Source organism: Rhodnius prolixus, unplaced genomic scaffold (genome assembly GCF_049639745.1).
Source record: "Rhodnius prolixus isolate KJV_2025 unplaced genomic scaffold, Rpr scaffold_5, whole genome shotgun sequence".
NCBI lineage: Eukaryota > Metazoa > Arthropoda > Insecta > Hemiptera > Reduviidae > Rhodnius > Rhodnius prolixus.
In genome coordinates this window covers 33,491,569-34,599,807 of record NW_027411624.1, presented here as the reverse complement: position 1 = coordinate 34,599,807, position 1,108,239 = coordinate 33,491,569, and the positions used below count along the sequence as shown (strand labels likewise).

General features: G+C 33.7%; 17 protein-coding genes, 8 long non-coding RNA genes, 1 other non-coding gene and 2 pseudogenes across 65 annotated transcripts; 15 read left to right on the top strand and 13 right to left on the bottom strand.

Moving 5' to 3' along the window:
* Window positions 1-14,176: 14,176 nt before the first annotated feature.
* Window positions 14,177-33,876, bottom strand: LOC141458456 (ankyrin repeat and IBR domain-containing protein 1-like). Of its 3 annotated transcripts, none has more exons than XM_074136439.1 (20): window positions 33,738-33,876; window positions 30,056-30,177; window positions 28,451-28,661; window positions 28,065-28,244; window positions 26,342-26,534; window positions 25,815-25,972; window positions 24,646-25,013; window positions 24,033-24,246; window positions 23,778-23,912; window positions 23,467-23,626; window positions 22,672-22,814; window positions 22,381-22,566; window positions 21,636-21,698; window positions 21,451-21,553; window positions 21,249-21,363; window positions 20,484-20,515; window positions 19,202-19,370; window positions 18,918-19,077; window positions 18,620-18,839; window positions 14,177-14,222 (listed from the first exon to the last, which is right to left on the bottom strand). In XM_074136439.1, exons 1-18 carry the CDS (start codon window positions 33,801-33,803, stop codon window positions 18,942-18,944), a joined length of 2,754 nt encoding a protein of 917 aa, XP_073992540.1. In that variant the 5' UTR covers window positions 33,804-33,876; the 3' UTR covers window positions 14,177-14,222; window positions 18,620-18,839; window positions 18,918-18,941. The 3 variants fall into 3 exon arrangements, with proteins under 3 accessions (XP_073992540.1, XP_073992542.1, XP_073992541.1); XM_074136441.1 differs by having other exon boundaries at window positions 21,249-21,360; XM_074136440.1 differs by having other exon boundaries at window positions 22,672-22,811.
* Window positions 28,168-37,810, top strand: LOC141458459 (uncharacterized). 2 transcript variants are annotated; one of them, XR_012460981.1, is made up of 5 exons: window positions 28,168-28,307; window positions 28,964-29,250; window positions 29,346-29,532; window positions 32,861-35,897; window positions 36,188-37,810. It is a non-coding gene; the product is annotated as an uncharacterized lncRNA (long non-coding RNA). The 2 variants fall into 2 exon arrangements; XR_012460980.1 differs by having other exon boundaries at window positions 32,861-36,318; window positions 36,413-37,810.
* A 352-nt stretch (window positions 37,811-38,162) lies between these two features.
* LOC141458460 (uncharacterized) lies at window positions 38,163-46,906 on the top strand. 2 transcript variants are annotated; one of them, XR_012460983.1, is made up of 6 exons: window positions 38,163-38,397; window positions 38,527-38,654; window positions 39,358-39,463; window positions 43,374-45,520; window positions 45,619-46,104; window positions 46,266-46,906. It is a non-coding gene; the product is annotated as an uncharacterized lncRNA (long non-coding RNA). The 2 variants fall into 2 exon arrangements; XR_012460982.1 differs by having other exon boundaries at window positions 45,619-46,906.
* Window positions 46,907-50,435: 3,529 nt separating this feature from the next.
* On the bottom strand, window positions 50,436-62,630 carry LOC141458139 (cytochrome P450 4C1-like; annotated as a pseudogene).
* An 875-nt stretch (window positions 62,631-63,505) lies between these two features.
* Window positions 63,506-65,941, top strand: LOC141458458 (myotrophin). Its single transcript, XM_074136451.1, has 4 exons — window positions 63,506-63,729; window positions 63,977-64,087; window positions 64,165-64,248; window positions 65,093-65,941. The coding sequence occupies exons 1-4, from the start codon at window positions 63,661-63,663 to the stop codon at window positions 65,177-65,179; spliced, it is 351 nt and encodes a 116-aa protein (XP_073992552.1). The 5' UTR covers window positions 63,506-63,660; the 3' UTR covers window positions 65,180-65,941.
* Window positions 65,592-102,155, bottom strand: LOC141458457 (putative fatty acyl-CoA reductase CG5065). 7 transcript variants are annotated; one of them, XM_074136449.1, is made up of 12 exons: window positions 95,886-96,051; window positions 82,857-83,163; window positions 80,779-80,910; window positions 77,270-77,483; window positions 76,816-77,064; window positions 75,507-75,652; window positions 75,309-75,418; window positions 73,848-74,040; window positions 71,530-71,626; window positions 70,704-70,846; window positions 70,049-70,306; window positions 65,592-68,307 (listed from the first exon to the last, which is right to left on the bottom strand). In XM_074136449.1, the coding sequence occupies exons 4-12, from the start codon at window positions 77,471-77,473 to the stop codon at window positions 68,142-68,144; spliced, it is 1,566 nt and encodes a 521-aa protein (XP_073992550.1). In that variant the 5' UTR covers window positions 77,474-77,483; window positions 80,779-80,910; window positions 82,857-83,163; window positions 95,886-96,051; the 3' UTR covers window positions 65,592-68,141. The 7 variants fall into 7 exon arrangements, with proteins under 7 accessions (XP_073992550.1, XP_073992549.1, XP_073992551.1 ...); XM_074136448.1 differs by lacking the exons at window positions 82,857-83,163; window positions 95,886-96,051 and adding an exon at window positions 78,433-78,823 and having other exon boundaries at window positions 80,779-81,041; XM_074136450.1 differs by lacking the exons at window positions 80,779-80,910; window positions 82,857-83,163; window positions 95,886-96,051 and adding exons at window positions 78,433-78,823; window positions 79,128-79,259.
* LOC141458461 (uncharacterized) lies at window positions 90,054-107,672 on the top strand. Of its 8 annotated transcripts, none has more exons than XR_012460987.1 (9): window positions 90,054-90,381; window positions 90,530-90,672; window positions 90,746-90,985; window positions 91,148-92,488; window positions 92,757-93,133; window positions 93,207-93,327; window positions 93,871-94,037; window positions 101,019-101,167; window positions 102,386-103,419. It is a non-coding gene; the product is annotated as an uncharacterized lncRNA (long non-coding RNA). The 8 variants fall into 8 exon arrangements; XR_012460984.1 differs by lacking the exon at window positions 90,054-90,381 and adding an exon at window positions 104,133-104,722 and having other exon boundaries at window positions 90,404-90,672; window positions 102,386-104,059; XR_012460988.1 differs by lacking the exon at window positions 90,054-90,381 and adding an exon at window positions 97,699-97,834 and having other exon boundaries at window positions 90,404-90,672.
* LOC141458462 (uncharacterized) lies at window positions 103,476-104,784 on the bottom strand. The gene is made up of 3 exons (XR_012460992.1): window positions 104,670-104,784; window positions 104,114-104,246; window positions 103,476-103,600 (listed from the first exon to the last, which is right to left on the bottom strand). It is a non-coding gene; the product is annotated as an uncharacterized lncRNA (long non-coding RNA).
* A 68,118-nt stretch (window positions 107,673-175,790) lies between the features above and the next one.
* Window positions 175,791-235,228, top strand: LOC141458556 (receptor-type tyrosine-protein phosphatase S-like). 2 transcript variants are annotated; one of them, XM_074136690.1, is made up of 15 exons: window positions 175,791-175,976; window positions 225,090-225,247; window positions 225,754-225,896; window positions 226,023-226,236; window positions 226,314-226,533; window positions 226,614-226,772; window positions 227,627-227,729; window positions 228,073-228,333; window positions 229,624-229,739; window positions 229,838-230,038; window positions 232,034-232,220; window positions 232,467-232,585; window positions 232,677-232,862; window positions 232,995-233,174; window positions 234,996-235,228. In XM_074136690.1, exons 2-15 carry the CDS (start codon window positions 225,172-225,174, stop codon window positions 235,087-235,089), a joined length of 2,259 nt encoding a protein of 752 aa, XP_073992791.1. In that variant the 5' UTR covers window positions 175,791-175,976; window positions 225,090-225,171; the 3' UTR covers window positions 235,090-235,228. The 2 variants fall into 2 exon arrangements, with proteins under 2 accessions (XP_073992791.1, XP_073992792.1); XM_074136691.1 differs by lacking the exon at window positions 175,791-175,976 and adding an exon at window positions 224,792-224,889.
* A 9,093-nt stretch (window positions 235,229-244,321) lies between these two features.
* Window positions 244,322-256,129, top strand: LOC141458555 (sorting and assembly machinery component 50 homolog B). Its single transcript, XM_074136689.1, has 14 exons — window positions 244,322-244,487; window positions 244,664-244,732; window positions 244,813-244,863; window positions 244,954-245,055; window positions 247,344-247,460; window positions 247,538-247,755; window positions 247,909-248,014; window positions 249,908-250,054; window positions 250,865-250,990; window positions 251,076-251,231; window positions 253,157-253,283; window positions 254,706-254,803; window positions 255,790-255,909; window positions 256,013-256,129. Exons 1-13 carry the CDS (start codon window positions 244,467-244,469, stop codon window positions 255,874-255,876), a joined length of 1,425 nt encoding a protein of 474 aa, XP_073992790.1. The 5' UTR covers window positions 244,322-244,466; the 3' UTR covers window positions 255,877-255,909; window positions 256,013-256,129.
* Window positions 256,130-290,143: 34,014 nt separating this feature from the next.
* Window positions 290,144-293,890, top strand: LOC141459004 (uncharacterized). Of its 5 annotated transcripts, XR_012461353.1 has the most exons (6): window positions 290,145-290,810; window positions 290,904-290,930; window positions 291,016-291,149; window positions 291,831-292,043; window positions 292,171-292,555; window positions 293,633-293,890. It is a non-coding gene; the product is annotated as an uncharacterized lncRNA (long non-coding RNA). The 5 variants fall into 5 exon arrangements; XR_012461352.1 differs by having other exon boundaries at window positions 290,144-290,810; window positions 290,904-291,149; XR_012461350.1 differs by lacking the exon at window positions 290,904-290,930.
* Window positions 293,891-294,502: 612 nt separating this feature from the next.
* On the bottom strand, window positions 294,503-300,654 carry LOC141459005 (uncharacterized). Of its 2 annotated transcripts, XR_012461356.1 has the most exons (5): window positions 300,282-300,654; window positions 298,772-298,903; window positions 297,672-297,917; window positions 295,346-296,484; window positions 294,503-295,245 (listed from the first exon to the last, which is right to left on the bottom strand). It is a non-coding gene; the product is annotated as an uncharacterized lncRNA (long non-coding RNA). The 2 variants fall into 2 exon arrangements; XR_012461355.1 differs by having other exon boundaries at window positions 294,503-296,484; window positions 300,282-300,651.
* Window positions 300,655-319,356: 18,702 nt separating this feature from the next.
* LOC141458545 (uncharacterized) lies at window positions 319,357-333,657 on the bottom strand. 8 transcript variants are annotated; one of them, XM_074136670.1, is made up of 8 exons: window positions 331,276-331,413; window positions 331,101-331,200; window positions 329,783-329,916; window positions 328,874-329,024; window positions 325,611-328,346; window positions 324,978-325,083; window positions 323,203-323,710; window positions 319,357-322,502 (listed from the first exon to the last, which is right to left on the bottom strand). In XM_074136670.1, the coding sequence occupies exon 8, from the start codon at window positions 321,464-321,466 to the stop codon at window positions 319,862-319,864; it is 1,605 nt and encodes a 534-aa protein (XP_073992771.1). In that variant the 5' UTR covers window positions 321,467-322,502; window positions 323,203-323,710; window positions 324,978-325,083; window positions 325,611-328,346; window positions 328,874-329,024; window positions 329,783-329,916; window positions 331,101-331,200; window positions 331,276-331,413; the 3' UTR covers window positions 319,357-319,861. The 8 variants fall into 8 exon arrangements, with proteins under 8 accessions (XP_073992771.1, XP_073992774.1, XP_073992772.1 ...); XM_074136673.1 differs by having other exon boundaries at window positions 323,203-325,083; window positions 325,611-325,761; window positions 326,466-328,346; XM_074136671.1 differs by having other exon boundaries at window positions 323,203-325,083; window positions 325,611-326,973; window positions 328,241-328,346.
* Window positions 333,658-333,752: 95 nt separating this feature from the next.
* LOC141458554 (uncharacterized) lies at window positions 333,753-350,484 on the top strand. Of its 5 annotated transcripts, none has more exons than XR_012461048.1 (6): window positions 333,753-333,904; window positions 339,285-339,432; window positions 341,305-341,502; window positions 345,798-345,991; window positions 347,068-348,614; window positions 349,022-350,484. It is a non-coding gene; the product is annotated as an uncharacterized lncRNA (long non-coding RNA). The 5 variants fall into 5 exon arrangements; XR_012461047.1 differs by having other exon boundaries at window positions 348,878-350,484; XR_012461051.1 differs by having other exon boundaries at window positions 347,068-349,165; window positions 349,257-350,484.
* Window positions 333,938-336,313, bottom strand: LOC141458546 (uncharacterized). Of its 2 annotated transcripts, none has more exons than XM_074136677.1 (3): window positions 336,141-336,313; window positions 334,520-334,804; window positions 333,938-334,311 (listed from the first exon to the last, which is right to left on the bottom strand). In XM_074136677.1, the coding sequence occupies exons 1-3, from the start codon at window positions 336,196-336,198 to the stop codon at window positions 334,262-334,264; spliced, it is 393 nt and encodes a 130-aa protein (XP_073992778.1). In that variant the 5' UTR covers window positions 336,199-336,313; the 3' UTR covers window positions 333,938-334,261. The 2 variants fall into 2 exon arrangements, with proteins under 2 accessions (XP_073992778.1, XP_073992779.1); XM_074136678.1 differs by having other exon boundaries at window positions 334,520-334,801; window positions 336,141-336,305.
* LOC141458547 (U-Kazal-Dg21.2-like) lies at window positions 339,620-342,172 on the bottom strand. Of its 2 annotated transcripts, none has more exons than XM_074136679.1 (3): window positions 341,951-342,172; window positions 340,876-341,034; window positions 339,620-339,753 (listed from the first exon to the last, which is right to left on the bottom strand). In XM_074136679.1, the coding sequence occupies exons 1-3, from the start codon at window positions 342,039-342,041 to the stop codon at window positions 339,719-339,721; spliced, it is 285 nt and encodes a 94-aa protein (XP_073992780.1). In that variant the 5' UTR covers window positions 342,042-342,172; the 3' UTR covers window positions 339,620-339,718. The 2 variants fall into 2 exon arrangements, with proteins under 2 accessions (XP_073992780.1, XP_073992781.1); XM_074136680.1 differs by lacking the exon at window positions 341,951-342,172 and adding an exon at window positions 341,358-341,497.
* Window positions 344,740-345,935, bottom strand: LOC141458550 (turripeptide OL11-like). Its single transcript, XM_074136685.1, has 3 exons — window positions 345,796-345,935; window positions 345,165-345,323; window positions 344,740-344,932 (listed from the first exon to the last, which is right to left on the bottom strand). The coding sequence occupies exons 1-3, from the start codon at window positions 345,842-345,844 to the stop codon at window positions 344,901-344,903; spliced, it is 240 nt and encodes a 79-aa protein (XP_073992786.1). The 5' UTR covers window positions 345,845-345,935; the 3' UTR covers window positions 344,740-344,900.
* LOC141458552 (vasotab-like) lies at window positions 347,646-348,544 on the bottom strand. The gene is made up of 3 exons (XM_074136686.1): window positions 348,425-348,544; window positions 348,114-348,272; window positions 347,646-347,788 (listed from the first exon to the last, which is right to left on the bottom strand). Exons 1-3 carry the CDS (start codon window positions 348,471-348,473, stop codon window positions 347,757-347,759), a joined length of 240 nt encoding a protein of 79 aa, XP_073992787.1. The 5' UTR covers window positions 348,474-348,544; the 3' UTR covers window positions 347,646-347,756.
* On the bottom strand, window positions 349,475-351,271 carry LOC141458549 (vasotab-like). Of its 2 annotated transcripts, none has more exons than XM_074136684.1 (3): window positions 351,111-351,271; window positions 350,662-350,814; window positions 349,475-349,612 (listed from the first exon to the last, which is right to left on the bottom strand). In XM_074136684.1, the coding sequence occupies exons 1-3, from the start codon at window positions 351,157-351,159 to the stop codon at window positions 349,569-349,571; spliced, it is 246 nt and encodes an 81-aa protein (XP_073992785.1). In that variant the 5' UTR covers window positions 351,160-351,271; the 3' UTR covers window positions 349,475-349,568. The 2 variants fall into 2 exon arrangements, with proteins under 2 accessions (XP_073992785.1, XP_073992784.1); XM_074136683.1 differs by having other exon boundaries at window positions 350,662-350,817; window positions 351,111-351,270.
* Window positions 351,272-354,138: 2,867 nt separating this feature from the next.
* LOC141458548 (Kazal peptide Pr13a-like) lies at window positions 354,139-360,791 on the bottom strand. Of its 2 annotated transcripts, none has more exons than XM_074136682.1 (3): window positions 360,636-360,791; window positions 359,388-359,540; window positions 354,139-358,515 (listed from the first exon to the last, which is right to left on the bottom strand). In XM_074136682.1, exons 1-3 carry the CDS (start codon window positions 360,682-360,684, stop codon window positions 358,472-358,474), a joined length of 246 nt encoding a protein of 81 aa, XP_073992783.1. In that variant the 5' UTR covers window positions 360,685-360,791; the 3' UTR covers window positions 354,139-358,471. The 2 variants fall into 2 exon arrangements, with proteins under 2 accessions (XP_073992783.1, XP_073992782.1); XM_074136681.1 differs by having other exon boundaries at window positions 359,388-359,543; window positions 360,636-360,785.
* Window positions 360,792-361,812: 1,021 nt separating this feature from the next.
* On the bottom strand, window positions 361,813-364,150 carry LOC141458553 (vasotab-like). The gene is made up of 3 exons (XM_074136687.1): window positions 363,997-364,150; window positions 363,077-363,232; window positions 361,813-362,888 (listed from the first exon to the last, which is right to left on the bottom strand). The coding sequence occupies exons 1-3, from the start codon at window positions 364,043-364,045 to the stop codon at window positions 362,854-362,856; spliced, it is 240 nt and encodes a 79-aa protein (XP_073992788.1). The 5' UTR covers window positions 364,046-364,150; the 3' UTR covers window positions 361,813-362,853.
* Window positions 364,151-378,724: 14,574 nt separating this feature from the next.
* Window positions 378,725-381,939, top strand: LOC141457989 (uncharacterized). 2 transcript variants are annotated; one of them, XR_012460698.1, is made up of 3 exons: window positions 378,725-378,880; window positions 379,216-379,383; window positions 381,587-381,939. XR_012460698.1 is itself a non-coding variant. In XM_074135423.1 (2 exons), exons 1-2 carry the CDS (start codon window positions 379,232-379,234, stop codon window positions 381,913-381,915), a joined length of 447 nt encoding a protein of 148 aa, XP_073991524.1. In that variant the 5' UTR covers window positions 379,052-379,231; the 3' UTR covers window positions 381,916-381,939. The 2 variants fall into 2 exon arrangements, 1 of the variants encoding a protein (XP_073991524.1); XM_074135423.1 differs by lacking the exon at window positions 378,725-378,880 and having other exon boundaries at window positions 379,052-379,383; window positions 381,621-381,939.
* Window positions 381,940-386,298: 4,359 nt separating this feature from the next.
* LOC141458138 (CCR4-NOT transcription complex subunit 6-like) lies at window positions 386,299-892,845 on the top strand. Its single transcript, XM_074135730.1, has 6 exons — window positions 386,299-386,304; window positions 387,090-387,252; window positions 389,341-389,469; window positions 390,466-390,652; window positions 392,072-392,247; window positions 892,729-892,845. Exons 1-6 carry the CDS (start codon window positions 386,299-386,301, stop codon window positions 892,752-892,754), a joined length of 687 nt encoding a protein of 228 aa, XP_073991831.1. The 3' UTR covers window positions 892,755-892,845.
* On the top strand, window positions 421,708-432,016 carry LOC141458082 (uncharacterized). Its single transcript, XM_074135639.1, has 2 exons — window positions 421,708-423,067; window positions 430,647-432,016. Exons 1-2 carry the CDS (start codon window positions 421,859-421,861, stop codon window positions 431,901-431,903), a joined length of 2,466 nt encoding a protein of 821 aa, XP_073991740.1. The 5' UTR covers window positions 421,708-421,858; the 3' UTR covers window positions 431,904-432,016.
* LOC141457684 (uncharacterized) lies at window positions 432,402-433,930 on the top strand. The gene has a single exon (XM_074134892.1). It carries the CDS (start codon window positions 432,587-432,589, stop codon window positions 433,811-433,813), a length of 1,227 nt encoding a protein of 408 aa, XP_073990993.1. The 5' UTR covers window positions 432,402-432,586; the 3' UTR covers window positions 433,814-433,930.
* Window positions 599,374-599,478, top strand: LOC141459043 (U6 spliceosomal RNA). Its single transcript, XR_012461372.1, has one exon. It is a non-coding gene; the product is annotated as a U6 spliceosomal RNA (small nuclear RNA).
* On the top strand, window positions 707,091-829,553 carry LOC141458027 (uncharacterized). Its single transcript, XR_012460709.1, has 4 exons — window positions 707,091-708,254; window positions 727,336-727,374; window positions 782,114-782,156; window positions 827,862-829,553. It is a non-coding gene; the product is annotated as an uncharacterized lncRNA (long non-coding RNA).
* Window positions 892,846-905,311: 12,466 nt separating the features above from the next.
* On the top strand, window positions 905,312-905,434 carry LOC141459032 (U4 spliceosomal RNA; annotated as a pseudogene).
* Window positions 905,435-1,108,239: the final 202,805 nt, after the last annotated feature.

The following is a 1,108,239-nucleotide window of genomic DNA, read 5'->3' as shown; positions in this document are numbered from 1 at the left end:
GGAGTTCAATTTGAATGCCAGGGGTTAATTATACTCTTGAGGTTGGATTGTTTTGAAAAAAGATCTTCACAAAAAAGGGCAAAAATGGAAAATCTGGGCTAGTTTTACAAGAAATTCTTCACTTTTAGATTGCGGAGTTCAATTTGAATGCAAGGGTTGTATTTATTTTTTAGGTCGGGTTGTTTTGGAAACAGAACTTCACAAAAGATAGCAAAAGTGGAAAATCTGGGCTAGTTTTACCAGAAATTCCTTACTTTTAGCTTCGGAGTTCAATTTGAATGCCAAGGCTGTATTATACGTTTTAGGTCGGTTTGTTTTGGAAACAGAACTTCACAAAAGATAGCAAAAGTGGAAAATCTGGGCTAGTTTTACAAGAAATTCTTCACTTTTAGATTGCGGAGTTCAATTTGAATGCAAGGGTTGTATTTATTTTTTAGGTCGGGTTGTTTTGGAAACAGAACTTCACAAAAGATAGCAAAAATGGAAAATCTGGGCTAGTTTTACAAGAAATTCTTCACTTTTAGATTGCGGAGTTCAATTTGAATGCAAGGGTTGTATTTATTTTTTAGGTCGGGTTGTTTTGGAAACAGAACTTCACAAAAGATAGCAAAAGTGGAAAATCTGGGCTAGTTTTACCAGAAATTCCTTACTTTTAGCTTCGGAGTTCAATTTGAATGCCAAGGCTGTATTATACGTTTTAGGTCGGTTTGTTTTGGAAACAGAACTTCACAAAAGATAGCAAAAGTGGAAAATCTGGGCTAGTTTTACCAGAAATTCCTTACTTTTAGCTTCGGAGTTCAATTTGAATGCCAGGGGTTAATTATACTCTTGAGGTTGGATTGTTTTGAAAAAAGATCTTCACAAAAAAGGGCAAAAATGGAAAATCTGGGCTAGTTTTACAAGAAATTCTTCACTTTTAGATTGCGGAGTTCAATTTGAATGCAAGGGTTGTATTTATTTTTTAGGTCGGGTTGTTTTGGAAACAGAACTTCACAAAAGATAGCAAAAGTGGAAAATCTGGGCTAGTTTTACCAGAAATTCCTTACTTTTAGCTTCGGAGTTCAATTTGAATGCCAAGGCTGTATTATACGTTTTAGGTCGGTTTGTTTTGGAAACAGAACTTCACAAAAGATAGCAAAAGTGGAAAATCTGGGCTAGTTTTACAAGAAATTCCTTACTTTTAGGTTTCGGAGTTCAATTTGAATGCCAGGGGTTAATTATACTCTTGAGGTTGGATTGTTTTGAAAAAAGATCTTCACAAAAAAGGGCAAAAATGGAAAATCTGGGCTAGTTTTACAAGAAATTCTTCACTTTTAGATTGCGGAGTTCAATTTGAATGCAAGGGTTGTATTTATTTTTTAGGTCGGGTTGTTTTGGAAACAGAACTTCACAAAAGATAGCAAAAGTGGAAAATCTGGGCTAGTTTTACCAGAAATTCCTTACTTTTAGCTTCGGAGTTCAATTTGAATGCCAAGGCTGTATTATACGTTTTAGGTCGGTTTGTTTTGGAAACAGAACTTCACAAAAGATAGCAAAAGTGGAAAATCTGGGCTAGTTTTACCAGAAATTCCTTACTTTTAGCTTCGGAGTTCAATTTGAATGCCAGGGGTTAATTATACTCTTGAGGTTGGATTGTTTTGAAAAAAGATCTTCACAAAAAAGGGCAAAAATGGAAAATCTGGGCTAGTTTTACAAGAAATTCTTCACTTTTAGATTGCGGAGTTCAATTTGAATGCAAGGGTTGTATTTATTTTTTAGGTCGGGTTGTTTTGGAAACAGAACTTCACAAAAGAGGGCAAAAATGGAAAATCTGGGCTAGTTTTACAAGAAATTCTTCACTTTTAGATTGCGGAGTTCAATTTGAATGCCAAGGCTGTATTATACGTTTTAGGTCGGTTTGTTTTGGAAACAGAACTTCACAAAAGATAGCAAAAGTGGAAAATCTGGGCTAGTTTTACCAGAAATTCCTTACTTTTAGCTTCGGAGTTCAATTTGAATGCCAGGGGTTAATTATACTCTTGAGGTTGGATTGTTTTGAAAAAAGATCTTCACAAAAGAGGGCAAAAATGGAAAATCTGGGCTAGTTTTACAAGAAATTCTTCACTTTTAGCTTCGGAGTTCAATTTGAATGCCAGGGGTTAATTATACTCTTGAGGTTGGATTGTTTTGAAAAAAGATCTTCACAAAAAAGGGCAAAAATGGAAAATCTGGGCTAGTTTTACAAGAAATTCTTCACTTTTAGATTGCGGAGTTCAATTTGAATGCAAGGGTTGTATTTATTTTTTAGGTCGGGTTGTTTTGGAAACAGAACTTCACAAAAGATAGCAAAAGTGGAAAATCTGGGCTAGTTTTACCAGAAATTCCTTACTTTTAGCTTCGGAGTTCAATTTGAATGCCAAGGCTGTATTATACGTTTTAGGTCGGTTTGTTTTGGAAACAGAACTTCACAAAAGATAGCAAAAGTGGAAAATCTGGGCTAGTTTTACAAGAAATTCTTCACTTTTAGATTGCGGAGTTCAATTTGAATGCAAGGGTTGTATTTATTTTTTAGGTCGGGTTGTTTTGGAAACAGAACTTCACAAAAGATAGCAAAAATGGAAAATCTGGGCTAGTTTTACAAGAAATTCTTCACTTTTAGATTGCGGAGTTCAATTTGAATGCAAGGGTTGTATTTATTTTTTAGGTCGGGTTGTTTTGGAAACAGAACTTCACAAAAGATAGCAAAAGTGGAAAATCTGGGCTAGTTTTACCAGAAATTCCTTACTTTTAGCTTCGGAGTTCAATTTGAATGCCAAGGCTGTATTATACGTTTTAGGTCGGTTTGTTTTGGAAACAGAACTTCACAAAAGATAGCAAAAGTGGAAAATCTGGGCTAGTTTTACCAGAAATTCCTTACTTTTAGCTTCGGAGTTCAATTTGAATGCCAGGGGTTAATTATATTCTTGAGGTTGGATTGTTTTGAAAAAAGATCTTCACAAAAAAGGGCAAAAATGGAAAATCTGGGCTAGTTTTACAAGAAATTCTTCACTTTTAGATTGCGGAGTTCAATTTGAATGCAAGGGTTGTATTTATTTTTTAGGTCGGGTTGTTTTGGAAACAGAACTTCACAAAAGATAGCAAAAGTGGAAAATCTGGGCTAGTTTTACCAGAAATTCCTTACTTTTAGCTTCGGAGTTCAATTTGAATGCCAAGGCTGTATTATACGTTTTAGGTCGGTTTGTTTTGGAAACAGAACTTCACAAAAGATAGCAAAAGTGGAAAATCTGGGCTAGTTTTACAAGAAATTCTTCACTTTTAGATTGCGGAGTTCAATTTGAATGCAAGGGTTGTATTTATTTTTTAGGTCGGGTTGTTTTGGAAACAGAACTTCACAAAAGATAGCAAAAATGGAAAATCTGGGCTAGTTTTACAAGAAATTCTTCACTTTTAGATTGCGGAGTTCAATTTGAATGCAAGGGTTGTATTTATTTTTTAGGTCGGGTTGTTTTGGAAACAGAACTTCACAAAAGATAGCAAAAGTGGAAAATCTGGGCTAGTTTTACCAGAAATTCCTTACTTTTAGCTTCGGAGTTCAATTTGAATGCCAAGGCTGTATTATACGTTTTAGGTCGGTTTGTTTTGGAAACAGAACTTCACAAAAGATAGCAAAAGTGGAAAATCTGGGCTAGTTTTACCAGAAATTCCTTACTTTTAGCTTCGGAGTTCAATTTGAATGCCAGGGGTTAATTATACTCTTGAGGTTGGATTGTTTTGAAAAAAGATCTTCACAAAAAAGGGCAAAAATGGAAAATCTGGGCTAGTTTTACAAGAAATTCTTCACTTTTAGATTGCGGAGTTCAATTTGAATGCAAGGGTTGTATTTATTTTTTAGGTCGGGTTGTTTTGGAAACAGAACTTCACAAAAGATAGCAAAAGTGGAAAATCTGGGCTAGTTTTACCAGAAATTCCTTACTTTTAGCTTCGGAGTTCAATTTGAATGCCAAGGCTGTATTATACGTTTTAGGTCGGTTTGTTTTGGAAACAGAACTTCACAAAAGATAGCAAAAGTGGAAAATCTGGGCTAGTTTTACCAGAAATTCCTTACTTTTAGCTTCGGAGTTCAATTTGAATGCCAGGGGTTAATTATACTCTTGAGGTTGGATTGTTTTGAAAAAAGATCTTCACAAAAAAGGGCAAAAATGGAAAATCTGGGCTAGTTTTACAAGAAATTCTTCACTTTTAGATTGCGGAGTTCAATTTGAATGCAAGGGTTGTATTTATTTTTTAGGTCGGGTTGTTTTGGAAACAGAACTTCACAAAAGAGGGCAAAAATGGAAAATCTGGGCTAGTTTTACAAGAAATTCTTCACTTTTAGATTGCGGAGTTCAATTTGAATGCCAAGGCTGTATTATACGTTTTAGGTCGGTTTGTTTTGGAAACAGAACTTCACAAAAGATAGCAAAAGTGGAAAATCTGGGCTAGTTTTACCAGAAATTCCTTACTTTTAGCTTCGGAGTTCAATTTGAATGCCAGGGGTTAATTATACTCTTGAGGTTGGATTGTTTTGAAAAAAGATCTTCACAAAAGAGGGCAAAAATGGAAAATCTGGGCTAGTTTTACAAGAAATTCTTCACTTTTAGATTGCGGAGTTCAATTTGAATGCAAGGGTTGTATTTATTTTTTAGGTCGGGTTGTTTTGGAAACAGAACTTCACAAAAGATAGCAAAAGTGGAAAATCTGGGCTAGTTTTACCAGAAATTCCTTACTTTTAGCTTCGGAGTTCAATTTGAATGCCAAGGCTGTATTATACGTTTTAGGTCGGTTTGTTTTGGAAACAGAACTTCACAAAAGATAGCAAAAGTGGAAAATCTGGGCTAGTTTTACCAGAAATTCCTTACTTTTAGCTTCGGAGTTCAATTTGAATGCCAAGGCTGTATTATACTCTATAGGTCGGGTTGTTTTGGAAGTAATACATAGATCACCAAATGGTGAAAAGTGGAATATCGTGGATAGTTTTGCTAAACAATCCTTATTTTTAGCTTACAGAGTACCATTTTCATTTTTTGGTGGTGTCATACACGTTAGGTTGGTTTGTTTGGGAAGTAGAAATCAGAAAAAAAGGAAATTAATAGAAAATCTTGGCTAGTTTCGCGAGAATTTCTTTATTTTTAGCTTTAACTACACAAAATAGGGCAAAAATGTAAAATCTGGGCTAGTTTTACTAGAAATTCCTTATGTTTAGCTTGCGAAGTTTGCTTTGAATGCCAGGGTTGTATTATACTCTATAGATCGGGTTGTTTTGGATACGGAACTTCACAAAAGAGGGCAAAAATGGAAAATCTTAGCTAGTTATACAAGAATTTCCTTATTTGTAACTTCCGGAGTTCAATTTTCGTGATAGGTGTTGATCATACACATTAGGTTGGCTTGTATTCGAAGTTGCAGTTTATAAAAATTGGAAGAATGGTAAATATAGGTTAGTTCTGCTAATAATTCCTTATTGTTAATTTCCAGAGTTCGGTTTTTATGCGAGGGTTGGATTATACAAATTACTTTGGTTAGTTTTGGTAGAGAAGTTCATAAAAAAGGTAAAAAATGGATAATCTTCTCTAGCTTTACTAGAAGTTCCTTATTTTTACTTGGAGAGTTCAATTTTCACGCCAGGGATTGATTATACACTTAGAAGGGGAATTTTATAAAAAAAATAGAAGAAATGGGAAATCTTGGCTAGTTTTATTAGAAATTGCACAGTTTCTCCATTTATCTTTCTATTTCTATTCCCACGTTGGATAATTCATCTTAGTTTTTTTTAGTTCGGATGTAGAAGACCCTAAAAAACTGATCAATTTGAAGAAAATCATTACATTATTAGGAATTTCTTATTTTCTCGTTCTATCCTTCTTTTTTTATATCATGGGTTGTTCATACACATTAGGTATTGGTTGTAGAAATTCAGAAAAAAAGGATGAAATGGAAAATCTTGGTTTGTTTTGCTAGAAATGTCTAATTGTTAATATTCAGAGTTAATTTTCTTTAAGAGTTGGATCATCACTTTTGGTGTGCTAGTTTTGAAAGAGAAGTTCATAAAACTGGGACAAAATGTAAAATCTGGGGTAGTTTTACAAAAAAAAAAATCCTTATTTTTTGCAGAGTTTGATTTTATTAGGATCAAATTTAATTAGTGTTGGCAACACTGCCTTAGGTTATGGTTATCTTTATGTAATGCCTTTTTTTGTATACCAACCACGTACGTTGTTTAATGAACGGATATTATTGTTCTTCCTTAATATTCACTAAAGTGTTACCGTTAAATCGTTCGCTTTTTATCAATCACATCTATGGGTCCAGAACGTTTATGTAAGAGGTTAATTCATCATCATAGGTATATTTAGAGGTTGAAGTTTGTGTTTTCGTTTTGCACTTTCGATCTTTGGGGTTTTTTTTATGCATTAGCAATGGCTTCACGCGGAATTGTTGGGCCAATCAAACTGGAAATACGGAGTTCCAGGTAAGGTTCCAATTACTGTGTAATGATGCAATGAAAGCTATAGATGGCACACTTATGTAGCCACTTATGTTGCCACTTAAGCAACATCTAAAGATATTTAAGAGTATAATACAAATTTTGCCGCTTATAACAGAACAGAGTATTATACCCAAGATTTGATTGCTTAGAGTGTGATACCTGCGGTGAGGAAACTTATTAATATGTGTTCTACGACAAAACAAATGGGGTATAAGCTGCACAGTATTTATGAGCAGCGTCAGGTTCGTTTGTTTGATGAATTTTTTGGCATTAGATAAATGGATATATAACCTGGTAATGTTGTGGGGCATGTGGCCAGACTTTTAAAGTTGTGGGAGAGTTAAAAGATGAAACGTGGAAATGAGATCAGGTAAAACATCCAGATTCCCTGTTTTTAAATAGATTAAAACCTTGCCTAGTCAATATTTTGTGTTTGTTAATGCTGAAGAGTCCGCCTCAAGAAACATTGTACTTTGGTTTATTGAGGGAGCGATTATGCACTGTTGAGTTGCGTTTCAGTGACAGGTCCAGTGTGTGCTCGGGTGACGAACATGAAATCTCTGGCATCGGTAGCGTCAAAGGAAAAGAATGTCTCTAAAGACAATAGAACATTCAGGGCGTCACTGTTATACGTGCTACGAATTCGGACATATGATCAAATATTGTACAATTAAATATGGAAAGAACGCTAAACCAATTTCACCAGCTAACATTCTTCTCTAATGCTTGTATTGGATAATACAGTCTACTGGTTTTGGATGTGTAGGTTCAGAAAAAAAAAGGAAAAATGGAAAATCTTCATTAGTTTTTCTATAAATTCCTTATCATTTTAATTCCTTGTTTTCCACTTCTAAAATTCTATTTTTATAGTGGGGCTTGATCATAATCAATAGATCGGATAGTTTTAGAAGTTCAGAAAATATATAAAAATTAGTAATCATATAGTTTTACTATATATTCCTTAGTTTTCCTTCTAACTTTCCATTACTATGACAGGATTGATTATTAAAACATTCGGTTGCTAGTTTTGAATTACAGCTTCTAAAAAAAAGGGAAAAATTAGAAAATAATTACTAGATTTACAAGGAATTCTTAATTTCCTCATCCAGGTTTTGAATAATGCACATTATGCCGGCTAGTTCTTGTAGTGGTTGAGAAAAATAGTAAAAAAAGTTGATTTTCACTGTTTTTTTTTTTTATTTTCTACTTTTAAAAATTATACTGTTGTCAATACTTGGCCATACACAGTCGGTCGGCTGGTTTTGGATGTAATAATAAAATTATCCTCTTTATTTTTCATTGTATCTAGATCATTGAATGTTTTCGAGATATCGTACATTGTCCTTTTTTTTTTCTTTTTTTTTTTTTGAAGTGACAAGACCAATAAGTGGTTTTAACTTCTAGACAGATGGAGCTTATATAAAAATATTAGTCATTGTTAGGTCAGGAAATAAAAAAAATTGATTTTATAGTATTGCAGATCAAACTGTGTACCGTATTTTGCAAAATATATAAACTATAAATATAGAAGTTGATTGATAACCTTAACACCTAAGCTCAGTTCCAAAACTGTTATCAACAATAAAAAATAAATTATTGAACAAATCCAGAAAGAATTGGTTCAAAGTTAACTTTAGGTATAAATTATTGGAATGTCAACCGCATCATAAAGGTGCATTTACGTTTAGGAAGGCTGTTTTAAATGTTATTGTGCCTTTAATACCACTGCGGCATAAAGCGTGCGTTAAGGCTGTCTTAGTCAGTGTTTTACTCAAATTGTATACACTGGCGTCTGTAAGTTTACAATGTATTGAGTAGATAAATGCGATGATTGGCTAAAATTTGCCAGTGATAAGCTAAATCCTAGTTAGGTGCATACACCAACTTGCTTATCATACCTGTGTGAGTGGTGAATGTTATCAGTGTAAGTTTAGTTAGGCTAGAATAACTTGTTTAAGTCTAATTTGCTACGTCATGCCCTTCTACCGCTACATGCTCAATAAGAACAAGAAAACATGCGTAGCAATAGTAAAACGAAGTATTAAATTAAACTATATAAAAGAAGTATTAGTAGGATAGCTTTACTAAGACCATTTTATTGAAGTAATTTTATTAAAAACCTTTTTTTTTTTACAACGAATATAAAAATATTTCTTAATTAATTTTAAAACATCTTAAATTACTTTTGATTTATCCCTAATTAATTATGTACAAAAGAAAGACGTGTTGAGATATGATTTTTGTTTATTTTCTGGGTATTTTGATTTTTATACATGTTCTGTGATGGCCCGAGTATTTACTTTCAACTAATATACATTAAACAAAAGTAAAATACTTTCATGAACAAAATTTAAAAACAAAACTACTTTTCTAATGAAAAAACTTCTAATTACAATTAGGGGAAGGGGAAATTGGCTAGGCTTAATTCAATTATTATTGCTCCCCAAGTAAATACTTTTATCTCTAATTAATTACGTATATTGTCGAAATACCTTATTATCTTCTTTAAAACTGAATATAATACTGTTTAACTTATCTATTCTTAAATACTTGCCCTTTATTTTAAAATAATAATTTTGAAATAAGACCATTGAATTTAATAAACAATCAAATATGTACATAGTGCATTATAAACCCCTAAAAAATAAACAGTTCTCATATAATATCTTTCAATAATTTACAAGTGAGAAACAAAAAGAAAAACATATACATAAATTTATCTAAAATGTCTTTGTTGCTACATTATCACACATTTAACCAAACCTCTTTCATTTTGTACTGGCTAGACATTTAGGAGACTGCTGGATTAGTTTTCTCTGCAATCTCCATCATGCACAAATCGATATTCTGAAAAAAAAAAAAAAAGCATAAGACATCCATTGAAGAATAGTGAGAACAATTCTGTGATTATTCAATAACTAATTCGTTAAATATCAGAATTCTCTTCTACCTAACTTTAAAGTGTTCAATTGTAATAAATAAAACATTCAGACAATTTTCTTGTATTCTAATTGTTATTATTATTATTTAAGTTCATTTCAAAAATATATGAAAGATATATCTTACGATCTTGTAATAATTACACTGAAAAATTTAAGTTTTAAGATATTCCTAGGAGAACAAAATCTGAGGCTAGCAAGCTTGACAGTCAAATGTGAGGTATCCGCTCCTTAGACTAGTATATTATCTAGTTAATTCCTTTCTAACCGCCCTAATAAACTAATCCAAAAGCTTGAGACTAATCCAGTGAATTGAAGTGTTTGAAAGAACATCCAAAATTATTTAAATGATTTTTTAACTTCTAGAAGTGCAAATATTAATTCTGGAATTATTACATAATCGTAAGATAGTCGGTTCGGAGAACAGTCGGAAAAAAAAACTTAGTTACAATAATTACAATATGGAATGCCATTTCCAAACTTTTTTTTTCCACCTTGATTCAAAAAATTATATGACAAACCTCCGCCGTGGCAATTATTTTCGGCTCGGAGCATGCACTTGTTTCCAAATGTGCGGAATCGACGTCCTTGTCTAGCGCAAACAGGCATCAATTCACGCGTACATGCACATCCCTTTGTCAAAGCCACAACACCTGAAAATAAAGTAAGGTAAATTATTCAATATTTCTTTTATTCCGCTTTAGTAAATTAAGCTAAATTAAAGATTAAATCCGCCCATCGCCTATAGTGAAACAATCATTAATAGATGTAAATTAATTTAATCTGCAGTGAATCAATAAATAATTCATGAAAAGAACAGTATTTGCTTATTTTGGTTAAATAACGTGATTTTAAACATTTTATTCACAGAGATGTTTTGAATATGAAATAAAGCACTTTATCTCCCTAGTCTAAAGAAATGAAAAGGTAGATAGATAGCTTATCCGAGGAGGGATTTTTTGTTTACAAAATTGTTCAAACCTGCATTAGGACTATAATTCCATACATTATTAAACATTTCTGTCCAATTCTTAAGTTTCCATGAATGAGAATAGTTCAAAGAAACTGCAAAAAATATATAATTTTATTTCGTCAATGGAATGTTAAATTTGTATGAAACGAAAACAAAACCAGCAGTGAAGTCCGCTCTTTCCAAAAATGCGGTGCTCAAAACACGAAACAAAATGTGTAAAAAATAGAGGCTGAATTGTGAATTTGAGAGATAAATTTTGCTAAAGGAAGTTCTTGGCCTTAGTGAGGACAAGATCTGGAAGTCATTATTTTTGGTAAGTTTTGATGGAGATCCAACATCCATTCTCCAACCGTCCCTTACAGACTTATATTTTGTAACATAATTTGATGATTTTATTTATACAAGGGCTTAAAAGTACAACTGAATATTTTATTTATAAAATAAAATCAAGACAAAAATTTAATTGAATTTTAATAAAGAGCCTTAATTGGAGGTAGACATATTCAATTTTTAAAAGACTGATGGATAATTTTCGATTAAATTTGCAGAATTGATAAATTCATTTAGTTCAAAGTGGAATTTTGGTTGACTAAAACCTTAGATGCAGATAAATGGCGTAATGTCATTAAGAATTAATTTAAACTTTCCAGTACTTTTCGCTCGGGAACTATGCTGTAAGCACACTCACAATGGTACTAAATCACCAATCGGTTGAACCTAGTATTTAACTAACTGACATTTAGAATCAATCTGTTTGTGTAATCCAATTATAAGTAACATTCATAAAAACAGATAGGTAAATTCGTAAGATTATAATTAATGTTACACGAAACAAGTAAGTGTGGAGAATGTGAAGTAAGCTTTTCATAAAAGATTTTTTTTCTCTTATTTTACACCCATTTCTCTTTATTTTGAAAAAGAATGATTGAAATCCGCATGTACAAACAATAAAACCAAGGTTTGAGGTGAACTAAATTTGAGAAATCGTTCATTTCTAATAACACTTGGTTGGAAGTATTATTTTGGCCTTTAGTTTCCTTTAAATAAGAATCCTTTAAATATTCAACCAACAAGAACTTGTTAGTGTTATATTTTTTTAACAAGTTTATGTTTGTTAGTTGAAACAGATAAACATTTTCCACTTAAATAAACATGATAAGCCCAATTCAGAAAAGGAAAATAATGTAACAGAAATTGTTAAAATTAAAGTAACAACTAACTTTACGGAATAGTTAGAGAGGTTCAAGAATTTTTTTAAAAAAAGGGTAATTTCTTTAAAATATTAAGATGATAACATTTACTACAGCTACTACTTACATAGGAAATATTAATTAAGCCAGAAATAATTATTTATTTTAGATTTTACCCGTCATAGGTCCCATGTTTTTTTTTTTTTTTTAATTCCAACCGATTTTTTGATTTCATTCTGTTTTACATTCATTTCAGCTCGGTGGGAATTACTTGAAAAGTTGATGAAAAATGTATTAGAAACAGTAAAAAAGTAGAGAGAACCACTTTTGTAGTGTTATAACCCAATTTTACCTTTTAATCAAGTACTAAATGTCACACGAGTTTTTCATTGGTAAAAAATTTAAGTTTTAAGATTCAAAGAGTGTGAAAACTGGTTTTTTGTGAAAACGATTGGGCTTTTGAATAAAAAAAACAACCCTGATCGGAAATTTATTTGAGATAACTGATTAGTAATTAACTTTGACGGTGTCGTTCAAAACATTGAACCGTTGAAATTGCAAGTTAAGAAGCAGTCAAATAAACAAGATGTTTTTTACCCAGATAATCATTGAACGTAGATAACATCTAACGAAGAATTAGAAGGTCGTCTGGAATATTTATTGGCAAAGCAAACACAACAGCTAACAATAACAATAATAATATTGCGTTTAAATAAACAATGTTACAATGAAATACATAAAAATATTCACGCTGTATGTATGTTTAGTAAAAAGCTCGTCATTCAACCTTAACCAGTTATAGTAGATTAATCGACTATTATTAAGTATAATTATTTAATACTTACCACATAGTAAAAATAAAACCAAAAGAATAAATTTCATATTTTAAATCTTTAAAGTAGCTAATGACGTATTTTAACTGTGTTACCGACCGGCTTTTTAATCCAAAGTATCGCTTACTACTTAACTTCAGCTCTTTTCTTTTTATACTTCCCACCACATGGACAGTTACGAAGTCGCAAGACCGGTCTTCAATAGTCTGCACCGCGGGGGAAGTACAGGCTTAAACGCTTCTAATTACAAACGGGTAAACCCGAACGTTACCGTCTCCTTACGATTGATCTTAATAGTAAATCAATTCTTTTTTTTTATCTTTATCCTTTTTTCGCTCTACAAAAAAATCACTTAAATTAACGTAAAATATACTTTAAACCCACTAAGTTACATCTAATTATAACTCCTGACTGGTCTAATATTCACATAATGAAGTGAAACTTTAAATGATGTGGAATTGTAGAAATGTCCGTCAATTCCCACCACAAATATATTAAGACATATAAATACAAACATATTAAGACAGCAGCAAATGCACTATACACATTATTTGGTAACTTAAAAACTTCCTTAAAACCAACCAATTCAGGATTTATAGCTTTTAATCAAAGCACAGTTTGTAAGTCAAGAAATTTTACTTTAAAAAAACTCATTGTGGTTAGAATAAAAAAGAAAAAGGAAGGAAACTATTAATAAACATGAGATTCCAACAATCGAGACTTTGTACTGGTCCCATTTAATGCATAGAAATATGTATGTGAAGTATTTTCTGGTTAATACGGAGATTAAGTTTCGGGAACTTGGGTTGCAACAGTTAAACAAAAAAAAAATCAGGATTGCTTGTGTAATAATTCAAATACATTGTTTGGAAATTGATCGAGACTGTCGGCTAGAAAGTCCTCGAAAGAATATAAGTTGAAGAAGAAAGCGGCCAGTTTCGTAAATCTAGACCTTAGTAAAAACTAATTCGTGTCTTAGGATGGAAGATTTGCAAGTTAGTGTTTCTGTAACTCAACCAACCCGCATACCCACTTCCTGAAGAGGACAATATATTTGTCGAAACGTTGGCAAAAAGACGAGTTGTTTTATTTGACCGATTCCTCGCAAATCTTCCATTCTAAGTTTAACAATTTGCGGTCACGAAAACTATATATTCTAATTCGTGTCCTTCCAAATTCTTCAATAATGGGACCAATATGGAATGGATATCATCACAGTTTTATAAATGGTATTTTGAATTATAGTTTGTTGGTTGTAGCTCTTGATAACTCGTGTTTCACTATTTGCCAAATTTACGGCAAGGTAAAGTGGTTGCTATGGCACTGTGGCATGATCCACGGTGTGAAATCTTTGTTCAAATAACGGATATTTTAGGAAAGTATAATCGTGTGTTAGGCGTGGAATAATAAGGCTTAATTTTCCTTTCTGAATTTTTCATTCCACATCAAAACATCAACCATACATTCCACACTAATAATCCTATAATTACTGTCGACCCTCCCTCCCAATAAAGGAAACTTGAAGACTTGAGGGTATGAAGGGAACATAATCAAAGATCCTCCCTCAAAAAAAGGACATACAAAATAACTCAAACCTATATATTATATAAAATTATATATATCTTGAAATAAACATATGTATATATAACCTCTTTGTGAATCCATCATGATATTCCTCGTACCTCAACTCCATATTGCGGACCAAATCATCTGAGAGCATACATCTGGCCGAAACATTTGATCAATTGGGAAAGATGAATTATCAAACTTGCGTCCAACAAACTAGATATCATAACATAAAGAAGAAAAGATCAACAAGCAGGTAAAACACATTTATAAATACAAAAACGTAAACATCGTTATTTAATTTAATTATAGGATATTTATTAATAATAAATAATGAGATTATTCATTTGTAATAAAATGCCGACGTCGGAAAAAAATACATTTTGAAACAGAATGAAGTTTAAAACTAAACATAAATTCTGCTGAAAAGTCTTTTCACCAAAACATAATTACAGAGAGTAAAATCTAAGTTCTTATTTTTAAATACATAACTTAATAAATGCTACTAGTTGCCTCAGATAATGTAATTCCGTATTAAAGTGTAAAAAAAATCAAGGACGATAATTCGTACTGGTTGTCTGTAACAAATCAATTGTAATTTAATTTTTTTCTTCGTACAGTCACAAACGGAAAAGTGTAGTAGATTATTTTTAGTTGGCAAAAAAATCAGTACAATACCAGAAATGCTTCGAATTATTAAAACTTCCTCTTTTTGTTCTTGCACAAAATGCTTTAAATATCTACTTTATTGATGCTATTGTAAGAAGGGATAAACAAAATTACGATATTAAGTTTTCAAAGATATTATGTTAGAAGACTTCTTCAGACAAAAATGTCGGTTTTAGGATAATGGATTTGGAAGTATTTGAATAAAGTGTCTCAAAATCAACAGAAAGTCTAAACTTTAAATTACGTTAACTAATTCTCACGTATCCCGCCATTAATTTAGCGAACAAACTGCTTCAAACTTCTTTCAGGATGGACTTCTCCCTTTCATAACGATTTCCGAAAAATGGTTCACACAATTTTCTTCAAACTTTGTACCCTCGTTACATTTTTAAAAATGTATAACTATTATTTAACTATTTTTCCAGTGTATTTATGGAAAAATGGGACATTTAGGTGAAGGTTAGTGATTAGACTTCTCCTTAAAATACCGTTAGAGTAATATATGGTCCTATCACATATCTAATATTAATGAGATTAATTGAATCAATAAAATTAAGTGTTTGATGAAAATAGTATTACTCAAATGTGAATTCATCAAAAGGTTGGTTTTTAGTTTGGGAGGGAATGTAGACCCTGCTGATTCCAATCTAGCATTGAATCAGAATTAAATAAACGGATTACATAATTACAGTTTGTAAATAATTTTTTTTTTATTAAGGGAGAAAAAGTCCGTAATCTGCTCTTGTTACTCTATTTATAAAAATAACATGTGATTAGGGGCTGACACCTTTGCAACAATTTGACCTGTTATTTAAATTGTGTTACTACTTCATTACGGTTCAATAAACCACTAAACAAGTTTCTTTTATGGATTGGAAATTGCCGTTTTTAGACATTCAATTAATTAAAATACGTAGAAACATTCACCTATAACAAAAAAATCTTTAATGAAAAGGTAACACAACTTTCTCGTAACTATAGATAATCCAACATTAGCAACGATAATTGGTCTCTAGATATTAGGACGTTCCCGATTAGTACAGCACAACCTCTGCTAGGGGTTAATACAATTACTTTAGCCAACCAAATAACTCTTTTTTTCTCTCAAGCCAGTTTAAAGTATAAATTTTAACTTTTTAATGTGGAAGTGCAAATACATTTTTGTTCCTCAATTGCAGATCCTTGCATTCTATTGATGAATGAATCATTGCAATGCAATTATCTACAGGGTGTTATTAGAAAAAATAATGAATAATAATTACTATATAATATAGTGTATCAATAACTTCACCATTTTTTAAAATAATTTTCCTTTACCTCCAACTCTGCCTTTCCCCACAATTATCTGCAATTCATCTTCAATTTGTAGTGTTTTCTAAACGGTTATTTTTAAATCGATTTTTAATATCTCAACAAATTTGTTACTCAAAAGAGGTATTTCCTGTGTTATGGGAAGCTTTTGTTAAATATAAATTCATAATGTTCCTTGTGACTTTTATCTTTGAAAATCCTAATTCTTCTTTGTCACCATTTTTACTTAGAGGAAGGGAATAGCCACTTCTTAGGGATGTCTGTTAGGGATCCCTCTGTTGTATAATTCTGGTTTACAATCGCTTCCCCTTATTTCTGAATCAAATTATTGGTGTAAATCCTTCTGCCCTCTACTTCGACGAATATTTAGGCCTATCTACGAAAGTGGGCGCTGGAGGATTAGAAAAAATGAAGAGTTTCGGGAAGCCAGATTTGGTATCTTTTGTAAGAAAGAACCAGCTAAGGTGGCTTGGACATGTCGAAAGAATGCCTAAAATATAGGATTCCAAGGAAACTTATGGAGGGAAAGCCAGGAGGAAGCCGTAGCAAAGGGAGGCCTCTTGTGGAGGAAGTTTTGAGAGGGATGGGTGTTAGAAGATGGCGGAGGTACGCCTATAATAAAGCCGAATGGCAAAAAATAGTGGAGGAGGCCCAGGTCCTTGTAGGGCCGTAGCGCCATGGGGTAGGTAGGTAGGTATCCTTCTGCCCTCTCATATGACGAAGGGAGAATCCTCTTAATTTTAAAGTATTCATTACTTTTTTTAATGGTGACAATAGAAATTATTATTTAGTGTGGTCATTTAGCGCGCAGCAAATCTAACAAGAGGAAGAGTCCCAAATAATAGGAACGTAAAAGAAGATAGACGATATTCGTATAAGAGGTATGAGGAAATATTTATTGTTATCTGCCTAAATTTATAGTTTAAATCTCGAATATCCAATACTAATAAATCAGTGAATTTTTCACGTTTAAAGATGCATTCGCAATAAGAATCATATTATAATTGTAGAAGTGAAAGTCTTATGAGTCATGCTACAATTATGTATCAATTTGAAATGCAGTAATTGTCTGCAGTAGACTGTTGGCCTGTTGTTGACGGCAATTGCTCTCCTATCTTCTATGGAGTGTCGCATAATAGTTCATAGTACATCCTTTCTATAGGCTAGTTATGATAATGTGTTGAGGAAGAATGTGGTAATAGTTCTGAGGGCAACCAGTAAGTATTAAATGCCATTGTTTCAATAGTTCGCTAAAAACATGTTATTCTTTTTGCCATAAAGACCTTCGGCAAAAGTGAAAAGTCAATTTTAATTTATTACTGAGTTGCTTGAGAATCAAAATATATTATAAAACTGGTTTTTAAACAAATAAAAGTCGACGTCCTGCAACTTTACTTATAAGGTTATTGCCATTGTGATAAGAAGGCTAAAAGTGCATTGTACCTTCAGTCAATGTACACAACTTTTTATCTATAGTGAGTTTAAACTAATTCAGATGCTGCTTCGGAGAAATATAAACATTTTAATGTTTTTTTAAATAATACTTCAGTAACATTCACAATACCAATATCAATACCAGCACGAACTGTTACTGTTGTCAGCCATAGCTTTAATCTATAAATCGATTAAAGTTACTTTTCTAATTAAAAATGTGGTTAGTTCCGCATGGCTGGATAATATAGTTGAATTTAACCGTAGTTGCACGCTTTTTTTATTGTATCACTGTCCTGTTTCTTACTTTAATCCATCACCAAAAATACTCGTATATTAATAGTTTGGTGTAGAGATTTCGAATTCACTTATGGTTCTGTCTCGGACTACTCTTGCTGTAGTTATGATGCCTCTTTCCTTGATTTTACTTTTTATTTTCTAAGAGGATTTCGATCATTTAGAAATGTCAAGGAACACCTTAAGAACGACTCCAGTCACAGAACTTCAATTTATTGTAAGCAATTGATTAATATTACCAATTTATTAAGATTCTAATTTGAAGTTGCGTGAGCACTTCCATCTGAAATAATCTGTTTATGAAGATAGTTAAGTTCGCTCACTCATACAGAAATTGAAGGCCTTTGAAATTAGGGCACAGAATCTGTTGGGTTTTCCAGCCAACATATAGTAAAGAGAAATAAAGTAAAGTAATGCCTGCCTATTTTATAAGGCAGGCTTTACGTACAACTTCCAATTAGGTGTCGTGGACAGAGGCGATTAGCAAACGTACTTTAAAGTTCCAATAGTAGTAGGGATACTTTCCTTGGCAAGAGTTATGGAAAGTGCCAACCAAAACCGATTGATAAAATCAACGCGTAAAAGGTATAGATTTATCAAAATAGTTAATAAAAGAAAAATTGAAAAAGATTCCAACGATAATAATCCAATGATTTTTCTCCTAAACTTCACGCCCATCTTTGAATCATTTCTCCAGGAAAGTTTTATTTTTAGCGAAACTCAAGAGAGAGAATTGTGTCTTTTAGAGCAAACTGTTTCAAAATCGAGATGGAAGAAGTGGAATTTTAAAGGATAGATTTCTAAATTTATATGAAATAGGAGTTATTTGCTGCAACCCTATTCAGCTAAAATAGGTTAAAAAAAAGAAGGAATGTACCATAATATATAATGGGAAAGGTACTCACTGTCCTTAGATGACATCTTCATTATAGGATATGCTGATTTCACAGCCACTTAGAAACTAAATTAATACATTTATGAAAGCCCTAATAGTGTTGCACCTCATTGGTGACAGAATACGTTATGAACATGTTCGATCACATAGCTGATGATTTATTTACACTAATTGTGGCAGTGATAGGAATTGAGATTCACATAGATAACAAGTTCTTGTAAAGGGAGAACCTGCGAAGGAAAGAAAGACACAAAATTAGAAATCTAATGACAAGTGCATAAACGAAGTAAAGTGTTATTTTATTTTACCTGAATGTTGGAAGCGTAAATCATCTAAATAAATATATATCGCAGATCACCAGTTGAATGAGAACGGTTCAATCTAAGACTGTTTTCAGGATCAATATCTGGATATACACAATTTTGATGTACCTCGCTGATCCTGAAACGACCATCATCGGCACGTCGTCTGAAATATATTATTTTGATTTGTATGTTTTTAAGTTCGAAATGTATGGAATAGATTTGCAATAAGGATTTATCTTAAATGCTTAGAAAATTACAATTAAAAAACAGATGTTTAAAAAAATTACCCAGAAAAATCTCTCATTGTTCTGCCCCAGGTCAAATGTTGTACATCACTCTTGATTTCTAAAGATTTTCCTTCTAAACTTCTTAAAAAATTTTCTACAGTTGTATCCTTGTCAGAATCTTTTAAAGACATTTCTATGGCCAATCCTAGTTCAGCTGTGTCTGAATCATCTACGAGGAAATTAAAAAATAAATAAATATAATTACAAAAGTATGGAATTTTGTGAAAGGGGATTCCCAACATATTCATTTATATTCTCATTGAGGCCTACAAAGTAATAGTGTTAATAACCTCTATATGTAACTACGGAACCTACACATTTGTGTGTATGTGTACTATTAATAAGAACCGTTAATAAGCATATTTTCTACATTTCTAAGAATATAAATTTTGGTTTACTAATAAGTTATGAAGTAAATTCCTAATGTTACACTAATCATTAAGTAAACAGATTAAAATCTTGGCGATTTATTAATTGCTCGGAAATAAAAATCTAATGAGAACATTACAAGAAGAAATTAACTTAGCCAATAAGCGCACAAGTAAGCAGGAGATCCCACGTGTAGCTACTTTTCTTTTTGTAAAAAATGTTAATAATAAAGAATGAGTTTACTCATCTACAACACCTAATATGGCAGTTGGACGTTAAAGACAGACACAAAAAATTGGCGAAAAAATATCATTATTTTACTAATTGAAAAATAATTTTATACTAGTACTTAACTTTACTGGAAGAGTTTACTTATTTAAATGGTTAATTACAACCCGCTAAAAAATAAACAGCGAAATAAATATTTATCTTTGTACGTTACATATACAAAACTTTTTCTACGTCTTCGACACAATTCAGAAATTTGTTTCCTAATATGTTGTAGATCTACTTGTTGTGCAATAACTTCCGAAGTTTGAAGAAAATCCAAAAAAATGAAGAAGCGTCCGCAAAAACTCGTAAAATTATTATATCGGTAATAATGTTTTTTTTTTTAAAAAAAAAAAAAGTGCTGATTTATACTACTAGTAGATAGTATTCCACTTTTAATGAAAAATGTTGAAATAGTTGGCAGGAAAATTAAGAAAAATATTCCACTTTTTCACATTTTTGTTTAAGTGACTTCAAATTTGGATTCTAGTAATGTTTTTAACGCTTCTAAATATTTTACTTGGTGACCAACATTCCTAATTTTGTTATCTAATTTAACTTCTACTAATTCACCTTACCCATATCATAATAATTCAGGGATAACTACATTTAGAAATACCGCTAAAGCAGCAAATATTCTCACCTTTATCGTTATCTTCTGTTGATTCGAATTTTCTAAAAGTAAATAAACAATTCATTGAAAAAAGTTTATTAAATTTACAAAAAATTAAATGCAATTCAATAAAATTAGGATTAAAATCTATACATAAAAAAAACAACCTTGTAATAATATCTGGTCAATATTTTAGAGGTAAGGGAACTAGAAGCAGAAGTATTGCCATCTTCTCTGCCAGGCACCCAAAAGATTAAAATACATACTGTGCCGATGACTGTTAACATATATAAACCGCAAGTAAGTGGGAATACGAGTAAGCTGTCTGTTGGGACTTAAGGTAACTTGGTGACAGATAAGCTGGTTAAGAAGAGAGACTCTATGGGGATAACCTTTGCCCTGAGCTTTTTTTGCGGCATCTCGTTTAAAACTGTGGGAGGAATTATTAAAAAAAATGGCTCTCATGATTAAAAAACTTTTTTTTTGGAGGTACAAGGGAGAGGCATTTTTGAGGGCGTAAGAAGAATCTTACTTCTCTATCTCGAAAAGATTCTCAATACTGGAAATGAAGCCTTCACTCGCCTCTGCCCGAGCGTTCTCCATGGTACAGACTAACGTGATTTTTTGGAATGTAGAAATAGGATCAAATGACGAGCAAAACCTCAGTTTCTGTTTAGCTTTACCAGTTCCCCGCCACTAAGTGATTATAAGTCAAGTTTATAGCAACCAGAATAAATTAAAAATATACATTGGACTTCAAACTTAATCTTAACAAATAAAAACAACCATTCTTACGGAAAATCTCTCTCTTTTAGTTTCATTTTCATCGTATCTTCAATCATCTGAAGTCTAGACATTTCCAGCGCTATAACCAATTCCACATTTTCATCAACATTGACGCTATATCCTACTGTCGACCATATAAACAAATAAATACACATTTTCATCAATGAAATAAGCTATTTTTCTTGGCTTTTATTAAAATACAAATAAATACCTGGTAATTTATCAATTTTGCTACATTCAGAACTACAGTATCCTTGTTTTGGTACTGGCATCCTTAGATTTCCACATCCTTCTCTCGAACATTCTCCGATCGACTGTAGAAAAATGATTTTAAATTAATTTTTCTAATTGTTAATCTAAGACTTTATGTAATAGGAAGGCTTATAAAACACTTACATCTTCTGCAACATTATTGAAATCGTAGATTGATGGTACTTTAACTTTATCTCGGTCGGTTGCCTGAAAGATATTATTTATTATTATTGACACCAGTGTAAAGAGCAGATTTTTTTTCCAATCAACTTTAATCAAGAGTTACGTAAAGAATTTGTTATTGTTTTATTACTTTTCTTTATTTACTAAATTCATAGAAACTTTTAACTTCCTCCTTCCTTTTTGCCATCCATAACAACTCTGAGAAAGCTCTTTTATTTATAAGTTTTTTTTAAGTCCATAATAATCCAGATATTTGGAAATTTAGTTACTCAAGTAATTCCATTCGAGCTTGGGAGGGAAAACATGCTTTAGTTGGATTTGAGTGCTAGCATTTATAATAGCACACGAAAGTGTTATCAACCACCAGAATCAGAACTCGAAGAACTTTCGATTATTGATCCAAATATTCCTCTTAGTCTTGGTACACTTATATTTAATAGAATGCTGTTAAAATAGTTAATCTTGTGAAGAACGGTCTTAAAATACTGTAGCAATATGAAATTGTTGAATAATAGAAAAAAGTGAATTCTCGCCATTATTATCTCAGTAACTAAAGGCAGTTCGTATAGAGAAATTCAGTTCTTAAAATACTTAATTTTTCCTATGGATTTGTTAAAAGATAATAACTAATAACTCACCATATAATCGTCATAAATATTGGCCTACTTCGCATCATAATAAATTTTTGAAGTTAACAGATTATTACCTTTATAAGAGGAACTGGCGGTGGAGGAGACTCAGGAGGTACAAATCCTCTTGAAACTGCTCTACAAAATTCATGTCTCTTTCTTCTTGCAAGTTTTGCTGCCTCAACTATAGCTGGTTTTGGTGTTCGTAAATATTGCCGAGCTAAGATTTCTGACAGTTTTTCTGTGGCTTCTTCTAATTCATTCTTTAATAATAATAATAATAAAAAGTAATTGATTCATGATACAAATGATATTTGGAAAAATTTCTAGTCCTACAATCATAACCTAGCTGAAAATTTAGCACTTACTTGCATAAATTCAAATATAGTCTTACAATATCCATCATCTTCTAGATAATAACCATATACATAGGAGCCGCATAAAATTCTTCTTGCTTTGAGCAATTCTTTAACACTCTCTTCTAGAAACTTTGTGCATTTAGGATCTTCTGCTTGTAACAGAAATAGTAAATGGTAATATAAGTTTTTTGAAATTCTTATGTTTTCATGGTTATAAATTTTTCATTTCTATTCACCTACTTTATTTTCATATATCAGTCTATTTAAAACAGTTAAATAGTCTAATTGATGAAATAATACACTAAACGTTCAATTCTAGGAAAATTGCAAATCTGTTTCAAACCAAAACAAAAAGAAGAACATAATTCTTCTTTGAAAATCATTTTTGTCTAAAGAGCCCTTAGTGTGATCAGGACATCCAATATAAAATAAATATTGAGATCCGACAGACTTGGTAACACCATGGAAAGCGGCCAATAGGCTTTTGGAGAAAATCAGCCAAGCAAAAGTGCCAATTTATTGAAACACTTCTTCAGTTTTTTGAATTTTCTTCAAACTTCGGAAGTTATTGCACAACAAGTAGATCTACAACCTTTATTTGAAATATTTTCTCAAGAAAAATCCTTCTTAAGGCTTACAAGGAAAAATGTGAGTAAAAGTATGCTCTACTCTAAAGAATAATTTAAAAATAATGTGCATGACACTAGCAGAATTAAATATGAAAAGATTCCAATAATCACATTTTGAAAACAGAAAAATTGAAACCGACATGATATTGCTGGTTAAGAAGCATTATATACTTACTCTCTTTTGAAGTAAGCGATGAGGCTAAGAGTTCCATCTTTTGTTTGATATTGATTAGTAACGGTTCTTCCAGTTTTCTGCTGATATCATGATTCCTAAATCTTGTATAATAATGCATAAACCTGCTTAATTCGCTACTTTGTTGTTTTCGGATTTTAGCCTGAGCAAACATTTTTATAAATTACGTTTTAAAAAAAGAAGTATTCATTTAATTGAACAGGCTTTTGATAGAAATCATTTCTTTATTTTTTAATTTTAAGAATTCATTTTATTGATTAGTCTAGGTAACAAATCCTGATAAAACTACCCACCTCTGTAATAAGAGCGGATTGCATTTGATCTGCTTTATTTACAGCTTCGAACCTATTACATCTGAAATAACCGCCAGTGGCTGAAGAATGTTTCTTCCAGGATTCCAAACAAACCCAGCAGAAATCGAATTTACACTAAAATAATTAAAAAAAAAAAAAAAGAAATGAAAATTTATTCAATTTTAATAGATAACAATCTCATTAATTAATCATAAAAGTAATAATTTTAAATTGCACATTATTTTAATTGCTAACCTTGAGGCACTTTATGTGATTACAACCATCTGATTTTTGAATAGGTGAGGAACAGTTTGGACATAATTTACAGTAAGTTACCAGCCATAATGAATTGGCAGCACTTTCCTGCCCTGTGGATTCTAATTCTTCTGGTCTTATTGTGGAAATTTCGTATAACCAGCGTCTCCAATCAGAACAGGAACATGGAGCGTGTGCTTGTCCTAAACATTCCCTAACAGAGCCAAAAAGAAATCAAGAATTCTACTAATTTGAGAAATATTTTCAACTTTAATTGAAGTAATAGATGTAGACATTATAAAAATAAAATACACTACAGGATAAGCTAAGTGTAGTACAAGTGCATGCCGTATTGTTTCTCTTTCTGGAAGCTGTAGAAAAGCTCCTAAACCAGAGACAGAGCAGAGTTATGGGAGAAGCCATCCTGAACTTGTGAGTAAGTTAATTAGATTGCCCAAAATACATGAACCGAATTGACTAATTAGATTTTCTCATTTTGCTTAATGATAGATAAGACATAATTTTTTTAAAAAATACGCATTTTACTTCAGGATTAAAGATAAATTTTCTATTTCTAATCACTAACAAAAAAATATGGAGGTAAAATGCTTACCAACAAAAATAATGACCTTCTCCACAATCCACTGCGTGAGAAATATTTGCATGAAATTTTTCGTTGTCTGTGGGCAAACGTACTGCCCGACCACATCCGACATGTGGACACCATTTTATACTTGGATTCTGTTCAACGAACGCTTTAATATCGAAAATTCTGTAACTAGTTGAATACTGGGGTGAAACTAAGGCGTGTACAAAATCTGGAGATACAAGCAACGGGCAGTCTTGACCAGGGCACACTATTCTTGACACTTGTCCTTCAGTGATCTTCGTAGTTAGATATGTTTGCCAACAGTCAATACAGAATTCATGAGCACAATCTAATGACCTTCCATCTGTTCTTTCACACATGCAAATTTCACACTGAAAGCAATGAATATTAAATCAAATTTTACATTATACAATTTTATTACATAGAATTTGAGATCCAAAGATTATGTTTACTGTTTACACTGGTAACTGTTTATATACAGAATATAGTATACTCCTCACAAAACTTTTTCTTATCCTCTTTTATTTAAAGACTTTTTTCTGTGCTAAAAAGAGCTGTACAAAAAGAGAGAATTCTAAGGACGCCAGACACAAAAGTAGTTTTTCTGAAGAAAAACTGTTGCCTAGAAGCTGAAGGATATCGTTTCATCTTGCTTACGTCAGAATAAAAAACAGCAAACCAACTCTTTAATCTACACTACTAGCCAGGAATCTTGGACTTAGAACCTCTCTCTCTGCCAATAATCAATGTTCTCGCAAATATTGACGATACACTATAAGTCATACAAGAGCAGATGAAGCAAAAAACAGTAAATAGGGACTTGAGTTAGAAAAAATAAAATGATGGTCATTACAAAGATGAGATTTTAGGATGAAGAGCATTTGAAAAGAAGCGACTTATCAGTATAAATTATTTTGCCACAAGATAATAATGTAATGAAGCTATGCTCTGGAATTGAACAAGCTCATTGATTTTACAAAATGATGATGAGAAAGTCAGGGAGATGTGGCGGATGGATCTGTTTAAATCGACAAGAGCGAGCAAAGATATGGGTTATGGCCGAAGGTCGCGAAATCCTCGAAAAGAAGTGAACCGTGATTAAGAATATTATGAAACCTAAGGAATATTATTTCTATTAAAATGGGTCTCCTTAGAGACGAATGTGTACTAACAAAAAATTCCTTGTTATCTTGGACAATTATTTCCGGCGATGATGTCCTTGATATAATTTCGCTATGCATTGCATTTATAGGAATAGGTACTCCGGCACTCAAACAGCATTGGACAGGATCCGCTATCCATCTTTCTAATACTGATTCACGACACCAATCTGTAAGGACCAGAAGTAATATGTAAATAAAATAGCAATTAAAATGAACCAGAATGGTATTTGAGTTTAAAGTGTTTGATGTTTATATTATAATTCCAGTTAATGCACGTAAAGAAGTAGAAAGTCTTTTGAGTATTTATAAAGAATGAAGTCAACGTTATTGATGTATTTCTTGTTCTGAGTTATTTTTAGATGCAAATAATCAATAATTCTTTATTCAGATGAAAACGACTGAATAGCTTTTGATTCTTCTCTAGGTACTGTACTCGATTTCTTTAGATATAAACAAACAAGTTTATTTATTTTATGTTTGTTCTATAAAATCTGACATTTAAATGAGTAATGAATAATAATAATAATAATATCTACTATTATCTCTAAGAAGAGCTTGAGCACTTAATAAGCAAACATCGAGCATATCGGCTGTTTCAACTAATAGTCGATCTTTTGTCTCCTGAATGTCCTCTGGTCTGAGTCCACTATAGGCCAAGTCACTGCCTATAACAGAACCACCGCTGCTATCAGCTAAATCGGCTTCATTTACTGTGTCTGAACCATCGGCCTGAAACAACGATAAAATCTCATTGAATTCTGGATATTGCATTTAAACGTAAAATGTTATGAATTCCAAAATAAAACAAAGGTTCTATATTTTTACTATCAAGAAAACTTGATCCTAATTTTGTCCCATTCGATTGCGTGTATCAATTTAATCTCCATGGATCGTTTTCAGGTGTTTGGCATTTTTCTGAGGAAAGTACAAGTGCACTACCTAAGCTACAGTGCACATACTTGACAATTTTTCTCTGAAATAAATCTATCTCACTGGCGCTCCTAAAGAATAGTGACGATCTAAGAAATGTCTTTACAGACAAAACTTGAAGCAAATGTTGAGGGGTAGAATCGCATTAAACTTGAGGAAAATTGAGTTCTGACAGTTCAGGTACTCTAAAGAAATATGAAATCATTGATTTTATCCAGCTCTAACATTTTTCAAAAACTCATACCCTACGAACTTCCTAAGAGTCCGATTCTTCTCAACTAAACTTACGTAAATTAAATAAACCCTATTACTACAAAATAGTCTAACATTACTCAGCTTTCGTTATTTGTAAACAAGATTCTACAAGATAACGCTCATAACTTAGGGCATAGTCCGTTAGACTTCTGTAAAAATAGAAGAACTTTTGCACCTACCTTATTCTAGGCTTAGCTCTTACCATTTGTTCCAACCCATGGTAAACTTATTGACAGAAGAAAATTTAAAAGTTGTGAAAAGTAGTAACTGTGAAGTGTTAAAAATGAAAAACAGTTGTATCAGTATCCTTACTTATTACACGCACCAAGTAGTTAATTGTTACGTAATAATTAAAAAGATGCAACTTTTTCGCTCCCTTTTATTGACGTAGCAGTTGAATGTAAGAGAAGACGTGTAAAGTCCATTTCAAATGCCTACGCCTAAGGCAGGGGTTCCCAACCTAGGGTTCCTGGAAGTCCAGGAAAATAATAGGATATTATTATTATTCAAATATTTTTAATATTTTTATTTTTCATGATTAAGATATTCATTGAGCTTGTTAGAAAAGATCTCGTTTGTTTTCGTTTTATGAGTATATTTTGTTATATACTCCCATGGGTTTGATTTTTTTTTTTCTCTCTTATATTTAACCTTGAGCAAAATACACATAAGTTTCATGGGGTGTGAGGTTCGAGTGAAATTTCTTTAGGGGCACGGGGGGAAAAAAAGGTTGGGAACCACTGGCCTAAGGCTTCACTAAACCTTCCTAGTCGAGAAAGGTCATGCTAGGTAAATGTTTTACATATGTATCTGCTATTCTACATTCAACCTCAATCGTTTTAGCAGAATGTGCTGGAGTTTTTTGGGCTCATAATTATCAGTGTGGCATATACATCAGCTGGGATGTTGGATATGTATCAGTTGTTCAGTTGACAGAAATAGAAACAATTGCAATAGGCTATGTTTGAACATTTTAAAAAATCATGAGATAAAGAAGCTGATTTTTTATTAAAAACTGTTATTTTGTTTATGTTTTGCTTATTTTGGTTATTCAGGAAAGCTTAATATACTAACAAAAACCATTGTGGATTCCAATAATCTGGCCACATTATGATGTCCAAATGCTGTAGCCACATCGCACGCTGTCTGTTGATTTCTATTTTCTTGGTATACTGATGCACCAATTGCTAATAAAAGTTGCACACACCTCAGAAGTCCATGTTCAGCCGCTCTATGTAAACAAGTATTTCCAGTCTGAAAATTTCCTTACTATATTAGGTTTAATCCGTCAGCTGGATATTCACAAATTGGAAATAGGTAACAAATTGTAAATTTACATGTTTTAAAAGATTTGTTTAAGTTATAGTTAAATTAGTACACATCTAATAAAAAAAATAGTTAAAAATCTAAGAGGTTTACTAATGAAACTAATATATTCGTAAATTTACTGAAATACTGACACTATCTTGAGCATTAAATTCGACAGTTTCATTTAAACCTGTCTGTAGTAATGGTCCTTTCCATTGTAATATGAAAGATACACAACTGCTTTTCCTATCGTGCTGAGAAGCGTATCTCCTTTGTGGTCCTAATGTGCAAGCGCAATGTAACGACGTTTCATCAAGGGCGTTACGTTTATTTGGATTTCCACCTAACTCCGTAAGGAACATCCTAGAAAATATAATGAATCATAAGAGAACAACCTGATCATCAATAAATTCAACTTTTTGACCGGTAAGGGTTAAGAAAATAGTATGTATTTAAATCAATACTTAGATTTTGCGGCATTCTTGAAAAAGTTCTAGAAGAGGATCTAATTGTGTTTTCTCAGATCGGAAAGATGAGCTTAATTTGTTAATATTAAGGTATTATTTAAGAGAACGCTTATTCCAAACCATGTATGCAATAAACGAATTTCTTTCTGTCGGTGGTTGCTGAATGATTGATAAATATGATTTATTAATTTTTTACAGGGCTGATAATATAAATAAATTATTCATGTACAAACGTCAAAGCAAGTATTACAGGGAAATAAGATTAAAAAGTTAATTTGGGTTGTAAGCTAACGACATTTTGGTTGGATGGCGAGATACGAAGTCTCACCAAGAGCTGCAGAACGGAACTTGCTTTTAAGGATATGTAATACCTGTGGCAATGAAGTTGATGGTAAATGGATTGCTGAAGAACTTTAAACGCCGTTAAAATACAAGGCCAAGAGCAATTTTGTTTTTTATTTCTACTTTTTTTATTTTATGTTCACGTAGGTAATATTTCTGACATTATCGTAAGCAATAAATATTTTTTATTAAAGAAAAATTACTATTAAAGGAGATTTAACTATGCTTATGTCGCCAGGTTCAACAAAATATTCTCTAATATGAAGGGCGTTTATGGAAGTGATCTATCTCTTATGGTACTCATCTCATCTTTGCTGAAGGAGACAGCACACTCCTTTTATTTCCAGGCTTGATGAACGCTTTAAACGCCGAACCATCATTTGTCATTTACGTCCTGTTGGACATGAGTCGAGAGGATGAGCTAGGTAAAATTTCTATTGTTTTTCTTTGTCGAAAGGTGTGACAAATCTTTCTAAGTTTTTGAGCATTGTCTTCAAGGAAGCTGGCACCGTCGTGATCTTAACAAAGATTATGAGAAAAGTGGGCTTGAGATCTCGAAGTTCTCATGAGACTTGAAAACGATGGGAAAAAAACAGAGTAGACTATAATTTTACTTCTTCTGGGTAGGTGATGCCACTTTTGTGGCATGTAATTAATATTATTCAACTTGGAATCTTGATTTTCCTTTAAACGCATCAAAACAACTGAGGAACAAATAGAAAAGTGAAGAAAAGTCTTCACACGAAACATAGAACAATAGTTAATAGTACACTAACAGTATGGTGCAGGCCATTGCCGAAAAACAACTTACAATTTAAGTCCTGACGAATTAGAAATCACTTCGGAAAAGAACTTTAGTTTATTACCATTAAAAAATAAAACCATTTAAACAACAAATCAGTATTCATGATAACTTTGATCAGTATGAAATCAATACAGATAACTCACCGTAAAAGATGTTTCATTCCATGTTTGGCAGCGTAATGTAAAGCTGTATTGTGACCATGACTTTCGCCATAACTCAAATTTGGATCAAAGTTTCGACGTAAATCTGGCGAACTTTGATATATCTGAAAAGTATTTATTAACCTCACTTTTATTCCATTCAAAAATAACTTAATTGCAAACTTTTTAAATATGATTAAAGAATTCAGGTTCAACATATTTTAATTGTAGTTTTGTCGATTGGCAAGGAAAGGACTTCATAAAGGCAAATCGTCTGCCTTTATAAAGATGCTTTTGTAGCGTTTGGCAAGGAAAGTAAACGTCTGCAAAATGGTTTGTAAATGTGATGAGTTTAAGTATGGAATGTGTCTGATGGTTCGTCAAACCCAGTAGGTAGCACAAAACCAACTTTACACGCTCTAAATGTAATATTTATCCTTTGGTCTAGCCATCACATCATAGTTTCTAGCCTGCTCCCTAGATTGTGATTTAGGGTCTACTTAGCGTCGTTGGTCATTCCAGTAACTATGATCTAGTGGCGAAGACCAAGCAACTGTTACGACAACCTCTCTACCAATGGCTCCTTTGAAGGAGCTGCAGAGTTGGTAGTTAGGACTAGCCATTGCTGGTCAAGTCACAATTCACTGGTATTTGATCCGTCTCTTGCCACGGGCCAGGACGAGTACCGAATTAATTCTGTGGTTTTTGTAAGATAATTAACGACGCAGTAATCTGCTCGACAAGTGTCCCAAAAGCTTTACATTCAGACCGTGTGCATACTATGACAGAAATAAAATAAAACGGCCTTTTATATCTGTTTGGGTTCGTTGAAACCGCTACTTTGCTAAGTGGCCTCTGTTAAGTAAAGATCCTTACGAGATAAAATGCAAATGTACACCAGGAAACCGAGTATTAGTTAAGAAGAGAAGTTTCTCTTGTCAGCCCTGTACTGGCGCAAAATAAACTTTTTTTGGCTGCAGTGCCTGGCGAAAGGATCCGTCCCATGTTCCAATTTAATGTAATCTTCTTAATTTTAACTAAATTTACTGCTAAATTTTTTTTATAAATTTTGTGTAAAATGTTTCTAGCAATTTTGAAGACAACTTTTCATCTTACTAAGTTAATATAACTTAGGTATGTAAGGATAGTATGAATCCGTTAAGTAAAGCGATAAATATTAAATTTAAAGTTATTTGAATTATCATTGTTAATTATCAAAACTGCGGTGCACCTACGTGTAGACGAAAATTTCTAATTCTGTTAATCTTTAAAGGATAATGCTGAAAGGCCGCTCAGAGCAGGCACTAGTGTTAAATAAGTAAACAGATACAAAGCTAAAACTTTACACTTGTTTACTTTGGTTTACGTATCTAAAACTTTATTGGTAATATAATTAATTTAAAATTTATTGAAAATAATATATTGATTTAACAAAAATAAAGGTCCCCAGATTGTTAATTTATGTTTACTGTGCATTCAAGGTGATAAGTTCTTCTTGGTTATGTTCGTAAAATTTAATAATCTCTTTCTACTTAATTTTATGTAGTACCCGTTCCTTTTCTTCACCATCTTATTTTCTAATTTGGAAGAAGTATATAAATGAATGAATGAAGCCATGAAACTGATTATAGTGAATTTCTAGGATTTCATCACTTTATTTCCTTATTTTTGTTTCATATATTATTTGATATGTACAAAACATTTGTTTTTTTGTTTTTTAATTTATTTAATCTAAAGAATAATAAATGTTATTCATTGTAGCTACTACTTTTAGACTTTATAACTAACAATAACCTGTTTTACTGCAATTATTCTCAAATTTTGACTCATTTCCTTAAAATGTTATTAATGTTTCTGAATGTTCTCAGCCTCAGATTACTGAAGTATCACTTAAGGGTTAAGGCTAATATCACAATACTTTATACTCGTCTCCCAACCTGATGGTTGGCATCTTTTTATGCGGATTCATTCCCGTTTACTCCAAGAACCTTTTAGAATCCTGTTTTCAGGCATCAGTTACAAACGTCCTGGCTATCAAAACTGGGTTTTCTTTAATACAAATTCCAGATACGGTTCATCGTACATTTGTCAGAGTTTAGCATTCCATTTTGTTCTCCATGATCCACTCTACACAATGGGAAGCTTTTGTGCCCTTTCTTTTCGCATATATTTACCATTCTTTTTGTTTTTTTTTTATAGATAACTAGATCTCACAGCCATGATTATTTCCAAAATAAAGAGTTTCACTCTTCGCTCTGTTTATCAAGCCTTTTCAAACTTCAGCACTTAATCCATGAAGCTACTACCATCTTAGTTTTTCACAGATTTCGATTCATTCTGTTTAATGAAGGAGAATTCTCAAATATTTGAACTACTTTAGTACTACTTTTTATGGTAACAAATATTTGCCTATTGTTTCAAAATAGATTTAAAAATATTAAAGTGATTATAAAAATGTTAGAATTTTTCCGAATCACAGGGCTCCTGAAGCATGCATGTCCTAAATTAATTGTCAGGACCGGTGTAGCCAAGGATTCGAAAGAATTTCAGAATATTATTGACAAGTATAAAGAAACAATCCTTTTTGCCTCATATATTGCAGTTTAAAACTTATACGATCCATTCGTTGAGCAATCTTTTATAATCTGTGTAGAGCGGTTAAGTGGAAAGACAACTTTACCGGGCAGATTCTAGCCGTTTTTTGACTTTTTCTCGAAAGTTGAATTAATTTGTTTTTCCTTTTCCTTCTTGTCCATCTTATTTTCAATCCCTTAATTTGATTTTTATTCATATACTTTTTTTTTCCAGAAAAATTATTTTTCGTGGATACCAGAAATCTAAGCAATATCTGACGTTGAGAATCTGTAATATCAAGAATCCAGAGGACGCTGTTAAATTAGTGTTCAATCCACTTTTTACACCCTTGAACCTTCACCGTATTTATTTGAGAGAGACAATAAGTTTAATGCAAATTTGTCATTTTTAATTGAAGTAAATAATTGGAATAATTGGAAAATAGGGAGAGTATCATAACAGTTTTTTGTCTTATATATATTTAATATGGAATTTAAAAAACAAAAAAATGTTATTGCTTGGAGTTTATTATTTAACTTTTGATCTGTTTCGTATTTTGTAAGAGCAATATCATTCTATTTAATCATTTTTTAAGAAAAGGTTGTATTTAAATAGATAGAGATAGGCAAACTGCTTGCCCTATAACTTCTTTTTTTTCAACTATGCCATGAAACAAGTCTTTGAAGCAATGTTTGCTTTTGTAATAAAAATACTTACATACATAATAATTAGTTTAATACATTTATTAAATTCATTTAAAAGCAGGTGAAACCAAATTAAGCTTCACTTTTACCCCTCCTCTCAAATTTAGCGCAAAAGAGTTTGTTACTTCGAATATAACTTTTAATTTTGGGGATATTTAGAGATTTTAAATGTTCTAAAAAGGAGGGAATTATCGTACGAAGTTGTGCCTTGCAGCTGGAAGCTGCTGGACCAAGTGGGTGTTACCTGACGAACTGAGGACCTGCCCGGGCCTGATTCACTCTGCACGATATCCTAGAATTCATTTTGCTATACCTGTTGATAACTTCTTACTAACATTTCTAACATTATTACAATTTTAAAAACAATTTTTAAATTAAAAGTAATCAATTACTAAACAATTTTTTACCTCCATAGCTCCATATTCATCACCTTGTTGAAGGTATTTTTTCAGTTTTGACGATGGACTGCCCATACCTCTAATTTATTTTTCTAAAATAATATAAAGGAAAAGAAACAGATTTTATGGAGTACTACGTTTCTTACACTCTTAGGTCCTAATATGCCCTTCTACGTTACACTCAGCCTGACACCGTCCCGTATCCTACACTGGATCACTCCCCTCTTAGTACACCCTGTTGCGCCCCTGGCATAATCAATTGGCACGCGCTTGCGCGTTAAATAGAATTGTTTCAATAGTAGAGCGGGAAATCTTGTCATTTGGCTACTAAATTCTACGGATTATTTCTGTTAGGTTTTTTGAAGAGAATAAAACTTATTCAAACCCAAAATCAAACGTTATTCGAATAATCTCCTATATTTGGCATAGGCCATTACATTTGGGGCTCACATATACAACAGAACCGCCTATAATAATATAATTGTGAAATTTAAGGATATTAAAAATTATTACCCAACTTCACAACTAATATTCCACAAAAGTAATATTGCACGACAGAAGAAACAGATTTTAATGTGATTTATGGTCCTCACTCAGTTTTCCATATCCCACTACTTTTACCCCCAGTATGACGGACTATTCGTGTGAAATGTAGTTATAAATATCTTCTAAATTCTCCTGTTAAATAGACAAAAAATAAAAAAAAAATAGCAAAAAACGTTTTCGGGAATGTAACATAAAAATCATATCTGAAAACAAATTAAGAAAACTCCTAAGATCCAATTTGATTTAATTCCACAAATATTGACATTCGATGTCAATTGTATAATTAACTAATTGTGTCTACGTTCGTGGCAAATAAGTATAAGACTTTTATATGATTGTTTTCTAGATTTGAATTTTTTTTTTTTGAATTATGAAATGTTCTTTATAGCTTATTTATTAAAGACCTTTTGTTTTTCATCAACCCTTATACTTAACTTTTTAATCTGTAAGTTTTTATTAAGGAGTTTAAATACGTATTCAATAGAAATTGAAAAAATTAATTATATTTATTTCTGTATCATTCTTTGATTTACTCCTTTTATATTTATGCTTATTTTTACGCAACACTTCGATAATGTGCAATTTTATTGTATTAAATTGATTGTTCTCACATATATATTTATATTTAACCAAACATAAAATGCAACAACAAAAAATTTGTAAATAGCGAAATTTTATTCAATTTTAACTTGATGATGAAATCAGTATTTTTTAATATGTTTTCCTTATTTATTTAACGAACAATTTATAAATAAACATTTGTTCAATAAAAGGTATGAAATATGTACATAAACAGAAAGAGAAATCTAAATGATAATGATATTAAAAATAAATCAATCAAATATTGCTTGTAAAACCATTGCTAAAATTGAAACAACTGAAATTAAATCGTGCATTGAATGAAAAAGTAATTAATTAAAAATCCGCTTAACTTTAAATAATGAATAGTTATTATTTTAGTTAAGAGCAAATGGAAGAAGTTCCTGTTGCATCTGAAACATAAATTTTACAAATTGTTTTAAAATTCGATTTTGAAAAAATATTTATTAAAAGTCCAACCTAGAAACCTGGATAGCAGCCTAATATTATAAAGAAAATCTATGAGGTGCCTTCATATCAATGGTAGCATAGTAAACATTTGGCCAAAACTTAGTATGTTTATACACCAAAAATGAACATCTAAAGTGCAGTATTTTAATTAACTTCGTCCTTTTTACCGTGTCTTGTAAAGATGTTTTATAACCAAATAATTAGTAAAGTGTATAATAATTGCTTACCCTAAAAATATGCATATCTTTATCTATTTTTTAGAATAGAATATATTATATTTTGCCTGTACATATGTTTCACATACACTAGGCTCGCCATAATAATTATAATAAACTTTGGACTGATTCGTCAAACAATGTCAGTTCACTCAACTTTGAAGTGAGTAACATTCCATCTACTGTTCAAGAAGTCCTCTATTTTTATAAAATGTATTATTCAATAAAAAGTCTTTAATAATTTTCTGAAATGCCTTCTTTTCTGTATTTCTCATTAATTGTGGAATTTTGTTGAACATCCTGGCTGCCACCATGCCCGGCGCCTTGTCGGACCTACACAATCTCCTACTAGGCAAATGTAAGTCATTTTTGCTTCTTAAATTGTAGGAATGTTCATTCACTTCTTAAAACATTTTTCTCGATGTTTTTTGTATGCATTATATTAGCATAAATAAATAACGACGATAAAGTTAATATTCTATTCTCCCTAAATAATGGTTTACAGCTGTCCATTTTTCTACTATGAAACATGATCCTTAAGGCCTTTTTCTACATTTTAAATATGATTTTTGCATTTGAGGCTGCTCCCCATATTAGCAGAGCATAACTCAGCTTGGACTGTTACAATCCGAAATACGCTGTTTTCAGAACCTTCAGAGATACCACATCTCTTGGCTTTTTAAATAGGTAAATCAATCGTGCCAGCTTACCACTCAGCACCTGCATGTTACCTTTCCAGGAGCGATTTGAATCTATAGTAATGCCTAAAAACTTGACAGGTGGGTCATTTTGTTCTTGAATTAGATTAAAAACCTTTGTTGTGGTTTTCCCTTTATTCAAAGATAACTTATTTAGTATTAACCATTTTTCCAGAAACATCATATATTGCATACATATAACATTCAGAGTAATCGACCTAGGGATAAATTAATTTAAAAATATTTTTAATTAGTTTGTAGTTAGTGCATATATATATATCTAATCAAATAAAGAATGTTTATGAAAAATTTATTATGAACGTTGGTGTACGCATTTTTAAAAATGTTTAATGTTTTGATTATTGCTATAAAATTTCAATCAAACACATGCTCTTACCACTATTTCTATTTGGCTGAAATTACGAGCTGAAGTATAAATGAATGTTGGGTACTTGCTGATTTGTGTAACTTTTTTTCGTTTATAAACCCTTATACTTTTTAAACAGTTAGTATTTGTTAAGGAGATTTTGATATGTAGTAATTATATAACAGGTTTGAGGTGGTTCATTCAAAACAGAATTTCAGTAAAAGTGACTAGAGATCTAATACTCTAAAAGATAGTGCACGCTTTGCGGATTCAAATATAATATCAATATTAAATTTCAGAAATCATTTGAGGGGGTTATAGCTGATATTATATTTGTCTGTATGCTGAAATTACTCTTTGATAAAAATTTCAATCGGCTTAGATATATCCTGTCGTTACATATTCAACATAACACAACTCAACAAAAGAGACGTAATTTATTTGAACATACTAAGTGTCCTTGAATTGGTTAGTTCGTTAAAATTTCACTTGTCAACTTAAATATTTTCTTGATCTGGATTATAGTTGATGATTTTGAATGTATCGAACAGTAAAGGGAAATTTAACTCTAATAAACTTTAAATTCTTATAATAAGTTGTCATTTGACTCTCTAGATAAAAAATTGTTTAATAAGTAAATGGAGTAATTTTTATATCTTATGTTTGAAAATCTAATTTTGTGTTGTAATAATGTTATACTTAGTTTCTAGTGTGGGTGATGTAAATACATATACTTTAAGTCAATTAGATTAATTAGGGAATTTATTTATATTTATATACAACAAAATAAAATATGTTAAACTTTACAAATACAGATCATAATAAAATAATTTATGAGTTATTCACCTTTTTTCGCTCTTATTTACTGAAGAAATCAGCAAAACAATTCAAACTTTAGACTTAAACAAATTTCAAAGGATATATGTAAATAAAAATGAAAACAAAAATTTAAATAATTTTTTTCTTAACAAAACTTAATTACTATTATTTGTAAACACAAAGAAGAAAAACAATACTGATGAAGAAAAAGGAATTAACTTTAATAATTTAAAAATTCTGATGTGCACCAGTAAAGTGCGATGCGGGGTTGTCCATCTACAATTTCAGTTATATGCTTTATTAGATGTGTATTTTATTTATTATTTATTTTATTTTTTAAATCTTGGAACTTATTTTACATTTCTGTTAGCTGGATTTATTGTTTACGATCTATTTATGATTTTTTTAACAAATATTTTAATTAAAGTTATATGAGAAAAATGGTTTATTGTTATAACCTTTGGCAAAACACACAGAATTATACACTTATTTTTTGAAGTTTTCAGCCAAGAAAATTTGACAATACAGTTAGTTGTAGGAATTGTCAGTAAAGCAGAGACATCTAGTGGTTCATCTTGTAACATAGCAAATTTACTTTTCCCAGTAAGTGCTGTTATCTAAAGGCGACTTTTGTAACTAAAAATGCAAGATTTTAATTTCTCGGTAAGTGTTGGCATCTGATGGCCATATTTGTAACTACAGTATGAAATAAAATTGTTGATAACATGTGACACACATGTAACACAATGTAACCTTCCTCACTAAGTCACAAGCGTAATGCGAGTAAGAAACATTCGTGAATCAATTGTACTGCTCATTAGGTATCATTTTTGAACTAAATTGAACCTTTTTTCTAGAAAATTAAATACAGGATAGTTTAATTTGTTTGCTGCGTATTTGTATACTTGATAAAAGACTTTTATTTAATAGTGCTCTAACAGAAAAATGCTCCGATTTCTGTTGTCTTATACAAGGTGTGAATTTAGTTAAAATTATTAACGAAGTATTCTTTACAAATTTTATATGTTTTCATCCATGGGCTTTTATAACCCTTTGCTGGCTTGCAACCCAGTAATATACAACTTTCTTGTGAATTGATCTAGCTCTGCGATCTCTTCTTTACATCCAGAGGTGTGTAGGCATATATTAAATGTTCTCATGCATTCTAATCTGGAGAATGAAAAAGTCAAGGAAATGTAACTACCTCTTGGCCTGTAGAAATGTTCTTCAGGTAATCTTATCCATTATTCAAAGTGATGCATCTTAAAGAAAACCTTTTTTATGATTAATATTTCCCTTTGTATCGAAATAAGTAATGTTTACACTCTTTCGTAGAAGAAAGATTGAAGTTTAATTTAAAAATGAAACATTAAATACATGATAATGCAACAACTTTTTTAGTCAAAGGAAAATATTTTTCAGCCAGTATTTAGTAATATATTTTTTGTTTATTAATTTAAATCTAAACTTTATTTTTCATATATTTTATGAAAAAAGTTTCAATTATTCCAAACTTGTATGTTTAAAGAAATTTAATATTTTATTTTTTAGACAAAAAAAAACATAATTGAGTGTAAAATGAAGTATTTTTGAAGATTAATTCGATTTTATTGTTAAAAAAAGTAGTTCAATTTGTTGAAAATGTATATTATAGTACGTGCCTATTCAGTAGGATTATATCAACCACGTTCATTTAATTAATAACAGAATTACGTGTGATTAGTCTAACGTTTTGAATAATTTAAACTGTAATAATTTATTTATTTTTACTCTATTTTTTTTAGTTAGTGGAAAACATAATGGTTTAATTTTAATGAGAAAAAGGTTAGTTCTGTAGAAAAATCCTACGTTTATAATAGTATTAGAATAGTGTGCATTAAATTCGAATATTTACTGTTGTTTTAATTAGTATTTTTTTATTTTTTCCCTTTTAGACCTTGGACTTTTTCGATCTTTTGTCAACTTACAGCTCCGATAAGTTCAGCATTCACCTTTAAGGATTATTTTTAAGGGTCCAACTATATTTCCAGCAACACGACCGTAAGTACGAGATTATATGCATCCATTCTAGTTCTAATAATAAACTAAACAATCTGAGTCATCAGAGGAATTGTATGTAAACTTTGTGGAAGCTGTGTATCATGCTGCCCATCTTAACAATACTTTTTATTTCAATAAGTATATAAAATTTAACAATACTGTTAAAAACAAATGGTTTAATGCTGACTGTAAAATTCTGAAACAAAAATGCGGACTGTATATAGAAAATGTAAGAAGTCTAATTTCTTTGAACCACACCTTAGGAATTATTTATTGTTACGTGCAGAATGTCGCTCATGTATTAAAAATGCACGATAATGTTATTTACTCTAAACTGTTAAATTTAAGAAACTCTAAATGTTTTTGGCTATTATATCATTGACAAGTTGTATCCCCAAAAGTGAATATAATAGACAGTAATTCATAGTGATTATTTTATACTAATTTTTATCCACCAAAAATAGTAAAGGATATGGCTTCTCTCACCAGCGTTACTCATCCAGAGCTTGATTAAGATATTTATTTCGAGGAATTACAATATGCTTAAAGTAAAAAGTCTTCGGGAGCAGATTTAATAATACAGTAATAATAACAATAAGCCTTTATTTACGTATTTTACAGAAAAAGATAGAAAAACACAAATAAACATCTACTGCACAGTCTAAACAAGACAAAAGTTAAAAATAAATAAAACTTGACTAATTAATTTCACTAAATCATACACTTATTTAAAAATCATTGTTTATTGATCCATTTTGCTGTAAAATATGTAGGCCTTCCCAGTTTTGGTCCTTTGACAGTAACCAGCCAGGCGTGCTTAATATTAAGAGTTCTCTGATTCCTCCATCTGTTCGCACTTCTTATTCCAGTAGGTTCTGTCTTCCTCATCCTACTGACTCCCTCTTCTTTTTTTATATCGTCCGACCGTCTTTATAGTTGTCTATCTTTTTTTCTTTCTCCTTTTAAAGGTAACTATTCCGTAACCATCCATGTCCATCTATGGGTATCTGTTCCGGCCAAATGTCCAGCTCACTCCCATTTTATCTGCTTACAGCACCGCGTGCCGTCTCTCACTAAAGTTCTTTCTCTTTTAATTTAGCTTTTGATCCTGTCTCTTCTCTTTATGCTTAGCATGCTTTTCTCAACGATTCTTGGCCAAATTTCTATTTTCTTTTCATTGCTTTTGTGGTCGAACAAGTTTGGCATCCATACGTTAACACAGGCCGTATATTGAATATAAAGCTCTTCCATTTAATGTCTATGTTCGCCTTCATTGCTCAGATAGTCCTAAGATCTAGCTTCTAAACCTAATCATCTGCAAACTGTGAGTTATTGAGATATTTTCCATTTATATTTATCCCAATATCATCCCATTATAAGCTTTTAAAGATGTTCTCCAGCACAGTTATAAAAAGATTTGAGAGGTAATGGATCTCCGTGGCCTCGCTTTATCGGGAAAGGATCACTCCTGACATCACTTTCAATAATAAAAGCTATATTTTCTTTGCATAATTTTTTTATTACGCTGATGTATTTATTTTCCAAACTAATTGAAGCTAACGGGAAAATTTAAAATTTTCTTATACTTTTTTCATTATCCTATTGTTTAGTATTGTAGTGAATAATTTTAAGACGGCTGAAGAGTGAGATAAAGGCCTATAATTTTCCATTTTAATTCTATCTCCTGTCTTATAAAGCAGTACGATCTTAGACTGTTTCCATTGTGTGGGTATTTTCTCCTGGACCAAAACGCTATTAAAAAAGCCACATAAAATTTGTATCATAGATTCTCCACTTGCTTTTATTAATTCGTTTCTGATTCCATTTTTGCATGGCGTTTTTCCCTTCTTCAAATTCTTTATTACATTTTTGACTTCCGATCTTAAGAAAAGCAATACCTCCTCTTCATTCTGCCTAAATATAGTATATCTCACTGGGTACTTCTTCTTGTCTTTAATCATATAAATTTTTAAAGTATTTCTAGCTATATTTGACATTTCTTTCCTTTGAGTAATATTTCGTTTCTGCTTATTTTCTAAAGATAAAATCAAATGTTTTCCTGCATCAAACTCCTCTTTTAGCTGTTTTGTTGATCTATTAGTTTCTAGAATTTCCATTACTTTATTCTCTTCAAATGTTTTTAGGCCTTCCTTTATTGCTTTCCTAATAACATTATTAAGCCTTGTTACTTCTATCGAACTCTCCTCTCTTTTTTCACTTCTTTTCTTGTTGGTCACAGTGACAGGGTGCTTTCTGACAATTTCGAACTAAACCCCTTCTTCTCTCCTGCATCTTTTATTGGGTCAGTGTTACACTTTTTAATAATCATTATCATTTTATTGTAATATTCCTGAACTTGCCCCAAGCAATCGTCTAGTCGTTCGTTTTCCCTCATTAATTTAAGTTGTTCCTGGAAGATTTTTTTCTGCTTTCAATTCGTAACATTTTTCCGTTTGTATTGGAAACATTTTTCTCTTCATGCCTCTTATATTCAAAGAGATTCGTGTCATTCTATGTTCAGCGTTAAAGCTAAATCTTGTTAACAGTTTTACATTTCTAACGGAATGGAGACTATCTTGTAAAATATAGTCTATTTCGTTTTTTTTTTCTAAAAGGTACATTCCAGGCCCATTTATTTTTTGTTTAGCTTTAAAGAAAGGTATTCCCAAATTTTAGTTCCTGACTATAACAAAAATTCATTATCATTTCGCCTCCTTCATTCCTAGTACCATAATTTCACTTTCCAATTAGAGACACTTCTCTATGCAGTTTTTACCCCAATCCCCCATTACAATAAATACACTATTACTATTCTTATTTATTTGCACTAAATCCCGTAACTCTAGATCTCGCTCATCTGATCTCTATATTCCCTCTCACCGAACCTCATCCTTTGACAAGTCCTTCCTAATACGTGCTACCTCTCTCTGGAACTCCTTGCCTTCATCTGTCCGCCATGCTCCTACCCTATCCATCTTTAAATCCCGTCTATTCAGTTATCTACTTTCTATTCAGCTTCCTCCGAAATTCTAATTGTTTTAATTTATTTCCTTAATTTCTGCTGTTTTATTATTTTATTTTTACTTTCATTTTCACTTATTATATTTTCACTTTTGTAAATACTTATTTATTTATTTTATTTCTGTATAATCACAGGCCAAACTGTTAAGGCCTCTATTTGTTCCTGTATTTATTCTTAGGGGACAATTGTCCCAGAATAATAAATTTCTTTTCTATTTCTAAATTTTCTAACATCATGTAGAAATTTACTTTATCCAAATATTCAGAAGATAAAGTAGGAGCTTACACCTGGATTACAACCAGCTCTTTTTTGTCAATTAATTTAATTCTTAGAATTGCTAGTCTTGTGCTAATTTCCTTAAATTTTGTATTGACATTTTCCATTTAATATAAACGATAAATCTAACTTCGTTTTTCCAGAATTATATTTAGTTCAACCGACAAATTCTGCTTTTTGAATATTTAAAATTTGTGCTCTTATTTTTATCATTTATTTATATTTTTGTTGAATCAAGGTTTTTAAACGTATTAATTCTATGTTGTTTTCTAAACACGCAAAACTATTTTCAGTCGAACTAATAATTTTCCAATTTAGTTTCATAAAAATAATTCAAAGAGAATATTAGTAAATTATAAGTGTTAATGTCTAATTGATAAGTAATAGGTGTGTTTATTGGAAGTATATTTCATTTGTATTGATGAGAAGATTTAAGTTCTTAATTAATTGTTTTAATTTACATATCAGTAATTTGGTTTAATTGCACTCACATTGATTACATTTTTATGAATACTTTATCAATTAATAAAACTATTTTTTGTGTTTTTCTTAATTCAAGATAAAACTCAGTAAACACTTTATTTTTATTACATTAAAACTGTTGATTTTCAGGTTAAATAAAACAGATACTAGAATGCAGCATGCAAAACTGTTTATCAATGCAAGCCCAAGTGAAAAATACGTTAAAACATTCATCATTGAAAATAAAAAATCCTTTTTCTCAGGAATCAATCAATAAAACAGGTATGTTTTTTTGCATATAATATACTTGTTTATAACGCACTTACAGTTTATAAGGCAAAAATGGGCGCAAGAGTCATGAGAATTTGCATGTGAAAGATTAAGCATAAGTAAAAATGGTCATGAGAGTGTGCATGAGAAAATTAAACGTAAGTAAAAATGGTCGCGAGAGTCATGAGAGTGTGCATGTGAAAAATTAAACAAGTAAAAAGGTCGCGAGAGTCATGAGAGTGTGCATGAAAAAGAATAAACATAAGTAAAAATGTTCGCGAAAGTCATGAGAGTGTGCATGTGAAAAATTAAACGTAAGTTAAAATGTTCCCGAATATCATGAGAGTGGGCATGTGAAAGGTTAAATGTACGTAATAAAGGTTGCAAGAGTCATGAGAGTGTGCAAGTAAAAGATTAAATGTAAGTAAAAATGTTCGCGAAAGTCTTGAGAGTGTGCAAGAGGAAGATTAAACATTTGTGAAAAAGGTCATGAGAGTGTGCATGAGGAAGATTTATCATAAGTAAAAATGTTACCGAAAGTCAAGAGAGTATGCATGTGAAAGAATCAATGTAAGTATAAAAGGAGTCATGAGAGTAAGTGGAAGAATGAACATAAGTAAAAATTACCGGCAGAGTCATGAGAGTGTTCGTGTGGAAGATTGAAAATAAGTAAAAAATGATCGGCAGAGTCATGAGAGTGTGCATGTGAAAGAAATAAATAAAAATGGTCGGCCGAGTCATGAGAGTGTGCGTGTGAAAGATTAAAAATAAGTAAAAATGGTCGGCAGAGTCGTGAGAGTGTGCAAGAAGAGCAACGCTTGCCATCTAGTGGGAGTGGCATTGTAGTGTGGCCGTTGTCATGGAGATATGGGCGGCGCTTACCATCTAGAGGGAGTGGCATTGTACTGTGGCCGTTGCCATGGAGATATGACGCGCCGCCATCTTGCCTCCAGAGGGTATATAAGAAAGTTCGCGGCGCGGGCCGGGCCGGGTGGGGCGAACATTTGCCTTCCGACCGTCGAAGCGACAACATCTCCATAACCATTACACTACAATATGACTTGGTGAGAAAAGTGGCAGATAGTCAAACTAGACGAGATATGTTTGAGAGCGACGAGCGATATACCCCCCTGCATCACTCAAGTCGTACTGAAGAGAATTTGTTTATGTTTACGTATATATAGAGGGCTAACAGTGCTACCTGGTGGCGAATTTTGGAACTAATTTGTTTGTTTACAAATGTCTAGCAGTGCTACCTAGTGGCAAATCTTGGAACTAATTTTTTATTTTTACGTTTTTTTCCCTAATTTCTTTAATTTTTGTTGTTTTCCTTTATTGTAAACATTTTTTTTAGCACTTTTTGTGCATTTTATTAAATAATATATGTATTTATGTCGTATAATAGAATGTTAATGTATGTATAAAATAGGTATGCCAATAAATAGACTTTTTTAAACAAATTAAAGGTTTTTCTTTATTCTGCTCCTAAACAATACATTTTTTTTTTGTTACAATAGTACAAATTAATTAAATTGTGATATAAATATGCATGATACATATTACAATTAAATAATACATTAAAAAAAAAAAATTATAACAATAGTTGTTTGTATATTCACATTGGATGTTTTCTCAACGTCTTTTTCATTTTAACCTCATTTGACGAACAATTTTGCAGGTAGGTTTCCCAGGATTGGTTGTTTTTAACCTGAAAATCATCATTATTCAATAAAATAAAGTGTTAATAAGAGTTAATCTAGAATAAAAAAGCGTTCTATTCGATGATACAACAATTTAAACTCATCTTTTTTAAGGATACAATTTTCTCCTACAGGAATTAAAAAATTAGAAGTTTTCTTGAAAAAAATAAATAGAATTTTTGTTAAAGATGATTAGCTTTTATCAAGATAATAAAATAAATGGCTAATTTGCGTTAGTACAAAAAGCTAATAAGAAGAAAAAGAAAAACTATTATTGGAAATTCCATCACTAATCACGTGTAATCTTCTGATCGATATAGTAAAATGGTAATAGCTCTTTTGTCCAACCGGAATTTACAAAACTACCAAATTAAGTTAAAATAAAAATAAACAGCATTCATCAATATTTCAATCAAATTTTACAGAAATTGAAACATTACTGACTTAGATTAAAAAGGAATGTAAATTAAATAGGCAAAGGGAAAGTAATTACAGAAAAAAGGTTTTAGTTTATGTTGTAATATTTACAACGTATAAAATGATAGATAAGATTACCTGAAGAACAGTCCAACTCAGAAAGAGTGGTAAGTAGATTTCCTTAACTTCTTTATTCTCCAACATATGCTTGATAAGTATCATATAAATATTATCGGTGTGCTGCTGCATAAAGGTCATCATTTCCAGATGAATGCTGAGCATTACTAGGCTGCAAACAGGCCAAGTGTTAAAAAGCGCTATGTAAAGGCAGTACGCTCCTGACTGCAGTTTTTAGAACTGTTTTCATTACAGCAGGCTTTTAAGCAACAATATACAATCAAACTTGTAGTACTTAGTGAGAAACCATAAAACAAAGCAGACAACTTTGGTATTCATCAACCAAAAGAGATCAGATAGGTATTTAATGGTGCATCGTTAAAACGTAAGTTAGAAGACAAATTTACGCAATTAATACAAAACATTTCTAAATCTTTAACCATTAGTTCTATGAGGCTGATAAGAGTGAAGGTCCTGGAGTTGAATATCCACTCCAAAAACCTTTTTAAAATCATATCTCAGAAAATAGTTTTAATAGAATATGATCTGCTCAGTAGTAATTGTACTGTACAGTTTCAAAAAAATTGGTGACATTTTCGAGAGACCACAAAAAAAACAGGGCAACTTTCGTATCCAAAAAACCAAACCAAAAAAAATCAGGGTTGAAATATTAGTAGGTATTAAATAGATGGGAAATTTACGCAATTAAATTAGAAATTTTTTTAAAAATTCATAGAAATCAAACAGTACAATAAAGCCAATGTCTGGTAGGTTAATTGAATACAACTAATTTCTTTTGCTGTATCAACAGATTCTGTTCATCAAAATCAAACTTTTAGTTTTAGTCTTTTAGATGAAACGAATATTATATCATTTTCAAGATAGTTTTTGTTTGAAACAGATTATCAGTTCTTCCAGAAACATATCGCAAATCATTTACTGTAAGTTCCTTCAATCAATTTCCTTTTAGGTTTCATAATAACTTTAAAAACGCATTTGAGTATCTGTTTTATCATATAATAAAGGCTAAAACCTACAAAACTATTGCTAAAAAGTGGTTTAGTCTAAAACGAACGTAGGACAAGTTTACTTCGGTTTTCACGATCAGAAAGTGTTGAACTGTAGCAATGAATATCATTTAAATAATTTATTATGTATTTTTATATTGTAATAAAGTAGGTAAGCAAATAAATAATCAGTTTTTTCAAACTTTGTTTTTCTTTATGCTCCTACTAAATTATACATTTTATCTGATGAAAGCAAAAAATTGATATCATTAAAATTAGATTGTGACATAAACCATATGCATATTATAAAGTTGTTTGTATATATTATTGGATATTTCTCAATGTATTTTTCATTTTAAATTTATTTGTTGAACAGTTTTGCTATTTTCAATCTGAAAATCATCATTGTTCAATGAAATAAATGTTAAATGTTATCTTATTGAATGTGATACAGCATTCGTCAACATTCCATCAAATTTTACGAAAATTAAAACATTACTGATTCACATTAAAAGAGAAAGTAAATTAATTAGGTAATGGGAAAGTAATTTTTTATCAGAAAAAAGGTTTGTATTGTAATGTTTACAACCTATAAAACGATAGATAACTACCTGAAGAACTATCCTACTCAGGGAGAGTAGTAAATATATTTCCTTGACTTGATAAGAATCAACTAATATTACCAGTATGCTGCTGGATATAAAGGACCCGTAGAAAGAGGTAATCATTACCAGATGAAAGCTGAGCATTTTTAGGCTGCAACCTGAAAGCGTTGAGAAGCACTGGGAATATATAGATTGCGTTCATTTCAGCAGACATAAAATACAATCAAAATATAATCAAACTTATAGTTCTTACGACATACTAAATATTCATTAACGAAGTTTGATGCTTTGTGCAATAAGACAAGATATTTTGGTATTCATGGTTTATAAATAATTTAAGCTATCTTTATGACCAAAATAATGGAAACCATATAAAAGGTGAACATCCAGTAATAATAATACAGTTTAAAAAATAATAATAATAATAATTAACTTCACTAAAACCCCTCTTTCATTTTGAAGTTTGTAATAAAATAAAGTATTATTTTTTAAATACTATTTTGAAACAGGCTTCATATGAATATCTCTAAGCGTATTAACATTTGAAGACTACACGGAAAAAAGGAGTTAGAGTTAGACTCATTTAGACGAAAATGAGTTTTTGGCATCATTATGTAGTTCACACAAACTTTCAGATGGGTAAACTTAGTTGAATTTAATGGTTTTAGTCTCAGAGTTATAGCCAGATGAATATATGGTATACACTGAGAAAACGGACAGAAAGAGTGAAGACCTACAGGTGTTTCTAAGCTGTATTAATTTTTATGCCTGGTTTTATGAAAGTTTCATTGTTGACATTTTGTTAATGCAATGTCATTGTTGATTTTACTTAATTTTATTTATTTAATTTTGTTAAAGTTCATTATTTTATGCTAACACAGAGCAGACATGATATTAGGTTCTTTGCTTTGTGGTGTGGTGGAATTAAATTTCGTGTAATATCCAGTTGTGGTCTGTTTTAATTGATAATGGAATGTCCTATACAAGCAGCAGTGGTAAGCCTAGAAAACGACAGAGTTATCTAGACAATCTGATGTATCTAAAAAACTGAGAACAATGTCATACGAAATAGGAGAGAGTTGCAACTGCAAGAAGAGCTAAAGTGATATGCTAACTAATTCAGAAAAATCAAAACTCATATCTAATTTCAATCTACTGAAGGACTCTGAATGAGCAAAGTTGCCACCTGACAGGACTGATTTCTACTGATAATATTCATCGCCGAAGTCTCGTACAGTTGAGACATTAGCAACTTCGCGTAATTATACATTTCATTATAAAGTAAGAATTTTGAGAGATAATACTATGACAAAATTGCCCGTTTGTCAAAAGGCCTTTATATTGATGCATGGGATTTCAAATAAAAGATTAGAAATTGCTAGGAATTCCTTAAAAAATGAAGGCATGTTTCCAAATGACAAACGAGGGAAACACAGAAACCAAGCTCATAAACTTTCAGCTGAAACAGAGTAAAACATTTGCACTCACAACTTGTCATTTAAAGGGAGGCCCGTCATTACAGCATAAATAACACACAGAAATTGTAACTATCAAGAAGATGTTTCAAGAGAGACATCCTACCTGTTCAGCATCATATGAAACCTATCGTAAAATATTTAATACAAAATTAAACACCTCGTTCGGTTTCCCTCGTGATTCATGCAGTACTTGTTATAATTTTTCTCTAACTTGCCAAGCTCTAGACCTAGATGCACAACTCACACATGCGACAGATGAAAAGGAAAGAGTAGACGTTCAAAATAATAAAGAAAGAGAAGATTGAAAATGAACTATACCGTCTAAAAGCTGATTTATTTTATCAGCGTAAAAGATAATCTCAACAGAGAAGCAGAAAGTTTAGAAAACTGAATCCACATGTATGGATTTCCAACGGAATCTTCCGTGCCCAAAGATAGTCTACTATAAGCGCCAGCTTTCTCTATATCTATTCAACTTACATCAACTCACAGACATTAATGCAGTATTTTATGTTTATCCTGAAACAATATCCCTATTGTTCTTCCCAGAAAGGTTCAAATGAAGTAGTTTCTCTCCTGCATCATTATGCCACTATGATTCTGGATCCTGAGGTAAAAAATTTGGAAATCCTTTGTGACTCATCTGGAGGTCAAAACAAAAACTACTCCCTCTTCAGGTTCATCCACTATCTTATCCACAATGCAAAGCGATTTGAATCAATTCGTTTGACATTTCCATTTAGAGGACACTCATATCTGGAAAGTGACAAAAACGTGGGAGTTGCATAGAGTTTATATAGCGAAATATGATCTCTACATTACATTACATTCTTATTTTCACAATCTGATTCGAGGGTTATCCTAAGAAACTAGAAAGTAGACATACAAACAAACACAGAGGCCCCAATTTCTAAAATTATTTGTTTGATACTTTTAAGAAATACTGAAGAATGGTCATTCAATGCACTGTATAAATTACAAAAGCTTATTACAATAAACACTGAAACTGTGTCGTTTCAAACTTTGTTTCAAAAATGTTGCTCTTCTAAAAAATCTGTAAAATTGACTTAACCCTTTCTTCCCGTATAGTCTTCATTTATTATTACCTAAATGTACAATGTGTAGCTGATTTTGTCCATCGTAGTACGCTGCTTGTTGAATCCCTTACAAGTTTCGGATTTACATTTAATACGGACGATGTTAAGCCACTTTGAATGCGTGTTGGTTGAGTAATTCTAGATTAACCACGTTCACGACTCACAATGCACTTACTGAGTGCAGGAGGTTACATAGCTGTTACTAGATATCACATGGTATGTGTGATAATTAAAAAGTTTATGGGCTGTAAAACATTTTTTGAAAAAAGTGTAATAAAATAAATGAAACCTATGTAGTATGATTAAGTTTTGTTATAGATAATGTTTTGAAATTGTATTTTACATGAGGAGGCACGCCTATTGTAAGCTGAAAACACTGAATGATACCAAACTCATTTTTACTGAGGATGATTGTAAAAATCATTATAAAAGATTGATAAAGATGTAATTTGAATCACTTAACAATTAATGAATAAAAAGTAAAATTTGGAAGAAACTTTTAATATTAAAGTACAAACAACTTATTTAATCATGCATTTTATTTAAGAAAAAAAAGTATAAATGATTACTTGAGGAATGAATATACAAAAAAAATATTTATAGTGCATTAAGGCTTCAGCAGGTTTTGTCTTATAAACCATCACGGACAAAGGCTCAATCAACAAGGGGCGACTAATTTTGTTAAAACTATGCAAATACTGAAGATCATTCGCCTTAAAACGTTACTAAAGCAGAGGACATTTTTATTTAAACCAATTATTATGAAACTGGCATAATTTGGGGCATATTAAACGATAAATATTGTCAACATTCATTTACTTTCGTATTTAACTAACAATTTTTTTAATTCAAACACCATTGAATTTGCATTTGGGTTTTTACCAACTGGATAATGTTGTAACTAAGTCTAATTTTTATAGCTAATGATAAAAGAACCTTTTTACTTCGTACAAATAATTTTTTAGAAATGCAACTAATTATAAAATTGCCTTTTTATCCTCTAGGAATCTTAAGGTTTTAATGCTCCATATTTCTATCGCCATTAAGCGTACAGTTTACAGTATTATGTAAAAACACTTCGGTAGGCTCAGTGATCAGAGTGTATATATTTAGTTACTTTGGCTTAGTGGCAAATACAAAAAATGGGAAAAAGACGGCTTAGTTTCAAACTTTTATTCATTATTAAGAAACATTGTAGTAGAGCAGCGGAGATTGAAGACCAAATGTTCTACTGGTTCATAGTATACTTTTCTTAGAAATTCCTCGATTTAAGCTGAAAATTACAGAACTAAATTGTTTTAAAATAATGCTAGCTTTTTTTTATACATTTTCTCAACAATTTTAAGCCCAAAATTCTGCTATGTTTACTTTGTCCTATGAAAGATGAATTTTATCTTGGTTTAATCCCAATCAAAATTGGGATTGTTGCTCTTAAAATAATTAAAGGAGCTAGTTTCAAGTCTTCAGGTTTTGTTAGCGTCTCTAATGTAACTGATCTTAAAATTGTGGATAGGATCGTCTTTAATTCAAACATTGAAAATTTCTGACCTAAGAACATAAGTGAAGTCACTTGATCAATTAATTGATTAAAATAAAATCATCCAATAAAATCTGAATACTTAATAAATAATTTACCAATACAATTCCGAGGTCCAACACTGAACGGTATGAAGGCAAAAGGATGTCGATCTTTAGATCTGTTAGGATGAAATCTTTCTGGATAAAATTTTTCAGGTTCTGGATAAATTTGAGCATTTCTGTGCAGTAGATATGGTGTGAGGAGTACATTAGTTGAAGCTGGAATTATCAGGTCATCCTCTGGGGGAAAAAGTTACATTAATCAAAGAAAAGACTGTAACTACCTTTTTACCTCTCGGACATATTTAATTAATGCGCTCTCATTATTTTTATTATTTATTATTATTATTTTTAAGAAAATCTATTAAATGTACCTAGATATACGTCTTGGGTTATTTGACGAGACATAATTGGTACAGCAGGATACATTCTTAAAGTTTCCTTGATGACACATTCCAAGTCATTTGCTGAAGATCTTTTAAGTTAGGTGGACGGTTACTAGTACGAAAAATGGTTTGCAACTCTCGAACAGCCTCTTCCTAAACAGTCACAACATCTGCAATGACGTTTTTAGACATATCATAAGGCCTGCACTTCCTTAATTATGGAAATACGGTACGGACTTGTTATTACCCCTTCTGTTATGGTTCAGCACACTAATAAGAGTTCCACACCAATTTCTGGCTCAGAACTCCCGTTCTTTTCCATTTAGAAAGACACAAAAAACTCAGTAATTGGAAAAATTCTAAACTAATTTTCAGTTATTAAAAAATAAAATTAACAAACCTGAATGTCTTTGTGCAGTGCAAGGCAATATAAACCAAATAATGTTGCAGCTGATGTTGTGTCATGACCCTGAAAAAAAAAAGAAAAAAAAATACGTAAAAATTTAACTTTATAACTGATTTGCGATTATAAGTTAATGAACATTATTACATATTTACTTCAAATAAAGGTATCCACTTCTTCCCTGATGTCTAAGTCATCGAGGCTATCAGGCTGATCGTACTGAACTTGTAATAAGCAATCTAAAAATGGTGTACGCTTCTTCTCTAAATGTATATTTGATGTACCTAAATAAAATGAGAAATTAAAACGCGCTAAGAAATAGACAAAAATTCCCTATGAATATTTTAGAGAACTGATTCAAGTATTTCTGCTTATTATAATTACCTTTATCGAGGTTAATTTTATCCAAAAATATTTGTTTCCGTTCTTTTATTACCTATTAAAGGAAACACATTTGTTACATTATTTCTATGCAAGTAAACTAAATACAATTTTCACTTAAATATATATGTACATACACATATATATGAGTTATAGACGAATTTGTATTAGCTTAGTTACCATATAATGTTTACATTTAGTGCAAACTAATTTGTCAGTTTGGCCGAAACTCAACAAACCCGCATAACAACGCCATGAAGAAGACAATAAATTTGTCGAAACGTTGGCAAAAAAGATGGAGTTGTTGTTTTTTTATTCTGAGCCGATTCCTCGCTATTTGAATCCTAAATTTAAGTTATAGACGGTATATTGCTGACTGTAGGATTCCCATGCAGCAGCCATGGTGTGTCACCATAAACTATTGTTAGGAAGCTGCCTACTTAACTGTTTGTAAGTCCCTGTCTGCCTCTATATCACTAACACACGAGCTATATTACTGTACTCCACGTACTATGTGTTACATACTCGTCGTACATCCTATATTCAATTGTATAATTGTATAAAAAAATTGTAATAATTTTTTAAGGGAGTCCAACAACCAAATTAGGTGTCCTAGGCGGAGGCGACTAGCAATCATACTTTACTAATAAATTCTCCTTTTATTAACTAAAATCCATGGCCTAAACCGGGAATCTAACCCACTACCACCATTATATATCATCTTAGTTTTGCGGACCTCGCCTTTAACCGATTGGCTACCTTATTACACACTGATAAAAAGAAATACTTCGATTACGTCAGATTTCCTAAATCAATTTTTTCTGGAAATTCATAGCTTGTATTCCGGATGCTTAGTTACGTTTGAAATAAATAAATTTATTGTTTTCTAAACAACACAACTACCGAAAAGGATAATTTGGAGAATTTATTACCCGAACATGTTAATAGTAAATACTCTTTAAATAGTTAAATTTGTATAAAATGTTGAATTTTAAATTGTTTATTGTAGTTATTAAAAATATATATTGATCAAAACCTATAATTTAAAACTTTAATTTTTTATGTGATTTTTTTTTTTGTAATTCTACTATTATAATTTTATATTACTTTTATTCTCCGCCGCAACACTCTTCCTCAGATCTACTATTCCTCCTGCCAATGTTGTCCGTTATCTTGGGCTGTATTTGGACAAAATTATACATATTCTTCTTCTTTACAACGATTTTGTTTTTGATTATAACATTTCTTCAGATACTTTAATTTTAATATAGTGTTAGGGTGCCACGAGGTGCAAATTAATTGAATTTTACGGCGTCATCACTAATGTGTTTTTATATTTTACTAGTTTGCAAACTGTTATTTGAAGCAAAAGACAGTTTGTTCCAATCGTTATAGTAAACATGCCATGTAGTGAGAGATAATAAAAAATATTTTCTGAAGATCCCGAATTAAGAAAATCTGTACACCTGAAAGGCGAAACTTTTTAATGATTTCTTTTTAGCATTCGTAAAAGTCCTCTTAGATGAAGAGCTAACGTTTAGTTCACTTTCTATAAGAATAATAAGAGTCGTTTTACTGCAATTATAAACTATATTCTAAACATTCAAAGTTAGAAGAAAATCTATAGAATGGAAATGAAAGTTGTCTTTCTACAAACAGTTCAACAATTATTCTTCTTTAACCAGAAATATTTTCAGTAAACACATTATTTAAACGAATTCAATATTAATAAACTCAGGTCGTTGACACTGTTATTATTTTATCTTCTTTTGATCTAAATTAAGCTGAATAGATAACCCCTGTATATTGATATATTTTTAATTAATCACAGAAATGAATTCATTACATTATCAATCTTTACAAGGAAGTCTAGCCAACCTCAAATTTTCAAACTGAGTTTTTCTAACAGATATATAAACATTTTTTGAGATTAAAAAAATAAAACAGCTGAAACCTCTTAAAAATAAAAAGAATAAATAAAACAAAATTTTGTTGGTTTACATGAGAAATGATTGCCGTTTAATAAAAATACTTGGATTCTCTAAAAAAAATAAAATAAATAATCGTCAATTCTACTGTTATATCACCTGGATTGCAATTGCAAATGAAATAAGTGGGAAAATTCGTAGTATGAAGTCAGAAAATATGCCACAATTATAAACAATTATAACTATAAATATAAAACAGATATTTAAAGATAGTAATATTCTGAAACTACAATATTTACAAAAAAAAGAAGCCTTTTGTGAGGAAGTGGAAACAACTACACAAAATTTGAATTTAGTAAACATAACATTCCAAGAATTCTATAACAAAATCGAAGGAACAATCAAGAATGTTGCAATTAGACCATCAAAAATGGAGATGCTACACACTAACGGTAAAATAAGAGAAGGTACATAACTATTAATAGAACAGAGAGAAAGGTTAAAAAATAAAAAGAAAAAAATCAAGTACAGAAAGGATCGAATATAATCTGCTCTGTAAACAAGTTAAGTACAATATTCGCGAAGACATTGCTATTTATGATGATTCAACAGTTGAAAGCCTTATAAAGAATGAAGTAGCAATTAGAAAAGCCAGATCCTGTTTATCCACACGTAAAACTTTAATATATATATATATACACACACACACACAGGGTGAACCAGTAAGTATTGTCCATAGGCCTATTGTGTGTAGTACATCTAAAGTGGAGTTCAATGACGTATTGGCCAACTTCATATTTTCCACTGTTCTTGAGCGATGTCACTTTAATTTTGTTTTTTCTAAAGTAATTACTTTTTTCCAATAAAAATGTTATTACTCAGAAAGTTTTAGTCCGAATTCGATTCTGATGACACGGTTAGAAATACAGATAAATTTTCTAAAAATTGAAACCATTTCGAAGCATAAATTATTCTCCAAACAGCCTCAATCTTCCTCCGAATGCTGGAAAAATAAAAGTAATCGAAATTTTTAAGAAAACTCATTAGGCCCTTACGTCATCATTATCAGACCTAGGTGCTGGCACTTTTTATAAAAGTTTCCTTGTTTAATGGGCTTTCAAACGGTAGATCATTTTCCAGGATTACTTTTATCTTCGAGAAATTACGTTTGTTTTACAAGAAATAGTGCCCACGAGCACTCAACAGTGTTAGTTTATCAAGTTGTATAATTCATTAAAAACTTTTAGACGGACCAGTAGACAATTTTTAAAGTAGATTGTCTTAAAACAAGGAATTCAAAGGTTACAAATTGCTTATATTATGTTTGAGAAAATGTTAGGTAATATTTTAAACAAGTACTATTTTTATAAACAAAAATTCATATGTACTAACTCCAAATTACAATTTCACAAGACTACAACTACACTGTTGAAAAAGAAAAGAATGTGAATAAACTTAATTTTTTTTTTTTTAAGTGCAATTTGTAACCTTTGACTACACACAGTAGGCCTATGGACAATACTTACTGGTTCACCCTGTATATGCATTTGTAAACACTTGAAATGTAAAGTAAAATGAAATACTTGCGTACTCTTTATATTTGGTAATAAAGGCTGTTGTTATTATTATTATTATTCTTTATTTCTCCAATCACCTTATCTGTGAAATTATGCAGCCTACTTCGAGTATTAAAGAAATTTCTTCCTGTTGGACTAATGTTGAATATAAAACTGTTTCTTAGCCATACACAAAGTTCTCTTCGAACTATCAGCTCGCATACTCTGAAAAATAAAACATGTATTTACATGATGGAAAGTAATTATGATTGCCAATATGTGATAATATAGCATTGAGTATGGCCATTTAGTATTAGGACTTGGCCAAGCTTAGATAACTCATTTTAAGCTATATTATTTCAATGCTATTGAAATTACTTACAAACCAAGCTTAAAAATAAAAAGAAATGAAATAATGTACATTATTTGTCCAAGACGTGAAACGGTGAACTTAAATTTTTGGCAATTCATTTTGGCACTCAAGTAATCGAACGTTAGAATTAAACTACGGAATTACTCCATTTGTAACGCGAAAGCAGCAACACCGAATTAGTATAAAAAGGCTAGTGGCATGATTCGCTATGTTTTTTGTTCAACAAAAAACTATGTACCCTGTTGTCTAACTTAAAATCAATGAAGAAAACATTACGCACCAATTTCAACTTCATTTTTTTTTAAAAAAAAGTTATTTGTTAACGATAAAATGAAATTAAATACTCGAATTAAGTTGAAATATTTTGGAACGCTAGCGTTCAGTGGAAACAAAAATTTCTTTTATAAGCTTCTCGTTCATTAATTTGTAATTCATTTTTTAAAAATACAATAAAAACAAGAAAAAATGATGCAGAAAAGAATGTATTCATGAGAAAGAAATAACATCCGATCATCGCTGTTATAAGAGACAGATGGTGAAAATCACAAGATTCTTATTTAATTTTAATGGCTCTTAATATTTTAATCTTATTTATTTCATTGATCTATTAAACAGGTGTAAAGAAAAGTAAAGTAAACCTTTTTATATCATTCACATATTGTTTTGCATCTTCAGCATCTTCGTTCAATGAAATGCCCATTGCTGTTTCTAAAAAAAACACAAATGCAATGAAATAGTAATCTAATATAAATAAAATAAAATATTCACTGATTTGTGTCATAACAGGAACTTTTTTTTTTATCAATCATTGAATTTAAATTGGAGTGAAAGTAGCACATTCTCATAGTGCAACATAAGTTAAATAATAAAAAAAAATAGAGCCCGCTAAGAAAAGTATTTCGCCAAAAATCATGCATCTTATCAAACAAACAGTAAATATGATGTGTACAAAGAAACTGTTATATATTTTAAAAACGCTTCTGTTATCACTGAACACGTTACAGCACTAATGTTTTTTTTGTATTCCTGATCGGTTTCGGACTTTCCTCCAACATGAACAGAAGCTGTTTAATCATTTTTATATGTTGAACATCTAGCCTTATCTACTAGACCAGTGGTGGGCAAACTTTTTTAATGGGGGGCCACAAAGTTTAAGAAATTCTAGAGGAGGGCCAGAATTATAGAAAAAACGCATTTTGTGTTAAAGCTTCTAATCATAATATTATAAAAACATTACAGCATTACACACTTGTGTAACTACGCGGCTAATTTAGCTTCACCTATAGGTTATGCATCTATTATTCTACTAAGTAGAATCTACTTTATACTTCTCGACCGTCAAAACGTAATTATAGCGGGCCATATACTATCCATGTCGATGGACCCTCGGCGGGCCGGATTAAATACTTTCGCGGGCCGGAGTTGGCCCGCGGGCCGTACTTTTCCCATCACTGTACTAGACTAACACTGCACTCGCGAACACTGCAATGGTGCAATGCTGACTGGGTGAGGGAGGTTAAATGGTGTTTATACTGTACATGTGTCATTTAAAATGTTAATTATCAAAAAAATATTTTGTAAAGACAGTGAAATAAAATTAATCAAATTTAGTATGTTAAGTTTGTTTTCTTGCTATAGATAATATTTTGGAATTTAAAATTGAAGTTATATTTTTTATGAGGGGGCGAGTATAATCAGTAAACAATTACCTAGTAATTTGTACCAGAAAATAATTATAAGTAAATTAAATATTGATTAATACGCCTGATTTCATTATATATCTAGAGACAGAAATTCTTCCTATATTTTTGTACACCATTGAAATTCATTTAAAATATTTCATAGATGTTTTCAGCTAGCACCAACCAGGTACCCATGTATGCTTGTGAATGAAATAATTAAAAGGAAAGTATTTTGGTATAATGACTGGCAACAATTATGCAAAATGTATGATATATGTAGATTTAATTTAATATAAGTGATATAATTAATAAAATGCAAGGCAAAATAGTAAATTCTTTTAAGTTAAAATCAGTAAATAGCCAAAATCATACATTATATAAATATTTGGAGAAAACCAATTATATTTATAGTGGTATTGGACAGCCAGGCGGCAGGTCATTAAAATCAGGGGAGAATTGTTATATCTGAATAGATACCGTATGGGTGACGCTATAAAATTCTGTTCTTTGTGCAATAGGAGGGATAATGAAGATTTGTACCATTTCGTCTGTATTTGCCCTATACTAAGAGAGTTTCGCCTACGGTACTTTAGTAAAGAAAAATTATTTTATGCTGAATTTCTGGGGTATCTTAACGCCAAAGACTGTCGCGCATTGATTAATTACTGTAAATCAGCGTGGTAATTCAGATAAGAGCTCATAGAAGAATTTAATTACACTTGATTTGTTAGAGCATTGAACTTGATGTAAATTGCATTGCATTGATAAATCTTGTTTGTTTGTATTCGATTTTTTTTTCTTAGTTTTTAATATTGCTCTTATTATAGTTTATAATTGTCTTTAGTTTTATCTGCAAGAATTCTTGTTTGTTTATTTCTTCTTTTTTGTTTTGTTTTGTTTTTTAATTAATGTATACATCTATTTAATTTGAATTATGGCAACTCCTTGGACGGTCCATGAGACCACGAGTAAGCCGGTTGAAAATTTTTATTTATAATTTATGTAAATTGAAAATTTTTTTTCTTCAATAAACCAATTATTATTATTATAGATTAGATTTGATTATCGGGGTGGGACCTATGCACCATGGCGCCGCAGCCAAAAGAGGCTTATTTTTGCATCCCCTTAGGATCTAGTAGACGAAACCTCCCCTACTAAAAAGGTTGAGGACTTTCCCTACTAGTTCTTTTTGCGCAACTAACTCCTTTGGTCTCATAGATCTAAATGTTTCATAGCGCAATCACCCGATCGCAACGAAATCGAACTGCCATTGAGAGGCCGTTTCCTCCTCTAACTGACACAATCTGCACAACGGTTCCGAGTTAATAAGCCCCTCCTTGTACAAATGACTGTGCTCTGTGTGTACTGCGTAAATGTATTGGGGTGTAACAGTATAGGTTTCTCATGTTCATGTTGTTCGGCAGGGATACCCTACCCACAGGGACGCCAAGTACCCTGAAGAAGTGGCTAATCCACTTCTCCCTTCGGGGATGAATATAGATAATTATGCGTTTGTTTTTTTATATTCAATTCGAGCAATTACTTTTGAAAACAAAGATTTGTTAAGAGGTCCTGGGGCTTTTATAATCCCACAGAAATGAAGTAAACAGAAAGCCTTAGACTGGATAAAGTTTTGCTCATTAATTAAGAGAGAAGACAAAACGTTTTAAGTTTTACAGAAATCAATGGAAATAATTAATTTTCAACTAGAGCGAAAGGATAATAAAAATTATAATGAAATAAAGAAAAAGGAGAGAAATGCAGGATATTCTTGCAACCATACATTAATTGAATTAGAATTGGGCCGTACATAAAGATAAATGAAGAGAACGGGTGTGCTATGGTAGTATCTATCTGTGGCCATGTTCGGAAAACTGGGTATTGAAAAAACGAAATCATAAGCTAATCATAGTAATTGATTTTGGGTCGCTCAAAGTCAGAAACTTACAGAATAAATAAGAAGAAGTCTTTCTCATTCGTGGGCATGGTATAAAAAAAAAATTAAGTCTAGATCGCTGGAAACAGGAGCCTTCCTCACAACATCGTCCATTATCGATTAGCAAGCTTTAGGAAGCTTGTAGGAGGAAAATGAATTTCTTTGTTTGCATTCTAAAGATTGAAAGTTATTAATTATGAAATTATCTATTTAAATATTTGAAATAGATATTTGAATTAGACGGCGGACCATTTAATTACCACGAAGTGGTACATTAAAGGGAAGCTTTGAGATATCCAGTTCGCTCATAAGCAATCATGTGACACAAACTTTTTATTCGTTATCAGGAGACCTTAAAACGTGTATTTCTGTTAAAACTCACTTTAGAAAATCTATCCGACTATATAGCATTCGAAAAATTACTATTACTTATGTATTATACATTACGTTATTTACCTAATATACTTAACAAGTGACACAGTAATGGGACTATTTTACTTACTTCTTCTTACTCCTGGTAAGAGTAGGATGTGCCAGATTTTCGAAATTTAATTTTTACATAAAATAAATTTTTAAAGCTCTCTTCTTATTGATTTAATATCCAAAATTCTACATTAGGTAATTTGCTGAGTACTTTACATTTTTTAAACTCACCACATAAAATACGCAGAGTGCACTTGGTAATATGTGATTGTACACAGATTGGTTTAGGTCCAGCTAATAACAATTTCTTGGTCAGATCTTCAGCATGTTTGTACATGACTGGTAGGCAGTCTTCTAAGATTCGAAAGTGAAAAGCTGGTGAAAGAAGTTTCCTCCGAATCCGCCATTTTTCACCTAAAGTAGAAATAAACTGAATTTTATTCTCACGTTGGTAGCAAATAAATAATAAAAATTTACTCTGCTATGCTCTCATCACATTCGGTAAAAAGAATTTCTTCTGGTAAGGGAGGCATTGATAAAGTTTACTCTAGCTTAGTTGCTCAAAATGAAGTTCCAATTAAAGCTAAGTTACACTTTTTCAATGCAGTTTCCTCAGTATGATTTCCTGTGGTAGTCAAGTTTGGGGGATACGAAGAATTCAATGTGCTGCAAAAGTTACACCGCTATTTTATCAAAAGATTTTTTTACTTTTTTCCTTCTTCTCTAAATTGTATCCTCCAAATAAAATCTGCGGTTGTCTGTGATTTTATTTATTTTTCACCTTCAATTTAAATATGTCCTAATCTCAATTTGTGACAGTGGCTTACAGCTTAAAGCTTACATCCTTTTTTTTTTATTTATGTTTTCCCTATTTATTTTATTGTTTTGGGAAAAGTTAAAATGTTTGGTTTGCTATAACATAGTTAAAATTTAAAAGTAAAGTGTAATATTGTTAAAGTATCAATTTAGTTTAATTAATTTGTTTATATATTCTCAATGTGATACAACTTTATTTTTTATTTTTGTCGTCTTATTTTTCCTTCCTTTTTAATATTAGCCAACTCTTCAGACGGCAATAATAAAAAGAATTATAATTATAATTCCTTAAATATATTTATAACTAGCCGACAAAAAAACAAGTGTATATCTTGTGCAAATGTTACATTTAAAAAACCTATACATGTTTTTTAAATTTGCATTTTTTAAAATCGTATCACACTTCCTAGCTTTCTTTTCTTGTATGCTCTTCGATCTTCTAAACGAATTTAGTCTTTTGCAGAATATTCTTTTATACTTAGACCTATTTCCATTTCTTTATCTTTCCATTCTTCATTGGCACACGGAACCGATTTCGGCTACATACTGTGTTCTTTCGTCACAAACAAAACTCACTCAATGCGCTAATGAATTTATAGGTAAATGTAAGAATTCAAAGCAAAAAGGCAGGATTGAGAATAAAGCTAATTTGTATTATAAAACTCACCTTTGCTTGTTAAAAGTCCTTCATTAAGCCACATTTTCAAAGAATTATAATTCAATCCTTTTGCAATGTGTACACTATTGTTCATAATTACCTAAAATAATAATAATAATAATTAACTCTCCTTATCTCAATTACTACTTTTAAGATAAGTATCTTACCTCATAATCCCTAGGTTGAGAAAGTAAAACTGTTGGTTCGCCAGCAAGAAGATCAGCAATTATCCTTTTGGAACCAATCAAGTATTTGAAGAAATCCAAAATTTCTGTTAAAAAAAAGAAAAATTGTTAAATTGAGTCTCAGAATTTAGAGAACTTTATCGGGATATTTACGTATTGATATTACACAAGGACTTTAGAACACTTGAAAAATAATTTACATTTATTATAGATATTTGCTGAATTACCATTTTCTTTGATTACTGCAAGCTTTAACGCTACTCCAATAACTGGTAATTTAGAAGCTTGCGGAAGTTTAAATAGTAAATTAATTACTCTAAAATATTCTTTTTTATTACATAAATATTGTAATAAAATAAAAATTAAAAATGATAATAATAGTACAATTTCAACCATCATAACTAATTTAATAATTACTCTGTTTTAACTCTGATAAGTGTGATCGATTTACATTTAAAAACTGAACATTTACAAAAAAAAAAAGAAAAAAAAAACTATTCTAGTGGGGATATTTATAACCACATCATTGATAAGTGCATTTTTATATGTATGACCGTTTTAATTGTACTGGTGCAATACTAGGTATCAATTTATGATAGGGCTAGCGTTCAAAAATTCTTTCTACAAGAAACGATATCAGGGCAATTACATTATTGTACTAGAATTGGTTGTTACAAAAAAAAATCTAGTATTTATTTTAGTGTTTAAACAGATAATTAACATTTTTTTATGAAGACCATCACATTAGTTTGGGTCTTCCTTTATTTGTTTCATATATCTGGACGAGGATTTCAATGATCAAATTTCGTGGAATTTCAAAAACAAAACAAAAAAGTTTAATAGTAACCGATTCGTATTGATATCTCCTGAAGGAGCAGCTTCCTTTACAGCCTCAGACAGAAATGAAGCAGGAAGAATTTCTCTGTAATAAAATTTAACTATTGCAATTGCATTCATAAAACTTCCTGAATCTGAATTAATCAAGACTAGAAACATTAAAAAGAAGAATGACGTTTCGAGAAGAATAAAATGTAATGTAAGTAATGAATTGGTTACTGCCATTTTAATTTTTTAGTGAGTCCTCTCTCTAAAAAGGCTGTATTTGCATAAGTTCAAAGATTTTGTTTTTTGTTTCTAAAATAGTAATAATATTATTTGAAAAAGTAAAATATACTTATTTTAAAACTAATCTAAGGTGATTTAAATTAAAAACTTACCTTAATTGCCATATTCTTTACATTAGGTTTTTTATCTCAGTAATTGTTTTGTTGGCAGCAATTATTTGTATTTCCAACCGGTTGGTAGTTTAGTAGTAAGGTTTTTTTTTGCCGTTCAACGTTTGTCTAGTATTTTACTATTTATTATTTAGTAAATATTTAATTTTTTTAATAAAACTTATACGTATTTTACTACTGAATAGATAATAAGTTAATCATTCCAAATGAGTGAATTAGTGTGGGGTATTAAAAATGGTGACCTCGAAATTGTTAAAGCATTTGTTGAGAACAAGGTTAGTTCATTTATCGCTGTTTTTATGATAAGAATAAATTTTTTTATTATATTTGATTAATACTTTCATATGTATAAGTAAGTCTATAAGTCATAAAAGTTGTTATTAATGTGGTTACTGTTAAGTGTTACAAAGCTTTCTAGCCATATTTGGAAAATGGAAACGTCCTTGCTAGAATTATTTCTTTAGTGAAAGCACAAAGTAAGCTTGACATTAATTTAAATATTATTACTTTAATTTGTTCAAGGAAATAGATATTAACAAGGACATTGATGGTAGGCCACCACTACATTATGCAGCAGATTATGGCCAAAAAGATGTTATTGAATACTTAGTATCGAAAGGAGCCGATATAAATGTACGTCTTTTCTTAATAATGTGATGAACAGGTTTTTTATGTACCTTTTTCACATATTGCATTTTTTGTATGTTAAGGCCAAAGATAAACATGGAATAAGTGCACTTCTAGCAGCGATATGGGAAGGCCATACTGTTTGCGTTAGAACTTTACTCGACAAAGTAAGCAGAGTTTTGCATTATTATATGTTAATTTCCCTTGTTGATGATAACTAAACGTGTGTTTGCATAATTGCACAATACAAAAATGCCTTTATAACCGACAAAGAATTGTATTGTTATCTGGCTGATAAGAGCATTTCTCAAGAACAATTATTTTTCTTCAAAATAAACGTCTTCTAAATGGTAATAATTAAATGTGATTTTTCTATTGTTTCTGTGCTATTATATATCGCCCTGATAGTTTAGCGTTCGTTCTTCAGTAAAATAGTACCTTTCTTTAAGTTGTAACGAACAGCTGTACTTGATAACTAGATATTTGCATGTACAAGGATTAAAAAAAAAAAATTATTTCTTGATAGATCTATTGCCTAATTTCTAAATTGTATTTTTTTTTTTTTTATTTAAGGCGCGTCAACATCTGGTTATTGGCGCCCGGAGCTTTTTCCAGTGCACTGCCGGCCTCCGGACAGTGTTCTCTCGTTACAGACAACACTGTCCATCACCGGACAGTGAGCTGTAAGAAGCTCCTAGGAAGAGAAAATCTAAGGGTCAGCAGCTGGATTCGAACCCGAGACCTCCGCGTGGGAGTCCAGTATGCTAACCTCATAGCTAATCCCTTCCCTAAATTGAATTATTATTACATATTTTAGTTAAAGAAATCAGTGACAAAGAACTAAAGAGGCTTCTGGAATGAAAAAATTAAAGATTAGCTAGCTTGGATTTTTGAGCTCGAGATCTCCGTTTTACTAATCCATTGCGCTACTAACTGAATTAAACCCTTTCCTCTGAATTGTTTTGAATATTTCTGTTTTAACTTAAGAAAATGATGATTTTTTTTTTTTAGGGTGCGGATAAGGAAGGAACTGCACCAGACGGAACAAGCTACGTGGATTCGGCAGACAAAGCGGAAATTAAAGCACTTTTGCAATAATTTATCTTGTTAAATATTTCTGTTTTTAATTTAATTTTCTCAAATTCGTCAGCACACGCTTTCCTCTCTTAATTTATCTCCTCCCTTTAAATATAAAGAAATAATTTATGTATATTTGTAACTATATACACTTTTTATTACACAACTCCTGTATTTATTTATTATATTTTATATATTTTTTTAGTTGAAGCACATTAAAATTTATATCACCTTCAAATCTTTTTTGTTTTCTCTTAAATTTGTAAACAGTTTTTGGGTAAGTGAATTTTTTATTTTTATTTTTTTTAGACTTTATAAAAATTTGTAATATATTATACATATATATTTAAAAAAAATAACATTTGTATTAATGTTTTTTTTATATTTAAAAATAATATACAAACTTTTGTACTTGACGAATAACTACCCGGTGTCGGCTTCCTGCTTCATGTAAATTTTTTTTATACCTAATAATGATAAAACGAGAATTCTATTTGTATATAATTAGTAACGATCAAATTCAAATGTATTCAGTATTATATAAAGGATTTAACAACAAAAAACATTTTTAGATAGGTAGGTGGAAAGTAAATACAAATATTGTAATAAATATTGTAAGAAACACAAGAAAGAGATAAAAGAAGTTTTCTTGGAAGCACTATTTGGTACTTTTCTAGTATAAAAAAAGGAATTAAAAAATTGAGCTTTTTTTGCGTGGAAATTTTTCTAAGATTTTGTATGTTGTTTAATAAACGAAAATATAGTATAGATTTATTAAGTTAATACTGTTTATGATTTACTGATTCATCGACTACTAATTAATAAAGAGCTTAAATTTGTACACATTTAGAATAGAAGATCTAATTTTAAAGCTTAAAATTGACAAAAAAGGTTGATTTTATTTTGATTTGGATAAAAGCATGTTGGTAATGTGGTATGATAAGAACGAAATTATGGAACTATCTGACTTGCTTATAAAGAATTGAAGACAAACATTAATATCCTCGTAAGTTAATTTAAAATAATGTTTCTACAACCAGACCACAATACAACGTTCTCTCAAAGAAAATCTAGACGTTCCAACATACTTAAGAACGCTAGAATGCTGAAAAGGAAGTGGCCTAGGGGTAATCTTGGTAATTGCATCATTGTCTGTCTGGCCTATCTCATCGAATTATTTGACAGTCTTAATAATGTGCAATGGAAATTGCATTTTTTTTTTTTCAAATACGATAAATCAATAAACAGATTAAAAATATATAAATAGAAATTTTGGGCTTGAAGATAATAATCTGAGCTAAAGAAATTTCCTTTAGAGTCGGCTAAATCTTAGAGGGGTAAGTTGGAACTTCAGTCTGTAATGAAAGCGCACTTTTGGGAGGAACTATTCGGAGTATCTATTTCTAAGTCTCTACAGCTCTCTATTCAGTAATTGACACTGTAGTCTGCGAGAATAGAACCCTGCCTGGAGACAGGCAGGGCATTGCTAAGGCTTAAGACGCTAATGACTTTAGATGTCAAATAATAGTAATAATAAAATAATGTAATTATTAAATAGTGTAAGCGAAAAATCAAAGATATTGGAACTAGTCTTCTCATAATTTTAGGTCTGCTTAGATGAGCAACCTTTATCCCTCTTTCACGGACAAGACAAAATAGTAGCTCAGTCTAGATATCTCGTTTACCTCAAAGAGACAGGGTGAACATTTCTGTTCAAATTATAACAATCTTCAAGATAATGATTTTTAAGAGAGAAGCAATATTGTTCTCTGCGTAAATATGACGATGTCCTTTGACATTCAAGTTCTTTGGGCAAGAATAGATGATCTTGCCAAAACTACTGCTAGAAGATAGGATAGTTTTATTTCTGATGAATAGCTGCATCATCAATTAGTTGCTCCGATTACTCACGCTAAGCCTACGGTTTATATTAAAAGCTAGGTAGTAATAAGTTTTATTTACAATCATTTTGGTCGAGCCCTTTCTGCAATCAACGAATAATCATTATTACAGTTGGTAAAGCCGCCCGCCTACTACAAAACTGAAATTCTAACAATATTTTTATGTTTAGATATTATATAGTACAACCCTTATACATGTCCTACCTGACAGTTTTAATACTTACTGCTAATGGCGTAGGAAATTTAGGAAATATTAAGACTTCAGTTCCTTGGAAAACCTCAAAAAAATCCATTTTTCTGGGAAGAAGTCACAAAAAAACAAGACCTAATATACGTTTTACCATAGTATATCTCGTCAAAGCGAGTATAATGTTGAAAACCCATCTCGAAAATTTGAAATCGAATCCTGTACTAAGGTGAATATTGCACTAATTTTTAACAGTGTTCCAAATATTTTAATACAAAAATACTGCTTTTGGGCAACATTAAATCAGATGATAATAAAAGTATATAAGAGCATATTTTAAATAAAACACTTATTACGGAAAGGATCTTTATCCTTACAAGCTAAGCATGTATATATGTATATATTAATAAACTGATTAAAAACATTAATCTTGCTAAATTCTTAGATTTTCACTAAACTTATATAATTTAGCTTTTATTTAATTAGTTATAAAGTTAGCATGCAAAATGACTAGACACTGTTGTGGCTGTCATATTTATGTACAGATTAAAAGAATTGAGTTAACAAAAATTCCACAGCCATTTATTCCATCTTTTTTCTTAAGGACAATTTCAGGGCTTGTTAATGAATAATTTTTCAATTATCGCTCACGTATATAAATATATCTCTATCAGAATGTCATCATTGATTTCTTATTTAAGTAATAAAAGCCACAAACTCAATTGCTGTAAAATAATAGAAATAATTGTTTTTGCTTTATACTTCCCTTAGTAACTTTCTTCCACAAATCTCAACTTCTGTTAAGTTCGATACACATTTTCTTAATTACTAGTAAAGAAAAACAACAACAAAATTAATTTAAAAGAAATATAGAACAACAAATTTATAACTAAATTTAATCTTCAAAAGCAATTGTTTTTCGAAGAAGTGAACTTGTCGATTGGAAGAGAAATGACAGTGTTTGATGCGTGGCCTTTCTTATGAATTTTATCCTGAATAGCAGTAACCAGCATGTGAGGAATATGAACAATAGTTGGGTACAACGATGTAATATATACATTCTGCAACAAAATTTAATATTATAACTAGACTAAGAAAAAAAAAAAAATACTGAAGAAGAAATTAATTTTATTAATAAAAGATAAAACATTATAGAAAAGTGGGTGGATCTTTACTACCCGCATACCATTGAAGGTACGCTAAAGCCTAACTCAGCTGCTATTTTTTGTATTTAACCATTCACTTTTGAATGATATTCACGCTGGAGTTTGCTGCTCAATTGAACAGGACAAACATGAAGATTTCCCTGTTCTCATTTGTAAACCGTTCGTTCTAAGTTTCAAAAGGCGGCAGGCTACATACTCTTTTGCATCTGATTCAAGACTGGCTTGAAATCGAAACACATCTAAGAGTAGGACGTTTTTCAAATACGCTATGTTCAAGTTAAAAATTTCAAAGTATTAGAGGTTGATAATGCAATTCTAAACCACTGAAAGCTCGTCAAGAGCTGAAAATATGACTAATTAAAAGAGCGGTCTCCAAGCGCCACTGAAAAACTTTTGAAACAACCTTGTTTATTATTTTCCCTGCGCTACAAATTCCGGGCTTATGCATTACTTCCTGTCTTCCCCTAGAGATGCATAATCACCAGTACCATTACATGGATTGCACATTAACAATCGTATTATTAGTGATAAGTTAGGCCCTTCTTCCAAGTAACAAATATTTGCTCTACGGACGTTCCTTGAAAAGTTAAGAGAGCATACGATTTAAACTTACAATCTCCTATTTGTCTACTTCTAGACAGTGCTTGCATCAACTGGGAGGAGCTTTACGGAGCAATGAAAACCCTAATCTTCTAAGAAAATTAATTCATTGCTAATTAATTCGTAAAGGCTAAGATGAAGGTCTTCTGAGTTCAGACTGTCTGAAGACTTCGTATCAAAGAAATGAGAGAGGCAGGATGATACTTTAACCAGCATTTCGTTCAACTTGATGCTGAAAAAGTCTGGGAAGTCGTCTTATACCAAAACACAGAAATTATAGGATTTGCAAGACCTTAATTCGCCCACTGATTTCCTAAACCCTCCGATGCCAAACCTTCGATTTCGAAGAAAAATAAGGGAAAGAGAGAGACAGAGAGACCTTTAATTTTCGAAAGAAAGAACTTTCGATTAATTTATGACCCAGTACATCGTAGAAAGGAACGAAGACTCCAAAGAACCCAGACTTATTTGAGCTATTTCGGAACATAAAATATATTATGGAACTGAAAAGTCTTTGGTGGGCTAAGCAAGTTTCAGGAATGAGATCTAAAAAGGGAGGCAGAGGTGCGTCTGCACGAAACAAAAAGAGTGGGTTGACCCAAAATTGCGATGGCTTGGCGTTGCAAACCACGCCGTTTGAATAAATTTAGCCTTCAACTAAATATGCTATTTGGTACTTAATATATTTTTATGTTATTTGTGTACACGGGCTTGGAATCTGCAACTGGGGATCAGTCTTATCAGTGAAACATGAATGGCGCAGAGTAATTGAGGATACCGTCACTCAGAACTGAGTTATACAACTGATTTATGTTTCAGGGCTGGAATTCCCTCTTTTAGGAAAGTAATAATTAGGGATGAACATCCAATAATGCTAAGGAGGATAATAAAATTTCTTCATGCTGTTTTTGTTTGATTTATTATCTTGTATTTATATTATCAGTATATTTTTCTTTTATTGGTACCACGGGCTTTTACCCTTTTACAGGTATATCAAATTGCTAATAATACAAGTTTAATTAAAAGAAAAAAATACCTTTTTAAATTAGCTCTAGCTTCAGGTAATGTACTAGGATCCTCCTTTAAAATATAATTTCTCATTCCTACAACGTAAGACTTGATATAAGTATGCCAGTTAATTTTTCTCACATCGAAGTCAAATTCAATTTGATCCACTGGTTTTAGATGATTTATTAACTCCATTGTGTTTTCGTTTGTGAAGATAAAGTCCCTCGTAGTAAAGAATTCGATAATGTTCATCGCCCTTATTATTTTACTTTGTATTCTGACCATCCTAAAATTCAACAATAATAAAATAACAATTCAACAATAATAAAACTTAAGTATTTAACTAATAAAATTGACTTTAATATTAAAAGAAGCTAAATGTTCTAAATTTATTAATTCATAAAAATTTTAATGTAGGGTTTCATCTTAATGAGAATCTCATGAATAAAATTAACTTCCTACATAAAAAGTAGTTTAAAAAAAAAATTGTTAAGCTGTTTCTTAGTTAACCACACTTTTGAATCTCTAAATTTTATTTTGGTAAAGCATTTCGTTAATCCTCTGCCTAAGAGGTTCATTTTTTCTCACTCTCTTTTTTAAGTTGCTACATTAAGAAACGAAATACGTTAATTTAAAATAATTTAATTAAATAGCTGAAGCTGGCTTTAAACTGTGGCACTTGCATTGGTTTGCGTCCCGTAATCCACGCCCCAAAATCAATGATATATGCTGGTAATTTCTGGAACAGAAGGATATCTAAATTGTGTAAAAATCGACTGTTCTTAAATGAGCCACCTGGATACCAGTATACTTCTTTTGGAGGGTACTGAAATCAGAATTATAAAAAAAAGTATTATAATTTGTTTGTCAATCTTGGAAACAGAACAGTTTGACTATATGGTAAGTCAACTTAATTATGATCGGAGCTGGGCAATTAGAGAATATTTTACACCAAAACTCTTAAGATGTAAGGCTATTTGAAATTAGATTACAGAAACAGAATGCTTAAGGTAGGTAAAATAATCGAAATATTTTCTTTGGAACTTATGGTTTTTGAAAACACAGAAAATTTAATGTCTTATTAACCATAATAAAACTGATTTGTATTATGATTTTTCCTAATCTAAAAAATCAATAATGAATAATACATAGATTGTATCAAAAGAATTTATTAGAGTTTTAATCATAAATCCTTAACAAGGAAGCGAATATAATGAAGCAATAAGTTTAAAAATCTGCTAAGAAGAATCATAAAAAATTTCTTTCTTTTTAATTGTGTCTCCGGAATTTCTGAAACATAATGAACTTCTGAAAGCAATAATTCTTTTTCTCACTAAGAGTAATTTAACAGATGCCTTATTCATAATAATAAATGAAAACAGATTATTTAACCAATTAACAGATTATTTAAAGTAAAATTAATGAGGTGTTTGAACTTCAATTTTCTTGATACATTACTTTTTATTTTCTTGCTTTATCTCGTGAAAGTTGGTTTTAAGTATACATTACCTTTAACATTTGACGATATGCAATAAATTCAAAATCTTCCCATTTAATTGGATTTTGTGTCCCTGACGTGCAGTTGTACACAGTAATGTTATGAGGCCTGAAATGTCCAAAATAATGAATATTTATTAATATTTCATTTACCGATTTATTTAATAATGTGTGAAACAATAGTAAGAAACTTTTAATAAATTAAACAGAATTATGATCTCTCTTAAGGAACGTTAAAAATCAGGAAAATATATAAATCACAAGTAACAACTAACTAGGGAAGGGGGGGTTAGCTAATTAGTGGGATTGATTCTCACGCGGAGATCCCGAGATTGAGTGCAGCCACCTTACATTTTCTCTTCCTAGGAGCTTCTTTCAGCTCACTGTCCGGTGAAGGACAGTGTTAGCTGTAACAATAGATCAGTGTTAGAAGACCGGCAGTGCTACGGACGCCAATGACTTTAGATGTTGACGCGCCATAAATTAAAAAAATAAAATAAATAAATACAAAAAACTTAAAAACTTCATTCGAAGAACTTTGTAGCCATATGCTCTCTTCCACGACAAATGAAGATTATCATATTTGCCCCAAGTCCGCTCTTTACTTATCCAGTTGATTCCTTGTTTCAAAGGTTACCGACAAGTCAATCACATCCGCAATTCTTCCTAGGAAGGAGACGTCTCACAGCCTCTATTTCCGCTTCCCTAACTCGTGATAGTTCTCTCCTTTTTTAGAGGGGCGCGTTGTCTAAATCTCCCTGGCCATTTATTGGGGAGCATTTAACACACATTCCCATTCCAACTTTTTTTTTTAAATATAATTCTTTCTGCCACTGATCCCTCCATCCATTTTGTTCTTTATCTCCTCTTCCTCATTCAGTCAGTGAGTCTCTTGAGTAAGTATTTTTCAAAAAGTTCGAAGACCATGCATGCGGTTGAAGAAACCTCTAGTGAAACATTCTAGCATTCCTTCTCGTTGCTTGAAGCTCTTTCGAACTCTAATATATGTAGTCTCTCATATCCAACATTAAGCCGAGCTGTTTAAAACTATTCACGTTTTAGAAAAGTTCCCTTTCATCACTGCTTCAAACGTCATGTAGTTACGTATAGAGTTATATTTTTTATTATAATTCAGTCTGATACCATATTTTTTTAAATCCTCATTCAACCTGGTCAATATGTAGTACATATTCTCTTCTATCCTTAGCTAAATCCACATCGTTTGCGAAGAAGATAATTGGATCCAATCACAATGCCCAAAGTAATTTGCAACAAAAGAAACTAATAATGTCCCACCTGATTTTAGCACGTTCACGTAATGCTCTTGCATTCTTTAATAGCTCAGAAAAGGCTTACCTTATGCCAGCATTCCTCCAATGAAGGCCATATTTTGCTTCTTGAGACTTTATCATAAGCCTTTTTCCAAATTAAAAAAGTCATTAGAAATTATGAATTTCTGGTTGTACAATTTTCTATGTCTGCCTAAGAATAAAAATGTTCTCTATACAGAACTGCCTCACTGTGAGTCGACGTTGCTCTCCTATATTCAAATAACTGTAGGCTAGTTTATTTTTTTATAAATCATTCATAACTCTTGAAATAGAGGCGCCACGGTAGCCGAACGGTTAGAGGCGAGACCTGTAAAGCTGATATGTATTGTGGTACTGGGTTTGATTCCCGGTCTTAGGCCTTGGATTTTATTTAATGGTTTATAAAAGAAATTTACAGTAAAGTATGTTTGCTAATCGCCTCCGTCCACGACACTTAATTGGCAGTTGTACGTAAAGCCCGCCTGAAAAAATAGGCAATTACTTTACTTTACTTTTTACTCTTGAAACAACACTTTGGTCCCAAGAATCTAAACTATTCCAATACATTTCTGTTTCTTTTCCTGTTAACCGTTCGTAACACTCGTTCCTAAGTCTCCATCAGACTTTGAAAGGCAAACAGAAAGTAATAAAGAACGCGTTTTAATGGGTGTAACAACAAAAGATTCTCTAGGTCGCGGTAGTGTAGGCTTTCCGGCCGATCCTGAGGGAATCTAATTTAAGGCAGCTTAATTATTCAGAGGCTCTTCAATCTTCCAATTGGCTCCTGGTTACGGGGTATGTTCTCGCTTATCCCCGCTATTAAGTTCTTATTATGTACTGCTTCATCATACATAAGAACTTTGTTGAAATCTTGAGAGTGGCAAGGGAACAGCATTACCTTTTTGAAAAACACTGCGACTCACAGAACTGTAGGACAAAATCGTCTTTGTTTCCAGATTATAATTAGATATTTTAAATAGTGATAAGCATTATTCTTTATTGCAGTTATTATTACCTTACCTGTGGGTAGCCGTGTACCATGAGACAGCGATCATGCAATTGATGGCCAAGTCTACTGGTATTAAATCAGCTGTACATTTCCCATAACATAACATGGTTCTTACGACACCTTTACTTGCAGCGGCCAGCATACCAGTTGGCCCGTTTAGGTTGTCTATCCAACCAGGAATGGGTTCTCTTAAAGCTGCAGTCACTTTAATAAATATAAAAAAACATAACTTATGAAATCCTTATCTTTGACTTTTTTAAAAAACTGATTAAGATTTGGGACTAGTGAATTGTTAATTAGAAATCTGTAAGACAGCTAGAGAGGTTGAAGTAAAAACCACAGAATGTTCAAACAGGAAAGATTGGCCAAAAATGAACAATGTATACATGCGGTAAATATTATCTGAATAAACAATTAAACATTTGTCCGTTTGGCGCCTCGGTAGCCAAGCGGTTCGAGGAGAGACCTGTGAAGCTAATATGTATTGTGGTATTGGGTTCGATTTCCGGTCTTAGACATTGGATTTTATTTAATGATTAATAAAAGAAATTTACAGTAAGGTACGTCGGCTCCGTCCACGACACCTAATTGGTAGTTGCACAAAAAGCCCCCCTGAAAAAATAGGCAATTACTTTTTAATTTATTCGTTTGGCAATATTTTAGGAATGTTTATACACGCTCGTAGTATTCAAAATTTTTTTCATCTTTGGGAAATCTATTTCTTCAACTTGTAAATTACTCCATCAAACAGTTTTTTAAGGTTCTCTTTAACGAAGTTTTCTGGTGTATAATACACATATATCCTTTTGAAGTAGTCTATTCAATTGTTCAGTTTATTAGAAAATTATGACTCCGTCTATAAGAGTATTTTTACGATGTAATTTTCCAGCTGGATGCAGATTACATTAGAAAAGGGACAGGACCTATGTCCCACGGCACTGCAGTCACAAGAGAATTATTGCACCTTGCTACTGGTAGTAACTGTGCACAGTGATGAATCTGTACGATTTTGTGACCAGTAACCACCATCTCCAGACAATGTGAGATATAGGATGGTACCACGTGAACATAAATGTCAACATGCTGCTAAGAGAATGGAGACTTGCCCACTTCACTTTTAGAGGCCCACCTAACACTAGTACTGCTCAAGAAAGGAGAGGATTTACTGGTGAACTCTGAGACAAGTGATCAATGGATGGATCTCGATTAAATTGTTGATATTTCAGTAGAGTGTGTTTTCAAAAACGAATATTTTCCTGGAGGAATCTCCATGAATCTTAGATAGACCATACCCAAAAATTGATCCAGCACTATGAAGTTCTGATCAATCGCTATTAAGCTAAAGAACGGTGTATAGCACCTCCAAGTCAGTACTCTTTGGGCCAGTAGAAAGGTAAGATCACAACAAAGGTTTAGCGCAGATGAAGATTTTTAAAAACATGTAACCTTCACTTCATTATATATTGACTTACCAATGGACGGTCTGAAAATGGCCATTGGTAATTTCCCACTCTGTTCGTAGACAATTTGTTCGGCCAATGTTTTCGTAAAGGTGTAAGTATTTGGTCTTGTTGCTAGTATTCTGAAATTTCAATATAAATAAAATGCCATAACACTATTAATTGTTTTATATATAATTTCCTAAATTTTTTAAATATTTAAATACTTACTGAGGGGTAATTACGTCTAACATTTCTTCATCTAAAACTTTAACAACATTCATGACCTTATGAGCATCAACTGGTGATGGATAGACAGATTCGTTGATTTCCCGTTTATCACAGTTACAATATGCTGTAGATACATGCACCATGGCCTAAATTAAAGGAATAGAAAATTAGTTTGTACATTTTTTATTTTAATTTGTCCATTAATTTTTAAACATTAATCCCCATATAACAAAGAAAAATTATTGTAAACATACAGGTCGAGGTTGGATTAATTTTAGTGGCGTAACATAACGTTCTAATATAATGTCCGTGGCATTCAGATATTAACCGAATTAATTGAGTTTCTTCTGATGAAATGCTCTCTTTTTAAACAATTTTTTTTTATAATAAAAAATAATCAAAGTGCATTAAATTCTGAAATAATAGCAATCAGAGTCTTTTCACAGAACTCCCAGCCTCTTCAATTGAACAATACCTCTACATTACTTCTCGTCAGTTGAAAGGAAGATAGTTGCTTTCAAGAAGTAAATTCTATTGGAGCATCAGGCTATTCAACGTTCTGAAAGTGGTTAACTCCAGTTAGGCCACTTTTTCGAATGCTATCCATTTTCGATATCATTCCTAATTCCAAAGATTTTTAAAAGTGAAAGAAATGCTGTCTCTCCCTCTTCATATAACTCAGTCACACAACACACACATATACACCGAGACTTGTTCTACAGGATAATGCCTGTCCAATGATGTCTCTGAGCAAAATGGCGAGCATATGTAGCCTTCTAGAATCACTGAAGCTGACCAAGAACAACCTCGTCTGGCTGGCCAGCTGTCATCACCTCATCTATATGGATATTTCTTTAAATTCCTGCAGAATATTTATTTTAATGTGTAGTATATTTACTTGCAGTAGATATATATATATTCGTGTTTGCATATGTAAGGAATGTATCATTAAAATACTTTGATTGAATTGTTTTCTGAGTACATAAGTATATTTATGTACAATGCTTTATCGAATTGAATATACATATGTATTCTAACTTTTTAACTTTCTCTTAAAAAGAAAAAACTGATGTCAGACAAATTGACAAATTTTGATCAAATCGAATACTAAAACCTTATAAAGTATAAACAAAGTGAGAGCTATGGTCTAAATTTCGATCTTTACCTCCATACTTCATTTTTACTAAATTCAATAAATCCTTTAGAAATGATAATATTGTCAATTGTAAGACAGTATTGGGTTGAATGTTTCACACTTAAATTTTTGTTCTGTTTTTACATATATTTATTACAAGAAAAAAAGAGTTACCTCAAGCTTCGGCATAGCCTCACATAGTTCTATCAATTTCACTGTACCACAAACGTTCATATTCACTGAAACATTGAGTGGTTCGTCAAATTTAACAGTAGCTGCAGAATGAAAAACTACTGAAACATTTGCAATTAAAGTGTCTCGATTAGCTGGAGAAAGTCCTAGCTGTGGTTCAGTTATATCGCCAGGAATTGCTACCACTTTTGTAAGAGAATGTTTAGAATTCTTTTTCAACCAATCAAAAATCTGTGAAAAAATAAAAAAAATAACTGATTTATTATAAATAAAGGATTTTTGAACACTCTAAACCGATTTTAAGTTTTCCGTCAAAAATATTTTAGATTCATATTTATAAGTTTTTTTTTTTTGTAAAAGAATTCAAATTTTAGGGAATAGCAAACAAAATTGATGATTATAAATAAAGTAGGCTATAAAATTGATTACTTATTACTTTTGTATTGAGTAGATCAGTTAGTCTTGCAGATACTTGCTGTCCCCGTTTGGGCCTCATCAACAAATATATTGTTCCAATGTCTGGACATGATCTTAACAGTTTCTCGACGAGCACTTTCCCAATAAAACCTGTAGCGCCAGTTATCAATACACATTTGTTTCGGTAGAATTCTTCTATTGTAGGAAAATCTTGTCCGTCCATCACAGTTATCCTAGAAAAATGAAGAAAATAAAATTGTGAACACGTAGAGCATTATTAAGGTAAATGGATTTTGAATAGTGTTTTATTTAAAAAAAAAAGTGTTCAGCGACTATAGATATATACATAGTTCATCAAAAATTTAGACGTATTAATGTAAAGAAAGTGAATTTTGTAGCTAAATCAACCTTAGATCTTCGGTGCCTTCTTCGGTTTCAGAGCTTGTAATAAATTGGAAAACATCACACATGTGAATGATATTAATTTTGTGGTAAGAGAGAACACTTGACTCAAATTGGTGCTTCATAAACTAATTTCGAACTGAGAAGAATTCGCATCATAACGTCTGGAAACAGACAGTGGAAACTTTGAGTTCAGGGGGTACCTTGTACTCAAAGCCGCTTCTTTCACATTCACATGAGACCACAAAAATGGGTGGGGAATTTCGATAGTAGTTTGAAGCGCCTCAAAGCTTCGCAGTACATAAAAACGATCCCGAACCTTGATCTTTATTCTTGTATTCAACATAGCTTGAGAATCATTTAGTATTTCAGAAAGATTATAGAAATGTGAAGTTTCTCAAAAGGAAAACTCCTGCATTAGTTCGAGCGAGGGGTCAGAGGTAGCCCGATTTGGGTTAATTCATTCCAAGAGGTACAGTCTAGACTTTAGTCTCACACATTTGATGAAGTGTGGAACGCTTTTATTTCATAATGACGTGTCACTTAAGAAGGGAGAATATCCTTTCAGTGTACCATTGAAGACAAGGGTACTTACGGATGAAGTGACTCTTAACGAGTTCCGCACCTGTGAGATATCCACTGAACGGGAAAAATGAAATAAATTATTATACTGAACAGCAAAAGTTTAAATGAAATTTACTATAGTATATTGATATTATGATGTTCTTTTTCTTTATTCCTGCGTTTTATCTTTGCTCAGAGGTCACCTCTTTCACGTACCTTAGCTGTGTGCTCCTACAATCCCATTCTACTCCCCTTCCTCAACTTTCCCCCGATACTTTTTTCAGTCGCATCCTTTATCAACCTTTTCTACATGACGAGAAGTGGTTTCACACGTGCACTAGTCCATTCTCTATACGTCCTAATCTATTTTGACTTGATCAAGACAACTTGGTCGTTCAAACCACTTTAAAAGCTTAATTTCATTTTCTTTGTGTAATTTCTTCAATTGCTTTGGTTTTCTCAAGTTTCTTCTTTGCTTAAAGGCTGTTGAAAGCAAGTCTTGTACTTTTTGGTAGTACTGCCACATTGTTCTTGGAGTGATGAGCGTGTTGCGTTGTGTATTTACTTCACATGACGAAAAGGCATATGGCCACATTACTTTTTTGGCCTGTGAAAAATTGCAAATATATGGGCAAAAATCTTAGTTTTCAAAATTTGTAAAAGTTAACAATTCTTATTTTTAAAGCACGTGAAAATAAAAGGAAAGACAAGATTTCTAAATGTAAGTAAATTAATAAAGAATGATTTGTTTTTATTAAATAATAATAATTAAATCAAGACTTTTGAACAATTAATTATCAGTTTATAAACACATCTCTGTCATTAATTTGGTTTTGTAAATGGTCACAATGAATTTGATACAAAGAGATGGTTAAGGAATGAATCTATGGGGCTGGCAGGTTGTAACTTACCCATTCAGTATTTCATTGCAGCATTCACAAACATTGCACGCGTCTTGTCCATTAAAGCTACGCCTACACCTACTGTCATCAACCGCACTCCGTTGTTACTGATTGAATGAGGTCCACCTTGCTCACTGCATTAGTGTTGAAACCTACCTGCAGCTGACAAGCTCCACTCATGCCAGTAACAAAGACCATGTGTTCTGGACACTTTGGACAGTATTGCTGTTTATGTCCAGTTTTTTCTCTGAATTGTTCTCCCAAGTGTACTCGATTAATACATTAAACGCATAAACATTGGACCAACGTTCCTTTTTGTTTCATTTATAACTTTTCATACTATTTCGTCGAGGAAGTTTTGCGATCGTAAAAAAAAAAATCGATATCGGTTTTCTCAGAAAATTCAAGTTGATCCTGATTTTTACAATATATAGACATTATACGTATTGCAGAGAACTCAGACATTTATTCCGTTAAGATAATAATAACGCTTCAGGCACCAAGGTTTCGGCCACAATAAGTCAACCATAAGTGCGACTTTTCTGGCGTTTCAATTAATCATTATTCACTCAATAATGGCTCTAATAATTTTCCCAAAACTTGATATACTAAGAGCCTCTCTATCTCATTTCAAACTTTTTCCCAGGAAAATTGATATTTTGGAGGAGGTCCTTTTATTTAAGAAATAATTTTTTTTTGAGGTAAAAAAATGTTCAAATCAGTTAATAGGCCTTTTGGTGCCTCGGCAATAATGGAAATCTAAGCAGATTTATCCAAACGCTGCACTATTAAAATGAAAACTTTTTTTCTGTATGTAATTATATAATGTAAACTAGGAGGTGAAGATGTATGTAAATGGTGCATGAAGAGCAGGAGGACAGACTCTATCGAAGGACATCGATTGTTACACTTAAGAACAGGGAATCGCTTTAGTAAATTCTCGTTTTCTATTGAACGATTAAAATATTTATTTTATCTCCCTCTCTATTGTCTGCCCTCTCTCTTGCGCGCGCGCAAACTCATATAGATAATTATAAACTAGGAATTATTAGTGTAAAGCTCGTACTGTTCTGGATATTTCTCCCCAACCTGAGTACTCTTTCCTTTTTGGTCCATAAACTTTCAATTAAAACTTGCCTTACTACGTAATGTAGTGCAAGTCTATTATCTATCACCTTACTTCTAAAGTGCCGCAACAATACTCTCTACGGGATATCGATGAGGATCTTCAGAGTTCAAGGAAGTCTCGTGGCCAATGGCAATTTACTAGGCGCGGCGAATTGTCAGGATTGACAGTGGAGGCGAGAGACTAGGAAGAGATGAGAGCGAATAAAAAAAAAGAATGGAACTTGTGATATTTTGCCTTGGCAAGTTTTTGTACTGCATGATGAGGTCGTTGTGGAGTAACGTTTGTCAAGGTAAGCATCTGTTGAAACGGTTTTTATTAAAATGTCTGTAGGAACCGTATGTTTTGTGGATTCGGGAACAAATTAAATAAATAAAATTATGTAATTGGATTCTGCCTTTATACTAAAAATTTAGAAGTAATTTCGAGTTTAAAGCTTATCTTTAGAATGTAGAAAAAAGAACACTCTCTTTTTACGAATTGAATCCTTTGCATAAGAGATAAACATTATTTATTTCATCAAAATGTCCTTACGTTTAACGCTGCTAAACTCCTCCGTTCCTTCAATAATACAACATATTTGCTCCCATATAAGTTTAATTATTCCATTAACAGAAATTTGCACACAAAAATGGATAAGTCCTCTTCTTTTTTTCCAAAGCGTTTCTATTCAAAATACAGTTACGTCATATTATGATTCTAAAATATGATCAAAAAAAATTTTCGATTCTTATCTTAGAATAAAAAAAAGATGAAATTTATCAATGTTTGAAAATATTTAAAAATTTGCCTTTGTACATGTCAAAAAGAATCACTAAGCAACAAGTTATTTCTCGCTAGGCTTAAGGAAGCCTAATATAATCGCGGCAATTTCTGAATCAACCGATTTAATGGAAAAGTAATTTCAAGATTAATCACAGAATATTGATTTTTCTGAGACGGTCTAGTAATTTTACTGTAAGTAACCTTGATATACACATTCTTTTCAGTAATTATATTCCTTCAAAATCAATATAATTAAGTGCATATAATTATTATTATAAGAATAAATAAATACCCAATAAGTTTTATAAGTATGCTGAAGATTTATTTAAAATTACACGACTTTTTGTACTTTCTGAGACTAGAAGATTAATGATTTAAGATTATTATTTGAGGATTTAAGTTTTTTATAATTATCTTTATCTATTTTAACTGTTTGTTATTTAAATATTTTTGTTTAACTCTACTACTTGAAATATTGTATTGAATATAAATAAATATTTTCAAAATATTAACTACAAATTTGGGCTGATTCCTCGCTGAAAACCATTTGGTTTGTTTTTATTTAGTATTATATACATATGTGTTATATATTATATTTACACATGTGTATGTGTGGATATGCAAATATAAATTTCATTTAATGATTTAAACATAAAGATAGAGAGAGAACAATATTTTACGTTTATGTATTGTGATTTTCGTTCGACTCTTTGGAGAAGAAAAAGTCTTGCCTTCAAGCTTCTAGAGTCCTTCTCTAAACTCTATAGTCTAATCAAACAGACAGGATTGCTGCCACAAAATATTCTAGGTACTGGTGATGTCGGTGGTTTGACCAAGGCGAGAGTAGGGGAGCAGATGAATTCATTTTCTATACAAGTGTAGGAGAGTAATTTAATAATATTTAGTCACCGGGTCCACAGACTTGGAAAAATATTTTGTAGAAATGATAATCTAGATCGATGCTTTTCGAATTGATTAAAGACTGAACTCAGAATATCTGGTTAAAAACTGGTTAGTAAATAAATATAACAAAATGCCAAATTAGTTTTCATAGTTACCAGGTCCTATACAAGCAAAAAAATGCAATCATCAGAACCAATTTAGTTTAGAATTATTCATAAGACCAAGTATTTATATGAAAAGAATATTAGCATAAGTTTTAACTCTTCACTTGATTATACATTAACTTTCAAAATGGTCTTCAAAAAAGCGTTGATATCTCTCTGTCGTGTAAGATTTTTGAATAACGCATGACTGTATTTGGATACGTGACCTATCAATTTAAGTGACAAGTCCTATGAGGATCGTGGGAAGATTTAATGAATGAAAAACATTTGCAACAATGGATATAACAGTTTAAAAGTTCTAGCTATGGCCATAGTTTTTTATCCAACATTATTACTTTCCTTTTTTTAGAAAAACGCTTGCGATCTATGAGAATGACAGTTTTTTTTTTTGTCAAAGGATGTGAATTGGTTTGTATTTACATATTATTTTATTGAGTTTAATATAATTTATCAGATAGCTTTTGATGTTTTCTTTCAAATCGCAATAGCATTTCATCGATTTCTTGACTATACTTCTTTTCACCTGTTTTTAAAAGTGTATAGTTGTGGAAACTATTAGCCATTCTGTATGCTGCAATCATTGTCATTTTATGGGCACGGTATTTGGGAAGTATTGAGGGACACATATGGATAGTTTTTGTGGCGGATGAGGAAGAAAGCTCCAAACGTAGTAATTTTTTTTCATCGTACAAATCATGAGACAACCATTTTTTTGAGTTGAGGTGAGGCAGCACTTCGACATGTACGATAATTCATTCAATTTTTGAACAGGGATATTACCTTTCACTCCATAAGATTCACGTAGAGTAATGCCCTGAGATTCTACGATCTTCCATATCGTTTGAGATGGGTCAACTTTTACGATGGTCTTTAAGGCATCATTTTCGATAACCGTAGACCGATGGATAAGTGAGCTATCTTCGACATCAAAATCTCTAGACTTAAATTTCTGAGACTAACGTTGCACTTTGCTTTGGTGCCCCCAACAGCCTTAATTGCTCCAGCCGACTCATAAACGCTTGGTCTCAGTTTGAACTCATTTAAGAACAATTGTCCAGAATGGCTTCAACGACATGTTGCAATAGTTCTGAAGGAAAAAAAACCTCAGTGTTAAAATGATTATAAGAAAATTTATTATAAGACAGTTCATCAACATTAAAATATTTAAAAAAAAAAGCTTGGAGAAGTTCACTAGATAAATTCTACAAAAATATCTTTCAAACCTATTAATATGTTGTATAAATGCTACAAACACGCACTAGAAAGTCATTTTTTCACAAAAAGTAAAATAACTTTTTCTGTAAACTCATTTTAAAGACTTAAAATATGTATTTATTATCTGCGGAAACTCAGTTTTGAAAATTGACACTATTGTATATCTTCTTTTTTTGCTTCTAAAACAGCGATACTATCCATTATTTATAAAAGACAAAAAAATGGAACTTCGTTTCCGTTTAAGCTATGTGAAAAACCATTCCTTTTAATCTGTTATTTAGAATTAAATGTAAAATAGCCTGCCCTGAGAAATAAGGACTATCGAAAATTGACAATTCCGCTTCCTTATCCTTTGAATTAGAGACATGTTTATTCATACGATATACAAACATATTAGTGGAGGACAACGTTGATATACCTAGAATAAATTAAATGTAACGGATTGAACGAAAGAGAATAGTTCTCAAATAAATGCGGAAACTGATAAAGTGATGACCCTCAAATGAAAATTCAGAACTTAACGATATTATTGATAATCATGATGACATCTGAAACTTTTTGATTAAAAGTAAGAAGAAAAAAATACCCATTCAGTTCTGATAATGTTTGCATTTTTAGTTTACGTTGCCTAATGAAGTATGACATATAAAACTTCGTAATGACATGATTCAATTGTAACTATGTAATGCTCATGAATTTTTCATAGGCTGTTTATATGAATGAAATGTGTGCACTTTCATCTAATGTACTTCATATCAATTCTTATAATTATTTATATTTTACATGTCGATTTATTTTAACAATTTATATTGTGAACTGATCAATTTTGATACAGTTACCAAATTCTAACTTAAAAATACGCCCTCTCTCGAAGATTTAGGTTTTGTAAGCATTGTCTAAGTAACAAAATTACCATTCATTTATAGTTATAATGTTTTAATTAAAACCTAAGTTTAATAAAGGAAGTTTATTACAAATGCACACATACATTTTAATTTAATATGTCTGCGTTTTTTATAAATGCACGTAATGACGTGAGATCACTGCTTCTAGACTTTTTTTCATTTCACTGCAGATCTCTGTTTTTCGTTTTCTGGTCACAGAAATTAAACATCGGACCTTGTATTGTAAAAGGCTCTTTGGGAAAGAAAATAGTAATTTAGGGTAGACCCATTAACGCAAAATATATTCTTACAAAATCCTTTGTTAAGCGGCCTCAACAGCGTCCAGATGTCTCAAAGATTATGTACCTGCACCATAAAGAAGAGCGGTCCCAAATCGGGACTAGAAGCAGCCTCCTTTGGTGTTCCACTAGAGATTCTTGGCTCTCAAGATCATCGCAACCAGCGAAATTTATTCTGGAGAGCGCTTGTTTCGTGGCCTTCTGGAAAATCCATGAACGGAAAAACAAATGCCAATTTAGTCCACATCGGACACCAACTCAAGCTTCTTATCATAAAGACGACCATATGTATATCTCTTTGGCCTGGCCTCTGGAGAATTTAATGACTTTGGTTTTCTGGGTGTTATGTTTCTGGGTTGCCGCTTGATATGGCATAAATCCGAGTTAAAAGGTAGCTTTTCCCTTGTGTCAAAGTTTCCTAGGTCTCTTTGTAACCCTACAATGTATTTATGGAGTGAATCAAAAATTCTGCTGACTACAGTTTAAACATTACTGTAGTAATTTAATGAGCACCTAACTAGTAAACACTATAACCAATTTGTCTATAGTAATCTTGAATTGAAATTTTTTTAGTATTTATGGTGATTGAACAACCTTGGTTACCAAGGTTCTGTCAATAGGTTCACAAAACTTGACAAAGAAAAGTTTATACAAAGATAAAATCAAAACAAAAAAACACACGTGCTTACCATTAAGGGAAATGAAGAAAAAGAGGAATCAAAAAATGATACAATGGTCCGTAACATGGAAAGATCACGTTACCGTTAGTGAAATTCCCATTGCAAAGATTAGTTACACTTTTACAAACTAAACTTTATCAACTATGATGATTATATGTCATTTCTTTCTTTCTTCTGTTAATACTTTTTCTTTTTCCTTTATGATTTTTTTGTGTGTTGACAGAGTTGAGTGTGAAAGTGTTGCCTTCTGCTGCTGATATACCTCTCCTCTGTGGCGCCTCGTCTTATCAAGCTAGATAGTCTGTCTGTCTCAAAGAGCCTCCAAACTAACCTTTGTAGAAAATAAGAAAAATGCTTCATCCTTACAACTTTGGTATCTTGCTTCAATTATTTTATGAATGTTTTATTCTTGTGATCATAATTTTTGATTACCACGTAAATAGATTTGCTATATATCAGCCAGTTGTTGAGAGGATGCACACCTAGGAACACTTAAATATATTCTTCAGATTTTTGTATTACTTGATTCAGCTCATTGAACAAATGATCGCCGCTGCGCGAATGTAAACCTTTTTCAGAAGTTAATGCACTTTCAATAAGAGATTTGGCTATGAAGATTAAAATTATTTAAGAGAGAGAGAGAAAGAATACATTTAGAGAATTGCAAATAAGGCCTTCGAAGGGCAGCAAGATTGAGCAATGAAGGATAGAGTATTTTGCCTTTAGGCTTATATTACAACTAATAGATTCATGGTGAGGAACCAAGATTTAACTCTATCCAAAATTCCTCCATGCCTATTCAGCTGTCCCAAAGAAAAGTAACAGCAACAACTCAAGACATAAAAGATAGCAAAAACCTATTATCAACCTAGTATGATATCGTTTCTGACTCGGACCACGCACTAAGCTCTTCATTCACGTAGAAGAATTAATGGTGTAAAGCAGTCCATTCTTAGAAGCTAGTTAGTCATCTCTATTTATGAGAAATGTTAATAATTGTTTGGGACCAATAGGGGGAAGAAGGGCGCCTCATTTAGTCACTTCCTAATCCCAAAATATTGTATATCCTGACAACCAGGACTAGAAGAACTTCCTTGATGGAATATTCTTTCTCTAGTTTGTTATTTATGAGTGAGGTTATTTATTAAAACTGTCCGGTAGGACAGTTGTATAAGGTTTTATATTACGAAATGTATGGTATACTAAAGTTTAAAGAAACTGGCTTAAATAAGTGCTAATTAACTTAATGTTTTTCCTCAGTATTATGCATTTTTCTTAAAAACAAAAAATCCAGCTGATTTCTTAAAATTGATGTAGGGAACTGCTCATGTTAAAAGCTATTCTGTCCGAAACAGTTTTTCTCAGTGAAAATTATTTTAGGGCAATTCTTAGGGAGGGGTAGAGTAGGCTTTACCTAAAAAGTGTCATTTCACTGAATTGTACTATATTACCATCCTGTGTAAAGAGAATTACCATTCTGTGTATTAGAGATTCAAATAAGTAGCTAAAATTTTAGAAGAAAATCGCTTCGAGATAAAAGACTATCACTCCTCTTTAGAATGCTCTTCATAAAATTTCTTTTCAAGAAGAGATGCTGCGTTTCGTGCTCACTTTATTACTAGGAACCATACTGAAGACAAGAACATTTCACAAACTTTCTGCTGTTTCAGAGAAAGTCATGAAATGTTCTCACAGATTTTTAAATATTTATTTTTTGGACAGGTTTTTCTACATTAGTTATTTCAATCTATTAAAAAATATATATTATTTACTAATTTTTACTATTTTTCAACTGTTAAAGAAGAAAATTTGCTGATGTGTTTATAATAAGAATTGACAAATGATATTTGTTGCTGTCAGCGTACTCTGTTATGTAACTAGGCCAAAACGAGAGTGAACTTTTTTTTATTAACAATTAATGAGAAAAACATTATTTAGCTTGAAATATTTTTCAGTTGAATTCTTATACCTTTTAAGCTTTGTTTATTACTAATTGATGATATTTAGGAATAGCAATGGAGTGTTTTGTTATTTAAAGTCTTATTCAAATGTATTCTGCTCATTTTTTATTTCTTTAAAGACTATAATTGCTTAAGATTTAACAAAATCTGTTAGTTTATTACTTTATTTTGTATTCAGATTTGAAAATTCATTTAACATTCTTAATTACTAACAATGATTGCCAAGATTTGTTTGTTGTTTTTTTTCAGGTGAATTCCAAAATTCTTTGTTGCAAATTTTTAAATTCTTTATGATTACGTTTAACTTAAATCTTTTAGTAAATTTATAGAAGATACTGTTAAAAATAATTTTTGATCTTTAAAAATGAGTTTTGGGTATTTTTACTGGTATTTTACATTCCATTTATTTGTCACGCATTAAAAGGAAGTGGCCTAAGTCCGCTTTTGGGCTCTTAGTTGTACTGCAAATCAATATCATATTGCATTGAGATTACATATAATAATTTGATGCTGAACCAGCATACTTATAATGGTTTCAAATTTAGGTTTTAAAAAAACTATTATTCAGAGTGAGCTACTTTTTCTTTGAAATTGTAAATTCTTTGAGTAAAAAAAAAAAAAAATCATGAGGCAATTTTCTGAGAATATTTATTTTTAGTGTTCAAATATTTAGCAATAAAATTGCAGAAATAGGAAATACAAAAAAAAAATCAAAAGTTAATGAAGATAAAGATTCAAAAAAAGAGGAAACTGTACGATACAAGCAACTGATTGTTTGTTTAGCAATACAAATTTGATGTCAGACAGTGTGAACTACACGAGACTGGAATAAACAATTGATTTGACGACTGAATGCAGTATATATGTGTTTATTTACTAAATTAGTATGTATGTGCTACAAATGGGCAGATAAATGTAAACATTACATAGAAAATAGAAGAAATAAGAATGACGAGATTGGCAATCCCAGCTTCTTCACCAGTCATCTTGTTTACCCAGACCGAGTAATCGTTAGAATTGAATATTTATCAAATTGAGGGTCTTGGACATATATTGAATTATTATTATATATATATCTTTATAAATTTTAGGCGCGTTTGCATCTGAGTTCATAGGCGTCCGGAGCTTTTTTAGTTCACTGCCGGCCTTCGCATAGTGTTTTATCATTACGACAATACTCAGACTATGTGATGAAAGAGACACTTAGAAAGAGAAAATCTAATGGCTGGAAGATGGATTCGAACAGCAGATCTCCATTGAGAGTCCAGTTCACTATACAATATGCTATCTGTACCTTTTTATTATATTTGCTAGGCCTATTAGTGTTAAGGCTAATAGAATTCTTTTCCTCTCCTCTCTGTCTGAGCAATCTTTTTCTATTTTCTTAATTAGAACACAATCTTTCTGACCCTAAGTTCACTTGTTGGCCAGAACCGGCCCCCAAAATAGATCTCAAAAGATTAAATTCCGTCTCAGCTTCCATTAGCATGAAAATGAACATCAATTGTACGCAAAACTTTCTTTCCTAATTAACTTTGGTCATAAAATTTAATTTGAAATTCCAAGTATAACCTGACCTGTCAGTACAAGAACTAAGTTCGATGTAAAGGCTGTTACTGTTATAGCAGTTACTAATCTTCTTAACGCTATAATAGTCCTAAGATTAAAAACATAAGTTCTAGTTTAAACAGAACAGTTTAGGCTAAAAGGTAAAATTGTCTTATAAGAAGTTCTGAAAATTTACATTCTGCAACAACTTATGTATAGGAAATTATATGTTAACACTGCAGACAAAGCACAATTTCAGTACAGCCAAATTTGTACTCAAAATTATAAAACATGTTGCCAGTATGACAAATAACGCACCAAAAAATATTGAGTTAAAATGTTATATTCCTGTTTTGGAGGCAGGGTGGGATATTATATTATTCTATAGCGAGGAGGGACCTATTCAAAGCTCCATTGGGCTTTTACAGCTGAGTAGCCTCCCATATCAAAAAAAGGAAAACAATTGCAAGGCTAGATCGAAAATTCAGCATGGGCCTGAACCTATATAGAAGTCCGAAAAAATCGAGCTCAACTTTTAGGTAAAACAAACCTATGTTCCTCTACCAGCAATGTTCCCTGCTAAAGATTCCAAACTCACTCCACAACCGTCATAAGATTGGATGGGTGGGTACTCCGCAAAAACTCCACAGAAAAGATAGGATATCATGAGCTTTCTACTTAAATCCTTTGAAGAAATCAATCTGGTGCCTGAATGGTCAGTGACAAACCCACAAACAAGCGTGCACTACCTGGACGGGCCCCGAATCAACATTTGGCTGACGATAGTCCACAGAACATATCCATAAGATTGAATGCTGCTAGAACAGTCTGAAAGAGAAGACTAATAGAAACCTACTTTGGATCTAACTACTCTGATTTAGCAAAAAATTCAAAATTTAATGAATGTCTAGAGAATTTATTTAGTTTTTCAAACAATCTTGTTATCAAACTAATTTTGTTTTCATATTAGTGAGTTGCAACAAAAAACTTTTGTTTACAAATGTGCGAGGTACATATTAATCAACAATGAAATTCTTTACACATTTTATCATCTTCAACAGATTACTAGGTAAATACTAAATACATAGTTGACGCAGTATTATTCTTAGAATTTGATAGAGTAACAGACAGTTGAAGCAATACACTCAACCCTCTTTTGGTACTATAACAACATAATTTAATATGTGAATACAATATAATAGTTTTATTGTCTGTATTAAACTTAATTTTTTGTTAAAGTATAGAACTTACGGAGTTAGATATTGATAAGGAGGGTATAAAACAGAAAAAAAAGGTTTTTGCTGTTTTATTTCATCCTAAGTAGGGGTAAGCACCCTTTACTTTCTTCAAGGAATATCTCTGATGGTATTTCCCCCTTCTTCAGGTGGCATACAAAATTATAAAGAGTAAACTAATTAATAAGTTAGCGGAACAGTCGATAGAGGCAGAAGTGGAATGCCATGAATACTCAGAGGTTCTCTTCAGAGCAGTTACCGAACATAACTTTCTCCAGAAGCATAAAATAGAAATAGTTTGTCCTCGGTAAACCCACTGTGCAACCTAGCATTGTAGCGCCCTAATTAAGAAGCCAAGTTAACATTTAGTAGAATTAGGAGTTTCAAGAACATTACTAAATTAAAAATTGAAAATCGTGTGTTGAAAAAGATGTGGTTGTTAACAGCTGATCTTTTCTATTATTACTATCTACTATTTAACAGGTTACTATTATTTTTTTTTTATTTGTAGAGAGTTTTGAAATAAATTGTAAAAAACTAATTTCAAGAATCAATTTAACAAGTTTTAGCCATACATGAAGTAGTATACCTAATTAACAACTGATGATTTAATTGTATAACTGAATGATAGATTTCAATCAAGAAACGATCAAAAAATACATATCTCGAGTTAAAGAAAAAAATTGGTTATCTTTTTAAGAGAAAAGTTATCCTTCAATAACGATATCTATCATTGCAAGGGTAAGGACGTTATGTATTAACAGTGTACACGGAGTAAGTAGACCTTTGTTTTGTGTTTCTTTAGTTGTGAATATGTTCTTTGTAAATAAATAATACTTGTGTTTAGAAAAAAAAAACCCGGTCATCTATGATTTGCAGTCATAACAAGGTGTACTGGATATTTAAGTATTCTAATTGTGCTATAACGATTGGGTATTACATTCACAATTAAGCGGCCTGTAACATTGTGAAGAATGACGCAAGATTGGATGGACACATAAGTATACATCTATTTATTTTTTTTTGCTCGAGAAATTTATTTTAGCAGTAAAGGAGAGGGCAGCCTTACCCAACACCAGGAAGCTATGTAATTTCAATATCGTCTAATTATTATTTCAGTATTTATAAAACAAATAACAGCCTAATTTATATTGAGATTTCTAAATTGAATGATCGTTAAATCAATTGAATGTATTTGACTCTTTCATTCCTCGCAAGAGAATTATTCATTTTCTAACATTCATTTTAGGATAGTTTTAGAAGAGAATTGGAGTTAGACGTCTTTATAATTCACCACTATGGGAACTGTAACACCGTTTACTGCCAGATTAAGTTCCAGAATTTTTTTTTAATTCCAAAAATTTAATGTGAGGACATCAAGTGTCCGAAAATAGATTAATAACTTGCAAAAATTTAAAAAATCGAAATAATCAGCACAGGAATAAAATTAATGCAATAAATAAATCAATAATAAATCGAACTGTTGCTACAAAACAAAAACAAAAAAAACAGAACTTTATGAATTCAAATAGACGAAAAGATTTGTGTCAAGACCGCAAGCCAACGTTGAGGTGATATCCACACTTAAATTTATGCAATGGGCAGCATATTAAATAGCTTGATGCAGGCTAAATAGATTGCCAATGGCACATTAACAGAAATGTCTGTCCATTTCATTTTTATTGTAAGTTAATCGTTTATAACAGTCTATTGTACTTCTTTAATTACTTCGATATAAACAGGTTTATCCTTTGTCTGGTAATTGGGTTCATTAAAGTTTTATGGATTTAATTGTTAAAATGTTAATGAAGTGTTTTTAAGTACTTTTTACAATTAAAACCACTTTTACTTTGAAACTTTTTGTCTTGAGAAATTTGATGAATTCAAAATGTACTGAAATTTCGAAAATTTATTCCCTGACTAAGGCTTACAAATATCTATCAAGTCATCTTGTTTCAACAACTTCTACGTTTTTAGAATTTATGTTAATTTCGTGCAATTAGTAAAAACCAAGAAAAATTAAAATGCTTTATTCACAGTGTGTTGAAAGTCTAGAATTCTAACAAATTGGACTGGAGTGCTAAAATTGCTTTATGATGGAGTATCCTTCGTTCGGAACCTAAAACCCCACCGTCTTTTGATCAAATCTAGCGTTGGAGTCCTTTCTAGACAAGCGAGAATTTATTCACAAACTTCAGGAGTAGTTGCGTCCCAACTTAAAAGGGGAATTGATCCAGAAAAATAATCGTTGACTTGCTCTTCTACGTACGGGAAAATATTTTTCTTTGCCCACCTATTGGCCTGTCACAGTCTGACTATTATTTCTAAAGAGAAGCAAGGAATGAGAGCATTATCTGGATCTTATCTTTCATCTCAACCATTAACTCCCGAAACTTGAGGTATCTTAAGGTTTGCATCATTCTCTTTGGATTATTGTGTGGAATAGAGAAAGAGAGATGAGTCTGTGTATGAGCGAGTCCAGATGCTTACACGTGGAATAATAAAACAAAACAAAAACATCCCAGTCCTTATTCCAGATATTCAGCAGTTGTTTACTGCTAATGAATAATGGATTTAATGACGAAATATGGTAATTAACGTTTTAAATATTTTTTATTGTTACTAGGCGCCAAATTAGGCTGCTGTTGTTATTCTTATCTATATTTTTTTTTTTTTTTTTTTTTTTTTTTGCGCATCAACAGCTGAGGTTATTAGCGCCCGGAGTTATTATCTAACATTTAGGTGATTAAATGTATTAAATTATTGAAAAATTATGTTAAATAGATTAAGTTTATTATTATTGTATTATTTCGTTTTGAAAATTTCCTATGAAAAATAGATTTTTGTTTTGTTTTTAGCTTTTTGATTTAATATAGGTACAATCAGACCAGCAATCTACAGCGCTGTACGTGGTTCGGGTGTAAATAAGTATTTAACAAAAATTAACCGAAATTTAACATAAATTTTTTTAAAAAAATTTATTTTAAAAGTTACTCCAGCGCTAGCTGCACTATTAGTTACGTCAATAATTTTGTCAGCACTACATGCTCACTACCTGAGGGGAGAAGTTACCGCAGCGGTAACACTGCCTAAGTGGCATCTCTAGGATTAACTAATCTCTTCAGAAGAGAGCAAATCGTTAGACCACTGGCGATTTAATAGCCTAGGAGGATAATCTGGAAGGTGATAAGATGATAAATGGCAGACAAGAGGATTGCAAAGGATAAATGAGAGTGTAAGTTTTGAAGAAAGCTTGTATGGTGAATTCGAGCAACCTGATTTAAACTTAGATTTTTTTTTTTTATCAGGACGTTTAGATTTGGAACATAAATGAAGCGTTAACTGTAGTGCGCAGGATTTTCTACTTATTAAATTCTTAGAAGATTGGAGCATTTCGTTGAACCCCACAGTTCATTACCGTACCTCCAGGTGGGTTTTAGTATAGAAGTGTATATTAGTAATTATATAAAAGAATTGATTTTGGTAATTATATAAAAGAATTGATCGTGGTTCACAAAAATAATATTTAAATATTGATATAACATAGTGATTAGCATAACGTCCTATGTTGGTTTATGACTTCTATCGTTGAGTTTCTAAACAATTCTTGAAGTGATATCGTTGTAGGAGTTTTGGATACTTCTAATAGAATTGGCAGATGTTATCTTTACAAAGTCTGTCACAAATAGAATTGTAAAAAACGGGTCTGGGTCTAATGAAGCGTGGAATTGTAAGTGGGAGACCTTAGTTGGAATGTAGCATGTAACTACTTATTATTTGATAACCAACTTGTTAATTGTAAAGTATGTGCTTCCTCCCCTAGTCCACGACACCAAATTGGTAGTTGGACGTTAAGTACCGTCTGAAAAAAATAGGCAATTACTTTACTGAAAAATGTGAAATTATGAAAAATATATTCTCAAAGATAAGTCTATTAGTGTCCAAGAATTTATTAACTTGTACACTTTTTAGTTGTAGGATACAGATCTCTCAAGTCGAATGAAGTTTACAAGAAAGTTTTTTTGTCGATAAAATGTCCAAGGTGGCCAAATTATCAAATTGTAAAAATTTACAAATTATAAGAAGTCAAGGCCATGACAGTAACATTTATTAACTCAACCAAAACAACAAAACTAGAGGTAAGTAATCTCCATTTAATCATCTGGTTTGCATCTCAACGAGGTATCAACAAAAGAGATTCTGATGTAAATTTGTAAGTTACCAAATTTCGAAGACAATATTTAACAAAAAAACTGATCACAAATATTTACGTTACTGTGTTTTCATTTAATCGCTATTTTTAAACTACATGTTGCTTTCGGTACACGAAGATGATCAGTAAATTAAATAAAGTAAACAGCATTTTTTGTTTTAATAGAAAGAGATAGAAAGTGAGTTGTTTCAATATTTGCACTCGTTGTTTCTCTCATTCTGCGTTATTAAATTACTCACCGAAGTGACAACGCTAAGATCATTAGTAATCAAATACAAGTTTTTATATTTTTATTGTTTAACTAAAAAGAAACCCATAATAATGAGTACCAATCAAACAAAACTGTACTAACAACTTGTTTATTTATGCTAAATATTTTTTTTTTTTTGCGCATCAACAGCTGAGGTCATTAGCGCCCGGAGCTTTTTCCAGTGCACTGCCGGCCTCCGGACAGTGTTCTCTCGTTACAGACAACACTGTCCATCACCGGACAGTGAGCTGTAAGAAGCTCCTAGGAAGAGAAAATCTAAGGGTCAGCAGCTGGATTCGAACCCGGGACCTCCGCGTGGGAGTCCAGTATGCTAACCTCATAGCTAATCCCTTCCCTAAATATTTAGTGCAAATAATGCACTCCAGTTACGACTCATTTTTTATTGAGGTTTTTATATTAACTTATACAATTATGTAGTTACTAAATGAAATTACAATATTTTGGGATTTTGGTACTACAGACAAGAAAAGTATTGAGATAATGTCCAATTTTCGAGATCAAGTTTTTAACAGAAATAACCCTGGATCCGAAAAAGTGTTGTTTGGTAAATGTTGTTGTGTGCGTTGGTGTAGATATTTATCTAGAAAACAAAAAGTAGGAAGGTATCCATATTTGATACTTTCCTTATTCAGGGAAAGTGATAATCTAACGTAAACTCTCGCTCCATTTCTTCTTAACCATAATTTTCTGGTTCAGACTTATATTGCATTAACCCAGGATTACAAAACTTAATTGCTGTTAACGTTGTACAGCTTTTGGAACCGTTCATTGCACACAAATGACAGTTAAATCCTCCTCTGATTTACCCTGAACATGAAGACATCCTTTATAAAGAATCATTGTAGCATAATTGTAAGTCTTGCGCCTTTTATGTACAAAGGAGAGTTAAATGGGATGATAATATACCAAGTTTGAGAAATCTCCATTTCTGGAAAAAAACATAGAGTCTGGTCAACTTCTGTGAAGCAAATTTAAATTAGCACTCCTTCGACTTGTTATCTACCCATTTTTTTGAGGGCCACATTGATAAGACATTTGGCTATGACGCAAAAGGGTTCAGTTCTCGTGAAAACTGCACAAGACCTATACCAATCGAAGGGTATAGATCCTGTAACCCGAATGCTCGGGTAGCCAATTTAGAAAAACTATGGTTACTAATTTCTGTCAGAATTTCTAAACTATTCTAGCTCTATAGGACTTAAAAGCTGTCGCCAAAAAATGAGAACTTAGAATAAATTATTCCCCCCTCTCTTATGATCTCGGCAGCGCAAAGATATATAACACATTAGCTCTCCGCTAGAAAGAATGTACTAGCCTGTCTAAGCTAACCAAAAAATCGAACCACGGTTTAGCTCTTTTTTCCTCTATCTTGGAGCTTTCAGAGTATCGTACAGAGTCGCCTAACATTGGCGTTCCGCGCTCAAATGCCTGTCTGTTCTTAAGAATTTTAAAGAATATTAAGCACTCTGTTTCTATCTGCAAAAAGTACTTAAAAAAGGTTACCGTAAGCTGTATCTGGAAGCTAGCTTGTCAGAAGAAAGATCCAATACCGGATCCACTTTCATTATTTTGCATAGCTTTTGATTTACTCTGGCATGCAGTAGTTGCGGTCTTTACTTTTAAGATAGTTGGGTAGCAAACAAAATAAAAAGTTTAGTATGATTTAAATTTTTAAAATATTACAAATTTAATGTAAATTGCTTTATTAACACATGTGCATTTATTATCCAGTAACCATCTAAATTATTAAAGTGAGAAATATAAAAGGCCGTTCTGTCCGTAAATTTATTCAAGAAAAGTACAGAAAAAAAGGACTTCCATAATTTTCAACAATAAGCTAAACTTTATAAGCTAAAGTTTGCTGGATTTGACTGGAAGAGGAAGTTGTTTAGTTTTTAGTTATTAACTTTACTGGGCGTACAAAGTTACGGTCTAATCTGAATGATTTTCTTAGCCAATCGTAAACTAATAATGCAATAAATAACAGCAATAATAATAATAATAATAATACAATATATTTGAAGCAATTGAAATTTAGCTCTCATGGTCAAATTATTCATGTTTGAAACAATTAAAATTTATGATTTACTATCAGAATCTAAACGTTGCACTAGAATATGGGAATTGTACATCCATGTCTGATTAATTACTAATTCAAGTCTGCATTCGTTTTTGTTTCTCATATAATTTTAAAATTAAGTTAATAATTGAAAATATTTATTTAAAAGGAAATATTTGTACGCATTCGTACCTTACAAACAATTCCTCTTAACTTTTACTAATTAAAATTTTCTTTTATTTCACCGAATCAGAAGTAACTCCGAAATTCCACAATTTGTATTGTACTATACTCGATAGTCATCACTGGAATATTTTAGTTATTAAATTCAATACCCATTTCACCTCTTACAGTTGTGAGCATTTACTTCCGCGTAATTCCGATAGATGGCAGAGATTGCTCCGCGAAAGTATTATCCCGTTTACTAAAACATATTTAAACAGATTCCTTAGCCTTTTGTTTTTGCTAAAAAACGGTAAAACGGTTTACTGGTACGGGGTTAGCCCTGCGCCCAATTCTCGACTAAGAGGTGGCATTAGTTTAATAAGCCCAACTCCGGACGAGTTATCGCCGCAAGTCAGCCTGTCCTTAATTCAATTTCAGAGTATCCTTCTCTTATCCCTTTACATCCTTCGGAGAATAAGGGCACTACAGAAAGGAGAATTTTCGCTGTCAGTTAGGCCTCCTCATTACACTGGAAGCTTACTGCGTCATATTAATGATTGCCAGCGAATGCCGCAAGGAAATTGAGGCTCTGGTGTATCACAAAAGCGTAAGCTGGCTAAGTTGACTGCGAGAGCTTAAGGCATGGAAGGAAACGAATAGCCAAAGAGAAGACCTTTGCAGTTCTTCAGCTTCGAACGCTTTTCCAGGACAAACTGTTTAAAAAAAATGGCTCTCTAAGTTTTATACATAGATTACTCATATAATTTTTAATTCTTCACTTACAAGCTAATTTGTAAGTTATAACTTACATAAGTGTATTGTTATCATGGTTGGATAAAATTTAAAATTAATTAATAAAATATTCACACACTTAACAATATGACTGAGTTATAAATATGATGAGTAAATTTCCGGTCTTCTTTTACCAACAATGGTAACGTTTGAATACTTAATCGTAATTAATATCAAGTTATGTTAATCTGTAATTGAGTATTTCTATAGCTGTTAGGGTTTTTGTTTGAAATTTATTTTGAAATTTTTAATTAGTAATTAAGAAATAATCAAGTAGTAAAGAAGAGAATTGTGGAACAGTGGAGAAGTGAGAAGTGTTAGAAGAAAAAGTTCCCAATGGAAGCACTTTCGACGGATTTCTCTTTTTCCTATTCAGTCCCCGAGGAGATCTCAGGGCCACTGGCACTTCAGTCTTCTTGGAGAATTATCAGGAACGGTAAGAGAGACTACTAATGTGGTATTTTAGCCGTTTTTGTAGAAAAGAAATATTTGACTTTATACCAGAATGCTGCCTTGGAATTAATGCTAGTACTTGGGATTTTTTTCTTATAGGAAGAAGATAGGTTTACTGCATACAAGGATTGAAACTGATGGCACTTAGATATCAGATTATTCTCTTAGCATGAAAGGAAGTCTTAGTCATGTCGATCTACTCCCCAGGGCCTTTTTCCTTTTAATCTTGTATTTACCCAAATATTAAGAATTCCTTTATCGTTTATTCTCATATCCCACGCAAAAGGTGGAGATTGCAAACCAATTGTCGAGGGTCCAAGAAATGGTGACTTATCGTTAACAATATATTAATTTATTTTGGAACGCCCCTCATTAATGTGACTTCCCCTTAGTAGAGATGGGCCTTATCCAGAGATGCTTAATCTTAAATTACGCCTAAATATGTGGCACTGTTTTAAATTTCTACCTTATTTTATTTTGTCGTTATTGATGTTTTTAAAGAAACAATGTTTTTTGAACTCTAGGAATTCCTGTATGTTCAGATTAAGGCATTGCCTGCGGTTGAGTCAGACATATATATATATATATATATTTCTTTTGCTTCCAGTGTTGGACTAGACATTTCTTTAAAGAAATTAACGTTCCTGCGAGTTCCCCAGTCTGATGTCCACAAACAACTCTTAGTAGTGACATCTCCAACTCTTACACAGGGCACTTAGTGCTTGGAGAGGTGGTTGATGGTTTAAAGATCTCATTATTATACATTCTCACTAAACTTGTATAAACCATAACTCAGGATAGCCTTTGACATTGTTCATCTTTAGGAAGTAAAAAAGTTTAGATTTAATAAATTTAAAAAAATCTAAAAGAGCATAAAGTACTTCTTTGTTTTATTTAAAGTGAAACTCAATAATAATTTTAAGAAATACTGGAACTTCATTTAAATATTACTAACTTTTTAATTGATACATTTTTGTTTTCATTAAAAGCTGTTACACGATTAATTTTTTGAGGACAAAACAAAATAACTTAAAGAAGACCTCTTACATAATTTGTACCTGAAAATAAGGACTTTTTTTACGTAGGCTCTTTTAGAAACTACAAAAAATAAGAATAAGAAACAAACTACTTTTTACTTTCTCTAGCAGTTCAATTACATCATAGCGACATTCCTCTGCTACTAAATAAGAGATATTGTCGGCCCTTAGAAGGGCAGAAAGAGATAGTAGATGTTATGGAGTATAAGAAGATGATAGGTGGAGAGATAAAGTTCTGTACTTAATGATCATTCACATTAGAGGTTAGGTAGTAAACTATACAGCAATAAATTTATAAATAATAATAAAAAAAAACAAAATGATTGTGTGAACACTGGGCACAACTCTCTCTTACAACTATTCACAAGGTTTTAACTCATAAATATTCTTCAAACACTTGAATATTTGAGCCATATTAAATTCTTACCATTATAAAGTATGTAAAACCTTTTATGAAATTTAAAATTAACTTACTATCTCCAAAATTGGCCCTAAATTAAATTTTTTATAAAATTTAAAGGCCATAGACTTATATTTAAATAACTTATAACTCTGTAAAGTGGTAATTCCGGTAAACTGGCTTTGACCAAAAACTTTTTAGTGGAAATCACTATTGGCGCTTAAACGGACTATCAAATTTGAACTTTCTGCGATTATTTATTTTTGAGTCTTGGTGGATACAGACAGAAATATACAAACAATTCACAAAAACTATTTTGTAAAAACCTCTTTTTTTTTCTGTCTCCATGACGGATATTTTCGGCAAAAGCACACAATCTCAAATTTGCAGGATTACAATACCGTCTCGAACTATAGTTTGGTAAGAGAGAGTAAAAACAAAATGGATTGTTAGTTCACTGAAACAGACAACAAAAATACTCGCAGCAGTGGTTACAGTAAAAATATATTTAGTTCTAAAAATCTATTAGTTCAGATTGAAAGAAGTTACCTTACTGAGTGAGTTTACAAACTCATCCTAGACATAATAATAATAATAAAACGAAAAAACGAGCATTCTGAGAATGAATTATTTAACTAATCATTTATTTCCTTTTTATTTTTGGTAAACATTTTTTTAAAATTCAAAGTTTTAATAAAAAAAAGAGATATTTTAATGGCTCTAATAATAATGATATTAAAGGTTAGGTAATTGCTCTAAATGACCAACTAGGTCCTGGCCTACCTGATTACGATCCATTGTAGGAGGAGGATAGATTGTAGTGGAGGATGGGTTGCACGTTTGAGATTGAAGGCACTGCATATGCATTTAATAGGGTAGACTGTTATCATCTGTCTAGTGCACCAGATTTACAAAAAAAAAAAATGTGTCTGGATTTGGATAGTGAGTGATGCCATCCATGACAGGTACTAAATTGGGTGTAGATGCACAAAGAATTCTTTCTGGATGGAATGACATATCTGCGGAGTAAAGAGGATATATCTAAGAGAGATAAATGAAACTGGGAATCCTTTCAAGAATCTCCTTCAGGAACACCAACACTGATTGGGAATGCAAAAGAAAACAAGAACCTGGATTGGTCCCAGCAGGAGAGTTTTTTCAAAAGAAATTTTAGTATTAGGTAATAATAGTGAAGGGAAGGGATTCTCTTGAACTTCCTGAGCAAGCCAGAAGGTCAGATTCTAAAATCTAAGTTGAGAAAACTCTCGATAAGCTGAAGACCATTCTTCAGCCTCAAAACAGTCCATATACGATATTGCTACAGCGTTGATAACAAATTATATTTATTTATTTTTTTATTAGTTTTTATAAATGTTGATTTTGCGATATTAGTTTTTTCAAGTCAAATAAACTGCATTAAAGCTTACAAACTAATATAAATTCCCACTACCTTCTTTTCTTTTTAAAAAAGAAGACCAAATAAAACTTCAATGTTTACCGATGACAAACAAATTTTTTTTTTTTTTTTACAACCAGAACTTTTTCCTTGTAAAGACAATTATTACCACTTTACATATGCGCTGAACTCCTTGCAGTCGATAGAAAACAAATAAACAAAATCATTATATGTAAATTGATTAATGCAATTTGATCATTACCCATATTTTCCCCTGCACTTACATCTTTTGTAAAGAGGAGGTATTGCAATTGTGTAAATTTTCTCTTTTCAGTTTTCACTCAATTTCATCTCTTGAGGAGGAAAGTATGGTTGGTAAAGATTGGAGGACGTATGGTTGGAAAAAGATTGGAGGATGTATTGCTGGTAAAGATTTTGGTAAAAATTGGTCATCAAGTTTTGATTTCTGCTGAAAAAATTTACGTAATTAGCTTTCATAATTTTCTTTAAATTTTTTTTACTCTTATCAGTCGTAATAATTTTTAACTTTTATTTGAAAAAATGATTTTATGAAAATTCATTTTAAAACAATTCTAGATTAGATGTAGGAAGGATTTAAGCATTATTCTAAAATGTCATTTTAGTATAAAGTACAGTTTTATCACTAGAACAATATTATCGTAAGATTGAATTCTATATGCACCAAATTCCGAATATGAAGAAATTGGCGCGCCAGTCTGAAAGTGTGAATCTCTTTAAATTATTTACCGTCTTTTTATTTTAATTTTATTTTTTTTCAAAAACTATGCCAGATGATTTGTTAAAATTTATTGTACAATACTAATCTCTCGTACTTTTTGTTTGAATTTTTTCTTTTATTTTAAACTTTGCTGTAGATACTTTTCGTGAGTGAGATACTTCACATTTCTTTTTCAAAAGTTATTTTAGTAAATTGTATCGTACTGTTTTACTATGTTTACATAATTAGTCAGAATTAAATATATTACCGAAATTTGAAATTTAAAGATTCTTGAAAATATTAGAGTTTAGTTAAATCATTCCTGCAACTTCTCAAAATAACATCTCTTTATTTTAAGGGGTATTTTAGAAACCTGGCAAGTTACGTTTCCCTCTAAGTACCTATTTATGGAACCTGCATTGTAACCAAGTAGTACTCAGTAAAAATTTCTACATTTTCAATATTGAAAACTTAAAAATAGTGTTTCACATCAAATTGTTTAGAATATTACCTCAATATTGTAAATAGAAGGCTTTACTTACTGGTGAGTTTAACTCCGGGTATATTTTATTTCCAAAATAATCTCAAACTAAAAGAAAACTATGGAATAATCTGATAAGGCTGTCTGAAGAGAGGTGGTGGCGCGAACAGGTAACTGATCACCACTGATTACTCTCGGTCTTGTAATATACCCATCCCCTCTTTAAACATTTTATGGACAATCCGCAGCACAGTGAGGGCAGTTTGTTCCATCCCCTCTATGAACACTTTTCATTCTGAAATTCAAACAATAAACCATTTATTTTGGATTTTTTGATTTCGTTTCTTTTTTTTAAATAATTACTCTTTGAACGTTTCTTGGAATAAAGAAAAGTTATAAATTAATTAGTTCACATGATTTTAAGATAAAATCTAAACGTAATTGATTTTTTTTTTTTTACACCTGAAATATTCGTTTTTAGATCTGTTGTGTTGAAAATAGTCTTTAAAAAATAATACGACTGTTTATATAAACAAGAAGAAAAAGAAATCAACTCCTTCATTTGCTCCAGTGAAGAAATTGGTGGTCTTACCTTACTTGAAGATGAAAGCAAGTGAAAAAAAGCCCAAATCTACAGCCGCATACAGAAACGTCTAGAAGGTGCACTATACGGTAATGGACGTTCGGCGATTAAAGGAGGAGATAATCTGTCACTAGCTGAAATAAAGCGACGGAGTGTTTACTGGAATTCAAAAGGGACTATTTTTATTGATTAACAATTATAGAATTAAACAATAAACTGGTGATTACTGAGCCTGTCTAAATGAACCAATTGGATGTAGATATTCGTGAAAAGAGGTATCCCGGCCTCTAAACCAAGGAAGAGTAATCTGTTTTCAGCTCTAAGCATCTTTAGCATAAGAAGGTGCTTTGAAGTGGGAAAAATTTATAACACCATATTCGGCCACCTTTTACTTCCACCAATATAAATAAATTTGAAAAAATGTTTTGAATTAAATGAAAAATTGATCGCAGAAATTAACTCGCCGATGGGAATTCGTGAAGAATGTAGTACAGACCCTCTTCAGTTTTTTTTCCCCCTGAACCGAACATTAAGATAGATTCTTTAAGAATAGTTGAAAGTTATGGACCTATAATTAATTAGTAATTAGTCCCAATGAAGAGGAATGTTAAGAATTTTGGGAAATAGCCTGAAAGCAAGAAGTAACAGAAAACAAAACAAAAAATTGGAAAATTCAAGAATCTGCGATAGCCTGCAAGAAAACGGAAACTATGATAGAGAAATAGTAAAGAAAATTTATTGCTCGTAATAGCCGCGGTACTGAATGTTTTCGCAAGTTTCAGCAAGATTCTTTAAAAACCAATTTAAACTGAACTCTGAACTTCTAATAAAGAACTAGGAATGATAAAGAATTGGTAGGATTTTGAAAAATTTATTATTTCTCAAACAGAAACTAATAGATTACTTCCAGAAAGCCGTTCAGATCAATCATGGTATGTGGGTACGAAGTATTTGAATTGCTAATTTATTACCAACGATTTTTTCAGGCTGATTATCAAATATTTTTGCTTGTTCTATTTTCCTGAATGCGTAGATTAGACTCAATTGGCTAAAAAGTATAATTTTTTCTTTATTTCATTAAATTCAACTTCCCCAAAAACGTTTTTCGGTCACCTGAACAGAAATTCAAAAATATAAATCCTGGTACCAAAAAAAATGATGCAGTGTCAACAATTAGTGTATAATGTTTTCTTTTAACAAGGTCCCAACAGTGGCACCAGTCCAAGTTTCTGACACTAGCTAAAGTACGCTTTGCATGCTTGCTTCAGCAAGATTTCTCTCTCTGGAGATGTGTTTAAGACAGAGTTTTAGCCTATATCCCATCCTAGAAGTACGCTAGTACTAGGATGTGCTAGTTAATTCTGGAATAAGATAATTCCTAAACTTAGACGAAAAGGCTACCTACTGTTAGTGCACAACATATGTTTTTACTTGAATGTATTGGAATATCTTTAACCGGCTGTAACGGTGACTATCAAGTGGTTTGTGTTTTAAGAACATTATTAGTATTCAGAATTGTGTTTAATTCGGTATCTGGTTTTGTGTTTTGGATTTGGAGAGAGACAAAATGTGGTAAGCACCATATTAGTTGTTAATTTTGTAAGCATTTATCTTACACATATGTACCAATATTTATTGTTTGTAGAAATGAGTTATGAGAGAATAAACTCCGTTGCACATTATCCTGGTTTTTGATCTGGATCCAATACACCCAATCCTCCCATCCAATACACCCATCCAATACTGATGATTAAGGGGTCTGAAATTTGAAACATTTGTTTAACTTTAGTTATATATAATATATTTTTTTTATATACGAGTATATTTTTTTTAAAACATAGATGTTTTATGCACTAGCAATTGTTTTTATTACTGGAAGTGGGAAGTAATCTATCTGTTGATTGGTTGTTACTATTATATCAGCAAATTTTCTGCAATTTTATCTAATTTTAGGGGGAGTATTTTCAGCAAAATGTTCATCAATTTCGAGTAAAATTAGTTACTTTGTGGATGATGTTAAACCAGAATAAAAGAAGATTTCTTTTAGATTACAAATCAGGGGAGTCTAAAATTTCGTACATAGTAAAGTAAAGAAAGTAAACAAATACTAAAAAAACAAGAAAACCTTATTAATTAAGCACTTAGAAGTAGGGCATAAATTATTGACCAAATTTTTGATTACCACTTTTAGTCACAAGTGATTCAAATTTAAACTTTCTAACTGAACTTAGTTCAATAAATGGCCCATTATAAATAAATATATTTCAACAAAAAAAGCTAATTTTTTTTAATTTTATTGTATTTTTTATTTAATAATTTCATTTACATATGTTTACAATAAAGAATCGACTGTGAGAGAGTTTTATTTGATAGTTCACTTGTTTTAACATTATAAATATTTCATGATCAAAGATAGTGTCAATTAAATGCGTTAAACAAAATAAATTAACTAAAAATACGCTGCTCTTATTCTCAGATTCAAACTACTTTTTTTTAAATTAAATGTTATTATTTTCAGATAATCTGATTTGTTTCTTAAACTATAACCGAAAACAAAATTCTGATTGCGCTCCTGAGGTAGAGCAATAAGTCATTCAATTGAATTATCAATGACAAAAATTTGTTAATTTTTTTATTTTATTTGTTACGAATAATTAAATATTACATGGCTCATGACAACACAATGGTTTAAAAAAAAAAAAAAATGTTTAATAATTAGTTACAGAAAGTATAATTTATCATGTAATTATTATGCATTAGTTCTTTGGCCGAAAGGTCTCGCTGTACTTGTATACTGTCGCTACCTATCAACGGGCCAGCAAACTAAAGGGATCTTTTCATTTATTTTTTAAACAGCATTAATGGCTTATTTTATTCTTCTCATTTAATTATGAATTCAATAAAAATTTAGCCATTATTTCTTTTAAAAAATATAAATTTTAAGAATGATAAATTATCTTATTTATGAGTGTAAAGAAAGATTGAACGATTTTCTAACTGTAGCAAACCATAATTTATTTTACTGTACTTCAAACAATTATATTAATAAAGACGGGTGAAAACTTGCCTTTCTGTTAACTCTCTAGCCATTATTAGAAAAACTTCAAAATTGATCGAGATCTGCGACGTCTGGGGTGATCTTTTCAAAACTTAATTCAGAACCTGAATTTTTTGCTTTCAGCTTGTGTGTTGTGAGGCAACCAATCTTCTTTGACCTAATTTCTGCACTTCTTGCAAGTTTTTTTTTTTCGCTTTTACTCTTTCTCGATTTGGGTGAGACTGAGTTCGCTAAACTGTTATGCCAGAAAACCATCTATATGGTCCGCAAAATGTCCATTAATATTATTTGTCTGCTACACATTCTTAATAGACCATACTTTAAGGAACCTCCTCCAGGTAATATTTCAGCTTCTTTTTTGTTTCCATTTTATTTATTTCCTGGCGGAAGAGTTTAGAACCACATTTTTGCTATCTCCGCGACGTCAACATTCTGATCACTTCTACTTCTTAGATAAGCTGCGGAAATTATAGATTTAGATAGGTAGCTCTTATCCGATTTACAAGCGACTTACAACTGTTTTATGTGTATGGAAATACCAATAACAAAATTAGAAATTCTCTTTCTATAAATATGTGGTGGGATACTAATCCGAAAGAAAAGATATGTTAAACGTTTTGAATTTTAAGAATGTTTCAAATTCTTGACCAATGTTTTGAATATAAAGAAAATCTAATGACAAGAAGAGCTACTTGGTTCTTGGCTACTTGCGTTCACATCAAATTTTAATTATTTTTTTTTACTAGTGATTGAAATAATATTTTGAATTAAAGAAGTTCAAAACAGAACTGGGTTTATGAGATTTATTAGAATTTAAAACGAGTAAAATACATTCAGTTTTTAGTTATTGAATGTTACATTGAGTTGGGAATTGTTGAATGGTTGGAGAAGACAGAGCCGTGAGTTTCATTGAGCGGCGGGCGCTGCAGGTCCACCGCCCACGCATCGATCCCGACCCAACACAGTTGTTCCCCGTGTGCTGGCCACTCTCCCCATAACCGTGCCAACTAACCTACCCAGTCAACCCGCTCATTCATTAAGATTCTTTCTGATCCAATTCGTTCACTTTTCATCCATTTTCATCTTATTCATAAAGTTTGCACTTTCTTCAATATTATTTTTATTTTTTTCAATTATTCCATTTATTATTATTATCATTTTAAACAAAAAAAACATTTTTCTAAAAATATTAAAATTAAAAATCGCAATTTTCCCTTCAAATTCTCATTAAAAATATAACATAAAAAAGAATTTAATGGAGATTTTACACAAAGGATACACCTTTACCACCTGTTCAAATCCAAACACTTATTTGATTTTCATAAGTTTTTCCAAATTATTTACGTTAATGCGACCAACTTTATTATCTCCTCTAGTTCTTGTATATTTACTATTTGGTTTGAAATTGCTCAGCTTAAAATATGCATATCTTCTTAATAAGAAAGCCATAAAAATAAATGGTTGTTGTTAAAACCAATTTAAAGAACTGAATTACACAATTTCAGTTTCAAGCATTTGGAAAATTAGTTTTTAATTAAATAAGATCATTAACATATTGTTTAAATTTAGCAATAACGAGTTGTAAGTATATGAGTGTAAATTTTGAAAGGAGTTCAGTTTTGCTGTTTAAAACTAGTTGACACTTAAAAATGTTATTCCCTTATTTTTATTTAAAAGAAGTGGTTATTATAGAATAACAGTTTTCTTGTTATAGATACCAGAAGTTCCTGTCTGTTTATAACCACTGAAATGAAGTATGAAAACTGGGAAAGTATCAAATTTAAGTTGTGCCCGATTAACCAAACAAAATTTAAGTTTATTTAAAATGAAAAACCACATAACTCACCAGCTTCATTTTGTACGCTTAAAAATTAACACTTTATTTAAGATTTGAAATTATTAATATTATTTTTAATATTCGATATTACTATTTAAACAAAATTTTATTAGTCATGCGCTTGACATGAATGTACCGACCTCTCCCAGTCCATATGTATTGATCGGGCCAGCCAACAACCTCATCCTGATGCCCGCCCTTTTAGCTGTATGAAACTTCGTAAAAAAAAAAATGTTCATGAATTAAAACTTTGATATTTATTTATTAACATAACAATAAAGTTATTTAAAGAACAGTTTTCATATTTAAGTAGAAAATAAAGAAGTCCTCTCCTCTTTGCGTAGATTGCAATGAGGAGGAGGATTTCAAACATATTGAGTTAATAATGATATGTCCACGTTATGTGGTAGAAAGGAAACGAATGTTTGAAGACATATACAGGTATTTAGATGCACCATTTCGCTACGAAGACATAATATTCTCCACCAACATCTATGTGCTTAAATCTACAGCAGAGCTAGCAATGAAATGTGAATGTATTTCAATGTTATAGCCGACTAGGATGAATGCAAGAAAATGATTAGAGAAGGATTATGTGATTTGAATTTCGGTTAAGCTATAAGGATGGCAGGAATATATGAGGGTCGTTTGAAAAGTCCGTGCAAAAATAAAAACTACTTAATTTTTTGGGGTAAACCTTTTTTATTTTTCAACATAGTCTCCTTTTAGGCTTATACACTTCGTCCAACGCTGCTCTAGTTTGTTGATCCCTTCCGAATAATAGGATTTGTCCAAGTCTGAAAAATAGCCATTCGTTTCTGCAATCACCTCCTCGTTTGAATAAAATCTTTTTCCCGCCAGCCATTTCTTCATATTGGGGAACAAATAGTAGTCCAAGGGAGCCAAGTCTGGAGAATAGGGGGGATGTGAAACGAGTTGGAACCCTATTTCCATTAATTTTGCGACCACAACTGCTGAGGTGTGAGCTGGTGCATTGTCGTGATGGAAAAGGACTTTTTTGTGGGCCAATCGTGGGCGTTTTTCTTGCAGCTCGGTTTTCAAACGGTCCAATAACGATGAATAATATGCACCTGTAATAGTTTTACCCTTTTCCAGATAGTCGATGAGGATTATTCCTTGCGAATCCCAAAAGACAGTCGCCATAATCTTTCCGGCCGAAGGAACGGTCTTCGCCTTTTTTGGCGCAGATTCCCCCTTGGTAACCCATTGTTTAGATTGTTCTTTGGTCTCAGGAGTGTAGTGATGTATCCATGTTTCATCCACAGTGACGAAACGACGCTTAAAGTCCTGCGGATTCTTCTGGAACAGCTGCAAACCGTCCTTGCAACACTTCACACGATTTCGTTTTTGGTCAAGCGTGAGCAATCGCGGCACCCATCTTGCGGATAGCTTTGTCATGTCCAAATGTTGATGCAAAATATTATGTACTCGTTCATTCGAGATGCCCACAGCACTAGCAATCTCACGCACCTTCACTCTTCTGTCATCCATCGCCATATCATGGATTTTATCAATGATTTCTGGAGTAGTAACCTCAACAGGGCGCCCAGAACGTTCAGCGTCATTTGTGCCCATATGGCCACTCCGAAAATTTTAAAACCTCTTATAAACTGTTCTAATCGAAGGTGCAGAGTCACCATAATGTTTATCAAGCTTCTCTTTAGTCTCCTGAGGCGTTTTGCCTTTCATAAAGTAGTTTTTAATCAACACACGAAATTCTATTTCGTCCATTTTTTGAAAATCACTCGACTTCCTCGATTCAAACGAATGCCAAACACAAAGAAATAGACCGATCTGACTGAAACTTGGTGTGCGTTCTTCCAAGAGATGCTACTAACTAAACATAACCTCGATACGCGCCTGTGATGCTATCTCTCTGACTTTGCACGGACTTTTCAAACGACCCTCGTAGAGTACTGATCCATCCATTAGTTGTAGTTTATGTAAATAGTTGTATATAGTAGAGGGATGAATGTGTGAAGCGAATGTATTTATAAGTAAGAATGGAGAGTGATATTCTAGTGATAAGCACCTAGACGATGCTGGATGTATGGCGAAAGCCGACGCCAAAAAAAAGGCAAACTAAAAAAATAAAAAAGTATTTACTAAAGAATTTTTAGAAATCGAAACTATTTCCCAAACTTCGTTTATCAACAGCATACTTAATACTTAAAACTTGCTTCTGAATACTTAATAAATATGAATGATTTTTTTTTTTTTTTAATTCAGAGCAATATAAACATTATAATTTAATTGATTCCCCCAACAAAGAGCCAGTTAAATAAGTAAATGTATACAAGAAATTACGTAAACAGTATGAGGATCTGAAGACATCGGTACGTCACCTTAGATTTTCCAGAAGTTGTTACAAACGGAAGAATACCAAGAAGATACGCTGTTTGCTATTATTTTTTAGGAAAAAATACATCGGAAGAGAACACTGGAAATAGTTTATACTTTAAGTATCTCGAATGGGTGAGAAGCATTCAAATTTAATGAGACGCTCAATGACTAAGCACGAATAGCTCTAAAAATACTGCAATTCTCCTCATCAAATTGATGTTAGAACGTCGTAGAAGAGTAAGAAGATTATCTTCCTAGTATTTTTCTTTCTCAATTTATACGTCAATGATCAATTATAATTTTGAAATTTGGTTATCTGCAATAGGAATCAGTTTTTATCAGGCTACAGGATAATTCATAGTTTCAATTATTTCCAAACATTTTACTAAAATTTAGGCATATAAAATTTAATAACGTTACAAATTTTGAAATATAAGCAAAAAATTCTTCCTTTGGAATATACTTATATCGTACTTGCAAAACTGGCTGTTCACAAATGTACAAACCTCTAGCGGGCTAGTAGGTAGCAGAAAGAAAATCCATTCTTCGTGCTTAAATTAAAGAAAATTTCGTAAGTTAGAAAGCTTCTAACTGAACTTGTACTTCTAAAACTGTTCAACCACACTGGTACGAACCACCAGTTCGGTCTGGAAACACAATACAAAATAGGGAAAATTCACCTTTCTTGCACGTATTGAAGGAATTTTCCTTTAAAGAAAGCTTTCTTAACTTGTGTACGTCCAAAACTGTCCAACCACACTTGGAAAAACAACCAGCAGCCTGGTGGAAATAGAATGTAGAAGGAATAAAATCCATTCTTTGTGCTTAATGTAAAAAGAATTCCCCATATAGAATGCTTTTATCTGAACTTGTTCACACAAAACGGGCCAACGAAACTTGTTTGAACAACCAGCGGCCTTAAAATAGAATGCAGAAGTAATAAAATTCACTTTTCGGGCTCAAATTAAAGGAATTTACTACAAGAAGTAAAATACAAAATGAAGAAAAGGAATGAATCAAGGATAGAAGGAAGGAATGAAGAAATGACGAGAATCAGGGTGACTTCCGGTACCTACTTAAATACATAGCCTTTTTTTTGTATTCATTGCGAAAAGCGACGGAAAAATAAGAAGCTGTGAGCTAGCTTTGCAAGAAAAAGAGAGTTTTCCAGTACGTACCTAGATATATAGAACTGTAGTAAATGACAGAAATGTGGGTGTCCTTTTTCTTATGTTCCAAATATAAAACGCCGAAATAGAATGTAGAAGAAAGAAAAATTTGTAGTACTGAAGTGTAATTCTTTAGTATAGGATATACTCGTACGAAATTATCTTTACTTTAAGCACGAGGAGCACATTTCATCATGCATTCTCGGCATGAAAAATAACATAAAGTTCAACACCATTACATAACATTTACTACAGTTAGATCCAGGAAAACACAGAATGTAAATATGAGAAAATACCCTATTCGTGCTCAATGTAAATAAAATTACCTAAAGATGTTATTAATTTCTGAACTTATTATGCAGTGCTGCACTGTATAATGCTGCTCGTTACAGAAAAATTTCTATTTCCTGACCTAACAAGGTCACATTACCTTAAGTTTTCTTTGTTTTTAGACGTGTGAGAATAGAAAACGATCCACCCTAGTTGTTACATCTCGAGCATACCTGTATACTTGTGGTCATAAGCGGAATACTCAATTAAACTGGCATAAATAGCTCACATTTCCTTATGTATCATTCGCATAGCAGTGTAAGAATAGAAAAAGGTCGACCATGATAGTAACATCTCGTGCTGGCGTGCATCTCCTACTCAAAACCGAAAAACTCCTTTCAACTGGCCACAGTACTACTAAATTCCATATATTTCCTTTGCTTTTAGCAGTATATGATTAGAAAAAGGTCGACCATAGTTGTAACATCTCGTGCTGGCCTGCATTCTTCCTCACAAAAGCGGAAAACTCCTTTCAACTGTCCTAACTATTTAGTATTTCCATAAACTTACTTTGTTTTTAGCAGTATATGATTAGAAAAAGGTCGACCATAGCTGTAACATCTCGTGCTGGCCTGCATTCTTCTTCTCATAAGCGGAAAACTCCTTACAACTGGCCTAACTATCTAGTATTTCCATATATTTCCTTAGTTTTTAGCAGTATATGATTAGAAAAAGGTCGACCATAGTTGTAACATCTCGTGCTGGCCTGCATTCTTCCTCACAAAAGCGGAAAACTCCTTTCAACTGTCCTAACTATTTAGTATTTCCATAAACTTACTTTGTTTTTAGCAGTATATGATTAGAAAAAGGTCGACCATAGCTGTAACATCTCGTGCTGGCCTGCATTCTTCTTCTCATAAGCGGAAAACTCCTTTCAACTACCCTAACTATCTAGTATTTCCATATATTTCCTTTGTTTTTAGCAGTATATGATTAGAAAAAGGTCGACCATAGCTGTAACATCTCGTGCTGGCCTGCATTCTTCTTCTCATAAGCGGAAAACTCCTTTCAACTACCCTAACTATCTAGTATTTCTATATATTTCCTTTGTTTCTAGCAGTATATGATTAGAAAAAGGTCGACCATAGCTATAACATCTCGTGCTGGCCTGCATTCTTCTTCTCATAAGCGGAAAACTCCTTTCAACTACCCTAACTATCTAGTATTTCCATATATTTCCTTTGTTTTTAGCAGTATATGATTAGAAAAAGGTCGACCATAGCTGTAACATCTCGTGCTGGCCTGCATTCTTCTTCTCATAAGCGGAAAACTCCTTTCAACTACCCTAACTATCTAGTATTTCCATATATTTCCTTTGTTTTTAGCAGTATATGATTAGAAAAAGGTCGACCATAGTTGTAACATCTCGTGCTGGCCTGCATTCTTCCTCACAAAAGCGGAAAACTCCTTACAACTGGCCTAACTATCTAGTATTTCCATATATTTCCTTAGTTTTTAGCAGTATATGATTAGAAAAAGGTCGACCATAGTTGTAACATCTCGTGCTGGCCTGCATTCTTCCTCACAAAAGCGGAAAACTCCTTTCAACTGTCCTAACTATTTAGTATTTCCATAAACTTACTTTGTTTTTAGCAGTATATGATTAGAAAAAGGTCGACCATAGCTGTAACATCTCGTGCTGGCCTGCATTCTTCTTCTCGTAAGCGGAAAACTCCTTTCAACTGGCCGAACTATCTAGTATTTCCATATATTTCCTTTGTTTTTAGCAGTATATGATTAGAAAAAGGTCGACCATAGCTGTAACATCTCGTGCTGGCCTGCATTCTTCCTCACAAAAGCGGAAAACTCCTTACAACTGGCCTAACTATCTAGTATTTCCATATATTTCCTTAGTTTTTAGCAGTATATGATTAGAAAAAGGTCGACCATAGCTGTAACATCTCGTGCTGGCCTGCATTCTTCTTCTCATAAGCGGAAAACTCCTTTCAACTACCCTAACTATCTAGTATTTCCATATATTTCCTTTGTTTTTAGCAGTATATGATTAGAAAAAGGTCGACCATAGCTGTAACATCTCGTGCTGGCCTGCATTCTTCCTCACAAAAGCGGAAAACTCCTTACAACTGGCCTAACTATCTAGTATTTCCATATATTTCCTTAGTTTTTAGCAGTATATGATTAGAAAAAGGTCGACCATAGTTGTAACATCTCGTGCTGGCCTGCATTCTTCCTCACAAAAGCGGAAAACTCCTTTCAACTGTCCTAACTATTTAGTATTTCCATAAACTTACTTTGTTTTTAGCAGTATATGATTAGAAAAAGGTCGACCATAGCTGTAACATCTCGTGCTGGCCTGCATTCTTCTTCTCGTAAGCGGAAAACTCCTTTCAACTGGCCGAACTATCTAGTATTTCCATATATTTCCTTTGTTTTTAGCAGTATATGATTAGAAAAAGGTCGACCATAGCTGTAACATCTCGTGCTGGCCTGCATTCTTCCTCACAAAAGCGGAAAACTCCTTACAACTGGCCTAACTATCTAGTATTTCCATATATTTCCTTAGTTTTTAGCAGTATATGATTAGAAAAAGGTCGACCATAGCTGTAACATCTCGTGCTGGCCTGCATTCTTCTTCTCATAAGCGGAAAACTCCTTTCAACTACCCTAACTATCTAGTATTTCCATATATTTCCTTTGTTTTTAGCAGTATATGATTAGAAAAAGGTCGACCATAGCTGTAACATCTCGTGCTGGCCTGCATTCTTCCTCACAAAAGCGGAAAACTCCTTACAACTGGCCTAACTATCTAGTATTTCCATATATTTCCTTAGTTTTTAGCAGTATATGATTAGAAAAAGGTCGACCATAGTTGTAACATCTCGTGCTGGCCTGCATTCTTCCTCACAAAAGCGGAAAACTCCTTTCAACTGTCCTAACTATTTAGTATTTCCATATACTTCCTTAGTTTTTAGCAGTATATGATTAGAAAAAGGTCGACCATAGCTGTAACATCTCGTGCTGGCCTGCATTCTTCTTCTCATAAGCGGAAAACTCCTTTCAACTACCCTAACTATCTAGTATTTCCATATATTTCCTTAGATTTTAGCAGTATATGATTAGAAAAAGGTCGACCATAGCTGTAACATCTCGTGCTTGCCTGCATTCTTCTTCTCAAAAGCGGAAACTCCTTTCAACTGGCCTAACTATCTAGTATTTCCATATATTTCCTTAGTTTTTAGCAGTATATGATTAGAAAAAGGTCGACCATAGTTGTAACATCTCGTGCTAGCCTGCATTCTTCCTCACAAAAGCGGAAAACTCCTTTCAACTGTCCTAACTATTTAGTATTTCCATATACTTCCTTTGTTTTTAGCAGTATATGATTAGAAAAAGGTCGACCATAGCTGTAACATCTCGTGCTGGCCTGCATTCTTCTTCTCATAAGCGGAAAACTCCTTTCAACTACCCTAACTATCTAGTATTTCCATATATTTCCTTTGTTTTTAGCAGTATATGATTAGAAAAAGGTCGACCATAGCTGTAACATCTCGTGCTGGCCTGCATTCTTCTTCTCGTAAGCGGAAAACTCCTTTCAACTGGCCGAACTATCTAGTATTTCCATATATTTCCTTTGTTTTTAGCAGTATATGATTAGAAAAAGGTCGACCATAGCTGTAACATCTCGTGCTGGCCTGCATTCTTCTTCTCATAAGCGGAAAACTCCTTTCAACTACCCTAACTATCTAGTATTTCCATATATTTCCTTTGTTTTTAGCAGTATATGATTAGAAAAAGGTCGACCATAGTTGTAACATCTCGTGCTGGCCTGCATTCTTCCTCACAAAAGCGGAAAACTCCTTACAACTGGCCTAACTATCTAGTATTTCCATATATTTCCTTAGTTTTTAGCAGTATATGATTAGAAAAAGGTCGACCATAGTTGTAACATCTCGTGCTGGCCTGCATTCTTCCTCACAAAAGCGGAAAACTCCTTTCAACTGTCCTAACTATTTAGTATTTCCATATACTTCCTTTGTTTTTAGCAGTATATGATTAGAAAAAGGTCGACCATAGCTGTAACATCTCGTGCTTGCCTGCATTCTCTTCTCAAAAGCGGAAACTCCTTTCAACTGGCCTAACTATCTAGTATTTCCATATATTTCCTTAGTTTTTAGCAGTATATGATTAGAAAAAGGTCGACCATAGTTGTAACATCTCGTGCTGGCCTGCATTCTTCCTCACAAAAGCGGAAAACTCCTTTCAACTACCCTAACTATCTAGTATTTCCATATATTTCCTTTGTTTTTAGCAGTATATGATTAGAAAAAGGTCGACCATAGCTGTAACATCTCGTGCTGGCCTGCATTCTTCCTCACAAAAGCGGAAAACTCCTTACAACTGGCCTAACTATCTAGTATTTCCATATATTTCCTTAGTTTTTAGCAGTATATGATTAGAAAAAGGTCGACCATAGTTGTAACATCTCGTGCTGGCCTGCATTCTTCCTCACAAAAGCGGAAAACTCCTTTCAACTGTCCTAACTATTTAGTATTTCCATATACTTCCTTTGTTTTTAGCAGTATATGATTAGAAAAAGGTCGACCATAGCTGTAACATCTCGTGCTTGCCTGCATTCTTCTTCTCAAAAGCGGAAACTCCTTTCAACTGGCCTAACTATCTAGTATTTCCATATATTTCCTATGTTTATAACAGTGTACGAATAGAAAAAGGTCGACCATAGTTGTAACATCTCGTGCTGGCCTGCATTATTCTTCTCAAAAGCGGAAAACTCCTTTCAACTATCCTAACTATTTAGTATTTCCATAAACTTACTTTGTTTTTAGCGGTATATGATTAGAAAAAGGTCGACCATAGCTGTAACATCTCGTGCTGGCCTGCCTTTGTTTCCTTTGTTTCTCTGTCACTAATATCACTAAACACTGCAACAAATTGTATAAATACCAGTTATAGACCATAAAGAAATCATTGTATTCTGATGAATAGGAAGAAAGTTATTGAGGTTTGAAATTTTACGTATTTGCAAACCTCCAAAATTCAACCTTCTATATCTCTGTCACTACTAGCACTAAAACACAGCAATTTACACCAGTTATAGAGCTAACTGTTCTCTACAAATCGCTAAAGAAAATATTGTATTCTGATGAATAGGAAGAGAGTTATTGAGGTTTGAAATTTTACGTATTTGCAAACCTCAAAAATTGAACCTTCTATATCTCTGTCACTATTACCACTACTACACAGCAATTTATACCAGTTATAGAGCTAACTATTCTCTACAAAACCTTCAAAATTCAACTTTCTGCATATCTGTCACTATTATCACTAAAACACAGCAATTTATACCAGTAACTATTCTCTAATATGATTAGAAAAAGGTCGACCCAGGTTGTAACATCTCTAGCTGGCATGAATTCATTTCCTCAGTAGCGGAATACACCTTTCTTAACTTTGCCTAAGTGGATCACATTTCCAGATACATATTTCCACAGTTTTTAAGAGTTTTTGAATAGAAGGAAATCCACCTTGGTTGTTTTTCTAATCATATACTGCTAGTAACAAAGGTAATATATGAAAATACTTTATAGTTAGGCCAGTTGAAAGGAGTTTTCCGCTTACGAGAAGAAGAATGCAGGCCAGCACGAGATGTTACAACTATGGTTGACCTTTTTCTAATCATATACTGCTAGTAACAAAGGAAATATATCGAAATACTAGATAGTTCGGCCAGTTGAAAGGAGTTTTCCGCTTACGAGAAGAAGAATGCAGGCCAGCACGAGATGTTACAACTATGGTTGACCTTTTTCTAATCATATACTGCTAGTAACAAAGGAAATATATCGAAATACTAGATAGTTCGGCCAGTTGAAAGGAGTTTTCCGCTTACGAGAAGAAGAATGCAGGCCAGCACGAGATGTTACAACTATGGTTGACCTTTTTCTAATCATATACTGCTAGTAACAAAGGAAATATATCGAAATACTAGATAGTTCGGCCAGTTGAAAGGAGTTTTCCGCTTACGAGAAGAAGAATGCAGGCCAGCACGAGATGTTACAACTATGGTTTACCTTTTTCTAATCATATACTGCTAGTAACAAAGGAAATATATCGAAATACTAGATAGTTCGGCCAGTTGAAAGGAGTTTTCCGCTTACGAGAAGAAGAATGCAGGCCAGCACGAGATGTTACAACTATGGTTGACCTTTTTGTAATCATATACTGCTAGTAACAAAGGAAATATATCGAAATACTAGATAGTTCGGCCAGTTGAAAGGAGTTTTCCGCTTACGAGAAGAAGAATGCAGGCCAGCACGAGATGTTACAACTATGGTTGACCTTTTTCTAATCATATACTGCTAGTAACAAAGGAAATATATCGAAATACTAGATAGTTCGGCCAGTTGAAAGGAGTTTTCCGCTTACGAGAAGAAGAATGCAGGCCAGCACGAGATGTTACAACTATGGTTGACCTTTTTCTAATCATATACTGCTTGTAACAAAGGAAATATATCGAAATACTAGATAGTTCGGCCAGTTGAAAGGAGTTTTCCGCTTACGAGAAGAAGAATGCAGGCCAGCACGAGATGTTACAACTATGGTTGACCTTTTTCTAATCATATACTGCTAGTAACAAAGGAAATATATCGAAATACTAGATAGTTCGGTCAGTTGAAAGGAGTTTTCCGCTTACGAGAAGAAGAATGCAGGCCAGCACGAGATGTTACAACTATGGTTGACCTTTTTCTAATCATATACTGCTAGTAACAAAGGAAATATATCGAAATACTAGATAGTTCGGCCAGTTGAAAGGAGTTTTCCGCTTACGAGAAGAAGAATGCAGGCCAGCACGAGATGTTACAACTATGGTTGACCTTTTTCTAATCATATACTGCTAGTAACAAAGGAAATATATCGAAATACTAGATAGTTCGGCCAGTTGAAAGGAGTTTTCCGCTTACGAGAAGAAGAATGCAGGCCAGCACGAGATGTTACAACTATGGTTGACCTTTTTCTAATCATATACTGCTTGTAACAAAGGAAATATATCGAAATACTAGATAGTTCGGCCAGTTGAAAGGAGTTTTCCGCTTACGAGAAGAAGAATGCAGGCCAGCACGAGATGTTACAACTATTGTCTACCTTTTTCCAATCATATACTGCTAGTAACAAAGGAAATATATCGAAATACTAGATAGTTCGGCCAGTTGAAAGGAGTTTTCCGCTTACGAGAAGAAGAATGCAGGCCAGCACGAGATGTTACAACTATGGTTGACCTTTTTCCAATCATATACTGCTAGTAACAAAGGAAATATATCGAAATACTAGATAGTTCGGCCAGTTGAAAGGAGTTTTCCGCTTACGAGAAGAAGAATGCAGGCCAGCACGAGATGTTACAACTATGGTTGACCTTTTTCTAATCATATACTGCTAGTAACAAAGGAAATATATTGAAATACTAGATAGTTCGGCCAGTTGAAAGGAGTTTTCCGCTTACGACAAGAAGAATGCAGGCCAGCACGAGATGTTACAACTATTGTCTACCTTTTTCCAATCATATACTGCTAGTAACAAAGGATATATATCGAAATACTAGATAGTTCGGCCAGTTGAAAGGAGTTTTCCGCTTACGAGAAGAAGAATGCAGGCCAGCACGAGATGTTACAACTATGGTTGACCTTTTTCTAATCATATACTGCTAGTAACAAAGGAAATATATCGAAATACTAGATAGTTCGGCCAGTTGAAAGGAGTTTTCCGCTTACGAGAAGAAGAATGCAGGCCAGCACGAGATGTTACAACTATGGTTGACCTTTTTCTAATCATATACTGCTAGTAACAAAGGAAATATATTGAAATACTAGATAGTTCGGCCAGTTGAAAGGAGTTTTCCGCTTACGACAAGAAGAATGCAGGCCAGCACGAGATGTTACAACTATTGTCTACCTTTTTCCAATCATATACTGCTAAAAACAAAGGAAATATATGGAAATACTATATAGTTAGGCCAGTTGAAAAGAGTTTTCCGCTTTTGAGAATAAGAATGCAGGCCAGCACGTGGGTTGGCCTATTAATTATCTAATTCATTGAATAATAAAAAAAAAAAAACACAAACAAAACAAAGAACGAACAGAAATGCTAATTTAATTTCTAGTTTGATTCTAGGGAGATAATAACTAATTTTGAAGTATACAAAAGAGAACAAAGAATATATAAATAGGTAAATATATGTACGAGATAACTAACTAAAAATTCTTTCTCTACTGAAAAATGTTAATAAATGAGAACTTCTAAATAGTAATAAGAAGAATAAGAATATACTTACAAATAATGGCTAATTTCCGAGAAAATAAATAGAAAATTTGGAAAATTTAAATTAAAATAAACAATTTCTTTACTTTAAGTAGATTTACAAAAAAATAGGAGAATACCATTCAGCTTATCTATATGTCCTGGCTCCAAGAAGGTGAATTGAAATATATTTGTATAAATATTTTTCTCTCAATGCTGTAAAAGTTGGACTAATTAAAATGCTATGAGCCTTACGATTTAAGGTTTATTTAAAGTACACAGCTTACAGGAGTGGTTAGAATCAAACTGAAATTTATTTCTATCCCGGTAAATTACTGGAACTTGTACTATTAGCTACAGGGTTTCCTGATTTAACTAGCTCACATTTCCTTATCTTCTTTCGTTTTTTAAAATGAATCAATGCAGTGATAAGCCTAGTTGTAATATATATTGCTGGCGGATGAGTGGATTTTCTTTCTGCTATATTCTTTTTCCTCACCGCTAGTGGTTTGTAAAAGTTTGGTTGGCCAGTTTTGAAAATACAAGCCCAGAAAAGCGAAGGTAAACTAAGCAACTTTTAGGTAGTTTGGCGTGTACTTTTTTTTGTTTTGGTTTGCTGCTGACATGTGTATACTACGATGTCTGCAGTAAATGCAAGAAATGAAGTAAAAATTTTTCTTTTCTTTTATTGTGAAGAGTAAAGGAAAGTAAATAACTGTCAGATATTCTAACGACAAAAATGGTGTTCTCTGGTACGTAGTTAAATTAGGGCAGACTTTTTTCTTTTCTTCAATTGTGAAAACCAAAGAAAAACTAAGAAGCTGTTAACTAGTTTGGCGAGAAAAAGGTGGCTTTGCGGTACATTTTATGGAATTATAGTACTGTAGTGAATATTAGAATTGGGGATAGATTTGTTTCTTCTTTTTCAAATATAGAATGCGAAAATGTAGAAGAAAGGAAAATCACTTATCGAGCTTAAAATTAAGGGAATTTTTTATATAGAATGTTTTTTCTGATCTACTACTTTCAAAAGTGGCCAAACCATACTTTTACGAACCCTCAGTGGCTTGGAAGTAGAATGTAGGAGATAGAATACCACTCTTCATTCTTAAAGTAAAAGGTTTTTCCTTTATTTATATTTTTTTCTGAATCTGTACTCGCAAAACTGGCCAACCAAACTTGTACGATTCGGTAGCGGCCTTGAAGTAGAACGTAGAAGAAATAAAGTTCACTTTTCATGTAATCAAAGTATAGTGAATCTTCTATTTAAAAGGTCTTTTTTCCTCACTATTGCTTCCTAAACTACTTCAACATCAATTTACTTTATTTTAGTTATGTTTATTTGATTTGATTTTAAAATTTGATTGGTAATGAACAATAAAGTACAGCAGTTTACTGTGTTTAAGGAAGTAGATTTAAATAAATAATTTAGGTTAGGTAAAGTTTCTACTTTGAATTTGGAATATAGAACTATTTTTAATTTGCTTCCCTTAATTTATAGTAAATTGGAGCAAACATGCTATGCAAAGTTGATTGGGTTTGGAGGAGCCTTCTCCGTGAATATCCTCAATGGGCGCCATTCAGCCCCCTTGATTTTACCCTTGTATTCAATGATTTTAGGCCTGCTAAGTTTCCACGTGTACATCTAGGTCATCCACGTGTCCTTTGGTGGCTAGTATAAGGGCTGTATCTGGGCACGTGTATGCCCTGGAAGTGTTGTTACCCTACTCCATTCTCTGGTTCCAACAGATTCTCTTCAGCACCTTTTCCAAAACATTTAGCCCTCCTCTCTCCCATCACTGAGAGGATGACTGCCTCACTCTCTGCTGCTTGTTATTGAACGAAACTTCCTTTTCTCTCATACTGTGTCATGTACAGTACTCAATGGTTGCCCTCCATTAACCTAAATCTGTAACCCATACATAACTTTTTCTACAGCTTCCAAAAATACCCTGTTCTTTTGTGATAAACAAACGTTTTATATTTAGCTACAAACCTTAATGGAAGGTCTTTTCTAAGAATGACTATCCTGAAGACCAGAATTGAATCAGTTAAAAAATGTTACAATCATTCTAAAATAATAGAATGTTTTGGATGATTTTATGTATTCTCGCGCAACGTTGTATTCTTTGGAATTTTATTAGTATCTATGATTAGTAAGGCTTTTTTGCGAAACTTTTAAGTATAATACCGCCCTCCTAGGTTCATTTTCAATTTAACTTTTTCTTTAACTAAAGTTTTCCTACTATCCATTAGTTGCCAGGGCCACGTTCTTACCAGTCATCTTGCTAAGACCGTGGATTTCCATCATTAGAGCTCTCATCTGTATCCAGATAGCTCTTGTACGGCCTTACTTCCTTCTTCATTGTGATGACCACTCTAGGTTAGTTTAGGCCATCCAACTGAATCCATTTTGGGAGGGCGGCCACACCACTGTAGAATTCTCATCAGAAAGCTTTCAGTTGTCCGACTTTTCCATAAAACTGGGACAAGACTCCTCATTGTGGGCGTTGAAACGGCGTTGGTCTATACGAAAATGCCTTTCAGGCGGGTTTGGGGCCTGCTGGAGATCGTTGGGTAATCGAGAGCTACTAAAAATAGGCCAACTGCATTGCGGAGACATAGTCTTTTTGGCCACCCCTGTTTGAAGCCGATTTAAAAAGCCGCATACGAAAACTGTTCGATAGATCAAGTTGTCTATTGACAATAACACGACAAAAACATCAGTAACCTAAATAAATGTCAATTGTAACAAATCGCAAAGACCGAAAACTTGACCGCACGCACGGAGACTAATCACATTTTGCCCAGAGAACTTACAGCATCTGATTACAACTAAAATTGAATTTCGATAAAATCGATATGATAGCATAATTTCCATTGACTAGCATTAAAGATAAAGTAATGTAATTAAGTAAATAGTGTGCGAATGGCTGCACAGCTACACGGCAGGTTTACCTGGTCAAACCACTATGCAGTGTAGTTGAAATGTAGGTCAGACCTAGATTTAAGTCAGCCAACCTTTTATTGTCTTTATCTTTTATATTGTCTTCCTGTTACGTCACACTGAAATTTTAAAATTTGCATTATTTTCCGTTTTTTTTAGTTATCTGAATACTCGCCCAGTTAGTAACAATCCTCATTTATTTTTTTAATACTGTTAGTAAATTATTGGAATTATGCTAAATTTTTGAAATATCCATTCTGAGTTCCTCTTTGGCTTTTAGAAAATGATCAATATGTGTATATGTGAACACTAGTTCTAAAAGAAAATCTCGTAGGAAGTGGACTTCAGTTTCAAAACTTGCACATTAAAATAGGGAAAATGCAATTAATAGTACTTCAAAGAGGAACAGGTGCATTTCAAGATTCAAGACATTCCTAAAAAGTGCCATTTCAATAAAATGTAAGAATATATCATAAACATACCAATATCAAGAATGTAAATGATCATATTTTGTCCTGTGAGAAGGGTTGAACTCAATAATTCTTATTTAAACTCAGAATAATGATGTGCATATCCTACTTTCGGCAAACGGATTTCAATCCATTTCTTAAAATACTTATTTATATATTCATTTTTTATTTTTCTAAGTATTCTATACTATAGACGAAAAGAGAAAAATATGAATGGAACATTTTTCGCATATCATAAAAAAGATTATTTATCTTTCTCTTTTAAATACGTGTCAAATTTTTGAAATAATAATTTGCATTGTGTCCTGCAGGAAATACAAGGATAACACAATGGAAAAAGGATATGTCCATCTACTCTTTTACTATTATTAAAAAAGGGCTAAAGGCCTAGAGCCTTTTCATTCAGTTTTGTCTTGTAAATGAGATACGTTGCTTGAGACTAAGGCACAATATTCAAAGGAAGTAAGACTTCCTTTCTTCAGTGAACGTCCTGTGTATGTGTGTTTGTTATCCCACAGTATTAATACCTGACCGTTTGTTTGTTTACCGTAGGACGGAAATACTAGTGTAATACCGGATCTATTGGGGTCCGGCCCTCTACTTCCGGCTTCTGAATATTTACTCACTTTACAAAGAATGGAGCAAAATTCAATAGCTATATTTTATTTTATTTTTATTATTTGTTTTGTGAACAGGAACATTTATGTGAATACTTTCTTTGGGTTGATTGTGTTTTGTCCTTTTAATGAAGAGGATATCCTACTTTGGGTGATGGACTGAGAAAGTACTTTTTGGTACGTCTATGTGATTGGGATATTTCTTTGTGTATTTTTTATTTAAAAAAAAAAATTAGCGTCCTCTTACCCATTTCATTTATTTATTTACCTTTATGTTCTAAGTCCAATATAACCTTCTGATGCCTTAAGTCGAAAAGTGGATCTGAAATATTTATTTTATTTTATATACAGGATGATCCATTTAAAACGCACCAATCGCTAATAACTTTTTAGGAAAGCGGAATTTCGAAAAAATCTACGAAGTAAACTATATATTTATTTTGGTCTAGTTTTCAAATTTTCCACCCCCCGATGTTGTATCTTTATTTTTGGCGGAGTTACGGCAAAAAACCTGATTAGGGTTTCATAAGGACCACTGGTTTTGACAATGACTGTGAAAATCTCATAAGAAATTGAGAAAAATGGCGTTGACCCCGTTTTGATACCCCTAATATTTGTTGAGATATTTAAGATCAAAGTTACTATTTTATCAATTCGTGAACGGTTTTCAGTATTAATTTTCCACCAGAAATACACGTTTTGGGAGGTCCTCTGACTGCAAAAAATGTTATTTGCGACACAAAGAACAAAAATACTAATAATTAAAGGTTTTAAAAAATGTAGTGCAATGTAATGGTTATTGGTGAGTCAGAATAAATTTGTTTTATCATCAAATAATAGCAATCATCACATCATTTTAATGTACCCCGTATGCAAGACTTCTTGACCTATGATTACGGTGAGAATATCTTACCAGCGAGGGGCGGATGTTGGTGTAGTGGTCAAGAGCGGGGTTTTGTAAATGGGAGATCCAAGTTCGAATTCCGCGCGTGACTACACTTTATTTAAAAAAGTATTATGATTTTTTAAGTAATAAAAATGACTGCATACGCGGGATTCGAACTGGGGATCTCCCATTTACAAAGCCAGGAAAAAGGAAGTGGTTGAAGATTTTAGTTGGCCGATTTTGTAATAAAGTTTCTTACCGGATATTATAGTAGTCCTGATTCAAGATATAAAATTGGGACTTTGTTTTACTTCTCTTCGTAAAAACCACTTCCTTTTTCTAACCTAGGTTACATAAAATAGGATATGTTCCGATAAAACTTAGAATCCAAAAAAAATAGCACGAAATGCCTTCACTTACCTACGTACTTTCAATTTATTATTATTTTTGTAGCATAAAAAGTCAATTTTTTGTTTTAGATCCCTATTTACTTTGCTTCTATTTCTGCTCCCAACCAACTGAGCCCTTGTCTCAGACCGCCCCTGAAATGTCATTATTTTAGATTCATCCGCAATAAATCGGAAATACTTTTTAAGCACTAGTAAACATCGTGAGAAGTTCCCAGGGATCTATTGATGGAACGGTGGCCAAGCCAAAAGTGAAACAAGCGCAACATACCCATGCCATCTTTGTGCGTACATAATTAAATCATTACCTTAAATTACACCGACCTACAACAAGTGCCATCCGTTATGCTCGAGTTCCAATTACAAGCTGTTTATCATACAATGTTTATTTTCAATGCTTTATTTTAGTAGTTGTAAGTTTAGCAATCAAGTATTCACAGGATCCTTTATAAGAACTTCTGTGTACGTAAAATTGTGGTTTTTTATCCACACGCGGAAAGATCGCAAAAAGGTTTAAATTTGGTATTCACCTTAGATACCACAATAGGATGCGACAATAAGGATTTAATCAAAATCAGTCAACCTCCGATCTCTTTCTATTAATACGGTTTTTCAGTATTTTATGATTTTCAATATACATAAATTATCTTTATTTTATTTATTTATTTATTTTAAATTATTTGTTATTTACAATCTTTATACATTATATACAATCAGTAAATGAGAAGAGTATGATGTATATGGTGCGGGAGGAGAGCAGGAGGAGAGAAGCTACCCAGCGGTAGCACTCTCTATAGGAGAGAGGAGAATGTGAGGAGAGAGGAGAGATAGGAGAATAATGGCGTTTAGGCCTTCAGACTACAAGGAAGTCGCGGGGCCACTGGCGATTCAGTCGTTGAGGAGTATTAGGGTACGTTCACAACGGAGCTGTGAGCATAGATGATAGCGGAGATGATAGCAGTGATGCATCAGCGCTTATAGAATAACCTAGTACATTCTTATGTGAGCGTGCACAACGAAGCTTCGACTAGTGACTCATACTCGCTGCTATAAACGAGCATAGATGATAGAATTGAATTTTTCATTTTTCTGCTAGCTGAACTTCAGTATCGGAGCTTCAAAATGGACGTCGAAAAATTATTTAGTGCTGTCTTTACTCATTATTTTTGGTTATTATTTTATTATTTACTTTTAAACAATATTTTGTTTTTTAAATCGTGCTTACATTTATTTTCATGTGTATTTATTTGTTGTTTTTTTTTCAATAAAATCATTACTAACCTAAGAGTAATCACTAGTTTTTCTTCTATGGTTATAGGATTTCCATGACAATTTTTCCAATGTTTTCTTAATTTTGACCTTATTTTTTCTAAAATATAGTCGAATGTGGCTGGACCCATCCTCACATATTAAAAAAAAACGATCCGGATAATTTCTAAGTTCCTTATATAAATAGTGAAATTCACCCAAAGTACTTCGTTTTTTATTTATGGGATGTACATGATATTTTCTAAAGCGTTTTTTCTTTAAAATATACCTTTTTGTTGCTGCTGAACATAAAAACTCTTCTTCACTTCTCGGACATGTTGCATGTATCACAGCTCTGTTGTGCACACTAATCAGCGATTATATTTTACTCTATCAGTTATCATCTCTGCTATCATCTATACTCACAGCTCCGTTGTAAACGTACCCTTAGGGATGTCAGAGGAAGCGAGAGATAGTACAAGAGGACTAGAGCTAGTCGAAAGAGTAGTATGGAACTTTTGGTATTTTCCATACTAAAAATTCCATACTTAGTATTATCTCTATTTATTTATTTTAGATCAATTTAATTGAGATGGCATTTCCTCTATTTAATTGAAATTTACGTTACCATTTTCCCTTTTAACAAAAACCCCAGGCACTTTTCTGAAGAAAGAAAACTGCTCATAGAACAGTTTACTATAATAATTAACATTTTATTATGTAACATATCTACTCTGTACTTATCATTGTTAATATTACAACCTCGTATGTAAATTTCATTATGATTGTATAGTTTCATTTAAATATTTTCTTATTGCGCAAACTAATTTTTTTTTTTTTAGCAAAAAAAGTATTAATTTATATCATCCATCACATTTCATGCATAATTTCATTCAAATTATGCGCTCCTGCATTTATATTTAGACAAAGCAACCATGCAAAAAACGCTTATGTATTGTCTTGTTTCTATAAAATTAATTATTGAACATAAATAATGCAATTGAAATTAATAAGCACATTATTATTATTGTTATTATATTTTATTGTACATTGCTTTTGACCTTCTTCTAGTTATTTAGATATTAAAGATGAATTTCAATTTTCTCCATTCTATTTCTGATCTATTCTTACGAAATTGTGTAGTTAAATAATGTTGGAAATTACATAATGTTATTATAATTTCGAAGTAAATCGTTGGATTTATTATTGAGAAAATCTTGTTGATAAAGCTTCCGGTTAAAAAAACTATTTGACCTCTAAATTTCCGTCGGGATCCGTGGGAAACCTAATGAAATGAACAATTTTTTACTCCCAATGATTTTCTTTTTTCTTTTACGAAGCAAGTATTTAGAGAAAGAAGAAATTGATATCAAAAAACTAGATTTATATAATGAAAAATCTATAAATACGAGGATACTTTTTGGGGAATAAAAAGTAGTAAACCTGCAATTCATTTATAAATAACGTTTTGAACGTGGGCGAGCTCCGAATGAATGGTCCGTATTGTTTGTATGAGTCATACGTTTAATATTGGGACAAGTGCACTTCTGTCTGGCCTGAAACTGGATCGATGCGATTCAGCAGTATTGTTCTACAGCCAACGCCAACCTTAATACAACGAGTACGTTAAATTCATAGTCTAATTTCATACAAATTCTGTATTTATTAATGAACTATATTTGCAAATTGGCTGGACCATGTTTTGAAAAAGATGACCTCCAAAGATTTACTTAAAATGTGACAAAAAATTTTGATTGAAAAATTGGTTAACTTATTTATTTACTGGGCCTCCAATACCGAGGAAATCACGTAGTCATCATTGCCTCATCAACGGAATGGGGTTTGCCAGGAAGGGGTAAAGCAGTGACGCGATGAATTAAAGCACTGGGAAGACCAAAGAGGTAAGGATACAATTTCTTAAAAGAAGCTGAGATGATGTCTTTGATTAAAAGTAAGTTGAATGCTTTTATTTGATATATAATGGTATTGAGCATCTGTTATTCTACAAAGAATTGTAAACAGTAAAGATTGAAATGTGTTATAATAGGTTTTACTGGCCACCACAGTTCCAAATCGGTATTTCCAGAATATAAGAGAATATTGTCTCTGAATGTTATTTACCTTAATTTTGGTTGGCCGCTACATGCATCTAAGATTCTAAATGAAGAAATAGTGGGATGATCCCTAAAAATTTTTACTGCTTTTGAAAGGAATCATCTCAGAACAGTTCAATTTTGGAAAATTAATATATTTATAGCACTTTTCCATAGTTCTCGGTTACAGTATATTTACTGCGTTTTGGGACAGTTGATCTCTAACCCCGACTTCACTTAGCAATATCTCCAAATAATTGAACTGTTTTTATTTCTTCTTGATAAGTGTTACATTGCTTTTCTTAATTGTAAAATAAATGTACACAGAAGGAGACATTTAAACATTTCTCGCTTGCAATTGAAAGGAACAGTAAGGCCTGACAGGTACCGTAGGGGAAAGTGGATTAGCCACTTCTTCAGGGTACTTGGCGTCCCTGCGGGGTATCCCAGCTTAAAAACATGAACATGAGCAACGAACCCTAGTAACACCCCAATACATTTACACAGTACACATGGCGCATAGTGGTGGTATATCCCCACTGATAATCCTTGCATCTATCCCTCCTTTGATCCTATCCTATCCCATTCCTGATCCCCCCTGGATCCCTACCCAAGCTGAGATGGGGACTTGTATCGGTTAGTAAAATAGATGTGCGGTTACGATCACCTTCTGGCACCTGTCGAAACCTCATTGTAATGTAGACTTCCTGTGGTAGTGGGGGGGGTCCTCCACAGGTGACCGTTGATCCGCCACTTCATGTGGGACTTAAAGGAATAAAAAATTCAAAATCACCAGATAGTGGTGTTCCTAAGGTTTCTGAGGAAGGTACGCCGGCTGGTTTTGAACTTATGGGAGGTATTGTGCTAGATTTTAAGATGGATGCGGTAGGACCACAGGAGAAGGTTCCTGGAGGGGCGGAATCGCTGACCCACCCCCCAGAAACGGAGGCTCTTGGCTAGGATCTCCCAGAAACGATTTTCTCGAGTGCGTTGCAATCGAGTGATTGCGCTTTGAAACCTTGGGCTCTTTAAGACCAAAGAAGTAGTAGGGAAAGTTCTCAACCTCTTTAGTAGGAGAGGTTTCGTCTACTAGATCCAAAGGGGAAGGCACAATAAGCCTCTTTTGCCTGCGGTGCCTTGGGGCATAGGTACCGCCCCGCTAAGTTAATCTTAATCTTGTGGCCTGACAGGACATGGTACTTTACCCAAATGGGGCACTTCTCTTCTATATTCTAAACCCCAAGCCCCAAAAAAATTAGCCTCCCAAAGAATAATTTTTTCCGGTCTGCCAGGAGTCCGTCATTATTCTCCAAATTCTCTGTGTCACTCGACACTCTATTGAAGCTCTAGCTTTTGTACATATTAATTGTCAACTTGTTGTTGAGCCAGACAGAAAAAAATGCTTTCCCATTGCAATAAAATAAAACTGCATTGGCCATAAATTACAACCCGAAGTTTAGCAGAAGTGGATTGTGCGATGTTTATAGAGAGTCTGCGACTGGAAGAAGGAGGTATAAGTAGGTCAAGTCCGGTCCATTCATGCGCCATCCCAGCGCGCGGCATGACTGTCCCTATTGATCAGTACACTCCCCACCATATTTCAGTTAAGTTAGACGACCAGACCAGCTCAAACAACACCCGAGTGCTGATACTCTGACACCCAGCAAGCGAGATCCAGCCATAGTCATTCATATACATTTGCCATTCAACATGCTTAACCCATCGCTAGCATTCATTATTCGTATTACTTTATTTCTTTGAAAACAAATTCAATGTCAAAAACTTCCTCTCAGTAATATGAGCTCAAAATTTTGGATAAACAAAGAACCAAAATTACTTTCAATTAAAAATAATTGAAAAACAGGTAAGGTTGAGACGATACCTATTAAATTCATTCTTGAATTAATTCTATTTTGTAGCAATCATTTGACTTTTCCTTTTCCAAATTATAGTATTTACGACCGACATATCTCTGCCTGTAATTCCCAATTCAATTAATTCTGTAACAAAACTTTCTTTTACCTTTACACTACCTAGTGACAATCCACAATCTACTATTTTTTTTTAATTATAATCTAGAATTTGGTAGCTTATTCAATTTAAAACGTCCATAACTATTGCATTCTTCTTTTGTTAATCTTCTCTTTTTTTCAAAGAGGAAATGAATCAGCACAGCTGATAGTAAAGGCAGATAATTCAGTCAGCATCTTTCTTATTAAGTGATATTAAAATACACGATTACATTCAGTGAACTGAAAGTGTAAACATTTCATTGATGTTGGAATAATTCTCTGGAAGTTTCTAATCTAACAACTTTCAAATTCTCAAGTCTAACTACTGTCAGTTTCATTCATCTAGTTTTTTTCATTTAAGGTTTGCTTATCGGTTTTGTTTATTCTTTAAATTTGTCTTTTTACGTTTTAACTTTAGTTAGAAATACTAAACACATATTTTAATTAAAGAAAAAATACTTAATCACTTCTCTTTCTTATTAATCAATATTTCATTTATTCTATACTAAATTATTCATCTACGTTTCCGATCCTGTTTGTGAAATGTAGTGGGAAATATGATTGTCATCATGGTAAAGCCCAATCCGTCATCTAATCGGATTATCTCTGAGGGGAGTTCTAGATCACTCTTAGGATTTTGTTTGTTTGTTTTTTTCACTATGATTCGTAGATTACTAGATTTAAAGCTCAGGAGTAATTGTTAGAAATGGGAAGACCATTTTCTTCTCTTTGATTGTAAAAAACGAAGGAAAAGTAAGAAATTGTGAGCTAGTTTGGCGAAAAAAAGGGTGTTCTCCGGTATGTACCTAGATTTATAAGGGCAGTAGTAAATGTTACAAATGGGGTTGCCCTTTTTCTTTTCTGTCATGGCAAAAACGAAGGAAAAGTAAGAAATTATGAGCTAGTGTGGCGAGAAAAAGGGTGTTCTCCGGTATGTACCTAGATTTATAAGGGCAGTAGTAAATGTTACAAATGGGGTTGCCCTTTTTCTTTTCTGTCATGGCGAAAACGAAGGAAAAGTAAGAAATTGTGAGCTAGTTTGGCGAAAAAAAGGGTGTTCTCCGGTATGTACCTAGATTTATAAGGGCAGTAGTAAATGTTACAAATGGGGTTGCCCTTTAAGGCATGTTGACAGTTTCTTCTGTCTACTTTTACAGCTTGTTTCTTGCCATTTGTGTCATTTATCAATGATTCTTTATTATCTTTTTGAAACTCTATGATATCTAGGAATCTTGGTGGTCCCACGTCACAGATCGTAAATTGCGTTGTCAATAAAAATAATGTAATATTTCCAGTTTTTGTTTAATAATGTAGATTTAAAATTAAGCACATTAAAAACAGAACCTTTTATATGAATTTTCTTAATAATCAGATGGAATGGAATGTTATTTTAATGTAGCATCCCTCTAAATGAATATTATACCTCTTAATATAAATAACAAATTTATGTAATTTACAAAAGTTAATAGCTTATTAGACTAACCTAGCCGTTTATTCTGTCACATAAATTCTGTTTTTCCCATTTATTTTAACAAAACCCATTAAAATAACATATTAGCCATTAAGCTAATATTCTGTGTTAACTATTATTAATCTTCCATAGATAAGGGGAGACATTTGTTCTCTAAAACGCCGATAACATATAAAATAATGAAAAATCTTGTTTACTTTATTTTAGATAAAGAAAAACTAATCACGTACATAGATAAGATTTTGTGCGAGCCCTTTAAAATATCATGAAAATATTAATATTGAAATGTCTCTAAAATCTATAAAAAAAAGAGAAGCCATTCTAGATGTAAACTTTAGCTTGAAAACGAATACCCATAGCGGTATATTGAATTAGCACTTCACATTAAAATCTGAGAACTTTCCGATCTTCATAAAATCAATTTCCATAGAAAATGTCTGAAATAAAACTGCAGCGGGTTTTTGTGTAATATTTAAGGAATTACAAGAAATTATCATGACTAAAAAAAATTATTAGCAACGAAATCGCAAACATTTTATTGGGAATCTTATTAATCGTAAACAAGAAAAACACACAACTTGAAATTAGCACTAGAAAGATTACTTAAACATTATCTATGTTTGCTATAATAAAATAATACTGTTGTAGGAAGATGATGTCACAGCTCCCAGAGATCCGCACGTAATTTAATTTGGAGAAAAATAACAAACTAAAGTGTTAAGAGACATGCACATCAAATGTTCAAAATTAATCTTTGACTAACTCCACTTGCTGGACCATTTTAAGAAGTTGTTTCATTTCGGGAGATGTAAAAAAAAAGTCAACGTCCGCAAAAAAATAGTGAAGTGTTTTTTAACCTCCAAAAAAAATTGAAGAAAAAGCCACAGATAGAGATCTACGGTAGTCTCTAAATCAATCAATAAATAGTTAAAATGTTTTGTTTAATTGCTCCATTCAAATCAGACATTGCATCTCTCTGCGTTCAAAGTTCACTAAGTAACGCTTTCTATTGCTTCTATGCGGCAATACTAACCCATCACTTATAGTTTAAGCACAGTATTTATCAGAAGAAGAAGGGCAGAGATGCGCGAATAACCCCTGAACTCGAGAATAAGCAAAAATACGAAGGGCAATGGTCCAGCAAGTGGAGTTAGTCAAAGATTAATTTTGAACATTTGATGTGCATGTCTCTTAACACTTTAGTTTGTTATTTTTCTCCAAATTAAATTGTAAATAAATTGTTACAGAGCTGACGTTGAACAGTGTTATTTCCTGACTACATTGTTCATAAAAATTATTCAAAATCATCCTGGATTTGACTTTGACAGAGATTTCATTGCATTAAATAATTTTTAGTTGACTGTTCCCTTTGCTTGCATAGCTGTCTTGCCATTGTAATTCTCTTATCGTAATTTATCTTAAATTTTCTTCTCATACTTGTTTAATAACATTTTTTAATTTATATTTTAAAATAATTGAAAAAAAAATATTCTCGTTATCTGCTTATTTACTAGATCATTAAGTTAAATTTACATTCATTTCTTTTTTTTTTTGAATTAATATACTAATGTCTCACTATTTTTAGCGAACCAGTCATTTCCTTTCTTTACTGCAAACGGAACAAACAACAAATTACACACTCTTAAGGAAAATACAAATCATATTAAGGCAATACTTGAAAATAGTTGCAGTTAACTATTTATAGAAAACTTATAAACATCAATGTCAGGTGATGTGTTTGTCCGGACGTTTTATTAACTTTGGACTGATGCCATTTCACACTGTTTTGTGATTGATTAAATACAATCAAACAAAAGTTAGAAATAGCTGTTTAATGTGTGTTCAGAAAATTATTGCTAAATTAGTTCTTTTTTTTTTTTTATTTATTTCTTTCCTGTTTCTGGAGCTGGAAGGGAGAAGTTAGAGAAACGGATTCTATTTTTCTGCTTCCTGGTGTTCCATGACTGATTCTTAATCATGATATGAACAATGTAGTGCACATTTCCAATTTCCCTTAAATTTTAAAAATTTCCCTCAAAGCCATAGTATTCCTTGAAGCTTTAATGCCAGTTTTTAACTAAAACTATCCAAATATCTAACTGAATCTTATCATTCAGATTCCCATTTAACAAATTTTTGAAACAATCTTGTCAACTAGATTTAGTTACCATTTAGAAGGCTATTGCCTTAAATACTAAAAAAGAAGAACAGTTTGAGGCCGGATAGAGCTGTCTACACCTCAGTTTGTCGTAATAATGACGATTTATATATGTCACAAACACACTGGACTGGCAATCAGAAGGTTTTCTATCAGCCTGGAATTTCCTCTTTGTCCATAGATTTCTATAATACAGCTTCCTCTCTTTACTTTTATTATTAGTGTCACTATTAATCTATTATTATTTCTATTTTTAAAAATATTCCTCTCACATCTCCATAACATTAACTCTTCACTTTTCGGTTCTCTTACAAATAGTGACAAGGTTTTCTCAGGAATTTATTGTAGGTTCTTATTTATATCCAAGTATAAACCACTCCAAGAACGTTTAGTTGGTCTTGTATGTAGTAGAGGTGGCTATATCTACCTATCTAACTACGAAACAGTCGTGATAGTATTTTTTATTAAGTATCTTTTGGCTTTTCGTGAATTCAAGTTATCAGCTTCGGTTCAAGCCTTGTTTTGGTACCGAGAAATATTAGGATCACAGCTGATCCATACTCCCGATGAGTACAAAAGAACACATACATGCACTGTAACCTCTCTTCTACTGGGGGCACAAGAGTATAAGAAAAGTTTAAGCTCTACAGTACAGTATACATGTTTACAGTACGCCATTCATGTTCACCTTTAAAGTCTGACATGCAAAACCAGCATTACCAATGTTGGGTAATCCAAAATACTTCCGCTACTTTCGATGGAGGGATTTTAACTACACAAAAATTATAGTATGGTATCCATTGGACAATTCAATTTCAAAAATGGGTCATAACCACAATACTTTTTCTTACTTCTAAAAGTTTTTGAAAATGCATGTCTCGACGCTTGACGGAAAGAAGTAATCAGATTGAAGGTGAATTTTTGTTCACTATTTTATTTAATGTTCTATGGATTTTTGGGTTTCAAGAAAAATATGGCCCCAATGATTTCCTATACATACGACAGAAGCAAATCACATAGAACAGAACATAACTTTTATTTAAAAGATTATTCTGAAAAGGTATTTTTAGAGTGCTACTTTGGATTGATGATTAGGCAACTAAGTTGCAATTTTAGTTTAGTGCATAAAGACTAACAAATTGCTATTTTTAATCTGATTTCAATAAGCTGCTTAAACTCTGTATACTCTTAACTACAATTTTTCTAAACAGTTCTTTCGCATTTGCTGAGAGTTACCAACTATTTTCTCCAAAATAGTAAACACAAAGAAGAGAACAATGTGAAATTATTTTACATCTAACAATAATGTTCTTTTAAAGTACTATCAACTCTTCATGAAGTACAATAGATACATATATGTGCAGATAAAGCGAAATTTCATTCATCCAATCAATTTTATAATATTCTAATTAATACGAATATTATTGGTTTGATTTTATTTCTTTAAATAGGTAATATTAAAAGTATAATTTCATTTACTTTTTGTTTTATGTAGCATCTATTTCTTTACATTCTATTTGGTATGCTCTTTATTATTTAATTTAATTATAAACGGTTTATTGAATGTATATTTTAGTTAATAATTATTGTAGATGGATAGATTATTATTGTATTATGGATTAAAGGTGAGCCTTCATTAATAACAAGTATGATTCCTTAAATAATGCTTGTTTGAAAATAAAAAAAAGAATATTTTCCTACCTGATATACCAGTCAGCTTTCATTTAAAACCAACAGATATCACTACTATGTACACTTATCCCATTTTGCTTGAAACTGTGAAAGATTTCTCCGTTGTTTGAATTTAAATCTTATTTATTTTAATTTGATCAATCACTATGATTTTTTAGTTAAAATTACTAGACATTTTGCGATTTTTAGCGTTCATTTTTACGCTTAACGTACACATAAATCTGTATCCATTACATTAACCAAAATTCCTGATGAAGTGGCTAGACTACTTTATTTGATAGTGGATTTGCCATAATTGTTTTAACTAAGACCTTTTGACAGGGCATTAAAAGAAAGTCTGTTTAGGTCAATTAAAAAAAAAACAAACCTGTGCATCCCTAAGTTCGACTTCATTAAACTTAACCCATATATCTCTTAGCTGAAAGGAAATTAATGAAGACATAAAATAAATCAACTTCTATTAGAGAAATGTAAGTGTGTGCTGTTTGTCCTGTGGTCCAGCCCTGAGAGCGCGATTAGTTGCCAACGTTTCTTTGAACTTGATGTTCGCGTCTTGTTTAAGGAATTAGTGTAGGTCTTGGACAATGTGCGAATGGTCTACACCAACTCACCGATACATGAAGAATAATAACGCAAAGAATCGCTGCCAGATTAAGTCAAAAAACTTGAAATAGGAATGGTGTGTTTTGCCAATCCTTTAATAATTCCCTATTATTTTCCTTTTGCTGAGTCTCCATCCCGAGAATATGTTGCTGCAGCATGCTAGCTGATTGGTATTAGCCAGAAAGGGGAAAGACCACCGCTAGGCGATCTGCATGTGTGAAGGTATCTATATAGATAGAAAATGTAGGTCAGTGTGCACGAGCTAGAGGTACACTGGCCTTCTCAAGGTAATAGCAGGCGAACATTGAACCTGAAGTAATGTAAAATATTGTTCAGCGCGAATGGAGACATTATTAAAGGCTCAGTAGCAATTACCCATCAATATAAAACAAAACTCTGAACAATATGCAATGTTAATTTGAAATTAATTCGTACACTAAATACGGTGCATCATTTTGGCAAAATAAATTTTGTATTTATGAACATCTTTATCAAAAAGTAATATTTACAATAACGTACACGCTTTTACAACTACTCTGAACACCGCAACAAACTGGAAGCTACACAAACGGGTTTCTGAAATGAGAAAAAGTAGTATGCTCAGAAGTCATTTTTGGACACAAATTATATACGAGGTAGGTATAATTACATTGTGTAGCGAGAGCTTCAAAAAATTAGAAGTGCCATATTACTTTGAAGACATGGACCCATTCTGCTCCGCTAGGATTTCCGGCGGAATTCTTGTACGCAGCCTTTTTCTCATTTACGAGTATTTACAACTCAAACTTAGTTGCGACATTTTCATGTTTCCCAAACTCGAATTTCCTCATTTCAGAGTAAAAGTTAGATTATTAAGCTAGACGTTATTCATACACATTAGGTCGTCTAGTATTGCTGAAGAGTTACAGAAAAAAGAGAAAAATAAGCCATCAACAGACTCACACCAATTTCCTTATTTTCTATTTCCAACATTAAATTATTAAGCATACTTTATACACATCAGGTCGTCCAGTTTTGGTAGTAGTCTTTCAGAAAAAGAGAAAAATTAAAGAACCATCAACAGATTCCCTCGAATTTCCTTATTTAATGTTCCCAAATTTCAACAATTAGCTCAGACTTACTTCTTACACATCAAGTCGTCTGCTTCTGGAAGTAGAGGTTCACAAAGAAAGGAAAAATAGGAAAATTATCAACAGATTAACTCCTATTTCCTTATTATCTGTTCCCAAAGTTAATAATTAAGTCAGACTTCCTTCTTACACACCAGGCCGTTTGCTTTTGGACGTAGACGTTAACAAATTAAGAAAAAATAAGAAAACCATCAAAAGATTCACTCCAATTTCCTTATTTTCTGTTCCCAAAGTTAAACTATTAGGTCAGACTTACTTCTTACACAACAAGTCGTCTGCTTTTGGAAGTAGAGGTTCTCAAAGAAGGGAAAAATAGGAAAATTATTAACAGATTCACTCCAATTTCCTTATTATCTCTTCCCAAAGTTAATAATTAAGTCAGACGTACTTCTCACACAGAAGGTCGTTTGCTTTTAGACTTAGAGGTTCACAAATTAGGAAAAAATAAGAAAACCATCAACAGATTCACTCCAATTTTCATATATTCTGTTCCCGAATTTAATTATTAGGTCAGACTTACTTCTTACACATCAAGTCGTCAGCTTTTGGAACTAGAGGTTCACAAAGAAGGGAAAAATAAGAAAAACATCAACAGATACACTCCAATTTCCTTATTTTATGTTCCTAAAGTTCAATTATTAAGTCAGACTTACTTCTTACACAACTGGTCGTCTGCTTTTGGAAGTAGTGGTTCACAAAAAAGAGAAAAATAAAAAAACTATCAACAGATTCACTCTAATATCCTTATTTTCTGTTCCAAAATTAAATTATTAGGCTAGACTTACTGCCTACCCATCAAGACGTCTGCTTTTGGAAGTAGAGGTTCACAAAAAAGGGAAAAATAAGAAAACTATCATCAGATTCACTCCAATTTCCTTATTTTCTATTTCTAAAGTTCAATTATTAGGCTAGACTTAGTTTATACACTTCAGGTCGTCTGCTTTTGGAAGTAGAGGTTCACAAAAAGGGGAAAAATTGGAAAACTATTAACAGATTCACTCCAATTTCCCTAATATCTGTTCCCAAAGTTAATTATTAAGTCAGACTTACTTCTTACACACCAGGTCGTTTGCTTTTGGATGTTGAGGTTCACGAAGGAGGAAAAAGTAGAAAAAACATAAACAAATTCCCTCGAATTTCCTTATTTTATGTTCCCAAATTTCAACAATTAGGTCAGACTTACTGCCTACCCATCAGATCGTCCGCTTTTGGAAGTAGAGGTTCACAAAAAAGGGAAAAATAAGAAAACTATCATCAGATTCACTCCAATTTCCTTATTTTCTGTTTCTAAAGTTCAATTATTAGGCTAGACTTACTTTACACACTTCAGGTCGTCTGCTTATGGAAGTAGAGGTTCACAAAGAAGAGAAAAATAGGAAAATTATCAACAGATTCACCCCAAATTCCTTATTTTCTGTTCCCAAAGTTAATTATTAAGTCAGGCTTATTTCTTACACACCAGATCGTTTGCTTTTGGAAGTAGAGGTTCACAAAAAAGGGAAAAAAAGAAAAACCATAAAAAAATTCACTCCAATTTCCTTATTATCTGTTCCCAAAGTTAATTATTAAGTCAGACTTACTTCTTACACACCTGATCGTCTGTTTTTGGATTTTGAGGTTCACGAAGGAGGAAAAAGTAGAAAAACCATCAACAAATTCCCTCGAATTTCCTTATTTTATGTTCCCAAATTTTAACAATTAGGTCAGACTTACTTCTTACACATTAAGTCGTCTGCTTTTGGAAGTAGTGGTTCACAAAGAAGGGAAAAAATAGGAAAATTATCAACAGTTTCACTCCTATTTCCTTATTATCTGTTCCCGAAGTTAATAATTAAGTCAGACTTACTTCCTACACACCAGGTCGTTTAGTTTTGGAAGTAGAGGTTCACAAAAAAGGGAAAAAAAGAAAAACCATAAACAAATTCACTCCAATTTCCTTATTATCTGTTCCAAAAGTTAATTATTAAGTCAGACTTACTCCTTACACACCAGGTCGTTTGCTTTTGGATGTTGAGGTTCACGAAGGAGGAAAAAGTAGAAAAACCATCAACAAATTCCCTCGAATTTCCTTATTTTATGTCCCCAAATTTTAACAATTAGGTCAGACTTACTTCTTATACATCAAGTCGTCTGCTTTTGGAAGTAGTGGTTCACAAAGAAGGGAAAAATAGGAAAACTATCAACAGATTCTCTCTAATTTCCTTATTTTCTCTTATCAAAGTTCAATTATTAGGTCAGACTTATCCTTACACACCTGGTCGTCTGCTAGTGGAAGTAGAAGTTCACAAAAAAAAGAAAATTAGGAAAACTATCAACAGATTCGCTCTAATTTCCATATTTTCTGTTCCAAAATTAAATTATTAGGCTAGACTTACTGCCTACCCATCAGGTCGTCTGGTTTTGGAAGTAGAGGTTTACAAAGAAGGGAAAAATAGGAAAATTATTAACAGATTCACTCCAATTTCCTTATTATCTGTTCCCAAAGTTAATAATTAAGTCAGACGTACATCTTACACACAAGGTCGTTTGCTTTTGGACTTAGAGGTTCACAAATTAGGAAAAAATAAGAAAACCATCAACAGATTCACTCCAATTTTCATATATTCTGTTCCCGAATTTAATTATTAGGTCAGACTTACTTCTCACACATCAAGTCGTCAGCTTTTGGAACTAGAGGTTCACAAAGAAGGGAAAAATAAGAAAACCATCAACAGATACACTCCAATTTCCTTATTTTCTGTTCCTGAAGTTCAATTATCAAGTCAGACTTACTTCTTACACAACTGGTCGTTTGCTTATGGAAGTAGAAGTTCACAAAAAAGGGAAAAATAGGAAAACTATCAACAGATTCACTCTAATATCCTTATTTTCTGTTTCTAAATTTACATTATTAGGTCAGACTTACTTCATACACATCAGGTCGTCTGCTAGAGGAAGTAGAAGTTCACACAAAAAAGAAAATTAGGAAAACTATCAACAGATTCGCTCTAATTTCCATATTGTCTGTTCCAAAATTAAATTATTAGGCTAGACTTACTGCCTACCCATCAGGTCGACTGGTTTTGGAAGTAGAGGTTTACAAAGAATGGAAAAATAGGAAAATTATCAACAGATTCACCCCAAATTCCTTATTTACTGTTTCTAAAGTTCAATTATTAGGCCAGACTTACTTCTAAACCACCTGGTCCTCTGTTTTTGGATGTAGAGGTTCACAAAAAGGGGGAAAATTGGAAAACTATTAACAGATTCACTCCAATTTCCCTATTATCTGTTCCCAAAGTTAATTATTAAGTCAGACTTACTTCATACACAACAGCTCTTCTGCTTTTGGAAGTAGAGGTTCACTAAGAAGGGAAAAATAAGAAAACCATCAACAGATACAATCCAATTTCCCTATTTTCTGTTCCTATAGTTCAATTATTAAGTCACACTTACTACTTACACATCTGGTCATATGCTTTTGGAAGTAGAGGTTCACAAAGAAGGGAAAAATAGGAAAATTATTAACAGATTCGCTCTAATTTCCTTATTATCTGTTCCCAAAGTTAATATATTTGGCTAGACTTAGTTTATACACTTCAGGTCGTCTGCTTTTGGAAATAGAGGTTCACAAAAAGGGGAAAAATTGGAAAACTATTAACAGATTCTGTCCAATTTCCTTTTTATCTGTTCCCAAAGTTAATTATTAAGTCAGACTTACTTCTTACACACCAAATCGTTGGCTTTTGGAAGTAGAGGTTCACGAAGGAGAGAAAAATAAGAAAACTATAAACTAATTCACTCCAATTTCCTTATTATCTGTTCCCAAAGTTAAATCCTAATTCACACTTACTTCTTACACTCCTGGTCGTCAGTTTTTGGATCTAGAGGTTCACAAAAAGGTGAAAAATTGGAAAACTATTAACAGATTCACTCCAATTTCCTTCTTCTCTATTCCCAAAGTTAATTATTAAGTGAGACTTACTTCTTACACACCAGGTCGTTTGCTTTTGGATGTTGAGGTTCACGAAGGAGGAAAAAGTAGAAAAAACATAAACAAATTCCCTCGAATTTCCTTATTTTATGTTCCCAAATTTCAACAATTAGGTCAGACTTACTGCCTACCCATCAGATCGTCCGCTTTTGGAAGTAGAGGTTCACAAAAAAGGGAAAAATAAGAAAACTATCATCAGATTCACTCCAATTTCCTTATTTTCTGTTTCTAAAGTTCAATTATTAGGCTAGACTTACTTTACACACTTCAGGTCGTCTGCTTATGGAAGTAGAGGTTCACAAAAAAGAGAAAAATAGGAAAATTATCAACAGATTCACCCCAAATTCCTTATTTTCTGTTTCCAAAGTTAATTATTAAGTCAGGCTTATTTCTTACACACCAGATCGTTTGCTTTTGGAAGTAGAGGTTCACAAAAAAGGGATAAAAAGAAAAACCATAAAAAAATTCACTCCAATTTCCTTATTATCTGTTCCCAAAGTTAATTATTAAGTCAGACTTACTTCTTACACACCTGATCGTCTGTTTTTGGATTTTGAGGTTCACGAAGGAGGAAAAAGTAGAAAAACCATCAACAAATTCCCTCGAATTTCCTTATTTTATGTTCCCAAATTTTAACAATTAGGTCAGACTTACTTCTTACACATTAAGTCGTCTGCTTTTGGAAGTAGTGGTTCACAAAGAAGGGAAAAAATAGGAAAATTATCAACAGTTTCACTCCTATTTCCTTATTATCTGTTCCCGAAGTTAATAATTAAGTCAGACTTACTTCCTACACACCAGGTCGTTTAGTTTTGGAAGTAGAGGTTCACAAAAAAGGGAAAAAAAGAAAAACCATAAACAAATTCACTCCAATTTCCTTATTATCTGTTCCAAAAGTTAATTATTAAGTCAGACTTACTCCTTACACACCAGGTCGTTTGCTTTTGGATGTTGAGGTTCACGAAGGAGGAAAAAGTAGAAAAACCATCAACAAATTCCCTCGAATTTCCTTATTTTATGTCCCCAAATTTTAACAATTAGGTCAGACTTACTTCTTATACATCAAGTCGTCTGCTTTTGGAAGTAGTGGTTCACAAAGAAGGGAAAAATAGGAAAACTATCAACAGATTCTCTCTAATTTCCTTATTTTCTCTTATCAAAGTTCAATTATTAGGTCAGACTTATCCTTACACACCTGGTCGTCTGCTAGTGGAAGTAGAAGTTCACAAAAAAAAGAAAATTAGGAAAACTATCAACAGATTCGCTCTAATTTCCATATTTTCTGTTCCAAAATTAAATTATTAGGCTAGACTTACTGCCTACCCATCAGGTCGTCTGGTTTTGGAAGTAGAGGTTTACAAAGAAGGGAAAAATAGGAAAATTATTAACAGATTCACTCCAATTTCCTTATTATCTGTTCCCAAAGTTAATAATTAAGTCAGACGTACATCTTACACACAAGGTCGTTTGCTTTTGGACTTAGAGGTTCACAAATTAGGAAAAAATAAGAAAACCATCAACAGATTCACTCCAATTTTCATATATTCTGTTCCCGAATTTAATTATTAGGTCAGACTTACTTCTCACACATCAAGTCGTCAGCTTTTGGAACTAGAGGTTCACAAAGAAGGGAAAAATAAGAAAACCATCAACAGATACACTCCAATTTCCTTATTTTCTGTTCCTGAAGTTCAATTATCAAGTCAGACTTACTTCTTACACAACTGGTCGTTTGCTTATGGAAGTAGAGGTTCACAAAAAAGGGAAAAATAGGAAAACTATCAACAGATTCACTCTAATATCCTTATTTTCTGTTTCTAAATTTACATTATTAGGTCAGACTTACTTCATACACATCAGGTCGTCTGCTAGAGGAAGTAGAAGTTCACACAAAAAAGAAAATTAGGAAAACTATCAACAGATTCGCTCTAATTTCCATATTGTCTGTTCCAAAATTAAATTATTAGGCTAGACTTACTGCCTACCCATCAGGTCGTCTGGTTTTGGAAGTAGAGGTTTACAAAGAATGGAAAAATAGGAAAATTATCAACAGATTCACCCCAAATTCCTTATTTACTGTTTCTAAAGTTCAATTATTAGGCCAGACTTACTTCTAACCCACCTGGTCCTCTGTTTTTGGATGTAGAGGTTCACAAAAAGGGGGAAAATTGGAAAACTATTAACAGATTCACTCCAATTTCCCTATTATCTGTTCCCAAAGTTAATTATTAAGTCAGACTTACTTCATACACAACAGCTCTTCTGCTTTTGGAAGTAGAGGTTCACTAAGAAGGGAAAAATAAGAAAACCATCAACAGATACAATGCAATTTCCCTATTTTCTGTTCCTATAGTTCAATTATTAAGTCACACTTACTACTTACACATCTGGTCATATGCTTTTGGAAGTAGAGGTTCACAAAGAAGGGAAAAATAGGAAAATTATTAACAGATTCGCTCTAATTTCCTTATTATCTGTTCCCAAAGTTAATATATTTGGCTAGACTTAGTTTATACACTTCAGGTCGTCTGCTTTTGGAAATAGAGGTTCACATAAAGGGGAAAAATTGGAAAACTATTAACAGATTCTGTCCAATTTCCTTTTTATCTGTTCCCAAAGTTAATTATTAAGTCAGACTTACTTCTTACACACCAAATCGTTGGCTTTTGGAAGTAGAGGTTCACGAAGGAGAGAAAAATAAGAAAACTATAAACTAATTCACTCCAATTTCCTTATTATCTGTTCCCAAAGTTAAATCCTAATTCACACTTACTTCTTACACTCCTGGTCGTCAGTTTTTGGATCTAGAGGTTCACAAAAAGGTGAAAAATTGGAAAACTATTAACAGATTCACTCCAATTTCCTTCTTCTCTATTCCCAAAGTTAATTATTAAGTGAGACTTACTTCTTACACACCAGGTCGTTTGCTTTTGGATGTTGAGGTTCACGAAGGAGGAAAAAGTAGAAAAAACATAAACAAATTCCCTCGAATTTCCTTATTTTATGTTCCAAAATTTCAACAATTAGGTCAGACTTACTGCCTACCCATCAGATCGTCCGCTTTTGGAAGTAGAGGTTCACAAAAAAGGGAAAAATAAGAAAACTATCATCAGATTCACTCCAATTTCCTTATTTTCTGTTTCTAAAGTTCAATTATTAGGCTAGACTTACTTTACACACTTCAGGTCGTCTGCTTATGGAAGTAGAGGTTCACAAAAAAGAGAAAAATAGGAAAATTATCAACAGATTCACCCCAAATTCCTTATTTTCTGTTTCCAAAGTTAATTATTAAGTCAGGCTTATTTCTTACACACCAGATCGTTTGCTTTTGGAAGTAGAGGTTCACAAAAAAGGGATAAAAAGAAAAACCATAAAAAAATTCACTCCAATTTCCTTATTATCTGTTCCCAAAGTTAATTATTAAGTCAGACTTACTTCTTACACACCTGATCGTCTGTTTTTGGATTTTGAGGTTCACGAAGGAGGAAAAAGTAGAAAAACCATCAACAAATTCCCTCGAATTTCCTTATTTTATGTTCCCAAATTTTAACAATTAGGTCAGACTTACTTCTTACACATTAAGTCGTCTGCTTTTGGAAGTAGTGGTTCACAAAGAAGGGAAAAAATAGGTAAATTATCAACAGTTTCACTCCTATTTCCTTATTATCTGTTCCCGAAGTTAATAATTAAGTCAGACTTACTTCCTACACACCAGGTCGTTTGCTTTTGGAAGTAGAGGTTCACAAAAAAGGGAAAAAAGAAAAACCATAAACAAATTCACTCCAATTTCCTTATTATCTGTTCCAAAAGTTAATTATTAAGTCAGACTTACTCCTTACACACCAGGTCGTTTGCTTTTGGATGTTGAGGTTCACGAAGGAGGAAAAAGTAGAAAAACCATCAACAAATTCCCTCGAATTTCCTTATTTTATGTCCCCAAATTTTAACAATTAGGTCAGACTTACTTCTTATACATCAAGTCGTCTGCTTTTGGAAGTAGTGGTTCACAAAGAAGGGAAAAATAGGAAAACTATCAACAGATTCTCTCTAATTTCCTTATTTTCTCTTATCAAAGTTCAATTATGAGGTCAGACTTATCCTTACACACCTGGTCGTCTGCTAGTGGAAGTAGAAGTTCACAAAAAAAAGAAAATTAGGAAAACTATCAACAGATTCGCTCTAATTTCCATATTTTCTGTTCCAAAATTAAATTATTAGGCTAGACTTACTGCCTACCCATCAGGTCGTCTGGTTTTGGAAGTAGAGGTTTACAAAGAAGGGAAAAATAGGAAAATTATTAACAGATTCACTCCAATTTCCTTATTATCTGTTCCCAAAGTTAATAATTAAGTCAGACGTACATCTTACACACAAGGTCGTTTGCTTTTGGACTTAGAGGTTCACAAATTAGGAAAAAATAAGAAAACCATCAACAGATTCACTCCAATTTTCATATATTCTGTTCCCGAATTTAATTATTAGGTCAGACTTACTTCTCACACATCAAGTCGTCAGCTTTTGGAACTAGAGGTTCACAAAGAAGGGAAAAATAAGAAAACCATCAACAGATACACTCCAATTTCCTTATTTTCTGTTCCTGAAGTTCAATTATCAAGTCAGACTTACTTCTTACACAACTGGTCGTTTGCTTATGGAAGTAGAGGTTCACAAAAAAGGGAAAAATAGGAAAACTATCAACAGATTCACTCTAATATCCTTATTTTCTGTTTCTAAATTTACATTATTAGGTCAGACTTACTTCATACACATCAGGTCGTCTGCTAGAGGAAGTAGAAGTTCACACAAAAAAGAAAATTAGGAAAACTATCAACAGATTCGCTCTAATTTCCATATTGTCTGTTCCAAAATTAAATTATTAGGCTAGACTTACTGCCTACCCATCAGGTCGTCTGGTTTTGGAAGTAGAGGTTTACAAAGAATGGAAAAATAGGAAAATTATCAACAGATTCACCCCAAATTCCTTATTTACTGTTTCTAAAGTTCAATTATTAGGCCAGACTTACTTCTAACCCACCTGGTCCTCTGTTTTTGGATGTAGAGGTTCACAAAAAGGGGGAAAATTGGAAAACTATTAACAGATTCACTCCAATTTCCCTATTATCTGTTCCCAAAGTTAATTATTAAGTCAGACTTACTTCATACACAACAGCTCTTCTGCTTTTGGAAGTAGAGGTTCACTAAGAAGGGAAAAATAAGAAAACCATCAACAGATACAATGCAATTTCCCTATTTTCTGTTCCTATAGTTCAATTATTAAGTCACACTTACTACTTACACATCTGGTCATATGCTTTTGGAAGTAGAGGTTCACAAAGAAGGGAAAAATAGGAAAATTATTAACAGATTCGCTCTAATTTCCTTATTATCTGTTCCCAAAGTTAATATATTTGGCTAGACTTAGTTTATACACTTCAGGTCGTCTGCTTTTGGAAATAGAGGTTCACAAAAAGGGGAAAAATTGGAAAACTATTAACAGATTCTGTCCAATTTCCTTTTTATCTGTTCCCAAAGTTAATTATTAAGTCAGACTTACTTCTTACACACCAAATCGTTGGCTTTTGGAAGTAGAGGTTCACGAAGGAGAGAAAAATAAGAAAACTATAAACTAATTCACTCCAATTTCCTTATTATCTGTTCCCAAAGTTAAATCCTAATTCACACTTACTTCTTACACTCCTGGTCGTCAGTTTTTGGATCTAGAGGTTCACAAAAAGGTGAAAAATTGGAAAACTATTAACAGATTCACTCCAATTTCCTTCTTCTCTATTCCCAAAGTTAATTATTAAGTGAGACTTACTTCTTACACACCAGGTCGTTTGCTTTTGGATGTTGAGGTTCACGAAGGAGGAAAAAGTAGAAAAAACATAAACAAATTCCCTCGAATTTCCTTATTTTATGTTCCCAAATTTCAACAATTAGGTCAGACTTACTGCCTACCCATCAGATCGTCCGCTTTTGGAAGTAGAGGTTCACAAAAAAGGGAAAAATAAGAAAACTATCATCAGATTCACTCCAATTTCCTTATTTTCTGTTTCTAAAGTTCAATTATTAGGCTAGACTTACTTTACACACTTCAGGTCGTCTGCTTATGGAAGTAGAGGTTCACAAAGAAGAGAAAAATAGGAAAATTATCAACAGATTCACCCCAAATTCCTTATTTTCTGTTTCCAAAGTTAATTATTAAGTCAGGCTTATTTCTTACACACCAGATCGTTTGCTTTTGGAAGTAGAGGTTCACAAAAAAGGGATAAAAAGAAAAACCATAAAAAAATTCACTCCAATTTCCTTATTATCTGTTCCCAAAGTTAATTATTAAGTCAGACTTACTTCTTACACACCTGATCGTCTGTTTTTGGATTTTGAGGTTCACGAAGGAGGAAAAAGTAGAAAAACCATCAACAAATTCCCTCGAATTTCCTTATTTTATGTTCCCAAATTTTAACAATTAGGTCAGACTTACTTCTTACACATTAAGTCGTCTGCTTTTGGAAGTAGTGGTTCACAAAGAAGGGAAAAAATAGGAAAATTATCAACAGTTTCACTCCTATTTCCTTATTATCTGTTCCCGAAGTTAATAATTAAGTCAGACTTACATCCTACACACCAGGTCGTTTGCTTTTGGAAGTAGAGGTTCACAAAAAAGGGAAAAAAAGAAAAACCATAAACAAATTCACTCCAATTTCCTTATTATCTGTTCCAAAAGTTAATTATTAAGTCAGACTTACTCCTTACACACCAGGTCGTTTGCTTTTGGATGTTGAGGTTCACGAAGGAGGAAAAAGTAGAAAAACCATCAACAAATTCCCTCGAATTTCCTTATTTTATGTCCCCAAATTTTAACAGTTAGGTCAGACTTACTTCTTATACATCAAGTCGTCTGCTTTTGGAAGTAGTGGTTCACAAAGAAGGGAAAAATAGGAAAACTATCAACAGATTCTCTCTAATTTCCTTATTTTCTCTTATCAAAGTTCAATTATTAGGTCAGACTTATCCTTACACACCTGGTCGTCTGCTAGTGGAAGTAGAAGTTCACAAAAAAAAGAAAATTAGGAAAACTATCAACAGATTCGCTCTAATTTCCATATTTTCTGTTCCAAAATTAAATTATTAGGCTAGACTTACTGCCTACCCATCAGGTCGTCTGGTTTTGGAAGTAGAGGTTTACAAAGAAGGGAAAAATAGGAAAATTATTAACAGATTCACTCCAATTTCCTTATTATCTGTTCCCAAAGTTAATAATTAAGTCAGACGTACATCTTACACACAAGGTCGTTTGCTTTTGGACTTAGAGGTTCACAAATTAGGAAAAAATAAGAAAACCATCAACAGATTCACTCCAATTTTCATATATTCTGTTCCCGAATTTAATTATTAGGTCAGACTTACTTCTCACACATCAAGTCGTCAGCTTTTGGAACTAGAGGTTCACAAAGAAGGGAAAAATAAGAAAACCATCAACAGATACACTCCAATTTCCTTATTTTCTGTTCCTGAAGTTCAATTATCAAGTCAGACTTACTTCTTACACAACTGGTCGTTTGCTTATGGAAGTAGAGGTTCACAAAAAAGGGAAAAATAGGAAAACTATCAACAGATTCACTCTAATATCCTTATTTTCTGTTTCTAAATTTACATTATTAGGTCAGACTTACTTCATACACATCAGGTCGTCTGCTAGAGGAAGTAGAAGTTCACACAAAAAAGAAAATTAGGAAAACTATCAACAGATTCGCTCTAATTTCCATATTGTCTGTTCCAAAATTAAATTATTAGGCTAGACTTACTGCCTACCCATCAGGTCGTCTGTTTTTGGATGTAGAGGTTCACAAAAAGGGGGAATATTGGAAAACTATTAACAGATTCACTCCAATTTCCCTATTATCTGTTCCCAAAGTTAATTATTAAGTCAGACTTACTTCATACACAACAGCTCTTCTGCTTTTGGAAGTAGAGGTTCACTAAGAAGGGAAAAATAAGAAAACCATCAACAGATACAATCCAATTTCCCTATTTTCTGTTCCTATAGTTCAATTATTAAGTCACACTTACTTCTTACACATCTGTTCATATGCTTTTGGAAGTAGAGGTTCACAAAGAAGGGAAAAATAGGAAAATTATTAACAGATTCGCTCTAATTTCCTTATTATCTGTTCCCAAAGTTAATATATTTGGCTAGACTTAGTTTATACACTTCAGGTCGTCTGCTTTTGGAAGTAGAGGTTCACAAAAAGGGGAAAAATTGGAAAACTATTAACAGATTCTGTCCAATTTCCTTTTTATCTGTTCCCAAAGTTAATTATTAAGTCAGACTTACTTCTTACACACCAAATCGTTGGCTTTTGGAAGTAGAGGTTCACGAAGGAGAGAAAAATAAGAAAACTATAAACTAATTCACTCCAATTTCCCTATTATCTGTTCCCAAAGTTAAATCCTAATTCACACTTACTTCTTACACTCCTGGTCGTCAGTTTTTGGATCTAGAGGTTCACAAAAAGGTGAAAAATTGGAAAACTATTAACAGATTCACTCCAATTTCCTTCTTCTCTATTCCCAAAGTTAATTATTAAGTGAGACTTACTTCTTACACACCAGGTCGTTTGCTTTTGGATGTTGAGGTTCACGAAGGAGGAAAAAGTAGAAAAAACATAAACAAATTCCCTCGAATTTCCTTATTTTATGTTCCCAAATTTCAACAATTAGGTCAGACTTACTGCCTACCCATCAGATCGTCCGCTTTTGGAAGTAGAGGTTCACAAAGAAGGGAAAAATAGGAAAACTATCATCAGATTCACTCTAATATCCTTATTTTCTGTTTCTAAATTTACATTATTAGGTCAGACTTACTTCATACACATCAGGTCGTCTGCTTTTGGAAGTAGAGGTTCACAAAAAAGGGAAAATTAAGAATACTATCAACAGATTCTCTCTAATTTCCTTATTTTCTCTTATCAAAGTTCAATTATTAGGTCAGGCTTATTTCTTACACACCAGATCGTTTGCTTTTGGAAGTAGAGGTTCACAAAAAAAAGAAAATTAGGAAAACTATCAACAGATTCGCTCTAATTTCCTTATTATCTGTTCCCAATGTTAATAATTAAGTCAGACTTACTTCTTATACACAAGGTCGTTTGCTTTTGGACATAGAGGTTCACAAATTAGGAAAAAATAAGAAAACCATCAACAGATTCACTCCAATTTTCATATATTCTGTTCCCGAATTTAATTATTAGGTCAGACTTACTTCTTACACATCAAGTCGTCGGCTTTTGGAACTAGAGGTTCACAAAGAAGGGAAAAATAAGAAAACCATCAACAGATACAATCCAATTTCCCTATTTTCTGTTCCTATAGTTCAATTATTAAGTCACACTTAATACTTACACACCTGGTCGTCTGTTTTTGGATGTAGAGGTTCACAAAAAGGGGAAAAAAAGAAAAACCATAAACAAATTCACTCCAATTTCCTTATTATCTGTTCCAAAAGTTAATTATTAAGTCAGACTTACTCCTTACACACCAGGTCGTCTGCTTTTGGAAGTAGGGGTTCTTTAAGAAGGGAAAAATAAGAAAACCATCAACAGATTCACTCCAATTTTCTTATTTTCTGTTTCTAATGTTCAATTATTAGGCCAGACTTACTTCTTACACAACAGGTCGTCTGCTTTTGGAAGTAGAGGTTCTTTAAGAAGGGAAAAATAAGAAAACCATCAACAGATTCACTCTAATTTTCTTATTTTCTGTTTCTAATATTCAATTATTAGGCCAGACTTACTTCTAACACAACAAGTCGTCTGCTTTTGGAAGTAGAGGTTCACTAAGAAGGGAGAAATAAGAAAACAATCAACAGATTCGCTCTAATTTCCTTATTTTCTGTTCCAAAATTAAATTATGAAGCCAGACTTACCTCTTACAGATTAGGTCGTCTGCTTTTGGAAGTAGGGGTACATTAAGAAAAGAAAAATAAGAAAACCATCAACAGATTCGCTCCAATTTCCTTATTTTCTCTTTCTAATGTTCAATTATTATGCCACACTTACTTCTTACACAACAGGTCGTCTGCTTTTGGAAGTAGAGGTTCACTAAGAAGGGAAAAATAAGAAAACCATCAACAGATTCACTCCAATTCCTTATTTTCTCTTTCTAATGTTCAATTATTAGGCCAGACTTGACTTACTTCTTACACACCTGGTGGTCTGCTAGTGGAAATAGAGTTTCACAAAAAAAAGAAAAGTAGGAAAACTATCAACAGATTCACTCTAATTTCCTTATATTCTGTTCCAAAATTAAATTATTAGTCCAGACTTACTTCTTACACAACAGATCGTCTGCTTTTGGAAGTAGGAGTTCACTAAGAAGGGAAAAATAAGAAAACCATCAACAGATTCACTCCAATTTCCTTATTTTCTCTTTCTAATGTTCAATTATTAGGCCGGACTTACTTCATACACATCAGGACGTCTGCTTTTGGAAGTAGAGGTTCACGAATAAGGGAAAAATAAGAAAACCATCAACAGATTCGCTCCAATTTCCTTATTTTCTCTTTCTAATGTTCAATTATTAGGCCAGACTTACTTCTTACACAACAGGTCGTCTGCTTTTGGAAGTAGAAGTTCACTAAGATGGGAGAACTAAGAAAACCATCAACAGATTCGCTCTAATTTCTTTATTTTCTATTTCTAATGTTCAATTATTAGGCCAGACTTACCTATTACAGAATAGGTCGTCTGCTTTTGGAAGTAGGGGTACACTAAGAAGGGAAAAATAAGAAAACCATCAACAGATTCGCTCCTATTTCCTTATTTTCTCTTTCTAATGTTCAATTGTTAGGCCAGACTTACTTCTTACACAACAGGTCGTCTGCTTTTGGAAGTAGGGGTTCACTAAGAAGGGAAAAATAAGAAAACCATCAACAGATTCACTCTAAATTTCTTATTTTCTGTTTCTAATGTTCAATTATTAGGCCAGACTTACTTCTTACACAACAGGTCGTCTGCTTTTGGAAGTAGAGGTTCACTAAGAAGGGAAAAATAAGAAAACCATCAACAGATTCACTCTAAATTTCTTATTTTCTGTTTCTAATGTTCAATTATTAGTCCAGACTTACTTCTAACACAACAGGTCGTCTGCTTTTGGAAGTAGAGGTTCTTTAAGAAGGGAAAAATAAGAAAACCATCAACAGATTCACTGCAATTTCCTTATTTTCTCTTTCTAATGTTCATTTATTAGGCCAGACTTACTTCTTACACAACAGGTCGTCTGCTTTTGGAAGTAGAGGTTCACTAAGAAGGGAAAAATAAGAAAACCATCAACAGATTCACTCTAAATTTCTTATTTTCTGTTTCTAATGTTCAATTATTAGGCCAGACTTACTTCTAACACAACAGGTCGTCTGCTTTTGGAAGTAGAGGTTCACTAAGAAGGGAGAAATAAGAAAACTATCAACAGATTCACTCTAAATTTCTTATTTTCTGTTTCTAATGTTCAATTATTAGGCCAGACTTACTTCTTACACAACAGGTCGTCTGCTTTTGGAAGTAGAGGTTCACTAAGAAGGGAAAAATAAGAAAACTATCAACAGATTCGCTCCAATTTCCTTATTTTCTCTTTCTAATGTTCAATTATTAGGCCAGACTTACTTCTTACACAACAGATCGTCTGCTTTTGGAAGTAGAAGTTCACTAAGAAGGGAAAATTAAGAAAACAATCAACAGATTCACTCCAATTTTCTTATTTTCTCTTTCTAATATTTAATTATTAGGTCAGACTTACTTCTTGCAGAATAGGTCGTCTGCTTTTGGAAGTAGGGGTACACTAAGAATGGAAAAATAAGAAAACCAACAACAGATTCACTGCAATTTCCTTATTTTCTCTTTCTAATGTTCATTTATTAGGCCAGACTTACTTCTTACACAACAGGTCGTCTGCTTTTGGAAGTAGAGGTTCACTAAGAAGGGAAAAATAAGAAAACCATCAACAGATTCACTCTAAATTTCTTATTTTCTGTTTCTAATGTTCAATTATTAGGCCAGACTTACTTCTAACACAACAGGTCGTCTGCTTTTGGAAGTAGAGGTTCACTAAGAAGGGAGAAATAAGAAAACTATCAACAGATTCACTCTAAATTTCTTATTTTCTGTTTCTAATGTTCAATTATTAGGCCAGACTTACTTCTTACACAACAGGTCGTCTGCTTTTGGAAGTAGAGGTTCACTAAGAAGGGAGAAATAAGAAAACTATCAACAGATTCACTCTAAATTTCTTATTTTCTTTTTCTAATGTTCAATTATTAGGCCAGACTTACTTCTTACACAACAGGTCGTCTGCTTTTGGAAGTAGAGGTTCACTAAGAAGGGAGAAATAAGAAAACTATCAACAGATTCGCTCCAATTTCCTTATTTTCTCTTTCTAATGTTCAATTATTAGGCCAGACTTACTTCTTACACAACAGATCGTCTGCTTTTGGAAGTAGAAGTTCACTAAGAAGGGAAAATTAAGAAAACCATCAACAGATTCACTCCAATTTTCTTATTTTCTCTTTCTAATGTTTAATTATTAGGTCAGACTTACTTCATACACATCAGGTCGGCTGCTTTTGGAAGTAGATATTCACAAAAAAGGGAAAATTAAGATAACTATCAACCGATTCACTCTAATTTCCTTATTTTCTGTTTTCAAAGTTCAATTATTAGGTCAGACTTACTCCTTACACACCTGGTCGTCTGCTTTTGGAAGTAGAGGTTCACTAAGAAGGGAGAAATAAGAAAACTATCAACAGATTCGCTCTAATTTCCTTATTTTCTGTTCCAAAATTAAATTATTAGGCCAGACTTACCTCTTGCAGAATAGGTCGTCTGCTTTTGGAAGTAGGGGTACACTAAGAATGGAAAAATAAGAAAACCATCAACAGATTCGCTCCAATTTCCTTATTTTCTCTTTCTAATGTTCAATTATTAGGCCAGACTTACTTCTTACACAACAGGTCGTCTGCTTTTGGAAGTAGAAGTTCACTAAGATGGGAGAAATAAGAAATCCATCAACAGATTCGCTCTAATTTCTTTATTTTCTATTTCTAATGTTCAATTATTAGGCCAGACTTACCTATTACAGAATAGGTCGTCTGCTTTTGGAAGTAGGGGTACACTAAGAAGGGAAAAATAAGAAAACCATCAACAGATTCACTCTAAATTTCTTATTTTCTGTTTCTAATGTTCAATTATTAGGCCAGACTTACTTCTTACACAACAGGTCGTCTGCTTTTGGAAGTAGAGGTTCACTAAGAAGGGAGAAATAAGAAAACTATCAACAGATTCACTCTAAATTTCTTATTTTCTGTTTCTAATGTTCAATTATTAGGCCAGACTTACTTCTTACACAACAGGTCGTCTGCTTTTGGAAGTAGAGGTTCACTAAGAAGGGAAAAATAAGAAAACCATCAACAGATTCACTCTAAATTTCTTATTTTCTGTTTCTAATGTTCAATTATTAGTCCAGACTTACTTCTTACACAACAGGTCGTCTGCTTTTGGAAGTAGAGGTTCACTAAGAAGGGAAAAATAAGAAAACCATCAACAGATTCACTCTAAATTTCTTATTTTCTGTTTCTAATGTTCAATTATTAGGCCAGACTTACTTCTAACACAACAGGTCGTCTGCTTTTGGAAGTAGAGGTTCACTAAGAAGGGAGAAATAAGAAAACTATCAACAGATTCACTCTAAATTTCTTATTTTCTGTTTCTAATGTTCAATTATTAGGCCAGACTTACTTCTTACACAACAGGTCGTCTGCTTTTGGAAGTAGAGGTTCACTAAGAAGGGAAAAATATGAAAACCATCAACAGATTCACTCTAAATTTCTTATTTTCTGTTTCTAATGTTCATTTATTAGGCCAGACTTACTTCTTACACAACAGGTCGTCTGCTTTTGGAAGTAGAGGTTCACTAAGAAGGGAGAAATAAAAAAACTATCAACAGATTCGCTCTAATTTCCTTATTTTCTGTTCCAAAATTAAATTATTAGGCCAGACTTACCTCTTGCAGAATAGGTCGTCTGCTTTTGGAAGTAGGGGTACACTAAGAATGGAAAAATAAGAAAACCATCAACAGATTCGCTCCAATTTCCTTATTTTCTCTTTCTAATGTTCAATTATTAGGCCAGACTTACTTCTTACACACCAGGTCGTCTGCTTTTGGAAGTAGAGGTTCACTAAGAAGGGAGAAATAAGAAAACTATCAACAGATTCGCTCCAATTTCCTTATTTTCTCTTTCTAATGTTCAATTATTAGGCCAGACTTACTTCTTACACAACAGATCGTCTGCTTTTGGAAGTAGAAGTTCACTAAGAAGGGAAAATTAAGAAAACCATCAACAGATTCACTCCAATTTTCTTATTTTCTCTTTCTAATGTTTAATTATTAGGTCAGACTTACTTCATACACATCAGGTCGGCTGCTTTTGGAAGTAGATATTCACAAAAAAGGGAAAATTAAGATAACTATCAACCGATTCACTCTAATTTCCTTATTTTCTGTTATCAAATTTCAATTATTAGGTCAGACTTACTCCTTACACACCTGGTCGTCTGCTTTTGGAAGTAGAGGTTCACTAAGAAGGGAGAAATAAGAAAACTATCAACAGATTCGCTCTAATTTCCTTATTTTCTGTTCCAAAATTAAATTATTAGGCCAGACTTACCTCTTGCAGAATAGGTCGTCTGCTTTTGGAAGTAGGGGTACACTAAGAATGGAAAAATAAGAAAACCATCAACAGATTCGCTCCAATTTCCTTATTTTCTCTTTCTAATGTTCAATTATTAGGCCAGACTTACTTCTTACACAACAGATCGTCTGCTTTTGGAAGTAGAAGTTCACTAAGAAGGGAAAATTAAGAAAACCATCAACAGATTCACTCCAATTTTCTTATTTTCTCTTTCTAATGTTTAATTATTAGGTCAGACTTACTTCATACACATCAGGTCGGCTGCTTTTGGAAGTAGATATTCACAAAAAAGGGAAAATTAAGATAACTATCAACCGATTCACTCTAATTTCCTTATTTTCTGTTATCAAAGTTCAATTATTAGGTCAGACTTACTCCTTACACACCTGGTCGTCTGCTTTTGGAAGTAGAGGTTCACTAAGAAGGGAGAAATAAGAAAACTATCAACAGATTCGCTCTAATTTCCTTATTTTCTGTTCCAAAATTAAATTATTAGGCCAGACTTACCTCTTGCAGAATAGGTCGTCTGCTTTTGGAAGTAGGGGTACACTAAGAATGGAAAAATAAGAAAACCATCAACAAATTCGCTCCAATTTCCTTATTTTCTCTTTCTAATGTTCAATTATTAGGCCAGACTTACTTCTTACACAACAGATCGTCTGCTTTTGGAAGTAGAAGTTCACTAAGAAGGGAAAATTAAGAAAACCATCAACAAGTTCACTCCAATTTTCTTATTTTCTCTTTCTAATGTTTAATTATTAGGCCAGACTTACTTCTTACACAACAGTTCGTCTGCTTTTGGAAGTAGAGGTTCAGTAAGAATGGAAAAATAAGAAAACCATCAACAGATTCGCTCCAATTTCCTTATTTTCTCTTTCTAATGTTCAATTATTAGGCCAGACTTACTTCTTACACAACAGTTCGTCTGCTTTTGGAAATAAACGTTCACAAAGAAGAGAAAAAGAAGAAAACTATCAAATGATTCCCTCCAATTTCCTTATTTTCTGTTTGTAATGTTACATTATTAGGCCAGACTTACTTGTTACACAACAGTTCGTCTGCTTTTGGAAGTAGAGGTTCAGTAAGAATGGAAAAATAAGAAAACCATCAACAGATTCGCTCCAATTTTCTTATTTTCTCTTTCTAATGTTCAATTATTAGGCCAGACTTACTTCTTACACAACAGTTCGTCTGCTTTTGGAAGTAGAGGTTCAGTAAGAATGGAAAAATAAGAAAACCATCAACAGATTCGCTCCAATTTCCTTATTTTCTCTTTCTAATGTTCAATTATTAGGCCAGACTTACTTCTTACACATCTGGTCGTCTGCTTTTGGAAATAAACGTTCACAAAGAAGAGTAAAAGAAGAAAACTATCAAATGATTCCCTCCAATTTCCTTATTTTCTGTTTGTAATGTTACATTATTAGGCCAGACTTACTTCTTACACAACAGTTCGTCTGCTTTTGGAAGTAGAGGTTCAGTAAGAATGGAAAAATAAGAAAACCATCAACAGATTCGCTCCAATTTCCTTATTTTCTCTTTCTAATGTTCAATTATTAGGCCAGACTTACTTCTTACACAACAGTTCGTCTGCTTTTGGAAGTAGAGGTTCACTAAGAAGGGAAAATTAAGAAAACCATCAACAGATTCACTCCAATTTTCTTATTTTCTCTTTCTAATGTTTAATTATTAGGTCAGACTTACTTCATACACATCAGGTCGGCTGCTTTTGGAAGTAGATGTTCACAAAAAAGGGAAAATTAAGATAACTATCAACCGATTCACTCTAATTTCCTTATTTTCTGTTATCAAAGTTCAATTATTAGGTCAGACTTACTCCTTACACACCTGGTCGTCTGCTAGTGGAAGTAGAGTTTCACAGAAAAGGAAAAATTAGGAAAATTATCAACAGATTCACTCTAATTTCCATATTTTTTGTTCCAAAATTAAATTATTAGGCTAGACTTACTGGCAACCCATCAGGTCGTCTGCTTTTAGAAGTAGAGGTTCACTAAGATGGGAGAAATAAGAAAACCATCAACAGATTCGCTCTAATTTCTTTATTTTCTATTTCTAATGTTCAATTATTAGGCCAGACTTACCTATTACAGAATAGGTCGTCTGCTTTTGGAAGTAGGGGTACACTAAGAAGGGAAAAATAAGAAAACCATCAACAGATTCACTCTAAATTTCTTATTTTCTGTTTCTAATGTTCAATTATTAGGCCAGACCTACTTCTTACACAACAGGTCGTCTGCTTTTGGAAGTAGAGGTTCACTAAGAAGGGAGAAATAAGAAAACTATCAACAGATTCACTCTAAATTTCTTATTTTCTGTTTCTAATGTTCAATTATTAGGCCAGACTTACTTCTTACACAACAGGTCGTCTGCTTTTGGAAGTAGAGGTTCTTTAAGAAGGGAAAAATAAGAAAACCATCAACAGATTCACTGCAATTTCCTTATTTTCTGTTTCTAATGTTCATTTATTAGGCCAGACTTACTTCATACACAACAGGTCGTCTGCTTTTGGAAGTAGAGGTTCACTAAGAAGGGAAAAATAAGAAAACCATCAACAGATTCACTCTAAATTTCTTATTTTCTGTTTCTAATGTTCAATTATTAGGCCAGACTTACTTCTTACACAACAGGTCGTCTGCTTTTGGAAGTAGAGGTTCACTAAGAAGGGAAAAATAAGAAAACCATCAACAGATTCACTCTAAATTTCTTATTTTCTGTTTCTAATGTTCAATTATTAGTCCAGACTTACTTCTAACACAACAGGTCGTCTGCTTTTGGAAGTAGAGGTTCTTTAAGAAGGGAAAAATAAGAAAACCATCAACAGATTCACTGCAATTTCCTTATTTTCTCTTTCTAATGTTCATTTATTAGGCCAGACTTACTTCTTACACAACAGGTCGTCTGCTTTTGGAAGTAGAGGTTCACTAAGAAGGGAAAAATAAGAAAACCATCAACAGATTCACTCTAAATTTCTTATTTTCTGTTTCTAATGTTCAATTATTAGGCCAGACTTACTTCTAACACAACAGGTCGTCTGCTTTTGGAAGTAGAGGTTCACTAAGAAGGGAGAAATAAGAAAACTATCAACAGATTCACTCTAAATTTCTTATTTTCTGTTTCTAATGTTCAATTATTAGGCCAGACTTACTTCTTACACAACAGGTCGTCTGCTTTTGGAAGTAGAGGTTCACTAAGAAGGGAAAAATAAGAAAACCATCAACAGATTCACTCTAAATTTCTTATTTTCTGTTTCTAATGTTCATTTATTAGGCCAGACTTACTTCTTACACAACAGGTCGTCTGCTTTTGGAAGTAGAGGTTCACTAAGAAGGGAGAAATAAGAAAACTATCAACAGATTCGCTCTAATTTCCTTATTTTCTGTTCCAAAATTAAATTATTAGGCCAGACTTACCTCTTGCAGAATAGGTCGTCTGCTTTTGGAAGTAGGGGTACACTAAGAATGGAAAAATAAGAAAACCATCAACAGATTCGCTCCAATTTCCTTATTTTCTCTTTCTAATGTTCAATTATTAGGCCAGACTTACTTCTTACACAACAGGTCGTCTGCTTTTGGAAGTAGAGGTTCACTAAGAAGGGAAAATTAAGAAAACCATCAACAGATTCACTCCAATTTTCTTATTTTCTCTTTCTAATGTTTAATTATTAGGTCAGACTTACTTCATACACATCAGGTCGGCTGCTTTTGGAAGTAGATATTCACAAAAAAGGGAAAATTAAGATAACTATCAACCGATTCACTCTAATTTCCTTATTTTCTGTTATCAAAGTTCAATTATTAGGTCAGACTTACTCCTTACACACCTGGTCGTCTGCTTTTGGAAGTAGAGGTTCACTAAGAAGGGAGAAATAAGAAAACTATCAACAGATTCGCTCTAATTTCCTTATTTTCTGTTCCAAAATTAAATTATTAGGCCAGACTTACCTCTTGCAGAATAGGTCGTCTGCTTTTGGAAGTAGGGGTACACTAAGAATGGAAAAATAAGAAAACCATCAACAGATTCGCTCCAATTTCCTTATTTTCTCTTTCTAATGTTCAATTATTAGGCCAGACTTACTTCTTACACAACAGGTCGTCTGCTTTTGGAAGTAGAAGTTCACTAAGATGGGAGAAATAAGAAAACCATCAACAGATTCGCTCTAATTTCTTTATTTTCTATTTCTAATGTTCAATTATTAGGCCAGACTTACCTATTACAGAATAGGTCGTCTGCTTTTGGAAGTAGGGGTACACTAAGAAGGGAAAAATAAGAAAACCATCAACAGATTCACTCTAAATTTCTTATTTTCTGTTTCTAATGTTCAATTATTAGGCCAGACTTACTTCTTACACAACAGGTCGTCTGCTTTTGGAAGTAGAGGTTCACTAAGAAGGGAGAAATAAGAAAACTATCAACAGATTCGCTCTAATTTCCTTATTTTCTGTTCCAAAATTAAATTATTAGGCCAGACTTACCTCTTGCAGAATAGGTCGTCTGCTTTTGGAAGTAGGGGTACACTAAGAATGGAAAAATAAGAAAACCATCAACAGATTCGCTCCAATTTCCTTATTTTCTCTTTCTAATGTTCAATTATTAGGCCAGACTTACTTCTTACACAACAGGTCGTCTGCTTTTGGAAGTAGAGGTTCACTAAGAAGGGAGAAATAAGAAAACTATTAACAGATTCGCTCCAATTTCTTTATTTTCTCTTTCTAATGTTCAATTATTAGGCCAGACTTACTTCTTACACAACAGATCGTCTGCTTTTGGAAGTAGAAGTTCACTAAGAAGGGAAAATTAAGAAAACCATCAACAGATTCACTCCAATTTTCTTATTTTCTCTTTCTAATGTTTAATTATTAGGTCAGACTTACTTCATAAACATCAGGTCGGCTGCTTTTGGAAGTAGATATTCACAAAAAAGGGAAAATTAAGATAACTATCAACCGATTCACTCTAATTTCCTTATTTTCTGTTATCAAAGTTCAATTATTAGGTCAGACTTACTCCTTACACACCTGGTCGTCTGCTTTTGGAAGTAGAGGTTCACTAAGAAGGGAGAAATAAGAAAACTATCAACAGATTCGCTCTAATTTCCTTATTTTCTGTTCCAAAATTAAATTATTAGGCCAGACTTACCTCTTGCAGAATAGGTCGTCTGCTTTTGGAAGTAGGGGTACACTAAGAATGGAAAAATAAGAAAACCATCAACAGATTCGCTCCAATTTCCTTATTTTCTCTTTCTAATGTTCAATTATTAGGCCAGACTTACTTCTTACACAACAGGTCGTCTGCTTTTGGAAGTAGAAGTTCACTAAGATGGGAGAAATAAGAAAACCATCAACAGATTCGCTCTAATTTCTTTATTTTCTATTTCTAATGTTCAATTATTAGGCCAGACTTACCTATTACAGAATAGGTCGTCTGCTTTTGGAAGTAGGGGTACACTAAGAAGGGAAAAATAAGAAAACCATCAACAGATTCACTCTAAATTTCTTATTTTCTGTTTCTAATGTTCAATTATTAGGCCAGACTTACTTCTTACACAACAGGTCGTCTGCTTTTGGAAGTAGAGGTTCACTAAGAAGGGAGAAATAAGAAAACTATCAACAGATTCACTCTAAAATTCTTATTTTCTGTTTCTAATGTTCAATTATTAGGCCAGACTTACTTCTTACACAACAGGTCGTCTGCTTTTGGAAGTAGAGGTTCTTTAAGAAGGGAAAAATAAGAAAACCATCAACAGATTCACTGCAATTTCCTTATTTTCTGTTTCTAATGTTCATTTATTAGGCCAGACTTACTTCATACACAACAGGTCGTCTGCTTTTGGAAGTAGAGGTTCACTAAGAAGGGAAAAATAAGAAAACCATCAACAGATTCACTCTAAATTTCTTATTTTCTGTTTCTAATGTTCAATTATTAGGCCAGACTTACTTCTTACACAACAGGTCGTCTGCTTTTGGAAGTAGAGGTTCACTAAGAAGGGAAAAATAAGAAAACCATCAACAGATTCACTCTAAATTTCTTATTTTCTGTTTCTAATGTTCAATTATTAGTCCAGACTTACTTCTAACACAACAGGTCGTCTGCTTTTGGAAGTAGAGGTTCTTTAAGAAGGGAAAAATAAGAAAACCATCAACAGATTCACTGCAATTTCCTTATTTTCTGTTTCTAATGTTCAATTATTAGGCCAGACTTACTTCTTACACAACAGGTCGTCTGCTTTTGGAAGTAGAGGTTCACTAAGAAGGGAAAAATATGAAAACCATCAACAGATTCACTCTAAATTTCTTATTTTCTGTTTCTAATGTTCATTTATTAGGCCTGACTTACTTCTTACACAACAGGTCGTCTGCTTTTGGAAGTAGAGGTTCACTAAGAAGGGAAAAATATGAAAACCATCAACAGATTCACTCTAAATTTCTTATTTTCTGTTTCTAATGTTCATTTATTAGGCCAGACTTACTTCTTACACAACAGGTCGTCTGCTTTTGGAAGTAGAGGTTCACTAAGAAAGGAGAAATAAAAAAACTATCAACAGATTCGCTCTAATTTCCTTATTTTCTGTTCCAAAATTAAATTATTAGGCCAGACTTACCTCTTGCAGAATAGGTCGTCTGCTTTTGGAAGTAGGGGTACACTAAGAATGGAAAAATAAGAAAACCATCAACAGATTCGCTCCAATTTCCTTATTTTCTCTTTCTAATGTTCAATTATTAGGCCAGACTTACTTCTTACACAATAGGTCGTCTGCTTTTGGAAGTAGAAGTTCACTAAGATGGGAGAAATAAGAAATCCATCAACAGATTCGCTCTAATTTCTTTATTTTCTATTTCTAATGTTCAATTATTAGGCCAGACTTACCTATTACAGAATAGGTCGTCTGCTTTTGGAAGTAGGGGTACACTAAGAAGGGAAAAATAAGAAAACCATCAACAGATTCACTCTAAATTTCTTATTTTCTGTTTCTAATGTTCAATTATTAGGCCAGACTTACTTCTTACACAACAGGTCGTCTGCTTTTGGAAGTAGAGGTTCACTAAGAAGGGAGAAATAAGAAAACTATCAACAGATTCACTCTAAATTTCTTATTTTCTGTTTCTAATGTTCAATTATTAGGCCAGACTTACTTCTTACACAACAGGTCGTCTGCTTTTGGAAGTAGAGGTTCACTAAGAAGGGAAAAATAAGAAAACCATCAACAGATTCACTCTAAATTTCTTATTTTCTGTTTCTAATGTTCAATTATTAGTCCAGACTTACTTCTTACACAACAGGTCGTCTGCTTTTGGAAGTAGAGGTTCACTAAGAAGGGAAAAATAAGAAAACCATCAACAGATTCACTCTAAATTTCTTATTTTCTGTTTCTAATGTTCAATTATTAGGCCAGACTTACTTCTAACACAACAGGTCGTCTGCTTTTGGAAGTAGAGGTTCACTAAGAAGGGAGAAATAAGAAAACTATCAACAGATTCACTCTAAATTTCTTATTTTCTGTTTCTAATGTTCAATTATTAGGCCAGACTTACTTCTTACACAACAGGTCGTCTGCTTTTGGAAGTAGAGGTTCACTAAGAAGGGAAAAATATGAAAACCATCAACAGATTCACTCTAAATTTCTTATTTTCTGTTTCTAATGTTCATTTATTAGGCCAGACTTACTTCTTACACAACAGGTCGTCTGCTTTTGGAAGTAGAGGTTCACTAAGAAGGGAGAAATAAAAAAACTATCAACAGATTCGCTCTAATTTCCTTATTTTCTGTTCCAAAATTAAATTATTAGGCCAGACTTACCTCTTGCAGAATAGGTCGTCTGCTTTTGGAAGTAGGGGTACACTAAGAATGGAAAAATAAGAAAACCATCAACAGATTCGCTCCAATTTCCTTATTTTCTCTTTCTAATGTTCAATTATTAGGCCAGACTTACTTCTTACACACCAGGTCGTCTGCTTTTGGAAGTAGAGGTTCACTAAGAAGGGAGAAATAAGAAAACTATCAACAGATTCGCTCCAATTTCCTTATTTTCTCTTTCTAATGTTCAATTATTAGGCCAGACTTACTTCTTACACAACAGATCGTCTGCTTTTGGAAGTAGAAGTTCACTAAGAAGGGAAAATTAAGAAAACCATCAACAGATTCACTCCAATTTTCTTATTTTCTCTTTCTAATGTTTAATTATTAGGTCAGACTTACTTCATACACATCAGGTCGGCTGCTTTTGGAAGTAGATATTCACAAAAAAGGGAAAATTAAGATAACTATCAACCGATTCACTCTAATTTCCTTATTTTCTGTTATCAAATTTCAATTATTAGGTCAGACTTACTCCTTACACACCTGGTCGTCTGCTTTTGGAAGTAGAGGTTCACTAAGAAGGGAGAAATAAGAAAACTATCAACAGATTCGCTCTAATTTCCTTATTTTCTGTTCCAAAATTAAATTATTAGGCCAGACTTACCTCTTGCAGAATAGGTCGTCTGCTTTTGGAAGTAGGGGTACACTAAGAATGGAAAAATAAGAAAACCATCAACAGATTCGCTCCAATTTCCTTATTTTCTCTTTCTAATGTTCAATTATTAGGCCAGACTTACTTCTTACACAACAGATCGTCTGCTTTTGGAAGTAGAAGTTCACTAAGAAGGGAAAATTAAGAAAACCATCAACAGATTCACTCCAATTTTCTTATTTTCTCTTTCTAATGTTTAATTATTAGGTCAGACTTACTTCATACACATCAGGTCGGCTGCTTTTGGAAGTAGATATTCACAAAAAAGGGAAAATTAAGATAACTATCAACCGATTCACTCTAATTTCCTTATTTTCTGTTATCAAAGTTCAATTATTAGGTCAGACTTACTCCTTACACACCTGGTCGTCTGCTTTTGGAAGTAGAGGTTCACTAAGAAGGGAGAAATAAGAAAACTATCAACAGATTCGCTCTAATTTCCTTATTTTCTGTTCCAAAATTAAATTATTAGGCCAGACTTACCTCTTGCAGAATAGGTCGTCTGCTTTTGGAAGTAGGGGTACACTAAGAATGGAAAAATAAGAAAACCATCAACAAATTCGCTCCAATTTCCTTATTTTCTCTTTCTAATGTTCAATTATTAGGCCAGACTTACTTCTTACACAACAGATCGTCTGCTTTTGGAAGTAGAAGTTCACTAAGAAGGGAAAATTAAGAAAACCATCAACAAGTTCACTCCAATTTTCTTATTTTCTCTTTCTAATGTTTAATTATTAGGCCAGACTTACTTCTTACACAACAGTTCGTCTGCTTTTGGAAGTAGAGGTTCAGTAAGAATGGAAAAATAAGAAAACCATCAACAGATTCGCTCCAATTTCCTTATTTTCTCTTTCTAATGTTCAATTATTAGGCCAGACTTACTTCTTACACAACAGTTCGTCTGCTTTTGGAAATAAACGTTCACAAAGAAGAGAAAAAGAAGAAAACTATCAAATGATTCCCTCCAATTTCCTTATTTTCTGTTTGTAATGTTACATTATTAGGCCAGACTTACTTGTTACACAACAGTTCGTCTGCTTTTGGAAGTAGAGGTTCAGTAAGAATGGAAAAATAAGAAAACCATCAACAGATTCGCTCCAATTTCCTTATTTTCTCTTTCTAATGTTCAATTATTAGGCCAGACTTACTTCTTACACAACAGTTCGTCTGCTTTTGGAAGTAGAGGTTCAGTAAGAATGGAAAAATAAGAAAACCATCAACAGATTCGCTCCAATTTCCTTATTTTCTCTTTCTAATGTTCAATTATTAGGCCAGACTTACTTCTTACACATCTGGTCGTCTGCTTTTGGAAATAAACGTTCACAAAGAAGAGTAAAAGAAGAAAACTATCAAATGATTCCCTCCAATTTCCTTATTTTCTGTTTGTAATGTTACATTATTAGGCCAGACTTACTTCTTACACAACAGTTCGTCTGCTTTTGGAAGTAGAGGTTCAGTAAGAATGGAAAAATAAGAAAACCATCAACAGATTCGCTCCAATTTCCTTATTTTCTCTTTCTAATGTTCAATTATTAGGCCAGACTTACTTCTTACACAACAGTTCGTCTGCTTTTGGAAGTAGAGGTTCACTAAGAAGGGAAAATTAAGAAAACCATCAACAGATTCACTCCAATTTTCTTATTTTCTCTTTCTAATGTTTAATTATTAGGTCAGACTTACTTCATACACATCAGGTCGGCTGCTTTTGGAAGTAGATGTTCACAAAAAAGGGAAAATTAAGATAACTATCAACCGATTCACTCTAATTTCCTTATTTTCTGTTATCAAAGTTCAATTATTAGGTCAGACTTACTCCTTACACACCTGGTCGTCTGCTAGTGGAAGTAGAGTTTCACAGAAAAGGAAAAATTAGGAAAATTATCAACAGATTCACTCTAATTTCCATATTTTTTGTTCCAAAATTAAATTATTAGGCTAGACTTACTGGCAACCCATCAGGTCGTCTGCTTTTAGAAGTAGAGGTTCACTAAGAAGGGAGAAATAAGAAAACTATCAACAGATTCGCTCTAATTTCCTTATTTTCTGTTCCAAAATTAAATTATTAGGCCAGACTTACCTCTTGCAGAATAGGTCGTCTGCATTTGGAAGTAGAGGTTCACTAAGAATGGAAAAACAAGAATACCATCGACTGATTCACTCCAATTTCCTTATTTTCTGTTTCTAAAGTTAAATTATTAGGCAAGACTTACTTCATACATATCAGTTCGTCCGCTGTTGAAAGCAGAGGTTCACAAAAAAGGGAAAAATAAGAAACCCATCAACAGATTCATTTTATTTCCTGATTTTCGGTTCCCAAATTTCAATTATTAGGCCAGACTTTCTTCATACACAACAGGTCGTCTGCTTTTGGAAGTAGAAGTTCACTAAGATGGGAGAAATAAGAAAACCATCAACAGATTCGCTCTAATTTCTTTATTTTCTATTTCTAATGTTCAATTATTAGGCCAGACTTACCTATTACAGAATAGGTCGTCTGCTTTTGGAAGTAGGGGTACACTAAGAAGGGAAAAATAAGAAAACCATCAACAGATTCACTCTAAATTTCTTATTTTCTGTTTCTAATGTTCAATTATTAGGCCAGACCTACTTCTTACACAACAGGTCGTCTGCTTTTGGAAGTAGAGGTTCACTAAGAAGGGAGAAATAAGAAAACTATCAACAGATTCACTCTAAATTTCTTATTTTCTGTTTCTAATGTTCAATTATTAGGCCAGACTTACTTCTTACACAACAGGTCGTCTGCTTTTGGAAGTAGAGGTTCTTTAAGAAGGGAAAAATAAGAAAACCATCAACAGATTCACTGCAATTTCCTTATTTTCTGTTTCTAATGTTCATTTATTAGGCCAGACTTACTTCATACACAACAGGTCGTCTGCTTTTGGAAGTAGAGGTTCACTAAGAAGGGAAAAATAAGAAAACCATCAACAGATTCACTCTAAATTTCTTATTTTCTGTTTCTAATGTTCAATTATTAGGCCAGACTTACTTCTTACACAACAGGTCGTCTGCTTTTGGAAGTAGAGGTTCACTAAGAAGGGAAAAATAAGAAAACCATCAACAGATTCACTCTAAATTTCTTATTTTCTGTTTCTAATGTTCAATTATTAGTCCAGACTTACTTCTAACACAACAGGTCGTCTGCTTTTGGAAGTAGAGGTTCTTTAAGAAGGGAAAAATAAGAAAACCATCAACAGATTCACTGCAATTTCCTTATTTTCTCTTTCTAATGTTCATTTATTAGGCCAGACTTACTTCTTACACAACAGGTCGTCTGCTTTTGGAAGTAGAGGTTCACTAAGAAGGGAAAAATAAGAAAACCATCAACAGATTCACTCTAAATTTCTTATTTTCTGTTTCTAATGTTCAATTATTAGGCCAGACTTACTTCTAACACAACAGGTCGTCTGCTTTTGGAAGTAGAGGTTCACTAAGAAGGGAGAAATAAGAAAACTATCAACAGATTCACTCTAAATTTCTTATTTTCTGTTTCTAATGTTCAATTATTAGGCCAGACTTACTTCTTACACAACAGGTCGTCTGCTTTTGGAAGTAGAGGTTCACTAAGAAGGGAAAAATAAGAAAACCATCAACAGATTCACTCTAAATTTCTTATTTTCTGTTTCTAATGTTCATTTATTAGGCCAGACTTACTTCTTACACAACAGGTCGTCTGCTTTTGGAAGTAGAGGTTCACTAAGAAGGGAGAAATAAGAAAAGTATCAACAGATTCGCTCTAATTTCCTTATTTTCTGTTCCAAAATTAAATTATTAGGCCAGACTTACCTCTTGCAGAATAGGTCGTCTGCTTTTGGAAGTAGGGGTACACTAAGAATGGAAAAATAAGAAAACCATCAACAGATTCGCTCCAATTTCCTTATTTTCTCTTTCTAATGTTCAATTATTAGGCCAGACTTACTTCTTACACAACAGGTCGTCTGCTTTTGGAAGTAGAGGTTCACTAAGAAGGGAGAAATAAGAAAACTATTAACAGATTCGCTCCAATTTCTTTATTTTCTCTTTCTAATGTTCAATTATTAGGCCAGACTTACTTCTTACACAACAGATCGTCTGCTTTTGGAAGTAGAAGTTCACTAAGAAGGGAAAATTAAGAAAACCATCAACAGATTCACTCCAATTTTCTTATTTTCTCTTTCTAATGTTTAATTATTAGGTCAGACTTACTTCATACACATCAGGTCGGCTGCTTTTGGAAGTAGATATTCACAAAAAAGGGAAAATTAAGATAACTATCAACCGATTCACTCTAATTTCCTTATTTTCTGTTATCAAAGTTCAATTATTAGGTCAGACTTACTCCTTACACACCTGGTCGTCTGCTTTTGGAAGTAGAGGTTCACTAAGAAGGGAGAAATAAGAAAACTATCAACAGATTCGCTCTAATTTCCTTATTTTCTGTTCCAAAATTAAATTATTAGGCCAGACTTACCTCTTGCAGAATAGGTCGTCTGCTTTTGGAAGTAGGGGTACACTAAGAATGGAAAAATAAGAAAACCATCAACAGATTCGCTCCAATTTCCTTATTTTCTCTTTCTAATGTTCAATTATTAGGCCAGACTTACTTCTTACACAACAGGTCGTCTGCTTTTGGAAGTAGAAGTTCACTAAGATGGGAGAAATAAGAAAACCATCAACAGATTCGCTCTAATTTCTTTATTTTCTATTTCTAATGTTCAATTATTAGGCCAGACTTACCTATTACAGAATAGGTCGTCTGCTTTTGGAAGTAGGGGTACACTAAGAAGGGAAAAATAAGAAAACCATCAACAGATTCACTCTAAATTTCTTATTTTCTGTTTCTAATGTTCAATTATTAGGCCAGACTTACTTCTTACACAACAGGTCGTCTGCTTTTGGAAGTAGAGGTTCACTAAGAAGGGAGAAATAAGAAAACTATCAACAGATTCGCTCTAATTTCCTTATTTTCTGTTCCAAAATTAAATTATTAGGCCAGACTTACCTCTTGCAGAATAGGTCGTCTGCTTTTGGAAGTAGGGGTACACTAAGAATGGAAAAATAAGAAAACCATCAACAGATTCGCTCCAATTTCCTTATTTTCTCTTTCTAATGTTCAATTATTAGGCCAGACTTACTTCTTACACAACAGGTCGTCTGCTTTTGGAAGTAGAGGTTCACTAAGAAGGGAGAAATAAGAAAACTATTAACAGATTCGCTCCAATTTCTTTATTTTCTCTTTCTAATGTTCAATTATTAGGCCAGACTTACTTCTTACACAACAGATCGTCTGCTTTTGGAAGTAGAAGTTCACTAAGAAGGGAAAATTAAGAAAACCATCAACAGATTCACTCCAATTTTCTTATTTTCTCTTTCTAATGTTTAATTATTAGGTCAGACTTACTTCATAAACATCAGGTCGGCTGCTTTTGGAAGTAGATATTCACAAAAAAGGGAAAATTAAGATAACTATCAACCGATTCACTCTAATTTCCTTATTTTCTGTTATCAAAGTTCAATTATTAGGTCAGACTTACTCCTTACACACCTGGTCGTCTGCTTTTGGAAGTAGAGGTTCACTAAGAAGGGAGAAATAAGAAAACTATCAACAGATTCGCTCTAATTTCCTTATTTTCTGTTCCAAAATTAAATTATTAGGCCAGACTTACCTCTTGCAGAATAGGTCGTCTGCTTTTGGAAGTAGGGGTACACTAAGAATGGAAAAATAAGAAAACCATCAACAGATTCGCTCCAATTTCCTTATTTTCTCTTTCTAATGTTCAATTATTAGGCCAGACTTACTTCTTACACAACAGGTCGTCTGCTTTTGGAAGTAGAAGTTCACTAAGATGGGAGAAATAAGAAAACCATCAACAGATTCGCTCTAATTTCTTTATTTTCTATTTCTAATGTTCAATTATTAGGCCAGACTTACCTATTACAGAATAGGTCGTCTGCTTTTGGAAGTAGGGGTACACTAAGAAGGGAAAAATAAGAAAACCATCAACAGATTCACTCTAAATTTCTTATTTTCTGTTTCTAATGTTCAATTATTAGGCCAGACTTACTTCTTACACAACAGGTCGTCTGCTTTTGGAAGTAGAGGTTCACTAAGAAGGGAGAAATAAGAAAACTATCAACAGATTCACTCTAAAATTCTTATTTTCTGTTTCTAATGTTCAATTATTAGGCCAGACTTACTTCTTACACAACAGGTCGTCTGCTTTTGGAAGTAGAGGTTCTTTAAGAAGGGAAAAATAAGAAAACCATCAACAGATTCACTGCAATTTCCTTATTTTCTGTTTCTAATGTTCATTTATTAGGCCAGACTTACTTCATACACAACAGGTCGTCTGCTTTTGGAAGTAGAGGTTCACTAAGAAGGGAAAAATAAGAAAACCATCAACAGATTCACTCTAAATTTCTTATTTTCTGTTTCTAATGTTCAATTATTAGGCCAGACTTACTTCTTACACAACAGGTCGTCTGCTTTTGGAAGTAGAGGTTCACTAAGAAGGGAAAAATAAGAAAACCATCAACAGATTCACTCTAAATTTCTTATTTTCTGTTTCTAATGTTCAATTATTAGTCCAGACTTACTTCTAACACAACAGGTCGTCTGCTTTTGGAAGTAGAGGTTCTTTAAGAAGGGAAAAATAAGAAAACCATCAACAGATTCACTGCAATTTCCTTATTTTCTGTTTCTAATGTTCAATTATTAGGCCAGACTTACTTCTTACACAACAGGTCGTCTGCTTTTGGAAGTAGAGGTTCACTAAGAAGGGAAAAATATGAAAACCATCAACAGATTCACTCTAAATTTCTTATTTTCTGTTTCTAATGTTCATTTATTAGGCCTGACTTACTTCTTACACAACAGGTCGTCTGCTTTTGGAAGTAGAGGTTCACTAAGAAGGGAAAAATATGAAAACCATCAACAGATTCACTCTAAATTTCTTATTTTCTGTTTCTAATGTTCATTTATTAGGCCAGACTTACTTCTTACACAACAGGTCGTCTGCTTTTGGAAGTAGAGGTTCACTAAGAAAGGAGAAATAAAAAAACTATCAACAGATTCGCTCTAATTTCCTTATTTTCTGTTCCAAAATTAAATTATTAGGCCAGACTTACCTCTTGCAGAATAGGTCGTCTGCTTTTGGAAGTAGGGGTACACTAAGAATGGAAAAATAAGAAAACCATCAACAGATTCGCTCCAATTTCCTTATTTTCTCTTTCTAATGTTCAATTATTAGGCCAGACTTACTTCTTACACAATAGGTCGTCTGCTTTTGGAAGTAGAGGTTCACTAAGAAGGGAGAAATAAGAAAACTATCAACAGATTCGCTCCAATTTCCTTATTTTCTCTTTCTAATGTTCAATTATTAGGCCAGACTTACTTCTTACACAACAGATCGTCTGCTTTTGGAAGTAGAAGTTCACTAAGAAGGGAAAATTAAGAAAACCATCAACAGATTCACTCCAATTTTCTTATTTTCTCTTTCTAATGTTCAATTATTAGGCCAGACTTACTTCTTACACAACAGATCGTCTGCTTTTGGAAGTAGAAGTTCACTAAGAAGGGAAAAATAAGAAAACCATCAACAGATTCGCTCCAATTTCCTTATTTTCTCTTTCTAATGTTCAATTATTAGGCCAGACTTACTTCTTACACAACAGATCGTCTGCTTTTGGAAGTAGAAGTTCACTAAGAAGGGAAAATTAAGAAAACCATCAACAGATTCACTCCAATTTTCTTATTTTCTCTTTCTAATGTTTAATTATTAGGTCAGACTTACTTAATACACATCAGGTCGGCTGCTTTTGGAAGTAGATATTCACAAAAAAGGGAAAATTAAGATAACTATCAACCGATTCACTCTAATTTCCTTATTTTCTGTTATCAAAGTTCAATTATTAGGTCAGACTTACTCCTTACACACCTGGTCGTCTGCTTTTGGAAGTAGAGGTTCACTAAGAAGGGAGAAATAAGAAAACTATCAACAGATTCGCTCTAATTTCCTTATTTTCTGTTCCAAAATTAAATTATTAGGCCAGACTTACCTCTTGCAGAATAGGTCGTCTGCTTTTGGAAGTAGGGGTACACTAAGAATGGAAAAATAAGAAAACCATCAACAGATTCGCTCCAATTTCCTTATTTTCTCTTTCTAATGTTCAATTATTAGGCCAGACTTACTTCTTACACAACAGATCGTCTGCTTTTGGAAGTAGAAGTTCACTAAGAAGGGAAAATTAAGAAAACCATCAACAGATTCACTCCAATTTTCTTATTTTCTCTTTCTAATGTTTAATTATTAGGTCAGACTTACTTCATACACATCAGGTCGGCTGCTTTTGGAAGTAGATATTCACAAAAAAGGGAAAATTAAGATAACTATCAACCGATTCACTCTAATTTCCTTATTTTCTGTTATCAAAGTTCAATTATTAGGTCAGACTTACTCCTTACACACCTGGTCGTCTGCTTTTGGAAGTAGAGGTTCACTAAGAAGGGAGAAATAAGAAAACTATCAACAGATTCGCTCTAATTTCCTTATTTTCTGTTCCAAAATTAAATTATTAGGCCAGACTTACCTCTTGCAGAATAGGTCGTCTGCTTTTGGAAGTAGGGGTACACTAAGAATGGAAAAATAAGAAAACCATCAACAGATTCGCTCCAATTTCCTTATTTTCTCTTTCTAATGTTCAATTATTAGGCCAGACTTACTTCTTACACAACAGATCGTCTGCTTTTGGAAGTAGAAGTTCACTAAGAAGGGAAAATTAAGAAAACCATCAACAGATTCACTCCAATTTTCTTATTTTCTCTTTCTAATGTTTAATTATTAGGTCAGACTTACTTCATACACATCAGGTCGGCTGCTTTTGGAAGTAGATATTCACAAAAAAGGGAAAATTAAGATAACTATCAACCGATTCACTCTAATTTCCTTATTTTCTGTTATCAAAGTTCAATTATTAGGTCAGACTTACTCCTTACAGGCCTGGTCGTCTGCTAGTGGAAGTAGAGTTTCACAGAAAAGGGAAAATTAGGAAAACTATCAACAGATTCACTCTAATTTCCATATTTTCTGTTCCAAAATTAAATTATTAGGCTAGACTTACTGGCAACCCATCAGGTCGTCTGCTTTTAGAAGTAGAAGTTCACGAAGGAGGGAAAAATAGGAAAACTATAAAAAAATTCACTCCAATTTCCTTATTATCTGTTCCCAAAGTTAATTATTAAGTCAGACTTACTTCTTACACACCAGGTCGTTTGCTTTAGTAAGCAGAGGTTTACAAAGAATGGAAAAATAGGAAAGCCATAAACAAATTCACTCCAGTTTCCATATTATCTGTTCCCAAATTTAATTATTAAGTCAGAATTACTTCTTACATACCTGGTCGTCTGCTTTTGGAAGTAAACGTTCACAAAGAAGAGAAAAAGAAGAAAACTATCAACTGATACCCTCCAATTTCCTTATTTTCTGTTTGTAATGTTACATTATTAGGCCAGACTTACTTCATACACATCAGGTCGTCTGTTTTTGGAACTAGAGGTTCACTAAGAAGGGAAAAACAAGAATACCATCGACTGATTCACTCCAATTTCCTTATTTTCTGTTTCTAAAGTTAAATTATTAGGCCAGACTTACTTCATACATATCAGTTCGTCCGCTGTTGAAAGCAGAGGTTCACAAAAAAGGGAAAAATAAGAAACCCATCAACAGATTCATTTTATTTCCTGATTTTCGGTTCCCAAATTTCAATTATTAGGCCAGACTTTCTTCATACACATCAGGTCGTCAGCTTTTGGACGTTGAGGTTTACTAAGAATGGAAAAATAAGAAAACTATCAACAGATTCACTCCAATTTCCTTATTTTCTGTTCCCAAAGTTCAATTTATAGGCCAGACTTTCTTCATATACATCAGGTCGTCTGCTTTTGGAAGTAGAGGTTCACTAAGAAGAAAAAAATAAGAAAACCATGAACTGATTCACTCGAATTTCCTTATTTTCTGTTCCCAAAGTTCAATTTTTTGGCCAGACTTTCTTCATATACATCAGGTCGTCTGCTTTTGGAAGTAGAGGTTCACTAAGAAGAAAAAAATAAGAAAACCATGAACTGATTCACTCGAATTTCCTTATTTTCTGTTCCTAATGTTCAATAATTAGGTGAGACTTGCTTCTAACCCATCAAGTCGTCAGGTTTTGGAATTAGAGGTTTACAAAGAAGGGAAAAATAGGAAAACCATCAACAGATTCACTCCAGTTTCCTTATTTTCTTTTTCCAAGTTTAAATTATTAGGTTAGACTTACTTCATACACATCAGCTCGTCTGCTTTTGAAAGTAGAGGTTCTGAAATCTGGGAAAAATAAGAAAACCTACAACAGATTGTTTGGAATTTCCTTATTTTCTGTGTCTATTAGTGAATTGTGAGGCCTGGCCTAGTTTATTTAAGGATATTATTTGCCTTGGCATACTATGGTGTAATTCACACCATTGGGGAGTGGTGCTAATTACCCTTATTACTTATTTGAGCTGTAGGTCCGATAAGATTTGGGGGATATTGGTTTACTTAGTTTGCGACTGTCAGTGTTGTTTAAAACTCAATTCTCCTTTCTTTTTAGCCAAACCAAATACATCACCAGGGTAAGTTAAATATGAACTTCATTAATTCTTCTTTTTATCGATCGTTTTAGGCGAATGAAAATATGGTGAACATTTGTTCATCGCTTGTTGACGTGCTTGGTCTAATGCCACACTGACGCTAATCTAGAATGAGTTCAGATCAGTGTTGAACGTTCTTTAAAAAGGAAAATCGTAGGAAGATTTCTCTTTTTTGCTGCCCGTCAAGGAAATGGCTCTACACCTTCCCCTGTTCAGTTTATGCATTGTTTTGTATATCGGACATGCAAGAAAGCATTCACTCTTGGGGCATCTTTATCCTAACAGGAAGTAAAAATTTTTTAACGTCTTTTTCTCCAAATTTCAGCATTTCTTAAAGTAATGTTGATTACAATAGGGTAAGGATTTTAAATTTCAAAATAAATCAATAAAAAATAAAACTTTAAACATTTTTTTATCTATATTATTTTTTATATAATAAATTAATATTATTTTTATCACTTTCTCTTGTTTTTAATTTAAATATTTTTTTAAATTTATTTTTTCTTTTTTCAGTTGTTAATTTAAATAAATAAAGTGGAATTCGTTATCAGCCGTACGGTGATAGACGAACCTTCTATCCCCACCACCACAAACTCTTGCAATTCTCCCTCTCAACCATTGAGGTCCCCTTTAATTCCCATTCAGTTGTGGCCGGTACTTCGTTGTGTCATGTCGGTAGTCTATCTATTGCTTCAAAATTTTCAAATTAAAGAAACAAGTTGTTTAAAGAATTCATTAGGCTTTTATTTAATATTTTTCTTAGATTTTTTTGTTTGTTTTTTTTCACAATTCTGGAGCAGTTGAGTTAATTTCATTACAAATTTTTTACGTAAGTGTTTTATTATATTTAAAAGTAATAATTTTAACCTTTTTGGTCTCTTTATCATAAAATAGATTTTTATTTCTTAGAACATCAATAAATTAATAATTTATAACTAATTTTATAAATGAAATTTGATGAGTACTGTTTCTAACCTTTCAAAAAATTTGGAGGGAAAACAAGTTTGTTGTGACAGATGATTAATAAGAAGTTAAGAAAAGTCCCTTAAGGAAAATTTGTAAAGTTGTGCAATTTCATTGTATAACCTTATTTTAAATTATTAATTTTTTTGATTAGTTTTAGTAATTAGAAATTCGCTAAATTAAATTTGGACATTTATCTTTAAAAGAACCGAAAATTATTTCTAATTCACTCATATTTTTTTAAATATGATTTTTATTAATCAAAAACAGATAGAAACAAGATTTTGTGATTAGAAATCGGTTCAATATGCATTTGCAATAAAGTATACACTTGGCGGGTTTGTTTAGGTTCCCATTGATTGGCTGATATTGATAAAATGAAAACCTTTCAAAATTAACCTAGAACCTATTTCTCATCAACGTAATTCAATTTACGTATTTATTAGCAACTAACAATCTTTTAAACTATTTTCCGTTTTACGTTAATTGGGCACTAACATTATTTAAATTCTATCCAATTATCCTCGGCTGTTTATCTAGGAAATTAACAATGTTTTTATTCCTAATCATTATCATGAATATATATATTTTTTTACAAGACTATTTAAAATTATGGCATTCGTTTCATCATGTAAAAACAAAAGAAATCGAGTTTATTGTAAAAAAATATATATTTTTTTTATTTCTCCCTTAGTTTAGGTTACTTACTTATGAATTTACAATTTTCAGAAGATTTATTTCTTTATATTACTGTTTTATACTCAAAATTAGTCGCTTAGTTTTTGTCAGAAACTATATTGAACCTGCAATCTCATTTTAGACAATGAGAAATAAGTATATTTGTTTGAAGAATATAAGATTATTTAATTAGGGTAAAAGTAGTTGATTCCAAATTTTTTCAGAATCTTATAGCATTTGGAATATTTATGGGGAATAACAACATTTTCTGCTGTAAACTTTTACAAATTATTTGAAAAAATATTTAAATAGATATTTGAATGGCCTCTTTCTTAATTTATAAGTATTCAAAAGGGTACCTAGAGGAGACTGTAATTCACAAGCTGAAAAATGTAGTTTCAATTTTTACCCAATAATCAGTCAGAAATAAATATATTGTTAAAAACCAAGTTCAATTAAATTTGAACTTGAGAGTTCGACGAGAAAATAATAAGAACTACGATGTAAATAAATAACTAACTTCACGGACGTTGTTAGAGAGAGGATTTTAATTCTGCCCAATAGAAGAACCTTTATAATGGTGAAGACAGGCATCATCTCTGAATGAATTCGCTGTTTACTTTTGCAAGGATGTTGAGGATGCCATTTAAAGGTTGATTATGATGTTAGGCTGGGATAACCACTATTAAACGCCATGAGAGCCTTTTATGAATCGTTTTAATTTCATAAATCTAAATGAAGAAAATAAGTTGCCTTGTTACAGTAAATTACAAAGGCAGGAAGGTTTCAATTTCTTATTTTCCTGTACATGATAAAGTCAAAAAATTAAATGCAACATTTATCATAAAGGAAATCAAACAGAAATTATGCGAAAGTGGACAAGATGACGGGTTACATCCTTTGTTACAGGAAATCTACTAAGAAAAAAAAAAAAAAAACTTGAAAAGGATGAGATGATATCTGTAGAATAATTGCATAATTGTAATTAATGTTTGTATGCATAATATTTTTAAATCAAATTCTACTTATGACTACATCTGCTTCTTAAGCTGCTGAAATAGAAATGCGCCTAATCGACTTAGGAAGAAGAACAGAGTTCTGGCAGTCTCCGTCTAGATATGTACTGTTCTCTTTAAATTCTGATACATATTCGTTCTTGAGAAGGATAAGCTGTGCGTTATCCAAAACTCTTCTAGGTCCATAAAGCTACCAACATTAAGGACTAAAAAGGGGAAGGGATTAGCTGAGTGGTTAGCGAGCTGGACTCCCACGCGGAGGTCCCGGGTTCGAATCCAGCTGCTGACCCCTTAGATTTTCTCTTCCTAGGAGCTTCTTACAGCTCACTGTCCGGTGATGGACAGTGTTGTCTGTAACGAGAGAACACTGTCCGGAGGCCGGCAGTGCACTGAAAAAAGCTCCGGGCGCCAATAACCATTGATGTTGACGCGCCTTAAATCATTAAAAAAAAAAAAAAAAAAAAAATTAAGGACTAAAAATTTCCCCATTCCTCTTTTTTCTATTGTAAGTTAGATAAGTTTATGGTGTGAATTTTTGCTTTAAAAATAATCTTTCCTCTACCGCAGCTCATTCTAACCCTCTCATAGAACACCATTCTTCTTCCAGCAATACCATATGATCCTCCAAGGAGATTGGAAGAGAAGATGGCCTCGCGATCCACTGCCATCATAAGGGCAAACTAATATACGAGGTGTGTTCAAAAAGTAACGGGAATTTTTAAATTTCACGGGTTTGGAGAATCTGATTGTAAATTTTTTTTTTTTATTATGTTGGTACACATGCCCCTGAAGTACGATAAAATTTTCAGTAATATTCATTGTTTACTTCTTAAGTGGCAGCCGTTAAGGTTAGACGTGTTTTTCGAGCTTGGCGATTTTTGTTTGTTAAAAAAAATGGATCAAAGAATTTGTATTAAATTTTGCGTAAAAAATGAAATAAAGTGTGTGAAATGTTAATAAAGGCATATGGTGAGTCTGCTATGAGTAAAACAAGGATTTACGAGTGGTATAAGCGTTTCCAAGATGGCCGCGAAAACGTTGAAGATGACGAACGACCTGGACGTCCAAGCACATCAACAACCGATGAAAACGTGAAAAAAGTGAAAGAAATGGTTATGAACGATCGCCGAATCACAATCAGAGAAGTCGCTGATGATGTTGCCATATCAATTGGCTCATGCCATGAAATTTTTTCGGATGTTTTGGGTATGAAACGTGTGGCAGCAAAATTTGTTCCAAAATTGTTGAATTTCGAACAAAAACAGCGGAGAATGGAAGTTGCTCAAGAGTCACTCTATGAAGTCGACAACGATGCGGATCTACTGAAACGTGTTATAACAGGTGACGAAACATGGGTTTACGGATATGATGTCGAAACTAAGGCTCAATCGTCCCAGTGGAGGCATTCTGGATCGCCAAGACCGAAAAAGGCTCGACAAGTGCGGTCGAATGTGAAGGTTATGCTCACTGTGTTCTTCGATTTTAATGGCATAGTGCATCATGAATTCTTGCCACAAGGTCAAACAATCAATAAGGAGTACTACCTACAAGTTCAACGCCGTTTGCGTGAAGCAATCCGAAAAAAACGCCCGGATTTGTGGCAAAACAATTCATGGATTTTGCACCACGATAATGCACCTGCTCACACTTCATTGCTTGTTCGTGAATTTTTGGCCAAAAACAAAACTTTAACGATGCCCCAGCCTCCATATTCGCCAGACATGGCTCCATGTGACTTTTTTCTATTTCCAAACATAAAGAGAACATTAAAAGGCCGTCGTTTTACAAGCATAGATGACATTAAAAGCGAATCGCTGAAAGAGCTGAAAGCTATCACAAAGATCGAGTTTCAGAAGTGTTTCGAGGATTGGAAAAAGCGCTGGCACAAGTGTATTGTATGCGAAGGGGACTACTTTGAAGGTGACAATATTAATGTAGATGAATAAATAAATATTTTTTTCAAAAAACGAAAATTCCCGTTACTTTTTGAACACACCTCGTAATGTCCACGATAATGGAGTGACACCACTGGGTGCCTTCTCCTATCCATATTCCTGATATTATTTTATCTTATATCACATTTGCTTGTTGCAAAAGTTGTTGCAGTTGTACATTTTCATTTAAGATTTTTTAAAAAAAACATTATAATGTTATTTAGTTCAATTATCACAAGTTATTGCATTTATCATAAAAAAACTGTCACTTCGATCGGGACTAGCCTAATTATGTAACCGTTTATTTGTATAGAAAGGTATCTATCTATCCAATTATGTTATTAATGTAAAAAGATATTAATAATTTTTGCAGATTTCTTTAGAAATGTTTTAAAGAAAACATACATTGAATGGAGAATAACTATTTATACATCTATGGTGACCAAAAATGGCTCATTTTGTACCTACTATCCTATCGTGAAAATGACTGTAAAAGTTTACTTAAATTCATGGACTGCTGTGCTTTTTTTCTTTTTTTTGGCATTGGCTTCCGCCATACAGCCAGCATCGTCTAGGTGCTTATAACTAGAATATCACTCACTCTTCATTCTTACCTACAAATACATTCGCTTCACACATTCATCCCTCTACTATATACAACTATTTACATAAACTACTGCTAATGGATGGAGCAGCACTCTGTGCTCCTATTTTATTCTTGGTACTAAAAACTTTTCAGATCCTTGATAGGCTGCGATTATATTTAAACAATTACAATTTCAATGGCTCCTAAGAAATTAACTTCTAACCTTAATTACCCTTTTAACTATCCTGTATGTTGGATACTGCCAGTCTGGTTTCTTCTGTTAGACTAGGATTCATTGGGAGATACTTGGTTTAGGATACTTGTGAAAGTGTTTTAGTCTTGGTTTTCTAGGAAGGCTCCAACATTTAGGAAATAAGCTCATCTTCAATTCTTCTTTGGAATCGTTCAATATATTGGGTTGGCAACTAAGTGATTGCGGATTTTAAATAAGAAGGAAAATTCAAAATTTTCGCTTAAAAATATAACTTTATTCAATTAAGCATTTTTCGTTTTTGTCGATGACCTTTTGCCATATTTCAGGCAGTGTCATAATTCCATGTTCAGAAAACTTCTGATTTTTGCCAGCAAAAAACGAATTAATTGTGATTTTATATCATCAGCATCATTAAAAATTTTACGATTTAAGGAGATCTGTATGGAACGAAATGAATGGTAATCTGAAGGCGCAAGGTCTGGGCTATATGGTGGATGTGACAACACATCCCAACTTAGTTCCAATAATCTTTGGTGGGTGACCAAAGATGTGTGGGGTTTTGCGTTATCATGCTGGAAAACAACACCCTTACGGTTTGCCAATTCTGGCCGCTTTTCTTGAACTTCATCGCTCAGTTTGGCGAGTTGTTCAACGTAGACGCTTGAATTAATCGTTTGGTTTCTTGGTAAAAGTTCAAAGTGAAGAATTCTTTTATAATCTCAACAAACTGACAGCATAATCTTTTTTGTGTTGAATCTCAGCTTTTGGTGACGTCTGGGCTGGTTCATTTTGCATCATGCACGACCTTTTCGGATTAAACTTGTTGTAAACTAATCTCTTTTCGTCGCTAGTAATCAGTCTTTTCGGAAATGGATCAATTTCGTTGTGTTTCAGAAGCGAATCGCAGACGCTAATGCGTTGCGTCAAATGAATTTCCTTAAGCTGATTAGGGATCCATAAATCGTGTTTCTTGACGTAGCCAAGTGGTTTCAATTTTTTTTTTTTTTTTGAATGCATGTACGCGATACATTGAGCTTCTCTGCAATCTCACGAGTTGTGCTATGACGATCTGAATCAAAAATAGTCTTGATATGGATCTCATCAACTTCAACTGGACAGCCAGATCGTTGCGCATTTTTCAGTGAAAAATCACCAGAAAGAAATTAGGCAAACCAATTTTGACACTGCCTTTCTTTCAAGGCTTCATGCCCATATACGGCACATAACGTCTTATGTGCTTGCGATGCGTTCTGGCCTTTTCGGAAATAATATAATAAAATTTGTCTGAAATGCGCGTCTTGTTCTTCCATTTTTAAATTGGATAAAAAGGAAACTAAATGACTTATCGATAAATTTTTTTTTACTAAATTAAAGGCGAAAGTCCTAACCACAAGAAAACAATCTAGCTTAGATGCTTTGATCACGTAAACAAAGCAAAAGAATGTGCTAAAACCATCTGTTGGCAAAATCCGCAATGACTTAGTTGCCAACCCATTAATAAATAAGTTCAGCAAAGAAATAAATCCTGCGATTTACAAAAGGCAAATGGAAGTCTTGATTTTGGCTCGAAGTGTGATGAATTTTTTTTTTTTTAATTCTTGATGAAGTCACCCTCAAGATTATTTTCTCTTCCCTCACAAAAATTGTATGCAATTTTTAGGAACCAATTTTCCTCACTCAGGGATGAACTTGAAACGTGTACTTCCTTCCTGTGAGAACTCGAAATCGGAAAACAATACAATCTATCTAAAGATAAGAGAAATAAAAATGAAAAAGAACGGGAAAAAAACACGGAAATGCGGTTTTTAATAACTTTTCTAAAAACAAAAACCAATCTAAACAACTCAGCATGGTTAATAAACTGAAATAGAAATACCTGCACTTAGTCCACCTACTTCAATTCAAAATCTATTTACAGACGAAACTGAATCAATATTTACTTAACTTTAAACCCACGTATCATTAAATATGTGCAAGGTGAAGGGTTGCTTTATTTTATTTTATTTTCATTTTACTTTTAATTTACCCAAAAATATGTATTTTGCTATTTATAACATTTATTCAGCTTGAGAAGACTTTTTTTATTTTCATCTCAGGTTAAATTTTTTTCGATTATTATTAAATGGTTCTTCCACTCTGGTTATTTTTACTCTGTTCTTCATCGTCCATCCTATGTGCCTAATTGGTTCAGCGTACGCCTTGTCCGCCCGCTTCTTTGACTAGAATTACGCCTTCAAAGTGTCCCAGATATTTTTTACACAATGACATAACATTTTGCGTAGGTGTAAAAAAAAAAGTTAAAAATAACTAATATTTATTTCAATAAATTATTAGGTAATATTAAACATGCATGATCATGTAAATTAGTTAATAGAGAAGTTACAGAAATAATGGGAGAAGTAGGTAATTCATAGTTTTTGAAAGTTTTCCTCAATATTTTCTTCACCAAAATTCTGTATTTCTTTTCCTCTAGCGCGCCAAAAAGTTGGCAATTTATTTAAAAAAAACGCGCATTTTCATGGAAAATATGTTTACGCATCGATGCAGTTATTTATTTTGGAATTCAATTTTGTTTCATCAGAGCTGAGCTGTTGGTCTCGTGCTTGGAATTCTTTCTTCTATAAAGAGTTTTTGACTTTGTTAACGAGTTGTACTACGACCAGAGCAGTCCTATTGTGTACTCATTGTACTCATGAGATTTAGCTTCCCTCAGATTATGAAACCTATCTTCCATATTCTCTAGGATGAGCGGTGGCCATCTATGGTCTAGCTAAGCCCCAGTGCCCTCCAAGATATTTTTAGGAAAGACTTCCCGAAACTATAAGGTACTGGGAAGATAACTAGATAAGCTGTGTACTCCTTAAATTCTTGGCAATTACTGAGGCTTACCAGGAAGTCTTAGAAAGAAGCGAACCTTCGATGTTTTGAGGATGACCCCACCAGTTGAGAGGAACCAGCCTCATTAGGGATGTTTCAGAAGAAGAGAGTCTATATTCTGGGATCACCACTCGCTGTGCCAGCAAATTCTTTTCCCCCAGTGCCTTTCAAAATATTATGAAAATAGAGGCTACTAAATTTTAAAAAAGAAAAAGAATAATGCCTGGTGACAAGCCATATTTCGGCCTCTGAAAGTTGTCCAAATTTACTGTTTTATCAAAACCAGCCAAAATGAAGCTGTACAAGATCCTGGTCAGAACCGTAGTTTACTGCGATGCAGAAACCTTGTTAGAGAAACTTCAGGGGGAGAATATTGAGACCTATATTTGAACCAATATGCACACAAGATACTTGGCGTATTAGGTCTAACCAAGAATTAGACGACCTGATAGGTCATCAAGATATAGTACGTTTCATTAAATCAAAAAGAATAAACTGGCTTGGACATGTACAAAGGCGACCAGATGAGAGGATTGTCAAGAGAATAACACGTGGAAGAGACTCCCAAGGAAATGCTGGAGTAAATACTTAAGAGAGGAATTACCAAGGGAAGCTAAAGTCCTCTTTGGAATGTAGAGCCATGTTAAGTAAGTAAATAAGTATGGAGGCTACTTCAAATCCAGTTTCCTCTCCATGGAAGTCCTAGGAAGGAACCTTTCATCCAAGGGTGCCGAAGATCGAAAGAAAAGTTTTGCCTCACTCCTAGGAAAAACATTGGAAAAACTCTATAGCAGTTCCTGTGGTGTCGCTATTCTGTTTCTGAATTTTTGGTTATTCATGTCACAAATAGTTAAGATGTGCACCAAGTACTATACTTTGAAAAAAGATTACCGGCCGTATCTGTTTAGTTGAAGTCCCAAGTAGAGAAATTTTCTAATAATGATTATATTAAAATTACCGGAAATAGTAAGTGCCATTTTAGAGTAAGTTCAAAATATTGGAAAATGGATTCAGTAAAATGGACTAGTGAGATGATTTGGTCTAAAAGTTTATTTTCGGGCCACGATTTGGTTCCAGACCCAAAAGTAGAATTTGAAGGAAGTTAGACATAACTGCTTAGTTCAATTCAAAAAACAAAAAACTTCCCACTAGAAATAGGCCATCATAGCATGCACTAACAATTAAAGGGAACTTAGAAACTAAGGTAACATTTTTAGGCTTTGGGAATATCGTTTAATGGCAAAACGTTTTATTAATACGATTATTATTAGGTAAAGTGGGAGGTGATTATATGTGTAGGGGAACTATGAATCATTGAAAAGTTCTAGCAATACAGCGCTTTGGTGATCCCCCTGCAGTTATGGTATTTCCGGGATTGTTTGTGTATTGGTTAGGGCTAAAGATACATATGTGTTCGCCCACTCAGACTTCCCGGATTTCCTTTTAGCAGAGAATGTCATTTAATGCAGCTGTAAAAAAATATGTACATATATCTATATTGAAACATATGGGGTTGTTTAGTTTGCTTTGAAATCATTAATAAACATTTGTTTATATGATTATCGTAATACTAATTACGATAATTTAAGGTTTGGTTAACCTTGAGCTCTCATTTTGATTTAGGATTAATCCTTAAAAAGTTCTTCTCTTCGGTATTTTTGATGGCTTTTGACCGAAAAACTGTAAAACATGACTAAAGTAAATATGAGTTAAGGATTTATGTACCTTCTGATATTTCCTCCTCAAAGAAGCTGGTTATATATATATATATATCCATACTGTACTGTTTGGATTAATACTCAGGTCAAGCAAATTTGTTGAATAACAGTTTAGAAGGGTAGAAGATGCTATGAAGAAAAGTGGTATTATGAAAGTAATAAAGACTATTTACGTAAAATGCAGGCTAACATGCATTAATGGTGCAGTTCGATGATCTGGTATTAATACGGATTCAATGGAACAAATATAACAGTGTATTTATTATTGTTTCTCTAGTCTGACTGAAGCAGAACATTTTGTTAAACAAGAATTCAGTTCAAAGTCAGCTACGAAAAAAGTATCATGGATTGCAATGATGAGATAACAGATAAAGCTTGGATCTACTGATATGAACAATATGGTGCAGTTTTTTTTGGAAAAGCGCTGCGTAATGCTTGAAAGAAGTTTTGATTAGAGGAGCAACAGCATCAGAGTACCATTATCTCTTATATTGGCGACGATTGGTGGACAGTTTCATGTTTTACTTCTATGTTATTAAAACTGTCCGGTAGGACAGTTGTATAAGGATTGATCGTCAAAAAGTGCACGAAAAAGCGTAACGTTAAAAAACACCCAACTTTGACAATTTTTTTCTCTTTTTCTATAAAAGATAAAATTCCCAAATTTTCTTTAAAATATAGGGCAAACCCTCCTTTATAACTGTAATTTTTTTGCAACCCCCCAGACCTAATTGATTTCGAGAAAAAAGTTGCCGAAAATGAGCAAAAACGGCATTTTCAGAAATTGTTGTTGTTCTTCTTGTTGTTGTTGTTGTTGTTGTTGTTGTTGTTGTTGTTGTTGTTGTTGTTACCTTTTTTGTAAACTACGTAGCGCCTAAACGCGAGAACCGATTTTCATGAATGAGGTGACATTCGATTCGGAATTTTATGTAGATGTGCCTTTTGGGGGTCTCGACGCCGTACACCGAATTAGAGAGGAGTTAGCCCCCTTTATGTAAGGCCCCCTTCAAAATTATTATTACTAATTACTCTGTAAATCTTAGCCCGATTTTGATAAAATTTGGTAGGATGATAGAGTTAGGGCTCCCCTACGTAACATTAAAGCGGCGATCTGCTCTTACACTAGTTAAGGGGAAGTATAGCAATCGTTTCAAATTATCGACAAGTGAACTGATTTTCATGAATGAAGTGTCATTCGAATCGAAATTTTGTACAGATTTGCACTTTAAAAGTCTCGTCGCTACGCCTCATATGGAGGGGAGAGTGTCCCCACCCAAGTAAGGCCGTTTCTAAAACTATTATTACCAATATTTCTATAACGCTTTGTCCGATTTTGATAAAATTTAGCACGAAGAAGTGATTAAAGCTCCTCTACATGGTTGGGAAGTGCCATCATGCTCTTACACCTACTAAGAGGAAGTACTGAAATCGTTAAAATTATCAATGGGTGAACCTATTTACATTAATGAATTGTCGTTCGATTCAAAATCTTTGCCTCTTTGCCTTTTAGGGAGAAGTACTGTAATCGCCCGTTTATTTTTCTTACTCCTCTTAAAAGGAAGGTCTGAAATCGCAGTTTAAATTTGCTTTTTACGTACAAATACCTTCCTATTTTATATAAAAAGGCTTTCTCAAAAAAATTGTTATTGAGGATGGTTTGGGGACCGCAACTGTAATCATTCTTTAAAAAGATCTCTCCAGTGGTAGTTACGGTTCCTACTTAACACCTTATCAGGTTATAATGTTAGAATTGCTTATTCCAAATTTAAAAAAAACAGTAAAGCAGATATGTAACTTAGCAAAATAGACAAAAATGAAAATCTATCCAAAAGGTACAAAAATCTCCTTAACAAAAACTTACAGTTTAAAAAGTTAAGTATAAGGGTTGATTAAACGCCAAAAGGTACACAAATCAGCAAGTACCCAACATTTCATTCAAGCTTAGTTGATATAATTTAAGTAATTTTGCTGCATTAACTTTTCCTTCACATTTTTTAGAATTTATTAGATGTCACAGAACCTTATGCTGGCCATTTTCATCTACAAAAAATTTGTTCACGTAGCACTGTAGATTGACTGTAATATCTATTAATCTATAATAATCAAACTATTAATTACAGGTTAAAAAGAAAACGTTATAAAAAATAAAAAAAATTACGAGGCTACAAAATTTAAAAACTTTTTTAAAAAAATGCTTACACCAACATACATCAATGATTTCGATTATTTTATTTTTAATAAAAATCGTCTGTTTAAGTTCATTCTTCGATTAAAGTAATTGTTACTTTATGTAGTAGTCAAACGTTTATAATAATAGGTAATAATTATCTGGCTTTATAGAAAATAATATAGTTTTCTTCAATCACACTCTCAATGTAGCTGTTCTTCTCACAATGTTATATATATGTTATGTAATATAAAATAAATAAGTATTGCATACTTTTAGGACAGATAATTATTCCAGTATTTTACTGTAAGTAAAATTAAATTACAATTGAGAAATGAATAATTGTTGAATAATCTACTTGTTATTAACTGTGTGTTATTTGTGCTCACGAATATTTCGGTTAGACGAATTCAAGTCTGAAATATTGTTTTAAATCCTCCGTGATTCAAATTTAAACAGTAGCCGACTCTAACTTTGTCTTTTTCTACTTTAACATGCATGTATAAGATGTGACAACTTCAGAATAAAGGGCATATTAAAGATAAATCAGAAGAATAATAATTATTTGGAATAGAGTTAAAATAAAGTACCTATTTAAAAACGAAGATATAATATACATTTTATCATAAGTATAACCAAATAATATTATGAACGAACTGGCCAGCATAAGGGTCTGTGACATCTAATAAATTCTAAAAAATGTGAAGGAAAAGTTAATGCAGCAAAATTACTTAAATTATATCAACTAAGCTTGAATGAAATGTTGGGTACTTGCTGATTTGTGTACCTTTTGGCGTTTAATCAACCCTTATACTTAACTTTTTAAACTGTAAGTTTTTGTTAAGGATTAATACAAGAAATTAATATATTTATTGTTGTTCATTCTTTTTGGTGACTGATTCATAGTTACAATAGGATGAAAAAATAATTGCCATTTCAATCGTGATACATTTATTCTGCCGAGCTTTCGACCTAGGGGGACTAGGTCATCTTCAGGGCTGTGGAACATATTTACAGATTGTTAACAATGATTCTGGTGCTAGAAAAGATATACATATCTAAGACAGAAAACAGTTTAAATTTCAAAACAGACACGAACAATTTAAACAATATATACGCAAACTTACTACAAAATACTTGGCAATTGGCAACACTGACTTCCACACAACCTAACACATATTGCACATAGACCGATCACACTCAGTCCATGAACAGACAAGTCAGAAGACACACCAATCCTGTAATGTAAAAATATTACTTTCTAAACTAATAATTTTTGTAAATTTCGTTACATTATACATATTCATTTTAATAGAATCATTGTTAATCCACAGCCCAGAAGATGACCTAGTCCTAGGTCGAAAGCTCGGCAGAATAAATGTATCACGACTGAAATGGCAATTATTTTTTCATCCTATTAATATACTTACTTGTTTGATGATGCTAGTTATTCGTGTATTATTTTAATTACAATGCATGAAACTGCACGTGTGTTTTATTTCGTGCATATCATTTAAGATGTCAAAACTGAAGGAGATTCAGCATTTTTCATTGGCAAATTTAATTACTTTGTATAAATTATCCATTTTCTCTGATAGGGTAACTGTGATAACCTTGTGACTATGTAGACACTGCGTATAGCAAAATGAACACTAAGGCAATATTAAGGAACAATCAAACAGCACTATAGAATCACAATTGTGGACATAAAGTTCCATCTTGCTTCTGGACTAGAGAGTTATTCACTTGTTTCAAATTTGTTGATAAAGTCAGAGAGGATTCTGTTCCCCACAAGGCACTGCACCTACGTAGCCTATTGGGGACCGACCATCTTCCTGAATGTCCTAAAGACTTTACCCTCTGGTAATTTTTTGCGGAATGAGATTCTGTGTACTCGGAGAAGATCTACCCCTCATGACCATGCTTTTACAAGGAAAGACCATAGGACATGCTGTATCTTCTTATTTCTGACACATTCTGCTCTGGAGCTCTAGTCTTAACACCACCTTTTGCTGCGCCGATTGTACTAACCACTTCTAGTTCTGGTAGAAGAAAACAACTCGCCTTTTTTTCTCTCAATTTCCTCGGTATGTCTTCAGCCGTTTTTGTGAGTTACCTTCTCTCATTTTTCAATTGCCAGAGATGATCGCAATCTGACAGGTTACGTTTTCTCTCTTCACTGGTGTCACTGGTTCCTCTGGAGTTGGACCCCATTAACAGCAATTATCTTCCACAAATCTTGGTAAACCCTGCCAAACATCTTAAAAGATTGTAACTAGTTCTACGGACCTTCAAAAGAAAAGAATGTCTTGATTATTTCATTTCAGAGAAGCCAGATGAGATGGATAACAGATAATCAACATCAGTCATCTATTTTTAAGGAAGGGAGGCGTTTAGATATGTGCAGTTTTTCCCACATTTAATTGAATTCAGCTGTTCTTGTTATGACTGGTTGTTTCTTGCCGCTCCAAAGAATAAGGACATGGAAAAAGTAACTTAAATAATAATAATAAAGTAAAACATTTTATTATTTCTATATTTTTTTTGGGGGGGCGCCAAGTTTGGTAGTCCATTTTCAGCCGTAGCTTATTTTAAGCTCAAGTTTACGCCCCTTAAAAAATTGTAAGCGATTTTATATTATCTTTAATTTAAACTTAAGTATTTTTGCCTCATTATTGTAAAAATAATGATAATTAAAAAAATTGTAGTTTTTCTAAAACATAATTAGCGATTATTACGTTCCAAAATTTTGTCCAGATTATTATTTATTTAACTAATCATTAAAAAATCTTGAAAGCAGTTTTAAATAACTCAAAATACTGTCAATTAACAATTCTAACTGTAATATTTCTTTACCTATCACTAATTATAGTAGTCAATAATTTACTTTTTATTTATTTTTGTATTTTAACAAACAAGCAATAATATTAACGGAAACCAACAGATATTTAATACCATAATCTAATGTCACCAATTTATAGTTATTTTTAAAAATGTTTGTTAATTTTCAAGGTTATTGTAAAATATTTTTAATCATTTAGAGTCCACAAATTATGTATTGCATAACTTATTGCAATATTATTTTTCCAGTGAGTTTTCACTGTTTATTTTAGATTTATCGTAATGATGAAAATCCGTATTGTTACTTGGTTGGTTTTCTAGCTTTTTTTTTTTTTTTTTTTTTTAATTAACGGCACGTCAACATCTGAGGTCATTAGTGCCCGGAGCTTTTCTTGTCGGTTTCCGGACAATGTACTCTCCTATCATCGCTGTACAGTGGAGCTGTAAGAAGCTCCTAGGATCTAATTATTATTATTATCTGATATTATTATAAATAAATTTATATTGAGAAGAACTCAAATGGGCGGCTCTTTTGACTTACGTAGTCCGTTTAATGATTTTTTATTTTCTCCAAAACTTAGATAAATAATGTAATCATAGTAGAGGATATATTGCTACATCTTCTGAATCTTGTTCTGATGGAGCAGGAGAATACCTAAATTATTTGGAAATCTCTAATACGATACCCATTACTAAAAAAATGATTGCAGAATGTATAAAAATCGTAGAGATATCTTGTTCTTAAGCTTCTCAACAAGATCTACTCCAGATTGTTGGAAATGAAGCTGAAAAAGCAAGAAGAAGAATAAGAAGTCAGGTAGAAGAAGAACAAGGCAGACTCCGCGAAAACAGCAGCACATAAAACTTATGTTTCAATTTAAAATGTAAATAAGAGAAAAAGATAATTCTTGTGTTTATTATACCTGGTAAAAAAGCATTCGACAGATTCAAAACAGCGGATATCAGTGAGGCTGTTTCTGTACTGAATGTTAACACAAGAGTGCAGCCTCAGTACTCTTCTTTTAGATATTGAAACTGAATGGGATACTTGAAGAATGCATAAAGGAAAATGAAGATAACGCCTAGGTGTGTTTTTTTGGGGGGGAACATGACACCCTGGTATTTTCATCTGTCATCGACCTAATGATAAAAAACAAGTGGTAATTGATCTGAAAATTGGAAATAACCAAACAAAACCTTAAGTTTGATAAGATAAACATGAAAATAATGTGAAGAAAGCGAAGGTTTTGGAAATTGGCAGGTAGAGTCTTAAAAGGTGGAAGCTGAAGAGAATGAAAGGCAACAGGTAGAGTGTACTTCAAGGTACCGGTGGTGGTGGTGAGCACGGATGACTCAAGAAGGAAAAATCTTTTCTCAAGTTTTCTTTTTTGCAAGAAAAATGTTTCCTTCTCGGCGTTAAAGAAGAGTATTCCTGAGGTGGTTGCCGTTATGGTACTCGATTAACTAGTTTAAGGGGAATAAAAGTGAAAAGAAGAACTGGAAGATCTCGTAGGACATAGGAAGAAGATATTTGGACTGATGGAGAAGAAGACAGTAGACAAAAAAAATCTGGATACATCTCTAGGAGGGTCTCCATTTCTAGGGCGTCCAAAAAAGATAAAACTAATAATTTCCAGCAATTAAAATAGTCCTTCAATTAAATTAATATCAGTTAACGGGTTATCAGTTCCCCATTTCTTAAATTTCATTGAAAGTTCTTATTTTTCAACTTTTAATTTCGTTTAATTAAACCAATTTAAAAAGAAATCTTCGAAACATGTTCATATAAATTACATCCTGCGGGTTTTTGATGTAAGAAACGTACAAAGATTTCTGAATATTTACTTAATTTCTGCATTTGGTAAACTTTCTAAGGTGATTTGCGCCCTAAGCTTCTTCATGTGCACTGCCAGCGCCTAGATAGTGTTCTCTTTTGTTGTAGACAACGCCAACCATCACCGGATAAGCTGTAAGAAGCTTCTAAGAAGAGAATAATCTAAAGATAAGCAGCTGGACTTGAACCTGGAATCTCCATGTAAAGATCCAGTACGTCATTAGCTATCTAGAAAGGAGTTTCGAATGATTTTCTGTTCTGGGCGTAAATTATGATCAAAACCGATTGAGAAGGCTTGAAAAATAAATGCTACTTGGTACAAAAATATTTTTATTTATGTATAATTGTAGGTATGGAAATTACCATTACTCCCTAACTATATTATTGTAGGTTTAAAAAATAAATACCAAAATAATGTGTTGATTTCAACAGAACACTTAAGAAAACTAGTTACTATGAAGAAGGAGTAACTTCAGTAAAAAGTAGTTTATTTAGATAATTTTGGACTACTCCTAAATTCTCCAAAAATAATAATAGTCATAATCATAATACTCGTAATTCATCTCTAGTAGAACCAGCTCTATGTTAGAGAAAGCAACGTTGAATTCCAAAAATTTCGATCCAGAAATAGTGTGTATGTTATAGTGAAAATAGAAAATTCAAATTCAATCTGATTAAGAGTTGAATGATGTTAGAATTTTAAAAGCTGCGCCATGAAAATAAATTATTTCCCCATGTTCTGATCTTCATTTAACTTCAAATGAATACCACCATGGTCGTCAGTTTCTTGAGTTAAAAATATCTGATGTTATTTACTGTTGTAAACATGGTGTTGTATATAAAACGGATCCACTTTGATTTCCATCCAAAATGTGGCAAATAAATCTAGTCTTCTTCATCTACTTACTAAGGATAGACTTATTATTAAATTATTAAACATTTATTAATGTTGTAGATCTACCAGGAGGTCTTGATTGGTCTTGTTCACTGTCTGATCTCGTGTCTCTATGATGTATTGCTTTAAGAGTACGAATGATTCTTTCAGCAAGGGATGGACACATGTGAAAACTATGCCTAAGTCGTCATACGGCTTAGCCGAAGGCGAAATCTCAAGTGTTCCTAAAAACAAACTCAACGCGCAATACAAAACTCAAATATTTCGTGTCTAATTAAATGTCATTTTCTCCTAAATTTCAAAAGATGCATTTTTGCTGGAAATATTCGTAAGATTTTGCTGAGTCAAAAAAAAAGGGTTTTTAATTGATGTATTTTGTGAGGTCAACAAAACTACTAGATCTTGGTCTTGTTGTGGAGTAACTATTATTGTTTATCTAGGGGGCACATCAGTTGCAAATATCTAAAATTGATTCTGTATTCTCTACTATTTTCATCTTGTTGGTTGGGTGCTTGAAATTCCTTGCTGGAGCAACAAAGGTTTTTTGCTTCGATTAAGACCATCAAATAGATATTAAGAGTTTATTGTTGGTGTCTAATTTGGAACTCCGATTTAGCTGTGGGAAAATAGAAATAATCAGTCACTTGCATTCACTGATCGTGATGTTCACATGTTAGGCATCAGTGTCAGTCGCAAATACTTCATTTGTGACGACTACTCTGCGTTTTGAATATTAATTCGCTCATTATGTTGAATTATTGGTCTCTCTTTTTTGTAAAAAAAAAGAGAGACCTATGACTATTGTGGAAATATTTGAAAATTTGGTTCAATTCTTTATCTAATGCAATAAAATACTTGGAGATAAGGCCTGGTTGAACAATTACAAAGGGAAGTGACTGGCTCAGTTGTTGGCGTACTGGATTCTCACATGGAGATCAGGGTTCGAATCCAGCTGTTGACCCTTAGATTATTTGTCCTAGGTGCTTCCACTATCTCACCCACCTGTAATATAACGAAATAACACAGTCTTGAGGGCCGGCAGTGTAGGAAAAAGAAGCTGCGGGCAGCAGTTACCTGAAGCGCCTTAAATATTTTTTAAAAAAGTTACAAGCTGAACTTGTAACCCTCCTTTCTAAAAAAAAACTGAATGTTTATTTTTTAAAAATCTATATTTCTTTTGACTGATTCAGTTCATCCGTCAAGAAGTCAAAGGGGTCTCAAAAAAACAAAGAAAGTTTGCCCAAAGTATACTACCATTTCATTTATCTGAACTGTAAAAGAATTTGACGATAAGTTTTTCAAAATCAGTTCAAAGATAGTATTATCTGCAAGCTGAGCTTTTCAAAACATACACCAGAAATTGGATTAATTTCGTAATTCACTGTGACAATAATCTTAGAAATTGGGACATTTTGTGGTATTCTGGGACTTTGGGCAGCCTTAGACAAGGTACATAACAAAGGTTAACTCTAGTGCAGGTTTTCGCATTTTGCTAGAAAACTGCCTTTATGATTTCCTTTAAACAAGTACCTAGTACTTAAAATTAGAATACCTTCACTTTTATTGCTAACAAAGTTCAGTAAAAAAATATTAGAGTATCAGATAACTTTTTAAAGTTAAATTGTTTAAGTTCCATTTCATAATGTGTGTTCAAAACATGTAACTTATATTCCAAATTTGAATATAATTTAAATTTCGCTAATTACTTAACTTAAAATCAAGTCCGTGAATGATTATTGTTACAGATCTTCTAATAACTTGTCTCGCCACTCCATTTCAATTTTTATCTTTTAGCAAAGATATGAGCTGAAGATAAATTAACTTGTGCTTTATAGAGAGGAAGTATTTTGTGGCTTCCTGTGTTCAATGATAATAATATTTTAGTATAACCTACAGTTATCTGCAGAAATGATGAGGTAAATATTGATAAAAAAAAAAAGCTTTGGGAAATTTTCAACTAAATAGTTCGCAGTTTATTTTATTTACTTTTTTGTAACAACTGGCAGGATATTCAATCTTATTAATATTGTTTGTAAAATATGGAGAATTAGGGAATTATAAAGGTTTAGAAAATGTTATTGTCAGTTTATGCAATCATTAACTTGCATTGGCAAATTGGTAATCGGTAATACTTCTACGAGGGTAGTTTGAAAAGTCCGTAATTTAAAACTACTTAATTTTTTGGGGTAAACATTTTTTATTTTTCAACATAGTCTCCTTTTAGGCTTATACACTTCGTCCGACGCTGCTCTAGTTTGTTGATCCCTTCCGAATAATAGGATTTGTCCAAGTCTGAAAAATAGCCATTCGTTTCTGCAATCACCTCCTCGTTTGAATAAAATCTTTTTCCCGCCAGCCATTTCTTCATATTGGGGAACAAATAGTAGTCCGAGGGAGCCAAGTCTGGAGAATAGGGGGGATGTGAAACGAGTTGGAACCCTATTTCCATTAATTTTGCGACCACAACTGCTGAGGTGTGAGCTGGTGCGTTGTCGTGATGGAAAAGGACTTTTTTGTGGGCCAATCGTGGGCGTTTTTCTTGCAGCTCGGTTTTCAAACGGTCCAATAACGATGAATAATATGCACCTGTAATAGTTTTACCCTTTTCCAGATAGTCGATGAGGATTATTCCTTGCGAATCCCAAAAGACAGTCGCCATAATCTTTCCGGCCGAAGGAACGGTCTTCGCCTTTTTTGGCGCAGATTCCCCCTTGGTAACACATTGTTTAGATTGTTCTTTGGTCTCAGGAGTGTAGTGATGTATCCATGTTTCATCCACAGTGACGAAACGACGCTTAAAGTCCTGCGGATTCTTCTGGAACAGCTGCAAACCGTCCTTGCAACACTTCACACGATTTCGTTTTTGGTCTAGCGTGAGCAATCGCGGCACCCATCTTGCGGATAGCTTTGTCATGTCCAAATGTTGATGCAAAATATTATGTACCCGTTCATTCGAGATGCCCACAGCACTAGCAATCTCACGCACCTTCACTCTTCTGTCATCCATCACCATATCATGGATTTTATCAATGAATTCTGGAGTAGTAACCTCAACAGGGCGTCCAGAACGTTCAGCGTCACTTGTGCCCATATGGCCACTCCGAAAATTTTGAAACCACTTATAAACTGTTCTAATCGAAGGTGCAGAGTCACCATAATGTTTATCAAGCTTCTCTTTAGTCTCCTGAGGCGTTTTGCCTTTCATAAAGTAGTGTTTAATCAACACACGGAATTCTTTTTCGTCCATTTTTTCAAAATCACTCGACTTCCTCGATTCAAACGAATGCCAAACACAAAGAAATAGACCGATCTGGCTGAAACTTGGTGTGTGTTCTTCCAAGAGATGCTACTAACTAAACATAACCTCGATACGCGCCAGTAGTGCTATCTCTCTGACTTTGCACGGACTTTTCAAACGACCCTCGTAAATCACTTGTGATAACTGTGTAGAATTTGGTACAATGAATTTTGACATTTTTTTTATAGGTAAAATTAGTAAATTTTACTAAATTTCCATCTCTTTTCTCGATCCTGATGTTTGTTTTTATGCTTTAAACATTGAGTACACATCCCACTAATTAGGCCGGCCATGTTTATATGTTTTAAGAATTGGTAAAAATTCTATATTTCGGATAAAATTTAAAGCAGAGCTTCTCTTATAGTGTATTTCATTTCCTCACCTATGTTAATTTTAAATTGGCCCCCCCGGAATTCTAGAAAAGAAATTGTGAGTTCAAAAAACATGTTTTTTGAAAAGAAAATTGAGAATATTTTTCGTATTTATTTTTCTCAATTTCTCAATGAAAATAAATTCATAGTTAAATTCAATATTTCACCAAATAGTTAAGCAATTAATCTTCAATATTCTCGCTAAGATCTTAGCAAAATTTAATTAATTTTAGCTTTAAATTTTATTACAGAAATCATTAAATTGTAATAAAATAGTATCGTCACTTGTCACGTGATTATAGTAGCTTGCTTTTTATTGTTTAGTTATGACACATGGAATGCTAAACGCGTGGACTGTCCGGGTTACTTATTCCTAAATTCAATTACGAAAATGATAATACAATTATAATGATTTCGACAAAATTCGACGCATACACTTATTTTAAATCAAAGTAAAAATATTGTAAGTGAAGTAGTACAAAAAAATCGTCCGTTACGATAGAAGCGGTGAAGCAAATATGAGGTTTTTGGGTTCGAGACGTAATTTATGGTTACCTATTTTGATTTTCAAAATTCATGTTTATAAAAAAAAACCTGAAGACATACGAACAATGAAGGAACAGGTACGAGGACTTCTCACTTCTGATTCACTTATGCCACTTTCAGTCTTAACACAGTTGTATAATCGCCTGGCTCAGTTTCACTGTCACAAAGTGCAAGCAAGCCGCCACAAAATCTTCTAGATGGCGGCACAATATACGAGTGGCACTATTTATATTTTGAGCCTGATAATAAAAAAAAACAGTAATTTGTCATTGAATATTGTTTTTCAAAATATTCTCCTTTATGATCTGTACACTTCTGCATGCGTTCGAACCACTTGTCAAAGCATTTTTTCCATTCCGCTTGAGACACCTCCAAAACATGATTTTTGAATGCATCAACGGCTTCTTCTGCCGACGAAAATCGTTGTCCACGTAATTTATTCTTGACGTTCGGAAACAAAAAGAAGTCATTTGGTGCCAAATCAGGACTGTACGGCGGATGACCCATTAATTCGATTTTTTGAGTGCTCAAATAGTCAGTTGTTAGACGAGATGTGTGACAGCTGGCATTGTCTTGATGAAGACAATGATCCGACGGCGCTTGTTTGTTTTCCTTATTTAATCTAAGACTTCCGGCAAACAAATGGTTGTGTACCATTCAGAATTGACTGTTCTACGTTCCTCTAAAGGCAATGTTGCCACATGACCAGTTTTTCCGAAAAAAACAGGCGACCATTTGTTTCAAAGTGCTTCGAGCGCTCAAATAACAAGACGTTCTGAAGAAGGTTATAGTCAAAAATGTCAAACTTTCAAGTGGAAACGTCAGATAGCGCCTGACAACACTCAGTGTTGCCAAGGCTCAAAATATAAGTAGAGCCCCTCGTATTATAATTCGTTAATGAGTTATGGAACCACAATGTTGCGAGAATCTGGCCATAGCAATAAAGCTATGTTGAAGCTGTGTATTTTTCTTTGCTATTTCTTTTCTACTTATTTAGTAACTAAAGCTTTTATCCTGGGGTCCTTCCTCTTCGAACTGCTTTTATCCGTCTTCTAGGTTTTTGGAGCACCACCAACTTCCATTTTCTTACATTTTGCATTTAGTTTTGCGTTCTCATTAACCAATGAACAGTTTAGAGTGCGTTCTCAACTCTTTGATGGTAAATCGTTTGCAAAACCAATGGCTTAGTTCACCATTTTGGACACTGGATCAATTAAAAACTTCCCTTAGAGATATTTACTCACCAAAATCGTTGAATCTTATCCAGAGATTTTCAAAGCAAGGAACTTTCTGCATTTTGTTAAAAAAAAAAAGAAGAAAAAATAACTCAAATTAAATGAATCAGATTCCTTCCCACTGTTTCATGTTTATTCTTGCATAAGTTTGTTTTTTACGCCTACAGACTTATGTATGTTATGAATCTTGTTATTTAGTTTAACTTTAGTCCCTTTTTAATTGAACCATTCACAAGTATCAGAACCTCAATTAAGAAAAAAAAACAAACTGTTAAAACTGAAAGGACATTAGCCCCGTAAAGTGGAACAGTTATGGTGACGAGACTTAGATTAATCATTGAAAGAAAATGAAATACCAGGGATATACTATTATGTAATTAACTTCTCCTAGTCCAGTATTCCTGGCATTCGTACACGCACATTCCTGTCGTCACGAATATCGCAAATGCAACAAGAGTCATAAACCCAACTTTTATTGAGGACAGAAATTAATTTCTTAATTACTAAAACAAAACGTTAATTTTTTATTAAGCTGAACTTACTAAATAACAGCCAATCATATTATTTACAGTTTTAAATTTCTGTTACGCCAAGAAGAAGTATGGGCGATCGTGCCATGTTTGTGATTGAGATTGGACCGGAAACAATGCCTCAATTAAGTCCTGAATAAATAAATAAAAACTCGTTTAATCGAATTATTGATATATGCGCGTACAAAATATCTCGTGATACTTCAAAATATCTAAAAATCGGTATTTGAAACTTTGGCCTCTTCTATTAGTCGGACGAATTCCATCAACGGTAAGCGCGACTATACTGAGTCGATTTATTAAGTGCCCCATCAACAACAATTTAGCACCGCCATCTAAATACTATCAGAGCACTTTAAAAAGCATGGCTGGTATCTTACAGTTAGGGAAATTTGGTTAAACTGTCCTAACGTAATTAAATTTGGTTTTTAGTTTTTTGTTTTCTTTTCCAAGAAAGTTTTACTTTCCAAAGTAACTGCATCGATTTGATTTAAACTTGAAAAAAGAATCTTGAAAAAAAACACAATTTGGCGGCAGTTAATAGGAACTTAGAAGTATGAATAGCCACTGCTCTTCTAAGATATCTTAAACCCGTTTTGATGTCATTAATTTTATTTTGTTTTTTGTTTTCGAAAGGTTTCGGCCTTATGCCATCGATCGATTTTGATCGATTAATAGTTATTTATTTAACAAGTGTGGAAAGTAGTACTTTTCCTCACGCGAGGCAGGGTTTGCACGCACGAGCGAGCGAAGCGATGCGAGTGCAAGTGCAAATTGCCGAGTGTGAGGAAAATACTTTACACTAGAGTAAAATATTATATTTTTCTGCAACCATTTATTAACTAATAAAAGTAATTTTTCTGCAACCATGTAGGGAAGTTCTCATTACTCAATTAAAATCAGCTGTGTAATGCCCAACTTCCCACACTAGTGGGGGGAAATTCCCATTAGTGTCACTTTCCGCACTAGTGTGTGGAAAAACTTTATCGTGCTTCCTTGATATAAGAAGTTTTGTTATTAACATAAATATTTTCTGTAAAACTTTAATAAGCTTATTTAACGTAAACTAAATAATTAAAAAACGAATATTAAAAAATAAAATAAAAATTGAAAGGAATATAGAAATAAAAATAATACTTTAATAAATAATTAGATATTTTTAATTATAACAGTTAAAAAGGTTATAGTGTTACCTTATAGAAATTTAAAATGGATTCTAGTGATTCCTGTTTAGAAAACACTCCATCAATAAAAGAAACAGCAGAAAATGTAATAAGTAATGTAAATACGTAAGTAATGTAAATAATTGTAATATAACAATAAATGTTTATAATAAATAAATTACTTTTTGTAGACCGTAAAAATGAAATTTTTAATTTTATTAGTTAATAAATGGTTGCAGAAAAAGTATAATAATTAACTCGAGTGATAAGTATTTTCCTCACACTCGGCAATTTGCACTTGCACTCGCATCGCTTCGCTCGCTCGTGCGTGCAAACCCTGCCTCGCGTGAGGAAAAGTACTACTTTCCACACTTGTTAAATAAATAACTATTTTCTATTTCGGTAATAAATTTTGTTTAAAAATAAATTGATTATTAATCAAATTTCAACACATGTTCATTTAAACAACTCAAACATTTTTAATAAAAATGTAAAAAAGGTTTGTTGGGAAATGGGAAAATGTCTACCTTTCAAAAGAAAAAAACTAAATACTTGGAATACAGGAAAAAAAAAATCTGGTTTAAAGGGCGTCAATTCAAAGAAGCGAGTTAACTGTGATATTTGGAACGTTTAAAAAATCATTGTAGGCTAAATCTCAGTGGTGTTAGATTAAAATCGATTGTGAGTTATGCATGTTCATTAAATCAAGTCTCAGTATCCATCATTATCAATGCTGAATTCGATAATATGGTTTTAAAATTTGAATAGACCAATTAGAAACACAGAAAGTGCGATATTATGGCGTAAGGTTGAGATTTTTTCGAAGGGTAAAAAAAGAAATTATAACTACAAAACGGATTGAAATGAACTATCCATTTTGGCGACGTTTTACTTCATTTTTCATTTACTGTGTTCAGCATTTTTTTTTTTAATTACTTCACTGGAAAAACTGATTTAACCCTCAAACCACAAGATGAATTTTCGTGACACGAACACTAAGGTAGGGTCGGATCCGACCCGATACTATATTTTCTTACTTACAGTGAAAAACTCAAATATAACTCAAAATAACACATTTATTTCTATATAAAATGTATAAATTTTTTAATAAATTGTATAATTTTATGGCACAATTAACTTAGAATAGACTAATACATGAAGAAATGAACTTGAAAAAGGAACCTTGTCTCAATAAAAACAAAACAGTTTACAAAAAGGTTGAATGAAAATTAAAGTAAAATAGTTGTGTGGTAACAAAATTATCGCATCGTTATGGAAAATAAATCATATTATTGTTCGCCATTATCAGTGGGAACAAGTAGGACATATTTTCCAATCGTAAGGAGTAATTCCTTTGGAAAACGCTCGTTTTTCAGTCTTTTTCCTACAAGAGGTTGCGTCAAGGAAAACGCAAGGTTCTTGAGAAACGTCGAACGTGCATCTCCAGAGTAACTTTCTTCATTTTTGTTCCATTTGTACAGGACGAAACGTATAACGTTAATACCAAAGTCGGGTCGGATCAGACCTAGAATCTGACTTACTGACAAAAATAAGAACCTAGAGAGCGGAGTAACACTTACCGAATCGGCGGAAACAGTGTGGGCTCTTCCTAAGGACTCACAGAAAGGGTATACCGAATATAATCGCTAAGAGTTAATTGTGGGGGGAACAATGGAAATATATTTTCGCCTCGGGTCGGATCCGACCCGCATCTTGTGGTTTGAGGGTTAAGTATCTATGTATGTATGAAGAATCCACGGTGTTGATTTAATGGATTAAGGGGGCCTAGTTTGGATTGTTATGCTCTATTTTGCAGTGATCCTAATGTATCTTGGATAGATCCATTTGTGCCCTTTACCTTTTTTGGATTTATTTCAAGATAAAATTGTTTGAAAACAAGTTTTCCAATCAAAAATTGTGACTTATACATGAAGAGACTGGCTTGCAAATGTATCAGTCACTGATACTAATTGATCTCTCTCTTTAGGTTGTTTTAAATAAATAGTTATTCTTCAAATTGTTTACAATTTTTATTATTCTTCATACCTGATGAAGTCAAGAAGTTGCCAGAAATGTATTGTTAATCTTTTTTTGACTCCTCCAATAAGAAATTATATTTTGATTTGAAATTTTGATGATTTACCAGAAATATCTGCCATGTGCAGTCCACAAAATTTGGTTTTTACAAATTAGTGTGTTTTGTATATCTTTTTGAATTTTCTTGCAAACGATTCAAAAGTTTTTGTCCAAATTCGGTATGCCCACATATTATGTAGATCTTACAACAAAAACAAAAATGAAACCCATTCTTTACGTAATTATCGTGAAAAGAAAATCATGAGCATATTAACTGCAGATTTTGAAATTCTAATTGTTAGTATCGTCATATAAGACAAATGTGTATTTGGAAACCAAGTGCGGTAGATTAAAATCTTAAATCTTAAGACAATATTTTTGCCATGCATGTTTAAGATCTGCACACGTTATTTATTCAAATGTATTATATATTCTAATAGTAAACTGCACATGTAAAAAGGACTAGATTGACCTTTTCAAAGAGCATCAAACCAGGCTAGTGGATATGCAAACACGCAATTTCATGCAAGTAGTATCTTTTGCATTTTACCTAATGTTTTGCTTATTGCAATTGTCATCGTTAAATTAATTGTCAGCTATATATAGTATAAATGTTATATAAGTCGTTCTTAATTGTTATGTATACCACGCTATGGCCGAGATAATTAAAAATGGAACTAGCAGTATTTAAGGAAGTATGAAGGTCAATAACTATCGATACATGTTTTATCGACCAGTGGCTTAAATCAAATAAATTGAATTTTTTTTTTGTTTTTCTAACTGCTATTGCTAAATAGTGGGCCCATCATTATACCAAATTTAGTAAAGGAATATAAAATTTTAATCACAAAGCGTTGATTCTAGAAAAAAACCTGCATGAAATTGATTAAAAGTAGTGATTGTAATGGTCTTCTTGAATTTAAATATGACTTTTGCTTCTCCTCATGCTGGGGACCAAAGTGTTAATCCTGCCTTATGGAATCTCACCCAAAAAAAGATGTGGATTAGAGTTGTCTCTCCTAAGTGATCTAGGGATATTCCCAATCTAATCTAACCTTACGGTGGCATCTATTAATATTCACAAATACAATTACAGCCTGCAGTGGTTATGTGCAATCATTATGATTTAGCAAACCAACAAACACTTCACTAACTCTGCTAACCAAAGATTTCAATACTAACGTTACGTTATACCAATTCGTTTTATTTTATTTTTTAATGATTTAAGGCGCGTCAACATCTAAGGTTGTTGGTCAGTGCACTGCCGGCCTCCGGACAGAATGTTCTCTCGTTACAGACAACACTGTCCATCACCGGACAGTGAGCTGTAAGAAGCTCCTAGGAAGAGAAAATCTAATTGTCAGCTGCTGGATTCGAACCCGGGACCTCCGCGTGGTAGTCCAGTATGCTAACCTCATAGCTAATCCCTTCCCTCAATTCGTTTTATTATCTTGGTTTTCAGTTCTAACTTTTAAAAAAACCTCTATGTTGAATCCTTAATATAAAGCAGGTTCAAGGGTTTACCTGTTAATGGTATATACAAGTGCAATCATTTGCAAATCTCAAGAATTTGTTCTGTATTCTCTACAGTTCCAGCATATCGGTTTGAACGCTTGATCTAGGTAATCCTGGACATTTTGGATTGTGATAGCGGTAAGGTTTCGCTAGTATGAAAGGTTTTGGCTCTGTTATATTAACCTTTAACAGGTGATTGAGAACCTAGATGGACTGTTGGTTAATCATAAGTTATGGTGGTGGAAAACCATAAATTAACATGAAACGAATTAACTACGCACTGCCATTGTTTTACACATTCAGCACTTCTAGTGGACTGTAATGTTGTGAATATCCTGCCTTCAGACCACTCCTCCAAAATACTTTCTTCGGTTTTTTTACGCAATCAGTGGAGTCCTTTCCAAAAAAAAAGATTTCCTTCTCAAAGCAATTTAGAAAAATTTAGACCTACTTAGCATTTCCTGTTATGAACTGTAGGTTTGTGTGAATATATTTGACAAGTGAATGATAACAATGGTGAATAAGGAAACGTTGGCAACGTGCAAGTGATTATACAGCTATTTCCAGCAGCTATTGGGAAGAATGAACAAAGATGGTTGTCATAAGAATGGACTTATGTAAACGGTATTATCTAACTCTTCGGCAAAGTAATTCTGTCATTTCCATTCATTCTATACAAGGTTTATATTTTGAAAGAAAAGGGTGTGGCTTTCATATTTTAGATTTTCTTCTTAATTATTCATCTAATAGCTATTGACTTGGAAGTTAAATCAAAATTTCCCTTGCTTTATTAGTTCTTACTAAAATTTGATTTTAATTCGATCTTCTTTTATTTATTTCCCCCGGAATATCAGTTTTAAAAATAAATGTTTCGAATTAGAAAAGCAAATGCATTTTTATTGGTTATAGAAGTATTAAGATGATGTTGCTTTTGGAGCTTTCGTAAAAGTTATTTCCATCATTGGATTTGATATCTCGAGAAGTAGGTTATGAGCTTAAGCCACAAGTGGGCCCATTTTGTGTACCGTACAAAACAGTTCACAGTTTTCTTGTGTCATTTAAGGACGTCTGGGTAGAGGCAAACGGGAAGTCGGAACCTAAGATCGGGTCCAAGGGACAGGCACCAAGCATAATTACGTGCATTCTCCAAGTAATTCAAGTGGAGTTTCATCCTCGCTGGTCACATATCAAAGTGCAGTTAATATTATTCGTATAATTGGAGCCATATCTATTAATTGAAGTGTCTTTCAGTACAATAGTTTCAAGGTTTCACCTATCGTATAGCAGCGTTTCCCAAACTTTTTTGACCGCGGCCCGGTACGAGATTTTAAATTTTTTCGCGACCCACCTTATAAAAAAAAACATTTATTTACAATACAAATTTTATTTTTTAATAAAAATCAAAATTCAAGTTATTTGTTATAGAAAATTCTTTGACTCTCTTCCATTGTGTACCAATCCTCTTGTTCAAAATCTCGCCTCCACAACGATTCCAGATCGTCCTCCACGACGATTGAAACGCTGTTGGCCTCGTGACCAGCTTCAGTAGTGTAAGAAACTCCAGCGAGAGTGTTGCCGGCGGGCAGCTTCTCTCCTCAAGCTGATCCTGTCATGAATTGTCCGTTTATCGTATTCACTTATTACATTTTATTCTTTGTAGATTGTGAATAGCAAATAAATTAAAAAAAAAAAAGAAGAAAATTCAAGTTATTTGTTTATTTCATACACAAAAATTGCAAAATAATTATATAACAAAAACATAAGTAATTAAAGAGAATCCATTATCTTCATTTAAAACTTAAAGTAAATTTTGTTTTACATATTTTGACCTTAGTGCGAAGGATGATGTTGTTTTTCATCACATAGTAATTTCAAATTAGGACTTAATGATGTTAATTTTATTCTCAAATTAGGTTCGACATCCAATCTGTTTCGATACTTATTTTTAAGTACACCAAGGCTGAGAACGCAGTTTCACACGTATAAGTGGTGACAAAAGGCATTAAAAATTGTATCGCTTTTTCGCTTACGCTTGGATATTCTTTTTGACAGCGCAACCAAAAATTAATTAGTGGTACAGTTTCAAACACTTTCTTTAAGATCGGTGTCGCATGAAATTTCAATTAAATTATCAACTTCTTGTTCACTAAGATTAAGCATTTCTTCCTTTTCAATATCGACAGAAGGCACTGGAATGACGAATCGAAATCAGCCAATCAGAGCATCTGAATTTAAGCGGTCCGGTAGGAAACGGTGGTAAAGGGTTGCCCACCTGCAGTACTTGAAAAAGTTTCGAAAAATATTAAATTTAGAGCATAATGTTTTAGATTTTTTTTATGTTTTTATAATTTTTGCCACAACCCAGCTGAATTTTTCTGCGACCCGGTGCCGGGTCGCGACCCACACTTTGGGAAACGCTGACCTATACTGACATTCATTTTTCTTAAGAAATGATAGGAATATTTTTTCATGAAAATCGCAAACCAATTGCAAAACAATATCGTGTAACCATACAATTTATTCACATAACTTGGAGTTCATCAAAAGCTTTGTCGGCCACTTAATGGAAAAATATTTATCCGTTAATGCTTGAATGTAATCTTTTATTGAAGTTTTTCAAATTTCGAAAAAACTTTTCTCACAAACATCACAGAGAAACAGAAGAGTTAATTTTTCATTAAATTTTTGTTTTTTAGAAGCAGTAGTATGAATTTACCAATGATCTTCAACTGTGTAAAATTTGACATACTAAATTTCCCTTATGAACGCAAAAAAAAGGGAAAATAATTTTCATTATTTCTCCCTCTCTTAGGTAACTTTATCGTTTTAAGATAAAAAACAGTTTTATTAATTTCTATTTCCTGTTTTGTTAATGCAATGCTAGATGTATATCTCCGTGTGAACTATTGTCGATACCTATTGTAGATATATTGGGTTACATAAAAATTATATTATATATCAAATTGCGATGGAATTCCAGTTGTCTCTGTAAAACAAAAAAGAAAAAGTGCATTCACCTCAAAATTGATCGCCCAGATATCTTCATCAAGCATTCCAAAAAAAATGTGCAGTTAAAATTTAATTGTTCCAGTATTTTCATCATAGTGGAACCATATTGGTTATCGAGGTGAACTTTCCACCATTTTTATTAATTTAATAATTTATTTTTCTAAAACCGACTAAAATCCAATTTTTCCGTCTATTGAGTGTGAATAGAATCTAGATATTCTCTTATTGCAATTTCCATGGACCTACTGAACAATTAACACAAAAATGCATCAAATTTGAAACTTTGCAAAATATTTACTTCTTTTTTTTCGTCCTAAGTTATGGCTGATGTCGCCTTCGAATAAGTTAGCTCTTGAATAAAATCCTGCCATTATAATAGAATTTAACCGTTAACAGTTATTAAGGTATGTCTTCTCATCTTTTCTTACTCATGTAGACCCCCCGTTCGTTGGATATTAGCGAATGATCGTGGCCTATTGAAGTCGAAACTCTGAGGATCACCCGGTTTCCTCCTAAACACTGTTAGGCTTTAATCTAACTTGTATTTAGCTCATTTAATGTACTTCACACATTGTTTTAACATATACGAGGGTCGTTTGAAAAGTCCGTGCAAAGTCAGAGAGATAGCACAACTGGCGCGTATCGAGGTTATGTTTAGTTAGTAGCATCTCTTGGAAGAACACACACCAAGTTTCAGCCAGATCGGTCAATTTCTTTGTGTTTGGCATTCGTTTGAATCGAGGAAGTCGAGTGATTTTCAAAAAATGGACGAAAAAGAATGTCGTGTGTTGATTAAACACTACTTTATGAAAGGCAAAACGCCTCAGGAGACTAAAGAGAAGCTTGATAAACATTATGGTGACTCTGCACCTTCGATTAGAACAGTTTATAAGTGGTTTAAAAATTTTCGGAGTGGCCATATGGGCACAAGTGACGCTGAACATTCTGGACGCCCTGTTGAGGTTACTACTCCAGAAATCATTGATAAAATCCATGATATGGTGATGGATGACAGAAGAGTGAAGGTGCGTGAGATTGCTAGTGCTGTGGGCATCTCGAATGAACGGGTACATAATATTTTGCAACAACATTTGGACATGACAAAGCTATCCGCAAGATGGGTGCCGCGATTGCTCACGCTTGACCAAAAACGAAATCGTGTGAAGTGTTGCAAGGACGGTTTGCAGCTGTTCCAGAAGAATCCGCAGGACTTTAAGCGTCGTTTCGTCACTGTGGATGAAACATGGATACATCACTACACTCCTGAGACCAAAGAACAATCTAAACAATGTGTTACCAAGGGGGAATCTGCGCCAAAAAAGGCGAAGACCGTTCCTTCGGCCGGGAAGATTATGGCGACTGTCTTTTGGGATTCGCGAGGAATAATCCTCATCGACTATCTGGAAAAGGGTAAAACTATTACAGGTGCATATTATTCATCGTTTTTGGACCGTTTGAAAACCGAGCTGCAAGAAAAACGCCCACGATTGGCCCACAAAAAAGTCCTTTTCCATCACGATAACGCACCAGCTCACACCTCAGCAGTTGAGGTCGCAAAATTAATGGAAATAGGGTTCCAACTCGTTTCACATTCCCCCTATTCTCCAGACTTGGCTCCCTCGGACTAGTATTTGTTCCCCAATATGAAGAAATGGCTGGCGGGAAAAAGATTTTATTCAAACGAGGAGGTGATTGCAGAAACGAATGACTATTTTTCAGACTTGGACAAATCCTATTATTCGGAAGGGATCAACAAACTAGAGCAGCGTTGGACGAAGTGTATAAGCCTAAAAGGAGACTATGTTGAAAAATAAAAAAGGTTTACCCCAAAAAATTAAGTAGTTTTTATTTTTGCACTGACTTTTCAAACGACCCTCGTATCTACTTGCAGCAAAACTTATTCTCTAATTTTTTCTTAGCTAAATCTCATTGCGAATCATCATGGTATTCAAGAACAAGCACTTCTAAATCAACGTATAAGACGAATAAGGGTATATTTATTCTTTTCCAATGGAAGTAAGACGTTAGAAATCCGTCAATTTCCAGAATTCCGACTCCTTCGCGTTAGGAGAGTAAAAGTGGAAAATCTTATGGATAAAGCTAACGAGATTTTAATAAACTTTACGTTAAAATAAATCAAGCAATAATAAGTAACTCTGCTTGCCATGTAACAGATTAAAAAAAGTGCAGAACAATTCTTTTGAATCAAATTATTTTCTGTGATGTTAGATATTCTTTTAAATTCCAGTTACTTACCATCCCCAAAATTACAAGTAATTAATTTCAACTAATTGTTTTAAATTGAAAGAAAATTTCTCGTCTTTAATCCAGAGAAATTTAAATATTTCAATTGATACCAATTTTTCCCAATTTTTGATGAGGAAAATATAAATAACCTGTTTTATTTTATCACTAATTTCCTCTTATTACCGTGTTCACTGATTCTTACTTCCGCCTTAAATGCATTCATAAAAATGCATGAACTTAGTACTGGCTACAATGCCTAGATATAATAAAACTAGTTAAATACTTCCGGCTTTAATTTCTAAGAGGATCAAATTACGCTCACTGATTCTTCAAACTACTCCTTGCAAAAATTTTGCTTATAAACCAAATTTGAGATTGTTTATGAACGGAATTTGTTTGTTGATGGTTTATTTGATGAATCCAGCGATGTGAATTCAAATAAAATTTATCGAGTTTGTTTAATTACATTTTCGTAAAAGTCTACAAATTATAATTGATGTAAGCCCAGAACGTATTAAATGAATATTTGCACCAGATGTCTCACAGAAGGAGTATTTAGTTTTAAGTTTCTTTGCTGTTCTTATTTGGCTTACGTCTGGAGTAACAGCCTAATTTGGGAAGAGAAATCATTTGGTCAACAGTCTTCTCTGTTCTAATCTCTGGACAACAGTCTTCCAATCTTGAGTTCTGTCCATTCTTTGTTTTGTCACTCAGCGTTTGGATCAGATCATACACTGAAGGTGCTAACTACTTATTCTTCACCTAGAATTTAGTTGCTGGAGTGTTTAGGAGACGAAGATTCGTGTGTATAATATTTAAATCTAAACTGGGTACCAGAACATATGGATATATCAGGAAATGAGATATTAGGTAGGCTAAATCAGACTCTTATCTTCTTTTTCATTGTCTTAATACATACTCTAGTTTCCAGGAATGGACGGCTTTACAGCATTCACCTTTATGGATATACACGGTAGATTGTTGGCAGACTAAAATGTTCCTTTTTTAGTCCAGTTAGGTGCTGCTGATAGTAAAATTATTCTGTGTTTTTTACGTGACGATTCTCCGATTCCTGATCAAATCACAATGGGTTTAACTAGGACATCTCATACCAGTGAGTGTCACACCAGATCTCTTTTATAGAGTATTGAAGTAAAACAGGAAATTAATACCAATCTGGTATCAGATTGTTTGAAGTTGATAAGATTAGGTCGACTGGTTAATGGTAGAAGAACTTAAAATGTTTCCCCTTTAGATTATGGTATTATGGATATTTTTTCGGACAACTGTTAATCTTAGATATCTCAAGTCTGGATCTTGGCTTGAGGTGCCTTTGTTGTTTATTTTTAAGATAGGTACCTTGCATTCCGTAGATTGTAGAAGGATTTTATACTTCATCACCGACAAGTAATTAAATTCACTTAATATAAAAGATTATTAAGAATATCCGGTTTTAGTTCACAAACTTTAGAATCAAAGAAATTATGAATAAAATATTAGCAAATATCCACAGCTATAAACAATTTTGCTACATAATTTTTAAATTAATGGAATATTTTACCCATTTTATAATGAATAATTCTTTCATTAAACTATGAACACTCAAAATTCTGTGTTTTTGTTTTAATCCATTAACAATTTTAGTGAATCAGGACGCTCTAATTATTTTGGAATCCATAAACAAAAAAATATTTGTATTTCCTTTACATTAAATGATTATACTAAACCAAGTACTGATGATTTACTTTTAATTCTCGTAATTCGTTGAATGTATCGATAAGTTTTCCTTTCTAAGATATTCTTTGAGTGAATTGTTAGAAATATGAGCGAAATTGACGATTTTTAAATATTTTCTATTTGTTACCAAATTATTATGAAAGGAAAGAGATTATTAATTACCCTATATCAAAAATATGAAGGAAACAATGTCATTGACAACCTTATCTCTCATTATTGTTAGTTTTTACATTAATAAAAGTAAACAAATAATTGTCAGTGTTAATATTTTCAATTTAGTCAAAATTACATTTTTGTCACCATAAAATTCACTTAATGGGATCTGATTTTTGATGAACAAAGATATAACTTATGGTATACTTGACCAGCAATGCATCTGAGTTATGCAGGTCTGATTTTTTTCAATTTGAACGTTTTCTACCTTATTACTTCTAAATTTTGAGGTATTTTTACATATTTTATCAACTTATTTTGAGGTTTTTTGAATAAGAGGAATTAATATTTAATTAAACTAATTTGAAGTCCTATAGTTTTAAGAAATTTCTTGAAATAATTTTCTGGTTCTTTTAATCAGAAACTAACTTTTTAATTTAATTATTTTATTTTTTACACATTTTTACGAGATTTGTGCCAAAAATAACTAAAAAATTTTAAGCTTAGCTTCTACATCTATAACTTAGTTAATTTTGCATTTTTCTGTATCAATTATATTAAATTTAATTAAGAACATATTTTTTAGGCTGAAATAGGTATTTTTAAAAATTTATTAAGCATTAATCAAGGTGTTTAAGATTTTCTACTATTGGTCGGGAGAATATATTCTACTAACTAATCGAAAATAAGGCCACACCCAGATGGCCAACTGAAACGCCCACCTTCGACCCCTTTTTGGAGCCTATAGAGAAAATATTTTCTCCTTGTATTAGTATTTTCTTGATAGATAAATATACAAACTTTATGGGAATTTATGAAATTGTTATGCAAATTGTTTAAATTTGGGATTAAATCCTTTGTTTTCAATGTCTAATGAACAGATTCAGAATATTTCTTTTTTTTTAACGTATGTTTTTCTTATTCATAAGTCGTAAATTAAAAAATGGATGTAATATATAACTAAAAACTTGAAATCTTCCAGAATTAGTAACAGACTTTTAGTTACGTCACTCCCTAGAATAACCGAAAACAAATTTAAGGACTTCCCATAAGATCATAAAATGTCCCATAAAAATGAAATCTTTTTTGAGTTTTTTTCAAAATTTCTGCATAACCATAAGTTTGAAAAGATGTTTAGCAACACTTCCGGCATGATTCATTTTTCTTGTGAGTTTCTTTAGAGTTAAACCATGAGATTTTCGAGAAAGACCTCCCCCCCCCATTCATGAAAAGCGTACAGTTTTTATGTTTCCTTTGAAAGAAAATTAGTAATATTAATTTCTTAAAAAGCAAAAACAAAAATTAAAAGGAACATTTCTTAAAAAATAACCGAAATCAGAATAAAATTTAACCTGGAAAAGCTACTTCGAATAAATAGATTTTTTCTGTAACCATGTCGGGAAGTTCTCATTACTCAATTAAAATCAGCTGTGTAATGCCCAACTTCCCACACTAGTGGGGAAAAATTCCCATTAGTGTCACTTTCCGCACTAGTGTGTGGAAAAACTTTATTGTGCTTCCTTGATATAAGAAGTTTTGTTATTAACATAAATATTTTCTGTAAAACTTTAATAAGCTTATTTAACGTAACTAAATAATTAAAAACGAATATTAAAAAATAAAATAAAAATTGAAAGGAATATAGAAATAAAAATAATACTTTAATAAATAATTAGATATTTTTAATTATAACAGTTAAAAAGGTTATAGTGTTACCTTATAGAAATTTAAAATGGATTCTAGTGATTCCTGTTTAGAAAACACTCCTTCATCAATAAAAGAAACAGCAGAAAATGTAATAAGTAATGTGAATACGTAAGTAATGTAAATAATTGTAATATAACAATAAATGTTTATAATAAATAAATTACTTTTTGTAGACTGTAAAGATGAAATTTTTAGTTTTTTTAGTTAATAAATCTAATGGTTGCAGAAAAAATATAATATTTAACTCGAATGTAAAGTATTTTCCTCACACTCGGCAATTTGCACTTGCACTCGCCTCGCTTCGCTGGCTCGTGCGTGCAAACCCTGCCTCGCGTGAGGAAAAGTACTACTTTCCACACTTGTTAAATAAATAACTATTTCCTGTTTTTCTTAATGAGGTAAATCACACTAAAAGATGTAACAACTAAAACTCATTAGCAATCAATAATGAAAATGATTCAATTTCAGTCAGTGATAAAGTTTTGGCAAAATTTTGGGTTGAATAATGTCCGCGTTACTTCCTTCTTTCTCAGAAGATTTCTCTATAATTCTAATTAATTATCTTTAAATTTTCTTTAAAATATAATTCTTTATCAATTTTATTAAAGAAATTTAATGTTTTAATTAATTTTTAGTGACTTTGTCTAGAATTAAGATATATTTCGTAAGCATCAACTATTGATTACAATCATAAGTCTTTCATTTGATGAATATTGAAATTTATTTTCCTTGATGTAAAACTTCCCGTACTTCTGTTAAAATATTTCAGCCAAAGCTATGCGCATCTTTACAATCTAAATTAAATCAAATCCACGTCATATCATCGTTTACTTTTTTAAAAAAAAAAATACAGACAAGTCATTTCCGTTGACTCAAAACAATTCGCAGAAAATTCTCCTTACATCTGGTTTTTCATTTCCTGTTCTTGTAATTTAGTTCTGTATTGATAAAGACCGTTTTTATCTCATTTACCTAATCCAAATATTGACCTGCCAAAGATGAGTATTCGCGCTCAGTATTGCATTCAGTGAAATGAATGAAAAAGATTATTCTGGAGACAATGCCTACAATAATGTCTATAAGTTAGTATGAAAAATTTTGAACCTAAACCCTTATTAAGATTATAATAAAATCTAAGTTTTAGCTCTTCTACGGTTTTTTAGCACTTCAAACTGCATTTTAATTGAACATGCATTATTGTCAGGATCTCCTCTTGCATTCTAATCTAGATACTTTTCTAACAGAAGTCCAAGTGTGAATGAATTTAATAATGCATTTAAAAATAACGCGATCCAACATTCTTTTTATTGAATCAAAAATTACATTTAATATTTTTAATAGATTAACAAACATTATGTATAAATTTATTGAGAATTACAAAATTGACGATCTCGTAACTTCTTCAGCTAACAGAATTTCTGCATTAGTATCCTTACGAAAACCTACGGTAGCACAGCCTATGGGGCCTGCCAGGATCGTGTACTTCTTTAAGACATGCCGTGTCTTCCTGAAGTAAGATTATATGTGTAAAATACACTGAATGCACGATCTGTATTCATGTAAGATATAGGGTAAGTTTATTGTACCCAATTCTGTGCTTGATTTAGCCACTTACTTCCTGGGACTTCGTCGAAACGCCTGTCTCTTCCTCGATCTTCACAGATACACATAGAGGCTGTTCTGGACTTTTGCTTTTCCAAAAAAAGAAAAAAACATTCAGTTTCCTGAAACTGGCGATGCCATCTTTGTAAGGATTTATTTATTTATTTTATGGCGTATTTATATTGAAAGGATACGGAACTCATGCTTTCATCATCGGAGCTTATAAAAGCGTCCTCCTTCTAAAGCTTTCCCATCATCACGAGAAACAAACTACTGATAGATTAGAAACATGCATCCGGTGCAGGCTCTACTAGTATTAACAATAAAATACGAGGGTCGTTTGAAAAGTCCGTGCAAAGTCAGAGAGATAGCACCACTGGCGCGTATCGAGGTTATGTTTAGTTAGTAGCATCTCTTGGAAGAACACACACCAAGTTTCAGCCAGATCGGTCTATTTCTTTGTGTTTGGCATTCGTTTGAATCGAGGAAGTCGAGTGATTTTCAAAAAATAGACGAAAAAGAATTTCGTGTGTTGATTAAACACTACTTTATGAAAGGCAAAACGCCTCAGGAGACTAAAGAGAAGCTTGATAAACATTATGGTGACTCTGCACCTTCGATTAGAACAGTTTATAAGTGGTTTAAAAATTTTCGGAGTGGCCATATGGGCACAAGTGACGCTGAACGTTCTGGACGCCCTGTTGAGGTTACTACTCCAGAAATCATTGATAAAATCCATGATATGGTGATAGATGACAGAAAAGTGAAGGTGCGTGAGATTGCTAGTGCTGTGGGCATCTCGAATGAACGGGTACATAATATTTTGCATCAACATTTGGACATGACAAAGCTATCCGCAAGATGGGTGCCGCGATTGCTCACGCTTGACCAAAAACGAAATCGTGTGAAGTGTTGCAAGGACGGTTTGCAGATGTTCCAGAAGAATCCGCAGGACTTTAAGCGTCGTTTCGTCACTGTGGATGAAACATGGATACATCACTACACTCCTGAGACCAAAGAACAATCTAAACAATGGGTTACCAAGGGGGAATCTGCGCCAAAAAAGGCGAAGACCGTTCCTTCGGCCGGAAAGATTATGGCGACTGTCTTTTGGGATTCGCAAGGAATAATCCTCATCGACTATCTGGAAAAGGGTAAAACTATTACAGGTGCATATTATTCATCGTTATTGGACCGTTTGAAAACCGAGCTGCAAGAAAAACGCCCACGATTGGCCCACAAAAAAGTCCTTTTCCATGACGACAACGCACCAGCTCACACCTCAGCAGTTGAGGTCGCAAAATTAATGGAAATAGGGTTCCAACTCGTTTCACATCCCCCCTATTCTCCAGACTTGGCTCCCTCGGACTACTATTTGTTCCCCAATATGAAGAAATGGCTGGCGGGAAAAAGATTTTATTCAAACGAGGAGGTGATTGCAGAAACGAATGGCTATTTTTCAGACTTGGACAAATCCTATTATTCGGAAGGGATCAACAAACTAGAGCAGCGTTGGACGAAGTGTATAAGCCTAAAAGGAGACTATGTTGAAAAATAAAAAAGGTTTACCCCAAAAAATTAAGTAGTTTTTATTTTTGCACGCACTTTTCAAACGACCCTCGTATAATGTAGGTATAATTTTTTATGATTTTTTTGTTTTTAAATCGCACCAATTCTATTTACAAATATGGTATTGACATAAATATAAATAGCTTTCAGACTTGAGAGTGTTTACAAAATAAACTACCTTTGTTTTGACTACTCATATTGATAAGTATTATTGATAACAAATCTTATCAATATCATATTTGTATTTAAATACAAATGATGTCACAACGAAACTATTCATCTGTACTACCTTATCTTCAAATCAGGCTTTACAATATGTACGTGCGTTTGAAACCAAACTAAAACCGTTTTAGTTATGCGATGATTTCATCATCATGTTTTCTCGGTGCCAAATCAGCTGCTGACCCACTAATCACCTTCATTATATCAGATTACTGATATTGTTTTTTTCTGTTTTATAAATGATCCTATTATTTTTATTTTTAGAATTGTACCTTTGTTTATTATTCAGTTTACAGTGGGACCTAAATAGTAGAGTGACTCATTTGCCCAGAAATCGTTATTCCCAAATTAGGACTTCTAAGAAAGTTGAGTCAATCGTTGTTAAACATTTTTACAGCCTACAAAAAGAGAGAAAACAAATTTTATGTGGTCTTTAATTAACAACTGGCGAATAAACCTTTGTTCTTAAATGGCTCAATTTGGGAATGAAAACCTCGTAACGTTTTCCTTCAAAATTTTCAAAAGGTATCTTATTTTTTTTCGACATAAATTAGCTAGGGCCAGGAATTATTTGTTCACTGACGTTGGTTTATATTATCCTCCATGAGTGAAGCCTGCCTAAAATATTTTGCAAATTAGGATAATCTTTTCTTATATATTTTTAATAACTATTTTTCTGATACAATCGATTTTTTTTATTATATATAAATCATTTTGAAAAAGTGTTTTACAATTAAACGTAAACAAAAAAAATTAAATTACCTACGAATCGTTTCCGGTTTGGTCCATCTTTCTCCCTTAAGGGGTTATAGGCAGTCAGAGGCGCCAAAAAAGTCATTTTTTCAAATTTTTTTGGGGGGAAAAACGTGTTTACTTTTTTATTCGGGAACTTTTGCATCATATCAGTCTATGTTTAAAGAACTTATTGTAATTTTTTCGTTACAAATTAATAATAATTGTACTAATGGCGAATATTTTAATGCAACCCTCTCGTGGACATGATATCTGGAGACTGGATCAACTGAAATCAAAATTTCGAAAAGATTTCGTTAGTAGATGACTTTATCTCGTACTTGACCGAAGTATTTAGAAAAAAATTGAATTTTTAATTTTTGGGACAACTTTAAAGTTTGATTCACGATTTTCACTAAAAAAATTGACCATTTTATGTTTGTAAAACAAGTTCTATTCATTGGAAAAAAAAATCCTTCGTCCAAGTACGATTTTAATATGTGTAAAAGAAATACGTAAAATTTCAAAATGATCGGTGCAATAGATTTTGAGATATCGTGTCCACTGACTTTGAAAACGTAGTTTTGAGAAAAAACGCGTTTAAAGTTTTCAGCGATTAAAGGTTTGCGAATAAAACCTGGATAATTTTTTTTTCAACTTACACAGTGTCATCGATTCCAGGCCCATAAAATAAGTCCTCCATGTCTTCCAAAATGTCCAAGTTTTCCGATTTCTGCTGTCTGCGTAGGATTCTTGCCTCCCGCGTAGCAAGTTGAGCTCTGTGCTCAGCTTGTAAACTCGGTCGGGGCTTGTAAACACTTTCACTCTTACAATTTTGCTCGGATCGACTTGAAATTTTAGGACAACATTCCTGAGATACTATACTTTAATATAAATTTTTTTTTAAAAAAATCGATTTTTTCAAATTTCTGACTGCCCTTAAAGGTGCCCTCTTAATCTAATTACTTGGGAAAATTTTACGAAGTGTAGTTCTACTTGTGTGCCATGAGATTGCGAAATTGAATGAATATTTTAAGATTTTTCTCAAGAAAAGTTAAAAAATAAAAGTGTAAAAACGATTCTATAAAGTGTTAAATACCGATTTTGATCGCTAATCAATGATCACTACATCATTTTCTCAAAACCCACTTTTTCAGACTCAAAACTAAAGAATTTATTTATGGTAAAAAACTCCTAACTAGAAAACTTGTCCGATCGCCTTGTTTCCTAGTGGTAAGAGAGAGAGAGAGATCACAAAATGGCTCCATTATCTAACAGTAAAAATAGTATTTGTCCTACTAATAAATTGAATAATTACGTAGCTATTTTAGGCAATCATAAATAGAGCAATAAGTCGCATTGCCGCTCAGTTATTTTTTAATAAACCCGTTTGTCTGAGGAGCTTAATTAAGTTTAAGAGTGCGATATGTTGAAGTACTTATGTCGTACTATGGCCTAGCTAACTCTTAAAAGTAAAGAACAAATTCTAGCCCAAACATTTTAAAGTTAAACAAATAAAGTGATTTCAAAAAATAATTTACTGTCGTAATGATATTTATTACCAAATTATGTGAAAGATTTCTCAATTTTTTAATCCAAATGATTACCTAAAAGTTAACACATAATTCTGTTATTCAATTTCATCTATTTCTTTCCTATTGAAATAAGAGGGGGGGAAAAAAACTATAAAAGAAAATTATTTCCTGTCAAGCCTGTAATCTTATCCTATTTTATAATGTGAATGAGAGCAAATTACTAACAAAAACAATGCAGAAGGTACAAACAACGGAAACTGATAGAAATGGTGTCAGTAAGTACTGTTGTTATCGATGTTAACAGGATGTAAAATTAACTTTCCAACGATTCCTTAATGAATTCCTCTTATTTTCTATTAGATAATTTTTGTGGTTCAACAACAATTAACCTCTTCGGCAGGTTTTCTGTTCAATTATGATGTGTGAGAATCATTCAGTGAAGTAGTCTGAAGGTAAATTCAAGTATGTTTGAAATTGGGTGCAAAAGTTTTGGGGGTCCTCAGAATTTGAAAAAATCTTGGGCAGCACAATGACAAGACCTTCTTTTACTTTATAATTACATTTCTTGTTGATTAATTTTCTACTAATGAAAAATTTTACCTTCCATAAGTTTGCCTTCAGGTAACTAGATATGTAAATACAGTAAGACCCCGCTTAACGCTATTTCGTTTAGTGCTGTTTCGGTTTAGCGCTCTTTTATTTCAACCCGGGGATTCCCAGAAATTGCTCGCAGCACTACGGGGATTCCCCGAAATAGTGGATGAAATAGTGGAATTAGAGGAAACAAACCGGTTTAGATGAGGTAAATGTGGAAGACGTTGATTAAATAGTTCAAGAAACAGCAGCTAGTCTTCCTAATGATCAGCTCAAGGAATTAACTGAGCAAGAAGAAAACAAAAATTATTGAGAGTAGTGATTTCGAAGATGAGCAAAAAGAACTTTCGATGGCGTTTGTAAAAAGGAGTTTGACCACTATAACTGAAATTATGGACCAATTTGTTGAAAATGATCCAAATTTTGACAGGAGTTCAAAAGCAAGACGGGGTGTTATAGATGCTTTATCCACTTATCAACAACTTCTAACAGAACGCAAAAGGAAAACCCAAACTCCATTAGATGCCTTCTTGACAAAAAGGCAGAAAATTGGAAACACAGAATAGACTGAATGATCTCACTGACTTAGAATTTTATTTGTTTTTATATTGTTTTCATTTTTGTAATAAATAAATATTTGGTTTTATTTTTATTAAAAAAAGAAACATAATTATTAAATTTTATACCTAACCAATTTTCTATCCATTTTCCCCTAACCCCATATTTACATGTTAAGATAGCCTCGTTTAGCGCTGTTTCGCATTACGCTCTACTTTGATGGAACGTATCCTACGCGTTAAGCGGGGTCTTACTGTAAAGTATCAGCGTCAAATTTAGAAGCCTGCTTGTCTAGTTACGTATATCTCTCACAAAAAAATCTAAATATAAGCGACCGGTTAGCAGTTAGTACGCAAAGTGTTTTGAAAATTGGTGCTGTTACCAGAAATTCGAAAACCTATTCTATAAAATACTTCCTGTTTTATCCTCTCTATATTCTAGAAATGCTTTTAATTATTCTCAATATTATACAGGATGAAATCGAGCATCATTCTTTGGAAATACACCTTAAAGATGTATTTCCTTGATAATCCTCTCCAATTTAAGAAATTTTCTCCGTGAGAATGCATCTAAGTAAAGATAATAGGTATTTGGAGAGGTGAAATGGTGTAGAAGGGGGGTTTGTTGGTGACATTTAAGGCAAAGAAGTATTTAATTCAATGTAATACTTTATTTAGCGATAAAAATTGACTAAAATAGAAAATGACATAGAAATTTAAGGGTCCGTATCCAGAGAAATCAAGATGATCGCTGAAGTGTAATGCAGTTCAAAATCATGATCTAGTTTAATTACATTTCTAAATTATTTTAATGTAATCCATTTCCCTTGTAATCGCAAATCAATAGATTACAAGAATCAATTAAAAGTAGGTATCTCCTTAACAAAAACTTACAGTTTAAAATGTTAAGTATAAGGGTTGATTAAACGCCAAAAGGTACACAAATCAGCGAGTACCCAACATTTCATTAATACTTCATTAATAGTCAAGTAATTCTACTGCATTAATTTTCATTAATAAGTTATTTTTTAGAATTTATTAGATGTCACAGACCCTTATGCTGGCCATTTTCGTCTACAAAATATATGTTCAAGTAGCACTGTAGATTGACTATAATATCTATTTATCTATAATAATCAAACTATTAATTACAGGTTAAAAAGAAAAAAAAAATATGAGGCTAAAAAATTCAAAACTTTTTTTTATAAAAAACTTACATTAATGATTTTATTTTATTTATTTATTTTTATTTTTAAATAAAAATCGTCGGTTTAAGTTCATTCTTCGATTAAAGTAATTGTTATTTTATGTAGTAGTCAAACGTTTATAATAATAGGTAATAATTAATCTGGCTTTATCGCAAATAATATAGTTTTCTTCAATTACATTCTCCATCTAGGTGTTCTTCCCACAATGTTGTATATGTGTAATATAAAGTAAATAAGATATGCATATATTTAGGACAGCTAATTATTCCAGTATTTTACTATAAGTAAAATTAGGGGAACTAAATTAAATTACAATTGAGAAATGAATAATTGTTGTTGAATAATCTACTTGTTATTATCTGTGTATTATTTGTGCTCACGAATATTTCGGTAAGACGAATTCAAGACAGTAGCCTACTCTAACTTTGTCTTTTTCTACTTTAACATGCATGTACGTATATATGTGATTTATCATAATTATAACAAAAAAATATTATAAATGAAGTGGCCAGCATAAGGGTCTGTGACATCTAATAAATTCTAAAAAATAACTTATTAATGAAAATTAATGCAGTAGAATTACTTAACTATTAATGAAGTATTAATGAAATGTTGGGTACTCGCTGATTTGTGTACCTTTTGGCGTTTAATCAACCCTTATACTTAACATTTTAAACTGTAAGTTTTTGTTAAGGAGATTTTTGTACCTTTTGGATAGATTTTCCTTTTTGTCTATTTTACAAAGTTACATATCTTCTTTACAGATTTTTTTAAAATTTGGAATAAGCAATTCTATCATTATAATCTGATAAGGTGTTAAGTCGGAACCGTAACTACCACTGGAGAGATCTTTTTATAGAATGATTATAGTTGCGTTCCCCCAAACCATCCTCAATAACAATTTTTTTGAAAAAGCGTTTTGAATAACATAGGAAGGTATTTGTACGTAAATAGCAAAATTAAACTGCGATTTCAGTACTTCCTTTTAGGAGGAGTAAGAAAAATAAACTACGATTGCAGTACTTCTCCCTAAAAGGCAAATAGGAAAGATTTTTTAATCGAACGACAATTCATTGATTTAAATCGTTTCACTCATTGATAATTTAAACGATTGCAGTACTTCCTCTTAGTAGGTGTAAGAGCAAGATGGCACTTCACAGCCACGTAGAGGAGCTTTAACCACTTATTCGAGCTGAATTTTATCAAAATCGGACTAAGCGTTATAGAAATATTGGTAATAATAGTTTTAGAAAGGGCCTTATTTGGGTGGGGCAAACTCCCCTCCTTATGAGGCACGGCGTCGAGACTTTTAAAGTGCAAATCTGTACAAAATTTCGATTCGAATGACCCTTCATTCATGAAAATCGGTTCACGTGTCGATAATTTGCAACGATTGCTATACTTCCCCTTAACAAGTGTAAGAGCTGATCGCCGCTTTAATGTTACGTAGGGGAGCCCTAACCCTATCATCCTACCAAATTTTATCAAAATCGGGCCAAGATTTACAGAGTAATTAGTAATAATAATTTTGGAGGGGGCCTTACATAAAGGGGGCTAACTCCTTTCCCATTCGATGTACAGCGTCGAGACCCCCAAAAGGCACATCTACATAAAATTCCGAATCGAATGACACCTCATTCATGAATATCGGTTCACGCGTTTAGGCGCTACGTTGTTTACAAAAAAGGTAACAACAACAACAAGAAGAAGAAGAAGAAGAAGAAGAACATTTTTTGAAAAAGCGGTTTTTGCTCATTTTCAGCAACTTTTTTCTCGAAACCTATTAGATCTGGATTGTTGCAAAACAATTACAGTTATAAAGGAGGGTTTGCCCTATAATTTAAAGAAAATTTGGGAATTTTATCTTTTATAGAAAAAGAGAAAAAAATTGTCAAAGTTGGGTGTTTTTCAACGTTACGCTTTTTCGTGCAGTTTTTGATGGTCAACCCTTATACAACTGTCCTACCGGACAGTTTTAATATGTCCTTATCTTAAAATAAATTTCTGTCGTAAACAGCATTATCTGTACTTCGATAAAGGTTAGTTTCTTGGGTCAAATATATGCTTAAAAGAAATCAGTCATTTTGTATTATTGATTACACTGTGAGAACAAATGATTTTGTCATTATGTTTTACATAAATATTTTTTCAAGTTAGAAAAATTTGCTAAGTTTATTTTTTTTTTTCCTAATAAAAAGTAAAAAACAAAATAGCCTCAACCTTAATTTTGTTCAACGAGAAAATTGAGACCAATCAAGTTGGCAACTTTTAACAGCTGCTTTTATTTAATAATATCATCGGGTTGATACTACAACAGAGTGTAACCTCCGCACTGATCCATTCACTTCTCACATAGTAACATGTCCATGAGAATCATTTCACCCACTGATGGAGGGCACTATTCTTTACCAAAATGATTGGCAAACGAGAAAAACCAATCAAGTCCTAATGATTCAACATACCTGAGTCTTTTACAATGTTTGTACAAAATATTATGAAGTTCCAAGTCCTTATGTACCCGGACTATTTCATATTTAGCGAGCTGCATGCATTCCCAGACAATTCTGATAGGTTTGTTTTGGTATAACTGTATTTTACGTCTGATAAGGTAGAGAAATTATTGCCAATTTCATTCTTCTTTTTTATTCATTTTTGCTAAGCTTTCAACCTGCGGACTTTTTCACGATACTGAAACATATTTGACAGAATAAGTGACATATAATATTGTTTATAAATTATTTTTTATAAATTTGCAAGATTTTTGAGGCAAACAACCACAATTAAAAAGATAATCAACAAATTTTAAAGTTAACATGTAGTTTTACATTAGCTACCAGTAAACATGAAGTAAAATATAGTTCAAATGAAGTCATAAAATTTGTAATTGCTAATTAATCAGTAAAAGGTGAAAAACAGTCGTAAACTACATTGTATATCATCAAATGCAATCTTTTCTGACAAATAAGTTTAATATCTCTGAAGATGATCTAGTCTCTAGATCTGAATATTTAACAAAAATAAATAGAAATGTTTGAAATTGGTAAATATTTCTCATCCCTATTGATAGATATTATACCTTCCTCAAAAAATTAAAAATAGTACTTTACCGTGATTAAATTATTGAAAATTAACCATTATTTAATTTGCTATATGCTAATAAAAGAATTTAATTTAAATTATTTTCGGTCGCTCATGCAATTTAAAAATATCAAATATTGTCTCACGAGACCAAACAATGGATTTTACACTAATTAAAACGAAATGATGTGGATAAAGAGTGTAGGTAGGCTCTCACGCAATGAAGGATTCAGTTTATGCGACACCATTATTCTAAGTCAAAAACAAAAAAAAAAAAACAAAAATATTTAATTATTATTATAATCAAAACGTCACTGAAGATAATTTAATGATTATAATGTTTACTACATGATCTGTTCAATCTTTATGGATGAATCATCTTGAATAGTTTTTATATTTTTCCGGCAAACAGTTTAAAAGATATTGTTTTCGCGTTTTATAAATTTGTATTATGTCATTTATGGCGTAAACTTGATATTTAATTTAAAAAATCTCATACTATGTTTTTCTGATTTGGGTCTTACAGCTTTCAATTGATTGGACGGAAGTTTGATACCTGTAAATAGAAATAAAATTAATCTGCTTCAACGTGAAATAAAAATGCTAAAGTTCGAAAGAAAACAAAATAATATTAGTCCACAAATTTATTATTGCCATCCCTACAGATTATAGATATTCTTGTTGTGGGATAACAACATAAATGTTGGAATGATAGAAGTACTATTCGCCAGTGTTTGAGACGATTCTAGTTTAACAATTGACGAATATGTAGTAATTCAGACCAGTCTGACAACGTAATGTGGAATTATCAGCAGTATCTACTTTCGTATGATCGTTATAATTTCTTTTTGATGACTACTTTTCGCTTGGTTTCGAGAAAATTGGTAAATTACAACTGTACAATTAAAAAGTTACGTGAATTTTTTTTTTCTTCCAAGTTTGTGCAGTGGAATTCTTAAGCACCTATGAAAAGCCTCTCCCTCCATCGTTAATAAGAAGTTTATGCTCGAGTAAGGTTATAATTGAAATTACTACTTTTAAAGAATAAAGGAGCTACATAAACTGCTTTTGTATAGGAGAAACGAAAGATATAATCAGATGGGGAAGTTCCCATGAATAGAATCTCAAACATGAATGAAAATGACGAGGGGTGGATATTTGAACGAAAACATTAACATTCGGGGGCTATTGTTTTGGCGTTGTCATGTAGACAGCGCTAACGTCGCTACATCATGGCTTACTCCCACCTGCAGCGTTTACATTTTCTACAGTTGGCCATTAAGCCTTATGAACAGTTGATATCGCCCTATGTGACCCTGATATTTGTCCTCGAAGGTAGTGACAAATTGTCATAATTATCTACTTTTATAAGATTTTTATTCTCCTAAATTCATACATATTCAACCATCGCGATCAATAAGTACTAACGTAGACATCGGATATGAGCCTGGAAGGTATCGTGTGCGCCCTGCCTCTTTGGCCTGGCAGGGGACCTGCCCCAACATTGTAATTAACTGTATTTTGGGTTTCCTCAGGCATACAGGGTCTTTCCGCAATGAAGAAGAAGGAAAAGAAGACAATAGGGCCATGAATCTGCCCTGAAATAAGGTGTAGCCCATGGACACACAGCCTGGAGAAATACTTCCAAGGCAAGTTTTACTGTCATCGCCGAATTACGACAAGAGATATACAGGTATTGGATTCTGTTTATTATACAAAAGTATTATTTCTCAGTTATTTAACTGTTAAAAATGCTTTCTTTGTAGGTTACTTTCCAGACCTTCCATTCTTGTAATAGAATTATCCTTTTTCTCTTAAAACACTTCTAAAATTAGATTTTAGCTTGTATTTACAGTTAAGTCTTTAGTTTCATTGAGGTGCTACACGTAATTAAAAACCTTTATGAATCTTTCTTTGGTTTTTGCTCTAAAAATAGTTTGGTCAACACTATTGCTTTGACAGGTTTTAGCTCTACTATTAATAAGTTGTTACAATAACATTTCAAATGCTTTATTGATGAGCATTCTCACAAAAATATTGATCTGTAGTCGTTTATGAATAATAACTTAAATTTTATTAAGTAAACTTTGAAATTGACTTCTCCAACTAACTTGTCAGCAGACTTGCAGAAATAAACAGTAACCTTTTATATTGTTGTCACTGTAATTTTCAAATAATTGATCTAAGTTTTTGTTTTAGACAATGTGCCTAAGATGTGGGACATTTTGGACAGTGGAGAGGAACACTGGTCCACTAATATTGGCACCAAAGACTGGCGCCAGCTTCCATTTGTATTGTTGATAGCTATTGCTATCTCCACAGCTCTCGCACTTCTCTTTATTGTAAGTAACTTTGTTAATGGAAGTATTTAAAATAACAAAATAATTGAAACATCTAAAGCAATTGTAATATAAAGGAAATAATTTGAAAAAATGATTGCTCATATTAATAGTTTTCATTTTTCGTAGGTAGTAGTGTGGCTGAAAACAGGCATGAGTAGAGAAGATAAAAAAACAGCTGACAGTGGTGATGGAGAAAGTGGATCTAAAAATGAAACAGGTGCCAGTTCTTGCCCCAGTAGTACTGGTGTGGCCATAGTTGGGTCTGATTTACCAGAACATGAATGGATATGTCATCCGGTTATCAGGCCAGAATTAGTACCCTCAGAAGTTACAACACATGGTAAGATAAATCTAAGTTTTTCAAAAAAATCTATTAATATTTTGAATTGTTTAGAACAAAAATTTTTATTTTTGTAGCAACGGTTATTAGTGAAAAACAATTGCCGGGTTTTCAAGAAGCAGTTGGAGGTGTTCCTTCTGCTATTCCAAAACATCGACTTAAGGCAGGTCTCTTAGAACGTAGAGGATCTACCGCTTCTCTTACCATAGACCTTAGTTGCACTGCTTCAACTTACAGAACTGCTCAAGAATTACCTGCGCATGTAGCTGAACCTCCTCCTGCAACACCATCTGAAGCGTAATAATGCTTACTTAATGCAACTGTTTACTAATTTTCATTTACAAGTAATGTGCCTTAAAGTATTTTGATATTTATAGGTCTAATGAAGAGTTTTTGAGGTCAGTAAGTGGCCCGCTGAGCAGGCAACAATTGAGAGCCTGTTTGCGAGAGGTTCGTGCTCTGCATAGGCAGTTTTGGGATCTACCTCCTAATCATCCTGAAGGAATCCAAGTAGCCGGTAGCTGGGTTAAGAATAGGTAGGTTTCACATTAGGCAATTTCAATGCGTTATTCCTTATTTTTAAAACATCATTTTTAAACGTATTGTAAACTATGGATCTCTCTATTGTCTTTCTTACTCTTCTCCCTCGTTCTAGGAAGGTGATTTTTCAAATTTAGAGACTGTAGTTGTTATTATTTTTTGTAATTTATTAGGATTTAGAGAGAGAAAAACCAAACAATACAAAATATCTTCTACTTCAGTGGCTATAAAATTTGTACACTTTCATATGTTTTTCTTTAAATCTTTAGATTAATTTACTTCCTTAAATGGGTGCGATGGTTGTGATTGCTCTTTCAGTCATCATGTAGGTTCCTACTTCAACGAAAGTAATATCATTCGATAATTCTTTCTTCTGATAGGAACACCAAATGTACAAATAATGCAGCTGCTATTTAGCAAGTGAGAGTACTATCCACGAATTGCAATATTTCAATATAATAGTAATTTATAGTTAGAAGGGTCAGTCACTGATGGTAGAATACATACAATCTCTTCATCTTACAGCGCACTCATTGATTCTAGTACAGAAACTGAATTTTACAACCAGATAATGCACCAATCTATTCTTTTATCAGGTCATGTCAAGAAAATGCAGTCATTAAAATAAAAAAATATCGGCAATTTTAGAAACACATATGTCATTGAGCAATTAGGTCTACAAACGGCAATAAACATCCATCTAAATTGTATTTTTATCTTGAAAAAGAAAACATAAATAATTTTTCATTTTCTATTACAATTATATTTAACTTGGTTTCAAAATAATAAGTTGTTCAAGCAATGTAGTCTTACAATGAATCTGTCAGCTTACAAAATTTATTTTCTTCAGATATCGGACAGTAATTCCTAATGAAAATACAAGGGTACATCTACCAGTGGAACCACCAAATGTTGAAGGTTCTGCTGATTATATAAACGCTAACTATATTTCAGTAAGTGAGTTATAATATTAGTTTGCAGTATTTCTCTATTATTGTCTTTTTTTTATTTTCTATTATTATATTTTTTATTTTTTTCAACTCCGAGCAATCCTCTCGTTTTTGGATATTGTCGTCCATTGACATTTTTGTGCACTGAAGCTCCGGACATTGTTCTCATGTTGCAGAACAATACTGTCCTGAACTACAGAGGCTCGTAGTATCAGAAAACCTAACTGGTCTCGAACTCTCAGCGCTTCCAGCATCCATCCATTAAAGTCCATCTCCCTACCATTAAACAATATTCTTCCCCTTTCGCTTAGTTATTATTTGAAATTTCCATTAATGTTCTTTACAGGGTTATAATGGAGAACCTAAAGCTTTCATCGCCACTCAGGGGCCATTGTCAAATACTGTGGCAGATTTTTGGTTAATGACCTGGCAAGAAAAAGCACCAGTTATAGTGATGATAACTAAATTATGGGAAAAGTCCAGATCAAAATGTGAACAATATTTACCAGAGAACGTTGGCGTAGGTGTGCAATATGGCAAGATTCTAGTCACTATTACTAATAAGGAAAATAAGGATGGTTTCAGTATTTCTAACATTACCATGGAAGTAAGTATTAACAATAATTTTTGTATTGTATTTATTGCTTATAAAGACTTGATCTAATAGCAAGAGTTTGACAAAAAATTTATATACATAGCTTAGTCTGTGCTAAAAACAAGTACACAATTTTTTAACACAAGAGTAACTAAATAAATAAAACATACAAAATCGGAAGTTATAACAAAAATAAGAATTCTTTTTAACAAAACTGAGAAAGCTACTGAGATTATGTTTTGAGTAAGATATGTAGCGATATATGTACATATTTGAGTCTGAATAAGGTAAAAACAGGGCCAGTAATCAGGAAGTGCTGTAAATTATCAACTTCGCCCGATTTAGAGAGTCCTGAGAAGATTTAAGTCCTAAGAATTCATACTTTATTCCAGTTAGAAGTAGGCGAGGAGGTTTTTTTTTTTGCTCGCTAAGCGAATTTGCGATATTAGCTTAATTTCTGTATTTGAGAAGAAAACTCAAAATGTGACTGAGGAAAACCGAGAGCGCGAATATTTCTGTAATAATTATTAAATGAAGATTTTAGAGTCCTTTAAAAATATGTATGTTAATCTCCAAAGATGTAAAACGAATTATTAACAATAATTTTTATTTCATAATCAAATTGTTATGAGAGAGTTGGTTTTGATTTTACATAAATAATATACATAAGAAAATGATTATTTACGTAATTGTAAAGGTAGGTACTGCTAACGAAAATAATACATATAACAAAAGTGTCATATTTATTTTGAAAATTGACAGAACATGTTCTTATTCTTCCTCCACAATATACCTGTAGAGAAGTACTTATCAGTGCAATTCTTTCTGTATAGACTGACAAAGGGTAAGAGGACAAGAAGTGCTTCAAAAATTGTAACTTTTTTTCTGTGGGAAAGGGTGTGAATTGTAGGTCTTTGCAACGCGTAATGGTTATCAGTGCTCTAAGCTGACCGAGCCAATTGAAATAATTGTTAGCACCTGGGTAGCAAACAGATGTAGCGTATATAAGCACTTCTCGGGTGTATCAAAATCCATTTCTGTTTCTGTTCTTTTAGAAGCAAATATTCTACGAAAAATGTTAACTTTACAGGCTTCATAGGATTAGTAATTAATAATAAAATTGAAAAAGAGCCCTTCATTCTAAAGAATCTAATTTTAACTAATTAAGTTAATTGAATCTATTTCTTACTTTTGCCATTGTACTAGCTTCAAATCTAGAACCTTGACGGATTCCCTCGAGCTGAAACCAATGTCTAATGTGCTGAAATAAAGTTATCTCTATTGACACAATTTTATTTACAGAAAGATGGTGAAACAAGAAAAGTAGTTCATTTTTGGTATGATTCTTGGCCAGATCATAAGACTCCTGCTAATGCTCACTCTCTACTTAGTCTTGCCAAACAAGTCGATACCGCCAGGTACCCTTTTCTGTATATTAGGAGTATACATAACTATTGATATAGTTGTAAATATTCTTTCAAGTGTTTAAACAAAAACCTTATTATGTTTCTTAAAGATTCGAGGGCACTACAGGTCGTCGACCATCCTACGTTTGGTTAAGTAGTCCGCCATCATTGAAAGATACAACAAGTCCAGTGTTAACTTTTGGTAGTCTTGAATTAAGGCATGATGCACTTGAATCCCCGGTGACTGCTAAATCTAGTCACGAGTCAAGTCCATCAAAAAAGAAAACTAGACAATCTGAAGATTATGATAAGTGAGTTAAAAAATATATATATATAAAACTTGCAAGTTTCTAAAGTTATTAGTAGAATTAAACTCTTTGTAGTACAATTATTTTTCCAACATTAATATATACAACATTGCTTACCTGTTTAGGATGATTATCTAAATTGAAATTTAGTTATTAGCTAGACTAGACTGCCGCTTAAGTTGCTCTTGACTAGCTTATGTTATGATAATATAAGATTCTAGTAAGGTGGCCCAAGGCCTACGCCAGTGCGACGCCTTTGGATCTATTATGGCTCGCCCTCTAGACCCGTCCGTTTAATCAGGCTCTTAATTCTGGAGAGCGACTCTTGGGTAAAGCTCACAGGCCTTGGTTTTTCCTCTCCGAGAAGTAACATCCTTAGCCAGACCAGCCCCTCACACTGACACAACACGTGCGGTGCCTCCTCCTCTTCTGACAGAGCCTACAAAGGCTATCATCTGCCAGGCCCATGCAAGTGTTTTCTGAGCCTGCAGTGGCCGGTTAATAGGCCTACAATTATCCTTATAATCCCACGGCCTTGACAGATTATTTCTACAATTGGCGAATAGCCCGTGATGGACTCCTTCGCCTGTCTCTGCTCAACGGTGGCAAGCCACCACTCTCGGGACCTACTCTGCACCCATAGTTTAATGGCCGCAGTCTTAAGACACTTGAAGACCCCAAAATAGGGCTCCGGCCAATTAAGTGTCCTGCAGAGTCTTTCCGGGCCAATAAATCTGCCGCTTCGTTTCCCTTATGCCCTGAATGACCGGGTACCCTAGATTTTACGATAGTGCAGTATTTTTTCTGGACTTGAAGGGCCAAACTAATGATTACATCACAAACACACGATATCAATTTTTTTTTATTTTGTTCCCTCTTTCCATCATTCTTTTTCTTTCTCTTTTCGGTCCGACTGGGCACAAAGATTTTGAATTTGCTTGACTGTTTCTTGGCTTTAACTAATGTCATGAAACTGCTAAAACGGAATTTCATTTAGAGAGGTAAATTTAATTCCACATTTATAGTAACAAAAATGTTTGAATTTACTTCTTTTCTCAAGATTGGGATTATCCTGGCAAAGCGAAATTCTCATTTGGCTAAATAGGAGAAAGGACAGAGACCAACTTTTAAAGGAACCTTTTTTTTTTTTTTTTTTTTTTTTTTTTTTTTTTTTTTTTTTTTTTTTTTTTTTTTTTTTTTTTTTTTGGCATTGGCTTCCGCCATACAGCCAGCATCGGCTTATCACTAGAATATCACTCACTCTCCATTCTTACCTACAAATACATTCGCTTCACACATTCATCATTCTACTATATACTGCTATTTACATAAATTACTGCTAATGGATGGAGCAGCACTCTGTGCTCCTGCCATCCTTATAGCTTAACCAAAATTAAAATCACGTAATCCTTCTCTAAGCATTTTCTTCCATTCATTCTAATTCGGCTATAGCTTTTAAATACATTCATATTTCATTGCTAGCTCTGCTATCGACTTAAGCACATAAATGTTGGTGGAGAATATAATGTCTTCGTAGCGAAATGGTGCATCTAAATACCTGTATATATCGTCAAACATTCGTTTCCTTTCTACCACATAACGTGGACATATCATTATTATATGTTTGAAATCATCCTCCTCATTGCAATCTACGCAAAGAGGAGAGGACCTTTTGTTGATCCTGTGAAGATACGATCCACACACCGCGTGGTTCGCTCTCAGCCTGCTTATTGTCGTAACAACCCATTTATTAGTGACAGTTCCCTTAAACCATGGTTGTCTAGGTAACTGATCTGCCATAGTTTTATAGAATCTACCTTTATCACCATTATTGTAATCTGTCTGCCATTTTTGTAGTGCTGCTTTTGCAATTATACCCTTGCAAGGAATCTTTTCTTGTCGTAAAATGTTTGAAATTTGAAAAAGGAGGTGATCGCTGGAGATCATGTTTCATCCAGTGTGAAATAATTATGAAATTTGTATTTTTTGTTTAAATAGAAGTCCTTCCGTTGACGATCAACTATTTCGATCCCCAATGTGCAGTAGTGCTGGCTTTGAGGCAGGCACAGTATTTAAATTTGGTTCACCCAGACTTCTGCCAGACAGATCAAGATCTGAAGATTCAGCATTTGATTTCGACATATCTCCAGCACCTCCAGGATCAGCAGATATTATTGACAGACAGGTTATTAAAATATTAAAGTTTCTTTTTGGTTTAGAAAAGAAATATTATGCTAAATATACAGTAAGTTCATAAGTTGAAGTTAGACTAGCCAATTAATTCAGTGCTTTTTCTTGTTACTTCCTTTTGTTAGCTGCACTTTAATAGGAATATAAAATAATTTGCAGTTTAATTTTAAAAATATTTGTTTATTATATTCAGTCATTATTTCTAACTCTAGATTATTAATAGGTTTTCTATTTATTGTAGATCTATTGTAAATTTGAACGATTGAGTACAAATTCCACTTCGAGTTATGATACTGCTACTGCATTGAGTCCGGCAACCTGGAGCTTAGGGAAGTCTTCTAAATTTTCATTAGACAGTTTGTAAGTGTATTTTTTTTTGGTTATTAATGGCATCGTTTCGTTTCTCTATAAAAATTAAAATTCGGAAAATTTTATTGATTTTTTTTTTCAGGCCCAACTATACTGCGGAATCGTCGCCTAATTTAGTTGCAGTAGGTGAAAGTAGGGACCAACATCATTTGAGTCGTGGCCCCAGTTTGAGTCCAGAAGAAATGCCTCTTTCTTCTGCCGGACATACTCTTACTGTACCTCCACTTGATCTTTCAGTTGCTGGACATCATCAAATGGATAGTCCAAGGTAGGAAAACATTTTTTCCTTTTTTTGCATACACTTAATGAATATGATGATTTCTACAGTTATTTGACAAAACAAAAACAACAAAAAAAATCATTCGCTTGCTATTTCTTTAATAAATTTTATTTTGATAAGATGGACCGACATTTCATGTACTTCTCCAAGAGCCACTCCTACTGGACCTGTAATAGTACATTGTTCAGCTGGAATTGGAAGAACTGGTTGTTTCATAGCTATTAGTATTGGTATCACTCAGCTATTAACAGAAAACATTGTAGATGTTCTTCGCATTGTAGCGAAAATGAGATGTGAAAGGTGAGTAAAGTTTCATATTAAATAATTACAGTCAATTAATGGTTAATGTTTCATTAATGGTTGAATTAATGAAATGAATGAACGTTGCAACCCTTGCTGGAAGTTCAGTGTCAGATTTACTTCGTAAACCTTAAAAAGAAATTACAAATCGTTTTAAAAATGATAATCTTCATCCTAAAAACAGTAGAATTAAAAGATGCGCGTGTTCTTCTAGTTTTTATCAATTTGTAACAACATTACAAATTTGCTCACAACTCTTATCAATTTGTAACAACATTACACAGCTCTTTGCTGTGGGTTACCAGTATTTAATTTTTAATTCTCAGAAATGTATAGCCAATTTCCTATTTGTCGACTGCATCTGTCTAAAAAGAGAGATTATAAGACTATTATCTATTTATTTATTTTTTTTATCGGTTTGCCATATGTAAAATACTTGGCATCAAATGTTCAACAATAATCATCTTGTTAATTAAGACAGAAATGATTTTTTTTAAGCACATAATTCTTATTTATACGATCAACGATTAATAGTTCCTTGTTAATTTTCAAAAAGCTGATAAATAACATCTGCTAGGGAAGATCCTCGGGTAGCGCTCTAGATTTTCACACATATCTCGGGTTTGAATCCAGTTGCTGCCAGTCAATAGAATTTCTCTTTCTAAAAGCTTCTTCTTACAGCTCTCTGTCCGATGTTGTCTGTAGAACACTCAGAAGTCTGCCAGTGCACTGGTAAAGGCTCCTTGTCAATTACCACAAATGTTGATGCGAATTAAAATTAAAGAGTAGTATCTGCTAATTGGTAGTTCGAGCTTGAAAAGTTATATGGTATTATTAAGGTTGGCTTTTATTTAGGCTTTTAGGTGATTTAAATTACTAAGAACATTACAGGTTAATTTTTGTTTATATAGTTTCATTAATTGCTTCAAAACTGTATTGTGTACTGACTAACAATAGCAAAACTAAAGTAATAAAATCAAACCTATTGCTGTTAAACAGTTATCCATTGAAAATTGGTCTTGCAAAAATTATTAGGAACTATTTATATGCTCTGTTAAAATCGTTAATTTTATCCACCAGCTACCTTTTCTAAAAATTCCTTAAAAAGTATGCAGCATTCTTATATCATTACCATTCCAATTTATTTATCGATTCATTATTACTTTCTCTTGTTTTATTAAAACTAGCTCATTGCCAAATTTTTAATTGGTAGTGTATAAATGCATATTCCATTTTAAATAAGCAGTCAGGGGTAACTCTTAAGCAGTCAAAGGAAATAGACCAGTAACATTATTTGACATTTTTCATAGATAATTGTGTTTAATAGCCACCTCTAACTTTCGCTAAAGTAAAGGAATGCAGTTTCTTTAGAGATTTAAATGATTGAACTTTTAAATTCCAACACTCGCACTTGCTTATCCTAAAATTATTAGCAGTTTTGATAATATTAGATATTCATAGGAGCTTCGCTCGCTTTTCGAAACTCATCAGTGCTAGAGTAGATTTCTTTTTAAACTTTTTTAGTCAACTTTCTGATTTTCGTAAAACGGATTTTTAAGATTACTAATTCTGGATTACTAATTACTTATGGAAAAGGAATAGTTTCTCTGTACTGGATAAAAAAATAAATAATAATACCTGGAATTAATAGACTTAAGAATTTTATGTATCGAATATTTAAACTACCTAAAGCTAACCAGTAGATATTTTACATTTTTTTTAAAAAAATAAATCCTTGTATAAGGAGGAAAAAAATATGATTAGAAATTACTGCTATTTATTTCTAAAATTTTATTTAGATTTTTTTTTTAAATTTTCTAGAGGAGGTATGGTACAGACTGCTGAACAATTCGAATTTATTCATCGAGCTTTAGCACTGTTTGAAAGATCATTACCAGACCAATCAGGTGAGTGAACTATTTTAAGGAAAATTCGTGGGGGAACACAAAAAATTAACTCAATATCAAGAGCTTTCCTGATAGTTGTTAATAAAATAGTTAGTACCAAACAATTTGGTTTTTTTTTTTTTTTTTTGATACGATTAAAATTTATTTAAACATCTCCATGTTCGAATTGAGGAGTTATTGTTTGTGGAAAGTAAAGGTCACTCTTAAAAATTAATAAATGAAAAATAAAAGTAAATGTCTTCTTCAATTTTTGTTCTATAAAATTGTAAATATGAAAATTAGTAAATACAAATTAAATGTTTGAAGACAGAATTCTAAGTTAATGTACAATATTTGATAAATGTGTTAAATTGTAGATTTTTAACAAGAAGAAGCAAAATTATTAAATGAATGAATAAAGAAAGAACATTTTATTAATTTCTTTACAGTCGTGTTAGCTATATTATGATTGGTTTTTAGGTGAGTACAGCATCCCTAATTTAGATATCATTTGTATTTTTCTGTTGTTTGTTTTTTCTCTCATTAACGGTAATATTCGGAAGTTTCGTATTTTGCCACTTGTGTAGAGTATTTCCTAGACAGTTAATTGGATTTCATCGCGTTAGTAAACCATTACATTACGGTTCTTGCCGATTCAGTTTTGCAACCGCGTTGGAGGTAATTGGCCACTTATGCACTTCGCGGTCAAACTGTTTTTTTTTTGTTTTTTTTTAACGAACCGGATTATGTTTAAATTGGATTCAGACCCAAGCAAAGATTGTAAATGGAAAATTAGTACATCTTATGTTTCCTTTTATAACACTTATGGAACATTCAAAATAAATTAGTCCCTTCCGTTGGGAATGACCTACAATTTAAGGAATAAAATCTATCCTTCATCTTAACTTCTCTTGCTTAAAACTGACTACTCCATTAGTTCCATACATTTTGGGGCCGCTGCTTTGGACAAATTTGATTAAACCTACCTCTAAAAGTAGTTATTGTGTTTCTTCCCTTGCATGGTTTTTATCAAAAGTTGAAGCTGCAGCGTTCAACAAAATAACTTCAATTGGACTTGTAATTCAATCGTGAGTAATTCATAAACAATCATTGTTCGATCTTGTAATACCCCTGGATGCATCCTGTTTGCATCCTAGTTTTGTGCTAAGCTTTGATGGTAGTTACAGAATTCTTACCAACATTACATTTTATTGCCAGTTTTTATTACCTTTATTGGAAACAATCACATATTAATTTTTTTTTTTAATTTTTGGAAAAACAAATTTAATAGATTAAAAATTGATAATGCTGCAAATATCAATCATTTGCATCATTAATGTAGCTGTACTCAGATATTATTAATTTGATTTTAAAACAATTTAGTAAAAATAGCATAAATTTAGCACAGATTTGGAAATTCTCTACATAATACTTTTGCATTTAAAGTTTTCTTTTCCTCTTGATTTTTTAAATTACATTTTTTATCTTTTGAGACCTATTTTCTAAAAAAAAAAAAAAAAAAATTAAAGAATAAATAAATATTTTGGTAATTTGTACATTATAAATATGTAATTGTATGTATGTAAGGAACTTTTAAATGATGTAAACATTTCGGGGATGAAAATTTATCAAAAATAAGTAAAAATGGTTTTTGCTCATCTGAGGCTCCAATCAGGCTGTGCACGACGACTATTGCGTAAAAGAATTTAAAATATAAATATATTTAAATAAAAAGAAGAGTGTAAGTGGTTCTCCATGTTTTTAAATTACACCAAAAATGACCACTGTTGTGTGTTACTAAAAAAAGTAATCTGAATAGTTTGCCTAACATCCAATTCATTTTTATCTAAATATGGCTATAATGTATAGTTAATGAAAATTCATTAAAATACAATAATAATTTTAATATTATTTTTATTATATTGCTTCATTTTAATGATTTTCTGTGTATTTACACATTTTGTTTGAAGAGTTTAAAATAACTCTTCATCTAGATCTGAATTTTACAGTGGTCGTCACTAAATAAGATCATTATTTATTAATAAATTTTAGTTCAGTTTATGTAGTACAAAGAATCATCCAAATTATTTTTATTAAAACAAAAAAATATATATATATAGAATTACGGTGGAGTTTCCTGGGCATTAACTTTGACACAAAAATTGATCACAAAACGCTTAACACTTTCTAATAAAATTATATTGTATGAAATTAATAAATTTTTAGTATTTCTGATTAAAAAAATTTTCACTTTCCAATTTTGGAGGAAAAGTAAAAAATATTTTTAATATCATCGTTATTTTTTTACTGAACCTTTGAGAAGTATCGGATATTTCCATTCTACTCTATTGGCTGTTTTTGATTGGCATAGGAGGCGTTCTGAGAATTGCAAAACGGATTATTCGCACTTAATATTGTAGTCATATCCTTTGTTACTGTCAATAATAGAAGTGAAGACTGTGTTGATGATTTCACGATTTTGCATAACTGGTCTAATATTTTTCTATGTAGCATCAGCAAACAAAAATTTTGTTGAATCTATTAACCCAACACTGTGCCGTCCCTTGTAAGTCGAGAAGCGTATAAAAATTACATTTTTAAAAAACCCTATTCCTTCAATTAATCAGTTACTTCTGACCGTAAATTCTTTTCTTAATTGCGGCAGATTTCTTAATTTGTTACTTTTTAATAATTCCCTTGTATGGGTTTCTTGACTTTCGTTTTTGTCAGTAATTAACCTAAACTTCTTCCTGCCATTATCTTTTGATAGCGTTGCATCTTTCCTTGTTTGAATAGCTTATTATCTTCTTTTTTTTTTTTTTTTTACTTTTGTAGTCAATCGTCTGTCAATCATTTCTGCTCTTACTAGTTACTTTGTTTGTTATGGAGACATCTGTTTATAGGATTAATATCGGACCTCTTTTGCTGGAGGTCTATCTATGAAGCAAAAGAACAAACAGCACTCCTTACGATAGATTGTTTGGGTAGAGAGGAAATTAATTAAAGGATAATTTGGCATGTAAGAGCTCTGGTTGTTTCCTTTGAAGTATTTTGATTCGTTCTAACTGCAATGACTCTCAGCTGCATTAAATCTGTGTTGTGAGTCACGTTGTTGTCTGTGGGGGAAGGGGAGAAAGTTGGTTCATTATAAATTTGCTTCATACATTGATAGGATCTCTCTAAAGAGAATAACAACCTGGTCGAAAGTAGGCAGGCGCTCATTGCTTTCCTTATTCCTTCATCCACAAGAGCAGTCCATCTACCGTCATTTATTTATTTATATTACTTTACTTTCTTCAAAAAAAAACTATTACTTTTACAAGTTCTCATAATTCCAATTGAATTCTTTTAAAAACTAAAATTTTAAACATGTTATATTTTAATTCTGGGCCGTTAATCTTCAAACTTTCAACTTCGTACAAAAATAAAATTTAAGTAAGTTAAGTTTTATAAATGCTTGAAAAAGTGGATGAACTAAACAATGCAGAATGTTTTAATATTGATGTATTTTGATCACAAATGCATAACACTATTTGTTACTTTTCGCTGAAGCTCATAGTTATTTCTCAGAGGTTCTTTCACTATAAACGGCTTATTTGAAAAGTACTTGCAATAATTTAGGGTACTACATGCTTTAAGGCATTTTATTGGTATTTTAAAATGACAATATATATATATATTTTTTTTAGTATGGTATAATTAAGCTTATAATTATATTTGGAAATATTAAAATTGTAAACTAACTACAGTACTTTGTATTAATTTATTAAAATGTAGCTTAATTTTTTTTTATTTACTATTTTCATCTGAAATATATATTAATGAATAGTTTTATTGTAATTATGTTATGCATAAAATATATAATACACTTTATAATAGAGGTTTTTTGAAATTATTTATGTCAAATGAAGAGCTTTCTTTTGTGTATTTTATGTATTTTTAAATTAAACACAAAATAGTTTTTGATTGCTTGAACGTTACGTTGAAGCTGTAATATAAATTTAGCTTACAATTTTTTTTTTTTTTTGTGAATTTTGCCTGAAGAATCATGTGGGAAGTAATTTAAAAAACAAACAAACTATCGTATCATTTATTAATTGGATGTACCTGACTAAATATACATATAACATGTATTATACATTTTTAGTAAATATCTTGTTTCTTTCTTGTAAATATTGATTTTCTTTTTTTTTATTATTTTGTTTTCTGTTTTATTTGCAGAAGTACATATCAATTTTAACAAATTAAAAAATAATAATAATTTAAATTTCAAATTTATGCTGATTAGAAATATTGTACTCATGTAAAAACTGGTACGGTTATGTAAGGATGGCAGAAGTCTTATCCTGCTTTTATCTCCATATATGTTAGTGCAGTATTACTGAGATAATGATCTTAAACAACTAAGAAACCAACGTAGATTTGGTGGGATTAGGAAAAGCTTAATATCAGTATTAGGGACCTTTATTTGAGAGTCATGAGTAGAATCCTCGTGATGTTCTGCGCATGTCCAAAGACTGGGAAATGTAAAGTATTCTAGGATCATGACTTTCCCAAAAAAGAAGTTCTTCGGGCACAAATGTGCCCACTGTGTCCCAGAGAAACAACTAAATCATCCTCTTTATAATAAAAGAATGCCAGAGCGCGATTGCAATTGGGCTCTAGGTTGCGAGCGCCAAACTACATTAATCCTTTGCCAATTTACTACACGAAATCCCAAAATGGTTCACATTTGCTACAAATCGGTTCAAAGGTTCTACAGGTATTCTCCACTTATGTAGATAATGGATTTAAAGGCAATTGTCCAGTCACTAGGACAGTTATATATTTTGTTGTTCTTTCATTCTGACCAGTTGTGATAGGTTGTGCAAGTCTTCTTAGAGCCTTCCAGAAAATTCTTGGAGATTCTCATCTCTCACAAACTTCTTTAGCAAAGAGTATGTTTGTGTCATTCCAATGGTACCCTCAGTATTGTAAAGACGCTGATAACATGTAAGAGTTCTGTGGGAATTTTTCTTGTTTGTCAATCAGCCACAAGCCGTTTCAAATGCCTCTGTGCGTTGACACACAATTTAACCGCATCCTGTTTGTCATACAATAGGGTCCCCTGTTCTTTAGGTATTCTTAGCAATCTTCGATCCTACGTCTTTTTTCTCTAAAGAAAACCTTAAGGACAACTTGTCAGTAGGAGAAGACATCCATGCTTTTGTCTGGAGGCCTTTTCCTAAGATGGCCGCAATCTTAGATTAATTCTAAGATAATGTTTTAAATTCCTATAGCACTCGATATCTATTATTAATAGTGATACTTTTCGTTTTTTGTATTTTTTTTTTAACGAAAAAGAAAATGTAAAAAAAAATCTTGACTACAGTGGTTGACATTGAAATAACTGTACCTGTTTCATTTCTGAAGAACATAAAAAAAAAATAATTTTTCTAGTTTGCCTAATAAATTTATGTAGTTGGTATTTAAAGGGACCTCATTAACATAGATTTTTTGTTTTGACTGTTACAATATTTGGTAGAAACTACTTTTGCCCTACATAAATTATTCTGAATCATTTTTAAAACAAAAATAAATAAGAGGGTTTGAATGAAGGTAAAAAAAAAAGTGTAGTTAAATAATATGACTAAATGTACATAATGAAGGAACTATTTTGTGGTGAATGTGTAATAGTTAGATTTAAGGAAAATGAACACCATATAGAATTAGATGTTTGTTATTAAATAAATCCTATCTTTTTAAAAAGAATATACATATTTAAGCAAAATAATAATAATAATAAATTGAATCTAGGAATTTCTATTCTGCCAAAAAAATCAAATCAAATATGTATATACATGTGCAAGAGATTTTACAACTTATTATCTATATAAAAATAGATTGTGTTGTGTGGGATTATTTAAGGAAGATTAATGAATGAAGCTGCTTTGATGTTCTTCAAGTCAGAAATCTCTCTACAGATTTTCTTATTGAAATGTTCTACTTTTATAGTTTACTCAGTTCCTTGAATGATTTATTTCTTCTACGTTCTTTTTGGTCGTCGTTTTGCTGATGTTTTGAAAACGCCTTTTCCAGATATCCCAAATTCTGAAATCTTTCTGACAAAACTCAGCGAAAGCCCGCAATTTCCAGTCTCTCTTCAGTTTCTATTCTTTCTTCCCATTAACTCGCTATTTCTTTTTTTTCTCTTCAAAATTGATGTCAATTATTTTAGACTAGCTCTTAAGGCTGATCCCTTTCTCCTGCCAATAAAGTAGTTGAATTTTTTAAATCACGACTTAATTTTATGACATTATTATCAGGTATAAATTAATTATGGCATCTTTATTCTGGGAAAACCTGTAACGTCATCTACAATTCCTTTTGTAAGAACGAATTGAGCTTCAATTGCATACTGAGCGTTTCCCTCAGTGGTAACTAATGGAAACAGTTAATCGAGCTTTACATTGATGATGATATCTTAGTATCCCGAATGTCTTTGTAGTCTTTGCTTTGAGTACAGCTGCATTTAGTCAATAATTTTCCAAGGAAGGAAGAGCATAGTCCAAAGGACTACTCACGTATTCCAATATATATTCTTTTTATTTTTGGAAATTTTTGAAATTAGAATAATAATTTAAAGTTTTGTAAAGCTTCTTTAATTGTACTAAAAGAATGGGCCTGTACTAAAAACAATGTTGTGGACAATTTTATATCTTTTTGGAATCAATCCCAAATAGAGAATGTGGTAATTTCCCAAAGATGTTTTTGGAAAATCTTTATTTCAGAAGGAGTTACTTGTGAGCTCACAATCTGCTCCATAGCTTCCTCAAAACATTTCCTTAATCTCATAGATCTAGTTCAACACTCGTACATCCTGCAGCCTCAGAGTCTCTGGCTCCGCTAATCTTCTTTTTAAAGATTAACTTCTTGAACATAGATAATTAATTTGTCATCCTTAAATTGATAATACAAAGCATGTAAAACATGTGGATAGACCAGAAAGATTACCCCTCAATGCTAGGACAACAACCAACGTTACAAAATATAGTCTTAGCTTGAGTACAAAAATGTGAATTACTTATTCAAAAAATTTTGTTGTAATATTATATTTATTGAAAAAGTTGTAGTATTCTTCTTGCTTGCAATGATGGCTAACCAACTAGGTACTATATTTTGTTTTCTTTAATGTAAATTTATTGACTGGATAGAATTATCTTATAAACAAAATAGGAGCTTTGTAAGGCAATGTTCCTGAACTGATTTTAGGCTAACTAACTATTGTACATAAATTTTTCCATATCTAGGGATCTGAATAATTATTGATTAATCTAAAAATTGTTTTATTTTTTATATGCAATTTATGTTTGTTACATGATTTTTGTTTTTGCAATTCTACGTCCTTAAATTCTGTTCCTATTGTTTGTTTTTAAAATTACTTTTACTTAATTTTTAAGTCCAGAAAGTTTGTATATCTGCTTTTAGACGTTTCTGTAACATGTTAAATGAAGTTTAAACAAAAATTAAAATAACTCTTGTTTTAAACTCATTAACCTCAGATTTAATTATACTGCTACATTTATTTGTATAATTATATTTAATTAAATATGATCCATTTTTACTCTTTTTCAAATCCCCCAAAATGTTTGAGATACAAAACTGTATTTAAAAAAATTAAAAAAAAGCCTGTTCCTGTGGCTCTCCCTCCCAAAATGTAAAAAGTAATTTATAAAAATGTATATTTGGATGTTATGTTTGTAATAACCTTATGTCAATTTCGACAATTTTATTTTAAATTCAATTTCTAGAAATTGTGAAAGCACGTATAATAAAAATGCATTTATTACTTATTTAAAAGAAATCACTTGTATGTATGAATATGTATAATATATAAAAAGTTCTATTAAATTTAATATTTATTTAATTGAATTCTACCTAAAATCACAATTCAAAATTAAGTTTTAGTATGAGCTGTTTAAAAGTAATAAGAAGTAATGGAGTTCGAAATTTTTACAGACAGGCTTTAAGTCTAAGCGCCGAAGAAAAAGTTTGAATTTTTTCATTCTTTTACTTTTCTTCTTTCGTTGGTTGGTAAAGGCTGCAGGACCACCTACGATTTAAAATGAAGTATCCGAGAAAAGTAGGTGTTTGACCTTCTAATATATCGGCATTAGGACCTTAAAGTCGCCGCTAACGTCAATATGAAGTTTTTTCCCCCCCAATCTTCAAAAATAAAAGATTTGTGAGAACATAAAGCAATAAATAAGAAAGTTATTTAAAAAAAAATAGTTAAAATTTTTTTTTAGTTTCTTTTTTCATTCGCTATTAAGTCCTAATTCTTGTAACGAGTAATTTTCATTTATTCTGTTCTATTATATATCGTATCTTTCGGACTATGGCATAATCTACGGTGACGTTACTTATTATGCTTGCGGCTAAATCTGCCAGAAATAAAGGATAAAAAAAACATTTCCGTTTTAATTTTTAATTTTTTTTTTCAGCTTTCAGGAAAACAGAGTAAGAAAATGGTGTATGGTTTGTAAAGAATAACTTAAGGACTAGTACTTGTAGGTCTCTGGTACAATTTTAGAAGAACAGTTCTGCACTATTCTCAAGTCTATTTCATCTACCTGTGTGGATTGATAACTGTACTAACTAACATATTTAGGTCCTTAATTTCAGTTTTATTTAAACAAATTTTAAGAATTTTTTTTTTTCTAGTTAACAAATTTAGTAGAAAGAGGTCCCTGTTTCTTTCCCAGAAAAATTGCAGATTTTTTTGGCCAAGGTTCGTATTTAGAAGTCAGAATTTCACAAAGAACTTATCTAATTTAAATAATTTAAAAATAAGGTGGAAGAAAAATTGCATTTTATTTTTCAAAAAGTTATAAGTACATATATGTACATTTATCGCCATAATTAACTCTGATTTTCTGACTTGGTTTCTATTTATTTTGATAGTTTTTTTTTGGTACCCCCCCTTCTAAATGCTTTATAGCTGCTTGCGTGGAAATAAAATACCTTAATTTTAAATAATTTTTCTTCTTTTAATATTTTAACATCTAAATTCACATTTGAAATATTAATACTTAATTAATTGTGTTATTAACAGTATTATTTCATTTATTCAAAGGGTAACTAATTAAACAAAAAAAATCATCTGGAAATTTAGAGAAGCAATAATATATACGGAAAAAAATAATAGTAAGAAAATAAAAATCCAGCTTTAAACAAAACAAAATTTAATTTAATTTTTATACAACATTAAAATTTCCATACAAATAACAACTAGTGATTATAACCTTGCTATCTTTTAAAATAAACATGACACACATGAGAAGGTCCCATTAGGTTATAAGTACAGAACGATGTAATGAAGATATAAATTTCTTATTTTTCTCAGAACTAATTGGACAGCATAACGATGGGTACTGTGTACGCTACAGTAAGTGTAATAATATTATTTTTATTTACTTATTTCTATTTTCGAAATTGTATAGGGTGAAGTGCCCTTACTCATCTTTATTTTGCCTGACTTATTTTCTTTATTAATTAATATATTTTGAACTTAATTTTATAATATCGACGTCTTTGTTTAATTTTTTTTTCATCATATTACAGTCAAATCCCCCTAAACAAGATAATCTCAAAAAGGGTGAAAAAAATGTGAATGATATGGGCATTAATCCGGTGAGTGTTTTGAAAAGAATGGTCAGTTACCTATTATTATTATCTATATACATAAAATTATGTGGATATTTTCTTTTAAGGGTGTTGGATCAACTGCGGAAAGAAAAAGTATCTGCCTGCAAGGAATTATGGTAAGTTTTACTTACTAAAGTTACAGATTGTTAGGCATCGTTTATAGCTTTTTGCAACTAATTTCAAACAACTAATTTTTGTTTAACTAGGCTAGGGTTGATAGAGTGAATTTTGATGGAGTCGTCAGAACTAAGCAAGATGTTTTGAAGCATTCAGTGAAAGAGCTTTTTAATGCCCAAAATTTTGAAGACGTTAGTATTTCTTTTCTCTACCTAGTATATTTCTAAACACTTGAGGAAATATAGCAACAGTACATTTTCGGTATTAGATGTACAATGTAAATCCACGTCTTGAGGTCCTCTGAGCCTGTCGAACTGGCCTTTAAGGTCTGCGTGAGTGAACTAAATATATCTAAATAATAAGACACTGAAGAACAAATGTAATTTTCCGGTATTGATGTTGTAAAACATTAATTACATAATTATCTGAACTAAATTACGTTCAATACAACTATATGATTAATGTATTAACATATTTATTAGTATCGAATTCAGTAGTCCAGATTTAAAAAAGTTTTTAGGATTAAAAAATGACGCCAAATTTCTCGGGTTCGTTTAACGTCTAAATCAGGGGTGGCTAACCAACAGGCTGCAGTGACACCTTGCCTAATTTTATGGCTGGCTCGCGAGATTCATCCTAATTCTAAAAAAATTGTTTAATAAATCTAAATGAAATTGAATGGATTAACTAACAGTGTACTAATTAGCAAAAACACATTTTCGAAAAATCTAAATCATCAATAGATATGTATATCACTTAGATCACAAAAGTAAAAGTTACTAATTTGAGAAATCTTGAACAAAATGTTGTGAGCGCATTTGGATCAACTTACACTTGCAAATCTTTTTTATTTAAAATGAAATTTACCAAAGTACTCATTAACCTTTACAATAAGGCCCAATTCTAGCTTCCTAGCTGTATTCATGAAGAAGGTATAACGTGATGAAAGTTTAGGGGTTTTGCACTTCCTTCAATTTTCGAATCACTGTATCTCTTGTTCTATTGATGTAAGGACGGCGAAAATAGGTACAATTATGTACTCATTTACCTCTTCAATTGTGCACAATTGCAGCCTTCTTGCTGCATTTATTGAGTGGAGGTGAGGTGATAAAGTTTAGGTGTTTTGCACTTCCTCCAAATTTTCGAATCGCTGTATCTCCTGTTCTACTAATGTAATCACGGCGAAATTTTGGGCAGTACTTTTTTACCTCTTCAATTGTGCAGCAATCTCGTTTTCTAGCTGTGTTTTTGAAGGTAATATTTGAAGATTATTAATTTTTTAGAGTTTTTCATTTTCTTCATAATTTGAAATTCTGTATCTCCTTATCTCCTATTCTATTTTTGTAATCTCTTCAAAAATTTGGGGAACATTAGTACTCATTTATCTCTTCAATTGTGCACAATCGCAACCTTCTAGCTGTATTTATGGAGTGGCGGTGAGGTGTTCAAGTTTGGGAGGTTTACATTTCCTTCATATTTTGTACTGCTCTATCTCCTGCCCTATTGGTACAGTCTCTGCGTAGATATAGATAGTTACATTACTGAAATACCTATTTAACTGTGTCCAAGTGCAGCTTTCTAGCTGAATTTATGATGGAAATATTAGGTGATAAAGTTTGGGAGCTTTACATTTCCTTCATATTTGGAATTGCTTTATCTCCCTGTCCTGTTGGAGACTAAATAGTCTGACGGTAATAAAAAATAAATAATTTGGCATAATATTTTAAATATTTGGGCATTTTATAGCACTTAAATTAGTGATTAAAACAACGAATGATTAAAGGAAAATTTAGTTCAGTTTAATTTCTCTCTTGCCTAGATACTTCGTAAAAAGAAATCTTATACTTCTTTCAACAAAATATTGTTTTTATCCAGCTAAAATAACAGTACTATCTTCTCTCAAGTTTGCGGATTAACTAGTTGTAGCAGCTAGTAAAGATTTATGATTAATGATTTAAAATTATTTCGTTGGCTTTTTAACATCCTTCAATTTCCGTGCGTGTTTTTTTTTTTTTTATGTTTAATTACAATTTGTTGTGTTTTGATAAAATTAATAATTATAAAATTCTTCGGCAACTAAGATTGGCCGAAATCAGTGAACCGCAAGTATCTCTTTAGTGAGCTGAATTTTATTTATTTATTTAATTTTATATTTTGTGAATCTTAGGTTTTCTTTAGACTTGTTATAATTTTTGCATGAGGGGTGTAATTTGAAAAAATTGTGAACAGCAAAATTAATTTTAGTACAGTTGCTATACAGTTCATTTTAGTTGCTAATATTTCATGTTGGAAGAATATCTTTTGCTATCTTCACTAGAAGCGCAAATATCTTTAATCTTTTTAGTTTTAAGTGATCCCGAAAACCATGGAGTTGAAATCTTTAAACTGTTATTAGATTTAAAATATTAGATTTTTTTTTTTATTTAGTCTCCTCTTGTTTTTCATCGCCTAATTTTACTTCATATTTCATTACGTACAGATGGTACAGAAAGCACATGTTGTTAGAGGAAAACTTCAAAGTTTGGGAATTTTTAGAAACGTTGCTATACACATTGATACTAGTTCTGGTCCCAAAGCGACACCTAATGGATATGAAGTAAGTTTTTCTAATTAATATTGATATACTAATTTAAGTGAAATAGATGAATGGATGTAGATTGTTTTATTTTCAAGGTGACTTACGAAGTTGTAGAAATGAAACGAATTTTCGGCGGAATAACGAGCCAAGTTTCTAACCATGGTGAAACTCTGCTTGTAATAAATGGAGTAATGCCTAATCTCTCGGGAAGAGCTGAAGCCCTCAAAGCCGAATATACTTATGGACACAATAGAACTAATACATTGAGTTGCTCCTTAGTTAAACCAATTTTGATCAACAGAGGAAGTCCTGTGTGAGTTCACTGGTATCTATTATTTGTATCAATTATATCAACTTATAATGCATACATTTTTTTTACTAAATTATATTTAAATTAAATTTATAAAGCTGTTTCGTTCATTCTTATTCTTTAAAATTTGTCAATTTAAAATGTTAATTTTTACAGTTTAACAGCCAAAATTGCAAACAACGATTCGGAATGGCCAATGTCGGGCTACAAATTAGTGGAACGTATTCTGCATCTAGACCTTGATTTTCATACGCTGAAATTCGTAAGTAAGAATTTATACTTGTATTTTATTAATTACTTTTATATCTTTAATGTTTTATATATTTTATTTTTAGTTTTTAGCGATCAACACAGCATACTGGGTACCAATTTTCAATGTTCCTTATTAAAAGTAAATGCAGTGTTAAAAGTTTTTATTTGTAAATCTGAATAAGAGAAAAAGCGTCTAAAACCCATTTCTATTTGCAAATACAAGTCATTAATATTTCTAAAAAAAAATTCTAATGGGGCGGCGGCAAGGATGCATGCTGAAATGTGCCTTAAATTATGCAAAATATGGGACTTATGTAGTAACATTTAGAAAAGCGAATTGCATACACTCGCATCTGATGTCTATTAATGCGTGTTCAGTAAAGTACTTCATCTTACACTTGTTTAAAAATTATTTGAAAGCTGTGTTAAAGAATTCTTTCTCAAAGTTGGATGTAAATATTAAATCCCAGGGCCATTAAATGTCAGTGGCTGTAAGTACTTTAGTGCTGCTTGGATCCAGTCTCAACATCTCACAGCCCCTAATTTCCTCACTTATGTTTCTCTTTTCAAAATTTGAAGGTTTTTGGCGTTAAAGAATAAAATTTTATCCATCATTGTTACCGATCCTTGCTTAGTAGCTGAAGTAGTTCGTTTGAAGAAGTTTTGCCGATTGAAGTACTACTCCTGTCACTATCAGGCACAGGTTGAGGTCCAATACTGGTGATAGGATAACTAACCTTCATTACTGGTTTTTGATAGACAATCTTGGCTATCTGATGGTGTCGAGGGTGATAGTGTATATGTTCCTGTATTCATACTCCAGTTTGTTGAATCCCAGAAGTATGTATAAGTATTGCCCTTTTACAGACTGCATATAGCGTAGACTTGACCTTCCTTTTAATGCCACAGTCTTTCGTCTCTTTATTTTGTTTAATAAAGTAATAATTTTTATTAATGAAATTATTGTTATTGTCCGGTAGGACAGTTGTATGAGGGCTGACCATCGAAAAGTCTATACTATTGGCAGTTGCTGTCCGCCAAGATTTTTTTCCCAAAATTTTAAAACTTTTTTCTAAGCTTTAAACATTTTTAAAATATTTTTTCTTGAATATTCCAAATTTCTCAAAGAAATCGTCTACTTAACCTAAGAATGCTTGTTATTAATTGTTGATTTTTATTAATAAAAGTGAATGTAAAAAATAAATAAATAAATAAAATTATCGTTTATTTGGTTATAATGAACGCAGGTATTGCGTTACAAGCAACAAGGATAATAGACAATGTCCACAATACATACAGAGTTAAAAAGTTACTCAGTAGTAATACTCCAGCCACGGTAGCCGAGCGGGTTAAGAGGCGAGACCTGCAAAGCTAATATGCATTGTGGTACTGGGTTCGATTCCCGGTCTTGGCCTTGGATTTTATTTAATGGTTAAATGAGAAATAGTAAAGTACGTTTGCTATTCGCCTCCGTCCACGACACCTAGTAAATGGTAGTTGGACGTTAAGCCCTGCCTGAAATAATAGGCGATTACTTTACTTTACTTTACTTTCACTCCAGCAAAAATTATTTGTAAAGTAAGTAGTATTAATGTAATAGCATATTTTTTCAGGCGGGCTTCACACCAACTATCTATTCGTGGAGTCGTGGGCGGAAAGTGGAAACTTATCCTGTATTGTTAATAGTTTAGGACTTAGTGAGAAGTACTACTCGTTGGACTCAAATCTGGGGGTCTCTTACTAGTCCGAACTTACAATCATTATACTAACCCATCTTCTTATCTTAAAATTATGGAGCCAAAAATCTGTATCTTCTTCTATAATTCTTTCCATCAAAACGATCTCCCATGGTGAAATATGCCTTAGCTATTTTGTTTTTAATTTTTATTGATTTATTTTGCAGTTAAAACACAATCTCCAATATGAGGCTGATTGGCGGTACGGATACGTAGGCAATAAATATGCAGATTTTGACGTTCGAGAAAAAGCTGGCCATGCCCTGAAATCAGCTGTGAAACATATTGTCGCGATTGATAATAGAGATTCAAAGGTAGCATTTGTAGTTTAAAAAAGTAATTTTGTATTCTATTAATTAAGATTTAATAATTTTTTCTTGTAATTCTATCAAGTTTTGGTTGTCGAGGACCCTTTGTAAAGAAATAAAACTTTTTTCCCATTGTTCCAAAAAAGTTTGCGATCGTCTTACCGTATATTTTTTAATTTAATATAAACGTAAAAAGAGAGAAAAAACAATTATTTAATAATGATGAGATTGTGCAAAGAAAAATTATAAGGAGAAAAATATAACTAAAAAGAAAGTTCTTTTAGGAGGAACATTTGTAGTTTGATCTTTACGATTGACGCTTCATAAACTAAGATCAAAAATGTTTGCTTAATAACTAAATGACATTATATAATTGAGCGAAAGAAAATGTTCAAAGCTTTAACAAGTAACTAGATGCACCTTTCAGTTCAAAGGGCAAGACGCGTGTTTTCCGAATTATATTGGATCTAATCAGTAGATGTGTATGTATGATCACTAAATTCTGTGGTCAACAAGTTTAATCCTTAGGCGAATCTCATTCGTCCAGTCTAGCAATATTTCTTTTACTACGAGTTTGAATCATGGACGTTAGGTTTATTCGTTCTCAAAATGAATTTCTGCTTTACAATTTGTTTTTATAATTACTGTTGTCTCAGATTTTGAGGATTTCGCATAAATATGAAAGTTTTAAGATTTAGTAGTGTTAAGCTGTTCGAATTTTAGTAAATATAATAATATCCATATTAAAACTTATTAATTTAGCAATCTTTCACCTACAAATTTAAGTATTTATAATCCAGACTGTTTTTCTTCTAGGTTTTCCCATCTTGTGGTTCCCTTTTTAATCTTATCTCAGAATTCGCTGGTCTTGGAGGTAATTTGTACTACTTAAAAAATGAATGTATATTGCAGTACAACCTTCCTCTTTTTAAAAATGATTTGGTATGTTTATGTTAAATCGATTATTATATATTGTATATATATTTTTTTTTAATAGTTAGACAGGTTATTGTTATCTTTATTTAAGGTGGTACAAGGCAGTTTCAATATTGGCCACTTAGTGGATATCAAAGAATATGGTTCCACGGTTTGCGACAATTTTTTTCTTGGTGGTCCTTTGACATTAAGAGGTTTTGATTTCAGAAGTGTTGGTCCTCCTGGTGAATCCTTTACAGGATCAAAGGTAAGATTTGTGTTGATCTTTAATTTTCTTGAGTGTTGTGAATCTGAACGAAAGATATTTGTGATAACAAATACGTATAAAATCATAACAAGCTGAAACATTGTAAAAAATGATCCCTCAATGGGATCCGATTGATAATTAGCAAATATTATTCTTTGAAAATCGGTAAGTAATACTTTACAGAAAGTATTGTTTAGTTTTTAATATTTTTTTCGAAAATGACTCCATGGATTTCCTACAACACCAACTGATCTATACTAGCAGATCTATAACTTTTATAAGAATACTTTCTCTAGGAAAGTTTGTTAAAGACTGTTATGAGCTAGATTGGGAATAAGTTTTCTTCAAAAGCAATTCGGTTAAATCTTTTTATCCCATAAAAATATTCTCGGATCGCTTGTGAAGTTTTTGAAGTAGTAGGGGTGGCACAAATACTTCGCAACACCTCTCCCTTACAAACAAAATATAAAAGTACTTTAAAAGTATCTATAAAATCCGTTTTCAGAAAGAGTAGAAGTTATTTTTGCTGGAAATAGTTCCCAGATAAATTAAGATACCCATCAGATTTTTGGTTTTTTATTTATATTCTCTCAACCACAAAAAAAAGTAGAGCACAGTATTTTATTTATTTATTGGTTATTTTTTATTTTTAATAAAATTGATACACCTAGGCTTTTAAAAAAGTTCACTTGCAACAAGAACGTTTAGTATTATTTATTTTTACGTTAATGACTGACCACCTTCTGGTGTGGGTACTGCCTTCTGAAAGAGCCCTGAAAGACGGGGCATCAATCTATGAGGCTTTGTATAATTTGATAATAATTGGCAATCTTCATTGCATTCTTCTTTTAGCATATTGTGGAGCTGTCGCAAATTAGTTGAGGCTGATTACGAGCTCTACTTTGTTTCTTGAGTCCAAAATATAGGCAAATGAAATAAAAATTAAACTATACAGTTAAGATAACTAAAAATAATAATAATCTTTTAGGTAGAAAAGAAGAATGCCAATTTCAGTCATGATTTTTTATTTTGCCGAGCTTTCGACCTTGGGACTTGTTCATCTTCAGGGTTGTGGAACATATGTTTACAATGTAGTTACTACATTACTAGTTACTGCATTGTAGCTACTAATGTTACTACATTGTTAAATGTTCCACAGTGCTGAACATGTCCTAGTCCCTTGGTCGAAAACTCGGCAAAATAAAAAATCATGGCTGAGATTGGCATTATTCTTTTCTTCCTAGTAGATTAATGAATCAGTCACCAAAAACAATTAACAATAATCGTTTTTTAGTAAAGCGATCAGGAAAATATGATTCTCTCTCTAATAATCGTGCGAGTTCGTTATTTTAATATTTATATAATATTTACCCACTTGTTAGCCAGTTTTTTTTTAATGATTTAAGGCGCGTCTACATCTGAGATTATTGGCGCCCGAAGCTTTCCTCAGTGCACCGCCGGCCTACGGACAGTGTTCTCTCGATACAGACCACCCTGTCCATCACCGAATAGTGAGCTGCAAGAAGCTTCTAGGAAGAGAAAATCTAAGGGTCAGCAGCTGGACTCGAACCTGGGACCTCCGCGTGGGAGTCCAGCACGCTAACCGCATAGCTAATCCCTTCCCTCAGACTTCTTATTCTTTTTACAACTGAACTCCGACTGACTATTGACTTGACTTTTTTCTTTCCGCAATCTACGTTACTTTTGCTTCACTCCTTCAGTTTATTTCCGTTGATTTAAAATTTAAATAATTTTTTCAAATCGACATTTCGTCACCATTGCCAGGCAAAATTCGCAGTTATTGTGCATTAAACAGAAAAATAAGAGTCAATTAATTTTTTATTTATTTATTTTCTTGTTAGTACTTCTAACGAGGTCAACTGTTTATAGTATAATGGATGAATAACTTTTTGCTCTTCATTTAGATGTATTGGGCAACTGGATTACATCTTTTTACTCCATTACCTTTTAAACCTGGATCCGGAGGTTTTGGAGATCTTTGGAGGTCACATTTGTGGATAAACTGTGGAAACTGTGGAGACTGGGAGTTTAGTGAGTTTTTATTTAGATTTAAAATGTAATACGAGGGTCGTTTGAAAAGTCCGTGCAGTCAGAGAGATAGCACTACTGGCGCGTATCGAGGTTATGTTTAGTTAGTAGCATCTCTTGGAAGAACACACACCAAGTTTCAGCCAGATCGGTCTATTTCTTTGTGTTTGGCATTCGTTTGAATCGAGGAAGTCGAGTGATTTTCCAAAAATGGACGAAAAAGAATTTCGTGTGTTGATTAAACACTACTTTATGAAAGGCAAAACGCCTCAGGAGACTAAAGAGAAGCTTGATAAACATTATGGTGACTCTGCACCTTCGATTAGAACAGTTTATAAGTGGTTTCAAAATTTTCGGAGTGGCCATATGGGCACAAGTGACGCTGAACGTTCTGGACGCCCTGTTGAGGTTACTACTCCAGAAATCATTGATAAAATCCATGATATGGTGATGGATGACAGAAGAGTGAAGGTGCGTGAGATTGCTAGTGCTGTGGGCATCTCGAATGAACGGGTACATAATATTTTGCATCAACATTTGGACATGACAAAGCTATCCGCAAGATGGGTGCCGCGATTGCTCACGCTTGACCAAAAACGAAATCGTGTGAAGTGTTGCAAGGATGGTTTGCAGCTGTTCCAGAAGAATCCGCAGGACTTTAAGCGTCGTTTCGTCACTGTGGATGAAACATGGATACATCACTACACTCCTGAGACCAAAGAACAATCTAAACAATGGGTTACCAAGGGGGAATCTGCGCCAAAAAAGGCGAAGACCGTTCCTTCGGCCGGAAAGATTACGGCGACTGTCTTTTGGGATTCGCAAGGAATAATCCTCATCGACTATCTGGAAAAGGGTAAAACTATTACAGGTGCATATTATTCATCGTTATTGGACCGTTTGAAAACCGAGCTGCAAGAAAAACGCCCACGATTGGCCCACAAAAAAGTCCTTTTCCATCTCGACAACGCACCAGCTCACAAATCAGCAGTTGTGGTCGCAAAATTAATGGAAATAGGGTTCCAACTCGTTTCACATCCCCCCTATTCTCCAGACTTGGCTCCCTCGGACTACTATTTGTTCCCCAATATGAAGAAATGGCTGGCGGGAAAAAGATTTTATTCAAACGAGGAGGTGATTGCAGAAACGAATGGCTATTTTTCAGACTTGAACAAATCCTATTATTCGGAAGGGATCAACAAACTAGAGCAGCGTTGGACGAAGTGTATAAGCCTAAAAGGAGACTATGTTGAAAAATAAAAAAGGTTTACCCCAAAAAATTAAGTAGTTTTTATTTTTGCACGGACTTTTTAAACGACCCTCGTAACTGATGGTTTTAATTTTAATATTGATTTTGTTTTAGGCCGTAAAATATTGATTGTTATATATACATAGTATATCTATACATGTTATATTATCTTACAGGTGATGTGAAAGAGTTTATGAAAGAACAGAGAGAAACGACAAGAATTGCTGCAGGCGTAGGATTGTGTTTTAGATTAGGGCAGCTGGCTAAAGTTGAGGTAAAAATAAATTCATTCTTGCGTTTCTTAAAGATAGAAAGAAATTCATTCGTAAGTGAAATTATTGACGCATGTTTAGAATTTTATATGTTGAGACCGTAGCGTTTCTCCAGATTGAAAACGTTAGTGATTCCTCGTTTCACTGCCATAAATTCACTCAATTCGCATTTTTCTCTCCTATTATTTCCAAAAAAAACTATAATTTTCTTTAATTATTTTGTGTTTATGTTTTGTTATTAGAGTGCCCTGCTTCCTTCTTCCCTTATACGATACTCTACTGGTATTGTCCAAAAAAACTGGTGTGAACAATCCTCTTGAATTTTTTTTTGTTTTTGTTTTTTCTACTATAAGAATTTTTACGCAACATTTTCCTAAACTACACTAAAATCACTACTTCCTGAATAAAAGTTTAAAAACCAAAATGAAAGGCCTAATTGTTTACGTTATGTGCTAGTTCAAATCAAACTCTGTGGTGTTTTGGTGATCCTCTATTATTAGACAGTGACGAGAAATGGCCGTTGCACACTCGAAATGAGATTTAGCCCGATGAAGCTTTTTATCTTCTCCATAACGTATACTCCCAGCTGAATAAAAAGCTACTTTAAGAGCCTCCTCTAAAGGAAATTTCTGATTTTTCATTAAAAAGAGGAAATCTTAGAGCTCCAAAACCCAAAAATCATTCCCGACTTTTTCATTATTTTTTCAACATTCGTATTTCTAGCGTTAGGATTAAAACTGTTCATTGCAGTACACGATTGTCGAGTTTGGTTTTGCCGATGATCTTAATTTAATCGTTAGGTAATGAAACATGAAACAAATATTATTCAAAAAGGTAACGTGTTCTCACACATCAAATAATTGTTCATTTGTGTATATAACGCTTTGTAATATAATTTCCTTAAAGTTGGTACAAAACCTTTCTTTAGCTTATTAATATGTGAGGGATGTTTTATAAAAATAATTTAAAATTTATAATTTGTTAACAGATTAACTATTGCTTTCCGTTGTGGAGTCTAGATTCTGATAAGAAAGTGGAAGGTTTGCAATTTGGAATTGGTGTACACTTTGTTTGAAAAGACATCATCATGCCGATTATAGTTAATGCTGTAAATATTTTATTATAGTGTAATAAATTATTGAAATTTAACAAATGATTTTTTTTTTCCTATTATCATTTTATTAAAAAATAATAAATAATTCTTCTTTCAGTGTTCGGTACAAAGAGAGCCTTTCTGTTAATGTGAATAACCATTTATTCCGTTGTTTTTGTGGAAATTGACGCAAGATATTACATTTTTTTAAAATTAAAAACTATTACATGGATTACATGGTATTTATTTATTGAGTTTTGGAATTTATCACATATTGAGGGCAAGTTGGACAAGAGTGGCCCATTTCTTTTTTCACCTCAAACTCTTCTATTACTCAATGGTTTTTGCTTAATGTTCTTAGTTCAAACAAAGTTATTTGGGTAAAATTACAAAGTATTGTTTTCATTCTTATCTCTGTTGTTAGGGTGATTATTTCAAGTAAATTGACATTGACCAACTAGTTGGAACACTTCAACGAGTAATAATAGACGCAGCTAACAAATCCATCCCTACATGTACTGTAACAAACAAATCGCAGCAGTTGCCACTGTCCATCTTGTTCCTAATAAAAGTAAAGAACCTTGTCAAGAAGGCCTTCTCTAAACATCGTCTTCCCTGGATGAGGAACTTACTAAACAAGCTCATAAAGTATAATTCCCAGATTTTATTTATTCATAGAAATTCTTCATGGAACAAAATGCTCTCTAAACTCTCTCCTCACGACCCTAAGCTGTACAAACTTATCAAAGCCATGCGCACCAAATCTACTGTCATCCCTCCACTTTCATTAAATAACAATCTACACAATATTAACCAGACTCTTATTCCTAATAATTATGCATACAGTTCTCAACACAAGGCCGACACACTAGCAGATTTCTTTGAGAAAGTGCACATTATGAATTCTAGCTTAGGTGTTCCTACCTTTACCCGTAAAGTAATCTCTGTCGCTAAAAATTATTTCACTCCACATCTAAAACCTGATGAATGTATCTTAACAACACCAAAAGAATTAGGAAGAGAAATAAGAAGATTAAAAAATAACAAAGCCCCCGGCATAGACGGAATAAATTCCAAAATTATGAAAAACATTTCCAAAAAGTGTCTAATCCACCTTACTAAAATAATTAATCACATTATTATGTTGCCAGCGTGTCCACATTTATCTACAACGCTACGGAAAACTTTGTAACTTCCTGTACACATAGTCCCTACCCGCATATAAAAAGTATTATGGACTATAACTTAAGTTCTCTTAATTATAGAAAATACAAACACAAAAGGCTAAAGCATATCTTGCTTTAATTAATCTTATGTAGTAAGGTTTTTTTTTAAATTTTTTGCCTTAGCATTAAGTTGGACTTGTACCCAATGTAAATGTTGATATGTTGTGGAGAGGATATAGGCATGCAGCCTGAAACCTCCTTTTATATATATTTGTATAAAAAAATTTAAATTGTAAATAAACATTTTCAAATCAAATCAAGTAAATTAAACAAAATTTTGTGTGCTTTTGTATCACTCACACAAATTTCCCATACTTACAGTTTTCTTCTAACTAAATGTTTCTTTGGTTTCACTTTAAGGACATCTGAATCCCTCTTTAACTCGTCAATGAACTTATGATAGAATTCACACAATTGGAAACATTAAATAAGATTGCAATAGAATCTTGCGTACGAATACTCCCAAAATTGGGATTCCCTTTTTTTAACAATTTAAAAGCAAAATCAGCATATTGAGCGAGTGTCAATGTGTCAAAGTCTGTTCGTTGCTCCAAATTTTTCAAGAATTCCAAGATTCGTGAAGAATTAGCTATTTTTCCCCAAGAGAGTTATAATACCAATAATCTGCTAACGTCATCCCTAAAACCAGTTACTATTGAAGTCGACTTGAGAAATTAAAAAAAACTTGCAGCTAAATGTTTAATTAACCAAAATTTATTCAGTAACTTTTTAAATTTTATAAAAGCTTATTTCAACATGTTCTTATACAACTAGAACTAGGATGTAGCACTTTATTGAAGGTATTTTAGATGTTCTCGATTCTAGTTCCAACGATGTTCTGTACTGATAGCACACATGTTGGTCTACGATTTGAAAGATTTTTTGGGAAATTCGATTAAGGACATCTTTGGTCAAACGCCTCTCTCTCTGAGCGTCAAGTATACTCCTATCAGTCAAATACTGTTAAGGAATAAAAATTCGGGACATTGGTTTTCTCGTTAATTCTGAGGAGGGTCTTAAGTGTTATTTTAGTGATATGTACACTTTTACTATCTATGTAACGTTAGGAACAATGAAATACGTTTGGTAATCTGGAGTTGGAGAAAACGTTCATTTCTTGAGAACTTAGTAGGAGAAAACCGTACTGTGATGTGTGTGTGTGTTCACACCAGTGATGACGTCAGGATGCTCGGTACGTCACTTGTGTGGTATTAGTAAAGCAATTGAAAATAAAAAGCGCGCCGCACTTCGCTATGATAAATTACTTATTGAAGGTAGATTATTTACCCTCGAAGTACTGAAGAAACTCATAAGGATCTAATGTCAAGCAGTGATAGTGTGGGTACCAGCACAGAGACAGTGGTAGAGAAGAAAAAACAAGTTGGCGTGGATAAAAAACAGGATACTGGCCTTCTCAACTGGCTGCTTGGACAAGAACTAAAAAAACGAATCAAGCAGAAGACAGATGAACCTTGGGCTTCTGCAAGTATCCAAAAGGAAGAAAAAGCATAGAGCCCCGAATAGCAATTAATGACTTCGGAGGGAAACCTGGTGACTTATGAAGACAACGGTGATCAAATTGACGTTTCAAATAAGGCGAATTTAGTTAATTTTAAATATGGGAATGAATTAATAAATTTTTTTTTGGTACTTCTTTTATGAATTCGAATATACTTTTATAAATATAGGATATTGGAATGTTGGAGGTATGGGTACTCTTCACAACATGGACGCTACCGAAATAATAAGTTACACGAATTAGATATAATTTGTATGTGTGAAACGTGGTTGAGTATGGATAACTTCAATATCCCATTTTATTTGACTGAATACGATATATATTATAGCAAAGCGGAAAAAAGGTTTACGAAAGGCAGAGCCAGCGGAGGAATTTTAATATTAATTTAAAAGAGTTTGAATATAATGGTTAAAGTAATAAGTAATAACATATGGATTTTCTTATTTTTAGAAATTGGAAATAATTCTTTAGTTTTAGATATTTATTTAAAACCGGATATAGATTTTGATCAAGTTATATTAAATTTAGATGAAGAATTAATTAAAATAAGACCACTGTATGGAGAAGTTGGTATTGTATTAGGAGGCGACTTTAATGCAAGGATCGGGGAAATGAACACATTGGAAGATTATATATTCTTGGGTTCAAGCTTTAATGGAAAGAAGGAATCATTGGATAAAGGGATGAAGAGGAGTCAAATTGTGTGAAGCACTGGAAGGTAAACGGTATGTATGTTTGTAATGGCAGAACATGTAATGACTGTCCGGGAAATTATACATTTATTGGGCCGCAAGGAGAAAGTGTAATAGTGGTATGGATAGATTGCCTTACATTGCCGTCATTTTGATGTTGTGCCAATGAATTCTTTTTCTGATCACCAGCTTTGCAAATTACATATACAAGTACAAAGGATTGAATCGGGTAATAGCAGTGGGGTACGCGCTGGTAATGTTACAAGTAGCTAATTGGGAAATAATTAAATTACATCATAATAGGTTGTTACATTTCTCTCACAAGCTGACTGTTCTGTGGTTATCCATTTTAATAGCTATTCAGTTGAGCATTTGAGTGATCATTTTTGTACCACATTGCAAAATATAGGTCGTGACACCGGTATAATTGTAAAATAAAAAGAATGGAAAAACCAGATTCAAAATAAAAAATTGTTTACTTGAGATTGCAATGTTCTACAATACAAGCATAAAAGACCGCTTTATGTAAATGTGTATTTGTATGTGTAAAATGGGCCGATTTAGCAACTAGATGAGCCTGGTAGTTGATAAGTCATTAATACTTATTTATTCTAGCTATATTAACTTATTATCAAAGAATAATATATGGTTAATTGGGCTTCTTATTTACTCGAAAATAAAGGAAATAAAACGAAAAACTCAAAAATCGACGTTTAAAAGTGTACGAAAAGTGGGTAAAATTGACTATTTCTATCCGGGTAACATAATACGGTAGGAGCTTCGCTTACAATCCTGGTCTGCTGGCCAGCACCGTATTGGAGAATATGACAATCAATCAGAACGCAGTATTTTAGAAATGGGAGTGTTGCATTACGGTTGGCTTTAAAACGTACATTTTTCTAAAACTCAGCAACCAATACGATGAATAGGAGTCTTTCATATTGAGTTTTGATATACTAAGCGTATACTCCTGTTTATTTGTTTTATTATTGCACTGAAACAACGGTTTTAGGCTATTTCATTCATCACAATGGTTATTAAATGATAGAAATAAGCTATTTGATCAATTTAAGAATTGTATAAATGTTTTCATATTGCCATACTGTTATCTACATACAATATAACTTTCTATTATTATTTTACGTTGTAATTCTGTTCTAGACAATTAAACAACAATTTTAATTTTCTTTTCTAACCGAATATGTAAGGAAATGTGCCAACTTAGTAACTAGAAGAGCCTACTAGTTGACATGTCATTAATACTTATTTATTCTAGCTGTAATAACTTATTATCAAAGAACAATGTAATAAATACATGAATTAAACACAAGAATAGTGGCTAAAATGTAGTTTATTCAATAATGTTGTGCAATACAAACATAAAAGACCGTTTATTTTTATACCTTTCCCATTTAAGCATTTTTGTTTTAATTACAAATTATATACTTCTTATAATTAAGTATTTTGTGGTAATATATGGTTGATTGGGCTTCTATTTACCTGTTAATAAAAGAACTAAAAGGAAAACTCGAAATTCGACGTTTAAAAGTTCACCTGATGTAAAAACGATTAGAATAAGCGAACATTACTTATAATTTCACTAGAATACTCATGTTTCTTTATAAGGCAGTTATTACTGAGGGCAATGCTAGATTGAATAGTTTATGTCAAACTGTTTTGAGTAGCAAAAAAAAAAAAATCCATTTGAAAAATTGGATCTTTTGTTTTATCTTTACGGAATGATTCTTCTTCTGGATGTAATAGTTAACACTAAAGCTAATGCTTAATTGTACTAATTAGGTCGATCTATTTTGAAAAACCAGAAGAAAAAATAGTTGGAAAACGTGGAATATTTCTCCTGATTTTATTAAAATACTCATGTTTCCGTATTTGACAATTAATTTTAAGACCAATGGTAGATTATATAAGCTAGAACAATCAATTTTGAGTAACAAGAAAGAAGAATCATTGGAAAAAGTGGATCAGCAGTCTTCCTAGGGACTATTTCTCCCATATCCGATAGTATTTATTCCTAGTGTTTCAAATTGATCGATCCTATATGCATAATCTAGCATTAGCCTTACTAATGACTACTAAGTACAGGAGCAGCATCATTCCTGTAGCATTGCCTTATTAATAACTATCGTATTCAGAAACCACAGCATCTCAGTGAAATTGGGATAAAAGTTAAATTTTTCCAATTGGTCTTAATACTAACTATCAAATAAGCAAAATTAGAGAACAATTTTGACTTTTCCACAGCTTTTTACCTCTTACTTTTAAAAAAAGATTGTACCTACATGTACATTTTATCATTGGCCTTAATAGTGACTATCAAATACAAAACAGGAGTGTTCGAGTGAAAGTAGAAGTCGATTTCTACTTTTTTCAATGGTTTTTTACTTCTTGATTTTCAAAACAGATCAAGCCAAAATTTACCAACTTGAATTTTCCTTATTCAGGAACAATCAAATACAGAAACAGCAGTATTCAGGCGAAAGTAGGCAAGAACCAAATTTTCCAATCGTTTTTACTTCTTACTGTCAAAAAAAGATCGTACCTACATGTATATTGTAACATCAGCCTTAATAGTAAATATCAAATACGAAACAAGAGTGTTCGAGTGAAATTAGACGACGATTTCCACTTTTTCCAATGGTTTTTATTTGTATTTCAAAGTAGATCGACCCAACATGTACCTACAATCTAGCATTTTTAATTTTAATTATCTAATGCAGAAACAACAGCATTCCAGTGAAATCAGAAGACGATTTCTACTTTTTCCAATGGTATTTACTTCTTGTTTTTCAAACTAGAACGAGCTAATTTGCATAATCTTGCAATGGCTGATCAAACACGGAATAAGTTGGATTCATGTGATATAAAGAAATAAATTCAACTTCTTCTAATGGATTATACTTTATATTTTTCAAGATACATCGACCTTTCATTTGTAATTTAGCATTTATTATTAACTATCAAATACGAAATCTCTGCATTTCAGTGAAATTACGGCACCTTTCCCACTTTTTCCAATAGTTTTTACTTTTTGATTAACAAAAGAAATCGTTCCATTACGTGAAATGTATCATTAGCCTTTATAGTAACTATAAAATGCAGTAACAGCAACATTTCAGTGAAATTAGGAGAAAATTTCCACTTTTTCCAATGGTTATTTCTTCATACTTAAAAAAAAGTACCTACATCTACATTCTTACACCAGTAAGTGCTGCAACCTTGTGGCCATTTTTAAAACTAATGTTTCTTTTTTACTATTCACAATGGTTTTTACTTCTTGACTTTCAACTATCAAATTTACATCGAAATTAAGAAGGTTTTCTAATGTTTTTTATTCTCCTTTTTTTAAAGGTTTTCTTTTTTATTCCCTCCATTGTCGCAGCGATTTCTAATCTCTTTTCATGTTTTATTAAAGCTTTGGTTGCCCTTAAAATATCTGTAAATAAACAAGGTGGTAAAATATTGTAAACTAGATATGTTTCAGAACATTTGGATCTACAAGAATTCTTTTATCAAATCTAATAAAACATTTAGGGAGATGACTCTATACTGTGTAACTCCAGATTTTATTAAATATAAGTATTCTATCAAATAGAACATTCATTTTTATTGAAAACGTTCAGAGAATTGATTTTTGAAGCACACCTCACACATAGAATTAAATAAATCGATATTTGTTTAACGATTTTTATTAAATATGTTTAGAACATATTTAACCCTTTAGAACTTACAATAAGAAGATTTTGGTAAAGCTTACAATTTGTCGTTAAATACGAATAAAATAAATGATTCAATCTTAGAACAAAAATAGCTTTTTTTTACTATTTTTACAAATATAATTCTCAAATTTATCTTTGCTTTTAAGCTTAGTTTGATTTTGTTTGATGATGAACCATCTAATTGTAGCTATTTTGGGTAAAAAGATGAACCAGAATTGAGCGGTAGAACACTATCTACCTCTTTTCCACCAAACTTTACAAGTATAAATAATAAATAACAAATTTACATAGAATTCGTAACTATTATGAAATTTTATTAAATATTAGACTGCTTACTATTCTTGTAAATGATGGTAAATCACATAATTGGAAGGTATTTGGAACGAAATGAGAACCCAGATTCTCAATTCTTTGCAGGTATATTAATATTCAGGATTCTAGGTGGTATATTATTGTTAAACATATCTTAATTTGCTCTAAAATTGCTACATTGATCAATCAGAAAAGTAAATGTTGAACTTAGGTATTGAGTATTGGTTTTTGAGCTATCTTAGTGAACTGAACATCACATTTAGGGTCTTAATTGTTCTCAATCTTAATATAACATGTATAAACCATGTACATCACAGAAGTAAAACCTAAATTTAGTTTTTTTAATTAATATTAACCAATAGAAAAGAAACTGATTGAGTGCACTCGCAGGTTAAAGGAAGAATGGGTAAAAGCCTGATCTGAGTTATTTAAAAAATGGCTCACAGGTAAAAGTTTCCGCCTACACTTAACTATTATTCTTAAATATGATGTAAAATTCCATTATAAAGCGTAAATGATCAATAAATGCTTGCTAAAATATCAATATGAAAGAATATTGACTTAACTAGGGTTTCTACTCTAAGGCTTACATATGAAGCAATTTCAATGCAAGATTAAGATCTTACCACTAATCTAGAATTACAGGCAATGAAGATTTTACAAAAATATTAACTTAAAAGAGAAAATTATCGCGTAGGTTTGTGGAAATTCGCCACTTGTAAGAGTAGGTAATAGGTTAAGTAGTTTTTACGGATTTTCTTAAAAACAGCTTCAATGATTTTGTTCAAACTTTGTGTACTTTTTATTTAATTATATTACATTAATTTTACTGAAAACCATTTTCTGAAATCTTATTTTGAGACTATTTTTTGAGTAGAACTTCAGCCCTAGGTCAAAATCGTAAGCTAGCATTTAAATAAAATTTTAAGTTTTACTACTAATTTATTATTAAACATTATCTATTATTTAATAAAAATTCCAAATTTGAAGAAAATCTATCGAGCAGATTTTCAAGAATTAGCCAAAGAAGGTCAGAAGTATAGGTGCTCATTTTTGCCTTAAAAAACTATTTCTAGTGGAAAATCAATTTTTAGCTACCTAATTTAACTTGATAATTTAATATTCTTTCATTTTTTAAAAGAAAAAATTAGTATTATTAATTTTTAATTGGAACTACTTTTTGTAATCTTCCGCAAAACCATGTGCTTAGGTGTGACGTCATAAAGTAGTCCCAAATTAATTAATAAAAAAAAGACTTTAAACCTATTAATAGTGTTGGAAAATCATTTTTTTATCTAAATTAACTTGTTATTAATCCATTTTAAACGAAATTATGCTTAAATTTGATTTTATAAAAAATCCAAGTTCAAATATGGCGACTAACGGATTTTTGCAGTCAGTTGCCATTGGGCTCCCGACCAGTGAACATCTATGTAGTTCATGTAAGTAACATTTTATTATTTTTTAAATTAAATTCAATCAAATTTTTATTAAAATCAATAGAAAATTAAATTAGTGATACAACTATATTAAATTTACTGAGTTTTAGATATTTTATTTATTAAAAAATTAAAAAAATTGAATTAGCACGTGGTCGACCAATGAATCTTGCATGCCTGAACAAGCAATGATTCGTATTTCTTTAATTATTTTTCTATTTCACTTTATTAATTTTTACATTTTAACTTGAAATTAATTTTTATTATTATTTTAAATATTTTTTTTACTAAAAAATTGAATTAGCAGGTGGTCGACCAATGAATCTTGCATGCCTGGACAAGCAATGATTCGTATTTCTTTAATTATTTTTCTATTTCACTTTATTAATTTTTACATTTTAACTTGAAATTAATTTAATTATTTAATTTTTTTTTATAATCTGTGGCAATTTCTAAAATTCATTTCAGATACTTAAGAACATTAAAATTAATATTTTTGAATTAATTTATTTTTATTTTTTGTAACTGCACTCTCAAAATAGATTTTTCCTTGGGACATTTCTTAACCACTTCACTAAAATTGTGAAGCAAGTCACCCCGAACAGGCGATTGTCTTTACCTACCTGAACTAATACGCAGGGGTTAAGTACATTTTAGAAAAAAAAAAAAAACAAGTAAGTAACATTAATTACTTTATTCAATAAGAACTGCAAATTAAAAAATTTTTAATAGAAATTCAAATAGTGTAAAATAAAATGAATTAATGAAATCAATTAAGGATTCAAATGAAACATCCTACAATCTACAATTGATTGGATTTTGAAATAATTTTAATGCGTACAATATAAAAGACAACCTTCACTTTGGAGTTAAGCAATGAATAAAAAGAAAGATCTTTGATTTAAAATACACTAAGTAAATATAAAAGATTTTTATGAAAAATGGGTAATCATTATTAAAAAACAATATCGAGATTTTCAGTTAGTACATTGCATTAATAAGGAAATTTATTCCTATAACTTATTGTTATTACGAAATTCGATAGATAGAGGTTTTTTGGGGAGCGAAATCTGATCTCTACCTCCTCGAGGTGCTCCCTGGGCAACTACTCCCGGGAGTAGGCTAACAGAGACAGTACAATTTTCAAACTTATTAAATTAAAATTTTTTCCAAATTTAATTAAAAGTTGTAAAATATAAAAGTGTTATCTGGTGCAGTATCACGAACGTTTGAGATATCTATATCAAAACTATACAAAATAAATACTAGGATATTCTTTTATTAACAAATTCTCATCCATATAAAAAAAATAGTTTTAAGAATTGACGCTATCATAAGTGGCTATAAAAACTGATACATGGCACTAATTTAGTTACAGTATTGGTTGTAGTTTAGTTTAAGCAATACATTAGTTTTAGAGTAGATAAAGAATTAAGTATTAGTAGTAGAAATAGGTATAGTTTTAAGAGTTAGACATAGAAGTAGGTATAGTTTTAAGAATTACGTATAAAAGGAGGTAGTTTTAAGAATTAGTTATAAAAATAGGTATAGTTTTAAGAATTAAATATAAAAGTAGGTAGTTTTAAGAATTAGATATAAAAATAGGTAGTTTTAAGAATTAGTTATAAAAGTAGGTAGTTTTAAGAATTAGTTGTAGAAATAGGTATAGTTTTAAGAATTAGTTGTAGAAATAGGTATAGTATTAAGAATTAGTTATAAAAGTAGGTAGTTTTAAGAATTAAACATAAAAGTAGGTAGTTTTAAGAATTAGTTATGAAAATAGATATAGTTTTAAGAATTGAAAATAAAAGTAGGTAGTTTTAAGAATTAGATATAAAAATAGGTAGTTTTAAGAATTAGTTATAAAAATAGGTAGTTTTAAGAATTAGTTATGAAAATAGGTATAGTTTTAAAAATTAGTTATAAATGTAGGTAGTTTTAAGAATTACATATAAAAATAGGTAGTTTTAAAAATTAGTTATAAAAATAGGTATAGTTTTAAGAATTAGTTATAAAAATAGGTAATTTTAAGAATTAGTTATGAAAATAGGTATAATTTTAAGAATTAGTTATAAAAATAGGTATAGTTTTAAGAATTAGTTACAAAAATAGGTAGTTTTAAGAATAAGTATGAAAATAGGTATAATTTTAAGAATTAGTTATAAAAATAGGTATAGTTTTAAGAATTAGTTATGAAAATAGGTATAGTTTTAAGAATTAAATATAAAAGTAGGTAGTTTTAAGAATTAGATATAAAAATAGGTAGTTTTAAGAATTAGTTATAAAAGTAGGTAGTTTTAAGAATTAGTTGTAGAAATAGGTATAGTATTAAGAATTAGTTATAAAAGCAGGTAGTTTTAAGAATTAGATAAAAAAAATAGGTAGTTTTAAGAATTAGTTATAAAAGTAGGTAGTTTTAAGAATTAGTTGTAGAAATAGGTATAAGTTTAAGAATTAGTTGTAGAAATAGGTATAGTATTAAGAATTAGTTATAAAAGTAGGTAGTTTTAAGAATTAGTTGTAGAAATAGGTATAAGTTTAAGAATTAGTTGTAGAAATAGGTATAGTATTAAGAATTAGTTATAAAAGTAGGTAGTTTTAAGAATTAAACATAAAAGTAGGTAGTTTTAAGAATTAGTTATGAAAATAGATATAGTTTTAAGAATTAGTTATAAAAATAGGTAGTTTTAAGAATTAGTTATGAAAATAGGTATAATTTTAAGAATTAGTTATAAAAATAGGTATAGTTTTAAGAATTAGTTATAAAAATAGGTAGTTTTAAGAATTAGTTATGAAAATAGGTATAATTTTAAGAATTAGTTATAAAAATAGGTATGGTTTTAAGAATTAGTTATAAAAGTAGGTAGTTTTAAGAATTAGTTGTAGAAATAGGTATAGTTTTAAGAATTAGTTATGAAAATAGGTATAGTTTTAAGAATTAAATATAAAAGTAGGTAGTTTTAAGAATTAGTTATAAAAATAAGTAGTTTTAAGAATTAGTTATGAAAATAGGTATAGTTTTAAGAATTATTTATAAAAGTAGGTAGGTTTAAGAATTAGTTATAAAAGTAAGTAGTATTATGAATTTGATATAGAAATAGATATAGTTTTAAGCACATTTAAGGCCATCATATCAGTTTACATTCAATGAAAAAGCGCAGGTGTTGAGAGATTAAGTTTTAATAAATATATGCAATAAAAGTAGCAGGCTTAAGCCAGCTTCACTCAAAAAATGATGCAACTTTCTTCATGATAGTGCCTCGATTTGATTTTTATTTGTTGCTCCAAAAAATGCAAATAATATAGGGGTGTTTTAAATTTTTTTTCTGTCATGAGATTGTCATTAACATAGTCTTATAACAAATTAATATCTCAGATAACTGAATTTGATGCTAACTTCCAGACATGCAATTTTACTCTTTTATTCCTCTAATACTTTCTGCGCCTTACATATCTTTGCACGTTAATAAAAAAATAATTGCTAGCTTAAATGTGAGACTTAATTCTTCTAGGGTTCACTAATACGTTATATTTTAACAGTATGGTACCATACTACTAATATCCGGGCAACTAAATAATTTAAGAAATATCTGTGGCGAATAAAACGGAGCGCGTACTGGTGATATTAGTATTAGTATTGGCGGGACTTATAGGCAACGATGAAATCGAATATCCGGGTATTTCGATAATCCGAGAACGTCAAAATAATTCGGTATTAAATACCCTCCGTCCGAGCTACAATTTTATTTTAAACAGCTTAAAAGATTATTCGGCGTGGAACGTGTTCGGGAAGTAATACGGTGTGGCAAACGGAACTAAATCGGTTACCGGTGTTTTTCGATAATATGTGATCTCTAGAACAATAAGATACGACATATGACCGAACAATTTAGTTAGCTCTTATTAATGTGCTGAGCAGAACTAGGCGCAGAGCAAGTAGAGAGTTCTAATTTAGTGAAATTGCTTGTCTTGCTTCGAATTCGTTCCTATATTTTACAATTTATGTTAACAATAAGAAATAGCATGGCAATTTTTTAATTCCATGAAATTCCTTATTCTTGATAGGTCAGATGGGATTTATTGTATTAAGTTCCAATGCAATATAGAAACGGTATATGATCTTATATTCTTTATGAGAAATGAATTTACATTTCACATAATTTCAAAAAATGTGCTTTAATTTATTACGTTCAACGTTTTGAATTTAATGTTTTAGGATAATTTTTCTTTTTGTTGAGAGTTTAATGTTCATGGAATTGTTTTCGCTGCAGTCGATTAACAATCCATAGGGGTTAATCTCTCAATAGATAAAATCCTTTTTTTAGATTCGAAACGTTTGAACTTAAATAAAAGTATTTTTTATATTGTTTTTCTAACAATATTGTAAATTTTAAATGAATTACTAATCAAAAATTTAGAAGCACATGTACTCCTACAAACAGATAGTCGACAACAACGCATAAAGAAATGTAATATTTTCTTTCTGTGTATATATTCACCTTGCGTGTAAATAGTACACTAATAATAATTAGTAAGAAGAACCACATCTTTGGAATCTCAATGGATGTTTTAAGTAATTAGTTGGGACATATACACCTATCATATCAAAAGAAACTAAGTCTTAGGAATCGCAATACATAGATTAAGTGATTAGTTTTGAAGAATGCATCCGCCATATATGAAGGAACCATGTCTTAGGAATCACAATGGATCGCTTACGTATTTAGTGCTTACGTATTTAGTATTAAGTATGTATGTATTTAGTTTATAAGCTAGCATAGTTATAACTTGGGTAGTTTGCCCCTGCCATATCAGAAGAAACCATATCTTAGGAATCTCAATGGATCGCTAAAGTCTATAAGTTAGGTTAACCTTAGTTGTAAGTTGGGCAGTACGCCCCTACAATATGAGAAGAAACCATATCTTAGGAATCTTGTTGGATCGCTTCAATATTTAGTATTTAAATATTTCGTATATAAGTATTTAGTATTTAGGTATTTAGTATTTAGGTATTTAGTATTTACTATGTAAGTACTTAGTATATAAGTTTGCTTAGTTGTAAGTTGGGCAGTATGCCCCTGCTACATCAGAAGAAATTTATCTTAGGGATCTCAATGGACCGCTTCAATATTTAGCATTTAAGTTTTAAGGATCAAGTATATAAGTATTTAGTTTATAAGTTAGCTTAGCTGTAAGTTGGGCAGTATGCCCCTGATATATCTGAAGAAACTTATCTTAGGAATCTCAATGGATCGCTTCAGTACTTAGTATTTAAATAGTTAGTATTTAGTATGTAAGTATTTAGTTTATAAGGTAGCTTAGTTTTATGTTGGGCAGAATGCCCCTGCTATATACGAAAAAACCATATCTTAGGAATCTCAATGGATCGCTTCAGTACTTAGTATTTAAATACTTATAATTTAGTATGTAAGTATCTAGTTTATAAGGTAGCTTAGTTTTAAGTTGGGCAGTATGCCCCTGCAATATGAGAAGAAACCACATCTTGCAAATCTCAATGGATGGCTAAAGTATTTAGTTTATAAGTTGGGTTAAGCTTAGTTGTAAGTTGGGCAGTATGCCCCTGCTACATCAGAAGAAATTTATCTTAGGGATCTCAATGGACCGCTTCAATATTTAGCATTTATGTTTTAAGGATCAAGTGTATAAGTATTTAGTTTATAAGTTAGCTTAGTTGTAAGTTGGGCTGTTTGCCCCCGCTACATCAGAAGAAACATATCGTAGGAATCTCAATGGATCGCTTCAGTACTTGGTATTTAAATAGTTATAATTTAGTATGTAAGTATTTAGTTTATAAGGTAGCTTAGTTTTAAGTTGGGCAGTATGCCCCTGCTATATTCGAAAAAACCATATCTTAGGAATCTCAATGGATCGCTAAAGTATTAAGTTTATAAGTTAGGTTAACCTTAGTTGTAAGTTGGGCAGTACGCCCCTACAATATGAGAAGAAACCATATCTTAGGAATCTTGTTGGATCGCTTCAATATTTAGTATTTAAATATTTCGTATATAAGTATTTAGTATTTAGGTATTTAGTATATAAATATTTAGTATTTACTATGTAAGTACTTAGTATATAAGTTTGCTTAGTTGTAAGTTGGGCAGTATGCCCCTGCTACATCAGAAGAAATTTATCTTAGGGATCTCAATGGACCGCTTCAATATTTAGCATTTAAGTTTTAAGGATCAAGTATATAAGTATTTAGTTTATAAGTTAGCTTAGCTGTAAGTTGGGCAGTATGCCCCTGATATATCTGAAGAAACTTATCTTAGGAATCTCAATGGATCGCTTCAGTACTTAGTATTTAAATAGTTAGTATTTAGTATGTAAGTATTTAGTTTATAAGGTAGCTTAGTTTTATGTTGGGCAGAATGCCCCTGCTATATACGAAAAAACCATATCTTAGGAATCTCAATGGATCGCTTCAGTACTTAGTATTTAAATACTTATAATTTAGTATGTAAGTATCTAGTTTATAAGGTAGCTTAGTTTTAAGTTGGGCAGTATGCCCCTGCAATATGAGAAGAAACCACATCTTGCAAATCTCAATGGATGGCTAAAGTATTTAGTTTATAAGTTGGGTTAAGCTTAGTTGTAAGTTGGGCAGTATGCCCCTGCTACATCAGAAGAAATTTATCTTAGGGATCTCAATGGACCGCTTCAATATTTAGCATTTATGTTTTAAGGATCAAGTGTATAAGTATTTAGTTTATAAGTTAGCTTAGTTGTAAGTTGGGCTGTTTGCCCCCGCTACATCAGAAGAAACATATCGTAGGAATCTCAATGGATCGCTTCAGTACTTAGTATTTAAATAGTTATAATTTAGTATGTAAGTATTTAGTTTATAAGGTAGCTTAGTTTTAAGTTGGGCAGTATGCCCCTGCTATATTCGAAAAAACCATATCTTAGGAATCTCAATGGATCGCTAAAGTATTAGGTTTATAAGTTAGGTTAACCTTAGTTTTAAGTTGGGCAGTATGCCCCTGCAATATGAGTAGAAACCACATCTTGTAAATCTCAATGGATAGCTAAAGTATTTAATTTATAAGTTAGGTTAAAATAGTTGTAAGTTGGCCAATATGCCCCAGCAATATGAGAAGAAACCATATCTTAGGAATCTCAATGGATCGCTTCAATATTTTGTATTTAAATATTTCGTATATAAGTATTTAGTACTTAGGTATTTAGTATATAAGTATTTTGTATTTACTATGTAAGTACTTAGTTTATAAGTTAGCTTAGTTGTAAGTTGGGCAGTTTGCCCCTGCTACATCAGAAGAATCTTAGGAATATCTTAGGAATCTCAATGGATCGCTTCAGTATTTAAGGATTTACTATTAAGCATATAAGTGTTTAGTTTATAAGTTAGCTTAGTTGTAAGTTGGGCAGTATGCCCCTGCTACATCAGAAGAAATTTATCTTAGGGATCTCAATGGACCGCTTCAATATTTAGCATTTAAGTTTTAAGGATCAAGTATATAAGTATTTAGTTTATAAGTTAGCTTAGCTGTAAGTTGGGCAGTATGCCCCAGCTATATTCGAAAAAACCATATCTTAGGTATCTCAATGGATGGCTTAAGTATTTAGTTTATAAGTTAGGTTAAGCTTAGTTTTAAGTTGGCCAATATGCCCCTGCAATATGAGAAGAAACCATATCTTATGAATCTCAATGGATCGCTAAAGTATTAAGTTTATAAGTTAGGTTAAGCTTAGTTGTAAGTTGGGCAGTACGCCCCTACAATATGAGAAGAAACCATATCTTATGAATCTCAATGGATCGCTAAAGTATTAAGTTTATAAGTTAGGTTAAGCTTAGTTTTAAGTTGGCCAATATGCCCCTGCAATATGAGAAGAAACCATATCTTATGAATCTCAATGGATCGCTAAAGTATTAAGTTTATAAGTTAGGTTAAGCTTAGTTTTAAGTTGGCCAATATGCCCCTGCAATATGAGAAGAAACCATATCTTATGAATCTCAATGGATCGCTAAAGTATTAAGTTTATAAGTTAGGTTAACCTTAGTTGTAAGTTGGGCAGTATGCCCCTGCAATATGAGAAGAAACCACATCTTGTAAATCTCAATGGATGGCTAAAGTATTTAGTTTATAAGTTAGGTTAAGCTTAGTTGTAAGTTGGGCAATATGCCTCTGGAAAATGAGTAGAAACCATATCTTAGGAATCTTGTTGGATCGCTTCAATATTTTGTATTTAAATATTTGGTATATAAGTATTTAGTATTTAGGTATTTAGTACATAAGTATTTTGTATTTACTATGTAAGTACTTAGTTTATAAGTTAGCTTAGTTGTAAGTTGGGCAGTTTGCCCCTGCTACATCAGAAGAAACATATATTAGGAATCTCAATGGATCGCTTCAGTATTTAAGGATTTACTATTAAGCATATAAGTATTTAGTTTATAAGTTAGCTTAGTTGTAAGTTGGGCTGTTTGCCCCTGCTACATCAGAAGAAACATATCTTAGGAATCTCAATGGATCGCTTCAGTACATAGTATTTAAATAGTTATAATTTAGTATGTAAGTATTTAGTTTATAAGTAGCTTAGTTTTAAGTTGGGCAGTATGCCCCTTCTATATTCGAAAAAACCATATCTTAGGAATCTCAATGGATCGCTAAAGTATTAGGTTTATAAGTTAGGTTAACCTTAGTTTTAAGTTGGGCAGTATGCCCCTGCAATATGAGTAGAAACCACATCTTGTAAATCTCAATGGATGGCTAAAGTATTTAGTTTATAAGTTAGGTTAACATAGTTGTAAGTTGGCCAATATGCCCCAGCAATATGAGAAGAAACCATATCTTAGGAATCTCAATGGATCGCTTCAATATTTTGTATTTAAATATTTCGTATATAAGTATTTAGTATTTAGGTATTTAGTATATAAGTATTTTGTATTTACTATTTAAGTACTTAGTTTATAAGTTAACTTAGTTGTAAGTTGGGCAGTTTGCCCCTGCTACATCAGAAGAATCTTAGGAATATCTTAGGAATCTCAATGGATCGCTTCAGTATTTAAGGATTTACTATTAAGCATATAAGTGTTTAGTTTATAAGTTAGCTTAGTTGTATGTTGGGCAGTATGCCCCTGCTACATCAGAAGAAATTTATCTTAGGGATCTCAATGGACCGCTTCAATATTTAGCATTTAAGTTTTAAGGATCAAGTATATAAGTATTTAGTTTATAAGTTAGCTTAGCTGTAAGTTGGGCAGTATGCCCCTGCTATATCTCAAGAAACTTATCTTAGGAATGTCAATGGATCGCTTCAGTACTTAGTATTTAAATAGTTAGTATTTAGTATGTAAGTATTTAGTTTATAAGGTAGCTTAGTTTTAAGTTGGGCAGTATGCCCCAGCTATATTCGAAAAAACCATATCTTAGGTATCTCAATGGATGGCTTAAGTATTTAGTTTATAAGTTAGGTTAAGCTTCGTTTTAAGTTGGCCAATATGCCCCTGCAATATGAGAAGAAACCATATCTTGTAAATCTCAATGGATGGCTAAAGTATTTAGTTTATAAGTTAGGTTAAGCTTAGTTGTAAGTTAGGCAATATGCCCCTGCAAAATGAGAAGAAACAATATCTTAGGAATCTCAATGGATGGCTAATGTATTTAGTTTATAAGTTAGGTTAAGCTTAGTTGTAAGTTGGGCAATATGCCTCTGGAAAATGAGTAGAAACCATATCTTAGGAATCTTGTTGGATCGCTTCAATATTTTGTATTTAAATATTTTGTATATAAGTATTTAGTATTTAGGTATTTAGTACATAAGTATTTTGTATTTACTATGTAAGTACTTAGTTTATAAGTTAGCTTAGTTGTAAGTTGGGCAGTTTGCCCCTGCTACATCAGAAGAAACATATATTAGGAATCTCAATGGATCGCTTCAGTATTTAAGGATTTACTATTAAGCATATAAGTATTTAGTTTATAAGTTAGCTTAGTTGTAAGTTGGGCAGTATGCCCCTGCTACATCAGAAGAAATTTATCTTAGTGATCTCAATGGACCGCTTCAATATTTAGCATTTAAGTTTTAAGGATCAAGTATATAAGTATTTAGTTTATAAGGTAGCTTAGTTTTAAGTTGGGCAGTATGCCCCTGCTATATTCGAAAAAAACATATCTTAGGAATCTCAATGGATAGCTTAAGTATTTAGTTTATAAGTTAGGTTAAGTTTAGTTGTAAGTTTGCCAATATGCCCCTGCAATATGAGAAGAAACCATATCTAATGAATCTTAATGGATCGCTAAAGTATTAAGTTTATAAGTTAGGTTAACCTTAGTTGTAAGTTGGGCAGTATGCCCCTGCTACATCAGAAGAAATTTATCTTAGGGATCTCAATGGACCGCTTCAATATTTAGCATTTATGTTTTAAGGATCAAGTATTTAAGTATTTAGTTTATAAGTTAGCTTAGTTGTAAGTTGGGCTGTTTGCCCCTGCTACATCAGAAGAAACATATCTTAGGAATCTCAATGGATCGCTTCAGTACTTAGTATTTAAATAGTTATAATTTAGTATGTAAGTATTTAGTTTATAAGTAGCTTAGTTTTAAGTTGGGCAGTATGCCCCTGCTATATTCGAAAAAACCATATCTTAGGAATCTCAATGGATCGCTAAAGTATTAGGTTTATAAGTTATGTTAACCTTAGTTTTAAGTTGGGCAGTATGCCCCTGCAATATGAGTAGAAACCACATCTTGTAAATCTCAATGGATGGCTAAAGTATTTAGTTTATAAGTTAGGTTAACATAGTTGTAAGTTGGCCAATATGCCCCAGCAATATGAGAAGAAACCATATCTTAGGAATCTCAATGGATCGCTTCAATATTTTGTATTTAAATATTTCGTATATAAGTATTTAGTATTTAGGTATTTAGTATATAAGTATTTTGTATTTACTATGTAAGTACTTAGTTTATAAGTTAGCTTAGTTGTAAGTTGGGCAGTTTGCCCCTGCTACATCAGAAGAATCTTAGGAATATCTTAGGAATCTCAATGGATCGCTTCAGTATTTAAGGATTTACTATTAAGCATATAAGTGTTTAGTTTATAAGTTAGCTTAGTTGTATGTTGGGCAGTATGCCCCTGCTACATCAGAAGAAATTTATCTTAGGGATCTCAATGGACCGCTTCAATATTTAGCATTTAAGTTTTAAGGATCAAGTATATAAGTATTTAGTTTATAAGTTAGCTTAGCTGTAAGTTGGGCAGTATGCCCCAGCTATATTCGAAAAAACCATATCTTAGGTATCTCAATGGATGGCTTAAGTATTTAGTTTATAAGTTAGGTTAAGCTTAGTTTTAAGTTGGCCAATATGCCCCTGCAATATGAGAAGAAACCATATCTTATGAATCTCAATGGATCGCTAAAGTATTAAGTTTATAAGTTAGGTTAAGCTTAGTTGTAAGTTGGGCAGTACGCCCCTACAATATGAGAAGAAACCATATCTTATGAATCTCAATGGATCGCTAAAGTATTAAGTTTATAAGTTAGGTTAAGCTTAGTTTTAAGTTGGCCAATATGCCCCTGCAATATGAGAAGAAACCATATCTTATGAATCTCAATGGATCGCTAAAGTATTAAGTTTATAAGTTAGGTTAAGCTTAGTTTTAAGTTGGCCAATATGCCCCTGCAATATGAGAAGAAACCATATCTTATGAATCTCAATGGATCGCTAAAGTATTAAGTTTATAAGTTAGGTTAACCTTAGTTGTAAGTTGGGCAGTATGCCCCTGCAATATGAGAAGAAACCACATCTTGTAAATCTCAATGGATGGCTAAAGTATTTAGTTTATAAGTTAGGTTAAGCTTAGTTGTAAGTTGGGCAATATGCCTCTGGAAAATGAGTAGAAACCATATCTTAGGAATCTTGTTGGATCGCTTCAATATTTTGTATTTAAATATTTGGTATATAAGTATTTAGTATTTAGGTATTTAGTACATAAGTATTTTGTATTTACTATGTAAGTACTTAGTTTATAAGTTAGCTTAGTTGTAAGTTGGGCAGTTTGCCCCTGCTACATCAGAAGAAACATATATTAGGAATCTCAATGGATCGCTTCAGTATTTAAGGATTTACTATTAAGCATATAAGTATTTAGTTTATAAGTTAGCTTAGCTGTAAGTTGGGCAGTATGCCCCTGCTATATCTCAAGAAACTTATCTTAGGAATGTCAATGGATCGCTTCAGTACTTAGTATTTAAATAGTTAGTATTTAGTATGTAAGTATTTAGTTTATAAGGTAGCTTAGTTTTAAGTTGGGCAGTATGCCCCAGCTATATTCGAAAAAACCATATCTTAGGTATCTCAATGGATGGCTTAAGTATTTAGTTTATAAGTTAGGTTAAGCTTAGTTTTAAGTTGGCCAATATGCCCCTGCAATATGAGAAGAAACCATATCTTGTAAATCTCAATAGATGGCTAAAGTATTTAGTTTATAAGTTAGGTTAAGCTTAGTTGTAAGTTAGGCAATATGCCCCTGCAAAATGAGAAGAAACAATATCTTAGGAATCTCAATGGATCGCTAGTGTATTTAGTTTATAAGTTAGATTAAGCTTAGTTGTAAGTTGCCCAATGTGCCCCTGCAATATGAGATGAAACCATATCTTAGGAATCTCAATGGATCACTGAAGTATTAAGTTTATAAGTTAGGTTAAGCTTAGTTGTAAGTTGGGCAATATGCCCCTGCAATATGAGAAGAAACCATGTTGAACTGGTTACTGGGAAACTTGTCGAGATGGTTTTATTTCAAATTCGTCCAAGCGTAGGTGATCTTTTCTAGTTATTATTGATAGCGTTCTCATAGGGATCTGATTGTTTCTACATTAATAGGTTTGCAAACAGTTGAAAATCTTTAAGCGTTCTATGATTAATTATTGATTCAATTCTTTTTTAAAATTTCTATCATAATCTTACGTTTTAATAATAATTATAATTCCACTTATTTTACATTTTCATATGGTGTAACTAATAGCATGATAATAATGCATGAAAAAATTATATCATTTCACTAATTGCATGTACTTTAATCACTGAAATGAATACTTGGAATTATAATTATTTAAAACATTTTAGTGGTAATTATTAATGTTTTTCTTCGCCTTTTTTTTAAACTAACTGTGAATCAATTATACAGACTAATAAATTATTGTGTTGTAAATTATTATGTTAGGATACACATTCTGCACAACACTTCGTGACAAAAAACACTGTCTCCGATTTTATCCATTACACGTTTCAGTTTTTTTAATTTGTTCTTTCTTGGTTGATTTGTTTGATTTCAGGCTGGGGTTTTAGTTGTTAATGGTTTTCTTGTGGTTTCTTGAATTTCGTTTTCTTTGTTGGTTTTGCAGACTTGGTTTTTTTCAAGTCTGTATCTTTTTGTAAGCCCAATTACCCACCCAGTCCAAAACCCTTTTTTTCCGAACGCCTTTCTGATTATCCCCCTATTTCCCAAATTGCCCCATCCTATACATAACCTAGAAATCTAGGTTTAAGTCATTCTAGTCACTGGTCTATGCAGACAGATCTCCTTGTATATCCCTTAATCGCTAAACGATTTATTTACCCTATTCCCTTTTCCTCCAATTTTTTCCCAATCCATTTTTACAAGCTCCATTGTATGGAGTTCTGTATGACCCTCTGCCTGCTTAAAAGACCAACTAGAATGCGGATGTGGGTAGAAAGGCGTTCTTTGGGGAGCGAAAACTGATCTCTACCTCCTCGAGGTGCTCCCCGGGCAACTACTCCCGGGAGTAGGCTAACAGAGACAGTACACTTTTCAAAGCTCAAATGTAGATTCAATTAAAATTTTTTCCAAATTTAATTAAACTTTATAAATAGAAAGATATTCGTTAACAGCAAGAGAAATGACTACAAGCTATAAATTAGAACATTTTTAAAAGGGTTTTAGAATATAAAAGTGTAATCTGGTGTAGTATCGCGAACGTTTGAGATATAGTATATCAAAATTTTTCTAACAAAAAATAAATCTCAACTGCTCCAGTTCGAGCTTGAAATAAAACTTATAAGATCTCATCAAGTTATTTCTTCCTCTACAGCAAGCGTGTTCAATTTTTTTCATCTTTTTACTGAATTGATGTCTTCTTTTCACTTAAATTTGCTTTTTACCTTTTATGATCACAACTTAAATTAACCACCGAAAAAATTATTGCCAGCTAAATGTATAATTTCTATACTAATCTAGCAATCAGGGTTCTTTTTAAATCAATAATGGTTTATTTACAAAAACAAATAAAAGTGATAAACAGAAAAATATATACAGAGCGATACTTCATGGCAGAATAAACATTCTGACCAGACAGATTTAAAGAAGGCCTTTCGTTAGTTTAAGTGTAGTTTATTTAGTGACGTTTCACGGAAATCACATTATAGTTTACCTAACAAATTAAACTATTCATGTTCCAAACAATTAGTTTTAAGTATAGTTAAGATAATAATTAAGATCAAGAATAATGAAGAACGTCGATGATAATGAAGATGTGGACTCAAGCTTTGATGTGGAAACCAAAAAATTTAAATGCTACTTAGTTAAGTTAGTTTTAAGAGATTTTAAGTTTGTATATTGTATTAAAAGAAAAAAAAAAAGATATCTCTTACTCTTTTTCTCCCTGATCCTATTGATATTAAGCACCAGTATGACATTAAATTGTATGACCAAGGACAAAGTAATATGATATGGAAGCCAAAAATCGTTATTACGAATGAGTAAGTAAGAATAAATGAGCCAAATGCTGACACTCAGTGATGTGGAAGTCAAACATAGTTTTAAATTAACTAATTTAGTAAATTTGTAGCTATAAGTGTCATGCAGTGATGTGAAAACAAAAAAATGTTGTTAACATAAGTTAGTTTTTGAAAAAAGCTTAAATTATTATTCTGGGGACCTATTATTCTTTAGTTGTTAATTAGTTATAAGAAACTTTAAAGAAACCCCAATTCCAAGCTACGATGAGGAAACAAAATACCATTTAAATACTAATTAGTTATAAGTTAGTTTTAAAAACCGCTAGACCTAAGCTGGGATGTGGAAAAACCTCATAATTTAATCGTTAGTTAGTTATAAGCTAGTTTTAAGAAAACGCAAACGCTAATGCTGTGATGAGGAAACCAAGCATCGTTCAAGTAATTAAGTCCGTTAGTTTCAAATAATAGTTATAATTCTGATGCAGTGATGCGGAAACCAATATTTTTCAAACATAATTTAGTTAGTAAGTTAGTTTTATAAGAAAGTTATAATCTTTATGAGATGATGTGAAAACCAAAAAATCTTTTAAACCTAATTAAGTTAGTTAGTTTACTAGGATGTCACACATGAGATGGATAAATAGACAAAGATAACTACTTTTAATCTACAATATTTTACATATGGGAAAATAAACAAGGATCTTTTTTAATGAACAAATTCTCATCCAGGTAAAAAGAAACAGTTTTAGAATTAGTTTTAATGAGGCTGGGATTTCCTTTAAATGATCACATTATGGATTGGCTACAGCGGATACGGATTAAGGAGTGGAATTTTATTAGTCCTATAAATATTTTGGATTGCTTAGCGGACAATAGAGAAAAGAATTTATTCTAGACAATGTGGTGTTTGTTGAAATTGATCCTTCCGTTGTCGCAATATCTTATGGTTGATGTTTTTTCCTATTCTTTTCTCTCTCTCTCTCTCTCTCTCAATCTCGATTATTAGTCTTAATAATCGCTGCTGGTTATCATTAGAGCAGAATATTTTGGGAAGCAGATTTGTAAACTCGGTTCTTATGTTTATTGACCTTCTATATTTATCATTAGTATTTTATTATTAGTCTCCTGGCATTATTTAGGCATTTATTGTTCCTGAAACTCATCAGTATTGGACCTAGGTTGGAATTTCGTTAAGTTCAGCTTTGATACATGATTAAACTTTTCTTAGTGAATCTTTCCCTTATGTGTTAAGAAGTAAGAATTGAAATTGACTGTATCAAAAGTGACGATAAAAACTGATAGATGGCACTAGTTTTAGTTACATTATTAGTGGTAGTTTAGTTTAAGTATAGCATTAGTTTTAGAGTAGCGATAGATAGAATTAAGTATTAGTAATAAAAGTAGGTATAGTTTTAAGAATTAGTTATAGAAGTAGGTATAGTTTTAGGAATTAGTTATAGAAGTAGGGATAGTTTTAAGAATTAGTTATAGAAGTAGGTATAGTTTTAAGCACATTTAAATGCCATCACATCAGTTTACAATCATTGTAAAAGCTCAGGTGTTGTGAGATTCAGTTTTAATAGATAACTAACCTAATTTATTTAAAATTCTTACTCCTCAATAGATTTAAAATGAATCATTTATTAACTAGAGAATTAGTAACACATAACCTACAGATAGACTTTTCTTAAATTTGGTTGCAGTTATAAGATTGACATTCTTATAACAAATTAATATCTCAGATAAGTGAATTTGATGCTAATTTCCAGACATGCAATTTTACTCTTTTATTCCTCTAAAACTATCTGTACCTTACGCTTCTTTGCACGTTATTAAAAAAATAATAGCTAGCTTAAATGTGACACTTAATTCTTCTAGAGTTCACTACTAATACGATATATTTTCAGAGTATGGTACCATACTACTATTATCCGGGCTAATATAAAATAAAACGGAGCGCATTCTGGTTATATTAATATTAGCGGGTCTTCTAGGGAACGATAAAATCGGATAACCGGGTATTTAGATAATCCGTGAACGTCAAAACATTCGGTATTAAATATCCATCGTCCGAGTTACTATTTTATTTTAAAGATTATTCAGCGTGAAGCGGGTTCGGGAAGTACAATAATACGGTGTGGCAAACGGAACTAAATCGGTTTTCCGGCGTATTTCGATAATATGTGAAATCTAGAACAACTATATACGACATATGTCGCCGAACAATTAATTTACTGTTATTAATGTGCCAAGCAGAACTGGGCGCAGAGCATGTATAAGAGTTCTAATTTAGTGAAATTGCTTGTCTTGCTTCGAATTCGGTTACCTACACATTCTGACACAGATTGTTGCTAAAGAAATTGATTTGATGTGACAATACTTATGTTAAAAATCATGACTGTAACTAATTTTTGAGTGCCTCAGTCTCAAATAGTCTATTTGTACGGTTTTATAAGTTTATTAGGATTATGGTTAAACATTTATGTAGTATTATTTATTTATGTGATTGGACAGATGGGCTTTATTGTATCGTAAGTTCCAATGCAATATAGAAACGGTATATGATCTTATATTCTTTATGAGAAATGAATTTACATTTCACATAATTTCAAAAAATGTGCTTTAATTTATTACGTTCAACGTTTTGAATTTAATGTTTTAGGATAGTTTTTCTTTTTGTTGAGAGTTTAATGTTCATGGAATTGTTTTCGCTGCAGTCGATTAACAATCCATAGGGGTTAATCTCTCAATAGATGAAATCCTTTTTTTAGATTCGAAACGTTTGAAGTTAAATAAAAGTATTTTTGTTTTTATAGTTAATGTTAATTTTAAATGTGTTAGTAATCAAATATTTAGAAGCTCATGTACTCCTATTTGTATTTACGTTGACCATCATCTGCGAAATCTGATGATATTGTTAGGCGAACACAGCGCTTCGTTTTGTTTGGTTTGTGTTCTTTGTGAATTCTCGATAGCTCTTCTTCAGACAAAAGTGGTCCATTGGTAGTTAATTGTATATTTAGAGGCAGTTTTTTTTTCAATGTAGATAGTAAATGGAAGTAAACCTGATTCCTGTTTTATGTTTCTTTGATGTTTTTGGTTCATAGATTCTTTGTAGACTGTTATTTCTGCTATGCAGCTAGAACATGAAACTAATCCAAACCACCACATTACGTAAATCTACGTCTTATGGAACCCAAGGCTAGCAAAAATTAGAATAGAAAAATAATTAGTTTTTAAGTTTACACAGTTATAAGTTGAAAAATTTTTACACATCATGGTACAAGAAAGCCATATGATTGGAATCCCATTGGATGCCAGCTGAAATCAGTTCTAAGTAAACTAGGCTACAAGACAGAAGAAATTAACCCTTTATGTCAGATGAATGTAATACTTATGAATCGCAAAGGTTGCCTAATCAAATACACATTTTACGAATATCATTGGGTGCGAGCGACAGGTGTTTAGTACATAAAGTAATGGATTAGATTAAGCTTTCAAACTTCGCGTTTATATTTTAAGACTTAACTTATTGGTGTTCACATCACTTGCAAGTAATTAAGTATTTTAGGAGTAAAATCCACAAAATTAGACGAAACCCAAATCTTAGAAATCTCAATCGATGGCTTAAGTATTTAGTTTATAAGTTTGCTTAGTTGTAAGTTGGGCAGTATGCCCCTGCAATATCAGAAGAAACCATATCTTAGGAATCTCAATCGATGGCTTAAGTATTTAGTTTATAAGTTAGCTTAAGTTTAGTTTTAAGTTGAGCAATATGCCCTTGCCATTGCCATATTAAAAGAAACCTTAACTTAGGATCTCTTATTTAATTAGTTTATAAGTTAGCTTAGTTGTAAGTTGGGCAGTATGCCCCTGCAATATCAGAAGAAACCATATATTAGGAATCTCAATCGATAGCTTAAGTATTTAGTTTATAAGTTTGCTTAGTTGTAAGTTGGTCAGTATGCCCCTGCAATATCAAAAGAAACCATATCTTAGGAATCTCAATCAATGGCTCAAGTATTTAGTTTATAAGTCAGCTTAGTTGTACGTTGGGCAGTATGCCCCTGCAATATCAGAAGAAACCATATCTTAGGAATATCATCATGTGCCAAACCTAATTAGTAAGTTGGGCAAAACTTACTAATTGCCTTAAGTATTTAGTTTATAAGTTAGCTTAAGTTTAGTTTTAAGTTGAGCAATATGCCGTTGCCATTGCCATATTAGAAGAAACCTTAACTTAGAATCTCTTATTTAATTAGTTTATAAGTTAGCTTAGTTGTAAGTTGGGTAGTATGCCCCTGCTACGTCAGAAGAAAATTATCTTAGGGATCTCAATGAACCTCTTTAATATTTAGCATTTAAGTATTAAGGATTAAGTATACAAGTATTTAGTTTATAAGTTAGCTTAGCTGTAAGTTGGACAGTATGCCCCTGCTATATCTGAAGAAACTTATCTTAGGAATCTTAATGGATCGCCTCAGTACTTAGTATTTAAATAGTTAGTATTTAGTATGTAAGTATTTAGTTTATAAGGTAGCTTAGTTTTAAGTTGGGCAGTATGCCCCTGCAATATGAGAAGAAACCACATCTTATAAATCTCAATGGATGGCTAAAGTATTTAGTTTATAAGTTAGGTTAAGCTTAGTTGTAAGTTAGGCAATATGCCCCAGCAATGTGAGAAAAAACCATATCATAGGAATCTCAATGGATTGCTAAAGTATTTAGTTTTTTAGTTAGGTTAAGCTTAGTTGTAAGTTGCACAATATGCCTTTGTAATATGAGAAGAAACCATATCCTAGGAATCTCAATAGATCGCTAAAGTATTTAGTTTTGAAGTTAGGTTAAGCTTAGTTGTAAGTTGCACATTATGCCCTGCAATATGAGAAGAAACCATATCTTAGGAATCTCAATGGATTGCTGAAGTATTAAGTTTATGAGTTAGGTTAAGCTTAGTTGTAAGTTGGCCAATATGCCTCTGGAATATGAGAAGAAACCATATCTTAGGAATCTCAATGGATCGCTTCAATATTTAGTATTTAAATATTTCGTATATAAGTATTTAGTATGTAAGTATTTAGTATTTAAGTATTTAGTATATAAATATTTAGTATTTACTATGTAAGTACTTAGTTAATAAGTTAGCTTAGTTGTAAGTTGGGCAGTATGCCCCTGCTTTATCTCAAGAAACTTATCTTAAGAATCTTAATGGATCGCCTCAGTACTTAGTATTTAAATAGTTAGTATTTAGTATGTAAGTATTTAGTTTATATGGTAGCTTAGTTTAAAGTTGGGCAGTGTGCCCCTGCAATATGAGAAGAAACCACATCTTATAAATCACAATGGATGGATAATGTATTTAGTTTATAAGTTAGGTTAAGCTTAGTTGTAAGTTGGCCAATATGCCCCAGCAATATGAGAAGAAACCATATTTTAGAAACCTCAATGGATTGCTAAACTATTTAGTTTATAAGTTAGGTTAAGCTTAGTTGTAAGTTGCACCATATGACCCTGCAATGTGAGAAGAAACCATATCATAGGAATCTCAATGGATTGCTAAAGTATTTAGTTTTTTAGTTAGGTTAAGCTTAGTTGTAAGTTGCACAATTTGCCCCTGTAATATGAGAAGAAACCATATCTTAGGAATCTCAATTGATTGCTGAAGTATTAAGTTTATGAGTTAGGTTAAGCTTAGTTGTAACTTGGGCAATATGCCTCTGGAATATGAGAAGAAACCATATCTTAGGAATCTCAATGGATCGCTTAAGTATTCAGTTTGTAAGTTAGGTTAAGCTTAGGTGAAGCCTCCTTTACGACGCCATACGTTCCTAGTAGGCAAACCTCGCCAGGAAAGCTGAAAATCCAAGAGGATTCTATCGACAGGATATCTTTTTTTATGTTTCAGGATATAAAAATGACCGGATTCTCTGGAGTGCATGGCTTCCTCCAGCATCAGGTAGTTCTCAAGAGTTTGATTGTTTCTGCATTTATAGCTTCGCAGTCAGTCGGAAATCTTTAAGGGTCTTATTATTAATAATTGAATCACTTACTTTTACAAATTTCTATTATAATCTTGGGTTTCAATAATAATTATAATTCCATTTATTTTACATTTTCATATTCTATTAATATGGTGTAACTAACAGCATGATAATAATGCATGAAAAAAGTAAATCATTTCACTTGTTGCATGTGCACTAATCACTTAAATGAATATTTGGAATTATAATTATTTAAAACATTTTAGTGGTAACTATTAATGTTTTTCTTCGGCTTTTTAAGGCCGTTCGTTAGATTCATTTGGGATACACATTCTGCACTACACTTCGTGACAAAATACACTGGCTCCGATTTTACACATTACACGTTTCAGTTTTTTTTTATTTGTGGTTTCTAGGTTGATTTGTTTAATTTTAGGCTGAGGTTTCTGTTGTTAATCGTCTTCTTGTTGTTTCTTGAATTTCGTTTTCTTTGTTTGTTTTGCAGACTTGGTTTTCTTCAAGTCTGTATCTTTTTGTATGTCCAATTACACCCACAAATCCAAAAATCTTTTTTTTTTCCAAACGCCTTTCTGATTATCCCTCCCTATTTACCAAATTGCCCTATCCTATATATAACCTAGAAATCTAGGTTTACGTCATTCTAGTCACTGGTCTATGCAGACAGATGTCCCTCAGTCACTAAACCATTTATTTACCCCATTCCCTTATCCTCTAATTTTCCCTAAACCCATTTTTACAAACTCCATTATCTGGAGTTCTATGTTACCCAATGTCTGCTAAAAAGACCAACTAGAATGTGGATGTGGGTAGAAAGGCGTTCTTTGGGGAGCAAAAACTGATCTCTACCTCCACGAGGTGCTCCCTGGGCAACTACTCCCGGGAGTAGGCTAACAGAGACAGTACACTTTTCGTACCTATTAAATTAAAAATTTTTCCAAATTTAATTAACTTTTATAAATACAAAGATGTTCATTAATGATAACACCTCCCATAAGGGGTGAAGTGGATTAGCCACTTCTTTAGGGAACTTGGTGTCCCTGCGGGTACCCTAGTCCTAACAACACAAACAATACACGTTCACCAAAATTTACGCGATGTATTTGCTTGTTTTAAGGAAAGCGAAAAGTTTATTCTCTTGAAATTACTACAAACTATAAATTATGACAGTTTTAAAAGGGTTGTAGAATATGAAAGTGTTATCTGGTTTAGTATCGCGAACGTTAGGGATATCTGTTTTGAGAGAATGCATCTATGACATGAGAAGCCAAAAATCATTATTACGAATTAAGTAGATAAGAAGCTATAGAAGTCAGCCAAATCCTGACACTCAGTGCTGTGGAAGTCAAGCATCGTTTTAAATCAATTAATTTAGTAAATTTATAGCTATAACTGTAATGCAGTGATGTGAAAACAAAACAATTTTGTTAACATAAGTTAGTTTCAGAAAAAAGCTTAAATTAGTCTGGGAAACTGTTATTGTTCAGTTGTCAGTTATAAGATAGTTCAATGAAACGCTAATTCGAAGCTCTGATGGGGCCACCAAATACCATTTAAATGCTAATTAGTTTTAAGTTAGTTTTTAGAAGCAGGGATATGGACACAACTCATAATTTAATCGTTAGTTGGTTATGTTATTTTTAAGAAAACGCAAACAGTAATGCTGTGATGAGGAAACCAAACATCGTTCAGTAATTAAGTTCGCTAGTTTCAAATAATAGTTATATTTCTGATGCAGTGATGTGGAAACTAATATTTTTTTAAACGTAATTTAGTTAGTTTTATAAGAGAGTTATAATCTTCATGAGATGATGTGAATACCAAAAAATCTTTTAAACGTAGGTAGTTAAGATAGTTAGTTTACTAACTCTTATGTAAGTATAAAACAGAAGCTGTGACGTGAAAACTGTGTTATATAATAAGTTATATTATTCACACAAGTGCCAACTTTGATGTCACACATGAGTTGGATAAATAGAAAAAGGAATCTACTTTTATTCTACAATAGTTTTACATATGGGAGAATAAATACAAGGATTTTTTTAAATTAACATTCTCATCCAGGTAAAAAAACTTAGTTTTAATGAGGTTGGGTTTTTTTTTTAAATGATGACGTTACGGATTGGCAATGTGGACATGGATGAAGGAGTGGAATTTAAATAGACATACAAATATTTTGGATGTAACAGCAGATGGCTTAGCGGATAATGGAGAAATGAATTAGTATACACAATTTGGTGTTTGTGGAAATTGGTTGTTTCGTTGTCGCAAAATCTTATGATTGATGTTTTTCTCTAATCTTTTTTTTATTAGAATGTTGATTAGATTTAATGCTGTTTGTATAGTATATTCTCGCGTTTGCCTCGAGTGATAGTTATTGAATTGATACTCCAAAAGATGATTCACATGGACTTTAAGAAAATAATTCTTTCCTTCAGTCTCTGACCCAGTCGCAATAAATATCGATTGCTTAATAATCACTGCTAATCTTCATTGGTGGGGAATATTTTGGGAAGCAGATTTGTGAATTCTTATCTTTACTGATCCTCTATATTTATCCTTAGCATTTATATATTTTGTTAGTCTCCTAGTACAGACTTCGTTAATTATTTATGCATTATTCATCCAGGAACTCATCAGTATTCTACCTTTGTTTTATTTTTCTACTAATAATATCGCGTTGAAGTTTCGTAATATTGATTAAACTGTTCATGTCAAAATTCTTAGTGAATCTTATAAGAGGTACACTCTTGTGCTAGGTACACTTGGACTTATCGCACCCATAAAATATTATTTATAAAATGGAAAGTTAGATTATTGCCAGTTTCAGTCATTTGTTTTCAATTTCTTTTTATAATCATGCAAAAGAATTGCATTAATATTCAGGTGCTTCTTATCTCCAATACCATGAAGGCGTTGACTCTCATAATCCAATATTACTTATATTCCGAGTTATTGGAACTGTACATTCAGCTAATCTCTCACTGATTGAAGGATTTACAAACCTAATGGTATCCGAAAATACAGAAGTTAATGTTTGCGATGAAGCGGGATTTAGAGTATGATGAAAGTACCTTGGGAATAGTAATTCTGCCAGGAAAACATTTCATTAGTTTTCTTAAAAATTATTTCCAAGCTAAATCTCATCAAATTGAAAGCTTAGGAGACGTTAAGTGTTCAGTTTGTGCCAGTAGCCGATTCTTTCATTCATGGTAGGTAAATCTAATCGTTCTTCAGATCTCAGAGTAAGACATTATACGCCTTTCTTCTTTAACTGGATCAATATAAAAAAGAAAGCACAAGTTAAATGGTTTTTCATTCCTAATGTAAGGTGAAAGTGAAAATAGAGAGGGAGCAAAAAAGAAAACTGTTCAACTCTTCTTCAAAATTGGAATATATAGTATATTACATTATTATTATTATATATATATATATATAAAATATACATAACAAATAAATACAATAATGGTTGTTTTCAAGTAAAATATGGCAATTAAGCCTATCAAATGTGGTTTTGTCCCTAAATTTTTACATTATTTTCTAAAGATTAGAAGTTAGTATCTACAGTATGTAAAATATTTGAAACCACATTAGCTGCAGGTAATAAGTAAATGGGTCATGTCTCTACTTATTTTTAAGTCTTTTAACTGTTTAGTTTACAGAGCGATAAGGAGGGACTTACAAATTTGTACCCATTTAAATTGGACATTTCTGACGAATTGTTTTTTTCTTGAAAAAAACATACTTGCTGTTAGATACGTACTTGAAATCTCCCTTCTACAAACCACAAGAACCCATCACTTTTGATCATAATGTGATAATTAAAGTATTCTTTGAGGAATGTTCAGAGTAGGACCCTAAATCATTCCAAAGTTTGATTTTTAATTTTTTTCAAAGAACTGGGAAGAATTTTAATAATTGATTTCCTTATTCTAAAAAGATTTTAAAATCTGAATCAATAAATTAGGGTTGAGAGATATTAATTTTGCAGTTTCTCAAAGTGAGCTACGTTCTCTTGAAAAACTGAACCAAAAGCCACATCTCTTCACCTGAAAAAGTCGGGATTACAAAATATTTTTATTGTACATTACAATCCGTTTTTACTGCGTACATTTTTATTTTCAAAATTATAAGGAAAACAAATAAAAAGAATTCTTTGTGTCTGACAGCTTGTGAATTAGTGCTTTCTCATACTCTTTTAAATACTTTCAATTAATAATATCAAGTAGTTTTAAGGAAATTAAGGCGAGTAATAGATACATTTTATTCTTATTAAATAAAAAAAATCATAAAAATTGGGCAGCTCTTTTTAACTTTTAGACTCTAAATTAATTAAAATTCACAATACTGTTACTAAATAGAATTTTAAAAAACCTATTTTTAAGGAATACAAATAATTTGTATTATATATTTGTCAAATATTTAAATAAAATTGTAAAAAAAAAAGATTGTGAGCAGAAAAGAGCTTCCGTGCAATTCTACATTCTGAATCAAAAGTTGATATTTTGAATGTTAAATCTTTTTCCAGTTTGCAGAGCACTCCAGTGGTGACTTTTGGAAACATAGATGTTTGCAATAACCTTCCACTTTTATCAATATTTAGTTGGGGCGTTATGCAGGAGCAATCCGTTCAGTCTGCGTTATTATTTTTTGTCTTTTTATTCCAGTGTGGTTCATCAAGTGCATGTATTTCTTTGAAAGCCGCAGGAGTGAATAATTTTGTTGATGGCAAAACTTTCCTAGAAAAGTTTTATTATTAAAATATTTCTATTATTATTGGATGGATAGAGGGATACAATATATATGTATAAACCACTGCTTTTAAAAGATCTGTGTCACAAACTTCTCTTCAGTGTTGAATTTTTATTTTTGGCTGTTGCCAGAAAAATCTTTAAAAAAATCAATGATTTTCTTGTTAGTCTCTGGTTCTATTGTATCATTCATCATGAAATTTCGAGAGGTTTTAGTGGTCAGTGGTTAACAATAAAAGGCAACAGAATCACTTTTAGAAACTCCTGATGAAGGCATAGGAAGGAAGAATAATTAAAAAAAAAAACATTTATTTTTTGAGAATCTTTACTTCTTAATTATTTAGGTTTCAGAGAAGATCTTACTTTTGGTGTTAAACTATTGATCTGTGGATGGGAAGATTGCAAACCAGTGTGATCCATATGTATGTTGCTAGCTTTCCTTGGAAAGCTATAGCAATAAGGAAGAATTATGTTAATGGGAAAACTTTTCTTGAAATAAGGTTTGTTTTATAATAATAATATTATTTAAGAACGTTTTTGCTTTTAAAAATAAGTATAATATAAATTTTTACGTAAAACTTACTATTTGTAAGGTAACAACAGATCACAGATTTTTTGCGGTAAGAAATTAATTTTTAATTAAAAATGATTCTGCAAGACTATTAATTTAAGAATTGTAATTAAAATCTATCGATAATTTTGAAGGTGTGGGTGTTGAGATATTGGTTAAAACGAGCGAGAAAAATGGCATTGTAATATAAATTACTTTACGGAAAGATTCGCAAGATTCAACTAATGCTAAAGGTGGCAAGGGTTATGCAAGAGTGTATTTAAACAGGGTATGTAGTTAAAAAATATTCAAATAATTAAAATTCCTATAATCAATAAAGTTTAATTGTTTAGATTCGTAAATCACAAATTTAATTGATCAGTTTATTGAAGTGCTTCGTCGCCTTCAAGATTTCATTATTATAAGGGTTGCACTTGTTCCTTACAAACAAAAGTAACATTCATTGATACAAAATTGTACGGTACGAAATTAAAGCGGATTGTGGGGTGAAACTGATCACTGATTTGGTAGCTCACTAATCTGAATAGAATGTTCAGATATTTGCATGTATCCGTTTTATGAGACAGAAAGAAGAAATATATTACATAAAGACACTTAACATGGTAGGCTTTCTTTACAAAATGATAAACTGTCTCAAATACTTAATTACGCAACAAAAAAATAAGTATTGATTTGTTAAGTAACTGTTAAAATAAATTTAAATTATCCGTATAAATAAAATTAACTCAACTTATTAATAGCATTAAATAATTTATACAATTCAGTTTTAAATGTTGCTATCGTAGTACTGTGGGAAAATGTTGGAGGTAAAGATTTCCATCATAAAGAGGATTGAATTAGAAATGAATTTTTGCAACTAACGGTTCTGAATAGAGATATAAAGTATTAAGTATCAACTTCTATGGTGTTTCTAAGAACTAATCTAATGAATATCAAATAAATATTTCAGGTGTTTATTACTGAAGAGCATTACATGAAGTTGTTACCTAGGAAATACTTGCTTCAGTACTTCACACATAGCCAACGAAGAAAGATGAAGTGAAGGGTAATATGTTCATGCCTTTTTTAATTCAAAATATAAAGGACGTAAAAATTATGAGACCTTGGCAATTTTAAATCAGCTCTGCAGGTTATCATTATACATCAGCGAACAGAAATCAAGGTAAGGAAATATTGTTGCGACGAGCCGTTCATGTAGTGCAATATACTGAATGTTTTAAATATATTTTATGTGGTACAGCGTTTTTGCAATATTTTAGAAAGGATATTAACATGATTATTGTACCTAGGTCATCATATGGCTTAGCCATCAGCGAAAAATCCTCAAGTTATGCCTAAAGATAAACTCGAAGCCCAATGTTGGTTTAATTAGTTATATATATGAGTGTCGACAAAGAAATGAAACTGATGAAACAAAGCCGTGCGATAGATGAGTTGGGATGGCCGAGCAGAGTCTATAATCTGTAGTCAGAAGCGTTCTATTTTTATCCAGTGTTTTCCAAAACGTTTGCCAGTAATGCTTAGCTTTCTTGTGGAAATGATTACCTCTGTGGACCCTTCTTTACATCCAGCAGCACGCCGTTATTAGGTGATTCTCATCAATTCTATTCTGGGGTATAAAGAAGTCAAGGTTAACAATCCACTTGCCACTCAGCCTATGTGGGACTTCTTCAGGTAGTCATATCTATTATTTCATACATTATCAGTAAAGCAACATAAACTAAAAGCTCCTTTCTCATAAATAATCTTTCCCTTTTAATCGAAATAAGTAATGTTTTAATTTGATTTGAAAAATTGGCGAATTCTGTTGCATTTTCATTATAACTGCATTCTTTAGCCAGGTTAACCTTTTTGAAATTAATCTCGCTGTATCTTATCCATTATTTAAAAATATATTTTCTTCGAAAAATTACAATCTTGTTAGAAAAAGGTAATGTTTAAACCATATAAAAATGACGGTATTTTTATTCTGAAAGAATTCATTTATATTAATCAAAAAGTGGTGGAGTTCTTAAAGATTTATTTAAATGTAATATCAGTCCTGTATCTTTAATCATTCAGCAAAATTATTCACCCAAATTAAACTTTTTTCAAAAATATTATTTTTTTTAATTGAACCATACTTTTTTACTTAAATTTCATGGAAAAGGTTCAATTTTAGTCAAGATAGGTAGCATTAGAGTGTTTCAAAATTAAAATTTGTGTTATAAACGAGTTAACCCATTGACATTTAACCTTGGTAGTTCTAATTTTGGTTAAAAAAATATAAATTTGATTGAAATATTCAACTTAAATTTAAAATTTAAACTTAAATTCGTAGGCTGTGGCATTTTCTAAAATTGGCTAAGAAAACTTATTATTTTGAATTGAAGCCTATTTTTCTTTGAATATTAATTTTGTTGTAAGTATTTAATTTGTTAGAAAAGTGGTAATTATATAATACAAGTTTAGTAAAAAACTAAAATTACATCGTAGGAGTAGGTCAAGTTCAAATAATATACTTTTTTTACTAAATTTACCATTTTTGCAATGCGACGTGTTCATTCTAAAAAACTGATCATATCTGTTTACAAGATTTAAACTTAAACTTTTATTTTTTATCATTTAATTCATATTTTTAATTCCTGTAAGATAAACGTTTCTCTTCAATAATGGTAGAGTTTTAATTGTAGTATCTTTAGGTAGAACGCTTTATAATTCAAGATTAACTGTTATAAACACTTTATTTCATTCAATAATGATGCTTTTCAGATTGAAACAGCCAATACTGGGAGTACTTCCTGCAAAACTGTTCATCAAATGAAGTTAAAATGAAAAAGAAGTGGAGATGACATCTTCCGAACGGAAATATAAAAAAACTTATGAATCAGCTACTAAAAAATGTATTATTTAGTTGTATAATATGTAAGTTTATGTCACAATATAATTAATTATATGAAACTTGTACTTTTGTAAAGATAATGTACATCTTGGTTGAGAATAAAGAAAACACTTTAATTTTTAAAAAAATCTATTTATTTGAATACCTATTTTTTACATAGACTTAATATTATTTTACATAGTCTTAATTTTATATTTTAATATTGTACAAAGAAAAATTATTAAAAAAGCAAAAAGAAGTGCTAAAAAAAGTTAAAAACTAAAAACAAGGAAAAAAATGGAACAAAAAACATCAAAAATAAAAAATTAGTTCAAGAAAAATCCGGCAGAGGACGCTAAATATCGAAAAAGATAAAAAATTAAAAATTAGTACTGAAAAAATGCGTAAGAGTACGCAAAACATCAAAAAAGTTAATAAAAAATTAGTTCTAAAAAAATCCGCTAGGACAGGCGCCACTAAACAGGTAAGTTTGGTAGTTTGTTTACATATGTAAACAACTTTGACAGTTAGTAGTTCTAAAAATGACCACCAGGTAGCACAGCTGTTACCTGTAGTATATATACGTAAACATAAACAAATTTTCTTCAGTACGACTTGAGTGATGCAGGGGGGTATATCGCTCTCGCTCGTCACTCCAAAAACATCGATATTCTTGTCGACACCTCTCCCAAAGAATCATGATGGTTAGTGTAATGGTTATGATAGATGTTGTCGCTTCGACGGTCAGAAGGCAACTATTCTCCCCACCCTACCCCACCCCCGCGACGAACTTTCTTATATACCCTCTGGAGATCATGTTACCATAGCAACGCGTCCCATCACCATGACAACCATCCAAACATTCAACAAACTGCCGCTAGATCGCTCCCATGCCCTGTTTTCCCATGCTTAAGACTCTCATGACTTCCACACATTTAACCACGCCTCTCATGACTTCCAAACTTTAAACCATGCTAACGACTCTCATGACTTCCAAACATTTAACCATGCTAACCACTCTCATGACTTCTTCATATTTAACCATGCCAACCACTCTCATGACATATACACGACCTTGCATTCATATCTAACCATGCTAACGACTCACATGACTTCCAAACATTTAACCATGCTAACCACTCTCATGACTTCCACACATTTTACCATGCTAACGACTCTCATGAATTCCACACATTTAACCGTGCCAACGACTCTCATGACATATATACCGCCTTGCACTCATATATATAACCATGCAAACAACTCTCGTGACTACCAAACATTTAACCATGCAAGCGACTCTCGTGACATATATACCACCTTGCACTCATTTGTAACCTAGCTAACAACTCTCATGACCCGCACATTTAACCATGCTGGCGCCTCTCATGACATATATACCACCTTGCATTCATATATAACCATGCTAACGACTCTCATGACTTATATATTCCTAACTCGCACACATATTTAACCATGCTGGCGACTCACATGACATATGTACCTTGCACTCATATATAACCATGCTAACGACTCTCATGACTTATATATTCCTAACTCGCACACATATTTAACCATGCTGGCGACTCACATGACATATGTACCTTGCACTCATATCTAATGCTAACGGCTCTCATGACTTCCACACATTTAAATATGCTTGAAACTCTCATGACTATACGAACTTGCACTCATATCTAAACATGCTAGCGACTCTCATAACTTCCTCACATTAAACCATACTGGTGACTCTCATGACTTATATATTCCTAACTCGCACACATATTTTACCATGCTGGTGACTCTCATGACATATATTCCTAATTCGCACACACATTTTACCATGCTGGTAACTCATGTCTTACTTATTATTACCTTGCACTCCCATTTAACCATGCTGGTGATTCTCGAGACCTTTATAGGGCTGCCTTGCACACACTTAACCGTGGTAGACACTGGGAACTGAACTACAAAATATCTAAATATATATTCATCTGAATATATATTGTTTGTTTTTTGCATTGTGTTAATAATATATTTAATTCGCAAAGGTAACAATAAGTTATTAATTGATACTTAAAGTGGTGTATAGTAGATCAATTAATAAAAATGTGGACTATAACATAAATAGGTTACATTTGACACGATGAAAAATAATTTAAATGGTAAGTATAACGTAGATTTATATATCTTACCAGAATGATTAAATGTAAGTCAAACGTAATTCTATTTAGGTCTAGAGAGTCAATATCATGGTTAATTGTGATTGTACAGCAATCCTATATAAGTCTTGTGAGTCGTCATCATGGTAAAAGATAAGTGTAAGTTAGTCCCTATATAGGTCTAGAGAGTCACCAGTATGGTTAAGTATGTGAGTGTAAGGTAGTTTTATGTAGCTCTAGAGAGTCACCACATGGTTAAATGTAAGTGCAAGGCGGTCCTATATAAGTCATGAGAGTCACCAGCATGGTTAATTGCTAGTGCAATGTAGTCCTATTTAGATGTCTAGAGAGTCGCCAGCATCGTTAAATGTGAGTGAAAGGTAGTCGTATGCAAGTGTCGAGTGTAGCCAAAATTAAATGTTAGATAAATTTACCTGAAGAACAGGTCCATAAGATAACGTAATAATAGTTTCCTTAATTGAATATAACGCAGTAAGGGGTGCGAATTACTTCAACTCATGTGAGACGTCCTGTGATAAATGGTCACCATGGTATCTTCGAATCAGCGAAGAGAACTGGATCTAGAAAAAATTGAGCTCTATTATAAAAACCACACGGATAAATAAACAGGTTTTTAATTGATTATTGTAAACCTTTTTTATGCAATTTAGACTCTGAAATGTTGCCTGCTCGTTTTACATCAGTCTAATATAATGTATAGCAGACAAATTAGTCATTATACGAGTACATTTAACAACTTCTCTCGAAGCTGGTAAGCCTCTACAATAATTTATCAACGCGATCTAGTCAGCTCCATTGACAAGATTTATCATTTCTTCAACCAATACATTTTTTTTTTTAATAAACTATTTACTTTTAATATCACCATAGCGCGTACATGCAACCATCCTACGTCATTTAATAGATATTTGTACCTAATTTAAAAGGTACCTAGTTTAACCTTAGAATGCCACTTCTAATCTTTGAACTAATGAACCTTGTACTTTCTAAGAGGAGGCTTCTATTTAAATAGTTCTTAGTAACCAACTCAAAATGCTACTTTGTGGAACTTACGATTGTAAGCCTTACTATCTTGAACTTACGATTTATTTTGAATCATTAAGATCCAAAATAAATTATTTTTTGAACAGATTATCAGAACAGAAGCAGGGTTGGCCTGCTTTGGAACTACCAGTGAAGAAAATTAAATTTAAAATAGGAAACTACATTTACTTTGGCCAAGAATAGTGAATGTTCTTACTTATTTCTCAGCCACTAGTATATCGTACAGGTAGGGTTGGTTTAAAGTAAAAAATCTATAACAATTTATGTATATTATAAAGATTAAATAAAGAATACTGTAATTGAACTCAAGAATGATTTTTTTTTTTAATCCTAAACATTTTCATTCAATGATAATGAAAAATATTTCTAAAATACACATTTATTTCTTAGGAAAAAAAGTAATTTGATTGGAAAAATATAACTCACACAATCTACTAGCATTATTATTATGAAATTATTTGTATGAAAATGAGTTAAAAAATTGTAAGCTCGAATAAAAATAGTTTTATATGATTGGAAATTGATGCAGAATGCACATGCATTCTTGATGTTGAATTTTTCAATTAAATTACTGCTACCTCCAATCAACAAAAATTAAAACTTCTTTCAAATAGAAAAGAAAAAAAAGAATAATTTGTATGAAAAAAAGTTTTGGTTCTTGTTGTATCACCCTCAATATAATAAATAATAAGATAAGACTCACCAGGATGCGAATAACTTCATATTAATAATGGTCGTGCTGCTGGAAGTACAGAAGGACTCTGGAAAGTGCTGCTGGAAGTTTATCATGACTGAAACTGCCATTAATTTTTCATCCTGTTGAAACTATGATTCAGTCACCAAAAATAATGAAAGGTAAGTACAGGACCCTTAAAAGTTCATCTCAGGTAAAAGCTGAGCTTAACGGGGCTGCAAGTTGACAAGCCCATTGATGGTAGCACTGCACGAACTGGAAAAAATATTACATTAAACATAAGTAGGAGTAATACGAATTTGAATCACAATACATTAGTACTTCATTTAAAACGCAGAATTTATCAGTTAAACTAAACCTTTTTTCAAAAAAATATTTGGAAAATATTCTCTTCACTTTCTTAAAATAAAATTTTATAATATTCACAATGCGTTTATTCCAGAAAAAGGTACGACTTAGTAACGAAGTATCACATACTTCTGTTACAAAATAAATGAACTGGGACGAAATAAACCTAGAGTTGACATGTTTTAATTAACAGAATTTTAAGAATTTACTTTTTTTATACCAATAAAATCAATTTAAATCTTCATAATTACTTTATTTTATTGTCAATTAGGTAGGTTTATTTGTCTTAAGAAAAATACCATTTTTTAAATTCTTAAATAAATATCATTTATTAATACCATTTTTTAAATAAAATAACTTTTTCCACGAAATTTAAGTTAACAAAAAAGTTAGAATTCAATAAAGAAATTATTATTATTGAAAAAAAGTTTAATCTGGCTGTATAAGAGTTTCATTTGATTAAAAATCATGCATTCACATGTAGGTTTAATGTTATATATGTATTTAAATTAAACATTAACATTGTCATTTTGAAATATTAATAAAGTATTTTCATTTTTTCGTTTTATTTTTACTTTTTCATAATAATTAACAGATTAAATTGAAAACTAAATAAAATAATTTTTTAAGACTTTTTTTAATCAGAAACAAACTTATATTTTTTTAAACATGCAATAAACAAAATTTTAGCTTTTGCTAGCCCAAAGGCAAACCAGCTAATAGTGATAAAATCATGCATATTACGTATAATAACTACATACCTTTTTTAAATAGATTCCTATCCAAATTTGGTGGAATATTCACGCTGGATTGATGTTTTACGTCTTTTTCACTTGGGCTTCCATTGATGGACAGTTTTATAGGTAGTACTCTGAAAACCCCAGTATTTAATCCTGAAAATCAACATTATTTATTGTAATTAAAATAATTAAAATGTGTAGTGAGTTTTACCTAGGATTAAGAATCACGAGAAAAACATCTCGTGATTATTTAACAATTAATGTATATTATGAAAATTAAATAAAGGCTACGATTAAACTAAAGAATTGATCTTTTTTAAAAAACCTAAATCTTTTCATTGGACGTTTATCTGTTTGTGACTAAATTAGTCGTGAATCGCGATTACGTTTTACCAAACTCTGAACTTGACCACAATACTCACAAAAAATTATTATAGAAATAAAATTTGCAAATAACAGCTCAAAAATATTAAAAAACATTGCTGTCTGAAAATAGATAGGTAGAATTGAAATGGTGAAAATAGGTAGAAATTTGACACTAAGGGTTCGCTACACCGAATAAGTTGCCCAATTATTTAATGATATGTAAAAAACATACGTAAAAAATGTTTAATCAACTTTAAGCGGAAATAAAACTATAAAAAAAAAAAATACTCGATGTAACCTACAAGATCGATTAAAGGCCTACACAATCTAAACACTTAATCAAACTTCGAAAATAACATTCATTACGAAGTTTACTCGATGCATTAATGAGCTACACTAACAAATTCTGTTGAGAGCATTCACGAATTCTCGTCACAACATACGTATTGTAATTTTCTTTAAATATAAAACTTTTCCTTAAACATAATAATGAAGTAATTCTTCAATATTATACATGTTAAATATTATAAGTATTTTAAGAGAAGTGTAAGAGCTTCCTCAAAACAATAATAAAAAATCGGGGATAAGGATTTTGCTAGATGGAGGATAAAAGATTTCGAGGTCAATATGAATGGCAAGATCAATGCAAACCGAAGAGCATTTACTATTGTCCTAAAGATATTTGATTAGGGAGACTGAATTCGATGACAATTGTAAAGGTAGTAAATACCCATGATTTCTGTAAAAGTACAGATTGCTCCATACCAGCTGCTATAGCAGTCTTTTATTCATTACAGAGAGTTTTTAGTTTTTATCAATTTTTTGAGAGAAATGTTTTAATACATAATAATCATCGTAAATGCTGTTCAAGAGAAAATGTGATTCAGTAAATTTGTAGTTAGATGGCCAAAAAGAGCCATTTAACTAAATATAAATATTTTAATTTTCCGTAATTGCTTTTCATTACACACGAAACTTGACGATTCGTCAAAACATTTATCGAAAACAAATGTATCCGATTAAAACTGAATCACATTCTACTTGATCGTAACACCATGTAATTATTATAGGCAAGAAAAAGTAATTGAATTGTAACGAGTGCTTGGTGGATATTAATAAAAATTTGAAAAATAAAAGGGCCAAGTGATAAAGATAAGCAAAATACCTTATGAAGCCGATACAGAAGGAAAGGTCTTGTTCACACACTTGCTCCAGCAAGTACTTCTCAGTTCGCATTCTACTCCTGCTTTAGGCACTACTACCCTCTTCATTCTTGTTACGAAATAGTACATTACCAGCAAAACACAGAGCTAGTAACTTCTTATCAGTCCTATCTATGAAGCCATTTAATTTTCATCTGAATTGCCGAAATCACCATCATGTATAAATACAAAAGTTTCGTTATACTCAGTTATACTGTTAATGTAATAATAGTAGTCAATTTCATGTACACGAAGAATAACCAGATGATGGCTTGGATTTCAACTTCACAGCTCTCCTAGGGCCGAACACACTGAATAAGGGAGGTTACGTGGTGTTATCCAAAATATTAACAAATTGTCAAACATAGTATGTATGTAAAAATTATGAATAAAAATAATTGAAATCTAGTACAAGTTAAAAAGAAAAATATTTTTCTTTTAATTCTTGCGCGTAATATTTTAGAACTGAAAAGTTGGTATGGATTTTATATGAGAGAGGCGCGAGAATTTAAGTTTAAAACACGGACATTGTAGCATTTTCACTGCAACTTAATTATTGTTAAGTGAAATATTAATGAATATGTGATTCAAATAATTTAAAAAATGGTAAATTAGTAAAACCTTTAAAGGAAAACTTTTAATCAGCGTAGAACATGCAATATGCTGGAATATTCAAGCTTTGTGAATGGCTTTCTGTTTGCATATTACTAATACTTACATTTCTATCCGTAGCAGAAACACTTCAGTTTTTATAAAACAGAAACTTTACGAAATTCGTTCATAAAGTATATACAGTGGCGCCCAAAAGTATTTGCACAAGTGAATTATTTCCTATTTCTAAATGAGTACACGAAATAGGATCCCAAAACTTTTATCATTACAATCTTTAGTTCAACTTATGTACATTTAATAACAAAACGAGATAAAACATTAACATGTAAATGAATAATTCAGAAAATAAAAAAAATTGACGGTTCAAAAGTATTTGCACAACAAATTTATTTTGCAAATAAGATGTCAGAATTTTAATTTTAGTACTTAGTATGAAGTTCCTAGGCTTCAATTAAGGCCTGAAGTCTTCTAGGGATTGAACAAACCAAGTTTTTTAAGATTGGAATCAAGTTTTTCCCATTCTTCGAGTAAAACCTCAACCAGACGGTCCCTTGTTCGTAATGGCGTGTTTGCGCACCTTTTGCTCCAGAATACTCCACACATTTCAATTAGGTTTCAGTCAGGGGACTGTGGGGAGTGTATGCAGTCTTCTGGGAGCGTTCTGCAGTAGCCACGCTTTTGTTTTCTTAGCTGAATGTTTTGGATCATTAGCCTTTTGAAAGATTAAGGAGTTTTGTGTGCCCAAATTCTCAGCTCTGCTCTTTAAGTTGTCGCGCAATATACTCACATAGCCATCTGCTGTCATTTTGCCATGAATCTGTACCACTTTGCCGACTTCGCTGCACGCCACACATCCCCATACCGTAACATGCACTCTACCATGTTTGACAGTTGGTCCAACGTGGAATATTTCTCCTGATTTTACTAAAATACTCATGTTTCCGTATTTGACAATTAATTTTAAGACCAATGGTAGATTATGTAAGCTAGGTCAATCAATTTTCAGAAACAAGAAAGAAAACCTTTGGAAAAAGTGGATCAGCAGTCTTGCTGGGGAAAGTTTCTCCTATATCCAATGGTATTTACTTTTTGTGTTTCGAAATTTATTGACCCAATATGCACAATCTAGCATTAGCCTTAATATTGACTATTAAATACAAGAGCAGCATCATTCCTGTAGCATTGCCTTATTAATAACTATCGTATACAGAAATCACAGCATCTCAGTGAAATAGCAATAAAAGTTCAATTTTTCTAATTGCTTTTTACTTTCTTTTTTTCTAAAACGATGGACTTTACAATTACAACCTAGCATTGGTCTTAATATTAACTATCAAATCAAATAAGACAGCAATTTTGACTTTTTCTATAGCTTTTTACGTCTTACTTTTAAAAAAAAGCTCGTTCCTACATGCACATTTTATCATTGGGCTAATAGTGACTAACAAATATAAAACATAAGTGTTCCAGTGAAAGTAGCAAACGTTTCTACTTTTTCCAATGGTTTTTACTTCTTGTTTTTCAAAACACATCAAACCAAAATTTACCAACTTAAATTGTCCTTATTATTAACAATCAAGTGCAGAAACAGCAAGTATTCAAGCAAAATTAGTCTAGAACTTCAACTATTTCCAATCTGTTTTACTTCTTACTGTTGAATAAAGATCGTACATTCATGTATATTTTAACATCAGCCCTAATAGTAAATATCTAATACGAAACAAGAGTGTTCGGAGGAAATTAGGAGACGATTTCTACTTTTTCCAACGGTTTTACTTAATAATTTTAAAAAAAGGTCGAACCTACATGAAAATTCTTACGTCGGCCTTAATATTAACTATCAAATGCAGAAACTGCAGCATTACATTGAAATCAAGAGACTGTTTCCATTTTTCCCAATGGTATTTACTTCTTGTTTTTCAAAATAGATCAAGCTAATTTGCATAATCTTGCAATGGCTTATCAACATGAATTCATGTGATATTAAGTATTAAGTAGGAAATCGCTGCATTTCAGTGAAATTAGGGGACCATTTCCACTTTTTCCAATAGTTTTTGCTTCTTGTTTAATAAAAGAGATCATCCCATTATATACATCATGAACCAGTAACTAATGTCCATAGGCCTACTGTGTGTAGTACATCTAAAGTGGAGTTCAATGATGTATTGGCCAAGTTCATATTTTCCACTGTTCTTGAGTGACGTCACTTTTTTTTCTAAAATCAATACGTTTTTGCAATAAAAATGTTATTCTCAGAAAGTTTTATTCCGAATTCGATTCTGATGACACGATTAGAAAGCCAGATAATTTTTTCTAAAAATTGACACCATTTCGAAGCATAAGTCATTCTCCAAACAGCCTCAATCTTCCTCCGAATACTGGAAAAATAATAAGTAATCGAAATTTTTAAGAAAACTTATTAGGCCATTATGTGATCATTATCAGACCTAGGTGCTGGCACATTTTATAAAGTTTCCTTGCCTAATGGGCTTTCAAACGGTATATCATTTTCCAGGATTCCTTTTAACTTCGTATGAGAAATAACGTTTGTTCTGCAAGAAAACGTGTTCACGAGCACTCAACAATGTTGGTTTTTCAAGTTGTTTAATTCATTGAAAACTTTTTTAGATGGACCAGTAGTCAATTTTTAAGTAGATTGTCTTAAAATAAGGAAGGAATAAGGAAGTCAAAGGTTACAAATAGCCTTTTAAACATTTACTTCTGATCTCACTAAAATATTTGCGAAAATGTTAGGATATCAAAACATCTATAACAGTTTATTTTTATTTTTGGAAATTATATCTTTCGTCCTGTTGTCTGTTCGCTATTGAAGTTTTTTGAACTTTTCCATTTTTTTTTTTTTTTTTTTTTTTTTTTTGGAGATGAAAAGGAGAATAAATAAGATTCTTTCGGATATTTATTTATTTATTTTTTTATATTGCAAACAAATTAAACATGTTATTAAAAACAAAGAACATGCAATTTCAAGTAAAAATTCTAACATTATATTGTGCAATTAATGTGCATATTACGTACAGTAACTACATAATACTTGTTTTATTAATTGATACTTCACAAAAATTTCCTAGGATAGATGATTTACGTCTATTTCACTTGGGCTTCTATTGATGAACAGTTTTGCAGGCAGCACTCCAGTAACAGAGGTATTTAATCAGAAAATAAACATTATGTACAATCAACAATATTTATGTACTTTAAATAATTAGTTTTTACTGAGTTTAGCTTGAATTAAGAACCTAGAAAATAAAATAAAAAGAATAATTGATTATGTATTCATAAAAATTAAATAAATGTGACCGCAATAAAACTAAAGCATTGATATGAAAGTTTAAATCATTTTTTAAAGAACCTAACCCTTTCTTTCAAAGAAATGAAATATATTTTCAAAATACATACTTATATTTATAAAAAAGATTACTCTGAATCAACAACACAACAAGAAACATGCTAGTCATATTTTAATTTTTCTTTTTATACAGAATAGAAAAGTTCTGTGTTTGGAAAATATAACAGAATTTCAATCAAATTAAAACTTTTTTACAAAGATGAACATTTATATGAAAAAAAGTATTAGTTTAAAAAATCTCGTTAAGTTTATTATCAAAATAGAATGGATGCGAATTACCTCATAAATAAGGACGTACGTGCTGGAAGTATAGAAGGATCCTTCAAAATAAAGAAATGGGTTATAATAGCGGATTTAACCATATTAAAAAAGTCTAAATATGGATACTTTTCTGTCACTTATTAATGTCTCTGCACATCTACATAAAATACCGAATCTAATTGCACCTCATTCATGAAAATCGGTTCGCGCGTTTAGGTGGTACGTTGTTTAAAAAAAGGTAACAAGAAGAAGAAGAACAAGAACATTTTCTGAAAATGCCGTTTTTGAACATTTACAGCAACGCATTTCTCGAAATCCATTTAATTTATGTTGCAAAAAATTTAATTTATAAAGAAGGATTTGCCCTGTATTTTAAAGAAAATTTGGAAATTATATCTTTTATTGAAAAATATAGAACAATTGTCAAATTAGGGTGTTTTCAACGTTAAGCTTTTTCGTGGAGTTTTTGACGATCATTCCTTGTACTACTGTGCTACCGGACAGTTTGATTTCTACATTCCTTTTAAATCTGTCGTAATTAATCAGCGGTAAGCGAAAACCCTTTTAACCTCGCTCGCCATAAAGGTGGAAAATTCCACTGCCTGTTTATTATGTCGATTGGGATGAGAAATATCATCCTCCAGTCCCATTTCCTAGAAGGCCTCCTTTCTTCAGGACATCAATGAAATGTACACGTGTCACAAGTTGAACAAATAAAACGCAAAAAAATACCGTACGTTCTTAGAATGTGTGTGTACCTATATAGTGGCAAGATTTTGGTGAACGTGTATTGTTCGTGTAGTTAGGCTAGGGTACCCGCAGGGACGCCAAGGTCCCAAAAGAAGTGGCTAGTCAACTTCCCCCTTACGGAATGTGTTATCATTAATGAACGAACAACTTGGAAATGTGTACTGTCTCTGTTAGCCTACTCCCGGGAGTAGTTGCCCGGGGAGCACCTCGTGGAGGTAGAGATCAGTTTTCGCTCCCCAAAGAACGCCTTTCTACCCACATCCGCATTCTAGTTGGTCTATTAAGCAGGCAGAGGGTCATACAGAACTCCATACAATGGAGCTTGTAAAAATGGGTTTGGGGAAAATTGAAGGATAAGGGAATGGGGTAAATAAATGGTTTAGTGACAGAGGGAAATATAGGGAGATCTGTCTGCATAGACCAGAGACTAGAATGACGTAAACCTAGATTTCTAGGTTCGTTAAGGATAGGGCAATTAGGGAAAAGGGGGATAATGAGAAAGGCGTTCGGAAAAAAAGGGTTTTTGGACTAGTGGGAAATGGGCCTTACAAAAAGATACCAACTTGAAGAAAAACCAGTCTGCAAAACAAACGATGAAAACGAAATTCAAGAAACTACGAGAAGACAATTAACAACTAAAACCTCAGCCAGAAATTAAACAAATAAACGTAGAAACGAAAAATTAAAAAAACTCAATCGTGTAATGTGTAAAACCGGAGAGTGTTTTTTTGTCACGAGGTGTTGTGCAGAATGTGTGTACGAAATAAATCTAATACAATATTTTATTAGTCTGTATAATTGATTCACAGTTGGCCTTAAAAAGCCGAAGAAAAACATTAATAGTTACCACTAAAATGTTTTAAATAATTATAATTCCAAATATTCATTTAAGTGATTAGAGTACATGCAATTAGTGAAATGATGAAATTTTACATGCATTAATATCATGCTGTTAATTACACCATACTAAAAGAATATGAAAATGTAAAATAAGTGAAACTATAATTATAGAAACGTAAGATTTTGATAGAAGTTTGTAAAAGTAAGTGAATCAATTATTAATAATAAAACCCCAAAAGATTTCCGACTGACTGCGGAGCGATTAATGAGAAACACTCAAACTCCTGAGAACTACCTGTTGCAGGGAAAGCTATGCTCTCTAAAGAACCAGGTCATATCCTGAAACATAAAAAGATAATATCCCGTCAAAGAATGGCAGCAGCTTACTGTCCTACTAATAACTTAGAGCATCCATTGAGATTCCTAAGACAGGTTTCTTCTGATGTAGCAGGGGCAAACTGCCCAACTTACAACTAATCAAACTTATAAACTAAATACTTATATACTAAATACTGAAGCGATCCAATAAGATACCTAAGATAAGTTTCTTCTGATGAAGCAGGGGCATACTGCCCAACTTATAACTAAGCTAACTTATAAACTAAATACTTATATCCTAAATACTGAAGCGATCCATTGAGATTCCTAAGGTAGGTTTCTTCTGATTTAGCAGGGACATACTGCCCAACTTACAACAAAGCTAACTTATAAACTAAATACAAACATACTAAATACTTATATACTTAAATACTAAATACTGAAGCGATCCATTGAGATTGTAAAGATAGTTTTCTTCTGATGTAGCAAGGGCGAACTGCCCAACTTACAACTAAGCCAATTTATAAACTAAATACTTATATACGAAACACTGAAGCGATCTATTCAGATTCCTAGGATAGTTTTCTTCTGATTTAGCAGGGACAAACTGCCCAACTTACGACTAAGCTAACTTATAAACTAATTACATACATACTAAATACTAAATACTGAAGCAATCCATTGAGATTCCTAAGATAAATTTCTTCTGATGAAGCAGGGGAAAACTGCCCTACTTACAACTAAGCCAATTTATAAACTAAATACTTATATTCTTAAAAACTAAATACTGAAGCGATCCATTGAGATTCCTAAGATAAGTTTCTTCTGATGAAGCAGGGGCATACTGCCCAACTTATAATTAAGCTAACTTATAAACTAAATACTTATATACTAAATACTGAAGCGATCGATCGAGATTCCTAGGATAGTTTTCTTCTGATGTACCAGGGGCAAACTGCCCAACTTACGACTCAGCTAACTTATAAACTAAATACATACATACTAAATACTAAAATCATAAATACTAAATACTGAAGCTTCCATGGAGATTCCTAAGATAAGTTTCTTCTGATATAGCAAAGACATACTGCCCAACTTACATCTAAGCTAACTTATAAACTAAATACTTATATACTTAATACAAAATTCTTAAGTACTAAATACTGAAGCGATCCATCGAGATTCCTAGAATAGTTTTCTTCTGATGTAGCAGGAGTAAACTCCCCAACTTACAACTAAGCCAATTTATAAACTAAATACTTATATTCTTAAATACTAAAAACTTAAATACTAAATACTGAAGCGATCCATTGAGATTCCTAAGATAGGTTTCTTCTGATGTAGCAGGGGCAAACTGCCCAACTTACAACTAATCAAACTTATAAACTAAATACTTACATACTAAATAATAAAAACTTAAATACTAAATACTGAACCGATCCATCGAGATTCCTAAGATAGTTTTCTTCTGATGTAGCAGGGGCAAACTGCCCAACTTACGACTAAGTTAACTTATAAACTAAATACTTATATACCTAAAACGAAATAATTAAATACTAAATACTGAAGCGATCCTTTGGGATTCCTAAGATAAGTTTCTTCTGATATAGCAGGGGCATACTGCCCAACTTACATCTAAGCTAACTTATAAACTAAATACTTATATACTTAATACAAAATTCTTAAGTACTAAATACTGAAGCGATCCATCGAGATTCCTAGGATAGTTTTCTTCTGATGTAGCAGGGGTAAACTGCCCAACTTACGACTAAGTTAACTTATAAACTAAATACTTATATACATAAAACTAAATAATTAAATACTAAATACTGAAGCGATCCATTGAGATTCCTAAGATAGGTTTCTTCTGATGTAGCAGGGCAAACTGCCCAACTTACGACTAAGTTAACTTATAAACTAAATACTTATATACATAAAACTAAATAATTAAATACTAAATACTGAAGCGATCCTTTGAGATTCCTAAGATAAGTTTCTTCTGTATAGCAGGGGCATACCGCCCAACTTACAAGAAAGCTAACTTATAAACTAAATACTTATATACCTGATAATAAATAATTAAATACTAAATACTGAAGCGATCCATTGAGATTCCTAAGATAGGTTTCTTCTGATGTAGCAGGGGTAAACTGCCCAACTTACGACTAAGCTAACTTATATACTTAAACTAAACTTAAGCTATATACTTAAGCTAACTAAACTAAATACTTATATACTTAAATACTAAATAGTGAGGCGGTCTATTGAGATTCCTATGATAGGGTTCCTCTGATATAGCAGGGGCATAATGCCCAACTTACAACTAAGCTAACTTATAAACTAAATACTTACATACTAAATAATAAAAACTTAAATACTAAATACTGAACCGATCCATCGAGATTCCTAAGATAGTTTTCTTCTGATGTAGCAGGGGCAAACTGCCCAACTTACGACTAAGTTAACTTATAAACTAAATACTTATATACCTAAAACGAAATAATTAAATACTAAATACTGAAGCGATCCTTTGGGATTCCTAAGATAAGTTTCTTCTGATATAGCAGGGGCATACTGCCCAACTTACATCTAAGCTAACTTATAAACTAAATACTTATATACTTAATACAAAATTCTTAAGTACTAAATACTGAAGCGATCCATCGAGATTCCTAGGATAGTTTTCTTCTGATGTAGCAGGGGTAAACTGCCCAACTTACGACTAAGTTAACTTATAAACTAAATACTTATATACATAAAACTAAATAATTAAATACTAAATACTGAAGCGATCCATTGAGATTCCTAAGATAGGTTTCTTCTGATGTAGCAGGGCAAACTGCCCAACTTACGACTAAGTTAACTTATAAACTAAATACTTATATACATAAAACTAAATAATTAAATACTAAATACTGAAGCGATCCTTTGAGATTCCTAAGATAAGTTTCTTCTGTATAGCAGGGGCATACCGCCCAACTTACAAGAAAGCTAACTTATAAACTAAATACTTATATACCTGATAATAAATAATTAAATACTAAATACTGAAGCGATCCATTGAGATTCCTAAGATAGGTTTCTTCTGATGTAGCAGGGGTAAACTGCCCAACTTACGACTAAGCTAACTTATATACTTAAACTAAACTTAAGCTATATACTTAAGCTAACTAAACTAAATACTTATATACTTAAATACTAAATAGTGAGGCGGTCTATTGAGATTCCTATGATAGGGTTCCTCTGATATAGCAGGGGCATAATGCCCAACTTACAACTAAGCTAACTTATAAACTAAATACTTACTAAATACTAAAAACTTAAATACTAAATACTGAAGCGATCCATTAAGATACCTAAGATAAGTTTCTTCTGATGAAGCAGGGGCATACTGCCCAACTTATAATTAAGCTAACTTATAAACTAAATACTTATATACTTAATACAAAATTCTTAAGTACTAAATACTGAAGCGATCCTTTGAGATTCTTAAGATTAGTTTCTTCTGTATAGCAGGGGCATACCGCCCAACTTACAACTAAGCCAATTTATAAACTAAATACTTATATTCTTAAATACTATATACTGAAACGATCCATTGATATTCCTAAGATAAGTTTCTTCTGTATAGCAGGGGCATACCGCCCAACTTACAACTAATCAAACTTATAAACTAAATACTTACATACTAAATACTAAAAACTTAAATACTAAATACTGAACCGATCCATCGAGATTCCTAGGATAGTTTTCTTCTGATGTAGCAGGGGTAAACTGCCCAACTTACGACTAAGTTAACTTATAAACTAAATACTTATTTACCTAAAACTAAATAATTAAATACTAAATACTGAAGCAATCCTTTGAGATTCCTAAGATAAGTTTCTTCTGATATAGCAGGGGCATACTGCCCAACTTACATCTAAGCTAACTTATAAACTAAATACTTATTTACCTAAAACTAAATAATTAAATACTAAATACTGAAGCGATCCATTGAGATTCCTAAGATAGGTTTCTTCTGATGTAGCAGGGGCAAACTGCCTAACTTACAACTAATCAAACTTACAAACTAAATACTTACATACTAAATACTAAAAACTTAAATACTAAATACTGAAGCAATCCATTGAGATTCCTAAGATAAATTTCTTCTGATGAAGCAGGGGCAAACTGCCCAACTTACAACTAAGCAAACTTATAAACTAAATACTTATTTCTTAAATACTAAATAGTTATGCGATCCATTGTCATTCCTAAGACATGGTTTCTTCTTATATGGCGGATGCATTCTGCCAAACTGATTACTTAGGGCATGAATTGTGACTCCTAAGATTTAGTTTCTTTTGATATGTTAGGTGAATATTTCCCAACTAATTACATAAAGCACCTATTGGGATTCCAAATATGTGGTTCTTCTTAGTAATTAGTACTAGTGTTCTATTTACACGCAAGGTCAATGTATACACAAAAAAAAAATATTACATTCATTTATGCGCTGTTTGTAGGAGTACATGTGCTTCTAAATATTTGAGTAGAAATTCATTTAAAATTTACGTAAACCATTAGAAAAATAATTAAAAATAAAATACTTTTATCTTACATCACACGTTTTGAATCTTAAAAAAAGGACTTTATCTATTGAGAGATTAACCCCTCTGGATTGTTAATCTACTGCAGCGAAAACAAGTCCATGATCATTAAACTCTCAACAGAAAGAGTATATCCCAAAACATTAAATTCAATAACGTTTAACATAATAAATAAAAGTGGAAATTAAGTAAAATGTAAATTTATTTCCCATAAAGAATATAAGAGAAATATACCGTTTCTATATTCCATTGGAACTTACGACATAATAAAGCCCATCTGACCAATCATGAATAAGGAATCGTTCTTACACAGTGCAAAGTGTACTGCTTAAAAATTTCCACGCTATTTCTTATTTTTTTTTTTTTTTTTTTGGCGCATCAACAGCTGAGGTCATTAGCGCCCGGAGCTTTTTCCAGTGCACTGCCGGCCTCCGGACAGTGTTCTCTCGTTACAGACAACACTGTCCATCACCGGACAGTGAGCTGTAAGAAGCTCCTAGGAAGAAAAAATCTAAGGGTCAGCTGCTGGATTCGAACCCGGGACCTCCGCGTGGGAGTCCAGTATGCTAACCTCATAGCTAATCCCTTCCCTATGCTATTTCTTATTGTTAACATAAACTGTAAAATATAGGAACGAATTCGAAGCAAGACAAGCAATTTCACTAAATTAGAACTCTACTTGATCTGCGCCCAGTTCTGCTTAGCACATTTATAACAGCTAACTAATTGTTCGGTCATATGTCATATCTAATTGTTCTAGAGATCACATATTATCGAAAAACACCGGTAACCGATTTAGTTTGCCACACCGTATTACTTCCCGAACACGCTCCGCGCCGAATAATCTTTTATGCTCTTTAAAATAAAATAAAATAGCAATTCTTACGGTGGATATTTCATACCGAATTATTTTGACGTTCTCGGATTATCGAAATACCCGGATATCCGATTTTATCGTTGCCTAGAAGTCCCGCCAATACTAATATCACCAGTACGTACGCGCTCCGTTTTATTCTCCACAGACATCTCTTAAATTATTTAGTTGCCCGGATATTAGTAGTATGGTACCATACTGTTAAAATATAACGTATTAGTGAACTCTAGAAGAATTAAGTCTCACATTTATGCTAGCAATTATTTTTTTTATTAACGTGCAAAGATGTGTAAAGCGCAGAAAGCATTAGAGAAATAAAAGAGTAAAATTGCATGTCTGGAAGGGAAGTTTGCATCAAATTCAGTTATCTGAAATATTAATTTGTTATAAGGCTATGTTAATGTCAATCTCATAACAGAAACCAAACTTAAAACACCCCTTTATTATTTGCGTTATTTGGAACAACCAAAAAAAATAAAATCGAGGCACTATCTTGAAGAAAGTTGCATCATTCATTGAGTAAAGCTGGCTTAACCCTACTCCTTTTAATGCAATTATCTATTAAAACTTAATCTCACAACACCTGAGCTTTTACATTGAATGTAAACTCATATGTTGGCCTTTTAATGTGCTTAAAACTACACCTACTTCTACGTCTAATTCTTAAATCTATACCTACTTCTATATCTAATTCTTAAAACTATACCTATTTTTATAACTATTTCTTGAAACTACCAACCTTTACAACTAATTCTTAAAACTACCTACTTTTATAACTAATTCTTAAAACTATACCTACTTCTATATCTAATACTTAAATTTATACCTACTTTTACAACTAATACTTAAAACTACCTATTATTGCAACTAATTCTTAATGCTACCTACTGTTATAACTAATTTATAAAACTATACCTATATTTATAACTAATTCTTAAATCTATACCTACTTCTATATCTAATTCTTAAAACTATAGCTATTTTTATAACTATTTCTTGAAACTACCAACCTTTACAACTAATTCTTAAAACTACCTACTTTTATAACTAATTCTTAAAACTATACCTACTTCTATATCTAATTCTTAAATCTATACCTACTTCTATATCTAATTCTTAAATCTATACCTACTTCTATATCTAATTCTTAAAACTATACCTATTTTTATAACTAATTCGTGAAACTACCAACCTTTACAACTAATTCTTAAAACTACCTACTTTTATAACTAATTCTTAAAACTATACCTACTTCTATATCTAATACTTAAATTTATACCTACTTTTACAACTAATACTTAAAACTACCTATTATTGCAACTAATTCTTAAAGCTACCTACTGTTATAACTAATTTATAAAACTATACCTATATTTATAACTAATTCTTAAATCTATACCTACTTCTATATCTAATTCTTAAAACTATACCTACTTCTATATCTAATTCTTAAATCTATACCTACTTCTATATCTAATTCTTAAAACTATACCTATTTTTATAACTAATTCTTAAAGCTATACCTACTTCTATATCTAATTCTTAAATCTATACCTACTTCTATATCTAATTCTTAAAACTATACCTATTTTTATAACTAATTCTTGAAACTACCAAACTTTTACAACTAATTCTTAGAACTACCTACTTTTATAACCAATTCTTAAAGCTATACCTACTTCTATATCTAACTCTTAAAACTATACCTACTTCTACAACTAATTCTTAAAACTATACCTACTTCTATATCTAATTCTTAAGTCTATACCTATTTCTATATCTAATTCTTAAAACTATACCTATATTTATAACTAATTCTTGAAACTACCAAACTTTTACAACTAATTCTTAAAACTACCTACTTTTATAACTAATTCTTAAAGCTATACCTACTTCTATATCTAACTCTTAAAACTATACCTACTTCTATAACTAATTCTTAAAGCTATACCTACTTCTATACCTAATTCTTAAAACTACACCAACTTCTATATCTAATACTTAAATCTATGTCTACTTTTATAACTAATACTTAAAACTACCTATAATTGTAACTAATTCTTAAAACTACTTACTTTTATAACTAATTCTTAAAACTATACCTACTTGTATATCTAACTCTTAAAACTATACCTACTTCTATAACTAATTCTTAAAACTATCTACTTTTATAACTAACTCTTAAAACTATACCTACTTATATATGTAATTCTTATAAATATATCTATTTCTACAACTAATTCTTAAAACTATACCTCTTTTTAGAACTAATACTTAAAACTATTTATTATTGTAACTAATTCTTAAAACTATACCTATTTTGACAACTGATACCTAATTTTTTATCTACTCTAAAACTAATGTTCATATTACTTAAACTAAGCTACAACTAATACTGTAACTAAAACTAGTGCCATCTATCACTTTTTATCGCCACTTATGATAGAATCAATTCTTAAAACTAATTTTTCTTCATGGATTAGAATTAGTTAATAAAATAATATTCTAGTATTTATTTTTTATAGTTTTTATATAGATATCTCAAACGTTCGCGATCCTGCACCAGATAACACTTTTATATTGTACAACCTTTAATTAAATTTAGAAAAAAAAAAATTAATTTAATAGGTTGGAAAAGTGTACTGTCTCTGTTAGCCTACTCCCGGGAGTAGTTGCCCAGGGAGCACCTCGAGGAGGTAGAGATCAGTTTTCGCTCCCCAAAAACCTCTATCTACCGAATTTCGTAATAACAATAAGTTATAGGAATAACTTTCCTTATTAATGCAATGTACTCACTGAAAATCTCGATTTTGTTTTTGAACAATGGATTTTAAGATGATTGTTTTAGATCAACTTTTGGAAATAATTAACTTACTATTTCTCATATATCTTATAAATTCTTTTAGTGTATTTTAAATCAAAGATATTTATATCTTACTTTTTATTCAAAGCTTAAACCGAAAGTGAGGTTTATTTTTCATATTTAGCGCTTTAAAATTGTTTCAAAATTTTTTTGTTATATAGGTAAGTTTTAAATACTTATCAGATAACATCTAACTTCATATTATGGCTTCATAATTCCGTAAAATTTCGTGTAAAATCTAAATTTAAACTTCCTATACTAAAAAATTGTAGATTGTAGGATGTATTACTTGAATTCTTAAATCATTTCATTAATTATTTTTAGTTTAAACTAATTGAATTTCTATTAAAACTTTTAACTTGGCAGTTCTTATTCAATAATATAATGAATATTATTACTTACTTGTTTTTGTCTAAAATTTAAGTTCTTATTAAAAGTCCTTAAGTTAAAATTGATTATTGTTTTAGTAAAGTTGTAAAGAAATGTCCCATGGTACGAAGCTATTTCAATTTTGAAGTTGCAAAAAAAAAAAACTAAGCACAAATTAATTCAAAAATATTAATTTAAATGCACTTACATATGCATCTAAAATTAATTTTAGAAATTACCACTGATTAAAAAAAAAAATTAAATAAAATAATAAATAAAAGTTATTTCAAGTTAAAATGTAAAAATTAATAAAGTGAATTAGGAAAATAATAAAAGGAATAAGAATCATTGCTTGTCCAGGCATGCAAGATTCTTTGGTCGACAACGTGCTAATTCAAATTTTTTTAAATTTTTAGTAAAAAAATATCTAAAACTCCATAAATTCAATATAGTTGTATCACTAATTTATATTTCTATTAAGTTTAATAAAAATTTCATTGAATTTAATTTAAAAAAGAATAAAATCTTACTTACATGAACAGCATAGATGTTCACTGGTCGGGAGCCCAATGGCAACTGACTGCAAAAATCCGTTAGTCGCCATATTTGAACTTGGATTTTTTATAAAATCAAATTTAAGCATAATTCTGTTTAAAATGGATTAATAACAAGTTAATTTAGATAAAAAAATGATTTTCCAACACTATTCATAGGTTTAAAGTCTTTTTTTTATTAATTAATTTGGGACTACTTTATGACGTCACACCTAAGCACATGGTTTTACGGAAGATTACAAAAAGAGGTTTCAATTAAAAATTAATAATACTAATTTTTTTCTTTTAAAAAATGAAAGAATATTAAATTATCAAGATGAATTAAGTAGCTAAAAATTGATTTTCCACTAGAAATAGTTTTTTAAGGCGAAAATGAGCACCTATACTTCGGACCTTCTTTGGCTAATTCTTGAAAATCTGCTCGATAGATTTTCTTCAAATTTGGAATTTTTATTAAATAATAGATAATGTTTAATAATAAATTAGTAGTAAAACTTAAAATTTTATTTAAATGCTAGCTTACGATTTTGACCTAGGGCTGAAGTTCTACTCCAAAAATAGTCTCAAAATAAGATTTCAGATAACGGTTTTTAATATAATTTATGTAATATTGCCTTAATAAGAAGCACACAAAGTTTGAACAAAATCTTTGAAGGAGTTTTTAAGAAAATCCGTAATAAATTCTTAACCTATTACCTACTCTTACAAGTGGCGAATTTCCACAAACCTAGGTGATAATTTTATGTTTTAAGTTAATATTTGTACAAAATCTTAATTGCCTTTAATTCTACATTGGTGGTAAGATCTTAATCTTGCATTGAAATTGTTTCATATGTAAGCCTTGGAGTGGAAAACCTAGTTATGTCAATATTCTTTCGTAAGGAAATTTTAGCTCGCAATTACTGATCATTAACGCTTTATAATTGAATATTAAATCATATTTCAGAATAATAGTTAAGTGTAGGCGGAAACTTTTACCTATGAGCCATTTTTTAAATAACTCAAATCCTCCTTTACCTTAATCTTCCTATTTCCTTTCTCAATCTCAATCAATTTCCTTTCTATTGATTAATATTAATAAATAAAAACCTAAATTTTGGTTCTATTTTTGACATTTACATGGTTTAAACATGTTATATTAAGCATAAGAACAGTTAAGACCCTACATGTGATGTTTAGTTCACTAAGATAGCTCAAAAACCAATACTCAATACATACGTTCAATATTTACTTTTTTGATTGATCAATATAGCAATTTTTAAGCAAATTAATGTATGTTTAACAATAATACACCACCTAGAATCCTGAATATTAATATACCTACAAAGAATTGAGAATCTGGGATCCATTTCGTTCAAAATACCTTCCAATTATGTGATCTACAATTTGTCGAAGATTTGCATCACTTTTTGATTGAATTGAAAGCGTGTGGTGATCTAAGATATTAATGCTTTAAAAGAACTTATCTCTCCACCGTAGAGATAGATGGTCGGTTTGCTAAATGGAAAACATTGGATGGCACTAGTTAATTAAATGTAAATCTGCATATTTACTCAGAAGTATGAGTATTATATAGATGTCACATTTAGTTTTGAGATACCAGTTAAACCTATTCAATAAAACTAAGGAGAGGAAACTTTGATTTTATCTTGCTGGTGTTTATTAAAGTGTGTATAAATTTAGTTTATCGCCATAACTTGGTTTATTTTTGTTTTTATTTTTTATTAGTACAATTTACTTTAATTTTTGTCAAATTTATGTAATTATAAATAAAGATCTATTATTATAATAGCGGAAGACACCACGCCCCATCTGCCTATTTGAGATACTTCGACTTAATTCTTGCGAAAAAGTTCAGTTTTGAAGAAGTAAAAAAGACCAACAAATTATATAATTAAATCTTCTGAATGTGCAATCTAAACGTAAATCTAAGTTCTTGTACCTTCTGGATAGTTTGGATTTAGGCAAATCATTGCACTTACTAGGCATTTAATCTACTTCTGTACACTTTATTATTTATTTTTAGATAATACGACATAATATCTTAACTGAGAAACAACATGCTGTAAGCTGAAAATATGTACTTACTGTTGGTGTAGGTGTTAAAATGTGTTTAAACTATTATTTATACAATTGTTGTTATAAAAATTTAATAAATGTGGATAAATGTAAGATTAAATCTTTTTTTAAAGAACCTAACTCTTTCTTTCAAAGAAAATGAAATATATTTTCTGAAGATATAAAATGTTTATCAACACGGGTGAAGAACATTTAATAAATAAAGCAAATTATTACTCTTGCTACATATAGAGAATATTTGGACAAAACCAAATAACCTTTGTTTTTAACCCACTGCCTTACGGAACAGTTGTTTAGTTAGGTTATTTAATGTTTATTTTAATACTGTCAAAGTACATGTTCATGCTACCTAGCGGTAATCACTGGAACTTGTTCCTATGTAATTTCATCTTCCTAGTTCAAGCTATAGCCGCTAGATAGCATTGGCATGGCCTTAATACCTCTATTTCTTTTCATTCCTAATTTTAAAGTTAGAACAGAATGTATAGAATTTCTAATAAGGTTTCCCAATTTCTTTAATTTACTTCAATTTCTGATTTATTCTATGATTTAAATAGAGCAAATACAAAGAAGCTACGGAATTCAGAAACGATTGAACATAGTATTTTTCAATTAAATTAAAACCTATCAAGAGGAAGATTTAATTCATCTGATAAAAAGTTTTATCTATTCAAGGTAATGTACTAATAAAAGTAAAGCTTACCTGAAAAACAGCCCAATAAAATAGTTTGGTTTGATTTCCCTGGAATGATGGGATGGATTGCGAAACACCTCAACTTTTGTGGATGCTGGATTTAAAGGATGGTCCTAAAGAAAGACGAATGAAAATATTATTATTAACAATAATAAAAATTACATTAAAATTCAATAAATTATTTATACCTATTCAATCCTAAGTTACTAACAATATTCAATATTGTAAAATTATTATTAATACAATTTGCATTGTAGGAACAATGCCTCAACGAATAAACGAATTAAACTTGACCAAGAATTGAAATAATTTCTCCTTGAAAAGTATGTCTTTTTAAAACAATTATACCATTTCTCATTCAATAACTCATTAAATGGGTTATAATAGCAGAAGACAACACGCCCCATCTGACTATTTGAGATACTTGACTTAATTGATGCAAAAAGTTCAGTTTTGAAGAAGTAAAAAGACCAATCACATTATTAATACTGTCCGGTAGGGCAGTTGTATAATTAAAATTCTGAATGTGCAATCTGTGCAGCACATCCACTTTTTTTTTTTTTAAAAAAAAAAAACGTAAATCTAAGTTCTTGTACCTTCTGCATAGTTTAAATTTAGGCAAATCATTTCACTTACTAGGTATCTAAACGATTACTGTATACTTTATTATTTATCTTTAGATAATACGAAATAGTATCTTAACTGAGAAACAACATGCTGTAAGCTGAAAACATGTACTTACTGTTGCTGTAGGAGTTGAAAGTGTGTTACACTGGATAAAATGTCATCAACCCAGCCATTTGTTTGAACTAGTTCAGAATTACCATTAGAATGTCGAAAGAACGCTGAGAACATAAATAAAAATTATGTAAATGATTATTTTGTAGAATAAATAATAAATAAAATAAAAATGGGAGAAAACTCAAAACTAGAACACATAAAACATAATAATAATTTACTTAATTCTTAAGGGTTTGAATAAACACAAATTAACCTAAATTTAGTTTATTCACATAATTCATAAGACATAACATTCATAAAGCATAACTTCCATAAAGAGTGACCAAAACTAAACTCAACACAACTAAGGAATGTCTCCAACTCCCTGCAACCCTCTAGCTACCCCTAACGGTCAGCCCTTCTCTTACACCCTCTACAGGGTTGCCAAATATCTAACATTCCAAATTTACTACAACTCGGCCAATCCTGACCCGTGATCGCCCTCGATCACAAGAGTACTAAATTACAATTTAATAAAAAGTACTAACTATTCATACTAATAAACATAACTGAACATAATACAAGCTAATACAAAATACAGTTAAACGATTAATAAATAATATACAATAAGAAGTTAATAACATGTTACATTAAGATAAATAAAACAACCTAAAACTATCGTAATCATAATTAACAAAACAATATAAACCAATATCATAAAATAGAAAATATAACTCCCCTTCTTTCTTTCCTAAGATTGGATTGTATGCAATACAATTACTACAGTTAGGAATGTAATCTTTAACTTTGTCCTGTAATTTCGGTAACCAATAGGATCTTAAAATTAACTCGGCACCTTTATTAACACCTAAATGGCCAACATAATCATGGCACTTACTAACAATTTGGCTCTCTATTTTTTCGGGAACTACAAATAAAATTTTCCCCTTTTTCTTTCTATACACCAACCCATTACATAATTCAAATCTTTTACGCACTTTATCCTCTAAATATTCATAACCTTCACTAATTCCCTTATCACTTTCCTGTAGAATTGACAGATTTTGCTCAGGAATCACTTTAATCTCTACAGCGGGTTTACTAGGTTTCTCGTTAGGTATAAATTCATTAACAATCTTAGGGACAGATTTTACCTCATTTACAGAAAGCTCAAGGTTTACAATTTCTAATTCACCGTAATCAATTAGCATTAACTCACAACTATCATTAAGTGCTACCTCACGTAATATATCGTCTTCACTTACACGATCTTCCATAATCAAAGATATTGCAGAACCGGGCAAGGCTTCTACTTCCCCACTAGTAGTAGCGCCTTCTATGAGGATGTCTGCTGTGCATGGAGGTAGAGCGGATTTCTCAACTACCAGCGAAACTAAAGATGGTGTGCTCTGCTTCTGACGTTCGCATTCCCTTTGAAGGTGTCCCATTTTGCCGCACTCAAAACAGCTTCCCTTCTCACGTCTGGGTTTCGGACATTCAGCCACTAAATGCCCCTCTTCATAACAATTGAAACATTTCCTGGATGCTACTTTGGAATCAATTTTATTTAATCGTAAGCAATTTTCCTTAACACTGTCTTCGTTAGAAAATTCCTCAACAAGTGCTTCCTTCAATGCACTATAACTGGTTAAACCACGTTCAACACTAACAAAAAGTTTTGCCAGTCCCTTCAGTGATTTTTTAGCGAACACCAATTTTTCTAACTCTTGCCACCTCATAACTTGTGCCAATTCTTCAAAATCAGTTAGCCACAAGTTAACGGTGTAGTTATCTTCGCCAGTAAATGGCCTCAGACTTTCTTCTATGTCCCTAGAGGAAAACTGAAATGGTCGATATTGCTGAACGTATTTTAAACATAAAGAATTTTCACTCACTTCCTCAAAGTGTTCATCTTCTTCTTCGTATAGTTGATGTTCACTTATTGCTTCAAGTAATAAGCTAATATCATTTAGAAATTTGCATAATTCTGACGCCACATCCTGTCTAGGGCTTAACTGAATACCCAAAAGCTTTACAACACTTTTCAATTCCCACAATGAAAATGTGTCTTTTAATTCCTCCACTTTATTCACTAAGTCCACATCATTTAACTTGAAACCTTCAAATTCCTTTATTTTCTTTCTACTCAGACGCCCTTCATCTAGTCCAAAAATAACTTCATAAAATCTTTTAGCTTCCTTTACCGGTGCTAACATAATTGCGGACTCAATCCTCTTAATGTTGCCAAGATGCATTTTGGTTTCTCACAAATTGACTATTTTTTACCAGTTCTTTCACTATTTATTTACCGCACTTAACTGTTCTTGACCCCACACCTGAAGTTGTAGAATAAATAAAAAATAAAATAAAATATGGGAGAAAACTCAAAACTAGAACACATAAAACATAATAATAATTTACTTAATTCTCAAGGGTTTGAATAAACACAAATTAACCTAAATATAGTTATTCACATAATTCATAAGACATAACATTCATAAAGCATAACTTCCATAAAGAGTGACCAAAACTAAACACAACTCAACTAAGGAATGTCTCCAACTCCCTGCAACCCTCTAGCTACCCCTAACGGTCAGCCCTTCTCTTACACCCTCTACAGGGTTGCCAAATATCTAACATTCCAAATTTATACAATTGTTTTCATTGTAATTGTCAAATATTTAGAAAAAAAATCAATTTTCAAGAAGTTAGAATTTAAAACTACTGACGCGAACCTTGAAAAATCCAAGATCTATAATTCTAAGACGTTATTAAACTTTACATTATTAATTTAACTTTCATGGAGATTACTCTCCCCTTTAAATGTGAGAAATGTGAATATTTACGTGGAAGTTCATAATTTCCCAGGTACATAATCGTAATTAGTTATTTACTTTTACAGTAATAAAGACGACCAAAAGTTATTAACATTTTACGAACTAAATCTACCTACTTATGACCGTTGAAACATTATTATGAAAAAAATAATGAAGACTAAAATCAATTTTTTAAAATTACATGCGTACACTTAAAATGCATCTACTATCAACTGTCTTGGAAACATCTCAATTTCATAAACACTTTTAATCACATAAACTTGTAATTAAAAGTAAATGTATACACTAAAAATGTTGCTTACCTGCAAGAAGTCCTTAACGTAGTAATGATGCAAAAACAAGTTTTTTTTTTATTTCTTAGGAAGTTATCGCTCAATGCAAATAGATAATAAAATCAGTTTTCTAAGGTATGTAAAGTTCTCACTGACTTAATTATAGTAGCATCAACTTAAAACTATCAATCATAATTTAAAAAACATCAAATTATGAGGTAAACAGTGAATTTTAAACATGAACATTTATTAGAGGAAAATTTCTTTTTAAAATACTGACTATATAAAATGTTAATCAATGTGGGTGAAGAACATTTAATAAGTAAAGCAAATTATTACTGTTGCTACATGATAATGAGAGTAGTTGGACAGAACGGAATAACCTTTTTACCCCACTGTTTTACCGGACGGTTGTTTTGTTAGGGTTAATTTTAATACTGTCAAAGTACATGTTCATGCTACCTAGCGTCAATCACTGGAACTAGTTTCTATGTAATTACATCTTTCTAATTTAAGCTATTGCCGCTAGATAGCATTGGCATGACAATACGTCTATTTTTTCCATTCTTAATTTTAAAATAAGAACAGAATGTATAGAATTACTAATAAAGTTACCTAATTTCTTTAATTTAAATAAGGACTTCAAATTCTGATAAATATTTCTTTGATTAAAATAGAGCAAATAACACAATAATATATTTTAAATTCCACCCTCTTCACAAGCTATGTATAATAATGAAACTATTTTAATAATTATGGGACAATAATATTGGTCAAACAGGTGAGGAAAATTCTTAATAAATCTCCATAAGACGTACTAATAGTTCACTATTTACAAGTAACCTAACTAAAATTTCCATAAGTAAATGAATAAAAACTAACCATTTTTATAAGAAGTTGAAGATGTGGAGTAAAAGGTTGTCAACAAATCCTCAGCCATGCTAATCCATTGTATCCATCAATCAACAGTAAGACTTTAATCTTCTGCAATTAATTTATGCTAATATGAAAATACATTGTAGGTGATAATAGAAATGCTCAAAGGTGTCTTCGTACTTGAATGCACTGCTGTCATACTTTTATGGGATGAGAATACTTACTAAAAACTTCACTCAGCTTGATACCGAAAATTTAAGTTTTACTATTAATTTTGTCTTAACGTTACCACAGGAAGACTTAGCAATCCTTCCTAGAACAAAGCGTCTCAACCTATCTTTTAAATTATTCAATGTAGCGTTTTACATTTATTTATTTTTTATGTGTGTCCAATATTCAATCAAAACCAGCTGAAATTAAAGTAAGCAAAGAAGAATTGCCAAACTAAATTTTGTTTTTTTCAGCTCTTGAAGCATTGCTCTTATTAAAGACTAGAATAACTGCAAACGGATTACTGAAACAAAACAGCATTTACAACGAAATAATAAAGATGCTTCAGATTCCCATACAAAAAAAAATATATATATAATAATTGATTATGTATTCATAAAAATTAAGTAAATGTGACTGCAATAAAACTAAACCATTGATATGAAAGTTTAAATCATTTTTTAAAAACCTAACCCTTTCTTTTAAAGAAAAAAAAGCTGGAAGTATAGAAGGACCCTTCAAAATAAAGAAATGGGTTATAATAGCGGATTTAACCATAATAAGAAAGTAATGAGCAATCTAATTATGGATACTGTTCTATCACTTAGAAATGTCTCTGAGTGGGATGGTATATTCCAGAATATTAGAATATGTTCAGAGACACGGTTCAAAAACAAGTTCGTTGACGATGTAATTAATAATGAATATTATAGTCATTATAGAGTGCTTGAATTCAATTTTGATGATGATCATTACCTGACCAGTAATATGTCCTTAGACCATCTACAATAAAATGGATTGTTAAAGTACATTAAAATTAAGCAACTGTCCATTTAAAGATGAATTCGATGTGTGTCCAATGTGTAATATGGAGGTTGTCGAAGATGTGCATCACTTTTTGAATGAATGTCCAGCGTATGGTGTTCTAAGATATAAATGCTTTAAAAGATCTCCGCCGTAGAGATGGTCGGTTTGCTGAATGGAAAACATTGGATGGCACTAGTTAATTAAATGTAAATCTGCATATTTACTCAGAAATATGAGTATTATGTAGATGTCACATTTAGTTTTGAGATACCAGTTTAAACCTATTGAATAAAACTAAGGAGAGGAAATTTTGATTTTATCTTTCTGTTGTTTATTGAAGTGTGTGTAAATTTAGTTTATCGCCATAACTTGGTTTATTTTTGTTTTTATTTTTTATTAGTACAATTTACTTATATTATCTTTTGGTTTTTATTTTTATTATTTAGTAAAAAGTTCAGTTTTGAAGAAGTAAAATGGCAAATTATGTATAAATTAAATATTTTGAATGTGCAATCTATACAACACTAATGTTAATGACAATAATTCACTTCAGTAAACCAATTTGATCACTAAAAAGCCCTAAGATGATAGAGAATCATTAAAAGTGCAAGCACATGCACATGGATAGTTTGAATTTAGACAAATCATTTCACTTACTAAGTATCTAATCTATTACTGTATACTTTTTTTATTTACCTTTAGATAATACGACATAGTATCTTAACTGAGAAACAACATGCTGTAAGCTGAAAATATGTACTTACTGTTGCTGTAGGAGTTGAAAGTGTTACACTGGATAAAATGTCATCAACCCAGCCATTTGTTTGAATTGAACTAGTTCAGAATTACCATTAGAATGTCGAAAGAACGCTGAGAACATAAATAAAACTTATGTAAATTATTATTTATACAATTGTTTTCATTGTAATTGTCAAATATTTAGAAAAAAAATCAATTTTCAATAAGTTAGAATTTAAAACTACTGGTGTGAACCTTGCAAAATCCAAGGTCCATAATGCTAGGACGTTATTAAACTTTACATTATTAATTTAAATTTCATGGAGATTACTCTCCCTTTTAAATGAGGGAAATGTGAATATTTACGTAGAGGTTCATAATTTCCCAAGTACAAAATCGTAATTAGTTATTTACTTTTACAGTAATAAAGACGACCAAAAGTTATTAACATGTTACGAACTAAATGTACCTACTTATGACCGTGGAAACATTTTTATGAAAAAAAATAATGAAGACTAAAATCAATTTTTTAAAATTACATGCGTACACTTAAAATGCATCTACTATCAACTGTCTTGGAAACATCTCAATTTCATAAACACTTTTAATCACATAAACTTGTAATTAAAAATAAATTATACACTAAAAATGTTGCTTACCTGCAAGAAGTCCTTAACGTAGTAATGATGCAAAAACAAGTTTTTTTTTATTTCTTAGGAAGTTATCGCTCAATGCAAATAGATAATAAAATCAGTTTTCTAAGGTATGTAAAGTTCTCACTGACTTAATTATAGTAGCATCAACTTAAAACTATCAATCATAATTAAAAAAACATCAAATTATGAGGTAAACAGTGAATTTTAAACATGAACATTTATTAGAGGAAAATTTCTTTTTAAAATATTGACGATATAAAATGTTTATCAACGTGGGTGAAGAAAATGAAGCAAACTATTTCTGTTGCTACATGATAATGAGAGTAGTTGGACAGAACGGAATAACCTATTTACCCCACTGACTTTACCGGATAGTTTTTTTGTTAGGAGGTTATTTAATGTTTATTTTAATACTGTCAAAGTACATGTTCATGCTACCTAGCGTCAATCACTGGAACTAGTTTCTATGTAATTACATCTTTCTAATTTAAGCTATTGCCGCTAGATAGCATTGGCATGACAATACGTCTATTTTTTCCATTCTTAATTTTAAAATAAGAACAGAATGTATAGAATTACTAATAAAGTTACCTAATTTCTTTAATTTAAATAAGGACTTCAAATTCTGATAAATATTTCTTTGATTAAAATAGAGCAAATAACACAATAATATATTTTAAATTCCACCCTCTTCACAAGCTATGTATAATAATGAAACTATTTTAATAATTATGGGACAATAATATTGGTCAAACAGGTGAGGAAAATTCTTAATAAATCTCCATAAGACGTACTAATAGTTCACTATTTACAAGTAACCTAACTAAAATTTCCATAAGTAAATGAATAAAAACTAACCATTTTTATAAGAAGTTGAAGATGTGGAGTAAAAGGTTGTCAACAAATCCTCAGCCATGCTAATCCATTGTATCCATCAATCAACAGTAAGACTTTAATCTTCTGCAATTAATTTATGCTAATATGAAAATACATTGTAGGTGATAATAGAAATGCTCAAAGGTGTCTTCGTACTTGAATGCACTGCTGTCATACTTTTATGGGATGAGAATACTTACTAAAAACTTCACTCAGCTTGATACCGAAAATTTAAGTTTTACTATTAATTTTGTCTTAACGTTACCACAGGAAGACTTAGCAATCCTTCCTAGAACAAAGCGTCTCAACCTATCTTTTAAATTATTCAATGTAGCGTTTTACATTTATTTATTTTTTATGTGTGTCCAATATTCAATCAAAACCAGCTGAAATTAAAGTAAGCAAAGAAGAATTGCCAAACTAAATTTTGTTTTTTTCAGCTCTTGAAGCATTGCTCTTATTAAAGACTAGAATAACTGCAAACGGATTACTGAAACAAAACAGCATTTACAACGAAATAATAAAGATGCTTCAGATTCCCATACAAAAAAAAATATATATATAATAATTGATTATGTATTCATAAAAATTAAGTAAATGTGACTGCAATAAAACTAAACCATTGATATGAAAGTTTAAATCATTTTTTAAAAACCTAACCCTTTCTTTTAAAGAAAAAAAAGCTGGAAGTATAGAAGGACCCTTCAAAATAAAGAAATGGGTTATAATAGCGGATTTAACCATAATAAGAAAGTAATGAGCAATCTAATTATGGATACTGTTCTATCACTTAGAAATGTCTCTGAGTGGGATGGTATATTCCAGAATATTAGAATATGTTCAGAGACACGGTTCAAAAACAAGTTCGTTGACGATGTAATTAATAATGAATATTATAGTCATTATAGAGTGCTTGAATTCAATTTTGATGATGATCATTACCTGACCAGTAATATGTCCTTAGACCATCTACAATAAAATGGATTGTTAAAGTACATTAAAATTAAGCAACTGTCCATTTAAAGATGAATTCGATGTGTGTCCAATGTGTAATATGGAGGTTGTCGAAGATGTGCATCACTTTTTGAATGAATGTCCAGCGTATGGTGTTCTAAGATATAAATGCTTTAAAAGATCTCCGCCGTAGAGATGGTCGGTTTGCTGAATGGAAAACATTGGATGGCACTAGTTAATTAAATGTAAATCTGCATATTTACTCAGAAATATGAGTATTATGTAGATGTCACATTTAGTTTTGAGATACCAGTTTAAACCTATTGAATAAAACTAAGGAGAGGAAATTTTGATTTTATCTTTCTGTTGTTTATTGAAGTGTGTGTAAATTTAGTTTATCGCCATAACTTGGTTTATTTTTGTTTTTATTTTTTATTAGTACAATTTACTTATATTATCTTTTGGTTTTTATTTTTATTATTTAGTAAAAAGTTCAGTTTTGAAGAAGTAAAATGGCAAATTATGTATAAATTAAATATTTTGAATGTGCAATCTATACAACACTAATGTTAATGACAATAATTCACTTCAGTAAACCAATTTGATCACTAAAAAGCCCTAAGATGATAGAGAATCATTAAAAGTGCAAGCACATGCACATGGATAGTTTGAATTTAGACAAATCATTTCACTTACTAAGTATCTAATCTATTACTGTATACTTTTTTTATTTACCTTTAGATAATACGACATAGTATCTTAACTGAGAAACAACATGCTGTAAGCTGAAAATATGTACTTACTGTTGCTGTAGGAGTTGAAAGTGTTACACTGGATAAAATGTCATCAACCCAGCCATTTGTTTGAATTGAACTAGTTCAGAATTACCATTAGAATGTCGAAAGAACGCTGAGAACATAAATAAAACTTATGTAAATTATTATTTATACAATTGTTTTCATTGTAATTGTCAAATATTTAGAAAAAAAATCAATTTTCAATAAGTTAGAATTTAAAACTACTGGTGTGAACCTTGCAAAATCCAAGGTCCATAATGCTAGGACGTTATTAAACTTTACATTATTAATTTAAATTTCATGGAGATTACTCTCCCTTTTAAATGAGGGAAATGTGAATATTTACGTAGAGGTTCATAATTTCCCAAGTACAAAATCGTAATTAGTTATTTACTTTTACAGTAATAAAGACGACCAAAAGTTATTAACATGTTACGAACTAAATGTACCTACTTATGACCGTGGAAACATTTTTATGAAAAAAAATAATGAAGACTAAAATCAATTTTTTAAAATTACATGCGTACACTTAAAATGCATCTACTATCAACTGTCTTGGAAACATCTCAATTTCATAAACACTTTTAATCACATAAACTTGTAATTAAAAATAAATTATACACTAAAAATGTTGCTTACCTGCAAGAAGTCCTTAACGTAGTAATGATGCAAAAACAAGTTTTTTTTTATTTCTTAGGAAGTTATCGCTCAATGCAAATAGATAATAAAATCAGTTTTCTAAGGTATGTAAAGTTCTCACTGACTTAATTATAGTAGCATCAACTTAAAACTATCAATCATAATTAAAAAAACATCAAATTATGAGGTAAACAGTGAATTTTAAACATGAACATTTATTAGAGGAAAATTTCTTTTTAAAATATTGACGATATAAAATGTTTATCAACGTGGGTGAAGAAAATGAAGCAAACTATTTCTGTTGCTACATGATAATGAGAGTAGTTGGACAGAACGGAATAACCTATTTACCCCACTGACTTTACCGGATAGTTTTTTTGTTAGGAGGTTATTTAATGTTTATTTTATTACTGTCAAAGTACATGTTCATGCTACCTAGCGTCAATCACTGGAACTAGTTTCTATGTAATTACATCTTTCTAATTTAAGCTATTGCCGCTAGATAGCATTGGCATGACAATACGTCTATTTTTTCCATTCTTAATTTTAAAATAAGAACAGAATGTATAGAATTACTAATAAAGTTACCTAATTTCTTTAATTTAAATAAGGACTTCAAATTCTGATAAATATTTCTTTGATTAAAATAGAGCAAATAACACAATAATATATTTTAAATTCCACCCTCTTCACAAGCTATGTATAATAATGAAACTATTTTAATAATTATGGGACAATAATATTGGTCAAACAGGTGAGGAAAATTCTTAATAAATCTCCATAAGACGTACTAATAGTTCACTATTTACCAGTAATGTAACTAAAATTTCCATAAGTAAATGAATAAAAACTAACAATTTTTATAAGAAGTTGAAAATGTGGAGTAAAAGGTTGTCAACAAATCCTCACCATGCTAATCCATTGTATCCATCAATCAACAGTAAGACTTTAATCTTCTGCAATTAATTTATGCTAATATGAAAATACATTGAAGGTGCATTGCTCTTATTGTATTGAAGACTAGAATAACTGCAAACGGATTACTGTAACAAAACAGTATTTACAACAAAATAATAAAGATGCTTCAGATTATACCATACAATAACCAGAAATAAATTTAGTTTAGTGGATGCACTAATAAGTATACACTTACGAATTCTGGTGGGAGCATTTACAAATTTCTCTCGTCACAACTTACGTATTTTTTAAATTTTCTTTAAATATACTATTTTTACTAAAATAATATGAAGTAATTCTTCAATATTATTATACGTGATAAGTATCATAAAATTATATGAAACCATAAAATCGGGAAAACAGGATTTTGCTAGCTAATGGATAAAAGTGATATGGAAGTCATTATGAATGGTAAGATCAATACGAACCGAAGAGCATTTACTATTATCCTAAAGATTTTTGATCAGGGAGACTGGATTCACTGACGATTGGAAAAGTAGTACCCCAGAATTTTTGCCATAAGTACGGATTGCTCCACAAGTAGCAGCTATAGCAGTCTCTTATTGATTACAGAGTTTTTAGCGTCTACCGAAAAGGCTTAAAAGAAGTTAAATGCCAAGTTTGGTTCCTTTCTATTCGGTCTAATGTGAGAGATCGCAGTGAATCTTTAGTCGAGAATCAGTTAAGTGAAAGAGTGGGTGAATTTCGCGGACCCATATTTTTATGTTTTTGCATTTCCAGAATTGCGGAATAATAATAAATAGAAGGGACCGAGAACTGGGCCTTGAGGAACGCCAGCTCGTACGGGGACTGATAGAATTAGGCAAATCCATGATTCATAAAGTTGTCCTTGATCCTTACTTCGCAAACTCTGAATTCTTACTCCTTCCACATCCGGACACCTTTGTAATATCCAGGGCAATCACAAAGGTTCAGCTTGAGGAAGCGAATAGAAAGCGACAGAAAAACATTTCAATACAAGCTCTAGATCGTAATGATTTAATGAAAATACGTTATTAAATAAACAAATTTGAACTTTCTATGAATTTTCATTATTGATTTTCATCGCACCCCACACTTACCAATTCTTAAAAACATTTATCGAAAACAAATATATCCCTTGAAAACTGAATAACTAAATTTACTTTATCTTAACACTTTTGTATTAATATGGGTAAGAAAAATTAATTTAATTGTAACGAGCGCTTGGTGGATATTAAAGTAAATATGAGAAAAGGGACAAGTGATAAAGATAAGCAAAATATCTTACGAAGCCGATGAAAAGGGAAAGATCTTGTTCACATAACACTTGCTCCAGCAAGTGATTCTCATTCTACTCCTGCTCGTTGGCACTTCTACCCTATTCATTCCTGTTATAATATAGACAAAAACTATTAGCAGCGAAATACAGAATTAGTAACTTCATATCAGACCTATCTACGAACCTATCCAATACTTCAACTGAAGTGGCGAAATCACCATCACGTATAAATGCTTAAGTTTCGATATATTCTCACAGATAGGATTACCTGATTAATGTAGGGACTTCGACTTCTCCGATGTTCTTATACCGCACTACACTTATTGACTGAGCAGACTGAGTAAGGGAGGTTACGTGGTGTTATCCAAAATATTAACGAATTGTCAACATTTGTAAAAATTATTAATTAAAATCTAGTACATGTTTAAAGGATTTTTTTTTTATTCTGTGCGAGTAATATTTTAGAACTGAAAAGTTGTGAATGTATTTTATAAGAAGGAGGCGCGAAATTTAAGTTTAAAACGCGGACATTGTTGCATTTTCACTGCGAAATAATTATTGATAAGTAAAATATGAATGAAAATGCAATTCTAATCATTTAAAAAATGCGTAAATTAGTAAAATCTTTAAAGGAAAACTTTTAATCAGCATAGAACATGCAATATGCTGGTATATTCAAGCTTTGTGAATAGCTTTCTGTTTGCATCTTACTAATACTTACATTTGTATTCGTAGTAGAAACGCTTCTAGTGTTATGACAGAAACTAAACGATTTTAATGCACAACAGTACATTGACCAAGTAATAGCTCTAAGTGAAACTAACTAACTGTCAAACAAAACTACTTCAGATTTAACAATAATTTTTACCTAGCTAATGACGAATTAGTACCCACGATTGGTGTGATTCAAATTGCCTACCGTTATAAGCATCTAAATCAGTCTCTGTTCTTCCACTAAAGGAGAAAATTGAGTCTACGATGGAATTGGCATTAGCTAACTTTAAATTTCCATGCAAAAATTTCGCCCAAGTTATCAAGTGTCATTTGGATAGAGTATTAATTTGGAAAGGCCACTTGGATACGTTGAATTAAAAATATAAAAATACTTTAGTTCCTTGAAAATGTTCTCACACAGAAAGTGGGGCGTGGAGCCCGAGGTGTCTGATGTTTTACAGAGCCACCATTAGGGCGATCTTTATCTTCGCCTTTCGGGAGTCTTCTATTTAAATAGGCTTTAAGTTCTCTCGCCGCTAGAAGTAATATATGCACAGGCTTGTGAGTTACCAGTCTTTTATAGGATGTATGTATTGCCCCATCGGTATGTTTTAAACAAATCTAAAATTGCATTTTGATTAAAACAAAATTCTGCAAATATTGTAAAATAAAATTTGCTAGTATAGCACTAAACTTCTTTCGCCCAGGTACTGGATAAAATGAAAGAGGTACACTGTAGCAATGGGAGAGCAATGTTCAGGATGATATATAAAATATTTATTAATTAAAATAAACGTTACAGCTTCTTTTGACTTAAAGATAGTACCACAAAGACATTACCCATACACACAACACTTATTTAAGGACGGTTCAAAATTGAATAATTATGTGACTAGTGCTGTGAATGATCCGCGGCGTAATTTCAGCACATTAATAAAACAAAACAAAACGTATCAGTATAAATATAAGCTGAATCGATCGCCATTCAGATATAAACGAACACTTCCCGAGAAAAAGTATATCACGATTAGTGAAAGTTAGGGTGGTCTACATAGATTATCAAATTTATGCATTTACCGTACAGGCATTAATCACAGGGCTTACAGACACTCTCAAAGAACCCAAATTAATTTGTTACGGTAAGGAGACACTTTGTTAGAGGCCACAAAATGGTATACAAGCTAGCAAATGCAGGCCCACATTGGCGAAATGATAGATTGCTTCAATGATAATTACCAGATAAATGATGTAAGATCTAAGATTATAAAGTAAACCTTGCAGGAATGGGCACTTACTGGAGATCAACCCTTATACAATTGTCTTACTAAGTTTTAATATAAAGCACATCAATCCAGAATAAATTAAAAAATGTACTTACTTTAATTTCTATAAGACAGTTCCTTCAAAAGTTCAGAATGAATTATATCTTTTTTCTTCTAATCTAAAAGAAAAAATAAATACAATAGAAAATTAATTTTTAAGTGTACGGTACGCGACTTAATTTTTGGACTTGTTTCTTAATTAAAAAAATATAATTTTAAATTTCTTGTTTTGTTTTAGCATTCCTATTTTATCATTTAGCCAAAACACCACTTTAAATTGGATGCATAGTTTAACATTTTGTATGCCATCGTATTGTAAAATTAATCTATTTAAACGTGTACTTACTGAACAAATTAACTTTCAGTTTGAAGCAATATAATTTTTCTCCCATTTTCCTTTGTTCGCAGTTTTCATTAAGTTTCCTTGTTTGTAATGGTTGCAAATTTGTACAATTGGATGCAAATCTTTTGTAATATTTACTGCTGCAAACCGTAAAATGTTTGCAGGAACAAAAGTGAAAATAATTCAAGTAACTTTGGCGGGAACTAATAAAATGAATGTTTTAAAAACGTATTACTCTACCGCGCATGCACTTATAATAAATAGGCCACACCTCCATGGGCTATTGTAGAGATTAACCATAATATTAATTTCTGAAAAAATAAACAACAAAGAGAAGTGTTCCTCTTGCAACCTCACATGTCGGTATGAACATTGTTTTGTATGAATGCATTTCTGCGGCCTAACTCTTGAGGATTTGTAAACAAAATTATTAGGTAAAAATGATTTTCTTTTCTAAAAAAACGAAATATGTAAATCTTGTTATTTATTTACAACTAAAAATTAAATTTACTAGAATTCAAATATGAAATAAAAATTTTAACAAGAAAAAAATAGTTAGATTTACAATCTTATTTCGCAAGAATCTACGAAAATTAATATCTTTTGCAACCTCTAGTCACAGCCAAGTATTAGTGTTAATTTGTTTTAATAGAGGCGCGTACTTTTCAATTATTTGCTTCACTAGAGAAGTCCATGAAACGCTCTGAAGTTATTTAGCAATGTCTTCTCTAAGAGTGTGAATTATATATTATAAATCTTAATTTATTACAATTCTGGTAATTTCACTTCACTTATGTCTGCAAGATAGGAGCACAGATTCCAAGTCTTACGAAATTCCATTCTGCAACAAAATGTAAATAAATATTATACAGGTGAAAATTCTTTCGATATATCTATACAAATATAATTTGGGTAATTTTTCATTAACTGAAATCCTTTTGAATCATTTATCTACACATGTTAACAATCAGAAAAAATTACATAAATTTACTTGATCTTCGAGAATAAAAGTAGAATTTAATGAGATCAACTTATGATTGGAGTAATACCTGGTGGGCTACCGCATTGGTTTTCTCTTCTCAGCAAGCATCTGTTGTTAAAAGATCGTGTCTCTTCATTTCGGTTTGCACAAACGGGATTGTATTCGCTTGTACAAAAAACTTGGCATTGCTGTGGTTGTGGTGGTTGCTGTTGCTGCTGTGGTTGTTGTTGCTGTGGTTGCTGCTGTTGGGGTTGTTGTTGCTGTGGTTGCTGCTGTTGGGGAAATTGCTGCGGTCCCTGGTTTTGGCTTGGGCGTTGTTGACATTCAACCAATCCAACAATGGTAAATACTGCTTAAAAAAAAAAAAATTGTTGGTAACATTCTATTGGCTATGCCAAAATGCAAAAGCTGCTTTAAATCTATATCGAATGTTTGCAACGTTAGCCATTCTCACTAAATAATTTATTGGTAAGAACAAGTATTCTTTGTCCATATCACTGATTTTTATTTGTCGCAGCACGCATGTTTTTTCTCTTTTTATAACCGGTTTTGGATTTTCAACTATGATAAAATGATTCATCAGTTTGGTGCAGAATTTTACTTCAACTATTATTAAATTAAATTTAATAATAATTTTCAGGGAAGTGATAAGCTGAGTGGTTAGCAAATACTGGATACTAACGCGGAGATCACGGGTTCGATTCCAGCTACTGGCCCTTAGGTTTTCTCTTACTAGGAGCTTCTCACAGCTCTCTGTCGACAGTGTTGACTATAACAGGAGAACACTGTCTGGAGGGCGGCAGTAGACTGGTATAAGCTCCGGGCACAAACAACCTCATATGTTGATGCTCCTTAATATACATATATGTGTGTATTTTCAAAAGTTCTTTGCCCTTGTTTAGGATGTGCTTGTCTTGTTTCTCAATTTAACTATACATCTAGTTTTTTATTTACAAGAACTTCTTCGAAAATCAAATATAAAATAATGTACTAAAAAATAGTTTTCTAGGCAATATGTATCAAAAGCCTTAAAGCTGATCTCTAAAATGTAGCGTTTATTACTTTTTTATTTATTACATTTTTACTAATGAACTTTTTCACTTTATTAATTAAACTATAAGGGGAAGCATTTATCTATTCAGCTGAATTCATCGCTATTCTGAAGACGATGGCTGTCCGAGAACAAGTTTTAATTATTAAAGATAGTAAGTGGGCTCCACATAAATTGGAAGATTGTAAGTTAACTGTCTAAGAATCTAAGATTTCAAAGCTTTGCTTGCAGAAATGGCAGACTACAATAATGGCATTTTATCACTTCCATGATGCCCGAATTATCCAAATGGCAATCACTTTTGTAACTTAAGTTTTGTATTATGTTCTATTAATTCTATTATATTTTCGGATATCTAGTGGTAAGAGATGACTCTTATCTAAACGATTTTTTTTCTCTAGTGCACTGCCGGCTTCTAGGAAGTATACTCTCGTTATAGACAACATTGTCCATCACCGGACAGTGAGCTGTAAAAAGCTCCTAGGAAGAGAAAATGGAATCCAGTTTAAGCTCCACAGCCCTTTTAAACGATATTCACTCTTTTTTTGTTGAGTTATATTTTAAATCTTGGCGACATTAATATGTGCAGATTTATTACAAACACCTAAATAATATTATATTAAACATATACGCTTACCTATTACGCTTACAAGGACTAATTCTAATCCGGTAAATGTGTGAAAATTCTGTGTCATTTTATCTTGTATTAAACGAATAATTGTTGACCACTAAAGAGCTAAACTGATGTGTGAATTTTAGTGGCTGTATTTAAGCAACGATTGAATAAGTGGGGATACGAATACTAAATGCTTGCCGTAAATCTCTGGACAGATAAGTAGTAGGGATGGACAAAAATCTTTTTTGCTTACTAAATCCTATCATAAAATGAATAATTAATTTAATTCTTTCCTCCGATTATGGCATCTGACCTTGTTAATCTTTTTTTTTTATTCTTAACTATTTGTGGAGAGGGAGAGATCAGAATACTCGTATATGCACTAGATCTTATTTCAATTTGTAATTTTATAATTTTTACTTTTCTTTTACGTCTTTCATAGCAAAAAGCTCACAATTCCGATTGAACCTTTTTGTTGTTTCTAGAGACAGCCTTTTGTTTTTATTTGGATGTATCTCATTCTGAATGTAGGCTGCAATCATTATATGAATTCCATTTGATACTAAGCTATGTTCGGAACGAATCAGCCACTAATAGCTTTTTCCCGTGAGATCAAAAAATTGTTGCGTTTCGCAGCAGTTGTATTGTGATCGGAGTGGCACTTAATCCTGTTTTTGATGCACATCAATCTACTTTGATGTCCCTTATCCTTGACGAGCAATGCACACTTATTCAAATATTTTTTCTTAAAAGTAGTGATTGATAAGATGACTCAAATCAGATAATTTAAACAGTTGCAACAAGCGTAACATTAATATTTGAATTGCTTTTGATTGTGAGGCTAAAATCCACTTTGAAATAGAAGTGACTAAGAATTATTAATAAATAGAAAAAGCTTGGAAAGAGGAATTATAGATGTAGTAAACATCTTTTATCTATTATTAATAGCCATGTATTAAAAAGAAAGTAAATAATATTTGTATTAGCATACTCTAGGGCCTAGGCCGCGGCAGTGATCAAAAGTCAAGGATTGAGGATGTACTATAATCTCTTTATGTAGTTTGTTATGCTTTTGTTTTTGCTAGAATTGTAAAAGAAAATTATTGCTTTAGCCTAAAATAAATAGAATCTACAAATTTGCTTCCTGCTTAGGTTTAAGAAACACATTTCTATCAAATTTGGTATTGCTGCTTACAAAAAGAAATAAATATTATGACTGGGTTAAATTTTTCCAAATTGAGTATATCAAATAATAATATGAATTTGTGTTCACTTTTACTGACCGTAAAAAATGGTATATATTTAAGGATTCAATCGGTCCAGAACAAAAAAAGAAATACAACTTCGTCTTTTGCCAACGTTTCGACAAATGTATTGTTTTCTTCAGGCAATAGTTTTTCTTAATATCAAATAATAATGTTTTAATTTTTCCTGGAAAAAGGCTGATTATTTAATTTAATTAATTAATATAACAATAATAAAAAGGCACCCAAAAATCAAAGTTAGTGTTCTGTGGTGATGCTTTTATTGTTGCTTTTGATTCTAGAGTGTAGTAAGGTCGAAATCCAATAATCGAAAATGCGACTGTGCCTTATGGCGATTTTGGATTGTTCGTATGCAATTTTATATATATATATATATATATATATATATATATATATATATATATATATATATATATATAGAAAGTTGTGAGAGTGTTAATAGCAACATTATTTATTTTTTAGTTTGTATATTGAGTATAACGTTTAGAAGAATTAATTAGTATTGTGAGAATGCTTTAGGTATATCGGATATGGTGAAAACAAAATTGAAAAAATTGTATACAATAGTAATAGGAGATCCGGCTTCCACAAGTGAAAGTAAAAACTAAATTTCACACTAAACAAAGTTAATCGACAGTTCAAATTTAACTGATTACGATCGCGTTGCTTGGACTCAATTTTTTAAATACTTGTGTGATGTATTCTCAAAGATGGCTCTATTTTATTTTATTTTTTTCAATTCATTGTACATAACGAAGTCATTGATGTTTACTTATTTTTATTCCACGTTAAAAACATCTATTCTCATTCACTGGCGCCCGAAATTTCTAAAAATTGTATGATTACAATGAAAATATTTATTTAAAAAAAAAAAAAAAAATCTTCAGTTTATTTTCTTTAAAAACTTCTTTTCGCATTCTAATCGTTGCAACTGACCATTTAAGGTCATTGCTACATTATCTTTAGGAATTCCCTTGTTCTAATGAGAAAAAAAATTCCCCTTAAATGGTGAATTACTGCAAACCATTGTTATTTAATATATCCTGCACTTTTCTTGCAATTTATTTTGAAATGTTTCGAGTTCTAGTTAAAAGAAATTTTCTTAGATTGGCTTATTTAATATTTATTACATTATTGAATCTTTTTGTCTTCATTTTTTCTTTGATATAAAATTAAATTACTTATACAAAAATAAAGAGAAAATGCTCCGTTAGCTGAAAAAACCATTTTTTAAACACAGCTTGTTTATCCGTAAAGAGGACGTCTACAAGCACCAAGTTAACTTCTTACGCTAGGAATAAGAAAGTGCTAAAATTATGTCAATTTTTTGGTGGGCGTTAGATATTGTTAAGCGATTATTTACTAACTTGATACTTACTTTCCAAAATATTATTTAGACTAATTCAGTCTAAGATTACATCGAGAGTACGTAGTTCCCATATTATTATTATTTTAGTGATTCGATGAATCAGGGTATATCCCATGACATTGATCACTCAGGAAAACCAGTTATGTTATATTCTATATTAGTATATTATGTTTTATTTGTCATTGATGAAAAGGGTAAAGAACTTAATTTGTCTTCAAGGACGAAACATTATTTCCGTATGTATTTCTAGGATTTTTGTTTTTATTTTTATCCTATATGAGTTCGTTTCTTCAAGGTGCAATGTGAGTATTGCATACGGCCTTAGCTAGTGCATTCTGCTAAGATTGAACATTAATAATTATATTTCTGTAAACGGAACGTTTTTGTTTAGATTTTTCAAACTTAGTATATTACTAAGTTTTACAATTCAAACAGTCAGGAAAATCGAATTTAGAAGTAGGTTTTTATTTTAAATGTGATTCATTGTTAGAATATTGCAAAAATTACTAATTTCTTATCTAATGTTCTTAGAAAAAGAAGTGGATTAGCCGCAACCTTTAAGAATATTGGCGACTCTACAGGTATTCCTGCCCAGAAATATCGAGAGTATGTCATTCACTTCATTAGCTTCAGGATAAGAAGTAGTCGTATGCCAGCATTGGTTAGCGGATACTCCCAGGTAAACTATAGCTCAAACTCAAAAAGACACGTAACTAACTCTCACATTTGTTATCCTATCATACTACGGTTTTATAAATGAGAATCGATGTGCTAACAAAACTTTGAAAATTTCTAGGTGAAAGATTTGATAAAGTAAATGATATGATACAAAGAGTGAGTTTACAGAATTAATGGGTAATAAACAATTATTTATGAATAGAAAATGGTTTATTCTTTTAATTTTAAATAATTAATATATAAAAATAGAAAAGTAACTCCTGATCTGAAAATTTCGGCATATCCGTTTAAGGGCACTGGCCAACTCTCACGAAATTCCAACCTGTAAAAAAAAACAAGAAAATTAATCGTTATTACTTGTTTAAGTGCTAAGGTAACTTGTTACAGATGCTTATAATCAAAAAATTATGGCAAATTTTTAAGTGAACTTTGGATGTAGTAAAATATGCACAAAAATAAGAATTCTTAATAATTTGAGTAAGCAACAATTTTTGTTTGTTTGTGGGTTCTTGTATAAAATAAAATAAAAATATAAAAATGAACCTTGAATGAAGACGATATTAGTCCAATTATGATGATAAAGTAATGTTAAATCTCAATTTGTATTTCAACAGTGCGTTAAACCAAGCGTTATAAAAGTAATTCATCCATTTCAAAAAATAAAAAATAAAATAATATACTCGTACATATATCCATTCTTTTCGACATCTTTCGATAATAATTTAATTTTATTTATTTATTTTAAAGTCACTTTTTAATATCAGGATTTTTTCAGTTATTTATAAACTGTCGCTAATTATAAACTGTCTTTTCTACAATTTGTCTGTGCTCTTGTTAAAATACGTATTCCATGTGATCCCACAATTCTAATTATGAATTAATTATAAATTTGTCATTATGAATTAACTACAAATGCTTCTTTTTTTAAAACAGAAATTTAATTTAACATCTGAGGTCATTGGTACCTTCATTTTTTTCAGTGTACATTGGACAGTATAACTCACTTACAGGCATTGTTTATCTCCAGAAGTGAACTGTAATAAGCTCCTAGAAGGGGAATAAAAATTCTAAGGGCTAGATATCATGTACAAAAATCTTTTAACTTCCACGAAGTTCCTGTTGTAGGATATCAATTAATTTGTAAAAAAAGGCTTTCTCTGGCAATTTTTGATCTAACATTATTCTCTGCATTTAATTAGGAACCATATAAATCAAATTTGAGAATATTGGATTAAGTAGAATGGTTGAATTTCTCAAAGTTGCCTATTTTCACGATTAATATTTCTATCAATTTGTGTTTAATTAATAAGATGTAATTAAAACTATGGTTAGGTTTTACTTAGGTTCCCAATTATTAATTGGAATCAGTCACGAAGTTACTCTAAAATTCTAGTTTCCCAGCAATATAGATCATTAGCTTACAATTCATATAGCTTATACTTACGTGGATTTGCTCCACAAAAGTTCTCTCTTTCAAGTCTACATCTGTTAGAAAAGATTCTGAAAAAATCATTTTGTTGCCCACAAACTGGATTATATTCACCAGTACAGGGAATATTGCATTGCTGTTGTCCTTCAGCTAGTTTGACTAGACATAGTGCATCTGAAAATTCAAAAATTGGTAGCATAATTTTTTTTGTTTGTTGCAATCTATGTGTGCTTGAGACCTTAGCTTATTTTTAAAAAAGATTTCTTTCTAGAAGATTTAGGGAAGATCTAGTGAATAAATGAATGGTATGCATTCCTCAAGTTTCACTTAAAAAAATATGATTTAAATGATACATAATTTAAATTCAAACAACAGCTAATAATTAAATTTATAATACAATTTTGAGTTTCAATTAATTTATAACTAATTGAATTTTTTTTTCAGTAAGAGGGAGAAGCGTACAATTCAAATCTACTATTACAAGGATTTTAACTTACTTGCGCGGCCTTGCGTGTTGGTGCAAAGCGATATTTTACTACTAAAACAGACTGTGCGCATTTTAGCTAAGTACAATAAAGTCAGACGTGATCGTTTGATCACAACCAGCTAAAAAAGCCACCTTATGGTTCCATCTAAATAGAGGTTGGTAAGTTCTAAAACACTGTTTACCTAATTTTTTGTTCGGATAGTCGAAATAAATTCAATTTTCTTTGCAATTAATAATTCTTTCAAAAATCGTTTCTCTAGAAACGAAAGATTTTGTCTGGAAAATATCTTTCACTTGAAAATGTTCCTTGAATTGGTCATACGCCTAGGGGTCATTTCATCAAAAATCTGGAACCATGCTTGTAATAAAGTGTACTTATAATTGGTAGATTTAAACCAGAACCTTAAATAAAACTGCTGTTTTGGGGGGAATCGACTGCCGAGGTCATTAGCGCCGAAAACTACTGTGTTATTGTTGTTTAATATGATTTGTAAGTTTTACAATATGCACTTTTATACATATGTAGAGTTTTTAGAATGCAATGAAATTCTTAGATAACAATAAATTAGTTAATTTTTAAAAGACAAAACAATGAATACTTACAAAACATAGTAATAATACACAATGTAAATACTGGACTGTTAAATTTCATTTTAGTCAATCTCTTTAGATGAAATAAAATATGAAACTGCATCTAAAAACTAATGTTTCCCAGCAATATATACAAAAAAAAACTGTGTTCAACTCAAGTGGGGAGTAATTCATGGTAAATGTTTTAAAAGTCAACTGTGTTTCCCTCCAAAGTGTCTGAGAATTGATAGCGACCTCAATTCTTAATTTGAACTGACTCAGAAATATGTATATTTATTTATAAATACTGGAACTTTCTATGATTTGGTCTTTCCAGACATTTGACCTCGAAATTTGTTGCTTTAAAATACTCTGAAATCGTCTGACACTAAATAAAACAAATTTAGATAGGTTGTATCTATATTGCATTTAGAAGATATTATTTGAATCGTCTAGTCGGATTCCATTCTGGTTTGGCCTTGATTTTTAATGTTTGCATTAAATTGTCTTAAATATTAAAGTCTGCCTCAACTCATTTTAACAGTTCGATCATTATAAAACTCTTTTAAAAACATAAGCTCCAGTTGGCTATATTCAATTTATGTTATATTTATTGAAGTACTTGACATTATTGTTATTATTATTATTTTCTCTTTAGAGTTTAAAAATAAAATTAAAATATTATAGAAAGAAAGTATTACGATCATCCTAAAATTGTTTCAAAATCGAGTCTTCCTCGGAAATATCCATTTTGAAAACCCAAAAAGTGATTTTTAGGACATGGTCTAAGCACGAAAAAATAAAAGAAAACGCTGTGCCTATTATTTCGATCATAAGATTTTCTTTTAACTTTTAGCAATAATTTAAGCAAATCATTTTATGACTGTGATTATCACTGGCAAAAACTTTGTTTATTTGTCATTCGATTAGGAACAATGTCGGACTTAACCATATCTTTTTCGGCCTATAAAAACGCGACGATTATTACTACATTTAGTGTTGGTAGCTTTTTAGTACTCGGGTCTCACCTTCTTTAATGTGTACTCGTATTATGCTTATATAAATAGTATGAAGTATTAAACCTTAATTTCATTGAAAAAGGTTTTCCAGCTATCTCTACGGTATTTTGCTTCCGAATATCGTATGTAACGCTTTTTCGCAATTTGTAAATATTGTTAGAGTTAGAGGACCTCCTGATCGGTATCCAGCTTATCTAGGTTGTTATAACCGGTAAGAGTAGGTAGAATGTCATTTTCCAAATCTCCCAGCAAACTAATTTTTATCTTCTACTAACAATCTTCTCTTTGCTTTTGAGATTCAGCTGACCAATCGTGCTATCATCGATTTCCTCCTAGTTCCTACATGAGAGGTTTCAAACAATAAACATGCGTGCTACGACCAGAGAACATCCAATAATTAGATCTGTAAGTAAAATTCCTAAATTTGCAGTAAATAGGTTGACGAAAGTGAAATTTTATTGAATAGAATAGTAGTTTTTGCTACTTTTTTAGAAAATGGTTTGCGGTGAGTGACATTTGTTTTTAAATTCTGCATGCAGAATCTCAAACCGGTAATTCTCTGGGCGACTCAAAATGGACGTTGTGCCCTCTTGAAAGTAATAGGCGATTAATTACCATTACTATTATTATTATTAATTATTACTATCTCATTACAATATCGAGCGGTCAGACCTTGGATAAATTAAACTTGGTACTGTCGTGATTGATTGCGAAAATTCTGAAAAATTTTTCACTGATATTTGTGGCCTTCAGTTGACAGTGAGATTTACCTTGAGCTGATTCAGAGAATTGTTGATCAACAAGATGAAGCACAGTAATAGATCAACACAGGTAATAAGAGAATTATGGGTATAAAATTACAACTATTATAAATAGGATACAATCTACACCATCTTAATGTCACTTTTATTTAAAACAATGGTTACATCTATGTTTATTAATTGGTACCAGTACAATTTCACTTTTATTCATAAATTTAGAAACAGTGTTATTATTATGATATGCTTGGGCGTACATTTGCTTCTACTATAATTTGTTTAAATTATTGTATGTTTCCGATTTTTTTTTAAATCGATAACACTCCAAACAATTATTTTTGGGGGGGTTCTCGAGAGTACTATGACAGACAAACCTCTAAAGTGCTGATTCAGTTTAATTTACTAACTCAGTAACTAAATAATTTTAAAGCATTGCAAAAATTTCAAAATTGAATATAATTTTAGAGAGTTGAGATTTTTACAGAACCTGCTATTTTGTTTGTATTCTTTTTTATAAAAAGGATCCAGCTGTGTTCACTGAACCAAGCGATCCACATTTTTTCTTGAATACTTTTCTCGGAAAGATTATTTAAGGGGATTTCTGGGAGTCCCAGGTCTAACGAAAAATTTAAATTATACTTTCCTGGTTTGAAAGCGGACGCTATATGTGATATGGCCTGCAGTCATGGCTCCAGGTCCTTTTACTGCTTAGCATTTTCAGCAAAACTCAGTTGTAGAAGAAAATCTGTTATTTTTGTTTATATACATACATAATTTATAAAGATGCACCATAATCTGAGGGTGGTTGAAGCATTTTTCAGTGCACTGCTAGCTTCCCATCTGTCTATCGTTACACGCGAACTTACCTCTGTGTGAACTGTAAAAATTTCCTACAAAACAAAATATGAACTTCGAGGTCTCCGCATGAGTAAGCAATTAGTAGTAAACAACTCAACTGAACAGATCAGCAGATTAAAAATAGACTAGAAATATACGTATGTTCAAGTGGTACACTTAAAAATTGGAACGTAAATAAGTAGACAGATTAATTAATTGCTTTTAATTGAAAAAAGAGCTTGTCTTAGGTAAATTATAAAGTTTTATCCATACTTATTCGAATACATGGATTTAATTACTTGGAATAAAAATTTTTTTCATGTTCATATTATGTTTTTTTCATTGTCAGTGATTATTGAAGTTAATTATTTAACATTTGCCTTGACGTAACAGAACCCACTCTGCAAAAAAAAAAGGTTGTAAAATTTAGAAAAACATCAACTACAATCAATCTTATAGATTACAATTGTGTATAGAAAAAAGAAACTTTAGGCAAAAATACACATTTAAGTGTGATTGTAATATGTATTTATTAGTAAAGAAAAAGATGAAACATTTATCAACAATTATTTTCACGGTAACATTTGACATGTTTTAGTCGAAATAGGTACATACATAAACTTAACTACTTACTTTCCCCTGAACTGCATTGATTCTCTCTGGTCAGTGCACAACTATTACCAAAAGTTCTTAACTCTCCTGAACTTCGTCTTTTTCCACACACAGGAGTGTAATCAGCTGTGCACACACCATCGCATTGTGCGTTTCCAAAATCAAACATGTAAACAGTCACTGAAAAGTAGATTTAAGTAATTCTTTAATTATTATTATCATCTATTTATTTATTTTTTGTTAAAGCGCGTCAGCTTCAGAGTAAGTTAAATTTATGTAAATTCCTCTATTAAGAAATAATGATTTTTTTTATTTATTTTCTTATTTATAGTAAAGTAATGCGTATTTTATCAGGCTGGCTTTACGTCAAATTCAAGTTAGGTGTCGTGGACGGAGGCGTTCTAGCAAACACTTTACTCTTTATATTAATCATTAATTAAAATCCGGGAATTGAACCACAATACATCTTAGCTTAATGGCCCTCGCCTTTTAACACTCAGCTGTCTTGGCGCCCATACGTATGTTGATATTTAATAATTTACATTTTGTGTTTCAAACAAAATGTGACAATCTATATACTTAAAAAAATCCTCTATAGACTTTTCTGTTTGTTTAATTATTAACTGTGTTGAAATAATTTGTTTTTACTTACAGAATGCTGCAACGAGAGTGATGCTGAAGAGCGAAGTACTAAGTTTCATTGTCACTGTTATTTGGTCTCAGACAAAATGATGCAGTATCAAACGTTACGAAGGTCATTTATACGTTTATGTTCACTGTACGTCAAAGTAGGGATAATTTAGTCTGAGGAGAAATGAAGTTCCAAGAAAATGAGGAAAATGTGTCAGGTACAGGATTTTATCATTGCCAGGTAGCATTTTATTTAATTTATACCATTTTAATTGGACAAATCGCGTGAAAAACTGTCAGTACTTTCTCAGAGAATAGTAAATAAAATTTGCTGTTTGCGTACAAGGAAGAGCTCTTGAAGAGCAGGACAATGCTCCAGTCATTAAAACAGCAATCATATAGGCGAAAGCGCATTAGTTGGGAACGTAAAGCATAATTAGCCACTTTATTCGCCTTAGTTAACACTAAGTGATTCCTTCCTGTTACCAAAATGGGAAATTTGGGTCGCGCAAAAAGAAATTTACATCAAACGAGCAAGTGATCGATTCCATATGAAGTATTTTTCATACTTTGTTAATATATAATCTAGTAATGCCTTTTTTACTGCCAGGCTTTACTTTCGACTATCGATTGCGTACGTGCGAAGGAGGAGCTAATTTACTTCACAAAAATTTCTCATATTTAGACCTTAAATAAAATCCAGGTCAAAACTTGGATCGACTCAAACAATACTCTGTGTGGCGCCTCTATTCGTTCGTCTAATTAGATCTAAAACAGGTTTCTAAAACATACTCGACCGCCTATTTGCTTAGCGGCGGCAGATCGTCTAAAAAATAATAATTAACATTTTCTAAAAAAAAAAAAGTAGTTTTATTTATTTATTTCTTGCTTATAAATATAATTTGTAGCAAGGAGTTTGACCGATACATATATTTATAGTATCACTTAGAATTATCTTTTCTGTTCATTTTAAAATAAAGTTGCTATTCTATAATAGTGAACCCAAAATGAAAACAGTAGAAACAAGTTAATGAAACACACAAAAAGATTTTTTCTTGCCTAGTTTCTTTTTAATAGAAAACAGAATTGCATAAAAGGGATAAGTATAAGCAAGCATGATTTAATAATACTGAAATTAAATAAAATAGAAAAGTTACAAAAATACAATATTCTTAATTACTTAAAAGAAAACTTCTTATTTTTAACGCAATAATAGCATAAAAGTAAAACTACTTCGACTGTTGCTGGCTTTTGATTCCTGATAGATTTTTTTTTTTCTTTATGACTGTTTAAGATAGGGGAACGTTAATTTATTCTACTAGGAACTTGTACCTTAAAACAAGAAACGGCATTGAATTAAGAAGTGCATAATATCGTCTTTGACCTACTGGCATAAGAGGCAGGGCGCTACTGAGTTAAACTTAAATAATAATTAAAAGTGGTGTTACACTCGCAACTCGTACTGGGATCACCCACTAGCTAGCGTTACACACTCATGACCACTATACAATACATTTTATTCGGATGGGATGAAAACATTGGAAATCTACTTAGCCAATCTACTGAGTCGTCGAAGGAGATACGTTGAAAAGTATATTAAGATTTCTTGGGAAAAACGAATGATACACTTGCATCGGGCTCAAAAGGATTCAAAACAGATCTTTCCGTTGAAAGCTTACTATAGTGTGTAAGAAGGAATGGAGGTCGAGTACCGTACAAGAAAGTAAAAGGAATCATGTTAAATGACAACTAAAAATATATTGTTGGAAAAAGGCTTACAAAATAAAAAGATTTAGTCGAGTTATAGATTATATTTTGTAATTAAGTTAGCGTAATTGTTACAAAAGTAGTTGCTAAGAGTTGAAATTATATAAAAATTTTCTACATATCTCCTTAAAAAATTTAATTAGCTAGATTGTTAGATTTATGCTATATTATCATACATAGATATCATATTGCAGTATTAAATCAGCTGACAATCATCTAACAGGTACCATTGCCTATATATATCCACCCTGCAATTAGCAAACAAAAATCGGATTACAAAACGTAAACAACTTCTAATAGATCGAAGAGAATAAATAATTATTAAAAAAGGTATCTAATCAACATTTCTTGTTTTGCGTGGTAATTAATTATCTTTGGAAAACTGTTATATTATGAATTTATTTTATTTTATCAATATTTACATAACTTCTTACCAAAAATTCATCTTGTTTGGAACTCTGATTCAAAATCTGCCAGTATCTTATCATTACCTGATACTTCATGGAGATACCTTACGCTTTATTGTAATAAATGGTTGTATCGTTTAAAAGTGTTCAAAAAAGGACAACTTACTTTCCCAAGTGCCGCATTTATTCTCTCTATTCAGTTCACAAATATTCCCAAAAGTTCTTAACACGCCTGAAAATTGCCCCCAACCACACACAGGCTTGTAAATAGCTGTGCATACAATATTGCATTGCGCTTCACCAAAATCAAACATGTAAACTGTCACTGAAAAGTAGATAAAATTATTCTTTTAATATTATTATTGATCTATTTATTTATTTTGTTAAGGTGCATCAAAATCTGAGGCCATTGGCACTAGAAGCTTTTTTCAGTGCTTCGTGCTTCAGTGTTCAGTTTAATAGAATAATTGTACTTACTGATTAAAGCGACGATAGTAACGCTCAAGGCAGAAAAACGGAGTTTCATCTTGCCAGTTACTTGATCGCAGATAATAGTAGTAGTATGACAAAGATCGAACTATGGAAAGGACATTTATATATATGTTCAAGTATGCTGTTAATCGAGGTGGGGATAACTTAAATGAACTGAAATTCCATGGATAAGAAGGTATTTAAAGATCAAGATTTTTTTCATTTCCCGATAGAATTTAAATTTTTACCTTTTGTTCTACTTATTTGGTTTAGTTTGGGTAATCTTGAATATATTTAATCTTCTCAGTTTATCTCAAAAGATTAACTTCCCTTGAGTGAACTGTGAGGGCAAAAAACAATAACAAATGCCGCCGTTAGCTTTAGCAAGCCCCGTAGCGTTTCTTATAATGAAATCTAATAATAATTTGTACTTTCTTTATTCTTACTTTTACTTATTAGGTAAGAAAAAAGTGCGATGGAGAAAACATTGCAAAGTGTTTGTTTTTTTTCAAGTCATTTAACTATATACTTGAAACATATCGAATTGGTCATAGCTACAACTAATATGTGAGAAAGCTTTTTACAGAGATGTATTTGTTACAGTATAAAAAAAGACAATAAAAGATTAATAAAAATTGTGAATATATTTTAATTAAAATAGGAGTGTTTATATCACGGTTTACATCTTGCACTTTATGTCTATAAGGAATGGTTGCCAATAAAATTTCAATGAAGCCACAACATTAAGTAGGTATTTATGAAAAGTTCAATAATTAAATTGTCAAAGAAAAAATACATATGAGCTTTAAGCATTAACGGTGAATTATTTTTATTTAAGGCTCGTCAACATCTGAAGTTTTGGGGTCAGAGCTTTTTTCAGTGCACTGCTATTCCCCAGACAGTATAATCCCGTTACAGGAACCACTATTTGTATAATTATTATTATAGGATATTACATACATTGTTATATTATTATATAATGTATTATATGTAAAATACATTAATATTACAAATAAAATTTTTATTTATTGAAAGGTACTACAATAAATTGCTAATACAAAAATGGGGTGACAAGAAATAATACACATATACTTTTGCTAATTTACTTATATATTAGTGTAATCAGTTCTGTGAAACTGCCCAGAAAACTTTATAATTTCTTCGTACACAGACCTCTGGAAGCTATCTCATACACTACAACAAAAATAAATAGTTATTCACCTAATAACTATTAGGTTATTAGAAAATTAATTTTTTTTTTATTAAATTCAAGTAAGCTGTATACGAGAAAATATTAAATAGTCAGAATGGCATAAAATAAAAACAATAAAGTTTCAGATTTACTAATAGAGCCCAGCTCTACTGCTTTTGAGCGGCAGATGTATTTTACCCGCTAAAAAGTATAGAAAAATACTGGCGTTGTAACAGAATAACACAATCTGGATCCAATAGAAGACTAAGTTAATTTCTTAAGCGGTTAAAATAGTATTAATTACGAATTTTGGGAAGTATGTGTTCGTTTCAGTGTAACATGCTAATAAATAAATCATTTAAAACTACCGAAGTAAGTTTTAGTCATTTATTAAATATTGTAATATTACGATTAAAATAAATGATTATGCATTATTACTAGTAAAAAAAAATATGTGTGAATACAACGATTAAAACACGTAAAAGTCAAGAAATGATGTAACTGGTAAAAATACCCTGCTAAAAAGAGTGGTTTTATAAGAGAAGGACATAATCGTAAGTATTTATGAAATGTTAAGTACTGGCTGATTTGTGTATCTTTTTAATCAACCCTTACACCTAACTTTTTAATCTGTAAGTTTTTGTTAAGGAGGTTTAAGAAAAGAAATTTGTGTACGAAATTTATACATTAAATTAATAGTTTTTACAGTTTCTTGTGCGTAATTGAATTAATCAAACATTTAGGTAAACGTTTGCAACTACTATCTGGTGCTAACAATTTATCAAATTTTGATGTTTTAATTTTGATTTATGTATTTATAAGAGTGTGTATCCTTTTTGTAGATATAATATAAAATATTACATTTCTTTGATTATATTTGTTTATCGGATTTTAACTGTTGGTTACGTATCACTGTTTTTATTTTAAATGACTAAAAAAATTTGACTGAAAAGTTTTTAATTTTCATGACTGCAGTAATAATTAGTGAATGCACTTTCTTTTTTCAAGTAATATATTCTATATTTAACATTTACTTCAACTTCACACTTACCTGGTTTTTTTGATTCACAATTGGCTCTATCAAATTCACACTCATTTCCAAATGGTCTGTTTTTTTTACTGACGATGTCTCTGGCACAAACAGGGTCGTAGTCTAACACAGAGCAAATGTGAATTGGGCATTTCCCTGCGCCACCCACTCGTGCTGCTAAGAAAGAATTATATTTTCATTTTATTTTTATCAAACTATCGTATTTTCGTAAAAATAACTTCTTTTTTTTCGTTTCAAACTAAACATGTACCAGTCTCTTCTTTGGCGTATTTAAACTATGTAAGGATACCAATCTGGATTGGATAATCCGGAATCACTACGTGGGAATACATTGCACTAACCAGTGAGAGAATAAGTTCTTATGATACGCGGACAATCGCAATTCGCCGTAAGTTAGAGATAGTAAAAATAAAAACTATTATTTCTAAATAAAATATAATTATACAAACCCAAAAATGTTGTTAGAAGAAATGCTAATATCAATAAAAATTGCTTCATTTTCACGCAAACAGAACTAGAACCCTGGGAGATTTATTCTCTGGACTCAGTAACCCTTCAAATTCATGGAATAAGGTATATAAGTAACGTAAGGCTTCATGGGTAATTAAATTATCTGTTGAACTAATTTCTCCTCTTTTTTATGGCTCTCATAAAATATTATTGGCACTTCAAAAAAGTAATAACTCAATATTATTCTCAATTAAATGATTTGATCAATTTCTTGTGAATGTCTGCTGTCTGCTGAGAAGCAAATGATTTGCTGTGGTGAAGTTGATTCTATTAATATGTGAAAAATTTTCTTCAATCTGATATTTATAAAATTTAGTGTGAACTTAATGCTCACAAAAGAATCTAAGACGTCATATGGCTTAGCCATCAGTTAACTGAAGTTTGCCTAAAGACAAATACATTTAACTATCTATTTAATGGGTCAAAAAGGGGAGGGTCCGATCTTCCATAAAATGTTGGTCCGTGAGTTTCGGTAAAATATTAAGTCTTTAAAATAAATATTATGCTGTATGTAAAAGAAAAAAATATATAAATACAGACACTAAGTCTGTACAGGCTAGTATAAATAATTACATCTTTAAACACAGAAATAACACAATTCTGTACTTTCAGACAAGTATACGATTTAGAATGATTTATTTGGGATCGGTGAAAATAATGCTGATATTCAGCTGCAGTGTGCATCATCACAATTGGTTTTTTGTTTTTATATTTACTGTGCAGATTTTTCCCTCTAAATTTTCTTTTGTTATTTGTTGTAGAAGATAATAAATTTCCATGATAAGCTGAGTATTTTAGGGTTTTTCGAGATACAATCTTTATATCTTAAAATTTTAAATTTCAAATTTTAAAATGTTACAATTTTTACTTTATCTATAACTAGTTCTGAATTTACTTTTTCCCTCTACTGAAACTCTTTCAGAAATAGGCTTTTTAGTGATAAAGTGAGAAATGTCCACGATTTATCTAGTACTGTAGATCTAAGGTTATTAGTGCGAATATTTCTTTTATCTGGAAATACACTTCTATTTCTGTATCCGACTTGTAGAATTGTTTGTATCACAACTAACTTTGATGAATTTACACTCCTTTTAAAACTACATCAAACAGTATTCGTACATTTTTTTTGTTTTGGCATACAGCAGAATTTGCCGCTGCTTTCAAAATAGAAAAAATATTTTTATTTAAAAGAATTTCCATGCAGTTTGTTTACCTGGAATTTAAGTTGCCGTTTTCCTTATGTTGCTTCATCATTGACCATAGATAGGAAACTGGTTTAATTGATAATGGATAAGGAAATATCGCAAGGCATACTATCAATAAAAATAGGGGGGAAAAAAGCGGATGTTATGTCAATGTCAAATAACTACATATTTATCTTGAACACTTCTATTGCTTAAGCTGCACATGTTACTCTCTGTTTCAGTTCTATCAGAATTGTCCTGATAAAGCCTATTGATTTCTCTTATTCGGAAGGGAGCTCTAAATCATAGTAGTGGGTATTCCTCCAGGAAAGAGAGGGATTTCCTAAATTAATAAATGCTTTTATTTTCCTTGTTGAAACGAGGTTACCTCTGAAAAGAATGTAGTGCTATTGTCAAATATTTGAAAATAAAATATATTCATTTCAAGTATTGGATAAATTAGATATGCTTAACATTAAATCCTGTATAATCAAGTAAGACAATCTTCCTTTTATTAAACAAAACACATCTTTAAACAGAACAAGTACTAAGTAAACTTAACTGCCGAATAAAGAGTGGAGGAAAAACATTCATCGATATAAGAAACTAATTGGGTTGTTACAACTATTTATAGTTATTTATTTATTTATTTTTTGACTCACCTAAACATAACAGAAGCTATCAACAAGAAAGCTGGACACACAAAAGTTGCAAATAAGTAAATGAATGCACCATTATTACAATGCTTATAATAATAGGTCATGTTAAATCTAATTTACCTATTGCTAGCTCTACAACAAATTTGATCAATCCAGTTATTTATAATCGATGGTTTCGTGGATGAAAGAAAAATTCGAGAGATACAAATAGGGTCCTGCAAAAGCAGTGGTTATAGTGTGGCAATGTTTGTAAGCATCCCTTAGGCCAAAAAAATCAATTCGGCTTCAAGTGAGTTGCAAGATCTATTATTCTCTATCTTAGTTCAAAAAATGTAATTTCAGCTGAATTTTTATAAACCTATGTAAAAATGATATGTTTTAATGGGGTAAAAAGTTATGAAAAATCTGACTTTACATCGTTTTTTAAGTATCCCCATCGAATATTGGTGAGAAAGTGAAGATAATAATTACTCTTAGTGCTTCATCCTTGTAGAAGCATGTTGGTTCATGTGGATTCTCAATAAAACAATAAACATTTAGCCAATGTCGGCTTGTGTAAATCACTTCGTAATTATCGTAAGTGCATACCCTAAAATAAATTGTAGGTAAATTCAATTTCGTCGGTCCAGATCACATTCTTCCAGTCTTTCTAGACTGGATCTTCTGACAACTAAACATCCATCATTGCAAACTATTCAAGATGACATTCATGACCTTGTATACGTGAACAAGGGCGCAATCCTTGGACTTCATGAGCGTTCATATAAGGTAGTACGTTTTATGTCTTCAAGATACTCCGGTCAGTACTTTTAGAAACTCGATTGATACCAAAGAATAGATGAAGCAGATTTTTCACGTTTCCAGCTACATAAGAATATCTAGTTCATCATTAAATGAACGGATGTGTTTGAAAGATTTCATTGTCTGTAATTTAGTACACTAGATCCAGATTCTCGAAATGCACTTAACACTACTGTCATTATCCCTTCCACATTGTACATTAACAATTAAACATTAATTAAACAATTAAACAGTAAAACCATTAAAAAGATGAAAACACTATTCTTGCCAGTTTATGAATAATTATTTACCACAATATACATTAAGTAATTAAGTTGTACGCATTACCAGGTGAACTTTTTATTTATTACAAGCTTGAAGAGCAAATATAGCTAGAAAGCGTTTCCCTAAATTGTAATTTTGTTAAATCAAAACATAACTACATAAATATTCTAGTAATTTTTACATTAAAAAAAAACTATTTGCACTGCGAACACTTCCTTCAGCCAAAACTTCAACCTAAAATTCTCAATTTTATTACAAAGTAAGCAAATATTACAACGTTTCAACATTATTAGTGTCATCCAATAAATTATAAGTGCAAAAGTGCATGCCCATGCTATCTAGTAGACCTTTTAAGAACAAGTATGGTTTTAAGAACTGTTGCTAGATAGCATTGGCACCACTTGTACAATTTTTAAATAAACAATTGTTAGTTCGCAAATTATAATTTTAAAATTCTCAGTGGATCATGTTCATTTAAATGAATGGAATTCATTTTTGTAAAGAACCGAAAAATAATTGGACTGACGAAAATGAAGCTTTGATCTAGACTGTAACCTGATTTAAGTTAAATAAGAAATTAAACTAAATAAAGAAAACAGCACTTAATTTCCTAAATCTTATGAAGTCTTTAGGGTTACTACTTCTCTTTTTTCTTTTTTTTGTTGCACTAGAAAATACGATTCTATGGCAAAGGAGTGGAAAGCCAATACAAATTTATAAAAAAAGAAGAACATGAAAAAAGTACAAAAATGAAAAAAATAACACTTCTACAGAACTCAAAAAAATGAACATAACTCAGTCGTAGACATTACACTTGATAATAACATAAAAGTCCGATAGTATAGTATAGTAAACAAGAAAAGAAAAATCATAATAATATCTAGAGTGCAAAATATTGACAAACAATAAACCATCTGACATAGTGACTTAATTAAACAGACAAACTGAAATTACTTATTTATTATAAAACTTTTTATTTAATTATCTTAGATGAATTTAATCTTGGTCCGTAGCATTTCTTAGTTTTAATGTATTAATAAGAAATTTATATAAAGCATTTAAATCTATACTTTGAAAAAAAATTATCATTAGCTCTTCAGGTGACGCGCCATGTTTTAAGAAATTAACTAAGTATTTATTTCTTTGTGAAGAAAATGCATGACATTTAAACAAAAAATGAGGAAAGTCATCTAAATGATTTTCTCTGCAATGCGAACAAAATTCGAGGGGGTAAAAATAATATTTTTTGCGCCTAAAATGAATTCTGCAAAATTTAGTTCCTGACAAATGAATTTGAGCTATAGCTCTAAGCTTTTCTATGTTGCAATTAAGAGTTAGATATGTTTCAAAGGCACCCACCTGACTTATATGCCTATAAAAGGTATTATAAGAGCTGTTAGTAACGGAGTCGATATCAAGAGAAAGTAAGTGATTATGAAAACTTTGTAGCATATCATTTTTATATGATTTAACGGAATGTAAGTTTTGGTTATTTAGGAGGTACTCAAAGCTCATGGTTATCAAGTTTTAATTGTGTATACCAGTTGAAAGGCAAATTATTAGCTTCAAAATCTATCAGTCTGGAGTAATAAAGTTTAGGGAGCCTCTCCTCTTCCATGGCTAATAGTTGAATCCACCACCCTACCATACGTTTGAAAATTTTAAGTTTACAATGGATTCTTCCAGTCTCCAGTCGAATATATGCATTGGTGGTTGAGGGGGGGCAATCTCAATAGTTTTGAAAAAAATTAATTGCCCACGCTCCACTTCATTAGCATATTGACAGCCCCATACTTCAGACAGGTATAACAATACACTTTCAGCGAGAGACTCAAACAGTGAAACTTTAGAACCCCAGGAATCTGATTGCGTTTTTGCTAAAATATTCATAACGGTTGAGTTAGCACACATAAATTTACTCAGAAAATGCTTTGTTGCAATTCTAAACACCGCTGAAGAAGAGAATGGATCTCCTAAATAAGTGATTTTATTAGAAATATTAATATGAGAATTTTTGTAAATAAGGTTTCGATATTTAGGCAAACGACCACCTTTATGAAATGGAACTATGAAATTTTAATTAGGGTTGACTCTATTACAGTCACAATATTTTTCCAACAATTTTAAATTAAACTGAGCATCAGTCCAGGAGGTACTCAGAAGGACGGTGTCATCGGCATGCATAATCATATTTACATCTCTTATGGAATTTAGGCTGAAACCTTTAGCTCCATTCAAGGCAAAGTATTCGACCATATCCGAGGTAAAAAGTGCAAAGAGTAAAGGGCTCAAGACTTTGCCCTGAAGTACACCTTCATTAACCGGTATCTCTGAGGAAAGCTGATTCCCCTGGGACAACAACATAACAGACTGGTCATACATGGCCATTAAAATTCGCAAGGCCCCACCGCAGATTCCGAAACTGTTCAACTTGTGCCATAATTTATTGTGTTGTACAGTATCGAAGGCTCTTCTGAAATCTATAAATATTCCAAAACGTTTGCTTCTTTTTATCCTCAATTGAATAGAAATCATTGCCGACAAAGTAAACACTGCATCTCGACATCCTCTTCCCTTCCTGAAGCCCATCTGTTCTTCCGGAATTAATTTATTGAATTCAGCCCATGCATAGAGTCTATTATAAATTATGTAAGTAAATATTTTGGAAATGGTATTAAAAATAGCAATAGCTCTGTAGTTTAAAGGGTCATTAACATCACCTTTCTTATGAAAAAGTCGCATTTTTATTTTACTCCAACTTTTGGGAATATCTTCGTTTTGCCAAAAGCTTATTAAATAAATTAAGCAGGTAATGAAGCCAGGCAGAGGAGAGATGTTTAAAGCATTGGTTTGGTACTAAGTCCAAGCCTACGGCCTTATTGTTTTTGCAGTAGGTTATACTGTTTAATAGCTCTTCGAGAGATATTTCCTGATCAAAATAGGGGTGAACAAAGCCAAAAAAATTGATATCTAACTGGGGTTTAGTGGGCATAACGTTCTGATAAAACTGCTCCCAATATAACAATGATATAGGACACTTTCTGAGCGACTTCTTCTGGCGAAATTTATTTATGACCAAAATTCTGAGGGATTATTTAAGTTTCTAAGGGAGCCTTTCACCTGTTGAGCGAATGAAAATTTATTATTTTTTATTAATGCTCTATACTGTTTCTTTAACTCTAAATATCTATTTAAATCAGAATTGAGTTTAAATTTGCGATACACTTTAAACATCTTATTCAATTTTTGTTTAAGTAATTGGCAATCTTTAGTATACCATTGTTTATTATTGTGTATCCTAATAGGGTTATAGTGTTTTTTTACAATTACATTAGATTAGATTTTTTACAATTGCATAGCACAATGGTCAAATAAAAATTGTCATACAGATCATTAACATTATTGCTATTAAAATAAATATTTGAACTATTTTCCATACAATAACTAAATTGCGATAGATTTGGAATACTTCTGTCAATAATATGCGTGTAAGTTAGTTCTGTACTTTTTTGAAGGCTAATTTTTTTAGAAATTGAAACACCGGGAGTATTTATTTCTAAGATACAAAAGCAGTGGTCGGAGTAATTAGAGATATTTTCAATAAAAAAATCATTAACTAAATCAACTGTACCCATTGAAACCCAGACCAGATCTATCACACTACAACCCAATTTACACAGATAAGTATAATTTGCGGGTGAATCGCTAACAGAGCGCCCATTGCACAGAACTAAACCGAAATCTTCAAAGATATTCACTAAACTTAAACCCCTATCATTTAATTCAAAATCATTAGAATCTCTAAAATTCTCATTATTTTTGTTCTTTGAGTCTCAAATAATATTTTTTGCAGTCAGAAGACCTCCCAAAACGTGTACTTCTGGTGGAAAATTAATATTGAAAACCGTTCACGAATAGATAAAATTGTAAATTTGATCTTAAATATCTCGACTAATATTAGGGATATCGAAACGTGGTCAACGTCATTTTTCACAATTTTTTATATAGTTTTCAAAATCATTGTCAAAACCAGTGGTTCTTATGAAACCCCAATCAGATTTTTGACCGTAACTCCGCCAAAATGAAGGTACAGCATCGGCGATGGTAAATTTAAAAAGGAGACTATAAAAAACATGTAGTTTTCTTCATGGGTTTTATCGAAATTTCGCTTCCCTAAAATGTTATTAGCGATTGGTGCGTTTTAAATGAATCACCCTGTACATGTATTTTATAAAAATACCATTAATATTACAAATACAATTTTTATTTATTGAAAGGTACTAAAATAAATTGCTAATACAAAAATGGGGTGACAAGAAATAATACACATATACTTTTGCTAATTTAGTTATATGTTAGTGTAATCAGTTCTGTAAAACTGCCCAGAAAACTTTATAATTTCTTAGTACACAGACCTCTGGAAATTAACTCATACCCTACAACAAAAATAAATAGTTTTATATATGGTTATCAACCTAATGATGGTTAATTATGGTTACTAACCTATGGTTATTAGAAAATTAATTTTCTTTTATTAAATTCAAGTAAGCTGTATTCAAGGGAATATTAAATAGTCAGGTTGGCATAAAATAAAAACAATGAAGTTTCAGATTCAATAATAGAGACCAGCTCTACTGCTTTTGAGTGGCAGATGTATTTTACCAGCTAAAAAGTATAGTAAAATACTGGCGTTGTAACAGAATAACACAATCTGGATCCAATAGAAGACTAAGTTAATTTCTTAAGCGGTTAAAATAGTATTAATTACGAATTTTGGGAAGTATGTGTTCGTTTCAGTGTAACATGCTAATAAATAAATAATTTAAAACTACCGAAGTAAGTTTTAGTCATTTATTAAATATTGTAATATTACGATTAAAATAAATGATTATGCATTATTACTAGTAAAAAAAAATATGTGTGAATACAACGATTAAAACACGTAAAAGTCAAGAAATGATGTAACTGGTAAAAATACCCTGCTAAAAAGAGTGGTTTTGTAAGAGAAGGACATAATCGTAAGTATTTATGAAATGTTAAGTACTGGCTGATTTGTGTATCTTTTTAATCAACCCTTACACCTAACTTTTTAATCTGTAAGTTTTTGTTAAGGAGGTTTAAGAAAAGAAATTGGTGTACGAAATTTATACATTAAATTAATAGTTTTTACAGTTTCTTGTGCGTAATTGAATTAATCAAACATTTAGGTAAACGTTTGCCACTACTATCTAGTAATAATTAGTGAATGCACTTTTTTTTTTCAAGTAATATATTCTATATTTAACATTTACTTCAACTTCACACTTACCTGGTTTTTTTGATTTACAATTGTATCTAGCCATTTCGCACTCATTTCCAAATGATCTTTTATTTTTCTTGACGATGTCTCTGGCACAAACAGGGTCGTAGTCTAACACAGAGCAAATGTGAATTGGGCATTTCCCTGCGCCACCCACTCTTGCTGCTAAGAAAGAATTATATTTTCACTTTATTTTTATCAAACTATCGTATTTTCGTAAAAATAACTTCTTCTTTTTCGTTTCAAACTAAACATGTAACCAGTCTCTACTTTTGCATATTTAAACTGTCCGGTAGGACAATTGTATAAGGGTTGTTTAAACTATGTAAGGATAACCCGGAATCACTAAGTGGGAATACATTGCGCTAACCAGTGAGCTAATCTTTTGCTTTTAATGTTGTTTCATAAAAAACTAAAATTAGAAAGTCTTATGAATAAAACTCGAAGAAATACAATGAAAACTACAAAGAAACTATTGCATTATTTACAGCGACAGTTTAGTGCGAAATTAGCGCTCTGGTAGGAAGACTCTTCCTTAAAGAAAATGTCTGCCAAAACTTTTTCTTCGGCTTGCGCATGAGTATATTTTATGTCATCTCTTCATCCGGCAATCAATAGAACTGATCTGCCAAGTCAGGATCATGAACTAGATTTTCCTTTCCCTAAGGCGTCTCTACTTTAGCGAACTTTAAATGTTAAAAATTGGAAATTGTTCAAAAATAACTGCAATTGGGTAGTTTGGTAAAATAATAATTAAGAAGTTAACACTTGATTTTGTTGTATTAGAAAATCATTTTACAAAACTGGGTGTCCTTTTATTTTGTATTCAATAGGGCGTCTAGGTTCAGATATGAACAGGCAGCAAATACTTAACTAATTAATTTTTGAACGATTTCCAATTTTTATTGCTCAAAGTATAGATAGCCGGATGAAGAGGTGAAAAAAAAAAAATGATACGCACAAGCGGAAGAAGAAAGGCAGACAACAGCAAATCGGTCGAGCTAACACGGCTTTCTCATACCGTAACTCACGCAAGGAAATTGACTCTAATAAAAAATTAGTTTGTATAAGTAAAATGATATGTAGCTTTTTGAGAAATTTCAGACCTTGTGTTAAAACATTTTTTCGTACAGAGGGAACTCAAAATGATTCGAAGAGAATAAGTTCTTATGATACGCGGACAATCGCAATTCGCCGTAAGTTAGAGATAGTAAAAATAAAAACTATTATTTCTAAATAAAATATGATTATACAAACCCAAAAATGTTGTTAGAAGAAATGCTAATATCAATAAAAATTGCTTCATTTTCACGCAAACAGAACTAGAACCCTGGGAGATTTATTCTCTGGACTCAGTAACCCTTCAAATTCATGGAATAAGGTATATAAGGAACGTAAGGTTTATTACAAGGCTTATAGTATGTAAGGCTTATAATGGGTAATTAAATTATCTGTTGAACTAATTTCTCCTCCTTTTTATGGCTCTCATAAAATATTATTGGCACTTCAAAAAAGTAATAACTCAATTAAATGATTTTATCAATTTCTTGTGAACGTCTGCTGAGAACCAATGATTTGCTGTGGTGAAGTTGATTCTATTAATATGTGAAAAATTTTCTTCAATCTGATATTTATAAAATTTAGTGTGAACTTAATGCTCACAAAAGAATCTAAGACGTCATATGGCTTAGCCATCAGTTAACTGAAGTTTGCCTAAAGACAAATACATTTAACTATCGATTTAATGGGTCAAAAAGGGGAGGGGCCGATCTTCCATAAAATGTTGGTCCTTGAGTTTCGGTAAAATACTAAAGTCTTTTAAATTAATATTTTGCTGTGTGTACAAGAAAAAAAAAATATATAAATACAGACACTAAGTCTGTACAGGCTAGTATAAATAATTACATCTTTAAACACAGAAATAACACAATTCTGTACTTTCAGACAAGTATACGATTTAGAATGATTTATTTGGGATCGGTGAAAATAATGCTGATATTCAGCTGCAGTGTGCTAATCCCTTCCCTTATATTATTATTATTTCTATTATTGTTATATTATGTATAAACATTATATAAGGTCTTTTATTTCCTTACCTTTTCATAGCATATCTAAATAATTTGTTTTGAGCTCTTTATGTATATATTTAATGTCAGATTAAAAATAAATTATTTATTAATTAAATTCAAAAATGCAAGGAAAGTTCGTCATTAACTGAATTATTTCATTAGGATTTTGTTTGTTTTAATGTAATCTTAAGGTACAAGTTTGTAGGCATTAACAGAATAAAGTAATGAATTATAGCCTTTTTTTTCTCAAAAAGGGATGATTTTATGTAGTATATAATTTATACAAAATGTAGTAATATTTGTAATATTAAAAATATAGTAAACAAATCTATGTAGAAAGGGTATAAAAACATAAAAATTAGTGAAAATGAGAATAGAAATCAAAATATAATGTAAGGTTACAAATCTAAGTATACAGTTTTACACAGTTTTAGTACTTTCCTTAAAACTGGTTAGAATAAAAGTAGCTAAAATTTATTTTTTACATTTCACTCATTAACAAAAAAAGGCTTAAGGCACCAAAATGCTTAAGGGTTTGAAGTTCTTTGAGAACTGAGACACAACATTTTAAAAAATTAGAAGTAGAGCTAATTGTTTCTGCTGAAGAACAAACTATAATGAGTCAAGATGCGCTAGAAGCATTTATAAATTCTCTGGGCAGAATAAAATCAAAATATAGACTTCCCAGATTCTCGCTCCTGCACTCTGTCACTGATCACAGTACACTTAATACTGGTTCAATTCATTTGCCATAGCGTTATTTATAGGAAGGAATAAACCCGTATGCGGCGCTCTAGATATCTTATCTCATGAAAGCAGCGTAAAAAAAAGTAGTGGAAGAAAGCCACTGTAACCTCGTGGAAGTTCAGAGTAGAAATAATAACTAATAATAATGTTTAGAAATAATAAATGTTTTCTCTGACATTAATCCTCTTAGATAAGTGACAGTATTTTGCGGAATTAAGCAATATATTTTAATCACAGTAACAAAACATCGTAATAGAATCTAAGAATTCTCAAAAATTGCAATTAAGAGAAGCACAAATACCTTCCTTCGAGGAAACTTTCTTTTAAAATTAATCAATGAATGTAATTTCAAGACATAGTTTTCAAAAGTTGAAAGTTAATTTTATGTTTGTTTTTTTTTAAAAAAAAGTTTGTCTTCATCTAACATCTTTTCAGAGTTCTGTTGCACTTCCTTTAAGATAACTCCCAGGCAGTGAGTTTTATAGACCACTATAAAGTTCAAATTACTCGCTGCCCCGACTACTTAAATGTACGAAATGAAATCATACAAATTGTGCTATTTAATAGTATAGATTTTAGTAATGCAAATTTACCATTTAGTTACATGTGTAATGAAGTATTTCAGAATATATTAATTCAAACAGATGGTGCTGTCGACTTTAATGGCACGCTTTGTTGGATACCAATACCCAATCTAAAATAAATATAAATACAGAAATTAGATTATACTCCTGTGAATTCAGCTTAAGTGAAATTTGATAAAAGACAGTTTGGGAATAAATAAGTAATTCTCAAAATAACTAAATATAAGCATTTCATAGATGCAAAATGAATGTCAGAAATATGGAACAATATTAATATATATAGAACAATATTAATTACCTCTGCCTGAATTATTGCATTTATTTTCTCTGTTCAGTTCACAGCGATTTGAGAAAGTTCGTTTTGATGAGCCTCGTTTTCCACAAACAGGTCTAAAATCATATGTGCATGCAATACCGCAACGTGCTTCACCATATTCAAATAAGCATATTGTCACTATAAAAGTAGAGTTTTAAAAGAATGAGACAAACAAAAAACAGATTCAAGAAGTAGCAAAAATAAATAATTAATCGTCACAAAATCAAATTAAACTTATTTAGTCGGTAAAAAAGAAAAGTTTGTAAATATCATTGATAATTGAACAGAAGCTTTTTGAAAGAAGAGGTAAACTGCATTGAATGATCTAGTCTTTAGTAAGCTGGACACTTCTACATTCGGTTGATCTCAGACAAATATAGCAGTTCCCAACAGTATACTCCGGCTCTGATGTAAATCAGATTAGCGAAACAGCTGGGCGCCGTTGACAGATCGAATTAAAATTATTAAAATGAATATTATGTTTTGGATAAGATGAACTGTGAGGGTGTTGTTATGCTGAATTATAATTAATTCAGAGTCAAAGTCTATTTGTGTCTTTGTTTAGTTTGTAAAACTTAAATCAGCAAAGAATTTTTCTCCGGCAACGAAAGAGAGTAAAAGTTGTACAGTACGAGCATGGTTCACTAAAAATAAGCCTTATTCCTCCTATTGCACCACGAAATGTTTTTCCTAAATTGTCTAGATGAGGAGAAAAAATTGTATTAAAACCCAAAAGGCGGTTAGCTCAACTTTAATTATATTTTTGGGATCTGCTCATGTTTGTTAGAAGCCGCTTGAACCTGAACGTCCTCCTCTAAGAATTATTTTAAATCACTTGAAAAGTCTTCAACGACTGTTATATAAAAATAAAAGAAAATTACTAAACAGTTTTGGTTACTTACAGAATACAGCGATGACAGCTACACTTAGAATTGAAAAACTTAATTTCATTGTCACTGTTGATTAGTTGGTGGTTATATGAAACGCTTCATGTAGAAGCCATATATAACTGGTTTAGAGCATGCCCAGGAGGGGATGATTTAAATCCAGCTGCATAGCTCTAGATATGATGAGAACCATATATTTAGTTTAAGGAAAACTGCAAGAAATGTGGAGAGGAATATTTTGTTTAAACTCTAGTTTTGCTAGAGTACTAAAATAAGTTTATTAATAAATTAAATAATTAATTGTATAAAATATTAATAAATATAAAAAATAAACTTAGAACTTAACCAACTGTGGTTAGATATTGCAAACTAATTTAATGAGATACATTTCGGTAGCAAGTTTTGGCTTATCCAAGACATTATTATTTAAAATAGCTGTTTTTAAATTACTTATTCAAAGAGAGCAATACATTTAATTCAGTAAAGTTCATTAAGGAGAATAAACTATTCATAATGTATACAATGTTTCCAAAGTTTTAGTTTTACTTTTAACTTCGACAAACTTTTTCATCAAAAAGATCAAATCTTCAGGGAATTAGAGGTGGATAAACGAAGTTTGTTTTATAAAGAAAACAAACCCTGATACTTGTGGAAGTGTCGTTAACTGATTTTAGAAAAGTGGGTTCCACCCTGTATTCTAGAGGAAAAACCTTAAAAAAAAGAAGAAGATATTTTTGGCCGAATGTTAAGGTGCTTTTTGCTGCCTGTAGGCGAGACAGGAAAAGCAACAAGAAGTGGAGTTCTGAGAATTTCCAATGGTTCAAATTAGGCGGATTTTCCTTTAATAAACTATCGCACGAACTGCCCAAGCCCCAAGCTGACCTTACTTCATGTGCCAACACGCAGACTGCTTTTCCTTAAAGTATTTCAGAGTCCAGTTCTATCGAACAACAATCACTTGATGAGCATTCAAGAACATTTTCTAAGTGGAACAATCTATTTCCAAGGAAGTTGATTTATGAACTAGATCTAATATGGTTAAGAGGCAATATTTTATCAATTCGTTTTACCACTGTACGTTTTTATAGCATTATTATGTAATTTACTCGATAACGGTTCCATAAAATTACAAATAGGCTTACCATAAGTCACAATTTGATCGGAACTGTCCAGTTTTGAATGTACGGTTCCGACGCTCAGGCCAAGGCATCATTTCATCCCCGTTAATCGATAAACAAAAGAAAGTGTAAGTCAGATATATACACTGAAAGCTGTACTCTAAATGTGATAACATAAATTATGGAATATATCTTAAGCCAGCTAGGTACGTTGAAATCATATTCTCAATAATAAATAGCATATGGTCTGAAAAATAAGGTAGAATAGGCTAAATCAACAGAAAAAGCTTAAACATTTGTGACCTTAACTGCAAACTACGTTGTACTGTTTTTATTGACGCAATTAAATATAAAGAAAATCTTAAGATAAAGTTCAAGCCGGTGATAAATATCAACAACTTTTTAACATAACAACAAGATAATATCAATTAAAAAGGTATTAGTCGTTGACTATCTGTTTTCTCTCCGATTCGGTTGTGATGACTATTCTCTATTAGGAAGATCGGTTCTCTAGAAATATGTATGTTACCTATTTTTTGTTAAAGTGTACTTTAAATTGCCTGTAGATCCTTTCACTTCGTATGAACCACGGCGCTCCCTGGGCGATACGCAGCACTTCTTTATTCAGCTTATTTGTGGCAATCATTAGGGGGCAAGCAAAATAGTTTCGAGTATACAAAAGACTGGAACAATGAGGTTTCAGAGGAGGTGACCTTTTGTAAAAATATAAATAACTTTGATTATAGAATAAGAAATATTTCTGGAAGCTGTACCAAATTAATGTTCAAATGAAGTCAGTAACAAATATCAAGGCACCTCTGTCTGCTTGATCAAAAGTTGTGTTATTTTGGGAAAGAAGATACAAGAGAGCGTGTTTATTGACAAGTCATTTGCCCACAAAACCACGAATTATTTACAAAAATAATAATAATAATAATAAATAAAGAGCAATTTTTATAAAATAAGCTACGTATTGCAGAATTCAAAAGTGCTATTTAAAATTGATTTATAAAATTTCTTAGTGATATTATTTAAAAGTTATAAATAGATAAAATGAATTCCTGCATGTTAGTTGTTCCATGAATTTAATAGCAGTTTTTCCTTATGTTTTTTTGAATGTAGCTTTATTAAAAACCGGTTTAATAAATAAGAGAGAGTAGGAACACAAAAAAGAAAACATTAAATAATAGATGAAATAAATAAACAGAGATGGAAAATAATGTCTGACTCAAAAGAGAAGATGGAGTGTTTCATTTGAAATGTTATTTAAAGTTGTACGGAGATAACTGTCTACTCGTCCATTTTTATGGATACAAGAATTCGAGACTGTTTACTTTTATTTATTTTATATATATTTTATATATTCTCTAAAGGAATATATATATAGTATTATATGTATAGTTGGGTTTCCCATAAGGAAAAAGATTCAACCCATGTTAGAAGTAGGTTAGACATTTATTCTCGATGCCAAGGACTAGGTATCTTTAAGGAAAGTGACTTTTAAAATGTAGAAGAGAAGCCCTACGTCTACTAGAACTCAACAATCAGGAAATTTCCTGGAGACAAAAGGATAAAGGAGTGCGCTACCTTGGCATAATCCTTGATACAACAACTTACCTGGAGACTGCACATTAACACAAAACTTCAACTAGTATATACTCGTTGTAGCAGTTATATCACCCATTAATTAACGGAAACACAACGCTTAAACACTTCTGTACTGTAAATATTACCCGAAATTCGGCAAACTATTGAACTAATTCTTCTGAAAAACATTAATTATCATACTGCTTCATCAAAGCTCCAAAATCTTTTTCTATTTTTTTGTATTTTTAGATCAGTGTCTTTCAACAATCATCTTAAAAACAATAGATAGTTGTTCCAGGAAATTCAATAAAATGAAAGTTTTCATTCGTCATAGTAAACGTGTTTCTTTTTCATTCTGTCCAGCTTCGGATGGTTACTGTGTGCAAAATCTTAACACTCATGTTTTATAGTATACTTGAAATTTAATTTAAAGTCTGTAATGTCCTTTCTAGAAGAATGAAGGAAGAGTAGAGGGAATTATAATATCTGGCGTGAATTGGTACTTACAAAACTCTCTCATATTTAAACAAATTTAGGTTGCAAAAATTATTGTATTATTAGTATCTTGTGATACAGGCACTTGCAGGCAACAATTTGACAAAATTAATAAACAAATTATTATAATGAATCAATTTGCGGACAATATCCATGAAAGAATTATTATATTAATTAAAAATTTGCAATAAAATAAGTTAGATCATTTTAAATTAATTTTTATTCAAATTGGACTTCCAATGTTTCAAAATTGCACGAACAATTTGCAACAATTACATAAGCTGAAACAAAATAAATATTGCGTTAAAATATAAAATTATTGTTAAGAAAAAAGTTAATTCAAAGCAATGTTATACTTTTCATGCAAAAATCTTAAAACTAATGTTGAATAGAGAAGGAGACCTAACACATGAATACTCATCAATATTGGTAACAATAACATAATAATAGACCGTGAATAGACCCAAGTTCATCTCTGCTAAAGCTCTCGCCCTTCATCTCCTATAAATCAATTGTCTGGCTATGTACATAACTTCTGATAACCCTACATGCTACCATTTATAAACCGTACAACTCCTGAATGGAAAAATACTAGAAGTTTTCTAATAAATTAATAATAAATAATCAAATTAGTACTTACGTGGGAATTCTACACATGCATTAATTACATCAACACCACAACGATTTGAAAAAGTTTTATACGCATTCAAACGGACTGCACACACTGGCTCATATGGACCATAACAGTAATCATTACACTTCTTCTTAGTGGCTTCAACAAACCGGTCTTGAGCCAATACTACAAGAAATTAGTACAATTAGAAATTAGTTGAAATGTTGTGTTTTTATCTATTAGACTAAATAAATGGGACATGTCAGTTCCTTACAATTACAGTTTACAAAGAAGCTAATCATAGTAGAATGTGGTATAAGCTAATATAGTAATTATATAGCTTACAGATAATTCAAACAAGTGTATTGGAAGTGGCTAAAAAGGAGAACTATCCACGTTCCAGTGGCATAATTGAAACCAATAGGAGAGCCAAATAAATGTTAGCATCTGATGGGTTATTTCAAAACTACATACATATTTGAAACACCATTGTAAAAAAGATGGGCTCAAAAATTAAATTTAGTCATTTTTTTGAAGTTGGAAGCTAACTCTTTTATTAGAATATGTAGAATACTTACAGAAAAAAGCAAAAATAATCACATATTTCCCGTACATTGCACAATAAGTTCTGTTTAAATCATAAGAAACATAAACTGCTAATTAAATAACAACTTTGTTTCTTTTATACTGCACCCACAGTACGAAGCACATTGATAATGTTCGTCCAATAGTAAGGTAAAACAGATAACATTGTTTTAAACTAGCAAGGTACTTGTTCTTTTATTTTATAATAAAACAAGTTAATTTACCAATATCTATTTTAACTAGAAAAGCTTAAATTTTCTTTTCCAAGGAGCTTCTAAAAGCTCACTGTTCGGTGCTGGCCAATATTATCTGTAACGAAAGAACACTGTATGGATGTTGTCAGAGCCAATGATTTCGGATTTTGATGCACCTTAAAAAAGAGAGACAGAGCGTGAAAACTAATGTTCGAAAACCTACACAAAAATTAATCAGAAAGTTACTTTAATCGGCAGTTTGATCTATTGTTGGTATTTTCTCTTGCTCCAAAATAGGAGGTAGTAGATGCTGACCAATTTTTAAAATTGAGTTTTCGACTTGGAAAAATGTACTTGAATAACCTGTTTTGGTTGTAAAGACTGTTATTAAAATTAGGTATTATTGTTGCCATGAGTGGAGCTCAGGGATATTTTTCATTAAACTGGCAGCTCTAATAAAAACTAGCTAAAAAAAAAAAACTATGTAAGGCTACAAACTATATCTCTCAACAAGTAGGGTACATAACTTCACTTCCTTCTGATTAAGGCGACGAAAACATCATCTATGTATACTCACTCAACGTGTCTTTGGACTCAACTTTCGAATAGGGAATTAGGGACCAATTTAATATTTGAAGCCATGTTTGAGGAGAGTCTAACATCACTTCCCTCAGAACTCCTCTGAAAATTATGTTTCCAGATAAAATTTTTTAAAAATAAATACAAAACCTATATGGATTCATGAAATCTTAAGAAAATCGTTAAAAACCTTTTGGCAATTTCAAGCATGATGCAAGTTTTTTTTACAAGATACGCTCTCCATTCACAGCCAAAGTAATTTATAAAAACCACTTTTTCGTGCTTACAAGAAATCAAATTGTATTTTATTCTCTTTATGAAAACTTATAACCTAATACTTGCATTATTGAAAATCTACAAATGAATAAAACATAATTTGTGTTTGGTAACAATTTATTAGGGTTTACAAATTAGTATGACATTAGCATTTTCACAGCGAAAGAATTTGTCCCTTTTTTTCATTGGATTAATTGTCTTCTACAATTGGGCATCCACCTTTTTTATAATATGTGTATGCTAAAAAAAAATATATATTATTATTGATTATTATACCTGTCAAATAACTGCAATAGAATAGAACATAGTAATGTTTTACTGACGTGGATTTGCGCCGCATTTATTTGCTTTGTTCAGTTCACATTTATTATCAAAAGTTATGTATTCGCATCTTCTACCACAGACTGGCTCATGTTCGTATGTGCAGGCAACTGGACATACACGTTCCTCACTGCCTAATATCAGGCCAACATCTGAAATAAAGGAATCCAAATGTAATAGATTACATGGAGTGGTAGCCATAATTTTGGAATGTCTTCATTGAAAAAGTAGAATTGGAATAAAGAGAAGGTTCTCGTAATGTCGAGTGAAAGCCTTTTCTAAAAAATTTTAGGGTTGCCCTTCGTTGCGGGTGTCTTTTAGGTAGTGCAATTTATCCGGAGAACCTAAAGTATGGTAGCCAAATCTTGAATAAATAATATCGGGTTCACATCAATTCTAACAGATATGTTTCAGTTATTTACCCTTAACCTCAGGGTGAACATTTTAATATAATATCTTCAATATATTCTTAAAAAATTATAGTTTAATAATTTATCTTTGAAATAATAATATTTGTTCAAGCATCTCCCTCACACTCTAAAAAGTAAAAGAAAATTCTTACTGTGCTGACGCTAAAATCATTCTTAACATCCATTATGCAGTCAGAGAGAATACTGTATTTCTTCATTTTTAAAACTGTAGACATACTCAAGCACCGAATGTTTTTCAGCTAGCGATGAAGTTGACCCAATCATAAAGAGATTTAAAGGTACCATGTTACTTCACTGTGGTCAAATAGGACCAAAGGCCTTTTACGAGTAGTTATGGTCTTTCTCTAATCACGAGTTCAGCTTTCCTTATCCATTATTTAACGTCCAAGAATTGGTCTTTTCTCAAGTCTAAGACTTGCATATTTCAGTAACTCTTAGACCAGCATTTTGAAGGGGGTTCCAAGTTGAAATACCAAGAATCCTCTTCTTTACTCAGAAGAAGTTATAAAGCAGTTGTGGCAGATCTTTTTCTACAGCCCGGATGGATAATTTGTCTTAAGAAGCTAATAAAATAAACATTTAAAAGCGCCTAGCAACAATATAGTTAAGTTAAAGTTAATGAGTAAGTTGTTAGAATGGAACTTAAAATCAAATGCATTCACTACCGCCCCATGTGAGAATTGAGTTTTTGAAAAGTTCGGTGATAAGACTCTACTGTAGTATTTTCGGAAGGTTTTTAGAATCAAAGAGGTGGTATAGTCGAAGCAGAGTGTGAACATATTCACTATTTAAAAAAAAAACTATTGCCATAAAAAAGGCATTTTTCCATAACTCAAGATCTAGATTTTGTAATCAGTAATATAGGAATACTTACAGCAAAAGAATAGACCCAAAGAAATAATCGTGGAATGCTTCATTTCTAGATGTTTATTCTACTTAGTCTTGCAACGGTACTGTTCTCAGTATTCATGAAATTTGACTCGTTATGTACACGAATCCATTATTTATATTGTCTAGGCCATTTTTTAAGCTTGGAAACGTCAAGTTATCACAGATAATTTTCACAAATAAATGTAGGGGGGACTTGGGGAATAAATTGTTTGCATATTGTTCTACTTACATATATAGTTAGTTATTCCAGCAAAGAATGAACATTTACCATATAAAATTGAACAATTTTTACATTTTAAGCATTTTTGCTCACAATAAGACGTATTAAATTTTTAGAAAAACAGCCAGCCAGTTTTTGATGAGTTAAACAATATAATATAATAACCAATATTAGTGCCTTCGCAATAAATTCGAAAAAGAACACTTTCATCGCAATCGACTGGAAAACCACCACTTAAATTAAGTTTCAATCAATGAATTTATTTTATACGTTGAACATTTGATTGTATTCTCATTACTAGGCACAGGCTCGGATGAAGTAAGACTGACGACGGAGCAAATCAACGATTTAGAACTTTTATTTTCAAGTTTGCCACGATTTACTCAAATCCCCATCGAGTTGAATAGTTGTATTAAAAAAGAAGTTTAAACTACATAAGAGTTATGTTTTTCATTTTTTCAAGTTTAAGTTTTTTAGAGGTTTCTGGAGTAAAGGTTTTTTTAATTAATTAGAAGCTACTGTTTCTCACAAATCGTAAGTTCCAATTAGTTAATAATGCTGGAATTGAGAAACAGAAGTAATCTTTCATTATGTTCTTAGAATTAGAATTCCTACTGAACAGTTTGCAATTGAATTGGATATTTCTTTTAATGATTATTGATTAGTTTTCGGTACTATAAAGAAGCCAATGTAGGCTAAAAGAATGTTAGCCCCGAAATGGTAATTTTTCTTAAAAAATCGCCATGTTTGCTGAGAACATTGTGCTGTAGGCAGTGTGATACGCTGATTTTTTTTCTCAGCCTTAAAAATTTTTGTTCAGTCCATTGGGAATATATTATATATTGATAACTTCAAGAGGCTGCAATTATCCTGCTCACAATTCTATAATTCTGTTCCTTTTCCAGTACCATCCACAACTCCAGCACCTTTACTGCTAAGTGACAAGCCCAAATGTGATAAATAAATGTTAATGTGAATACAGTGGTGAGCATAAAGCTATTGGCATAAAAAATAATTCTTTAATTTTTCCTTAGATACCTAAATCTGCATATTACTAAAACTCTGTACTCTCGGTAGAAAGATGATTACTAAGCAATATGTTAGAGCGATGGACTTAGAACTACCTAAATACATTACATCTTTGTTACTCGTAGAAGGGCCAAGTTAGTATGCAAGATATAGCTAAGTCTTCTCTGAGTTCTGTATTATAAGCTTGCAAGCTGCATGTAATTTCTTTCTACAAGTCGCTTCTTTCTTGTAGCCCTGCATGCAGTTAAAGATTCACATCGCTGGAATGAAAACTATTAATCAGCTGCTCTTATCTGTCAGGTGATTTAAAACATGGTGCACCAAGCAATATTTAAAAATGCTGCATGAATAAAATAAAAGTAAAAATACCATAAATCATTAAATATGTCGTCATATTGTAAATAAAATATATATTAAAAATTCAAGTCTAACTGAATTTATTTATTTTGTTTTGTTTTTTGACATTAATCAAATATTTCTTTTTAACGCCTAAAAGCTCCTTTTAACATCTTTCAAGTTCTTCAAGCATTCAGTTTTCTTTTCGTTTTTAACTAAAATAACAGAATTTGAAAGCAATTAGGTCATCTTTCTCTTCGAGATCTAACTTACTCGTATCTTCCTTAGACAGAAAATGTAAAAGAAATTTCAATGTTAATCTGTTCTGGACCATGGATCCTGACCAAAAAGCATAATTAAATTATTTAGAACAGAAATAAAACACTTCAGGTCAAACCTTAATTAAAAACCACCATTGATGCAGTAGATCTGGAAACAAAATGCGCCGCTGGGTAGGAAACTGAACGTATGGAATCTCAATAAAAGGACATCAGTTTGCTTAAATCCATGGTTGTGGAGCGCAAGCAAGAACTTGATTTGGATGAATGGAGGTCGGTTTTCAAAAAGATCTATAGATAAAACAAGATAGACAAATAGACAAAAGATAGACAAATCTATTGGAGGTGGTAGACTGATGAACTGCAGGCGAGCCTACTTGAACTTTTAAGGAAAAGGACTGTTTATAATTATAAAACAAAGAATAAAATAGTTTATTTACAAATTTAATAACTGATGATTAATTACTTATAAAATTAAGAATTTCCTTCAGATTCGCTACTGTCAATTCGAAGTTTCTTTTTAATTGGTGAAGTAGGATTTGATTCTGGTGATAATGTCAAGTCTACATTCACCACATCATCACTCTTTTTTCTTTGATTAAGATCTAACAGATATTGCAGTCCACATGAACTCAATGCCTGATTAATGGCTGAATCTATTCTGTCGAAATTTTTTAACTCTTCTTCATAATTATAAGGTACTCTGCTACACATTCTTCGCCACAGCAACCACTCCTGGAGCTACAAAATCAGATACTACAAATACAGTCCCAACTTAGATGTTTTTTTAATAATGAGCATAAAAAAAGGAATTAAAAAAAGGAGGATTTGGGTCAAAAGTGGTATAATCAGTTATTTTTCTTAAACCTGCCGGAGAACTGGCAGTTTTTAAGTTCAGTATAGCCGGCCTCTGTATTACAAGGTAAAAACAAGATATAGATAATGCCTCATGATCTTATAGTTCATCATTCGTCCGAAAAAAGTGTATTTTACTCTCGAATAACCATTTACCAGAGCAAGAAAGGATATTACAGACTGTGTTTTTCTTATTTTATAATACAAGTTCAAAAAATAGCGGATTAAAATGGTAATGCCAGCATAGTTCACCTAAAAAAATGATTTTTAATCCCAAATTACCACCTACTCGAACAAGGTCTGGATGTTACAGACTATTTCTTCTTTATTTCATACTATAAGTTCATAAAACGCTGGTCATAATGGGGATTCCGGCCTAGATCGTCAGAAAAAACGTAATCGAGCAGTGCTGAATGTTACAGGCAGGATCGTCCTTATTTTAAAGTGTTAAGTTTGTAAAATAGTGGAAGATGTTAAAAATCTGGCCTAGCTCGTCCGAAAAAATTGAATTATATTCTCAAATAACCATTTATCAGATCAAGACAGGATGTTACAGACTGTGCTTTCCTTATTTTATAATATAAGTTCCAAAAAATAGTGGAATAAGTCGGAATTCCGGCATTGATTCACCGAAAAAGTGACTTCTAATCTCAAATCACCAATTACAAACAGGGCTGGATGTTACAAACTTCAACTTTTTTTATTTCATCATATAAGTTTAAGTAAAAGTCGGAATTCAGGTTTAGATCGTCAGAAAAGTGATTTTTATTCCCAAATAACCATTTACTTGAGCTGTATTGCTTGTAAGGGTACCAGATTATGCTCTTAATTAAATTTTTTTGTGAGGTTCTAGAAATGCTGCTAGGGGAAAATAAACGCAAAACAAAAAACGTGGCTGTAATTTTATCAAATTATGTTGATTGGCATGTTTAATTCGTTTATGTTTAGGGGCATAATTACTTTGTAACTAACTAGATTATTAATTAGCGAATGTATGCTAAGTGAGTCTCTTTGGAAGAAACTGGGTGATAAATCACCTTCAATAATTCTTTAACTCATTGTAAACTTGCAAATTAGCAAAAGATACATCTTGGAGCATCAATGGGAAACTTTAAGTACTTGTTTTCCACCTTTTGCAATTTCTTTAAATTAGTATTAATCGTATGTTCAAATTCCAATATGTAGTTGCATAGGTCAGTACAGGTTTTACCAGGATCTTTTATTTTATTGGCAACACTCAGTGAGGAGTGTCTGCTAAGGAGAGGAAATAGTTGGAACTATATTAGATCTTTACACTTTTGTACTACTGCGTTAATATGGGAAATGAATGTAGGAGATCTGTCTAGAGGGACCGTGGAAACCCATTCTTCAGAGAGTCTTTTTGATAATTATAAGCTTAAGAACTTTTTACATTTTTAATTTTTAAAAAATGTCTTAAAAAAGTATATATAAGAAACATGAGACACCAAGAGATGTCTCTTAGAAATCTAAATAAAAATAAACTACTATATATAATAAAAATTAATTACCTTAATAACTAGAGCTGTAAAAAAAAGTAATGGTATTAGTCACGACAATGCAATGATGATCAAGCACCTGTCTGAAAATTAAGATTGTAATATAATAAATGTTACAATCTAAACAATAAGCTTACTAAGCTGAAAGTAAACAATTTGCAACTGTAAGCATTTACACTTGGAATCATTTTCTGCTAGCGTATTTAGAATTATAAAACTATTTTTCATTTAATGAATATTAATCAGTGACTCTAAATCATTAAAATAAAGTCAATTTTATTTCTAGCCAGCTTCATAATCAAAAATGTATTTATGAATGTATTCTAATTTTGCTCATGCAGTTGGATCCGCAGTGCTGCATAATATCGTTAAATTTATCTATTGTAGCAAGCAACCGGTTTGCAGATATTCTTCCATGATCATAGGTTGATTCATCAGATGTGCATAGAGGATTTGATTTCCACTTATATTCTTTCTGCCCACTTAATGCCCCCCAAAAAACCCCGCAGAATAATAATAATAGCTGTGGCAAGTAAAATCAACGATAATAAAATCACTTAATTACCACGTTTGAAAGTAGTAAAAAACTTATTCTCGCCCCACAATATTCTCGGCAATTTAAAATTGATTATTTAATATTTTTAAAAAAGCAATTCAATTGATGTGGTAGACTTTTTTTTAAATGAAAATCTTCAACTGATTCCAGAATGAACTACGAAAATAGTTGGAATTACAACATTCTATCAACTGAAAAACATAGTTTTCTTATCGATGTTAGATAAGATAGTTTATTGCTGTCTGTGTTTGGTCAGAAATGGAAGTTCTTCTTTTTAAAATAAGGCAGCACCATTAAATTCTGTCCAAAATTTGTATCTTGAATCAATATCTTTAGCGTGGATTTTATAAATATAACATAATAATGGAAGTTCTTATCTATGGTTCTTTCTTCATTCTTTTTTGTAGTCTTCAACAGATTTGTGACTTCACCAAGCTTCAGGCGTCCTTAAAACAGAACGATTGATGTCAGAGATTTTCATATCGCAAATAAAGTTATAATTCTTTTTTACTCCACGCAAGTCTGTATCACTCTCTGTTTAAATAAAGCCAAGAATTCATAAACCGAAACCCTGTGATGTCCTGAACATTAAGATTATTGTGGAAGTCTGATATTTCTAAGCATTCGAACACAATTAGGTTGTAAAAATGGGATTACATAGATTTTGTTGAATTCAAGGGAAGAAGAAGTAATGGGAATAACTTATTTTTAAAAATGTTCGCATTTGAAAATGTTAAGTATCTGAACTGAAACTGCACAGATTGCTTTCGGATACAAAAAGAAACTTCAAAAATTTAAAATTCATGGTAATACAGAATTGTAAAATATTTTAGGATTTCTATTTGATATATGGTGTGAAATCATTCGCATTAAAACAGCAGTATCAATAAGTTAAAGCCATTTGAAATGAGGTCGTACTGTATTGCACACCTTCGGAATGATAAATATGATGGGAAACAGAAGTGCAGTCTCAAAAGCAACTATGTACATAAATTAAAGAACTTTTGCAAATTTCCCACAATGTAAGTGTTCACGCCTGAAGCAAATCAGAGAAAAATAAAGATTTTAATTTGCACAAGACAGCCAGAAATAAAATGGAAATTTTTGAATGCCTAAATTCTGTTCTAAATTATCCAACAGTAATAAAATGTCAATTGATTAAGAGATAATACAGTTTTAACATAAATACTCTATTGTTTCTACAAATGACATTGTAAAGGAAAAATGAAAATAATTCGTTGATTAGGTGAGGGACAACAATAGAAAAATAAACAGTAATTTTGCAAGGCAGATATGCTACTCTAGAGAATAGATTATTATTGAATAATTTGCAAACCACATTTTAATAAGATTGCTTTGTTGTAGTGAGTATCTATATTATTATATTCATTAACACCATTTTTCGAGAGTACAATTAGATGAGAAAAACCTTATTCATTAAAATTAGAAATCTGTTAATCGTTTTAATGTAAAAACTTGTCACCTTTTGAAATTTCATTAGAAACTTGTTTAACACAATTATTAGCGATGTAGAAACGAACAAAAATCCTAAATAATAACGATAGATCAAACAGTAGTCAAATTCAAACCTGGAAAAGAGCAAAGATATTTATTAGCTTTGTAAGCCATTTTAAGATATATCTGATATTTCACTACACTAATAACATCAAATATAAATACAAAGTTTTTTGGGTGGAAAAGTTTCAAATTTAAATAACTAATATAATGGAAACAATTTCCTGGGAGGTAGTGTCATCTGATGACCATTTTTGTAACTAATAAAATGAATAGATTGGTAAGTGTTGGCATCTAGTGTCGTTTTTTGTAACTACATGATTGCCCTATACAAAAATTCATAACGTTATTATTAGCTTATTATATGTGACTTGCAGAAACTATTCATTCATTTATTTATTTATTTTATTTTTTTAATTAGTTCCGCATTCAAGAAAGGCAATTTTTAAATTTATTTAAACCCAGTTTAATACACAAGCAATAGATTGCAAAAGTATTTAGAAATAATAATAAATTCATTCAAAACCAATGACCGAAACATGATTTTATGGAATAATTTAAATTTGTTAATTTAAAAGTAAATTGCAAAGCAAAAAATACAATAAAATAAATAAGTTTAAATGAATTGTAATGAGACGGACAATTGTACAACTACAACGGATCCAATCTTGTATCAATATTAGATACTGACTGTACTGCTTACCACAATATTCAATTACAACTTTTAATTTTCTGGAGTTGTGCACCACTAATGATAATAAACAGCATAAGAAATAAAACCAGATTTATGAAAAGTTTTTACTTTTCTAATCTCTTTATTTATCCACTAGTCTCTTTGACCTTTACTTGATCAGAAATTTTGATGTAATTTTCAACAAATTATATTTTTGAATTAGATTGCTATTTTACTACATATAAACGTTCTTTCATTTTTATTTAAAAGAAAAGGAATGTAGTGGAAACATTTTTTGTTTTTAATGTTTCTATTTCTATCTTCTATTTTAACACACATCTCAACTTACCAACTCTTTTAATAAAAACAATTAGCATAATTTCTAGTGAATATGATAAGTTAGGTGAGGGATCACCTTAGGTGCTAGCGTATACTGGATTCCAGCTCGGAGATCCTTGGTTCGAATCCAGCTTTTTTCTTTCTAAGAACTTTTTAACATCACCGGTACAATGATTTCTGTAACAAGAGTGCACTGTTCGGAGACCTGGAGTGCATCAAAAAATCTCCAGGGCGCCAATGATCTCACATGTTGACGAGCTTTTAAAAATAATAATAATAAAATATATAATGACTAATTAAAATTAAAGACTAACAGTCTTTAACACAGATGTTTTTTCAGTGTTATGGAAATGCGTTATTATGTAGCGCTACTGGAAATTTTACAGAACTGTTGCGTAAAAAGAAAAAAAAAAGATTAATATTATTCTCTGAAACTTTTCACTCTAAAGTAGAATGTGGATGGAGTTGCGCAGCAATTCTTTAACAAACAGGTATGGGAACATGTTGGTAATATACTTACTGAAGCCAAATGTTTTAATATTTAAATCGCTTTTCCTTTCCAATTTTCTATAAACTGATATAACATGACTATTAAAACTATTAGAAAAACATGTGTTTAAATACTGAATGCTATGGATTCTAATTTTTACTAACAGCATGAATATAGAGTGATGGTTTATTCCCACTAAAACATTAAATAAAACTTTTTAATTTCACCTTATTGAAAAAAATATCTATTTAGCATTAAAAAATGTATAAATTGAATGAAAGACTTCTTTTAAGATTTTTTTATCTACATCATCATGCAGTGAATTCAATTTACCAGGTGAAGTGTACAAAGCATGAATGCGCCATGTTCGACCGAATTAGTGAACAACTTTGATGCAGAATGCGAAAAAACATGTATTAGAAAAATTAAATGCACATTTGTAAAATTAGTGAAAAATCAAATTGATAGACTAAGATGTGTCCAAATAGAACCGGCATCATGTCCGTAAGTTATTCAATAATTTTTAATTAAGTAAAAAGTGTAAAGCATATAAATAGTAATTCCTATATATACTGATGGACAAAATTAGCACACCACTCAGTTTTTGTTTGGTTAAAATTAAATAAATTATTTACCGCTTCTCTTTTGGACGTACATCACTTGTATAAAGCGATTTAGGGAGACAAGAGGTCATTCAAGAAGAGATGTACAGCAGAGAGAGAGACGATAGGTACATCCGGCACCTGGCTTTGCGAAACAGGAGTATAACGGGAAATGAGATAAAAAGTCTCATAAGGCAAGTCCGAAATGTTTCCATCTCCAGCAGGATTGTTTGAAGAAGACTTAATGAAAGTAACCTTAGAGCCCGACATCCTGCTCGAGGCCGTCTCCTTACCACAGATCACAATATGACCAGACTTCAGTTTGCAAGTGAACATGTGAATTGGACTTAAGACAACTGGAAGAGAGTTCTCTTTACAGAGGTGAGAATAGGCCTAAATTCTTCAAATAGCCATAGTTACAAATGGCTTATTTTTTCAGCCAACAATATTTTGAAAGTCCAAAATTTGCACAAATTGGAAATAATATTTTTTTTTAAGGGTGGTGCGTTAATTTTGTCCATCAGTGTAGTTTACTCTAGTAACTTATTTAATCCAAAGATTAGGTAAGTTACTATCCTTTAAGAAAAACTGAAATATAAAACTGCAGGAACCTCGTAACTTTTATTTTGAACCAAGTTTCGTTAAATAGATAATGTTTTGCTAAAATTAATATCATGCTCATGCTGTAACTGATTAAAATAATACTAAATTATGAAAACGATGCTTATCGGAAGATTTTGTTTTTTCTTTAAAAAAAAAATGAACCCAATTTCAGTTTAGAGAGTGTAAAAATATTGATTGATTAATATATTATTTTGATCACTAACGGTCTACATCGACATTTCTGTATTACAGATATTCTGAAACATTTCTGTATTATTATCTTACTTTCAGTTATGTAAGATCAAATCGGAATCGAAATCTATTCCGATAATTTCAAAGACCTAACATCTCTTATTCTCATGTTCGACAACGGAGGAGAAAAGGCATCCAGATTCTCATTACATACAATATTTTAACGACAAATAACCCATTTTCTCAATATATTTTTTTAACGGTTGACGATCATTAAGATGCACAACTCTTCTCTTATTAAGTTAATAGAAGTTCTGTAATGTAGTTCGTGCATACATCTGTATAGGACTGATTAATCTGAAAGTAATACACTTCATGAACTTCTTTAATGGGGTTAGGACTTCTCTCTCGGCAGTCTTGTTATGATTCTGACCCATCTTTAAAAGGCTGTATTGAAGGCCACACCTTCCTCAAAGGCTTCTGTCTGGACCATTTGGACAATAAATTTAGTTTATTTTATCCCTCTCATATTTTCATTTAAGAAAACAGTTAAAAATGAATGTCCTTAAAAAAATGAATCATATAGGCGACGACATTTGTCAGCGTGGTTTCATCTTCATTGAATGATATCGTAGAGCCAACTGAAGTGAAAACTAAACACTAATAATTCTAGATTCTCAACAGGGTTTATAATCTACCTGTAATGTTGGCTACTTCTCTTCCTCATGGACTAGCCAGACTAGTCGTCTTACAGTCTGGCTGTAATAGATGAAAAGTAAAACACCATCTCACGGAAATAATGCAGAGTTACCCACCGAGTACGTGTTTCCAGTTCAGTGATTCTTATTGTCTCGCTCAGATCAAACTGAAACTTGAAAATGAGCAATTTTATTATGCAAATCGGAATCTGGAACTCATTCAACATTAGGCATGATTTTGAAAACGAAGTACGAATCTTTTTTATTCAACTGTGTTCTCATTTTTTTTTTCGTTTTCTTAATTACATTCAAAGCATTACTCTTTGATACTGAAACTGTCTTGTCGCGTTCATCCAGTAGGTTTGGAATGTACCAGTCTCTGATGATAAAATGTAAACAACCAAAATCCAAAATAAAGGAGTTTTATTTCAACGGGAAACAAATGACTTTTTTTATTTTCCCTCGTAATCATAGCCACCAAAAACCAACACATGATATTGAAATAGATATCGTTTTAAAAAGTCGCTAAGTGATTTTATTTTGTATTTGTATATAAATTAGTAATGGTACTTGTATAGAACAATATGTTAAATTCAAACGATTGATGTATAGTAATGCCGCCACTGCCATTGTACACGATTGCCAGGAAAGAAGCAGCACGATTGGTAGACGCCCGCCGCAAACGCTACCGCCGTCACAAGAAGGGTATGGCCGGCAAAACACGCAAAGAATTACAACAGCAGAACATGGCTCCAACAAACTCCAATGGTTTCTTTGCGCAATTGCGATCTTGGTTCTTTGCTGGTTTCTCTTCGTCGTCGGAACCTACATTGGAACTTCCATGTATTCATCATGCTCATCAAGCAGTTGTGGTGGCTGCAAGGGCAAAGCAAAAATCATTCCGTACTGATTTGTCCCTGCCAACCAGATATATATTTTGATAATAAAGATATTTTATTAAAATATTTGTGATTTTTTTTTTAAATAATAAAAGTTAACTTGTTTTTCAAAATAAACAAAAGGTGTCTTCTTTTTTACACTGATCATTGCCGAACACATTAGTTTTAATATAATTTCTATTCTTATTCTACCTTTTTATTATCTGCAGATTAAGCATCAGGATCATCTACTTTAAGTTTGGGTCGTTACTAACAAGCAATTTTGAACATGAATGAGTGAGAGCAAAGGCCATAGATTTGTCTCCTTATATTGATTGAACACTGTAACTCCATCTGTAATCAGTTGGATGCATGCAGCGAATGCCACAGGCTGGAAAATATCATTAATTTAATGTCGAAGCAAGCTTGTTTTTGTTCATTCTAACGGGTTTCGAGGCTTTAGAATTTTCGTGATGGAATCAAGGAAAAGAGACTTCCAGTTAAATATCTGGTAAGGTGGCAGTGTCTCTGATGCTTTAAAAGAGGATGTCATTTTTATAGTCATGATGATTCAACTTGAACCAATGGCTAATAACCTGTCAGAATGAAAAAATACGAGCACGCTCTGAAGGAATGAATCATTGTCGATTTAATTAGTAAAATATAATATTTAATCATAGCTTAGATGAATTAAATAAAACCATTATTTTTATGAAACTGAACATAAAAGAGCAGACAGATATTTCTGTAACTTATGCCAAAATCAGATTATTAAAGTAAATTAAATTTGCAGGGACAAATACAATAAGCAACGGTCTCCTCCAAGACAACAATATTTGAAAGTAAAAGATAGTACAGTTCAAACTGTGCGGTGTGTGTCCCTCATAGGATAATTAAAGAAGAAAAAATAGAAAATATCTGCTACATTTACCAATAATTTCTTATTTTCTTATTCTAAAGTTTGGAGTTTTTGTTTTAGTTCAGATCAAAGGAAAAAGTAAAAAATGTTTGCAAGTTACACAAGAATTTCTTTATTTGTAACTTCCAGAGTTCCATTTTCATGCTAGTGCTTGATGATACACATTAGGGCGCCTAGTTTTCAAAATAGAAGTTCAGAGTAAAGGAAAAATTTGAAAATCTTGGCTAGTTATATTAGAATTTCCTTATTTGTAACTTTCAGAGTTCCATTTACATGCCTGGCTTCTATCATACACATTAGGTCGCCTAGTTTTCAAAATAGAAGTTCAGAGTAAAGGAAAAATTTGAATATCTTGGCTAGTTATATTAGAATTTCCTTATTTGTAACTTTCAGAGTTCCATTTACACGCCTGGCTTCTATCATACACATTAGGTCGCCTAGTTTTAGAAATAGAAATTCAGAGTAAAGGAAAAATAAGAAAATCTTGGTTAGTTATACAAGAATTTCCTTATTTGTAACTTCCAAAGTGCCATTTTCATGCCAGTGCTTGATGATACACATTAGGTCGCCTAGTTTTCAAAATAGAAGTTCAGAGTAAAGGAAAAATTTGAAAATCTTGGCTAGTTATATTAGAATTTCCTTATTTATAACTTTCAGAGTTCCATTTACATGCCTGGCTTCTATCATACACATTAGGTCGCCTAGTTTTCAAAATAGAAGTTCAGAGTAAAGGAAAAATTTGAATATCTTGGCTAGTTATATTAGAATTTCCTTATTTGTAACTTTCAGAGTTCCATTTACACGCCTGGCTTCTATCATACACATTAGGTCGCCTAGTTTTAGAAATAGAAATTCAGAGTAAAGGAAAAATAAGAAAATCTTGGCTAGTTATACAAAAATTTCCTTATTTGTAACTTCCAAAGTGCCATTTTCATGCCAGTGCTTGATGATACACATTAGGTCGCCTAGTTTTCAAAATAGAAGTTCAGAGTAAAGGAAAAATTTGAAAATCTTGGCTAGTTATATTAGAATTTCCTTATTTATAACTTTCAGAGTTCCATTTACATGCCTGGCTTCTATCATACACATTAGGTCGCCTAGTTTTCAAAATAGAAGTTCAGAGTAAAGGAAAAATTTGAATATCTTGGCTAGTTATATTAGAATTTCCTTATTTGTAACTTTCAGAGTTCCATTTACACGCCTGGCTTCTATCATACACATTAGGTCGCCTAGTTTTAGAAATAGAAATTCAGAGTAAAGGAAAAATAAGAAAATCTTGGCTAGTTATACAAAAATTTCCTTATTTGTAACTTCCAGAGTTCCATTTTCATGCCAGTGCTTGATGATACACATTAGGTCGCCTAGTTTTCAAAATAGAAGTTCAGAGTAAAGGAAAAATTTGAATATCTTGGCTAGTTATATTAGAATTTCCTTATTTGTAACTTTCAGAGTTCCATTTACACGCCTGGCTTCTATCATACACATTAGGTCGCCTAGTTTTAGAAATAGAAATTCAGAGTAAAGGAAAAATAAGAAAATCTTGGTTAGTTATACAAGAATTTCCTTATTTGTAACTTCCAGAGTGCCATTTTCATGCCAGTGCTTGATGATACACATTAGGTCGCCTAGTTTTCAAAATAGAAGTTCAGAGTAAAGGAAAAATTTGAAAATCTTGGCTAGTTATATTAGAATTTCCTTATTTGTAACTTTCAGAGTTCCATTTACACGCCTGGCTTCTATCATACACATTAGGTCGCCTAGTTTTAGAAATAGAAATTCAGAGTAAAGGAAAAATAAGAAAATCTTGGTTAGTTATACAAGAATTTCCTTATTTGTAACTTCCAGAGTTCCATTTTCATGCCAGTGCTTGATGATACACATTAGGTCGCCTAGTTTTCAAAATAGAAGTTCAGAGTAAAGGAAAAATTTGAAAATCTTGGCTAGTTATATTAGAATTTCCTTATTTGTAACTTTCAGAGTTCCATTTATACGCCTGGCTTCTATCATACACATTAGGTCGCCTAGTTTTAGAAATAGAAATTCAGAGTAAAGGAAAAATAAGAAAATCTTGGCTAGTTATACAAGAATTTCCTTATTTGTAACTTCCAGAGTGCCATTTTCATGCCAGTGCTTGATGATACACATTAGGTCGCCTAGTTTTCAAAATAGAAGTTCAGAGTAAAGGAAAAATTTGAAAATCTTGGCTAGTTATATTAGAATTTCCTTATTTATAACTTTCAGAGTTCCATTTACATGCCTGGCTTCTATCATACACATTAGGTCGCCTAGTTTTAGAAATAGAAATTCAGATTAAAGGAAAAAATAGAGAATCTTAGCTAGTTATACAAGAATTTCCTTATTTGTAACTTCCACAGTTCCATTTACACGCCTGGCTTCTATCATACACATTAGGTCGCCTAGTTTTTGAAATAGAAATTCAGAGTAAAGGAAGAATAAGAAAATCTTGGTTAGTTATACAAGAATTTCCTTATTTGTAACTTCCAGAGTTCCATTTTCATGCCAGTGCTTGATGATACACATTAGGTCGCCTAGTTTTCAAAATAGAAGTTCAGAGTAAAGGAAAAATTTGAATATCTTGGCTAGTTATATTAGAATTTCCTTATTTGTAACTTTCAGAGTTCCACTTACACGCCTGGCTTCTATCATACACATTCGGTCGCCTAGTTTTGGAAATGGAAGTTCAGAGTAATGGAAAAAATAGAAAATCTTTGCTAGTTATACAAGAATTTTTTTATTTGTAACTTCCAGAGTTCCATTTTCATGCCAGTGCTTGATGATACTCATTAGGTCGCCTAGTTTTGTAAATAGAAGTTCAGAGTAAAGGAAAAAATTGATAATCTCGGGTAGTGTTACTAGGAATTCTTTGGTTTCATTTTTCACCTTTGTAATATTTCTAACTTTTTTAATGCACATTAGGTGGTCTAGTTTTTCTTTATAAAATGTGGAATAAGGGAAACTTTGCTACTTTTAAAAGTAATTCCTTATTATCTTTGTCTCTAATTCGTTTCTTATGCTCTTGCTTGATTATAAACATGTCTTCGGTTTAATTTAGTAGTAGAAGTTCTTAAAATGGGGTGAAAATTTAAATTGTTTGTTAATTAAACCAGAATCTTTGTATTTCTTTGCGTGGATTGGATAGTACACAGTAGGTGGGCTTATTTAGATTTTAGTGCTTTATTAAATTTAAAATAAAGGTAAATTATTATAGCTTTTTTTTAGAATTTCTTTTTTTTCTATATCTGAAATTCGATTGTTAAGCCAGGCCTAAATGATATTTAGTAGGAGGACTTCTTTTAGGAGTATGAATCCGAAAAAATGAAAACTTTTCGCAAGATTTACTTGAAATTATTTATTTTCTCCTTTTAACTTTTTATTTCCATCCTTGGTTTGATTATGTCTCTTTCGTTCAATAGTTTTTGATGTAAAGGTTCTGATAAAAAAAGAATTATAAAGATTAATCGCTACTTTTACTAGGGATTCCTTAATTTCTCGTTTTGGTCGAGGACATGGATGTACAGATTAGATCAGCTTGTTTTAAAAGTTAGAAAAAAAGGACATACTGGAAATCTTAGCTAGTTTTACAATAAATGCCTTAGTTTTTCCTTCTAATTTCCATTTATAATTTTTTGATTTAAGACATTATATGACATTTCTAATGATTATTTATGAAGTCTATGCTTTAAAAATGCTCATATTACTTTCATTTGTTAAGGAGGTTTAAGTAATTTCATAAATAAAAATTTCTTGTAATGCATCTTAGCAGATTCTTTTGTGTTTTCATGAATTAAGCAATATTTGCTGATTCAAACTGAAGGAATAAATGAAAGAAAAATAGTTTTCATTCTCCTAATAAAATTACCATAAGTATTTATGTAGAAACCATAAGTTTCTTTTAATAGTGCATCTTGCATTTGCAAGTGATTAACTTATTAATTATATCGAAATAAATGTTCGTTCAGTAATTACATTGCATTATTCTTTATGGAATAGTAAATTAATCTAAAAAACCCTTTTTTTGGCGCTAAGAGATATTTGATGGAGAATCTGTTAAAGAATTATTTCGCTTGTGACGTGTAGGCTTATATGTCCAATACAACTACAGTCATTTAATTTTTGAATTAAATCTACTTTAAATTAAAAATAAATGCAGTTAAAAAAATAACTACAAAATATTTCCATAAATCAGATGCTGAGCAATTAAAAAAATTAATAAATAGTCCCAGAGTTTAACAAAAATGTTAGCGGTGCTTAGTTGTAGAATTGCCTGGAAGATGGTGCTCGCGTATTGGACTTGTAGGTTAGTGTTTTCCAACGGGAGATTTCTTTGGTGAGTGCTAGTTGGCCGTGGGTTTTGTGTTCCTTCTTTGCTGTGGTTTGTTTACTTGCGTGTAAACTCGGTATTCGTGTTAATATCTGCAACATTTTTAAACCATCTTTTGAATCCCTGGAGGTAGATGAAGGTAATGCATAACAATAACATTAACTATTAGTAGGAGCGAATTCTTTATTTGGGCAAGTGTTTGCACCTTCTTGCTGCTGCTTTGTACTCATATTGCTATTATTTAAGTAGAAAATTGTATGTATGGGGATCCAATATGAGTATCTAATATGAGTGCATATCATACAATAATTTTAATTAGTTTGTTTGCATCTTGTGTATACTACGAAGTTCATAGGATGTCGGTACTCAACAGTTGGGTTAAGAAAATGCAAACCAAGCTACGCACTGCTTTTGTGAAATTACTTCTTCTTTGACATATACTTTTTTGGGTCAAAAAAAATGGTTGAATTAATGATATCAACGAGAACAAAATATGGAAAGGTACCTCCTCCCCCAAACTAACCTTCTCTATCAGGTTTTATTGCATCAATGATTTTGATGTAAATATTGAATTTTGGTGATTAATAATTGAATAAATTTATGTGTCTGAATTCATTGCAAGATTCAAAAATAAATATTGATCGGTTATTTTGCTAATATTATGAGAAGACAAAAATATAATGATTGTTTACACTTTGAATTCATTTCTATGTTAGGTGGATAATTGTTTTTAGTGATTAAAGTATATAAAATCAGGTTTATAAGTTCATTGAATACTTCTCCAGTCAGTGTTTTAACTTAGTTTTAAATCAAAAAGTTCTCTCTAAAGAAAGAGAGTAAAGTATAGCACATGGGTACCCTTACATAGAAATAAGTCATCCAAATATCATTCATAATGAATATTTATAAGCGTTAAGATGAATAAAGTAAAATCCTGATCTAAAAAAATTCTGCTCTTCATTTTTTTTCTTGTTTTTTGGATCTGGACATTTGTCTAAAACGTTTAAAATAAAAGAGCCTAATCTTTTTTAAAAAAAACTGTTAAAAATAGTATATATAGACATTAAAATAGTTACTAAACGGTTAAGAAACAAATTATAGTGAAAAATAGAAGGGGATTGTGTAGTTTTGTTTTAATGTCTTGAAAAATGAAACAAAAACGTTGGACTTCATGTAGGATTAAACCCTGCTCTGCAAAATGTTTGTATCAGTGTAGTTAGTAATTTTTGTTAAAGCAGAAATATTCATTAGGTTGATCTAGAAACTAACAATAACGTATATACGATAGCAGACTGAAACTTCAAAATTGCTAGAGTTTTGAAATCTAAATGGCTCTATTTTTTAATAATTTAAGTTTCTCGTATTCTTAAAGATTTAATTAATCATTCGTAGCACTAGTAGGTCTTTTATCATACTATTCTGTTATCTCCAAAACAGATCTGTAACATAATGAAGTTATTTAATAAAGTGGGGTGTATTTTCAAAATTATTCATTAGGTACCAGAACAATACACTTGTGGTTGATAAAGTAAACATTGAAATTAAACTTGTTGACATATAAAATTTCAATAAACAATCAGCTCTTTATGATTTTAAGGAATTAATTTGAAATTGAGAAATGTTCCAGAAAGAAATTTTTATATTTGAACGGCTAGAAGTAATGATTATGATAAATGAGCTATTGGGATGTCTTTTTTATTAGCACATTGAATCTAACTTGCATCTTTGAGTGAAGGTAAAGAATTACACGACAATTCCATGATTTGTCTGCTGATCTTGATTTATATTATTATAGAGTTGATATATATTATTTTTAATTTTTGTATTCTTTCAATAAATGAAATATTGGAATAAATGTGGAGATCTTGATTGAATCATGATAGCAGAGTATGAATTATTTATTTCCTTAGTACTTAATACATATTTGGGATGTTCTGCAGCAATTTCTTTTTAATGAAGAATCCCATGATATTTTTTATCAGTCTTACAGTATTTTGAATGAAGATCTTTCACACTACCTCAGGTTTATTGTTAGATATATCGCTCCTGTTAAAAAAAACCACCAAAATAGATCTCCTACTCGTTAAGCATAATAAAAATATTGATAAATTGTATCTAAGCTTTGCTATCATGAATTTATTTCTTGATCTGCTGTCTTCATAAGTGAAACAAAAACGTTGGACTTCATGTTTACATTTTTATAATTTTTTTGTTGTTTAAATTTCAGTTTATACAATGTCGCGGATGCAGAAAAAGGAAGTGGAAAATGTTAATTCAAGGCGAAAGCATACAATCATGTCCCCAGAGGATGCAGCATCAGGCAAGAAAAGTACTTGGGCAGAAATGGAGATAACAGGTATAACTAATTTTGTCTCGATATTTTGAATAATATTTTAACACTGCTTTTAAACAGTCTAGCCTATACATCTTTTTGAAATTCAATTTCACATATTTATTGTGAGGTTATCTGAGGAGCCTACTCCATTTAATAGGAAACCCATGTCAAAATAAATTCAAGAATGGTAGCATATGTAGTTTATTTGCTGGTGGTTTTATTGCAAAGATTTTAGAACCAGTTCAACGCTCATATATTCCATTAAACGTCGAGGAAAACTTCTGGGAGCTCTTCTATTCCTATTCTTCGTGGGAGGGAATAGTAGAGCATTCGCCTTAACCTGCATTAGCTCTTGTCAGTTTGCTCAAGATATATTTTTCTTCTGGAAAAACAAACTGTCATTCATTTCCACATTGGTCTACTTCTTTCGCCCTCCTTACCTGAGTAAATTGATATCCAGATATTGTTATTTAAGTGTGAAATTTCTCTTTTTTTAATTAAGATGCAACAGAAGAAAAAATATTTTTTTTTTTAGCTTTGGGCCACTCATGGTAAATAAATGTTTTAAAAATGTAATTGACTGAAATTTATTTATTGAAATCCTTGAAAAGTTGTTCATAGAGGATGTGCAATAGCCTTTGTGGAGTCTGTGGGATATTCTAGGCTAAAAACAATAATGGTGGTTTCGAATTTTCCTCCATCATTTAAGTTTTATTTTTCACTTTAATGTATAGAATTGGACATTCATGCAATTTATACATTATTCTTATAGACGTCATAAAATTTCACATTATGCGTTAAAAAAAAGAAGCAAGAAACCTCTCTCTCAAAAAAAGCATGAAGTGTGTAGGTATTTCTTACCATTCACCGGATTTCTGATTTGAAAAAAGTACTTCATTGTTGATCTATATTTATGGATTCAATATTAATTCAATTTATTTATTTTTAGTGTATTTAATTCTTAATTGTATATTTTATTTTTAATTATAAACAAAAGATGTATTTTTTTTTTTGTAGGGGCTGTACGGAACCTGGGTTCTGCGATGTGGTCATGGACACACTTGACTAGCCTCTATATGAACGATAATTGCCTTAGCAGGCTGCCATCTGATATCGGTAGGCTAGTAAATCTGCGACAATTAGATGTCTCTTGCAATAAATTACGTAGTCTACCCGCGGAACTTGGGGAACTCATCTACCTCAGGTAATTATAATTGAATAAAGAGGATTGTGAGAATTGTGTTCCATGATATAAACTCTCTAGTAATCATAATTGAGTGCTAAGGGCTAATAATGAAATACAAATTCACTTATTAAAGAAATTCTGTGTAACTATAGTATGACAGAAGAAATTTTGATAGTTGTCCATTTATTCATGGTTATATTCCATAGAATGGGGCCATAAAATGCTTTACCTTAGTCCGTTGTGGTGCCACCACCTTCAATCCTGTTTGGTTATCTATACCTAGAAGGTTACACTAGAAAAGTTCGAAGGCAAGGGTTTGAACGTACTTGACACTGTTAATTGCAGGAAAGAAGAAGTCGTTTGGATTTAAGGATACGAGAAGTATACAAACAAAAGATTACGAACAATAAAATATGCTTCAACTTGGAAACAATCTTTAAAAGCTTTCGAACTTAAGACCACACTGACATTGCAGAATAAACCACACACTAATGAAGATAAATAAATTGAATGAAACTTCTCACATTAAATTTACGAACATGTGGCTTGCTTGTACTCTACTGTTTAGAGTTATTTACTTTTTTAAGATTTTATTTATTTACGAATTAAGTAATTAGAATTCTATGTTTGTAAATATTTAATTGTAACAGTTATTATTTTCCAGTACAAATGTACTAGGTAATAAAGTGTTCTGCCGTTTAAAATTCGCGAGTCTTCCTCGCTGAATGTGCAGTCTAAATTTACTATCCCAAAACATTACTTATACGCAAAATTTCATTAAACTCTTAAATATTTCACCAACTTTGTTTAACTATTTTCACAAAAAGTACTTTTCAAATAACATACATTCTAAGTAACCCACTTACACTGTGTAACCTCCCTCCCACAGTCTGTTATTGTAGTGTGTGAAAGAAACATATGTGGAAGTCAGGTTTTCTGAATAAAATTGATTAATCAATCTGTAATAATTGATGATAATATGAACCCGGTCTGAAATTTAAAAAGTATGCGTGCTACACGAATAAAATCAACGATATCATTAAGCACAGCCGATCCAACTGCATTTACAAAGTTGCAAGTCAGTTCTATCTTGATGAATATAAAAATTGATTTGAAAACAAAAAGCTAATTGTCTTACTTGGTAATGGTTAAAAAAATTAGGGAGTTATATTTATAGATTGATTACCTACTTTCGAGTTATTTTGGAGTTGAGGCAATTTTGTTATGAATTTAAATAGCCAAAATTAAAAAGATTTTTAATGCTACTACTTTACTGCTAAGTAAATGTTTTTCATCTTACAAGTGATTATCTGTTTTGGAGAACTAAATTAATTGGTGGCAATTAGTTTTCCGTTTATAATTTTTAATGTTTAAAAATGCATTTTTAATTGACTTTTTTTAAAAATAAGTCTGTAAGTAATATACATTTAATTGCAGGGAGTTGTTGCTGAACCATAATCAGCTTCGAGTTTTACCATACGAACTTGGTAAACTATTTCAACTGCAGGTTCTCGGACTTAATGGTAACCCACTCAGCAAGGAGTGTCTCAAACTCTATCACGAACCGAATGGGACCAGCAAGCTCATCACCTACCTCCTAGACAGTTTACAAGGTAAGTGATAGTATATTATTTAAATTTGCCAAAAAGCGTTTTTTTGTTTATGTGCGTTTCTCATCATTATATACGAAAGAACTTAAGTTACATGAATAAGTGTCGTAAGAATCATGAAAACACTAAACGGAACCAAAAGCAATAGCAAAACAAAGTTGTTGTTGAATGTGTTTACTTATGTGCTTGCGAGATCTGATTATTCCGCCCAGACTTTTTCATTTTCTTCCAATCTTTTTTGTTTCTTCTAAAATTTCTAGCTTTCCATCAGCTTCAGGATTATTAATTGCTTGTAGCGTTGTTGACAGTTCAGTCAATAATAAAGCAGATCTAAGTGAACATTGAATGTGTTTTTTGGGGATACTTATCTCCTCCACACATACTCATTTAAACTTGAAACTAATCCGTAAAACTTCATTTTTAAAACAAGCATCATTTTGTTCCTGAATTTTCTCTTTTGGAGATTGAAAATTTTCAATTTATCTGTGAAGAAAAAAGTATTTAATCTCTTGAGGTTAAAAGTAATCACTGGTTAAAATTAATTACGGATAAAGTTGCTTTGTACTTATAACTAGCAAAATGTTAGTTAGTGAAATAGTTTAATTTTTTCTGAGATTGTAATGCTATTTACTGTCAGCATAATTGTCATTAATAAAAAAATTATAAAGTAATCAGATCTTTTTTAATTTTGAACATCTTTTTATTAAAATATTATGATTATTTTATGGGTAAAATAATATTTATTGCAAAGAAATTGTTAATGCAAGCCTGTACTCGAATTAGTAATAATATAGTTTAACTTTCTTGTTCAATTCTGTTCAAAACTATTTCTGTAGAAGTTTTCATAAGAATTGGAATTGGAAAAGTGTTTCAATGTTTATGTTGTCGTTTGAGTAAACTGCGTCCACTAGAATGTTCTACTAGAATTATAATTTGATACCTACCTTAAATTGTGCAATTATTGTTAGACGTATTATTGCTTTCACAATCATCTTTTAAGTTTCAATATTGCAGTAGCATACTTGTTTACCCAATGATGTATATGCAAAACTTTTCGTATATTGTAGATCATGGACGTTTTAGTTATTATTTCTTATCTAATAACATTGTTTCGTTTGCCTAGTTGAGAGTACAAGGCACATAGAGCAGGCATTCTCCAAAATAGTTTGCTATAGACTCTGCGCACTTAACATTCCATGTGTAGCCTTGAGGCTGTTGAATTTACTTCTTTATGGTGAGCAAATGGCGAGCCACTCACTGGTGCAACAAGATCAGCGCTACAAGATTCCTTAAATCTTTTCTGCTCCATTTGATGTTCTCCAAAAAAAGAATTCTTTGGCTACAAAAATCTCTTCGTTTGAGCAAAGAGTTTGCGCCATCTTGTAATTCCCATTCACTAATTTTGGCAGCCCACTTGCTCTGGTTGTACTAGGCTTTCGAAAGGTTTAGAAGAGCACACCTTCGCCAATTCATCTGCTTTTTCATCTCTAGATATCCTAGAATCTAGGAAAGGCTTACTACTTTCGACCTAGTTCATTAAATCTTCTACATTCCTTTACCAGCTCTGATGAATGCTCTCATTTGTCCAGTGCTTTTAAAACTGACGGTTTGAGATAATTCTTATTCCATTAACCTGTTTCCTAGTTACCTCTGCCGAATAAACAACATCCCCATTCCTTACCGTTTATGAAACAGATTAAGATTCTTGATTTACCATCTGTTACTTGCTTAAGTCTTACCTTATAATTTCAATTGACGTTCTTACTTTTATTAACCAAGTATGTTCTAGATAAAAGAATAGGGTCTAAAACATTTGATCAAGTGGGAAAATCTGGATTTATCTTCGCACTTAACATTTGATTGATGTAAGACAGCTGATACTGAACAATTTTGAGAGATGGATTGACTCTACTGTTTGTTGGTTGCAAAAAAAATTGTTGCATCTTTAAAGTATGCAATAGTTCAAACTGGAAAGTCCGCTATTCTCATTTTAGCTGTGGCAATTTTACTCAAAATAGATTAGTGCTGAAAATATTAATTATTAAAGTTGATTTGGATGATCAAGGAACTGTTCTTTGGTTCAGTTTAATAGGAATTAGCAAGAAGGAACTCTAAAGATTTCAATTCCTTAATTGCCATGAAAACTAAATTTTAATTTAATCCAATCTTGGCTAATCTTTATTTTAAAGAAAATCGAATGAATTATACCAGCATATTATTGTAAATATTAAACAAAAATGCTAGTGTGTGTTTAAAGTGCTTACCTTTCTTCTATATTTTAACTTTGTTCTGGGAATCAAACCATTTATTGAATTTGAGTCATATTCAAACAAATTAGATTGTTTATTCTTTTGGAAGATTTAAAAACATAAGAGAATGCATTAAATTTTTGACCTATTTAAATAAAACAACAATGATATTAACTATTTACAATTATGATGAATTGTTTTATGATGAATTATATTTTGCTCGGTATAAAATAATTAAGAAGAAACTTAAAAATAGTGTTTTGTTTTCAATGTTTGGTCTTGCAATTCTTGACTCAATGATATTGCTAGTTCAATGAATTAATATTTGATCTTTGACTAAGTTGAATAATTAAAACTTTTGATATTGCTCTGCATAAATTTGGAGTTCTCTCCGGCTATTTAAAAATCATACTATTGTACTGTTTAGTTTAGAATGGTAATCAGGTTTTGCTTATGAGCAAAGAAGTGAACGGTTATTCTGGGAATAGTTTTATTTATTTTTTATTTATTACTGTTCTTTTTTTACTTATTTTTTATTTTTTATTACAATTAATATATCAAGCAGGATTATTTATTTTCTTAGTGCCTTGGTTGTTCGCCTATTTGCTTTGGAGGCGATGTCTCAAATCCATGTTGGTGTTCCCTGGATGCACTTGCTTGAACTTAAATATGGGAATAATCCCGTCAGATCTAGGGGGAAATTAAAATAAATAAATTAAAATAATTTGAATGTTGTACTGGGTAGACAGACAGTCTTATAATTGTTAAATGTTCTTACTATTGTAATTTTTTGAAGAATTAATTTTTGTAGCATTTGGTTTCTCAGAGAAAAAAAAACTTTTATGGTCTTTTAGTCATCTCAATGTATGCTGAATTTTGAGTTTAAATGTTGCATCTAAAATAATCGGTCCACTTTGTTTATTTAAATCTAAAATTTATTTTTTGTATTTACTTATTCTTCGTCAGTTCATTTAATGAATAGAGATAGTTGTTATTTCAATATTATTGTTTGTTTAGATGTTATTGTTTTTGCATAATTTATGTGCTTACGAATTTATTGTAATCTGTGCTATTCGTTTTGTATTGAATTCTTTTCTTCCCCCTCTTAATGAATAAAATTGATCGATTATTCTTTTGGGCCTTAAAAAGTGGGTCTCCTATTGGTAGGAAATTGCCGGACGAGTTATTTTTTAGTTTTACTAATTTAACTCTGCATCCAATGTCCTTACTGTTTTACCCGCACTTCAGCTTATCGACTGGGCCTTTGCCTCCAGATATATCACTTCGCTTGGTTAACAGTCTCCACGATTTGATCTTATATAGTTGTCAAGTTTCATCTAGTAGTACAATTCTGTTTTGCCCAGTTCTGTTGATTGATGTTCGACTCCTTGGACTAAATCCGTTACCTCCGCATTTTTTTTTTCCTCAGATCATCTCCTCCATAACTGTGCTGAAATATCTTTCTTTCGTAAGTTTGCAAAGCCTTTTATTTATAATTTAGGGTTTGGGAAAGCTCGTGTGTGATAAGTGTTAGCATCAAACTAGCCATTTAGGTTTAAATCAATTGTAAAAGAACAATATTATGTACTATGAAAAATGCTAGCTCTTAATTCGCTTGCTAATTTCAGTTTGCAATGCCAGCAGCGTACTGTTGTACAGTTTTGTGGATATATCGTTATCTATAATGGTGCCCACCTTGTGCCGCGCATTACATGCTTTCATCGTTTATCCCTGAGCCCAGTTTTACGGTGTTTTACCATAAGTTTAAGGTAGATATTTTTTCCACATCTTTTAATGATCTCTCTCTCTCTTTGTATTTTTAACCACAAAATCAGTACCGACTTCCAGAATTTTATCACAATATCCAGAAGGTAAACGTTAAACGTTTTTACCTTGTAGGTTATTGAGAGAACATTGTACTTGGAACACTAGTTAATTTGTAGAAAATTAAATAAAACTGCATTATCATCATAACTGTTGATGATATACTCGTAGCTCACATTATACATATGATATACATTAAACTTCACAAACTTTTTTTATAATACCCTGAAGAAGGTAATAAGAATTACCGAAACGTTGGTATAAAGCAAAAAAGTTGTTTTTATTTAAGACCGCACCTCGATATTCACCAAAAATCATTTATCAACAACGGTCGAAAAAACAATAACCATTATTTCCTAAGTGTGAGGAGCAATTAGTTAATTAAAGAATTAGTTTTGATCTTCATTATTTATTATCTGGAACAAAAAAAAAGATATCAATGAATTTTGGATTATATATTTTCTTAATTTAATTTCAGGCACGGTTAATATTCAACAACTAAATCAAGTTTAATTATCTCTTGCCATATTTTAATTATGTATATAAACATTTATTGAAAGCTTTAAGTTTAGTAGTTTGTAATAAACATTTAATAAGAGCGACTTTGAATGGCAGTTCAAAGTTACTTTGTATAAACTGTCATATCTTAGATATAACTATTCTGTGTTTACTGTTAGTGGAAAATTTGATGCATTTGCAAGGTACCTGTCTACAGTATCAACCTAGATAACGTCAAGTATCAACCGAATAAGTTGGTTAGAACTTAGTTAGGTGAACTTATATCTTTTAACGTAAAATAGAAAGGTTTATAACTGAATGTAGTCTATACAATATTCAGTTTGATATAAAATCTTTTAACCTGTACTTACTTAAACTTATCTTAATTACTTTAATATAATCTTACCTATTTTAGTTTTGCTTTAATCTGCCAAAATTTAATGAATTTTCATCGAATTGATCGGCGGTAAAACCTCAATCGTTGGGTACTTCCGTAATAGTTTCTTATGTACACAATAAAAGGTTTAATGATTGGTTTAAGTTACAGAATCGCGTGGCCAAAGCTACCCTTTTTTTTGGAAAGAGGACCCTAGCCCAGGGGTCAGCAACCAGCGGCTCGCGAGCCGCATGCGGCTCCTTTATCCAAATTTTGTGACTCTTCTGCCTGTCCAAAATAAATTTTATATTTCAATTTTATTAAAAAAAATGAAAATTTCATTTATTAAAGTAAAGATATTCTTTCAAAAAGAATTTTAAATTGAGATTTGGTTTGAAATTGAATAGAATTATATTAAAATACAGTTCGTAATTATAAAAGACATTTTCATTCGAATAAAGGTTTAGTTATTATTTATTTGTTTACAAATTTACTTTGCAATAGATGTGAAAATAAATATATAAAATAGTCAAAGTTGGGTGTTTTTCAATGTTACGCTTTTTCGTGCAGTTTTTGACGATCAACCCTTTTACCACTGTCCTACCGGACAGTGTTAAAACATTTAAATGTTATTAAATATTATAAAATAATAATTTGTGAATACAAATGATCTACAGAGTTTATTTACTCTATCATCATTGCGGCTCTTGGTAAGATTTATTAAAATTATTTAAGGAGAAATGGCTCTCTACTTAAAAGAGGTTGCGGACCCCTGCCTAGCCTATTTGTCTTCTACTCTGTGGCCACTTCTAGGCATTAGCAAGTCTTTCTAACTTTTACTCTTGAAAGTTGTGAGTCCATTATTTGGCTTTGTTTCAGATTACATACTTGTTTTTACTAAAGTTCCGATCTGCAAGTGGTTTTCTATTCAGGTGTGTTAGATAAATGTAGTGAAATTAAATGTAACTTACAAAATTAAATTTTTAAAATTCAATTCTGCTCTCCATACTGCTCTCTCGACTAGCTCTGATCCTCTTGTACTTGTACTGTCACTCGCCTCCTCTGACATCCCTAATACTTCTCGCCGACTGAACCACCAGTGGCCCCACGACTTCCTTGCAGTCTGAAGACCTAAGTTATTACTCTCCTCTCTCCTCCTCGTATTCTCCTCCCCACATTCTCCTCTCTCCTATAGAGAGAGCAACCGCTGGGTAGCTTCTCTCCTCCTGCTCTTCCCGCTCCAATTCATCTCATTCACCTCCATCTACATATTGTATATATTTATACAGATTGTAAATTACAAAATAAATTTAAAAATAAAAAATTCAATTTAAAACACTTTTTAAATTTTAAGTCATCAGAAATAGAATTCTTAGATTCGTATCTAAGGTTTTATGGTAGCTAAGGTCCCTACATATTTATAACATAAACAGGTCAGTTCCTCCTGTTTAAGATTTTAATTTTAACAAAAACTCCCTTGTTTAAACTTACGGTAAGGCTCCTAAATGCATCATTTATCTAGGAGCAAACCCATCTTAAATACCTTTAAGAATAGGGTATTTAGGCAAGACATAGGATGTTAATCATTTTCCAACTCTCTCTGAAGTTACACAGTACGCATTATAATATAGGCCTTTTCTCAGTCGCATGAAATTAAGGGTTGGAAAGCTTCCTCCTCCCCTTGCCTTAATTACATTTCTAATAAGATTTAAATTTTCAACCCTTATTCTAGCCGTCTAATTGAGCACAAAGTGTGACATCATTATGGTGACTTCACGCCTGTGCTTTTATTAAAATATAATAAGTTGGATCCCATTTTACATAGTTAATTCTGTCTTACGTAATAATCAATCAGGAAATACAGAGACTTTTGTTAATCTTTTAACGGAAATGGTAGAAATCTGTATGTGAACACTCACCCGGTTTTTTTCTTGCCCTAAGGTTCTAATTCACAAATTCTCCTTCCAACTCCTAATTTTTTTGGGTTATATTTAATACTTATGACGTTGGAAGGAATCTATTCACCCTCCTCCTCTATCTTAGAAGTACCCTTAATCGACTAATAGTTGTTTGTGGGTTTCAAATGACTATACTAAGTCTAAATAAGATCTTAGGGAACGTTATTTTGATATACGAGGGTCGTTTGAAAAGTCCGTGCAAAAATAAAAACTACTTAATTTTTGGGGGTAAACCTTTTTTATTTTTCAACATAGTCTCCTTTTAGGCTTATACACTTCGTCCAACGCTGCTCTAGTTTGTTGATCCCTTCCGAATAATAGGATTTGTCCAAGTCTGAAAAATAGCCATTCGTTTCTGCAATCACCTCCTCGTTTGAATAAAATCTTTTTCCCGCCAGCCATTTCTTCATGTTGGGGAACAAATAATTGTCCGAGGGTGATCCACAGTGACGAAACGACGCTTAAAGTCCTGCGGATTCTTCTGGAACAGCTGCAAACCGTCCTTGCAACACTTCACACGATTTCATTTTTGGTCAAGCGTGAGCAATCGCGGCACCCATCTTGCGGATAGCTTTGTCATGGTCCAAATGTTGATGCAAAATATTATGTACCCGTTCATTCGAGATGCCCACAGCACTAGCAATCTCACGCACCTTCACTCTTCTGTCATCCATCACCATATCATGGATTTTATCAATGATTTCTGGAGTAGTAACCTCAACAGGGCGTCCAGAACGTTCAGCGTCACTTGTGCGCATATGGCCACTCCGAAAATTTTGAAACCACTTATAAACTGTTCTAATCGAAGGTGCAGAGTCACCATAATGTTTATCAAGCTTTTCTTTAGTCTCCTGAGGCGTTTTGCCTTTCATAAAGTAGTGTTTAATCAACACATGAAATTCTTTTTCGTCCATTTTTTGAAAAGCACTCGACTTCCTCGATTCAAACGAATGCCAAACACAAAGAAATAGACCGATCTGGCTGAAACTTGGTGTGTGTTCTTCCAAGAGATGCTACTAACTAAACATAACCTCGATACGCGCCAGTAGTGCCATCTCTCTCATATTGCACGGACTTTTCAAACGACCCTCGTAATATTGGAAAATTAATTCAGTCAAATGTACGAGGTGTGGCTATTAAATAACGAGACTGATGCTGTAAATCATTTAATTTTAAATGTATTTAATTATTATCACCTTCAATATTCACCCCTCCCCTGTCTCTACAACGCTCCTTGCGAATTTACCATTGTACGAAACGGTGCTTTTAAAGCAGATTTGACTTTGGAGAACAGATAAAAGTCACATGGGGCCAGATCAGGCGAATAAAGGCGGATGGCCTAAAACTGGGATGTTGTACTTGGCTAGAAACGTCTTGGACAGACAATGCAGTGTGAGCCGGCGCGTTGTCTTGATGGAGAACCCATGCATGACTTGTTCTTCTACAAATCGGATCATTTTTTCCTTACTCTTTCATGGAGTTGAGCAAGCACCTCACGGTAGTAATGTTGATTAATTGTAATCGATATTTTCATCCGTTTTGGACGTGGAAAGGCGATCCGGGCGGTTATCATCTCCGACGTCTTCTCCGCCATCTTGGAAACGCTTGAACCACTCAAAAACTTGCGCATGTGATAAACATTCATCGCCATCAGTACCATTAAATTTCTTCTTCGCCATAAACTTCTTTTAATAAAAGATAAGTTTCAGTAACGGTTTTACCCAGTTTCATGTGAAATTTCACGACAATTCGTTGCTCTACTACATGTGTAGTCAATGTTTTCGACAAAACGAAACTAACACCTCTTACAACACAAACGACGGTTCCGGTCAGACAGATTTCTCTACAAACACGTGAGACGTTGCAATCGAAAGAGAAGGCTTTACGCTGCACAGCTGTCGGTCGTTAGGATTTAGCAGCATCAGTCTCGTTTGCTGCAAACTGTGGTAGTAACTATGGAAAATAATAGATTTTAACCTTCAGATTTTTTTTTTTAATTTTTATTTTTAAATTACGTTGGATACATTTTAATTTTTAAAAAGCACTTTTCCGCACTCTGGAAATCTTCAAAACAGATATTACCAGTGAGAATCCATAATAAAAAGAAAAATCTGAACCATTTCCAATATCTTCTCTTACGTTTTCCAAAAAAGAAAATTGGGCAATATTTGCTCCTACATCATTTTAAAAATAAATTCCTGTAAAATCTGTTTAATAAAACCTCCTGGTTTTATTCTCCAAGCTTTTAGAATTTTTAATTTGACCATCGTTTCAGTTCAAGTTTGCCCAATCTTACGAGCGCAGAAATAATTCGACTGCATCAAGAATGTTTTCCACTCGCTCCCAATTTCCTGGTTGGTTAGTTAAATTGCATCCATTCATTTTACCACTCCAATTACCAGTAATGAGGTTATAAATTAATTACTGCTGTCTTTACACTGAATTAACATCTCTAGAAGTTTTAATTAGGAAATATTGGTGGTAAATTGAGAGTTACGCTCTAATTTTAGGAGACTATACTTTGTACAGGGCTTAGAGGATCAGGCCAAGTAAAGTATGGCGAATAATTTGGTGCCCCGACTTAATTCTGTTAATTTGGATTTTTTTTTTTTTTAAATTATTCATGTAGTCTGTCTGCAGGTTCTTTCCTTTTTCCACTTTCCCAAATTGGGTGCATGACTGTGTACACTCCAGCTCCAAACTCCATATTAATGTGAATCTCCAGATTATTCAAATATAGTGTTGCGCTTTTAATGACGAGATCACAATTACCCATCTCATAATATAACCCAGAACTATTGATTAAAAGTTCAGTTATACACCCTTCCTCTTTGTAACATGAAATTTAGTGTGCAGCCATTTTAGATAGGTGACTTTTTTTTTCTCTTTTTTTTTTGGTTCTGTCTCGAGTCATCTAGAACAGGATGCAGCAGATGTGTGAATCCAGTTCTGCAGTTGTGTGTGACCCTCGCCAGCTGTCAGGAACTGGGTCATCGTCCCCTCCTCCTATTTATTTACACTGCAAATTAACATTCTTTGTAACTTATAATGCAGATTAAAAATTGAATTTACAATTCTCTCAGTGCTCCAATTGTTTGAAGTCATTTTCCTATTGTTATTACTGGAAATTACGTTCCATCTCCTGACATTAAATATTTTTCTGAGCCAGTATATTGGATAATTTTAACTGTGTTTAGCTATCCTCTAAAGTGCTACTTCTGGAACAATTTACATTTGCATTGTCTCTATAAGCATTACAGATGTTTTTTTTTATATTTTGGTCGCTGGAAAAATGACTGGTTTACTTCGTATTCTCTCACCCAGCTGATGGGCGTCATTTTTTATTGACTCTTTTTTCTTGAGTGTTGGTAGTCAGATGTTTACTAGCAAGGATCTAATTTTTGAGGTTTTTTGTCTTTGTTTGGGCCAATGTCTTTAATGAATAGCAAATTACGTCTCAATTTTTATTTATCTATTACTATTTTTTTTTTTTTCTGGCGCATCAACAGCTGAGGTTATTAGCGCCCAGAGCTTTTTCCAGTGCACTGCCGGCTTCCGGACAGTGTTCTCTCGTTACAGACAACACTGTCCATCACCGGACAGTGAGCTGTAAGAAGCTCCTAGGAAGAGAAAATCTAAGGGTCAGCTGCTGGATTCGAACCCGGGACCTCCGCGTGGGAGTCCAGTATGCTAACCTCATAGCTAATCTCTTCCCTATCTATTACTATTATTATTATTTTTATTTAATAAAACTTAAGTACTAATTTAAGGCACCAGTACCGCATAATTAATCATTTTACTTGTCTCCAACAAGGAGATCACTGATAAATTCAAATTCTTGAAGCGTAAAAACATTTTCCAAGGCATTTTACTTAGATTGTCCTTAATTGAACTATAGTAATAGTTATTTTTTATTAATACCACGACCTTTGTCTTAATATATTTGTTTTTCAATAGTATATTCCAATTTTATAAATACACTTTGTAAGACGTTTTTACAGAAATACGAGGGTCGTTTGAAAAGTCCGTGCAAAAATAAAAACTACTTAATTTTTTGGGGTAAACCTTTTTTATTTTTCAACATAGTCTCCTTTTAGGCTTATACACTTCGTCCAACGCTGCTCTAGTTTGTTGATCCCTTCCGAATAATAGGATTTGTCCAAGTCTGAAAAATAGCCATTCGTTTCTGCAATCACCTCCTCGTTTGAATAAAATCTTTTTCCCTCCAGCCATTTCTTCATATTGGGGAAGAAATAGTAGTCCGAGGGATCCAAGTCTGGAGAATAGGGGGGGGATGTGAAACGAGTTGGAACCCTATTTCCATTAATTTTGCGACCACAACTGCTGAGGTGTGAGCTGGTGCGTTGTCGTGATGGAAAAGGACTTTTTTGTGGGCCAATCGTGGGCGTTTTTCTTGCAGCTCGGTTTTTAAACGGTCCAATAACGATGAATAATATGCACCTGTAATAGTTTTACCCTTTTCCAGATAGTCGATGAGGATTATTCCTTGCGAATCCCAAAAGACAGTCGCCATAATCTTTCCGACCGAAGGAACGGTCTTCGCCTTTTTTGGCGCAGATTCCCCCTTGGTAACCCATTGTTTAGATTTTTCTTTGGTCTCAGGAGTGAAGTGATATATCCATGTTTCATCCACAGTGACGAAACGACGCTTAAAGTCCTGCGGATTCTTCTGGAACAGCTGCAAACCGTCCTTGCAACACTTCACACGATTTGAAAATCACTCGACTTCCTCGATTTAAACGAATGCCATATACAAAGAAATAGACCGATCTGGCTGAAACTTGGTGTGTGTTCTTCCAAGAGATGCTACTAACTAAACATAACCTCGATACGCGCCAGTAGTGCTATCTCTCTGACTTTGCACGGACTTTTCAAACGACCCTCGTACTTCGCAATTATATTGAACAAAACCATACAAAGTATTTAGTAGTTCCACTTCCTCGGCCATTTAAACATCACCATGAGAAGTATGAGGGACACTTCCTTAATTATACCTTGTTCACTTTCGTTTAGTTTTCATGTGTTGTTTTTAAAAGGATGTTTGGAGGTTGGCTGCTTTATTTCTGGCCTGACTTTTATTTTATATTTTCCTTTTTTTCTTAAGAGTATGCAAATATGAAGGTTAAATGTTTTATTATTTTTATTTGGGCATTATAATTTCTAAATATTACGGTTTAATTGTCTTGTGTGATGTAGACATCTTATATTTTTAAATTAAATTTGTTTAATGTTCCTATGAAGTTTATGAAGTGTAAGGATCTAAACACTCTATCCTTTTTATAGATTATAGATTTATTAAATTGCATGAAAATGTAGCCCGTTTGAATTTACTCTCCAATGAATATCAGGAATTTATAGGCGTTACAAATAAGTATAATCTGTTTCTCCACACAAGACTTGAAAAAAATAAAACTAAACAGACGCTATCGACAACCTGAAAAGACAACAAAAGACTATTTTAGAACCAATCTCAGCGTATGGGATAAAGCTGTGTGGTTCAACCAAACGCACCAATCTACAAGGAATTGAATATCTACTATCTAAAATACTTTGATCCATAGTAAAAGCCCAATTTCATGTCTTTAATCAGACTATACATACAGGATCTTAGCATACCTTTTATCTACGAAATCGCCAAAACACGATACAGGAAACTCCACTTCCACCTACCCAAATCACACGCAAATCCTCTAGCTCAAAATCTTTCTTCTAGAACTCTTCCTGACAACCCAACAAGACCATCTTAACTGTGGCCTCGGGATCTCCTCTCTTGTGAAGAGATTGACTTAATAATAGTAAATGTAGTTTATTGTCAAAAGCAATTGGTTCTGATTATCCTAGTATTAAAACTGTCCAGGTAGGTCAGTTATAAATATAAGGGGTGATCGTCTGGAAAAAGCGAAAAAGTTGAACAACACCCAACATTTCTCTTTTTCTATAAAAGATAAAATTCCCAAATTTTCTTTAAAATATTAGAGCAAATCCTCCTTTATAACCATACATATATACAAAAGTTTTTCATTGAATTTACAAAATCCTTATATTTTCGATGATAATAACATTATTTTGATGAAAATTGTATTCAAGGTTAGGAGGACAGCTTTTAGGATTGAATTTTAGAGTATGGGAGAAATGTGAGCGAGTGCAGTTTGTGCAATCTGGGTCAAGTAGAGGATGTTTATCACTATGTATTGCCGTTTGTCCAGTTTTAGGAGAGTTTAGAATTAGATCTTTTGGGACGAAGCAGTTAAATAGACCCCAATTTTTTGAGTATCTGATTGGTAGGGATTGGATTCAGCTTAATATGTTTTATTTATGCGTAGGTAGACATCGGAAGTTTATAGTTGGACGATGCCCATGCATTTGTATTCTGTATGGTATTATTTGGATTATTTTTTAGATATTTTTTTTTTACAGACGCATCGACAGCTTGGTCATTTGCGCCGTATTATTATTATTATTATTATTATTAATATTATTATTAAAAGAAGTGAGATAAAGTAAATATTAATTAAATTTCTCGGCCCATTATTATAAAAGTTTGAACAATGTAGTGTACAGGTGAGCTCAAAGAGAATGAGGAATGAGAAAGCATGATGTGCAGCTTTCGCTAGTATGAATAGAGTGTAAAGATTAATGTACGGATGTAGAGCTGGCTTGACACTGAACGCTGAAGCGATAAAGGTCGTTGGGATGAAGCTAGGAGATTGTATACGAAGTAGGTTACTTACTTTCTTGATAACCTATATGTGCAAAGATCCTCTCTACGCAGTTTCCCTTGGAAAATGTGCACAATGTGGTAACAGAAGCAGGAGGTTATAGTGTTCTTCTTCTCCTTTAATACCAACTGTCAGCAAAGTTTGTGGTGACTGTATCGTCTATTGCGTGAGGCTGTGCGACTCATTATCTCTCTTTCCGTCTCCCTCCTCCTTTCTTCTCCACATTGTGTCCCAGCATGATCCCAGGTCATCATTAACCTTGCATAATGCACAAGAACAAACTTTCCTTGTCTACTTACAGTTCTTCTATCAAGATTTGCTCTTTATGATCAACTCTGGTCCTAACTATTTACTAAAAGTAAGATCATTCCACTTCCTTCTGTCTTTCCGGTCGACTGGGAGTTCCTTTCCGTTTATTTTTCCGTGGAAATATATTTTAATATGGTTCCGTGTTCATCCGGTCTATTATTCCAATGCAATATTAAGGATTTTTAAGTAACTTACGAAGGTCATTGCATAAATGAATAGATAAATGTAAAGGTGACACTTAATGCAGGGAATTGGAACATTTATAAGTGTTAGTTGGCAACCTTGCAAACTTGTTTAATTAATATTTACATAAAAATAACCTTTAAGGTCTCCTAGTTACGATGGGGTGTCCCCTCAAAGAAAAGTACTTTTGAAGAGCAGCATTCTGTGATCGGATTTAGTTTTACTACCGGACAGAAATATGCTCTCTAATGTGCAAACAGTACGGCTCAGTAGTTGTATGAACCGTTGGTGGAAAAAGTTAAAAAATTGGCCTCAAAAGTGTGAGCGACGTGCATACGCTCCGGAAGTGGCCATGTTCCCATTTTCTGTAATATCACTTCAACATGGTCGTGAACAAAGTCAAGCCCGCGCTAATGAGGAATTGTCCGAACGGGGTGGCAGAGGGGAAAGGCGCGCTTTTGTTTCTTCCTCTTCAAGACAACTTTCTATCTCAAATACGCTTCAATTGCTGCTGGAAACTATTGTAAAGAGGGTTTTAGGAGCTCCTAACTCATCCTCCTGACAGCCTTGATCTTGCCTCTGCGGATTTTTATCTGTGTTTTGGTCCAATGAATGAAGCTTGGTGTGATATTAAGTTTAACGGCAACCAAGAGGTAAATCTATTTATTAAATGAACAAAACTGGCTTTAAGATCGAGATAAAGAATTGTTCACTGAGGAGGATAAGGAGACTCGTAAGAAGATGGGACAATTGGATCAGAAGTTGGTAGGGATTACGAGGAAAAATTCGCAGCTGATTTCAGCATTTCTGGTGCCCAACTATTTGTCTGTTTAATTGTTGGATGTTTTTCGTAATTTGATGGATAAATGCGAAGTTAAGGACAACCTTTTTTTTACTTCTCTTCTTCTATTTTATGGAAAAATTTCTATTTAATTCTATAAAAGAAATGGAATAATAAATTCCAAGTTTTACACTTAAATATTTAGTTAAACAAACTGTCTGCAGTTAGTAATTAAGTAAAATTATATTTGTAATTCCTATTGTGTTGAAATTAACCATAGACACATTATTGAGAAGAAGGTGTTCTTACCTCCAGCGTTGTTTTTGTGTTTTATTTCTTTCACATCTCCTGCAGACTCCAGTTAGAGAGACACATTTGTTTACAGATGTGGTGAAAGAGGTCAGAATTCAATTTTCTTAAAGCCTCTTTAATACTTACCTCTTTGAGAAACATTATATTCTTCTGTGTTCGCTCTTTAAACCTTATGTAGTGTATTTGAAATTAGATCCGTTATCTTTATAACTTAGGTGATCGCCTATTTACATTGATTTATATGTAGAATAATTTTGAAAAATGTTTATTCTTTAACAAGTTTTAAATTGTTAAATTTTGTTTAAAAAATTTAAATTGAACTCTTTATTGAGTTTGATAAAATGTTCTGTTTGTTGAATCGTAAACTTTTTTCTGTACGATATTAGATATGTTTAGAAAGTCAATTCTAACCATTAAATATGTATTCCCATAGATTCTTAGACTAAATCTGAAAATCAGCCCTTTCTGGGGCGATTAACTCTGAATAAGCGCCATACCGTAAATGTTAGACGAATCCTTACAGTTTTTTGAAAGAAAGCCATAGTTGTCTAGTTGTACAGTCATTGGAGAAAAATCAATTTCCATTCTCTTAGTATTGGTATTTGGTAACTGATTCATTGATCCAGTAGGTAGGTAAGAATAACGCTAATATCAATAATTATTTATTCATTTTTGCCGAGCTTTCCAACTTAGGACTAGGTCATCTTCAGGGCTGTGGAGCATATTTTACAATATTTAGTAAATACACAATTATTAAATTCTGTATCAATTCTGTAAATTACGTACTGTATGTTCCACAGTCCTGAAGATGACCTAGGTCCCTAGGTCGAAAGCTCGGCTTAATAACAAATATATCAAGATTGAAATTGGCTTTATTCTTTTCTTCCTATTAAATTCTCTTAAGACTCTTCATGGTTTTGCCTATACCATTGATGGGGAACCTATGGCCCGAGGGTCAGACACTGACCAGCGCAAGCTTTTTTACTGACCATTTGTTTGTTTAAGCGGGTTGATTTAGATTTTCTAATTGTGTGGATAATTTATATTCTATCTGTATTTTTTTTTTTTCAATCACGCATTGACACAAAAGCAATTTAAATTGCTATGTATAACCTTTAGTTTGATCATTAGAGTTCTAAAACGCAAATGACGACGAATGCTTTTGTATTGTTTGTTAAAAAAATCGACAACCCAAAGCAAATAACCATATTTAGATTTTTCTTCAGATAAAACACACTTTTGTAAGGTTTTGTTCAGTTATGTTTGTAAAAAGAGACTTCCATAGCACTTGTTTCGTCCCGTTTTACCCCGTTAAGCCAACTGAATTTTAAAGATGTTTAGTTTTGAAAATATTCAGTTTAAAATTTTTAAACTTAACTCTTGTGCAAATGGGCATTAGTGATCCAAGAGCTAGAACTAAAAAAAAAAAAAAATGAACAAAATTTGACACACTTCTCAAAAAGGTTCGCCATCCCTGGTCTAGAACATTGCGTACACATAGGGGGGGTATGATATTGTGGCATGTTGCTATTTTAGTGGTTTCATTGATGAAAAGATGAATACGTTGAGGAATATTACGCAGTATTGCATTATAAAGCTAGTTTCTAAAGTTAACTTTAAGAAGCTTTAAACCCAAATAGCTTTAAAGTTACGAGTAGGTACATAGCGTTAACACCATGTTCTCTGGTGAGTGTGGTTAGGATGGTCTGGTTGAAATCTGGAAAAGTTCTCTCTTGTAAAAGCCTTTCTGTTCATAGTATTACGTTCAGACTCGATTCTCCATCTTTATGTTAGAATCTTATTTATGATTGATGCTGTTCTTCCATTAATATTTTAACAACGTGCATACTCTTCATGTTCCACAAGTTTTGTTGTTCACATTATTGTACTTACTTAAATATTTCTGTTATTCCATTTTTTACATAATTTATTCAATAGCAAAACATTACATATTTAATATTTGTTGACTACATCAGTACTTTAACAAAATATGTATAAAAAGGCGGATTTTAAATTATTTTCAGTCTCAGTGCCGTTAAGTCTTCGTAAATATTAAAATGAGATTTTATTTGACATCTCGTACATATTTTTGTGATGCTGGAATGTTATCTGTTATCATCATGTATGATATAAACAATGGAAAACTGAATTAGTCAGAACAAAATATTCCATTAAGTTAATGTAAGCAAAATGTTTGGGTGTATCTATATTATTTATTAATACCAGTTAGATCAATTTAAATAAATTGTATTCAATCAGGTCCCATGAAATTCTAAAAATTTTAGATCTATTTAGAACTAAAAAATTAGAAAAAGCTAAAATCTAAAGCATTATTTATTACAATATTAAGAAGCTGAGAAAATGATTAATTAATTGATATTACTATTTTTAGTTATTAATTTTTTTAATCTTTTAATGAAATTTACCACTGCAACAACTTTTGCAGCAAGCAAATGTGATATAAGATAAAATAATATCAGGAATATGGACAGTAGAAGGCTACCCCAGTGGTGTCACTCCATTATCGGGAATATATTATATCGTACTATACTGCTCTTATGAGGAGAGCAGATAGCAAAGCCATCTTCTCTTCAATCTCCTTGGAGGATTACCTGTTAATGTGGAAGAAGATAGGTGTTCTATGAGAGGGTTAGGATGAGCTGCTGTAGAGTGGAATAAAATTTGAGAAAACGAGTTTTAGCGAGATCTTTAACGAAAGGAATTTTGAGATGATTATGGATGGTGAGGTTAGAAATATAGAACGGAGTATTTTTGACTAGTAAAGTTTGGATGCGTAGATAGTTGGAACAGTTTAGTCGGTCTCCATACTTCGTTGCCGTATGACCAAATAGGTATAAGAGTCTTTCGCTATGAGTTTAGATCGTTTGTCAAGTAGTCTGGCGAGAAGTTTTGTAGCATTGGGTTAGTTTCTTGTCTTTTCAGTCTAGTCTGGGAATTCCATGTCAACCGTTTGGTCTAGGTACAGTCGAAGGTAGTGTACTTTGTCCACAGTACGAGGGGGTACCCAAAAAAAACCGGAATTATTTTTTAAAAGCTATTTATTTACAAATTTTTTACAGAACAACCTTATCCCCTTCAAAATACTCTCCATTACAACTAATACATTTGTCCCACCGGTGCTTCCACTGTTCGAAACATTTTTTGAAGTCATCTTTAGAAATGGCTGACAGCTCCTTCTTCGTTTTTTTCTTGACCTCTTCAATGTTGTCAAATCGATGACCTTTCATGCCCTTTTTCATGCGTGGAAATAAGAAAAAGTCGCACGGAGCCAGGTCAGGCGAGTAAGGTGCGTGAGGCAGCGGAACCATGCCATTTTTAGCCAAAAACTGTGTAACAGAGATGGCTGTGTGTGCAGGTGCATTGTCGTGGTGGAAGAACCAGTCTGCTGTTTGCCACAAATCGGGTCTTTTTTGGCGAACACTATTGCGCAATCTTTTCAAAACTTCCAAATACAAGGTTTGATTGACGGTCTGACCTGGGGGGACAAACTCTGAATGGACTACGCCTTTGGCATCAAAAAAGCAAATCAGCATTGTTTTGATGTTTGACTTGACTTGACGACATTTTTTTGGTCGGGGTGAAGATGACGTCTTCCATTGGCTCGACTGTTGCTTTGTTTCTGGGTCATAACCATAGCACCATGACTCATCACCAGTAATGACCTTTGGCAGAAAGTCTGGATCAGTTTCAAGCTGTTGTTTCAAAGCACGACATGTTTCAACTCGATGTTCTTTTTGATTGTCAGTCAGAACAAACTTGGCAGCAACCCTTTTCATCCCCAAATCTTCCGTTAAAATTCGCTGAACCGAGCTCCAAGATAATCCACTACTCTCTGACAGTTGATCAATTGTCTGTCGACGGTCTGTGAACACCAGCTCTCGAATTTTTTTAACATTTTCGTCGATTCGGGCAGTTGATGGACGTCCAGAACGAGGTTTGTCATCAATCGACATGTCGCCATTTTTAAACCGAGTAAACCACTCGTATACTTGAGTTTTTCCCATAGCGTCATCTTTGTAAGCTGTTTTCAACATTAAAACACTTTCAGCAGCATTTTTGCCGAGTAGAAAACAAAATTTCAGAGCTGCACGTTGTTCACTTAAACTTGCCATCATAAAAAACGAAAAAAGAACAAAACAGCGCTGGTAAAAACAATCACTGCAGATGAACAGAACAAGCCAGGCAGACAACACAGGCAGGACTGAACTGGCAAGGAATTGCGCTATACACGTCTAGCGGCAGAAATGCGTACTACATAAACTCCATGCGCGGCAACGCAATTCCGGTTATTTTTGGGTACCCCCTCGTATGGTTGATGTAGATGAGGATTTTGAGATCATTATGGATGATGAGGTTAGAAACAGGAGCATTAAGAAGTTTTCGAAGTATTTTTTTTTTATTATAATGGCTGGATGCCTAGAGAGTTGGAACGGTTTAGTCGATCCCCATACTTCGATGCAGTATGACCAAATAGGTCGCAGTAACAGTAGTTGTAAGAGCCTTTTGTTTTGTAGGTTATGTTTTGATCGTTTGTCAAGTAGTCTGGTGAGAAGTTTTGTAGCATTGGGTTAGTTTCTTGTCTTTTCAGTCTAGGCTGGGGATTCCATGTCAATCGTTTGTCTAGGTACAGTCCAAGGTAGCGTTTTCGTAAAACTTTTATTAACATAAATTTACTAGTAAAAATGATTGATGAAAAACTATTATCATGTACATTTGCTTTATTTTGGTGGTTCCATTAGCAAATCAATGGTAAAAACAATAGTGGCTATTTTTTCAGACGGGTTTTTACTTCCAATAACCAAATTAGGTGTCGTGGACGGAGGCGACTAACAAACATACTTTACTGTAAATTTCTTGTATTAACCATTAAATGAAATCCATGGGCTAGGCCGAAGTAATCGAATATAGTAACCAACAATACTCGTACATATTAGCTTTGTGAGCCTCGGGCTAATCGCTCGGATACTGTGGCGCCGTAACAGGTTTAAAGCATTTTAACTACAATTAAAACCATAATTTTATTTTTATTGTAACATTACTTACTTTATTCTGATTCGAAGAGGCGGGAGGAAATTGCTTTGTTTAATAGGGCTTAACGAATGGTCTCTTGTCTTTACTCCAGTCGTCCATCGAACCAGATCCAGAAGGCCTGTTGCATTTCTTTTTCTTTTCTTTTTTTTAAAAAAAAAACCTGCCAGGATAAATAGTGAGATAAGAAATTTACTCCTTTGCAGGAACAACTTTGAAGGAAGTTGCAGCTCTCCTGTCAGTTGCAAAATAGTCGTCATAACCAACCCCTCCCCTCCTCGTTTTTTATAAACGGAAAGGGCCCAAGCGAGTTGTAAAAGGTTAACGCTTACGATAAACTGTAATAAGCCGTCGTTCGCATGCGTCATAGAATGACGTCATTTATTTACATCATTTGCAGAGTAATTCTTTTCTATTATAGTCGGTAAAAATGTTACTGACAGCTTTATGTCAATATTGTAATTAATTACGTAATTTTTTCTTACCGTGTGCCCAGGTAAATGACAGAGAAGGGTCTCTGTTTTTCTGGTTGACTGGTTCAGTAAGAGATGCAACAATAAGCGTTCTTTATAAAATACTCTTGGTAAAGTTGAACAATATTGAAACACTTAATAAAAACAGGCTTTGGTTGATAAGCCACGTGTAATACACGTGTAGCGTAAAATTTCTATTATGGAATTCCTTGCAACATTTTTGAAACTCATTCTCGCTTCCATTGCTCAAGCTTCTTGACGCTAGGATCTACTCTTAGCATCTCCTTCTAGTTTTGTTTCTGGTAGCTGACGCTATCTCCTCGTGGCAGACTTTTCGCCTATAGATTGGCTAATCAAGGTGTTTCATTTTCTTCATCCGAGAGTTTTGTCAGCTGAAAATGAATAAATGTTTTGTAAATAAATAGCTAGGCGGAATTTAAACTCACTCAAAATTAAGTATGTAAACTCACACGATTTCTTAAAATACTTAAAAAAAAGTACTTAATATTTTCAAAAATGATTTTCAATTATAGAGAGGGAATTAAAAAAAAAATTTAAATTAGATTTAAAACAGAAAATTAAGAAACAGAAAAGTTAGGGAAGAGATTAGCTCAGCGGTTTGCGTGTTAGTTTCCCATGCGGAGATCCCGGGTTTGAATCCAGTTTTGTCCGTAGGCCGACAGCAAAGTGCGATAAATGGGCAGGTTAAATTGACACACAATTTTAGTCCGGATGGAGCTTTATCGTAGTATGTGATCCGTGGTTCTATCAGGATTTTATCAGGAACCTATTCGCCCGATTTCAAGATTTTCAGCCGTTTGTTTGGAGAAATCGTTCAAATTACCAAATTAGAAAAACGAAATTTTACTTTTTACATTTCATTCGTATTAATACAATTTTTTTTGTTAAAAACGTAAATATATTGGAGTGGAGCTCATCAATTTATAAAACATACTTTTTTTGCATCCAAGATTCTTTAATTTTTTAATCCATAGCAGAGCTAATTGACTACCTGGGCTTTGCTACCAACGCTGTTCATCATTGTCTAGTAATCTATGAGAAGCTCCTACTTATTATAATTAATTTCTGACATTTTTCATGGAATTTAGAAAGAAAAGCTGCAGGAAACTCGTTTTTAGCGGCCAGTCCTTAAAGTATAAGTTATAAGACAAGTGGTGATTATAAGTTGTAGTGCAATTAAGACTAGCAGCACACACATTTAGTGCAGCTCTGTGAACTGAGGTCACGGTCACGATGTAAAGAGGAGCGTTAAGTAGAGTTCTGTTTTATGGCCAAACATAGAAATTGTCGAAAGTGTTCTGGTGCTGTAATGGGGCGTCTATTTATATGAGTGAATACTCATAAAAGGCTAAGTGACATTATTAGAAAATATTAGCGTTAACAGTTAAACTCGTCTCTATTCTGTTTGTATGTATGATAGATAGATACTGTAACTAGACAATGCTTAATTAGCAATAGATCTTTTAATTAAAGGATGCATTTGAAAAGTTCACTTTTCCAAATTTGATACGATTTTAGTGGCCTAAATATTTTGTAACACTTTTGTGGGGCAGCCATACTTTGTATTATACATATCTTTTCTTCTATTAATAGCATTTTAATTTTATATAGTGTACAAGAACTATGAGAAATTTATTATCTATTTACTGTATAATTTAACTAATTAGATCTTTGTTTGGCCAAAAGAAGGAGTAATTGATGAAGCTGGACGCCCTTTGTTCTGGGGGGATGGTAGTACGTGCCTGAGGCTCCGCTAGCTGTTGTTTAAACTGAACTTTTAGATCATCTTGCACCCGCACTGCTGGATTCTATTGGTTTCATTTTAAATTGTGGTTTTATGGTAGATTTATAGTGTGCTAGGTTAAATCTGGATTACTGTTATTTACCCTTCCGTATTTTATTCTAGATCGATTGTAGTTTTAGGAATACCAAGCACTTTTCTAACTTTATGAATTTGTCGTTCAAGTATATACATTTTTTATTTAAACCGCGTCAGCGTCTGTGGAAGTAACAATGATAGAAGTGAATGGTAGATACAAACGAGTGGAGAAGTTACCGCAGTGGTAACACTCCGAAATACGAGATTAGACTATTAGTCACTCTCTTCACTTGAGAGGAGATCACTATCTCTTAAGGCGTCTTGTCGGGTTTATCAGGAAGAGTTCTAGAAGAAAGACTTGGGTGACAAAAGAAATGTTACGAGTATAGTCAGGTTGGAGACATAAAATAGAACGTTTACAATAGTTCGAAGTATTTTAGATTGAAGAGATTGAATCCTTTGGAGATTGGAACGTTTGGTTGAACCCCACAGCTCTATTCCATACGCCTAGATGGGTTTTAAAGTATTAGTATAAATAAGTCTTTTGATGTCCATAGAGACAGTTTAGATCTATCGTCTAAGAGTCTTTTAAGTAGTCAATAGCGTCTGTTTAGTTCTGTTCTTTTAAGTCTAGTGTGGGGGTAAAATCGGATATTAAAACTTTTTCCTTTCCCTAATGACTTAAGGCGCGTCAACATCTCAGGTTATTGGCGCCCAGAGCTTTTTTCAGTGCACATCTGGCCTCCGGACAGTGTCCTGTCGTTACAGACAAAACTGTCGCATCACCAGACTGTAAGAAGCTCCTAGGAAGAGAAAATCTAAGGCTCAGCAGTTGGATTCGAACCCATGATCTCCCTTAAAACTTTATTAATTCTATTCCTCTCAACAGAATCCTTTAGATTATTAAAATAGAAGTTGTAGATCAATCTGTGAATAGTGAATATGAAGTTTTTTGAAATCTGTAGGAAACGTTTTCAGCGAATCAATAAATTTTTATTAATGATGTACCAAACACAGTATCTAAAATGGCTTTTTTTTGAGCCAAACCCATTCTCTCTCCCAGAACTGCTTATCGTATTTTCCATTAAAATTTTTAATTTAAAATAATACTTTTCCTGATTTAGAGGACCCTTAAAAGCGGAAATATCATTTTCGAAAATTTAGCATGATTGCCAGTTATCTACTAAGAAAAAATGAAATTTTCATGTACAGGCTCCTAAATGAGGGGAGATGTTTGCAATAACAATTTAGAAATAACAGTAATTACTATCTATTATTCCAGCAGAGCTAATTTTTCTTTTTGTTTTCTTTCTTTCTCTTTCAAATTTGTTTGTTTTCCACAAACTTTTCCTAAGCCTCACCACCCTCTACTCAAGCGATGGACAATGTTTGTTCGATGGTTGAAATTACAAAAGAGCATGTACCGCTTGGCCAATGGAAATCCTTCCAGTTGCAGCTTGGACACGCTTACGTGTTTACCTTCTATTTTGTTTACTTCGATAAAAATAACAAACACGTTTACAACTGGATTTAAATAATAGAGTTCACTAGCCGGAGAATGAATATTCCATTTTGTTGATCATATTTGAAGAAGCTGGTTGTTTATACTCGTAACATTCGGATATGAAATCTCGAAGCTGGTTATTGTTTAATTTTATATTCTCTCTTTTAGAGGCTGAACGGTCCTTAAAAGGTCCAAAGCCTCCACCACTGTCCTCTGGCATTCCACTCTCTCTAGGGCTTGAGACATTGAACAATTTATTTAGTAATGTGATACTCTGGTTAGCCGCCTTTAACCAAAAGCTACAAAGGTGATTGAGGACTTTCTCTACTAGTTCTTTTTGCGCTACTATCTCCTTTGGTCTCAACGTTCCCAAGGTTTCACAGCACAACCACTCGATTGCTACGCTGTCGAACAAAAAGTGAGAGGCCGTTTCATCCTCTTCCTTACACAATCTGCACCACAGTTCCAAGCTAATAAGCCCTCACCTTGCACAGATGCTTCTTGAACCAACCTGCCTTGCAATCACGAGTAATCTGATATCTACCTGAGCACAGTATCACTTTGGTTCTTTGTTTACACAGCCAAGGCATCATAAATTTCCTGTGTTTTGCCCCAGAACACATCACCCAGTTCTTGCTTTCTCTCTCCAGATCCAGGGGGATCTGAGAGCCACACGAACTGTACCCTTGGTGATCTTCAGGACAGGTTCCGGGCCAGTGAATGGAGGTTTCGTCTACTAGATTCAAAGGGGAGGAGACCCAATATGCCTCTTGTAGCTGCGGTGCATTGGGGCTAAGGTCTCGTCCCGCTTTTTTGAGTAATCTTTGAAGTAGAATCTCTCCTCATCGTGAGGAACAGGTTTTTACAGGGGGCTTCAAAACGGATATCCGCTAAAAAATAACAAATGTTCTGTTATGGGTCAAAGTTAAGAAGGAATTAAGAACTAAATTGTTTATTTAATACAAAATTATTATTTTTTTAGACAAAATTTATAAATTTTTGTATCTTCAAAATAATAGTTCAAATATTTAAGCAGTAGGTATATAATAAAAACAAATAATGGCAGAGATGATATACCTAAAGTACAGAAATAAACAAGAGTATGTCTGATTTGTTGCTGTCATTATGATTATAATGGTCATAATAAAAAATACTTTACGAAATTAATAGATCTAATTTATTTAAATCTCAGGCGAAAAAAGGGTACTATCCCCATTGGCTGTCCTAATTTGTTTGCCTGGATATTGTGCCCTGCACTCAAATCTCCCTCAGTAAAATGAAACATATTTTTCGTTATTAATAAATCAAATAAGTACCGTAATTCATATTTTCACTATATCTTAATGTTACTTCGTTTTTTACCTAAATTTTTGTCTCTTACCTACCTGTCTAGAAGTTTACTTCAAACTCGATTTCTGCATTACATTTAGCCCTACTTTACAAGAGAAGGACCGTAGATTTCAGGAAAATGGAACTGTAAAGGGAAATCTACCGATTTTTCCCCTCATTAGATGGGCTCTTGATATAATTTCCTCTCGAAAATGTTTAAAGAAAATATATAGATCTAAATTTATGCAATTAGTACTAGATTAAAGAATATCTATATAGCCTTTTTCACAATAGATAATAGACAATAAATCAGTTGGTAAATTTTTAGAAGCAACTGATACATCCACGCTGAAAAACTCTCAGGAAGGTTATAGTTGTGGTAGTACGGATTGTAGTGATGTGGAAGAAGGTATGGGGAAGATTTCTCTGTGAAGCCAGAATATTTGGAGTATGTTAGAATTTTGGATACATAAAGAAGAATATATATCTGTATGATAAATGTTACAGTAATGGTGCCAGATATATGGAACAGCCTCACATAGCGCCGAAAAATGCTGGGCATCGTGCCAAACTGTACAATTTCCTGTAATTGTGCTTTCAGCCAATTCTCAATCTTTGTTTCTCGCATCTCGCTCTCTTTTTCTGTGGTTTCATTTAGTTTTTTCTAATTTCTTTGGTTTTAGATAAGGCTTAATAATATCAATTCCTAGGGCTCAGAGTAAGGAATTAGGCTTAAAATCACAATATATTTGTATATTTTTTAATTACTGCTTTCGTATATTTGGCATAAGGATATTTTGGAAATTAGAGCCGATGTTATTTAGTAATTTAAATAATTGTGTAGTTCTTTGCTTCAATGGTTAATACATTAACCCCTCCGCCATTAGTCGGGACTAGATTATATTCTTCAACGGTTGGCTAGGAAGCCTACGCCACTGCCATCTAAAGGGTCAATGGTGGCTCCCGCAAATTATAACTCCATCTCCAGTTCTGTCTGTTCAACTAGTCTACAGTGGCTGTTGAGAAGCTCCTGGTATGGTAGGCAAGGAGTTTTCTTCTCTGTAGAGTCGAAATTCTAATGGTCAAACTAGCCTCTTCAACGAACCATGCTTGTCATATGTGTATTTAATCTACAATGACCAGTTAAAGAGCCAACGACCATCCTAATGGCTTCCTTGCTATAGTAATGCCGCTGTTAGTTTAGGCTAATAAACATCATTTCCCACCAAACCTGTGACCTATTTTGCTCCTATTCTTTAATGGCATCTTACAATAGAACCGCAAAAGAGTTCAGGTCGTGTGAAAACTGCCCAAAACCATTCCTAGACCAAGCGATCTGCCTACACCTCCTATGTCTCGAATGTCCAGGTACGCAGAGAAGAAAGACCCTTATTTTGGCCACCAATTCTCGATATAATTTCTAAACAGTCTCACACCAGCTTGGAATAGACTACTTAGGACTTAGGATAGCTTGCAATGCTGTTTGGCTGTCCTAGGAAATGACCAACCTGGAATTGATTAACATATTTTCCATCCTATGATCTCGCCATTCCAAAGATATATGAAGGCTCTAGCTAGCCTACCTATGCTAACCTAAGTATGAAACTTCGATTCAGTCCCATACATCCCAAGCAATGCCTGGGCACCCTAAATTTGATCGGATACCCTCTACAGATACCCACACAATTAGAGCTCGTATTTGATACTTTATTCATTCTCAATTTAATGTCACCAGCGATTATAGAAGAACAATAGACCCTATCGTCCAGATTCCATTTACATCAGCCTACATCAGGCCACATATAACGGGATAAGAGAGAATTAAGTGGTACAAACATCTGGGGGTTCATTATACAACAAGCAACCGTTTGTAGTTATTTATTAAAATACATTTATTCTCTTGTTTTGAAAACATGAAGTGATTTATCGCTTCCAGTTGGTCGGGGAAGAAACAATGGATGTCCTCATTTCTTGTATAAACTTTTTTTTTTTTTTTATTGTTCCTCGAGTTGGTCTTTATTATAATTTGGGCTTTGTTGTCGCTCCCTGTTTAGAATGCATTACATCTCATTTTGGGGGATTCCAACTTCTTTTCACCGACTGCCTGCTTTTTTTTAACAGTTATACTCTAGGAGTTCATCGCAAACGAGATTTGATTTCTTTTGATTATTACTATTCAATAATTCGATTTATTGATTTGAAGGTATTCTTATCCTCACTTCTAATTCTAAATGTTCTAATAATTTTGATAAATCAAATGGTACCTTCTTGTTTGTATAAAATCACTATCATTGTTTACTGTCTCCAATGGACCTTTCTATTAAGTTGGCAGCAAGTAGTGCAGCTGTAAGAAGCTGTCCTTCTCTCTTTCATGTGTCAGAGAACCGCATGGTCCCCTCCGTCAAGCTGACACCGGAAAAACATGAAATAAATTTTTAAAAAATAATGTACAATACATTCGTCACATTACTTCATTTTTTGTTTTATGGAGTAAATCAAGTTGTGCAATGAACGGCTCAATTAATTGTATAAGCATTAAACAAAAAAAAAAAATAATAATAATTAATTTTTAAAGATCTTACGCTGCTGAGATTTCCAGAAAATGTTTCACTAAAAGTTGAGTTAGCCACCTTTGGAGGCGGTAGACATTACGTGGTTAGCACTTCCGCATTAATTGCTATTTGTTGCATGTGAACTGACTGGGAGATTACCATTTCCTCCGGATATCTGGTCTAGTGATTCACTAACATATTGAAAAAACATTTAAGTGCCTTCCCTTGGACGACAGGTGTTGTGGTGCTAGTTTATAGACACACAGGTATAAAGGTGCAGAGCTTGTAGAACCAACTCGCTGATAACTAATTGAATGCCCCCAGGTTAATTAACACCCACGAGGAAGTACCACCATCGCTTATCCGATAAATCAGTTGGCAACAATGGTTTCCTATCACAGACTTCCTCTTGTCGTATAATCTGTATACAAAAAAGTGTTTCTACTCTTAGTTCCCGAGTTCAAATCCAGCTACCATTGCATAGATTTTTCTCTTCCTAGGAGCTTCTCACAGGTGATGAGAACAGTATTCTCCCGTTTTCAGACAGCAATGCATTGAATAAAGCTCTGGGCCCAATAAACTAAAATATTATAAATTAAATATACAGAGTGTTCATTTTAAGACGGCTCAAATGCATTTCATGCTTAAACGGTTGATCTGAGCGAAAAATGGTAGAGGAAAAATTTGTTATTCGTCACCTCTAGTTTCAGAATATGTGACTTGATTTTAGATTCCTGCCCGCATACGCGGCTGACGCGCGACCAAAAGTGAGGGTTCGCAGCTGACCCCAATTTTCATATACAGTTTTAAAGAGTATAAAAAGTTTTAAAAGAAATAGGAAACCGCAATTCGATATCTTCAAAATTAAAGGTGCTTCAAAATTTGGTAATTTTGGGATTTTGTTTAATGGTTAATATGAGAAATTTGCAGTAAAGTATGTTTGCTATCCGCCTCCGTCCACGACACCTAATTTGGTTAAAACCCGCCTGAAAAAATAGGGTATACTTTACTTTTAATGAACAGATACCTCTTGTGCCAAGGCATTTCTCAGGCATCTAGGTGACTAGGCGACCAGGATTTAAATAGAAGATATGGAAAATTGGTTTTTTCCTCCTTTTAAAATTTTCTTTTTGAGGAAATTATTTTTACAAAAATATTTTGACCATTTTCATGATCCCAACTTCTGAAGAATCGTTTTTAAATGATTTTCTATTTGGATCATTTTGAAATTATAATTAAAAAATAACGGGTAATTAAACATGGGTCTGTTGAGAACAAGTTTGAGAATTAAAATATGTGTTCAAGTTGTTGGTGGACGCTTTATTCGGTTTAGACAAAATTTAAATAAAAATTAATTAATAATTAATTAAAAGAAATGACTGTATCAATTAAGTTTATTGAGCTGCACGCATTTTTATTACGTAACCAATTATTGAGTGCGAGCATAAAGACCCCTACTACTTCAATTTGTTCAAGGAGACCCGCTAAGTTCATATATATTGCGAAATTCATTTGCAACAGTGAATTTTATGCAGTATTAGTATTTGCTTGTGGATCTTTGATCTGTGAGAATTAAATCTTGACGGTCTGTGCATCGTTACTGTGCGATATCTTAGTGGAAAAAATAAAAAATAAAAATGTGCATCGTCACTAGAGAACAATGTGAAATAATTTTGCAAACTTATTTTGAACATAGAAATTACAAACTTTTGAATTATTCAACAAAATCTGCAAACGATGCTTCAGTTGGTTTAATGTCATCAGTTTCATCATTAAAAATACACGTCTCAATTGATGGAAAAATAAAAGAGGTGAGCTTTTTTGTCAAATCTCCACCGCAAAATGCTTTTCAACTTGATGTTGTCACAAAATCGTGTTGTTTTAAAAAAGAGGCAGCATTTTTTGGCACAATGTTTAGTGGTCTGAGATCGTTTTTATTCTACAAATCCATACCAAAATGTTATCTACAAGATTGTGAATCTATGATTGTTCTAGAAGATTTGTCTGCCAAAGGTTATAGAAATTCAACGAATTCTATGGGCATTGATTTAAAACATACGTACGTATCTTTGAAAGCATTGGCTGATATACATGCAGCTTCATTACTGTACGAGCATAAGATTGGCAGAACTTGGGATGAGATTTGCCCAGAGGAAATCCTACGTCCATGGTTTAATGATATCAAAAGCAATCCGGGCTATTTTGATAATAGAGCCTCGGCAAAACTTATCAGTTCAATTATTGATTTATACTTTTCTGACTATCCACAGAATACCATTAAAATGACTAAAGATTTCCTATTTGATTTTTCTCAACATATGCAAAAATCTAAAAAATATCGCAACGTAATAACACACCAAGATTTATGGTGCAACAATATTATGTTTAAATACGATGAAAAAGGTGATGTAGATGAAGCTGCGATTATCGATTTCCAAATGTACGGCTACAATCCGCCGTCACTAGATTTGTTGATACTAATCTATTGTAATACTGACAAAAAGACTCGTGATCTACATATCGATAATCTGATTGATTACTATTATAAATGTTTATGCCAGAATATTTCCAACCATAATGTTAATCCAGCTGAAATTTTAACCAAGGAAGAATTCTATGCGTCAATGGAAGAAACCATGCCGACTGCACTCTGTGCAGCCACAATATTCTTACAAATTGTACTAGTACCAGAAAATGAAATGTACAATCTACTTTCAAATTTAGGGAAATTTCAATTTTTTTTTATGAATAATAGAAATATTGTTTTGGATTTAATGGTAAATTATAAAGATTTTAGAAATCGTATTTTGTTAGCTGTTGAGGATTTGTTAAATTATATGAATAATTAAAATAGAATTTAAAAGATTTGGTAAATGTTATTTATTAAGGACTTTAAATGATTTTATTATTAAGGCGCGTCAATATCTGCTGTTATTGGACCACGAAGCTTTTTTGCAGTACACTGCCGACCTCCGGACTGGTTCCTTTCTTACACTGTCCATCACTGGACAGCTCCTATGAAGAGAAAATCGAAGTGCTAGCAGCTAGATTCGAACCCTAGATTTCCGCTTGGGAATAGATATTCAGATTTGATAGTTTATGCTATTAGAAGTACTTATAGTATAATATAATTCGATGCAAAATTAGCACTTTTATTTCTTCTTTACATCGCTTTAGATTTTATAAAGGCCCAGATAGGGCATTCCTGAAGCTATCCCACACAAACTTAGTAGATAGGATTCATTAAATAAAAATTATTAAATATATTAATAAATTAATATATTAAATAAGATATTAATAAATATAAACAAAGAATTTTAAAGATTAACGTGCAAACGTTTATATAAGTTGAGAAAAAATGGAAATTGCCTCTTTCGGAGAGCGGTACATCCTTTTTGGCAGAAGGATTTCGTTTGAAACCTTTATCGGTTCCCAGTTCGCCCAACTAGCGGAATAAGATGGCATATTTCTTGGTTTATCTTGTAAGATAAATTTTTGCGATTTAAATTCTTATTAATTCTAACAGTTAAGATATTTAAAGCATTCTGAAATTCATTAAACAATTTTAATTTAGGGTGTAATTTAGTATTTCTCCCTCCCCAATTCATTCCTTTTATCTAGAACCATTGTGATGAGGTCAATGGTGCAGGATGTACTTTTTAAAAGAAGGCGCGTGTATAAGACTGGTTAGTTAGGGTTGAATATTTTATTAGCCTTCAATTCCAAACCGGTCTGGTGAGTGCACTAATCCTGAGTACTTACAATCAAGGTCAGAAAAGTTGCTGTCAGCTGATCCATAGACAGACTGAATGACTAACAGTTCTTTTTTGCATCAATCAAATTCTATGATCTTGTCTGTCATCAATAAAACATTTTTTTAAGAATTGTACCAAGATTGTAGTGATCCAGGATATTAGTAATATCGTTTATGTTACAGAATGTATTAGTACTAAATTTATCATTAGTAATGAAGCAATACGTCTGTTCAAAGCATTCTCCACGTCTACCAGTGTACAAATTATCTCATAATTTTATGTAGAAATATTGTTAAAATAGCACATAAACATTTATTAATTGATGAATATAAATTTTGTAATATTTTTTATTTATTTACTTATTTAAAACCTTAAAAAGGAGTTAAGCGCATTGAGCTCAACTGGCCAGACTATCCAAAATAAGCTCTAAACTAATATTGCGGCAGGGAACGTCGGTTGTATCCTAATATCCCATCTTCTGGCGCGTGAACATTTAATATGAATAGCGCCGGAACAATTTCCAATTCATTGCCAACTTCCTCTCTCTCTTCGTAGCAGACATCGAAGGAATCATTTTATTATTTCCGGTTGTAAGCGTTGAAGACAATACGAGAATATAGAAAATACGTAACAGGAAAGGATTCGGTTTTTTTTTTCTACTTAAATTGCTTTTTTAGTTAAAAAAATAAAATAAAATGCAATTTCACTTCTACCCCAATAATTTTGATCTAAAAAAAAGTTATTTAATAAGAAAAAGAAATTTTTTGAGCTCACTATCATCTTCTTTTTTTGCGTTTAATTTCCCTTAGTTTTCCACTAGTAAGAGATAGTATTGGTGTGGGGGCAGTTATTCGATCTAGAGCTTTGATGAAAATCTGATGAGCGGAGAACCATTTTAGTGAATATAAATTTTCCCTAGTTTCCCTAGCGATTTTTCCGCCCAAGTTGTTTCATGAAAATTTTATTAAAAGACTGAATGTTTGTCCTATAGTTTTCAAAATATTTTTTAGTAACCTTAAAGTTTGGGTGTAATTCTTTGCATATTCTCTCAAAAAGTATAAACTCTCTGAATTGAATCAAAATCAAATTAATAACTTTTTTTTTAGATGGTTCAAAAAATTGATATACTTTTTGCTTCTGTAGTCCTTCAATTATATTTATCATAAAAATATTAACTGGTCTTCACATATTATAATTAAAAAATTTACAAGATGTTCACTTCTTTTAATTAATTTATTTATATATTTATTTTTTTGCGCAAGCTAGGTTGTGCTAAATTTTCTTAATCGTGAAGGTTATTCTATTTAGTCAATTGTGCCTTATTGCAGTATGTATGACGTACTCTGCATATTTATCAATTCGATCAGCTCACCATTCGATTATTACAGCTCTTATGTTCTTGAAGCATTGCCAGAAATTTTAGGAATTTATTAAACATATTCTCTTTTTTTAAGCATATTTATTTCCCTCTCCCCAAATATTTTACAGTTGTGAAAACTGTATTAAAGTTTAAGCTAATGAATATTAATAAGAATTTTAAAATTAAACTCAAATTGTAAATTTGAAGGAAAACGGCTAATCGTCAATTGCACTTTACTGAAGAGAGATTAACTTTTATAGTTTATAAGAGCACTTTCTCGGATTAGAGAGGGTATTTCGTATTTCTATATTCAATATAAAATCTTTTCTGATGAATGTGTTGGATTTTGTCTGTTGTTAAGATACAAATGTTAATGGTTTATTGGGGCTAATAGAATAATATTTAGTTTTAATTAATGGAATTTAAAGGTTTTTTTTCTTTTATTGAAATTTGCGACTGCAACGATTGTTGCAACAAGCAAATATGATGTAATATAGCGTCTTGATTAAAGATTGGAGAAGGCACCCAGTGGTGACACTCCATTAACGTGAACAGATCGTTATACTGTTATGAGGAGAGTAGGTCGCGGGGGCCATCTTCTCTTCAATCTCCTTGGAGGATTACCTGGTAATGTGGAAGAAGATAAGTGTTCAATTAAAGGATTAGGATGATTCAGTAGATGAATGAATTTTTTTAGAAACGAGATTTAGTAAGGTCGTTGATGAAAGGGATTTTGAGGTCATTATGAATGGTGAGGTTAGAAATGTAGAATGGAGCGTTAAGTAGTTTTCGTAGTATTTTTGATTGTAAAGTCTGGATGCGTAAAGAATTGGAACGTTTAGTCGATCCCCATACTTCAATGCCGTATGACCAAATAGGTCGCAACAAGCAAATATGGTAAAAAATAAAAATAAAAGGAAATCATGAGTGGAGAAGGCACCCAGTGGTGTAACTCCAGTAACGTGCTTTGCTCTCACGATAAGAGAAGATCACGAGGCTATCTATCTTCTCTTCAATCTCCTTAGAGGATTACCTGGTAATGTGGAGGAAGATAGTGGTTCTATGACAGGGTTAGGATGAGCTGCTGTAGAGTGGAATGAAATTTGAGAAAACGAGTGTTAGCAAGATCTTGAATGAAAGGGATTTTGAGGTCATTATAGATAGTGGAGGTTAGATACATAGAACGGAGCGTTAAGAAGTTTTCGTAGTATTTTTGACTGTAATGCCTGGAGGCGTAGTGAGTTGGAACGGTTCAGTCGATCCCCCATACTTAGGATGCCGTAGGACCAAATAGGTTGCAGTAACAGTAGATATAAGTGTCTTTTGTTTTGTAAGTTGAGTTTAGATCGTTTGTCAAGTAGTCTGGCGAGAAGTTTTGTAGCATTGGGTTAGTTTTTTTGTCTTTTCAGTCTAGTATGGGGATTCCATGTCAACCGTTTGTCTAGGTACAGTCCAAGGTAGCGTACTTTGTCCACAATTGGTATAGGAATTTGGTTCAAGATGAAGGGAGGTAGGATTTTTCGTCTTATATATTTTGATTTCGTAACGTTAGTTTTGATTCGCCATTTGTTAAGCCAGTCCTATAAATAGTTGATGTGCGTTTGAAGAGTTTGTTGTTCGTTGAAGAGTTGAAGAATTTAAAGTTAAATATTATTTTTTGGCCCCAGCCAACCATTGACGTTTGTATAGAAAAAAATTTTTGCTTTATTTTTGTTCTTTCTTCATCGTGTCAAAAAATGTCGCTGCAAAATCTGTTCACAGGAATAAAAAATGAAAGTGTTTTGCAAGCACAAATCCAAGCGAATAAGGGGATCTTCCTCCTCGGGGGATCAGAGTTTTGGTTAGTTTACTCACTGGACACCATTGGATGGCCGTCTTTAACTAACAGGGTTGGCAGGGAGTTTGATCCTGAATGCACGAATAGTTTTAGCTAGGAAGAGACCCTCGAAGATCCGTAAGATCTTGAATAACCCTAGTGGCTCGCTCAGCCTTACTTCTTGGTAGATCTAAAGTCTTAAGATAGATAATTGTCCTGGACACATATATTTCTTCTTGTGAGAACATCTTACCTGTTACTATGAGACTTACCAACTGGTTGGTACCATTATGAGGCCAAGGAAATGAAAAGGTCGTCTCCATTCTAGCAGTTTCCCCACACCACAAACCTTGTTTACTTCAACTTGCTGGGTTGTTTTCTTTTGAGAAGGGGCACAATTAGCCCACTTTTTGTCTAAAGTTAAGTTAAATCAGATTAGAAAACCTCTGGATTCTAAAATTTCTTTTTAATTTATTTAATTTAGATTAAGGCCAGCGTTTCGTGTGGCTGGTCCCGCTAGGACGAAAAATAAATACTTCGACTCATCTACAGCCAAATAATCTCAAAATTATACTTCTTATTATTAAAAACATAAAACTATTTAGGAGTATCATTAGTGCTGCACGAGAAACGAGACAAATCTCGGTCTCGGTCTCGGTACCTGACTTGAGCAACCGGGATCGAGACATGATATATATCTCGTCGAGAAATCTCGGTCTCGTCTCGTTTTTCAAATATTAATTTTTAGCTACAAAATTATAAAATTGTATTCTTTATTAATAAATAATCATTACGAGTATTGAATTAATTATTAAAAGATACGATTTTATTATATATGTTCAATATTACTACATCTATTTGACTTCGAATTACATAAGTAAAGTAAGCAAAGTAAAGTAATCGCCAATTTTTTCAGGCGGAGCTTTACCTCCAACTACCAATTAGGTGTCGCGGACGGGGGCGACTAGCAAACATACTTTACTGTAAATTTCTCATATTAACCATTAAATAAAATCCAAGGCCTAAGACCGGGAATCGAACCCAGTACCACAATACACATTAGCTTCGCAGGTCTCGCACGGCTCGGCTACCGTGGCGGCTCCCTTCGAATTACATAAATTCACTAAATTTCACTATTCATATCATTCATTCATTCAAATTCATAAATTTCACTATTAATAATCTAATACTTTGAACTTTGATATTATTTGAATTATATTTTAGAATTTTGGAATTAGTGAATTTGAAAAAAAAGACTATCTATGCATCTAAAAAATATTGCCACAAACTTTCGTTTTTAAGATACACTTTGCCCAAGCATTGATACATAAAAGAGCTTTTACTGAGTCAGATGTTAGAGAAGATCTTCTATTGGTCATTATCATCGCAGCTTGCGAAAATAATCTTTCCGATGGCACTGAAGTTGCACAGATACTAAAAATATCTTTCGCCATTCTAGACAAATTTTTGAAGGAATTCTTAAGTGTTTTCCACCATTCTAAAATGTCAACGTCTACTGGTGCTTGGTCTAATTTGGTGTAATTAATTATTTCTGTCTTCCATGCTTCGGTGATATTTGCTGATTTTTAAGCAAATGGTACAAAAATATTGATGCAGTCGTCGTCGTCGTCAAAAGGTGAATCATCAGATTCTTTATCTTCACCAACAGCCATAACTAATGGAGCGGGAAGTTTGTTGGGAGGTGTATTTTTTATTTCACGAATCGACTTGTTATAGTAGGCAGATATGTTATTTGGGTCTTTCATTTGGCGCGTTTTTAACATCTTTTTGAAATTATATAAAGATATATAACAGTAATACTAATATATGATGCATTGAAGTGTAAGTAGTTGTCTTCTTTTACACACATTTTCATTACCAATATACTATATATTAAAATAATTATTAGAAAATAATAACATTTTTTGAAAAGATTATTGATAGCAAACCGCTTTTAATACTTAAACAAAAATTCAAAAAACCGAGACCGAGATATCTCGACGAGACCGAGACTTGAGCGACCGAGACCGAGACCGAGATCGAGACTGCATAAAGTCTCGCCTCGTCTCGGTCTCGTGCAGCACTAAGTATCATCTCTCCATTTTCCCTATTTTTACATATGCTTGACTTTCCCTAGTGAAACCTAATAAATAGACCGCTAGTTTAACACTATGCTGGACTATATTCACACTCTAAATACGTCATCAAAACAATCTTAGTGCTTGAGTTTTGGCATGGAAAAGAAACACAGAATTCTTTTAGTCAAACCATTTCAACAAAGGCTTACTTTGTAGTCAATGACTAAATCATACTACTATTGAATGAAGTGTTCGATTTAACAATCGATTCTATTCGCTAACCTATTTTCCTTGTTTTGTGACTAAATATTTGACCAATTTAAAATTTCTGTATCAAAATTTTCAATAAAGAAAATATTTAAATAAAATGGTGCTATTTTCTGGTAGTCTAACTTTGATCGCCATTTATTTTTTGGGGGAAAAAAGCAAAACTGAAGATCTTGTGTTACCACTCACTTGACATCATTCTATTACTACTTCCTGCCCTCATGGTTCTAATTCTCAAATTTCTTCAAATTCCAAAACCTTTGTGATATATTTAATTCTTATTTCTACAGGAGCAAACTACCCAATTTCTCTCCTTCACAGGAGTAAATTAATCGAATTTTCACGAGATATTTTCAGTTATTACTATGAAAAGTTTAAGTAAAATCATAGGAACTGTTTGGGAAAAACCTCAAAATACGGAGAAAACGGTTCCAAGTAAAATAAATTCAGTTCCACATATGAATGTGGCCATACAAAATTGCAAAATGGAATCAAAAATTTTATTAAGGAAATTAGTAGGCAAATATATTTCTTTCAGCTTGATAAGGGGATCATCATATTGGATGATTGATGATTCCCTATGAGAGAGAGAGAGAGCACTGTTTTATGTGAATTTTTGACCGAAGCGCCACTTTAATTAAGTAAAAAACAATGATTTTTTAACATTAAAAAAAAAACAAAGAAAAGTTGTATATTTACTCCCGAGATAAATGTGACTTTACGACGTAATTTGATCAAGAATAGATCGATCATTCGATAAGACCAAAAAATCAGTCGCTACTAGCCATGGTGTTTTAGTTTGGCTCTGATGGTCAAACTAAAGCAGGAAAGTGTGTAGTACAACTTCTCCCACTATCGACTCAGGCCAATGTTACCTCACGTTATTCCACTCAGTGACGTCAAGTGGGAGGGTTATAGATTTTTTAAGCATTTTACGGACTTTGAAGTTGTGATATTGTATTTAATTAATACATTTACAGAAATATATTGTTTTAAGTTGTTATATAATGTTTAAGTGTAGTTATACAATGAATTCTGTTTGGTTATTTGGTAGATAACTGGGGAAAAAAATACTGATATGCTATCTAATTGAATGTACTTATTTAGATATGTAACAGTTATTCCACGTTTACGGCTGTGACATTATAATCTAGTGCTAGAAGTTTTAGTCATTGTTTAAAAATGGGCAGTGTAACCAAGGAAATGTGTGAAAATATTTTAAGTTACTATATTGGTCATAATAATTACGAACTATTGGATTTTACAACTAGAAATAGTAGTGACGCTTCTGTAGGATTGATGTCCGAGGTGTATCTATTGAAATTACAAATTCGTATCGATGGACAAACCAAAGAGGTGAGCTTCTTTAACAAAGCTTTGCCAACCAATAATAGGCAACTAGAATGTGTAACAAAGGCTAATTGTTTTAAGAAAGAGGCAGCATTTTTTGGCACAATGTTTAGTGGTCTGAGAGCGTTTTTATTGCATAAATCGATACCAAATTGTTTTCTACCAGATTGTGAATCTTTGATAGTATTAGAAGATCTTACAGTAAGCGGTTATAGAAGTACTGTAAGCGTTGGAGGCATTGATTTAAAACATGCTTATCTATCTTTGAAAGCATTGGCTGATATCCATGCAGCTTCATTGCTGTACGAGCATAAGATTGGTAAAAAATTGGATGAGATTTGCCCAGTAGAAATTTTACGTCCATGGTTTACTGAAATTGATGATAATCCTGGATATAAAGACAATCTAGCCGCTGCTAAAATTATCAGTAGAGTTATTGATAAATATTTTAAAAATTATCCAGAAATTGTTACAGAAAAAGCTAAAGAATTATTATTTAAATATTCACAAAATATGCAAAAATCTAAAAATTATCGTAACGTAATAACACATCAAGATTTATGGTGTAACAATATCATGTACAAATATGATGATAATGATGAGGTACAATCAGCTGTAATCATTGATTTCCAAATGTACGGCTATGGACCACCTTCTCTAGACGTTTTACAGCTAATTTATTGTAATACAGACAAACAGACCAGAGAGTTGCATATGGATCAGATGTTGGAATATTACTATAACTGTTTATGCAATAACATTACTGTGCACAAAGTAAGACCTGATGATTTACTAACTTTTGATGAATTCAAAGCGTCCATGGTAGAAACCATGCCGACATCTTTATGTTCAGCGCCATTGTATTTGCACACGGTTATGATACCTGAAGATGAAATTTATCCAATCCTATCTGATGAAGAAAAATTCCATATTTATATGACTGATGATAGAAGTATAGTTCTAGATTTAATGGCCAAATGTGATGATTACAAATCACGTGTAATGATTGCTGTAGAAGATTTGTTAAGTTATTTGGTAAAACATGATGTGAATTAATTGTACTGATTTTATATTTAATTATATTTTTATTAAATTAACTTTAAATATATTTTTGCTTTACTAATTTTATAAAAAGCCATTTAAGATATTAAAATAATTTTTTACATGTTTTATTTTGTATCATTTTCCTTGGCTGTCCTCTAACAGAGTAGATCTGTAGCGTCTGATCTCCGTCTTTCAACGTTATTGAAGAAGAGTAACTTGGACTAACTGTGGTGAATTAACAGGCTCCTTCCCACTCAGGGCCAATCTAAACACAATAGCACAAGCCCCATTCTTACAAAATTGTTTCGTGTTTAAATATCATATAACTAAAACTGTCCAGCAATTTGTGTATTTACAGAAATAAACAGCGTAATTCAAAGGTAGTTTATGATTATTATGTCCATATTTGGTGAAGCAAAAAATGGATAAGCACCTTAATTAATTTTGTAAGAAAAAACTTTTATTTCTTATATGGTTACAGCTGTGTCATATGATAATGCAGTTCTTATTGTTGCTAAGCAAATATTTTAATTACTAAAGTTACGGATTTCAGTTTGTTTTTGTGTATACAATAAATACTAAATGAAGAAGTTAGGGTACGGCGTGTAGATAATTGGGTACTGTGTTCTGATCGAATTTCAAGCATCATAATTCCGTATTTTTATCAGTTCAAAAGTGCATATATTACTTTCAAAATGTGCAGTATAACTAAAGAAATATGCGAGACTATTTTATTATTCTATTCTGGTTGTAATAATTATACATGTCTTGATTTTTCTATTCAAAGTGCTGGTAGCGCGTTAATAAGTTTATTGTCCGAGGTTAACCTACTGCAAATACAAGCACGTATTAGTGGACGTTATAAAGATTTAAAATTTTTTATTAAAACTCTACCAACAAATGAGTTCCATCTTGAACTTGTGAAAAAAGCTAACTGTTTTAAGAAAGAGGCAGCATTTTTTGGCACAATGTTTAGTGGTCTGAGAGCGTTTTTATTGCATAAATCGATACCAAATTGTTATCTACCAGATTATGAATGTTTGATAGTTTTAGAAAATTTAACTGCCAATGGATATCGAAATTCAAGAAACACTATTGTAGGCATTGATTTAAAACATGCTTATGTATCATTGAAAGCATTGGCTGATATCCATGCAGCTTCATTGCTGTACGAGCATAAGATTGGTAAAAAATTGGATGAGATTTGCCCAGTAGAAATTTTACGCCCATTTTTCACAGAAACTGAAGATTATCCGGGTTTAAAGATCAACATTGCTGCTGCTAAAATTATCAGTCGAGTTATTGATAAATATTGTACAAATTATCCAGAAATTGTTAGAGAAAGAGGTAAACATTTACTATTTAATTATTGTCAGCAAATGCAAAAATCAAAAAACTATCGCAACGTTTTATCACATCATGATTTATGGTGCGCTAATATTATGTTTAAATATGACGAAGCTGATGAGGTACAATCAGCAGTTATTATTGATTTTCAAATTTATGGTTACAGTCCACCATCGCTGGATGTATTGCAGTTAATTTACTGTAATATTGATAAAGAGACTAGAGAACTCCATATGGACGATATGTTCCAGTATTATTATAATTGTTTATCTAATAATATTTCCTTGCACAAAGTCAAGCCAAATGATTTACTCACTTTTGACGATTTCAAGGCGTCCATGATAGAAACCATGCCGACTGCTTTATGTTCAGCATCATTATATATGCATACAGTTTTGATACCTGAAGATGAAATTTATCCAGTTTTAACGGATGATGAAAAATTTCAGACTTATTTGATCGATGATAGAGGAATCGTTTTAGAAATGATGGCTAAATATGATGGTTATAAAGGACGTATAATGATTGCTATTGAAGATTTGTTAAGCCATGTTGCTAATAGTGATGCCAAATAAACATTTTATTGCTTTTATTATTAACGATATTAATTGTACTTTTCTATTATATAGTAAAGTTTGTAGTTTGAAATATTTAATATAGTGTGTGAATCCATCAATTTAGGTTCGTTTAATTTGTTGTCAAATTACTTAGACGTACACATTTAAGGTCTACTGTCTTCGTGAAACTAAAATTTTTTACTTCCGAAAGGCAAACAGAATTTATGGAAGTTTCGTGATACTATTGAATTCAAAAAAGGAGTTTTGAATAATCGGAAATGTCATATTATTTATATATAACGGGCGCATCGACCTTTATGGTCATTAGCGCCCCTAATCATTTTCTTCTCTTAACTATTTTTGTTCCTATTATGGGAAAAATATTAGAAAAACTACTTAAACGCATCTACCCTATTCTGGCTTCTGCGACTATAATTCCAACACATCAGTTTGGCTTACGACACAGCACAGCACTATTCACCAGTGTCACAGAGTAGTAGAAGCCATTGCTTCCTCTCTGGAGCGGAAACAATATTGCTGAGGGGCCTTTCTCGACGTGGCTCAGGCTTTTGATCGAGTCTGGCACCCAGGACTATTGTGCAAGTTAAAGAGAGCTCTTCCATCAACTTATTACTTGATTATACTATCATTTCTTACCGACCGCTTCTTTAAGATAAGTTGTGGATCTGGCTCTTCCGACTACTCTCTGGCACGGGCTGGTGTACCTCAAGGTAGTATTCTACGGACCGCTTCTCTATACTGTGTACACATCTGACCAACCAACTGACTCTGCACACACTGCTCTGCACTTACGCTGACGATACTGCTATTCTCTCTTCTAACTCAGACGCCATTACAGCTTCCTCTCATCTACAGTCTCATCTACACAAACTAGAACCCTGGGCCAAAAAGTGGAGAGTCAAATTCAATACTCAAAAGTGCGAACAGATAACTTTTACTCTGCGTCGTAATTCTTGTCCTCCTATAAGTTTTAACTCAATTCCTCTTCCTTCTGCTAATTTAGTTCGCTGCCTTGGGATGTATATCGACAAAAGACTAACATGGAATCCGCACACTAAACTAGAAAGACTTGAACTCAACCGACGAAACAAATTACTACTGCGACTAATTAATTGGCAGGCAATCTAGGCTGCCTCTGGAACATAAAAGACTAATATACAACTGCGTACTAGACTTACGGACTCGAACTGTGAAGTTCAGCCAAACTTTCTAATTCACAAAAGATCCAGTCCTTCCAATCCAAAATACTCCGTCAGATTACGAATTCTCCATTTTATGTCTCTAACTCTACCCTCCATAACGACCTCAAGATCTCATACGTACCTGACGAATCTAAATCTAAATATAGAAAATTCTTTGACTCTCTTCCATTCTGTACCAATCCTCTTGTTCAAAATCTCGCCTCCAAAACCATTCCAGATCGTCCTCCACGACGATTGAAACGCTGTTGGCCTCGTGACCAGCTTCAGTAGTGTAAGAAACTCCAGCGAGAGTGTTGCCGGTGGGCAGCTTCTCTCCTCAAGCTGATCCTGTCATGAAGTGTTCTTTTATCGTATTCACTTATTACATTTTATTCTTCGTAGCTTGTGAATAGCAAATAAATTAAAAAAAAAAATAATTTTTTGTTACCGTTCGTGCTGGGACGTACAACGTTCTGAAAGGTATTGGGGTTTCTAGTAGAGTTTGCTGTTCGTATTGATAGGCTAGACAACCCTAAAAGGTCGCCGTGTTTTTCCCAGATTTTGAGCTCATTTTCTTAGTAAATATTTAATGGTATTAATGTAGCAAACCTTGATGAAGAAATTTCTAATTCGATTGCCCTTAAACAGATGTTCCTTTATCGCATCCTTAACTAGCAGATCTCCCAGATCTGTACTCTCTGTTCTCACTTCAGCAGTCGCAGAACACAATGCAGTTGGTGTATAGCTTTTGTATTATAAGTATTATTGGAGACGTCCTCGCTGCAGCAGTTGCCTTAGCAACAACTGTTCTACGGTTTTCCTAGAACCGTCATTAGCCGCTTATATAGTGGATATTTGATCGATAATAATCGATAAAACCTCCCATCATATTACAACTTACATATCAATAGCTAATTATATTTTCATTATATTAACTCTATTACAAAAATTGGAGATAATGGACGGTGGAAGTAATTATCTCCTGATGATAATAATAAACCATTTTGTGCTGAAAGCTCCATTTCTCTCTTGACATCCTTTATTTATTAGGAAGAACATAATTGAAACCCTAATTTAGGACATTTTTCCAAGTACCGCCCTCATGCAACACGCATTCAAGTGCAGCTCCACTTATTCTTCTACCCTCCTCCTTGACTAAAAGTTTCCCCAAGTTCATGGATGCGTTAATAATGCTAGGGTGCTTTTAAAAATATGCGTGCCAGTACACGGAACAGGGAAACTTTGTGGAATGCTAGAGTCTATTTGTAACAATGTTAGAAGACACCTGGCTACAAATTCCTTAATTCAAAGGTGGAGACTGGTTTATTTTTAACTAAAATCTTTATCCACGAATGACGCGTGTTATCCTACATTATTGATAGCTCGTATCACTCACTATTTGGCTGTCTGTCCTCCGGCTTAGTGAGATAAGATTGAAATGGCTTGGCCGACTGTGCCTTTCTGGACATGATATAATAGATTATCTGAATGGAAGGCTTCTTTGGCAAACTTTTGCAAGGCGATTTATAGGTTATAAGGTCGAAAATTCGTAGTCCTGTTTCTTCAACATACTAGCATGTGTCATTTTGATATGTTTCTGATACTGCATGTATTATATATTGTCATATTATTATTGTAATTCTTTATTGGGAGTACTACTATCATTGCACTCTTACTATCATCCTTATTATTTATTATTTTTTGTTCTATTGTAAATTCGACTCCACCAACGGTCAGTGACCCCGTGGCTACCGTTAGCCGTCTTAATAAAGTATTTTTTTTTTTCATTTTTCTTTCTTATTATGGATTTAATGCTAGTTATTTTATTTATAATTTTTTATTTAAAAAAACAATAATTACGGTTGTATACACAAGGTGCTTAAATTTCATGCTTAAACGGTTGTTCTGAGCAAAAAATGGTAGAGGAAAAATTTGTCGCCCGTCACCTCTAGTTTCAGAATGTGTGACTTGATTTTAAATTTCTGCCCGCATACGCGGCTGACGCGCGTCCAAAAGTAAGGGTTCGCAGTTGACCCCCATTTTCATATGCACAGTTTTAAAAAGTATAAAAAGTTATAAAAGATACCGAAAACCGCAATTCGGTATCTTCAAAATTAAAGGTGCTAGGCCATTTCAAAATCTGATATTTATTAATCATATTTCAATTTTTTAACTTGTTATCAAAGAGAAAGAAGAGCACGCGATAGGTCATTTTTATGTATTTTTTCATCCCTTTTCTACTAAAAATACTGCCAAGGCAGTAAAGCTAGTATTTTTCTCAATATCGGGAAATTAGTAGTTTTCCGAGTGATTTTCTAAGAAAAATCAAATGTTAAGAGCTTTAGATGTTCTCAAGCATACACAAAATGGCTAAAAAATAATTTTACATCCGTTATAAACAAGAAGGTTTTTATAATTATTATATCTTACCTTTACTAAATAGAATAATGTTGAAAGAATTAGCGAGTCAGTGAGAATTTCATTCTCCATTCCCTGTAGAAACTGTTTGAATGAAGTGGTGTGTTTTGTGGTGGGAACCGGATTCTGGAGTGTAAGGAGTCTTGTTGTTGTTGTTGCTGAACCGCGCTGGCATGGACGCGGCCATCAGGTTGAGCACACATTGCGACCACGTCCCAGCTGTGGACCAAGGTGGCTATTGTAGCCGTGTAAGGAGAGCTCTCCCTTATTCTCAACACAATAAGCACACACTTCCAACTGTGAATTGTGCCTGTTGCCTCCTTGGGCAGTTTTTACCATTAGTTTGGATAATAGTCGCCATTATCTGTGCGTTTCTTCCTCCCCGCTGGTCACCTTTCACTCTGCCTGCTATGAAAGAGTGTTTCATCTCTTCACTTCACATTGGCCATTTTATTGTCCAGTAAAATCTTAATTTAATTCCTCCTAGTTCGCTTATTGTTCCTCCACTTCCTTCTTACAAAATGATCTACTGTTGCTGTAAGTGGAGTTACATTTCAGTTGCTGTAAGTAGAGTACGGAAGAAGTGTTGCGGTTGTAGAGGTCAGTAGCAGAAGAACTGAATTCAACAGAACTTGAAAGGTGTAGGAAAGGGTGCGGAATAGGCTGAGCAAGGCTAGAACAAGAACCACTAAATAGGCTTCTATCTTTGGTCAACTTATAAGGGAATCCGGATATCCGCTTTAAGGCCATTCTATGTAGAACCATTCTGTGCTGACACTCTACTTCTCTGCAAGTTACTCGCTCAACACTTTTAGTCTACCGTCTAACCAATTATTTAGTTACTGTACAGTTAGTTCATTGTAATGGCCTAATTATTTTAGTAAAGTTGCCATATTTACCTTATTTAATCCCAGGCTTCTGAGATAGTGTTCGTCCTACCCCTAGCAACTTCTAGCTTCTCTAGGGAAGTCCCAGAAAAACAGAGGGCCGAGCAGTAAAGAATAGAACTCCCTAATGCCCTTTAGTTTGGTGTCTAGCCCAGTTTAGCGTCTAGTATCTTGTCTCGGCTTTCTAGGGATGTACTAGGAAGAACTGGAAGGTGACAGTCAGATATAACATAGATCCGCAATACCCTATTCTTTACTATTTGTCTTAGAGAAAGTGTATGCAGTGTACAGCTAGCTAATTGTATCCATCATAGCTAGCATCTTTTTTTTTGTGGCTGTGACTAGTTTCTGCCTTTTAACCAGAAGTTGAAAGTCCGAAACCGGTTAGAAACACAACGGATAAAATTAGCTTAATTTTATAATCAATTAGCCAGCATAGAGTATTGGATTCCCACACGGAGGTCCCGGGATCGAATCCAGCTGATCCTTAGATTTTCTCTTCCTAGAAGCTTCTTACAGATAACACTTTCCGGTGATGGACAGTGTTGTCTGTAACAAGAGAACACTCTCCGGAGGTCGGCAGTGCACTGGTAAAAGCTCCGGGCGCCTATAACCTCAGATGTTAACGCGCCTTAAATCATTGGGAGAAAAAAAATTAGCAAGCAAGACGTGCATAACTACTTTTACAATATGTAGGAGCACTTTTTTTTAAAAAGAAATTAAAATTTTGAATAAAGTAGTTTGAAAAAAAAAAATGGTTATTATATTAATAACCACAAAAAATTTATGGTTGAACTGGCAGAACCTTTTTAATTTAAACAACATCTGCAAGTAGAATAATTTTTTTATTTTTAAGGCATCCATTTTATTGCCTTGTAATTAAACTATAGCGGCTTCCTAACAATGCAATGGTCTTATCTTTCTTTTTTTATGAGACAAAAGAGAAAATAATAAACAAATTTTAAATGAATAGCTTTTTTGCCGAATATTATTCTTAAAAGAACTATTTAGAAAAGTAGTAGAGGTCTCAGCAATAAAATTTGATACCTCTTGAAGGATATCTATATAATGGTAGAAGGATATACCGCAAGGATGTGCTTTATGATCCATAAAAATATCCAGGGACTAATATATATTGCCGCTCGCCAACTGTATATATACGCCCTAGTGGTACATCTTTCATCCCGTTATGTTCTGACATTTGTTTGATTTTAATGAGAACTTGTATTTAATTTAATTCTAGACTTAGGAAACTTACAAATACATTGCTCAGCTATAAATTATACTACTTCAACAGTTAATGAATTGCTACTGGATCTGCTGACTTAAACATAAAAGGAGTGGAGTCATTTATTTATTATTTATGACGACTTTACGTCCGAATAACCGATCAGATGTCACAGACGGAGGCGGTTAGCTTACGTAGTTATTGATTCTCGAGTTCTGTTCGGATTCCCATTCTTAAAAGGCTCCGGATCATTCCCTCTGGTCCATGCAACTACCCGAATATTTCCTAACCTCCAAGATAAACTTAATCAAACACAGGTTGTGGAGAAGCGTTTTCTATTCTTTCTAATAAAGCTGAAGTCGTACTTTAAATGACTCTCTCTCCCCATTCCTACAGGACCTTCCGTGTCCTGTAAGAAGGCCACCAGATTAAACATGGTTCCTTCCTTAAGGGTCTCCTCTTAATATTCCTCAGAACAAACTTAAGCTTATTACTATGTTTGATTAATAGAATAGCCTTTCAAGATTTATCGTTACTGCTTTGAAGCTGGTTTTTGCTATTATAGTTATTAAAAATCAGACTCGAGCTTGATGAATATTGTTATTAAAGTTGAAACGTACACATCCTGATGAAGGACACCCACCAAACTTTGAGAGAAATAATAAAGAAATTGGTCTACCGAAGTCATTGCCGATAAAATCGTATTAATATCAGAAAAGATTTAAAACAGTTTTTTTTTTATTAGAATTCTAATCCAAAATTGGAAATCCATTATTAGTAGCTCAATTATTTAATCCTGAATTTGTCAGGAAAAAAATATTTTTCTTATATGTGACGTGTTTCTGGAAAATTTACTCATTTATCTGTTTTCAAAGTGTTTTCTACGAGTATGGCACATTTTGATTCTGTTACATATTTAGAAATTTTGGATGTACGCTTTCAATTTCTTATTTTTTAAATTAATTTAATTTTTTTTTTAATTAAATGGAGTGAAAGATAAATTTTTCAAAACAAATGAATGTATAACAGAGAAAAGGTTTAAGGAAATTGAAATTAATTATGGTAGAAAAATTATTTAAAACATTCAAAATAATGGTTGTAAAATTTAATAATAAATAACAGTTTAATAAAATCCTACCCATTGTCTAAGTTGTTTTCCACTAAGAGAATTACAGAGTTGTGCCTAAACCAGTGCTAAATCAATATTGATCTATTTTATCTATATAGCTCTAACTGAGTGGTGTACTGATATATTGTATAGTGTTACATAGATTTGGTTTATTCAATTATTCTTAAGTTGGCAGCATCTTTCTTAAATAACCCTAGAAAACCTTTTTACGGTCAAACTGAAGGTCAGTTGAACGGAAGCCATCTTTTATTTGTGATTTTTTTTTTTCACTTCCAGTTTCATTGGTTTTTGGTGAAAATTGTGATTGTTAATTGTTTGTAAACTATTTTTAGTGTGTGAAGTTCAATTTTATTGTACATATACTAACTGTGAGATTAGTGGTTTGACTTGATACTGTTAAGTGTTTGAGTGAACTACAGTGGCTGCTGATTATTAGTGGGATAGGGACTACTGACCAATTTGAAAAGATAATAACTTCTATAATCAAGGTAGAACTTTACATAGTTAAATATTTCTTTTAATTGTTAATTTCTACACGTTGTGACTATTCATATGCATTTTTAATTCTATTATTATAAATGATTGCAATGCTAGTTCCAATTGAGTATTTCAATGGCAATTGGTTCACATATAAGTGGTGTATTCATAGTAACTTAATCTAATCTATTGTATTAATAATTTACGAGGTTTATTGTAAGGGTTCTAATTTAGTTCCTTTCGCTTTCAGTGATTTTTATTAGAAAAGGTTGAATAAGTATAAAAAATTTGCCTTATTTCTTCAATAAAAGATCAGACTCAGGAACTTGTTTCTCATAGTAACCGCCAAGAGCGCTAGTAACTAACTCTTCTATAGCATTTATAATTTTCTATTTTTTTTCCTCCATGTTCCAAAACTTTAGACCTTTTTCTTGCAGTTCCAGATAATATTGTAATTCTTTCCAAATTTTGAAATGGTGCAGTTGATGGGGGAATGCATTTGTAGAACTCTTCAGCAATAAATCTTCAGAAGCTCTGATAGGTCACCATCATCTCTGGCTAGCTTTTTTGCTGTCTCACAATGTCCTAAAAACTGTTTTTGAATGCATATTATAACTTTAAATGAATGCAAAATTTTTCTCTTGATTTTTTTAATTAAAAAATTTAAACTTTATTTTAAAAATGACAACTCCAGCTGGAAAATGTTTTTCTATTTGTGTTCTGCATCTATTGTCCCTTCTGATAGAATATTTAGTATTTTTATGGTTTTGTCCATTTAATATTCTGTTTGATAAACATTTTTACTACTACCACTTATGGTTAAAATGGATTTTAGAAAATGGGCTAGTCTTTTTTGTAAAACCCATCCGAGTGGTGTGAAGTTTTCTCCACTTGATTAACTGAAAATTTCAAGTTATCAGGCTTTTCTAATTTAACAAAAAGCCTATTCTTTAGAATTTTTTAAGTTTATTCTAAGGGTTCCAAGTTCCTTCCACTTACAAATATTTTTATGAAAATATAGCCTAATGCTTGCTAGTAGTAGGCATCACTCTAAAGTTTCGTTTCAGTTTTATGTAAGATTCTACAAACTGTATAAATGTTACATTAAGAGGCTTACTATGTTTCCATAACTCTTCAGTTTGCACTTGTGTGGATTTGTAAGTACCTCAATGAAAAATAATGATGAGATCACACCAGATTCTATCTGCTACTAAGAGAAGGTTATTTTAATCGTGCAGAGTTTTCACTAAAATAGTCCCATTTTGATTTTTTTGTCTTTTATTATATCTCCTACAGTGATAGTTCCGCTTTAGGCCGCAGTCTTCACCAGCTCCACTAGTCTGCTGTTTTTATCCATTAATATTGAATAATTATTTACCATCTAACAATATTTCATAATAAACTTTTACTTTTCTTAGTGGATTTGTAGTTTTGATGAGTTTTTGTAGAAGCTGGGGACGTCTCGCTATCTCAATTAGACTGTCTTATCAGTACAGTTTCAGCCTTCATCGAAGACTGCTTAAACATTTAATAAAAATTCGGAATTACTTAGCTTGTTACTAATAATTTTAAATATTTTAATAGCTTTTAAAAAGTTTTGGCGTTAGTTTTTGGATGTAAGGAACCGTTGTTACATTAATAAAGCTACTTAATTGTTTAGGTTTGTTAAGTAATACTTATTAAACTTACTGTTTAAAGTATTATTGTTATAAATGCTTTCAGCTCCAATTACTACTCTAGTTAATTGAATGAAACTAATTATGCAAGTTTTTTTGGGTAAAAACAATGGCAAGGCAATGTTTTCCACTCTATTCATCTTCTAAATCGGTGGTGCTGAAGATTGCCTACTAGTAGGTGATTATTAATTTGATCTCTAATTGGGAGCATCCAGCTCCCAATATATTGATAAAACTTTCCTGTCTTTGGGCATCATTACTCTTCTTATAATAAAGCTTTATTTACTTCCCCTTAAAAATCTAGCCCTTATTATATTCTATTGACTTGTGTAACTCTTTCTAATGGGAGCTTGGGCATTTGATCACCATCTGACGGTTTGGTTTAATTATTATGCCCATTTTCAAAAAGTGTTCTTCTGACATTATTATTATTTATTTAGTTAGTTATTTACAATCTTTATGTAAATATATACAATAAGTAAATACAAGAGGAAGAGGTAATGATGCTAGATGTGCAGGAGGTGGCTAGCACTCTCTGTGTATTGACATTAATCGAAAATATTTTCATTTGACACAATTTAAAAAAAAATCATTTATTGACTATAGCAATACATCAAACATTTACGATCTTTATGAGTATTTAACTTGATAATCTTGAATGGTATTTGCACCATGAATTGTTAAATAACATTAGGCAGTTATAAGTTTGCATGACCATTGACGCCTTAATCGTCGATGTGTCTTGAAATGATAAAAGAACGTCAAAGGATTAGAATGAGCTTGGAGTCTGGTGTGAAATCAGTTGAAGGATTTTTGGTAGTTGTGGAAACGAAGGGAATGTTATTAGTGTATAATTTAAGAATATGAATATATTGGTTTCGTGACCGTAAATTGTTAAACTTAGAATGGATGATTTGCGAGGAATTGGTCAAATAAAACAATTCGTCTCTTTGCCAACGTTTCGACAAATATATTGTCCTCTTCAGGGCCTGGATATTACAAATACAAAACAATTTACAGAGTCAGTAACATAGAAAAAACAGTAAAAATCAGTAATACAAAAATAAACAGTAAAATACAATAAATTCTTTATAATTATTGAAACTTACGTGGCTATGCGGGTTGGTTGAGTTACAGAAACTAAGAGCCAGAAATGGAGAAGCAGGTCTCGTATAAACAGATATAGCGGGACTTACACGGGAATATTGGTAATGACAATGGGACAGATACAATAGACTAATTACAACAAAAGAGTAAATACAATAAATATTGGGAAATTTCTTTAAACAACAAAAACCGTTAAACACAAAACACAGGAGAAACCAAATAACCCTTATGAACTAAATAACAAATAACCAAAAGATTTGAAGTAAATTTAAAAAACCCAGCAATAATTATGTACAAAATTTGGATATCTATTTATTTTTTAATGATAAAATTGTACAAATTGGACAATATATTTGTCGAAACGTTGGCAGAGAGACGAGTTGGTTTATTTGACCGATTCCTCGCAAATCATGACGGAGGATTTTAGTTTGGAGGGTTGGATTCGGTTCAGTTGGGAACGTTTTGCTGTTTCAGAACTAATCTGTGTTTGCTTTGTGCTCTTATTTAATGATATGATTTATAAAATGAAATAATTATTCTAAATAAATTATTAGACCCAACTTTGTAACGTATGTTATCTCCATTTTTGCTCCAGATCGGTAATTAGGACTTGCAAAACCCAAGTCTTATTACTATAGGAAGAAAAAAAATGGAGGAAATACATTGCTGATACCATTAATTTCACAATACTTGTTTGGCATGTGTCAGATTGATTTATAGCCATAGTGACGCCGTGGTACATTGCATGTTCCAACTGGCGTATGTGGCTGTTAATGTGGAGTCTCAGCTGTCAGATTAGATTTCCTCGGGACGGAGAGGTCCAATTTCCCCAGCTTCAATGCTTTAGCATGGACCTAAAGGCCCTTGGAGTTTACATTCCCGCTTGCTGCATACCTGCTGCCAGCGATGGCAATGGTGTTCACTAAACTGTTGTGCAGCCTGGTGGTGGCTCTAGGTTCTGCCATGAGGGAGCTACGAGAAAGCCAGTAAAATTTATATGTGGCCGTTCTCCTCCTGCTCTAGGTGTGGTATAATGCTATCATACTATTCCCGCCTGCTGCTCTGTATGAGGCAGGCTGTGGCCGCCTCTAACAGTTAGGTAAAGCGGTGAAAAATTATATTGTGTTGGGGTAGCAATGAGAAGAACCATGCTGGTGGATTTACTCTATCGCAAGAACTCCGCCGTTTCCCCTCTGGTCTGCTACAGCTGCTTAGTTGGGGGGTTGTTATATTAGGTTTTATGCTTTCCTTTGCTACTCTTCTCTACCAGGAAGAAGTTGAGCATTACCAGAACCTCCTGCCAACTTCTTTTTTCCTTGTTTTTACTTCCCCATTTCCGTTCTCACTTCCGTGTTTGTATAAATCTTAGGGTATTTGTTTCTCACCGACTCCCATGGCAAAAGACAATTGATTATCTCTTTTAGATACCTTTCATTTGTTTTGGGTTGTCAGTTTTACAAGTAAACAAAACTTTGGTCCATGAGTAAAGCCCATAAAGAAGTATTGTGTTCATGCCTAATTTTCACCGGAAAGGCACATTTTGTGATTGAAATTTCCCAAAGCCCAAAAAAAGGGGAAAAAATGGTTTCCCATAACAAAAAAAGAGAAGATAATCGCAGGATCATCAATCTTGGGCTTTTCTTTTTTACGTAATGTACACCCAAGAATTCTGTAAGGAATGATTCGGTAAAATTGCACAGCATTTATTGAATAAATGTTCATTAAAAAAAAAAAAAAATTGTCAAACAATTTAAATTTAGGCAATGTTTAACTTTTATTTGAAAATTTCATTTTAAGATTTCGATTTCCAAAATCCTAACACTACACTTCTCACATACGCAGATGATACCGCCTTACTGTCCACTAATCATGATCCTGTACTTGCTCACAGAAATCTGCAGTCACATCTCTCCTCATTAGAGCAATGGTTCAAGAGATGGGCTATTAAACTTAATGAAAGCAAGTCTCAAAATATCACCTTCACTCTTCGTCGCATTACTCTTCCTCCAGTCATCTATAACCTAACACCTCTACCAGTAGTGAACGTCGTTGCCCGGCTACCTTGGGCTTTCATTCGGTCCTAAGAAGACTTTCTTGGAACCTCCACACTAGACTTAAAAGAACAGAACTAAACAGACGCTATCGACTTCTTAAAAGACTATTAGACGACAGATCACAACTCTCTCTAGACAACAAAAGACTGATTTATACTTCTATTTTGAAACCCATCTGGGCGTACGGAATAGGGCTGTGGGGTTCAACCAAACGCTCCAATCTCCAAAGGATTCAATCTCTTCAAGCTAAAATACTTCGAACTATTTTACACGCTCCATTTTATGTCTCCAACCTGACTGTACACATTGACCTTAACATTCCTTTTGTCACACAAGTTGCTAAAACACGATACAGGAACCTTTATTTCAACCTGCAATCACAAGCGAATCCTCTAGCTTAAAATATTTCTTTTAGAACTCTTCCTGACAACCCGACAAGACGCCTTAAAAGACAGTGGGTGGCCTCGTGATCTCCTCCCAAGTGAAGAGAGTGACTAACAGTCTAATATTTTGGAGTGTTACCACTGCGGTAACTTCTCCATCGTTTGCTTCGTTTGTTTCTTTGTTATCACTGTTACTTATAGCGCCAACGCGCTGATTGTAGTACAAATAAACGCAAAAAAATCGATTTAAAACATCGATTTTACTTTATCTTGAAAAGAAGAAGCTTATAATTTGCTTCTTAACATATTTATTTGAAATATTTTATTTTTAAAAAAACACAAAGTTCATCCCTGCGTGGGTAAAGTAACCCTTTCCCCAAATAAATTATTCGGGAAGCAAAACTGAACTTTTTTTCAATTAAAAAAAAAAAAAAATAGAAAAAGAAGTAGGTTAAAAGCTAATATTTTTGTTTGTAATGAAAATTAGAATCGTAGTAATTAGAATGAAACCCTGTGCTTCGCACTAATTACTTTAATAAACTTTTTAATTACTTATTATTATTACTTTTTGATGCTTTAATAGTCTAGTTTAAAATTATTCATTACTTTTTGTTTCAGGTAAGGCACTGTTTTGGTACATCAAAATTTTAATTATAAGGTAAGATTATTCAATATTTGTCCATTTATAAAGTTAATATTTTTTTGTACTAAATTTATAAAATTTACTCTTACCCCTAGTGTGATCTCAGTCTCGCGCATGTGCGTGTGTAAATGTGTGCATGCGCTCAATACAACCTAACCGGAAAACATCTCCTGTTTAATATTAGGTTATAAAAAAATGAATAACAGTAAGAGACCGGAAGTGCGACTTTGCTTTAAGTGTTATTTTATTTTTTATTAATAATTTTCTAGTCTATTGATGAAGGGATTTGAACGTGGACAAAACTAAGTTAGGCATATCAGTTTGGTTTGAAAAGTTGTCTTTAAGTATTTTTTACACCAATTTTAATTTTCAATTAAATAAGTTTGAAAAAAGAAAATTATTAGGGAAAATTAGTTGATTATTAGAAGTTTTTTATTTATTTATTTATTGATTGATTGATTTATTATTACATTAAAGGGTGAATGATGGTAAAATGTATTTCAATTTATTTTTATGTATTTTCTTTATTATTGAACCTAAAGTTCCTATGTTTTCATTGGATTTTAATAAAAGTGACGTAAAAGCATTTTCTATCAATAGCAATTCTCTCTGTATTTACTAAAACGCAATTTTTTTTGCGAATTTAATTGGTCCGGCTGCTCATATACGAGCATTTATCGTACATTTATTTTACCACTTCACTTATACGATTGGTATTTTTTTTTATTTTTGTCTGTATTAAAGTACTTCCTTTTTTACAAATTTTAAGAGAGGAAAATTTAATAAAAATATATAAGTATGGGAGATTTATTTTAGTTGTTTATTTAACAATAGGAAACCCCAACAATAGCTTTTATATATTCTGGCATTAGAACTAAAATTTATTTTACCAGTGTGCCATCCATTTGTATAGCAATTCTCGTTCTTTGTATTCAAGGCTTGCATTTAATTCTACCATCCCTCTCTGCAGTTGTTTTAGTGTGAATAATGTAAGAAATCTACGGAGAATTGTGACCACCAGTTGGAAAATGATTTCTGACTCCACAGTATTGCGCTCATATCAGTTTTTCGATATTAATGTTGAGTACGAGGGTCGTTTGAAAAGTCCGTGCAAAGTCAGAGAGATAGCACTACTGGCGCGTATCGAGGTTATGTTTAGTTAGTAGCATCTCTTGGAAGAACACACACCAAGTTTCAGCCAGATCGGTCTATTTCTTTGTGTTTGGCATTCGTTTGAATCGAGGAAGTCGAGTGATTTTCAAAAAATGGGCGAAAAAGAATTTCGTGTGTTGATTAAACACTACTTTATGAAAGGCGAAACGCCTCAGGAGACTAAAGAGAAGCTTGATAAACATTATGGTGACTCTGCACCTTCGATTAGAACAGTTTATAAGTGGTTTCAAAATTTTCGGAGTTGCCATATGGGCACAAGTGACGCTGAACGTTCTGGACGCCCTGTTGAGGTTACTACTCCAGAAATCATTGATAAAATCCATGATATGGTGATGGATGACAGAAGAGTGAAGGTGCGTGAGATTACTAGTGCTGTGGGCATCTCGAATCAACGGGTACATAATATTTTGCATCAACATTTGGACCATGACAAAGCTATCCGCAAGATGGGTGCCGCGATTGCTCACGCTTGACCAAAAACGAAATCGTGTGAAGTGTTGCAAGGACGGTTTGCAGCTGTTCCAGAAGAATCCGCAGGACTTTAAGCGTCGTTTCGTCACTATGCATGAAACATGGATACATCACTACACTCCTGAGACCAAAGAACAATCTAAACAATGGGTTACCAAGGGGGAATCTGCGCCAAAAAAGGCGAAGACCGTTCCTTCGGCCGGAAAGATTATGGCGACTGTCTTTTGGGATTCGCAAGGAATAATCCTCATCGACTATCTGGAAAAGGGTAAAACTATTACAGGTGCATATTATTCATCGTTATTGGACCGTTTGAAAACCGAGCTGCAAGAAAAACGCCCACGATTGGCCCACAAAAAAGTCCTTTTCCATCACGACAACGCACCAGCTCACACCTCAGCAGTTGTGGTCGCAAAATTAATGGAAATAGGGTTCCACTACTATTTGTTCCCCAATATGAAGAAATGGCTGGCGGGAAAAAGATTTTATTCAAACGAGGAGGTGATTGCAGAAACGAATGGCTATTTTTCAGACTTGGACAAATCCTATTATTCGGAAGGGATCAACAAACTAGAGCAGCGTTGGACGAAGTGTATAAGCCTAAAAGGAGACTATGTTGAAAAATAAAAAAGGTTTACCCCAAAAAATTAAGTAGTTTTTATTTTTGCACGGACTTACCAAACGACCCTCGTATATCCATCTCTGGACAGTGAGCTGATGGACGATAATGGTCCATGATGAATTAGAGTCTCAGTTTTTACAATTCTCTGATAGGTGGCCAAATCTTCGGTGCGTCCTTTCCAATCTTATTCTTGTTCTTTCAAGAGCTATTCTTCCCTTACCCCTAGAATATCCCGTACAGTGCTAACTTGGGACCGGAGACGTCTCCATTCGGTTCACAGGTCTCCCGGTCTCCAATGAACACTTACCATATCTTATTAGAAAGACGTTAAGCCCCGCCTGAAACAAAAAGAAGTAGACGATTAATATGCATATAGACAAAAATTTAAGATGATAGAGTGTCGATAGGGTGCTTTATCTTTACCATAAGTAACTGGAATGAAGAGCGAAGAGGGTGTAATGGCCTTGATAATCCGATTTATTTCTGCTTCCTGGGTGCACCATTCAGCGTCTTCTTCCTCCAAAACATTTGGATAATAGGAAAGTACTTGCAGTTCCCTTTCACTCCTGTTTCATTCCTGCGTAACACTTCTCTTCTCCTCCTCTTATTCTCTCCTTCTTGTAAAACTGCTGCTACTGAAAACAAATGGAATTGCTTACTTTGCTGGAAGCTGTAAAAGAGAAGAGAATATACGCAAAATTGTGCCTTCCCCGCCTTCCAAGTAGCTTCGTGTAAAGCTTTTGTTAAGTGGATGCCCAAGACTATGGAGGTCTTTCCTTTATTTCAAGTTTTCTCCAACTATTTCCCTCTTCATAACTTTCTTTGATTATCTCGCATTCTTTTCAGGAGTTCATAAAAAGCAAAGTGATGAAATGAAGAATAGAAAAATATTTTGTACGCCTCAGTTTTTCTAAGCATTTCTATATTATGTTTCTACGTAAGTCTTTCTGCTTCGTTAATCCTATATTTTTATTTTATTCAATTTAACGAATTTACTTGATTATTTTCCCATGTGTAAATGTAAATTTTCCCATGTACATCTCAGTATTACTTATTTAGAGTAACTCTTAATTACTTTTTTTCGGAAAATTCTCAAAATTATCGACAAAAGTTCTGAGTTTTTTCCTCAAAAATGGAATTGTAGTTAGACTTGAAATCCGCCGCACTTCCGGAAGGGGCATCTCTTTCATTGGCGGTCAGTGAGAGGAGCCACTATATGTGGCGGTACCGCAAAGCGCTGCGTCGCTCATGTACAGTACTAGTTCCGATGAGGCGGGATGCACGCGTCACGGCTCCGAAAAACAGTGTAAAATAACAGCCAGAAGTAGGAAGAAACTAAACCGGACATAGGACCATCTCATTAGCCAAAAGCAGGCCCATAGTTCCCACAGAAATACTGAGCAAGTTTGGTGATTTAAATTTACTTGTTCTTTATTTGAAACAGTCTATTTGTTCCCGTTTTGTTTTGTTTTTTACTTTAAAATAGTTTGTTTTATAGTGCGGCCCTCCAACGGTCTGAGGGATATTGAACTGGCCCCCTGGGTAAAACGTTTGGGGACCTCTGCCTTATGGTGACCAATTAAAGGGATCCTTTAGAGTAAAGCTTACCTATCCCACCCTTATGCTAATTTTGATGGTAAAATGTATCCAATAAGGTTATGGGACCACCTTTAGTGCAGCGGTTGCACTAAAAGAACATAAAAAGCGGCTAAGATCGCAGCCTTGAGGCTAGTTACAAAAGTGAAATCCTCTTGTAAGCTTTATTTTGGTCGTTTGCTTGGCTTCCTTGCTTTCTTTTTACTGTCTGCTTTGCTCCTAGTTGAAGTTCCTTTTTTAGTTCTATTTAAAGTGGTGATAAGTCGTTTTAGTGTTCAGGTTTTTAACAAGCCCGTCCTCATTAGCTTACTCTTCAAGTCACCTTATTGTGAAATAATAGTGGAGCAAAGGGAATAAATGCTCTTCCTATATATGATCTTATGTGCAGAAAGAGAGTATTTAAAGGGCCAGAACAGAGTAAAGAAAATGATGTTTATATGTGAAAAAGAGAAAACTATTTCCCTAGCTGTTTTATTGTGTTTCTCCCTAAACTGTAGGACAGGCGAAGGTCCTAGAGCGTCGTAGGGCCGCCTAGAGGGTTGCACATCTTATCTACGTTCTTATTTTCACCTTTTCTGGCCATTTTTATTTTTTTTTCAGCCCTTACTGTGCTTGTTCTGTTTGGTTTTCTTTCACCTTGACAGTTCCAATACTATCTTTTAAACTTGCAAAATAAGTTTACGCAATTCTTGTGAAACTGCTTTCAAATTAATTAAATTAATAAATAATAATTAATTAACGATTAAAGCATACCTTAAAAAAAAGAAAAATGAATGTAGTCATTAAAGTATAACAATAAAAATTGGCCAAGAAAGATGACCTTAATCAACCTACTGAAATCCTCTAAATACAATAACCTAACCACAAAGAATCCTAGTTAGTGAAGAATCTTAATATTTAACAGGATAATTAGTAACCTGAATTTATTCTTAAACTAATAAGGGTCCGAAGGAAGCGATTAGCAGTTGAGGTTAGCGTGTTGGATTCCCACGCTGAGGTCCCAGATTCCAGCTGCTGGCCCTTAGATTTTCTCTTCCTAGGAGCTTCTTACAGCTCACTGTCCGGTGATAGACAGTTTTGTCTGTAACAGGAGAACACTGTCCGGAGGCCGACAGTGCACTGGAAAAAGCTCCGGGCGCTAATAACTTCAGATGTTGACGCGCTTTAAATCATAAAAAAATATAAATAATAATAAAAAATATAAAAATAAATAAAAAAATTGAAGTTTTTCTGTAATAACCATAGGAAAAATATTATTTAAATTTAATGTGATTCAATGACATAAACTAATTTAAAAACAGAGCTCCCCTTGATTGTTGAAATATTACGTAATTCAAGAAAACTATTTTATAATTACAGTGGTCTTTTTAATATATAATTTTTCATTTTTTATTATAGTCAGCAAAGCCTAGCTTATGTCTATTTTTAGTATTTATTCCTGAAGGAACATATTTCTGAGGAAATAGGAAATAATCCTTGAGAATGGAAGGACGTTTTCCCTGTATAGAGTTATAACCGATACAGTATTTGCTCTAACAGCGATTGGTGGGCGCGAAGCAATGTGCTCTAGCCCAGTAGAGTGCTTGCCGAAGAGAGATTTCCATATCGACCCCTCTCTGTTTTCGTCCACTTCACGCAAACTCTTCTCATATTTCTTCTCCTGTTCCTTGTCAGTCTCATCCTCCTTTACTATCCACAGAACAGCCGAGGGTATAGAGAAAGGTCCTCCTTAAGACTCACTTCAACCTTCCTTCGGCCCCACATAGTATCACATGACCACGAAGACAAACATTTTATAACGTGGTATGTTTTTATATTGTCACCCGAAGGGAGAAAAACCAACCAAATATTGAAAAGGAAATAGTTCCATTGCTAGAACTCTTGACAGAATAAATATATGAAATATAAGAAAAATACAAACTTCCTTCCTTTTAATATACATTTCTCTTTTTTATTATAAACATTTTTATTTATTATTTTAAGGATTCAAACGTCAATCCAAAATAATTATAGACTTGCATTTTCACTGTACTAGCCTTTGTTTGGTCGAAATGTTTTAGGCGTTTAAAAGTAGCTTTAACTGAACTGAACTTAGCGATATTTTTGTGCGTATTTAATTCATCTTTATTTTATTTTTGAACTCTATTCTCAGCTGATTTTATTTTTCTATTAATTTTCCTTTCTGATATACAAGTCCGTAAAATCTAACTGGACTTAGAGAATACTTTAGGGCTATACCAAGAGCTCTAATTCCAAAAGTATCCAGTTCCTCAAGTTTAAAATACTCTAGAGAAATGGCCTTAGCATCCTGGTATGCTTATCAAATATAATCCTCCACACTGTCCTGAATGTGCTTCACCTAAAATGCCTAGTTCGTTCCAATTACAAACTTTTCCAAAAATCTCTAATTAGATATGTTAAAATTTTTATTTATATTACTTATGTTAAATATTATGATGCGGATGATAGTGAAGTGGTTACGAACGTGGATTTGTAAGTGGGAGATCCTCAGTAGCTACTTTTCATTTGTTAGTACAAAATTTAGTAGTTATGTGCTTCCGCCCTGTCCATGATTCCTAATCGGTAGTTAGACGTAAAGTAAAGCTGCTCTTGAAATAATAGGAGATTATTTTACTGAAGAGCGTCTCATAAAGTGAATATATAAAGAATAAATTAGTTAAACACATTTATAAACAAATTTTATTTATATTTAGTTCCAAATAATAAAAAATAAATAAATAAATACGAGGGTCGTTTGAAAAGTCCGTGCAAAGTCAGAGAGATAGCACTACTGGCGCGTATCGAGGTTATGTTTAGTTAGTAGCATCTCTTGGAAGAACACACACCAAGTTTCAGCCAGATCGGTCTATTTCTTTGTGTTTGGCATTCGTTTGAATGGAGGAAGTCGAGTAATTTTCAAAAAATAGACGAAAAAGAATTTCGTGTGTTGATTAAACACTACTTTATGAAAGGCAAAACGCCTCAGAGACTAAAGAGAAGCTTGATAAACATTATGGTGACTCTGCACCTTCGATTAGAACAGTTTATAAGTGGTTTCAAAATTTTCGAAGTGGCCATATGGGCACAAGTGACGCTGAACGTTCTGGACGCCCTGTTGAGGTTACTACTCCAGAAATCATTGATAAAATCCATGATATGGTGATGGATGACAGAAGAGTGAAGGTGCGTGAGATTGCTAGTGCTGTGGGCATCTCGAATGAACGGGTACATAATATTTTGCATCAACATTTGGACATGACAAAGCTATCCGCAAGATGGGTGCCGCGATTGCTCACACTTGACCAAAAACGAAATCGTGTAAGGACGGTTTGCAGCTGTTCCAGAAGAATCCGCAGGACTTTAAGCGTCGTTTCGTCACTGTGGATGAAACATGGATAAATCACTACACTCCTGAGACCAAAGTGCAATCTAAACAATGGGTTACCAAGGGGGAATCTGCGCCAAAAAAGGCGAAGACCGTTCCTTCGGTCGGAAAGATTATGGCGACTGTCTTTTGGGATTCGCAAGGAATAATCCTCATCGACTATCTGGAAAAGGGTAAAACTATTACAGGTGCTTATTATTCATCGTTATTGGACCGTTTGAAAACCGAGCTGCAAGAAAAACGCCCACGATTGGCCCACAAAAAAGTCCTTTTCCATCACGACAACTCACCAGCTCACACCTCAGCAGTTGTGGTCGCAAAATTAATGGAAATAGGGTTCCAACTCGTTTCACATCCCCCCTATTCTCCAGACTTGGCTCCCTCGGACTACTATTTGTTCCCCAATATTAAGGAATGGCTGGCGGGAAAAAGATTTTATTCAAACGAGGAGGTGATTGCAGAAACGAATGGCTATTTTTCAGACTTGGACAAATCCTATTATTCGGAAGGGATCAACAAACTAGAGCAGCGTTGGACGAAGTGTATAAGCCTAAAAGGAGACTATGTTGAAAAATAAAAAAGGTTTACCCCAAAAAATTAAGTAGTTTCTATTTTTGCACGGACTTTTCAAACGACCCTCGTAAATAAAATAAATATACAGTGTAAGTTTGTCAGTTAGGTTTGATAAAGAGCACGATGCATTTATTTGTAAGAGAGCGACAAAAAAACTATGATGCAAATTGAGGGATTATCTCCTTTGGGAAAACAAAATGGGAAATCCTTTTCACTGTTAGCAGGAGAATAGCCCAAAAGGAGCTGCTTTGTTTTCGTTAAGCGTTAAAAATCCAGAAAGAATTTTCTAAAGATTTTTCTCTCCTGCTATCCGTATATTTGGTTAAGCACACTTCTGCTTTTATTACCTTTATAAAAAAGCGTTATTTTCCTACTTATTTTTATTGCATTTCATCTAATTTTTTGATCTTTTATTCACCACTGTTTACTAATTCAACTTTAATTTATCCTAAGAAATCTTTTTCCTTTAATTTATAATTTATCTTTTTTTCTGTTTGGTGTAGCTAGCAAAAGCTGATATTGAAATTTTGTCCTCGTTTCAATTTTAAATACTTAATGAGTTCGAATATTTGTTATTTGTAAATGGCTGAAGGTTTCTAAATTGCAAACTACCCGCTTTTGTTGGTTATATTAAGTTTTATAAGTTGACATTTAAGTTTACGTGCTTTTCATTCAACCAAGTGCTACTGGCTTGATAAATAGCGTATTAAAATTAATCCAACAAATCAAAGAACATAGTTCACAAGCTTGGCTCAAAAAATTCAACCTTTTATCTTCAACTGTCCATCTAGATCTACTTATACAATGGTGGGTATACCAAAATAGTGAATAGAAAATAGAGAAAACCTAGCTGGGAAAGAAGTGTGGGATACAAAAGGGATATGAGATTGAGGTCTGTGCGTGTGTTGATGTGCAGGATGTTGATGCCAATAAAATTGATTTGAATTTACTTTAAAAATTCTTAAGTTTCTGTGGATGTCCTTTCAATTTTCATCATCCTGTGTTTGGGCATGCGAGGAACTTTAGATTAGATTAGTATTTTCCCTTTTAATTTGCTGTTCACAATTAGTACACTAAGATTAACACTGAGTGCCGCTTTTCCAAGCACATTTTCACAAACTGGGGTAAACAGAAAAACGGTTCAGGTATTTCAGATGTCCGATTTAGGCAAGAAAACTTTTAATATGCCATTTTCTGTTGGTTGATTTAGCGATATATCAAATTTGAAGATTTTACGACGTTTGAAAACGCGTTGGAAAAAAATTACTTTTCTCACTGGTCACATAAATATAACTATTTCATTCTGTTTCCTTTAATTTCCATCTTGATCTTACTCGTGGGCGATGAAAAAGGCCAGTGGTCTTGCTATTGCTCTCCTCATTTTGTGTTCTAATGAGAGGATTGTCTGTTTTTCTTATAATACGTTCAAAATTATTTAATTAATTTTTTTGTCTATTTATTTCGCGACTGTAATTAATTAAAACAATATTAATTTAAAAAAATATTAAATTTCCATTTTTAATATAAGTAAGTGCCACTTTCCATTTTTTACAGACCAATTCATTTTCATTTATGTATATCCATATCCGTATTCAAAGTAGTTCTAAATTTTATCGAGAGATGGCATAGGTTGTTTGAGTCATATTCGCCTATTTTCCTTTGATTTACTTCTTAAGAATTGTGGCTCTATATTTTTATGAGATAATAAAGTATAGTGTGAGGAATCTAGTAAAAAATTTCTCTATTATTACGATAATTAAATAATTTATATTAATTAACGTAATTATAACAATTTAAAGTTAATTACTAATTAGTTGATAAGTTTACCTGTGTTAGTTTATTGTTGGAACCACCTCACTCTCATTGATGTTGTTAAACTTGTTGCTGAGTCATCACAAGTTATACTGTAAAGCCTAGACTACTGTTGGCTACGTCCAATCAATATTGGTTTGTGTGTATTTGGTCGTCGTTGCTTCCCATCACTTTGTTGCTACTCTTGCACGCTACACTTCGTCCTTTCCACGAGTTTAGGCTACAGAAGAAAGAGGGCTATATCCTTCGCTTGTCTCATAACGAAGCCAATAAAAGATTTTTACTGTTTCTATTGGCTGATGACTAAGCGCCTGAACCCTTACAACAAAAATGAAGTACAAAGGGGGAGATATGAAATTAATATAGACAAATTATCGAGAATTTCTTTTTTCTTCTAATTTAAGGCACGCTAACGTCTAGGTTCATAAGCGCGCGGAGTGCATTATCGATCTCTTGTAACGGAGAACACTATCCATTACTGGAGCAGTGAGCTGTTAGTAGTTCAAAAAAAAAAAAAAGTAAATTTGAGGGTCAGCAGCTGGATGGATTCGAACCCAGGATCTCCGCATCGGAATGTAGTACACACTGAAGATTAAAGATAGCAGGATGGAACCTATGCCGCATGACACCGCAGCCAAAAGAGGCTTATTGTGCCTTCTCTCTTTGGATCTAGTAGACGAGAACTCCCCTGCTAAGAAAGTTGAGAACTTTCCCTACTAGTTCTTTTTGCGCTACTATCTCCTTTGGTTTCAAAGTTCCAAAGATATCATAGCGCAACCGCTCGATTACAACACTCTTCCTGACCCAATCTGCACAAAGGTTCCAAGCTAATAAGCCCCCACTTTGTACAGATGCTTGCTGAACCTAGCATGCCCCGTGAATAGGCCTGTAATCAGAGTGATCTGATTTCTACCCAAGCCCAGAGTCTCTTTGGTTCTTTGTTTACACAGCCAAGGCATCATAGTCAACTGTGTTTGACCCCAGGACACATCATCCAGTTCTTTTCATGTTCTCTTCAAATCCAGTGTCTGAGAGCCAGACGAACTGCACCTTTGGTGATGTCCAGGTAGTAAGGGGACTGCTAAAGGCCCTCGTAAACAACAGGTAGGCCATTCTCTGCACCCTCTGTACAGTCTTCCTCCTCCACACAACTTAACTCTATCTAGATTTGCTTTCCTCGTGAGTCTGAGTTTTGTCAAAAATTTGAAGATTTATGACCCTAATCCTAGTAAAGGGGACTAGAGTAGTCTTAGAAGGGTACACCCTAAGATCTACCCTTCTCTACACCAACTTTCTATGATCTTGAGTACTTCCTGCATGACGTTATTGTCGTTGCCTACCCCTGTCCACCAACAGAAATATCATCTGCTTAGCCCAGGTCCGAGAACCCTCGAAGGTCTAGCATCTCCAGTAAGTGGTCTGTAACCGTGCTCCACTGCAGCGGAGATAAGATCTTCCCTGAGGACAGACGATAATTCCAGCGTGAGGTGGGGAGGATTAACGGTCACCCATGGCTGACCCCCGCTATCGCAGGAAGGCTAATTACTAAATGGGGGGTTTCATCTGGTGCCCCAAGGTGATAGTTACCGTACATATATTTTACTACCCTGTGCGAATTCAGCCTCGACACTAGTCCCCCATCTCAGCTTGGGGCATTAAATGCTGAACTAATCCCCTCCCTGTGTAGATCCATGATTCCTTTCCCCAGAAAACATGAATTATGTGGAATCTAATTGAGGAGTTAGTTAATCTCTTCTAAAGAGCGATTTATTTCGTGTTTATATTCATTGACATATTCATTGATTGTCCTATCAGTTAGATTTTTAAACCTTTTGCGGATAACATTGAATTTAATGAGGTTATAAAGAGGAAGATAGCTGTAACTTTACTTATTTCCTTGTAACATTTATTTTAATTAGATAAATTGCCCTCATGTGGATTTACCAACCGGATTTTTTTTAAATGACTCAAAAATAAACAGTAAAATTAAAAATATAAAACCGTACCATCATTGTTTTGTTAGAAAAGGAGATACATATTTGCGGCAAAGATAGATGGTTAGTAGAGAAGTCATTGTAACGCGTAGAATGTTGGTGATAGTCGGTCCCCGGGGTGCAGTTATATCATCCGGCGGCGGTGCAGGGTAACTTCCCTTATTGCTACGTATATATAATAGTTAGTTCTTGTTATTTTGTACGTCTGTCACAATGTCGCTATCTTCACCAAATACTAACCATTAATACTTACTTGGTTTTTTACAATGGGGATCTGTCGGTTTGTAGTAACTATTAACAAGATAACAGCAATATTTCTAGTATCTCTCTAGAGACTTGCCTTGTAATAAACTTGCTTACTGTTTTATCGCGTTCTTTTATAAATTGTGTAATTGCAAATATATTGGGGCAGCAAATTTTGGTAATTTGTGGACAGTTAAGAGCAAGGGTCCCCAAACTTTTTACACAGGGGGCCAGGCTCACTGTCCTTCAGACCGGTGGAGAGCCGGACTATAAAACAAACTATTTTAAAGTAATAATAGTAATAAAAAAACGGGAACAAATAGAATATTTCAAATAAAGAACAAGTAAATTTAAATCAACAAACTGCCCAGTATTTCTGTGGGAACTACGGGCCTGCTTTTGGCTTATGAGATGGTCCTATGTCCGGTTTAGATTATAGTGCTTTGCCTTTCTTCCTACTTCTGCTGTTATTTTTTCGGAGCCGTGACGCGTGCATCCCGCGTCACCAGAAGTAGTACTGTACAAAAGCGACGCAGCGCTTTGCGGCACCGCCACATACAGTGCTCCTCTCACTGACCACCAATGAAAGAGATGCCCCTTCCGGAAGTGCGACGGGGGCCGGATAAATGTCCTCATGGGTTTAGGGACCCCTGGTTTAGAGTAAACTTGAGAATTAGCTCTGCATTGCCAGTGCTCAAACTTAGTCAGCTATTGCCAATGTGCAGTCTTATTGACTCCATAATTTATTTTTACCTTTTTTTAAATTGATTTCAATTTTACAAATAAAATTTGTATTAAAGGATGAGAAAGAATAGGAATTAAAAACGAAAACACAAATTTTGTCCACAAATCGGCTTTAAAATTTCACGCAGAAGGAATTGACTTCAACTTAGGATGCCTTGATGCTTGAAAATTATGTAAATTTATCACATAAGCATTTAGGAAATATTCTGGAATCAAGTTAATTACAGAATCTACTTATGTTACCAATCAGGAGACGAAATGACTCCGATATATTTTCGTGTGATGCTAATTTGGAGTCAAAATGACTCCTATGATTCAAGTAAACTAATCTGCAAAAAGAAACTAAGAATTCCATGGTCTTCAGCTCGTGACTATCAAATGGTGAGAGAGTGGCGATAGCATATCTAAGAGCATTTTGGGATAGCTATGAGATGTGGGGAAACAAAGACTATTTATTTTTTGATATTGACTTCTGGTTGGCAATGCTAAGGGGGGACAGAATTCAATATTTTGTTACACCCTAATTTGTGTATCCATTTCCGAGATATTAAAGACCAAAGTCTTAATAAAAAATAAATAAATAATGTAAGGAGGATAAAATTAAATTGGTGGCTTATATTAAAACCCAGTCAAAAATCTGAGGTAAGTTTTTAGAGTTAGTAGTTCTTGGAGAGGATTTCTTTTCCTTTTTTTCACTTTCTCCTTCCCGCATAAAGAGGACCTAAAACTTTCGAAGCTGTACTAAAGGGTCTCTCCAAGCAGTAGTTGCTGGCGAAGAAGGACTGCGGTAAAGAAAGAGTAAAAGAAGTAAAGTAACTTAAAAACATAACAAAAAAAAAAAAAAGGATAAAGGAGAGTAAAAAAAAGCAGGATAATATCCTTTCAAAGAAGAGTCCAGACTAAGAACTGAAGACTATTTAGACCAGGAGTAAAGTGCCCCATTACTGGCTCCAATGTAACCCTTTTACACTACCTCAGACATTCCTTCTTCTTTCTTACAGCTTCCTTCAATACAAGATCTCTTGAATGCGCCAACATTCAACCACAGCCCCTCAACATTATAAATAAATATTATGTGGATATGAATTCTAAAACTTTCTTAAAAGGATATCTTATCCAAAATCAAAAATGATTTATTTTGAGCATAAAATAGAAACTAACCAAAAAATATATTATACGAGGTGTGGCTATTAAATAACGAGACTATTGCTATAAAACATTTTATTTTTTATTTATACATATTTAGTTATTATCACCTTCAATATACACCCGTCACCTATTCCTACAACGCTCCATGCGAATTTACCATTGTTCGAAACAGTGCTGGAAATCTCACCCAATCTTACGAGCGCAGAAATAATTCGACTGCATCAAGAGTGTTTTCCACTCGCTCCCAATTTCCTGGTTGGTTAGTTAAATTGCAAAAAAAATGGTCGATACCCTATTTTTGGGTCTTATTATGTGATACTTTATTTACACAAATAAATTAATCAAAAATTTAATTTGTTACAGGTAAGTTCCGAGTAATTCTACAATTTTTTGGGATTTGGTGAGTAATTTTACGTTTAAAACAGTAATATTAAAGGCGTTATAGTCTGTTACTTACGAGGGTCGTTTGAAAAGTCCGCGCAAAAATAAAAACTACTTAATTTTTTGGGGTAAACCTTTTTTATTTTTCAACATAGTCTCCTTTTAGGCTTATACACTTCGTCCAACGCTGCTCTAGTTTGTTGATCCCTTCCGAATAATAGGATTTGTCCAAGTCTGAAAAATAGCCATTCGTTTCTGCAATCACCACCTCGTTTGAATAAAATCTTTTTCCCGCCATATTGGGAAATTTCCCATTTCTTCATATTGGGGAACAAATAGTAGTCCGAGGGAGTCAAGTCTGGAGAATAGGGGGGGATGTGAAACGAGTTGGAACCCTATTTCCATTAATTTTGCGACCACAACTACTGAGGTGTGAGCTGGTGCGTTGTCGTGATGGAAAAGGGCTTTTTTGTGGGCCAATCGTGGGCGTTTTTCTTGCAGCTCGGTTTTCAAACGGTCCAATAACGATGAATAATATGCACCTGTAATAGTTTTACCCTTTTCCAGATAGTCGATGAGGATTATTCCTTGCGGATCCCAAAAGACAGTCGCCATAATCTTTCCGGCCGAAGGAACGGTCTTCGCCTTTTTTGGCGCAGATTCCCCCTTGGTAACCCATTGTTTAGATTGTTCTTTGGTCTCAGGAGTGTAGTGATGTATCCATGTTTCATCCACAGTGACGAAACGACGCTTAAAGTCCTGCGGATTCTTCTGGAACAGCTGCAAACCGTCCTTGCAACACTTCACACGATTTCGTTTTTGGTCAAGCGTGAGCAATCGCGGCACCCATCTTGCGGATAGCTTTGTCATGTCCAAATGTTGATGCAAAATATTTTGTACCCGTTCATTCGAGATGCCCACAGCACTAGCAATCTCACGCACCTTCACTCTTCTGTCATCCATCACCATATCATGGATTTTATCAATGATTTCTGGAGTAGTAACCTCAACAGGGCGTCCAGAACGTTCAGCGTCACTTGTGCCCATATGGCCACTCCGAAAATTTTGAAACCACTTATAAACTGTTCTAATCGAAGGTGCAGAGTCACCATAATGTTTATCAAGCTTCTCTTTAGTCTCCTGAGGCGTTTTGCCTTTCATAAAGTAGTGTTTAATCAACACACGAAATTCTTTTTCGTCCATTTTTTTGAAAATCACTCGACTTCCTCGATTCAAACGAATGCCAAACACAAAGAAATAGACCGATCTGGCTGAAGCTTGGTGTGTGTTCTTCCAAGAGATGCTACTAACTAAACATAACCTCGATACGCGCCAGTAGTGCTATCTCTCTGACTTTGCACGGACTTTTCAAAAGACCCTCGTACAGAAAAAATAAACTGAACTATTCCAACAAAGATATTGTACGTTGTTCAATAAAATTAGTTTACTTTTCTACCGACACAAAACATGCAAGCCTACCCGTGAAACGGTTCGAAAAAGGCTGATGTATAATCAGGATTTTAAGTGCAATAATTATTATTGAGTGGGCTATCTCTTGAATTGTTGCATCTAAACAAGAATTTATGCCTGATAAAGTGGTTGTCAAAATTAAATTAATTCCAAAATCATGTACCGCAATGTTTATCATCTAGCCTTCGCTTACTGCTCCAGACAATCTAGTCTTAAATAGATTCAATCTTTTCTAGATTTTTTTTTTTTTATGTAGAAACCTTATTGTAAATCGCACATCATCGGTTTATTAACCATTAATTTTTAATTAAACGCATGCTTTCGAGAGTTTGATTACTATTAATAAATACGCTTGAACTAACTACAATATTAATTAACATTTTCAAATTAGTTGTCTTAAAAAACAATTACATATATCCACACATGTATGCAATTAACTGTTGGCAATGTTCAACTAATAATTTATATTATTGATCTTTAGCAAATTAATATTACGGTAACTAATTGGAAGTAATTACTTATTAGTCGTCTAGTAAATAACAATTATTAGTTTATGATCTATGGATAGTAATTAGTGTTTACAAGATGTTCCATTTAAGACGTCATAATTTCATTCTGCCCACGTTCTTGGTGGAAATTTGTTTATTTGAAATTAAGGAGGTCATTGTCCGGTCGCAATGAATAAGGTTCTACGTTAATTATTATTTTTCGGATTACTGTTAGAGACCTGGTTGCATAATTTTTTAATTTTAAGAAGTCACGACGGTGGGAATTGTATCAGACTTGACGCTGGTCAGAGGCGCAACTATATAGTTATTGTCAAAATTAGTCAACCCAGGATTGGGTACTTTGAATCCTTTCCATTGTACTTTGATTGAAGAGCACTGTCTATCTGTCTTTTTGGTGACTGATTCAGAAAAACCTAGGGGTAGAAAGAGTATTGCCAGTTTCAGTCCTAATTTGGTTTTACTTGTATTAATGCCCAAGCTTTCGAATTGGGAAACAGATCATCTTAATGGCCGTGGAACATATTTACAGAAACAGATAATAATTTAAATTAATTTGGTGTGCTATAAAAAGTAATTTACAACAAATATTTACCTTATACTTGTTATTAATAGTAATTTTCACTTTGAGGATAAGTCTTTAAGGTTATTTTACAATATACGAGGGGGTACCCAAAAATAACCGGAATTGCGTTGCCGCGCATGGAGCTTATTTAGTACGCATTTCTGCCGCTAGACGTGTGTAGCGCAATTCCTTGCCAGTTCAGTCCTGCCTGTGTTGTCTGCCTGGCTTGTTCTGTTCATCTGCAGTGATTGTTTTTACCAGCGCTGTTTTGTTCTTTTTTCGTTTTTTATGATGGCAAGTTTAAGTGAACAACGTGCAGCTCTGAAATTTTGTTTTCTACTCGGCAAAAATGCTGCTGAAAGTGTTTTAATGTTGAAAACAGCTTACAAAGATGACGCTATGGGAAAAACTCAAGTATACGAGTGGTTTATTCGGTTTAAAAATGGCGACATGTCGATTGATGACAAACCTCGTTCTGGACGTCCATCAACTGCCCGAATCGACGAAAATGTTGAAAAAATTCGAGAGCTGGTGTTCACAGACCGTCGACAGACAATTGATCAACTGTCAGAGAGTAGTGGGTTATCTTGGAGCTCGGTTCAGCGAATTTTAACGGAAGATTTGGGGATGAAAAGGGTTGCTGCCAAGTTTGTTCCTCGAGTTCTGACTGACAATCAAAAAGAACATCGAGTTGAAACATGTCGTGCTTTGAAACAACAGCTTGAAACTGATCCAGACTTTCTGTCAAAGGTCATTACTGGTGATGAGTCATGGTGCTATGGTTATGACCCAGAAACAAAGCAACAGTCGAGCCAATGGAAGACGTCATCTTCACCCCGACCAAAAAAATGTCGTCAAGTCAAGTCAAACATCATTACAATGCTGATTTGCTTTTTTGATGCCAAAGGCGTAGTCCATTCAGAGTTTGTCCTCCCAGGTCAGACCGTCAATCAAACCTTGTATTTGGAAGTTTTGAAAAGATTGCGCAATAGTGTTCGCCAAAAAAGACCCGATTTGTGGCAAACAGGAGACTGGTTCTTCCACCACGACAATGCACCTGCACACACAGCCATCTCTGTTACACAGTTTTTGGCTAAAAATGGCATGGTTCCGCTGCCCCACGCACCTTACTCGCCTGACCTGGCTCCGTGCGACTTTTTCTTATTTCCACGCATGAAAAAGGGCATGAAAGGTCACCGATTTGACAACATTGAAGAGGTCAAGAAAAAAACGAAGAAGGAGCTGTCAGCCATTTCTAAAGATGACTACAAAAAATGTTTCGAACAGTGGAAGCACCGGTGGGACAAATGTATTAGTTGTAATGGAGAGTATTTTGAAGGGGATAAGGTTGTTCTGTATAGCTTTTAAAAAATAATTCCGGTTTTTTTGGGTACCCCCTCGTATATGTTTAAAATGTTAATAAGTATAAGATAAATAATTATTGTAAACTGTAGTATTTTTTGACATCGTCAAATTTATGAATATGATAATCTGTTACTGTAAAATATATAATAAAACCCTGAATATGATCTAGACCCACGGGTTGAAAGCTTGCCAATGATAAAAATGTTAAAAAATCAAAAAATATGGCTGAAATTGGCGATAATTGTTATTCCTATTGATTTTTTTGGGTAGAATTCAAGGGTAGGCTTCAATACTAAGGTGCATTTCAGTTGTCCACCAGAAATCAATTTCACATTCGGAATTATAAGAGTCAAAAATTTGGGTTAGAAGAAAGTAAGCAGGTAGCATTTACAAGCTTGCAGTTTGGGTTTTCAAAACAAGTATTTATTGTTAGGGTTCTTTGAATTGAAACTTGGGTTTGGGAGGGGTGGTGCAGCTTTACAAGAAACAGAGAAAAGTTCAAAATCTGATTTAGGTATTTTTAAAGCTTTCAATCGGATCCGACAATAAGCTTTGGATAAAAAAAGCAGCCAACTAGAACCTCGTCTACACAATGCAAGATCTTTGATTTCTATTTCAAAACATTTTCCCACGATTCTATATTTAAGCGGGATTTATTTGGAGGGGTAATGTTAAGCTCTCCTTTGATGTGGCATTTGAGTAGACATTGTACGAGTATATATGGATTTAATAAGGTTCAGGTGGGCTGTTACGTCATGTTTATTCAACCTACCATTTTATTACAGTAAAAGTCCCAATTTTCAAGAAACTGGAATATAATTTCGAATTTCAGTGTGAGTAAATTATGAGAGTGTTCCGCTTTCTTTTCCAAGACGCTACGCACTTGCGGAGCCTTAGGCTCCTTTAGCATTTAGGTTCCAATCATCTCTGTTCGTGGCTCTTTTTTTCCTCCACTTTCTGTCATTAACTGCGCCTCAACATCCTGCAGCCTACGCAATCTTGGCCAATCTTTAGATCTTCTACCATCTGGATGTCCTGTATAGACTTTTCAAGAGGCTCTTTCCTCATTCATTTAATAGATACGATCTAACCAGCACAACCATTTCACTTTTATGGCAGCCACAAGCTACTCTTCATTGTAGAGCGTCTCTACGATAACGGTACAGACCGTTCTCAACTACTTGGGCCATAAATCTCTCCTTGTAGTTCACCCTCAGCTCTTCTGCTACAACAGCCTTTATACCTATGCCCCTATAACAATACAAGTCGGAGTGCTGTCTTATATTTGGTGACATTCGCCTGTCTGGAAACGTGCTTATTTCGTGTTCTAAAGTCGTTGTATTCAGAACTCGACGAGATATTATTTAGGCAAGATTAATAAGGAAGGCCACGATCTAGGACTACGAGGTCTGTAAATTAAGTAATGAGACTGATTTTTTGAAATTTTTTTATCCAAAAGAATTACAATTCTATATTGTCACCTTCAAAATAACTTCCTCCTGAAGCCACACACCTAAAATTTGCCTGCTCTTGAAACATCAAGAACAAGTGAGTGTTGCATCATGATTATGCTCCTTGTCACACACAGCAATTTCAATAAACGAGTTTTTGGCCAGTAATATCATTCCTGTGGCTCCTCAGCCTCCTTATTCGCCTGACTTGAGTCCTTATGATTTTCTTCTCTTCCCGAAGTTGAAAAATCACCTCAAGGGAACTCATTTTGGGACAGTCGAAAACATTCAAACGGCTGTAACCGACCAGCTGAAGGCTATTCCAGTATCGGAGTTCGAGCACTGCTATGAGGAGTGGAAGAAACGTCTCCAGCGCTGTGTGACTTCAGAAGGAAGTTATTTTGAAGGTGACAATATAGAATTGTAATTCTTTTTTAATAAAAAAAAAATTTAAAAAATCAGTCTCATTACTTAATTTACAGACCTCGTATGTAGTACAAAAAAGTGGTTCATAAAAAATGTCACTGTTGGTATAGATTTTATGGAAAGCTTTATTTCGGGTCTAGCGGAAGCTTACTAAACTGAATATTGAATTTATTTAGAGAGAGTAAATAGTGGGCAAGAACTACTTGCATAAATTAGTTAATTTGGCATTAAGAAAGACAAGACAAAAAAAAAAAAAAAAAGCCTTCGCTAATTACGTATTGTTTATTGTTGCTAAACAATCAGCCATCTTACTCATGCTATTTACTTTCCATAAACAGTAAAACTAGACAAACAGATTTTAAACAGAACAAGAAAATGGTGGATTCCAAATGGAGAAAAGAATAGAGAAGTGAAAACTACATCAAAGTACTTCCATAAATAATGCAAATAGTTTGGCTGCATGTTAGGCTATTCACTAATTAAACTCGGTAGTTTGCAAAACAGCGTTCCATGGGGTATATTAATCTCAGTGGCAGTTCACCTTGAACTCATGATGGTGTTAATGATTTTCGGTTAACATTGAACAGTCTGTAACCTCTCCAATGTGACTATCTTTAGCTCCCGGATGATGAAGTTTTAAAATTTTATTATATTTAACTTATGATAAAGAACTGATTCCTTTCGGGAATCGTCAGAAAAGTGATAACAACTGCAGAACCATATTCCACTTTGGATTCAATAATTTTATTATCTTTATTCATGAATTTGCAACCTGTTTAATGCATTTGAGTAACAAACAAATATGACGTATGTACAAGAACAGAATAAAAATCAATTAGGAAAAAAAACAAAGAATTGATCATAATAGTCACTTTGGCTTGAATGAACGTCATCCAACGATGACCATCTTAATACCGAATGGTCGTGGTAGTCTCGAGGCCATCGTCGCCTCAGTCTTCGTAGAGGATTTGGTTGCAGATTAAGAAGCGAATATGATAAAGAGAAATTCGGAAGTTTAAAGTAACTAAATTTTAGACTACTGTCTAATATTATAGACGTGCTAAAGTGGCGTTAAAAGCTCCAAAAAATTTACTTTACTGAAGTAGAAGAATTAATGAAGAAGGAGTGTCCTGCCTCCTGAAGAACTATGCGAACTCTGTGCCAAAAGAGCACGAAACATACGAGGAGCCAGTCTTTATATACAGGGTGAACCAGTAAGTATTGTCCATAGGCCCACTGTATGAAGTACATCTAAAGTGGAGTTCAATGACGTATTGGCCAACTTCATATTTTCTTCTGTTCTTGAGTGACGTCACTTTTAAGTTTTTTTCTAAAATCATTACTTTTTTCCAATAAAAATGTTATTACTCAGAAAGTTTTAGTCCGAATTCAATTCTGATAACAGGTTTAGAAAGGCAGATAAATTTCCTAAAAATTGACACCATTTGGAAGCATAAATTATTCTCCAAACAGCCTCAATCTTCCTCCGGAAACTGGGAAAATAAAATTAATCGAAATTTTTAAGAAAACTCATTAAGCCCTTACGTGAACATTATCAGACTAGGTGCTGGCACTTTTTATAAAAGTTTCCTTGTTTAATGGGCTTTCAAACGGTATATCATTTTCTAGGATTCCTTTTATCTTCGTATGAGAAATTACGTTTGTTTTGTAAAAAGTGCCAGCACCTAGTCTGATAATGTTCACGTAAGGGCTTAATGAGTTTTCTTAAAAATTTCGATTACTTATATTTTTCCAGCATTCGGAGGAAGATTGAGGCTGTTTGGAGAATAACTTATGCTTCGAAATGGGTATCAATTTTTAGAAAATGTATCTGTCTTTCTAACCGTGTCATCATAATCGAATTTGGACTAAAACTTTCTGAGTAATAACATTTTTATTGGAAAAAAGTAATGATTTTAGAAAAAAAAAACTTTAAAGTGACGTCACTCAAGAACAGAGGAAAATATGAAGTTGGCCAATACGTCATTGAACTCCACTTTAGACGTACTACACGCAGTAGGCCTATTGACAATACTTACTGGTTCACCGTATACTCGTAAGAGATTCCCTGCAATTCAGGCCAATAGCCTAGTGATTTTGAAGGAAAGATCAGGGGCCAAGGAAGAAAAGGCAAAAGAATTGCTGTACATCATAACCTTGCAGTCAGCATCTATCACCTTTACCAGATGAACAGAAGATATCAGCATTGAATTACAGAGCAGGACTTCTCTTCATTAACAACTATGAGATTATTTTGAAATGGATTCCTGAACGTAGAAGTGAAGAAGAGGATTTGCTTTCTTGAAAAGGTTTTCAGAAATTTCAGAGACAACTCTTGTTGCCGTTAAATGAGCCGGAAATGAGCGAATTCATGAATTAATTCACCTTAATGTCCTATTCTAAGAGATACGGGTTAGTCAAACTGATTTTTAAACCACATCCTGAGTATTTATAACATTTGAAATTAGAAAATATTGGAATAAAGCTAGATTCCAGTTTTAATTTGACCAGATTAAACTACATTATAGGCGAACATTATTAACATTTTATGTAAGTCAATAGCTGGTGAATTTAATTTCGTACATTCTACGAATTAATTTAAATTCATTTCCTGATCATATCGTTAAAGATAATTATATTTTATCCACTGTAAAATAGAAATATGGTTAATTTAAAATCTCATGATAACGTAATGTGGTCGATTTAGTTTCTAAAATATCAGATGGTCCCTAAATGTTTGAAGTATAGGAGGGAGGCGAAAGTTCCTGTTTAGATAATTCTCTTCTTTCTAAACCACTTTTGCTATATTTATCCAGATTAAAATTGGTTGCATAAAAATTATTTGATGTAGGCTTCTTTTTATTTTTTAAAAAAAATGTTACTTATATTTATAATAAATTCTTGAAAATACTAGTAGTTATATTTGACCTTTTGAATTAAGATATAGAAATTGGCCATCTTATTTTATCCGTGAAAAGTTGGTTAATTCAGAACTTCGTTCACTTAATATCGAAATTATTTAATTCTGGACTAGGCGCCACGGTAGCCGAACGGTTAGAGACCGAGACCTGTTAAGCTAATACGTATTGTGGTACTGGGTTCGATTCTTAAAAGAAATTTACAGTAAAGTATGTTTGCTAGTCGCCTCTGTCCACGACACTTAATTGGACGTAAAGCCCGCCTGAAAAATTAGGTTATTACTTTACTAATTAATTCTGGGCTGAATTGTCTGAGAACTTTTAACAGTTAAGGAACCTATAACGAGGTGAATACAAACTAAGGTGATGCGACAGGGAAAATTTTCTTTTTTTAGTTTCGCCAGGAACGGTTTGAGGTGCCCTGATTGCGGGATTTTCTTTAGTTTTTCTCGTAAATTGATCTTTAGATGTGGGTGTTGTAATTTATACTATTTATTGGATAGAAAATGATGGAAAACATTTATGATACAACTTGTTTAGTATAAAATAGTGGATTAGATTAGAAGATAGAACGGAACCTACGCCCCACGGCATCGCAGCCACTAGGGGCTTATTCTGCCTTCCCCTTTTGAGTCTAGTAGTTGAAAACTCTCCTTCTAAATAGGTTGAGGACTTTCCCTACTAGTTCTTTTTTGCGCTACTATCTCCTTTGGTCTCAAAGTTCCAAAGATATCATAGCGCAATCACTCGATTGCAACGCAATCGACAACAGTGGAGAAACCGTTTCCTCCTCTTCCTGACACAATCTGCACAACGGTTCCAAGCTAATAAGCCCCACCTTGTACAGGTGCTTTCTTTCTGAATAGGCCTGTAATCGGAGTAGTATGATTTCTATCCAAGCCCAGAGTCTCTTTGGTTCTTTGTTTTGCACAGTAAGGGTATAATGCCGTGTTTAACACCAGGAAGCATCACCCAGTTCTTTTCATGCTCTCTCCAGATCCGGCCTCTGAGAACTGCACCCTTGGTGACCCCCAGGACTGGTTCCAGGCCAATCAAAGGAGTGTTAGCTCCGTTCCTGGCCAGTTAATCAGCTGTTTCATTCCCCTTGATCCTGCACCCATTCCAGCCGAACTTTATTGTACCGAGCCAGTTGTTCTAGGGCCTTTTTACAATCCCAAACCAGGTAAGAGGTAGTTCTGAAGGAAGTAAAGGGCCTTCAGTGCAGCTTGGCTGTCCCAAAAATATGCAAATCTCCCTAGTTCTAAGATCCATTCGCAGATTTTTCTCAGCACAAGTTTTAACGGCAAAGCCCTCAGCCTGAAAGATGGTGGTATTTCTCACAAGAGCTCTCTCAATGAGTATCTTAGGCTTAATCCCATACACTCCAGCGCCAGTCCCACAGGCCATCCTGGAGCCAACCGTGAACCAACCACACGACTCCCTTCCGGCACTGTTATAGTAACAATCATTGATTTAATAACAAAAATATGTGCTCTTGTAAATTTACCATCTATTTTTTAAATATTATCATCATTTGTGTGCTGGCTAAAATTAGCTTCTCTGTCCCCATATTTAGTATGGCTGAAATCCACTTGTTTAGTAGTTAATCTACCAATTGATTAACAATAAATATAAAAAACATTGAAATTATTCTGGTGAATAGTTTTTTAGTGGAGTTCCATTCTATACAGATTGTTTTCTGATCAGAACAGCTACACATGGATTTATACACAAACTGTATCAGACTAAATCAATATCCTACCCACAATATGTCTGTTGCATGTATATCTGTTGCATTCCAGAAAACTGACGTGATTAATTGTTTTTTATACGCTTTTATGCGGAAACGGTCTGTGAATAGGCGTGTATTGTACGGTGAATGTGCACTTCTATATCGTACATTCTATCGTAATTATTTTATTCTTTGAGCTCGTTTTTTTTAAAAAAAACCTTAACCTCGTATTTATTAATAATTCTATTTGTAATTCTTTATTATTAAACTTGATTCTAGAACTATATTTATTCATTTCTAAATATAGTCTATTACATATTTCGTTCAGATCATACATTTAGTTCATCGCTATAAAATTAATTATGATGTTACATAGTTCTCATTTTTTTGGGCTAACCAACTTGAAAGTACCAATATTTTCAATTTTGAGAAGGCTAATGGTAAGCTTGGGATCGTTTAAATTGATCAGCTGCTAGATATTTTTTGAGGTTCCACGGCAATGTTTAAAAATAAAAAGATCTATTTTGATAAGTGATCAATGTTCAGCCGTATTGTAAGCCGTATTGACTCACGAGTTAAGTGTGCAAAAAATAACAGTAGAAAAAGGGCGAGTAATTTATTTCTTACCGGAATGAACACATGATTTACTCTTTTTAAAAAATTCTCGAGCTGTTGACATTATAGGACATTTTAGGCCAACTCAAAATGGCCAAAAAGAAATTTAGAAGATATTTTTAGAAAAATAAATTCACAAAAAATTTGTAAAATCTGTGGAGCAAGGTGGATACGTCCGTTGGAATTTTCCTCCAAACACTTGTATGCCTTCCTAATAATATGTGGGACACAAAACTGTATTTTGCAATTCAGATTGTCTTTTAGAGGAAAGACTATTCTCTCTCCTTTTCTCTCAAAAGCTGCCATTAATCGGATTTTCCAATGTTTAGATCACCATGACTACAATGTAAAGAAAATCGTTGGAGCCATTTTTTTAGGGTAGGGGAAAGCTCAAAAAAAGTAGTCTAAAATTTGCTCAGAAATGTGTGGTACATCCGGTTGAAGAAGTTTGCTCAATTAGGTAGCAGATTTCCAATTTAAAAATAGATTTTCAGTTTCCTGCGTTTTTTTTCTTCTTCAGTTTTTGGATATATTATGGATATAATTTTCTGAAAACAACTTTTATGGAACTTGGGAGACCTCAAAATGGAACGGGCATTTTTGGTGACATACTTGTCGGAAGTCGGACTTAGACTCAACCCAAAACCTTGTCTAGTAAGAGAGGATGTAAAATGATTTACAATTAGTAATTAACTACTTTAAATACTAAATTTATATTAGAAAAAGTGTATTCAGTTTAAAATAAATAATAATTCTTATTAACCAATTTTTTAGTCAACGTTTTTTCTGCGCAAATTGAGAACAGATTTTGTATTTCCAGTACAAATCAACCGTAATTTCAATATTTCTTGTCCTGTAAGTATTCCATCTACTTTATATTGGTGGCTTACCCTACGGACTTCTTAAGCTGCTGTTAACAGTTTCGAACCCTGTCTGAATTACCTTTATTGGGCAAATAGATGTATTTTATTGTATTGCAGCAAATGCTTGCTATACCTCGCATTCAATTTATTTCGCTTGCGATTTAAAGTAATTCTAACTGAGGCAATTACGAGGGTCGTTTGAAAAGTCCGTGCAAAGTCAGAGAGATAGCACCATTGGCGCGTATCGAGGTCATGTTTAGTTAGTAGCATCTCTTGAAAGAACACACACCAAGTTTCAGCCAGATCGGTCTATTTCTTTGTGTTTGGCATTCGTTTGAATCGACGAAGTCGAGTGATTTTCAAAAAATGGATGAAAAAGAATTTCGTGTGTTGATTAAACACTACTTTATGAAAGGCAAAACGCCTCAGGAGACTAAAGAGAAGCTTGATAAACATTATGGTGACTCTGCACCTTCGATTAGAACAGTTTATAAGTGGTTTCAAAATTTTCGGAGTGGCCATACGGGCACAAGTGACGCTGAACGTTCTGGACGCCCTGTTGAGGTTACTACTCCAGAAATCATTGATAAAATACATGATATGGTGATGGATGACAGAAGAGTGAAGGTGCATGAGATTGCTAGTGCTGTGGGCATCTCGAATGAACGGGTACATAATATTTTGCATCAACATTTGGACATGACAAAGCTATCCGCAAGATGGGTGCCGCGATTGCTCACGCTTGACCAAAAACGAAATCGTGTGAAGTGTTGCAAGGACGGTTTGCAGCTGTTCCAGAAGAATCCGCAGGACTTTAAGCGTCGTTTCGTCACTGTGGATGAACCATGGATACATCACTACACTCCTGAGACCAAAGAACAATCTAAACAATGGGTTACCAAGGGGGTATTCTGCGCCAAAAAAGGCGAAGACCGTTCCTTCGGCCGGAAAGATTATGGCGACTGTCTTTTGGGATTCGCAAGAAATAATCCTCATCGACTATCTGGAAAAGGGTAAAACTATTACAGGTGCACATTATTCATCGTTATTGGACCGTTTGAAAACCGAGCTGCAAGAAAAACGCCCACGATTGGCCCACAAAAAAAGTCCTTTTCCATCACGACAATGCACCAGCTCACACCTCAGCAGTTGTGGTCGCAAAGTGAATGGAAATAGGGTTCCAACTCGTTTCACATTCCCCCTATTCTCCAGACTTGGCTCCCTCGGACTACTATTTGTTCCCCAATATGAAGAAATGGCTGGCGGGAAAAAGATTTTATTCAAACGAGGAGGTGATTGCAGAAACGAATGGCTATTTTTCAGACTTGGACAAATCCTATTATTCGGAAGGGATCAACAAACTAGAGCAGCGTTGAAGTGTATAAGCCTAAAAGGAGACTATGTTGAAAAATAAAAAAGGTTTACCCCAAAAAATTAAGTAGTTTTTATTTTTGCACGGACTTTTCAAACGACCCTCGTATTCTCTAAAAAATAAATAAATTAATGCCAAGACCTTAAAACGATAATTATCACAAAAGAAAAAAATAAAGTTACCAAAGGTGTGTGTATGTTACTGTATATTTTACGAACTGTTTGTTGTGTTTTCCTTGCATGTCTATCTGTTATTTGCTGTTTGTAAAAAACAATAAATAAATAAATATTAATAATAATCACAAAATAAATAAATAAATAATAAATTATGTAGCCTGAAGGTAATTTAGTAAACATTGAGACAAACGGTGTGATAGCATTTTGTTTCACTTTCATTTCTAATGATTTATTCAAGGTATTTCAGTGAAATAACAAAACAAAAGCTAAATTGGGAAATACAATTTTCATAAACCTAAAGTTGAATTCAGTAACAAAGGATTTATTTAAATAAATACGCTGTTTTTTGTTTTTTCTAAATTATTTTAATGCTAATACAAAAAAATTCCCAAATAATTGAGATAGAATTAGGTACTTATATATTTTATAAACTCAAAAATATTTTGGTAAAAGCGTAAATATCTTACGCAGTTTCTTACTGAATCAATTTTATGGCACTCATTCTTAACCTTGATTAGTTATTTATTTTTATTTTTTGTTTTTATTCAAGGTTGATCCAAAAATTTTGACTCGTTGATTTCGTATATACCACAAACGCTTCATTTATGTTTGATCTAGTGGCAGAAACAGATCGATTTTTCTTTGTATTATTTTAAAGTTCTTGACTGCTTGACTTGAAATCTTTACCTTCAATACCAAGTTTTCTAACTTTCCTAAAACGCATATGAATTACGTGGTTTTATTACAATTTTTACTTTTCCAGTTGAATTATTGCAATTGAATTTATATTTTCACGGAATTAAACATTTTTAGAGAACTGCACGTTCGAAAAAAAAAAGTGTTTTTAAAAATAATTCTGTGTTTGTGTGAGTTATGTGAGCGGAAGTTCTTCTACTTCTTCATGGCGCTACAACCCAGTGATGTGGGTCTTGGCCTCCTCGATACGTTTCCGCCAGTCGTCCTTCTTTTTAGCCATCCACTTACACATTCGGAGGATACTCTTAGCATCATGAGCCATTCCTTCCTGCCAACGCAACCTGAGTCTTCCAATTCTACAGTTTCCTGTATGGTGTCTAGATTAAAAGTTTGAGGGTTCTTGAGCATCCATCCTCACTATAAGGCCAGACCATCACAATCTGCTTAACTTGAACGAATTTAATATTGGGAGTTCTTCTGATAATGCATACAGTTCCCTGTTGTTTCTACGTCGCCAGGTCGTGCCTTCACCAATTTTACGGAGCAGCTTTCTTTCGAACATCAGCAGACAAGTCCGCCTTTAAGATGGTCCATGTTTCCGTGGCGTACACCTAAACGGGACGAATAAGAGTCGCGTACAGCCTCAATTTAATGCCACTCATCAATAATTAGCTTGAGTTGTAAGTTAAAAGCGGAACACTGCAAGAAGTTTAAATTTGATTTTGTGTCTATGAGCCTCTTTTACTGCAGAAACATGATGATTTTCAACATTTTCAGAGTGCCTCCTAAATCAAAATCTATCCAGTCTTTGTTTGTAGTGCAACAATTAATATTATGTGCATTAATTCTAACAAAATATGTACATTTGGATACTAATAAAAAAATCTAAGCCCTGAAGATGCACTAAATATAGTTTGAAACGTTGGCGTTAAGTTTTTTTTATCATTTAGAAACAGGCCGAAGCACAAGATTCATCAAAGATAATATCTTTATCAAGGTTTCGGTCAAGAACTGTAACTATCTTAATAGGTACGATATAAATATTTGATATTTGGTTTAGTAATTATCCATTAATAGCTCAAACATCAATTGTATTTTGTTGGGAACAATTGAATCCTCCTTTAGAATCGCCAAGAGGGCCAGGTGCTGGTAACAAGTCTGTTTCAAAGTTTCTTTGAAGTAAGTACTAAACTCTTGAGAGGGACCCAAGACATCGCTTCCACTGTACCTCACCTATTTTTTCTAACTCTTGTTGACGATCTTAAATTCCAACTCTGCACACCATGAGCTCCTTCACTTCCAGTTTAGGATCTATTGACTTAGTAATTCTATTTCCTCAAGATTGTCCCTTGAATAGTACTTTTAAAAGCTTGCTCTTCTCTATCCGTGCAATTGTCCAATTCAGTTTACCTGCTTTACTCAAACATCCAACCATATTGCTTCTGCAGCACTCCTTCTTGGTGGTTGGCACCTTCCCTTCATGCAACACAAACTGCCTACAACTTCCGTACTAGATGACACTCCGTAGGTTACCAATGGCCAGTAATGTTGCTATTCTGCTATTTCATTGTGAAGAATGGTCACGCAGCTTCTAACTTTGGACAGAAGTTGCTATTGTTAGTGCTTTGCTAGTGTAAAATAAAATTATTAGAGTTAATATTTTGTTTCCGGTCGCAATTAAATGATAGGCTCTGTTTCCCAGCAGACCTAGAATTCTATTAAACTCTTTTATTCTCCTTCCTCTTGTTAGTCTTATACTTTTTTTATAACCTTTTGCTCTTGTTTTTAGATAATTAGACTACTTTATTTTTTGTTTGTAGTTGGCAATGAATTCTTTATTAGTGTTTTTTATTTGTTGCAGCTGTACGCAATTTCGTTATGATAGTGATTATATATTAATTACGCAGCTGAGATGAAAGTAAAACAACAAAAAATGTACCTAAAAAAAAACAGGCTTGGCTGTTACACCCACTTTTGTCAGTTGGTCCCTCGGATGTCATGATTGCCACTTCTTCTTGCATTGACTTGATTTTATTCCTGTTTTTTAACATTTCATTTGTTAAGAACAATTCTAAGATTTTATCTGTTAAATTAAGCTTATCCGTTGTGTTTCTTTGTTCCATTAGGTTAATGTTAATGAATGTACAATGTACATTGTACATTGTAGAACGTTCATTCTCTCGTTGCATAGAATTTATAGACATGGAGGTATCTTCAGATGGGGCAGGTTGGGGGCTGCGGCCACCCTAAAGCCCTAGAAAAATTAAACATTACAAAAAGAAAATAGAAAAAATAAAGGGAAATCCGTGCGTTTAATCAAGGAAAAGCCCACTGATGAACTAAGAATTCCTTGAATTCTTTGTACAATCATTTCTAGAATTCCAGATTTAATTAAAATCAGTTCTACAAAAGTATTTAGAATATATGGATGGACCTGGCCATTTTTCTCGTGATGAATTCGTATGAATTAGAGAATAATACCAAGAATATTTGGGTTAGCAGCGAAATAAAATTAGAAAATGGTGATTTTATATCGAACAACATGATCGATTTAAAGGTTCACTCTTTTTTCGATAAATTATCAATATTCCTAGCTTTTCTGCTTTTGGTTTACATTACAAGTATAGATACAATATTATAATGGAAAGAAATATTTTTATCATTTTATTTTTTGAAATGAAATAATTTTTTTTGTTTTATTGTATAATTCAACAGTTCACGCATGGGGGTGCAATTTAATGTGAAAAATTTAAGCAGTTTTAAGGATATAGCAGTTTAATCAACACTTACGATATATTGGGGAAGTAAACAGTATATTTTGAACCGAAGACATTCAGGAAATAAGTCCAATAAAGGGAAGATCAGTTTAGTTTTGAAGCTGATTGTCTTGGTGGTAGAAGGGTGGTGAATCCTTTTGATAAGCTGTGTTACAAAAAAAGGTAACCAAAAGACAAAATTGTAGAACTCCTGTTGGCTGGCTTAGCCCAAACTTTATATTTGCTGGTCCAATAGTGGGCATCTAAACCTAATTTCATTCTTCTCCTATTTCTTTTTTGTTGCGTTATGCTTGAGGGATAACACTATTTATAACTCCAGAATACCATAAAACAGATATATCTGATGAAAAACTGGTTCGTGAAATTTGTCACAGCACCTAGGTGCAGTAAGGAGCGGGAAAAATAGCCATTACACAAAGCGTTTTCTCTTGGATTTCTTTAAAAAATTATGGTACTACAAGTCCTTGGTAGAATGGAAACGATATGTTGTCTCGTCTGGAAAAAAACAAGATTCCATAGCAGTTAAGAAATAGATTACCCTATTACATCCATTTCGGTCAATCTATTGGCTGTATCTCTGTGATCTATAATAAGAGATTGAATTGGAATTAGCTTTGGTTCTGATTAATGATACCTCTCGGGTAAAATAACTTGGGAACTGGCCGAGTGTAAGAACAAGAACAAAAAAAGAAGTAAAAGAAGGGTAGCCTGGATTGGTGTGCTTAGTTGGCAAGACCTGCCCTCCAGAGTTTATTGACTATGACAGTGCTTCCCTGATAGATAACACTGGATAGGTAATCTTGGTTAGAAAAAGGGACAGGTAGGTTGGTTGTCTGTCTAGACTAGAATCATCCTTTAAGTCTCACGTACAAAGAAGACTTACACACAAGACTAGTCTTTCAAATGGGTACAATGCCTTTAGTCGTATGGATGAAAGGAAAAAGTGGTTGATGATGAGATGATGTAGTGAAGCAAGATGGAGAGGAGGAGACAAAAAAAAAAAATGCATTTAACATCCTCCAGGGTCTGTAGACAGGAGAACAGGTGTCCGACTGCGGAGCTATGGTTCTGTATTGGAATGTATACTTGGACAATACCACTCTCGTACTTGGAATGTAATGTTGTACTGTGCTCACCAGCCAACTGTTGACTCTTTACTTTTTTTCAAAAAAAAACAACAAAAAAAACGATGTTTTTATTTCTTTAGCTTAGTTTGAAAAGTCTTTAGAATATTCTTGCTTTTTAAGTCCTCTTCTCTTTCCCAGTAATAATAATAAGTTGTTAGCTTTGCTTTTCTCCTCAAGAAAAATAATAGCTTTTTTCTTTTTTTTTAACAGTCAGGTCCGGACTCTAATCTCAAAGAATATGGAACACCTGTCCGAAAAAGTTTAGAAAAACTTTTAAGCAAAGTTAATTCAACATTTAGCAGTTGTCTTTCTTATCTTCTAATATCCCTTTTATTTTAAGAGAAAATAATTTTACCTAAGAACTTTTGGTTGCTTAAGAATTTATAGTTGGGTAGTTTTACAATCGAGACTTCTGATGTATATTCTGAATGTTCAGTTAGTTATCCAATTTTATTACCACAAAAATTAATTTCATCTTTCAATCCCATGAATTAATTGTCTTGTAGCTCTGAGAGCTAATAATGGTAAGGCAGCGCCTGACGAAGGGAATTGAAAGCTTAAATGAGTGGGTCACATTTGGGCAGCTAAACGGAATGGCGGGTGATGTTTCTATGTTGTACGTTAGCGCGAATTCCAGAAGGGGCCCATGTTTAATGGGGCTGCAAATCCAAATTCAAGGAGAAGTGCTCATATTTTTGTGCGAAGGAGACTTGGTTGCAGATCCAAATGCCAGGAGAAGGCTCATATTGTTGTGTGAAGATTGGTTTGCTTGGCTGCAAATCCAAATTCAAGGAGAAGTGCTCATATTTTTGTATTTAGGATGGTTGCAGTTCCTAATGCCAGGAGAAGGCTCATATTGTTGTGTGAAGGTTGGTTTGCTTGGCTGCAAATCCAAATTCAAGGAGAACTGCTCCTATTTTTGTGTGTAGGAGACTTGGTTGCAGATCCAAATGCCAGGGGAAGGCTCATATTGTTGTTTGAAGGTTGGTTTGCTTGGCCGCAAATCCAAATTCAAGGAGAACTGCTCCTATTTTTGTGTGTAGGAGACTTGGTTGCAGATCCAAATGCCAGGGGAAGGCTCATATTGTTGTTTGAAGGTTGGTTTGCTTGGCCGCAAATCCAAATTCAAGGAGAACTGCTCCTATTTTTGTGTGTAGGAGACTTGGTTGCGCATCCAAATGCCAGGAGAAGGCTCATATTGTTGTGTGAAGGTTGGTTTGCTTGGCTGCAAATCCAAATTCAAGGAGAACTGCTCCTATTTTTGTGTGTAGGAGACTTGGTTGCAGATCCAAATGCCAGGGGAAGGCTCATATTGTTGTTTGAAGGTTGGTTTACTTGGCTGCAAATCCAAATTCAAGGAGAAGTGCTCATATTTTGGTGAGAAAGAGACTTGGTTGCGCATCCATATGCCAGGGGAAGGCTCATATTATTGTGTGAAGGAGGTTTGCTTGGCTGCAAATCCAAATTCAAGGAGAACTGCTCCTATTTTTGTGTGTAGGAGACTTGGTTGCAGATCCAAATGCCAGGGGAAGGCTCATATTGTTGTTTGAAGGTTGGTTTGCTTGGCTGCAAATCCAAATTCAAGGAGAAGTGCTCATATTTTGGTGAGAAAGAGACTTGGTTGCGCATCCAAATGCCAGGGGAAGGCTCATATTATTGTGTGAAGGAGGTTTGCTTGGCTGCAAATCCAAATTCAAGGAGAACTGCTCCTATTTTTGTGTGTAGGAGACTTGGTTGCAGATCCAAATGCCAGGGGAAGGCTCATATTGTTGTTTGAAGGTTGGTTTGCTTGGCTGCAAATCCAAATTCAAGGAGAACTGCTCCTATTTTTGGGTGTAAGAGACTTGTTTGCTGATCCTAATGCCAGGAGAAGACTCATATTGTTGTGTGTAGTAGACTTGTTTAGCTGTCATCTTTACGATCTAAGATATTTCCAAGTGTACCTAATCAAAAATTACGCCAATCCAGTAATATCTTATAAATATATCTAGTTCTTGCTAGATTACTCCTCAGAAACATTGTACATCAGAGCAAAATTTTATTGTATTTAGTTATTTAAATTATATAGATTTTATTCATTAATTATCTTTAGTTAAGATTGTTGATATTAAAACAAGAATGTCGTATGAGATGGACAATTTTAAATGTGGTTGAGATGTAATTTTTTGTTTAACTAAGCTAGAAAGTGAGGAAGATTAAAATTAATTATTTATAGGCTAACTGTGCAATAGAAGAGAGATCTTAGTAGGCATTGTTGGCACAAGGGGGCTGCAGTCTTCTGCATATATAAAGGGATCTATTGAAAAAGATAAAAAGTTAGCTCTACTCTTAGTTGTTATTCAAAATTGAAATGCGAATATTTGCATAGAAGATATATAAAAATAAAAAATATAAAAAAACTTGGTGGTGGTTTTGTGATCTGTTGGGTAACATGAAAAGGGTTACAGTGAAAAGGTGAAGTGCCTGTTTAAAAATACTACAAAAATATTAAAACGATAACAACCTTCTATTACCATCTTCATTTGAAATACAAAATATCTCTCCATTCTAGAACATTCTGTCTCTTACTTGGGAAATAAAACGAGCTGATAAAGATGGCAATTTCTCCAGTCTTCTAACTACCCACACCTTCCTACATCTTCAAAGGCAACCAAATTCAAAAAATTAGAATTCAACAGTCGTTCGCATTTCTTTAGTTTAACAATTCAAATTATTGAAACTATGGACGGATAAAATGAAAGATATTTTCCAGTACTGCGGACCTAATTCGCCATTTTTTGTTTTTTTAATTTTATTTGAGAGTCGCGTGTTAGCATTCACATCAGGTTTTTCATTGAAGAAAAACTAAGAATGAAATATTTATCAACATCACATTGTAGGATACTTTGTTACCTGTCTGCAAGTATATATGCCTTAAAATAAGAAAATGGTAAAGATTATGAGCTAGGAAAGAAGCTGTAAGGGAATCTGCTAAGACCACCTCTCTCTCCACTCACCAACAGGATTGTGCCCAAGCTGTGTACCTTTACTTCACCCTCATCCGCGGGCTCTAGGACCCTCTCTGTATTATCCGTTCTCGCGCACAGTTTACTTTACTCAATCAATTATTTACACTTCTTCCTTACTTGGTATATTTTTCCTCTATTTTATACCTAAAGATTTACTGCTAGATTTAACTTTAAAAAAAATATTCATTACCTTTGTATGGAGGTTACATGAATATATAATCTGCACTTGGGCCGTGAAATATGTCTTTAGTAAACTTATTTTAATAATGATTCATTTGACATTGGTTTAAAATATCCGGAATTAAATTAATATATTTATATTTAATCATCTTTCACTTCGACATTCTTTGTGATTCACTCTAGCTAGCGGCTTAAGACATTCACTTACTAGATATTGGCAACATTGGATTTACACAGAAATATCCGTTTCGAAATCCCCCTATATCTGAAAAAGTTTTTTGTTTTAAATTATCTCTTTGGGACTGTACAGTCGAAGACATTTCAATAGATGACGCTACTTACTGTTTTATACTTTCTCAAATACGTTTTTAGAGAAATTTTGGTTATGGTTTGGATTTTCTATTTTCATTTTTCACTGGGAAAATTTGTGGTTCTTTCGAAAACTTTATTTTTACATGATTATTTTTTTTTTTTTGGAAATCAAATCATTCTTTTATGTAGATAAGAGTTGTGTTTCCATTGCTCATTTGATGGAATTCCTTGATGATGTAAGAGTGTGAAAGATTTTGAATGAGGCAACCCGCATCACATTACGTTCTGATTTTATCAGTATACTTAACTTCTTAACGAGTAGCTTATCGAAAGAAGAAGGGATTAACTATGGAGAATACAGTGGAGCCTCGGTTATCCGTCATGACCGGGACCGGAAACGTGCCGGATAGTGGAATAGACGGATAATGGAAAAAAACAGGAAAATTTCCAGATTCTTTTTGTTTAACGTGTATAAAACTTTGTATTAATTGGTATACATATTTTATACGTTTATACGCTTAAGCCTTACAGGTCAGGGTATCTTTCATTATTCAATTCGTTCTATTGTGTATTAAAATTAATGAATACAATGTCTGCGACATCTAATCGGTTTTGTGGGCGGTTTTGTTAGTGGTTGATCTTTTTAGGAAAAAACCCACAAACTGTCGAATGATGGACACGAGTATGTACCTAAAAGACAATGGGAAAAATCTCAAAAGAAAATATTCACACTCTGCGTTGAACAGGTTTTTTTTGTTAATTTTTAAATACGGAGGCCAGTGACGGTTAATTGGAATAGACGGATAAAAGGGTGACGGATAACCGAGACTCCACTGTACTTGAATCCAACGCGGAGATCCTGGGTTCGAATTCAGCTGTTGGCTCTTAGATTTTTGTTTTTATCTTTCCCAGGAATTTCTTACATCTCAATATCCGGTGATAGAAAGTGTTGGTCTGTAACGGAGACCAGCAGAGCACTGAAAAAAGTGCTCCAAGCCGCTAATGGCTTCAGATGATGACGCGCTCAAAATTTAAAAAATAAAATTAGCATACGTACTAACAGAAGTGTACAAGGAACGTTCCTCAGTTAGCTCTAGCTGAACACTGCGGACAAGAAGACGTGACAACATGAAATCACTAGTTATAGCAAGGAAATGGGAAACGATGTGATTGCATTTCGCAATGGCATTCTCTCTCTCTCTCTCACACCCCCATCCAAAACATCAAAGATCTTTGCCGTGATTTGATGCCTTAATTTTGTAGTCATCGATCAGTTTTTGACAATGTTCCTGTTCTTGGGATGTCGTCTATATAAAATCAGTACACACATACACACCTACCGCCATATCATATTTATGTAATGGGCCGTTAAATAAAGTGTTATGCACGATTTTTCACGGAATTTTTCGTTATTTTCCTTCCCCAATTTCTAGAACAGGCTAATTTTCTTTTATTTTCCTTTTTTTTTCTTCTAGCACCTTTTCACACTCTGTTATATGTAGTCCATACATAACATGATTGAACATATTAAATTCCCTTTACTGGTGCTGCTAAAATATTAATGTATACTGGCTTTCTAAAAAAATCTATCCAATACGTGATCCAGGCTAACTCAATTATTATTACTATATTTTTTAAAAAATATTTTGTTCATAGAAGTTCCAAAAGTTTGTTAAATAATAATAACAGCCACAAGTAGCGGAAGTATAGAGATCATGTTAAATTTTTGGTATAGAATTCTAACAGGAAATAATCTATTTAACATCTCCTGTGTCAGAAATAGTAGTTCAAAACTTGAACGATTACAAAAAATAATTTACTGAACGTCTTACCTTGTTACAAGAATATCCAAGTCCGTCAGCATCCCAATAGATCACCAGTCCTCAAGCACATGATAGTTGTCACAATTTAAATTAATTCGCAACACTACTCGCACTAAAATTATTTAACGCACTAATTATAACTTAAACACAATTTATAAAACCGAACTTCATTTAAACACTCTCTAATATTCACTTAAAGAAACACAAGTAACGAATTCAAAATGACCGCCAGTAATCGGCCCAGCTGATCAGCTGGTAAAGGTAATGTAAGGTTATCTAAGCAGACAAATTTTTCTTTTTCATTTATTTTCATCCATAATCTACAAAAATAAGATGTTATTTGTGAATTTGGTATTTTATTTCACCGATTTATTTTAAAGCTGTTTCTAAAAAATCAAAAAGATATAATAAATTATTACATATTAAATTTTCTTTCAGCTTAAAATTTTGTAATAAAAAGATTCCAAGTACATTTTATTTTTATAGATTATGAATTTAAATAAATAAATAAAATATGGTCACTCTGCTTAGATAACCTTACATTACCTTTCCCAGCTGATCTGCCTCATCAGTTACCGGCGGCCATCTTTAACTCGTTAGTCGTGTCTCGCGATTTTTTAAGCGAATATTAGTTCGTTTAAAGTGAAGTTCGGTTTTATAACTTGTGTTTAAGTTATACTTAGTGCGTGATATACTGTTTTAGTGCGAATAGTGTTGTGAATTATTTTAATTTGTGTCAAGTGTCAAGTGCTATTGGACTGGTGATCTACTGAGATGCTGATGAACTTGGATATTCTTTAAACAAGGTTAGCCTTTATTATCAATTATTTAGTTTAATATCAATTATATTTTTATTATTCTTGCATGATAAAAGCATGTTATCATTTAATTATTACTTACAAATTAATATTAATGCTACATCTTTACTACGTCCAGTATAGGTTAATTCTTTAATTGTAAATACTAAGTATTTAAATTGATTTTAACCCTTATTGATGTATTCTTTAATCTTTTCTTTTTAATCGATTATAAGTTCAAAATAAGCATTCTTGGTTTCGCCAAATTGTTTTTTGAAATTAATTTCTAAACCTTTTTGTTATAATAATGTCATAAGTAACAAAAAAGAGAAACCTTATGAAGTGCGTAACCTTAAACTTCACAAAAATAAGTAACTACTAGCAGATAACAATCAAGACAATTACTGCTAACCAGTTACCAAATTATATCAGTTTCTCTGAAGTGTAATGGTTGTAAAAATACTAGTATATTATTTAAAGTATGTTATCTCTTTAATATCTGCGTGTTCCTGGTTAACGATGGCATTTTCAGTGAATTCGTTTTTGAAATTTCTTAAGTGGTTCTGTCAGTTGTTTATTAGCTTTATCCAAATTTGTCAGAATAGATTTTAGTACGTTATTGTTAGTGTTTTTATGTTAATAAGTGGCTGTAACTGTCTCAGTTAGGTTATTATGATAGTTGCAGTTTGGTGCTGATGTGTAGATGTCCAGAGTTACGGCAAGGTAGCTCCTTGATCTTTCTGATTCTAAGAGATTCATTTCGTAACCTTCTTAGAGGGAAGTGTTTTGCTTATGTGTTCAATCGGTTTTACATTTTCGTTTTAGTTTTTAAACTAGTTTGTAATAAGATTAGTTTATGTCTGTAAGTTGATGGTTTTATCTAGTGTCTGTTTTGTCGTCTTTTTTAATGACATTGTTGTAAGTAGGCTATAGAGTAGAAATTGAAGAGTATAGGACTTATATCTCCCTAAGACAGACTCGCGAAAATAGTCGTCGAGTACTGTAAATTTTATTGAATCTTACCCAGAAAGTTAGATTTTGTAAAAATGATCGCATGATTTGAATAATGGATTTAAGAGCGTAAGTCTACCTAATTTTGTAAATCAGTCCAGCGTGTCAAAATTGTCAAATACTTTAGCTAAATCAAGAAATATAACTGCTGTACACTTTCTGTTTTCTACTTGATTCGCGATATGTTCAATTACCCGCTTAACTTGATGGTATTGATGAATGACCTGAACCCCCAAATTGGTGAGATATGGTATTTTGTGTGGGTCAGTCAAGTTACATAGTAGTTGTTAGCAGATCAATTTGTCCAACCGTAATTATTTAAATTAATACATAAATATTCAGTGCTTGGAGTTACAAGTGATTGTCATCAGAAGCACTTTATGTCGGTTACATTACTCTAACGTTTTCAAGTTTTATTTTTTCTCGCCCTTTCTATGTGGAAGTATTACCATCGTGCCGATTATCAATCTCTAAAGTAATTATTATGATAAAAAAAATTATTAATGAAAATTTTAAATGCAGTAAAATGATATTATGATATTGATATAAAGTAAAACACAAGCTTTTTCGTACGTTTCTGTTTGGCTGAAGTTCGTTGGGTACTTGCTGATTTGTGTTCCTTTTGTCGTTTAATCAACCGTTACACTTAACTTTTTAAACTGTAAGTTCTTGTTGCGAGGATATACTGAAGTAATTATCAAATAAAATGAAATAAAATAATTAGAATGTGAAACTGATGAAAAATGGGTACTGTAATCATCATCTTTTATTGCTGAAGTTGTTAAAAAAGATATTCGGGTAATTAGGACAATAATTGACGGTTACTAAAACAAATAGGGAACAATTAAAGTGCTAAATATTATTACAGAATTATCTTAATGACAAAACAGAAATGATTACAGTGTTCTGTTGAATACATAAATGTATTATAGCAATAGTAGAAAGAAAAATGTAAGATGGATCGATGTGATTATTTGAAGTGATGAAATATTTCATTTAGTTAAATGTTTCTTGCTCTGCCAGTGCTCCAGCTTGTTCGCTAACGAGCGTTCCAGCAAGAAATCATGCAAATTAATATTACAAAGTCATTTAGCCACCATTTAGAATTTGAACACAAACTGAAGAAAATTGATGCGTATCTCGTAAATTATTTGTTTTCATAATCGCTGTAATTATTACAAAATATTTCTTAAAAATTAATCGTTTATCACTAAGTGGACAATTAATTTGAAATCGTTTAAAACACGTTTTTTTCTCCATTTTTGACGTGAATACGTTGTTACATTTGAATCATATGGAGGCAATCCAAAAAAAATCTAATGATAACAAAATCGGGGGATACAGTTTGGCATTATAGTTTCGAATCTATCGTCTACATCCAAAATTAAATTAGACCACTGGATAGCTAAAGGATCAAAGAATTCATTACGATAAGCGAGGACTGTGACAGATCGCGCGCGGTGGAGGCGGAAGCGCCGCCATTTTGAGATCATTTTGCTGCGTATCGAGATTTGCAATTAGTATAACTTTTGACACGGAGAAGCTACGATGTTCGTTTAAGTTTTAATCGTCAGCTGTCGTCACAATCTATCGATTGTATATAAAACATTAGTGTAAAATAGTGACAGTGAATAAAATAAAGGTGTTAGAATAAAAAAATATTATCAAAAATATATAATGTCGGCCTATACGCGTCGAAAAGCCAAAACCAAATACAGAGATCGTACACGGATGGAAAGGGCTTCTCAAGAACAACCGAATGGTAAAAGTCGCAAAGCCGGTGGAGTCGCCATATATCGCAACATCAATAGCTTCACTTATTTTAGAGTTAACATTGACATTTCGGAAATTTATTTGGAAATGAAAGACGCAAAAGCTGGTGATGTCTGTCTAGTAAACGAAAAAGGTCAATGGCATTTTCAAATTCGTACTCGGGCGTGAGTGTATATCCGGGCACAGCGTTAGCAGAAATTAAACTCTTTATGTTACGATCGTTGTTAAAATATTCCAAAATCATCTCTAAAATTATACCCGATTACGAGCCTGATCTTACTACACCAATTATGATGGAGACTTTAATGTTGATGTCTCACAAAACCGCTCATTTCCTGACTTCATGCTCAGCGAGTTCAATTTGTCTAATATTGAAACTTCTCCAACAACGTTAGGTAATACCTATATTGATTTAACTTTTACCAGAAATCTCGATGTATCTTGTATGCCATTTGTGTCGTACTTTTCGTATCATAGACCTATAATTAATAAGGTTATATTGTAACACAGTAATTATTTGTTTCCTTGATTTCATCCTAAATACATAAATAAAAATATTTTATATAAAAAAATATAACCCGTTACATAAACGTATTCACGTACAACACACGGCCGTGTCCATGACACAGCCACAGTAGAGCTTTTTGTGTAACATTTTTTGTTAGAAAAATAATGAAACAAAAAAGAACTCAACACTTATTCAGTTGCCTGGCACTTGCTCTCAGCCGATTGTCTTCAGATTTGGAATTTTTGTTTTGGTATTTAAATTTCTAATAATATTAAACGGAAGTTCAATAAAATGGGGTCCATTTGCTCATTTGATAGCATTTAACGATATAAGGATTTGTATTTATTAACATGATGCAACCCGCAACACATTGGTGTATTGCGTTCTGATTTTATTAGTATACTTAACTTCTTAATAAGTAGCTTACCGAAGGATAACTCAGGGAATACTTGAATCCAGGACTTCCTGGGTTCTGGTTCTTTCACCCATGGATTTTTGTAAGGTGTTTTTTTTTTTGTTCTGTTCGTTAGAATAATGTAACCGACATAAAATGCTCCTGTCGACGATCAATTGTAATTAAAGCATTGGATATTTGCTTATTAATTTAAATAATTACGGTTTAAAAACATGTATCTGCTAACAACCATTACATAATTTGACTGACTCACACAAAATACCATCTCACCAATTTGGGTTCAGGGCAAAGCATTTTCCAATAACATCAAGTTCCAAAAATTCGACTTATAACCATTTATATTTTCACTTGAAAACAGTGCCGGATATAGAAGAATATTTTTATTTTCTAGTTCCAATTAAGGTAACACGCCTCATCAGCAGAATCCGGCTGATGAACTTTAAATATATAACTTTTTCTATTGACGATATTAATTGTAAATGGAACGCTGAGGATATTTTTTGTACTTGCTGTAACCTGAATTTACCGGACGACCTTTTTCATTTTTTCTTGACCTGCCCTTTATTTGAATCTTTAAGATTATTATATTTAATTCAGTACTTGATGAGATGGTAATGGCCTGATTGGCCTCCTCAAAATAGATTCTACTAATAAACTTTACAATATTTATTACTTTACAATTAAAGCTTTAAAAAGAAAATTGTTAATAGCAGATACCCTTAGGTATGTTTTATAAATCTAAGTCAGAGCCATACTGCAAATTGTACACTTTATCAAACTTATATCTTCATTTATTTACTTACTTATTTACATTTATTTATTTACTATTTTCTCTCTCTTTCTCAATCTGTCAGCTTTCTGTACATTTTTATTTGGTATACGAGGGTCGTTTGAAAAGTCCGTGCAAAAATAGAAACTACTTAATTTTTTGGGGTAAACCTTTTTTATTTTTCAACATAGTCTCCTTTTAGGCTTATACACTTCGTCCAACGCTGCTCTAGTTTGTTGATCCCTTCCCAATAATAGGATTTGTCCAAGTCTGAAAAATAGCCATTCGTTTCTGCAATCACCTCCTCGTTTGAATAAAATCTTTTTCCCGCCATATTGGGAAATTTCCCATTTCTTCATATTGGGGAACAAATAGTAGTCCGAGGGAGCCAAGTCTGGAGAATAGGGGGGATGTGAAACGAGTTGGAACCCTATTTCCATTAATTTTGCGACCACAACTGCTGAGGTGTGAGCTGGTGCGTTGTCGTGATGGAAAAGGACTTTTTTGTGGGCCAATCGTGGGCGTTTTTCTTGCAGCTCGGTTTTCAAACGGTCCAATAACGATGAATAATATGCACCTGTAATAGTTTTACCCTTTTCCAGATAGTCGATGAGGATTATTCCTTGCGAATCCCAAAAGACGGTCGCCATAATCTTTCCGGCCGAAGGAACGGTCTTCGCCTTTTTTGGCGCAGATTCCCCCTTGGTAACCCATTGTTTAGATTGTTCTTTGGTCTCAGGAGTGTAGTGATGTATCCATGTTTCATCCACAGTGACGAAACGACGCTTAAAGACCTGCGGATTCTTCTGGAACAGCTGCAAACCGTCCTTGCAACACTTCACACGATTTCGTTTTTGGTCAAGCGTGAGCAATCGCGGCACCCATCTTGCGGATAGCTTTGTCATGTCCAAATGTTGATGCAAAATATTATGTACCCGTTCATTCGAGATGTCCACAGCACTAGCAATCTCACGCACCTTCACTCTTCTGTCATCCATCACCATATCATGGATTTTATCAATGATTTCTGGAGTAGTAACCTCAACAGGGCGTCCAGAACGTTCAGCGTCACTTGTGACCATATGGCCACTCCGAAAATTTTGAAACCACTTATAAACTGTTCTAATCAAAGGTGCAGAGTCACCATAATCTTTATCAAGCTTCTCTTTAGTCTCCTGAGGCGTTTTGCCTTTCATAAAGTAGTGTTTAATCAACACACGAAATTCTTTTTCGTCCATTTTTTGAAAATCACTCGACTTCCTCGATTCAAACGAATGCCAAACACAAAGAAATAGACCGATCTGGCTGAAACTTTGTGTGTGTTTTTCCAAGAGATGCTACTAACTAAACATAACCTCGACACGCGCCAGTGGTGCTCTCTCTCTGACTTTGCACGGACTTTTCAAACGACCCTCGTATATTGAACTCCTCTATAATGATTGTAACTTACGAGTACATACAGAATAAAATAAAATAATTAGGCATTGGACGGCTACACCGGTAAAGTAATTAAAAACATAAACTAATTCTTTTAATAGAGTGATAAGATATTTATTTTTTTGAATTTCGATTTTTCTTTCATCTAAATTCGAGTACAGAAAGTAAATTTAATAACATTATTCATTAGGATCTTAAATTAAATAAGTTACGAGTTTCTTTTTTAAAATCCAATTGACAGTACTCTAGCTCTCTATTTACCCTACTTCTAATATTGTTTTCTATTTCATTTCTTTTTCTAGAATGCCTCAAGTAGAGTTTGCTTTTTTAGTTTCATTGTTTACTTGTAAGTCTTTACTCTGTATTTTTAGTATAAATTTTTGTTATTTCCTTTCCTTTACTATATTTTAAGAAATGTATTTTTGATTTAAAGTTTAAACATGTATTCTGTGAACTCCTCTGTAACGGCTTGTATAAACTTAAATACAGATAATAATAATAATAATAATAATAATAATAAATAACATCAAGTTAAGCGAGTGACTGAACATATCGTGAATAAAGTAGAAAACAGAAAGTACTCGGCAGCTATATTTCTTGATTTAGCTGATTGACAATTTTGAGAAGCTAGACTGCTTTATGAAATTGGGTAGACTTTCGTTCTTAATTACATCATTCAAATCATACAAGACCTAACTTTCTGGGTAATATTTAATAATATGTACAGTACTCCACAACAATTCTCGGGAGCCTGCCTCAAGGACGAGTAAGTCCTAAAATGTTCAATTTTGTGTTTAGTAATAATTGTTCCCATTCACTGTTCACCTACTAATCCTAGAAAAATGATCTTTTATCTTAGCAACATTTTTTTTTTTCCGCTATTAAGATTTAGTCTAAACGATATTTTTATATATTTCCTTTTGTTAGTAAAGCCCCTGTTACTGTTGATTAATAAGCAAAGAGATAACAGTGGTCATTATTAACTGTTTAAATAAATGCTCTACCATGTTTTGTTGAAGATGATAAGCGAAATGTATGAATAATTTAGCGAGAAAGAGGTCTGAGTGTACAACTAGCGATAATACTAGTGAAGGTGGGCTAGTATAATAATAGAGGCCAAGTTGAAAATGGCCGCGTTCATATATACGTTCGTATGTGTATGTGTCCAATGTTTGCAGCCGTCTCTTTGTTATTACAATTGGAACCATATATTAATATATATGTACTAGTTTAGGTTATATGTGTATATACACGTTTTTTGGTGTGCTAGTGTTTGTGCTGGTATGTTTTATTGTTTCAGTTTTGAAAACCTTTAATTCTTCTCTAGTTTGTATTCTCCAGCTATTGTTGCTTTATCTGAAACTGTTTCACCCATATTTTGACAAATTATATTTTAAAGAATGGATGATCATTTTCGAATTCAATTATTACCCTTATTCTTTATTTGCCTTTTTTTCCTCTATAGAATTTTGTAAGACTATAATAAATTATTGTTCTACTTCCAGAGATTTTGAAATGAGTGAAAATTAAAATGGTAAATCTATAATTTAGAAAAGAATTTCACGTTTACTCTCCAGCGGGGCTCCTGTCCACCTCTCCTCTTCAACAGCAATCCTCTCCCTTGTACAGATCTGGTACACAGACCCTGGGCTCTATATAGACAAACGACTCACGTGGAACCCACACACTAGACTTAAAAGACAAGCAATGACAAAACGTGCGAAACTTCTTTACAGACTACTTGGACGACGCTCTAAATTGCCCATTGAACTCAAACGTTTAACATTAACATACAACACTATCCTAAAACCTATGTGGACTTACGGGCTAGAGCTGTGAGGTTCAGCCAAACCTACAGAACATATGGACGGTGCAAACATTTCAATCAAAACTCCTCCGACAGATAGCTGACACTCCTTTCTACGGTGACTAACCTCACTCTACACAACGACCTCAACATTCCCTTCATAGACCATGTCGCCAAGACTAAATATCAAAAATTCCATACTGCTCTCTCGACTAGCTCTAATCCTCTTGTACTGTCTCTCGCCTCCTCTGACATCACTAACAATACTCCTGGCCCACTGAATCGCCAGTGGCCCCGCGACTTCCTTATTGTCTGAAGGCCTAAACGCAATTACTCTCCTATCTCTCCTCTCTCCTCCTCATATTCTCCTCTTCACATTCCCCTCTCTCAGATAGAGAGTGCTACCGCTGGGTAGCTTCTCTCCTCCTGCTCTTCCCGCACCAGTTCATCTCATTCACCTCCTATTTACTTATTGTATATATTTATACAGACTGGAAATTACAAAATAAAAAAAAAAGAAGAATTTCCATCTTCAATTTTGCTTTTCTTAAATTTTACCTTCAATTTATACGGGGGTGTCATTCAATGAACAGACATACAAACGCCTTCATGTTCAGTTTATTTTTTAAATACCTACCATTTATGTACTTGAAAATAACAAAAAAAAGTAAATCCATCAGTTTGTTGTACTAGATTGAAAGAAATTGTACTCTAGTTCGCTCTTTAATTGCTATCGACTTGGATAGTTTGCGTCAGTCATCAGTTTGTTGTATAGCAGGTTTTGTCCAAGCTATAAAACGTTTCTGTAAAATGCTTTGCTCACAGCTGGGTGGCCCGTATGGCTGAAGTGTTTTTGATTTTTTGTTGTTTTATTAGTTTGTGTCAAGTGCCATATTTGCTACTTGTGTTTATGTTGTTTAGAATTTACAAAAATTGTGAGATGGTATCTCTGTGTTGATGGTACGTACGTCAGTTTTTATCGCTGTTTCTGGTTTATTCTTTTTGACTGGTAGTTAAAAGGGGTTTATTTTATTTTTTGTCAGCCTTTTACGCAAACATTTTTTATGTTATGATGGAGAGTTTTTTTTTTTTTAAAAAAAAAAACAGTTTAATAGATTTGTTTGCTTGTGCTTTCGAATTTTGCCTAAAACGCTCTCCTTTTCGTTTTATTGCTTTTTAGATTTCTTGAAGGTTCTAGCTGAATATTTAGACTGTTAGGTTTGTGGTTGATGGTCGTTTAAATTTCAAGGGTCGGCAGGCTAAAGCACATAAGTCGAAAATAACAAATTTTCACATAAGTCATTTTATGTACTTTAGGTACATCCTTAAGTGTTTAATTAAATCCTTTTTTTTGACTTATTTTATTGCTTTAGTTTGCCGACCCTAGATTTAACTTTTTTGGCTAAAAAAATTTGACTAATTTTACTATATTGTTAAAGGGACGAATTATACCTGCTGAATTTCCTGTACGAGGTGTGGCTATTAAATATCGAGACTATTGCTGTAAAACATTTTATTTTAAATTTATACATATTTAGTTATGAACACCTTCAATATACATCCCACCCCCTATCCCTACAAAGCTCCATGCGAATTTACCGTTGTTCAAAACAGTGCTGGAAGTCTTTTTCTGTGAGCTCCTGCATGACGCGTGCCGCTTTTTCTTTCACAGCTTCAACGGACTGAAATCGTGTTCCGTTTAATGCAGATTTGACTTTGGGGAACAGATCTAAAGTCACATGGGGCCAGGTCAGGTGAATAAGGCGAATGAGGCCTAAAACTGGGATGTTGTATTTGGCTAGAAACGTCTTGACAGTTTTTTTTCCTTACTCTTTCACGGAGTTAAGCAAGCACCTCGCGGTAATAATGTTGATCAATTATAATCGATATTTTCATCCGTTTTGAACGTGGAAGGGCGACCCGGGCGGTCATCATCTCCGACGTTTTCTCGGCCATCTTCGAAACGCTTGAACCACTCAAAAACTCGCGCAAGTGATTAACATTCATCGCCATAAACTTCTTTTAATAAAAGATAAGTTTCAGTAGCGGTTTTAACAAGTTTTGATGTGAAATTTCACAACAATTCGTTGCTCTACTACATGTGTAGTATCAATGTTTTCGGCAAAACGAAACTAAAACACCTCTTACACAAACGACGGTTCCGGTCAGGACAGATTTCTCTACAAACACGTGAGACGCTGCAATCGAAAGAGAAGGCTTTACGCTGCACAGCTGTCTGTCGTTAGGATTTGGAGCATGCATAGTTCTTCTGTAGCAGCATCAGTCTCGTTATTTAATAGCCACACCTCGTAGGCCTGCATGAAAAAGTAAGCATACGAATGTATTATAGCCTAGTGAATGTAATAGTAAATTACATTAATTTCGGGAGACTTCCTCTTTGCCAACACAAGTTGTATCTCTCAGTTCATCTCCAGTTAAAAAAAATATATTTACAGTTCATATTAGTTTATTATCTAAATTTTGTCTTGCATTAATCATTTCTCTGATTTATCATTTCTATATTGATCATAGAGACATATTTAGCCCACTTTTAGTCTGCTGCCCAATTTTCCATTTCCAATAAAACCCATTCAGAGAGATTCAGGCACTCGTTATTGTTAATTCTATTTCTGTATAAAACTGTTTTTACGTGGGCGATCTCTCTTAGTTACGTTTAATTGGCAGATTTCAAGCTGACGACTGTTGTGTTAGTTTAGAGATCATGTTCAAGAGAAAATATGTGCCTTTTCCTCCATTGCGTGAAAGGCTTTGAATTGTTGTGTGTATCTTGAACGTTGTCAAGTTTCTTATTTCTTTTATTTCTTCAACATTTATTCCGTGACTGTTTCTTATATATTTGTTCATAGTGGTGGTATACATACAGGATTTTTAACCTTAGAGTTTTGTTAAAAGACAAGTTCTCTCTAAACGTGTTTGAGTTGTCAATTTAGCATTTCTTTCTTTTGGTGCGTGCATTTCTTTCTCTAACCCGGAGAGTTTCTACTGTACCTTCCGGAGACGGTTGTTGGGATGAACGTGCTACCTGTGTTTAGGCTTTAAGCGAATATAGTTGCGTATTTGGGTGTGATGTGATACAGGCATTGTTTACGTGAAATATGCGTTAGTTTTTTTTCTTCTTTTATACCATCCTAGTTCCCAGGTTGTGGCTACCAAAACGTTTATCTTTTACTACTGGTTGTTGTATTCTGTGAGTTAACACATGTAGTGAACATAAAATTCCAAAGTACGAGTAAATACCGAACTAGTTATAATAATATATAATTGAGGCGCTCAGCGCAATACTGGCTGAAGTACTTATTGGGTAAAGTAGATTTGAAAGTTTGATGAAAATCTGTATTTATTTATGGCGGTGATTTTTCAAGAAAATTCCAAAACTTTATCATATATTGCCGTGTAGTACCTAGTTTTCACTTTATGCATTAAATTGGTACATTAAAACAAACAATTCTTGCTAGTAGATGTGGGTGGGGCCACTATTGCAATATCCGATTTCAGTTGATTTGGGAAAATATGTGGGTTAGGCTTAAATCTGGTAACATGTGTCTTAAGAAGACAATACGTTATATTCTTTATGAATACTTCTCACATCTTATCCACTTCCTTCTCCATCAGAACTTTCCAGTAATAAACAAGGGTCTTCTGTTGCTGCACTTCTTTTCCTTTTGTTATTAATGTTTCTGTGCTGACCTCCACATTGATCACTGTACATCATAAGTTTGTTTGTCTTTACAAATGCCTTTATATAGTGCAAGATGCAAGACCCTATTTCTTGAAGACCCCTTGAAGCCCTCATCCCAGACATTCATACAAGCATCCTGGTTATTGAGATTGTGAATCCCAAGACAATATGTCCAGAGCTGTCTTCTATAATAGCAGATACCCACAGAGAGAACTGGTGTAGGCAAAGTTTTCATTAGATCAAACGCTATAACTGTGACAGCATTTTCTGGTTTGCCATCTTTAGCATCGGCCTTCATTCCAGCTCTGACGGACTCAGCTTTTTTTAAATGAAGTTCTTTTCGAAATCCTCTAGTTGCCTTCCAGATACTGTGATTTTCTTCTGTGCAATAACACATTTCCAAGTCATCTGTTGAGTAGACTGAGAAGGATGGTTGGGCCAATATTATTACAACCATAGATTAGCATATGGTGAGTGCAAACATGCTGATATCTCAGTTTTCACATTTTTGTGGGTTGGGCCACTATTGCGCTGAGCTCCTCATTTATGAACCATTTTTAATAGTCTTATTAAAGAATAAACTGATTCTTTCTTGTCACTGTTTTGTTGGTTTGGATTTTAATAAATTGATTTGGGTTGCTGAAATAATGAAATTTCTCATGTTGTCGTTAAGTTTTCTTTTAAGAGAGGTTTCGGTCAGGATAGCTCGATCGTTTTCAGCGGATCTACAAGTGTTTATACTATTTTATTATTTTGATTATGAGGCGCCAAGGTAGCCGAACGGTTAGAGACCGAGACCTGCAAAGCTAATATGCATTGTGGTACTGGGTTCGATTCCCGGTCTAGGCCTCGGATTTTACTTAATGGTTTATAAAAGAAATTTACAGTAAAGTATGTTTGCTAGTCGCCTCCGTACACGACACCTAATTGGTAGTTGGACGTAAAGCCCCGCCTGAAAAAATAGGCGATTACTTTACTATTTATTTAGATTATAATTAACCAGGTATGGGAATATTTGAATAATAAACTAAGAGAGTTTATTTTAAATATACAAAATTGAATTATTGAATTCAAAATTGAATAATTGAACACAAAATTGAATTATTTAATGCAAGATTGTGTACTTACATAACTTTTTGTTTTTTTAAAGCGGATGTCAACTTTTCATCAAAGTTATCATTTTTATTGATAACTTTAATGACTTTAATATTACAAAAAAATAATTTCCTGTGAAAATGAATGTTTCTTGAAATAATAATTATACCTAAAATGGAAGGAATTATCTCTAGATTTAGCTAGTTGGACCTGACGGAGATCCTAGGTTAGAATCTAGCTTCCTGGCCCTTAGATTATCTCATTATCCATACAGTTCTAAAAAATGTGTGTGAGAATCACCTATTTGAGTCAAATATTTCGAGAATTTTACGAATATTTATGCGTTAGAATACAATAATTTCAATTTTTACAGAAGATCTAAAATACCATTTCAAAAAAATAATAATTATTATATAATTCTCTCATTTTTATTTTTTATTATTTATATTACTCGGCCCCAATTAGCATTTTAATCTTTGTAAATAAGCCACGATTAGCGAGTTGTTTTCTGATAATTTTATTTTTACCGAAAGGAAATATTTCTTTATATTTTTATCAAAACAAAAGTCCATGGGACTTGTATAATTATCATGGGGGACTTATTTATTTGGAAATGTTCCTAATTTTACAATTTTTTATTATTATTTTTTAATAAAGGAAAAAGTAAAAAAAAAAAAAAGAACTTTTACTTAAAGAAATTTTTAATGACTCAACCTCCAACGTAAATAGCAAGAAACAGAGAGCTAGAAGATTCCATCGGGATTAAAAAACTCCTTTAGGAGTGTATAGGTACATTAGTAGGAGCTAGCAGCTAGCTGAAGAGCTGGTATTTTCATTAAGCGAACATTAGCGATGTGCCCGGCTAGTCTTCCCGCGCAAAAAGCTTTTCTAAATTATTAAACCTTCTAGGAAAGAAGTGATAAATGCGAGTGAAAAATTAAAAATGAATAATAGAACAAAAAAAGTGTCAGTTACGCGTTTTGGAATAAATATATTTTCATGGGTAATAGATAATTATTAAGATGACTAAGATAAGTACACCAATCCTAATTGCAGCCATAGAAGTTCTAACTACACATATACGAGGGTCGTTTGAAAAGTCTGTGTAAAAATAAAAACTACTTAATTTTTTAGGGGAAAACCTTTTTTATTTTTCAACATAGTCTCCTTTTAGGCTTATACACTTCGTCCAACGCTGCTCTAGTTTGTCGATCCCTTCCGAATAATAGGATTTGTCCAAGTCTGAAAAATAGCCATTCGTTTCTGCAATCACCTCCTCGTTTGAATAAAATCTTTTTCCCGCCAGCCATTTCTTCATATTGGGGAACAAATAGTAGTCCGAGGGAGCCAAGTCTGGAGAATAGGGGGGATGTGAAACGAGTTGGAACCCTATTTCCATTATGCGACCACAACTGCTGAGGTGTGAGCTGGTGCGTTGTCGTGATGGAAAAGGACTTTTTTGTGGGCCAATCGTGGGCGTTTTTCTTGCAACTCGGTTTTCAAACGGTCCAATAACGATGAATAATATGCACCTGTAATAGTTTTACCCTTTTATGGGATAGTCGATGAGGATTATTCCTTGCGAATCCTAAAAGATAGTCGCCATAATCTTTCCGGCCGAAGGAACGGTCTTCGCCTTTTTTTGGCGCAGATTCCCCCTTGGTAACCCATTGTTTAGATTGTTCTTTGGTCTCAGGAGTGTAGTGATGTATCCATGTTTCATCCACAGTGACGAAACGACGCTTAAAGTCCTGCGGATTCTTCTGGAACAGCTGCAAACCGTCCTTGCAACACTTCACACGATTTCGTTTTTGGTCAAGCGTGAGCAATCGCGGCACCCATCTTGCGGATAGCTTTGTCATGTCCAAATGTTGATGCAAAATATTATGTACCCGTTCATTCGAGATGCCCACAGCACTAGCAATCTCACGCACCTTCACTCTTCTGTCATCCATCACCATATCATGGATTTTATCAATGATTTCTGGAGTAGTAACCTCAACAGGGCGTCCAGAACGTTCAGCGTCACTTGTGCCTGTATGGCCACTCCGAAAATTTTGAAACCACTTATAAACTGTTCTAATCGAAGGTGCAGTGTCACCATAATGTTTATCAAGCTTCTCTTTAGTCTCCTGAGGCGTTTTGCCTTTCATAAAGTAGTGTTTAATCAACACACGAAATTCTTTTTCGTCCATTTTTTGAAAATCACTCGACTTCCTCGATTCAAACGAATGCCAAACACAAAGAAATAGACCGATCTGGCTGAAACTTGGTGTGTGTTCTTCCAAGAGATGCTACTAACTAAACATAACCTCGATACGCGCCAGTAGTGCTATCTCTCTGACTTTGCACGGACTTTTCAAACGACCCTCGTATATGTATAATTTTTTTAATTCAGAATTTTGAAACTGCAAATTTAACCAAAATGACACTATATGGGTATCTAACCTTTTTATAATGCACTAAAAAGTGATAATTTAAAAATATGTACGTTATTTATGAACAAACTTAACAGAAAATGGTAGAAACTGGAATCTCCGTTTGTCTGTCTGTTCTTATACTTTATTTGAAAATCGATAAATGGCAGGAAGTCCAACTTTAAGACTTCCTTTAGATGCCACAGGCTTGAGGAATAACCACTTCACTAAATCGAAATTTTTTCAAAACCAACGTTACGAAGTCAAAGTTTATAGTATTTACTCTCAGGCAGAAAATCCTACCTCCCATCATCTTGAACCAAACTCCTATACCAACTGTAGACAAAGTACGCTACCTTAGACTGCACCTAGACATGGAATCCCCATACTAGACTGAAAAGACAAGAAACTAACCCAACGCTACAAAACTTCTCGCCAGACTACTTGACAAACGTTCGAAACTTAACCTACATAATAAAAGACTACTTATATCTACGGTTACTGCGACCTATTTACGGTCATACGGCGCCCGAAGTATGGGGGATCGACTGAACCGTTTTAACTCACTACGCCTCCAGGCATTACAGTTAAAAATACTTCGAAAATTTCTTAGCGCTCCGTTCTATGTATCCCTAACCTCACTATCCATAATGACATCAAAATCTTGCTAACACTCGTTTTCTCAAATTTCATTCCACTCTACAGCAGCTCATCCTAACCCCTCTCATAGAATACCTATCTTCCTCCACATTACCAGGTAATCAGTCTAAGGAGATTGAAGAGAAGATGGCCTCGTGATCTACTCTTATCGAGAGTGCAGTATAGCAAGAGCACGTTACTGGAGTGGCACCACTGGGTGCCTTCTCCACTCATGATTTTCTACTATTTCTTTTTTCTTTTACCATATTTGCTTGATGCAACAACCGTTGCGGTGGTAAATTACAATAAACGATTTAAAAAAAAAGAATTTTTAAAAAATAATACCACTAATTTCATTTAAATTTGGCAAACTAACTGTAAATAAGTTTTGTTAGTCATATTTTTCTAGGGCAATTCGATTAAGGGCCTTTTTGAGAGAAGGGGTGTTTAGGTTTTCCTCTAAAGTATCTTTTTATCTCGGAAAAAGGCTCCGATGATTTCATTAATTCTTTCTGAATAACAACATATACATCTGCTATTTATATTTGAACATTTTTTCCGAAGATGTTCGATTTAGGGCACTTCTAAGGAAAGAGGATTGTATAAATTCCCTTTTAAAGGGCCATTTTCTTTTGTAAGGGACAATCGTATCTCTTGTGTAGTATTAAGGAGAGCTTAGTTTATTGTACAGTAAAAGTTGAATAACTACAGAATTTTCTACCGAGAATTCTGTAGTTATTTCTACGTCGTGTAAACTTCTCGTATTGGTTGTTGATGAAAAACTGAACTCCATTTGGAATGTATGAAAAAACTCTTCAGTGAGTTGGCCTATATTTAATTGTAAATGTAAATATAAATCGTAATGATTGGAATTAGGCTTCTATAACTCTTTGCGGCTAGGTGGGTTAAAAACTGTCCCACCTTTTGCTTAGCTTTTCCTGCATGGTGGGATATATTTTAGCCCACCTCGAAAAGTTGGAAGTTATTCATACATACAGCTTAATATGTTATTTAAAGTTTTTCATTCAGTTGGCAGTGCTATGCACCAATGGTAAATGCGTAAATAAATGAAATAATTTTTATATTTATTATAAACTTGACCGATAGTAAAAAATGGTGGCACCGCATACTGTTCTATTATTTGGATGCAGCTGTTGTTAATTCATATATTGTTTATAAAAAAATTGGGTCAAAACATGGAACTTAAACATTTCAAGGAACAGTGCGCTGAAGGACAGTGCTGTCTGTAAAGTTCCGCTTTGTTTTGGTAAAAAGCTGTGTTTGAATGAAGATCATATAAAGCATTAGTTGCACAGTGGTATTATACAATACCAGTGTCCCTCACTAAAAAAGGACTATTGAAATGGTATTAATTTTTTCTATTCTTTTTTTCTTATTTCGAGAGTGATGATTATTTGAGAGGGATGATTACATGTGTAAGATAACGGAAATGAAGGTTTATTACCATTTTTTTTATAATAAAAGAAATTCTGTGCAACTAGGGCTTTTATTTTCTTTAAAATCGTGTGCCTCAAAGAGATAAAACGTTATAATGTTTGTGGTGATTATTATGGGTCAAATATTGCGAATTTGTGGAATATGAATGAGTTCGAACCTTGAGATCAGTAACAATATCAAGTCGTGTGAGTGTTCACATCAAATTTGTACTTTTTTAGTTATTATAATGCCCATTTTTTTTTTTTTTTAATTAAACCTAACTAACTTCCTTGTAAGTACAAATTCCAAGTTATAGGAAAAAATGGTTTTATTTATTTTTCATCATCAACCAATAGTGGTTACGTGATGATTTAGTTGGGCTAAAAATCTTCGATTAATTTTAATTTGTATTCAAATTTGATTATATTTAAAGAGGCTGTGTATATAGACTGCGCAGAACGTTGTGTACCTAATCGATTGCTCTGGTTATGCTGTAAATGCTCTCTCTGAATTCCTGATCAGGCGCTGGGATTTTTTAAATAACATGTAAGGGCTTTTTTTTTTAAATAAATAAAAAAAGAGAGTAAATTTACAGAAGTAAAATTGAATTGTTTGTATTTTTTTTTTGTAATTTAAATTTCAAAGCAGTTTGTTGTTAGTATAAATACCAAATTTATCCTCTTACTTTATTTGTGGTTATTGCGTTGCCATTAAACAGCTGGGGAAGTATTAACGTTTCACTTTAATGAAATTACCATAAAATTCCATTTAGTAGCAAGAAGAAATACATGCAACTTGTGCAACAACAGCTATGCGTGCAGCTTGCGCTTTAAACTAATTTAAATCCAAAAGTTTATACATTTAAGGTAAATTTAGAAGTTGGAAGTGTTGGAGAATCCCGACCCTCAGTTTAATGTTGTGCGAGAGATTCTATTACATTAAAGTGGTACGAGTATATCGTAAATGCCAGTGCAGTTAAAGCAGCTAGCCATGGAGAGCCATGCTGCTAGAGAGCCCAGGAGGAGCTTTTATGAAGCCCCAATCTGGCTTTCAGCCAATTTACTTACTCTAAATTCCATCAGTTTTACATTATCTTTCCCTTCTTTTATTCTTAATTATTTGTTTTTTTATTTTATTTTTTAAATAATTTTTGCTTTCCCCATGCAGAGTTTTAGTATTGCAATCGTGCAGAGTTCCGATCTTGGGGAACTACATTAGAAGTATGTTTTGGTATCTATCCCAATCTCTTTATCTCTGGCCTGCCCTAAAAAATCTGCCCAAAAGTTAAACGCGATGAAATAATGTAAATTGTTTCTAATAGTTCTGTTTATAATATAAATTCAAATAAATTTACCGTTATCATTCAGAGCCTGCTGCATGAGTTTGAGTTGAATTATTGCAACGATTTACATTAAAGGACGGAGTTAATAAAAATGGCTTCTGAAATAAATTATTTATTATTCATTGGCCAAACAAATTTTTTTGCTAGTTAATGGTGTTAATCTTTATTATTTGGGAAATTTATTATAAATATATAAAGTATTGGCTAAACCAAATGTTTTGATCCTTAAATTTAAGATATTTAAGAAAGTGGAGATAACCGAATTGTGCTGCGAACGGCTCAATTTTAGATTTTTGAATCATGCCTTTAAAAAGAAAAAACCAAAAAGCTTCCCTCCTATTTTTGACATGTTCAACTTCCTGCTCAAATTTCAAATGATTGGCCGCGCTCTAAATTCTGCGGTTCATTAAAATTGCTACATTAAAATAGTTTTCAAAATTTAATAATAAAAGAGAAGGGAAGAGATTAGCTATGCGGTTAGCGTATTGGATTCCCACGCGGAGGTCCCGGGTTCGAATCCAGCTGCTGGCCCCCTTAGATTTTCTCTTTCTAGGAGCTTCTTACAAAGGAAAGACCAAATATATGCGCACAGGATATAGCCCTACCAACTAGGAACAGCAGCTGACGATTGCGCATTATAAATTCGAGACGGTTAATGAGTTTGGCTATCCAGGGTCTTCCCTAGTTAGTAGTGAAAATCAAGAGAGCCTGGAAGTTAACAGAAGAATTATGGCCGCAAATAGGTGCTATTTTGGCCTAGTAAAGTACATTAAAAGCAAGCTTATCTCCCGCAGCACGAAAATTCAAATGTATAAGACGTTGATCCGGCCAGTGCTTATGTACGGCTCCGAAGCATGGACCATGTCAAAAGTAGATGAAAAGTCCTTGGCGGTATTCGAGTGGAAGGTTCTCCGTAGAATTTATGGCCCTGTACAAGTGATGGTCAGAACTGGAGGATCAGGAAAAACCGGGAGATATATGCTTTGTTCGAGGAGCCGGATATCGTCAAAATTGTAATACTCGGAAGTCTGCGATGGGCAGGGCACGTGGCAAGGATCGGAGGATGAAGAAATACCCCCAAAAAAATTATGGATGGTAGCGTGCAAGGTCCCAGTAGGGTAGGCAGACCAAGAACGCGATGGCAGGATTGTGTGGGCAAGAGATGTTTTGGCATTGCTTGGATTCCGTAACTGGAGGGCGGCTGCGCAGGACAGAGACGCCTGGCGGGCACCAAGACTCTTCATGAGTTGTAGCGCCATTTAAGAAGAAGGAGCTTCTTACAGCTCACTGTCCGGTGATAGCACCGTGTTGTCTGTAACGAGAGAACACTGTCCGGAGGTCGGCAGTGCTCTGAAAAAAGCTCCGAGCGCCAATAACCTCAGATGTTGACGCGCCTTAAATCATTACAAATAATAATAATTGTAAAAGAGAAAACGTGAATTGAAACAGTACTGATCTTTTTTTGCATTCTGATAGTAAATTCTATTTGATGGTTTGTTTAAATAGTTTTCTATCAATATTTACCTTGTCTAATCCTTTATTCAATTATCTGTCCCATCTCTTTACTCTGCCGCCTTTAAACAAGTAAATAGAATAAAACATCACTGAAGACTAGTGAGTGACTCGGTCTTTCCACTAGAATCCTTTAAAATCAATTTTCTTTGTGAAAACTTTTATTCTAGCAAAAAGTAATCTAAAAATAATGAAAAACCGACAGGAACAGGGGAAAATGTTGAAAAAAATTAATGAATCTGCTGTGAACAGTGATAATAATTGCTTTTACCGCAGTTTATAATGAAATTTTATTTCAATTTATAATAAAAATTTATTTGAGTACAATAGTTCTAAACTTGACTCAAAAATAAAAATTGTTAACTTATTCTTGAAGATAACCTAGTTTCTTCGTCGATAGTTTGGCTAAAATTAAATAACAAAAAAATACGAGGAATTAGCAATAATCTTTCTCTTTTTGGAGTCACCTAAAAAAAATTTACAATACTCTACAATAATTTATAATTATCAAATAATTAAAAGTTTATATTTATCATTTGTCGTACTATATCTGTGAGTAAAATGTATCTTTCAAGCTAATGGCAAATAAAGCTTGGACTGTAACATGTCGTAGTAACACATGTACTAATCGCATACTGCACACAAGTGGTTCAGTTATCACTTCATTCAACCGTGAATTTATGGTAAATCCCGGTGCTTGGCACAGTGCCACATAGATATAGAGCTGCTTAATTCGTATATTTCTACTGTGGAGGGGATTTCCACTATCTTTTTGTACGTTTTGCTAATACTATTATTAATGGCAATGTGGTGTTAGTAATGGTAGTAATCTCGTGATTATTGAGACTGCTGATGTATTCTTTTTTTTTTTTCAAATTGGGTTTTTTTTTTGGACGTTTCAGCACTTGCTCGTAACCAATATCTACGGTTTTTTGGGGCTCTCGCACTGCCAGTCTCCTGATAATATTTTTCTCTACAGAACCCACTAACTTGTAATATCTCAACTTATCTAGAACTTAACTATCTAGCCGAAGTCCTAATTATCAGACTTTATTTCTAGCATTATTTAGCACTTTAGTGATTGAGACAATAGGAAATATCTCACAATAAAATCGGCATCGTAAATATTATAATACAATAATCGGCATCGTATCGTATCACAGCAGCAGTAGAATTAAACAAGCTTCTCTCACTTCTAGGTTATATAATCACCACAAACACAATAAGTGAAGATTGTGCTGCTGGTGGGGTTATTGAATAGTGCTGTTGTTACGTTCTTGAAAATCAATTAGAATTGCTTGTTTGCTTGGGCACCCCGATAACACTTCCTGCTTTTTTTTACCTTAAGTGCTAAAGAAAACAACTAAATGGACATTTTTAATTATTTTTTATCTTCTAAGATAACCTTTTGATATTTATTATATTGTTTTTATTATTTATTCCTTTTCCTTCAAAGATTAATTAGAAAATGAATATTTGTGATAAAGTTAATTATTTGCAACATTATTGCAGTGGTATGTATAAATAATCAATACATTAGTTTGCTGATATGTAAATATATATTGCGCAATGAGTTCAATAAATTAATATAATAATAATATGCCTTCTATATTAATTAATTTGTATTAATTTTTTACTAATGTTTACTTACGCCTAATAATGGTCCTCCAGTTGTGGGGGACTCAATGTGGTACCCGGACGGCTCCAGAACAGAGGAAGGTGTGGGAGCGGGAATGTACGGGGCGAAGCCGAAAAGTAGCTTTTCGGTTAGCCTAGGAAAACTAGCTACAGTTTTTTCAGGCTGACCTAGCTGCAATTAGGTTTTGTGCTGCCGAGATTGTTGGACGAGAAACTATTAATTCTAAGGTCGTAATTTTCTCGGACAGTCAGGCTGCTCTACGAGCTATTAGTTCCTACCACGTCAACTCAAGACTGGTTTGGGACTGTCTGGGTGCCCTGAAGGAAATTAGTGACCAAAATAAGGTCTTTCTGGTTTGGGTACCTGGTCATTCAAGACATAAAGGAAACGAAGTGGCAGATTTATTGGCCCGGGAAGGCTCTGCGGGACACTTCGTTGGCCCGGAGCCCTATTTTTTTTGGAGTCTCTAAGTGGCTTAAGACTGCGGCCATTAAACTATGGGTGCAGACTAGGTCTCAGAAGTGGTGGCTTGCCTCCACAGAGCCTGAGACAAGCGAAGGAGTTCATTAAGGGCTAATCGCCAAAGCTGGCTGCAGATTTAATCCGTCAAGGCCGTGGGGGGCTATAAGGATGATTGTAGGCCTATTAACCTGGTCACTGCAGGCTCACAAAATACATGCATCGCTTGGGCCTGGCAGATGATAGCCTCTGTAGGGCTAAGGATGTTACTTCTCGGGGAGTGAAAAACCAAGGCCAGTGAGCTTTACCCAAGAGTCGCTCTCCAGAATTTAGAGTCTGATTTAAACGGACAGGTCTGGAGGGCGAGCTCTAGAGAAGGGGAGCCACAATAGTACCAAAGGGGTCGCAGTGTCGTAGGCCTTAAAGGCCGCCCTATTAGAGTCTTATCTTACGCCTAATAATAGGAAATTTCACGATCGTGAAAAGCTATTACCAGAAATACGTAGATATATTGTAAAATTGTTTCTGAAGAAAATATAAACTGTAAAATTTGAATTATTCGCGGTTCCCACTATTTCATTGTAATCGAGAAAGTTGAATTTATACTTTCTGAAAAAGGACTCTAGTGGAAAGACCACCCTCTTTGTTTATCATAATTATAGCCTTCCTTTTAGATAAGAGCAATGTATAAGGGGGATAATAATGGAAAATGTCATTTCTGTGTAATAACCAGGTACGTTGTTATTCGTGGTGAGGGGTGACTAGGATGGTTGAACATACAAACAAGGTCATTGCTAACGTATCCGTACTTCCGATTATCATGTCAACTTCCTGCTTTGTAACGGAAGTCTTTTCTCTTTTGTCTCGTTTACCCTTTATCGTTTTTTTCACTTCTAACTTTATATTTTTTATTTAGTACTTTTTAAATGATTTAGTTTGTAAAATTAGCAGAATGTGAACACATTCTTTCTGTATTTTTAAAAAAAATTTTGATTAATTTCATTTAAAGTTGGTATTTGCTCTAAATTTAGTTGTCTATAAAAGTGTAGAGTTAAACTAGCAATTTAGTAAAAAGTTTAGCCTACTTAGACATTATCTTCTCGGATCTTCTGGAGTTTTGATAATAGAAATTAGTTACACATACTCATATGTGCTCCACTCGTCTCACGTTCACTGCACAAACTGATTCAAAGCACTTCGTTCAGTCACAGCTTTTTTTATATTTAAAGTAAATTTCCCAAATAATAAAGATTATACACCATTAAACGACAAACATTTTTTAGAGCCATTGAATAATAAATACTTTATTTCAAAAGCTATTTTGATTCACTCAGTGCTCTAATTTACTTTTCTGTTTTTTTTTTGTTTGTGCAGGTTCTAACATGTTCATTTTCTTCAGGTTCAGAATTTCACTCACGCATTTAAATTATAAACGATTTTGCTCTTGGCATTGCCGAAAATTACCTTTTTTCTTCATTAAGAGAATAATTTAGTAAGGTTTAAAGCAAGGGAGCTTAGCTTAGGTACTTTGTTACTTTGCTCTTAAGTGCTTTCAATTATTCTAAAACTCTTAATTGATCCTATTAATAATAATATTTTTGGAAAAATCTAATTTTTAATAATGTTTTTATAGCTAATATTTTAATAAACTTATACAGAGAAAAAGTAAAAGATAATTTTTCTCGTTTGCTTTAAATGTTGTCTCTTTTATTAAAGTTTTATAAAAGCAATTTTCAAATTCTCGCCTTTAATAGTCATTCAAAACAACAATTTTGTGACTTTATCTAATCCGCAGAATATAATTTGAAGTTTTCCACTTGTTATAGAAGTGGTTATACTTGGATTTGTTTAAATCAGCGTTTCCCAACCTTTTTTGGCTCGCCTACCACTTGGTAGTACATCATGCTAAATTGTATCACTTCGTAAAAATGATTGTATTTCGTGAAATTTGTTACTCCGAGTGTGTTATTTTATTATTATTATCTTTATTTGTATAGAAATACAATGTATCTGCTACAAAGGAGTTCCAAGTTCATGTTCACTTTATAAACTTTGTAAAGTGTAAGATCTTAGTTTTAAAACTTTTTTTAAATTAAATTTAATGTTGCTTGGATAGAGCTTACTCATTACAATCAGTCTCTCTGATTGCAGATTTTTAATAGTTATCATTTAAGTTCTGCCACATGATAATTCTATTAAATTTTCTTTTAGAAGGGGTTTGAAATCCAATTATCATTCGTGTTTTCGAGTTTTGGAAAATACTCCATGAAAGACAATTTGAATCCTGTTAGATTAGATTAGACTAGGGCAGCCTCAAGGCCCCTTTGAATCTATTGTGGCTCCCCTCACTCTAAAGCTCATCCTCCAGACCTCTCCTTTTAATCACGACTCTTAATGCTGGAGAGCGACTCTTGGATAAAGCTAACAGGCCTTGGTTTTTCCTCCCCGAGAAGTAACATCCTTAGCCACACTAGCCCCTCACACTGACACAACACTAGTGCAGTGCTGTTTCCTCCTCTTCCTGACAGAACCTACAAAGGCTATCATCTACCAGGCTCATGCGATGCATGTGTTTTCTGAGCCTACAGTGGCCAGTTAGTAGGCCTACAATCATCCTTATAGCTCTTCGGCCTAGAAAGATTAATTCTGCAGTCAGCTTAATCCTGATAAATGTGCTATTATATTTTCTCGTATATCTCGAGATAGATTAACCTTATTACTGTACATATTAACAACTTTACTGTATAATATTTAATTAAAATAATTTGTATGAATTATAGGGGAAAATCCTCTCTATGATATTTTTATGCTTTAATTTTTTTTTTAATTTTTCATGTCCGCCATTATTGATTATTTTTCGCGTACCTCCAGTGGTACGCGTACCACAGGCTGGGAAATGCTGGCTTAAATAGATTTAGGTTAGTTTAGGTTTTAACGTTAGATTTATATTTTTTAATTAACTAATTTTGTTTTTTCTTTTGTTTCAGGTACGTCTCCTTTATCTTTTATTCTTGGTTGATGGAATATTTTGCTGTAAGTAATTAAACATTAATTTTCAATTAACTCACACAGTCTCTTATTGATAAGAGAAAACTCTTTTATCTGATTTGGCTATTTACTTTTGTTTTTTTTATTCTATTTACCTTTTTATTTTTATTTTCGAGAGAAGTCTCGCTCACACCTGGCAAATTTCCTAAATTGACCTACTTTTGAACGCCGCAGATTCAGAAAATTATAAAAACTCATTACTTAATATCTCGTTTTAGAATTTGACTGAAAGCGCCTCTCAATTAGAAAGATGCCATTTAAATAAACAGTTTTTTTTTTAGTTTTTCGTCATTAAGCCATTAAAGATTCCTCTAAGACTTCCTTCTTCAAAGGAATGCAGACTGATCCTGAGGGACACTGATCCTATGTGACGCATAAAATCTAGTAGTTCTTTAGGTTTGCATCCAAGTTCTACTGGGCATGCTCTTCATTTACAATTTGTCTCGTAGAAAACAGACAAACGGTAAAAGTTAATTAAATTCAAGAATAAAAAATAAATTATCGAAAAAAAGATCATCTATTGATAATTCTTTGACAGGAAATGGACATTTTTTTAAACGATTTCTTTTTTAATTATCATCTTGAAATTGATTTAAAGCAGGGATTTTGGGGATTCGGTGAAGAAGAGTTGCTCCTTTATCCTTAGGGTTCACTCAGAGGGAGTAGGATGTTTATTTGGGTCCAACTTCCCCAAAATAGATTAAAAAAGAGAAGTTTTCTAATAGAAAGATAAAGGATGTTTTAGCGATGGGCCAGAGAAAGTCCCCTCATTAAACAAAACATTTCATTTAATGCGTCATAACGTACACGTCATTTTACCTTCCAAGTAGCTGCTCATGACAGAGGTTTATACACAATATCTGTAGTTTGACTGATTCATATTTTTGCGTTCATTTTGTGGCAATACTAAGTCCTGCTTTCACTTTGGCTTTTTACCATCCTCTTGTTTTGATGAAAGCAGCCCACATCAGTTTTTACTGTTATATCACCAGCAGTCATGTTTCTAGCTAGCATTATTAAAATATAATTTTTTTTTTCTTGACAATTTTTACCTATTATCCATTTTATCATTTCATGACATGTTATAATATGTTAGCTATGTTCTGAAGAGTTTGCCAGTTGGTGGTGAAAGTTGAAAATAAAATGGTTCCTATAAACCACCATAATTTTGGTGTTTCATGTGAGTCCGTCTGTCACAATACTTAAAATATATATATATATATATATATAAAATGGCAGAAATATGCAATTTTAAACAATTGAATGTACTTTTTATAAATATTAGTGTATTGAATTTTAATCCTAGAGTATTTAATTAAATATTAACTTTATTTATTGTTAGGGAAGGGATTAGCTTTGAGGTTAGGATACTGGTCTCCCACGCAGAGGTCCCGGGTTCGAATCCAGCTGCTGACCCTAGGAGCTTCTTACAGCTCACTGTCCGATAATGAACAGTGTTGTCTGTAACAAGAGAACACTGTCCGGAGGCCGGCAGTGCACTGAAAAAAGCTCCGGGCGCCAATAACCTTAGATGTTGACGCGCCTTAAATCATTAAAATAAAAAACTTTATTTATTGTTCCTCCAATCTCCAAAGGATTCAATCTCTGCAATCTAAAATACTTCGAACTATTGTACACGCTCCATTTTATGTCACTATACACACTGACCTTAACATTCCTTTTATCACCGAAGTTGCTAAAACACGATACAGAAAACTACACTTCAGACCTACAATCTCATATCATTTCTCTAGCTCAAAATCTTTCTTCTAGAACTCTTCCTGACAACCCGGATAAGACGCCTTAAGAGACAGTGTGGCCTCGCGATCTCCTCTCAAGTGAAGAGAGTGACTAACCATCTAATATTTGGGAGTGTTACCACTGGGTAACTTCTCCACGCGTTACTTATCACTCGGTTATCACTGTTACTTATTGCGCTAACGCTAACGCGCTGATTGTAGCACAAATAAACGCAAAAAAAAAAATTATTGTTTCTCCACTCATATTATTCAGTTCTCACATCTTATCATACTAACCGCTGCTTCAGTATTAGTCGCTGAACAAAACATTATTTATTTCATCCTGTAAAAAGGTCCGGCACTCCTTAAGGAAGCATTCCTTGGACCAATCCTGTTCATTAAGTTCATTTCAAACCTTCTAATTCTCACCCTATTCACCATGTTTTTGAGAATATTTGAGTACGAAATAACTTAATTTAGCTTTTCGAAATGATTTAAGAGACTTTTGCCAGTTTGAATTTCTTATAAAAAATTTTTTTTTTTATACAATTAAAAAAAGGATCACTGTTTTTGTAACTTTTTACTTAATTTTATTTTTTTTTTCTCTTTTTTAATTTATTTTTCTCTAAGCTTTGATAAATTTTCTGCATGGTTACTTATTTTAATGAGGTTCTTGCTTTTAATGTTTGATGTAATGATGTTATACATAATAAAAGAAGCAGTGATATAAGTTTAAAAAAATATAGAGAGGATACTGTGTATAATTTAAAATAATGAAGGCAAATGTCAGACTCAAATATTCGACTTGAATTAAAATAAGAAACGTCAAAGTTACATCATTTTATAGCTTCTCTCTTTTTTTTAGTCTAAGATTCTTCTTTTTTTTTAAAAAAAAATAATAATTCTATAAACTCGAATTAATTTAAAAAAAAAAAAAATGGAATATAAAATACGAACAGGAAATGAGGTAATAGTTTGGTTATTCTTCCTTGTTCTTGAACTTATTGTTCATTTAAGTCGCTGTTTCAACCAGTTACGTTGATCTCTGTACTTATTTCTTTGTATTTTTCTAGTGAAAGTGTTTATTATATTGTCATACTAGCCGGCTGAGGTCAATGACATCATCTTTATAATGTCTGTAAAAAAATACTATAAGCAGCACGTCTTTATTAAAAGTATATTACGTCATCATTCTCATTCTATACAATAGAGGCAGAAGTTTGTCAAGTAGAGAGTATCCTGGGTCTTGTTCTCTACACAGTATACACTACGGACTTTCCTACAGTATCTTAAGATCCTCTAATAGCCACCAAGCGAGTAGAAATTCTAGCTGAATTAGCGGAAAAGTGAGGAAAACATGACTTTTATACTCTAGAAAATAACCGGTATACTTCTATACAGGGTGTTCAGCATAAGACTACGGTAACTTCGGGAGGCGATTCTGGGCATCATTTGCAACAAAAAAATTCCATATAAACTATGGCTCGATTCGGCTCCGTTTTATAGATATTTTTAATTTTATGTTGTTTCAAGGTATCACTAATTTTTAGCAAACAGTTGTCTATATTTCTCAAACTATCAAAGCTACAGCTATTTTAATAAGCTCATTAGAAAGAAGGTTAAATTTCCTTTTAAATAAGCTAATTTGTATTCCAAAATAATAATATTAAGTATTTCACTTTGTGGCCCAAATATAAGAAATAGCAAGTTTCTAATTTTTTCCAAAAACTTTGACTTCATTTTTCTCAAAAACATTTTATATGAAAAAACCGGGCACTATTCAGGAAAAACATCTAGATACGATCACCTTTCGAAAGGTATACAATGCATAGGGGTTATGTTAAAAATTGATGCAGAAATCTGTGATTAATTGCAAAAAAGTAGGCCTCAAAACAACGTCGGCATTATGAAAAGAATATACTATAGAATTTTTTGTTGCAAATGATGCCCAGAATCGCCTCCCGAAGTTACGGTAGTCTTATGCTGAACACTGTATACTACGTACAGTAGTGTGCGCCACCTTGGGCTGTACAAACGCCTACCTCGAATCGTCAGCTAGTCTCAAAACTACATTAAGTAACTGCTTTAGATTGTTCAAAAGACTCTACTTGACAACTGATCTAAACTGACGTTAATAGACGAACGATTAGTATATAACTTATTCTTGAAATTATATTTGCTATAGCTTCATAGATTAAGAAATTCCTAAGGTGGAAAAAGTGGCTTTGAAAGGTTTAAAGGGTTATAAAGCCCAGGTAGGGCTTAGAACAATAGAAGCTGTCCTGGCATCAGAGTATCTAACGACGGCAGATCGCTGCTCGAGATACTCAATCGCATTCAGACATTGCATTCACTTACTGAGGATTCATTCTTACTTTCTCTTTATGACGTTACTCTGCTCGTCATTCGATTTAAGCCAATCCTTTAAGAAATAGTTTACCTTAGTTAGTTATTCGTTATTTACGCTCGTTCCTAAGTCAGTATCAATGCTAGCCATTCTACTCTTAGTCAATAACATTATCTTTTATTCTATTTAGCCCTTCAGCCTTCCTAATCAAATCACAATACTCCGCTCGTGCCTATAAATTAATAGCTACTTAAATCTCCTTTTCGTAGCTGTACTCATCGATATCAACTCATCTCAATTAACAACACAGTTCTTACGGAATTTGAGGTTCAGGTAAACGTTCTACCCTCCAACAAAACCAAAAAGACCCAAAACGTGTCACTTGTTCATGCTATTTATTTTATCTCTATCCTCACCATCTTCAGCGATCTTAAAATCCAAATTGAAAATTTGTGAAAAACAGCATTAAAATCCTTTCCACCCGTATAAATCCCATAGCCAAACTTCCCAAATTATCCAGACGAACTTTTCCGTGGCCTCGTGATCTTCTTTCATCAAGTAAAACAACGAGTGACACCATTGGATAGTTCCTCCACTTTTTTGGTCATTTATTTTATCTTTTTATTTATTTAATTTTACCCAGCAGAGCGCGTACCTCGTAAATATATTTACGACAAAACGTTTTATGTCCCAGACGATTACCAAAGGGGTTTTTCTGATGGAAAAACAATTTTACGACTTAAATTTGTTCACAGTAACCAAATGTAACGTACGTAATGTTTCGGTGACCAGCAAAAAAAAAAAAAAAACACACAGTTTGCGTTCATTGGTAAAAACCATGATTACTTGCTGTTATCAGGGGAAAGATTAAGCCTAAACAAATACTAACTTTAGTAAAGTGATTATAACTTAGTTCACAGATATAACTTCAGTACACATCTTGATTAAATATTCCATACCACGTTTGTGTAACATGTTTGCTGACATTTGCAGACATTAGGATTATTATATGGTAAGATGATGTCAGCTTGTCAAGGGATTGTTGTTCGGTCCGATAATGTTGATATGTCAATAATTATTAGGCTTTTGATTGTAGCTACTAGCTTTGTCTGTTTAGGACCTAGTATTGCAATTGTCAAGTCACATCCGGCAACGCTTAATGGTGTTCTCTGCCATTTGGATCACATACAATATCAATATGGGTGCTCTTACATTTGGCCATTAAATTAAATTGTGTTTCCCGCAGAATCTTCTCATATCTTACTATAATTCACAAGGTTTTTCTCCCCCAAACTATGCATTCTTACTGATAGCTTCGATTTAAATCCATACAGTAAAGGTTTTTGTAAGTTCCTTATCCGCTTCCTTTTCCTTATCCGCGTTGCTTCAATTTTCTCTTCAATTCAGCACTGATAGCTCACTGTACGCTGGATGCACAGTGTTATTTGTATCTAGAGAACACAGTCCGGAGGCAAGTAGTGCACTGTAAATAAGCTCCGAGCTGACCTCAGATACTATAGCGCCTTAAATAAAATAATAAAAAAAAAATTGTATTTGAAATTCTTATTGTTGACCTGTTGATATTACACTGGTAATAAGGCTCGCCTATTGCCCTTAAATGGGAAACTAAAATTCCCCTCTTTTCCTGCCTTAAAAAGCATCTTTCTAGGCAAATGTTTCAAAACAAAATCGTAATTCCACATACGAGGTCTGTAAATTAAGTAATGAGACTGATTTTTTAAAATTTGTTTATTCAAAAAGGATTACAATTCTATATTGTCACCTTCAAAATAACTTCCTTCTGAAGCCACACAGCTCTGGAGACGTTTCTTCCACTCCTCATAGCAGTGCTCGAACTCCTATACTGGAATAGCCTTCAGCTGGTCGGTTACAGCCGTTTGAATGTTTTCAACTGTCCCAAAATGAGTTCCCTTGAGGTGATTTTTCAACTTCGGGAAGAGAAAAAAGTCACAAGGACTCAAGTCAGGTGAATAAGGAGGCTGAGAGGAGCCACAGGAATGTTTTTACTGGCCAAAAACTCAGTTTATTGAAATTGCTGTGTGACAAGGAGCATTATCGTGATGCAACACCCACTTGTTCTTGATGTTTGGTCTCACACACGAATGACCCTTTTTCGAAGTTTTTCAAGAACCTCAGAGGTAAAAGTGTTGATTGACAGTTTGACCTTGAGGTAGAAAGTCTTTGTGGACGATTACGTGGATATCGAAAAAAAAAAAACAAATCAGCATGCAATTGATCTTCGACTTCGCCATCCTTACCTTTTTGGGCTTTGGAGAGGTTGAAGTGTGTTGACTCCATGCTCTGGCGCTTGGTTTCTGGGTTTCTACTCAAACACCCAAGACTCTTCACCAGTAATGACACGTTCCATGGGAGGTTATTTTCAATTGAATCCAAAAAGTAGAAAACATTCAAACGGCTGTAACCGACCAGCTGAAGGCTATTCCAGTATCGGAGTTCGAGCACTGCTATGAGGAGTGGAAGAAACGTCTCCAGCGCTGTGTGGCTTCAGAAGGAAGTTATTTTGAAGGTGGCAATATAGAATTGTTATTCTTTTTGAATAAATTTTTTTTTTAAATAATCAGTCTCATTACTTAATTTACAGACCTCTAGTTCATTAAGTATACAAACTTTCAGGAAAATTTTTCGAGTTGTTATCGAGAAAACCCCCCAAAAAAAGTGAAAAATCGTTTTAATACAAAATAACACTACCAGTTAAGTGATTTTTCAGTGACATTCTGTCATTGAATTCTGTTTTTCTTCATGAAAAACATTGTGTCATTTGTTACGCAAAACCTATTCTAGATTTGCCTTCTGTTATTAAGAAGTTTTTCTTTCTCGTTCTCTCTCCTACAGAATCTTGATTCCCATCTGCCTTATCAAGGCCAGAGTTGGTATTTTTTTTTTTATTTGTGTATTCTGTTCCAATTGAGCTGCTACTAAATTTACGCTTGGATTACTAAAGGCATACTAACAATATACTAAAGCAAAAGAAATACTTTATGGCTGAACAGATATTAATAATCAGTATTTATCATAGTTACAGCTAGGAGAATAATAGATTCTCTCTAATATTATACCAGTTTATTGTGTGCCCTGATGGTGTTCTATTTTCTTTTTGTAACTTTATATTTTGTCCCTCGAATTGGAACAATTACCACTATGTTTTGCTCCACAAATTTTTGTTAGCAAGGCTTGTTTTTAGATATTATCTCAAAAAAACTCAGTCCAGTTTCTAGCTTGTTTTCATGTTTTAGTAAATAAGTAAAATTTGCTGCAAACCATGTAGAGTTCCTAAATCTTATCCGGTGGCGTACAATATCTTGTAAATGAAATTTTCAAGTCGATAGAAAATCTGGGGTGATCAAATATACGACTTTTCTTTTACGGCTATTTTTTTTTTGTTTTTTGGCATTGGCTTCCGCCATACAGCCAGCATCGTCTAGGTGCTTATCACTAGAATATCAATCACTCTCCATTATTACTTATAAATACATTCGCTTCACTCATTCATCCCTCTACAATATACAACTATGTATTTACATTAACTACAGCTAATGGATGGATCAGTACTCTATATTTCTGCCATCCTTATAGCTTAACCGAAATTAAAATCACCGTAATCCTTCTCTAATCATTTTAACTCTAATCGGCTATTACTTTTAAACACACTCATATTTCTTTGCTCTGCTATAGACTTAAGCTCATAGATGGTGGAGAATATTATGCATCTAAATACCTGTAAATGTCGTCAAACATTCGTTTCCTTTCTAGTACATATCGTGGACATATCCATTATTATATGTTTGAAATCCTCCTCCTCATTGCAATCTACGCAATCTACCTTTTGTTGATCCTGTGAAGATATGATCTACACACCGCGTGGTTCGCTCTCAGCCTGCTTATTGTCGTAACAACCCATTTATTAGTTATAAATCTCGTTACATAAACCCTTAAACCATGGTTTTCTAGGTAACTGATCTGCTATAGATTTATAGAATCTCCCTTTATTACCATTACTGTAATCTGTCTGCCATTTTTGTAGTGCTGCTTTTGCAATTATACACTTGATATCGGGTGTGGTAATTTATAGTTAGCCATTACCCCCACTATTGGTGGCTTCCTTTGCAAGTTTATCTACAATTTCATTCCCTTTTATACCACAATGACCCCTTACCCACAAAAACTTAACGCAGACCCCCCTTCTCTTTAAAAATGGCTATACTTTCTACAATCTCTGCGAGAATATGATTCATTCCTGCAGACTGGTTGTGAATATGTGATAATTTCTCAAATTCTAATTCACGAATTTTATTCTAACCTCCCACGTGTGGGCCATATTTAATTGTTGTAAATGAGGTTAGGTCTACACTGCTGGATAATATCCTACCTGTTTATTATAATCCTTGATCATTAACGCACTTTTATCGTCTCATCTTCGGTATGGATAAAATTTCAATGTACCTAAACATTTTTCCCCTCCTCTATCGCTTTATCCCACATAGAAACGTATGTTTGCTAAGTCAGCAATTGTATTGTGAGACTGACCAGAGAACTGAAGAGCCTCTGCAGCTGTTATAGAGAACAGATTCGCTGAATGGGCCGTTTGTTTTGGTTCTTAGAATGCTGTGAAGTTGTATTCTCTACATCAAACTTGATTAAACCATCACTATTGATGGAAATAAGTCCCAAATCGGTCTGGGATATAGGCAGGTTATGATGGGTAATAAAATCGAAAGATATTATGCGCTACTGCGGATATTATTTCTACATTTACGGTAAATTGTTAGGATTGGCTGGTTGGGCTTATGGCGAAAATGTGGGATATTTTAAGAATACGTTAGTAAGGTGTGTGAAATGAGAGCAGAGGGGCGCCCTTGCTTTTTTTAGCTTGCCGGTCTTTTGCCTTAACCCTGCTGCACTTGACCTAGCCAAATCTCGTTACATCAAATTTAATCCCAAACTTTCCCAGCACTTCAACCTGTTTCGGTCTACTCTTCCCTCGATTCCACGCCGAAGACTGAAGCGACAATTACCTGATAGCATAATAGAAAAGGGCATCCTTCGAATTCACTTTAACTGTATCCTGTGTTAGTCGGACTCATGATGGACCAATCGTTGGTTGGCCCTCATTCAAATCTTTCCAGCCATTTTTATTTATATATTGTAATCAGATTTACTTGTTGCCAATAGGCAGTTGTAAATTAAACAAAGAGAGTTAAAAAATAACCTGCTGCAGACCATATTTATAAATTTGGTCGAACGGTTCTTCTGTTCTGGAGCTATTCAGCCATGACTAGCCCAGTAACTCTGTAGGAATCTCTTCATCCATGGATTACCACTGCTGTTTCTTTTTCTTGGTTCTTTATCACTTATCTTCTCTCAAAGTGTTCGAAAATGTATTCAAAAAAGGTAAACATCGTTTTCTAGACCATTTTCAATCTCACCATTTCATCATAATCATGCTTTTACTTGCTTTTATTTTTTTTCCCCATCATTTAAAATTTCCTTATACATATATATTTTGTTGAAGGAAAACAACTTTTAATCCACATTTACAATATTAATGAATGCTCTAAGTCCTGTTTACTCTGGCAAACATTCTAAAGGAACTCTACGCTGTGACAAAGGGTGAGAGGCGAGGAACGGAAAGAAGAAGAAGAGAGAACAGTGTTTGAAACATGTAATGCAAGCAGTACCAACCCTCCAAATATAGACTAACTGTTGGTACGACTGAGCGTGTAGGATTCTAAAAGTAAGAAGCGGAAACAAATTCCACAAAGCCTTCTCATTCCAAATACATTCTCTATGGAGTATCCACTGCCTTCCTGTTAGATATTCCTTGCCCTCACCCAACTTCATTCACCACCACACTTCTTCTTGGTCTTGTCTCCAATATACTTCTGCAGAGATACACAACCCACACACACACACACACACACACACACACACACACACACACACACACACACACACACACACACACACACACACACACACACACACACACACACACACACACACACACACACACACACACACGTGCAAATATATTATTTGTACACAAAGTTTCGATCGTCTTGCTACATTAGCTTTTACGTTCCGAGTTCCTGTGTCCTGTTTCCTTCGTTTCATAAGTATCCAACGTCCCCAAGTATTATTATGTCTTTGTATTGATCCTGATTCCGGTAGAACTCTTGCTGCACCCTCATCCCTTGTTCTCATTTTCTATGTTATGTTTCTTTATATGCTTCTTCTTGTTCGATTTTTATTATTATGATTGTTTTTCTTTCTTGTACTTCTTTATTCCATTTACTTTCTTTGGGAGGTCCTTCATAAAAAAAGCTAAAAGCACAAAAACAAATAATGTAATAAATAACTTTATATCCTGTTTTTTTTTTATTCCAAGTAGCTTCCCCAGCCTGTTGAAAATATCGGCCTAGTCATCCACAGAAGAAACTGCTGATGTAAACACGAATATCAGGTTAAGCCTGGCAATTAAAAGTACGCACTAGTGAAAGAGTTGTAGTTAATACTCTATTACACACTAAAGTTATTCTTTCAGTTCAAAAGACTTATTTCATAGTTTTGCAAAAGTAGCAATCGTAGTTTCAATTTTGTTTCAAGTATTTCTTTTCAGTTATTTTCAAAATTCTGTTAAAAAGACCCAGTTCCTTTGTAAAAGGTTGATCTTAGTTCTAGAAACAGATGGATATTCTATTCTAGGTTCGCCTTAGGCGAAATTTATTTAAGTAAATAAAGCATTCTATACAAGTTTCGAAATGTAGAAACAAATATCAGGATCAGTACAACTTTCTTACCAGTCTAAATAAAAGAATAAATGAGAAATAGCCCCTTAGGTAGGCCCTAAATGTTGTTATATCCTTCTACACTTTATCCCCCTTAGAATATAACTTGGATGATTCCATTTTATTTGTCCTTGTAGATCAGTTTTACTTTTCACAAAGTTACGTTCACTCTTCCCATTGTTTGTAGAGTGTATGCGAGTCCCTTGCCTGCTCCGTGAATATCGTGTTTCTAATAATGCCAATATCGTGTCACTTGAAGTACCCTCCGTCCTCCTCCATTCTCTTTGGCTAGGATATCTAGCTTTGGCTAGAGATAGTAGAAGGATCTCCTGGACATTTTTCTTAGGAGCGTGAACTAATCTTACCCAACAAACATACACCACACTAATGCCATCAGTATTCCGCTCTCTTTCACTTTTGTACGCTAAAATCCTGCCTTTTCAGTTTTAGCAATCATGTTCTTGTTTTGGTGATGCTCACGTAGTTCATGAAGAGGACGCGCTTTAGTCTCACTCTCTCGTTGCTTTGTAATATCCAGTGTTTGGTACCATACCTTGGAATTACGCATATAAGCAAGGTGGTATCTCTACGTATCTACACGTTACTTCTATGATCTATAAAATTCATTTCTCGCTTTAGTCAGCTGAAGTATAGATTGAGAATCGTTAAGGGAGTTACTGGAGAATTTTTATAGCATAAGATAAGATAAGATAAGATATTAGTTGGGACGGGACCTATACCCCAAGGCACCGCAGCCACAGAAGACTTATTGTGCCAATCCCTTCTTAGTTCTAGTAGGCGAACCCTCCCCTCCTAAAGAGGTCAAGGACTTTCCCTACTAGTTGTTTTTGCGCTACTATCTCCTTCGGCCTCAACGTTCCAAAGGTTTCATAGCGCAAACTTTCGATTGCAACGCAATCGAACAACAGGTGAGAGGCCGTTTCCTCCTCTTCCTGACATAATCTGCACAACGGCTCCGAGCTGATAAGCCCCACCTTGCGCAGATGCTTCTTGAACCTACCGTGCCCCGTGAATAGGCCTGTAATCAGAGTAATCTGATTTCTGCCCAAACACAGGGTCTCTTTGGATCTTTGCTTACACAGCCAAGGCATCAAGGTCTTGCTGTGTTTAACCCCAGGACACATCACCCAGTTCTTTTCGTGCTCCCTCCAGATCCAATCTCTGAGAGCCGCGCGAACCGAACCCCTGGTGATCCCCAGGACAGGCTCTGGACCGATGAAAGGAGTGTTAGCCCCATTCCTGGCCAGATAATCAGCTTTTTCATTCCCTTCAATACCCACATGACCCGGCACCCATTCCAACCGAACTTTGTTGTGCCGCGCCAGTAGTTCCAGGGCCTTCCTGCATTCCCAGACCAGGGAAGAGGTGATTCTGAAGGATACGAGAGCCTTCAGTGCAGCCTGGCTGTCCGAAAAGATGCGAATCTCCCTATTTCTAGGTTCCATCCGCAGGTTTTCCTCAGCGCATATTTTAATAGCAAAAACCTCGGCCTGGAAGACTGTGGCGTATCTCCCAAGAGATCTCTCAATGAGTACCTCGGGTTTAACCCCATACACTCCAGACCCAGTCCCACAGTCCATCTTGGAGCCATCGGTAAACCAAATGCCTCCCTTCCGGTACTGATCCGTCCAGTTTACCCTCCATTCAGTCCTCGGTTTAATACACACCTGAAAAGGAGTCTCGAAACTGTATTTAGGACAGATACTGTCCCCTGCCATGTCAATAACCGGCCCAGGGTCGACCTTATCTGAAATAATCATATGGCCAATGCAGGAACTTATACGCCTCCATTGCCCATTGCTCGCCATTCTGTACGCACTGGCCCTTGCCTCCGCCTGAATAACATATTGAAGCGGAGCCAACCCCAGAAGTACTTCCAGCGCCGCAGTAGGGGTGCTACTAAAGGCCCCCGTGATCATCAGACAGGCCAGTCTCTGCACCCTTGCTAGAGCCTTAATTGCCGTCTGTTGTTCAGTCTTCCTCCACCACACCACTGAACCGTAGGTGATGATAGGTATGACTGTACGTGTATAGAGCCAGTGGGTCATCTTTGGGCTAAGACCCATGTCTTCCCACAGGTTCTAGTTATTCCACAAAGGGCCTGTTTAGCCCTTAATGTAACTCTCTCAATCTGCGCCTTCCATGTGAGTCTGGTATCCAGGACAATGCCCAAATACTTGACCTCACCCGACACATCCAGAGTTTTACCAAAAAATCGAAGGTTTTTGTAGCTCTCCTTGTCCCTTCTCCTTGTAAAGGGAACCAGAGTAGTTTTAGAAGGGTTCACTGAAAGCTCTACCCTTCTACACCAATTTTCTATAACCTTGAGAGCTTCCTGCATGAGTTCAGCCACGATTGTCTCATGTCTACCCCTGACCACCACAGAAATATCATCTGCATAGCCAAGGACCGAGAACCCACGAAGGTCTAGCACCTCAAGTAACTCATCTACGACCATACACCAAAGGAGCGGGGATAGAACCCCCCCCTGAGGGCACCCCCTAACTGTCGTTAACTCCAGCGATTCCCCAAAAAGGGTCGCTGTGATTCTCCTTGACGATAGCATGTTACAGATCCATCTTGAAACAGTGGACTCTACGCCATGTCTATCCATCGCCAAGGCAATTGAACTGTAGGTAGTGTTACTGAAGGCACCCTCAATATCCAGAAACACGCCCACAGCTGTTTCCTTGCAAAATACCGAAGCCTCCAACTCCTTAACCAGACAATGGAGGGCTGTCTCGCAAGATTTGCCTGTTTGGTAGGCATGCTGATTGGCATGCAGAGGCCGTTGCTTTAAAGCCACCTCCTTAATATACATATCAATCAGTTTTTCTAGCACCTTCAACATGAACGATGTTAGACTAATTGGTCTAAATTCCTTCGCCTGGGTATGAGTTCTCTTCCCAGGCTTTGGAATAAAGATAATTTTTACAGGCCTCCATGCCCTAGGGACATGGTTGAGTGCCAAGCATGCCCTCATTATCCTGCATAAAATAGGAGTAATTAAATCTTTCCCCTGCTGCAAAAGGGCAGGGAAAATGCCATCAGGACCCGGGGATTTATAGGGTACCATACCTTGGAATTACGCATATAAGCAAGGTGGTATCTCTACGTATCTACACGTTACTTCTATGATCTATAAAATTCATTTCTCGCTTTAGTCAGCTGAAGTATAGATTGAGAATCGTTAAGGGAGTTACTGGAGAATTTTTATAGCATAAATCAATTCAAATTAAAAAAAGAAGATTAACTAGTCTTGGTAGCAATGATTAGGAGGCATTTTTTATATTTAAAAAATTATAGTTTCTGATAGTATTTTTTATATACTAGACATAGCCATTTTAGCTACAAGTTCACAGCTTCAGCTTCTTACAAATTATAGATACACAAACGTACAATAGAACCCTGGACAAAGAAGTGACGGATTAAAATGAATTCAGCATGCCACGTTGGTTGGGACGGGCTCTTGTCCTCTCCTATATTCTTCAACAGCGATCCTCTCCCCTGCACAGATCTAGTACGCTACCTTGGGCTCTTCATAGACAAACGGAACCCACGCACTAGACTTAAAAGGCATAACGTGCAAAACTGCTTCAAAAACTTCTTGGACGATGCTCCAAATTGCCCATAGAACTCAAACGTGTAATATACAATACTATCCTCAAATCTATGTGGAATTACGGACTAGATCTGTGGGGTTTTGCAGAAGCCATTTCCAGGTTTCACCGTCTAATAATATTGGAGAATCTATATTTACGGCAAATTTCGTAATTTCGACTAAATATTTGTAGAATTTACTGTAACGCAACTGTTCTGAAATTCTGACTTCGAAATGGCGCTTTAGAATGAAATCCAAATAATTCCTCTACCTGTCTACCTGGAGCCTTCTTAAAATGATGTTTACGAGAAAAATTTCTGCATATGAAAAGTTATTATTTATAAAATAATTAAAATCTATTAATTGAAACGAAAAATGTAAACCTTCAGGAAATTCAAATTCCTGTTGAGCGCTTTTAATTCATACTTGGAAATTTGGTACAAGTACACTGAATTTTGGAATTTCTCGAGTATACTCTAAGGTTACATTACAGAAGTGTTTATGCTTGAATACTAGTGTTGCGCGTGCGCATTAAGTTGTGCTTCAAAGACGATGAAGGTAGTTCCCAGTTTCATTTCCACCATTCGTAATGAAGTTGAGGCAGTGTTCCTACGAGGGCCTTCACGTGCAGTTCAAATTGGAAATTAACATTCCACCTTTTATCACCTCACAGTCGCAGTTTCACAGTTAATTTTCCCTACCACCACAGTTGACTCATAATGGAGCCACCAATATGGCAAATGCAGAAATTTGATATTCATTTTACATGGACTTGTAGTTAATAGGTTTTCATTTCTGTATTTCTTTTTTTTTTTTGAAAGTAAAATAATGAGATTTACAACGCATCACTGAGTTATGCATTGGTAATGCATATGAAAGTTTATGACGAGAGATTCCTGTACAGTAGACGCTAAGCCAGATTACAAATTAATGGGATGCAAATTACAGATTTTAATTTAATTATCACATAATAGAGGAAATTAATTTTGGAGTTTCAAATTACCACATCGCAGCGTTTAGGTAATTTAATACTTTTTATCCCTTTATTAGTCAGTCATTTTTAACGGAAATAATAATTATAAACGTTTGAAATAAAAGTTATTTGTAAAGATGGGTATTAGTGGTTGAGACTCCCCTTACTTACAATTAAAATTTAGCCAGTAATAATCTATAAGACATTTAATAACTATAATATGGGCTGTGCATATTGTAGTGATGAACCATTGGCAGGACAATGCGATGCAAGTGTTTTCGTGAGCAATGTCCCATCACGACGCCTAAGATCATCCGATTGGCCTCCCGCCCTCGCTGGGAATAATGCCGTGTAAACTCCAGGGGTATTACTAATAATGTACTTCTTCGTTAACCTTTAGACTGTGGTTTTTCAACCACTATTGCTATATCTATTTGTATGTCCACACATTGCTAGCTTCTCTACTGCGGCATGTATGTTATATCGTTTTAGGCTCCGATCTTTTGAAGGTATCTTGAGGCGGTAAACTCAATAGACTTTTAATCTAAATACCCAGTCATCCAGACAATTGTGCCAATATTTCATCAGAATGTCCATCTAGGCAGTCTTAAACTGCCTTAAATAAATTAACTTCTTAGTATGGTTAGTATAGCCGCCTTGTTTCCTTAAGAAGGTTATGATTATGGATTATTCTTCTCTCACAATCCCTGCAAAAGAAAATTTTAGCACAGGCTGAAAGACTATGTCCAATTTCTTAAGAGATATCATGACTCAGAATGGCACCGTAAATCCCGGCACTCTCCTTCTTTAGTCTTGGAGCCACCCGAGAACCGCATAGAGCTTAAAGTTCAAAGTAATTACTTTTATTAGTAACTATCTATTATATTCATTTTATGTCTTGAAGAGCTCATATTGCCTAAATTATTTTGTAAAGACATTTTTAGAAATAATCGTTATTTCGATTTAGTGTTTTAAATTGAACAAATTTTGTATGCATTTTTTAATGCTCAAAACAAAATCTCACCGAAAGAAAAACTAGGTCAACCCAGAAACGAAATTAAAGGAAATAGAGCTGTTTTCGAAAACATTGCATCAATTTATTTCCGGTTATTTATGTTTTCTAAAAACTGTATTACTGTGTTTTAAATACACTATAATTATTCAGGGGTCCTCTGTTGTATTTCCGGTATGAATAATGAAAATAGAATATACTCATGATTGCACTAGTTGGTCTTTTGGGGCCTTGGGTCAAAATGTTGGTAGAGCCGTTTTGATTGATTTCTAGATTAATTTATTAGGATTTTGTTGTTTATCAATTATAATATCTCAATTATAGTATTCACCTGAGAGATTCGGATATTTATTCATGTTACTACTAGCTGGACCTGAATCATTTATCCGTATCTCTCACTCACAAATATATTTCGTATAATTTTTTTTGGTTTTTCCTTTCATAACGATGCTGAAGTAAACACTTTCTTGTTGCACTGTTTGGAGGAAGTGAAAATTAGAAATATTGCATTTTATGACTCAATGAGCTGAAAATTCGAGGGTCGTTTGAAAAGTCCGTGCAAAAATAAAAACTATTTAATTTTTTGGGGTAAACCTTTTTTATTTTTCAACATAGTCTCCTTTTAGACTTATACACTTCGTCCAACGCTGCTCTAGTTTGTTGATCCCTTCCGAATAATAGGATTTGTCCAAGTCTCAAAAATAGCCATTCGTTTCAGCAATCACCTCCTCGTTTGAATAAAATCTTTTTCCTGGCAGCCATTTCTTCATATTGGGGAACAAATAGGAGTCCGAGGGAGCCAAGTCTGGAGAATAGGGGGGATGTGAAACGAGTTGGAACCCTATTTCCATTAATTTTGCGACCACAACTGCTGAGGTGTGAACTGCTGCGTTATCGTGATGGAAAAGGACTTTTTTGTGGGCCAATCGTGGGCGTTTTTCTTGCAGCTCGGTTTTCAAACGGTCCAATAACGATGAATAATATGCATCTGTAATAGTTTTACCCTTTTCCAGATAGTCGATGAGGATTATTCCTTGCGAATCCCAAAAGACAGTCGCCATGATCTTTCCGGTCGAAGGAACGGTCTTCACCTTTTTTGGCGCAGATTCCCCCTTGGTAACCCATTGTTTAGATTGTTCTTTGGTCTCAGGAGTGTAGTGATGGATCCATGTTTCATCCACAGTGACGAAACGGCGCTTAAAGTCCTGCGGATTCTTCTGGAACAGCTGCAAACCGTCCTTGCAACACTTCACACGATTTCGTTTTTGGTCAAGCGTGAGCAATCGCGGCACCCATCTTGCGGATAGCTTTGTCATGTCCAAATGTTGATGCAAAATATTATGTACCCGTTCATTCGAGATGCCCACAGCACTAGCAATCTCACGCACCTTCACTCTTCTGTCATCCATCACTATATCATGGATTTTATCAATGATTTCTGGAGTAGTAACCTCAACAGGGCGTCCAGAACGTTCAGCGTCACTTGTGCCCATATGGCCACTCCGAAAATTTTCAAACCACTTATAAACTGTTCTAATCGAAGGTGCAGAGTCACCATAATGTTTATCAAGCTTCTCTTTAGTCTCCTGAGGCGTTTTGCCTTTCATAAAGTAGTGTTTAATCAACACACGAAATTCTTTTTCGTCCATTTTTTGAAAATCACTCGACTTCCTCGATTCAAACGAATGCCAAACACAAAGAAATAGACCGATCTGGCTGAAACTGTGTGTGTGTTCTTCCAAGAGATGCTACTAACTAAACATAACCTCGATACGCCCCAGTGGTGCTATCTCTCTGACTTTGCACGGACTTTTCAAACGACCCTCGTACAAGCATGCAATATTGGCTATTGCAAAATCCCAATTTATAGGGACTGCAAATTGTTTTTTTTTCCTTCGTGCAGATTGTTATAAAGCAGAGAATGTCAGAATGAGCAATTTGTGACAGTTACCCCTTCCAGCGGCAGGATATCAATGGGTTTATTATTTTTCTGTTATTGTTGAGTGTTTTACCTGTATCCGTCCTTGAATTATTTGAAGAGAGAAGCTTTTTTTACATTTCCCTTAACATTGACAATGGATTGGTTGGTTTTTTGTTATTGTTGTACAAGTTCTCCTGTTATTGTTTAATAAAATATCCTTTCTCTAGTTTTGTCCCTTTGTTGTTAGCTGTTATTTGGCAACGTTGGTTTTCTCTTTTTTTTTTCTTTTTTTAAAGTTATAGTTATATATTTGTATTGTAAGGGTCATAGAATTGGTGGAATTGAGGAAATCTATTTTGTACCTATCATGTAAGTTCTACAGATTTAGAAAAAGTGCAAACTAAATCCGTTGTAAACGCCTGCACAACTTCAGACTCTGAATAATTCAGCCACATTTAATTTTGCAATATTTTAGATGTGTATATACCAATCTGAGGCGCCACAGTAGCCGAGCGGTTAGAATATAGTATGCAATGATAGTTATACGAGGGTCGTTTGAAAAGTCCGTGCAAAAATAAAAACTACTTAATTTTTTGGGGTAAACCTTTTTTATTTTTCATCATAGTCTCCTTTTAGGCTTATACACTTCGTCCAACGCTGCTCTAGTTTGTTGATCCCTTCCGAATAATAGGATTTGTCCAAGTCTGAAAAATAGCCATTCGTTTCTGCAATCACCTCCTCGTTTGAATAAAATCTTTTTCCCGCCAGCCATTTCTTCATATTGGGGAACAAATAGTAGTCCGAGGGAGCCAAGTCTGGAGAATAGGGGGGATGTGAAACGATTTGGAACCCCAATTTCCATTAATTTTGCGACCACATCTGCTGAGGTGTGAGCTGGTGCGTTGTCGTGATGGAAAAGGATGATTTCTGGAGTAGTAACCTCAACAGGGCGTCCAGAACGTTCAGCGTCACTTGTATGACGTCATATGGCCACTCCGAAAATTTTTAAACCACTTATAAACTGTTCTAATCGAAGGTGCAGAGTCACCATAATGTTTATCAAACTTCTCTTTAGTCTCCTGAGGCGTTTTGCCTTTCATAAAGTAGTGTTTAATCAACACACGAAATTCTTTTTCGTCCCTTTTTTGAAAATCACTCGACTTCCTCGATTCAAATGAATGCCAAACACAAAGAAATAGACCGATCTGGCTGAAACTTGGTGTGTGTTCTTCCAAGAGATGCTACTAACTAAACATAACCTCGATACGCGCCAGTAGTGCTATCTCTCTGACTATGCACGGACTTTTCAAACGACCCTCGTATTCTAGCAATTTTGGGTAGTCAACTTTATTTACCATTTTCTAAAGCACTGTTTTCTCTAGGACAGCGTAAGTCTTGCTACAAGATGCAAGATTGATTGTTCTAGATCAGAACTGGGCTAAATCATTTGTCACACTTAAAGTCACTACTATTAAAAAGAGAGATAATGTTTGTTGTGTACAAAGTACGAAGGGAATTGGTATAGGAATAGCTCCTGATGAACTCGGCCTCCTCTCATTATCGCAGAAATATCTATTAGAAAGATACGACCTAAAACTTGAGACAGAAAATTGGAGGTAAAATTCACTTAAGCTTTCTACAGTAAATCTGTAAGCTAGATCCGATCAAATTCTTGCTCCCAAAATTGCTTATACTTTGCATTGTAAGTTCTGCAAAGTGAAGATGTATTGTTGGTCTAGTGGGTTCAATTCAAGTTTTAGGCTTGTTTAATACTAGTCGCCTCTATCCACGACATCTAATTTGGTGCCGCATGTACAGCATTACATTACTTCTAAAGCTGTCCTAAAACGAATTATTCAAAAAATTTACTGCTAAAGCCTTGGAACCAGTTTGGAATCCATCCATAGAGTAAAAGAGGTAAAGGAATTGTTTATCTAACTCGATTGTAGGAACCAAAGTAATCCTATAGTACCAATTTTGACTTGAGCGGAAGAAAAATAACAAAGACAGAAACAAAGAACACTTCCGTTCCTCCTGCAAATACAATAACACTGACTTACGCTAACCATCTTATCGAATACAGTCACCAATTCGGACAGTTTCAACAACACAGTGATGCTGTTATACACAGCAAGGAAAAGAAGACGTACGGACAGTTTGCTTTCAACCTAGGGTCATTTTTCAGGGCTTATACTTATTAAAAATTACAATTTAATTTTCTTTTTACATTGTTAACACGAAAGTTTGGAGTGTCTTCTGTTCTGACTGTTTAGCTGGTCGGTTTAAAAATGTACTTGTCTTATAAACAGTTTAGCACTTTCTTTACATAGCGCACGCAGAGTATCATCACAATTTTGATTTCTCAAACACAAAAACCCTAAAATCAGAGACAAACATACAAACATTGAAAGCACAAGAAATTATTTATTTAGCATAGATCGTAGGGGAGACTGTTGTACCTTGGAACACTTTTTTTGTTTTTTCGTTTGTGTACAATATGAATTAACATTTCGAACATTTAACTGTGTCTCTACGAAGAGTCTTGTTTAAGCTACAATTTCCAATGTTAAATGTTTAAAAAATATAAATATTAACTGTAAAAATGATGGATCTGTCGAATGATGTTTTCTGTTCCATGGTACAACATGGTCATGTACCATGGAACACAAGGTCATGTACCTGGGAACATGAAATATAGGACCAAATCTACGGTGAACGTCTTCAAGGTTTTTAAAAAATTCTCCGACGTTTGTTCTGTTGAAGCTAGTCGCACGACTCAAGCTAGTTGGTTCAGGCTTTCTGATGCTGATTTCTTTCTCATGTCGCTTCATGAATCCGCTACAGCGTATTCGTAAGCTAACTCCCTCACACCTTTCTTTGAGAGCCCATACTGCATTTTGGCTATTGTCTTTATATAGTCAACCAGAGTAAACTCTTCCGTGTCATCGAAAACACGTTTTACAGTACAATTAGCAGGATACTTAAAATTTTCAGCCCTAGATTCTTTAAAAACTTTTAAATGTCTTGATAAAGTGGCGAGAGACATTTTATAAATTTTGCATGCTTCTCTCAATGAAATTTTGTTTTCAGAATTAGTTGTAACAGCGGCCACGGCTTCTTCAATGGCATTAGAATTAACAGGGGGCCTTTTCCTGCCTTTTTTACTGCGTGGCATCTTTACCTATAAACAAATAGAATAAAATAAATAGCCTTTTGCAAAAGAATGGTGTTCCAACGTACAGGATGCATGTTTGTTTCAAGATACGGGTTTGAACAAAAGTTGTAATCTAAATTATAGGTTAGGAATAGAAATCAAAATAATATAAGTATTCTATTCACTATTTAGCGGAGATTATTATTCCAGACGTGGTTGACAGTTACGAGGGTCGTTTGAAAAGTCCGTGCAAAGTCAGAGAGATAGCACCACTGGCGCGTATCGAGGTTATGTTTAGTTAGTAGCACCTCTTGGAAGAACACACACCAAGTTTCAGCCAGATCGGTCTATTTCTTTGTGTTTGGCATTCGTTTGAATCGAGGAAGTCGAGTGATTTTCAAAAAATGGACGAAAAAGAATTTCGTGTGTTGATTAAACACTACTTTATGAAAGGCAAAACGCCTCAGGAGACTAAAGAGAAGCTTGATAAACATTATGGTGACTCTGCACCTTCGATTAGAACAGTTTATAAGTGGTTTCAAAATTTTCGGAGTGGCCATATGGGCACAAGTGTCGCTGAACGTTCTGGACGCTCTGTTGAGGTTACTACTCCAGAAATCATTGATAAAATCCATGATATGGTGATGGATGACAGAAGAGTGAAGGTGCGTGAGATTGCTAGTGCTGTGGGCATCTCGAATGAACGGGTACATAATATTTTGCATCAACATTTGGACATGACAAAGCTATCCGCAAGATGGGTGCCGCGATTGCTCACATTTTGACCAAAAACGAAATCGTGTGAAGTGTTGCAAGGACGGTTTGCAGCTGTTCCAGAAGAATCCGCAGGACTTTAAGCGTCGTTTCGTCACTGTGGATGAAACATGGATACATCACTACACTCCTGAGACCAAAGAACAATCTAAACAATGGGTTACCAAGGGGGAATCTGCGCCAAAAAAAGGCGAAGACCGTTCCTTCGGCCGGAAAGATTATGGCGACTGTCTTTTGGGATTCGCAAGGAATAATCCTCATCGACTATCTGGAAAAGGGTAAAACTATTACAGGTGCATATTATTCATCGTTATTGGACCGTTTGAAAACCGAACTGCAAGAAAAACGCCCACGATTGGCCCACAAAAAAAGTCCTTTTCCATCACGACAACGCACCAGCTCACACCTCAGCAGTTGTGGTCGCAAAATTAATGGAAATCGGGTTCCAACTCGTTTCACATCCCCCCTATTCTCCAGACTTGGCTCCCTCGGACTACTATTTGTTCCCCAATATGAAGAAATGGCTGGCGGGAACAAGATTTTATTCAAACGAGGAGGTGATTGCAGAAACGAATGGCTATTTTTCAGACTTGGACAAATCCTATTATTCGGAAGGGATCAACAAACTAGAGCAGCGTTGGACGAAGTGTATAAGCCTAAAAGGAGACTATGTTGAAAAATAAAAAAGGTTTACCCCAAAAAATTAAATAGTTTTTATTTTTGCACGGACTTTTCAAACGACCCTCGTATTATGATCTATCACATAATTCAACAGAAAGTCCACAGATGACACCAGTGTTCAGATACATGAATTGTTTCAAGGTACACTATGCTCAAGGTACAACAGTCTCCCCTAATTAGTTTAAATTTCAAATTAGATTCGATCAATCTAAAGAACATTGTCGCCAACTCTGAAGGTGACTTAGCACGTTAGTTGAATACTTAAGACTGAAATTTCCAATAATCTTTTTTCCTTTAAAATAAGGTATCTACGTTAATATTAGTATAATTATTTGACAATAATTAATTTTTTACTGTCCAATAAAAAATCATTGTACATTTGTTCGTTCTTTTCCGGTCTCTTATTATTATTATTATTATTTTTTAATTTTATTTAGTATACTGCAGTTTTTCATTGTTATTAATATTCCCATATCGGCTAGAAAGCTGCTATCTAGCTTTTCTACTACACGCAGAAAAATACATCAACTAATAACGAAGCATTTCATAATGTAGAAAGTGTACTTTCACATAGATTGTAATATAATTGGAAGATTCTTCAATAGTCAAAGAAATGAGGGTGAAGGGGAAAGGGAAACATAAAATTATTGCTTTGTCATATAATTTTTTTTTAGCCATTCATTGTCTTGGATGTTTATAGTTGGTGAAGCTTTTATGAAAGCGTTATGACTTTGAAATAGGTCTTTTTGTAATTATGTCTGCTTTTCGAATTGAATTCTCATGGGATTTAATTTATCTTTAGAAATGTACATTGTGTTTTTAGCTTTAATCATCTAGATATTTCATCTAGGGTTCCATCTGACATATGAGCTGTTCAATGCACAACTCGAAATAACTCCATAAAGCAAAAAATGGGAGAAATGCGATGTAATAATGTACATCGACTTTTAAAATTCCCGTTTATAATATAAATACAAATAAATTTACCGTTATCATTTAGCGCCTGCTACTGAATTTGAGTTTGAATTGTTGCAACGATTTACATTAGAGCACAGAGTTAATCAAAATGGCTTCTGAAATAAATTATTTATTATTCAATAGCCAAAAAAATGTTTGTCATTTAATGGTTGTTAATCTTTCATTATTAGGAAATTTATTACATATTTAAAAAAAACTATGACTGAGCCAATTGCTTTGGCACTTCACTTTCATATATTTCAACAAGTAAGAGTTAATCGATTTCTTTTCGGCTCATTTCTTACTACTTTAACTAAGTTTTTTTTCGATAAAGAATAAATCGATAAATTGACTCGATTGTAATACTTCTAAATACCTTTTCTATCAGCTATTAGCTTTTCTAATATTAATACATATTTTTACTTTCTTTTATACTAGTAAGAGATTTTCAATTTGAATTTTTTGATCCAGATCAGAGGATCCCTGAGGCTGTAGAGAGAGGGGGTTTTTGTTTATTGGTATCTGTGCGTGAGTGTTAGAGAGAGAGAGAATATCCTCCGCAACTCAAAAACGAATCAAATTTCATATTGGATATTTAGCTCAAGCAAACCTCAGCAGAGTAGCTGCGTCTGTTCAGCAACCTGCTGCTTCGGCCTCATCAGGGAACCTCCCACGGAACAACATTTCAGCCAACGTCAACGATTGTTCATCTTATGCCCGAGTGGTCGCGGGTCCGCCGCCGCCTCAGCAGTCAGCCTCTCCTTCCGACATTACCACTTTGCTAAATTCTTTCCTTTCTGACTTCAAATCGCTCCTTACTCCTCTCGTCACTCTTCTCACCACCGTTGTCAACACCTTACTTCCCCGTCTCGCTCCTTAATGCCTCTAACTCAGTTCTCTCTTACTATATTATTATGGAATGCAAACGGACTAACTAACCACAGACAAGAGCTGGACATCCTCCTACACGACAGACGGATAGACATTGCCCTTATAACAGAGACCCACTTCACTGAGAAAACACGCTTCTACATCAATGGCTACCAAACCTACAGAACTGACCATCCTGATGGTACTGCACATGGCGGTTCTGCTATTCTCATAAAAAATTCATTATCTCACTTTCCCATTCCATACAATGCCTCAAACTACATACAACCTACTGTGATCTCTCTCCAAAGTGAACCCTTCCACTACAACATTGCTTCAGTGTACTGTCCACCTAATCACACAATCCTTCAAAACCAATTTCTATCCTTCTTCCAGTCTCTGGGTCCCAGGTTCATAAGCGGTGGGGACTACAATGCGAAGCATCCTCGCTGGGGTAGTCGGGTGGCAAACCCAAGAGGACGCCTACTCTACAATGCACTCTCTCTAACTAGCTTCTCATACATATCACCTTCTCAACCAACTTACTGGCCGACTGCTCCCAATAAACTCCCTGACTTGCTTGACTTTTTCATCTGCTCTAACATCTCATCATTTCATACTCACTCATTCACCTTAAATGAACTCTCCTCTGATCATAGTCCAGTCATCCTCACAATAGACATCCACCACAAACTTAGACCACCAAAACCAACGCTAATAAACGGACCTTTAGACTGGGACTTCTTCAGAGACTTACTTGAGAAGAAAATTGACCTCAAAATACCTCTCAAAACACCCCAAGAATTAGACAATACCGTTGATCACTTCACTGCCGCCATCCAGCAGAGTATCTGGCAAGCGACGACTAACTGCACCGCTAAACAACCTGCTCGCATACCTTATAACTTACCCCTCTATTTGCGCACACTCATAACTAATAAACGACGAACGAGATCTCTCTGGCAACGTACAAAATACCCATCTCATAAACAACAACTTAATCACCTGACAAACCAACTTAAAAAAGAACTCCGTAAATACTACAACAAACAATACACCGAATATACCAAATCTCTGACTACTGAAGACAACTCCCTTTGGGCTGCCACTAGACGTATTCTAAAATTTCAACCTACCTCCTCTTCTCTTCGTACTACTGACGGTTCCTGGGCTAAATGTGACTCGGAAAAAGCTGAACTATTTGCAACGCACCTTTCAACTGTCTTCATTCCGCATCCTGACGTTCTCAACTCACAACATACTCAAGACGTAATTAGGGACTTAGACATACCTTTACCTCTTTCTATGCCTCCAAAACCGTTCACACCCTCCCAAGTCAAGCAAGTCATTATTAATCTCAATAAAAAAAAGAGCCCTGGTTACGATCTAATTACTGCCAACATCCTACTCCAACTACCCAAAAAAGCAATAGTCTTCCTCACTACCATTTACAACTCTATTCTCAGAACTACTTACTACCCTATACTCTGGAAATTTTCTACAGTTCGAATGATACCCAAGCCCAACAAACCGACTCAACTACCTTCTTCCTATCGACCGATAAGCCTACTGCCTCTCTTGGGCAAAATATTCGAGAGACTTCTGTTACCACGCCTCTACGAAATTACAGAATCTCTCGAAATTATACCGGACCATCAGTTTGGTTTCAGAAGCTGCCACTCGACGATCCAGCAGGCCCATCGTGTTGTAGACACCATCGCTTCTTCACTCGAGCGAAAACAGTACTGCGCTGGAGTATTCCTCGATGTTTCGCAAGCCTTTGACCGAGTCTGGCACGAAGGTCTACTGTGGAAACTAAAACACATCCTTCCTAGCACTTATTACCTCATACTCAGCTCTTACCTCTCTGACAGATTCTTTCAAGTTCTTCAAGGCACTACTCACTCTTCCATCTATCCCGTCCTTGCTGGTGTGCCACAGGGAAGTGTCTTAGCTCCTCTTCTTTACACAATCTACACTGCCGACTTACCTTCTAACCTTAATACCTCTATTTACACCTTCGCTGACGACACTGCCATTCTCTCCACACACTCTGACCCTATCCTCGCAGTACGCTCACTACAGTCCCACCTTCACTCAATAGAACCTTGGTTAGAAAACTGGCGTATAAAAATTAACCCAACTAAATCTAAATACATAGTCTTCACACTCAAACGTCAAACTCCGCCACCTGTCTTCTTACATCACACACCTATCCCACCAGCCGACCATGTGCGGTACCTTGGAATGTACCTAGACAAGAGACTTACCTGGAACCCCCATACGAGACTTAAACGTACCGAACTAAACAAACGATACAAACTTCTAGCCAGGCTACTCGACAAACGCTCAAAACTCTCACTACAGAACAAACGACGACTCTATACAGCCCTTCTCACACCAATATGGACTTACGGACTCGAACTTTACGGTACAGCTAAAAAATCCAACCTCAATAGACTACAAACACTGCAATCCAAAATTCTCCGCCGCATACTAGACGCTCCATTCTATGTAAGCAACCACACTATACATACAGATCTCCAAATTCCACTTATCTCCGAACTTGCCAAAATTCGATTCAAAAATTTTCACCAAAAACTCTCACTGCATCCCAACCCTTTAGCTGCAAACCTGTCTACAACTACGCTACCCTCCAATCCTCGAAGACGGCTGGCGCCTAACTGGGTGACTAACGGCGGCCATCAATGGATGACCGTCATTCACGTATGCCACGCTATTGACATACTTTCATCGCATTTACCTATTGTACCTGTAGGTACAGGTGTAAATTTCATTAAAAGGATAATAAAAAAAAAAAAAAAAATGTAATAAAAACAAATCTTACAAAAATACAAAAAAAAAAAAAAAAGAATATATAATTAATACAACATTATAAAAATTTAATGCGTCGGTTGAGCTTGTTTTTCAGCACAAATTTTCTCAAACCGTGGTATCATTGAAGAAATCGCGGTTCTCAGTTCCTTTTCAATCACTAAGCGAGATCGATACTTTGTTTTTAAGACAGCTGCTGTAGAAAGACCAGTTTCACAGAGGTAAGATGTTACAAATGGCAATAAAATTTCTAAAGCTTTGTTTGTCAAAGTAGGAAAATCGTCCTTTACTCGTAGCCAAAACGTAACAATATTATTTTCGTCTTGAAACATCTGCTTTAATGTGCTATCACTAGATAAGTCAATTATCATTTCCTGCTCTGCTGTCGTAAGGCCAAAATCATCATATCTTTCAATCACAAACGCGCTCGGCTCCAAACGCGAAAGCAAGATGTTTTCATTCCAGCAAGAGATGGATGGATGGATGTTTTAGCATTTGAAACCCGAAAAATTCGCGGCAAGGATTGTGGATTATGTATACCTATTTTGCTGATACATTTTTTTGACACCTATTCTACTTTTTTGGTTTGTATTCGAAAATGATATTTTGGAAACAGCTGCATGCCCCCCTTGGAACAGTGGGCGCGCCCCACAGGTTGGAAACCACTGCATTATGGTTTTGCTCAAAATCAATCAACCTTACCAATATTTACCAAAGATTTTTAGGGATTTTTTTTTTAAATTTTCGGGGGGAAATTCCCTCAAAAACTGTTGCTACCATTTTCTGTAAACTCATTTTGTTAATTGTTTATTGATATAATTGATATTGATTGATGTATTGGTAGTTTTTGTTTTTTGGTGATTGATCTATTTTCGATTATAGGCTCTTCGGGGAGAGGAGAGTTGTTAGGCTTATCTCTAATGTGCCATTACTGTTTATTGTACTGGCTTACCTCGTGAATAGTATTAATAGAAATAAATTTTTGGACTTTCATTTGATAAAAGTCAGATGCCAAAAAGTGCCACTTTATTGAATAGAAATTTCCGTCTTTGAATAATTTCTTTCAAAGTGCTCCTAAGATTTTATTTAAACTTTCTATCGTAATTACTAAGGAACGGATTTTTATGTAAATAAATATGAAAAAAAAATGCCAAATATTTAATTAAAATATGCATTTATTTTCGTCAATTATGTGGAAAATATGTGATTTTCTTAAAATATTTTCTGGAATATTTAAATAAAATGGACATTTTTTTTTTATGAAAATGGAATTTTTTTGGGGGGGGGGGCAAGTTATAATTATTTATACAAGAAAAGAACATTTTTACAATTTATAATAATTTATTAGGAACAAAATAATTTGTTTTTACAAGTTATAATGATTTATACAACAAAGAACATTTTTACTATTTATAAAAAGATGTGTTAAATTTTCAATTTTGAAAACTTCACTCTTCGAAATTGTTTGCAACCACATGAAATTTCAAATGTTGGAACGTAAAGTGACGACGATCTGGGCGTAAGATGGACTTGTAACGACTAAAATCCTTTGAAATGAGGATTTTTAAGTTTGTGGAAAGGGATATCTGCTCTAACCAAAGCCCGACACAGGTCTGTACTCAGAGTAGACTTACTTGATGATGGAGATGTAAGGAAGGCTTGATAGGACGTCCTCTCATTCTTTGTGTTTTTATTCTCTATGTGCGATCCGGTGGCAATATGTTGGGTGACTTGGGAACGTTGAGAGCAAGAAACGCGCTTGTCACAAGCTGTGCAGTACAAAATGTCTCCATCACTTCGAAAAAGTTCTGCTAGAAACTCGCGAAGATATTTAGCAACCAGTTGTTTGTTTGAGGCCGATGTTCGGGGCATTTCACCCAAAAAAAGAATACACTAAGTGACCGAACGAAATGAAATGGTCACTTCAACGAACGAGCTGAAAGAACAGACAACGTCAGACAACTTCAAAGAACTAACAAGTGCCCATCACTGTTTAGCAGCATTCTGTGTAAATTACAATAACCATTGTACCCATTGTGATTCACAGCCCTACAGTCTGTGGTTCACAGTTCCTGTCAACCACCTCCCAATTATGAAAATATGCCCAAAATGAAAAATGTGAAAAAATATGTACATATTTTGATTAAATATGTAGAAATATTTATTTATTTTAATCAAATATGTATAAATATGCGATAACATCCAAATATGTGGAAATATGTGAAATAAAAGTAGACTCAAACGGCTTAAAAAGTGTGAGTATGAATACTTCTAGCTGAAAAACGTCTGTAAATTGCCTAGAAAAAAATATGTAAATACATACGAATCCGTTCCCTAGTAATTACAAACTGATAAATCCAAAACCTTTACTAGAAAAATTTTTGTCCCGGGTAATTCGATTTGAGAGATAAAAATTAATTATGACTCAAACGTTAGGTGAAGAAAAAATTGGCATTTGGTGGAACGTTAGAGAACAGTACTTTGAAAAAGTCTTGAGAGTTTCTCGCAGAAGATTTCTACTTGTACGTGACGTAAAAAATTTAGTTAATTAAAAAAAAAATACATTCAAATTACCTCGCAGGTTAGCCAACCGTTTTTAAATCCTTCAAGTCAATAAATTAGGACAATCAAGTATATAAGTAATAACCAATGGTCTGTGTTCCTTTTGTGAAGCAGATTGTATAGACTAAAAAGAGAAGAACCCCCATTATTGCTGTCGAGACTTTCATCTTGAAAGAGGCTTTTAAAAAGACGTTTGTGAAGGCAGGATGTTCTTTCTTTTCTTTCTTTTTTTTTAAACTATTCATCAGCTATTTACCTACTGCACTATGTGTGTGTCTGCATATAGAACTATTATGCATTAGCTATATAAGAACGGACAGAATCTCTTTGGAATACTAATCTTTTAACCGTGTATTCACATTTTATGTTGGTTACTAAAGTTGAGTCGAGTGGAGACTCTATCTTCTCTCTAAAAATAGTTTGTTTTTTCATTCAACTATTGTAAGTGTGTCCCATTAGTAGTAATTTAGATCTTTTCAATGGGTTTTAATGTAGCATTAATGTACCGCTGTACATTTTAGGATTAAATTTATTTAGTAATATTTATGAACAATTTAGAAGTGTATAAGATTTTTAATTTTTTTTTTTTTGAAAATGTGAAGGTAATTTCTATTTTCGTGAACTAATATTTAAAAAATTTAGTGGTATGGTTGTGAAACATGCACATAACTTCCGCTAACTGCAGTTTATGCAATAAAATTGACTTGAATCTATTTAAGCGAAAAAAATGGTTTAAAAAAAACAACACAAAATTCGATCAGTAAAGTGGCATTTCCTCTCGATTGATTCATTTCAAAGTTGAGAATTTTGCTTCCTGTTTCAGGCAATTTAGCCTTTTATGTCCCTTAAATGAGTTTTTCAATATAGATCAACCCATCTCTGTCCCAATCACCAAGGACAGCGTGTTTTGGCAAAAAGTTTAAATACCTTTAAAAGTTGGTTTAGGAATTACAGTCGCATTTTCTGGTGGCAACAAATCGAAATAAAACATTCACAAATAGACAGACAAAACAATGGAAAAATCTGTATCAAAAAATTTGACATGGCCGCCAAAAAAAAAAAACCTACTTACTTAATAATGGTATTCGGTAAGGGAAATAAACAAATTATTGGACTGATAATCGGAAGCAGGTTATCCCATTTTGCTGTGGTTAGGAGCGCTCATTGAGCTGGTAAAACTGTAATCCAAGTGTACAGTGTTCTGGATTGTTAGCAGTATTCCTCTTTGAACGTACCTTACCAAACAATCTACTATATAATGTAATGATTACTGTGACTGTGGGAATATCAAGGTTTGATTGCTTTGTTAAGAAGATTTCTAGTCTTGATAGGCTAATACATTCCAAAGAATGCATATGGGTAATACAAAACTCTGATCACCGACATAATAATCAAGCACCATCATTGGGAAGGCTTTTATGAAAGTAAACTGTGTATTTATGCTGGCTGCATAAAGTAGGCAAAGATTAACGTTTTCTTTCAATGTAAGAAAATATCTTCCAAGCAATTTTGTTTGTAGGTACGTATAGTGTACCACCATGTTGTATCCAGTCTCCTGTTTAGTGTTTATGATTGCTGCATCATCGTCAGATAATGATTTTAGTGCGAACAGTATGGTAACAAGCGATCTGCCGTTGAAGAATATCTGACAATGAAATGTGGCGACTTAAGTGACCCGCATCCGCTTTGTGTCCCAACTATTTCATCAGAGTAGTTCCTCACAGCGCCCTTTTAACTTTAAATATCTTGAAGAATTTTTGGAAATACATCAATATCTTCAAATGTATCGAATGTATCTGCTCTTGTTTCGAATCTGGATACTCTTCTGAATCGTAAGTTTCTCGAAACCCACCTTCTGATTAATTTAATGATTTCTTTTCATTATCATTTTCTCTGGATAGTCACCCAAATAAAGAAAATGCAGAAGTCGCTATAACTGGTAAATGGGGATTATCCTGTATCTCATGGCACTACATCCAAAATAGAGTACTGCAACCACTCCTTGGTAAAATCTAGTTGATATAGCCTATTTATGTGGTCCAGGGTTCTGCTTTGTAGTAGACTCTTTTGAGACATATTCTCTTCTTTTAATACGTTAGAGATATTACCGCGTAATATGGCGATTGCACCGGCAATCAGGGTAGGCATTTCCACCTTTTCCTGCCACGAGGTTTTTAGGTGATGTGTGCCTTTTTTACAAGATGTACGATTTCTTACCCGTCGTTTTTTCGTATTGTCAGTTCAGCCCTCGAATTACTAGAGTTAAATGCTGCAGAGCAATCTGATTGGGTTAAAGTTTTTTCTTTTTTTGGCATTGGCTTTCGCCATACAGCCACAGCCAGCATCGTCTAGGTGCTTATCACTAGAATATCACTCACTCTCCATTCTTACTTATAAATACATTCCCTTCACATATTCATCCCTCTAATATATACAACTATTTACATAAACTACAGCTAATGGATGGATCAGTACTCTATATTCCTGCCATCCTTATAGCTTAACCGAAATTCAAATCACAAAATCCTTCTCTAATCATTTTCTTCCATTCATTCTAATCGGCTATAAATTTTAAATACATTCATATATCATAGCTAGCTCTGCCACAGATTTAAGCACATAGATGTTGGTGGAGAATATTATGTCTTCGTAGCGAAATGGTGCATCTAAATACCTGTATATGTCGTCAAACATTCGTTTCCTTTCTACCACATAACGTGGACATATCATTATTATATGTTTGAAATCCTCCTGCTCATTGCAATCTACGCAAAGAGGAGAGAGGACCTTTTGTTGATCCTGTGTAGATACGATCCGCACACCGCGTGGTTCGCTCTCAGCCTGCTTATTGTCGTAACAATCCATTTATTAGTGATGGTTCCCCTTAAACCATGGCTGTCTAGGTAACTGATCTGCCATAGTTTTATAGAATCTACCTTTATCACCATTACTCCAATCTGTCTGCCACTTTTGTAATGCTGCTTTTGCAATTATACACTTGATATCGGTGTGTGGTAATTTATAGTTAGCCATTACACCCACTATTGGTGGCTTCCTTTGCAAGTTTATCTACAATTTCACTTTCTTTTATACCACAATGACCCCTTACCCACAAAAAATTAATGCAGACCCCATTCTCTTTAAAAATGGCAATAATTTCTACAATCCTTTTTGACTAAGTCTCTGCACAAATTGTGCCGAAATTTGATAAGCAAAGGCTGGTATGGTGAACTTGTGTCAAAGCATTGTGTCCTTCAACAACAAACAACATTTAGGACTGCAGCTGGCTAGGGAATCGTCGCTTAAAATAGGCCCTTGCCACCGATCCCAATCCTCGCATAGTGTCGGACACCAAATAACCTCCAACTCGGGACAGAAAATATCTAGCTATCCAATACTAGAAGTTTATCTGCTTTTAATGTGAAGAAATACCCTAAGCGTAAAACCTCTTTATGGAAAAATCACTCTGAAGGAAAATTAGTGAAAAATTCGTATAAGTGCTCGCCCCTAGTTTTCTTCTTCCCTCTTCCTCCGGGTAATTAATAAAACCCCTCTGGTAATAGTGAAATAACCATAGAAGCCATGAAATTTGATGCGCATAGCCGGCTCTAACCAAAACTATAACAGCATCTCCTAATTTCTAGAGTTTGGACCGTATCCAGGAGTAGAAGAGCATCGCTTAATTTATACATAACATTTCCAGTGTTTCTTGTCGCTTGCAAATTACTCGTTACCATGGTAACATGGGTAAGCTCCATTCTATTTCTTCTCCCTCCTGTAACCCTGGCTCCCCCAATCATTTCGTCTCTTTCTGTAGCTCTCTCTCTCTCTCTCTCTCTCTCGGTAACTAATTCTAATATAGTCAGCGCTTCCAGGTTATCTTCCTTATCTACTTCCTTTCTTCATTCATTCACCTACTTTCCAATTCTATTACTTTTAAATTTTCATTTGCTTTCCTAAATTGCCAAATATTCACAGATTTCTTGTCTTGACTGTGGTATGTTGTTAGAAATTGCTTAATACTTTCTTCGCAAATATTTAACTCAGTAATCATTTTGTCAGCAAATACTAAAAACCATATTTATGGAAAGTTTTTTGTGCCTTTATTGTTTGGAATTCATTGTGTGGCCATGGTTATTAAACAGAAATCCCGATGTATTTTCCATTGTGCGATTGAATTTGGTGCAGTTCTATTGTGCGTTAAATTTAAATTATACTTGCTTCTAAATTATAATAATATTAGCTTATGAAATTTAAAGAAACAATCTATATTACTTCATGCATTTTCTTATGTTTTTGTTTTATGCAGTTAATCAAATTGTGTATAAAAACCACTTTTTGGTTTACTGAAAATCCCCTTTACGGATAATGGATCAAAATAGACAAATCAGTGCAATCTCACTATCTTCTCTAAAGTAGTAATAGTATAATAGTGGATAAAAAGTAGATAATTACCAAGTGATTTTAAAAGTATATTTAGTTATATATATTTTTCTAATTTTAAGATGCATCAGTTATAACGTTTTTCTTTTTAACCTGTAATTAATAGTTTGATTATTATAGATAAATAGATATTACAGTCAATCTACAGTGCTACTTGAACAAATATTTTGTAGACGAAAATGGCCAGCATAAGGGTCTGTGACATCTAATAAATTCTAAAAAATATTAATGAAAATTAATGCAGTAAAATTACTTAAATAATATCAATGAAGTATTAATGAAATGTTGGGTACTGCTGAATTGTGTACCATTTGGCGTTTAATCAACTTTTATACTTAACTTTTTAAACTATAAGTTTTTGTTAAGGAGATTTTAAGATGCGTCAAATCTGAGTTCACACAACTATTTTCATTACACTTCCAGATGGTTAGTGTTACAACTGTCCTATCACCGGACAGTGAGCTGTAAGAAGCTCCTAAGAAGAAAAAAATCTAAGGGCCATTAACTGGGTTTCGAACCCTGGATCTCCTAAACTAAACCCTTTCCTTACATACAGATATTATTTACCACTCTTACCAGAATTAAATATTTCTGTAAAATGAAAATTTTAATTTCATTGATAGTTTTTGGTTTTCGACCGCTGTTAAATTGATGATTTTTTGGGTAATATTTGGGGCGCAGTCAATAAATTCACAAACAAATTTTGTTTCTTCATACCAACGTTTCGCTAAATATATTTTACCTTCTTCAGGGTATTGTGAAATTTGTGGAGTTTAATGTTATGCTACATCATCATAACTGTTGTTATAATTTCATTATTGGTCTCTTTTGGCATGGTTAAGATAATGTTTTTTGTTACAAATGTTGTTTGGGGGGGGGGGTAGGTGAATTGCTTCTAACGCACATACGTGCCGGACTCCCGCCAAGGCAGCCTACCGGCTAAAACACCCACCCCGGCACCAGGCCTAGCCTGGATTCGCTTATGCAGCACTACATCAGGCTAGGCCCCTATTCTATCCCCAATCAAGGGGTCCTCCCTCCAAACTCAACCAGCTCTCTTTGTTTGGCGCATCGTCTAGCATTCCCGGACAATAGCCGCACTCACCACTGGTCCTCTTCCCTATCTTCCTTAGGAACTCACAGAAATACCCGTGACCACTAAGGAATTGGGTAACGAAGTAATCCTCTTCGCCAAAGGACCTTCCTATCCATGCACCAACATCTGTGATAAGGCTGGCCGTCCATCTACCTCTTGACTCCTCCTCCCAAGAAGACTGCCACTCCAACACCGTGTATGCACGCTCCTCCCTGGAGACCGCTACTTTATCCACTTCGTGCTTTCTAGCGTACACTCTCCTTCTTTCATTTGTTACAAATGTTAGTAGTAATAGGTTTTCTAGGATCTTTGCAAGATTTTGGTTGGAGCTGTGCTAGGTCTTCTATTATTTGATAGTATTGTTAAAAAATTGCAGCGTTCTAATTACTTTGATATTTAGTTCAGTTCTTAAACCAGAATTGTCGAAGAATACGCTTTTACATCATCACCTATTGCCATGAACTTGGGTTCCACAGCTTAGAATATATTTGTATAAATGGATCTTACTGTAAATATTTTATTTATCAAATCTTGCTGTGTTGTAACTTTATTTTTGTAAATATAAGTATAAAAAAAAGAAAACTGATAAAAGTTTATTGATATAAGAATATAAATATAGTACGTATAAAAAATTGAAGCCTGTGACATTTCATATTTTAACTGAAATGGTGTTGGTTGGAATATTGTACAGTAAAAAATAAGGGACTGACAAGAGGCGAAGTGAAATATAGTAAATGAAAGATATCGAAGGCTACATATCGCAGGCTATATATTTAGAGTGAGTGGAAAGAAGTAAGAAGGAGAACCCAATACTTGTCAGAGCCGGGTTTATATGTTGACCATCTTGCTACGCCTCGAAGACCTCCTCGCTTCTTCTTTACTTCTCCAGCATCTTCTTCAGCTGCTACTAGTGCCCCCACACTATTTATCCAAACATTGCACAATTTTATTTTTATATCTTACAACGATTTCCTCATTTTTTTACGATGACAAGTAGATTTACTTTGTTGCAGACTATATTTCTTCTGTTAATAAAATGTTTTATTGGTTGGATGGAGTTAAGCATTGAGTTTTCTAGATGATGATAATATTGAAACTAGCTGCAGTTCAAAGTAAGCTCGAAGTCTTTAAAATATATATGTTCTCCTAGATTGCACATTTTATGAAAGGGAGCAATATCATTGATTTTATCCGTCGAAGCCACGCTTGTTTATTGTAACCACGTGACCGGTTTCGAACTTACAATCAATCCGATTTCTGCTGTAATCTCATAGAGTTAGTCGATTTTTTCTTTTAGTACGTCGAGGAGAGTCTGAGAAATTTGTTGTGGATTGCCAAGGAGTTTCTTGATGTTACTACTATAGGTTGGTCTCCAGGGTGTAGAGTAACATCGGCCTGATGACCACTTTGTTAAGGAGGAGTTATTTTGGAGTTACGTGAGAGTAAAGGGAAATATTAGTCTTGTAGTCCAGTTTACCGGAATTCACTTTGTCCTGAACGTCTGCAGTGAAAGTGAGTTTGTAGTCCAAAGTTAAGGCTAGGCACTTGACTTGGTTAGACCACGGGATCAGAGTACTGTTATTATGGCTAATTAGTCTGTTTAGAAAAGGTCTATGTTTAGTAAGGAGTACGGTTTTAGTCTTCTCATGGTTTATTCTTATTTTATGACTACATTTAGTGCAGTAATTAGTTAGTCTTATTGTCAATTTTTCGTTATCCATTTGTTTCATAGAGACTCACATTCAATTTTAAACTATTATTGCCATTTCACTTTTTAAATTCCATCTGAATAATTATGTATAATTCTTTTAATGAACAGTACACTAGATACGTGTAAGTATACGTCTCGTACAGCGTCTGGTCTGAGTTGCTAGCCTGAGAAGAAATAATTAAATACAATTTTGAATAAAATACCTTTTTCTGCAACCATTTAGGAATGTTCTCATTACTCAATTAAAATCAGCTGTGTAATGCCCAACTTTACCTCAATTCCCATTAGTGTCACTTTCCTCACTAGTGAGTGAAAAAAGTTTATTGTGCTTCCTTGGTATAAGAAGTTTTGTTATTAACATAAATATTTTCTGTAAAACTCTAATAAGCTTATTTAAATTTATTTTATTTAAATAATTAAAAAACGAACATTAAAAAATAAAATAAAAATTGAAAGGAATATAGAAATAAAAATAATACTTTAATAAATAATTAGATATTTTTAATTATAACAGTTAAAAAGGTTATAGTGCTACCTTATAGAAATTTAAAATGGATTCTAGTGATTCCTGTTTAGTTTTTTAGTTAATAACCCTAATGGTTGCAGAAAAAAATATAATATTTAACTCGAGTGTAAAGTATTTTCCTCACACTCGGCAATTTGCACTTGCACTCGCCTCGCTTCGCTCGCTCGTGCGTGCAAACCCGGCCTCGCGTGAGGAAAAGTACTACTTTCCGCACTTGTTAAATAAATAACTATTTCAAATTTAGGGGCCCACAAACGGATGTTTACACTGATAATTCAAAAGCAAAAAAATCTGTACGATTATAGTATCTTCACTAACTATAGTAGAGTAGGTATAAATATTTGTTCCAGGATGTAGGTATAAGTCCAAATAAATTAGATGATAAAGAAAAGAGGGCAATAGGTATGTCCTGAGAGATGGCGATCCTTTTGACAAAAAGTTTTAACCACGAAACTTAGTCTTTTAAAATTTAATTTCATTATCTGCCTATCGAATAAAATCTACATAGAAACCCGCTCTTCTCAAAAAAATCTCGAGAGGTAGGTATAAAAAAGAAAACTCATTAACTCATTGTAGAAGACAGATTTCAAGTTAGCTAGGTGTGGTCGTAATACATCATCACTCGACTTGTGAACAAAATGAAACTTCTCTTCATCTCAAGACCTCAAAACCAGCCTGACAGCTTTCATTGCATTGCCATACGTCACGAGCTGTAAAACGGAAGGAACATATTCTAACTATTATATCCTGCCTTCAATATATTATTTCTTTTTCAATAGCTAGAATATCGTTTCTGTAGTTGTCAATTCTTTTTTTGTAGTACAATCTGAGTACCAGCACTAGTTGTTGCAAATCGACTATTTTAGAAAATTACCTTTAATAGTCCAATCGTATATACCATACGTGATACTCGCTAGAAGTAGGTAATTGCAATACAATTGCATAGAAAATATTTCGATTGGATATTGATTTCTATGTTGCAAATATAATACGCCATTTGCAATAAAGAGAAACGAGCTTTTTCTTTCTCTATCACTGCCGTTTGTTAGCCCGTTATAATGATGGCGGTATAAACACGAGTGGTAATATTTCAAAATAAAATAAAAAAAAGTAACAGTACTTTGGTAAAGCTTCATTAATTGGCCACTGGTTATTATAATTGTCACTCGGTATTGGCTGATTTCTATATTGATTTTGTACTAGTGTCAACTCTAAATTCTCTGTTTGTAATTAAGTTTTTCTATTTTTCGATTATACAAGCTTAACTTTTTCATTTTTTTTTTTAAATTGTCCACTGAATTTTATTTACTAAAACTTAGCTGATGGTGTTACATATGATAAGATTCTAGTAGTGTGGCCCCTAAGGCCTTCGCCACTGCGACCCTTTTGGATCTATTTTGGCTCGCTCCCCCACTTTAGAGCCGTCCGTTTAATCAGACTCTTAATCCTGCAGAGCGACTCCAGAGGCTATCATCTGCCAGGCCCATGCGATGCATGTGTTTTCTGGGGCCTGCAGTGGCCGGTTAATAGGCCTACAATTACTCTAATAACTACACGGCCCAGACGGATTAATTCTGCATTCAGTGTGATACATACCTCAATCATTTACCTTTAATTAGTTGTCATTTAATTATTTACATCGGCAAGCAGCTACAAAGCCAAAATAATTTAAGTAATGTACGAAGTTTGGACGAGTCAATCAAGCACTCAATAAAAGAGAAAGGTGTCTTTTTGTTGATCCAAAAACAAGAAAGATTATTGCCAATTTCGTAATGATTTTCTTGATTAAGTTCAATTTTTTGCCAAGCTCTCGACCTAGGGATTAGTTCGTCTTCAGGACTTATGCTTATTAACATTTATAATATTTTTTACATTTTCAACATCAAAGATTGTTGAGTCTTCTATCCTGATTGTTCAGGAACTCTAATGTTCTACTAATGAATGGTAAATGTTTCAATCTACCCTTAAGACTACCTAGTCCCTACATCGAAAGCTTGGCCAAAAATTGAACATAATCAAGAAAATTATGACTGAAATTGGCAATAGTTTCTCTTCTTTTTTGCTTATCTGGAGCAAACATATCCAGCTCTTAGGTCACTGAATTGTTTCAGCTACTACAGCTCCTGTTTTTACCACTTTCCAATTCGTTGAATGTGCGCTGAAAAGAATTATTGAGAAGTGCTGAAGATGTTGAACACATTGTTACACCCATGGGCAATTTTAAACCTTAAGAGGGGTGTTGATGATGCGTGGATTTGATGTGGGAGATCCCCAGTTTGAGTCCCGCGTGTGCTTACTTTTTATTTCTTAATAATGAAGGATGAGCTTTCCACTTCCGTCTGCCTTACTACTTGGAAACCGGACGTTAAGCCCCACCTGGAAAAAATGAGCGATTATTTTACTTTAATTATTGCATCTTTTTTTTTAAATGGCCCTACGACATCATCATTCAGGAAATTTGACTTTTACCTATAAAACTTCTGTTATCACCATACTACCTTGGGATTAAGCGTATTAGAAACAAGCTAAGACGCATGAAGTCATTATAGTTGTGGGATGCTGATTTGTACCACATTTCTGATTCAGAGCTATACTATAGAATGTGCACTTTAACCATAGTCTTGTTTTAATATTTGATAATTAATTTCAAATTTAACTGTTTCAGGTGAGTACCCGATAATTACTTTGCCGATTGACCGCATTTTGGTGAGTGGTTCATTATAATTTTTTAAACCAAACGAGAAACTTCTTACTAGTCATGTATATGTATTTCTCTAGACTATTTCTTTCTTTTTTTTTTCTAATTTCGGATTGAGTGATAAAGAATATGCTGCTATCTAAGCTTATAAAGTTGTAAATTGTGTCCAGAAAACTTAACGCGTGATCTGTTGAAAGAAGGATAGAGTAACCACTTCTGTTTGGTTCTTAGTGTCCTGGAAGATGTTGCAGCCTTACTATGTGAGCATTCTTTGTACTCCTTCACTTCAACATTCATTTAAAATTCATGGTTAGGGATGAACCAGTTCGTATTTGTAGCTATTTGGGATATAGCCTGCCTGGAGGGGCAAATTCTTTATTAGCCTACTCTTAGGTATGAAAATCTATTGGGATTTTTGATAGCGCAGGGCAGAGTCCTTCCCTAGAGCCGATTGAAAGTATCAATAATCTGTGTATGAGATTACTGTTATATCTCTTACCTTTTCTCTCTTTTAATCATCAGCTTCAATCATTGTTCTTGACAATTGAATCGATCCTGTTTCATATTTAAAAGTTTCCAATTGAGTTTACACCTTTTGCTTTTAGTTAAGCTTGTATCACGTTAAGAAAAGATCTATGCGGAAGATCTTATCTGTTTTTGTTGACAAATACGCACTCGTTTGACCATCGGAATAAAAGAGTACTGCGCTTAGAATGTTGGGGAATTTAAATTTTCATTCCAATCCAATCATATCGCTTCTCAAATCATTAATATACTTCTTGTCTATAATCCATTATTAACTTGGTAAAAAACTTTTCATATACAGAAGGGCGACAAGTTTAGGGAGTTTTACTTCTAAAGTTACTGCCTGGTACCTTATGGGCATCGAATAGTTGGGGGGCTAATAGATGAGAAAAGTTGCTATACAAAACGATGGCATCTATTTCCAGGTATAAAGTTTTATACTTTATACTTTAAACTACTTTTAAATTGTTTTATTGTAAAAAGATTTTGGTTTATACTTGGAAGTTTTTAAATAATTGTTGGTTTTATTTAAACTTTGTAATGTGATGGGTTTTTTTCCCCGTAAATTCGAGCAATAAGTTGATCTACCGGGTGGAAATGTTGAGTAAAGGCAAATGACAGTCTCAAATTACTTTGCTCGCCTAATTGGTACAACTTATAGGGACGGAACCCAATTTCTAATTAGTGCCATGAAAGTGAACATTGTTAAGTTATTTCTACAGTTGCACCCTCTCTTTTAGCCAGCACTGTGTGGAGAAGAATGGTTGAGGCACGATAAAAAGGATTCTGTGAAGGAAAAAAAGGAGAAATTTCCTGCTTGTATTCAGGATGGAAAATAAAATAAAAAAAAACGAAGGGAATTGAGTGAAAGGTTTGGGTAGCAAAGTGAGGTTTTAGTGTTCTTTAGTCAGCGCGGTAGAAATACTTTTTGTGTAGAGAGGATGGAAAAGAGGCGGAACACTGGCTGCAAGAATGAATTAGGGTTCACAGGGAATTTCTCCATGAGGAGGAAAAGACAGTGGAGCGGGAGGAATATCCCTGCCAGTTACTTTTTCACATTAATTAATTGGATTACTAATAGGCAGGATTAAAGTGTGATTAATGCTGCTAGCTCCCTTTTTATTTTAGCCGACTATAAAGGGACGGCACAAGGACGGCCGACCATGGTTCGCTCGCTTCGCTTTCAGCAATCAACCAGAGAAGAGATGCGCTCTCATTGGAGTGGCATGAGGTATCCCCAATTATTAAAATCTAACCCTAAATGTACCCTCATTAATCACCTATTTCGTTGGAACATCACCCCAGACTTTATCCTTCTCCTTTCTAATTGTTTGCATAGCAAATCCTTTGAATCTGGAATTTAAAGTTTGGGAGTTATAAGTAAGAGAAAGATTTGACAGTATTTCACGTATTTTATTCTTATTATTTTTTAAATTTAATGTGCGTCAGCCAGTCTGGGCTTCAACCAAACGCTCAAAACCTCCAAAGGATCCAGTCCTTGCAGTCTAAAATTCTTCACTCTATAGTAAACGCTCCTTTCTACGTCACCAATCCAAACCATTCACACAGACTTAAACATTCCTTTCGTCGCACAAGTTGCTGAAAACATGATACAGAAAATTCCATCTTAACATCCAATCACATCGCAACCCACTCATACAACATCTGTCTTCAAGAACATTTCCAGACAACACTTCTAGGCGACTTAAAAGACAGGTGGCCTCGTGATCTCCTCACTGATGAAGAGAGATAGTAGAATTTAGAATGTTATTGGAGTGTTATCACGAAGGAACGGATTTTTATGTATTTAAAAATGCCAAATATTTAATTAAATTATGCATTTATTTTCGTCAATTATGTGATTTTCTTAAAATATTTTCTGGAATATTTAAGTAAAATGGACTTTTTTTTTTATAAAAATGGATTGGGGGGGGAGTTATAATTATTTATACAAGAAAAGAACATTTTTACAATTTATAATAATTTATTAGGAACAAAATAATTTGTTTTTACAAGTTATAATGATTTATACATCAAAGAACATTTTTACTATTTATAAAAAGATGTGTTAAATTTTCAATTTTGAAAACTTCACTCTTCGAAATTGTTTGCAACCACATGAAACAAATGTTGGAACGTTAAGTGACGACGATCTGGGCGTAAGATGGACTTGTAACGACTAAAAGATCGTTCAACATCTACAGATGTTATAGGTGCCTTGCTGAAAGAAGTTATCTCGTTGGTTGTAAAGGGTACACGATGTTCTGATGTGACTTCTGTTCCACTGATAATATCAGAAATCTGGCTGATGGTCTCCCACCCTTTGTTCTTGCTCAGTACTTCTACCAGTTTTGATTTGATCAGATCTCCCTTACTCCCAGGAAAAAGTTCTGCTGGAAACTTGCGAAGATATTTAGCAACCAGTTGTTTGTTTGAGGCCGATGTTCGTGGCATTTCACCCAAAAAAGAATACACTAAGTGACCGAACGAAATGAATTGGACACTTCAACGAACGAGCTGAAAGAACAGACAACGTCAGACAACTTCAAAGAACTAACAAGTGCCCGTCACTGTTTAGCAGCATTCTATGTAAATTACAATAACTATTGTACCCACTGTGATTCACAGCCCTACAGTCTGTGGTTCACAGTTCCTGTCAACCACCTCCCAATTATGAAAATATGCCCAAAATGAAAAATGTGAAAAAATATGTACATATTTGGATTAAATATGTAGAAATATTTATTTATTTTAATCAAATATTTATAAATATGCGATAACATCCAAATATGTGGAAATATGTGAAATAAAAGTAGACTCAAACGGCTTAAAAAGTGTCAGTATGAATACTTCTAGTTGAAAAACGTCTGTAAATTGCCTAGAAAAAAATATGTAAATACATACGAATCCGTTCCCTAGTTATCACTCTGTAACCTCTCCACGCTGATATGTGTGAATCTTGCTTATTGTTACCCTTGTTGCTTATAACACGTTGATTGTAACAATTTAAATTATTAGAAAAAATGTGCGTCAATATGCCAGGCTATTGGAGTTCGGGGTTTTTGTGTAGTGCACTTCCGGATTCCGTTACTAACTATCCTGCCCATTACCGGACATTGAGCTGTAAGAAGCTCTTAGAAAGAGAACCGACAGTTGGATTCGAATCATGGATCTCTGCGTAGGAATCCAGTAACCATTTTAAATCCGCTCCCTCGCATTTTATTGTTTTTTTTTTTTACTTAGAGGGGTTAAAAGACCTTTCCTAAAGATTTATAGGATGAAAAAATACTGCCAATTTCAGTCATATTTAGAATTTTTTTTAAAAAAAATAGTGTCGAGCTTTCGATCTATGGGCTAGGTCATCTTCAGGGCTAATTTACAATGTAATATTTTGCATCATTAAAGGTTGGCGTGTCTTCTGTCTTGTCTTTTTTTTTTTTTTTTTTTTTTTAGGGGCGGTCCCCGAGCGCTAGCTCATACCCGGACAAATACAAAATATGACTGAAACTGGCATTAATTTTTCATCCTATTGAAACTATGAATCAGTCACCAAAAATAATGAACACTAACTAAGCATTCTTACCAATTAATACATTCGCACTAAAAAACAAATTCACACTAAGTTTTTATTATTTAATTTAAAGTACGAGTATGTTGATTGTTTTAGAAGTAAAATTCACTTCAACTTTTGGTTTCTTATACATAAGTATATTATCTTGTCTTATATATGTACATATACATGTTTTCTAGTTTGTATAGTACACAACACATGTTCTATAATTTCAGTTCCCCACGCTATAATTTTACATCGTCTTTTTCTGTATCTTTTTTTATTTTTATTTTTCGTTGACGTGTACTTCACAATTCTTAGATATACAATCTGAACAATTGTCCAGGTGAAAGCGGAGAGTTTTATTGTGAGATTCTCTCCATCCAGCTCAACTTACAGCAACTCTCTCCAGCTGTAGATCTCAGTGTGCTTCCACAAAACTCACCATTACTAACTGCGCAGCTTCCACAATAATAATAGCAATAGTTCTCTCTTTCTCGTACGCACACAATTACACAATGAACTTAATATTACAATAACATTATTAATACTTCAACATTCTCTATAAATGCTGCTAACCCTTATAGTTTTTATTAAAATTTAGGGAGGGTGGTTTGTAAGCATGTTTTTGTGTGTTTGGCCCATCATTAATACTTATTGTTACTGAACATTGAATGGTGAATACAGCATCAACATCTTTGAATACTTTCTGAAAGAGAATCGTTCAAGATAGTCACGCAAAATCAAATCCACAAACCAAAAGAGGATCAAATCTATAGATTCTGATTCCGAATATTCGATTTAACCATTAAATTCTTTTAATTGCATTTCTGGCCTTCTTGTACAGCAGTCTAAACTTGGTATTGGTATTTAAATTTCTTGACAACAAGCTCTAGGGTGCCTTAATTCTATGCTCCTTCGTACCATTAAGTAATCGTTCCTAAAGGTCGAAATTCTCTTTCGTTTCTCATACTTCGATAAGTCAAGCGTACTTCTATCGATTTAGTCTTAGTAACACTTACAGCTCAGATAGCTTATCTTCTATAAAGAGTTTTTTTTTTTTTCAATTATTTTACTAACAGAAATTTCCATTTATTTTCATAAATGAAGTAGAACTGGTTGTTGAGTCTCCTCTCCACATCTAGAGAAAGTTAGTGTTGGTTGGGCCGCTCTGTAAAGAGAAAGTACCGCTGTAAGGAGAAGTGGGTCAAACACTGTGGGAGCACTCTGATGTGCATGTTGATGTGGAAACTTTAAATTTCTTCTAAAAATTCTTTGGCCAATTTAAACAAAAATGAGTTTAATTTTAAGAAAATTTAGTTAGCCGTTATGTCCAATTCGTGAACAATATGGGAAAGTGCAATTAGGGAACCATTTTGAGTAGTATTTCCACAAGTTAGTTGTACTCTTCCATGGCTAACGACTTAGTGAATTCTGTTGGGTTTCCGAAGAAGTATGAATAGCTGTACAATTTACAAAATGCATTATTGTCCCGGCATTGTGTTGTAGAACAAGTTCTATTCAGTTATATTTCTCTACTACTCCAGGCATTTTAAATGTACGAGGGTCGTTTGAAAAGTCCGTGCAAAGTCAGAGAGATAGCACCACTGGGGCGTATCGAGGTTATGTTTAGTTAGTAGCATCTCTTGGAAGAACACACACCAAGTTTCAGTCAGATCGGTCTATTTCTTTGTGTTTGGCATTCGTTTGAATCGAGGAAGTCGAGTGATTTTCAAAAAATGGACGAAAAAGAATTTCGTGTGTTGATTAAACACTACTTTATGAAAGGCAAAACGCCTCAGGAGACTAAAGAGAAGCTTGATAAACATTATGGTGACTCTGCACCTTCGATTAGAACAGTTTATAAGTGGTTTCAAAATTTTCGGAGTGGCCATATGGGCACAAGTGACGCTGAACGTTCTGGACGCCCTCTTGAGGTTACTATCCAGAAATCATTGATAAAATCCATGATATGGTTATGGATGACAGAAGAGTGAAGGTGCGTGAGATTGTTAGTGCTGTGGGCATCTCGAATGAACATAATATTTTGCATCAACATTTGGACATGACAAAGCTATCCGCAAGATGTGTGCCGCGATTGCTCACGCTTGACCAATAATGAAATCGTGTGAAGTGTTGCAAGGACGGTTTGCAGCTGTTCCAGAAGAATCCGCAGGACTTTAAGCGTCGTTTCGTCACTGTGGATGAAACATGGATACATCACTACACTCCTGAGACCAAAGAACAATCTAAACAATGGGTTACCAAGGGGGAATCTGCGCCAAAAAAGGCGAAGACCGTTCCTTCGGCCGGAAAGATTATGGCGACTGTCTTTTGGGATTCGCAAGGAATAATCCTCATCGACTATCTGGAAAAGGGTAAAACTATTACAGATGCATATTATTCATCGTTTGAAAACCGAGCTGCAAGAAAAACGCCCACGATTGGCCCACAAAAAAGTCCTTTTCCATCACGACAACGCACCAGCTCACACCTCAGCAGTTGTGGTCGCAAAATTAATGGAAATAGGGTTCCAGGGTTCCAACTCGTTTCACATCCCCCCTATTCTCCAGACTTGGCTCCCTCGGACTACTATTTGTTCCCCAATATGAAGAAATGGCTGGCGAGAAAAAGATTTTATTCAAACGAGGAGGTGATTGCAGAAACGAATGGCTATTTTTCAGACTTGGACAAATCCTATTATTCGGAAGGGATCAACAAACTAGAGCAGCGTTGGACGAAGTGTATAAGCCTAAAAGGAGACTATGTTGAAAAATAAAAAAGGTTTACCCCAAAAAATTAAGTAGTTTTTATTTTTGCACGGACTTTTCAAACGACCCTTGTAATAAAACGGCCTTTAATTTGCCGATGAATAGAGCCCCATTGCTGTAATGGCTGAAAATTATTTTTGAACCATATGCACCACTTTTACCAACATCTCATTTAAATTAAAGTATACTACTGGTATTAACTTAAAAAAAGAAATTGCATTTTGAATTTGAATATTTATAAATTTATTTCAGAGTTTCATGCTGTGGTTGTTGTACTTGTAAATTTATATGTGCTACATGGCAGCCCCGGCCCGGCCTATCATTTATCTCGCTTTTAATGACAGAATATCCACGCTTCTTCTGCGCCATACTTCACAACAACCACCCTATTCATCCCCTCTTCTACTACTTCTTTTTTTTGTATTCTCTTCGTTTCGCTTTTAACACTTCCACTGTCATTTACAGTTGCCTTGTTCACGTACAACATTTGGCACTACGCCCATATACACTTTCTCCCATACTGGGACAGACAAATCTAATACGCGCACTGTCCGCATTGAGAGAACCACTGAAGGGCAAAGCGAGGGGGAAAAATAGAAGAAAACCAATGGTACTATTACATGTTTCACAGAGGAAACTTTATTACCACATGTCGCCTAAGGGTATACCGCCCAGTTGACACGTGAGGGATCCCCCACACTATGATCAATACAGCCGGCCAACCGTGCACTCTTTCTTGAAAACCAATTGAAGAAACAGAGCGGCTTATTCGTTTCATTCATCGACTCTGTTGGCTAATCCTACCTTTAGTTAATATAAAATGCAGCTGAAGAACTTGAAGAACTTTTAATTGAAAACTAGAATATCATGAAATAATATCGGAATTTGAAAACTTACAGTAAGTTAACTTGTAAGAAGAACCTTCAATTTTTAAAAATTTTCCCACTCATATCTGCAGTTATCGTTGTTTTAGTTATTAAAATAAATTTTAATTCCCTTTCTAAATTTTCCATCATTGAAGGGTATGAAATAGAAAATTGTTTTAGCAAATGGGGAGAACCATATTTTGAAGGCACTCTAAGCTGTTGAGCGGATTATTTTGTATTCATGAAGCAGATTTTATTTCTTAATCATGTCTAGGGTTTTTGAAATTTTTGATATTTTCTAATTAAAATAACTTTTTCTTGAAAATTTTTTAGTGAACAACTACAGTCATGCTGTAGTTCCTGCTTTTGGGATTTGTTTCTTGGGTTTTTTTTAACACCCAAATACGTGGGTAAAGTGAAAAGTTATTTTTGGATCGATTTTAAAGTGGGCCCTGTTTTTATATAGTCATAACTTCATTGCAGTTTTACGTAAATTGTTGTATTCATCTTTGGTTGCAGTTTCTTATTTTTTTTATCCGTGATCTTTTTAAGACGCGATAACATCCTGAAATCAAAGCCGCCTGGAGCGTTTTTTGAATGTACAGCCGTCTCTTCTGTACAGCTAGCTACACCGTGTCCTGTAAGAGGTATTTAGGAAAAGAAAATATAAGTGCTGGCCAACTGGATTTTTCTAATCTTCCTATGGAAATCCAGTATTCTAATCACTAAGCTAATCCCTTTCTCTGAATTTTTAAATTTCTATTTTTAGAAAGCTTTGGAAAGTTTGTATTTCTAGCTAGCAAAACGGAAATGATTGTTCACTTCTCTTGTAAATTAATATTAACTTAGTAAAACTTGTTTTCCTTTTTATATTCTCTATTGTAGAGGCATGTTTCATTGCATTTCTGAATGAGCGTAGAAAAATTAAAACAGGATTAAATAGTGAAAGTATTACAAAAGAACTGAGGGACGGGCTACCCAAAATGACAGCTATCATGGCGCTGACATTCTGATCCTAAACTCTGAGCCACTAAAAGCCCAGTCTGAATGATAATGCCAAACTTTAGAGTTTACCAAAAAAAAATAACTCGTGACACTAGCTTTACATTTTGACCTTAAACTTTTCTATGGTCCTTTCTAAAATCAGCTCAAACTGTAATTCTTACTTGTCACTTATTTTTATGGCCGCCCTTTTAGAAAGTGAAAGTGTTTTCTAATATTTACCTTGTCTCCCAAACTTGCTCACAATGATTGTGTTTTTATGTACATATCATTATTATTATTTAATTTTAGTCCGTTTTATTTCTTTTTATTTAATTTTTTACTTTCACTTAATAGTTATGGAGAGTATTGCGATATCCATCTTTTTTCGATTTCCACTTCCCACCGGAAGCATCTTTCTAAGGTACTCTGAGTACGAAAATTATTATTATTAAGTCGAAGTTTTCTACATCACGTTTTTCTCGAATTATCTGTTTTTAAGATCTCCCTGGGTCCAGCAAAATGGCCACTCTCACTCACTCTTCATGTGTGAACTAAATTAAATATTTAAAAATATATTAAAGTAAATAATTTAAAAGCTGACGATATTATAATTATGACGAGAACAGTGGTAATAATTGATGTGAAAGCGATGATAGTCAGATAGATGGATAACTGAATAAATAAAAAGTGAATCATTCGTGCTCTTAGTCAGAGGACTTCCCTGTCAGGAGGTCATCTAGGTCATCGAAGTGTTCTTCTGAATTTACGATAAAAATTTCATCATTTTCAGAAAAAGAACTAGAACTGTTTCTGAAAATGCGTTTTTTCTCCCCAATTTTTGGCAACGTTTTTCTCAAAATCTGTATTATTGTAAAGAAAATTTGGAAATTTTATCTTTAAATAAGGAAAAAAGGAAAAAAATTGTCAAAGTTTGGTGTTTTTTTTTCAATATTTCAGCTTTTTTGTACGGTGTTTGACTGTAAACCTACTGGAACAGTTAAGTAATTGCTAAAGTGAAAGTGAAGTAATGACTAATTTTTCATGCATTACTACCAAATTACGTGTGATGGCAATACCCAGCAAACAACATACTTGAACAATAAATTTCTCATATTAACCGTATAATAAAATTCAAGGGGTTGGTTGACAGAGAATTGAACTTAGTATCAGCAAATACCTCCTAACTTGAAACTCATTCTTTGAACTTAACATTAGTTCGTTGACTTCCGTTTTTTTTTGCCATTTTTTTTGTGGCATTGGCTTTCGCCATACAGCCAGCATCGTCTAGGTGCTTATCACTAGAATATCACTCACTCTCCATTCTTACTTATAAATACATTCCCTTCACATATTCATCCCTCTAATATATACAACTATTTACATAAACTACAGCTAATGGATGGATCAGTACTCTATATTCCTGCCATCCTTATAGCTTAACCGAAATTCAAATCACGTAATCCTTCTCTAATCATTTTCTCCCCTTCATTCTAATCGGCAATAACTTTTAAATACATTCATATTTCATTGCTAGCTCTGCTATTGATTTAAGTACATAGATGTTGGTGGAGAATATTATGTCTTCGTAGCGAAATGGTGCATCCTAAATACCTGTATATGTCGTCAAACATTCGTTTCCTTTCTACTACATAACGTGGACATATCATTTTTATATGTTTGAAATCCTCCTCCTCATTGCAATCTACGCAAAGAGGAGAGGGCCTTTTGTTGATCCTGTGTAGATACGATCTGCACACCGCGTGGTTCGCTCTCAGCCTGCTTATTGTCGTAACAACCCATTTATTAGTGATGGTTCCCCTTAAACCATGGTTGTCTAGGTAACTGATCAGCCATAGTTTTATAGAATCTTCCTTTATTACCATTACTGTAATCTGTCTGCCATTTTTGTAGTGCTGCTTTTGCAATTATACACTTGATATCGGTGTGTGGTAATTTATAATTAGCCATTTCCCCCACTACTGGTGGCTTCCTTTGCAAGTTTATCAACAATTTCATTTTCTTTTATACCACACAATGACCCCTTACCCACAAAAAATTAATGCAGACCCCTTTCTCTTTAAAAATGGCAATAATTTCTACAATCCTTTTGACTAACTCTCTGCACAAATTGTGCCGAAATTTGATAAGCAAAAGCTAATATGGTGAACTTGTGTCAAAGCATTGTGACCTTCAACAACAAACAACATTTAGGACTGCAGCTGGCTAGGGAATCATCGTTTCAAATAGGTCTTTGCCACTGATCTTAATCCTTGCCTATTGTCAGGCACGAAATAACCTCCCACTCGGACAGGTAATTTGTTACAAGGTATAGTAACCATGTAATTTCAAGTCTCAATGATTCTCCTATCGAAGTATGAATTCCTGTAAGACTAAGCAAAAATTAAATCTTTAATCTTACTAACAGATGGAAGACCAGCGTTATGGATTTTTGACAGCATCCATCCTAGGGACCTAACTCTAATAGAAACTAGATCCTGTCGGGTTCTTCGTAGTATCAACCACCGTCAACGGAAATAAGAAGTAACTCTTGGGCAGAACATATAGTTGTCAGGAAGTAAAGTAGACTTCCTTTATGGTAGAAATGGAAAGGAGTTGATGTAAAATGAACCAAGTTAGAGACCGTCTGCTTTAAGTTAAAAACAAAAGGAAAATTCTATACTCAAATGAAAATTTATGAAACAATTTTGGATGTTGAGAAAAATTTACGTCTTCCTTTATAGTAATAAATGAAAAAAAAGGTAAATGGAGTTTGGATGTTGTACGTTTTAGTAAAGTTTGGTTGGAAGTTGATAAAACTGTTATACTTAGATACGAAGAGTTGTAGCCTTGTTTTAATGGCCGTGTGCACGCTTTTTAAAGCTGCACTGGTGGCTGTTGCTGCAGGTGTGTATGTGGGAAGGCCCCTGCAAGTAAGAGAGAGCATATTTAGTGCGGGACAGCTGTTAGTACTTGAACGCTGTTAGAGAGTAACAGTTGGTAGATGCCGTACTGCAGATTACAGTAGCTCTCGCCGGCAATGGAACTAAGGCTCTCTATTTATTGTACTATACCAGCGACTCTCTTTTTCTCCGTGTTCCACCCACAGAGCTACCGCTCTCGTAGAGATTTTGCACAAGAATAGAGGCAAACCCCCAAACCAGCTAGCGTTTACCTAAAAGTGTACTCTCCCTCCATTCCCGCCATAATACCGCCTCCTTACCACTTTCCAAAGTAATTGGCGGCAAAAACTTTCTATTTTATCCTCTTGCCTTAATCACATTCCTGCTTTCTACCTGTGCTTGCTTCTAAAGTGATTTTTTCCCCCTCTTGTAAATACAAAAGTTGTAAATATTTACGAAAAATTAGTTTAATGTAGCCTTTAAAGTTAACTAAAGGACATTTTTATCTTCCGTTACTTCTATTTTTAATAAATATTTCTTTTACCGGAAATTAACCAAAAATCGAAAGCTTTACTTCCACATTACGTAAATGTAATTTTAAAAAGTTATATATTAAAGCAAAAACTATCACAATTGGATGCATTGTGGGATAGAGGGCGGATTGCTTTTCGGGAGGAGAGGCTGCGAGAAGGGCCTAAAAGACACGAGCGTTTCCCTCCATTGCAGGAGACTTATAGTAGAGGACATAGTTGATTATATAGTTGAGGTACAGGAGGATCTCTATCACTTCCTAGCTGTTTGTCCGATTCTAGGAGAGCTCAGACTCCGAATAATGGCTAGTTCCTAGTCTCTCTGGCCATTATATTGTTAATTTGCTGTCAACCACGAATTATTTTCTACTGATTTCTTTTGCCAGTAGTGCCTGGAATTTAAGATATAAAATTACAAATGGATAGCTTAAAAAAATATCTTTTATTATTTTTATTTTCAAGAAGTTCATGATTTCTCTTGTAAAAGCTTTAGAGTATGGTTTGCTGCTCTTCATTGACTCTCCATTGTACTTCAACCCTCATCATCTTCTGATTCATGTCCTTTTTTATTTTTCTTTTTGTCTTTCCTTACCTAAAAGCTAATTCCTGCAGGCAGCTAAAAGCCATGCAATTTCCTACTATTATAAATTTTGTATTATTTTTTTTTATTATAAAAATAAAGGATTATTATTATTAAAGCCAAAGCTTACTGCATTACTGTTAAGCATTCGATAGGATTGACTCGTACTATTTCCTTTTTGGAAGCCGTAAAAGGAAAAATAAATTCATTTTCCAGAAACCATCGCCACTAGTTTTGTGTACACTTCTTTTATTTATTTAATGAGGAAGCGGGAACAAAGTTCTGTGGAACGAATTAACGATAGACAAAGCACAAGGTTATGTATTTCATGGGGAATACTAAATATATATTGACAGGCGAGGCGAAGGAGATATATACATATATATATTATACAATATACAAAAGCCCCATCTTATTGTCATGAATTAGTTTCCTTTTGTTGTGTTGAACAGACAGACAGACATAAGTTTCTCAGTTTGTGCCTTGAATCATTTCCCCTGAAGCGCTAATATATTCAATCCTGTAACCTTTCACGACATTTTGTACTTGTTGTTTTCCTTTGTTGTAAACAGTTTGAAGTTGGTATTTCACTTGACTGATATGTCAGTTTGTTCCTGTTAAAGAACAACTGTACCTGCCATCCTGCCCGGTATATTCCCTGTGGGGTCCTCCTAACCTAAACCTCTTATCGGGCTTGATATTGTCAAAGAAGAGGAAATCATTAAGATTTTGCTAGCGATCCAGAGAGTTAGGTTGAAGAATTAAGGATATTTTCCCATAAATTTCGGATTGGCTGTTATCCGATTTGAACTACCAATCATCCTTTCAACTACATGCTTAGCCAATTATAAATACCTTTCATTAAAAGGCCATACGTCAAATTATCATCCCAAAATGGTGGACTTATTTATCCAGGCCTACATCAGAGTAGATTTTTGTTTTTCATTAATTTTCCTTAATATCTTACAAAATCTAATATAAATTTTTTATCTTTTAAGCATAATTAAGAAAAATTAATAAACTTTTTTAGATTTGAAAAGATCTTTTCTTGTAGAATTATGCCTGTGTGTTGTCTAAATTTTATATTAATTTCGATATTATCTAACTTAAATTATTCGCTAACAAAATTAATCGAATTACGAGGGTCGTTTGAAAAGTCCGTGCAAAAATAAAAACTACTTAATTTTTTGGGGTAAACCTTTTTTATTTTTCAACATAGTCTCCTTTTAGGCTTATACACTTCGTCCAACACTGCTCCAGTTTGTTGATCCCTTCCGAATAATAGGATTTGTCCAAGTCTGAAAAATAGCCATTCGTTTCTGCAATCACCTCCTCGTTTGAATAAAATCTTTTCCCGCCAGCCATTTCTTCATATTGGGGAACAAATAGTAGTTCGAGGGAGCCAAGTCTGGAGAATAGGGGGGATGTGAAACGAGTTGGAACCCTGGAACCCTATTTCCATTAATTTTGCGACCACAACTGCTGAGGTGTGAGCTGGTGCGTTGTCGTGATGGAAAAGGACTTTTTTGTGGGCCAATCGTGGGCGTTTTTCTTGCAGCTCGGTTTTCAAATGGTCCAATAACGATGAATAATATGCACCTGTAATAGTTTTAACCTTTTTCCAGATAGTCGATGAGGATTGTTCCTTGCGAATCCCAAAAGACAGTCGCCATAATCTTTCAGGCCGAAGGAACGGTCTTCGCCTTTTCTGGCGCAGATTCCCCCTTGGTAACCCATTGTTTAGATTATTCTTTGGTCTCAGGAGTGTAGTGATGTATCCATGTTTCATCCACAGTGACGAAACGACGCCTAAAGTCCTGCGGATTCTTCTGGAACAGCTGCAAACCGTCCTTGCAACACTTCACACGATTTCGTTTTTGGTCAAGCGTGTGGAATCGCGGCACCCATCTTGCGGATAGCTTTGTCATGTCCAAATGTTGATGCAAAATATTATGTACCCGTTCATTCGAGATGCTCACAGCACTAGCAATCTTACGCACCTTCACTCTTCTGTCATCCATCACCATATCATGGATTTTATCAATGATTTCTGGAGTAGTAACCTCAACAGGGCGTCCAGAACGTTCAGCGTCACTTGTGCCCATATGGCCACTCCGAAAATTTTGAAACCACTTATAAACTGTTCTAATCGAAGGTGCAGAGTCACCATAATGTTTATCAAGCTTCTCTTTAGTCTCCTGAGGCGTTTTGCCTTTCATAAAGTAGTGTTTAATCAACACACGAAATTCTTTTTCGTCCATTTTTTGAAAATCACTCGACTTCCTCGATTCAAACGAATGCAAAACACAAAGAAATAGACCGATCTGGCTGAAACTTGGTGTGTGTTCTTCCAAGAGATGCTACTAACTAAACATAACCTCGATACGCGCTAGTAGTGCTATCTCTCTGACTTTGCACGGACTTTTCAAACGACCCTCGTACTAACGTAAATTTAATTTGCTTTAATAATAGGCTTGGCGTTAGCTAGATTAATTGATTATTCCAATTTCAAATTTAGAACTCTCTCTTACATAATTTATATTGTTTTTCTAAATTTTGAAAAATATTTAAATTTTTTTAAAATGTTTTTTCAAGTAAGGTTTCATTTTGTTACTGGCCAATTTAGCTTTTATATCTAAATTTAATTTCATTTAATCTTCTTATTGGATATATATATAGAGAGCAAAGGGATTATAACCTTGCTTTTATCCAGTATTAACCCTTCTGTATAATAGTGTTGTCCTTTTATGCTTGGTTTTTATATGTACTTTTTATTAAATAAATAGATAAAAAAAATATAATCTTTTATTTTTAATTTTTTAATCGCAGCGTGAGAGGGAATATAGAGATCGGATGAGCGAGATCTGGTATTACGGGAATGTATCGAGGATTTAAACTTAAGGAGTTGAAAAATATAGGAAGGCCTTTGAGACTGGATGACTTGAAAAAGGAAAGAAGCCAAAAGATATTGGCGGCTGTAGACAAGAGAAAAAGCCACTTCAACTCATCGTAGCAGTGCGAAATGCGAGAGTCTCTGGAAATGCTGAAAATAAATCTTATGAGGCGCTTGAGCTTAGCTTCAATATCACCAAAATGACCGCCATTCACTAAGCAACCATAGTCAAAATGGGGGAAAATGAGAGAGGAAACTAGGAGTTGCCGGGTCTTAATTGGAAAAAGGTGACGGGAACTATTAAACTGCTTAAGGATATGGATGGAACGACGAGAGATTTGGGAAACATGGTTTTTCCAGGATAGGTTTTGATCGAAAGTGATACCAAGGTTTTTCACAGAGGAACAATATTTTATATTGTTATTTAGGGCAGATCTTGGAAAGATCTTTAGCTTTACTTCATTGTAAAGTACGGTTTCACTTTAAGTAAAATTTAAAAATAAATACTGAAAGGAGATAGTTAGAAGGTTTTTCTCAAAATATAATACAGTTTTATGCATAAATGATTAATTACAAATTAAAATTAGTAACCGAGTAGAAATGAACTTATTTTGAAGTGGTTACTACCATGTAGTGTAAGTAATCTCTGGAGCAGGTATATAAATAGTTACTTTTTAAAGCTTTACCACATCATTAGTCATAGTGAACTAAACACTTTCTCGCCATGATCTTGGTGTTACCAGCAACTCTCTCTCCAGAGTGTGGTGCCTTTCTATTCTCCTTCTCTACCCCCACCATCTTGGGCTGCAGCTTCTGTTCCACAAGAAAGGAGAAGTTGCGGTCTACTTTTAGAAAGTTACAAATTTCACCTCACCATCTCCTTTTCTCCTTATTCCAATTATTATTATTCTATATTTATACAAATGTTTCTAATTTCTTCCTGCTACCTTTCATCTTGTGAACTTTTATACATTATGTTGCCTTCCATTATTGGTGTATAAGGAAAATGTTGCAATCTTGTTAAAATTCTCGATATTGAACTTTGAACTATGTGCTGAATAGTTGAGACGATATCGGCATACGTCACATGAATTCTTTACTAAGACTACTACTTATACGGCAATAAACAGTGCCTCCAAGAAAAAGAAAAACGGTAGAACATTTCCCGTAATACTAAATGTTATTCATCAGAAAAAGAGAATTCGCAAGTTATGTCGGAGAGCCAAGAATCCTTCAGAAAAAAACCAACTGGAAAGACAAATTAGATGGGAACTTGATTTTCCAGATCCTAAACTTACTTAGATGGACTGACTATAAGCGACTCGAATCTCTGGAAAGAAACTAAACTAATCCTCAAATAACATACCCGAATTCCTTCATTAAAAGCAGATACTAGACTGTGGGCAACTAATGGTACAGAAAAATGCTACTTTTGATAGACGACACAACTGAAAAAAAATTGCCTATTTCGCCTATTTTTTCAGATGGGTTTTACGTCCAACTGCCAATTAGGTGACGTGGACGGAGGAGACTAGCAAACATACTTCACTGCTAATTCCTTTTATTAACCAATAAATAAAATCCAAGGCCTAGACCGGGGGAATCGAACCCACTAAACCAACAATACTTCTTAGCTTTACAGGTCTCGCCTCTAATCGCTCGGCTACCGTGGCGGAAAAACAAATTGTCCGACTGGGCAGACCAAGACAATGATCACCTCAAACTGACGGGGACCGCTTCTGCTACATTACTTTTCTGCAGAATAATTACTAGTCTTTCAGAAATTTCTTCTGTTAATCAACTCATTCTCAAAACAAAAAAGATTCTAGAAGAGCGATCTAATCCCGAATATAATTCTCAAAAAAAAAATCTTACTGCAATCAAATACTGAAATAATTTTTCACATTTTCCATATTTTCTTGAAAATAATATTTTGATTGAATATATTTTTTTTTTTTTTTTGTAACTTTAATTATACTCGTTCAGGTATTTTGTAGCATTTTCTTAATAATTTTCGAATAAGGCCACATATGGCGGAGAGAGGTTACTCTTTTAACAGCTGTTTACTGTACTATAAAAGGTTCTAAGATTTATTTATTTTATTAAAGAGGATTAAATGAAAGGATAACAATGTCCTTCTGCAGGAAATACCCACGTTGCTATTCTAAGATAGCTAAACAATCATTCTTAACAATTACTTTCTAAGAAAGAAATAGCCACAACATTTTTTGCTGACTCTATTTTGGGGCTTTAGAGGCATAGACTTGATGATTTGTTGGTCTACTCACGAAACATTGTCGGCTCGCGAGAAAAAGAAAGACCCGATTGAGCTATTTTGTCAAAGATCATTAAGGTACCACCTGGTAACGCAGGACTTGGCAAGCCTGTGTCTTGGTGCGCTGAAGTGGTGTCAAAGTACTATTTTTATACCATACTATTGATTAAGCTAATTTTTCTACAGAATGGTTATCCCTTATTGCTTCAATTAATTTAAAATATTAAAGATAGTTCCGTCCATGAAGATGAAGCTAGCCTGAACAAAAAAGAATAGGCATTACTCTAAAGGATTTGGTCCTTTACTACATCCTTGTTCTCCTTCATCCTGACCTGTTTCAGATCTTCAGAAATTGTAACTTCATCAGGCTTGTGTAGAGAAATTTGTCTTTTCCCTACAAAGCTTCTGTACTCTACCTGAATCTCTAATCGTAAGGAAACAAGCTAAGACGAATGAAATCATTAATAGTTGTGGGATGCTGATTTGTACCACATTTCTGATTAAGAGCTATACTATAGAATGTGCACTTTAACCTTAGTCTTGTTTAAATATTTGATAATTAGTTTCAAATTTAACTGTTTCAGGTGAGTTCCCGTTAATTACTTTGCCGATTGTTGCATTTTGGTGAGTGGTTCGTTATTTATTATTCATTTTTTAATTGTAGGATAAGAAATGAATCGAGATTCCTTATTGCTCCAGTTAACTTAAAAAATAAAGATAATTCCGTCCAGGACACCTACGAGGGTCGTTTGAAAAGTCCGTGCAAAGTCAGAGAGATAGCACCACTGGCGACAACGCACCAGCTCACACCTCAGCAGTTGTGGTCGCAAAATTAATGGAAATAGGGTTCCAACTCGTTTCACATCCCCCCTATTCTCCAGATTTGGCTCCCTCGGACTACTATTTGTTCCCCAATATGAAGAAATGGCTGGCGGGAAAAAGATTTTATTCAAACGAGGAGGTGATCGCAGAAACGAATGGCTATTTTGCAGACTTGGACAAATCCTATTATTCGGAAGGGATCAACAAACTAGAGCAGCGTTGGACGAAGTGTATAAGCCTAAAAGGAGACTATGTTGAAAAATAAAAAAGGTTTACCCCAAAAAATTAAGTAGTTTTTATTTTTGCACGGACTTTTCAAACGACCCTCGTAATTTGGTAGTTGGACATAAAGTTTGCCTTGAAAATGGGCATTACTTAGTAATGATAGTCGATAATTTTTAGTAATTCCTGTGCTAAAAAGCCCTGCTGATTTTAGGCTTCTAATTAAAGAATATCCCTTTATTAAGCTAGATCATTGATCTGAACTGTATTTAGATGTTGGTATATTCCCTGAAAGATTATTAAAGCGTACTTTTATTAGGATTTCCAAATCAAAATTCATGTACATTACAATCTGGTAAATAAATTTATTATTTATTTAGGTACTTCTGAATAAAGTACGTGTTTAGAATTTTGAACAGATTTCTATCAATTCAGATTTCAATCAATATTCTACATATTCAGAATAGCCAATAAAGAAACGTCGCTTGGTGGTTTGGTGATGGATACATACCATGTTTGATGGGTTTGAATGAATGTATATATGAGAATAAATCAAAACACAATCTCCCCATGGAATTTGTGTATCTGTTGAATTCTGGAATACATTTTCATAAAATGAACGCCTATAAAGATTGGTTTACATTTTTGTTATATTAATGGATTTGTAAACTAACAAAAAAAATGTTTAAATTACAAAATAATATTTTTTTTTAAATAAACATAATCATTTTTTCACTTTGTGTAATTAAAACTGTCCAGGTAGGACAGTTGTATAAGGGTTGATCGTCAAAAACTACACGAAAAAGCGTAACGTTGAAAAACACCCAACTTTGACAATGTTTTTTACTCTCAATTCTGTAAAAGATAAAATGCCCAAATTTTCTTTATTAATTTAAGTCGAATCCTCCTTTATTAACGGTATTTTTTTTTTTTTTTTTTTTTTTATTCTGCAAAAACCCAGATTTAATAGGTTGTAAAAGGAAGTATTGTAGTCGACTCACAAATTTGCACGGGAAATACACATTTGCGCTTCCGGGATGCATAATTATTGTATATTTTTAAACTAAAGAAGTAAAGTCTGGTTAAGAAATAATTGGAAAATAAAGTAATATGTTAGTGAAATTTAAAATACTCTGCTGAATTTAGGTTACTTATGGGTTTAAATTTAAATTCTTTAATACAATTTATTACTTGATTCGAGGATACTAATAAACTTATCAAGTTTTAGGCTAAATCAATATCATGGTGTTTGTTAATGTTGTTTCAGGATTGAATGAGCTTAGTTTACACAAGTTAAAGTACTGTCAGTATTAGTTACAGCTGACTGAACAGTTCTTGAAGGCTTTTAGGTATTACACTTTGTGCTGGTGGTTTGGTGGTAATATTAGCAAGCTGCCCACGGGCACTTTTCACTTCCCACAAAGTTCTCCTCTTGAGTTAAATGCAAGGCAGGCTCCCTTTTTAGGTACTAGTTAACAACGTGTCACTCACAACTACTGGAAGGCGTTAGCTGTTAATAACTGGCAAAACGTTCGCGTGGTTATTACAATCAGCCGGCCCTGGTTTGTGTGGCTTGCAATGTCGTCGTAAATGAGGAGGGTTTGCCCCACTCTACGGGTGGCCTGTGGGCAAGGTTTTCTAAGGGGAGTCTCCCTTTGTTAGTGTCAGGGAGGGTTTGAGTATTTCTATTACACTCTCTCCTTCATCTCCAAAGACTTTTTTTCAATCTTTTATCTTTAGAGAGCTTACACAGTGTGTATGTCCCTTCTGAAGCGCAGTTTTCTCTCGCTTTTAGTGACGGGTTTACAACGGGGCGCCGCCCTACAGAACCCTTTTTTTTTCAGTCGATTTCTTTGCCTCTTACTTTCATCTAGTTTACTCACATCTGCCCTGCCTCCTGTAAGGTATAAGGTCCCCTCACTGGTCCATTCACTTCCAAATACTCTGACTACAAATTATCAAACATTTTGTACATAACAGTCTTTTACTTTTGTCCTTTCCAGAATCAATGCTGAGAATGCTTTTATCAATCACCACGTGAATCCCACTTTCTCCATCCTTTGAAAATTATATTTCCTGTTACTATGTAAAAAGTTTCCCAAATCTACACAACTAGTGTTGTGTTTACGGGATTATTTATAATGGTTGAATCAGGCTCCTTGTCTTGCCTTCCACCATTGCAACTGTTGGTGGAAATTAATGACAAAGAAATCATTTAGGCCAGCAAAAACACATCTTTTTTATAGCATCTCCTAGCCTTTCGTCAGACTAAATTTCTTAGTGTAAATCGGGGGTAACGGTAGTAAGTCCCGAAATTCACTGAATAAATATTATGAGTTTTGGGGAATATCGAGGTGCGGTCTTAAATAAAAACAACTTTTTTGCTTTATACCAACGTTTCGGTAATTTTTATTACCTTCTTCAGGGTATTATAAAAAAAAAGTTTGTGAAGTTTAATGTAGAGCTACGAGTATATCATCATAACTGTTGATCCTTTTCCTTTTTTGACTGTTCCTTTTTTTTCTATATAATACTCTGAAGAAGGTAGTAAAAATTACCGAAACGTTGGTATAAAGCAAAAAAGTTGTATTTATTGATGACCGCACCTCGATATTCCCCAAAAATCATCCATCAACAATGGTCGAAAAAAACCAAAACCATCAATAAATATTATGTCACTTGTGCGAAAAATTGGTTATTTTCTTGCGAGTATATATATATATATATATATATCTCCCCATAGAGACTGTGAACGACGATCATCCAGTGGTGGAAGCCACTTATAATTCGTCACTTTCGCAAGCTTATACCATCAACCATTCTAGAAGATGGAAGGCGTGGTGGCCACCGTCGCTTTAGTCTACGTTGAGGATTTGAAGGAAGTTGTTCTGGTGGACATGTTGTGAATTATTGGTCTGTAATGACTGTCTAGATTTTAGGGGTGTTTTGTGTACCGAGAGTGGGCTATTTCAGAATATTTAGATCAGAGTATACTGTGTGGTTGGAGGCGTAGAAGGGAGCGTTAACAATGGTACTTAGAATTTTGGATTCTTAGGTTTTTGAAGTCGGTTGATGTTCGATGTTTTGGCACTTCCGTAGAGTTGTATTCCGTACGTCCATATTGAGGCGAGAATGGCGGAATTAAAGATTACTTTTGATCATTATGTTTAGTTTGGAATGTTTTTCGAATACTCCTTTTTAACATTTTGAAAACAAATTGAACTCAATTCATTTGAGTCTCATGTTAGGGTTCAAAGTTAATCGTTTCAAATTTAAGTATAAAATTGCTCAATTTCTATTCATTAATAGTTAATTAACCCAAAAGTTTAAAGATTAGGTTTACTTTAATTTCTTTTCGTCCAAACAAATGAACTAAAACTCTCGGTGCGCTGATCTTGGATTCTCACTTCTTAGAAAGTTCTACAGCTCACTTTCCTCTGATGGTCACTGAAAGAACACTTTCCAGCATTGTACTGAGAATACTCCGGTCGCCAATAACCGGATCAATAACCTCAGATGTTCAAGTTAAAAACAGAAATTACAAAAAAAAAAAAAAAACAACTGACTTCCGCTGTTCTCAAAAGTTAAGACTGTCTCCACGCATTACTATGAAGGATTTCCTTATCTTTTGAGAATACCAGAAATACTGCTGTTTTAATTACATAGCTGTTGTGTTACCGTTAAAGATTATTATCAGAAATGAAGCGTTCATTTAGGCCATCTCAAGTTATGTAAGAAATAGAAATATTTGTTGAACTTTTAAACAAATTGCAAAGTATAAATGTTTGTCTGTATGATATCCGTTTGTGCTTTTTAATCAAAGCTAACCTGTTTTCACTTAGTGTGGGAGAAATCGGATGGTCTTTTTTTTTCTGCTTCCTCATTCTTGAATAGTCCAGTTATTGCGGCAGGACTGCATTCTTCTTTTTGATTCCCTTAGGAATGGTTGCGATACTAGTTTTTTTTATCCTTTAGAAACCTCTGTTACACTTGCATGATATGTTCCCGTCTTTGTAAAAGCGAACAGGTCTTTGTAAGTTGTCGGTTTCTATCCTTAGGGCAGAACGTATTTTATTTGGTGTTTCCATGTAACCAGTAACCCTTCTCATGTCCGTCAAAAAAGTTGTCTAACTAAGGTACCAAAGTTTTAGCCCTAGAAGAGTTTTTTTTAAAAAAAACCTTAGTGTTTAACACTTAATCGTCTTGCTCTAAATGCTACTCCTAAAGTTTTAACTGATTCATTTCAACCAAACTTAGAATTAAAAAACAAAATATTGAAATCTAATGCACATAAGGTTCTGAAGTGATCCTTTAAAGGTTAGTCTACATCAGTGGTCGGCTACATTTCTTAAAATTGGATCATCTTTTAATGTTTTTCGTTGGTGGGTCACATCACTTCCAATTTAGATTACATGTAATCTCAGAGCACAGAAAATAAATTAATAATAAGAGAGTATAATCTGATATACCCTGAATAGATAATTACAAATATATTATCAACAGTTCCTTAATTATAACTCTTTTAAAAGAGATAAAATGTTGACAGAAAAGTAACATGTTTTGAAACCTGTACTCGCTGCATAATAATGGAATTTCATCTTATTTTGCAATCACAACTCGGTAGAAGTGAGTACATTTTTAATAATTCGTTGGCAAGAATACCAACCGATCATCTTAATTATGATTTGTTCACTGGGTCACCAAAATTGTCCCAGTGGGTCACCAGATGACCCACAGATCATAGGTTGCTGACCACTGGTCTACATCCATCCTTTTTCAGAACTGGCCCAAGCGCCTGTAGTTGTTGTTTTGATGCGTTGTTGACCTTTGAATAGGGTTCTCTCGTTACACACTACATTGTCCATCACCAGTTAGTGGAGCTGTCAATGGCTCCTAGAAAAAGAATCGGTGCTCCAATCTCTGTGCACCTTCCCAAGGTGTTATTTATTTTTTAGGGACATAAAAAAAAAGCAATTGGAATTTTGGCATTTAAAGAATAAGCAAAAAAAAAAAAGGTTGCTATCTATCTACAATATTAAGCCCGAAAAAGGGAAACATTAGCTGGATTCGAACACTGGATCTCTGTTTCCAATACCGCTAACTTCTGATTTTGCGTTTAAATTCAAATTCTCGATAAATAGTAAACGGGTTTAATGCTATAATGGCATAAAATTCAATAAGAGCAAGAATAATTGGGGCTATAGCTCTCGATGACTTCATTGCATAAGCAATATACACCCCGAACCCCGGGAATGCGCCTGGTTTTACTAATTGAAGTTCCATTGGATCCATCCTTTTGTTGGTTAAAGTCAGCCAGCCTGGGGTAGTTCCTCACAGTGAATTACTCACGGACAATCTAGAACCGCCTAACCTCCGCTCTCAATTTGGGTGGTGTCAGCCACTTCAAAGGATTGGTCGATTAGTGTCCATCTTTGGTTCCCCCCAATGTACTTATCGTTGTTTATTTGCCCGTTCTTTAATATACGAATAGAAATTACTTCGCAATCACTAGTAAATATCAGAAAAAAATTTCATTTACAAAGAAAGTAGATATTTAAAGCCGCAATAATATTTGGGAATGATCCCAACAAAGGCTTTATGGGGAAAATAATCGCAAAACAAACAGGGGAACCACAAAACTTCTGATAGAACTCGAAAACGTAGACATTGTAAAAGTTTTAATATCTTAGAACAATTTTCTTTTTTACTTTTTTCTAGTTTAAATGAAAAACTACAAACTAGAGATAGTTCTGCCGTGATATTTCTTCTGTCATCTGGTTGTCATAGTAATTAGATTAAAAGTGAAAGTTTCCCAAATTCGTTTCAACAAGTTTCACCAATTAGTAATGCCAAGCGTAAAACTAACTTTGAAGTACACATATATTTACGCTGCTTTATGCTTTAGCTTCTAAGTTTATTCTTAATTATTACTACTTAAATCATCTGTTAGGGGTTCTCTTTTTAGCCGGAGTGAAATAATAGAATTGAATATTTTCTCTGTCCTTCAAACTTATGCAGTTGATACCGCTAGACTTTCTCCTCCCATTGATCCGGTAACTTTACACAGAAACCTTCAAACTCATCTCTTTTCTCTTGAGGAATGGTTTAAAAAAATGGAATATCAAGTTAAATGAAACAAAATATTTTACTCAATTCCAATTCCTTCTGCCAATGTTGTCCGTTATCTTGGGCTTTATTTAGACAAAAGACTGACTTGGAACCCGCACACACGACTTAAACGAACTGAAGTTAACAGGCGTTATCGACTACTTAAAAGACTACTAGACCAACGTTCAAATCTTTCACTTAATAATAAACGACTGATTTACAATTCTGTACTAAAATCCGCCTGGACGTACGGTGCTGAACTGCGGGGTTCAACGAAACGCTTCAATCTTCAACGAATTCAATCTCTTCAGTCTAAAATTCTCCGCACTATCGTTAAACAGCTCCATTTTACGTTTTAAATCTAACCATCTACACAGACTTGGAAATTCCGTAGGTCCAGTTTGCACGAACTCGTTATAAAAGTTTTCATCAGAACTTGCAGTCCTCATTCCAATCCTCTTGTCCGCCATTTATCATCTCATCACCATCCAGATCATCCCTCCCAGACGATTAAAATCAGCCAGTGGACTCGCGATTTTCTCTCTTCTGAAGAGAGTAGCTAATCCTGGAGACGACTTAGGGAGTGTTATCACTGGGTAACTTCTTCCCTCAATTAGTGGAGTTTGTAGTGGTATCAGCTATTGTCATTGTTACTAATAGTGCATCTAGCGCCGGTGTAACTTAACTAATAAATTTAGAACCAAAAAAATATATATTTTCTTCAAATCGTGGTTTTGGAGTTTGAAATGTTATTGCATTTTATTTTCTTTCCCAAATTTAAGGCCAATAAAAGAATATTCTATTCTGTTTTTAGATTAACTATTTTATTAATGAATTGTTATAAAAGAATGGATTTGTGCGTATTTCTTATCAGAACACAACGCTTTAGTATAAATAATTGAATTTAATAGCTCTAATTAAATTTTGTGCAAGCAACAAAACACTGAAACCGTTATTATACTGTTAAGAAATTAATTGTATTAAACACAATTTTAGGCTACAGATGTGGATAATTGTTCAATTTTAAATGTAATTAAATACTGGGCTTGGGTTCTTGTATATGTTACTAAATTGGCCAACCTATATTTAAAGGTTGTTGCTTTATATGTGCTTTGGGGGTGGTTCTATTTGTAATATAGTTTTATGTTCTAGGGTAAGAGAGAGTTGATAAAGGTTTCTCGCCTAATTAGATTGTTCTGGAAGGTGTTATGGTGGAACAGGGTCTGTACCCATATAACGGAAATAGTCACACATGTAGTAAAGTTTGGAACATGTTTTACTAAAGGGGTTTTTCTTTTTTTTTTGTTTACGTCATATCCTGTAGTTTCTTTGATTGAGTACAGTAACTGCAAGGGGAGAGTTTGGGGCTAAAATGGGTTATGACGAGATATCCTTTATTTCTCCAAGCTTGGTCCTAGAAGAAGTAATCAAGGATGCTGAAATTTAGACTTCCGTCATTATTTGTAAAAAATCAGCCAATATTTAGCTTACGCGTATGATTAAAACTCGGTAGGACAGTTATTTAAGAGACCAAAAAACTGCACGAAAAACTGTATTATTAAAAAAAACACCCAAGCGCCACGATAGCCGAGCGGGTTAAGAGGCGAGACCTGCAAAGCTAATATGCATTGTGGTACTGGGTTCGATTCTCGGTCTTGGCCTTGGATTTTATTTAATGGTTAAATGAGAAATAGTAAAGTACGTTTGCTAGTCGCCTCCGTCCACGACACCTAGTAAATGGTAGTTGGACGTTAAGCCCCGCCTGAAAAAATAGGCGAGTACTTTAATTTTTTTTTTAAAAAAAAACACCCAACTTAAATGAGAACAGATTCTCAAATTTTCGTTGAAATCGATATTGATTTATCGATATTGTATTCCTTGAAGTATTCCTTCCGGTTTCCATCACAATGCAACAATTTCAATTTGGGGGGGTCTAACAATAAATGGAGAAAATAAGTCGCTCTAACATTTTTAGAAGCGCCAAAGAGAGAATATTAAGGGTTCTAAAGAGGGAACGTTTTCCGGCTTCCGGTAATTTCTTTTAAAAAGTTATACTGGGTGATCCATTTAAAACGCACCAATCGCTAATAACTTTTTAGGAAAGCGGAAATCCGGAAAAACCCCACGAAGTAAACTATATGTTTTTTTTATATGTAGTTTTCAAATTTTTTACCCCCCGATGCTGTATCTTTATTTTTGGCGGAGTTACGGGCAAAAACCTAATTGAGGTTTCATAAGGACCACTGGTATTAACAATGATTAAAACTACATAAAAAATTGTGAAAAATAACGTTGATCCTGTTAATATTTGTTGAGATAATTTAAGATCAAAGTTACAATTTTATACACAACCATTACATTACACTACATGTTTTAAAATTCTCAGTTATTATTATTTTTTCACTTTGCGTCACCAATAACATTTTTGCAGTCAGAGGACCTCCCAAAACGTGTATTTGTGGTGGAAAATTAATAACGAAAACCGATCACGAATAGATAAAAATTGTAACTTTGATCTTAAATATCTCAACTAATATTAGGGATATCGAAACGAGGTTAACATTATTTTTCACAGTTTTATATGTAGTTTTCATAATCATTGTCAAAACCAGTGGTTCTTATGAAAACTTAATCAGATTTTTGCCCGTAACTCCGTCAAAAATAAAGATACAGCATCGGGGTAGAAAATTTGAAAACTAGACCAAAAAAAAACGTAAGTTTTTAAGTGGTAAGTTTTTCCGGATTTCCGCTTTCCTAAAAAGTTATTAGCGATTGGGGCGTTTTAAATGGATCACGCTGTAAGATGCTATTAGTTCGAAGGCATTTTGGATTTCCAGAAGATTTTCACCCGAATTTGCAGATGCCATTACGTTTCTACCGTAGCCTGTTTTTGTTTAGACCACAGTTCTACTCCAGAAACAGTTCTACTACACGGAAACAACGTATTTTGTTCCTTTCTTACGACAAGAAGTAATGGTTTGAGATGTGAGACTTATCTAATGCTTTGTACTTTAAAAATACAATAATTTTTACTCAACATATTCCACAAATACAATCTTAATAATTAGTTTAAACCTGGAACAGCGTGTGTAAAAGGCGAAGGAAGTGTAATACAAGCAAAGTATATGGGTCTCGGTTTTTAACATGAACTTGATGTACGTTAAAAGCCACTTTATTGTATTTGCATATTCATAGCGTTTAAACTTTCTCTTTGATATAATCTTATAGACCACGCTATAAATCTCCACCGTTCTTATCTGCTTTAGAAAAATAAAATGAAAGAAAAACAAAACAAAAAACTTAAATATAGAAAGATAGCGCAGAAGAAAGAAAGAACTGACAATCTTTTTAACCATGTGTGACGACAGCGTTGTATTCACTTAGTGCCCCAGTTTTATATTGCAAATATCCGGCTCCCTTGTTCATCTATCTTTTGCTAGATAACATCGCAAAGCAGCTTTAGCTCAACTCTTTTATATATTAGTTACATTTATAGTTCATTTCTATCGTCTACTTTATTCTAACTTTTTTTAAAAATAAAACCAAGAACTGACGAATTGACAAATGACCTTTATCATTAGAAACTTGACTTGACAGCAGTGAAAGTATGTAGGATCTTTTCTTTTTTACTGATCTTAAAACTATCTTGTTTTAGTCATAATAAAGTAATGTTCTGCAGTGACTCATCATACAGGACGTTGCCTTTTTTTTTTTTTGACCTTCAATTTAAATAATTAAAAAATAATTATTTCTTTTACATCCTACTGGTGTAAGTTGAAGGATTACGTACTCTACTGGCTAAGATTTAGCTAGAATCCTTCATTAGGTGGTGCGCCTTAACTGAATATTTTTTTTTCCCATTTCGAAAACGTGTCTAGTTTAACCTTGCTAGGAAGTATCGGAATCACGAAATAGTAAACCTATCCACTAGCTAGGCGGCCATTAATGTGGTTTGTTATTTTATTAACAAAATAAAAAAAAATTGTTTGCTAATCTGTTGCCAAAACTAGTTAATTAGATATAGAAAGTTAAATTTTGGAGGTTTTCAAATTCGTACAAATTTCAAACCATTGTATCTCTTTTCAGATTTTAATGAACCTTTTACTGAATTATAGAGAATAGTTAGCTGTATAACTGGCATAAATAGCATTGTTCTAGTAATAATAGGTATTGAGATATAAAAAGTAAATAATTTTGGAGGTTTTACACAACATTCAAAATTCAAACCTTTATATCTCTTTTTTTATTTTTCTGATTTTAATGATTCCTTTACTGAATTGTAGAGAAAAGTTAGCTCTACAACCGGTGTAAATTGCATTGTTTTAATTATAATAGTTACTGAAATATAGAAGGTTACATTTTGGTGGTTTTCAAATACGTTTAAATTTGAAACGTTTCTATCTCATTTCGTATTGTTCAGATTTTAATGAATCCTTTACTGAATTATAGAGAATAGTTAGCTGTATAACCGGTATAAATGGCAATGTTTTAGTGATAATAGTTACTGAAATATAGAAGGTTAAATTTTGGTGGTTTTCAAATACGTTTAAATTTGAAACCTTTATATCCCTTTTCGTATTGTTCAGATTTAAATGAATTCTTTACTGAATTATAGAGAATAGTTAGCTGTATAACTGGTATAAATAGCATTGTTATAGTAATAATAGATATTGAGATATAGAAGCTTAATAATTTTGGAGGTTTTGCACAACTGTCTTAATTCAAAGCTTTATATCTGTTTTAGTATTTTTCTGATTTTAATGATTCTTTTACCGAATCTTAGAGAAAAGTTAGCTCTACAACTGGTATAAATGGCAATGTTTTAGTGAAAATAGTTACTGAAATATAGAAGGTTAAATTTTGGTGGTTTTCAAATACGTTTAAATTTGAAACGTTTCTATCTCTTTTCGTATTGTTCAGATTTTAATGAATCCTTTACTGAATTATAGAGAATAGTTAGCTGTATAACCGGTATAAATAGCATTGTTCTAGTAATAATAGGTATTGTGATATATAAGGCTAAAATTTGGAGGTTGGCAAATATGTTCAAATTTCAAACGTTTCTATCTCTTTTCGTATTGTTCAGATTTTAATGAATCCTTTACTGAATTATAGAGAATAGTTAGCTGTATAACTGGAATAAATAGCATTGTTCTAGTAATAATGGGTATTGTGATATCTAAGGCTAAAATTTGGAGGTTGGCAAATATGTTCAAATTTCAAACGTTTATATCTCTTTTCGTATTGTTCAGATTTTAATGAATCCTTTACTGAATTATAGAGAATAGTTAGCTGTATAACAGGCATAAATAGCATTGTTCTAGTAATAATGGGTATTGTGATATATAAGGCTAAAATTTGGAGGTTGGCAAATATGTTCAAATTTCAAACGTTTATATCTCTTTTCGTATTTTAGGTTAAAAGGTAAGACGCGTTATTACAATTAGTTTCTATGTCCTGGGACTTTAATTTCCATCTGTAATATCATAAAAACTCCTGTATTGGAAGGGACAGCCAGCCCACACTCCCGTGGGAGAATGAACTTCCAATATTAAATTCCATATTAAGTGAAATTTAATCGATTAAATGTAAAATTGCTTTTGAGAGAAATTTTTTATTCAAATTAGATGTTGTTAATAAAGTTAATAGAGGACCCTGAAGAAGGTGTACATATAATTAGATGTGCGTAAGACATAACCAAGGCGGAAAACTGAATGAAGGCGCGCACGCATGTTCCATGGTAAGGTGTGGTTTATAGAAGTGGTTTTCAGGGTCAATCTGATGAACAAGTTGATGCTCTCTTAACCTGTTTCCAAGAAGCCACACCTGATAGTTGGCCATTACCATCACATCTTGTGTTTTATTGAGACGGAATTCAACCATGTTTTTACATCTACATACAGGAATATGGGCGTTTTCTCTTCTTAAAATGGTTATAACTTCTTTGCTATTGAGAACAGCTGATTTTATTTATTTTTTCTGTTTTCATTTAAAATTATTGCTTTACTCTTAACTTCTTTATTCTCCAGTAAACCTGAAAATTTAACGGCTTAATAGTTCAGCCGAAGTTATTGAAAATGATTGTAGCCTTAATTTCAAATACTCTTCGAACATAAAAGCTATTTGGTGAGTTCTGGTCATATTACCACTGACCAGTCCGATTTCTTGAACAATTTGAATACGTATCATACAAATTACGCTATTATTTATTTCAAAATTTATAAGTAGAACTATAATATTTGAATTATTAACTACATGTTTATCAAATTATAAGTTTGTCCTTGACAGGTGCGAAGTATTTATTTGATATATATCGCATTGCACGGTTTATATTGCTGTTTGTAATGTCGGCCATATTTTCGCCTACCTTCTTAAGACCTATGTGGTAACTCTAGTGTTCCAAGGGAAAGAATACGTTAAATATCAAGTGTCCTAACCACCATGCCCCAGTAAATAGCGCTAGATTTCCCTTCCCCAGTTATGTTCCTGTAGTTCTGCTATGTGTGTGTTTTATGTATATACAGATGGAATAGGCCAAGTGAAAACGTGTACAATTCCATTGTTACTAAATGTAGTAAGGTTCGATCGGGCAGTTAGTTCCCTTTCTATAACTATTAGATCCTCTATTTCTATTGCTCCTATTTCCAACTTATCTTTCATCAATAATGTATTTGGTTACCTGCATGGATCGTTGGTTTGTCTGAAGCTTCTTTTGTTGATTTGTTTCCGCCCCTCGCAGTAGATATTTAATTTAATTTTACTTCAAATATTTAATTTGTCTTGGACGACGCTCCAAATTACCCATTGAACTCAAACGCTTAAAATGCAACACTATTCTCAAACCTATGTGAACTTACAGACTAGAGCTGCGGGGTTCAGCCAAACCTACAAACATACGGACTGTACAAGACATTTCAATCAAAACTCCTGCCGACAGATAGTTGACGCTCCTTTCTACGGTGACTAACCTCACTCTTCACAACGACCTCTACATTCCCTTGATAGACCAGCACACCAAGACTAAATACCAAAAATTCCATTCTGCTCTCTCGACTAGCTCTAATCCTCTTGTACAGTCTCTCGCCTCCTCTGACATCCCTAATACTCCTCGACGACTGAATCGCCAGTAGACCCGCGACTTCTTTGTAGTCTGAAGGCCTAAACGCTATTATTCTCCTATCTCTCCTCTCTCCTATAGAGAGTGCTACCGCAGGGTAGTTCCTCTCTACCTGTTCTCCTCCGCACCAGTTCATTACTCTCTCCATATTTACTTACAAAATACTTACGTATACAGATTGTAAATTACATAATAAATTAAAAATATATATATATTTAATGCGGAATAATTATGAGATAAAAGTAATTATTCAGATGTTTGGGGTTTTTCCTGAGCCCCGGCTGGGATACGTTTCTCGGCTCAATGATATGCCACTCGCATATCCATTTGCAATTCGCTGCGGAAACGTCAAGAAAACGACCCATTTTTAAAGCGGATGGTAACGGGAGATGAAAAATGGCTCGTCTACGATAATGTAGAGCGTAAAAGATCATGGAAGCACTGCAGTGAGCCGCCACAAACAAGCTTGAAGGCGAAATTGCATACGAAGAAGATCATGCTCTCCGTATGGTGGGTTTATAAAGGTATCATCTATTAAGAGCTGTTACCGTCAGACAAAACAATTGATTCAATTGCATACTGCTAGCAGTTAACCAAACTGGACAATGCAATCCGCAGAAAACGTCCAGAATTGGCAAGTCGCAAAGGTGTCGTCTCCCACCATGACGACGCCAGACCGCATGCGTCATTGACCACTCGGAATAAACTGCTGGGATGTTTTGCCTCATCCTCCGAATTCACCGAACCTGTCACCTTCTAATTATCATTTATTCTGATAGTTGCAGTACTCCATGAACGTAAAAACTTTCGATAATGGGAAGACTTCGAAAAAACATTTTGATTGGTTTTTCTACGATAAGCCCACAGACTTTCTTCGAACGCGGTATAATGAAGTTGGTGGAAAGATGGCAAGAAGTTATCAATAAGAATGGTCAATACATAATTGATTAAAATGTATTCTGCGTATCGAAAAAATTGCTGTTTATTCCACTCTCAAAAACCGAACGAACTTATTTGCTAACCCATTATATTTGGTGAAAAGTGGATTAAGTTCATTTTATTCTTTAAAAGAAAGGAAGAGAAAATAGAAATAATGGATGATAAAAGTTAAACAAACATCCAGCATTATATTTTTAAAGGATTCCTCATTTAATTCTCATTAATAATATAGAACCGTACATTCTACTGAAATAGCATTTTTTAACCGTCAATTTCAGTGAATTGATCTTTTTTTTTTTAATATTTGAAGAGAATTCCTTACTTAAGACAATACTAAGAGAAAGTCATTTAAGTGTTCACACCAGATTTCTGAATGAATCAAATTGGGTACCAAAAGTGGCTGCTATTTGGTATTTGGTACAGCTATGGGATGTTCCTTATGTTAGTAGAAACTCACTGGACCACTGTGAGAGCAGGCTGTCCTTGAATCAATTCTAATTCACCCACTCATTATTAGTACTGGATCCATTCTCATCTAGATAATAGTTCCTCTTTTCTGCTTCAAGCTCCAAACTTTCACTTTCCCACTGTTGATCATATGATATTTTCAATTATTATTTAACCATTAAACTTGGAATAATTTGAATAGATTATTTCCTACATTTAGTTCTAGTCGTTTTTGTCGTCCTTTTTCAGTTCTTTGTTAATATCGCTAGGTATTCTGTAAAGTGGTTTTGGTTTATTTTAGTCTCTTCCAGTATTTTGCCGTTTTGGGGAGTGAGAGAGATACTAAATGTGTCCAGTCGAATGATCGCTCTACTTCTAATTTGAAACAAGGAAATCTACCGTGAACAGTGAAGATAAAACATTTGTTTTGGGGTGCCTGGAATGGTTTTGTTAACTGCGATTCTAACTTCATCATGAAAAAAGTAAAGTTTTACAATTTTTTTTATAGAAAATTGTGTAATATGCATTTTTGCTGAAAAATTTGCGAGCTTTTTTGATTTAATTTATTTTTGAAAACGGCTCCAGCGATTAGCTTGTAGAGTTTACGATTACTTAAATTATAATCGATTACATTTGCTTGAATCATTTACCAGAAAATTGATTCAAACGGGATTAACGGACTCGTATATTTAACATGAAACTGAAACAATACTTCTAGGGTTTATTATTTCTTCTTGGTTTGTGGTACAATCAGCGCGTTGACGCTATAAGTAACAATAAGTGAATGGTAGATATACAAACGAGTGGAGAAGTTACCCAGTGGTAACACTCCAAAACATTAGACTGTTGGTTACTCTCTTCACTAGAGAGGAGATCACGAGGCCACTGTCTTTTAAAGCGTCTTGTCGGGTAATCAGGAAGAGTTCTTTAAGAAAGATTTTGAGGTAGAGGATTCGCTTGTGATTGCAGATTGAAATGAAGTTGCCTGTATCGTGTTTTGGTGACTTGGGTGGCAAAAGGAATGCTAATTCCTGTATATATTGTCCGGTATTGTTATTATAGAGGTGGTTACAACCTCGATACCGAAAAGCCATAATTACCGATCCAGCTAATCTCCTTCTAGAAGCTATCCTTGACATTACGTTCTCTGCGCAACATTTTCTAGTTCTCCCTCGTTTGGCCAACGATCTCCGTCCATTCTCATTAGTTGCACTTTCCACTGTAGGCGTTTAGATTCTATAGTGTAAACATAGTCTCCTTTTAGGCTTATACACTTCGTCCAACGCTGCTCTAGTTTATTGATCCCTTCCGAATAATAGGATTTGTCCAAGTCTGAAAAATAGCCATTCGTTTCTGCAATCACCTCCTCGTTTGAATAAAATCTTTTTCCCGCCAGACATTTCTTCATATTGGGGAACAAATAGTAGTCCGAGGGAGCCAAGTCTGAAGAATAGGGGGGATGTGAAACGAGTTGAAACCCTATTTCCATTAATTTTGCGACCACAACTGCAGAGGTTTGAGCTGGTGCGTTGTCATGATGGAAAAGGAATTTTTTGTGGGCCAATCGTGGGCGTTTTTCTTGCAGCTCGGTTTTCAAACGGTCCAATAACGATGAATAATATGCACCTGTAATAGTTTTACCCTTTTCCAGATAGTCGATGAGGATTATTCCTTGCGAATCCCAAAAGACAGTCGCCATAATCTTTCCGGCCGAAGGAACGGTCTTCGCCTTTTTTGGCGCAGATTCCCCCTTAGTAACCCATTGTTTAGATTGTTCTTTGGTCTCAGGAGTGTAGTGATGTATCGATGTTTCATCCACAGTGACGATACGACGCTTAAAGTCCTGCGGATTCTTCTGGAACAGCTGCAAACCGTCCTTGCAACACTTCACACGATTTCGTTTTTGGTCAAGCGTGAGCAATCGCGGCACCCATCTTGCGGATAGCTTTGTCATGTCCAAATGTTGATGCAAAATATTATGTACCCGTTCATTCGAGATGCCCACAGTACTAGCAATCTTACGCACCTTCACTCTTCTGTCATCCATCACCATATCATGGATTTTATCAATGATTTCTGGAGTAGTAACCTCAACAGGGCGTCCAGAACGTTCAGCGTCACTTGTGCCCATATGGCCACTCCGAAAATTTTGAAACCACTTATAAACTGTTCTAATCGAAGGTGCAGAGTCACCATAATGTTTATCAAGCTTCTCTTTAGTCTCCTGAGGCGTTTTGCCTTTCATAAAGTAGTGTTTAATCAACACACGAAATTCTTTTTCGTCCATTTTTTTGAAAATCACTCGACTTCCTCGATTCAAACGAATGCCGAACACAAAGAAATAGACCGATCTGGCTGAAACTTGGTATGTGTTCTTCCAAGAGATGCTACTAACTAAACATAACCTCGATACGCGCCAATACTGCTATCTCTCTGACTTTGCACGGACACCGAGGGTCGTTTGAAAAGTACGTGCAAAGTCAGAGAGTTAGCACTACTGGCGCGTATCGAGGTTATATTTAGTTAGTAGCATCTCTTGGAAGAACACACACCAAGTTTCAGCCAGATCGATCTATTTCTTTGTGTTTGGCATTCGTTTGAATCGAGGAAGTCGAGTGATTTTCAAAAAATGGACGAAAAAGAATTTCGTGTGTTGATTAAACACTACTTTATGAAAGATAAAACGCCTCAGGAGACTAAAGAGAAGCTTGATAAACATTATGGTGACTCTGCACCTTCGATTAGAACAGTTTATAAGTGGTTTCAAAATTTTCGGAGTGGCCATATGGGCACAAGTGACGCTGAACGTTCTGGACGCCCTGTTGAGGTTACTACTCCAGAAATCATTGATAAAATCCATGATATGGTGATGGATGACAGAAGAGTGAAGGTGCGTGAGATAAAAAACAGTCAATTGACCGGTCGTGGTAGGTTTAGTGTTAATTGTAATTAAAACTATTGCACACACTCACACCAAAAATTTAACTTGGCCAGAAACTATTTACACAAAATTAAATTTAAGAACAAAATAAATTTAGGTTCAAAAGCCAATAGTATTAATTTAAAAGCGTTTAATTAAATCTTTACAAAACTTCATTCAATAAAATTTAATGTTTCTAAAGTTTGGAACCATTAGAGAAAGTTTTGAAGTTTTAAAGAGTCTTAAAAGGCGTGTACAAAAAAGAAAGTCCGTCAACTTAAGGAAAGTTAATTGGAAAGAGATATGAAAGCGATCAGGTGGTCAATTTTTAAAAACCAGTGTGTAATGGCGAAAATAAGAAAGTGCATTTTGCTAGAGAATAATACGGCTATTCCACAAGAAACACGTCAATAACAAGAGTTCTAAAGCTGCTATACATATAATACATAGAACATGTATAGGCTAAAGATTTTTACATAGTTTAACAATTCATTGGCTAGATGACAGGTCTTTCACCTGAGAACCCCTAAATCGATCGATTATAACTTATCTAACGTTTATATTAATATTTTAAAAATGAACTAATTTCATGTATGTATTAGACATTTTTTTAGAAAAAAAAAAAAATAAAAAGATTATTTATTCTTTGTAGAATGAATTACCATTAAAGGTTCATGACCTCATGTAACCTCGATAACATCTGATGTCAATTTGTTATTGCGGGTAATCGATCGATTTCGGAAAGTAATTACGCTAACTAATACTGTTGTTCTAATCTGTCAAATAAAGAAAAAAATTTAGTTATCATCAGGAGATTTTGAAAATAACAATGCCAAAAGAGGCCATATTATCTTTAGTAGCCTATTTTTTTTAGTCAGTGATGGCAAACCTTTTGAGCTCGGCGTGTCAAAATTTTGAAAAACACGTGCAGAAATATTCATAATTTTTTTTATATTTGCAACCATAGTTCGATAAAAAAAAGATTTATTAAATGACACATTTTATGATCATTGATCTGAGGAAAGTTGGCCAGAACCTCAATTAATACCGTAATTTCTTCAAAGTACTCCACAAATCGCTCAAGTGATATTTAAAATTATATAATAAATTTTTAGTCTCTGTCGATGCGTGCCGCCCAAAATAAGTTCGCGTGTCACCTTTGTCCACGCGTGTCTTAGGTTCACCATCACCTAACAATGGCACCTATCGCAAACACACTTTACTATTAAAATTTCTCATATTAATGTGCCAAACCGACAATTACTAAATCCTTATCCAAGTATACTGACATAAAAAGTATGATGCTTAATGTAGACTATGTTATGGAATCAAGAATATGTAGAATAAACAATGATGTCTCAGTCTGTAGTTACGGGACATAATTACTACAATAATGAGGAAGTAGAATTGTACAAAAAAAATAGTTCCACAATGTAATTACCATGAGCAACTAATTAAGTAAAACACGCGCATTTGTTTTTTTAAAATTATTTTTTATAATATTATATTAATTCATAATTGTAATTTATTACGGAACTAAGATCCACTTAGAAATGATGTCAAAGGCAATGGGTTGCAATTTTAGTACTCACTACTTTATATGTCCCAAGTTATTATAACTTTTTATTGCTTAATAAAAGACCAGGTGTGAAAGCTTCGCGTAACCTACAATTTTTATTTTTTTTTTGCGCATCAACAGCTGAGGTTATTAGCGCCCGGAGCTTTTTCCAGTGCACTGCCGGCCTCCGGACAGTGTTCTTTCGTTACAGACAACACTGTCCATCACCGGACAGTGAGCTGTAAGAAGCTCCTAGGAAGAGAAAATCTAAGGGTCAGCTGCTTTTTTTTTTTTTAATTATAAACTAATTCTTGGGAATTCTGTAACAATGTTCATTTCATTTCAGATATAAGTTTTATCAAGGCTTGCGTCTTATTAATTACTCAGAATAAAAACTCATAGTGTGAACACTGAAATCGAAATCTAAACACCAAACATACAAGTATTAATCAACTTCTATTTATTGATAGATGAACATCCGATCAGCGACGCAATAAACTCCCGATACCGGATAAAATCAAGATATCCTGCGATTTTTCGTGTATAAAAAAATAAAAAATCCAAAAACCTCATTTTGTTTGGACTAAGGGGATTTTGAAACCTTTGTTTCCTTTAAAAAGTCACAATTGGAAAATTTGTGGCAATTGCAACACTTCTTAATATTGGGTGAATGTTTAAAAAAATCAATTCTAATTTCATTTATCATTAAATTTTTTCACATCCATTATCATCAATTTAAACCGCAGAAGTGCTGTATAGGGTTCAACAAAACGTACCAATCTCCAAATAATCTAAAATACTTGGATCCATAGTAAACGCTTTTCTTTTCTTTTACATCCCTAACTGGGCCAAAAGTTTAGAAAATAGATTGGTATACCTCGAGATGAACTTCTGGAAGAGTAATTGTGGTTTATCCAAAAGGCAGCGTCTCCCTAAATTTAAGTATTCTCTTTAGAGATAAAGGAGGCATCAAGAGAACTACGTATTACATACATACATAAATGATGTACATACATAAATACTTACATCATTCAAAATTGTCTACGGGGACAATCCCCATACAATTTTTACAATGTGTATAGTCCTGTTATAATAATTAGAAGAATAAAAGTAAATTAAAGAAAAAAACTTAAAATAAAATAACAAATAAAAGGTAAATCTTATTTGTAATGAAAAATAATAGTTTATCCTTTGGTATTATAAACGATGTTAATTAAATTACATAAGCTTGTTGAAATTTTGCCTCCTCCTAGACGAACATAGATAGATTTAGAGCTTAGAAGAGTTTGATTTTAATTATTTTATACATAAATATTTATTATTATTTTCATTCTCAGTAATTATGTTGATGTATGAATTATTAAGGCTCTTAATTTGAGTACATTACTCAATTTGAGTACATTGCACTTATTAATTTTAAGGTAATTTTAGATCGGGAGTGAAAAGGTCTTAGAATGTGGGACATTTGTTTTGCGGTGTAGATTTAAGCAGTGGTGTACGGTAAAATCAATTTTTATATCTCTATTGAAAAAATAATAAGAAAATTAATTTTTTGATGACTCCCTAGAAACTAAGGATTCAAGATTGGCGAGGAATCGGTCAAATAAAAAGCAAACTCATCAAGAAACTGTTCCTGTAACTCAACCAACCCGCAAAGCCACGCCCTGAAGAAGACGATATTATATTTGTCGAAACGTTGGCAAAAAGACGAGTTTGTTTTTTATTTGGACCGATTCCTCTCAAATCTTGAATCCTTAGTTTAACAATTTACGGTCACGAAACCTATACATTCACTCCCTAGAAATATAGTTTATTGAATTGAAATCATTATTTCCGTTAATGGGAGTATGCGGAGTAGTTTTTCTTTTGGAGTTCACTGAAAACAGTCCAAAAAAGGAAGATTGCAGATGGCTCTTTTACTTGAAAAGGTTACCCAAACCTGAACTAGAAAAACTCCTCCTGCTCTCCAGATGATGGCGTTAGTGGTGCCTGTGGTTTCTATTATTATATTTTCTATAATACTTTCGGCTTGATATATTATATTGCAGGAAGCAGATATATTTTAAAGAAAATAAGGGAAAAATGATTTAAAGTGAGATGACATAATTTGGGGAACAATAATTGAAGTTGGAGGTGTTTGGATGGCTGAAGGTACAGAAAAGAAATTTTTAGAAAGGTGGCCGTGAGAACAAGAGCGCGGATTGTGACGCAAGCGCAGTGTTTGCGTTTTCATTCATTTTGTTGTTTCCAACTTTTTCTTGAACTCCATTGTTTTAAATCTATTATCTTCTCTATTTGTTAACGATTTGTGTATATGTGTAAATGTTGGACAGTTTTCTCTACTGTTCTTTTTTTTTTGGTTTCTACTTCTTGTTAATTTCAAGTTGATGGACGACAATTTTCTCCTTAAGCTTTAAACTTTCCCTTCTTAAAACCTGCAGTTGTATTATAATTGTTTTATTTTGACTTAAATTGTTTTCTAGTTAGAAAATGTTTTCTACCATTGTTTACAGAGTTTGTTTCTTATCTTCTGCATTATCTTGATCCAGTATCCAGATGTGTAGTCTCTAAGAAACTCTCATTACTGCAGTGTTTGGCAGGCTCTTAATACAAATTTCCTAATGTAATTTGAGCGTTTTTTTAGCTTTTATTGCTCGTTAGACCATTGCTAACATTTGTAAACAATTATTTCTGATTAAAATTTGGTTAAACGTCCACACTACCTGGTTAATATCCTTCTTCCATACATTATCTGAGTTTGGTTACTCAATTTGGGTATACATTTTAGCTGACTAAGTCTCAGTAAATGATTCATGAACCCACTGCCGTTTTTATTGTATTTTTATAACTCCATTCCTACAGAGTCAATGGCTCTAGTTCTATCTTTGTGGATATAGTTGGTGTTAAGCTAGAATTATCTGTAATCCATTCTTCATTCCCAATAACTAAAGTCCAAGTACACAGTGTGTCTGTGACTGTTATAAAATAAAAAACTGGATTATATTTATTTTGAATTTATAATCATTTTTATTCAAAATATACTCCTTCTGAGTAGAAAAACACAGGTTTTTTTTTCTTCCTAATGAGCCGTGTGGATACCTGAAATAAAGTCTCGAAATTGAATATGTTAGATATGATTGGCTTAACATAGATTATGTCCAAAGTTCAGTTTAAAACTCCTCCCAACTGCGTCATTCCAGTTAAAAACTGTAACGTAAATATCAATTTCTTTCGTTTCTGCTGCATATTTATTTATTTTAGAGATGCATTCGCTAAGGCATTGGGCTAAGGCCTCCTCCTTGTTAGAACATTAGTCTATTAGAGCTCCAAAAATTTGTTTTGCAGACAACTTAATTCTGAAAGTTTCCAATATTTCGAGAAATTGAACTTGAAATTATTTCCATTTATTCAAGTTTTAAATTGATAAATTGCAATAAAATAATTATGAGATCACATTATCGACGTTTTCCTTTTACATATCTAAATGTAAAACAACAAAAACTGAAAAACTGAAACCGCTGGGCAAGTAAAGATAAAAATAAAGCTAATAAAATAAAACACAAAAGAAGAAAAATAATCCTATTTAACATGCAGATGCACGTATTCAGAGCTGGCTAAGCATTCTATATGCAGTTTTTATATAGTTCATAAAATAATGTAGCAAATATATATATACATATATAGTAAGTAATAAAAGGAACTCATAGTTTAACATCTGCCTCAAGTTTATGGCTACTAATACGAGACACATTCAGGGCTTATAAGGCCGTACATAGAAAGTTTCTCTGCTCAGCATTATTTTAACTTTACTTCGAGTACAGCTGTCTTTACAAGAAGACTGGGCGATTGTGTTTCTAAGTTAACAGACAGAAGTACAGACAGTCACAGCTGGGCCGCCATCAATTTGTGCAAACTATATACAAAAGATGTTCTTGGCGAGAACAATGATCCCCTTCCTATAGTAAATTATTTATTATAGGGGTATTTAATTTATATTTATATAAAACTTCATGTCATATGTTGTACTTTTTCTTTAAGTAATATTACTTAGAAAGGGAAGTGGCCTACCTGGAAGAGTAATGTAGCATTACTAATGTAGATATACTGGGGTCGGCCATTAAGCATCACGCTGAAATTCTAAGTGCTTACATTAGCCATGTGTGAACTTAAATTGAAGGTTATTAGGCTGCATTAATTTACTGTTTAAAGTCTAGAGTATTACCATCATTAAAATAAATTATTCTCGTACTTAATAATAATGGTATAAGAATGGAATAATATTATTATTAATAAGAACCGTGTCAGCTTGGACTAGTGTCCTAAGTTCGATCGGACGACCTGAAATGTGACATTAAGAGAAACATGAATCGATAAGTGGCCTGTAATGTCTCCCAGAATTTGTAAATTCGGGAAAAGTGGCTAAGAAAGGGTTCAAGCCAAGTTTGGGCTCAGAACAATAGAAGTTGTCCATGCATCAGGAGTATCTAAAGATGGTAGAACACCATCGCTCGGGAAACTCAATTGCATAAAGGCGTTGCATTTATTCATTGAAGATTCATTCTTAACGACATTACTCTACTCTGTCATTCCCTGTTTAGCCAATTCTTTTACTCTAGTTATTTATGCTCATTCCTAAGTTAATGGTTATAAAACAATTTTTTTTTCTGTAACAACCAATTCATCTAACAATACCCTGAGGAAGACAAATATATTTGCTGAAACGTTGGCCTTAAGACGGAGTTGCTGTTTTCAATTTTGACCGGATCCTCGCTGCTTTAATTCTAAATATTAATAGTTTATCGTTACTAAAAGATAATATTAATTAAGAGGATTTAATGAATTCAGTGTGGCATTTTGAAACAAATGGAGACAAATTACCTTCACTAAGTCTCTCACATATCGTCTAATATTCTGATAATATAATTATGCAAGATAGCAATAGTTAATTGTTAATAATTTGGAGCATCAATGGCATATTTTAAGAACTTGTCTTACAGTTTATTGGGATGAGTGTAACCGTTTTGGGTAAGGGTATTTATTTGGTTAATCGTAATTATTTGAATAGTGACATAGAGCGGAGATGTACGAGAAGACAGCATGCAAACTCGTATTTCAAACTGGAAAATTTGAAGAGAAGATAAATTTAATTAAGTTCGATTACAATAGATTCCTCCAAGTCCTGCGATACCCAAAACTTTGACTGGATATGGTATCCAACCTTTAATAGGTCTTTCCAAAGATCCGTCACATTGCTCCCCACTTTTTTCAAGTTTAGTTTATTTAAATCGTAATTTACTTCACGCTTTTTTAATAGTACATTGTTACAGTCATATTTGTGTTGGATTAAAGTTGTCGTCGTTTCATTGAGTTATAGGTTTTAGTTTTATTAATGTAATAGCTGAGAGTCAATTTGGATATAGTTTGCATGCTTTCTGAAGAAGCGGCGCCATATTTTCTGTAGGTTATTGTTCAATTATTATTTTTAATTCTTCATTAACTTTCATATTTAATGATAATCTTCTCTTTTTTTCAGGTAAGGCGCCATTTTCATGTTAAATTTTACTTAATGAGGTAAGATATAGTATTTATCCAGCTACTAAGTGTATTTCATAGGTTTAATGACAATTAGTTTCTGTAACTGTTGGCTAGTAAGAGATGGCGAATCTCTTGTAAAAAGTAATGTAATGTAATGCCTATTTTGTTAGGACGGAGGCGTCTAGCAAACATACGTTACTGTTAATTTCGCATATTAACCACATTAAATAAAATTCAAGGCCTAGACCAGGGGAGAATCGAACCTACTAAACCAACAATACATCTAAGCTGTGCGGGTCTAGCCTATAACCGCCCGACTACCGTGGCGCCCTAATTTGAATCACTTCTAGGTTCATTGAGTTGTACTAAACTCTTTGAAATGTTGTTAGACAAAAGTTCCATAGAAAAGTAAAACAAAAAATAATTATTGGGCTAACGTATATCGGACATCATAAAAAGCAGAGCTTCTTTTACACTGCACGAGCGCTCCAAACGATTGAAATGGTGAAATTAAAGATTTAATTTTTTTTTTATTAATTTTTTTTATTTTTGTTATAGAAATACCGAGAGCACTTTATCCAATCTTAAACACGTGCCATAGAGATAGATAAAGATGCTGGCAAAATGTTTTGATGTCAAAAAAAAAGTAACAGACTGCAGATATCAAATGTTTAGAAAGGAAAATTCCTTTTTTTTGGAGGGAAAATATCTGACAACTCAATAATACGATTTCTCTATCTCTAATCCAACCCATTTCCTGCCATTATATTGTCGCAATTTCCTATTCTCTAATTTAAGACTATATTTGTCCTTGTAGCCCATAGCCCATTATTTGGACGTATCCTATTCTTGTAATAATTGAATTCTTGGGATAAATATATGTGTTTTTTTTTATTCATTAAAATCTCTCTTAAAATCAACAAAATGCATTAAATAAATTGAAAATAGTAATTAGAACGTATTATTAATGAAATCACTTCATTAATATAATTTATGCTGTGAAGTAAAGGTGAAAAAGCATTACGCCACAGGCATGTCATTTGGCTTTAAGCGTATTATTGGTTTATTAATTTTCGCTTTTAATACTTTTAAACAATTGTTTATTCAAATATTTAGGCTAAGTGAACTTTATCTTCTGATAATCCGTTTATTAAATCGGTTTACCAGAATGCTAATTATTTAATAAACTTTTTTTGGGAGGCAAATTACGTAAACTCTGAACGAGAAAACATTGAAGGGATAATGGGCTGCGTCATGCGAATGATTATTTCGACATTTATCAATGCTACCGACATCTCTCTCTCTCTCTTGGCTCGTTGTACCTTGCGGGAGATTTTATATTTTATTCTGTGTTTAAAGAGGCCTATGGCCAAACCAAACAAAAAGGTTGAATAATTTTGTTTGAATTAACTGGTTCGCGCGGAGATGAATGCTGTAACTTTCCAATCTGAGAGCTGCAATATCGACATTGAATATTGCGTAGAGTCAATTTATTTTGTAATAGTTGTCCGCCTAAATGTAATTGCTACTGGTTTGATCAGAATTTTCATCATGCTCTGAGTTACTTTTGTTGAGTTCATTGGTAAAATCGGAGTATAACATTTGCTCCGAATTCTAAAACAACTATTTTCAATGTTAGGTTTGTTCCAACAGATCCTCCGTCTGGTTTGACCGGACGAAGCACGCTCTATGAGAGGGAAGATAGGTGCTCTAATGGATTCTAAACCCCAAGTAACTTCTAAATTCAAACTAGTTACAGATCCATCATTGTATCGTTACTACTAACAGTCTGGAGATGCGCAATAGTTTCAAAGACTCTACTTGCGAAACTACTTTACAGACTTCTTCGACGAGGCTCCAAATTACCCATTGAACTCAAACGATTAATATACACTACTACCCTCAAACCTATGTGGACTTAGAGCTGTGGAGTTCAGCCAAACCTACAAACATACGGACTGTACAAAACATTTCAATCAAAACTCCTCCGACAGATAGCTGACGCTCCTTTCTACGGTGACTAACCTCACTCTACACAACGACCTCAACATTCCCTTCGTACACCAAAATTCCATACTGCTCTCTCCACTTGCTCCAATCCTCTAGTACAGTCTCTCGCCTCCTCTGACATTCCTGACAATCCTCCTCGCCGACTGAATCGCCAGTGGCCCCGCGACTTCCTTCTAGGCTGAAGAACTAAATCTCTCCTCTCTCCTACTCATATTCTCCTCCTCACATTCTCCTCTCTCCTATAGAGAGTGCTACCGCTGGGTAGCTTCTCTCCTCCGGCTCTCCTCCCGCACCAGTTCATCTCATTCACCTCCTATTCACTTATTGTATATATTTATACAGATTACAAATTACAAAATGAATTTCAAAGAAACTAATCTTTGCGAAATGAGATCATTGTTTTTTGCCCTTAGTTTGTTGTAAAGTCAACCCTAAGATTCTACCAAACTGGTTTAACCATCCACATTGTTACTATACCAATATTCTCGATATCCATGTCAGGGCGCACGCAGGTTTTAAAGGTTATTTCCTCTTTTAAAAATTGTATCCGCCCTAGAATAGCATGTTTATTGTATCTCTGTCAGATTTCGGATTTTCTTCAAATTATCACTGGTGATTTTTATCAGTTTTAGGTCTCGCTTTAAATTTCTGTAGTGTGTCCGAAATCTCTGCACCAAAAAAACTAGTTAACCTCTGATAATGGATGCAAGTTCGAAACCCGGTTAGAGATACAGTAAACATGCGGTGGCTGTGATGAGTAAAAACAAAAATATTATCCAGTACAGCGAATCTAACCACATTTTCAATATTTATTACGTTGAACTCTGGCTTAGAAACGTTAAATCACTGGATTATTTAATAGTGAAATCAATCAAAATAATAATATATATTATTATGTGATCAAGAATTTAGTTTTACTTTGTTAAAATATTGATGAAGCTTTAATTATGAGAATTAGTAATGAGATTAATTTATTGATGATTTTTAGGCGAGAAACTGTTCTGTACCGACATGGATACTGTAGCATTCATTGTACAAAGTTCACAAATTCAGATATTTTGAAAATTTGGGGAACAAAAAGTGTCTAATGCAATTTCGGTTGTCATTATTACTTCAATGTACGAGTAATTGTTTTTGTTTGCCACAAAATAAAATTTTTATTGTCCGCGAACGTAATTAAAATCAGAAATAATGAATAACTAACTATTCATGAAAACAATTAAGCGTGAATACTTGTGCAATTGAATTGTGTAACAATCGTTTGAATGAATCTCAATTTTTGTTTTTTTGGACTCGCTAGCCTCTGGGATTATTGAAAAATATTTCAATGGAGAAGAAAAAGAATTATCGCTAAAGTTATCGCTGGCCAAATCAGCTGCAGATATTTCCAATACTCCATTGTACACACGTTTGATGACAGACGAAGGGTGAAAAGAGGAGGTGATCAATAATTTCTATCTATTCATAATGTCACGTCCTTCGGCTCTTAGCCTTCAATATTTCAATTTTTTTTTTTTTTTACATTCTCTAATTAGATAAGGAAATTATTGCGATCATGAGGAATTTATTAAATTCTGTTTTCTCCGGGAAATGTCGGTTTTGAGTTGCCCTAAGTCTGAAATAATGGTTTTTAGAAAATAAGTGTTTTTACAAAATATCGCAGGACGGTGAAAATTGATATTTTGGTTTTGGTAGCACCCGAGAACCTCCGGACTTTAACTTAGCAATCCAGAGATTAATATTTTCTCACGGTGTTCACAAAGGGGTTTATTTGGAACATTTTTCGAGAAAAAAAAAACAAAATTGATATAAAGCACTTTTTTAGGAGAGGGCATTAGTACAATTTAGGTCTAAAGTGCCATTTTGTTTATTGTTTGGCCCTGAGTCTTTTGTATTTTAAAGGCAGAATAAATGCGTCGCCTAAATTCTGGCATAATATTCGACTGAAGCGCAAAAAATTTTGTAAAATCGGAAGTACAAAATTATTCAATGAATTTCGCCATTTTGCTGAGATTTTTGTTTATTTTATTTTTTAAAAATCTATTATTATTATTTCTAGATTAGATTAGATTATTAGGGTGGGACCTATGCCCCACGATACCGCAGCCAAAAGTGCTTTCCCAATTGGATGTAGTAGATGAAACCTCCTCTACTAAAGAGGTTGAGAACTTTCCCTACTAGTTCTTTTTGCGCTAATATCTCCTTTGTTCTCAAAAATCCAAAGGTTTTACAGCGTAATCACTCGATTGCAACTCAATCGAACAGCAAATGAGAGGCCGTTTCCTCTTCATCCTGACACAATCTGCACAACGGTTTCGAGCTAATAAGCCCCCACCCTGTACAGATGACTATGCTCTATGTGTACTGTGTAATTGTATTGGGGGTTTAACCAGTATATGTTGCCCATGTTCAAGTTGTTAGGCTGTGATATCCGCAGGGACGCCAAGTACCCTGAAGAAGTGGCTAATCCACTTCCCTCCTACGGGAAAATTTGTACATATTTCTAAATTTCGTACATATAAAGTAAAAAAAGTAAAAAAAAAGTAAAGTAATCGTCTATTTTTTCAGGCGGGGCTTAACGTCCAACTGCCAATTAGGTGTCGTGGACGAAGGCGACTAGCAAACATACTTTACTATAAATTTCTTTTATTAACCATTAAATAAAATCCAAGGCCTAAGACCGGGAATCGAACCCAGGACCACAATACATATTAGCTTCGCAGGTCTCGCCTTTAACCGTTTCGGCTTCCGTAGCGCAAGTGGCTACGTGTATTGTAACGATACAGAGAAGATTAGCATGGCCCCTGCGCAAGGATGACACGCAAAATCGTGAAGCTTTCCACATTTTTATTGGAACGATCGTAGATGTCTATTTGCAGATATATTCTACAATTGCAACGCCTAAAAGAGACGTTCAGTTACCGTGAAACCTGAACTCCTTTCGGAGGCAAGTCATTCGCCACCTCATTTCTCCTGAGTCTCGAATGCGCAAATACCCAGACAAAAGAGAGAGACCTTATTTTGGCCACCAATTCTCTTCAGGATTTCTAAATAGTCCCAAATCAGCTTGGATCAGACTACTGAGTACTGAATAGCTTGCAAGGCCGCCTGGCTTTCCGATGGTATTTCGGTATAATGATAGATTGATACTTAAAAATGGTAAATAGGATTGAGTATAGGGTACTGATTACTTAAAATGGCTGAATTAAAATCTCGAGAATTGTAATGAGAGCAAGACATATAAGTATTTCGCAGCAGCCATCTTTCTTGTTTATGCTGACACTATCAAGATACCTCCTTCGAAATTAATTTCAAAATTTTGGCCAATTTATATTAGGAGTTGACATACACACCAGCAAATTTCTAAAATGTTAACTGGACGCAGATAAATGGTCTCCTTCAGTTTTGTTTTGCAGATAATATCTCTTCTTTTTTTCTTTTTCTGTAATTTGGATTTCGGAATTATTATTTATTTTTATTTTTTTGTGATAAATTTATTTTTGTAGCATTCTAGTAAACACTTATCTCTTTAGGTAGAATGTATTTAATATATAAATTCAAGTAAGCTACAATCTGCCGCTTTAGCTCTACTGGACTGCTCGATTAATCGCCTGCCAACTTTAGGCGACCCTTAAAATAGTTAGAAATTACTTGGGATCTAGCTCGTAAATCTTCCAGCCAAAGCACATAAAAAAAATATAAGTACTACACTTTTAGAAGATATTAAATATTTATGTGGCGACTATTAATTTTTTATTTTGTCAAATATAATTTATCATATCAATAAAAGTTGTATTGAGAAATCAGTATTGAACCTACAAATAGTTACTGCACTTCTAATTCTTGTTAGTAAAAGTGCGCAGTTATTCACTTTAAACGTTGCAGAATTAGAGAGAAATCTTATTCCCATTGTATCGCGCAACAAAACCAATAAATTTTAAATAAAGGAAAAAGAGATCTGTTTTCCCGTTACTTTAATGCGATTTTCCCTAATTTTTGTGGAGAAGCGATAGACCTATTTTAGCGTATAATTTAAAAATGATCCATTTTTATATTTTGAATGCTTTGTAATTGGATGCAATTTTTATTTTTGGCAATGAGGTAATAATATGGAAATGTTTCTACTGTTTGCCTACTTAGGCGAGTCGTGGTGTGTGGATTTTTAAAACTCTCTCCTCATTGCTTTTTTATTCTTTCCAATATCTGTCCAGTTGTGCACACTAATAAGTTATTTGATTCTTAGTCTTTGAAATTGATCTTTTTTTTTTACGATTACAATTCACTAGGCTATAATTCATGCGTATGCTTGCTTTTTCATGTAGACCTACGAGGTGTGGCTATTAAATTATGAGGTGAAGAACTATGCATGCTCCAAATCCTAACGACAGACAGCTGTGCAGCATAAAGCCTTCTCTTTCGATTGCAGCGTCTCACGTGTTTTTGTAGAGAAATCTGTCTGACCAGAACCGTCGTTTGTGTAAGAGGTGTTAGTTTCGTTTTGCCGAAAACATGATACTACACATTGTAGTAGAGCAACGAATTGTCGTGAAATTTCACATCAAAACTTGATAAAACCGCTACTGAAACTTATCTTTTATTAAAAGAAGTTTATGGCGATGAATGTTAATCACGTGCGCGAGTTTTTGAGTGGTTCAAGCGTTTCCAAGATGGCCAAGAAAACGTCGGAGATGATGCATTAGGCCCTTCCACGTCCAAAACGGATGAAAATATCGATTATAACTAATCAACATTAGTACCGTGAGGTGCTGGCTCAACTCCGTGAAAGAGTAAAGAAAAAAACGGCCCGATTTATGGAAGAACAAGTCACGGGGTTCCCCATCAAGACAAAGCGCCGGCTCACGCTGCATTGTCTGTCACAAGACCGTTTCTAGCCAAGTACAACATCCAAGTGGTAGGCCATCCGCCTTATTCGCCTGTCCTGGGGCCCCATGTGACTTTTATCTGTTCCCCAAAGTCAAATCTGCATTAAAAGTAACAGGATTTCAGTCCGTTGAAGCTGTAAAAGAAAAAGCTGCACGCGTCATGCAGGAGCTGACAGAAAAAGACTTCCAGCACTGTTTCGGAACAATGGTAAATTCGCACGGAGCGTTTTAGGGTTAGGGGTGGGGTGTATATTGAAGGTGATAATAACTAAATATTTATAAATTTAAAATAAAATGTTTTATAGCAATAGTCTCGTTATTTAATAGCCACAACTCGTACACGTTCAATTAGCGCAAAAGAAATACAATAGCCGAGTTAGAGGTCTTGATAACATGTTAGTTGATAGCTTCCAGTCTCTGTAAAGTATTTATTTCTTGATGGTAGTGAGCCTTGAAGGAAAGTAGTTCAAAAAGATGAAGAAGGAGGGTCTCTTGGATTAGGATGCCGCAGTTTAGTCTTAAATTCAAATTGTGTTAATGCAAACGGAGTATTAAAACGAGTTTTTTCATTTTTTTATTTTTTGTTTATTGTTCTTGAAATATCTCTTTTTCTCTTTAAATACCCTCAGACGATCTTGAAGGCATGCTGGACACGAACATGATTTTTTTTAAATCAATTTACCAATTTAATAGCTAATTACTCGTAAGCCAATCATTATCCAGTTCAACACTATTCGTGCAATAATTTTACCTCTGTTATTTTGAATAGATTCGTTAACTCCTCGTGCCTTGTTTCTGTATGACAATCCAACTCATACCGTTAGACATGCGTACCATTTAGTAAATATGCATCACCTGACAAAATAAGTGTCCCATAAGAGGCTACCATTTCCGGCTAGATTTTTAAGAATATAATGAGCGAAATAGTTGGGGTAAAATCTTTTTTTTGAACCCTTTTATTCACTAACCCGTTATTATTATAACCTTCTTAAAAAGAAGAAGGTAATATTATCAAGAAAAAAAAAACACATTTGCTTTCACAAAAAATTATTTTTCTCTTGGTAGTTGTAAATATTAAAGATTACGAGACTTAAGAACAATAAGACTCTTTATGTACTAACCAAGAAAACTGGCTCGAGAAATGTTAAAAATGTGACGAAGAATTTAGCCTGAGGCTGGAAAAAGTCTTGAAGTCTTCTTTTGTTTTGGTTTAAACAGAACTTAATGAGGGAGACGCAGAGTTTTCAGCAGCCTACCGCTTTCCAGATCAAATGAAAAACTCTTCTTCCCCGCTATCCTTAAAGCACCACCTTTAAGAACTTTTGTTTTTAATTATCTGAACAAAGGGGAGCTACAGGGTTGGGCAGCTTATACGTCTACAGTTTACGAATTCATCCCTACCAAGGCACTAAGTGAGTGCTAGATCACTGAAATTCTAATTAATAAACTTAAAATACAAACACTGTCAAGCAAGGTAGGCGGCTTTATTGAAGTTTTAATTATAAACCACTAATTATCAACAATTATTTGAAAGGAACTAATTTTCGGTTCATTGCCTGGAAATACCTCACAATTAATTAAGCCTTCTTGTTGAAGTTGTTCGTATTTTGCTGAGTACACTTCGATGAATTTTTGATTAATTTTGGTGCTTTCCTAAAATTTAATTCCTCTGTAGTAAATTAGTGTGATTTGGAATTCAAAATATTCATTTTATTTTTTTAAAAAAAGTCCTAATTTAGAGGGGGGATTCATTACGTTTGTAGTTTTAAAGGATCACAAAATTGGGAAAGATTTAACTGAGAAGAGAGATTTGCGATAAAGCGTTGAGAGCTAATATTTGCTACTGTATGTTTAGAAAGAGATTTGGACCGATTTTGAAACTGTTTCAACATTTAATGTCATCTTCAGTGCTCAGCCTCCGGGCACTGTTCTCCCGTTAAAGACAACTCTATCCTGTGAGATGTAATAAGCTTTTAGGTAAGAGGAAATCTAAGAACAGATTGCTGTCGTTTTGCTGGCGTTTAAATAAATTTTTGGTTCATTGCCTTAAAAAAACACAATTAATTAAGCCTTATTGTTGAAGTCGTTTTGTATTTTGTATTAAGTACACCTCGATATATTTTGCTCTTAGTTAAGAGCGTCTTTACACTAATTGCTCAGGAGCTTGAAAGACTTTTGAAGGGACTTCTACGTCGTAAAGTAAAGTAAAGTAAAGTAATTGCCTATTTTTTCAGGCGGGCTTAACGTCCAACTACCAATTAGGTGTCATGGGCGGAGGCGACTAGCAAACATACTTTACTGTAAATTTCTATTATTAACCATTAAATAAAATCTAAGGCCTAAGAACGGGAATCGAACCCAGTACCAGAATACATATTGGCTTTACAGGTCGCTCGGCTAGCGTGGCGCCTACGTCTTAAATCTGCCCTTATTTTTAATAGTTTTCTTGTCAGGCTTTTTATTTCTTCAGACTGTAATATGGCCACCAACTTCTCGCTCAGAATTGTCTCTTACTTTTAAAAATTGAAATAAAATTTAGAGAGTTCCAATCCCAAATTACGCACAAATCAATTAACATACATACCCTCATACAATTTGACAGACTGGGATACTGAATCACAGACTGAGTTTGGCTACATCGGCCCTGCAGGATTTGAGTTCCTTCCTACAACTTTCCTAAAAGCCTTTAGACGATAATCTTAGCTGAGTTTCCCCTATTTTTAGATAGCAGAAGCCTTTATTCCTGCCATTTACTATTAAAAGACGGCATAAACCTTTTTGTACAGAACCGCTTACAGCCTGAGAACTAGTTGAATTGAATGCACGCTGAGACTTCCAGGTTGAATCACATGGTTAAGGAGCATATATTTTCAATGAACTCATTAAATCAAGTCAACTCATTCGTTTTTAATTATTAATTTATTGTATTTTTTTAAAAACGTGTTCTGGTAATTTGATATCCATGTATGATTCATTATTATGTATGACTCATTTGATACTTCTACAAAATATAATTTATTGCAATATCTGATATTTCCGTTTGTCATGCCGTTAGCTGTTTGTTTCTCTACTAAAAATTCAGCCAGTTCTTTGATGATATTTCATTACGCTTGGGTATATAATATATAAGTTACCACTTCTGATTTTATTTTTTAGTTTTTAGGAATTTAGTATCTCCACGGAGTTTTCTTTTTATCTTCGTACATAAATGTTCCCGGAAAATGCTTCTTAATGGAGTGATTTAGTGTTAAGTTTTTCTCTGAATTGTCATTTAAGTGTTATGTACGGTCCTCTCACCCGTGCAGTAAGAATTCATTATCTATGTAAGGGAATTTTCAAATTTGGAGAACATCAATTTAGTAAAGTTTAAATTCGCTTAAATTCTAAGTTTCATGTAATTTAAATTATGTAAACAAAAGTTGTGTGCATAATCGCGTCACGTTTTGTTTTAGGTTTAATAATAAATTTGAAATTAATTTCATGAAGTAATTAACCAATTTTACTAAAACTCGTAAATTGTGGGTAACGAAATACTTCAATTTAGGAAATTACCTTCCAGCAATACTTTGTCTCTCACAATAAAAATGGATCATTGCTATCATTCATTTGTTAATAATTTAATACTTTGAGTTTTGCTTGATAAAGTTAGCACTTAATCCAATATATATCCACCCAGCTAACTTTTTGTTCTCTCGTTTGACGTATATACGTTAAAATATTGATAGACGGAAGTTATATACCTAAATAATAAATTATTCTCTGTATTGTTAAGCAAAGTTTATTGGAAAATTTTTAGGCCTACATAGAGAACATTGTGCCTGATTTCAGTTTTTTTTTCTATTTACAAGCTTTTTACATTAGTAATGAAGCTTTTGTTTACCTCACATCAATAAATGAAATGCGACGCCATTAGTCATCTTGAAATCAGAAAATTATGGTAGAATTTTGTAATTAAAATTGATTGCCTTTATATTTGTTACTATGGAAACAATAATGTTTTCAGAATCGTTAAAATCAGCGTCTTGTGCATTTCCACAGTATTTGTTTTAGCGAATAGATTGGTGTCCACTGCAAATTTAGGTTGTTGATCCCAAAACAGTCGTTCAACTATACCCAGTTCTCAAAGTCTTGTAACTTTTAAAATGTTAACCTATCTTAGGTTTGAATATAAAACCATACGACTCGATAGCTTCGAAAATCTTTCAGCAGGCTTGTAAACAATCTTAAAAAGAGGCTCAAAACTCCTTTCTTTCTAAATCACCGTTTACACACTAAAGTCCATCAAAACTTTGTCTTCACACGCTAATCCTCGTACTAAGCAAATTTTTTTTTTTTGACCACCTCAAAAGCCGCTTGGGGCACTCTTTTGGTCTCGTTACCAGCTACAAGAAGTTCTTCATTAGATGATCGTCATTTCGCTTCTCAAGTAGTTGTATGTGTTCTAGTCATCATTACCTGTTTTACTTCAATGGAGTTGTAAATGTTCAAGAAAACTTAGGTAAAAACTTAATAGAGACTAAGTGTAACTACTTGATTATTACAACTGGTACATTTTATTGTTAGGCAAAATGTTAATAGTAATTATTTGTTGGTTTCATTGGCTAAGCCCTAGTTAAAGAAGTTCGTTTATTACATTTCTTTTAAATACAACAATTTGCATGACATGAAATGAATTACTGGTTTAATTGAACTGAAGAGCATTTTGGAGAAAGTAAAAACAGTTACTTTACCACCTGGTGGTTACTTAAATAGAGGAATCCATTAGGGTAATCAAAATACTGAATATTTAAGAAATTATGCAAATAATGTAATCTAAGAGGTTTATAAATAGAGCAAAAGTACATTGTATGCAATAAATCTTCATTTTAATTTTTTAAACAAAGTGTACAGTTCTATGATGGATTTAATATAATAAGTAAATAATTTTTGGACCAAAGGGATTTTTATAACATCTTGACGATGACACTTAGCAAACAATTTTATAAATTTATGGGAACCCACACACTAGACTTAAAAGACAAGCAATGACAAATCGTGCAAAACTGCTTTACAGACTACTTGGACGACGTTCCAAATTACTCATTGAACTCAAACGATTAATATACAGTACTATCCTCAAACCTATGTGGACTTACGGACTAGAGCTGTGGGGTTCAGCCAAACCTACAAACATACGGACTGTACACGACATTTCAGTCAAAACTCCTTCGACAGATAGCTGACGCTCCTTTCTACGGTGACTAACCTCACTCTTCAACAACGACCTCAACATTCCCTTCATAGACCAACTCGCCAAGACTAAATACCAAAAATTCCATACTGCTCTCTCGACTAGCTCTAATCCTCTTGTACTGTCTCTCGCTTCCTCTGACATCCCTAATACACCTCGCCGACTGAATCGCCAGTGGCCCCGCGACTTCCTTGTAGTCTGAAGGCCTAAACGCCATTATTCTCCTATCTCTCCTCTCTCCTAACATTCTCCTCTCTCCTATAGAGTGCTACCGCTGGGTAGCTTCTCTCCTCCCGCACCAGTTCATCGCTCTCTCCTGTATACTGTATACAGATTATAAATCACAAAATAAATTAAAAAAAAAAATTATTGGGAATTTCTTTAAATAAAATTGAAGCTTACTAATTATTAAAATAATTGTTAGTGTATATTAAACTAAAGTTTAATGAGTATGAGTTTCAGCTCCTGTCTCTTAATTTTGAAATTGAGCGTTAAGCCCCGCCTGAAAAACAAAATCCAAAAAATAGGGAGGGGATTAGCTCAGTTGTAAGCTGGCTGGATTCCAACTAGTGCTGCACGAGACCGAGACAAGGCGAGACTTTATGCAGTCTCGATCTCGGTCTCGGTCTCGGTCGCTCAAGTCTCGGTCTCGTCGAGATATCTCGGTCTTGGTCTTTTGAATTTTTGTTTAAGTATTAAAAGCGGTTTGCTATTAATAATCTTTTCAAAAAATGTTATTATTTTCTAATAATTATTTTAATTTATTTATTGGTAATGAAAATGTGTGTAAAAGAAGACAACTACTTACACTTGAATGCATCATATATTACTATTACTGTTATATATCTTTATATAATTTCAAAAAGATGTTGAAAACGCTCCAAATGAAAGACCCAAATAACATATCTACTTGCTATAACAAGTCGATTCGTGAAATAAAAAATACACCTCCCAACAAACTTCCCGTTCCATTAGTTATGGCTGTTGGTGAAGATAAAGAATATGATGATTCACCTTTTGACGACGACGACGACTGCATCAATATTTTTGCACCATTTGCTCAAAAATCAGCAAATATCACCGAAGCATGGAAGACAGAAATAATTAATTACACCAAATTAGACCAAGCACCAGTTGACGTTGACATTTTAGAATGGTGGAAAACACTTGAGAATTCCTTCAAAAATTTTTCTAGAATGGCAAAAGATATTTTTAGTATCTGTGCAACTTCAGTGCCATCGAAAAGATTATTTTCGCAAGCTGCGATGATAATGACCAATTGAAGATCTTCTCTAACTTCTGACTCAGTAAAAGCTCTTTTATGTATCAATGCTTGGGCAAAGTGTTTCTTAAAAACGAAAATTTGTGGCAATATTTTTTAGGTGCATAGATAGTCTTTTTTTTCAAATTCACTAATTCCAAAACTCTAAAATATAATTCAAATATAATATCTAAGTTCAAAGTATTAGATTATTAATAGTGAAATTTATGAAATGGAATGAATGAATGATATGAATAGTGAAATTTAGTGAATTTATGTAAAAATTATGTAATTCGAAGGGGGCCGCCATGGTAGCCGAGCGGTGCGAGACCTGCGAAGCTAATGTGTATTGTGGTACTGGGTTCGATTCCCGGTCTTAGGCCTTGGATTTTATTTAATGGTTAATATGAGAAATTTACAGTAAAGTATGTTTGCTAGTCGCCTCCGTCCGCGACACCTAACTGGTAGTTGGATGTAAAGCCCCGCCTGAAAAATAGGTGATTACTTTACTTTGCTTACTTTACTTATGTAATTCGAAGTCAAATAGATGTAGTAATATTGAACATATATAATAAAATTGTATCTTTTAATAATTAATTCAATACCCGTAATGATTATTTATTAATAAAGAACACAATTTTATAATTTTGTAGCTAAAAATTAATATTTGAAAAACCGAGACCGAGCGCGAGATTTGTCTCGTTTCTCGTGTAGCACTAATTCCAACGCGGTGATCCTGGGTGATCCAGATGTTGGCCTTTAGGTGCTTCTTACAGCTCATTATCCGGTGATGAGGACAGTGTTGCCTCTAAATAGAGAACACTTTCCGGAGGCAAAAGTAGTGCCCTGAAAAAAAAGCTCCGGGCGCCAATTATCTCATATGATTGCGCGCCTAAAAAATATATATATGTATAGACAAACAACTAAAGCAATTAGCTATGCGCTAATAATATTCTATTAACACATATAGGCCGTTTTAGCGTTTAGTTAAATAAAGAAAATAGTTACCTTAATAAACACAAACACTTCTACTATATAAATATGGACTTGAGGTTGATCCCGCTATTTGTACTAATAAGATGGGAATAACTCGGTGACAGTGTGTCCTGGTTTAGTTCAACCAATGTTTGTAATTAGGAAACTCTGTGGACTGTAAACATTAACCACAAACTAAAGTAAATATATTCTATTGTGGTTATTGTTTACCTCGGAACTTTCATTAACTTCAGCATATTTGGTGCTTTCCATGATTTAAGACATTCTTAACTATGGATTCGAACAGGATCTGATGGCATTGTTTTTTATACTTTCTCTAATATTGTAAGAAGAAAACTAATATCGTGTCCTGATCATTTCAAAGTTTTGTTTGAAAAGTTGAATGTAAGAGTAAGTCGTCTAGGCACTAAGTAATGGAAAGATTTAAAAGCAACCTCTTCGCGTCTAAAGACTCAAATCCTTTGATATTAAAGGTAAAAGAATTAATCACTACTTATATGAACAGAGGGAAATTTTTCCAGGTAGTCTATTCAAGATATCATCTCTCTTAGAGTCGTTGGTTGGCTATTCCTTAGGTATAAATCATGGGTAAGAATGAGATACTATCTACAATGTTGACGTTCAACGAGAGGTAACGAGAGATTGACCCTACAGTTGGGTAGCTTCACATATACAATGATGAGCTCAATTTTTTCAAACTCAAAATAACGATGGCGTCTTTTCTCTCCGAAATTTGGAAATATCAGAACCAATGAGAAAGTTGGTTTTCAACGGTGACTGTGGGCAATTATATTACCTTGGAACAGCTGAAGCCTGCTCTGGTGTCTGGAGATACAGACACACATCATATTCGTAGATTGCTTGCGATGATTTATGCTCTTTCTCTTTCATCTCTTAAGGTCCAGCAATGTAGCGCTGTTTTATCAAGATCAGTGCAACTGAACGGATCTTATCCTACCACTGAAACCCTAGCCTAAGGGCAATCAAATTCCAAGAGACTCGTTGAAAGAAGAGACATGATTCGACCTGTTGGTAAAACAATGGTCTTTCATGTTGCAAACTGTCGGTTGGTTTCCTTCAACGGTGTGACTGTTTTAGGCTTACCAAAACTACGTGTCGCATCATCTAATGATTGGAGTAGCAGATAGTCCAGCTTGTTGGATGTGGAGTTCGAAAGTTAGCGTGACTTGCCGATGTACGTCGGGCAGCCAGAAGAGTTGAAATCATTATAATTTTATTTAAAAAAAAAAAAAATTATTGGGTTGCTGTTTGCCTCTAAATGATGCTAAATCAATAAATGGTCATTTTCTAAAATTGTTTATGCACTTGACAATTTTGTTTAGACAGGTTCTTACTTTTTAAACTGTTTTTCATTCTTCAAGCATCATTTCAAGAAGTTAGGATCTGTTATTAGGAATGGATGTGAAGAAACCGCTATTAAAATATGAGGATCTCCTAGATTTAGTACTTTTTAAAGTGTTCAGATGTGAAGAAAATTTCTGTCTTGTAGTTTGTCTTCCAAGTTAGGGTTTTTAAAGATAGATTAACATTTTAACATATTTTGGATGTTTATTTTATTTTTAGGCAAATTCTTCTTGAGTCTTTGAAAGCGTGATTTCTTTTTATTACCATCACTACGAGGGTCGTTTGAAAAGTCCGTGCAAAAATAAAAACTACTTAATTTTTTGGGGTAAACCTTATTTATTTTCCAACATAGTCTCCTTTTAGGCTTATACACTTCGTCCAACGCTACTCTAGTTTGTTGATCCCCTCCGAATAATAGGATTTGTCCAAGTCTGAAAAATAGCCATTCGTTTCTGCAATCACCTCCTCGTTTGAATAAAATCTTTTTCCCGCCAGCCATTTCTTCATATTGGGGAACAAATAGTAGTCCGAGGGAGCCAAGTCTGGAGAATAGGGGGGATGTGAAACGAGTTGGAACCCTATTTCCATTAATTTTGCGACCACAACTGCTGAGGTGTGAGCTGGTGCGTTGTCGTGATGGAAAAGGACTTTTTTGTGGGCCAATCGTGGGCGTTTTTCTTGCAGCTCGGTTTTCAAACGGTCCAATAACGATGAATAATATGCACCTGTAATAGTTTTACCCTTTTCCAGATAGTCGATGAGGATTATTCCTTGCGAATCCCAAAAGACAGTCGCCATAATCTTTCCGGCCGAAGGAACGGTCTTCGCCTTTTTTGGCGCAGATTCCCCCTTGGTAACCCATTGTTTAGATTGTTCTTTGGTCTCAGGAGTGTAGTGATGTATCCATGTTTCACCAACAGTGACGAAACAACGCTTAAAGTCCTGCAGATTCTTCTGGAACAGCTGCAAACCGTCCTTGCAACACTTCACACGATTTCGTTTTTGGTCATGCGTGAGCAATTGCGGCACCCATCTTGCGGATAGCTTTGTCATGTCCAAATGTTGATGCAAAATATTATGTACCCATTCATTCGAGATGCCCACAGCACTAGCAATCTCACGCACCTTCACTCTTCTGTCATTCATCACCATATCATGGATCTTATCAATGATTTCTGGAGTAGTAACCTCAACAGGACGTCCAGAACGTTCAGCGTCACTTGTACCCATATGGCCACTCCGAAAATTTTGAAACCACTTATAAACTGTTCTAATCGGTGCAGAGTCACCATAATGTTTATCAAGCTTCTCTTTAGTCTCCTCAGGCGTTTTGCCTTTCATAAAGTAGTGTTTAATCAACACAGGAAATTCTTTTTCGTCCATTTTGTGAAAATCACTCGACTTCCTCGATTCAAACGAATGCCAAACACAAAGAAATAGACCGATCTGGCTGAAACTTGGTGTGTGTTCTTCCAAGAGATGCACTACTAACTAAACATAACCTCGATACGCGCCAGTAGTGGTATCTCTCTGACTTTGCACGGACTTTTCAAACGACCCTCGTATTTCACTATTTAGAGCAGATCATCTACATTTCTAAAGGCCCAAAAAATTACTTGTCCCACTTCTTTATTTCATTCTTAGAAGTGTTAACGTGGAAACTAACATCTTGCAAAAATACCATTTCATCCAAATTGGCCAGTTTAGGCTGGCCAGTTTGATTTAGAGAAACCGCCGTACAATTTAGATTGGTAATCGGACAAAACGTTATCCAATAACGGGAGAAATCTACTTCTCCAGTGAGTAAGCGCAATCCGCTAGATGCAAATTAGATAGTACCGTCATCTTATAAAAGTAATGATAAAATAAAACAGAAAAAAAAATGCTTATATCTGTCAGAGATGATAATATCTGCGCGAGTAGAAAGTTGTAAATCATGATTGGCCCCAGAATGTTACCGCTATAGTGGTGATTGGTTAAGGGGGGGGGGGAAATGAGTAATTACAATAAATATGTCGATAATTTTTGGGAATTTATATTCATTTTAATGAGATTTAGTGGGCAAATACCAGAAGTTCATTTGTCTAAATCAATTTATTACAAGATTTAGACAATATGAAATATAAGATGTTTTCAAATTTAACTGTGGCTTATTTAAATTCGAGCTTAAAACACTTTTTTTTATTACTTTACAAAAAAAGAAAGAAAAAATAATAATTATACTCACTTTAACGCCAAAATATTTTAATAATACCCTATAATTAATATCAAAAAAGAAATTCGACACTTTAACGAGTGAAATTATATGTTGAATCCCGCACTGCCTGTGAAAGTATATCTTAAGCCATTCATTAAGTAATTCCGTTGGAAAAAAGCCATTTAAGTAGTTATTGTACAAAAAAAAAATAACTGTGTAATTTTCTCTTTTTCCTAAAAATAATCTTTATTCCAAAATTATATCCCTCTTAGGCCATTTTCTTTGAGAGAAATTGTATCCATATGTACAATAACAGGAAGGAAGGTAATTCCATTGAAGCCGTATAAGTAAGGCTGAAGCCTTCTTGATCCGTCCCATGTAGTCTCTGTGTACTTCTGTCCAAGGTATTATTGGATCCTTTCATTAAATTTGCCAAAATTAAATCTCTCCATATACGTATCACAGATCTATTCACCTAGAGATTTGGCATGTTCGTTTATTCCCTTTTCAATAAATATATTCTATTTTATTTCTTATATTTAGATATAAATTCCTGTTAATAAGTATTACATTGTAATCATGTACCGAAATAGAATTACTTAACACTAAACCTTGCATAACTATTCCTACCATGACCGGTCAAATGACCGCACTTTAAAATCACTTAAATTTCTTATTTTAGAATGAAGATAATAATTATTTAACAATGAAAAAGCATAGTTTCTTTTGTTTAAAAATAAATCTCGTAGATTTTACTCTTTTTTGCAACATTTTTTATAATTACAGGCTTCTCAATTGCACATTTCTCGCATACGTATTTTTTACATTTTAGACAGCATTTTTTAGTCTTATTGCCTTTGCAGTATCTTATTTGGCTATTTTCCGACCATTTGTTCGTGTACTAGTATTTGTCATGCTTTTGCAATGGTAACACATATTTTGCCTTAAAATTTCACTTCCGGTAGTTTTTGATACAAAATCCATGCATTTATCCCGGGGCTAAGTCTAGGATATTGAAAACTATTTGTTGAGGCCATCTCCGAAATTTTCTACGGTTATATTTCTTCCACGAGCTGTATTCATTTCTGCTAATTTCAGAGCGACAAACTCCCCAAGCGGAACTGAAGGTTTCTCTGCTTTCACGTTTTTCCAAAAATGAAAAGCCTTTTATTGCATCGACCGCTAGCCAAGATTTGATACCAAATTTATCCAGTTTATTTGGCATGTACTGAGTAAATCTGCATCTTGACTTTGTTGGGAACAAATGTCCTTGGAAGAGATATATGCTCTTGGTTAGAACAGTTTTGACTGTTCTCTACTAATTTGTTCCATTTAGAAATCAAAGCAAATGTATCGGTTTGTAAGCGATTATTTCTTTGATCCACTCGAATAAACCTCGAAAATTTCGGTCTATACATTTCTGCTCACCGTGTTTGAGAAGAATGCTCGTCCCTTTTTTTGTTCCAGTGAAAAGGGCAATATCGTACATTTTTCGCCTCATATGCACCACATGCAAACAATAATCCGATAAATGCATTATCAAATTGAGTTTTTGAGAGAATTCTGTTACAAAAATAAATAAATAAATAAAATAAAATATTAAATAATAAGTAAATAAAATGAAAATATTCAGCCGGTCAAATGACCGGTCGCGGTAGTTAAGAGGGACTACAAATTTTTCTGAAAAATCAAATATTAGGAAAAAAAAGTGAATATTATAAAAACAATTGTATACACATTTTAGGAAAAGTCGTGAAGTTTAATGGCGGTCTGATGACGCTGTAATTAGAAAATTTAAATCAAATTTAAAAAACAGTCAATTGACCGGTCGTGGTAGGTTTAGTGTTAATGCTGATCGAATCCACTTATTTTAGATTTTTTTTTTAATTTCAGCTTTTGAAAGATGATACAAATGCTTTAACTCAGACTTTTGTTATGGAATAAAAGGAAATAAGAGCTTTTGAGGCCTCCACAACTCAAAAAAAAGTGGTTAATTTGAACGTGAATGGCTATTGGCCAGTTTAATTTGAAAATAGAAATAAACAATAAACAAATTTTTGAATAACTTATTAATAACTCATAATTTGAATGTGACTTACAATAAATGTTCTATCAAATACTGTACTACGGTAGCGTGGTTTGAAACTTCGATTAAACATTTAAAACATTTCTGGCAAAATCTACCGATCTATTCCAACATACTGGAGGGTTGATTATTGGAAGATAGACGGACTTTGCCGTTAAGACTAATTGAAAAGTAGACTTAAAGTTGGTGAAGGTAGAATGGTTCCTGTTTTATCAGACTTCTTGAAATGAGTTAGTTATGTGTTCTTTAAAATTAGTACTTTAAAAGGATAAATAAAGGACGTCAATGACTTCTAAAGTCATTAGCGTGTTCTCTAGTCATTGACATCCAGTCTTATCACCTGACAGCTCCTAGGATGAGAAAACATAATTACTGGCAGTTGGATCTAATTCTCTGAGCTAATCCGTTTGCTCTGTTATAATATCGAGAAGGGTGCCCTAAGTTATAGAACCTTGGTCCAAGATGGGTTCTTATTCTACGGCAGGGGTCCCCCAAACTACGGCCCGCGGGCCACATGCGGGCCCCTTGAGGACATTTATCACCGCCACACTTCCGGAAGGGGCATCTCTTTCATTGGTAGCCAGTGAGAGGAGCACTATATGTGGCGGTGCCGCAAAGCGCTGCGTCGCTCATGTACAGTACTACTTCCGATGACGGCTCCGGAAACAGTGTAAAATAACAGCCAGAAGTAGGAAGAAAGACAAAGCACTATAACTAAAACGGACATTGTGACCATCTCATTAGGCAAAAGCAGGACCATAGTTCCCACAGAAATACTGGGCAGTTTGGTGATTTAAATTTACTTGTTCTTTATTTGAAATATTCTATTTGTTCCCGTTTTTTTTTTTTTTTTTACTTTAAAATAGTTTGTTTTATAGTCTGGCCCTCCAACGGTCTGAGTGACAGTGAACTGGCCCCCTGTGTAAAACGTTTAGGGACCCCTGTTCTACAGGATAGAAAACTGTTCGAATTCTTACATTCACTCTTCACACTGGTTATCTTTAAACCTTCTAAATCTCCTTTTCCAGATTCATTACAGATAAGTTTATAAAGTCGTTCCTCCGAATTACATCCATTTAGAAGATTTTGCAGTCTGCATTGCACAATTCACAGGCATTTTTCCGAGATAATCTTGCCTAAAGAATTTACGTTAAACAAATTCATTGATGCAAGTCCAGTAATTGCCTGTATTAGATGTAGTGTTTGCAGAAAGATTAGTAAACATCTAGGGCTTGATTCCCAAAGTTCCGGGCTTTTCATTTTTGCCTTCATAGATAGCCCTGAATTGTGACCAAAATTTTGACTTTAAAAAAAAATTGAATGTTCCCTAACATTTTGTGTTATCTGTAATTAAGTACGTTAACTTCTAAGATCATTAGCTTCTGCGCCTTAATCATTGCATTGCCTGTACCCGGACAGCTCTCTCTCGTGATAGTAACGGCAAGTCTGTAGACTCCCTGCGTGGGGAGTACACTGCACTAATCGCTCAGCTAATCTAATCCCTTGAAGCCATCTAAAAATATATCCTCTCAATCTAGTAAGCCACAGAAAGTATCTCGCTTCAGGGTTTCATTAGTAGTCAGGGCTAGCAATACAACGATGTGGTAATAGAAAAGGAATCTGAGATTAAAAATAAAGAAAAAGTACAACACGTCTCCCTCAAGTAACAACTAGACTGAATTTTTTATCATCCCACACATATATTTCAATAGCTAATCATCCTCGGCGTCACCATAATGGTGGGTAATTTTCTTGGAGTAGCGAAGAGAGAGATGTATTCCAATAGAGTCTTGCAACAACCAGCATCTTTCATCAATTCCATTCATGAACATGCAAAACACATACTTATTTTAAGGGTGAACGAATTTTTGTTCTGTAGTCAGATGATTACAATAACAAGGCACCCACTAATTTTTCCCTGAACACCTACGCAACTTTTAGTACATTCTTGTGAGCTATCGTTGTATACATGAATTTAATATTCTGTAATTGTCTTCAGCAAGGCCTCCCTCGCATAGCAACTAGCGAAATTATTAATGTGACTTAAATGTAAAAATGTAGAAAATATAGACTTTATACAATTACCGAGGGAAGCGGTGTACCTTTAGTTAATAACAAAATGGTGCTCTAATTGAAGAGAAATATTTAATGAAGTAAGCCGATTTATTCAAAGATCATGCGGTTATAAAATGATGTTGTTGCTAGAGTTGTGTGCTTGGAATGAAATTTTACTTTTTCATTTCTCTGTTCTTCTATTCTATTATCCCCAATTTAGCCCCTTAGATTAGCTTTTCTAGTAGTTGTTTCTTATGTTGAGGCTGGTGTTCATCCTTGAGACACATGAATGCTTTGTGACTTCTGCAAACTCACAGCATCACTAGTTGGTGGACCACTTACTTGAAAATCTAGTTAGCTAGCAACTTTTGGTCAACCGACGTTTGTTTTTTCTGTTCATACTTGCACTCCGTTTGGGATCGGGTAAGAATAGTCCCAAGGTATCCCTTGCCTGTCGTAAGAGGCGACTAATAGGGGACGCTGTACGGAATACCATCTTCACCTGGAATGGTGTAGTAAGTCCAAGTTGATACTATGATGGTGCGGAGAAACCGTGGGCTAGTGACTAGGCCTTAAGTAGGAGACATAGTCTCTCTTCGAAATGGTACCACGGGATCGTGAGTCAGCCCGCTGCTGGAGTTCTGTCTCCAGGCTCACGAGTTGAGGAAAGGTTTCGTGGTGGTCGAGGTATTGCAATGATGATGGTAGAGTCACCATGATCTATCGTGTGGGAGGAGGGTGGTTGGTTTGCCTTCGGGAATAGTTACGACACCTTCTAAGCCTCCACAAGAGCATGTTCGTACTTGCAGCTGCTTACTGCCTGGACTAGAGGTCGTGGTGACTCTAAAGTGATCCGTACATTAGCAGGAAAGCTCACAACTGTCTCAAATTAATCTCGCAAAGAGTCGTAGGAAGTAGCTCGCAGGAATAATCTGCACCATCACCTGGGATTCATGCTGAGACAACGGACAGTACCAGCGGCTGGACGCATAGTCGCGATGTCCTGTACAACTTGAGGTGGCATTTTCATTGGACAGGAGATACGAGGGTCGTTTGAAAAGTCCGTGCAAAAATAAAAACTACTTAATTTTTTGGGGTAAACCTTTTTTATTCTTCAACATAGTCTCCTTTTAGGCTTATACACTTCGTCCAACGCTGCTCTAGTTTGTTGATCCCTTCCGAATAATAGGATTTGTCCAAGTCTGAAAAATAGCCATTCGTTTCTGCAATCACCTCCTCGTTTGAATAAAATCTTTTTCCCGCCAGCCATTTCTTCATATTGGGGAACAAATAGTAGTCCGAGGGAGCCAAGTCTGGAGAATAGGGGGGATGTGAAACGAGTTGGAACCCTATTTCCATTAATTTTGCGACCACAACTGCTGAGGTGTGAGCTGGTGCGTTGTCGTGATGGAAAAGGACTTTTTTGTGTGCCAATCGTGGGCGTTTTTCTTGCAGCTCAGTTTTCAAACGGTCCAATAACGATGAATAATATGCACCTGTAATAGTTTTACCCTTTTCCAGATAGTCGATGAGGATTATTCCTTGCGAATCCCAAAAGACAGTCGCCATAATCTTTCCGGCCGAAGGAACGGTCTTCGCCTTTTTTGGCGCAGATTCCCCCTTGGTAACCCATTGTTTAGATTGTTCTTTGGTCTCAGGAGTGTAGTGATGTATCCATGTTTCATCCACAGTGACGAAACGACGCTTAAAGTCCTGCGGATTCTTCTGGAACAGCTGCAAACCGTCCTTGCAATACTTCACACGATTTCGTTTTTGGTCAAGCGTGAGCAATCGCGGCACCCATCTTGCGGATAGCTTTGTCATGTCCAAATGTTGATGCAAAATATTATGTACCCGTTCATTCGAGAAGCCCACAGCACTAGCAATCTCACGCACCTTCACTCTTCTGTCATCCATCACCATATCATGGATTTTATCAATGATTTCTGGAGAAGTAACCTCAACAGGGCGTTCAGAACGTTCAGCGTCACTTGTGCCCATATGGCCACTCCGAAAATTTTGAAACCACTTATAAACTGTTCTAATCGAAGGTGCAGAGTCACCATAATGTTTATCAAACTTCTCTTTAGTCTCCTGAGGCGTTTTGCCTTTCATAAAGTAGTGTTTAATCAACACACGAAATTCTTTTTCGTCCATTTTTTGAAAATCACTCGACTTCCTCGATTCAAACGAATGCCAAACACAAAGAAATAGACCGATCTGGCTGAAACTTGGTGTGTGTTCTTCCAAGAGATGCTACTAACTAAACACGCTCCAGTAGTGCTATTCCCTCCGACTTTGCACGGACTTTTCAAACGACCCTCGTAATGTGGAGACCTAGATGCCGCCTAGCATCTAAAACACAAGTGCAAGTTTTAGCCGTTATGTTCACTGTAACATACGTTACAGAAGTTAAAGCAGTATTTATATATTTATCGTCTACCATCTCTTTTAGTTGTAGCCACTTCCGACACCACCCGAAAATGGACATTCTCCCTTCATTACTCATTATTTACTGTTTTCTGATTACATGATTTACCACAGCGAATTCAATTACGATTTTCTCAAAAGAAATTAAAAATTTTACGGATAATTGATAGGTTTGAACGTTTTAAAATTGCACTGAGAGAAAGGTTGCATTTCAGATCCATTATTGCAGCTGTTCTCGAAACCAATTAATGGTACTCATCCATGGCATCTTATCTCTTCTGATCTTCTTCAAAAACCTCGTGTTTCATAACCATCTAACGTTCCGAAACACAAATACAATTTTTTTTTGCACACTACTACATTTTGTCCTGTTAAAATAGCAAAAAGGAGATAAATATTATTTCTAGAGCTCACGTTCCTTCTTTATTATCCTATAAACCTTATTTATTGAAGCGGCTACATTTACAATAATGGCCAATGTAATGAGAGAGGAAATTAGTGTAATATCCAAGAACTTCCTTATTTGGTTCAAGTACAGTATAGTGCGACACTTATTTCAGTATTTTTTTTATTGCTTTTTAGTATTTTATTACACTGACCTGGTCACATTGGTTGTGTGCTACCATTCTCCTGCTCCACCTCTCCACTCAGGAAGACATAATATCCACGATCCATGGAAATTATGAATATGACAGAGATAATAAAGTCTTTATAATGGGCCATCTGTGGCTCTTTCTGCTATTGAAACGTTCCATTCAATATTGTTTGCAATATCTCTTCTTAGCCTGGGATGCCTCTGTATATTTCTTTTATTAAGAACGAAATATTATGGAAGCTCCTTATGGTGGAGAGAGTATTAAAGGCAATATTAAAAAAGGTTTTTCTTTTTATCTCTTCGTGTTTAATTCAGTCAGCATTAATATTGTACCAATCCTCTCAATTGCCGGAATAAAATTTGTATTGAAATCTTCATACGATAATCTGTTACTACCATTGGCAGCAAGAAGAGCTTCTTAGAACTTATCATGGCGTCCCTTCTAGTTCAAGAAATCGGATTTCATCATCCAACTAGAACGGTACGACCAAGCAGTCAGAGAAAAAGGGTAGCAAAGACGAAGTTAAGGCTGTCCGCCAAGATCAAGGGCAATTAGAAAACAAATATAAAATTGTTCAACTACAAGCTGTTCAGTATTAAATTAAATTTCTGCACCACAATTTCAGTTCGTCAACAGTCTCGGTCTATAAAGAGCGCTGCTACTTTATGCTGCAAGTACCATCAAAACATTCTGTGTGGTAGTCAAGTTTAGTAACCAATCAAGTTGTTACTTTTCCTATCTTAAACAAAGCATTTCTATTCGTTTTACCATTATTGTTGAGTCTTCAAATCATTTTCATAAAAACAACAGTTTTCGGATGTGTGTACGTACTGTTTCTTAGTATCCACAGTCCTTCCTCACTTCTTGGGCTGTACCCCCAAATCGGCGCCACCCACAAAGAGTTCTATAGTTTCATCCGCTAAAGTAGCCTCACAGCAGCCTCAGATTTCCTCGAAAGTAACCTCTCACTTCCTTGAGAGAATGCCTTTCTTGAACACATCCTAGAACATCACCTTTAACATCCTAGAAGGTGTTTCTCTAGGATTCTCTCTAACTTCTCTAGGGTAAATTACTAGTATCCCAAGCAATTTCCAGTCTTAATGCTTACTTTGTTTCAACACCTTCCTGACTTCTTTCGTATCTCTCCAGGGTGGCTTCTCCAATTCCCGTATTCTCTAGTTGTACTTTTACGAACACTGTTTGCTTGGTGAGGATCCCGTTTTAACCAACTTATCCACAATTTCATTTCTTTCTATCCCAGCATATCTCTCCACATCACTTATCTAAACCAGGGCCTTTCATATTTTCCTAAATTTTGTCGCATTCTTTTAAAAAATCTTACAACCAAACAACTTGTGAGAACCAAGTAAAGTAAAGAAGCGTTTGCTTAAGGGAAGCGTGCTTACAATTGCGTTGAACTCGGTCGACGTGAGTGACCTAAGGGAATCTCTCAAGTTGGTGTTATCTTTAGAGGAAGGAGCTAATTTGAGGTAGCTCGAACAAGGCTTGCTTCATATTGTAGCATTTCTATTAAGTTAAAGGTTAGTGTAGAACTTTATAATACGTAAATTAGACATTAAATATTCTTGAACATATATTAATTAATAGTAAAGAAAACAAGTAAAGGCACAATTGGTTAACACCCGGCCTTTCGTTGAATAGTTCGATGAAGTAAGACCGGATGTATGATGACATTTGGTGGGGGTAAAGAGACCGGTAGCCCATTTCATTCTAGTTCGAGTGGCGCAAAAAAGAAGAGCATTAGCGTTAAATTACAACGTGCCAAAATATAGTGTAAAAAAAAAAATAAATAAATAGAACTCATTAAACAAAATTAGACTTACACAGTGTAAAATGCGAATTAATTAACAAATATTAAGTAAATGCAAAGCATAGGTTTACCGAACCTAAAATATGAATAAACCAATGGAATTCACGAGAGCGGTTAGCTGTCGCGGCCTTGGTTATGAGACCCAATAAACTTGGCTTCTTAACGCCATTAACACTGAGCTCCATTCAACATAAATTCTAATTCCCAGTTAACCAACTTCAATATTCAAATAAGTTAAAACACCTTTCATTTACTAGAAATTTTAATTTAAAGGGTTATTAAATTTGAAATTATTAGACTGTGAAGTTAATTTTAAAAGTAAAATTTAACAAAAAAGAAATGAAAAAATTATTATTAGAAATAACGTTAAATTTTGTATTTTTAAATTTTTCAATATTTTAAAATTTACTATTTATTTTCGTGTCAGTGATGGTTAACTCCCTAGATTACTATGCGAAGTTCCGAGATCGAATCTATCTGAATTTTCACTTTTAGAAAGTCTGTGACGAGAGAACGCTGACGCCGGCAGAGCTTTGAAAAACGCTCTGGATACAAGACGCTTTAAGGAATCTTGTAAAAATATTTTGTACGGTTATCGAATAAACTAACTTTTAGATCACTAAAACAAGAAGCTTAAAGAATGTGGTTAAACATTTAAATAAGTTGAATAAATACAATACTATTATAATTATTTTTTGATCGGACATTGCGACCTCTAATTGGATCTATTGTACTTCCACTGGTACCAGGTAAAACTCTTCAGCGCCCCTAGTGCTAGCCGAAGGCAGATTAGGATAACTTCTCCCTGGAGTCACTTAATCCTTCCCCTTACTTACCTCCTTCCTGAATATTCTTAAGAAAACTTCCACGAGAGGGTATTCGGACAGGGTACAGGACTCAATATTCTCTTCTATTACCTGCGTAACTAAGCAGCACTCCTCACGACTCGCTTCCAACTCTCTCTCCAGATGTTCTAGTTCCTCCTAGATCCTGAGCGCCCCTAGATTAAATTGGAACTAAGCTTTCCTGAGTAGGAAGAAAGGAGAGTCGTTAGTCAAGTATAATCTCCCTGCAACCTGATACTTTTTGGTTAAGTAATTTTGCTTGAACTTGAAATTTTTAATTAATTCATCTAATTATCTTGTATAAAAAATAAAATGGAAGTAATTAATGCCTATATTTTTTTTTTAGACGGGCTTTATTTTCAAATACCTAATTAGGTGTAGCGGACAATGGCCTAATTGAGTTCTCATATTAAAACATTAAATAAAGTCCAAGGCCTAGACCGGGGAATCGAACCCTGTAGCACATTTTTAAGTTTTTGGGCCTCGCCACGAACCGTTCGGCCAGCGTAGCACCGAATTCTCCTGAATATTCTAACCAATAATAGGCACTTTAGAGGTATGTCTACAGATTCCGATCTTTCAGAAGTTCCTCGAATCATTTTTTCAATTTTGAGTTGGACTGTTTTCTAAAAAAACTTTTAATTTTGGGTGCTCATGAGTTATTTTTGGTGAAAATGCGATAGCGAACAGTTAACATGATCGTAATTCTATCTTTTTAGTGCGGAAATGGAAGGTAATTCATACTCTTATCTGTAATATTGGTTTTCTTCTACTTGACAGATAGCGGTGCCTCGATCAAGAGGAAGTTTAAGGTTTAAGAAGACAAGGATCGAGGCCAAAGAATTTTTTTGTCTATCTTTCTTCGAATTCAAGAAATTATTTCTAATTGTAGCCTTTAACAATTTATCCCAATTAAATGTTGACAATGAATGATACAAATCTACGAACGTGCAATTAAGAATAATATTCTGCTTTACTAATGTATTTAATATATTTCTCTACGAAGGTAGAACATCTAGTAATAATAATAATAATAAAGACAAAAGAATGGGCGTTATGCGTATCGAACCTACTACATAGTCAGTGTTAATGTGTGCGGAAAAGATGGCCTACAGGCATTCCAACCACCAGCAAGAAGGCGGATAGAGGTTATATAGTGTCAGGTTCAAGGATTTTGTTTCTGCTTTGTTAGCCTTCGTATCATTTTACAAAGGAGCTTGCAATTATGTCTTATGATTTATTCATTGAATTTTATTCTATCCTCCTTTTTCATTTAATTATTTATTTTGTGTTATGTAATTTCAAATTTTGTATTACTACTCCAACTTCTGTGTGAAAAAATGTATCCTATTTAGTAATTGTTTCCTGTCGTGGGGATCACCCCAATTCGTGTGGCTCTCAAGAGACTGGATCTGGAGAGATCATGAAAAGAACTGGGTGATGTGTCCTGAGGTTAAACACAGTAGAAGTATGATGCCTTGGCTATGTAAACAAAGAACTGAAGAGACTCTTATGCTTGGGTAGAAATCAGATTACTCTGATTTCGTGGCCTATTTACGGGGCAAGGTAGGTTCAGCAAGCATCTGTTCAAGGTGCGGATTGTGTCAGGAAGTGGAGGAAACGGCCTCTCAGTCGCTGTTCGACTGCGTTGTGCAATGAAACAAATTTGGATCTTTAAGACCAAAGGAGATAGTAACGTAAAAAGAACTAGTAGGGAAAGTCTTCAACCTCTTTATTAGGGGAGATTTCGTCTTCTAGATCTAAAAAAAAGTGGAGGAAGAGTACAATAAGTCTTTTGCGGCTGCGGTGCCGTGGGTTATAGCTCTCGGTCCCGTTTTTCTATTCTATTCTAGTAATTGGTTTGGTCTTGCTGTTTTAACATTCAAGACGTTATAGCAGCTAGAAGCTTGGTCCATTATATTAGGTTTTGTTGATGGAATTTATCCCAATTAAATGTTTAACAGCCTTATCTTTCAAGCTCAAGTTAATTGATTTTCTAAGTTTAAACTGATCATAGGTTTATTCTAAAAGATTTTAATTTTATGGCAAATTATGTGGCAGCCCTGTATTTTTGGGATCACATAAAATGTACTAAAGATTTTAAAACCAATCTGCAGTTGAGTCGTGCAGTTTAATCTTTCAATATAACTAGGTATATACTTCCGCCTATAGTAATACTTAACCGGATAGCATTGTTGGCAAAGTTCGCTTCTATAAAACTTTTATTGTAGATAGCTTTTATATATACACGAAGAAGTTAATTTTGAAGTAAGGTTATAGGTTAAAGAGAAGATATATTTTAGTAATTATCAGTGACGCGGTTTTCATGGCTTTAATGTGTTGTTAGTGATTGGTTCTCGCCAATTTGTGGTACCAGATGTAGTGAATATTATCTGAGCAATTACTCCTTTTATTGCGCTAACAACTGGCCGTGACTGATCGCCTCCTTATTCGGCCCAGCTAACTAAGATGTTGTGCTCCTTTTTTATCTCACGTGACTTTTGAGATTGTTCTTCTCACGTCACGTACATACTTGTTGCTACGTACCTTTTTTTTCTAATTATTTATACGTTAATGCTTTTTGTTTTTTAAACCTCTTTAATAGGACTTATTTTCTGTTGTAATTAGTTCAGGGTGAATCTAGTTATAAATCTGTGTAACTTCCAGTTTCGTCTAATGATAACAAAAAGTTGTTCTTGTATTTGTGAAATACTTCTTTGGTAGGTAATTCTCAAGTTCTCTGTTTTTTTTTAGTCCTGGATATAGTGTTGAATATAAAAACTTGTATCTTTGATGTTATCCATCGTAGCACGCACTTCTATTGTATCCCTGACCGGTTTTCGGATTCATCAATCACCATTCCATCCACAGATCAATTTGGTGTAGAGAATACGTCTTCAATTATGTTTTCGTCTAGCACAGTCACTCCTCCTCACTCCTTACTCTTACTCAGCCAGTACGCGAGACGGGCACATCAGTGAAGTCAACATTTCTACACCAAAAAGTGATGAAGCAACCACACTGTTGCTGTATGAAACTCCTTAACCGGTCAGGTTTACCAAAAACATGCGCGCTGCTATACTTATAAAATCAAAGCTATTATTAGCCAGTACTGCGGAACAAATTTTCAACAAACCGGCCAACAACATTTAGGTACAAATTTTTGACCATAATTTGTAAAATTCTTGCTGTCACTGTATTTTTTTTTATTTTTAGTTATTAATTTTTTTTAAAGGAGCACATTAAAGCCAAAACCTTAAGCTAATTTTGATATAAAGTCATATTATAAACTAAGGATTCAAGATTGGCGAGGAATCGGTTAAATAAAACAACTCGTCTTTTTGCCAACTCGTTTCGACAAATATATTCGGCCTGAATATTACAAATACAAAAATACAAAACAATTTAGAGAATCAGTATTTTTGTATTTGTAATATCCAGGCCTTGAAGAGGACAATATATTTGTCGAAACGTTGGCAAAAAGACGAGTTGTTGTTTTTCTATTTGACCGATTCCTCGCCAATCTTGAATCCTTAGTTTAATAATTTACGGTCACGAAACCAATATAGTCATATTCTTAATTAAAATAAAAAGTGCTAAAATGTTATCCATTATTTACGGTATACTGAAACAAATACGGTCAACTGTTTGTCATTAAATAAGAGCGAGTTAATTTTGGTTGAGATCATTTTTTACACGTGGAATAGAATATTGCGTCGAATATAATTACACGTGTGATGCATAAAAAATAGTTAGACACCTCTGTAATGGATATTAGATAATATGAAATCAATTAACTTTTTTTTTCTTAATTTAACTGATTGATGAAGTTTATCACCAAATATTCCCCATCGAGCCTCTAAATCCAGATTAGAAGGCCACTCCCACTGCTGTTTATTGTTTGGATTAGGGAAAAAGAAGGATTAAAATCATTATCTCCCTTGATATCAGGTTAACACAGGTGCTTCAGTGGGCGGGAGATTGGGGCCAGCTGGCGAGGATATCATTTTCCCGACTCTTGAGGATGAGAAATTCAATGTTCCAAATGATTGAAAACAATATTTCGTCGCCTCATCATTGTTTGTCATCATTGTTTTTAGGTCTCCTGAAGTACGAATAGAGGAGTGGTATGAATAGAAAAAATGGAATAAAAAAGAGAATTAGATGTTTACGAGTTCCTTTGAGATACAAACATTTTATGAGGTTTTCGACCAATTCCGTACTTTCTTTCATAGTGCTCCTGTTTATGGGAATGTTTTCTGATTTTCTATGCTCGGCAAACACTTAGCAATGTAATGTATTGTGGACGAGCTCCTTACAATATTAAAATATTTTTTCATTCATTTATTTCAGCATAGGGAATTCAATACATTCCTTGCAGGAAGTTTGCCTTGTTTACATATTTTTCATCCACAGAGAAATAATAATAAATTAACAATAAGAAACAGAAATAGAAATAAAACTGATAAGCACCTGTAAAAGTACAATGATAACTATTAAAACAGAACAGGTTTCTCCTAAAATTCTGATAGAATAAAGCACCTTATTTAAAGTTATTACGGTAATTTTTTTTTTTTGCGTTTATTTATGCTACAATTAGCGCGTCAGCGCTATAAGTAACAGTGATAACCGAGTAACAAATGATAAGTAACGAGTGGAGAACTTACCCAGTGGTAACACTCCAAAACATTAGATGGTTAGTCACTCTCTTCACTGTTAATCACTTGTTGGGTTGTCAGGAAGAGTTCTAGAAGAAAGATTTTGAGCTAGAGGATTTATATGAGATTGCAGACTGAAGTGGAGTTTTCTGTATCGTGTTATAGTAACTTCGGTGATAAAAGGAATGTTAAGGTCAGTGTGTATAGTCAGGTTAGAGACATAAAATGGAGCGTGTACAATAGTTTGAAGTATTTTAGATTGAAGAGGTTAAATCTTTTGGAGATTGGAGCGTTTGGTTGAACCCCACAGCTCTATTCCACACCCCCAGATTGGTTTCAAAATAGAAGTATATATCAGTCTTTTGTTGTCCAGAGAGAGTTTTGATCTATCTTGTAAGAGTCTTTCGGTAATTGTAGATATTGTTAATTTGATGAGTGGAAGTGATGGTAAAGTAGTTGTTCAAATATGTCTTTCTCCGGAAATACTGGAGAGCAATATTGATTCATATTGAAATAACGATCTAATGGAGAGTTTGACGATGGAATAAAAAATGCGGCAGACTATCTGGGGATTGTAAGTCACATAAAAACAAAATTAAATACTGAATTATTAATGAATAGCCTGGTGGAGTGAACGACGATCATCCAGTGATGGAAGCCGTTAGTTCGCCACGTTGGCAAGCTTGCACAACAACCATCCTAGGAGGTCGGGGTTAAATGTTGAGATGGCCGCGTGGCCACCGCCGCTTTAGTCTGCGCAGTGGATTTGAACGAAGTGTTGTAGTAGACATGTTGTGGGATCAGAGGGTTGTAATGGACTGTGTAGATTTGAGTGGAGTTTTGAGTGTATCGAGATTGGGTTATTTCCAGAAACGAGAGGAATATTTAGATCAGAGTGTATAGTATGATTGGAGACGTAGAAGAAAGCGTTAATTATTCTTCTTAGAATTTTAGATTGCAAGGTCTGAAGTCGGTTGATGTTCGATTTTTTTGGCACTTCCGTAAAGCTGTATTCCGTACGTCCATATTGGGGCAAGTAGGGCGGTATATAGTGTTCGTTTGTTCGTCAGGGTCAGTTTTGAAGGTTTGTCGAGCAGTCTTTTCAACATTTTATACCTCAGATTGAGGTCAGTTCGTTCGAGTCTCGTGTGGGGGTTTCAAGTTAGTCGTTTTGTCAAGATCCTTCCACAATACTTCTACGAGTATACGAATTACTAACCAAGTACGATATCTCGGACTTCATCTTGACAAGTTTAGAAATTACTCTTATTTTCTGCAATAGTATTAAAATGATTTCTAAATCCTTCTCTAAAAGGGTCTCCTGAGGTCTCTGCTATACTAGATTGGAGAAAGATGAAATAATTAAATAAATTAAATAAGCGCATAAACTGAAATAATACATAATGTCATTTTATTTTGCTAGTGAATAAATTTAATCATTTCCACTGAGGACTTATCTCATATAATGAATCATAAATTTGAATCTGAAAGTCAAGGTCTTAATCAGTCTGAAGAGCAAAAGCATTTACAAAGCACTGAAGATTAATTAGAAGTATTACTATTTCACAATACTAATTAATAGAATTGTTTTCTTATGAAAATTGATAAAAGCTTCGAAATCATCTGAATCTAGCGCTTTTTCTATCTTTATCTTTTCTTTTTTTGTTTTGAAACCTTATTCTGTTGGTCTATTTCAAGAATTTGTTTATTTATCCTTTTAAATTTGAAATTGCATTAATGGCCAGTTTTCCGAGGATGTAGCGTTCTTGTGATTGAACTTTGTTTTTTAATCAAGGCATCTTCTCTTGCATTAAAAAGTTATTAGTTCATTATAGGCAAAGTGACAGCTCTCTTATATCTCTAAAAGTTTTTTACCATCTTACCTCGAAATGAATAATTTTGGCTACTTTATGTATCAATTAAACTTTCTTTTTTCGGGTTGTTTCTGTCATTGTGTTTGTTTGTTCGTCTGTTTGATAGTGTTTAGAGTTTGATTTCCTTTAAAAGAAGGTTTAATTTAGTTTAAAATTAGTGTAATTAGACTTCTTTGTTTGAGAAGTTAAATCTTTAAATCCTATACGTAATGATTGTTGAGTGGCAGAGTACCTTTCGTCTAGGACACAATAGCAACTGAAATGATTTGTAAGGATGTACTCAAGGAGATTTTAAGAGAGTTAGTTCCTTTCTTTTTTCTTTCTTAGTTTTTTTTAGTGATAAAAAAAAAGGACTGTCTGATGATGCGCCATTGTTAGAAGGTTAGAAGTGTTTGAGAGCAAGTGGTTGGCGGATGGAATGGGACATCGTTCAATACACTGATCTTTATAAGAGTTGGTTAAGGAGAGAGAGGATTGTGGCCTAAATCGCGATCTAAGCAGAAACTGAACAGCTATTAAGTTTCAAGAGATTAGCCGACCTTACACAATACGGTAGAGCTATGTAAATTGGTGGGGTGGCCCAAAGGAGTCTTCGAAGTATGGGATGGTGGTTGTATCTCTAGGTCGGATAATGTTCTGTTCAGCAAGATTGAGAAGAAGCGTTATGATCTTTCAAGAGATGGAACACACACCCTGCGCTTCTTCTTCTAGCCTTGGGGCGGCTATCAGCAAACTGCAAGCGAGTAGAGCTAGCTAGATGGTTATATTCTCTGTAGTAGATGTATAGCACAACTTCCCTTAGCCACTTCGGGTATCCACGATATATTACTCTCCAAGAAAGTGGAGGTTTACGACCGTAGCGGTGGTACCACACTTCTATGGTATAATCTACGACATTTCTACTGTTATCACAGTGCTACTGCGATTCGAGAATGGCCAACTGGACCTTTCGACAAACACACACACACAAAAAAATATACATAAATTCAGTCTCCATTTTGTGCTTACACTGAGGCTATATATTGATTTAGCAATAAAATGCCTTAATCTCATCATTTAATTGGTCTTTTTTGTATTAACTTTTCGATGTAAACAAAAGAATTAACGTAAATCTTAACCATATTTCAAAGTATGTTCGTAATTTTATTGGTTGAGAACTTAGTTTCATTGAGGTTTCGGAACGTTATTTTTTTTTTAATTTAAGGCGCTACAACATCTGTGGTTATTTTTCCAGTACACTACCGGGCTTCCAAACTGTACTCACCGAACAGTGAGATGCAAAAAGCTGCTAGGAAGGGAAAAAATCTAAGGGCCAACAGCTGGATTCGAACCCGCGATCTCCGTGTTGAAATCTCCCTTCCCTATTAATAATTAACTGTAACTCTTCTCCCAATAGTGATTCAATTTGACAACATAGGGTTTACAAATGCAGTTTTTTTTTTTTAAACAAAATCATTTTAAATCAATATAAATACAGAAATTTTAAATTAAATATATTATTGGCAGGATCCTAATAGTTTCTGTTTTAAATGAAAGAGAAATTAATGATTAATATAAAAGTAATTAATCATTTTATGATTGTCCGTGTCAAGATCATTTGTATTCCAGATTTTTCGGTGGTGAATTATTTTTTAAAATTGAAAAAAGAAGAAGATTATTTGAAAAAATAATAATAATTCGGTATTTTACGATATTTTACGGCATTATTAAGGATGTTTCCATGAGCATTTTTCGTATTCATAATTAAATTTGCTCTATAATTATTAATTATTAACATTTTTGGTTTTTCCTCACTGGGACACTCTCTGTGCTTCGATTGGCTTCAAATGAGAACAACTATTATTTGTACTCCTACAGAAAATCAAAGAAGCAGCGGAGAGGGGGGCACATTTGAGCAGAATTTCAATTTTCCGTTGCAGAGTGCCCAGAATCGTATTATTGAACCTTTTTATTTTGTTTTCTACAACTTTCAAGTCTTCTTAACAGATCTATATCAATAAACAGTTGGTACTTTACATACTTATCTATATTTTTTTAATTTAAAAATGTTGTATCAAATGTTAATATCTGCCCCACTGGTGGGGTAGCTTTGAACACAATATTAAATAGAAAGAAATGATATTACTTTACTCTGAATCTACCTTCTATCTGTTATTTCTCTCGACTACTACATTACTTTCTCTTTTAAACCACTGAAATCTAGTTCCAAAATCAAGAATGACTCAGTTTGGGATGTTGTATCCAAAGTGTGATGGGTTCAGGAAGTTTGAACCAAATATTCGGCTTGTTGCGCTTCTTAATGTAGGTTCGGACCACTTTCCCCTTCTCTGCGTATAAACAGAAAAAAAGTCACAAACTTGCAGGTCGGTAGGGCGGCACATTTTAACGGTGATGTGGAAAATATAGTATCCAACACTTTTTTGCTAGCAAATAGACTTTTGTAAATACTAGATTTAAGAATACGAATACCAAATGTTATTATGGACTAACACTACTTACACCTTGTCCACTACAATCTTCACAATACTAATTCCAAAGCTGCAACAAAAATTTTTTACTTCCACCTTACAAAATATAACATTTCTCAATTCTGGACTTTACAAAACTATGAAAACGTAGGGAAACTCGGTCAATTATACAACAGGTCTACCACAATATATGGAGAAAAATTACCAATCATAAATGTTTTAAATATTTGGCGGGAAATTAAAAATGTTCAAAGGTGCCCCCTCTCCCCTAATACTAGTATCTTTTTTTGGAGCATGAAAGGGCGAACAAATATAGTTACCGCATTTTTTTGATATCGAGTCCAAAAAAAAGTTTATTACTATCAATATTCCGCACTAAACAAAAAGGCGATAAGGGAATTTGAAATCCGGTAAAAGTGCCCTTTTACAATTTAAATAAGGGTGAATTTGGAATGTGACAATTTGCATTTAAATTAAAATGAATTGCCTGTATTTATTTTTATGAAAATAAATACTAAGCCTTAACTACGAGTATGAATGCTCTTACGTCAATTCTGATAAAATAAGCATAAAAATAATGGGAAATCAATACGTGACCCTTGATGAGAGGGGACATCTCTCCCGGGTAAAGGGCTTTCCTAGATGACTCTAAAGGGGTCATCTGGGTGTAAATAAGCGGCTTCATCACCTGATTACTGACAAAAGGTATCAAATTCTGTTTCACGCAATCTGTAGTTAGAGAGATTCGTGTTGGAATCAGATTTTTCTAATTTAGAAATTAGTTCGGCATTTTTAAGAACGTTTTTGTTTACTGGCTTGTTGAGTTTCAAAAAACAAAAAAAATAAAACGAATCTGTTCTGATTTATACTTTTAATTAAAACAAGAAAGAATAGTGTGTTTATTTTTGCGGAGAGATACCTAGCATTCTCTGGCCCAGGGAATATATTGGCCGCTCCACACAGATTCCAGCTCCCCTTACATATCTGCCCGGGATATCGTGCACATGACACCATTCCACTCCACCCCTCTTATTGCTTTATATATACATATACATTTTCCACAACTTCCCAAAAATAAATATCTTGTCCCTGGTACTGTCGGTAATAACTATGTGAGAGAAATAAATGATTTTATTTATTATTTATTTTTTTAAGGAGATTTAAAGTGTAAGTTGTGTTATTTTTGGTTTGGATATTTTGGGATAGAATATTTCTCATTCTTCTTGTTCATTTGGAGGGGGGGAGAAGTAAAGTAATGCCTATTTTTCAGGCGGGTTTTACGACTAACTACCAAATTAGGCGACTGTACTTTACTATAAATTTTCTCGTATTAAACCATTACATGAATTCCAAGGCCTGGAATTGGAATCGAACCCACTAACCAACAATAAATCTTAGCTATAAAGGTCTCGCCTCTAGCCGCTCAACTATTGTAATTAACTACTCGCTTCGGCGGTACGTATAAAATAGAAACTGTACAGAGTAGATTTAGCATGGCGCTTGCTTAAGAAAGAATTGGAATTAACTAGCAGTATTACCAATAGATAATTTCATTTTTAAGAAAAATCTGGACCAAAATATGGACTGTGTTTATAAAACAGATCACCAATCTTTTGGTTAAGCACACAAGCTGTGGATGGTCCTTCATTTCATTTCACTGCTAATGAATTATCTTAGAAATTACTAGTAATAAATCGGAGAGCCTAGGTGGTTAATTCCATCCCACCTTAGTCACTTCCAATGTCTTACATTGTGCTGAAGTTGGCCAGGTCACTTGAACCACCTTCATTCCTACCTTAAATGACTCCACAATGACGAATTTTAGTTAGGCACTTTTTGGTTTTAATGGATCAGAAAGCTTCTGGCATACGTGTCTCGGTTATTAGAATCCTGGAATCCTGTGGCTCCTGCAAGTTAGTGAGCCTTCTCCAAGTTTTTGGATTTTTTTAACTTTTACCCCTTTTTCGTGCAGTTTTTGCCTTTTAACCCTTATACAGATGTCCGTACCGGACAGTTTCAATTGAATTTGTTAGAAATTTATTCAAGAAAAGTAGTTGGAACAATAAGAACAAGTTAAATGATGTCCCATTATTGTAATAATAGCAATTATTATTCATATTATTAATTGTAATAATTAAATTTTCTATTGTTTCAGGTTAGTGCCAGTAATAAACTTTGAATCTCTATGATTATGTGTAAGTATTCATTATGATACAATATCCATTTTCGTAACACATTTTTTTCATATTTTCTTTTACTTGTATTTTTGATTCTGACTTCCGTAATTGAATGCCAAAAAAAAAAAACTTCCGTTTTTAAGCATGTTTAATTTTTACTACCATTATTAAATGATTGTTTCGGTTTTCGACCTTTGTTAATTGATGATTTTTGGATAATATTGAGGTGCGGTCAATAAATTCACAGACATTTATTTTGTTTTTTCATACCAACGTTTCGCTAAATATATTACCTTCTTCCAGGGTATTGTACAATTTGTGGAGTTTAATGACAGTTATGATGATGTAGCTTAACATTAAACTCCACATTAATAATGTTTTTTAAAACCGTATATTTCATTGAAATATCTCTTTAAAGTGGGGGGTTTCTCTATCCCTTTCTTAATTTTATATATATATAAATATTACGTCAATTTGAAGGGTTCTGAGGCGCTAACCTTCAGTCAAGCTCTATGGGGTTATCCAAACAAAATACCAAGTTCGAGCTGTTCTCATCAATACAAAGTCGCATTACTTTTTTTAGAAATCGCTATTTTTCGTACTCATATCTTTTATTTCCTTTAAAACTTGATAAAAAATTTAGGAGAGACTCGCAATACTATTCTTTATTAGTAGTAAGATACTGCAAAAATACTGATCGATTGTGTCCATTCCCAGGTTAATGGCTTCTATCTGTGACAAATCTAATTTGGTACCAAAGATATTTTTTTTATCTAAACGTTAAGGGATTCAGGTCAAGCGAATTGTTGAGGCCTCGATTGAAACCAATCTAGCTTCTATTTTATTTTCATGGTTTTAATTAAGTCGCGTATCTCATCTGTTGTTGTCATAGGCGCCTTTTCTCAAGCCTTCTGAAAGAACGATTGGTCTCCGTATGCTAAGAATAAAACGATCTCTTGATTCTTCCTTCATATTTAAGTACAGACGAAGAAGTAAATAAAATGTCAGCTTTTAGTACGTAATTTAATTTATTTTCTAGAAAATTAACTTTCAACTTTTCAAAAATCATTAATACACCTTTGATACTTCCGCTGGTATTTGATCAATTCAAAGTCTTTATTCTTTCTATTTGGGAAACCAAAATTGTTGTTTTGATTTTGCTCAATGACGTTCTATCCCAGTGGTTCTTAACCGGTGCTCCGCGAATATGGTCCAAGTGTTCCGGGAAATTTCAATTTTAAATGTATTGAAATTTATAAACTTAGGAAAGATTCGAAAACAAAAAATTGTTCCTTTTTTTTTTAATTTGAATTTAATTTTAAGTTCTTGCTAAATACCGAATTTCAAATTATTTAATGTTAGTGTTACGCGAGAAAAATATATACATATAATTGTGTTATGCGTCTATGAAAAGGTTAAGAACCACTGATATAAAGGGTTGAAAATTTTTTGGGTCATGAAATTCTTTAAAATTACGGCCGTTTTATATCTCCCACCGTGAACCACTTATTCGTATGAAATTTTGTTCTCTTGCACACTTTGTTTTTCTCAATTATAAACTGTAGTTATTTTGTGCACAGATCTATAAATGTATAAGATATATAGGGTTGAAAATTTTTTGGGTCATGAAATTCTTTAAAATTATGGTCGTTCTATATCTCCCACCGTGAACCTCGTATTCGTATGAAATTTTGTTCTCTTGTACACTTTGTTTTTCTCAATTATAAACTGTAGTTATTTTGTGTACAGATCTATAAATGTAGAAGATCTAAAGGGTTGAAAATTTTTTGGGTCATGAAATTCTGTAAAATTATGGTCGTTCTATATCTCCCTCTGTAAACCACGTATTGATATGGAATTTTGTTCTCTTGTACACTTTGTTTTTCTCAATTATAAACTATAGTTATTTTGTGCACTGATCTATAAATGTAGAAGATATAAAGGGTTGAAAATTTTTTGGGTCATGAAATTCTGTAAAATTGTGGCCGTTCTATATCTCCCACTGTGAACTACGTATTGATATGAAATTTTGTTCTCTAATACACTTTGTTTTTCTCAATTATAAACTATAGTTATTTTGTACACAGATCTATAAATGTAGAAGATATAAAGGGTTGAAAATTTTTTGGGTCATGAAATTCTGTAAAATTATGGCCGTTCTATATCACCCACCGTGAACCTCGTATTGGTATGAAATTTTGTTCTCTTGTACACTTTGTTTTTCTCAATTCTAAACTATAGTTATTTTGTGCACAGATCTAAAAAGTTAGAATATATAAAAAGTTGAAAATTTTTTGGGTCATGAAATTCTGTAAAATTATGGGCGTTCTATATCTCCCACTGTGAACCACGTATTGGTATGAAATTTTGTTCTCTTGTACACTTTGTTTTTCTCAATTATAAACTATAGTTATTTTGTGCACAGATCTAAAAAGTTAGAAGATATAAAGGGTTGAAAATTTTTTGGGTCATGAAATTCTGTGAAACTATGGCCGTTCTATATCTCCCACTGTGAACCACGTATTGATATGGAATTTTGTTCTCTTATACACTTTGTTTTTCTCAATTATAAACTATAGTTATTTTGTGCACAGATCTATAAATGTAGAAGATATAAAGGGTTGAAAAATTTTTGGGTCATGAAATTCTGTAAAATTATGGGCGTTCTATATCTCCCACTGTGAACCACGTATTCGTATGGAATTTTTTTCTCTTGTACACTTTGTTTTTCTCAATTCTAAACTATAGTTATTTTGTGCACAGATCTAAAAAGGTAGAAGATATATAGGGTTGAAAATTTTTTGGGTCATGAAATTCTGTAAAATTATGGCCGTTCTATATCTCCCACTGTGAACCACGTATTCGTATGGAATTTTGTTCTTTTGTACACTTTGTTTTTCTCAATTATAAACTATAGTTATTTTGTGCACAGATCTATAAATGTATAAGATATATAGGGTTGAAAATTTTTTGGGTCATGAAATTCTGTAAAATTATGGCCGTTCTATATCTCCCACTGTGAACCACGTATTCGTATGGAATTTTTTTCTCTTGTACACTTTGTTTTTCTCAATTATAAACTGTAGTTATTTTGTGCACAGATCTATAAATGTATAAGATATATAGGGTTGAAAATTTTTTGGGTCATGAAATTCTGTAAAATTATGGGCGTTCTATATCTCCCACTGTGAACCACGTATTGGTATGAAATTTTGTTCTCTTGTACACTTTGTTTTTCTCAATTCTAAACTATAGTTATTTTGTGCACAGATCTAAAAAGTTAGAAGATATAAAGGGTTGAAAATTTTTTGGGTCATGAAATTCTGTGAAACTATGGCCGTTCTATATCTCCCACTGTGAACCACGTATTGATATGGAATTTTGTTCTCTTATACACTTTGTTTTTCTCAATTATAAACTATAGTTATTTTGTGCACAGATCTATAAATGTAGAAGATATAAAGGGTTGAAAAATTTTTGGGTCATGAAATTCTGTAAAATTATGGGCGTTCTATATCTCCCACTGTGAACCACGTATTCGTATGGAATTTTTTTCTCTTGTACACTTTGTTTTTCTCAATTCTAAACTATAGTTATTTTGTGCACAGATCTAAAAAGGTAGAAGATATATAGGGTTGAAAATTTTTTGGGTCATGAAATTCTGTAAAATTATGGCCGTTCTATATCTCCCACTGTGAACCACGTATTCGTATGGAATTTTGTTCTTTTGTACACTTTGTTTTTCTCAATTATAAACTATAGTTATTTTGTGCACAGATCTATAAATGTATAAGATATATAGGGTTGAAAATTTTTTGGGTCATGAAATTCTGTAAAATTATGGGCGTTCTATATCTCCCACTGTGAACCACGTATTCGTATGGAATTTTGTTCTTTTGTACACTTTGTTTTTCTCAATTATAAACTATAGTTATTTTGTGCACAGATCTATAAATGTATAAGATATATAGGGTTGAAAATTTTTTGGGTCATGAAATTCTGTAAAATTATGGCCGTTCTATATCTCCCACTGTGAACCACGTATTCGTATGGAATTTTTTTCTCTTGTACACTTTGTTTTTCTCAATTATAAACTGTAGTTATTTTGTGCACAGATCTATAAATGTATAAGATATATAGGGTTGAAAATTATTTGGGTCATGAAATTCTGTAAAATTATGGCCGTTCTATATCACTCACCGTGAACCTCGTATTGGTATGAAATTTTGTTCTCTTGTACACTTTGTTTTTCTCAATTCTAAACTATAGTTATTTTGTGCACAGATCTAAAAAGTTAGAATATATAAAGGGTTGAAAATTTTTTGGGTCATGAAATTCTGTAAAATTATGGGCGTTCTATATCTCCCACTGTGAACCACGTATTGGTATGAAATTTTGTTCTCTTGTACACTTTGTTTTTCTCAATTCTAAACTATAGTTATTTTGTGCACAGATCTAAAAAGTTAGAAGATATAAAGGGTTGAAAATTTTTTGGGTCATGAAATTCTGTGAAACTATGGCCGTTCTATATCTCCCACTGTGAACCACGTATTGATATGGAATTTTGTTCTCTTATACACTTTGTTTTTCTCAATTATAAACTATAGTTATTTTGTGCACAGATCTATAAATGTAGAAGATATAAAGGGTTGAAAAATTTTTGGGTCATGAAATTCTGTAAAATTATGGGCGTTCTATATCTCCCACTGTGAACCACGTATTCGTATGGAATTTTTTGCTCTTGTACACTTTGTTTTTCTCAATTCTAAACTATAGTTATTTTGTGCACAGATCTAAAAAGGTAGAAGATATATAGGGTTGAAAATTTTTTGGGTCATGAAATTCTGTAAAATTATGGCCGTTCTATATCTCCCACTGTGAACCACGTATTCGTATGGAATTTTGTTCTTTTGTACACTTTGTTTTTCTCAATTATAAACTATAGTTATTTTGTGCACAGATCTATAAATGTATAAGATATATAGGGTTGAAAATTTTTTGGGTCATGAAATTCTGTAAAATTATGGCCGTTCTATATCTCCCACTGTGAACCACGTATTCGTATGGAATTTTTTTCTCTTGTACACTTTGTTTTTCTCAATTATAAACTGTAGTTATTTTGTGCACAGATCTATAAATGTATAAGATATATAGGGTTGAAAATTTTTTGGGTCATGAAATTCTGTAAAATTATGGGCGTTCTATATCTCCCACTGTGAACCACGTATTGGTATGAAATTTTGTTCTCTTGTACACTTTGTTTTTCTCAATTCTAAACTATAGTTATTTTGTGCACAGATCTAAAAAGTTAGAAGATATAAAGGGTTGAAAATTTTTTGGGTCATGAAATTCTGTGAAACTATGGCCGTTCTATATCTCCCACTGTGAACCACGTATTGATATAGAATTTTGTTCTCTTATACACTTTGTTTTTCTCAATTATAAACTATAGTTTTTTTGTGCACAGATCTATAAATGTAGAAGATATAAAGGGTTGAAAAATTTTTGGGTCATGAAATTCTGTAAAATTATGGGCGTTCTATATCTCCCACTGTGAACCACGTATTCGTATGGAATTTTTTTCTCTTGTACACTTTGTTTTTCTCAATTCTAAACTATAGTTATTTTGTGCACAGATCTAAAAAGGTAGAAGATATATAGGGTTGAAAATTTTTTGGGTCATGAAATTCTGTAAAATTATGGCCGTTCTATATCTCCCACTGTGAACCACGTATTCGTATGGAATTTTGTTCTTTTGTACACTTTGTTTTTCTCAATTATAAACTATAGTTATTTTGTGCACAGATCTATAAATGTATAAGATATATAGGGTTGAAAATTTTTTGGGTCATGAAATTCTGTAAAATTATGGCCGTTCTATATCTCCCACTGTGAACCACGTATTCGTATGGAATTTTTTTCTCTTGTACACTTTGTTTTTCTCAATTATAAACTGTAGTTATTTTGTGCACAGATCTATAAATGTATAAGATATATAGGGTTGAAAATTATTTGGGTCATGAAATTCTGTAAAATTATGGCCGTTCTATATCTCCCACCGTGAACCTCGTATTGGTATGAAATTTTGTTCTCTTGTACACTTTGTTTTTCTCAATCATAAACTATAGTTATATTGTGCACAGATCTAAAAAGTTAGAAGATATAAAGGGTTGAAAATTTTTTGGGTCATGAAATTCTGTGAAACTATGGCCGTTCTATATCTCCCACTGTGAACCACGTATTCGTATGGAATTTGGTTCTCTTGTACACTTTGTTTTTCTCAATTATAGACTGTAGTTATTTTGTGCACAGATCTATAAATGTATAAGATATATAGGGTTGAAAATTATTTGGGTCATGAAATTCTGTAAAATTATGGCCGTTCTATATCTCCCACTGTGAACCACGTATTCGTATGGAATTTTGTTCTCTTGTACACTTTGTTTTTCTCAATTATAAACTATAGTTATTTTGTGCACAGATCTATAAATGTAAGTTATAAAGGAGGGTTTGCCCTATATTTTAAAGAAAATTTGGGAATTTTATCTTTTATAGAAAAAGAGAAAAAAATTGTCAAAGTTGGGTGTTTTTTAACGTTACGCTTTTTCGTGCACTTTTTGACGATCAACCCTTATACAACTGTCCTACCGGAAAAAGCGTAACGTTGAAAAACACCCAACTTTGACAATTTTTTTCTTTTTTTCTACTAAAGATAAAATTCCCAAATTTTCTTTAAAATATGGGGCAAATCCTCCTTTATAGCTGTAATTTTTTTGCAACCACCCAGATCTAATAGGTTTCGAGAAAAAAGTTGCCGAAAATGAGCAAAAACGGCTTTTTCAAAAAATGTTCTTGTTCTTGTTCTTGTTGTTGTTGTTGTTGTTGTTGTTGTTGTTGTTGTTGTTGTTGTTGTTGTTGTTGTTGTTGTTGTTGTTGTTGTTGTTGTTGTTACCTTTTTTGTAAACAACGTACAGCCTAAACGCGGGAACCGATTTTCATGAATGAGGTGTCATTCGATTCGGAATTTTATGTAGATGTGCCTTTTGGGGGTCTCGACCCTGTACATCGAATGGGAGAGGAGTTAGCCCCCTTTATGTAAGGCCCCCTCCAAAATTATTATTACTCATTACTCTGTAAATCTTGGCCCGATTTTGATAAAATTTGGTAGGATGATAGGGTTAGGGCTCCCCTACGTAACATTAAAGCGGCGATCAGCTCTTACACATGTTAAGGGGAAGTACAGGAATCGTTTCAAATTATCGACACGTGAACCGATTTTCATGAATGAAATGTCATTCGAATCGAAATTTTGTACAGATTTGCACTTTAAAAGTCTCGACGCCGTGCCTCATAAGGAGGGGAGTTTGCCCCACCCAAATAAGGCCCTTTCTAAAACTATTATTACCAATATTTCTATAACGCTTAGTCCGATTTTGATAAAATTCAGCTCGAATAAGTGGTTAAAGCTCGTCTACATTGCTGATGCTCTTGCACCTACTAAGAGGAAGTACTGCAATCGTTTAAATTATCAATGAGTGAACCGATTTAAATCAATGAATTGTCGTTCGATTAAAAAATCTTTGCCTCTTTGCCTAGAAGTTCTGCAATCGCATTTTTTTTTTCTTACTCCTCTTAAAAGGAAGTAATGAAATCGCAGTTTAATTTTGCTATTCACGCACAAATACCTTCCTATGTTATTCAAAACGCTTTTTCAAAAAAAGTTGTTACTGAGGATGGTTTGGGGGACCTTAACGATAATCATTCTTTAAAAAGATCTCTCTAGTGGTAGTTACGGTTCCGACTTACCATCTTATCAGGTTATAATGATAGAATTGCTTATTCCAAATTTAAAAAAAATCTGTAAAGCAGATATGTAACTTTGTAAAATAGACAAAAAGGAAAATCTATCCAAAAGGTACAAAAATCTCTTTAACAAAAACTTACAGTTTAAAATGTTAAGTATAAGGGTTGATTAAACGCCAAAAGGTACACAAATCAGCAAGCACCCAACATTTCATTAATTCTTCATTAATATTTAAGTAATTTTACTGCATTAATATTCATTAATATTTTTTAGAATTTATTAGATGTCACAGACCCTTATGCTGGCCACTTCATTTATAATATTTTTTTGTTATAATTATGATAAATCACACATATGTACATGCATGTTAAGGTAGAAAAAGACAAAGTTAGAGTAGGCTACTGTCTTGAATTCGTCTTACCGAAATATTCGAGAGCACAAATAACACACAGTTATAACAAGTAGATTATTCAACAACAATTATTGATTTCTCTATTGTAATTTAATTTTACTTATAGTAAAATACTGGAATAATTAGCTGTCCTAAAAATATACATATCTTATTTACTTTATATTAGGGTGAAGGGACCAGTAATTGACTGCTTAAGAAAAAATTCGAGTTTAAGATAGAATAACTTCCGTTATTTTGGCTCCAGGTGTAGGTTGTAAAATTGTACCGCTCCACTAGGATGTATTTTATTTTATTAATATTTTAAAAGCAGTAAATTCGATCTTTATGTCAACCAAAAATAATTTTTTTTGAAAATATGTCAATGACCCAGTAATTGACATACCGAATTTTCGGTGGAACCAGTGTTTGACATGGGGTGGGACCAGTAATTGACATACAAATATATTCATGAAACGACATAAGGTATGCATTCAAAATCACTTTTAAATCTAAATAAATCACTTAAATCACCTAAATCACTTTTTCAATTGGATTTATAACAAAAATCGGTCTTATTCATAATTAATTACAATCAGTTTTTAAATAGGCAAACCTAAATAATCTAATATTTTTTCAACGTTACTCTTTTTTATGCAGTTTTTGACGATCAACCCTTACACAACTGTCCTACCGGACAGTTTTAATTAAGTCCAATCCAAGACAGGTAATTTGAAGAACAGCCCTTTCTTTCAATAGTACCAAGCAGATATTAGCTAACATACTTGTTAGATCGTACACAATGTCTGTCGGCTCGCTTTTATCTCTTTCTCTCAACCCTTCCGCTCTCTTATCCTTTCAAGTTTCCGCTAAATATTTTGTTACTTAAACCTTTTTTTTTGGGAACTTTTTTGGTTCTCACTTTACCAAACTCTACTTCCGATTAGACTATGTGGTCTCATCCTTGTTTTATTCATTCCGCCTATAACGCTGCTACCGATCGCAACTACGCGACTTTGTGTTCGAGTTGTTGGTGCTTTCTAGTGAACCAAATTTCTCCTACGCTTCCCTTCTTTTGGAGCGCTTCGCTAATATTTTCCACAATCTGTGCTGCCAGTGTCATTTGCTTCGAAACCAAACTATCTGAATGTAATCCATTCTTACTTTCTGCATCTATTCAGTATTTTATTGTTTATTATTACTGAGTTACCTCTTGGGCACATGTATATTATACATTGTGTGCACGTTCATCGCGTCCCGCCACAGGTTGTAAGCATTCGCACTTATAACAGTAATAAATAAATGAAACGTCAATGAAAAAAAAACTAGATTAAAAAATATATATCTGTTATTGACTCTTTAACTTGGAAAGGATAGGTATTAAAATACACATGCCTACAAATAAACCACTGATATTCACATAACTAGGTAACCAATTGACAAAAATATGTGTTACTAAAATAGGCACACCATAAAAGAAAAAATGAATGAAAAAACAAAACATTCTTTCGGAATACATAGGAAATGAACATCATAATATATCTTACGTAATTGATAATTAGCCACTTGAAATCACAAGCCATTTGAAAACCTCACAAATCAACGGTTTTATTAAATTGGTAACGTTCTCCATAAAGTAGTACAGGGCGATCCAACCTTCATGTCTTTGGGGATTAAAAATGGTTTTCATACCGATTTCATTTTTTTTTAATACAGTTTAGCCTATTTAGCCTATGGGATGCTATATATTCGTCTTCGGTCAACATGTCTGTCAATTAGTAAGTACAATAGATCTTACAATCTTTTTTATGTTATTATTGTGTAACATCACAAAGTCACCAACTCTCCACGTACTCGTATGTTTGATTTCGCACCTGGTACTTCTCTTGAGGGAGCTTCATTTTTCCTCTGGCCGTTTCCTTTGATGGAATTCTATGGTTTAGCCATTTCCTCGCTTTCTTCTTTGTCATGTGGCTAGGACCCAAAACTGAGGGAGAATGAGAGATTTTCCAACTCCGATAAGTGGGCGTCGTTTTTATTAGTCACGTAGGCCTCGTGAAGCTGTTCGGCGATCACGATTATTCCAGTTTGTTGTTCATACATTGTTGTTCTCTACAGAATAATCATTCTGCATGCCCTCTTGAAATAAGGCGTACATTTGCTAATTCATTAATTTAAACATATTTTGTTGGAAGTTTTACTATTTATTTTGCCGATTTTTATCAATGATTTTATTTTACAATGATTGAATTTTTAATTATAATAAAATTTATCAACCTATCTTACCATTTTCCCAGGAAGTCAATCACTGGTCTCAAACAAAAAAGCTGTAGAACTAGTAATTGACATGTATGTCAATTACTGGGCAGATTGCCGTTTCAAGGACCAGTGATTGACAGCCCCATTTTAAACCTCAATGCTTCTTATAATTAAGAAAAAAACTACATAAATGAAATCTACAAGTAATACTAATTATAACAGAACATTGATAACCACACGAATATATGAACTAATAAACGAAAAATAAGAAAAAAGGAAAATTATTTTCTTATCAATCCTCCTTAGCAACGGCTTGTTTTTTCCTTGATTTTGAACTTTTAACACAAATAACCTTCCACTGATACCAAGGAACCTTCCAATAATTAATATTTTTCTGGAACTGCTGCCCAAAGGCTTCTCAATAACGAAATTGAAAGAATCACCACTGAAAACGGCTCATATCCCTTATAATACAAGTTTATTTCTGGTATGTCAATTACTGGTGCCCAGTCAATTACTGGTCCCTTCACCCTACATATTACATTTTTTTTTATAAAAAAAAGTTTTGAATTTTTTAGCCTCATAATTTTTTTTTATTTTTTATAACGTTTTTCTTTTTAACCTGTAATTAATAGTTTGATTATTATAAATAACTAGATATTACAGTCAATCTACAGTGCTACTCGAACAAATATTTTGTAGACGAAAATGGCCAGCATAAGGGTCTGAGACATCTAATAAATTCTAAAAAATATTAATGAATATTAATGCAGTAAAATTACTTAAATATTAATGAAGAATTATTGAAATGTTGGGTGCTTGCTGATTTGTGTACCTTTTGGCGTTTAATCAACCCTTATACTTAACATTTTAAACTGTAAGTTTTTGTTAAAGATAAGATATATAGGGTTGAAAATTTTTTGGGTCATGAAATTCTGTAAAATTATGGCCGTTCTATATCTCCCACTGTGAACCACGTATTCGTATGGAATTTTGTTCTCTTGTACACTTTGTTTTTCTCAATTATAAACTGTAGTTATTTTGTGCACAGATCTATAAATGTATAAGATATATAGGGTTGAAAATTATTTGGGTCATGAAATTCTGTAAAATTATGGCCGTTCTATATCTCCCACTGTGAACCACGTATTCGTATGGAATTTTGTTCTCTTGTACACTTTGTTTTTCTCAATTATAAACTATAGTTATTTTGTGCACAGATCTATAAATGTAGAAGATATAAAGGGTCGAAAATTTTTTGGGTCATGAAATTCTGTAAAATTATGGCCGTTCTATATCTCCCACTGTGAACCACGTATTCGTATGGAATTTTTTTCTCTTATACACTTTGTTTTTCTCAATTATAAACTATAGTTATTTTCTATGAAAAGGATAAGAACCACTGCTCTATCCTGCAATCAAAGGAAAACCGACAATTCTCCATTATTTTTTTAGTTTATTTCAAATCTACTAATCATTTGCTGCATCAGTGTGACATCATCATTGTGATGCTTTCTGTAATAGCTCAATTTTTAACAAGGTTTTTCTTATTTTATTTTAAGTTATCATTATCCGTCTAGCTCGAGCTGGTGTTCCTCAGGGCAGTGTCCTAGGTCCTATTCTTTACTCCTTGTATACAGCAGACATACCTCAACATCCAAATACTATCCTCTCCACCTTTCTGACGATACTGCTATCATATCTCCACATTCCGATCCTCTTATCGCTACACATCAACCACTTACAGGACTGGCTTTTCAAATGGAGAATCAAAACCAACGTTTCGAAGTCAAAGTTTATAGTATTTACTCTCAGACAGAAAATCCTACCTCCTGTCATCCAAATTCCTACCTCCAGAACCAAACTCCTATACCAACTGTGGACAAAGTACGCTACCTTGGACTGAACCTAGACAAACGGTTGACATGGAATCTCCATACTAGACTGAAAAGACAAGAAACTAACTAGCGCTACAAACTTCTCGCCAGACTACTTGACAAACGATCGAAACTTAACCTAGACAACAAAAGACTCTTATATCTAATGTTACTGCGACCCATTTGGTCATATGGCATCGAAGTATGGGGATCGACTAAGCGTTCCAACTCACTACGCCTCCAGACATTACCGTCAAAAATACTTCGAAAACTTCTTAACGCTCCGTTCTATGTAACTAACCTCACACTATCCATAATGACCTTAAAATATCCCTTTCATTACAGATGTTGCTAACAGTCGTTTTCTCAAATTTCATTCCTCTACAGCAGCTCACCCTAACCCTCTCATAGAACACCTATCTTCCTCCACATTACCAGGTAATCCTCTAAGGAGATTGAAGAGAAGATGGCCTCGTGATCTTCTCTCATCGTGAGAGCAAAGCACGTTACTGGAGTGACACCACTGGGTGCCTTCTCCACTCATGATTTCCTGTTATTTCATTTCTCTTTCACCATATTTGCATGTTGCAACAACTGTTGCAGTGGCAAGTTACAATAAAAGATTTAAAAAAAAAAAAAAGTTATCATTATATTATTATTTTAAAAAAATGTTTTTTTTTGGTAATGTTATTAAAGGAAATATTTATTTGAGAACTGTGAATTGATATATTTATTGTTCAAGTTTGCTTTTTACTCACAAGTTCAGATGTACCTTTTTTGGGCTTATTTCCCTCTCCACTCAATCGTTTCAATAAATTAGAAAATTAAATTCAGCAGAACTGGCTGCGACAATAAAGCTAGGGAAGGGATTAGCTATGAGGTTAGCGTACTGGACTCCCACGCGGAGGTCCCATGTTCGAATCCAGCTGCTGACCTCTTAGATTTTCTCTTCCTAAGAGCTTCTTACAGACAACACTGTCCGGTGATGGACAGTGTTGTCTGTAACAATAGAACACTGTCCGGAGGCCGGCTGCGCACTGAAAAAAAGCTCCGGGCGCCAATAAGATGTTGACGCGCCTTAAATCATAAAAAAAATAAAATAAAACTGCCTGTATAAGATCTTTGCCATGTTACACAATATTTTAGAGTTTAGAAAAGTTTAAACTTTTGAAAATATCTGACGAGTTTATCAGTTGTAGTTTTTATTGTATCCCCGACTGGTATTTTGGACTTACTGCCATCGTTAGAGCTAGTTTAATAAGTTTGGTGTAAGGAAGGCAACTTCAATTGTACTTCCATCTCACCCTACACTTGAATAATCTATCTCTGATGTGATTCATCTATCTATGAAAGTGCGATATCGGTCAGGAAGACAATAAACATGCGCATTACCACGGATAAAATCGAAAATATTATCTATCGCTTTGGGCCGATCACTTTTTCAAAATATTAAATTATGCGATTTTTTTTTTAACTTTTAGAGCACAATATGTACATACATACCACCAACATGGTGGACGATTTTGGGAGTCAGAAGGGCTCAAAAAAAGATCTAACAAAATATGAATTTCTGGTGGAAAACAAAATGGCGAAAGTTAAACGCAATTGTTATACTTTCACTTGCTAATGAAAGCAATAAAATTTACTTCAGTTTATTGGTATTCTAAGTTCAATATAGATTAGATTAATAAAAGCAATTAAGGTTAGCTTTTAAGATCTAGAAATGGATAATTTTATAAGTGTTTACAAAGTTATGGATGTAATTTAAGATTATTAGACATATGTGAAGAGAAATCTTATCCAGTTTATTAACTTTATTTTGCCAAAGGAAGGGAGAAAAAAATCCCAACAAATGAGGAACGAGGGTGGGAGAGGCAATATTTATAATTAACTTTAATTTATAAGATTGGCTGGAGCGTGTGATATAAGATGGGAGGTTTAATTTGAATACACGGAAGAGATCACGTGTGAAGAGAGCATCAGTGAAATCGACCTCATTACCGAATGTATATGCTGTTGGTGGTCCGGGTCCGCAGTCCGAAACGCTGCTACCCAATCCTCTTCAACGCGTTCTCTTGTCGGATTTCCTTACCCATTTTTACCTCCTCTGCAGTAACCCTCACACCCGTCCTTTTTTAGTTTTTTCTTATATCATCTTGTATCATTTCTATTTTGATAATGCTACATTTACAAAATTAGATTCTTCCACTTTTTATGGGCCTTGCTTGTGTTTTGTGATTCCGTGTGGATTTTAAAAGGATTTTTTAGTTTGGTTCATTCCTTGTATGAGTAATTAACCTTCGGCACTATTTATATTTTGAGCCTAATAATAAAAAAAAAACAGTCATTTGTTATTGAATATTGTTTTTCAAAATATTCTCTTTTATGATCTGTACATTTCTACACTTCTGCATGCGTTCGAACCACTTGTCAAAGCATTTTTCCATTCCGCTTGAGACACCTCCAAAACGTGATTTTCTGAATGCATCAACGGCTTCTTCTGCCGACGAAAATCGTTGTCCACGTAATTTATTCTTGACGTTCGGAAACAAAAAGAAGTCATTTGGTGCCAAATCAAGACTGTACGGCGGATGACCCATTAATTAGATTTTTTGAATGCTCAAATAGTCGGTTGTTTAGACGAGATGTGTGTGACAGCTGGCATTGTCTTGATGAAGAATTGTCCGACGGCGCTTGTTTGTTTTCCTCTTATTTCATCGAAGACTTCCGGCAAACAAATGGTTGTGTACCATTCAGAATTGGCCGTTCGGTGAGCGAATGACGGACCACGATTTAATTCGTTATACCAGCATTTCACAGTGGCAAAAGATGGGGCTTTAAACGCCAAAAGTGGAAGTAAGTTGATCGATGCACTTCTGTCTTGATAATCCACGTCGAAAGTCGTACGGAAATTTTCACGAATTAATTCCACTTTTTCGCTGAGACACAATTTTCAAGTGACTGTAAACAACACAAATCGCGCTCAAATAACAAAACGTTCTGAAGAAGGTTATGGTCAAAAATGTCTAAACTTTCAAGTGGAAACGTCAGATAGCACCCGACAACAATCAGTGTTGCCAAGGCTCAAAATATAAGTAGTGCCCCTTGTATTCTTTAGGTTGGCTTTTCATTTAAATTCTACCTATTAGATTATATTTTATTTTTTATTTTTTAAAAACGATTTTACAACACTGTTATTGGTTGAACGCTTTGAGCGACTTCTGAAATTAAATTCGTAACTTATGATTGCAACTGACAAGCGGACCGCCGGAAGGGATTTGCGGTCTCTCTCTCTTCAATTAAAGTTCTGTCCTTCTTTCGACAGTTTTTTGCTTCTTTTTTTTTACCAGAAAACCTTTTTAAACAATAATCTTTACGCATTTATATTCTGAGCTAGCTCGGCTAATTTAATTTGATGGACCGTTCATTCGTAAAAATAAATTGGACTTTCTATTTTTCTTCGCAAAAATTATTAGTACATCTGTGGCCCCATAAAAAGTACTGTTAATCAAAGATATAAATCTAGTAATTAATTTTTATGTGGATTAAAATGTTAGAAAAAAAGAAAAAACGAACAAAAAATGAGGCCAAATGGAGGAGGTAATATGTAAATGAAGAAGCTGATTGTGCTGCGAGTTTGAGATTGTAGAGGTGAGACGAAGTTAGTGGGCCAGACTCCCATGTATCTCTTTTGAGGAGAGATATCTGCCGATTTGTGTGCCACTGAGTAGTGAAGCAGTTCTTGTTCACGAGTTTGACCCGGTACTTCTTCCCCATGTAATAAAACCAAACTTGAAACTATTTAGCCTCCTCTGTTTCCCTTTTAGCATCTTACTAATGCTATTTTGTGCCACATCATTATTATTCGCTTTCACCATAATTTTATAGTTTATCACCTGAATCATTTAATGATTCAGGTAAAATTTTCTTAATGCAGTTAACAAAAAAAAGTTTATTTGTGTTTTGTAGCTTCGCCAAAAATCTTGTATCTATAACTTTTAAACAACTTGATCAAGTGCCTGCTTGAATCTTAAAATGGATTATTGTTATTTCATTGTTTTTGTTGCGAAAATTCCAGAACTACCATTTTGCTTAACCTGAGATTCACTTAAATGTCTCATTACGGCTCTTCAAGATCATATCATACTGCAAAGTAGTCGGGATATTTGAGGAGCAAGTAGGAAAAAAAAAAAATGCATCTTTCAATATTCATCGTCCATTGTTGCAACTTGTATCATCTAGTGCGTACAATTATTTCTGTGTTTTCTCGTACACTGTTTTCAGACGTACTAATATCATAAAATGTGGCTAAGTTTGCATTGCTGAATAAAATCAAGAAAAGTATAAATCACGGGCCAATTGGTGCTACAGGCAAGATTCACGCGGGCTACATCACATTTACAAATCTTGTTAAATTTATATCCTGAAGTGAGGATTCAGAAATATGGATAGGATTATTAAAACGCTATATTATCGTACTTTTTTTACCTCGAAACTTGGCCAGCGATTTCCTCGTACAAGTTTTGCTATGTCTGGATTCAAAGACTGGATACCGTAAGAATATATTTTGGGGAATCCCTACTTCTTCTTTGGTCTTTTAAAACCGAATCATTCTGGAATTCCACTTAAGAGTGGCAGACATATCGCTTCCAAACCTTCGTCAAAACTGAATCAGCGTGTTTATACACGCCCGCAGACCTCCAGGTAAGGCACTGGGCCACATGTATACTCGTCTTCAGTAGCTAAAGGGTTTAACGAGGGAGGAAATTGTGTGTACGGTATTGCCTTGATGTCCCCCCTAAGCGATATTTTCTTCATAACGATTTTATTTCAGAACATTGTGGGCCACAAAAAATTATCTTGGGGGCCGCCACATTTGACACCCCTAGTACAGGGGTCGGCAACCTATTTTAAGTAGAGAGCCATTTCTCCTTAAATAATTTTAATAAATCTTACCAAGAGACGCAAGGATGATAGTGTACAAAACTCTGTAGATCATTTGTATTCACAATTTATTATTTTATGATATTCAGTAACATTTAAATGTTTTATGTATCTATTTTCACTTATTGCTAAGTAAATAAACAAATAAAAAATAACTAAACCTGTGTTTGAATGAAAATGGCGGCAGTCCTATATATTACGTACTGTATTTTAATATAATTCTATTCAATTTCAAACTTATCACATTTAAAATTATTTAAAAAAAAAATCTTTACTTTAATAAATGAAATTTTCATTTGTTTCAATAAAATTGAAATATACAATTTATTTTGGGGAGGCTGAAGAGCCACAAAATTTGGATAAAAGAGCCGCATGCGGCTCGCGAGCCGCAGGTTGCCGACCCCTGCCCTAGTATAAATGTACAATTATAAATACAGTTAATAAATTTAAATAAAAGAGAATTATTTTCAGAACAAAATTCGCAAATTAATTAAAAATTTATTCAGTTATTTTAGTTACTATATTTATTTTTATTAATGTTTAATGGGTGGTTAGTTTTCAAATTGTACTGATGTGGCACTTTAGAGACATATCCTACCATCTTTTTGCCTAGAAATGATCTTAATGGAATTTTACTGGAAAATATTTATTTACTTAAATGACACCCTATCCGGGCAAAATATCAAATTTGAATTTTTCTGCTAATTTCGTTTTTGAATTACGAAGTGCATTCACTTATAAAGACCATTGATAAAGGAAAAAAGTGTTTTTTTCGTTCCCAAGGGATCTCAAAATAAGGTTTTCAGTTTTATCTGCTGAAAACGAAAGCTGAAAACCCCCTAAAGATTTTTTTATTTCCTTTAAAAAATACAAAATTTTGCTTCTACAGTTAAAATAAAATAAACAGAATAATATTAGCCGTCTTACTTTTTATCGATTATAATTCGATACAGTTGGAAAATATTCCGTAAGGGTCAAGCTTACTTGGAACATTCAAGTTTGAACTATTGCATTATCTAGTTTTCTATTTTCAAATTATTCTATTCATTCATTGACACAAAGAAGGCCGTTTTCTAGAAAATTTCCCATTATATTCAGCGCCCTCAGTTTGTAATATTATATTTTTTTGTAAATTGGATACTACGACAATCCCAGAACTTACTCAAGGCAATTTTGATTTGAGGTTCTCTGGGCATTAAAATGTAAAAATAAAGTATAATAATATGGTAACCGGATGAATGGCCATAGAGAGTAATCGAGAACAATTTATTATATAATACGCAGACTACTTAGTCTAAGCTTCACTGATTTTATTTAAAAATATTCTACTCGGAAAATAAAATTGTTCAGCGTTTCTGAAACTTGGGAAACTGCTGAATAAAACGTTTCCTCTTACGAGTTTTACGTATAATACTTTGGGTATCAGTACGACAAGTTTACAAATCAAATACAGTGGAAATAATCTTCTTGGTAAGAAGAATTTTGAAGCTTATGTTATACTCATTCAATCGATAAGATTTATTTGAAATATTCATTTAAAAAAAAAAATTAATTAATTAATGACACAAAAGGACGCTAATAACAGAGAAGAGAATTTTGTCTTTGCATCAGTAAATGTCACATTGATCTTAGTTTCAACTATTTCAATAATTTGGTAGATAATTCAGGGCTTAATTACCCGACAGAACATCCAAAACAGCTTAAAAAGCTTTCGATTGATTACTTCGGTAATCATTCTTCTAACGAAAAGCAACACTTGTCTTGTCGTGAAAATGATTTTAAAATTTCACTTGCATCTTTCTTGACAAAACTCCTTACTTTCCTGTCGGTTTCCTTTACCGGGGCTTTTTAAAAAAGTCCCAGGATCTGGCAGAGGCTTCTCAATCTTCGCGCCCCAATGGTTTCCTTACTTCCACTTTCCTAATAAGCATTCTATCCTCATTCGCTCACTTTCCAACTCTTTTTTTTTGTTTTTTTTTTGAGGAAAGTTACCACTGAATTGTAGCTGAGATCTCCCATCACCTTAAGATATAAACAATTCCCTTGAGGTTGGAATAAACTTCATACATTTGTATTCCACAAAACTAGACGTAACATTCGTATTGTTTCTCTTGCTTCCAGACTTCTTCAGCGATTTTTTCTACTTCTTCTTCTTCCAAAAAGAGAAACGAAGTTCTTGAAATTCTTCACGTTGTTCGTTGGTACTTCTTTAAATGGCATTGCTCATTTTCTGACATCAAATTTAAATCAAATAAAATCCCTAATCATCTCTTCTTTCACAATCAATCTCCTGTCTTGTTTGTATTATTTACTTGACATTTTGCTGTTATTGTTATCTTTTTTTTACTTTAAAAATATGCATTTTAAATTGGTCCATATTCGTGACTAAAATAGTATCATTATGTCCAAAACTGTTTCTTGCGTGTTTTTACCCTTTTTTAAGAAAAATAATTTTTCCAATACCTATATATATATTTTTTGTTTTCAATTTCAGTGAGATATGTCGCAATATTTTGATTGAACTTCTGTTGGCCAATCAGTTTGCTGTTACTTTTTTTAAATAATGTAAAATTTGTGCGAACCATTGTCTCAACTCTCACGCACGGATTGCTTGAAATGATTTGTTTCGATTAAATTTTATTCTTCGTCCTAATATTTTTGTATTTGTTTTTTTATTTGCCCAGTAGTTAAAATATTTTTATATCTTTTTTTTATTACAATATATTCTTTTTTTGTAAATCATTTTAATTAGCAAATTGAACACCTCTTTTGAAAAGACGTTTTTTAAGATTTTTAACTGCCTAATGAAAGATTTCTCCTCCCAAATTTTGTTTTTTCTAATTATGTATGCACTTCTGGAAATGTAAGTCCCTTAATTAGTAATCATTGCTAAGAAATACTACATAAAATGGTAAAAAAATAAATAAATAAAATGGTTAAACCAGTGGTTCCCATCCTTTTTAATTTATCACCAGGGACAGGTGAAGGTCAGCCAAGGTGACTCATAGAACAATACTAGGTTAAACATCACGTAACTATAATTTTCTAAAACAGTCTCTGCAAATATTTTAACAGTACCTAGGGCTATTAAGAGGGAAAGTTTGAAAAGTCCGTGCAAAAATAAAAACTACTTAATTTTTTGGGGTAAACCTTTGTTATTTTTCAACATAGTCTCCTTTTAGGCTTATACACTTCGTCCAACGCTGATCTAGTTTGTTGATCCCTTCCGAATAATAGGATTTGTCCAAGTCTGAAAAATAGCCATTCGTTTCTGCAATCACCTCCTCGTTTGAATAAAATCTTTTTCCCGCCAGCCATTTCTTCATATTGGGGAACAAATAGTGGTCCGAGGGAGCCAAGTCTAGAGAATAGGGGGGGATGTGAAACGAGTTGGAACCCTATTTCCATTAATTTTGCGACCACTACTGCTGAGGTGTGAGCTGGTGCGTTGTCGTGTTGGAAAAGGACTTTTTTGTGGGCCAATCGTGGGCGTTTTTCTTGCAGCTCGGTTTTCAAACGGTCCAATAACGATGAATAATATGCACCTGTAATAGTTTTACCCTTTTCCAGATAGTCGATGAGGATTATTCCTTGCGAATCCCAAAAGACAGTCGCCATAATCTTTCCGGCCGAAGGAACGGTCTTCGCCTTTTTTGGCGCAGATTCCCCCTTGGTAACCCATTGTTTAGATTGTTCTTTGGTCTCAGGAGTGTAGTGATGTATCCATGTTTCATCCACAGTGACGAAACGACGCTTAAAGTCCTGCGGATTCTTCTGGAACAGCTGCAAACCGTCCTTGCAACACTTCACACGATTTCGTTTTTGGTCAAGCGTGAGCAATCGCGGCACCCATCTTGCGGATAGCTTTGTCATGTCCAAATGTTGATGCAAAATATTATGTACCCGTTCATTCGAGATGCCCACAGCACTAGCAATCTCACGCACCTTCACTCTTCTGTCATCCATCACCATATCATGGATTTTATCAATAATTTCTGGAGTAGTAACCTCAACAGGGCGTCCAGAACGTTCAGCGTCACTTGTGCCCATATGGCCACTCCGAAAATTTTGAAACCACTTATAAACTGTTCTAATCGAAGGTGCAGAGTCACCATAATGTTTATCAAGCTTCTCTTTAGTCTCCTGAGGCGTTTTGCCTTTCATAAAGTAGTGTTTAATCAACACACGAAATTCTTTTTCGTCCATTTTTTGAAAATCACTCGACTTCCTCGATTCAAACGAATGCCAAACACAAAGAAATAGACCGATCTGGCTGAAACTTGGTGTGTGTTCTTCCAAGAGATGCTACTAACTAAACATAACCTCGATACGCGCCAGTAGTGCTATCTCTCTGACTTTGCACGGACTTTTCAAACGACCCTCGTATTGTTGGTTTAGTGGGCTCTATTCCCCCTAGAAGTCTAGGGGCTTAGATTTTATTCCGTTGTTAAACAAATATTGACTTTCTAATGAATAGAATTGTAATTTCTTTATTTTGTCTCGTTTCTTCCATATAAAATATGTAAAAAAGTTTTGCTGTCCTCTTCCCTAGCTTGAAAGCTAGCGTCGCCCATGATTGGGAAGTTAAATTTAATAAAATATTAATGTAAAAAAAAGAGCTTACGTATGAATATTTGCTTATTTTATCGTTTACACCTGCTACTGAGTTATTGCCAGAGAGGTGAACGACTTTTTATTTTCAAGGCCTGTGCGAACAAAATATTACACAAGCATTTAGATTATATAAATAGAGAAACAGAACAACAAAGCGTGGAAAAAATCTTTTATCATTTTGTTTCTTTTTCTTTCTTTTAAATAAAAAAGATATTTAATTTTTGGTTACACAATAAATTATTCCCAGCGAAAATAAGTATTTCTAAAAACTGATCCTAATTATTTAAGTGATTACTGTTGATGGAGAGGGCGTAATTAATAATGGCGAAGAGATGATAGAATCAATGCTTGTTATATCTTTAAATAGGACTCACCTACCTCCCTGTCATAGTGCAGCGTGTTTTTCCTATACATTTTGGCATTAATCAATTCAGTTAGGAAGCTGAGGTAAATGGCATCTCTCCGTCTCTCTCTTGGTTCTAAATCGAAATGGCTATCTGCCTAATCCAAGTTAATTAATGGTTCTTTTTTTGGGGGGCAGAAAATTAATTTCGTTACTGGAAAATGCTTCAATCGTTTCATTTACCGCAAACACAGCTTTTAATAAACCATATGGTGCGTTTGGGGGATGTCTGTGCGCGAATTAGGGCGAATCTCTACAGCTTTTTCCCACCAGTCACAGTATTGTTGCAAGAAATCCCCAGGATCTGAGTGGCGGCTAGGGAGGCTATGTCCTCTTGTAGCACCTGGTGGTTTCCCAGGATGATCCTTGGGATCAATGGCATTGAGGAGCCAATGAGGAGGTGTTTCAATTTCCCCATTAAATTCCACAGCGGGTTCTAATACGCCGTTGTTAAAGGGGGGCCTTTTAGAAGCTTATGTATTGTAACTCACAAAGTGACAGAGATAATGTGGCAAGGTGTATTTTCTTTTTTTAACTTAAGCTCTCAAATGATAACATCTCTTACAAAAAAGGCAAATCAATACTAAAAATTTAAAGTTCTTTCGATTGGTGTAATTAAATTTACTATAGTTTTTATCCTTCAGGAGTTGGGACGATTTTTAAGGAATAAACTCCTCATACTGATGGCCTCAAACTGTATTGTTTTATCTTGCCTTAAAGATGACCTTTCTGAGCTCGAAACGTTAATTACTGGAGTCATTAGTGTCTCCAAATTTTATTTAGAATTTTTGAGCAGTTAGTCTTATAAGTGTGGAGAAGTACTCATGTTTAGATGGCTTAAAGTAGTCTTTCTCAAAGTGAGCGATAAGGACCCCTTGTGGGCCTGCTGGAGGCCTACAGGGAGGCGGTAAAGGGTCTAGAGGAAAGTTGGCGGTTGTTGAAGAGGTTTAGGTGGCTAATTTGTGTTTTTCTAATATTTTAAACTAAAATCAAAACCTGCCTACTACTCTACATCCATTATTTCGTAGTTTTGTTAAGTTTGGCTACTAAAGCCAATCCCACAATTGTACCACGGGTTTTATGGTCAATTGTTCAACGACTTGATAGCAATCCCGTCGCCGTATTTGTGTGAACGAGGATTTAGTGCTAAGGCAACGCTGCTATCTAGAAAGAGAAATCGTTTGCATGTTACCGAACGCTGTTGACTTACTGGGTTTTTGAGTAAATTCGAGCCTGATATTGACAAACTTGTTAAAAATCATCAGATTCATCCTTCACATTAGATTAGTTTAACAATTTAAATTGAAATTTTTGTTTTAATTTGAATAAAAGTTTTTCTAAATTTTATAAAGTTGCCTTTTATTGCTCTCATTAGAACGGTCTTATTTAAAATTGTAAGTTCGAACTCAGAAACAGGATAAGACTCATATAGCACGCTATTATTAAATTAAAGTAATGATTGCGATTGTGATTTTAAGATGTAAAATTAAAATAATTGATTCTCAAAGTGGGCGGTACACAAAATAAGTTTCGAGAATTTCTGTCTTAAACGGCCACGCAGCCTCGGACATAGTTCTTGAACATTCAGACTAGAGCGCGAATTCATAGTTCGGGTAAAAGCTGCATTTGTGCGCTGAAAAAGAATAATACAAAAACAAACTAATTTTCATTTTTGGAAAAATAGTTTTTGGCTCTACCCGGACGATTAATGAGCTTCATTGTCTACATTATATAAAAGAAAGTCGAGCGAGTGGTAACAGCAGGTGTTTTTAGTATTTTTTAGGTTAGTAATAGTAAGTTGGTCGTGGACAATAGTAACGCTTCAACTTCTTCGATGCATTAGTAACAAATATTACGCCTACGTAACAGTGTAAATGTATGTTGTTGTGTGGCCATTGTAAACAGACCACATATGCATTGTTGGAGAAAGTTTGGCATCGTGTTGTGATGGTTAATGCTTGGCGAGGAGGTGGCCGTCTCTTTCTTGGCCCCTCTAGTCATGAAAGTTGTAGTGAAATGTGGAACGCACCGCGAGTGGGGGGAACTCGAAGAGGAACTGGAGTGTACAAGTAAGAGAGAGAAAAAAAGGTTTCTAGATCAGTGAGTCGCGCTGGGAGGTGGAGAGAGTGAATGAGGAGCCAGCAAGGAGGAGGGGAGTCGAGCCCTCCAGTACCTTCCAATCGGCACCGCCAGCTACAGCACTGGTAAAGTCTAGCTACATTCAGCCCCTTCACCGTCACCGGCTCTACTGGACCGATTGAGATATAGGTTTGGGGTACAGGCCAAAAGTGGGGGGGGCATTGCGTGCTAGTGGTGGGGAGCTAGGGAGCTGGCGCCCGCGCTCTCCAGTGAGAGTCAGTCAGTGGCCGGGGTGTTCAAGGAGCGCAGCTCCTATAGTTCAGTTGCAAGTTCAGTGATGTTTGTGTTATCGTGCGGCTGAGATTATCGTGCACACCACCTAACATCTCTATATCTTAAGTTTTTTTTCTCTTTTAATCAAATAAGTTAGCGATCACTATTTTAAATGTACACGACCAATTGGACGTAACAAACTGGGTCTGTATCGCCAGTCCAACATTATGTGCCCAGCACCAGCACCGTTACACTTGGAACGATACATTGGATCGTGCTTGATATCGGCAGGTATACCTCATCAACATCATCACCACCACCATCATCATCACAACAACAATAATATTAACAGCTATCAAAAGAAGGAGCTATCACAGACGAGATTCAGACGTTATCCACACGTAGCCCAGCCAAACTGTCAGCAGACAGTTAGTGAATTCTGTGGTCCTGGTAATGGAGTGATTGGAAATGGTGGCCCATATCCTAGAACATGGTCGGCCGGCCTACCATTGATATCCATGTCGCCAGCCAGTCCAAGACGGGCTGCTGGCGGTATAATCAAAGATAAACAACAAGACGAACGTTCACCATTGTCAAGGTTAGCCATACACACCCAGGGTGCACCATTAATACAAGCTGGACGCCAACAACCGAGATTAACCAAACAGAACAATAATAAGCAGAAAAAAGAAAAAGATCCGAAAGATTTCTCTTCAGTTGCGTCGGATGAATCCTCTGGTAATTCAGAAAATTCTTTGCCAAGAATTATAAAGCCAAGAAAACGGCGGAAGAAAGATAGAAAACCACAACCAACGCCTGGTACAACGCCAACAAATCAACAAACTGTTAACGACAATCTACAGGAAACAGCGATTGTAACTTTAAAACCATATACACCATTGTGCCAGGATTTTACACCACAACAACAGCAGCAGCAGCAACAACAACAATTACTGCAACAACAACAACAACAACAAAACAACTTTGTAACTAATGGTAATACAATAAAACTTTTAAGTGAAGAAATAAATACTAATAAAACAAATAAAATATTTACGGAATATCCATTAGTGGAGAATGCAAGCCCTCCATGCCAGTGTCGTTATTGCGATCCAATAAATCTAACTTGGGATGTGGAGCAAAGGTGTTATTCACCATATCTAACACCGCCAAATAGTTCATCGTCTTCACAGGATTGGGGCTTAGACAGTAGAGGTTCGTCTTTAGAAGTATCTTCAGAGATTATTACCTCGCCAAACGGACATAGGGACATTGAGATAAAGTTCTTCAGTACATCACCTCCTGCCTCTAAGAGTACGCCACCTGCTAGGCCTATCTCTGTTACACCACCTTGGCCGAATTAATCATTTCATTCATGTAATGCAAATAATTATATATATATTTCTTTTATTCATTTACTAAGAGCTAAGAGGAGCTAAAGTAAAATATGCCCGAAAAAGACTGATTTTTATTTTTAAATTAAAAAAAGGATAAACCGGGTTGTTAAAAGAATAAAATAAGGGGTTTCTTTTTTTATTTTAAATTGTGAAAAATGTACAAATTGTATAGCGATTAGTTTTGTATATAAATATGTATAAATACAAAAAAATAATTATCGTTTTTTTATTAAATAAATATTAAAATAAAAATAAAGCCACCAAATTATCGCTACGAGGTCAGTACTTCGTCCTTTATGTGGCTTAGTTATTTATACCAAATAGTGTGAACGAACACCTTATTATATTTAAAAAAAAAACGGTCAATTTTCTTTACTTTCAGTCCTTATATTTGTGCGATTAAAGAAAACGATTTTTTTAAAAATAAACAAAATTTATATATACTAAAACATTTGTCCAGAAAAAAAATGAGTCAAAACAACGGGAATTTCTTTAAAATAATAAAACGTTATTCATTATTAATAATTAAATACTCTATAATCAATTAAAGAAAATTTATAAGACTTTCCATCGTAAGGTTTTTTTTTTTAACTTATTTTTCCGGGTTACAATGAAGGATAAAATATTATAAATACATCGTTGTGTTTTAATTGAAAAGAGTTCACACCGGGATTCCGTCTTATCCCTTTCCCTTTTTATATTTGTTTCGATGTGCGTAGTTAGTAGTTTATTATTATTAAAACATAAAGCAAAAAATTGTTAAACATAAAAAAAAATGAAACTAATTTATGTGTATTTTCACGTTAGCTGTTTCCCTTTCCCCACCAAATTTCCCGCGTACAGGAAAAACTGTATAAATTGGCTTCTAATGTTAACAAAAATAATAAATACTTTAGAGTGAAAAAATAAATTTTGAGAGAAATAATAAAATTATACAAATTAAAAAAATAAAACTAAATTACGTAATTGTGATAAAAGCTGATGCGTGATATAACAAAATAAAATAAATAATAATATATAAGAAATATGTGTCTCTCGATTTTACTTTCAGTTATTTTGTTTTATCGTCACCATATTGGAGGAAAATCACTTTTTCCGGTTAGCTTTTATTTCAAATTTTCTTTAAGATTTTTTTTTTTTAATATATTTTTGGGAAACACTCCTCAAAATGGGATCCTTTAGACGTGTGTGTTTTTTTTTGTTTTTTTAAATAATAATTTATTATAACTTCCTCTTACTGTGCTCGTTTATCCAAAAAAGGTTCTGTCGCTGTCAGGTTGGCCATTTTGTACGAATTTCCCCCCCCATTTTTTTAAATTGTGATAGATTGGTGGAATTTATGGCTGAATTAAACTAGAGCTTATTCTATTTTTTGGCGTGAAATTTAATTTGCCAAAATTGAACTTACGCTTTTTCGATGTTAAGTGTCATTAAAATTATCATTATTTTACAAATAATAAAGGCAGATAAAAGGGTTTAATTAGATCATAAAATGAAAAATATAATTGACAATTTCTCGCATATTATCAAAATATGGCTCCATCATTAAAAAACTGATGTGTTTATTTTTATCAGTGGCTTCATAGTACTTGTTTATTGTTTTATTTTTACAAATTTCCGTTTTGTATCCATCCTCAGAGTTTGACATTTAGTAAAAAAAAAAAAAAAAAATCTATGCGACCTGACTGACAAATAATGCGAGTTAAATTTCTCTTCCAAATATTAGAAGATATAATCTCTAAAAATGGATGAAAATTCGAAATAAGCGAACAAGAAGTTGTTAAGGATGGATGAAATCTAATTATTTTATGTAGTCATTGTGGATTTAAAGTTATTTTGTAATTATTTTTGGGGATTCTCAAATATTCTTTTGGGAATTCTAGAAGTACTAATAATTTTAAGGGATTTATAACAAGCAAACAAGTTTAATGCGGAAGTAAATTAATAATTTTGTTCTCGCTTTTTTTTTTTTTAGTGCAGTTTTTTGTTTTTTTTCAACGTCTCATGAATATTATGCATTTGTTTATGCACTTCCTTCTTTGTTTTCATTAAAATACCCATTCCAATTAAGATGATTATTCTGGAATTAATTAAGAAGTCTCGGATTTAAGTAAAATACCCTGGCTGTCGTGTTTTTTGGAATTTTAAATAATTCGCTTAAATGAATACCGCTTTCGTGTGAACTCCTCTGCTGTTACATCTGTTAAATTTACTCTAAAACGCATTTGCATGCTTTCTTTTCGGTCATTGTTCTCGTTTCTACGCAACTTTTTAGTTATTGGTTCAGCTGGTGTTTGTGTAGAGAAAATTTTTGACTACCATTTATTATAGAAGCTTCTTTGCCATTGTCACGAGAGAATTATATTCATATGTTGGCAAAGTGAGGGGAGAAAAAAACTAAACTTTATAGTAATGGGAATTTAAAAGTGAAAACTTGCTGAAATAAGATGTTGGTTCGTATTTTTGGATTTCCCAAAACACCTTTAACCCCCCCCCCTATCCTCCCAATTTTTTTAGTGTATTCTGTGTTGAAAATGCAGAAAATTTGGCCACTTTAATTTTTACAATAATTTTTTTTGTAACTCTCGGATTAACTTTCAATTGATGCTAAACTGTAAAATTAATTAGATTTTAAAGTAAACTAAAAGTATTTTTTTGTCTTAATGAATTTAAGCGCCATCCACGGTAGCCGAGCGGGTTGTTAGAGGCGAGACCCTGTAAAGCTAATATGTATTGTGGTACTCTGGGGTTTGATTCCCCCGGTCTTAGGCCTTGGATTTTATTTAATGGTTAAATATGAGAAATTTACAGTAAAGTATGTTTGGCTAGTCGCCTCCGTACACGACACCTAATTCGATAGTTGGACGTAAAGCCCCGCCTGAAAAAAAAAATAGGCAATTACTTTACATTCTTTTTAATGAATTTATAGTAAAAATTTAGCAGATCTTTTTGGGAATTTGCCAGTAAGAGAAATTGGAATGTTCCATTCATTCTTTAAGGTACATTCGAGTATACAAAGAACTGTTTAAAAAAGATTTTGGGATCCGGTTTAAATGAGTGTTTCCTTATTTTTTTGGTTGATTGCTTTTTTCTTTTATTATTTAAATAATATTATTTATTATGTATTAAGATTTGAAAATTTGTACAAAATTCCTAAATACTTAATTTGTTTTCTCTTGTTTGTTTTTCTTGTATTTTCCCCAAAAAAGAGAAAGAAAATATTTTGTACAGAATTTAGTTTTATAGAGCACGGATGTTAAATACTACATTCTAAAGGAATAAAATTAATTAATTAATTAAAACAAAAAACAAAATGGCGGGATTATAAATCTTGTTTTGGAGAAGGGGTTTTTTTTAATTACATCCCTTTATTTTTGCAATTTGTGTGCTAATTGTGCTATCTTTAAAATTTTTGTTGTTGATTTAATTAATAAAATATTGGGAAAAATGCGATTAAAAAAAAATTATAGATATATTAATTTGTTTAAAAATAATAAGTTACACGCATAAATGTTTTAATGTGTCTTTATTTAAAACCGAGTAAAGTATACCAGGCAATGATCGTACCCATCTTTTCTGTTTTTAATTATTCAAAAGAAAATTGATTTTATGGAAAACTTATTTTATTAATAATAGAAAGCAACAAAAAATACTTATATTTAAGAGTAAATAAGTAAAAAGAAAATCATTGTTCTCTATACAGATTATATAAATATATAATATGTATTATATATTCATAATAATATACGTAAAAAAATTACAGATTATTTAATTAAATTGTAAATTTTTGAAATTGGCTTTTTCTCGAAATTTTCCAGGCTTTTATTTTTAGACACACAAAAATTGTGAGTTACATTTTTTTTTTTTTTTTTCTTTTTTTTGAAATACATTATATACTTGTGAATATTTTGTGAAAAGAAAATTATTTAACAAAGAGAAAATATGGAAAATATATATCTACTTTTTTTTGTTTTGTGGTATGATGAGTTTTATTTATTTATTTATTGATTTTTTTGGGAAAATTTCTCGTGTTACGTGAGTGACGAGCGCAAACCGAAAATAAAGAGAGTTTTGCCCTAGGTGGAGGGGCGGGGGCAGTAGGTTAGAGGCGGCTTGTAGTTCAATGACCTTTCTAGCCGGAACATCATCGCTCGAAAGGGAAAGCCTTTAAGCTTCCATCTCTGTCTCTCGCTCAACATAGCACAGCTGCTACTTGGTTTTTGTGTGCCTGTCTAAACATGTTCGTGAGTTTGTGTCGGTTTTGTGCACATACTTCTACTACGATCTCTTTTAACCTATTTATTTATTTATTTTATTTTATTTTTCCAACGCTTTACCCCATTTTTATATATTTATTTTCATTCCTTCTAGTTAGGTGTTTCCTTTTCTACTTCATCATTATAATGTTTTTTATATTTTCATTCTGACATTACCTTATTTTCATCTTACGTATCTGATTTATGTAATCTCTCCATCACATTGTCTTTTATATGGTTCTTTTTTGTCGAAATTAAATTTAAAGTAAAAGCGTTGCCAAAGGGTAGCACTTTTCGCTTTTTAGAATTGACCTACTTTTAAACAATCTTGCAGTTAAACACCTGACCATTACAACCATTTACCCTTAATACTAAATATTTGTAATGACTAATAAGATTGACAATTAATTGTGAGTTAAGAAATTCATTTGCTGCTTTATTTTTTGAAAAGTATCAAGTATTTTATCTTGTCGCTTAATTCTAGTGTACACCGTCAGAGCCTTAATTGAGAAAAAGTAATAGCGAATAATTGGCCAAAATAAAGCTGCTAACGATTTGGTGTCATGATTTACTTCTATCTTGAATTTAGATCCATTTTATTTCTCTCGAGATTTAATTTTTTTGATTTGTTTAAATATAATTTCCAGTACAAGTGTTGGTTGTAAAGAGAGAACGCTGCCCCTGAGGCGGTAGTGCACTAACAGGGGCTTCAGGCTGAAGTTAAAAAAAAAAAGAAAAAGTATCGATATTTTTTATTTGTCTTGTCTATATCTTAGTATCGATACTTCCACAGGAATCGCACATTCTTTTGTCTAAGAGAAACTGTTTGCAGAAAAAAAAATTAATATTGCAGACATGAGGGGGCATTAATTAATTCATACTTCATTTAAATTTATAAGGGCGCCACGGTAGCCGAGCGGTTAGAGGCGAGACCTGCGAAGCTAATATGTATTGTTGGTTAGTGGGTTCGATTCCCCGGTCTTAGGCCTTCGATTTTATTTAATGGTTAATAAAAGAAATATACAGTAAAGCATGTTTGCTAGTCGCCTCCGTCCGCGACACCTGATTGGTAGTTGGGCGTTAAGCCCCGCCTGACTTTTAAATTTATTCAAATTTCAATTTTGATGGCTAAAATAAATGACGTAAATGCTTTCTCCTTGCAGTAGTTTTTTAAAAAATGTTTATTGTTTACTTACGTTCTTCATTAGCATTACACTTCCTTCAGTTGTATTTCCTTTCTTAGGATGAAATAAGTTTAATGAAGGCGAAAAAGGAGAGAAAATTCCCACCCTCCAAATCACTCTTGATTTACAAGCTCATTAAAGCATTTTCTTTCTACTAAATATAAGGATTATATCAGAGAAAACTGTTACAGCGTAACCCTTATCTGCTTTTCCTTTTATTAAGTTTTTTTTCCTCCTTGTTTTTCCTGATTATCCAGCCACTATTGTCTTCATTTTATTTACGATCCTCTCTTTCTCTTTCAATATCTGGCACTCCTGTTGTTCTTCGTCCTTTTCCGTCACCCACGCCAACAAACTGCCTCTGCTTCCTTTAACTTTTGGCTTTAAAAGACCCTTTTTTATCCCCTTCTAACTATTCTAGTAATTCATTCAATAAAAATTAGGTCAGGTTTTTTATTCCATTCTGTATAACTTTACTTTTTATCTATTTCTTTGGGATATTTTTTATTGGCTGGCCAATCGGAGTTATTACAGTTATTACGCCGTATTCAAGTATATAATGATTTTTGATTACTCTTTTACTATTGTAATTAACATTTGGCACAAAAAATACATGTTATTTTTTTTTTAATCTCCTTTAATGAGAAAATTCAGTTTTTGGGTGAAACATCCCCCCAATCCAATTGTTCATTCAAGTCTATCTATCTATCTATCTAATTGGCGTTTCAATCCTTGGGTGGGTCCTAGCCTCCCCAATGAGTCCATTCCATAGTTCCCGGTCATTTGCAGCCGCTTTCCAATTTCTCACCTTTAACAAGGTTACTTGCGTCACTGATGACACCATCCTCCCATCTCAACTTTGGTCTGCCTACACCTCTCTTTCCGTCTATCTCCATCTCAAGCGATCTTCTGGGAATCGATCCGCCATCCATTCTCGCAACATGCTCCGCCCAGCTCATTCTTCCTAACAGTTGATATAGCTCCCTGTTTCGTCTCTCCTTCTCCATACATCTCTCTCCTTCACAGGACCAAAAATCCTTCGAAGGAATTTTTCTTTCAAAGATCAGGAGCCTGTCCTCATCGACACTGGGACATTGTCCATGTCTGAGAGGCGTACGTCAAAAACTGGGCGAATCATTGTTTTATACAGCCTCACTTTTGTGTTCCTCGAGATCAGGCTGCTCTTCATATATCGGATCAGATTGAAATAGCATCTGTTAGCTATCGTTATTCTTTTGCCGATCTCCTGCGAAATGATATTGGAGGTATTGACTTGGGAGCCAAGGTACACAAACTCTTCAACTTTAGCAAATAAAGTAGGAGTCTATTTGAATACCGACTCCAGGAGGCTCATTCAAGGCTAAATACATAATATATTTATTTGAATACATGTACTATCCTCTCTTTACTTGACTGGTATCTTGCATTGAATAAACTATGATAGTAGTTGGTTCTAGTTTGTCTAGTGAAAGTTAGAGAACAATTTCGTTCTGTCTATCTATCTAGTGTAACGCTTTCATTTTAAATTGGACTAGAAAACGACCATTTTTACTGTTTTTGTATTTTATTTTTTTTTTAATTTTGGAAAAAGAGTTTTCTTAGGAAAAGCGTTTGCTTTCCTTTATTCTTCCTTCGGTTTGCCAGACTAGGTATTTCCTTAACCATTCTACCATCTTCAATTCTTTTTATATGGCCATACATATAGTTTTCTTTATTTTATTAAAAATCTTATGACGAACAGAGTTTAAATTTTACAATACATTAGTGTAATTGTAGATTTTTTACTTTGGCCTTTCTAATTCTTAATTAATCAGAAAGAAAAATCATGATAAACTAAAAACAAATCTTTGAAAACATCAGCAGAACTTGTTAACATCAAGAATCGCCATTTTATAGGAAACAATAATTTAAACAAGAACTCCCTGGTACTCCCAGATATTATAACATGGATTACCACATTTTTCAGGAATTGTTGATAAGGTAAGTGTATAGTATTTTATCGTGATCTTCGTTGAACTGCAGTCATCAATTTTTACGACTAGAAATTTCTAAAAAATTCATCTGATTCTTCGTAATTATTTGGAGTTCCAATAACTTTTAGAAGATGTAAGTAAAACGTCATTCTTAAATTACATTCAGAGTGCTTATAAGCCTAACAATAGTTGTACTCGCTGAATCGATAGATATTAACTAAAAATTATTGTTTGCGGAAGTCATGAGAAATTGTTTGGGATAATTTCACCTGTTGATCAGGAAAATCAACATGAACAAATTGCTTGATAATGGAAGCGAAAGAAGTCAATTAAAAGTGAAAGAGTTTTTTAAATATATTAAAAAAGGAAATAGATTTACTATACTTTCACTGATTGGTCACAGCTTTCATTCCTGTGAAATCCAAATTTTCGTTTAGGTGTATTTGTATAATAATATGAGCTTGGTACTTTATAAAGGCTTACAAAAAAATCTTAAGAAGTACTTCTTTTAATTTTATTTTTTAATCTTAAATTGAAATTTTAAACTGAAAAAAACTGTTGCTACAGTTAATATGGTTGGTTACTAGATTACACAATATCAGAAGGCACCACCTAGTGGGGACACTCCTTTATCGTGAACATATACTGCTCTCAATGATAAGAATAGGATCGCAAGGTCATCTCTTCTCTTCAAAAATCACCTTGGAGGATTATCTGTTATTGTGGAAGAAGATGGAACATATACGAGGGACGTTTGAAAAGTCCGTGCAAAGTCAGAAAGATAGCACCACTGGCGCGTATCGAGGTTATGTTTAGTTAGTAGCATCTCTTGGAAGAACACACACCAAGTTTCAGCCAGATCGGACTATTTCTTTGTGTTTGGCATTCGTTTGAATCGAGGAAGTCGAGTGATTTTCAAAAAATGGACGAAAAAGAATTTCGTGTGTTGATTAAACACTACTTTATGAAAGGCAAAACGCCTCAGGAGACTAAAGAGAAGCTTGATAAACATTATGGTGACTCTGCACCTTCGATTAGAACAGTTTATAAGTGGTTTCAAAATTTTCGGAGTGGCCATATGGGCACAAGTGACGCTGAACGTTCTGGACGCCCTGTTGTGGTTACTACTCCAGAAATCATTGATAAAATCCATGATATGGTGATGGATGACAGAAGAGTGAAGGTGTATAAGCCTAAAAGGAGACTATGTTGAAAAATAAAAAAGGTTTACCCCCAAAAATTAAGTCGTTTTTATTTTTGCACGGACTTTTCAAACGACCCTCGTATTTAAATAGCTTTTTCTTGAATAATTCCAAAATGTTTAAATTCTGGGATGTGATAAGTTCAAAAGTTGTTCTTTTAGAGTCCCATCATTGCAATATGGCGTAATAAATTATAGGATTAAAGTTAAATTTGTTGGAAATTCTGAAATTTTTTGGAAGGAAACGTTATACATTTTAATTTTAGGGCGCTTCAACATCAGAATCATGGATATCCAGTTCATTTTTTTCCAATGCACTATTGCCCTGGACAATGTTATGCTATCAATAAGCATTTAATAGTTCCAAACATGAGCTGTAAGAAACTCCTAAAAAGAGAGATAGACTATCAAGCAAGGTAGCTCCGGGTTCGAACCCAGGATCTCTCCACGTTTAGTGCAGCACTAAGATAAAATATATATATATATTAGTAAAAAATTAGATATTTCAAAAATGTGTTTCCACATCGTTGATTATTTCGGTGTAAAGACTCTGGGTTATGTATGTATCTGTGTGTAATTTCAAGCTGTTATAGTTTCATAGTTGTAGCAACAATAACAATAATAGAGTTGATGGTGAACTTTCATACAGTAAAGACGTCTTTTAGTTAGCTCTTGCTTTATTGGTTAATTTACCCAGTAAAAAGTGTTTTTTCATAGAAAAAAATTAGTGAAAGTGTTGTGGTTTGTGATTTCCTACAGACTGGTGTAGTTTAATTTGCAATATTTGATAAATGCAAATAGTTATACACAAAAACAACTAGTTATTACAGAATTATTTTGATAAACTTTATCAGTATGTCTCACCAGGTAGCTGGTAATGTAAACATGGACCGTAGTAGTGGGGATTATACTGCTACTGGTGGTGGGAGTGACCATACTTCTGAATTGATTTTGGCCAAATTGGATCGTATTAACGATGAATTAGAACATATTAAAGAAGAAATGGGAAAAGTTAGGGAAGAAAGTAGAACTGTTTCAAACACCGTTAAAATATCCCAAGATAATACGATAACTATATTCGAAGAAATTAAGGAAAAAATTAATAAAAATAACGCTCTGTGCCAAAAAATTCGAAAAGAAAACACTGCACTAAAAAATGAGAACAAAATTTTAAAAGGTAAAGTAAATCAATTACAACAATCTATTAAATATAATGCTATTAAAATAGTTAATATTCCGCTTCTCCAAAATGAAAACATTGGTCTAATTGTTGAAACTATTTGTGCAGCTATTGAATTTAAAATTAAGAAGGATTTTATTGATCATTGCTATCGTTTGAGAATACGAAATACGGATCGGATACCACCAATCGTCTTAAAGTTTGTCAAGGAAAGTGATAAAAAAGAATTCATGAGATTAATAAAACTAAAAGAATTACACACTGAGCAAACTTTAAACATTAAACCTAATAAAAAAATATTTGTCTCAGAATTCATGTCACCTGAATATGCAAAACTCTATAAAGAAGCAAGAGAATTAAAAATAAAAAATAATATCAAGTTCGTGTGGTTTCGAAACAATAATCTAATGGTTAGGAAATCTGAAAACTCTCCTGCAATTATAATAAATACCTCTGAAGACTTGAGAAGTTTGTTGGGGGATGTCTCACAGGAAGCGGAAGTTACTGATATAGAGGATTTGGATACGGATCAGTCGGAGAGGAGTGATGTCTCAACCAAGATAGCAAAAAAGAGGAAGATTAGAACGAAATCGGCAGTGGATAGGCTTTTTCGACGCCCAACAACATCAGATCGACCCGGAGAAGAGCACCCTACCAGAGAAGGAACTTCCAAGAATCAATAGCAAAGTCAACATTAGTACTGTAAAGTTAAGTAATATTGGCTATAATATTCTATATTGGAATATTGAAGGTTATAATAATATTTTTAGCTTGAATTTAGATACAAAAAATAGTTTATTAAATCACGATATAATAGCCCTTTCAGAAACATTTCTAACTAGTGTCCCTGCTAGTATTCCTCCCTGGCTGGACCAGTATTTAATTTTTCATTCAGATGCAATTAAAGATAAACAAAAAGGTAGAGCTAGTGGAGGTATTTTAATTTTTATTAGAAAAAGGCCAAAACAGGAAATTAAAATAATAAGTGCTACAAATTTATGGCAAATATTACATGTAAAATCAGATTTATCTTCAATCATTGTAGGTAATGTATATTTAAAACCGGATTTAAATAATGATGTTTGTTTGCAATTATTAGACGAAATGTTGTTAGAGTTGGGGAATGATGTAATTTGTGATAAAATTGTTATTGGAGGGGATTGGAACGCACGTATAGGGATGTTAAACCAAATGGACGAAGAATTATTTGAGGATATAAATTTGTCGGCAGTGAGAAATTCCTTGGATGGGGTAGTCAATGTTAGAGGGAGAAAATTATGCGAACTAATGGAAGAACACGGTTTATTTGTAGCAAACGGGAGATCTAAAAATGATGGATCTGGTGTTTTTACGTGTTTCACTAACAACGGTGCTAGTGTGGTAGATACTGTTTGGCTGACTTACCCATTGGCTGCAAGTATAAAAAATTTCGAGATCATCGATATAATAGAGAACTCTTGTCACCTTCCGTGTTCTTTGAGCCTATACGGGATTATCCTGGATAAAGATGAAAATAATAAGGGTGGACGAACAGCGAGAAAGGTATATTCTTTAGATGGGGGGAGATCGGTGGAGTTTTCTAATCGATTAAACCAATCAGATAAAATTTATTTTAATTCTAATGTTCCTGACCTATTGTATAATAACATTATTGAAGCAATTGAGGAAACTGCAACTCAATTACAATTACTTGAAATAAAATTTTTTGTACCGGCAAATAATTACAATATTTATCAAACAAAAAATGCGTGGTTTAATTTAGAATGTAAAGAGGCAAAAAAAAGAGTTAAAGTTAGTTTTAAAAACTGTAAAAGAAATAATTTTTCACCAATTTTGCTAAAAGAATATTATGACTGCAAAAATCTTTATAAAAAATGTGTAATAAATGCTAAGAAGTTGTTTTATAAACAATATCTGGAACAGTTGGCAAATGTTAAAAATTGCAAGGATTTTTGGGAGGCAATAAACCGAGTCAGAAGGATTAAAGGTAAGAGAGAGCCAGTTCCCTTGGAAAAAATAATTGCTTTTTATAGGGCTCTATACCCTCCCAGAGAGGATTTGAAAATTGTTTGTCCAGGGTTATTTTCGGTACGCGAGCTTGATACGGATATCTCACTAGAAGAACTACAGACTGCCGTGTTGAAGTGTAATAAAGGGAAAGCACCAGGTATTGACACTGTCCCGTATGAGGCATATAAAATCCTACCCGCTAACTGGGAACACTACTTGCTTAATCTTTTTAATACTGTTTTTAATTACGGGGAGATTCCGGACAAATGGGCCGAAATTACAATGCATTTCATACACAAGAAGGGTGATAAAGAGAATCCTGCAAACTATCGAGGTATTGCTCTAATAAATACTATCACGAAACTTTTTACGAGCATCCTTGCTCAGAGGCTAATGAATTGGTCAGAAAAGAACAATATACTACCGGAAGAACAGAATGGATTCAGAAGTAATAGGGGATGCACCGACAATATATTCGTGCTCAGTTCGGCAATAAACATAAGCCTTAGGCTTGATAAAAGATCGCTCGTTGCCATCTTTGTAGATTTTAAACGGGCTTTCGACACCGTTAATCACATTATATTGTTTCAGAAGTTAGCACAGATTGGTGTAAGTGTAAAAATGATAAATTTAATAAAAAATATTTATAGTAAATCTAAAATTAAACTTGAAAATCAAGAGATAGAATTAACTAAGGGAATATTACAGGGTGATGTTATTTCTCCATTACTTTTCTCGTTGTTCGTCCATGATATAGTTAAGTGCCTTAAGACGGATGGCACTAGCGGTATCGCTATTGATGAGCTAACCGATTTAAACGCCCTTTTATTTGCCGACGATTTGGTCATTCTGTCAAATACAATAGTAGAAGCGCAAAAGAAATTACATCTACTTGAGCAATACTGTGAGAACCATGAACTCGAAGTTAACTTGGATAAAACCAACGCTGTAGTTTTCAAACGAGGTAGAAATAAACGCACTAGGCCGTTAATGTATACCAATAAAGAAATTAAAATTCTGGATAAATACTGCTATCTTGGTGTTTTGTTCAATTCGTCGGGTAGATTTCTGAAAAATTCAGAATTTTTTGTTAAAAAAGGTATGCTTGCCTCAGCTAATACCCGAAGTATTTTAAATAAAACGCGCAGCAATAATTGGGCCACTGAGATGACTTTATGTAATTCCATGGTAGAGTCGATGGTGTTATATTCGGCAGAAGTTTGGGCACCTTTATATTGTCATAAATTGGAAGTAGTGCCATTGAGATTTTATAAGTCTTTATATCACTGGCCAAGAAACACACCTAACCATTTTGTAAGATTGGAAAGTGGTCACAATAATATTGAAATAAAAATTGTTAAGCGTATGGTTACATGGCTGTGCAGAGTAATGGAAATGGACTCGTCCAGATTACCTAAAATTTGTATTCAAAGGTTGAAAGCTCTAGATAAATGGTCGGGCAATAAAATACACTATAATTGGTACACACAATTAAAAGAGAAATTGTCCAAGGTTGGAATGATACATATCATAAATTATGAAAATCCAGATATAATACGCAAAGAATTACCTAACTTGGTGGAAAAATATGTAAACCACCATGTTAGTAAAGATGTAGAATCTGTTCTTAATTCTAACTATAACAAAATGTATAGATGCATAAGTGCTCTAGGCTTTAAAGAAAGTTATTTGCAAATTCATTGTAATTTAAGTAAACGCAGAATATTAAGCCAATTAAGGATATCAAATGAGAACCGATTTAAATTATTTTTTAAAGGAAATTTGTATACACTTGAAACAGGGGAAAATTGTACAATTTGTAATCTTCAGAAACCTGAAAATTTAATTCATTTCTTGTTAAATTGTCCAATATATGGTAGCTGCCGTAAAAAATACTTAACTAAATATATTGATAGATCGTTAGATGAGCTGGGTAATTTGGAAAAAATTTTATGTATTTCTGATTTGGAGCACTTGAATAATGTGTATTATTATACAGTCTCAGCACTGAAAGTAAGGGCTTTTATTTTGAATGAATAGTGTTTATAGTTTGGCTTTCGACCACATCATATTGCTTTGTACATTGACCTGTTAAATAGTTCCACCAGAAGTTGGTGATTTTGTTTATTAAATTTATTTTTGTTCCTTTTAATTCAATACAAGTTTGTAATGTTACTATTTTCTTATCTATATAAATATTATTGTATTCACTATCAACTCCTTGTTAGGAGATATTGTAATCTCAAAAAACAATAAAATCTGAATCTGAATCTGAATCTGAATCAATAACAATAATATTGCCTGATTATATAAACTAACTATTCTGACATGAAAATCGCGTCAACAAGAGAGTTTTTTTAAATTTAATTATTTATTTTAAGAATGGGGAAAAAATGATTTGATACGTCAAGTTCTGAGGACAGTTACATAGGGTGACAAATTCTTCTATAGTTTTGGAATACTAAGCAATATCTTTACTATTTTTATACTATATAGATCATGTAACCCGAATAATCTGTTGCGAAATTTTGGAGTGTTTAATAGTATTGTTTTAATTCTACGCTAAAGTTATTAACAATTAATCAAGCTGGGTTTTTTTAATGAACTAGCGATGTCTTTAGGAAACGTAATCTAGATTAGCTCAGGGTTTGTTTTGTATTAGTGGGAACTCAATTTCGACACGATAGTCGTTGTGTCCTTACCAAATTGAATATTGTTCTAGATAATTTGTTTTGATAAATTTAAATATTAAAAAAATAAAAAACAAATAAACCCTCATTTATAGATTAAATATTTCATTATCGGAGAGATAGAGAATTGTAAAAAAATCTTTTGATATTGCCTATTATCTGGTTTTGAGTTTAATTTTTGTCAAAACATGTACAAGAAACAGGAAGTCATTGATCCAATTAAAATAAATGAATAAAATACTTCGAAGGTTGTTATAACTTAAGTTCCGGTCTATGAAATTATTTTTTATCAAGGTTCTCTCTCTCTCTCTCTCTCTATATATATATATATAAAATGTGTGTGTGTGTGTCGGGGTCTGTCTACATCCTCTGTAATTCAAAAACGAGAAATCGCAGACAGTGAAAATTTAATATTTCATTTGGGTGCCAACTAAGGACAACGCAACAAAAAAAATTTGGGACAACATTGTTCATCACGTCATCAGACTTAGGCTGGAAACATAGTGGAGTGGCGAGCAAAGCGGCGAAGTCAAACACAAGTAAACATATGGGACCGCGCATAGTGGCGAGCAAAGCGAAGATAGAGCAACGCTATCTATAGAGAGTAGAGCAAAGCGTTATGACATGTTTGATTTATTCGCTCTCATCGCGCTCAATTTGTAAAGGTTATTTTTCAAAGGTTATGGATATTGATACATTTAGTTTAGTTTGTTTAAAGAAACCTCTGTGGAACATAGTATTTGCGAAGCTACAATAGTTTTTAACAATTAATAATTAATAGTTAAAATTAATTAACAAGTAGTTAATGGAGAATTCAGGTAATATTTGCTACATTTAATTGGTTCTCAATCCCTTAATGCTAACTTTCATCTAAATACTAGGCAAAATTAAATTACATTTTCACGACCTACTACTTCTGATCAGGACGAATTCTGCAATCCTTCTTCTGTAGCGTCGTACAACTCCAGTTTTTCAGATGAACAACATTAATTTACGACAAATCATGGTGTAGTGATTTAATAAAATTATTGTGTTTTTTTAATTGACTAATTTCTTTTTATCTGCATATATTTCTATTATTTTATTTATTTTTTTCTAACCTTAAAGTAACTGCTAAGTAACTTAATGGGGTTACACAGATTTGTATTTGGTTAATTTTTCTATATTGTGCCTAACTTTTGTTGTGAGTTGTATTATTCAAAAACAATAAAATTTGATTTTGATTAATGGGGTTACACTGGGCTAGTATGTAATCAAATGTTGATAAGATATTCGAAAATACGAATGAAACTTGCCAGGACGCTCCCGAAGTTGGTACAAGTGATGAAATTTACCAAGTTCATTTCTAGACTTATTTATGTCATGTACACTGCAGCTCCTACTACTAAGCTGCTGCAAATACCAAAGTTTCAACGAAGAATTTTCATATAAAAATAGTTCCTCCATCTTGTTTTGTCAAAAGGAGAACGCGACTAAACTCGTCACTATGTGCATGCGACTCTTTGCTCGCTGCTCGTCGCTCTCTTTGATTTGAAGCAGCTATCATCGCCGCCTTGCTCGCCGCGCCACTATGTTTCCCGCCTTATACAACTTTTTATTTATTTTACGTTTCAGTTTTTTCAAAATTTCGTCAAAAATGGCCTTGAAAAAATGTTTTTCCTTTAAAATTTGTTGTACCAATTAGTATAAATTTATTTTATTTTATTTCTTTATTTATTTCCAACCTGTTCATAACTACAATATGTAGATGTGTTCTATATTGAGTTAGGCATCGATTGTTGGCTGAATCCTGGTGGATTTAACGCCACAATCGAGGGGAGGCATGTTGAGAGGGACCAGTCAATGCAGGGACTCTCTTCTGGAGGTTGTTAGGAAAGGTAGGATTGTGATAAAAGGTCGCGGGGCCAACCTAGAGGACTGTCTGGATGGGTTTATTGTAGAGAAAGGCTTTTGCTGTTGGGAATAGGATGTATGGTTAGGCTATTATGGAAGTTAAGGAAGCCGAGAATGTATTAGGTCATTGACAAAAGGTATATTGAGGTCTGTATGGAGGGTTAAATTGGATACATAATAAGGAGCGTTGTCGATATGCTGTAGGACTTTAGATTGAAAGGATTGGATTCTTTGGATGTTGGATGGTTATGCAAAGCCCTACAGCTCAGCTCCGCGCAGGTCCAGATGGGTCTTAGTATAGAGTCAGTTTATACTGTACATTCGTGGCTGATCTCTGCCCTAAACAGTCTTCGTAAAGGCCCATATCGTCTATTTAGTTCTTATCTTTTCAGTCTAGTGTGATGTGTGGTGGGTTCCATGTAAGTCGACTGTCTAAATACACTCCTAGGTAGCGTACCTGTGTGGAAGTCGGTATTTCTTTGTTGTATCTGAGTAGTGGGGGGCAAGCTATTTGTATAAGTAACTCTGTAACTTTTATTTTGTAACAAAGTTCTCGGGGAAATTCAATTAAGGGCAACTCTGAGATAGTGGGGTGACTAGACTGCCCCATAAAGGGCTATTTCTGTATACCTATTGTACAATCTAGACTTCCCTCAGTCATTCAGACTAACTTGAAGATAGACTGAACATCATTGATATAAGTTCAGATCAACTATGGTCCTAGTTAGTTTCATATTTTTAACAAGATCTCTAATGGTGGTAGGGAAAATACCTTTGTTTGGAAAACTTCATATAATGATGCCATAATGTTTCTACTTTTCCTTCTAAAAAAAGAAAAGCCTCTTCCAGATCTAACTGTGGTAGATACATGTTCTCTCTTTTATTCTAAACCTTTTTTCTGGGATGATCTTGAGCGGTAATATTAGCGTTACGTGTTTATAAAATCACTATTATTATGTACTCGTAGATGCCAATTATAAGATGTTTTTAATAATTTTTTTTCAAATCGATATTACAAACAAGAAAATTTAAAAAGTCATGAAAGAATACTGTTGAGCTATTGTGTCATGACAAGAGTCAGTAAAATGCGTTAAGATTGATAGACGGCTTGAAAAAGACAAAACCTACCTCTAAAGCGTAAATATTGTTTGGAGAATCTTTATGAAAAACTAACACCTGGACCACACAATCGGTTGTTGAGCTGAGCTCAAGTGAGCTCCATTACTTGTCATCTCCAGCTAGCATGGAGCTGACACTTCTTGGAGGTTGTTGTGACGGTTAAGGAGGGGAGGAGATGAAATCTTTTTTGTTAACAAATTAAATTAAATGAAATAGTTGTTTTTGAAATCTTGTTTCTTTAGTGTGGGGAGCACAGTTCAATTAATTTTTATATTTTGGATCTGCAATAAAATAAACAGAAAAGTTCTCTTGGGTCTTGGCTCCTTAGATTAACTTATAATCTTAAGCTATCTCGATTAAAAAGAGTTTATTTGGCCTAAGCTCCTAAGCTGAAAAGGTTGTGGCTTCAAGGTTAGGGTGTGTTATTTTCTTTGGGCACGATTTCCAGCCTTCATTGATGGCTGCATCCATCAATACACAGTTCTCCTGTTGGCGCTTTGGTAAGAATGACCAGTGCGGCCCCCTAAGGCTTGGCTAGTGGTTGAAGCTGAATTACTGATAAGTTTGGTTAGTTCTGCTGTTACATCATAAGTTTTCTCCTGCTATACAAGCATTTCTTTAGTTCGCTGAAGTCTATCAAAAAAGGCTACAATCACTTATGGCTTCTCAGCCTTTTTAGAGAAGTTAGGCAATAACCTAATGATGAATCGACTAAACAGCGACTTGGATACCGCAGTATCACAGAGACTCAATTATCTTCATTGCGATTCTTAATGGAACCTAAGTTGATGACTTGTAACTTTCATTACTTGTGAGCCGCCTTTCTGTCGAAGCTCACCTAACGAGGGGGTGTTTTTTAGGTAATTTTGTGTTTGAATCAGGCTGCCCTTTATATTGGTTATCTACAGTTTATCCATAGCTCGACATTTCACTCAGGTAGTTGCCCCAGACTTGAGGTCTCTGTTATTGCTCGTTCTTGGCGGCTAATGCTAACTTTGCATCGGTTCTGTAGCCACTTTTCAACACGACTAACATCAAGCCCACTAAATATGCCTTTGTCCTGGGGGTTCCCATACACCTGTCCTGCCACTTATTTACCCATCCCTGTGCCCAGTTCTTTGATCTCTGCATTAGCAAGAATAGCGCAGTACTTCAAAAAGGCTCCTTACTAACTTTTCCGGTCTTCTGCACTAATACAATCCGTTGGCGCCCCCGAACGACTAAGCGCTTAATTCTAGTCAGGATTTCCGATTAGTCCCGTATTAGCTCTGAACAGAACTTCACAGAACTGATATAGTCGTAACTGTCAACGACGATTGAGAAAGTAACTGACTCTTCAAAAAATTAAATTTTTTAATCCTTATAATATAATTATATAACTTTTTTCTCACTTTTAGCGAAACAAGTGACAATTCATAAAATTTTAAGTCAATATTCTGCAATTAGAAAGGCCAGGAATTCTTTAAAATTTACTTTTTTCATTAGCTTGAGTGAGTAAAATGCGTCTAGCACATGTTCATTTGTCAGGTGTCATGTGAAGTATAATAAACAGGATATTTAGTGAACATCGCTGGAAACCCCTTGGGGCATCAACTTTGGAAGTGCACCTGCGGGACCTCTCCGACCAAATTTTAATTATTTCTCCGACGGTAATTCAAATTAATGAAATAATGTTCGCTTTTGCGACTTGAATGATCTATCTTCGTTAAAAAAAAAATAGTTATTTATTTAACAAGTGTGGAAAGTAGTACTTTTCCTCACGCGAGGCAGGGTTTGCACGCACGAACGAGCGAAGCGATGCGAGTGCAAGTGCAAATTGCCGAGTGTGAGGAAAATACTTTACACTAGAGTTAAATATTATATTTTTTCTGCAACCATTTATTAACTAATAAAATTAAAAATTTCATTTTTACAGTCTACAAAAAGTAATTTATTTATTATAAACATTTTTTGTTATATTACAATTATTTACATTACTTACGTATTTACATAACTTATTACATTTTCTGCTGTTTCTTTTATTGATGGAGGAGTGTTTTCTAAACAGGAATCACTAGAATCCATTTTAAATTTCTATAAGGTAACACTATAACCTTTTTAACTGTTATAATTAAAAATATCTAATTATTTATTAAAGTATTATTTTTATTTCTATATTCCTTTCAATTTTTATTTTATTTTTTAATATTCGTTTTTTAATTATTTAGTTACGTTAAATAAGCTTATTAAAGTTTTACAGAAAATATTTATGTTAATAACAAAACTTCTTATATCAAGGAAGCACAATAAAGTTTTTCCACTCACTTGTGCGGAAAGTGACACTAATGGGAATTTCCCCCCACTAGTGTGGGAAGTTGGGCATTACACAGCTGATTTTAATTGAGTAATGAGAACTTCCCTACATGGTTGCAGAAAAAAGTATTTTTTTCTGTGAAGTACAACTTAAAATTCAAATATTCCCCAGAAAATATAATTATTTTCTATTGTTTAACAAAATATAAATAAAATTCAAGATGTAAGAAAAGAAATTATCTCACTGCGCCAAACGGAATCTTGACTTTTAATTCTTTTCCATTTTCGTTATCTCATTTTCTTTCCGAGGGCGCTGATAAAATTATAGATAATATAGAAATAATAAGTGGAAAAGCAGGAAGAAAATGATTTTCTTTTGTTTTAATCAATTAATTATTCCATTATTTGTGTTTTCATTTTCATGAAGCAAATTAACATTTTTAGAATCACTCTTTTTTCACTGTGTGCTATTTATTTTATTTTTGATCGTAATTTATAGATATTTAAAAATAGTAGTGAAAAATTGCCTATTCTTACTGAAAAAGACTGGTTACGCCCAGGGGACACAACATTTTCCACCTAGTAAAATAATGCCTAATTTTTTATGTGAGCTGTACGTCTAATTACCAAATTAGGTGACGCAAACGGAAGCGATTAGGAAACATACTTTACTATAAATTATCATATTTAAAACCATTTAATACAATCCGGAGCATATACTAGTACCGCAATACATCTTAGTTTTGCTGGTCTAGCCTATAAACAAACCGCTCTGCTACCGTGGCGCCTCACAATTTTATAACGTTTTCATTAAAAATTAAGAGATCATCTAACTAACATACTGTGTATTATTTGCCATGAATTTGTCATTGATTAGCATTGTAAATTTTGCCAAAATGGACTGTGTTTAGTAAGTAAGTGCAATTGATAATAAGTCCTGGAGATAATCAGGTTCTGTAACATCGACGACTTAGCCAGGAAGATTCCATGGGTCTTTACAACTTAGTCCTTTCAAGTTGATTCAAGTTAGGCGTGGACTTCACATCAAGATTCCTAACAAGTTTCGTTCTAGTATTACAGTATGCCTAACTAAGACTCTGTACCACAGCTACCTGAATCTTGCTTCTTTTATTTTCCTTTATTATAATCCTCGACTCATATCCATGAGTGAGGTAATAGAGCTGTTAATTCACTGTTAGTTTTGTTTCTGTCGAAAGCTCAACATTACTAGGAAGAAACTTATTGACGACTTAAAATGTCTTTAACATCTCTCATCTCACTGTAAGCATTAAGCCGAGATAAGCAATCATATAAACGCACAAATTTGTAAATGGGCACAAATTTGGCTTCTTTAATCTAGACAATGTTCGAACTAGTTGACGACAAAATGGGTTCTTTAGATCCCATTAGCCAATCCCTGCAGTTTAGCCTTTATCGCAGTGTAGCCAGTCTTTGAGAGTACTAGGCGGCCAATCTTTAATTAGCACAAATTCAATTTTTATTTGAAACTTGCCAGTGTTATCACTAACCAAAAGTATTGCAACCGATTCATTGAATTTCTTTTAGCAAGAATGGTTTACCATTTAAAATGAATTCAAGTTACAATTTTATGGTACCGTATAATGTAAATATTGATTAGATTGTGATTCTGGACAATCTTTAATTTCCTATTATTAGGAAACAATGAAGTGCTTTACACAATAATGTGATAGATGGAGCCATTGTTCATACTTCTACCAGCCTCAGTCTATCTCCGCTTGTTCAGTTCATGTAAATTGTACACAACACCAAACATTGTGATAGAACATGACCTTTGATTTGTCCCTTTCACAACTTGTAAACACTGTTATTTTTTTTAAATAACTGATTAACATGGGTTTTCTTGATAATAATTGGTAATATCTCCTTAATTATTAATATAAATTTAAAAATTATTTCTAAAGAAGTGTTGTTTTTATCATTTTTGATTATTAATGTTCTGTTATTTATTCAGTTTCCTTAATATTTATTTCTCTAAAACGATTTTGTTTCTTCCATAAGTTTTATTAATTTAAAAAAAAAGAAGTATTTAGAAATCCTCAACAATTTTTTCCCCTAAAACTCCAGCCAAAAGTACCAAACGGCCAAAACGAATTGCATTGCTGAAGTTGAAGAGCCTATTTATTGCAAAAATGGGGGGCTATCCTTGGCATATACGCGAACTGCTGGAGATTATAACTCACGACATCCGACTGCCCATCAAGTAGCTACAAGCTTTAATCCATTCAACTAGATTCTCTCTTCATTTCCGTGGACCTGAATGGTGTCAACTATATCTACTATGGGCTATGTATAAACTTAGTTTCGACGATCTGGCAGCTGTTCTAAGGATGCTCATTCTACTTAGAATCTTCGATGTTAATGGTCTGGACAGTTAAATAGGGCCAGCAAGTGTCGTTCATCCCATTAGCTGCTGATCGAGGCGATCTAAACAGTTCTACGAAGATTTTTTAGCGCATTACTTTAATATTCTTTTTCATGATTACTTGATAGTATTTCATTCCATCTTAGTTTTATTATGTTGGGAAATTAATGCATATTTTTTTCATCATAAAGCTTGCGCAGAGTGCATTTAGTGTTATACCAGTTTTGTTCTAGCCCAATTAACACTATTGCACATAGGTGCATCATTATAATACGTATATAAGCATATTTTACTAGATATTGTGGCAACCAACTGCTCAACTAATATTGTTAAACTCAGTAGTTCTTGTTATGCAAACCATTATTGTTCTCCAGCTGAGGTAGAGAGTGAGATTGTTTGTTTCCCTTTAGCTGCTTCTTATGGAAGGCCCCCAGTTTAGCCAACTCTAATAATAGTCTTCATCTACAGCAAATAGGCTTAGAGTTTTTTGTTGGAATAAAAAAGCTTGTAATCTATATACTTACATATTTTTTTGTAAATAACTTTTCTCATAAACATAATTCGTTTGAATCTAAATTAATGCTCGGTAACTTTTTCTGCTACATGGTAATGTGGAGTAGAAACTGAAGAAGTTGCAGCATGAAGTAAAGGCGTTTCCTGTATTTAATGTATAGATCAAGACTTGCGGACAGGCTCAGCAGTAAGTTAGAGGTACAAATAACTAAATGGTCGGACTATATAAATTTATTTTAAAATACGGTAAAGTTTATTTATTGTTTTTAATCGTTAACTATTTCCGCTTGTATATTGATTGTGAAGCGTTGATTTGTAAGTGGGTGATCCTCAGTTTGAATCCCTCATGTAGCTACTAAAAGATGTTCATAAATAGTAAAGTATTCATTCTTCTTACCTCGTCCATCACAAATACTTTGGTAATTGACCCGTTCAGCTCTGCCTGAAAAATAGGCGATTACTTTAAATAAAAATTTGTCGATTAAATCTTTCGACGGCATTAATTCACCAAAACTATTGTAAATTGCTCAGAGAGTACTAGCTACAACTGAAAGCTAAGAGAAGAAAGTAATTTTTTCGAATAAGGAAAGGGTTAAACCTTAATTAAAAGCTCTTCACTTCAAGTGGATTATTTCACTTATATGTAGATTTTTGAGAGTTGGTTACGTATATTTTGGAACCGCTTTTTGCTTCTTTTTAAACCGATTTTTTGTTTTATTTTCTGTGCCCATTGTTTCCTTTTGTTCCTATATCATAAATAAATTCTATTATTGGCTTACATGTGTGAATTAGTTCAGCACTCACGTGTGAATATGAGAGCTCCTTAGATCTATGTGTAACAGTCTTGAGAATTTACCTTCCATTCATTATTATTTTCAATTCTGAGTTCGCTTTATGTCTCTTTCTACGAAACTATGTTGTAATCGAATTAGTTGAATTTAATTAATAAGATTTAATACAATTTTTTCTATAAAAATAATTATTATTGGATAAGATTTTTGTTTTAGTCGCAGATAGTAACCATTGGGACTCACTTTTCGACATAATTAGATTAGATTTGTTTTTATTGAAATTTTTTCTGAGTTCAACCCTCGCCTCATAAGAGATACCGCAGCGTCAGATAGGCGTGAGAATGCTGGATACTCGCAAGTTAATGCTTACTAATGGGACTAGAAGATGGGTTAGCGAGCCAGCCAATACGTTTTGGCCATCTTACAGAATTTACTGGAAATGAATTTAAGGAGTAGATTTAGAATGAAGGGGATAATCTTCTGTGGTATCTGTGGTATTAGGGATTCAGCTTGGTTTGTGTGTGGATAGTGGGATTAGATACGTAGAAGATGGACTATACGTTTGAGGATTTTGGCTTCGTATTCAGTAGCGTTCTAATTCCTTATACCTAGTGAATGGTGCCTCTTTTTGTTCATTAAAATGAGTTTCAAGCGTTTGTTTGAAGAAAGCTCTGGTGTGCAGGTTCTAAAGAAGTCTGAGAACTTTTCTAGGGAACGAATCTGATTTACGAGTGAGATAGAAGTACTTGGAACAGCTACGATCTTTTGGTTTACGGTAAATCCAATGTATTGGGATTTTATGGGTATTTAATTTTTATTCTGGATTTTCTAAGCTAGGAATCAAGTCACTGGTAAAAGCATTTGGAGAGAGCAATTAAACATTGTAATCAGAAAAGTACTTTAAATCCATGTTCTTGGATTTCAAAACATTGTCCTTCGAAGGATTTGCTCTTAATTTGTTATCGTTTATCAGCTTTACATTCCTAAATAGGTGTTCCATTTCCATTTTAAGTCTACAAAATTTAAATGTTTAAGCAGACATTAACGATTTCAGGTTTTAGTTAACGAAAAATCAGATTAAGTCTCCTGTTTAAAGTTAGAATGACTTACCATTGATTTCTTTGCCAACCTTCAACATGTTGTTGCTCGCCCTAGATCCTAATTTTAATTTATTTAATTTTTTTTTATTTCCACATAGTTTATTTTTTAACACATTTTCTTAATTTGTTTTTGGAAATGCTTGCTTAAGTGTCGTGGATAGTAGGTTAAATTTTTATCAGATACCCGTGAGAATCTACTTTAGCCTATCTAAATATGTATTTGTTTTTGTGCTGGCGACTCGAATCGTTATCTCTAAGAGTCCCGAGTTCTCTTATCAGCATTGTGCTTTGTGTAAAGGTCGTGGGTGGCAGCTCCCCAAGGAAATTTATAATGGCCATCTCATACTTTCCATGTCTGACTCAACACTTTTTCATTCTAGTTTTATTTTAGTTTTCTTTATTTAGCTTTTCTTCATTTAAAGTAGGCAAAATGGCGAAGAAAATACTTGTTTAATATGCATTTTCTTCTTGACTTTTTTTATTTACATTTATACTCTTGGATATATAATTTTTATTAGAATAATGTGTTGGAATGGGTTTAAGAAGTTGACCTCTTTTTAAGAAGTGCTGATAAAGTAGGGAACTAAGAATAATTCATTCCAGGCTTTTGTCAAGGGACAAAGGTTATTTATTAGGAAAAGAATAGCCCCAAATAAATGTTCATAATGTTGGTCTAATCTCGTGGTAAAACAATTTCTTGATCAAAGTTACAGATCAAAGTTATACAACAAAGTACAGATCTCGAAATAGCATCCACTGGTGCGGAAGACTTAACAGGCCTAGTTTCAATATACAACCAACTCACAGTATTAATGTTGTTAAACATGTATTTCAAAAATATCTAGGTTTAGACTTAACAGGTTGTGAATAATAATGGAGCAATCTATTCCAGTAGTTTCAGTTTTATGATCGATTTATTTTCTTGTTGTATTTTTTGGTAGTGATCGTAACGTTTTATTGGTGTGAGATTACTTATTGGGATTATTGACAGGGAAATGATTATTGATTGGTTAGCGAATACTGGATTCCAACATGATGATCCTGGGTTCGAATCCCCAGCTACAGGCCCTTAGATTTTCTTCTCCTAGGAGCTTCTTTACAGCTCACTGTCCTGGTGATGAAAATTGTTGTCAGTCCCGAGAAAACACCTTGAAGTTCTGGGTAAAAAAAAAATGTTTAGGTAGAATTTAGAGAATTATTACAGAAAATAGGCCTAATAAATTAAGAGAGATTATTTTTTCTTTAGATATCAAAATTTGCATTTCATTTTAAATTTATTTATTTTTGGCCTAACGATTTGTAACAGACTAGATACTGTTAAGCAACCTTGTACGCTACAGGATGTTGTCCATCGATTGGACAGTTAGCGAAGGCGTCTTACAAAAAAAGAAAAACTTACAACTGACGTTCCTCTCTCGACATTGAACGTTATCACCATCCTTACGTGGCTATATCTACACACCTAATAAATAGTTAAGTTAATCAAGTTTGTGTAAACTTCATTACAGTACATAACCGGTTATTAGAAAAATGTAAAAAAAGATAGAGAAACAAACACAAACATAGAACTAACGGTCTATGAAGAAGGTCAATTAAATTACAATTGCTTAACTGCACCAAGATGATGTGCGTGTATTGCAAGCCTGTGGAGGAGGTGGAAAGAGGGGGTCACATTCTCTTCAGGTTTTATTACTATTACTGTTATTGGTTGTCTTGTTTATGTTTTATGTAAGTTATGAACTTTACGATCAAGTTAACTCTGTCGCTGGTTGTCGGCTATTCTGAGGGCCAGCAGCAAGGGTGCCTTATTTTCGCCTGAAATGTTCGTATTAGAGCTTTCATTGAGGAGAGAAGATATTTGAATATACAAGGGTTGGTCGAAAAGTAATGCACACATGCTAGGAGAGGGGGAAAGAAAAGAGTTACCAAGATCGGACAGAAAGTATATTAAAATGCAATTCTTAAGCTTCACAATTATGTATTACTTTTCAATGTAGTCACCATTAACGCTAATACATTTCTCCCAACGGGAAACAAGTTTTTTCATTCCGTCACTGAAGATTCTTTTGACTTTTCTTGAATCCAGGACTTTACAGCTGCCTTCACCTCATCGTCTGAGAAGTAGTGACTACCCTTGAGATCTCTCTTGAGTAGAGAAAACAAATAAAACTCGCGGGAGGCAAGATCCGGGGAATAAGGAGGGTGTGGAATTGGTTTAAACTTCAGTTTTCCCAGAGCCTCTGCAGTTTCGCCGCGCGAGGTGTGAGGACGAGCATTGTCATGTTGCAAGATTATTGGTGCCAAGCTGCCTCTAACACGACCATCTCGACGTCGGAGGTTTCTTAGAGTCTGTAAGTACCGAGAAGAATTTTATTGTTGCCCCTTTTTCCAGGAAAATCGGTCACATAAACATCCCAAAACACAGACAGAAGAATTTTTTTTGGCGGACGATTGTGTTTTGAACTTTTTCGTCTGAGTAGAAGGCGCATGTCGATATTCAGTGCTGCTCTGCCTTTTCTCTTCTGCGTGTCGTAATGATGGACCCATGATTCGTTCCCTGTCACAATATTCAAAAGAAAGTCGATAACAGCACGCAGTGACATAGCACCAGTACACGTGACCATACTTCGCCTTATTTGTGGACGAAACCAAGAATCTCATTGTGTAAAGCTGGTACTATTAGCTAAATGTCGTTAAAGCAAAGCAAAAATCACATAATTATCCTCAGAGAAGTTTAAATGATCTATTATTTCAGTAGGCTGAATATTAAATAGAGAAGTACTTATAACATTTGGTCGCTTAAAAGTGCAGTTCTATATTTAAGTTCTGTTAAAGTCAAAGGGTAACATTCAAAGTTCCTTTACTTGCAGCCAGATAAATGATAAGTTCCAAGTTAAACAGATTACTCATTTGATATGAAGCAAGAGTTTCCTAGTATTGGAAGGTGACTTCGTATGTAATAAAGCAATTACACATATGCTTAATGAGAACTTAGTATTAGTAAATCTCAAGTCGACTTCTTCCCCCTTTGGGGGATTATAAACATCACCCTCTGAACTTAATGCAAATTCTCCACTCTTTGCTCTCGGATCTCAAGAAAGTTTTGCATATCCATTTCTGTTCGTTTATAATTTAACTTTGGGTAATAATGGAAAAATTAGTACAAATTTCTTAATGAGTTTTGACATCTAATGAGCTACCACATTAAAGTGAAACTTCTGTATGTGGGTGTGTGTGTGTGTGTGTATGGTTACTAGATGTACCTTAAAACAGCCACTTAATTTAACAGAAAAAGAATTTATTCAGAGAACATAATTAGAAAATGGCGACTTAGAATATAGCTTTCAGTAAAATATATATTCCGTTTTGTAATAAATAATTTAATGACTTCAATAATAAGTCAGAATTACATAAAATATAGAAATAGATAACAATTAAAAAAAAACTGTTGGCATGTAAAGTAAGTAAAGTAATCGCCTATTTTTTCAGGCGGGGCTTAACGTCCAACTACCAATTAGGTGTCGTGGACGGAGGCGACTAGCAAACATACTTTACTGTAAATTTCTTTTATTAACCATTAAATAAAATCTGAGGCCTAAAGTACGAGAATCGAACCCAGACCACAATACATGTTAGCTCCGTAGGTCTCGCCTCTAACCGCTCGGGCACCGTGGCGCCCTAAAACTGTTAGCATGGTTAACCGTTGAATTTGCCCCTTCTTTGGTTGATCTCCAAGGCGGGGAAAAAAACCTTAAGTTTTTGGGGTCCAAAATGTGCTCAATAAGAACCACCTACACCAAATACTTCCGCGCCTTATTTGAGTTTTTAGTAATTTTAATTTCTCAAATTCCTAAATTCAAATGTTCACCTATTCAAAACATGGTTAGATACGCAGTACTGGGATGATATTTGTGATTTTATCCTGTTGTAATGTGCATGTTTTTTGCATTCCTGAACTGTTTGGAACCTTCAAACCATCTAAAAACTAAAGTTGCGAAACGGAAATATAAGTGAACTCGAAATCTCTACTACTAAACTGATTAAATCTGATAATGGTTGAAAGAACTAAACATGCCTGCTAAGACAGATGAAATCAAAAGATATTCATCTTTTTCTTGTTTCTTGATTTGATTCTGCAGCCCAATAAACACAAAAGTATGACTAGAGATTTAAGTTAATTGGGTAAAATCTTTGACAAAAATTTGAATTTTCACAACGGCAAAGGCCAAGTTTTCTAGGAAAATAAGCATCATCTATTTGGCGAGAATTGTTTGGAAGTATAAACAAAAGAGAAAATCCGACCAAGAGGATTTAAGATACAAAGTGAGCTACTTTATGGTAATAGTAAGAAGCGGATTGGGAATTTCAGAACAGTATGGCCCTAAACTAGCAATAAGGAGATTTGATGATGCGTCGCCGGAACTACATAGATGGGTTTAAACTGTCTAAGCCATAATTCCAAATTGCTGCAGGCATAGTGATATAAAGTCGTCTTTTGTAATTTACAAAAAGAAAAAAGCTTAGAAATCATTCTCTCCCTCTAAAACTCCCACTTCCGATTAAATAGACTCTTAACAAAATTGGATTTCTAGCGTTGCAATTTAATGACCCTTAAAATTACATGAAGTGGAAGTAAAAAAAAATAGCACGTTAGATGCATGCTAATCACTAAAGCTCTTGCACTTTCCTGGAGAATTGTTCAAATCAGTATAAAAGGAAACGCGACAAAAAGAAAAAAAAAAAGTGAATTGAAACACACTAAGACGACTTCCGCAAACGAATATTAAGCGACTTCACGAACTTCTCTTAAAAACTTGAAAAATAAAGTGATACGGTTAACAGTTAAGTCAAAGATTCATGATGGTGTCCAGTTCAGATAATAGTACCCACGAAGAACTTGAAGAACATTTCCTAGTCAAAAGAATAAAACAAAATTCTTGAGATTTTACAACAGTTTCCGTCAAAAAAATGAGATAATTAATTGAAGGCAGGTGTTTCTTTGAGCAATGGAAACAATGAAACAATTCCCTCACTATAATTCTTGAGGCTCGGCTCTAACTTGAATCGTTCCCCCCCCCCAAACTTTCGAGTTCTAAAATACGAGGGTTGGCTGAAAAGTAATGCACACATGCTTGCCGAGCGGGAACGAAGAGCTTCAAAAAACACGCGAGATAGCATTTGGAAGTTACATTTCCCCTTATTACGTACGCGCAGTTTGAACTCGCTGCGTTCACCCAGTGTATTTTTAGACGCCGAAGTATGGACACGTGTACTGGTGCTATGTCACTGCGAGTTAAACAGCGTGCTGTTATCGACTTTCTTTTGAGGAGATGACAGGGGACGAATCATGGGTCCATCATTACAACACCCAGAAGAGAAAAGGCAGAGCACTGAATATCGACATGCGTCTTCTTGTACTCGGCCGAAAAAGTTCAAAACACAACCGTCCGCCAAAAAAAAAAAAAAAATTCTTCTGACTGTGTTTTGGGATGCTCACCAAGTTTATGTGACCGATTTTCCTGGAACCAGGGGCAACAATAAAATTCTTCTCGGTACTTACAGACTCTAAGAAATCTCCGACGTCGAGTTTGTCGTGTTAGAAGAGGCAGCTTGGCACCAATAATCTTGCAACATGACAATGCTCGTCAAACTGAAGTTTGAACCAATTCCACACCCAATTCCACCCCGGATCTTGCCCTCTGCGATTTTTATTTGTTTCCTCTACTCAAGAGAGACCTCAAGGGTAATTAGTACTCCTCAGACGATGAGGTGAAGGCAGCTGTCAAGTCCTGGATTCAAGAAAAGTCAAAAGAATCTTCAGTGACGGAATGAAAAAGCTTGTTTCACGTTGGGAGAAATGTATTAGCGTTAATGGTGACTACATTGAAAAGTAATACATAATTGTGAAGCTTAAGAATTGTACTTTAATATACTTTCTGTCCGAACTTTGTAACTCTTTTCTTTCCCCCTCTCCTAGCATGTGTGCATTACTTTTCAGCCACCTTTGTATCTTCGATATTATCCGTGGTAGCACTCATGTTTGTTGTATCCCCTGATCTTGTTTCGTATTTTCATTCATAATAAGGTTTAGATTAGTCCGTTTGGTGAAGAAATGTTTCTGTTTTACACTTCACTTGCTGGCAGCTGACTAGATTAACCAGATACATAGATTCAATGGAAAATTATATTATACATATAATTAATAGTTAAATGTAAAATAGGTAATTTTTTATTCAGTTTACGGGCATTATCTTTAAAGATGCATAATTGTATGCATCATACACATCGTTTGCCACACGATTCCGTAGTGAATCGAGAACAGTATAATTAACAATAACACTCTTAAAGATTAAGAACTTTCTGATCATAAATCTACTCGATTAAAGTAAATAGAGGAATATACTTCTGGAACCAAATGATGACCCAATAAGTTGGCGCGATGACCCAAGCTTGTCAGGATGTAGAATCTTCCGTTCTGCATTATGACTTAAGAAGGCTTACAGTTATGTAAAAAATAATATAATACTTCTTTTTTTTTTTTTTTATACCTGGTTATGTTTTGTCGGCATATTTTAGACGGGGAAAAAAAATAATAAGAAAATGGATCAGAAATATATATTATATCGTTGGTGAGAGCGTAATATTGCCACAGGTAAAGAAACGGAAGTAAATTCCGTGGACTGTCTAGAGATATATTGGAAATTCGCCAACCTTCTTACTAAATCTATATATATAACGTCCTACATAGAGCCCAGCTTCCCTTACTCATTAATCTTCAGTTTTTTTTTTCTCCTTTCTGCTCCTAAATTTATCATTCTCCAGTATATGATTTAAATATTTTGGAACATTCTCTTTATCAGCTTCGTGAGAAAAGTGCGTAAGTAAGCAACGTAATAGCCATTTTACTTTGTTTTTTTTTCTAGGCGGGGCTTATCGTCTAATTACCAAATTTAGTGTATCAGTGGGTTGGGGGGGGGTTGATAGCTAATTTGTTTTTATGGTCGCCATTAACTTGTAACCACTACTTATATTTTAAGAGCACAATTTTTGAAGTAAATTATGGTTTTGACTCCAGTTAGAATTCAGAGTTTGTAGTACATTATTCACTCTGAAGTGTTCGACTTTTAGTCATAATATTTTCTATTGCGTTTATTCTATGCATTGCGTTTTTTAAAAAATCCATTTTTACGCCCTCTCGAGACCGAAAACCTGGCCAGGCATTTTAGCGTGAAACGAGGCACACCATTTCTTCAATTGATTGTAACTCTGTCCTGTTTAGATGACTCCCAGACAAATGAACTATCACACCCACAATTGCACAATCAATCTCTTTCAGCAAAACCTTTTTTCAGTCTTGAAGCGACGATGTGTTTGTCTTAAGAACCCTTCAATTTCTAATATTCCAGTTGTAGAATTGTTTTGACTTGCTTATAAGTGACTAGAAGAGCCTGTTACATTCTTTCTTTCAGCGAGTCTAATGAGCTGATCATTACGGCCTGATTTTTGGGCTTACAATTAAACATGTCGCGTTCAGCTGCGGGTTAGATAATGCTGCAACTACGGGTACGATTTATGGTTTTTCAAATATTAGAAAAAAAATAACTTTGTTCCCAAAATTTGAAATATTGTATTAAATTTGAGATTTCCTTTTTACGAGGGTCGTTTGAAAAGTCCGTGCAAAAATAAAAACTACTTAATTTTTTGGGGTAAACCTTTTTTATTTTTCAACATAGTCTCCTTTTAGACTTATACACTTCGTCCAACGCGCTCTAGTTTGTTGATCCCTTCCGAATAATAGGATTTGTCCAAGTCTGAAAAATAGCCATTCGTTTCTGCAATCTCCTCCTCGTGTGAATAAAATCTTTTTCCCGCCAGCCATTTCTTCATATTGGGGAACAAATAGTAGTCCGAGGGAGCCAAGTCTGGAGAATAGGGGGGATGTGAAACGAGTTGGAACCCTATTTTTATTAATTTTGCGACCACAACTGCTGAGGTGTGAGCTGGTGCGTTGCCGTGATGGAAAAGGACTTTTTTGTGGGCCAATCGTGGGCGTTTTTCTTGCAGCTCGGTTTTCAAACGGTCCAATAACGATGAATAATATGCACCTGTAATAGTTTTACCCTTTTCCAGATAGTCGATGAGGATTATTCCTTGCGAATCCCAAAAGACAGTCGCCATAATCTTTCCGGCCGAAGGAACGGTCTTCGCCTTTTTTGGCGCAGATTCCCCCTTGGTAACCCATTGTTTAGATTGTTCTTTGTTCTCAGGAGTGTAGTGATGTATCCATGTTTCATGCACAGTGACGAAACGACGCTTAAAGTCCTGCGGATTCTTCTGGAACAGCTGCAAACCGTCCTTGCAACACTTCACACGATTTCGTTTTTGGTCAAGCGTGAGCAATCGCGGCACCCATCTTGCGGATAGCTTTGTCATGTCCAAATGTTGATGCAAAATATTATGTACCCGTTCATTCGAGATGCCCACAGCACTAGCAATCTCACGCACCTTCACTCTTCTCTCATCCATCACCATATCATGGATTTTATCAATGATTTCTGGTGTAGTAACCTCAACAGGGCGTCCAGAACGTTCAGCGTCACTTGTGCCCATATGGCCACTCCGAAAATTTTGAAACCACTTATAAACTGTTCTAATCGAAGGTGCAGAGTCACCATAATGTTTATCAAGCTTCTCTTTAGTCTCCTGAGGCGTTTTGCCTTTCATAAAGTAGTATTTAATCAACACACGAAATTCTTTTTCGTCCATTTTTTGAAAATCACTCGACTTCCTCGATTCAAACGAATGCCAAACACAAATAAATAGACCGATCTGGCTGAAACTTGGTGTGTGTTCTTCCAAGAGATGCTACTAACTAAACATAACCTCGATACGCGCCAGTAGTGCTATCTCTCTGACTTTGCACGGACTTTTCAAACGACCCTCGTAGTTTCCAGAGAAATCTGTCAGTTAGTCCTCTGGCCACATATTAACTACAAGTTATCTCCTTACAGTTTGTTAGCCACCGTATTTCCTGCAGAAGCACGAAGGTGAGTAACGTTTGGAGCAGGCCGATAATCTGTTACAGACGTACATAATGAAATAATAGCTTCTCCTAATTACAAATTGTAGCTGAACACGTCAGCTAGGTATGTACGAGTACTCTGTGTGAATATATATGAACTTTGTAATGAGATTTAAACATTAGCTTTTACAACAATTAACTTTTATTACAAATTATCCTGTTCAAAATCCAATTTTCTCCGAAATTTAAATTTAATTAACCATTGTATATATGTTAGTTACTCGTACCGCATTCTTTTTGCATTGTATTAAATTTAGTTTGTATTAAACAGGCCATTCTTAAGGGTAAATAACATCGAAATTCTAAATGTACACTAAAGCGGCCCACATACTCGTTAGAATTTATCGATCTAATGAGAACTGACTGACGTACGTAGCAATGTTGTACTGAGAATTGTGGTATGACGAATCTGTACAGGATGGATAGCATAAGGGCTGTACTTCCTTGAGGTATTCGGTCCCGCAGAAGATTTGTAGACGGAAATTTTGGAGCTTTACCTGGCTTGGCATAAAATCGTTAGGTAAGGGAGAAATGTCTCGAATCAACTCGATAACTCTATAAACTGGATCAAATGCATGCGAGACATTAAATAAAGACAGTCAAGAGATACTAACCGTGTTCAAGACTGCCGGATATGGCGGATACACCTACTGGATGTTACCTAAGATTTGCTTCTAGAACCCAACTGGGTGACTTAATATGTAAGATTCTGTTGATAGAAATAAGAAGTCGTTGAAGTTATTTGGGTGGTAAAGGGAGAAAAACTATTGGCTAGTAAGTTTAAGGTAAATGTTACAGCTGTTTTGATTTTGGATTCATACCTATTGATGGTATACCCATAGGAGAGGGAAGTAGATAGTGCGGAGTTTTGGAGTTATGTAGGTAATAAGGAATAATACAGCATTTTTAGAGGTTAATAAGAAGATAAATGTGATAAGATTACCTCCGCAGCCGTTTTGGAAAGAAGCTGTTTTATGGCAGCTAATTCAGAATGAAGCGCAGTATTGTTGGAACCAGTTACTTAGGAAATAAGCTGTTTTATGGCTTAAGCCAATATTAAATATAAATTAAACTAAAGAACCTAATTGTGGCATTTTCTGTTGGCACCTTAAACTAAATTTAAACGGTCTTTGATTTTTCGTTTTTGAATTACGGTTAATGGATACATTCAAAAAACAGAGAGTAATTTGTAAAAACCACTTTAGCGGACTCAAAGGTATATTTCCGGTGTGTACTCAGAATAGAAAATCGGCACGATTACAATATCCTTCCTAGAGTAAGGGAGAGTAAAGGCTAAGTATTACGATTATATTTAAATAAATGGTTATCGGGTATTCCGTTATCTACGATGATCCAAAAATCTTGGATAATACTGAATACGGTTATCTTTACTTGTTATTCCTGTATGAAACTAGAAATCAGGTTTATTTATAACTGAATATTCAAATCGTTCATGAAACAATAACAGCGCCGCTTTTGAAGGTCTTCGAAACTTTCACTTTTACACTATGGTTACTTGTACACTGATAAGAATTCGCCGCTAGAAACTATATTTGCAAATATAACTAACCTTCGTTTTTAATTTTAAGTTCCACACTGTTACATCATCATGCTGGTATTGTGTTCTGCTGTTGGTACACCCATTTACTGTCTAGACTTGCCAAAAAGTTTTGTAATTTTGGAATAAGAAGATTTGTTTTCTTTTAACAATCTGATCTCGTTTACTCCTCCGGTATGAAGTTAAAACTAGACGAGACTCTGAGATTGCTTTGTTAGAATTAGTTTTTATTTTGTTAATAATCAGCCCGGAAAATGCACTTTTTCAGTATTAATCTAATTACAAAAAATTTTGTTTTCTATTTGTGGAGACATCTTGCGCTCCCACAAGGCCACACTTCATATCCAGGTCATGACTGTTATCTTAAGTCTTAGGTTAACCTCTTCTAGACTCAGCAAATATCTTGTTTTATCAGTATTTATTCTTTTAATAAATCAATGATAATATCTAATACAAAGCACCAACCACATTGTTTAACAATCTTCAAGTGTACAGAGATACACTCGCGGTAGTGGCCCAGTTTTACGAGGGGGTACCCAAAAAAAACCGGAATTATTTTTTAAAAGCTATTTATTTACAAATTTTTTACAGAACAACCTTATCCCCTTCAAAATACTCTCCATTACAACTAATACATTTGTCCCACCGGTGCTTCCACTGTTCGAAACATTTTTTGTAGTCATCTTTAGAAATGGCTGACAGCTCCTTCTTCGTTTTTTTCTTGACCTCTTCAATGTTGTCAAATCGGTGACCTTTCATGCCCTTTTTCATGCGTGGAAATAAGAAAAAGTCGCACGGAGCCAGGTCAGGCGAGTAAGGTGCGTGGGGCAGCGGAACCATGCCATTTTTAGCCAAAAACTGTGTATCAGAGATGGCTGTGTGTGCAGGTGCATTGTCGTGGTGGAAGAACCAGTCTCCTGTTTGCCACAAATCGGGTCTTTTTTGGCGAACACTATTGCGCAATCTTTTCAAAACTTCCAAATACAAGGTTTGATTGACGGTCTGACCTGGGGGGACAAACTCTGAATGGACTAGGCCTTTGGCATCAAAAAAGCAAATCAGCATTGTTTTGATGTTTGACTTGACTTGACATTTTTTTGGTCGGGGTGAAGATGACGTCTTCCATTGGCTCGACTGTTGCTTTGTTTCTGGGTCATAACCATAGCACCATAACTCATCACCAGTAATGACCTTTGACAGAAAGTCTGGATCAGTTTCAAGCTGTTGTTTCAAAGCACGACATGTTTCAACTCGATGTTCTTTTTGATTGTCAGTCAGAACTCGAGGAACAAACTTGGCAGCAACCCTTTTCATCCCCAAATCTTCCGTTAAAATTCGCTGAACCGAGCTCCAAGATAACCCACTACTCTCTGACAGTTGATCAATTGTCTGTCGACGGTCTGTGAACACCAGCTCTCGAATTTTTTCAACATTTTCGTCGATTCGGGCAGTTGATGGACGTCCAGAACGAGGTTTGTCATCAATCGACATGTCGCCATTTTTAAACCGAGTAAACCACTCGTATACTTGAGTTTTTCCCATAGCGTCATCTTTGTAAGCTGTTTTCAACATTAAAACACTTTCAGCAGCATTTTTGCCGAGTAGAAAACAAAATTTCAGAGCTGCACGTTGTTCACTTAAACTTGCCATCATAAAAAACGAAAAAAGAACAAAACAGCGCTGGTAAAAACAATCACTGCAGATGAACAGAACAAGCCAGGCAGACAACACAGGCAGGACTGAACTGGCAAGGAATTGCGCTATACACGTCTAGCGGCAGAAATGCGTACTACATAAGCTCCATGCGCGGCAACGCAATTCCGGTTATTTTTGGGTACCCCCTCGTACTAATCTACTTCTTCTTTTTTTTAAATAAAGAAAATTTTAGAATTCTTAACATTGTTGGAGAGAGAATACATATTTTTTTACGAAAAATATGGTGGTAATGAGGTGTTATTGTACGAGCCTGATGAATTTCATTCTCTTTTCTAAAAGTTGTTGAAGTTTTTGGCGTGAATTATCTTGCTCAGCTTTGTAATGCAGTCTGCCAAAGAGATATTTCGTTTTGTCACTTCTTTTCTATTATTTCTTTGTTTTAGTACAATATTCCTTGTCAACTGTAACTGACCACCTAAACGTTCCCATTGTACATTGTAATACTTGTGAAATGGTGTATTTGTTTAACTAGTGAGAAAAGTGATTCTTGTTGTACGAGTGCAAAATATTGGGACACGAGCCCTTTTGATTTTGAAAATGTAGCGAATTCAGCAAGGCCTCAAATTGTGAAATAGTTACTTAATTACATAACTAAGATGTTGCTAATTAACAGCTTATTTAGAAGAAAACGGAAGTTGTATCCCTCCTCTCAGCAGCCAGCTTCAATTTGAGATTGAAATTCGGAAGATAAGAATGGAACAAGCAGGAAGTTTATCCCAACTTGGGAGGAAATTGCTGGGGCGAGTCAGTCGAATTATTGAAAAATATTGGTTTTTACAGGGTTCTGAACTGTAGCGATTACTTTTACGGATAAAACTTCTTAAATTATGGAAAAAGTGAAGAAGCCATTTCTTCAGAGATCTTTGGCATCTCAGCTGGAATCCCAGCCTAACAATACAAACAAAATTATTTGAATTCTGAATTCCTTTAGTGTTAATCTAACTGCTTATTGTTCACATATATCTTGGATCTTCAGAGCTTCAACAGTTGATGTGCGCGTTTGCTAAGGTTTAGCCCAAAAACTTCCCTTATCATCATCGCACTTACCATTGTTTACTTTACAAAAGCACAAACACTGACATTTAATGGCGTCACAATAGTTATTGTATGTCTCTTATTGCTTTTGCCATTTACAGCCATACTAAACAAATTTAAGTACCTAACCCATTTTAAATGTCTATTTAAAGCTTAACATCACCCACTATTGGTTTTCAGGGTTCATTGAATTGAACTTCATGAGAACTTTACAGAGGGGAACCGAATTACGTCATCTTCACAAGTATTAACTAAATTTCCCTAGTTAAATATGATTACAAACTTGGTTTTGTCAATGTTTTAATTTGATCAATTTCACTGTAGTTCTGTTTTTAATTAGCTTTATCAGCCGTATTGTATTCTATTGTCATAGTAGCTTTCAACACTAATTAGTCTCTATTCTTCGTACAGGACTTCTTCTATAACCTACAGGATATCTGTGAGTGGGGAAGTACGACCGTGCCTATTTTTTTCTGAAATTTAGTTTACATTTCCTGTAACAAAACAAATACTTCTAACCACGAAATAGTGGGAATAATACACTGAACTAGTTAAGGTGCTGGAAGATTATTATAAACAAAATCCTTTCCTAAAACCATGCTTCTGACAACTGCCTTCTTGATAAGCATTGAAATGGTACTTCAGAGGAGATCCTAACCTCTCCCCAGCTACAAAAAAAACCCTTTCTAAGTAATTGTTAGTTAGTACATCACAACCATATCGTTAGTTAGTACATCACAACCATATCGTTAGTTAGGACATCACAATCGCCAACAATACACGTGTGGTCTACACAGATATAGTTGTCGCACTACATCTTGTACCAAACACTTTTAGAAGTATAGGTATATTAATTTCTTTACATTTGAGAATACCTTCATTTCTATAAACCAACTACTTGAGGGATCCAAAATTTATACTTTTTAGGATGTAGTTAATTTGTTTTGTAGACAGCCTGTCTCCTTTAACAATCTATCTAACGATCAAACCTACAAAGTACTAAGAAATCCATTGCTGCCTTTATTGAGAGAATCGGATTAAATTGAATAAAATTTAACTCGCATTACCTCGGTCAACTATATTCATAATTTAAGGGAGTACACTCATCTGTTTCTAGTTAGGTGTGATGTAGCATCTTAAAAAAGAAGAAGAAAAACAGCACGTTTTCACCCTCTATCCAAAAACCTCACTAAAATGGATTTTCGCTGAAAAATATTCATGTGAAAATGACTGATTTATCGAAGTAAATATGAAATTATTGCAGCCAGTTTCCTCTAAAACGGAAAACAAACTACTCAGAAATGAGGCGCTTGCTGTTTTTAGCGGTGGAATAGATGTCTTGGTACAGGCACGTCCAGATTCACGCTAGTAGAGAGGTGGTCCAAGAGATTTTTCTTTTGGATACACTCCGTCTTAGAGAAGAAAGAGGAGGCAAACCTCTTGGAAAGAGTGGTTACAGGAAATGACCGTGAATGAAAAGAAGCTAACGAGAATGATATCTGGATAGCCGAGAAGATTAGCTTCGACGGTGTTACTGATATAACTGATAATTATCTTAAACTAAAATAAAAATTCGATTTTCCAGAATTTAAACAAATAAAATTGAACTCATTGGCTCGATACCCCCCGGAAGGCGTAACATACCTTTTTTTTAAATAATATTGGCTCTGGCGATTGACCAAAATTAAGGCCAATTATGATTATATTGTTTATATAAAATCAATACCAGCAAGTCATCAGGCCAAAAAATATAATGTAATTTATTTTGCTGACAATCATTACTTTAATTATGGAGGATGCTGAAATTTTACCTGTAATACAGTCAGTAGGAGATGTGAGCCAGTATATGGTCCAGTAATTTTTATAATTGCATTATTATTACCTTTTTTAATTTTAAAGTTCTGAATGTATGTACAGAAAAAAGAATAAATTAATTAATAAAATTGACAAAATAAAAGGACTTCATTATGGTGAGGCTTGGAGAAGCTACTGATTTATTAATAATAATAAAGATTTATTAATGTGAAACTCGCAAAATTTCACAAAGACAGTCCTAAACTACTGTTAAATTTAGTATTTGTAATAAATTTCAACATTGGATCCAATTCATTTGTAAAGCGACAGAATTTTACTACAGTGTCAACTACAACACTGTCCTCATCCCCACTCCTCCTGGCTTTGTGAAATATATTATAACAAAAGTGACAATAAGTGCACCAAATTTAAAAATTTTCGATGTCTATTTGAAAATCGTAAGAGAAAGGTATGAATGTTAATTGCAGATTAATTATTGATCATTTATTCAGGATTCGAGTCACTTATTTATGTGCGGGAAAAAAGGTCACTGTTTTTGTTCCTCTTGCAACCATAGTCTTCTAGATATAAATTCCATATTGAAGAAACGATGTCGGCATAGCTGTGGACAGTATCTGTCCTAGGCACAGTTTTGGAACTCCATTTCAGGTGTTCCTTAGATCGAGAAAGAATAGAGGGTAAACTCGACAGAACATGCCGGAAGGGCGGCATGTGGTTCACGGATAGCTCCAAGATAGCCTGTGGAATTGAGGCTGGAGTGTATGGGGTTAAACCTGAGATACTCACTGAGAGATCTCTTGTGAGATACTCTACTGCCTTGCAGGCCGAAGTCTTCGCTATTAAAACTTGTTTCTGAGGAAAACCTGCGAATGGATCCTTAGAAATAGGCAGATTTGCAAATTTTCGGGACAGCCAAGCTACACTGAAGGCCCTTACTTCCTTCAGGACTACCTCTTATCTGGTTTGGGAGTGTAATAAAACTCTGAAACAACTGGCTCGGCACAATAAGGTTCGGCTGGAGTGGGAGCCAGGTCATGTGGGCAATAAGGGGGAATGAAAGAGCCGATCAGCTGGCTAAGGAACCGAGCTAACACTCTATTCATTGGCCCGGAACCTGTCCTGAGGATCACTAAGGATGCAGTTCGTGCGGCTCTTCGATACTGGATCTGGAGAGACCATGAAAAGGACTGGGTTATGTGACTATGATTCCTTGGCTGTGTAAACAAGAAGCTGAAGTGACTCTGTGCTTGGGTAGAAATCATATTACTCTGATTACAGGCCTATTCACAGAGCATGGTAGATTCAGGAAGCACCTGTATAAGGTGGGGGCTTATTAGCTCGGAACCATAGTGCAGATTGAGGTCAGGAAGAGGATGAAACGACCTCTCACTTGCTGTTCGACTGCGTTGCAATCGAGTGGTTGCGCTATGAAACCTTTGGCTCTTAGTGACCAAAGGAGATAGTAGCGCAAAAAGAACTAGTCGGGAAAGTCCTCAACTTTCTTAGTAGGAGAGGTTTCGTTTACTAGAACCAAAGGGGGAAGGCACAATAAGCCTCTTTTGTGGGCTATAGGTATTGTAATCCCGCTACTGTAATCATAATGGTCAAGAAACAAAATCGATTGGATAGCAAAGAGTTGTCGATTCACTTAGCAAATTCAAGTCTTTTATTTCGATCAGCACTCGCACCTTCTATCTACTTGAAAAAATTGCCTTTTTTTTTTATTCCTGTTCATAATTAAAATTTGATTAAGAATCAAGATGGTCGATTTTCTACTGTAATTATCAGGTTAAATGGGTCTCCCATCAATGGATAAAGCTCTTCATATATTTCAGGCTACATTATAAATTAGTTATATGATATCTACTTTGACGTTAGACAGCTGAAGATTGTATTTAGGCTCCTCTGCTTCTTATAGAAAATGAATCCTCCGCTGCCCAAAAAATGTAATTAGATTGAATTGTTTTTTAATATAAAATTTGTTATATTTAAACTTCTGACTTTACTAATTATTGAGTTCAAATGTTGTTCTCTTTCTAGGAGCTTCAAATAGCTCATTGTCCGGTGATGAGGACAGTATTGTCTATAACGAGGGAACACTGTCCGGAAGCAGTAAGTGTACTGTAAAATAAGTTCCTGGCGCTAATGACCCCCGTTGTTGAGGCGCCTTAAATTTAAAGAAACTCCTGGCGTGCCCATGAAGAACAACAGTGTTATTCATTATGTCGTAGTATTCCTACTAAAGAAGGTATCCATAAATTGGGCAGAAAGTGACCTTGCAGACAGTTGAACACAGTTCTACTAAGAATAGTAATGTTCACCAATAATTTTGTGGTAAATCATCTCAAATACTCTCATCCAGTTATCTTAGTATCGTTAAATTTTTAGGGAGCAACTGCAACCTTGGTTTACATTTACACGAGTATATGCAGAAGATTTCTTGTGGATTCGCTATCGTACTAACAGTGGTAGTAATAGACCCAGGTCGCTGGGAACACTTTTACTTTTGTCAATAATGTATGTTCAGTTAACTATATTTTGTGACTAACGTTACTACATTCGGGGAAACAGTTCAACAGCGTAGCATTCCCTGATGACAGGTGTCACATTTGTAATTTATAAGGAATAAATTTATACCGTTCTTTCTGTGTAGCAGGTTCGCTACTTGTTTCACCTTTCTTCTTATTTTCCATTATTTACACTCAAATTCTCCTTTTTTTACTGTAACATTTATGTGCACTCTCCTTTTTTGACGACTTTTTCTTAATTTATTCCTTTAAAAGTAGCATTAAGTCAGAATAGCTTGGCAATGAAACGGTTCAACTCTTTAGTTTCCTTCGGGGACTTATACTTGATCCGTGTAAGTAAAAAATCTATTTTGAAGAAAAGTGGAATTTCCACCAAAACTCAAAATGTTAACTATACTTACATTTACTTCTTCTTTATAATATTGTAGACCCAGGACCGTTCCTTTAGTGGCAGTTCTCTCCTAGAAGTACCCTTAAATCGAACTTTCCTATTAAAAGTATTTGCAAAAATGAGTGTGTTGATCGCACTTTGTATGTGTACAAAGTTGAAAATATATGTTAGTTGATGGCATCGGCAAGAAAGTACTATAAAACGTGAAAAATCCATTCAGATTGGATGAATCTGAATTTCCACTTTCTGAAATTCGATTTAGATTTTTTTAAATTGGAACCAACTAATTACATCGACCTGTGTGATGAGCAGGATATTGTAAGCAAGGAGATGATTGTGTTCTGAAGAGTATGGAGTAGATGGTATGAGTGCTCCGGAAAAGACTGTTAATTAGCTACTCGAGAACGAGATGAAATAGAGGTGGTGGCAGTGGCTGGATGATGTCGTTTGAGCAGGAGCTTGGGTTGTTGGATGTGTGATGTTGGAAAAGGATGATGGCCTATATGAATGGAAATAGTTGAAGAGACCCTTTAAAGGGTTGGCTGCCGTTCAAAGAAAAAGAAAGACATAATCAGCCTAACACTAATTTAGTCGAATTAGTCCCTTTTTGTCGAAAAAAAAACAACTTCGATTTAGTAATTAGTTTCTCTAAAATTTTGCCATCTTGGCTAACTCTTTGTTCAAATTAATATGAAACAGAAAGAATTGTGTTTTACCTATTTAATTTTTATCTTGGAAAAAAAGGGCATTTAAAAATAATATTCCTTATCTACACTGTGATACTGTAACCTGCCTGGACTTACGGAATGGAACTTTGGGGCTCAGCCAATGCTTCCAATATCTACAAGAATCCAATCCTTCCAGTCAAAAAACACTCCGTCGAATCGCTAATGCTCCTTACTTTGTTTCTATAATACTTTAGGGTTAAGTCGGGTGAGATGGCCAATCGGGAGAGATAGCCAACAGCCGAAATTTCACCGAAATGTCGTCCGACGGCGCTGCGTGACTTCTCAAGTGATGAACGTTCATGTTTTGACTAAAGTGAATATATTTTGGTCAGCGTCAAAGCGTTATTAATTAACTCAGAGAATAAAAACATTATCGCCTCAACAAAAAATTTTATGATAGTTACATACTGCGTGTTACAGTGAATGTATGTGTCGAAATTTTAGTGTTGTTTTTTACATATTAGGCAAGTACAGTATACATTAATGAATCCTAACTTCTAAAACTGTCAAAAAGTACGCGTTGAGTTATGTTTATAATGTTGGCCATCTCTCTCTAGCATTGGGGACAGATGGCCATCAAACAGTAGGGAAAGATGGCCAATTATTTTTACTTTTTTTCTGTTATAGTTTGGCTCAGTTTCCAATTCACTGCAGAAAAATGCCAACTCAGCATAAAAGACAGAACACTAACCGTGGAAATTATACGGCAGAAAATTTGAGCTCATATTAACCCCACACCCAAACTGTCGTCTCTGCAAGAAAACGAGCCAAGTACCTACGAGGGTCGTTTGAAAAGTCCGTGCAAAAATAAAAACTACTTAATTTTTTGGGGTAAACCTTTTTTATTTTTCAACATAGTCTCCTTTTAGGCTTATACACTTCGTCCAACGCTGCTCTAGTTTGTTGATCCCTTCCGAATAATAGGATTTGTCCAAGTCTGAAAAATAGCCATTCGTTTCTGCAATCACCTCCTCGTTTGAATAAAATCTTTTTCCCGCCAGCCATTTCTTCATATTGGGGAAGAAATAGTAGTCCGAGGGAGCCAAGTCTGGAGAATAGGGGGGATGTGAAACGAGTTGGAACCCTATTTCCATTAAATTAACTGCTGAGGTGTGAGCTGGTGCGTTGTCGTGATGGAAAAGGACTTTTTTGTGGGCCAATCGTGGGCGTTTTTCTTGCAGCTCGGTTTTCAAACGGTCCAATAACGATGAATAATATGCACCTGTAATAGTTTTACCCTTTTCCAGATAGTCGATGAGGATTATTCCTTGCGAATCCCAAAAGACAGTCGCCATAATCTTTCCGGCCGAAGGAACGGTCTTCGCCTTTTTTGGCGCAGATTCCCCCTTGGTAACCCATTGTATAGATTGTTCTTTGGTCTCAGGAGTGTAGTGATGTATCCATGTTTCATCCACAGTGACGAAACGACGCTTAAAGTCCTGCGGATTCTTCTGGGACAGCTGCAAACCGTCCTTGCAACACTTCACACGATTTCGTTTTTGGTCAAGCGTGAGCAATCGCGGCACCCTTCTTGCGGATAGCTTTGTCATGTCCAAATGTTGATGCAAAGTATTATGTACCCGTTCATTCGAGATGCCCACAGCACTAGCAATCTCACGCACCTTCATTCTTCTGTCATCCATCACCATATCATGGATTTTATCAATGATTTCTGGAGTAGTAACCTCAACAGGGCGTCCAGAACGTTCAGCGTCTCTTGTGCCCATATGGCCACTCCGAAAATTTTGAAACCACTTATAAACTGTTCTAATCGAATGTTTATCAAGCTTCTCTTTAGTCTCCTGAGGCGTTTTGCCTTTCATAATGTAGTGTTTAATCAACACACGAAATTCTTTTTCGTCCATTTTTTGAAAATCACTCGACTTCCTCGATTCAAACGAATGCCAAACACAAAGAAATAGACCGATCTGGCTGTAACTTGGTGTGTGTGTTCTTCCAAGAGATGCTACTAACTAAACATAACCTCGATACGCGCCAGTAGTGCTATCTCTCTGACTTTGCACGGACTTTTCAAACGACCCTCGTATACCTTGCACCGAGATTTCCTTGTTCCTTAGGTTTCAGAAGCTGTAAGATCCCGTTACATTAAATTCCATACTTCAATTACCTCACATTCCAATTCTGTAGTATCTCAACTTACTACTTCTACCAGGTAATCCTCCCAGGCAGTTGAAGCGCAGTGGCCACGTGATCTGCTAAATGAAGTAAGTGCCAGTCGACAATAGATGGAACTGTACCACTTTGGGAGTTTAACCAATGGGTGAATTCTCCCCTCATGCTAATGATATATTCATTCTATGCATCATGTTGTATCCAGCTTCACTTATTGCAGAAATACGAGGTGTGTTCAAAAAGTAACGGGAATTTTTAAATTTCGCGGGTTTGGAGAGTCTGATTGTAAATTTTTTTTTTTATTATGATGGTACACATGCCCCTGAAGTACGATAAAATTTTCAGTAATATTCATTGTTTACTTCTTAAGTGGCAGCCGTTAAGGTTAGACGTGTTTTTCGAGCTTGGCGATTTTTGTTTGTTAAAAAAAATGGATCAAAGAATTTGTATTAAATTATGCGTAAAAAATTAAATAAAGTGTGTGAAATGTTAATAAAGGCATATGGTGAGTCTGCTATGAGTAAAACAAGGATTTACGAGTGGTATAAGCGTTTCCAAGATGGCCGCGAAAACGTTGAAGATGACGAACGACCTGGACGTCCAAGCACATCAACAACCGATGAAAACGTGAAAAAAGTGAAAGAAATGGTTATGAACGATCACCGAATCACAATCAGAGAAGTCGCTGATGATGTTGCCATATCAATTGGCTCATGCCATGAAATTTTTTCGGATGTTTTGGGTATGAAACGTGTGGCAGCAAAATTTGTTCCAAAATTGTTGAATTTCGAACAAAAACAGCGGAGAATGGAAGTTGCTCAAGAGTCACTCAATGAAGTCGACAACGATGCGGATCTACTGAAACGTGTTATAACTGGTGACGAAACATGGGTTTACGGATATGATGTCGAAACTAAGGCTCAATCGTCCCAGTGGAGGCATTCTGGATCGCCAAGACCGAAAAAGGCTCGACAAGTGCGGTCGAATGTGAAGGTTATGTTCACTGTGTTCTTCGATTTTAATGGCATAGTGCATCATGAATTCTTGCCACAAGGTCAAACAATCAATAAGGAGTACTACCTACAAGTTCAACGCCGTTTGCGTGAAGCAATCCGAAAAAAACGCCCGGATTTGTGGCAAAACAATTCATGGATTTTGCACCACGATAATGCACCTGCTCACACTTCATTGCTTGTTCGTGAATTTTTGGCCAAAAACAAAACTTTAACGATGCCCCAGCCTCCAAATTCGCCAGACATGGCTCCATGTGACTTTTTCTATTTCCAAACATAAAGAGAACATTAAAAGGCCGTCGTTTTACAAGCATAGATGACATTAAAAGCGAATCGCTGAAAGAGCTGAAAGCTATCACAAAGATCGAGTTTCAGAAGTGTTTCGAGGATTGGAAAAAGCGCTGGCACAAGTGTATTGTATGCGAAGGGGACTACTTTGAAGGCGACAATATTAATGTAGATGAATAAATAAATATTTTTTTCAAAAAACGAAAATTCCCGTTACTTTTTGAACACACCTCGTATACTGCAGTTGTGAAAATAAATAAAGTAAAAAATGATATTGTACATTCTTTACTATTCAAAACCAACAAAAATACTTAGTACTTGTGGCATTTTATTAATTTAAAATAAACAAATTACCAAAATAAAAAATGTATTATTTCGCTCAAAAGCTTCTAGTTGATGAATAGAAGCCTTTTCTAATTTTACTAACAATTTTCTTTCAGCTTAAAAGTGCTTTGGGACATTGGCTGTAGCAAGCTTTTATCCTATGTACTCAGCTTCCTCGCTGGTCCTTACTCTATAATGAGATTGCTGTTTGTATACACTTACCGAACACCACCAAGGATCTGAGAGAAATAAATGTTCAGTAAAAAGCCAAAGGGTAATACCTTGGTTGAGTGGAATGGGTTCTGGTTATAAGTAAAATGTTCTTTGAAAAAAACTAACCAAATGAAATTGTCAAAAAACGATTTCCTTCAAATGTTGTTATAAATAATAAATTACCTGAACGAATGGTAATGAGATTTAGAATTAATAATTCATAAAACATATGTTCAGTCAGTTGTGAGAAAACCGTTCATTGCTTCATCTATTAAATAATCACCTCATCAAACACAGATGTCTGTACCAGAACTTTTAATAAATAAATGAAACCCATTTCGCTTTGGGTTATAGTCCTAAAAGAGTATGGTGCCAACAAGCACGAATTCACTCTTAGTACTAGACTCAAGACACTAGAGGAAAACCAATTTTAAATTTCAGCTGCCTATATCTCGTCAACTTCTTCAGCTAGAATGTTCATATTTCTCCCAGTTTGTAGGGTTCAATATACTTTTTTAAACTACCAAAATTTCAATCTGTTCTGATCGCTAACAATATTTCTATTCAAAAGTTAATTATGTACAGAATTGGTTGGTTATACTCATTATCCTTAGAATCGATTTTTTTTTTTTTATATTAAATGCAACAGTTTTATTCATTAATACAGCCCTAGATTGTCTCACTAACAAGAACTATGGTTTTTGATATAACCGTATTAATATTAATGATTTCAGGATTATTCATGGTGACCTTATCCTTGTATTTAAATTTATTGTAGGGTATTTTACAATATACATACATTAGGCAGTGGAGGGGACACTTCTTGTTTTGCCTGTAAGCTCTAGGAATTCAGTCATTGCTCACATTTTATCGTAAAGATTGCAATACGCATTGCTAAATAAATACGACTAACAACAAACCGCACTTAGTGTTTAATAAATATGTAACAATAAAATAACCATCCTACAGGAACTATGTGGTTGAACTTGTGAACTCTTGTCCAATAGGAATTAGGGGAAGTTTCTTGTCTAGGAATTAATTGACAACTATACAACTAGTAACTTCTAGGCAGTAGCATATTTACTGCGTTTGTTTAAATCTATTATTTAAACAATTTCAAAATTTGAATATTCAGATTTATTAATGATATTTTTTTTCTTTTTCAGGTGAGAAATTATTAACAACTTAAAAATGGGTCTCAAATTGTAAGTATATAGTTATTACTTAAGTTCATTTACTTATTTTAAACTGGGTCACAGATCATTTTTATTGGCGCAAAAGATAAAAAGTTGCAGGCTTGAACCTTTAACAGTTTAATTGCATTAATGTCGTGGCTCCTGTCCACCTGTCCTCTTCAAGCAATCCTCTTCCTTGTACTGATCTGGTGCGCTATCTTGGGCTCTACATAGACAAAAGACTCACGGTGGAACCCACAAACTAGACTTAAAAGACAAGCAAAGACGAAACGTGCGAAACTGCTTTACATACTTCTTGGACGACGCTTTAAATTGTCCATAGAATACAAACGCTTAATATACAACACTATCCTCAAACCGATGTGGACCAGAGCTGTGGGGTTTAGCCAAACCTACAAAACATACGGACAGTACAGACATTTCAGTCAAAACTCCTCCGACAAATAGCTGACGCTCCTTTCTACGGTGACTAACCTCACTCTTCACACCGACCTCAACATTCCCTTCATAGACCAACTCGCCAAGACTAAATATCAAAAATTCCATACTACTCTCTCTACTTGCTGAAATCCTCTTGTACAGTCACTCGCTTCCTCTGACATCCCTAACAATACTCCTCGCCGACTGAATCGCCAGTGGCCCTCGCGACTTCCTTACAGTCTGAAGAACTCTCTCCTCTCTCCTCCTCGTATTCTTCTCCTCTCATTCCCCTATCTCATCTAGAGTGTGCTACCGCTGGGTAGCTTCTCCCCTCCTGCTCTTCCCGCTCCAGTTCATCTTACTCGTATTTACATTCTATTTACTTATTGTATATATTTACGCAGATTGTAAATTACAAAATAAATTTAAAAAATAAATTGCAATAATGTAACTACTTAATTATTTGGCGGTGGGTAAACAAAGAATTAAAAAAAGGTTACCTTGGTTAGCAATACATTCTCTGCTAACGATGAAGCAAACTTCAAATTGCCCATGTGGTATTTCATCTCATACTTTCTGTAAGTCTATACCCAGCTCCTCTTAGTTGCTAATCATTGGAGAGAGGATCTTTTGTGCTGAAACATTTCATCCCCCCCACACAAGTGTACAAGTGAAAAACAGAATTTCTATTATTCTAGCAACATGAGGTTGAATGAAGAATAGGTCTGGTAGAATAATGATATCAAAACTGGATGATCTAGCTGATAAGTACCCGTCAAAATATTGATGGACGCATTGAGTCTATCTTGAGGTAAATACCTCAGATATTTACGCGCTTGTAAATGAAAGACTTATGGGCTTTTGCACCACATTTTTTGTTTTGGTTTAGCACGTAGTTTATTTCTGTCAGAGTATTGTCTTTTATAATCTACTGGTGTTGGTATAATCTTCCTAGAAACTGTGTTAAGTTAAAGCATTAATCCGTATATCCGTAGCAGGATATCCATTTAAAATGAAATATGACAAAGGAAATCCATTACTCGCAAGTTCTATTCACAGATTGAATTTTCCTCAAGGAGTAAAGCCGAGTAGAAGTGTTGGCGCTTGGAGTTTAGAGAGAAGTTTTTAATTAAAAGTATGAAACCTTTCACGTCTTTACGTGATCCCAATATCGATTTATTAAATTTAAAGGCTCCATTTTAGCATTTTATTATTAATTCCATTCTATTTTATTTTTCACACCAATTTCATTCACTTTTTATCTTTTATAACTTCTTGAAGTTCCCATTATTTTCTTTGATTGAATTGATTTAAATTCAATTTTATTATCTTGAAATTATCGTCTACTATTCTTCGTAGTTTGTGATTAATGTCTGGGATCTTAAGCTCGGGAATCTGTAACATTTTGTGGACGACAAAGGACTTATCTTCCTATTTCTCACTGACCCTGGCACCCAATCCGTGGGGTAAAATTTTAGTAAGGCTGCGGTTAAAAGAGTATTTTTGCCTTTTAATTCCTTTACCAGCAGTCAACGTAGTCCGCTACCTTGGGCTTTACCTTGATAGAAGACTTACATGGAACCCTCATACTCGACTTAAGGAGAACAGAACTCAACAGACGTTTCCGACAACTGAAAAGACTACTCGACAACAGATCAAAACTCACTCTGGACAACAAAAGACTTATACCATGTAATTATATTAGAGCCAGTCTGGGCTTATGGCATCGAACTGTAGGGTTCAACCAAACGTTCAAATCTGCAAAGGATCCAGTCCTTGCAATCTAAAATTCTTCGCTCTACAGTAAACGCTCCTTTCTACGTCACCAATCAAACCATTCACACAGACTTGAACACAAGTTGCAAAAACACGATACAGAAAATTCCATCTTAACATTCAAACACATCACAATCCACTGGTACAACATCTATCTTCAAGAACATTTCCAGACAACACTTCCAGTCGTCTTAAAAGACAGTGGCCTCGCGATCTCCTCTCTGATGAAGAGAGTCAGTAGAATTTAGAATGTTTTTGGAGTGTTACCGCTGGGTAACTTCTCCACTCTGATATGTGTGTGATATGTTGCTTATTGTTACCCTTGTTGCTTATAACGCAACGCGTTAAATGATAAGCCTTTTTGCCTAAGCTTAATTCAAAAAATATTATCACCATTCTACCGGACTACCAGTTGGGTTTTGCACTTACCAATCAACACTTCAGCAGAGTTAAGGGTGGTAAACGTCATCTCTGCCTTCTTTAAGTTGATGCAGTCTGGCTTCCGAGGATGCTGTTCGGTTTCTGCTAATCCTCCTAATCCAATCTTTCGCAGCTGCCTCATAAACAGGTCTTTCTATGTGAACAAAGGAAGTACTCTCTATCCTTATTACCCTCTTCCTGTTCTGAATTAAACGACTTGATAACTAACACTGTTGAGTGCTCGTGAACATGTTTTCTTTTAAAACAAACGTAATTTCTCAAACGAAGATAAAATGAATCCTGGAAAATGATATACCGTTTGAAAGCCCGTTAGACAAGAAAACTTTTATAAAAAGTGCCAGCACCTAGGTCTGATAATGATCACATAAGGGCCTAATGAGTTTCTTAAAAATTTAGATTATTTTTATTTTGCCAGCATTCGGAGGAAGATTGAGGCTGTTTGGAGAATAACGTATGCTTCAAAATGGTATCAATTTTTAGAAAATTTATCTGTCTTTCTAACCGTGTCATCAGAATCGAATTCAGACTAAAACTTTCTGAGTAATAACATTTTTACTGGAAAAAAGTAATGATTTAAAAAAAAAAATTAAAAGTGACGTCACTCAAGAACAGTGGAAAATATGAAATTGACCAATACGTCATTGAACTCCACTTTAGATGTACTACACACAGTAGGCCTATGGGCAATACTTACTGGTTCACCCTGTATAATAAACTGGTACTTGCGGTCAATTACTTTTCCAAATCAAATTTCTGTACCATATCAGCCCACTGATGAGGGTATATCTGTTCTGATAAGTTTGGCAAATAGAGAAAACATCAATTTTGCTTCACCCAACAAACAAGGAAAGAATTGTTCCCCAGGATACTGGATATAATCTTTGAAATAGGGGCTTATAGCAGCCCTAATCCTCAAGGATATGATGGTATTTCATGGACCCTTCTTTAAAGTAACACCAAGTTAGTAGAAGTACATAGGAATATTTAGAAGCACTCATTAATAATAATTATGACATTGCTCTCTGTCGACCAATCATAGTAATCTGCCTAGAATGATTCATTTGAAGCTATTATTTATAAATTTTTGTTTCCCCGCCTTCTTCGTAATTAATCAGCCAAAGTAATTTGTTAACTTGAATACTATCCTAACTAGTTCTGAGAGCTTTAGAGTTAAGTTACACAGCAAGCACAATTCTGTCGCTTTTGATTAGCGCTTTCCCTTTGTATAAGTACTTGGTGAAGCTAGACTGATCTACTAACAGTCAGGGGGCCGCCATCATACTCTGGCTACAGACTTATAAGACAACAAGTCTAGAATTAATTACAAAATTTTAATTGCTATCAACTACTTTGGGAACTGTAGGTCCAAACACATATTAACACTGCTAGAGAACAATCCTAATTGGTTCGGTCCTTCGGTAACAAGCCTTTATTGTGGATTAACTGTGAGAGCAAAGGAATTAAGTTCCAATTATACACGAACTGTACATTACTTTCCAATGTTCAGAGGTCTGTTCTATCAGGTTCATTCTTTTTAATAACCGTTTTTGAGCGCCAGTCAGACCAAAAATATGTTCGAACGATGTACCTCGAAGCTACGACAGATAAAGGCAACAATATCATCCACCAGTAAGAACGTTTTTATTTACTTCGATTCTCTATTTGACGACGGAACATTGCTTAAAAAGGAAGTCTTGTTGCTTAGAAGGTGGACTGTACAATACAGAAATGGAATATGGTGCTATATGTTAAAAAAGAAGTTAGAAATGTTTCTGAAATAGTTTGATGATTCGTCTCAGTGATGAATCGATAATATTCACATTTAATGGGAATAAAATTCGATTCGAGTCATAACTACTAGTGGAAGACGTTTTTGAATTGAATCGTCTGCTTGGGGGGGGGGGGAAAGAGTTCACTTGCTGGATAGTACTGAATCTAGTTGATATCTTGGGAATTCGTCTAAATTAGGCACAATTCTTGTAAATTTTTTTTATAAAACACTATTTCCTTAAAAGTAATTTCTGTCCATCTTTCTTCCTCTATATAAACGTTTTACCATCATTCCTAAAAAATAGAACTTCCACTTCGTACCACATAGCTCTTCTCATTTTTATTTAATATCTTATTCAGTTCTCTCGTTCTCTGATGGAATATTCAGGAATTTTTTTGCTCTACGAATAAAGAAAAAAAAAATTATCAATTTTCATTCAACAACTGAAGCAATAACGGATCCATTTCCGCCGTTGAACAACACTCAACTTCCGTTTCATCTGATGATATACCAAGACCCTCGTGGCTTTTAAACAAATTAAGCCTTGATCGATGGAAAGTATTCGCTAATTAATTAATGGCATGATTTGACATACATTTGGATTGTATTTAAAATTGGAGTCGCACGTTTTTACCTGTTATTTGGGGTTGGCATGCTGATGGAGGTTGATTATTTATAGATTTTATAGACTTTTATTTCTTCAAATCTGTTCCTGAACGTAACTAAACTATTTTATCTTCGGCTACCCATCCGTCCTCCGTTCCGTCTTTTGATGTACTCTCTACAATACTCAGTTCGCGGTGTCTTTCGGCTTTCCTTAAAGGGTGATTCACACCCTACTCAAGAATGTTATCTATTTCATGATCTATCTTATTAGCAAGCTTTTCTGTCCGGAAAGCGAGCTATCTTGCACTAGAAATCTATTCAACCATTTGAGTTACAGGGTCACCAATGATTCCCATGCAGCACCCTCAAAATTTTGGGATTTCCACTTTTAATTCTTTTTTTTGTACTAATCCCTCGCTGTACCAATTTTATTGAGTTTTCTAATTTTACCCTATTTCAAAATGGTTTATAAATTCCTATTTTAGAGCCTTCATAGACTTAACAATAAAAACCCCAATATAACTACAGTTATAAAAAGTAATAGAAATAAAGTAATAGCCATTTGTTTCAGTCTGGCTTAGCCAGCTAACTGCCTCTCCATGTTGTGGCTATATAGCCTGTTAGAGGCTAGGCTACAGTTTATTATTTTAATGATCAATATAAATCCAAGGTCCTACTAACTCCGGATTGAATCCGGCAACACTATAACAGAAGCTTAGAGGCTACAACACTAAGCCTATATGCTTTGGTGGGCGTACATCTAATGTTATATCTGCAATTTACAACTAGCTATTGTTGGGAAATGGTGGCTCTAGAATAGTGGGTCTGTGCAAATGGGCTAAAGAGATTTAATGGGTACCCAAGTATTCCTTTACGACGATTGAGTTGTACAGGCAATTATTGGAACAGCGAATCACTAAGCAAACTACTTTTATCTTTTAATAAGGATTGCCATTATATTTGTTGGAAGTATTTTGAAGTTGGGCCTTTTGAATTGTGATCAATAGTAAATATAAAAAACTAAATATTTTTGATGTTATTGCAGACCAAGATATTGCAGGAAGAATTGAACTATATTCTGTATTGAAGTTATTAGGCGGCCACTTTATATTTATTTCACTTTATAGTTCTGGTCTAAATGGAATTTGGATTACTTTGAATATCCAGAAAGTAAAACGGCATGCTTGCAATGCGGATTTAGGTCGTGGGGTTTTAATAATACACCATTGAATACCAGATCCTTTAACTGTTTCCATTTGTCTTTTATTCAATCGCTATTAGAAGATGCTTTATCTTGCTCCAAATTTATCTTGATAATGCTCTTTTTATAACCTCCTTAGTTACTGTTTGTCACTTTATTTAATCAAATAAATTTGTAATAAATAAAATAATGGGACCTGTTATAGTGTGATTGTGGAGCGGGAATGTGATGTCTCGCTTCCCTCAATAGTATCGACTTTCTTGTTGCGAACATGAGTAAATTCTTAATTCAACTTCCTTTTTAATAAAAATTCCAAGTTCAAAAATATGGTTAGAATCACAGAGAAAATAAGAATTTAAATAAATTTCGTCAAGTAAATTACAATAAGAGAAAAGCCAAGTGAATTTTTATTTAATGAATTTTCTTTGATTCCTAGCAGTCAACAGTAAAATATCTAAGAATTAATAAAATCAATGCTGGAGCTTGTAACTTTAAAAGGACTTTAAAGATAACTAGAGCCAGTCAGTTGAGCAGTCTAAAAGAGCGAACACAGTTCTTTTTTTATTAGTTGTCTACTTTTACACTTAAATTTAATTATTATAGTTTACTTAATGGAGTTAAGTTGGTATCTCTACCAACTGATTTGGGCCCCAGTTTTACCGGCGGCCATCTTTTTTACAAACTAGTTGATTCTTTTTATTGATTTGACCTTTCTTTTTCGTGAATATTGATCAGTTTTAAGGTTAATTTTTATGTATAAATCATATATAAGTGGTTTTTAGTGCGTGAGAACTGTTTTAGTTGAAATTAATATTATGATTTATAATTAAATAAGTGTAAGGCGTTAAGTGCTCTATCTTGAACGAGAGATCTGATCCAGTTGAACTTTAATATTATTTAATTAAGGTAAATACATCATTAAGCACGAATTCCATAGAATTTTTTTTGGATGTAAAATTGTTTGAATTGTAGCTTGAATGAATAACGCTTTTTTGAAATATCTTTTTACTTTATTATACTGAAATCGTTTAGATTTTCAGTTCAATTTTTGTTATTCTGGAATGAAATTACTGGTTAATAATATTTAAATGTTACTTAAACATTAACATTAACTTAGCTTGGTTGCTTTCAGAGATAAATTGTTACATTAATTTCTATATATAACAATAGATTTTTGTATATTCTAATGCATGCTTTTTATCTAATATTTTCGTAGTGTTAGAACGTTTCGTGTTTTAAAGTTGTTTGAATTGTAACGTGAATGAGTAACACCTGAATTTCATATTAAGGAGCGCTACGTATTTTTACTTTTCTTTTGTATTATTAGAACCGTGCAAGATATTTGATTTCGTGATTCACTCTCTAAACATGATTTGTACGAATAGTTCTTGCGAGAATCATGTGTAAATAGTTCTATCAGTTTTATGTTTCATGAAGATGATAAAGTTTAATGAATCTTTTTAGTAAAAATTCATTCAAAGCAAAAACCATTTTACTAAATCATTTTTATTTTTGTTACTATAGTTACGAGGGTCGTTTGAAAAGTCCGTGCAAAAATAAAAACTACTTAATTTTTTGGGGTAAACCTTTTTTATTTTTCAACATAGTCTCCTTTTAGGCTTATACACTTCGTCCAACGCTGCTCTAGTTTGTTGATCCCTTCCGAATAATAGGATTTGTCCAAGTCTGAAAAATAGCCATTCGTTTCTGCAATCACCTCCTCGTTTGAATAAAATCTTTTTCCCGCCAGCCATTTCTTCATATTGGGGAACAAATAGTAGTCCGAGGGAGCCAAGTCTGGAGAATAGGGGGGATGTGAAACGAGTTGGAACCCTATTTCCATTAATTTTGCGACCACAACTGCTGAGGTGTGAGCTGGTGCGTTGTCGTGATGGAAAAGGACTTTTTTGTGGGCCAATCGTGGGCGTTTTTCTTGCAGCTCGGTTTTCAAACGGTCCAATAACGATGAATAATATGCACCTTACCCTTTTCCAGATAGTCGATGAGGATTATTCCTTGCGAATCCCAAAAGACAGTCGCCATAATCTTTCCGGCCGAAGGAACGGTCTTCGCCTTTTTTTGGCGCAGATTCCCCCTTGGTAACCCATTGTTTAGATTGTTCTTTGTTCTCAGGAGTGAAGTGATGTATCCATGTTTCATCCACAGTGACGAAACGACGCTTAAAGTCCTGCGGATTCTTCTGGAACAGCTGCAAACCGTCCTTGCAACACTTCACACGATTTCGTTTTTGGTCAAGCGTGAGCAATCGCGGCACCCATCTTGCGGATAGCTTTGTCATGTCCAAATGTTGATGCAAAATATTATGTACCCGTTCATTCGAGATGCCCACAGCACTAGCAATCTCACGCACCTTCATTCTTCTGTCATCCATCACCATATCATGGATTTTATCAATGATTTCTGGAGTAGTAACCTCAACAGGGCGTCCAGAACGTTCAGCGTCACTTGTGCCCATATGGCCACTCCGAAAATTTTGAAACCATCTATAAACTGTTCTAATCGAAGGTGCAGAGTCACCATAATGTTTATCAAGCTTCTCTTTAGTCTCCTGAGGCGTTTTGCCTTTCATAAAGTAGTGTTTAATCAACACACGAAATTCTTTTTCGTCCATTTTTTGAAAATCACTCGACTTCCTCGATTCAAACGAATGCCAAACACAAAGAAATAGACCGATCTGGCTGAAACTTGGTGTGTGTTCTTCCAAGAGATGCTACTAACTAAACATAACCTCGATACGCGCCAGTGGTGCTATCTCTCTGACTTTGCACGGACTTTTCAAACGTCCCTCGTATTCAACAATTTCCTGTTCACTTGATGTAAACTAAGTTCGTACTTTAGTGAACGTCATTTGTTGATCTATAACTTTAATTTGAAACATTTCCTTTTTAGGGTACTTCAGATTTTCGCTAAAGAAGTATTTTAAATATATGGGATCTGGGAAATTTAGTAAGCTTCTCGTTTGCTGTTAATTTGAACAACTTCTCTTTCAACTTTTGCTGAACTTTTAACGCCGAAAAACAAAAACACAAAATACTAATGGTTAATTCAAGAAATATCTTTTTATATTTGGTTAAAATCTGAGTGAAAAGCATGCAAATGCCTTTGCAATTAATGACGGCTTTATCATTTTTTCTACTTTCAATAAATTTGGAAAGCCGACTGAATTCTTTTTAGTCTTCAAGCTTGTAAACATTTACATTTTAGTTGTGCACTAAAATCTCTGTAACTTTTGGAGGGAGTATAATCGATTTAAAGAAAACAAAACATTATTTTTTTGTAACTAATTTTAGTAAAAAGGCAGCAGACTATGCTTTTTTATTGTTCTTGTTGAAAGCTTTAATGACATACTGTTTAATACCTGTTCATGCTTTCACTAAAATGTTTCGCTATGAAAGGTTTTAATTATTTTTTGTTTTTGCTTTTCTAAAACATTTTTCTATGCTTTCACTTCCAATTATTGTATAGAAAATCTCCAGATGGAACTTAAAAACTTAGCCATCGCTTCCAGGTGCCGGATATCTCTTATTTTGAGTGTTAGAGAAAAGTTTCGTTGATTTTCTTCCTTCGAAACACGCATGTTTTTCTATTTTCTGATTTTCATCAATGATTCATCCATTTTTCTTTATTATTACTATAAGGAGAACTTGCTGACCCAATCTGAAGCCTGAAAATCACCATAAACTCTGTATGTTAAATGTTTTGTACCACAGTCATTAGCTTCGGCTTGCGTTGTGTGCCGTAACTGGAGGTACACTGAGCCTAGGATATTGCTATGTAAGTCCAACCACCCGAACAAAAGGCAAGTTTATATAGCTAAGGCCATCTGTAGCCGTGTATACGTTATTGGACAGTTTTAATTTAACTGCCATGTTGAGTGATTCAGTTTTAATTGTGCAGTTTCATCCTTTTAGACAAAAATAAAGTAAAGAAAGGAAATAAAAACACTTAATTCGCATGAAAATGCTGTAGACATTGCCCTTTATATAGAAAGTAATTCCGTTATAATCAAACACTCATCTAAACGTTCAATTACTCGAAAAATAATAATTATTATATTAACAAATACTAAATTTGTTTTTTCTTTCACTTCCAGATTTTCAATAGAAGTATTGGAGTTGTGCAATTTTTGTTTTGAGCCTGACCGGCTAAAAAAACCCTAGCCTTTGATGTAGTTCCTAAATAATTAGGCTTTGTTTAATTTTTGAGTGTGTAATGTCTAACAAAAACTGTATTTTTATACTGTAAAACATTTATAAAATATTAATACTAGCAATATTCTGTTTAGACACTCAAATTTTTACAAACATATTTGTGTACTTCGGGACATCAAATTAGGATCTCAAATGAAAACTGAATTTTCAGTATTTGACACGATCGCAGTACTTTCTCTTGTTAGGATGTAAGAGTAGGTAAATACTTAAAGAGGAATTATTAGGTTGTGAAAGGAATACATTCTCTTTATTCAGTAAATTAAATGTGCAGTTAGTTAGAATTGGACGCTTCTCTCATCTCACATAAATTGAATTGGTAAATGTTTGAATGGTAGTGTGCGTTTATTAGAGGAAATGAAAGAAGACAAAGAGGAATTGGCAAAAAAAGGTAAGAGAACTGAAGATATAAAGTAGGTAAGGAGTGCCAGGCCAGGTCAGAAACAGAATAGCCAGTGCACGAACACAACTGTGTAAACAGTCCAAGGTATTGGTTTGTCCAGAGAGGGGCCGCTACCTAGAGAGAGGCCAAGCATGAATGGACTGGAATTATCTCAGCCAGTTAGAACTGTCTGTGAACTGAAGTGGAACGTTAGAGAAGGGGGGAGGCCGGTTCCAATGAAAGGGAATCTGAACTGACTGGATATTTTGGCAAAGTGGGGTAGTAAGGATTTGGAAATGGATCTAAATTTTGGTTTTTCCCCGTAAAATTTTAAATTGCAAATTTTTCTTTTGGCCGAAATGTTCCAGATTTCACCGCAAATACATGTTTAACTAATTCTGCTGAGAACACTCCAACTTACAAAAATGTATTTTTTTTCGCGTTTATTTGTGCTACAATCAGCGCGTTGACGCTATAATTAACAATGATAAAAACGAGTGGAGAAGTTACCGCAGTGGTAACACACCAAAACATAAGACTGTTAGTCACTCTCTTCACTTGAGAGGAGATCACGAGGCCACTGTCTCTTAAGACGTCTTGTCCGGGTTGTCAGGAAGAGTTCTTGAAGAAAGATTTTGAGCTAGAGGATTCGCTTATGATTGTAGGTTGAAATGAAGTTTTCTGTATCGTATTTTCCGCGACTTGGGTGACAAAAGGAATGTTAAGGTCAGTGTGTATAGTCAGGTTGGAGACATAACATAAAATGGAGCGTTTACAATAGTTCGAAGTAATTTAGATTAAAGAGAGTGAATCCTTTGGAGATTGGAGCGTTTGGTTGAACCTCACAGCTCTATTCCATACGCCCAGATGGGTTTCAAAATAGAAGTATAAATCAGTCTTTTGTTGTCCAGAGAGAGTTTTGATCTATAGTCTAAGAGTCTTTAAGTAGTCGATAGCGTCTGTTTAGTTCTGTTCTTTTTAGTATTGTGTGGAAGGTACCAAAATTTAAATGATAAAACTATTTTATTTTTCAATACTAAAATAATTACTTTCGTTTGCTTCATTTACTCTAGATATTTGGAATCCTCGAAATGCTTTTGAGGTAGCGGGGGAGCTGTTTGAATAATTTAATCTTTTAGCTAAGGCCTGCTGGTCAATTTCCAAAAGATCAGATATATGGTTGGCATTACGTAGTTTGCAGAACATCTGGGTTCTGATACCAGAAACAACTGGCACATTCTAAAGAGGCTAAAGCTAAGAATCACCCCGAATCTTGGAGGTGATTGCGGAGAAGTAATTGAATGGGAAACACGAAGCTTCTCTTTAATAATTCTTCTGTTGGGAGCTATATACAGCGGTGATATTAACGTTACTAGAAGATCTGAAGAGGAAATTACAGTCCGAAGATATTTAATGTTAGAAAAGAGCAGCCGGAAGCTGAGAGTTGAAAGAAAAACTAATTAGAAAATCAGAGAACAGGTGCAAGCGAGATTAGATTCGGGGCAGTGATTTCGGTGTATTGACCTTTGAAATTCAAATGGGTAGCCTTAATAAAGGGCAAAAATGAGCGATTGAGATTGATAAAGGTGATAATCGGCGACTGACTGCGATAAAAATCTGCAATAATTGACCCCTTTTATGCAGTCTCCAATGGTGGGAGTTGCTTTCCTCAGTTGGCGATTTCAATTTTTTCTTTTTTAAAGACAGTTCTATTTTTCTCCAATTTAATGTTGAAAATCGTGTCATTTCACTAGTTACCTTAATTGATTGGTTTGCCAGAAGCATTATCGAAGTTCAAGTCCCCTTATTGCACTTGAACAAAATTGATTATTCTTGAATTATCTGAGCGCAGCACCACAACAATTAACTGCAGCGTACCTTGGCGATAAACACATTTTCAATAATTTGAACGTGCGCAGTATTTTTTTTTGAGAATAATGCAGAGATAATAAATTTGAAAATAGATAATTACTCCAAAGAAACTGTCATTATAATTACGTAAAAATTGTAGGGAAATTTATCTTACAACTCGTAAAATGAATTTAAAAAATAAAAATAAATTAAAAAACAGCAAAATGTAAATTGATGTTGACATTATTACGTGTTTCATAACCTTCAACAAGGTTAGATCATTTTGCACAATTATGTAAATTTTTGTTTGCTTATTTGTTTTGATATGATTAAGGTTTGGTGTTGCCTCGAGCGTTAATATTATATTACTTTGAAGGCGCTTCAAACATCTTTAGATCCATTTGTGGCCTGAGTTTTTTGATAGTGCACGGCCGGGCTCTGGATGTAATCCTTTTTAAAATGTGATTAGTCCTTATTAAAAAGGGCAGTCTCCAAGTAGTATTTATTTAAAGTGGTAGTTATGGTAGAGGGATCTTTATGATAGTCGATGAATTTGAGCAACTCAATAATATTAATAATATCGTTCAGCCAAGACCCTACAGTCTGCCCTCAAATAACAGTGCGGTTTTGTATAGGCTAGACCCGCAAAGCTAAGATGTATTGCTGGTTTAGTGGGCTCTACTACCCTGGTCTAGGCCTTGGATTTTTTTTTTTTTTTTTTTTTTTTTTTGCGCATCAACAGCTGAGGTCATTAGCGCCCGGAGCTTTTTCCAGTGCACTGCCGGCCTCCGGACAGTGTTCTCTCGTTACAGACAACACTGTCCATCACCGGACAGTGAGCTGTAAGAAGCTCCTAGGAAGAGAAAATCTAAGGGTCAGCAGCTGGATTCGAACCCGGGACCTCCGCGTGGGAGTCCAGTACGCTAACCTCATAGCTAATCCCTTCCCTGGATTTTATTTAATGGTTAATATGAGTTTATTGTAAAGTATGTTAGGCGTTAATAGATAGTCTAGACCCGCAAAGCTAAGATGTATTGCTGGTTTAGTGGGCTCTATTCCCCTGGTCTAGGCCTTGGATTTTATTTAATGGTTAATATGAGAAATTTATAGTGAAGTATGTTTAGCCAGTCGCATCCGTCTACGACATCTAATTTGGTAGTTTGACATAAAGACCGCCTTATTTTATTTTTTTAGTGCATTTTAAAATGAAACCTACCCACTCAAATTAAAACTGAAAAATGAAAGCACAAAATCAGACATCTATTTGAATTTAAGACACTGCTATTTGCTAGCTGTTAATGAAAGTAATAAAAATCCTAATTATTTCCATTCTGAGCTTACAATTTAATAGGAACCCATTCCTCACAATTCGTGCCTCACTAGACCTTGTAATTGCTAGGCTAAAATAAACATTGATATAGATTATTGATGGTAGAAATAATAGCCCTAGGTACTGTTAAAATATTTGCAGAGACTGTTTTAGAAAATTATAGTTACGTGATGTTTAACCTAGTATTGTTCTATGAGTCACCTTGGCTGACCTTCACTTGTACATATTTCTGTACATACTATTACATAATATTGTTTAACTATTTACCTATCAATTTAACTCAATTTTATTTGTTTTGTAATGACATTATCAAAAATGGTTTCCTGTTTTACTATTTGGATATTTGCATAGTTATTAAAATAATATATAAATTAATTTTTTTATTCTTATTTTGGCATGAATTGTATTCTCAAAATTATATAATATTTCACGAACTATACAAATTAGTAAGTACTTGATTTATAGTTTTTTTTTAAGGGGCTCAAATTACTGGTTTTATAACCAGTAGTTTTCCACAAGTACTCCAGTAGCACACAATATTAGGGTTTATTATTAATTTTCAGAAAAGCGTTTAATAATTGGGGAGTTTTCACAATACTATGTAACTTTCTGACATTCATCAAGGTCGAAACTTCTGCGTTGTTCCTTTTTTTTTTTAAAGCATATCTATGTTTCGTGCTGAAGTTTTGATTTTTTTTTTTTTTTTGCTTTTTTTGGCATTGGCTTCCGCCATACAGCCAGCATCGTCTAGGTGCTTATCACTCACTCTCCATTCTTACCTACAAATACATTCGCTTCACACATTCATCATTCTACTATATACCGCTATTTACATAAACTACTGCTAATGGATGGAGCAGCACTCTGTGCTCCTGCCATCCTTATAGCTTAACCAAAATTAAAATCACGTAATCCTTCTCTAAGCATTTTCTTCCATTCATTCTAATTCGGCTATAGCTTTTAAATACATTCATATTTCATTGCTAGCTCTGCTATCGACTTAAGCACATAAATGTTGGTGGAGAATATAATGTCTTCGTAGCGAAATGGTGCATCTAAATACCTGTATATATCGTCAAACATTCGTTTCCTTTCTACCACATAACGTGGACATATCATTATTACATGGTTGAAATCCTCCTCCTCATTGCAATCTACGCAAAGAGGAGAGAGGACCTTTGGTTGATCCTGTGTAGATACGATCCGCACACCGCGTGGTTCGCTCTCAGCCTGCTTATTGTCGTAACAACCCATTTATTAGTGACGGTTCCCTTAAACCATGGTTGTCTAGGTAACTGATCTGCCATAGTTTTATAGAATCTACCTTTATCACCATTATTGTAATCTGTCTGCCATTTTTGTAGTGCTGCTTTTGCAATTATACCCTTGATATCGGTGTGTGGTAATTTATAATTAGCCATTTCCCCACTATTGGTGGCTTCCTTTGCAAGTGTATCAACAATTTCATTCTCTTTTATACCACAATGACCCCTTACCCACAAGAAATTAATGCAGACTCCCTTCTCTTTAAAAATGGCAATAGTTTCTACAATCTCTGCGATAATGTGATTCATTCCTGTAGACTGGTTGTGTATATGTGATAATTTACACAACGCACTCTGGCTGTCACTAATAATGGTATATTTTTTCTCCGACAACGAATAAATATATTTTAAAGCCGTTAAAATAGCAATTAGCTCCGCTGTATAGATGGAAGCCTCATCTTCTAATTTAATTATCGTAAAATAGTTCCGAACCGGATCATACACATTTGATTGTTTCAAATATTTATGTTTTAATTTTTCCACTATTCCTGTTACTCTACTGAATAATAAAGTTATTCTGTGTGTTCAGATTTTAGAGTTTTGAGTTTGCGCTAGAATTATTCGTCTTGTGGTTACCACTGAGTTCCAAAAAAGTGAGTGTGTCTGTCTGAATTTATTAACAAAAGGAAGTGAAGTGGATGATAATGAAAGATTTCACAGGCTGAAACTCGAATTGGCTATATCTAATTACTAATCTGATTTAAAGATGGCTGAAGTAGAATTGGGTGGGTAATGCCAGTTTAGACAGGAAATGGTATCAAACAATAACACACACTGACTGGATGGTTTACAAACCCCTAGTTGGGACTATCTTCGGATTTGCTCTTCTTGGGAACACTAGTGACTGATGAACAGCAAGGGTTTGTTAAGCGAAGAACATCGTGTAATGAGGTTTGTTGTAGTGGACACTTCAGATAGCAATTTTGGTAATATGATTATTATAGAATACTGGCAGTTAGATGGACCTTATTGGACTAGGAGCTGGTTTAAATAGGATTAGATCTACCTATCAGGATGTAACACTGAGTGGTTCTATCCTTGCCAACAGCGAATGGACCATCCTCTTCTACAGTATTACCTGAACAAGCTAAAGCTTAAGAGATCACTCCTTATCATATTTAACAAAAAAACTATTCTGGATAATTTGCCCTGAGATTATACTAAATTCTCTTTCTGTAACAGGTAACAGGAAGAAATGAGGAACGAGTTCCTTTTTCGGTATTGAATTTACGCCTGTAATATCCGGTTTTGAGATCTCCTAAGAGTACAACTTTTTTAGAAAATGGTCTGTGTATGTTAACAAACTATCTCGAAAATCTCGAAAACCCGAAAACACGAAGTTTAAACATTATATTTCGATTTTGACCTATCGTAAGCTTTGACAGCAACTGAAATTCCTATTCGAACATTTATTTGAAAGGTTTGTCTAGGAGAATTTCATTTTTTAGTTGGTATTTTGGGGAGAGATAGGCGTAGATTTCCTGGTTAATATCCAACCATTTTAATTAAATATTATTAAAAACTGAATAGTATGTTAATTATGTTTGAAGAACTTGGAGGTTATTTTTTTTTATTCGCTATTCATTTAGTTATTACCTGTATACGTGCACTTTTGCTTAAAAAATTTACTGAGGTAATTGACAAGTTTTTATAAAGATATGGGTAACAGTTTTGGAAAAGTTGAGATAATACGCGTTCGTAGTGCACTTTAAATGGCAACAAAGTGCAATTAAGTAGCGTCACATCGTAGAAGATATTTTTGCTAAATTATGTTTTCTGTAACTATTTCAATTTCAAAAAAAAAAAAACAAGTGAAAGTTTGTGGTCGTCTTTTTACTGATTTCTGATTTTTTTTTTCTCTCTCTTTGCAGAAATGTTGAGATAGTCTCCAAGAAGTACTTCACTGGTAGTATCAAGACTTCTATACTCTCTCTAAGTCTTAAATACTTTCCAAAGTTTGGTCCTTGCTAAGTTTTTCGTTTAGTAGAAGTTCATCTACAACTTCAACCTCAAGACTTCTACAAATATCTGTTGGAAAATTTGATTTCCTTAAATCATTATATTAGATCTCGAAACCTACTCTTAATTATGGTGGGAGAAAATGCAGGAGTTCAGTTTGGGAGTTTTAATCGGAAATTAACTATTAATTTCCCATTTCTTACATCGTCACTTGCATATTTTCAAGGCCCATTGAGGTTGTTGGTCCATTTCAAGTAACTTAGCCGTTTTCTTGTAGGTATAGTATATTAACCACACAACCAACTCTATTCAGTCATTTTGACTTAATAATAATAATAATAATATTTTGACTTTAATATAATTAAAGCATTGAAACTGAGGCTTTAATATAATTACCTACTTCCGCTCCATAACCTGGAACTCCGCTACTATTCGGTTCTATCCAGGGCGTTCACGGCCAACTTCTTCTCCACAAAACTTCCTTGATACTTCTTATATAATGGCTCTTTTCCGGTTTACCTTCCGGAAGAAGATTTTTGAAACTCTGCAAACCCAACATACTTTAGACGTGTTTAATCAACGTAAACAGATTATGAATTTATTCAATAGACATATTACAAAGTATTTGATACTGCTGAAGTTCATTTCTTTTTATTCTTCAGATCAATTTTGAAGTCTTAACTTCTGATAGAGGTGTAGAACAGTTTTCTGTAGAATTGAACGTTTTCGAATACAGTTCAGTAGATTACTTCCATTATCAACTAGACGCTTTCTCCCAGTCTAGTAAAAAAAGTAAAGTAAGTAAAGTAATCGCCTATTTTGTAAGGCGGGGCTTAACGTTCAACTACCAATTAGGTGTCGTGGACGGAGGCGTCTAGCAAACATACTTTTACTGTAAAGTTCTTTTATTAACCATTAAATAAAATCCAAGGCCTAAGACTGGGGAATCGAACCCAGTACCACAATACATATTAGCTTTTCGAAGGTCTCGCCTTTAACCGCTCGGCTACCGTGGCGCCTCTCTCAGTCTAGTAAAATCCTTTAATTTTTCAGGCACTGCTTACCGTACAACTACCAACTAGGTCAACAAATAAAAAGTAGTCATACGCGGGATTCGAACTGGCGATCTCTTACTTACAACGCCACCTTTCATAACCACAAGAAAACCATCATTCAACCTGCTTTCTTTCAGTCTATATTCCTCTTTTATTTTAGCTTAACTTAATTGCCAATAAAATTACTGGCAGCAAATAGTTTTTCACCATTTCTCTTAATAGTTTACAACTCTTCTAACCAAGATTACTTTTATGTCTAACTGTATCTTGATTAACACGTTGTTGACAGCGGTCCCTGGGTAGTTATTTTGAAACTTTGCATATAGATGGAGGAGGTTTCAGGAATGGTTAATGATTTGAGTGGGGAATTTGAATAATTTTTTTTCCAAAAAGTATTATATAATAAAGATTTCATTATTAGCTTTAATTCTCAATGAGAATAGACTAAAGAATGATCAAACCCAACTAAAACAGTAAATGTTGTGCTTTAACCTAGATAAACAACACCAGGACACTCTCCGTTCGCTTTGTTGCCTGAGGGATTATTTGTGTTAGTCCCCCAGTGTCTGGAATAACAAGTTGTCCTTTGATGTTGCCGCTGTTGATTTGGTCATCAGTTCATCTTTCTTGCTCCTCTAACAAGCTTTACTTGTTTTGTAATTAGTTAATTTCGATCAAAAGTCACTTTACAAAATTAATTAATTTATGTTTGTTATTTTTAAAAAATAATTATTTATTTTTCAGGTAAGATGGGATGTTAAAGAAGGTGAATTTGGATTTAATGTAAGTTCTTATTTTATTTTATTCAATTCAGTTTTATTCCGTCCAGAAGTTTGTATTTTTTGTTCTTAAATGCCACCTTTATTTTCGTTTTTTTAAAACGAAGTTCAGCCAATGACTGACTAGAATTATTGATAATTAAAACTGTCCAGGTAGGACAGTTGTATAAGGGTTGATCGTCAAAAACTGCACGAAAAAGCGTAACGTTAAAAAACACCCAACTTTGACAATTTTTTTCTCTTTTTCTATAAAAGATAAAATTCCCAAATTTTCTTTATAATATAGAGCAAATCCTCCTTTATGACTGCAATTTTTTTGCAACAACAACCCTGATTTCGAGAAAAAAAAGTTGCTGAAAATGAGCAAAAACGGCATTTTTAAAAACTGGTCTTGCTGTTGTTACCTTTTTTTTGTAAACAGCGTAGCGCCTAAACGCGCGGACCGATTTTCATGAGTGAAGTGTCATTCGATTTGGAATTTTATGTAGATGTGCCTTTTTTGGGGAGGGGGGGTCTTGACGCAGTTCTTCGAATGGGAGAGGCGTTAGCCCCACTTATGTAAGGCCCTCTCTAAAATTATTATTACTAATAAGAATAACTCTGTAAATCTTGGCCCAATTTTGAGCAAAATTTTGGCATGATTAAAGCGTTTGGGCTCCCCCTACGTAACATTAAAGCGACGTTTTGCTTGTTTTAAAAAATGAAAATAAATATAAATACAAATCTTGTTACCAATAAAGCTTAATAAAGAAATAATAAAAGGGGAAATGGTTTAAAACTGAGTAGGTAGTGATGCCATTGGGTGTAAGTATCTATATCTAAAACGTGCATTAATATTATTATTTACAAGGAAGACAGGTGTGCCGAGATGTCTGCCAGGAAAGGTGCTTTGTATATTCTACCGCTTTGTTATAAATATTTCTGTATGATGTCGTCTCTCAGTTCCATTGTAATTATTATTCTCTTCAGGTATACGCTCTTGCATTGCTAATTCTTCTCCATTTAATAATAATCATTCTTCAGGGAAAATAAAACGATCTTCTCTTTTTTCTATTCTCTTGCATTGTGCATGTTCTTGTAATTGCATTTGGAAAATTGCTATAGAATACTAGGAAAATGGTCTTGAATTAAAGCTTAGATAATTTGTTAGGTTTTACCAATTTTTTTTATTACCTTTTTTTTGAAAATGTCACTGCTGTGTTATTTTCTCTGTTCCCAAGTAAGGTGAATTTTATTATAGCCATATCAGTTTTCATTGCTAAATATGTTTGGTGTCATTTAGTTATTTTTTAGAGTATAGCGTGTAATTTATCATCGTGCCCAAGGCCAGCATTCATTATTATTATTATTATTATTATTATTTATTTATTTGTTACATGGGCATAGCCCTATACAAAGGAGTTGCTACAAAAAACAAAAAACAGTACATATACAAAAAACAAAAAGAAAAACTTGTACATCTTACATAGCAAACAAAAGAAAACAATACCAGTGTTATAATTTAAGTAATAATTAATAGAAATCAAAATCTCTTGCGATAAATGAGTTATTAAATATTCATATAAATCAATAATTCATATTATTAGTTAAACACTGTATTATTCATTTAGAATAAATGCCCTCAGTTTTAACACATTTTCCACAAAATAGTATAATTTTTTTATATTTTCAGCGCTGATATTATGAAATAATATTGGGAAATTAAATTGATCAACATCTTGTAAAAAACCTAAATATTTTAAACGAAATTGTAAATATATTGGGCAATTTAACAAAATATGGGACAAATCTTCAAATTGGGCGGTGTTACACAAAGTGCACTTTTCATTTGGATTTAATGTATATGTAATTTTACCAATACTAATCTTCAATACATATTTAGAGGACAAACGCAACTGAGAGAGCAATCGTATAAATTTAAAAGAAATAGGAAAATTCAAATAATTCTGTGGCTCCTGATCATTAAAAACCAACGCAGAATAGATTAAACTGAAATTGGAGCTGTGCAATTTGCAAAGGTCAGATTCTTTTAGCGACTTTTTATAGCTAACTAAAAACTGTTTCAACTGCTTCTTCAAACTGGAAATATTGTCATTGAATAAAATATCTGATAGATTTAAAGAAGGAAACAAGAAATTTAATTGTGAAACCCAATTATACTTGGTATTTACTGCATTACGACTTAATTCCAACAGCTTTAGAAAACACAGCAACGGGTATCTGTCGGGCGACATAGCTTTTAATTTATAAATCCAGTTACCAGCAAACTTGAGAAGAAGATAACTAATGTGTACCACACCAAATTCCAAACGCACGGCAAAGTTGGGCGTACAACGCGGTAATCCAAGCAAACGCTTGTAAAAATTTAGACTACATGCATCCAACGTGTTGCTGTACCTGAGCCCCCATATATGGGCACCATACAATAATACGCTCATCGCAATGGCTTCATTCAGTTTAACCCTGGAATCCCAACAGATTAATTTCGATGCAGCGCAAGTATTTAACACAGTTCCAATAGCCGCATTTGTTTTAGATACCGCATTTTCAGACGCTTTTAGAAAAACCCCGGAATTAGAAAATAAAACCCCCAAGTAATTGTAATTAGAAACTTGTTCTATCAAAACATTGTTAAAGTATAAATTTCTGACTTTTTTCTTAAAACTTTTTGAAAACCTAATAATTTTGGTTTTATTGGTATTAACATTTAAACAATTTTCTTTGCAGTACGATTCCAAGCATTTCAGTTTCGATCGAATATCGGTGAACGAATCCCCAAAGATTATCAAGTCATCGGCATATAACAACATCAGAATGTCAGAGCGATGCCCCACAGGAACGCCGAACAGTCCCCTACTTCTAAAATAAGTCTCAATATCGGAAATGAACAAATTGAATAAGAGCGGACTCAACGACTCCCCCTGCAAAACACCCTCAGTGACCTCTATTGGTTCCGATAATTGATTACCAACCCTAACTTGCAAGACTGCATTATCATAAAGTACTTTTAGAAATCTTATAATTTTACCGCTAATCCCAATCTGGAATAATTTTGACCAAAGTAAGGTATGATTCACAGAATCAAAGGCCCTTCTAAAGTCTACAAAAACACCGTATAATTCACCACCAGGCCGGGAAAGCTTAATTTGTATTAATGAGGATAAAATAAAAATATTATCAGTACAGCCTCGTCCAGCTCGGAACCCATTCTGGCATTCAGGTATTGCACCAACCGTTTCTGACCAAGTTACAATTCTATTTGATAAAATCAAAGTAAATATTTTCAACAAAGTATTAGCTAAAGCTATTAATCTGTAATTTGCTAATGAAGATCTGTCACCTTTCTTGTGTAAATTAAAACCTATAATATTGGACCAAGAAGACGGGATACACTCATTTAACAAAATTCTATTGAACATTGTTTCAATATATAATAACCAATTTTGCGGAAGATACTTGTAAAATTCATTAGAAATATCATCAGCTCCAGGTGCCTTATTAAATTTACAATTATTCAAAGCGCAATACAATTCGCTTGTATTTATAGGAAGATCAAAGAAAGGGTTCAGTACATCAATGAATAGCTGATTATCTAATATTCTGTTTGGATATAAATCACTATAATAAGATTGCCACTGTTCACATTTAATAACTGGCGCCAGGTTATTGGCCTTTTTGCGATATTTATTTATGGTTTGCCAAAATGTTTGACTGTTCTTACAGTCACTTAAACTTTGTACTAAAACAGCATTGTACAGTTTCCAAGGCCAGCATTCTATTATATGTGGTGAGATTTTTCTAGTTGTTTGAAACCGAAACGCTTAACTATTATAAATGATCTACTTTTATACGATATTTACATTTTCGAAAACTAGACCAAGAGGAAGTATTAGTGTTCATGTCAAACTTACGATTTCTATTTGTTTCCGGAAATACGTGTTTTAAGTCCAAAAAAAAGTGTATTTTTAAAAAAATGACATTTATGTCGCCCCTTTAATTCTTTTTCTGGAATAGGCGACATTAGTATTTCCTCACCGTGATTTACAGTTCATTGGTGTATAATGATTTAATTGCGAAGCTGAATTTAAAATTAAATACTAAAGCCTCTGAAATTCCATTGTTCGGTTTATTTTTGGAAGTAAAAAGGGTGGAACATATTATATCCCTCTAACTTCAGACCTCTTGCTTGGCTGAATTTACAAGTAGAGAAGGGAAGTATTTCCTTGGTAACTTCTTGTTACATGCTCTTTTCAGTAATCAACACCTGCAATATTTATTTGATAAGTTCAGCGGTAAGGCCCTAATTAGATCTTAGAAACAAGAGAGCAGCTAATACTCGAATTCTATATTCTCTCCATTCAGAACATTTACTTACCAAAATTCATTTCTAATTCAATCCTCTTTATCCTCCTGTAACTCTGGTTTTAAGGATAAGCCACTACATTAATTCCTTCAGACCAAAAAAATAGTTATAGTTTTTTTGGGTGGAAATATGGAGGGGCTTACATCTTGACAAATCTCATTACTAAAGTCTGATCTTTTTCATGGTTAGGCGAGCAAAAACCTTACCACCTTTTTATCTATAAAATATCCAATCTGCTATCGGTTTACCTCAAAAAATTTTTTGAATGTATAAAAATAATCACCAATTTTTTTCAGGCGGGGCTTAATGTTCATTTTTTATCAAATTAAAGTTCTTGAACGGGATGAATTTAAATGCAGTTTACTGTCAAAAGTAAATCGTTCTGTCTAGATCATAGTACATATAAGATTTTGTCATTGAGTTTACAAAATCCTTAAATAGCAGATGATAACAATTTTCATTTTAATGAAAAATGTTTTTAAGGTAAGAGGTCAGCCTTTAGGGCCGAATTTTAGAATTGGGAGAAGTAAGCGAGAGCATTTATGCAGTTTGTGCAATCTGGGTCAAGTGGAGGATGTCTGTTCACTACATTGCTGTTTGTCCTGTTTTAGGGGAGTTTAGAATTAGATGTTTTGGGACAAAACAGTTAAGTAAACCCCAATTTCTTGAGTATTTGAATGGTAAAGACTGGGCACAGCTTAATAAGTATTGTATATGAGCAGGTAAATATCGGAAGTTTACGATAGAACAGTTTAATTTTTAGTTTCTTCTCTTAAATTGTATGTATTTTGGTTTTGTATCAAGTTGGAATTTTAGTTAGGTGCTTCTCTGCTGATGGACCAAGTCCATGCATTTGTGTTCTGTATTGTAATTTTTCTTCATGTACGTTTATTGTAAATTGAAAATATACACCTTATTATTATTATTACGAGGGTCGTTTGAAAAGTCCGTGCAAAGTCAGAGAGATAGCACTACTGGCGCGTATCGAGGTTATGTTTAGTTAGTAGCATCTCTTGGAAGAACACACTCCAAGTTTCAGCCAGATCGGTCTATTTATTTGTGTTTGGCATTCGTTTGAATCGAGGAAGTCGAGTGATTTTCAAAAAATGGACGAAAAAGAATTTCGTGTGTTGATTAAACACTACTTTATGAAAGGCAAAACGCCTCAGGAGACTAAAGAGAAGCTTGATAAACATTATGGTGACTCTGCACCTTCGATTAGAACAGTTTATAAGTGGTTCTAAAGAACAATATAAACAATAGGTTACCAACGGGGAATCTGCGCCAAAAAAGGCGAAGACCGTTCCTTCGGCCGGAAAGATTATGGCGACTGTCTTTTGGGATTCGCAAGGAATAATCCTCATCGACTATCTGGAAAAGGGTAAAACTATTACAGGTGCATATTATTCATCGTTATTGGACCGTTTGAAAACCGAGCTGCAAGAAAAACGCCCACGATTGGCCCACAAAAAATTCCTTTTCCATCACGACAACGCACCAGCCCACACCTCAGCAGTTGTGGTCGCAAAATTAATGGAAATAGGGTTCCAACTCGTTTCACATCCCCCCTATTCTCCAGACTTGGCTCCCTCGGACTACTATTTGTTCCCCAATATGAAGAAATGGCTGGCGGCAAAAAGATTTTATTCAAACGAGGAGGTGATTGCAGAAACGAATGGCTATTTTTCAGACTTGGACAAATCCTATTATACGGAAGGGATCAACAAACTAGAGCAGCGTTGGACGAAGTGTATAAGCCTAAAAGGAGACTATGTTGAAAAATAAAAAAGGTTTACCCCAAAAAATTAAGTAGTTTTTATTTTTGCACGGACTTTTCAAACGACCCTCGTATTAAGTTCTTGAACGGCGGCCGAAACCAATACTTTACTGTTAATATTAAAGAACAAAAACAAAAAACAACAAAGAGTAACTGGATTCGAACTGGTGACCTCCCATACATAAAGCCCTGCTTTGTAACCATTACACCAATGTTCACGTACACACATATATGTAATTAAATAGATTAAAAAAAGTTGTTTTCTTATATAGAAGCCAAGGTGAGATAAAGCAAAAAAATAAATAAAAATGATTAACTCACAGGAAGCGAGAGTAATATCATTGCGTTTCCGTTTAAAATTATTATTTTATCGTGTTAATCATAATAGTATGAATTAATTGCTTTTTATTGCAGCATTGGAGGAAGCTTAAACTTGTAATCAATCGCTTTTTTTTTTCTTTTTTGTTCTGCTTGGAAACTTTCGAAATCTAAACGTTTGATTCATTGCCTTATCCCATTGTTCTTGTCTTTCTTTAGCCAAGCTAAATATAAATAAAATTTTTATTTAGTTGCATGTGACGATGATTTGTTAGGACTTTGCATGCAACATTCACTGAATCGTTTAGCGCTAGACTAACTGAAAAGAAGATTGGACTTTTATAAAAGATGGAAGTGGTGGCTTAGATTGCCTTAATGCTTTCTTTTCCGCTGGAAAAATGAAAAAAGTTTTGCTTTTAATAATAATAATAATAATAAGCTTTATTAAAAATATACAATTCCATATTACATAATTGAATTAAAGTAAATTAAAGCGGTACTCTTGGTCGATAGACCATCAGGGGTGTTGACCTTGATTAAAACAAATACAACATAAATTACAAACTTTTATAAGGTATAAAATTAAATTTCAAATCAGAAGTAAACCATTACAAAACCTGAATAATTAATACAACATATAAATACTTACAAAATATAGAACTTAATTATTTTATTATTTTTTGTTTTTGTAGAAAAAATAGAACTATTAAACATACAAAATTATACTGACATTACTTTTAATTAGATTACTTTTGCGTATAAAATTCCTTAACTAATAATTGAATTCTCCTATCATAAACCGTCTGTAGCCACCCGCGATAATTATAAATTTATACAACGCCTGCCAATTTTTTCCGTTTAAATACAAAATAAATTCTTGATAATTTAAACTTTTCCTTTTGAAACACCTGTATCTAAATTCATTTAGCACGGGACAAACTCCAACAAAATGATAGGTATTTTCTATTTGTCTGAGGTTACATAAAGAACAAAGCCGTCGATCTTCACTTCTGTTTACTGCATAGTTCAGATTTAACATTTCCGATCTTGCCTTTATAATGGTACTCATCATATTTATATTCTTACTATTCAATGTAATATACGCATTCTTATCTAGATTCAAATTCACATCTTTATACACTAAATGAAAATTGGACTTCTCCACTCTATTAAACAATTCATTACTAAATTCTAACTTAAAATAATTGATAACTTTTTTTAATTCACATTTTATATCGGTTTCTTTTAACCAATTTATATTAATTAGTCCTTGTTTACTACTTAATTCTACAAGTTTCGGATACCAGAAAATATTTTCTTTAATTATTTGTTCGGCAACAATTAATGGTAAACGGCTTCAGGCATATGAAATACTTTATTCAAATAGTGCAAGTGCAGTTTCAATGTATACAAATATAAAGGGTCTCTTTTAGTCTCTATGTATAATACATAATCAGGCGTATTCTTTGGGAGAGCAAACAACTTCTTAATAAAAAATTTTTGTACATCCTCCACCTCCTTTATGTTATCAAATCCCCAAACCTGGGCTTCATAACTAATAATTGATCTGCTTACAGCCTCAAAAACTTTATACTTTGCTGCTAAATTAATATTCTTATTACCAATAAAAGTGCGCCATGTGGAATGCATCCCAAATTTTGCTATGGTCAATCTATCTTTGAAGTGTTTCTTCAAGGATAATTGTGGGGTGAGACCAACTCCAAGGTACTTATAGTAGTTGACGATTTCAATGTCTCAAGTTTTGCTTTTATTAGCCATTTCAATTTCAATTTTGATCCATTTGGTCATACGGTATCGAAATATGGGGAGGATCGACTAAGCGTTCCAACTCACTACGCCTCCAGGCATTACAGTCCAAAAATACTTCGAAAACTTCTTAACGCTCCGTTCTATGTACATATCTAACCTCACTATCCATAATGACCTCAAAATTCCTTTCATTACAGATCTTGCTAACACTCGTTTCTTCAAATTTCATTCCACTCTTCAGCAGCTCATCCCTAACCCTCTCATAGAACACCTATCTTCCTCCACATTACGCCAGGTAATCCTCTAAGGAGATTGAAGAGAGGATGGCCTCGTGATCTTCTCTTATCTTAAGCACGTTACTGGAGTGACACCACTGGATGCCTTCTCCACTCATGATTTTCTTTTATTACTTTTTTCTTTTACCATATTTGCTTGATGCAACAACTGTTGCAGTGGTAAATTGCAAAAAAAGATTTAAAAAAAGAAATAAGAAGTGTGTACTAAGAAAATAATACAAGTAATAGAATGTAGGTAAGTGTACACAGACTTTTTTTGGCCCAGTGTATGCGTTTACAGTAAGGCCATGGGCATACAGAAAGCGGTCTATCGCAGCGGGCAACGATCTCCGACCAACGAAAGTGAAAGAGCACCGTTTTATGTACTGGATAACTGTGCTTTCATTGGTGAGGGAGTGGCTTACGGTGTCACTACGTCATCAGCTACAGCCCGCCTACTTCACACATCCCGTTTGCCAATGAGATTAGCCAATCGTTTTTTGTAATTATTTCTAGGAAAAACACTATTTAAATTTTTTTTACTAATTTTTCCCCCATAGGTATTTGATAAATTATCAAATAATGCAATAAAAATTGATATCGTAAAAATGTCCAAAATAAAGGTGTTTTGAACATTATATTTCCGGTTTCATACTTCTAATGCGATGCAGAAACAAAAAAGTTTACGAAATATTTTCCTGAAGTGAAAGAAAGTAAAATATAGATCATTGAATGAAAGTGAAAGAGCACCATTTTATCTACTTGAAAACTGTGCTTTCATTGGTGAGGGAGTGGCTTACGGTGTCACTACGTCATCAGCTACAGCCCGCCTACTTCACACATCCCGTTTGCCAATGAGATTAGCCAATCGTTTTTGGTAATTATTTCTAGGAAAAACACTATTTAAATTTTTTTTACTAATTTTTCCCCCATAGGTATTTGATAAATTATCAAATAATGCAATAAAAATTGATATCGTAAAAATGTCCAAAATAAAGGTGTTTTGAACATTATATTTCCGGTTTCATACTTCTAATGCGATGCAGAAACAAAAAAGTTTACGAAATATTTTCCTGAAGTGAAAGAAAGTAAAATATAGATCATTGAATGAAAGTGAAAGAGCACCATTTTATCTACTTGAAAACTGTGCTTTCATTGGTGTGGGAGTGGCTTATGGTGTCACTACGTCATCAGCTACAGCCCGCCTACTTCACCCATCCCGTTCGCCAAGAGATTAGCCAATCGTTTTTGGTAATTATTTCTAGGAAAAACACTATTTAAATTTTTTTTACTAATTTTTCTCCCATAGGTATTTGATAAATTATCGAATAATGCGATAAAAATTGATATCGTAAAAATGTCCAAAATAAACATGTTTTGAACATTATATTACCGGTTTCATACTTCTAAAGTAATGCAGAATCAAAAAAGTTAATGAAATATTTTGCTGAAGTAAAAGAAAGTAAAATCTAGATCATTGAATGAAAGTGAAAGAGCACCATTTTATCTACTTGAAAACTGTGCTTTCATTGGTGTGGGAGTGGCTTATGGTGTCACTACGTCATCAGCTACAGCCCGCCTACTTCACACATCCCGTTTGCCAATGAGATTAGCCAATCGTTTTTGGTAATTATTTCTAGGATTTCTAGGTGTGCCCAAGACCTAAGTTTAAATACACGTACGCTTAAGGTGCCACGGTAGCCGCTTGCGGTTATACGCTAGACCCGCAAAGCTAAGACATATTGTTGGTCAAGTAGGTTCCATTCCCCTGGTCTAGGTCTTAGATTTTATTTAATGTTTAATATGAGAACTTTATAGTTAAGTAGTTTTGCTAGTTGCCTCCATCAGACCTAATTGGTAGTTGGGCAATCAATTCTACCAACTTATTTCATCTTTCCCAGATAGACTTTTTCTGCTAAAAAAAATTAAAATAACGAGTTCCACCGAATATATTATGATCTGTATTTTGTGACCGCGGCCGAGATAAGTCCAGTATTCGAAAGATTTCTTTGGTGAAGTTTTACTGTTATAGAATGGAAGTTTCCGGTTACCAGATAAGGTAACCATGCAATCACAAGCTCAAGTCTCATGTAAATATGAGCTAACCTAATTGATTAATTGAATCCATCTATGAATATTTATTTGACCTTAGGTAGAGCTTTAGGGTGTAGAATGTTATTAATTTTAACTTTCAAGTCGAAAGTGTTCTATATGTGTTTGATATTAAATTGTGTTAGCTAAAGTTAATTCAAGAGCGAACAGCACTGCACAGTTTGTATAGAGTTAGCTGTAGTGTCATGCTGTCCATAGCACCACGGCTGTTTACTTCATATCCTGGGCGCCCTGTCGATGGGGGGGGGGGTCTTCCTTCCCTCCAGGCGGTGGAGTAATCTCTTCTGTTTCCCTCTCAATATAGATATTTACTGCTACTGGTTTGAAGTGCAATTAATTTTATATATTAAACTAGCTTTTGTACGACGCAGAACATTGTCAAGAGACGGACAAAGTGCATTGTAAACCTTTGCCAAGGTTTTCCAATGCTCCCTACTTCTTCTCTCTTCTTTACAGCCAATCGCACCTTGTAAATTAATTTCTAAACAATATTAACTTCCTCATCACCAGTGTTTGTTCCTTAGAAAAAGTTGTAGGGCTTCTATTTGGTCTTGGTTTTCCGCTTCATTGTCTTTCATTCTTACTTCCAGTTTCGAGGCTTTAATTTTAATTAATGCGGACAGGTTTTTCTTATCCTCTTTCACAATTTGATTAAATTTTAATTCTCACTTCCTGGTAGAAATCATCGCAACATAATTCCCCGAATTCATTTTATTTCCTCCTGTAGGGTAAAGTAGGGTGAGATGGCCACCGTTTTATTTGGAGGGTGCCTGCAAATTTTTGGTTAGGGCTAGGCTTACTTTATTATTATTTTTGGAAACCTCATACGCTCACAAACACAAGAAAAGGAAAACATTTCAGAAAAAATGCTGAGGGAAACATTTTTTTATTCTTACAAAAAAAAAATAGCAATTGGCCATCTATCCCCACTGGGTTGGGTGAGTTGGCCAATGTAACTTGGGAGAGATGGCCACATATTGTAAATGAAATTGCACTAGTAAAACGTAAAAATAACAGAAAAAAATGAATGGTTACTTAATATTTACTTATTATCCTTCTTTTTAAATGCGCTTTTACTACAATTTTGGCAAGCGTATGCAAAAGAAGAGCAGTTTTCGTGGAACCACTTCCGGCATATTATGCATTCCAACCAATCTTTTGTTTCTGGTCTTGTTGTAGCTTTCCCCATATCCTGTACATTCAGTTTCATCGATTTCTAAAATGGCATCACTCTCCTCTTCAAATTAGATTCCTGTTTCGTCCTCTTCATCGGAACTTGGGGAAGGTGAGCGTTGTCTTTTTCGGACAATCCTTTCTTTCAGAATTGTCTCTTTAGGGATGGTATTTCTTGTTGGTTTGGATTTCTTTGCTACTCTGTTTTGCACAACAGCAATGTGCTCGAGAGAAGTTAATAAAGGTGACAACAGTCTTGGCTCGTTTTCTTGCAGAGAAGACAGTTTGGGTGTTGGGTTAATTCGATCTCAAATTTTCTTCAGTATAATTTCCGCGGTTAGTGTTCTGACTTTTATGCTGAGTTGGCATTTTTCTGCAGGGAATTGAAAACTGAGCCATACTATAACAGAAAAAAAGTAAAAATAATTGGCCATCTATCCCTACTGTTGGTATGGCCACCTGTCCCGAATGCTAGAGAGAGATGGCCATCATGATAAACATAACTCAACGCGTACTTTTTGACAGTTTTAGAAGTTAGGATTCATTAATGTATACTGTACTTTCCTAATATGTAAAAAACAACACTAAAATTTCGACACATGCATTCGCTGCAGCACGCAGTATGTAACTATCATAAAAATTTTTGTTGAGGCGATAATGTTTTTATTCCCTGAGTTAATTAATAACGCTTTGACGCAGACCAAAATGAACTCACTGTAGTCAGACATGAAGGTTCATCACTTGACGGCAGCTCCGTCGGACGACATTTCGGTTAAATTTCGGCTGTTGGCTATCTCTCCCGATTGGCCATCTCACCCGACTTTACCCTATATAAAAAGACTATAGACGCTTACATTTTTGTGGTAAAATGCTGAATCTTTGGAATTTGGCTTAAAGCGCTCATTTAAGAAACCAAAGGCGGTCTTTGTTCCCCAATTTTACGTTTGATTTGTTATCTGTTGTATTGTTAAGTGTTTTGAATGATAAAGAAAGAAAAAGAGAACATGGTCTCTCTCTCTCTCTCTCTATCTTTACAGATACATATATCATGTAGAGAAGTCCACTGTGTATTATAAACGACTTGTTCATTAAAATCTCGTAAAAAGCTATTTAAATGAGTTTCTATTTTTATTGTTCACTAACTATCGCCCACTTCCACTGTGATACTATACAATATGTTGTCATATATGGTTGCTGGGGAACTTATGGGTGCATTGTACTTTATTTTGATAAAGTTAGATGATTGTGTAATTCTACTTCCTTCTCCGCTCTGGAGCAATTAATGGGAGAGACAAAAGAAAGGTCATTTACTTCATGATTAGGTTAATCTTTTTTTAATTTCTTTTATTCTGCTCACAACTAAGAGAAGGCATTATAATCGATTTGGAGTTTCGATCTGAGATATTTTGAGATATATGATTTTTAATGAAATTGTTTCTGTTTGTCTGAATCCACCGAAGTAAATTCACAATTCCATCAACTCCAAAAAACACAAAAGTGGGAGAAATACGATGAAACAATGTACATTGTTTTTTAAAATTTCGTTTATAATATAAATTCAAATAAATCTACCGTTATCATTCAGCAACAGCTACTTATTACTGAATTTGAGTTGAATTATTGCAACGATTTGCATTAGAAGCATGGAGTTAATCAAAATGGCTTCTGAAATAATTTATTTATTATGCAATGGTCAACAAAAATTTGTAGTTTATTGGTGTTAATCTCTATTATTTGGGAAATTTATTACAAATATATATACATAAAAAATGGGCTGAACCTAGTGATTTGACACTTAAATTTAAGATATTTCAAGTGGGATAGTCGATTTGTGCCGTAAACGGCTCAAATGTCCCGAGTTAGAAGAAAAATTTCTTGTGAGTTAACCTTGAGTAAGAGAAAGTGGTCTGAGTTTTCACTATAGATTTTCTTAGATCATTATAAAAGTTTCCATTTTAATATAATCTAAAATTTAAAAAAATACTTCATAAAAATGCGTAAGATACATCTTCTAACATTATCTTGTTTTTCCCCTTGACATGTTCAGTCATGCAAGTAAAGTTGGCTGAGATCCATCTTTAGATTAATATATATATTTACATAACTGAGTTGAAAGTGAAATTAAACTGGTATTAGGATTCCAAACATCATCTCCATCCAGTCTTGTCCCCAACCCGTTGTTCGACAATTCACGTCACTTGTCTAATATTTCTTGTTTCTTGGCCACCGGTCTTTGCTAATAATAAGTTTCCGTTACTTCATTTTTTTTTTTTAAACTATTTAGTTAATTCTGTAGAATGTTTTTAACTTTATAGGTTTGGTTTGCCCTGGTCTTCTAATGAGAGGTAGATGAACCTTAGACTAGATTAGGCCCCCAGTTATCTATTCTCACATGTCTGAATTGTTCTTTGGCCTTTTAAAAGAATTCATTAGGTTTTAATTTGGGAGGAATTTACTTTTCGAATGTTTGAAATTCAAGACGTTTCGTGCGATTCCTGTGAACAAGCCGCTCGCTCGTACCACACATTCTCTTAGAACGTGTTCTTTCATATTCCTCGCATTTAGCTAGAGCTTGAATAGTATCTCTGGAATAAACCAGATAATTCTCGTGCCCAATGAACAAGCTACACCTGAAATCGTTTCCTGTTCTTCAACAATGTTTTGTTATTCGATTAAAGCTATCACCTAATATTTGAGAATAAAATCCTAGAACTTGTGCTTTAATTTTTCTAGTTTCGGTTCCAATCATGTAGCGGATATTTAAAAAGAAAGCCCAGGGTTTTTCCTAATAAAAATCTTATAACTCATTTTTGGAATTCCCATGGTGTTTATGTCAAGAATATTTTCTTATCAGTTGCATTTTCAAAATGTAAAACAGTTTTCGTAATCTTCTTTCTTGTATCTGTTGTTTCCTTTTTGAAAACCCTGTAATTGCATTCTGTGGATAATTGCAACGCTGAAATAAGTCTTATTTACTACAATCGTATTAGATCAGTCTAAGCATTTCAAGTGGCTATTGAATGTTACTTTGGAATCTAGTATCTGCTGAGTAAAAAGTCCAACTTTACTCTCTCTAACTTGTGTTTTTACTCATCATCCCCACTCTCATGTTTCCAATTCTGCGAACTTTTTATTAAATTCCAAAGTTGTTTCTGTTTCAATAAAACTTTTCGCCGCTTACGTTGTTCCTTCTAAAATTGTTAAGTTATATATTTCACGTTTCTTTTAGAACTAGTATTTGGTTTTATACATCTATAAGGTGAACTTTTCTTTTGCAGAAGAATCAGTAAATTAAGCATTTGAAGCCCATTCATTTGTGGTTTTAATAAAAGTGAATTCATTATGGGTTCGAAATATAATGTCTTTTTAACTACAAAATCAGAGCGACTCAAGATCACTTATTCATCTTGTACTTGTTTCTGAATTGGAAGTTTCAAATGTTGAAGATGATAAAATTGTTTAATTTGAAATTATCTTCTTGGTTAAAACATTTAAATCCTTTCGGACATCAGCTTGTCTGTTAATGGGTTCTACTGTGTATCAAGAACGTTAAAGGCTATGTTATTGTTGTTGCTCTGCTAGGGAAGAAGTGTTGAAGTGTAGAAGTCATGTATGTTAAAGACAAGAGAGGTATACTGAAACTTGACGAAACTGGCCCTATTGTTTTGTACCCTAAATTGTAGAAAACGTTACGTTACTTCAGCAAAAAATACAACTTACTTTACTGTACTAATAAATAGCAAGAACCAAGAAGCGTGTAGTTTTGGAGTTCGTTTTGGCTAGGTTTAAAACTATCCGAGTAGATCAACAAAAAATTGCACGAAAAAGCGTATTGTTGCGTAATTTTCAATACTCAATGAATTCTTCAAATGAATATATAATTGTTATGGCAAAAACTATCCATTTAACTACTTTATATTAGAATAAGCCATATATTATACTAATACTATCGCTCCTAGAATAACCTTGCCGTTTTCTTGCCTTCATTTCATTGACATTTCTAATCGCCTTCATCGTTGGAATAAACATTACTATCAATTATCGTCTTATCTTTATATATTTTATTTTGTACAGAACTGTTTATTTTATTTGTCCTTATTTCTTTAACTCCTGTCGTACCATTAGCAAAATGAAATAAATTTAATGATTCAGCGTATTTTATTGTTGGATACATTCAATGATTTGAGTCAGCCATTTTATTCTGTTTATTGATTTAATTTTATAAGTCCATTATTGTTATTTTTGGGGATAACTTGGTTATTTATTTCTAATATGACTTCCCAGTGTTATTCTTTAAACCACCCATTTCCCGTCTGTATTGAAATTCCCACCATTGTTTTGATACCTAATAAGTCTTCTCATTTTACCTTACGAATTACAAGGAAACCTAACTTGGAAAAGGTGCTTGAACGTATTCTCTTTAAAAGGATATCTCCAGTTCTTTAAGATTTCTTTTCTCTAATATCGAGTTTAGTATCCTATACAAGAACTCAGCCATTTCTTCCACTCTTGAACAGAAGTATCAATGACCCGGCCGCCTTTCTGTTAGTTGTTCAACGCGGTCATTTTGGCTACCTTTATATGCCCAAGGGAGTTCTTCCATTAAACTACTAATTGACCATCAAATCTTATCTACCAGACCTTCCTTCTGGATCTTTCTCAGGGCAGTGTCCTCGCTCCTCTACTGTACATCTTTTACAGTTATTCCTATCCATCCCGAAAAACAGTTCACCAATGTGGATGGTAAAAATCAATCCAATTAGAAGCAATACTTTCATCTCCACCCACTGACTCGCCGTCCTCTCTTCTATCTCCCTGCATTCGGTTGACAGTTAGCCAAGAAGAATACCTTGGACTACTTATAACATAAGACTTACATGGAATGCATACTCACAGAAGGTTATAAAAACTAGAACTTATCCGACTGTTCAAAATTCTTTCTAAACTTCTTGAAAGATGCTCGAAACTCGGTAACAAAAGACTGTAGTGTTATAAAACTTTTTATACAGTTGCGAGGTTTGGAGTACTCCTGCCATATTCAATCCTTTTCCCAGTGTTAGAACTATGTCATAATAAATTGAGGAAAGCTCCATACAATTCTGAAGATTTAAAATATTGGGATTCCTTTACCTCAGATGTCTCCTTTACACCAGATATTCTACAAAGTTGATTATCCTGTATCTCCTTAATATTGAATGTGGTGGAATGATGCTATTCACTCTTAATTCTTGATCTAGAAATACAAATGATTGTCATTAAACGAGCAAAAGCTCATAGAATTTTAGAATTAGAAGCTATTTCTATTACAGAAAGGACCTTTTTATTGAAAATTATTCGTAAATTTCTGGGACTTCTCCTAAAATGGCCGCTACGATTTTATTTATAACATTGCGCGTAGCATCTATCTATGAACATTATATGGTATCCTGAAGAAGGAAGAATTAAATAGTTTCAAACTCTGCAGAGTTGGAAGTAATTTAGAACCACGGCATCCATATTAAAAATAAGTTGTATTAGTGTTCACTAAAAACATTTTCTAAGACAATCATAATTTATAACCCCTAAGTATCTAAAAAAAATTGATGTTAATAATAATAATTAACATAATTAAAAAAAATATCTAACTATCATGTAACCTTTACGCCAGAACGTAAAAGTATTTATTTAGCACAGTAGGTTAGCAAAGAAGATATATCTACACGAACAGCCATGTCAAAGGTTGTGAGTTCAAATTTACTCTTGTACGCCTTTTTTTTTTTTAATTAATAATTCTTAAAAGCCTTATTTACCTCTTTTTTTGGGTGCCTTTAATTTGAAAGTCGTTATAAAAAATAACACTCATTCCTTCAGGAAAAGATATTGAAGTTGGTAAATGAAAGCATATTATTAGGACATAATGTCTAATTATAGAACAACTAGGAGCATTGTCTTTTCCTCGGTGAAGCACAAAACCTAACACCATCGACCAAACCCAGCTGGAGGCACTTATGTCTTACCCGTATTCTAAGTGCTAAGCGACAGTAGCATCCTACCCTGGATTAAGAAGCGGATTTTGTTAACTATGTTTCAGACAGGTCCGCTGGTGGGGCCCAAATCTTATAATACAGTTCTCAGACCCAAAAATATTAAGTCAATTTTCTCAAAACCACTTTTACTGTCTCAGGAAACTCAGAACTGTGAATAAGGTGTGTAACCTCGGATAATCATACTTCTCTAATAGTTAAGTGAGTAGTCTATGCTGGATATTCTGAACAGTTTCTGCATTTGCAGCTATGCATTTATAAAATGTTGATGCAATTCAATTAAAAGAAAAAGGATATTTTTAAAAAAAACAGTGTATTTATTTAGTTATTCAAAGATAAAACTCGGTAAGCAAGTGGCTATAATCTTAGTTCATGTCAAAAACTGTATCTCTAGTCGTACTGAATTCAGAGGGAAGTCATCAACACATATCTTTTGTTAATGACGTAGATATAAAGAACCATTCTGTGTTATCTACTGAAGAGTACGGCCGTTCGCCAATGTTATGGATAACAGTTCCTAAAAGTAGAACTCTTATCAGTGTACGTATTTCCAAGTTATTTATTGTTTGTTTAAATATTTAGGTCAATAACGAAAAACTATGTATCCGTCTTATTTTTCATTTATTGTTTTACTTCACTTTTTGACTACAATAATTTTACCTATACTAAGAGGTTTCGGAAAATAAATAATTGCTAATTGGCTTTTCTAGTTATTATAGGACATTCCTGGAGTCTCAAATTTTGCCAAAGAGTTTGATTAATCTTGGCCCTTTACTAGACCTTCTGCCCTTGCGGAACATCTATTAGAATGGTACTCCTTCTTAGAATTAGCAAGGAAGTACATTGGTAGCCTTTATGGTGGCTTACTGCTAGGGACCACAAAGCGTTGCAGATCTCAGATTCCTCGGTCTAACACTGTCCCAGGCTCCTCTGGGGCCATTCATCTTGGACATTATCGCGCTTTAAACTTACAAAAACCTTTGATATGTGATCCGCTCATGTATAACCTTTCTCTTAGGTCCATTCTCATGATTACACTTATAAGAAAAAGAACTACGAATTTTATAAACTGTTTAATTGTTGCTGTAAGAAATAAAACTGCATTTTGAACTCAGGCAACACTTTAGAGGCAAAATGAAATCTAAACTTAAGGGGCTATTTTGATGTCTTTCTATTTTAAGTAAATAAGAGATTTCCATTACCATGTCATTTGGTGACCATGATAACCATTATTTACTTCATTTAGTTTGTAATTTTGAAGGAGTTATATAATTGTATTTTCTCACCTTTAACTCGTGTCGCAATATTCCACATTCTTTCATTTCCAACACCCATACAATTTAGCTCACACCATTAAAATTCCAATGTTTTATTAATTTCATTCGTTCGCTAACTGCCACTATTGTGATTATATCTGAACGTTGATTATAGCCAGCTTGAAGTTGGATAATGTTCAAAAGTAGAAGAAATGGCACTAACCCACACAACAGATTCGTCCATGAAGTAAAAGGGTGCTACGACCTCACCAGCCACCCTGACCGTGTGTATGAACGCCTTTTATAACCTCGCGCCTCGTGATGTAACAACATCTTGTTTTGCACATGCGTCTACTTGTGGTTTGCACGCTTCAGTGCGTGTTGGTATGTATGTTTGTCAGTGAATTGTTTGCATTATGTAGTCACTTTTTCTTTCGTTGTTTTTTCTGTCTCTCTCTCAAATAAATGACTCCATACATTACCATAATTAATTTTTATTCTCCTTTCTTTCCTTAGGGTTGAAATTCAATAGCAATTTGGCGGTAAGGTTGATTTGATTGTATTCAGTTTTGAAAATAATGTTTATTGTTATTGCGGGGGCATGAAGGAGGCACGTAATGTTCGCTCTTATTGTTGCCTTAATGTTTAACCCTTCAATCCAGCCCTCTTTTATGAAATTTAAGTCTCATTTCATCACCTCGATTTTGATTACTTTATATTGGTAATCATACTTTTCCTCAAAAAAACAACTTCACATAGCTTTGAGTTAGAGAACGATTGCAATAGTTAGAAACGAGGCCTCATTGTCCCAAATTGTCCTCAGTTTGTCGCCTCATTTCAAGTACAGTCTCCCTTTTCTTCTTTTCTGGTTCAAGTAACTCACTTTGTCCACCTATCGTAGGCCTGTCCATTGTCATTTCATCTTCTTTAGTACTTTACTAGTATCCTCTAGCCAGTCATTTTTATTCCAACTTTTTATTTTTTATATTGTCTCTTCTATCTTTCGTCTTATGCTTTGAGATAGCCGATAATTTTTATAGTCAGCATTAAATTAGCGCTAAAGAACTAACTATGACAAAAACACGTCATCTACGAGGTGTGGCTATTAAATAACGAGACTATTGCTTTAAAACATTTTATTTTAAATTTATACATATTTAGTTATTATCACCTTCAATATACACCCCTCCCCTATCCCTACAACGCTCCATGCGAATTTACCATTGTTCGAAACAGTGCTGGAAGTCTTTTTCTGTGAACTCCTGCATGACGCGTGCCGCTTTTTCTTTCACAGCTTCAACGGAGACTGAAATCGTGTTCTTTTTAAGGCAGATTTGACTTTGGGGAACAGATAAAAGTCATATGGGGCCAGGTCAGGCGAATAAGGCGGTTGGTCTAAAACTGGGATGTTATACTTGGCTAGAAACGTCTTGTGACAGACAATGCAGTGTGAGCTGGCGCGTTGTCTTGATGGAGAACCCCGTGACTTGTTCTACAAATTGGGCCGTTTTTCCTTACTCTTTCACGAAGTTAAGCAAGCATCTCACTGTAGTAATGTTGATTAATTATAATCGATATTTTCATCCGTTTTGGATGTGAAAGGGCGACTCGGGCGGTCATCAACTCCGACGTCTTCTCGGCCATCTTGGAAACGATTGAACCACTCAAAAACTCGTGCACGTGATTAACATTCATCGCCATAAACTTCTTTTAATAAAAGATAAGTTTTAGTAGCGGTTTTACCAAGTATCATGTGAAATTTCACGACAATTCGTTGCTCTACGATATGTGTAGTATCCATGTTTTCGGCAAAACGAAACTAACACCTCTTACACAAAGGACGGTTCCGTTCAGACAGATTTCTCTACAAACACGTGAGACGCTGCAATCGAAAGAGAAGGCTTTACGCTGCACAGCTGTCGGTCGTTAGGATTAGGTGCATTCATAGTTCTTCTGTAGCAGCATCAGTCTGGTTATTTAATCGTACTAAGATACTCGTTAACTGAGTGAACTCTCCCATAAGCAATGTCCTGTTCTAACTAATTGTTCTTTCATTGGAAGAAAGAAAACCGTGAGAACACAGGAGTGACGGGTTAATAAGTGGCGAACAAGAGGTTTGCAGTGGTGAATTATAAAGGAGTTCGATCAACTTCCTGACTTAAGAAGCAGAATCTCTGTGTTGGATGATTAGATTTGAAACATAAAATGTAGCGTAAGGGATGCTGCGATAAATTTGGGACTGAAGGGTTGGAATTCGTCTAAGATTTAAGAGCGTTCCGTTGAACCCTAGAGTTCAATAACGACGTTCAGGTAGGCTTTAGTAAATAAGTGTCTGCCAGATAGTTTAAATACTTAAATTGAGTGCTATTTTGTGTGCTGAAATTTTGTTTTTCAGTCGTGTTCCACGTAATTTGAAATAAATTCAGTTGCAGATAGGAGACATCTTTCTTAGGAAGGAATGGAATCAATGCGTAGAAAGAGTAAGACGGCAGAGCATGAAAGTAACGTTCTCTGATTTCGATTTCATTTCACTTCAATGATGAAGTTTCCCTTGCCGAAGTTAAAACGGGTTTTCAGATTTCTGAGTGCATAGGATGGCGTTGAAATTAATTCCAGTATCTTAACGTTTTGAGTCTAGAGACTTCTACAGACAACAAATGTGTTGTTCTCTCTCTTGCTGAAAGCCATTTCCCCAGTTCAGCGCTCAAAGGATGACGTATATTTTCAACCACACTTCCCCGCTACAAGGTCTTGTTGTCCTTGCGGAAATCCCCCAGTTAGCACACACAGTAAACTATGACAAGTATTTACATACTCACACTAAAACGTGCCGCCAAAAGAGTACAGACTGTCCAGCACAAATCATATTTAGCCATTTTTCTTATTTGTTCATAAATTAATGATGATCACCTTGAAATCTGGTGTAAACAAATCTCGAAAGCTGATGATGCGCTCTAATAAGCTGCGCAGAAAGCCACTATCTCGAAAGGGTTTTCTTGTTATTCTACTAATAATATTTAATTTTCAAGCTTTCCTCGTAGATACCTAATTCCTTTTTCTTTTTGCATTAATATTATCAATCAAAGAGGTAAAGAATAAAATTGAAAAAATTATTACAGTCCTTTTTCTTTTCTATTTTCCGCTTCTAATTCACTAGAAAAATAGATTTTTTTCATTTTCATTTCCTGGAAGTTAATAAAAAGAAAAGCGAAGGAACATCATTTCAGTCCAGAGGGAAATCAGTGCCTACCTCAGTAACAAAACCACAGAATCAGAGCCATGACACAAATCAAAGTATACGTATCTTTACAGTCCTTCCGGTAATAATCAAACTAGAAGCCCGTGCAAGGACACAATACTCTGATTCTTTAATAAGATACTTCTTTAAATCTACAAATTTGGAATCTATTATAATCATTTATTCAATTACATTTATATTCTACGGCAGCAGGAATATATTTTATATTTCAGATCTTTTGAAATAGTATTGCAGATTCGTTGCACACTCTGGAATGTTCACGAGCAAAATACATTTTCTCTTAGGTTCTCTCTTAGAAAAACAAATTTTCCCAGTGTGTGCCATCCTTGTCTGTTATTGGTTAGAGCTTAGCATGGACAGCAAAATGGATGCCACGGTAGAATTACGAGGGTCGTTTGAAAAGTCCGTGCAAAGTCAGAGAGATAGCACTACTTGGCGCGTATCGAGGTTATGTTTAGTTAATAGCATCTCTTGGAAGAACACACACCAAGTTTCAGCCAGATCGGTCTATTTCTTTGTGTTTGGCATTCGTTTGAATCGAGGAAGTCGAGTGATTTTCAAAAAATGGACGAAAAAGAATTTCGTGTGTTGATTAAACACTACTTTATGAAAGGCAAAACGCCTCAGGAGACTAAAGAGAAGCTTGATAAACATTACGGTGACTCTGCACCTTCGATTAGAAAAGTTTATAAGTGGTATCAAAATTTTCATAGTGGCTATATGGGCACAAGTGACGCTGAACGTTCTGGACGCCCTTTGAGGTTACTACTCCAGAAATCATTGATAAAATCCATGATATGGTGATGGATGACAGAAGAGTGAAGGTGCGTGAGATTGCTAGTGCTGTGGGCATCTCGAATGAACGGGTACATAATATTTTGCATCAACATTTGGACATGACAAAGCTATCCGCAAGATGGGTGCCGCGATTGCTCACGCTTGACCAAAAACGAAATCGTGTGAAGTGTTGCAAGGACGGTTTGCAGCTGTTCCAAAAGAATCCGCAGGACTTAAAGCGTCGTTTCGCCACTGTGGATGAAACATGGATACATCACTACACTCCTGAGACCAAAGAACAATCTAAACAATGGGTTACCAAGGGGGAATCTGCGCCAAAAAAGGCGAAGACCGTTCCTTCGGCTGGAAAGATTACGGCGACTGTCTTTTGGGATTCGCAAGGAATAATCCTCATCGACTATCTGGAAAAGGGTAAAACTATTACAGGTGCATATTATTCATCGTTATTGGACCGTTTGTAAACCGAGCTGCAAGAAAAACCGCCCACGATTGGCCCCCAAAAAAGTCCTTTTCCATCACGACAACGCACCAGCTCACACCTCAGCAGTTGTGGTCGCAAAATTAATGGAAATAGGGTTCCAACTCGTTTCACATCCCCCCTATTCTCCAGACTTGGCTCCCTCGGACCACTATTTGTTCCCCAATATGAAGAAATGGCTGGCGGGAAAAAGATTTTATTCAAACGAGGAGGTGATTGCAGAAACGAATGGCTATTTTTCAGACTTGGACAAATCCTATTATTCGGAAGGGATCAACAAACTAGAGCAGCGTTGGACGAAGTGTATAAGCCTAAAAGGAGACTATGTTGAAAAATAAAAAAGGTTTACCCCAAAAATTAAGTAGTTTTTATTTTTGCACGGACTTTTCAAACGCCCCTCGTACATGGCGAAAAAAAAATTAGCCAACTGGAATTTGAATCTTTATTGAATCGATTCTTCAGTTTTTGTAGACTTTCCCATATAAAGCTCAAACGACTCTCAATTAACTTGATCAGAACTCTATCTGACTTTCATTTGTAATATTTTCCTAGAAAAATTCATTTAAGGAAACTTTTGAAGGAAGAAAGGGGGGAAGGCTTTTCTCTAATGTGCCATTTTGGTGTAATGTACGATTTCATGTAAAGAGATTTGATTAAAATCACCGACCGAAAGTAATATTCAGTACATTTTCAATATTTTATTTGTTGCAATCTTAACTATGTGGTAAAGACTAATTTTCTGCACAGCCCTAGGATAAAGCATTGTTTTTTTCTGCAGACACTCGTTTGAAAGTTCATGAAGTCTTAATGTTAGTTGGCGCCAGCTTAAGTTAAAGATGTCTGTCTGTCATTTAGTCTCTGCTGACTGAATACAGAATGTCGCATTCGTTATGAATAAATATGGCCTCCATGTTGAGTTCTTAAATTATGTGTAATGATAAAGTGAGTTCAGGGTTTTGGCCTTTCAATCACAAGCTCACACACAGTAGATGGAAGAAAGATGCAATTAGGTTGCTTTCGCTTTAGTTATGCACTGATTAATCCCGTTAAATAATTAGCCCCTTTATTTGGTCAGATCCGCCACTGTATTCTTTAAACACATATGTTTCTTATTTTGTTTGTCAAAAGAATTCAAAAACTTGAATATCTTTGTAAACTCATTAAGATCAGATAGCTATTTCTGTTCGCAACAATACAATAACTAAGTTGCCCTAATTACTGTATTTATTGAAAATTTGGGTTTTTAAGGGCCGGAATTTGTATTGTACAAAAAACGTTTGTCATTGTTCCTTCTAATCTAATCTAGAATCAAATTCTCTCTTACATGGTCAAAATCTGTGTAGTGACGATTTGTTAAATGTAACAGAACTCTACAGCTTCTCTATTCAAAAGTATATCCTTACTTGTATGCCCTCTAAAAAAAGGTATACACCAGGGGTCCCCAAATTACGGCCCGAGGGCCACATGCGGCCCCCCCCCCTGAGGACATTTATCCGGCCCTCGTTGCACTTCCGGAAGGGGCATCTCTTTCATTGATGGTCAGTGAGAGGAGGCGGTGCCGCAAAGCGCTGCGTCGCTCATGTACAGTACTACTTCCGATGACGCAGGATGCACGCGTCACGGCTCCGAAAACAGTGTAAAATAACAGCCAGAAGTAGGAAGAAAGGCAAAGCATCATAACTAAACCGGACATTGTGACCATCTCATTAGCCAAAAGCAGGTCCATAGTTCCCACAGAAATACTGGGCAGTTTGGTGATTTAAATTTACTTGTACTTTATTTTAAATATTTTATTTGTTCCCGTTTTGTTTTGTTTTTTTGCATTAAAATAGTACGTTTTTTTATATTCGGGCCCTCCAACGGTCTAAGGGACAGTGAACTGGCCCCCTGTGTAAACACTTTGGGGACCCCCTGGTCATTCGCAACACACAATCCCCTAAATAAAGACAGTACAACTAACATCAAAGTTCCGCCTTGCTAATGTTCTTTACAACAAATTTAACTGAAGTCATTATTAGTCACAATAACAGCCTGAACATTTCACATCGCAATAATTCAACCAAACTTTTTAACACCAGCAGTCTCAGAATTATAGCCTAATAAAATAAAGAAAAATAAAGAAAATTAAAGAACAACATCAATTAGCACAATGCACAAAGAGATCCTACCACAATTAATCAAAAGGTTAATTTAATTAAACTAATTTGTGGTTAAGATTTTGTAACCATGGTCTAAAAGTAAAATTAAAGTAATTCATTAAGGATTTTAATTGTAATTATACATTTATAGATTCTAAACTTAAATCGTCATTAAAATGGTTTAAACAAGTTGTAGATTTTTTTTTTGAGTCTGCAAAAGATTGTAAAAGTAATGTTATGCCTTATTTTCTCAAGTAGGTTTTATGTACAACTACCGATCAGCTATCATTGGACAGCAAATTTGCTTTTCTGTAAATTCCTATTTAATGAAACATTAAATAAAATCCTAGGCCTAGATACCGGTAATCGAAACCAGTACCCCAATATATCTTAGCTTTGTGGTCCTTGCCTCTAACCGCTCGGCTACTGTGGCGCCTCTTTTGCGATAAATTTGGTTTTTTGGACATTCTAGTTTTTATGTTGCTTTAAAACTTTCTCAGCGATTCCTCTATTATTTAGAAAAATAATAAAATTAATAATGATAATAAAATTAATTTGTCAGATATACCTATATTCCATACATATTGCTTTTTAGAGATTGAGTAAAGTAGATTCTTTAATCTATTCCTCTTCAGATAGTTCTTAATTAAATTTTCTTGTGGTTCTAGTTATACTGCTGGAGATCCAGTTCTCATTGTGCTAAATTATGTTGGTTGAAATGTTAAATTGGTTTATGTTTTAGCAGTTCATTTACGTCGTAATTATCGGTTTAAGAAGTGTGGCATTTTGAAAGAAATTGAAATAACTTTCCTTCAATAAGTCTCTCATATTGCATGCCCGAAATATCATTAGCAATAGATGGGGGCATCAATGGCAAACCTTAAGAACTTGTTACAAGTGGAATATTAAATTTTAAATTAAAATGTTACATTTTAGATCTAAGTTAAAATCTCGTACAATAGAACAATGTCTTATCTAACAAAACCTCATAAAAAGATTCAAATTATCATGAAAACGTTCGGCAACTATACAGAGTTCAAACTAAATTGGTTTCAAAATGTATTAGTAAAAGCTAAGGACTATTAATAAGAGTTGGAACTGCGAACAAAGAACTGGAGAATGTGCTTTTGTGTTGTAACAGATTCGATTTCCCGATCTAGGCCTTATTCAGTATGCTACAGAGCTAAAGAACTCTTACTTCCCGTGGTAAGTGAAAGTAATAATTGTAGAAGTTCGATTTATGTTATTGTGATGTAGTGGACCTATTATGGCGGTGAACTAGCTAATGGAGTTCTACGCATGAATAGCCACCATAATTAACTTGGTATTTATGTCCTGGTTATTACTTTAACCCCGAAGCACCACTTTGTACTCTCCCTCTTCGAAGTCCAGTTGTTACTTTGTTAGTAGTTGATGACACTTACAGACAATTCTTTTCTTTTTCTCTTATTAACCCATTCTAGTTTTTATAAAACATTTTTATGACACCTTAGTTCAACGAGAGACTCTTTGAACTCTCTCGCTAATTGAGTCTAGAGCTCGCCCACATTTCATCTTGTATATGGAGTCATCAGGCGTACAATTGTCACCCTCTCCACAGTAATCATCTGCCATGTGGCTTACTTCATTCTATCCAGTCCTTCTTCTCGGCTGAGTATATTTATTCTCTCTTCTGGAACTAATCTTTGTACATCTGGTTAAACTCACCATCTAAGACTGTTTTTAGTGAGCAGGTATAACTGTTTTAAAAATGAATTATTTAAGAGTTGCATTTTGTTTCTTTGAAATTTGTTTCATAAAAAGGAAACTTTAGATATTAGTTAGTGATATACTCGCTTCAAAGCGGAAATCATCGTTGGTATCCACTGATCGACGGTGTTGTCTGTAAGGAGAGAACACTGTCTGGTGGCCGGCTTTGCTCAGAAAAATTAAAACTCCAGGCGCCAGCCACCTCAAATGTTGACACGCTTACAGCAAGAAAAATTAAAATTAAATTTTAAAAAATCTCGCAAAGAATTCAAAGATATTTGAAGGATTCTCTGTCTATTTTTCTAGTCCATTGTCCTTTTACGAAGGTTACCATTTTTAAGAACTTTACTTTAAGTGAAGAGAGTGTAAGAATGAATCCTCGATGAGCGGGTGGTCTGGAGTTCTTATATATTCTGATGCTTGGGTCAGCTACTATTGTTCTGAGTCCTACCTGGCTTTAGCCTTTTCGTAGCCACTCTTCGAATTTCGAACTGTGTATAACCCAACCAACATTCCACTCTGTTCTTTGTAAACTTCTTCCTTGATTGAGGGCAAGATTAGCTGATGAATGGCTGCCACTGGTTCTTGATAAACGAAAAAGAATCCAATTTGTCGAGACTGATTGATTGAACGATCGGGTAATAAATAATTTGATGAAAGGAGGTTATATTTATGAACGCAGAAACATTTTATGATGTAGGTACACTGGTACCAATTCTAGCATTATTATAGACGATATTGCACAATTAATGTTTTTAATAAGCTAGTAATATTAAAAAAAACGTTACTAAAGAAGCGAAGAGTTTATTGTTATGAAATAAAAGTAGAACTTTATTGAGACAATACAATTAAAAAAGATAAAACCTAAGACTTAGCCTATTATATGGTTTAATGATCATTCCATTTTATTGCCATTTAATGGTTGTGAAGGAGGATTGTTCTGCAACAATCAACCTTCTTATTTTCTACACTGTATTAATTATCTACCGCACTTATTTCTTTTTATCGTATTGTTTATTTTTGTTTAATTAAGAGGTTGCTATATTATGTGCGCTTATTGTTTAAAGGATTTTTTTTAAGTATTTTATTTTCCTCTACATTGTGTTTTTAGCTATATATACTAAGAGAGGAATGATTTTTGAGATGCATCTTAGCCGGAAGTGTGAGTTGTACAACGTGCTCAGAAAAGGGAAGTGCTATCGGAGAAGTATGGCTCAAGTATTGCAGCGGAAATCAATTACAAGCCTGTTGTCACCGTTCAGGAAAAAGCCAACAGAATTATAAAGGCAGTGGCCTCAGTGAACGATTTACTATAAACTTGATATACCTAGTTTACAGAAATAAAATGTTATTAGTGAATATGTAATTAGAAAATTAGAATTTTATACTAAAAAGTCGACTTTAAATTGTAAAAAAAAAAATAATTTCAATGAAAATAAATAACATTTCAAATGACTAAATTTTTCTTTCAGCTTAAATTTTTGTAATAAAAAGTTACTAACATTTTATTTGTATAGATTATGAATTAAAATAAATAAATAAATTAAGTTTGGTCACACTGCTTAGATAACCTTACATTACCTTTCCCAGCTGATCTGCCTGGCCAGTTACCAGCGGCCATCTTTAACTTGTTACTCGTGTCTCTTTATAAACCGTGTTTTTTAAGTGAATATTAGTGAGTGTTAAAGTGAAGTTCGGTTTATAAATTGTGTTTAAGTTATACTTAATGCGTGATATACAGTTTTAGTGAGAATAGTGTTGTGAATTATTTTAAATTGTGTCAAGTGTCAAGTGCTATTGGACTGGTGATCTACTGAGATGCTGATGGATTTGGATATTCTTTAAACAAGGTAAGACTTCAATTATTTAATATAATATCAATTACATTTTTATTACTGCATGAAAATAGCATGTTATCATTTAATTATTACTTTCAAATTAATATTATTGCTACGTCTTAACTATGTCTATTCTTTAATACGTATTCTTTAATTTTGAATCCTAAGTATTTAAATTGATTTCTAAACATTTATGATGTACTCTTTGATCTTTTCTTTCTAACAAAATGTAAGTTCAAATTAGCATTCTTGGTTTCCCCTTGTGTTTTTTGGATTTGATTTTAAAACTTTTTTTATGTATTCTATGATTTTTTCTTTTTAATCGCCTTTGAGTTCAGAATTACCTTTCTTTGTTTCCCCAAATAGTTTTTTTTTTATTGATGTCTAAACAATTTTGATGTATTCTTTTATTTGATTCCTAAACCTTTTTGATTTGTCAGCTTTGATTGCTTTGAAGAGGTTAGACGTTAGAAAGATGAACTGTGCTTTTGCGAGAAAGATTTTTAAAATTCCATCAGAACCTGGTGAAGTTTTATTTCTTTTGGAGCAGATAATTGTTAAGATATCTTTAAGTGTAGTTAGCTTTGATGACTCCTGTGTTATAATAGTTTTAGTCAGGAATGTTTTGACGGAAAGATTTTGCATTATTTTCCTGAGTGAAGATTTTGTTTTTGTAGAAATTCGAAGTACTTGTCCATGAAGTTGGCTTTTGTCAGAAGAGTAAATTGTGTTATTGCAGATAAGTGAAGAGTCTTCGAAGTTAGAGGGGAGCATTGTAGTATTTTATTGTCTTCCAGAGAGAGAACTGCTATTATGGTCGAGTTGGGAGACGAAGATACCCCATTTTTTTTTTGTTACGCCAGATAGAGATTAGTTTGTGGATTAGGGATTGAAGCTGCTTCAACAGGTTTTTGGTAGTACGTAAAGGATATCTATGTCTTTGGTACGGGTGTCTGAAAGCGTTGTTAAACTTGATTAGTATCAGTAAGTATACAAGAAGCTGATGGTACAGCAGTTGAGATGTATGTAGTTTGCTGCACCAATAATTATTTTTGTGTAAATTGGGATAAAACTGTTTCTAAGGTAGGGATATCGGGTATAATGTCATGGAGATTCATGTTTGCGCTTATATTTTTCTTTAAATTTCTTCCAATGAGCTTTGCGGTAGTTAAGTTACAGACGTACGAGTAGCGCACGTAGCGAGCAGGTTACACTCAGGTATCACGGAAAGGTATAATAACGGATATTTTTGATCTTGCATTATAATTGTCTTAGCTCGCATCTTTATCGTATACCAGATCGATTTCGCCTTTTTATCCAAACATCAGAAATTGATTAATCAGTTTGGAAAAGAGAGTTTGACTTCAACAATGTTGACGTCATTTACAGTCAGAAAATGTTTTACCATTTATTAAACATTTTAAATAAAACATACCCACCGTATAACAACTACATTAGCTAGAATAGGAGCCTCTACGTTATTGAATAACATATAAAGAATTTCTTATGGCTTCTCTACCTTTATATGTCTGTTGAATAAAATCAGGAATAAGGTTCGATCAGAGTTCGTGAAGCGCTACTATAGAAGATGACATTTCAAATGTAAAGGTTACGTGCTTCAGTAGAACCTCGTTGAAAATGCTATCTCCTTTCGATAACTGATTTTCATAAGATTGACTTTTTAAAAGGAAAGCATTAGACAACCATGAATGAAATGAGAGGAAAATTGCGTTAAAATAAATTAAATATTAAATAATCTGCATCTGTTTCTAGTGATTACAAATCTCACTCTAGTTTTCTTGATTAGTTTTAAGTTTTAGCTAATTTATTTCCAAAAACGTGGCCACTGTATTGCATTAGTTAACTTTAGTTAACTTTATGTGTGTATATTTATATTTTTTTTAATTTACGTCCAGTCTCGGTGCTTAATAATGAAAACTAAGAACAGGTCTCCAGACGAAAATCCGAATTAAAACTATTTTTACTAACCCACTTGCAAATAGCCATTTGGGACACATTCCATTATAAGTATATTTTACTTATACAGTATCAAATGGCTCAATTCCATGATTCGATACTGTCAATTTTAGGTAGTATTTAACCAGTTAAGCGTGTTTGACGTGTATACACGTCAAACCAAATCTCTATTGCGGTGCGTTCGAAGTGTATACCCGTTGTGAAAAATATAAAATTGCCATCAATTATAAAAACTCGAAATTTTAATAAAATACAATAAGAATATTATTTGGTGGGATGTTTCCTTTATCTTACCAATGGAACTGCCAAGTATTTTATACGGAGGGTGGTGGAGGGAGCCAGCCAAATGATCAAGTGGTTGGTATATGTTTGGTCTCCGCATTAGAGATTGGGAATTACGCACACAAATAGAAGCTCACAAACCCTTGTGCAATGCCGTTTTTACCTTAGATAGGGGTTCAAACCTCAGTATGAGCATGATTTCATTTTGTATTTTTTTTTCTTTCTTGTAAAAGCTCATGCGTCTCTAGTTGACTAGGCAATGCATACGTGAAGCTGTGCAAGATTTTGAAATACACAGAATGCTCTGTAATCTCAAGCTTCAGAAATTGCAGAAAAAGTGCACTGCAGTGACTATTAAGACGTTGTAAATTTTTGGTTGTTTTTGCCCTGCGTTCGACGGTGTATACACGTCATTACCTGATTTTAATTCCGCACACTGTGGGGGGGTTTTTAAAACTAAATTCCACGCTTAACTGGTTAAACGGCTAATACAGTTGAAAGAAAGTTAACCTCGCTTGTATTACCTGGAACAGAAAATTTAGCCCAAATATTTGGAATATTTATTTGTCAGGTCTCAACGTCCTGCTCTAAAAGAGACCACACGTCCGTAAGTCCAGTTCAGCTACGTAAATCCAGGTAGATCGTACACATTGTTAAGTAAATCAGTCTTTTGTCTTGTAGTGTTGGTTTGTTGTGTTCTCCTTGTAAACATTGTAATAGTTAGTCATTTCTTTTAAGTATGGTTTAAGGGTACGACTTCTTTTGAGGGTCTAAACATAATCCCAGATTTCTTACTTACTGCTAACTTGAATTATTTGATAAAAAAAACTGTAATGATGAATACTGATTGTTACATTAAATATCTAATTACACCGTTTTGTTTGCTTGATTAAAGAAGTGGATAAGATAGTGATTAAAATTTGAGTTTTCTTCAATAAATTTAGAACAATAATGAGCGGAAATGATAAATTGAATAAATTAGTTTCATTGCTAGCATAGCCTATTGCTAGGGCAGCTACGTTTTGCACTCTAAACCCAATAAATCACAGAGGGAAGTTAGTATCGTCTTTCGCTTTCTCTTGTTGCAATACTCCTCTCCCGTTGAACCTGCTTCGGCGGAAGTTTAATGTTATATCCATCTCACTTCTTGCTGCCTGCCAATCTCCCTTCTCCAACAGAATAGAACCGAATAGGCTTCAGCCTTCTTCCTCTTTTCTCCTTTCTCTACTTTACTACTCTACTTAAAGAAAAAAAAAAGGCAGGCTTATATAGTCTGAGATGCAAGGCTACATTAAAGCCTAGCACCAACAAACTCACTTTAGAAAATTGAAAAGGGGTTATAGAATACCTATGGGGCTTTAAAGGAGTAGCTTAGGAATATGGAGCTACACATTCCCCTCCTAAACCTTTCTACTCTTACAAGAGCTAAGGAGGGGGTTTTTGTTGCTTACGTTTTAAAGAATGAATAAAGTAAGTCTTTTATACAGATTTATATAGACTGGGATGTGCCTGGAGAAGGCGAGAATATCCATCTTTCTTCTCCGGGATCTGGTCGCTGATATGTGGGAGATAAGAAAATAACTCCATGTGAATCTCTTGATTGATCCTTCCTTTAAATTGTTACGTTATTGTTATCATTATTGAAAATAACTATTTCCTGCTCTTTTTCTTGAAAACTTAATAATTTATCCATTATTCTGGAAATGGATTATTCTTTTATTCAACAAATTTAACTTCCTTGTAGCCTAACATAGTCTGTGGACTAACCATAAAGACACAAGAAAAGAGGTCTCAATTTAACCGGTTAGGTCCGAGTAGAAAAAAAAAATTAAGCTCATCACACGTTATTTAAATACCATAAATTATAAATTGATTTAAATCGAAATTATTTTGTATCAGCTAATAACAGGCAAATCACAGTGATTTGTTCTCATTGACGACTCCAAACCTTTATGTGATGGTTTTACATGAACTCGAAACAAATACTTTCTAATGCAGCTAATTTCGAAATTAAATCTTTTTGAAAGTTAGAATTTAAACCAAAAATTCGCTGGAAATCGTAAAATTTATTCTGTAAAATGGCAGCACTACCGATGGTTTTCAAATTTTGTAATTTTAGTTAAAATAATATTTTTAATCTCGTATTAAATATTTTACTAGTAATGTGATATTTTATTAGGAATGTAATTTTACTGGGAATATAATGTAATGCGATAATAGCAGATATACGCTGTGCAATGAGCGTATTACTTTTAAAGGCAATCAGAGCCCTTGAAACTTAAAAATTGATTTTGAGGGGTGGGGGAATTCTGTACGTTGCATTTACAGGTTGCAAGAAATAACTGTAATTGGAACATTTGAACAAAGTTGACAGAAATAATATTGTGATATATTGGGCTGCACACGAAACATGTAGTCGCGCCATATTTTTTTTTGTTGTTAAGACGACCTAGTTTTTTTTTTTTTTTAAAAAAAAATACAAGTTTAACGATAGGAAAAAAAGTAGGAAGTCACGTGTTAGCTGCCAATGAAAGGGTTGCCAAAAAAACATACTCCTTTAAATCTATGAAAAATCCACGCAGGGGATTGGCTTATCTCATTTTCTCAGGTGACGACGTGTCTTCTGATGCGCTCTTTAGACTCGTTTCTCATCCAAGAGCGCAGATTCATTTCCTGTTTTTAGCATCTAGACGAATATGGCCACCTTTTTCCTTGTAGCTGATTCCCGACAATATTTCCGGGCGATAAGCACCTGTTTCCGGTGACGATCCTTTGCTGTTCAGTTGTCCGTGTAAAATCTTTTATGGTGACTGATTCATCCAAAAGTGAAGTTAAATTATTGCTTGTTTCAGTCTTACTTTATACTCATTTTTGACAAGATTTCGACCTAAAGACTGGATCATCTTCACGGCTTGTATTAATTAATATGACCTTTTAGATTTAATTACAGGATTTAAACTGAAATTATTGAACTTAAACTAATATTTCAATCGTAACTTTTCTTTCGGTTGTGTTTGGGCATACAATAACCAACCAAAAAATATTACAATACAATATACACTGATGGACAAAATTAACGCACCACCCTTAATTTTTTTTAATGATTTGCAATTTGTGCAAATTTTGGACTTTCAAAATATTGTTGGCTGAAAAAATAAGCCATTTGTAACTACGGCCATCTAAAGAATTTAGGCCTACTCTCACCTCATCGGTAAAGAGAACTCTCTTCCAGTTGTCTAAAGTCCAATTCACATGTTCACGTGCAAACTGAAGCCTGGTCATTTTGTGAACTGTGGTAAGGAGAGGGCCACGAGCAGGATGTCGGGCTCTAAGGTTACTTTCATTAAGTCTTCTTCTAACAGTCCTGCTGGAGATGGAAACTTTTCGGGCTTGCCTTATGAGACTTTTTATCTCATTTCCCGTTATACTCCTGTTTCGCAAAGCCAGGTGCCGGATGTACCTATCGTCTCTCTCTCTGCTGAACATCTCTTCTTGAATGACCTCTTGTCTCCCTAAATCGCTTTAGACAAGTGATGTACGTCCAGAAAAGCGGAAAATAATTTATTTAATTTTAACCAAACAAAAACTGAGTGTGCGCTAATTTTGTCCATCAGTATATTTAATTTTTTTTTGCTTAAACGTATCTAAAACTTTCAACATCTCTTTAAATGTTGATAATTTAAAGTTAGATTAACAATTTGTTCTTCATTAAATAATGTTTAGTTGGTAAAATAAGTAAAGAAGTGCTGCTTTTCTTTATTAAGGTGGGCTTGATTTAGGGTATGTCCACCTACCAAATTTTAGGTGTCGAGGACGGAGGCGGATAGCTAACATAGTTCACTTAATTTTTTTTTATATAACACATTAAATAAAATCCTAATCCTAGTACGGTGAGTTGAACTCAGATCACAGTTCACTTTGTGGGCCAAGCGTCCTCCCAAATTTGATTGAAATTATAATAATGAAGCTAAATTTAATTAAAAAAAGAATATTATCCTGAACGATGGTAGCAAATATGGTAAATAGAAAGTTGGTACTTTTGACAGACCAACAATATTTGAAGGCAATTCTAATTCAACGTTTCACACCAGATGATGTTGTTATTCGGGTTGAAATTAAAACTTAACATGGAGGAGGCTTTATTGTTTTACTCTGTATTCAGTTAGAAATAAGTTTATATTTGTTCAAACCATGTACCGGCGGCTGTTTTTAAAGCTAGCCCTAAAAGAGAGAACAGTTTTTCCTCGCTTGGGGACATTTAATTGTTAGAAGAAGGAATTGTGTGCTGTGTATTACACAAGTACGGGCTGTGTAGTCGAATGCTTAGATATCCCTTGTGTGGGAGTAGAAGGATGTCACGCTTAGTGTGTTGAACGAGTCCGGAGGCTGTGAATGATGCGACTGTTCCAGATGTCTCTGCTCTCATCAGTTGTCTTCTTTCACACTTTGTTTTTACTCTACCCTATTCTGTCTGTCCAGCTATTTTTATTTTATCTTTTCAATTGGTTTATATCTTGATAAGGTTTGATAATAATTGATCATCTGAGTGGTACAATCAGCTGCCCCAGTCTAGGAGTCTCGGAGATCTGTTAGTTGTACCTCGTACAATTCATTGCACACCCATAAAGCAACTTGGATACCGCCTAATGAGTCACAACATTCCGCTGCAACGAAGTTGTTAGTTAGCAAAACTCTTTCTGGACAATGTCACAAGTAGACGTTACAAAGAGATTTGCTAACTGCAAACTTAACTCAAGAAATTTGTCATCAAAGAGATTTTCAGTTGCTTTATCACAATTAGATCTCATAAATGGATATATGGATAAATTATTTGTTAAATATTTATATGTACGAGGGTCGTTTAAAAAGTCCGTGCAAAAATAAAAACTACTTAATATTTTGGGGTAAACCTTTTTTATTTTTCAGCATAGTCTCCTTTTAGGCTTATACACTTCGTCCAACGCTGCTCTAGTTTGTTGATCCCTTTCGAATAATAGGATTTGTCCAAGTCTGAAAAATAGCCATTCGTTTCTGCAATCACCTCCTCGTTTAAATAAAATCTTTTTCTCGCCAGCCATTTCTTCATATTGGGGAACAAATAGTAGTCCAAGGGAGCCAAGTCTGGAGAATAGGGGGTATGTGAAACGAGTTGGAACCCTATTTCCATTAATTTAGCGACCACAACTGCTGAGGTGTGAGCTGGTGCGTTGTCGTGATGGAAAAGGACTTTTTTGTGGGCCAATCGTGGGCGTTTTTCTTGAGCTCAGTTTTCAAACGGTCCAATAACGATGAATAGTTTTACCCTTTTCCAGATAGTCGATGAGGATTATTCCTTGCGAATCCCAAAAGACAGTCGCCATAATCTTTCCGGCCGAAGGAACGGTCTTCGCCTTTTTTGGCGCAGATTCCCCCTTGGTAACCCATTGTATAGATTGTTCTTTGGTCTCAGGAGTGTGGTGATGTATCCATGTTTTATCCACAGTGACGAAACGACGCTTAAAGTCCTGCGGATTCTTCTGGAACAGCTGCAAACCGTCCTTGCAACACTTCACACGATTTCGTTTTTGGTCAAGCTTGAGCAATCGCGGCACCCATCTTGCGGATAGCTTTGTCATGTCCAAATGTTGATGCAAAATATTATGTACCCGTTCATTCGAGATGCCCACAGCACTAGCAATCTCACGCACCTTCACTCTTCTGTCATCCATCACCATATCATGGATTTTATCAATGATTTCTGGAGTAGTAACCTCAACAGGGCGTCCAGAACGTTTAGCGTCACTTTTGCCCATATGGCCACTCCGAAAATTTTGAAACCACTTATAAACTGTTCTAATCGAAGGTGCAGAGTCACCATAATGTTTATCAAGCTTCTCTTTAGTCTCCTGAGGCGTTTTGCCTTTCATAAAGTAGTGTTTAATCAACACACGAAATTCTTTTTCGTCCATTTTTTGAAAATCACTCGACTTCCTCGATTCAAACGAATGCCAAACATAAAGAAATAGACCGATCTGGCTGAAACTTGGTGTGTGTTCTTCCAAGAGATGCTACTAACTAAACATAACCTCGATACGCGCCAGTGGTGCTATCTCTCTGACTTTGCACGGACTTTTCAAACGACCCTCGTATTAACAAAGTTACGAAAATTGTGGTGGTTTACGAAAATTTCGCAAAATGTTTTTTACTAAGAGCAATTTGTTAATAATTGTTAGTAAAATATTTTTTTAAAAAAGGGATGCAATTTCTGTTTAATTCACCTAATGGCGTCCGTTCCCCAAAAAAACCACTTGTCTGTACTCATTAATCAGCACGGAATGGATCTCCTCAGTTCATTAAATTTTACTTTCAAAAGCCCTTCTTGGAAAGATTATCCTTTTTCTCCGAACTTTGCGTGTACATTGTGAAAGAGAAAATTATCAATCTGTTTTTAATCATTTGGGTTTTTTGTTGAAGTTTTGTTAATGTCACGCCATTATGTGTGGCTTGATTGGCCATGATTAAAGGGATAGTATTGCTAATGGCCGCATATCGTTTACAATTATCTTTCCTTTTATAGCGATTGTTGGAAGCTTGTTGCGTGATAATTTGGTAAAAGATAAATCCCAAATTATTTTGTAATTATAGATAATTTCTTCTTTTTTTTTACAATTGGATAAAATAATAGCAGTTAGGTCTTTTCTTTTTGTTATAATTATTATTTAACATAATTTAGTTTAAACTTTTCTGTTTTTTCAATAATTCTTTTGAAGATATTTTTCTTTCTTTTTATTCCAAAAACTGTTTTTATTCAATGTTTCCGAGTTGACCAAGCTTTTTGGCCGTGCAAGGTATTCTTTTCTTTTGTTGCACTACTATAATCAGTTGGTCTTTATATTTTTATTATGTTAAGCATTGTTCATTATTTTTGGTGACTGAATCATAGATTCAATAGAATGAAAAATCAATACCAGTTTCAGTCATGATAAACTTTATTATGCCGAGCTTTCGACCTAGGGACTAGGTCATCTTCAGGGCTAATTTACAATATACTGTTTTACATCTATTGTTTTTACATTTAGTAAGGAATGTGAGGTCTTCTTTTTCAGTGATGAGCTTCTTGTGTGATTCCAAGTACCTTTCTGTTGTCTTCTTCGAGGTGTAACCAAAAGTGTGTTCCACTTCAGTGAAAATGTTGATTCAATTGGCTTTCGTCTTGTAATTATTGTTCATTATTTTTGGTGACTGAAGCTTGTTTGTTAAGCATGCATGTTTAATATGTAAAACAACTTTAATCTGAATTTTTCTCACTCACTTCTACTTATTCCTTGTAAGCAGAAAGAATCAAAATCGTGCAAATTTTCGAGTTTTTTTTCTCGAGAATTACCGGATATATCAGTTTTTGGTTACTTAAGTGGTTGATACTAATTGATCTGTGTGTAATGTCGATTGGAACTGAACAATTTAAGTGATTACAGATTGTTATTCAAATACTTGGGTCATCCAATAATTTAAACAGACAAATGGCTGTACATCGATAGTGTTTTGTTAAATCAATATTTTGATTGTTTTACCTCGTAATTCCCACCATTTTCTAAGCACTTGTCCTATCTTCTTACGAGTCATTTTTACGACATTTTCTCCTGTTTATGATTTACTATTGTTCTGTCATAGTTAGTTTTGATTAATACCATAGCGCACAGGGCTCAGGTTTTATCGCCGCTATCTGCTCTGATTTCTATAAATTCTTTATTTCTCATCACAGTAATATCTCATCCGGAATTTATATTTAATAACAGCACGCAATAACAAAAAGAAGAAAAAGAAGAAGAAAAAAATTGGAACTGGGAAGGAATACAATTCCAGTGGGAGATCTCAGTATGGTTGTAATAGGATTTGTAGCGTGATACAGCCAGATACATTTACTACTTTTAGATTCTATTTTATGCGCCATTTTGGGATATACCCGTATTTCTTGTTTTTATTTTTTGATAATATCCTGGCATAGTTGTGATCCTTGCCTCTATTAACGTCTGCACTCATAAAATATTTATAAAAGTAATAATACAATACAAAAAAAAGCAATAATCATGAAATTATACGAATATTTAGATTTAAAACAAACACAAGAAACAGCATTATGAGTTCTGCAATCTATTTTCTCGTAATGTTCGTTTTTTGGAGAATAATGCTACGAAAGAAAGGTTTATAACACCACTTTGTTATTTTATTTATTTATTTATACTACATTAAAGCCTGAGGCTTATTGTAGGGAGTTGGGTAAAGTATTTACATAAGTATTTACAAAATTGAAGAACATAAAACAAAACAAAAAATGAAATTACATAAAAAAGAAACAGAAAGTAACATCTTTATCAGTATAATAACTTAGATAAAATAAAACCAATACTTAGTAATAATAATAATTATAATAATAATAATAATAATATTACAAGAAAATAATCTAAATAAACCAGCACAGGATACTAAATGAATTTTTGAATATTATAAAATCACACAGTTAGGTTTATAATACATTTATAACACATTTGTTTATTTTTTTTTATTTTTTATAATCAGTTAAATTTGTAACTTTAATTTCCTTAAGTTAAGGCTGCTGTGAATATAGAAGTAAATATCATTGAGTTGTTCAATAGAAACAATATCCAGTATGGTGATCACATTACTACAGTCGTCCACATTCTTTATATATTTACTTAAATATTTAGTTCTAGCTGTAGAATATAAAGGACAGTTTACCAGAAAGTGAACAATATCCTCTCTATGTCCAAGTGAGCAACAACGGCATTGTTCTTTGTCGAAAATAAACTTTTCACCTTTAATGTATAGTCTGGTATGGTGCTTGGAGGCTAAACGTAACTGACAGACAGCTCTAATTTTGTTAATATGAGTGTTAAATAATATATATGGGTCATCAAAATTGAAATAACATAAACTTCTATAATAATTATTGTAACTAGAACTGATAACTTTGTCAATATCTTTACTTAACAAATTGTTACTGTACGCAAATACCATATTATTAAATTCACTTTCAATTAACTTGACATCTTGAGCCATCCAAACATCAGATCTGCCAATAGAGGTTAAACAGTTTCTCAAGTCATGGGTCCAGTTAAAGGGCAAGTCAAAAGTATCCAAGAGTGCAGCTAGTCTGTTGTAGCAGATCTTAGGCGTTCTATCATCTGGCATATTAAGCAGACAGACCCACCATTTGAGCATTCTCTTAAATATCTTCAATTGGGTGTGAATACGGCCAGTCTCCAATCTCACATACGAGTCTGGGGTTGATATAGCCAAACACAGTAACTTTTTAAGGAAATTCACCTGCCCACGCTCAATCAAAGATCCGTATCTGCAAGCCCAGATCTCAGACAAATATAACAAATTACTTTCGGAAACAGAGTCATACAGATAACAATTTGAACGCCACGAATCTGATTTAGAACCGGATAGTACCTTCATGACAACTGAATTAGCTGCTGAACCCTTAGATAGAAAATACTTTGTGGTCTGGAAGAAAGTACCTGACCTGTGGAAAGGGACCCCGAGATACGTAAAACTGTTTACAATTTCAATACCAGTACTAGCGTACTTAAAAGGCTTGAGATTTGAGGTGCGACCACCTTTATGGAAAGGAAGTATTTTAGTTTTTGCGGTATTAACTGTTAAACAGTTATTCTGGCAATATTTTTGCAAAATGCTTAAATTTGTCTGGGTGTCCAGCCAGGAGGAAGCTAAAATAGCCACATCGTCAGCATACAGCAGCAGATGTAAATCTGTATTCTTGTCAATATTAATACCGCGGGATCCGTTAGTAATAAAAAAATCAGGCATATCGGAGACAAATAGCAAAAAAAGCAAGGGGCTGAGCACTTCCCCCTGAAGCACTCCCTCCGTGATACGAATGTCCTGTGAGCTAACATTCCCCTGAGTAATAATGAAAGATGACATTTCATAAAGATTTTCAAGAATTCTTATTATTTTGGTACTGATCCCCAGATGATACAACTTCCGCCACAGTAGTGAATGATTTATAGAATCAAACGCTCTTTTAAAATCCACAAAAATAGTGAAAACTTTCCTTCTCTTTAAGCGTAATTGAATATTTATAGCAGATATTAAAGAAAAAACACTATCTCTACATCCACGACCCATCCTAAACCCACATTGATTTTCAGGAATCAATTTGTTAGACTCAGCCCATTTTACCAGTCTATTATAAACCACAAATGTGAAAACCTTCACAATAGTATTGAACAAAGCAATCCCTCTGTAATTGTAAGGGTCCAAGGGGTCTCCTTTTTTGAAAATCAAATTCAGTCTTATTTTACCCCATGACACAGGAACACTTTCATTTTCCCATATTTTATTAAATAAATTTAGTAGGTAGTGAATCCATTCGTCTGGGAGATTTTTTAAACATTCATTAGGTATTAAATCAACACCAGTTGCCTTTTTATTTTTACAATTAATTAGAGACGAATGGATTTCATCTAGTGAAATGGTAGCATCCAGTTCAGGGTTGTAGTAGCCAAAAAAATTGTCTAAATCTACTTTAGATTTAGAAAACACTGAGTTATAAAAACTTTCCCATTGTTCAACATCAATAGGGCAGACTGTATAGTGTGTCTTTTTAATTTTATTAACAACATTCCAAAAATCATTTGGGTTGTTTACATTACGGAAGCGCTCCTTAGTATCGTCATAATATTTCTGTTTACATGACTTCAATAAACCTTTGTATTTCTTTTTTGTTTGTTGATATTCAATGACACAATTTCTTTCAAACTTACTGTTATAACATTTTTTAAAACTATTTTTTACTGCTTTCTTAGCCATGAAACATTCAGACGTAAACCAAGGTTTGTTATTTAATAAATTAGAAATAGTTATTTTTTTAATCATGTCTGCCTGGTTCATACTATCAAGTATAGCAGATTCAAAATTAGTATACAAATCGTTAATGTCAACACAGTTATAATAAATACGAGATGAATGTTTCAGGGTCAATACAAAGTTGCTAAGATGGTCCGTGTCACGGAAAATCTTAAGGATTTCAGATTTTTCATTTTTGTTATTTAGCTTATGGCTACTGCAAAAATCAATCACTAAACTAAGAGAGCAGGCCAAGTGGTCGGATAAATCGGAAATATTAATTATTTTTAGATCATTAATAACAGTAACAGTTTCAAAAGGGGCGCACACCAGATCGATTACGCTGCACCCTTGGTTACTAACAAATGTATAATTACCTAATTTATCGCTAATAGTACGCCCATTTAGTATGAAAAAACCCATTTCATCAAGTAAATCGGTCAAAGCAAGTCCTCTATTACTGACTATCTGGTCACACGAGCTTCTATTACTATTAAGGTAAGAATTCGCAAAACATTCACTATTTACCGTATCTAAACTACCCACCCTAGCATTCAGATCGCCCGCCAAGATTAAATTACAGCAGCCATACATTAATTTAATTTCATAAATATCATTTTTTATCAGCTCAACGATATAATCATATTCCCTGCCTGGTCTCAGATATACCAAACAAATAATTAACACAGAATAATCATTTTTTAACAAAACAGACAACCACCAATCTCGCGATTGTAATACGGTTACACTCACATTAAGACACTTTTTAACAAAAATAATCAGACCACCACTGCCCCGACCTTTCAATTTTTCTTTCTTAGCTGGTACTGCAACAGATACATAATTTTTCAAAAAACCAGGGAAAGCAGCCTTCTCAGACAGATGCCATGATTCGTACAATCCAATAATATCATAAAATAAAAGTTTCTTAATTTCTTCACAAGTCAAATTATAAAGAGTTGAAAGCCCATTTATATTCCAGAAACACAAGGAGATGTCATTTGCCGTAGAATTGGTAGTTATTTCAGCCGATCTAGGGAGGGGGAGGAGGGTCTTAAAAAAACATCAATTGGTCCAGCTTTATTATCGACCTGACGGCGCCTTCTCTTCTTTCTGCCATCCAGAGACATTTTCGAGGTTTGAGATGAAACATCAGTCTCTACATCTTCAAATTCATCAGAAAAAAGAACCTCCTCAGCCACTTTGTTGCAAACGGAACTATCGCAGTGTCACCGTTGCCCATCATAGATTTATCAGATTTGCAACTACGTGGCAGGATGTAATAGTTGATTAATTAGATAGAAATAAAGCTCCATTAATGGTTTAAGTAGTTAAAAATTTAAGTATAGTTGGCAGCAAAGCGAAGATAGAGCAACGCTACCAAGAGAGAGAGTAGAGCAACGCGTTATGACATGTTTCATTTCTTCGCTCTCATCGCGCTCAATTTTTAAAGGTTATTGCTCATAGGTTTTTCAAAGGTTATGGAGATCATTGGTTTACTTTTTCTTTTTTTTTTAAAGAAACCTCTGTAGGACCAAAAGGATTTTCTCTACATCACAATTGATTTGTGTTCGATAGGATTAGGATGATGTTGCCAAACAGTTGAATACAACAAGGAAGCAGCAAACATGTTAGGCGCCACGGTAGCCGAGCGGTTAGAGGCGAGACCTGCAAAGCTAATATGCATTGTGGTACTGGGTTCGATTCCCGGTCTTTTTAGGCCTTGGTTTTTATTTAATGGTTAATAAAAAAAATTTACAGTAAAGTACGTTTGCTAGTCGCCTCCGTCCACGACACCTAATTGGTAGTTGGACGTTAAGCCCCGCCTGAAAAACTTTAGTAGCAAACATGTTTATTTATGTACATAATATTTGCGAAGCTACACTAGAAGTAAATGGAAAATTCATATAATATTTGCTACATTTAGTTCTCAATTCCTTGATGCTAACTTTCATCTAAATATTAAGCAAAATTAAATTATCATTAATGTGTAGGTCTCCATTCTATCTAGCGGTAGGGCAGTTTTACACAATTTTAGAAACTTCAATAAGTGGCAATAAAGTAATCATATTCTGATTCGACAAACATATGTTTTGAAAACATCGCAAAAAAAAAATGCGCTATTCGTTGATCTATTGTTTGTTCTGCTTTCATTCTGAGACGGTGAAGGAGCTGAGAAAATGTGTGCTATCTCTTCATTGTCGATGCCTTCCATATCTAATATAAGGTTATGCAATACACATATGCACTTTTATATCGTGTACTCTGCAGCTCCTACGTCTAAGCAGCTGTAAATACCAAAATTTTCAAGGAAGAATTTTTGTATAGAAATAGCTCCTCCATCATGTCTCGTCGAAAGGAGAAACGTGACTAAACTCGTCACTATGTGCATGCGAGACTCTTTGCTCGCTGCTTGTAGGTCTCTTTTATCTGAAGCAACTATCATCGCCACTTTGCTAGCCGCTCCACTATGTTTCCAGCCTAAGGGTACGTTCACAACGGAGCGGTGAGCATAGATGATAGCGGAGATGATAGCAGTGATGCATCAGCGCTTATAGAATAACCTAGTACATTCTTATGTGAGCGTGCACAACGAAGCTTCGACTAGTGACTCATACTCGCTGGTATAAACGAGCATAGATGATAGAATTGAATTTTTCATTTTTCTGCTAGCTGAACTCCAGTATCGGAGCTTCAAAATGGACGTCGAAAAATTATTTAGTGCTGTCTTTACTCATTATTTTTGGTTAATATTTTATTATTTACTTTTAAACAATATTTTGTTTTTTAAATCGTGCTTACATTTATTTTCATGCGTATTTATTTGTTGTTTTTTTTCAATAAAATCATTACTTACCTAAGAGTAATCACTAGTTTTTCTTCTATGGTTATAGGATTTTCATGACAATTTTTCCAAAGTTTTCCTAATTTTGACCTTATTTTTTCTAAAATATAGTCGAATGTGGGTGGACCCATCCTCACATATTCAAAAAAACGATCCGGATAATTTCTAAGTTCCTTATATAAATAGTGAAATTCGCCCAAAGTACTTCGTTTTTTATTTATGGGATGTACATGATATTTTCTAAAGCGTTTTTTCTTTAAAATATACCTTTTTGTTGCTGGTGAACATAAAAACTTGTTCACTTCTCGGACATGTTGCATGTATCACAGCTCTGTTGTGCACACTAATCAGCGATTATATTTTACTCTATCAGTTATCATCTCTGCTATCATCTATACTCACAGCTCCGTTGTAAACGTACCCTAAGGCACCACGGTAGCTGAGCTTCTAACCAGAAGTGAGGCCCACAAAGCTTAAGATTCATTGCAATATTGGGTTCGATTCCTGGTCTAGGCCTTGGATTTTATTTAATTGTTAATGTGAGGAATTTATAGTAAAGTAGAAGGAGGGAATAAAAATATAATTGCTAATCTTAATGCCAAGCTTACGATCTATGGACTAGGACATCTTAAAAGCTTTAAAGAAATGGCTAAGAAGCATGGTGTTGAGATTTCGATTCCCCAAACTGACTAATCTACATTTGAAGATGGACGAAGGTCCAAAATATCTCCGAAATACGATAAATATGTTCGCTTCGACGTTACAATCAAAAATCCTAAAACTTTGATTATATTTTTAGTAGAATTTATTTTGGGACAGTCCTGGAAAGGAAATATGATTCTCTCTAGTGTCGAGTTTTTAAAAATGGTTTTTAAAAACTGTTAAATTTGAGATAATTTTGAATTTAAATTCTGAATTGGAAGAAAATGTAAAGAATACATCTTTGGTTTTTGGTAACATATAAGAACAATTCTGGTGGATATTAACACCACATTATTAATTTCATTATTCTCAAGCAAAATATTAGAATATAGGAATTAACCCACTGTCGCCTTTTAAGGCTGGAAACTTTGTAAAGCCTGTCAGGCGCCCATATTTGCTGTCAGGGATCAAGGGGAGAGAAATTGATAAGGGTCGACAGGGTCTCCAACCTGCCTAGCACATTCAACCAAGTATAAATACTTTCCCCTCCTTGTAAGGAGGGGTTGGAGATTATGCCTTTTGTATTATATTAGTCGATAGTCTAACGCTTCCCAAGTTAACCCGACGAATAACCGTCTGATGAGGAGAAAAGGGTTATCTTGTATCACCGAAGAATTGCTGGTGCATAAGATGATGATTCCTTGAATGTACGATGGTGATGTCTAGAACGAAACGGATGCTTGAACTTTGTATTTACATTTGTTAAATAATCCCTTTGCGAGACTGTTATCTGACAGACAAACTGATTAGCACTATTGGAAATGATTCTTGCCCTGTTCTTAGGTCTTATTCTTTTGCCTTAGACAGGTTTTGCAATTAAATGCTTGGGTGTTATATTCCGTGACCAATGTCTCCGCCTTTACATTTGGGTAAAGAGTCCACTATCCAGGTAAAATTTAGGTTCGCTATCTGAGTTTTGGATGACCCAACTGATTTAGAAATGCTTGATTATAAAGCTGCCTTTTAATTGACTAGCGTTCTTTGGCTGTTTGTTAAAAAAATATTCCTTTTGAAATTAAATTTACTGAAAATATAATTAATTCTGGGTCAAAAATAAATCATAGATAGTTATAACTTAACGTAAATTGTGATTAAAAAACAAACATTTAAAAATTAAAGAAGAAAATATAACTGAAAAGAAACATTTAAGATGCGGTAGAAGTGGCTAGCTGGAGTTAATGAAAGAGGCGAGTTTTGAAGACTAATAAAGAAGATGAGTGACGAATATAAAGATGAATATAATTCCAAATTGATGTGGCACAGGATTAGAAAGTATTTGTAATTGAATGCTATCCAGTGGGGGTATAAGATTAGAAATACGAGAGCGGATATGACAGGAGAACGCACAGTGGATTTTAAATGGAGAAATATATGGAGTTTGTTGGGATTTGAAAGGAATAGGAAAGAAGCTTAAAAGAAGTATTATTGTTGGCAGAATGTTTGGAGGAGACAATTTTAAAGATATGTATATCAGCGTCCCCTGGGAATCCCAGAGAATCCCAGTTCAACAAATGCTTTATTTTGCCTGTTGTCGCTACAAAAGTAAAGATCCTCTATCTTTTTTTTTTTTTTGTAAATAATTGGTAAACCGCTTGTCTTTGTTTCAATCAAACGTACTGATGGTGAACTTTCTTACGTACCTGATGACCTGAATACCTAAATAGATGTGAATGAGCTGAATCAACGGGGTGTCCTCTATGGTAGCATCCTGAGTTTGACGAATTAACGCACATGTAGATATATCTCTCTTAGCAACTTGGCTCTTACCGTTGTAACAAGTAATCAAGTCATTTAGTTCAGAACATGATTCTCCCTCAGCAATGTACGCCCATGTCTCACTAATAAATCAGATTTCCACTACGTGACTCTACTCCGTACTCAGCACTGCCGTGGTATAATTTCTATTGATTGAATAAAATTAAACACTATACTTAAAAAGTGAAGTAGTTTAAAAATTCATTTTGTGTTAATTAGTACTTTTAAGTAAATTATTGCTTATTTTCATCACTCCCTTTCTGAGCACTTGATTAGACCGAAAGAGTCACGATCCTGGGTAAAGCTAGCAAGCAAGGGTTTAATTCCTTGTCGCCCAAGTCCTGGCACATTACCTGGAATGTGTATATTCCTCTTCCGTACCAAACCTGCGGTGGTTATTCCCTCTTCTAGTCCTTGCTCTTCGAAGTATGCTCAGCAGTACCAGTGATATTTGCCACCTTTCTTTGATCTTTCTAAAAGTCTTTAGGCTAACTTTTCTTGTCTTTACAGTTTAGACCTGTTTCTCGGCTTTGTATCCTTTCTTCTTTCTTGGAGACCGTCTCTCTTCGTATAAGTGCTTCAAAAGATATTTTGGCGAAGTACTTACTAGCCGAGGTAAAATCGTGTCTCTTAACGATTCAATGTCTTTGATGCCCTTTACTATGTCCTTCTGTTTCTCATATAATGGTCCATATCTTCTACTGTATTCTTCTCCTACTAATGTAATAATCGTTGATGACCTGTACTTAATTCTCTTACTAATGAAATAGTCTTTGATATCCTATACTACGTACTTCTTTTACTCATGTAATAAATAGGCTTTGATATCTTTCTGCTAGGACCCTCTTACTTGATATCCTATGCTACGTCCATCCATTACTCATTCTATTGTTTTTGATATCTTCCGCTGCTAGGCCGTTCTTACTTGATATCCTATAATACGTCCTTCTTTTAATCGTTTAACCTTTGATATCTTCTCCTAGGTTCGTCTTAGTTGATATTATCCTATTTATGCTATCTACTTCTTTTACTCATTCAATAGTCTTTGATATCTTCTGCTACGTTGTCCTTACTTGGTATCCTATATTACCTTCTTCTACGGCTAATGTAATTTTCGATTCCTCTGCTAGGTCCTGTAAATGAATAACACGGTATTGAAATTAAAATTCTCATCAGAAATACGGGTGTTTGGGGGTCATCTTAGTTAAAACTTTATTTTCTTTGCAGTCCGCTTATTACTAAAGCGTGTATAAGAATGAGGTAGTAACGTGTGAGCCAGGTTCAAACTACTGCGTTTGACGAATTCTATCCCAGTAGTTATGAAGAATCTCATAAATTCCTTGATTAGAAAAGATTTGCATATTGTGTATTAGATTGAATTAAATATTAAATCTGTTCATTATTTTAGTTTTTATTTAAAAAGTTTGCAACTAATTGAACCATAAAAACGTTTCAAATAGTAATCAATATTAGCATTACTTTAGAGAGTATAGTTTGGATAATTTTATCCATAGTTATTTGGATAAGTATAACAGAATAGATGTGTGTGAAATGACTGGCCAGTACCAGTGATGCTCAGTTTGTGAGTTAGACGTGGATATATAGAGTTGTGTGAACATTACATTGTATAGCTTTTACATGAAGAGTCTAATCAGTGGGCAGCGATTGGTAGAGCTGGGGCTCCAGTAAATAAAGAACGTGATTAACTGCCGGCTCCAAGGCCTATACAGACAAGTATCGGTTCGGTTCGTTTATTCGCTCCAATCATGTCTGCCTTTATTCCTCTTCTCATGTTGTTGTATATTTCCAATTTTATTTTCCAAATTCTTTCATGTTGAAATAGTTTATCAATACAGAGTTTTCTCTTTGAAAATAGTAATTAACATACGCATGGAAAGATAATTATTTATTATTATTAAAGGATAATCATCCTTTAATTATTAGAGTAGAACAATCCTGAGTTTTTCTCTTTTCCCTTTGCCCCTTCATATTTTTTTACCCCGTTCAAGTTTAATGGTCCATGTTTTTAAAAAATTCAAAATTTTTGTCTTTTTTGTTTAGGGTCCCCGATGAGAGAAAAAGGTTTTATTTTGTAATTGGTCCCTATGTGGGGCATAACTAAAAAACAGAAAATTGTGGAAATATTTCAGCCACATGTTATTGGGGATTGGGATATTGTGCTTTTAAGCTAAAAACCGGGTCATCCCCAATTACGATCTTTTTTACTCAAAACGTTTTTCAATTTAAATTTTTTTAAAATTATATGCTCTTTGAATTTTCCTAGCTGCCAACCATGTACAGCTTACCTGGGGTCATGCATAGACATTCCACTCACATGAAATCCTGAAAACGCTTCGAACACAAATTTCTATTTTACAGGCTACTCGATAACCGCTATAAATCGTCACTGCCTAATAAAAGGCATACAGTTACCTTTTACTCGATGACCTCGATGAACAAACAGACTAGAACTGGATGGACAGTAAAACTTTCCAACCTAAACCGATAACAAATCTTCCAATCTAAAATCTTCTCCGCCATATCACACCAGCTGTCCATACTGCAATATAGACTATCAACTACCGGACAGTTTTTACTCTATCCAACTTTACATTCCACAATGTTGACAATATTGTCTTCATTACCACACTCTCTATTCCTTTACAATAAGAACTTTCCAAACTCCAAGCTTGCTCTAAACCTATAGCGCTACTCTCCCGGGAAATCCACGACGACGATTACGTTGTTGATGGCTCCGCTATTTTATAACTACCCAATGATATTCAACAAGGCAATCAAGTTAAATAATCACTGATAAAGATCGTATTTACTTGAAGTATTCTCATACAGTTGTAAATTTCAAATAAAACATTTTGCTGACTATTTACACTTCGCGCTTTAGTTTTGTTTAAATATTTAAATCACCAGCCGGCCATGTGCGGTACCTTGGAATGTACCTAGACAAGAGACTTACCTGGAACCCCCATACGAGACTTAAACGTACCGAACTAAACAAACGATACAAACTTCTAGCCAGACTACTTGACAAACGCTCAAAACTCTCACTACAGAACAAACGACGACTCTATACAGCTCTTCTCACACCAATATGGACTTACGGACTCGAACTTTACGGAGCAGTTAAAAAAATCCAACATCAGTAGACTGCAAACACTCTAATCCAAAATACTCCGCCGTATAGTAGACGCTCCATTCTATGTTAGCAACATATCTTCAAATTCTACTCATCTCCGAACTTGCGAAAACTTGCCCCGTGACCAACTGGGTGACTAATGGCGGCCATCATTGGATGACCGTCATTCACGTCTGCCACGTTATTTATTTATATATAGTTATCTCATTTCAATAAAAGGATAGACAAAAAAATATATATATATTTAAATTGATTAAGTTACTTCTATTTGTATTTGGTTACCTCAAAACTGTTTTTTAACCAGAAAAGATAATTGTTGTTTCTATTGTTGTAACAGTTTGTATATAGACTTCAAAAATCTTTTTTTGGTTGAGTGATGTCAGTGCAACACAGTGAGTTCGCGTACATAAACTGATATTTGTTTCCTTCAGTACAGTTTGGAAAAAAGGAACGTTAGTTTCTTCTCTTTAAAGGCAACAATTTAAGTCTAGTGCTTATGGTAACTTTATATTTTTTGAGTTGAAGAAGTAGTGTCCAAAATAAGAATAAAAATAATACCAAGTCATCAGGAGTAAAGTACTTATTACTTTTATTCTGGACTGAGAAGATTCCCAGGTTAGAATGACTATACAGAATTCTAGCCCTGTAATCTTGCTATGCTTTTTTATTTTTATTCCCTGCCGCATCCTTAAGCATGTGAGCTTATCCTTGGAGATTGTTCGATGGCCAAGATAAGATGGAATTGTAAAGGGTAGGCCCTCTAGAGAGTAGGAAGGGGCTGTGTGAAAGAGCAAGATGGAATATGGTGGTACCATTAGTCTTTGAAATATCTTTCTGTCTTAAGAAAAGTATGATGTACCTAGAGGTTTTTGTATAAGAGAATAGCTTTGGTAGTTGGTCCATAACTAGTTTCTTTAAAAAAAAGAAATGTAACTGACAAGAATTGATTGTTTGAATTTTAGAGGATTCATAACTTATCGTCAGCTCTTCATTCATTAACCATTGGCAGATATACCTTGGCTGACCATTGTCTGATTTAGAACAAGGATATAGCTGAAGATTCATTCAATCTAATCATCAAGCCAAAATACTTTTCTTAGAGGGTCCGATAAGTTCACGTACGCCTTAATGTGCTTCAATACGAGTACGTCTTCCTGAAAAATAGACGATAGTTATGAAAAAAATAAGTGTTCAAATGATGCAGACCTTACATGATCGTTAATATATATAAATACTTTTCTTACTTTCTTTATATTTTCTTTAAAAAACGTTTCGACCTTTCCAAGGTCATCATGAGTGTCCTCGCAAATGTTATCAGTTACCTCGTAATTGACTTATCGTTATCTTCAATTTAAAAAAAAATTCTTTTTTTTTGTTAATATCCTAAATGTCTTTTGTTATTCTTTTTTTTTTTTTTTAATTTATTACACAGTACATTAGTATGTATGTCTATTCTCATTTATTCTTTCTTTAGAGATAATAACGAATAATTTAAGTACATGTACCGCCCTAAGGGAGTACCAAAACGAATAATTAAGAGGAGTATAACCGTGTATTTAATATGTGCTGGCTTTTCTTACGTCTCCCAAGAGTCTGATGAAGTATTCAAATCTCTTTTTTTGATGGAGGCATAAGTTCTGACGTGTTTTTTAACGTTTATAAATCTTGTCTTTTGTTTGTATTACCGTCTACTAGAGATTGGAATACGTAGCGTTTTCTAAAATTTATGCTTGCTGAAAAGTAAAACGAAAAATTGCTGAGGTTTTTTTTTTCTTTCTTTTTCTGATAAAAGTTACTTTTGGTAACTTTAACAAAAGTTCACTTTAGACGAACAAAAGAAAAAGCAAAAATTAAATATAAATTGCCCTTTTTTTCCCCCCTTCAGTTTTAAGGGCACAGTGGGTAATATTGTGTTTTTGTGTGTGCTCCTGAGTTTTCTGACCCAGTTAATCTCTTGTAATCTGTCAGTGTGACAATGCACGCAGCTGAAAATTTTCGTTTTTCTTTGCTTTTCCTGGCCGACTTATGTTCCATCTTTCTCTGCCAACAACAGAGTCTCTTCTCCGCTACCAAAAGCACTTTTTCATCTTTCTAAATCCGTAAAGCTTTCTTCATTCACTTCCTGACCGCACATCAAGCCCAGAGTGTGTTTCATTCACTGTTCTTTTCAACATCGTGTTCCATTAGTCAACCTTACTGTCTTCTTCTGGCTCCTTTAAAAGGTTAACTTATGATACTAAAGTTTGACACTTGCTAAAAATCTATTTATCTATTTTTGATTATCTTTTTTTTGTTATAAAGTATTTTCACAGCTACTTGTTGCAAATATTACCCATGTAGTTGTGGGCTTTAATTAATTGTGAGCAACAAATTTTGCGGAAATGTTGATGGTTTGGACTTCCGTTGAAACTAAGAATTGCCTTCTTTATTTTAAGCATCTTTTAGGACATGTATTTAAAAAAAAAAAAGGATGGCCTATCCTTTTTCATTGCCTTTGTCCTGGAAAGATCAGTATCAGATGAAATGTATTCCTCTCGCTGGATAACACTCGCTCCTGTCTTCGCCAGACAATTATAATATAAATTACAAACTAATATAGCATTATAATTTTTTATTAATAGACCTTCAATTTTAGCGTTTTCACACCATCTCGAGCCACTAAAACCCATTATCAATTACAATTTTAAATCCTCTGAATTCGTAAAAGTGTTTTCTTAGATCATTAATCTATGTACGTGAGTTTAAACAAAATTGTCCAAAACTAGCAAACGCAAGAAGCTGAAACCTCAGTATTTAGATTGGTCCAAACCAGGGATCGGATGTGTACCAATTTTTACTCGGTCGTTTTTTATTTTTCCACTTTTTTGAAAGTTCTTTGAATTTTTTTTAAAATAGTTTCTCTAATTTTTTGTATTCACATGGTCCACATAATATTTTTCCCCTAACATTATCGGCTGTTTACTCAAAACCACATCAGCGTATACTATGTTTTGAAATTGGGACAATTTCCTCTTTTTATAGCAGTAGAAGAACAATTAATCATTTGTTAGCGAATATTCCTTCATATTTCCTCACAATAAAATCTCTTCATTACAACAATTATTAAGAAATAAGATTTAGTGAAAGATTTACTCGTCAAAGAAATTTCAGAGACATTTCTAGCTATTTGAAAACTAGACATTCTTTCCCATACGACTGAAAATACATAATTAACATGACTTTTTTTATATATATATATATATATATATAGTTCCATGTTTGTGTCAGCCGTGTAAATTTGTAAAGGTGGGGGGAGAACTCGATGTAGCTCATCATATCCTTAGTTTCACTTATTTCCGTCAGAATTTCATAACATACTTTAGATAACTGTACAATTGACATATCGCGACAGGAAACAGTGTACGATGTATCCCGTATTCTGTAATCTTGTCTGTTGTCCACTTAGCGAGTAATTCTTCCGTTTTTATTATAGGAGTACTAGTTTTTTATACATAGTTTTTTTTTTTTTCCTAGATAAGTCTCACTTAACATGAATTAATAAGTCGCAGGATATTTTTTTATACGGATAAAGGAAATGGATTTTTTTTAAAGAAGTTAGAGAAGTAAGCGCTATCATGTTGGTATTCTCTACCGGAAACAGTCAGTTTGAAGTGCCCTTTCCAGCAATTTTTTTTTGACTTCATTACCTGATTTTCAAAATACACGTATGAAATCCAACTACGCCTTTTTATTTTATTTTATTTTTTTTTTGTCAAGTGACTAAAATTAAATGTCAAAAATATTTTTATTTTTTCTTTTCAACTAACAGTATTTTATTTTGTTGCAGGTATGTTTACAATTTGAGCTAATGAAGAGAGAATAGAAAACTAGTAAGTTAACCAAATTATTCCCGTAATATTGGAAAATTTTTGCCTTTAGCCTAGTTAACATCGTTGCGGCTCTGCTAATCTTATCTAGAGACATAAAGTACCAAGTTTTGAAGCTCACAAACGTTAAAAATGCCATCCTGTCTGCCGCTCCTTGTCAAATTGGTTGCTTGATGCAAATTGTCTTCTACTTCTTGTACGGCTCTACAACCCATCAATGGGCCGTGGCCTTCTCGATTCGCTTCCACCAGTCCTCTCTATTTAATGCGTTAGCTTTCCTATTACGGGTGTTCAGCATGTTCCTTAGAGTCTTCGCTGACACTATCAACCCATCGTAACCTAAGGGCGTCCAACTCTTCTTATACGCTGCACATGTTCCTCCATTACCTATCTGGGCATCTCATTAACCCGCCATTCTAATTACAATGGCCTGCCCAACGCAAACCTACTTAATTTTACCTACTTTAATCCGAGGCTCCAGTTTTCCCCCCTCTCTAAATAGGTCCATATATTAGCCGAAGATATGAGTCTTATAGTAGGTTACTTTCGTATTCCAAGATACAAGTTTGCTCTTTATGTGTCGGCCGATTCCCAAAAAAACATTTCTTTACCTGGGCCACTCTCTTCTTGACATCTACGGATACATCATTATCTATTGCAAATTGTCTACTGGCCACGCTATTGGAAGAAATAAACAACATGGCTTCGTTGTTGTTCATTATTAGTTGTGGGCTTTAATTAATTGTGAGCGACAAATTTTGCGGAAATGTTGATGGTTTGGACTTCCGTTGAAACTAAGAATTGCCTTCTTTATTTTAAGCATCTTTTAGGACATGTATTTAAAAAAAAAAAAGGATGGCCTATCCTTTTTCATTGCCTTTGTCCTGGAAAGATCAGTATCAGATGAAATGTAATCCTCTCGCTGGATAACACTCGCTCCTGTCTTCGCCAGACAATTATAATATAAATTACAAACTAATATAGCATTATAATTTTTTATTAATAGACCTTCAATTTTAGCGTTTTCACACCATCTCGAGCCACTAAAACCCATTATCAATTACAATTTTAAATCCTCTGAGTTCGTAAAAGTGTTTTCTTAGACTGTATCTCTCAGTTCATGAACAGACAAGACAGAAGACACACCAACCCTGTAATGTAAAAATATTACTTTGTAAACTAGCCCTGAAGATGACCTAGTCCCTAGGTCGAAAGCTCGGCAGAATAAATGTATCAAGACTGAAATTGCAATTATTTTTTCATCCTATTCAACATGGCTTCTCTTATTCTTCCGCCTATCAAGAAATTTAACTATACTGTATTAAGTTTACGAATTAACCATTGCACATTTGTTTCTCGCATTACCGCTGTTTTATTAGTCAAAAACTTGTGCAATGTTTTGCAATTCTGCTTGTTCGTTATCAGCATAATATAAATTATTTGGGTTTTGAGACATTACGCTTCTCTCTAAAAAAGTCTTTTTGTTTCATTGAAACCAATTTTAAAGCTAAATAATATCGATTAAGAAGTTTGAAACTGAATATCTTGACGATTAATGAATCATTTTAATCATATTTATTGCTCTTTTTTTTTTTTTTACATTAATTTTAGACGTCGTATTACTTTGCTAAGGTTAGTATGTCTATATTAATTCCTTTTGTTCATGCGTTAGACTTAATTCGTGAACTGCAGTCTTGTTGGTAACTATAAATTTAAGTAAGGATACCAATCTTCGATGAAACATTGAAAAAAATATTATAATTGTCAAGAAGCATAAACCCTGAATATGTCCCAGTCCTTTAGATTGAAGGTTTGGCAAAAAATATTGGCAATAATCTTTCTGTTTTTTGGATTAATGAATTAGTCGGCCAAAAACGATGAAAAACCTCTTTAACTTTTGAATATATGGTTAGGTTGTCAGTACTGGATAATATCTTTCATTTCATCCGGTCGTAGTGCGCATGTTTATTGCATCTTAGACCTGTTTCGGACTCTAAGCCATCATTTGAGTTTGATTAATCTATTTGGTGTACAGTCTACCATAGAATTATTTAATAAAATTTATTTTTCTTACGGATTTCTATTTTAGAGTTATAAAGCTTTTCTTGACAGTGAAATAGTTGGGGAGTGTATAGATCTTGTAAATTGGGCAAGTGGTACTGTGTTTGAGGGTGTGCAGTATGTGTGAATGATTGTGCAACTGACTGGCCGATACTCCTCCTTGGTAGCAGGGAAGCAAGCAGAAGAAGAAGTAGAAGAAGAGTGAACACCCATCTGTGAGATAAATTAAGGGCAGAACAGAAACCATGGGGTTAGGCTACAATGTGGAGGAAGGTGAAAAATGGTTTGAAACCGAGGAATAGAGTTAGACAGTGCTTGGTTTAGACAGTGAAAAGCTGTACAGAAGGACCAGAGCTGCCCTTCTTCATCCACTAGCCCTACAGTGGGAATCCTTCCCATGTCTGCGGACCTTCCCATCTCCTCCTTCTTCTACTACAATCCCTCACATGGTCTTCCCCTTTTTAGCCCATTACCAAGTTCTCCATTATCCTTGTAGTAAAAATACTGCTGCTTCATTCGTGCACCTTAAAACCTTTTTTTTTTTTGCTTTTTTGTTTTTGTTGTTGTTGTTTTCAATGCTCCTGTATTGCTATTTAAGCGCTCCTTTGTTCCAGAATTACTTTGTATGTTATTGGATTTTGTTCCTGTCTCTATTTTTCAGTTGGATTTCATTTTATCCTTCAAGAGAAATTACATACCTAAACAGCTACTATAATACTTCACGAATTCGCTAGAAATTTCTGGTAAACATGCTGTTTTCAGGCTTTTTCAGCTAGTTTTTTTGTTTTTTAATTTTCCTGTATCAATGGCTAAAAATTTGGAAGCTGCGTAAGTCCAGTTTAGTTCTTCTTTTTTTTTTAAATTCTGTGACTGTCAAAAATGATATACCGTTTGAAAGCCCATTAAACAATGAAACTTTTATAAAAAGTGCCAGCACCTAGGTCTGATAATGATCACATAAGGGCCTAATGAGTTTTCTTAAAAATTTAGATTACTTTTATTTTTCCAGTATCCAGGAGGAAGATTGAGGCTGTTTGGAGAATAAATTACGCTTCAAAATGGTATCAATTTTTAGAAAATTTATCTGTCTTTCTAACCGTGTCATCAGAATCGAATTCGGACTAAAACTTTCTGAGTAATAACCATTTTTTATTGGAAAAAAGTAATGATTTTAGAATAAAAATTTAAAGTGACGTCACTCAAGAACAGTGGAGAATATGAAGTTGGCCAATACGTCTTTGAAGTCTACTTTAGATGTACTACACACAGTAGGTCTATGGACAATACTTACTGTGATGTGATAACAGAAGAAAAATATATAATTTTTAATTATAAAAATTATAACTAGTGGTGCCAGTCAGACGCTAGTACTTAGGTCAAGTGCCGCGGTCAGTGCACGGGCAGAAAGGGACCGCCCGCCAAAGACACACCGCTTTCAAAAGGGCCATTATACGGTCAGTATAAAGTGACCACCTGGCTACAAACACTCAAAAGACCGAATACCTGGCTACAGCCCTTTGATAACTTCCAACGCCTGTCACCCGGCCTATTCAAGACTAGGGTCAACACACGGCAAGAGATGTTTGAGTGTGACCCGTAATTACAAGACTTGTCAATGTGTGTTGATGGCTATATATGGTCTCTCTACAGGAAGTGGGGGATCAGTCGATGATTATTCTTCAGTATTTTACCAGCGTAACATCAAGATTCTACCAGCGAGTTACACCGCGAGCGCGTCCCTATCTAAGTATTTAAACATATATCTATTTAACGTCATTATAGTTGTGCATTCTAGTTACAATTTAAATCATTTTAAATTATTGTAGTATATCTTTACAAACGTCTAAATTATTGTTAAAATATATATATTTATTTATTTTCGTAAATTCGTTATTCATATTCCGAATATCAACTCATTAAAATCTCTAACTAATTCCCGCATCATAAACCTCCTCTTCAAGTCATCTGAACCCATTACATTACTGGTTCACCCTGTATAATGATAATTTTTTAAAAAAATCAAACAAAACTAAATTTTCAAATTAAAAAACAAAAAGTTAGCTCATGGTATGTACCACTCTATTAAAAAGATTATCCAGTACTTTGAGAAGGTCTCGAAACTACTATAGAGGAAGTTGTGGGTGGATATACCTTTCCTTGTCAGGATGGCACACAAAGGAGGTGAAAATAACCGCACACTTACATGCGCTGAGAGGGAATGAGAGACCAATTGGGTAAAAAATCGCTTTTTCTGGCTCAGAGGACCTGAAAACTGGGTATATCCTGTAAAAACTTGAAAATCAAAAAATCTGCCGAATCAATACCCTCTCTCTTTTTGGGGAGGAGGGAATTAATGAAAGGAAATGTGAATGAAAAGAATTTAAAGAAAAGATTATTCAAACTGAACACCTGCTATTCACAGCGTTTTTTAAGTTTTTTAATTCAGTGACAATTTTAACGAGGTCTATTGAAAACAAATACTTTCCTGCTTAATAATTAGATAAAATAAAAGCAGGTCTTTTTTTTGCAATTATCACGTAGTTTGTAATTTTCAATTAGAATTTAGTCTAGAAAGATGATTTTCTAAATTTGTTTTGAAAATCATAAAATGAGGAGATAACTTGAATAGCTGGGGCAAACAAATGAATGCTTTTTGTCGTCGTTTCATTATAGTAAAAGCTTTTGTAGCGAAAAATCTGTTTTACCATAGCTTTGCAAAACTAATATCAGGCCAGCTGATACAAGTCTTTGTAAAGAGACTAACTTCTATTTAAAAGCGAGGCTTTGTGTTGTGTGAGCTTTTTAGTTAAAAGTTATTTCGTTATCTTCATATATTCAATAAATCTTGGGAACTATTCAAATGGTTTCAATGGCTACAAAACTAGCTTGTTACTCTTCAGTTATTTCAAATCCTAGACTATATCGCGTAGTTTTTATTGCTTCTATTGTATTGCTATTCCCCTTAGTTACTGTTCACTTTAAATGATAAACCATTATAGTCGCATAATTTCAGTTTACTGGAACTTTGTGAATAAGATCCAACTTCTTCATTTGAAATTATATAAACATTTAGGATACCGTCGCTAAAGTTAATTGTGGGATTTGTGGGCATAATGAGACAATATTTGGGATTTACTGTAATTGTTTTCTCTTTCTTTATTGCGTCCCTTAATTGAAATTACTTTCTGTTTTTCTTCATTTTTAGAAAAAAGTAATTTCAGATTGAAGTACATGTTTAGAGCTCTATTCAGACATAACCCTCCCGGGACCATCTGAAAGATCTATTGTGGTTTTTCTTAAAGTGTTAGGGGTTTAGCAAAAGCAGTTCCTACATATCAACTACAATGTGTTGGCCATTATTGATGGTGTTAGTAATTTGTATTGTTAGGCTGGGATTACTTCTGGAGCATCAAGCGATTACCGTGTTATTTTGATTAAAAGGTTTCAACGATAACGAGTCTTTGTTGAAATGTTGGAAGTAATGATGGATATCATATTTGTTTTGGCATTGGCTTGTCACCAGCGTTGATATTGAATGGGTTTTACTGTAATCTACACTCGATTCTAAATGAATCACTTTGATAGTCTAGTCACCTGATTGATTAGTTATCTTATCCTTAAAAGGAATTGATTGAACAATTTCTTTAGAACATCTATATTTCTTGAGCATATGATTTCTTCGCATTGAAAATGAATCTACAACCTAATTATAGTGAATGTTAAAATGACTTTCCTCTTTCAGCTACCTTGATTGATCCGTCTTCATTATATGGCTGAAATCTTAACATCTATTTCTTAACATAGAGATAGTCTTTTCTTAATTCTGTTCAAGTGAGCACCACTCAGAGTGAGATTAGATTTTAATCTGTTTAAAGTTGTTTTTTGTGATATACGATGTAGGTTTTCAAACCTTGTATTTATTATTAGTCTTCTTGAAGGCACCTTACCAGACTTGAAAAAGAACGCTGCTGATAGCATTCTACCATAGAAAGTCAGTTGGAGGTAGAGAAATCGTTTGATTAACTTTTTGAAAGTTTACTTTTAATCTCTTCTTACATCACTTCAAGATTTTTTTTTAGCTATTAAAAGAGTTCTGTGCACGAGATTGGAAATAGTTATCGTTGGATGAATATTGTTGATGTTATCTGCAATATTCAGGAGAATAGTTGAAGTGTATCTAACGCCATCATCATTAGGAGAGAATCCTTGTCCACTTTGTCTTACTATTCTTGGTAAAAAGTATTGCGATCGCCTTAAATTGCGATTTCGAGCTTTCACCAGTTGTATCCATTTTAAGATCCCATGAATCCTAAAACTTATGGATTTTTTAGGATTAGTTCTGTAAGGGTGTTTGTGCGTCCTTAGAGTGGGTGCTGCTACCTTGGGCTCAACAAACTTCTGTAGGAACCCATAGACTACTTGGATGGTGATCCAAATTACTAATGGAAATTACAAAATTTAATACACAATCAGTACCTATGTAGACTTATGGACTAGAACTATGGGGTTCAACCAAATCTACTAACATACGGACTGTACTGACATTCCAATCAAAACCACTCCAACCTGATATTTAACACTCCTTTCTACGTGTCTAACCTTATTCTTCACAACAGCCTCAACATCCCCTAGTCTATGCGAAATATCGCAAGTTCCGTACTGCTCCTTCAAACCTTCATTAGTCAGTTTCCTTACAAACTTATTTCATCTTAATGTTATCTTGTACATAGTTCTACCTTTGTATACTTTCTCCTGCAATGTATACCTACCATCCCAAATCAGATATACATGGGAATATATATCTTGTTAATTCCTAAATAAATTAATATACAGGGTGTTCATTTTAAGACGGCTCAAATGCATTTCATGCTTAAACGGTTGTTCTGAGCGAAAAATGGTAGAGGAAAAATTTGTTGCCTGTCACCTCTAGTTTCAGAATATGTGACTTGATATTACGATTCCTGCCCGCATACACGTCTGACGCGCGACCAAAAGTGTGGTTCGCAGTTGACCCCCATTTTCATATACACAGTTTTAAAGAGTATACAAAGTTATAAAAGAAACCGAAAACCGCGATTCCATATCTTCAAAATTAAAGGTGCTAGGCTATTTCAAAATCGGGTATTTATTAATCATATTTCAATGTTTTAACTTGTTATCAAAGAGAAAGAAGAGCACGCGATAGGTCATTTTTATGTATTTTTTCATCCCCTTTCTACTAAAAATATTGCCAAGGCAGTAAAGCTAGTATTTTTCTTAATATCGGGAAATAAGTGCTTTTCTCAACGATTTTTCTAAGAAAAATCAAATGTTAAGAGCTTTAGATGTTCTCAAACGTACACAAAATGGCTAAAAATTAATATTACATCTGTTACAAACAAGAAGGTTTAATAATTATTTGGTAATTTTGGGAGAGTTGCGTTTAATTACCAAAAAAATTGAAAACCTCCTGCCACATATTTAAGTGATCAATATCTTTCATGTAAAGAAACAAACTTATTCCTTAATTTATCAAATGATGCACTTTACTCAACTTGTGTACTTCAAAGGTGCCTCCTCTGGCTCGCAAGCCAGGTTAGCCAGGAGGTTATCAACTGCTCTCTGTATCTGAGGAGGCACCTCATTTTTTCCTCTACCATTTATTGCTCAGATCAACCGTTTAAGCATGAAATGCATTTGAGCCGTCTTAAAATGAATACCCTGTATAATAATAAATATTTCAAGTTCATCTTCAGTGCATCCGCTTGGTTTCGAACCCAAGATCCTACTACTTCCTATTCATTCTGTAGGCCACCAACTCATTTCCATCCATTGTTAACAAATGTTGAATAAAAATATACACAACAATAATATCTCGCGTTTATTACGTACGTGGGTTGTTGAACAAGGCTGTATGCGGTTGGACCAGGTACACCTTATACTGGGAGTTATCCACTTGCCGCTCTTTGAAAAATTTGTTAACCTTGTGCGGTATTAGGCTCGAGGTCAGCCACATTGGTTTTTACTATGTTATTTTCATTGAAATAACTTAGTTTGTAATGCTATTTAAATGGTTATTTTCATTGATTGCGTTGATGATTTTGTAAATTACTTTCTGCGTTATTTTCGTTCGGATATTCGGTTTTTACAGCTATAATTTAGTGATAAAGTACCACTAATCAGTCAGATTGAAGAAGTAAGAGCAAGAAATTATGAAGCTCTCATTTTTGGCTAACTTTTGCCCATTTCATTGAAATTAACATGAAACCATAAAATAAGAATTTGAAATGAATAGGAAAGACGCATAGGTTAATCGATTTGTAAAACTTAGTTTTGTGCCGTACATCTTACGCATGTACTGTGCTATCTCAACGCACCTTGTGGCAACTTTAACAAAGTAAAGAAATATTATTTTACAATTATTTACGCAAAATTAATCTCCCTCTAATCATTAACACATTTATCATTATTATCTTATATGAATTGCAATGTGTATTTCTTATAAATATCTTACTAAATTATAATTATTAGTCAAGAGAGTTTGTGAGGAAGTTCATCTGTTGCAATGTGGGAGTGTTTAGATGCTGCAGATAGAAGAAAATGAAGGCATGAGTCACATAGTAACACAAAATGAATGTAACTTCGCAGTAGAGTAACCTTGACCGACTATGACTTAGTTTGTGGTCTAGTAGTGCCCCTTCCATGCTCTGTTTCTACTATCCTGCAACTTTTTTTTATTTTTATAATTTTCATCAATTATCTGGGTTATTATATACATGAGTCAGTTGAAACCCATGTACAAGGACTAGAATGTGTTTATCAATTAAAAGGAAATACATCTCTGAACCTTGTACTCCTTCTAAAGACGTAAAATGAAGCTGTTGTGAGCTACGAGTTCTGTTAAAAAAGTATCGCGAGCGAATTTTGTGTTTTTTCAAAAATTATTTATTTATTCATGAATATCTATTTTGTCCCCTTCAGATATTATACACTTGCGCCAACGTTTTTTCCCAATCCTCGAAGCACTTCAAAAAATCATTATTTGTGATCTTGTTCAGCTCCTCCTTCGATGCCGTCTTTATCTTCTCAATCGTAGCGTAGCGTCGTCCTTTCATGGGCCTCTTCAGTTTCGGGAACAAGAAAAAGTCACAGCGAGGCCAGATCTGGGGGAATACGGTGGCTGCGGCATCATTAATGCGTTGATTTGGCCAAAAATTCGCGTCGAAATTGAGCAATTTTGGTACGAATTTCGCGGCGGACCCGTCTCATGCCCAAATCATTGGTAAAAATCGAATGGCACGAGCCAATCGATATGTTTAGGTCCTCAGCAACTTCTCTAACGATGATACGACGATTGGCCAATACTATTTTCTTCACTTCATCTATGTTTTCGTCTGTTGTTGACGGGCTCGGGCGACCGGTACGCTCTTCGTCCTTCACATCTTCTCGGCCATCTGAGAACATTTTGTACCACCGATAAACGTTGTTTCGGTCCAAGGTAGCTTCACCATATGTCACAGTCAACATTCGGAATGCGTCCGCGCCAAAAATTTTGTTTTACTCACAAAAGATTCTTAGATCCATTTTTTGGAATAGGCAAAAATCGAAGACGAGCCAAAACACGTGCAAGCAAAGCAGCTGTCAAAAATTAACTGAACATTCAAAATGGCCGACCTTGTCGGCATAAGTGAGAGACATGAGTACCAACATAACGCCACAAAAAAATCGAATATACGTAACCAGCGGAAATTCAAAATTCGCGATACTTTTTGAACAGACCTCGTATATCTGTAGACAATATTAAAAAAAAAAAAAAGAAATTGGAACAGAAGAGTCACCAGTGTTAAAGATTAGACCTTGTTGACCTAATTTAATCTCGCGGATGATGAGGTCGTGCTCACAGGAAACAACACAGGAAAAACGCTATAAAAAGAAAACCCTAATTAATTAACAGGCTGAATGTAGGAAAACTTTTGTTTTTCTCTTGATAATTTGTTAGAAATTTCCTCCATTAGAATTCAGTCAGCAGTTTACATGATCCCTCAGCATATCTTGACGATAGTTTTTCTCTATCAATAACTTTTATATAACCTTTCAAGATTGGATTACTCGATCATTTTCCGCATTGCCTTTATTCATTAGTTCTTTAGTTTCTATAAAATGAAAGGGAAAACCAAAAAAAACGAAAACATGATTTCCTTTTCCTTTCATGTCTTTGATTTATTGAAAAATAATATTTAATAAAAACGGCAAACCAAAAAGGTTGGTGGTTGGTGGTTTCCAATCTCCATACATTTTTTTGTATCCAATAACAGCCCCTTCCTTTCAGCGATATGTCCTCCACAGTTACCAATTTTTTTAAATTGACTGTCAGCTAGTATGTAGGTTGGGAAATCCAATAACATTCCCACTTCTGAACTTGATACAAGAATAATTTCTTGTATTTTTCTTCTTTATCTATTCGCCTACAAAATTGTTTATGGAAATTAAGTTTTTAAAAAACATAAAATAAATAACAATTTTTTATTGGTCAAAAGTGTAGTTAAATGTTTTTTCCCTCTCTCTCTCTCTCTCTCTAGAGAACATTTTGCTCCAGCAAGAGAGCAAAAAATGCAGTATAAAATGAGCACGAATTGATAACCAGCTAGATTGATTGATTGATTGAAAAGTAATTGATAATTGATTTAAAATTTATTTTCTGAATATTAAAATTCTGAATTTCAATTTGTGTTCCATTTAGCATTGGATTTATTTCTTTATTTTTATAACGATTTTTCATTTTTCTATTTGATTTTTCATAATTTATACATTAACAGTAGATTTTTTAGTTTCATTTTGAATCAACGTTTATTAGTTGGGCAGTTGTTTTTCATTATCTATTAGTTACGAGGGTCGTTTGAAAAGTCCGAGCAAAGTCAGAGAGATAGCAGTACTGGCGCGTATCGAGGTTATGTTTAGTTAGTAGCATCTCTTGGAAGAACACACTCCAAGTTTCAGCCAGATCGGTCTATTTCTTTGTGTTTGGCATTCGTTTGAATCGAGGAAGTCGAGTGATTTTCAAAAAATGGACGAAAAAGAATTTCGTGTGTTGATTAAACACTACTTTATGAAAGGCAAAACGCCTCAGGAGACTAAAGAGAAGCTTGATAAACATTATGGTGACTCTGCACCTTCGATTAGAACAGTTTATAAGTGGTTTCAAAATTTTCGGAGTGGCCATATGGGCACAAGTGACGCTGAACGTCCTGGACGCCCTGTTGAAGTTACTACTCCAGAAATCATTGATAAAATCCATGATATGGTGATGGATGACAGAAGAGTGAAGGTGCGTGAGATTGCTAGTGCTGTGGGCATCTCGAATGAACGGGTACATAATATTTTGCATCAACATTTGGACATGACAAAGCTATCCGCAAGATGGGTGCCGCGATTGCTCACGCTTGACCAAAAACGAAATCGTGTGAAGGTTGCAAGGACGGTTTGCAGCTGTTCCAGAAGAATCCGCAGGACTTTAAGCGTCGTTTCGTCACTGTGGATGAAACATGGATACATCACTACACTCCTGAGACCAAAGAACAATCTACGAGTAAACAATGGGTTACCAAGGGGGAATCTGCGCCAAAAAAGGCGAAGACCGTTCCTTCGGCCGGAAAGATTATGACGACTGTCTTTTGGGATTCGCAAGGAATAATCCTCATCGACTATCTGGAAAAGGGTAAAACTATTACAGGTGCATATTATTCATCGTTATTGGACCGTTTGAAAACCGAGCTGCAAGAAAAACGCCCACGATTGGCCCACAAAAAAGTCCTTTTCCATCACGACAACGCACCAGCTCACACCTCAGCAGTTGTGGTCGCAAAATTAATGGAAATAGGGTTCCAACTCGTTTCACATCCCCCCTATTCTCCAGACTTGGCTCCCTCGGACTACTATTTGTTCCCCAATATGAAGAATTGGCTGGCGGGAAAAAGATTTTTTTCAAACGAGGAGGTGATTGCAGAAACGAATGGCTATTTTTCAGACTTGGACAAATCCTATTATTCGGAAGGGATCAACAAACTAGAGCAGCGTTGGACGAAGTGTATAAGCCTAAAAGGAGACTATGTTGAAAAATAAAAAAGGTTTACCCCAAAAAATTAAGTAGTTTTTATTTTTGCACGGACTTTTCAAACGACCCTCGTATAGTGCATGTCATTTACCATTTTGTGCAGTTTCTAGCTTCTCTTTCTATGTAGAAATTTGCTTTTGTTGATATTTTATTAGTTAGGTTTTTAGGTACAGAATGGTATCTACAATTTTAACCATTCATTAATCGTTTCTTAGAAATAATATTGGATTCTTATTAGAAGAAATTAGCTATGCTCTTTTAACTTAATTGGTCCTGCACTTTGGGTAGAGATGCATTGCTCGTTCTTTGAACTCCTGCTGACCATGCAGGATTGTTGCAGTTGGTAGCTGTTACTTTTTAATGTATTTCTTCTTTGTATTATGCTCTATCATACTCAGTATCAAGATTAGGTTTTTGAATTACTACCATAAACCTCATTATTTCCTTCATTTATGAAAGATAAAAAACCGAAACACATTAATTGTTCAGACTGGGTTATGTATTATTCTGATACCCTAAATCTCAGGGGTCCCCCAAACTACTGCCCGCGGGCCACATGTGTCCTCTTGAGGCCACTTATCTGGCTCCCGCCACACTTCTGGAAGGGTATCTCTTTCATTGGTAGTATGTGGCGGCGTCGCTCACGTACAGTACTACTTCCAATGACGCGGGATGCACGCGTTAAGGCTTCGGTAGCAGTGTGAAATAACAGCGGAAGTAGGAAGAAAGGCAAAGCACTATAACTAAATCGGACATTGACCATCTCATTAGCCAAAAGCAGGCCCATAGTTCCCACAAAAATACTGGGCAGTTTGTTGATTTAAATTTACTTGTCCTTCGTTGGAAATATTGCATTTGTTCCCGTTTTGTTATTTTACTTTAAAACGAGATATGTGCAGTGTGCATAGAGATTAGTTCATGTTTTTTTTTTTATAGTCCTGCCCTCCAACGGTCTGAGGGGCAGTGAACTGGCCCCCCTGGGTAAAAAGTTTGGGGACCCCTGCCCTAAATCATAAAACCTCTACTATATAGAAGCTCCTGCCTTCCTGATACCTGCATAAAAACCCTGCACTGCCAGTCAACTCTAACAATCAATCTTCATGCACTAGTCACCTTTAATCCCTATCAGTTTCGTTTCAGTATCTTCTCAAATCCTGTCAAAGACAGGTTTATGATGTAGCTGAATTTATCTGAGGTAGCACGTGTGCTTTATTTATCCCTCATCGGTTTCGGAGTTTCATCCTTCATTACAGATTGATTAATGAATTGAGTAATTAATAGAGAATTCGGCTTCATGTTTCCGTCTCAGACTACACCCTATAACCTTTTTCTCGTCCAGTCAGTAAGACTATGCTAAAACGGCAGTAGTCCGAATTTCTTGTATCTCTTGAACACAATTGGTTTTTGAACAATAAATCGACTTGTTTCCTGTTGGCAATGGTGCTTATTTCGATTAAATTGAGTATATCCTTGTGGAACCTGGCAATAACTTGCCTAATACCAGCAATACCAGCCTAATAGAGTACAGGAAACTACACTCCAGGGTGCCGTAACGGATCTTTTAGACTCTAAATGGCATTGGTTTCTATTAACTGCTACTCCTTCTTCCAATCTGCAGTTTCACCACCAACCAGTTAATCGTAGGAGATTTAAATTTGCAAATGCCGTGCAAGATTTTTTTCCCACATTTGATTATTCATATTTCATAATATTGCTGTTACATTGTGCGAATGCAATATGGCGTGCTGGGAAACAAGAATGCTGATGGAATTACTGAGTGTTAGTATTTTGGGTGCGCCCCCCTATTATATAGCAAGCTATCCTGTGATTACGAATCTTTAAAAATATTTCTTTTATTTTAAGAAACCGCAATAACAGGTTTGGCCAAGTCCTTTTTTTAATATATTGTTGTCCCAATGTACGCGATTTTCTATTATATTAATTAAGTCTATCCTTTGGTATATTGTAATCATATTACTGTTATTAATATTTTTATAGTTATTTTGCAATGACAGCTAAATATATATATTGTAGTATGACGTTTTATATGGCATGTTTCACTATTCGTATGTTTTGCAACTACAATAATATTTGTATGCAATAGACGTTTGTTTATTTTAACTATTATTTTCATATTATATAACTTGCTATAATGCAGGTCATGAATTTCATCTTTCAATGATGCTCAGTAGGTTGGGCTGTTTGTCTATTGTTTTTAAAAATGTTTAAGTATTCGATAATTTAGTAAATTTTTCTTGAAAGACAATTTATTTTGAAGTGAAGTAGATTATTTTCTGCCAAATTTTGGATTTAGATAATTGAACTGCATATTATGTAAATTAAAAAATTTTATTGGAAAAATGGATGCATTACAGCTAGTTTACTTGGTTAATTTCAGTTATAGTTTAAGAGAGTTTGTCCGCCATTATCCCAAATAAGCACTCATTGGGATCCCAATCGAAAAATTAGTTCAGTGAAAGGCTAACGGTAGATTGCATAACACCTCCAAAATTGAACTTGAATGCACTGAAATTGCAAGGTTACACTGCAGCTATATTTGTATTGTGTTTAGTATGAAGAAATAAGGTTTACTAAGTTTGTTTAACTTTCCCTTACTTAGTATTCAATCATGACAATTTTTTTATTTCGAATTTACACCAAGAAAGATACGTTTTAAGGTCCTCTAATTCAGAAAATAAAAAACTGCTTTTTAAGAAAATGGTGGGTGAAAAAATATATTAATTTTAAAAGTTACATCAGCGTTAGCTGCACTATTAGTAACAGTGACAATAATATTGACAGTACCCACTAACAGAGGGGAGAACACTGCCTAAGGGTACGTTCACAACGGAGCTGTGAGCATAGATGATAGCGGAGATGATAGCAGTGATGCATCAGCGCTTATAGAATAACCTAGTACATTCTTATGTGAGCGTGCACAACAAAGCTGCGACTAGTGACTCATACTCGCTGCTATAAACGAGCATAGATGATAGAATTGAATTTTTCATTTTTCTGCTAGCTGAACTCCAGTATCGGAGCTTCAAAATGGACGTCGAAAAATTATTTAGTGCTGTCTTTACTCATTATTTTTGGTTATTATTTTATTATTTACTTTTAAACAATATTTTGTTTTTTAAATCGTGCTTACATTTATTTCATGTGTATTTATTTGATTTTTCATTTTTCTGCTAGCTGAACTCCAGTATCGGAGCTTCAAAATGGACGTAGAAAAATTATTTAGTGCTGTCTTTACTCATTATTTTTGGTTATTATTTTATTATTTACTTTTAAACAATATTTTGTTTTTTAAATCGTGCTTACATTTATTTTCATGTGTATTTATTTGTTGTTTTTTCAATAAAATCATTACTTACCTAAGAGTAATCACTAGTTTTTCTTCTATGGTTATAGGATTTCCATGACAATTTTTCCAAAGTTTTCTTAATTTTGACGTTATTTTTTCTAAAATATAGTCGAATGTGGGTGGACCCATCCTCACATATTCAAAAAAAACGATCCGGATAATTTCTAAGTTCCTTATATAAATGGTGAAATTCACCCAAAGTACTTCGTTTTTTATTTATGGGATGTACATGATATTTTCTAAAGCGTTTTTTCTTTAAAATATACCTTTTTGTTGCTGCTGAACATAAAAACTCTTCTTCACTTCTCGGACATGTTGCATGTATCACAGCTCTGTTGTGCACACTAATCAGCGATTATATTTTATTCTATCAGTTATCATCTCTGCTAGCATCTAAACTCACAGCTCCGTTGTAAACGTACCCTAAGTCGCAACTCTAGCAGTAGCAAATCGAAAGGGCACTGGCGATTTAATCGCCTAGGAGGGTGATCTGGAAGGTGATTAGATGATAAATGGTGGACAAGAGGATTGGAATGAAACTGTAAGAGCGAGTTCGAACAACCACAACTTATAAACGGAATTTCTAAAGTTTGTGTAGATGGTTAGATTTGAAAGGTAAAATGGAGCTTTAATGATAGTGCGAAGAATTTTAAACTAAAGAGATTGAATTCTTTAAACATTGGAGTTTTTCGTTGAACAAAATATTATTAAAAAATAAAAATAAATTAAAACTGCCTATGTCTCATTGTCTAATAAACGTATTTTATTGCAATTCACGCGACGGTTTATCTTCAACTGAACTAAATAGCTTCAATTTTCACAAAATACGAAATTTGTGAAGTAACGGTTATTAAATACGATGCTTCATATTTACTAGAACATCGCACTTGCAGTTTTTAGCGAGAGTCAAAGTGCTTTACATGATTACATATCGCTATATGTTTACTTCATATACGTATGACGCCAATTGGCGTTCCCGGTCGATAACGTTAGTTTTGGTTAGGACGCCAATTGGCGTGCCCGGTCGTTAAAGTGTTAATTAATAATTGCAGGAACTCCTTATTTAGATTGGCCCTTACTAGGAGACCCAACTATAAGGTAGCGTAATATCCCTAAACCGTAATTAACACTTTAAAATATGATTTTTTCTTTTTAACTTTGAGATTTACTACAAAACGGTTCCATCCTTTTGTTTTAACTACTTATAATCTCTTGATGTTCGACAACTTTACGCTAAAACAAATTTATCAGAAAAATTCGATTCTCTCTGAAGGACTATTTGTATATTTTAAATCCGGAATTGAAAAACTTGTATGACAGAAACTGCAGAATGTTGATAAAGGTGGTACAAGGATTGCTTACCCAAAGAATCGTAATCAGAGAAAAATGTGTGGGTGGTTCACACCAGATTATTTACGATTACGTAATTGCAAATAATGCCTTATTTGTAATAGTTGTTCTCACATAATCAAACAGGAAACTGAAATCATCTGACTCGTATTATTTATCTGTATACACTAAGTGTAACTACCTATAAACTGGCTTCCTCTATATATATATATTCAAAAAGTATGTTTATAGGAGTGGTTTCCGTGCCAGAATCGTTCTATGCAATTAATTTTTTATTGAGCTGATGGCATAATTTCTCCTCAATGACGAGGAGGCCATCCTATTTCTCTGCAGATCTATTCAGGACTTGAGGTCCCGGACATGCTGTCTTTATTCTTCACATAAACTTCTTTTTCTAAAAAATCTATTGAATATTTTAATAATAATTTTCCTTTTTCCCGATATTAACACTCCTGTTTAATGAATATTCTTCTTAGCTGAATTTATATTTTAAATATTTCGCTGTACTTTAATCCGCAAAACTTACTCAGATTGTCCTTAATTAGGTAGTTGCAGTTCTTGATCATACCTTGATGAGGTATTACTTTTGCGAAATCTGGATTTGGAGGTAGTTTTACGCTAACTTTTCGAACAATATTTAGAGTTTAGATCTTTGATTAGTATCTAATTACACGTAGATATTTTGGCTAAAGTTGTTGCCCATAACATTAAATATTATACTATCAACTCAGTCTTTGTTTGTAGTTCAGTATTAATATTATGTGCACCAATTTTAGCCAAAATATCTGCATGTAATAAAAACTGCTCCGATTTTAGATCTACGATAATCTTCCGAAATCATATCTCCCGCTACATCATTATGGTAACAAAACCACTACATTTAGCAATGAGCTTCATGTGTATGCCACTAAAGATTAAGGCTGCATCTGTTGTTAACCTGCAGCATCTTCTAGCGATGTTTTGATACCTAGTAAGATGAAGAAAGATACCGACAGCTGGCTGAGAGAGGCCACTGCCCCCGCGATCTGCATCAAGAAGTGGCATTGCAGCGTTCCGCTTGATAATCGACCACGATTACGGTTGCATGCAATCTTATTTGCATAGAATTGACGCGGTCAGGGACGAGCTTTAAATATCTAGTGTATCTAATACATCCAGTACTACATTTAACCAAATAATATTAAGAATAAAATACAGATGTATGTGTATATAGAATTAAATCTTGCGTAGAATTTGGAGCTTCCTTGCTTTAGTAAATAAGCTTACGTAATGCCTTATGATTTCAGCTTTCATTCTTCGGCCATTCTCATGTTTATAATTGTTAAGTTTACTTATCTAAAAACTTGAGAACGGCGTGGTGCACTGGCTTAAAGTTCGTTTTAATTTTGAAAATGCATAGTGTATTTGACGGACTTTTTTTAACAAAAGAGAATCATTTATATTTTCATATGAAATTGTAGCTATGTATATTTACTTACCAGCTGTTAGAATCATGATAATTATTGCTCCAAGACCTCGAGGTGTCAACAACCTCAGAATTGACCCTTAAATTAAACTATGCAAAAGAGTTTGATGAATGTTCACTCCAGGATTAATGTAAATTATTTAAAGAGTCAATCTGTAAGGCCGACGTTTGAAACTACGAGGGTCGTTTGAAAAGTCCGTGCAAAAATAAAAACTACTGAATTTTTTGGGGTAAACCTTTTTTATTTTTCAACATAGTCTCCTTTTAGGCTTATACACTTCGTCCAACGCTGCTCTAGTTTGTTGATCCCTTCCGAATAATAGGATTTGTCCAAGTCTGAAAAATAGCCATTCGTTTCTGCAATCACCTCCTCGTTTGAATAAAATCTTTTTCCCGCCAGCCATTTCTTCATATTGGGGAACAAATAGTAGTCCGAGGGAGCCAAGTCTGGAGAATAGGGGGGACGTGAAACGAGTTGGAACCCTATTTCCATTAATTTTGCGACCACAACTGCTGAGGTGTGAGCTGGTGCGTTGTCGTGATGGAAAAGGACTTTTTTGTGGGCCAATCGTGGGCGTTTTTCTTGCAACTCGGTTTTCAAACGGTCCAATAACGATGAATAATATGCACCTGTAATAGTTTTACCCTTTTATGGGATAGTCGATGAGGATTATTCCTTGCGAATCCTAAAAGATAGTCGCCATAATCTTTCCGGCCGAAGGAACGGTCTTCGCCTTTTTTGGCGCAGATTCCCCCTTGGTAACCCATTGTTTAGATTGTTCTTTGGTCTCAGTAGTGTAGAGATGTATCCATGTTTCATCCACAGTGACGAAACGACGCTTAAAGTCCTGCGGATTCTTCTGGAACAGCTTCAAACCGTCCTTGCAACACTTCACACGGCAATCGCGGCACCCATCTTGCGGATAGCTTTGTCATGTCCAAATGTTGATGCAAAATATTATGTACCCGTTCATTCGAGATGCCCACAGCACTAGCAATCTCACGCACCTTCACTCTTCTGTCATCCATCACCATATCATGGATTTTATCAATGATTTCTGGAGTAGTAACCTCAACAGGGCGTCCAGAACGTTCAGCGTCACTTGTGCCCATATGGCCACTCCGAAAATTTTGAAACCACTTATAAACTGTTCTAATCGAAGGTGCAGAGTCACCATAATGTTTATCAAGCTTCTCTTTAGTCTCCTGAGGCGTTTTGCCTTTCATAAAGTAGTGTTTAATCAACACACGAAATTCTTTTTCATCCATTTTTTTTAAAATCACTCAACTTCCTCGATTCAAACGAATGCCCAACACAAAGAAATAGACCGATCTGGCTGAAACTTGGTGTGTGTTCTTCCAAGAGATGCTACTAACTAAACATAACCTCGATACGCGCCAGTGGTGCTATCTCTCTGACTTTGCACGGACTTTTCAAACAACCCTCATATATTAATAAAATAAAACGAAATAATGATAACAATATCCCTCGGTGAACGTCCGGCTGATAAATCCGGATTATGACATATTGAATACAAATACTGTTATTCCTTTCCGTAGTCATGGTATTTACAGCGTGGATTCAGGAGAAATGGCTGGTGACTTCCTGAATGTCGGAATTTTATGTTCAGCCACGTCAGCTCCATTTATTTAGAATAATCGCCAACTGAATATAAATGAGAGCCTAATGTTGAATTTTTGTTCCCACTCTTGTTTTTATACTTTTTATTCTCTCGTTCTCTTTCTTTGTAGTATTGGCTGGTTGGATTGTTTTTGTTTATTGTGAATTTAGATGTAGCTGGGAATTGTTGAAAATGTTGGCTATCATCGATTATTTCATCTTATATATTATCTTCGATTACATATTATCATCGATATTATTATCCTTCTTCTTAATGTCGCTACTTCTCAAGAAGAGTTTTGGCCTAAATCAAAACGGGCGCTCCAGGCGCCTCTTTCCTGCTAATTGTCGTACCCAAACATTGCTAGTGTGTTTCCTGCCAGATAGTCCTGACCTTCCTACCCTTGGGTAAAATGCCCTTCATAATTTTTCTTGATATTTCTTAGAATAGACACCACACGTTCTCGTTACTTGTCCAGGCTGATCGCATTCTTCCGATTTTCCTTTTTCAGAGAAATACTGGGCTTCTTGAACAAACTTCTCGACCATTTCTAATTCTTTTCCAGTTCTGCCTATCGCGTTAAAGTCCATAGATTCTAAGAAGAACCTTCCATTCAAATATCATCAGGTTCGGAGCCGTGAGTCAGCATGATCGTTTTGTACAGCAGTGTCTTTGTTTTACGAAAGCGATGAGTTTTACTAACACTTGACGAAATAACACTTATTTCGCGAACATAATCCTTTTCCTAATTTCTAGGCTTCACCCTTATTTTCACTAGTAATTAGAGATCAATCCTTCACAAAATAGGCGCCTTTGGCCAAATAGACAATTCACTTATCTCTTAATTCTGCTCCTCATTGAACATGTCAGTCTATAATCTACAACTTTAGTGCCTAAAAATCCAGCTTGAATCTCGTCAGTTCTGCATCCGTAAATCATGGCCACATCTTAGTTCTTGCTCTTTACTTATTTCTTAAATCAGTTGGCAGAAGCATTGTATAGTCTAAGTGAAAATTCTACATCGAACTGAAGTGCCAACCTCTCTGTTGATGGATGAGAAATAACAGTCCTATAGCACATAACTTAGAATTCTTAGTGCAATAAAGATGGTTCCTTGTTCTCCAATTTAATGGAAACGAAGCACTAAACATCCCATACGAAGCACCGTTCACAGCTGGTAGAAGGGCAATTACTAGAAGAAGTGGTGGGATAATTCATTGAAGCATAATAATTGCCCCTTGCTCGAGACCAAAAGCAGCGCTTTGAGTTAAGCACATCAATCCAGAAAGCTGCAACTTTGCCAGTCCCATCTTCCAGATGTAGTAACATTCATAAATCAACGCCATGTCTGGATTCTTGCTCATTTTCATAGCTTCCTCCCTCAAATTATGATACATTTTAATTGCATAAGCAGTCACTAGCTCTGTAGTTGTTATCATTAAGCATAGTGTTCGTTTAATCAAGTTATTTAGTAATTTATGTGAGCATGATTGAATCTGTAATACTCTCCATTACTCTAAAGTTACGCCTTTACAGTTACGCATATCCAGCCTTCACCTCTTTCTCAGAAAATAAAATTGAGACTAAAATTATTGGAGAGGCAGTCTGAAAAGTCTTTGACTATGAAATAAAACTAAAGGAAAGGGAAGGGTGGGGACGCCACCAACACTCAGAATACCTTCACTTATGCAATAACCAATATATTTGGTATATTTACAATTTTAAACTCATATACAAAACGGACCATGATCCAAATGAATAAAACTGAATTAATTAGACTTACAGGTTTTCTGACAATTAGACGACAGGTCTTCTGACTTAATTAGACTGACAAGTTTTCTGGCTTAAGTAGACTGACAGGTTTTCTGACTTAATTAGACTGACAAGTTCTCTGACTTAATTAGGCTGACATGTTTTCTGGCTTAATTAAACCGACAGGTTAATTAGACTGACAAGTTTTCTGACTTAATTAGACCGACAGGTTAATTAGACTGACAAGTTTTCTGACTTAATTAGACCGACAAGTTCTCTGACTTAATTAGGCTGACATGTTTTCTGGCTTAATTAAACCGACAGGTTTTCTGACTTAATTAGACTTATTATAACACTCACAAATTGATTTATCATAAGACAACAAAAGTAAATCGTTCAACCGGGCGGCTAATGGGTTGTCCAGTTCTTGGCGAAAACAGTGCCAGCCAGACCGACGCTAAAATCCTGGCAATGGCGGACACACAGACATAATCCGTTGGCACCCCTACTCTCTTGAGATGCCCAAGGGCAACTGAACTTCTGCCTTGCACTGGTCACCATCCCCACCACGTCCAAACAACCAATGCTGCCAACGGACAATTGTCGCTCAAAGAAAATTCTGGTCAAGGGGGACCGCAACTCCTTGTGAGGATCCAACATCCTCCCCCGCAGTGGACTCGCCAGAGTTCCACTCACTGATTTCGGGGCAGGAAGAGCTTGCTGACTGGCCCCCTGGTCGCTCCTGACATAGTTCAGACTTCTGCCACTCTTGCCACTTAATTGCGATTAATAGACTTCCTTGGCATCAGGTAGAGATGCAATCTTGACATTGATGAAAGGCCAGCAGAGTCCGATGCCAGTGGTGCTGGAACGCTCTTCCAGTTGACTCGTAGGAGGGTTAAACGGTGCTGACTTGATACTGAAACCTTTCAAATTTAGACTGATTGACTAATTCCCTGGGGAAACTACTGACTGGCTGACTGACTGACTAAGAGGACTGATTCACTATTTGACTGAAAAAGTAGGCGTAGGGATTTGACTGACTTATTGACTGAAAATCCAGGGATAAGGAAGTTACTGGCTGACTGATTAGAGAAATGGCCATGGATAAACTTGACTAACTGACTTAGAGCATGGCCATTGGACACTTGACTAATTGACTAAAAGAAAGGCCACAAGAGACTTGACTGTTTGACTGAGGAAATGGCCATGACGAAAATTTGACTATCTGACTGAGGGAATGGCCATTAAAATTTTGACGCACTGACAGAGGGAATGGCCATAAGAAAACTTGTCTAATTGACTAAGGAATGACCATAGGATAATTGACTTAACTGACAACCTGAAGGAATGGCCATGATGAAATTTGACTATTTGACTAAGGGAATGGCCAGGATAAACTTAAACGACAAACTGAGAGCTAGGCTACGAGAAAATTTTGACTAACTAACTAAGGGAATGGCCATAAGAAACTCGACGGAGTGTCTAAGAGAATGGCCGCAAGAAAATTGACTGACTGACTAAAGGTATGGCCACGAGGATAATTTGACTAACTAAGGGAATGGCCATAAGAAACTCGACGGAGTGACTAAGGGGATGGCCAGGGAGGAACTTGACTGACTGACTAAAGGAATGGGCATTGTCATGGGCTGGAGGAAGGAGGTTGAGTACTAGGTCAATGGGAGGCTGGGACTTAAGGAGGACAAGTGGGATATGGCGGATAAGTGGGGCTTGACACTTACAGACAGAAATTTAATTTACAATAAAATTAAAAAATTAAAAACCAATTGAGAATCCCTAGACTATGGACTAAACATATACAACGACTAATGACAAATAACATGTGGTTTAAAAAAGAAATTTAACTTTAAGACAAAATTAGAAAAGACAAAAGATAGAAAAGACTAATGACAAAAAACATAACGTTAACAAAGGAAATTTTAAAACAAAATTCAAATGTGACAATGCATAGACAAGACATGTCTATATAGACTAATGAAAACTTAATATAGTTTCAAATATAAATTTTAAAACAAGTTTAAAAAGTGACATGGCACTAATGACAATTCAATACAATTTAAAATATAAAATGCAATTTTTAAAACAAAATTCAATCAAAGGTATTCTGAGAGTCTTTCCGGGTTTCGGCACCATGAAAAAGTCTTTGACTATGAAATAAAACTAAAGGAAAGGGAAGGGTGGGGACGCCACCAACACTCAGAATACCTTCACTTATGCAATAACCAATATATTTGGTATATTTACAATTTTAAACTCATATACAAAACGGACCATGATCCAAATGAATAAAACTGAATTAATTAGACTTACAGGTTTTCTGACAATTAGACGACAGGTCTTCTGACTTAATTAGACTGACAAGTTTTCTGGCTTAAGTAGACTGACAGGTTTTCTGACTTAATTAGACTGACAAGTTCTCTGACTTAATTAGGCTGACATGTTTTCTGGCTTAATTAAACCGACAGGTTAATTAGACTGACAAGTTTTCTGACTTAATTAGACCGACAGGTTAATTAGACTGACAAGTTTTCTGACTTAATTAGACCGACAAGTTCTCTGACTTAATTAGGCTGACATGTTTTCTGGCTTAATTAAACCGACAGGTTTTCTGACTTAATTAGACTTATTATAACACTCACAAATTGATTTATCATAAGACAACAAAAGTAAATCGTTCAACCGGGCGGCTAATGGGTTGTCCAGTTCTTGGCGAAAACAGTGCCAGCCAGACCGACGCTAAAATCCTGGCAATGGCGGACACACAGACATAATCCGTTGGCACCCCTACTCTCTTGAGATGCCCAAGGGCAACTGAACTTCTGCCTTGCACTGGTCACCATCCCCACCACGTCCAAACAACCAATGCTGCCAACGGACAATTGTCGCTCAAAGAAAATTCTGGTCAAGGGGGACCGCAACTCCTTGTGAGGATCCAACACAGTCTTTTTTCTCTTAGCCAAAGTTTAAGAATATTTTTTAATAAATAAAAAAAAACAGCACTAGTTGCGCTTCAAAGTTTAAAAAAACTTTCCATAAATTTTAAATTATTAAATTTTCCTTAAGTTTATTGAGTTTTCTTCTTTTATGTTAATAGAGAGGCGAGTTAAGAAGCGTTAATTCTCTTCTTTCATATTCAAGTTTAAATTAATAGAAAGGGCGCTCTCGGTCTCCCTCACTGTCTTTGAATCCCTAAGTTTGGTTTTTATTCTTATTCCCTTATTGAATGTGCTCGAATTGTTGAACCGTATAAATATAGTTGGAAACTTTATTGAATAGGGGCTGAACTTAATTAATTAATCTTGTTGATCGAATGAAATAAAACCAATATAAAACTCACTCAGTTTGAATGAACATAAAAAGAGATATTTCTGTTCTTTCTTAATAAATTCTAAGTAGAATTTTATTTAATTATCTATCGAAGAGCTGGAGAATTGATTTTTGTTTTTGTTTAATTAACATTGTTAATTTAATTTGGTTAAACTGCACCGTAAATTAGATTTAGATTAATGATTCAGTCGTGCATTATTTAAAAATTTCAATTGTTTTACTCCATTTTCCTTCCTTTATTCTCTTTGATTACCCGTTTTTTATTTTTTTTCTTGGCATTTAAATCATTTTGCTTTATTTCCTTATTTGTCTGCATTGATGCTGGCCAATTAACCGGTTAAACGCGTTTGACGTATATACACGTCAAACCAAATCTCTATTACGGTGCGTTCTACGTGTTGTGAAAAATATAAAATTACCATTAACTATAAAAACTCGAAATTTTAACAAAATAAAATAAGAATATTATTTGGTGGGATGTTTCCTTTATCTTATCAATAGAACTGCCAAGTATTTTATATGGAGGGAGGTGGAAGAAGTGAGCCAAATGATAAGTGGTTAGTACGAGGGTCGTTTGAAAAGTCCGTGCAAAAATAAAAACTACTTAATTTTTTGGGGTAAACCTTTTTTATTTTTCAACATAGTCTCCTTTTAGGCTTATACACTTCGTCCAACGCTGAAAAGTACTTTTTTGTGGGCCAATCGTGGGCGTTTTTCTTGCAGCTCGGTTTTCGACGAATAATATGCACCTGTAATAGTTTTACCCTTTTCCAGATAGTCGATGAAGATTGTTCCTTGCGAATCCCAAAAGACAGTCGCCATAATCTTTCCGGCCGAAGGAACGGTCTTCGCCTTTTTTGGCGCAGATTCCCCCTTGGTAACCCATTGTTTAGATTGTTCTTTGGTCTCAGGAGTGTAGTGATGTATCCATGTTTCATCCACAGTGACGAAACGACGCTTAAAGTCCTGCGGATTCTTCTGGAACAGCTGCAAACCGTCCTTGCAACACTTCAGACGATTTCGTTTTTGGTCAAGCGTGAGCAATCGCGGCACCCATCTTGCGGATAGCTTTGTCATGTCCAAATGTTGATTGAAATGCAAAATATTTTGTACCCGTTCATTCGAGATTCCCACAGCACTAGCAATCTCACGCACCTTCACTCTTCTGTCATCCATCACCATATCATGGATTTTATCAATGATTTCTGGAGTAGTAACCTCAACAGGGCGTCCAGAACGTTCAGCGTCACTTGTGCCCATATGGCCACTCCGAAAATTTTGAAACCACTTATAAACTGTTGTAATCGAAGGTGCAGAGTCACCATAATGTTTATCAAGCTTCTCTTTAGTCTCCTGAGGCGTTTTGCCTTTCATAAAGTAGTGTTTAATCAACACACGAAATTCTTTTTCGTCCATTTTTTGAAAATCACTCGACTTCCTCGATTCAAACGAATGCCAAACACAAAGAAATAGACCGATCTAGCTGAAACTTGGTGTGTGTTCTTCCAAGAGATGCTACTAACTAAACATAACCTCGATACGCGCCAGTGGTGTTATCTCTCTGACTTTGCACGGACTTTTCAAACGACCCTCGTACATGTTTGGTCTCCGCATTAGAGATTGGGGAATTAGGCACACAAATAGAAGCTCTCAACCCTTTGTGCAATGCCGTTTTTACCTTAGTTAAGAGATTCAGACCTCAGTACGAGCATGATTTCATTTTGCGCAGAGAATTCATAGCTCTTTTCTTCCTTGTAAAAGCTCTTGCGTCCCCTAGTTAACTAGGAGCAATGCATACGTGAAGCGGTGCAAGATTTTGAATGAGCACAGAATGCTCTGGCAATCTCAAGCCTCCAGAGATTGCAGAAAAAGTCGCTTGCAGTGACTATTACGACGTTGTAAACTTTTGATTGTTTTTGCCCTGCTGCGTTCGACGTGCTGTATACACGTCCATTGTCTGATTTTAATTCCGCACGCCGTGGGTTTTTTTTAAGCTTCTCTTAATTTTGTATTATTCATTTATTGATGGTTTCCAGTTGTATAATGTCTGTGTAAACTCTTACTGTAATTTTACTCGTAATACTCATCTTATAATGGATTTCAAAATCCGTAAAAATGAATTTACTGCGGAACGAATAGGAAGATGGGGCTGGTTTATCGCAATCTTTTGACGATTTTTTTTTAATTTTTGTACTAAGATTTTCTATGGCCACCGTCACCATGTATTGGCTACATTAAGGGGCAGCACTGCTCTTCTCTCTTCCTAGGAGCTACTTGCAGTTCACGGTTATTGACAGGATGTCGTCAGTAATAGGATAATAGACTGGGGCGAAAAAATACAAAATAATTCCAGCAATTTTTATTTTTAGTTAGGAGTCCTCAAAATAAACATTTTCCCAGCGAAGTAAGAGTAAATAAAAGTGGCCATTATTTTGCACCATGTTTTACCAGTTAAAAACCATAATAAAATGGTGAGCTGAAGTTTAGGCTCAAGTTCCATCACCCTGACCTGTAAATAATCGGCCTACTTCTATCAACTATTGTAGCGTGGAATCCTATAGACGTTGCCAATTAGCTCGCATCACTGTCGGACATAAAGGTGATCTCTTACAGTAGAACTTTATTTTTAGCTTTCTGTATTATGTTTAGAAAGATCTTTAATTAGCTAGCCAATCAATATAAGTATCATTAATTAGAACATTATTAAATTAATTAAGTAATTAAAAAATTTTTAAATTAATTACTGATTTGAGCAGCGATAAGTAGATTAAAGTGTACTAAGTACAAGTATAAGTACTGTACTGCTTGAAAGTTGCTGATAAATTCCATCATTGACTGTTGACAGCCTCTGAATAGGATAAAATCTAAAATGTCGCCTTCGCTCGACTGGAATATAATGAGAGTTTAGTGTTTCAGCTACAAGTAGATTTAGTAATATTACAAACGATTCTCGCCAATTAAATAAATGATGGTCAAAGATTTGTTGATAAAAGATGTCAGAAATACTATGTGTCAAATTTTCGTAGTTGGTGATTTTATTTTTCTATTGGTTATATCCGGTTTGAGGCCTTCTCATTCCCCCCTTCTTATTTTTTAGGGTAAGGGAGGCCAGCATCCGATAGAAGATGAAAAACTTGGATATCTCGTTTTAGAAGCCACTAGCTTTTGAAGGTTTTTGTTTTTCGTGAAACGGCTTTTACGTGTTTCCGTACTCTTGGTCTTGGTATTCACAATTGAGTATATGTTGATCAAAAACTGATTTAAATTATTTTACTAGGATTGTTGTTATAAGGGCACTTTTGGGTGAGAGATGTGTGTGTGTGGAGACTTCTATGGTTCTATTTACCTGTAAAATACGGTCTTTCAACACCAATGAAATAGTCATTCTAATTAAGATGATAAGTATTTAAAAATTTGAGAAATATAAGCCTTTCGCAGACGGCCCATTCAGCGATTTTTACGAAAATGGTTCTAGTGAACTTTTCACAATAAATACGCAAATCTAGGTATCCTGTATTGGCTAATCGGGGCACCTGGTGAAGTAATAGAAAGAATTATAAGAGGATGTAAGAGGGAGAGGATAAAGGCTATGATATTTACTTGTGTTTTGGTTTTTCGATTCTGAAAGACAACGGAAATATCGAATTAGTAAGAGTATATTCATGTTTCTCCAAGAGATTTTTGGATAAATAGTGGGATGGTATTACTCTCTTACACTCTAATTATAATTACACTTTTTCTCAAGAAGTTGGTGAATGCGAAGCCGCTAGATGACCAAAGTACAATGCAGCTCTTAGCATAAAGGGTGCAGGATATGATGTCATACAATACAATCTTTTACCAGTATTTTTTTATAATTTATGGCACGTCACAACATCTGAGTTCATTTTCGTTTGGAGTTTTTTTTTGCTGGCCTCCGGGCAATGTTCTCTCATGATGTGCAACATGGTACGGACTGTGAGCTGTATGAATCTCTTAGGCTGGAAACATAGTGGAGCGGCGAAAACAAACACAAGTTAACTATGGGACCGCGCATAGTGGCGAGCAAAGCGAAGATAGAGCAACGCTATCTATAGAGAGTAGAGCAAAGCGTTATGACATGTTGGATTTCGCTCTCATCGCGCTCAGTTTTCAAAGGTTAAAATGGATATTGCATTTATTGGTGTAGTTTTTTTAAAAGAAACCTCTGTGAGACCAAAAGGATGCTCTACATCACAACCGATTTGTGTTGGATAAGAAATGGGACAGGATTAATGGGGTTAACATTGAAATTCGTCCTTTTCTTGATTAACATGCCTTCCAACACTGGTTAGTGTAATCAAATGTTGAAACAGACATTCGAAAATACGAATGAAACTTGCCAGGATGCTCCCGAAGTTGTTGGTACAAGTGATGGAATTCACCAAGTTCATGTCCTAGCCCTGTTTATATCATGAACACTACAGCTCCTGCTTCTAAGCTGCTGTAAATACCAAAATTTTCATGGAAGAATTTTCATATAGAAATAATTTCTCCATCACTTGTCCTCCATCGTTGAAAGGAGAAACGCGACTAAACTCGTCACTATGTGCATGCGAGACCCATTGTTCGCTGCTTGTCGGTCTCTTTGATTTGAAACAACTATCATCGCCGCTTTGCTCGCCGCTCCACTATGTTTCCAGTCTTAGGAAGAGAAAAATCTAAGGGCGACTCTGCGTCGGTATCCAGTACTGAGCTGATTCCATCCCTTCTTACTTTACTTTTACCTTGACTCAGGTTTCTCCCGAAGGTATCCTTTTTCGTTCCAGATTATTTTTATTCCAGACAGGGTTTTGCAACCCTTAGCCCTGGCCATAACTTACTAGATACCCTGCTGACAGTCCCCGCAACTGTCTACCTTTGGCCTTGTCCTTCTCTTCACATCAATATTAAACGAAACTAAAGAGTTACATTTTTACTAATGAATTATGCAACTGGAGCCATTGATTGAAATAGAATGAGAGGTGGGAAGTGTTTTTCAAGTATTTTTAGAAATTACTTCTTTAGAGGTAAAAGATACCTCCAAAAAAATGAATAAAACATACTTGGCTGGCATATAACCTCTAGAAGTTGTCATCAATGATATATCAACACCATAAATTGTGCCTGCTATTGAAGGAAAACGTGTTACTTATCCTTTATGTGGGTGAATTTCAGTCTCTTGGCTCATACAGAATTATGTTCTTTTTTTTTTGCAAGAGAACCCACTCGACACATCGAGAGGGTTCACTCCTTCTTGATGCTCGAGAATGGCGCTCTCTGTGTCTCCGCTCTTTACGTGATAAGCTTAACATGTCACTAAACTGATCTTGCAGAAACTTCTTCTTCCGATATAGAAAATTCTCATCATTCTTCGCTTTACATTTATCATGCTTTAGTTTTCATCTATTTGCGAACCGCCACACACTCGTGTAGCCACATACACACACACTGGTGTAGCTTCAACTTCAGATTCAATCAGGCTTCTCCAAACAGCCATCAGCTGCGCACATTTTTCGTACTTTCCTCTTTTTTATAAACCCTCAGAAAAAAATCTAGCTATTTTTCTCCAATAAAAGAGATCCTAGAATGTGAAACATTGATCTTTTATATTTTTTAACTAAAAATACCTAATTATCAAAAATATGTTTTCTGGTTCTAATTATTGACTTAAAGAAAAAACTTCTCGAGTTTGATGGGAGTTTTGGGACTCTCTAGAAATTGCATGATGGAAATTACGATTCCCAATCATTCGAATATGGTTTTCAGCAAGTATAGTTGGTGTCTGAAATTGTATAAGTCAAAATTCTTTACACCGAACTGATGAATTATTTACTGATGGTGATGAAAAATCAAAATACCATAGCTCTAGTCCGTACGTCCATATTAAAACTGGACAGTTCTTGTAAAAGGGTTGATTGTCAAAAACTGCACGAAAAAGCGTAACGTTGAAAATACACCCAACTTTGACAATTTTTTTCTCTTTTTCTATAAAAGATAAAATTCCCAAATTTTCTTTATAATATAGGTCAAACCCTCCTTTATAACTGTTATTTTTTTTTGGAACAACACAGATCTTATGGATTTCGTGAGAAAAGTTGCTGAAAATGAGCAAAAACGGCATTTTCAAAAATTGGTCTTGTTGTTGTTACCTTTTTTTGTAAACTACGTAGCGCCTTAACCCGTGAACCGATTTTCATGAATGAAGTGTCATTCGATTCGGAATTTCATGTAGATCTGTCTTTTGGGGGTCTCTTTGTTGTACATCGAATGGGAGAAGAGTTAGCCCCATGTATGTGAGGCCCCCTCCAAAATTATTATTACTAATAACTCTGCAGTAGTATTATATGTGATTCGTTTGAATTCTTTTGACAATTTTGGAGCGTCTTCTTCGAAACAAATTCTAAGTTTCTTTACATAAATTGTGGCGCGGGAGTTCACACCATTTTTTTTTTGTTTTTTTGGTACGAGAATCGTTACCTCCCCATTGTTGGTAGACAATTTTGCTGATCTGTTAATGGTTTATCAGAACACTTCCTCTCTGTGGGTACTTTCAGACGCACTCTAAGTATCTGTGACGCGCAGCACCCGGCAGATAAGCCATTGACACACTAGCGCTGACTTCAGATAGAACTTGAAGCCATAATAATGTGCTTAGCCTGAGCAATGCTATCCATTGTACTTCAATAGCACATTGTTCCTAGAAATATTCTATTTAACCCAACTATTATTACAATAAGAATTTATCACCATACTGAATTCTATAATTTACTTCCTTTCTTGATAACTATTTGTTTTTAATTAATTTTGACCTTTTAAATTTCTCCCCATTCTTTTAAAAGAAATAACCATAGAAAAATAATTATAATTTTTTAAGTATAAATTTTCTACTTTAGGTCATCACAGTGACCTCTATTTCTGTTCGATGGTAACATCCTTTCTTGCATAGGGGAAAGTTAACCATCTCCTTGCAGCCAGGACAGCGAGTGTTCTCCCATCTTTGAGGTCACCACTTCATCCTTGATTCTCATTATTATAACCTTTTTCTTTTATAATCGTGCCCAGTTGGTCATTCAAAGAGAGATAAAAGATTATCAATCTTTTCTATTCATTATAAAATTCTTCTAATGCTGTGACACCTTTTAAAAGATTTATTAATTTTTATTATTAAAAAAACTTATTTATTTTTTCAGTAAAAAAATCTCAAAGACATTTTGTTTTGAAATTATTAAAATAAAAGAAAGTAACTTTAAAGTTCGAAACTACTTATTTAATTTGTAATAAATATATATTACCACCGCTACGATTTTAGGATCCGGTCGCAAGGAGTTTCTGGTTAGGTTTTCTGGCTTATTTATAGAAATACATTTCTGTAACTATGGGGGGGCTAGAGAGATGAACACACCGTCTTCAACCATTAGTCCGTTCTTTATTTAAATCACTTAAAAGTTATTATAAAGAAGCCTCATCAATTCGGTAAGAACCAATTCGGGTGAAACAATTAAAACAGTACCTCTTCGGAGTTATAGGGTATAAAGCATACCCAAAAATCTGTTCGTACGGATATCGCCATAAACTGCTATAAATCTACAGGATTGTGGGTCATGTAATAGACACGTCTTTCGGGGGATGAGATGAAAACTTCTCTGCTTCAATGGTAAATAATGAGGACTCATTGTCCAAACCAACTCCAGAAGATAGAATACTGGAACTAAAGAAACTGAAATTCCATCAGTCGACCCACTTCCGTCGACCTCTAGGACCAACACCTACACAAGTCGTGACAAATACAGGAAATTGAAACACTTGCTGACGATATTATTGTCTCGAGATTCGGTCTCCAATTTATTACCGTCAGACTGCGAGAGAAACAAAAGACAAATTTAAATTTGCAGGGCTCCAGTTCCACGTCCAAATATATTTATTTGAAAATAAACCATATATTTATTTAATTTTAGCTTGAGATACGACTTAAGCAGCAGGTGGTACGGCTGAACTGGTTTCCTTAGTCGAACCGATTTCAGTTTTTCAGGAAAATGTGCGCAGACTATTTAATTTTGTTGCCACAAATAAGAGCAGGGTTTACTAAGGTTTCCAATGGTACCCATAAGTATATATTTACTAATATATTCTCTGATTTCTGGGTACGTTTTTTTAAGGGGTACGACTTGAGCAACCTTACCCTATTCTATTTTTGAATTAAACCTTTTAATTTTTCCTATTAATTATTATTTAACCGTTTATCTAGCCTCATTTTTAGTATTTTTTTAATTTCTTATCTTTCTTGGATTTGGTGGTTTAAATCGTTTTGTTTTTCTAAGGCAGAATCAGAATCCTTGCTAAAAGATTGTATTTTTTTAAGGCATAAAAACAACATAGTGTGTATACTCGCATGACTTTTTCCTTACAACAGTTTACGTCATGGAATTTACTAAAAACTATAAGAAAAAAAAGAAAACTCTAAAACTACAAAATTTATTCATCAACACGGCGTTACCTATTTTTATATTCGCTTTCACTGTATTTTATGTTGGTAGTTTTATTTATAGCAGCAATCGCTCACTTTGATGGACTGTACTCTATCGCTCATTTTGGATGACAGATTTCATTGTTTACGTTTTGGGTCTCAATTTTCATTAATTTTGTTGTTGTATATTATTTCAGTTTATAAAATAAATATGTAACTTGATGATCTACATTTTTAAACTAAAATGGAATTCAGTCATCAGTATAGTTTTTTTGGGTTGATGATGTATATTGATGGATAGCTTTCAGATTGCAGCATTTTCTCTATCTGTTGATACCAATATGAACGCAAAATTTTACTTTAATCTTGATATTTAGGTTCTGAAAACGTCTGATAATAAATTTCCGGGGGAAGACGTTTTTAATTTTAAACTTTGCCTCTTTCATTTGAACGGTAGCTTTACAATGTTTCTTCTAGAGGGATGCCTCAACGCCCCTCTTTGTTGGAAGTACCGCAGAAGACTCTTTAAGTACCCTTTAATCGAAACCGAATCGTTGTAGCTATTGGGGGAATTTTTTAGAAGAGTTACTCCATCGAAAAAAAAAGGTTCATCAAGATTGATATAGGAAGAGAGGTTGGTGCTGTGGCCGATGATAGAAACCTTGCTGGTAGTTAGGAATTGGATAGCGGTTTTGCGCACAGAAGAGAGAGAGCTACATAGTGATAGCTCATTGAGAAGGCCAGACTCCAGCGCAGAATGGAATGAACCTGGTGAATTGGTCTGTAACGAAAGAACACTGTCCACTAACAAAATAGGCTCTGCGCTCCAATTAATCCAAGATGTTGATGTGCCTTAAATTTTAAATTAAAAAAAAACAACAACAAAGAGGTCAATTTTAATAAAGTGCCTTTCTGTAGTGGAAGCTGGCCTAGGTTCCTCCCATGCATTAATTTTTCCTCGTGAAAAATGAGGAAGTGATTCCTTTATAGATTCTAGTAAAAGTGATAGGCAAATCGTCAGTCCAGTAGTCGCCGTAGTTTAAGTTACTAAGTATGACGAAAATCATTCATTAGTTTTGATATCCCCATACGAGACTTAAACGTACCGAACTAAACAAACGATACAAACTTCTAGCCAGACTACTTGACAAACGCTCAAAACTCTCACTACAGAACAAACGACGACTCTATACAGCTCTTCTCACACCAATATGGACTTACGGACTCGAACTTTACGGAGCAGTTAAAAAAATCCAACATCAGTAGACTGCAAACACTCTAATCCAAAATACTCCGCCGCATAGTAGACGCTCCATTCTATGTTAGCAACATATCTCCAAATTCCACTCATCTCCGAACTTGCCAAAATTCGATATAAAAATTTTCACCAAAAACTCTCACTTCATCACAACCCTTTAGCTGCAAACTTATCTTCAATTACGCTACCCTCCAATCCTCGAAGACGGCTGAGGCGCCGTTGGCCCCGTGACCAGCTGGGTGACTAATGGCGGCCATCACTGGATGACCGTCATTCACGTCTGCCACGCTACTTATATACACTTATCGCATTTACTTATTGTACCCTGTAGGTACAGGTGTAAATTACATTAAAAGGATAAATAAATAAAAAAAAAAGTTTTGATAATAACAACATTTTGTAAAGTGGCAGTGAATTCAGTTGTGGCCACTACTTCGGAACGGAAAAATCTAATGTGGTATTCCATTTTGAGATAGTATTTTTACAAGTTCTACCTTCGGTAAAGACTTTTTTTTTGTTCACACTCCAGGGTGCTGCGTCGCATTTCCCATAAACAACCATTTCAAAGAAAAGAAAATAATAATGGCTACGATCGCAATATTTTCCTTTAAAATAAATAAACTATAAATAAATAAGTTTAATAGTAGCATTTCTATGTAGCTTCTTTATTAAACCACTTTATCCAATTCATGTCCAATTCTTGTCTTTTTCCAAACAGCTTTCAGACACTCTCAAGCTTGCCAGCCGTGTTGAGTTAGTGAGTTTTAAAGTGACTCACTTTCTCCTTTCATTTTCACTCAGTGCGAAGAATTCTAGTTAGAGGTTTCTGGGATGGGTGTGCAGCAGAGCTGGGATAGTAAAGTGAGTAAGTGAATTCAGTGTTCTCATCCCTCCTCATCCCCGTCATAATAACCTCACTTCCAACTACCCAGAAACTACCCAATGAACAACTTGTGAACCTTTTTTTTTTTTTTTTTCTGAAGAGAGAAAAAGTAAAAGACGCAGAAGAAGAAGTGTTGTTGAAGCTGGTAGACGATCATCCCATCTTCTCGTAGAAGGGCTCCTGGTTAGGTACGGCGGCCTCTTCGTGGCACACAAACCATCTCCAGAAACCAGTTTACACTTCTCGTTACTTAAAAACCTCTCCTCCTCAGCTTCGCGCACCGTCCTAGTTCTTCTTACTAACTCAACTTTCTTGACACTGTCCTACACCCTCCTGGCTTCTTTTATTTATTTATTTATTTATTCAATACATATATATGACCTACTTGTATACACACACATACACTGCATAAAATTACTTATGTATGTATTCATGTAACCTTCTACTTTACACGCTGGGCCTGTATAAACTCATTTACTCCATTCCGCTCGGTTTACATTAAATTTTCGTTGTAATCTAAACATTTCCTTGTTATAATATCCAAACTACTTCAGCCCATTTAATCCAAAAAAAATCTCATTCCAAACGCTGCCAAGACCCTTTTAGCAAATTTTAATGGATTGGTTAGCTGGGAGAACCCAAGTACGGCATAGAGTTTACCAGAATAAAGGGCATGCAAAGCATCCGTTATTCTTTTGTGCAGAATACTTGTTCCCTTTGTTGGGAGAGTTGGAATCTAGGTAAAGTGTTTGGATAAGAGTACAGGACCTGCAAAACTTCTGGTATACTTTAGCCCCCGGAACTTGCTGCCAACAATTTTAACTTCTACATTTTTCAGGACCACATAAAATTACCTTTTTTTTTCCTTAGCCCATGTTTTGCAGGAATGGTATGAGGAGGAATGGATAAAAAGGAAAATAAAATAGATATGGCGACGTAGAATGAATAATAATTTGAAAAGTCAGCTTGCATAAAGCAATAAATATTACAAAAGAATGATATTGGCACGCAATAGAATGTGCAAATGAATGGAGTGTTGATAATTTCCATTATCTTGATATATTCTGACAGGGCAACAAATAGAAGTCAGTAATTTTGTAACAAAGACCTTGGAATTGCTTAAAAGGCTCCAAATTCGTGATCTGCATACCAATTTCTTTCCCTAAAATGAAATTCTGTTAAAACATTTACAAATTGTATATCATTTAAGGTATACCATTCAACGAAATTATAATTTAATTATAATAATAAATATTTAAGTGAGGTTTTGTAGGGGAAGTGACTCTCCTTCTGCCCCGATTTTTTATTTAAAGGTCCAACATGTCTCCCATTATTCAGAAATGTCTTGGGAAATCTCAATGACCAGCTAGGGAGTCGACCAGGAACCTGAGAAAGGTTCGTGTAAGATACACCAACTTTCCTGACAATGAAAACAGCAGTTTAACCGCATCAACAACCCGAAAGTACTGAATGCAAATGAAGGATGAATGGTTTTAAGCGCATCTACGAGGGTCGTTTGAAAAGTCCGAGCAAAAATAAAAACTACTTATTTTTTGGGGGTAAACCTTTTTTATTTTTCAACATAGTCTCCTTTTAGGCTTATACACTTCGTCCAACGCTGCTCTAGTTTGTTGATCCCTTCCGAATAATAGGATTTGTCCAAGTCTGAAAAATAGCCATTCGTTTCTGCAATCACCTCCTCGTTTGAATAAAATCTTTTTCCGGCCAGCCATTTCTTCATATTGGGGAACAAATAGTAGTCCGAGGGAGCCAAGTCTGGAGAATAGGGGGGATGTGAAACGAGTTGGAACCCTATTTCCATTAATTTTGCGACCACAACTGCTGAGGTGTGAGCTGGTGCGTTGTCGTGATGGAAAAGGACTTTTTTGTGGGCCAATCGTGGACGTTTTTCTTGCAGGTCGGTTTTCAAACGGTCCAATAACGATGAATAATATGCACCTGTAATAGTTTTACCCTTTTCCAGATAGTCAATGAGGATTATTCCTTGCGAATCCCAAAAGACAGTCGCCATATTCTTTCCGGCCGAAGGAACGGTCTTCGCCTTTTTTGGCGCAGATTCCCCCTTGGTAACCCATTGTTTAGATTGTTCTTTGGTCTCAGGAGTGTAGTGATGTATCCATGTTTCATCCACAGTGACGAAACGACGCTTAAAGTCCTGCGGATTCTTCTGGAACAGCTGCAAACCGTCCTTGCAACACTTCACACGATTTCGTTTTTGGTCAAGCGTGAGCAATCGCGGCACCCATCTTGCGGATAGCTTTGTCATGTCCAAATGTTGATGCAAAATATTATGTACCTGTTCATTCGAGATGCCCACAGCACTAGCAATCTCACGCACCTTCACTCTTCTGTCATCCATCACCATATCATGGATTTTATCAATGATTTCTGGAGTAGTAACCTCAACAGGGCGTCCAGAACGTTCAGCGTCACTTGTGCCCATATGGCCACTCCGAAAATTTTGAAACCACTTATAAACTGTTCTAATCGAAGGTGCAGAGTCACCATAATGTTTATCAAGCTTCTCTTTAGTCTCCTGAGGCGTTTTGCCTTTCATAAAGTAGTGTTTAATCAACACACGAAATTCTTTTTCGTCCATTTTTTGAAAATCACTCGACTTCCTCGATTCAAACGAATGCCAAGCACAAAGAAATAGACCGATCTGGCTGAAACTTGGTGTGTGTTCTTTCAAGAGATGCCACTAACTAAACATAACCTCGAAACGCGCCAGTGATGCTATCTCTCTGACTTTGCACGGACTTTTCAAACGACCCTCGTAAATGCAATAATCCGGTTGCATCTTTAAGTGATCATTACTAGAAACGGGAGCACTAACGCAAACGGGAGCGTGAGTCACACCGATCATCCGTGCCAGACAGAAGAATAATGCAAAATTCTCAAACTGTTAGTAGTATATGAGATTTTTCATCAATTAATTTTATTAATTCTTTCATTTAATCGATAGTAGCTCGTAAATTTATTCTATCCTAGAAAGATTTAGTTGTATCTCTGATCAAATTTTCAATTATTAATTCCCATACTTATGAGAAACTCAAAAGAAAAAACAACAGTTGTAAAGTAATATTTGTGAAAAAGGACGTTTGTTGCCTACAAAACAGTTGATGACAAGTTTTTTGCGTGATTGTTAGAGGTTAGGCAGAGACACCCTGAAGACGCCTGGATCGTTGAATAAAGTGGCTAATTAATACATTTCTTCCTGCCAGGATTTGTGTCTCCTGCGTCAAGGACAGTTCTATCCTATCTGTAACTGAAGATAAACTTAAGGCATACAACTACTGAATAAAATTACGAACTTGAAACAAGAGGGACCTACTTCCGTTAAGCTTCTAATGCATTTCATAAATTAGCTAATTAAAAAATTTAAAAAAAATAAAACATTAAAATGAAGCGAACTTCTTAATAAATCTATAGCAAAATTAGCATTAAAATTTGCATTTAAATATAAGTTTTTGTACTTAACATTTTACGTTAACGGTTTTCTAACTGAAACCGATTTTACAACGTATCCGCTGGTCTCCATAAATTTACACAAATTTATGGAGACCATGTTTCTGTAATGTCTGTTCTTGAACTGATCGCAATGTTGACAACGGGTTAAACGCTTGTCTCTCTACACAGCTGCTCTTTTTTTGAAGTCACTCTCTTATGTTGAACATCTTGTTCATTAAGATGCATTGCTGCATCTAAGCCATAAATTTAAGATTTACTGCATAGATCTAGCTATAAAGATTTTGTTTTTATTGACCTAGATCAGTATTATTGGCTTGAATGATTGGTTTTAATTTTATTTATTTAGAACTGAAGTGTTTTAAAAGATTTCCTTTGCGTATGTCTACGATAAATTGTATTCGAAGGAGGAGGTAGCTAATCTGAATATACCGAAGTTTCTTACATTATTTTTTGTCCACGATGATGGTGTCATAAAGTGTTGGCAAGAATTAATTTTTAGAGTTAGTTTTCTAATCTGGGGTGGCTACTCCCATAAATATAGACCGTTGTAAAGGGGGACTTTGCTTTTGGTGCTTTTTGATTTCACATAATCAGACTCAGCGACGATTCGAGGGATATTTTTCTAACCTAGACCCTTTCGAGTATTTCGACTGCAGTTGGTACTTACTAAAAGGTAAGCTAGCAAACCTAAAGCCCATCCTTCCAGACCTTGCAGGTTCAAGGCAGTAACTTGTGCCTTTTAACGAAACTTAGGACTCCTTCTTTAGACTCTGTAGTTCCAAATCCTGTGCAGACTGACTGGAGGAGATCCTTGTCAGATAGCATTGCACTGGGCCATAAGAGATGATTCCGAAATCGGCCAAAAAGGGGTATTGTTCTCCCGATTAGATCTACTGGGAGGTCGGCATAATGTACACCTCTTTTAAGTGCCTAGAGAACAAGCCCCGCCTTAAGTTCTAATCTAAACTTTATTTCCGCAATCGTGATTTTATTTCTTGAAATGCGGTTACTATTTTTTATCGCTTCAGTTTAGCTTTCTTTAAAATCACAGCAGCGGCCATGGAACAAAGTTAAGTCTCCGATTAATATGCACTGTTTACGCAGAAATGTGGTGATTTCTGTAAAAATAGAGCGGAATCGGAGCAAGCGGAAGCTGTTTGAACCCTGCAGCCGCTTCAGGATTTAGTTCCAAGATAGTTTCTGGAAGATATCTAGGCACCATTGTTGAAAAGAGCAAGCTTATCTTAGATGAGAATAAACTGTAAACCATTACAGATATAGAGGTTAACTGCTTTGTCTGCGATCACCAATAGGATGTGTTGCATCGTGTAAATGAGTAAATAAATGTCATCAGGATGTTGATGTAGATAGCTGAAAAAGGACGAATAACTCCAGAAACTCGATGATGGTGCGATTAAGATTCACTAAAGACTGCAGATAATAGAAGTAAGCCCAAACAGAGGAGAGTTACGTAAACCCAAAGTCGCCAAGCAGCAATAATTGCGTGCTACCATCTCCTCGGTTAATTTAATTCAAATTTTGTTTTTTGTTTTTATAATTTAGTTAGCCCAAACCAATTTATTTGGTCCACTTTTTATAATATAGACCAAAATAAAACTAAAAGACAAAAAACATCCCATTACAGACCGCAACCAACAAAACTACGTCGGCATTATGTAACCTGAAACTCATTGGTCCATTTAATAAAATTACATAGAACGCGAGTAGGATCTCTGCTGTTACGTCATAATAAATCAGTTCTTAATGGTTTTCTTATTCCCTGTATTTGAATTATTCTTTTGAATAATCTATGGTAGGATGATTAAACATGTTTTACTATTGTGCAGATTTATGCTTGAGGCATAACAAAATAATTTGATAAGTGTATAATTTATGTAAATTCTTATGATTGGTATGATTTCTTAACTTTTTCATGCGGTATATATGTACGTACTTGTAAAGTTATTAAGAAACTGTTCATATGTTTATTCTATGTTACATCTTTGGACATATATCATAGGTTTTAACCTTTTGTAAAGTAATAGATTCGGTATTTCTATGTGCTGTAACTTTTTATAAAACACGTGGAAAGAATGATGTTAACTGATACGAAGAAAAAAAAAACGTGCATCTCGCTAAGACTGATTTTGCAAGCTTTGTTTTAGTTGGTGATTTTCAAACTAACAAAAAAGGAGATTAGTTATTTTTTAATATTTTGTTTTCTGGGCTGAATAAACATAAACAGAGAGAGATGCTGTTTGTAGTAAAGCAGCCTCTCCAAACTTGAAGAAGTGGAAATAATCTTTTAACAATTATCTAGCCTAGAACATTTTAATAAGAGCAATCACTAACCGTCTATAGTCCGCGGTCTTGCTTTCTGGTCAACCCTCTTGTAGAATTTAATCAAAACAACAATCCTTAGGGAGTAAAGGAACAAGAACCACTTCTTTATGAGAGATCTTAGACATCTTTGTGGGTATTGTGGTTTTTAACAACCATGAAGACATACTAAGGTAGTTTAACTACACACAGAATATCACTTTTGCTTAGATAGTTGATGAAACATCATCTAGGATTTGCACATGTCTCAGACAAGGCCACATTTTGTAATTTAAACAAAAATTATTGTAAGTTCTATTAACAACAACAACAAAAATTTGTACTTAACTTATATCTATTGAGGTCTGGTTACTAGAAAGAGAAAGATTCGAAGCGATAATATATGCAGGGAGTAATGTAAATGAATTAAGAAGTTCAAAAGTTGGATAAAAGTGCGTGTGAAGTGTTTAAAGGCTTAAAAGTTTTTAAGGCTTAAGGCTTTAAAGTAGGATAAGGATAAGCATCAGGGTATTTCAGGGAACCTCATTGCTTTCCGCAGTATTTACATCCATTATTCTACTCGTCATTCAGTTCAGCCAATTCTTTTAGTAATAGTTTATATTTAGTTTACCCTAGTTGTTGCTGTCCTCTTCAACAGCAATCCTCTTCCTTGTACTGATCTGGTGCGCTACCTTGGGCTCTACATAGACAAACGACTCACATGGAACCCACACACTAGACTTGAAAGACAAGCACTGATGAAACGTGCGAAACTGCTTTATAGACTACTTGGACGACGCTCTAAATTGCCCATTGAACGCAAACGATTACTTTACAGTACTATTCTCAAACCTATGTGGACTTACGGACTAGAGCTGTGAGGTTCAGCCAAATCTACAACTATGCGGACTGTACAGACATTTCAGTCAAAACTCCTCCGACAGATAGTTGACGCTCCTTTCTACGGTGACTAACCTCACCCTTCACAACGACCTCAACATTCCCTTGATAGACCAACTCGCTAAGACTAAATACCAAAAATTCCATACTACTCTCTCGACTAGCTCTAATCCTCTTGTACAGTCTCTCGCCTCCTCTGACATCCCTAACAATACTCCTTGCCGACTGAATCGCCAGTGGTCCCGCGACTTCCTTACTGTCTGAAGAACTAAACGTCATTATTCTCTTATCTCTTCTCTCTCCTTCTCCTATTCTCCTCCTCACATTCCCCTCTCTCATATAGAGAGTGCTACCGCTGGGTAGCTTCTCTCCTCCTGCTCTTCCCGCTCCAGTTCATCTTATTCAACTCCTATTTACTTATTGTATATATTTATACAGATGGTAAATTACAAAATTTTAAAAAAATAAAATAGTTTACCATAGTTAGTTATTGCAACTTACGTTCGTTCTCCTAAGTTAGTGTTAATGCTAGCCATTCTACTCTTAGTCAGTAATTCTATCTTTTATTCTACTTGGCTCTTCTTCCTTCCTACACCAATCACAATACTCCGCTCGTGCCTATAAATTAATAGCCACTTAAATCTCCTTTTCGTGGCGGTACTCATCAACATCAACCCTATGTACTGATTTTATCAACACAAAGTATTATATACCACGGAACCAAACTAAGAAAATTGTCGTGACCATCTCTTGTCGCGGCGAACCCTCTCCGAAAGGGTAGGGAATGCTAGGTGTCAATTATAATCAAACGAAAAATTTTAGATAAGAAGGGAAAGGGTCCTGTAACGAGAGAAAGTTGTATTTAGTGCTGGAGCGCCAGATGTTGATGCCCTTTAGATTGAAAAATGAATTAATAAAAAAAAGTGAAAGTGCATCAGTAATAATGATTTTGTCTCTTGATTTAGGTTTAAATTATAGAGCTACATTTCAACCTGCCATATTTGAACGGAAGTATAAACATTTATATAAGTACATACTTGATACATTTCTACTTCTTATATCTAAGAGGAAGTAAAGAAAGGATGTACTAGTTTCGATTTATATGGCCGTAGATTTCATGTCTCCGCCCTCGACACTGTTCAGCAGTTAGACGTTAAACCCGCCAGAAATAATAGCTATTTCTTTGTGTCCGATTTTTTTTTTACTTCTTCTACTTGAAAACGGAATAGATTTCATGTTCTAATTCTGCTTTTGATTTCACTTTAATAACTGTTTCAAATCCTTGCATTTACATCAATGTAATCAATAGGTTTCCCAGTCGATTTCAATTATTCAACCAGTGTGAAAATTGATTTAACCTCGGGCAATTTGTTAATCAAGATGGTGGCTGAAATTGTTCGATTATCGCAGTAGGGAAGCTTTGATGTCTCAGAAGAAATAAAATAAATCTTGTATTGATTATGCACTTACTTCTGTTACTATAATAATTGTCGATGTTTCAACTCATAAATTTTGGTTGAGATACTAAAAAATTATTTGATTTTTGCTTAATATTAGTTGGTAAGACCGTGCATTGCACTGAAATGACACCTGAGAGAAAATCTTAACTCTCAACGAGCTCTCAGAAGGTGTAAGTAAATCTCAAATACGAAAAAATAAAATAAAACTGTCGGAGCCACATTCTAGAAAATCTCAAAAAGGTGGAAAATCCATTCAAGTAAATTTGTATTTCCGGTTATCGAATTTAGTTCCAGAATTTCAGCTACAAAATTAACCTTTCTTTATAATAATATATGGTACTGTATTTTATAATAATGAATGCCTTAGAAGGTTACATAAATTTCGAGATACCCCATTTTTTAGATTCTATTAGGGCGGCCTTAAAAGCCTTCGCCACTACGGCCCTATGGATCTATTGGGGCTGTACCCAATTTTTACGGAAGTGCCCTAATCAAATTTCACCAAATCAATTTAGAAATTAAACCAAAATGATCTACCCATGCTATCTTTCAGGACATTGATGGAGAATGAACGCTTTTCTTTCAGTGAAAGTGAAAGTCTCAAAAGAAAACCAATTTTTCGAACTCCAAGGGCCTCAAAAGCCCTTACTTGATCGTAATGATTCCCTTATCTACTTTGAGAAAGATCTACTGCACGTAATGTTGATAAAATTCAACTTAATTCTTTAAAAGTTTACGAATCAATAATTTTAAATTTGTCCATATATCGGTAGTAACTCAGATTTGTCCCTCACTAAATTCTAGTAAACTACCAGCTCATATTTTTTAATTGACACACTGAAAAACTATTTATATGTAAATGTAAAATTATATATTATAATTAGGAGCGCCTCAGGGGGAGTCTCATTTATTTAAAATATATATATATATATATATATTCGTTAAGCAAATGTTAGAATAAAGCATGAGTTTTTGCTATGGTCTGTCGCACTTAAGGTGGCAGTTGGGCTTATCATGCACGCTGACAAAGCAGGCAATAATTATGTGTTACTATAATTACCTTCTAAGCAGTAGCTTGGTTATTTTATGGTGGTGAGTAAGCTGTAGCCATTATGATTGCCAATTGTTAAAAAGTAACTTAGAGCCATTCCTGATTATTGAAAACATTTTTTACTTTTTTTCAATTTCCTGGTAGATAAATATGGGATGCGTTTTTTTTTCTTCTAGGAAAGAGGTATTAATAACTCGGTTTTGTAGTTTACTTTGGGTTAAATTTCTATTTTTTTCATCCAAGTTCGGCTACAACTGAAGTGAAGATTGTACGGAGCAATAATCAAAATATCTGTTTGATTTTGGAAAGCACAAATTTGTACGCAAATTTTTCGATGATTCTGTAAACATTTTTTTTTAATTTCCATTTTACTGTAACTTTTATACTTGAATCAATCGCGTAAGTATGAATATATAACCTAGACCCATGAACGTGTTAGTCAATAAAACTGCAACTATGAGCTAACAAAAGCATGTAGTTAGTTTGTTTTAAAATTCAAATTCGCCGCGTGTTTTACACAAGGCCTACTGTAATTCTGGAGTCTTTCGAAGACTTATCTTTTAAATCGCAAGCCCCGCGCTTAGGATGATCTTATGTATTTATTTCATTAAATGCCCAGTAATAAAAATAATAATAATAATAATAATACTAATAACTAAAATGTTGTAAAAAAATTATTGAAAATAATACAATATTTTCTATTTTCCAAAAACATATTTTGGGTAGGCTTAGCTTAGAGCCTAATTTGGAAGACGCTCTACAGCAACTAAATGTATTTGTAATTATAATGATCTGTTACTAAAATATTTCTGTTTTCTTATTCCAGGTAAGAAGCAGTAATCGTTTTTGAGGTCAATATGGTAAGCTTAAATTTGAATCCTTATATAAATTGCTGCATTCCTGCAGCTGATTTATGAGTTGCATCTTACAAGCCGAGTAAATCAAATTGGTAAGCTTTTGATCAATTATCTTAATTATTAACTCAATAATTAAAAAGACAAATAGCTGTACACCAAAAATGGTTTATTAAATCAATTGTTTGTTCTCCACGTAATCCCCACCAACTTCTGATGCACCAGTCCCATCTTCTTACGAATCTTCTTTTACTTCGCTAAGCAAAACACTCTTTACCTTGATCTTGAAGCGAGTTTTCTTTATCCCTTGGTTGCCGTTTTGAACTTTGATGCTATGCAAAGCTTCTTAAATCGGACCGAACAGATGAAAATCTGAAGGAGCAAAGTGAGGGCTGCAAGGAGACGCCAAAACCTGATTTGCCGATAGTTGTCAGCGTCAGTTAAGCGTTATAAGGTCGAGCGTTGTCTTGAGGAAGAAGCACGGCCTTTCCTCTTGGTCATTCCGGACTTTTTACTTCATCAACGCTGGCAGATGCAAAACGTTGTTCTTCAAAAAGTACTTTCTTCGTGCGAACATGAAAGACCCATAAAGGTTATGTTTATGTGAATATTAATCGAATAGCTGACTGCCACTCTTCGTAAGGTTGGCAACTAACAAGAGTTCCGATTCCCTGTATTAAGCGTTGCTTTCGCTAATTGTTTTTGACTGTATATTTATTAAGTGACTCTCGTAATTGGTTACATTTCCTTCAAAAACTAAATATCCCTACAAGATTCTAGGCTATTAATAAATTAGTTAAACTACTTTAGTGATACGGCTTCCTTCACTTATTGTTTTTAGTGATTTAAGTATTTTTTCAGCCTCTACTTAGAGATTCTATTATTTATCATTATTCCTCGGTTGCAGAATCCTTTCAGAAATCATTTTTTACTAATTTAAGGTGTATTATTGTGGATTTGTACTAATGGTTAAAACTCTGGACTTATTGTTATAGAAAGATTAGCAGATAAAGAAAACTTAACTGGACCAGCATTATCTAAAGCTTCTCACTTAGCTTGAATGAAATGAGAAGTTTTTGAATGAATTTAATGGTATGACCTGGTTGTTGAATAAACTTTTTGGGTGGTTTAGAAGTGAGAGAGATAGAAAAAAAAAGAAGTTATTGCTTTTCTCACTTTTCCTCCAAATTTTAATACATCTTTTTGTTAACAGACTCCTGGTTCAAAATATGGATTTTTAATTTAACTTTTACGAGTGTTGTTAAGTTCATAGAATCGTTGAATTTTGGTCTGTATATTGTTATTAAAAATGGTGAAAAAAAATTAACCTTTGGCAAAGTTTGTTTTTCATTAAAACAAAGGGATTATTTAGGGATGAAAGGATTATGAAACTTTCATCCTACTTGTCTCGAAACATTCGATGTACAAGTTTAGTTGGAACTTACTTAGATTATGTTGCTTTTGTAATAATCGACTTCAGGCCATGGTCCCTTTTTTGTAAAGTTAATGCGACGTGGTGATAGCGCAAATGCTTAGGCTGATTTTCCTTAAGGTTATTCTTTGATTTATCCAGAAAGCTGTGAATCTTAGGTAGCCCAAGTTCTGGTCTCAATTTTGTTAGTATTGTATGGAGAAGGATTGTTTATATGGGGCTTAGAGTGGCTTTAGGAGCTTAACCCCTTCTTTGCTGACAAATTATAATTATGCTGAATGACCTTAAGACTTCTTCAGAGATCTACTTCCTGGTAAGGAAATCTAGGGGAATGTCCGAGGAAGTAGAGCTCTTAAGCAATGACTTTGGAGAAGACTCCAAAAATCCAGGAATGCTGATGGTAAAAAGTATTATGTGTAAAATTCGAATAAGAGGGCCTTCATATCACAACGAAATTGCCTTTATCCTCATTCACAAACTCAACAAATGAGGTCCCCGCAGGTGTCTTTCTTTGTAAAAACGTCTCTTTAAGGCTAGAAATCTTTAAGCAACCAATCATGTGACTGAGGTAGGTCTGTGGCACATCCAAGAACATCTTTCTCACCTCAGTGTCAGTGAGTCTTTCAACACCTGCTGAGCCTCATCCACACAACGAGGGGCTGTCTCTAGTCCTGAATGGCCGACGTACATTTGCCCATTCTCCATCTCTTTGCCTCAGAGTTCCCTAAGTAACGTAGACTCTAGAACATCTTTCAGAAAATGTAGCATTTCAGTAATTGTGCAGCTAGTTATTGTGAACTAACTTGTATCTTGGTTTTCCCGAAAGATATAACATATTTTTTTGATGTTGAGACTTTGTAAGTCTTAAGTTTATCTTACGATTTGTTGCCTGATGTAAAGTAAAAAATAGTCTAGCCGGTTAATTATATAAATTTTACTTAATTACTTTAAAAAAACTAGAACAAAAGCTAGAAAAAAAAATGGAGAAAATAAAGCACAACAGTAATGGCTGGACAAAATTAAGAAGTGAATAATTAAACGAATTAACTAACTTAAAATTTATGAATGACAACAACTTTTGTGTCTAAATGGGCCAAACTTATAATTCTATTAAGCTAAATGTCTGGCTGGTGGAAAATTAAGTTTTCCTAGAATGTGAAGTTGGTGTGAGGGTAAACTAAAGGGCATCATCATCATCTCCGATGTAGGTGAGAAAATCTTAGCCACACTAAGTAAACCCTAAATATAATTTTAATGGTTCTACCATACTTTGGGGACCAGTTAATGAAAACATTAGAGACCAACGTCAAACTTTGGATGCAACAAATTGCTTATAGATTTCAATTAGTGCTTAGTTTAGAGTACACTTTGCCTTGCTCTCAGTTTACCACAAGCTGATGGCTTCCATGGCTGCTTAAATTAGTTCTTATTTTTTTTGTTTTCTTTCATTTTTTTTGTGGCTTTGGCTTTCGCCATACAGCCAGCATCGTCTAGGTACTTATCACTAGAATATCACTCACTCTCCATTCTTACCTACAAATACATTCGCTTCACACATTCATCATTCTACTATATACCGCTATTTACATAACCTACTGCTAATGGATGGATCAGTATTCTATATTACTGCCATCCTTATAGCTTAACCGAAATTAAAATCACGTAATCCTTCTCTAATCATTTTCTTCCATTCATTCTAATCGGCTATAACTTTTAAATACAATCATATTTCATTGCTAGCTCTGCTACAGATTTAAGCACATAGATGGTGGAGAATGTTATGTCTTCGTAGCGAAATGGTACATCTAAATACCTGTATATGTCGTCAAACATTCGTTTCCTTCCTACCACATAACGTGGACATATCATTATTACATGTTTGAAATCCTCCTCCTCATTGCAATCTACGCAAAGAGGAGAGGACCTTTTGTTCATCCTGTGAAGATAACGATCCGCACACCCCGCGTGGTTAGCTCTCAGCCTGCTTATTGTCGTAACAACCCATTTATTAGATTAAATTTATTAAATTAGATTAGATTTATTATATTTGTTCTTATTTTCATTTTTATATCTTTTAACAACTCTGTCGTTTTCAAGAACTTGTATTAGATCGTCTTTATCATGAAGTTTTTAAGAGGTTGATGTGTTTTAATCGTTCAGGAACCGAGTAGCTAATAGCCATTTCAGTTTCTTTTAAGGCCCTAAAATTATTTGTCCGCTGTTTAATTGAAACAATTCAAAATTGAGCTCCAAGGTCCTTCTTTTTTGGCTTGCGCCCTTTTTGGGTGTAGCATAATGTTTATGCCCTTTCTTGTTAAAAAGTATAGTATTGCGTTTCACACTTATTGCTGTTATGAGATCTCCACTCGTAACTACAGGTAATGGGCTAAGAATTATCATTGGATGCTCTGAAAATATTTAATAATTTCGAAAATATTCTGTGTCCTTCCTTTAGACATTCATTCTGAGGTTAGCTATCAAGAGAAGCAAATCTCGTGATTTTAACGGCTCTAAGGCAAGCGAAAGAGTTCAATAGGACAGATGTGCTTAACAAGAACGGGGCAAGGCTTTAAGTGAGTCTATTGGTTAACCAAGAAGTCTCAGGAAACTTCTAGTCCACTCCTTGTCTGGACTAGTTTGTCTAGCAATGACATAGTTCCTCCACAGTAAGTTGCTTCATCCACGATAACAAAATCTTGGAATAAAAACACATTTCAATCATTTTTTTAAAAAAACTATTCGGAAGTAAAAGTTCTTGTTACACCAGAGTCATTGATAACGATTTTAAAAATATTTTAGAGCCGCATTAGGTTTTCAACAAGGTGTGTTTTCTGAGTAGTAGTGATTGTTAGGATTTCAAAATAACACTTTATTAGTCGCGGTAATTGTTGGGACTTCAAAATAGAACGTTTTGATTCGCAGTGATTGTTGGGACTTCAAAAATAGAACTCTGTAAGCTGCGGTGATTGTTGTGACTTCAACAAACATTCACACAAAAATAGGACTTCTGTAGGTCGCAGTGATTGTTGAAGACTTCAAAACAGAGCTTTATGAGTTCGCGGTGATTGTTAGGCTTTCATTTGTAGCATATTATCTTCTCATTGCATTCTATTCTAATCTTACTCGTCTAGTAGTTTCTTGATTAGTATGTCCCTGGACTATGATTGCTGGCAAAAATTTATGTTTCTACGAGGGTCGTTTGAAAAGTCCGTGCAAAGTCAGAGAGATAGCACCACTGGCGCGTATCGAGGTTATGTTTAGTTAGTAGCATCTCTTGGAAGAACACACACCAAGTTTCAGCCAGATCGGTCTATTTCTTTGTGTTTGACATTCGTTTGAATCGAGGAAGTCGAGTGATTGATAAACATTATGGTGACTCTGCACCTTCGATTAAAACAGTTTATAAGTGGTTTCAAAATTTTCGGAGTGGCCATATGGGCACAAGTGACGCTGAACGTTCTGGACACCCTGTTATTCGGAAGGGATCAACAAACTAGAGCAGCGTTGGACGAAGTGTATAAGCCTAAAAGGAGACTATGTTGAAAAATAAAAAAGGTTTACCCCAAAAAATTAAGTAGTTTTTATTTTTGCACGGACTTTTCAAACGACCCTCGTACCTAGTGTGAATGAGTTCAAAACATTATGGAATTTCTGGATTTGCATAACCCTTGAAAACGCCAGTTTCTGCACGTTATCCATTCGATGTGCGTTCCTTGTCTAAAACTAAGCCTTTTAAAAAGCTTATCAAATATGTAAATCTCCTTTAAATTGTTTAAGGAACCGTATAGTTCTTCACAATAAATTTAAATAGTATTTTTTTGGCTGTATTTCATTGTTTTTTAAATGTTGTTTTCATTTTTAATAGCAAAGAATGAAAATGTAAACTCCTGTTTTGATGGTACCAGGATATCATGTTAGGTCCCCTGGTAATGTCAAATATGAACTTGTTTTCACATACATCTACCAACAACCAAACATTTTCTCCTAAAACATTCACACAAAATAAATCGTGCTCTGGGGACTGTAGTAGAGCAGGTTTTTTGAAAACTGTGTTAAAAATTGTTATATTCCTATCCAGTACGGTATAGTTATTATACCAATTTTAGTTATTTCTGTCTATAATTCTAAAATTATTTGGTTATTGAAGAGAGTTTGCACCTTACACAGCAAAATCCAATTAGGGTTATAGATTAATAAGAGAGATTGATTGAATCCTCAGTTTTCATGCCAATTAGCTTGCCACATCCTCTATTTGGCTTCCAATCGGTTTTGCTTCTGGGTCAGCTGTAGTAATTGATTGCCTCAGTTATTTCAGACTTCATAATTAATTAGTTTTGTATCTTTTCTTATTAAAAAAGAGAGAAATTATTGCAACCACTGCAAAGATTATCTTTTAGCTTGGCTAAATGAGTTTAGAACAATTTTTTTTCATAGTTTCAGTCAGTAAAAAATTTATTTGTCTATAGTCATTAAATAGAGGGCCCATTATTGTCCTAAATTTAATAATTTAGGGTAGATAGCTTAATTATAACATAAAAATTACAGTAACAAATAATTAACAGCAAGATTATGAACCACTGGCTGTTTAGGAAACAATTGATGCAATTAACGTACAATTAATTAATTAATATGATTTTACTGCATTTTACATAATACTGCAAAAATTTATTTGTCTATAGTCATTAAATAGAGGGCCCATTATTGTCCTAAATTTAATAATTTAGGGTAGATAGCTTAATTATAACATAAAAATTACAGTAACAAATAATTAACAGCAAGATTATGAACCACTGGCTGTTTAGGAAACAATTGATGCAATTAACGTACAATTAATTAATTAATATGATTTTACTGCATTTTACATAATACTGCAGCATTAACAACCCTACACAAGTCAAAGATTAACTAATCTCTTCATCGTTGAAGTTTTAATCGCCTACTTGGAGGATGATCTGGAATGTGGCGAGATGATATGGTGTGTCAATTGTTTGTTAAGTGAAAGATTAAATCGATGGTTTTACAGTAATTTTTAGTAATCGGAAGCGCCTTACTAAGTTCATGGATTGGAAATCTATTGAATAAATAAGAATTTTAATTTTATACTTGCTTAAAAGTTTTCAACTAGCAATAATCAAACGCTCCAATCTCCAAAGGATTCAATCGCTACAATCTAAAATACTTCTAACTAGCGTAAACGCTCCATTTTATGTTTCCAACCTGACATTAACACACTGATCTTAACCATTCCTTTTGTCACCCAAGTTGCTAAAACAAGATACAGAAAACTCCAATTCAACCTGCGATCTCATATAAATCCTATAGCTCAAAATCTCTGCTTCTAGAACTCTTCCTGACAACTCGATAAGGCGTCTTAAAAGACAGTGGCCTCGTGATCTCCTCTCATATGAAGAGAGTGACTAACCATATCATGTTTGGGTAACTTCTCCACTCGTTACCTTATCATTTACTACTCTATTGTATCATTGTTACTTATAGCGCCAACGCGCTGATTGTAGCACAATAAACGCAAAAAAAAATACTTAAAGTGAAAATCCGGCAAGTTTTTCACACAATATTTAATTATTTTTTTTAAAGCTGTTCTTATTGTTCATATTCAGAAGATAAATGTTTAAAGTCTGCGTTTGACCAATCTTGTAGGTGAAATGTTGCTGCTATTAAAGGAACAATTGGCAAATTACTTCCCCGCTTGTGATTATCAACTTGTAACCTATCTCTTAATTCTGCTTGGTATCAACTGATGGCTTTAGTATTTGATTATTTTGGTTAAAGCACCATTATTAACTTTATAATCGTGCATAATTTTATGTTACTATATAGGACTGGCAGAATGTGGTACATTATAAAGTAGGCTTATGTTAAAACTGATAGCGTAATAATAGAGAAGCTTGAATGGGAATTATAAGCGGCGGCGACAGGACAGGCGCACAGGATACCAGAGGAGCGGAAAGGATAATGCTGAAACATGGTGATGAGCCGACTTGATGGTTGTAAGCAGTGACTCCGTAAAGGAGGCGTTAGAATGATTCTTAGGCTGAAATAGTCTCAGCTTTGTGTTAATGGCTGTTGGAGTGTTTTAGCTGGAAAGCGTTGATATAGTTGTGACTAAGGACCTTAAAGCCAAGCTTTATACTCTCCCTTTTCTCGTCCCCTGTAGTTGGCATCCTGTAGTCAGCAGAATGGGCAACTTCAAAACTCACCACTAACCATACCCTTCCACCCCTCAATGGAGGCTGAAGGCTGCTTAGTCTTAAGTTAATAATTCTAAAACTGTTTAAGTCTTGGTCAACTACTCACTTATCCCGCCAGACTGCTTCAGTCAGTTTGCTGCTTATCTCTGCTTAATAATTCACAATGGCGTAAGTATTAAATACAAGAGTGCTTTGGAAATACAAGATAACTACTTCTATTTACTGCTTTCCAGAATCTGATGGACAACTGCCTGTAATCTTCTAACTGAATAGGCCCAACAATTTATAGTATATTCTAAATTTTAACGCAGTTAAAGAATAACAAATACTTTGCTCATTCTGAACATTAAGAAATACCATTGTTAACACAATAAATGCCTTATTATGAGGAGAAAATTATTTTAAAAAAAGGGGAGTTAAACCAAGTGCAAACTTCAAATTTTGTTCAAAGTAACAAAACGAAATTTTGTAAATTATTATTAAACATTTATCGTGTGCGGCCTCCTTCAAAGAGATCTCATGAGATCTTTTTTCACGCTTCATTTGAGAAATGTTAAATTATTTACTAAAAAAGAAACATGTATCTAAATATAGAATTAAATTTCACAAAATAAACTTCAATTTATAATAAATTTTGTCTCAAATAACTTAATCACACGCTAGAATACTTATTTTCTTATAAAAAAAATATTAGTATAGTTCTAAAGCTGAATGCAGAGCACTTAGATCATTTTACAAAGAAGCACTGCACATTATTAACCCTTCAGATTTGTAGCATATTGAACTATACTCGGACTGCATCACTGGCCTCATCAATAGCAGATGTTGATCTCCTTTTATGCTACATACGAGGGTCGTTTGAAAAGTCCGTGCAAAGTCAGAGAGATAGCACTACTGGCGCGTATCGAGGTTATGTTTAGTTAGTAGCATCTCTTGGAAGAACACACACCAAGTTTCGGCCAGATCGGTCTATTTCTTTGTGTTTGGCATTCGTTTGAATCTAGGAAGTCGAGTGATTCTCAAAAAATGGACGAAAAAGAATTTCGTGTGTTGATTAAACACTACTTTATGAAAGGCAAAACGTCTCAGGAGACTAAAGAGAAGCTTGATAAACATTATGGTGACTCTGCACCTTCGATTGGAACAGTTTATAAGTGGTTTCAAAATTTTCGGAGTGGCCATATGGGCACAAGTGACGCTGAACGTTCTGGACGCCCTGTTGAGGTTACTACTCCAGAAATCATTGATAAAATTCATGATATGGTGATGGATGACAGAAGAGTGAAGGTGCGTGAGATTGCTAGTGCTGTGAGCATCTCGAATGAACGGGTACATAATATTTTGCATCAACATTTGGACATGACAAAGCTATCCGCAAGATGGGTGCCGCGATTGCTCACGCTTGACCAAAAACGAAATCGTGTGAAGTGTTGCAAGGACGGTTTGCAGCTGTTCAAGAAGAATCCGCAGGACTTTAAGCGTCGTTTCGTCACTGTGGATGAAACATGGATACATCACTACACTCCTGAGACCAAAGTACAATCTAAACAATGGGTTACCAAGAAGGAATCTGCGCCAAAAAAGGCGAAGACCGTTCCTTCGGCCGGTAAGATTATGGCGGCTGTCTTTTGGGATTCGCAAGGAATAATCCTCATCGACTATCTGGAAAAGGGTAAAACTATTACAGGTGCATATTATTCATCGTTATTGGACCGTTTAAAAACCGAGCTGCAAGAAAAACGCCCACGATTGGCCCACAAAAAAGTCCTTTTCCATCACGACAACGCACCAGCTCACACCTCAGCAGTTGTGGTCGCAAAATTAATGGAAATAGGGTTCCAACTCGTTTCACATCGCCCCTATTCTCTAGACTTGGCTCCCTCGGACTACTATTTGTTCCCCAATATGAAGAAATGGCTGGCGGGAAAAAGATTTTATTCAAACGAGGAGGTGATTGCAGAAACGAATGGCTATTTTTCAGACTTGGACAAATCCTATTATTCGGAAGAGATCAACAATCTAGAGCAGCGTTGGACGAAGTGTATAAGCCTAAAAGGAGACTATGTTGAAAAATAAATAAGGTTTACCCCAAAAAATTAAGTAGTTTTTATTTTTGCACGGACTTTTCAAACGACCCTCGTAGCTCCCATATACAATATTGTTCTTTGGTCAGTCCTCTTCTCTGGTCTAAGGCTACATTAATGTATAGTAAATCCAATGGAACAATGCAACTTTTGTTGTTTCTAGGAGCTAAGCTAGGGGATTCTAACTGTTCCCATTATTTGGTGCCTTACCTTTAGAAATTTCATTTATTTTACTAAATTTTAAACTCATTTATATACAACACAATATGCTACAATCTATTAAATGCAAAAATGTACATTACACGACCACATTTTTTAGTCTGAGTCTTTTGTTTCGTATAGTAATTTGGTTTTTATTTATTTGAATCGCCAGTTGTTGATTCATATTTTATAATTGATTCTTTGTAATTAATCTTTTTAGTTACTAACTTTATTTATTTAAATTTTTTCTGTTTTGTTAACCCGCCTTAACAAAATTTAATTGTAGTTAGCGAAATTCTACTAAACTAATACCTAGTCAATAAGATTCGTATAAAAAGTACTAAGCATTAGTTTTAACAATTAAATTCAATAAATTTAGTATTTATTTAAAAGAAGTTCCGTTAGTACTAGTTTAAATTATAGATATACCAAAGAAATGATCATTTTTATTTATTTAAATTATTTTTTAATGAAGGCTCACGTTTCCCATGGTTCTTTATAATTCGCAGCTGTTTAATTTAATGTTGTTTTTTTTTATTTAATTTTAAGGACGTCACTCAGTCAGCACAAAACCATATGCTATTCATTATTAATAAAAATTAATAATTAATTTAACACATGTGCCCCAATTTTTTGTTCCCCCCTTCTATTATGAATGTAAAATATAAGCATTTCCGTCAAATGCAGATGTTTAAATAGACATCATTGATATTATTTATATATATACATATATTGTTTAAACTGAATCATTTAATTTAATAATTAATGTGGGCACAACTAGAACGAATAATAATGAGCATTTGTTTCGCATAAGTTTTACGTGTCATATGGGGGGAATATATTGTAGTTCAGGCTTAGGGCCACGCCTTTGGCAGCTATGGGTTCTGTTTAAAGAATAACAGCACAAAGCAGCAACGAGGTTTGTTTAGAGAATAACAGCACAAAGCAGCAACGAGGTTTGTTTAGAGAATAACAGCAAGTGGTCTATTCTAGAAAAAAAAATCAAATTCTTGTTGTTTTCTTATAAATATTTAAGAAGAATTTAGGGCTGGATCTTCACCAAAGGCTTCTGAAGAATAGCCTTGTCTTGGATTTTAATTTGATAGATTTTGATTTTAAGTTATCCTTTTCTCTTTATTTCTTCAAACAGTGCTATGAGGGTCGTTTGAAAAGTCCGTGCAAAAATAAAAACTACTTAATTTTTTGGGGTAAACCTTTTTTATTTTTCAACATAGTCTCTTTTTAGGCTTATACACTTCGTCCAACGCTGCTCTAGTTTGTTGATCCCTTCCGAATAATAGGATTTGTCCAAGTCTGAAAAATAGCCATTCGTTTCTGCAATCACCTCCTCGTTTGAATAATATCTTTTTCCCGCCAGCCATTTCTTCATATTGGGGAACAAATAGTAGTCCGAGGGAGCCAAGTCTGGAGAATAGGGGGGATGTGAAACGAGTTGGAACCCTATTTCCATTAATTTTGCGACCACAACTGCTGAGGTGTGAACTGGTGCGTTGTCGTGATGGAAAAGGACTTTTTTGTGGGCCAATCGTGGGCGTTTTTCTTGCAGCTCGGTTTTCAAACGGTCCAATAACGATGAATAATATGCACCTGTAATAGTTTTACCCTTTTCCAGATAGTCGATGAGGATTATTCCTTGCGAATCCCAAGAGACAGTTGCCATAATCTTTCCGGCCGAAGGAACGGTCTTCACCTTTTTTGGCGCAGATTCCCCCTTGGTAACCCATTGTTTAGATTGTTCTTTGGTCTCAGGAGTGTAGTGATGTATCCATGTTTCATCCACAGTGACGAAACGTCGCTTAAAGCCCTGCGGATTTTTCTGGAACAGCTGCAAACCGTCCTTGCAACACTTCACACGATTTGAAAATCACTCGACTTCCTCGATTCAAACGAATGCCAAACACAAAGAAATAGACCGATCTGGCTGAAAGTTGGGGTGTGTTCTTCCAAGAGATGCTACTAACTAAACATAACCTCGATACGCGCCAGTAGTGCTATCTCTCTGACTTTGCACGGACTTTTCAAACGACCCTCGTACAGTACAGAATGGATTATCAGAAAGGAATGTTATCTCCGTAATTCAAATTACAACAGTAAAAGACCAATTCTAACTTTCCCTTTTTCTTTTTAATATGCGAGTGAATGTGATGATTACTTAGAATAAAGATAAATCGCAAGAATAATTTGGAGTAGAGTTAAAATGAAATGCCTTTATAATACTAATGATCGTGATGAGATACATCTTTTATTATTCTAAAAGAAAAATATTTTTTGGGTGATAAAAAGCCAGCACAAGGGTCTGTGACATCTGATTCATTCTAAAAAATTAAACTAAGGATTCAAGATTGGCGAAGAATCGGTCAAATAAAAAACAAACTCGTCTTTTTGCCAACGTTTCAACAAATATATTGTCTTCTTCAGGGCGTGGCTATGCGGGTTTGGTTGAGTTACAGAAACCTATATATTCATATTTTCTTTTTGTTTGGAGTTATTTGGAGTTTCTGTAACTCAACCAATCCGCATAGCCACGCCCTGAACAAGAATTTACGGTCACGAAACCTATATATTCATATTCTAAAAAATATGATACTAGAAGTATGAATGAATTGTTGGGTACTCGCTGATTTGTGTACCTTTTGGCGTTTAATCAACCCTTATGCCTTAACTTTTTAAACTGTAAGTTTTTATTAAGGTTTTCTGAAAGGAATGAATTTCAGTTATGTCAAAGAACTCTGAAAAAAGTAATCTACATATCCAGAATTAGAATGTTTCTTTCAAAATATTCAGCGAATTCAATCTACGAGCAAAATAATCCTATTTAGCTTGAAGATAATGTGTTAGTTCTAATTTACTTTCATCCTGAAGTTAGTTTTCTTAGCTTTTCCCCAATTCGAAAATTCTATTTGAATAGTGTGTGTGGCCCATCTTCAAACAGGCAGATGAAATTTCTACATTATCTGTTTGAATCAACATTATCAGATCGTGAGTCCTGTTTCCCCCGAAAACAAATACTTTTTGTTTGATTCGCATTATCCCTGAAACCCTGATCCTGTAAAAAGATCTAAGTGGCAATGACCTCGCTTTGGAACAATCCATAATAGTCTTGCAGTAAGGCCAGGTTTATTGTTCTTTCTCTATTGTTTTTTTGTTCGTAATAAAAGAAAATTATAGTTATCAATGCAGTTTCATATTTTAAAAGAAATTCGTTGTCATCATAATAATTACGCAATGTATTTCTCATCATCAACATCATCAGGGTCCCAGCGCTTCGAACATGACACAGATAAATGAATAGGGTATGACAGCTAATCATTAATAGTTGATCAATACAATTATTTTGTATATCTGTTTCTCTTCTGTGACATCATTTTCATCAATTTGATCGGGTCATTTTGGGGACATCAAGGGCGGTAGTTTTCACCTTCAGCTGTAAGATGTTTCTAGAAAGAAAACTTTTAAGAGCCTCCAGATGGATTCGTACCTGGGCTTTCCGCGTGGAATCCAGTAGGCTAATTTCTGAGTTATTCCCTTCTCCAACTTCAATAATTATTATACTTATTATTTATTATTTATATTATTAATTCACTAGACTTAACAGAACAGAACTAAACAGACGCTATCGACTGCTTAAAAGACTCTTAGACGATAGATCAAAACTCTCTCTCTGGACAACAAAAGACTGATTTATACTTCTACTTTAAAACCCATCTGGGCGTATGGAATAGAGCTGTAGGGTTCAACCAAACGCTCCAATCTCCAAAGGATTCAATCTCTGCAATCTAAAATACTTCCAACTATTGTAGACGCTCCATTTTAAGTCTCCTACCTGACTATACACACCTTATCATTCCTTTTGTCACTCAAGTCGCTGAAATAGGATACAGAAAACTTCATTTTAACCTGAAATCTCATATAAATCCTCTAGCCCAAAAATCTTTCTTCAAGAACACTTCCTGATAACCCGAACAAGACCGCCTTAAGAGACAGTCTGGCCTTGTGAACTCCTCTCAAGTGAAGAGAGTGACTAACAGTCTTAATTTTTTGGAGTATTACCTACTCCACTCGTTTGTATCTACCATTCACTTCTATCTTTGTTACTTATAGCGCCAAAGCGCTGATTGTACCACAAATAAACGCAAAAAAATAAATATTATTAATTTTTTCGTCATTGAAACTTTAGATTTTCTTTGCCGGCGGAAGTAAAGAAGGGAAGCTAGTATAATTTTACCTTCAACATCCTGTTTTCACTGATTAAGTGAGCAGCGGTTCTTTTAGTTTGCCTTTAGTTCAGAAAAGTGTCAATTTGGGTTGTCAGGATCCTTTTTTCTTTTCTATTACTATACATTGTTACAGTTTTTTTAAAAATTTTATCTATATTCGAATGTAGAATAAGATATTTTAAGAGATAAGGACTTGTATTCGATAACAAGAAGAACTTCAAATAACTGCTCATATTTGAAAGAATACGCTTGAGCAAGCACTGTTGAGTGCTTACCATCGTTAGCCGTTTCCTTTGCGGATAAGAAGGGTGTATATTTGTAAGTTGTTTCCCCTTATTTGTAGCCAATGTGGCGATACATTGCCAATCGATATCGCCCTCTTCGTGCCTCCATATTGTTACCTCTTCTAACTCATAAAATATGTAATCACTGAGCCATGAATAATTGTGTTCTCCCGAGGCTCGTCCTACGGGGGGGCCTTCCCAACTCTTCCGCCTTAATATCATTTCTTTTATTATTATTATTTTTCACACCGACCCTCGGCAGCCTATTTATTTTTTCAAACATTTTTTATTTTGTTTATACATGTTTATACATGTTTATACATGTTCACCTGTTCTTCTCTCTTCTTAATTGTCGTATGTTTTCTTACTTTTAACGGTTTTTCTTCTTCAATTGATAATGAACATTTCATTTTTTAGTACATCCTTAGTTTTAAGACTTATAAGTTTAACACTTCATTATTTTTTAATAATCATTTCAAAATCCGTTTCCGTTAACTCTAAGTAAGAGAAGTTTTAACTTAAATAAGGCAAGTTATTCCGCTCTAGAAGGAAGCAACACGCTGTAGTTTAGATACTTAGACATTGAAGTTATTACAGTAGAAATGGTCTTCTGGCGGAATTAGAAATGAGAAACTAGAACATTAGATTCATGTAGACATGTCTGAGGGAGCGAGAATACCAATATTTTCAAACGAATGGAACAATCTTGATGCAAGAGTAAAAGAAAGAAGGGAGAGAAGTTAGGTTATTAAGGAAGAGAGGTTATCTTGTAAAGAATTGTTTTGGGTAAGAAATGATTGGTTTAAGATTTTTCTAAAGATAATGGACTCGAAGGAAAACAAGGAGAAAAACCTGGTTCAATCTGTGAGAATGATAATCTCTTCAATTAGAGAAAATCCTAGACTTTCTCAGGAGATGATGTTACGTTTAAACTGTTCTTCAAGAGTTTGTGTTGCCGCTGAATTTTTAAGTTAACATCCTCTAAGAAGAGTATATCTTGGTATGCCTTATTATTTTTCTTTTTTATCTCAGATGTTCTATCAAAAGAATCTCCCAAATTAGTGCTTGTTTCCACAGAGCTAGCAAAACAATTTTTTCCCATCTCGTTCTGTCACAGCAAATAATCTTTTGTAAGTTGCTTTATAGACTTCAACTATTTATGGGTATTGGCTGATTTTTAATTCTGATTTGAAAGAATAATTCCCATTTTCTTTGGTGCAATGCTAATTTCTAATTGCTACAACTCTCCAGAGTAAATCAATAAAGCGGTGGAAGCTATTGATCTTGTATTTCTTACTAGCTGCCAGAAAGTAGGCAATCCCCGAGAGATCGACTGTTCCAGTGCAGATAGATTTTTAAGGAATCATGTAACTGTTTAACATTGAATGTTCGTTGTAAAGTTGATGCGTGGAACTGATTTTGAAGTGATAAACTTTCCTATTTCATATCCAAAGTTGGCATCTATTGTTTTGCCTTGCTTCTTACGCTTTATTTATTTATTTTTTTTTTTTTTGTAAGGGTTTAGGAGTAACATTGCTTGGACTTAAGGCTGGCAACCATCCTTATCTAGCCTATACACTTGCTCATTCCCCAAGGAGTCACAGTGGCTAGGCACCCATTGGAGCACATCCTTTTGTAATTAATGGCTAAACAATTTTTTTTTTTCTATTGGTACTTACTGGAGCACATCCGGGACAAGGACAAGAACAGGAGCTTGGGAGCCTAACAGTCTGCTAGGAAGAAGCTTTGTTATTTTTTTTTTTATTTAAGGCGTTTAATTTATTTTTTGTTGTATTAATATTAATGATAGATAGTTAGGCGCCACGGTAGCCGAGCGGTTAGAGGCGAGACCTGCGAAGCTAATATGTATTGTGGTTACTGGGTTCGATTCCCGGACTTAGGCCTTGGTTTTTATTCAATAGTTAATATGAAAATTTTGTAGTAAAGTATGCTTGATAATTGCCTCCGTCCGCGACACCTAATTTGGTAATTGGACGTAAAGCCTGCCTTAAATAAGTACATACAAAGTTTTAGATAGCTATTTTCTTCTGGGTATTGTAAACATAATTGTTGTTTATCGTTAAAAAATTTAAATTCCTTAGTTTAATAAAGTTTACTTAGTATAGATTGTAAACAATTGTTTTCGTATCTTTTCAACTGAGAATGAAGATAAAATGTATTTAATAGTGGCCCGGGGGTCTCATTGCGAAGAAGTTTATTTAAATAAACTACTGAAGGACCAAAGAGGCTAGAAAGTGGCTACAGTTGCCAGAGACCTTGTTGCCTTCAGCCGTAGATTTTTGTTTCAACAGTGTTCTCTCTTTGTGCGCTGAAATTAGGACAAATGGTTTTCAGTAGAAATAGAATGGACTCTTTTCCCACCCCTAAGAAAAAAAGAAGCCTTGCTTGCTTTTTGAAGTAAAGAAGCTGAAATAAGGACCAAACTGCCGTTCAACAGAAGACTAGGACACCACCCCAGGAAAAACTAACTCCATTGATTACAATTTGGGGATAAGTCAGTGCCATAGAAACATAGAGCCTAGAACAAAAAAAAATAGGGTAACCAATTGCAGTGACGACACTGTGTCGCGTTTGGAGGCAGGCCGTTTTGGCGAGGAGGAGGGTAGAACGACCGCATTACACCACACAGCGGGAGTATTACACAAGGAAATGATTCTGTTATTCGCCAAGGGCTTGCCCTGTCCCTAATTGGTACGGCTCTGCCCTTTTACTCACAATGTATGCCCCCTCTCCTCTATGATTCTAGTACGATATAGCTTCACTATACAAACTGCTAGCAGTTGTTAGCCAATGAACGTTATTGCCAGCTCATGCCCTTAATTGCATTACAAGTGTTTGTTTTAACCTTGCAAACATTGTCTAACGTATAAAGCATCTCTTATGCCTTTAGCCACCGCTCCGTTCCGTATCCCCCGAGCATAAACCTCCATTCTTGCAATAATATCCCGCTATTTGCTTACTGTTTCAGCCAGTATTCCCTACTAAGTTAACTTTAACGTAAGAGTAATTTTTTTTTTTCCATCCTAATTTTTATGTAAATTAGCTGTCGTACATTTTCAGCTGTTTTTACCCTTCCTTCTTGTTAAGGATTACACCTTGTTAGCAAGTGGCTATTTAGCCAAATCCGCTGCTATCTAAAAGGTCTATTATGACTCCATAAAGTGGCACTGTAGGCGTATGTTCAGTGTAGTGAAGTGTGTGCGATGATGATCTAGAGTTTGGGGAGGTAAACCTTATCTGATATCCAAGCTGGCCCTTAAAAGGGTTGTGCGTGAATAAGGGAATCATTTTAAAGTGTTGTTTATGACTTTATCCGGGCGCTGCTAGCCCCATTTCCTTCTAAGGGACTGTTGAACTTAAATTAGGAACCGTATAATATATAAATATATATTTTTTGTTAAATCTCTGAATTATAGTCTCATTGCTACAGTAAATTTAGTGAAGTATGTTCAAATTCCTGTCGCTAGTGATGTTCAAATACTTTTTTTGGGGGAATATTGCTGTCGTATTACAGTGTAGGAACAACTTCTCGTTTTTACAAGAAATGAACGTTTAACGTTCCTGCTCTTGCTTCCGTTAATTCCGAATTTTCAAATTCAGTGAAACGCTTAGTAAATTCCGGATGTCTGTTTTAAGATTGGGATCAGAAGATAATTGAAGCTGTATCTTGTGCAAAATAGGATATGTTTTTGGGTTATTAGGAGTATTAACACTAAACCTACCGACATTTATGCATAACTATTCCTACCATGACCGGTCAAATGACCGCACTTTAAAATCACTTAAATTTCTTATTTTAGAATGAAGATAATAATTAGTCAACAATGAAAAAGCATAGTTTCTTTTGTTTAAAAATAAATCTCGTAGATTTTACTCTTTTTTGCATCATTTTTTATAATTACAGGCTTCTCAATTGCAAATTTCCCTTACTTTTTACATTTTAGACAGCATTTTTTAGTCTTATTGCCTTTGCAGTATCTTATTTGGCTATTTTCCGACCATTTGTTCTTGTACTAGTATTTGTCATGCTTTTGCAATGGTAACACAAATTTTGCCTTGAAATTTCACTTCCGGTAGTTTTTGATACAAAATCCATGCATTTATCCCGGGGCTAAGTCTAGGATATTGAAAACTATTTGTTGAGGCCATCTCCGAAATTTTCTACGGTTATATTTCTTCCACGAGCTGTATTCATTTCTGCTAATTTCAGAGCTACAAACTCCCCAAGCGGAACTGAAGGTTTCTCTGCTTTCACGTTTTTCCAAAAATGGAAAGCCTTTTATTGCATCGAACGCTAGCCAAGATTTGATACCAAATTTGTCCGGTTTATTTGGCATGTACTGAGTAAATCTGCATCTTGACTTTGTTGGGAACAAATGTCCTTGGAAGAGATATATGCTCCTGGTTAGAACAGTTTTGACTGTTCTCTACGAATTTGTTCCAAAATTTAGAAATCAAAGCAAATTTATCGGTTTTTAAACGATTATTTCTTTGATCCACTCGAATAAACCTCGAAAACTTCCGTCTATACATTTCTGCTCACAGTGTTTGAGAAGAATGCTCGCCCCTATTTTTGTTCCATAGAAAAGGGCAATATCGAACATTTTTCGCCTCATACGTATGCACCACATGCAAACAATAATCCGATAAATGCATTATCAAATTGAGTTTTCGAGAGAATTCTGTTACAAAAATAAATAAATAAATAAAATAAAATATTAAATAATAAGTAAATAAAATGAAAATATTCAGCCGGTCAAATGACTGATCGCGGTAGTTAAGACGGACTACAAATTTTTCTCAAAAATCAAATATTAGGAAAAGAAATGAATATTAAGAAAACAATTGTATACATATTTTAGGAAAAGTCGTGAAGTTTAATGGCGGTATGATGACGCTGTAATTAGAAAATTTAAACCAAATTTAAAAAACAGTCAATTGACCGGTCGTGGTAGGTTTAGTGTTAATGAGCCGTTCATTGCACAACTCGATTAACTCCATAAAACAAATTTTTTAAAAAAAATGGAGAAATGCGCAGGAATTAATGTACATTGTTTTTTTATAATTCCTGTTTATAATATAAATTCAGCGCCTGCTCCTGAATTTGAGTTGAATTATTGCTAAAATTTAATTTGAGCACTGAGTTTATCAAAATTGGCTTCTGAAATCAATGAAATTCAATGACCAACAAAAAATTTCGTCGTTTAATAGTGTTAATCTTTATTATTTGGAGAAATTTATTATAAATATAATAAAGGTATGACAGATAGCTTGGACACTTTTAAGGTATTTCAAAAAAGTGGAATCAATCGATTTGTACTGCGAATGGCTCATATTGTAGCAGAGCCTAAAACCCTTAAATATAATAAAGGAAGTGGAAATTATAATAATTTCATTTTTACAGAGAAAAAACGGTTTTAACATGGAAATACGAATACGAAATCATTGTTTAAAGTGAAAAAATGAAATGTTTTAAAATTATACATAAGAAGATGGCGAATTTTACTTTTCACTACAGTTTAGAAATTACTCAAATTAATATCTGCCATTTTGGTTTCGAAATTGATCTTTTTTTTTAATGAAAATTGATTTTAAGGACAACACGCATCCAAAAATAGCTATTAATTTCTTTTTTTTAAAAAAACATGTCTTAAGTAGAAATTCCATTGTTAATCATTTAATTTGACTATAAACTACATTACGAGGTAATAAAGTATGCCTATTATTGTGTAGAATTTTTCGACGTAAAATGTTTTAAGCAAGGTCGAATTGACCTTTTTGTTTTTATCAATTCTATTAATAGTAATGCGATATTCATGTTTACATTATACTTAAAGGAAGCAACTTAGTAGTATTTTTAGAAAAAGTTAAATTGATAACACTGAGTGGTTTTTACATTTTGAATTCCACATGCTTTCCGTATCCCATATATATATATATATATATATATATTTATAAAGTGTTTGGCACTTGTGCTGAATTTGCGCATTTATTCAATTGCCTGGGTCTGCTTTATTTTGTATCGTATTTTCTCTTTCGCTGTTTGCACCAGAGTTATTGACTCATTTACTCACGCATTTACTCGTACTTCAGTCATTCTTGCAATTCTCATTTACGTTCTTCCATATTATTTGCTTACTCACTTAAATTAATATTTATATAAGAGTAAAGTAAGTACACTTGTTACTGCCTGATATGAACTAGCATTATATATTGTGCTCAAATTTTTACTAATGTGTAACTTAAAACACAAAATTGCTTGCTTGTTAACATATGTATCTAATATGTTAACTCAGTTAAACTAGTAATCCGTTCCTATATGCATACATTAATGTAGTAATTAGCAATATGTAATTACTGTTAGTAATATTGTATGTGATTGACGTACGTCAAGTTCACAATTGCAGTCAAGTAAGCTGCAGTATTAATTTAGTTGATTTAACAACAATTGGATGCTGCTTGCATGATGGGGGACATATACTCGTACTTACTACTATTTTAAGGGGTTTATATTTAAGGCGAGAATACTTTTAGATATGGCAACAGTTAATTTTGAATGACATTTGTCAAAATTGAATATTTAGTTGTTCTTTTATCATTTTATAGTAATGCACGAGCCAAAGTTGCATTTTTTAAGAATATGGACTTTTCAAGATGGTTTCATTTCTTTTAATTGGGAGATTGATTTAAGTCCAATGCTCTTTTTACAGAAAATGTACTTCTTAAGTAAGTGAGGAGTCTTCTAGTAAAGCTAAATTAAGTTGGTTTTCTGATTCAGAATTGTTGATTTTATTAGAGAACATTTGTCTTCACTCGAAACTATCATAGTTCTTTTTTAAATTTAGGATTGAAATAGTGAGGATTCGGTCAACATTTAAAAACTAACAAATATAACTCAAACAACTCACATAACAATGCCATGATGAAGACAACAAATTTGTCGAAACGTTAGCGTAAAGACGTGAGTTGCTGTTTTCAATTTTGACCGAATCCTCGCTGTTTCAATCATTTCTAAATATTAATAGTTTCCGGTCTCTAAAACATAAGTTCCTTTTTATCTTTGATTTTAAATAAACCCAGAATTTTTTTTCATAATTTTAGTTCTAACTATAAACTCGATTTTGTCTTATGTATTTATTATTTCTGAAAATGACAGAAAACTCGATAGATACGTTGAAAAATTATTTAATTTTATTTATTGATTGAACTTCGTGAAAAAAAGGCTTCTTCCACTAGCCTAGGCTTAGAGACATGGCTCAACCCTACCATATCGCCCGCAGGCGAGCGATCTTTGCTTGAGTTAGCCTACAAGAAGCTTGGACGCAGAGGTTTGCGGATAATAAGAGACATTCCAGCAGATCTATCGCTTGAAGCCACTACTCTTAACATCTTTGCTCTGTCTGTACTCTGCCATCATCAACATCATTATAATCATTGTTCTCCATCAGTCAACATTCAATAACTTGTGATTGTCTTTTAGTGAGCATGCAAGTCCTGTCTAGTGTAATATATTTGGGTTTTCTGCAGCTAGCCTCTCCTGGCAGTAGATAGTTTTCGATTTATTTATACTTAGCCTCTCCTTTTTCGTTTCTATTTTGTATTCTCTCTTTTGAATCGCCTTTCCGATTTACGGATATTGGCTAAAAACTAAGTAAATGCTGCGACAATAATTACCAAAACAGAAAAAAATACTTAACTTTTCATTTTTAAGGTATTCCACTTTGATCGAGTCTGGCACTCGGGCTTACTGCACAAACTTAAAAATCATCTTCCTTTCACCTACTACTTGATCTTAAAATCTTATTTAACCGATCGCTACTGCCGCGTTCGTCAAGGGCAGGCCCTCTCATCCTTTATACCCATAAAAGCTGGAGTCCCTCAAGGAAGCGTTCTAGGCCCCTTCCTTTTTCTAATATACACTGCTGACTTACCTCTTTCCCAAAATACAATAGTTTCAACATTCGCTGACGATACTGCTATACTTTCTTCCCACTCCGATCCGATACAAGCCAGTCAGAACAGTCAAATCCATTTAAATCTTCTCGAAACCTGGTTCCGAAAATGGAAAATAAAAATTAATGAACAAAAATCAGTGCACATTACTTTTACTTTACGAAAATCTGCAAGTCCACCAGTTCTACTGAACGGTGTAACGATTCCTCCAGCTGACGTAGTACGATACTTAGGACTGTACATTGACAAGAGACTCAGCTGGAACCCACATACTCGACTGAAACGACAAGACGTGAACCGATGTTACAAGCTACTTACTAGACTACTTGACAGCAGATCTAGACTTGAATCACAAACTGACAATTTACAAAACACTGTTAAGGCCCATATGGACATACGGAGCTGAAGTGTGGGGCTCAACCAAACCTTCTAACTCCAAACGCCTGCAGACACTACAGTCTAAAATCGTACGGAAAATCCTGAATGCTCCTTACTACATTTATAACCTTACAATACACACTGACCTTCACATCCCTTTCGTCACCGACCTAATAAAGTCTCGCTACCGCTACTTTCACAGCCTCCTAGCTCTCTTCATCCTAATTCTCATGTCCAACAACTCTCCTCTCCTCACCTTCCCGACAATCCTCCTCGTCGACTGAAGCGGAAGTGGTCTAGAGATCTGTTGTGATTAAATCATTGTGAAAGAGTTTCACCAGAGGGTGATTGCTCCAACCATGACTTTTCAAGAGAACTGAACCAATAAGATCAAATTTACTTGATGCAACAATTGTTGCAGTTGTAAATATAAAAATAAAGTGAAAAAAAAGAAAAGGTATTCCAATCTTTTCACCTGAAAACATTTGTTTCGACGCCATAACAGAACTCACCGATTTCTTTAATTTAAGACAGGCCTCATTTTCTCCCACAGTTCCATTACTATTTCAAATCAAAACAAATTTTAAAGTTACAAGAAAATTTGCCAACGAAATCCTTTTTACTTGAGTAAGAGAAAGTTTGTGTTTACATCAGATTTTATCTTTAAAAAAGAAAAGAAAAACCTACATTTTCTTATACACCCCGTACTTTATCTTGGAAGTAATAAAAATGAAGTTTTGCATTACCTTGTTAGCTGTAGAGTTATAACTTGCTTAACTTTGTAATTAAGATTAGTTTTATGTTGTGGAATTACAGCTTATTATTGTACTTGGGAGACTTGCTTGAATGTAATCTTCAGCAGTGTTTGATAAAACAGCAATAATAAAAAGTAGTATAATTACAATAATTTATTGATAACAAGTAAGAATGTGCCCAGGCAAACCTCTTGTAGCATTACTTTTATTATTTATTCTAATTACTGTTATTTTGGTTAAAATATTAAATGATTTCAGTTTGTATGGTTAAAAATACATTTAACTAGATTATAATAACGATAATGTAACAGGGGAGAAGTCCCAGCATACTGTACGTGGTCACATAGTTCCAGTTTGAGAGCGTAACACGCGATTTCTCTATTATATTTACACCCCTTCGTATATACTGAACGTTAACCTCTTTTTCATATCGTCCCAGCAGTATGTACAGAAATAATATTTCTCTTTCGGACCTGCATCTGATATTTATTTCATATTAAAATAAAATAATAATAAAAAAAAAAAACCGACGGTAATATCAACTACTGGCTAACTCGTAAAAATAATATTTCCTGGAAATACGCATTTACGTTCGTTTTCCAGGAGGAATCATTTTGTTTGTCGTAAGTTTTTCTTTTATTAATTTTGGCTGGTCTGTGTGAATGCCAAGATTGTCTCATTAGGTGCAAAAATAAATAAGTAACCATCCCACTTATATGAGATATTGGCCTGATCAAGTTCGTTTGAACTCTTGGGGAAAATGTGCAAAAGAGTAAAATGCTTTGTAAAGGAATGAAAGAAGTGATGAGAGAATTTGATTTATCTATGAACATGGAAAGATGAATAAGAAACACTTGAAAGGTAACGACACTATAGTATTCCCCATTCGAATTGGCGGATCAAGGTCATGCTAGCTCCTCAGTTAGCTAGTTTTCGGTATAACTTTTCTGTGGTCTTTTTTAGTTTTCACTTCTCATCAACGACAGAAAAGTAATAACTTCAACATGATCATAAATCGTCAATTTGATTGTTGATCACAACTAATACAAATATCGAGCTAAATTTTAATCATGAATTTAATTATGGTAAAGTAAAAGTGGTCTTGATTATTTGAGTGGATGGTATCCCTCGAAATGATGGTAGAATTGTTTGGAACTGCCCATGTAATTCATGGTTATTGTTGTCTCCTTCTGCTTCAGGGTCTTATGAGATATGTTCTGGTCTCTCTCTCGAGAGAGAGAGAGGTTACCCACTTCTTTCTGAAAACGTGACACCCAAATTCTGATAGTAAAAAAAGTAAAGTAATCGCCTACTTTTTCAGGCAGGGCTTAACGTCCAACTACCAATTAGGTGTCATGGACGAAGGCGACTAGCAAACATACTTTACTGTAAATTTCTCATATTAGCCATTAAATAAAATCCAAGGCCTAGACAACGGGGAATCGAACCCACTAAACCAACAATACATCTTAGCATTGCGGGTCTAGCCTACATAACCGCCTAACATATTTTACTATAAATGTTCTCATATTAACCATTAAATAAAATCCAAGCTCTAGACCAGGGAATGGAACCCACTAAACCAACAATACATCTTAGCATTGCGGGTCTAGCCTATATAACCGCCTAACATATTTTACTATAAATTTTCTCATATTAACCATTAAATAAAATCCAAGCTCTAGACCAGGGGAATCGAACCCACTAAACCAACAATACATCTTAGCATTGCGGGTCTAGCCTACAACCTCTCGGCTATCGTGGCGCCTTAAATTATGATAGATTTTTATCCCAGAAATTCATTTAGTAGGTACATTATTTAATTAAATATATTAAATCTTATTCAGGATTAAAAACACTTGAATACATTCTAAATGTAATTATAATTAAGATTCAAAGTGTTATCATGTATTGATATTTTTAGTCGAGAAAATGATTCAATAAAGAATCCAAATTTCGGAAAAGTAAAAAAAAAAAAAAAGAAAATGAATTATTTCGTGACCAACTCCAGTACAAAGGAAGTTAATTTAAATTTAAACTAGGCTGATATATATAATGTATAACTGATTGTGTAACCAGAGCTTTTAGCTATTCTAAGCTATAGAACTTGTCTGGCTGTACGCTTTTAATTAAATTATCACTTTTATAGTCAATAAATCAGAGTATACAGGACGAAGCGCTCGAGGAGAATCCTTATAAGTACTTTTTAAAAGATTTATTGGTCGAAAGAACTAAAAGATCGATGCAAGCAATTTTAGCATTATTTCCCTTACGTGAACTAGATAATTGAAAAATTATCTAGTCGAATCATAAATTATTTAAATTTTGCTCACTGCTTTTTTTTAATGACTGACTTTAACTATTTTTTTGTAATTATTTTTTTTTAATTAAAACTTGAGCGGAATCCACGTGAAAAAGGTAGAATTTCTTTCAAATAATTGTTTTGATCTCTCATCGCTCTCAAGTTGTAAATTTAGAGACATCTACCAGTAGATTTCCACCTCTTTGTCGATGAATTGCACTTAGTGAGGAAATTGTGGTCAGAGGGCCGACAATAATGGACTGGTTCTTTTAAGATGGCATTTTTTTTGAATTAAATGTACACACATTTTTTGTTGGAATTCTGATACAATAAAACTTCAGCATAGTAGGGGGAATGGTAGAGTGTGAATCAGCTGCAGCACAATGATCCAAAGAAGCCGTATTATGGATGAAAAAGGGAATGGTTGGTAGGGTGCTATCGCAATACTAACAGCCCTTAACTTGTAAGTATAGTCAGAGGAAAAGGGACTTGCTTTTAGCCCTTATTACTCATAAGGATTAGCACCTCCTATGCATATTTGGAACTTCTGTACAGACTAGCAAATCATGAATTTCCTAGGAGTAGTTCTGGACCGCAGAACATGTTCTAGACACAGAAGAAGACAGCATTTAATTCCTTTAGGCAGGTTCATAGACTTTTAGGTAAGTATTAGCGGCTATCATCTCGTATGATGATGTTTAGGATGTTCTCTGTTATAGAACTTTTTTGTATGTGTTTGTGGCGCACTGAGATATGTTCCGCGAGACAGCTGCCTGAAGATATGTCTGGCTGTCACCGAACTGCTCATATTAACCAATAAAACTACGCCTTCTTCTTCTATGGAAACGTTGTGAAGCAATTCACCTCTCTTAGCACTCGATTTTGTCGGTCTTAGTCTTAGCATGCCTGCTTTTGGCATTCCTGATCGATTTCTGATTTTCATCCATTCAATTAGTTCAATCAATTAGTTTGGTCTTAAGAATTTGAAGCCAACAAGTGCAACGTGAGACGGAAACAGAGTCAAATTTCTTCTAAATCTTTGAACCTATGATCTTCATCTTTTATATTAATCGAGAATATCAGTTCTTTCCGCTGAAATCATCAATCAAACTTTAGATTTATTGTTGAATTTCAATAAAAACTTCACCGACCTGGGCAGTTTTCAAAAAAATTTCCGACATTTAAAAAAGTTCCGTGAATTGTGCGGTTTTCTTCATTAATTACAAGCCCTGAGTATCTGACAGTGCACAATAATATAGGCTTATCGTTAGAGGTTCCAGTTTCTCTAAGCGTTTCAATCAGATTGAATCTTATTAACTTGTTGGTCATTAGTCATTGATGACCTTAATTGCAGCATGACTGATTGAATCTCGACATAGCCCTATTCACAGAGTGCTATCCTCCAATTGGAAGCTGATCTATAGAATAAATGAAATAGATAATGTATTTATATATATCGCTTTTGCCTATGTTTTGAAAATGTCTAATTGAAGCAAACGATATTTCAAAATCACTTTATAAAGTAGATTGTGTGAAAATAATATTCCTAATCTTGAATTTCTCAAGTTAACATTGGTATCATTGGAGTTGCTCAAGAAGAGAGGCGCTATCAATTTATTTAGATTGATCGACCACCTTGACTTTAAGTTAAATCGTTTAGACCTTAGCTTGTAGTCTGACGTGTAAAAATATTGTTTGAATAATCTAAATTTGCTGTTAAGCCCATTTTCAGCAACGTATTTCTCGAAATCCATTTAAATTATGTTCTTGCAAAAAAATTACAGTCATAAAGGAGGATTTGCCCTTTATTTTAAAGTAAATTTGGGAATTTTATCTTTTATAAAAAAAGAGAAAAAAATTGTCAAAGTTGGGTGTTTTTCAACGTCACGCTTTTTCGTGCAGTTTTTGACGATCAACCCTTATACAACTGTCCTACCGCCTGTAGCAGAGCTAGCAATGAAATATGAATGGATTTAAAAGTTATAGCGATTAAAATGAAAGGAAACGAATGTTTGACAACTTATACAGGTATTTACGAGGGTCGTTTGAAAAGTCCGTGCAAAAATAAAAACTACCTAATTTTTTGGGGTAAACCTTTTTTATTTTTCAACATAGTCTCCTTTTAGGCTTATACACTTCGTCCAACGCTGCTCTAGTTTGTTGATCCCTTCCGAATAATAGGATTTATCCAAGTCTGAAAAATAGCCATTCGTTTCTGCAATCACCTCCTCGTTTGAATAAAATCTTTTTCCCGCCAGCCATTTCTTCATATTGGGAGAACAAATAGTAGTCCGAGGGAGCCAAGTCTGGAAAATAGGGGGGATGTGAAACGAGTTGGAACCCTATTTCCATTAATTTTGCGACCACAACTGCTGAGGTGTGAGCTGGTGCGTTGTCGTGATGGAAAAGGACTTTTTTGTGGGCCAATCGTGGGCATTTTTCTTGCAGCTCGGTTTTCAAACGGTCCAATAACGATGAATAATATGCACCTGTAATAGTTTTACCCTTTTCCAGATAGTCGATGAGGATTATTCCTTGCGAATCCCAAAAGACAGTCGCCATAATCTTTCCGGCCGAAGGAACGGTCTTCGCCTTTTTTAGCGCAGATTCCCCTTTGGTAACCCATTGTTTAGATTGTTCTTTGGTCTCAGGAGTGTAGTGATGTATCCATGTTTCATCCACAGTGACGAAACGACGCTTAAAGTCCTGCGGATTCTTCTGGAACAGCTGCAAACCGTCCTTGCAACACTTCACCCGATTTCGTTTTTGGTCAAACGTGAGCAATCGCGACACCCATCTTGCGGATAGCTTTGTCATGTCCAAATGTTGATGCAAAATATTATGTACCCGTTCATTCGAGATGCCCACAGCACTAGCAATCTCACGCACTTTCACTCTTCTGTCATCCATCACCATATCATGGATTTTATCAATGATTTCTGGAGTAGTAACCTCAACAGGGCGTCCAGAACGTTCAGCGTCACTTGTGCCCATATGGCCACTCCGAAAATTTTGAAACCACTTATAAACTGTTCTAATGGAAGGTGCAGAGTCACCATAATGTTTATCAAGCTTCTCTTTAGTCTCCTGAGGCGTTTTGCCTTTCATAAAGTAGTGTTTAATCAACACACGAAATTCTTTTTCGTCCATTTTTTGAAAATCACTCGAATTCCTCGATTCAAACGAATGCCAAACACAAAGAAATAGACCGATCTGGCTGAAACTTGGTGTGTGTTCTTCCAAGAGATGCTACTAACTAAACATAACCTCGATACGCGCCAGTGGTGCTATCTCTCTGACTTTGCACGGACTTTTCAAACGACCCTCGTAGATGCACCATTTCGCTACGAAGACATAATATTCTCCACCAACATCTATGTGCTTAAAACTGTAGCAGAGCTAGCAATGAAATATGAATGTATTTAAAAGTTATAGCCGACTAGAATGAATGGAAGAAAATGATTAGAGAAGGATTACGTGATTTTATTTTCGGTTAGTTTTAATAATGTTTTCTGGGGCGAAAAAAAACAGCGATTGTTGTTCTTTCAAATCAAATGTTCTTTCCTAAACAAGCCGATCTTTGCACGGAAATCAACATCACAAAGAAATGTAATCCGTTTTGAAGTTGTTTGTGTGGCTAAAAGTGCACTAGCGTGTACAGACTGCATATTTAGCCATTTTTATCTTACAACTTCGCTGTCATAAAAAGATTAAAGTGAACTGTAGATAAAAAGTATATTGTGGGTACTTCAAATAACAATAACAATATTAACGAAGATAATAATGAGTTTGACGTAGAAGGGTGTGTCCGTAAATAACTGTAAATAATAACACACATCTCATCAAATATAATGACAATATGACAGCAGATTCTTGTTTTACTTTCATTCTTTTTATTTGTCTGTTCGTCTGTCTCTTTGTTTCCCTTTTTTCTTTCTTTTTTTTTGTTTTCAACGATTGTGTTTCTGAAGTAGAACGTGACTGGTAACGCTAAACAATCCGATTCGACCTCGAAAGTCATTCTTTGAACAATAGCTACTTTACATTAGATGAAAACATTTAAAAAATATTAAGCCAAAATTAGTTTTCAACATAGCTCCTCCTCCTGTATATACTCAGGATAGGTTTTTGTTGGATGTTCAGGACTTTGAAAGGCCGTGGCTAATGAAAAGAAATGGTTGGTTTCTCACTTGTTGTAACTCCCATTTCTTGGCTATAGAATGGAGAATTACTCTGAATGTACCTGAATTATTAATAAAATATAAGACAGAATTTAAACTACAAAACTACACTACAAAAATGGCAGACAGATTACAGTAATGGTAAAATAAAGGAAGATTCTATAAAACTATGGCAGATCCTAGACAACCATGGTTTAAGGGGAACTGTCACTAATAAATGGTTTGTTACGACAATAATCAGGCTGAGAGCGAACCACGCCGCGTGCGGATAGTATCTACACAGGATCAACAAAAAGGTCCTCTCTCCTCTTTGCGTAGATTGCAATGAGGAGGAGAATTTCAAACATATAATAATGGATATGGCCACGTTATGTAGTAGAGAGGAAACGAATTTTTGACGACTTATACAGGTATTTAGATGCACCATTTCGCTACGAAGACATAATATTCTCCACCAACTTAAATCTGCTTAAATCTATAGCAGAGCTAGCAATGAAATATGAATGTATTTAAAGGTTATAGCCGATTAGAATGAATGGAAGAAAATGATTAGAGAAGGATTACATGATTTTAAATTCGGTTAAGCTATAAGGATGGCAGGAGCACAGAGTACTGATCCATCCATTAGTTGTAAGTTTGTATGTAAATAGTTGTATATAGTAGAGGGATGAATGAGTGAAGCGAATGTATTTATAAGTAAGAATGGAGAGTGAGTGATATTCTAGTGATAAGCACCTAGACGATGCTGGCTGTATGGCGAAAACCAATGCCAAAAAAAAAGATTCACTGGTGCACTGTCGACTTTGAACTCTTGGTACGGAAAACCATCTTCACTTGGAATGGTGTAGTAAGTCCAAGTTGACACCAGGAGAGTGCGGAGAAACCGTAAGTGGCATGGCTGGGCCAGTGACCATTCTAGGCCTTAAGGAGGAGACATAGTCTCACTACGAAATGGTACCACAGGATCGTGAGTCAGCCCGTTGGGGTTTTGTCTCCAGGCTCACGAGTTGAGGAAAGGTTTCGTGGTGGTCGAGGTATTGCAATGATGATGGTAGAGTCCCCATGAACTATTGTGTGGGAGGAGGATGGTTGGTTTGGCTTCTGCAATAGTTACGCCACCTTCTAATTCTCCACAAGAACATGTCGACTTCGAACTGAAATCAATAGTTAATATTAAGAGTTATGTCGTTCATTACAATAACATTAAAGTTCAGTGTTATTCCAAGATTATGTCGAAGTCAATTAGAGATTCGTTTTAAATCTTTTATTGCTAAGAATCGTATTACTTTGTGACGTGCTTTTTGTATATTTTTAATGTTTTCAGGCATCACATAAATTTAAAAAAATATATATATATACTATATTTACAAAAAAATAAGCAACATATATCACGAACAGGGAGCCAGCAACTTTATTATTGGCAGCGCGAGTCACGTTGTAAAGCTTCAAAAGCTCACAAGCCGCTATCTCTTAATATTACTAATCTTTTAATAGATCCACTATCTCTAAATATTTGTAATTTTTTAGTAATTCAATAATTTTAAATTGTAATAAAAAGGAACGCGTTGAAATTAAGAGCACAATGAGATTGGAAAATGCAATTTTTTATTAGTGGTTAAAAGAGCGAAAAAGCATTTTGAATTGGCACTTTAGAGGGATGTTTCACTGCTCCTCCAAAACTGCCCAAATCCGATGACAGGCCCTTCCGTTTGAGGAATTTCCTTCGATAAATAATCGATCTTTTAAATTATTATTAATCACTTTTTTTAGTTATTGATCTCGAGTTTTTAGTATCTAATCACACCCTTAGCTCCTTTTTGTATTTCTTTTCCTCTGAATATCTCAAAACGGCCCAAAAGAGGTTTATTGTACCCTTCCCCTTTTGATCTACTAGACGAAACCTCCCCTACTAAAGAGGTTGAGGATTTTCAGTACTAGTCTTTTTTCAAAGTTATCATAGCACAACCACTCGATTGCAACGCAGTCGAACAACAGGTGAGAGGTCGTTTCCTCCTATTCCTGACATAATCTGCACAACAGTTCCCTAGCTAATGAGCCCCCATCTTGTACAGATGCTTCCTGAACCTACCATGCCCCGGTGAATAGGCCTGTAATCAGAGTAATCTGATTTGCTTCCCAAGCAAAGAGCCACTTTGGCCAAGACATCATAGTCCTACTGTGTTTAACCCCAGAACACATCACCCAGTTCTTTTCATGCTCTCTCTCCAGATCCAATCTCTTGAGAGCCATACTGCACCCTTGGTGATTCCTAGAACAGATTCTAGACCAATGAATGGTGCTAACACAGTTGGCCGGCTGTTCATTCCCCCCTTAATCACCACATGACACTGGCACCCATTCCAGCCGAACTTTATTGTGCCAAGCCAGTTGTTCCAGTGCCTTCTTACATTCCCAAATCAGGGAAGAGTTAGTTCTGAAGGAAATAAGGGCCTTCAGCGCAGCTTGGCTGTCCCGAAAAGATGCAAATCTTGACTTCGGCCTTTACTTTACTCTAAGAGTAAGCGGAATTAGTTAATATAGTAATTTTCAAATTAAGTATTATTAAAAACTTATTATACTAAGTACATATCTGTGTTAATCAATGTTATACAACCATTTTTGTACTGTTTTATTTAAAAGTAATTCCAGCTTCCCTTTATCTATTTGTAAGCATCTGCACCTGAACTCTAGTTTAATTATTTTTCCAAATGTTTCCTAACCTTCTACTGTTGGTTCTACTCTAATTTAATCTTGCGCTTCAAGATAATGGTAGTTCGTTTTTTCCACCTTTTTTTTGTACTTCATTTAAATTCGTGCAGGTTTCAGTTCGTATGGTTTTCTGTATTTTATTTACTACTCCATTTACTATATGACAGGTATTTCTCATTGTTCTCTGTATGTTTGTAATAACTGAATTGATAGATGAGTTTTTGTAATTAGTTCTTTGCCTCACTGGAGAATAAATTTGGTTTTCCGCTCATCCATCTCAGAACTATATCGTTGTTACAAATGTATTTAGTCCATTACATTCGTTTTTTTTTATTAAAAATGGTTATTTTTTAGATAAGTAGGTTACTTAGAGGATATGCTGGTTATTTTAAAGATTCTTGACTGCCTTTTATTACCTCTGACTAATAATATCGTAACAGAGTTCTTGTCTGGTTTAGATAAAAATAATCTTATAAGAATTTTTAATCTACCTTTGGCTAACCATATTTTCTTACATTAATGTATTCAAGACTCAGGCATTCTTATAACCGTTTCATTAATCATCAAGGCGTCGTTTAATGACGTTTCACTTCACTTTTATCATTTATATTGATCACTTAAAAGAAGAGATGGAGCTTTGCTAATTTCAAGTGTTTTTTTCTAATTTCATCTATCCATTCTAGATCTTTCATTAAATCAAGAAAAATACTAGATATCGGAACGCCATCGTAGTTGAGCTTAAATCTTTAGTAGAAGAGGCTCTAAGTTGGCCCGAAATATTGGTGACAGGGCTTGTTAACATCAAATCGAGTCCTCCAAGTTGATCTTGAAGATTAGAGCATCAGATCATCATCTTGATTTAAGCGTCCTCCATATTATGACTCAATTTTTGCCAAAAATTAGATACAGTCGACTCTCGATAAATCGAAATCCAAGGGACTACAAGAAAAATTCGAATTATCGAGACTTCGAATTATCAAGAAGTTTGAATTATCAAGAAGTTTGAATTATCAAGAAGGGGAAAAAAAATTCGAATTATTAAGAGTTTTTATTATGTATATATGTATGTACATACGTATATTGAAAATACGTATGAGCTTACCTAAGTTTTAGACATATATAGCCTCAAGTAAAAAAGTAAAAATAATGGAAACGACAAAAAAGAACAAAAAATTACATATGTATATACATTTCAATAAATAATAATATACATATGTACCTAATTAAAAAAATGAAGAACTGTTTTTGTTTCAATGTGGCTTGACTTAGTCAAGTGACTTAGAATTGTAGAAAGCGTTGATGGAGGAATATTGAAAGTTTTGGCGATTTTTTTCACGGCCGCGATAATTTTTTTTTGACGGACACAGTAAGGGAGGAGTACTTCCCATCGTGACAAATTAAGAAAGAGAATTGGAAAGTTAAACAGGGCTGAGAGGAGGGAAACATTACGCAGGAAATGAACAATGAGCGGAAAATGAGAAGTAAACATTACTAGGGAAAATTCGAATTATAAAGAGGGGAAGCGGCCTCGTTCGAATTATAGAGCCTTCTCTCCCCCTGTTGTTAAGAAAAGGATTTCGAATTATCGAGCGTATCGAAATACACTGAATTTTTTCGATTTACCGAAGTTAGCAGCTGTAGAGTTCGAATTATCGAAAAATTCGAATTATCGAGAGTCGACTGTACTACTAAATACAAATTTAAATATTTAATGCATCTACATCCATTTATCACATTATCTTATAGTTATTTTATCACATAAAATTGAATTTTTCTCCCCTTTGCTTGATTACAAAACTGCATAGATCTTCTATAACTGGACATAGTCAGTTTTTAATTACAAAAGAAGTCATCTAATATCTTTACAGATATTTTGTTCTGTATTTGGAAGATTATAACTTCTAGATTTTTTCGAAACTGGTCAGCGGAACAAGAAGAAAAACACTCATGCTTAAGTTAGATAAAGTTAGATAGCATCTAATTTAAGTTGGGTAAGCGTTTCTCCGTCAGTTTGAAGTTAACCATTATTTTTTAAATTATTTTTGTTTTGTGATAAATAAGTATATTTTTTAAAAACACGTTTAGAGATCGTCTGATTAAATCCCAAATACAAATACCAAATTTGTGCTTGTTATTATGAATACTAAATTAGTCAATTAGAGTATTAATGTGCTTGTTTTCAAATATTTAAAATAACAATATTACTTTATATTAATTTCTGTAAAATGTCACCATTTTTCTCTTTTTATGGTATGATAATTGAAATTTTGCGAATTAAATGATGAAATTTTGTCTAAAGTTGATAGAAAACAAAAGGCTAAAGGTCACGCAGGTGAACAGCATCGTGGTTGCAATGGATGTCCGATAGTTTACATTCATTGTGCTTTTTATCGTTTATCTCAATCTCGGCGTTCACTTTTATATTCAGTTTTTCTGTTTGTTTTTTTTTTTTTCACCTTTTTGATGAAAAGGACATGGTGAAACTCTCCTCTGTAAATGGTCAGATTGATCAGATGATGAAATGTCCAAACTGTTAGAAACGCTAAAAATGGAGATTATTGCTAAGGGGTAGGAAAACCAACTGTTATTTGTCCTTTCAGTGCCAGTTATATCGTTTACTACAAGAGAAGAGACGATCCAGAAAGCATAGCCTTTCTGCAATAAAATGGCAACGCTGTTCTTCAAGGATTTTGCTTTATATTTACGGAAATTGGTTTTTGAATTGCTTGAGCCAAAGCTGAAAGCAGATTGTCCTTGCCAACTCTTATTTGGTTTCTATTCTTAATCTATTGGAATACTGACATTAAGATAGATATTAACCTACCAAATCCTTGTTAATGTACACGGGAACAGGCATAATGTTTTATTAAATATTTTGAGGATTTTACAAGTTATTAACACCAAAAAATATATATAATTTTATTCTTGCGAATGCACAAAATTGAAAATCCGTCCAATCGCAACACTTTCCCTTACTACCCTATTTAAGAAAATAAAATCAGTGGAAATTATTAACGTTGTGCGCACGCGTGTGGAAAAGTAAACGTCATGCCAGATATATGTCGACAGAGAAAAGCACTCCTTGCATACTGAAATATGCAGAAATATATATATTTTTTTCTTGATCTTAATATATTTTAGAGCATTTCTTTGCTTTCACCACCTCTTCTATTTTAAAGAACGCCTCCAGTTGAGTCTGTCGCCACCCTCTTGAGTTCAAACACCTCCTGTCGCCTGCTTTGGGGACATGTAATTGTAGAGTCGTAAAAAAAAAAAAAAAAAAGGTATAATCATATCTTGAAAAATTATAGCTTGATCATTGGATAAGCAGCGTGTGTTTATTTAATACTTTCGCTGTTGAACTTAGTGTGCAAGTAACTGTTTTATTATGACCAAAGTCTCTTTTCTATAGCGAGGACTCGTCATATCGCAGCGTCCTATATCTCCTTCTCGCCTCATATCCTGTTTTTTAACATCCCCTCTATAGTTAACCGTTATTATTGCTTCTCTTTATATACTCTTGATATGTAATATATAATAAATAATAAGTTTGTGATAAATTAATCAATTTTCTTTGGACTATATTCATTCGTGCCGCTTTCAAGACTTTAAATCTTTAATTAAAAAAAAAAAATTAAAGATACTGTTGCTTGTATTTTATGACTTCAACATTCTTTCTTTAATTTTTATTAACGACATAATTCAGCAAAACTGAAATTATAGCAGTAATGGCCATCTAGAAATTATTATTTTATTCAAACTAATTGAACATAATGATCATTCTTGTGATGGCTTTTCTGGAATTCGTAAAGGCTTACACTTGTAACTGTAATTCCAAAGATATCTGTCAGTCCTTATTATAAATACGCGGGATTCGAATTGGGTGTCTCTTATTTACGAATCCGCCACGACCACTGCACGAACAGTCTGTGTAGCAAAAATTTGACGAAAAGTACCAAATTTAGAGTGTCACATTGCTGAATAATAGAGATTTCCCATCTTTTAACTGTAGTTTCGAAAATCGTGACATTGAATTTTATGAAGTACACTGACACACTTAATTCTATTGCCTTTATGAAGCCGCAAAAATTCTGTGTGCACGCGCACGCCTGTAAATCTGTCCGTCCTTTTGTAAAGTGTATGTATAAATAGTTCGAGAATATATACATCATATAATATTATATCGTGACTTATTCGAGCAAACTTATTGAAATTTTAATTGAAAATTTTAAAGAAAAGATCTACAAAATTATTGCGTTCTTTCATCAGAAATTGCCTCTCTTCAGAAAGTATTGTGAATCATGGTTTTGAATTCAGTGCACGTATGCCAGCTTTCCATGTACAATAATAACGTGACAGTACATTCGTAGTCACAATCGATTCCGTAGTTGATTCTTGCTTCGATTCAGCTGCTCCATTTTGAGCCCTTTCAGTCTCTGATTAGTCACCAACATCATCTCCGCTTCATATCCTCCATTCTTCCGCTCGCCTTTTGTCTGTATGCATCGTATTTTTAACCACTACTTCTATGTGTCTGATAAAATTAATTAGTTTTCCTTCAGTAATTTTTTTTTATTTACTTTAAATGGATAGAACGAATTGTGAGTCAAGGGTTCACCTTGGAACCAATGTGAAGTTTATTGACAAAATTATGAAGAGTAATGTATTCAGTTCGCCCACTATCTGTGTCACCTTATTTGGTTCTTGACAGAATGTAGCCTGACAGAAATAAGGCATAATTTTTGCCAATGGGAAAGAAAAATGGGACAGCACGTACGCCCCACGGAACCACAGCCAAAAGAGGCTTATTGTGCCTTCCGTTTTTTTTTTTTTTGGATCTAGTAGACCAGAGGTTCATAACCGGTGTTCCGCGGAACACTGGTGGTCCGCGAATATGGTCCAAGTGTTCCGCGAAATTTCAATTTTAAATGTATTGAATTTAGAAACGTAGGAAAGATACGAAAACAAAAAATTGTTCCTTTTTATTTAATTTGAATTTAATTTTAAGCCCTTGCTAAATACCTAATTTAAAATTATTTAATGATAGTGTTCCGCGAGAAAAATATATACATATAATTGTGTTCCGCGTCTATGAAAAGGTTAAGAACCACAAATATAAAGAGTTTTTTGGGTCATGAAATTCTGTAAAATTATGGCCGTTCTCTATCTCCCACTGTGAACCTCGTATTGTTACGGAATTTTGTCCTCTTATATACTTTGTTTTTCACAATTATAAACTATAGTTATTTTGTGCACAGACCTAAAAAGGAGGAAGATATAAAGGGTTGAAAATTTTTTGGGTCATGAAATTCTGTAAAATTATGGCCGTTCTATATCTCCCACTGTGAACCACGTGTTGGTATGGAATTTTATTCTCTTATACACTTTGTTTTTCTCAATTATAAACTATAGATATTTTGTGCACAGATCTAAAAAAGTAGAAGATATAAAGGGTTGAAAATTTTTTGGGTCATGAAATTCTGTAAAATTATGGCCGTTCTATATCTCCCACTGTGAAGCAGGTAGTGGTATGGAATTTTGTTCTCTTATATACTTTGTTTTTCACGATTATAAACTATAGTTATTTTGTGCACAGACCTAAAAAGGAGGAAGATATAAAGGGTTGAAAATTTTTTGGGTCATGAAATTCTGTAAAATTATGGCCGTTCTCTATCTCCCACTGTGAACCACGTATTTGTATGGAATTTTGTTCTCTTATACACATTGTTTTTCTCAATTATAAACTGTAGTTATTTTGTGCACAGACCTAAAAAAGTAGAAGATATAAAGGGTTGAAAATTTTTTGGGTCATGAAATTCTGTAAACTTATGGCCGTTCTATATCTCCCACTGTGAACCACGTATTTGTATGGAATTTTATTCTCTTATACACTTTGTTTTTCTCAATTATAAACTATAGTTATTTTGTGCACAGCTCTAAAATGGTAGAAGATATAAAGGGTTGAAAATTTTTTGGGTCATGAAATTCTGTAAAATTACGGCTGTTCTATATCTCTCACTGTGAACCACATATTGATATGGAATTTTTTTCTCTTATACACTTTGTTTTTCTCAATTATAAACTATAGTTATTTTGTACACAGCTCTAAAATGGTAGAAGAAATAAAGGGTTGAAATTTTTTTGGGTCATGAAATTCTGTAAAATTAGGGCTGTTCTATATCTCCCACTGTGAACCACATATTGATATGGATTTTTTTTCTCTTATACACTTTGTTTTCCTCAATTATAAACTGTAGTTATTTTGTGCACAGACCTAAAAAAGTAGAAGATATAAAGGGTTGAAAATTTTTTGGGTCATGAAATTCTGTAAACTTATGGCCGTTCTATATCTCCCACTGTGAACCACGTATTTGTATGGAATTTTATTCTCTTATACACTTTGTTTTTCTCAATTATAAACTATAGTTATTTTGTGCACAGATCTAAAAAGGTAGAAGATATAAAGGGTTGAAAATTTTTTGGGTCATGAAATTCTGTAAAATTACGGATGTTCTATATCTCTCACTGTGAACCACATATTGGTATGGAATTTGGTTTTCTTATACACTTTGTTTTTCTCAATTATAAACTGCAGTTATTTTGTGCACAGACCTAAAAAGGTAGAAGATATAAAGGGTTGAAAATTTTTTGGGTCATGAAATTCTGTAAAATTACGGCTGTTCTATATCTCTCACTGTGAACCACATATTGGTATGGAATTTGGTTTTCTTATACACTTTGTTTTCCTCAATGATAAACTGTAGTTATTTTGTGCACAGACCTAAAAAGGAGGAAGATATAAAGGGTTGAAAATTTTTTGGGTCATGAAATTCTGTAAAATTATGGCCGTTCTCTATCTCCCACTGTGAACCACGTATTTGTATGGAATTTTGTTCTCTTATACACATTGTTTTTCTCAATTATAAACTGTAGTTATTTTGTGCACAGACCTAAAAAAGTAGAAGATATAAAGGGTTGAAAATTTTTTGGGTCATGAAATTCTGTAAACTTATGGCCGTTCTATATCTCCCACTGTGAACCACGTATTTGTATGGAATTTTATTCTCTTATACACTTTGTTTTTCTCAATTATAAACTATAGTTATTTTGTGCACAGCTCTAAAATGGTAGAAGATATAAAGGGTTGAAAATTTTTTGGGTCATGAAATTCTGTAAAATTACGGCTGTTCTATATCTCTCACTGTGAACCACATATTGATATGGAATTTTTTTCTCTTATACACTTTGTTTTTCTCAATTATAAACTATAGTTATTTTGTACACAGCTCTAAAATGGTAGAAGAAATAAAGGGTTGAAATTTTTTTGGGTCATGAAATTCTCTAAAATTACGGCTGTTCTATATCTCCCACTGTGAACCACATATTGATATGGATTTTTTTTCTCTTATACACTTTGTTTTCCTCAATGATAAACTGTAGTTATTTTGTGCACAGATCTAAAAAGGTAGAAGATATAAAGGGTTGAAAATTTTTTGGGTCATGAAATTCTGTAAAATTACGGATGTTCTATATCTCTCACTGTGAACCACATATTGGTATGGAATTTGGTTTTCTTATACACTTTGTTTTCCTCAATGATAAACTGTAGTTATTTTGTGCACAGATCTAAAAAGGTAGAAGATATAAAGGGTTGAAAATATTTTGGGTCATGAAATTCTGTAAAATTACGGATGTTCTATATCTCTCACTGTGAACCACATATTGGTATGGAATTTGGTTTTCTTATACACTTTGTTTTTCTCAATTATAAACTGCAGTTATTTTGTGCACAGACCTAAAAAGGTAGAAGATATAAAGGGTTGAAATTTTTTTGGGTCATGAAATTCTGTAAAATTATGGCCGTTCTATATCTCCCACTGTGAACCACGTATTGGTATGGAATTTTATTCTCTTATACACTTTGTTTTTCTCAATTATAAACTATAGTTATTTTGTGCACAGCACTAAAATGATAGAAGATATAAAGGGTTGAAAATTGTTTGGGTCATGAAATTCTGTAAAATTATGGCCGTTCTATATCTCTCACTGTGAACCACGTATTTGTATGGAATTTTTTTCTCTTATACACTTTGTTTTTCTCAATTATAAACTATAGTTATTTTGTACACAGCTCTAAAATGGTAGAAGAAATAAAGGGTTGAAATTTTTTTGGGTCATGAAATTCTGTAAAATTAGGGCTGTTCTATATCTCCCACTGTGAACCACATATTGATATGGATTTTTTTTCTCTTATACACTTTGTTTTCCTCAATGATAAACTGTAGTTATTTTGTGCACAGATCTAAAAAGGTAGAAGATATAAAGGGTTGAAAATTTTTTGGGTCATGAAATTCTGTAAAATTACGGCTGTTCTATAGCTCTCACTGTGAACCACATATTGATATGGAATTTTGTTCTCTTATACACTTTGTTTTCCTCAATGATAAACTGTAGTTATTTTGTGCACAGATCTAAAAAGGTAGAAGATATAAAGGGTTGAAAATTTTTTGGGTCATGAAATTCTGTAAAATTACGGCTGTTCTATATCTCTCACTGTGAACCACATATTGGTATGGAATTTGGTTTTCTTATGCACTTTGTTTTTCTCAATTATAAACTGTAGTTATTTTGTGCACAGACCTAAAAAGGTAGAAGATATAAAGGGTTGAAATTTTTTTGGGTCATGAAATTCTGTAAAATTATGGCCGTTCTATATCTCCCACTGTGAACCTCGTATTGGTATGGAATTTGGTTTTCTTATGCACTTTGTTTTTCTCAATTATAAACTGTAGTTATTTTGTGCACAGACCTAAAAAGGTAGAAGATATAAAGGGTTGAAATTTTTTTGGGTCATGAAATTCTGTAAAATTATGGCCGTTCTATATCTCCCACTGTGAACCTCGTATTGGTATGGAATTTTATTCTCTTATACACTTTGTTTTTCTCAATTATAAACTATAGTTATTTTGTGCACAGCTCTAAAATGGTAGAAGATATAAAGGGTTGAAAATTTTTTGGGTCATGAAATTCTGTAAAATTACGGCTGTTCTATATCTCCCACTGTGAACCACATATTGATATGGATTTTTTTTCTCTTATACACTTTGTTTTCCTCAATGATAAACTGTAGTTATTTTGTGCACAGATCTAAAAAGGTAGAAGATATAAAGGGTTGAAAATTTTTTGGGTCATGAAATTCTGTAAAATTACGGCTGTTCTATATCTCTCACTGTGAACCACATATTGGTATGGAATTTGGTTTTCTTATGCACTTTGTTTTTCTCAATTATAAACTGTAGTTATTTTGTGCACAGACCTAAAAAGGTAGAAGATATAAAGGGTTGAAATTTTTTTGGGTCATGAAATTCTGTAAAATTATGGCCGTTCTATATCTCCCACTGTGAACCTCGTATTGGTATGGAATTTGGTTTTTTTATGCACTTTGTTTTTCTCAATTATAAACTGTAGTTATTTTGTGCACAGACCTAAAAAGGTAGAAGATATAAAGGGTTGAAATTTTTTTGGGTCATGAAATTCTGTAAAATTATGGCCGTTCTATATCTCCCACTGTGAACCTCGTATTGGTATGGAATTTTATTCTCTTATACACTTTGTTTTTCTCAATTATAAACTATAGTTATTTTGTGCACAGATCTAAAAAGGTAGAAGATATAAAGGGTTGAAAATTTTTTGGGTCATGAAATTCTGTAAAATTATGGCCGTTCTATATCTCCCACTGTGAACCACGTATTAGTATGGAATTTTATTCTCTTATACACTTTGTTTTTCTCAATTATAAACTATAGTTATTTTGTGCACAGCTCTAAAATGGTAGAAGATATAAAGGGTTGAAAATTTTATGGGTCATGAAATTCTGGTAAATTACGGCTTTTCTATATCTCTCACTGTAAACCACATATTGATATGGAATTATTGCTCTTATACACTTTGTTTTCCTCAATGATAAACTGTAGTTATTTTGTGCACAGATCTAAAAAGGTAGAAGATATAAAGGGTTGAAAATTTTTTGGGTCATGAAATTCTGTAAAATTACGGCTGTTCTATATCTCCCACTGTGAACCACATATTGATATGGATTTTTTTTCTCTTATACACTTTGTTTTCCTCAATGATAAACTGTAGTTATTTTGTGCACAGATCTAAAAAGGTAGAAGATATAAAGGGTTGAAAATTTTTTGGGTCATTAAATTCTGTAAAATTACGGCTGTTCTATATCTCTCACTGTGAACCACATATTGGTATGAAATTTGGTTTTCTTATGCACTTTCTTTTTCTCAATTATAAACTGTAGTTATTTTGTGCACAGACCTAAAAAGGTAGAAGATATAAAGGGTTGAAATTTTTTTGGGTCATGAAATTCTGTAAAATTATGGCCGTTCTATATCTCCCACTGTGAACCTCGTATTGGTATGGAATTTGGTTTTCTTATGCACTTTGTTTTTCTCAATTATAAACTGTAGTTATTTTGTGCACAGACCTAAAAAGGTAGAAGATATAAAGGGTTGAAATTTTTTTGGGTCATGAAATTCTGTAAAATTATGGCCGTTCTATATCTCCCACTGTGAACCTCGTATTGGTATGGAATTTTGTTCTCTTATACACTTTGTTATTCTCAATTATAAACTGTAGTTATTTTGTGCACAGACCTAAAAAGGTAGAAGATATAAAGGGTTGAAATTTTTTTGGGTCATGAAATTCTGTAAAATTATGGCCGTTCTATATCTCCCACTGTGAACCACGTATTGGTATGGAATTTTATTCTCTTATACACTTTGTTTTTCTCAATTATAAACTATAGTTATTTTGTGCACAGCTCTAAAATGGTAGAAGATATAAAGGGTTGAAAATTTTTTGGGTCATGAAATTCTGTAAAATTATGGCCGTTCTATATCTCCCACTGTGAACCACGCATTGGTATGGAAATTTATTCTCTTATACACTTTGTTTTTCTCAATTATAAACTATAGTTATTTTGTGCACAGCTCTAAAATGGTAGAAGATATAAAGGGTTGAAAATTTTTTGGGTCATGAAATTCTGTAAAATTATGGCCGTTCTATATCTCCCACTGTGAACCACGTATTGGTATGGAATTTTATTCTCTTATACACATTGTTTTTCTCAATTATAAACTGTAGTTATTTTGTGCATAGATCTATAATTGTAGAGGATATAAAGGATTGAAAATTTTTTGGGTCATGAAATTCTGTAAAATTATGGCCGTTCTATATCTCCCACTGTGAACCACGTATTTGTATGGAATTTTATTCTCTTATACACTTTGTTTTTCTCAATTATAAACTATAGTTATTTTGTGCACAGCTCTAAAATGGTAGAAGATATAAAGGGTTGAAAATTTTTTGGGTCATGAAATTCTGTAAAATTACGGCTGTTCTATATCTCTCACTGTGAACCACATATTGATATGGAATTTTTTTCTCTTATACACTTTGTTTTTCTCAATTATAAACTATAGTTATTTTGTACACAGCTCTAAAATGGTAGAAGAAATAAAGGGTTGAAATTTTTTTGGGTCATGAAATTCTCTAAAATTACGGCTGTTCTATATCTCCCACTGTGAACCACATATTGATATGGATTTTTTTTCTCTTATACACTTTGTTTTCCTCAATGATAAACTGTAGTTATTTTGTGCACAGATCTAAAAAGGTAGAAGATATAAAGGGTTGAAAATTTTTTGGGTCATGAAATTCTGTAAAATTACGGCTGTTCTATATCTCTCACTGTGAACCACATATTGGTATGGAATTTGGTTTTCTTATGCACTTTGTTTTTCTCAATTATAAACTGTAGTTATTTTGTGCACAGACCTAAAAAGGTAGAAGATATAAAGGGTTGAAATTTTTTTGGGTCATGAAATTCTGTAAAATTATGGCCGTTCTATATCTCCCACTGTGAACCTCGTATTGGTATGGAATTTTGTTTTCTTATACACTTTGTTATTCTCAATTATAAACTGTAGTTATTTTGTGCACAGACCTAAAAAGGTAGAAGATATAAAGGGTTGAAATTTTTTTGGGTCATGAAATTCTGTAAAATTATGGCCGTTCTATATCTCCCACTGTGAACCACGTATTGGTATGGAATTTTATTCTCTTATACACTTTGTTTTTCTCAATTATAAACTATAGTTATTTTGTGCACAGCACTAAAATGGTAGAAGATATAAAGGGTTGAAAATTTTTTGGGTCATGAAATTCTGTAAAATTATGGCCGTTCTATATCTCCCACTGTGAACCACGTATTGGTATGGAATTTTATTCTCTTATACACTTTGTTTTTCTCAATTATAAACTATAGTTATTTTGTGCACAGCTCTAAAATGGTAGAAGATATAAAGGGTTGAAAATTTTTTGGGTCATGAAATTCTGTAAAATTACGGCTGTTCTATATCTCTCACTGTAAACCACATATTGATATGGAATTTTTTTTTCTTATACACTTTGTTTTTCTCAATTATAAACTATAGTTATTTTGTGCCCAGCTCTAAAATGGTAGAAGATTTAAAGGGTTGAAAATTTTTTGGGTCATGAAATTCTGTAAAATTACGGCTGTTCTATATCTCTCACTGTGAACCACATATTGATATGGAATTTTTTTCTCTTATACACTTTGTTTTTCTCAATTATAAACTATAGTTATTTTGTGCACAGACCTAAAAAGGTAGAAGATATAACGGGTTGAAAATTTTTTGGGTCATGAAATTCTGTAAAATTATGGCCGTTCTATATCTCCCACTGTGAACCACGTATTTGTATGGAATTTTATTCTCTTATACACTTTGTTTTTCTCAATGATAAACTATAGTTATTTTGTGCACAGCTCTAAAATGGTAGAAGATATAAAGGGTTGAAAATTTTTTGGGTCATGAAATTCTGTAAAATTATGGCCGTTCTATATCTCCCACTGTGAACCACGCATTGGTATGGAAATTTATTCTCTTATACACTTTGTTTTTCTCAATTATAAACTATAGTTATTTTGTGCACAGCTCTAAAATGGTAGAAGATATAAAGGGTTGAAAATTTTTTGGGTCATGAAATTCTGTAAAATTATGGCCGTTCTATATCTCCCACTGTGAACCACGTATTGGTATGGAATTTTATTCTCTTATACACTTTGTTTTTCTCAATTATAAACTATAGTTATTTTGTGCACAGCTCTAAAATGGTAGAAGATATAATGGGTTGAAAATTTTTTGGGTCATGAAATTCTGTAAAATTACGGCTGTTCTATATCTCTCACTGTGAACCACATATTGATATGGAATTTTTTCTCTTATACACTTTGTTTTTCTCAATTATAAACTATAGTTATTTTGTACACAGCTCTAAAATGGTAGAAGATATAAAGGGTTGAAATTTTTTTGGGTCATGAAATTCTGTAAAATTACGGCTGTTCTATATCTCTCACTGTAAACCACATATTGATATGGAATTTTTTTTTCTTATACACTTTGTTTTTCTCAATTATAAACTATAGTTATTTTGTGCCCAGCTCTAAAATGGTAGAAGATTTAAAGGGTTGAAAATTTTTTGGGTCATGAAATTCTGTAAAATTACGGCTGTTCTATATCTCTCACTGTAAACCACATATTGATATGGAATTTTTTTTTCTTATACACTTTGTTTTTCTCAATTATAAACTATAGTTATTTTGTGCCCAGCTCTAAAATGGTAGAAGATTTAAAGGGTTGAAAATTTTTTGGGTCATGAAATTCTGTAAAATTACGGCTGTTCTATATCTCTCACTGTGAACCACATATTGATATGGAATTTTTTTCTCTTATACACTTTGTTTTTCTCAATTATAAACTATAGTTATTTTGTGCACAGACCTAAAAAGGTAGAAGATATAACGGGTTGAAAATTTTTTGGGTCATGAAATTCTGTAAAATTATGGCCGTTCTATATCTCCCACTGTGAACCACGTATTTGTATGGAATTTTATTCTCTTATACACTTTGTTTTTCTCAATGATAAACTATAGTTATTTTGTGCACAGCTCTAAAATGGTAGAAGATATAAAGGGTTGAAAATTTTTTGGGTCATGAAATTCTGTAAAATTATGGCCGTTCTATATCTCCCACTGTGAACCACGCATTGGTATGGAAATTTATTCTCTTATACACTTTGTTTTTCTCAATTATAAACTATAGTTATTTTGTGCACAGCTCTAAAATGGTAGAAGATATAAAGGGTTGAAAATTTTTTGGGTCATGAAATTCTGTAAAATTATGGCCGTTCTATATCTCCCACTGTGAACCACGTATTGGTATGGAATTTTATTCTCTTATACACTTTGTTTTTCTCAATTATAAACTATAGTTATTTTGTGCACAGCTCTAAAATGGTAGAAGATATAATGGGTTGAAAATTTTTTGGGTCATGAAATTCTGTAAAATTACGGCTGTTCTATATCTCTCACTGTGAACCACATATTGATATGGAATTTTTTCTCTTATACACTTTGTTTTTCTCAATTATAAACTATAGTTATTTTGTACACAGCTCTAAAATGGTAGAAGATATAAAGGGTTGAAATTTTTTTGGGTCATGAAATTCTGTAAAATTACGGCTGTTCTATATCTCCCACTGTGAACCACATATTGATATGGATTTTTTTTCTCTTATACACTTTGTTTTCCTCAATGATAAACTGTAGTTATTTTGTGCACAGATCTAAAAAGGTAGAAGATATAAAGGGTTGAAAATTTTTTGGGTCATGAAATTCTGTAAAATTACGGCTGTTCTATATCTCTCACTGTGAACCACATATTGATATGGAATTTTTTTCTCTTATACACTTTGTTTTTCTCAATTATAAACTGTAGTTATTTTGTGCACAGATCTATAATTGTAGAGGATATAAAGGGTTGAAAATTTTTTGGGTCATGAAATTCTGTAAAATTATGGCCGTTCTATATCTCTCACTGTGAACCTCGTATTGGTATGGAATTTTATTCTCTTATACACTTTGTTTTTCTCAATTATAAACTATAGTTATTTTGTGCACAGCTCTAAAATGGTAGAAGATATAAAGGGTTGAAAATTTTTTGGGTCATGAAATTCTGTAAAATTATGGCCGTTCTATATCTCCCACTGTGAACCACGCATTGGTATGGAATTTTATTCTCTTATACACTTTCTTTTTCTAAATTATAAACTATAGTTATTTTGTGCACAGCTCTAAAATGGTAGAAGATATAAAGGGTTGAAAATTTTTTGGGTCATGAAATTCTGTAAAATTATGGCCGTTCTATATCTCCCACTGTGAACCACGTATTTGTATGGGTGGGCGAATATTTTAATTGGTTAAAATCATATTAATTATTAAATAATTATAATAATACGGACAGATGATAAAACATATGTGTGATATATTAAATGTAAAAAAATATTGAAGCTAGAGGGTTTTGTTTTATATTCATATAGCGTTATGTTCTTTTGACTGCCTTAACCCATGTTGTTGAGAAAAGAAATAAAATAATAAGAATTCATCATTGTAGTGGTTGTTCTTATTTCTCTTAGTGAATCAACTCCTTCAGCTTCAGGTGTGGGGTTCGAGGTAGATCAAATTGGTAAGAGGCAGATAAAGTTGATCAGAGGCAGATAAAATTATATTGCAAAGAAAAGGAAACGAATTGAACATTGAAAAATAGTGAAGAGTTGTCGTATAAACTAATTGATTTGCGTGGAAGTAATAGCAATTCAGATTGTTCATCGGCCGTAAGTAAAACTCAGTTATATACTACATTGGTTTAATTTATTTGCAAATATGACGTCATTAAGAGAAATTGATAGAATTAACAAAAATATTGGCAATGCTACCATTAACGTTATTCGAGCACTCCACTTATTAATTTTTGAGTGCGTAGGGAATCGACAAAAAAGAGCTAGACTCAGAAAATTTGAAGGATTTAGTTTTTTGTTGGATTCAGAAGAATATAAGGTCAAACTTAAATTCATACATGAAAATTTAACTGATTGTGACCTTACACTAATCTGCAATATTCTTAACATTGACCATGACGGAAATGCGGACGAACTATCCAAACGTATTTGTACAAGACTAATGAATTTAGAAAATTTAAAAATATTAAATGAAGAGGTTAATGAGCAAGAAGATGAAGATACTGAAGAGCAAGATGTAAAAGAAGAAGAAAATAAAGAAGATAAAGAAAGAAGTAATTCAGAGTGGTGTTACCATCCCAAATTTTTATTAAGAGATATAGAAGATTCTATTCGTCCTTTCACCGGTAGTGACAATTACACCGCTAATCGGTGGATTAAAGAATTTGAAGATATGAGGAAATTATTGAAATGGAACGATTTGGAAACTTTTATATATGCCAAGAAATCGATAAAAGGATTTGCAAAAACAGTAATTAATTGTGAGCCGAATGTAAACAGTTGGGTTAATTTGAAGAGGGTCTTAAGAGCTTAATTTCCAACTACGATAAATAGTGCTACTCTACATCAGATGTTAGTTAACAGAAAAATGAAAAAAGAAGAGACACTTAAAGAATACTTTTGTCACATGCGCGAACTGGCAGGAAGGGGTAGTATCGAAGATGATGCATTAATTAAATATACAATCGACGGCATCAATGATGACATTAGAAACAAAGTAGTACTTTTTGGCTGCTCTACAGTTGCAGAGTTTAAGAAAAAAATTGATATTTATGAAGAAATTAAGTCAAGCAGAAAGTACATCAAGAGAAATATCAATCGTTAGAATTCAAGAAATTTCCAGTCAATGCAGGAAAGAAGAGTGAAAAATGCAGGTACTACGGGTGTGGCGAATGTTGTTTGATGTTACAACTGCGGGAAAATGGGTCATGTTTCTTCAGCATGCACGGCTCCGAAACGAGAACCTAATTCCTGTTTCAAATGCGGATCTCAAGGACATCAAAGAAAGGACTGTCCAAGATTACGTCCCACATCGAGAAAGCTCACGGAAGGTACTACGCATAAGGAGATTGGCTGGATTGCAGAGAGCTCATCGTTAGCACCAACCTACGAAGTAAAAATTAAGCTAGAGGTAAACGACGTAGAAATTAGCGCTACTTTAGACAGTGGTAGCCCAATTTCTCTAATTTCTGAACATATTTTGCCTGTCAATGTTATTATAAGTCCGTATACGCGTAAATTTCAATTTGAAGGAGTCAATAAAAGTAAATTAAATATATTAGGAGAGCTTAAACAAAATGTATCGGTTAATTCAATTAAAATTCCAATTACTTTCTATGTTGTTCCGGAAAATACTATAAATTCTATCTGTTTATTAGGTCGGGATTTTCTTTCATATGATGGACTGCAGGTTAAGTTTCAGGGTAATAATGTTTGTATTGATGTTAAAAGAACATTAGTTGAAGAACCGATAGGTGAATGTATTTCTGATATTTTAAATATTGATATTTCCAATAACGTAAAACTTAATGAACCTGATTTGGATATAAATAATGAATTATCATTAGAAATTCAAAGTAAAGTTAAAAATATTATTAAAGAAAATTATAATGATGTTGAAAAACCTAAAGAGCCCGTAACAAATTTAGAGCTAGCACTCACAGTTAAACCCGATTGTCACTTGGGGTATTTAGTGGATGGTGAAGGGATTTGTCCCTCCACAGCAAATGTTGCTGCAGTTGCAAATTACCCAATACCCAAAAATTTTCGCGAATTGCATAGCTTCTTAGGACTAATTTCTTATTTCCGAAAATTTATTCATAACTTTGCTATTTTTTTTTTTTTTTTTTTTTTTTTTTTTTTTTTTTTTTTTTTTTTTTTTGCGCATCAACAGCTGAGGTCATTAGCGCCCGGAGCTTTTTCCAGTGCACTGCCGGCCTCCGGACAGTGTTCTCTCGTTACAGACAACACTGTCCATCACCGGACAGTGAGCTGTAAGAAGCTCCTAGGAAGAGAAAATCTAAGGGTCAGCTGCTGGATTCGAACCCGGGACCTCCGCGTGGGAATCCAGTATGCTAACCTCATAGCTAATCCCTACCCTTTGCTATTGTCGCCCAGCCACTGTATAAGTTGTTGAAATCTAAAATCAATTTCGTATGGTCCGAAGAAGAATCAAATTGTTTTGAGCGACTTAAGAATTTCGAAATATCAGAGCCGCTGTTAGCTATTTATTCACCCACTGCACTTACTGAGTTGCACTGTGATGCAAGTGCACAAGGCTATGGTTCGATCCTTGTGCAGAAACAGTTCGACAATAAATGTTATCCAATGCGTACTGCTAACGCTTATGAAGTTATTAAATGGCAAGCATGCTACTCGTTTTTTTCCCAATACCACAAGCCAGTTAAGTTAGTTTTCGATGGGGGTTCTGGCTTCAATTCCAATAAATTTACTAAATTCCATAAAAGTTCACCTGTGAACATGAAACCGTGGTTACCTAATAGTTAGCCAATTGCAGACTATTGAACTTATTTGTTTTAAATTTGCTTAATTTTTCAAACTTAATGTTTTGTACTTTTCTAATTTCTGTTTTGGATTCTAATGTTATTGTTATTTATTTTCATAATTTTAATTTTGCTAAGAATTACTGTTTGATTGTGAGACCAATCAAGGTCAGGTTGGACGAGCTGTGGGCGAATATTTTAATTGGTTAAAATCATATTAATTATTAAATAATTATAATAATACGGACAGATGATAAAACATATGTGTGATATATTGAATGTAAAAAAATATTGAAGCTAGAGGGTTTTGTTTTATATTCATATAGCGTTGTGTTCTTTTGACTGCCTTAACCCATGTTGTTGAGAAAAGAAATAAAATAATAAGAATTCATCATTGTAGTGGTTGTTCTTATTTCTCTTAGTGAATCAACTCCTTCATATGGAATTTTGTTCTCTTATACACATTGTTTTTCTCAATTATAAACTGTAGTTATTTTGTGCACATACCTAAAAAGGTAGAAGATATAAAGGGTTGAAAATTTTTTGGGTCATGAAATTCTGTAAAATTATGGCCGTTCTATATCTCCCACTGTGAACCACGTATTTGTATGGAATTTTATTCTCTTATACACTTTGTTTTTCTCAATTATAAACTATACTTATTTTGTGCACAGCTCTAAAATGGTAGAAGATATAAAGGGTTGAAAAATTTTTGGGTCATGATATTCTGTAAAATAACGGCTGTTCTATATCTCTCACTGTGAACCACATATTGATATGGAATTTTTCTCTCTTATACACTTTGTTTTTCTCAATTATAAACTATAATTATTTTGTACACAGATCTAAAAAGGTAGAAGATATAAAGGGTTGAAAATATTTTGGGTCATGAAATTCTGTAAAATTATGGCCGTTCTATATCTCCCACTGTGAACCACGTATTTATATGGAATTTTATTCTCTTATACACTTTGTTTTTCTCAATTATAAACTATAGTTATTTTGAGCACAGCTCTAAAATGGTAGAAGATATAAAGGGTTGACAAATTTTTGGGTCATGAAATTCTGTAAAATTATGGCCGTTCTATATCTCCCACTGTGAACCACGTATTGGTATGGAATTTTATTCTCTTATACACTTTGTTTTTCTCAATTATAAACTATAGTTATTTTGTGCACAGCTCTGAAATGGTAGAAGATATAAAGGGTTGAAAATTTTTTGGGTCATGAAATTCTGTAAAATTACGGCTGTTCTATATCTCCCACTGTGAACCACATATTGATATGGAATTTTTTTCTCTTATACACTTTGTTTTCCTCAATTATAAACTGTAGTTATTTTGTGCACAGATCTAAAAAGGTAGAAGATATAAAGGGTTGAAAATTTTTTGGGTCATGAAATTCTGTAAAATTATGGCCGTTCTATATCTCTCACTGCGAACCTCGTATTGGTATGGAATTTTGATCTCTTATACACTTTGTTTTTCTCAATTATAAACTGTAGTTATTTTGTGCACAGACCTAAAAAGGTAGAAGATATAAAGAGTTGAAAATTTTTTGGGTCATGAAATTCTGTAAAATTATGGCCGTTCTATATCTCCCACTGTGAACCACGTATTGGTATGGAATTTTATTCTCTTATACACTTTGTTTTTCTCAATTATAAACTATAGTTATTTTGTGCACAGCTCTGAGATGGTAGAAGATATAAAGGGTTGAAAATTTTTTGGGTCATGAAATTCTGTAAAATTACGGCTGTTCTATATCTCCCACTGTGAACCACATATTGATATGGATTTTTTTTCTCTTATACACTTTGTTTTCCTCAATTATAAACTGTAGTTATTTTGTGCACAGATCTAAAAAGGTAGAAGATATAAAGGGTTGAAAATTTTTTGGGTCATGAAATTCTTTATAATTATGGCCGTTCTATATCTCTCACTGTGATCCTCGTATTGGTATGGAATTTTGTTCTCTTATACACTTTGTTTTTCTCAATTATAAACTATACTTATTTTGTGCACAGCTCTAAAATGGTAGAAGATATAAAGGGTTGAAAAATTTTTGGGTCATGATATTCTGTAAAATAACGGCTGTTCTATATCTCTCACTGTGAACCACATATTGATATGGAATTTTTCTCTCTTATACACTTTGTTTTTCTCAATTATAAACTATAATTATTTTGTACACAGATCTAAAAAGGTAGAAGATATAAAGGGTTGAAAATATTTTGGGTCATGAAATTCTGTAAAATTATGGCCGTTCTATATCTCCCACTGTGAACCACGTATTTATATGGAATTTTATTCTCTTATACACTTTGTTTTTCTCAATTATAAACTATAGTTATTTTGAGCACAGCTCTAAAATGGTAGAAGATATAAAGGGTTGACAAATTTTTGGGTCATGAAATTCTGTAAAATTATGGCCGTTCTATATCTCCCACTGTGAACCACGTATTGGTATGGAATTTTATTCTCTTATACACTTTGTTTTTCTCAATTATAAACTATAGTTATTTTGTGCACAGCTCTGAAATGGTAGAAGATATAAAGGGTTGAAAATTTTTTGGGTCATGAAATTCTGTAAAATTACGGCTGTTCTATATCTCTCACTGTGATCCTCGTATTGGTATGGAATTTTGTTCTCTTATACACTTTGTTTTTCTCAATTATAAACTATACTTATTTTGTGCACAGCTCTAAAATGGTAGAAGATATAAAGGGTTGAAAAATTTTTGGGTCATGATATTCTGTAAAATAACGGCTGTTCTATATCTCTCACTGTGAACCACATATTGATATGGAATTTTTCTCTCTTATACACTTTGTTTTTCTCAATTATAAACTATAATTATTTTGTACACAGATCTAAAAAGGTAGAAGATATAAAGGGTTGAAAATATTTTGGGTCATGAAATTCTGTAAAATTATGGCCGTTCTATATCTCCCACTGTGAACCACGTATTTATATGGAATTTTATTCTCTTATACACTTTGTTTTTCTCAATTATAAACTATAGTTATTTTGAGCACAGCTCTAAAATGGTAGAAGATATAAAGGGTTGACAAATTTTTGGGTCATGAAATTCTGTAAAATTATGGCCGTTCTATATCTCCCACTGTGAACCACGTATTGGTATGGAATTTTATTCTCTTATACACTTTGTTTTTCTCAATTATAAACTATAGTTATTTTGTGCACAGCTCTGAAATGGTAGAAGATATAAAGGGTTGAAAATTTTTTGGGTCATGAAATTCTGTAAAATTACGGCTGTTCTATATCTCCCACTGTGAACCACATATTGATATGGAATTTTTTTCTCTTATACACTTTGTTTTCCTCAATTATAAACTGTAGTTATTTTGTGCACAGATCTAAAAAGGTAGAAGATATAAAGGGTTGAAAATTTTTTGGGTCATGAAATTCTGTAAAATTATGGCCGTTCTATATCTCTCACTGCGAACCTCGTATTGGTATGGAATTTTGATCTCTTATACACTTTGTTTTTCTCAATTATAAACTGTAGTTATTTTGTGCACAGACCTAAAAAGGTAGAAGATATAAAGAGTTGAAAATTTTTTGGGTCATGAAATTCTGTAAAATTATGGCCGTTCTATATCTCCCACTGTGAACCACGTATTGGTATGGAATTTTATTCTCTTATACACTTTGTTTTTCTCAATTATAAACTATAGTTATTTTGTGCACAGCTCTGAGATGGTAGAAGATATAAAGGGTTGAAAATTTTTTGGGTCATGAAATTCTGTAAAATTACGGCTGTTCTATATCTCCCACTGTGAACCACATATTGATATGGAATTTTTTTCTCTTATACACTTTGTTTTTCTCAATTATAAACTATAGTTATTTTGTGCACAGCTCTGAGATGGTAGAAGATATAAAGGGTTGAAAATTTTTTGGGTCATGAAATTCTGTAAAATTACGGCTGTTCTATATCTCCCACTGTGAACCACATATTGATATGGAATTTTTTTTCTCTTATACACTTTGTTTTCCTCAATTATAAACTGTAGTTATTTTGTGCACAGATCTAAAAAGGTAGAAGATATAAAGGGTTGAAAATTTTTTGGGTCATGAAATTCTTTATAATTATGGCCGTTCTATATCTCTCACTGTGATCCTCGTATTGGTATGGAATTTTGTTCTCTTATACACTTTGTTTTTCTCAATTATAAACTGTAGTTATTCTGTGCACAGACCTAAAAAGGTAGAAGATATAAAGGGTTGAAAATTTTTTGGGTCATGAAATTCTGTAAAATTATGGCCGTTCTATATCTCTCACTGTGAACCTCGTATTGGTATGGAATTTTGTTCTCTTATACACTTTGTTTTTCTCAATTATAAACTGTTGTTATTTTGTGCACAGACCTAAAAAGGTAGAAGATATAAAGGGTTGAAAATTTTTGGGGTCATGAAGTTCTGTAAAATTATGGCCGTTCTATATCTCCCACTGTGTACCACGTATTGGTACGGAATTTTATTCTCTTATACACTTTGTTTTTCTCAATTATAAACTATAGTTATTTTGTGCACAGCTCTAAAATGGTAGAAGATATAAAGGGTTGAAAATTTTTTGGGTCATGAAATTCTGTAAAATTACGGCTGTTCTATATCTCTCACTGTGAACCACATATTGATTTTTTTGTCTTATACACTTTGTTTTTCTGAATTATAAACTGTATTTATTTTGTGCACAGATCTATAATTATAGAGGATATAAAGGGTTGAAAATTTTTTGGGTCATGAAATTCTGTAAAATTATGGCCGTTCTATATCTCCCACTGTGAACCACATATTGATATGGAGTTTTTTCTCTTATTCGCTATAATAAAATATATATATAATAAAAAAAGGTTAAGAACCACTGTAGTAGACGAAATCTCTTAGGACTTTCCCTACTAGTTCTTTTTGCGCTACTATCTCCTTTAGTCTCAATGATTGCAACGCAACCGAACAACAGGTAAGAGGCCGTTTCCTCCTCTTCCTGACACTATCTGCACAACAGTTCCGAGCTAATAAGCCCCCACCTTGTACAGATGCTTCCTGAACCTACCATTCCCTCTTAATAGGCTTGTAATCAAAGTAACTTTGATTTATACACAAGCACAGAGTAATTTCGGCTCTTTGTTTACACTGCCGAGGCATCACATAGTCACATCACCCAGTACTTTACAGGCTCTCTCCAGATTCAGTCTCCGAGAGCCGCACGAACTACACACCCTTGGTGATCTCCAGGACAGGTTCCAGGCCAATGAAAGGGGTGTTAGCTCCGTTCCTGGCCAGTTGATCGGCTATTTCATTCCCCTTAATCAATAAATATTTATGTTTTACCAAATTTCTGGAGCGATAATACAAGAAATAACTTTAGGTGAACTTATAAACATTTTTAAACTAGTATATTAGGAATAATTACAGAGTTTGGTACATCCTAAATTTTGTTTTGAACAGATTTTAAGGTTACTGCTCGCTATATTAAAGAAATAGGTGAACTTAAACGTGGTCGTACTTCCTTTAAAACATTGAAAAAGTACGTACAATGCGCTTGCAGACTAATGAGAATTTAAGCAGTATAACTATGTAGCTGACATCGCTGGCTTATCAGAAGAAACGCTATTTAGGCACGATGTACGTGAATAGTCAAGTATAAGTAAGCTTTGTTCAAGATGAATATCGCAAAAAATGTTTAAAAACGTTCAAAATAAAAAGAATTTAATTGAGTTTTTTTCTGTACTCTAATTTTTTACTGGCGGATGTAACATGGGTGAACTCGCTTACAGAATGAATTGTCAGAATGAAAAAGCAATCAAATGAATGAATAAAACTCAGTGACGCACCAAAAGAAAAGAAGTTAATTTCATCTGCCACAGGCTAGTGTTTTCTGGGATGAAAATAAAAAGGGATTTTCTTTATTGAATTCCCTGCTAAGGGTAAACAAAAAAAAATACAGCTGAAAACCCAACTGGACCAAATGGATGAAAAAAAAGATGCAAAAGAGGGAGGCCTGGTTTTGTAGGATTACAAAAAGAAAACATTGTAATAAAATCATCTTTTTCTTCAGGACAATACCCATGGGTTTACAGGGGCGTTGAGGGAAACTGAATGATTTGAAGGAACAATTGGAATCCCCATCTATTCACCATATTCAGCATGCTTTGGCTTTTATCCATTCTGAAATTTTAGACTGGAAAATTGAAAAAGATTTTGATTCAAATTGAGACCATTTTTTTTTGGTTTCTCATTTTCTCTCTTAGTTAAGGAAAATATTGCGAACTTGTCAGTCATTTAATTTCAAATTTTCTTCAAAAAAAAAAGTATCCGTTTTGAGATACCCTGGTATCGAAAAATTGGTTTTCGGAAAATGGTCTCTGTGCTTGTGTGAACTAAAGAACTGAAAAATTACCGGAAGTTGAAACTCTATATTTTGATTACGTCGCAACAGGTGACCTCAGACTGTAGCGATTCAGGAATCCTCTATCGGAAGTTTCCCTTTTACCTTTTTAGATTTTTCACTCTTTTTTGACTTCCTTTAAATTTTTCCCGATTTCTTTTTTTTTTAAACTTATGGTGGCCTATAAATTTTCATGTGTACAATTTTTTTTTGCCACTTAATTCGATTAAAAACTTTTTCCTTAAATAACCATTTGACTAAAATTGTTTGATTTTGTATATTTTCCTGAAAAGGTGAAAAGCCACCGCGCTAAAAAAAATAAATAAACCCCGGGAAAATGTTTTAAATAAAAATTACTGGTATTTAGGTGGATAGACACTGTATGAACATTAAACAAAATTTGTGGGAAACATTTATAAATAATTACGGAAAAAATAGTTAACCAAATATTGGTTCATTACTGCCAGAATGGTTTTTCTGGTTCAGAAACAATTAGTAATGATTATCAAAATAAAATTACAAAGTAAATCCATAATACAATTATTATTGTAATGATTTCGCTCGCAATGGATCAAATGCATTATTACAAAGAAAAACCGCAAATTGCAACTCAATTTATTTGGGTATTTCAAAGCCAGAACATAATTCCTAAAATGGTTAGGCTGGCCACTGATTAGTACATTGTACGGTTGGTTAATTAGTTTTATGCTGACAAAACTGCATTAGTGTAACGGAAATTTTGTGCACCACATTCATTATGCTTTCAATTTATGAAATTAAAGCTTTTGTTGTATTATCAATTTATTAACATTTCAAATTTTTGCTTGTTGGTTAAAATAACCAAATCAGTAAAATATTTCAACGGTTTTTTTTTTCTCGTATTTTTAACGTGGAAAATTTTTATAAATTTAGTTTCACTTAAGTACATTAGTGAAAAAAATGGAATATGAACTGTGTTTGTTAACCGAACCTAACGTGCCAGACTTGCACTCAAAACTGCGTTTAGATTGATGCACTTTGATGTTATTTAATTTGTTGCAGTAACTTTAATTTATCGAACACCTTTCCAAGATAGACGCGAAGTGTTCATTTCGTTTAAGTGGATAATCAAGAATATCTTGTTGTTGTAAAATCGTTTGACTTGGATACAGTTTATAGTTGTTGAAGATTTAAATGGAGTCTACACCGTCATTTTTCAGCCCCGATATGGGTTCAAAGTCAATATCCTTATTAAAACTGTCCGGTAGGACAGTTGTATAAGGGTTGATCATCAAAAACTGCACGAAAAAGCGTAACGTTGAAAAACACCCAACTTTGACAATTTTTTTTCTCTTTTTCTATAAAAGATAAAATTCCCAAATTTTCTTTAAAATGTAGGGCAAATCCTCCTTTATAACTGTAATTTTTTTGCAACAACATAGATATTATAGATTTCGAGAAAAAAGTTGCTGAAAATGAGCAAAAACGGCATTTTCAAAAATGGTTGTTGTTCTTGTTGTTGTTACCTTTTTTGTAAACTACGTAGCGTCTAAACGCGTGAACCGATTTTCATGAATGAGGTGTCATTCGATTCGGAATTTTATGTAGATGTGCCTTTTGGGGGTCAAAGACGCTGTACATCGAATGGGAGAGGAGTTAGCCCCCTTTATGTAAGGCCCCTTCCAAAATTATTATTTCTAATTTCTCTGTAAATCTTGGCCCGATTTTGATAAAATTTGGTAGGATCATAGGGTTATGGCTTCCCTACGTAACATTAAAACGACATTCTGCTCTTACACTTGTTAAGAGGAAGTATAGCAATCGTTTCAAATTATCGAGACGTGAACCGATTTTCATGAATGAAGTGTCATTCAAATCGAAATTTTGTTCAGACTTGTACTTTAAAAGTCTCGACGCTATGCCTCATAAGGAGGGTAGTTTGCCCCACCTAAATAATAGACAAAAAGAAAAATCTATCCAAAAGGTACAAAAATCTCCTTAACAAAAACTTACAGTTTAAAATGTTAAGTATAAGGGTTGATTAAACGCCAAAATGCACACAAATCAGCAGGTAACCAACATTTCATTCATACTTCATTGATATTATTTAAGTAATTTTACAGCATTAATTTTTTAGAATTTATTAGATGTCACAGACCCTTATGCTGGCCAGTTCATTCATAATCTGTGACATCTAATAAATTCTAAAAATGTGAAGGAAAAGTTAATGCAGTAAAATTACTTAAATTTTTATAACTAATTATGTTGATATTACTCACCTTTTATTATTATATCAAAAAACTTATAATGAATGAAATGGCCAGCTCTAATAAATTCTAAAAAAAATGAACTGGCCAGCATAAGGGTCTGTGACATTTAATAAATTCTAAAAAAAATGAACTGGACAGCATAAGGGTCTGTGACATCTAATAAATTCTAAAAAATTTAAAAAAAAGTTAATGTAGTAAAATTACTTAAATAATATCAATGAAGTATGAATGAAATGTTGGTTACCTGCTGATTTGTGTGCATTTTGGCGTTTTATCAACCCTTATACTTAACATTTTAAACTGTAAGTTTTTGTTAAGGAGATATATACGGGTACTAAAAAACATAAACATGAATTTATGTACCAATGTTGGTGATAAGAGAATGTTTAAGCAGTAAACTAAGTTTAAAATTATGAGGCAATCAAATATGTGATGAAATAATTGTACAGATGATTTAGTTGAAGAGTCTATAACTAATAATTATAGTTATGATAAAAAAAAAATGAAAATAAAAAATAGTAATAATATTTAATGACAACATTCGTTTATATTTTATGACGTATGTCGTTAGCTAAATTCTTTGAGGTTATAAATAATAAATTCTGATTGATGACTTCTACCATTTAAATAAATATCATAAAGGTTACATATAAGTTTTATATTTATACTTTCACATTTATTTAATATTTTATGAAAATAATTTCGACCAAAATTTAAAAATAGCGCGTAGGCCAATAATAGAAGCTACAGCTACTTTATATGTGCGCAATAGGGTTCTAAAGATATAATAAACAAATGGCAAATTTTGTAAATATAAATAGAGAAATCGTATTTCATAGCCTAGAAAATATTTTAGCCACATTAATGTTTGGTGTTAAAACAGTTCAGAGTTCAATTTGTGAAGAGATTTGGTTGATTTAGATAAACGGTCTTCGAGAATTTTTATGTGGCGTTACGAAAAGAATAGAAAGATATGCAATATATTTAATGTCTTTGTGGAGGAAGGAAATGAAACTTAGAATGAGCATGTTGTTAATTGCGACGGTGTTGACAAGAATATCTGTTATACGAGTTGATGTATATTTGGCGTAAAAGATGCATTTAAAAGTTGGGGACATTGTGGAAGAACGGTTATGGAAAAGAATGAAGGGTTGTAAAGAAATAACTGGCTGGTTGTCTAATCTAGAAGTGCAGAAGTGTAAATTCCGTCTATCCGTTGTGTCTATTAAGCTATGTACTATCTGACAATCCTTACAGACCAAATTGTTTGAGGCATTCAACCTGATTTGATTGGTCGGCTATGCGAAACGTTCATTTTCCAGCGTTCTTTTACGTATCGTAAGCCACTCCTCAGGAGGAAGTGGACTAGCCACTATTTCAGGGATCTTGGCGTACCTGCGGTGATCCTTGCCCCTTGAACCTCAAACACTCGCACAGTATACCTCTTAGATTAGATTAAATTTGGGTGGCCTCAAGGCCTGCGCCACCGCGACCCCTATGGATCTATTGTGGCTCCCCGGCTTTAGAGCTCACCCTCCAGACCCATCCGTTTAATCAGACTCTTAATTCTAGAGAGTGGCTCCTGGGTAAAGCTCTCAGGCCTTGGTTTTTCCTCCCCGAGAAGTAACATCCTTAGCCATACGAGCCCCTCACACTGACACAACACGTACAGTGCCGTTTCTTCCTCTTCCTGACAGAACCTACAAAGGCTATCATCTGCCAGGCCCATGCGATGCATGTGCTTTCTGAGCCTGCAGTGGCCCGTTAATAGGCCTACAATTATCCTTATAGCCCCACGGCCTTGACGGATTAATTCTGCGGTCAGCCTCGGCGAATAGCCTCTGATGAACTCCTTCGCCTGTCGCAGCCCAGTGGTGGCAAGCCACCACTCCTGAGCCTTACTCTGCACCCATACATTGATGGCCCGCAGACTTAACACATTTCGAAACCCCAAAGCAGGGCTCCGGGCCAACGAAGTGTCCCGCAGAGCCTTCCCGGGCCAATAAATCTGCCACTTCGTTCCCCTTGTGTCCTGAATGACCATGTACCCTAACTAGAAAGACCATATTCTGGTCACTAATTTCCTTCAGGGCACCCAGACAGTCCCAAACCAGCCTTGAATTGACCTGGTAGGAACTAATTGCCCGTAGAGCAGCCTGACTATCCGAGAAAATTACGACCTTAGAGTTAATAATTCTTCGCCCCTTAATCCCGGTAGCACAGAACCTAATTGCAGCTAGCTCAGCCTGAAAAACTGTAGCTAGTTTTCCTAGGCTAACCGAAAAGCTACATTTCGGTTTCGCCCCGTACACTCCCGCTCCTACTCCCTCCTCCAACTTGGAGCCATCTGTGTACCACATTGAATCTCCCACAACTAGGGGTCCACTTTTCCAAGCCTCCCGGTCCCCAATACAGACTTTGAAAGGCTTGTTGTATACCTCTTACAGCTCACTATTCGGTAGAAGACATTGTTATCTTTAACGAGGTATCTCTGTTTTCTCACTGGAGACCAAAATTAAGTAACAAAAAAAAAAGCTTAGATGTTAATGTGCCTCCTAAAGATAAATAGATTAAGTGTTTTGAACTCCCGTTAAAAAATTATGGGATAGATTCATGTTGAACAAAATATAGATATTTTTCGCTTTTGAAACCGTGCTAACAGTGCCGGGAAGTGTTGTTCGAAACATCACTCTTTTATGAGAAATGTGTTTATTCTTCCGACTACGGGAAATAACTAAATCAGCTCTTATTCCACGCATTCTAACGTTATTGGAAGCTGATTGGATGAAGAATGACGCAGATGTTTCTAGCTCATTCCTTCTCAGACTCTCTCTTTGATAACATTGAGCAGACTCTTTGGTTACCCTTAATGGGCCTTTCTTAATGAAACTGGCTCTATTTTTCTCTGTAAAGTGAAATTAAGCTCATAAGGCATGATTTTAGTACATTCTAAAGACTTCATTATGATTAATAAAATAAAATATAAAAGAATCGTTTCTTTCTGATGTTTTCAATTGATGAGGAGTGAATCATTTTACAGCCTGATGATGTGATAACAGTATTTTTCTGTTTTTGTTTTTTTTAAAGCTCCCTACGAGTGTAATTGCTGAAAAATTTAGAAAAAAAACTGGTCGGTTATTTCTTAATTTTGACTGAATGTTTCCATTTAAAAGTGGTTATTCTACCTTAACATCTTGAATGAAGCACTTTACGTCACTAACAGTATTACCTTTTTCCATTTCTCTCTATATTGAGGGCGTCTTTGAAGATACCATCCTAATTTTGGACAGCAAGTTAACCTTCCTCTAGTCACACACTGGAGAAAGTGAATTCTGTTAAACTGACTACAATACTACTTTTCTCTCTATTCTTAGGCGTCAACCACAAAACCTCCTCTATCAATTGGTCATCAGGCCCAATATTTACTTTAGGCCCCTGATCTGTAATTGTGTCATCAAGAAACTGCAGACTTCACAGAAATAATGTGACTGAAATCCTGTAGCGGGAAGTGGATTAGCCACTTCTTCAGGGCACTTGGCATCCCTGCGGGTATCCCAGCCAAATAACATGAACATAAGCAACATATACTGTTACAACCCATTACATTTATACATAGTACACATAGGGCATAATCATTTGTACAAGGTGGGGCTCATTAGCTTAGAACCGTTGTGCAGATTGTGTCAGGAAGAGGAGGAATCGGCCTCTCACTTGCTGTTCGATTGCGTTACAATCGAGTGGTTGCGCTATGAGGAGATAGTAGCGCAAAAAGAACTAGTAGGGAAAGTCCTCAACCTCTTTAGATGAGGAGGTTTCATCTACTAGATCCAAAGGGGAAGGCACAATAAGCCTCTTTTGGTTGCGGTGCTGTGGGGAAAGGTCCCAACCCGATAATCTAATCTAATCTAATGCGACTGAATCTCCATGAAAAAGAAATTATAAGAACCGGTCTTTATAAGATAATTTAGCTCAAATGTTTAGTACATTGGACACCATATCAAAGTTTTCTAGAGTTCTAGGTCCCAGCTACCTGCCTTCAGATTTGGTTTTCATTTTGGTACTTCTTCTAGCTCACTATTCAGTGAAGATAACTTCCAATAATCCTCTCCTTTATCCTCTGCTTTTTCACACTACATTATACCTTCCAGCACCCACCTCACAACTTGCGATAATATCCCAATCGATCACTTACGGTTACATGAAATAACAGCTCATAAATTCTTCAGTAACACAGTTGTCCTTTTTCTCTTCATCGTGATTCTTCCTTCCTTCCTTAATAATGATTTTGTCACTTTTTATCTTGACAACGTCCTCTCCATACACTGAAATGATTTGGCGCTTGACTTTGGAAACGGAAATGATGATGCTCATCTTTTAACTTATTATTAATCTGATCATCATAGCATATTCAACGATTGTTACTATTCATTTCATCTCGTAATATTAACTCTTATTTATATTTTATATTGAATAAATATTCAAATTGTAGGCTTTGTAAGTGGGTTAAACAAGCATTCCACAAAATACGGACACTTTGTACAGCTGTCAAGAAGAAGGCGGAAATGAATAGACACATTTTTAAAAATAAAAATGTCACTTTATACGAAGGAGCGTGGACAAAGAATGTATGATTTAGTTTTAATTTTAAATCGAATGAGTTTAGCTTTAACGCTGAACATTATGTAGCGAGTATTTTTCTTAGACAACTAAACAAAAAATATGCATTAAAGAAATATAATATTTGTGTTTTTTAAAAAAGAGGCAAGCCAAAAAATGTCATTTTTTAAGTGCAATTAGTATGTTCCACATAATGAATGGCATACTTAATAAAAATGTACGTTAGACTATGCATTTACGAATTATATGTTTCACGTGTCTACATGGTCTTCATCGGAGTAATTAGTTTTTAATTTTATATGATTTAGTATGGGGGCCCACAACAATATTTAATCTCTTTTTATTTTTTGTTACAGGTAAGCTGGACTTTTGGTGCCACTGATCTTTTTCAACTTGGGAGGTAATGAATATGGTGATAATATTGTCTCCTTTTATATGAGGTAGTTGAATGCAGTTCCTGCACATCAGCATCTTTTTGTGAAATTATCATTTATTCATTTAAATAACCTTTTTTTAAAAAAATCTCACATAAGATAATCATTTATTTTATTTATTTAATGTTTTCTCTGGCTAAACGTTTAATTTTGGATAAACAGGTCAAGGAACAGTAATAAGACAGAAAACCCTGAATCCTACTTAGCACTTAGCGTCTTTTCTAATACAATATGTTTTAGATTTGTTCTTTGTCTTTGAGTAACAATTGGCTATATTCTTGTAAGTTATTTCAGAAAACTAATGTTGAAAATCTCTAGTAACATCCATGTAATGATAAAAGAACTTAATTTTTTCCTACAGTCAAACAGAAAAGGTCAGTTTTACCACACGTTTAAAGGTTCGGACAAATAATTCTTTGGCGTCCCAAAGAGCTTATTTCCGTTCTGTTATCTAGAACCAAAGTGGCTACAATTGATGATACTGTTAATGAAATTTAGATTTCTATGTATAGTTCAATTCTAATTATTTATTTCTATGTATACACGCACAAAAATAGGGTTTTCATATACAAGGGTCGTTTGAAAAGTCCGTGCAAAGTCAGAGAGATAGCACCACTGGCGCGTATCGAGGTTATGTTTAGTTAGTAGCATCTCTTGGAAGAACACACACCAAGTTTCAGCACAGATCGGTCTATTTCGTTGTGTTTGGCATTCGTTTGAATCGAGAAAGTCGAGTGATTTTCAAAAAATGGACGAAAAAGAATTTCGTGTGTTGATTAAACACTACTTTATGAAAGGCAAAACGCCTCAGGAGACTAAAGAGAAGCTTGATAAACATTATGGTGACTCTGCACCTTCGATTAGAACAGTTTATAAGTGGTTTCAAAATTTTCGGAGTGGCCATATGGGCAAAAGTGACGCTGAACGTTCTGGACGCCCTGTGGAGGTTACTACTCCAGAAATCATTGATAAAATCCATGATATGGTGATGGATGACAGAAGAGTGAAGGTGCGTGAGATTGCTAGTGCTGTGGGCATCTCGAATGAACGGGTACATAATATTTTGCATCAACATTTGGACATGACAAAGCTATCCGCAAGATGGGTACCGCTCACGCTTGACCAAAAACGAAATCGTGTGAAGTGTTGCAAGGACGGTTTGCAGCTGTTCCAGAAGAATCCGCAGGACTTTAAGCGTCGTTTCGTCACTGTGGATGAAACATGGATACATCACTACACTCCTGAGACCAAAGAATAATCTAAACAATAGGTTACCAAGAGGGAATCTGCGCCAAAAAAAAGGCGAAGACCGTTCCTTCGGCCGGAAAGATTATGGCGACTGTCTTTTGGGATTCGCAAGGAATAATCCTCATCGAGTATCTGGAAAAAGGTAAAACTATTACAGGTGCATATTATTCATCGTTATTGGACCGTTTGAAAACCGAGCTGCAAGAAAAACGCCCACGATTGGCCCACAAAAAAGTCCTTTTCCATGACGACAACGCACCAGCCCACACCTCAGCAGTTGTGGTCGCAAAATTAATGGAAATAGGGTTCCAACTCGTTGTTGAGTTGTTGTTTTATCTTAGTATCTTGACTGAATCCTCGCTGGTTCAATCCTAAATATTAGATTTCTTTCTTGCTCGTTTCCTCAGCGGTCTAATTTGCCATCCAGACTGTAGAAAGAGCTGTGATTCTTGACATATGATATAATTTTGAGCAAGATTAATGGGAGGTTAGCACAATGGCTGAACATCAGCCCTAAATTCATTTTCATCTTCACTTAGGAAGTCCATATTTACTGTAGAATGTACCTACAATTCGTTAATATTATCAGTGAAACAGCGACATTCAGTTTTACCCGTGGAATGCAGTAAATAATTTACTCAAGTATGATGACGAGTCATCAAGAAACAAGAGCTTGTGATTTATGAGCTAAATTTTGTGTTATCCTGTATCCTGCTCATTGAAGCTGAGACTGTGCTATCTGATTCTGGCTTTGAACTGGTTACCTTAGGAGAGATAAACGATAAGTCATATGGCTCAGATTAATTTCATCTACTTCCAAGTCTGACATAAAGTGAATTATGAAGTTTTCTTTGTGGCGTAACATCATATTTCCTGCTGGTTATTTAAACACCTGAATTATTAGTCTATATTCTGGGATATTAATGCAATGTATATAGGTGATATTAATCAGATTCTTTCGTTGCCTTGAAAAGAATCTTGTGTTTACATTTAGAGTATATAGAATCAACATTAAAGAATCCTAAAAGATTTGAGAATCCTAACCGCCTTCCATGCCAGACCACTTGCAACGAGCTGCATATACAAGTAAAATATAAACAAAATCTATGGAATAGTTTACTAGATATTTGAGTTTAAAGTTTTCAGTCTGTAAAACGGAAGCAAACTTTAACACTAAATATCTCGTATTCTGCTCGATAGATTTTTACGAAATTTTATACAATTATATATTAAAGTAGTCTCCTTATACAGGTAAAATCTAAATAAAATCTATCGAATAGTTTACTAGATATTTGAGTTTAAAGTTTTCAGTCTGTAAAACGGAAGCAAACTTTAACCCTAAATATCTCGCATTCTGCTCGATAGATTTTTACGAAATTTTATACAATTATATACTAAAGTAGTCTCCATACACAGGTAAAATATAAACAAAATCTATTGAGTAGTTTACTAGATATTTCCATTTAAAATTTTCATTCTGTAAAACGGAAGCAAACACTAAATATCTCGTATTCTGCTAGATAGATTTTTACGAAATTTTATCTAAACAAAATTTATCGAGTAGTTTACTAGATATTTACATTTAAAATTTTCATTCTGTAAAACGGAAGCAAACTTTAACACTAAATATCTCGTATTCTGCTCGATAGATTTTTACGAAATTTTATACAATTATATACTAAAGTAGTCTCCATATACAGGTAAAATCTAAACAAAATCTATCGAGTAGTTTACTAGATATTTCCATTTAAAATTTTCAGTCTATAAAACGGAAGCAAACTTTAACACTAAATATCTCGTATTCTGCTCGATAGATTTTTACGAAATTTTATACAATTATATACTAAAGTAGTCTCCATATACAGGTAAAATCTAAACAAAATCTATGGAATAGTTTACTAGATATTTGAGTTTAAAGTTTTCAGTATGTAAAACGGAAGCAAACTTTAACCCTGAATATCTCGTATTCTGCTCGATAGATTTTTACGAAATTTTATACAATTATATATTAAAGTAGTCTCCTTATACAGGTAAAATCTAAATAAAATCTATCGAATAGTTTACTAGATATTTGAGTTTAAAGTTTTCAGTCTGTAAAACGGAAGCAAACTTTAACCCTAAATATCTCGCATTCTGCTCGATAGATTTTTACGAAATTTTATACAATTATATACTAAAGTAGTCTCCATACACAGGTAAAATCTAAACAAAATTTATCGAGTAGTTTACTAGATATTTACATTTAAAATTTTCATTCTGTAAAACGGAAGCAAACTTTAACACTAAATATCTCGTATTCTGCTCGATAGATTTTTACGAAATTTTATACAATTATATACTAAAGTAGTCTCCATATACAGGTAAAATCTAAACAAAATCTATCGAGTAGTTTACTAGATATTTCCATTTAAAATTTTCATTCTGTAAAACGGACGCAAACTTTAACACTAAATATCTCGTATTCTGCTCGATAGATTTTTACGAAATTTTATACAATTATATACTAAAGTATTCTCCATATACAGGTAAAATCTAAACAAAATCTATCGAGTAGTTTACTAGATATTTGAGTTTAAAGTTTTCAGTCTGTAAAACGGAAGCAAACTTTAACCCTGAATATCTCGTTTTCAGCTTGATAGATTTTTACGAAATTTTATACAATTATATACTAAAGTAGTCTCCATATACAGGTAAAATCTAAACAAAATCTATCGAGTAGTTTACTAGATATTTGAGTTTAAAGTTTTCAGTCTGTAAAACGGAAGCAAACTTTAACCCTGAATATCTCGTTTTCAGCTTGATAGATTTTTACGAAATTTTATACAGTTATATACTAAAGTAGTCTCCATATACAGGTAAAATCTAAACAAAATCTATCGAGTAGTTTACTAGATATTTGAGTTTAAAGTTTTCAGTCTGTAAAACGGAAGCAAACTTTAACCCTGAATATCTCGTTTTCAGCTTGATAGATTTTTACGAAATTTTATACAGTTATATACTAAAGTAGTCTCCATATACAGGTAAAATCTAAACAAAATTTATCGAGTAGTTTACTAGATATTTCCATTTAAAATTTTCATTCTGTAAAACGGAAGCAAACTTTAACACTAAATATCTCGTATTCTGCTCGATAGATTTTTACGAAATTTTATACAATTATATACTAAAGTAGTCTCCATATACAGGTAAAATCTAAACAAAATCTATCGAGTAGTTTACTAGATATTTCCATTTAAAAGTTTTCATTCTGTAAAACGGAAGCAAACTTTAACACTAAATATCTCGTATTCTGCTCGATAGATTTTTACGAAATTTTATACAATTATATACTAAAGTAGTCTCCATATACTGGTAAAATCTAAACAAAATCTATCGAGTAGTTTACTAGATATTTCCATTTAAAATTTTCATTCTGTAAAACGGAAGCAAACTTTAACACTAAATATCTCGTATTCTGCTCGATAGATTTTTACGAAATTTTATACAATTATTTTTATTAAGCAATAGTTTCATTATATCTTGCTATGGTATTAAGTTAGTACCCTAACTAACAGTGAAGAGATCTTTTAAATGAATGCTTAGAGTTGCGGTTCCCGATGAATCCGCAACAGCAATTTTCTTCGGTAAATGTTTCGATTAAATTTGGAAGGTTTTTGTGCGTAAATAACAAAATTAATCTGCGATTTCTGTATTTCTTTTTAAGAGGAGTAAGAAAAATTATTGTGCGTTTGGAGTATTTGTCCGTAAAAGGCAAAGAGAAATTAAACTTCAAATATGCCTGATTTCAATACTTCCCTTTAGTAGGATGTCACCCTAATATCATGCAGTGAAACTCGGACAACTTCTTCCTGCCAAAATTTATTAAAATTGATCGTAGTTATTGATTATTATTGCGGGCCTTACTTAAGTGGGGCAAACTACTTAAGTGGCACAGTGTTGAGACTTTTAAAGTGCAAATCTGTACAAAATTTCGATTCGAATAACATTTAATTCATGAAAATCGGTTGACGCGTTGATAGTTTGAAACGATTGCTGTACTTCCTCTTAACAGGTGTAAGAGCAGATCGCCGCTTTAATGTTAGGTAGAGGGGTCCTAACCCTTTCATCCTACCAATTTTTATCAATGTCGGGCCAAGATTTCAGTGTAATTATTAATAATAATTTTGTGTTTGAAGTATTCAGTCTGCATACATACATGGGGATAATTCCTCATCCATTTGATGTACAGCGTCGAGACCCCCAAAAGGCACATCTATATGAAATTCCGAATCGAATGACACTTCATTCATGAAAATCGGTTCTCGCTACGCAGTTTACTAAAAAGGTAACAACAATAACAACAACAATTTCTGAAAATACCGTTTTTGCTCATTTTCGGCAGCTTATTTCTCGAAAGCTATTTCATCTATGTTGTTCCAAAAAAAAATTCAGTTATAAAGGAGGGTTTGCCCTTTATTTTAAAGAAAATTTGGGAATTTTATCGTAAAAGAGAAAAAAAATTGTCAAAGTTGGGTGTTTTCCAACGTTACGCTTTTTCGTGCACTTTTTGACGATCAACCCTTATACAACTGTCCTGCCTGGACAGTTTTAATAACAGTTTGCTGCGATTATGGATGCTGTTTACAACTAAAATAAAAGGACCCCTATTTAGAAGTTTGGTCCAAAATACCTTCTCTGATTCCCTCACTCGCCCATTAATATCAACAGTGTGTTCAGAGAATGTACATGTCTTGTATAATGTGTAAATTTGAATACGGGATGTGTGAATTAATACGTGCTTTGCCTGGGATCTACTCCATCGTACAATAACTGAAATCGTGTAAATGTACGGGATCGAGATGTCAGTACACAGTGTTAATCAGTATTATGTGCAACAAGAAGTGTCTAGTCCACTTCGCACTACGGTGAATGTGTTCCGCTAGAGAGTGGATGCTGGAAATGATCTAGAGATTATTTTGAGATCCTGTATAATTAATTGGTAAAAACAATCGTGATTCGAATATGACGCTCTCTTCCAATCAAATAGTTTTCTTCAAATCTGGAATATTGAATAATTAACATAATGAATCCCAGTTAGAGTTAAAAAGGTAGCAAAGCTTTAAATCACTCTTTAGCCTAACTTTCTCCTAGAACTATCTTGAGAGTCATTCCAATAAATAAAAGAGTTTTAGATTAAAGAAAGTCTATTGCATTTAACCAAAGAAAAGAAGAAAGATAATGAAAAATAAGTTTTTTTAAATTTAAAATTGGAACAATAGCGCTACAGACTAGTGTCTAAAGTTTTCAAGTAAGTTTGAACTGAATAAAAAGTTTTATCACTTGATAGTAGCAGCGTTAGTTTTAAAGGAAATAATTGAGAATAGTGAGATTGTTACAAAGCGACAGTGACACTAGACAGATTAGTTTAGACTTGAGCGAGCGTTTGGATAATTGAGTGCACTGCTTTTCAAAGTGGGTCGTCTGTTTCTATAAACAGGTTTACATCCTTCTACCTTCCAATACTTTTTTTATAAATATATATACAAACTATTTATTATAGACTGTCCTCTGTTCTCATCTTGCTTTTCCGATAGTACGAGTTGCTCGTAGTTGCTCTATCTATATAAGGTAATAAATTTAAGTAGTTACAGACAATAAATGCTACCGAAGCAAATATTCCAGAAGTTTCCTTTATTTTATACAATTTTTCTTGAAAGATATTTGAAATAAAACTATCAGATCAATATGGGGAACTGAACTAGATGTGCACAAAGTATAGAGGGAAATTATTAAGACTTTTTTTTGGAGGGAAATTACACAAACACACACACACAAAAAAAGGAAATGTCAATTCAGTAAAAAGCTACCGATCAGTTATGGTATTTTCTTCACGTAGAGACGTACATTACACTGTAATGCCACTTTAGAGCAGCCTAACCACTTCCGTTTCTCAGTAGTGTCTGTCAGGAACAACCTGGCATGTTAATATTTCGAAACAAAACTTGTAGATTAATATTCTCGTAAAATAAAATATACGAAATTAAAAGAAAAATTTGTGGAAATCATTTGCAAGGGAAATTCCATAAAAGTGGAAAAAAATCTATTTTAAAAATAACATTCGATTAAGAGATTTTGATCGATTAATTGCAATCGAATTATAAATTGCATTTTTTTTTATTATTCCTGCAGTTTTCAGATACACTATTTAAGTTATTTCTTCATACACAGATAAAAAGATATAGATTGAGAGAGAATGTTCTCTAAAAACCTCTTTTTCGAACTAAATGGAATTTATACAAATATTTCGTGTAAATACAATTGTGAAAATTTGATATAATCGATTATTTTACCTATTTAGAGAATGTAAAAGGTGATAAAAAAAAACAAAAAAACTGAAGTATTGATCATGATTTTTTGTACTTACTAATTCACATCGAAGTTTGGCAAGCAATTACAACAGAAAACTCGATTAAAATAATTAATTGGACCCCATATAGTTATAATTTGTCTTAAAATGGAATCGATACTGAAAAAGGTTGGAAATTCTTGAATTTAGAGTGAGAGACAGAGAAATAATAATTACAGAAAGAACAATAATGGCTTACAGCTCGTTACTTATGCCGCGTCACATAAATGATTAATAGTTATGAATGGTCTGTTAGCGAGTAAAATTTTGATTAAAGGCCTCCAGCGCTGATGGGGCACGGCCATTTACTGGATCTGATGGTACCAATTCAATGGCGGCGGCCGTCTCTCGTTAACTAAACCAGACACAAAACTCCAACCATTTATCTAAAATTTTGTAAAATATAATCTCGCTGACTCTATTGTTTCTTAGACTGCACGGAATTAAGAAATTTATTCAAAGAGAGTTTGCTCTGTGCATGCTATAATTTATTACAGTTCTTTGCGATTACAAACTTCTTTATTTTTCTTTACTATATTAATAATTTGTTTTATTTATTTATTTGAACATTAACAACTGTACAAAAATTATTGTTAGTGAATTTGCAGTGAAATAGACATTCCTTGAAAACAGTAGGAAGGTGGCTCGGCTCCCAGTGAAGGAACTCCGTTAGAACTTCAGATTTCTGGTTGAAGTTGTCTTTTTTTAAGGAAGATGGTTGCGAGGCCAGCGATGTTTTAGTCTTCTATAAGGATTGCTTGGGATTGGAGTGAAGAGGAGACTAAAATGAGTGGGACTTTTCTGAATATAAAGTTTGAAACATAGAATGAGGCGCTGGTAATTTTTCCTGAGTAGTATTGTCTCCCAGTACTATCCTGCAAGGATCGTATACAATAGCAGTCGTAATGTTTGGTTGTACCCTTAAACTCGCATCCGTAGGTCTCAAAAAAGAATTTTATGACAGTATTACAAAGATGTCAGGATAGGCGGCTGTGCAAGTTAAGGAATCGTGAATGGATAGATATGGGTGACAAAAGGGATATTCAGATCTTTGTGAAGCGCCAGGTTAAAAACATAATAGGGAGCATTAATAATACGGCGGAGGACTTTTGATTGGGAAGGATTGGATGTGGAAGATATTGGAGGGTTTAGTTGAGCCCCACAGCTCTGATCCGTGGGTCCAGATGGGTTTAAGTAACGTCTTGTAGAGGGTTAGTTTGTTGGGTGTGCTTAGATAGATTTAGGTCCGATTATCCAATTATGCTTATATAGAAGTATTTGAGCTTCGAGCGTTTGACAAGGAGTCTAGAAAGAATCTGGTACCGTCCATCAAATTGCACTCTTTGTAGATTCCTTATGAGTGCATTCTACTGTGCATTCTACTTGGTAGCCTTTCGGTACCCCACTTAGTGAAGTAATAGAAAGAAAATGGCTAGTTGGAGGGTGCAGATATGTTTGCTTTTAATGGGGTTGAGGTTTTTTGCTTTCCACTCGATAAGCCAGCTTTGTGAGAAATTGATGTAATCCGTGTAAGGCAACTACAAGGTCTGAGTTTGGAGCAATGATGCTGGTTTCTTCAGCGTAAGATTGGAGTACTATTTTTGGATGGGTAAGAATAACTGCGGTGTAAAGTTTGTATGGCAGAAGTGGGGTAACACTACCCTGAGGATTAAATATTAAAAAAAAGAGGATCTAAGGAAACATGAGCGTTCCCCAGAACTAACTCTACTACTTCTAACCCGATATTCCTCTTCCTAAACCGAATTCAGGTACCTTCACTTCTTAGCTTGCTCACATTTCTCTTCCATATCATTCATCTCATTTCCTGTTATCACTGTTTACTCTACATTATCATAATTTATCTTCAAAAGACCCCAACTTGTAAAATAATCCATCGGCTTCCGCATCATCATTTCTAGATCTTCTTTAATCTATGCTTTGACTACCTGGATTTTGAAATTTTTTCTAATTCTTTGAAGGCTTGGCGGAGTCGCTAATAAAAAGATGTTAACAACCGGTAGGACAAATATTAGTTAGCATTGTAATGGTGTTTGAGGAGATGTTGGTTGTAGACGTTGATGGATAAATAACACTTTAGTATCGGTATAAGATTTTATATATTTTTATGACTGACTGCCAAGGACTGTATACTTTACACTACCAGAACAGAACAGACTGACTGACGTGGCTAAACGATGTGTACAACTGAAGTGTAAGACTTTGAACAGAATTCTTCCTTTGACTTTTCCCTCGTTTTTATATACATTCCCGAGCCTCCCCTCTCTGTGTGCCAAGGGGGCTGTCTCTCTCTCTCTGGCTAGAGTGGATGAGTGGTGGGGGTTCACTACCCCTACAGCATTAATGAATTTTCATTTAAACCACAAACCTAAAATTATATTTAATTTCTTTGAAAATAACTTAATAAATTTGTTATAAATTAAGTAATGGAATCAAATGTTTAAATAAAGTGGAAACAGTATAGCAATCAGGTGGTAACAATAAAACTGGCCGTGGCTAAACCTTGTTGCTGGATTGGGTGGCGCGGGCAGCAGTTTTTAGTGGAGTGTAAATGATGTGGAGTGGTTTGTAATTCTGCAGTAACTGCGGCATTGTGGGCTGGCCACAATATAACTAGGTCGGAGACCCAGTCTGCTGTAGGTTCATCTCCGGCTCAGTCGGCTACACCACATCTTCCGCCACATCTTCCAGTCTCGTAATATTCCATTTTCTGGATGTTCTTTATTTTCTTTAATGTGCCCATTTCAAATTGACCGACTGCTTTTACTATTCAATTTTTTTTTTTTTTTTTTTTTTACTTTCACTTCTTAACACGAAGGACTGTTGCGGCTGTCACAAGATATTAGTCTCACTTTTGGACGTCACATAGCTTTAAACAATCGCGAGAAGATGGCGGCAGGATGATGGTTCTTTGAGAAAATTGGTACAGGTTATCCAGAGCCTAAAGCTTGCTCACGGATAAGAGGTACAGGTTCGTCTCTCTTATCCTCTCAAGTCGAAGAGGATACTGGTAATAAATATTTAAAGGGGGAAACAAATTGATAATTACTTGTATAAAAATAAATTTAAAAAAAAACTGTTTCATATTTCATCAGGGCTCAAATTACTTGAATTCGAGTACTCTATATATCGGGTACGATTGTATCCTTTGTGAGGAGCTTGTTGGAATTGATATTGAACTTTATAAAAGTTGGAGATACGTGATAGAGTAAACAAACAAGATAAAATGGGCAAGAGAAATAAAATACAATCTAAATCAGAGACGGTAACATTTAAAGGGAGAACTCGAACGGGTAAATCTATATCGTTGCAAGAAGCGCTAGGAGGTGCAACCGAAGTTTTATACAGCAAAGTTAGTTTTAGTGGATTTTTCAAATCGTCTAAGCAAGGAGATTATATATCTCATGAAAAGTTCAATTAAGTTTTGTACGGGCAACGCCTTAAGTCAGGCTGAAGGCAGTATAAAATTTAGACTTTAGTAAACTGGATTGGCGGAGGAGAAATCGGGTAATCGGGTTTCTCTGAAACAAAAGCCAGCTGGCTCTTAATTCGGACATAAAAAAGTGTAACTCATTTTATTGCTATTGGGCATAAAAGTGTTGATCCATGAATGCTTTTAAGCAGGAGTTTTCTGTGATTTGGCAGTAAACCAAATGGTTGGAATATACTGGACCCGACGATACTGCTTTGAAACATTCTGGCAGGGAATTTTGGGAGTTGACTACAGGCGGATGGTTGTTCAGCTTTCTCCTTGATGTTTTATTGATTAATAGCATTATTTCAATAGTATATCAACTGATTGTTCGACTGTTTTATGTTTAGCTTCAAGATAATTAATTTTTAAAAGACATTCCCATTGTTTTTATGGCTTTCTAATGATTGTTTAAATGAATGCTTTCTTTACAACACATATTAAAGCAATAAAGAGTTAATATAACAAAGTCGGGTTGTATAGTCAAAAGAGTTGATTGTACATATACTAGGCAGTAAGTCTAGAATGGAAGTTGCCCTGAACGCCCTAGGGGGGAGTCGTCGTCAGAGAACATTACTAGTATGGTGGTCCATCGTTAATCTTACAAGAGAAGCTGGAAGAGCCTTGGCTCAGCTATTGTTGAAAGTAAAGGGTCCTAGGCAGTGCTTGTAATGTTCTCTGACCAGAACAGTTGGGGCTCCCTCTCTACAAGTTTTCATATATACAATCATCTAGCGCAATGCATTGTCTAGTTTTGGTTGGTAATACAATACTCCTATATCAAACTTGCATTGGAAGGAAACGATCTTGAACAACAACCTCGTCTCATCTACTCTATATGTAGCTTGTGCTAGAGTAAACTACTGTAGATTAATCTGCGCTAGACATTAAAGTGTTCATCTATGTGTACGCTAGCACCAACTCCCTAAATTCATCTCATTAATTTTGGCTTAACGTTGCGGATCTCATGTTACATAGACTTGTAATTGTTTGCTTTATCCTGAAGGGTAATATTTGTATTATACACTTGTATTATACATCATAATTCTCATTGACTCTCAAAAATTAACCATGGTAAGCCTGGAACATTACTCTCATTCTTATATTGTGCGATTCTTTATTACTTCTTGCTACATCCAATGAGAGCTAGGATTTCTCGCATAGTTTGTCTGCCGTCCAATCTCTTCTCGCAAATTCTCCTATCGATAAAGATTTCAAAATTCAAAATTTAAATGATTGCCGCAAACATTTTCAAAGAACTTCATTATTTTGCTGAGGTGATCATTAAAAATTTCGCTTTTCGTGAGAGAAGGGAACTCATCAATATATTGAATAGATTTTAAGATCAACTATAAGGTAGCCTGCTTGAAAGATTAACTTTAAACCTTGCGCAATGGCAATATCGTAACAAATGAAGGTCTCCTGAGGTGCGATTATTGCTAGTTGAAAACTAGGCGCCACGGTAGCCGAGCGGGTTAAGAGGCGATACCTGTAAAGATAATATTCATTGTGGTACTGGGTTCGATTCCCGGTATTAGGCCTTGGATTTTATTTAATGGTTAATAAAAGAAGTTTACAGTAAAGTATGTTTGCTAGTCGCCTCCGTCCACGACAAATTTGGTAGTTGGACGTAAAGCCTTCCTGAAAAAAAGTAGTACTCTACTTTTTACTTTTTATTGAATAGATTTTAAGATGAACTATGGTAGCCTGCTTGAAAGATTAACTTTGAACAAGATTAAGTACGATTTTGTAGCAATTGATTCCATATTTTTATACAACAAAACCAATTAGATGCATCGCTTTGGTACGCTTTGGTTAATTCATACTCCAGTTTAAATCCAAAAGATGAAATCTGATAAGATAGATCGGCACATATAGACGTTCCCTTCAATCTGCAATAAACTTCAAGAACTTCAGCCAACCAGAGATGAATAGAAATAGAAACATTTTTGATTATGCTGCAAGAAAATAATGAAATATATTTTACTTTAGTAGATTAAATATAATAGAATAATGATAGTTCTAATTTTGTAATCAAATTCTATATGCCTTTAGTGACAGTTGCCAAGATTGTATTCCGCAGTTGTCATTTTGGAGGTCATCTCTAATAAGATGTTTGCATGCGTGTTGTTGTGTTTGTGAAAAGCTTGTAAAGAATTTTCCGAGCTGCATGGAAAGCTCTCTTACCTCACATCCTTCCTTTTGCAACATCTTCTACACAAGACAGGACAATCGCTGAGTTGTTGTTGTCCTGTCAGAGTGACTTGGACTATGTATGAGTATTTCATTAAACTTCTAGCCCAATGGCAGACTTTCTTTTCTTTTTTATCCTGTTAGACTTTATTAAACCTTGTAGATCTCTTGTGTTTCTTGAAATTGTATTCTGTGTGGACAGTTAGCTATCTAGATTTGTTACTATCTAATAAATTGGCGTACGCACTGTAATTGTTGGTAAGCTGGAATTTTGGATTCTGGGTTTTCTTCTTTTAATGATTCCTTGAGAGTGATTTTGAGAGTTGTGCTAACTATTTACGATGTCTCATTTGACTCAATGATTTTCCAGCCATAATATTCTTTAAATTTGAGATTATACGGCCGTTTAGAGGTTGCCCAATCGGCTGGAAGTTCCCATAAAATATTTACTTCAATTCCTTCAATTTATTCATTCTCAAAGCCCCTTTTACGGGTGCTAAGTTCATTCCTGAAGGAAAAGATCTGTTTCAATTGCAATTCAGGCTACTTACATCAACTGTTTTCAATCAATTGATCTAGAATACTAGCATTTTGCATTGTATGCGTCAGAAAATGTTTAAACCTTTGCAGGTCTGTTGCAACAGAATTTTTAGTGGCTGTGAAAGGTTTAAAAAGGGTTTCAAGCCAGGTAGAACTCAGAACAATAGAAGCTGCCCAAACATCAGATCATATAAAGACGCCAGACCACATTCATTCTTACACTCTCTTTCACGGCGTTACTCTACTCGTCATTCAGTTCAGCCAATTCTTTTAGTAATAGTTTATATTTAGTTTACCCTAGTTAGTTATTTTAATTTACGTTCGTTCTCCTAAGTTAGTGTTAATAGTAGCCATTCTACTGTTAGTCTGTAATTCTATCTTTTTATTTAGCTCTTCTTCCTTCCTACACCAATCACAATACTCCGCTCATGCCTATAAATTAATAGCTACTTAAATCTCCCTTTAGTGTAAACATCAACATCAACCTCATCTACAGTTCAACAAAGCAGAGGTTCATCAATAAAAAGAAGCCCCAGAAATCGCGATCATGAAATAGACTTTACCTTTTTTGGTGCTAAGCCACCGCTTTCCACCCAAAAAGCTTGTTTGACATAGATCAGCAATACGGCACCAATTTTTTTCTTCGAATTTTCCATAACTCTGGTTAAGTGATGGCCAGCTCTTCACATGAATCAATTTCAACAGAAATAGAACCCACATTTAAATTCTGCCTGCTCACTTCTTTTCTGTTACAAATTCAGAAGCAATGACGCTATAAGCTTTTACGAACTTAAGATGAATTTCCGTTGGAGATAAACTTCCCAAAAAGGTAGATTTGTATGACGGCACGATCTTTCAGGACCCATTTTTGTGGAAAACACCCCCCAAAAACTGGGAAATTGTTTTAGTTAAGCGGTGTTTTCTGTTGAACCCGATTTTTTGAGTAAAATCTAATTCTTGCGCCCTCTGTTAACACCTAAATGATATATCCAAATTGATATTTTTGCGATTTATTTTTTTTATTTGCGGTAGTTATAAATAGACCTCGAAGTGGATATTTTGCGATGAATACTTTAAATCGAAAATCCGCACTATTACAATAATCGATAACAGAGTTTATGTACAAAAGAATGTGGAATGGAGCGCTCTTTTTTCTGGCCCATCCTTTAAAATCTGTTCAACCCTTTACTATTCTGTCTGTTCGTGGCCAGCTTCTGGCAGGTTCCTAACCACACTTTTCTGAATTCATCCATCAATTCCGTGGTCTCTTTCTACTACCTTCTAATTGCCTGGGATACCTTTGCAGGTCTTGCTATAAATATCCTCATGTTTTCTAGTTATGAGTTAACGTTTCATTTTCTTTCTGGTGTTAGTCCCATTTATTTCTTCCTCAGCGTTTAGTTCTTTATGTTTCTTGTTGTGATTATTCCTTTTGTATTATATTTTAGTAGTTACTAGTTTCTGAATGAAATTTTCTAATTATTAACTTGCTGCATAACGTTAATTAATCTAATCTAATATTCTCTTTCTGCCGTAAGAGTACACTGTAATCTCATCAGATTAAAAATCAATGACGCAGTGTAGATACTCGTTGATTATCAAAATTCTCTTTGGCGAATAACATTTCTCCAGCTAATAGAAATTACTAAGAAATTAATGTGGTACCTATATGTACGCGTCTGATAATATTATACGCAGCTCCTGGATGGCCTAACACTGAGATCAGATTAGATCAGATAGGGCGGTCTTGAAGGCCTACGACAGCGCAACCCATATGGATCTATTGTGGCTCCCAGTACTCTGGAGCTCGCCCTTCAGACCCAAATATTGGCAAAATGGTGGACTGTAACAAAGACAGCTGTGCAAAAGATATAATAAACACAAAAGGCTGAAGCACATCTTGCTATAAAGTACGTAACTATCATTTTTCTCCTTAACTTGTAAATTGTTTAATTTAAATTTCAATACAAAACACAAAAAATGGTGATTTAATTTACTTTGTGTCTTAAATTAATTTTGCCCTACAGTCACAAAATGACAATACGCTCGTAAGTTTTGCAAAGTTGCCGGATAATATGTAAAATAATGGCAGCCAGTCCTGGGCGTTTGATTCCATAGATGGTCCAAACGATGGTGGGAAAGGAGTGTGGTGTTTGTAGTCACAGAATGCGGTTTTGACAGTAGAACTTGGTGTTTTGTTTTGGATAAATTGTCACCATATGTGGTGGTGTGGTGTGGCCATTCGCCGCTAGTGTTTGTGTTATGTTTTGTACAGGCTTTAATGTTCACCTCTTGTTTATGCAGAATTGTTGCCAGTGCTGCTGTGCCGCTGGTTCCTCAGGCCAGTATTGTACAACACAGTGTTCTGTGTTTGTTTCGCACAATAGTTTGTGTGCATTTCCATGGCAATAATATTTATTTTTCCCTCGGTATATATCAACATATGTATTCCAGTAAAATTGCTCGCATTGTTTTCTCTTAATAGAAATTTAAGTAATTTCTAATCTTGAACAGGTTTCTGATTTCTTTTTAGTTGCTTGTTGTACTTTGGAAAAGTATGTATTGTTAACAGTTTTTGTACTAAATGATCTAGTAATATTTTTCTTACAATATAATTGTCCAAGATCTGGAAAAAAAAGCGGTTATTTAGATGGTTACCTGAGATATGCCACCGTCTTTCAGGCCAAGATTTTTGCCATTAAAGCTTGCGCTGGAGAAAATCTGCGAATGAATCATAGAAATAGGGAGATTTGCATTTTTTCAGACAGTCAAGCGGTACTGAAGGCCCTCTCTTTCTTCAGAACTATCTCTTCCCTGGTCTGGGAGTGTAAAAAGACTCTAGATCAACTGGCTCGGCACAATAAAGTTCGATTTGAGTGGGTGCCGGGCCATGTGGGGATCAAGGGGAATGAAATAGCTGATCAGTTGACCAGGAATGGAGCTAGTACTCCCTTCATTGGCCCAGAACCAGTCCTGGGGCATCACTAGGGGTGCAGTTCGTGCGGCTCTCAAAGACTGGATCTGGAGAGAACATGAAAAGTACTGGGTGATACTTCCTGGGGGTCAAACAAAGAACCAAAGTGACTCTAGGTTTGGACAGGAATCAGATCACTCTGATTACAGGCCTATTCACAGGGCACGGAAGGTTCCTTGCACCTGCACAAGGTGGAGGTTTATTAGCTCGGAACTGTAGTGCAGATTGTGCCAGGAAGAGGAAGAAAAGGCCTCTCACCTGTTATTCGCAATCGAGAGACTGCGCTACGAAATCTTTGGTACCTTGAGACCAGAGGAGATTGTAGCGCAGAAAGAACTGGCAGGGAAAGCCCTCAACCTTCTTAGAAGGGGAGGTTTCACCTACTAGACTTAAGGGAAGGCACAATAAGCTTCTTGGTGGCTGCAGTGCCGTGGAGCATGGGTCCCGTCCCGCCGTGTAAAATCTAATCTAGATGGTTACCTATTATCGAATAACATCTATGATGTATTTTAAATGCAATTTAATCGCATATAAAGTTGATATTAAATTCGTTTCCAAACACTGTTAATATGATTCGGTGTATAAATTTACAAATTAAAGTTGCTAAATAGTTGCACTCACTTATTGTCGCCAAAGATTAAAAGTTTCACTTTAATCGTAATAATTTTGATTGAATAATGGTCACATTATTACGTGGATACAAAAAAATAAAATAAAATAAATAATATAAAACTTTGGAAACAGTAGATCTGCTTTATTTTATTTTTTACCAATGTTTTTCTGGTATTTCTTGTTAGGAAGTGAGTTTGGCTGACTCATTACTTTTAAAAGGTGTCTTCGTTACAACCAGACTGTTCTATCTCATGCTATCTCCCTCTCACTTTTTAATCTTCTCAACTGCTTTTACTTCTTTTATACCTTTCCATTCAATATAGTTTGATAAAAATATTAAAGAAAAGCTTTCTTCGGTAAGATAATTGAATTTTTACCTCTACTTTTTTGATTTATGTTTTCAGTCCCGTGGTTTCAATTTTTTTTTTTTTTTTCCTTATTTGTAACAGTATTCTGTATAGTTCGCTAAACTGAAAATAAAGGTCTCTCTCTCTTCTTGGTAGATATATCCGATATAAATTTAATCAGAATAATGGTGTTAAAGGAGTGGGAAAAAGTAACAAGGGACTAGACAAAAAAAGTCCAGTCAAGAGTGTGAAATACTTTTTTGGGGAAGTGAAAGAAGCATTGATTTATTACTTTCCTTGTTTATTTGAAGGAAATAACGTTTAAAAGAAATCCTTTTATTGTTAATATGACTTAGAGTAATTCAATAATTTGGGCAGACAAATAGCTGGGAACTAAAAAATGGTTTATTAAATCGGCTATTAATTTTTACTCGTAATACCCACCAACTTCTGATGCACTTGTCCCACCTTCTTACGAATATTCCTGTCCTTCTCAGCGAACAATTCTTTACCTTGATCTCGAAGCCAGTTTTCTTGCCGTTGTGAACTTCATTGGACGAAACATAGATAAAAATCCAAAGAGGTAAGGTCAAGGCGGTCAGGAAAACCAGTTAGAAGCTTCCAACCCACATTGTCTCAATAGATTCCAAGTTTTCAGTGGCGCCTTATGTGAGGAGCCGGAAGTAAATGATGGTTATCCTGTGATCTTAGCCCCTTCTTTGAGGATTGAAGTGAACAGATTTACTGGCAGGATGTGAAGACAAATTTTTTTTTTCTGAAATTTGATAAATTGAGACTTTGAAAATTCAGAAACAAATTGAATGTATAGATCTTAAAGTGCAGAGTCAAATTACTAAACGCTGAATGAAGTGGAAGATTTAAGACCTAGACTGTATTCACTTTGTGTTTGATCGTTAAGCTGTACTAAGTCTGTAAGTCTATATCGCTGCATGTAGGGCTAGATATAGTCGTCTCTTATTCTCGTATAACATTAGTTTTGACCATTTGTTAAGTTGTCTTGCTAGAAGTTTGAATCTATTACTGAGTTCAGTGTGTATTTGAAGGGAGTTTACCAGGTAATTCCCTGGTCTTGGAATAACTCTTGAATTTGGATGATGCAACTGAGTCCGAAAATTTGGTTTATAAAAAATGCTCATTGTGTATATGTGAACGAAACAACTTAAAAAGAAACAAAACAAAAAACGCTGTAAACTTAAATTTTATATTTGAATTGTGCCCTAACTGAGAGACCAGACTTAATAACTTCACGAGTAAAATCGTTCGACTAGACTTAGCAGTTTAACGAATGGATTTTTCTCACATTCCTCGCCATGCTGATAGAAACAAAGTAATCCTGAGCTACAGCTGTGACATTCTCTCTATTGTTGAAAACGTCATCATCTAAGCAATCGAGCCATTGATCGGAACGTGATGATGCCAGGTCGGAACTGTATCAAGGGTGGGGTAATAATTCCGGAATTTTTTTTTCTTTAAATATTTTTTGCTTAATCGATTCCTGTACAAGGAGAAGAGCATTGTCCAATTGGAAGAGCCCTCGTTTTCAGTAAAAGTCGGGTATTCTTGAGCAAAAACTACTCATAATACGTTCCAGGTGTACACAATGGGGTATGGAGCCTACGGGAGTCGTAATAGATGATTCACTCGTTAGTTCCAATGAAATTTTATTATTATTATTATTTCATACTGACGTTTTCAAAACTGGCTGCGACAATATTGACTTGAAACCGTATTTCGCTTGATTTCCGCTTTTAAATACTAGTAACAATTCGTTTAATGAAACGCTAACTCTGTGGTGTTTCGTGTAAGGAAATACTTATTGCAAAAGAGAATCGGATTGGCTCCATTAACCTTCAGTACTATCACTATTTCCTCTCTCCTTATGGATCTACAAGATGAGACCCAGGCTTGTATAAATTCCTTGATAGCTCTCAGCTATTATAAATAATTTTAATTATTAAAGCAATTTCTAGCTTAAGTACATTTCTGAACTCTGTAAATCTGGCGAAGTTGATAATTTAAAGCACTTCCTGATTACTTGCTCTGTTTTTACCTCATTCAGACACAAATATATCGCTACATATCACGCTCAAAACAATGAAATCTTTGCTAGTGATCAATGATGGAACTAACTTGAACAGTTTGTATATATTTCTGATTAATTGTTTAACATTAAGAAAAATTTTAATTAGATTTTGGAATTCTAGGATTTTTTTACATGATTATTTTACTAATTAAAATGCTTCTCCATTATTTATGTGCGTTTATGCCGATGACACCTACATACGATGTTCCCTCCCTGATCCTTTTCAAGTCTCTAACATTGTCCAAGAACTCCTTGAGCTCATAGAAGCTAGGTGCAGAACATGGAGGATTAAAACTGAACACTACCAAATGTATTCAGGTGACATTCACATTTCGAAGACAGACCTGTCCTCCACTAACTATTAACAATTCTGACCTACCGACTTCCATACAGGTTCGTTATCTAGGGCTCTACCAAGACAGCCTTCTAACCTGGAACTCTCACACAAGACTTAAAAGACAAGAACTGAACAGACGTTACGGACTATTTAAGGAGACTCCTTGGACCGAAATCCTCCATGAACGTACAAAACAAACTTACACTTAACAAAACACTATTACGACCAATATGGTCATATGGAGCAGAATTGTGGGGCTCCGCTAAAAACCATCCAATATCCAACGTATCCAATCTTTCCAGTCTAAAGTCCTCCGCGGAATCGTTAACGCACCGTACTATGTCTCCAACCGCACCCTCCAACATGATCTCAATATTCTCTACTTAAATGAGTTAATCCAAACCCGATTCCTAAATTTCCACAGCAAACTCTCGCGATCACCCAAATCCTCTGGCTCAATCACTATCCACATCCTGACAATCCTCCACGTCGCTTAAAAAGGCGCTGGCCACGTGACCTCTTGCTTCCTAAACCCCCAATAAGTTCCTAGAGAGTTCCAGCGCTGGCTGGTTTCACTCATCCCGTCATCCTGGTTGTGGCACTGAGCCAGCTCTGTGGCACAATCAAATGTTTCTTTGTACTACTCTTTTGCTAGATGTGTACTTTGTACAGTTGCAAATTAATAAAAAAAAAAATTTATGTGCATTATTATTAAGTTCAACTAGAGAACAACATGATTATTTGCGATGTGTATAAGTTTGTAAACTTTTTCAATTTTGTGCAAAAGAATTCTTATTTTTGTTTTATTTTTAGAGCTTTGTGTTTTTTTTTGCTTTGTTTTTTGTACAGACAATGTGCTATGTTTATTTAATATTTTGTGAAACTCTTGCTATAAGACCAAGTCTTAATAAGCCATAAATGCAATATATAGATTACAATTTCTAGCTTCTGAAGATTGCTCATGACATTCAAAACGTTGGCAAATTAAAAGAAATTAGTTCTGTGCAGTTAAGGGCATACATTTTACACCTTCGAACATAAAATTAAGATTATTCAATCATTAATAACGATCATCCGAATTGCTGAAGACATTATACAATCATTTATAGTGGCATAGTGTGAATCACCAACAACGGCAAGGAAGAGAAACTGGACAAGTGTGTTTATGCATTTCATTTCCGGAGCAACAAACAACACCGTGTGTTCTACAACACAGCGTGGCGCGGCGCTCTTACATTACCGCCAGACGGTTAACCTATTATAATTCAGTTAGGAGTGTTTTGCGTAAAGTCTACGGGCATAACGTTAAGTTATTTTGAATTAGTAGAACTACTAAACTATATCTATAAAGTTAGTTAAAATGCACATGCATAAATATTAGCGCGATCTGCTGTTGTTGCTGTTAGTATGATATATGACAACTAATGTTTAATAACCTACTTCTAATCTTCTCTGGTTTGTTGATTATTGATTTCAGCGAATGACTGTTATAGCTTTATTAATTTAATATAGTATTAGTCGCTTTATTTCTATATTCTTCCAGGTTATTCTGAAGAATGCTTTATAAGCTTCTTCTCCTGTAATTAACCAGTTAAGCGTGGAATTTAGTTTTAAAAAAACCACCCACAGTGTGCGGAATTGAAAGCAGACAATGACGTGTATACAATTCGAATGCAGGGCAAAACAACCAAAAGTTTACAACGTCATAATAGTCACTGCAAGCGACTTTTTCTGCAATCTTTGGGGCTTGAGATTACAGAGCATTCTGTGCTCTTTCAAAATCTTACACCGCTTCACGTATGCATTGTCTAGTTAAATAGGGGACGCAAGAGCTGTTAGAAGGAAGAAAAGAGCTTTGAATTCTGTGCAAAATGAAATCATGCTCGTACTGAGGTCTGAACCTCTATCTAAGGTAAAAACCGGCATTGCACAAGGGTTGAAAGCTTCCATTAGTGTGCGTAATTCCCCAATCTCTAATGCGGAGACCAAACATGTACCAACCACTTATCATTTGGCTGGCTCCTTCCACCCTCTCCGTATAAAATACTTGGCAGTTCTATTGGTAAGATAAAGGAAACATCCCACCAAATAATACTCTTATTGTATTTTATTCAAATTTCGAGTTTTTATAGTTAATGGCAATTTTATATTTTTCACAACGAGTATACTCGTCGAACGCACCGTAATAGAGATTTGGTTTGACGTGTATACACGTCGAACACGCTTAACTGGTTAACGTTGATTATAAATTGTAAACCCATAATTTGTTTGACATCTTAGACTTTTTCTTCGCCCCTGCAAGTCCGGGGATGGAGTAGGCCTGCTCCTATATCTGGGATGTCGTAAGGGGCGACTAACAGGATATGGAGGAAGTGACTAGCACTTCTTAGGGAGGTCGGCTTTCCCTAAAAACCCAGCCTAACATGGGAGGTACACTGAGCATGAATATTTTCACAGTGACATAAATGTACTTTCTCACCTATACATGCATATGCACATTTGTATGTTGATTATGCATATGGGGTACACACAGTTAGAGACCTTAAACAAGGTGCTGAGGAGTTGGTTTGTTTACTGCCCGAAATCCTTGCCATCACTAACGGTGCCAACTAAAGAGTAGGGGAGGAAATCTAATCGACTGTGATGTGATACCACCTTAGTTAGACAACAAACGATACTGCTTTCTACAAATTAAAATTGTGGCCCTTGGTCGATGCATTGTTTCAAATACCTATTCTTTTAGATGTGACTTTATCACAAAAACTAAAAATACCAGCGCCAAATTAATGATTTTAACGGCGTTCCTGCCATATGTGGTTAGGAAATGATTGAATCTATCAAACAATGGAACAAGCGGGGCTACAGGAACAACAACGTAGGATTACGTCGATAATTGATAGTATCCCAACCACTTGGCATGTGTATCTAGGAAACTAAATTACATCTGGAGCATTCTATACGGATTCCTGGGTATGCCTCCTATTTTGATCAATTCAGAGCGTTTAGTGAGGACAATTTATCGAGCTCACTGGAATAGATCAGCGAACTCATACGCGACCGCTGACAAAGGGCATATTATTGAATTATTTGTTTTATTCCAGTATAGATTACAAATAATAATAATAAGCTAGATAAACGAAGCATTTACTAAGCAAAATTCATATTATCTAAAAATCTATTGGGTCTCCCAATGAAATTAGTACATAGATTGTGTGTAAATTGTAAAGTATGCAAGAACGAGGGAACTGTACAGTAAAGAACTACTAAATTTTTAAACAGCTTGGACTTTGTTAGCCGCGGATGAAATTGGTTTATTCAAAATTAACCACAATTTGGTGTTAATATTAAAGACAAATGATATTGTGGTATTTATTTTAAGAACGTTATTGACTTTCAAGATCAATTTTTCGTATTTAACCTCCAATCTCATTAATTTCCCATCATCTGTGCGGTTGTGTAGACAATATTCGGGGGGGTTTTGTTAATTCTTTTTAGATTTCCTTTCTATTTTCCTTGTGGTTTGCATTATGGTTAAGTAAAAGCTTGAATAATGGATAAAGGTGCCAGTTTTTGTTTACGGCAAGAATGTGATCATAATTCAATTTTTTATGGCTGAATGACTGTTGTTTTTCCAACCAGTAAACTGAGTCTATTTTACTTGTTGACAGAGTCCATACTTGCGTGATCTATTTCCCTAATGAAACTCACTGGTTCTAGGGGAAGCGTGTCACTTATCTAATATTCTAAATCATTTTGAATTATTAATTTTATCAACTATCAACTTTTTTCTTTACTTACATTGTTAAAAAAAAACAAAACAGAAATGGTAATGTTTTATTGCTTTTAGGAAAGAGTTATTTGCTGAATAGTTTTTAAAATTTAGTTAATATTTCTCCCATTTATGAAAGGTGTTAAAAAGGGGGAGCAACGCCCCCCCCTAATCGAGATCATGTCTAGGACTGAAACCTGTCTTGTGAAGTTTTCATTAAGATCAGATGAAAAGGAAGGGAGATAATGAAAGTTCAAGTTTGAAGTTTTTGTAAACTATGCAAACTTTAGCTTTCACTATCTCCAAAACTAACCATCACTATAGTTTATAATCCACCCGTAGATAGGGTATGATATATTCTATAATTGGTGAAGTTTTCATTAAGATCATATGAAAAGGAAGGGAGATAATGAAAGTTCAAGTTTGAAGTTTTTGTAAACTATGCAAACTTTAGCTTCCACTATCTCCAAAACTAACCATCACTATAGTTTATAATCCACCCGTAGATAGGGTATGATATATTCTATAATTGGTGAAGTTTTCATTAAGATCATATGAAAAGGAAGGGAGATAATGAAAGTTCAAGTTTGAAGTTTTTGTAAACTATGCAAACTTTAGCTTCCACTATCTCCAAAACTAACCATCACTATAGTTTATAATCCACCCGTAGATAGGGTATGATATATTCTATAATTGGTGAAGTTTTCATTAAGATCAGATGAAAAGGAAGGGAGATAATGAAAGTTCAAGTTTGAAGTTCTTGTAAACTATGCAAACTTTAGCTTTCAATATCACCAAAACTAACCATCACTATAGTTTATAATCCACCCGTAGATTGGGTATGATATATTCTATAATTGGTGAAGTTTTCATTAAGAACAGATGAAAAGGAAGGGAGATAATGAAAGTTCAAGTTTGAAGTTTTTGTAAACTATGCAAACTTTAGCTTTCACTATCTCCAAAACTAACCATCACTATAGTTTATAATCCACCCGCAGATAGGGTATGATATATTCTATAATTGGTGAAGTTTTCATTAAGATCATATGAAAAGGAAGGGAGATAATGAAAGTTCAAGTTTGAAGTTTTTGTAAACTATGCAAACTTTAGCTTTCACTATCTCCAAAACTAACCATCACTATAGTTTATAATCCACCCGCAGATAGGGTATGATATATTCTATAATTGGTGAAGTTTTCATTAAGATCATATGAAAAGGAAGGGAGATAATGAAAGTTCAAGTTTGAAGTTTTTGTAAACTATGCAAACTTTAGCTTCCACTATCTCCAAAACTAACCATCACTATAGTTTATAATCCACCCGTAGATAGGGTATGATATATTCTATAATTGGTGAAGTTTTCATTAAGATCAGATGAAAAGGAAGGGAGATAATGAAAGTTCAAGTTTGAAGTTCTTGTAAACTATGCAAACTTTAGCTTTCAATATCACCAAAACTAACCATCACTATAGTTTATAATCCACCCGTAGATAGGGTATGATATATTCTATAATTGGTGAAGTTTTCATTAAGATCAGATGAAAAGGAAGGGAGATAATGAAAGTTCAAGTTTGAAGTTTTTGTAAACTATGCAAACTTTAGCTTCCACTATCTCCAAAACTAACCATCACTATAGTTTATAATCCACCCGTAGATAGGGTATGATATATTCTATAATTGGTGAAGTTTTCATTAAGATCATATGAAAAGGAAGGGAGATAATGAAAGTTCAAATTTGAAGTTTTTGTAAACTATGCAAACTTTAGCTTCCACTATCTCCAAAACTAACCATCACTATAGTTTATAATCCACCCGTAGATAGGGTATGATATATTCTATAATTGGTGAAGTTTTCATTAAGATCAGATGAAAAGGAAGGGAGATAATGAAAGTTCAAGTTTGAAGTTCTTGTAAACTATGCAAACTTTAGCTTTCAATATCACCAAAACCAACCATCACTATAGTTTATAATCCACCCGTAGATTGGGTATGATATATTCTATAATTGGTGAAGTTTTCATTAAGATCAGATGAAAAGGAAGGGAGATAATGAAAGTTCAAGTTTGAAGTTTTTGTAAACTATGCAAACTTTAGCTTTCACTATCTCCAAAACTAACCATCACTATAGTTTATAATCCACCCGTAGATAGGGTATGATATATTCTATAATTGGTGAAGTTTTCATTAAGATCATATGAAAAGGAAGGGAGATAATGAAAGTTCAAGTTTGAAGTTTTTGTAAACTATGCAAACTTTAGCTTCCACTATCTCCAAAACTAACCATCACTATAGTTTATAATCCACCCGTAGATAGGGTATGATATATTCTATAATTGGTGAAGTTTTCATTAAGATCATATGAAAAGGAAGGGAGATAATGAAAGTTCAAGTTTGAAGTTTTTGTAAACTATGCAAACTTTAGCTTTCACTATCTCCAAAACTAACCATCACTATAGTTTATAATCCACCCGTAGATAGGGTATGATATATTCTATAATTGGTGAAGTTTTCATTAAGATCATATGAAAAGGAAGGGAGATAATGAAAGTTCAAGTTTGAAGTTTTTGTAAACTATGCAAATTTTAGCTTCCACTATCTCCAAAACTAACCATCACTATAGTTTATAATCCACCCGTAAATAGGGTATGATATATTCTATAATTGGTGAAGTTTTCATTAAGATCATATGAAAAGGAAGGGAGATAATGAAAGTTCAAGTTTGAAGTTTTTGTAAACTATGCAAACTTTAGCTTCCACTATCTCCAAAACTAACCATCACTATAGTTTATAATCCACCCGCAGATAGGGTATGATATATTCTATAATTGGTGAAGTTTTCATTAAGATCATATGAAAAGGAAGGGAGATAATGAAAGTTCAAGTTTGAAGTTTTTGTAAACTATGCAAACTTTAGCTTTCACTATCTCCAAAACTAACCATCACTATAGTTTATAATCCACCCGCAGATAGGGTATGATATATTCTATAATTGGTGAAGTTTTCATTAAGATCATATGAAAAGGAAGGGAGATAATGAAAGTTCAAGTTTGAAGTTTTTGTAAACTATGCAAACTTTAGCTTCCACTATCTCCAAAACTAACCATCACTATAGTTTATAATCCACCCGTAGATAGGGTATGATATATTCTATAATTGGTGAAGTTTTCATTAAGATCAGATGAAAAGGAAGGGCGATAATGAAAGTTCAAGTTTGAAGTTCTTGTAAACTATGCAAACTTTAGCTTTCAATATCACCAAAACTAACCATCACTATAGTTTATAATCCACCCGTAGATTGGGTATGATATATTCTATAATTGGTGAAGTTTTCATTAAGAACAGATGAAAAGGAAGGGAGATAATGAAAGTTCAAGTTTGAAGTTTTTGTAAACTATGCAAACTTTAGCTTCCACTATCTCCAAAACTAACCATCACTATAGTTTATAATCCACCCGTAGATAGGGTATGATATATTCTATAATTGGTGAAGTTTTCATTAAGATCATATGAAAAGGAAGGGAGATAATGAAAGTTCAAGTTTGAAGTTTTTGTAAACTATGCAAACTTTAGCTTCCACTATCTCCAAAACTAACCATCACTATAGTTTATAATCCACCCGTAGATAGGGTATGATATATTCTATAATTGGTGAAGTTTTCATTAAGATCAGATGAAAAGGAAGGGAGATAATGAAAGTTCAAGTTTGAAGTTCTTGTAAACTATGCAAACTTTAGCTTTCAATATCACCAAAACTAACCATCACTATAGTTTATAATCCACCCGTAGATAGGGTATGATATATTCTATAATTGGTGAAGTTTTCATTAAGATCGGATGAAAAGGAAGGGAGATAATGAAAGTTCAAGTTTGAAGTTCTTGTAAACTATGCAAACTTTAGCTTTCAATATCACCAAAACTAACCATCACTATAGTTTATAATCCACCCGTAGATTGGGTATGATATATTCTATAATTGGTGAAGTTTTCATTAAGATCATATGAAAAGGAAGGGAGATAATGAAAGTTCAAGTTTGAAGTTTTTGTAAACTATGCAAACTTTAGCTTCCACTATCTCCAAAACTAACCATCACTATAGTTTATAATCCACCCGTAGATAGGGTATGATATATTCTATAATTGGTGAAGTTTTCATTAAGATCAGATGAAAAGGAAGGGAGATAATGAAAGTTCAAGTTTGAAGTTTTTGTAAACTATGCAAACTTTAGCTTCCACTATCTCCAAAACTAACCATCACTATAGTTTATAATCCACCCGTAGATAGGGTATGATATATTCTATAATTGGTGAAGTTTTCATTAAGATCAGATGAAAAGGAAGGGAGATAATGAAAGTTCAAGTTTGAAGTTCTTGTAAACTATGCAAACTTTAGCTTTCAATATCACCAAAACTAACCATCACTATAGTTTATAATCCACCCGTAGATTGGGTATGATATATTCTATAATTGGTGAAGTTTTCATTAAGATCATATGAAAAGGAAGGGAGATAATGAAAGTTCAAGTTTGAAGTTTTTGTAAACTATGCAAACTTTAGCTTCCACTATCTCCAAAACTAACCATCACTATAGTTTATAATCCACCCGTCGATAGGGTATGATATATTCTATAATTGGTGAAGTTTTCATTAAGATCAGATGAAAAGGAAGGGAGATAATGAAAGTTCAAGTTTGAAGTTTTTGTAAACTATGCAAATTTTAGCTTCCACTATCTCCAAAACTAACCATCACTATAGTTTATAATCCACCCGTAAATAGGGTATGATATATTCTATAATTGGTGAAGTTTTCATTAAGATCATATGAAAAGGAAGGGAGATAATGAAAGTTCAAGTTTGAAGTTTTTGTAAACTATGCAAACTTTAGCTTCCACTATCTCCAAAACTAACCATCACTATAGTTTATAATCCACCCGCAGATAGGGTATGATATATTCTATAATTGGTGAAGTTTTCATTAAGATCATATGAAAAGGAAGGGAGATAATGAAAGTTCAAGTTTGAAGTTTTTGTAAACTATGCAAACTTTAGCTTTCACTATCTCCAAAACTAACCATCACTATAGTTTATAATCCACCCGCAGATAGGGTATGATATATTCTATAATTGGTGAAGTTTTCATTAAGATCATATGAAAAGGAAGGGAGATAATGAAAGTTCAAGTTTGAAGTTTTTGTAAACTATGCAAACTTTAGCTTCCACTATCTCCAAAACTAACCATCACTATAGTTTATAATCCACCCGTAGATAGGGTATGATATATTCTATAATTGGTGAAGTTTTCATTAAGATCAGATGAAAAGGAAGGGCGATAATGAAAGTTCAAGTTTGAAGTTCTTGTAAACTATGCAAACTTTAGCTTCCACTATCTCCAAAACTAACCATCACTATAGTTTATAATCCACCCGTAGATAGGGTATGATATATTCTATAATTGGTGAAGTTTTCATTAAGATCAGATGAAAAGGAAGGGAGATAATGAAAGTTCAAGTTTGAAGTTTTTGTAAACTATGCAAACTTTAGCTTCCACTATCTCCAAAACTAACCATCACTATAGTTTATAATCCACCCGTCGATAGGGTATGATATATTCTATAATTGGTGAAGTTTTCATTAAGATCAGATGAAAAGGAAGGGAGATAATGAAAGTTCAAGTTTGAAGTTTTTGTAAACTATGCAAACTTTAGCTTCCACTATCTCCAAAACTAACCATCACTATAGTTTATAATCCACCCGTAGATAGGGTATGATATATTCTATAATTGGTGAAGTTTTCATTAAGATCAGATGAAAAGGAAGGGAGATAATGAAAGTTCAAGTTTGAAGTTCTTGTAAACTATGCAAACTTTAGCTTTCAATATCACCAAAACTAACCATCACTATAGTTTATAATCCACCCGTAGATAGGGTATGATATATTCTATAATTGGTGAAGTTTTCATTAAGATCGGATGAAAAGGAAGGGAGATAATGAAAGTTCAAGTTTGAAGTTCTTGTAAACTATGCAAACTTTAGCTTTCAATATCACCAAAACTAACCATCACTATAGTTTATAATCCACCCGCAGATAGGGTATGATATATTCTATAATTGGTGCAGTACTCATTACTTACCGTTTTTTGTGTGGCTAGGCTTTGTACTTGCTGGGACACCCGAAATCTCTGTAGAAGTAGGAGTCGCATCTTGCAACCACACCCTCAGAAGTGCTATAAAGTGATTTTTTCCTATTAAAATGTTTCAAATAGTAGTCGTAATCCTAATTGTACGTGGTCAGCTTGTCGCGATTTAAAGAAAATAGCTCCCAGAGGCATCTACGTAGCTTTTTTAGGCAGCCATTTACTTGGAATTTACAATTTTCGAGCTGAACAAAAAATAACGCAAGATTACTTTACTGATCTATGGCGCAGCACTACGTTAATACTTTACACTAGGATCTCTGCTGACTCTTATGCAGCCAGCAACTCATAGTACTAATCCTTAGTCACTCTCCTGTATTTGATATGTTCTTGAAACACATTTATCTTGAGAATGTCCACATTCTGATACCAAAGGAACAATACTTCTTTCAAGACCACATGCGCTGTGCTTTCACCAGAAAACCTAATGACGTAGTAATTAGTTTCAAAACCTCCGTTAAGTCCTATCCCTTTTTCTTCTTTCATTGATGACCTCTTTAACCACACTATCATTAATCTGGTACCATCATCAATCTAGTTCGATAGTCTCCAACGAACCATCCTTCTATCCCAAATGTCATCCATTCCTAGCATCTCCTTCTTCTAAAAACGTGCTGAGCCAAGTCTTCATTGATCTATACAAATCATTTAGTTATTTTATTGTTGTTCCTTTAACTTGGTAAGATTCAAAGCCGTTTATAACCAAACTGTTTATTTTTTATTTAATGAAAGTATTTGTTCATTTAAAGTTGTGCGAAAATATATTTTACCACTGATTTGCTTTTGTAAATAATGGAAATTAGTAGGCTTCCTTAATCTGGTTAGGTTTTTCCCTGTGTCCGGGAAACCTTATTACAGCTTTTTCTCTTCTAATGTACTTTAATTGAACTAATTCCAATGGTTTGAAATTTATTTTTAGTTACTCACTATCTCTATTTAAGTTATAGCTACTTCCATTAGGCTGTTCAGATGTACTTCTGTGAAATTAAGGAACGACAATTTTGTTCATTAACAGAAATTCTTAGTATGTAGCTGTCTCCTTCAATGCATCTGCTTGCATTGCTAACATTGTCTCCGCTTTATTTTGTTAATTTTATTTTTATGTTTTTAATTATCCCAAATTGCAGACGATCTTTACTGGTAAACAAAATACGGATTGATCAGAAAGAAATATTATTTGATTAAAGTGTTTTTACATTATTTTTTAATCAACAGCTAATGTAAGTGAAGACTATTGCAAGGTATTTGAAGATTTACTAATAGATAAGGTCTTTATCATAGATTCATTACTATTAATCCCTGGATTATTGACAAAGAAAATAATAGAAAAAGATTATGTGCACTAAGTTCTGGTTCTAAAAATTTCAGCGATGTTTTCCTGGTTTATCCACAGTTTGCGAACGATTTCTTTAAAGACGCTGCCACTCTCTGTTAAATTTATAAAAAATAAAAATAACCCTTTGCTGAAACATTTATATCCTGCTCGGTTTGAAATAATAGCATCTTCATCGCGTTTGTTTAATATTTTAAAGTAGAGAGTGGAAAATGAACAGTTTTTTTAAAAAAATGAGGGTAATTTGACGAGTTTACGCCAGGGTATCACACGGAAAATGGAGATGATATAAAGAAAATTTGTGCGATAGGGTGTAAAAGCTTTGGTTAAGGAGTAGAAGGGGTGTAATTTTAGGCAGATTAGAGTCAGCCAGCTGACACAGCTTTCCTAATCACAATACTCTCATCCGGTATTATCCTTCTCGTGCCTATTTATTAAATGATTTTTTTTTTTTTTTAATTTAATTTATTTAATTAAAAGCGTGCAAATATTTTAGGTCATTTGCGCCCAGAGCTTTTTTCACGGCTTTTTGGGCAGTATTTCCTCATTACAGACCAACTGTAAGAAGTCCCTGAACTATAAGAACCGGGCTCATATCGTTTATTTACAGATGGGTCCAAAATCAATAATAAAGTCGGAAGTGCTGTGTATGATCCGGTTCGGAACTATTTTACGATAATTAAATTAGAAGATGAGGCGTCCATCTATACAGCGGAGCTAATTGCTATTTTAACGGCTTTAAAATATATTTATTCGTTGTCGGAGAAAAAATATACCATTATTAGTGACAGCCAGAGTGCGTTGTGTAAATTATCACATATACACAACCAGTCTGCAGGAATGAATCACATTATCGCAGAGATTGTAGAAACTATTGCCATTTTTAAAGAGAAGGGAGTCTGCATTAATTTTTTGTGGGTAAGAGGTCATTGTGGTATAAAAGAGAATGAAATTGTTGATACACTTGCAAAGGAAGCCACCAATAGTGGGGAAATGGCTAATTATAAATTACCACACACCGATATCAAGGGTATAATTGCAAAAGCAGCACTACAAAAATGGCAGACAGATTACAATAATGGTGATAAAGGTAGATTCTATAAAACTATGGCAGATCAGTTACCTAGACAACCATGGTTTAAGGGAACTGTCACTAATAAATGGGTTGTTACGACAATAAGCAGGCTGAGAGCGAACCACGCGGTGTGCGGATCGTATCTACACAGGATCAACAAAAGGTCCTCTCCTCTTTGCGTAGATTGCAATGAGGAGGAGGATTTCAAACATGTAATAATGATATGTCCACGTTATGTGGTAGAAAGGAAACGCATGTTTGACGATATATACAGGTATTTAGATGCACCATTTCGCTACGAAGACATTATATTCTCCACCAACATTTATGTGCTTAAGTCGATAGCAGAGCTAGCAATGAAATATGAATGTATTTAAAAGCTATAGCCGAATTAGAATGAATGGAAGAAAATGCTTAGAGAAGGATTACGTGATTTTAATTTTGGTTAAGCTCGTAGAAGGATGGCAGGAGCACAGAGTGCTGCTCCATCCATGATGTGCTGCTCCATCCATTAGCAGTAGTTTATGTAAATATCGGTATATAGTAGAATGATGAATGTGTGAAGCGAATGTATTTGTAGGTAAGAATGGAGAGTGAGTGATATTCTAGTGATAAGCACCTAGACGATGCTGGCTGTATGGCGGAAGCCGATGCCAAAAAATAAAAATAATAAAAAAAAAACTATAAGAAGCTTCTAGAATGAGTAAAGGGGCCGGCAGCTGGATTCGAATGCAGAATTTTCTAATTACTAAGCTTTTTTTTTAAATGATTTAAGGCGCATCTACATCTAAGTGAAGTTCTGTACTAGAGCTAGAATTTTATGCTGGTCAACTTTTCTTTCTACTTGCCAATTAGAAAAACTGAGCCTTCGAATATTCAAGTAGCCGATATTGCGGTATTAATCGAATTGAACCATTTCTTAGTGGATTCGACGACTAACTAATCTCTGCTGGGAATATTGAAGGAGAGTCTGTTCTTTATAATCTCCGAAGATTCTGGCTTTTTTGCAATATGTGTAGCTAGTTCTCAAGCCTGAATCCATACCAAGAGAGCAAATGGTCTTTGGAAACCAAGATCTGGAAATCCCTATTAACGCTATTAATTATCTTTTACGTCACATTGATTCACTCACTGAGATTGACAGTACAATATTGCTGAAGGATCCGCTTTTGAAGTATGATACTAAGAAGATAAAAGTCAAAAAATGTCGTTCATCTTCTACTATTTGTGTTTTTCTTTACATTACTTTAAATTGAAACTCGGATTGCATTGAATACATTATTGTACAGATTACATTCTGACAGTAAATTTATTCTAATTATTATGTATTAGTAATGATTATTTTTAATTTAATGCCCAGCAATTTTGTAAAAACAAAATAATGAATAGATCATAATTCTAATTGAGTAAAGTGCGTTGAACTTGAAACTATGTCAACTGCAGATACTTTCAACAAACAAACTTTGCTAGACTTTGTGTAATTAATTTTGTGCGGTTAATGTTTGATTGCAGCAGCGATCTTTAGCAATTAAATTAACAAGAAATATAATATTTTGATAGTTATATTGAAGTTCATGTGGTAGTTGGCTGTATTATTAGAGCGACAAAATTATGATTGTAAATGTATCTTGTTTTCAGTTGGAGCTTATTGTGATGTTAACAAATTAACATAATTACTAGTACTCGAACTTTTTTTTTAATCGTCTTAAGGTTAACCTTTTATCTATTTAAGTCCCTGTTTCTTACTACGTAGGGAACTACTATATAGTTGTGTTCATGCCAAATTTGCTCAGCTTTGCTTGCTTTAAAAGTACAACTTGTGACCGGCTAGGGTAGATAGAAATCCCTGTCGGTCCTTCTCTCAGAGACGGTATTATTTGCGGGCCAGATAGCCTAGGCTATTGCGAGACGATACTCCTAACCAGCTCCAAAACATAAATACCCTTAAGGCCGCCTCTGGTGGGGTAGCTCAAGCCTAAGAGGAAGGAGGGTCCAATAGTCAATCACACGGGGCGACAGAGAACCAAATAAAATACTCTCTTGTACTATAATTGAACATAAAGATAACTGTCTTTAAAGAAGGGAACATAAACTCAAAATAACAGAAAAATCGTAAATATTATCGAAACTTAATAGGAAAACGAAAAGTATACACAAAATAATTATACTAAATACAAGGTTACTTACAAATGGTGATAACGTTATTCGAGGCAATGGCCAGGCCGAGCGTACGAGAAAGAATGAATTTTTGATGTTTTGACGATAAAGACTCGAAATAAAGTCCAAAGGTCACTCCAAATTTGTAATAAAATATAGCTAACTGTGACAGTCCCTGCCATCTATCGGCATTTTTTGGTTACAAACTTTAGTCTCTATCTTTGATTTAATAATTGTCCGTAATAAAATAATTGTATTAGAAGAAAGAAGTAACTAAAATGTTTATTAAAAAAAGGATGTAATAATGAAGATTATGAAACTGAAATAATTTCTGTTGGTTTAATTCATGTAATAAAACGTTTGATGGAGAAGAGAAGTAAGGAGAATGAAGAGTATGAGGGATTTTGATAAAGGTTTAGTCTAGAACTAGAAATGAAGAAGTAGAGGCATGGAATGCAATTTTATTTGATTAACCCTTTATTTAGGACGACCAAGTGTAGATACGATGTAGGGCTAGAAGGATTACTCTGGGGGATGATGGTAGGGATAGGAAACGGGTTCGCCGGCCGTCAGAAGAGGATGGAAAATTATGTAAATGTTAGAAGGTGAGATAGGGGATAGTAGTTTGGGCAGAGTACCCGGACAGAGCTGGGAGTCAGGGGGCGCTGAGAAATTAGTCAAATGAGGGACAGGGTTTTAGAGCAAGAGTGGTAACTGTGTGTTGTTGGGTGCTGCCCGTTAGTAGCGGCGGTAGCCGGGAATGGAAGCGCTTTCACATTAGTTTGGATTGGTGCGGAATGGAACATTGTTAGCAACAGTGGCGCTTCTCGCCTTAACAGTGGCCAGGCCTTGTACTTCCATTCACACTTCGGCCAGCTACAACATAGAAGGCACTCCTCATATGATGCTGTTTTGCTTCTTCCACAATCTATCAACAATCTCCGTTTTATCAATCCCTGTTAATACTACCCAACTCATTAGTAGAGCAGAAAGATTATCGGCAAGTACAAAGCTCAATGGTTTTGTATATCACAGATTGGTCCTCACCAGTACAGCGAAGTAGCTTCGAAATGTAGTAAAATATGTGTATCTATGCCTTAAGATTATCTGGGGCGGGTGTTGTGGTCTAGTGGTCAAGAGAGTTGCTTCGTAAGTGGGAGTTCCCCAGTTCGAATCCCGCGTATGACTACTTTTTATTTGTTAGAAAAAATTAGTTTTTTGTAGAGAGTGCTACCGCTGGGTAGTTTCTCTCCTCCTGCTCATCAGGCACCAATATATCTCATCCATCTTCTAATTTACTTATTGTAAATGTGTATACGGATTGTAGAGGGTCCGATATGTTCACGTACACCTTTATATTGATGTCCTAAATGGACGGATACTTTAAAACGTTGGTATTCATTTTGTACTTCGTAAGAAGCAAAAACTACATAATTGGTATACAGATTGTAAATAACTAAATAAATTTTAAAAACCATAACAAAATGGTTTATAGTAAAGTATGAGCCTCCGTCCACGACACCTAATTGGAAAAAATAGGCGATTACTTTACTTTACTTTAATAGGCTGAGAAAATAGGCGATTACTTTACTTTAAGATAATCCATTGCGATTCAAACAGTGACTTATCAACCATTTAGGCACCCCAGGCTGAGTCTACTCTAAATTATTTACCGAAAAAATGGAAAATTTGTTTTCAAAATAACTTTCACAATTTACTCATAATAATTAGATTAATCTTTACGTAATTTTGTAGGGTTAGATGCCCCCCATTATGTCCGAAAAACGAAAAATGTGGCTGCCTGAATATTTTGTTTAAGGGCCAAGACGTTCCTTGTCTAAAGGGCAAGTCTCCGGTTGTAAAGCCAATTCACTTACTCATTTCGGGCTAACTGATTTTCACTATAATTACAACTTTTGTTCAGGGAAATTTCTATTACACGGCCTAGGTGTTGTAGTTTTCATCTTTTCTCGTTTAACACCTTCAGAGAATAGATTGTGTTGAAAAGATCTAAGATAATTTTCTTGAGAGAACAACTTTAATCAACTACTTGAACAACACACAACTAAGCTTGATGTAAGCCAACTCTACTTTAGCCAACCATTCCCATAGTCTAAGCATTCTATTTCGATAATCTAAAATCTTTGCAAGTAATGCTTAATCTGAGCGAATTCAAAACAGTTTCCTCTCAAGTTGAGGCTATCTTAAGATATAATACAAGTGTTTTGGCCTAAAATTTAATTAAAAGTAAATCAAGCTAGAACTTAACATTTAAAATAATCTGGAGTGGACTTTTCTTTGACTACTACGTCATCAAGGTCCTAACTCTCGAATTTCCTTACAACTCGAAACTTTTGAGCCATATTTAATTCTTAGGAGGAATCTACCCCCTCACAGAAGTTACCTTAATGGAATTTACGGTAAAAATATGGGTAAAAGTTGTAGATTTAGGTATTTGTAATCACTATAAAAATTCAAATCAAAACCTAGTACTGTGCGAGAATATCTCGAAATATGGGAAATTGTATGCTCATGTACTAGAAATGAACTTTAATCGATATTTTATTTACAATACTTCACATAATTTTTCAGTTTTAACTTCGTTGCTGATACTTAATAAGTGAAACATTCTTTTAGATGTTTAAATTCAAAATTGGTTGACAAATATCTTCTGGAATTTTAAATTCAAGCTGTAGCGATTCTGGGTGCAAGTTCTCATTTTAAAACAGTGTTCTAGACGGTATACTCATTATTGTTTGCTTCTTATACGAGTATTGTGAGCAATCTAATATTATTTTTCTTTCTTGAACTTTCACTGCTTACTTGAGTTTCTCCGACAATATTTTGAATTGAATTGAAAATAAAAAGAGAAGTATAATGTATAAAACATTTTAACCTTCATAAAAAGTGAGGAACGAGAAAGGTTAAGTGAGCAGGATAGGAATGCAGGGAAAAAAGGAGAGGAAAAACCTGCAGCTAGTGTAAAGAGTTAGAGAATGATGAGTTTGATTCTTTTGTGTCCTGTAGGGAATAGAAGAATCGTAGGAGGCTATGTCGCGGCAGAGTGCTTTAGGATGGCAGTCTAGAGTAAGGAAAGGAATTTGAGCAGACGATTTTGGATATAGGAGGGGATAATGGACGCAGTGTCTCGTGGAGTGAGTCAATTCTAGTGCGTCATGGAGAGTCTGTTGCAAGTCTCAGAAATTTGTTTTGGGTTATCTGAAGTTTCTTGATGTTGCTACTACAAGTGTCAGGGCTCCAGGCGGAGCAGGCGTAGAGTAACATCGGCCTAATGACTACTTTGTAGAAGAGGAGTTTGTTGGGCACAGTCATTTTGGAGTCACGTGAGAGTAAAGGGAAATAGTAGTCGTGTAGTCCAGTTTGCCTGAGTTTACTTTGTCCTGTACGTGCGTAGTGAAAGTCAGTTTGTTGTCTAAGGTTAGCCGTAAGTACTTAATGTGGGTAGACCACGGGATCAGAGAATTATTATGTCTAATTTGTCGATTAAAAGAGCGTCAGCATTTGGTGAAGAGTATAGCGTTAGTCTTGTCGTGGTTAATTTTAATTCTCCATTTATTGCAGAATTTTGTTAGTCTGTCTATTGCAAGACTAGTAAGTCTGTTGGTGATGGTGTCCATTCTCCAAGATGACGTGTAAAAGGCCACGTCATCATCGTACAAGGCAAAGGGGCAATATGTGTATTCATATAAATTGATGCAGGTTTTGAAGAAGGCGGCAAGTGTTGGTGTATTGGTCATGAGTGTGGCTTCGTAAAAGGGAGTTTCCTAGTTAGAATCCCGTGTATGGCTACTTTTTATTTCTTCTGAAAAATGGTTTATAGTAAAGTATGAGCTTCCGCCCCCGGCCAAGGCATCTAATTGGTTGTTGGACGTTAAGCTCCGCCTAAAAAAAATAGGAGATGGTTGTACTTTTACCTTAAATTGACACAGGATTTTTCATGCCCGGTTCCATTTGCGCTCCTTGTCTTGCCTAAGTCATTTTTGTCTTTTCTCTCCTTTTAAAGAGTTCTGCATATTTACTGCAGCAAATTCTTTCTTCTGATCGTGATCATTTGTCGCCATAACAGTTTGAGCGGTAACGATACAGGTTGAAACGAATGAATAATGTGATTAAAATGCTGTCCCCTAACATATTTTATTTTATATATACAAATATTTCAATTTAAACCAGTCACAAAAGTTCTAAATTTTATTTATAATTCAACTCCCACCATTAAATATACAAGCTAAAAAAAAAATTAATAAAGTTAAAAGTGTGCATGAACTGTTCGGTTGTGCTACTTTTATGCCCAAGAGGGTAACAAACCAATTACGGAGTCTGTTAACGGAAGGTTACCCAGAGGAGGGAGTTATGATGGTAAAAATTTGATTATATTCCATATACGGGACAAGAGCATCATTCCACCACTATGCTAGGTGGTTGTTTGTTTAACCGCTTCAGGCATGTCTGTGAAACTTATATTCCTACAGGCGCTTGCACATTATATCAGCTGGTTTTCCATAGCCCTATCTATATGTATATCAACCATGTGTGAAGAGCCGCCCTGTTTGGTACCAGGATTTTGCCTTATTATAACAAGCGAATAAGTTTATTGCATGCTTTACTCTGCCCAAACTATTTACACTTACTTTTAATATATTACCTCTAAAGTGCCTTCTTCTGGATAAACTTTAATACAATTTGTAATTTATTATGGATTTAGAATAATCCCTAGAATTACAGTAAATTTAAAGAGGTGGAATCCAGCCCCAATCTACATAAAATATTTGCCTAATAATAGTAAATATTCCAGCTTTATTAAATGTTGATTCTAAATTACAAATGTAGTTTCCTAGACACATTAATTTGAATTCTAAAAAAAATAACTTTTTTAAATTGCCTGCCTACAGTTTAACACTGTATCCAAGGAGGCAATTAATTTTATTTTATATGAGAGAAAAATTGCTTTGATGAATGATTCTTTGTTATTGACAATGCCCTAACTAAATAAAAATAATTTTTTAAAAAATGGACAAATATGAGGTTAGGATAATGTCGCTAATTTTGCCCGTCTTGGCATTGCATATTTCTGACCGGTTTCAGATTTTTATATAATCGTATTATCAATTGTAGAGAATTTGACTTCGTAAATACATATCTTACCATAGACTGCAATTACTGAGTTTTATGTTGTTTAGACTAAAGTATTTATAGGAAATTTGCCCAATATTGGAGAGAGTTTGTTGTTAGGTAGATGATGAAAAGAGAATTTTGCTCTGCGATCTATCTATTGTGGGTATTGTAATCGGAGGCTGAGAGTGTGTAATGGATATGCTAGAGGTCACCTGTGGGTTTGCCATCACAACTATCTCTGCAGATCTCTGAGGGTTTTGTGATTGTGTTGGTAGTGATAAGACTGGGAAACCCATGAGGAATGAATGAATGAAAACTTAGCTCTATTCTGGGACTTAAGGACGCCTAAGGATAAAAAACATAAGTATAGGAATCATTGCCTAATCAGGCTAACTAAGATAAACCATTAAGAATTTGCTTCTTATCATGAAATAGGCAAAAATGTAAAAATAATTAATAAAAAGTATAAATATCGTAAACATAGAAGTATGGTACCAATCTGAAGAAAAATTTGAGAGGATGCAAGTTGGATTTAGAAAAGGTTATGATAGTGGAGAGTTTTGAAAAATGAGCTTTAAGAGGAGTGACGAATTTAAATAGGTACAGAGTTTTAAATTGAAATTGCATGGGTGTAAAAGGATCTGACATAATCTGGTGCCTTGTGGGGAGAAATGTAAAGGTTAGAAGCACGAGAGGAGTGCACATAGTATTTGAAATGGAGTAATTGAAAGGATATAGGAAGGTCTTTCCAGTAGGGACTTTAGGAACCCTGAAGAAAGTGGCTTGTTCATTTCTCTCTATAAGGTTTTTGGGTCTTAACGGATTTCCCTCAGGTATATCTGGTTAGTTCCTCTGGTATTTTGGTCTAAGGAGACAGACACCTTTTCAAATAGGTACTCGAACTGGACTTTTAGATTAAGGAAGATACAGCACTACATCTTGTAACCAATTTTGTTTGGCAATTTAAAAAGGGTTAGTAAGGTTTTTCTACAATCGGGACAAATTGAACCGTGGTCATTTTGGATGGCGCGTAGGGTTTTATCCCTGCCGAATTCTTTTAGCCATTTCCTTAGCCTTGAGGGCTTCCCAACCTAAAAAATTGCACAGCTTCCTTGACATAGAAAGGTGAGAATCATTGATTTTCATCCATTTCTCAACTATTTGAATACTTTATTCCAATCTGGAGACTATTTCTCTAAATCTGGATCGAGCTAGTTCTAGATTATCTATCTCCCTGCTTGCCGTTCAGCATTCTAAGCCATCTCTTTTTAAACTGTTTTCATTTTCTAGAAATTAAATCTTTATAAAAGGTAAAGTAAGGACTGTTTTTTCAAGCAGGCTTCACGTTCAACTACCAAATATACTAAACAATGAGAATTCTATTATTAAAACATTATAATAAAATCAAAGTCCTGGACCGAGAAATCGAACCCAGTACCCATAATGCATCTTAAGTTTGCGGGTCTCTCGCCTCTAATCGCTCGATTATCCTTGGCGCTTTTTACAAGAAATTATTTCTTTATATTTTTGTAGCATGGATTCTCCTCCTCTTTAGTTGCAAGCAACATCTTAAGGAAGGTACTGCGAACATTTGTCTGTTCATTACAGCCAAACACCTGTGACCCATTTTATTTTTTCATACAAAAACACATGCGGAGTTCAAGCAGGTGATCCATTGAGCTATATAAATGCAAAATATCTTTCTGTTTATTCAATTAGTTGTCTCTAACGTTCCTTGAAGATTAGTCTAACAATAGGCTAATTAGATATTTCAGTTCTATTAATAGATCTCCTTAACAAAAACTTAAAGTTTTAAAAGTTGAATAAACGCCAAAAGGTACACAAATCAGCGAGTACCCAACATTTCATTCATACTTCTAGTATCATATTTTTTAGAATCTATTAGATGTCACAGACCCTTGTGCTGGCCTTTTATCACCCATAAATATTTTTCTGTTAGAATAATAAAAGATATATCTCATCAGCATAGTTAGTATTATAAAGGCACTTCATTCTAACTCTATTCCAAATTATTCTCGTGATTTATCTTTATTCTGAATAATCATCACATTCACTCTCACATTAAGGTAGAACATGGGTAAGTTAGAGTTGTTATTATCATTTGAATTACGGCGTTAAAACGAAATTTCAGTCTTGAATTCGTCTTACGTGAGCACAAGTTAATATCAAATAAATAATGCTTTTAATTATAATTAATTCATTTACAAACTTTAATTTAATGTTGCCATTTAATTGAGTACTTGTAAAGAAGTTTTATAACCAACTGAAAATATGCATGCGTATCTATTTTATATTACATATGTATAACATTACGGAGGGAACACCTAGGTTAAGAATGTAATTGAAGAAAACTACATTAACATGTAATATTAACAAACTAAATTAATTATTTATAGATGGTAACTTCAATTTAGTTGAAATTTGTTTCCAAGAAAGTTAATGAAAACATATAAGTTTACCTAATTTGCTGCTAGAATAAATTCTACGATCTCATCAGCAGTGTATGGTACGTCTAGAAGTACCATTGATTATGATTTCTGTTTAAACAAGCTTCTTGTATATGTAGAAATGTCTTTAGTGTATATAGTTAGCGAATGGAACTGAATTAATGGGCTAATAATTTCTAGGACATGGTTTCTAAATTAACTACCAACTTATAAGCTTCGCTCAAGCTAGAAATATTTAACCCTTTATCGATCCATCCAATAAATTATGGTTAGATTTAGCCACCCTCGCAAACTAAGTATAGTTTGCGTGGATTTGATGAGCTATTTAAAATGCATGAAACTAGTAGAATGAATGCCTTGTGGCTTACACAGAAATTATAGTGATGTTACAAATCCAGAAATAGATCGTGCGTTTCTTACCAAAATAAAGTGGAAGTAATTGTGATGGTAGTTTTGAAATAATTTATAAACACGAAAAATAATGTAAGTATACACGCTTTGTAAGCGTTCTATGTTCTATTTTCTAGAGTTAAACAGATTATTTAGCCATATTTGCATAGTGAAACGTGGCTTCCAAATAAAACGGAAGTATTTATTGAAGCTTGAAGTTACCGAGTTAAGCATTAGTGATAGAGGCATTAATTTTGAGTTTTTTGTCTTATTCTACTGTTAGAGAAGGTATTAGTATTAATACTACAACCATTTTGGCCAATTGACGTTGTTGATATAAATAAATTATGCGATCTTTACTTGAATTACATATCAGACTGTTAACATCGCAAAAAAGAGCGGTTCAATAAGCCGAACTCCACAAAATGCCTGCCATATTGACTAGAAAGGCCCAAAGACAGTACAGCGTTTCTCCTTGCCTCCCAAAACTTCTTCTTAACTGGCGCTACAACTCGTTTGCGCGAATCTTGGCCTCCTCAATCAAAGTTTGGCAGTTGTCCCGGTCCACTGCTGCCACCATCCAATTTCGGACACCAAAGAGAATTCTTGCATCCTTCGAAACACCATCACGCCATCGCGACCTCGGTCTGCCCATTCGTCGTGTTCCATATATATTTTCTTTCATTTGGGATTCATTCTACCTATGTGTCCTGCCCAACGAAGGCGTCCAAGCTTCACCAAACTCACCACGTCGACGTTCCTGTGAAAAACTCCTTAATTCTGCATTACTTCTCCGTCTCCATGTTTCGCCATCCAAAATGGCTCCATAGATCCTTCGAAGAATTTTCTTTTCGAACCTAAGGAGAACAAGCTTGTCATTTTTGGTAGTGACCCAGCACCCTGAGGCGTACGTTAAGACGGGTCGGATAAGGGTCTTATAAAGCCTTAACTTAGTCGACCCGCCTCCCCCCCCCAAAAAAAACCCTAATTGTTTGCTTTCAATCTACCAGTTGGATTAGCAGATATTTGGATTCTGCAAATTTTCTAATTTAGAGCTTCTAACAGAAATATCCAGATTTTCGTGTCCTCAGAGTTCGAAAACTTTTTACAAATTTGTATTTATGTAGTGTGTACGTGCAGTTAGCATAAGTAAAAACTTGCAGAAAGATCAAATTTGATATTTCAAAGCCGTGGGACTTAGTAATAAGTTTTGGGTCAAAAAAAAGGCCAACTGAAGGTGTCTCTGTACTACTTAGTTTTTCATTTTTTTAAATGTTTTTTTTTTTTCAAAGCAAACGACTCCGATGATTCCCTTTAAAGTCTCTCGCTCATTGCACTGTTATATCGTAGATGTATATCAAGTTATTAGCTTCCGGAGCTTTTTTTTTGTCAGTGCACTACTAGCTTCCGTTCTTTCGATACAGTTCTTACGAAGAATCTAGGAAGAACCAGCAGCTGGATTCGAAGCAAGGCAATTCACTGCGTTGGAATCCAGTACATGCTAAACTCTTTCCTCAGCCACAGAAATAACGTTAAACAGCAAATGTGCTTAGTTACTGATTATATTTTATGGTTTTCAACGATTTTTTGACCCAAAAATTGTTTTAAAAGAATTTTATTTCGAGAAATTGCGGTAAAAGATAAATCTATATATTTATTTATTTATTTTATTGCAAGCTCTGAATTTTGATTGCTTCAAAGTAATAAAATATAAAAGAGAATTAAAATTGATTATTAATGCCATAAACTTCAAGATAAATGTAATAAAGAATAATCCGCTATAATTTGTTTTTTTCCCCCATTTATTATTTTATTGCATTATATTTGTAATTATAATTTTCTTAACTTGACTTTAACGCTTCTGTGGTGACTCTCCTCTCCTCCTCCTTACTTTTTTTGTTGGCACGCAATCTAAAAGGCGACATCGCAGTTTACATCGCCGTACGTACGCACATCGCTCGCCTTAAATACGTGACCCTTTAAAAACAGCCCTAGATCGTAAGGGTGGATTTTGCTGATAACGTACCGACCCACCGAGCTGATAAAAGAACTTCTTCTTTTTTTTTTTAGCCCTTTTTGGTCCTTCCTCCCAAGTTCATCCTTTGGTACAAAAGATAAACAATGAATAATTGTCCGGTTTCTTCCTTCCTGCAACAGACTGTTGTACAATAAGTGAGGGGAGGTTTTGTATTATATTCTTGTACAATCTCTTTTTGTTTAAAAAATATTAGTTAATAACTAAATAGTTCTTTTTATTAAGTTGGTTTATTTTATTTCAAGAATGCTATAAAACTTGTACATTTATTTATCAGATATCTCTGGCTAACTTTTCTACTTATTTCTGCCCTAGATTCGCGTTAGTTTATTTTTTAAACGATAATTTTATTAATCAGTGTTTCTTTTTACACTTTCGTAACAATCGAAATGTACATATGAAAGCAAATGACCTAGATTTCTTCTTTAGTTAAACTATCGCTAAAGTTTTTTAAATTTACTTAGTTATTTACAATCTGTATAAATATATGCAATAAGTAAATTTAATATTGATGTGTGAAGGGCAGGAGGAGAGAAACTACCGAGCGGTAGCACTCTTTACAGGAAACCGATTATGATGGTGATGGTCTTCAGACCTCAAGGAGGTCATTGGCGATTCACTCGGCGAGGAGGATCGTTAGGAATGTCAGAGGAGGCGAGAGACAGTAAAAGAGGATTAGAGCAAGTGGAAAGAGCAGTATGGAATTTTTGGTATTTAGTCTTGGCGAGTTGGTCTATGAAGGGAATATTGAGGTCGTTGTGAAGGGTGAGGTTAGTCACCGTAGAAAGGAGCGTCAGCTATCTGTCTGAGGAGTTTCGACCGAAATGAACCCACAGCTCTAGACCGTAAGTCCACATAGGTTTGAGTATAGTGTTGTATGTTAACCGTTATTGTTATCAACCCCTTTAAGTTCTACGGGTAATTTGGAGCGTCGTCCAAGAATTCTGTAAAGCAGTTTTGCACGTTTTGTCATTGCTTGTCTTTTAAGTCTATTATGTGGGTTCCACGTGAGTCGTTTGTCTATGTAGAGCCCAAGGTAGCGCTCTAGATCTGTACAAGGAAGAGGATTGCTGATGAAGAGAACAGTTGGACAGGAGCCCCGCCGGAGAGTAAACGTGGCATCATCTCTTTGTCCGTTAAACCCCACTATTTGCATATAACATCTGCCTATGCAGTTCTTGTTTATTGATTGTGTTGGGATTGTAGAAAGTGATGTTCAGGTTAGGTTGGGGGGCACCCGCTGGCATTTCTGTGGGTTCATTTTAATTCGCCACTTCTTTGCCCAGAATTCTACTTTATGTAAGTGTGTCTGTAACTTGTATGAAGCTGATGAAGGATGTGTACTTGTGGCTAGTATGGCTGTATCGTCTGCATATGTACAGAGTAGTGTAGAGGGTTGTACAGGTATGTCTGATGTGTATACTGTGTATAGAACGGGGCCAAGTAAAACTCCCCTGCGGCACTCCCACCCTAAAGTAGCATAGTAACCGTGGTAACTAATATTGTAAAGAAGAAAATCCTTAAAACTTTTACCTTATTATGTATTTTAACTTTCATCGCTTACTAAGTAGCTTATTACTTACTAAGACTGGCCTGGTTTCCGGCTCGAGGCGTTTACAAATCATTTTCGAGCTAATAGCATTCAGAATTCAGAGTTTAATGGCAACCTGGCTTACAGAACGGGTTAACTATTCTCTCATAATGATTGCCTCCTGTTAAAGGTTAAATCATAAGCATCTCCTATTGCTGCGTGAATTTCCGCCCGAAGGAAGCTGGAATATTTACCTTGTAAGTTTCCCAGTAGTAGCGTCTTCAGCCTCAGTACCTTCAGCGGTCCTCATTCATTCATTTACCACACGATCACGTGACCTTTAATGCTAGAATGAGCGAATTGCTGTTCTATATTCCTCGAAGTAAGGATAATTCATCTCCTTTGTCTGTTAAACCCCACTATTTGCATATAACAGCTGCCTATGCAGTTCTTGTTTATATTGAATAGTGAAGGGATTGTGGAAAGTGATGTTCAGGTTAGGTTGGGGCACTTACCTGAGGTTGGTTCATATTTGATCGAATCATCGTAATTATTCTGTCTACTGAAAGCGAAGTGATAATCAGATCATTTCTCATGAAATAAACCTCCCTTAAAACTTAGCTTTAAGTGGTTGAGGAGATTTTATTTGAGGAAAAAGAAAAACTTAAAAGAAGTAATAAAAAAAATAACAACAAACTACACCGCCATCTAAATAAGTTTTGAGGTCTAAAAGGAAACACGCATTTGCTTTTAAGGTTTCCACAATTTCCTTTAAGAATAACTTTTTCTAGTTAAGGATCTGGAAGGTATAAAAGTTTGGCCAATCAAAAAACTCTTTTTAACTAAGTTTAATTTCTAAACTTAGCGGCAGAACTCATTGGTTGCCAGCTTATTTAGAGTTACTAATAGAAACAGTTTGTGCAGTTTCGAAAAAAAAAGGAGAGCTACTTTCTGTAAAACTTTTACATTCTTTAAACTCTTTGTTTATAGTTTTTTTCAGCTTATTGGGTTTACGAAGTACCTTACTTCTAGTTACGTTCAAACTCAGTAAAAGTGAATTAAATGGAAAGTGATATTCTTTTCTTTTGTTTAAACTTAAGCTGTAACTGATAATTTAGAGCATATCACTAAAGTATGAAGTTAAAGATCGATGTTAACATTTCAGATAATCCTCGCCTGATATCGTCATTAATGCGACCTCTTCCTTCAAAATACTTTTGAGAGAAATAATTTTTTACCATTAACAGAGGGACTCCAAAATATTTTAATTCTTTTCAAGGACTAATTTCCCAAAATGTTTGACATTATCGCAATACTTTATCCTACTACTGCAAGATACCTGCGACAAAACCTTTATCCTTATTTGCTTGTCCACAGCTCTTTGATAATTGCGTATCATATGAATCCCATAAGTAAGATGGGTAGCATAGTACTCTTGTCAGATTACAACAATAGTATATAGTTGATGTGGTCCAGCATGAGATAGCTCTATACATTATTCTAGACTTTTGATGCTGCTCCGGACATGCCTTCGCCATTCCTCCAAAAAGCTTTGCTATTAAGTGCGTGTATATATATATAATATTTCAGTAACACCATTGTTCCTATCTGGTCTGAAAGTTCCTTCTCTTTCCCAAGCTTTGTTACATGTTATCCTTTGTCTCTTTTCAGCGGCGACAGTAACGTCCCCTGGAATGTCCTTTACTGTCTCACACTGTACTTCTCAGAAACAATTTTTCTCCCAGCAACAACAACAAAAAAATAGTTAAAAAATACCAACACTTCGTCCATTTTCCCTTTTTTTTTCTTTTTATGCTCCCTAAATATTAGATTCTATTTTTAACTTTACTTTTAACTTTTTCTGAAAGGGGATGGTATGTTTTTAACAAAGTGCTTAATGATTTTTTGTTTTACAAAAAAAAGGTACAGAATTTTTTGTCTTTCTCTTTTACTGGAAGATAAATTAATTCTGTTAAGAATTTCCAGGAATTGAATTTCCCATTAAAGCTGAAAAGTCTTATTTCTGGTAACTTTTCTTTTTTTCGTCACGATTAAACGCCAGGGGTTGAAGTCAAGGCAGATCCAAATTTAGACCAAGGATGCACAATCTTATGAAATCTGAGCTCCTTTTACATGAATAATTATCTTACAAATTATTGATTAATGTAGTTTTTTGTGTCAGTTTTATTTATAATAATCAATATAGCAGTCGTATTAACTCGATAACTAAAACTCCCAAAACATTGGTGATAAAACTTCGTGAATCTGGCAAGAAACACTCTAATTACTGATCTTATTGTCAACCATCTTCTTCTTACTGCATTTTTTACTGTAATTTTAGTTTACGTAATCATTTAACACTAATTATTTATTCCAAAATATATTTTATATTATTTTGAGCAATTTTTTGCCGTAGATAAATTATCAGATTTAGCAACAAAAATGCTATATTAAAATATCTAGAATAGATTCGCTTTATTAATTTATATTATCGATGATTGAAAACAAAAATGTTAACACAAATAATAAATTACATAAAAATGAAATTACACAAACGTTCATAAGAGAAAGACGTGTTAGTGTTCACAAAAAAGTTTTCTTTTTGCTTTGTAGTAAGAACATTACTAATAGTAAAGGTTAGTTAAGCCCAGAACAGTGTAGAACTATGTAGAAATTCACTGCTGCATAATACTTATAACGTGTTATATAAAAATTGTTATAAGAATAGTTGCTGTGTTGCGTGGCTGTCAGTCAATCTGTAAAAGTGGCGGAAATGATTAGATGAAATTGAATTTTTTGTTTGTACGTTAATGGTTGTTGTAAGGTTTGGAGAGAGAGAGTTTGCCAGTTTGTTAAACACTAGGAACTTCACATCTCAGTTAAGCTTTGAAAGCTTATTGTTCGTAGAGTGAACTAGCCAGGCTTATTTTTGATGTAGGGATGCTCACGGTAACGGTCAAACAGTCGTTAGTAGTGGTGGAAAACTTCGAATTAAAAGCGATTATTAAAGAAACGATAAAGGAATTTAATTGTTTATTTCTTAATTATGCACTGATTTCATAAAAATGCAAAATTCACTCGAAAATGTGCATTGTGATAATTTTACAAGTAATATACGAGACGATAGCAGCGAAGGACATATTGTAGTTTTATCGTAAATCTATCTCAGCTCAGTCAACCAAATAAAGCCTGTGTTGTTTAATAAAAACGTATAGGATAATACCCAATTTATGGTCTTTAGCTTTTGGTTAAACCTTTTTAGCGGGGATTGTACTGAATTGTGATCTGACATTTTCCAGGTATAAACAGGATTTTATTGGAACGTAATACCAAAGCTATATTTTTAATCTTTTCTATAGCTCTTACTGGTTAATACCTTTATATGGGTAAAATGAAGGTGAAAAATCTGGTACTGTATTAAACAGTGAGACTTAGAGGTGTGATTGAATAGAAGAAATATCATTAGAAGTTGTGTCCTAAGATGAGAATACTCTGAAACCTTTACTGCCAAAAGGATGCCACTAAAAAGGTTCTAGTCCTGTGATTTATTTATACAGTTATGAGAGGAGCTAAGGAGATCTTACTTAAATCATTGAACTAACAAAATCAGCAATATGTGTAAAACGTTAAGTTTTACCCTTTAACGAGGAGACGTAACGATTATTAAGACGTGTCAACATCTGTGGAGCCAACGGTGGGGTAACTCTTTTTCTTTTTATTCTGCACTACGGGCCTCAGTACAGTGTTCTCGTGACTTGACACAGCATTGCGCAATGTCGGAAGTAAACTATAGAGGCCACAATGAGAAATCTAAGCAATGGTAATCTCGAACCTAAGTCTGTTTGTTTCCGGTCTATGGCGCTACCACTGAGCTAGGCTAATCCACTTCCTTTCTATTCTAGGCTGCTTATGGTGCTTGCACTGGCCTTATTCCAAATCTTGCAAGTACAAGATGTACATATTAGTCAAGCATTGCGGTAGGGTTGCCAACATGGTTGTTGTAGAAATTGGATAGAAAAGCTTATTTCGTCGTACAAGAAGTTAGTTGTAACTACAAACATCAGTCTGTACACAACGTCGAATAATGTTCTTTTTTCAAAAAAATCAATGTTGACTTTATCTTTTTGTTGATTGTGAGCTATTTGGTTTTTATATAAATCTGAACTTTGAAAATGAAATGTAAAATTAACACTTTTTTAAGTGAAAGTTTTTAGAACTATAAATTATTTAGAGCCTTTTGTATAAAATTATTGAAAAGGATCTAAAATATTTTTAATTCAGTTGATTGGAGTCTAAATTAGACAGAATGGAAGCTGATAATAAGTGGGCAGTTTGAGATATTATGACAGAGGTGGAAAAGCCAACCAGTGCTGAAATTTCCAAAAAAAGGATTCATGGTTCTTAGGATTAAAGAATATCGAGGCTCTTAGGTCTTTTTAGAAGGATTATCAGCATAAATAAAGGAAGAGAGGACTCGCTGAAGGATCTAGGATGCTGGTGACTCTATAGTTTTGTTTTTTTTTGAAATTGGATGTACCAGAGAAAATATTAATCCCTTCCTTCTGATCTTCTTTTTCAGAGATCTTAGCATCTCTTTAGGTTATCCCCAGCATTCACACAATACTCTTTGAGAGTTAGCAGAGGAGGTTGATGCAACTGCTGAGGGTTTAGCATACCCGAACTCTAGCTGATCTAGTCACATAACATACTCCTCACTCCTCATGATAATAGTTTTCTTTAGGGTGAGAGAGGGGTCACAGTGTGTTTGGTTTTGTTGGTAATTCCTTTAATCTAGTCCTAATAAGTCTTTGGGAACGGCATTATGTCAATTTACTGACTAAAATTACGGTGGAAGGCTATAAAAATGAATTTCGCCTAAGAATAATTTATAAAGAGAATCTGGAAGCGTAAAATGTGTTTCAATTAATTCTAGATGAGTAGGATAAACTAATGTATTGTAGACAGTTTAGTAATGACAGTGATAAGCCAAGTTGAGACGCATTAGTGAGCTCACTGATGAAGAAAGAAGACAATAGAAGAGAAAGCGGATGAAGAAAGCAGAATCCCTTTTCTAACTCTAGCAGATATAATGCAGTAGTTTGCTGTTTTGCTAGCAGCCTGTTTGACAGCAAAAGTTGTCGCAGTTCTAAGAGACATTGGCGGTTTTGTTTGACCCTAATAGCCGTAGGGGCTGTATCCATCCCTAGGGTAACATTTCTTCCTTCTGCATTCATATCGACCAATTACCTTTCTTCTACCACTAAGGTAGACCTTGCACTGTAAGCCGTCTTCTTCTTCTTACTCTAGCGGTAACCTCAAAGTTACCTCTATTTTAACTTGGTATTTACTATGCTACACACCAACTAAACCATAACAGTTCTAATAAAATATATGCTTGCCTTATTCACCCACTTTCTAACAATATGTGAATTTCTACAGAGTTATGATTAGACTTTCTGAGCAAAAATTAATTTTTTCATTTTTAATTCTCTTAAGGATTTAGACAGTCGACCAACCTGCAACCTACACACTAGACCAGGGATGGCGAACCTTTTTGAGACGTGGTTCATTGGGATGACGTGTGTTTTTTAGTACTAGCTCTTGGGTCACTAATGCCCATTTGCACAAGAGTTAAGTTTAAAAATTTTAAACTAAAAATCTTTAAAATTCAGTTGGCTTAACGGGTAAAACGGGACGAAACAAGTGCTATGGAAGTCTCTTTTTACAAACATAACTGAACAAAACCTTACAAAAGTGTGTTTTATCTGAAGGAAAATCTAAATATGGTTATTTGCTTTGGGTTGTCGATTTTTTTAACAAACAAAATATGAGTAAAATTATACATTTTATTTGATATTTTGTAAACACTTTTGCTTTATTTCAAATACTACAACAGCATTTGCGTTTTAGAACTGTAATAATCAAACTAAAGGATATAGATAGCATTTAAATTGCTTTTGTGTCAATGCGTGATTGAAAAAAATACAGAACGAATACAAATTATCCACACAATTAGAAAATCTAAATCAACCCGCGTAAACAAACAAATGGTTGCCTAGCAATTGTGGGTCAGTGAAAAAGCTTGCGCGAGTCAGTGTCTGACCCGCGTGTAATAGGTTCGCCATCACTGCACTAGACTGAAAAGATAAGAACTAAATAGACGATATGGACCATTATGAAGACTGCTTAGGGCGGAGATCAGCCATGAATGTACAGAACAAACTGACTCTATACAAGACAGCACTAAGACCCATCTGGACTTACGGGGCTGAGCTCTAGGGCTCTGCGTAACCTTTCAACATCCAAAGAATCCAATCCTTTCAATCTAAAGTCCTTCGGCAAATCGTCAACGCTCCTTATTATGTACCCAATTTAACCCTTTATACAGACCTCAATATCCCTTTTGTCAATGCGCTAATACATTCTCGGCTTCCTTAATTTCTACAATAACCTAACCATACATCCTAATCCCAACAGCACAAGCCTTATCTACAATAACCCATCCCGACAGTCCTCCGGGTTGACCCCGTGTCCTTTTACAGCAATCCTAACCTTCCATACAACCTCCAGAGAGTTCCAGCAATGGCTGGCCCCTCTCAACATGCCTCCTCTCGATTGTGGCGCTGGATTCACCAGGATTCAGCAACCTATCTGTGCCTAACTCAATATAGAACACATTTACATGCTGTAGATATGTACAGGTTTTAAATAAATAAATACTCTTAAATTTTACGTCGTATTTGCAATTATCATTATACTGAACTACAAAAACAGATAATTTTTGACAGCCCTAGAGTTGCGTAAAGAAGACAGTTGAATAATATCAGCTGTAGAAACTTGTAAGTATCCTTCGAATAAACAGGATTTTGAGTGTAAGTAACCTAAAATTAATGAAATTCAGTATTTACTATAGAATTCGTAAAAAATATTTACTTTATTTTCAAGTTGAAATTAAATAAACATTGAAACAGGTGACATGCTGAAGCATTTATAAACATAGAATCCCCTAGCCAAAGTGTTTTATTTAAACGTTTCCCTAACTTCTTGAGAAGTTAATGGTTCTTTCTGTTTAATATCTTCTCTAAATTATTTTATACGTCTGTTATTCTTTATTTATTTATAGCATTTCATTTTGATCGTTTGTGATAAATAATGTACTCAAAGGAAAGATGTTTTTTTTATTTATCTTGGAATTTTATTTATGAGTCTTTTTGCTACATTTATATTTCAAAGCAGATATTCAATTTTAACTTTTAAAAGTTTCTAAAACGTGTATTGTTTAACCAAAGTAGAACATTCTTTAGTTTTTATAATGTTAATAAAACGGAAATTATGTTTGTAGCCATTAAATTCTCTAAAAACTAGATTGATAGAAGCTAAAGACAGATTTCATGTAAATAAAATGAGCCTCTTTGTAAGAAGATTTGTAAACATAAAAGCCAGATCTAGAACGATCTAAAAAGATCATTTCTGGCTCTTCAGTGTTTAATTGAACCGCTGATTTTATCCGTCGAAGTATTCTGTTTTTTTCTTTTTATGTATCTTAGTATTATGATCAGAGGATGATTCTTCAATTGGGTTAGAGAATTTGTCTTGTAATGGTGGGTGTCACAGTACATGAAAAATTCCTTGTATAGATGATTTCCATTTTACGTGCGTTTTAGCTGAGCAAATGGTGATCATTTGCCGGAACTCCTGTTGAACCCTAGGGTTCCACGGAACCCAGGTTAAAGGTCCCCTTCTGCAGTGGAATGGTTCAGCAAGAAAGAGTGAATGTTGGTTAAATCACACTTTAGATGTAGTTTTCTCGAGCGGTTATAGATTAACTTAGTTTAAATTGACCAATTCAGATCCTTCTATATCTCGCTTACAGGTTTCTCTTTTACAGTCGTAAGTTGAAAGGTTGTAAGTTCTGTCTACATAACTTCAGTGAAGGAGCATTTTTTCCCAGTCAAGTATTTAATAACTGCATAAAAAAAAAAACTCTAAATTTTAAGGTATAAGGTTGCAATAACTATGCATTTTATTTACAACACTGTTAATGTAGAAACATTTTAACCCTGTATAGTGAATTATCGTTGTTATCACACCTCAATAAAGAGATAACATACCACGATATTGACAATAAATTGCTAATGTATTTCCTATGTAGGAGGCGTTTTTAGTTTGCTTTCGATGAAAGCAAAAAAAATAACTTTTTTTCCCCCTTCCAAGCTTTTAAGCCAAAGTTCTGGCTATTAATGTTATAGCATTTAACTTTTTAACTGTACACTTTTTAAAAGATAAAAATCTAATTATGCAAAATATCTTTTATAAACATTACATTTGAACGAGTTTTTTTTGGGGGGGGCAGGGGTTGGCTCTTTTGAACACAAACACACCGTTAATCGTGACTATTCGTGACTGTAATGGCCATTACGTTAAAAATTGTTATTTTTTTATTTAATGCCTCCAGTAGAGATTATTAATTGCGATTAGGCTATTTATTTGCCGAAAGTATGTTTTCCTTTTTTTAATCTTTTCTTACTAGACTAAGAGAAAAGTATTACCATTGGATCAGATTATCTTTATCAAATTGTCACCAGAATTGTCCGTTTTCTGGTGACACCCTGAATCCAGAAAAAATGAAGTGATTTCTCTCACACTCTGAGATGCGTTTGTGCTCAGAATAACTGAAAAATCTCAATTAACTCAAATTTGATGACTTGTTTAGATGCGACCAGCGGAACTCGACATTAAGCAGATATAATCAGCGAACCAGAATTGGTACTCTGCTGAATCGATTTGACTGATTTTTTCTTTATATTCAAAATGGCTCCAATTTTCAAATTACTTTGAACTTGATATACTTATTGTGTGGAAGTAGTTTTAATAATTTATTTGAAACATTCGATTGATTAATCTCCTTGGCCAAAGACTTGGTTGGGCTTACCGCTAAAAAATCTTTTCGATGTAATATTTGAATTTTTTATTGATTAAATACTATTAAGAATTAAACTGTTACAAAAACTTCACATTTAAAGTATTTTGGAGGGGGTTAACGAAACCCTCTAACTCCAAAACGCCTTCAGACACTACAGTCAAAATCTTTCACATCCCTTTTGTCTCTGATCTAATGTAGTCTCGCTACCGCAACTTTCACAGCCTCCTAGCTCTCCATCCTAATCCTCTTGTACAACTCCTCTCCTCACCATTCAGACAATTCTCCTCGTCGCTTGAAGCGGAAATGGCCTAGGGACCTGCTGTATTGAAGTTATTCCACCGAGAAAGAGTTCCACCAATGGATGGTTGCTCTTACGAGGGTCGTTTGAAAAGTCCGTGCAAAGTCAGAGAGATAGCACTACTGGCGCGTATCGAGGTTATGTTTAGTTAGTAGCATCTCTTGGAAGAACACACACCAAGTTTCAGTCAGATCGGTCTATTTCTTTGTGTTTGGCATTCGTTTGAATCGAAAAAGTCGAGTGATTTTCTCACGCTTGACCAAAAACGAAATCGTGTGAAGTGTTGCAAAGACGGTTTGCAGCTGTTCCAGAAGAATCCGCATGACTTTAAGCGTCGTTTCGTCACTGTGGATGAAACATGGATACATCACTACACTCCTGAGACCAAAGAACAATCTAAACAATGGGTTACCAAGGGGGAATCTGCGCCAAAAAAGGCGAAGACCGTTCCTTCGGCCGGAAAGTTTATGGCGACTGTCTTTTGGGATTCGCAAGGAATAATCCTCATCGACTATCTGGAAAAGGGTAAAACTTATTTACAGGTGCATATTATTCATCGTTATTGGACCGTTTGAAAACCGAGCTGCAAGAAAAACGCCCACGATTGGCCCACAAAAAAGTCCTTTTCCATCACGACAACGCACCAGCTCACACCTCAGCAGTTGTGGTCGCAAAATTAATGGAAATAGGGTTCCAACTCGTTTCACATCCCCCCTATTCTCCAGACTTGGCTCCCTCGGACTACTATTTGTTCCCCAATATGAAGAAATGGCTGGCGGGAAAAAGATTTTATTCAAACGAGGAGGTGATTGCAGAAACGAATGGCTATTTTTCAGACTTGGACAAATCCTATTATTCGGAAGGGATCAACAAACTAGAGCAGCGTTGGACGAAGTGTATAAGCCTAAAAGGAGACTATATTATGAAAAATAAAAAAGGTTTATCCCAAAAAATTAAGTAGTTTTTATTTTTGCACGGACTTTTCAAACGACCCTCGTACATGACTTTCGTGTGAATTTAACCAGCAAGATCAAATTTACTTGATGCAACATTTGTTGTAGTTGTAAATATGACTAATAAGGTGAGGGGGGAAAAAAAACAAACACATTATGCTCTTTAAAACAACCATATAAATTCAGATCGAAATCGACTTGAATATCGAAACGAAGATATTGAAATAGAATTTTTTAAGGAAAACTATTTTGAATAATTAGCTATCTCCGTTTAGCAACAAATTTTACGGCCAGCTTCCCTCCCTTGGTATCCAAACTTGACTTGAATCACAAACTAACCATCTGCAAGACACTTTTAAGACCCATATGGACATACGGAGCAGAAGTGTGGGGCTCAACCAAACCCTCTTAACTCTAAACGCCTGCAGACACTACAGTCTAAAATCCTTAATGCTTCATACTACATTTCTAACCTTACCATACACACTGACCTTCACATCGCTTTTGTCGCTGATCTAATAAAGTTGCCTCCTAGAGCTTTCCATCCTAATCCTCTTGTCGAACAGCTCTCCTCTCCTAACCTTCCAGACAATCCTCCTCGTCGCTTGAAGCGGAAGTGGAGATCTATTGATGTGAGTGTAATCTATTAAGAAAGAGTTTCACCAGTGGGTGATTGCTCTAACCATGACATTACTAGTGAACTGTGAACTAGTTTCATCAAATTTACTTGATGCAACATTTGTTGTAGTTGTGAATATGGCTAATGAAGTGAATACAAAGGAAGTATTTTGATAGGAAACAGAAAAAACGGAACCTTTAAGTTTCAATTACTTGTTTTTCCCCTTAGTTTAAGGCGCGTCAAAATCTGAGGTTTTTGGCGTCCTGAGTTTTTTTTTTTTTTGAAGTGCAATTCCAGCCTCCGGAAAGAGTTCTCTCGTTACAGACAGCACTTCCATGACCAGTACGGTGAGCAGTAAGAAGCTCCTAGGAAGTGAAAATCTAAAGGCGTTCCTTTGTAAATCAGATTTTATGTTTTTTTTTTAAAGAAAATTTAATTACCTTAAACTCCGTTAAGAGTAAGTAGCTGTATGTACACACCAGATGTAATTATTTATTTTTTTGCATTTCACAATCGGAATTGCATATCCGTTAGTTGCATCTCCATGTAGAATTGCACACCTTCTTTTTTTTCCCTTGATAACGGGCCTCCCAGTATATCTTCTGGAAGCATGACTGTCCTTGTTTTTTTGATGTCTTCTGGTACCGCTTTAATCACCAGTCTCTTGATTGTAACAGTCTTTACCTTTACTACATTCTATCCATTCCAAGAATGTATTAAAAAATCATCCATAGTGTCCACAAAGATAACGGTAGTCTTAATAAAATAATAAGAAATTCTGGCTTTCATTTATACTTGTGTTTGTTGAGATTTCATTTCGATTAGCCATTATATATCTTCAAGATAAATTAAGAACATCACGGAATTTACACTTTATTTAACAAATATAAGTGGTAATATATTTGGAGCTTCACCTGACTATTGGTTTCTCTAAACGCACAATCACTGCTAACTCTTGTGTTGTCTGCGAACTAGATGACGAGAGATTTGCCCTTACAATTGCTGTGACTGTCTAGACAATATCTACTCTACTGAACTGACGCCAAGATTGATGTGGGCCACTACTAAATCATCCTGTCTAGCGTCACCACGGCCTGTTTGAAGCCTCTATTTAAAAATCTTTATAATTTTGCCAGTCTGTTACTTGAATATTACACTGATCAAGCATATTAACATTCTTTAGACAAACTGTTCATCCGATTGAATGTCGTGTACAGCAACTATTCTTCGTCTTGCTTCTTGCTCATGCTAAATATTTAGAATACTCTTCTTTTATTACAGTTATTTTATAGAGTCAATATTCTATATTTTGTAAAACGTTTCTAGCTAAAAAATATGGTGTGTTCCCGCACACGATTTTGATGTAATTCCCAGTTCTAGCATGTTCAAATTAGGAGTTGTAATAACTCTTCTACCTTTATATAGTTCAGAAAAACAATATTTTTACAATAATAAAGTTAGGCATTCTCAGATGTTCACGCGGCCAGCGGACGCCTTAGATATCTTGGAGAGTACGTAGGAAGAGTTGGAGTTGAGAAGGCTTAAGTTTATGATGTAAAAGGGAGCATTGACTGTGGTACGCTTAGGATTTTGGATTGTTAGGATTGAATGCGATTGAGGTTTGGGCGTTTGGCAATCCAGATATAGTCCATAAGTCCATACTGCAGCTAGCAGAGTGTTGTATAGTTGTCGTTTCTTTTGCTAAGCTTGGAGCGTTTTTCTAATCATTTCTTTAATTTTCTGCATCTGTAATTCAGTTCAGTTCATTTGAGTGTAAAGTAAGAGTTTCATGTTACTGGTTTCGTCAAGATGGAGTCTTGGTTAACGGATTTGTGTAACTTTTTGTGGGTATATTTCAAATTCAAATAATATATGTTGGGAAGAAATTTTACTGTTTAAGGTGAAAACAATGTGCTTAGATTTTTTTATTGTTTCACCTTTTTAAACTCCACTTCCGGAGTCCAGGGGTTCCGGTGAAGTTAAGGTGGACTTGGAATTGGAGACTAGCTATTTAAGGATCAGTGAGAGGGATGACTGTATTACCAGCGTACGTAGATAAAATGTTTAGAAAACAAGAGACTGGCAGAATTAATTAATAAATTGTTTCTGGTCCAATTTATAAATTGTTCAATTTAGTTTAATTGCAGCTCAGTTATTGCACAATGAGTTTATGTTGGACATTCAAGACTTTAATGCTATTTACATCGGATTATCTTCCTGGCTTAATGGAGACCTAACTTTTCTACCTAAATTGGGGCAAAAAAAAAAAATGGATACGAAATTAACTCCTTTAATCCAAAAAATTGGATTAAAACACAAAATCCATTTAATCTCATCATGAGATTTTCATCGAAGCCACAGAATGCAATAACTTCCTGCTAATGAAATTACTCCTCAGTTTTGACGAGTGAATTTAGCTCTAGATAAGCAAGTAGCGCAGCCAGAAGCTACTTCAAACTTTAAAAAATAAAATAGCAATTCTTCACTTTTATCAACAGAAATGTGGCGCAAAATTATTACTTTATGAACTTGTTATCGCCGTTCCTAGATAACAAGATTGTAATAATAATAATAAAAAAGGTAAACTCTAAAACATTTTAGCCTGATAAGCACGATGAATAATGGTAAATACTTATTCAGAACAGTGTTCCGCATTTTCACTCAGATATTGTTATCGATTTGGGTTTATGGAAAATTTTTAATCATTTACTGAGTTAAATGTATATTTGTGTATGTATATTTACCGTACTTATTGCAATCGGGAAAAAGCTTTTATTTTGAATGCTTACTGTAATGTGTTCTCTGAGAACTTCTTTATCAATTTTTTTATTTATAAAAGTTCAAATTTATTCAGGGGCCTCAACAAATTAGCTTTTAATTAAATCAAGAAAACGGGAGCTACCATTTTACTAATGGTAGTTGTAATAGTTGTTTTAACGTCAGTTTTAGGCATTTTCTCGCATTCTGTCTAAATGATTTTCTTTTATCATTGTTACATGATGTACTTTTACGTTTGTGAAAATTTATCCTTTTTATTAGAAGATTTTTCATAAGTAAATTTATCCTCTCATTCATGAAGTACTTGGCGAGAGATGGAGTCAAAATTACGGGAAAACTGTTAAATATTATTATTATTTATTTATTATTTATTTATTTCCAAGCTTATAGGTAAATACCTTTAGCAGGGAGTTGTAACAGTAATATACAAATAGTAAAAAATAAAAGTAAATAAATGAAAAATACAAAATACAATAATAAAATAAAATAAAGTAAAATAGATAAATCAAATAACATTTCAATAATATAGTAATAAAATAAAGAAAAGTATTGCTTGTGAGGTAAAAAAGTGGAAAAACTAAAACATAATCATTGACATATGTACATAAGTGAAAAATATCTTAATTATTTAGGCATAGATTACTCAACAGTTATCACTCTGAGAGCAAAGAACTTCTGAGCTTCAGAGCTTGGTGCATAAAACTGTAAATGTCATTAATTTGGTGTACACTATTTATATTTAACAATTTGAGAAGGTTATCATTTTTAGATGCATTTAAAGAATAGTATGAGTTGAGAAAATGACTTCTGATGGGTAATAGTGAGGTACATTCAAAGAGGAAATGAAGAACTGAATCTGGAGAAAAAGAGTTACAGATGAGACAAAGATTGTTTTCGTCAAATTCATAATAGGTGTCATTAATATAGAATCTTGCCTTGGATAAATTGCACAGCCTTAATTGCACTACCACTCTCACTTTTTTAATATTTACTTTCCAATCCAGATATGGCTCTGGTAATCCGAGTGTAGCTAAGGATCTATATAAACAGTTGTATCTGGAGCTGAGTATGCAATCAATATCCTCACTGACACATTTATTTTTAAATTTGTTAATGAGATTGTGAAATTCTTTCCTCAGTACAGCAGCACTTTGACAGTGAAAGAGATCCAACGAACCCACAGAGATAAATATATTTTTCAAATTGGAGACCCAGTTGTTATCCTTACTAGAAAAAGAATTACCTAAATTAAAGAGAGCGTTATAAGAGGTTCTGAGCGAACGAAAGTCGGGCAAATCTAAAATTTTAATAAGTAATGAAAGCATAGACTGAAATACAATTACTTTAACTGGGAGAAGATTGAATTCAGAACGTACATACGTGTTAGGAGTGTTTCTATTAAGTAAATAAATTTGTTTAAATAATTGAAGTTGAACAGTTTCTAGCTGATTAGTGTAATTATAGGCCCATATCCCACCGGCATATAATAAGGTGGTTTTAACTAAGCTATCCGTAAGTTTGATTCTAACTTGGTTCGAATTTGCTCCAGAATTAATTAAAATATTTTTGACTTTAGATGCCGCGGCTTTCCCTTTAGAAATAAAGTAGTGACAAGTTTGGTAAAATTTGCCAGATGAGCAAAAAAGAACACCTAAATAAATAATAGAATTCACAATTTCAACTGTTCTGTTGTTAATTACCAATCTTCTAAATCTCTTAGCACGAGTACTTTTTGAAAAATGAACCACCTTAGTTTTGCTTACATTTACAGTTAGCGAGTTAATTTTGCAGTATTCTTCTAAGACAGAAAGTTTCTCTTGCACATCAATAATTGAATTAGCAAAAATCACCACATCATCAGCAAAACACAGCAACAAAATCTTATTATTATTATCTATTGTCACTAAAGAGGCATTTCTGGACTTGAAGAAATCAACCAGATCTGAGAGGTAGAGACTAAAAAGCAAGGGTGACAGGGGTTCCCCTTGCAAAACCCCTGAGGAAACGCTAATATCATCGGTTTGGTCGTCAGAGGTAACCACAGACATTTTAGCATTATTATACAGGCTTATCAGGATATTAGTAATTTTAGAACCTACTCCCAATTTAATAAGTTTCTCCCATAATAACCCATGGTCTACATTGTCAAATGCTCTCTGAAAATCGACAAAGATGGCAAACAGAGGCACATTTTTTGATAACTTTATTGAAATTAAGGAAGATAAGATAAATAAATTATCGTTGCAACCTCTCTTCGCTCTGAAGCCATTTTGTTCATCAGGCAAAAGTGCGCAATTTTCCACCCATGTTGAAAGACGATTCAGTATGACTGATGTAAAAATTTTTGACAATGAATTCAAAAGAGCAATGCCTCTGTAGTTTCGTGGATCACTCACATCACCTTTTTTATAGAGCATTTTCATATTAATGTGAGACCAACTAACCGGAACTTTCTCTTTTTCCATTATTAAATTAAATAAACTTAGAATGTACTGCTCCCAAACCTCTGGCAGATTACGATAGAATTCATAGGGGATCGAATCTCTTCCGGGGCACTTATTATTTTTACATTTCTTCAAAACCCATTTAACTTCATCCATGGAGATAGCACAATCAAGAACTTCATTAGAATACAGCGGAAATGGTTCGTAAAGTATTTTAGGTGGGAATTGTTCTTGATAGAACTGGAACCAAATATTTATGTCAGAAGTTGATTTTTCATATTTTATGGGAGAAGTCCGACGTACAACAGACCAAAATTCTTTGGAATTTTTCACATTTCCTATTTGCTCAATCGTCATTTTAAATAATTCCTTCTTTTTAAATTTAATAAGATTTCTATAAAAATTACGTGAATTAATATAAATTTGCAGCAAAACATTATTATCTTTAGAATGTTTCCAATTCTTATAAGTTAATTTTAGTGTTTGTTTAGCTTGAGAACACTCAACATCAAACCAAACATTATTTTTAAAATAATTATTTGTCGTCTTAACTTTGTAATGTTTAACCAAACCTAAGGAGATAGCAGAGTTAGTTATTGCAGAGTTAATGTTAAAGTTCAACATATCACAATCATCTGAACAAAAACAAAGCTCATGTGAATTAGACAACTGTTTACAAAATCTGGACCTTAACTCTTCATTCCAAGAATATTTCAGCCTGTATTTTTCATTTATTGGTTTTATAACAAAATTTTTAGATAACTTAAAATTTAGTGCACAAGTAAAATGTTGAAGGGCAAGAAACAGATTCTGAATTTCAAAATTAGTAATGAAGTCTATAGCCGTTACATTAATCCATAAATGATCAATTATACTAGAACCAATACTTGAGGCAAATGTAAATTGGGCCGGAAAATCAAGAGGAACACGGCCGTTAATAATAAAGAACCCATTATCTTCCATACATTCTACTAATAATCGTCCCCTTTTATTAATATGAACATCGGACGTTTCACGAATTGGTATTAGAATTGAACCATTGAAAATATCTTCGTCCAGATAATTTAAAGAACCGATTCGCGAATTGAAATCGCCTCCTATAAGAACTGGCAAGTTAGAATATTTAGTAGTAATCTCCTGGAGAAGCTCAGCTAATGTAGAGATATATAAATCATATATTTTAATTGGCCTCCAGTATATCACTCCCAAAATAAACGAAAATGAATTTGTTCTTAACTTTAGTAAAACAATAGTATCATCTTTATAAATTAAATTAGAATTAAAAGAACATCTTCTATTTAACAAAACCATTATACCGCCACTAGCTCTACCCAGAGATTTCTCTTTAACTGCCTCACTCAAAATTATATCAAAATTATTCTTTAGAAAATTTGGAACTCTAAATGCTTTCTTATAAATCCAAGTTTCAGTAAAACACAAAATATCAAAGTTAGAAACTATTGATTGCAAAGAGTTATCAAGATGATATATAGTATTCCAACCATTAATATTTTGAAAAATAATTGACGGGAAAGTAAATTTATTTGAATCAAAACCAGTATTAGGGGAATTATTTACCTCAATTACCTCAGAGAAACAATTGGACGTAGAGTTAACATTTTGTAAAGGAACTGTTGCAATATGTTTCCTGTTATTGATCTTATAATTTCTTAAATTTTTACACACTGCTACACTTGAAGGTCCGGGGTTTTCTGCTGTTTCCTTAAAAAAGGGTGTAGAGAGCCAGATCCAGATGATTTACTGGTTTTTATCTTCCTCTTCTTTTTAATCTGAGCCTTATTCGGAGACAATGGAAGAGATGAGTCAGTTTCCGGTTCGTCAAATTCGGAAGTAAGTTCCATTTGTGAATCAGAAAACCTGAAGAAGTCATCCTTACATCTGATTCTGATAGCAGGCGATTTATCATCAATACGTACTAAAAGTCTGTTGTTTCTGAACCACACGTATTTTAGTTTATTAATACGCTGATATTGCTTGGCTTCCTTCAGTAGAGTGTAGAAATACGGGGACAGTAATTCATTAATATATATCCTTGAACTGTCGCCACTAGTAAATAAACGAGAAACTAGTTTTTCCCTATTCAATTTCTCCTTCTCCAAAAATTCACTCCTATCTCTCTCATTGATAAATTTCAAGATAATAGTTGGAGGAAAATTTGTATTCATTTTATTAAATCTAGAAATCAGTCTAAAACAATTAGCGAATTTATTCGTTTTAAAATCAAATTCTATAACATCGCAAATAATTTTAAGTTTGGCATATAAATCTTCATCAGCAGAATAAGGAATATTAGAAATTTTCACACCACTGAAACGTGAATACTGTAAATTTTCTTGTAGCATTACGTTAAGATTAATAATATCTTTTTCAAGTTGGCTTGTTTTTTTCTTTAAAGAAGCATTTTCTGAGCGGAATTTCTCTAAATTAGCCTCTAAATTAGTAGTAACCTGCTTAAAGTCATCTTTTATTTCTTTAATTTCCTTTTTAATATCAAATGTTTTAAGTTCTAAATCTTTTGTAATCAAATCTAATTTTGACATTATGGCACTGATACCGCTGCAGTCGACAGTTAAACTATCACCACAATTTGATTGGCTAGATTCTTTAGCCCCACCACTATTCATGATAACTATAACGACTTACCAGTTTCTCAAAAAGTAATTTATTTTCGATAATTAATCCAAACAAAGTTTCTAAATCCAGTTTATTTCGTCACCTTGATAACCACTGAATCAAACTGAGTTGATTTATTCAAAAATTACTCACTAATAAACAATTAGAACCAATTAAAAACAGCACTAAAGTCTAGAGCACAGTCAACGATGTGTACAGTACCAGGTCCAAGTTACAACTCCCAAACTGTTAAATAGAAAAGTGACCACTGATTTTGTTTTTTGATTTTCACCAACGATTTTTCTCAACTTTGATTTTTATATCAAATTCATGAAGATTTATCAATTTTAAATTTGAATATATTTGAGCAGCTCATCTTAACCCTCTCATAGAACACTTATCTTCTTCCACATTACCAGGTAATCATCTTAGGAGATTGAAGAGAAGATAGCCTCGCGATCTACTCTCATCATAATAGCAGTATAGTATACGTATATCAGGGGTCCCCAAACTTTTTACTCAGGGGGCCAGGTCCCTCAGACCGTTGGAGGGCCAGAATATAAAACGAACTGTTTTAAAGTAAAAAAAAACAAAACAAAACGGGAACAAATAGAATATTTCAAATAAAGAACAAGTAAATTTAAATCACCAAACTGCCCAGTATTTCTGTGGGAACTATGGTACTGCTTTTGGCTAATGAGATGGTCACAATGTCAGGTTTAGTTATGATGCTTTGCCTTTCTTCCTACTTCTGGCTGTTATTTTACACTGTTTTCGGAGCCGAGACGCGTGCATCCCGCGAGTCATCGAAAATAGTACTGTACATGAGCGACGCCGCGCTTTGCGGCACCGCCACATATAGTGCTCCTCCTCTCACTGGCCACCAATGAAAGAGATGCCCCTTCCGGAAGTGTGGCGAGGGCCGGATAAATGTCCTCAAGGGGCCGCATGTGGCCCGCGGGCCGTAGTCTGGGGAACCCTGGTATATACAGGGTGTTCAGCATAAGACTACGGTAACTTCGGGAGGCGATTCTGGGCATCATTTGCAACAAAAAATTCCATATAAACTATGACTCGATTCGGCTCCGTTTTATAGATATTTTTAATTTTATGTTTTTCAAGGTGTTACTACTTTTTAGCAAAAAGTTGTCTATATTTATCAAACTATTAAAGCTACAGCTATTTTAATAAGCTCATTAGAAAGAAGGTTAAATTTCCTTTTAAATAAGCTAATTTGTATTCCAAAATAATAATATTAAGTATTTTACTTTGTGGCCCAAACATAAGAAATAGCAAGTTTCTAATTTTTTCCAATAACTTTGACTTCATTTTTCTCAAAAACATTTTATATGAAAAAACCGTGCACTATTCAGGAGAAACATCTACATACGATCACCTTTCGAACGGTATACAATAATTGGGGTTATGTTAAAAATTGATGCAGAAATCTGTGATTAATTGCAAAAAAGTAGGCCTCAAAACAGTGTCGGCATTATGAAAGGAACTTACTTATCTGTCTAATCTCAAAGTTAAAAACTGATATGTTTTATCCTAATACAGCTTATCAAAACAAATAAATACAACAAGAAGAAAAGATAGTTTAAAGTCTACATTTTCATTAGATATTTAGTTGTCATTTTGCTATCATTATGCCAGCGTATTCGAATATTGAATATCGCGACATGTTATGCATCTACGGTTTCGTAGATGGGAATAGTGGATTCTAGATGTTTTCCTGATAGGGTGACCCGAACGCTAAGCCGATCTTGGAGGTGTACAGGCGGTCCGGTGAAGTATTCCATCCACTATTATTTAATTTGGGGATCAGAGCGAGTAATAAGTTCTTGGCTTATTCATTAGCACTTCACAACCTGTTAATTCCAAAATTTTATTGAGTAGTTCAAAATGATGATTTATTCACATTATTTGGCATATTTCTTTAATTAACTAAAGAATAACACACAGATCTAAACTCGTTAAACGAAAATCCTTTCTTTTGAAATTGGTACCTAACACTCATTTAACATCATATTCATTTCTCTTCTTTTTATTTTATTTTATTATTTATAATGTAAATTTTATATATTTGAATATAGTTCTTAAAGTACTGGATTTGATGATTCTTATCAGTTATATTCTTATGGTAGGTGAATTCCTTTCATAACGCCGACGCTGTTTTGAGGCCTACTTTTTTGCAATTAATCACAGATTCCTGCATCAATTTATAACATAACCCCAATTATTGTATACCGTTTGAAAGATGATCGTATGTAGATGTTTTTCCTGAATAGTGCACGGTTTTTTCGTATAAAATGTTTTTGAGTAAAATGAAGTCAAAGTTTTTGGAAAAAATTAGAAACTTGCTATTTCTTATGTTTGGGCCACAAAGTAAAATACTTAATATTATTATTTTGGAATACAAATTAGCTTATTTAAAAGGAAATTTAACCTTCTTTCTAATGAGTTTATTAAAATAGCTGTAGCTTTAATAGTTTGAGAAATATAGACAACTTTTTGCTAAAAAGTAGTAACACCTTGAAAAAACATAAAATTAAAAATATCTACAAAACGGAGCGGAGTCGAGCCATAGTTTATATGGAATTTTTTGTTGCGAATGATGCCCAGAATCGCCTCCCGAAGTTACCGTAGTCTTATGCTGAACACCCTGTATATATTCACAATAATGTAATGGACACTACTGAGTGCCTTCTCCGATCCATATTCATGCCATTGTTAATAATATCACATTTGCTTGTTGCAACAGTTGTTGCAGTTGCGAATTTCAGTAAAAGATTTTCAAAAAACAAAGAAGAAGAAGAATATATTGTAATTTCTCACTTGATGTATTGTTGAATAGTTCCTGAAATTTTAAGGAAATAGAAAATCCGTTATCTGAAAAAAAACAAACACTTTTCTACCTCTTTTTAATTGTTCTTCGAGTTTTCTATGAAGGCAACACGATAGCCTGCGATAGGGTAATTCAATGCATCGGCTTTCTGACGTACTTCCAGAAAGGAAACTAGCTATTCTTCAGGAAACTAGGCGTTCCTATGGGCATACCAGTCTAACAATATTTATACTGACACACTAAAAAAACACATGAAGCCTGCAAAAGTAGGTTAATTGTTATTAACTAAATTTGAGTTTAACGAACACACAGATAAACTCTTTTAGCTAATTAACGCTAACCAGTACATACACTCGCACACACTAATTCACACTTAACGCAGTTAACATTTAACAAACATATTCACTTTCAATTCATCAAAATTGACACTTTGTGGAACCAAAATAGATCTATTTTGTTGGGTCGCAATGGATTTGGCTTGCAGCCAGTCATTTTAAAAATCTACGATCTGTGATCAATCTTCGGTTCATAGTTTGTTACAAGTTCGCTACATTAAAAAAAAAAGAAGCTATTAAATTATTAGCAGTTATTGTTATTATAACGATTGACCGAAATCCTAGAAAGCAATGCATTTAGGTATAAGCTTGAAAATATTAAAACTTAATATAAATTCAGATGCATAAATCTACTTGGTATTCCTTTGCAATCAACGAATAATCATGCGACGGTTATTATTATTTTTTTTTAAGATGTTAATAATAAATTTAATCAAGGGAGAAATGAAAAATTTTGTTGGTGTCATTTAAGGTTTATGCCCTCAGAAATTTGAATGTCACATAACATTCAGGTTCCTTATACTCTGACCCTGACATTAACCATCTAGATGGAATGTCTGTCTGACCCATAACTTCCATCGCTATCTCGCTAATTTCGTATAAAGTGACGATCCCCCCCTTAAATATCCTTGACTGTAACTTGGTCAGTTTTCTATTACGTAGTTATTTTGTAATGGAATAAATAATATTCTAATTAATTCTTCGAAAGAGTTTTCGATAGTCGTGGTATATATTTCTTTTTTTAGAATGAAGTGTTAAAATTAAGGGTTGAATAAACTCTGGAATTGTTTAAAGGGAAATTCTACTATCAAAAGTACTATATTAGAAAATAGATGAAACAATCTGCCATCAATTTTGGGAGGCTTGACTTGATTCGCTCAATCTATCTCCCCTGGCTGATAAATTGTTGGTGTTGTAAATGGGCATTGCCTCTTGAGGAACCATTTACATACGATTGGACTAGATTTGAAACCGTTCAGTTGGAAGTGAGGCCAGGGAGATGAATCTTCTATTCCATCTTTTTGGTGCATTATGCTCGCAATTGATTCAAAACGTTTGGCTACTCTTGGAGGAAGGTTATTGTTAGTTCTTTTTCATTTCTAAGGGAACGCACAATGAACCCATCCCGGTACCTCAGTGCATATTTTACTTTTCCAAGGAGGTCCCAGCTCTATAATAGATTGCATTGAATGTAGATCAGTAAATTTTATTTGAAAAATGTTTAGTGCAGTTTTATTTAGTGCATTGCAAAGGCATTTATAATGTAGTTAACGTTACAAATACTTAAATATGATTTAATATTTGGGCTTTGAAATAATATATAAGTTAAAACTCTAGTTATCTAGTTCATTTACAGCAGTTCTTAATTGGAAACCTTTGTTTACCTGTTCAAGGTAAGTGGCCTGATCAATCAGGTACCCTAAAGGTAAACCTGTGGGTTTCCTAGTTAAACTGCACACCGCTATCGTTACATTGGTCTAACACCACCGCTTGCACAACTTCGTTGAAGTTCTGCATAAGTAATTGATGTGAACATTTACTTGGTTTCCATAGACTTAGTTCAACACCATACAAACTTGTATACTTACTTATTCAAAGGTACTGTAGTGCCGAATCGAAACCAACCAAAACCATTAAGCTGTTGTAGAGAGCTATAATGGTGCTATTCTCCTCTACTAATTTTCACTCGATAATCTAGACTATGTCCTCCTTCAGCTAATTCATCAAAGGTTAGGTTAGGCTAGAGACGCCTTCTTTGGATGTTGTCATAGTTGGCGTAGCCTTTCTATAGCTTCATGAACACTTCACCTGAAACCTGCTAGACAGCCTCGATTTCTTGCACCTTATCCTCTTCAAATAGAAACGCTAGTTTGATTCATTCATCAATTGCTTTCATGAATGCTAGGTCGAGGGCTAAAATTTCCAAATTAATAGAAGATTCCTCAATTGAACGGATCTTTCATTTATATTATTTATTTTTTCGATTTTCTCGAAATTAATTGTTAAACATTATGTTCGCCCTCGATCTATAAATAAACTTCTTTGCAGATTTTTCTAAGACATATTTCGATGAATAATTTCTCTCTAAAGTGCATTTCAACTTGATGTACTATTTTACATACATAATTGTTACTAAAACTTGAATATATTTCCAAAATTTAGAGTTCATAGATACGAGGGTCGTTTGAAAAGTCCGTGCAAAGTCAGAGAGATAGCACTACTGGCGCGTATCGAGGTTATGTTTAGTTAGTAGCATCTCTTGGAAGAACACACACCAAGTTTCAGCCAGATCGGTCTATTTCTTTGTGTTTAGCATTCGTTTGAATCGAGGAAGTCGAGTGATTTTCAAAAAATGGACGAAAAAGAATTTCGTGTGTTGATTAAACACTACTTTATGAAAGGCAAAACGCCTCAGAAGACTTAAAGAGAAGCTTGATAAACATTATGGTGACTCTGCACCTTCGATTAGAACAGTTTATAAGTGGTTTCAAAATTTTCGGAGTGGCCATATGGGCACAAGTGACGCTGAACGTTCTGGACGCCCTGGTGAGGTTACTACTCCAGAAATCATTGATAAAATCCATGATATGGTGATGGATGACAGAAGAGTGAAGGTGCGTGAGATTGCTAGTGCTGTGGGCATCTCAAATGAACGGGTACATAATATTTTGCATCAACATTTGGACATGACAAAGCTATCCGCAAGATGGGTGCCGCGATTGCTCACGCTTGGCCAAAAACGAAATCGTGTGAAGTGTTGCAAGGAAGGTTTGCAGCTGTTCCACAAGTATTCGCAGGACTTTAAGCGTCGTTTCGTCACTATGGATGAAACATGGGTACATCACTACACTCCTGAGACCAAAGAACAATCTAAACAATGGGTTACCAAGGTGGAATCTGTGCCAAAAAAGGGCGAAGACCGTTCCTTCGGCCGGAAAGATTATGGCGACTGTCTTTTGGGATTCGCAAGGAATAATCCTCATCGACTATCTGGAAAAGGGTAAGGTGCATATTATTCCATCGTTATTGGACCGTTTGAAAACCGAGCTGCAAGAAAAACGCCCACGAATGGCCCACAAAAAAGTCCTTTTCCATCACGACAACGCACCAGCTCACACCTCAGCAGTTGTGGTCGCAAAATTAATGGAAATAGGGTTCCAACTCGTTTCACATCCCCCCTATTCTCCAGACTTGGCTCCCTCGGACTACTATTTGTTCCCCAATATGAAGAAATGGCTGGCGGGAAAAAGATTTTATTCAAACGAGGAGGTGATTGCAGAAACGAATGGCTATTTTTCAGACTTGGACAAATCCTATTATTCGGAAGGGATCAACAAACTAGAGCAGCGTTGGACGAAGTGTATAAGCCTAAAAGGAGACTATGTTGAAAAATAAAAAAGGTTTACCCCAAAAAATTAAGTAGTTTTTATTTTTGCACGGACTTTTCAAACGACCCTCGTATATACCTTGTGTTAAGATTTTATTCTTAAAATGTCAATAAAATTTTCACTTTACTCAGAAAATTGATTATTATTGTGCATTATTTAAGAGGGAAGTTTTTCTAATTTAAATTATTTTATAAAAAGGAAATTTAGTATTGATCTATTTCCCCTCCGTTACTTTATATCCGTTATTTAATTTAAATTTATGGTAATGCTGTGAAAGCGTGATATGGCTGATAACAAATAGGTACGTATATCTTATATTTTCAACGTATAAGTTTATAGAGATGTATATTACTTTGCTCAACACTATACACACATAAAAGTAATACTATTTTTATGATTCAATTCGTTTAAGTGTTTTCCATGTTGCCAATAGTAGCAAAGGAAGTTGATCTCAATAAAGGTGGATCGTGTTTCGTCAGAAATATGAATTTGCCTCTATCTTCTACAGCCGATGTTGGTGGTAGCTTAAGATATGAAGTAAAATACTTTGGTAGAACTTTGGGTCTTGGAAGTTTTAAGACTCAATGTATATCAACTAAGTTTTAACTTCTTACCGTAATATTTTTCTTCCTATTTCATAATCGTCTCGTTTTCTTTTTTTTTTAATTCATATTAATAATGGGAAATTTTTAGTTTTATTTTTGCATAATTTGTGCGAATTTTCAACTATCATCAGATACTGAAATTTGTGTAGTGAGTTTTACTGTTAAACACAGATCAGTAACAGTTGAATAATGGTTTCAAAGATAACAGAATTTAAAGCATTTTAAGCAGATAAAATCAACTGCATATCCAGCTCTGCGTTTCCATCCTAAGCGAGTAAAAAATTTTCAAAATTTTATTTACTTTACAATGATACAGGAATCTAATAAATTATAAAGAATACAGAATGAGAGTTGGATAAACAAAATAAATGAATCACTTCCCAAACATTTGGTATTGATCCAGTGACAGTTTGAATTAAACTTCGCTACAGATCGAAATGCATGGATCTTATTGGTGTAGTAAGATTACAAATTACGAATGTATGTATATAGTTAGGGTAATTTGGTATTAAGGATTCAAAATTGGCGAGGAATCGGTCCAAATAAAAACAACAAATCGTCTTTTTGCCACCATTTCGACAAATATATTGCCTTCTTCAGTTTTCTGTAACTCAACCAACTCGCATAGCAATGCCCTGAAGAAGGCAATATATTAGTCGAAATGTTGGCAAAAAAGACGAGTTGTTGTTTTTATTTGGACCGATTCCTCGCCAATTTTGAATCCTTAATACCAAATTACCCTAACTGTACAAAGAATATTTGCATAAAAATGGATTGAATTATGTATCTAAAACAAATCCTAAATAATCCATCTTATACGAGGGTCGTTTGAAAAGTCCGTGCAAAAATAAAAACTACTTAATTTTTTAGGGTAAACTTTTTTTATTTTTCAACATAGTCTCCTTTAAGGCTTATACACTTCGTCCAACGCTGCTCTAGTTTGTTGATCCCTTCCGAATAATAGGATTTGTCCAAGTCTGAAAAATAGCCATTCGTTTCTGCAATCACCTCCTCGTTTGAATAAAATCTTTTTCCCGCCAGCCATTTCTTCATATTGGGGAACAAATAGTAGTCCGAGGGAGCCAAGTCTGGAGAATAGGGGGGATGTGAAATGAGTTGGAACCCTATTTCCATTAATTTTGCGACCACAACTGCTGAGGTGTGAGCTGGTGCGTTGTCGTGATGGAAAAGGACTTTTTTGTGGGCCAATCGTGGGCGTTTTTCTTTCAGCTCGGTTTTCAAACGGTCCAATAACGATGAATGATATGCACCTTACCCTTTTCCAGATAGTCGATGAGGATTATTCCTTGCGAATCCCAAAAGACAGTCGCCATAATCTTTCCGGCCGAAGGAACGGTCTTCGCCTTTTTTGGCGCAGATTCCCCCTTGGTAACCCATTGTTTAGATTGTTCTTTGGTCTCAGGAGTGTAGTGATGTATCCATGTTTCATCCACAGTGACGAAACGACGCTTAAAGTCCTGCGGATTCTTCTGGAACAGCTGCAAACCGTCCTTGCAACACTTCACACGATTTCGTTTTTGGTCAAGCGTGAGCAATCGCGGCACCCATCTTGCGGATAGCTTTGTCATGTCCAAATGTTGATGCAAAAAATTATGTACCTGTTCATTCGAGATGCCCACAGCACTAGCAATCTCACACACCTTCACTCTTCTGTCATCCATCACCATATCATGGATTTTATCAATGATTTCTGGAGTAGTAACCTCAACAGGGCGTCCAGAACGTTCAGCGTCACTTGTGCCCATATGGCCACTCCGAAAATTTTGAAACCACTCGTATAAACTGTTCTAATGGAAGGTGCAGAGTCACCATAATGTTTATCAAGCTTCTCTTTAGTCTCCTGAGGCGTTTTGCCTTTCATAAAGTAGTGTTTAATCAACACACGAAATTCTTTTTCGTCCATTTTTTGAAAATCACTCGACTTCCTCGATTCAAACGAATGCCAAACACAAAGAAATAGACCGATTTGGCTGAAACTTGGTGTGTGTTCTTTCAAGAGATGCTACTAACTAGCATGTGATTTAAATTGCACTTAAATAGCCTTGTAGAATGCGTCTAATTAATGAAAGAATTCGGTGGCTTATCTACTCAATATAGTAATGTTGCCGCAGACAATTTGGTAATTTAAGTTAACAAAGTCAATGAGACTATTGTTCTACTGGTTTTGAAAAATGTAACATAACTATTGTTAGTTATAATTAATAAATTGGTAATGGTTTCCACCGCCTTGCTAAGTTGCGGTTATTTACCTTTCGTTTCCTACGATATAGTTGGTATCCTAAGTTATAACTACCACTTTTAGGTATCTACAGTTTGATAGCTCTTTTCTATAAAGCTATATCTCAGTGAGTATCCCATGTAAATCTGGTGGTCCGCTAGCCCACCAGAACGTTGCATGTGTGTTCTTGAAGGCTCCCCATTTGTTCTTGCTCTACACAACCCTTTTTATATTACAGCTCCTTTCTACATAAATATTTATAATGTATTTTACAATTCAATTGTTTGTCCGAACAGTGCAAAAATCTCACCCTTGTCCTAAATATGCGGACTATGTGTATTCATCGATTCAGTTTGTGTTGTTGGAATTTTATGTTGTGTTCTCTGGAATTCATTTTACATGTTTTTTTGCGAGTGTTCAATATATAGACAATACTTTCAGTTTTTAGAATAATGTTGGTAACATTTTAGTGTTTAGGTACATCAAAAATTTGTTGAATGGTAGCCTCCTTACCGAAATTTGTAAGCCCACTTAGGGTTCCACAGTTGTACGGGGATAATAATGACAGACGTAAATTGGGAGCCGAGTTGTGGGACTCAGACAAATATTTATACACGGTCCACAAGAATTTCATCACTTTTTAGGCAATGCATTTTTCTTGTAACAATCTTTTATATAATATTCATGGAATACTGCACAATTTTCATAAGGGTGGTTGGTTCGATGCATCAGCCAGGAAGATCAGGATTCTCTTTTAAGGGTTAACTCTCCCTTTGATGGATTGCCTTCACCTCAACTATGTAACCGATCGTGCCAAGACACAGCTTTGTAGTTTTTATCATGCCCAAGATAAACTAAGAAGGGTGAAATGAGATTAAGGGGGTTTAGGAAGAAGGAAAGGATGTGGTAAACCCTAAGCCGAAGGTCCTGTTTTTTCAGCCTGGGTAACAGTACCTGAGGGTACTGTTTAAGTCACCTTTTACGACTAGCAGAATGAAGTGCGGTTATATTTTTAATCTCCACCCGAAGAGACCTCAAATTTTAATCAGTAAAAATAAAATTTCCACTAAAACGATGTTCCTTAAATATTCAATTCATATTAATTAATGTAAAGGACGTAAATAAACTTTGATGGCTTGATTAAAACTGTCCGGTAGGACAGTTGTATAAGGGTTGATCGTCAAAAACTGCACGAAAAAGCGTAACGTTGAAAAACACCCAACTTTGACAATTTTTTTCTCTTTTTCTACAAAAGATTAAATTCCCAAATTTTCTTTAAAATAAAGGGCAAACCCTCCTTTATAACTGTAATTTTTTTGCAACAACCCAGATCTAATAGGTTTCGAGCAAAAAGTTGCCAAAAATGAGCAAAAACGGCTAGAAAAGCTTAACCATTACCTCTCCACAAGAAATTGGCTTTAAGACGTTTCTAATATTATTTATTTATTGTAACTTGCTTATAATGTACAATTGTAGCAAGGGGTTGACCCGTGCCTTTACACGGATAAAATGCAAAAGGTAAAATACATGAAAAGGAAAAAGAAAGAGAACAAAAACAAAAATAAATTCACTTTTACAAATAAAAATAATAATATAAAGAAATAACTTATTAAATTAATGAGAGCAAACTAATATTTATTGAGTTAATTATAAAAAAGTACATATATTTATCTTTGTTTACTGAGTCAAAACATAAGAGGTTCTCCAACACAATTTTTGGTTGAATACTGGGAGAAAAGTTAATGTGTTGCGCCTGTAGATACTTGGCTCTTAAGACATCCAAAATCGGGCAGATAATCAAGAAATGAATTAGATCATCTTGATTTTTTCCACATAAAGGGCAGGGGGAACCAGTATTAAACTTATAAACCCTACCGAGGATAATAGAGTTGAGGCTTCTTCTCAGACATTAATCTTAAATTGACTGGCAACACTGATCATATCAAAGTGACATTTAAAGTGAACGTAATGTGTACCTAAATCAAAACTGCTAATATTCCTAAGGAACGTGTTAAATCTGGCCTTTTACCAGTGATTTAACATCCTTACTAATAAAGATTATTGTTGAATCTTGCCCATGATATCAGTAAGACGTTTCTAATAAAGGTTAAATGATTTGCATGGGTGAATTTGACTGCAGAATTAATCCGCCAAGGCCGTGGGGCTATCAGGATGATTGTAGGTCTATTAACTGGCCACTGCAGACTCAGAAAACACATGCATCGCATGGGCCTGGCAGATGATAGCCTTTGTAGGTTCTGTCAGGAAGAGGAGGAAACAGCACTGCACGTGTTGTGCCAGTGTGAGGGGCTTGTTTGGCTAAGGATGTTACTTCTCGGGGAGGAAAAACCAAGGCCTGTGAGCTTTACCCAAGAGTCGCTCTCCAGCATTAAGAGTCTAATTAAAAGGACAGGTCTGGAGGGTGAGCTTTAAAGTTAGGGGAGCCACAATAGACCCAAAGGGGTCGCAGTGGCGTAGGCCCTGAGGCCACCCAAATTTAATCTAATCTAATCTAATGGGTGAATTAGCGTATAAAATTAAACAAAAAATCGGTTCCGTTTCCGAGTGACCCATCAAAAACTGAATTCTGAAGACTACAACATTTGGAGCCTTAAGTATGCCGATAATGGTATGTTTTCTGGTATTTTTTTTTTTTTTTTTTTTGGCGCATCAACAGCTGAGGTCATTAGCGCCCGGAGCTTTTTCCAGTGCACTGCCGGAGAAAATCTAAGGGTCAGCTGCTGGATTCGAACCCGGGACCTCCGCGTGGGAGTCCAGTATGCTAACCTTTTGGTTTGCTAAGAACGTTCACTCCAGTCGTATATTATCCAGTGAATAAAATCTTACGATTTCGCATCCAGATTTCATTCTTCTCTAATTTTTTTATTTCTTTGCAATATGAGGAAATCATTTTTATTCAAAACTGATTCTTTAGAAAATATAATAACTTAAGAAGAATTTTAATGTTCCATTACTTTTTTTTGGGTTGTGCAGCTTTTTGATACTAAGAATTAATAATTATGGAAGCATCTACTGGAAGTTAACAAGCAACAAGAGTTTTACTCACCCGCTGGAGATAAAAGCTTTAACTGAGCTTACCTAATGGTAACTGAGGTAACTTGTCATTAAATCTCTCTCTTTTCACCGTCCCAGCTAACCGATTATAAAGAACTCCTCCCGGCTTGCAAAGCGCTATTTTTGCAAAAAGCACCATCATTAAATAATTACCTTGGAGAATTTTAACAACAGATGATTTTTGATGATAGTATAATGATCAACTTTGAGCAAAACCCCGCGCCACAAACCGCCCGGCTCTTTGTAACGGCCTCCATTTTTGTAAACCACATTTTTATGGACTGGCAATTCTGGCTGGTTCATTGAATTTTTATATTATTGTCATTATTAAGTAGAACTGGTTTCTTTTTTTCGTCTTTCATCATCGTCTTCTGCGCCTTTAGCACTTCCTGCTTTGTGGCGACCCCGAGCATTGGGTACTCCGATTGCATTATTCTCTTGATGCTCAGAGAGAAGTCCTCAAAGTTCAAACATTTCTTCAGTTCAGAATTTTAAACCCATTTAACAATTATTATTCCATCTTTTCTCTGATTTTTCGAAATCAGGGGCCATCAGTGCTCTTTAACTTTTAAAACCACATTTTATTCAAGAGATATTGTAAAAACTTTATCATTTCTTTATTATTACGAGGGTCGTTTGAAAAGTCCGTGCAAAAATAAAAACTACTTAATTTTTTGGGGTAAACCTTTTTTATTTTTCAACATAGTCTCCTTTTAGGCTTATACACTTCGTCCAACGCTGCTCTAGTTTGTTGATCCCTTCCGAATAATAGGATTTGTCCAAGTCTGAAAAATAGCCATTCGTTTCTGCAATCATCTGCAATAGCCATTTCTTCATATTGGGGAACAAATAGTAGTCCGAGGGAGCCAAGTCTGGAGAATAGGGGGGATGTGAAACGAGTTGGAACCCTATTTCCATTAATTTTGCGACCACAACTGCTGAGGTGTGAGCTGGTGCGTTGTCGTGATGGAAAAGGACTTTTTTTGTGAGCCAATCGTGGGCGTTTTTCTTGCAGCTCGGTTTTCAAACGGTCCAATAACGATGAATAATATGCACCTGCAATAGTTTTACCCTTTTCCAGATAGTCGATGAGGATTATTCCTTGCGAATCCCAAAAGACAGTCGCCATAATCTTTCAGGCCGAAGGAACGGTCTTCGCCTTTTTTGGCGCAGATTCCCCCTTGGTAACCCATTGTTTAGATTGTTCTTTGGTCTCAGGAGTGTAGTGATGTATCCATGTTTCATCCATAGTGACGAAACGACGCTTAAAGTCCTGCGGATTCTTCTGGAACAGCTGCAAACCGTCCTTGCAACACTTCACACGATTTCGTTTTTGGTCAAGCGTGAGCAATCGCGGCACCCATCTTGCGGATAGCTTTGTCATGTCCAAATGTTGATGCAAAATATTATGTACCCGATCATTCGAGATGCCCACAGCACTAGCAATCTCACGCACCTTCACTCTTCTGTCATCCATCACCATATCATGGATTTTATCAATGATTTCTGGAGTAGTAACCTCAACAGGGCGTCCAGAACGTTCAGCGTCACTTGTGCCCATATGGCCACTCCGAAAATTTTGAAACCACTTATAAACTGTTCTAATCGAAGGTGCAGAGTCACCATAATGTTTATCAAGCTTCTCTTTAGTCTCCTCAGGCGTTTTGCCTTTCATAAAGTAGTGTTTAATCAACACACGAAATTCTTTTTCGTCCATTTTTTGAAAATCACTCGACTTTCTCGATTCAAACGAATGCCAAACACAAAGAAATAGACCGATCTGGCTGAAACTTGGTGTGTGTTCTTCCAAGAGATGCTACTAACTAAACATAACCTCGATACGCGCTAGTAGTGCTATCTCTCTGACTTTGCACGGACTTTTCAAACGACCCTCGTATCTTCTTACAAGTGTTGCTCTCGTTTCAAATTTTCGAAATTAAGATAAATTCTGAAGCTGCACGAAGACGGCTACCCGAATCATATATTTTCAGTGTATTTTTTTTTGTGTGTTGATGCAATTTCAAATTTTTTTTTTTTTTTTTTGATGGTTAAACGTGACTCCAAAATGACTGTGACCAATAAACTCCTCCTCTACAAAGTAGTCATTAGGCCGATGTTGCTCTACGCCTGCTCCGCCTCTGGAGCCTGGACTTGTAGTAGTAACATCAAGAAACTCCAGGACAACGCTAGAACAAATTTCTCAGACTCGCAACTGACTCTTCTCGACGCACTAAAATTGACTAACTCCACGAGACTGCATCCGTTACCCCTCGTACACTCCTATCTCCAAAAATCGTCTGCTCAAACTCCTTTCCATTCTAGACGGCCAGCCCAATCCCCCTCTGCCGCGACTTAGCCTCCTACAGATCCTTCTATAACATACAGACACAAAAGAATAACACAGATACTCCTCTAACTTTCTACACTAGCTGCAGGTTTTTCCTCTCCTTTTTTCCCTGCAATCTCTTATCCTAGTGACTTAAGCTTTCTCGTTCCTCACTTGTTATGAAGGTTAAAATGTATTATACATTACACTTAATTATTTATTTGCAACTGTACAAAATATACATCTAGCAAATGTGTATCGAAATCAATATTTATTCAATTCAATTATTCAAATTGATGTTTAGAAAGTCTTCATTGGCATTCCTCAGATCCTGGTTGGATTATCTGGTGGAAATCTTAGTTTCACTAGACATCTCTTCATGATGGAACTCATTTCAGACTTTTTTTTTTTGTAATGTTTATGTGGAGAAAGAGGTTTTCCTCATTGATCTGTTTGGGATATGAGAAGATCAGATTCAACCTAACTGGTTAGATAGTTGTGGTGAATTATAATTCAAGATGTTTGCCCAAAAGTGATTCTTTATTACTCGAATTGATTGATACCCATCTTCATTGAATTACTAATCACCTCATCATGTTTTTTCCTCCAATGATTGGGAAATAGTTTTTAAAAAGGAAGTCCACCATATCAGCATCACACCACCTGACCCACATTTACCATCAAACATCTTTAGTAGCTGATTATTACAAGAAAAACAATAGAACAATGGCTTAGCATTAAGAGTGCTGGTTGCTAAGTACCTAAGTAAGGATTTCACTCTGAACACGGAAAGAGTGGAAAAATTTTAGGTAAACCAAAAGGTAATATTGTCTTTAGCCAGGTCTTAAGAACCTGTAGACCTCAGTCAGGTTCCAGGGGATACCTGCAACTTTTTCTGGATATCTCCTAAGCCAGTGGACGGCAAAGTGCGGCTCCAGAGCCGCATGTGGCTCTTTGGCTCCTTAAGTGCGGCTCTGGCACAAATATCCACGGAAGGCGCAATAATATTTTCATTTAAAAAAAAAACTTGGTAAGAAAAAAATTACATCTTATTTTGATAAATTAAAATTCTTCTATAAATCGAGAACATTTATAATTTTTTGTTTAAGTTAAAAGATAGATAGGTAATTAAAATTTTATATTGTTGTAAAAATACGTAACGAACATCGAGTTTAATTTTATTAGTTTTCGTAAACGTAAACACAAACCACGTACAAGCTACCGGCTGAAATTGTTCGTATGTTATAGCAGGTTTCAGGAATTTAAAAACAGCAGAGCAACTTTAGCATTTGTCAAAAATCCTCTTAATGCTACGATAACCGAGTTGAAATTTTCTCCTTTTGAAATTGACATTGGTAGCTTTGAAATACAATTGCTGGATTTAAAAAACAAGGAGATATGGCGCTCTAGATTCGAACGTCTTTGTGTTGAATTGGAAATATTGGAGAAGAAAAAATGTGATCTTAGTACACAACACAAGTGGTCTGCTTTGAATGACCTGGAGAAGGAAGACATGATCATTTTCAACGTTTGGAATTGTATTCCTGACTCTTACGATCAGCTGAAAAAGCTCGCGTTTGCTGTTCTTTCCCTTTTCGGTTCTACATATATATGCGAACAATCTTTTTCAAGCATGAACATTATCAAGAGTAAACTGAGAAGTCGTCTTATTGATGAGAACTTGGAATCATGCCTAAAATTAAAAACAACCACATACAAACCTGACTTACTCAAACTTTCCAAGGAGATGAAAGCACATTGTTCGCATCAATAAATATTTATTAAGTATGAAATTTAGTATTATTTAGTGTACTACTTATTTAGTGTAATAAAAGTTTACTAAACAAGCAGATTTGGCTCCCAATTTTTTTAAAAATCGTTGTAATGTTCATATTTGGCTCTTTGGCTAATAAGTTTGCCGACCACTGTCCTAAGCTACAGTGGTGCGTCTCAAATTATTATTTTTTATCATTGGCAGATTCCACTTTTTCGAACGTTAACTTACTGATCGAAAATTGGTTTTTAGCTCTTTTGAGAAGTCTAAATTAAAAAGTCTCTATAAAAGCGATATTTTATTATTTCGTAGCTTGTTTGTTTTAATTAAAAATTTTTCATTATTTTTCCTTTTCCAACTTTTATTCTATGTTATATTTAATAAATGAAGTATATTTTTATTGGGTTATGGTAAACATTCTGTTTTTATTATTTAAATTCAGTTCATAATAAAATACGATTTTATTAAAATTTTAATAAAACTAAACAATGATCATTGTTTCTAATAAAAGACAATAGTTCGAATACGAGGACCTGCAATAGAATCTACTCTATATTAAAGTGAGCGAATAGGCAATTAAAGCAATTTAAAATAATGAATATATTTGCATAAAAAAAATTTCATTTAAACAATAAATCTTTGGTTCTAAAGGCAAGCTTTAATATTTGTATGCATATTCAAGATATATTGCATTTCTGTTTGTACCGAAGTTATTAACAGCACGGACAATGAGTGGGGCCAGACTCAATTCTAAAATGTACTTAATAAACTTCTACCGGTTCGCCTGCAGTTCAATTAGCTCTAATATAGTTTTAATAAATCAAGCATTATTTTTTATGTATTTTTTTAATATCAGATTCTGTGAACAAAATATTTTAGAAGAGAAATGAAAAAGCGGTGGCAATTGTAGAACTGTGTTCCTGATAATAGAGTTAGAATTAAAAAAAATTGTATATATTTAAAATATTAAAGAATAAAAAACAATCATAACTTCCCTCTTAGAGTTCGAATACACTTTTTGGGAAATCTTGTGTCCAAATTTTCATTTCGCAGCAGCTTTTAGGAAAGTCTAGAGAAATAGGAAGACACCAAGTGATTGATTCCGCCGAAGTAAGGCTGAAATGCAATTTTTCTACGGTCCTGTCTTTGGGTAATGTTAAGGTTAATAAATGTGTTGCATCCGAAACAACCAGGACTAAGGTTACATTTCAATGTAATGAATGGTTTCAAAGCGATGAGTTGAAGTGGCTTGTCCTCTGTCTACTGCCGCCAGTATTTTTTTGGGCTTCATTCCTTTTCCAAGTTATCCACTCTCATCAGACCTTCTTATATTTTCCAACTCTTCAAGTTCAATTCCTCGATCCATTCTCGCAGTACTAGATCTCGTTCCTCTGTTCTCTATATTTTTTTTTGCTTTTTTTGGGGGGGGGCATTGGCTTTCGCCATACAGCCCAGCATCGTCTATGTGCTTATCACTAGAATATAACTCACTCTCCATTCTTACTTATAAATACATTCGCTTCACACATTCATCACTCTACTATATACAACTATTTACATACAAACTTACAACCAATGGATGGATCAGTACTCTATATTCCTGCCATCCTTACAGCTTAACCGAAATTAAAATCACCGTAATCCTTCCCTAATCATTTTCTTCCATTCATTCTATAACTTTTAAATACATTCATATTTCATTGCTAGCTCTGCTATCGACTTAAGCACATAGATGTTGGGGGAGAATATTATGTCTTCGTAGCGAAATGGTGCATCTAAATACCTGTATATGACGTCAAACATTCTTTTCCTTTCTACCACATAACGTGGACATATATCCTCCTCCTCATTGCAATCTACGCAAAGAGGAGAGAGAGGACCTTTTTGTTGTTCCTGTGAAGATACGATCCACACACCGCGTGGTTCGCTCTCTGCCTGCTTATTGTCGTAACAACCCATTTATTAGTGACAGTTACCTTAAACCATGGTTGTCTAGAGGTAACTGATATGCCATAGTTTTATAGAATCTCCCTTTATTACCTTTACTGTAATCTGTCTGCCATTTTTGTAGCGCTGCTTTTGCAATTATCCACTTGATATCGGTGTGATCTCTATATTCCCTCACATCGTACTACATCTTTTGACAAATCCTTCCTAATACGCGCTACCTCTTTCTGGAACTCCTTAACTTCATCTGTCCGCCTTGCTTCTACCCTTTCCATCTTTAAATCTCTTTCTACCCAGCTTCCTCGAAATAATAATTGAATTCATTTATTTCCTTAATTTTAATTAATATTGTGAATATTTGCTTATTTTTTTGGTGTATAAATATCTAAAATAGAGGCCAAACCAATAGGGCCTCCATTGTACATGGTTTTATTCTAAGGGGACCATAGTACCAGGATAATAAATTTATTTTCTTTCTTTCAAAAAAACCAAAACAATATTGGACCGGCAAAATTAGAAACGCAATTTAAAGCTTAGAAATAGTATAATAGTAAATGGATTTTGTTTATATTGTAAATAAAACCTGTATGGCAATGTAGCCCTAAATAGGTAAAGTGGTTTTATTTCTGAACATACATGGGAGCTTGCTCTCACTGCCTTGGGGCACTTCCATCTTCGTCAAGGCTGGCCCGGAATTACTATACTCTCCTTCTTCTTATCTTGTTACACTTATCTATCTGTCCTTGGGAGCTCCTTCTATTCCCTTCAATCTACATCCATCCAACTTGCCCTTCATTTTTCTATCTCTCGGTCTCTCTCTTTTTGTGCCCCATTTTATGGTTGCTTCTAGATTTCTTATCACATAATCCAGTTAGTTCTATTTACAGTAAATGCTATAAAATTTTATGACTCTGCTAAAAGAGAATTGGTAAACATATTACTTGTTTGCTAGATAATAGTTTGAAATATTCGAATTCCCCAAAGGTTATTGTAGTGGACAACTGCTCCACCCTTGCACTCATCTTTTGCAATTATCCATATTTACTAGATCCAAGTTTATGCAGTAATAAATTTTTCAATAAATAATTTGAGAAAAAAAAGCTCATTCATTGGTCTGAATGCATCTATTCGCAACTCAGTGGTTGTTCGTTGATCTTTAGCCCCCCCCAAAAAAATAGTGTCGTATGTATTGAATCATCCATCATGTTCGCCTGATTTAGCACAATGCGATTTCCTTTTTCAAAACTTAAAATGACGTTAAAAGGGCGTTATTTTGATGATATTTCGTCGTTGAAACAGTTTCAATGCTTTGATTTTTTAGGGAATGCCGCAATGTTTACTGGAACAGGTGTGCGAATCATTAATTCATGGCTGCAAAAGGTGATTGAAACTGAAGTCAATCGCGGATAGGATCCAACAGTAAATACTACCATTTTAAGTCTTTTGCTAGTTGATTCAAAGAGCGAGAAACTACTAAGATGTAAGTTTCGTTCGATTCAGAAGACGTAAAAGACTGCAAATATTGATCCAAAGATCTTTCGCAGACTGAGTTAATAAGTTATTGACTCGAAAGTAAGCATTAAACTCAACTTGCTTCTTATTCAAACCAAATATATGTGTACAGTACAAGAATAATGGTAACTTTTTCTTTTTTGGCAAGTTGGAGTGAATTTTTTTTGTTTTCTAAAACATTTACCAGTGGAATATAATGCGCCAAACGTGTATATGTAACATTGGATCGTTGTCGGTTTGCTCTAAAGGATTTGCCTGTGTTTGATGGTTGTTATTGATGGACCTACGTGATTTGTGATCGTGGCTAAAAGGAAATGTAGAAACCCGAGCTCGGAGGGTCATCGTAAAGGGTTTTTTATTTTTATTTTTTATTCTGGAGGGCCAGAGATATTCCAAGTATGGCGAACGATCAGATAACTTTTAACAACAATCGCCCCTTTTATAGCATCATTTTCAATCTATCTGCCAGGACCGCTCTCTCTTGTGGCCCCTTAACTAGCGAACGCTGGAACATGACTGTTGCTTGATTGAGCATCATCGTCCACTAGATGGTAACGTTCTCTCTCTGGCATTCCCTGTCTCTTGTTACCACCATTATTACCTGTCTTACAGCCTCCACTGTTGTGTGATTGTAACCTGACAAATTGCCTTCGCTTCTTTTTCGCAATGAACACACTTGATTTTCTCTTAACGATGGTTCTCCGAGTATTAATAGACCTCTTTTCCAATTCTGAATTTCGGTGCTCGAGAGTTTTCTAAAAGACGATTTGCATGCAGAAAAATTATTCTAGTAAAAATGTGGATCAACTTTTCGTAGTCCATACGAATTTTGCCCCGATTAGTACTTTTCAAGTGATTATTTTGAAACGAGCAAAAAGAAGATTTCAAGTAGACTGTAGTTAAATTGCTATCGTACAAGTCTGCGTGAATCAAAGCAATACAGACAGCATTTCCTCAGAGCTTGGGTTCAAAATAAACTAAAAGCACCTGAAAATGCCCCTGAACTTCGTAGGAAGCATTTTGGAAGGTAAAAACCTGATGAGAACATTAACACTCCTTTCCCTGATTGCTTTTTACCATCTACTCTCTGTCCTAGAATCACCACCCTTAATGAGATCAAAAAAGTAATAATAATAATGAAATGCTTCGAGTAAATGTTGAGGATTTTATGTTTTAAACATAAAAGCAATAGATCAAATAGATTTCGAGATACAATTAGCATTCAAGGCATATTTCTATACGCTTTCAATTCCAAAATATTTAATTTGCACAAACGCCTAATCAATTAAGTTTAATGGTGTTATATTTGACCCTTAGACCTCGCGTTTTTTTTTTAAAATTAATTATTATTAATGTATATTACAATTCTGTGATTTCAGAAAATGTTTTATGCAACTTCACCGACACTGTATTTACAAACTTTATAAACTTTACAGCTGGGATATATAGTTTTTTTGTTGTAAAATTGTGCAACTACCTCAAAAACAGCATTCATGTTTAAGGTTTATATGCTAGGTTTCCAAATTTGACTTTTGATCTTTACATTCAGTTTCCAAATGGTGATCATATTACAGAGCCAAAAGCCTCTTTCTTTTTTACTGAACGCTTCATTTTATTTGTCCAATCATCTAGCACATTTACAGATAGATCTTTTTTGTTTACCTTAAAATAACAATAAATCAGATTGATGGATTAGTACTGCTGATAGAAGCATCGTGTAAAATGTTTACAATATTTGATTTGAAGATTTTTAAAAAATATTGTCCGATCTTTCCCATGTGATCATTTGGAAACTAGCAAAAACAAAAGGTTGAAAGTAGGATAAATTGCTGTAGTACAGGACTGCGTGAACCACAGAAACTACAAACAGCATTTCCTTAGTACGACGCCTGCGTAATGTTATTCATTTTATTCACAATTTGAACTGTTCTTTTTTAGGCTAAAAATAATCTAAAAAGTAGGTGGAAATGGAGTGCTTCTAGCTTGAACAGTAGTAAAATTTAATTTACATTTCGTGTATTTAATGTCTGTCAGAGTGTACATTATTGCTATGAAATATTATGGCGGAGAGCCATACACTTTTATGTTTTCTTCGCTGTAATAAAGCGATAATTTATTGCTTTTTCTCCCTAGATTAATTTCTATTCACTTGCTCGTAATGTGGTAAAAAATTATGAGGTATTGCGCACAAAAATAAGATTTTGGCCCAAAAATATCTCTATTTTAAGGTTCTTCTTTTTTTCTTTTTCTTTTACTTTTTTAGGATTTCCCAACTGTACAGCTTGTACAAATAAGTATATAATGTACTTAAAGTATGTGCGTTTGATTTAGCGCCAGCGCAAATTATACTGGCTTGATAACACTGACTAAGGCTGGAAACAGTGGAGCGGCGAGCAAAGTGGCGAAATCAAACACAAGTTAACCGTATGGGACCGCGCATAGTAGAAAGCAAAGCGAAGATAGAGCAACGCTACCAAGAGAGATAGTAGAGCAACGCGTTATGACATGTTTGATTTCTTCGCTCCAAATAGCGCTCAATTTTCTAGGTTAAAATGGATATTGGTGCATTTATTGATGTAGTTTTTTTCAAAGAAACCTCTGTGGGACCAAAAGGATCCTCTACATCACAACCGATTTGTGTTGGATCAGGAATGGGACAGGATCAATGGGGTTAACATTGAAATTCGCCCTTTTCTTGATTAACACGCCTTGTACACTGGTTTGTATGTAATTACAAATATTGAAATAGACATTCTAAAATATGAATGAAACTTGCCAGGATGCTCCCGAAGTTGTTGGTTCAAAGTGATGGAATTCACCATGTTCATGTCCTAGCCCTGTTTATATCATGAACACTACAGCTCCTGCTTCTAAGCTGCTGTAAGTACCAAAATTTTCATGGAAGAATTTTCGTATAGAAATAATTCCTCCATCATGTCTCGTCGAAAGGAGAACGCGACTAAACTCGTCACTAATGTGCATGCGAGACTCTTTGCTCGTAGCTCGTTGCTCTCCCTGATTTGAAGCTGCTATCATCGCCGCTCCAATATGTTTCCAGCCTTTATTCTAGCTAAGATTTTGAGCAGACAGATAATATTATCAGCAACTTTTCAGGAAAGCTTTATCGCGTTTTTTTTGTTATTTTTCTTGAGAGTTGCCGAAGGACTTCATTTAATAAGTGTCCTTTGTATCAATTTTGTTTGAATCCTTTTTTTTTTCTCCAGAGAATTTATTGTGGTTTTGGGACAGCGGTTATCATCTTACCTTACAGTGAACATTCATAATGAAGTCTACCATCTTATTTAGGAACTTTTTTCTAACTTTGTAGACAACTTTTATTAGGCAAATCGTGGATAGATAAAGCGTGAGCATGTTCGTATCAGATCTTCTTTTAAGTTGAACATTAACTGAAAGACTAAGAAGTTCTAAGCTTGTAGTGTAAATAGTAATAAAGTTTAATCTGTATTTCATTTATATTAATGCCAGGACGTGCGTAATAAATCATATTACTATGAATTATGACGTATGAGCGAGATAATATTTTGTTCACTTTTATGTTTTCTTCGCCTTAATAAAGCTGTAATTTATATTCTTTTTTTGGGGGGCCTTGCGCTTATATTTTTGTAATTTTAAGTGAAATGTATTACTTCAACCATTAGTATCCTTAAAGACTGTGAATTTAATACCTGACAAATAACTCTTCTAACCAAGTTCATTTGTTCATTTGGGACTTCAGTGCTTGTAGACGGCCATATTCTGGAGCTATTTCTGGCCGAGTTGTATCTTCAAAAGAGTGCCCATTTTTATCTATAACCATCAATGGAAGTTTTCTTTCATCTTCTATGGTCCAGCAAAGACCTTGCTTGACGTTCTCCTCCATATTTGTTTCATTCTTTCCAAATAACTCGACTCATCTCCAAGTTTTTTGGTTTATAACAATGCCGTTTTAGCTGTTGCTGCAGCTTCACCAATCTGTACTTTTCTTTTTACCAAAGAAGAATGTATTTCGCACCATCTTTAATCGTGTTCCCAGTTGCGAAATAATTTGTTTTAAGAAATTGCTAATGCATATGTCTTTGTTGGATTATTTTCATTTTTATTTTACTTTTATGTTCATTTGTTTTTTTTAAAAAAATAACGGCTTCAAGGTGTCCTCATGTTAAGTCACTTAATTTGTCTAATGTGGACAACATTGTATTTTAATATCTATTAAAGATACAATTTTTTATTTACTTTTTGTTCTCTTTGCATAAAAATTGAATCTTAAAAAAAAAACCATATCCCCAAACTGATTAAGCTTGTTTCAGGCTTCAAGTTTAAGCCTTTTACCTTGTTTGTAGCTTAACTTTTTCTTTCTTTTATAAAACTTTCTCATATCCTTACTCTTTGGGCTCAGGGGACAACCAGCCAGCGAAACTTTAATCTCACCAAGACTCCTTTTCTTTATCCCCCCGGCCAATATTAGATCATTATCAATCACCCGTGCTGTCACTCTAGGTTTTAAGATTTATCATTAAGAACTTTTAATCTCTTAACAACATATAACATAATTTAGGAACTCCTGTGATTTTCAAGTTAAGATGGATCTTTTATTTTTTCACATTTGCTTTAGTAATTTAGCTTATTACTGCAACTAAACGATGTATTAACTCTTAAGGGAGACTGAACTTAAGTTTTAACCCAGACTAAGCTATGTATAAATCATTTTTGTCAAACTCTTGCTGTAAGACCAAGTCTTAATTAACAATACGTAAATACAATTACAATTAATTTTAAACCCAACGTGTTATGGAAATAGAATTCTTTAAGGAACTTTGTCTAAAGCATAGTATTACTTAATTTTGTCTCAAAGGGAACTATTTTTTGGGCTTATTTTTGTAAAAAGTACTTTTTAATTTGTTTAGAGTACTATTCATAATTTATGGTGACTCATTCATCAGTGAGGTTAGAGAAATTATTGTCAAATTCAATTATTTTTTTATATCTTGTAAAGGATTCGCCTGTGATTTAGACTAGGCTCTATGAAGGTTGGCCAGAGAGCCTGTACCATTACCAATGAGGGTCTTTTGTCGCACCTAGGAAGAGTAAACCCCCTGCATTCTTGTGCCTCTTTAACTGCACTTAGAAGACTGGGAAGAGGCTCCTGAATAGCACGAAGACGGTAGAGTTTTTCTTAACCGAAGAGCCGAATTCTGAGCTAATCCACCGCATTCACGTTGACAAAATAAGTGCTTGGTTTCATTTTCTTCAGCACATTACCTACACAAGGCACAGTCTTCTGCCAGCCACTTGCGGCCATGCATGGGTTTATTCAGTCTATAGTGGACCATGAAATTGTAAGGTCTACGATCATCTTATTTGTCTGCTCAGTACTTGCACCCGTTCTATGTTGGTCACACTGCCAATAACAAAGATTCCAACATTCAAATAAGTCATCAGCAGTTTATCCCTTATATGCCTCAAAGAAATCAGGAAATGGTAGCCCTAAAGTACTAAGTATATTTAGAGGATCTATCATTACACGATGCTACCAACGTCTTTCGACAATCACCCTTCTCTTTAATTTTATACCAAAATGTAGATTTTCTCGAGTTTATTGTAAATTGATTATCGAGTATTAGCAACCAATAATACGCCCCTATTATATTAGTTCTAAGGTAGCCGAGCGGTTAGTGGTGAGACCTATAAAGCTAATATGCCTTGTGGTACTTGGTTCGATTCCCCGGTCTTGGGCCTTGGATTTTATTTAATGATTAATAAAAGAAATTTACAGTAAAGTATGTTTGCTAGTCGCCTCCGCCCTCGACACCTAATTGGTATTTGGACGTAAAGCCTGCCTGAAAAAATAGGCAATTACTTTACTTTACTTTTATATTAGTTCTAGTCTCTTATTCTCTCCTTACATCCGTTGTCTAATCGAATCTTTCTGCTATCAACTCTTCATTTAGTTTTTTTTTTTTCCTTTTATTTCTGCATGCTCCATACAATGTATAATACATGCTGGTATACAACATTTAACATCAATAATAGTTGATAATACTAACAAAATAATAATATTGAATTAAATGATGTAATAAAATAATATTAAATGATAATATAATAAAGAATATTAAAATCATAATAATCAAAATAGAAAAAAGAAAGATAATTAAATAAAGAAAGATCACTTTTGGGTCGATTTATCAAAATTGATGTTATTTACAAATTTCACAAATAACGGTAGAATTTCGTTATGCAGCAGTGACAAGTGACTCAATTCCAAGTTATTTACCAAAATAGCCTGAATTAAATGAAGAAGCCTGCAAACAAAAATAATATGGGTGACCGTCTGACTCGATAAATCTCCACACTGGCAGCAGGGGTCACTAATAATGCGGAAGCGATGAAGGTATTGCCGGAACTTGCCATGGCCACTCAGCACCTGGGTTAACTTAAAGCCGAGCGGAAGCTTCATTTAGTTGTGCTTTAACTGTTATTATCAGAAAAGTAGTTGAACTCACAGAATTACTAATGCATTAGTTTAAATAAGTTTCCATATTTACAAAAGTAAACTGCTCCTTTAAAGTTCAACTAGATCTTTTAACAAAGTAAAAAGAATAGCAACCTCTAAAATTATTAAAGATTCCTCTCTTTAAAGTCTATTTTAATTAAATGGTAATTATTAATGAACTAATTAAACAATTCGCATAAAAATTTCATAATAATGAAGAAATAATGTTACTTTCAGAATGTGATCCGTTGTACTTTAAGAGAGGCTACAATAAATTATAAAAAAAGAACTGCTTGTAAAAGTTCCCCTTGGTCTTACACATTAACTGGGATACAGCTTCTTCTTCTATACAAAGGGACCACATTATTAAAAGCAAAATGCTTTGTAATTTCCACCATAAGAACATAAAATCCACTTTAATGTGCAAACCTTTAATAATGCTAATGAAGCAAAAAGAAAAAAAAAATAGGTTTTACTTTTTATCTCTATTTTTACCTTAAATTTTTACTTTTAATAAAAAAAAATTGCGGTCAATGCACATTTCTCGAGGTCCGTATTAATCCAAACGATCTTCCCTGGTTATTACCCATTTTTGTTTTGCTGCTGTACACATTTTAGGACGGAGTTAACCCCGCAAAACATTTGTATAAAACGTTTTCAAAATTACAGCTATATAAAGAAACTGTAGGAATCGTGATGTGTGATTGCATGACTGCTTGTTATTGTACGAAGTGTATAACAATGTATTTAAATAATATGCTAAGTATAACATCATTTTGTAATAAGTTTAGAGTGATAATATGGTGCGTTATTTTTAATATTGAATAGTTAACGGCTGAATATATTCTAGTGGCTTTAACATCAAGCATAAGTAGAGATTTTGGCTAGCCGCACTTTTTAAAAAACCAGATTGGTTAAATTACTAAGTCCCCGTCAAAGACAATAGTTGGCGTAATGTTTACAAGGATCTCGATCATAATTACAAACAAAACTGATTCTACTTTAAATAAAAATCTAAAATAAAGAAAATCAAATAAAGAAAGAATAAAATGGATATTAAACAGGATAAAACATTTCTTCCTTTACATAAAACATTTTGTTCTTCCTTTATTTCATTTTTTGTATTTGCTTCGTACATTATTATCTTATTATGTTCGAAATTTATTACAAAGTCCAACAAAACTTTACTGCGTCAGATATATTTATTAAATTATTTAAAACAATACTATGATGACATAAACTTTTTATGTTTCTGAACAAAACAGCTGAGTATCTTGACAAAAGTTTTCTCATTGTTTTTCTTCAATATTTAGAGTGGTTTATTAAGTTTGAACAAATTTCAAGATATGAGCCACTGAAATCTATCCTACGTAAGTCGTAAAATTATTCTTATTGTTGTTTTTTTTATAAATTAATTCATATTGATGACAATTATAATTCAAATAGATTAGTTATTCATGTTGGTTCTGGGTTCTTGATAGAACACCTTTGTTTGTCTATTTTTTGCCCATGTTTTTTGAGCATCCAATGAGAAGCCACCCGATAAGATGAAATAAGAGTTGAAGGCTGGTACTGCATCCAGTAAATCGTTCTTCTGGATGTCTCTATGTCGCAGCTCGCCCAACAATAATAGCTGAAAGACAAATGTTCATCTGAAGAATAGCGTGACTTCGATTCCTAGTCAGGTTTATTCTCTTTCTCACCATTAACACTTAAATAGCGATCCTTGTATAGCATTTTTTTTTTTGTTCAATCTTATTGTTCGTATAAATAGTTCCCTTTATTTGTACCAAAATAATCACATTTCTCAGCTCCAACGTACCTTGATCTCAGTGGCTCAAATCTCTGTCATCACTATCGTTTCTGAACCCTGAACTCCTGTCTACTGTTCTAGACTCCTTCAGTGAGTAACGGTCTCTTGGGTATCGTCTAATACGAGGGTCGTTTGAAAAGTCCGTGCAAAAATAAAAACTACTTAATTTTTTGGGGTAAACCTTTTTTATTTTTCAACATAGTCTCCTTTTAGGCTTATACACTTCGTCCAACGCTGCTCTAGTTTGTTTATCCCTTCCGAATAATAGGATTTGTCCAAGTCTGAAAAATAGCCATTCGTTTCTGCAATCACCTCCTCGTTTGAATAAAATCTTTTTCCCGCCAGCCATTTCTTCATATTGGGGGGATGTGAAACGAGTTGGAACCCTATTTCCATTAATTTTGCGGCCACAACTGCTGAGGTGTGAGCTGGTGCGTTGTCTTGATGGAAAAGGACTTTTTTGTGGGCCAATCGTGGGCGTTTTTCTTGCAGCTCGGTTTTCAAACGGTCCAATAACGATGAATAATATGTACCTGTAATAGTTTTACCCTTTTCCAGATAGTCGATGAGGATTATTCCTTGCGAATCCCAAAAGACAGTCGCCATAATCTTTCCGGCCGAAGGAACGGTCTTCGCCTTTTTTGGCGCAGATTCCCCCTTGGTAACCCATTGTTTAGATTGTTCTTTAGTCTCAGGAGTGTAGTGATGTATCCATGTTTCATCCACAGTGACGAAACGGCGCTTAAAGTCCTGCGGATTCTTCTGGAACAGCTGCAAACCGTCCTTGCAACACTTCACACGATTTCGTTTTTGGTCAAGCGTGAGCAATCGCGGCACCCATCTTGCGGATAGCTTTGTCATGTCCAAATGTTTTGATGCAAAATATTATGTACCCGTTCATTCGAGATGCCCACAGCACTAGCAATCTCACGCACCTTCACTCTTCTGTCATCCATCACCATATCATGGATTTTATCAATGATTTCTGGAGTAGTAACCTGAACAGGGCGTCCAGAACGTTCAGCGTCACTTGTGCCCATGTGGCCACTCCGAAAATTTTGAAACCACTTATAAACTGTTCTAATCGAAGGTGCAGAGTCACCATTATGTTTATCAAGCTTCTCTTTAGTCTTCTGAGGCGTTTTGCCTTCCATAAAGTAGTGTTTAATCAACACACGAAATTCTTTTTCGTCCATTTTTTGAAAATCACTCGACTTCCTCGATTCAAACGAATGCCAAACACAAAGAAATAGACCGATCTGGCTGAAACTTGGTGTGTGTTCTTCCAAGAGATGCTACTAACTAAACATAACCTCGATACGCGCCAGTGGTGCTATCTCTCTGACTTTGCACGGACTTTTCAAACAACCCTCGTACATCTTCCTGTGTAGATATAAACTATCCTTTAATCCTGGCCAAACGAAGCTGACTGGCCAAAATAATCCTAACCGCGACTTTGCCCGAATACTCTTTGTCAGTGCATCCATAGGAGAGCGAGGGCAAAATGAGCGTCGCCTTGGTCAGACTGCCATTAGAATGATCGCTTAGGCCTCTTCACTGATTAGGTGATGTTAGTAAGCCAATGAAACTGCACTGCATTCATTGGGACACTTGAGAAGGGACTAGTTTTGCTTTTCGCAGAAGAAAAAAATCCATGCCTTCTTAAATTTGTCTTAGAGCAGTTTCTCAACAGACTCCTAAGTCTAGTTAAACAGATAAGACTGGAATGAGTTATTCCAGTTAGTGGGCACCACAATAGACGATCTCCAACCCACGTCGAATCTAATCTAACTGATTCATAATTTACATACTAAGGGCATCTATCTTCAGGTAAAATAAAGAAGAAAGATGACCTTATAACAATGAAACTAAAAAGAATTGATCAGCCATTAGTTAAAACAAAGTTCAAGGAAGAAGTGACAAATGTTTTGTGACGATTTAAATAAAAATCCACACCTTAATAGTTTGCCCAAGTATTCTCTCATCAGACTTCTAATACTGATTAAATTTGGAGTTAGGTACCATAAACCTCATTCTAAAAAGGAATGGGGGACTAGCTCATTTCAGTATTAATGCACATAATATGACCGACCTTTTGCAAAAACCAAGTCTATACTTAGTATAATTAAAAACAGTTTGGTTAAAAATTTAAAAAAACTGTGTAATTTTTCATATTTTTATGAATAACTCATCTTTTCTTCTTAATCTGCGATTATTATACTGCCTGGCAAAAAAATGTGAGGTCGGTCCTTTAGCAATGTACAGGCTTCCTCTCTGTTCTTCTTAATGCTAGAAGTAGGTCATTTCTTTTTTATTTTTTTCACTTCTTGACGAAGAATTTTCAAAGTACTCTTTTACGATTATTAAAAGAGGAAGAATTCTTTTAAACAGAACAAATGTTGACAGCTAGAATCAGCTGAATAGAAGTGAGTATGATTGTCAGGGACTAGCTCCTGATGCCCTCCTCTCCTACCAAAAGTACAGCATCACTTTTTTTACATGAAGATAGATGCCCTTAGTTTAATAGTAAAAGTTTAATTACATAAAAAAACTACATTAAGAGAACAACGTATGCATTTTCTAACCAGGTTATTTTTTTAAGAAATCGCCCTTATTTTTCTATATTCAGTTTGGTAATTTTATTGAATTACAAAAATCAGTTTATGAAAACTAAGCAATAAAAGAAGTAGTCAGAGTACTTCATTATAGCTCTAATTTAGTGAACAAACTGTACATTTTTTAAATCTTTTATTGCAATTTACCACTGCAACAGTTACTGCAACAAGCAAATATGGTAAAAGAAAAAAGAAATAGAAGAAAATCATGAGTGGAGAAGGCACCCAGTGGTGTCACTCCAGTAACGTGCTTTGCTCTCACGATAAGAGAAGATCACGAGGGCCACCTTCTCTTCAATCTCCTTAGAGGATTACCTGGTAATGTGGAGGAAGATAGGTGTTCTATGAGAGGGTTAGCTGCTGTAGAGGAATGAAATTTGAGAAAACGAGTATTAGTAAGGTCTTGAAGGAAAGGGATTTTGAGGTCATTATGGATGGTGAGGTTAGATACATAGAACGGAGCGTTAAGAAGTTTTCTGAAGTATTTTTGACTATAATGTCTGGAGGCGTAGTGAGTTGGAACGCTTAATCGATCCCCCACTTCGATGCCGTATGACCAAATGGGTCGCAGTAACAGTAGATATAAGAGTCTTTTGTTATGTAGGTTAAGTTTCGAACGTTTGTCCAAGTAGTCTGGCGAGAAGTTTGTAGCGTTGGTTAGTTTCTTGTCTTTTCAGTCTAGTATGGGGATTCCATGTCAACCGTATGTCTAAGTACAGTCCAAGGTAGCGTACTTTGTCCACAGTTGGTATAGGAATTTTGTTCAAGATGATAGGAGGTAGGATTTTCCGTCTGAGAGTAAATACTATAAACTTTTACTTCGTAACGTTGATTCTCCATTTGAAAAGCCAGTCCTGTAAGTGGTTGATGTGAGTTTGTAGAGTTCTTGTAGCGATAAGAGGATCGGAATGAGGAGATAAGATTGCAGTATCGTCAGCAAAGGTAGAAAGAATGGTATTTGGATGTTGAGGTATGTCTGCTGTATATAAGGAAGACCTAGGACACTGCCCTGAGGAACACCAGCTCGAGCTAGATGGATATCAGAATCTGCTGCTCCACAGTTGACTCTGAAATATCGATCTTTTAGGTAAGATTTGAGGATGAGGTAGTAAGTATGAGGAAGAATCTCCCTCAGCTTAAACAGTAGTCTCTGGTGCCCTGTACATGTTAATAATTTTTTTTTTCCTTTTATGGCAAAATTAAATTTTACGGAAGTAAAACTGACGCACTTAAGAACAAAAAATAAAAAAGAAGGCCATCAAGACTTGAATGTGGGAGAACAAGAAAGCAATAGAAGCTATAAACTTGTTCTGATACATAGGAATCAGTTGAAACAGTCTTTCTGAATTAGTCTCTCTCAAAAAAAGAAAAAAGTGAAACAGAACAAAAACAAAATAAAACCATCACGAAATAGTATTATGTTTATGGTTGTTTTGGTGCTCATTTACAACTTGGTTGGTTATAAAATTTTAGTGTTGAACAAGCGTTTTATACAAGTGCCCACTATTTGTTATCTTTAAAACTACTGCAATTTTATATCTTGTTTCTGTTAAGACAATAGTGTTGGTTATTGTGTTGTTCTTTTTTCTTTTTTTTTACAATTAGTTTTACTTTAACCATTTAGATACAGAACGCAAACTAAAAACCAAAAAAACTTTTTAAACTTTATTTTAAATTTTATTATTAACCTAAATTAAAAGTGGTAAAAAGTAATGTCTATGGCTGGAATGCCCAACAACCTAATTAGGTGACGCAAACGGAAGCAACTAGCAAACATACTTTACTGTGATCTTTTCATATTAAAACATTAAATAAAATCCAAGGCCTCTGAAACTGGGAATTGAACCCATTAACCGAACAATACCATCTTAAACTTTGCAGGTCTCGCCTCTAACCGCTTGGCTACCGTGAAGCCTTATTACTAAAACCTCAGCTAGTGTTTATACTAGACTCTGTTCGCTATTTTATGAATGGTTAAACGCATGCCCACCAAACAGTAGCCATCACCCTTTTTTTTGATGATTTGGGGGCTTTGGAAAATGTTGTACTGCTTCTCCTTTGTCAAGCCAACTGCCCAGAGCGTCTGCTGTTGTCGAAGAGGATCCACTTTTCATCGTAAGTAACGGTTCTGGACAGAAAAAGATCGCTGCCGTTTCGGCAAAGAAGTGCAGCACAAATTTCATACCGCTGATCTTTTTTAGGCGGTCGTTTAATGTGTGAGGAACCCAACTTTCAAGCATTTTCACCTTCCCAATCGCCTTGAGATGGTCTTCGATGGTTGATTTGTTGGCTTCGAGTTTCCCGTGCCAGTTTTCGAACAGTTGTTCTGGGATTTACTTCCACCAAAGCTCGGAGAACATCGTCATAACGGGCAGAACTTCTTCCGCGGCCTTCTTTGTCTTCAAGGCTCAAGTCTCCCTCTCGAAATCTTTGGTACCACCGTTGAACAGTGCACTCACTTTACTGCATTACACCCCAGACATCGTTAATATTTCTGGCCGTTTGAGCACCGTTCCGGCCGAGTTTGAACTCCTGCATTATTTCCCGGACAACCCAATAATAAGTTTAGCCTTCCTGTCAGAATATTCTACTAGATCTTATGGTTTTCTTTTATCAAAATTTATTTCCCAAATAAGAGCTGAAATTTAAATTAATTATAGATCAACTTCTAACATACACATTATATACTTGTGTGAACTTTATATTAAGTCTCTTTTTCATTAGTTTAATTACATAGGATGACTTAATATTACAGTCTAGTTTGGTGCTTGCTACATATGGTGTGGGCTTGTGGCAGATAGTTGGCCGTTGGATTTATGAGAACGAGGGTGTAATGCGTACTCCTATGAGACAGTGTGGTTGATGTATACAAGAGTTTGAACAACTAGGACGCCCCAAGAAGGTCGCAGAAGTAGAAGAAGAAGTAGAAGACTGCTGCTGCTCCCTTGTATAACTTATATACTCTAGTTTATAAACTTTATCAGCTCTTCTCTGCATCCCCTCCTAGCCCCAAACACACACACAACACACATTCCCCCTATAACTAAAGCTTCGCCTAGTATATAACATGTATGACAGTTCGGACCGTCTGTGCTGTTCTTCAAAAAGCTCCTTTCTTCAACCCCTCTCGCCATCTTGTCTTCTGCACTATGTCTTTATCATGTTACACGCCACATCTCACATTCCGCCTGTAATCATTAGCTACGCTTCTCTTCATATACCAATTATCCGCTCCTCTTTGCTCTGTAATATTTGAACGGTTTACATGTTATCTTCACTTAATTAAGGGAATAAACTAATTCTAGTAAAGGACTTCATTTTTAAGTTAAAATTTTCCAAAACTTAAGGAAGAGTACTCTTCCTTCTTTACTTGTCCTTACTAATTATTGCAATCGTTGGAATTGTCTGCGGAAGTATCCGCTTTTGGGTTCTTTGAGTCCAAAAAAAGGGAAAAATATATATATAATAGTTTTATTTTCTCTTCCCATGAGAATGGTGCATTCTCGCTTCGTTTATTCTAAACATTATGTTCTCAGGAAGGCACTTCCTGCTCAATTCTTTAGAAGATTGTTTGTTTAATTCAATATCCTTTTTGTGTTATTTAAAAGTTTGCGAATGAGAAATGCGGAAATAGTGGCTTATGTTAGTTATATAATGCAAGCTGCAGGTCAGATTGCATTAAGTTATTTGTTTTTTCCCAAAGTTTGTTCCTTATTTTGTCAACATGTCTTTTATGCCTTCCTCAGTTCGAGCAAAAGGTCCTACATTCAGTTCTTAGTAAATTATTGTACCATTTATGAAAAACAAAGATAATGGCATAACTAATCAACTGAAAAACAACAGAAAGACAATTTTACAATCTCGCGTCTCTTTTTATTGTCTTTAATTGTGCAGAATAAGTGCAAATGAATGTTAAACATAATCTTTCTATAAGTGAGCATGGTGAGAAATAGTTACTTCATTAAAAAACGAAGTAGTTGCGAGAACCATTCCAGCCTACCCACAGGATAAAGTAACTTCCTTTTTCTACTCTCTGTTTTGTGATAAGTAAGCCAATTTTTTGTGGTTAGCTCAGTCTTTTTGATTAAACAAACTAGAGCCACAAAATTACAAACATTCAATATTAGCCTAATTAGGCCATAAAATTAGCTAGTAATGTTAAGAGATAAGGCTAAATAGGCAGATGGTTACGAATGTATTATGAGGAATTGGCATTTAGCTAAATACAAAAATTACAGTTTTCCGAACTTCAATTTCCAAAAAGAAAATGCCAATGTTCTTAATTTTCTCCCCAAAATGGCCGACAAAACCTCTTGACTTCTATTTTAATTAGAAATGGGTTTATTTGGGATGTAGAGTTACTGTTTTTTCCCAACTGGAGAACAGCAGTTATTTACTTTTAAAAGCTGTTCCAATTTGTTATGAACTAATATTTTTGGAAGCCTATATTAATTTATTGAATAATCTTATAATAAAAATTAAGAAAATGTTATATATTTCTATAAATAAACCAAAATAAAGATGAAAAAAATACATCAGCTGGTCGTGCAATCTGGCAGAATTTATTACTAAAACAGAACCCGGACGTGGGTATGATGGAAGGTTTTCATATTAGATCCAATCCTCTACATAGTGTTGCCTTTATACATCTTGAGTATTCTGCGAGACAACCCAATCTGTTATCTTTCGACCTCATTTCCTTAATATAACGTTCAGTTTTATCTGAGTAAAAAAAATCTTTCTCTATATATATTGTATATTATATAAAATAACAATTTATTTATACTAAAAGGATGTAGAAGAAAAGAATCTGTACAAATAATAACTGTGTATCTTGTTTGACAGTTCTTACTTGTATCATTTATTTATTTGTTCATGTTTCACGCATTTCTTGTAAAATATATTTTTATGTATTATTTGTCCGACTTGCTGTCTGTCAGTCCAATGACAGCCATGCCGTAACTACTCTAAATAAATTGACAAGATTTACGTTATTCTAAGCAATATTTGATGGAATACCTCGCAGCAAAACATTCTTTAGCTGAATTTAGAACAGATCAGTATTAGGTGGTAATTGTCTGAAAGGCTCGTATGAAACGATACCCTTTTTGTTTTGAAGCCCTTTTTTGAATCTTAAAATAAAAGGAATATTTAGTTTGGAAAACAAAGGAATAGGTGAACATTTGCAAGAGTTTTTGTTACAACAACCACTGACCTAATCATTGTATTCCAGCGTGGAAAGTATTTTAACTCCTATTCCAAATTACCATTCATTGCAATGATTGTGGCTCTAGAAAAACCTATTCTAGGGTCTCCATAGTGCTGCTCTCTTGCCCCTCAAAAATAATTCTCTAAGAACCAGCTATTAAGATAAAATAATTACGATTTCCCTTAAAACAGATAATTTTCAATAATATTTTATTAAAAATGTTGTCATGTAAAAAGTGATACGAATCGTATTTTAGATTTTCTCCATCTTAATACGCTCGTTCGTTTTTTTTTCTTATCTCTGACTGGTTTCGGACTTTTATTCTTCAGCAAAGATCGATTAATTAGTTTGATGCGAAGAATTTGACTCAATTGGTCTGATTGAGGGGGAAGTTACATGTGGATTATTTACAATTGTGTTTCACTATTTTTACAAATTAAAATACTTTACGATAGTGTAGTGCTAGACAAAAACCTAAGTGAAGTCAAACCGGTCAAAGCATACGTGCAATAAATATACGTACTGCGGAGGGTAAAATCAAATGACGGATACATGAAGCATCTTCTTCATCCAAAAATATCTTTTTTATGGATTTTCATAAGAAAATGTTTCTTAAAAAAAAAAAAAGTTGTAGATCTCTATAGATTTGCAATTATTGTAAGAACTTTAATGAAAATCTTAGAAAGGTTTTTCCAGAAAAACCAAAACCAAAAAATTGACTTAGTAAAAGAGATAGTTCTGATTAGTTGATACTATTAAAGAGCTTATTACCACTGAAAAAGCTACAATTAAATAACATATTTGGATTTTCATTTGTGCGTAATGCTGACTTCATACTTCATAGACAAATTAAATAAAAAAATTTCAAATGTAATACTTTCTCTGATCTTCTTACTTACTATAGTAAGAGAAAGTGCAAAAGAATGCGTAGTTTTTAGCGATGAGTTAATAAAAACAAACTTTATTTTAATCACAGTTTGTGAACGTTTTTTTTGCCGAATATTTATAAATTCTTTCTCATTAAAATTCTTGAGAATCTCGCAGACAGATGGATCTATTAATAAAAGCACTTCATATATTTTGCATGCAAATGAATGGAACAGATGGCGTTGCATAAAGGTCTTAACCATTGCAGTTGAACACTTTAATTTCAAACATACAACACACAATATCTTTCTTCATTCTGTGATGTACATATAATACTGGCAATGTTCTCATTAATAAATATATTAATAATCGTCTTTCTTTCCAGCTTCTCTCATCGCTTATTCTATTGTAACGGTGAGCAAAACATAAAAATGTACCCAGTTAGTTTATAATTTACTCGTTTTATTCTCATCTCTTTCATCAAAGCTCCAAATTACCGCCATGTGTGCTTAAATTGGTTGGAAGGTAATTTATATTGTGGAAAAAAGTTCATCTTTGAAGAGGGAAGGTAGATTTTTACAGTTAATAACAGTTTTCCGTTTTTAATTAAATATAATTTAAAGCCGTTCCATTTCCAACAGATATCGCTAATGTTGTGTTCACTCGTTTGGTTTGGTAAATAGGAATTATTGTATTTAATAAGTGGTCAGCTGCTGGCATTATCCCCCACCCGCCGCTGCACCATGCACTTTGAAATGAATGACGTTTCTTCTGAAGTATGTTTGGACCAACATTCTTAACAACCCTTCTCCGCTAATTACAATAATTAAACCACAAAATTTTCTTTTTATTATTATCATCATCATCTTCTTCGGATGTTGGTGCTACACTCAAATGTTTGTGAAGATTTAATTTTCAACTGTTTGTGCATTTTTTCTCTTTCTTTAGGAACAAAGAGAAATAGATGCCAAGTTTTTGCAAAATTATTGGTTGCAGCATTTCAAACTTGATGAAATCATGTATTTAGAAACTTGTTTAAGTATTATAAATAACAATATTTAGTTTATTATTCTCAAACCATCTGTCTTTAATAATTTGGAATAATATCAGGTCTGTGAATTTTCTTAGTGTAAGCAATAATTTCTAATAAATTTAATTATCATCATTAAATATTAATAAGAATCACGGGAAGAGCAAATGGTATCCCAGTCTAATAGTAGAAGGCTGCCGTTATAATTACTGTCCAGCCCCAATTTCAGACAAAATTACTATTATTTTTAACATTTAATTGAAATTTAGAACTGCAACAAGTAACTAATACAATATCAGAATTATTTGAGTGGAGAAGGCAGTATCATTCCATTATCAGGAACACTTATTATATTGAACTGACGATAAGAGTAGATCATGAGGCCATCTTCTCTTCAATTTTCTTGGAGGATTATCTGGTACTGGCGGAAGAAGATAGATGTTCTATGAGAGGGTTAGGATGAGCTTCTGCTGTAGAGGAATGCAATTTTAAGAAAACCAATTATTCTTAAATCTTAGACTAAAAGGGATTTTGAGGTCATTATGGTTTGCAAGGTTAGATACATAAAACGGAGCGTTTTTTTGGCTGCAACAAATGAATACATTAGGAGTTGGACATATATTCGATCCCACACTTCCATGTTCGTTAGTTATACACATCAGGTCGTCTAGTTTTGGAAGTAGAGGTTCACAAAGAAGAGAAAAATAAGAAAACCATCAACAGATTCACTCCAATTTCCTTATTTTCTGTTCCCAAAGTTCAATTATTAGGTCAGACTTACTTCTTACTCATCAGGTCGTCTGCTTTTGGAAGTACAGGTTCACTAAGAAAGGAAAAATAAGAAAACCATCAACAGATTCACTCCAATTTCCTAATTTTCTGTTCCCAAAGTTCAATTATTAGGCCAGACTTACTTCATACACATCAGGTCGTCTAGTTTTGGAAGTAGAGGTTCACAAAGAAGGGAAAAAGTAAGAAAACCATCAACAGATTCACTCCAATTTCCTTATTTTCTGTTCCCAAAGTTCAATTATTAGGCCAGACTTACTTCATACACATCAGGTCGTCTGCTTTTGGCAGTAGAGGTTCACAAAGAAGAGAAAAATAAGAAAACCATCAACAGATTCACTCCGATTTCCTTATTTTCTGTTTCCAAAGTTCAATTATTAGGTCAGACTTACTTCTTACACATCAGGTCGTCTGCTTTTGGCAGTAGAGGTTCACAAAGAAGAGAAAAATAAGAAAACCATCAACAGATTCACTCCGATTTCCTTATTTTCTGTTTCCAACATTAAATTATTAGGCCAGACTTACTTCATACACATCAGGTCGTCTGCTTTTGGAAGTAGAGGTTCACTAAGAAAGGAAAAATAAGAAAACCATCAACAGTTTCACTCCGATTTCCTTATTTTCTGTTCCCAAAGTTCAATTATTAGGTCAGACTTACTTCTTACACATCAGGTCGTCTGCTTTTGGAAGTAGAGGTTCACTAAGAAAGGAAAAATAAGAAAACCATCAACAGTTTCACTCCGATTTCCTTATTTTCTGTTCCCAAAGTTCAATTATTAGGTCAGACTTACTTCTTACACATCAGGTCGTCTGCTTTTGGCAGTAGAGGTTCACAAAGAAGAGAAAAATAAGAAAACCATCAACAGATTCACTCCGATTTCCTTATTTTCTGTTTCCAACATTAAATTATTAGGCCAGACTTACTTCATACACATCAGGTCGTCTGCTTTTGGAAGTAGAGGTTCACTAAGAAAGGAAAAATAAGAAAACCATCAACAGTTTCACTCCGATTTCCTTATTTTCTGTTCCCAAAGTTCAATTATTAGGTCAGACTTACTTCTTACACATCAGGTCGTCTGCTTTTGGCAGTAGAGGTTCACAAAGAAGAGAAAAATAAGAAAACCATCAACAGATTCACTCCGATTTCCTTATTTTCTGTTTCCAACATTAAATTATTAGGCCAGACTTACTTCATACACATCAGGTCGTCTGCTTTTGGAAGTAGAGGTTCACTAAGAAAGGAAAAATAAGAAAACCATCAACAGTTTCACTCCAATTTCCTTATTTTCTGTTCCCAAAGTTCAATTATTAGGTCAGACTTACTTCTTACACATCAGGTCGTCTGCTTTTGGCAGTAGAGGTTCACAAAGAAGAGAAAAATAAGAAAACCATCAACAGATTCACTCCGATTTCCTTATTTTCTGTTTCCAACATTAAATTATTAGGCCAGACTTACTTCATACACATCAGGTCGTCTGCTTTTGGAAGTAGAGGTTCACTAAGAAAGGAAAAATAAGAAAACCATCAACAGTTTCACTCCGATTTCCTTATTTTCTGTTTCCAACATTAAATTATTAGGCCAGACTTACTTCATACACATCAGGTCGTCTGCTTTTGGAAGTAGAGGTTCACTAAGAAGGGAAAAATAAGAAAACCATCAACAGTTTCACTCCGATTTCCTTATTTTCTGTTTCCAACATTAAATTATTAGGCCAGACTTACTTCATACACATCAGGTCGTCTGCTTTTGGAAGTAGAGGTTCACTAAGAAAGGAAAAACAAGAAAACCATCAACAGTTTCACTCCGATTTCCTTATTTTCTGTTTCCAACATTAAATTATTAGGCCAGACATACTTCATACACATCAGGTCGTCTGCTTTTGGTAGTAGAGGTTCACAAAGGAGGGAAAAATAAGGAAATCTTCAGAAGATTCTCTTGAATTTCCTTATTTTCTGTTTCCAACATTAAATTATTAGGCCAGACTTACTTCATACACATCAGGTCGTCTGCTTTTGGAAGTAGAGGTTCACTAAGAAAGGAAAAATAAGAAAACCATCAACAGTTTCACTCCGATTTCCTTATTTTCTGTTTCCAACATTAAATTATTAGGCCAGACTTACTTCATACACATCAGGTCGTCTGCTTTTGGAAGTAGAGGTTCACTAAGAAGGGAAAAATAAGAAAACCATCAACAGTTTCACTCCGATTTCCTTATTTTCTGTTTCCAACATTAAATTATTAGGCCAGACTTACTTCATACACATCAGGTCGTCTGCTTTTGGAAGTAGAGGTTCACTAAGAAAGGAAAAATAAGAAAACCATCAACAGTTTCACTCCGATTTCCTTATTTTCTGTTTCCAACATTAAATTATTAGGCCAGACATACTTCATACACATCAGGTCGTCTGCTTTTGGTAGTAGAGGTTCACAAAGGAGGGAAAAATAAGGAAATCTTCAGAAGATTCTCTTGAATTTCCTTATTTTCTGTTTCCAACATTAAATTATTAGGCCAGACTTACTTCATACACATCAGGTCGTCTGCTTTTGGAAGTAGAGGTTCACTAAGAAAGGAAAAATAAGAAAACCATCAACAGTTTCACTCCGATTTCCTTATTTTCTGTTTCCAACATTAAATTATTAGGCCAGACATACTTCATACACATCAGGTCGTCTGCTTTTGGTAGTAGAGGTTCACAAAGGAGGGAAAAATAAGGAAATCTTCAGAAGATTCTCTTGAATTTCCTTATTTTCTGTTTCCAACATTAAATTATTAGGCCAGACTTACTTCATACACATCAGGTCGTCTGCTTTTGGAAGTAGAGGTTCACTAAGAAAGGAAAAATAAGAAAACCATCAACAGTTTCACTCCGATTTCCTTATTTTCTGTTTCCAACATTAAATTATTAGGCCAGACTTACTTCATACACATCAGGTCGTCTGCTTTTGGAAGTAGAGGTTCACTAAGAAGGGAAAAATAAGAAAACCATCAACAGTTTCACTCCGATTTCCTTATTTTCTGTTTCCAACATTAAATTATTAGGCCAGACTTACTTCATACACATCAGGTCGTCTGCTTTTGGAAGTAGAGGTTCACTAAGAAAGGAAAAATAAGAAAACCATCAACAGTTTCACTCCGATTTCCTTATTTTCTGTTTCCAACATTAAATTATTAGGCCAGACATACTTCATACACATCAGGTCGTCTGCTTTTGGTAGTAGAGGTTCACAAAGGAGGGAAAAATAAGGAAATCTTCAGAAGATTCTCTTGAATTTCCTTATTTTCTGTTTCCAACATTAAATTATTAGGCCAGACTTACTTCATACACATCAGGTCGTCTGCTTTTGGAAGTAGAGGTTCACTAAGAAAGGAAAAATAAGAAAACCATCAACAGTTTCACTCTGATTTCCTTATTTTCTGTTTCCAACATTAAATTATTAGGCCAGACATACTTCATACACATCAGGTCGTCTGCTTTTGGTAGTAGAGGTTCACAAAGGAGGGAAAAATAAGGAAATCTTCAGAAGATTCTCTTGAATTTCCTTATTTTCTGTTTCCAACATTAAATTATTAGGCCAGACTTACTTCATACACATCAGGTCGTCTGCTTTTGGAAGTAGAGGTTCACTAAGAAAGGAAAAATAAGAAAACCATCAACAGTTTCACTCCGATTTCCTTATTTTCTGTTTCCAACATTAAATTATTGGGCCAGACTTACTTCATACACATCAGGTCGTCTGCTTTTGGAAGTAGAGGTTCACTAAGAAAGGAAAAATAAGAAAACCATCAACAGATTCACTCCAATTTCCTTATTTTCTGTTCCTAAACTTCAATTATTAGGCCAGACTTACTTCATACACATCAGGTCGTCTGCTTTTGGAAGTAGAGGTTCACAAAGGAGGGAAAAATAAGGAAATCTTCAGAAGATTCTCTTGAATTTCCTTATTTTCTGTTTCCAACATTAAATTATTGGGCCAGGCATACTTTATGCACATTAGGTTTAGTGATAACAGTTAATGAGATATTGAAGGTTAAGTTTTGGTTGTTTTGTAAATCGTTCACTTTTCAAACGTTTAGTATCTCTTTCGTATTGATCAGATTTCATTGATTTTTTTTTTACCGAATTGTAGAGAAAAGTTAGTTGTAGAACTGCCTTAAATTGCAAAGTTTTAGAGATAATAGGTAATGAGATATAGAATTTTTTAATTGTTTTTGAACTGTGTCTTCTCCAAAATATTGTCCATTAGACGTTCTTTGCTGTACGTCAATGTGAACTAGTTTTATTTTTTAGCAATTATATTTTTTAATTGGCAAGATGCGGTTTCACATCTTTTATAACTTTAACATCTTTAAACTTATTGAAAGTTACAATTACAATTGTAAATTTTGTGCCAGAAGTTAGGTCTTTGTTTTTGTTATCAAAAATATCCTTTTTTTGATATCAGTAAAACCAGTCCTCGACAGCTCGGCAAGGGTTAATATAATTTTATAAAGGAATGTTTGGACGAAATTGTAACACTTTTATGAAGTAGTTGTGTAAACTGTAGCTGCCAGTTGTTGTTAATAAAATAGAGCAGTGAAAGAGCTTGCTTACTCTCGCCGCTTTGATCTTTGCAAATATATCTAATTAAATTGAATGAACTAAAAGTTCCTTTTTGGGAAATCAAAGAACGCCGAATAATTTCCTACATTAGCCTGTATCTTTGCCCGGAGGTGTTCAGTCAGTTTTGGACAGAATAATACAGAATTATAATTACTTAATTGAATTTATTCATTGAACTAATGTTTTGATACATTATTCAATTTGGTGATTTATCTAATTTGACAATTTCCCTCCTCCAATATTTGGTCCATTAGATGTGCTCATTTGTAGTGAATGCATATTTGCATAATTTGTTCGTTTTCCTGATGATAAGCTATTGTTCCACGAGATCGTGAGGTTAGAAGCTGGTAGAAGCATGCAGTAAGCATTGAGCTTGGAATTTCAAGAACACCATCCACAAAGAACAATCAAGTGGATCTGATTTGAAATGGAATACTACTCATTAATAGTCAAGTATCTGGTATTGAAGCTGATGGCTCCTGAAAAAAGTAATAAAACAGAGGATGGATGCTTAATTATGTCCTTTGGAGTAATATACTGAGTAAGAAGGTTATTTATAAGTGTTATTGATGAGAATTATGCATCAGAGACTTCGGCAGTAACTGCCAGCTCCGGTCATCTGAGATGAGCTACTAGAGAATATCAGTAAATGATCCAGACTGGAGAGAAGAGTGTGACAGAGAATGCTAGAGAGGTAATATGGACCTGAGGGATCCTATTTTGAGAATGAGAGACTGGGATTGTTTGGTCATGTTAGCAGGAAGTGAGTTCATCAGCAGATTCTAAGAAGGGGAATCATTGGGACCTGAGAAGACTCGACAAATGGATTTCCAAGAGTATGAGGCGTCGGTCAGGAATTATTTTGGTTTTTTGTGAGACTCCTCGAAAGAAATATTTGTAAATTTGAACTCACTATAAAAATAAATTTTAAAAAATAGATACAATCTTTTGTATGTAAGTAAATTTAGAGCGGTTTTTGACTATAGTCTTTCAGTCCCGTTAGCCGTATCATTATTAAAAGTTGTAAGAGATCCACCCAAAAGTTATAAAATCTTATAAAAATCAGAATTACCTAAATCTTTTTCTCAACTTCAATACTTTGGTTGTTTGGGTTATAAATGTTAAATTAGTTCGTTCTGATTGATAAGTGGATTCACTGGATTGACGTTTTTATTAGCAACGTCATAAAAAGTTTTAATTGATTCTAGTAGAATGAAGTTCAATTTTCTTACCCATAACCACTCTTTCCACGTCAATTGTTATTAATTTACAGAATTTAATAAAAACAATTTATTCCCAATATTTTATTGTTCATCGAACGAAGTTACTCTTTATTAAAGCTATTATTGAGTTTATTTCACCCAAGTTTGGTTTTTGTCGATCGTATTTCTTTTTATGTAGTTCATGTGTTAATCAATTCAGTGTTACACAAAATAATTAGTTTTAGCTTTTTTCAATTAATTTGGATTTTTCCCAGCTAAATTAATTTAAACAGTATGTTCTATGCTAAACAAGTTGAAAAAAAGAAGCTTTAAATATTAATTAATTTATAAAAGTACTAAGTGGACTTTTAACAATGCCACATGGGCTGAAACGATCGTTTAATTTCTGATTCAAAACCGGAAGACAACTCACGCTCAGCATATTTGTGGATCTGTGACAATTGGATTGAAAATCGTACAGCTCAGGATTAAAATCCGTCAACAAATCAGTTCACTAGAATTTAAAAAAAACTTATTTAACGGGAAAAAGTAGCTTTACAATCTACATCATCGCAAAGAATTGATATAACTCAAAAGCTATAATGGTGGATGGATGGAAATTGCAGCACGGAAGGCCCTACCACACTATGACGCCAAAACTTCAATCTTTCCGCCTCTTTCTGTGATCTCCAAGTAAAAAAGAATGGAGAAGAGTTCCGAAAGAGGTGGTAAAAGAGGAAGATCAAGATAAAAAAAAAAAAAAAAAAAAAGGATAGACGAGGTTAAGGAGATGATATTGGGGTTCACTGGAGGCCTTTGATAGAGAGTATTGGTAGGAGGCAATATTGTGGGTGACTGAAGCTTAAGTTGGATCGAATAGTCAACTTACTGTGACTATCTATCGTATGCGGCATTTAAGACTTCTTTTCTGTTGGCATTTTCTCAAAATACTTGCACTTTATTCAGTAATAAGACTTATTAGTCTTGCTTTAACTGAATGTAGACTGATTTATTTTGTCCAATGGCCAAGTTTAATCCCAATTTCTCTCTACAGATAACCTGTTTCCTACGAAAGACTAGCTAGGAATGACTTGGTACAATCTGGATAAGATTCACTGATAATTTTGTAATTGCTGACCACTTCTAGAGGTAGTTTTGTAATGAGAATTGAGCTATTAAGTTTTTTGCTATATTTCTGAAAAAAACAAATTGATAGTTAGTGCTCTTAATGGCGCCAATATGAGCTTTTCGTGTAGTTTTGGGTTAAACAGAGCTTACTATAGCTAGACAGAATTTTATCAATGTTTGTTTTTTCTATAAGTAATCTAGCACACAACCATTTAAGAAGACGTTTGACAATGTCAGGTTATCTTATTTTACAGCATCCTTCATTGTTTCTACAGTATCACTTCTTACAGAAATATGCTCCAAGTAAATCTAGATTCTAGGCAATAAAGCAAGATCTTTCTGCTCATCCTGTAATTAAATAGAATAGAATAGAATAAAATATTAGATGGGATGGGACCTACGCCCTACGGCACCGCAGCCACAAAAGACTTATAGTGCCAGCCCCTTCTTAGTTCTAGTAAGCGAACCCTCCCCTCCTAAAGAGGTTGAGGACTTTCCCTACTAGTTCTTTTTGCGCTACTATCTCCTTCGGCCTCAGCGTTCCAGAGGTTTCATAGCGCAATCGAACAACAGGTGAGAGGCCGTTTCCTCCTCTTCCTAACACAATCTGCCCAACGGTTCCGAGCTAATAAGCCCCCACCTTGTACAGGTACTTCTTGAACCTACCGTGCCCCGTGAATAATAGGCCTGTAATCAGAGTAATCTGATTTCTGTCCAAACACAGGGTCTCTTTGGTTCTTTGCTTACACAGCCAAGGCATCAAAGTCTTGCTGTGTTTAACCCCAGGACACATCATCCAGTTCTTTTCGTGCTCCCTCCAGATCCAATCTCTGAGAGCCGCACGAACCGAACCCCTGGTGATGCCCAGAACAGGCACCGGACCGATGAAAGGAGTGTTTGCTCCATTCCTGGCCAGATGATCAGCTTTTTCATTCCCTTCAATATCCACATGTCCCGGCACCCATTCCAGCCGAACTCTGTTGTGCCGCGCCAGTAGTTCTAGGGCCTTCCTGCATTCCCAAACCAGGGAAGAGGTCATTCTGAAGGATACGAGAACCTTCAGTGCAGCTTGGCTGTCCCGAAAAGATACGAATCTCTCTAATTCTAGGTTCCATCCGCAGGTTTTCCTCAGCACATATTTTAATAGCAAAAAACTCGGCCTGGAAGACTGTGGCGTATCTCCCAAGAGATCTCTCAATGAGCATAAAAAAGGTTAAAACGAAAATCAGTTATCCTGCTTATCGCTAATTCAGTAATATAACATAATTTACGTTTTTTTGGAGAGAGTATAAAGAATGAATCGACAATAAACGGTGAAAATTGAAAGCATACTTATCTCTCTAGCTGCGAATTGGTTCTACTTCCAACTCCAAAAGAATTTGATGTCTCCAACTAAACCTTCTTTTTCTCGTATAATTCTAAAAATATGTGGAAGAAGTTATTAATGTTATTATTATTTCTTCCTAAAAAAGGAAAAGGTTATTATAATTTCATGGTCATGCACTCCATTTCCTCTCCATGCATACCTCCTCCTCTTCAGTGGTAAAGTAGTGTATTCCAAGGTCAGCAGGCGCCTCTCCTGTAAACTAGAACTACAATCAACTTTCTCCAATATGTGGAGGTGGTATGCAGTTTGAAGATAATGCAGCAAATTAAAGTTTTTTTTTGTTTTTTTTTTTAATGCTTGCACTTGTGCAGAGTGCAATTTGTAAAACTCATCATCTCACTTTCTGTAATCTTATTAACAGCCTCATATTACCCTCTTTTTTTTTTTTTTGGTTCGGTTCGTTCAACTTTAACCCTTTGGCTCAGGAATGACTCATCCAATTACTTTCTGTGTTTTTTTTTGTTCCATTCAATTGATATTAATACCTCGTTTTGTTCATTTTATTTAATTAAATTAAAAATCATAATTTAGTTTGTAATTATAAAACAATACGCTTTCCTCTTTTAGCAGAGATTTTTAATGAATTGGAAAACTTTTAACTAGTTATTCACTTTACTAAATTGTAAATTATTAAACTGAAAAATGACACTTTTTTTTGTTATAATTAAAAAACTTTAAAGTTTTTTTTTATCTATAATTAATTTCTCATTTTTTGTTCGTTTTTTCTTCAATTTAATTCCTGTTTTCAACAGTAATTTTATTAAAATTTAATTTGTTGCCCTCTCTAACGCTTTTCGCCATTAATCGTAATTACGTATTCTGTCAAAACGTTTATATTTTCTTTTTATTTCTTTAGTTACAGACTAATTACTTTTAGCCCTGCATTTCGTTGTATTTAATAAATTTTGTGTTATTCCATTTGTCAGTTGATAAAAACTTTTTAGGTTTCTAGGTATAATTTTCATAATCTAGTTTAACTTCACCAGTAGTTCCTAAAAAAAGTCGCACTTTTGTACATACCATTACTGTTTGTAAAACATCATCAGTTACAAATTTATTTCTGTGTTACATATTACTATAATTACCCATATGTTTTGATAAAAATGTGGGTCATTGTAGAAAGGAACCTCGTACCAATTACTGGCAAACTCGCAGCACCTCATCAGTCCTATTTAGCACCCACTCATGCTAAATACAGTCAACACTGCTGGCTGACTGCAATGATGTATTTTCTTTCACCATCAGAGTACCGTTATTTATTTAAAAAATAAAAAATAAAAAGTAACAAGGCTGCCTGTATTTAGTAAAACTGATGGTGCCAATAATTGGCGCTTCATTTATTTCCTTAATTCTGTTTTCAACGCTTTGCTATTGCAGAAGTTATTTATATTATTTTATCAATAACGGAACTAGGAAATAGTGTTAAATTAGTGGTTTTCTTTTAAACTATTAAAAAAAGGTAATTAGGTATACATTAATTTACCTGTTGGTATGCATGTTTATGTCAAATGAGAGCTCATTTGTACATTGAGATTATGGTAATTTGATGTTCTAATGAACTGCAGTTTTAAATTAATGGAATTTTAGTTTATTACTTTTAGAACATTAATTTAGATTAGTTTTATTTAAAAAGTAGCCAAGCCTAGAGGCCATTTTATAGTTTTCTTTTTTTTATTAAATGGGTTCAATCAATAAAATGGTTTAACAAGTTTTGTAGACCGCTGGGTTTGTTACTAAAAATTTAACTGTTAAATCGCAGTGGCGCAACTTCAAATTAATTTTAAGGGTGAAATATTATACATTCTTTAATAACCATTTCTTTGTTTCTAAAATTATGTTCATAGGATTGTGTACTAAAGATAATCTAATCCTTAGACCGAAAAATTAGCAAAAAAAAAAGTTAAAAAAGGCTGAAATAGGCAGTAATTTCAAATTCAGCTATAGGAATCCTTCAAAAAAAAAAACAGCTCCTCGATTTTTAAGAAATCCGGCAATGATCTTAGAACAAAAAGATCGCTGTTCTTTTCAACAATCATTATTTTATTACAGTTTATTGTCAAATATTCAGAATTCTTAATAAATATGGTGAAATACATGTCTGATTATTTGAATCATTTTACGTGAATGCACCGAAGTAAAAAATCTCTTTGGGAACCACATTCTTAGTTTAGCGGAGTCTTCACGTTCGTCATTTTTTTTTTTTTTTTTTTTTTTAGTGATTACTTTCATTTTTTTTAGAGTGACCCTGTGACGTTAACCCTTGAGTGATGAAAATACATTATATTAGGCAGGAATTTGCAGAATAAGTTAGTTGGCTGAACCCCACAGACAGAGATCTTAAGATCAAGTACTCCCCTTATTGCCAGTATCATCTTTTGCAACACAATGTGCGGTAGCGGTAGGAGAAAGTCTGGAGGGGCCGGCGGTGAACAGGAAATACTTAAAATCACTGTTGAGCTTAATATGAATTTCTTTTTGTTTTTTCCAAGGAGTATTCGCCAAATAATCAATCGAATACAAATATCTCTTTGTATTCTTGAGTTTAAAAAATCATTTTTATAGTTTGATAAAATCAGAATTTAAAACAGAATGAAATTCTTACTGAAATGAGTGATGCAACATTGAATAAATTGTTTTGTTTGTGAATGAAATAGCTCAATTACAGTTATGGTTTTGCAGCGATCGAAAACAGGGTGTAATCGTTAATTTTGTTTAATTTTCTGTTTCACTCTTTGATGGTATATATTCAATCTCCGATTAACTGGTACATAAATGAGTGTTAAATAAGGAAGATATTAAAAAACATGACTAAGCTGTTACAATATGAAATATTCAAGAATACGTGTATTTATGTCGGTCATGGATCACCTGTTCGCCTTCGATTTATTTCCTTCATACAAAAGAGCTTATTGATCATAATACAGCGCTATTACTATTCTTATCCAATCGTATTAAACATTCTACAAAACAAGGCGGAATATTTTATTATTTATTAGTGCATACTATAAGGCACTGTGGTTGTAAATAGTATAACAACGGCTAAAAAAATTAACATATGCAATATTACCGGGACTGCAGTTTTGCAATCCAAGGTGGACTACATTCCTATTTAAAACGAATCTCACTTGTCCAGTTTGTTTTGCTCCTTAAAAGTCAATTTTATCATATATAGGAGTTGATTCCAACAAGCAGTTTTGTGATTAGTGACCAATTAGTTTGTAATTATTTGAGTTGGTGAGCGTTTGCCCTAATTTGAGTTCTTTTGGAAATGCTTTAAATCACTTTGCGCTTGCAGTATTTTAAAGAGATTTTTATTTAACCATCTTATAAGTTAGAAATGAGTACGGCTTATTGCTCATGGACTAAGTGATTTAGTTCTTTTGACTTCTTTGATCAATCACAAATCAGTTTGTGATTTGAGTTTTTCATTAAAACAGCCAATTACAAAATTTTGCAATCGGTTTGAGTTCAACTGCCTCTTGTTGTGTATGTTACAGATATGACGCCAGTCATAAGTTCTGACAGAACAAACTTTACAATAACCTCTTTCTTAATTGTATCAGTTAGTCATTACAATTAAAAATTTACTATAAATCTAAATAATTAGTAATAAGTAGCCATTTGTTTACGGCAGACTTCTCTAAGTTTTAAGCTTCCAATTAGACCACAAAATCTAATGTAAAGTGCTCAATACTTGAGACGCTTACTTGTTGAGATTTTCTTTTACTGTTTTGGATTTCTCAGTTTGGCTTTTATTTTCGAAATAGCTTTATATTTTTATTTTTTGGAGTTATTCATTACTTTAGGCACCGATATCATGCTTTCTTCAGTGGCTCTGTTGTGATGTGCAGTCTAAACAGATGATTTTTTTATCCTACGCCATGGTCGCTGGCTACTTCGGCCATGCGACTGCGTGCAGCCCAATATAAATCAGATTTGCAGCAGTTGCTGCTTCGTACATCCTGCAGAGATATGCAGTCGTCTAAATGCGAGGTAGTCATAATTTCTGATATGCAAAACGGGCATATTGGTGATCCAGCAACACCAATGCGATGTAAATGGGACTGTAAATAGTCATGGCCCCTTTTTCATCCGAAACAACGCCACCTCTGTCCTACGTGGAAGGTTTGTGGGAACACGATCTGCCGGATCAAACAATGAGCCCCAAATTTTGCCCTCCGCTTTCCCTTTCAGCATTTCTTGTAGTTTTCCCAACATGTGACCCTTAATATTCTTCTTTGCTGTAAGGTACTTAATCGCGTTTTCGGGCTGTACCTTTTGGACACCCAGTTTTGCAAGTTTGTCAGCTTCCTCGTTACCTTGTAGTCCACAGTGAGCTGGGACCCACTGCAGTACTACCCTGGTGGGACGGAACAGTAGCCGTTCCAGCAGGTACAAAAAATGAATAATCAGATGAAATAACCCTCTACGTCTACTGGTTATTTTCACTCCCATCTCTCTGGGCTGTTCAGACAACTCTAATCAACATTCTCTCCCTGGAGCGGAATTTGAAAATAATTTTAGCTTGTAATCTAATGACTATTTTGCTCCCCAAAAAAATTATGTTTTATTATTGAAATGTATGCATTAAGGTGTAGATTGTTGTTTTTCTGTATCAAAAGAGGAACTTTTGCGATTCTAAAGCGAAGAAAGATGTAAACATTAGGAACAAAGTTGCCCTAGGTAACATTTGTTTCCAAAACATTCACCCAGTCTGGAAACTCTAATTACTTATTGATCTCTCTCAGAATGTTAAAACGGAATAGTTTTTACAGAAAATGTAAATTATTCTGATATTTACCCAATTATAATCTGTTTTTTCTTCTAAATAATTGTTAATAATGTTTTTTTTCCAAATTTGTTACAGGTGAGTGAAGCATTCCTGTTAGTTTACCTACATTTTACTTACAATTTGAAGAATGGTATTGAAAAGGAGGTATGTTTTGTGTAGTAAATATGTCAGTCTTAAATATTCACCCATTGTATTATGACATGTTTCAATATGACATTCGATACGGTGACAAAATCAGTGGGAATGGCTACTTGAGGGGTCCATATAGTATTGTGAATATACTCTTTAATGGGCATCATACGTATCTTTAGTGAAAGAATAAGATTAAAAGTGTGGTAAGTTTCTAAAGACAGATCTTGGAAATCTGCTAAAGGAATACAGCTCGATATTTAACATATCACTTCGAAAAGTACTAAAAGTTGCTTTAGTAAAGCGCAAGTCTAGCTGTGCAACGTTTATAAACGATGTGCAAGCGTTTCTCATATGTTTTCTTGATCATTAAAAGAAAAACATTTCTTGTCAGTAGAAGATTTTTTTTGTGTGTTTATTTATGGTACAATCAGCGCGTTAGCGCTATAAGTATCAGTGATAACCGAGTAACAAATGATAAATAACGAGTGGAAAAGTTGGTAACACTACCAAATATTAGATGGTTAGTCACTCTCTTCACTTGAGAGGAGTTCACGAGGCCACACTATATTTTAAGACGTCTTGTCCGGGTTGTCAGGAAGAGTTCTAGAAGAAAGATTTTGAGCAAGAGGATTTGCCTGTGATTGCAGACTGAAGTAGAGTTTTCTGTATATTGTTTTAGCGACTTGTGCGATAAAAGGAATGTTAAGGTTAGTGTGTATAGTCCAGGTTGGAGACATAAAATGAAGCGTGTACAATAGTTGGAAGTATTTTAGATTGTAGAGATTGAATCCTTTGGAGATTGGAGCGTTTGGTTGAACCCTACAGCTTTATTCCATACGCCCAGATGGGTTTCAAAATAGAAGTATAAATAAGTCTTTTGTTGTCCAGAGAGGGTTTTGATCTGTCGTCTATGAGTCTTTTAAGTAGTCGATAGCGTCTGTTTAGTTCTGTTCTTTTAAGTCTATTGTGGGGGTTCCAAGAAAGTCTTCGGTCTAAGTAAAGCCCAAGGTAGCGGGCAACGTTCACTACTGGTAGAGATGTTAGGTTATAGAAGACTGGAGGAAGAGTTATGCGACGAAGAGTGAAGGTGATGTTTTGAGGCTTGGTTTCATTAAGCTTAATAGCCCATCTCTTGAACCATTGCTCTAATGAGGAGAGATGTGACTGCAGATTTCTGTTGGCTAGGACAGGATCATGGTTGGTGGATAGTAAGGCGGTGTCATCTGCGTATGTGAGAAGTGTAGTGTTTAGGATCCAGTTGGTACGTCTGAAGTGTAAATGGAGAAGAGAATAGGGCCCAGATTGCTGCCCCGTGGAACTCCAGCGTTGATTGGTTTAAGTGGGGAGAAAGAAGATCCTAATTTGTGTCCGAGAAGTCAGTAGAAGTAGAAATAGAAGTTATTGCCATTGCAAATTGCCAATAACCCATTGGGTGAAATAATAACTCCCATTCTCGGCCAGCTTGTTTGTATTATATTAATTTAAAGCTCGTCATGGAATGAACTGAGTAAAATTCACTCAAGTAACTCATTTAATATTCCCTCCTACACCCCTCCGAAAACCCAAAAAAACCAATTCCACTTACAAAAATTCAGTCCAGTTTGCTGGAATGCAAACAATCAGCATACTTCTCGTAGTCATGTTTAAAGAGTTGATATCTTTCTTCTCTGCATCTCTTTCTAAATCCCAGTGACTTCCGCTCCTTATTCATCAACAGGCTCCCTTTGTACAGTCTGTTCAGTGAAAGTTCCTCTCCACAACAACCTCGGAATTGATTTAGTAAAGACAAAAAAACAAAAAATGTAACCCTTTTAAAAAAAAAGAAGCGTCTTAATGATTTATACAGTTCATTTTCAAGTTTCAGTTTGCAAGTTGCAGTCCTATGAACTTGAGCTTGGCTTAGGTAGGGGTTTTTCCTTTCTTCCAACCCTTCGTCTAAGTATAATTGGAAATTTTTAATTTTTAATTGCTTGCACCTCGTTAAAATGCTCTCTGTTTCATTCATTCTGACGTTTCTGTTCTTTATTTTTTTTTTGTAAATATTTAATCCTTAAGAAGACAAGTTGGTCGGTCTTTCATTTCATCCTTTCTTTTTGCTTTCCTAGCATGCTTCACTGCTTGAATATTGAAATGATTCCCGTCTGTTCTTATTCTTTTTTAATTAGAGAACATAGATCTAAAATTATTTTACATTTTCTCGCGCAGTTTTTCTGTTACGGGCACTTTAAATTAATTTTTCTATTTTCCTTAATTAAAATATGAAACTGATATGTATATATTTCAGTTCAGTATATGTCAGTTTTGCATTTCATAGGCTTTTAATCGCTGGCTATTCAATGTCATAACGCGAGTGTTGACAATCATTATTCACTTTCATTAACATTTATCGACATAATATCAAAGCCCAAAACCTGAAAGTGAGTATGGACTAATCGTAGCCAGGTTTTAGTTTGTTTTAAGCGTTCTCAAACAATGGATATTAACCGAAGAACTTGTTTACAGTGACCAAGAGTTCAACTGTTTGGTTATTTGATAGAAAACGTTAATAATTAATTATTTGTTAATAAATATATTCTCTCAATAAATGTCTTTGCATTAACCAACCTTGGAAGAGAGTTTGCTCGAATAACCAAATAGGATCTCTGCGTAATACTTATTTCTAAATGTATTTATTATTTTATTTACCATCCTTTTCGTCTAACTTTAGTTAGTTTTTTTTCTTTGTTAAGGGTAGAATATGGTGGCAAAAACTTGCAAGAAGTTGCGTTCATTGCTTGTGGAGAACTGATTAAATTAGATATGCAAAACAAGTTAAAAGAAATTGTTATCATAGGCTCTGCTTTTGTTAGTATTCTTCGAGAAGATTTACCTTATATTTTGTTCATATTTAAATGAATCTCTTAGGCTATTGCCTGCAAAAATTGCCTTAAGTAAATCAAAGAAGCCTTTGTAAAAAAAAAAAATCTTAAAAGGGAAACATTGATTCAGTTTAGTGGCTCTTTCATTTTGGTTGATTCTATCCAGAAGATTATGTTCGGCTCCTATAATGGAACCCTGAAACTACATATAGATCAAATCGGAACTTCTCACAAAGATCAATTTATAAAATAAATCTCTTTTATTGGACTTAGGAAACCTCAAAGCAAATATTGCTGAAGTAAGAACTATATTTGATCTTTTTTCAGATCGTTTGTTACAAATCTATATCAAAAGCTACATTCAAATCTATTTTTAGTTTTCAAAACTTTTAAGAAAGAAAAAGTTACAATTTCTGGGCTAAAAGAAAGCACTTAATATTAAAAGCGTGGAAAATTGCTAGAAGTAAAACTGGATTTTCTTACTGTAATATTTCCTTTCTATTATTTGTTATTTTCACCAGAGGGCGCTTTATTGCTTCTAATATTAAAGAGCTCTCGCTTAACTTAATTTCCTTATTGTATAAGCTGGTCACGTGACTGGCCTCTGTTTAATGTTTTAACCATTATATATTACATCTATCTCTACATCTACAGCTCACCAGATAATATTTAACACTTAAATGATCTGGTTGAATTTTATTGTTATGCAATTTCACGATATTATTTCATTTTATTATCATATTTTCTTTTTACGGTAAACGTTTTAAGAAATTTTCTTTTATTTCTAAAAATAAAGAATGGTCTCTGTGGGAAATTGATTGTTGTATTACGTATTTGAAATGCTGGATTTAAATCTAGCTCCAGTTATTGTGCAACTTTGGGATACCAATATAGACAGCTTTAACCATGATTTACCTTCTATGTTCTTACTTTCAACCGTTTTAGAGGAAGCATTGAATGATTGGCAAAGATCAATTATCTTCTATTGATCTGCTTTCGAATCAAATCGGAAATTGCAGTTGTAGCATGTGACTGAAACAAAAGAAAAAGAAAAGTGGAATCAAAATCGATTCCTTGATTCTAATTGATGGTAATCGAATTAAAACGTATTAATGAATACTTTTCTTATATTTTCAACTTTTAACTTTGTTCCAAGTTTAGCAAAATACTCATTATTATGCAATATTACTGAAAAATAACAGAATTTTTGTGCCAGGTTCGTTTTAACTTAGTGTTAGATTAGATTAGATTAAATTAGGGCGGCCTCAAGGCCTACGCCACTGCGACCCCTTTGGATCTATTGTGGCTCCCCGACTTTAGAGCTCACCCTCCAAACCCGTCCGTTTAATTAGACCCTTAATTCTGGAGAGTGACTCCTGGGTAAAGCTCTCAGGCCTTGGTTTTTCCTCCCCGAGAAGTAACATCCTTAGCCATACAAGCCCCTCACACTGACACAACACGTGCAGTGCAGTTTCCTCTTCTTCCTGGCAGAACCTACAGAGGCTATCATCTGCCAGGCCCATGCGATGCATGTGTTTTCTGAGTCTGCAGTGGCCAGTTAATAAGCCTATAATTATCCTTATAGCCCCCCGGCCTTGACGGATTAATTCTGCAGTCAGCCTCGGCGAATAGCCTCTGATGAACTCCTTCGCCTGTCTCTGTCCAGTGGTGGCGAGCCACCACTCCTGAGACCTACTCTGCACCCACAAATTAATGGCCGCAGTCTTGACACACTTCGAAACCCCAAAACAGGGCTCCGGGCCAACGAAGTGTCCCGCAGAGCCTTCCCGGGCCAATAAATCTGCCACTTCGTTTCCTTTATATCCTGAATGACCAGGTACCCAAACCAGAAAGACCTTATTTTGGAACTTAGTGTTAAAACTTAGTATTTCGTCAATTAAATGCACTTATGGAATATTTGAAGCAAGATTTGCATTTTTTTCTTGTTACTGTTAGTGTAGAATTTCACAAAAGCAATTATTCTTGACAATCTATTCAGAATAAAAGTGGATGTCCTGCAGTATATATTGCTTTGCTCCAAATTCTTAAGCATAAGTAATTTAAGCCAACTTGTTCTTGAACAGTAATCGCTTTCTTTATTAAAAGAATTCTTTTATAGTCTTTGTTTTTAAAGGGATTCCAGTAAGAACTTGACGAGGCTGACATATAAATTCTAATACTCGCTTAATGGGAGTTAATAGCCTTTAAGAACGACTACATTGCCTGAAAAGAGGAGTCTAAAGGCACAAAATCTGAATCTAGATGATACATAGCCTACATTTAGTAAAATCCACTAGCTTGTATAGTGAATAGATTATCTTGGTTTTCAGAGATGATAGCCTTGCTTGAAGACTAAGTTTTGTGCGAGTTTTGCTATTTTAGTGCGAGGAGTGGATTTTAAGTTACCCTCTTGCTAATCTTTGAGCCTGTTGTTGGTAGAAGATCTTTCTGGTTGTGTATTAAGATTAATTCATTTGTGTTTGTAACTTGCCTAATTTGTTTTTTAAGAGCTGTCAAAGGCCTCTTTTCTTACAGTATCAATTTCTTATCTAGGGAGCACTGATCTGTTTGGTGCCAGATAATTACTTCAAAGTCTTGATTTCAGCTTGTAATGTAAGTTCTATCATGCGTTCAAATCCATGAGGCACATCAATGTGTCTAACTTCAAAAGTGTTAGGGGAAACAATCCCATCCAAACGATTTGAAATGGCGTGGGCAGTACCATGAAGGTCCTTAATGCATCGTCCACAATATCTGTAGACCTCAGCTTTCAAGTTCAGAATCTTCAGAAGGAAATTTCTGAACAATGCTGAGTGTTTTGTCTTAGTTTGAACTTATAAAAGAATTTGCTCCGAAACTGCTTCCCCAACATGTTGGCAATGGTTCTGAAATATTTGGGAAATCAATAAAGGTTAAGTGAAAAACCAATGAAGCATTCATATATAGTGGGAAATTCGCTAAAAGATTGCTAACCAACTACACGGTATAAAGTAAATGGTTCATTCGAGAAAACGCTTTGTAAAGTATCCATATCGAATCCCGTAAAACTGTTTCTTCCAGCCTAATTAATGTAATTGTTATGGCATATGATTCCTCTGATTCTTTCTGCAATACGTAATCGGGAAAAAGTCCGTACAGCTGCATTAAGCGTTAAATCTTCATCCCATTTTGAAATTTAGAAACAGTTTTACGGCAACGACCATGAGCCTTAAAAAAAAAATAATAAACTGCTCTATTATAAGGAGAGATCTCTATAAATCAGATGTTTTTTGTTAACTTCAACTGGCAAATTAACTTCATCAGGATAGGATTAGAAAGACTAAATTGGATTTGAATCTGGCACAATAGGCCATTTAATAATAAATGGGATTGAATAACAATAGGGGTTAAACCCGCAAGAAGACATAAAATAAATAAAATTCTTGTATAATGCCGCCAGTGTATGTGTGGAGGAGAATTTTCGGCGCAGAATTGGAGTATCTTTGTGCTTTTGCTAGCAGCGAGCACAGCAGCAAAAATACTTGCCCAAATAAAACCTTACGAACCTAAATAAATAAATTAGAGTGAGGCCAGGCTATACCCAATGAAATGATCCTAACGCCGCCTCCATTGGTGTGTCTCTCCGCCCCAATGGGGCGCGTATGCACGTTGGAGAGTGTGTGACCCCAAATACACGAGTGTTAAACATGTTTATGTGGCCGCTACATTACTTCATCTCTATTCTATTATTGCGCCCCCTTCTAGAGCAACTCTTCAGCTAGATCCTCTTCAGATAGCAAACAAAAGATCTCGTAGAGAATCGGTTCTTTTATTCCATTCCCCAGTGGTTTTTTCTTTTTTTTTTACCCTTTGCCTCTCTCTTTTTTTTTTGCTTTTCCTTTTTTAAGGGATTCTGTCTTCTATTGTTAGGGCGTTCAGTACTTCCTGTTCTACTTGGCTGTTTGCACTGCTACGTACAAGCTTCAGTAAATATTTTATATCCATTTTATTGCAACTTTCCCATTTTTTCACATCTTCCTTAAAAAACTAAAAGTAAGAATTGTTTTCATAAGAGGAAAATACAACAATAGCGCTTTATATATATATAAAAGTAACGTAGTTATACAAGGCTCTGGGCAATTTGCATCTTTCAACCAACCACCAGCACATTGGAGTGAATCAAAGTATGAGAAGGAAAGGTAAACCAAAACAGCCAAATTCAACTCAAGAATCTGGACTCAAACTAGAAGTTACTTACTTATGCTTTATGTTTCTGCTTTCTGTAAGAGAGAAACGTGTATAATCATGTTTAAATTCCTGAAAACGTGTTATAGAGAAATTATTCGATCTTTTAGAAATGACCAGAGTAGAGCTACCATATAATATTCCTTTTAGAAAATTTAAAGTAACTTTCAAGCCAAAATTCATCTAATTTATTCATTTCCTGTCCACACAAAAAGGAAGTGCTAACTTTACAAGGGAATCTAGAAGTTACAGTTGCTTTAAAATGCTGCTGGCTGATCTGGAAAGGTGGTGCCACGTTAGTCTAGCGTTTAGAGACGAGAAGCAAAGCTCTAAGATGCTGTTTGGTGCTGCTGGGCTCGATTCCCCGGTCATTTTCTTTAATGGTTATGAGAAGAAATTCACAGTAAAGTATGTTTGCTATCGCATCTACTAAAGTCGCTAGTTGGTATTATTTCATTACTAATTACCATTGTTTTAATCTTTATCCCTTAACTTCTTATTACAAAATTACTAATTTATATCTTGGCTTCTTTATTGCGAAAATGTATGAATTCAAAATAATTCGTTTTGTTTTCATCCTCCTTTAAAAGGTAGATTAAAATCAGTTTTGTGCGAAAAGATTTCTGTCTCGCCCCTACACATTGCTGACTGTAAAACATTAGTCGAAATCTCTACACCAATCTGATCAATCTATCTCAGATGATCTCTTAAAAGAACGAAGCAAGGTCAGGGATACAATAAACATGCGAGCTTTGTTGGATAAAATCAAAGATATTATTATCGTAACACTGCGGATCCTAACAGCATTTTCAACAAAATCATTTTAATTGATTTTTTGTTTACTCTCTTTACATTTTTCAAGAAAAGTACTAATCGATTTCTGTTCTTATTCTCCATTAGCTTAGTTTTGGATACTGTTTGTAAAACATGATATTTAAATTCGTCACCGACATCTAGACTAAGCTGGACTTGAGAGTGGCCATTCTCGGAGGCCTGTTGCTGTTGTGAGACAGAACATTCCCTCATTTTGATGCTTTTTTCTCATCCTATTCAATGCTTTTAGACACTTTGCTACGGTTAAACCCACTGTAAAATATGGTTTAACCATAAAAAACCAAAATTGTGTTTCATTTGAAACAAAAAAAGTTTCATGCACACTCGGAGGAAAGTTTAATAAATTCATGAGGCAAGGTAACATCCTACATATTTGTTGAGGTCACCATAATGAATATGTAATTATAATCTTCATAGTGTATGACTTTGTTGTTTTTTTCCATACAGTTTAAACTTTATAAGCCCATGCATAAATTATATTATATGTACCTTTTTTTAAGGTTAACATTTTATTTACTATGGTGAGCTTGTATTATTACAGACAAATATGAATGTTAATAACCCACCTTTTTTTTAATATAATGTTTTATGAGCTTGACTAAGGGGATGTAACGTAGGATTTATTTTACATTATGTTCATTTACATACTGACGTGCAGGGACATTTATTAATTGGGAGCGGTTGGAAAAAAACTGTACTCATACTATGGTAAGTATCGATTCACTAAATACACAAATTGGATCATAAATAAATAATCTGAATACACTGTTAGAAATAACTGATCGAATGTGGTATGGTATTATAGTTATATTAGTGACCGTAAAAATATTATACAGTCGAGCCTCCCATAAAGGACACTCTCACTAGCGACCACCTCCATTTACGGACAGTTTTTGGATTTCCCCGTTTTACCCCTATACAATTTCTATATAAAAGAACCTCCGTCTAACGGACACTCTATATAGCGACCGCGGACATTGATTTTGGGGAACAGATTAGATGTTTCACCTCCCACCAATGACCTCCTTATTATTGAAAGTTCGTTTTGACGCGGTGATCAAAATAATTATCCCCTCTCAAGTTTTTCTCTTTTTTTTTCTGTTTTTTCCTAAAGTTTCCTATATAAGATCATACATCTTGTACCATTTTAATCATTTTTCAATATTATTTTGGACGAACAATATTATTTTTTCCGATATCTCTCTTCAAACGATAGCGGTTAACTCTAGAAGGGAAAATAAACGTGTTGGAAGATTTTGCAATAATGATTAAAATATGTAAGTCTGTAATATGTAGTTTTTTGATAATTTTTTTGGATAATTAAGAAAAATTTGATGCATATCATATAGCTAAATAATTATGCAATTATGTACGTTTTTAAAGTTATTAATAATAAACAATTTTTGAATAGATGTTTGGAAAAAACCCATATTTTTTCATTATGAAACTTGCCTACCTCCTTCTAACGACCACCTCCAAACAGCGGCCACTTTGCTTTCCCCCGCCATGGTCCGGTATTGAGAGGTTCGACTGTATTAAGGATTCAAATCAGCGAGGAATCGGTCCAAATATAAACAGCAGCTCGTCTTTTTGCTTGTTTTAGGCAAAAGACGGAGTTGTTATCTTTATTTGGACCGATTCCTCGCTAATTTGAATCCTTAATATTCTATAGTAGTTTTTGTAGATCGTCCAATCGGTCTAGTGTTTTAGGCAGTGTAGTACTTGTCTAACGCTTGTAATTTGAAATGATTTCTTTCATAAAATTGATTTTAAAGACGAATTCTGGATGCTGTGTTCTATTGTTCTTATTGCCCTCTTATGGAGGCCTAAAGAATAATTTACGCTGTAATTATTTTCTTTTTAAATAAGTGATAAAGATAAACTGACAGATTAATTTCTATAACATTATAATTATATGAAAGTAAGTTGAAAACCTATAGCATTGTCCTTCAGGCCTATTAGATTTCACCAGTTACTTAGAGGAAGAAATTATTTTTGGGGAGTGGACAGAATACAGAAGAATGCCTCAAGGTTAAAATTAATTAAAAAAAGGGAAAGATTAAGAGCATGCTATGGAAAGAGTAACTAACATCCAGGAGAATGGAGGATTATTTCAAGAATTCCTGTTCTCTGTGTTAAAAGAAGAAATATGGAAGCAAAAAAAGGAGTTTAAATGAGAAAATGGAGTAAGTGTAGCACATAAAGGAAACAAAGTATATACAATGGAATGATGAACATTAATTCCGACAAAAACGCGTGCAAATGTGCGCGAACAGAGAAGATAGAAATCGTGCTTCCTTGATGGCGATATGCGTGGGGTTACGTTTGTGTAAATGAGCGATTGTGGACGATGTGGAGAGAGATAGATCCTTTTCAGCAACAGCAGCAGTGACACGATATGATATCAAACCACTACCCGGGATTGCTTTACTGAGCACAGCTTCTATCTCCGTAGTGACAATTTAGGTAAATATGATTCCAGCTGGGGAGATCGATGTTTGTCTGTGATAAGTTGCTTTTATGTTGAACTTAGAGAATAATACTCGTACTAATGATTTGAAACCTAAAGCATTTTCTACTTTTCTTGATCAATGAGTGTTTGGCAAATTAGGTTACGTTTGATTTTATCCATCATTGTTTTTGATCGCTTTCGTTTTAATATCCATTATCCATTCTATTGGATGTAAAGTACTGGGCTTTTGACGCTTGCTATGACGCATAAAATTAACGATAATATGATTATCGTTATCGTTATCTGCGAACTAACCAAGTTTTCAAAAATTTGAATAAACATAGGCTGTATATTGTTGCGTAAATTGGTCATCAAAGGTAGTGGCATGAATGTACTGAGTTAAAAAGGAAGGAAAAATAAATATTTATTATAATAAATATATACATAAAATAAATATAGAAGTATAAATGTATAAAACATTTCAACCTTCTTAACTAAGTGAAGAAAGAGAAAAGTTAGGTGAGGAGGATTGGAATGCAGGGAAAAAAGGAGAGGAAAAACCTGCAGCAAGTGTAGAGAGTTAGAGTTGGATATGTTTTAGTCTTCTGTGTCTGTATGTTGTAGAAGGATCTGTAGGAGGCTATGTCGCGGCAGAGTGGATTAGGATGGCAGTCTAGGATAGAAAGGAGTTTTAGCAGACGATTTTGGATATAGGAGTGTACCAGGGATAATGGACGCAGTCTCGTGGAGTGAGTCAATTCTAGTGCGTTGTGGAGAGTCTGTTGCGAGTCTGAGAAATTTGTTTTGGGTTATCTGAAGTTTCTTGATGTTGCTACTACAAGTCCAGGCTCCAGAGGCGGAGCAGGCGTAGAGCAACATCGGCCTAATGTCTACTTTGTAGAGAAGGAGTTTGTTAGTCACAGTCGTTTGGAGTCACGTGAGAGAAGAGGAACTAATAGTCCTACAGTCAGTTTGCCTGCGTTTACTTTGTCCTGAACGTGCATAGTGAAAGTCAGTTTGTTGTCTTAAAGTTAGCCCTAAGTACTTCACTCGTGGGTTGACCACGGAATGAGAGTGTTATTACATCTGATTTGTCGGTTAAGAGTGGGTCTGCGTTTGGTGAAGAGTATAGCGTTTGTCTTGTTGTGGTTAATTTTAATTTTCCATTTGCTGCAGAATTTTGTAAGTCTGTCTATTGCAAGAGTAAGTCTGTTGGTGATGGTGTCCATTCTCCAAGTTGACGTGTATAAAACCACGTAATCAGCGTACAAGGCAAGGTTGACATGAGGATGTACTGAGATAGTGAATTAGAAAGAACTGTTTAGAGTCTTCAAACTAGAACTGTAGACTCCTTAAGTTGTGTATTTCAACTCCATCATGGTGTAAAGAAGCAAAGAAGTCTAAAAAACAAGCCTCTAAGAAGGCTCCAGATTAGACGACGGAGTGAATCTTACAATTTATTATTGAACTGTGTGCATTCTGTCGTTTTAATCTAACTTTTTGATGCTTTATTGCGCTAACTGCATTTCTTCACGCTCTAATAAGAACCCAACTAAGAGCAAGCTAGATAAATTCTATCATGCGTTTGTCAGTTAGCTCAGCCTACTTCCAGGTCTTTATCAAAAGTTTTCAGTTGACCAACACTGTGTAGAATTTAGGGGGGAAGCATTGGCTAGTAAAGTAATTTCTTATCTCCCATAGGAGAGAACCACATAGTGAATGCTGGGTCAGTAAAGAAGGCCCCGGGTAGACCTATTTGAATAAGCCAGTGGTGTATTCATGGGACCTGGGTACCATCTCCATCCTTTAGACAAACTTGCCTCACCGTCCTTAGCCACAAACACAGCCAGTCAGTCCCTTTTCTAAATCCTATTCTCATAGCCCTGTTTCCCTCTAGTAGTGGTTCCGTCTAAAGGGACATAAAGGTACGTTGAATGAAGTAGTGTTAGATAGTGTGGCGAGGTGGTTATTTTACTACAGCATCCACATCTCGATCCCTTCACTCTCCTATTCGGCCCATTATCGTGGTGAGTCACCGCTCCCCGCGTCGCGCGTCTCTTCAGCCTTGATCTCCACAACACCGCCACCTATTCCTTCATTTCACTTTCTATTACGTTTTACGACTGTTAAATATTTATAAAGGACTTCTATCAGACTCGTCTTAGCTTCTATACGGATTTCCTCTCAAACAGGAAATAATCCTTATTTCTTATGTAAACCGTTAATACCTTTTGCTCTAAGAAAAGAAAGATAAGTTTTTTTTGAGGAGAAGTTTTGTATCCTTGTTTACACAATGAAGATATTAAAAGAACATAATTTTACTTCTCAGAAAACTCTTCAACATTTTTGACACCGACATTGAGAAATAAATCGAAACTTTGTAAACTTTTCAAACATTCCTTAGGTTGCACAATGGCCGATTATTATTATTATTATTATTTTTAATCTTTCAACTGCAACGATTGTTGCAACAAGCAACTTTGGTGCATGATAAAAAAATATCAGGATATACAAGTGGAGAAGGCACCCAGTAGTGTCACTCCATTATCGTGGACATATATTAGTCTGCTCTTATGATGACAGTAGTTTGCGAGGCCATCTTCTCTTCAATCTTCTTGGAGGATTACCTGGTAATGTGGAGGAAGATAGAGGTGTTCTATGAGAGGGTTAGGATGAGCTGCTGTAGAGTGGAATGAAATTTGAGAAAACGAGTTTTAGTAAGGTCGTTAATGAAAGGGATGTTGAGGTAATTATGAATGGTGATGTTAGAAATATAGAATGGAGCGTTAAGAAGTTTTCGTAGTATTTTTTGACTGTAATGCCTGGATACGTAGAGAGTTGGAACGCCTAGTCGATCCCCATACTTCGATGCCGTATGACCAAGTAGGTCGCAGTAGATATAAGAGTCTTTTGTTATGAGTTTCGAACGTTTGTCAAGTAGTCTGGCGAGAAGTTTTGTAGCGTTGGGTTAGTTTCTTGTCTTTTCAGTCTAGTATGGGGATTCCATGTCAACCGTTTGGTCTAGGTACACTCCCAGGTAGTGTACCTTGCCCAAACTTTGGTTGATGTAGATAAGGATTTTGAGATCATTATGGATGATGAAGTTAGAAACAGGAGCATTAAGAAGTTTTCGAAGTATTTTTTTTTTTTTTAACTGTAATGTCTGGAGGCGTAGAGAGTTGGAACGCTTAGTCGATCCCCATATTTCGATACTGTATGACCAGATAGGTCGCAGTAACAACTGGTATAAGAGTCTTTTGTTATGTACAATTAAAAATTAAATGCAAAATTTGGTAATAGTTCATGGACAGACAAGGCAGAAGACACACCAACCCTGTAATGTAAAATATTACTTTGTAAACTAGCCCTGAAGATGACCTAGTCCCTAAGTCAAAAGCTCGGCAGAATAAATGTACCAGGATTGAAATGGCAATGATTTTTTCATCCTATTGAAACCATGAATCAGTCAACAAAAAGAATGTACAACAATTGAACATTTTAGTTATGCCTACTTACAATGGTTAATCTTATCCCGAATAGCCGTTGACATTAGTTACACTCTTATCACAAGGCTTTAAATTAATTGGCAGTAGTTTGCATTTTTAAAGATATTATGGCTTTTAAAATATTTTAGTGTAACTGTCTGCTTGATGGTATCAACTGCAGGATGGTCATTGGATTCCAAGGCCATCTTAGATAGTATCTTCCCTATTGTTTTTATTTTGTTGAACTCCTTATTCCAAGTTTGAACAGCTAAGATATTGTCGTGGCTATAATCGTTTTTAAAGATATTTATCTGTGCCTCGACAATAATTAGTTTAGTCTTAATAATCCGCCATTTGACGAAATCTGACAAATAAAAACTTGGTTTTACCATAAAATGAAGCATAAATTTAAGGTTATTGTTGAAGATCACCCAAAATTAGTAACAGGTCTGTAAATTAGCTACATATTGAGTTGTTGATGTGGTCTACTGTTAAGAATAGGCAAATGGTTTGTATTTCTTCTAAGCACTAAAAACTATTCAAGCTTGAACAGGCAGAATCTTTAATCTTGATCTAGCCGACTGCAATAAAGATGGTATAGAAACAAATCTTGTTTACCATCGTAACTTCCTTTTCAAGCATAAACAATAAATTTGTAAAACAGTAATGAACATGTCCAGTAATTTCATTATCTCTTTTCTTCTCTTATTTCCAAAGCGCAGGACATCAATAATTCAGTAATAACTGAAGTGGAATATTTATAAAGCTCTAAAGAAAAGGAACGTGTTTAAAGTCTTATCTGTTGAATGTCCATTTTGTGTTCGGTTTGTTGACAACATTTAAGCATTCCATGTTTTTTTGTTATCCAATTCCCTTATATGGCAACAGGAAATAGACAGCTCTGACATTGCAACCAATGTGTTATAAGAGCATGTTTACTCATACTATTTCCAGCCATCTTTAGCCATACTGATAAGTGAATAACTCGTTTTTTCTTTTACCTTTTTTTTCTCTTTGTAATAAACTTTTGAGCTCATTTTTTTATGTTTCTTATGTAATAACTGTACGCTAAACAATCTCACACTTACAAGTGCAAACATTAGTCGGTTATAGTCGCGTGTTTGCATCAAATATCACGAAAGAAACAGAAAAACTCTCGCTTGTGTTGTAAAAGAATCCTACAGAAGAAGGGCTAGTTGTTTTCGATAGATGTTGTATCCAGTAGCTTTGTAACTGGAGCGTAACATTTGTTTTTTAAGATATTCTATCATTCATTTCTTCTACCATTTATCATAATTTTATTTATTTATTTTACTGAATCTTTAGCGAGTGTTCATGGTTACCACTCCAGTTTCCAATGTAACCAATATCGATTGTTAGTATTATTTATTCATTTTTTTTATAATTAGATCGATAGTAGTATCTTCAGTAGAAGTTTATACTAGATTTGGTGAACTGCATACGTCTTAAACAATCTCAAAATTCTATTCTATTTTGCAATATTGTAACGTTTCGGGCTATCTTGCCTCAATCTTGTTTCAAGAAGAGGTGTAACAACATAGAGGATAGCAAATTTAGAAGTTAACATTATTATTACTGAATTACATAATTTATGAACAATTATGGTAATAGTGCAAGCAGAATATTATTATTAAACCAGTTTTGGATTCATCGACTTTTTCCTATCATCTTTATTTTTATTATTAACTATTTTGTTCATTGAAATTTATTTATACTTTTTCTAAAAATTTACATAAGTAAAGTGATGTAAAGATCGCGATGGTAGCTGAGTTAGAGGGATGAAGGATTCCTTTAATGTTTCATTTAAGTTTAATGAACGACCTCAAAATCTTTATAACTAATTGGAATTCAAATTGCCTATTTTGGGGACCCAGAACCGTTGGTTGGCGTGGAAGGGATTTACATATCCTGGCGCACTGTCATGGTTCAATGACTCTTTTTTTTGGGGGGACCTTAACCCTTCTGTGGAAGGTAGGTAAATAAACTTCGGCGGAAGTTGAAGCAGGAGGAGAAAGTTCTTCCTCAGTTCCTGGGTAACTATAACTGGAGTAGATCTAAAATAAATTGTACAAGTTCTCGGCTTTTCTCGACTGAACATTATCAACGTGGTTGGGTCTGAAAGTTACGATGACTCTGAGTTCCAAGAAAGGTGTAGACTCCTGAGAAGTCGTGAAAGATATCCTTTTCTATGGAGCCCTCACTGATCTGAAGATTTCTTGGAAATCTTGGTCTAGAAGGGGTTGATATAGGAACTAATAGCGGAAACAGCTCACTAGATCATCATGGCCACTCTCGGCGTGCTCGAGAAGGTTCGCTTTGGTTTTATTATACTTTCACTTACATTCTGCCGTAGCAACTCTACAGAGTACATTCTGTCGCATGCCGCAATCTCCCGAAACTATCGAACATGTAAACCTATTTAACAGAGACTTGTTTTTAGCTTTATAAACTTTTTATACAAAAGGGCGACAATCCAAGTCACGCAATGCCTACTTCCTCTATCTGAAATCCTATATACAAGGGACATTTCCTTGCGTCCCTTAAGAATAGGTTTATTTTTGTCCATTGGCAAATATGTGTATAGGAGGGTATGTGTACCACATATACAACCTGCACAAGCTTATCGTGACTACTAGAATAACACAGTCGTAAAGTATTGACTGTGGAAAAGAGGCCAAGCTTTCTACTACGCCCTTTCCTTAACAACTTGGAAGGGTTGTGCAGGTTCTCTAGAAGAAGAAGGTTTGTTTATAGGGTATGGTGACCACCATTTTATTGTGTGCGTGACTTGAAATCCCTTTTTAACGAGAAGGGAATCTTATTTTAACCGGTCCCCTTCTTTTTAAAGTGAGTTTTATCGTTACCTGCTTATTCAGAGCATTTCGTTTCACACATTCATTTATAAGTATATATGGTATTTCCTACTGAAACGAAAAAGAACCTTTACTTTTTGAGAATATACTATACTTCTTAAATTATGGGTCCGACCATATTTTTGACCGAATTTTGGGAAATTAATTGATAAATTAATTCACTTAATAAAATTTTAGTAAAAAGTAAATAGAAAATACAAGTTTTTTGATTTAGTTTAGCAAGTAGTGGGGATGTATGTTGTAGAGATCCTATCAAAGATACCATGCAAATGAAGTATAAGTTTGTTGTTCTGTAAAAGTTTAGGTTTCCTCCAATTGCACAGTGTCTATTAATCTTTCAAATACATGGCAAATGTTAATAACTATGAAGTTCTACGTTTCATACAATTTGAAAACATCATTACTTGTTTACGATTTATTTTAGTTGAATTTGTAATCTAAAATGGATAAGTGGCTAAATCAAGCTAAGAAATGTGAATCCGAAAAAGAAGAAACCAAAGCGACTTCGAGTGTAACGGCAAATAAGTCGAAAATATAAGAAAAGAGCCAGATTCGTCCAAGGACGAAAAAGGAAAATATAATGAATCATTTCTGCAATACGTACAGGTTTACTTTTAATAATTATTAAGATGTACAGGAACCGCTTTGTTTAATATTTGGCAACGAAACTTTGGCTAATGAAAGCATGAAGCCCACAAATTTGAAAAAGGCATTTTGAAACGAAGCATCCTACCCACTCAAATAAAACAATCGAATATTTTGAAAGGATATAAAAGGATATAAATTTTGACTTAATATAAATCTTCAAAACAATTTATTATTGTTTTTGCATAATTTCATTCTTTATTAAATACCTATGGAGGAAAAAATAGTGCAAAAAATTCTAGAGAACATTTTTGAAGTATTAAAAATGCTTATTGAGACCTTCAATAACAAATATTTATCCCAGATTTAATTTATTGTGCATTTTTTTTTTTTTTTTTAATTTATTTAGCCATTTACATTCTGTATAATACAGTATACAATAAGTAAATAAGGAGATAGAAGTATAGAGGCGTGAAAGGCAGGAGGAAAGAAACTGCCCAGCGGCAGCACTTTCTACAGGATATTTATTTTAGGCCTTCAGACTGCGAGGAAGTCGCGGGGCCACTGGCGATTCAGTCGGCGAGGAGGATTGTCAGGAATATCAGAGGAGGCGAGAGACTGTACTAGAGAATTGGAGCAAGTGGAAAGAGCACTATGGAATTTTTGATATTTAGTCTTGGCTAACTGGTGTACGAAGGGGAGGTTGAGGTCGTTGTGTAGAGTGAGGTTAGTCACGTAGAAAGGAGCGTCAGCTATCTGTCGGAGGAGTTTTGACTGAAATGTTTGTACAGTCCGTACGTTTGTAGGTTTGGCTGAACCCCACAGCTCTAGTCCGTAAGTCCACATTGGTTTGAGGATAGTACTGTATATTAATCGTTTGAGTTCAATAGGTAATTTGGAGCGTCGTCCAAGAAGTCTGTAAAGTAGTTTCGCACGTTTTGTCATAGCTTGTCTTTTAAGTCTAGTGTGTGGGTTCCACGTGAGTCGCTTGTCTATGTAGAGCCCAAGGTAGCGCACCAGATCTGTATGAGGAAGAGGATTGCTGTTGAAGAGGACAGGTGGACAGGAGCCCCGCCGGAGAGTAAACGTGGCATGCTGGCATTTCTCTGGGTTCAGATTGTGCGAAGGTAAACAAGCACATCCTTCTCATTAAAAATAATTAAACGATTTTAATACAAAACATTTTTTATGGTTCTTCTGGTTTTACAATAAAAGTTTATTTGTGTTAAATTTAAAATAAAATTTATATTTATATTTTTAATTTATAAAAATTGTTGATATTGATTTGAAGTTTTAATTGCTTTTTTAATTATAAATATTTTTTTAATTATGTAAGCCTAAAATTTGTATACGATTTTTTAATTTTTATAAACTTCGATTTTGAAGTTTAAAAAAGTCGAAGATAAATTTAACGGCGTTACAGCTTGATGTTTTCAAATATAAGCTTATAACAATCAAAGCCAGATATGCCCTTTAATCGACTTATAGCCTAATCATTAGGTGTTAAAATATGGCAAGAAATATTTACTTTAAAAAGGGGTTGCGGTCGCAAAACGTTTAAGAAGCACTGTAACATACTATACCAATAAACTCTTAAAGAAGGCCTTCCAGTTGCCCAAAACTTTATATGCACTGACCGTGGGACTCCCACTCAAAATTTACAAATTTATCTTTTTTTTAGCATTTGTTTTATTTTTGAGTTAAGCTTACTATTTAGAGAGAGACATAAACAGAGAACAATCTCTAGAAACTGATTTTCCTCAATGAAATTGCCCCGCAAATCGTGTACTTCCTTGTTGCGAGTTATTATAAAAGAAATATCGACAATCGTACCGAATCTTATGAACGTTAGCGTTAAATAAATCAAAATCATTAGCTTATCGAAAGAAAATAAGTTTAAAACATTTTATCTAAATTGCCACCATTTGGAAAGCAGCCATGATGGCCGCCTCATTCTTACCACCTGCCTTGCTCCTCGTTTTCGCTCAGATCGTTTTATTTCACCAACAATTTCTTTCAATCTTCAGCACTTATAATTGGTAACATTTCGATAACCTTTTGCGGTATCTTTCATGTACTTTCTCTACCTTCATCTAGTGAGGCTAGTTCATGTTTGATTCAATTTTAAAGCACTCTATTTTATTACAATCGTAAAAATGCCTGTGTTTCGTCTCTCCTAGTTCTTGCACGCTCAGTAATGATAATGTCAGGTAATTTGATGAATATAATTACTAATAATAGGGGGAATTTATTTGTGAATGGGCCTAGTTATAATAACCTAGCTTCGCCGTTGCTCACAAGATATTAGCCTGATAAAGTACTTTCTAATAATAAGAATATTTCATTAACGCCTTTATCATTGCTTAACTTTAACACGAGCTATCTTCATTTATAATAAAAATATTCTTACAAGTTGTGAATACTCAATTATCAGTGATGTAATCTTGCTTAAATTTTCTTGGCGTCTTAAAAAAAAAAATTGAAACTTCATAGTTACCACTGATCATAACCTGAACGTAAACTAGTGATGAAAAAATCTAGTTCACATCTTTGAATTCATTGAGTTTTATTAAGTCCAAGATTATTCATCCAATGGCGCTACAACTCATTGCTGAGTCTTGACCACCTCAACCAGTTTCGGCCAGCCAGTCCTGCTCTGTACTGCCGCTCTCCAGTTCGTGATATTCAACATCGTCCTCGCATCACCAGCAACACCGTCTGCCCAGTGCAGCTTCGGCCTCCCAACTCTCGTTAACTCCATGGAGGTGCTCATACGTCACCTTTTTGGGGATGTCCTCGTCCCTCATTCTAAACCACATGTCCCCAGCCCACTGAAGTCTAGCCAATTTCATGAATTTAACCACATCTATATCTTTAAACATTAAACTACAGCTCCTGATTCGTTCGAGACCTCCATTCCTGTCCCACGCGTACTGGGCCGAAAATTCGTCCTTTTCCTTTCAAAAACTAGAAGACCTCTCTCGTCTGTCTTCGATGTAGTCCAGGTTTCAGAGCTGTATGTCAAGACTGGGCGGATCAGGGTCTTGTACAATCGCAGCTTCGTCTGCCGTGCCAAGTCCAAGATTGGCACATCTTAAAATCTCTTGTTTTTTTTTTTTCTAAAAAGACTGTTTCTTAATTACAGATAACTAGCTTAAAACTTCCTACTTTAATACTAATCAATAGTAAGATTAGACCCCTGCCAGTTATGGAATCAATTGTATGTACAATAAGAAATCAATAGAAATGATTAAATAAAAGAAATGGTAAAAAACTGAACTAGGATTGATGTTAAGAATGAGAATTTGATTCTTAATTTTTTTGACTCCTGAGTTTAATCCGATATTTTAAATTCAGCAACCGTTCTTAACCACCGAACATCAGGTAGCCTTTACATCAATGTTTAGAGTTTATCTCTCAAAATTATTGAAACTTTTGTAGCAATAATTTAATGCGGCTAGCTTGAGGGAAGTTTTTTCCCTCGTCCAATGGGCAAAATCTGTTGGAACCTGTTGAATGATAACTCACTTTATACAATTAATAATTATTTGTTAAATTGGTGTTTTGTTTTTTTGCTTTTTTGGGGGGGCATTGGCTTTCGCCATGCAGCCAGCATCATCGTCTAGGTGCTTATCACTAGAATATCAGTCGCTCTCCATTCTTACTTATAAATACATTCGCTTCACACATTCATCCCTCTACTATATACAACTATTTACATAAACTACAACTAATGGATGGATCAGTACTCTATTTTCCTGCCACCCTTATAGCTTAACCGAAATTGAAATCACCGTAATCCTATTCATATTTCATTGCTAGCTCTGCTACAGATTTAAGCACATAGATGTTGCTGGAGAATATTATGTCTTCGTAGCGAAATGGTGCATCTAAATACCTGTATATGTCGTCAAACATTCGTTTCCTTTCTACCACATAACGTGGACATATCATTTTTATATGTTTGAAATCCTCCGAGATAATAAATTGGTGTTCGATGTGTTCATTGTATTCAATTCTGCTGTTCTAAAAAAAAAAAAATTAAAATGAGCGAACAAAAATTAGTGTAACCAATGAGAGGAGTGGATAAGTAGGTAAATATGTCAGCAATATAACATCATCAATACTACAGTCATTGTTGAAAAAGCGTTTTTTTTTGCTCGGAAAAGTGAAAGGAACTGTACACAAAAGGGAGACAGAGACTGTACATTGCAGATATATGAAAGGAAAATCTCCGCAACTGGTGGATGGATAACAAGGTAACGAAATGGCAGACCATACTTTCACTACATGTACCAATGAGTGGCTTCAATAACAATACCAGCTACTACGTTGCGACGGGCAACAGATAAGAAAATTATGGGATGTTCAAGGCTGAAGACCCATCATTACTCCTTCTACCGTCTTGGATATTCTCTTCGCAGGATAATAACTATTTCCGATCAATTATACTACAGATCGATGTTACAAAGTTCTTTAAAATGAGCTTTAAAAGTAGGGTATATTGGAAGCTACGTAAACTGCCATAATTCTATAGTATTTATGATCTATATATGCTTGTAATTCCAATCTATACGAAGGGAACAAAGATTTTTTTGCCAATCTTTCGATCTTGGGGGTCATCTTCAGGACTTATAAGTGTTTTAAATCGAATAATAATTATCAAATCATTAAATAATTCGAAAATATTTCCCAAAATCTTAGCGCGATTTTGACATATTTCTTTTCATCATCAACTTATCAGCTTTTTTTATATATAAAAAAAAAAATAATTGGCGGAGTATTGATGAAACCTCCAAAAGGTTATACTATTTTTTTTGTATCTACTCCCTCTTCACATCGAACCCCTAGGAGAGTAATGGGGTCTCTGACCAGATTGGCCACCCCTAGCTTTAGATCAGCCGACTGGATATGAAGTCCAATATTACATTAGATTGAAGTTATAGCGAAACAATAATACTGTAACACGTATCCACCAAGTTTTGGAGAACATTATTCCCTAATATATTAATTTTATTCTGAAGGGGTATCTACTGCCTTAGGGGAGGTGGATATTAGTTTAGATATATATTGGCAATTCTAATAACCTGAGAGGATAAAGTATAAAATGAGGAGATTTTAATGGCAGGAGGTCAGGGGATATGATATAGCTTTGGGCTGAATGCTGGAATAATTCCTGCGTTCCTCTCTCGCTTCAGGTTATTATTAATATTTTCCGCAGCGTAGAGGAGGGAAGTGATTACTGGGATTTCAGATGGAGAAAGAGTTTGAGGCCTATTTCTCTTTAAAGTTTTGGCCAATTTTTATGGTTTATTTGTGAACTGCACGGTTTTGTCGCTAGTAATATTTCGCTGGTGTTAATTGTTGTTAGGTCATTTTCTTAACTTTTGTTTAATTTATATTAATTAATTTTGTCTTTATTTTCCCCTTTGCTAGTAAAAGAAAGGCATAATTGTGCAGATTATTTGGAAGTTTAAATTAGAAATACCCTTGGAAGTATCTTCACCATCAAAGTGCTTCAGAAACCAAAAACAAATCTTTACATAATGCTTCGCCTCATCGTCCCCAATCAACATCCTCCCCTATTATCGAACAGACCCTGGTAGAACTTCTCTACTTCAAAGAATTCTCAGCATCTTCGAACCGCTCAATATATTATCACCTAATCATCGATTTGAATTTTGATCTTTTTCACTCACTGCTTTCTGGATACATCGCTTCTTCCCCTAATTGCCAACATTACTGGCCCTTAGCGTCTACCTACTTCATGAAACTAGCTTTTGACGGAGTTATCTAAATTCAATGGCATCCTCCCTTGATGGGCGGATTTTAAAGTTCTCGGTCTAGCTGGTGGGAGATCCCCAGTACGAATCCAGTGTAAGAGCGAACTTGTCTCAGTCTCCAATTCAATAGAGTTAGGCTCCGTCTGTAAAAATAGGCGATTTTATTCTTTACTCAAAGCCATCTTCTCAAAATTATTTTACGTTTCATCTTAAAATCCTACCTTAAGCGTTATTTTCAAGTCTCCTTCTTCTCCATTCATTTTATCTATGCAGCGTTACCCAAGGAAGTTTCGTTGCTGCTTTTCCCTAAGTATTCAACAGATAACTTCTACCTATCACTCCGATACCCCAAGTGAACAATCCTCCAACAATTATGGATGTATCCATATCTCAGATCCATATCTGCGCAATCAGTGCAAAAAAAATGTGTTGAAACTCGTCCAACAATGCACTCTGAAATAAAAAATTATATTAAAATGGAGCATTTAAGAAGTAAATCGAATGAAAATAAAAAGTTCTAAAACTAACTTTGCCAATAAATTTGGAAATATTTTAATGATTCTATTTGTTTAAAATGTTAATATTAAGTAACGAATTAGTACAGTTATTCATTCACTTGGAATCTGCTACTTTTCACGCCCAACTTTTAATTATACTAAAGTAACGTTCCACAAAAGTTTCGGCAGAACAAGTTGTACGTATGTTGAACCATGGGTAATATTACAACTTTCCAATGTTACATGTTCTAAATCATAACTTTATGTACACATAATTTTAGGGTATATGGTGTAATAAAGATTGGAGAAATATTATGGCAAGTATTGTGGAGTTATTTTGTTCTTGCGGACAATATATTAATTAGAGATTTAATTTTTTAAAACTTAGTAATTTAATTTCTAGATTTACAATTGTCTTTTTATAATTATCAGTCGATATTGAAATTGTAAAAATCGTTTTTAATGTAAACGCATGAATCTAGGGGTGGTTGGTGCTAAAAATTCCGTGTTTAAAGTAAACACTTCCGGAGGTGCCTTATTTCCTGTATTAGAACACTGTGATTTCACTTTCTGGGATTTTCTAGGGGAGGATAAAAAATAAACCAATCGATTTTGAATTCCTACAAAACTTGGGTTATTTTTAACAGAAGCCAAAGCTATTATAATTCAGCAGGGGAGGCCATAGAATAATTTAGAGATTCATTGAGTTCCTAAAGTTCTGGTTGTTACTTTCTCTTATTTCCGCAATTATAAAATTTTGCAGTCGTGCAGGATTTTATTATCGCTGAACTCAAATAAGTAAAACCGCTGAAAATTTAAATATGTTACTTCAAAATGGTAATTTCAGGGGATATTAAATAAACCATAAACCACTGGACATAATAAGGTTTCAGGAAGTGTCACTTTATAATCGATTTTTTAATGAGATTTTTTGTTTTTCCAAAAATAACTGCGACACCTTTTTTTGCTATTTTTGTGCACTTGTACCCACAATGGTGTTCGTCGTAATTGATTAGTTTATGGTGTTGAGCTTGATTTCATTTTGTTTAGATATGTATACCTATTCAAGTTATATTTATATTTACGAGGTGTGGCTATTAAATAACGAGACTATTGCTGTAAAACATTTTATTTTAAATTTATACATATTTAGTTATTATCACCTTCAATATACACCCCTCCCCTATCCCTAAAACGTTCAATGCGGATTTACTATTGTTTGAAACAGTGCTGGAAGTCTTTTTTTGTGAGCTCCTGCATGACGCGTGCCGCTTTTTCTTTCACAGCTTCAAAGGACTGAAATCGTGTTCCTTTTAATGCAGATTTGATTTTGGGGAACAGATAAAAGTCACATGGGGCCATGTCAGGCGAATAAGGTGGTTGGCCTAAAACTGGGATGTTTTACTTGGCTAGAAACGTCTTGACACGACAATACAGTGTGAACCGGCGCGTTGTCTTGATGGAAAACCCATGAGACTTGTTCTTCCACAAATCGGGTCGTTTTTTCCGATACTCTTTCACGGAGATGAGCAAGCACCTCTCGGTAGTAATGTTGATTAATTATAATCGATATTTTCATACGTTTTGGACGTGGAAGGGCAACCCAGGCGGTCAACGTCTTCTCGGCCATCTTGGAAATGCTTGAACTACTCAAACACTTGCGCAAGTGATAAACATTCATCGCCATAAACTTCTTTTAATAAAAGATAAGTTTCAGTAGCGGTTTTATCAAGTTTTGATGTGAAATTTCACGACAATTCGATGCTCTACTACATGTGTAGTATCATGTTTCCGGTAAAACGAAACTAACACCTCTTACAACACAAACGACGGTTCCGGTCAGACAGATTTCTCTACAAACACGTGAGACGCTGCAATCGAAAGAGAAGGCTTTACGCTGCACAGCTGACGGTCGTTAAGATTTGGGCGCATGCATAGTACTTCTGTAGCAGCATCAGTCTCGTTACTTAATAGCCACAACTCGTATAATTTATAAATTGATTAGGAAATGACATTGTTTATCAGGGAGCCAACAAAATAATTATTGTTCAAAAGGGGGCCATAGATAGACAAAATTTAGGAGCCATATCCTTAAACTAAGTATTCTAAAAACTATTATCAGGTTAGCTTAACTCTTTTTTTCCCGGAAATGAATTTTAAGTGGGTAGTGGTGAGAGATGAGGACAAAATCTCCAAAATGTCCAGGCTGCTGCCTGTAACAAACATTCATTTTGTTGAATTTCTTCTTATTTTTACTATTCAGCTGTAAAATATTTACTTTAAAAACAATTTTATTTTGAGATAATTACAAGTTTCTCCCAAAATTAACACCCGTTACGCTGGACAGATTCTCTTTAAACTGGAATTAAAGTTCCCCTTTTACGGAAACATAACAATTCTTTGTTCTTATATATTTATTTCTTTGGGTGAGTTGAATGTTAAAAGGATGTAGAAGATTGTAATTCAAGTAAATTCTGCAATAATTATAAACTTTATATTCCCATTTGAAGAGGCTCTTTTAAAATTCTTTAGAAAAGCAATTTAACTGTTCAGCACTTTTAGTGGTTTTCGTTTTGTTTTCATTTTTAATAGCCATGGCAGATTATTCAACTTTCTTAATGTACATTATTTCGTTGATAATTCCGTCTCTTTCCTGTTTCAACAGTCGCTTTACTTATTTTGAACTTTGTATTGTGTTGAATATATAAGGCAGTTTAGAAGCTACTGAGTGGTAAATGGGCCGCCGTTGGACGGATTGTATAATGAATTGTGTTTTTCATGCTTTGCAAAACAAAAGTTCAGCTTGTTGTTGTTACCTTCTTGCAAGAGAACTTATTGCTGTTTTGTTACGACAAAAGCTTCCAGCCGTAATTGCATTTGTTTATCGAATTTCTGTAGTCGTTATTTTGCTTGCATCAGTTACTGATTTCCTAAATACAAGCACAGCATATAAATCACTATACTGTTTTAAGAAATTAAGTTTATTTAAAAAACAAAAAAAGAACATTAAACTCGAGAGTTCGATTTAACCTCCCATCATCCTTGAACCAAACCCCTGTGGACAAAGTACGCTACCTTGGACTGCACCTAGACAAACGGTTGACATGGGAGACTGAAAAGACAAGAAACTAACCAACGCTACAAAACCTCTCGCCAAACTACTTGACAAACGATCTAAACTCATAACAAAAGACTCTTATATCTACTGTTACTGCGACCAATTTGGTCACACGGCATCGAAGAATGGGGATCGATTAAGCGTTCCAACTCACTACGCCTTCAGACATTACAGTCCAAAAATACTTCAGAAAACTTCTTAACGCTCCGTTCTATGTATCTAACCTCACCATCCTTAATGACCTCAAAATCTCTTTCATTCAAGATCTTGCTAACACTCGTTTTTCTCAAATTTCATTCCACTCTACAGCAGCTCATCCTAATCCTCTCATAGAACACCTCTATCTTCCTCCACATTACCAGGTAATCCTCTAAGGAGATTGAAGAGGAGATAGCCTCGTGATCTTCTCTTATCGTGAGAGCAAAGCACGTTACTGGAGTGACATCACTGGGTGCCTTCTCCACTCATGATTTTCTTTTATTTTTTGTTATCAGGTACCATATTTGCCTGTCGCAACAACTGTTGCAGCGGTAAATTCCAAAAAAAGATTAAAAAAAAAAAAAAAAACAACAACTTTGTAAACGTTCCTGGCTTCTTAATTAGTTGCACTTAACGAGAACCTAAATGCATTTTTCGCTTAGAATTATTGGTAAATGAATTTTATCTTCTTCGACATCAAGGCGCCACGGTAGCCGAGCGGTTAGAGGCGAGACCTGCGAAGCTAAAATGTATTGTGGTACTGGGTTCGATTCCCGGTCTTAGGCCTTCGATTTTATTTAATGTTTAAAAGTGGGAAATAGTAAAGTATGTTTGCTAGACGCCTCCGTCCACGACACCTAACTGGTAGTTGGACGTTAAGCCCCGCCTGAAAAAATAGGCGATTACATTACTTTACTTACTTTACTTTCTTCGACATCATAGAAAGTGTAATTATTGGTTCGCCTGTGCCCTGAAGATGCAGAGCTGCTGTTTTCCACGTATAGGCGAGCTCATTGCTTACTGTACTTCCCAGATATCAGATTTGATTAGAAAGCCGTTGTGTGGATATTACATTAGATTTTTGAAGCTATTTCCAATCAATTAAACTCCAAATCTTGATTTTATTCATTGATTAAAGCACACAATTTTTGAATATTTTATTTTTAGTGCTAAACAAATGAAATTTTAGATCATTAGTTGACTTATATTCATATTTTTACCCATTTTCTTGATGTTATGTACTAAAGGTAAACTTTCTGTTCAGTCTTTTCCACCAGATGGTGGAAATTTGATTTCCTCCCTTCATTTCCCAGCCATCGAGTTTTCCTTTTCTTCTAACTTTCTCATTGCGGTTTCTCTTCTACCTTTGGGGCCCTTTAGACGTCTCTAAGGAAGGTGTTATTTCCTTTCAAGAACCAGAAAGGGTTTACTTCCTCCAAACTCTTCTTTTACACGACCATCCGCTTCCAGATTGTAGTACATCAATTAAACTCCTTTTCCTTTCCAACAGTTCGCCTCTTTTTACTTCCTTTGCAACGCTTCTCAGGATGTACCAAACCCCTTGACAATAAATTCTCTCAATTCCCCATCACTCTTACTCTTTCTACACTATTTTCAATCTTAACACCTTCCTAACCAAAATTTCATTTATTTTTCCTTGTGAATTAATTGAAATGAACTCTTTAGATGTCCTTTCTCCCCTCCTTTACTCCTATCCAAACTTGTTTTCATTTTTTGGTTCTTTCAATTCCTCTCAGTGTGATGTACTTTGCTTTAATCTTGGAGCCTCCAGCATTTTCCTTATTGGCGGCGCATCAAATGAACTGGGCATTTAAGGTGAATCTCATATTCCGCTCTCTAAAAGTGAATATTTCGTATAAATACAAATACCATTAAGGTGGAGTCCTCTTGGGGAAACTAAATCAATTTACCAACGTCTTCTCATTTATTCACATTCATCATCTTGTCATCTCATCTACCTCTTGATTAGCTCCTATTAGGAGAGTATCTTGCTATTTTTACTGCTTTAGCTCTTACAATTTTACCTAAATCTAAATAGCTCCTTTTGAAATTGATTTAATTATCTTGGCAGTCAGCATAGTTCATTTAACTTTTTGTAGACTTACCCGACTTTCCTTGCAGCACTTCTTCAACATCTCTTAGTTAAACATTTCTCTTCAAGTTAACAACTTGAAGTTTACTAAGATCGGTTTTTAAATTTATACGTAACACTTTAATATTAATTTGCTGAAAAGATTAAAAGGTAAGCAAAATTACTGGTAAGGGCTAGAGTAAGAAGTAAATCAATTGACGTTCTTTGCTTTTTGAAGTCATATTTTATTAAATAGAATAAGAAATAAATTAATAATTTGAATATTAAACAGTTAAACAAAAATTTCTGTAATTAAAAACCGGATTTCTAAAAAATAGGGTTTCATATAAACCCCAATTTAGACAACAGATTGACAGGGAACCCAAATAAGTGACAAATAAACTGAAATTAAATGGCATTATCGACTTCTTAAAAGACTAATCGATCCACGATCTAATCTCTTACTTAATTCAACAAACGATTGACAAACAACCTCTATTGAAATCGATCTTAATGTAGATTCTAAACTGTGGTAATCAACGAAACATTCTAATCTTCAACGAATTCTATCTCTTGAATCTAAAAAATTCTACGCATTATCGTCAACGCGCTCCACTTTATGTTTCAAATCTAACTAGCCAATGTCCACTTAGATTCAGAGATTTCGCTAGTGAGTCAGGTTCACTCACTAGCGTATTAAAAAACTTTCAAAACTCATTCCTCTTTTCGCCTGATTTCCTTCTCAGCCAGCCGGTGAGGGGAAAGATTAATCTTGGACATTACTTAGTGTAAACAGAATCCATCCCGTTTAGTGTGTGAATTACAAAGTCGAGTATCTTTGTTAATGAATATATAAGTTTCGTGACCGTAAATTGTTAAACTTAGGATTCAAGATTGGGCGAGGAATCGGTCAAATAAAAACAACAACTCGTCTTTTTCGCCAACGTTTCGACAAATATATTGTCCTCTTCAGAGCTTGCATATTACAAATACAAACAATTCAGTAACAAAGAAAATCAGTAAAAAAAAAAAGAAACAGTAATATAAAAATACAATGAAAAACAAAAACGTTGACAAGAAGACGAGTTTGTTTTTATTTGACCGATTCCTCGCCCATCTTGTATCCTAACTTTAAATCTTTGTTAATGTTACATCTAGTGCAGCTAGCGCTGGTATAACTTTCAATAACCAAATTTGTGAGAAGAAAATTAAGATCGTACTCGTATAGCAATAAGTAGTTAATGCTGTGTGGTTATGCGTAAAATAAGAACCACAAATATATATCTTTAACGATGTATTTCTCGTAACTTCGTACATACAATCTATTTTTACTTCTTAACAGCTCCTGGTGTTTTATGAAATCTTACATGTGTCTTATTGACAAACAAACATATGTATAATATTTAAATGAATAAAAATAAAAATAAATTAACTAAAACACATTTTCGCCTCCTCCGAGCCCGAGGCAGTCTCGTGCCACAGTGGGTCGCCACAGCTGTAAGAGAAATTCAAGGTGTATGTTCTTATAAAAAAAAAGAAAAAAAGTTTGGGCTATTTATAAGCTGTGAATTGTGAGGTACCGATAACGACGAACAAGAATGTTTTACAAGGAAAGTGTTAGTTAATGTTCGGTTTGTGTGAGTACGTGATGAACGATGCCTACAGCTATTTGTACTACCAACAGCCAAACTCCTACCCCCATTCATCATTTATAAGTCAACAGCGGGGCCGGTGAATGATAAGAGACATACATAGGGGAAGAAAGGCTTTCATGATGAGCGAAAGAAACAAGTGTTTGCTCTGCGGCAGTCCATCTTTCTACGGCCTCTTTTACTTTTACCTTCACAGAATAAAGTGGTGGAAGAAGAAGGACAAAGAAGACCAAATATATAGAGAACTTCAGAGAAATAATAGTTACTGATAACTGAGAATAGTAACTTAAATATTTTAGTTTTATTTTAGTACTAAACTTCCTGTATTTAATGAATATTTTTATCTTATTTTCCATTTTAATCGCTTTAAAATTTCCCCAGTAAATAAACATCATTAGATATAGTAATTCATTTTACAAATAAAGGACGTGTTCAATACAAACACGTGCCGGAAATTAGATTTACCAAATGGTTATGAACGCAGAGAAATCCGTTTTTGTTGTGTTTTAAAGCAGAGTTGGAAGGCATTATTAGATTGTTGGTGTGAGCGTTTGTGTTTACGATGAAAAGGAGTTTGTTTGTGTGACTTAAACTTATTTCTCCTTAAAATTTTGTACGATACTTAGTCTTAATGTGCAGTAATCGCCTATTTTTTCAGGCGGGGCTTAACCTCCAAGTGCCAAAACCGGGAATCGAACCCAGTACCACAATGCTATATTAGCTTTGTAGGTATTTTCGCAAAATTTTACATTATTTGCAATCGACCGCTTACTGCAGAAATGATCCTGAGGAAGTAAGATGTCTTAATGTGCAGTTATTAATATATTATTAGATGCATCATAGATGGACAAGACAATTGTATATTGTAAAAGTATTGTGGCTGAATAAAATATTAATTCCTTTAAACTAAATGAAAATGGTGTCAATTGGACATGTATATTTATGAACATAAGCGGCCATATTGGAGCCTGCAATCTCAGATAGGTACGCTCTCTGCTAAAGGTTTGTGGTAAAATCGTGCGAAGGTGCGATAAAGGGTGGGAGATACACGTCATTTCACTTGAGGTTATGTGCTAACTTTACGCACTCACTATATCTATATCTATATATTTATAGGCACGCACATAGTACCTCTTCAACACTTCATAATACCCTAAAGGACATGTGCGCGCGTATGTTATATAGAGAGAGTCATGGAGACCACTTAGTACTACTAGTAATATAGGCGCCATCTATCGATCAGAATTCCAATTTCCCAGCCACACTACCACACAGCAAGCCCGGGAGCCTCTCTCCCTACATCTCTTAGTCTAATCTACAAGTATGCCGGGACTTGGAACACAGCATTAATTGGAAGTTACAAAACCGTTTTATGAAAGGTCCTATGGTATGAGTTTTGGGCACGCCAAGCCTAGCTGGTTGGGGAGGAGCTATGTGTTATATTTTAGATTAGAGACCCTAAACTGTTACCGCAGACTTACTAACATGCTGACAAGAAGTTTGAAACATGGTTTTAATAATTTTCTATTTAGACTCTACCAAAAATTGTTTTACTTTTTTCCTTGTTCGACCTAGATTTCTGCATTTTTTTCTCTGGTTTATTACATTACTTACAAGAAGATCTATAATTTTAATTGGATGAATTCGTTTTCCAGTAGTTCTGGCGAGGAATTAGGTAGGTTGTCCTCGAAACTGACATTTCAGTGTTCCAATTTTAAAGTTACTATAATTGCCCAGGACCTTGCCCAGTCCCGCTACATCAAATTCCACACCAAACTTTACCTACATCATAATCCCTTAATCAGCAACCTGTCCTGCACTAAACTCCCGTCAAATCCTCCCCACAGACTGGAGGCATCGATGAAGATCACCTGGTCGAGAGATAAACAAGGCATCCTTCATTTTCAATCCATTCGGTATTTTACTTTAACCGACTTACGATGGTCATCGTTGGATGGCCTTCATGCCTTACCACTGATTTTATTATATTTACTTATTTATTTTGTTTTGTTCTAAATTACAGTAGAACCTCGATTAACCGGGCTGACTTCCGGCTATACCCACCCCGGAAAACTGAAATCCCGGTTAAACCGAATACACAGTACATTTGTACCTATAAATGTACATATGTACATAAGTATGTATGTATTATACGGGTGCATACGTTTAGCACCAGATTTCTTATCGGATTCCATTGCGTAAGTGAAATAAAAATTCGACCGAAAGGGGGTAAACGAAAGATGTTTCCTGTAGGACGGAACTGATTAACACTGAAGACTAGCTTGAGATTAGGCTGCTCTCTGGGAAGATTAAAATAATGCTGGTAATTATCCGCTAAAAATATTACATATAACCGTGAAGTTGAAAATCAACTACGTAAATCCCATGGTCTTTTGTAAGATCTTTTGTAAGACCGTAGTAAATCTCAAGAAATTCAGTACTAATTGCACCATATTTTGGGTTTTTACATACATACTTAATGACCCTTAAAGAAAATCAGGTATACAAGAGTTGCTGCCACGCCTACAATTATGTTACATCGGAAAACAAAAAAATTTTCCTGTCGCCTCCGAAAATTGACTTTTGTTTCAGCGCCGATCCCGGTGTTCTTATGATGACTCAACATGATCCCGGTTAATCCGAATCCCGGTTAACCGTGGGCCGGTTAATCGAGGTTGTACTGTACTTTGTTTTGTTTTTACTTTATTTTATGTTTGTTTATCTCATATTTATGCTGTTATACTTTCATTATATTTGCTTGTTGCGTTTATGTATTACGCAGTTGTGAATTAATCAATAAAGGAAATAAAATATATATGTATTTATATATAATTAAAAATCTGAACATTGAGGAAGATAGAATCTTAAGAATTGTAGGTCACCTGATGGATTTTGTGGAATAATTATGGCCTTGCCACTTATTTAAATTTTAATTCCATATTGTGAAAACAGCTGACCACAGTTTTTCACACGTCATATGAATAAATCATGTATTTTTTTTTATCGTTTTTCTTTTTTTCCTTCTCGGTTAGTTTTCCACTGACTGCCATTCGTTAGCGCTGTTTCAACAGACCGCTCGCTGTTGGTGAAATCTTTGGCTGGCCTGGTTTCCAAACGTTGTTAAGTATCCACCATGATTTATATGGGTTTAGACCACTGAAGGCCCCCAGGCCGAGCATTGTATGGAGGCAGCGCTTCTATGGGCTTGTTCTTTACATACCCTCCTATATCACACACTAGCTTTATTTATGTTCTAGCCAACTCTATGTACTCTGACCCATATATTCTCCTTATTATGTATTCTTCCTGGGTATTACTTCTTTATTATTGTGATTACTACTTTTTTACTTGCAATCTTGCAGATTTATTAAGAATATTTTATGTTTTAAGGCAGCCATGTCAAACTCATTTAACATCAAGGACCATTTTAAGATTTCCACAAAATAGCTGCGGGCCGCATCGTACAACACAAATTAAGAAAAAAAATTATTTATTATTATCAACATAAAAAGTACATTGAGAAAATAGAATCATGTCAAGTAATATACAAAGTCGTTCAAAAATATTATAAAATCATTTTTTTGAAGAAACTTGGCAACATTTTTGGTTGAATTTCATTGGCAGTTCTGATTTTTAAAATCTTGATCTGTTAATTTTGATCTTTCAGGCGTTTTATTTTTTAATATTGAAAACAATTGCCCACACGAATATGTGCTTCCGAATATGGCTAAAACATGCTTAGCTAATTGTAAAATATTGGGAAATGGTTGATTGATAAATAGTTTGGTATTCCAACTTCCGTGAATTTTTGTTTCAAAACAGAATCGCCCTGAATTTCGATGAGTTCTAATTGTAAAGTTTCATCAACAATTTCATCATCTACTGAAAGAGTAGAAGTAAATACTTGAAATTGATTTTCACATTTATTAAAATCCAAAAATCTTCTTTCAAATTCATTTTTGAATCATTTAATTTGATTTTGAAAATTTCCAAATTCAGCAGTTTTTGGCAGCAATCAAAATGGGATAGATTTTCTTTTTGATGTTGTTTTACCCAAAGTAATAATTTGTATTTGACACACTGACAGTACTGGCCGCAGAGAGCAAGAAGCGAGTAAGGGTACGTTCACAACGGAGCTGTGAGCATAGATGATAGCGGAGATGATAGCAGTGATGCATCAGCGCTTATAGAATAACCTAGTACATTCTTATGTGAGCGTGCACAACGAAGCTTCGACTAGTGACTCATACGCGCTGCTATAAACGAGCATAGATGATAGAATTGAATTTTTCATTTTTCTGCTAGCTGAACTCCAGTATCGGAGCTTCAAAATGGACGTCGAAAAATTATTTAGTGCTGTCTTTACTCATTATTTTTGGTTATTATTTTATTATTTACTTTTAAACAATATTTTGTTTTTTAAATCGTGCTTACATTTATTTTCATGCGTATTTATTTGGTTTTGTTTTTTCAATAAAATCATTACTTACCTAAGAGTAATCAATAGTTTTTCTTCTATGGTTATAGGATTTCCATGACAATTTTTCCAAAGTTTTCTTAATTTTGATCTTATTTTTTCTAAAATATAGTCGAATGTGGGTGGACCCATCCTCACATATTCAAAAAAACGATCCGGATAATTTCTAAGTTCCTTATATAAATGGTGAAATTCGCCCAAAGTACTTCGTTTTTTATTTATGGGATGTACATGATATTTTCTAAAGCGTTTTTTCTTTTAAATATACCATTTCGTTGCTGCTGAACATAAAAACTCTTCTTCATTACTCGGGCATGTTGCATGTATCACAGCTCCGTTGTGCACACTAATCAGCGATTATATTTTACTCTATCAGTTATCATCTCTGCTATCATCTATACTCACAGCTCCGTTGTAAACGTACCCTCAGTCCACATCGAGTAATCATGAGCCGTAATGCTAGGCTACTGCGCATCTTGTTGGACACTGCTGCCACACTTCCGATATCGGCTGCGATGTGGACTACGTTTAATTATAAACATTAAATTGTAGCAATTAAATTTTATAATTTCATCACAACGTGAAGGGCCGCCTCGTGTTTGAAATGCCTGTTTTAGGGGTATTCCCTGAGTGCAAATAAGTTGATAAAATTTGGCCAACGGACTGTATCATAATAAGATGAGGCAGGATGTGCCGGAAATGGTGTGCTCAGAAAACAGACTATTGTAGGAAACCTCAAAGTGGAATCCTGATGCTACTTAGAATTTTTTGGCAACGGGGAGAAGGGGCCATTTTTCTAATGAGATTTTGAGGCGCCCCAAACATTCTGGTTAACTTCTCGTACCAGTGGAACATACATAAAAAGGCCTAACAATTAAATTTTTTCTGATTTTAACAGTTGAATTCTCTACACCACGCGTATCATCCTCTGATATTGGATAAAAACAGATAAAGATCAGCAATTTTATTCACATACGGACCCAACCACTTTTTCAATTTAATTTTGAGTCATTTTCAGAAGATAATATCGTTGCGCTTACCGCTTAAAATACACCTTCGGTACAAATTACTTGCAACAACCATCTGTGCAATATTATGCAACTTTGAAAACATTGCTAGAATACTAAGTTCGTGGTAAGAGCAATCCAATTCAAGGAGAAAACGGCTATTAGTTAATCCCACTAATAAGCCGTTGAAAAACGGATAAAACAGATTTAGCTAATGTCTTATTCTTAACTAAAGGCTAGTGATTAGTATTGTTCACATTTCCATTAAATTCATACTGGACAATACTGATTTTTCAACTTAATCTACTATTTTTCTGCACCCAACTTTGTGTTTTATCTTTGGAGTCTTCATCTGCAAATCTGTGAAAGAGAATTCAGTTAATGTCTGTAGAATATTGATTGAAAAGGCACATTATCTTAAATAAGTAAGATGATTTAATTAAATCTAAACTGAATCTCTCTGAAGGACTCGGTAATCTCCCAATTGATCCTAAATCAATCAGGATTGGAGGAATACAGTATATTCAATTATATAGAATTTCGTAAACTGGATTACGATATAGATTTCATCCTATCTCACATAATGATAAACAGTAAACTTAATTATCTTGTTTTGGAAGCTGGCTAATTATGCTTGGAAATGTTGCCATCAAGAAAGTGCGCTGTTAGCTGAAGATCTCTCCTCTAATTTCATGATTTCAAATGGAACATGATTTACATACAGTAAAAGAAACTTTTTGAGGCACATGTTGAGGCTATTTAGTCCGTAAACATAATACATATATTAATTGCTCAAGAAAAAGAACCTCTTCAACTATACGAGGTGTGGCTATTAAATAACGAGACTATTGCTGTAAAACATTTTATTTTAAATTTATACATATTTAGTTATTATCACCTTCAATATACACCTCTCCCCTATCCCTACAACGCTCCATGCGAATTTACCATTGTTCGAAACCGTGCTGGAAGTCTTTTTCTGTGAGCACCTGCATGACGCGTACCGCTTTTTCTTTCACAGCTTCCGCGGACTGAAATCGTGATCCTTTTAATGCAGATTTGACTTTGGGGAACAGATAAAAGTCACATGGTGCCAGGTCGGGCGAATAAGGCGGATGGCCTAAAACTGAAATGTTGTACTTCGTTAGAAACGTCTTGACAGACAATGCAGTGAACATGACTTGTTCTTCCATAAATTGGGTCGTTTTTTCCTTACTATTTCACGGAGATAAGCAAGCACCTCATGGTAGTAATGTTGATTAATTATAATTGATATTTTCATCCGTTTTGGACGTGGAAGGGCGACCCGGGCGGACATCATCTCCGACGTTTTCTCGGCCATCTTGGAAACGTTTGAACCACTAAAAACTCGCGCACGTGATTAACATTCATCGCCATAAACTTCTTTTATTATAAGATAAGTTTCAGTAGCGGTTTTACCAAGTTTCATGTGAAATTTCGCGACAATTCGTTGCTCTACTACATGTGTAGTATCATGTTTTCGGCAAAACGAAACTAACACCTCTTACACAAAAGACGGTTCCGGTCAGACAGATTTCTCTACAAACACGTGAGACGCTGCAATCGAAAGAGAAGGCTTTACGCTGCACAGCCGTCGGTCATTAGGATTTGACGTATGCATAGTTCTTCAGTCTCGTTATTTAATAGCCACACCTCGTATAGCGAATTATGGCCACTTTATATTTGAGAGTTCCGCGTCATATTTTGGAAATCACTCCCAGAGATTATCACTGACCTTGAACAAGCATGTTATGAATACAAGATTAATCAATTTGCAGGCATATGCAAATAAACTTAGTCAATGGTGGATTTGTTAGTGAAAAACTAACCTAATTTTCTTGGTTAGTGGCCAAATCTAGTTATACATATTTATTAAATACTACATGGACGATAATTTAAGGTAGACATTGACAATTTGTCGAGTGTTTTCCGCCCCAGCTGGTCCAATCAAATCCAATTTTGACCATCCGTAGCTTGATATAATCTTACTAACCAAAAGCTTAACCGTTATGAACGAGTAATATTTAGTCCATTATATTTGGACAATATTCTCTGATTAAATAGACAACCACTAATAGAATAACCTAAAATCTCGAGTATATCTATAAACACGGTACGTTAATAGAATATAAACGAAGCAAAATTTACATAAAAGTGAAGATTCAAGGTGGTGGCTATTGCTGTTCAGTTTACCAAGTTGGTTCCAATAATTTAGTTATTTTACAGCCACTATTAAACTACAACAAACCTAACCACAAGAATTAAACCACCAAGTTGTGTTTGTATTCTACTAGTCCAGAGCCTGTTCACTGGTGAATTGGTGGCCATATTTCTGACCACACCGCCTTTCATTGGTGGACATTCCGCTCGAGCTAGCGTTAGCGGGAATCTGTTAGGAATACCTAGGGTTCTACTCTGATGCTTGTTAGGGATTGGTTATTGTGTTTTTTTAATTAAGATAGATGTTTTTATGATCAGTGTTCTTTTCAACGATTTCTATTGATCTACAATATAAGTTTAGAGGGGATCGTAATTTTCTAAATAAATACGGAATCCACTTATTTTTTGGTATTTCTTCATACTCGGAGTTTTAGCAACATATTTGTCGTTCTTTTATTATAAGACACAGGGCCGTACATCATTCTGTAATAGTACTTTTGAAGCTTTACCCAGCTTCTTTCTCCAAAAAGTATCGAATGTTCCTGAAAAAAATTGTTGATTAACATTAATGTAAAGGTATACGAGGGTCGTTTGAAAAGTCCGTGCAAAAATAAAAACTACTTAATTTTTTGGGGTAAATCTTTTTTATTTTTCAACATAGTCTCCTTTTAGGCTTATACACTTCGTCCAACGCTGCTCTAGTTTGTTGATCCCTTCCGAATAACAGGATTTGTCCAAGTCTGAAAAATAGCCATTCGTTTCTGCAATCACCTCCTCGTTTGAATAAAATCTTTTTCCCGCCAGCCATTTCTTCATATTGGGGAACAAATAGTAGTCCGAGGGAGCCAAGTCTGGAGAATAGGGGGAATGTGAAACGAGTTGGAACCCTATTTCCATTAATTTTGCGACCACAACTGCTGAGGTGTGAGCTGGTGCGTTGTCGTGATGGAAAAGGACTTTTTTGTGGGCCAATCGTGGGCGTTTTTCTTGCAGCTCGGTTTTCAAACGGTCCAATAACGATGAATAATATGCACCTGTAATAGTTTTACCTTTTTCCAGATAGTCGATGAGGATTATTCCTTGCGAATCCCAAAAGACAGTCGCCATAATCTTTCCGGCCGAAGGAACGGTCTTCGCCTTTTTTGGCGCAGATTCCCCCTTGGTAACCCATTGTTTAGATTGTTCTTTGGTCTCAGGAGTGTAGTGATGTATCCATGTTTCATCCACAGTGACGAAACGACGCTTAAAGTCCTGCGGATTCTTCTGGAACAGCTGCAAACCGTCCTTGCAACACTTCACACGATTTCGTTTTTGGTCAAGCGTGAGCAATCGCGGCACCCATCTTGCGGATAGCTTTGTCATGTCCAAATGTTGATGCAAAATATTATATACCCGTTCATTCGAGATGCCCACAGCACTAGCAATCTCACGCACCTTCACTCTTCTGTCATCCATCACCATATCATGGATTTTATCAATGATTTCTGGAGTAGTAACCTCAACAGGGCGTCCAGGACGTTCAGCGTCACTTGTGCCCATATGGCCACTCCGAAAATTTTGAAACCACTTATAAACTGTTCTAATCGAAGGTGCAGAGTCACCATAATGTTTATCATGCTTCTCTTTAGTCTCCTGAGGCGTTTTGCCTTTCATAAAGTAGTGTTTAATCAACACACGAAATTCTTTTTCGTCCATTTTTTGAAAATCACTCGACTTCCTCGATTCAAACGAATGCCAAACACAAAGAAATAGACCGATCTGGCTGAAACTTGGTGTGTGTTCTTCCAAGAGATGTTACTAACTAAACATAACCGCGATACGCGCCAGTGGTGCTATCTCTCTGACTTTGCACGGACTTTTCAAACGACCCTCGTACAGAGTTTCAAGAAAATCTTCTGAGACCCTGAAGTATCGAACACGTCATTGAAATCTGAACTGGGACTTATCTTTGAAACGGATTTGTCTCTTCAATAATTTGCTCAGAAGAAATTGAAAGTTTAAAAATTATTTTCTTTTCTGTTGGTTATCGATTTTGCATCCTTATTCTATGAATAGTCTAGTCAATGTATTTCACTTCGTAATTCTGGAAGAGTGTGGCCTTTCTTAGTACTGTCGATACATCATTAGAAATATCGACCAACTCTATCTTTTAAACCCACCTTTATATTTTACTTTATCATTTTTCTTTTTATTCTTCTTTCTTCAATACCCATCCATCCCATCATACCCTTAGAAGTTTCCACCTAACTCTTGCTCGTTATCTTTCTCACTGGCTAAACTTTTCATTGTTTTTCCTTACTTCACAATACTACCAATCTATTTCCATTCCATCATAATTATCTTAGTTTGCTTTCTTCTTTTTCATTTTTCTTCAGCATAAGTTTCTTTGTGAGATTTTTGGTTTTTAATGATTAAATTTCGTCTTAAAAAAGACTTTTACTAAAAACATTTCTAAAGTTCAAGCGTTTCATCAGTGCATTTTGCTCTTTAATTATTCATTATTTTAAAAGTCATTTCTCTTCCCATTATATGTATATTTGCGACATCAAATGAAATTATATCAGAATATTAATCTTGAAGATAAAGTTGAGTCACTATCGTTAGACCTTTATCTTATTCTGTTTCTCCTTTTAGCTAAGGAAAATAAACTTAGGTTGGTGCTTAATTTTCAAATTGAGTCTTTAAGAGAAATATGCGTTTTTAGGCCCATTGATGCTGAAATAGTATTTTTCTTTTTAAATCTTCTTGTTTGTGTGCTTTCATTTCGATTTGGTTTCCAGTTTTGGGGCTTAAATCCATCGTTAGAATTAGATTCATCAGTTTAGTGTAGAGATTTGGATTTCACTTACTTTACCATCTCTCACTATACCTGCCAACTAAAACTATTACTAATTATGGCTGCAATTTGCTGTAATCTTTCTCACCAAATTAATGAATCAGTCATCTAGCAAAAGAAATGAACAGAAAACCTGTTCTCTGTTAGTAAATTATTTAAAAATCTCGCAGCTGTAAAGGTCATTTAGGGTGAAGGGACCAGTAATTGACTGCTTAAGAAAAAATTCGAGTTTAAGATAGAATAACTTCCGTTATTTTGGCTCCAGGTGAAGGTTGTAAAATTGTACCGCTCCAGTAGGATGTACTTTATTTTATTAATATTTTAAATGCAGTAAATTCGATCTTTATGTCAACCAAAAATTATTTTTTTTGAAAATATGTCAATGACCCAGTAATTGACATACCGAATTTTCGATGGAACCAGTGTTTGACATGGAGTGGGACCAGTAATTGACATACAAATATATTCATGAAACGACATAAGGTATGCATTCAAAATCACTTTTAAATCTAAATAAATCACTTAAATCACCTAAATCACTTTTTCAATTGGATTTATAACAAAAATCAGTCTTATTCATAATTAATTACAATCAGTTTTTAAATAGGCAAACCTAAATAATCTAATATTTTTTCATCGTTACTCTTTTTTATGCAGTTTTTGACGATCAACCCTTACACAACTGTCCTACCGGACAGTTTTAATTAAATCTAAACCAAGACAGGTAATTTGAAGAACAGCCCTTACTTTCAATAGTACCAAGGAGATATTAGCTAACATGCTTGTTAGATCGTACACAATGTCTGTCGGCTCGCTTTTATCTCTTTCTCTCAACCCTTCCGCTCTCTTATCCTTTCAAGTTTCCGCTAAATATTTTGTTACTTAAACCTTTTTTTTGGGAACGTTTTTGGTTCTCACTTTACCAAACTCTACTTCCGATTAGACTATGTGGTCACATCCTTGTTTTATTCATTCAACGCTGCTACCGATCGCAACTACGCGACTTTGTGTTCGAGTTGTTGGTGCATTCTAGTGAACCAAATTTCTCCTACGCTTCCCTTCTTTTGGAGCGCTTCGCTAATATTTTCCACAATCTGTGCTGCCAGTGTCATTTGCTTCGAAACCAAACTATCTGAATGTAATTCATTCTTACTTTCTGCATCTACGAGTATTCAGTATTTTATTGTTTATTATTACTGAGTTACCTCTTGGGCACATGTATATTATACATTGTGTGCACGTTCATCGCGTCCCGCCACATGTTGTTAGCATTCGCATTTATAACAGTAACAAATAAATGAAACGTCAATGAAAAAAAAACTAGATTAAAAAATATATATCTGTTATTGACTCTTTCTTGAGGGAGCTTCACTTTTCCTCTGGCCGTTTCCTTTGATGGAATTCTATGGTTTAGCCAATTCCTCCCTTTCTTCTTTGTCATGTGGCTAGGACCCAAAACTGAGGGAGAATGAGAGATTTTCCAACTCCGATAAGTGGGCGTCGTTTTTATCAATCACGTAGGCCTTGGAAGCTGTTCAGCGATCACGATTATTCCAGTTTGTTGTTCATACATTGTTGTTCTCTACAGAATAATCATTCTGCATGCCCTCTTGAAATAAGGCGTACATTTGCTAATTCATTAATTTAAACATATTTTGTTGGAAGTTTTACTATTTATTTTGCCGATTTTTATCAATGATTTTATTTTACAATGTATTGAATTTTTAATTATAATAAAATTTATCAACCTATCTTACCATTTTCCCAGGAAGTCAATCACTGGTCTCAAACAAAAAAGCTATAGGACTAGTAATTGACATACATGTCAATTACTGGGCAGATTGCCGTTTCAAGGACCAGTGATTGACAGCCCCATTTTAATCCTCAATGCTTCTTATAATTAAAAAAAAAACTACATAAATGAAATCTACCAGTAATACTAATTATAACAGAACATTGATAACCACACGAATATATGAACAAATAAACGAAAAATAAGAAAAAAGAAAAATTATTTTCTTATCAATCCTCCTTAGCAACGGCTTGTTTTTCCCTTGATTTTGAACTTTTAACACAAATAACTTTCCACTGATACCAAGGAACCTTCCAATAATTAATATTTTTCTGGAACTCCTGCCCAAAGGCTTCTCAATAACGAAATTGAAAGAAACACCACTGAAAACGGCTCATATCCCTTATAATACCAGTTTATTTCTGGTATGTCAATTACTGGTGCCCAGTCAATTACTGGTCCCTTCACCCTAAGTATAATGTTCTGACCTTGAATGAAGTATTCATTATCAAAGTGGGGAAATGGTAAGAGATTGACATTGCTTTCATTCCTTGCCTGATTCTCTTAATTTGGTAGGAGCTTTCTGCAGAATATCTTGGTGGAAGAGAGTGTGCGCTGTTGATCCCTGACTTCTCCTGCCGCTCTTCCTGGATCTTCGCTATAGAGACCGGGTGGTTTCATTACCCGTGTGTGTTCTATGGAATGAAGGATCTGATACCGTAGTGCTCAATAGATCTCTTTTAGTCTTAAATTTTAGTGGCTAAAAGAGAAAATTGTTGGTCACGGAATAGGGAAGCATGGGCAGAACATCTCTGTTTTCTTAAATTGGAATAGAATTTCAAGGCAAAGAAAATATAACAGCAACAGAATGCACAAAAATGTGGCCCATAGTTGTTTTTTTTTAAAAAAAAGGCATAAATAAATTGAAAACTTTTGACGTGCTAGAACGGAATGAAATATAGAATTAGGTGTACTTAGGTGGGTAAAATGTTAATGAACACTGCTTCAGTGGATAGTCTATCCCCACCTAGCCCACACCTTAAGAGGTATTTTACTGGAAACAGGAGGGTAATAGGCCTATAAAGGGAGGGATTCCCATAGGGCTATCCCGGTTTCGAATCCCAGTTGTCGATCCTTAGATTTTCTGTTTCTAGGTGCTACTTACGGCTCTCTGGCCGGTGAACGGTTTTTGGAGAATCACAAAGAAGGGGAACCACAAATCAGATATTTCCGTTCGAAGCTTAATGTAGTAAATTTGCACAATTACAATACTTCCTAATATAGTAGTAGAAAGCAAAAACATCATGAACAAACTTATTGCTGGTTAAGGGAAAGAAGTTCCTTGAATTGTTTGTATTGACTATTGTAATGGAAGATGTTTGATATATTAATGTCTTCAGAGTTGTAGAGAACGGCTAATTTAAGTGCTACTCGTACACAGCCAATTAGATAGATAGAAAGGGTATGCATTATTTAATATTCATTGATACAAATTGCAAAAGCTTTTAGGTGTACTTTCTTGCCAGTCCGTTTGATGCCTTCTTAATACCATCATATGTTTGTATGCTGAATAGGGGGTGAGGATTCAAGATTGCAGTCAATGGAGATAAAGAAGCTGCTTATAATGCTGAGATTAAATTCCCTCTCTTTTCTCCACTTCATCTAAAAGCGCCGCTGTTTATACAAATATCTGTGGGGAGGTTAACAGAAGGAGGTGGAGGAATGGATGTAAAGGAAACGGAAGAGTGAACATGGCAGTGCCAGAACTGGGATTAGTAGCAAATAGCAAGGGCGCTATGTTTGGTGCCAGTCAGATGACAAATGGTTGCACCGAAGTAATGCACCTGGTATCGCTTTAGCTCCCCTCCTTCTATTCTCTCTCACCCCTTTTCTCACTCACACACAGACATGTTTACATATACATATAGAACATTGAACATATACATAAACAAACAGTGCTAGTATTCCATTACTACAGTGTGTTTGTGATTGTCTACTCACATACTTAGTACATAGTACCGTGGAGCCGCCAGATGATGCTGAAGTGTGGTAAACTGGGTTCACAAAGTACTCACACCACCACCCTCTCTACATCTGTGGCCCCACATGTTCTAACCTGACATGGAACATATTATTTTAATATATTTTAAGCGTAGATATCGCGGTGAAGCGCATGTCCGGCTGTAATGCTGCATGTTCGTGAGAACTAATAGATCCTAGATCATGGCACCCACATTGCGTATTTCACTGTTAGGCGTACAGCCTGCTCTGATCCTGCAGATATCCTCCTTGGTTCAGTTCAAGAAGTGCTGAGTAGCCCTCCCAGCAGTAAGATCTTTGGGAAGCCCTGATTTGCGCTGACTGCTCCAGAAGAGGATGTTTTCTAGCCCTGTCCCATAAAACAGATTTATTTTTATATATAGACAAATAAACTTTTTTTTTTTGGTTTTTTTTTTGGCATTGGCTTTCGCCATACAGCCAGCATCGTCTAGGTGCTTATCACTAGAATATCACTCACTCTCCATTCTTACCTACAAATACATTCGCTTCACACATTCATCCCTCTACTATATACAACTATTTACATAAACTACAGCTAATGGATGGATCACAGTACTCTATATTCATGTCATCCTTATAGCTTAACCGAAATTAAAATCACGTAATCCTTCTCTAATCATTTTCTTCCATTCATTCTAATCGGCTATAACTTTTAAATACATTCACATTTCATTGCTAGCTCTGCTACAGATTTAAAAGCACAGTTGGTGGAGAATATTATGTCTTCGTAGCGAAATGGTGCATCTAATTACCTGTATAAGTCGTCAAACATTCGTTTACTTTCTAGTACATAACTTGGACATATCATTATTATATGTTTGAAATCCTCCTCCTCACTGCAATCTACGCAAAGAGGAGAGGACCTTTTGTTGATCCTGTGTAGATACGATCCGCACACCGCGTGGTTCGCTCTCAGCCTACTTATTGTCGTAACAACCCATTTATTAGTGTCTAGGTAACTGATCTACACATATTTTTATAGAATCTTCCTTTATTACCATTACTGTAATCTGTCTGCCATTTTTGTAGTGCTGCTTTTGCAATTATACACTTGATATCGGTGTGTGGTAATTTATAGTTAGCCATTTCCCCTACTATTGGAAATAAACTTTTTGTAATTAAATAAGGGCAATTAAAAACAAATACTGAAGTACCTATCCGTGTATTTACGTTTTAACCTTCATCTACAGTTTTGGAAACGCTTCTGATGGTACCAAGGATAAATTGTGCAGAGACAAAAGGATAGAAAAATCTGCAGCTGAAGGAGAAAGCTAGAGAAGGATATGTTTTTAACATAATTCTTGTTAAGGAATGGAAGGATCTTAAGTGGCTATATTTTGCTGCAGGATGTGGGATAGGCTGACACAGAAAGCAGAACTTTAGAAGTAGATTGAGCTTTTGCTACTTAGCCACTTCATCAGTTGCGTTCAACTTTCAAATAACTTAGCCAAGTTAGAATTGCCAGAAATTGTAGTTTTGAAATTTCGTTAAAAACCTTCTTTGGAATGATTCTAAAACAGACCACTTTTAAATTTGTTGGTTTTTGTATCATCTTTTTTTTTTTTTCTGTATGGCCGAAATAATTATATAATTAATATTGGAGAGAGACATCCTATCCTTGAATAATAATTAGAAATATATCAAAATTACACAGCATTACTGTGTTATTAAAACTAAAGCTAAAAGATTTGAAAAAATAAAATAATTATACAATCAACGGTCTAATTAATTTTAACCTTGCTATCTCTGTTTATATTTTAACAACTTCTGAATTTATTTTTTCCATTTTGATGAAACTATTAAATGAAACTGGTTTACAAAACTTTCAGAGACCCTCACCTGGGCTACCACATTGCTTATTAATTATTACCAATTATTGCAAATTAGGTAAATTTGTCGTGTTAACCTATTTTTTCTTGATTTTTTTTTTTTTTTATATATATATATTTTAACTGTTATTTTGGAAAAATGAGAGTAGGTCCTTGGAAATCTGTTCGTATTTTAAACAAGCATATCCTAGAGTTACATAAAAGAAAGTTACGGTACGTTACTTTAAAAGAAAGGCTACTTTAAAGGATGTGGAAAGAGGAGTTGAAAATGGCTGAAATTAAAAAGACAACAGCTGATACTTGGGATCAGTAGTGATGTTTTATTGAGACAGATATGAATATATGTCTTCACATTATTAGCCATATTTACAACTACAACAAATGTTGCATCAAGTAAATTTGATCATACAGGTTAAATTCACATGAAAGTCGTGATAAGAGTAACCACCCATTGGTGAAACTCTTTCTCGGTGGATATTCACATCAGTAGGTCCCTAGGCCACCTCCGCTTCAAGCGACTGTGGAGGTTTGTCTGGAAGGTGAGAAGAGGAGAGTTGTTGTACAAGAGGATTAGGATGGGAGCTAGGAGGCTGTGAAATTTGCGATAGCGAGACTTTATTAGATCAGAGACAAAGGGGATGTGAAGATCAGTGTGTATGGTAAGGTTAGAAATGAAGTATGGAGCATTCAGGATTTTAGACTGTAGTGTCTGCAGGCGTTTTGGAGTTAGTGGGTTTGGTTGAGCTCCACACTTCTGGTCCGTATGTCCATATCGGTCTTAACAGTGTCTTGTAAATTGTCAGTTTGTGATTCAAGTCAAGTTTGGATCTGCGGTCAAGTAGTCTAGTAAGTAGCTTGTAGCGTCTGTTCACGTCTTGTCGTTTCGGTCGAGTATGTGGGTTCCACGTGAGTATATGTCTTAAGATAAGTAAGAAATACTCACAAAGACATTTGACTCTTGATTATAGTCTAATGAATACAAATAAGGAACATTATCTCTTAATTATGAATATAGTAAAGTAAAGTAAAGTAAAGTAATCGCCTATTTTTTCAGGCGGGGCTTAACGTCCAACTACCAATTAGGTATCGTGGACGGAGGCGACTAGCAAACTTTTTTTTTTTTTTTTTTTATTTTTATTTTTTGGCATTGGCTTCCGCCATACAGCCAGCATCGTCTAGGTGCTTATCACTTGAATATCACTCACTCTCCATTCTTACTTATAGATACATTCGCTTCACACATTCATCATTCTACTATATACCGCTATTTACATAAACTACTGCTAATGGATGGAGCAGCACTCTGTGCTCCTACCATCCTTCTACGAGCTTAACCAAAATTAAAATCACGTAATCCTTCTCTAAGCATTTTCTTCCATTCATACTAATTCGGCTATCGCTTTTAAATACATTCATATTTCATTGCTAGCTCTGCTATCGACTTAAGCACATAAATGTTGGTGGAGAATATAATGTCTTCGTAGCGAAATGGTGCATCTAAATACCTGTATATATCGTCAAACATGCGTTTCCTTTCTACCACATAACGTGGACATATCATTATTACATGTTTGAAATCCTCCTCCTCATTGCAATCTACGCAAAGAGGAGAGGACCTTTTGTTGATCCTGTGTAGATACGATCCGCACACTTACTAGCAAACTTACTTTACTGTAAATTTCTTTTATAAACCATTAAATAAAATCCAAGGCCTAAGACCGGGAATCGAACCCAGTACCACAATACATATTAGCTTCGCAGGTCTCGCCTCTAACCGCTCGGCTACCGTGGCGCCTAATTATGAATATATATTAATTCTTATTAATTTAATTTAACGAAAGAGGTGGGCGTGGCTAGATAGTTTGCTTAAAATTGATAATTCTTGGGGATGAGCTTTCTGTTTTCAAGTCTGTTTACTTGAAGGTGGGGATGTTAGCCTCGTTGAAAGTTTATCCCTGCCATCTCTCTAAATTTCTCTTTTCCAAATTGAGTACTTGTCTCTCTTACAGCCGTAACTATCTCTTACATTGGCAAGAATCCTGTCCTGTATTACAACTATACTTCAATCTTCCCCTAAATTTAGCTTGAATAGGACTTTCTAAGCTAAAAAATTAGAAATTTCGCCCAAATCTCACAAATATCAATTATATGGTTTAGGTGCGCAGTGCTCGGTAATATCTTTGGTTTTATCTGCCGTAGCATGCAACTTAATTGTGTCCCTGACCGGTTTCAGACTTCATCCAATCATTAGAGGTACAGTTTGGCGTAGAGTTTTCAATTTCACTTACGTTACCGTCTCGCACCACAATTGCTGAATCAACTTGAAGGCACCTTTCTTTAAAAATAGCCGGAATATTTGAACTACCACCGCTTGAATTGGTCAAAATATTCAACATATTAAAAAAAGAAATGAACCTACTAGTTCAGCATTAATTTTAATGCGTTCGATCAAAATTTCGAGGATATTTTTACAATTTTTCGTACTTCATTAATTAATATGCAAAATGAAGACATTGGAGAGGAAGCAGTTAATATCTCGCAGAAAGAATGCGCCACTGTACTGCCACAGTTAGTGTTTGAACGAAACCTTTTCAACGAGATTTATAAATCTCATATATCCGGGATTGGCACACATATAGTATATTCCTAGCATGACAACCCAATAGTTCTATCTCTACATTTCTTCTTCTATCTAAGTTCAGTTTATTGACATTTTTTGTTTTGCCTCAGGTAGCGTATCAAAACATGATGATTCATCATTGATGAATTTACTGCAGGATAGAAAGGTAAATTTTACTCTGGGTCTTTTCCCCAGCGAGTGTTGGATAACATCCTCTGCCTATATTCGGTGTGTAATTGACATCGACATTAAAGTACCTTATATTCTGGTTATAATTTATTTCTTACTTGGTATTTTATTTTATGGACGCTATTTAAATAAACTGGTATGTACCTGATACCTAGGTCGTAATTTTTTCTACATTTTTCGTAAATGTGTGTAAAAAAAAGACAACCCTATTTGTAACAATTAGTATTGTAGCCATTGTAATTGCCTGAAACCACAATTTTTTGAGCCAAATTAGGTGATAGTTGCTTATTTTTCCTTTGTCTTTCGCAGTTGTTATATTTCGTACTGCTCTAAATAGCAGTTTTCCCCGTTTTGTTGTTAGTACTAAATGTTACAACTGGAGTAGACCTAGCTCAGGGGTCGGCAACCCGCGGCTCGCGAGCCGCATGCGGCTCTTTTATCCAAATTTTGTGGCTCTTCAGCCTGTCCAAAATAACATTGTATATTTCAATTTTATTGAAACAAATGAAAATTTCATGTATTTAAGATATTTTTCCAAAAAGAATTTTAAATGTGATAGGTTTGAAATTGAATAGAATTATATTAAAATACAGCACGTAATAAATAGGACTGCCACCATTTTCATTCAAACACAGGTTTAGTTATTATTTATTCGTTTATTTACTTTGTAATAGGTGAAAATAAATATATAAAACATTTAAATGTTATTGAATACCATAAAATAATAATTTGTGACCACAAATGGATCTACAGAGTTTGTTTACACTATCATCCTTGCGGCTCTTGGTAAGATTTATTAAAATTATTTAAGGAGAAATGGCTCTCTGCTTAAAATAGGTTGCCGACCCCTGACCTAGCTCATTACCTAGGCCCAATGTCCTTGATTGGACTGACAAACGTCTTCTTTTCGGAGCCAAAAGCCGCCTTTTATTAATCTGCTAAAATGACTAACCGCCAACGATCAATGACTCAGGCGTACGATAAAAAAATATTACTTTTATTTCTCCGCTCTCCGTAAGTTTACAAAGTAAATTCAATAAGTACTTAATTAATGGACAACCATTAGAATACAGTGCGAGAATAGTTTGCTAAATCGAGAACAACTAAACCGTTAGAGAAATATTAATTAGAATATTTCTCTAACAAAAAAAAAAAAATTGCCTATGGTATAAATATGCAGTGTCGGATGGTAAATACGGGGTCCGCCTAACGGAATTAAATTAATATGATACTAATCTACGGTAATATATAATCCTCCGATCCACTAATATATTTTACTAACCTTGCAACCCAAAGATTTATTTAACTTTAATATCAGCTTGTTTTGTGCTTGGCGAAGTGATTGCGTTTCGCTTTAGTACAAAGCCGCTTGGCTTCGTTTTCAGAATTTGCCGCTCCTCATTTACTCAGCTTGCAATAGAAGCAATTGTAACTTGTAGTTCATTTCCTGTTCTTTATTGTTTATTAAGATTGTATTTAGTATTTATGATTGGTTTTAATTAAAGCTCCACTTGGTTTCTATTTATTTGTTTCATGGTTTATCTTTTTTTTTAAAAATATTTTTGTTCATTTTCTGTTACTTATCGCATGCATAATTTATATACTGTTACTTTTCTTAATATTAATACTGTATATGTCTTAATATGTCTTTTATATTATTATTAATATTATATTTTATTTGTTTTGGAACTCTATTAAACAAAATATTACTTGAATGCAATAGAAAACAGAAAACAAAAACCAAAAGTTCCAGAATACGAATTAAGAAGTTAAAATCCTTCCGCTAACTAAGAATTTAATATGAAATCGGCTTCGAAAACCTTCCGATGGAGTTTGGTTATACCAAGTGAATTTAATAACGCTGTAAAATGATCTACCTTAGATGATAGATGAAAATCTGAAGTTTCAGTTGGACAAATTAACCCATTAACTGCCAAATTTTTTTTTTTTGAGAAATTTTACTATTTTTTCAAAAAATATACTTTTTTAATAACTCCAGTATTAAATAAATAGTATTTAAACATTTCATTTTGTTAAAAAAAAGAGTTTTTTTGAAAAGTCCCATTTGGGGATTATGGCAACTACAGGTACAAAAAATCATTTTTTAAAAAACATTTGATCTTTGTAAAAACTAAGTATGTACATCAACAGAGATCATTTTATTATTAAAAGGAAGTACCTAAGGGTTTAAAATATTAAGTTTAAAAAAAATTAATAAGAATTGTCAAATTTTTGAAAATAGGAGTGCCATTTTCCCATACTTTCTACATGTATCCCTACATTGCATCCTAAGTTTTCCACATCTTCATCCTCGTACCAATATATCTGTTCTTGCGGAAGAGAAAGGTATCCAGTAAGCAGGAGGAATAGAATAAACTTACGAAGGCAATCTATAGAAAAATGGATTTCATGACGATTATTTTGGCAGCGTCAGATACACACTCACTTTCACGATATACAGCATTAGGTCTTCTGATATCAGGGTTTCGAACATCTGACCAGGTGATTTTCCTTGAAGAACCTTTTCTTTTTTCCTCTCTTTCTAAAATTACCTTATTACCCTCAAAGAGATTGAAGAAATCACTTCATTTTTTTCCAAGATGACCTCACAGGCTTTTATTTTTGTGACATTTTTTAGGCAGGCAAAGTAATTCTTCATTGATACCTTCTTTAGGAAGACTGTTATAAATTTTGATACGTCCTGGTAGGTTCTTTGGGACTGTAGATTCTAAGACATTCTCATAACTCTCCTCGTCATCAGTCAGGGCAGCTACTTTATCTGGTGGTAAGTTCATGACTGATGTTATCATCACTGCCCTCAATTCCATCATCAGATTATTCTAGAAAATAGGGATCATTTTATATTGACTCCAAGTTCGCCCAAAGTGAATTGTTTTGAACCCATAGCTGGAGAAACAAAAAAACTGATTTCACAAAAAATGTACCTCTATTAGCCATAATCGCCAAATGGGGATCACTAAATATAAGGTCAAAACTCGAAACAAAAGGCTTCATTTGGAAAGAAAACTATATGTTTCAAAAGTTAAAGATATAGGGCACATATTAAACGCAGAATAAGTTTTTAACTACAATTCGTTGATATTTTTTTTAAATTGTGAACTTGGTCATAATTATTCTTACCGCACACCTTGCGTGTTGACAACTTCAAAATGTTATTTTTTAGTTTAAAAGAACTCTACTTATTCCAAACTCCCTTAAAATGTTTATTAAAGATATAGAAGGGTTCAGTATCAAAACTATCTATTCTGCCGACAGAAAAACCTAAATAAAGCTATGATCCCCAAATGGGGCTTATGGCAGGTAATGGGTTAAACATGCGTTCAACGACGGATAAAATGAGCAATGTTATGGAGCTGTTCGAAACTAACTAACCAAACTTACAATTAATTGAACAACTTCGACATGTTTAATCATGAAGTCTCGCGAAAAACCGCCCATTTCTTTTTCCATCGGCACTATGATAGCCGAGGGATTGGGTGATTGCCCTCGACTTCTGATCCGGAATAGACAATTACTTCACTTTTACTTTTATTTGGGTGTAATTGTTACTCTGTTTTCCATGGATTTTATCGTCTTTTGCATGAATTTTAATGATTCCAAACTGCTCTAATCTTTTTATTGCTTTTAGAAACTTGCACTTTGGATTTCTATCTAAATGTTTTGCCACTAACTAGATTCTTCTTCAGACAGATTCAACTCTTTTTTCAAATACTACAGTTTGTTGCCTGGTTTAATCAGTTTTTCGGTAACAAGAAGAGGTAGTTTATCGGCAAATACAGATTCATGAAATTTCTACAAGATGTGGCCCTTGGCAACAAAATGACAAGTGCCACATCTTTCCTTTTGTAATTGTAAAGCGAAAGTTCCAGCGTTTCTCTGGTATCTCAGGGTACTGTGGTTTGTAATTTTAAGATTCAGTAACTCTTCTCTGAACAAAGATGTCTTAGGCACGTTCCTTGTACAGATAAGCATTGCTGATGTTACGATGATTTATAATTTGTTTGTACTGTGCCGGCGAGAAGTCTCTTCGCAGTCAATGAGGTTGCTTTGAAGTTAAGTAATGCTTTTAAGCATTACCTATCTAGGTAATGGCATTTTCATGTTTTAATCCAAGGAGTTCTGTGTTATTTTTAAATGTTTAATAATTTGTTTCATTTCATGTATGAAAGTATTTTCATTGGCAGTAAAATATTGTAAAGTAAGGTTACCAGATTTTTTACCTGAAATTCGGGGACACCTGGCAGCTCCATGTATACAGATGGTCGTATCGAACTGATAAGAGTTCATTTTAAAGACACAAAGTGACAAGTATTTTTGTGACGAACGTATTTTTAGTAATATGTCATCTCTTGAACTAAGTTTTGTAGCAAATTCTTAACAATTCATAAGAAAGTTAGTAATGATAGTTAACGGGGACATTCCGGGGACACTTTTCAATCGGGGACACAAGTACGAATTCGGGGACCGTCCCCGGGAAACGGGAACGTCTGGTAATTTTATTGTAATGTCTATTAGTGACTTGTTGGAGTTGAAACTAACTTTGAAAGTGTGGTTAGATTCGCAGTTCTAATTTTATCTGTCGTAACAAGCATGATTGTTATATTCTTGAGCTGTTTTGGACTTTGATCCAACATCAGAAGTTGATTGATTGGTTTGTTGGAAAGGATTTAACGGCAACAATGAAATGTTTCGATCTTTCGCTGCATTTGTTTTGAGAGATTTAGGGTAAACAACTATTTCTCTGTTTCCTGCAATCGCTTTTTCGACTCAGAGAAATATGTCAGATCTTTACCTAAATTCTTTTACTGTCGCTTACAAGCAATTTTCCTGGGGGCTATTGTTTCTGCGCCTTTTCTCTCGTTACTTTCTCCTTCTTAGGTTTTTCAATCAGTTTAGCAGTATTCTTTTTCTCCCTCCTATTTTTGATGTGTTAATCATTTAGACACGCCATCTTTTCTCAAAGGCCTCACTTTGTGTTAAGGTGTCATCTAGTTTAAATTGATATATGTTTACCAGCTTACCAGTTTTACAAAACGCACACTTTACAATGAAGAGGCATCTTCGAACTGGAAAAAGGTCTAGCCTATTGTTAAATTGGTATGCACTATTTCCCTCAATATCAGTTCACTTCCATCTTCACAGCATCTTTGTTCGACCACTAAGTTACTTTGATGGTAAGCTTTGTCCAATGTTGCCATTGTCCAGTTGACCTTCAACTGTCCCAACTTCTTTTGAATAATTTGATATGGTTTCCTGGGACAAAGGACAACAAAAAGAAATTGGCACTAGTTATGCTTTTCATATTGTACCTTCCTCGTATTAAGTTCGAGTATTAAATCAGTTTATTAGACAGATTCTATTGGAGTATGTGTTGTACTGATTAAGCTAAGTTGGAGGTAATGGAAAAGTCCCGTTTCCGTTTTAAGGCTCCGTTTTAAGGAATAATTGAATTATGAAAACAGTAAAAGAATCTTACGAACATGCGTATGAATTTCTCTTACATCTGTTTACTCCATTAACTATTTTGGAAACCAACAATAGTTATAAAAAGTGGTTCTCTTCAGTACACGATTAGTTTAAAGATATACGAGCCTCGGAGCCATGGTCTAAGTTGTCAAATTATTATTTTATCTGAAAAGTTACATTGAATTTTTTGTTTGTATATTTCTTATTTCTTTTCTATTGTAATGCATTGTTTATTACTTAATTTGGGTTTAATTGGTTTTAAACTGTAATCGGACATTATTCTGTTTAAAAGTACATTTCTTTTCTATTGTAATGCATTGTTTATTACTTAATTTGGGTTTAATTGGTTTTAAACTGTAATCGGACATTATTCTGTTTAAAAGTACATTTCTTTTCTATTGTAATGCATTGTTTATTACTTAATTTGGGTTTAATTGGTTTTAAACTGTAATCGGACATTATTCTGTTTAAAAGTACATTTCTTTTCTATTGTAATGCATTGTTTATTACTTAATTTGGGTTTAATTGGTTTTAAACTGTAATCGGACATTATTCTGTTTAAAAGTACATTTCTTTTCTATTGTAATGCATTGTTTATTACTTAATTTGGGTTTAATTGGTTTTAAACTGTAATCGGACATTATTCTGTTTAAAAGTACATTTCTTTTCTAATGTAATGCATTGTTTATTACTTAATTTGGGTTTAATTGGTTTTAAACTGTAATCGGACATTATTCTGTTTAAAAGTACATTTCTTTTCTAATGTAATGCATTGTTTATTACTTAATTTGGGTTTAATTGGTTTTAAACTGTAATCGGACATTATTCTGTTTAAAAGTACATTTCTTTTCTATTGTAATGCATTGTTTATTACTTAATTTGGGTTTAATTGGTTTTAAACTGTAATCGGACATTATTCTGTTTAAAAGTACATTTCTTTTCTAATGTAATGCATTGTTTATTACTTAATTTGGGTTTAATTGGTTTTAAACTGTAATCGGACATTATTCTGTTTAAAAGTACATTTCTTTTCTATTGTAATGCATTGTTTATTACTTAATTTGGGTTTAATTGGTTTTAAACTGTAATCGGACATTATTCTGTTTAAAAGTACATTTCTTTTCTAATGTAATGCATTGTTTATTACTTAATTTGGGTTTAATTGGTTTTAAACTGTAATCGGACATTATTCTGTTTAAAAGTACATTTCTTTTCTATTGTAATGCATTGTTTATTACTTAATTTGGGTTTAATTGGTTTTAAACTGTAATCGGACATTATTCTGTTTAAAAGTACATTTCTTTTCTAATGTAATGCATTGTTTATTACTTAATTTGGGTTTAATTGGTTTTAAACTGTAATCGGACATTATTCTGTTTAAAAGTACATTTCTTTTCTAATGTAATGCATTGTTTATTACTTAATTTGGGTTTAATTGGTTTTAAACTGTAATCGGACATTATTCTGTTTAAAAGTACATTTCTTTTCTAATGTAATGCATTGTTTATTACTTAATTTGGGTTTAATTGGTTTTAAACTGTAATCGGACATTATTCTGTTTAAAAGTACATTTCTTTTCTAATGTAATGCATTGTTTATTACTTAATTTGGGTTTAATTGGTTTTAAACTGTAATCGGACATTATTCTGTTTAAAAGTACATTTCTTTTCTAATGTAATGCATTGTTTATTACTTAATTTGGGTTTAATTGGTTTTAAACTGTAATCGGACATTATTCTGTTTAAAAGTACATTTCTTTTCTAATGTAATGCATTGTTTATTACTTAATTTGGGTTTAATTGGTTTTAAACTGTAATCGGACATTATTCTGTTTAAAAGTACATTTCTTTTCTATTGTAATGCATTGTTTATTACTTAATTTGGGTTTAATTGGTTTTAAACTGTAATCGGACATTATTCTGTTTAAAAGTACATTTCTTTTCTAATGTAATGCATTGTTTATTACTTAATTTGGGTTTAATTGGTTTTAAACTGTAATCGGACATTATTCTGTTTAAAAGTACATTTCTTTTCTATTGTAATGCATTGTTTATTACTTAATTTGGGTTTAATTGGTTTTAAACTGTAATCGGACATTATTCTGTTTAAAAGTACATTTCTTTTCTAATGTAATGCATTGTTTATTACTTAATTTGGGTTTAATTGGTTTTAAACTGTAATCGGACATTATTCTGTTTAAAAGTACATTTCTTTTCTATTGTAATGCATTGTTTATTACTTAATTTGGGTTTAATTGGTTTTAAACTGTAATCGGACATTATTCTGTTTAAAAGTACATTTCTTTTCTAATGTAATGCATTGTTTATTACTTAATTTGGGTTTAATTGGTTTTAAACTGTAATCGGACATTATTCTGTTTAAAAGTACATTTCTTTTCTAATGTAATGCATTGTTTATTACTTAATTTGGGTTTAATTGGTTTTAAACTGTAATCGGACATTATTCTGTTTAAAAGTACATTTCTTTTCTATTGTAATGCATTGTTTATTACTTAATTTGGGTTTAATTGGTTTTAAACTGTAATCGGACATTATTCTGTTTAAAAGTACATTTCTTTTCTAATGTAATGCATTGTTTATTACTTAATTTGGGTTTAATTGGTTTTAAACTGTAATCGGACATTATTCTGTTTAAAAGTACATTTCTTTTCTATTGTAATGCATTGTTTATTACTTAATTTGGGTTTAATTGGTTTTAAACTGTAATCGGACATTATTCTGTTTAAAAGTACATTTCTTTTCTATTGTAATGCATTGTTTATTACTTAATTTGGGTTTAATTGGTTTTAAACTGTAATCGGACATTATTCTGTTTAAAAGTACATTTCTTTTCTAATGTAATGCATTGTTTATTACTTAATTTGGGTTTAATTGGTTTTAAACTGTAATCGGACATTATTCTGTTTAAAAGTACATTTCTTTTCTATTGTAATGCATTGTTTATTACTTAATTTGGGTTTAATTGGTTTTAAACTGTAATCGGACATTATTCTGTTTAAAAGTACATTTCTTTTCTTGTATTTTATATAAAATATTAAATATACATCTTCATTCATTCATTCACTAGTTTAATGAGATCATTTTCGTGAAAAACACTTGGGTTCAGTACAATGTCCTTCTGGTCCAACCACTTACCTTCATATTTAGAATTTCGGTGCATATATAATACTTAGCAGTATTTGATGCGTCGTAGTAAGTAAGTCTGTAAAATAAACTGAATTGGCACTTAAGAGAAGTGTCCAGTAACCCGTTTGCTCTGACGTGTTCTCATAAAATAAATCAAAAAATCGCCTACAAAAGAAAATAACTAAATATACTACAGTGCATTTTATATTTTAACTGAAGACACACCTCTTGGTCTTTCTTTTGGACCAAAATTTTCTAATTAATAATAAACTAATTGAAAATACAAACATACCTCAGAAGAAAAAAAGAGAGGAGGAGAAATAAGTGGAAATTGAGTTTTATTGCTTAAAACAGTTCCTAATTCTTGAAGCAAAACTTTTGAAGAAGAAAAAGCAAAAAAAGGCAGAAAGTGCATGTGTATTTCTTAGCAGTTGACGTAGTTCATGACGTATCTGTTGTAACGCTAGGCAGCACTTACTAATTCTGAATATTCAATCGCCTTTACTTAAAGCGGTATTATGATGCCTAATTTCTAGGTGATTGGAAAATAAGCTCATCCACAATTGGCTCCTTCTCACGATTTAGCACTGAGCGCAGTTTATGTAAAAAGTGAAAGGATTATTTTTCTCTCTTTCAACGGATTTCCCAAAACTAATTTTGGTTTCTCTTTTTTCTGCCATCATAATTGTACGCCACTTCTACCGCTTCAGCGGTGTGACGTTCCCTTCTTCTTGTACTTCTTCCGCCATTGCTCTCAGTCCTCTGCCAAATAAAGCTCTCCTGTCGTTCTCGCACGTATCCTTCACTTGTACTTCGTACGCCACTCTTTTTATCTTTACAAGATCAAATTCCCAAATTTTCTTTAAAATATAGGGCATGTTATTTTTGGCAATAACATAGATTTAATTGATCCTATTGCAAGTAATGTCGCTATTTCTGTACCATGTATAAAGTTGGGCTACTATTGCTATTAAAAGGTACAGATTTGCATCCCACGTTGTATTGCACGGAAAACCACTTATCTGGCCAAATGGACGCTAAATCTTTCCATTTGCCGGTGTGCAAGCGATCTTTTCCAGTTCCCTTTCATACACTCTAGCAATATTAAACGTCTCTATAGAAATTTTATGGTATTCTGTGTACACTATTTAGTAATGGTACTATTTTCATGATTGTAGTAGCAGCTTGTTGCTCCATTATATATTTCTAGCAACTATTTCTTTTGCTTTCAAAAAAAAAAGAAAAAAGTAGGACTATAAATTTTGCTCTAATAATGTTGTGGTTAAAGTTTGTTTTGTATGGGGTCCTGTCAGAGAAAACTTTTCTCTTAACCATTAATAACGAAAAGGCTTTATCTGAGAAATGAGAAAGCACAGATTATGGAGTTTTATTACATTTCCTGGCCGGCCATTTTGATAAAATACTATTCTAACATTAAATAGAATAAATTTTTCATCGTTGATTTTATCCGGTTACAGTATACGCTTGCTTTTCTTGTCTCTGGCAGAAGTCTTATTTATTATCAGGGCTTTTTTTCCCCATCAGCTTGGTGTTAAAGAGAATAAAACAAAAAATTTGTTTGTTTGTTTATTTCTTTCAAATAGTTTTTATTTTTATACTGTTTAAGGTGAGTGCAATCAGTGTGGCTATCTGAAGACTTGGAAGTGGTTAGTTTTTAGCAAGTATTCCTTAGCCATATACCGTTCCATTGCGAATGGCATAGCTCCATACAACATTTCTCATCCTTGACAGTGATTCACAGAGCTATGGCGCCTCTTCAAGTGGTTTTTAGGTTCTCCACTTGTGACCATTAATGTCCTGGCTAACCGGTCTTGTAATGGGATGGATCCTAATGGGTCTTGGCAATGTAAGCCGCTTTGTGCTTACCGCATACCTCTTTTCCATATTCTATCCCTAGCCATTTGTGTTTCCACCAATGATGCTTCAAATAAACACTTATTTGAATCCATCAGCTGGAACAGTAAAAGCTCTAATATCCGGCACCCTCGGGGTCGACATGTTGCCGGATATCGAAAATCTCCGGATAATAGAACGCTAATTTCGGCGCACGTAAATTAGATGTAAAAGATGATTCTTTAACATTTCTCAGTGAAATACAGAACTGTACATGGGTTTTATGTTGTAATAAAGTAGGCCCTACCATATTGTTAGATACAGTACTACATTAAAATTGAGTGTACAAGAAATTAATATAAATTAATTAAATATAATAGTACATTAAGAGTTATGTTTTTAATGATTTTTAAAATAATCGCGGATATCTGACTGTTTGATACGCGATGATCGTTTTTCAACAAATTTTGAATGAAGCATATGCAGTTGCAAAACTTCCTGAGCCGAGTAACATTTCTCACCTTCAACAAACGTTAGCAGCGTTGTAAAAGCATCTGCAGCACTACTCCATGAAACGTTTAATTTTTCTTGAACTATTTCTTCATCTGATGATTCACTGTCAGCTGTTTTTTCTTCTGTGATTGCCCATATTAAATCTTCATCAGTTACATTGTGTGATACGTCTGTGTTTTCACACACTCTTCAATATCGTTTTGAGAAACATCTCTTAAATGATTTGAAGTTGGAAGATTTTTAATGCAGCTAACCATCTCTTCTATTGGATTTATTTCACTTGTGTCTACTTCTTCTACGTGCCGGGTGATGTAAACAAACAAATATTAGATAGCCTACTTAATAACAAGGCCAATTCAAAAACAATCAATAAAATAGTCTACATTTCTGTATTTCCAAACAATCAAATCGTGTAATAACAATTACTGTATAACAAAAGCCATTTCAACACATTTTTTTTTATGAGTACATAGCTAGTTGAAAATTTGCCGGTTAATAGAACGTTCCGGATGTTGGAATGCCGGATAAAAGAGCTTTTACTGTTGCTCTGATACTAGATAGCGGTCTCAAGTCTTCTTCATAGTTATTGTACTCTCCAGGAAGTTGGTACGAAGTCCAGCAACAACATATTGAAAGCCTGCCCGTATGGATATGGATAAATGGATTTACATTTTAGTTTTCCAACTTTAGAACAAATATTTTAAGAAATCCGCAATTACGATCAAGATTATTTATAGTACTTTTATGTTAACAACCTCCCAAATTTGAATAACTATTTCCACAATAACATAATTTCAAAATTATACAAAATAGCTCTGCTTAATGCTGGCTTTAGGGCTTGTAATTAATTTTGGAAAATTGTTCCTATTTTGACTTCGTATTAATTGTTTTTCTCTCTTTAACTAATTATAGTTACATGTTCTGATGTAGTTATACGGTTTACTCTTTAATATGTTACATTAAATGGGTTCTTTATTATATGCACTGCCTCGATGAGTTTGTTTCTACATATTAATTAATTTTCTTTTGCCAACTTTAATAATAATACATTTGGGCTAGAGTTAACTTTGAAGAAAATTACCGTTTTATAACCCTTTAAATGTTAAAATATTAATAAACATTTTTATTTAATAATACTCGTTAAGTTCATGAACTGCTCTTTTGGTGGTTCACCAGAAATATGCAAGATTTTTGGCTGGTCAGTCGTTTTTATAAAGATTAAAATAAATTTTATTTTGGTTCTATCTAACAAGATGGTTAATGGTCTGCACTTAATGGTATAATCTAAAATTTAATCTATTGTAAACGAAATATAGTAGGAAAATTAGGCATCACACACGGTAGCTGAGCGGTTAGAGGCACGGATCGCAAAGATAGGTATTATGGTACTGATTTTGATTCCTGATTGCACTAAGAATAGTATCATTGGGATAATGACTGTAGATATTGACTGCGCCTTGAATTAAAACGAAAAAATAATTTTTTTTTTTCTTTGTTATTGGCCTCTTGAGCTAGCAAATCAGCCATTTACATTCTTCTTCGAAGTTAACTTGTTGTTTTTGTTATGAACTCAAAGAGCTCTGTGTAAATGCTGCCATCATCAGCTGCCAAAATAGTATTTAAATTGGCAGTTAACGGACATCCAGTCGCTATCACAGCCTTCCATAATCGTTCTCTTCCTTTAGTATTGTTAGCACATTCCAGGATTAGATGGTTTTGGCGTTTGCTATTATTCCAGAAGTACAGGAACACTGGTGAGATGTTTCTACCCCAATCCTGGCTAGATGGTGCGGCGAATAATTGTGGTTAAACCGAATTCTAATGACTGTGCTAACAAACTTCCCATTGTAGTTTTTGTATCGATAAAACCAAGGTCTTTTGGGGGGACACTAGATTGTATGGCTGTGTAAAATTGGCCTTTTCTCGCCTTTGACAATTCGTATATCCGCTGCCATTCCGGTATAGCACTCCGCTTTTGCATAATACTTGATTTGATTTACAATACCTAGGAACCAATTACCAATGGAAACGCACATCCGTTCTTAAAGTTTAATACACATTGCAATGCATTTTATTGTGAAGCTTTAGATGCCTGACGTTACAATCTTCAGTCGATTATTTTGTGAAATTGAATGAAAAATATACTTTCTTTTACCATCATTCTAAATTAATCTAATCGTTATCGAATGTTAAGTTCCAATAAGTTATCGAAAATACTTCCTGGCTTATAGGTTCTTAATTCCATTGCATTAATTTCGGGGTTGCAATGATCGGATTTAAGTTTAACTAGAGCCATGGAGTTTTTTTTTTTTTTTTAAATTTATTTTGTTATTTACAATCTGTATAATACACTATACAATAAGTAAATAGGGAGATTGAAGTATAGAGGCGTGAAAGGCAGGAGGAAAGAAACTGCCCAGCGGCAGCACTTTCTACAGGATATTAATTTTAAGCCTTCAGACTGCGAGGAAGTCGCGGGGCCACTGGCGATTCAGTCGGCGAGGAGGATTGTTAGGAATGTCAGAGGAGGCGAGAGACTGTACTAGAGGATTGGAGCAAGTGGAGAGAGCACTATGGAATTTTTGATATTTAGTCTTGGCTAATTGGTGTACGAAAGGTATGTTGAGGTCGTTGTGTAGAGTGAGGTTAGTTACGTAGAAAGGAGCGTCAGCTGTCTGTCGAAGTAGTTTTGATTGAAATGTCTGTACAGCCCGTATGTTTGTAGGTTTGGCTGAACCCCACAGCTCCAGTCCGTAAGTCCACATTGGTTTGATGATAGTACTATATATTAATCGTTTGAGTTCAATAGGTAATTTGGAGCGTCGTCCAAGAAGTCTGTAAAGTAGTTTCGCACGTTTTGTCATTGCTTGTCTTTTAAGTCTAGTGTGTGGGTTCCACGTGAGTCGCTTGTCTATGTAGAGCCGAAGGTAGCGCACCAGATCTGTATAAGGAAGAGGATTGCTGTTGAAGAGAACAGGTGGACAGGAGCCCCGCCGGAGAGTAAACGTGGCGTGCTGGTATAGAGCCATGGAGTTAGTTTCAAAATAACGTCTGTTAATTTTAGTTCTGTTGGTACTAATTTAACCTTTCATATTTTTTTTTTTTAATTTAAATTACAGAGACATTTTATGTAAAATAAAATTTATCTGTGATTAATTTAAATAATTTTGTATAAGCTGTAAGTGGTGACGTGTCAAGCGCAGATTACATAAGTGCGCTAGCTATGCTGTAACACTTGTGAGTGATGTAGACGAGCTATCATGTACACAAACGGAGGCTATATGTAGCCTCTTCATCCTCACCCATGTAACCCAATAGACATAGCTTTGCTTGCCACTATGTACCGGGGGGTTATGTACGTTACGTATACATATTCAACACGTGCATTCTCGTTGGTCAGAGATTCTGTTTGTGACGTCATTTATGTACAGATGTTATATAACATCTATTATTCTCTGCTAAACCATTATTATCAAAGTTAAGCTGTAACATTACCTCTAATCCTTTACCTGGATATGACTTCATCAAGTGCAGACAAGGGTCTTCTAGTTTAATGTGGTTCCTTCGGGTGGGGGCTCTAAGCTTTGTTATACTATAACTTACTCTGCTATGTTATAACCAAGCTCCTTCCTCTACAATTAATTGTAAAAATGGAAATTATAATAATTTCTAATTTGTTTATCAATGTTCTCAGTTATCGATTACTTATAAATGATTACAAAAAAGTAAAGTCCGATGAAGTTGCGATTGTACAGATTTTCGATTATCGATTTTTTGTTTTATACCACAAAATAACCTAGCTGAAGTCTCCTAGAAGAACCCTGTAGAGAAATAATTAGTGGTGGGTGTGATCTTTACAATAATAATAAAGCGTTTTATTTCCAGAATAAGCAATAAATACAAAATCAATTTCATTCTTTAAACATTATCAATAAAAGACAAATTCACTGGGTCCAAAAGACCATCCGCGGGATTGATAATATACATAAAACATCACAAATATTGCTTTAAACTTTATTTTAATTTAAAAATCACTAGAATATTACTGAATATGTACCATTGTACCATTATTTATTAGAATTGAATTGAATTAGATAATTATGACGGAAATTCCAAGCATATTTACAAACATTTATAATTGGTTTTCATTTACGATAACCATTTAAATATGTTATTAACTGCTCTTTCGTAAGACTCTCCTTTTCAAAAAATCGAATGCGTAACTCTTTAAGTGCAGGACATTCAGCGAGAAAATGATAAGTATTCTCTGGCAAGGACATATCGTACAAAGAACAGAGGGAACCTTCATCATCTCTAAAAAATCTATAATTAAGATACATAAGTTCGCCTCTCGCTTTTATAATCCAGGAGATCTGATCTAGAGAGTATTCATTGTTTATAAACTTATTTTCTCAATAAATCATAGCTCAGTTCCTTGTACAGCCTTCCAGAAGAGGAGTTTCTAGCATTAATTACAAAATTATGGTTAAAATTATATTACAATTTATCACAAATTTTATTAATTCTAAAATTCAAATTAATTATATATTCTAAATCAAAATTAGCTAAATTAAAATTTGCATCATATTTCAAATACCCCAATAAATACAGGTATTCACTAACTACACTTCTAACTTTGTGAACTAAAATATCGATACAAAATTCTCGTTAGCTTGTTCATTAGTGCTCTTTAATCTTGGTTTAATAGAGAGATCTTTTGAAGTAAAACCGAGAGTATTTCACTTTGAAGTAATGAAAAGGTTGGGTTGGTTTTGAGGAGGCTTAGCCAGGGGACGTCTCTTTAGAAGAAGCTGGCCAGTGATGTGAGAGTAAGTGGTATCAGGGACTTGTGAGAGGCCGTCCTAATAGTAAAGAGGAATAAGCCTAAATATTCTATACAAAGTTACTCGGATATTCCGGCTTCATTGTTGACCAAGCTAAACCCAACGTGTGTATGCGTTTGTAGGCGGCGAAGGGGGGAAGAAAAGGAAATTTAAAGTTTAATTTTTAACTGTCCACCCCCCCACAATATAGGGTTTGTTAGCACAGATGGTGGCCACATAGTCAGAAGATAGAGGGTAGATTGTGGGCCTAGCTTTTTGTGGTCCAGTCGCTTCTCTATTTCTGGTTAATTTACTCTTCTATAAGGTTCAGGTAAAATGGACTCTGACAGACGGACTGTGGCTAACGTACTTTGTGGTATCCTCTTCGCCGCGGCTTTTACTCATGTTCAAAAACATAATATATTTACTGTGTTCTGTTTCGCAGACATCATGGCCTCCATCTGTGTTGACCCAGTATCGAGAATTGTAAATAAGTCATTCATCAAATTCAATTAATAAAATAAAATAAAAAAACTACAAATGAATCATAAAACAATTTACTGAGTCAAACACAATACAAACCACATCTATTCGGTTTTAAACCGAATGAATTTGCAGAACAAAAACTTGGAACAAATCACTGACCACTTTTTGTCACACTACTTTGAGTATAGAGGACAAGGCCAGCTATATTTTTATTGATGCAGCTTCCAGATTTGAATCTACTAACTTTACAATAAATGCATCAGTCTATCTTACTCATTCTTAAAAGGATCATATATTCAAGGCAAAACATTCAAAGTAAGACTTACATTTTTGTATCCTTATTTTGTACAACTAAACGGCGCGCCAAATATTAAGAATCCTATACGAGTATTCATTCTCTAAGAAGTGCAACGGAGTTTTAAGCTTGATGTAGATGTTTCCTTAAAATGTCTTCGTTAGCTTAGCTACCATTTTTCGAGTTTAGTAGAGCTCAGAACATTTTCTGGGAGACCAAATTCAAAAATTTTACATAGGTATTCATCTTAATTCCAGAAATATAAGAAAGTCAAAAACACTGGTGGTGCAATTCGAAGATTACTCATTATTTATAACTTTAGAACAATTTTACTAAAATATAAGAAAACAGATCCTTAAAATTAAGGGTGCAATCTTATCTTCAGAAAATTTATTATGATATTATTTGTAGTATAATTTATGGGCCCAGCTAGAAGTGGAAGAAGGGTGGCCCCCCTCGTTGTGAAAGTACATAAGTCCTCGTGATGAGGGTAGAAATAATGTGGTAGCCTCCCACCACAGCTTTACTCCTAGTAGAAAATAATTATGGTAGCAGTAGCAAGAGCGCCAGCCGCTACCTGTTAGTCATATACACCAGCCAGCCAGCCGGCTATGGAGAGAGCCGAAGGGCTGGATGATTAATGCCAGAGTAAGACTAAGACTAATGGACAAGTTGAACGGCGCTTGAATTTTGTTAAATGACAGGACACTCAGGCCGGACTGGAAAGATGAGTGAGCGATGACTGTTCAGGGTGCTACCGCTTCATCATCACCCGCCCACTCCGCTACTTGCACAATTGGTTGGATGATCGGAACAATTGCGAACAGACTCGACGGCTTATAATTTCTTGTCAGTGTCTGCTAAAGTGAAATATAAGCCTGTTTGTTTCCATTCTGTGCAAAACCAGAATCCTATCAAACTTCGAGACGTACTGTTTTTATCCCAATAAAATTAGCAAAGGGTTACCGAGAAATGCAGAAACTCTTCTGAGAATTCAAAACCAACTTTCTCTTACTACGTAAGTCATTCAATTATTTACTAAAAAGTCAAAAAACAACATTTTGTAAAAAACTATTTATTCGAACTCATTTCGGTGATTTTTAATGAAAACTCAAAATTAAATATATGCGCAATCGCAACTAACTAGAGTAATTTTCAATTCCCGATTAACCTAAATTACAGAAATATGATCTCAAATTGTAGTTGATCCATTAAAGTAAACACTTCATTATAATAGAGTTTTCGGTCGCCAGGCTTTTCTCGTGAATTCTCCTGATATACGATGATCCTCTCCTTGAAAGTTGAACTTAATCCCAGCAAAAATCATAGATATCCACTTACATGGATACACAGGCTTCTCTTGTAGTAATTCGGCATGAGGAAGAATTTTATAATCATTTTCACTGTTGGTTACTAAAACAGAGATTGGAGAATTAAAAAATGTAAATGTAAATATTTTAAGGGAAGAAAAATTATTGGCGATTTCGACCGTAATGTATTTATTCTGTTATGCCAAGCTTTCAACCCAGGGACATTTAATTATTAAACTAAAAAATGTTTTGATATATAGAATTTAGGTAAATTGTACATTTTTAATTTATATCCAACTTTATAAATGAAATCAATAATAGAGTGTAATAACAATAACAATATTGGTACGAAAGTGTAATAATAAAACATTTTAATAACTTATTTATTCTTTGTTAAGTTTATTTTTCTTACTCTTAAGATCAGTATCATTTGTTTCTTGTTTGTATTAGATTTCTGTGATTACTTCTCTAAGAAACTTTAGGATAGAACATTACAATGAAGCCTGAGATAAATATGTTCTCTATATTTATTGAGTACTACGTGAAACAGTTTGAAAATTTAAGTAATTCATTACCTAAAAGTCATAAAACGAAAAAGTACACATATAACTTTTATTAAAAGTAAAAATAAAATAGTTTGGAACAAATTATGTGTAAAAAATAAAAATATCTCGTGATATTAAGTATTTGGCAAAAAGTTCCCGTCAAAAATCGAGGTAAAATGCAACTTTTGTATCAGTAGAACAGATTGGTTTAGGAGCTTAAAGTGGAATCAGTGTGTGATGGGTGGGGCAATGGAAAGGGAAACAACAGCCAATCTGTATTAAGAGCTTATCTGTAAAAAATATGGCTACTGTTCTTCTTTCTGATTGGCTGATAATATCTTGATGTTCTGCCACACCTCTTTACTGTGATTCTGCAGTTAGCTCCTACAGCATTATGTTTCCCAGATACAAACTTGCAAATATCTAGTGATATTACGTATTTGGCTAAAATTCCCGTCAAAAATTGAGGTAAAATGCAAATTTTGTATCAGTAGAACAGAATGGTTTAGGAGCTATCAGTGGAATCTGTGTATGATGGGTGGGGCAATGGAAAGGGAAACAACAACCAATCGGAATTAAGAGCTTATCTGTAAAAAAATATGGCTACTGTTCTTCTTTCTGATTGGCTGATAATATCTTGATGTTCTGCCACACCTCTTTACTGTGATTCTGCAGTTAGCTCCTACAGCGTTATGTTTCCCAGGTACAAACTTGCATTTTTGTGGCAATTTTAAGAGGATTTATTTCAAAATTTTACTTTCTTTGTAGTATATTACTAGTTTCTGTAATTAATTTACTCTCAATAATTATGTTTTAATGATAATTTTTTTGTATTATGGATCTTTAGTGGTAGGTCTGTCTTCTGTCCTTATTGTTTAGAACGATATTACAATTGTTGTAAGTGCAAGGTCATTCCTTAATTGCACATCAAAAATTGTTTAGAATTGATTAATTTTTTTTTTTTTTGCATAATCGTCACTCTAACGTTTGTGCAGTTGTGCACGAATTCTACTTATCTCCTCTGCGAAGAATTCTATTACCGTGATCATGAAGCTAGTTTGGTCCTTTTTTCTTAACTTCTTCTTTGCAGTCGAACTTGATGCCACTCAAAGCTTCTTTGATTGGACCAAACAGATGAAAATCCGCAGGGGCAACGTCAAATCGGTCAGTAGGATTAGTTAGGTGCACTCAGCCTTTTTTTCTGTTAATATGTTCAAGCGTCAGTTGTGCCTTATGTGTTAGAGCGTTGTCTTGAAGAAGAAGAAGAAGACGCAGGCCTTTCTTTCTCCCTCTCGGGGACATTTCCTCATCAGCGCAGGCTTGACTTTGTTTTCATTCGTGTATGTGTGGTACAGGCTGTTGATACTGAGTTGCTCCTCCACCAAAAAAGCCCAGAAAATCGGAACGTAGCCACTCTCGGATCGTGTGCTCATCACTTCCGCTTTTGGGCCACTTTTTAATTTTTCCACCCACCTTAAAACTCGCTCAGTACATGCAACTTCTACTGTATTGTTTTGTTCATCCGAGAGAATATTTCTGACGGTTTTACTCTTTCCGTAAAGTAAAAAGTCAAATTACAGAACACTGTTCTACAAAAGTAATTTCTTCAAGCGGACACGCCATCGTAACTAAGATCTTACTGGTTATGTTTATGTAAATATTGATGGGATAATTAAGCTGACTTATACTCTTCGCAAGGTTGCCAACTGACGCTTAGAAGAGTTTCATTTCCCTGCATTAAGTGTCACCTTCGCTAAACATGTTTGCTTTATTAATTGATTGGACTTTAAATGAGTCCTGAAGATACCTACCCCTTAGGCTGAATGCTAGGCATTAACATTAATAACACAAAATTGAGACTGAAATGGTAATAAACGTTTTTCCTTTTACATAAATGGAATCAGCCACCAAAAAAGATGGAACAGTACAATGTAAATATAAATAATTTGTATATAATTACGTAACGAGTTGTTCATTGATAGATTAAATTTAAACGATAGTATTTGAATTAGAATGGTGTAAAAGATTAGAATGAGGGCCCAATATACGGGCTGCAATGCGGGCTTATATAGAATACATATCTACATAATCTACAATTGACAATGGGACATGTTTTATAATTTGTAACCACCGACGACCTTATATGTATTGATTGTTACCAGCGGCCTTTTTATTATTTACAGCTGATCTCCACTTACTATAGGTGCCTTATAAACTTAATGATTTTAATTAATTTTGAAATATTAATTAGAAAAGTGTTAGTAATAGGTTTTGTGTTATGTTTAAACTCTACAAGCAATGGTGCGTATGTCACAACCATGACAATTCTCTTGAATTACATTCTGTTGTGGTTAGTGTTGCTGCCTGTGAACAAACATTCACAAACCAAAGTTCAATTTCAGAATCAAAAACACATTCTTGTAATGGTAGTGGCCCACTTGCTTGATAAATCGATTTTATAATGTTCTGCTTTTGGGAATACTATTGCTTATGATCTGTTATTGAATTTTGTAAGTGGAATCATAAGAAAAATAACAAATTTGATATCATACGAGGTCTGTAAATTAAGTAATGAGACTGATTTTTTTAAAAATTTTTTATTCAAAAAGAATTACAATTCTATATTGTCACCTTCAAAATAACTTCCTACTGAAGCCGCACAGCACTGGAGACGTTTCTTCCACTCCTCATATCAGTGCTCGAACTCCGATACTGGAATAGCCTTCAGCTGGTCGGTTACAGCCGTTTGAATGTTTTCGACTGTCCCAAAATTAGTTCCCTTGAGGTGATTTTTCAACTTCGGGAAGAGAAAAAAAGTCACAAGCACTCCAAGTCAGGCGAATAAGAAGGCTGTGAGAAGCCACAGGAATGTTTTTACTGGCCAAAAACTCAGTTTATTGAAATTGCTGTGTGAAAGGAGCATTATCGTGATGCAACACCCACTTGTTCTTGATGTTTGGTCTCACACGAATGACCCTTTTTCGAAGTTTTTCAAGAACCTCTGGGTAAAAGTGTTGATTGACCGTTTGACCTTGAGGTAGAAACTCTTTGTGGACGATTCCGTGGATATCGAAAAAACAAATCAGCATGCATTTGATCTTCGACTTCGCCATCCTTCGTATAAGGTAAGTGGGGGGAAGATGCCACACTTAACACTTATTTCCGTTTTGTAGGAAACTGGGTTATCGAAAAAAAACACTAAATGTATGAACGTCCAGGTTGTTTTTTATTCTTTAATTACATATATATATATGTATATATATATATATTAGTATATTAGATTAATTGCAAAACCATTAAAAATGCATTGGAATGAAATTTGTCAAAACTGACAATCGATTGAACATCGCAGGCCAGTTGATGCGGGGGAAGATGCAACAATATCTTAAGATATAAATTGAGAAAGAAAAAATTACTAATTTAATGTTAGGTAAACAGCAAAATATTCTCCTTAAACACTGAGGGGAAGGAACACTGAGAAAAGAAATAAAAAGACATTTTTTGCAATGCAAATTGTCTTTGCTGCAAATTTCATGCAGCCATCTCTTGCATGTTATGCATTGAAGCCAATCGCATTTTGGTCCCTTCCTATCATAAAAATATCCTTTACACTCGTTACAAAAATCATCGTCCTCCTCTTCAAAGTCACTCTCCACTGGTCATTACCAAATTATCGGGAGCGGAGGATGCTGAAGATGAACTGTCCTTCCTTTTCTTTTTCTGCAGTACTTTTCCTCCTTTTATTTTGTCGGCAGAGTAGCCTTTCTTCTCAATGCCTCCCGTTTCTCCACCGTCGTAAGGACTTCAGCAGTTTGTTTCTTTCTTCGAGTTTGCTTGGGTTTCTGAAGTCTGGGGATAGGACTAATTTCTTCAAAAGAAGTGATGGCACCGCTGCTGCTTGTTGAAGCTATTGCCAGAGGTGCGTTAACTTCTTGTGTGGCATTCAAATTTTCTTTCATATTGTCAGAAATGGTATAAGCATGTTCTGGATTTTTTTGCGGATCATATGGATAAATTCCGCATGCAGAAAATCCCACGCTGCCATTTCCAACAGTGGCTGCCCTATTCCACGCGGCGCTCAGCAAAGACCCAAACTGAAGTCTGGTGATTCTGCGTCCCGGGTTAGAATGGATCCATTTGTTAAGGGCCTGCTGCCAAAAAGATTTGTCTTTGATTTCTATTCCCTATAACATGATATTAGTTAGTTTTCCTTTTTATTTAATAGTTTTTAATGCTGGGTCAATATGGCCCGAGGTGACGGCTTATGGCACTTCACAAAAGGTGACGGCTCAAGGGTTAATAATATTAATGTATTATACAAAAACTATATTTCGGGTGTCAGTAATTGTTTTATATTGATTTTATATTATAAAATATATCATTATAATGTAATAATGAATGAGAATCACTTTGAAATTGAAACACTTCAATAGGTGGCATCTTACCCCAAGCACTGGAGGAAGACGCCACATAGGTTTATTTTTATACTAAGGCTTCAGTCATGTTGTTTCAAGCTAACACGTACTCACCAAGATGTACACGACACAAATATCACGGAATTATTACGTTTAATCTAGTCAATCCATCACCAAACCTTAAGTATCGACAACGAAATATTATAACATGGGTACTCACCAAGTTCAAAGAGTTGAATTTTCAGTTTAACGACGATTAAACTAGATATAAATAGAAATACTCACAAGCACGGTATTCACAGTTGTTTACTACACACTTTAACGTAGGAATCGCTGTCATCCAGTTGTAGATATGCAAAATCTGACGATACTTGTATCTTCTCCCAACTGGCATCTTCCCCCCACTTACCTTATGTATTCTCAACAAGCTCTCATCCATATACACAAAAACCAAAACCCCCCCTATTTGTATTTTGATTACTTCAAATATTTCCGGTCCAAAACCAAAATCGAAAATTAGAACGATTCCAAAGCTTTCTTTATGAAGGGGTCTTAAGGTATGCCAAATTTTCTTTCGAACAAATGTTTTATCGCTCATTTTTAATTATTGAGTGGCTTTAAGTGTTTTCGCAATTACATTTACGTACAAAAAAACACGCTTACTCTAATTAGTAAAAAAAATGGTTTATTTTGAGGTGGGAAAGAATATTTAAGATAAGAACTAAAAATTAAAACAAAAAAACTGGCTGACTTTGAATCTAACTCAGGTCAAATACTTCTAAAAGCTAACCAACAGAGAATAACTATAAAGGGTTTCCGATTTTTATATTTTACGCAGACATTGGTACAAAATTCTTATTTTAAGAAGACTGATAGTTTACTCTTAACAGACTTTGCATAAATGGTATTCTTTTTGGAGATAAATGAGTAGGACAAAACAATGATACAATTCCAAGAGTCATTAATAGAAAAGTTGAGGACTCCATCAAATGTTTTCTTTATTTGGAATAAATAATGTATTATCGGATATTACTGTGACTAACACGGGAAAAAAAGGATTCTATAAAACCTCAGCAGTTTGTATTATTAAAGAAAGAAAAAGCAATAAAAGATTGTATAGATACAGTATACTATAAAACTTTGATAAATAGCGCTGTTTTGGTACAATAAAATGAAAGATAGCCTCCACATCATGTGCGCCAGCAATAAATATAAAACTAAATTAAATCACTAATTTACAGCCTCCAGATTTATGATCTGCTAATAAACTAACACAAAACAGTTGCAAATATAGTTTTTTTTTTTTGCTGTAAAAAGAGAAATGGAGAAATTGATTTTGTTGAAATTAGATTTCGAAATGCATCAGAACACAGACCAATCGTGAAAGCACCTTCTTTTACCAGTGTTTTGTACTCCTTCATTTTGAAATAAGATCGTCTCATCATCATACAACCTGCATTGTCTTTAATAATAATGATCAGAGGTTAAATTTACTCTTTTTGGGTCAATGCAGGAAGGGTTTCAACTTTTTCCAGTGTTTTGGACTCATTCTTTTGGAAATAAGATCGACTCTTCATCATACAACCAGCATTACCTTTAAAAATAATGATCAAAGATTAAATTTACTCTTTTTTGGTCAATCTAGGAAAGGTTTCTACTTTTTCCAGTGTTTTGGACTCATTTATTTGGGGATGAAAGAGTTATGAACCAAGAGATTATTATTTGGGGCAGATTTAAGGATATATACTCGTAGATCGGTTAGCTTGATTGTTAAATGTCATTTCTCGGTGATGTATGGTTTTTTTTAGCTGTTTCATGTTACCGAACATTGAAAATGTTTTGCGATTCGGAATATTTTGGATACGTGTAAGTTAGAAATTGTTGTATGAGAAAGAAGTTGTACTGTTCACTACAGTATTTGTTTTGTTTTCTGGAATGTTTGTTATAATATAATTAAATCCATTTAGATAATGCTAGCCTTGATAAATGTAGCACTGTTATGCTGTAAATATTACGTAAATGTACTGTAGTAGAAAAGCATGTTATCGAGCCAAATTGTGGTGGTGGTTTGTGTGGATTTTAAAGCAGAACACCAAGACAGGTGGATGGCGAGTTCATCTAAATGTAGACTAAATAACGTAGGATTTTTTTTGCTTTTACATATTTTAGTTTTACAACTCATTAATGCATAAAAACGGGGAAACATTATACTTTAAGTTACTTTTAACAATTTTCCAAATTAAAATGGGAATTTCACAGATAAGTTCTCATTAGAAAGTGGGATTATTAAAACAATAGGGATTTGGGGACCTAGGGGAGTCTGGCTTTTAATTTGTACGTGTTTAATAATTTCATCTCGATTTAATTTTTGTGTTTATTTCAGTACTTATATTTACTTTCGCCTGGGCGTGTTCTTGACGAATGCAAGGGAAGCAGTGCACGGCTTACTAACCTCTACAGCTCTAGTCCGTAAATCCACATAGGTTTAAGGATAGAAATATGTATGAATCTTTTGAATTCAATGAGCAATTTGGAGCGTCGTCTTAGTTGCCTGAAAAGAGGTTTTTTTCATGTATTGTCATAGCTTGTCTTTTAAGTCTAGTGTGTGGGTTCTTCTAAGTGAGGCGTTCAGTCTTTTAAAGAGCCCAACATGGCGTCCATATCTTTGCAAGGAAGAGGATTGCTGTTGAAGACAGGAATCTTGACAGAGAGTAAAGTTTTGCCATAGAAATGAAAATATTAAATAATGACTGGATGAATAATATTGTCAGTGACGTACAGATAGACAGCATCTGGCCTGCGATTTCTTAATAGGTTTGCATGCTAACGAATGCTGTAAGTATACATCAACAAATCTCGCGCCTTGCTACCCCTTTCAGTTTTTGTTTTCTTTTATTGGCATTGGCTTCCGCCATACAGCCAGCATCGTCTAGGTGCTTATCACTAGGATATCACTCACTCTCCATTCTTACTTACAAATACATTCGCTTCGCACATTCATCCCTCTACTATATACAACTATTTACATAAACCTTACAACTAATGGGTGGATCAGTACTCTATATTCCTGCCATCCTTATAGCTTAACCGAAATTAAAATCACCGTAATCCTTCTCTAATCATTTTCTTGCATTCATTCTAATCGGCTATAACTTTTAAATACATTCATATTTCTTTGCTAGCTCTGCTATAGACTTAAGCACATAGATGTTGGTGGAGAATATTATGTCTTCATAGCGAAATGGTACATCTAACTACCTGCATATGCCGTCAAACAAATTACGCAATTTAGCAATAAATTCCAATTTAGTTGTCGTCATTCTTTACTATAAAGAATTTTTTCTAACAAATAAAAAGTTGTCATACACGGGACTTTTTTTTTATAAGTTCTATACCTTAATTCAGTTCAAATCTGGCTGTAAATTAAGTTAATAATGTGCCGCTTTCAGATTTAATAATTCTTCATTTTAGTTCATAGAACTTCTAGTAAAGCGGTTGGTGATAAATAATTGTCCTAGAGCAAGCCAGAGAAAGAGATTGAGTCTCGTGATTGTGGGCAGAATTGAGTCCTGGGTTTTGGGAATGTGAAGTAAAATGTGGGTAGTATTGTGTGCCCATTTTGCCGGAGCTGGGATTTATTGCTGTACAGATTTGGTTGGATGCGTTCAACCAGGGTGTGCGGCGGTCTAACTGAACCGGCGAATAACGCAAGAGAGACTACGTTTGAACGTAACCAAAACTTGGTCTCTTCTCATTCGACGCTTTGCTTTTGCTCTTCTAACCAGTAAGCATAGAAATAACACTGGGGACATGGCTGGTGCTCTTTAGCCAGTAAATCTCTCCTGTCTACATGCTCACTCACTTGCTGAGAGAGAGCCGGAGATGAGAGAATGAATGAGCGATTGCAGGCTGTGAGGAAGAGAGATAGAATGCGAGTAATTGTGCGGAGAGAGAGAGAAGCCGTTGTCTAGCTTTTCTCCCAGCGATACCAGCGCGATGGATGGTCTGAACAGAACTCCTGATAGATAGCACTGCGGTCTGTGACCATTCTATTTCAGTTTTGTAAATTACACCCTGGTTATGTCACAGACTGGTGTGAGCTAGCTGTATAGATAGCAGCTACTGGCGCTGCTGCTGTTAACCGCATTGCCACTACAATGCAAGGTGTGTATCTGCGTTCAACTCATATTCTAGGTTGAATTATAGTGCTGTAAAGGGAGACGACCAAATTCCTATTGTTCATAATTCCAATTTTTAACATTTTTAAGTAAAAAGAAAATGTAGATACAAATAGTGTTATTATATTTCAGCATCTTCCATATGAACTTTAAATTTAAAGATTCAAACTGGGGATCCCGCCCTAGAAGAGAGGACTAATTGCCTTTGAATAAAAATTAGCTTCATTGCAATTCAAAAACGCTAGAGAATTGTACGTATATTCAAAAAAAAACAATGAATCCTCTACTTTTTATAAATTCACTCCAGGTACGGGCTACCAGCAAACACGCTAATTTAGACCACATATTTACTTACCTGTAACAAAAATACCTGACCATTTTCAGAGTGTAACCTTACAAAAATAACAATAACTAATTCAAAATAGAAATAATGGTGAAATTTATGGTGGAAAGGTTTAAACAAATAACTGTTTGTTAGTGTTCAGTTCTGTTTTAATGAATAACATTAATTAATATTATGAACTCTTCCCACCTTGTTGCATCACGTACTCAGTTGTTTTTTTTAACAGAACTCTAATTATTTGTTTTAACAAGCAGTAAGTTAGTCTCTTGTATTATATTCTATAGAAAGTATAGCCGTGTTGAAGATTTTTCTATTTTAAAATTTTTAACAAAAATGAAAAATGTTGAGATCTGATGATAATGAAAAAAGGTGACATTACAGCTTAAAGATGGAAAAATCGCAAATTTTATTGGTTTGTGACGAAGATAAGATAAGATAATAGATGGGACGGGACCTACGCCCCACGGCACCGCAGCCACAAAAGACTTATTGTGCCAGCCCCTTCTTAGTTCTAGTAAGCGAACCCTCCACTCCTAAAGAGGTTGAGGACTTTCCCTACTTGTTCTTTTTGCGCTACTATCTCCTTAGGTCTCCGCGTTCCAAAGGTTTCATAGCGCAAACGCTCGATTACAACGCACAACAGGTGAGAGGCCGTTTCCTGCTCTTCCTGACATAAACTGCACAACGGCTCCGAGCTAATAAGCCCCACCTTGCGCAGACGCTTCTTGAACCTACCATACCCCGTGAATAGACCTGTAATCAGAGTAATCTGATTTCTACCCAAGCAAAGAGTCACTTTGGCTCTTTGCTTACCACAGCCAAGGCATCATAGTCTTGCTGTGTTTAACGCTAGGACACTACACTCAGTTCTTTTCGTGCTCCCTCCAGATCCAATTTCTGAGAACCGCACGAACCGAACCCCTGGTGATCCCCAGGACAGGCTCCGGGCCGATGAAAAGAGTGTTAGATCCATTCCTGGCCAGATGATCAGTGCCGAGTTGTAGATTGTAGAATTATAAGTTAGTCTCTTATATTACGAGATATTACGTATATTCTATAGAAAGTGTAGCCGTGTTGTAGATTTTTTAACAAATATACAAAATGTTGAGATCTGATGATAATGAAATAAGGTGACAGTACAGCTTAAAAATGGAAAAATCGCAAATTTTATTGGTTTTATACTAAAATGGATCATTCTTTTTCTTAACATTGAATTTCTTTAAAGGGAGATAGATATCTGGATCTGGATTGATGGATAATGAAATTCATTACAACTTTTAGAAAGTGAATATCAACAGATAAATGGATGTGAGTATAGAAATGATTGAACAATGATGCGTCTGTTCTTATGTTCGATTGTCTACTGGGCATTACGCAAGATTGCATTAAGTCTTATTGATTCTCACCTAACAGTCAGCATTCCCTATTTCCTGTCAGAAATGCTTCAAATTCAACTTCAATGCTCAGCTTATTTTGGCCATTTTTTGTTGGACAAGTATTGCGATTGTCACAAATTTTTTATATTAAGCTGTCACTGGAAGTAATATTCATTTTTGAGTTTATCTTGGCCTGAAAGAGTGGATTTTAGAGAAAAATTGAGTTGTCTTAAATTGGGTTTAAAATTGTAAATTAAATTGTGCGTGTCTATATTATTATACCTGTGAATTTGAATGGGAGCTGTATGCTCTGATGAAGGAGCCGAATATTATAGGGTTGATTAAGCTAACCAGACTTAGATGGGCTGAACATGACACGAGATTGGTCCAGGAAGAGATCCCGTATAAGCTTCTACAGGAAGTTTCTAACTGCAAAAGGAGAGTTAGAAGACCGAAACTGAGATGGTTTGACAGTGTGACGCAGGATGCCAGGAATTGGATGGAGGCTGCAAGAGAGAGAGAGAGAGAGTGACTGGCAGAGTAAGATCGAGGAGGCCAGGACCCAACTGGGTTGTAATCCCATTGTGAGAGGGTGAATGTGAATACTCTAGCTCAAAAATGAAAAAAACTTCGCTTCATTTCGGAACATTTCAGATTTGGATCCAACAGAAAAGTTAGCAGCCGAAATTGAAACCATTATCCCAAGAAAATCGGGTTTCCTTCTATGGCACTTCTTGGTCAAAGAAATGGGAAGACTTGGCTGCAAAGTGAATTTTAGTGTAATGGACGGTTTCTGCCAACACATACCATTTAGTAGGGTTAGTAATGTCTCCCACACTTCCTTAATTTGGAGAATATTACTTAAATGAAAGTATCAAAACTAAATTATGAACAAAAAAGAAGCGAAAAACGAAAAGGAACAGAAATGGCTTCGTCTTTTCTTGTGCCAGCAAGCGCTTCAAATCTGGTAGAGGAAATTTCCCTTTTCTTGTCCTTCTCCGAGTAGGGGAAGGGTCTCTAGCCATCTAGCGGCTTCAACGCCTTGATTGGTTATAAATATTAAAATACTAATAAAAATATAGCTATTGTCTATTTAAGAGGTTAACGGCTGGCATTAACACCAACTTAAATGAACGAGAGATAATTACAATTACCTTACCAGGAAACTAACTGTTCAAATATATAAGAAAATTAACTAAACGGTAGAGACGATGTTGATGTCTGGCAGAGTAAGTGGGTCTAAACTGTAATGTCTTTTTAGGAATGATGAACTAGGAGGCATAGTCCAATTTTTTTACTATTTTTGAAAGTAAGAAACAGCTTTGACTGGTCCACTATCTGTCCTTTACCTTTACGAATCCTGAGTCTTTGCCCTAGCACATTTTTTGTATATATCTCTTTCTTGAATTCATTTCTCTTTTTCTGTGACACCACCTTAGATTGAACTGGGACCAGCCGTTGAATAAGAAAGTGTAAGCTATGTTTGTTGATTGACAGCATCAAAAGAAAACTATCACGAGCGTTTATAGTGTTTTGCGGTAATTTAGAACGGATCAAACGGCTACCTTGATTCCATGATAGTTGCACAAACTAGCGTACGGAGCATGTGGACGATTATGGAAACAAAGCTCTAGTTAATTATCTACTAATTATGGCACGAATGTTAATCGATTCAAGATAATTGCACGAACAGTCTAATGATTAGAATAGCTAAAAGTTAATTATTAAATTTGTAATACTTGAAAAATCGATAAATTACATTTTTCGCAGCATCAAAAATCATAAACTTATTTTTGGTTTCATTCATTTTAAGGCCCAGCCTAAAATGTACGATCAAAAGTTAATTGACTTTATCATTAAGTCAGTAAATTTTCTTTTTTTAACATTCCAATACTTAAATTTTGATATTATTGTACACAATTTTAGATGTAACTTTATATAAAATTCAGGCCGTGTGCGTGTTTAGCCTAGAAAATTTGAATATTTCCAATTTGTATAATCTACGCCAGAAGCGGATATAATTCTCCAACCATGCGTATAACCATAATCCAATACCTAAAGCTTGCTCTAGCTAAAAAGTGTTTGGGTTATCCTATGTAAACAGATGTGCACGGTCGGCTGAAGTTGGCCACACTGCTTCTGGGGGGGTTGAACTGGTCAAGGAGTGATTCATTGTTAGCGTTACCTCGGCCCCCCCATTCTAATCTCTTCTATATTTTCAAATGTAAATAAAAGCACACTTGCAACTTCCCGTATATTTTCATTCCTTTCAATCTTTCGCTTGCTTCCGCTTTGTTAAACAGCGCTAGCCACTTGTTTCCATAACAATCTGTCTTACCTTACCTAGCATTTAACATAATAAATATCCTATCCTATTCAAATTGTTTTATACTACTTCAGAAAAGTTGTAAGTTTCATCTGAGTGATGGAAGTGCCAATGCTCTAGTTCTTGAACTCTTCTTGAGATTTCCTCCCTTGCGAGGAAATTCTTTCAGTCCGAAATTATTCTTTACGAGGCAGAGAGCTAGGAGAAAGTGGATTGTATCCAAGAACCTGGATACAGTAAAGTGGAACAAGTAAAGGTTACAGATCCTCTAGACTCTAGACCAGTGGTTTTTAACCGGTGTTCCGCGGAACACTGGTGTTCCGTGAATATGGTCCAAGTGTTCCGCGAAATTTCAATTTTAAATGTATTGAAATTTAGAAACTTAGGAAAGATACGAGAACGAAAGATTGTTCTTTATTTTTTTTAATTTTAACTTCTTGCTAAATACCGAAATTCAAATTATTTAATGTTAGTGATCCGCGAGAAAAATATATACATATAATTGTGTTCCGTGTCTATGAAAAAGTGAAGAAACAAAATTTTTTGGGTCATGAAATTCTGTAAAATTATGGCCGTTCTGTATCTCATACTGTAAACCACGTATTGATATGGAATATTGTTCTCTTATACACTTTGTTTTTCTCAATTATAAACTATAGTTATTTTGTGCACAGACCTAAAAAGGTAGAAGATATAAAGGGTTGAAAATTTTTTGGGTCATGAAATTCTGTAAAATTGGGGCAGTTCTATATCTCCCACTGTGAACCACGTATTGATATGGAATTTTGTTCTCTTATACACTTTGTTTTTCTCAATTATAAACTATAGTTATTTTGTGCACAGATCTAAAAAGGTAGAAGATATAAAGGGTTGAAAATTTTTTGGGTCATGAAATTCTGTAAAATTGGGGCCGTTCTATATCTTCCACTGTGAACCACGTATTGATATGGAATTTTGTTCTCTTATACACTTTGTTTTTCTCAATTATAAACTATAGTTATTTTGTGCACAGATCTAAAAAGGTAGAAGATATAAAGGGTTGAAAATTTTTTGGGTCATGAAATTCTGTAAAATTGGGGCCGTTCTATATCTCCCACTGTGAACCACGTATTGATATGGAATTTTGTTCTCTTACACACTTTGTTTTTCTCAATTATAAACTATAGTTATTTTGTGCACAGATCTAAAAAGGTAGAAGATATAAAGGGTTGAAAATTTTTTGGGTCATGAAATTCTGTAAAATTATGGCCGTTCTGTATCTCCCACTGTAAACCACGTATTGATATGGAATTTTGTTCTCTTATGCACTTTGTTTTTCTCAATTATAATCTATAGTTATTTTGTGCACAGATCTAAAAAGGTAGAAGATATAAAGGGTTGAAAATTTTTTGGGTCATGAAATTCTGTAAAATTGGGGCCATTTTATATCTCCCATTGTGAACCACGTATTGATATGGAATTTTGTTCTCTTATACACTTTGTTTTTCTCAATTATAAACTATAGTTATTTTGTGCACAGATCTAAAAAGGTAGAAGATATAAAGGGTTGAAAATTTTTTGGGTCATGAAATTCTGTAAAATTGGGGCCGTTGTATATCTCCCACTGTGAACCACGTATTGATATGGAATTTTGTTCTCTTATACACTTTGTTTTTCTCAATTATAAACTATAGTTATTTTGTGCACAGATCTAAAAAGGTAGAAGATATAAAGGGTTAAAAAATTTTTGGGTTATGAAATTCTGTAAAATTGGGGCCGTTCTATATCTCCCACTGTGAACCACGTATTGATATGGAATTTTGTTCTCTTATACACTTTGTTTTTCTCAATTATAAACTATAGTTATATTGTGCACCGATCTAAAAAGGTAGGAGATATAAAGGGTTGAAAATTTTTTGGGTCATGAAATTCTGTAAAATTGGGGCCATTTTATATCTCCCATTGTGAACCACGTATTGATATGGAATTTTGTTCTCTTATACACTTTGTTTTTCTCAATTATAATCTATAGTTATTTTGTGCACAGATCTAAAAAGGTAGAAGATATAAAGGGTTGAAAATTTTTTGGGTCATGAAATTCTGTAAAATTGGGGCCATTTTATATCTCCCATTGTGAACCACGTATTGATATGGAATTTTGTTCTCTTATACACTTTGTTTTTCTCAATTATAAACTATAGTTATTTTGTGCACAGATCTAAAAAGGTAGAAGATATAAAGGGTTGAAAATTTTTTGGGTCATGAAATTCTGTAAAATTGGGGCCGTTCTATATCTCCCACTGTGAACCACGTATTGATATGGAATTTTGTTCTCTTATACACTTTGTTTTTCTCAAATATAAACTATAGTTATATTGTGCACAGATCTAAAAAGGTAGAAGATATAAAGGGTTGAAAATTTTTTGGGTCATGAAATTCTGTAAAATTATGGCCGTTCTGTATCTCCCACTGTGAACCACGTATTGATATGGAATTTTGTTCTCTTATACACTTTGTTTTTCTCAATTATAAACTATAGTTATTTTGTGCACAGATCTAAAAAGGTTGAAGATATAAAGGGTTGAATATGTTTTGGGTCATGAAATTCTGTAAAATTATGGCCGTTCTGTATCTGCCACTGTGAACCACGTATTGATATGGTATTTTGTTCTCTTATACACTTTGTTTTTCTCAATTATAAAATATAGTTACTTTGTGCACAGATCTAAAAAGGTAGGAGATATAAAGGGTTGAAAATTTTTTGGGTCATGAAATTCTGTAAAATTGGGGCCATTTTATATCTCCCATTGTGAACCACGTATTGATATGGAATTTTGTTCTCTTATAAACTTTGTTTTTCTCAATTATAATCTATAGTTATTTTGTGCACAGATCTAAAAAGGTAGAAGATATAAAGGGTTGAATATGTTTTGGGTCATGAAATTCTGTAAAATTATGGCCGTTCTGTATCTGCCACTGTGAACCACGTATTGATATGGTATTTTGTTCTCTTATACACTTTGTTTTTCTCAATTATAAAATATAGTTACTTTGTGCACAGATCTAAAAAGGTAGGAGATATAAAGGGTTGAAAATTTTTTGGGTCATGAAATTCTGTAAAATTGGGGCCATTTTATATCTCCCATTGTGAACCACGTATTGATATGGAATTTTGTTCTCTTATAAACTTTGTTTTTCTCAATTATAATCTATAGTTATTTTGTGCACAGATCTAAAAAGGTAGAAGATATAAAGGGTTGAAAATTTTTTGGGTCATGAAATTCTGTAAAATTGGGGCCATTTTATATCTCCCATTGTGAACCACGTATTGATATGGAATTTTGTTCTCTTATACACTTTGTTTTTCTCAATTATAAACTATAGTTATTTTGTGCACAGATCTAAAAAGGTAGAAGATATAAAGGGTTGAAAATTTTTTGGGTCATGAAATTCTGTAAAATTGGGGCCGTTCTATATCTCCCACTGTGAACCACGTATTGATATGGAATTTTGTTCTCTTATACACTTTGTTTTTCTCAATTATAAACTATAGTTATATTGTGCACAGATCTAAAAAGGTAGAAGATATAAAGGGTTGAAAATTTTTTGGGTCATGAAATTCTGTAAAATTATGGCCGTTCTGTATCTCCCACTGTGAACCACGTATTGATATGGAATTTTGTTCTCTTATACACTTTGTTTTTCTCAATTATAAACTATAGTTATTTTGTGCACAGATCTAAAAAGGTTGAAGATATAAAGGGTTGAATATGTTTTGGGTCATGAAATTCTGTAAAATTATGGCCGTTCTGTATCTGCCACTGTGAACCACGTATTGATATGGTATTTTGTTCTCTTATACACTTTGTTTTTCTCAATTATAAAATATAGTTACTTTGTGCACAGATCTAAAAAGGTAGGAGATATAAAGGGTTGAAAATTTTTTGGGTCATGAAATTCTGTAAAATTGGGGCCATTTTATATCACCCATTGTGAACCACGTATTGATATGGAATTTTGTTCTCTTATAAACTTTGTTTTTCTCAATTATAATCTATAGTTATTTTGTGCACAGATCTAAAAAGGTAGAAGATATAAAGGGTTGAAAATTTTTTGGGTCATGAAATTCTGTAAAATTGGGGCCATTTTATATCTCCCATTGTGAACCACGTATTGATATGGAATTTTGTTCTCTTATACACTTTGTTTTTCTCAATTATAAACTATAGTTATTTTGTGCACAGATCTAAAAAGGTAGAAGATATAAAGGGTTGAAAATTTTTTGGGTCATGAAATTCTGTAAAATTGGGGCCGTTCTATATCTCCCACTGTGAACCACGTATTGATATGGAATTTTGTTCTCTTATACACTTTGTTTTTCTCAATTATAAACTATAGTTATATTGTGCACAGATCTAAAAAGGTAGAAGATATAAAGGGTTGAAAATTTTTTGGGTCATGAAATTCTGTAAAATTGGGGCCATTTTATATCACCCATTGTGAACCACGTATTGATATGGAATTTTGTTCTCTTATAAACTTTGTTTTTCTCAATTATAATCTATAGTTATTTTGTGCACAGATCTAAAAAGGTAGAAGATATAAAGGGTTGAAAATTTTTTGGGTCATGAAATTCTGTAAAATTGGGGCCATTTTATATCTCCCATTGTGAACCACGTATTGATATGGAATTTTGTTCTCTTATACACTTTGTTTTTCTCAATTATAAACTATAGTTATTTTGTGCACAGATCTAAAAAGGTAGAAGATATAAAGGGTTGAAAATTTTTTGGGTCATGAAATTCTGTAAAATTGGGGCCGTTCTATATCTCCCACTGTGAACCACGTATTGATATGGAATTTTGTTCTCTTATACACTTTGTTTTTCTCAATTATAAACTATAGTTATATTGTGCACAGATCTAAAAAGGTAGAAGATATAAAGGGTTGAAAATTTTTTGGGTCATGAAATTCTGTAAAATTATGGCCGTTCGGTATCTCCCACTGTGAACCACGTATTGATATGGAATTTTGTTCTCTTATACACTTTGTTTTTCTCAATTATAAACTATAGTTATTTTGTGCACAGATCTAAAAAGGTTGAAGATATAAAGGGTTGAATATGTTTTGGGTCATGAAATTCTGTAAAATTATGGCCGTTCTGTATCTGCCACTGTGAACCACCTATTGATATGGTATTTTGTTCTCTTATACACTTTGTTTTTCTCAATTATAAAATATAGTTACTTTGTGCACAGATCTAAAAAGGTAGAAGATATAAAGGGTTGAATATGTTTTGGGTCATGAAATTCTGTAAAATTATGGCCGTTCTGTATCTGCCACTGTGAACCACGTATTGATATGGTATTTTGTTCTCTTATACACTTTGTTTTTCTCAATTATAAACTATAGTTATATTGTGCACAGATCTAAAAAGGTAGGAGATATAAAGGGTTGAAAATTTTTTGGGTCATGAAATTCTGTAAAATTGGGGCCGTTCTATATCTTCCACTGTGAACCACGTATTGATATGGAATTTTGTTCTCTTATACACTTTGTTTTTCTCAATTATAAACTATAGTTATTTTGTGCACAGATCTAAAAAGGTAGAAGATATAAAGGGTTGAAAATTTTTTGGGTCATGAAATTCTGTAAAATTGGGGCCGTTCTATATCTCCCACTGTGAACCACGTATTGATATGGAATTTTGTTCTCTTACACACTTTGTTTTTCTCAATTATAAACTATAGTTATTTTGTGCACAGATCTAAAAAGGTAGAAGATATAAAGGGTTGAAAATTTTTTGGGTCATGAAATTCTGTAAAATTATGGCCGTTCTGTATCTCCCACTGTAAACCACGTATTGATATGGAATTTTGTTCTCTTATGCACTTTGTTTTTCTCAATTATAATCTATAGTTATTTTGTGCACAGATCTAAAAAGGTAGAAGATATAAAGGGTTGAAAATTTTTTGGGTCATGAAATTCTGTAAAATTGGGGCCATTTTATATCTCCCATTGTGAACCACGTATTGATATGGAATTTTGTTCTCTTATACACTTTGTTTTTCTCAATTATAAACTATAGTTATTTTGTGCACAGATCTAAAAAGGTAGAAGATATAAAGGGTTGAAAATTTTTTGGGTCATGAAATTCTGTAAAATTGGGGCCGTTGTATATCTCCCACTGTGAACCACGTATTGATATGGAATTTTGTTCTCTTATACACTTTGTTTTTCTCAATTATAAACTATAGTTATTTTGTGCACAGATCTAAAAAGGTAGAAGATATAAAGGGTTAAAAAATTTTTGGGTTATGAAATTCTGTAAAATTGGGGCCGTTCTATATCTCCCACTGTGAACCACGTATTGATATGGAATTTTGTTCTCTTATACACTTTGTTTTTCTCAATTATAAACTATAGTTATATTGTGCACCGATCTAAAAAGGTAGGAGATATAAAGGGTTGAAAATTTTTTGGGTCATGAAATTCTGTAAAATTGGGGCCATTTTATATCTCCCATTGTGAACCACGTATTGATATGGAATTTTGTTCTCTTATACACTTTGTTTTTCTCAATTATAATCTATAGTTATTTTGTGCACAGATCTAAAAAGGTAGAAGATATAAAGGGTTGAAAATTTTTTGGGTCATGAAATTCTGTAAAATTGGGGCCATTTTATATCTCCCATTGTGAACCACGTATTGATATGGAATTTTGTTCTCTTATACACTTTGTTTTTCTCAATTATAAACTATAGTTATTTTGTGCACAGATCTAAAAAGGTAGAAGATATAAAGGGTTGAAAATTTTTTGGGTCATGAAATTCTGTAAAATTGGGGCCGTTCTATATCTCCCACTGTGAACCACGTATTGATATGGAATTTTGTTCTCTTATACACTTTGTTTTTCTCAAATATAAACTATAGTTATATTGTGCACAGATCTAAAAAGGTAGAAGATATAAAGGGTTGAAAATTTTTTGGGTCATGAAATTCTGTAAAATTATGGCCGTTCTGTATCTCCCACTGTGAACCACGTATTGATATGGAATTTTGTTCTCTTATACACTTTGTTTTTCTCAATTATAAACTATAGTTATTTTGTGCACAGATCTAAAAAGGTTGAAGATATAAAGGGTTGAATATGTTTTGGGTCATGAAATTCTGTAAAATTATGGCCGTTCTGTATCTGCCACTGTGAACCACGTATTGATATGGTATTTTGTTCTCTTATACACTTTGTTTTTCTCAATTATAAAATATAGTTACTTTGTGCACAGATCTAAAAAGGTAGGAGATATAAAGGGTTGAAAATTTTTTGGGTCATGAAATTCTGTAAAATTGGGGCCATTTTATATCTCCCATTGTGAACCACGTATTGATATGGAATTTTGTTCTCTTATAAACTTTGTTTTTCTCAATTATAATCTATAGTTATTTTGTGCACAGATCTAAAAAGGTAGAAGATATAAAGGGTTGAATATGTTTTGGGTCATGAAATTCTGTAAAATTATGGCCGTTCTGTATCTGCCACTGTGAACCACGTATTGATATGGTATTTTGTTCTCTTATACACTTTGTTTTTCTCAATTATAAAATATAGTTACTTTGTGCACAGATCTAAAAAGGTAGGAGATATAAAGGGTTGAAAATTTTTTGGGTCATGAAATTCTGTAAAATTGGGGCCATTTTATATCTCCCATTGTGAACCACGTATTGATATGGAATTTTGTTCTCTTATAAACTTTGTTTTTCTCAATTATAATCTATAGTTATTTTGTGCACAGATCTAAAAAGGTAGAAGATATAAAGGGTTGAAAATTTTTTGGGTCATGAAATTCTGTAAAATTGGGGCCATTTTATATCTCCCATTGTGAACCACGTATTGATATGGAATTTTGTTCTCTTATACACTTTGTTTTTCTCAATTATAAACTATAGTTATTTTGTGCACAGATCTAAAAAGGTAGAAGATATAAAGGGTTGAAAATTTTTTGGGTCATGAAATTCTGTAAAATTGGGGCCGTTCTATATCTCCCACTGTGAACCACGTATTGATATGGAATTTTGTTCTCTTATACACTTTGTTTTTCTCAATTATAAACTATAGTTATATTGTGCACAGATCTAAAAAGGTAGAAGATATAAAGGGTTGAAAATTTTTTGGGTCATGAAATTCTGTAAAATTATGGCCGTTCTGTATCTCCCACTGTGAGCCACGTATTGATATGGAATTTTGTTCTCTTATACACTTTGTTTTTCTCAATTATAAACTATAGTTATTTTGTGCACAGATCTAAAAAGGTTGAAGATATAAAGGGTTGAATATGTTTTGGGTCATGAAATTCTGTAAAATTATGGCCGTTCTGTATCTGCCACTGTGAACCACGTATTGATATGGTATTTTGTTCTCTTATACACTTTGTTTTTCTCAATTATAAAATATAGTTACTTTGTGCACAGATCTAAAAAGGTAGGAGATATAAAGGGTTGAAAATTTTTTGGGTCATGAAATTCTGTAAAATTGGGGCCATTTTATATCACCCATTGTGAACCACGTATTGATATGGAATTTTGTTCTCTTATAAACTTTGTTTTTCTCAATTATAATCTATAGTTATTTTGTGCACAGATCTAAAAAGGTAGAAGATATAAAGGGTTGAAAATTTTTTGGGTCATGAAATTCTGTAAAATTGGGGCCATTTTATATCTCCCATTGTGAACCACGTATTGATATGGAATTTTGTTCTCTTATACACTTTGTTTTTCTCAATTATAAACTATAGTTATTTTGTGCACAGATCTAAAAAGGTAGAAGATATAAAGGGTTGAAAATTTTTTGGGTCATGAAATTCTGTAAAATTGGGGCCGTTCTATATCTCCCACTGTGAACCACGTATTGATATGGAATTTTGTTCTCTTATACACTTTGTTTTTCTCAATTATAAACTATAGTTATATTGTGCACAGATCTAAAAAGGTAGAAGATATAAAGGGTTGAAAATTTTTTGGGTCATGAAATTCTGTAAAATTATGGCCGTTCGGTATCTCCCACTGTGAACCACGTATTGATATGGAATTTTGTTCTCTTATACACTTTGTTTTTCTCAATTATAAACTATAGTTATTTTGTGCACAGATCTAAAAAGGTTGAAGATATAAAGGGTTGAATATGTTTTGGGTCATGAAATTCTGTAAAATTATGGCCGTTCTGTATCTGCCACTGTGAACCACCTATTGATATGGTATTTTGTTCTCTTATACACTTTGTTTTTCTCAATTATAAAATATAGTTACTTTGTGCACAGATCTAAAAAGGTAGAAGATATAAAGGGTTGAAAATTTTTTGGGTCATGAAATTCTGTAAAATTGGAGGCGTTCTATATCTCCCATTGTGAACCACGTATTGATATTGAATTTTTTTCTCTTATACACTTTGTTTTTCTAAATTATAAACTATAGTTATTTTGTGCACAGATCTAAAAAGGTAGAAGATATAAAGGGTTGAAAATTTTTTGGGTCATGAAATTCTGTAAAATTGGGGCCGTTCTATATCTCCCACTGTCAACCACGTATTGATATGGAATTTTGTTCTCTTATACACTTTGTTTTTCTCAATTATAAACTATAGTTATTTGGTGCACAGATCTAAAAAAGTAGAAGATATAAAGGGTTGAAAATTTTTTGGGTCATGAAATTCTGTAAAATTGGGGCCGTTCTGTATCTCCCACTGTAAACCACGTATTGATATGGAATTTTGTTCTCTTATACACTTTGTTTTTCTCAATTATAAACTATAGTTATATTGTGCACAGATCTAAAAAGGTAGGAGATATAAAGGGTTGAAAATTTTTTGGGTCATGAAATTCTGTAAAATTAGGGCCATTTTATATCTCCCATTGTGAACCACGTATTGATATGGAATTTTGTTCTCTTATACACTTTGTTTTTCTCAATTATAAACTATAGTTATTTTGTGCACAGATCTAAAAAGGTAGAAGATATAAAGGGTTGAAAATTTTTTGGGTCATGAAATTCTGTAAAATTGGGGCCGTTCTATATCTCCCACTGTGAACCACGTATTGATATGGAATTTTGTTCTCTTACACACTTTGTTTTTCTCAATTATAAACTATAGTTATTTTGTGCACAGATCTAAAAAGGTAGAAGATATAAAGGGTTGAAAATTTTTTGGGTCATGAAATTCTGTAAAATTATGGCCGTTCTGTATCTCCCACTGTAAACCACGTATTGATATGGAATTTTGTTCTCTTATACACTTTGTTTTTCTCAATTATAAACTATAGTTATTTTGTGCACAGATCTAAAAAGGTAGAAGATATAAAGGGTTGAAAATTTTTTGGGTCATGAAATTCTGTAAAATTGGGGCCGTTCTATATCTCCCATTGTGAACCACGTATTGATATGGAATTTGGTTCTCTTATACACTTTGTTTTTCTCAATTATAAACTATAGTTATATTGTGCACAGATCTAAAAAGGTAGAAGATATAAAGGGTTGAAAATTTTTTGGGTCATGAAATTCTGTAAAATTATGGCCGTTCTGTATCTCCCACTGTGAACCACGTATTGATATGGAATTTTGTTCTCTTATACACTTTGTTTTTCTCAATTATAAACTGTAGTTATTTGGTGCACAGATCTAAGAAGGTAGAAGATATAAAGGGTTGAAAATTTTTTGGGTCATGAAATTCTGTAAAATTGGGGCCGTTCTGTATCTCCCACTGTAAACCACGTATTGATATGGAATTTTGTTCTCTTATACACTTTGTTTTTCTCAATTATAAACTATAGTTATATTGTGCACAGATCTAAAAAGGTAGGAGATATAAAGGGTTGAAAATTTTTTGGGTCATGAAATTCTGTAAAATTGGGGCCATTTTATATCTCCCATTGTGAACCACGTATTGATATGGAATTTTGTTCTCTTATACACTTTGTTTTTCTCAATTATAAACTAAAGTTATTTTGTGCACAGATCTAAAAAGGTAGAAGATATAAAGGGTTGAAAATTTTTTGGGTCATGAAATTCTGTAAAATTGGGGCCGTTCTATATCTCCCACTGTGAACCACGTATTGATATGGAATTTTGTTCTCTTACACACTTTGTTTTTCTCAATTATAAACTATAGTTATTTTGTGCACAGATCTAAAAAGGTAGAAGATATGAAGGGTTGAAAATTTTTTGGGTCATGAAATTCTGTAAAATTATGGCCGTTCTGTATCTCCCACTGTAAACCACGTATTGATATGGAATTTTGTTCTCTTATACACTTTGTTTTTCTCAATTATAATCTATAGTTATTTTGTGCACAGATCTAAAAAGGTAGAAGATATAAAGGGTTGAAAATTTTTTGGGTCATGAAATTCTGTAAAATTGGGGCCATTTTATATCTCCCATTGTGAACCACGTATTGATATGGAATTTTGTTCTCTTATACACTTTGTTTTTCTCAATTATAAACTATAGTTATTTTGTGCACAGATCTAAAAAGGTAGAAGATATAAAGGGTTGAAAATTTTTTGGGTCATGAAATTCTGTAAAATTGGGGCCGTTCTATATCTCCCATTGTGAACCACGTATTGATATGGAATTTTGTTCTCTTATACACTTTGTTTTTCTCAATTATAAACTATAGTTATTTTGTGCACAGATCTAAAAAGGTAGAAGATATAAAGGGTTGAAAATTTTTTGGGTCATGATATTCTGTAAAATTGGGGCCGTTCTATATCTCCCACTGTCAACCACGTATTGATATGGAATTTTGTTCTCTTATACACTTTGTTTTTCTCAATTATAAACTATAGTTATTTGGTGCACAGATCTAAAAAGGTAGAAGATATAAAGGGTTGAAAATTTTTTGTGTCATGAAATTCTGTAAAATTGGGGCCGTTCTGTATCTCCCACTGTAAACCACGTATTGGATATGGAATATTGTTCTCTTATACACTTTGTATTTCTGAATTATAAACTATAGTTATTTTGTGCACAGATCTAAAAAGGTAGAAGATATAAAGAGTTGAAAATTTTTTGGGTCATGAAATTCTGTAAATTTATGGCCGTTCTGTATCTCCCACTGTGAACCACGTATTGATATGGAATTTTGTTCTCTTGTACACTTTGTTTTTCTCAATTATAATCTATAGTTATTTTGTGCACAGATCTAAAAAGGTAGAAGATATAAATGGTTGAAAATTTTTTGGGTCATGAAATTCTTAAACTTATGGCCGTTCTGTATCTCCCACTGTGAAGCACGTATTGATATGGAATTTTGTTCTCTTATACACTTTGTTTTTCTCAATTATAAAGTAGTTATTGTAAAGTGTAATGATATTAATTTATTGTAAATGATCAGCTGATGTGAAGTTGAACCAGGTCAACACCATGTGTGTATTAAATAAAGAAAAAAAGCAACACAAATCAAATAAATAAATAAATTATAAATAAAATTGTTACACCAAAATAATTAAATAAAAAACAGAAAAAGTAATACTCGGCATGAAGGATAATACTATCTGCCGGAGGCAATGGCGAAAAAATGGTGGTAATAAAATTAAAGTTCAACGTTCAAAACAATTCAAAAAGAAAAGAATAAAAATAGAAATAAAATAAAAAAATAAAATAATTAAATTACATTAAAATATTAATATTTTTTAATTAACTTTAAATAGAAAACCACAACTAATTAATTTCAACAAATTTTATTTTGTTTTTTAATTACATATGTTCAATTAATAATAAACCATAGCTAAAAGTAATGAGCTAGTTCTAGTCCAGCGTTTCCCAAAGCGTGGGTCGCGACCCGGTACCGGGTCGCAGAAAAATTCAGCTGGGTTGTGGCAAAAATTATAAAAACACAAAATATCTATAACATTTTGCTCTAAATTTAATATTTTTCGAAACTTTTTCAAGTACTGCACCTTTACCACCGTTTCCTACCGGACCGTTTAAATTCAGATGCTCTGATTGGCTGATTTCGATTCGTCATTCCAGTGCCTTCGGTCGATATTGAAAAGGAAGAAATGCTTAATCTTAGTGAACAAGAAGTTGATAATTTAATTGAAATTTCATGCGACACCGATCTTAAAAAAGTGTTTGAAACTGTACCACAAATTAATTTTTGGTTGCGCTGTCAAAAGGAATATCCAAGCGTAAGCGAAAAAGCGATACAATTTTTAATGCCTTTTGTCACCACTTATACGTGTGAAACTGCGTTCTCAGCCTTGGTGTACTTAAAAAATAAGGATCGAAACAGATTGGATGTCGAACCTAATTTGAGAATAAAATTAACATCATCAAGTCCTAATTTGAAATTACTATGTGATGAAAAACAACATCATCCTTCGCACTAAGGTCAAAATATGTAAAACAAAATTTACTTTCAAGTTTTAAATGAAGATAATGGATTGTCTTTAATTACTTATGTTTTTGATATATAATTATTTTGCAATTTTTGTGTATGAAGTAAACAAACAAATAACCTGAATTTTGATTTTTATTATAAAATAAAATTTGTTTTATAAATAAATGTTTTTTTTATAAGGTGGGTGGCGAAAAAATTTAAAATCTCGTTGCGGGCCGCGGTCAAAAAAGTTTGGGAAACGCTGCTCTAGTCGGTAAAACTAAGCGTGGCAAAAATACTTGAAAAATGAATTCAAATTGGGGATCTCATTCAAATTACTGATTAGCTCTGTGTTAAAATCTGATTCGGATCGGCTTAAGACTGATCTCAGCTAAAATACTGTATTTTACCATAGAATTAAAAAGGAAATGGTTCTCTATTTCTAACAGAATGACGAACAGATAACAAAAATTTCTATCTCTTGAGGCCTAAGCGGTTTAAATGTTAAAGGAAAAAGTTCTTTTCTAAACTTGGCTAGCCAATCGTAAATCCCTTGAAAGTCAGCGCCTATCCTTATCTTTGTAAAGGAGAAACCCTAGTAATTGACTTGGGATCTGACCCAAGAGCATCTCATGGTGATTAGAACATATCTTGGAAATCAATTCAGTACACATCTCTTGCCTGGTAGAAATATTTTATCTGTAGAAAACTGAAAAACCACTGAAATGATCTTATAGTTTATTACAATTAATTGAACCATTAAGAATTGTGTTTAATGTCGTCAATTCTTTGGAGTTTATAGAAAAACAAACAAGAAAACACAGCGGATGTCATTTAATTGTATCATATAGTTAGGGATCTCCGCAGGAAAGGACGAATAACCTATTTATGTAAAACCTTTTGTTACTTGTCTACAGCGTCAAAGCGTTTAAAATCCCCGGGATTTGATTAGCATAACATAAAATAGAATGAAGAAAGAATAATTCCACGATTTCAGTCATTGAAAGGGCCGAGCTTTCGACCTAGGAACTAGGTCCTTCTTCAAGGCTTTTTTTGACAATATAATAATTCATTACACTGTTATTCTAAAGTTGATAGGTCTTCTGTACTACCTGTTTATGATCTCTGACTGCTTATGAAACTATTTATCGATCATATGGAGGATGAAGTAGCTGTCATGCTTTGTGTCGGCACGAATAATCGAAAGAAAAACTATATTAGAGCGAACTCTTATTAGCAATTATCTTGCAGTTTCAGTAGTAATTGTTTGTTGAATTAAAAAAACAAAAACTAACAAAAAACAAAGTTCATAAACAGACAGGAAAAATGACTCACTAACTTTATAATAACGATGTAAAAAGATTATATTGCCGATAAGCCCTGAAGTTGACCTAGTCCCTAGGGTCGAAAGCTAGGCAAAGTAACAAAAAAACTTATGACTGGATTTGGCATTATTCTATTCTTCCTTTCTGGATTAATCAGTCACCAAAAACCATGGACAATGGCAAACAGTTTAAAACAAGTTGTCTGAGAAAAAAATATACCATTATTAATGACAGCCAGAGTGCGTTGTGTAAATTTTCACATATACACAACCAGTCTGCAGGAATGAATCATATTATCACAGAGATTGTAGAAACTATTGCCATTTTTAAAGAGAAGAGGGTCTGCATTAATTTTTTGTGGGTAAGGGGTCATTGTGGTATAAAAGGGAATGAAATTGTAGATAAACTTGCAAAGGAAGCCACCAATAGTGGGGAAATGGGTAACTATAAATTACCACACACCGATATCAAGGGTATAATTGCAAAAGCAGCATTACAAAAATGGCAGACAGATTACAGTAAAGGTAATAAAGGGAGATTCTATAAAACTATGGCAGATCAGTTACCTAGACAACCATGGTTTAAGGGGAACTGTCACTAATAAATGGGTTGTTACTACAATAAGCAGGCTGAGAGCGAACCACGCGGTGTGCGGATCGTATCTACACAGGATCAACAAAAGGTCCTCTCCTCTTTGCGTGGATTGCAATGAGGGGGAGGATTTCAAACATGTAATAATGATATGTCCACGTTATGTGATAGAAAGGAAACGAATGTTTGACGACTTATACAGGTATTTTAGATGCACCATTTCGCTACGAAGACATAATATTCTCCACCAACATCTATGTGCTTAAATCTGTAGCAGAGCTAGCTAAGAAATATGAATGTTCGAGTATTTAAAAGTTAAAGCCGATTAGAATGAATGGAAGAAAATGATTAGAGAAGGATTACGTGATTTTAATTCAGGTTAAGCTATAAGGATGGCAGGAATATTGAGTACTGATCCATCCATTAGTTGTAGTTTATGTAAATAGTTGTATATAGTAGAGGGGTGAATGTGTGAAGCGAATGTATTTTTAGGTAAGAATGGAGAGTGAGTGATATTCTAGTGATTAGCACCTAGACGATGCTGGCTGTATGGCGGAAGCCAATGCCAAAAAAAAGGCAAAAAGTTAGAATATTTTTGGTAATGGATCCATATTTTTTGAAAAGTAAATTATTGCGTATTTATTAGCATAGGCCATTTAAAAACAATGCGTGCACTTATTGTTAATAGCTTGAAATAAAACAAATTTAGCTAAGAAAGTGAATTGCGGTATTTGTTCTCGATATGATTATTATTTTAGAGTTATTATTGGTAAATGTTTCTGCTTGAGTTTGTAATTTCTAGGTATTTTTATGGTCTGCTAAAAGATATAGACTTTAGCCTCAACATGTACATACCTAAAGTGGGACATTGAGGGTCATTGCGTGCATGCCATTCTACCACATAACTCCCGAACCCCGCTGAACTCCGGGAATATCGGCTACAAACCCGATTGGCCATAAATTTGACGTTAGTTTAGTATTTGGCCTCTTCTGCCGTCCAACACTTCTCCTCTCAATTCTGCTCCCTCACTCTCTTTTCAATTCTCTTTGGCTCTCACTTGTACGCACGTACCATTGGGGCTTGCTCACAACGTTGTAACGCTGCGTCAGTGTATATCCTTTCTCATTATTTATTGAGCTCCTCAGTTATATGCCATCCTCCCTTTTGCGTGCCACCCTCTCTCATCCCTCCCTTATATTGAATACGAACTTTATACTGGCCGGATATACCGTCCGGATACCAAAAAAAAAAAATCACATTGGATACTGGTACAAGACTGCAGGCATTAGATTCAGTCCCTATCAGCACCCAGCGATGAGTTCGGCCCCATTCTCCAGCACTGTCCACACTCCACACACTCTTTCTCTTTTCTGTTAAATAATAAAGTTGTATATTTATTGCAGAAATTTAAAATTTACACGCCAGCAATAAATATTTAGCTACATTGACACTAAATTTTTGATGGGAGTCTATAAATTTATTGACTTACAGAATAGAATCATTTGTTTCAAGACTTTTCCTACTGAGCTAAATTCGATAATTAACTCAGGGATTAATAAAGATTAAAATTACCTCCACCATACTGGAGCCACTGTATCTTAGCTAAAGATTTGAAGGTATCACTTCTGGAAATAGATTAGAATTTAAAGAATTTCTTCTCCATTTGTACATAAAAGTACATATTTCCCCCATTTCGACTATGGTTGTTTAGTGTATGGCTGTCTTTCTGGTGATATTGAAGCTAAGCTCAAGCGCCTCATGAACTCGCTTTATAACATTTATTTTCAGCATTTCCAGAGACTCTCGCATTTCGCACTGCTACGATGAGTTGAAGTGGCTTTTCTCCTGTCTATCGCCGCCCAGTATCTTTTGGCTTCTTTCCTTTTTCAAGTCATCCAGTCTCAAAGGCCTTCCTATATTATTCAACTCCTTAAGTTTAAATCCTCCATCCATTCCCGTAATACCAGCTCTCGCTCATCCGATCTCTATATTCCCTCTCACCGTACCTCATCCTTTGACAAATCCTAATATGTGCTACCTCTCTCTGGAACTCCTTACCATCATCCTACCCTATCCATCTTTAAATCCCGTCTATTCGGTTATCTCCTCTCTATTCAGCTTCCTCCGAAATTCTAATTGTTTTAATTTATTTCCTTAATTTCTGCTGTAATTTTTATTTTCACTTTTTGTAAATATTTATTTATTTATTTTCTGTTTAATCACAGGCCAAACTGTTAAGGCCTCTTTTGGCTTCTTTGTTCCTGTGTTTATTCTTAGGGGACAATTGTCCCAGAATAATAAATTTCTTTTCTATTTCTATTTATAAAAGTTGTTACTAACAGTGGTTTTCACTTTTATTTGAAACGGTTTTACTGGAAAATTCTAGTAAAGGAGTTAAGTAAGGTTTTCAACTTAAATTTGCAATTTAAAGGGCAGTTTACATTTGAGATTTAAGTTGACTCCAAGGGAGAGAAGAGATTAGGGATTTTTGTCAAAATCAACTCAACCAGCAACGCCCGCTTTCAACAGCCCTTTTTATAATTATTATTATTTTGGCTA

Excerpts from the sequence above, each read along its gene's own strand:
- LOC141458456 (XM_074136439.1), bottom strand. The coding sequence starts at position 33,803 with ATGGGCAGTCCATCGTCAAAACTGAAAAAATACCTTCAACAAGGTGAT. Across the intron at positions 23,627-23,777 it reads AATCCGCTCTTATTACAGAG|GCTAAAATCCGAAAACAACA; the intron begins GTGGGTAGTTTT and ends ATGTTTGCTCAG. Across the intron at positions 21,364-21,450 it reads CAAAATTGATAAATTACCAG|TAGGATATAGCGTCAATGTT; the intron begins GTATTTATTTGT and ends TATGGTCGACAG.
- LOC141458458 (XM_074136451.1), top strand. The coding sequence starts at position 63,661 with ATGAGTGAATTAGTGTGGGGTATTAAAAATGGTGACCTCGAAATTGTT. Across the intron at positions 63,730-63,976 it reads AAGCATTTGTTGAGAACAAG|GAAATAGATATTAACAAGGA; the intron begins GTTAGTTCATTT and ends AATTTGTTCAAG. Across the intron at positions 64,088-64,164 it reads CGAAAGGAGCCGATATAAAT|GCCAAAGATAAACATGGAAT; the intron begins GTACGTCTTTTC and ends TTGTATGTTAAG.
- LOC141458457 (XM_074136442.1), bottom strand. Across the intron at positions 75,419-75,506 it reads TTAGACGTAATTACCCCTCA|AATACTAGCAACAAGACCAA; the intron begins GTAAGTATTTAA and ends TTGAAATTTCAG. Across the intron at positions 70,307-70,703 it reads ATTACGGGACGCAAACCAAT|GATGGTCAGAATACAAAGTA; the intron begins GCAAGTGCCACA and ends GTTGAATTTTAG.
- LOC141458556 (XM_074136690.1), top strand. The coding sequence starts at position 225,172 with ATGGACACACAGCCTGGAGAAATACTTCCAAGGCAAGTTTTACTGTCA. Across the intron at positions 226,534-226,613 it reads CCTGCAACACCATCTGAAGC|GTCTAATGAAGAGTTTTTGA; the intron begins GTAATAATGCTT and ends TGATATTTATAG. Across the intron at positions 230,039-232,033 it reads CAATCTGAAGATTATGATAA|AAGTCCTTCCGTTGACGATC; the intron begins GTGAGTTAAAAA and ends TTGTTTAAATAG.
- LOC141458555 (XM_074136689.1), top strand. The coding sequence starts at position 244,467 with ATGGGTACTGTGTACGCTACA. Across the intron at positions 250,991-251,075 it reads CTCTTTTTAAAAATGATTTG|GTGGTACAAGGCAGTTTCAA; the intron begins GTATGTTTATGT and ends TCTTTATTTAAG. Across the intron at positions 251,232-253,156 it reads AATCCTTTACAGGATCAAAG|ATGTATTGGGCAACTGGATT; the intron begins GTAAGATTTGTG and ends CTCTTCATTTAG.
- LOC141458545 (XM_074136675.1), bottom strand. The coding sequence starts at position 321,466 with ATGCATCTTGGCAACATTAAGAGGATTGAGTCCGCAATTATGTTAGCA.
- LOC141458546 (XM_074136677.1), bottom strand. The coding sequence starts at position 336,198 with ATGACACAGAATTTTCACACATTTACCGGATTAGAATTAGTCCTTGTA. Across the intron at positions 334,805-336,140 it reads AGTCCTTGTAAGCGTAATAG|CAGTATTTACCATTGTTGGA; the intron begins GTAAGCGTATAT and ends TTTTTTTTTAAG. Across the intron at positions 334,312-334,519 it reads CCAATGCGGTAGCCCACCAG|AATGGAATTTCGTAAGACTT; the intron begins GTATTACTCCAA and ends ATTTTGTTGCAG.
- LOC141458547 (XM_074136679.1), bottom strand. The coding sequence starts at position 342,041 with ATGCAGTTTCATATTTTATTTCATCTAAAGAGATTGACTAAAATGAAA. Across the intron at positions 341,035-341,950 it reads GTGTATTATTACTATGTTTT|ATGCACTATGTCTAGTCAAA; the intron begins GTAAGTATTCAT and ends TTGAATTTTCAG. Across the intron at positions 339,754-340,875 it reads CTTTTGTGGAGCAAATCCAC|GTTGGAATTTCGTGAGAGTT; the intron begins GTAAGTATAAGC and ends TTTTTTTTACAG.
- LOC141458550 (XM_074136685.1), bottom strand. The coding sequence starts at position 345,844 with ATGAAACTTAGTACTTCGCTCTTCAGCATCACTCTCGTTGCAGCATTC. Across the intron at positions 345,324-345,795 it reads CACTCTCGTTGCAGCATTCT|TGACTGTTTACATGTTTGAT; the intron begins GTAAGTAAAAAC and ends TCTACTTTTCAG. Across the intron at positions 344,933-345,164 it reads TCAATGCAGTTCAGGGGAAA|AGTGGGTTCTGTTACGTCAA; the intron begins GTAAGTAGTTAA and ends TTTTTTTTGCAG.
- LOC141458552 (XM_074136686.1), bottom strand. The coding sequence starts at position 348,473 with ATGAAACTCCGTTTTTCTGCCTTGAGCGTTACTATCGTCGCTTTAATC. Across the intron at positions 348,273-348,424 it reads TACTATCGTCGCTTTAATCA|TGACAGTTTACATGTTTGAT; the intron begins GTAAGTACAATT and ends TCTACTTTTCAG. Across the intron at positions 347,789-348,113 it reads TAAATGCGGCACTTGGGAAA|GGTGGATATATATAGGCAAT; the intron begins GTAAGTTGTCCT and ends TGCTAATTGCAG.
- LOC141458549 (XM_074136683.1), bottom strand. The coding sequence starts at position 351,159 with ATGAAGCAATTTTTATTGATATTAGCATTTCTTCTAACAACATTTTTG. Across the intron at positions 350,818-351,110 it reads TCTTCTAACAACATTTTTGG|CAGCACGAGTGGGTGGCGCA; the intron begins GTTTGTATAATT and ends ATTCTTTCTTAG. Across the intron at positions 349,613-350,661 it reads TTGTGAATCAAAAAAACCAG|TGTATGAGATAGCTTCCAGA; the intron begins GTAAGTGTGAAG and ends TTTTTGTTGTAG.
- LOC141458548 (XM_074136681.1), bottom strand. The coding sequence starts at position 360,684 with ATGAAGCAATTTTTATTGATATTAGCATTTCTTCTAACAACATTTTTG. Across the intron at positions 359,544-360,635 it reads TCTTCTAACAACATTTTTGG|CAGCAAGAGTGGGTGGCGCA; the intron begins GTTTGTATAATC and ends ATTCTTTCTTAG. Across the intron at positions 358,516-359,387 it reads TTGTAAATCAAAAAAACCAG|GGTATGAGTTAATTTCCAGA; the intron begins GTAAGTGTGAAG and ends TTTTTGTTGTAG.
- LOC141458553 (XM_074136687.1), bottom strand. The coding sequence starts at position 364,045 with ATGAAATTAAGTTTTTCAATTCTAAGTGTAGCTGTCATCGCTGTATTC. Across the intron at positions 363,233-363,996 it reads AGCTGTCATCGCTGTATTCT|TGACAATATGCTTATTTGAA; the intron begins GTAAGTAACCAA and ends CTACTTTTATAG. Across the intron at positions 362,889-363,076 it reads ATGCAATAATTCAGGCAGAG|ATTGGGTATTGGTATCCAAC; the intron begins GTAATTAATATT and ends TATTTATTTTAG.
- LOC141457989 (XM_074135423.1), top strand. The coding sequence starts at position 379,232 with ATGAATGCGCCATGTTCGACCGAATTAGTGAACAACTTTGATGCAGAA. Across the intron at positions 379,384-381,620 it reads ATAGAACCGGCATCATGTCC|GAAAGAAGCAGCACGATTGG; the intron begins GTAAGTTATTCA and ends CACGATTGCCAG.
- LOC141458138 (XM_074135730.1), top strand. Across the intron at positions 387,253-389,340 it reads ATCCCTGGAGGTAGATGAAG|TTTATACAATGTCGCGGATG; the intron begins GTAATGCATAAC and ends TTTAAATTTCAG. Across the intron at positions 389,470-390,465 it reads GGCAGAAATGGAGATAACAG|GGGCTGTACGGAACCTGGGT; the intron begins GTATAACTAATT and ends TTTTTTTTGTAG.
- LOC141458082 (XM_074135639.1), top strand. The coding sequence starts at position 421,859 with ATGTGCATCGTCACTAGAGAACAATGTGAAATAATTTTGCAAACTTAT. Across the intron at positions 423,068-430,646 it reads TGTTAAATTATATGAATAAT|TCTAGTGCTAGAAGTTTTAG; the intron begins TAAAATAGAATT and ends GTGACATTATAA.
- LOC141457684 (XM_074134892.1), top strand. The coding sequence starts at position 432,587 with ATGTGCAGTATAACTAAAGAAATATGCGAGACTATTTTATTATTCTAT.